The following is a 1153433-nucleotide window of genomic DNA, read 5'->3' on the forward strand; positions in this document are numbered from 1 at the left end:
GGCAGAAAGGGCAGTGAGGCCTCACCTCCCAAAAGATTTTGCATCTTCCAGATCCTGAGGCTGGAACTCTGGTATAACTAAACAATTTTCTTTCTGTCTGTCTCTCTGTCCGTCCATCAGTCTATCTGTCCCTTCTTTCCTCCCTTTCTCCCTTCTTTGTGTACTTATATGTATGGTATATGTACGTTTATGTATTGTGTGTGTAGTATGTTTGTGTATATGTTATCCGTGTATGTATATGTGCATGCATATACATGGTGTATATTTATGGTGTACTTGTGTATGCATGGGTATGTGCTATATCTGTTAGTACAGGGCATGCACTTGTATATGTAGAGGCCAAAGGATGTTTGAGAGTTCTGTCTTCACCTTTCTGTCTCATTTTTAAGGCAGTCTTTCTTGTTTTTGTGGCTGTGTACACGAGGCTAGCTGGCCTGCTAGCTTATGAACGACTCTCCTGTCTTGGCCTCCCATTGTTTATCGGAGTGCTGGGTTTTACTGACATACAGCACTGCTTCCGGGCTTTTATGTGGGTTCTGGTGATGAAACTCAGGTCTTCAGGCACCTTTCCCATGGAACTATCTCCCCAGTCCCCTAACTAAGGATTCTAAGGCACAGTTCCCCTCTTCCCACCCTATGTTTTATTTTTTATTTTGAATCTAATTCCATATGCAAAAAAGGGCATAGCTTATTATTATTATTATTATTTTAAAGATTTATTTGTTTATTATGTATACAGAAGAAGGTGCCAGATCTCATTACAGATGGTTGTGAGCCACCATGTGGTTGCTGGGAATTGAACTCATGACCTCTGGAAGGGCAACCAGTGCCCTTAACCTCTGAGCTATCTCTCCAGCCCCTGCTGATTATTTATTTTTAAGATACTATAAATGGATTCCCCATGACACTTGACCAATAGAGACCAGACTTGGCTTCCCATGCTCTGTCATACAAAGTAAGGGTATTAATGTTTCCTGAGCATCTACTAGAGCAGACATCCTTCATATATAGATATGTGTGTGTATGTATGTATGTATGTATATATATATATATATATATATATATATATATATATATATATCTTCTGTAATTAACAAGAAGTTTGTCTCTGCTTTGAACAGGTGGGCATGAAGACGAGGAACAGTGGGCACATAAAGGAAAAGTCCTGTCTGTCACACAGAAAAGAGGGCAGTTTCTGTTTCATAAAAAGCACAAGCGTCCCTGAGCCTGCACCTGCATCTTGTAAATGTCTTCATAATCCTTTTACTTGAATCTGTCATTAAAACCTCTCAACATAGGGTGGGACAGATAGAATGTTTACTTTACAGGGTAAGAAACTGAGTCATAATGAAGTGAAGCGATGTAGTTAAGGTCATAAGGCAAGTAGAAGCAAGACCAAGATGAACCCTCCCATTTCCTAATCTCTAATATAGAAGAATACGCCACCTGCTGTAGTATTTACTTTAGCTTATGTACACGGTGCTGATGAGTATCAGCAGAGAAGAGCAACCTACGTGAGAAAGGACATGTTTTTCCAAAACAGACATTCCTTGATGCACAGCCCAGTTCAGGTCTTGTTTCACTGGGAAGTTTACAGTTCTATAAAGTAAGATAATAGGACATACCTGATCAGCTGGGTAGCATAACAGACTATATGTCAGATATTGAAAAAGATTAAACAGAGAACTAGAAATGAGAGGTGTGTTGGGAACTCAGTTGGTATCTGATAAGTGTTACTATTGCTACATCACTAATAGTCTCAAGGTTTGACTCCCCTCACAAAGCTCTACTATATTACTGCAAGACCAAAATGAAGAAACCATAGGGAAGAGGCTAAGAATATAAACAGGGAGAAGAAATAACCTCCATTCTTGTACTTAATCCCTGCCCCTCATTTCTAGTCCTGTTAGCTTCTAAATGAGTAATGTGAATCAGCTTTAGTAATCTTAAGTTGAATAGCTATTTTTCTTATGTCTTTGCTCAAGCTGAAGATGATTAAATTGTTCTCTAAAATTATTTCTGGAAGCCTGTAGACACTAAGTACAGAGGTCATGTCCTGAGAGTCAATATTTATTAACTTTACTGGGCCAGGGGTATTCCAGACACTTGGTGAAATATTATTCTGGGGCTGTAGGTGTAGCTGAGTGATAGTGAGCCCAACATACACAGGGCTCTGGATTGGTGGGTTTGATATGTATGTATGGTGTGTGTGTGTGTGTGTGTGTGTGTGTGTGTGTTGGTGAAGAGGTTTCTGGGTGAGATTAATCTATGTATCAGTAGACTGAATACAATGTATTGAACCAGTCAACTGAAGAATTAAAAAAAAAAAACAACTAAAAATGCCTTCTGAGTAATTAGGTTGAGTCATGACACTGATTGTCCCACCTTTAGACTTGGACTGAAATACTGGCTCTTAATAAGTTTGAAGCCTGTCAGCTTTCAGATTTGAGCCATAATTTTGGACCTAGTGTAATGACCGTAGATCTTGACAGTTCTTATTGCCTATAATCTCATGACTGGATTCCTTACAATAAATCTATCTATCTATCTATCTATCTATCTATCTATCTATCTATCTATCTATCTATCAATATTTATCTACCTATCACCTCTCTGTCTTTTCATCCACCCATCCATCCATCCACCCACATATCTCCTCAGTTGGTTGCATTTCTCAGGAAAAACCTGACCAACAAAATCTTTGGTATTAAGCTGAAGGGGCTCTTTAACAAATACCTTTTAAAATGTGGCACTAGTTCATTAGTAACCATGGAGACTTATGAGGCACCTACTATACGTACAGATACAAGGGGATATTCTGATAAGTTCTCAAGCAAAAATGACGATCATGTTATTTTTGGAAACCAGAGGAAGATGATCCTCATAAAAAAAGTGACCCAGAAGTTGGCTGAACTATATTCTAGTATTGTGTAGATGCTACAAACTGTGAATGATGAAATCAAATGTAGAGATTTCTAAGCAGGATGTTGGGAAAGGGGCTTGGTTCTTCCCAATTTATTATAGTAAAATGTAAAAGGATGGAGATGAAAGTGTTAAGAAAGAAGGAAGCAGATCTTGAAGACATGGATGATCCAGTCTACCCTTCCTAAAAAACGATGGGTTCTGAAGAGAACACTAACTGTTTAACTTATAGAATTCTTTGAGTAGCCAGTTTACACTGAGAGGTGTGGAGACAGGACAAAATGAAGGGTAACTTCTGATTTTTAGGTTTGATAAGATGGGACATTAGAACTATTTGGCTATAAGCATTCACTATTTATCAAGAACAGGGAAAAATATTATGCTTATGGCTACTGCCTTGATTTTCCCAGACTTTATAGTCTCTACCAAGCATCTTGGAAATGGGTCAGCCAGGGAGCATTGAGGTAACAAGAGCTTCTGACAGGACCATGTCATAGAAGAGCCAGAGACTAGAGCCATGGGGGTGTTGAAACTGCACCAAACCTGGATGGTGGGGTGTTGAGCCAAAGAGAGTATTCCAATCCTTAGTTGGTGTTATGCATGCTTGGGAAATGTAATCCCATGTGTCCTTCTGGATTCTCTTCTTAAGAACTTGAGTGCTGAAGCTGGAGAGATGGCTCAGGGTGCTGCGGGATGTTCTGTATGGCAAATGTGTTGCTCTGATTGGTCAATAAATAAAACACTGATTGGCCAGTGGCTAGGCAGGAAGTATAGGCAGGACTAACAGAGAGGAGAAAAAGAAAGAACAGGAAGGCAGAAGGAGTCACTGCCAGCCGCTGCCAGGAGCCGGTAAGCCACAAGCCACATGGCAAGGTATAGATTTATGGAAATGGATTAATTTAAGTTATAAGAACAGTTAGCAAGAAGCCTGCCATGGCCATACAGTTTGTAAGCAATATAAGTCTCTGTGTTTACTTGGTTGGGTCTGAGAGGCTGTGGGACTGGTGGGTGACAAAGATTTGTCCTGACTGTGGGCCAGGCAGGAAAACTCTAGCTACATTAGGGGTTGATGATACTTGATGCTCTGACAAAGAACCTGCATCTGGTTCCCAGTACCCACATTAGGCTGGTCACAATCACCTGTACCTCTGGCTTCATGGCATTTGGTTTTTGAGCCAGGCAGATGGGCATTTCATGTGGAAGCCTGAGCTAAGACAGCCAGTCTTTCAAAATTAGCTCAACTTTGTTTTACATTTGTTTCTCTAACCCACATACAATGCTCAATGTACCAACTTGTATTTTCCCAAACCAATATATTAAGCAGAAATCTCATAGTCTGGGAAGCTCTAAATTCCTTAAATGCGTTTTTATGTCTTTATCTAGAAAAGTTGGTATTTCTCACACAGCTTGACAATTGGACATATTAAGAATGGAGAGTACCAATGTGGCTATTTTACTTATCTAAGAAGAAACTAGAGTCTGGTAGGGCTTGTTTGATGCTTAGTTACATTATATTTTAGCACTTTGGCTGAAGTACATTTTCCCCTTCTGGTAAAGCTGCTGGTTAGGAATGCCAAGTAGTCCTTTCTTTGTGAGACAGAAGAACATTCATCTAGTGAAAAGCCAGAGAACCACCACAGATCCTTGGACTCTATGCCAACTTGGAAGTAGAAGCCATAGGTAATCATGCTAGGTCAAGGATAAGTAACTCCTGCTTAAAACTCATTCAGAGGAAGCTATTTATTTTTATTTTTTAAAGAATGGGGAGAAATGTCAGAAATGAAATTTTCCACTGGAGAAAAATGAATAGTGATAGTTTTTTTGGATATTTTTTTTTCCTCATTTGTATTCTGGTCTGAGAATTACTCATTAGCTGTATGACTAGCGGACCAATTTAGTATGTCAGTGCTCTGGGTCTCAACTTCCTTGTCATTAAGCTAAGGAGTTGGAATATGTAACCTAAAAAGTCCATCTAACGCTAAAATATGTGATCTAAAAAGTCCATCTGACCTTGATGCCAGCTACGATTTCTGTAAGGTATATTGTAATAACTCCAGCAAGCACAAATAAAACTCTGGTTTATTTGGCTTGGAGGAAAGAACTTCTTTGTTCAGTGTTTGATCCTCAGCTAGGTCATCGGGAACTCATGGTACTGCTTTAGTCTGAAGTTGGTCGCTCTTCTGCTTTTTACCTAAGGGAATTAAAGCATATGAAAATCCTCTCCGAGAGCATAGATGGAAAGAGTGTACTCTGTGAACAATGACGTCACCTGGAAAAGAGTGGCTGATGACTCCCTATCCCTTTGGAGAACCTCTTTGTGTGTTGTTTAACCAGCTTTTACTGGGGGGACAGTAAATTACAGAGCTTCTTAAAACTTTTCTACTCAAGACCCCTTTCACCTGAGATATTTTCATGTGTCTCTGCATACAAAGGCATGTAAAATAAACATTCAAGTAAAACATTTATGGGTATTAAATCACAAAGAAATTATTATTATTATTATTATTTTGTTTTCGAGACAGGGTTTCTCTGTGTAGTTTTGGTGCCTGTCCTGGAGCTCACTTTGTAGACCAGGCTGGCCTCGAACTTACAGAGATCCATTTGGCTCTGCCTCTCAAGTGCTGGGATTAAAGGCGTGCGCCACCACTGCCCAGAGAAATTCATTTTTAATACAATACAATACAATACACACACACACACACACACACACACACACACACACACACACACACACAATTTTACCCATTAATAAGGACAAATGCAAACTTGCATACTAATTAGGTGAGTATTCTTGTTTGCTGAACACAATTTAGTTTAAAGATAGAGTGAGGATAGGAAATTATTACCAGTTTTTGTTTTCTGTATTTAAATCATGTTTCTGTAAGAGGGGGAAACTTGGTTTGTACAGTAAAAACCCTGCCGTTCGTAATAGGCAACAGTCTGAAATCTCAGCCGAGGCATTTTGGATAGTGTTGGGTGTTGCTGTATTGTGTGGCAGCATGCACAGTGTAAAGCGCACAGGTTGTGTGGTCAGAGCCAAGGGTGCAGTGAAATCATGAAGGCAGCATAGGCAAGTGCTGCCGGCGACATCATGGGTCCATTGCACATTTGGTTTAGAACTGCTTTGGTTTCATTGTACATTCACAACATTTTACTGCTGCCAGACTTCACAGCTCCCACATCCAGGTGCATGAACCCACATGGGTGTGCGTGTCTGTTCAAGAAGTTAAGCATCTAGGCTGTGGAGTCTAACACTGTGATTTCAAATTCTGCTTCCATCACTTACTTGGTTTGTGGTCTTAAACTAACTACCCCATTTCTTAGTTTCCTCATTTCAAAGGCTTACTGTGAGGGTTAGTGAGTTAACACAGGTAAGATTTTTTACCACACTGCCTGGCACATAGAAAGTTAATAATGGCATTTGTTACCATGGCTATACTCTGTATTAAATATAAACGGGAACTGAGTGACATTACTTTGTGCACGATCACAGATGTTGTTATTACTGAGGAAGGGGACTGTCAGAGAAAATTTCAAAGATATCATCCCAGTCAGTCTTAAAGCTGAGAGCACTCTAGGGCTGCAGCTCCCTGCCGTGTACAAGTCTCTGGGGTCTCTCTTCAACACTGCAAAAAGTTGAAAATGTTGAGACAAGACTTTGTTGGACAAGGAAAAGGTCATTGCAGATAGTTCGTTTAAGAAGGAAGCCAGGAAATTCTTCTGATTAGGTTACTGTTTTAGGAGATGGCTGGGGTGGGAGGAGGGGAAAATGCCATAGAATGAGTGAATGCATCATCAAGGGCTTCGGGGGACACTCCATGTTGGGGAAAAGTTTTAAGGTATCACCAAGCATAATCCAGATGTCCCCAGGTTTGGAGCAATGCTGGATCTGAAGTGAAGGTAGTCAAGGCCTGAGGTTAGACTTGCATCCACCACCTAGTAGATCCTGGAGTTTAGTCTTAAGGGGATAAGAAACCCTGATAATTTTTGCATATGTCAGTGATGCTTCCTTGGGACTGATCCCCTGTGTCCAATCTTACATTTCCTAAATGGAAGAGCAGGCGGCTTTCAATCCCAGTTACAAAGTTCTGTCATGTTCTAATATTGAGTATTCATTACACAGGAAACCCCGCATGGGGCAAAGACACAGGGTAAAGAGAGGGACAGAGCCTTACTTACAGACAGAGCAGAGGGCCACTGTGCTGTTTAGGTTCAGAAGGTAATGAGATGTCTTTAGCATGGCTAAGTCAAAGATGCCTGGAGGAAGCTGTGTTTCATTTAGATGTTTAAATTCCCAAAGGCAAAAAACCAATCTAGAAGGAAGTAGTATGAAGAACAGATGAGAATGTAAGAAAGGGCATCAAAGATAATATAATGTGGTGTCTGGACACGGGATCGAGACAACTGAGACCAGGATGTCAGCAACAGCAGCAGTAAGGAGGAGGCTGGTGTGAAAATTGGAAAACAAAGAACCCATTAGTGCCTCCTGGACAAGGGATTAGTGGAAGAGAACCCTGGAAGATGACTAGAAAAACAGCTCAGTAGTTAAGAGCACTTGCTGCTCTTCCAGAGGACACAAGTTCAGTTTCTAACACTCTTATCAGGCAGTTCACAGCCACCTATAAATGCCAGCTCCAGTGGACCTGTCACTCTATTCTAACCTCTGTGGGTACCAGCATACACATGGCAGACATTTACAAGGACCTGAGAAACATTCTTAGATGTGTGCTCTTCCACTGGAGCACGGTTGACTCACCGGGAGTTACGTCATTCAAGAAAACTGACTCTCAGCAGCTCACAACTGCCAATAGCTCTCTGGCTAGGGGTGGGGTTTTGTACCCAAACTCCCATCTCCATGCTGAGATTTGGACTGACTTAGACTTGCACAGGATTTGTGCCTAATCTTACAACCACTGTTCATATGTGCAGCCGCCCAGCTGTGTTCAGAAGACATTGTTCCTTGTAGTAGTCCACTGCCTCTGGCTCTTACAGTCTTTCCTCCCTATCTTCCGAAATAATCCTTCAGCCTTGGGCAGAAGGAATGGTGAGTCTTTAGGAGTTGCTTTAATACTATATCCTCAGTTAGTTTAATACTATATCCTTAACTATATATATTTAGCAAACTAATAGTAGTAAGCCCTAGGGCCTTGTCTAGACATAATTTTTTGTCCTAATAATGGTGCCAGGTCTGGGTTTCATTTTGTCAAGTATCGGATCAGAAAGTGTTTGGTCAGTTGTTTGTGCCACTAGTTCACTAGTGGGCATGTCCTGTCAGACCAGTCATTACTGTATCTCACAGAGCTCAGGGGAGATTTAATGTACTGATATAGAGAGTTAGAGGATAATGGAATATGAAGGGTTAAATTGGGGTGAGGAGAGGGGAGGGCAGGGTGGAGTGGAGGGAGGGAGAGGGAGAGGGGTGTGTGTGTGTGTGTGTGTGTGTGTGTGTGTGTGTGAGAGAGAGAGAGAGAGAGAGAGAGAGAGAGAGAGAGAGAGAGAGAGAATGAGTTAAAATGGATTTACCTAATACCAGGCCACAATACCCCTACTAGGGTCCAGAAGCTAACAAATAAAAAGCCCAGTGCCAGGAATGGGTTAGTTCTTTTGGAGCTGTTGGCCAGTGAGGGCCTGTAGATCTCCAAACATTATAGGTTATTGCAATTGCTCTTGGTTACCTCAGAAATTAATGGTAAGAGCCTGTTGTAAAGATACCACTTACTTGAGATATAAAACATGGAGCAAGCAAGCTGAGACAAACCTAGAAGCTTCATCTCTGTTGCCTAGCTTCCATAGTGCTGGGAAGTGCTAATGCACACTATGAGAGGAGAAAAATTATCATCAATAATGTTTTCTTAGGGACAGAATATATGAAATAAGGAACATAAATGCTTTCACTCCGACTTGCAATCTTTCATGACTTCTTCTATTTCTAGCAATATGAAGGATTTTGACATGGAAACCACCAGGTGGTAGAGGCTCTCAGCAATACTCCTGCCTCAGCCTCCTGAAAGCTAGGACAACAGGCAGGAACTACCATGTAGACGAATTTCTAAACAGTCATAAAATAAGAAACACAGAGCCAAATATAGGGGTGAAAGCCGTAGAGATCAGGGAAATAGTGAGTCACCAGCTAACCTTAGCTCACCATGCCACTACAGCTTTCCAAGAGAGAGCTACTTCCTGTCTACCCAGGCTTTTATTGCCTTGCTGTTCTGCCCTCTCATTGGCTCTTAGCCCAGCTACCTCACTTCCTTATTACTTCCTGTCTCTACAGACCTCCAGGTCTCTATGGTTGGTACTGGGATGAAAGGAGTGTGTCACCACACTTGGTTGTTCCCTAGTGTGTCCTTGAACACACAGAGACCCTGCTTGCCATGTGATTGGATTAAGGGCATGTGCCACCACTGCCTGACTTTTGTTTATGGCTGGCTGTGTCCTCTGATCTCCAGGTAAACTTTATTTATTAACATGCAAATAAAATATCACCACATTTCAGCACAAATAAAATATTCACCACACTACCATGCCCCAATTTTTGTAAATACACTGCTAATTACTAAAGGAAACAATGAAAATTCTCAGAGGACACAAACAAAGAAGCAGCTCAGAATCAGAGCCGTCACTCTGAAGACTGAGGCTGTCACTGCCATAGGCACATTATTATTATTATTATTTTAAACTAGTCTCTGGTCTTGGGATTGATGCTGATCTGAGTGAGAAATTCTATTCGTTATCTTCAGCGGTGGAACAAATTGCTAATGCCATGACTCAAAAGTAGATGCGTACGCTATCTCACATGCTTACTGAGTGAAGAAGTGGGTGCTTGCCTGGGTCTTCTTCCGTTTCTCCCTGCTTTATTGTTTTCATTTAAAGTTTACAGCTCTATTCCACGGGAGAACTGGCTGGATGCAAGTACCTATTTATCACCTGTCTCTGTCCCCTCTCATCCTCTTGGACAGCTGCCGTTTCCACGTGTGTGAACCCAGGTCTGTCTGCCTGTTTTCCTAAATCAGGATGTGGAGCTGAATTGGTTTCTTTTCCGGTTGCAATAGGTCATTTGCCAAAAACAACTTAAGGAGGAAGTGTCTATTCAGGCTCACAGTTTGAGGGGATCGTCCATCGTGATGGTAAAGGCATGGTGGCAGGAACATGAGGCAGCTGGTCACACTGTGTCATAGTCAGGAAGTAGAGAAAGATAAATGCTAGCATTTAGCTCATATTCTTCTTTTTATTCTTGGGACCCTAGGGAATGATGTGGAATGATGCTGTCTATATTTAGGATGGGTCTTCCCACCTCAATAACCTAATCCATAAACTGCCACACAAACATGCCCAGAAATTTGTTTTTGTGGTGATTCTAAGTCTCGTGGAATGGACAGTCAACATTAACCATCACAAAAGTAAATGCATGGGTGGAGATCAGAGGACAATGTGTGGGATCCAGGTCTCTCCTTCCAGCATGTGGGTTCTGAGTATCAATCTCAGGCTGTCAGCTTTGGGGACAAGCACCTTTACTCTCTGGTCCATCTTGCCATCCCTGTTTTGAAATCTTTTTTTTTTTTTTGAGCTGAGGATCGAACCCAGGGCCTCTACCACTGAGCTAAATCCCCAACCCAAAAAGAGTTCTTGATAGAAAGATGATCATTTTGTACCCAACAAACATGACCATTGTTTGATTTTTGAGGACAAGTAATTGATTCTTGAGGACAAGTAATTTTTTTTTTTTTTGAGACAGGGTTTCTCTGTGTAGCTTTGCACCTTTCCTGGGAACTCTCTTTGTAGACCAGGCTGGCCTTGAACTCACAGAGATCCTCCTGCCTCTGCCTCCTGAGTGCTGGGATTAAAGGCGTGTGCCACCACTGCCCGGCCTGTTTTGAAATCTTAAAAGCTATTTTACATCGCTTTAAAAAAAATCAATAATGGGGGCTGGAGAGATGGCTCAAAGGTTAAGAGCACTGGCTGTTCTTCCAGAGGACCTGGGTTCAATTCCCAGCAACCACATGTTGGCTTACAGCCATCTATAATGAGATCTGGTGCCCTCTTCTGACCTGCAGTACAGACATATGTGCAGGCAGAACACTGCATACATAATAAATAAATAAATATTTTCAAAAAAAACAATAATAATTGGAGCTGGAGTGACTCATACAGTGATTTCTTTTATCGTTTATTATAAAGTAAAACTCGGGGATAAATATTAAAGATAAAAATCTGAGATAACTGCAAGCGACCATGACACACCACCATTGTCTATTTCTCAGCTCAAAAGGGCCATACAACCCCTTAGCATTGCCTCCACCTGAGTCCACCAGAGTACTCTATGATCCATTACAGCCCCTGAATGTGAACCCTGCCTCTGGAACCAACACTCTACTCCATTGGGCATTGGATAACAACACAGACAAAATTCCCATAACAGACTCAGCATTGAGAGCATTGGTTGCCTTTGTAGAAGACCCAGATTCAGTGTCTAGTACCCACAACCCCCGTGTTTGGCCCACAGCCATTTATAACCCTAGTTCCAGGGCATCTGACACCTTCTTCTGAACTCCTTGATCACCAGGCAAGCACATGGTGCACATACATACATGCAGTCAAAACACTCTCACATGGCTGGTATGTGTTACATGCAGTGACTGATGAGTAGAAATGTTCTAAATCTCTTGATATGTGGGAGAAATTGGAGCTTAATCCTGCAAACCTATTGAATTAGTATTTTCTCTGCATACCTTATGGGAAAAGCCATTAAGTTTCAGGTTGGAAAACTGTAGCTCCTTGGGTCTGCCTTCTGCTTCTGCAGCCTTGCAATCCTTCAGCCAGGCTCTATGCCTCGCCATCCTCAAGCATGAGGGTTAGTGAAGAATCGGCTTGCATTTTCCCATTTGTGCATTTGCTCGATAAATGTTTGTTGGGTCACCCATGACAGATTATTAAATTTAGTTTGCTTAATGGAACACTAATTTAGTATTCTGTACATTTGGATTAACCGGTGTGTTCATATACTCATTCATCAATAAAGTCATTTAGTTCACAAATTGAGTTAATTTATGGATAGCTCAATGAGATAATTTAATTGATTATTAAATTTCTCATGATTATTTCAGGGCACTTCATGATCCTGGGATGTATCTTATAGCTTTAACTTAATTGAGTTTTGCTCTGGGGCATTTTTCCATCAAGATATATTTTTGCATTATTTGAAAAACTCAGAAGTCCACGTGTAGTATATATATTTATTCTCCTAAAGAATTTGGTAAATTTGTTTTTATTGGTTAGTTTCACAATTAAAGACTTATATGTGAATTGCACATGAACTGAAAAAAACCCCTTCACCCAATTATGCATTTTATGTGTATTTATACGCATATGTGCACATGCATGTCAAAGCTAGAAGTCAATCAATTGTTGAGTTTATTCTTCTGTGGCGATATTGTGTCCCCCAATATATTGTGCACCCTAATAAACTTATCTGGGGGTCAGAGAACAGAACAGCCACTAGATAGACATAGAGGCCAGAAAATGGTGGCACACATACCTTTAATCCTAGCATTCTGGAGGCAGAGATCCATCCGGATCACTGTGATTTCAAGGTCACACTGGAAACTGAGCTAGGCATGGTGACACATGCTTTTAATCCCAGGAAGTGATGGCAGGAAGCAGAAAGGTATATAAGGCATAAAAACCAGGAATCAGAGCTCTTTAAGCTTTTAGGCTTTTGAGCAGGAGTTCAGCTGAGATCCATTCGGGTGAGGACTCAGCGGCTTCCAGTTTGAGGAAAGAGGATCGGCTGAGAAGTTGGCGAGGTGAGGTTAGCTGTGACTTGTTTGGTCTTTTTTTTTTTTTTTTTTTTTTTTTTTTTTTTTTTGCGACAGGGTTTCCCACTGAACCTAGAGCTCACCAATTTGGTTAGACCAGCCAGGGCAGCAATTTCCAGGTATCCTCCTGTCTCTGCCTCCTCAGTACTGGGACTATTGGGACTCACTGGATTTTTAAATGTGGATTCTGGGGGATTAAATTCATGCCCTCATACCTGCATGGCAAGCAATTTAGTGATTGAGCCATCTCCCTAAGCCCCCAATAAGATGCTTTTGACCAAGTATATCATTTAAAATCAATTGCTGATTCCTGAGCATGGACCCTCAGCCTCATTTCCGGAACCCTCCCCTAGCTGACACTTCTTCCCTCACATCCCTTTGGCTTTGTCGTCTGTCTTTGCTAGTCTGGCTTGCGGTCCTTTGTGCTGTCTTGCTCTTTTCCTTCCTTTATCCCCACCTCACACCCTAGCTTCTTTTCCTCCCAGCCTTACTTGACATCCACTTTGTCCCTGAGAAAAGTTGTTTTCTCAATTTCTACATGAAATAATTCTCATACAGAATTCTGCATCCTGTCACAGGAGTCCAGCGGTTCTTCTGGCTCAGGAATCTGCTTTCCTTCATCAGTTACGATTGGTACAGAAGCATGGATTTGTTCTCTGAAAGAGCCTGCGTTTGGCTTCTGCAGGTGCCTTGTTGGAATGGTTAGACATTTTGACACTGGTCTCCATAACCTATGTAGCCAGTCCTGTAGTAGGAAGGACTGCTCACAGAAACGTGCAGTTCACTACAGAGGGGAAGAGAAGAATTGGTGATAATGATATAGTCACTGGGAAGGAAGCTTAGAAGCAGAGGGGTCAGCTTTCAGTAGCCCCCCTCCCCTTTCCCTAAGAACCTCTTTAGAGGAACAGATCTGGGCTCACGGTGGCAGTCTTCTTTGGTAATTCAATTAGGAAAATGTTAAATGATCACAATCCAGTCTAATCTCCTCTTGAGGATTCCCTGCCGAATTCCAGGAAAGGAATCTGTCTCTAAAAACAGATGGATTATAACAGTTGTTCCATAGAAATTACACATTGGGCTGTCTCTTCCATTTAAACAGGATACCGGATAAAGATAGACATCTTTATCTGAGGAAGGCCATTTGTAAGCATGTCCCGGGATGTCAAGAAGTCCTTGTCATGGGCATGGGCCATTAAGAGGGATTATGGTGGTGGTTTGAGAAGGGAGTTCTGGTAAACCTGGAAAAGGACTGTCATGCAGACCTGCCAAAGAGGTGCTGGAGTGGCGTCCAGGCAGGGCATGAGGAAATCACTGAGATTCATGCATACAAGGAAGCATAAAGGACTTAAGAGACAATTACACTGTCCTTGAAAATCATGTCTGTTAGTCCAGAAATGAACAATACAATAGAAAGAAGGCAAGGTGGAGATGACTATTGTAAGCTTTTTTGTTGGTTTTATGTTCATGGTTTGTTAGCTCCAAATAAATGTAAAACAGTAACAAAATCTCAGTAGTATGAGCATCCCAAACAGACCAGATCCGGTTACAATTCACAGAAGTCAAACAATAGCATCTGAAGCGTCTTTCCCGGTGCCCCCTTCTCAGTATGCATGTACGTTTTCCACTGCTCTCAAAGGGAATTACTTTCAAATCGTGGTTTTGAAAATGTGAGCTCAGAAAATCTTCTTCAGTGCACTCTTTTAATTCTTGATTGTTGGGATCTTTGTGAACAGTGGGTATTCGTGGGCAATCCCAGTCTTGCTAATGATTACTGTGGTAATTATTACAATGCAGCTATTTCCTCCCATACTTCTATTTCTTCTATTGACTTTCCAAATAGGAAGAAGGGAAGGCATAGTAAATTCAACAGACAAATTTCAGCATTACATATGGGACAGAAAAGACTTACTTTGGAGCATAGTGTTAAAGTATATTTTCTTAAAAGCCTTGATTATTGCCCCAATCTTCAACATTCAGAATAGAACATTCTTCAACCAAGGAGACTCTATTCCTGCCCAGTACTTGTGGAGGGAGGTTAAACTCCATTGAAGTATTTATCATGATGAAAACAGTTCATTTTAGTATGTAATCTCAAAAAAGACATAGACAATTCATGTCTCCCTTGCAAACAAAGATTGTATCCTGGTGACTTATGTGTTTTCTAATATTAGTACTGATATTAAAGAGTAAATTTAAAAATCATGACTTTTTAAAAAAAATATGTCATACTGTGTTACATATCATGCTAACACATTTACATTTAAAATGACTTTTATGTCCTTCATTGATATCTGATCTCAGTTATAGATTTAAATTCCTTTAAATATTGTAGATTATAATTCTAATCATAAAAATTTTATACTTTTCTTAGTCTTTGTGGTGATGTGAAAGAAAATGGTCCCTAAAGGGAGTGACACTATTAGCAGGTGTGGCCTTGTTGGAGGAAGCATGTCACTGTGGGGTCAGGCTTTGAGGTCTCTTTTGCTCAAGCTTCCCTCAATGTGACTGTCAGTTGATTTCCTATTGTCTGCAAGGTGTAGGACTCTCAGCTATTCCTCCAGCACCATATCTGCTTGGATGCCGCCATGCTCCATGCCATGGTGATAATAGACTGAATCTCTGAAACTGTAAGCAAGCCCCCTCAATTTAATGTTTTCCTTATAAGAGTTGCCGTGGTCATGATATCTCTTCACAGCAACAAATAATAATAATAATAATAATAATAATAATAATAATAAACCAATAAAAACCCAAACTATGACAGTGCTTAATATTTTTTTGAGACAGAGTTTCTCGGTATAGCCCTAGCTATCCAGGAACTCACTCTGTAGACCAGGCTGGCCTCCAACTCAGAGATTTGCCTGCCTCTGCCTCCCAAATGCTGAGACTAAAGACATGTGCCACCACCACCCAGCAAAGTCCTTAATTTTTTAAGAGAGCAAAACCTTCTTAAGACTTGTAATATAAAGCTAACATTGATAATATATTCATACATAATTATGTACAAAATCTTAGATTCCTCTAAGCTTTTCATTACTGTTTGGAAATTGGCTTAACTATGTCAGTTTAAAAACATGAGTACAAATCCATTAATCATGGCAAATTGCTTTAGTATGATATAAATATTAAAAATATAACATAAAAGTTCCATATGTTAACATGTAAAATATTAGTAGTATGATTTTATTCACTGAATCATAATTATACCTAATTCTAAATTTTTTTTTTTGGTTTTTTCGAGACAGGGTTTCTCTGCGTAGCTTTGCGCCTTTCCTGGAGCTCACTTGGTAGCCCAGGCTGGCCTCGAACTCACAGAGATTCGCCTGGCTCTGCCTCCCGAGTGCTGGGATTAAAGGCATGCGCCACCACTGCCCGGCTAATTCTAAATTTTTATGATATTAAAATCATATTTATACTTAATTATATATTTTCTTGATATTAAAATATATATATATGACCTGGTGGTTTGAAAGAAAATGACCCCCCAAAGGAATGGCACTGTTAGGAAGTGTGATCTTGCTGGAGGAAGTGTGTCATTGTGGAGGTGGGCTTTGAAGTCTCATAGATGCTCAAGATACCACCCAGCATCTCAGACCACTTGCTGTGGCCTGTATATCATGTAGCCAGCACCATATCTGCCCGTACTCCACCATCCTCCCAGCTACCATGCTCCCTGCCATGATGATAACGGATTAAAGCTCTGAAACGGGAAGCCATCACCTCAGTTAAGTGTTTTCCATTATCAGAGCTGCCATGCTCATGGTGTCTCTTCGCAGCAATAGAAACCCTAAATAAGACACTTGGGGAAGTGAATTCTGTTTTTAAAAGAAATTAAAAATAAGAATAAAAATGTTAGCTACTTTGACTAGACTCGTGGGTTTATTCACAGTTCTGTGCAGTGTTTACCTCATATATTTGGTAGCTTGATGCACAAACACAATAGATCTTTATGGCCTCTTGATGAACTTACTCCATCATTAAGAACTGATGATTTGGGGACTGGAGAGATGGCTCAGCAGTTAGGAGCACTGGCTGTTCAATTCCCAGCAACCACACAACCATCTGTAATGAGATCTGGTACCCTCTTCGGCATGCATGCAGACAGAACTCTGTATACATAATAAATAAATCTTGAAAAAAAAAAGAAATGGCTTTTTAAATGGAATTGAATGTGCTCAAAGTACATTATATGCATTGTAAAAATATAATAAACCCATTGTTTTGTGTAATTAATATGAACTAATAAAAACAGAAAGATACACATATACACCAAAGAAGCAATTATAGAATCCCATGCCCATTCATTTATCTTCCAAGAAATTTTGGGATACTTTTTCAGGAGATATGAGATTCCACCCCAAGTACTTTAAGATAACCTTTCCAGGAGCCAGGTTGCATATAAGCTGAAGAGACAGATTAGGCTGAGAAGTGAAGAGCTATGGTACCAGCGTCATCTTACCAGTAGACTGCTCTGCAAGTCCTTTTAGTAGCAATGACTTACATGGAGTTGCTCCAGACTCCAAACTGATGTCCCAGGTCTTCTGAATACATTCTTTCTTTTTGTTTTGTTTTTAAAAAAAACATATTTTTTTTTAATTTTATGTGTGTGAGTGTTTGCCTGCATGTATATATGTGTCCTGTGTGCATCCTGTGGAAGTCAGAAGAGGTCATGAGATCCCCTGAACTGACATTAAAGATGGTTGTGAGCTGCTTTGTGGGTGCTGAGAACCAAACTCAGGTCCCCTGCAAGATCAACAAAGCTCTTAACCATTGAGACATCTCTCTAGTTCGTCTAGAGAGTTTGTTCGTTTGTTCTTTGTGGTGGCTGTCAGTTGTGTCCTCTGATGATTAGGGCAAGTGATATCACGTGATCTTCCCCCCAAACCATCTCCCTCTTTGCCTCTAAATGAATGTAGTCTTCTTGATCTTTGCTTCTATTCTGAATTCTTTCCACCTTCTTTCTAGAGGGGCATGAGCTACTATTTTAAGTGATATTTGCATGACATGTTATCCTCTGCATGCCTTCTCTTGACTGTTTCTCTGTAGGTCAAGTGTCTAAAATCATTCTGTCGATCATAGTCTAATGTTAAGCAGACTGGGATATGGAAATAAACAGGACTGTGATTGAGCGATGCTTTGGTAGAATTGGATAGCAATGCTTTAAGAATTAATAACATTCATTTAGGGAAGTTTCCTTTTTAGTCATTTCACCATAATTTATACTCTGCAGTTCAAGTCATGACAATTTACCTAAATTGCCTGTGTGGCAATTGGTACCTGGAAGGAAGCAGGCCTCCCAGTGTCTGCCTTGTAAACGTCTTGTCTGGAGCTCACTTTCAGGCTATCCTTGGATCTCATTAGGAGTATCCTGTCAGGGGAGAGAGGCTGATGAAAACAAGGACCATGGCCAACTGGTTCAGAAGAAAACCAGGATTTAAAAACAAGAGTTTATGGGGATGAGAAGACGGCTGAGTGGGAAGAAGTGCTAGGCACACGCACCTGATGACTTGAGTCTCTGGACCCTATCTGAAAGGTCAGATGCAGTGTCATACATCTGTAATCCCAGCATTGCTATGGTGAGATGGGAGGTAGAAACGTTACCAGAAAGCGGCCTATATAGGAGGAGGTGTGGCTGCCAAAACAGCAAAAAGCAGCCCTGCCTCAACAAGTGGGGGCCGGAACTGACTCTAAAGCTGCTCTCCGCCCTCCGCGTGAGTCCTGTGGCGCACAAGTGCCCACACTCATCAACTCACATGCACCCCACAGCCGGAACTGAGTCTAAAGCTGCTCTCCGCCCTCCGTGTGAGTCCTGTGGTGCATGAGTGCCCACACTCATCAACTCACATGCACCCCACAAAAGTTTTGTCATGAGGGTTTATGACAGATGACTCAGAAGGGGAATGTAGTATAAACAGATTATGTAGGCTCAGATCGGCTTCCTGTCCCATGGTCTCTTCAATGCAAGGCCTGAAGACCTTTGCTGAAATGCCCAGTGTCTTACAGGACACTCAAAGCTATAACAAACCTCACCTCTAGTGCCACAATCAAAATCAGGTTTTGAAATAACTGAGATTGCAAATTGAAAAGCTGAATAATGAAGGCATTGGAAAATGTGGCCTTTGGCACCTACATGTCAAAAGTTCCAGCTCCCAACCTAGACAATTGCACAGTCCAATGGAAAGCTCCCACTGCTGTTCAAATACAAACCAGCATTGTTTCTCTAATGAATTGTATATTGAGAACAGGAGGGGAAGAGTCTCAGCTCCATTCACACTCTATGAAGAAGAGTCCTGTGTAAATCCAAGGCCACCCAGGGGCTGGCAGTGGACAGCAGTGACCAGCAGTGACCAGCCCTCCACAATATCAACATGGCAGGTGGTTTTTCTCCTCCCCTCAGCCTTACCAGCTTCCAAACAATCACTGCCTTAAGAGAGTCCCAGTTGTACCTTGAAGAGCCCTGGTGTCTTGAGCCTCCCTCAGCTCTAATGAGGGAGGAAGCCATTCTGGCTTTGATGTACAGCTGTATGTTTTCTAAGGATGGAGGCAAGGGATCAGATCCCATTCAGATTTTGCCTTTTAAGTCTTCATTATTCAGCAGCCCTGTTGAAATTAGCTGTTCATTTCTCCAGGAGCAGCTGCATGCAGGACTGTGGGGTTGGGCTGGCTGTGTTAAAACTGAGTGAGTCTGGAAGGAAGCACTCTTGAATATTTATTTAATTCAATTATCCCTTGGTGGCACACCCCCTCCCTTCTAAGCCACAGCACTGGATTCTGTAAGCACTAGACTTTCCCCATGAAAGTGATCAAGAAATCTGACCCGACTTGTAGAACGCAGCTTCAGCTCTAATATGAGACAAATCCTCTCTGTCCCTTCCGCCTGTTTCTCTCACACGCGACATTAATGCCTATTTTGGCCCATCATGTCACAGCTGCAAAGCAGGGCTGTTCCCTCCTGCTCTGTTCTTATGAGCTCTGTGCAGAGGCTGCCAGAAGAGTCATGTTCCTGACTGGCAGGCCCTGGTGGCTGGAACAGCTCTGAAGTAAGTCATTGCAGAGCTGGGCCAAGCGAGGCTTTTCTGGCTGCCCTGGGGAGGTGTCTGGGACTAGATGATGCTTCATCTAAGGGTCAGAGAAAAAAAACCAAAGATGGCCCAGGGACAAGGCATTGATTTAATGTCAGGTTGGAAAATTGGCAGGGCTCAGAGCGGGGACATGTGGGCTCATGTACTACGGTGCCTGTGTGGAAGCCAAATGACAATGTGCAGGCACTGGTTCTCCCCTTTCACCACGTCCGTTATGGGCTGGAATTCAGGCTATCAGGCTTGGCAGCAAGTGCAGAAAGTGCTCTTATCTACCGAACCATCTCACTGGACTTCACCTTAATTGTGAGACAGGGTCTCTCCCTGGACCGGGAGGAGTTCATGACTCGGCTGGCTTGGCTAGCCAGCAAACTCCAGGGATCCTCTTACTGCTATCTCCCCAGCTCTGTGATTACTGGCATGCACCCCCAACCTGGCATTTTATATGGGTGTGGTCCTTGTGTTTGCTCCACAAGCACTTTGCCAACTGAGCCATCTCCATCTTCCCAGCTTGTGCTTTTTTTATTCTTAAATATTGGTCAGTGTAAATAAGCTTTGTTATATGTATTCTTTTTGTGCATTCAGTCTCTGTATTATTTAGTCAATAGTTCCCCCTACCTCTTTCTTTTTATTCCCATGTTTGGTGGCTGCTAATGCAATTTCACCCCATTTGTCTTAAGCATAGCTTACTCTACCAAAATATGGAATCCTATTTTGGTGCGTTCATCCTCTCTGGGAGTTATTGTTATTGTTGGTTGCTTTTGCTCTTTTGGGGAGCCCATCACCCAGCTCTGAAAAATATATACATGCAAGCTTATTCTTACTTATAAATGCTTGGCCTTAGCTTGGCTTGTTTCTTGCCAGTTTTTCTTAACTTAAATCATCCCACCTACCTTTTGCCTCTGGGCCTTTTCCTTTTCTTACTTCTGTATATCTTACTTTCACTCTTATTTCATGGCTGGCTGGGTGGTTGGGTGGCTGGCCCCTTGCATCCTCTCCTTGTTCTCTTGTTCCTTTTTTTCCTCCCAGATTTTTCCTTCTATATATTCTCTCTGCCTACCAGCCCCACCTATCCTTTCTTCTACCTGGCTATTGGCCGTTCAACTCTTTATTAGACCATCAGTCATTTTAGACAGGCAAAGTAACATAGCTTCACGGAGTTAAACAAATGCAGTATAAAAAAATGCAACACATATTTGCATCATTAAACAAATGTTCCACATCATAAACAAATGTAACACATCTTAAAATAATATTCTACAACAGACTGCCAAGATCTTCTGACCTTGAGATAGAGCAGTGTAGCCTCAACAATAGCCCGGTGAGAATTGGCTCTCCCATTATTATCAGCCATGTTTTCAGCCAGCCTTGGAGCAGCTTCTACACTTCTATTATCTGGTAGGTTTCCTGGACTGGTATTATTGTGACCACTCCATTGTTCTCATTATTAGTAGGCTGCTTTCAATGCTCTAGTGGCTTTTGAATGGTTCTCCACGTGCTTTCTGAATGGCCTCCTGCTTCCCACACCTGCCACTATTTTGTTTATTATATGCTCACTAGGAACTGTTTGAGATAAGCACTGAAGCTGTTGACATACGCAACTGATATTTTATAATGCTCCATTATTGGGAAGAAGGCTTTGTCACTGAGGTTGGCAAGATCATTAAAAACAGCAGTGTCTTCAGTGTTTGCATTGAGAAAGATGTTCTTGCCATTTCATTGAGGATTAGGAAAATAGACTGTCATATATACCTTTGAAAAGTAGAGTCTGATTGTGAGCTATTTGGCTTGAAGCATGAGCTCCCTACCTTTAGCCTCTATGTATTTGCTTTTCTTTGTGACTGTTTCCATGTCTGCAATGCTTAGTCTCCTTCCGATGTCTGTGGCTTTTCTAATGATTTTTTTTTTAATTGAAAATTTATATTTCTTCATACAATATATCCTGATTATGGTTTCCTCTTCCCCTCCTCCTCCCAGTTCCTCCCTATCTCCTGTCCCATCTGGATCCACCCCCTTTCTGTCTTTCCTTAGAAAACAAACAGGCATCTAAGAGATAATAATAAAATATGATAAAATGCAATAGTGTAAAAAAACACACAAATTGGAGTAGAACAGAACCATTAAACAGAAGGAAAAGAGCCCAAGAAAAAGCACAAGAAATAGATACAGGTGCAGAGGTACACTTGCTTGTACACTCAGGAATCCCATAAAAACATAAAACTGGAGCCATAATATTTATATAATAAAAAATATAAAAGATACAATTTAAAAAGTAAAGGGAGAAAAAGTCCTGAAATGACATTATGAGACAAAGAACTTCTAGTGATACCATTGAGTTCGTTTTCTCTTGGCCATCTACTGCAGGCCATGCAACCCACCCTTCAGAGTAGTTTGTTTCCCCAGAGAGACTCACTTGGTGAAAAGGAAATTTTCATTTGCAAGTGTTTACACTTGAGACAGCTTCTGGGTTAGGGATGGGGGCATGTGTCCACTTCTTCTTTCAGCTCTAGGATCCCATCTGGTGCCCTGTGCATGCTGCCTCAGTCTCTGTGAATTCATATGTGCATGGATCCTGTTGACTTAGAGAACCTTGTTTCCTTGGTGTCCTCCATTCCCTTTGGTTCTTACATTCTTTCTGTCTCCTTTTCTGTGGGGTTCCCTGAGCCCTGGTCGAGGAGGCATTTGATGGAGACATCACATTTAGGGCTGAATGTTCTAGAATCTCCCAGTCTCTGCATGTTGTCTGGCTGTGGGTTTCTGTATTTGTCTAATGATTTTTTATTTTTTAATTAGGCGCATGTGGGAGCAGGCAGGGGGTGGGGATGGAGGAATGTTCATGTGAGTACAGGTGTCTTGGAGGCCAGGGGATTGCATCAGAGCCCCAGGAGCTGAAATTGTAGGCATAAAAAAGAAAAGGAGGAGTTGCTTAAAACAGATTACTGTCAAATTAGGAGTGAGCAAGAGAAAACTGTATCAGATGATAAAGCAGTGCGATTTAAAAAGTTTCAATTGCTTTATTCAATTGCTTTTCCATTCTCTCCATATCGTTTCTCTCTGTGTGTCTGTCTCTATCTGTCTCTGTGTCTGTCTCTTCTGTGTGTCTGTCTTTCTTGAGACGGTTTCTGGGTTAGGGATGGGGGCATGTGTCCACTTCTTCTTTCAGCTCTAGGATCCCATCTGGTGCAGACTCATGCAGGCCCTGTGCATGCTGCCTCAGTCTCTGTGAGTTCATGTGAGTATGAATCCTGTTGACTTAGAGAACCTTGTTTCCTTGGTGTCCTCTATCCACTCTGGCTCTTACATTCTTTCTCTCTCCTTTTCTGCAGGGTTCCTGAGATCTGTGGGGAGTCTCCCCACCTTTTCCTCTCTCTGTGGGTGGTGATGGTAGGGCATGTGTATGCCATGACATGTGTGTGAATGTCAGAGGGCAAGCGTTGGTGTTAGTTCACAATCACCCACTTTGTTCTTGTTTGAGACAGGGTCTCCATATGCCAAGCTAGCTGGTTCTTGAGCTTTTGGTAATTCTCCCGTCTTCCATTACAACATAAGATGTTGTGATTAAGCTCCTATCCTTGTATTAAGGCTGGGCAAGGCAGCCCAGTATGAGGCATAGGTTCCTGAAAGCCAGCCAAAGCCAGGAGTCCCTCAGGTAGACCAAGCTGCACAACTGTCACACATATGCAGAGGGCCCAGGCTGGTCCCATGCAGACTCCTTAGGCATTGGTCCATAGTCCATGAGCTCCCATGAGCAGGCCAGTTGCTTCCCTTGTGATGACCTCGACCCCTCCCTACCTCCATCCCACCCTCGCCATGCTCATACAATTCTTCCTCTCTCTCAATAGGATTCCTCAGTCTCAGCCCAGTGCTTGGCTGTGGATTTCTGCATCTGTTTTCATCAGTTACTGGATGAAGGCTCTCCGATGACAATTGGGGTAGTCACCAATCTGATTACAGGAGATGGCCATTTTAGGCTGCCTATCCACTATTGCTAGGAGTCTTAGCTGGGGTCCTCCTTGTAGATTCGTGGGAGTTTCCCTTGCGTCAGGTTTCTACCTGACTTCTAAATGCAGCACCCCCCACCCCCAATCAAATCATCCCTTTCATTACTCCCCCCTCCCCGCCCCCAGCAAATATAAGGAGAGGAGTTCAGTCCTATCTCAACTTGATATGCCATGCTTTGTTGGCACCCACGGAAAGCCTGCCCCTTTCTGAACAGAGATGGAGGAGGGTTGGTTTGGTAGGGGCCAGAGGGGAGGTGGGGGAAGGGCATGGGAGGGGAGGAGGGGAAGCTGCTGTGGGGATGTAAAATATGTGAAAAAAATTGAATAATAATAAAAAAGAGTGTTGTGATTACAGATGCACACACCACTCTATCAGGCATCTGAGTGGGTTCTGGGGATCTGAACTCATGGCCTCTGGCACATATGACATGTGCTTCTCCCATTGGGCCATCTCCCCAGCCCCTTTATCCACACTCTTGTTCTCTTTTTATAGAAACATAGCATCAATTATGAGGTTGATGAATGTGGGGTGATATTTCAGCAAGAAAAAAAATGAAGAACTCACCAAAAAGGCTTATGCTTAGCAGAAACCCTTGAGACAGCAGTCAAATAAACCGGGAAATAGATACCCACTGTAAGTTTAAGTCAAATTGTTTAAAGCATTTACTATGCTAATAAAGTTTTCATCTCTGAAACTGACAAGCCACTTGCGCTCAGATCGTCAGTATAAGGGTTTTTTAGTGTTCTAAAATGTACTTCTTTGTTTGGTGTGTTTCTTGCATAGAATCTTCATTGCAAAGCTTTCCTTGACTGCTCGCTCCAATGTGTGTTATGAATCCCCTGCTGTTTATCCCTCATGGCAATTCATGACATCATAACTGCTCACTCCATTGTCTGTCTCTTCCAGAAGGCTCTGGTCCAGGGGAGGACAGTGACCCACTTTAAATGCCCCTATTCTTAAGTCGAGAAATCCTGCTTGGTCCCAATGTGAACACACGCATTTATTGATTCAGTGATGAAGGATAGACTTCACTAAATGTGTTGGTGGGAAAGCCACGCTAAAAGACCAGGTGTCTTATTTTACAGGGAAACGAGAGGAAGGCTTTTCTGTCAAGAGCTACAGTCTGTGATTAGCTGAGGAGTCAAGACCTTGGAACCACAGTCCATTTTGATTGACTCAGTCAAGTATTCACTGTGGTAGCACACCTCTGACTACAAGATGGCTGTGTGGGTCTTTCCCACCCTGACGACCTTCCCTCCTTTGTTTATTGGTGTGCTACCTCTGTTTCCATGAGCTAACAGATCCTTATGGAACAGGGCTGGTCCCTCCGCTGGTGGGCTGGAGAAGTCTCAAATAATCAGTCTGTCGGTTTATGCTCCTTTCTTTCCCAACCTCAAATCAACAGATGCTTCCAGTTTGGAAACCTCTGGGAGTTCTTAAGGCCAAGTATCCCATTTCCTTTAATAGACCCAAAGCCCAACTAAGGTAAGCATTAACTCCCCTTTCTGTCTTTTATATTCTTCAAGTCTCTGGTCTTAACGCTTTAATCAAATGCTTTGCCCTCTTCCCTCTGGCATTTGGTTTTGTCTAGCCCACAGAATGCTCCATTTTACATAAGTTTAAAACAGCAGACCACAGGAGGAAGTATTTCATTCAGTAGGAACATAAGAGTCAGAACATTCCAGATCTGAGACCAAAGAGTGTGCTTTAGGAGTCAGTCACAAATAGTAAAAGTATAGTTCAGCAGAATCATAAATGGAGTCCATGTAGTATGTGTAGTAACTTAATGTGTGCTCACAACGAATCTCAATTGAATGTCATCTTTCTTACTGGTGGCAGGCGTGGTCTTTCCTTGAGTCCCTTAAAAAGAATACCTCGCAAACCCCACAGATAACGAAGGGGCAGTTACTGTTGTTGCATGCATGCATGTCTACACAGACACTTCCCAAAGGGCTATCATAAAGTCTGCTGGAATTAGTAGTGTGAATTTGTCAAGTTCCTAAGTAAGATCTAGGAGCACTCTATGGAAAGAAATACAGCTCTGCTGAAGGTAGGGTCTTGCTATGCAACCCAGGCTGGATTTGAACTTTCTCCGTAGCTCAGGCTGGCCTGGAACTCAATCCTCTTGCCTCACTATCCTCAATGCTGGAATTATAGGAATGTACTAGTACTCTAGCTTTGTATTTTTATATACCAGCATGGAAAAAAAAGGAAATTGAAAATCTAAAAATGTATTGTTTATAATAGCATCAAACCCAGGAAATACTTGGGAATAAGGCTAACAAAGTGTGTGTAAGGTTTGTATGCCCAAAGTTAGAAAATACTGAGGAAAGAAAAAGACCCGACTGGAAAGACCCAGGAACTAGGGGTGGGACTCAGCGGGGGTGGGGGGGGTGGGGGGGTGGGGGGGTGGGGGGGGTGGGGGGGGGTGGGGGGGTGGGGGGGTGGGGGGTGGGGGGGTGGGGGGGTGGAGCTCAGTGGGGTGGAGCTCAGTGGGGGTGGAGCTCAGCGGGGGTGGAGCTCAGCGGGGGTGGGGGGTGGAACTCAGTGGGAGTGGGGGGGTGGAGCTTAGCGGGGGTGGAGCTTAGCGGGGTGGAGCTCAGCGGGGGTGGAGCTCAGCGGGTGGGGGGTGGGGGGTGGGGGGGTGGGGGAGGGTGGAGCTCAGTGGGGTGGAGCTGAGCGGGGTGGGGTGGGGTGGGGGGTAGAGCTCAGCGGGGATGGAGCTCAGCGGGGGGTGGGGCTCAGCGGGGGTGGGGGTGGGGGTGGGGGATGGTGCTCAGCGGGGGGGTGGGGTTCAGCGGGGGGGGGGGGGGGGAGCTCAGCGGGTAGCATGCTTCTTTTCCATTGTATGAAGCCTGGGTCTGATCTCCAGTACTGCATAGACTGGGCATGGTGGTTAATGCCTGACATATCAGCACTTGGGAGGTCAAGAAAGGAAGAACAGAATTCAAGTTCATCTTTGATTACGCAGTGAATTTAAGGCCAGCCTAGGATTCAGCTTTGTCTCAGAGAGGAAAAAAAAAATCAAACCAAAAAGAAAAAAGAAAAAGAAAAGATACACTATGTTTCCATAAGAGAAAATATTGTTATAATGCTAGTTTGATATCAGTTTCCCCATATTGATCTAGTTAAAACCTATATTGATTGATTAGTTCCCCATATTGATTAGTTAAAACCTATCAACAAAAATCGAGCAAACAGGCACTGTGTTATATGCCTTTAATCTTCACACCACACCAGCATAGTTGACATAGTGAGCTTTGGGATAGTCAGAGCTACATAGTAACAATTTGTCTCAAACAAACAAACAATCAAGCAAATGCTTGGAAAGAATAAACATGCAATTCTAAAATGTGTATGGGCAACAAAGGAACTTGAGCAAGAAAAATAACTTCTGAACAACAGAGGTAGATAATCCACATGGCCTGATTTCAAGGCATTCAATAAAGCAAGGCAAAGAACACTGTGGTGTCAATGGAGGACAGCTATGTAGGCACAAGGAACCGAACAGAAAGGTCTGGAAGCTGACCTAAGCAGACCCAGATTTGCTTAATCAATTGATGTGCATCAAAGCTACTAAGATAATCAATATGCAGGGTACTTTTAATAAAAGGAGCCAACAAATGACGATATGACAAAAAAAAAGGGACATCAAAAAGTGTGTCTGGCATTGTATGAAAATGTTAAAATATTCAAACTGAAATGGGTTACAGACCAAACTGAAAAGCAACTGCTGTAAAAGTTCTTAGAAAAGGCAAGAGAAAGTATTTGGAACATTGATTTGGGCCTAGATGTTTTCAGAGAGGACACAAAACCAATAACCTCAAAAAGAAAAAGAAAAAAAAAAAGAAGGTTCATATCACTTCATCAAACTTAAAGGGTTTAAGTTTCTTCAAAAGGAATTAAGAAAATAATGTTTAAAAAGTCACAGATGAGCAAAAAACACTTTTCAAACATACACGGAGTGGGTTCTGGTGCTCATATCTGTTATCTCAGCACTTGAGAGCCTGAGGCAGAATTGTCATGAATCTAAGACCGGCATGGGATATAGGGTAAGATGTCTCAAACAAACATGCAAACAAACAAACAAACAAACGAACGATCCACCAAGCAAGTAAAAACAAATTGTGAAAGCACGAACAGAGATCCTTTAACCGTCTTAACAAACAAGGTGTAGCTGCATATGCCTTGATTCCCAGCATTGGGCAGACTGAGGCAGGAGGATTGAGAGGCCAGTTTAGGCAACATAGTGAGACCCTATCTCAAAAGAAAAGCAAAGGAAAGAAAAGGAGAGGAGAGCTGAGGAAACAGAAAACACCTGTAACAGCTCATTTAGAAAGCACACAACCAGAGAAATGGATGAGATCTATATGGACAACCTGGACATGAGTTGGGGTAATGAAGGGCAAGGGTCGAGGGAAAGAGAGCTTAGGGGAGCGGGAGAGCCCAGCTGGATCAAGAACAGAGAGGGAGACCAAGGAATAAGAGAACATGATAAATGAAGACCACATGAGAATAGGAAGAAGCAAAGTGCTAGAGAGGCCCACAGAAATCCACAAAGATGCCCCCACAATAGACTGCTGGCAATGGTCGAGAGAAAGCCCGAACTGACCTACTCTGGTGATAGGATGGCCAAACACCCTAATTGTCATGCTAGAAACCCCATCCAATGACTGAGGGAACCGGATGCAGAGATCCATGGCCAGGCCCCAGGTGGAGCTCCAGGAGTCCAATTGGTGAGGGGGGGGGGTTGTATGAGTGAGAATTGTTGAGACCATGGTTGGGAAAAGCACAGGGACAAATAGCCAAACGAATGGAAACACATGAACTATGAACCAATAGCCAAGGAGCCCCCAACTGAATCAGGATCTCTGGATAAGTGAGACAGTTGATTAGCTTGATCTGTTTGGGAGGCACCCAGGCAGTGGGACTGGGACCTGTCCTCAGTGCATGTGCTGGCTGTTTGGAACCTGGGTCTTATACAGGGACGCTTGGCTCAGCCTGGGAGAAGGGGACTGGACCTGCCTGGACTGAATCTACCAAGTTGAACTCAATCCTCAGGGAAGTCTTTGCCATGGAGGAGATGGGAATGGGGGGTGAGCTGGGAGTAAGGCGGGAGGGGGGGGAGAGGGGGGAGAACAAGAGAATCCATTGCTGATATGTAAAATTAAATTAAATTATAAAATAAAATTAAAAAAAAGGAAAGCACACAACCAAAAACATTGGTTAAAAGAATTTAGCAGACACTTTATTATGGATTGGTTTATAGATGGCAAGAGAGTACATAAGAATATGTTCAATATAATAATACATTAAGGGAACAAAAACCAAAAGTACCACATACATCTAAGAATAGCAAAACTTAATGCCAGTCTACAATCCTGCCCCCTTATGCCCTGCTGGTTGGAATCTACATACAGGCACTTTTGAAAAATACAACTTGATGGCTTTTATCAAGTAAAATATATCACATTCTATTATCATACATATATACATACAGAAAAGTAGGTAGTTTAAGCAATAGAAATACACCTCACACCTCTAACTACTGTAAATGCTAAATCAAGGTACCAGCATGGCCACGCTACCTCCCAAACTTACAGGTGACTATCCTTTCTGCTCTTTTGTAGTATCTGGCATTTGTTGGCAAGTTTTGGCATTCCTTGTCTTGTAGACAGATCATTCCAATCTGTATCCATTGTCACATGGCATACTCTCCTAATGTGGCAGTCTTTAAACCTTTCTTCATCTAATGCAGGACTAGAGAAATATCTCAGTTGGTGAAGTACCTATTGTGCAGGTGTGAGGACCCAAGTTTGATCTCCAGACCCTACATGAAAAGCTGTGTATGATGATACATGTTAGTAATTCCAGTATGGGAGAGGCAGAGATAGGAAGACCCCTGGGTCTTCTTGGCCAGCCAATCTAACAGAATCAGTGGCTGCAGGTCCCAGTGAGAGACCCTTTCTAAAAAAATAAGGTAGTCAGACCCTGAGGAATGATACCTGAGGTTGTCTTGTAGGTTGCCTTCATATGCACACCACACATGTGTGCCCTTGCACATGTGCACACACGTCCCTACTACCTCCCCCAGCACCGCCAGTCACATTAAATTAAGTCCTACTCTATTCCAGAATAACTTCATCTTAATTAATGAATCATCAATGGCTATATTTCCAGATAAGGTCACATCTTTTGGAAAGGACACAGATCCACCCGTTGACTCCTCCTCAATGTTTTGAAAACACCATATGAGTGCCGGAGCAATGACTCAGTTGGTAAAGTGCCCGTCATGCAAACACGAGGACCCGAGTTTATATCCCTAGGAACCATGAGAAAAGTTACATGGTGGTGCATGCCTGTAATTCCAGCACCGGGGACAGTGAGTTGGAGACAGGTAGATTCCTGAATCTTATTGGCTTCGGGTTCAGTGAGAGGTCTTGACTCAAAAAATAAAGGCAGAGAACAATCAGGAAAAGACACCCCATGTCTACTTCTGACCTCCACATGCATGTCCACAAACATGCTCACACCTACACTAACAAGTACACACATGTACATACCTATACTAACAAGCACATATACCATACAGGTACAATACAGACACTCATACACACATGCACACACACATACACATGGCATATATGAGATGTTTATAGCACCTGAGCCTAGAAACAACTGAAGCATCGACCATGAATGGATAAATTGTGGTATGTCCATTCACTGGATACCACTTGGTAACCAGAGGAATGAACTATAGATACACCAAAGAACGTGAATGAATCTCAAGAGCTTTATGTTAAATGGAAAAGAAAAGCCTACTGCAAAATACCATCCGTCTGACATTTTGGAAAAGGCAGAAACTATTGATCAAGACTCAGAGGAGTAGTTGCTGAGACTGTTGGGGTGGAGGGAAGAGTAAGTAGAAGAGGACTAAGCACAAAGAGGCACAAGTCGGCCTTCTGAGGTGATGAAATATTGTCTACCATATTGTGCTATTGTTATACAACTGCCTGCATTTGCCAACATTCATAGAACAGTTCGTTAAACAAATAAATGTTACTGTGTAAAATCATATTTTTAAGGTGTGTTATACCTTACGAAAACACTAGCTATTGGCAGTTCATGGCGGCTGGGGGAAAAGGGAGTCATTTTTCTTCAGTGAGTAGCCACTGGTGAATTGTCCATGCTACAGGAAGCAATCCTACACACATGCTCATGCAGGCAACACTAAGTAAACCAAGTGGGTTATAAACAAAGACATGAAAAGTAGATTTCGCCATAGGTCAGTTCTGCACCTACTGAAATGGTCATGTGGTTTCTGCCCTTTAGTCTATGTATTGGTAGATTCCATTTATTTACTTACTTACTTATTTATGTGTGTTGAACCATCCCTGCATCTCTGAGATGAAGCCAGCCTGGTCATGGTGGATAATCTGTTTTGAATTCAACCCTCAAGCATTTTATTGAGAATTTTTGCATCTATGTTCACAAGGGATGTTGCTCTATAATTTTCTGTTTTTGTTTGGTCTTTGTCTGTTTTTGACATCAGAATAAAACTGGCTTTGTTAAAAGAATTTGGAAGTAGTTCTTCAGTTTCTATTTTACGGAATAATTTGAGAAGTGTTGGTGATCTTCTCTGAAGGACTGGTAGAATTCTGCACCGAATCCATCTGGTCCTACGTTCATTTTGTTTGGGAGACTTTTAATTACCGCTTCTATCTTATCAGATGTTATGGTCTTCTAAAAATCATTCCTCTTGATTTAATGTTGACAGTTCTATATATCTAGAAATGGTTCCATTTCTTTTAGATTTTGCAGTTTGCTGGAATCCAGATGTTTAGAGTATAAGTTTATGATTCTCTGAATGTAAAGTAGAAGGGGAGCTTGTTGAGAAGAAAAGGGAGTGGAGAGGAAGTGGGAGGAGGAAAAGAGAGGGTAATAAGAATGAATATGATTGTAATATATTTTATACATGTGCAAAATTATCAAAAATAAAGAAAAAGAAAACTTTTACAGATATTTTTACACGATAAAGTGAAAATTGAACTTTATAGGACCCAAGATGCTTCACAATTCAAAAGATGAATGGGTCACCAAATTTATTGTTAGAAACTCTTTGAATTTGGGTTCTTAAAGTTTGCATGGAGATTATTGGGTGTATTAGGGCACCTAGTAAAAGCCACAGCGAAATGAAGGAAAACTCCAAGAAGCTTGGACTTTTGCTTCTACTGGCAGGGCTGTGATCTGTCTAAGGCACAGCCCCTAAGACAATCTGGGGCTTGTAGAACCTCCCAAATCCAAGCAGCATGAGGCTCCCAGCGCCCATCTCGCTTGTCTGTCCTGGCTGTCGCCATGCTATCTACCTGATCCTTCCCTGTCTGTCTCTCTCCTTCCGGAAGCTCTTTCCTGGGCAGGCTGTGCTCTGCCTTCCCTCAGAGGACAGCTTGTGCTTGGCTTTCTTCAGTTTCCCTTTTATATCCAAATATACCACATTACGTCCATGCGTCCTCAATTCTAGGAAGCCATCAGTTGTGGAAATTTGATACATGAAGCTTCCAAATAAGAAAAACGTACAATTTTATATTTATTTATATGTCATATCTGTTCTAAGTTAGCTTTAACTGTCAGCTGGGGTTATCTAGGATGAGAATTTCAGTTGAGGAATTGACTACATCTGATTGGCCTGTGGGTATGTCTGTAGGGGGATTTTCTTGATTGTTAAGTGATGTAAGAGGGTCCAGCCTACGGACGGCTTGGTGGCACCATTCCCTGGGCTGATGGTCCTGAACCGCATAAGCAAGCTAGATGAGCACAAGCTTTCCTGCTAGGCAGCAAGCCGCATCCTCCACGGTTCCTGCTGTACTGCTTTGGCTGTGAAGCGAGTTCCTTGGTTGGAGGTAACATGTGTGTGGCATAGCAAACAGGCATGCCTGTACATACCTGCCTCAAACTTCCCTCAGTGATCGCTATGGCTTAGAATCGAAGCCAGACAGTTCCTTTCTCCCCCAAAAGTTGCTCCTGGTTAGTGTGTTTGCCACAGCAACAGAAATGAAGACAGAACAATGCAATCATTTAATTTATTTCACTCTTTTTTTTTCTTTTGTATTGTGCATGATACAAGGTTGCATGATACATCATACAATCATAGACCATATTCCACCTTAAACCTTGTTGCCCTCCACTTTCCTCCCCCACCCCCATTAGTCTCCTCTGATGCCCTGGACAGTTTTTGCTTCTGCTTTCATGTCATCTGAACATGTATGATTTTATGCATCTGTGTGACATCTCAGAATATCATTGGGTTTTGACTTTTGTCTGCTTCCACAGGGTCTCCCACATGGCTTAGTTTCTCACGCAAAAGGACAGGGCTCTCCCATATTTGCCGTTTCAGGTTCGTTCCCCAAGTATCTAAACCAATAAAAGCCCCAGCTTCACATGCACAGCAACTGCACTCTTTGCAAATACTGTTATCTTAGCAAATACGAAACAATGGCCAGGAGGGACGGAGCAAGAATCCCCCAGCGGAAGGTTTGCTTCCTTAGCCTTTAACTCCCAGTTCAGCGAGGCTGTGACCTCCACACACACAGAGCCTTAAAATACCCTGTCCTTCTTCCTGTCCATTTCCTTTTCCTTCCCTGCCTCTTTATTTCCTTCTCCTCCCTCCGACTACAAACACGCCTGTGGTTAACACTTCCTGCCTGTTTTTCTTCTCTTTCCATGTTCTCTTACTGTCCTCTCCTACCGTTTCCTCCCCTCCCCCTTACCTCCCCATCCGCTACCTTACTCTTAAACTTTTATGCACCCACCCTTTCTACTGATTTTTAAAAGGGACCCAGTTGTATCTTTCATTACATCTTCTCTTGTTCAATGGAAGTTTGTGTTCTCTAGTAAGCCAAGAAGCAAGTTTGCCTGGAACTTGTCAGCCATGTGCCAACTGGGTCTCTACCTTGTAATGCCAGTCCAACCTAGGCAGTGGGACAATACCTTTTATCAGCTTCTTGGTGGGACTCCAACTCATGCATATTAATTTGCTGCCTCATTAATAGTCCCCTGGGCTTACTGTCTGTCGTGGGGAAAGCACTGAGAATAGCAGAGAACTCTGTTAAAACAACCACCTTTGTCTTCTCCTTTGCTGTGAGTGTTTTTGACATAGACGTTTCCAGCAGCTCCATGGAGTGGATCAAGTTTGTTTCTTACTCATTAAACTGATCCTGAGAACAGCAGGCTGGTAAATGTGTGATGAACACCAAGTTCAGCTTCATCAGCCTCCCAGTGAAATGCTCAGTTCTGCCATTCCCAGCAGATCATACCCATAGTTTAAAAATTGGGTAGGCTGACAAGATGGCTCAGCAGGTGGAGGCGATTGCTGCTAGGTCTGATCACCTGAGACCACCCCCATCACCCACATCACGGAATAAGGGAACTGATCCCCACGGGTGTGGGGCGTTTACCCACCACCCCCACAGTTCCCCAGAGTTTTCTTGAGTGCCATCAGGAGGAAATATTAGATAGAAGGATATATTGCGGAGAATATCGCGGAGATAAACAGATAGAAAATAAAGGATAGCCTCGAGAGGGCCTGGAACCTATTCCAACGGGCCCCGACTGTTTCTGCCCCAAGGTTTTTATAGAGACGCCAAGGGGTGGAGCAAAAGACCTCTTCCCCCAGCACAGCCAAGTGCAGACCATCTCAGACACCTGCACTCAGGCCCGTGGTCCTGATCATCCTCTATGCGGACCTGCTGGGTAAAGCCACGAGGAACCCAAGAATGGGCTCCCACACACGGGGTGTCCTTTGGCCTATACATGTATGTCATGGCACATGTGCTTGCCCTTGCAAGTAAATAAATAAGTGTAATTTTGAAAGCCCTAGAATCTGTGAAAGCCAGAAAGTAAAAAGTGATTCAATTTAAGAAGCAAAAGAAAATAAACTATGATTTTCCGTACCTTCATTCATGCAGCAGGAAAATATCTAATCTAGTTTAGAAACTATCAAATGTTATAAAAAGTTTGAAAGAATAAACTATTGAGCTAAGTTTTATTAGTTTATATAATTGAGAGATAATGATATCATTTTTTTTCTTGGTCTAAACTGACTATGAACTTGCTATGAATGCAAGGATGACCTTGAACTCTAGATCTTTGTCCCTTTTCCTCCCAAGTGCTGTAATTATAGGTGTGAGCCACTCTGCCCAACTTATAATAACATATTTTTAAAATATTTATTTTTATTTTAAAATTATGTGTATTTTTGTGTGTCTCTGTGTGACTATATTCATGTGAACACAAGTTCCCACAGAGGCCAGAAGTATCACATGAGCCTGGAGCTGGCATTATAGATGGTCGTGAGCCACCTCACAAGGGTGCTGAGAACCAGACTTGGTTCTTTTGCAAGATCAGTGTGTGCTCTTCACCACCGAGCCATCTTGCCAGTCCCCAATGATATCTTAATTCTTCCATCTTATTGAATTTTTCTTTGATTTTTGGTGCTGAGGACTGAACCCAGGGCCTCCCATTTTCCTAAACACACACTCCAGCCCCTTGATCACTCCATTCTCAATCTCCACCGATGGACTGTTAATACTATTCAATAAATATCTATCGTCTCATAAGGACGCTTTGTACCAACCACTGAGGACATTTAAACAGTGAGTCTCATCCACTTTCAAAATTTGCAATTGAATTAAGGCAAAACTCAAGAGTATAAAAATTAGAATATAGGACATATACTAAATTAATTAGCTTCATGAGTGCAGACACTGAATTTTTTTATTATTTTTGTGATTATTGACTATGTATCTCTAAGCACGATTTGTATGGGAGGAAATACATGCCATAGGACATGTGTGGTGATCAGACTCAATTCTCTCTATCCACCCCTTTGTGGGTTCTGTAGAGGGAACTCAGGTGACCAGATTGTGTGACAAGTGCCTTTACTCGCTTCCTTCCCAGCCTTGTTACTGTACTTTTTAAATTGACTTTGACTTATTCCCTTCCCAAATCCAGTTTACTCTTTCCACACAGAGAAACTTAAAAATCCAGAAAGGAACCACCAACATTGCCTCCTTAGGACACAGCGACACAGTTAATGGAGAAAAGAGCTCCATCCTTTTTTTTTTTTTTTGGCATTGCTGGGCATCAGCCCTGGGGACTCATGCATATAAGTAAAGCACTCTAGCAAAGAGTCCTTATCTCCAGCAAAGGAGTCCTTTTGAAATCATTAAACATTAATTGTTGATGAGTGTGTCTCTGGGCATAAGGTCAGAGGACAAGATTTTTGGAGTCAGTTTTCTCTGTCCTTGCTTTGAGGCTGGGTCTCTGCTGCTGTGCAGACACTGCAGCTTCGCTGACCATGAGCACCCAGCCAACTCTCCTGTCACGTACCCCTTCTCACTGCAGGAGTGCCGGGATTACAGATGTGCACTACTCTATCCAACTTACAGCATGGGCTCTGGGGATGGAACTCAGGTCGCCAGGCGAGAATGATAAGGGCTTTTACCCACTGAGCCATCTTCCTGATAGGGTACTTTGTTTTTAATGACAGAGAAGCCAGTAGTCTGGCTCAGAGGAATCTGGTGTGTGTGTAGGGGGTGGTGTGGGGGGAAGCATTTGCTTTTCTTGACTAGGCTAGCTTCATGTGACCCCTTTGCAAGATGGCTTGAGGAATTGAGCACACTATACTGTGCATATTCCGGAAGCAACCAGAAGGAAGGCAGGTAGAATGGATATTCACTCCAAGAGGGATGCACCTGTCATCCAGGCAAAGTTTCATAGAGAGGGAGAAGAAATTACGAGATGTGTGTAGAGGAAACAGTAGCTTTGTGTGGTTGCTTAAGTGCATGCTGGGCACTTGATAGGGAAGTTTGGTCTTGAAGTTGGTGTGGCAAAGAGACCATCTGGGGTATACTTGATAAGTGGGCTCTAGGGCAAGAAGAGAAGTTACGAGAGAAAAGAGATGTTTTGCTTTTACTTAGTCACACTGATAAGCCATCTCTCAAAGGACCTTTCAGCAAGTTGGGAATAAACAGATCTTAAAATTGGTTTTCACGAGGCTAGATTCTTCTAGTTCTCTGAGTAAAGTGTTTATTGAACGTTTATAGAAGTCTCCAGATTTCCTGCTTCACCCTGGACATGTACCGACAAGTTCTCTTTTTCTAATTCATGTCAGTTTCAGACCAAATGATTCATAGTGTTTCTGTATTCTCTTTTCCCCCCTTGAGTATCTGTAGCTGTTTTCTTCATTTTCGTTCCTTTTTTAAAAACTCATTCTCTTTCTGCAGATTTTTGTCTGCCTCTGTCTCTCATTCTTTTGGACAGAGATTTATCAACGTTCTTGGTCTCTCACAGATCGAGACTGTATCTACGGTAGATTAGCGTTTCTTTCTTTCCCTGCAAGAACTTGTGTATGAATGATGTCGATGATAACAAATGGCTTAAGCAGTTGTTGCAAAGGAAAATGAGCTGAGGAGAGCAGGTGTGTGTCAGTAGGCCCTGCAATGTCTTTCAGCTGTTTACTTAGAAGAGGGAGGGCATGGGACAGGCTGCGAGCTGAGGACAGGGCAGCGTGTCCCAAGGATCGATGGGAGGCGAACCTGGGTGAGACTCTGTCTTTCATTATTCTTTCTTGTCTTTAATTTATACTCCTCTTAACATGATCCAGTGAACGCAGACGTTAGTTAGAGCTTTGGTTCATGTTATAGTTGGTTGGAACAGATAGAAAAAAATGTTACTAGTGGGAAAGGACTTTGAAAATCTAGTAATCATTAGCAGTTCAGATGGGAGACATGTGTCTCTAAGCAGAGTTAATAAGAAAGCCTTCCCTGGCAAGATTTCACATTAGCTGCAGTTTGGCCTTTCTAGTAAACATCAAGCAGGTCAAACAGCTTTGCTTTCCAACCAAGTCTGTCAGCAACACTATGATTGTGGAGCTTTTTGTATACAGGAGGAATCATTTACCAGGTCCAGGGGAAAACGAAGGGCACAATGAGTTAAATCCTTGTTCAAAGGCACCTGGCAGCAGAGCTCAAACCAGAAACAAAACAAAACAAAGAGATCTCTTTAAGTGTGTTTACTTATTGTTTGTATTTATGTGTATGTGTGTGTGCCTGCTTGTCTGTATGTGCATCATGTGTGTTCAGGTGCTGTTGGAGACTAGAAGAGGGTGTCAGATCCCCTGGAGCTAGAGTTTCAAGCTGTCCTGAGCCACCCAGAGTGAGTGCTGGGAACTGAGCAAGCACTCTCCTCCTCCTCCTCTTCTTCATTATTGAAAATAGATTCTTTTCTCATTCAATATATCTTGATTATAATTTCCCCTCCCTCTATGCCTCCCAATTCCTCCCTACCTCCCTCCCCCACCTCCCTTCTGGATCCACTCCTGTCTCTCATTAGAAAAGAACAGGCTTCTAAGAGATGATGAAATATGACAAAAGAAAATATAATAAGAGGAAGCAAAAATTTTCATATTAAAGTTGGACATGGAAACCCAACAGGAGGAAAAGAGTCCCAAGAGCAGGCAAAAGAATCAGAGACCCACTTGTTCTCATAGTCAGGAGTCCCATGAAAATACTAAGCCAATAGCTATAATATATATGAAGACAACCTGGTGCAGACCCTATTAGGCCCTGTGCTCTGAGTAAGCACTCTTAATTACTGAGCCCAGAGTTTCAGCTTGAACACATCTCTAAAGAATAAAGTCCTAGGTGGGCAGTGGTGGCACATGCTTTTAATCCCAGCACTCAGGAGGCAGAGGCAGGCTCTTGAACTGTGTGAGTTCAAGGCCAGCCTGGTCTACAGAGTGAGTTCCAGGACAGTTAGAACTACACACAGAGAAACCCTGTTTTGAAAAACAAACAAAAGAGTAAAGTCCTGGTCTAGCCTCCATTTCATCACTCCATGGACTTGCTTTATTATGCCAAATCCAAGGTAAGTGAATAAAGAAAGGTGACAATCAGCTAGTTATTACCAATTCAAACACTGTGGGGAATATTCCTGCTGATGGAAATGTATTTACAATGAATGTCAAAAGGAAGAGAAAAAATAAGTTGGAATGAGCTGGGTGGTTGTGGTGCATGCCTTTAATCTCAGTACTTGGGAGACAGAACCAGGCAGATATCTGTGAGTTTGAGGTCAGCCTGGTCTACAGAGCAAGGCAGGCACCAAAACTACACAGAGAAACTCTGTCTCCAAAAAATAAAAAACAAACAAACAAACAAGTTGAAATGGATCATAGAAACTTGTAAGTAGACTGTGATATGTATGGACTCTACACTAGTCACTTGCAGTAAGAATTAAAGAGATGTCAACTTCACTGTTCAGATGCAGATATGGTTTATTCATCTCTTATTCTCAACTATGAGCTATCTTGATGTGTTCGACAGGATGAGCAGTTGTGAACCACCCCCATCTTTTTTTTTAAACAGATTTTTCATTTTAAACACACAGGAAGACCCCAGGAAATCCTTTTCTGGTTTTAGATTCATGTAAAGAAAAAGATGTGAAGCTCAGATCTTTGCACCATTCGGTAATTATTTAGTGACTAACAGCTGTTCCTCTTGATTCTCTGTGATATCGACAAATCAGAATGAGGATTTTACAAAGCCCCTTTGATTTTAAAACTCTAAACAATAAAGAATAAGTGTCTCCTCAAAAGGAAATTAAATGTTTTAAGAAATACATATAGTAAATGTTTTGAAATTATTCAGCTCTCTAGAAATAATGAAGTGTTCATTCATCTTATGAGATGTAGCTCAGGCAGGAAGCTTGTGAAATGCTCTGTAATGGGTGAGTCCTCCTGGGACAATATTTATTTTTGTTATTATGCTATTAGCATATTTTGCTAATATACTATTAATATATTTAATGAAATGATTCTATTCCTTTGCTCACAAAAGTGATTGCTTAATGTAACAGGTTATCCTATCTGGCTTATAGGCTATAAGCCAATTCATGTTTGCCATTTTTATCCCTTCTGAATTAGCTATTTGTCTTCTTGTTGTGACAACCTACCCAACAAAAGCAACTTAAGTAAGGAAGGGTTTATTTTGGCTCACAGTTTAAGTGTACTGTTTGTTATCATGGGGAAGGCATGTGGTAGGAGCTTGGGGCTGCTCCTGCATCCACAGTCAGGAATCAGAGAGCAATGAATATCACTGCTCAACTTGTTTTCTTCTTTTTAGTCAGTTCAGGGCCTCATGCTGTAAAATGGTAACACCCAACTTTAGGGTGGATCCTTCCACCTCAATTAAGCTAGCCTAGAAAATCCCTCACAAACATGCTTAGAGATTTGTTTCCATAGTGATTCTAGGTTTCATCAAGTTGAAAGTCAAGACTAACCATTAACGACTTCTAAGCACTATTTGTTTTAGAAGGCATGTGTGCACTGTCTTTGCGTGACAAACCACAGAACTTTTTACAATATATTCCACAAGTGAGTTCTATAAATAAATGAAGTCCCAGGGTGATAGCATATTGGGTTACAGTTATATAATAACTATGCCAAACACCCAATCAAAATAAGTGGAACATAGTGTATTCACATCACTATGCTATTTAAGCTATAAAATTAGGGTGACATATTCTTAACTTTGTTTTTCAGTATTCAGGTCAGCAGGGCTCAGTGAACACAACCGCATACTGAACTGTGGAATCTGGGTGAATGGATAGAAATATATTCAACTAGTTATCATTAGCACCAGTATTCTCAGACCTGCGTTTTCTGGTTTACGTAAGTCACTGCTGAACTCTGTGCAGGATACTTCCCCAAGGCTCCCTTCTAAAACATTTTATGTTATTTATTTCATGTGCATGCATGCCAGGGTGTACATGTAGAGGTCAGAGGACAACTTTCAGGGGTTAATTCTTTCTTTCCACCATGTAGGCTCTTCTAAAGGGCTCTTTATAGCAATGGCAAGGGGTGGAACAAAAGACCTCCCCCAGCACAGCCAAGTGCAGACCCTTTCCAGTCCCCTGGTAACCACACACATGGTCAAGCAATTCTCTAATGCAGCCCTGTTGGGTAAAACAAGCTCAGATCTCACTAGGAAACCTTTGTGGGCCTCCACAATGGTCCGACTGTCACTAGAGGCTGAGATGGAAATCACGAATTAGAAGCACTGAAGAATTTGGCCAGTCCCTGCTGGCTTAATGGTATAAAGGGCTGTGAACTGAAGCAGGTGGGCAGAGCTGAGGGGTTATGAATGGCTCCTTATGACAGCCAGCAAAACCCAAGAACTTCAGTGCTCTGACCACAACACATGAAATCAAATGGGCTTAGAAGAGAACTGTAAGCTGCATGACCAGGTGGATGTAGGACGGTGAGGCACAAACCCTGTCAACATCTTGAATTATCTTTATGAGTTCTTTAGCAGAGAGCATAGCTGGGCTGGTATCCTCAACCACTTAGTCTCCAGTAGTTTGCTTTGCAATTTTGGAATCTAATATGCCACAGATTGAATTTTAGATATCCACTGGGTTAGAACCCGATCAACCTTAGCTTATATCCTGTCTAAAGCCTTTGTTCTTTAGCCCCCTTCTCATTCTTGCCAAATAAGAAACAGACATATAGAAATCTAACATTTATGTCGGTCTGTCAGTTTAGGACATAAGACTAATAATAAACTGTTGAATCTATCGTATGAGTTTAATGTACAATGGCAAATGGCTTTGAGCTTTTCATAACTTAAGAGATACATCTGGAGACTGCCTACCCCCCACTGTTTTGTTTGTTGGTTTGTTTTTTGAGACTGGGTTTCTCTGTGTAGTTTTGGTGCCTGTTCTGGATCTCACTCTGTAGACCAGGCTGGCCTCGAACTCACAGAGGTCCGCCTGGCTCTGCCTCCGGATTTCTGGGACTAAAGGCGTGCGCCACCACCGCCCGGCTTTACCCTCCACTGTTGTGCTGGTTAGTCTTTGTCAACTTGACACAAGCTAGAGTCACCTGAGAAGAGGGGTCCTCAGCTGAGGAATTGCTTCCTTCAGATTGCATGGACTTGTTTGCTACCCGAAGGTGTCTATGACTAGAGACTAGCTTGGAATTACTATGTATATTTCAAAGTAGTATGAGAAGAGAGAGTCTGCCACCAGTGATGAGTTAAAACGCCATGCTGAGGGCCATGTGAACGAGGTCTGAAGTGTCCAAGCTGACAGGGTTAGTCAGCTTTGGACTTGGAGGGTACTCAGGACAAGTCAGCCCCTGGCCGACCTCCAACTGACAGAGCCAAATGGAAGCTACATGGACAGAATCGAGATGTCTCAGCTGAGACTTGTCTACACTACCACCGCACCATGAGAAAATTATTTATTTGAAGACACTAAGTTTGGACATAATCATTCTAATGTATTAGGTAATGGATGTAGACATTAGAACCTGATATGGATAAAAGTCATGGCTTCAACATATGATTTCAAAATGAAAAACTATGCTTTTTTGAATGAATTATTGACTCACATGTAGGAGACACAGTGAAGATTTAAGGCACAAAAGAACACATATGTCAGGATTCTTTCAGGGAATGTTTATGCTTGCCTTGTGCCTTCAGAACCCTCTCGGATGATGGTTAGGATGGTTTGCAAGATGACGTATAAGGAAACTGCCAAAGGACAAAAACAGCATGTCTTGATCCAAATGGACTGTTTTCTCTAGTTTATGCTCCAAACGCTCACTTCGTTCTCCAGTTTTCTTTAGGAATCCCTTTTAAAGTTCCCCCTTCCCATCACAGCAAACGCATGAGACTAATGCCAGGTTCACAAGTTCCCTTTTGGATGAGTGCTCGAAGTTGGAAAATGACTACATATGTTTTCCAGTAATGTGAGACTATAGAATCTGTCACCGTGGTGGGCTGAGTGACTCAGAATGCATGTTAGAGGAGCTTTTCTCTGGTGCTCTATTTGGTGATAGCCCGCCTGCCAAGGCCTACCATGACCTGATAAAGAACCGAGTCAACCAGAAACGAAAGCCATCGTGCAGCTCAGTGTGCTCGTAGGTCCTTGGTTTCCATGACATTCCCAGAGTCCTGTCCATGTTTGGACTCATCGTGGAGTGCGGAATCACCTGAGGGTACTGGGACTTCTAGCTGTTCTCAGAAGTACCAGGTTTAGCTGCTCAACAACTACCAGTCACGCATCAGCTGTGGGACAGGCGCTGTGACAGATGTTATAAAGGTATGAACATGAATGCTACTAATTTTAAAGCTCTTATTTCCAGGGTCTACCCACAATGGCTCCAGGGAAAACTTAAGTTGACTTAGTTGAGCTTGCCTGGATCAGAATCCTCTGGTTCCCCAGGGTTGTGAGACATTTAGCTTCCAAAAGTGGATTTCATACTATCTGCTGTCAACTGAAAAAAAAATTCAAAGTAAATATTTGCTCTCTTTCTTATTTGTTTTTGTGTTAAAAGAAATGTGGGACCCGATACCACAGGGAAGGCTCTGAAGGCATCTATCTCAGACAGCAGAACAAACCGTATGTTTCCATTTCTTTGAGAGGGCAGGGAAGGGAAAAGCTGTGTGGTCACTTAACACATTCAGACACTCTGCTCAATGGTTGGCACTGTGGAAGTTTGTCCAGTCTGCCTTGGAGGGTCAAGTCAAGCACACTGGTAGGGTAGGGTTTTCCCAAAGTGAGACTCAAAGTCATGCTTTTTATATCACCTGGTCAGGCTGCCATAAAAGAACACCACAGATTGCAAAGGTATAAGTAAGACCCTTTATTTTATTTTGATGCCATTTTGGAGGCTGGAATGTAAGGGTCAAGATGCCAGGAAAGGTTGTTTTCTAGTAAGGTTTCTTGTTCTGGTTTCTAGATGTTGCTTTCTGTCTGTGTCTTCGTATGTGTGTGTGTGTGTGTGTGTGTGTGTGTGTGTGTGTGTGTGTGTCCGTGTGTGTCCTCATGTGTTTTGGGGGTGGGACTGTCACTTTCCTTCCTGTAAGGTCATTGTGCTGGTTAATATTGATTGCCAGCTTGGTGGGGTCTAGAATTACCAGACACAAGCCTTTGGGTAAATCTGTGAGGCTATTACAAAGACTAGGTTAACTGAAGTGGGACACCCCACCCTAAACATGGGTGGCACTCTCCACTGGCTGTGGTCTGGGACTACATGAGAAGGAGGAAGAGGTTGAGCACCAGCACTCACCTCTGCTGGCTGGAACAGTGTGAGCCACCCGACAGTCCTGTCACGTGCCTTTCCTGTAATGATCTCCTTGAACTATATGTCTGTTCTTCCTAAGTTGCTTCTTTCAGGTCTTTTGTTTTGGCAACAGGACAAGTAACTAACATATAGTCACCTTATGATCTAATTTAACTTGATTACCTCTATACAGGGCTTATCGCCAAACATAGCTCTACTGGGGTGAGAGTGGTCAGGATTTCAATCTGTGATGTTGTGGGGAGTATAGAATCTAGACCCTAGCACTTCTTATAGGACACATGCTAAATTACGCCTGAGGATGTATGGATAAATATATATACGTCAAGCACAAAATGTGCTCAGGGAATGCATATTAGCAATGCAGTGTGGTAATTACAAGGCTGAGCTCATTACAGATGGGAAGAATGAACCCATTCAATTAGTGCAGATCAGGAAGGCTTTTCAGAGGAGCCTTAGACTCAGGGAGGCTTTTGGATCTGGGAGTGGGTAGAGGTATACCAGGCAGAGGCAGAAGCGTGTGGGAGAACGTATGAGGTGACCTACTCACCATGACGTCTGGTGTCAACAGTCACAGAGCAGGGCCATGCAGCAAAGTCCTAAGTGCTTAGGGGATGTAGGGAGAGCATGCAGGCATGGTCCAGATTTCAGGGGAGGATGCTGTCCTCTGGAACACTGCTCTAAGCAGCTTGAACTTCACCTCGTAGCAGCAATTGGGAACCTGTTACACATTGGACATTGAGTCTATCATGTCCCTTCCAGGTCCATGCTTGCCGTGTGGCCTACAGCCAGTGGTGGTATTTTGAGGGCTATGGAATCTTCGGGGTGTGCTTGTCAGCGTCATCACTAGTGGTGGGCTTTAAAAATGTTAACTGGCACATGGCTCTACTCTCACTCTTTTCTGCCCTTGGTCATGATGTAAGGAGTTACCATCAGATACACCAGCCACCAGGAAGGACTTAGACTTGTGAGCTGAAGTAGTCCCTCCTTCCCTTGTTGCCAGCAGGTGTTCTGTCGAAGTGGCCAGAAAAGCAGCTAAAGCAATAGAGATTTTAGCAGCAGCAGCAACTGAGCAGTGTGTACTGAAAAGTTCACCCGGAAAGCAGGTGGGACACTGTGACGATGGTGGCCAGGACTGGTTAAGACACCCCATCATACTGTGGCAACAGAGCCCAGAGGCAAGTGTGGAGCTACAGGTGAAGGGGGAAAGGGGTAGCTAGCCGTTTTAGTCAGAACTTAAGAGTTGACATCAGGGTGGGGAGGAGTAGGAATTTAGGCTGGATCCCAAGTTCTGGTGGTGACTAGGGAGCCATTATGGAGAGACGAAAGACCATGCAAGGCAGGGGTGAGGGGCAATGGCAGCAGAAGATGAGTGAAGGGCAAGCAGAACGCTGCTCAGACTGGGAAGGCTCTAATATATAATAATGTATATAATATATATAATTATATTATATAAATTCTAAAACAAGTTGTTGGTTTAACTCTATGTGGAAGTAGCAAATAAAGATTGCAAAGTTATCATGATTACATGTCATATTTCAGACTAATATGAAGAGTGTAAATCTGGGGTAAGTGAGTCTATTGCTTAGCAGGCTTCCGTGTAGGGAGGATGGCTGGAAGCTGGCTGAGGACACTGTATAGGACAGATACCTTTGGAATGAGCAATTTGCTCACTGAAATCCATCGAGAGCATTTTTCTGTGTGACTATGACCTAAGCTCTTTGTGTCAGAAACGTTTCCTAATAAATAAACCCTTAGTCATCTTTGCAAAGGAAATTAAAAAGCTTTTGGTGTAGAACCATCAACCTGCTGGCCTTATTTGCCCCCCCCCCCCCCCCCCCCCCCCCCCCCCCGAGACAGGTCCTGCTTTTGCATCTGCTGTGACTCAGGTACATGGCAATGTTAGAACCTTTGGATTGGCCAGAGAAACATCTCGATGTAAGAGAGCCAGAGAATGAAAATTAGAGAGGGTTTTTAAAAAAAGACCAGAATCAGTCCTTCATTGAATTAAGCCTCCAACTGCCCTTTCATGAGGGTGGGGAGGGAAACCCGGGTCATGGGTTCTGAGCCTTCAGTTGGCTGTGAGTTTGTGTAAGTAAAACAAACTCCTTTTGAGTTTTCTTCCAAAAATATTTGGCAGGAATTCAACTGTCTGGAGAGAGACAGACAGACAGAGACTGAGACTGAGAGACACAGAGAGATAGAGAGAATAGAGAGAACACAGAAAGGAGGGAACAGAGAGAGACAAAGACAGAGATACACAGAGATACAGAGAGACACAAAGACAACGAGACAAAGAGAAAAGACAGAGACAGAAAGACAGACAGAGGGGCAGAGACAGACAGAGCAAGAGACAGAGGAGACACAGAGAGAGACAAAAAAGGCACACATATACAGAGACAGAAAGATGAGAGAGCGCATACACAAGCCGGTGCGCAATGAATTTTAAAATGTGGACCCAGTGAACTTGCATCTGTCACCTTCCGTTCGGCAGGTGACAATTCTCCCTTCTACCTTCCTGATCTTCTTTCCTGGGTCCCCGAGTGAACCAAAGGAAAGCAAACTACAGAGGCCCCTGCCACCTGACCCAGGGACCCAGAGCACTCATCTCCGCCCACTAGGGGCCAACCGGAGCCGAAAGCTCGGGGGGCGTGGCCTGGAGCGTGGGGCGTGGCCTGGAGATGACTCAGCGGCCCCGCCCCACCCCTGCCCCGCCCCGCCACTTAATTCTGACGCGCGGGGCCGCGGGTTGTGAGAGCCGCCCGGAGCCGGACGGGCTTCAGAGTCGGGCGTTGCAACCGCCGTCGGAACCGCCCTCTCGCCACCTCGGCGGCCAAGGTACCGGCTACCACCGCAAGCGGCGGAGCGCGCCGGGGAGCCGCGCGCCTTTGTGCGAGGTAGGCTGGCCCCACACTTACTTCGCACACAAAGACGAGGGGCTTGCGAGGCGGCCGCCCGCGGGGACACAGCGACGCCTGCCTGACCCCGGCCCGGGGGGACCCTGACGTTGGCCAGCAGCGCGGGGTGGGTTCGCGGTCCCTCGGGCGCAAGCGGGCGGCCGGGAGCCGGATGGCCCGCGCCGCCTGGGCAGGTCGAGGGTGCAGGGCCCGGGCGGCGGCCCCGATCGAGGGGCGCTGGGGCGGAGGGGCCCCTGGAGAGGCGGGGAATCCGGGCTGCTGCTCGGCTCATTGTTGTCTCCTCGGCCCTGCAGACCCAGACCCCCGAGACCCTGGCTGCAGCGGCTGCGCTGCCCGCGGCCAGATGCCAGCCTCGCCTGCCCCGGCGGCTGGATGGGGTCAGCGGCCCGACGCCAGCCCCTGCCGGGCAGACAAAGGCGGGGTCGTGCTACTGAGAAAGGTGGTGGTGACAACCGTTTCCTTTCGGCAAGTAACTTTTCTGTGTCGGACTCTGCTGTGCCTCTTTGAGTCCTGTAACCCCAGGAGGTTGGCTGATGTCTACGCACTAAGAGTCCCTATATTTTGTTTGGGTTCTGTGATTGCCTCCTTCAACAGTTCTGGATGACTGGGAGGTAATCTGATGCTTTAGAGCCAAGTTTTGACATGTGTGCGGGAAGTGAAGCGTCCCAGCTCTCTTTGAAATTTAGAGGGCTCCAGTTGAGAGGATGAAGTGCAGACACCAACCATACCAGTCCCTTCTCAGAAAAAATTTTGTCCAGGACGGCTAAGCGAAGTTACTTGTTGAGAATGGGTGTGACGTTGAAGGGGCTAACAGAAGAACAGGATGGGGCATGTTAGACTTGACCTTCTGAATTTGAGCCTCCTTGCTAACAGGTAGGCCGCTGACTTTTTCTAGGCATGGCCACCCCTCTGTCATTTGGAAATGTTAGCTGTTAAAGTTGCTTTAAATCCGGTCAGAGGTGCCAGTACCCGTCTAGCAAAGATTTCTTAGTGTTTGTAGTTTCAGGCTTTACACTTCCAATTATATAATGTGTATATTTGTGAAAATTTCAAAACACACACACACACACACACACACACACACACACACACACACAGAGAGAGAGAGAGAGAGAGAGAGAGAGAGAGAGAGAGAGAGAGAGAGAAGGTCATTCGTGTGGCCATCACCCAAACATACCCTGAGGATGAAGGCATGCTTGCTTCATTCATGGTAGGGAAGTGTGGTGTGTGTGTGTATAGAGAGAGAGAGAGAGAGAGACTAAATGAATACATTACTAATTCCTAACCTTGGCATTTGTCTAAAGTATGACATTTAATAATGATAACTTTGCAATATTCCTTTGCCATTTTCCCAGAGGATTAGACCAACAACTTGTTTTGGAATATATTTTCTCAGAGCCTTGCCAGTAACCACTTATACATAAGGGAGAGGGACGATGAAGGAAAAGTAATTTGTTCTGCACTTTACTGGAGAGAGCGCATCAAAAGGATTCATGGAATATACATATATATGCATATACATAGGTATGTGTATATACTTTGAATTTCAGGAGTAGCATGGACTGACTCTGTTTAAAAAGCAAATAAATCTTCTCACTTTAAAAATATTCTGAGATTCATGAGAAATGCATAATGGAAAGAGCTCCTTTGTAGAAAGAATAGCCGTGGCTTTCCAGATGCATCCACACGTGCTTCAGACAGAGTTTGAGTCAAGAAAGTAAAATAAGTTTCCACTGTGCAGTGAGGGGTTTTGAGTGTCTAAAAAGTCACTCAGTTACATATTTGGCCAAATACATGGATGTGTTTGTCATTACTTTTATTTTCCCCTTGTAAAAATTTTGATCTTTGAATTCTTTAATATGCAAAGTAGAAAGAAGCCTTTGAGATAGCCCTTTAGAAGCAGGGTGCTGAGGAGATGATGCAATAGTTTTTGAAGCCTGGAGACATCATAAGGAGGAAGTTGTGGCTGTGTGCTCTCAGGTACATGGTTTTGTTGCTCTTCCTCCCGTTTGGAGTCTGCATCTGTACTTTGGGGTTCCTTAACCTGCATGCACACTTGGAGTAGTTGCAGGGTTGTAGTGACCCCTGGATGGAGGGCAGAATGTTATGTCTCTGTCGTGATCTGTGGTGTTTCCTAGTCATGGCACTTCACTACACAATAGAATCCAAAGAAAGTCCAGGAGGAAATCGCAGCATGCCCAGCTCTTATTTTCCATCCCTCCATGGAGCTGTGGACAGTGAGAACAACAACCAACTTGGACCTCAAGTCAGAGTTTGGAAGTTCTGTTCTGTTACCATGCAGGACGAGAGCCAGTTGGAGTGTCCAGTATCAGGGCTGGAGAGTCCATTCCTGAAGTGGTTAAAAGACTTGTTTTGTACTTGAGAGACATGCTCAGAGAAATTGTGTTCCTGACCTGTAGGAAGCCAGATGCTTTACTTGTGCATTTGTTTAAAATGCACAAGTAAAGGTAGGAAGTGTCTTTACTGATTTTCTCTGTGCTGATTGAGGGGTAGAAGACAGCTCTTCTCACCAAAAGCGGGGCACAGGTGAGGACTGTGGCTTAGTTATGGTTGTTAGTGTCTAAATGCCCCATCCTTCTAGAATTCAGTGTGTAAGAATGTTTTCAGAAACCAGACTTGGGAGTTTGTTCAGTGAGATCTGGATTTTCAGACATTTGTGGAAATTCATATTTCTAGAAATATGTGCTGAGTCTAGAAAAAGTGCTGGGGGGAAATTAGGCAGCGTTGGGGCTCACTGGCTCCACACTGAGCGGGAGTGAAGGTCTATGTATGCATCCACAGCTATATCTAACTTTGGCATGGTCCCATGAGAACGTCCCATTTCCTTGGGTCTAATCTTTGCCTGTTCTTGCTTTTCCTGCTCGAAGCCATCTATTATTATTTTCTCTTTTCCTTCCTGTGGACAAGTGCTGGGTCTTTTCCATCTGAACTTTTCCTCACCCCGAGGACTTGTGGGAATGCACTTAAAGGAATGGATGCTTGCTTTTATCCACCCAGCATCACGGGTTCTGTGCTTCAGCCGTGAGAGAAATACAGTTATTTGGGAAGCTGGCCTGGGTTACCACTTAGACATGGTAAGTCGATGGGGACTGTCCTGAGGTCGCTGCAGAAGCTCTGCATAGGTGCTCGGGGCCGGGCACAGAGTTTATTGTCGTTAACAAGGCCAACGCGGCCTTTGTAGCGGGGGAGGCAAGGGGGATGTTTTAAGAGTTGTACCAAGTGACCCCCACATTGTTTAGTGGCTGTTGCTTGCAGGGTTGTAAATAGAAACGAGCACTTTTTGATTTAAGCTGTTCTAGAAAGAATGATTAAAAACCACAGGGCAGGATGGGGGTTGAGTTTCTAACTGTGTAAAGTCTGATGTGGCAGGCGGACACATGGAGCTGAGAGAGTATGAGTTGCCCAGGGCCTGCTGACGGGGGGGCTAGCTGAACTAACAGGAGGGGTGCTGTGTTTCGTCTCGAGTTTGACTGGGATGTTAGGACAGTCTCTAGTGTAGAATTGAGGAATGACTGAGAGACGCCACAGCATGTTTTCATCATCCTCACTGAAGGTAAACCTCAGGGCCAGCAGCCCTGGAAGCCAGTTAGAGTGACATGGTGTCCTGACCTGCAGAGATTCTGAGAAATGAATACTGGTGTTACCCAGAGATCAGCCGACTACAGCTGTGTTTCCTCCCCCTTTTCTGGAAATTCGATTACCGATGAAGAGGTGGCTAGAGGAGCTTGTGGGAAAACAGTGAGAGACTGTCTTCAGAGTATTCCCAAACTCGCGTGGGATGCAGGAAGGAAGAGGGGATAGTGTCAGGAGGACTGTGTTTACATCAGAGGAACGCGGGGTAGCTCTACCAAAGATGTCACTCAAAGTGGAATATGTACAGGTGTAAAGCTGGGCCTGTAGTTGATCTGCCCTCTGTAGTGGTGTGTAGTGGTGTGTGTGTGTGTGTGTGTGTGTGTGTGTGTGTGTGTGTGTGTGTGTGTATGACACACTTGTGTGAGGTCATGAGGGAGATGGGAGTTGGTATTGATGACAGTAATGTTCACTCCACACTCTCAGGCATGGAGGGCTGGTAGAGCATGCTGCGGGGATTAAGGAGGAACTCCTCAATCCTCATGCCTTGGGCTGCTGCTGATTAAGCCCTTGCCAGTCAGGAGACACACAGAGAGCTTTAGTTAGGGAATTTGCTGAGCCCTCTGTAAGCTTCCTTAGAGGTAGCTAGAGGGAATTATTAAGTCTTCTCTATCACAAGGTAGAATACAGGTTACAGTTTGATGGCCTTTTAAAAACACACTTAACATTTTCATTATAGAGCACTGAGAGAGAGAGAGAGAGAGAGAGAGAGAGAGAGAGAGAGAGAGAGAGAGAGAGAGAGCTTAGTTCATCACGTGCTTCCTGCACCAACATGAGACCCTGAGTTCAGATCCCCAGCACCCATGTAAAAATTCAGGGCCAGTGTCCGGGGAGGCAGACAGGAGGACACCTGGGTCATGTACGTCACTGCTGACCACAGGCTGGGCCCTGAACTGCTGCAGTCTAGAGCTGATTGCTTGACTGAAACTTTATGGCTGTCGGCTGGAAAGTCCCCATTTCTCTCCTCGGCTCTTTCAACCATCATCCTTCCCTTTGAGTCTGTGAACTTGACTCTTAGAGACTTCACAGAAATGCCGCCATGCAGCACTGGCCCCTCTGCAACCGACTGTCTTCACTCAGCGTGACACCTTCAGGGTTCATTAAGGTTGTAGTATACTGTAGAATTCCCATCCTTGTAAGGCCAAATAGCATCTATTGTAAGTATATACCACATTTGTCCAAAACCGTTGGTCGATATTTTAGGTGTTTCCACAAAGCTTCTAGAAGAAAACAGGAAACTCTCCTAACATTGGCTTTAGAGATGATTTCACAGATGTGATACACAGAACATAGCAAAGAACTCAAAAGTAAATGGAAATCCCATCGAAGCGAACGCCTCAGCACAGCAAAGGAGGCTGTGAGCAGAGAGAAAGGGCAGCTACAGAATTAGTAATGATTTGCCAGCCATTAGCTAAAGAGGGCTCATCTCCTAATCTGTCAAGACTTCCAGCACTCAGTAGTGAAACAGCCCAATTAAAATGGGCTAGGGATTGGAACCCGCATTTCACCCACAGCCTTGTGACTGAGAGTTTTAGTAAGGCCGTGTGTCACATGCTGGCCTAGGTGTGCTTGGAGAGGGTGAGGACTCTGCCCCTTTCTTCATCTGGCATCTCCTCTCATCATATTCCCTGGAGAGTTTTAAAGATAACCTGGTTGTGATATTAGAAATTCCATGTTGTATTCTATTCTTGGACTCAGGTTTTGGCATTCTTCCCGAAGTGTCATAATGAGGTGTGTAAGAGAGGGCTGTGGGACTCTGACATCGATATTCATGAGTGTATACCCTCTGAGAGTGGAAGTGAAACGTCAGGATTTTAAGGTGTCTGAGCCTGATGGATGCTAATGAGTTTATAAGACTTGCATACTCATAGCATAAAACTCCACAGCTCAAGTGAGCACAGGTTGTTTATGAGTGTCCAAGATAGAGACAGGAAAATTCCTGTGTCCTGGACAAAGTTAAGAATGTCACTGTGGAGATCTCTATGTAGATGTATAATGTTCTTCCCTGGAAAAGTTGATGTCATTTGAAATAGGTGCAGCTGTGACAACTGCGTTTCCGTTTCCCTTCCTCTCTCCCTCTTTCTTCCTTTCTTTTTCCTCTGTGGTTGCACAGAGTAATACAGTGTGCTTGAAAGAGAGAAGCCTCGACTGCAGCCCAGCTCACCATAAATTAGTGCATGTCTGAGACAAGCTGCTCAGCTTCCTCCTCCGGAAGTGGAGATCGTTCCACTAACCCACCTCTCACTGTTACCTTCATGTCTTATACCTGTTGATGCCCCTTGTGACTATCAACTACTGCTATAGAGCACGCCCCAGGGGGCTCGGAACATGAGTCATTCCTTAGGAGATGGTGTAAGGAGATAGGACTGGAATGGTGAGGAAAATGCTCTGCACTTCCTGTAGGTCCTGCTGTGAGAGGCCCAGTTCAGTTATTCTGTGCTTAAGGAAGTGGAAACATCATAAAGTTTGATGTGGGCTGTTAAGGATCCTATATTCTTATCTGTAAAATACAACAATAGCACCAAATGCAAATACTGACAATATGATTACTACCAACTAACAGTCTTTATTTATTTATTTATTTATTTATTTATTTATTTATTTATTTATTTATTTATTTATTTGGTTTTCGAGACAGGGTGTCTCTTGTGTAGCTTTGCGCCTTTCCTGGAACTCACTTGGTAGCCCAGGCTGGCCTCGAACTCACAGAGATCCACCTGGCTCTGCCTCCCGAGTGCTGGGATTAAAGGCGTGCACCACCACCGCCCGGCCTAACAGTCTTTAGTAGTGTCCTATGTAGTAGACCTAATACTAAATGCTTTATGAAATTTGTTCATTCAGCATTAATGAACTCTGGTGTGTGCCAGTCCATATTGCAGACTAGCGTCTAGGGATAGAACAGATTGAAGTCCCACTTGTTTGGAGTTAGTGTGCTAATGGCCGATAGACAGTAAATAAATACAGATGAGCTATACAGCTGTGCTGCCAAGGGAACAAGTCTAGTTAGGGGCTGCAACCTGCTGGAGAGGAAGTAATGCTTTTAATAGGGCTAGGGTCCTATTTTGAGTTTTGAACAAAGGGAACAAGTCTGTAACACACTCCAGTTTGTCTGGGTAGAGTAAAGGGCCTGGAGTCCATGGGAGCTTGATGTAGAAGGAACCACAAGAAGGCTAATGTGGATGGAGCCAGGTGGGCAGGCAAGAGGAAGGGTTTGAGATGAGGTCCCGTGATGAGGAAACTGGCTGATACAGAAGCCATGGGTGCATCCTGAGCAGGGGTGGAAGAGATGGCCTGTTTTCTGTCTTTCTCTCTGGCTGTAGAGGGTAGTGGTGGCTTCCGAGGATCCAACATAGACGCAGGAAGGTCAGTGGAAGTAGATGCTCAACTGTATCCTTGAGGGGCTCCAGTGACTGTATGGAGTTGGTGAGAAGTAGCTGGATGGTATATTATGAAGACGGGCCACAGCGACCTGCCAATGATTTGGATTGATACTGGCTAGTGAAAGAATCATGAAGGAGATCTAATTATGAGACCCAAGCCACCAGGTGAATGATGATGTCATTTACTAGAAGAGAATGACTGGCTGAGAATTATCTTTATAATACACTGTGGTCTCTGAAATTGCTTTATTCTTGTATCACAGATGAGGAAGCCAAGGATTAGAGAAGCTGAGATGTTGCCCGGGAAGAGGCTAGGAGTTGGGATAGAATCCAACTGAACCAGTGCTTCTCAGCTCATTTTTGCTCCGTTCTGTCTATAGCTGAATGATGACGGCAGATGGGTGTCAAGTTTCATGGGAGCACTTTGGAAATGTGTCATTTTTTTTCCATACACCTTTGTTATGTTCTTTGTTTTTACAGTATACTTTGTTGAAGTATAATTTACATTTCATCGAATTCACCTATTATCAACATACTGTTCATAGTTTTTCATAATTTGTAGGCTTCGCAGCCATCATCCCAGTTTGGTTTGAGATTTTACAGTCAGTTCCCATTCCCACCTCAGCCTTAGGCGACTGCAGCTCAGAGTCTCCAGAGTTTCGTTTTTCAGGAATTTTGGACAAATGGAGTCATACAGTATAGCTATGAGGTTGGCTTTGTTCAGCTACATAAAGCTTTTGAGATTCATTCATTGTTTTGTAATTCATATACCATTTTGTTTGTTCGGTTTTTGTCTTTTTTAAGATAGGGTTTATGTAGCTCTGGCTGTCCTGAAACTCCCTGTGTAGACCAGGTTGGCCTTGAACTCAGAGACTAGTCTACCTACTTCTGCCTCCAGAGTGCTGGGGTTAAAGGAGTGCACCACCACTACCTGGCTTCCTGATTCATATGCTTTTAAGGGGCATTCTTGGCCTTTCTTAGAACGATGTACTCTTTGCTGATGGGAAAAGCATCATTGGGATGTACCTTAAGATGGCATTAGTAAAAATCATAGTGTTCTCCAGTGCAGGACTCTGTTAATATTGCTGTCTTTTGTGATCTTCTAGGAGATTCCATGAGGGTGGTTGTGTGCTTAGTGCTTGACCAAGGAGGAGTCTAGAGTGCTGAGACACTAAAAAGCTTGCCCAGGGTGATAAAGCTAAGATCGAGTTTCGGCTTTGACCTTCTAGAACTGCCTCTTCACTGTGTCGATGAGCTCCTCTGACCCCGTGTTTAAAGTTTGCACATTTTAACTTCAGGGAGGGCTGAGATTTCCAGTAGAGAAACAGGCTTGCAGATAAATCTGAAGTTGTAGCTTTAAGAACAATGTTTGTCCTAAATTTTCAGTTTGGCTTTACCATATGGAGATTATGGAATCTTAAAGTGGTCCTTTCTTGGGGTAATTTTCTTAGGCATAGCATCAGAGTGGCACTAGATTAAAAGCACATAATTATGCCATTAGCCAGAGCTTGCATGCTTGAGCTATGTTTTCAATGTGGTGTTTACCAGAAATACATTTTTGTATGAAGTACCCTGAGGCTACTTATGACTTAACTATTACTGGACGGAATTTAATTAGGCATCATACATTTTTAAAGATGATTATGTAATTGCATTAGATATTAATGTATTTTCTCCTCTTTGTGCCAATTGCATATTTGAACAGATTTTTTTCCATCTATGTAACATTCCTATTAGAAGATTTCATATCCTGTGTTGCAGGAGGATTCCTTATATATCACAAATATTCTAAATTGTGGAAGATATTTTCAACAACTCAGTCACACCAGTAGCTTGGTAAGGGCTGGTCACATGTGTTTATCTGGGGTAAGCACCCATGAGCTGGGACTGTTGTACAACAGGGAGCTGTTTGGAATAAGGGCACATTTTACGCCTAGATTTCACTCTTGGTTTCCGGTAAGACTCTTTGCTAGTTCCACCTCTTTCTAAGTTCCTAAGGATGAAAGTGTAGCATTGTTACACCAGCTTTTCAAAGGTAGTATGTTTTCCATCTTTTAGGATTTTACCATATAATCTAGTTTACTAGTTCAAAGTCACAACTAAAACCCTGCATTTCTTTTTAGAATACTACATTTTAAGAAGAAAAAAAAAACAAATTTAATTAAAAAAATTTTTCCTTTGACTTATCTTGTTTGAATTGCCAAGAGTCTACCGGTTTTTTGTTTGTTTGTTTTGTTTTCCTCTTAAAAGAGATGAGTGGGTGTGGTGCTACACACTGACGTTGGTGAAAAAATACAGAAATCAGATCCTGCCCAACTCCGGAGGCAGAGGTGGTAGAGTGGAGCCTTGTTTAAGATGTGAAAGTCTAAGTAGCCTTTTGGCCTCGCTTGTCTCCCGTTCTCTCAACGTCCAGCCTCCTGTTCACTTCAGATCTGACTCCTCTGCTCCAAGAGCTGACTTTTCGCTTTCTCTCAGAACAAGTTTCAGATAAAACCCTGGGCTGCTACAGACTTATTTGCAAAAGTTTCTGAGTGGGAAGATCTGCAAGTTTCCTCTTGGGGCATCCCCAGGACTGGCCCGTGTTCTTTCCACCTCAGAGGCTTCCCCTCCTGAGCTGGGCAGAGCATACCACCCTTGCTTATTTCTGTCACTAGGTCCTGCCCTTTGCCTGAGGGGTGGCTGAAGGTGCTGTTAACCGAAAACTCAGGCAAGATGTGGGCAAGGCCAGAAATCTGCTGAATTTGTCCACGTTTTAACGTCGGCCTCATTTCTAAATAGTGTGACAGTAGCTTTATTATACCTGGGTTCTTTGAAATCAAATCTTCAAAATGTACACAGGCTGCATGCATGTGTTAGTCCGTCCTCTTAAGGCTTTTAAATCCAGCACCTCTGTTCTTCCCCTGCACCTTCTTCCGTGTGCTGATGGTTTGTTGAGGAAACCGGGTGACTTGTCTGTAGAATGGCCCACTTCCTGGACTGGACTGCAGTTCGCTTTGAAAACTTGTCCCACTCGTTCACGTGTAAACTGGAACTTAGCACCACTGCTCCACTGGGTTGCTGGTCAGCTCTTTTTTTTTTTTTTTTTTTTTTTTTTTTTTTTTTTTTTTTTTTTTTTTTTGTTGTTGTTGTTGTTGTTGTTGTTGTTATTTTTTTTTTTTTTGAGACAGGGTTTCTCTGTGTTGCTTTGGAGCCTTTCTTGGAACTCACTCAGGCTGGCCTTGAACTCAAAGAGATCTGCCTGCCCCTGCCTCCCGAATGCTGGGATTAAAGGCATGTGCGTGCCACCACCGCCCGGCGCTCGTCAGCTCTTTGGGCAGGGATGATTTGTTGGTAGTGACATCTGCTTCGTCTTGCATCCTCCCAAGACAGTGCCTGGCTGTCACTCATGGCGATGTGAGCATTGATCATTGGGTTTCTGTGTTGGCAGCTTGATCCTTCATTGTGAATTTTCCCCATCGACCTTTCTCCTAATGCTGTTAGCATCTATTGATGATGGTTGCTTGAATGAAGTATTTCATTAGAGATTGTTTGATGAGCAACTTAGTGAGTGTGAGATGAGATGCACAGTGACCAAAGCGTCTGGCAAAACTCCATGTGGAAGCAGCTGAAGGACGCTAGGGACTTAACAGAGAAAAACTGGTGGCTGAGCTGCTCCAGTCATTCATGCCGTGTGCTCCCTACCATTAAAGTTAATTGCCGTTTGTACTGTCTTTATACCTGCTATTGTGTCAGGTTCGTTTGATTGTAAGTTGGGTTTTATAGTAATATTAAATTCTGTATGTGTATACTGTTAGGAGCTTAGAGCATAGGATTATAAGGTACAGTTCCACGTTGTGGCACAGACCATCATCCGTTATCTTCTTCAGTAACCGCTTGTAAATTTCTGATGTGTTAAGGACATGTATGACCAGGCTTTTCTTAGAAAAGGTAAATCATTAATGAATTAAAAAACATGGAGCTGGAGAGGTGGCTCAGTGGCAAGCAGTGCTTACTGCTCTTCAGAGGATTCAAGTTTAGTTCCCAGAACCTATGTTGGTGGCTCATGGCCATCTTAATTCCAGCTCCAGATGACTTCTTCTGGCCTCCATGGGCACCAGTACACATGTGTTACACACATACATATGCACAAACAGACAGACACACACACACAGACACAGACAGACAGACAGACAGACACAGACACACACACACACACACACACACACACACACACACGAGACATACATGTTATACATAAATTTCTTTTTAAAAGAGGAGCATGGGCAATAGCTCAGTTGGTAAAGTACTTCTTGTGCAAGCACGATGACCTGAATGTGATACCTAGAACCTATACACAAGCCAGGTGCACCAGTATGTGTCTGTGACCCCAGTGCTGGGGAGTCAGGGAAAGGAGGACCATAGGAGCACTGGCCAGCCAGTCTAGCTGGACTGATGAGCTGCATGCTCAGTGAGAGACTGTCTCTAAATAAAATAAGGTAGATAGTGATTATGAAAGACACCTGATATCAATGTCTGCCCTTCACATATGTCTATGTGCACACAGGAACATGTATGCACTTTTATGCACTCACACACACAGACATACCCACGAATTCACACAGACACACACACAGACACACACACACACACACACACACACACACACACACACACACACACGGGAGAATGATAAAGCTGAGATAGTTTTGTTTCGTTCTGCTGAAACACAGGAGAAATCACAGACAGTTTTCAACTTTAATGGTAAGAGTGGTTGGGAAAGATGGATGACTGTGTTTCCAGTAGGAAGTATAGAGAGTGCTCCTTTTAAAGGGCCATGCCATAGCAAATGAAATTAGCCTACTTCACCAGCGAGCTGCACTTGGGCACTACAGTCTGACCTGGAGTACCCTCAGCAGTGAAGGGCATGGAAATATATTGGTTCCTCCTGTGTGGATGACCGTCTCTTGGTACCGTAGGAAGCTTCTGGAAACCACATTGTGACAAGGATCATCATTATGATGGTACTGAGAGTCTTAATTAAAGATCATGCTTTTGACTAGACAATTGTATCAAGTAAATCTTGGCTCTGACCGTAGGCATAAAAAAGATGAAATCTGGAGTATTAAAAGAACTTGACATTGTAAAATGATGCTTACAAAAGCCACAGCAATCAGGAAGTCATCTGGCTTAGTCTCCATTTGTGAGGGGATGGGGGCAATGGTGAATGAACTAGTACTTAGATGTTAAGCAGCCTTCCTGGGACCACACAGCTAATAATGGAGATATGCAGCCTAAACTCACACTGGAAAAATTCTCCCTAATACTTGGGTGTTTATGTGCATGCTAAATGATTTCTATGCATCAGTTTTTAGACTCCTTACAACCTTGTGATATTGGACTATCCACTTTACCAAAGCAGAAATTCTCCATAATCACCACTGTCACACAGACCTGCATTATACTAACTACAGAAAGTGTGTTGGTACCCATCCTGTGGTCCTGTCTGACTGCCTGCCCTCCTCCTTCTTACTATTTTTTTTAAAAAGATTTATTTATTATGTATACAGTGTTCTGCCTGCATGTATACCTGCATGCTAGAAGAGGGCACCAGATCTCATTATAGATGGTTGTGAGCCATGATGTGGTTGCTGGGAATTGAACTGAGGGCATCTGGAAGAGCAGCCAGTGCTCTTAACCTCTAAGCCATCTCTCCAGCCCCCTCTTACTATTTTTAATGTGGGCTTTTGTGTGTGGGGGGGGGGCAGAGTCAAAGGAATGTCATATTCTCATTGTCCATAAGCATTGTCTTTCCAGAGCCTTTCATGTACTCTGAAGATCTGAATGATTTTTTTTTTTTAAAGATACCATCTTTAAGTTTTGTCAGTGGAAATTGATGTGTTAGCTAGAGTAAGTATTATTTAAATGGTAATTTCTCTCAGCTTTTAAAAAGGCTTTAAAAGAGCTTTGGGGTACTAGATGCTTTAAGACTCTTAGAAGATGTCTAGGTAATTTGAACTGATAGTATATTTTGATAAGTGCCTTGGGCCAACTCAAAAAAAATCCTCTGATCACTTTTATTTTATACAACTACCATTTGCCCTTTAAATACATGAAGCCATCACCAGGGAATTGACTTGGGGGCCCTCTGAGAACTGCTTGTCTCCTTCTCTTCCCTATTCCTGTCAGTTCTGGAGCTGAGGCTTCCTGCAGGTACCCCTGGGGAGGAGTGTGGGTGGTAGATTGGGGGGGGGGCGGTTCACCCTCTGATGAGAAGTGGAGGGAGATGATGTCTGGGGCTGCTTTCCCGAGGTTAGCCTTGCTCCCTCAGGCTTCGGACATCCCTTCCCTCTGGAGCACCGGAAGCACAGTGGGTGTTCCCCCGAGCTGTTCCTTGGACAGTCACCTATGTTACCCAAGCCCCCGAGGAGGAGACTGGACAAGAGTGCCCACGGGGGTGGGGTTTCTTCTCCGATCCACGAGCAGCTTCAGTTTGTGATACAATAAAAAACCACGCTTGGCTCTGCGCCTCCCCTTAGATGTGCCCAGAGAACACTTGTTTGCGTTCAGTGCCCCTAAATTACAATTCATTGGGCGCTTCCTGTTTCACACTTAATGGCTGAGAGCTGTGACTTGAACAAGACTGTTGTTTTTTCCCCTCTAAGTCCATTTCTGCTAGAAACTAAGCAGTTCGTGTGCACTGTCTGGAACATGTTGCATGCCTGCGCTTTGGGGAAAACAGAGCGCATAGCTGACTAATTTCAAAAACGGCCTATTTATAGCTCTCTCAGAGTCATTGTCAGACACTTGGTCTGTGTGCTCTTGCTAACGTCAGTCATATGGATCCACATGGCTTTTTAAATGGAGATAAATTGTTTTTTATGTGTGGGTGATTCATTTGATAGTCCTCTCTAAATTCATACCCGAGGGTTTTTCTGAAGCGTGTTACTGCAGTAATAGCCCAGGGAGGAGTTTTCAACAATTAGCATTGGATTGAATGTGGGATGGTGCTTTAGAGAACTCACACACAACTCTGTGTGTGTGTGTGTGTGTGTGTGTGTGTGTGTGTGTGAGAGAGAGAGAGAGAGAGAGAGACAGAGAGAGACAGAGAGAGAGACAGAGAGACAGAGAGACAGAGACAGAGAGAGGAGGGAGAGGGAATAGACGGGTGTGGGGGCCAGAGGAGGACAGCAGAACTCCTGCTCCATCACGCTCCACTGTGCTCCCTTGGAACAGAGTCTCTTACTGAGCCTGGAGCTGGCCCGGCAGCCAGTAAGACCCCCAACTCACTTGCTTCTCCTTCACCACAGCCCACAGCACTCGGGATGCAGGCAGATGTATGGCCACATCTGGCTTTTTACTGTGTCGGGAGTTTGAACTCAGGTCCTCATTCTTACTAAGTGGTTTTACATGCTGAGACCTCTCCCCAGCCCTCTTATTTTGTAACACATGCTGAAGCTGCTGGGTCACACAGGATCTAAAGCTCTTTAGTGTGTATCTGCAACTAGGACTCTTCCCTTGGCCTCTAGGCTAATGCAGTGTTATTGGCTGGTGCAGCCTTGCCTTATAATACCTACCCTCTATGTTTGCCACAGCAAAGAATACATTCAGGAAACGAGTCACTGGTTACTGAGATGGTGACGGTTTTATTGCAGAGAAAGAATGGCAGGCTTTGAAATTCTGTATGTAAGAGATAAGTCCTGTTTATATGAATAGAAAGTCTAAAACATTAAGTGTTAAAAATAGTTTCTCATATCATAGACAAAAGTCTTGGCATTTGTTTACACAGAGGAGAACTCTCTTTGCTGCCTCTCCATTTTGACTTCTAGGGCCGAACAACTGCCTGTAGTTGAACATATTTATAAGGGCATTCTAAATAAATGGAAGAGAATGTGTCTTTGTGGATAAACACATGGGAATAAAATGTGAGTTCTTCTCATGGTACTTGAATGAAGTATCTCAAACACTACCATGGCCTTAGTCTTTTGTAGACATGTGACATCATTCATTGATTCTAAGGGCAAGCAAGAGAAAATAAGAACTTGATGTTGGCTAGAACTATGTGATGTGTGAGATGTTCTTGCCCCATGAACTCAAATGTTCTCCTCTTTACGTTCTGACCCTAAAGTGAGCCAGCAGGTAAAGTGTAGGCACTGTGTCTATGTGCAGGTATCAGTAATGCTCCCCGTGGGTGCCTCCCCAGGATGCTATCTTGATGTGACTTCATACATGACTGACGACATGGCTATCCAGTGGCATGAGACTTTCAATCTCATTAGGACTCAGAGAATTTGCCCCAGGGTTGGGTTAGCCTGTTCCTTATGAGCCTTTCATCTGCTCTTGAAGTTTTGGCTCACCTAAGCAGTGGTAGAGTATAAAGAAAAGATAAGAGTTGGCAGAGGGCTCAACCTGGAGCTTTGGGATCTGTCTTTGTTAGGGTTACTATTGCTGTGATGAAACACCAGGACCAAAAGCAAGTCTGAAAGGAAAGAGTTTATTTGGCTTACACTTACACATCACTGTTCATCATCAAAGGAAGTCAGGACAGGAACTCAAACAGGACAGGAACCTGGAGGCAGGAGCTGATGCAGACCATGAAGGGGTGCTGCTTACTGGCTTGCTCTCCATGGCCTGCCCACCCCACTCCCCCACAGAACACAGGACTACCACAATGGCTTGGGCCTTCCCCATCAACCTATAACCTCGACCCCATGGAGACATCTTCTTAATTGATGATTTTCCTCCTCTTAGATGACTTTATCCTGTGTCAAATTGATATAAAACTATCCAGCACCAAATCTAATTGGCCAATGGAGGGGACACCTCTGGGCAGAAACATGTGGATGGCTGTTAGTTTGGGCTGCTAGATATTGAGTGGCTTAAGTGACCAACATTCACTTCTTAGTTTGGAGACTGAGAAGGCTGAGATGAAGGTGCTGGCCAGTTCAGGGTTGGGAAAGGCTCACATTCAGGTTTATAGATGACCTTCTTCTTGCTGTATCCTGACATGGCAGAGAGGAAAAGTAAAATAAAATGGCTTTCCTCTGCTCCTTCTTTAAGGGTATGCATTTCATCAGAAGGGCTCTACTCCATTGCATTTTGGGGTAGGGTTCAAAAGGGTGAATTTTAGGTGAGACAACATTTGATCAGTGGTTCAGACTCTCTGGGAAGGTTGATTCTTAGGATTAAGAAAGTGTTCTGCAGAGAAGGCAGGTCTTCAGGGGTCCAGGATGGATGTGGAGGTGAAGGATTGGGAATGGTAGAAGTAACAGTGCTGGTGTAGGCAGGAATCTGGCACACGAGAAAGCCACTAGATCAGGTTACCCAAACTCAGGGTGAGCAGTGATGCTGAACAGCAGATCTTACCCAGAGTGTTTGTTGTTTCGTGAGGGCCTGGTAGCTAAGAATTGTTTGCTGGTTGAGAGCAACACTACACTCAAGCAGGCAGGACCCAGTGTCACCTGTTAGTGGCAGGTGGAGAACAGGGAAGGAACCTTCCGGAAAGGTCAGTATTTCTCCTGACTTGACTGGTTAGTCTAGGCGTAATTACTAACAGAGCCTTTATCTGCTCCAAAAAGTGCCATGGCTATGGCAGATAATACAGCTTATATGCGTGCGGCTGCAGAGAGATGCTCACTGCGTGCATCAATGAAAATCCTGACTGAAGATTTGTCCCACAGCGGCTTCCATGCTGAGTCAACAGTTTGCTTGTCATTGGAGAACCCTGGCTGTTCCCTTTGCATATTGACTGTTTGAATTCTAAGAGACACTGTGCATGGTCATTCTCTGAGCTCTCCTCTCTGGGTTTGTTTTAGATGGTTGACTGCTCAGCTAATATTGGAAACTTCAGGACATCACACGCCGCAGTATTTGTTATTGTACCTCTTCTGGAGTCTCTTAGGGGACTGCGGTCTCTTTTCCTGGGGGCTCCTAGGAGCACAGAGGCCCCTTGAGGTGTTGCTGGCTAGGACTGTTGAGAAAAGGAGGCAGGGGAGAGAGGAAGGAGGGGAGGCAGAGCCTTCTTCACTTTCCAGCCTGATGAGACTTGGTTTCTGAAGCCTTGTTTTTATTGACTGCTGAAAAGTGGGAATGTTGAGTAAGGTCAATGGGAGGGATCTGGGGTCCTCAGAGTTGCTGATCTTCATGCAGAGAGAGCCCCCATGCTTGTGTTCCTTGTCTCTCTTTGGGAATCAAGAGTGAGGTTTTTAGTTGAACCATTTTATTTGGAGGCCATCGCATGTAGACCATTGTCGTGCCTGAGATGCCTTTGTTCCTGGTGAAATGTGATGAAAGACCTGGAGCCTGGATGCTGTGGGGTGAGAAAGCAGTCCCATGGGGGTCATGCTTGCTTTCCCACCTTGGCTTGTGCCTGTGTTCACTTGATTATGCACTGAAGCCCTCCAGGTCTGGAAACAGGACAGGGACCTTGTGAGAATCTGGAGTCCCCTGCAGGGCTTTCCTGCTTCCTGCAGCTGGGCACCTGACACTAAGCTTCTGCCTGGACTCAGGTGTGACATTCACTGTTGATCGCCATGGGGCTGAGTGAGCTTCAGAAAGTCCCACCTTGTTTGCTCTCCTCAGCTAGTCTTTGTGTTTGTCAGAAACTCTGGTCAGCAGGAGACGCTGGGAATTCCCTTATAAGGTGGCATTTACTCTTGTGTGTTTCTGTCGTTTTTTGTTCCACATGTCCTGAACTTAGACCCCTTTTCCCTAAGGACAGTCACAGCAATGGCCCTCATAGGGAGAAAGCACCATCCTGCACTGCGTGCTATTTCTAGCCCTGGCTCCTAAGAAGTGACTTTGTGATGGCAGGGAGTGTCCCAGCAAGGTTGAAATGCAGAAGACCTTTCTAGCAAGCAGCTGGGCTTGGATTTCTTCTTTCCCTCTGTAGCTTGCTCCTAGCACGAACTTTTCTTTTTCCTCCCTGGCTGCTGATATCTGCAAGTGAGTCTTCGGTCTCCACCCACCCTATCTTTATGATTTGGGTGGAGTGATGGGTCTGACCACAAGTTCCTTGACCACTTTCTAAAAAAATAACCCAAAAACAAAAGACAGCTGGAGAGCCATGCAACAAGCTTGTGCTAACACAGATCAAAACACTGAAATCTAGAAGATCAGCTGGGGGGTGGGGGGTGTATGCTCAGGAAGGTGCACCCATATCCTGTTTGCAGAGTTCTGTGGTCTGTCCTGGGGTTCCGCATTTCGTGTCACTTGTCACTTATTAGCAACAGGTAGATGTCCCGCAGTATATTCAGTTCTGGGTTGCGTACATCTGCCTCTGGATCTTCAGTGAGACCCTTCCTTTCTTACTGGGAAAAAAGTCTATCTTTGCTTCTTTTCCTGGGGAACTTCTGCCCCATGAACCAGTTTTTTCTTTCCAGTTCTTTCAATTTAAAATACAGTGGGAGGATGGGCCCTAGAATTCCACCGCTGGGGTCCACCTCTGGGTCTGCAGTTCAGTAGGCAAGTGAAGTATCAGCCTGAGTTTGTGTTCGTACCAGTAAGCTGGAGAAGAGGAATGGCGCCCCTTTCAGTGAGCTTTGCAGTAATGTAGTTGCTGGCCCGCAGTGTGCCTGTGTAGAGCGAGCACTCAGTAGAACAGCTGACAACATTGGGTGTGTTTGTTATTGAGGCCATGTACTGCAAAGCCCTGTTCTCTAGGCCAGGCTCTCCTGGGGGCGTGGTCTGCTTTCTGTTCATGTCAGAGCAAGTCTTTTGGGAACTTGACTTACATGTATGGGGACAGCAAGTCACAGGTATTTTGAAGCTGAGCGCTATATCCTACCCTCCTACCCCTCCAAACCCGGATCTCTGTAATATACACAAGATAATGACAGTGTTCTTGATTGTGAGGACAGGTTTATTCTACTGTCCCACAACCAGAAGAGTCACCAGGGATCTGTCAGCAGTAAGCTAGAATTAAAAGGTTGGCCTGGACAGACATCTTCCACAGTTGTAGACAGTATGGAGCCTTACACAGTATGTCTTTTACCAAATGGATATCAATTTTAACACTTGCTGGGGCGGTCACCTGCAATGATGTCAGAGGTAGATGTCCCCAGGAACATCTAGGCCTGTGTATAAAGATGCATCGAAGCCGGGCAGTGGTGGCGCACACCTTTAATCCCAGCACTCGGGAGGCAGAGGCAGGCGGATCTCTGTGAGTTCGAGGCCAGCCTAGTCTACAGAGCGAGATCCAGGAAAGGTGCAAAGCTACACAGAGAAACCCTGTTGTAGCTAGAGTTTTCCTGCCTTGCCCACAGTCAGGACAAATCTTTGTCACCCGCCAGTCCCACAGCCGCTCAGACCCAACCAAGTAAACACAGAGACTTATATTGCTTACAAACTGTATGGCCATGGCAGGCTTCTTGCTAACTGTTCTTATAGCTTAAATTAATCCATTTCCATAAATCTATACCTTGCCACATGGCTTGTCGCTTACCGGCATCTTCACATGCTGCTTGTCATGGCGGCGGCTGGCAGTGTCTCTCCCTGCCTTCCTGTTCCAATTCTCCTCTCTGTTAGTCCCGCCTATACTTCCTGCCTGGCCACTGGCCAATCCAGACCATCCCACAGCACCCTGTCTCAACCCCCCCCCCCCAAAAAAAAAAGATGCATCACAAGAAATGGGTTTAGGGTTAAGGTTAGTTCTTCACATGTAAGGGTGAGTCTGAGTCTGGTGGCTCCCCTGCCCCTCCCTGATCTCATCTCCATTAATGTCCCTTCTTGTACTCACCTAGGCCTTTCTGGTCCCCTAGATCCCTCTCTGGAAAGCCCTGCAGAGGCCTCAGTCCCTCTTCAACTGCTTTATTTTCTGTCCTCAAGCCTTATTAGGTGCATCATAGATAATGTGTGTTCTGTTCTTGTTATTCTAGGCCTCCCTATCGTATAGTCTTCTAGCCCACAAGCTCTCCCTGCCCAGGCACAGGAACCTGGTGTGTTCCTTAGCTTACCGGAGACCCGGGTGTCCTTCAGCCTGGGAGACCTCCTCTCACACTGGTCAACGCAGCAGGACTTCTCTAGGTCTTCATCTCTGAGGATAGCTGCATACTCCTCTGTCTCAATAAGTGTACAAACGGAAATGATTTAAGACGATTCTGCAGAGTACAGTATTTTGAGATCCATCTTTGTGTGAAGTTAGGATTCTGGAAGCAGTGGATTGAGGACCAGGCATAATCCGACCCTTTGGCCTTTAACGGCTTTTTAAAAATAGGAAATAGCCATGTGCTCATTGCACTTGTATGTGTGTGGATGAATGAGGGTATTGTCTGCACTGTTCCTCTTCCTTCCTTATCTAAGCCATGTGGGAAGCATCTTCCAGACTAGCATGCCGTGATGTTTGCTCCTTTCCCTTGAGAAAGTTGGATGCGATTTTTTTTTTCTTGAGAATGAAAAATATGTAAGTTTTTGGCCCTAGATACCAGGAAGCAGTTAATGTAGTCAACACTCAGACCTAGAAATTACATTAGTTCTGATGAGTGGCACTTTACTTGTTCCATGCATTGGATGCTTTGACTTTCTGATTCTTATTTATGTCCTTGTATATCTGATTTAATTTATATGCATAACTCAACATTTATAGTGCTGTTGGAAAAGAATTTAGGGAATGACAAAATGTTTAAAATAATTTTATGTCCTAATATGGGACACTGAGTAATTTCTCTCTCTCTCTCTCTCTCTCTCTCTCTCTCTCTCTCTCTCTCTTTGTAGCTGCTGTATATAATATGTGTATGTCTGTGTGTGTGTGTGTGTGTGTGTGTGCGCGCGCACATGTGTTTGTGTGGGCAAATGTGCACCGCAGTGCCCATGTGGAGGTCAGGGGACAACCTTGGGTGTCAGTCCTCACCTTCCCCCTTGCTTGCTCGAGACAGGCTCTCTTTTTCTCTGTGGTGTTCTTCAGGCTAGCTGGCTTCAGGTTTCAAAGGATTCTTTTGTGTCTACCTCCCATCTTGCTGGTGGGTCACTGGGATTGGACACACACCAGAACAACAGGACCAAACTACAGGTGGGCATAACCATGAGGGCCCATTCCTAATGACCTAGTAACCTCACTTTTATATGGAGCTGGGGATTGGAACTCAGCTGAGCCATCTCTCAAGCCCTGCAGACAAACTTCTTTCATGCAGCAAATACTCCATTATTGAGTTACATCCCTACTCCTCAATGTTTTGAGGCAAGGCCTTGATACATATAGTGCATGCTAGCCTCAAATGTGTGATCCTGCCTCAGTCCCCCAAGTTCTGGGCTTTAAAAAATAAGCCTAGCCCAACTTGAATTTGAAATTCTCTTGCTGTTGTGTTTTTCACTTCAGAGAGTGGGACTGAAATACAGGAATGCCTGTGTTTGCATGGGTAAACTTCGCGTTGCTTGGCTATGCTCTGGGTAGCAGTTTTGGGGTTGTCACAGGCTGAGTGTGGAGGTTGATGCTGGTAAATAATCAAAGTGCCATTCAGCCCTCACAGATTTTACCTGACTTATTCCAATTGTGAGATTTTTAGTTACTTTACCATTTAAAGGTAAGTGTTCTTTCTATATTCCAGGGCAGTCAGAAACCTGGCTTCTGAATAGTAACACGTGGTTCACAGTTTTGTTGTTTCCAAAGGGATTTTCTCCTTGATGACATAGTACCTTCTCCTGTCCCTGGAAGCCCATCAGTTGTGGCCATTTACAAATGACACTTAATGCCCAAACCACTTAGGAGAGAGTTATACTTTAATGAATTAGTTTTTAAAGTTGATGTGTCAAATGGTAACTATTTTAGCTGAAAATTAAGGAAACAATTTACACAAATCAGTTTATTTGCTCCTTACTACACTGTAGACATTTTTTCCAGATGCTTGTGTTGGGGGTACCATGGAAATTAATAGGAAAATAACCTAATTTTTTTCCATTATAATTCTGATACTGTCTTGGAATGAGTTACTTTTCTTGTTGCTGGGGTAGAATCCCTGACAGAAGCCACTTAAGGGACATAAGGTGTGGTCCAGCTCACAGTTTCAAAGGGATTGCAGCTTGCATATGATGGGGAAGGCATGGTGTGATTGAGTGGCTTTGCCCTGGGAGGTGAGAGTGTGAGGTTGCATTTGCTCTGGGAGTCAGAACCACAAGGTCCACATTTAGTGACCTGCTTCCCACAGTTGAACCTCACACTGTGAAGGCTCCACAACTTCTCCAGACAGTGCCACCATCTGGGGACCAAATGTTCAAGCATATGAGCCTGTGGGGGACATTTCAGACTCAAACCATAGCAACCTTAAAAGAAAACATGTGATCAGAGTTCTTATTTTTTGCCCAAGTTTAAATGAAAACGTTCTGTCCTTCCTGGTGAGTCTGGTCGAGAGATGAGTGCTTGCCATGGTGATGAACTGCAGATGAGTTCAGTGAACACACTCTGGGTAGAGTTTGGATCCTGTTACCTTCAGCCCTCAGCAGTGGTTTATCAGGCGAGATGAGAAGGTTTCCCATCTGCCCAGTCCCTTCATTTTAATCTCTCCTATAATAGTCATAATTTTTTTATTGAAAGGTGTGTGTGTGTGTGTGTGTGTGTGTGTGTGTGTGTGTGAGATCACATGAGTGCAGGTGCCTGCAGAAGCCAGAAGAGGGTATCCTATCCCCTGGAGCTGGATTTATAGGCAGTTATGAGCCTTCTCCCACATGTGGGTGCTGGGAACTGAACTCCCCGGGCCTCTGGAAGAGCAGCAAGCACTCTTAACTGATGAGCCATCTCTCTAACCCCAGTAGTTACAATTTCTTTTTGTAATAGAAGTTGCCAAATGATTTTTTTCTTGTATATGAAAGTATATCCCTAGCTTTCTTGCCTTCTGAATGTTTTCCTGACTGGGAAATAAGTCCCTAGGGCTGCTGGGATTTACTTTATAAACAGGACTAGAAAGTGAACAGTTTGGCAAGCTCCCATCTCTTCAGCAACTCTGAGATGATGGATTCCCCCGCTCAGTGAAGACTTGTCATATTTATAAACCATTATTATTTCAGAATCATCAAAGGAAACATGCAAACACAAAAGGGAAGGAGCTTGTTTATTCTAGAATTCTCTTCACTGTATTTTTAACATTGAGGAAATTACTGAAAAAGCTTTGGCAAAGTGAAGACAGATGAGTAAAATCAGACTGAGTTGGTGGAATGTATTAAACTCCTAAATGAGGGCAGGCATCCTCTGCATGATACCAGACCAGACATCTGCCCTCGGGTCGGGGAGCTTAAGGTCAGTGTCTTGAAGGAAGCTGGGTGATACTTCAAATTAACAAAAGCTTTAAACTTAGAAATGAAGATGTTGCCATTTTGCTTTTTTGAACTGTTCCTCATTAGTATGGACATTTTATTAAATGTTAGCATAGGTGTCGGCTTTAGGACTCTCCAGATGGGAAGAGTTTTGACTAGGAGCCATTCGTAAATGAGTGCACCCTCCCCCTAAATGATTTTAAGTAAATGTAACTCCTGACTTGCTGTGGTCACGGAAGTATTAACTGTCCAGGGATGTTTAGGAGAAAAAGTGGCTCATTTACTTTTGGAGCTGTGGATGACTAGTAAAGATTTCTGGCTTTTTGTTCCTTCTTACGCAGCATGGTCAGTATGGACATGGGTTGTGATGAGCACAGGTTATAATCTGAGCTTAAAGGGCTCTGCAGCTGGGATCCAGCAGAAATTGTGATGGAAGCCGCCACACTATGAGCTGAGGAGCAAACGTGGATAGCGAAGCAGCGTACCTTTAGAGAGAAAAGACTTTTTAAAAGTTAGTTCATTTTAAACATTTTGTTTTGTTTTGTTTTTTGAGACAGAGTTTCTCTGTGTAGTTTTGGTGCTTGTCCTGGATCTCACTCTGTAGATGAGGCTGGCCTCGAACTCACAGAGATCCACCTGGCTCTGCCTTCCGAGTGCTGGGATTAAAGACGTGCGCCACCACCGCCCAGCATTTTATCTTTTATTCATGTGTATGTGCGTATGTCTGTGTGAGTGTATGTCACATGTGTGCTGGTGCCTGTGGAAGCCAGGAGAGGATATCATATCCCCAGAGTTACAGATGGTTCAGAGCGTCCCCCCACCCCCAATATGAGAGCCAGGAACAGAACCTGGGTCCTCTGCAACAGCAGCAAGTGCTCTTAACCACTGAGCTGTCTTGCCAGCCCCTCATTGTTCAGGCATGGAAGTCAGAGGTCAACTTTCCATCTTATCTTCACTGGGTTCTGGGGATGGAGCTCATGTCTTCAGGCTTGCTCTGCCAATGCTCCTACCACCCAGCCAGCTCATGTGTCACAGCCTCAGGTGTAGTTTGGTGGCATCAAGTACTTCAGTCCTGTGCACCCAGCACTGCCACAGTTTATCACCTGAAACCATAACTCTGTATCCAGTAAACAATCGAATTGGCCCGTTCTCCTCCACCCCTGGCTGCCAGTGCTCTGCTCTGTAAGCGTGACGACACGGAGGGCCTCGCATGAGTGGAGTGGTACAATGTGTGCCTTTCTGTGACTAACTTATTCCACTGAGCCTATTGTTCTCGAGTTTCATCCAGGTCATAGCATGGGTCAGACCTTTCCTTTTTCTGGTTGAATAATATTCCATTGTATGCAGACAGCACATATTGCTTGTTCCTTTACCTGCTGCTGAATCTCATTATTTTTCCAAGGTGTGCTACAAATGCACTTTAAAACAAAATTCGGTAGAAAGTGTGTGTCTGTGTGATGTAATCACTATTGTATTTTGAAGCATAGATGTGGGTCATCTATGCCGGGGTTTATATTTTTTGGAGGGGAGCTGAGGAAGGATCTTGCTATGCAGCCCCAGCTGAGCTGTTGCACACAGGCTGGGTGCCCTGCTCTTGCCTCCCGTGCAGTGGGTTATTGGTGTGTGCCACCACACGTGGCTGGAGTTGTTGTAAAATGCTTTCTTACCATCAGGGATGACTGTGGAAGTGTGCGCCTGTGTGACCCTCCTCGTGGCTGTTTGCTTGGTATCTAGGCTGCCACACAGCACATGTTCTTTGCTGAGTTTTCATGGCTCTCCGCTGGGAAGTTTCCTAGTAGGTGAGGCCTCGTACAGGGTGGTATAAATGCCTGATACAGAAACTTTGGAAGTGCTGGCTCCTACTTTGTCCCATGCAAGAAGTTGTGCCTTTTACCACTCACTCTCTCTTGATTCCTGTGGATAATTTACTCTGAGGAGCGACTTATGACAAAGGCCAACAAAGTCTGTTTCCATGAAAGGCCACCATGAAGCTGCAGTGTGGGTATAGAATGTCGTATTTCCTCTCCTGCTGTGCACAGATGGGACACAGAGGACTGTAGACTGTTCTAATCTCTGGGATAAAAATGGATCTAGACTCATACTTCCTGCTGCTGGCTAGTTGTGACCAATTCTGCACAAATTAGAATGGAATTTCTTAACTTCATGAAGAACTTAAAGGACCATAGGTAACTTGTTTTAAGGGAGAGACACACTGGGAAATGTATAGTGTAATATTATTAAAGTTTCACATAATCTCATTTTCCTTGTTTCCTGTAAACTTATGGGTACAGTTACCTCCTGCTTTTCCTGTGGGTATACTAAGTGGTTTATTAGTGGCCTTTATAGTAAGTTTTTCCTTCTGTATCTTGTGTTGGTCAATTTTCAATTACTGAATAATAGCCTGCTAGTTTGATTTACTGCAAAGAGCAATGTCTTTGTGGTCATCCCCAACTACTGTCCTGAAGTCTGGATGACGATGGTGACCTTTGAGTTGTAGAAGCTCAGAACAGAACTCAGCAAATGCATGTATAGAGTGTTCTAAATGCCATTGTCCCCAGCCACATATCTACCAGTCTGTGGATCACCCTTAGCAGTGAGCAGATAAAAACAAGAGCAGCAAAAACCATGGCTTGCCTTTGAGATACTGAGTAAGTTCTATCTACCATGTGTTTGTAACCACAAATGGTTCATTCTTACAGATTCAACCAGGGGTATTTACATTAAGATGCCTAAGGTAATTTTACCCAGTTAACCATTTGTTACAGGCTAGGTAAAAGATTTTTGGAGAAGGGTTGTATATTCACTTGTGTGTTTCTGTGTGTATATTTGTATGTTGTGTACCTTACTAGATCTGTTCTCAGTGAATTGGGTTTTTAAATTTCATTTTGATTGTTTTTCTACTTTATTATTGTTATTATTTTTAAAATACTTTGAAAAGATTTATTTATTTTATGTATGTGCTCTATCTGCATCACACTGCATTATTATTTTGACTGAGCATACTAGCACTGAATTACATCACCCGTGTCTAGCAGGTTTTGGGACACCTTCCACACTGTAGCTATGCAGCGTTTCCTGTGTGGGAGAGGGCTTAAAGGACGAGAGGGGAGGCAGGAAGAACAGATGAACTCACGGGTGTGGTCGGTTTTCAAAATCCCACATGTCCACAGTGACACACTCAGCAGGAATCTGACGGAATCAGATAGTGAGCCAGGCCGCATTGTTTTCAGGGTCTCTTATGGGGCCTCTCACCTCCACAGTACATTGGGAGAACATTAGTAATCTTGGGCATGCCTGGTGACTGCAACCTACTATTGGGTTGGTAGGAGATAAAGCATCCTTGTCTTTCACTGAAATCAACTCCTGTGTAGGACTCTGCAGTTATAATTTTATATTCTTTGCTTTGATGTAGATTTTGTGTTTTCCAATATTCTAATAGTTTATCAATAATAGTCTATCCTGTTTCAGAGAAGAGGACCCTTTGGCCCAGTGTACACGTAATAATTAGAACTGGGCCTACAGCTCAAGTATAGTCTTCCCTTGCTGTGATTGGATTCCACAGGAAAGTCCACAATTTCAGTGAGCTGTGACATCATGAGCACACCCTGAGGTGTACCTTTCTGATAGGGCCTGGAATCTGTGTGCTCCAGGTATGGGGGGACATTACAAGGCAGGTTAGACCAGCCTTCTGCAGTTGGGGGTAGTGTTTATAAGTAGAGATGTAGACACAGCATGTGTCAGATGGTGAAGCGGTGTGAACGCTGGGCTGAGGGTGGCATCCATACAGGGTTCTGAGTAGGTCTGACCTCTCAGCTATAAGGTGTGTTGTCACAGAGCGAGGGAGCTTCTTCACCAGGGACAAATGTTTGCTTCTGTAAATAGATTTCAGTGAACTGGCACAGAGCGTATTTACTTTCTAGCAGAGTGAGGTCTTCCTGCACAACTGAGTCTTACTTGCTGGGTAAGTGATGGTGCGTGCACGTTATGGGGCTGGGGTGGTCGTAGCTGGTCCTGCTTTGGCGACAGTTTGTTTTGCATCATTTGTTCTGGCCTATGTCATCTGAGGTCACTAAGTTGCAGAGTTTTGCCTTCTGAGTTCTACACTTGTCCCTTTGTGGTCAGATGGTTGATTTCCAGTAGCAGTGTTCCTGCAAGGTGGCCAGTCCTTGCTCTGAGTGCCTCTATGCCCCTCTCTTGGCTTGTCCTGCGTGTCTTCTCCCGTCCCGTGTTCACACTTTCTCTGCTCTTGCTCTGTGTCCACTCGTCTTCTGCCCCTATCCTGTGGTCAGTCTGAGGTTCCGAGACCCCATGGGCTGCCTGGCTGGGCCTGTGTGCGTCACTTAGGACGGGTTATTCCAGGGACTGTCAGGCTCTCCTACCGCCCTTTCCTCCTCTTCTCTCCAGGGGTTGGCCCTGCTCTTCCGCATGTTTCTGTTCCATCTGTGCCCTGTTAACACCGTGGCATCTCTCCCATCCTCATCCCTGCCCACCTATGCCTCTCCCTAGGTGGCTGAGCCCTGCCAGAGAAAGTTGCTTGGTAACTGAGATCCTGTTCCCACCTCTCAGGGCCTCAGTGCAGCCTAGAAGGAGACCTTTCCCTCCTTGGCCCACACTCTGCACAAAGCCTTTCAACTTTCTCCGTCCATCATAATTCTGGAGTTTTGCACTCTCCTCTCCTCCCTGTCTCAGTCTCTCCAGTCAGACAATCTTCCCACCGACAGGTGAGACATGTAAAGGCCAATAATGTCAGTTCTTCCTGCTGACCTTTAACTCTTCTGCCTGCTCCTGGACCCCACCCTCCATTTGCATATTTTCTGGTCATGATGGAAGAAGAGTCCCTCTCACTTCCTATAAATCAGCCCCACAAGCCTGTTTTAATATTGCTTAGTAACATGCTGATGTCTGTCTCACATGTTTCTCTCTTCCAATGTTATATGATTATCATTTCTCTTTTAAAGTTAAATGTTTTTGGTCGTGTGTGTGTGTGTGTGTGTGTGTGTGTGTGTGTGTGTGTGTGTGCTGAGGAATGCACATGCCCAGTAAGCCTGCATTCCTTCTTCAGTGGGTTGTGTTATAAGGAAAACTCTCTATTCCCAGTTGGAGCTGAAATACACTGTATTCCTTCAAATTTTTACCAAGCAGATCAATGTGCCCTTTCTATGGCTATCCCGAGATTCGAGCTTTTCCTTTTTATTTTAGTAGCAGGTGGAGAGACTTTCAGATGGAAGAATTGGTCTGAGTAGAGCTTTTGCATGCAGCGACAGGATTTGCCTTTTCCTCATCTCTGTTCTGGCCCAGGTGGATTTTTTTCCTCTCCCAAGAGCATGGAAGAGGATGTCTGTCCTGTGGTGATGATGCCATTCCTTCGTGACTAGGAAGTGGCCGACAAGAGCTGGCAGCCACTCTGTGGGTCAGTGTCTGGGTCATTTGCTGGTGGCGTGAGTGTCGCTTCCCAGTTGTATGGATGGACATTGGAGTGGTTTCAGAAATGCGAGGACACACTCTGCTTACTCCTGGGTTTAGAGAGGACCTCTGGCAGCGGTTGTGTGGCTGAGGCAGCATTAAAAGGATTGCTGCTCCTGGGCTTTTGTCCTGTGTGGGCAGGAATCCAGATCTGATGGCAGCCGCTCTCCCAAAAATGGAGCAGCTTATCATGTTTTCATTTCTTTGATTTACACCCTTTGTGCTGTAATTAGTGATTACTAAGATGCTTGAAGACTCCACACAGTCTCCTCAGAGCAGGAACACAGCAGCTTTGCACTTGACATACCTCGTGTTATGGCTGAGAGCGTCCTCATGTGGACAGCTCCATGCTTGTCTTCTGTCTGCTGTGGCTTTGCTAATGTGAGTGACTCCCAAGACATGCCGGTGGCTATGTGGTGGCCATTATGGAAGGCACGGCTTAGTTTGTGATGGAAAATTACACAACATAATCATATGTTCTAATAATGTTTTCTAGGAAAAGACCACTTGAAGCTCTATTTAAAACAGTCATAAATGCGGTACTTAACAATATCCTTAATTGTCATTACACTAGGAAATAGGCTAATTTACCATCCGTCCAATTTTAGCACAGGTTGAATATTTTGGAGACTAGAAAATGTGCTTCAAGAATGCCCAGTGGTTTGTCTTAAGAAGCTGAAACCACTGTTTACTTTTGGTTCCTTCTTGGGTTTATAGCTGTCTTTATGAATTAGACCTGGCTTGAAAGGATTTCAGACTTTGAGGAGGTTTTTATTGTATTAGCATTACCACAAACAGGAGGGACCTTTACCCCTGTCTGTCAGTGATACTGAGAGCGTGGAAGCCCCTCCCCCAAAATAGTTCCTGGTCACTTTCCCTACATGTCTTAGACCAAATCAGAGAAGTTGAAGGTAGTTATTTTATCCACATGCCTCTAACAGTTCCCATCGTGCTTTGTCCTTCAATAGACACATCATAGGTGGGCCCTATAGGATTCTGGGACCTGTGTCAATTGCTCCTCTATTTACTCAGACATATTTCCTGTCACATGACTAAATGTGCCCTCGTCAGTCATATGAGGGCACATTTAGTTTTGCTTCTTTGTGTTCCTGGGTCCTCTGTAAACTCCCCTGCCAGGACTGGCCACAGCCTGTTCATGGCCTGTCTTAAGGAGAACGTTCACTCTAAGGTTTTCCCCATTGTCTTACGTAGTTTGGATCTTAATTAGTGTTGTATTCATGGCTACTGAGATTTTTACTTCAGTTTTTACAAAAGAGCAAGCACTCTTCATGTGGACTCGTGCTCATCTTTTATATCCCCTAAGCCTTTGAAGGGCCTTTGTTATGAGTTCTGAATGGAGAAGTGCGTGTGTGTGTGTGTGTGTGTGTGTGTGTGTGTGTGTGTGTGTGTGTGTGAGAGAGAGAGAGAGAGAGAGACAGAGAGAGAGAGACAGAGAGAGAGAGACAGAGAGAGATTGAGAGAGAGAGATTGAGAGAGAGAGAGAGAGAGAGAGAGAGAGAGAGAGAGAGAGAGAGAGAAGAGAGAGAGAGGAGAGAGGAGAGAGGAGAGAGGAGAGAGGAGAGAGGAGAGAGGAGAGAGGAGAGAGGAGAGATGAAAATGCCGATAGGGCAAACATTAGGAACTGAGCTGTCTGGTCTCCCAGACAGAGGGTGCAGCGTATTTGGGGGCACTGAGAAAATCCTACAGATTGAATGAAGCTGTGTTGTGTACTGGCCAGCCTGCCTGCTGAAATGAGCTTGAGCAGACACAACCATGGACTCAGTAATCTGGAGATTGTGTAAAACACCAAATCCATAGCTGTACCTGTCTAAGCTCAACCCAGGCCCGAACCTAAGATTGAACATAGAGGCAGGCCCTCTACCACTGGGCTTCACTCCACCTCACCCCCCCCCCCCTTTATCTTTTCCCTTTGAGATGAAAGTCTCATTAAATTACTCAGGCTGTGCTCAACTCACTAGATAGCCCAGGCGAGCTGTGATCTTGTGATCCTCTTGGCTGGGCTCCTGAGTAGCTGGGATTAGAGGCCTGCACCCAGGCCTGGGGAGCAGTGGCTATTGCACTTTTGACGAGCTTGCCTCGTTTGCATGGTGATGTAATTGTGCTGTAGTTGTGGCCATGGTGATTGATTCTCTTTTAATGTTCTTACTCCAAGTGGTTCCCACGGAAATGGTCTTTGAGAAGTGTACAGTTTTGTTACTCTTCAGTTGAATCTTTACTACTGAGATGGTGGCTTTTTACGATGCCTTTTTTTTTTTTTAAATGAATTTGGCCTCCCCTTTCTGCTTAGCTCTTGAGAACAAGTAAGAATGTGAATTCTTCAGACACTTTTTGGTTATACCCAGCAGGATGTATTAGTAGGGCGTTGATGCATTTTTAAAGTTCAGCAGCCCAGCCCCGATGGTCTGCTCCACAGTGTAGATTTAGAGGTGCCCCTGCTCAGCTCCCCACCAGGCCTGACCTCCGTCTTTGCCCTGTTCCCTGCCTTCACCAGAAGCACAGTCAGGATCCACTTTCACACTCTTCAGAAACAGGAAGGAACTCAGGAAAATCAGGACCAGGAGCTTGTTGGCCAGCTGGGCTCTTTAATGATTTCCCCGGTTACTTCTGGAAATTCCCATCCAACTTCCTTCGTTTTCTGGCTTTTTAGTAATGCAGGTTATACGTTATAAGCAAGCAGTCTTTCATTAGTTCTAGGTTCTGGCATCTGTAGGAAAGCTAGGACATTGTTTCCCTTCCATAGCTCAGGGTGGAACATTTAAGTTGGGTGTCCTTCTCACTTTTCGGAGCTAGAGAGAGGTGTTGGCATCTTGGAAGGGTTCCTGTGTCTGTGTTCAGCTAGGGGAGGTGAGTAATTATGGGCTTTACTGTGAATTCCACAGCACAGAGATGCATAGCTCAGGGCTTTCAGGGATGAGAGAGGACGCTGCAGACCAAGGAGGAAAAGCTTGGCAACTGGGAGCGAAATTCCTGGGACTCAAGTGCAGGGGCCTAAAACATGAACTTTGCCCTTCAGAATTCCAGGCTGCGTGACTTTAGGTAAGTTGCTAATCTCCTACTCTTCCATCAGTAAGAACACAAATGCTTCACGCATAGAACTGTCAGGGAGCTTAAAGGAGATGAAATCCGAGTGTTTCAAACCGTGCCTGGAATGCTGTAGGCATTCAGAAGTTGCCTGGTAATAGAGTAGTATTTCAGTGGGTCGCTTGAGGACCAAGCAGTCATTGCTAATGCAATTACTGTTACAAGTTCCAAACAGCTGATAACAAACCTATTGTAAGCAAGGCTTTGCAGTAGTGAACAGATCCAGCCACAGTGGGTATTTAGTAGGAATAAATAGACTGGAAATGGATGTTTCCCAAGACCTGTGAGAACTGTTTTGTACTACTGCCAGCCAATACAGGACTAATAAAAATGCTCGCAGACTGCACTTTTTCCATAGCAAATTGATTGAGAGACTTCATCACTTTAACAAGTGACAACTGAGGGCCGGGGAGATGGCTCAGTAGCTACACAAACATGAGGACCAGAGTTTGAATCCCCAGAACCCATGTGAAAGCTGTACGCTATAGCATACATGGATATAATCTCAGGGCTCCCACAAGGAGCAGGGAGACAGAACTTCTCAGTCTAGCTAGTGAGACCCTGCCTTAAATAAGGTAAAAGCAGGCTAGGACCAACATATGAGGTTACCCTCTAACCCAAACACACGGCATGCATACACACACACACACACACACACACACACACACACACACACACACATCTCTGCTTTGGAGATACATCAGTGTATAAGTTAGAGGTGGCCTGAGTTCTCACATCAGTGTCAGGTAACAGGTGTGCAGATGTTAGTTAAAACAGTCACCGATTAGGAGGTTGGGAAAGAAGGTTGGGACAGAGACTGACAGTGGGGGGATCCATGTTAGATTGGTGAGTGGGGAGGGTGAGGATGAGCCATGATGGGAGGGGCTTGGAAGGGGAGGGTCTGGGAGGCCACATTCCAGGTCAGCGGCATCGGGTGTGCAGTAGAGTTTGGCAGAGTTCTCAAGTTGGCCGAAGGGCAAAGGACAGGTGAAGCCATGAAGTGTGAGGAGCAGGCTGGCTAGGTTGACCAGGGAGTAGTGGTTCCTGCTTGGGCATTGGAGGACCTATGGGGGTGAGCTCTGACCAACTGTGGGAAGAAAGAAGATTCTCGGTACAGGGAAGTGTGGATGAACGCTTCCTTTTGTTGTTGGTTGTTTGCACAGAACTATCAGTACCAGGGTCTCTAGAGAAGCGGCAGTGCAGAGGTGGACGTGTTCTTCTTACCCTGCAGTCCCACGGAAGATTGTACTGTGAAGCCAGGCACGGGTCTCCCGTGGGAGCAGCAATAGCAGGGAGTGTGGCATAGGTTTTCATCAGGGGTGGAGGCGCCATACCACTTCGTGCTGTCCAGAGCGGGACTCTCACTGGATCAGGGCTGTGGCAGAGGAGCATAGTGAGACCTGGGCTGATTCTGGCAGCCTGGGTGCTGACTAATATATTTCCATTTTCAACCCCAGAGTCCTGGCCAAGCCAGGAACAATCCAGGAACTCAGTAATCAGCATTTCTAGGTCTTTTTGTCCTTTGGCAAGGAGTCACTTGGGCAACCTTATCAGTTGTAAATTTCTGTTATCAAATCAGTTCCCATCAAAGTGGTTAGTTCAAACAATAGGAAGGACCCTTTGGATATATACTTAAGTTAAGCATTATTAATAAAATTAAGTGTGTGTGTGTGTGTGTGTGTGTGTGTGTGTGTGTGTGGTCTATATAACAGTCTTGAGAAAGGAATAGAATATTCTGTCACATAGAAATGTTCTATGCCTTCTATATGTGCCTTGTCCCTTCCAAGTTCTGAGAGCCCCAGTACTGGTGTAGGGCTGGATGGCAGGCATAAGCTTTTCTGTGGATTTCTGTGGATCATAGGCATCTTTGTGTCATAGATGGTAAAAGCCAGACTTCTCGTTTCCCTTTTCTGGAGAAGGAAAGCCTGTGGCTGGGAAAGATGTCCCACGTGGCCCAATTGGATTGCCTGGTGTAACAATGCAAATATGCACCTGCATACATAGTGCACACTGCGAGTGTGTGTGTGTGTGTGTGTGTGTGTGTGTGTGTGTGTGTGTGTGCATGTAAGGGTAGGTCACTTCTAAGGGCACAGGGTCCGAGTGTGACAGCTGCTCTGGGCCTGGCGTTCTGACACTGGGACTGATGCTCTTTGATGAGGTTGTGAAACTCTGTTAAGTGCAAGGAAAATGGTTTGGAGCAGATGTAATGAGGAAACACATTGCCGACTTTTCCAACTCAGTGAGTTGATCTTTTTATCTTTGCAGTGGACATTTTAAGGGTAAAACGAAATTCATTTCTTCCTAATGGAATGGAAATACAATTTATATTAAAAAATAAGAATAAGGTGAAATAAAGCCAGATTAAAGATGGAAATAATATTAGTCTCTCAAAAAGAAAGATTATGATGCTTAAGTTTTATATTAAAGATGCTAGCCTCAGTTAGTCTGTTATTTTATAATTTATAATTAAACTCTGTCTGTGGGAATATGACTCCAAGTTCACAGTGTCCTCAGTACTTAAAGTAACAGACACATCAGTAAATGTACTTTTAGAAGATTTTGTTGCTTAATCTGGTCTTGTTTCATAATATTTCTTTTAAGATAAAATCAAGTGTTTCTTCAAATCACTAAGTAGATTTATAATAACAATGTCCTGTTTCATGAATGTTTAGAAATTCAGTCTGTCTCATTTAGGCTGTGGGTGCATTTTCCAAGTGAAGATTACTACTCTGGCTTAGAGCCTTCCCTGTTCTGAGAAAATAGAGATTTCTTAATTCTTGGGGTGGGGTTTAAAAAAATAGTTAATGGTTTATCCAAAAAATATAAAGCAAGGAGTTTTATGGTTTGCTGATTTATGCAGGTATGTGTACTGTTGCTATGACAACATTTAAGATTTTTTCTTTTTTATTTGATTTTTTTTTTTCATGAATGACTACCCACTATAGTAAGTTTCTCTGTCCAAGGTTGAGAGCAGCACTCATTTGTGGATATAAACACAAATACCTACAAGGCAATCTGACAATATAACCGTTTAGCAAAACAAGATCAGTAGATTCTCCCCTGGGCCAGGGACTTCCCTAGCTATGAGTTTTGACCATATTTACTGTAACCAGGCATGAATTTCCTCCTGTGGTACCGGACTCAGGTCCAGTCAAGAGAAGCGGTTCATGTCCCCATTGAGTCTTGCCACAGTTGGCCAGTGGGCACTACTTGCTTGCAAGGCTGATATTGTAGCATGTAGGGTCCAGCACTGGGTAAGACCATTGAGACCTTCTGCCCCAGCAGCCCACACATCAGGACCAGCACTGTGAGAGCTAGCCCACAGGGAGTGTTTCCTAGTCAGCTCAAGATTAACTTTTCAGTGCCCTGTCACCAATGATGACTTTTTTTTTTTTTTTTTTTTTTTGTTTTGTTTTGTTTTTCGAGACAGGGTTTCTCAGTGTAGTTCTAGTGCCTGTCCTGGATCTCGCTCTGTAGCCCAGGCTGGCCTCGAACTCACAGAGATCCGCCTGGCTGAGTGCTGGGATTAAAGGTGTGCGCCACTGCTGCCCGGCCAATGATGACATTTTTAATCTAATGCTTTGAGTTGTTCTCCATAGGAAGGCACCTCTCATCCATTTAGTCAAATCTAACGTGTGTACTTAGCCTCCTTCCATCTAACAGTTGGTCACGTGTCCCTCCTCACCCACTTCCTTGGTAAAGGATTGGAGACTATTCATTCACTTATGGTGTAGACAGGAAAGAGAAAATGGAACCCTGTTTGGAAAAGCCCTGTCAGAACTTATTAGCTACTCTCCTGGTTTTTCCTCTTTCCAAAACCCAAATTCATGCAGTCCTACACCACACTGAGATTGTTTACTGCCCTGGGCAGAATTCCTGGCATATTTGAGGCCTTGCCCCTATTAATTTCTGCCAGATTCCCCAAGCCACAACTGGCCCAGTCCATTCACACCGGCAAAACTCCCTCCATCTCCTCCCTGCCCTCCTGCTGACTGTGCCAAAGGCATTGTTGTGTAAGTATGTTTAAGGCCAGTGGTTGTTCCAGGGCACTCCTGGACCTGGTCGGTGTCCCAGACTTTATGGCTTTCTGCTGTCATTGTTTTGGCTTTGAATTCAGCCTGTCAACTCTGCCTGTTTGACAAATGTTAGATAACCCACCTCCCTTCCTTTAGTAAATATACCCATGGTGAGGGTTATATTACTTGCACCTGATGAAATAGGCCCTCTTTCCCAAGGCCAGTGGAAGGAATCCATGGGGGAGGTCTGCTTGAGGGGTGGGGCAGTGGGCGGGTGGAAGGTGGGAGGGGGGAAGGTGAGAAGATAGAGAAGAGGCCAACTGCTGATTCCGAACAGGCAGAGCCGGCTTCCCTGGGTAGAGGCGTCAAACCTGTGTGTGCATGGTGACGAAGCCCAGAGGACAGACAGGTCAGAGATGGCAGTCCGCACACCAAGGCCGGGAGGTGAAGGTAAGTAAAGCTCGGAGGGCAGCGGGACACCACAGGGGTTTGGAAATGAGTCAGTCTGGGCTGGAGTGCTGGCTCTCCCTCTGTTCACTGCAGGGACCTGGGCTGGAGGGTTCTGTTTGTCCCAGCCCAGCTCAGCCTTAGTACTGCCAAAGCCTGGTCCACACACACTCTGCAGGGCGGGATTCACTCACTGTGTAGCTGTAAGGTTAGCTGATCCGTGCTACAGCTGGCTTGACGTTTTCAGATCTTGAAACTCCTTAAGCTGGCTTTGGTATGTGGTGCTAGGAATCAAACCCAAGGCCGTGTATGTGGTGAGCTGTTTCGTCCGACCAACACTGACCTTCCCCATACCATCTGTTTCTACGCACTTGTCCACGTGGCAGGGATCTGTGGCCTGATGTTTGGTTTCTGATACCCGATCCTGGGGAATTTCTTTGCTCCTTGCTGACTGTGTCTTAGTGGAATTTAGTTTGTTTTTTTGAGGTTATATAAATGGTCTGGAAATGTTGCTCAGGTAGAGCTTTCTGCCTAGCATGCTCAACACCTTGGGTTCCATCCCCAGCACACACACACACACACACACACACACACACACACACACGACTTATACATATTGAATTATTGTTTTGGCATTAAGCAGATATTAGTACTGGGCACAGTGGCCCTCACCTGTCATCCCAGGATTGGGGAAGCTGGAACAAGATTACCTGCAATTCCAGGGCAGCTTGGACTACAGAGTGAGTTGGAGGGGCCTGTCAGGCTCCCTGAGATCCTGTCTTATAAAAACAAAACAAGAGCAATGCTGTGCAGGATCGTTTGGCAGCTCTTCGTCCAGTTGAAGGCGCATGGAAACTTCAGTGGAGCTCGGTTGGCTGTGCGTCATCTCTTCCGAAGAGCAAACGATTGGCAGTAGTGTTTCTGATCCAGCTGCCATCTGCTCCACCTTTGAACTATCCCCTTTCTAACAGAGTAACCCCAGATCCTTTATCTGTGTGTACATAAGGGAGGACGTAAGAAAGATTACCTCAAAAGTTACATTTGTTCATAGTGATATAGGCATCCTCTTGCCATGATGGAAGATGGAGAGTAGACCGATTGGCTGAGAAAGTTTTGTTTTGGTTCTGTTAAGGTTTTCAAAAGCAGTGTCAGAAGTTTATTTACAAACAAAAGAACAGACACAATAAATCAAATGTCCAAAATTACTTTTAAGAGTTTATAAAATGGTGACTCAACTAATAATACAAATTTGTTTTCTAAAGAATGTTTGTGCACGTGTGTGTGTGTGTGTGTGTGTGTGTGTGTGTGTGTGTGTGTGTGATGTGCCTGTGTGCTGAAATCCCATTTTAAACTCTGGATCCTCCTGCTTCTACTTCCCAAGTATTGAGACTGCAGGCGTTTACCACAGAGTCTGGCTCTGTCCTCCATGTGTAGTAGCTAAATGATGTGGGACAGGGTCTTCCAAGCTTCAGGTGGGTCTTTCTTAGCTCTTTTCTGTTGCTGACTGAGTGAGCTCTGAGTGACTGTTTTCTTTTAGAATCTGGGAATTTTGGTGGTTACAATGGCATTGTTTCACAGTGTCCCCCTTCCTTCTCCATTTCCCACTAAGATCTATCAAGGCATTGTGAGCCACATTCAGCTGAGCCCATTGTCACACTCAGCGTGACACATGGGGGTATGACCACTCAAGTTAAACTGTATTTTCTTTTCTCTAAATGTAATGCTTCCGAATTCTCATGGCAGAACCAAGTTGTATGTCCCAAAGGCAGGTGTCTCAGAAGGTGTGTGTGTGTGTTTGTGTGTGTGTGTGTGTGTGTGTGTGTGTGTGTGTTGGGGGACACTCTAATTCTGCAGGGTCAAATAAGAGAAACTAGTGAACTAGTGACCCATCTGCCGAGAAGGCTGTGGAGCATGGGGCCTTTGGGAGACTGTGACAGAGCAATGAGAGGTGAGGGCTGCTATTGGAACCACCAGGTCAGAGGGTTAAACTGGGAAAGGAAATATTTGTGACAGTATATCCTTATCAAGCACAACAGTTTTCGAAATGGCAATAGGTCCCTTCTCCCCCAGAACTAATAATATATTTTGTAAATAAAAATAGGTTATTCCTTCAATACTGAACATTCATAGATGAAATTAGGAAAATGACGTTCTCTCTCTCTTTCTCCCTCCCTCCTCCCTTCCTTCCTTCCTTTCTTTTTCCTTTTCTTTTGAGTCTTGCTATGTAGCTCAGGCTGACCTTCAGTTTACAATCCTCCTGCCTCAGCCACCAGAGTGCTGGAATAATAGGTATGCACCCCCAAGCCTAGTTCCCTCCTCCCTCCCCTCTTCATTTGTGGTGCTGAGGACAGAACCCCTGGCCTTATGCAGCTAGGCAAGGGGTCCACCACTGAGTTACACCCCTCCCTGGTGACTGTCTTACCATGTCGCACGTACTCTTGTGTGTATGTATTTTCCAACATAAACTGAATTTTAACATTGTTTTCTCAAACACTTGGAATCTTATTCAGCATGATATTCCTAAGATTGTAAACCAGAGTGGAGGATTTCTTCCTGGGATTTGTTCTTTGACCTGCCTTGAAAAATCTTTTAAAAGAAATCTCTCGTTTGTTTTTTTGTTTTTTTTTTTACCTGACCTTTTTGCTACATTTTACTTTCAACACTTGATCCTTTAAGAAGGTAGATCATATTGTTAAGCTTTTCAGATTAGCCACCCCCTCCCCACTCCCCCACAAGGGAAGTAGCTAGCTGTCATGATGCATGCGTCCTTTGTTAGACAATTATTCTCTAATTGTTCGTCCGGAAGCAATTCATGAGTTCCTTTATAGCCGGCTGTAGTAGAGGACACGTTTGTGTTGTGACTGTGCTGACATGTCCTTTGTCTGTGTCCTTTCTATTTACTTAAAGTCATCATCAGTCCCTGTGTGTGGATTTAAAGACAGGTTCCGTGGAAAGAAAGCTCTGCCTCTTGCGACAAGAAGTGCGAAGTGCGAGAGAAGTCAGAGCTGAGGGGAAGTTTCTGGATGCCGGGTTATTGGGTAATGAATCCTGTGGCAACAAAAGAAATGGAAACATGTGCAACTTGGGTGGCTGCCGGAAGGGCAGTGGATTTTCCATTTCACAAGGAAGAGCAGGAGGCGCGGCAGCAGAGGAATGCTAGACTGGCCTCCACTCTGTACTCGATTGTTGTAGCTGTTGAACGGATTTGTTTAAGGACGACACGTTTGGATTTCGTGAAGCTGGTGTTTGGCTGCAGTCTTCTTAGTCACAGAAGGATTGCTGTGCCACGAGTTGCTGGTGTGAGTCGGCTAATGGGAATGTGTTGGTTCCTGGGGCCAGAACCCTAAAACCCCATGATCCATGTGGGCCACAGTCTTGGTGGTGGGACGATGGTGTTCTCACGTGCTTATGGTGTGAGGGTGGAAGTGTCTTAGTCACTGTTCTAAAGAGACAAGGCAACTCTTACAAAAGAAAGCATTTAATTGTGGGCTTGCTTACAGTTTTAGAAGTTAGTTATCATGTGAGGAGCATGCCAGCGAACAGGCAGACATGGTGTTGGAGAGCAGCTGAGAGTTCTGTATCTTGATATGGAGAGAGAGAGAGAGAGAGAAAGAGAGAGAGAGGAGGGGGAGGGGAGAGAGGGGAGAGGGGAGAGAGAGGAGAGAGAGGAGAGAGAGGGAGATAGAGAGAGGGAGGGAGGGAGGAGAGAGAGAGAGGAGAGAGAGAGAGAGAGAGAGAGACAGACAGACAGACAGACAGACAGACACCTGGCTTGGGCTTTTGAAATCCCAAAGCCTACCGCCAGTGACATACTTCCTCCAACAAGGCCACACCTACTCCAACAAAACCACACATCCTTATCCTTCTAGTTCTTTCAAATAGTGCAACTCCTGGTCACTAAGCGTTCAAATATATGAGTTTGTGGGGGCCATTCTTACGAAACTGCCCCCAGGAAGCTACTGAGAAACACAGGGCTGTGGCAGTAGGAGGTAAGTGTACATGAGCCTTTAGAGCAGCCAACTGCTGGAAGATCTGGATCACTGTCCGGTGGCCTGTCATAGAAACTACGTACTGTGTGTGTGTGTGTGTGTGTGTGTGTGTGTGTGTGTGTGTGTGTGTGTGTGAGAGAGAGAGAGAGAGAGAGAGAGAGAGAGAGAGAGAGAGAGAGAGAGAGAGAGAGGAGAGAGAGAGAGAGAGAGTTGGGGGGGTATATGTTTGTGGGTGTGCACATGCCATGGCATTTGTATAGAGGTCAGAGGACAACCTTGGGTGTTGGCCCTCACTTTTATGCTTGGTGAGCTGGGCATGAGCTTCTAGAGATTTTCCTCTCTCTGCCTCCCATCCCATCTTCTCACAGAAGCACACAGGGATTGCAGATAGTTGTGCAGTTTTATCTGGCTTTTATGTGGGGCCTGGGGGTCTGAACCAGGTCGTCAGACTCGCATGGAAACACTTTACCCACTGAATTGTCTCCCAATCTGAATTTGGAAATTTTGATGTTTTGTTGTTGGTGGTGGTGGTGGTGGTGTTTGTTTTTCAGTTTTGGGGATGGAACTCAGGTCCTTAAGTATTCTAGGCAAGATTCTCACACAGAGCCAGAACCCCCAGCTCTGGAGGGTTTTCTAGAATGGTGAGCATCCTTCTGAATCCTCTAAAGGTAAAGGCCATTATGCCTTGCAGACATCATGGCACCTGAGGTCTGGCCATTTAAATGTGGCCAGCTTGTTTCTAGGCTCTCACTCCTCTGTGCTCCTTGTTTGCCAGGAAGGCGGCTGCCATTTTCCTCATTCTGATTCGGAAAGTTTCCTCATACCTGCGTCCAGAGGGAGGGAGTTGAATTAGTGTGCAGAGTTCATGTGGAGAACGCTAGAGTTGGAGGAGTGTACACCTGTGCTGTGTCCCTGTGCCCACACTGACTACTCATGTGTTTACATGCCTGCCTGCCAAACCTTCCCCAGGCGGCGAGGCCGAGGCTCAAGAGGATTCCATGAGAGCCTTCTGATCACTGTTGCCTGCTGCAGCTTTTGCCGTGGATCCTGTGGCCTCTAAATACTGAGAAGATGTAAATTGCTCTGGTTTCCCTTCAGCTTTGGAGCGGAGGCCCTGAGCTAAGTGGAGGAAAGAGAGTTGGTAGTGAAGCCCAGGAAGCTGCCGCGCCCACTCAGACGGGTGAATTTAGACTGCTTGTCCAGCCATCACTATGAACCATCACAGACCTGGGTGGGGCCTGTCCAACAGGTGTTTGTCGTCTTCAGTTCTGGGAGGCTGAGATTAAGACACAAGCCGTGTGGGCTCCTGGAGAGGGCTGTGGCCAACAGTTGTTTTTCTGTGTCCTCTTGTTGGGGTGTGATGTGAGGGGACAGGGACCAAGAACAAGCTCTGATCTCTTTTTAATGGAACAGTTTGTTTTTAACATGTTGGTGTATCTGCATGAGAGCACAAGTGTCCCCAGAGACCGGTGGATTCTGAAGCCCTTTGGGCTGGTGTTCCTGGTGGTTGTGAGTTACCTGCCTGGGTGGTGGGAACTGAACCCAGGTTCTCTGTGAGAACAGTACACGTGTGCTCTTAACCCCTGAGCCATCCGTCCGCATAGTTCCTCATTCCTTATAAAGGACACTAATCCTGTCGTAAGACCCCTGGCTTCCTTTAAAGCCGTAGCTCTCAACTTTCCTAATGCTGCGACCTTTAATAAAGTTCCTCATGCTGTGGTGATCCCCTCAACTATAAAATAATTTCATTGCTACTTCATAACTGTAATTTTGCTGGTTATGAATCATAATGTAAATATTGTTTTGGGAATAGAGGTCTGCCAGAGGGGTTGTGACCCAGAGGTTGAGAACCACTGCTTTAAATGTTTACCTTCCAAAGAATTCAGCTTCAGAGTCTATCATTTTGAGGGCAGATTTTAGATAGCTATTTTGAATTTTGGGGTAACACAATCTATAACTTTGTGTGCGGGTGAGGATAGGCTAATTCTCTACCTGACAGCCATTGCTGTCCCCTTTTTACAGCTGGTATGTGGTTCACATTTCCCCTGCCTTTCTTTGTAGCTAGGTTGGTCACATAACACTGTTTGGACATGAGATGAAAAACAAATCCCCCAGGGGTTTCTGGGATTGCCCTCCCTGCAGGCGAAGAGCCAGTGTGGGGCTTTCCCTGCCTTTCCTTCCCTTCCTCCTGTGTCTACAGGGGCAGTGGAGGCAAGGATGGACACTGAGGAGAACCCAGGACACCTATGAACCCTGTAGCAGCCTTGACTTAAGGTCAGCATTTTAGTGTGGGCTAAAAGAAAGTTCATTCAGCTTCATCTCCTTGTAGGTGGGTTATTGGCACTCCAGAGCATCTCCCGGGTACAGTCTACAAGGGAAATCTTCCTCCCCCTGGAGCTGACAGGGGCCATCGTCCTAAAATCTTGTCTCTAAGCCTCCCTATATTTCCTGCTCACATCAGATTTCTTCTGTGTGTTTGTCTGAGCTGCTGGACATTGGGGGGTCATGTCTCGTTCACCTCCAGGTCTTTAAGGCCTACCCCTCGGCCCACGCTTAGGAGAAAACCATGGTGATGATTGAGTACTCGGGTGAGCTGTCTAGTCCTTGCCTCACCGCCGGCTCTGCCTTATTCTTCCTGCCTTGTTTTTGGTGTCCTCCATTAACAAAGTGACAATTTGTTGTTCACAGCAAAGCCCATGAGGTAGCCTGAAGAGAGGTAAGTGGGAAAACACTTTAATTAGATGTATCTGACTGTGTAAACAGCTCTTCCCAAGGGGTTAGTTAGAGACAGGCGTCCTCCAAAGATGCAGACAAAGATATGGCCCAGTCTCCACGTTAATTTCTCATTGTGGAAGCAGATATCAGGTATATTCACTGTGCATTCTCACAACTATGAAACATTTAACACATCCAGAAAAACACATAATGGTAACTGTTGTTTCTGGCGTGCAAGTTTCTTCTTGATAATTCTGAAAAACAAACCTTTGAGCGTTGAGTGCTTTGAAGGTAGAATGCATTCCCTCTGTAGGACCCACGCTGGTTGAAATGCACTTTTGGAGATGAAAAGTTGGAACATAGTAGAATAAATGGCTGTCGTTTTACTAGGAAGGGCACAGATGGCAGAGGTGACAAGCTTGAGATTAGGTTCCAGACCTTTCCTTTAAGACCCTTTCTGCTCTTATCCTTTTCCTGTAACTTACTGAGCAGAAAGACGAAAGGAACGCCAACGCCCCAGGAACACATGCAGACTTCTGGAGGAGTGCCTCCACTGAGCTCTCATCAGCAGGGCCAGCCTGCCCGGAAGAACCTGGGCTGTCTTGGAAGGGCAGGGCTGGCCTCCCGCTGTGCTGAGTGATCTGAAGGAGCCACTGGACCTGGGCCCCGCCTGGGCCAGTATGATGGACAGGAGCATCTTCATGATGTTTGTGTAGGAAACGGGGACTAAAGTTACTCAGCAGCCCTACCTGTCGGTGAGGAGTGGAAGTGAGGCTTGCGTCCTGTTTTGCACCTTCTTCATGTTCTGATGATGTACTGGGGTCAGGTGTCACTGAGGATGCTGCTTTCTCCTCTGGGTGTCAAACGGGCTGATTTTCATCTTTCCCCTTTTTTCAAAAGTGTATTTTTTCAAAAGTGTCCTGAATGCTGATACTTTTGAAAATCCAGGTTTCAGTGGGATCAGCCACAAAGCAGACGTGGAGTTCTCAAGTGATGGGGCCTGAGAGCTCACTGTTTTTGAACACTGTGGTGACTTAACCTCAAGGGAAAAGGTGGAGGATCACCCTACTGACTCTGTACAGTCTTTGGCAAGCTTCTAGAAGCATGTAAAATTGTGATGCTGTTATTAAAGTGTACCTCTAATTTAAATAGATTTTCAAACATTACATCCAGTTATTATTGATCATGATAATGGCGGTATTAGTTATGGTGCAAAATAACTCCACATCAGGAGAAAATAGATTTGGCAAACTTGAGAGAGCAACTGGAGGTGAGTGAGGCAGCATTATAAAGGGAAGTGAGAACCCAAGGCCTTGACCCTTGTCCAGATCCCGCTGCCTTCTCAGTGTCTTGGCTGCTTCAGCTCTCTGGGCCTCAGTTTCCTCTTCTGTAACAACAGGGAAGCAGAACAGGTCACTTCTGCAGAGGTTCAGCCATTAGGGCTTTTGAAGATCGAGCTTCTTGTTTGAATTCCTTTGGTCGGCCCAGTCACGAAGTCTCAGCATTATTATTCATCTCTTGAAAGTGAGTCCCGCTGAAGTTTCTTCTGGTCTGTCTGTGTAGCTTCCTTCCTCTCAGGAACGACCAGGCCCCACGCTGCCCTCTTGCCAGTCCATTCCCTTTGTAGTTTCCTGAAAGGCATGACTGAGCTATACAGCAAGTGCCAGAGAGAGCCTCTTTAATCAGCAGTTTGAAGAATCAGGATGAATTGTGGTTCCCTTCCTCGCCCAGCTTGACTTTTGTGAATACAGACTGGCATGGTATAAATATTTAAGCATTGCATTAATGTTCAGATTAAAGAATAGTGCAGAAACCAGAATAATCAAAATAAATTGGTTAAAATTTGCATAACTTTAAATATTGCAGACCCTGAGGCTTGTGGACAGTGGTTATGGGCTGGCCACATGGCCACTGCACCCTAGCAGGTAGCATTTGGTAGTTTAGTTGCTGATGATATGGACTGGGATTTAATAATGTGCACTTACATCTAAACATCTCTGTGTGGTCCTCAAAGGTGCTGATCAGGGTTACTCATCAGGGAGAGCGTCAATGGGATGCCAGCATTAGTGTGGCCATTAATAACTTCATAGCTACGTGCTAACCACTAGGAAGAAAGAGATGAAGTAATACCTGAGATGCCTCATATTCCATATGTAGGGCAAAGAGCATTCCAAATGCTAGTTACAGAGAGTCACTATTAGTGCAGTGTCTGTGTGACTCACTAGCTTGGTAGGCTTATTCCCGAGCTGCATGGAGCCTCAGTTTCTCCATCTGTACAAGGATTGCTTTGCTATCCCTCAAAGGTTATGAGACACACAGCACACATGATGGAAATGTGATTGGCGTATCCCCAGAGATTCTGATTCTGATTGTGTTGGACAGTATCCTGTGGTCTTGATGCTGGGGTTTGAGATACTGCAGATCTCTGTGCTGAGCTTCCATGCACACAAATGCACTCAAAACAAAGGCCATGTTAGTTTGGTGGTTTTCTCCCACTTAATGCATCATGAATATTTTCCTTTTCATTAGTCTAATGATACCTAATTTTATGCTGTGTTATATTCCATTGTTAGATATTTAAATATCATTTATACTTTTTTCACTATCATAGATCATGCTAGAAATAATATTGTTTATTTTTAAGGTTTTATTTTATTTTATTTTAGTGTGTGTGTGTGTGTGTGTGTGTGTGTGTCTGTACATGTGAGTGCAGGTACCCATGGAGGCCAGAATAGGGCATCAGATCCTCTGGAGCTGGAGTTAAAGGCAGTTTTGAGCCATAATGTGGGTGTTTTCATTTCCTCCTCCTTAATGGTTTAACACTGGCTTATGACATGGGTGCTGGGAAACGAACTCAGGTCCTCTGCAAGGGCGGTATGTGCTCTTAACTCCCAAGCCATCTCTCCAGTCTCCTGATATTTTTATCAACATATCTCTTTTCTCTAGATAAATTTCTGGAACTGGGCTTACCTAGTTTAAGAATGTTAAGTCCTTTTGATACATGTTGTCAACAATTCTTCAGAAAGGAAGTTAAAATATATCTTTTCAAAAATAGCTTATGAGAGTAAACATTTTCTAAATGCTGGGGAATGAGAAGAAAAAAAGTCTTTTTAAAATTTTTTTTTAATTCGTCTAGGATTAGGTGAAGAGTACCATGAATTTTGGAGAAAGTAAATACAAGTCAAGAAAAGCCAAGGGAGCAATAAGAAAGCTAACCTGTGCTTTGTTTCCAGAGCAGCTTTTAGGATTCAGGCTTGAATGAAAGTCATGATGCTCTACTTTATACATTTAAATGACTTTGTGCAAAGAACGATAAACATTGGTCAACTTTTCTTAGCACACATGGTAATGCACCACTGCCACATAGTTCATTTTAACGGAAAGCTGCAGAACGAGATGATATGTTCATAGGAACTGTCATTTTTGATGATTTATTTGATTATTTATCTATGTGTATGAGTGTATTGTATGCATGTATGTGTACATGAGTACAGTGCCCACAGAGGCCAGAAGAGGGCATCAGATGCCCCTGGAGCTTGAGTTACAGGTGGTTGTGAGCCATTCAGTGTGGATGTTGGAAATGGAACTTGGGTCCTCAGGAAGAACAGTACCTGTTGGAAACCGCTGAGCTATCTCTCTAGGCCCAAGTATCTTTGCTTTTAAAACTGTTTCCAGTCTCATATTTAGGAGGCCCTGGATATGGAGTTTGGTTTAATAAAGTGTGGCCTGCTCTTTGTTTCCTGTGTTCCTCTCTAGCCCCGCTTGACTCTTCCAGATGACATGGGGGGAGGGCAGATAGGTGAGGGAAGCCGAAGCCGGGTCAGAAGGCCTGCTCAGTGTGGGTCTGTAGGAGGGGGTTCTAGAGAGCAAGCTGAGCAGAGTGGAGGCCCACCTGGGGCCTCTGGAATCTGAGGGAACCCCCTCTTTTTGGTGTCCTATACTCTGCAGCCCTTGGTCATCCTAAGCCAGGTCCATCACTCAGGATGGAGGTCCACGGGTGAGCTCAGCTCCTCTTTTATCAAGATGTTTAACTCCCAAAGGACCTCAGGGTCCTCTGGCTCAGCCTCCTTTGTACAGTTAAATTTTGCTTATTCATTTGTTTGGTTTCCAGTGATGGAGATCAAACCCAAGGCCTCATGCATGTCAGACAAGGGCCTTCCACTGAGTTACAGCCCAGCACTCGGATTGTTTTCAGTAGAGATTCACCAGGCAAACCAGTGAGGGGGATGTCATTCCTTCTAGAAAACGTATTTATTGTTACGTGTGGGGGCATGCGGGTCTGGGTCTGTGTGTGTGCACATGGCACGAACTCTTGTGGAGGTCAGAGACAGCTTCCAGGAGTCGGTTCTCCTTCCACTGTGGGCTCTGGGGATTGAACTCGGCTGCGCGGTCAGGCTTACTTGCTTCTGCCTGTAGAGCCATCTCACAGGTCCTGTTGCCTTCCTCCTCCTCCTCCTCCTCCTCCTCCTCCTCCTCCTCCTCCTTCTCCTCCCTCTTCTCTTCTTAATTTGTAGAATCAAAGAGTCTACCTTGGAATGGAGTTGGATGTTACAAATATTCTTTTTGGGGGGAGAGGACAGTACTGAGCTCTTAAACTGAGGTAACAGAACTGTAGTGGAGCACAGACAGCACAGCCAGCCAGACAGCACAGCCGGACAGACAGCACAGCCGGACAGACAGCACAGACAGCCAGACAGCACAGCCGGACAGACAGCACAGCTGGACAGACAGCACAGCCGGACAGACAGCACAGCCAGCCAGACAGCACAGCCGGACAGACAGCACAGCCGGACAGACAGCACAGCCGGACAGACAGCACAGCCGGACAGACAGCACAGCTGGGAGCCAGCATGGCTGTGGTCACTTCCTTCGGCCTGCAGTATGGGCTAGTGTCAGCCCGCCTGCAGTGGGCCTGTTCACAGGGCCCCAGAGGTGGTCCTTCCTCCAGGGTGGTTCACTAAGGCCTCTGAATAACCTTGGACAAAGAATGCCTCTCTTCTAATTATGCTTTAGAATTTACTTGCCAGTTTCCTTATTGCAATTCAAAAAAAGAAGTTATTTTCTTTTCCTTGTAGAAATGGGGTAAGCGCCAGTGCTTTCCTTTGAAGAGTGCCAACTGCTCTGAGAACAACCTGTGCCTTTTACCGCTGGGTGACGCTCTTAGACCAGAGATGCTTTACCAGGGGGACTGGGGGCCCTTGAACTTCAGACTTCAAACCATTTTATGCAGGAGAAAAGGGAACTCTTAAATCTAAAGTGTGCACTGGTCATTGCTCAGCCGTTACGTGATAGGTATGATTTATCACTCTGAAGCAATTTTAAGGGCAGTGAGTAGAGGGTAATCAATTATTAGCAGGATCATTAATTAGCATTTCAGTTGCTTGGAGGCTTGGTTAGATTAATGTGCTGCATATTCATGAACTACTAATTATTTCAGGGGAACATTTATACGAACTGATGCTGGTACAAATATTTATTTTGCACCTGACACAAATCTGAGTTATCTTTTGGTGGCCAAAACCTTGTTGGTTGCTTGCATGTTCTAGTGCATACCTCTGGTGGTCAGAAGACAGCATGAAGAAGTTGGTTCTGTCCTTCCCTCATGTGAATCCTGGGTATTGGACTGAGGTCCTCAAGCTTGGCAGCAAGGGCTTTTTCTGCTGATCCAGCTCACCAGCCCAGTGCTGTGTATGGACTATTAGTCAGGATTTTACTGAGCTGTCTTAAGAGGAAGCTTAAGATGTTGCTTGGGAAAATGGACATTGGTTTCCCCGTTCAGATCTGTAGCAAATAGAACTTGTCTAGAACTTGTGCCAAGCTCCTGAGATCAAATTAGAGAAGGAACTTGCTCAAAGCTATGTGGATCTGCCCTCCATGGTTCTCAGCTTCTTTGCAAATCCAAGGCCCACCTTCTAGGCTTGGTGTGACCAGTACCTGGTCGCATTCAGTTGAACAATGTGTGACTTATTTCTGAGGACAAGGATGTGGAAGAGTCAGGCCTCTCCTTTTCTAGCTTATTAGGAGGGATAAGAAAGTTGAAAATTAATTTTAGGGTCCTAAGAGAAGTATTTACAATGTCCCATGGGGACATGAAGTGAGACTGGAAGAATAGCCAGAAATGGAACTGAGTGAGGTTGGTGACTCCATTGCATATTCTGATCCCTCAGCGTGTGCCTCATTCAATTAGCACATTGTTAAGACAGCCCTTGGTGTGACATGCTGTGTGGGGCTGTGCAAAGCAATGTGGAGTAAGACCAGAGATGCAGCAGGTCTCCTGGGACTCAACCAAGGGCACAAGTAGTTGGCAACCCCAGGTTTCTAATAGATGGTCTGGTGTCACAGTGTGACTGCGTCTGCTTTGTGTGGCATAGGCCAGCGGCCTTGTGCTTGAAGAGGGAGGGGATGATGATGGAAGTGAATCAGAGGTCTCTTTCTGCTGTGGCGTTGGAATCCGTCCTGCAGGGACACACTCGAGACGGTATGAAGACTTAGCTTTCAGGACAGAGGGATTTAGTCTAAATGTTAAATCCGTGGGAGCAAGTGTGTCCTACACACCATGAGAAGGAGACAGCCCGTTAGGAATACTGTGTGGTTCATGGAGAGGGACGCTTTGGGCTAGGTCTTCACAGATGTATGGAGTTTTCATTGTGCTGGAGGGTTCATATGTGTGTGTGTGGGGAAATGGGAGGAAGTGCGCGTGCGCGCGCACGCACATGTGTGTGTGTGTGTTGTGTGTATTTGTGTGCACTGTTGATATGGGAGAGCAGGACCCAGAAATTCAGAAGGATGACTGAGGACCTGACTATGGGAAACCCAGAAGGGAGGCCAGGCAACTGCACACTCTCTCCTAAGGTGACAGTGATGCTTCCCTTGTGGGCTTCTGATCTGATTAAGTTGGCATATTGGATTTGTCTAAGGGCTGGAAGGATGGTCAGGAGTGATGGAGCCCAGAGAGGAGCTGATTGCAAGACTTGGGGTCAGAGGGGAAGAAGGAAGGAGGATTCTGGCAATGGTAAGAGGATGGTTTCCAAATACATTTGTGGGAAAGAATCCAGGGTAGATTGGTCTTTCATGGAGGCTTTGAGAGGACCTCGTCTGAGACAGGTGTGAAATAAGGAAGCTAGGAGAACACAGCATGGCTTCTACTAATGGGAGGCAGGTGTGGATGGTGCACAGTAGAGAGCAGCTGTTGCCTGTGTTTGTCTGGATGATGGCTGCTGCGGTAGGGCGAGGTCTGGCTGGCCTTTCATTCTTGCACCTGGGTGGTGTCTAGTATGCTGTAGATAAAGAACGAATGAAGTTTGGCTGCCCAGTTGGTCTTGAGGTGGGTGCTGAGGTCCACAGTTGGAATTTGAGTCAAGCAGGAAAGGTGGCAATGGTGCTCAGGCTTACTTAGAAATGGCTCACACTGTAGCTGAAGGGAGAGTTTGCAGTGTCTTCAGATGCAAGTGTGGGCTGGGGCCTAAGGCTCTAGACGTGTTCTTGGACACCATTGTCACTGAAGGCCATGAAGCAAGAAAAAAGCTTTGGTGCAGACCCCAAAGACTGGCTTTCAAATGCAGCAAATGGACACCAGCTTCACATTGGAAGACATGCTGAGGAGAAAGCGACCCACAGGGAAGCCATAGGCTTGATAATGACAGGGATGGGAGCGGGGACGGGGACTTGTACAAAGGTACTGAGTGGAGGAAGAACAGCATTTGTTGTCTGCAGTGATCCATTTCCTGTCTTTGGCTGCCTTGTGGATCACATTCCACAGTACATTTCATCTGAAAGAGCATCTGATTGGCCAAGGGGCACAACCAGCCCTCAGAGGACAGTTGGGAAGGGGGATGCTTGCTAAGGCTCTACCCTGGGTGATATTTCTCTGGAGTCCTCAGACTCAGCCATTTGCTGGCCTAATCCCTAATGGATTCCTGAGGTTGATAACCCAGTCTGTGCTTCTGAGCCTCAGTTTGTACTAAGTAGGCTGTGGGTATTTGGCTCTGGCATGCTATTAATGTGAGAAATCCACGTGGGTCTGCTTAAGGAGTATTAGGGAAATTTATTAGAATAAATTGAGGAAACACACTTATGAATACAGAACAGAGTAGACAGATGAAGTCGTCCTCCAATCTGATCGGGAACAAATCCACCTGGCAGTTCGATCACACCAGGAAGCAGGAAGCAGGGAGCAGAGACCTCGTGACCCCTCTCCCTTTCCTTTTAAGAGATCACATACTATGGCAAGAAGCACGCCTCCTTTGGGCCGTATAGCCCAAGGTCACAGGCAGAGCAGATACCACTACACACTGTCTTCATCCTACTGTGCTGTGTGTTTCCACCTCTGCACGCCAACTTGCTGTCTGGTCACCTCGCTCTGCACTTGCATAGGTGTGCTACTGTCCCCCCAGGCCAAAGGACATTTTCTCCCACTGTTGCCCACTCAAAGATTCAGGGTAATATTATAGTCTCGGAGGGCATGCTAAACTCTGCCCTTGAAGGATCTAAGTCACCTCCCAAACACCATCTCATAGCCTGGTGTGTGCATAGTTTTTGTGTATTTATTCTTGTGTGGTAGGTACTACTGCCTGTGGTCCCCAAAGCTTCTTTTGGGCAAGCTCCCTGCCTCTGAGCCACACCCCAACCCAACACTGCTATCTTTTTCTTTTCATCCGTCTCTTTGCATTTTGTCTTCAGACTTTTCTAAAGTTGTTGGAATATCCAACTTCCTATCAAAACTGGCTTGGTCGGGAATTGCCATCTTTTGCTTTGGCTTTGCTCACATAGTTGATCAACTTTAGACAGGGCCTGTTTTTGGCAGTGTTGGATGTGGGGTGGCTAGAAGGCAGAAGGAATACAGTTGTTTTCCCCGCTAGTGTTCATGGGAAGCAACCCACACTTTTGCTTACTGGTTGGCAGCATCGGTATCTTCTGATGAATCCCACAGTGGGTCTGGGTACCACACTGACCCACCATCTCTCTGAGCCTCTGCTTCCACCCTTCACTTTTCTGTAGCCACTGTATACACTTGAATAACTTGTGGTTAAATGGTAGTGTAAATCCACAGTGACCTCAGAACTCCGTATTAAACACACAGGCCCAGTAAGCTTTGTCTGATGTCAGTGGCATGGAATGTAGATGAACGTGTAAACTATTACAGTAGCTGACGGCTCATTGCTTATTGGCTTGTGTCCTTTGCATAGGGTTTCCTTGAATATTTTATACAAACAATGCCTCTGTGAGGATCTCCCTTGTTTCTGCTTTGGTGTTTTTTTTTTTTTTTTTTGAGTTCCACTAACTGGTGGTTAATTCATGTTCCATAAGATATGTGGGAGATTAGATAAATTGCAAACCTGCCCTGGGTGCACTTGTTTTTCTCTAAGACCTTTCATATTTATGGCATTGGCCTGTGCTCAGGACTTTTACTTATATGCAGCAGATTAATAAAAATCCTAAGGAGAGGGAAGACTACTCAGTGTTAGAGATCAGACCAAATCAAGGAGATTGGGGGAATTCTCGGGTTTTCCCAGGTCATGGCAGGCATGGGATCCATCTAGTGCCTGGCCTATCAGGGATTTTCTTTTTCTCTCCACTTTTTCCCTTTCTGTGCCCTGTCTTTCACCCTTCTGGGTCAAGATTGGAAAAAAAAATGAACAGAAGCCAAGATTGGGTTCATCAGTATTAACTTTTTGTTTCTACATCAGACTTGAAGGATACTGTCTTCATCCATTTTTCTAGCACTTCCATTAATGGAGAGGTCGATTGTTGAACTAGTGTGTTGGTGCATGGAGGAGTACTGTTGGGTGGTAGATGAATTCCACATCCCTACTTCTCATGCTTAGAGTAGTCCACAGCTGTTGGGATGTTAGCTCTGATTTCCAGTTAAGGAAGCTGAGATGCAAGGTTAGCCATTTAAACAAAATCACGTAACTGCTGAATGACCTAAGCAAGGGCCTGTCCAGGACTGCCATTCTCAAGCCAGCTCTTTACCACTGTCTGCATACATTGATGGACATGTTATAATGCCTGTTTTGTGTAATATTCAATAGAACCTTATGCAAAATGGGTAAAGTAGACAGCTATTGGGCTAGAGGCAGAATAAAGTGTCCCAAAATGCATTGTGGTATTAGCATGTCTCTATTTTATGCTGTTAAGGTTAGACATAGGATTAATATACTTGCATGTCTAATGAGATACAAGGTCAAATTCTTTTTTTTCATAATTTTTTTATTGATTCTTCCTGAATTTCACATCACTTACCCCAATCCTATTCATTTCCCAGTCCTTCTGTGTCCATCCTCCACCCTTGTAGCCTCCCCCCACAAAATAAAATAACCCAAAAAACCATTTTGCTCCTCCATCTTTCCCACCTCTCTATCACGTACTTGTTTGCCATAGTGGCCTTGGGAGCTGTGATGTGTCACGTAGTGTACCCTTTTGCCCAAACTACCTTACTTGCAAGTGTTCATTGTAATGAATTGTTGCTCTGGTTCAAGGCCTCTGGCTTCTGGTACACCACCAATACTGCACCCTCACCAAAACTTCTTTCAGATATTCTGCTGTTGGCAAGGCCAAATGCATATAGCATTGAAACAACAAGGTGATTTTTAGTTGATAGTCTTAACAGCTATTGCTGAGATGTGTTTATTGTGCCTACAGAGAAGGGCATGCACCAGAAAGTGCCATCTGATGAATCTTCAGAGTGAACATCTTGTGCAACCAAAGCTGGTATTAGCACATGGAACATCATACCCCAGAATGCCCCCTCCCTGCCTGATGTCTTCCCTCCACCAGCCACTCCTAAGATAACATCGTCTTGATATCAAATAACAAGGAGCTGCTTGACTCTTGTGTACATATAATTGTACACCCAGGAGTTTTTTGTACCATCGCCATCTGACTGGCTCTGACACTGGTCCAGCATATCATGCTCTGACTTCTGGGTGTTTCTTGCTTTTCTTCATTGCTCCTTCTGCTTTTCCCATCATCTAAATATAAAGTATGTGCCTCTTTAAAAATACATTGCGGGGAGGGGGTGAAAAAAACTGATGAGAAAATGAGTTTGGACATTTTCCCAAGAACGTCACTGTGTGGTGTTCGGACAGCAGCATATTGGGAGCAAATTGGTCAAGATTTCATCATTGTTTTAAATGAGCCACTTGGGAATGCTAGGGTCTCCTCTAACAGTAGTAGAGCTTGGCAGAATATGAGAAAGTAACACTATTGTGTTTACAGGGATAATCCCAGAGGGGTGTCCTTCCCCAAGTATTCTCATAGCAAGTTTGTGTCCAAAGGTCCTCCAAGCATTTGTCAAATGCCTTTGGGTATCAGACAATGGCTCTTGGTCCCACACTGAGTTTTTAGGTTCACCTTAAGGCCAGGCTGTTCAAGACATTGGCAGATGAGGCCAGTGCCACTGGGGAGAGAGTCTTGCACTAACTCATTTTCCTGTCTGTCTGGGAATCTGGGGGCAGAGGGAGGAGGCTGCTGTGAATCCAAGAAGCACCTTCTGGTTTTCAGGCTGATCCAAGCCTAAGTTTGCCAGTCTACAGCCTTAAGCATCTTGGATTTCTCAGAGTTGCTAGCATTTGCCAGAATCTTCTAGGGCCAGTTTGGGGAATAGATTCTCGGAAAGAATGCCTCTGGATCTTTTTAGCATTCCGAGAGTAGCTGTAGCAGTTCAAAAGTTCACTTGCTTGGTGTTGATTGGCTCTGGTGTGCCCTGCTGTATGTGAGCATGCATCTGGTATATGCATTGCCACAAAACAGGTAACTCTTTAAACCAAGATTCGACTCTTAAGGCTTCCAGATAGAATCATTTTTTCTTATATTTAGGCAAATGAAAATTGCCATAATCTGTAAATTCTAATTTTCAACCATGCATTTTCTCTGTTTTGTGTACAGACGTGCAAAGATGGAACCAGAATGGCCTGGTAGTGACAGCCACATTAAGTGCTTGTTCTCTTAGCTCCATGAGGAAGGTTTTTAGTGGGAATCATGATTTAACTCGGAAGACACTGTCTGGAGTCATCAGGCCGCAGTGTAGTACCTCGGTGGTGTGATAGGTGGACCTTTCAACACTTGCCAGGAGGGTCTTGTGTTTGTAGCGTGGTGGTCTTAGAGCTACTGAATGTTGGGCTGGAGAAAGCGCTTGATAGTTAAAAATGCTTATTGTCAAGCACGAGAACCCGAGTGTGATCCCAAGCACACTTATAAAATGTCGGCTGTAGTGGTGTGCATAAGTAACCCCCGCAGTGGGCAGGCAGACAGGGCAAACCCTGGGGCTCCTTTGCCTGTCAGCCTCGCCTGATTGGTGAATCCCGGGTGAGAGACCCTGTGTCCAAACAAGGTGAAGAGCTCCCGAGGAATGACCTCTGAGGTTGTCCTCTGTCCTCTCCACACAAATGTCATGCACACACACTCAAACATAGCATGAACAGGTATATGTATCTACACATACTCACTGAATGTTACCAGCGAGGAAAACTGCATTATTAATTTGAATTCATGGTTTGGAAGAAAATTTGGCCAAAAGAAATGAGTTACTCACACCTCTGGATAAAATAGGTAATGGTGTTGGCTATAGCTTGGCTAGTAATAGCTCCTATTTATTCATGGCAGAGATTAAAGAGGGTGCCTAGGTAATAACAGGTTACTTTCACATTATTTCATTCATTTTCGAAGATAGGCAATTGAAGTCAAGGAAATTAAGCCTCATCTAAGAGCTCAACCCATGGTATTTCTCCTTAGTTGAGCCAGCACTGATTTTTCTTTCCTTGACTTGATATTTGATAGACAGAAGAGCAGTAACAACAACATAAAAAAAAAACAGACGCTATGGTCCGGTTACTACTGGCCACTGACATCAGTATGAGGAGACGATCTTGTGTTAATTTCTAGAAGAGATACTTCATATAAGGATAGTACCCCCTTTACTTCTAGACTTTTCTATCGCATCTTTACTCTCAGCCTTCTTGGTTGTTTGATGCCCAGTGAAAACCCCCACCTGGCCTCCCTTCCCTACTTTGAGCACAGTTCCAAGAGGCCAAGGAAGTCAAATAGCTCTTGGGCTCCCTCTACTGGTAGCTTACCCCAACTTGGTCACTTTTAAGTCCTATCCATAGAACAAATTCAAGGTGTCTGAAGAGTGTGAAGAGCTATAGTCTTTGCAATAAAGGGATGAAAAGTTACATGTAGACATTTCTGAAACACACAATTGATGCATACTAGAAAGAGGGAGGAAAGATGATTCCATAGTTGTTGGAGGCCAGAGTTTAATTACAGTCAGGAAGTTAGGAAAAGCTTCCTGGAAGACTTGACATGTATCTACATCTGAGAGGATGAGTGAGATTTGGCTTGGTGTGAGGCCTGGTGGATGGAATAGAAAAGGACCATCGTGCCTGCTAGAGGGAGCAGAAATGGCCAAGGCCTCCTGGTACAGGAAGGCCAAGGAGAGTGATGATGTAGTCTATTGGTTTATGCTGGTTCAGTCAGAGCACGGGCCCTGTGAGACAGACACATTGCCATAGGGTCAGAATTCTGTTGTCGGGCATGGGGAACTGTGAACAGGATGGCTGACAGAGGAAAGAGGCAGGTAGGAGAGCCATAGACATGGCTGCGTCTTGGCCCTTGTTGTGGACCCAGGCGGAAAGCCAAGGGACCCTATCTAGTCCCCAGCTCCTGCGCCAGCCACCCTGTGGGACAGCCATGAGGGTACAGGGAGAAGCTGCACCAGGCCAGTTCACCCCCTTTTCCAAATCCCTTTACAGCAGTTTGCAGGAGGAGCATTGCACACGCCTACTGCCTGGGCCACAGAAGGCTCAGAGTCTATACATGGTGCTTGGGGCTCCTATGCCCACTCCACTACTCCAAGTCAGAGAAAATTAAAGACAGTGTTTGCTACGGTTTGAGAAGAACTCATGGAGCTCCACCCCACCGCCCCAGGCTCTTGTCTGTCTAGTAGGAGACCCCACTTAACATCTCACCCACTGTTACTGTCATGGAGGAGGTCTTCCAAGAAGCTGAAGTCTAAAAGAGAAGTCATAAACACTTGCGCTGGCCACCTACTTGGTGCTCCAGCATCCTGGCCCGAGTCTCCTCTCACCTGGAGTTGAGGGCCACCCTATTCTTTCCTTATCTGCTTTCAATATGCTCCCAGCCCTCCCTCCCTCTGTAACTTTGACCCGTGGAGTCACTCCTGTGTTGAATGGATGTCATGGCTTGGAGTAGAGAAGCAGGTCCTTTTATGGAAGCAGGTGGCCTGCTTTGTCTACTGATTAACTAGAATGAATCTTCTCTGGGCTCTTTTAGACTGTCAGGAATGTAGAGCTGTGCCTTGTGCATTTGAGATTTCAAGCAAAGGGTCACGTTTTGCCCAGGAGCAGCAGTGTTGAAGTCAGGCTGGTTATGATGGGCTCCCTCACTCCCTACATACAAGGTTTGCGTTTCTCTTCTTGGTTATGATTGCAGGGCTTCTCGGTTGAAATATCGATATTATCAGTGTCTAGGGAATGTGTGGGTTCTATTTTATGTTTTCCTCATTTGGTAGCTTTGAGCCTTAATATTACATGCAGTGTTACCTCAAATATTTAAAATGATGCAGCTACAGTTGAAATTTTTCATTGACTTATTCTTTGGGTGTCTAGTATGTTTATTTTCATGTTAATTTTGAATCTTTTTTACAGCAGTTGCTGTAGACAAACATGTGTTGCCGTTTGGCAAACCTAGGTTGTGAGAGCAGTGGACTTGCATTTGCTTTTAGCCTTGCGCCCCTAGCAATATAAGCACCAGCCTGCTAGTAAGTTCTGCTTCTCTGATTGTTGGAGAGTCTGAGTCTTTTGTTTCTAGGGTCGACGCTGGAATCAGATGTGGCCCTGCACCTGCACCTGCTATTCCTGAGGTGCTGGTAGTTGCTGGCTGTCACTTTGCCTCGTTTCGGCTTCTATGATAGGAAGTATCCAGCACCATTTGGTGACAGTTCAGGGAGACATCACCGATAGCTCTGAATCTCAGACTCCTGCTTTGATTGTTGCTGCATACACGTTTGCTCTTCCCCTGTGTCTACGCTGGAGTCTACGGACGGAGGCCCTGCTCTCCTCCTCCTCCATCTCCGCTTAGCCCCACTCCTCCCTTAACCATCTGTGGTGGGTGGCTCCCATGGGCAGAAGTAGAGGTAGAAGCTGGCACTGGTCTAAAAGCTTGTTCATGGAGGAACTCTTCTCACTCTTCTTTGTGCAGATCTCATATATTCAATGTTCATTCAACATCTTCCACATATCTGGAGGGGCCCGGGTTAGAGCTGGGGGAGAGGTGGTCCTTGCCCTTGCAGAGAATGGACAGAAACCTACATTACCCTCTGTCTGGATGTGTGTTGTGGTGTGTGTGTATCAGGAAGGTGGCAGTGCTGGATATGAACCATTTAGGTGTGGCTCTTCCTCCCACACATTCCCCTGTTCTCTGACCCATCTAGTAAGTGAGGAAGTAAACAGAGTTAGTAGTCATAACTGTGGACTTTCCAGAGAAGGGAAGGTTGGAATACTCCTTTGTGGTCAGGTCCTTAACTGATTCTGAGGTTGAAACTCAAAGTCACTGAACTGAGACAGGCAAGTTCAAACCTCCTGTTAAATATTAAGAAGTCTTCCTCTGGTTTGTTCTGAGGGCAGGGAGCAGGGATGGGGTCAGCACCAAGGAAGGCATCTTGGCATGCATGGCAGCCATTCACTAGCACCAGCCCGTGCCTGGCTTCTGCCATGCAGCCGGTCCTGGTGCTCTTGCTCCAGCCCCCAGTGGGGTTTTTCCTCTGTCATGAAATAGTAGTCACATTCATAGGCATCTACTACGTGTTGCACACAGCCTAGTTAGACACAGGTCCTAAGAAAGGAGACAGACGCCTGGCTCTCTGGGAGTCTCTCCACGAAGGGGCGCAAACATGGGAGCCATAGAGTTGATGGTTCCAGAAAGACCTGGAGAGAGCCAGGGAGGAAGTCCCAGGCCAAGTGTGTTAGCACGCTGTTCTGCTATATTCTGGAGACATTCTCTTGATGTCCCCAAAGGGATCTTGCTGCAAGGTCACCGACCTTCCCTTCCTTCGCTCTCTCTCAGTTCTAGCCCTGAGAATCGATGAGTGGATGGAAGGGAACAGGCCACCTGTTACTCTTGTGAGTGCTGGAAGTTTTGTCTCCATGCAGTCTCGGGTAGTGCGGATTCATTTGCTGAGGTTGAGGAAAGAGATGGTACCCAAGGGTTTCTTGTGAGCTTGCCTTTGAGATGTGGTGGCAGGAAGTGTCCTATGTGACTGGAACTCGGGGTGTGATTGGCATGGACAGCAGTGAGATTGGGGCTCTTGCTTTGCCCTGTTGCTTTCTAATCCTTAGGAGGATTAATTGATGATGTCCCTGAAGTAGATACCGGAGGACAACAGCATGCCCTAGTGTGACAGTCCAGGCACAGCTCTTAGGGCCTCAGCATCAGTGAAGGAAGTGTTGACAGAAAAGCCTGCAAATAAATGGACCTTCTCTTTGTGTTTCAGATAGCCCACTTGAGGACACTGATCCCAAAGACTCCTGTCTCATTCCTAAAAACATCATGGCTGAGCCAGACTACATAGAAGACGACAATCCTGAACTAATTAAGCCCCAGAAGCTAATCAACCCTGTCAAAACATCCCGGAACCATCAAGACCTCCACAGAGAGCTCCTTATGAATCAAAAAAGGTATGGCAGTTTCTTGAACATTTTTTTCCTTCAGGAATTTTTAAGGTAACCAGGTTTTGTTTTAATTGTGTTTACAAAGGCTTCAAGGGATTTTTTGCTTGTCTGCCATATTGATGGCATCCTTTTAATGAGCATCCCAGAGCCAGGCTGTCTCCCCATGAAGTTCCTGCAGGTGTGGCTGCCACTGGCAGGGTTTTACATTGTCTCTTTCCAAATGTATGCATATTTTTTATTTTTTCTTTCTTTTTTTTTTCTTTTTTTTTTTTGAGACAGGGTTTCTCTGTGTAGCTTTGGAGCCTGTCCTGGAACTCGCACTGTAGCCCAGGCTGGCCTCGAACTCATAGAGATCCGCCTGGCTCTGCCTCCTGAGTGCTGGGACTAAAGGCTTGTGCCACCACTGCCCAGCAATGTATGCATATTTCAAGGAGCACTCCTATTTATTTCTGGGCCTGGGTCCCTGCTATCTGTTAACTTACTATTGCATGTTACGTATAGTGTGTGGGAAGGCATGTGTCGAGGTGAGGTTGACATTGGGGCTATCACACCTTTTTTCATTTTAAACAGGGTGTCTCACTCAATTTGGAGCTTTCTGGTTAATCAGACCGGCTGGCCAGCAAGCTCTCAGAACCCTCTGTCTCTACACCCTAGTCCTGGGATTACAGGCACTTGCTATTGTGGCTAGGATTTTCTTTTTTCTTTTTTTTAATTGTGAGTTCTGGGGAATTCAAACTCAAGTACTTATGCCTACACAGCAATCATTCTACGCACTGAGTCATCTTTCCAGTCCCGGTCCTCTGCTTTTTAAGTGATGTTAGAACAGACCAGTCCATAGAGACAGTTAATGATACATGATCACTTTATTGAAGAATGAGTAAGTTTTACATAGGATTGTTTTCAGATTTGTGAGATTGTGGGTTACTCATCCCCTAACACTCTTTGCTAAGCCTTCATGAAAAGATCTACAGCTGACTCCAAAGAAAGGTGCTCAAAGCAAGTTAGACATGGGCTAATTTGGGGGATTAAAATGTGTAGCTATGCAAAGGTCAAGCCTCTCATGTTTGATTTGTATTAATTGCCTGGTTCCTCTCATTTGCTCACTTCTTTTTCTAACTTATAGTATTGTCTTAATTTCTATAAACAGCCATGAATCTATCCCCTGAGACCATGTTGGTGTCCTAGGGCCTTGCTGCCGCTGGGGCCATACTGATCTGGGTGGCTTGTGCTGCCACTGGGGTCATGGTTATGTCCAGGCCTGAGCTGCTGCCAAGGCAGCCTATTACAATCATAGGAACCATGGATGTTGAAATCCGAGGGCCGTGCTTAGCCACCCTGCCTATCACTGCCCTAGGATAGCTGATCTTGCCCCTCTTAGACACTGCAGCAAAAGAACTGGCCCTGCCCTCCGTTGGAGAGCTGCCCCCCCACACACACTTGGGGGAGATGACCCCACCCCTTACCGTGGGCATGAGAGAGCTGGCTGTGATAGCCTGGGCCTAGGAGAGCTGGCTCTGCCCCTCACCTGAGGAGGCGGTTCCAATGGCCCAGATTGACCAGCTCAGATACCACCTAGACCCACATCCTGGACCTTGGGTTGGTCCACCCTAACATCCACCTCATCTAGGACCTGCTGGAGCACATGAAGGGACTGGTTCTGTGGAATGATAGCTGCAGGATATCTGAGAGGAGTTTCAGTGTAGGTCCAGTGATAATGGTGTGCCAGGGGACTTGAACCAGACCAATGACTCATTGCAATGAACATTTGTGGGTGGGGCTAAGTGGACAAAAGGGTGTACTGTATGACACACGGCAGCTCCCAATGCCACTGGGATGAGTGAAGAGGTGTTGGAAAGACAGAGGAGGGAGATGGTTTGTTTGCTTATTTGTTTTTAATTAATTTTTGGGGGGGCATGCTGCAGAGATGAGGGCTGATATGGAGGGACTGGGAGGTGAGCTTGATTTGGGCTGCATGGTATCAAATTCCCAAACAATCAATAAAGAATAATGTTTAAGAGGGGAGAAAGGTTTCTGGTTGTTCTAAGTCCTATGTTTGGCATCAGTATGACCCAGGCTGCTAATAAATACTTTGGCAGAGTACTTTGTAGCCTGTAATCTAGAAAATGTACATTCAGTAAGATTAGGATTGACTTTTGCCTTATTCTTCTTTTTCACAAATTTCATTAACTTTTCAGCTAAAATGCTTCGTAGAGTTTAACAGGGTAGCTCCTCCCCAACCAGTTTTTGGAATGGATGGAGGTCCAAGAGCAGAACAGTCAGAACAGGAGCCTACAGAAAGCAGCCCCTCAGTTTGGAGCCCATTCAGCAGACCATTTCCCCAGCAAAATGCAGGCATCTTTTTCCAGGCAGGGTTGCTTCAGATCCTGTGATCTGTTTTAGATATCGCCGGACCTGGTTTTGCTCTGGCCATGTGAAGACCAAAGACTCAATCCATGATTTCTTTTTTGTGTTGTGTATCAAGGCAGGCAGGAGCTAAGCATTTATGAAAAATGTTCAGACTTGTGTTCAGGACCATTAACACCCAACCAGCAGCACCCTCACTTGGGCTGGTGCCCAAACCAACGAAGTCACGATCCCATGACCTAGAAGGAGAGAGATGCTTACAGAGAACTCCCGGGGCAGGTGTCAGCAGCTCTGCTAGGGAGGCTGTCCTTGGGGTGGAGAACTGCCTTAAAAATGCCTCACAGGGCCAGTGAGCTGGCTTGATGGGTAAAGGTGCTTGCTGCCAAGCCTGATGACCCAAGTTTAGTCCTTGATACACGCACATAGTAGGAGAAAGGTGAGTCCAGCAAGTTGTTCTTTGACCTCCACATGCATACTGTGGTATGTGTGTGAACACACACACACACACACACACACACACACACACACACACACACACACGGGCATATGCACACATACGCAAAAAAACAAGTATATGTAATAATTTTTAAGCCTCCCAATTCCCATTTTTAAATTAAAGTTAAAATAATTTATATGTATTAGTTTGTTGCCTTGGTAATAAAGTATCATAAGCTTGGCCAGGTGTTGGTGGTGCATGCCTTCAATCCCAGCACTCAGGAGGCAGAGGCAGGCAGATCTCTGTGAGTTCGAGGCCAGCCTGGTCTACAAAGTGAGTTCCAGGAAAGGTGCAAAGCTACACAGGGAAACCCTGTCTCAACCCCCCCACCCCCCCAAAAAAAGCATCATAAGCTTGATGGCTTAAACTGTTGCAACTATATTATGTACTTACAGATGAAATCACTGTCATTTAATCTCCCTTCTCAGTATCCATTGATGCAAAAGCTTGCTCAATGTCTTCATAATCAGCATTTGAAATTTTTTAATCTCAACATCACATAATAGGAATGAAATAAGTGTAGGATTTAACTCGATCCTGAGAGTGGGCTGGGGATTTCAAATTCAAACTACAATACTTACCACAAGTATACAATATAAATGATGCCTCTGCAGTTTGCTTAAAGGGGAGGGAGTTTGGGATATGCATTCAACTTTTAATTCTATGAGAATTGATATATTTCATGACCTTTTGGTATGAAATACTAATCTGAATTTTACAAATTGCCTGTGCTCGGGGCTGGAGATCTGGCAGTCAAGAGCCCTTGCTGCTCTGCCAGAGGCCCTACATTTGGACCTCTGCTCCCCTGTCAGGCGGTGCACAACTGTTTGTAATTCCAGCTCCAGGGATCTTGTACCTCAGTTCTCCTTGGGCACCTGCCCTCACATGTGCTTATCCACATGCACGTGTGCTTGAGAACACACTTACACACACCTGCATATAACTGAACAATGAGCTCTGTTCACTGTAATAGTCATAGGTTGTCCTTTGGGAATTGCTTGGTCCTAGGCAGACTTGGCCACCATGACTTGATCACCGGTCAGTGATGACTGGGTTGGACATACTTGTTAATGGAGATGTTAGAGCTTATGAGGAGAACCCACCATTTCCTTTCAAGGGGTGAAGGGTTTATTCACAAACTTTGGAAAGGCTCATTCCTGTCTTGGGACATCAAGTCTGCAGTCTGTTCTGGGGATTTAGCAAGCCTATGGACAGTTCTTCATTTTCTCATCAACACAGAAAGTTAAATGATACACTGGAGTAGAATTTAAGTATGTATGACTTCTTGACTATTATCACAGAAGGACCATTTTTTCAATATTTTCTATTGCTGAATATTTTATCTTACCATCTCCATTCTGTAAAATCGTTGAGGAGAAAAATGAATACTTAACATAGTTAAGCTAATTCTTGTGTTGCAATGGATATCAGCTTAATGAGTCAGACATCAGAGTTTGCTCAGCAACTCTGGTATAACCCAGAAAAATTTATTAATAATTGAAGTTAATTTTTCCAGTGAAATATAGGGAGATGTCTGAAATTTAAATTATTCATATAACTAAATTCTTAATCCTAAAATTTAATTTCGTCTACAGTTTCATATTGAGACCTTATATATTCACAAAGCTGAGAACGTCTTAAATCATTATTCCTTAATGGTAGTACTTTTGGATTTTTTTGAGACAGCATTTTGCTCTGTAACCCAGGCTAGTCTCCTGCTCTAACCTTCTGAGTGCTGAGATTACAGTGAGCTATCATGTCCACCTGGTCAGTGATACTTAGAACTCAGACACACTTTAATTTTCTGATTAAAGATTTAATTTCCTTGACACCCTGTGTGCAGTTTTGTTCCTGTTCATTCTTGGCAATTGTGAAATAAACCATAAAAGTAATCTCTCTAAACAACTTTGAAATTTTTATTGTGATTAAAAAAAATCTAGGTAGGAGAGATGCCAGAATCGTGTGTGTGTGTGTGTGTGTGTGTGTGTGTGTGTGTGTGTGTGTGTGTAATTTTCTAGGAAGTGTGAAATACAGAGTGGTTTGTCGTGGCTTGTGTGGCTGTGTTTAGAGAATGAGGATTTAGCACATTCCACCTCTGGTAATGAAGGATACACTGTGAAAATGGCACACGTATCTCTTCTTTCCCGGTTTTCACTAGCAGGTGTTGGTAGAAGAAAATTGTTGTAAGTTCTAATGAAAGGAGGGAGATTACTTTTATGGTTTTATGGTTTATTTCACAATTGCCAAGAATGAACAGGAAGAAAACTGTACACAGGGTGCCATGGAAATGGAACCTTTACTCAGAAAATTAAAGTCTGTATGAGTTTCCTATGTTGTTGATTTTTTTTTTTTTAAATAACCAGAGCTACATTTTGGAAATCATTCTTTAAAAGGTGTTCAGCAAAATACCAGTTGATAAATCAGTATAAGTTGACAGAATCTGTAGAGACCACGGTCCCCACAGGGAGACCAGCAGTCAGCAGCCAGGCCAGGTAGGCAGCAGCAGGAGGGTGTAGGCCCCCTGTGTACCTTGGGTTCAGTGTGCCGTGTGGAAAAGTTGATCACTATGCAGTCATGTGTGTGTGAGCAGAGCATGAGTGTGTACATGCACTAGCACACACCTGTTCTGCCTCTGATGCAGAGTGCTTTTCCTTCTCTGGTGTTGCATTTTTATTTGAAATGTACATAATACATTTTAATATCACGTAGAGATTATTTATGGGTCAGTGGAGTAAATAAGGAAGACATAAGGAAGAGGTAGGCAGGTTCATCTAGAGAGCTGGGGCTGGTGAGTAAATCCTAAAGGAAAGAGAAGGTGGATTAGCTGGCATGCAATTTATAAATGCCACTTGAGAACATGTTGATGGGGTCTTACTGTTAGCTTGCCCCAAGCATTTCATCAGGGGATGGTCTGTTTGTGCTTTGGTTTTCCCCATTTGAAGAAATGGCCACCTAGTTTCTTTCTCAGGAATGTCGAGTTTCCCTGAAGTCTGACCTCTTGTTTCTATCATAAAGCACATAACAATGGTACGCCATGATAGCTGGCTGGTAGATAGGAAGGAGTGTGCTCCACTGCCTCTGTCCTTCAGGAATAGCCTAGCCTTGGATGGACCTTTTAAAGGCACAAGAGCCCCTTAGATCTGGAAAATGAAAGGTAGGAGATTTTCTCAGCCATTTTTTGAGAATGGCCTGTGCCTAAGCTGTGTTCAGCACATGAGACTAAAGGCTGCAACTTACGACTTCAGGTGGACTCAGCTCATGTCTGGGCATCTTCACCTCTCTTGTGAGGATCTACCCCACCCACTGTATGAACATGCTGCTGCCTGCCTTCCCCACTCATCCTGGCCTTCTTTGCAAGCCAAGTGTCTTGTACACAGTAGGTGCTTAGTGTGTTTTTATTGAGTTCATGGACTTTATGAACTCTTTGGAAGAGGCTTTTGGCTTCTCTTCCATGCTGGCAAGTGTCTGAGTACTGTTGAAGAACCGTTTGGCTTAGCAGTAGATACTCCAGTCTGGCTAATTCCTTGTCCATCAGCTGATACCTTCGGTTACCTTTCTTCTCCTGAAAGATACTTCCATTAAGCTAACTTTTTTTTTTTAAATTTTCTTTTCTTGCAGGGGTCTGGCCCCTCAGAATAAACCAGAGTTGCAGAAGGTGATGGAGAAGAGGAAACGAGACCAGGTAATAAAGCAGAAGAAAGAGGAAGCACAGAAGAAGAAATCCGACCTGGAAATAGAACTACTAAAGCGGCAGCAGAAGTTGGAGCAGGTAGGGCTGGGGTGAGAAGCAGTCTAGCTCTGAGACGTGAGGTTGCTGGATGCCGGGCAAGCCGAATTCCAGCAGGCCAGATGTGCATGCGTGTACCCTGAGGGAAAAGCAAGAAGCAAATCCAGTGGAAGGCATACATCCTTTCCAAGGCAGACACTCAGGTTCTGTTCGGGACCTAAAAGAGGTGCTAGAGGCCAGAGCCAGTCCCCAGTCCGGGGGGCTGGGAAGAATGTTCGGGAGCTAAAGCATTGGCTAGCACCAGGACCTGAATTCAGATCCCCAGAATCTGTGTAAATGTGGGGAGGATGTGTTGTGGCAACCAGCCTGTCATTCCAAGACTTGAAAGTAGAAAAGGGGTCCTAGACCAAGCTAGCTAGGGAGACTAGTCATGTTGACCAGCTCTGGGTTCAACTGAGAGATCCTGCCTCAAAAGAATATGGTGGCTAGTGATTGAAGAAGACTGTCCAGGTCAACCTCAGCCTTTCACAGACCTGCACACACATGCTCTTGTGAACATACATGCACACAGGCATGCACGCCACACCACACACAGAGACACACACAAATGCATATACGTGCACCAGAAAAGTTGAAGAAGTCTCTCTGGACTCAAAGTGTTGGTCCAATTTAATGTGATTTCTCTGAGAAAGACTCCAGAGCAATTGGATACTGAGCCTAGGATGTTCTTTTTATTCTTGTCACCTCTTGGTGTGGTTTGTGGCAGCAAGCATTGGGTTCATGCTTCTGCACAGATGAACATTCCTAAAGTTACACATATACCTTTTTCTGAAAGTTGGGATTCTTTTAAAAAGCCTCCCAGTACATAAATAATTTTCTTGTTTTTGAAATCCGTTTAGCTTGAACTTGAGAAGCAAAAATTACAAGAAGAGCAAGAAAACGCCCCGGAATTCGTGAAGGTGAAGGGCAATCTCAGGAGAACAGGCCAGGAGGTGGCCCAGGCCCAGGAGTCCTAGGCCCGAGCTGCCTGTGACCTGGCGTGTCCCCACCGTCGCTGGAGGAGCATGGCTAGGGACCTCGGCAGCGCTCATCTTGGGCCAATGTCCTGGGGAAGAGAATCCAGATCGCCGAGAATTCTGACTATTAAAAAGGATTGGGTTTGATTTACCATCATATCATGCTAGATGACTCGTCTTTGACGGTTGCAATCCCCATTCGCCAAATGAAAGACATTGACCAGCACACAAGTTATCATGGACCTGTGTTTAGAGACTTTAGACAAAGCAAAACACAAAACAAGCCAAGAGAACCAGGGAGTGGACACTGGAATGTCGCGGGAGGGTTGCGCCACTCAGCTTTTCTTCCCTTTCAAGTGTAGTGGGACACGGAGCCCTGTTCCTTTAAAAACTAAAGAAATGGTGTGGAATCCTTTGGTTAGCTGTTAGATCATTTTGATTGTATCAAAATGCATTTCATCTGTTACATGCAGTATTTGTATTTCGTTTTGAGAACCCGGAATGTTCTTCTTTAATGTATATTTCCCCTCACATTACAAATTAAGAATGGAAGATGTTAGTGTGTCACATTTATGTTTAACCATACCTGTTACCTTGGTTGACACTGAAATTCAGAAAAGATAAGAGGTTTTACCATGTCACCACCCATTGAGCTTACTCTAATTTCTCCAGGTTCGCAGAATGACATGCCACATGCTCCTTTCCACTTCCAAGAAGGTACATCATGTCTACTCCTCTTGTTTTGATGACCAGAGGCTTCCTGTTCAGTTTTAATTGTCATTTCTTGCTCAACTATCTTTTTAGATGAAGCAATTCCTTAGTTCTTTGGAGGACTAACTCAGCTTCTGTGTAACTCAGCTTCTGTGTCCCACAGAGAGGCCAGATCTTTTGAGTTGCCTGAGAGCAGTGTAGAGGGGCATCCATGATTACTGAGCCATGAGGCCATTAGATACTGTATGTGATGCAAATAGAGATTCATTTCTAGGAGGCTTTAGTGGGAGACTTTATATTTTTTACATTTTGAGTATCTGCGATTCTTAGCTTTAAACATTTCTTGTGAATGATCACGTGTTTCTTTCCCCTTTTGTTTCTTCTGAAGAACAGCTCTTTTGGCGCGCTCTCAGCATGATGCTGTTGGTAAGGATGGTCTTGACTACTGTGTTGCATCTCTCAGGAAAAGCTGAGGTGCCGGGCAGAGCTGCTCAGTTTCCTCATGCTAACTAGCATGCTGTTCAAAGAGACACCTAAGCTACAAATAATATGAAAGTTCTCATGCAAAATATATTTTATACTGCAGGCATGGGAGGAATTTTTTTTTTGTATTTAGTACTTCTCCATAGAGATGATTTAACCAGTAATTTCTACACTGAAGACTTCTATTTCCTTTCATGATGCATAGAATGCTGGATCTAGTGCTTTGGAATCCTTGATTAGCACACTAGATAGTAGCTTTCACTGGGGACACTTCAGTTTGGTAGTTAACAGGCCCATGTTCCATCCAAGTTTGATTAAGCAAATGGATGATAATTCACTGCTAGATAGAGAAATGTGAGAGTTGATTACAGCGGAAATGGATTCTAGGTCTTATCAGCAAGTGTGATCTACATAAAATAAGAGATGCTGAAGATAAAATTATTTGCCTTTCAAGACTGGAATGGTGACAACTTTGTCATCTCCCTTCTTCTTGAGAAAAGAAAGTTCATTCCTGATTGTTGGAAATAAGCATCTCCGATGCACATTGATTCTTCTTTCTCTGCGTGTATGGAGTAATGATGTCAGGTGTTAGAGTGAAGATCTGGGACTGGCTCATACCTTTTTATCTAACTGGAAGTTAGCTCTTGAGATGTGTATCCTGGAAACAGTTCCACTGCTTGACAGGGGTTTTGAGGGCCGTCACCAGCTCCTTAGGAACAGGGCTGATTCCATTCCTAAGACTCGTACACCACTGGGGAAAAGTTACCTACAAATGTATTTCCTTCCTGGTTGCACTCAGACCCGTGATTTTCCTTGGTGGTTAGTGCTACCCGTTCTGGCCAAAAGAGGACTTGTAAATAGCACGAAGTGATGGCTTCTGCTGGGTCCCGGAACATATAGGAAGTGAGGCTTTTAGGAGCCTGCATTTTAAGATGCCATCATTCTTTCTTTGCTTCTAACACTGTATGGTCTAAACCCCGAGGACTTGTCAACATGGGCAGTGTTGTGCTTTGAGCCACTTTTAGGGGAAGCAAAAGGCTCCATTTTTCCACTCTGTAGTTTTCTTAAACTAGATCTGTGTTTTGTAGTCTCCTGCTAGTAAAGTAGTTTTGCTTTCTAAGCTATAACAGTTGACTTTATTCTTCTACTCTGAGAATCTCGACCTGTTTGAGTGTACATAATATATATAAAGGGAGCCTTAATGGATTTGTTTTCATAATTTAATATTTTTTGTATTTGCTCTTGTATAATTGTTTTTTTAATGGAAAGTATTACAGAATCGAGGGTGGAATTCTTAGAACCAAAGTTATTCTTAATAAAAACCACCAATGCTTGGACCACACAGCATGTTTGTCTCATTGTTTGAGGTGGATGGATGTGTAGACCTGGGGGTGAGGGGAGTGTTGTTCGGTTCAGAGGGTGACTTCTCTCTGACATCAGATATGTCTTTGAGTCTGAAACTTGCATGGGAGATAATTTCATCTGAAGATATCAGTTGCTCTAAATGTTGCTTTTGCATAAAGTAGACGACATTATTGCCCCTGTGTCCTTCAGGTCACAATAGTCAGATTTGAAGAAGCTCAGTAAGACAGTGGAAGATGTATTTTTGGAAGGGCCAGATTTTCAATGCTTGTGAATAGTAAAATTTTCAGTAATTCTGCTTTTTCTCGTTTTTTTTTTTTCCTTACTCAATTGCATGAACACTACCCTCAAAGAAGTGAATTGGGGACACTATACGCATGGCTGGGTTATCCTATTGGTTAGAATAGTTGGAAGGTTCAAATTTCCCTCCTTGACAGTGATGCCTTACTGTGTGACTTTCCCTGGGGAGATGGAAATGAATGCCTGCTCCTCACAGATGGGGCAGAGGACACACTGAAGAAACAATTCTCCCCACATCTGGCTCACTCAACCCGGGGGTTTGTCAGGATTTCTTACAGGAGTGTGGGTGATTCAGCAGAAAGCATCATTGAAGAGCCCGCCACACATAAGGACTCATCAAAGCTGTATCCACTACAGAGAGAGTCTCCTCTCTCCAGCAATTGTTAGTTACAACTCCGGAGAAGAAATGTGCGTGTCCTTTACTTCTGAAGTCTTACACTGTGTCTGTGGCTCTTTAAGCAGCAGTGTAATGAAGACAGCAGAATGCCTGAGGTATGAAAAGGAAAGGGGGTGATTACGGGGGGACAGAAGGATAGAGAGGGAAAGAGGAGGCAGGGAGGAGAAAATACATATGAATTGAACATGTGTGTTCTTATTTTATCAATAATAATACTGCTGTTTTATTAATTTACATAAAATTTACATTGTATTAGGTTTTATAAATATTTTAAAAGCCTGCAAGAGCTCGTGCAGAGGTAGAACACCTGTGTAGCTTGCCCTGAATTCAGTGAACACAAATAGAATAAATGAAAGTCTTTTTTTTTTTAAATACAAGCTTGCCTTCAGGAGGGGAAGGCGTTGGGGAGAAAAGAGTACACAACCCTTCTACTTCCTAACTGTGAATTTTGACCACTTACCAACTTTGGACTCTTAAAGTCTACTCAGAACCCTCTTTGATGGCTCAGTTGGTGGAGTGGAGCATTGTGGAGTCTCTCAGAGTAAGTCTTGCTCTTTCTAAGGTTAATCCTATGGACTCTGAAACCAGCGCAGAAGGTGGAGTCCACAAAAGATCGGAGTGATAGCTGCTTCCTTGGAATAGCCAGCTCCCCAAGGGGGCAGTTTTGAAGCTGTCAGGGTCACTGTTTTACAACAATTGACTTGAAAGAAGACAGGGCTGTTGAAGTGTCTGGGAAGCTTTAAGACCTTAGAAATACTTTCGTATATCTAAAAGAGGTTTTAAAATTGTATTACTGGCCCTGCATTTATGGGTGTAATGAGAGTATTTTATTTCCAGGTTTTAAGATAAAGAAGTCCTATGAGCGAAAAGTCTCCCAGCCACAATTTCTCCTGATATTTTTGTTTGTTTCCTGAGAAACATGTCTGATTATCAACTAGGGATGTTTTCAGTATCTCCCTATCTTTCCAGCAATATGTTAATTCCCAATCAGAATTTGGGATGAAGGTTGCCTAGTTATTTATTGAAAATGACTTCATTATTATGGGGTTATAACTGTACTCAGGTTTCATCAAGATTTGACCCCAGTTCTAACCCATGGAGCACATCAGTCTACCTGTGTCCTTTGAGTATTTGTAGTTCCAGTCTCCAGAGCGACAGGCTGGCTGCCAGCACCCCCGCCCCACATCCTCCTGTTTCCTCAGGCCTGGGGGTCTGACCACTCCCCTGCCCTTCTTCAGTTACTTTCCCCCTTGTCCCTGCCTGCTGGTTCTCTGAGTCACTTACAAAGTAGAGAAATGACCAAGTTTGTTTCCCTCCTCCAGCCTCCTTCCCTCTCCGTTGAATCTTGTCTTCAACCTGCCATCCTCTGCCTCAGCCTCCCAAATGGTATCATGGCCTAATAAGCCTGGCGTTCATTTTCTCTTGTCTCCTTTCCGTTTCCTTTTCTTTCCTGCCCCCCCCCCCAGAATTATTTTTCTTCAGTACTTAAATATGTATTATAAATATAGTTAATTAATTGTCCCAAACAACCCAAATGACAACCACAGGCTTAGTATAGTTGATGTTAGGGAACTTTGAAATTAATATATAATACATATTGAATACAATGACTAGTACATTTTAGAAATAACTGACTTAAACTCAGTTTAAAAGTCAAACCTTTGGCTAATGAGATGGCTCAGGGAATAAAGTTAGTTCAGAGTTCAGCACCCACTTAAATGCCACTTGGGCACGGCAGCCCACCTGTAATCCTAGCACTCGGAAGGTAGAGATACGATCCTAGAGCAAGCTGGCTAGCCAGACTAGCTAAATTGGCAAGTTCTGCATTCAATTCCAAAACCTTGCTTCAAAATATAAGGTGACCAAGCAAGCAAGACACCTGACATCAACCTCTAACCTCCACATGTGAATGTGACCCTCACATACATGTGTACACACATGAAGATGTACACTCACTCACATCATATACATGTGAGTGTAAAGTGCAAAGGAAAAAATTAAGACATTTCTATTGATTTTATATTTAAAATTTACTTTCCTATTACTATGGCCATATTTATTTTCATATCCTCCTTGAGTCTCAGTATAATTTATCCAATCAAGGCTTAGATGAACCGAAGGAGCAACATCTGCATTTTTGACTGATTTTTGCTTGCACAGAGGCTGGCTGGCTGGTTGGTCTAAATCCAATCATGAGTCACAGACCTTGGAGCCAAGCCTTTGCTATGATGAGTTCATTTTGCTTTGCCGTGGGCTTTTCAATACCTTCCACTTATTGAACTGTAGTTCACTGTCCTTCTCAGAAACAGCGTGTGCCTTCCTTTAGCATGGCCGGCAGCGTCCCACCTTGAGGACACACTGATCTTATCCATTAGTATTTTACTGAAATGTAAGCCTTTCTAGACTGCAAACCCAGCAGGATCACTCTGCGATGATTTATTTGAGAAGAAGAGGCATCAAATCTGTGTGGTGAATCTTGGGGATTATTTGGCTGTGTATTATCTTGGACAGACTGATGGGCCCTCTTTAATTTGCTGTCAGATAGGAGCCGCAGTATTCTCTCTCTATTTTTCTAATGTCTTCATTGTATTGTTGCCTGCATGCATTCTTTCCTGCATGCCAAGCTAAAGACAAACACATCGATTATATGTTTAAAAAATGTATATTCTGCATTCGGGAAGCAGAGCCAGGTGGATCTCTGTGAGTTGGAGGCCAGCCTGGTCTACAGAGCAAGATCCAGGGCAGGCATCAAAACAACACAAAGAAACCCTGTCTTGAAAACAAACAAACAAACAAACAAAAATGTATAGTCTTCATAGAACAAGTAAGATGCCCTTGTACATGAATACTCCCTCAATTCATTGGTTATTACTTTGTATTACCGCTGCTTTGTTTCTTGAGACAGGGTCATGTGGTATAGCCCTGGCTCACCTAAATCTTGCTACACAGGCTAGACTGGCTTTGAACCTGTAACGAGCTTTCTCCTCATCTCTCCGTCACCATCCAGAGCTGGGATTACAGGTGTAAGCCACTGAACCTGGCCTAATTTTTTAAAATGTTACACAGTAAGAAAACATTGACTCACTGGGGTTTAAAAGGACACAGAAATGAAGGGAAAGTTCAGAAGCATTTTAGCTCAGCATTCCTTATCATTCAAACGTTCTGCGTCTTGAAATTCCTGGCACATACAGTGCAGTGCGTGTATTATAGGTTACACCACAATGGTTTCAGTGAGCCAAGATCATAGACACTCACAATTGATAAAGTCAAAGTATTGAATGGATAAAAAGAAGCCATGTGTGGTGGTGCCATGTGTATAATCTCAGTAAACAGGAGGCGAACACGAGTTCAACACTCATGCCTGGGCTACATAAGACCTTGGAGCCACAAACTGAAACAGATCAGAGGGAAGAACTTTCCTATCCTTTCTTGCCCCCTATGGTGGTTAGTCTTGGTGCTCAGCTTGCCTGGACTGAGAGATGCCTCGAGAATTGGAAACGTGTTTTTAGGTATGTCTGTGGGATATCTCAGTGGGACATAGGTCAGTGTTCTGAATATGATCGTTACTGAGATGGAACAAAGAGCCGGAAGGGCAGAAGCGCACACGTGCGAGCCGATCCCTCCCAGCAGGTGTGTCTAAGCTACTGCTGCTGTGCCTCTGCCCCAGCTTCCACATTTCCTTGGTCTTTGAACACAGACCCTCACCAGCAACTTCTCAGGGAGCTCCAGGCCTCCAGCCTTCACTGGGGCTGCAGTCTTAAGGCTTCCAGCTTCTCAGACTGAGCAGCTGCTGGGTCCCCTGACTTTCCAGTCTGCAGACAGTCACTGTGGAGCCACACAGCTTCTGCTGCTGTGAGCCAACCAACCACATTCCCGATTAGTAAAATTACATATATCCTGTTGGGTTTTATGCTCTTGAGCACCTGTGTGCGTGTGTGCATGTGCGCGTGCACGTGTGCGTGTGCATGTGCATGTGCGTGTGCGTGTGCGTGTGCGTGTGCGTGTGTGTGTGTGTGTGTGTGTGTGTGTGTGTGTGTCTGTGAGTATGAGCAGGAAAAGACCCAAACTGGAGTCTCCCTTGAAGGATCTCAGAGGCTGTAGATCTCACCATGGAAACAGCTTTGACCTTTATGTGTTTTCTCTGCTACTAGAATTTAAGGTAGGTTTCCACTACTCTGGTTCTTCCTGCTATTGTTTATGTTGGCTGGGGTCAAGGTTTCTGGGAATATGGAGGAAATGGACGTTCTATAATGAGAGACTGGTACTCTGTCAGGGGCTTGGTGGAACCCAGGTCGTTCAGTCAAGGTCATCCTGGCAAATCTCCTGCCGTGGATGATGGTGAAGCTTGTATTTACTTTCTTCTTTGCTTCCAGGTGGAGCCTCTGTCAGGTTACTCAGTACGTTTATCTCTCCTGCTAGCCAATGCTTGAGACTTAAGCTTGGGGAAGAGAGCTAGTCTAGACTGGAGAAATGTTGACTTCTGCCTCCTCCCGAGGCCTCTGGAGGCCGGCCTAGTGAGAATTAGCAGCAGAGAAGTGGTGTCCCGCACCATTCTGACTGCATTGCCAAGGTCTGTTCACTGCAGTATCCTCTTTATCGCCTGCCCTTCGCTGTTTATTCATCCCTATCATTCCAGGAAACAGTTGCATCTGGGTCAGCCAAGTGTCAGCAAGGAGGGAAAGTGGTGTGATACAAAAGTCCACAGTTACCCAGGAGGGCCATGTCTTACCCCATGAACCGGAGTCAGAGATGATAGGTAGCTGGTGTGGAGCTGATAACCAGCCTAGGACCATAGTGTGGAAAACAATCACTATGTAAAGCTCCAGTGAGCCAAGGGCATTTTCCAGCTTTAAGTTGCTGAGTTAGTACCATTATGATAGAAGGACTGTCCCAGCATGAGCTCTCTTTCCATTTCCCTTTTTCTTCCTCAGTGATTTTAGTGTTTGTTGGAGATGAGCAGCCTGTCAATTAACTGCATGTACTTAGCAAATACAGTTACGTCTTACTAGGTGCTGGCTTCGGCTTTTGAAGTGTTTATAACCTTGTTCAGACAGAAGACATTGCACAAGACGTAATAAATAGTAAGTGCTCAATCCAATGCCATAGGACCAGCCAGAAGACGGTAACTACAGGAAAAATCCAGCAGGAGCATACACACTAAATCACACGGTTTTATTGCTGGATAGATGCTCACTCACATCAGTGATCTCTGAGGGGGACAGTGGAGATCAACAGTTCAAGTGACTTCAACAAAATGCCAGTTTTGTTTCTCCATCTTCCTACCTCTTCCTCTAGTTTCCAAAATTAAGACTGGGCAAGGTTAGAGGCTGGGGAGATTGTTCAGCAGGTTTCCCTTACCATGTAAGTGTGAGGACCTCACAGCACACCTCCAGAGCCCACTTAATCTGTGTGATAGGACACATCTGTATCCCAGTGCTCTTAAAGAGAGATGCGAGGCAGAGGCAGGAGACAGCGACAGAGAATCCCTGAGAGTTCCAGGGCCAGCTAGCTGGTTTACAGAGAGGCAGATGAGAGCCCCTGCCTCAAAGTGAAGGCAGTGACTGACACCTGCATTTGCCCTCTGACCCTCCATATGTGCATCATGGCATGTGTGTGCCTGCACTTACACAGTTGAATGCAAATGACCCCCCACCCCCCCACACACGGGGCGGGGGTAAAAAGAAAGGCACATTTTGAAAACCCAGGTTCTCAACAGTAGTAGTAACAGAAGACCTGGATCAGACGGAAGAGGAGGAGCAAATATGAGCGCTGTCTCCCATGTACTGTTTCCTAGGTGTAGCTGTGCTACACCTGTCGTTTATTTCCAGAGAACTTTCTGAGGGTTCTTCTTAGATTTACTTACTAGCAGTGAAAGGTTGTGGTTTGCCATGGCAGAGCCAATATCCACCAAATGGTTGGCTATCTATCTCAGTCCACCTGTCTTGGATACTTGGTCACAGGAATGAATGAAGTCCCTGGGAAGTAAGCATCGTATGCCCTTTGTTCCTTTTGCGACCATATTTATTATTGAGAATATACACTGTTGAGCAAAATTAAAACCAGTCCCTCTCTTTTTGGAACATGAAAGCAAACGCAGAGACAAGCATCCAAAGAGTCCCAGAAATGTAATACCATGGCAACCATGGAGTACAGTACAAAAACAATGGACAGGGCTGTGAGAACAGGTACCCTTGTCCCCTGCTTCTCATATGGCTGATGATGGGAGACATAGCCACCATGATTACACCCTATCTGTGCCAATTCCTTGGTGCAGTATTTGGTATTCAGGATCTAATGACCCTGTAGTTCTTACAGTCTTCCCTTGGGTGCTGCTGTCATTGGAGCAGAGAGAAATGTAGTTCAACAAAGTTAAATAATCACGCCCAATATGTACCTGCCTCAATGGCACCCCTGTCTACTCTCCAGTCTTCTGATAGTACCACACTCACTCTTTGTTTTAGTTACTTTTCTATTGGTGTGATAAAGCACCATGGACAAGGGAATTTATAAAAGAAAGGGTTTAACTGAGCTTACAGTTTCAGAGGGTTAGAGTCCATGCGTGTGGAGCAAAGGCATGGTACAGGTGGCTGGAGAGTAGCTGTGAGCTCACATTTTTTTTAAGATTTATTATTTATTATGTACACAGAAGAGGGCGCCAGATCTCATTACAGATGGTTGTGAGCCACCATATGGTTGCTGGGAATTGAACTCAGGACCTCTGGAAGAGCAGTCAGTTCTCTTAACCTCTGAGCCATCTCTCCAGCCCTGAGAGCTCACATCTTAATCCACAAGCAGTAGGCAGAGAGCACACTGGGAATAGGGTAAGTCTTTTGAAACCTCAAAGCCTGCTTCCAATGACACACCTCCTTCAACAAGGCCACACCTAATCCTGCCCAAAGTTTCCACCAACTGGGCACTAAGTATTCAAACATACGAGCCCATGGAGGCTGCTCTCATTCAAACCACCACACTCATCTGTATTAGGAGCTGGGAGTTATTTTGCCCCCTCTGTTGTGAAATATTATTTTAACTAGGGAAAGATGTGTTACATTTGTTTACGCTGCAGAACATGACTTTAACTATGTAAAGGTGTGTTACTTTTGTTTATGCTGCATTTGTTTAATTATGTAAAGATGTGTTGCATTTGCTTCCCCTTGCCTGCCTAAGGCACCTGATTGGTCTAATAAAGAGCTGACTGACCAATAGTTAGGCAGGAGAAAGGATAGGTGGGGCTGGTGGGCAGAGAGAACAAATAGGAGGAGAAATCTAGAAAGAGAGAAGGAAGAATGAGAGAGGGAAGAGAGAATGAGGGACATGCGGAGGGCAAGAGGCCAGGCAGATGCCAGCCAGCCAGACATAGAGAAGCAGAAAGTCAGATACACAGAAGTAATAAAGGGAATAAGTCCTGAGGCAAAGGGCAGATGAAGAGAAAAAGGTTAGGTTTAAAGAGCTAGCCAGAAACAAGCTAAGCTAGGCCAAGTATTCAAAGCTAATAATAAGTCTCTGTGTCATGATTTGGGAGCTGGTTGGTGGCTCAAAGGGAAAAGCCTGGTACACGTCTCCCCCATATCTAGCCAGCCACCTAGTTCTGTCCTCTTGGCTCCCTAAATATCTCCTGGATTTTTGCGTCCCTCCCCACTACCATTTCAGAATGGCAGCTTCTGATATCATGACTTCCTTTTCAGTCTCTCCCTCACTTATTGGCATCCTGTTGATCTGAGGGTAAAGACCAAAACCCCAAGTGTGGCCATATATAAATTATAAATTAAGGTCTAATGTTTGTCTGACTCATTTCAGTTTTCACATTTCAGGACATGGCAATTAGTACACACTCAGCAAGTAGCTTTTGAATCACTGCCTGAATTTCCAGAGTTGACCTAGTAAATATCTGTTGTGAGCAGCACTTGAACCCTTTTGGACTGATGCCAAAGTGCATGCATAACTGCACTGTTGCCATGTGTGCCCTGCCCTGATGCTGGTTTAAGAGGTAAGAACATAAGCATGCTGCAGGTGCACACAGTCAAGACTGTGCTTGTCCACAGCATGCTTTGTATCTGTATTTCCACATGAGCCCCATGATTCCAGCTCCCCACCTGTTCTTACATGTGATGTTACTAGAAGGGGCTATAAAACGACTTGTGACCAGAATCAAGAGGTCCATGAAAACTAGGGGGAAAAAGATTAGAAAGTGGAGGATGGTATTTGGTAACAGCTGGTTGGATTTTCTTTTGTTGGATGTGGGGAGAACAGAAGGTAATCTGTAAAGCAGTATCAGCAGGTGTTTTAGCCAGAACATGTCACTTGTCAAGTATGACACAGCACTGGAATGAAATAGAAAAGACAGTTGAACTGCAGGTAAGGTTAGGTGAAGAAAGCTTATAGTGTGACTTCAGGACATAAGGGAGTTTTGTGTCTGCTCATGGCCATGTCCTTGGAATATTGACAACCACATATTAGATGTGTACAAAAGACATGTTGAATAAGCGAATGAGAGAATGATTTTAGATCTGTGTACCAGTGATGACGGCCCACACGCTACAGTGACAAACCAGTCCTGTGGTGTAATAGACCAAAGTTAGATTGTACTCTACAAAGCCCACTGTGGACCCATGCAACTTTCTAGGAAGCTGCCCTCCACATGCTCTCCAAGCTCACAGTAGCACATCATTCTGATACTACCTTGCATGGTAGGAAAGGGGCTGGAAAGCTGAGGACCAGAGGTGACATGTGTCATTGTTCAAAGCAAATTATGTGGCTATGCCTATTGCAAAAGGGCAGGAAGGAAAATTCTCTTCTTGATCTCTCTTTCAAACACACACAATGAGAGGAATAAGGCTGTCATCGGTGAACATCACTAACTCTAAGCACATGTGCAGATTCTGGAGCTTCTTTACTTACGTGATTCATGTAGGCATCACCTATTCTCTTTCTTTGTAGTTGCATACATTTAACAATCACACACACTTGGATTATATTATAAGCATATTCACCTCTGCCCATTGCCCTCCATTATCCATGGCTATTCTTGCTGCTGATTCCCTTCCAACCGGTCTTTCTTCTCCCTTCGTGTGTGTGTGTGTGTGTGTGTGTGTGTGTGTGTGTGTGTGTGTGTGTGTGTGAGAGAGAGAGAGAGAGAGAGAGAGAGAGAGAGAGAGAGAGAGAGAGAGAGAGAGAGAAGAGCAGGTCTTGTGCAGTGAGTCACCTCTGCTGTGTGTTCATGATTGCAACCGCCTCATATCCAGAAGGCAGTGTTTCACGGAGTTTCTATCCATCCTTTGGCTCTTATGATCTTTTTACCTCCTTTACTATGAGGCTTTGGAGAAAGTGATGAAACTCTTTCATTTAGGGATGAGCATTCAATAGTGAATTATTCTCAACACTTTGACCAGGTGTAAATTTCTTCATTAAACCTCACCTGCTGCAAAAAAGGAAGTTCCCTGACTCAGGCTGAGAGCAGCACTAGTCCATAGGCATACATTTTTTTTTGAGGCAGAATGACTACATGTCCATTTAACAAAAAATGCCAGTAGCACGTTTTCCTCCAAGGCCTGTGACTTCCCAGCCATTGCTTTTGACAAGGCTTACAGCACCATGTATGTGTTCACTGCTGTGGAGCAGGCCTCAAATCAACCAGAAAGCGGTTGGTGAACCCTACACTGGGCATGCCACTATTACACAAGCAGGTGTGTCTAAGAGTTTTATAATAGCGAGTGACTGAGAAGTTTTTAACCATGTGGACTTCTCCATATTTCCATCCAAAAGAACGTGAGTCAACATTGAAGAATTAGTTACTTACATTTCACCATTATCTGTCAGATACATTAGTGATATGGGTTATGTAAACTAAAGAATGGTGTTCACAGATACTCCAATATATTAGTCAAGGAGACTGAGGCATGTCTATGCAGTTTTTCCCTCCATGTCTAAGGCTCTGCAGATTTAACCAATCACAGGTTGTAATATTTGAAGAAAAACTGCATCTGTATTGCACAAGGACACATTTTTAAAAATCTTGTTATAAGCCCCTAAACAATGTGGTGGAACAACTATGCACACAGACTTTATGTTGGGTATTATAAGAAAACTAACTGGGCGGTAGTGGCACACACCTTTAGTCCCAGCACTTGGGAGGCAGAGGCCCACGGATCTCTGTGAGTTCGAGGCCAACCTGGGCTACAGAGTGAGTTCCAGGAAAGGCACAAAGCTACACAAAGAAACCCTGTCTCAAGGAAAAGAAAAAAAAGAAGAAAGAAAAAGAAAACTAGAAATAGTAGTGGGAAGATGTGCATAGGCTATACATACATACTATGCCATTTTAAAAAAAAAACATATTTCTTTATTGATTCCTTGGGAATTTCCCATCATGTACCCCAATCCCACTCACCTCCCAGTCTTTCCACATCAGCCTGTCACCCCTGCAGCATGCTCCCCCCAAATTAATTAAAAAACAAAACAAAACAAGTGAATGAATGAACAAATGAAAAAACTCACCTTGCTCCTCCGTCTTTCCAACACCTCTTCATTTATCCTAGTGGCATCGGGAGCTGCAGTGTGTCATGTAGTATATACCCTTTTGTCCGATCAGCCCCACCCACAAAATGTTCATTCCATGAATCATTGGCCTGGTTCAAGGCCTCTGGCACACACGCCGTTATCACTGGGCCCTCACTGAAATTCCTCTCAGATATCCCGCTCTTGCCCCAAGTCATGGGGATCCTGCAATTATTCTTCTGCACAACTAGTCCCTTCACACACGACAGCAAGATGGGACAGATGTTAGGATGGGCCAACCCAAGGCCCAGAGCTGGGTGGTAGCTGAGCTGATCAGTCCAGGCCCCTGGGACCACCCCCTCAGGCAAGGAGCAGAGGCAGCTCTCCCACGCATCTTTTCCAAGTGCGGAGGGGCCAGCTTTCCCGTTGCAGTGTCCAGCAAGGGGCGGGGCCAGCTATCCCAGGACCAGTGACGGTCAGGGATTTCAACATGCATCATTTCTGTTACCCCTTGTGGCAACATAGGCCATGGACATCATTACAAACCCCAGCTGCAGCAGGAACACAGACTCAGACGTGTTCTCCACAGCAGCTTGGACCTGGACGCCACCGTGGCCCTCTTGGCAGCACAGGCCACCCAGATTAGTATGGCCCTGGTGGTAGCAAGGTCCTGGGACATCAACATGGTCTCAGGTGACTGTCCAGACTGCAGGCATCCACTCAGTCTTTGGTGGCCACATTAGCCAGGGTCAACCCAGACCCTGGCTACAGCTGGGCCACAGACCCAGATATGGCGCATGGAGAACAGCTTGGGCCTGGACAGCCCTATGGTCCTGTGTGGCAGCATAGGTCACTCAGATAGGCATGGCCCTGGCGATGGCATGTGGCCCAGACCCTGGGTATCCATGTGGCCTTTGGTGACACCATGGGCCACGGACATCAACACAGACCCAGGTTGTGGTTAGGACCACATACCCAGACATGGCCCTCATCTGCAGTCCCCCCGGGACCAGTTGTTACCATGGCACTTTATGGTAGTGCAGGCTACTCAGATCAACATGACCTTGGTGGCAGCATGGCCCTTGGACACCAAAATGGCCACAGGTGGCAGACCAGACCCCAGGCATCCCTGTGGCCTTGGTGGCAACATAGGTCATGGACATCAACACAGAACCCAGCTGCAGTAGGACCACAGACCCAGACGTGGCCCTAGACAGCAGCCCAGGCCCTTAAACCACCTTGGTCTTGGGTAGCAAGCAGTCTGCGACTATCAGCCCATACCGCCTCTTCAGCCGCGTCTTTTGCCATAGCACACCAATGATCTCGCCTCTCTCTCTTCCATTTCTCCACCATATTCTTGCTTATCATAATGGTGCCCACCCGCCCAGCCCTACAAGGCACCGTGTGGGCCTGTGGATGCTTCAGGCAGGCTGGACCATAAGGACCCAGGCTGCCCTGTGGGTATCTTTGGCCTGCCTGGGCCACATCCTTTGCCATTTTCTATGAGGGACTTGGGAGCATGCAGGGGATCTTTGAACCAATCCCTTGGGGATACCGAGGGAGCACTGGCTACCTTCTTTTTCTATCCCAGATCTCAAGGTTTGTCAGTGTCTCTCCTCTATCTATGTCCCCCCTTTCTTTCCTCCTCATCCTCTTTTATTAAAATTTACATAATGAATAATAAATAACTTATGAAATAAATAGTTAAATATTATTTATTTACTTTTCATTTTATGTTTATGAGTGTTTTACCTGTATGATGTGTGTACTATGTGCGAGCCTGGTGCCCACAGAAGTCAGAAGATGGGAGAGGATTTCCTGGTATTAGAGTCATAGATGGCTGTGAGTTACCATGTAGGTGCTGGGAACCAAACCCAGGTCCTCTGCAAGAGTAGCCAGGTCTCTTATCCTTTAAGCCATCTTTCTAACCCCTCCTTTATTTTATAAAATCTGAATCCTGGGAGGAATTTCTTGGCTGGTTGTGCAGACCCCTGGGTAATCAGGGGGTCTGGGACTCATGGCTGTGTGTCACAGAGACAATGGCACTGCTTCCTCCAGAGGGGAGAATATCGGGCACTTGTTTGCTAAGTGCCTTAGAAATGCAGGTCACGATCAATGAATTTATTTCTCATAAAAATGCTGGAAGATGGACTTTATTGAACTTTATTAAGGGATGTTTATTGTGTTTGATGATCTACATCCCACCCTGCTTCTCTTTAGAGTATATGGCTTTGGAAAAAAAATCCATTTGTGTTGTCTAGGGGAACAAAGGGTATTAATTAATGAGATGGGAGAGAAAGGGAAGGCTGGGGGAAATGGGGCAGGTGGTGGGCAGATCATGTTCAACATTCGGAACACGGTTTTTAACATAAAAACACCATTGTCACAAGAGCATTTTTTGCTTGGTGACATATTTTCTATTTGAAAAAATGTAACAAAAAAACCAAAGCTTATTTCATCCTGCTCTGACCCCAACTGGCTCAGTTCATAGCTTCATGAATTGCCCATGATCAATGCATAAAAATGTATTGAGTGCATGGATTTGCATTATTGAGTTGTTGCTGGAAAAATATTCTTTCTTCCTCTACAAGAGCTATTGTGTTTCCATCAAGGAAAGTGGATGTCAATTCTGGTGTCCTGACTTCCTGATGAGGAGGGTGTGAGGGGTGTCTTGCCACAGTGGAAGAAATGTCTGGGTGAAATTGTTTCCATCAGCCCAAAGCAATGTAAATCAGGTGTGACAGATGTGTGTGGGCAAACAGTTCAAATCAGGCAAGACAGATGTTTGTGTGCACATAGTAAATGTGTAGGCTCTGGAAACTCAGTTTTGCATTGCAAATTGATTCCTACTGTATGCTTAGAGGCCCAAGATGTGGGAGAGGGGCATCTGTGGGGGTGTGAACTGGACCTTTGGCATGCACATGCGCTCCTTTACAATGCCTTAGGGCCAGTGAGGCCCCTTCATTCTCTAAAGAAGCTGGACCCTGGGTAGTAGGGGTGAATCCATAAGACAAGTCATACCAAAGAATCTAGGCAGCTAGGAACTACTAGACAGAGAAAGATCAAGGCCAAGTCTGAGAATCACAAAACTGAAAGCTTTCTTTTCCACATTTTATTTTACTTATTTGTTTTTGTGTGAGTGTGTGGTATAAGTGTGCACATGTGGTGTGTGTGTGTGTGTGTGTGTGTGTGTGTGTGTGTGTGTGTGTTATATGTGTGCATGCACATGTACCAGAGGAGGATGTCAGATAGCTCTATGACTCTCTGCCCTATTCCTTTGAGGCAGGGTCTCTCACTGAACCTCGAGCTAGGTTGGCAGTGAGCAAACCCCAGGAAGCTGCCTGTGGTCGCCCACAGCTCTGGGGTTACAGGTACATAGGCAGCCACACCTGATGTTTTATGTGAGTGCTGGGGATTTGAACTCAGGCCCTCTTGCTCAGCAAGTCCTCCTATCCACTGAGCCATCTCCCCAGCCCCCACACATTTAAATTTTTATGCATAAGAAGTTTAATGTACTATGAAGACTTGGATTCTCTCAATGGAGGCTCTTTCCTCCCTCTAGGGTATCATTAGGCTAAGATACCTCTCAAGCTCATTCTCAGTACGGTTCAGAGAGGCTCTCTCCTTCTAATTTTTTAGGCTTTACCCACGTTTGCACACACACACACACACACACACACACACACACACACACACACACACACATGCATACATGCACACACACATGCATGCACACACATTACAAGGTATGAGCTGCATATAGGAGAGAACATTTTTTTTTTTAACCTTTCTCAATTTGGGTCACCTCAATGTGATACTTTCCAGATCTATCCCATTTTCCTGCCAGTTTCATAATTTTGCATTTTTTTATAACTGAGTAAAATTCCATTATGTTTGTATACTACGTTTTCATTGTCCTTTCACATGTTGATGGCTGCTTCCCCCTCCTTCCCATTGTGAAGAGAGCAGCAATGAATTTGGATGTGTGAGTGTCTCTAGGTAGGACACGGAGTTCTTGGGGTATCTGCCCACGTGTGGTATAGCTGGGTCATATGGTAACTCAGTTTTTAATTTCTGGAGACCAAAAGAAGGTAAAAAGAGTGTTAAGTGAGCAGAAGGACACGTGATGTGGAAGCAGAAAAGAGACTGAAGCAGGGAGGATACAAGTTGTGGCGACAGGGTGATGGGGGAGGTGAGCGGGGAGGAGAATCTACTAAAACAGTATTTGTTTGAAAATGTCACCATGCGACCTAACACTTTGCATGCTGGTTTAAAAATTAAATTATAAACTGGTGGTAGTGGCGGTGGCACACGCCTTTAATCTCAGCACTCAAGAGGCAGAGGCAGGCAGATCTTTGTGAGTTCAATACCAACCTGGTCTATAGAGTGAGTTCCGGAACAGGCAGGGCTACACAGAGAAATCCTGTATTAACCACTCCCCCCCCCCATTAAATTTTCAGAGTTTCTCTGCTGTCTTCCTCTGTGCTGCACAGTAAAACTAAAGATGTCTAAGATGATCATAAATGGCCCTTCTCCGGTGAGTTTTCTGAAAGCCTGTGACACAGGGTGCTCATCTATCATGCTTTGGTTAATTACACCTTCCATACAATCTCCTAGGAGCCCGCTTCTTTGCAGGGTCACCTCACCAGCCTTCTGACAAAGGCTGCTGCCTCTTCTGAGTCGCTTGCATTTCTCTTCCCATCTTACTTTGCACATGATGGCCTTGGTGTTGGATGTGCACTGCCACATCTCCCTCCAAGTGACAGAGTAGGGACCAGCACAGAGGTAGACACTGGGGAGAGCCAAGAGAGGGGACAGGGATTTAAGAAGCAGACATTTTCAGGGATGCAGACTCAACCTGCCTTTCTCTCCCAAGAGTGAGTTCATGCCTCCTCTTGGGTGAACTGGTGGTTATCGAACACTTATTATATGTCAGCCAGCATACAGATGGAGGATGAGGAGAAGAGAGTTGCCATCTGTGATGGTTAATCTTGATTATCAACTTAGCTGGATTGAGGGACACCTAGGATGCTCGTAAAGCATTACTCTGGGTAGTCTAGACACAGTTACGTCATGAGGGCTCTGACCTAGTTAATAGTTTAATCCATTGATGGATTCTGCATTTAAATAGGCCATTGGGAGGTGCTGGAGTGTGGGAGGCAGGGTTTTGTTGGAGGCATGGGGACTCTGTTTTGCCCTGACCCCTCCCTATTCTGTACTGTTTTATTTCCTGTCTATCCTGAGGAGAGATGGTTTGCAATGTTCTCCCCACTGTGGTGGAGCGAAACCTCTCAAACCGTGGCTAAAATAAATGCCCTCCTTACCCGGTGTCATTCTCTCAGGAATTATGGTCATGGGGATGAAAAACAGAACTAATACAGAAAATTCTCACAGGTGGACTAGAGTCCTTTCCATGGAAGGAGCCACGTAGGGTGTCAACCTTGATGAAAGGTTAGCACAAAACGGCAATTTATATTTTCCTATCAGATCGTAAGGAAAGTTCAAATTCAGTTGTCATAGAAAAGTACCACAGTCTTGTCTCTGTTCTCATGGGAACTCGTCACACACACACACACACACACACACACACACACACACACACACACACGCATGCATTTTGTGTGAGAGCAAAATGCAGTAAGCCTAGAGCAGTGGCCAAGTCCCACTAATCTATGGTTTTCGAGCTCTAGCTATTGGATCTATTTTCATTGGCTGGGAGGTATGTGTGTGTGTGTGTGTGTGTGTGTGTGTGTGTGTATTTGTGTGTATATGTATAAATGTATATGCACGTGTTTATGTGTACATATATATGTTTGTTCACATGCTTGTGTGTGTATCTGTATGTATGTATGTGTAACAGGAGGTTGCTGGTTGCTATATAAACAGTGCCAGGTGTAATTCATTTGGGGTGCTGGAATTTGGGAGTGGAAATTGAGTGGACAGTAGAATAAGTTCAGGAGCTCAGGATCTGGACTCAGAGAACTTTGTATTTCTTCTACCACTTTTTGCCTTTGTGATGCTGGAGAAATAAAAGTTTTGGCTCCAGCTTTCTCATCTATAAAATGGGCATAATGGTTATATCTGCCGTGCTGAGCTGTAAGTGTGAACTGGTTAATAAACATTAGCAGTTATAGTTCTCATATTTATCAATGTTTTGTTTTTATGCAGTTCAAGTCAGTCAGGCCTCAATCATCAGAATCCTGTGTAATGAAGGACCACAGAGCTGTATGGCCGGTGTCACCAACAAATGACAGAACAATGCTAGATAAAGAGATCCTCCAGCAACTGATGTGATCTTCAGCCATGATGCTTGCCTCCAGATTCCTCTTCTGAAAGTCTGTTCACATGGACCTTAAGTACTGTAAGCACCATTTCCATAGGCTGAGCTCCTCTGGGCCCTTGCTTTGGGGGAGAATGCGCATTGAAGCCATGGTTCACCGCAGAGAAACACGGACACATTCTCACGCCGTGGGAGCAGTCAGGACAGTCCTGCTGGCATTGGAAGGGTAGCTCCAAGGCCGGGCCAGAGCACTTGGGCTTGAGGAAGTCATCTGGGAACCTTGAGGAGCCTAGAACAAGAGGATAGTGTTTGGGGGTGAAGCTTCTTGGCATCGGAAGCTGGTGTCTGGAGTGTAAATACCGGCATGAGTAGATGCTCAGTAAAAAATTTCCTTTTGGGCAATACTGGGGTTGGATCCCCAGGCTGGATGAGAACTCGTTGACTGAGTAGACATTTTTTTTTGTTAAACAACAGGTGCTGGACGTTGTCTCTAATCAGTGTGCCCAGCACCGGGCCAGTCCAGCTGAAGCAAGGCAGACAACAGGCGACTTGGGCCCGGGAGCCAGCATCTGCCCCTCCTTCTCACCCACAAAGTCTTCAGCTGCAAGGTTGTGCTAGCCTTCCACTGAAAAAGGTCTTCTCACGCCTGCCGTTGACAAGGAGATTGAGCAGCTTTGGGTTAGATCCTTTAAACTAGGATGCTCATAACCTCCCGGCCCCCACTCTTCGTGTTAAGTGACCATGAGGCTTAAATGACGTAATAAAATCCAGTCCTAGCCTAGCACCTGGCCAGTGTAGACCCTTAGTGGAGGTGGTTGAGTCTGTTTGCAATGGTTTAAAACGATGCCGGATGCTGCCACCTACTGGGATCCAGTGGAACTTTTATTTTTTAGAATGGCAATCAATGCGTCAGTTTATTGTTGGTGTTATTTTCCTTATTGGTCTTAGTCATCCCGTTCCCCCGCTGGGCCCCTAATCTTCTGCCTTTGTCTGTCTGAGATAATTTAAGGCGTGAGTAATAAATGTTGTTTAAGCCTGTCATGTGACCTGACACATTCCAGGACCCAGACGAGAAAAATCCTCTGTCTGAAAACCAGGGCTGCTGCTGATAATGAGGCAAGGGGCAGGATGTGAGCCTCCTGAAAGGCTATGAAACGGGCTCCTATTCGTTTGTAAGAATGAGCTTCACTCATTCGTTCATCTAGTGAATGAGTGTCCAGGCAGCAGGAAGTCAGGGTTTCTATCATCGTGGGGCTGGCAGCTGACAGGAAATAGATGCTGCACAGACAGGCATACTCACACACCCACACCCCACACTGGTTAACAGAAGACTCATTCCCTCCACCTTCTATCTCTCTCCTTTTATTATATGGTACTTACTTCCTGAAACACATCTGAACGTATGATGGCCTCACTCTAAACTTTCCTCCTCATCACTATAAGGAAGACCTGTCTACCTATCGTGGAAACTTAGGTCCTACTCAAACTGGTCATCTCCATCAAGCTACTTCTGGGCTTCTGAATGGTAGCAGACAGCCTTTATTGCAGGTTAGCCATCATGGTAAGCGTGTTGTTGGTGCATTGTCATAGCTGCCTGTGGGGACCCATGTCTTCATGTGTGCTCTTTTCATGGAACTGTAGCCAGTAACCCAAGGGGACAAAATCAAGGAGAAGAGCTTGGCTTTGGCTCACAATTTCAGATAACTCAGTTCAGGGTTCCCGGCTCTGTTGACTCCTGGCATGCCCTTCATGACCCACTTCCTCCAGCATGGACCAATCTCCCAAACTTTCCACAGTCTCCCAAATGACTGCTGCAAGATGGGGACCGAGCCTTCAACACATGAGCTCCTGGGAGAACGGTTCATATGCAGACCATAACACTTTCGGTATTGCTTTATCTATGGTAAGGCCGAGGGGAGTCAAAGACTCAAAAACAGGCCCACCCAACTTCAGGACACATTCCCCTAGCCTCTCCATCACAGCCGCCATGTTGCTCTCTGCCTCTCCCCCCCCCCCGCCCCCCCCCCAATTCCCTTTCTCTACCTCTGGTGCTGGCCTTTCCACTTCTTCCTTCATTCCACTAATGCCGCTGCTCTAACACACAGTGCTTTTGCCCCCTCCCTCCCAGTTCTGTAAGACATACTCTATGTGCAGTGCTCTGTGACGTATATTAGAGATCATTCACATCCATGGGTGGGCCCCTCGGTACACGGGAAGAGTCTTGGAAACACAGTCAGGGTTCGCTGAATGGTAATAAATGAAACAGCCCAGGAAGAAGTATTTGAACGGTAAGCTATTAGCGAGGCAGAAACCATCAGATGCTTTCAAAAAGTCTTTCTGCATAGAAACAGATCTAGAATGTCATGTACTAATTTGTGCAGAGTATTTTTTTTCACTGATGTTAGGCCACTTTCCATAGCAACTAAAACCTCTTCTGTCCTTTAACCACGGTGATTGTTCTCTGTCATTACATTACTTAAAGGTTTGAAATAATTTGAGTAAAGTCTTTGCATAAATGTAAGCACCCCCATCCCCCTCCCAATGTACTTTAAAAAAAAAAAAAAACAGTTAAGTGACTGGAGATGCAAACAGCAAGGCCTGGGAGCCAGCCCCTTGATTCCGCATGGGGCTCTACCTCTCTTCAGGTGTGCATCCCCGACTTTTCAATAGAATGAAGGACCACAGAATGATTTCTGAGCCCTGTAGGTTCTTAGACTTGAATCTGTGAGCTACAGCCTCAGCAGCTCACTCTTTGGAGTAGCTTAATTGATTTTGGAATCACTTTCCATGTCAATAAATTCCCAAACACTGGGACATTATGGGCACTGTGTGGAAAAATTAATGTAGGTTGCTCATGCCATTTAAAATCTAATGATTGCAGAGAAGCACAAAGGAGCAGTGTCACCTGAGATAGCCTTAGAAAGACTGTGGCCTAGCCTGGTGGTAGTCAAGGCTGCCTCTTCAGAAGTAAGTTAGATAAACAAAGCATAAAGTGTGTGTGTGTGTGTGTGTGTGTGTGTGTGTGTGTGTGTGTGTGTATACATATGTGTTTGTGTGCACATGCCTGTGAGAATGTACCTGTGTGCACATAGAAGCCTTAGTTGCCATTGACAGTCCTTTTGACTGGGTCTCTCAATGGCCTGGAGTTTACCAATGGGCTAGAATGGCCAGCCAGAGAGCTCCAGGGCTCCTCCTGTCTCTCCTAGTTCCATGCTAGCATAGCAAGGCAGCACCATCACATCTGATTTCTTTAAAGTGGGTTCTAGGACTCAAACTCAGGCCTTCCTCCTTGCAGAGGAGACATTTTACTGACTGGGCCCTCTGCCCAGCCACTGAACTGTGGGTCTGGCTGGGCTATTAGCGGGAATTCATGTGTTCTCTGACACCGGGAACTACTTGTCTGTCCTGTGAGGCAGCCTTCTTCATCTCTCTGGTTGTCACCTGCTGCCCTTTCTGGGTAGGTCTCCACCACCACACTGACCTTCTTGAATAATATAGATCTAGATGTTAAGCCCTGAAAACTTAGGACTGTGGCTATGGTTTTATTTATTTATTTATTTTTTATTAATTTTTTTAGTTACTAAAAATTTTGCCTTATAGAATATAATTTGTAGCTGGGGAAAATGTGGCATTACAAAATCACAAGATCAAAAGGGTTTGAAGTTGGTTTCCAGCATCTACCTCAGGCCTCCATGTTATACCTGTCTGTACACAAACCCACACATGCATATCCACACATATGCAAATATGCTTGTACACACATTTATTTAGCAATCAGGGTATAGCCTGAGACTCAGGATTCTCCTTCCTCAGCTTCCAGAGCGCTTGAAATTATGGGTAATCGTTTTTTACATATTGGGAATTCTAAAGGAGGAAACAAAACTGCCATTATTTACAGGTGCCTTGATTGTATAAGGGAAAAAATCTAAAAGAATCCACACAGTATTATTAGATTTGAGAAGTTTGTCAGATTATATATATACCATCAACATAAAAAAATATATTGTCTCTTTATGTCCTGGCAACAAAAATTTAGAAGATGAAATTAATTTCCTTTTTGCTATAAGACTAAAATTGTCCAAAAATAAACTTTGTAAAACATGCTCTATAAAGCTATTTAAAACAGAATTTAAAAGCACTTTAAAAGGCACCCAGATATTTTGGGTGGGGTGATGTCTCAGTGATTAAAGTGCTTGATGGAGTTTAGACCCAGGAACCATAGGAGTGCCATATGGGTGTGGCATCTTGACTGTAATTCCAGCTTTGGAAAGAAGAAGGTATGAAATGACTACTCTGTCATCCCCAGAGCAGGCTGGCTGGTGAGACTAGCCATAGTGGTGAGCTCTGGATTTGACTGAAAAAGACTCCCAACAGCAACCTCAGGCCTCCACATGCGCCCATCTGCATGCAAGCCCACACATGCATACCCACACATCTGCAAACATGCATGCACACATACACGGGGAAGACACACACACACACACACACACACACACACACACACACACACACACACACACACACCCCAAATGGAAAAGGAAAAATAAGGCATTAAAATATTGAATAAATGGAGAGAGTGACATGGTAGTTTCCAGAGGAGATGGGGAGGAGGGAACTGGGACAAACAGGTCAGAGTGTACAAATCTGTAGCTAGGTAAAATTAGCAATAGAAATCTATGTTCACAGTGGAGACAGTAACTAATAAGACTTCTTTACGTACAGAAACTTGTGGAGTATTTTTAGATTCTCTTGCTATGTACACAAAATGTCACTACAGAAGGTGACATATGTTCATTTATTGAACTGCAGCAATTTTTTCACTATACATTTGTATGTCAAAACATCATGTTATATACCTTAAATATTTACAATGTAAATAAATTCAAATATCATTAAATATGCGATGATAAATATATAAATTTGCCTTATGAAGAGGAAAAGGTTTCCTAAGTGCTTGAAGATTTCTGCGTTCTCTTGCTACTTTTCCATGTTTACAGAATATTTTACTTTATATACAAAAATTTCCAGGCAATAAAGAAAAATGAAAAGTGAAAAAGGGATGCCATAAGCCTAGTGATTTTTTTAAAACTTTTAAAATTTTACTGAAAATATGAAAAAGTATTCACTCTAAAGTGATACTGCATTCAAAGAAAGCTCAGCATGCTTTGTGAGTGTGCACGGCTTGATAGGCAGACTCTGTTTACACAGACTTAGGCAGGGCCAAGGATAGCTGGGGGAGGGGAGTCCTACCGTGTGTTAGCATGCAGCATAAACTATAGTTGAGATTTGTGCAATGTGGACACAGAAATTTAAAAAAATAGAACAGTGGAACAAAATGGAGCCTAAAACCATATTTATAGAGGCTGGATAGATAGATGAGCAGTTAAGAGCACCAGCTGCTCTTCTAGAGGACCCAGGTTCTATTCCCAGCACCCACATGTCAGCTCACAACTGTCTATAATTCCAGTTCCAGGGGATCTGATTCCTTTTTCTGGCCTTTGCAGGCCAAACACTTACACACATAAAACAAAACAAAACAAAACAAAACAAAACAAAACAAAACAACTCCTTAAAACCATATTTCTTAGATATTGTGCTTGAATATATAGCATAGGTGATATTACAAATCAGTGAAGAAGAACTGACATTTTAGTGATATTTAACTAGTTATCCAAATGAGAAAACTAAAATGAGATCCTATTTCATTTTATATACAAAACAATTTTCAGGAGTATTTTAAAACAAAAATATATGCGTCTATAAAAGAATAGTCCCTTAGATTTGGCAAAGGATGATATGTTGTGAACTAGGAGGCAGCCATCTTGGTCACCTCCTCAGGGTTAAGATAGAATGATAGAACATTCACCATGGGGAGGACAGAGAAACTTCTAAGTGACTGCAATGTTGCATTTCTCAACTTGGATCATGGTTTCCTAAGCCTTTGCTTCATTATTGCTTATGATATCTAAAGAGACCCAAGCACTTTTCTGAAGTAGGAAATACTTTATAATTTTCAAGTGATGAATTCTCACTGAAACCCTATGATTCATGTTCTGAATTATAAGTCTTGGTCATCCAGAAGCAGACACTAATATTTTTGGATGTGAGAAGGAAGCCATAGACTGGTTCAAAAAGCCCACCAGGCATATTCTCAACAAAATAGTCTAGAAAGAAGGGTCTCCACATTACCTGCAGGCAGCTGCCTTTCCCATCGCTCTGATGGAAGGCCATGCTCATCAGCCAATGCTTCCAGTGGGGCCCAACCCTCGCCCCCACATAGTAAAACAAATGCATGTATATTGTCACAGAGGACAAGGGAGACAAGTTAGGATGCCTGTATCTTCCAGCACATAAACTTAGGTTATATCCACCTTATGTATTTTTAGGTCCTTATGACTAGCAATATTAGCAGTAAATATGCAGTTGGCAAATGACTATTTAGCATCCTAAATCCAAGGCTGTTCATCATTCTCTTTAAAACACTAAGGTCCCCAAGGGTGCGACTGAGAACACAAACCATCTTCTAACATAAAATGTCATTGAGAAACCAGGTTTCCATTAAACACACACAAATAGGGGCAAGGGGAAATAGCAACCAGGCCTGTGTGTCTGCTATTTTGTTTTCCACGGCTCAACACATTCCTCTTCACCCTTGTTCTATTTACTGTGATTTCTTTTGGCCCCAAGCTCTCTTTTCATGTCTGATTTACACACTTATGAGATCGTTCTGCCTTTGAGAACCCAGAAAGCCCTGGAATGTGTAACCAGGGACAACTGAAATCTCCTTTGATCTTTGAGGGTGGACTTTGGGATGCTCCCAATAGAAATGCAAAAGAGAGATACCATGAACATTGAAGGAGAGAAACCTTATGCAACGATGTCTTAATTCCATCATCTCTCTCAATGAGTGATTGTTACCATCCCTTTCATCGCAAGGATGGATTTATTTGAAAATAGCACCATGTGGGGGAGAGAATATCAAGTAAATTAAATTTATTCTGACAACAGATTTTATTATTGAAGCTTTCCCCAAGACACTGTAGGTGCCTTGCACATTTGTTGTCCCAGTTCCTGGCACCATGCCCAGCAATTGTTCACCGGGTCATGTTAAATGAGATGAATGTTAGGGCTGGTGTCCAGGCTTTGATGCCTGCTATGTGTCAGCCACACTTTAGGCAGGAGCTATGGATTCAAACACTCTTCTGTGAATTTTGAAAGGGAAAAAAGCAGTTCCCAAGCACTGAATAACCTCAGACTTGAGTGTTAAGATCCTAAAGACACGAGATGCTGTTGATATCGAAATGAAAAGTTGAATTGTGTTAATTAATGTGAAAGAGTATATCACATATATCTTGTCCCTTTAGGGTTTTCTTTTAATGAAATGTGCAGATGACAGATGGGTTTTGATGGGTAATTAAAAGAGATGCTCTGTACCAATAGGCTTCAAGAGCTTGCATTAGATCTTCCCAGTACAGAGGCACCTTTCTGATGGCTATAAGAGCAAGTTCTTGAGTCATGAGTATGAAAAAGAGTTGGCATCTCTCTGCAGAGGACAGCCATTGGATCTCCCTACCATTGGATCCCATAAAATTAAGCTCCAGGAGCAAGAATTTAAGAGAACATACAGTCAGTGAGACATGGCCTTTCCCTTTTTGTTTAATTGGCTATTAAACTGAATGATTCTACACACACTGCAGATGGACACCTGCTTAGAAGCACAGAAGGTTGGGCCTGGGATTTTTCTGCTGCAGAAACTTAGCTCTTCCTGGGTTTCTGAAGAATTCCTTGGCTTCTGAGATGTTCAAATATCTAGAATCCACCCCTTTGTTGCTCCACGGCACCCATCAGGGAAGTACCCAACTATATTAGCAAGCGAATTTCCTTTTATGTATGAAACTTTGTCTTGTCCTTCCTCCCTTCCTCCCCTCACTTTCTCTGCCTCCTTCCCCCCTCTTCCTCTCTTCCACTCTTTCTGTACTTTTTATTCTTCCTTTCCTCTTTCCTATCTCTCCCTCTTTTTTCCTATCTCATCTGTCCTCCCATTCCTCTCCTTTTCCCTCTCCATGCGGCGAGCTCCTCGGCCAGCGAGGAAGAACGACCACCACTCGAGGATTCTTCTCAGATCACACTTTATTGGAGCACCTCTTGGTTAAGGGAGAGCTGAAGGTGAGGGGCCCCGAGGACTAAACTGCAGCTGCTTATATAGGGAATCAGGCAAACGTGCCGTACTGTGATTGGGTCCCGCCAGAATGCAAGCACGGGGAGCCACGGGATAGGCTGAGGACATAAAGTCAATTACCATACTCGCGCATGCGCGGACCTCAGGACACGTCGTCCTAGGAGCATAGCCAAATATGGAGTTGTTTACAGCTAGGCTACCAGGAAGTCAGCGCCATCTTAGAATGGCGGCTCCCTACATCTCCACTCCTTTCCTTTCTTTTCCTTCCTTGTCTTGATTTATAAAGAATGCTATGGTGGAATCTTCTGGGTCATCCATGCTTGACTCTACCAGAATTTGGTAAAAACCCTGAAGAAGCCTAGAAAGTTCAGTAGTCTTTTGGATGACATATACCAATCATTTATTGTCTTCTTCTGGGAAACAGCCAGCCAAAGGATCAAGAAGAAAACCATAGTGAGTTTGGCCATGTGATAGCATGGCATGTTTGAGTGAAAGGCTATATTTTATGTATTGAGGCAGTGGTCAATCACAGTTTTTCCAACTAGATGGTTCTTACCTCACGAATATCTTCATTTATCAAATATTTTGAGCACACATTGTGGCTCAGGTGCTAATATAGGCATTGTTGATTTGTCAGTAGGCAGACAAAATCAGCGTCTTCCTTGAGCTAAAAAATGAAGAGTTAGATGATGGACAAAGTGAATGAATAATTGTGTTATATTGATTCTAGGGAGCAAGATGTTTTACATTGGCACCTCTGAAACTGGGATGCAGCCATGGTCACTAGCATCTTACAGTTACTAGTGGTCAGGCAGGCTTTAGGTCCTTGTTATTGAACATGATAGTTATTAACCTGACTTAGACTGTGTATATTGTTGCTACTTGGCTCTCATTACGTTATGTTTACCATTGGCACCTATATTATAGATTCAGTTTGTTATTAAAATATCTTCTAGAAGGTTTTGTAATGATCCATTATTGAAACGGAAATGAAGAAGCAAAAATATCAATTGTTGCAAGAGTGAACACAACGTCCCATTTTCCTGTAAACAAACTGCTATCCTTAGGTGCCATGGGAAGGGGACACCCCAAGTGTAGGACACTTTGTTACATCTTACTGTGTTGCAGTTGCTAAAGACTGCCTACCACATGCCAAGAATGCCTACAAAGGCAAAAAACATCCCTTAAAAATTTTCAGATTGATTAAAGAACCTTGTGGGGATGTGAATTAAATGAGGTCATGGCTCAATTGGCAATATTCCTCTTTTAGTGACTGACACACAACACAGCACAATGGTGTGCCCTAAAATTGATAGCCAACATGAAATGTGATATGCTTCTGTCTTTTTTTTTTTTACTCCCTGAGACAGGGTTTCTCTTTGTAGTGCTGGGATTAAAGGTGTGCACTACTGCTGCCCAGTGAAATGTGATATGCTTAATGCTAGAAGAATGTGGAGAAGGAAACAGGGAATGTGGTGGTTTGAAAGAAAATGGCCCCCAACAGCTCATAGGGAGTGGCACTATTAGGAGGTGTGGCCTTGTTGGAGTAGAGGTGGCCTTATTGGAGGAGATGTATCCCAATGTGGCATTCTCTTCCTGTTGCTTACTGATCTAGATGTAGAATTCTCATCTCCTTCTCCAGCACCATGTCTGCCTGCATGCTGCCATGCTTCCTGCCACGATGAAAATGGACTAAACCTCTGAAACTGTAAGCCATCCCCAATTAAATATTTTCCTTTATAAGAGTTGCTGTGGTCATGTGTCCCTTCACAACAATAAAACCCTATCTAAGACAGGGAGGACCACAGGAGTGGAAAGTGTGGTCCTGGAAGGGTTCACTTAAGGAGACATTTTGTTGTGAAATAATCTTTTTGTACACTGTGAAGATGTATCACTCTGATTGGTTTAACAAAAAGCTGAATGGCCAATAGCTAGGCAGGATTTCTGGGCAAAGAGGGTACTGGGAAGAAGAAGGGAGGAGATGCCAGGGACACAGAGCAAGCACCATGGACATTACAAAGTAAAGGTGACTGAGACACATAAAAGAATGTCGATTAAAAGATATGGGTTAATTTAAGTTATAAGAACTAGTTAGACAAGCTTTCATAATTAATAATAAGTCTCCATGGCATTTTTTTTTTGTGAGCTGGCAGCCCACAGAAAAGCCCAACTACAAATGGCACCCAATATAGGGGCACACATTTCCACATAAGACCTGAGAAAGCTTAAAAATAAGGTTCCAAACACACAGAATCAGAGCTAAATGTGGCTTCCTAGTTCCATAGTCTCTCATGCCATTGCCTGCAGGCTTGAGCCTCCAGTGCACCATGAACTGAGCTCCGTGGCAGTTTAAGATTTTGCTCATGCAGACAGAAAAGGTTACAGATGCGCAGTAAAGCAGGTTCAGATGGAAAAAAACCTCTAAATAGGTTACAGTGTATTTAAGAATATATGTAGGCTTAAGAAAAAAGAAAAAGAAAAAGGATATAGACAGTCATAAAAAATAAATAGTTTAAATTGCTCTAAATAACATACTCAAATAGGTAAGTATAACTTGGAGACTAAACTTTTTTTCAAAGCATGCATTGCCTGAAAGTTTTCTCCTTGCACTCCTTGATCTGCCACTGGAAGGTCTCTCCCCCAGGGACAGATACAAAGAGGTTCTACTCATCTGTAAAAATATCTAAGTAAAGTCTTTAAAGAGAGAAACAAAGTAATAAAAAATGAATAAGCCACATAAGGATGTGAAATATTATAACACAGGGAGTTTGGACCTTATATGGTGCTTTATTGATTTTGAATTTTTAAAAAAGATTTATTTATTTATTTATTTATTTATTTATTTATTTATTATGTTTACAGTGTTCTGTTTGCATGTATTGCTGCATGCCAGAAGAGGGCACCAGATCTCATTATGGATGGTTGTGAGCCACCATGTGGTTGTGGGAATTGAACTCAGGACCTCTGGAAGAACAGTCTGTGCTCTCAACCTCTGAGCCATCTCTCCAGCCCAATTTTGAATTTTTTGAATGCTAATGAACAGACAACAGCTGCTGAGAGATATTGGATTGTGGAAAGGATTGCTAAATTAAACCAACCTACATACATTAGGAATGCCTTAACTCTAAAATGGAAGTCAAAAAAATGTATTACACTGGGGAAGAGGTTATGCTTTTGTTTCCATAGGAAATGAAAGGCTGTGGATTCCTTCTAGGATAACTGAGATCAGATTTGACCAGGGGAGACCTTTACAGTTTTGTTATGCAGTCTAAATTGGCTTATAAAGTTTACAGATGCCTTTTACCTGCTCAAACATAGAACAAAAAAATCATCTTTAACTGACTTGTGCACAATGCACATTCTGTACTTGTGTTAATGCAAATGTATATGGTACCTTTAAAAGTTTATGTGTTTTCAGAGCAAGGGGACCAGACACCAATGAAAATGGGTGGTCCAGGTGATCTAACCTCTCAGAGTGCCTCTGTCAAAGTTTCCTCAGAGTTCTGCATCCAGAACAGCTTCATGACTGCAGGCTGAGGTGGTCCAGCCTCATAGACTTCTCCAACCAGATCTTCAGATAAGCCTTGCATTATCTAATCACACCGGGATTGGACAACAGCTGGCTTCCCCAGGACTTGAAAATTATCTTAATTTTTTTTCAGGGTCCCCCAAAGATTTTATCACCCCCAAACAACAGGAAGCAGTCTTAGGGAGCATAATGCCCACATTCCTAAGAGGTGGAGTGGATAGGTTTTGGTCATTTGATGGATTACAGATGTTTGTCATTGTTTAGGGGGTTGGTTACAAGTTGTTATTGTCAGGGAAAAAACTAAAAGGAGGTTAGATTCAAGGATCTCTTTCTTAAGGGTAAAAGGGGATATAATATAGAAATGATGGGATAAAAGGTTGAATTGTTGAGTCTAATTTTGAACAACCACTAGTCTCAAGTATTTTACACTGGTATGGATATATGTATATTGATATAAATTTAAGGTTATTTTTGTTATATATGTTTTTATCCTTACTTAAGGTATTGTACCTATACAGCTAGTTTAAAAATGTAATGTAAAGCTATTTAGGATAATAAAGAAATACAAGTTAATAGTCATCTATAACAATAAAACTTATAGTCATGTTAGGTATATTTTCAAGGTCATAGAGAGATATATTTTAAATAGATACATGGTCCTAAAACACCAAGACCAAAAAATCTACAGAATATGGCATTTAAACTGTTTTAATAACATAAGGCTTTTCATGACAATAAGACATGTCTGCTCTGCACAGCAGCAATCTTCTTCAGAGAAGATAATAGGCATTGAAGATCTTCCATATGGATTTTGCTTTCTTTGTGGCAAAAGTTAGCCACTAGGCAAAGAAACTTCCCTTGCCTCTACTGCTGACAGTATGCTGTCCAAATTGGACAAGCAGAACCAAAAGAAAGTGACTTTGCCAAGACAGAATAGGACAGTCCTTCAAAAATTCCTGCTTCACAGAAAAGTTTGTCAGATATTCTAGGCCTGTAGGCTGAAGATGAATGCCTCAACATTGCAGAGGAACCTGGGGTGACTGTCCAGGCAACCAGCTATCTCTGTCATTTCTCTTAGTTTTGGAAGTTGCTTGCTTTGCACTTCCTGTTTACTCAGGTAATATTATATCCTTCTTGGGTCTTTGATAGGGTTGAAGACTAGATAGTTGTAGTTACAGTTTTCCTTAGTCTTGATAGCAAGTAAATTAGGTACAAAACTTTGGACTCATCAAGATAGGATAGATAATGAAGTATTTTTTCTGAATATGCCAAACACAAATTGGACTGGACATTGTAATTGCAATTCTTACTTGATAATTGTTCTTATTGTATATAGTTTCATTTGTTAAAGTTAATACCTTTCCTTTCTATTTAGACAATACCCAATAATTGTTCTTATTGTATATAGTTTTACTGTGTTAGAGTTAAAACCTTTCTTTTTATTTATACAAAGGGGAAAATATTGTGGAATAATCTTTTTGTACACTGTGAAGATGTATCACTCTGGTTGGTTTAATAAAAAGCTGAATGACCAATTAGTAGGCAGGATTTCTGGACAGAGAGGATGATGGGAAGGAGAAAGGAGGAGATGCCAGGGATGCAGAGCAAGCAGCATGGACATTACAAAGTAAAAGTAACTGAGCCACTTAAAAGAATGTAGATTTAAATATATGGGTTAATTTAAATTGTAAGAGCTAGTTAGAACAAGCCTAAGCTATTGGCCAGGGTTTCATAATTAATGATAAGTTTCCATGTCATTTTTTTTGTGAGCTGGCAGCCCAAAGAAAAATATGACTATAACATTTGAATGAAAATTCCAGTGATGGAGAGGTGGCTCAGCAGTTAAGAGCACTGGCTGCTCTTCAGTAGGAAGAGTTCAGTTCAGTTTCCAGAATTCACATAGCAGCTCACAGCTGCCCATGACTTCAGTTGCAGGAGCTCCAATGATGTCTTTTGGTCTCTGCATGGACCAGGCATACACATGATGGGCAGACATACATACAGGCAAAACAGTCATACACAGAAAAGAAAAATAAAGGAAGTTTAAGAAAAAAATCCAGTATCAGATATGGGATACCTACCTACAAGCTTTTGTTCAGCAAGGTCCAGAAGCCCTCAAAAGAATACACACTATTGACATTTCTCTTGGTTGCCCACCACAACTTGACAGTGTGGACATATTAATCAAAGCATCATACACCTGGGTCACAGGACATAAAAAATGAATTGGAGGAGGCCAAGGGACAGGGAAGTCTTTTTTCATGGAGTGTTCTAGAAAGAAAGCTTAAAAAATTGACTCCAGCAAACATAAATTAGAACTTCTCATGTGGTTTTTAAGTTCTATGAAGTCAGGGATCTTGGGGCTTCATAATCTCTTGCCATGGATTACATGGCACACAGTCAGTATTGTGCAGTGAATAAATAATGAATGAATGAACTTTAAGAAGAGGAAGAAATGCTGTAGTATGTGGTGAGAAATGAAACCACAAATATTTGAAGTTAAATTTTAATGTTGTTTGTGGGTTTTATTCGATTTTGAATGCTTCTCAAAAGGAAAATCATAGTATGCAATTAGAGAATTACATGTTAAAACAGTGACAGAGTATCAGTATGCAAACTTCAGCGGTGATGGTATCAGATGCTGGTGAGGATGTGGAGCAACAGGAATGCTCATGCATTGCTAGAGGGAGAGAAATAGTGCATTCACCTCAGAAAACAACTTCTGAAAATGGTATATTTGTCACAGGATTTAGCATTTGTCTTCTTCGGTATCCATGTGCACATTAGCCTGCACATGAATAAAATAACTTTATTCATAAATGCTAAAACTAGGAACTGACCTAGATATAGGTGAATAAATGAATGGCTTTTAGTGCATTCAGACAATGGGATTTGATTGGGCACTTAAAGTAGTTACAAGATGTTAGAAGACATAGAGGATCCTTGAATATGTGTTATCGGATGAAAGGAGACAACCTGAAACTCGACGACACCCTGGAAAAGGTCAAACGGTGGAGATAATTAGAAAGTCAGGTGTTGGTAGGGCTTGGGGAGCAGAAGGCATGAACAGGAAGGGTACAGAGGATTTTTGAGACAGTGAAACTGTCCTGTATACGGTATAAGGATGGATACGTGCACGTGTCTAAATCTGTAGAATGTACAATGCTTGAGTGTACATGAGCCAGACATGAAGATGCACATCTATAATCCCAACATTGGAGAGGTGATAGCAAGTGGTCAGAAGTTCAAGGACAGCCTGGGCTGCATGATAACCTGTTTCAAGAAAATAACCTGTTTCAAGAAAAGGTCAAGCTGTTCATTGCCAATTCGACTGGGTTTGGAATCACCTGCGAGACACATCTTAGTATCTGTAAAGACATTTCCAGAGAGGATTAACTAAGGAGTGAAGACCCATCCTGAAGGTGGGTAGCACCATCCCAGGTGTTGGGACCCTCATCTGAGTTAAAAGAAGAAAGCAAATAGAGCTCTAGAATTTATCTCTTTCTGTCTGTGTTTTTGACTGTGGATGCAACGTAAGAAACTTCCTTCACTCACTGCGTCTTCATTGCTATGAAGATACCCTCAAATGATGAGCCAAAATAAGCCCCTTCATCCTCAATTTGCTTTTGTAAGGTTTTTAGTTTTTGACATAGCAATGAGGAAAGTGATATGATATAACTACATATTAAGATCTTGTCTCCAAATATCCAAAGATGATACAAAAAGAGTATAGACTTTGGATGATAACAGATATGATAATATAGATTAATTTATTATATTAAGTGTAGGGATGTTGATGTTGAGGGATGCTATGTAGGTATAGGGTCTGGGGGGCATAAGGAAATCTGTGAACTTGGCTCATTCTTGTGGTGAACTCATACTTCTCTAAAACATAGAGCTTATTTAAGGAAAAAAATCCTATATGTTATAAAAAATCTCCACAGTAATGACTATAGTCTTGGGGCTATTCTATATTCAACACTGTTTTAACAAATCTCCGAAGCAAGCAATCATTAAAAGGTCACCAACATGTTACTTTATTTGATTTAGAGGAGGGAGATTGTATTACCCAATTATGGATGCTGAAAAAAAATACTGCTTAATTAAAGTTAGTTAAAGTAAGTCTCAGTAGATCAGAAATAGAATGTAGGACATTAAAAGAGGGTAGGAAGGAACTAAGAAAATTTAACAAGCCCATTTGTGGGTCAGGAAGGGAAAGGCACAGAAAATATAAATAGAAAACGTAACTGATTATACAAAAGTTATCAGAGCAAATATGGGTTTCCTATTGAAACACAGGCTGGTCCTGGGTACAGTGAGGGACCAAAAGAGAGCTGTTGGAGTTTGCTTTAGGACTCTGTGGCCTGTGAACAGGATTACAAATGCATCTTTTTGAGTGAAGGGGGTGTTGACAAAGGTTCTTTTGATGGCTTCACCCTTCTTCATCCAAGGCAGCTTCATGGGCATGGCAGCTGTTTCCTACCCCTCAGGGAATTGACAAAATCTATTTTATTTCCACTGTACCCACTAATCTGCTTGTGTGATCTTACAGATGTGGCTAGAGATAGGATGTGGTTGTTATAAATTATTGTTCTCTCTTTCACTTTCTGTGTCACACACTTGACTATGTGGGTTACCCCATTCTCCTGGATTCCTGGCCCACATTTATGTGAATAACTGCTACCCTTGGCTTTGCAAGCAGTCCATCTACATGAGTGGATTGGTAGACTGTACACCTTTGCAGTCATGGACATTTCTCTGTGTATCTCTTGCTTAGCCATGTGCTGGCCCAATTTTGTCTACAGACAGCTCAGAGTTGGGGAAATTTTCTGGGAGCAATTGTTCCACTTCTCAGTGAACTTCCCTTGTGGGTGCTGGCTTGCTGGCCAATCAGCCCAGATCCAAATTTCTGCCACTTTGATCCCATCTTCATCTGACCACCAGGCATTTCTTAGTTTCTGGCCTTGCTTTTCATCAATATCACTTTATTGGCTTATTTTATGTTCTTTGGTAAAGCTTGTGAGGAAGGGGATGCATGTAGCAATCTATAGGTAATTCTAAAAGAGAAATTCCAACATACCATCCTCATTATAGTCACACAATGGCGAATTAACTGATGCTTTTGAGGGTTAAAATGCTCATTCCAGCATATGATAGGAAGTCTGTTGTGAAGCTTTTGTTAAGAACCAAAGCATTTGGGCTGGAGAGATGGCTCAGAGGTTAAGAGCACTTGCTGTTCTTCCAGAGGTCCTGAGTTCAATTCCCAGCAACCACATGGTGGCTCTCAACCATCTGTAATGAGGTCTGGTGCCCTCTTCTGGCCTGAAGGGACACATGCAAGCAGAACACTGTATACACAAATAAATAAATAAATATTTAAAAAAAAAGAACCAAAGCATTTATGTAAACCAAACATACTTCTCCAGGGCCTTTGTACCACACTTCCCAAGCCAGGCTGGGTCTCCCTGCCATGTTCACATGGCTTGTGCCCTTTCTTGCCTTGGATATTTATTCAGACACTTCGCCCTCTTCAGAGGGACCATCCTGAGTGCCACCTGCCCATCTGTTATTCTTGCCCACCTTCCTGGATGTATTTGCATTTCCAGCTCTCATTACTTCTTGGCATTGAGCTGTGCATTTGATGTTTTTTTTTCCCTCTTCTCTTGAAAGAATAAACTCCAGTAGGGCAGGAACTTTAACCAGTGACTTCTCCTCCCTCATCAACTAGAGCTGGGAACCAGCACACACAGCACTTTAGGAATGTTTGCCAAATGTACAATTATGATTTATTTTCGGCTTCTTGCCTTTAGTAGTGGAGAATCAGGACTAGTCAAGTGGGTTGTTTTAACCAGTTCTATTTCACTTTGTAGCATACTGGATTCAAAAAATAACTTCCTTATATGAATATATTTTAGTAGTTTTTCATTACTAAATAAGAAATATCTAGCATTTGAATTGCATAGTAATACATTGTCCTTCTGTTTAACTAATCAGCCTTTTATGATATTGAATTCCAAAACTAGATGTCATTGTGCCAGGAGTGTGAGCCTCACCATCAGTCTTTGTGGTGTCTGGGGCGTCCCTCTGTGGATAACCTTTTGTTTGTGAGCACAGTGCTCCAATCTACCAGCTGGACAATCATTCAGAGATAATAAGGCAATATAGCAGTTCCCAGTGGCTGTGTTTGGTTGGTTGAGCCCTCGGCTGACATGTTTTATTAATAACAGCAATCCTTCTTTGCCATTCTATTATTTTCCAGTGTGATTAATGGCAAGCACAGGGATGTAGGGAGCTTTACAATAGTAAATGATCATTTAAGTTACGTGTTGGCTACTTCCCGCTGCCTGTTGGAGTAGAAATGGAACTGCTCGATGTGGGAAGCAATTTCTGCTTGTAGAATTTAGCCACCAAGAAATACTAAAGTGGGAAAGCAGGCTTTGGGGAGGACCTGAGTGCCAAAGGCTGACCTTGCTGAAACACAGTTTGGGCGACAGCAATGAGTATGAGCTATTGCATTAGCCTTTGGGGCGGCCAGTGTGCAGGTGTTATTGGTCTTGAGAGTCCTCTAGGGGAGGTGTGTAAGCTACAAAAAATCAAACTGGAAGGAAGAAGGACACAGAAGAGGCTTGGAAGAAGGAAAAGGAAGTTGATTTTGTTGGGAATGTATTGAATAGCACAATAATAGAATTTTGTCCCTTGACCTCGGTCTCACAGTTTTCTGTCTGCAACACAAGAAGAAGCATAGCAAGAATCTGCTTTCACCTCACCACTGACTTTGGGAGGCACTAGATTGGCTCCAAAACCCTATCTGTTGATTCCTGATGCTATATGAAGGAAGATGGCAGAATTCTACACTCGAAGTTTTACTTTCAGTTTGTCCTTCTAGTTATCTCCTGGTTTGTTCCTGGTGTATTGGGTATATTCCATCCTACCATTAGCATGGAATGCTTTCCAAGCTTCATTTAATGTATTGTCAAAATGACATAAAGTGAATCTATCTCTGGCTGCATGTCCAACACTGGCATCATTTTAGCAAGGGACTTGGATGAAAGAAACAGGAGATGGCATAGAGTGAAAAATATTGCTTAAGTGTCTGGAAAAATCCAAAATCCTCTCCTATATGAATTTTAGCTAATTACCTAGCTTTGGGTTCACAGTAGTTTATCTGTTCACAACAGTGAGGAAATAGTCTAGATGTCCATCAGTGGATGAGTGGATAATGAAAATCTCTCTTTTTCTCCCTCCCCTCAGACAGACAGACAGACAGACAGACACACACACACACACACACACACACACACACACACACAGACACACAGACACACACACACACACACACACACACACACACACACACACAGAATGGAATTTTATTCAGCTGTAAAGAAAAGTCAAGTTATGGAATTTTAGGAAAATGGAAAATAGTATACCGAGCAAGCTAACCCAGGCCCAGAAAGACTACCATGGCATGCACCTCTTCTTGTGGGAATCCTAGCTTTGAATTTTTAGAACAGCGTGTTTAACTTTGAGTGCAAGTAAGGCTAGAAAGACAGAGAGGGACCATTGGGGAATAAAGGTTTTAATGGAGGTAAGGCAGTAGTAGAACACATTGGATGTGAAAGTAGAGGGGTTCTGGGGTAAAAAAAAAAAAGCTGAACAGAGAGGGGCAGGAGGGCATGGAAGATGAGGAGGGAGGATGAGAAACAGTAACCAAAACTGAGGGTACATGTAAAAGCCACGGAAACCTACTATTTATAAGCTTGTTAAAATACAATCTAAAAGAAATAGTTTAGGTAGAGGCACCTTCCCAAGGAGGGTAATGCTGTTCCCGGAAGCCATGAGCTATCAAATAAAGATCTCAGTGCTAAGTGTGGAATATCCCTCCATAAATTGTTGGTTAAGAAGTCATGAGAAGCCCCCCCCCCACCCCGAATAATCCAGGCTATCTACATTGCTCACCAGACTTGAAAGGAAGGCCACGCTGCTGAAGAAACCACACACTTGGGTCACAGGACACCGAAACGCCAAGCTGGAACTGAGTTGGAAGTTTTCTTCCTGTGGGCCAGCTTTCAGAGAGCCGGAAGATGCGATGTAGGCTGCTGGGAGAGAGAAGCCACCATCAACAGCCTTGTTGAGATGTGAATTCTGAAAGCTACAAGTAAACCTGTCAGGCAAGATGTGCTCTTTGGTGCAAGAGCGGCATGAATGTTATGGGAATCACCAAACGCTTTCTGATTGGAGGTGATGAATGAGGTCCTCCATTCCATAGGAGGAAATTCATGCTTAGTTCTATTAAAAAAAAAAGAGGGGAATGGGAAGTGTGAAGCTACTAAGGTTCATTTTACATATATATTGAAACTATAAAAAAAATGAGAAAAAAAACTAGGATGAAAACCCCGGAGTCCATCTCATAGGCATGCACATGAAATATCTAAATGCCCTGTACTCTAAGTGCACAGTAGCTAGTTACAATTTTCTGGGTACTATTTTCATTAATTCTAGTGAATAATGAGAAGAACTTGTAACTCCAACAAAATTCACGCCAGATCTTCTCCAGTTGGAGGAATTCTCCCACATCCAAGACAAGAACTCCTCAACGAAGTGTGACTTCAGTCAATGCAAAGTGGACTATCGTGCCTCTCCAATGCATGCTCCCTATGGTCATCTGTCAAATTTTAAAGGAATGGATTTGCCACAGTTCTTTCGGTTCCCTTCTCTAGAGTCGTGACAAAAGGTCTGCAGATCTGTCCATGCATGTTCCCAGGACATTCTGTTTGCATCTCCCCTAGTTCCATCACTGTGACTCATCAGGAGAGACAATAGACTCTTTAGGTGGAGTCTGGTCAGGCTTACTTGTGATGATGCACACAGAGGCCTGACTCCCCCAACCACTCACTCCCAGAGTCTTCCTCTTCCTCTTCCTCTCCCACTCCTCTCCTCAATCCCAGGAACTATTCTTCTTCTTTGAAGATTAAACCCAAGTGTATCCTCCTCGGTGAATCTTTACATCAGATGAAACTGATCACCACTGTGGTTAAAACCTGGGCACAGCTCTCTGCTTGCATCCGTCTTATGGTATTGTGGGTGTTGGTTTACCTTCCATGCATCAGTTCTTATTTTTGTTACTGTGATAAAATGTCTGACAAATGCAACTCAAGGAAAGGTTTGAGGAAGGGTATAGTCTTCACATAGGGAAGTTAGGAAGGTGAAATGATGCTAGCTGTAGTGGCAGGGGCATGAGGCAACTGCCCCTGGTTGTGTTACGTTGTGTCCACAGTCAGAAAACAGAGAGACATGGATTCCAGTGCTCTGCTTGCTGTCCCCGCCCCTTGCCTTTTTATACAGTCTAGGATGCCCACCTACATGCTAGTGATGCCCATATTCAACTTGAGTCTTCACCAGTTATGAAAACACCTTCTCAGACATGTCCAGAGGTGTGTCTCCAAGGTAATTCTAAATCCAGTCCAGCTGACAATGAAAATTAACCATTTCATTTTCCAAACAGAGAGTGTTCATGGATTCTAACCACGTCTTGCTCTTGGTAGCTAGTATAATTTGCAGTTATACTGGAGTCCTAGAAGGTCCATATGACAAAGGCTTGGCTTCCAATGGGGCACCATGGGGAGGCAGTAGACTCTTTAAGAGAAAGGGCCTAATGGAAGATATTTTGCTTGTTTGCTCATTTTGTTTTTAAGCCAAGGTCTTGTTGTGCAGCTCAGGCTACCAGATACTTGATAGGTAGCCCAGTCTGGTCTTGAACTCATAGGAGTTCTCTGTCTGTTCCCTTTAAGTGTTGGGATTACAGGTGTGTGCCAGAAGCCCAACTCTGTTGGGAAGTGCTAAGTTCTGCCTTCAAAGTGGATGAGACCTCAGCCCCTTCCTCTTTCTTTTGCCTCTGCAGTATGAGTCAGTAACTGCTCTTCCACACGCTCTCTTCCATGATGCATTGACTTGCAACAGGAAGAGCAATAGAGTAACCAATCCAAAAAACCCAAACAAACCCCTTTCTCTTCATAAATTGATCATCTCAGATATTTGTGAAGGCGACAGAAAGCAACCGTGACCTCTGAGCCAGAATGAAGGCCCTGATAACAGAAGATACTTTGCAAATTATTTGAACGAATCAACAACCAAGAATCGTCAGCAGAAAGGAGGAACTATTGCATTTGTCTGTTTGCCTTTCCTGGCTGTGTCCTACAGCAAACCCACGTTCAGCCTGCCGGATAGCATGACCAAGGCTGCAAACCCATGTTCAGCCTGCCAGAGAGCATGACCAAGGCTGCAAACCCACGTTCAGCCTGCCAGAGAGCATGACCAAGGCTGCAAACCCACGTTCAGCCTGCCGGAAAGCACGACCAAGGCTTTCTCAGTGCCTCCAAGCTTGGGCTTTTCACCTCTGTTGCTTTAGTACATCCTAACCCTGTTTATCAGGCTGATCAACTCCCAGCTATCTTGGAAGCACTGGTATAACATCTCTTCTTGCCCCAATTCTCTCTGGGTGCCTGTGGATGCAGCTGCACATGAGTATCTGCCATCTCTGTAGTTGGAGACCAGTCAAGTGCTGTAAGATGGGATTTGCTCTGTCAGTATTTTTTGCTGTTAGACATGAAAAATCTTTGTCACTCATCAGGAACCTACTGACAACTGGTATTTTTGTGTTCAAGACTTATTGAAATGATTTTTAGTCCCTATGCTAAGGTCAAAGGTTTAATGGAAACTTAAAAAAAATACCTATGTATCTATCTATTTTATCTATCTATCTATCTATCTATCTATCTATCTATCTATCTATCTATCTATCTATGTATCTATCTTTTGGTTTTTTGAGACAGGGTTTCTCTGTGTAGTTTTGGTGCCTGTCCTGGATCTTGCTCTGTAGACCAGGCTGACCTCGAACTCACAGAGATCTGCCTGGCTCTGCCTCCTGAGTGCTGGGATTAAAGGCATGTGCAACCACTGCCCGGCAAGATCTATTTATTTTTTATTTTATGTGTTTGGGTATTTGGCAGCATACATGTCTGTGTGCTTGTTGATGACTGAGTCCAGAAGACGGTGTCCGATCCTCTGGAGTTGGAGTTACAGGTGGCTGTGAGCCTCCTGATGTGGGTGCAAAGAACTGAACCCAGGTCATCTGGAAGAGCAACAAGTGCTCTTCACTGAGCACCTTAATGGATGTCATGGGACGCTTTCCTGAAGTCTTCCTTAAACTAGTGCGTTCACTTTGTTTTGCCATTTTCAATTTTCTTAGTTATCCAGAGAGGAAAAAAAAGAAACCCCACTTCCACTTTTAACATTTAAATGGAGACCATCCCTCAGAGAAGCAGTGTCGTAACAGTCACCGGCTAACAGATGAATCTGGAAGTGAACAGCGTCGTCATCGTCATGGGCAGCAGAAAAGTCGCTCGACACTAGAGGTCCCTCTCTTCTTGTGATCTAACCGCCCTGTCTGGGATCTTTGCCAGCCTCAGTGGCTTCTGACTCGGAACAAAAAGTGAGGAGCAAAGGAAATTTGAAGCAGCAAATTCTTTGTGGCACTGCAAATTAGATCTCAGGCAGCATAGGCCTGCATCACTGAGCTCTGGCTCGCCCACAAAGAGTACTATTTTCTCCCCCAGATCCCAGCCCCCCGTTTCATTTTGTTCTATTTCTGTCTGCTTCTTAATTTAACCATGTGACTGGATTCAAATCCTTTTATCTCCTCCCCATCTGGAAGGCAATCTGGGTTGGTCCTGAAATACATCCTCTGGGGGATAAAAGGGACTGATGGAGTCCCCACCGCCCCTCTGAGGGTCACCAGAGAAGAGGAAGTGAATTGTAGGACTCCACAGGTCGGGTGCCTCAGGCTGCGAGCAGTGTCCAGGGCTTGTGGCAGACAGGAAGAAGCGGATATTATTCACATGCAGCTAGCATGTCAGAAACAAGTGCTTAGATGAGGTCTGCTGTTTTCCCACCAAAGGTCAGTGTCTGGCAGGCAAGAAAATGAGGAGACAGACATGTGAAAAGGGCAGGGCTTGATTTTAAAACAGGAAGAGGATGTCCACCTCTACTAGGAAGGGAGCAGAGAGATCAAATAGGAAAACGAAGCTCGCTTCTTTGTCTCGATGGTGACAGACCAGTGAAGACGATGACAGGCTCTTCGGAAGTCTACACGATGCTTATGGTTTAACGTTGTGTGCAATTTTAGAAGTACTGTGGAGTCCAGAAAGAGCCTGATCCTTTCTGCGTCTGTCCCCCAGGGCCCTCTATCCCCTTCTGCAGACCCCCACCCCCAGCATCCTTTGTAACCTAGTGGTGGGGCTGTAAGCAGCACTGGATTCTCTGTAGTGCACAGAAGTGGTGTGTGTGTGTGTGTGTGTGTGTGTGTGTGTGTGTGTGTGTGAGAGAGAGAGAGAGAGAGAGAGAGAGAGAGAGAGAGAGAGAGAGAGAGAGAGAGAGAGAGAGGCTGGTGGTGACTCTGGAAAGAGGTCCAGAAAATTTAATCAAACAATTTTAGGGTCTAGATATGGGATCACAAACTCTGGGGACTAGGGGCTAAGTTCTTGGCTTGGAAGCTCCTTTCTCATGGTGATAAGTTCAGCCTGAGAAAGAGCAGTTCAGGACTCATGGCCCAAAGTGTAAGAGCCCTGATCAGTGTTTCCTAGGTCTCTATCCACAGTTCCTTTGGTGTCTGTTCCCATGTCCAGGGTTTTTTGGGTTCCAGCCTTTCCAAACCAAGGAATCCCTTGAGACTACCCTAACCAAATGGCAGTTCTCATGTCTAGAGATTATGTCCTTGATGGTTTCCAACAAATCCAGTGGCTTTGAATTTGGCATCTACTGTATTTAGCAAAGGAAATTTGAGGCTGGAAATGCTTCTTCAGTGAGAGCCATCTGTTTGTGGAGAGGTTGGACCCATTTAGGGGAGACATAAAATTATGTAAATTAGCAGTGCAATTTGACTGACTCATTCCAGAGTAGATTCTATGAAGAAGGAAGGCTACATACATTTGGGAACCTTTGAGTGGGGTGTGTACTGTGTTCAGATATTTGTAATATGAAGAAGCTAAAGAACAACCTTGGGTTTCCATCTTGTTTTATGCAATAGGGTCTCTCAGGCTTGGAGCTCACAGTAGGCTTGACAAATGGCTACCACTGAACCCCAGATATTTTCCTGTCTCCCCTTTCCCTCTGCTGGGATTATGAGCAGGTGCTACTGTACATAGCTTGCTTGCTTATCTATTCCTCTATCCCTCTATCTCTCTATCTCTCTATCTATCTCTCTATCTATCTCTGTCTCTATCTATCTATCTATCTATCTATCTATCTATCTATCTATCTATCTATCTATCTATCTATATCTATCTATCTATCTATCTATCTATCATCTATCTCTGTCTCTATCTCTATATCTATCTATATCTCTCTCTCTCTCTGTCTCTGTCTATCTATCTATATCTATCTATCTATCTATCTATCTATCTATCTATCTATCTATCTATCTATCTATCATCTATCTCTGTCTCTATATCTATCTATCTATCTATCTATCTATCTATCTATCTATCTATCTATCTGTCTCTATCTATCTATCTATCTATCTATCTATCTATCTATCTATCTATCTATCTACCTATCTATGTATCTATCTATCTATTTTTAACCTGGGTCCTGGGGATCCAATTCCATGTGGTCCTAGGGATTCAGGCTCTTATACTTGTTTGCCAAGTGCTTTACTCACTGAGATATCTCTCCAGCCCTTACGTGGGTTTTATACCTATAGGACCAAGTAATGATCATGGCTACCTGCTACTTGCTAGGAGAATGCAGATCCCAAACCACAGAGAGGGTGGAGAGCACTGGTCCTCATGCAGGGAACAGTTGTACAGAAGTTTCTGTCACCTCACTGCATCACTTCACAGATGTCGATATGTTGTCACCCAGAATCCTGCTGGAGGTTTTGCCAGCCTTAAGCGGTCTGTGACACAGCCACAATGGGTTTCACACATGACTGGCAACTCTGAGTCCACTCACAGTAGTGAATAACCCAGCTGACTGGAAATCCCTCAGCTGACTCGGTGCTTCTTTAATTTTTCTCTACAAAGAGACACAGCTCAGAGGCCTGGACAGTTTCAGATGAATGAGCAGGGACACCTGTTCATTGCTGGTGGCTTGAAGCTTTGGGAGCTAAAAGCTCATGACCTGACAACGGCATTCTCTTTAATTCAGGGATGGGCAGTGTGCAACTTTGGCCCTAGGGCAAATGGAATATTCTGAGCGTCACACACCTTGTTTTGTCTTGTACATATTCACCCTCCTATGAGACGCACAGATTCTGAAATGGAATCCAATTAACCTTTAGCAGTATGTAAGCTGGGCAAGTGCAGAGCACATTTGTTTCCCCAATTCTGCAGTTGTCAGGATACTAACAGATGATAGTGCAAGGAGGGGCCTAATAGTCATTGCATTTTTATAGCTTGGCAATTAACTTCTTCATTTTTACAGCAGCCTGGAAGGCAGGAATGTTGAAGGTATGGTTGTTCATCACAGTTTCCCTCGCTTCTGAGTTTACGCAGGTAGTCGCCAAGTCCCTATAGTCTCTCAGCCAGGGGATTCTGATAAAATATCAGCAGCACTCGGGGAAGAAGAATGTAAGTTTTACATTGCTGTCACTTCTTTGTTTGTGGAAGATCATAGTGTTTTGTTTATGAAGTGTTATATACTAAATAACCCCCAGATTTTAGTAGCTTATGATGCCAATGCTCCTTGTCATCTGCGATCGGTTTTCTAGGATTGCCCTAACAAAGCACCACAAACTGGGGGCTTGAACTACAGACTGTATTTTCTCATCTTCCCATGAGTGGGCAGTGTGGTGGTATTATGTTCCCCAAAATATTGTACACCCTAATAAATTTATCTGGGGTCAGAGACAGAACAGCCACTAGATACAAAGAAAATGGTGGCACACACACCTTTAATCCTAGCATTCCAGAGGTAGAAATCCCTCTGGATCTCTGTGAGTTCAAGGCCACATTGGAAACAGCAAGGCATGGTGACACATGCCTTTAATCCCAGGGAGTGGTGGTAGAAACCAGAAAGGTACATAAGGCGTGAGGACCAGAAACTAGAAGCATTTGGCTGGTTAAGCATTTGGCCTGGTTAAGCTTTCTGGCTGGTTAAGCTTCAGGCTTTCGAGCAGCAGTTCAGCTGAGAGCCACTGGGATGAGGACACGGAAGCTTCCAGTCTGAGGAAACAAGACCAGCTGAGAAGTTGGCCAGGTGAGGTTAGCTGTGGCTTGTTCTGCTTCTCTGATCTTCCAGTTCACCCCAATAACTGGCCCCGGGTTTGATTTTATTAATAAGAACTGTTAAGATTCATGCTACAGGGCAGTCTAAGGTCAAGGTGCAGGCAGGATTGGATTCTTTGCAGTTGTTAATTCTCTCATGCTTGGTGGCAGCTCCTTCTTCCTGTATTGTTACAGTCTTCACTCTGCCCGTGTGTCTGAGTCTTAATCTCCTCATTGGATAAAGACAGCCGCCATTTTGGATTAGGACTTACTCTACTGACCTCATTTTAACTAAATCATCCATTACAAGATTCTCTCTGAATATAATCCCTATTCCCAGGCAATGAGGATTAGGATTAACAAATGAATTTTTGGGGGACACAGCCAGGATAGCCATGCATCTATAGTACAGACTGAGGTCAGAGGGACACAGTATGTGGGACCTCGATCTGATGATAACAGTGGGGAGCTGTGGCTTCCCAGGCATCTCTCTCTCTAGCTCACCTTGCTCTTACTCCTTAGTGTTTCCATGATTTCTTCATATGTGGTATACAGTGTTATTATTTCAGGGTGGCCAGATTTCTATAAACTTATGCAGAAGCTGCAGGACCATTTTGCAACTCAGCCTTGGAAGTTATTATCAGTCACCCTTTACTTTGTGGGCTACCCAGGACCAGTTTTATTCAATACAGATGAAATATAAGAAGTGTGTGTGTGTGTGTGTGTGTGTGTGTGTGTGTGAATATTAAGGTCCACCACTGGGATGGGGGTGGGGATGGGATAGGGGAGGGTCAGCATCTAACTTGCAGGATAAAACATATAGCTGAAAGGGGACATACGTGGGCATGGCACTAATGTCTAGGCATCCTCGGATAACCCAGAGGGCTTCTGAGTTCACATCTCACCTTATTCCATCTTTGTCCTCCCAGAGATGATGTTCGGGGCATCAGAGTTCCCTGGCTTTGAAAGAGGGCTGATAGAAAGGAACACACACTGACAGCCTTGAAGTGACATCTGCGTCAGAGCAGCAGGGGCCAGGAACTAGGGTACTTAGCACAGAGGCGCTTGTGTGGAATTCTACAAGTAGTCTTTGCTAGTCCAAGACAAGATGAATCTAGAAATAGAGACTAAGCCATTTAGAAAGGGCTGACTACAGGAAGGGGAGCATTCACTCTTAACACTTTTAATCTTAGCATTTGGGAGGCAGTTGGAGCTCTATCAGTTCAAGGCCAACCTGGTTTACATAGCAAGTTCTAGGCCAGCCAAAGCTATATAGTCAGACCCTGTCTTAATCCTGTACTCTACATAGGGCAAAACAATATGAATGTCACTTTCTGTATAGTTCATTGTATTTTGTTAAAGTGCATTCTCCCTCTCCCCTCTTCTTCCTCCCCCTCCCCCTCCCTGTCCCTGTCCCTCTCCCTCTCTCTCCAAAAAAAAAAAAAAAAAAACAATAAAATACACAACCAATCAAACCGAAGAGAAACCACAGAAGGCTTGTGAAATTGCCTTAGGCTGTACTTGCTGTAAATGGATTTCACAGAATCCAGCGTGTGCCCTTCTTGTTAGGATCACTGAGTGTTTTCAGGCCAGGCTCCACTGCCGCCTTCTTCATTGGCTTGGCCTTTGCCACCTTCACTGGAATATTCTTGCCGCGTACATCAGGTTTTACTGGTGTACTGTTCAGAGACGGCCTTGCTGAAAGCTAATGTGTCTCTTTCAGTCAGGTGAGCGATGTTTCTAGACAACCCATGCCAACCTGGAACCAAGCGCTGGGATGTGAGGATGCTTTTCCGTTTTGGATGGGGCAAGGTCTCCGACGCAAGATGATGTGTTTAATAAACAAAATTTCAAGGAAATTGGTGAAGAGCTGAGGAAGGTGAGAGAATTCTGTGAGCAGTCGATGAGGAGGCCTTCACAGCTGGGTGGAGTTCCAGGCACACTACACACCTGGCGAGAACTTGCCAGGCAGAGAGAAGTGTGCTAGGAGCGGAGGGGCGTGGCTACACAGGAGAAAGCAGTTAAGGTTCTGGAGTTAACGGGTGGCAAATGTGGAGGCCTCACCTCAGTGAAACCAGAGGCAGAGAGAGGGCAGAGAGCAGCGGGAGCTGAGGATGGGAAACCCGCGAAAGGTTCTAGAAGGTACACAAAACCGTTTTGTTTTCTCTACGTGCTTTGGGGATAGGGGTTGGCTTGAAGTGGGGGTCTGGAGCAGGGGGCTTTGTTGAGGTGTTTTGGCAGAACCCGGGGTGGATCCTAATCCTGCATGGCCCAGAGCAGCAACCACAGCAATGTGGAGAAGGGACAGCTTTGGCTGGTGTAGCAGTGTGGGTGGAGGGCACTGGGAAGTCAGAGGCGGGTCTGCTTCCTCACAGAGAAGTCTGGGTTAGACTATCCTTGGCTATGAAGATTTCATCGTATTTCCATGATGTCACCTGATCTCACATCAAGACTATCACCTGGGAGTCTGAGCGCCAGATTAGCCTCAATCTGTCGATTACCCCAGGACCCCAGAGGTCTCTAGTTACAGAGGAAAGAACTTTTGTACTGTAGTCATGCCCACTTGGTAGTTTGTTTTTTGGGTGAATGCAATGGGACTTGATACAGGTTTTGGTACCTGGTACATGAGAAACCAAAGTTCCTTTCCTTTGTTTAAAAAAAAAGATTTCTCTCTCTCTCTCTCTCTCTCTCTCTCTCTCTCTCTCTCTCTCTCTCTCTCTCTGTCTCTGTGTGTGTGTGTGTGTGTGTGTGAGTGCTCATGGAAGCATGAAGAGGGCATTGATTCTCTGGAGCTGGAGTTACAGACAGTAGTGAGCTGCCAGAAGGGGCACTGGGAACCAAATTCTGGTCCTCTGTAAGAGGAGTGAGTGCTGTTAACAGCTGAGTCACCTTTCCAGCCTCCTTTTGATTTTTTAAAATTGATGTGTATGGATGTTCCACATGTATGTGTGTGCACCACCTGAATACCTGGTGCCCATGGAGTCTAAGGGGTGTCAGATACCCTGAAATGGAGTTACAGGTGGTTGTGAGCCACCAGGTGGGTGCTGGGAACCGAACCCAGGTCCTCTGTGAGAGCAGCAAATACCTTTAAGTGCTGAGCCATCTCTCCAGTGCGCCATGCTTCTGCTTGCAGTCTTAAACTGATTTCTTACAAGCCAGCAAGGTTTAGAAAACAGTCATTTTACTCCCCTCGTAATTTCAGAATGTTTATTTTGGGTTTAGGCACAGTTTAGAACTCTGTGTAATAAATGAACTGGTGAACTGGCCTAGCACAGGGTTCAGCCAGCACGATTGCCTCAGCAGTGTCTTAAAATGGGCTCGTGAAAATGTTCCTCACAATCACAGCAACTGGATCCTTTCAGTGGTGTGGAAAACAAGCTGCGGGCCAGTGGGTGAGATGGTTCCTTGAGGAGCCACAGAGTCCCCAGGGGATGACATCAAGAGGCCATTCTTCAGCACACCAACCAGAAAGAGTAAACACTTCAGTCTGCCCCAAATCCGAAGCGTGGTTTTTGCAGAATAAAGATTTATGATCTGGGTATAAATGGTGATGAATAACTCGGTGATACATGTTTTTCTGGCACAAACTGTCACAAGTAACGAGGCGTAGTGTGTTCCAGAGTTCATCTGGTTGTGCGTGTTCCCTATAAAATATGGAATATAGCAGGCCACGATTTGTCTGAGTCTTTGCACACTTCTCCTCCAATTACTGCGCTTCTATTCCTGTCTCCAGCGGGAAACAAATGGGCTGATAATTATAGCCTCGGATAGACTCCTGTAGCCTGCGTTTCCCTGAGCGTCGCTGGCCCCTCTGTCTAATGGGGTCACAATATGAGTCATAACTCAAACTCTATTGTCTTTTACTAATGCTCCCTGGCCCCCCTGTCCTCTTACGGTGACCTCCAATTCAGTGCAGAGTTCTCCTCATGTGTCAGGATCTCTCTGGGGACGCCTCAACTTGTCCTTGTGTGTGAGTCTGCTGTTAGCACTACTGTCTTGTTGTGAGCATGCACTGGCCTGGCCACATCTGATGGTTTGCTGTCTTTGGCTGGGCCTTCTCATTTCCCATCGATCGCAACATATGTCCTCCAGGGCAACTGTTCCTAACTCGTGTGTGACTGGTAGTCTGTGGCAAGCTGGGGAAACAAAATTTGTCTCTGTGATTCTCCTATGCTGTGTGTACATGTGTGCATATGTGTACGCATTCATGAGTATAACTTGGGAAGCTTACATGACTATTTTAACGGACTGGCTTTCCTGCTTTAATTTGCAGTCTCCAACCCAAGTAGGAGCCCATGTACCTCTCCTATAATCTTTGCTTTCCAGGCCTGGCTGGTTCTGCCCTTAGTATGTTTCTCTCCTGGGAAACCAGTCAGTTCCCAGTGCAAATACATCCCTCTCAGCTATTCATCAGAAGAGCTGAACAAATACCAATCCCAGATAAGCTCAAGCTGGGACCTGCACTGCATTTTCTTCCTAATGAAATATTTGCAGCTCTTTGGCCAAAGGTTTCATTGTTAGCCACGAATTCCTTCTCGGAAGGTGGGGAAATGAGCTGTGTGGAAACCAGGGCACCGTGGCATCTCTCCTGGGCTGGTTCTTGGAGTATCCTTTACTGTTCGTATTAGACCACGGTTCTATGTTACTGCATGGTCGGTTCAGCAGATGTGGGATGCCATCTGCATCTTCATGGCCAACTGGCTCTGCTGGGAGCAGGAGCTGTTTGTAGGAAAAGCCACTGTGAGCTGTCACAGATGGAACAGTCCTGGAGGGGGTTCTGAGGAAAGGACACTTATTTGGCATAATTTGATTTATATTATGTTTTGATCAGCTTTATATATCTAACTTCAGAGAACCATCCTTTAAAAGATAGGATTAGAGATATTGAGGTTAAAAAAAAATCAAGGAACACTAAGCACTGTGAGCTCTGCCGGGGTGTTTGAACCTTCATTTGCCTCCCCTGGAGATAAACCGGAAGCAGCTTTCTGAAGATGGAGGAGACCTTGGCATCAGAGGAAGCTGGTAGCTGTTTCCGTCTGAAGTTTAGACACTATTCTAGGGTTTTAGGATGGACTGTCTGTCTTCTTCTGGGATGACTTCATGTCACACCACTGGTTTTCAGGAGCCATGAAGGACACAAACCCAGGTCACAGATGGTTGGTTACAGTGAGTAATGCTTTCAAGCTCTGAGATCTCCCTCTGCAAGGATGACTGATGGATGGTTGGGAAGAGTGCACTTAACCTTTTCAGAGGTTACCAGGCAGCCAGCTAGACCAAGCCAAGAGTAAAAAAAAAAAGTCACAGGAACCAAGCTATAATAAGTGATAGGAATTTGGAAATAAAGAAATCTCTATATTCCCAGTACTACAATAATTTTTTTCTGCATTCTGTTGGGATATAAGAAGAAAAAAGTGAGGGGGCTTGAGAATGTGAGTCCATGAATATATGACATTAACCAGTTTAACAGAAATGGGAATAGAGGTGTGTGAGGAGAGTTTATGTTGAATACACCCAATTTATTAAAAGAAAAAAAACTGGCATGAGAGAAAAAACATTTTCACATACTTTGATTCAGTTCCCCTTTGGAATGGAAAGAGGTATTTTCAATCATTTTATTTTTCAGTGAAAATGGTCTATATATTGTCTCCTAAGGACCTTTTCTGATTATAAAGTAATAAACAGCTGTGGAAGAAAATCAGTAAAATGGAAGAGAAGCATTTGACCACTACGACGGTTACATTTTGTTTATTTTATGGTGTCCTTTTCTGAATGTATGCATTGTTCTAGTTTTATTTCTGTGACTGAGACAAATCACTCTGACTCCATAGGGGAGTAAGGACTTATTTCAGTTTTCAATTCCAGGTTTCAGTGCATCTTTGGGGAAAAGTCAAGACAGGAACTTAATTAAGCAGTTCACATCATACCCACAGCCAAGGACAGAGAGAAACAAATGTATCCATGCTGCTTCCTGCTTGCTACTGCTGCTTGGTCTTGTCTAGCTTTCTCCTCTTACATAGTTCAGGACTCCTTGTCTAGGAATGGTGCCACCCAGGGTGGGCTGGGTCTCTCTACATCAATTAACGATCATGACAATATCCCACAGATATGCCCACAGGCCAACTTTTTCTAGATGATTCCCCAATTTAGTCTCTCTTTTCACACAATTCTAAGTTGTGGCAAGTTGACATTCAAAACTAAACATTATGTGTTCTTTAAAGACTGCATTTGGTTATAGTCTACTGATTCTGTTTATTGCTTTTGCTTATTGATGTTTTTTCAATTAAATATTATTAGGGATAGTGTCTTCCAGCACATCAGTAGAAATTCTCTACTGCTGGAGATTTTATTCTGATGGTTTGAAAATACCATAAATAGCTGGGCAGCGGTGGTGCATGCCTTTAATCCCGGCACTCAGGAGGCAGAACCAGGCATATCTCTGTGAGTTTGAGGCCAGCCTGGTCTACAGAGCGAGATCCAAGACAGGCACCAAAACTACATGGAGAAACCAAAAACAAAACAACAACAAAAAACCCCACAAAAAACCAAAAAACCAAAATCAAAAAAGCCCCATAAATATCACTACAATGAAGACATTTGTACATTCATCTTTGCTTGGGTTTTAAATACATTCCTTAGGGCCATATGAATGAAAATGAGCAGAAATAACAGAGACCAGCAGCAGACCTGGAGGATTCTAGATAGTGTCACTGTGTCATAAATTTTGTGATAAAAATATGCAAGGAGATAAACCACAAAGGTTGAGAATTTCAACACAGAATGGAATTTCTTCCACTCTGTCCAGTGAAAGAACCCACCAAGAATTAAGGTGAGATAAAGACATTCTCAGATGAACAAAAGCAGGATATTCATCAGTAGCAGATTGACACTGCAAGAAGCAGTTCAGACAGGAGAAAAATGATCCCAGATACAGTTTAGAGTTGTAGGAAAAAAATGAAGCACATTGAAAAGGGTACATATGCGGGTGATATTAATAAACGTTGACTATTAAACAACACAATACATAAGAGGATTAAGATACTCTAGTCTCATGACAACCTTAAGAGATAGTTGCTCACAACTACTCATTTATAATTTATTTACTTATATGTTTATTATATTTGTGTGTGAATTAATGAAGTGTGTGGGTATGTGCACATGTATGGATGTACTGATCCTTGTGTGCACATAGAGGGCCAGAGGATGGTGTTGGGTATCTTCCTGTATTGCTCTCCATCTTAACTTTTTGAGTTGGGTCTCTATAGGGAACCAGGAGCTGTCATTTTGGCGAGACTGGCTATCCAGCAAGCCCCAGGGACCCTTCTGTCTCTGTCTCCATCCAGTGTTAAGGTTCCAGACATGAGCCCTGTGCCTGGCTTCTGTGTGGATGCTGAAGATCTGAATTCAGACCCCGATGCTGCTTCAACTGAGCCAATTTCTCAGCCCTACAACCCTCAATTTAAGTTGGTAAAATGAAGGGGTAGAGGCTGAGCCTGAAAAATCTCACATCCTTGAGAGGCTAAGGTAGGAGGGTGGCAGGTTCAAGAACTGTCTGGGCTGCAAAGTCCAACCTGGGTAACTTAAGACATAATCTCAAAATGACAAACATAAAAAGGGCAGAATGTATAGCGCAGTGGTAGAGTGCTTGTCTAGCAAGTGTGAGGCCCTCGGTTCAGTCCCCAGTCCTAGGGGTCAGGGGTGGAGTAGTCAGAGTTGGTGCTTCCTGCTCTGGGCTGCAGAGACAGTCATTTGCCAGCAGAATGTACAGCCGTGTCTCTCATACGCTGGCCCCGGGTCCTGACTGTGGACTGTTAGACACCCTCACTATTCTCTCACTCTCTTCTTGCCATCTGCTTGCAAACATACTCAGCATCTCCCCTGACTTCAATAATGTTTTTTAAGAAACAATTTCTCTAGATAAACTCTACATCTCCTCTTAGGACTTCTCACAATGAGCAATTCCAACACAATTACTTGATGTTTCCTTTACTTTGCTACTGGGTGTCAGCAGTGTGATATAAAAGGCCTTGGGATAATTTTCTTTGCGTTTATCTTGATCAGAGTTATTTAAATATCATGAGTCTGGCAGCTCTTGCCTTTCATCCATTTTGGAATTCTTGTTCTTTATTTTAAAAAAATTCTTTTTTGGTGCTTAAAATGGAGCCCAGGGCTTCCCACAAGCTAGGCCCTGCCCCACCATCTCTCCTGGAATGTGAACTACACACATTTTCAGACCTTTCGATGCTGTCCCATCTGCCCCTCAAACTTCTCTTCCATTTCATTTTTATCTCCTGTGTTTCAGTTTGATCACTTCTGTTCACCAATCTTCAAGTTTACCGACCTTTTCTCTATATTTCCAGCCTTCTGTTGAACCCACTCAGGAGCTGAGCTGGGTCCAGGCCTGGATTGCAACTTTAGATATTGCCCATCGGTACCCAAACCTCTTAAGAACAGTAACTCCTGTATGTTTTATAGACCCCTCCCTGCAGCAAGATTCTGAGTTCAGGCACTGGGAAGTTGTGATGAGCTCTGTTTATGAGTCTGATTCCAAGTGGGATACATAGATGTTGCTGCTATGCATACATGCACACATACATGTGAACACACACATACATATCATGGGAGAGAATACTTTGAGATTAACCCACTCTTGGAAGTTCTATAGACTCCAGTTCAATCCTGGTGACTATCCTGGCTCTGGGTTTTCTCCATACACCCAGTGTCTAACTGTGGCCTATGAGGCTCTTATTTGCCTGTTTCTAGGAGCTGGCCAGGGAGGGAAATGGCCACTGGCATTCACTTAGAAAGGGCTCAACTTTCATATTCTTTGCTTCTGTATAAATCTAATGTTTTTAAAATAAGCAATAGTTTAGTATATCCATTTCTCTTCCTTCTAGCTTCTTTAGTAGGTGTGTTGGTCTGATGAGACCTTTCCTTTCCTATTTATAGACAAGAAGTCAATGCTGCTTCTCTCCACTTCCCGGACATGCATGTCCATATGTCCCATGGTACTCTGCCATCTGGTTCTACCACAGAAATAGTTGAAATGACAGTTCGTCACCAATATAGCCTCTTTGAAACTGCCTTCCATAAGTTTATCTAATTGTCCCAGCGATCCCTCCAGGTGTGTCTTTTATAGTTGATACCATTCACTACTTTAATGCTTTTGCTTGCAGAGCTAATCTTGACTGGGCTGCCTTCTGACTCTCTAGTCACTCCTAGCCTTTAACCTTTGTTTGTGTCCAGGGTTCATGTTTTACTGAATCCAGTTCTTAAGTTTTTCAACCTTTTTGTTTTATAAATGGCTTAAAAGTTTTTCACAGAGAGTGGGTGGGAAAATACTCCAGTCATTTGATAAGAGTTGCGGATCCTTTTCCTAGAAGCACTCAGACACAGAATTTTGCCCATGATTTCAAAGAGCCCAGAGTTGTCTTAAAAGGTTTCCAGTACTGTGGTTGGAATATGATTTGTCTGCCATTTTACCCCAGACTCACACAGTTGTCATTCTTAAAGATATTTGTTAACGGCATTAAGAGGGCAGGAATGTAATTACCTCTGGTGGGGCCTTTGGGAAGCTATCTGCTTCAGACTGGGTTGTTAATGTGCAAGCATGATTCAGCTTTATAAGGAAAGGAACACAAGTCCCACAGAGAGAGAGAGGAAGACCTGTGCTCCTGCTGTAGATGGGCAGCAGCCAAGGGACCCTTGCCCGAGTTTGTGTGATATTTCCTGGACCTCCAATGCAAGCTGAATGACAACCCTTTTCTTTTTATAAGTTAGAAGGTATTTCATTGTAGCAACAACAAAATGGACCAGAGTTATAGGTGTGTCCAACCATTTGATGTTGGACTTCACTTACATATTTCATGCTTCGGAACTACACAATTAATGTGCGCGTGCACACACACACACACACACACACACACACACACACATACACACCCCTTGGTATTTTAAGTAAGTTTATGCTTTTGTGTTGGATGGCATTCATAGCCATCCTTGGGCCCACATGGCTCATGGGCCATTGGTTAAACATGCCTGGTAGAGTATCAGTTGGAGACAGTAAGCCCTTTTCCTCCCAGGGTGGGGAACAGGTAAGGGAGTGTCCACGTCACCCCTGTTGCAGATACACAAATTTCCCACTGTCCCCTAGGAATCCCCATATACCAGTGATACTACTAGCAAACAGAAAAGCACCATCCTTAGTCCAACACCAAGAGGTAGTCTGCCTTACTGTCTTTCTTCAAATAGCTTCGTTTGTTTGTTTTGTTTTGTTTTTTTGAGATAGGGTTTCTCTGTGTAGCCTTTGCTGTCCTGGAACTCCTCCTGTAGACCAGGCTGGCCTTGAACTCAGAAATTCACCTGCCTCTGCCTCCCAAGAGCTGGGGATTAAAGCCATACACCACCACTGCCCAGCTCAAATAACTACTTACTTATATACTGGATTTCAAGGTGTTTTTTTTTTCTTTTTCTTTTTCTTTTCTTTCTTTCTTTTTTTTTTTTTACACTAAACTTTGCTTGTAGAACTGGAAATTTCCTGAAACTCTTTTTGTAGACCCAGCTGGTCAAAAACTCTCAGAGATTTATGCATCTTTGCCTGCTGGGGTTAAAAGTGTGTACCATCATACCCTGTGTGAAACACTATTCTTGATCTCTGCGTGTGTGTGTGTGTGGGGGGGGGTTGGAGGCTAGAGTTCAATATTGGGGGTTTTCCTCAAGTGCTCTCTATTTTGAAAGAAAGGACTTATTGCGTTTAGTTTGTATGTGTCAGGAAGGGGCATGGGCTATCATAACACTTGTCTGGAAGAAAGAGGATAATTTGAAGTCAGTTCTCCTCTTCTACCATGAGGACTCTGGGAATTAAACTCAGGTCTTCAGGCTTGGAGGCAAGTGTTGACCCTCTACCTTATTATTATTACTATTAGGTTTTTTTATTTTTTGAGACAGGATCTCTCTACATAGCCCTGGCTGTCCTGGAACTCACCCTGTAGACCAGGTTGGCCTTGGACTCATAGAGATCCACCTGCCTCTGTCCTCCAAGTGCTGGGATTAAAGTCATGTGCCATCATGTTCAGCATCTCTACCTTATTTTTTGAGACAGGGTCTCCACTGAATATGGAGCTCACTGATTTAGCTAGGCTGGCTGGCCAGTGATCCCTGGGATCCTTCCTATTTCTGCCTTTGTAAAGTGGGGATTACAGACTTGTGCCACCAGGTCTGGCTTTTGTGTGGCTGCTGGCAATGGAACTCAGGTTCCCATGCTCTGTGGTAAGCACAGTTCTGGCTGAGCATTCTCCCTAACCTCTTGATGGCAGTATTTTGATGTGGACATCTTTGTCAGTCCAGTTTAAGTGGAGGGGATGTTTCTGGCAGGGTTGGGCTCTTTCTAGCCTGCTTTCTATTAGGAATAAACACCAGGTAACAGTCCAGGATAACCACACAAAGCGTGAGGCTAAAACCACAGCTTGAATTATCAAAGCCACTCACCTCCCAGGAAATCACGCTGTCTATGCTGCCAGGCCCTTCACACACAGTGCTGTGGTCCCCCCCCACCCCCCATTCCCACAGCCATGTCTGACCTTCAGACCGATGGGAAAGAGGCAGTTCTCAGAAGGAGCTGATGTGAGCTCCAAGACTCTGGGTTGCTTCTCCGCCTCAGGGACAGCACAGAGCATTTCCCAGAAAGCCACACTGGTGATGTCTTAGCCACAGTTTCACAAATGTCACACATGTTAGGCCCTTTGAGGACAGAACTGCCCATGGGTTCAGGGCAGACAGAGCCAGCTTCTCTTCCCGCTTGTGCTTGGTGAAGTTAGCTGGCTGGCAGAAGTGCTAACGGAAAAAGGGAGAAAATAAAAGCTAAAGCCCTTGCCTCCCACAGCCGCTGGCTTCTCTTTAACAAAAGGTGGACACTGAAGGCCTGGAGCCCACTGGGGGAGGCCTGTGCCCCAACCACGGAAAGTTAGGTTCAGGAGGTTACGTAGATGGGGTAGGTAGGGTTGGCAGACTTGGAAAGGATACATGAACTTTTCCTGGGGATGTGCAAATAAATGTCTACTCCCCATCCTACAGGGCACAAGCCATAGTTCCACCAGGGTCTAAATTGCCAAACTGTTGAGTTTGTTGATCATGGATGAGCCCCAAACAGTTAGACCACCAAAAATGCCACCCCAGCATGGATGACAATGTCCCCATAACTACATGGATGGCATTGCTCCACCTTCAGTTAACACACATGCCTTTTACATTGTACGGTCTCCAGATCCTGTGAAAACCTGCCCTTCAGAATCCCATGGAGCCAGGAAGGAGGTGCAGGAAGGAGTGGCTGGAACCTCGGGTGGGGAGCTAATGACTCTCCCCAACTCCCTTTCTAGAGTCAAGGAAAATACACCTGATCTTGGGGGGGTCTCTTCCGCTAGTCACAGCCGCTCTGGTTAAGGTGACAGCAGCTGATACAATACGCTGGGAGGGCTTGAAAAGGGGGAGGGGTCAGCCATGATAGGAAGTGAGAAGGCCCCCCGGAAGTGAGGGAGAGGAGGACGTGAAGAGTTCTGAGCACCAGGTGCTGTGCATATCATCTGCAGAAAAGGGTTCAATAGCATTGGCGAGAGCCTGGAACCAGCTCAGCTATGGCCTTCTTCTCCAAGACCTTGTATGCCTGGGTCGGGGGGAGAGGGTGGACGCCATCTGGCTGCAGATTGAAGCTCCTGGGAGGTTTGAAGTGCAGGAAGGCACGCTCTCACTTGAGTCTGAGTCCATCTTTCTGTGCTTTAGAGGGTGGGTTGAGGGGGCAGGGCCCTTGGTTAGAGTGCCAATGTGTGAGACACTTGCCTCTGGCCCAAAGCTACGGAGGCACACATACCTCAGTTGTCAAGAGAAACAACATTTTCCTGCAATATTTGAAAAGTCTAAATGCAAAAATGTCACTGATCAGCAAAATACCCAAATTTTAAATAAAATCAGGACTCAGTAATGCCATACTGAACCATGTTAAAGTCTGAGGCAAAAGTTTAAAAATGTGCTGTTATACTAATTTATACATTTTTAGTATTTTTTTCCTGGAAATTTAAAGTAGCTTTTAGAAATGGGGAAGTAGACATATTAAAATTGATTATTTTAAACTCCTTTTTTTTTTCAATGCTGGGAATGGAACCCAGGATCTTGAACATATATACTAAACCACAACCCCAGCATTTATTCTCGTCCCCTCTGATGCCCACCTCTCTCTGAGCCACCTTCTAAGTTACTTCCTCATGTTCAGAACCACTTAGAATTCTCAATGAAATGAAGACCATCAGAGATGCAGACCCTAGAAAAAAAAGAATGCTGTGTTTGCTTCTGTTAGATCCAAGAGAGAAAAATGAGAATAAGTTATACTTTATTAGAAGCATAAGCAAGATATTTTCACGTGAAATTCCATTGTGAGTTTTAACCCACTGGCTTCTTGACTTTTTCAGGTTTTGGAAATACTTTTATGGCCTGGAAAAGTTGCCATCAAGCATGGGTGTAAAATCTTATATACAAAAGCTCTTATTTCCTTCAGTTTTTCATCTTTATCTAAGATATGGATGTTCACTAGGGATATGTTTGTGTTAACTTAGATTTTACACTTGTTCTTACCTAAAAGGCTGAGAAGAAGCAATTAAAAAAAATCATGGCTTCAAAATATTGATCTTGATGAATGGTTTTTAATTTTTGTTACCTGTTTACATGTAGCATTTAAGGTGAATGCCTAATATTGGCTCAGATTTGCAGGAGAGTGATTATGTGTGAGACAGAGAGAGAGAGAGTGAGTGTGTCTGTCTGTCTGTCCTGGTGAAAGGGATGCCCTTGAGACTGTTGTAAATGGAACTGGTGAACACTTGGCAACTGTAAATTAGGGTTGCCTAGCAGGAAGTGGCGCTGGGGTTCTTTCTTTCTACTGAATTCTAATTTGCCAGTTCCTACTCCTGTTTTGCTTTATGATATTATGGTTTTGTCAAGGCTGAATTTTCACATTTCAAATCTGTTTTCAGCACAGGGCCAACTCTACACTCACAAGCCACCATTTTCTTTAGCAGTGGGATATTGGCATGGAAAGGAAATATCTGAGCTGATCTCTGTCTTAGTCAGGCTATGCTGAATATGTGTGAACTCAGAGAGCGGCAGCTGACTACATCCCACAGGACAATAATCCATCCTGTTAGAAAGCCACGTGACATAGATAAAGGCATGTGCTCCTGTCACTGACAGCATTGTCTCCCAAACTCATTACTGTGAGTGTCTGGTGAGTATTTTTTACTTTTTAATTAATTAAAACACAAAATTTAATTTAAATTAATTGTTTTCCTTTGAGTTCTTGAGACAAGGGCTTACTGTGTAGCCCAACCTGACCCCATTTACAAGTTGGCTTCCGTTAGTCTGGTGCTGAGTACAGGTATGAACTGGCTGGCTTCTACGTTCAGTTTTGAATTATCTTGACTCTTTACCTTCTCTATTGCAGAGGGAAGAGCAGAGGAATACAGCAGTGACACTTTGCAGGGAGTTCCAAAGGATGCCATCATTTTGACATGAATTGGGATTTTATTTCCTCCACATGCCTCCTTGATGTTCTTCCTTTAACTGCAGTCTTTTCTTCTCTCTTCCTTGTCTGTCTTTCTTCCTTTCTTTCAGCAAGCTTACTCTCATTTAAATGGCATTTCCTGTGGAAAAAGCATTTGCAATGATCTTTTGTTGGAGATGAAAGGGCATGTCATAGATGCTTGTCTCCACTGTGGTTCAGAGAATGCATTTTCTCTTCTGGACTGAGAATAATTGGTTCTCAATTAACTATGCAGTGAGGACTAAAATGTAATTTTCACAGCAGCAGTCTGTCAGGTGCCTTACCTTTTAGGCCCAGGTGGCCTCAGCCTTGAGGCCTTTCACTCGCCAGGTGCTCTGGATTGGCACAAGAACATTTCCAAAATTCTAAAGCAGTACCAAATTTGGACCTAGAGGGGCAGGTTTCAAAACAACATGGACTCCATGTGCTGATACTTGCTCGTCCTTTGGGATCTAGTTTTTATCAAAGGTTTATGAATTCCCAAAGCTACTGCATCTCAAGAGGACTGTATAAATGCCCATCCTTTTAAAAATTGCATTTATTCAACACTTACCGCATGCCCACGATGTGCCGTATTTAGGGACTGCAGGTACAAAACTCACTTAAAGGAATGTTTAAACCCACACCTGTGGATCTAAAACCAAAGGCTGCAATTTGTGTTAGAGACTCGTTAAAGAGCTGTGGAAGAGGAGCCCTGGGTCTCAGATGGCAGGAATATCTCCTTTAGGGAGGGAGCCATGTTTTTATTGATTTATCCTTTAACAGTTTCACATACATACATAGCTAATTTTAGTTGTTTTACTCCAGTTACCCTCTCTTACCCAGCCCACTTTCACTGACCCCCCCCCCCCCGAAGTCCCCTTCTACTTTGATGCCTCTGTGTGTGTCCCTCTCTCTGAGTTCGATCAGGAAGTTATTTACTGGACATGCTTCTATTTAGGGGCTTTACCATGAAAGAAAATGGCATCCCTTCCATCGTCAACCATTAACTGCCAATCATCCCTTAGGGAGGCTGGGACTCATGAGCCCCTCCTGACCACTGATGAAATGTTGACAGGCCCAGTCTTGTACAGGTAACCACAGCTGCAGAGAGTTCTTCAGAGTGATGACCATGTCATGCTCAGAGAAGTCTTTCTGTCGGGGGAGTCCGCTTGATTGCTGCCTAAGCATGGAGAAGCCTAAAGAATGGGGGGTGAAGTGCCCCAGGGGTGAACACCTTCCCTTCCCAGCCACCCAGACTCCCCACTGGCAGCAGCCCAGTGATGTTGGGTCCCCGCTCCCGCTCCAGGGTGACATCAGTGTTCCTTCTGCTTATGCATTTGGGGATATCACGCTCTCTGCTCTGAGATGCTGTGTGTCAGCCACTAGTTTCCCTGAACTTTCACTCAGTTCCGCTGCACAGTGTTTTTCTTCACCTTCTGCCATGTTCCGGAGGTAGATGTGTAACTAACCCCTTGTCTGTGAGAAGGATGGACTCTTGCAGAAGTGTGGCGGCTGGCTTGCCCGTTTGTCTTCGTTCGAGGACACTGGATCTGGGTTCTTGCTTTTAAAAGTACTGGTATTATTATTTTGCTGTGAGGTTGTGTGAAGTCCTATACAAGGGCCCTGGACACCAACCCTTTAGCAGATGGTGATTATTTTACATGGCTGTTTCCTTTGCTGGGCAGAAGCATCTGAGTTTGATATAATCTTCCCCTCTCTGTGCTTTGGTGTTACATCTAAAGTACCACTGCCAAGACCAAAGCCAAGAGCATCTTCCTGGGCTTTCCAATAACTTTAAGATCTTATATTCAAGCCATGAATTCATTTTCAATCAAGATGTTGTGAAATAAGGTTCCAATTCTGTCTCCATGCAAGTTGCTATTGACACCAAATATAACTCTTGCTCCACATGGAACTATCTTATTCCAAGCCAAACACAATGACCATTTGAATATAGGAACATGTATTCAAATTTCCCTGAATGTATGTTCCATCATTGAGTCAGTTCCATAAAAAGGGACAACTATAAAACAATGCATTTACCAAATACATCAGGTTGGCAGGTTATAGCAAGGCAGAGGGCTCTCTGCTGTACGTTTCTGGTGCTTTCCGATGACATTCTTTGCTTTTGGGTTGGTGAAAGCTGTGGTCTGCAAGTTAATGCATTTCAAAGGGTTTTCCTGATGGTCACAAGGATGTTTGGTGGATACTAAATGCTGGGTAGTTAGGGGATTAAAAAGAATTTTGGCTCTCCATCCACAACATTCTGTCTTTCCAGAGTCCTTAGTTCAGACCAGGCTACAGAAGCTTCAGCAAAAGGTGGTCTTTCACCAGTTTCCCAATGTAATTTATTGAAAAAAAAATCTATCACAGTTGTGTGTTCCTGATACCTTATCAAGAATCAATTGTTCATTAATGCATAGGTTCATTTTAGATGCTATTCTGTTCCACACATCAGGGTGTTCTGTTCTTCTCCACATACCACGCTGTTTTCCTTACCATTTGTTCAATGTGATCCCTTGGCTTTCTTCTTCTTGCTTGATGTTATCACAAGTCTTCCATGATTTTTGTGAAAATTTACGATTGATTTTTCTATTTAGGTAAAGAAAAAAGTTGTTCACCATCAACCATGGGAACGAGAATGGGAAGCATGATGATAATTATTGTGGAATATTATTTTAAGGTGTATTACATTTGTTTTTGCTGTGGAACATTTGTTTAATGATGCAAAGATGTGTTGCATTCTTTTATGTTGCATTTGTTTAACTCGGTGAAGCTGTGTTACTTTGCCTGTCTAAACACCTAATTGGTCTAATAAAGGCTGACTAGGCCAGTAGTCAGGAGAAAGGATAGGTGGGACTGCCAGGCAGAGAGAATAAGAAGGGAAGAGAAGAAGAAAGAGCAAGATAACAAGGAGATGATGCTCGAGGCCAGTCACACAGCCAAATACCCAGCCACGGAGTAAGAGTGAAATTACTTTATATACAGAAGTAAAAAAAAAAAAAAAAAGGAAAAAGCCCAGAGGCAAAAGGTAGACAGGATAATTTAAAGTTAAGAAAAGCTGGCAAGAAACAAGCCAAGCTAAGGCTGGGCATTGTAATTAAGAATGAGCCTCTGTGTGTGGTTTATTTGGGAGCTGGGTGGTGGGCCCCCCAAAAGAGAAAAAACAACCAACAACAGATAATAGATACTGTTTCATAGCTAGACTGGATTTCCTTATAGAAAGGAAAAGAAACCACGTGTCGGTGAGGACATACATTATTGACAGGTTTTTAACTAGGTATAGCTATTATGGTAAACAATATGGAAATCACCTAAAAATTAACATAGAACTGTATGACCCAGCAGTCCATCTTCTGGGCATTACTCATAAGAAGTACAACCCCTACTGTGTGAAGATATGTGTTTTCTATGTCCACTGTGGTGTCAGTCACAGTGATGCCCAACCTATGGAAACCAACCAAATGTCTGGTATGAATGAATGGATGAAGAGGACAAATATGTCTGTAATGGAATATTATTTGTCATTAGAAGAAAATCTTGCCATTTGCAACATCGATTAACATGGACAGTATTATGCTAAGTGAAGTTGGCTAGACCTAGACAGATGCTGCATAATCTCACTTAGATGTGGATCCTAAGTGGTCAAACTCAGAAGGATGTGGTAGAATAGTGGCTACTAGGGACTGAACAAGAGAGTGAGAGAAATAGGGAGATTCTGGTCAAGAGTGTTAAAGTTTCAGTTACGCAGGGATGGCAGTCTTTACTGACTACAATGAACAAAACTGTGTATTTGAAATTTGCTAAAAGTTTAGATCTTAAATGTTCTCACCTCCTTCCACATTCACACATACAAGAAAGAAAATAGTAACTGTGGAGTGATGTATCTGTTAATTAGCTTGAATGCATTGATCATTTCACAATGTATACACACACACACACACACTCAAACAGCAAGCTGTATACCTCAAATATATGTGACTTTTATTTCTTATTTATACCTTAAAAATCCAGGGAGACAAAAAGGAAGACACGAAGCTACCCACCCAAGTCCATGTCCAAGCTAATGGCTCTGAGTCCCTGGACAGAGGGGCTAGTCCACTTTCCACATGGCTGATGTGGTTCTCCAGCAGTGTCTCCTACATGAGGCCTCTCTCTGCCTTCCATTATTGTTCTTCCAAAATTTGGGTAGGATTGAGACCAGCCAGAGAAGCACTGGGCCCATTATAAGAATGAGGAGACTTGCTTTCTTCTATAGCTGTCTTGTTTCTCTCTTAGGAGATTTCCCAAGGGCACCTTTGTTGTGAACTAGACAGAAAAAGGGAGAGGCATTCCAGCTGCTCACTTACTTCCTTAGCAGCTGGAGTGATTTTGGAAGACATGGATCATGTGATTGCCTCCTATTTAGGGCGGCTCTGGTACTCATCTGCCCAGACAGCCACAGGAAGATGTGCAAATATGTTGTTGTCTTCTCCAAAAGGCCCCAGGCTGAGGATTTGACCTTTAATAGTCCCAGAGATTCTTGAAGCAAGAGCCTTGTCCGTGGTCACACAGTGGTCATTGTGGCTAGGCCTCCTCAAGAGAACTTAGTACTTTGACTTGAGGGTCATGAGCCTGCTCTTGCATGACATGTACTCTGGGCAGGAATCCCAGAGTCATAGGCTGATGCCAATAGGGCCACTAACTTAGGGACAGCTCCTCGTAACCTCAGTGCCCTTTAAAACTTCAGTGGTCAACACAGGGCACATGTGTGCTTGTCTAAAGTCCTGACTCCCAAGACTCTGGCCTTGTGCCTATCAAGCTTGGATGTAGAATCCTACGGAGAATGACGGCTAACTCATTAGTCTCAGTCCCACACTGGAATCTTGTTTTTCTCCTGTGCTGGTTAGCTTCGAATGTCAACTTGACACAGCCTAGAGCCACCCAGGAAGAGGGCCACAGCGAGGAATAATTTAGATGAGGCTGGGCTATGGGCATGCCTGGGGGGAATTGTCTTGGTTGTTGGTTGATACTGGAAGATCCAGACCATTGTGGGTGGCCCCATTCCCTAGTCAGGATCTTGAACTATAGAGAAGAAGCTAGAGCAGCAAATAGCACAGTGCATTTGATGCTCTCTGCTCTAGCCAGTGACTAGCTGCTTTGAGTTCATGTCTCCAATTCCCGTCAGGATGGATTGTAGTCTGGAGTAAGCCATGAACCCCTTCCTCCCCTTGGATGCTTTTCAGTCAGGGTATTTGATCACAGCAACAGAAAAGAAACTAGAACATCTGCCTCTCCACATGTGAAACGAAGGCTCTAATAATCAGTGGCAGATGATATCAGGCATAAAAAACCTATATATAAACACAATCTGTCTTCAGTATGCACGGATTCTGTATTTGTGAATTTGCTGAGATGCTAAAATTACTGTGTAACTCCCAAATCAGTACCTCCTGGGAACATTTGACTTGCTGGACTTAAGTTTCTTGCTGGGGTTGGAGCTAGGCTCTGTCTATCTATCTGGTAGCTCTATCCAGGGAGGAAAGTGGCCGGCAGGTGTAAATGGCACAGGAAGCTCTATTCTGAGGCTAGCTAGATAAGCTTGGGTCTTAGCCCCAGTACCAGTTGGGGGTGGGGGGCTCAAGCATGTCATACTTCTGAGCTTTATTTACTTGGGCTTAGGGCAACAACCCCTCCCCCCACCAAACCCATTTTCTCCCGCAGCCCTGTCACACATGCATCCTTCGGGCACTGGATGCGTTTTGTTTTCTTCCTGTCAGGCTATGTTGTAGCAACAGCAGGTACCAGATAGGAGCCCTCTAAGAAAATGGGGCGGGGGAGAGGGAGGACAAGAGAAAGAGAGGAGGGAGGGCAGAGGGAAGGAGAGACACCCAGCTTGAAGACACTGCTCCAAGACTGTTACTTCTTTCAGATGCCATTATCAAGCCCGTGGGAGACTGTGGGAATCCAGCTCCCACCTTTTCCCACCTATCCTGGGGCTGTTAGGAGGAGGAGAGAGGGATAAGAAAGTATTAGGTAGAAAGAGAGACCTAGCCGATGAGAAGAAAGACAAACACAGGATGGCTTCGGGAGGGTCTGGATCAATACCCAACAGCCTCAAAGGTTTATTGAAAAGACTTTTTTATAACATGCCAAGGGGAGAGGCAAAAGACCTCCCCCTTGCAAGATCAAGGCACACTATACAGCCAAGTGTGTACCCTTCCAAATACCTGGTAACCACACCCGTGACCAAATCATCTCCTTATGCAGTTCTGTTGGGTAAAGCAAGCTCAGATTCTCTGACCCTGAGTAATTTGGGCCTCCACACAAGCCTCAGTTTCTAACCAATGAGCAGTACACCAAAGTTCTCTCAACCCCCTACTCATTTAATTTGCTAGAGTAGCTCTTGGAATCCTGGAAAGTCCCTGCTTATATTTACTTGTATTTTAGAATGAATATCACTCAGAGATGCATAAGGCAAGGCTTAATGGAAGCACAGAACTTCTATGCCCTCGCTGGGTGAGCAGCCTTTTAGAAGTGTCCATGTATGAAGCTCTTTGAATGCCATCCTGTTTAGTGTTTAAGGAGACCAACCTTCCATAGGCATGGTTGATTATATCAGTGATAATTGGCAATCAGCTTAGCCTTCTGCTCTCCCCTGGTTCTGGAGACTGGGAACAAGGTGGGATTGAGGGTCTCAATGCACTCATTATTCCCCGATCTATGTAGTGACCAGATACAACCCTGAAGCTACCTAGTGAATGTCAGCTATCATTCAACTCATTGGCATACAGAGAGAATCACTTGGGAGAGTCTAAGGATTTTCATGGTTTGAATGCCAGGAGTAGAGGCAAAGGATCCAGATGTATAATTCACAATATTATAACCAGGATGAGTATGCTTAGGATTTTAGGTTATAATCTATGTGCAATTGTCCCCAGGGGCAACACTTTATCTTTCACAAATTCAGAGTTTATAGTGTCGTGGTTCATAAGTACTATAGATATCCAGATTGGGCCATGCACCAAAATGATGAACTAGCTCAGGGGCCAGGAACTGGCTTCTCTCTACCTGGAAGGACACGTGAGGATCATAGCTTGATAGGACCCCAGAGTACCCAGTGCCTCTGTTCCGTTTTGGCACAGCAGGCTGGGTCTACCTCCCTTGATGTGCACCTGCCACTGATGCAGCCACACAGGAGGGTTGGTAGAGGATCAACAGATTCGTTCTTCCTCATAGAATTTCCCAAGGAGTTTCTTCAGGGAGGTCTAAACAGAATCCATAGGGACTTATTGATTCATATGATCAGGACATCAGCTCCAGAAATGCCTCTGCACTGTCTTTCTTTTCTCTCCCCCTTTACTAGGATGGGATGTGATCATGTCACCCTTAAATGCTGCAGGCTGTTCATATGTGTGTATGTGCACAGATGCATACATGTATTATGTGTTTTTGTATGTCTGTACATATGCATGGTTACAAGCATGTATTAAGTGTATGTGTGTCCATGTGTGCACACATGTGGGTGCATGCATTTAGTGTTTTTGTATGTGTGTACATGTAAGCACATGTGTGTGGTTGTGCATATATTAAGTGTTTTATATTTGTACGTGTGTGTGCATGTGTGCAAGCACATGTTAATTGTATTTTTGCATGTGGATGTGTATGTGTGTGCATGTGAGCGTGCATACTGGAAGTGAAGTATTGTGGCAGGAGGCAGAAGGCAAGAAGCAAGCAAACAGAGTTTAAAGACAGGAGAATACACAGACATCTTCAGGGAAGCAGCTTGGAAGCCAGGACTGGGACTAATTTATGAGCTGGTGTTAACGGTGTCTCCCTTCTTAGCATTTGCACCATCACCCAGAGGGCGCCTTCAGCCTGATCAAAGAAGTAACCCCGTTCACCACCATCCTTCTCTTTCCTCTCTGTCCCTCCTTTCTTCTCCTCTCCCCCTTCCCGCTGTCCTCTGCACCCTGCCACTCTCCCACCTACCCAGGCAGTGATGGGCGTCTTGGTGGATAACGAGGTGGCAGTAAGTATTCTGGGCTCATTGCTGGCTCATATTACAACCCATGGCCAGTGCTCAGGTCACATCCTGTTTCCTCTGTTGAGAAAGGGAGACTTGGTGGCACCAAGGCTGATGGAGCCCTGCTGTCCCGCTGTCCCTTTCCACTTCCCGCCTTTAGCTCATGGATTTGCCACTAAAAGAGAAACACAAGAGAAAGGGGTGTGTGTGAAAGGGTGGCTCAGGAAAATGAATGCCTCCTGGTCCTCACAGGAAGGCACAGGAAGGGAAAGAGAGCTACAACCAGGAAGGGGCACAAGAGGGATCACAACTGACCATCACCAGTGAGAGGACCGGAACTGACTCAGTGGGGGCTGCAGGACAGTTGTGGGCAAAGGGACACTTGGGACAGGCCCTGTGTCCATAGTGACCTCTTGTATACTTTACAATGTTATCTCCAGTGGAATAAGAGAGGGGCTGAGAGGGGCTAATGTGAGCTCAGCCCCACAGTGCAAAAGAGGCACAGAGGACATCAAATTCCAGTGTTTATTCTGTCACGTGCCATGGGACTGGTTGGTTGGAAGAGGGTCTAGGGTTCCAGGCCATAATAGGTTGTAGAGTAGTGTTAGTCAACAATGCTGCTTAGCTACACATTCTGTCATTTATTTGCTTATTTGTGATAATTATTGAGTACCTGCCAGGAGCCAAGCCCACAGCCGCATGCTGGGGACTCTGGGTGTTCCTCCGGCTTAGCTATCTAGGCATTACTACCTTTGGAGAAAATGACTTCGTGTTGGGAGCCATTAAATACTGCACTACGTGGTGTCCAGACCAACTGCTTGGAAAGCCCCTGACCTCATTCCCATTCTCCCTGTCATATATTGGAACTTTTAAGGACAAAGAAGGGTCTGAGCTCTTGGGCTTTTGATACAACTATTTATTTTCCACTGGAAGAGGACTGAGCTGACTGTCCCACGTCTCCCATGCTTGTTGTGGTTCAAATAGGCGTGGCCCCCATAGACTCATGTGTTTGAATGCTTGGCCTATAGTGAGTGGTTCTATTAGGAGGTGTGGCCTTGTTGGAGGAGGTGTGTCATTGTGAGGGCAGGCTTTGAGGTCTCATGTGCTCAAGCTACAAAACTCAGTGCCACAGATTCCTTTTGCTGCCTGCAAATTAAGATGTTGAACTCTCAGCCTCTTCTCCAGCACCATGTCTACCTGCATGCCACCATGTCCCACCATGATAATGGACTAAACCTCTGAACTGTAAGCCCCAATTAAATGTTTTTCTTTACAAGAGTTGCTGTGGTCATGGTGTCTCTTCACAGGAATAGAAACCCTAACTAAAACACTTGTGTCACAGATACTCAACTTCTAAATCTGTTACTGGTTAACAGTTTCTAAGATTTTATCCTACAAAGGGTTTTAGATTTAAAACAAGAGCCTGCAAACTTATTATCCCACTGAATAAGCCTCAGATCTGGAAGTGGACTTGACCACGATTTTGTAACCTTGAGCCAGAGTCTAGCTCTTGACAAATTGCTTCACTTGTTACTACCTCACATATTATATTTTCAGGGGTCATATAATGACTGGTAACATCTTAATATGGTTACTGTATATATTAAAAAAATTTAAATACAATCAGTTGTTAAATATCCATTTCCTTTTTATTGCAGCAGTATCAATAGCATTCAGTTTTGGGAAAAAGCAAGAGCAGAAATGACTTCTGAAATGAATGGCTTTTTGGGTAATGATGGAGTAGGTTACACGGGCATGTTTTCCCACAGCATAGCTGCATGATTAAAAAACACCCATGCACATTTGGGTCACTAACCTATCAATAATTAAATGGGATCCTCGAATAAATATTGCAGCAGTCTCTTCCCCTCCCCCTTTTCCTTTCCACATGGACACTTTGACATTTCATGCTGCCAAAAGGCCTGATAAATATGTCTACCACTGAGAAATAAGCTGCCTTTCAAACCCAGAGGGGCGCCCAGCAGTGTCTGCTCTTATAAGAAGACGTAAAAATATATGCTTTGATTAAAAGAAAATGTCAACAGGGGAAAATATTGGGCTTTGCTTCTGGCCATAGCCAGCAGCTGAAAAGCAAAGGTTGAGAACACGAGAAATTAAAAGTCACGTGCAAGAAAAGCCCCCAAACTCTGCATCATATTATAACCCAATGTTCTGTTGGTGTGTTTTAGACAGAGGTAAAATTTATCTGATTCATATATCTAAATCCCACACCTGCTCATTTCCTTCTTTGTATTTTTGTTTCTTAATTAAAATATGATGACAGTCGTTCTGTGAAAATGCTTATAATCTGTGAGTATATAAGAGGTATGAAAATAACTAGCAGCCTATGATCATCATCTGATTATATTTTAAGAGTATTGACCAGGACTGGTTACATCAAAGCTACTTGGGAGACTGAGCCAAAGGATCTTAAGTTCAAGATTGTGAGCATTGTAGGGAGACCCTACCTCAAAATTTAAAAAATGAAAAAGGGCTGGGGAACTAGCTCAGGGCTACAATATTTAGCTGGCTTTCATGAGGTCCTGTGGTCAATCCCTATTACCACAAAAGAAAAAAAACTGTTGTGAGTAAAATCAAAACAAAATAATGTTGGTGCTGATTGTGTAGCCAGATGTTTCTCTGGTCCTGCCCGGGCCCCAGGTCCAGATGAATCTCTCCTACCTGCAGCCACTTATAAAATAATTACTCAGAGGCTTATACTAATTACAAAACTATGGCTCAAGCTTCTTGCTAGCTAGCTCTTTCGTCTTAAATTAACCCATTCCTATTAATCTGTATGTTGCCCTGTGGCCGTGGCATTCCTGCTCTGCTGGCAGCTTGTTGCTCCTTTGTCTGCAGCTGGTGTCTCCTGACTCCGCCCTTCTTCTCTCTGTATCTCTGCTTGAATTTCCCACCTGACTGTAAGTTTTCTTGCCATAGACCAAAACAGCTTTATTTGTTATCCAATGGAAGCCACACATATTCACAGCATACAGAAAGACATCCCATAGTACTTCCCCTTTTCTGTCTAATCAAAAAGGAAGGTTTTAACTTTAACATAGTAAAATTACATATAATAGAACAGTTATCAAGCAAGAATTACAGTTACAATATCTAGTCTATTTATTTAGCAAAATTAGAGAAAATACTCTATCATCTATCCTATTTTTGTGGGTCTAAAGTTTCATATCTAATTTACCTTTTATTATGACTAAGGAAAACTATAATTATAACTATCTAGTCTTCAACTCCATCAAAGACCCCAGAAGGACATAATATTACCTGAGTAAACAGGAAGTGCATTGCAAGCAACTTCCATAATTCTAAAAATAACAGAGACAGTTGGCTGCCTGGACAGTCACTCAAAGTTCCTCTGTAATGTTGGGGCATCTATCTTCAGCCTATAGGCCTAGAGATTCTGGCATTGCTTTCAGTGAAGCAGGAAATTTTGAGGACTGTTCTGCCCATTCTGGCAAAGTTTGTCAGTCCCTTCTCCCCAATCCTGTAGAATGTCTGGCAGTTTCTTTTGTGAAGCAGGAACCTGAAGGATCATCTTGCCTTGTAAAGTTCAGTGGTCATCTTCCTATGGGTCCTACATGTCCAGTTTATACAACATACTGTCAAGTGGTCTAGGCAAGAGCAGTTTCTTGCCCAAATGGCTAACTTTTGCCATAAAGAAAGCAAACTCCATATGGAGTTTCTTTGATGCCCATCATCTTCTTTGAAGTAGATTGGTGTTGCCAGAAGCAGACATGTCTCAATGTCCAGAAAAGTCTAAGTTCTTAGAACATTTTAAATGCCATATTCTGTAAGTCTTTGAAGTGTTTGAAGATTACCTACTTAATTGAAATATATCTATGTGTACCTAGAAAACCTAACTAACTTGACTATAAATTTATCATAGATACTAACTATTAATCTGTATTTCTTAATTATACATTACAATTTTAAATGAGTTGTATAAACATAATACCTTAAACAAGAGTAGAAATATATATGCAGTATAAAAATTAACTTTAAATTTATATCAATAAGCTAAAATCCATAGCAATGTAAAAAAACATTTCAAACAAGTTGTTACTCTTTAAAAGTAGATTCAATAATCTATCTTTCTATCCTATCATATCTATATCTCCATTTCTTCTTTAGAAAGAGATTACATTTATAATCAACCCGCTTTAAATAAATTAAACATTAATTAACAATATTTTGGGAACTTGGGTGTAGCTTCTCATACTATTTCCTGCTGACTGGGGGCACTGGAAATCTTATGGGGATCCTGAGAAAATTAAGAATTACAGTTAAATCTTGGCTGTAGTAGTCTGTGAGGGTATATTGACCTTTTAGGGGTTCTTGGTTGATGAAACTTTATTAGCCTGGAAGCAATTCATAAGTTCTCATCTTATGTTTTCTGTGGAAACAAAAGCAGAACCTTTTTTCCAAAGCAAGGTATCCTTAGACATAAATTTTGAAGTCAAAATGCCTTTAAAAATATATATATATATATATATATATATATATATATATATATATATTGGTTTTACTCATCAACCTTTACAATCAAATGTCTCTCTCCAGTTAAAAATCCCAAAGAAAACACAATCCAGACTCTCTGTGTAATTTCCATCTTTACATGGCTTATTATATATATATATTTAATTTTTAGGACTTTATTTTATTTTTATGACTGCCTATTATCTTTTCTCTCTCTCTCAAGCCTATGTATCTTTTCACACACAGTGTAAAGCGTTTAGAGTTTTATTTCATTTGAACCTGCCTTCTTGTGTATCTGTGATCCTTTTCTGGCCAGGAGACATGTTAAACTGTTAGGGTGCATGGCTAGGATGAAAGCGGCAGCCCTGGCTGCTGACTCCGCCCCCTTCGGCTTCTCAACATGGCAGAGGTACATTTCCCGTCAGCTCTGGGAGCCATGCTCAATGCCAACTCTGGAAAGCAGTGGATCTGTACCTCCATCAAGCAGTGTGTAGCCCAGAAACTTTTTTTGTTTTGTTTTGGTCTGTACTAGCAAAAGCTAAATCTGCCATGCAGGGCACTGCTCGGCTTGGAGACGCTTCTGTGTACCGTGGTGGGAATCCACCATCCCATGCTGAAGCTTGAATGCTTCAGCATTTCTGTACCACAGCCTACATGAGACATCGGAACTAGGAAGCTGTTCTTAGCTCAGTTTTAGAATTCCTTTTTCAGTTTTCTCAGATTTTAGGTGGAAACTATTGCCCCACATTGGGCAGCCAAATGTAGAACAAAATACACACACACACACACACACACACACACACACACACACACACACACACGGGAAGTACTATGGGATGTCTTTCTGTATGTTGTGAATATGTATAGTTCCCAATGGATAATAAATAAAGCTGTTTTAGCCTATGTCAAGAAAGCTAACAGTCAGGTGGGAAATTCAAGCAGAGATACAGAGAGAAGAAGGGCTGAGTCAGGAGAGATGCCAGCTGCCGCACAAGGAGCAACAAGATGTCATCAGACTGGTAACGCCACAGCCACATGGCAACATATAGATTAATAGAAATGGGTTAATTTAAGGCGAAAGAGCTAGCTAGCAAGAAGTTTGAGCCCATAGGCCATACAGTTTGTAATTAATATAAGCCTCTGAGTAATTATTTTATAAGCAGCTACAGGACCGCAGGTGGGGGAGATTCATTTGACTCTCAGGGCCAGGCAGGACTGGAGAAACATTTGGCTACACTGTCTTTTTTATCAGGGAGAAATAATACTTTAATTTTGTGCTCATTATTCCCTTAGTTTTGGGTACAGTTTTTTATAGCACCAGTATATGCATTTGAAGGGCTTAGCTTCTGTGTATTTTTACATTTTCTTGAATAGGATGTTTCTGCTTTTGCCTGATGTCACTTTTTTTTACCTGATGTTTGATCAGTATAGTCCTAGAAAAAAATCTGAGAGTTATACAATTATGATTAGTTATTTTTAACTGGTCTACCAGAGTCTACAGAGTTAAGGGACCACTATTTATTTATCCATTTTTCCTTTTGAAGAACACTGAGGACCTGGGGGAGATGACACTCACTTTGTAAGCATGAGGACCCCAGTTGGACTCCCAGAACCCATACAAAAGTAAACAGGACATGGCAGTGCCCACATGCAAGTCCTTCCCTGTGAGGCAGAGACTGGCCGCCTGGGGCTCACTGGTCAGCCAGTATAGGTTGCTTGGCAAGTTCCAGGCCAGGGAGAGAGCCTGTTTCAGAAACAAGGTGAGCAGCTCCTGAGGAATAACATCTGAGGGTGTCCTCAGGCCTCCACGTACACACTGACACATGTATATACATCCACATCTGCATGCACATCTGCATGCCATGCACACCCCTCCCCCAGAGAGCATGAATTCAGTTGTGGTTTGCATTTATAAGTAATGTTGTTTGGAACGTTCTGGAGCATTCTCCCTGATGCTCCAGGGTGGGAGTTTTCTCTAGGGTATAGCAGTGTGGAGTCACGCCGCATGCACTCTCTGACTTTAAGGATGATGTCGAGTTACCACGGGAAGCGGCTCTGGCAGTTCAGGTTCTCCTCAGGAGTGTGAAGAAGCCTCCTCTGGCCACAGCTTCTCTCAGACTTGGTAACTGAAAAGTGTTTGTCTCTTAGGGGTTTAGTTTGTGTCTCATCTTAAAATCAAGGCTAAGTGTCTCTATCCTTCCATAATGTTTACACTATTGGTAGTTTGTGCTCACTACTGGGAAAATGCCTGTTCCTCTTTTGGTTGTCTCTTTGTTAATATGCTAGGCACTAGTGTTTTTCCGGTTTAACGTGTTATCTTTTGGATCTGAGCTCTGATGTCATCAAATTGTTGTTAGGTAAAGGTTAAGTACTAGGTATTATATGAAATTGTTAGTCAGTGAAACTGTCAAAATTGCCGGAGTTTATTTTGTGTTTTGTTTATGTTATCTTTCCCCCCAACTTTCTTTGAGTCAGGGTCTCACTCTATAGCCCTGGCTGGCCTTGAACTCCCTATCTAAACTAGGTTGGCTTCAAGCTTGTAGCAATCCTCTTACTTGCTCCTCCTGAATTCTGGAATCACAGGCATATGTCAGCATGATCAGATTTCATGGTTGCTCTTTGCACACATTATACCACAATGCCTCTTTACCCGAAGAAATTTACATACAAAGATTTAAAATTTTCCCCTTTCCAGTTCTTTCTCTCTTACACCTGTGTTAAATTTTGTGTGTCTAATTCAGCAAAGGTCAAATGTCATTCTCCCAAGTGAATGACTGCTGCTCTACCTACCACCATCTTTGACATGGCCACTCTCTCCCATGGCGACAACACTGTGCGAGGTCTTGTACTCTGTTCATTTAGAGAATCCTCCCTCCGTACTCCCACTGAGTGCTCAGGTGATGGCTGGTATTGTTGCCTCCTGCGACTTCCTCTGTCACCTTCTCTTTTTCTTTCCCTCCATCCTTCCTTCCTTCCCTCTCTCTCTTCTCCCTTTTATGTTCATACCCCACATTTGCTTCTTTTTCCCGTGGGCCCATCTTATATAAAATATATGATTTTGTATTTGTGTGTGTTCTTTCTACATATGCACTTATTTATAAAATATCTATACATGCATATATTCAGACCAGGTTTATTATATTCTGTTTTATATTTAATAAAATCTACCCATTCAAATGTATAGTTTGTTAAATGTGTATAATTATGTAACCATCATTCTTATGATATAGGGCATTCCTACCACCCCCACAATTCCCTATAGGATTTGTATTCACTGATTTCTTTTTTTTTCAACCTTTGGAAAAAAAATTGATTTATATTTATATTTATATTTATATTATTTCTGAAAATTTATATAAATGGAATTAATTTCATATTATGGCCTTTTGTCTGACATTTCCCCATTTAGCCTGATGGTCTTGGGGCTCACACATGGTGAATGCGCCAGTGGTTCACGCCTTTTCATCACCAAGTAGGATTTCATCGTGTGGACATGGCACTGCTTATTCATTCACTGATTGGTTGATTACCGGCTGTTTCAGGTTGCGGGGCTGCTCTCAATAGACATCTGTGAATAGGCTGTGTTCGTGTGGCATATAGCAGTGGTGTTTTAGCTAAGTATCTGGAATAAGGATTTCTAGGTTATGGGATTACAATAATTTTATTCAAAATTGTCAATGTGTTTTTACAAAGCTATTCAAAAATATATAGCCCAAAATGAAAACTTTGTATTTTCTTCATCCTTACCAGTGAAAGTATTGTCAGCCCTTTCAATTTGTATGTTCTGGCGGCTGTGTTGTAGTGTCTACCTATACTGCCAGTTTGTATTTCTTCAGTAACAACTGTTGTTGGATGTCGTTGTTGCTATAGTATAGATATGTGTGTGAGTATGGGCACATATGCCACGTTGTATATGTGGAAGTCAAAAGAAAATGTCAGGTGTTGGTCCTCTCCTTCCACTTTGTTTGATATGGGGTTTCTGTTGTTCACCACTGCTGTCTCCTCCCGACATCTCGCTGTAGGACCAGTGCGATTATAGATACTGTGCTTGGTTTACATGGCTTCTGAGGATTCAAACTGAGATCCTCACTCTACCCACTGAGCCTCCCCAGCCTGTTTGGAGGATGTTTAATCTGGACTTTTTGCCGTCCATAAGGATGTAAACTATCTGTTCATATGTTGTCTCTTACTAGTTGCTTCCCCCCTTACTAAATTGTAAGTGTCCACAGATATTCTAACCCCTAGTTTGAAATGTTTTGTGAAAATTTTCTTCCGGTATATGTTAGGCTCCTTTACACTTATTTTGATATCATTCAAGAGACAAAATACTTTGATTCATCAAATCAAATTACCAGGTTTCTCTCTCATGATTTGTTTCCATACCCTGTCTAAGAAATCCTTTTGTTTTAATCCAAGCTCACAGATGTTTTTTTACAGAAGAATTTAAAACTCTTGAGTATTTATATTTAGTCTTTGATCCCTCTTAAGTAAAAAAAAAAATATGGTTTGAGGTCGAGTTTGAGATTCATTTTTCTCCTTCATTAATAAGCAGTTATTTCAGCTCCATTTGTTGAAAAGACCATCTTTTCCTCCACCCAATTGCCTTAGTTTCTTTGTTGAAGATTAATTGACCATATATGCATGAGTCTATTTTGGGTGACTCTGTTCTGTCTTATTGATCTACATGCCCATTCTGTTTGAACACACAGACTGATTACTGTGCCTCTCTCCTAAGTCGAGACACCAGAGCCATCGTCTTTTTCCTTCTCTGATTTATTTCAATTATTCTTCCCTCTGTGTCTCTCCATGGCTCTGAAAAACAACCTGGAAGTTTCAACAAAGCAAGCCAGTTTGTATTTTAACAATATTGGGTCTTCTCTTATGACTTGGGTATCATTCCTTATTCAGTTTCCTTTTTTTTTTTAAAGCAATGTAATTGGTTTAATTAACTTTCCAAGTCTCAATTGTTTATTGCTAATATATGAAAGAGTAATTGGTTATTTTTTTTTTACTTTGTGTGTATCTTGTGGCCTTACTGAAGACTCCTTCATGAGTTTTAATTGCTTTTTAATGATTCCTTAGAATCAGAAAATGACGTCTGTGACAAAGAAATTTCTCTTTCTTTCGCCGATTTAATGCCACCCCTCCCCCTTTTCTTGCTTTGTCACATTGGCTATACAAAATGTTGAATACAGATGGTGAGAAGAGACATTATTGCATTACTTCTAAGGTGAGCACATTCCGTCTTTCATGGCCATGTACGGTGTGAGGGCAGATTTTTTTTTTTAAACTGAATTCATATTTGACAAGTTGAAGACATTTCCTCGGTGCACCATCCCCTTTGCAGAGAGTTTGTTAAAACGCACAGGTGTGGGATCTTGTATGATGCACAGGTATTGTGCTTTGTGAAACACTTATTTTGCATGGATTTGAGATGGTCATCCTACTTCTCTTTCGTTCTTAGTAGTATGCTAATTACTATGATTAATTTTTTTGAATGTCAAACCAATCTTAAATTCTTGGGGTAAACCATACTTATTAGTGGTATGCTATCTTTTTTGTAAGTTCCTAAACTCAATTTGCTAAAATATTATTGAGGTCTTATTACTTTATTTGTGTGTGTATGTGTGTGTGTGTGCAGTGTGCCACAGTGCACAAGTAGGGTCAGGGGACAATTTGATGGATTCAGTTCTCTTCTTCTACCATATGGGTCCTGGAGATCCATCTTAGGTCATCACGTTTGGCAGCAATCACCTTTTCCTGCTGAGCCATTTCACTGGCCCTCTGGATGGGACTTTATATAACTACGCTGTGTTAGTTTCCTGTTGCCTCTGGAGACAATTGGGATAAACTCAGTGGCTGGAAATAATAATCTTACAGCTCTGGAGGTCAGAGGTCGCATCAGTGATATGAAGTCCATGGTGTGGCCAGGCTGCCTTCCTAAGGGTACTCTGCAGGGTTATGTTTTCTGTGTCTGTTGTTCCTTCCATCTTCAAGCTCATCCCTCACCCCTCTGCTTTCACACGACCATTTCCTGTTCCCCTCTCGTGAGGACTGCTGTGGCCTTACCAGTTCCACCCGGGTAATCTAGTTTAGTGCTCCCTCAAAATCCTTCATCACAGCTACAATGTTCCCTTTAATTACAAGGTAATGTTTTGAGGTTCCAGAGGGTTTCTAATTTTCTTGTAAAATTTCATGTAGTTTTGGTATCAGGATAATGCTGACCTCATTAAGCCAACTGAGAAATATTTGATACCATTTTCTGAGACTATGTGTGTTGAAAGGGTAGAATTTCCTCCTTAGTCATTTCATTGACTTTATCAGTGACATCATCTGTCCCCCCACCTTTCCTGTACCCCCAGTCTGTGTCTAGGTCAGTCTCTAGTTTTGCTTTCTCAATTCTTTTTACCCTTTTCTCAGACTACTCAATGCCGTGATATCCACGGCACTATGATCTCTCTCCTCACAGGAATGCCTCTGTCTCTCACAGCATCTATCATTGTGTTTGGTACATATTTGCTGAGTGACTGACTGACTAAATGAGTGATCAATTCTTTTTTGGGGGGAGGGGTTTGAGACAGGGTTTCTCTGTGTAGCTTTGGCACTTTTCCTGGATCTCACTTTGTAGACCAGGCTGGCCTCGAACTCACAGAGATCTGCCTGCCTCTGCCTCCTGAGGGCTGGGATTAAAGGACTGTGCCACCAACACCCGTTTTTGTTTTTTTTGTTTTTTTTTGTTTGTTTGTTTTTTAAGTGATCAGTTCTTGTCCCATGAGGTATATCCATAGTCTTATGAAGTTTCCTCCCCCAAATGTTTGATTAAGTTGGCTCCGAGTGCTTTCTCCCTCTAGCATCTCCAAGATCAGCAGGGAGAGGCTGGTACTTTGGAAGGCAGAGGTCAATGTTATGTTCCCAGTGAAATGCAGACAGTGAGGAAACTGTAAATCTTGGGGATGATGAGAGAATATAGTTGGAAGAAGAAGCCAAGTTTATTCAGTCCAGCTTAGACCTTGAGCTCTGCTCCCTGACTACTCAGCTAAGTATGAAAATGAGTAAGACCAAAGAAAGTATGCATCAGAGGCCCCTGACATGAAAGAACAGAGCTTGGAGCAGAAGCAGCCTGTGACCTAGCTTTGGGTAAACATTCAGATCTTTCCAGGCTTGCATCTACAGCTCAGTGTTACCGTCTCCTAACATAGCTTATATCTTGCCTTCCTCAAGGACAGACATGTATACACATACTTATAGATATCAATAATATACCCCCAATTTATAAATATAGTTTCAAATGCATTGATCCACCAGGGAGAAAGCATCTCTTTCATTTATATCACCTAGATGTATTAAAATATAAAGAAATGAGAATTAGCTTCAGTCAGAACTTTGGCTTGCCATTTATTTATTTATTTTTCTCTGTAGGAATTCATCTGTGTCCTCAGTTCCCCCAGTTGGCTTGCTTTATGACAGTTTCTGTCTGAGTACAAAGTCCCCATGGTTCCTGCAAGTCATCTGCGTCTGATTCATTGCTGTTACTCTGAGATCCATCATCAACTACCAAATCTTGAAAATTTGCAAGGAATTGAAAGCTCTCCAGAGGAGAAAGGCAAGGGAGATAAATGTATCCTCAGATGCTCTCGCTCACTCAAGCTGACAAGCGTAGATTATGTTGTTTGAAATACTTTCCAGACTGCTAGGAAGTGTCCCCGAGTGGAGCACAGGGAGGGAATAAAGTCTTTGTACTGTTGCACACTGCCCTGCTGTTTATGAAATCACAGAGATTTGAAATGAAAGCCATATTAAGTCATCTGGTCCATGCTGCCAGGACAGACTTCTCTCTTTCTGATCCTTCATTTTGGCCAGTGGTGTTTGGGGTTTGACTGCCTACAAGAGCTCACATATAGCTGGGCTGCCCAAGGTCAAGGATGAGTTCAGTTTTTGTTGATACATTCAAGCCCTAGTTCTCCACAGGTATCCAGTAGATGCTTAATGAGTGCTTGTTAAACGGAATGAAATTGACTTTTTTTTTTTCAAAAGAGAAGCCTTTGGCATGTTGAAGTTGTCTACTTTGTTGATTGAATCAACACTGATGGCTTACAAATATTTGAAGAAACATTTGTTAACTTTTTGATGTAGGCATAAAAAATAGATTCATGCATTGTCCCAAATAAACAATATGAAACACAGAGCACAAATGAGCACTAAGTAATAGACTTCATGTCAACTACTCAGAAAAACAGACTCTACTCTTGTTTTTTTGAAATGAGAGCCGTGTGTAAAGTATGGGAAATAGATTCTATCATGTATGTCTTCTTTAAAAACATCTTTATAGATCCCACCAACAAATAAATAAAAGACTAGTGAGAAAGTGAAGATGAGTGTGCTGCCCAGATGCTCTCCACAGGATAGTAGGACAATCTGTGGGGAGAAGCAGAAAAGATAATGGACCCCTCACAAAGGGATTGAAATTGTTGAGGACTTCTAATTTTTAATTCTCTACCTTTCTTTTCCCTAATAATTTTGTAGCGTGTATGTGTGGGAGGGCATATACCTCAGCATGTGCATGGAGGTTGGTGGACAACCTGCAGGGGTTAAATGCAGATTATCAGACTTGGCAACAAGCCCTCTCACCCCTGAGACAACTCTCTAATCCCTATAGTACCGTGTTACTGCTCAAAGTTTTATCAATAGAAAAGAGATCATTCTCACAAATGAGGACCAGTGGGTCATACACAGGATGCTGTTTCCAGACCCGCATTCAGATGCGTGGTTCTGGCAGCTTCAAAAGGACCAGGTGTACAGTAACTTTAGTGCACAAAAGTTATATATCTCGACCTCTGGAAGATGTGGAAATCTTCATTAGGCAGCATTTGAATAATACATGGTGAAATGAAAAACTACTGAAAGACCCTAACCCTTCAGGCTTACATCCCCCCAAGCCCCGGGAAATGAGAAACTAAAAATCTAGTTCCAAGGGCAACCTGACTCAGCCATTATTCAACCACCCCTGCCACAATGTAACAATGTAAAAAGATTTCTGTTAAGAGATGTGCTCACCCGTGACTGGGACAGTTGCAAGTGTTCCAGGAAGGACCACTGTGACCTTTGTGTAAACTCCACTCCTGCCCTGATACCCCCCTTGAGGTTTTGGGAAGAATGTGCATGTGGATGTGACTGTACCCACTCTGTGATCACCCTGTGATCAGGCCATGAATTTGTATGGGAATTGTAATCTTGTGGGTTTTGTGGGTTTTTCCTTTAAAAGCACCCATATGGCTGTGATAAGATGCGACTCTTGCTCTTTGGAGCTGAGTTTGTCCAACTGTACAGCCACATTAATAAACACCTCTTGCTGTTGCATCAACTGCATCAGTCTGGGTTCTTGGGGCGCCCCCTCGAGAAGGTAGTATCCTGGGTCTAGGGTCTATCACTACAAAAGCAGAGAGTTGTCCAAAGATTAAACATAAATAGTCGGCATTCCTTAAAATTCATCTTCGGTCTTATTATAATACAGTACTGTTGGGGAATCCCTTTCTTTGTGAGAATGGTGTTCTCCTGGGTCCCTTAGGAAACAGCAAAAAGCCCTTAAGCTCTTCCTGACTTCTTACCATCCTGTTCATTGGAGTTGAACTGGTTGAGTTGGCAATATTAGCTCTTCTCAGGCCTGATGTGGTAATTTTGGCATCTTTGTTGGTGCCTCATCTGCTCCCTTGACTTTTCATCAGTAGCTCACATGAAGCCCAAATCCTTACGTCCTAATTTTATGCCACACCCAACTGAAATCTGCACTTTCTGTCTGTGATCTGCTCACCATCTTGCTTATCATGAGAAGCATCAAGGGAGAAAATGTCCGGGTATTTTGAGGGCATGCCTGAGCAGGACTGGTTTGCTGTGCCACAGTCCCAAGGCTCATTCCAGGTTCCCTGTCACTATCTTAAAGTTTTTCATCCTTACCAACCTGGGGACCAAAAGTTTCACTTTATATTAATTTCCTCAAATGATAGAGCTGGTCATCACTCAACCCATCCATTTCTTAGACAAGCAGAAAGTTGGAACTGGTTGGGGTCCTAGACAAGGCTGTATCACACTCTGAGAATACATATGGTGGAATTTTGCTGTTTGTTCCTAGTTGATGAAAATCATGTCTCTAGGGAAGCTTGATTCTTGCTTGGAAATGAATGTGTGTGACCCATGAAGTTGCTAGGCATGATTTCTTAGGGAGTGTCTGAAGTCTAGGATATATTCAGCTTGAGAGATGGGAGGAAGGGAGGGAAAGAGGCAAGGAGAGAGGGATAGAGAAGGTTGGAGGGAGTGAGAGGGGTTGATACTATTTTAGTTACTGTTATATTGCTGTGAAGAGACACCAGGGCCAAGGCAACTCTTATAAAAGAAAGCATTCAATTGGGAGCTTGATTACAGTTTCAGAGGGTTAGTCCATTTCCATCATGGTGGGAAGCAAGATGGTAGACAGGAATGGTGCTGAGAACTTGCACCCTTATCCACAGGCAGCAGATAGAGAAAGAGATACTGGGCTAGGTGTGGGGTTTTCAAACCTCCAAGCCCACCTCCAGTGACCCACCTCCTCCCACAAGGTCACCACCTAATCCTTCCCAGAGACCCAAAAAAACCATGTATGATGATCAGATGCCATTCACTGTGTCTGGAATTTTGGTTTCATTCTTGTCTCAGGAACTTTGGTGACATTCTATGGGTCGTTATCTTTTGTAAGACACTGATTCTCTGGACCAGAATTAAAAGATGCTTTGGCCCACAGTACTGCCATTGGATCTTTGTTTCCATTTTGGCTTAAAGATGTAGCATATGTCTGAACCTCAAGAAGTTTCTCTTTAGCCAAAGGTAGAGAGCCCCAATCTGTAGCTTATTCGGTGGAAATGCTTAGAGAATGTGATGTTATCCAAACATTGTGACACCAAGATCATACCATTTTCCTTTGAAACCTGGTGTGGGTAGAAATCACAAAAGAATGTGTTTATTCATGTGTTAGGCTTATCTGTGTCCCTTCATGCTTCTTAGCATCATATCTTGCCATAAGACAATCTTTCAGTATTGATTTATGATGTGAGTGGAATGCTTTCAATACATGAGTGGAAGCAAAGATGAAGATTTTCAGTGACAATTTCTGATTTATAGAAAAAAAAGGAAAGAAAGAAAAAAGAGAATGCTTTTCTGCCGTTTACACGCTCATACAGAAATAGGTGGAATAAACAAAGACCATCTAAAAGCCTCTTTTGGATTTTCCTGCAGCGAGGAATCTCCCTAAGAACCATAATATCTATCTGTTTTGATTCTGATGTATTTCACCAGCCAAGAACAGTGCCAGCTACATAGAGGCACTCTATAAAAGTTCTTTGGGTGACCATGCTGAGGAATGGATGGTGGACATTTCTAGAGCTGTGTTTCCTGTCGAAGGATGATGGCTGTGATTCACCAATGCTTAACCATCTTTTGCTCTCCACCCAGCTACAGAAGGAAACTATCAAACAAAACAAACATCTCCTGCTGAAGATTGCCAAAAGTAGGTCAAGAGTAGTCTTCAGATCTAGAACGCAATAGTTTTGCAACATATTTTAACTGACAACAAGATATAATTGATTTACTGATAATCATTTGTAGACATGTACAATAATGGGGTGACTGAGGCTTTGGAAATAAGTTCTACTTTTCAATAGAATCAAAATGAGAATGAGGTGAGGTGGGTACACAGCTTAGTGTAAGCATGAAGACCTGAGCTTAGTGTCCAGCATCCACACTCAAAGAGCCAAACATGCCAATGATCACATAATAAAATCCTATTTCTGGGGAGGCACAGGCCACACAATCCCTGGAAGTCACTGGGCAGTCAGCCTAGCCTACTCTATAAGCTCCAGGCCCCAGTGAGAGACCCTGACTCAAAAAATGGTATGGCACCGGGGGAGGCAGAGGGAGATAGTGGTGGATGGATATAAGCAAAATCCTTTGAATACATGTATGGACAGCATCAACAATAAAAACATCAAAATCCATGGATGGATCCTGAGTAACAATGCTAGAAGTTGACCTCTGGCTTCTTGGTTTACCTACACACACCCCAAAAGGGGGACCCATATTTTTTTTTCTAGAATATTTTCATTTATTCATAGTCTTCTGAATTCAGCTATATTATTAGCCTTATATATATTATTAGGACATTTTACAGTTCAGAATAGGGTCATAGAAATGGCAGGAGCTCATCTTTCCTTTCACCTTACATTCCTTTTAAATCTTAGGGTAAATCTTAAGATTTACAGTGGACACTTTCTGCTGTAGTGTTCGCCCAAATGCGGTTCATCCTGAAAACTAGGTCACTGAAGGTTGGGTCTGAGCAGGGAGGAGGGCAACAGTGGCTCAGGGACTTAGGGCAGGGATCCATCACTACTGGAGTACAAGGTGGTTTTTGCCATCCCCATCCCCTTGGCACACACTGCCAAGCAGCCTGTTTGGGCTTTAGTGGACTTAAGATCCTCAGCAAGTCCTACTGCGTGGCTGGAATTGATTATTTGTTTCTTTAGGTGACTTGAGTCACACCTCATGTAATGCACTTTGGTATGCTTAGGCCACACAGGTGGTGGGACAGGAGGGTAGATCCATCACACAGATGTTCTTGTTTTAGTCTGGGGTCCCTGGAAGCTGTCCGCTGAATGAATACACACGAAAAGTCTCTCCTTGCTTATCATCTCCTTGAATGTGTCTCCCCAGTGACATTTGTGATAAACCATGTCCAGCTGCTTGGGGACCACTAACTGTTTCATTGGCTCTTTTGTGTTTCTTAAACTGCCTTGCAGTAGAGTGTGCCGCGTGACAAGTTCTGGCCATTGCAGCATCAGGGCATGCAGGAATCCTTGAGCCATGGATCACTACATGGTAAGAAGCTGCTTTTATTCTGCTTTGGGCCTTTACTATCTTGCATCACTGAAGGTATGACTTTGTTAATAAAACTAAACTAATAGACTTGAGTCTGAGTGTAGTCTGACTGATTGCTACCTGCCAGTGGGGTTCACCATAAATATATAAAGGGAACTTACACTATCTGCCTTAAAACCAAGGGTTAGGGAGTATACATGCAAAGAAATCAAGGATATATTTTAAATTATGTGTAGATATATGTGTATCTGCACATGGGTTATGTTCAAGTGAATGTAGATGAATGAGCAGGCCAGAAGAGGGCATCAAATCCCCAGGATCTGGAGTTAGAAATGGTTGTAAACCACCTGACACTGGTGCTGGGAACTAAACGTGGGTCCTCTGGAAGAGCAGCAAGAGTAGTTCTTAACCACTGAGCCATCTCTCCAGCCACTCAAAGAGATATTCTTAAGGCTCTGTGCATGGCAGCATCATTCACAGAGGCCAAAAGATGGAACTAGAGCAAGGTGCCCACAGCCAGAGGAAGGGATAAAGAGATGTGGTGTGTGTATGCACTTGAACATGATCTGCCTTTAAAAGAAATGAAACTGCTATGGTAAGACATGTGTGAACTTTGCAGACAAAGTTGAGTCCAGTAAATCACACACAAGAGAGTAACTATGTGATTCCCTGTGGAGGCAGGTTCTAGAACAGTCAGACTAACACAGACAGAATGGTGGTTGCCAGAGTCTGGGGGAGGAGAGAGTGAGCAGTTCTTATTTAATGAGTACAGAGTTTGGGGAGATAAAAATGCTCTGGAAATGGATGGGGTTGATGGTTGTATGTGAACACAATTATGTTTCATGCTACTGAACTGTCCTAGTTAAAGTTACTATTGTTATGATGAAGTACCATGACCAAAAGCAAGTCAGGAAGTCAGAAAGGAATTCAAAGAGGGCAGAATCCTGGAGCCAGGAGCTGACGCAGAGGCCATGGAAGGGTGCTGCTGCTTCTTGGCTTGTTTCTTATGGCTTGTTCAGCCTGCTTTCTTTATAGAACCCAGGACCACCAGTCCAGGGGTGGCACCACCCACCGTGGGCTGGGCCCTGCCCCATTAATCACTAATTAAGAAAATGCTCTCCAGGCTTGCCTACAACCCTGTCTTTTGGAGAAGTTTTCTCTATTGAGGTTCCCTCCTCCTAGATAACTTTAGCTTACATCAAGTTGACATAAAACTAGCCAGCACATGAACTGTATGCTGGAAAATAGTTATGATGGTAAATGTTATGTTGTGTACATTTTAACACAAATAAGACAAAAGGGAAAAAAAAAACAAAGGGCAGAGAGGCTTATCCAGTATTCCTTATATAGAGAGAGGCTTGATTCAACTCTGGGCTAAATAATTATCTTGTCTTAACAAATGAATTAATTTGGGTGTGTGCACATGTGTATGAGTGTGGGTGTATTTGTGGCATACTTTGTGTGTGTAGGTCAGAGGACAACCTGGGAGTGGGGCCTCACCTTCCAACATGTTTGAGATTGAGTCTTGTTTATTCCTGCTTATTCCAGGCTTCTGGCCTGTTGACTTCAGGGGATTCTCCTGTCTCCACGTCCCATCTTGCCATAGGAGTATTGGGATAATAGATACTTTTTGTTTTGTTTTTGAGACAGGGTCTCATTATGTAGCTCTGGCTGTCTTGGAACTCACTATGTAGATCAGGCTGGTCTCAAACTCACAGATATCTGCCTGCCTCTGCCTCCAAGGGCTGGGATTAAAGGCGTGTGCCACTGCCCAGCTATAGATGCTTTCTGACACCTGACTTTATAGGTATTCTTGGGAACCTATACTCTTACTCACTGGGCCCTCTCTCCAGCTATATATGTATGTTTATTATTATAGACTATACGATATATATTTAAATGTAAGTATTTATTTAAAGCATGTGCTTATGTATGTGCATGTGTTCATGTGTGTAGGAGTACACATGTATACATGTGGTGACCTGAGGCCAACCTTGAGTGTTACCCTCAGGAATGCCATCACCTTCTTTGAGATAGTCACTCATTGATCTGGGGATCACTAATTAGTCTCACTGGGTAACCACTGAGCTCCAAGGATCCTCCTGTTTCCCCAGTGCTGGGATTACAAATGTGTGTTACTATGCCCAGCATTTCTACATTGGTTTTCTAAATCATATTCGGGTCTTCAAGCTTTCAGGTTAAACAATATAATGGCTGAGCCACACCCAGACCACTTTTGTTTTGTCTTAATGCTCCTTTCCTGGAACTGTCACCCACTTCTCTATAAGCTCCACTGTGAGGGCATTGCCTTATTTTTGTAACTGGATTGGGTCTGTCTAGTCCGTGTGTTCCACGTGGCCTCGAACAGGGCTTCTTAAGCCTTGTACTCAGCCAGAGACTCATCATACACCCTGTGGCATATAATGAGTATGTAAAATAGGTATACAAATCAGAGATTTCCTGAAAATCACTTGCAAAGGAGTTTATTGGAAAACAATTCTTGACTGTACATACGATTTTACCATGTATTGGAAGGGAAGGCGGACTTCCTTACTGTTCGCTTACTAACAATGGGAGTCCTTGTTTACTTTCACATAAAATCATTAAATCTTGGCTGAATACTTGATTCTGCAGGACACAGGACATCTTCAATATCATTCAGAGTCAATCAATATTTTGATTTTGTATTTGCCAGTGTTATAACGCTGCTTCACAGAAATGTGTAGGACAGAACGGCAGGAGCATGGCTCAGGGCAGCTCAGAAACTGTGGGAAATTTTGTGCTGATCCCAAGCCAAAATCCATTAATTAATTGATTTTTTTAAAAAAAGAAACTCAAGTGAGCAAACTCAAACAGCAAGTTAAACAAGCAAACATTATGAATAAAACCGTCCATATTTGATACATGCTGGGGAATAACAATAGGACATTGTCTTTTTTGCATAATTAGACTACCGTGTTTCTTTATTGGTAGAAAAGCTTGGTATGTACATTAAAAAACACGGCAATTACAGCATATGACAGTCAAATCTGAGCAGAGGTGTAGCGGGCAGCTTTGCTTGATGTGATGACATGTTCAATGCAATGTTGTTTATAGAACCCAGGCTGCGGTGACATCATACAATGAAACATGGTGAGCACTGATAGAAATGCCTGGGGTTCATTACATATTTGAGTTTCGATCAATGGTTGTTACACATTCTGAAACTGTTTGTAGTTGCCATTCCCAGTCAGTTATGAGACCCATATGTCAGGACTCACAGTGTAAGACATGGGGCTGGGCGACTCAGTGATGAAAGTATTTGCTGTGTACAGATATGAAGACCAGAGTTTTGATCTCCAGAAGCCAAAATAAATGTCTAGAAGCCCAGCTGTAATTCCAGCCCCAGAAGGCAGAGATGTGGATCCAGGAAGCAAGCTGGCTGGTGAGACTAGCCATACTGGCAAGCTCTGGTTTTGACTAAAAGACTCTGTCTACGTGAATATGGTCCACTTTAGACCTCTCTGCATTGCACACGTGTGTCAACATAGGTGGGAACATACACACATGAAAAGAATAAGAAAGAAGCTGTGGTCTTTAGTAAGCATGTATGAAACAACGGCCATGAAAGCCGGGGAGATGATTCAATATAAGAGGGGTGCTCAGACTGAGCAGGGCATGGCCTCATCAAGAAGCCAGTAATTTTACCCATCCCTGAGGAGGATGGGTGAAGATCATGGGGCATCTGGGATTAGAATAGTAAACTGGTAGAGGAATGAGCACACGAATACCACTTTAAAATATGTTTGGGATGTGATATATGGTTGTACATGCCTCTGAGGCCAGCACATGGCAGGGAGAGGAAGAAGGATAGAAAACTGGGAGAGAACCCAGGCTACAGAGTGAATTAAAGGTTATCCTGAGCTACACAGTAAGACCCTGTCTTGAGACAAGAGCTAGGGTTGTAGCTCAGTGGTAGATTGAATGCTGTGCAGAAGGGCCTGGGTTCGGGACCCAGATCTGCTTCATGTGTCTGTGAACTCTGTTGTCTTCTAACTAGTGTCCGGCACAGCATGTGCTCCAAATATCGACTTCCTACTCTCTCCCTAGCCTTCCGCATCTCTTGTTTTTGAGGCTCTGCTCTTTAACTGACCTTCTTTGTCCACATTTTTAGGATGAGCACTGTGCTGCTTCTTCCTGTCTGTCAAGCACCCTTCATGAAAGGTTGGGTCTCCTTTTTGTCTATTGATTTCAGTTATCATCACCCACTTGCAGTCCCAGGGACTTCTCCTGAGAAGATGGCATTCTGTGTTTCATTTTCAACTGTCATACAGCAGGAAACAGTGTTATGCTCTCTTTCTGCCATAACACATATCATCGACTTGAGTGCCTTCAGGAAAAATCCAGATGACTTGATATTCTTATTTATGAGCTACTGTCTCCGTCAGGAATTAATCCATTTTGGTTAATGGAAACAAATTTATTAAAATCTACATCAGAATTGTTTAACCACAGGCAGTATGTCCTCCAGTCATGGGGCATTTGGAAATGTGAGGAGTGTGGTTTCAGTTGTCACAATGACTGATGGCACTCTGTCATTTAGTGCCTGAGGACTGAGATGCTACCCATCCTTCAGTCTAAGCTGTGGCTCTGCATAATGAAGAGCTATCCAGTTGAAAATGTTATTATAGCGTTGCTGAGAAACATGGCTTTATGAAAGAAAGGTGGAGTTTGTCATAAACCAGGAAAAACGAGGTCCCTCTCTGTCCAGCCTCCACACAGAATCTCATTAAGAAAAATGTGTGAATCACCCTGGGAAGGGGAAATAGATGAGATCTCCATGAGTAAACTAGGGGTGGGGGGGCAATGGAGGGCAGGGGATGGGGGATGAGAACATAAGGGAATGGGATGGTAGAGCTGGAACAGGGATGGAATGGGAGAGCAATGAAAGAGATACCATGATAGAGGGAGACATCATGGGGATAGGGAGAAAACGGGTGCTAGGGAAGTTCCCAGGAATCCACAAGGATGACCCCAGCTTAGACTACTAGCAATAACGGAGAGGGTGCCTGAGCTGGCTTACCCCAGTATCAGATCAGTGAATACCGTAACTGTCATTATAGAGTCTTTATCCAGTAACTGATGAGAGCAGATGCAGAGATCCACAGCCAAGTACCAGGCGGAGCTCCAGGAGTTCAGCTGAAGAGAGGGAAGAGGGATTATATGAGCAAGAGGGGGGTCAAGATCATGAAGAAGAAACTACAGAGACAACCAAACCAAGCTCATAGGAACTCACAAACTTTAAATCAACAGCCATGGAGCCTCCATGGGACTGGAGAAAGTTGTGTCGTGTAGCTTGATCTGTTTAAGGGGTCCCCTGGCAGTAGGATCAGGATCTATCCCTGGTGCCTGAGCTGGCTATTTGAAGCTCACTACCTATGGTAGGACACCTTGTACAGCCTTAATGCAGGGGAAGGGGCTTGGACCTGCCTCTACTGAATGTACCAGGCTCTGCTGACTCCCCATGGGAGGCCATACCTTTTTGGAGGAGGGAATGGGGGTGGGTTGGGGTGAAAAACTAGGAGGCAGGAGGAGGGAAGAGAGGGGGAATCTGTAGTTGGTAGGTAAAATGAATAAGTTTCTTAATAAAAAAAGAAAAATGCAAATCTGTTTTCTAAGAAAGCTCTGGGAAGGAAACTATTTGTAGAACTAACTTCATAACTTTTTTAAAAAAAACAAAACAAGCAACAACAAAACTCAAATCTTTCCCAGTGTCTTATTTGGTATCCCAACTACCAAAAATCTCATCCCAATTCTCTGCAACACTCGGGAGCTACTTTCTCAAGCAGCCTGACCTGGGTGTTTCTCTACTGTAGGTTCTTATCTTAACCTTTCTTTTTAACAGAAACTGAGTTGAAGTTTTCTGGTTTCTTCAGTTCTACAGCTGCCATATGCAGAAGTGCTGTGAGTGTGTGTGTGTGAGTGTGAGTGTGTGTGCGTGTATGAGCCATATATATATGTATATATAGTTAGAGAGGATAGAAAAGAGATGGGAGAGACGGAGGGAGGGTGTAAACATTTATTCTTTGCTTTGCTAATGGGGGATTGGTTAAGACTCAGGTGATCTTTTAAGCTCAAATAAGCAGATGTACAATAGTGTGTCAGAGGAAAAGCATAAAACACCGATTGCTTCTATCCTGTTCTTTCTAGGCTAGGCTAAAGACTTTCTCCAGCCTTCCATATTTCTCACTCAGCCTATTTTCTCACTAGCCTGATTGTTTATCTTTATAACCTTGCCCATTGTTTGGCTTTTCCCTGTCAAGCAGGTTAACCTTAACCAAGATGGTTCAACTTTAGTACCTGAGAGGGCCAGGCAGGTCTCATGACAGCATGCCCTAATAACTCAGATAAAAACTACGCCTCCGTCCCTGCTTTTGGAGCTGAGCAGTTTCTGAGGAAGAGCCATGAACAAAGGACAAGCAATCTCCAGCACCCCCAACAGCAAGGACAAGGAGGCCTGGTATGTTCCAGGCCTGAGCCACAGTCAACAAGCTCAAGATGATAACCAAATACGCACAAAGCCTGGGGCTTGTCCAGGCCTGCACCCAAAGGGAAAACTGTAGCCCTGACTAGGCCCTGACTAACCCTGGCCAATTAGAATGTACTAATATGATTGTCACTTGCTTAAGCCAATCATATCTAAAGTGACCTAACTGCCCTAGGAACTCGCCTTGGCTATGCTTAAAAGGAGGCCACACGTCCCTCTCAGGGTCTTCACCAGCTTGCCGTTGGGTGGAATGTCAGGCCCCAGAATGCTGGAATAATAAATGCTCTTATTGATTGCATACGTGGATGATGGTCTTTTGTGGGACTTCTCCAGGACCCTAATGGAACCATGGGACTTTCTCAGTTCCAAAGTCCTGTACCATGAGCTCTTTGATCTGAGCATAGCTCGTCCTTTCCCAGTCTTAGTAGCTGAGGTGGGTAGGCTGGCCCTTCCGAGCTGTGGGTAGATAGAAGAAAGTGCCGCTGAGGAAGAAATGATAGACCCCCCCGCCCCCCCGCCCCTCGTGCAGCGACCCAGGTTCATTAGGTTTATGGTGACAGATAATCAATTGCAGGAAATTCCAGCCTGAGGATGAGACAATATCTTGATCTTATTATTCCGCTAAAGCAACTAAACTAATCCAGGCAGCCAATTAGTGCTAAAGTGCGGCCAGTCTCAGCGTGGTGTGCTCCTTCCTTCCTGACCCTTCCTGATTGTGGAGCAAGTTCAAAGCTGAGGTTTAGACTTTGACTTCTTCTGGTGTTCAACCAGTTTTCTCAAAAGTGTGAATATTTAACTTCGAGGGTAGCCTGATTATAAACTCACAGAAATGTTAGGGATACTCCAGGCAGTTGTAATGGAAGTGAGCCGCTGAGCTAGTGCTGGTTCATTAACTCTGGGGCACTGGAGAGACTAATTAATTTAAATAATTTCAAGGCCATTAATTAATCCACATTGAGAACTAGTAAAACGTACTCAATTTGAGGCAATGTAACAAAAAATCATGCTCCTGGCTTCTAACTAATATTTGCTGAAATCCCATCATCGAAAACAACCACTGTTTGGGTTGCTGAATTGGCAGATGAAAGAGAAGCCATTTTATGTTGGCGAAAAGTTGAAAATTCTCTTTCTAGCTGGGATTCATCTTAATCAAACGGAGGAGTTCAGCACTGTTGATGATCCATCTACAGCTCATCCCTCACACAGAAGAGGGATGGCGGCTGCAAGCCTACATTTCCGTTGCAGAGAGCTAACACAATTATGGTTTGTCTGACCCATTCAAAGCCATCTCATGAAGGGTTACGTTGGCTTGTGGCCATGGGCTCCATAGTAGAAAAGATAGTTGTTCAGTGATGGGCCTATCCACACTGCATATAGTTGTTCAGTGATGGGCCCATCCACACTGCAAGCTGAAGAGACAGATTCCTCATTAGTTCTGAGGCTTCCTTAATTAGGTTTCCAGGATTCTGAGAACCTTGGATAATGAGAATCTCTATTGTTTTTTTTTAAAGTCATATTATAGCCTGTCTACATGTGTTTGAAATTCATGTGTTCATATTATATTCTTTCCAATTTTTATTTTGTTGTTTCAAGTTTTTTTTCATAAAAAAGGTTACCTGAGAATTATCAATCATTAGGGCAAGGAGGAAATAGGAACCATATGTAAATGATAATTGCATAGCAGATGAATAGCTCAGGAATAAGGATCTTTAAAAAGCCAAAGGGACTTTCTAAGGGAAGAACAAAACATTTTTCAGATATACTGGATCGTCATTCTATACTCAGCTATCTTTTGATTTAAAAAAAAAAAAGACATTATAGAAACAAAAAGTTCAGAAAAGAAGTTAACGAATCCTTATTGTGGTTGAAATTTTAATTTTTAAATATACATGCACAGATATATGTGTATGTCTCTGTGTAATCACTGTTCATATCAAAATGCCAACATTTTATGAAGGCAACTATTCTCAATCCAGCCCCCATTTCTACAGTGCTAATGACTGCTCTGACTGCTAGCATCATTGGAGAATTATACTTCTTATCAAAAAGCAATTAAATTTTAAGCTAGAAAAGTCTAATTTATTTGCCACTAATTGCCAAGTTTTAATTTGAGGATTTTATCATAAGCTTTATTCAAGCATTAGAGACTTATTAATGAACACAACAGAAATAATGTCTCATTGTTTTACATAATATTGTAGTCTTTTTTTTGGAGGTAGGGTTTTACTATATAGCTCAAGCTCAAACCCATGATCTCTTAGCCTTCTGCATGCTGGGATTATACGTGTGTACTATCATACCTGGCTTCTTACTGTTCTTATTAACATTTAATCTTTGTATCCTTAAGTTTTGTTCTGTGTATCTTATGGGATATATTAGGAATAGAGTATTTGTCCATTTATACTATGTTTTATTGCTTTAATATTGGTATGAAATGTAAAAGATGTAAAAATACTGTCAAGTGGGCTTGACTTTGAGCATGGAAAGGGCTATGAGAATGACAGAGTGTTACTGGTTCTCAGTTATCCTCCTGGGAACTCTGAGTGTCAGGACCTCATGACTGTGATGCCACAATACTGTTATTGATCAACACAGCAAATCTCAGGTAAAGGCAAAGTGTTTCATGTCAGTGTGGTGCAGGATGGGCCAAAATGATTCATGGGAAGATGTAAATGACACAGCATCATGGGCTATGTCCTGAAACACATCCCACCATTTCTCATCTTGAATGTGTTCACTTTACTCTAAGTACAAGTGGGCAGAGGAACCTTGACCTTGTATTGGAAATCTCTGGGCAGTCCCTATGTCTAAATGGTGACTTCATGGCTGCCAAGTACACCTTCCCAGAAAAGAAAGGACTCCAAAGGCAATTGTAAATCATACAGCTCTCCTGGCCCAGTACTCTACAGTGTGCTAGGCCCATCATAGTAATGACCTTGGTACTTTCCTGAGTTAGGATTGAACAGAAACACCGGTATTTTTGTTGTTTTGATATTTAATTTTTACTTCCTTTTAAAAATGTTCTTGTAAGTATATATGTTTAATGTGTTCCCCTGACAGCCCCCACCTCCCCTAGACAGTTTCTCTTCTGCTTTCATGAATATATACTTCTGTGATTTTTCTGTAGCAATATAAAATGTAGGAACTACAAATGAGAGGCAACATGACATTTGTCTTTCTGCAAATAGCTTAATTCACTAACACAAGGATCTCTAGTTATGTCCATTCTCCTGCAAATGGAATAACCTATTTTTTTAAATGGCTGCAGAAACTTCCATACCTTCTGAATGGGTCTCTGGTCCCTCCAAGAATAATGCTAACAATGGAAACTCTTGTGCAACAAAGGAACAGTTAAACAAGTGAAGAGGCAAGCTACAGAACTTGAGAAATTATAGAGACATGCGCTAGTTTTTAGAAAGGGGAGAAGTACTAACATAACATTTCAGAACAGGTTTACAAGATTTAATTTGGGTATAGTGTGCACACATTTAATTCTAGCACTGAAGAGGCAGAGGCAGGAGGATCTCCCTGAATTCAAGGCCAGCTTGGTCTATTTGTGAGTTCTGTAGTAAAATATTGTCTCCAAACAATGTGTATTTTTATTTTTAAATTGTGTGTGTGTGTGTACACATGCACGCGTGCGACTATGTATGTGTGTGACTGTGTGTATCTGTGTGTGGGCATGTGCATGTGAACACTGGTGTCACTGTAGGCTGCAGGTATCACATCTGGAATGGGTGTTACAGGCAGTTATGAGCTGCCTGAGATAGGTGCAAGGAGCCAAACTCAGGTCCTCTGCAGGAGCAGTACACAGTACGTAATCTCTGCGCCACATCTCCAGCCCATTTTACAGTCTTAAAAGAGAGAGGCCTACATTCATCAGTTGTAATTAACAGTGACCCCCACTGAAAGCCAATGTCTCCACAGGAAATGACCTATGGGAAATGGGGCTTGGTTCACAAGGAAAAGGCTTGCGGGCGGGGGGGGGGGGGAATAGCAGAGGTGTGCATGGAGGATATGGCAGGGAGCTAGTTGCCTGTAGACCATGCTGTCTTTTCTTCCGAGAAGGTCTGTGATGTTTCCCAGATGAACACTTGTATCTGACAACCATCAGGAGAAACTCATGATTGACATGTTTTTATGTTATTTTTTCTCTGCTTGACAAAGAAGATCTACTGGAATTGGCTAATTTACAAATGAAGGGTTTATTTTCCCTTGGGCTTGTGGACATAATTGTCTCCACTAACTGCAGTGGGAGCTCTGTGGTCTGAAGGAGAATGCACGGCTGTGCCAGTGCAGGGCTATGGAGTCCACAGACAGGAAATGTGAGGTCTGTTTCAATACCACCTTCTGCACTGTGGGCACAGGAGAGCTGTTGGAATGCACGCACGTTTTTCTCTATTGATGCTCTACAAAGAAATAGAACAGAAGCAAGTTTATCCAAGAACAGTTTTATGAGACCATTGAAAAGATTGAAGACTGTCCGAACCTCACCCTGCTCACTTTGCATTGAGTAATGTGGACTAGGATACTCATACTCTCACAATGGGAACTCCAACTTCTGCATCTTAGACCAATCTCAGTCTGCCCCTGGAAGGTCAGGCCAGCTAATAAAACCTTCTGGAACATTCAGAGGAGCAGCCTCATCTCCTAAGAAATGAATAGGAGTTGTTATCAGAGAAGCATTTCCTAGCTTCTTGTTTTGTTCTAAGAACATGTATCAGGAACATATAGGCATTTGAACAAAAATTGACACTCACAAGGAATTACAAAGCCAGCTTAATGAATGAATTCATCACCCCATGGCATGACATTCTCTGAAAATGACCAAAGGACTCTGAGCAAACAGACCTCTACTTGTAGTTTTAATTCACTCTCTAAGTATTGTCTTGCTCACTTTCTGGCACATATTTGACATTTGTTGAATGAAAGAATTCTCATTCATGGGAAGAGGGCTCAGTACGTAAAGTGCTTGTTATATAAGCACGGGGACCTTAGTTCAGTCTCCCAGAATCCACACAAAAAGCCAGGTATGGTAGTGGGTACTGGTAACCCCAGTACTGGGGAGGTGAAGACAGGGGAATCTCTGGAGGTTCTTGGCCATCCATTCTAGTGGAATTAGCAAGTTCAAGGTTCAGTGAGAAACTCTGTCTAAAAAAACTAAGGTGGAGAGTGACTAAGGAAGGCAGTTGAAATTGACCTCTGGCTTCTACATGCATAGACTCACATGTGAGTATGCTCACACATGGATGCATGGGCTCATGCACATACACATAATTCTCACCTATACCTTGAATTTTTTCTTTTGGCACAGATTCTTCCTTTCAGGACCCAATGACTATTTATTTTTAGCCAATAGGTTATGGATGGAAGTAGCAGCATTCCATAAGGACCAGTGTTTTCTTTCCTCTCCCTTAGTTCAGAATAAAAATGCACCACATTCCAGATGGTTTGGCTGATACGGCCCATTGTCAACGTTGGTCCTTGAGTCTACCTGAAGAATGAATGTCCCTGAGAAACCATTACCTGAGAAGGCTTTGCGCGAAGCAGATACAATCGTTGGCTTACATGATTGCAAATGTCTTGGGGATTTATTGTTACTATACCCTAGCCTAGCCTAACCTGACTAAGATAGTGAAATGCTATAAGAACCCAGAGAAAGGAAAGCTATCTATTGGGAAGAATGAAAAGAGAACTTTGGAATTGGTGATGAGTAGGATCATAAATGTGTTTGGGAGTTATTTAGACAGATGAGTGAAAGGGAGACTTCAATGTAGTGGAGACATCCCAGGCAGGGACTTGGGGACCCATGTACTGGGAATCCTATGCATGGATTTGTCTAGCTGCAGGGCTGTGTGTGACTAGGAAAACGGCATTTGTCAAACCTTGAGTTGAAATCACTGCTGCAGAATGTCTTCCCCATGAGCTGGCTGTGGCTGGCAGGAGACAGCAAGGGACTCAAGTGAAATGTCAGGGCTTTTCCTTAATCATGATAATCAGAGGCGAAATGAAGGCTTCCCTTTCCACTTTGGGCAGTCAGCCCTTGCTGTCAATGGATGCCATTTACAGGAATGGACACAGCCTGGTAAGATCTCTTAGACTCCTGCCTTTTGGCTCACAGAGTTCTCTTTAGAGAGACTGAACTTCAGAATCAGTGGTGTAAACAGGAATTATCCAGGCAGAATAAATAGGAGTGGGCTGATGCTACTTGAGTGTATATATTTATAGTCTTAAAAAAGGAAACCCAAAGATACCCTCAGTGCAGTGATGTATTTTACAGCAGATTTAGTTCTGCAGAGAGTGACAATGAGACCATTCTCCAGGCTGAATTATTTTTTTTAAATGTCTTCTCTGGGGATTACAAATTTCATATTAAAGTAGTGTATGCTGCTATAGAACTTGGATGCTTTGAGAAACTAACAGGCTAGAAAAGTACCCTTTCATCATCTTGAAAAATTAAAGTTTGCTTCCCCCTTTCTTTACATTTATTTTTAAGATGTGCTAATTAATATATGTTTTTTTTATATACTTTTTTGATTTTTTTTTCTAGACAGGCTTTCTCAATATGTGGTTTTATAACAGTTGAGTCTATAAACTCTTTTACTCATGGGCAGTAATAGGCTATTTTGAGGGGTATTTCTCTCAAAGCCAAGTGTAAATCAATGAGTCAATCTATTCAATTTCACAATGTATATTACAAGCGACCTATTCTGATTAAACAGGATTTAAGTACTTCAAATAGAGTTGCTAAAAATAGGATTTTGTCCCTTAAGAAACTTGCATTTGAGTGAGGAAAAGAGATAAACGAATATTTGAATATAACATTAGATGACATTCTGTCATTTATGAAACTATAAACCAGGAAAGTGATAAAGGCTTATGGGTTGACTGGCTGTGATGCTCTTGGTTGGAAAGTTTGCTACTTTGATAAGGTGATATCTACACAGAGACCTAAAGAAAGTGAAACTGAGTCCATATGATAGTTGTGAATTGGGGAGATACCCAAGTAGGAGGAGCAGGATACTCCTACCACCAGGTAGGAAGTGGGCTGTACTGGCCTATTTTAAAGATTAAAAAGAGAGACCAGTGTAATGGGACGAGCAAAGAATCAAGTGATATAAATTCAAAGTCATCAAGGGTCAGGTAGGGCTGGAATATCAATATATGAACTTGAGCTTTTACTTTGAGTGTTATGGGAGGCCTCTAGAAGTTTCCAAGAGGAGTGTGTAGTCTGCTTGCTATGGGTTTAAATATTACCCCACATATTACTTTTGTTGTTTAGATCAAATACCTGAAGAGGAGCAACTTGAGGAAGGAACAGTTGATTTGGGCTCAGTTTGAGGGGCTGCAACCCATCTTTGTTGGGGAAGGAATGATGGCAGGAGTGTGAGGTAGGTGGCCACATGGCATCTGCAGGAAGCAGAGAGAGATGAGTGTTTGGTACTCAGCCAACCCTCTTTTTTCCTTCAATCCCCAAATGGGGATTTACCCCATCAATGGTGTCATCCACACTCAAGGTGAGTTTCCCCTCTTTAGGAAAACCTGTCTGGAAACATTCTCATAGACGCACCCAGTGACATGCGTTCATGGTGATTCTAAATTAAGTCAAGTTGACGATGAAGATTAACCATTATACTTCCAAATTCACACACTAAGTATCTCCCCCAGTACTTTGAAATATGTCTTTTTATGAAGACTGGACCTTTAAAGATGTAACTAGCATAAAATGAGGTCCTATGAATAGACTCTGCTTCAATGAACCTATGTCTTCAAGAAGAAGTTAGAACACAGGCACACGCATGTGCAGAAGAAAGGCTCTGTGCAGCCAAAGGAAGGAGTCAGTCTCTTCCCTCCCTTGATCTTGGACTTCTAGAACATGAGAAAAAAAAATTCTGTTGTTCTAACTGCTTAGAAAGCTGTACTTTGTTAAGGGAGCCTGACCAGACTAAGACAATGAACTTCTGTAAGGTCAGGCCATTTTAGGACCAGCATGCAGAATGTGGAAGCAGAGCTTGAGACTCAGGCAGAGGTTGTTTACGTGGGCACACCCACGTAAAACTAGTGGGTCTGTGATAGGAGATGATATGGTGCAAAGTGGTTAGATCTGGAGTACATTCTGAAGCCACTCTTGGAGCAGTGGCTGGATATGAGACATAGACTTTGAAGCAACAAAGACAAGCTTGGTCCAAGGTGTTTTTGTTTTGTTTTGTTTGTTTGGGTCTGAACAATGAAGAAAATGAAGTTGTCACATACTGAGATGGAATGGACAGAGCGTGGTGCCAGGTCAAGAGGGGATGTGGGAGACAATGGGAAGTACGAGCTGCAGTTAGAAGGTGGAGGCAGGAAGCTAGCGCATTCAGAGCTAGTCTGGGATAGATAGAAAATTCCAGGCCCACCAGGGCTTTAAAATGAGACAGTATAACAAAGGCAACAGGCCCTGCCAAGCCTTCCTCCTCCAAATCCAGCAAGAATAATACAGAAGGGTGAGCTGTGAGAGTCAATGAATGAATAATCAGTGCCAGATGATGGGAAAGAGAAGAGCACCTGGCTGGCCATTATACAGGATGCTCACTGAACAAATGGATTTGGGGACTGTGGGTATTTAGTCCTGTTCTTCTTGACTTCCAGAGAGAATCCTAGCTATTTATACCTGAAAAAGTAAAAGCCACTGAAAACAATATTCATGCTACTACATGGACTTTGAGCCAGTCTGATGTCTATTTATTTAATTTTATAAATCATGACTCACAGTATATAAACACACACACTATATCATGGTTTTGAAGGAATTTTTCAGATGAGTTGAAACATGACCTGCCATTCAAGTTAAAACATGTTGGGTGTTCTTGGACCTGGAATATTCTTGGTTTGTTCCTTCTCTCCTAGTGAATTTAGTCCACAGTGTTCCTCGGTGTGTGTTTGTATGTGGACTGTCGGGAGTGCATCTTTTAAGGCCATACCTTATAGTGTGGTGGCTACTCAAGGGGTCCTGTCCCTGCATGGTGAGAACTTGCTCTAAGATCCACTGTGGCTCCTTGGAAGACAAAGGGCAGAGTGGAGAGATTTCAAAGTTCCATCCCCAGACACATTGATAGAAATTTTTGTAGACTGCATTTTTTCTAGCTGTGATTTTTCTCATTATTTAGATAATATATTAAAATTACAAAAAGTTGTCAAGACTGCTACAAAGATCTCCTGAATATTTCATACTTAGAGTTACAATTATTTACATTTTAGACTGTTCTGTGTGTATATTTACTTTCTCTGAATTATAGGTGATAGTTGAAGACATCATGCCCCTAGATATTTCAGCATACATTTCCTTACAAGTAAGTATTTTGTTACATTAAGATAACTATCATTTAAATAAAGTCTGGGAATTTCACATTAATGGAGCATATTATTATTCTAACCACAGTCCAGCTGTCTTCCATTTTCTTCAACGATGACAATGCTGCATTTTGTGGCCATTTTCTTCACAATCTGATCAGATCTAATGAATGCAGATGGCCTTTAATTGTCTCAGCCTGTTTCTCTTTGACATAGAACAGGTTTTCAGGTCTTTGCTTCTTGGCCTCAGCCTCATTGAAAAGCACTATCTGTCTAGTTGGATTGTGACTTTTTCCTATAACTAGATTCAACTAAATGGTAGGAACAGCACAGATGAGATGCCATGTTCTTCCCAGTGCAGCCTATCAGGTGACAGGTATTTCATTGATCCTGATGACAGTGACTTTGCTACACAGTGTAAGAAGTTTCTTTCCAGGTGTTTCCATTGTAAATCTACTGTTAGCCCTCTTGTGGTGAATAGTAACTTATGGGGTGATAATAGAAGGTGTATAAATAACATTTCTTCTCAAACTTTTTTTTTTTTTTTTGGTTTTTTCGAGACAGGGTTTCTCTGTGTAGCTTTGTGCCTTTCCTGGAGCTCACTTGGTAGCCCAGGCTGGCCTCGAACTCACAAAGATCCGCCTGCCTCTGCCTCCCGAGTGCTGGGATTAAAGGCGTGCGCCACCACGCCCGGCTGTTCTTCTCAAACTTTTACCTAATCATCTCAATTCCTATTGGTGAATTTCTGTGTTTTATTTTAGTAGAGTGAATTTTATTGGCTATAAATGACAAAAACAACTTCAAAATATTTGATTTAGGTGCATAAAGTTTATTGAACAGATCATGTAGGATTATTCCTCCCTAGAGGCATTCGTGATTTTCAGTGGATCATAACTAGGGTGCTTACACACTCAGGGCCCTCATTGATATCAATACCTTGACGAGCTAAAGCTCTGGGAAGTCATAAAACTAATGGACCTCTTGGGAAGGCTGGGATGTCTCTTTCAGCCATTACAAATACGTGGAGACCATCAAGCTGACAGAGCTGTGTGTTATGGGATGTATACCACTGACAGGAGTTCCTGATGTTTTAATAAGTGCCATAAAATCTGTCCCTGATAATAAGATTGGCTTGTTTTCATTTGCCTGCTCTTTTCAGAAGTGGAAAGCAGCAGCCTTCCAGTTGCTTGAGATAACATTTTATGTTCTGATACATTTATGTGTTGAGTAGGTAAATGTGAAAATGTACTTTCAGGCCTATTACATGATTTTCACGTTTTAGTGAACATGCATTGTGCTTTTTTTCCTACTCAGTTTTTCTGTGAATAACAACTGTGTGATACCATGCAAACCAAATTAAGGTCTAAATTATGTATGTGTTAAAATGGTAATTCATGCTAAATAGTGATATTATTGACCAAGAGTATTAGATTAATTCATAAAAGATGTCTTATGAATAGTAAAATTGTTTTGTCACTATTCAGCTAAATGGAAACAAAAAGCCTTCATAGTTCTGACTTTTCTCCGGGTCAACAGGTAATGAGGGAAAATCAGTCCTGTCCTTGAATGGTACCAGTCACTTTGGAGCAACCTTGGTCCAGTTGAGGATCCATTGATGAGTAGCCTTTCTCTGTCTGTCATAGACACTCATGCAGTACAGGAGCATCAGGGAGATGTCTCACTAAAGGACAAAACAAGCCCTGCCCAACATGGTCCAGTTCACCAGGACCCTTGGCAACAAAGGCTTTCCGCAGGACCACACAGAGTGGGGAACTGGCTTCTCTTTGCCCATTAATGTGGATGTGTCTGGAAGTCTCAAGCAGTTTTGCCAGGAGTAGCACAGAGGGGATGTGTGGCCTTCTCTGAGCATCATATCAGGGGACAGGTACCGAATTGCTCCTGTGCAGACTCAATGCTTCATCAGGTGAGATGCAGCATGAAACAAGTTCCAAAGTCAGGTTTGGGCATCTTCTCAAAGTAAGGATTCCTAGGAGGGTGTTTGTAGTAAACGGCATGGAAATGTAGAACGCCATCAGCATAGAGAGATGTGCTATTCTGATGATGGCCCAAGGATGTATCTTCTTGTACTACATGAGATATGGAAAGTATTTAATGGGAATGGGTACAATCAGACCTTGTGTTCATGCTTGGTCACGTCTTGAAAGATTCTTGGTTTCTTAGCATGGACTGAAAGTTGCTGAGTCTTTGCATGCCTCTGGACACTTGGACCTGACTGGGGGTAGAGAGGGAATGAAGAAAAGATAGATACAGACAGACACACAGAAAAGCTGGATTTAGGTGGATGGGGCTCTCTGTTGGAGAAACCTCAGCATCTTGGAAGCTTAGAATGTTATTATACTGAATTGAATCAGGAGGTTGGGCTATTACATACTGGACAAGGAGGCAGCATTATAACATTCAGCAAATACAAGGCAGGGTCTATGGTATATAGCTGGATCAGGGAGGTAGTTTTAGCTAACTCTGTATGAGAAGTCTTCAAACTATAAACATCCTAGAGGAGAAAGCTATGGTGGACATGTTGTACACAGACTATCAACACTTGGGCTTGGTCCCCTGAGGTAAGCTTTGGCATTTCCCTCTGGACCTCATCCCAGGGGGAACACTTTGCCATTCTCCATGGGTGTGAGGCTCTGGGGCCTTTGACATTGCCATGCTTGAGTCAACAGCACACATTGATCCAGGCCTTTACTTTCTCAGGGCTCCCTGCACTTCCTATAGAATATCATCACCAGCTTCAACTGAATATTACCGCATCATGAACGATTTCCTTCTGATATGCCTCCTTCTGACTGGGCTATTTTGAGGATCAGCAAATCCAGTACAATGTGAGGTAGGAGTCTGTAGTAGTTGATATATGTATAGCTGTTGTTGAATAGTCAATAGGATAAATATATTCTTTTTTCCATATGTACATATTTTCTTGGTAAAAGTCTCAGTAATTACAAGAACTAAGTTATAGTTTAATCACTATAACTAAATTATAATTTAATCCCACAGTAATTTCTTTATGTAAAACCAGACAAGGTGTTTGATAGATCCAAAATGCAATCTTCATTCTCTTTGGGACGACATTCATGGAGCTAGGAGAGTCTGGTTGTTGTAGCATTGGTTGGCCCCACATAGACTGCACCCCTTTGCTGCTTGTTCATTGAACTCATGGGCTAATAGGTCACTGTTTTATTAAGTGGTAGGGTTTATGGATGGCTAGATGGTCAATAACATTGACCGCTCATGCATCAAATAACTAAGTCAAATAAAACCTACACAAGGTAGGCTAACCATTGCATATAAAGTAATTTCCCCAGATACTTTGACTGCTGAAATTTATTTTTCTAGACCCCAGATTATTCTGGACTTCATGGTGGTAGCAGTGGGTGCTGGTGGTATACCATAACAAATACACTAATGCCTGTAGCTGGGCATTTGTGAGTTTCTGTCACCAAAGAGATGGTATGGGAAATGCCAAGTTTAGTAAGCTGATCATTCCCCAAGGGCTTGCTACAAGGCATTTCTGGATCTTCCTGGACTCCAACAAAAGAGCTGATTCCCACAGAACATTAACTGTTTCAGTACAATGTTCTCACTGGCAGTTTGCCCTACAGATGAACTGGCTAGTTCTCAGAAATGGAGTTAGTTAGTTAACAAAATACCTGAGATAATCAAATTAGAAAGAAAAAAAAAAAGGTTTATTTTGTTTAATTGTCTTTTAGTTTGGGAGGTTTCAGCTTGTGTTCACTTGGCCCTGTTCTTTGGGCCTGTGATAAAGTTCGACACCATGGTCGGAGCACATAGAGAAGAGGCATCCAGGAAGCAAAAACTAGAGAAGGCTGCAATCTCAACTCCCTCTTCATTGGCATTATATGCCCCCCATTTCGATAGACTCCACCTCTTAAAGGTTCTACTCCCTCCTAAGCCTTTATCACTCAGGCCTTTGGTGGACACTTAACCAACCAAGTGGAGACTTTTTTTTTTTAACCTACTTTGTATGACAAGATCAAAGACAGGAAATCAGAAAAATAGAATTCCCACCAAACCTGTTGCTAACTTTAGTTTCAGATATCATAACAAAGATACTATTATCTACCACTCATAAAATGCCTGTGTTATGTGAAGTTTTGGCTATCATTTCCATACACATTGTCTTGGATGTTTGAAACCATAGGCCAGTGTTTCTCAACTTTCCTAATGCTGTGACCCTTTAATACAGTTCCTCATGTTGTGGTGACCCTCAATCATCAAATTGTTTTTCATTGCTAATTCCATAATTGTAATTTTGATATTGTTATGAATCACAATGTAAATATATGATATGCAGGATATCTGGTATGGGACCCCTGTGAAAGGGTCATTCAACCTCCAAAGGCTGAGAACCTCTGCTACAGGCAGTTATGGTCTTTGTTCAATAGACGAGTTGGGCGTGGAATATAAAGTGATAAGGCTGAAATTAAAAGTGAATCAGATTGCCCTCAATAAACTTTAGCACAGCAGAATGAGCCAAAGGCAGTGATTCAGGTTGCAGTAAGCCAACTTCCCTGTGACATATTTAAAAACATGTGCACATCCATTGTACAGAAATGATGGGGTTTCACTTGTATTTTCATTTCTGTGTGTCAGACACTTTGCTCCTACTCACCCCCTATTATCCTCTCTTGTCAATCTCCCCACCTCTGCTAGAACCCCTCCTCCTCCCAAATTATCCCCCTTCTAGATCTCACATTAGAGAAAACATGACATTTTCTTTCCTAGTCTGGCTTATTTTGCTTACGATAATGATCTCCACTTCCATTCACCTCTTGCAAATGATGTAATTTCATTCTTCTTATTGGCTCATGAAATTATGTTGTCTATACTTACACATTTCCTTTAATCCTTTCCCGTTGGTGGGCAAGATTCTATGCCTTGGCTATTGTGAACACTGAAGTGATAATCATGGGTGTTCGGGTGTTTCTGTTGTACGCATGCCTGTATCCCTTCATCTACTTACCCAGGACTATGACACTTTTCCTAGGTTTAAATCTAAGATGAGCCTATGGAAAGAGAATGCTGACTTAGAGGGACATTGTTCCACCAACTTCTGTGTCCCAAGGAGGACAATGGATATTACTTGTGTAGAGTTTAGTACATGATAGTCATTATTCCAAGCTCTTGGGTATATAAGTATGCCATTAATCCTTAGTGTAGACTGCTGAGACACTATTATACTTCTCTGTAACCTACTTAGTTAGATAACAGTTTCCTGAATGCTAAAAATGTTCTTCCAACTCTATTGAAATATAATTAACAAATGGTGTTCATTATATATCCAAGGTATACAACATAGCTATTTATACATTCCTATCTATGTATCTATGTACAGATGATGCTAAGTTATTACCATATGCCAGCTATTTAACCCATCCATCACCTTGTGGTTGTCTCTCTCTGTGTCAGAATGTGAGTGGTGAGGATAGTTTTGAGCTATTTTCTGGGCAAATTTCAAATATACACTAGATCTCTGGAACTTACTCATCTTGTAAGTGAAAGTGGGCACCCTTTGACTCATGTCCCTGGGCTCTTTCACTCTTCCCATTCTCTCCCCTCTATTCGTAGCACTCACTGTTCCACTTTCTGCTTCTGTGAGTTCCACTTGTTTAGATTCCACATATAAAAGAGGTCATACCGTGCCTGTGTTTCTTCGTGTGGCTTATTTCACTTACTGTTACATCCTCTGTGCTCATCCACATTACTGCAAATAGCGGGATTTCCTTCTTTTTATGCCTGAGTCATATTCCATGATATATTACATACTGCATTTTCTATATCCATTAATGATACCTAGGGTCACTTATCTCTATATCTCATTATTATGAATAATGCTTTGGCTCTTCACACTACAGCCGAGGCACACTGAAATCTGACAGGAGTGAAAGCAGCACTTTTTAAATATTCACTGTTTCTATAAAATCCCATTTGTCCAAATAGCTTGCTGTCTAGTAAAATCTGGAACAACTCTTTAGCATGTTTTGCTGAATTAACATTAGCATATCTTAATCACAATGGCAATTTTTGTTGAAGCGATTTATAGAAATGTCTAGCTGAAAGCTTTTCAGGAAACCTCTGAAAAGCCTCCAGCTTTGTCTAGGTCAGGTTCTCAGAGCAGTCTGAGGGAAGCCACTGTATCTGAGCTGCCTGCTTGACATCTGAAAGATTGAGCAGAGAGAAACGTTGCTGTAAATAAAACTTAGAGAAAGCATCTTTGAAACTGTATAAAGGGAGCAGACAGACGTCGCAAGGCTCCTGATGAAATGTGCAGTTAGAGCTACAGTCAAATGTCAGTGAGATTTCTGAGGAAGATTAAGAAGCCTGCAGTAGTTCGCCTTCCAGTGAGATATGTAATAAGTTATTGATTTGCATAAAACAATATAGAGCTTTGTGAGAAACAGCGATTTAGAAAAATCACTATGGTCCACCAGCTAAAGAAATCAAAATATTGTTAATAACTACCATAAAATCTTCTGCAATTTTTTTACTGTTCCAGTAATGCATGTCCTTGTAGGAAAGAAAAAAATTTGCCAGAAAATTCAAATAAACAAGAACAGTTTGAGTTGACCAGAACCTCATGACTCAGACAGAATCTTGGGCGGTGGTTGTTTTTCATGGTTCTGTTTCCAAAGCCATCTGTGTTTCTGATACAGGCTAGCAACTGTGTGATTGGCTTTGCCTGTTTACCCTTGCCAGTCAGGTAGTATCCTGATTTCTAGTCACTTCCACCAGTCCTGATCAAGGTGGGATGGATGGGTCACTTTTTGTCTAAGTAGTAGGAAAAGAAATGAGGATACAAAGGATTGGAACTTAAGGATGACTGAATGAGAAACATGTTGCCACCCATAATGCCAAACCACAAACCCCAGAACAAAGCTAGGAAAAGAGGCAGTCCAGAATGTCCAAGTTCCCATTGCTGGTGTTGAAAACAGGAGTTTGTTTTGATGAGTCTGCAGTTTGGTACAATATCTCTTTGTCTCCATCTTAACTCAGCATCTTCCTTGTTTCCAGTCACAGGTCGTCAGGGAAAAGGTTTCCTTCCTGCTTAGGAATGTCTCCACCTAAACTAAATCTTTGGTGTTATGATCAAAGAGAATTAGGAGAAAATATATTGTAGCATCTGGTGTTCTGTTTACCTTTCATTTTTCTTAGTGACAGTTGAGGGAAGTAAGGGACATTTGGGAGCTGGGAAGTAAAGAGGTATGCACTCAAGGGAATGGAATGATGGGTAAAATTACAGAAATAATGCATATACTGAAATAAGAGGGACCAGGAGGCAAAATATGAGGTTTTGCCCCCAGAGAACTCAGGTGAACGTAGTTCCTTCCTCAGGTCTCTGAACACACAAATAATTGTTGGTGTAGATTGTATTGGCATACATCTACAATCAAAGCACTTGGGAGGTAGAGACAGGATTGTCAGGGTGAGGCCAACTTGGCTATATAGTAAGACCCTGTCTTAAACAAATAAGCAAACAATTATGACAGTGTTGATTGCATAACACAGTATGTACTTTAGTTTTGAGTATAGTATTGGTTTTTCTTGTGATACAATTTCCATTTTATTTTTGTCTTATGATCTATGACCACCATCTCCCCCACCAGTTATTCTTTATTAATTACCAAATCTAAATATCCTATGATTTTTGTAGTCTTTAATCTTGTTCCCCATAGTATAAGCATATTTATTAGTAAATATTCTTATTTCCTGATGATCCACAGAAATCAGCCAACACTTTACAGTTTACCATGGTATGTCAGGGATGAAAAATAGGCTTTCAGCTACTTAAAAAAAAGAGGCCCATGCCGGGCGGTGGTGGCGCACGCCTTTAATCCCAGCACTCGGGAGGCAGAGCCAGGCGGATCTCCGTGAGTTCGAGGCCAGCCTGGGCTACCAAGTGAGCTCCAGGAAAGGCGCAAAGCTACGCAGAGAAACCCTGTCTCGAAAAACCAAAAAAAAAAAAAAAAAAAAAAGAGGCCCCTGTCAAATGACTATTAAAATGTCAGTAAGAACTGGAGTGGAAATAATCCAGAGAGGATTATAAAATGGTACATTTGCCAATGATGTTAGTTTTGATTTTGTTGGTCAAGAAAAAAAAATTATAGTGTTTCTCATGCCATCCAAGGGCTAGTGTCAGATTCATAGATCATGTAAAATGTTTGATTTGAACTCCTGGGAAATTTCAAGACTGTATATAGCGAGATAATACTTGAGAAAACAAGAGTATTGTGTTTTAATTCTGTGAAATGGCATAAAATTTATCGATGTGTGGGAGTTCACAGCTCCCTGGTCTTGTTTGCTCCAGAGACGACTCCTACCTTTCTTCTTACTAAAAAGACCTATGTTACATAGAGTCTTATAAAGTGCATGCTGTGGATTTCTTGGAGCTAGAGAGTATGGATGCAATGCTTTGGGGCTGAGTTAGCAGGTAGCACTGGGAATTGAGACAGCTGGGGTTAGAGGTAGCTCAAAGCGGGGTTGGTGGGGGGTACTTGATTGGGACAAAGTGGACCATGTCTGCTTAGACAATTTGTGTTCAGAGAAAAGGAACAGAGATCTAAAAAATGTTTTTCAATTATATGTATGCATGTATGTATGTATGTATGTATGTATGTATGTGTATGTGTGTCTGTTGGGGTTTATGCAGGAGAGGGAAGTGCCTGCAGAGGCCAGAGGAGGATGTTGCTTCCCTGAAGCTGAAGTTACAGGTGGTTGTGAGCTACCTCATGTGGGTGCTGGGAATGAAACTCCAGGCCTCTGCAAGGGCAGTGTGTACTGCTGAGCTATCTCTTCAACCCTAGGGCAGAGATCTTAATAGGAGTTTCATAGGCATTGTGTCTAACCTGCTACTAGTATAGCTATATATATATAATATATGTCATTCATTTGTATAAGATGTTGAAATTCCCATTGGGTCTTTCTTCTACTGTGTGCCTGTTCCTAGCTATGTGATGGGGATGGAGCAATACAAGGATAGATGGAGCAGAGTGCCAGTACCAAAGCTCTGTCCCAAGCTAAATTCAGAAGTATGTTGGTTCTAGCTTTCCTACATGATCACCTTCATTACTTGTAACATCTGCATGATGTAGATGCTAGTTAATCTCATTTATAGGCATGGGGACACATTGACTGAGTAATCTCAGATCCAATATCCAAAGCCAGGCCAACTCTGTATTCTGGTCTCTTTTCTCACTTTTAGAAGAAACTTTCAGTTCAGACATGATTTCCTATTCTTTCCATTTGAAAGTTCAGTGACCAGGATATCTTGACTCCGACCACTGATGAGCAATGAGACACTGATCTAATGCATGGCTTTGCTCACCACTGTGTTTTTCCTCAGTTTGCAGAAAGGCTCAGAGCTTCCCAGGTGCAAAACAGAAATGTGAATATTCTTCATCTCACAAAGAGTTTGAGAAGGCTGGCAGGACAAGGCTGCTGCCACACTCGTTTGGATAAAACCATGTCAACAGGAAGGAACATCCTTCCCAGGACCATCCAGAGGCCTTCCCGTCCCTTTTGTAAATGAATGTCTTGGCAAACCAAGACTAGATTGAAGCCTTGGTTCTGATGCTCTGCCTTTGCTCCATGGGAACTGGTGAAGTGAAGGGATGGCAACAGAAGTGCTGTCCCCTAGCTGTCTGTTTAGCAGGAAAAGCCTTTGAGTCAGCATCTTGTCTAGTTGGAGTAACAGACCCTGTAGAATAAACCCAATGCAAACACAGACAGAAAAATTGATGGAGCCCCACGGGGCACCTTCCATACTCCACACAAGGGGTCCTTTGTCAGCATCCTCTGTCTAGCATAAGTGGCAGTGGCAGTAATATGGATTTGGACTCTAGGTTTCTAATCAAATGAGTTCAGAATGAATTCTCTTACCCGTATTGATTTCAGAGTAAACACATATCCAGCAGAGGGACATTTCTTTCTTTGCAAGTTTCCTGCAATTTAGGACTCTTGGCAGATAGCTTTCCCTTTCATGCCAGGAGTTATTCCAAACTCATCTTAAGAATAAGAGAAATCAAAGTATTTGGCAGTGGGAAGGCCAGCAGATCCTGTTGCGTCTATATGGTCAGGAGGCCTTAGGATCCAGACTGGTAACTCCTCTGCTGCCGTCCGAGGCAGAGAAACTCAGAGAGTAAAGTCTCTCCAAGAAGAGAATAAAAGCAATGTGAGAGCTGCCATTCTGTTTTTGTTTGTTTTTTAGACTGGGTTCATGGCTAATCTGATCCCATGGAAGGGGCAAACTGGAATGGATGGAGGTATAATGGCATGACCCACCAAGTGTCCACGTGTGCTAGACAAACTTCTAACATTGCAACCCAAGACGACTTAATAATGTGACAGGGTCCAGTGGAGACTCCAGGATGAGAGTACACAGACCTGAGTGTTTTGTTCTGGGGTAGGAAGAAGCTCACTTCAACCTTTGGATTTTTTTTTTCTTGAAAGTTGTAGAAACCCTGTTATGGCTTAGATGTAAATGATCTCTTAGAGCACGGTGTATTTCAGCACTTGGTCCCCTCTGGTGGGGCTGTTCCAGGAGACTGCAGGACATATGGGAGGTGTGTCCTAGTTGGAGAAAGTGGGTCATTAGTGGGTACTTTGAGGGCTTTCTGTCCCAAGTTCCTGCCCGATTTATGTCTGATTCCTTCTCTGATGTCAGGTGAGGAGTCCCAGCCCCATGCCTCCTCTGCCACGACGGGCTATGCCCACTCAAACTGTGAACCCGAATAGATCTGTCCTTAAGTTGCTTCCTACCAGGAATTTGGTTACAGTGAAGAGAAAAATAATAGATGTGATCCTTTTCAAAGAAGACCTCCTCTGTGGCAGAAAGTATGGTGATGATTTTATTTCAGAAAAGTACAAGGGGGTTCTAACATGGGGAAAATGGCAGTTAAGGGCCTTGGTTTCTACAGGCTGACTTTTGCTGACTCCATTGAAGAGGAGAACCCCGACTGTAGTCAATCCAGTGTCTCCTTCTACCCCTCACTTATTTGAACACTGGCATGATGTTAGCATCCTTTGCTGCCGTCATGTTGGTGTTTTTAAGTCTGAATTCTTATCCAGCTTTATAACATCTATTTTGGGCATCCATGAAAAAAAAAACAAAAAAACAAAAAACAAAAAACAGTGGAAGAAGAAATTGATGCCAGCTGTGGATTTCAAGATTAATGCAAGGGATCCAAGAATCATACATGTTCACAGTGTGCTCCGTGGATATTATAATTCATACATGTGGGTAATGATTGTGGATTTTATTGTAAAGAAAAAGATACAAGTATATTTATTAACTTTATTAAGTCCATAGTGGTCCTCATTCTGTGTCTACTGAAAGTCTAATGATAATCATGATTTAAATGTTTTTGTTTTTGTTGTCGTTGCAAAAGTATAAAGTGGTTCTAAGACTGGAGAAGGATGGAAGACACTGGTGCCAAAGCATGTGACTCGGGATAGCCTTCCGCCCCTCTGCCCCTTCACCTGGTTCTTGAGAGTGAGGCCTGATCCGTGACAGGGTGAGCTGTGGAATCAGCTGGCTCGCATTAAAATCCAGCCCTGCTCCTCCATCTGTGTTACCCTGTGTTACCAGGCTCCATGACTCTGCTCACTCAGTGTTCTCATCCTCAGATGGGAACAGAGATAGGCGACTTCCCGTAATGCTTGGGACACAATATTTAGTACAATATCTATATCTGTATATGTCTATATACATATATGTTTGCATACACATAAAATATTCTTTATTAAATTTGCTCTTTAACAATTTTATACATATATAGCATGCATTTTGAATTTTATAACCACTCTAATTCTCCTTTCCATCTCTATTACCCCATTAGTCCCCATATTCATTAATTTTTCTTGTTGCCTTGGTTTTTTGTTTGTTTGTTTGTTTTTTGGGGGGTACCCACTGGGTCTATATGCCCATGGGTTTGCAGCTATCTGCTGAAGCCTGCTGGACTCCTCAGTGATTATACAACTAAAGACAATGACTGCCTCTCCCCCAGAATCCACCAGGAGTCAATATTTCAACAGGGAGAGATATGGCCCTAGCTCCTCCCTGACTCATGGTTGATGGCAGTTTTTAAAATAGCTGTGGCTTTTCTTTAGGAGGTCAAGAGTTTGCCTGTTGTTTAGCTGGACAGAGTACCTGTCTATGGTCATGTGTTCTCAATATCTGCTTTGTCCAAGCTATATGGAATACAAGGAATATGGATTGGAAGGATTTTCTTTTACATCATGGATATGGTGTGCTAAAATGAAGTTGATGAAATGTTTATAGTTTTTTTTCTGGTTGAACAAACCCATCTCACACTGAATAGTTCTTTTACTTTTTTTTCTTTTTTAAATGTAAAGGGAACCTGGAGAAGCCAAAGATTTCCCGGCAGACCTGCCTGACAGTGCGGGGTAACTGACTCGGTCTGGCTGCCAAGCGTCCAGGCTGCAGGCTCCCTCAGGCTGCCTGCTTGTATCCCTCGACCTTGACGGCAGGTTCTGGCAGACAACCCGGCAGCTCTCACAGTCCATTAGAACAACAGATGCAGACACACTCAAAGCCAACTGCTGAAATCGGGTTAATTTCAGCCTGGTCTACTGTTGGCCTCTTACAGCCCAGACCAGCTCCGCCCAGAAATCTGCAAGGTTAGGTCATGGGGAGACTTCCACTAATGGACGTTTCTCAGAAAGTCTGGGTGGATGGGAAGTTCTGTTTAGGAAAGGAATTGTCAGCTTATGATTAGGAGATTGAAGTAGGACAGAGCATAGAAAATTAGCAGGCAATTGCACCACAGTGGAGTCTGGTGAATGGGAAAATGTCTTAAACCTAATCTGTGTTTATTTCCTAAATGATGCCATTGTTTGAGCCACAGTGGACTTCATTGGCTATGTGATTGGACTTTGTACGAAACAGTAAGGCACGTGTGATTTGAGGTCATACCTGTATATATAGAGAGGAAGAGGTGTGGAGTGCTGTGATTGCTCCCAGCTAGCTGCACTTGAGTTTTACCCGTTTGCCTTTATCTCCCTCTGCATTTTGCCTCACTTAGCTATTTACCCATGTTTGCCCTCACTGATGGAAGTGCAAGCTGTTAGGCTTTCTTTTTGTGACTCAGAGTCTCGGACTCACATGTTGGGAAGATGAAAGGTTGGAAGGCTGATGACTTCATGGCAACACCGACTCAGCCCCACAGGAAAAAATGCCGTTCTGTTAGCATGAGAAGAAGATGGTTTCTCATGACTGTTCTTCTGGCAGCCAGGCCGCTGCCCACACTCTCTCATGTCCTTGGTGGGGCCCCCCTACTTCTCTTGCCCCAAGCCTCACTTTAGTGCAGCTCAATGGTGCCCATGTGCAACAGATGTTCAATGCTGGATGTGTGACTAAGTGATGAGTATATGGGATAATGAAGTCTGATCCTCAGCCCTAAGGGCTTCATAGTCTAGTGTCTACTCACCTGCCCCACAGGGAAAGGAAACAGCAAAGGAAATAAAATAATCCCAAGCAAATCTCATTGCTCTGAAGTTCCTATCTGGGACCTAAACTAAGCTTACATGAACACATGGCTAGATATGAAAAGTGGGTGATTCAGTTAAATGGGCAAGTTTAAGAGTGAGGCAGGGTCTCCCTGTGTAGTGCTGGATGGCTTGAAACTCACTATGTGCAGTAGGTTGGCCTTGAACTCATAGAGATCCACCTATTCCCTTCCCCCAAGTGCAACGAAGGTGTGTCCCACCACATCCTGCCAACAGCAAAGTTTAAAACAGCAATGCTGGCCATGGATAAGACACTGAGCTTTAGAATTAGACAGGCTTTGCTTGGAATCATAGCTCTACCTGTCCTCACTGTGGGTCTTAAAAGTATACCTGCTCTCTCTGAGCATAAACTTCTGCATTGGCCAAAGCAAGAAAAGAATGTGGAGAGCTGTTGAATGAGATATTACCAGGGCCTGGCACATAGTAGGTGCTTGATAGGCTGGCCATTAGTATGGTCCAGCTATGTGTGTTTTGGATGCACTTGTTGATGTCTCTGGAAAGGTAACTTTGGTCTTGGGAGGGGGAGAGAGCTGGAGCAGGTGAGGAGAACCGCAGGTGGGTACCCAGGAATCAAGGTGAGAATGAGGAGGCTGGAGGCTTGGACAGCATCCTTGTTTTGGCAACAGCTGGCTTTTCTCTTCTCAAAGGGAAATAGCATGTTTATCCAGCCAGAGAACTAGGCTGTGGCCATCAGAGAGCTTTTAAATGGAGCCTTGCAAATGTGTTCTGTGCAGCCGGCGGTAATGAGATTCATGCTTCTTCGGTGGTAATCCTCCACTAGACAGCATTTTAAATCTTTTTCCTATTTGGTACACAGAACTGAAGTCCAGGATATACATATTTCCAAGTGTCATTTTTAATTTAATGCATGATTGAACATATTACCACTGGCACAACTAAATAGTTAAACTAGAATCCATCAATTTGTCCTGAGCTGTTGACATGCAGGGTAACGCTACAGTTAAATTAAATTTAAATATAAGAACGAGAGGGAGCTGGGCTCCCTGGCAGCCTGGGGCCTGCTTTGCCAGTGAGGCCTGGCTGCAGCAGGAAGGGGACATTTGAAAATAGGAGGTGCGTCTCTGTCTGCCCCTCAGCATGGCTCAGAGGGGGCCAGTTCTGCATTCTGGTTCCTTTCCTACCAGGTGTCTGAGTCTGACAGGCAGGCACTGTGAAAATGCAGAAGAAAATCACTGTTAATAGGAAAAACCTGGCTTGCAAATTGTACCTTGTCAGAAGCAAAACAGATCTGGGAGACCCCAGAATGTTAGAGTTACAGAGATGGGCCAGAGCTGCGGTCCAGTTCAGAGAGGTTGGGTGAACCTTCTCAAGGGCAGTTGGGGCCAGCACTGGGCCTTGGCCTCTGAGTAAGTGTCTTTGTGCTTTGTGTAAACATGTGACTAAGCGATGTTCTGCTACTGATTTCTGTGAAAATCTAGACAAATGAAAGAGCCACTCCAAGCTAGTTTGTCCATATAATGGAGGTGGGTAATAGAACCTACATTACAGGTTCAAAAAGATTAAATGAGTTGCTAGATAAGAAACAATGGGAACTGAGGCTGGTGTTTGTGGGGAGATCAATAAGCCTGGACTATTCTTGCCACAATAACAAAAGTAACCCATTTTTATTATTGATCAAGCATTTGCTCAGAATGGTTTTTCCAGCAATGGGCACCCTGTAGGCTTACCTTAGGCAGTATCATACAGTTCTAAGATGACCAGTGTTTTTATCTCCCAGGGATTCCATGACTCCAGGGACCAATCTTCCCTGCCCCTCACAGTTCATTGTGACACCAGGGCGCCTTGGTGTGCCTCCACATCTTCCAATTGCTGCATCCATCTTCATAGGATGGTCTTCTCTGTCTCCTCTATTCCTCTAAAGACATTTACCCCCGGATTTGCAGCTCACCTGGAGAATCCAGAAGCTCATTCCATTTCATCTTTTGATCTCATGGTGAGATTCTTAACTAGCTCTGCAAAGATTCACTTTTCTGAATAATGTCTTTTGGGGGCTCATCATTCCACTCAGCTTGGCATTGTTGGGATGACATCTGGGTATTAGAAAGGAAATAGAATTAGGAGGACCAAGCCTGCTTTGGTCTTGATTGAACTTTGAGCTACTTCACCATAGAGTGGGTAGAAATGAAAAAAAAAAAAATGACTGAAAGATTTTTCATTCAAAATTTTCAGAAAGAGATGTGGCTTGTAACTGGTAAATAAAGTGGTCTTCCATCCATCCATCCCTACATCCATACATCCATCTAATGAGAAACTAATTTGGAGCCTCCTACAGCCCTGGAACTACTATGGCTATGTGTAAGAGATTCAAAGATGACAATGATCCTGTTCCTATCGTTATGGAGCCAAGAGTCTAGAGATACATAGATACGGAAATTTAAAAAATAATCACAAGATCCATGCTTGAGCTGTTTTCAGCATAGTACGTAAGCAGCAGAGAAGGGACATACAGTCAGGGAGGGGCTGCAGAGAAAGAAAATCTAGGTCCACCCTGTGTCAGGTCAGGCTTCCTAGGGGACAGGAGATGACGCTGAGCCAAATCTGAGAAAAGTTTCATGTAGTGGGTAGCCTTTCCAGCTTTGGTCTGGAAGTTCCAACCCCCAATGAGGTTTTGGTAACTATCACGCCAACAAGGTGGGGCCAAGGGAGGGCCTGAACACCCGAGATTGGGACGTGCCATGCTTTCTTGCACCTGGGAGCCGGGACGCTAGAGGTGGACGGAGGAGAGTTCTCCAGAGAATATCGTTGCATCTTTCCCAGAACCCTCAACCTACCTATTCCTTCATTTGTAAGTTACGCCATTAAATAAATCTCCTTTTAACTACGTGGAGTGACCTTAATAATTTCACCAATAGTTTCATGTCATGAAAGCAAAGGTACTGTGGAGGAGAGGGGAAAGGCTTAGGGGACTGACCATAGGAGAAAAGTCATAGATGTGAGTCAACAAACACAGAGACATAGAGGCAATCCAACAGGGTTCTTGGAACATGGAGCGGGTGGGGAGGGAGGGGAGGAGGAGGTACTTGCTGAGCCCACAGAGGAGGGAAGGGTTGATGACATTGCTACGTGCTGTATTAAGCAGATAGCAGGCTTCTTACTCCATAGGAAACGCTTGGAGTGTGCTGAGCCTCTGCAGGGAGGCATAGTTGCCTTGTCGAGGTCATACTATATAGAAGAGATCTGAAGGAGGGTCCGTGGTAAGGAAGTTTGTGCAAAAACTCAGTTAAGAGGGGCTGAAGACCCAGATTTCCTTACAGGACGTTGCAAGAAAGCAGAGTCAGCGGGCTCATGCAAGGACAGGCAGCCTTTGAGGTGGGGCAAACGGGAATCTGTGAAAGGGAGCCAGAAGTCGGGTGGTAGAATGGAAAGGGTTGGGAATGGATGCCGCCCATTCACAAGTCAAAGAGCTGTGACCCCTTGAGGGAAAGGGGTGGAGGATGCTTCCAGTGCAGGCTCTGACTTGGTAGCCACACTCTACGCATTTCATTACTGTGGGCTTGCTTCCTCTGTGTTCAGAATGAGAGAAAGTAGAGCTTCATGCTGAGGCAGGGATGGGGGCTGGGTGAGGGAGCACATCCTTATTTCCTGGAACTACCTGCTTCTCTCTGAGCACACTAATACCACGGATTTTCAAGTTCCATGTGTGCCCCGTGTGCTCTGTAGTGTCTTCCCTCACCGCGTCACATTTCTATCCTTGCTGTCCTGACCACCTCTCACATCACTGTTTTGTTGGTGAGACACTTTTGTTCTACACTTTCATTTACTCTCCCCTTACTAGATTTAAAATTCCTAGGGGAAGGCAACTGGAGATGCTGGGAGGTTCCAAAGAGAGTAAGATGGTTTGAGTTATAAACCCAGTTTATATATACACCAGTCATGCTGCTCATTTGGAGGAAGTCATAGGGATCTGTGGGTCTCAGTTCATAGTGTAGGACTTCTAGGTGTTTCTGCCTCCATCACAGACTTGCTGAGGTCAAATGAGGTGCCATGTGACAGCATGCCACATCAGCATATCACTTCCACCTGCTTGGTACCCAGCAACTAAAACTGTATCCAGAAACTCGGCTCTGATAAATGTAAAGTAACAGACATCCAGAGGTGAGGGTAACAATTTATAATTCTCAGATGCCTTCAGAGTGCAGTAGTTGGTCCAACATAGGCCCAGAAAACACATGAACATGTTCTATTTTAAAAGTGAAAAAGTTAGATACACTTAAATTTTTTCATTACTGATTTTCTTTTACTTATTTGCCAGCTCCTACAAATAGGATAACCTCTGTTTACAGACTAAAGTAGGGAAAGGAAGTTTAGTTGCATGTTTTCATGAAAAAAAGTTAACTTGACTATTTATATTTGGGGCAATAAAATAGGAATTCTTTAGCTATAAACCACATTACTCACCCATGTATGTAGTAATAGCTTATGAAATAATAAAAAGAACTTGAATGTTTGTAGTGTTTTATATCACTTGCACTAGAGAAGTCATTAAGAAGGAATTTAATTAAAATTTATTGTATTTAAAAAATGGGAGTGGGGCTATTATTTAATGGGTCAGAGCACTCGCTGGGCAAACATGAGGCCCTCAGTTACAATTCCCAGCGTCAATGTAAAAAGGCAGTTTGGCCACATGTACACCCAGCATTGTGAAGGGTGGGTGGGAGAGGGTTGCTGAGGTGTTCCTGCTGCCAGCCCAGGTCCAGGTCCAGAAGGGACTCTGTTCAAGGTCAATGAGGTGGAAAGTGATAGGACAGGATTGCCAACGTCCTCTTCTGGCCTCCAATGCATGTATGGGTGTGCATACCTGCACATGCGTGTATAGTGTGTATACCACATATGCACACATGTGCACACACACACACACACACACACACACGCTCGCGCACGTGCGTACACACACACACATACACAGGAGAGAGAGAGAGAGAGAGAGAGAGAGAGAGAGAGAGAGAGAGAGAGAGAGAGAGAGAGAACACCTGAAGCCTTGCTGGGACCCCTGCAGCTTTTTTTCAAGCCAGGCTCCTTTGGAGTGATCCTGAAAGGATAGGAGACATTATTTATTCTGGGCAGAAAAATGTGCCAAATTTCCTGATTTGGGCATTTTTAAAAATTTGTAGCTTTCTTGTATTTTGAAGCCAAAGGTCAGTAGGTGCAGGAAAAAAGACAGCAAGGTCTGTTGACAGCAGTGACATTAGACACAGGTGGCCAGCCAGGCCTGCCACTTTCCACCCTTCCTGTTCTGTGGCGCATTAGAGATGGGGTCAGCCAGCCCTGGCGTGGCAGCTTTCATCACTCAGCCACAAGCTCTCGCTGTGTGGGGACAGCCTTCCAGCCACCGAAGAGCTGATGAGGGTGAGGTCTGAACCTGTGTTGCATGTGGCACTGTCACAGGGATTGAGATTTAAGCACTGCTATTTCTGAATGTCCTTGGCCCTTGGTTTATAGGATGGCAGTTGTATTTCATGAGCTCTTGATTCTTTTATTTTTAGAGTAGCAATGTCCCCAGACCTGCGCCCTCTGTTTCTCTCTGGAATGGGATGGGACTATTATTCTGGGACTGGTTGTCCAGGAAACTTAAAAAATAATTTGTTTGTGCGTGTGCACACACAAACACATGTGCAAGTCTGAGATCAGCTTCCAGGAGTTGGTTCTTTCCTTGCACTATGGAACTGGGGATCAAACTCAGCTCATGGGATCCAGGGATCAGGCTTGAGCCCCCAGGCCTGCACAAAAGGGCCCATTGCCTGCTGAGCCATCTTACCAGACCCCATAAAACTCCTGAAGAAGACTTTTATATCCTGTCCTCTGATGATATCGAACTTGGGGTATTCTGGTTCAGAACGGGCTTTCAAAGCACAGACAGTTCCTGAAACTATGAGCTGGGTCAGTGCAGGAAGTGGATCAGAAGGAGGCTCAGTGTGGAGAGTATGACAGTGTAATGTCGAGGTTGCCAGGAGAGCCTCTTGTCAGACTCTCCCCCCCCCCGCCCCTCCCCCCATCCATGCCAGGGGTAGTGCTAGGTATGTTCTCTACCCCTGAGCCTCCCTACAGCCAAGGAACATTCTTTTGGTCATGCAGCCTGCTCTTTTATTCATGAGGGAAGGCTCAGTTCCTCTGCTTTTATTCACACTTGCCTAAGTGTGAATGAGTCTATCAGGTCACTTCCTGGCTTGGATTTTGCTGTTAGAAAGAAGGGGGAGAAGAGGATCCTGGAATCCCAGAGGGGTGTAAAGAAAAGGGGAGGGGCTGTCAGTGAGGATGCTGAGAGCAGACACCATCACATGTTTTTCCTGGACTCTGCATTTTAAGGAAAACCAGGACACTTCCGATGATGCCTAGAGAAAAAGGGAGTGGTTAGAATTCTGCTCTCACAGAGAGAAAACCAACAAACAGTTCATTGCTCAAAATGCAGCAGCAGCTGGCTGAGTAAGTGCCGGGGACCCTTTCAATACACGTGTGTTTTTCTCTGTGTAAAGCAAGGTCTAATACTACTATTATTAATATTACTAATAATATAATATATAATCATAGTTTTATAATAATATAACGCTAATATGTTTTCACGTATTTTCTCTAAAACAATAAAGCATTTCATAGTTTAGCTCCCTTTCTCAGCTCTCCCACCACTGTATGAAAGGAGCACAAAGAATTCCCACAAAGTTAAGCTAAGCGGATTAATCAATACAAAATACAATATTATACTTGTTAAAGGTGTGTTCTGTAGACTCTGGGGAAATAAATATTATTGTGACTCTTTTGTATTCCCCAATTAAAACCAATTTGACTCCTGTGAAAACAAAAAAAATGAGAAACTTAGAATCACTAGAAAAAAGATAAGGTGATGATAGTTTGATGGTGTAAAACCTTTAAATGGAATAAGCTTTGTTGACAAGACTGGTTTAGTGAGGAGATGAGGAATTCTGTTTGTCAACAAGGTAAGAAAAATGAAGTTAAGCAGTGTTTATATTCAATGTCAAATAAAATTCAATGACAAACTAGCCTTAGCTAAAGGAAAGGCCTTTAGAGGAGAGAAGAAAGGAATGAAGAGAAGAGAAGAGAGATAAATTGTGGAAATTGGATGCAATGTTTATAGAGGCCAAGAAGTCTCAGTGATTCTCTATAGCTAGAGACCAGGAGTGAGGATGCCACTAAGTGTTCATTCAGAGACATGAGGACCAGGGGAGCTGATGGTGGAGCCTGCCAGTCTAAGGCTGAAATCCTGAGAACCATGAATGCGTGCCTATGTGTAGACTTAGATAGGTGTGTTAGCTCAGGAGGAGAAAGAAAACCCAGCCTTTCTGGTCTGTGCAGGCACTGAACAGAGTGGAGAATGCTTAGCCACACTGATGAACAAGATTTTTGTGACATATTCAAATACCAATCTTTTTCAGTAATACTCACTGAGATGCTTCCAGAAACAATATTTTACAAGCCATTTGGAAATACCTTAGCCCAGTAAGATTGACACATAGAAATTAATCTTGACAACTAGAGAGCTTACATGTTTTGGAGAGAATGATTGCTTATATTCCTTATATAATTTATAGGTCCTTAGAACTCAATGTCACTTTTACTTGCACATTCTTAAGTTTTGAATGATACTTATTATTAAGCTATATAAGTGGCCATTGCTATAAACGATAACAAAGAACACAATTTAGAAAATCAAATACATCAAGAGACCCCTTATCTGCCCTGGGCTGCTGAAGATACACTGGCATGCACTGTTATGTATTTGGTCAACATGGAAGCAAAGTTGGCTTAGAAGCTTCTGCTCAGACTTGATATTGAACCTGCCCAAGGTCAGCATCTCCTCCAAGTCCTGCTTACCATTGTTTTCTTTTCCTCTTTCTAACTTTGTGGGTGTAAGGCATATAACCAGTGTTTACGGAAATCTCTTCACATTGACCTGATTGAAGGTCTGCTGTAAAATCCTACCTCTTACTGAATATTATTGATTCATATACTCAGTCATTATCCTTCATGAATAACGTTGGCAGTATTCCAGGCCTTAGTCTGGGGTCAGACCACAAATACAGTTTGGACTCTTGTGATAACATAGAAGAGTCCCGTTCACAGGGCTCACACTCTGATACAGAAGATGGACATGGATTATATAATGACAACTAATGGGTGCTTTCTTACAGAGGTGAAGGGCTGGAAGGTTTGAACCGGATGCCATGGGGATGTGTTTCACAGACTTGCAGAGCGAGTGAGGTAGGCATTTTTGAGGGAGCTGAATCTAAACTATGGGAGTGTGTCTATCAAGATATGGAAGATCATTTTATTGTGGTTTAAGATGTGCCTGGTCCCATAACTACCTCTTACTGTGCTCTAAAGACAGCTCGGCTGCTCTCATGTAGCTGCTATTCATGTGTCTGAATACTTTTTCAGGCCCCTGAGTCAATAAAACATGAATGAAGCAAAGGGGACCTTGCTCAGGTCAAGGGCCAGAGAGAATAGTAGAGACTTCCTTCAACCTTGAATCTTGACTATATAGGCTTTAATTTTATTTTCAGCATTTGGGTGTTTTGCTTGCATGTATATCTGTGCATCACTTGCATGCCTGGAGCCCATGGATGCCAGAAGAGAGGGTAGAAATTTCCTGGATCTGGAGGTACAGGTGTGAGCCACCACATGGCTGCTGGGAATTGAACTCAGATCCTCTGGAAGAACAGCCAGTGCATCTTAACCACTGAGCCATCTCTCTAGCCTGTCTGTAGACTTTTATCTATACTTCTTAACCCAGTTTCAGGAGAGTCATTGAGCTTATTCAAGAGTCTTTGTTTCTACCCAAGTACTGATGGGGAAGGGCAGACTTCTCCCAGCAGAGTGAGAGAGAAAAGCAAGTCAATAAGGGTCTAACAAAACTAGCTTCTCATTAATAGCCCAGGTCACAAATTCTCCCCTCCCCACTTAGTCTGCTTGTGTGTGCCTCCAGGGTCCTTCCTGACCACCTTTCTATGGCTACTGTCTTGCTCACTCATCTGCAGCTCTGCTGTAGGGCTAGGTAGAAGTGTCTCAGTATTCCAACTGGATCTGTGTGCTTTCATTTTGTTCAAACAAGGAGGCCATGTGCATTAAATTAGCCAGAGGATACATTCTTGTAAGCTTTCCACCAAGTTGTTTCCATTTTATCCCAGCCCATCTACCTCCTTCCAGAACTATTCCAGCCCATCTACCTCCTTCCAGAACTCGTCCCACCTCTGGAAAAGCAGAGAGTAAGGAAGCCATGTAAACCAACCAGTGTGCCTCCAATACATGCTTTTTGCTTGGGTATGTGGACTCTTGGAGACAGAAGCTGGACCCAGGTGTAGGAGCATCATGTCCCCGCGAGCAATACAGCTAGCTTGGGGGAGGGGGCCGGCTTTACTCCCTGTTACACATAACTTTGAAGTTTCCAAAGCTATGTGTGGGAACTGCTGTTAGAAATCACGTTATCTGATAATGGGATTTGGGCCTGAAACGCCCACATGCTGCTTTGAAATTTCTCCTCCATCTGTTCATTTCTGCAGAGCTTATTTATTTATTTAGGACAAGCGTAGTGTGGCCTACTAATGTGTTCAACCGAACAGTTACGATCGCAGCTCTGTGGAGAAAGTGAACCAGGTGCCAGGGCTCTCCTTCGTGTGTGCCTCCTTGCAGTCACTCCTCTGCTGTCCTTAGGGCTGAGGGTTCTGCAGAAGTGGACTCAAAGTACTAACCATACTGCATAGACTGAAAGTGAGGATCGCGGGTCATCACTCAAATGTGAACAATGTGAACAAAAGATTTAAAGGACTCGCTTGTGCATTGACTGAACTTTCACCTGGTTGCAGAAAGGAATTGTTTCCTTCATTTGTCTTTGGGGAGAAAAAAAAAATCTCACTATAAATACTGGCATTAAAAAATGTTTCCTCATACTTTTTTTTTCTATTACTTCCCGTTGGCTCTGGGTTCACTAACACCTAAGAAATTGTCACTCAGTATCGATTTTCTTTCTCCTTCATGATAGGTAGGGTTTTGACCCTAACCCCACCTCATAGGCCTTTTGACATGCTACTGTTTACAACGGGGCTGCAACCCTCCGCGTCTAGAACCTTTCTCTTGCCTGGCTCTTATTCTGCAGAGCTCCTAACGCCCTGGCCTCCTTTTTAAAAAATGGAAAGCACTGTAGATACTTCATAATTATAATGCACGTCTTAGATGTTTATCTTTCAACAGATATTTCCTGCTCGTGCCAATAAAAATTGGTAGGTGACAGACGAGAAGAGAACCAAGGTTTTTGCAATAAAGGAGTTGATGATCAGATAGAAGAACTAATATTGCTCTAGTGAGCACCTACGTGTGCACAGTTTTCAGGTATGATCAGTGTTCCAGTGAAACGTGGTGAAAGCTCAAAACTGGAGACTGGTTGGGGTGGGGCTTCCTACAGGAGGCAACTTTCCCATCAAAGGCTTTATTTTGTCCTTATCTTTAGCTCTTATTTTAATTAAGGGCACAATAGGGAGTCAGTAATAACTTGACTTTTAAAAATGAACTCACCTGAGTGTGGAGTCCCAGCCCTCATTACTTACACTATTTTGTTCATTCACATGCTTATTTCTGAAAGCTGTGCATTGAATCCTGGGCCGACCACACCCTAGGCCAGTGCTCTACAGATAAGCTGTCTCCCACCTCTCTCTCTCTCTTGAGATCACATCTGGCCAAGCTTCTCAGTTTATCCTTGAACTCACTTGGTAGCTGAGAGCCTCCTGCTTCAGCCGCCTGAGGAGTCAGGATTACAGGCCAGCACCTTCCAGGAAAGGAAAAAAACCACCCAGATATCAGTTGCCTCTCATATTGTGTTTCCATTGTGAGTAACTTATTTTCACAGTGCTTAGATTCAGCCCATTCTACTGAGATGATGATGTTATCAGGTGGGGCATGAAAGGTTTAGGGCAGACAAGGGGTAGGGGAAAGACTTTGTTGGCATTAAAGCTCTGAGCTGACAGAGGAGGGACCTTTCTCACATGCTTTTGGATAATTCAAGGTGACCAATGAAAATAAGGAGCTGGTGCAGAGGAAGGATACTGTGATGGGACCTGGCTTGGGCTCTGCCAAGAAAAGCTGTGAAATCCACTCGCTGGAAATGTCAGGCTTAATGGAGTGTCTTCTAAAGACTCGATGAAGAGAAAAGTCTGGGATAGGAACTGAGCTTGGAGTGGGCCCAAGAATCTGGTTCCCATCAAGTCTCCAGGAATTGTGAATGCTGCTGGTCCTGGGAGCAGCTCCTGAGACCTGTCTCCTGCGTTCTCCTGCCTTGGTCTCTCTCTGTGTCCCTCAAGTTTCTCCTATGGACACATATTTTTACTCACACCTCTTATTGCTTTTTCTATTTTCTGTAATTGTCCCTGACCCCAGCTTCTACCTCAGGTCATGATTTGGTTATTTCTGCTACAAGTGAGACAAGGACAGCAACTGGCGTTGCCTCACTCATCTTAGCATCTGTCATAGGGTTGGGTGAGCAAGTAGGGCTCTCCAATATCTAGAAATTCCCTTCTCCCATGTGTTTCATAGTCTCCGCTGTGACTGAGTCCCATGTCCTTTCCACTGTTGGAATGGTTTGCACTCTTACAAGCAACTTTAGCCTATCTGCCAGGCTATGAAACAAAATTGTACTAACCTTCCATGGTTGCCCTTCTAGAGTAAAATTCTGTTATAACTTTAGTAAAAAAAAATTTAAACTGTTTGAAAATGAGCTTGCAAAACTCATCAAAGGGGGCTTATGCATTATGCTTTGGTTTCTGTAGCTGAATTACAGTACTCATAATGGCCCAGGATGGTGCTGTCTATAACACAATGCACATTTGCAGTTAAAAATTTTCTAGTGGTCCAATTTTTTAAGTCAAAAGCAATGGGGAAAAATATTGCCTTTAACATGCTATATCAAAAATACTATTTCAATAGGTCATCAACATAAAAGTTACTAAAAATGTACATTTGCTATAGCAGGTTTATCAGAGGCAGCATGCTATGATATCAATCAATATGATGATATTGATGATGTGCATGAGCACATTTCAAATACTCAATAGCCACATGTTAGGGGCTTTTGAATTACACAACATAAATGGTTCTCTATTTTCCCTTTGACTACTGGGCTTAAATAGTTCGAATAGAAAGTTAACATGGTCTTTCAGTTTTGCTTAGAATTTCATGTTTTATAGATATGCAAACTGAGTCAGGAAAGAAAAGGTGATTCCCAGAACCCACAGGGTCTTTTGTGTTCACATGTCCTGTACCCCAGCCAGAGCTCTTCCAGACCCAGACTGCCTCCCCACCACCTCCAAGGGTGGTGGTGGTGTGACTCATGGGATACGCTGTCTAGACAAGAATCAGGTCAATCTTTGCCAAGGCTGCATCCTGGGCTTTGCCTCTGATTTGAGATAGGATTAGTCTCAAGTTCTTCCTCTGACAAATGAATTCACTCACTTGTTCTTTGATTCATCCAGCCAGTCAAGGATTTGACAATCTGCTACCTACTAGCCAGAGGGCATGCAAATATACTCCAGAGAAACAGTCCACAGAGAGACAAGCAGTCATAGTACTCATCAAGCATGACAAAATAGTGTGCTAAAAAAGTTGCATGGGAGTGTGTTCTGGTTTCATGCAGTTCTGAGACTGTCAAGAAGGGACCAAGTAAAGTGCTTTTTTAAGCAATGCAGAGGAGAGCCTTTCAGAATGGCACAGATTACTGAGAACCAGGTTCAAATTCAGACCTTCACTCATTTGTACAGTGTCAATGGTTATCAAGCTTGCCTTAGGTATATCAGTAAACACAGCCATAAGCAAGGGATAGTTTGATTGTCAAAGGAGGTTGCCATCTAGAGGGAGAAACATACTCAAACCAGAGCATTGAAATGACAAAATAAACTGTCGAGAGTAACAGAGATGAGTGGAGAAGCAGGGAATGATGACCACGGCAGAGCTTGGTTCTCCTTTTATTTTTGACAGGAACTCAGTGCAGTCCAGGCTGGCTTCAAACTCATAATCCTCTGTTAGCCTCCTGAGTGCTGGGATGACTGGTGTGTACCACCGTGCCCAACTAGAAAACTTTTTGATCCTGGTACATATTAATGGGTCATTCTGGCTGACCTACTCAGCAGGATCAACCCTACATGAATTATGGCTCAAAGCCAGATTGATTTTTTCCACACACACACACACACACACACACACACACACACACACACACACACACACACACACACCCCAAATTGAATATTGGCTGATCAACCAGCAGGTGGCTCTTCAGTGGTTTTGGGTCCCTGGCTCCTCCCCCTTGTAGCTTCACAGTATTTATTTAACCTGCCATTTCCATGGTAACCATGCTCTTGAGCATCAAAGTTTTCTTTTCAGGGTGATTCACAAGCCTGCCAGTGATGCCCATGATTCATGACCACGTACCACATTTAACAGATTTAACAGTAAAGCAGGCTGGGATAGTAGGTCCAGGATACAGATAAGGTTTGCCCAGAGAAATGTATGTGCCCAGGTAGGAGAGGGTACTGTGGTGTGTATCAGAATTTCCTCCGACTGTGTGGACCCTACATTTTCACACGTTGTGTATCCATTTAACTCTCAGCAGACATGTAAGTTGTACTGCCTCTTGGCTGTTGTGAACAGTGCTTTAGGGGCATTGATGGTCAGATACCTGCTTGAGGGTCAGCCTTCAGTTTTTGTTGCTGTTGCTGTATGCCAGAAGAAGTCACCAGATTACGTTTATTGTATGAATGCTTTTGCGGAAGTATCCTACCATTCCCAGCATAATTGCCCCGTTTCACATTCTCACCAGCATTTCCTAGCATTCCAGCTTTGGCACATCACCTCAAGCATTCATACTTGCTGGATTTTGTTCTGTGTCTGCTTTTCTGCTGTGATTGCCTTGCGTGGGGGAGACAGTCATCACAATGGGTGGGAATGAAGCAGTCTCTCACTGAGGGTTGCATTTGCATTTCCCTAATCATTTGTACTGGTGAATACCTTTCCACGTGCTTATTGCCATTCGTATGCTTTCCTTAGGAAATATCTATTAAGGATCTTTGTTTATAAGGGTCAAAAAAAATCTTAGCCTATATATTTATGTGTATGAGTTGTGTGCTTACCTGTGTGAGTGAACATGTGTACATGCCATAGAGCTTGTGGAGAGCACAGCCTGGGGTGTTGGTCCCCATCTTCCATATTGTTGGAGTCAGGGCCTTGTGTTTCTTGCTACTGTGAACATAAGGTAGCCTGGTTGCCCCAGAGATCCTCCCAACCCTAGCTCCCATACTGATATGGGTGCAGGGGTGAAAGGTGTGAGCTACTGTGTCCTGGCTTTATACAGTTTCTCGGGCCCCCAAATCAGGTCATCATGCTTGCCCGGCAAGAGCTTTCCCCTCTGAGCCATCTCCTCAGCCCTGGTTAAATATACTTTCCTTTATGCTATTGAGGGCTTTGAGACTGTGCTCTAAGTATAGTGTCAAGGCCTTGTGAAGCCCAGGTAGGGAGTGACTTGAGGCAGTTTGTTTTAATGTGCGATTCCTGCCCCCCAGCCATGTGATCTTGAGCCTTCCAGCATAAGGGGCAGGTGTTGGTGGCATGAATGAGAATCCTCATTCACAATGTACAGAAATGTGGTGTAACTAAAACAGAAGGTCTGAGTTCTGCTCTTTCCTTCCCCGAAGGCAGCCATGCCCCGCCTTTCTGTGTTGGTCCTGTACCGTTTCACCTCTCCCATAGGCTGGGGTTGCATTGGGGTGGGCGGTGGACTAAAGACAGCTGAGAACAGGTGAAGTGTAATCCAGTCTCCAGAGCCCATTTAGTCCCTGAGACTCTCAGGTCTGACCAGGCAGGCCAATTAATGCAAGTGATGATATTGGTTGCTGTGAGTACGGCAGAGACATTGGTTCCTTTGGAAGCTGTTGACACCACTAATTGATTTCATGCCAGCCAGCCAGGAACAGCTGGATTGGGGAAAGAGCACAGTGCTGGGGAAGCAATAGGACCTTCTCTCTTTGGAACCATCGCTTCCCCTCTTACATGCTTACCTCGGAGCCTGATACATTAAAGTCATTGTGCACGCATGTGGATGCATGCACACACTCGTGTGCGAACACACACACACACACACACAATCTGACGGGGAGGTGGATACACATGCATGTGTATGCGTGTGGAGGGCAGAAGGCAACCTCACTTCTGATTTTGTAGATGCTGTCTACCTTCGACTGTGTCCCTTGCAAGCCTGAGACTCACCAGGTAGGCTAGGCTGGCTCCCAGCCAGCTTCAGGGGCCTCCTATCTCTGCCCGCCCAGCACTGAGGTTGCAAACACTTTACCATCATGCTCTTGCCACTCACAGTTCGAGGCACAGTCCATCGAGAGGAGTGAAGACAAAGCTACCACCAAGATTTGGCGTGTGGGTTCTGGGGATCAAAGTCATGTTGTCATGCTTACCTTACAAAGCAAAGCACTTTACTAACTGAACCATTTTCCAAGGCCAGGTTTTTGCTAGTTTTGTAAGCTCTGTTTCCCTCCATCATGCTCCTGCTTATCCCAAAACAGTGGTCTTTCATCTTTAAAGCATCAGACTCATGTGGGCAGTGAATTCAAACATAGAATACTGGGCTGACTCCAGCAAAGCCTCTGTGAAGTGAGCCTGGATGCAGCTGCCACTGCTGATCTGGGCTCTTAAAGAACCACCAAATGCATGGTCCTTAGCTCTTGGAGAAGCACTACATGCATGGTCTTTAGCTCTTGGAGAAGCACCACATGCATGGTCCTTAGCTCTTGGAAAACCACCACATGCATGGTCCTTAGCTCTTGGAAAACCACCACATGCATGGTCCTTAGCTCTTGGAGAACTGTCATATACATGGTCCTTAGCTCTTGGAGAACTGTCATATACATGGTCCTTAGCTCTTGGAGAACTGTCATATACATGGTCCTTAGCTCTTGGAAAACCACCACATGCATGGTCCTTAGCTCTTAGAGAACTGCCACATGCATGGTCCTTAGCTCTTGGAGAACTGCCACATGCATGGTCCTTAGCTCTTAGAGAACTGCCACATGCATGGTCCTTAGCTCTTGGAGAAGTACCACATGCATGGTCCTTAGCTCTTGGAGAACTGTCATATACATGGTCCTTAGCTCTTGGAGAACCACCACATGCATGGTCCTTAGCTCTTGGAGAACTGTCATATACATGGTCCGTAGCTCTTGGAGAACCACCACATGCATGGTCCTTAGTATGAATAAACAAACTAAGAGAGCATCCTAATGCAACAGTAATGGTGGCTGCTATACCAGAGCCTGGAGACTAACTGCTTGTCTCCTTTGGACATGCTTTCTGCTGCAGAACTACATGTCTAGACATGGATATACAAGCCTGTGGCATTTAAGGACTCCTCAGTATCATTGTTTTCCCAGAAGCAGTAGGCAAAGAATTTCCTGATACTGGCAGAGAGAAAGTCATGCACTTTTAAAATACTATCAGTAAGGAAAATGACATTGCCTCTATCATTCAAAATTGCATAGGAAGTAACACCCATGACTTTATTCATTCAGCTCATTAAAAACAGTCATCGAGCCAGATGTGGTGACACCTGTAACTGTAATCCCAGGAATCAGAAGGTTGAGATAAGAGAATTGTGCACTCCTGGCCAGCATGAGTTCACAGTGAGTTCAAGACCGTGGGCTACATAGTGAGACCCTGTCTCTATTGCTACTACTACAACAACTCCTCCTCCTCACACGTGGATGCACACACACACACGCTTCACACGCACACACACTTCAAATAAACTTTAAAAATAATTCATTAATGGATAAATCCACTAATGGTATTAGAGCCTTAAAAATTCAGTTTTCAGTTGCTTCCAAGAGACCCACCACCAACCTCTACACTATATTGGTGACCAGGCCTTTAACTTATGAACTTTTGGGGACACATTTCAGATTTAAATCAGCACAGAGTCACTGGAGGGGTCTGAACCTGGACAGAGGGTGTGGAGGGTTCAGGTGCTGGAAGGACTTTCCTGCCTGATGATGGAAACAAGAAAACCAGTTGGGATGCAGTTTCAACTGGGCCAGGGTAGAGTAGTGATGGTGATCCCAAGATAGAGGATTTGGTGACATCTTGAAGCAAGGATCAACAGGGGTTATTATATTTTAGAGCAGAAGCAGGAGAAAGAGGACTAAGGGTAACTCAGTAACTTAGTTACTGTTCTACTACTGTGAAGAGACACGGTGACCAAGCCAACTTATAAAAGAAGTATTTAGTTCATGGCTTCCTTACAGCTTCAGAGGGCTAGTCAGTGTTCATCATGGCAGGGAGCACGACAGCCGGAAGGCATGGCGTTGCTAAGAGCGTGCCTACTGATCAGTAGGCAGCGCGCGCGCACATGTACACACACACACACACACACACAGAGAGAGAGAGAGAGAGAGAGAGAGAGAGAGAGAGAGAGAGAGAGAGAGAGAGAGAGAGAAAGAGAAACTAGGCCTAGTGTGGGATTTTGAAACCTCAGAGGCCATTGCCATTGATATACTTCCTCCAACAAGGCCACACCTCTCATCCTTCTCCAACAGTTCCACTAGTTGGGGACAAAGCATCAAATACATGAGTCTATGGAGACTGTTCTCATTCAAACACCATACCCAGCGTGATGCCTAAGTCATAGAAGAATGGAACTGCCATGACCTGTAACAGAGAGACCTGTGGAAGCAGCAGACTAGGGTTCCAGTCATGGTGTCCAAGAGACAAGGGAACAACAAGGAAGCAAAAATACAGGACCCAAGAGAAACCACCCTTCCTGGTCTCATCAGAGCTGTTGTTGGGATTTTTATGTTTTCACCAGTCTTTTCATTCTGTGTTCCTTTCCATTCGTGTGTGTGTGTGTGTGTGTGTGTGTGTGTGTGTGTGTGTGTGTGTGTGTGTTATGTGTTAGGTGTTCATGTGTGTAAATATGCACACGTGGAGGCCAAAGGTCCATGTTAGGTGGTGTCTTCCTCGGTTTCTTTCTACCTTTTGTGTGCATGTGCATGTGGGGGATATATGTATGTATGCACATGTATACATGAATACGTTCATGTGTGTTCATGTGGACCGGAGGAAGATGTCACATGTCTTGCTCTAGAACTCTCTGTTTTACCCCTTGAGGCAAGGTCTCTCACTGAACTTAGAGCTTGCTGTTTGTCAGTTAGGCTAGTTGACTGTCAAGCCCCAGAAATCCTCCTGTTTGCCTACCCTCCAGCCCTGCCCTGGGGCTACAGGCATGTGTGTACATGCCTGGCTTTTCTGTGGGCTCTGAGTATCTGAACTCAGGTCCTTATGCCTGAATGGCAAACCCTTTAATCCCCTAAGCTATCTCCCCAGTCTCTGCATTCACATTTCATAAGTACCTAGTATATGATGCTATGAAATGTGAATGAAGAGAAGTTTGCTATGAATGGATAAGAGAGATCCCCTCCCCCTCCTCTTTCTTCCTCTTACAGTCCTCCACGTACCATGACCTCACCGAAGCCTGACTGCTAACAGAAAGTATAGTTTTGTGTGTGTGTGTCTAGACCACATGCATACATATCTCTGTCTGTGTGTTGGTGTCCCCTGACTTTACTAGCACACCTAAACTAATGTAAAAGCATGGCTTTGGTGAAGAGACGCAGTGACCCATCATGCTGTCGGCTCGCCACTCAGGCTGCAGAAGCCCAGGTGCTTTGGTCATCCTTGGCTGACGCTGAGGGATGAGTCCACTTGCAGACATTTGTCACAGTCTGTGAGCTCTGAGTCTCAGACATTCCGTGTCCTCTATGCTGATACACAGCAGAGCCCATATGTTCTCCTGTCATCCCCGTGAGGGAGGGATATAGTCCGAGGTCACAGAGAGAAGTACATCTAAGAAAAATGTTAGCCGAAATGCTATCCCTCAGGGACCGTGCCGTGAAACACCCACCTTAGGGAGCTGCCCTTTTGCGTGAAACAATGGCCTTTCTTCTCCCAAATGCAGCAAGGACAATCCGCTATTTCTGCTGGTGCTGAGCCTGTGGCACTGGTGGGGATAGTGTCTTTGTGTACATAGATTTTTAGCTGACTTCTTTGATGAGCAGCCAGACCAAGTCTCTTGTGGGACTATAGCCCTTCATTTGTGTGCCCATTTACTAAACAAATCTGTGGGGCCTTCAGTGTTCCAGGTACTATACTAGTGTGGGATGTGCGGCCATGATGAAGAAATTGATTAGCAAAATGAATGGTGTGTGTGTGTGTGTGTGTGTGTGTGTGTGTGTGTGTGTGTGTGTGTGTGATATAAAGTACCATGGGGAAAAATTGGGGGAGGTAAGCATGCCAATGGAAAGGGCATTGAGGACTTCTTTGCAGGATGGCTGGACAAGGGCTCAGCAAGAGAAATGCTCTGAGGCTGAGCCATGTGGTTATGGGGATGGGAGGTCTTCCAGCCGGGGAGCTCAGCACATGTTGCAGCCCAGAGGCAGAATTCTGACAACCGAGGAGCAGTTAGGCAGGGAGTGGCGGCCTGGGGTGGGTAGCAAGGGATGAGAGTCCAGTGCTGGATTGCTTGACATGGAAGGGAGACCAGGGAAGGATTTGGAAGAGAGGTCTGCCTTCACTGGAAAAGGGTCACTGTGGCCACAGTGTTGAGGATGGAAAGGAAAGGAAGCTGCTGATCTGCTGGGAGCCCATTGCCGTATCCAGAGGGAAAGGACAGTGGAGTGGTGGAAAGAGAGAGACACGCAAGGGAGCATCCAGGAACCATGGAAACAAGCATTCCGTTATAACTTTGACCAGCCCTAATTTGCCCAAAACCTTTTCCTCTTTCATGCACAGATGGTTCTAGAATCACCTGAAGCCCATGGCGGCGGGGGTGGGGGGTGGGGGTGGGCTGGGGGGGCAGAGGGGAGTGGTGGTGTCATCGTTTCACTACTATGCTTGTGTCTGGACCAGCCATGGCCCCATGTGCATTGGTTCATACAGTGTGAGTGGCAGGTACCTCACTGACTTTGGCGGGGACTGGTAGGCTCTCTGGCTCGGTTGTAGCAGACTGACCTCTTACCTCTTTCTAATCCTTGCTGGTTCTGATCTATGTGACCTTGGACAGGTTCCTAAGCCTGTTCATAACTGTTTTGGAGACTAGTCTTTGTGGAATCAAGGACATTGGACCGGCCAGTTCAGGTGCCTGTTTGGAGGGGTGATGGGAGCCCATAGCTCGCAGAAAGACATCTGGTTGGGACAGAAGGACCCTGGTGCCCCGCTCTGTGGCTCAGCCTCAGTACATTTGCCGAGGTCCGAGGAGGCTGCCTCTGTCTGTCCCCTCCCCCACAGGGCTGGAATCACAGATGGTCCCACAGTTTCATCTGCTGCTGCGTTTTCAAAGCTCGCCGCGCAGACTGAGAAGCCAGTCTCTTGCTTCCAGAAAAGTGTCTCCAATGTGAGAAATTTGTCATTTCATCTCTAGCTCCATGCAAAGCTTGTCATGCTAAAAACCACAAGCAGAAATGGCCTTTTGGTAAATGCCAGACAATCACTGGGCTGAAATGTCTTGCATTTGTAAGAAAGGGCTAAGCCTCAGTGATTTCTCACACCTGGTCCCTCCCTAAGCCACTGCCAATGTGACAGAACAGCCCGATGACAATAAGCTAATTTGCCCCGAATATCTTCATGGTTTATTTCCTTAGAAAAGATTGTTTTTTTTTTTTTTTTTTTTTGAAAGAGACCTGGAAGGCAACCTTTTTCACACTGGGGTTTCTTTTTAAAATTTAAAAATGCCAACCCACAATAGCTACCAAATGACAAATGCATTTACCCTTTTAGACAGAGATCTCATTTAGGGGTTATTTGAGATTCATGTCTCTGTATATGAAATGGTATCTGCAGCATTGTCTGTAGTGACAATGAGGGGATGCTTTGAGAGAGGCAATGGCATATCCACACAGTGGGGTGCCATTGTGGAAGAGGAATGAGGGTGCCCTCTTTCCTAACGTGGTTAGGGTTGGTAGGAGCCGATGTTCACTCTGAGTGTATAAGCCCACCAGGCACAGGAGGATCCAACTTTAGCAGAGGATATGGAGGGAAGTGAGCATCTATTCATATCTGTTTGCATATGCATCAGCCCCTGGAGCTGGAAAAGACACTAATAAAAATGATGCGTTTGGGAGCTGGGAGATAGCCTGCGTGGTAAAGTGCTTGTCATGCAAACATGAGAAAGGACCCGAGTTAAACCCCCCCCCCCTTAAGAACCCAGGGTGGTGTGCACACATGTAACACCAGTGTTGAAGAGGTGGATTCCCAGGGCTCACTCACAAATGCAAAAATAAACAAAAACAAGGTGCCAGACTCCTGAAGAACTATAACTGAGTCTAACCTCTGGCCTATACACACAGAGACACACACGAACGTGCATATACGGGTGTGTGCACATATTTGATCACATACAGTACCTTACACACTTTCACACCTCCCCCCAAAATGATTCCTTTTAGGAACAAGATAGAATGACTGCCACCATGAATGCGAGACCCCTTGGTGTATTTCTTTCTCAGAGTCTTAAGATCAGAGCCATACAAATTGTATTAGTTCACAAAATGTATTTAGGAAACAAATACGCATCCAATCATGTCTAGACCCCAGTGATTAATCGCTTGGCTATTTTTCCAGCAGAGAGCCACGAAGATTTTGTGTTGCCATAGAGTTTCCAACACCTTTCTGTGCTAGGCAGGGTCTGAGAGGTGCTCTGGAGGGGGAGGTGAAGGCGACTGGGAGTGGCCCTGGAGGCACTTGCAGCCCAGCAGGAAAGAATGGTGAGTGAACGGTTGAACGATGCCTTGTCCCAACATGAAAGGGTGATACACAGTATCGTGGAGCACACAGGAGTGGTTTGAACAACTACTGGAGAAGAAGGAAGCTTCAAAGGAGACAGGAGTGAAAAACCGGGGAGGAGAAAGGGTGTGGAGAAGCACAGGCAGGAAAAAAGAATGTGTGAAGACTTTACTGCAGACGTGAAGCATAGGTAACAGGGAGGGGAAGATGTCGGTTGATGTGAGCTTGGTGAGCTGCTGAAGTCAAAAGTGACTGATCATGAAGGTCCCTTTTTGCTAGTCTGTGACAGAGGCTGTGCATTGTGTTAGCCACCAATGTGCGGTCTCTCTGTAGCTGGCCTCCCATTTTGCTCCACCTATAGTCTCTTGGAATAAGGACTATAAATTTCAGCCTCCTTCACAAATGAATATGGACATGTGACTAAATCCTGGTCAATGGTATGTAAATGAAATTAGTATGTTTAGCTTCCAGGAATTGTTTGTTGTTGTTGTTGTTATTATTATTATTATTATTATTATTATTGTTTTTGAGATAGGGTTTTTCTGTGTAGCTCTGGCTATCCTGGAATTCACTCTGTAGACCAGGCTGGACTTGAACTTAGGAACTCAGAGATCCACCTGCCTCTGCTTCCCAGGTGTTGGGATTAAAGGCATGTGCCACCACTACCTGGCAATATGGAGTCCTCCTGGAAGGCTGAATCTGGGGAGACTGAATCCAGATCTATCTTCCTTCCTTCCTTCCTTCCTTCCTTCCTTCCTTCCTTCCTTCCTTCCTTCCTTCCTTCCTTCCTTCCTTCCTTTCTTTCTTTCTTTATTGTTTTTTGAGACAGGGTTTCTCTGTGTAACAGCCCTAGCTGTCCTGGAACTCACTTTGTTGACCAGACTGGCCTCAAACTTACAGAGATCCACCTGCCTCTGCCTCCCAAGGGCTGTGATTAAAGGAATGGACCTGGCCCAGGAACTCTTTTTTAAGGGAGGCATGTGGCCTTCCATTTCTTCCTTTCTTTCTTTCTCTCTCTCTTTCTCTCCCTCTTTCTTTCTTTCTTTCTTTCTTTCTTTCTTTCTTTCTTTCTTTCTTTCTTCCTTCCTTCCTTCCTTCCTTCCTTCCTTCCTTCCTTCCTTCCTCCCTCCCTCTCTCCCTTCCTCCCTTCCTTTCTTTCTTTCCTTTACTTCTTTTTTATGGTTAGAAAGAGACAATGGTTGTGGCATTTTGAACCAGATGGAAGACACCTGTAGAGGTGGGTAGAGCTGTGAGTGCCTACATGATTGTGAGTAGTTAAAGCCACTACAAGGGTTTTTTATTTTTATTTTTGTTCCTTGAAATTCTAGATTTTTAAATGCCCACTGTATATTAACCCTTAGTGGCTTAGGACTACATTTATAGTACCATTGTATGCTGTATAACAAAGTTTTGGTTGACAATAGACCACATATACCATGGTGGTCCAGGATGGAACTGAGAAATTCCTCCTATCATCTAGTGATGGATAGCTATCATGATGTTCCTACCCATGTGTTTTTAGAAATACTCATAAATGGAGTCATAGAAAATCACATTACATACAATTATGTCCTTTTATAATAATCATCAATAACTAGGCTCCTGGTTTATGAAGCACCTGTAGTGAATTTTTTATTGTTTTTTAATGTGCTCTGTTTACTTATTTTAAAAATTAATGGGTTGGAGAGATGTCTCAGCAGTTAGGAGCACTTGCTGCTCTTGCAAAGGACCCAGGTTTGGTTCCTAGCACCCACATGGTGGTTCACAATCATCTATAACTCCAGTTCCAGGCAATCTGATGCCCTCTTCTGGTCTCTGTAGACACTGCACACATGTGATGCCCAAAGCAAACATATACACATAAGAATGCCAAGGTTCAGGCAGGACCTTCAGGAGGGAATTCAGAATAGGGCATTTTATCATAGATGACAGCTCCACACATTAAGTTGTTGATCCCAAAGACCTTCCAGAATGGTGAGGTGTGGAAATGAAAGATAATGGTGTTGATTCTGGACCTCTGTTGACCTAGGCTAATGAGTGTGTTTGTGTCCGACTTTTTAACAAGAGCATCAACAACAAAAAGTAAAAAAAAAAACAACCTTATAGAATATGGATGTACATTGATTTGTGGTTTGTGGTGTGTGTGTGTGTGTGTGTGTGTGTGTGTGTGTGTGTGTGTGTGTGTGTGAGAGAGAGAGAGAGAGAGAGAGAGAGAGAGAGAGAGAGAGAGAGAGACACTAAGGATAAAACCTGTGAGCTTGCACATGCTAGTCAAGCAAGTAGATACTTTTTCACAGCTATACAATATGCTTTTTAAATATTATCACTAGACTCAGTTTTCTCCAGAGAAATATTTCTAAAGTTCCAAAGTTAAAGTTACTATATCATTGAGTAAAGAAAAGAAGTGAAATAACTTCAGTGCAGCCAAAGCAGAGACCATAAATCTACTTTTGTCACATATGGCCTAGGCTTTCCTGTCATCTTTCATCAGACTCACTGCGCGACTTCCAGTGGGCCATAGCAGTGAACCAGTTTTTAAAATCTTTATACTTTTTTAACCATACCTTTTCTATGCTCAGCTATATTTAGATAAACAAATATTTCCGGTGTTGTTGCCAATACTATTCACTGTGTTAATAGGCTGTACGGACTTATCACCTAGAAACCATAAGTTGTACCACAACCTGGGTAGGTTAAGTCACCTAGGTCTCTAAAGCAGCCGATGTTCACGGACAAAATCATCTATTGACTCATCCCTCAGACAATTTTCTCAGGGACACATGACTGACTATATAGTTAACTACCATTTAATACCTCTGCCAGGCTAGGAATGTTTATTCTGGCCTATATTTCCAGTTTGAAGACTATCTTTGGATGAATGTTTCCTTATTCATTCCATTTGGTGTGTGTGTGTGTGTGTGTGTGTGTGTGTGTGTGTTTCTTTTTGAATAGTCAAAAACTACCTCCTTAAAAATTTGGCCCCCAATACAAAGTTGCCAGAATTTGAACCCAGACTGTCACTTTCCAGCTGTGGGACTTCAGATAAAACTACACATTCTCAGTTAGTCCCCCTTTCCCTTTTCTTCCTCTGTTTGTCTTCATCTCTGTCCCTGTCTGTCTGTCTGCTCTCTCCCATCCTTCCATTCCAGGCTTGACAGGGCCTCACTACACAGCCCAGGCAGGCCCTGATCTCATGACTGTCTTAAGCAACACTTTCCTTGCCAAGTACTGGGATTCCAGGCATGAGACACCATGCTGAGCTCACCATGTCCAAAACAAGGAAATGAATAGTCTTTCTTTTCCAGCTTTACTTAGAGAATCAACTGATAAAGACACATGGAAGGCAATTAGCAGGGTGCTTAATAACAGCCTGACAAATATTCACTGCTAGCCTATAAATTTTGGTCTGCCCATGTTTCCCGGTTTTGAAGGTCTTCAAACACATTTCAAATACAATCTCATCAATATACATGAAATTCCCTGATACACGTCACACCAGTCACTAAACACCTGATAGAGGTGCCATCCCTCACTTTGAATGGGATCCTGGTTGGGGGATCTCACACACACACACACACACACACACACACACACACACACACACATGCCAAGCCCAGAGCCAGTGTAACACCTGAGGGCACAGGGACACGGAGATGTGCATGTGAGTGAGCAATACCTATCTCTATTTATAGGTGCTGAGAAGTGGAATTGTTTGCCACAAGGTTTGAACGTAGAAGAGAGGAACAGCACACATAGTGGGGTTGTGTTGGCCGTTCAGAGAATTAGAAAGGATTTCTGCGGCTCTTATTTCCTTCTCCTTGTTCATCCTGTGGATGCTGACAGGCAGATGTAGTATGCTGTCCCTCTCCCTGTATTCTTGTTTCCCTTCCGAGCCTGCTGGATGATAGGAGTGTCACCGGAAGGTGAACTGAAGGGGCTTTCCCACCAGCTGCCTTCATCACCATCAAACACGAGATGGCCCCGTCTCTAAGGCTGTGCAATGAATGGGTCCCTCTGGGCATCTGTTCTCTTTGATAGGAAGGATGAGTTGAGGGTGGAATACTCCGTGAGGCTGCTCCCCTGTCACTCTTTCCTAGTTGACGTGTGGGACTTAAGAATAGCTACATCAGATGCGTGTTGAATTTTACATCAAGTTCCCCTAAATATAGAGAAACTATGCAATGAAGACAGAGTGTTTGCATTTAGACACTTGCACTGCCATTTCCTTTCAGGGTGAGTCTAGGTGAGACTGTCTGTGGAGGTGACGGTCCTCTCCTCACTTAGGAGATGTGGGCACAGGATGGACAAAGGCTGACCTGAGACGTGCATCTGCATATCACTGGGTCTCATTATACATGTGGTAGATGCTTTCTGGGTGGAATGAGCTATGTGTTTAAGGACAGTTAAAAGTCCCCTTCAGGGGGCTTCCCTGAGTACTAACCACTGACCCAGCTCTTAGCTCTCATCCAGCATAAAGCTTTATTTGATCCCCCAACCAGGATCCCATTCAAGGTGAGGGATGGCACCTCTGTCGGGTGGTTAGTTTTGCTGCATTAAAAAAATAAATACTAACACTTTGTGAATGTAGTGGCTGTATATTCAGCTTATCATTCTGGACTGGGTTTGGCAGGCTTGTGTGTCGGAATGGCAAGCTGGGAGTGCTACCCTGTCATTTCCTCAGTCTCTCTTCCTCTAGCAGGTTAGCCTATGGCTGCTGAAATGCTGGTTGCCAACTCCGGCCACGCCAAGTCGGCCATGTTTCTAGGTGTGAGCGATCTGGAGGTCCCTAACCCAGTCACGTTTGTTTATACTGTTCCATTATCCCAGGCTAGTCCTACTGCCAAGCCCAGAGCCAGCGTGACACCTGAGGGCACAGGGACACAGAGAGGTGCGTGTGAGTGAGCGAAGCAGAGGCCGTCGCTGCTGCTGTCCACCGTAGGCCATGCCTCGGTCCATTCTCCATCGCTGTAGTGAAACGACTGAAGCTGTGTACTTCACCTTTGCCGTCTGCTGCGGTGACAAACACCGAGGCCCAAAGCAACCTGGGGGAGAAAGAGGTTTATTTCTTTTATTAGCTTCCATTTCTGGGCCAGAGTCCATCACTGAGGGAAGTCGGGGCAGGAGCTCAAACAGGAACTGAGGCAGAGACCATGGAGGAATGCTGCTACTCTCTCACTCCCTCTCACTTGCTCAGTGGCTCATGGGTAGCCGGCTTTCTTACATAACCCAGGACTACCTGCCCAGGGGCACCACTTCCCACATTGACTGGACACTCGCCCGTCTATCAACATTTATCAAGACAGTTCCGATAACAGAGCAATCCGATGGGGTAATTCCTCACTTGAGACTCCCTCTTCCCAAACTAACCAGAACAGTGAATACAAAGAAAAGATGTTTTCACAGTTCTTGGGTACCAACATACTGGTTGTCTTGGTTAGGGTTTCTATTGCTGTGACAAAACACCGTGACCAAAGCAAGTTGGAGTGGAAAGGGTTTATTGGACTTACATTTCCCCAGCACTGCTAATCACTGAAGGAGGTCAGGACAGGAACTCAAACATCGCGGGAACCTGGTGGCAGGAGCTGGTGCAGAAGCCGTGGAGGGCTGCTGCTTACTGGCCTGCTCAGTCTGCTTTCTTATAGGACCCGGGACCACCAGCCCAAGGATGGCACCTCCCACCATGGGCTGGACCCTCCCCCATCAATTAAGAAAATGTCCTACAACCAGATCTAATGGAAGCATTTTTCTCAATAGAGGTCCCCTCCTTTCAGATAACTCTAGCTTGTGTCAAGTTGACATAAAACTAGCCAGCACACGGATGACGGTTATCCTGGCAGCAGAGAAGGGAGGAAGTGGAGATGTCAGAAAGGGACCGAGCCTTTTTTGATATCCTCCTCTCTCAGGAGAGCTAGCTGTTAGCTCTGTCTTGTCGCTTTCACAGACTGGAGTCCCTATGCATAACCGTTGTTCTCTAGGCTGCACATCGTGAGGAGCCCCCATGCATAACCGTTGCCTCTAGGCTGCACATCATGAGGGTGCCATCTCCACACCATCCAGTGGACATTAGGATTCCAACACATGTTGGGATGGGGGGCACACTCAGACTGCACCCCAAACACGGTACAGCTCAGCACAGCTGTCCTGCTGCTTTATGCACTGGGTGGTCACAAGCTTTGCAAGCGCAGCAGTGTTAGAAGCCACCGCGTTCTGCTTTGCTCTATAAGGCCACACTCCAGTCAGCACTCCGCTTGGAGACTCTCACGGAATTGCCCTTCCAGCTCCGTCAACTCAACACTTCACAGAACAAAACACTAATTAATACCGCTGTAGTCAAGGGTAAGGAGCGGAAAGGAAGCTGACATTTGTCTAAGGCCGCTGAGTGGGTGGTGACTGGGCCTAGGCATCCATCCACTCCCCCACCCACCACCACTGCCACACAGACTTATAGTCATCTTTTAGTCTTCCTACTCCAAACTGTATCCAAGATGGATATAATTAGCTCAGGTTCTGCAGAAGAGTAAATGAGTTCAGAGAGGTTAAGAAACCTGCCTGAGGTCACACAGATGCAAAACAGTAGGGCAGGGATTTGAGCTTACGTCTGTTGGTACTGTGGCATTTCTGCTCTGAAATGCTGCAGGCCCCTAGGGAAGCAGTGATTGTCACATCAAACCTGTCTGGGTATGTGGCTTCAGAGGGTGATAATGTGCCTATGATGACGGATTGACCAGATAGTAGGTAGGGCCTGCCACTAGCTGAATGCATATTCATTTGGGGGTGGGGTGGGAGATCAGGTGTTGACTATAGATAATAAAACAGGAAATATTTCAATATTAAGGAATGTGAGTTTTGGCAGGGAATGATTTGATGACTTAATGATGAGCACCAGAGGCTAATTTGAGGCCAGCAGATATCTCCATCTTTACTGAAAATAGTAGACTGAATGAATTAAAATGAATGACAGACAAGGCTGGAGAAAGCATTATTTAAATTGGATGGGATGCAGGATGCTCCGAGTCAGGTAATAACTTTCATTCCTCCTTAGGGTTCGTGATGTGGTTCTGAGCCCATTTAGGGACATGGACTGGTTGTTGGGTGGTGCTTCCTACAGGATCTGTAAACACGATAACACCACCAGAGGTGGAGGACACGATAACACCACCAGAGTGCCATGCTACCCCTTCTTAGTCTGCCTTTGGCCAACTCTCAGTTACCTGAATGGCCCAATCTGCAGAAAATCCAGTTTTTGAACCAGCACCACTAATATATGGAGCTGGCTTTGGTGCTTGGTAAAAGGGAGGCAGGATGCATAGGAAATATCTTAGTAACCTGGGACTCCTCTCTGCTCACGCTATGCACACAACCCACTTCAAACAATGCACCTAGCAACCTGTTTTTCATATAGGGTTCCCATTGCACAGAACTGAATAGATATCTGATTTAAACAATAGAAACAAGTTACTCCCCCTAGGAACTCCTTGATAATGCCCCTTTCTATTCAGACATACCCTGGAATGCGTCTGGGGCTTAGGATTTGGGATGCTTCCTGTCGGTGATGACGTACTATGAAAGATAGGTGTGTGTAGGACTGGGGGGGGGGTTCTGGGAACAAACCTAGGGCTTCATGTACATGCTAAGTAAGTACTCTATCAGTGAGCCGCATGCCTAGCATATGTAAGGATACTAAGTTCCATTGATAATCTTAATAGTTACCACCTAATGAGTACTTATTTTGGGAAATACAGTGTCCTACGTGCTTTACAGACCTGCTTAGTTTTGCAAAGCACCTTAGAGTTAGGAATTATTGCCCACCATTGGCAAAGAAGAAAATTAAAATGCTAACGTGTCAGCTCTCTGCAGGGTATGCAGCTGGTAAATGGCACAATCATGTCTGTTTCCCAACCCTGAACACTTAACCTGGTTCTCATATGACCCAGAGTAGAAAGAGGCTTCGACTGAAACCTCTGCTGGAAGTGTGAAGGCTGAACTTAAAGAGCCCAGATTGGAACAATTGATACCTGGGCCTTGTGCTGGGCATAGAGTGTGGACACAAGAAAGAAACCTCCAGCTAGTCTCAGGTGTTTAGAAAGTGCTTTCTGCCGGGCGGTGGTGGCGCACGCCTTTAATCCCAGCACTCGGGAGGCAGAGGCAGGCGGATCTCTGTGAGTTTGAGGCCAGCCTGGGCTACCAAGTGAGTTCCAGGAAAGGCGCAAAGCTATACAGAGAAACCCTGTCTCGAAAAACCAAAAAAAAGAAAGTGCTTTCTGTGTGTGTATGTGTGTGTGTGTGTGTGTGTGTGTGTGTGTGTGTATGGATGTACATGGGTGTGCATGTGTGCATGTGTGTGTGTGTGTGTGTGTATGGATGCATATGGGGGTGCATGTATGCACATGTGTGTGTGTGTGGGGGTGCATGCCCACATTTGTGGGTGGGCATATGTGTGTGTGTGTGTGTGTGTGTATGGATGTACATGGGTGTGCATGTGTGCACATGTGTGTGTGTGGGGGGTGCATGCCCACATCTGTGGGTGTGCATGTGTGCACATGTGTGTGTGTGGGTGGGTGCATGCCACATCTGTGGGTGGGCATGTGCAAAGGTCAGATAACAATCTCAGGAGCTGGACTTGTTACCTTGGTTGAGAGAGGGTCTCTGTTTTTGCCCCGCCCCCACTCATAGGGGACGCTCTCTGACCTACAGGCTTCTGAGGACTCTCCTAATTCTGCTTCTCATCTCCCCATAGGAGGCCCTGTGGTTACAGATGCTTGAGCTGTGAGTCTTTTTGGAGAGTTCTGGGGGTTTGGACTCAGGTTCTCGTGCTTTCAGAGGCCATCAGTCCTCTAAGTAGTCTGAAAGCCATTCAAAAGGTCACATTGTCAGGCTTTGATAAGAAGCAGGTATGAACGGCCTTGGTCACAACCAGACACCTATTTGGGAAATCTAAGGGGGAACATGATGCAGGTGTTGGGCACTCATCTCTAGAGTTGGCAGGAAGGTGAGTGGCAGTGAGAGACTTGGAGTTGTCAGCTGTATGTGAAGGCTGTGAGTGTCCTGGAGAGGACCTAGGCAGAAAGGCCAGCAGGAGGGGGGGGGAACACCGAGAGAGCTCTAGGGGACAATGTTCTTCCAACAGTGTCTCCAGAAGGTTTACCAGGTCAGCCTCTGTGGCCACAGAGAAAAAGCTTCCAATTTGTTGTCATCACAGTGTGTATCCTGGTGGTGAGCCCTGCATGGCCTCTGTGGGTCCATCTGAGCTTCTGATAGCCCCTGAGACCCTGACAGAAAAACAAATATGTACAGAACATGTATAACTAATTTTTCTCTGTCTCATTGGGAAGCCAAATCAGAATCAATCTGCCATCTCTAGGGTTTCTGGGAGCCTGCCTGGCTCATCTGCTGCATCTGCAAGTGGTGTGAAGACGTCTTTTACGGTTTGAGCATCCTAAGATTGAAGTGGCTATTAGCTTGCGGGGAGGGGTGTGAATCCTGGAGTGTGACTTTAATGCATCCAACCCTGTTCCACTTGGAAGGTGCTAGCAATTTCCTCTTCTACACAGGGGTCTCTAGAAAGGACACCACCCTACTTACATTTTCCTGTTTTCACATTTGCAATGCATGGTGCAGAAGAGGCAGGAAGTGAATGGCCATCTGTAGTATGTCTGTGGTTAACACTTGTTTTCAAATCAGATGCGTTAGTGTGATCCCAGCATTCAGAAGGCAGAGGTTCCCCTTCAATGCCCACTGCCAGTCACCTGCTAGCAACAGTGGGCCCCATGTCACTAACGTTCCACAATCTCCCAAGTCAGCACCAGCATCTGGCAACCAAATATTCAAACACATTAGCTCTTAGAGGGACATCTCACATTCAAACCACAGCATCATTCCCAACAGCCTAGTTTCCCTGATCCAACTATCTCACAAAGGTGGTACTTAGAGATGCCATCATGTCAAAGTTAGGAGTCCACATAAGAATTTGCAAAGGACACACAGACACAGACACACAGATACACACACAGACACACAAACAGACACACACACACACACACACACACACACACACACACACACACACACCACATATATTAGCATCTGGTCCACAGCAGATTTTTAATGCCCGTTTACTGATCAAAATAATGAGTAAAGATCTTGAGGTACAGAGAGATACACAGTGGTAATCTGTGTGCTGAGCTATGGCAGTGTGGTACTGGATCAGAGTTCTCAACTGCCACACTGTAGTCATAACCACTGGATCTGTGCTGCCCACTGCCACACTGCAATCATAACCACTGGATCTGTACAGCCCACTGCCACACTGCAGTCATAACCACTGGGTCTGTACAGCCCACTGCCACACTGCAGTCATAACCACTGGATCTGTACAGCCCACTGCCACACTGCAGTCATAACCACTGGGTCTGTACAGCCCACTGCCACACTGCAGTCATAACCACTGGATCTGTACTGCCCACTGCCACACTGTAGTCATAACCACTGGATCTGTACTGCCCACTGCCACACTGCAGTTATAACCACTTGATCTGTACTGCCCACTGCCACACTGTAGTCATAACCACTGGGTCTGTTATGCCCACTGCCACACTGCAGTCATAACCACTGGGTCTGTTATGCCCACTGCCACACTGTAGTTATAACCACTGGATCTGTACAGCCCACTGCCACACTGTAGTCATAACCACTGGATCTGTGCTGCCCACTGCCACACTGCAGTCATAACCACTGGGTCTGTTATGCCCACTGCCACACCGTAGTTATAACCACTGGATCTGTACAGCCCACTGCCACACTGTAGTCATAACCACTGGATCTGTACTGCCCACTGCCACACTGCAGTCATAACCACTGGATCTGTGCTGCCCACTGCCACACTGCAGTCATAATCATTGGAGTAATTGTGAGAATCCAGATGTTTTTGTAGCCAAACTTTTGAGAGAAAATGTAAAACTATGCCATATTTTCTTCCCCACTGAGCTGTGTTTGGATAATGTTGGGTAATCTAAGTGTCTGGTTCCATGTTAGATAAATTAGTAACTATTTTAAATTTCTCAATTCTTGTATCTCTGAGAATTTTCATCTTGAGGTTGAAGTGTTGGGAAAGGTGGCTTGAGACCATAAGGGGTGAACATAGCATGTCTGTGCAGTAAATTCCCGTGTATAGGATGGGACAGGTATGTGAATTGTCACTCTCCAGCTGTGGTAGTGGAGCAAATATCACCACCACCACCACCAGCACCGCCACCGTCACCGCCACCGCCACCGCCACCGCCACCAGCAGCAGCAGCAGCAGCAGCAGCAGCAATGTGACATTCACCATAGTAGGGAAACTGCTATCATTCAGCCCATATTTTGGCACATCCCAGGTCTAAGTGGAATTAAATGGAAAATCCGAAGAGAACCAGCCAGCTACTGAAAGTGGGACAGCCTGTGACCTTTACAGGGTGCTCTGCAGGTTTTCATCATTTCACTTGCCACTTGGGACTGTGGGAACAGAAGCATGACAGAATAAAGAGAAGCCACGTGCCCTGACCACGGGAAGTTTGGCTAAGCTTCATGCTGTTTTGGATTTTAAAAAGGAATTTGTTTTCATGTACTCAGACAATGTGTGTTTCTATTCCCTCAGCATTGAAGAGGAAGATGTTCATGGGGAGGGGCTGATAGAATTCTGAGATATTTTGAAAAGATGGAAGAATCAGGATGTATTGTAGCAACCGTGGGCTGGACAGAAATTATGTGAGCTTCTTTGGGAATACACAGCAGATGATGTTGACGGCTGCCAGAATGCAGGCCCTACCTGTAGCGGTGAGACCCTGTGCAGTTGAAATGGTTTCAAACCCAAGCCACAGGGGGTGGGTGTGGCTGGTGCAAAAGCCCTGTGTGCGCTGCCCTTTGAATAGGGCTGACCCTCCTTGGAAATAAGCTGTCTGGGAAGTAGACCACCGTAGCTCATGTTGTGGAGGGAGGTCAAAGGGCAACTGAGGGATTGTGGTGAACCCCGCTCTAAAATAAACAGTACTTTCGGGGTTTGAAGTCTAATCCCATCTCTTGCTTCCCTAGTTCATAGCAACTAAATTGTAGAGAAAAAGTTTTTGTCTGTACCTTGTATGTAACTTCGGGACACTGTTTTTTTATTTTGTTTTTCAAGACAGGGTTCCTCTGTGTAACAGCCCTGGCTGTGCTGGAACTCACTCTGCTGACCAGGCTGACCTCAAACTCACAGAGATCTGCCTGCCTCTACCTCCCAAGTGTTGGGATTAAAGGTGTGCGCCACCACCGCTGCCGCCGCCACCACCACCACCCAGCGACACGGTTTTTATTTTTAAAATTTAATTTAAATTAATTTTTTATTTATTAAATATTTAATTTAATTTAAAGAAGAATAAGCCAGTTGGAACCGGCATGTTGGAACATGTTGATTTACTCTGTTTCTAATAACCTTGTGGTAATGAGGAGAATGAAGAAAAGTCTGATCAGTCTGGCCTGTTTCCTTGGTGGAGGCAGACAAGCTCAGTGTGAGCTCAGACCATTTTTCATGCTCTTGTAACTGGGATTAGTTAGGGAAGGACATTCTCCCAAAGAAACCTTCCCAGTGTTCCAGATGAGGCTATGAGTCCTCTTCGGGCCACCCAGCCTCTGGAAGCCTGTGACACTCCAGGGAAAATTGCTTCCTACCTTCTGTTGTTGGCTCTGTTTCTGGGTATCCCAGAAGGATGAGCAGCAGGGACAGTCCTGGGCTGTGGATCTCAAACTGGGACTCCACGTGCTACCTCTGTGGGAAAAGTTTTCCGTTTTGTATGCATGAGATTTCAGCAAGTGGGAGAATTGGTTGGCTATATATAAAAAGCCACCATTGGGATCATTTAAGAGGTTAGGTCAGTGATCAAAAGTTGTTGATGAAGTTGGAGAGATAACATCTGCTCCGATGGGATAAAAGAAAACTTTAGTCCCCAAAATAATGATTGCAAGAATGATTGAGGACATTTGTCCTAATTCAGGGACTGTTATGTCCCTCGCTGCCTTTGGTAATAGATTGTTAATGTGAAAGTGTAAGCAAGATAAACTCCTCTCTCCAAGTTTCTTTTCATTGTGGTTTGTTTGTTTGTTTTGTTTGTTTGTTTGTTTTAATCACAGCAATAGACATCCCAAATAAGAAAGGAGGACTCTTCTTTAGAATGCAATATGGCCGATGAGCCAATGATGCTGGGTCCCTGGGAAATGAAACACATGGGTTTGGCAGCCATGGGTGGATGTAGATGTGGGTCATCTTGTCAACTCAGTGACCTCTGAGGAACTTCAAGTTCCTGGACTCACCACCTTAGGTTCCCTTTGGGATGAGGGATTCTGTCAGGGGACAGCACTCCAAGTAAAGCCATGGCTACCTCTTGGCTATTTTGAGCTTCTAGAGGCACCAGTTTAGTAGGCAAAGGGCTCATATTCCTTGCAATGATAATTGGCACTGATTATCACACAGAGTTAGGGCTGTTATTGCACAATGGGGTAAGGAAGATATCGTGGTCTATTTGTGCTGTGGTTATAAAACACCTGAGTGTGGATAATTCATAAAGTATGGAAATTTATTCCCAAAGTCTTCAAGTCTGGACAATCAAAGTATTGGCATTTCATGTCTAGTGAGGTCCCTCTTGACTGTGTTCTCAATATGGCGGAAGAGCAGAAGAGAGAAAACTTACTCTCATGAGCCCTTTATGATAAATTCCTAATCCATTTATCAGTGCCCATGGCTTAATCACCTCTTGAAGAGCCTGACTTCTTAATACCCTCACAATAAACATTAAGCTTCAACATGATTTTTTTGGACTATTCAAATTGTCATTTGAACCACAGCAGAGGAGTGTGTTGGAGCCCAGGGGATCCATCAGGAGCTTCTTGACGCTTTCAAACCATTGACTGCAAAAACCCAACAGTGGTGACAATCACAGCATAACAAGGCCTCAGAGCCCCCTAGGGAGGAATACCTGGTTTCTCCATAACGCAAAACTAAAACCAAAGGCAACAGAAATCCTCAGCATGGCTGCTACCAGTTTAAGCAATAAGGCTGTGAAGCTGCAACACTTTGCCCTGCTACCTGATGGCTTTCTGGTTATTATTACTCTGATGGAAGTCCCAGTTCTGTCACTTTTTATCAGTTGAGGTTGTGGCCAAGCTACTATCTTGAAAGACAAGTGAATGCAGCAAACGTGGATTTGAGCTGGTACCATATTTCCATCCTTTGCCGTTCCTCTCTCCACCAAAGGCTGTTCACCCTGAGCCTGAAGATTTCTCCAGGGCCTGGAGACAATGCTCAACTTGCTTTCTGGCAAGGGAGAGGTGGTGGAGATTTAACAGTCTGGAAAGTAGCTCTGAACCCACAACAGGTGGAGAATGGATGAGAAAACACTATCTTGCCCCTCACTGTCTCTCAGGGGACCATCACCTTCAGTCTTCCTTAGTGGTACTACCTTGATCATTGATGTCTGAATTTGCCTGGGGTAGAATGAGTAAGCATGTATTCATCCTAGATAGAGCACCAACAACAGACCAAAGACACAATTCTCCCAAGTCTGGCTTCGTGAACTGGTAGGTTTATCGGAGTTACAGGATCATGGGTGACTCAAGGGCAGCTGCCACACCAAAAAATTCCACCCCAGCATGGGTGATGACTCACAAACTTGGAAGCCATTCAGCTGGTCAGAGGGCCTCTTCTCCCTTGCAGCTGTGATTACATCACACGGAGGAGGGGCTCTGTGAATCTTGTAAGTTTCAGAAGCTTCCTGAGGCATGTATGTTTTATTTATTTCACAATTGCTGTGAATAATGTTCATACAGAATAATACACATGCAGAGGGACACACAGCTCCAGAGTGACAGAGTGGATGCCTGGATAAAGGTGGAAAACATCACTTTCATCCTGTGAGCCTGTGAAGATGTCAGCTTTAGTGAACACTGGAGAAGGATTTCCCAAAGCCATTCATAATTATTCTCTCCAGCAGCATGTGGGTGATTGGCTTGCTCCAAACTCCTACCAGCACCTGATAACTACAGCACTCTTTCCTGTTTCTTCCACTCTAGTGGGTGCACAGTGATATCACACTGTAGCTTTGATTTGCATTTCTCTGGTGACAGGGCTGAGGGACACAGTCTTCGTATTCACTGCCCCGTGGAAGCCTTGTTTTGTGAAATGTCAGTCCCAGGTTTGTTTGTCACTTTTTCTATCAGCTAATTTGCTGTTTGCTTATTGATTAGTAGGACTTCCTCGTGGAATCGAGGAAGGAGTCATTTGTCAGCTGCTCTAGAAGAAATCAAGATCGAATACTAGAGGAGAGAGGCTCTCCATCACCATTTCCAGCACCCATGTGTGAAGAAAGGACAGAGGCCGTGCCACAGAAAGAAGGCCGCCGGGTGACAGTGCAGCTAGAGATTGGTGGCATGTTGCTGTAGGTCAAGGAGCATGAAGGCTTCCTGGCCACCATCAGGGACTAGGAGAGTCGTGGTGAACGGTTCCTATCTCAATGCATGCCATCAGAGGGGGCGTGGGCCGGCCCTTCAGCCTCAGACTTCCAGACTCCAAGCTTCAAGTGAAGGACTTTCAACTGTCATAAGGTGTGGTGTTGGGTTATACAGTCACGAGGGAAGGACACAAGGTGCATGCCTGTCTACACGGCACTCAACTCTTGGGTTTTAGCCTGTCTTTTCTCTCCTGCTCTGCACCGCTGCCCATGCCATCCAGTCCGAGCACGTGGCCTCCTGGCTCAGGCAAATGCCTTCAAATAGAGAAGAGTCTCGGTTTCTTTGTTTCTAGTTTGCTTGTGGAGTTTTAAAGTATGTAAGTGTTCATTTCCAAGGCTTTTTACATTTCCTGAATATATGAACACATTTTTTTTTTTTTTAGTAAAAAAAAATGTGGTAAATATAAAAAAAATGTGCAGAAGTCTTTTCTGGCTCATTCTTCATCTGGCCACTTTTTTTTTTTTTTTAAACCTTTCACTGCCAACACTTTTTATGTGATGAGGGAATGTGAGGATTTCCCTCTTGCTCACTCCAGGCTCTTGAATCTCTTGAAATATCTTAAAGATATTCTCTCTCTTTCAATCTCTCTCTCTCTCTCTCTCTCTCTCTCTCTCTCTCTCTCTCTCTCTCTCTCTCTCTCTGTGTGTGTGTGTGTGTGTGTGTGCATGTGTGTGCATGTGTGTGTATGTTTGTGTGGTATGTCTTCTCCATCCTCATAGAAAATGGAGTGAAATGGGGATGGATTGAATAGTGTGTTAGGATTCAGTTACCAAAAACAAAAACCAACAAACAAAAAAATAGCAACCATTCCAACTAGCCGAGGCAGAAAGGAATTTGAAACAAGACACAGGTGTCTGACAAAGACAAAACAAACCACACTGGGCAGGACTTGAGCAGCACCAGGGAAGTCCTGGGAGTCCTCCTGCCTCTGCAGTGTGGGTAGCTGGCGGCTTCTGCTGCCGTCATTGGAGGCAGGAAGCCTGCTTATAGACTCATTCTCTGTGTCTGGTTTATGCCAGCAAAGGGAAGCTGGCCACCCTCCCATCTCTCTTCAGAATAATTCTCTATTTATATCTGGCATGAATTGTTTGAACCTAAATCGCACCCAAGCCCCCGGATGCAGGAAAGCCTCAGAAATAGGGTTGTTCTTGACCCTTGAGCCTCGGCAGCACAGAAAGGCACATGAAGAGGCTGAAATGGATGCAGTGAACCAAGCTGCAGTTTCTACCAGAGACAGGAGGCTGCTGCTTTGTTGCCATGGTCTTTGTCAGGAGGGTGGGTTCAGAAAGCGATCCCCAATTTGTATAGCTTCCCCACCGTTTCTTCTCTGGGCGGGATGCAACATTCTGCCTGCCTCTCTCCCCGCTGTCTGGAAGCTCTGGATTTGGGATTTAACTCTCTGTGTCGCCCTCCTCTGTGATGGTTATGCTAACACTAGTGACTTGAACATGCCAGGAAATCAGAGCAGCCTTTCCCCTGTCCATGGTTAGGACTACCGGACTTCCTGGCTGGTGTGTCTTGCCAATGTGTTTGAGGCAAGAGGCAATTCTCTAACCCTGTAAGCACGGTGATCCTCTGCCATGGCTTTTGTTCTTGCAGCCCTGTTCCTGGGATGGGCTGCAGCTCTCTCTAACAATAGCACCACATGGCATTCTGCCTCTAAATTACCTCCGATCTGCTCTCTATCCTTCTCTCCCATGATGCAGCTGACTGTCGGGTACTTTTGAAATAGGATCAACAACACATGCTGCTAATTGGCACTAGCACATGATCACACATATGTAATGTGTGTGGTCTAGCCACCCTGTTCCACTGTGGCTCAAACCTTGCAAGACAGCCCTGGAACAGCCTCTGGCAGCCAATGGGATAAAGATGCACTCGGGCAATGGCCCCACCTGGACAGACAGGAAAGAGGATGGAGCTGTGAGGATGCCAAACGATGCAGCCATCTTGTGCCTTCTAGTCAAGTGTGACGATGATAGGGGAGCCAAGCTGACCTGCATTTGTGTGGCTCTGGTGTGAGGTAAGAATTTGGGGGTTTTATGAACCCCTGTGACAGTTGGCTCCAGGCTCTGGGAAAGAAGAAACTGTCCCTTGGCCCTCCTGAGCTGCTGATGCTCAGACTCATTGTAGCAGTAGATTGGATCACATTGAATCTTAGGAGAAGGAACAGTGGGCTCAGGGCTTAAACATGACACATGGTAGTGTGTGATGAGTCGAATCCTTCTGGTTTCATGTCCTGAGTCCTCAATCTGAACGTGTTTTTATGCCATGTATCTATCAGCACCTTGGCAGGAAACAGGTGGGATAGTGAATGAGTTAGTTAAAGGAGCCTGTCTTATTTTAAGAAGGTAAGAAAGGCTTTACTCATGTCAAAGGGTGTGTGTGTGTGTGTGTGTGTGTGTGTGTGTGTGTGTGTGTGTGTGTGTTTTACTATGGAATTCTGTAGGAGGAAAGAAAAGTCTAATTCAATTCCCAAGTACAAGGACAAATGAGGCTGGAAGCCAAAAAATTATCAAGAGGAAATAGCAAACCTAGGGTATGATTTTTTTAATAGACCGATCCTCATCAGAGAAGCTTCTTGCAGTGTTGATACACAGACCCGCAACTGGACAATGTGCAGAGCTGGTGAGACTTTGGAGCTCTCAGTCCTCAATGGGATGTCTTCAACAAAGCCTTCCCCTCCGGGCTCAGGGACCTATGTGGAAGGGGGGAATATTCTAAAAACCAGAGGTGGTGGATGACTCCAAGGAGATAGTGTCTTCCAGATAAAAAGGACTGATGTACATGTGAACTCACAGAGACTGTGAGAGCATGGACAAGACCTGTAGAGGTTCAAACCAGACAAAAATCCCGGCACTGAGAAGGGGCAGTGGACAGAAAGTCCCACCCCTAACCAAGAAGCTATTTGCCGTGGATACCTGCTTGGGAGGGGAAAATCCGTTTTCTCCAGTGGAATGTCCCTGGGTGTACCAACCACACTCCAGGGCAGGCCCCATGCCCAGGAACAGTTGGCCAGCACAAAGTGGTTGTTTTCAGTTTTGTTTGTTTGTTTTCTGTGTGTATACTTTTTGGTTTTTGTTTTGGTATTTGGATGGCAAGGGAGGCAGGGAAGATCTAAGAGGGGCTGTGGGAGGCTAAAGAGCAAGATCAAAATATTTTATACGAAAAATGTCTGATAAAAAGAAAAATGATACTGAAGTAGAAAACACTATATCCATTACTGGACACACTGGCTATATAGTCTTTTGTAGAATTATTATTAGCGAGCATAGGAAGAAGTAGGTTATATACATGTATACAACGGAACTTCATATATGCTTCTCTACTCCCCTGTGTTATAGCCATGCCGTCTTCCCACTGGTTCCCTTAATCTCTCTAGTTTACCGTTTGATTTCACACACACAGACACACACACACACACACACACACACAGACACACACACAAACACACACTCACTCACCCCCACAAATCTAGTTTCTACATATAAGAAAGAATATGCAATATTCTCCCCCCATTATCGTCTCTTACACCTACTTACCGTTAAACAAGCCCTTTCCACCCCCACATAGGCCCCATCTCTCTCTCTCTCTCTCTCTCTCTCTCTCTCTCTCTCTCTCTCTCTCTCTCTCTCTCTCTCTCTCTCCACACACACACACACACACACACACACACACACACACACACACACTGTGTATGTGACTTATTTTGCTTAATGTGATGGTCTCCAGTCCCATCCCTTTTCCCAATATGGCATAATTTTGTTCCCCCCTTGTGCAGCTGCAGGAAACCATTGTGTATATCCCACATTTTCTTTAGTCACCTGATGATGGACATCTAGGTCTGTAGCTTAGCTGTTATTGACTGTGCTTCAGTAAACACAGAGTGACCATCTCTTTGGTATTCTCACTTAGACTCCTCTGGCAAACACCCAGCACTGATAGAACTGGATCAAACAATAGATCTATTTTTAGTTTTTGGAGGAACCTCTGTACAGATTTGGTAACGGCTGCACCAATTCACATTGCTATCAGCTCTGTGTAAGGGTCCCTATTTTTTGAGGGATTCTTGCTAGGCCAAGTCAGCAGGGCTCTTGCCAAGAGCAGGCCAGGGTTGTGAGATAGTAGGGGTGGAAAAAAAGAATTTGACCAAAATCAACAGTGAGGGACGTGGCGAGCTGAAGAGATGACTTGGCAGTTAAGAGTACTTGCTGCTTTTACAGAGGAGTTTGGTTCATTGCCCAGCACCCACACGGCAGCTTACAATTGTTTACAACTCCAGTTCCAGGGGATCTAGTGCATATAAGTAGGCAAAACATTCATAAAATAAAATACAAATAAATAAATGCATTAAAATTTAAAAAGAAGCCAGGCAGTGGTGGCACACTCCTTTAATCCCAGCACTTGGGAGACAGAGGCAGGCAGATCTCTGTGAGTTTGAGGCCAGGCTGGTCTACAGAGTGAGTTCCAGGACAGCCATGACTACACAGAGAAACCCTGTCTCGAAAAAACAAACAATACAACAACAACAGCAACAAAAAATAAAAAGAGCAAGGGACTTTTGCTAAACTGTTACAGCAGGATTTTTGTTAAAACTGGGCAGAAAATGCCAAGGACAGAGCCCAAGTTAAGGGACCTTGAGTGCTCGAAGGACTTCGGTCAAGGAGAGCTTCTTTGTTAGGTCTCTATCCTGTGCAGTGGAAACATTCTTCTTCCTTTAACAAACTTGAAGTCTGCTCCTCCACTGGATCATTTTGTCCTCATTAGGGGTCTCGGGACTCTCAGATGGGGTGCTGGCCCTTGGACATTTAAGGAGGGGAACGCCATACTCCAGATGAATGCCATCAAGAGCACCAGCTTAGCAGTAGGACTCAGATTCCAGATGTCCATCCAGTTATTAGTGTAGCACGAATCTCTAAAGCGTCTTATTAATAAAATCAGTACCGGAGCCAGGTACTGGGGTGAATGCTGGAAGACCAGAGAAGCAGAACAAGCCACAGCCACCTCACCTCGCCAATTCCTCAGCTGATCCTGTTTCCTCAGACTAGAAGCCTCTGTGTTCTCATCCAGATGGATCTCAGCTGAACTGCTGCTCAAAAGCCTGAAGCTTAACCAGCCTAGTCCCTGGTTTTCACACCTTAAATACCTTTCTGCTTTCTGCCATTACTTCCTGGAATTAAAGACTCTTGTTACCAGCCTGGCTGTTTCCAGTGTGGCCTTGAACTCACAGAGATCCAGGTGGATCTCTACCTCTGGAATGCTAGGATTAAAGGTGTGAGTGCCACCATTTTCTGAACTCTATGTCTGTCTAGTGGCTGTTCTGTTCTCTGACACCAGATAAATTTATTAGGGTGCATGATATATTGGGGAACACGGTATCACCACATTTCCCTTTTTTGTCTAAAATTTAAAAAGCTTATAACTAATACAAGAAAAACTATATTCAATAAGTATATACAATATATACAATCAAGAATTACATTAACAATGTATAGCCATTAACATTTGACAGATTCAGACAAAAAACTCCATTAATATATAACAATGTCCAGTCTAGTAACATTTAATAAACTCAGTCAAAAAAATTTTCATTACTTATCCTATTTAAAACAAGTAGTTCCTTTTTAAAAGTAGATTCAATAATCTCCCTTATTATCTTATTATATCCATATTCTCTCTTTTTTCTTTTCATAATAGATTCAATAATCTACCTTTTGTCATTTTTATATCTTCCCCTTTTTCTTTAGAGTAGATTCAATGATCTATCCATTTATCATATTATTTATCTTTTTTCTCAGAGTAGATTCAATGATCTACCTCATATCTATATTCTCTTTTTTTCTTTTTTAAACAAAAACTCTGAATCTAATGTCCTTGTTCAGCTTTTTTTCCTGACCATTAACAATTAACAACTTATAACCAACCATTATAAACAATGACAATATCCATAACTCATTAAACAACCAAAACCTCCCATCCCACCTCTTGGGAATGTGGGTGTCATTTTCTTACAATTACTTCCTGCTTTCTGGGGGTAAAGACATCTTTAAGGAATCCTGAAAAGAAAATTTTCGGGTTAATTGTCAAGTCTTGGGAGAGATAGCTGTATCATTTGTTGTCTAGTCTCTGCATAGTGGGAAAATGTAGGGCTTGTCTCAAGTCCTTGCTCGAGTTGTCTGTCAGGCTGGATCATCTCAGCTAGCATCTCAAAATTGTCCTGAGTAGTTGGTAGTCCAAAGTCGATCTTTCTGTGGTGTTAATTGGCTTAATGGTTTTACCATAGTCCATGTGGAATCATTGTTGTGGGGTCCCATCATCCTTTTGAAGATTTCAAAGTTGCTTTTAGGCGTGGTCATGGTCCCTGATGACTTTTTTTTTTTGTGCCTCCTCTGTGGTTTGGAGCAATTACAGTCTGATAAATGTCTGTCTCTCGGAACCATGAACATTCTTCCCTAGAAGAGAAAATCTTCACAGCAATTTCTCCCCACTATTTGTCTTGCCAAACTTTCCAAACTGACCTTTGTCGATGCTTTCTTGTAATGCGATGGTCCTGGAATTCTTCTCTGAACCAGCAGCAGTAAACCCTTCGTCCCAGGTGGCACCAACACGATGAGAAGAAGCCAGCAACTCGGAGCAGCAGTTGCTGCCTCCATGGTTCCACCGCCACTGTTTGTGGGTCGGCCCAGGCCGAAGCTTCTCCTTAGCAAGCCTCCTAGGCCGGCCTCAAACTCGGGATCCTCCTGCCTCTGCCTCCTTCAGCAAATCGTACCAGTGTGTATCACTTCTGGCAACGTGTAGCTCAGGTCTGAGCTGGGGCACTGCGAGGCCACAGGCAAGTGGCTTTTTCGTGAATTTGTACCACAAACTTTGGGCACCAGATGTAGCATGAATCTTAAAAGTTCTTATTAATAAAAACAAACCTGGAGCCAGGTATTGGGTTAAAGCTGGAAAATCAGAGAAGCAGAACAAGCCACAGCTACCTCACCTTGCCAGTTCCTCAGCTGATCCTGTTTCCTCAGACTGGAAGCTTCTGTGTCCTCATCCAAATGGATCTCAGCTGAACTGCTGCTCAAAAGCCTAAAAGCTTAACCAGCCTAGTCCCATGGTTTTCACACCCTATATACCTTTCTGCTTTCTGCCATTGCTTCCTGGGATTAAAGACTCCTGTTACCGCGCCTGGCTGTTTCCAGTGTGGCCTTGAACTCACAGAGATCCAGGCAGATCTCTACCTCTGGAATGCTAGGATTAAAGGTGTGAGTGCCACCATTTTCTGGCCTCTATGTCTGTATCTAGTGGCTGTTCTGTTCTCTGATACCAGATAAATTTATTAGGGTGCATGATATATTGGGGAACACAGTATCACCACATAATTAGCACAAGGACTTCAAAGCTACACACTTGTGATTCTGTGGACATGAGGACAAAGCAGTCTTACACACATGTAGTGGTTACCGTTGTTTTTTTTTAAAGTATTTTCTTTTTAGATTTGTTTTGTGTATGTGAGTGTTTTGCCTTCATGCATGTCTGTGTACATTATACATGCTTGGTGCCTGAGGAGGTAGTGAGCCTCCATGTGGGTGCTGGGAATTGAACCCAGGTCCTTTGCAAAGAACAGCAAGTGCTCTTAAGCACTGAACCAATTCTCCAGCCCCTACCCTAGTTTTAAAAATGTATCACAGCTGTTACACAGTGAAGTTCATATTCAAGGGAGGCTACTACAGTGGAGTCCCCTAGAGGAGAAGTGAGTCAGGACTTTTTCTAAAAGAGGAAAGGTTTGCCAACTAGAGGCAGGGAAGCGGTGCTGGTGACTGATGCTGGTAACTTCTGTTTGAGGGTCTACACTCACCACAGCCCCCTTACATGTCAATAAAGTGCAGAGGACAGCTGTGGAGACAAAACCAGAAAATTTTAGCACCCAGGGTAGGAACGAATTTATCTTACTCTCCCTGAGCATAAGAAATGCCCTTAATTTTCTGAATCTATTTTCATAGTAGATCACAGAATGAATAGCTGTCATTGGGAGACCATAAAAAAACAATCTCAAAATATACATGAGTATGGAGAACATTGGAAGGGACTCTTCTTTTAGAACACACTGACCACTGTTTGTGTGGACTACTGTGTTTTGGCTGTGTGCCCCTTTAACAAACAGCCCCTTGTGTTTATTTGGGAGGTACTTTTTCCTAGTCATACAAGCTCAATGGAATCATCAGTTATGTCTCCTTCCCTTCCTGGACCAAGAGATGGGCAATTGGTCTTCTTCAAACCAGTCTCACTCAGTCTGGGGGAAGTTTGCATTGGAACTGAGCCATCAATATCTGGACAGAAAAATGATGGGACCTGATGCATCTCACCACCAACATGGACATTGTTGATTTTCTAGATCCTCTGAACTACTCTGATCTCTTACTTTCTAGGGCCTGGTTTTCAGTACTCTTCTTGGTTCTGTGTAAGGCTCTGTCTCCTTTTGTTGGTGGTCAGTGTTTCTCTTGTTTACAAGTGAAGCATCCAACAGGTGCATCTTTGTTCCTGTGGCCCTGTCTGCTCAAGGCCACTGATGCCTTGACTTCTAGGTGACTGCAGTGGTTATAATGAGCTCTGCCTAGAGATATTATCCTAAACACAGGCTTGGTCAGAGAGGACCCTTCTTACTGTTAGGGAATATTATCTTAAGGTGTGTTACTTTTGTTTATGTTGCATTTGTTTAACTCTGTGAGGCTGGGTTACTGTGCCTGTCTAAAACACCTGATGGTCAAATAAAGAACTGAACAGCCAATAGCAAGGCAGGAGAAAAGATAGGTGGGACTGGCAGGCAGAGAGGATATATAGGAGAAATCTAGGAAGAGGAGAGCTAGGAGCCAGAGAGGGAGGAGGACATCAGGGGCCAGCCACCCAGCTGCACAACCAGCAACAGAGTAAGGAAGGAAGGTTACAGAAGAAAGAGAAAGGGTAAAGCCCAGAGGCAAAAGATAGGCATAGTACTTTAAGTTAAGGAAAGCTGGCAAGCAACAAGCCAAGCTAAGGCTAAGCATTCATAATTAAGAATAAGCCTCCATGTGTGATTTACTTGGGAACTGGGTAGTGGGCCCCCCAAAGAGTAAAAGAGCAAAAACATCTTACAGCTCACAATACTGTGGCCTTCATGTCCATCCTCCCTGCAATTCTGTTATCAGGGAGCCGGATGGGGGGAGGTGAGGTGAAGCAGACCATGAGTCCTTACCACTTGAGGAACAATAGCCACTTGTCCCACCCCATGTATGTGTATTCATCTGAGTGTGGCATGTGTGTGCCAGAGCATATGTGTCAGAGAACAACCTTGAGTGTTATTCTTGGCTTTTTCCCCTTGTTTGAGACAAGGTCTTTTGTTCATTGTTGTATGTCTGAGGGTAACTGGCCTTTGTGCTTCTGGAAATTCTCTTGTCTCCCCTCCCATCTTTCTGTAGGAGCACAGGGATTAGAGTTCTGGGGGTCACAACTCGGGTCCTCACGCTTGTACAGCAAGGACTTGACCTGCTGAGCCGTTTCCCCAGCACCTACCATTCTTGCGTTGAGGAACCCTATTGCCTGACTTTATTTTCAGGTTTGTGAGTTCTTCTTTTTCTTGTGTGTCTCTTCTCTTGGTAGCTTCTACTTTAGCAACAAAAATCTGTCATTTCCTCTAAGCAGGGGAAGTCGTGATGCCTAGGGCTTAAAGGACCTAGGTCTTAAATGTGCAGCACTAGGAAAATATGCCGTCAATTGTAAGAAACTTTAAGAAGAAAAGCAAATTAAACCCAAATATAGCTAATTTCTTAAAGTATCTTTAACCTGGGGAGTGCTGAGATGGCTCATGGGTTAAGAGCACTGGCTGCTCTTCCAGAGGTTGTGAGTTCAATTCCCAGCAACTACATGGTGGTTCTCAACAATCTATAATGAGATCTGATGCCCTCTTCTGGCATGCAGGTGTACACGCAGACAAAGCACTCATACATTAAAAAATAAATTAAAAAGTGTATCTTTAACATGATTTTCTGCCCTTTTACTGAAAAATCAATACATGGAGTATGTAGGAATTTCCTTTCCTCCTCTTCCTCTTTCCTTCTCCCTCTCTTAGTATTCTATTTGTGACTTTATGTATCCATATCATAAATATAATTTACTAGGCTGTGAGGGATTCCTATGTGTGCAAATAATTTCTATTTGTTCATAATTGAATATATGTCATTATCTATAACAATGTTTCTCTTGGAAGTGCTGACAAAATTAATGAAATCATATCTGCAATAAATGAATCCCTAATAAGTTACTGACATTGATCCTTAATAGTCTTAATCAACATAATTGAGTCAAAATAATTGGGCCTATTGTGCTCTGCCTTCCCCCATTGTGCCCATCTGTCCTCACTGGCTCACCTGGCTCCAGATCTCATTTCTGCCCCTCCCCCACTCTTACCATGTGCTCTCTTTGCCTGGGGAGCCTCCATCTGCTCGGTCTTGGGCCTTTCAATTCTTTCATGTCTCAGTCACATCTCAGCACTTCTAAGACATTTTCCATGACTGGATGGAATTTCGCTTTTATATAAGTATACACTAAAAATACCAAGACACAATCTGCTCACATGTACTTACATTTCTCCATGTATGTATGCACAAATGCATCTATCTATGTACCTATTTGTATATCATGTAATTTTTCATTTCCATACTTAAAAATTTGTTCATGTTCTAAAACCTAATTCTGACTAAGGATCCACATATATTTAAGCATATGAGCCTATTCCACAAGAGAAATTTTAGCTATTGATTTTCATATATCAACTTACATTCATAAATAAATATTTTTTAAAAAATTTTGCTTGTTGGGAACAAGGGCAGGAAGCCATTTGTGATAATGTAAAGTAACAGGTTAGGACTCATATGTTGACACAGATATCACTAAGGTACAGAAGGACAGAATGTCAATGACAGAGTTACTTGGGACAAATTTAGTGCCTAAAAAAACTAACAGTGATTATAGCAGCCTGGGCGATTGGGGAATTCCTTAGACTGCTGACAGTTCAAATTAGTGTTAGGAGAAAACAGGGAGGGCTTGATTGTTATTTACGGTTACTGATCATAGCATGTCAATTTCATTATGAAAGGCGTCTATGTTTTATGTCCCATGAAACCCATAGTGATTTCAGAGGGTTTTTTTTTTTTGTGTGTGTGATTTATATCCCTCAGATTCTTTTCAAAATATCTTTGTAAATTGACACACGTACAGAAACTAACAGGACACAGAAGAAACAAACAAACAAAAACCGTCTAGATCAGTGGTTCTCAACCTGTGGGTCACGACCACTTGGGGTCAAATGACCCTTTCATAGGAGTCACCCATGACTGTTGGAAAACACAGATATTTACATTATGATTCAAAGCAGAAGCAAACTCATAAAGCAGCAACAAAAATAATTTCTGGTTGGAGGTCACCACAACATGAGGAACAGTATGAAAGGGTCACAGCATTGGGAAGGTTGAGAACCACTGTTCCAGGTAGAAATATAATGTTCTTCTTTACTGTATCAGGTAGAAGCTGCAACCCTCTTTGAGATGGTGACATGGTTCCTTCAGGTTCTGTTTCATGTTTATTGATGAGTATTATTATATTCAGGGTACTTCAGAAGACTATAGAAATGCAAGACTTGATTCTGTTGAAGGGATATTGCTACATGGGCAGGGTGGTGAACAAGTAACTATGTACAGAATATTGGGAGTGTTCTATGGGGAATATAACACAGCCCTGAAGGTGGGACAATGGGGAAGAATGATTCACTTCCATAGAAGAACTTCAGTGGTCCTGATGCTGATTATTTGGACTGGGAACTAGTGAGCATCAAGAGTCACTGAGCACACATTGTTCAAAGTGTAACTGAAAATTAATGCATTAATGGCGGTTCTCCAGAGAAATGGAACTAATTAATGGGTGGACAGACAGATAAACAGAAACAGGGTAAATAAGGTGACCCTCAAAGACCACAGGTTTGGGCTACCCAAGTTTACTTAAAGAAGGACTTGTTTCATCAATTTTAAGACAACTTGAAAAACTTATCAGATTAACCATAAGGCCTAGACATTGAAAAAAGAAAGAAAAGGGTATATTATTAATTTGTGATATACATAGAAGATAATCTATTTGCTCTTAACATAAAAATACATAAGCCTATATAAACTTTATTAAACCTTATGCACAAACAACATACATGGCATTAGTTGTAGTTGGGAGAAATACAGGTAAGTGTAAAGTGTATTAAATTGTAATCTGAGTACACTCTGGAGTGCTGTAACAACTTCCTGTCTAGCAAGCTCCTGTTCCTTTTTGCATGAACTCAAGGGTGGCCAGTCACCACATACAACCCAGGTAGTATTAACCATCTCCTTGTGAGCAGATTACCTTTCCAGTAACATCTTCCCATCTTTTTGTATATTTAAACAACCAGTTCATGAATAACTTTTCAGAGCAGTAGTTTAGGGATATGACACCTATACAGAAAAAAATTCACATGCAGGGGCTGGGGAGATGACTCAGTCAGTTAAGTGTTTATCAAGCAAGCATGCAGCTTTGAATTCAAGTCCCATAGACACAGTGGTACTGGGAGGGCCCAGACAGGAGGATATCTGAGGCTTGCAGGCCAACCAGTCTAACCAACTGAGAACCCTAGATTCAAAAAATTATGTGGAAGGCTAGGCATAGTGGCACACACCTTTAAACCTAGCACTTAAGAGGCAGAGGCTGGTGAGTCTCTGTGAGTTCAAGGCCAGCCTAATCCACATAGCGAGTTCCAGGCCAGCCAAGGCTACTTAGAAAGACCCTGTCTAAAAAAACCTTTCACAATTAATTAATTAATTATTAACAACATAGAGAACCACTGGACATTGATCCCTGCCTCCACATGAACAGGCATACATATGGAGAGGCACACATATGAACATTCCACATACAACTTTTGACTCACCCAAAAACTTAACTGTTAATAGCCTGCTGCCAACCAAAAGCCCTCCAATAATATTAACAGTCAACTAACGCATAATTATTATGTTCTGTGCATTAAATATGGTGAAAATACATTAGACTTGGGGACTGGGTGAAATCACTGTTTATTGTAAGAGGGTGTTACTGGAACTCATGTATTCCGTGACTCCAATACAGCCTTGGTTCTGAACATACGTGTGTGCTTTGTTTGGCTCATGCCGCCACATCACACACTGCCAGCCAACACTGCCTGACATGCCGCAGCTCAGATGAGAGGATGCTGTGTGTTATGAGCTGTGTTTGCACTGTCCATGCAAGGGACTCTGCTTTTCTAGAAAAATAATGTCGATCATTCTTTGGTATGGATCAAATTCATATCTTTCTATTGTATTGTGTTAGAATGTTTGATTTTAAAAATTTCTGTAAGAGTTGTTCACTTAAGTTTCATAAAAATGGTAAATTTTGGCTTGGGATTAAGAGAGAATTTCTACTCATTCCTGAAATGGCCCTAAATTTCTGCCATTTTGCACTCTGCGTTTATATGAAGTGGTGTTCTCAGCACTGACTGCTGTAAAATCAAAATATCAGTCAACTCTGAAAAACACCAAAGATATTCTATGTCCGACAGTATCAAATATTCATTCAATATTTAATTCTTCTATGACAATAAAGAAGAAAATCCATCTCATTACTATGCATATTTGCTTTTGTATTTAATAAGTGATAAAACTGTATATAGACTAAAAAACTGTTTTAATGTTGTTTTGATATATTATCAGTAAATATTTGATTTGTGTTTTTATTTTATATACTTATTTTCCTAGGGTTGTGTAAAACTTTCTTGAGCAAAAGGAGTCATGAGTGGAAAAGTTTTAAGAAGCCCTGTCTTACATCAGTGTCACCCAAATGCATGTGGTATACATGTGTAATGATATTTTAATGGCTGCAAAGTCACTAGGTAACGGGCATTTTTCAGCTCCACATTGTCCATGCTAATGCAGAACATCACAGCAGGGAGTGGATGATGAACCAAAGCTGTTCACTTCATGATGTCCAGGGAGAAGGGAGGGAGGAGAGGGGAAAACAAGGGAAGAGAGGAAAAGAGACAGGTGAGAGAGAAATAAGGGGAGGGGCAAGATTTAGTCCTCACTGGCACACTCAGAAGGGCCTTCTCCTTTCAGCTGGGTCCCACCTCCTGTGTCTCCATCATCTTCCATAATCGCCAGATTATGAACTCATGGACCCGTCTGTCTATGAGGTCAGACCCAGTCATATTCCCAAAGCCCAAGCTCTGAACACAGATGCGCTGTAGACCCAAGCTTCAGCATAAAAATCTCTGGGCTGCATTTCAAATGCAAGCCATAATGTGGGGAGGGGATCTCACAGAACCATTTTATAGATATTTCTATTGTATATACACAATAATCTAGAGAAAATAAATGAGTCTTTATAAGGGTCGCTGTTGGAAGACTATGATGATATACTAGAAGAGCTAAAGCACTCAGCCCCAAAACTACTAAGATAATAAACCAGTAAAGAGAAACCATTGGTCAAGAGATACAATAGCAAACATCAATCTGATACTTGGTGACATTTATTAAGCAGCTAAAAATGTAACAAAACACTTCTAATTTACAACAGCCACAAAATTGAATTATATGTTAATTAAACTTGTATGGAGGCATATAATGCATATCTAAAAACTGCACATTTTTTTAATGTGGAAAAAGACTTGGATATATACAGAAATATGTTTTACTCCAGAACAGGCAGATAAAATGAGAAAGACAATTGTTTGTGGCTTAATAAATAGTTTTAATATAACTAGTTAAAATACCTATGGTGGCATTGGCATTTATCAAGTTTACAATATTTAATTCTACAATATACTTGAAAAGATAGATAAGAATATTTGAGGGCTAATGAAAATAATGGTAATTATTCCACAAAATAGAGTGTTTTTATAACAATAATTGAACCACTGTAACACTGCATTAGGAGAAACATTGACCATTGAAATAAAATGGGCAATGAATTACTTATTTTAAGTATATAAGAAAAGATATATATAGCAAATAAAAACAATACAATTATAAAGAATGTAACTATTTTCTGCTGCTGGTAATAACTTTATTTTATTATGATAAAAGAAAATTTTACCTGAAGTATAATAAAAATTAAAAATTAAACCATAAACACAGAGGTAGTATGGTTCTTTAACTGGATAAGGAGCTGGCTGAGATTATTGAAGTTATAAAGAAAAGGTGGACCAAGATGATGTGTTGGATAATCTCGATTGTCCATGTGACAGAATTTAGAATCACCTAGGAGACACACCTATGGGCGTTCCTCTGAGAGTGTTTCCAGAGGTTTAACTGAAGAGGGAAAACCCACTCTAAATGTGGGTGGTATCTTCTCACAGGCCAGGGTCCTGGGCTCAATATAAAGGAAAAAGGGAGCTCCTAACTGAGGATGCAGTGTGTCTGGCTTTCTCACAGGACTGCTGCCCCTGACAGGGAATATAGCATCACGTACTGCCACATCATTCCTGCCCTAGTAGACCATATCCCCCTGTACAGATACTTTATTTTCTCTTTTCATTTTACTTAATTTTCTGTGATGTACTGTACAGTATGCCCTGGGCTCTTCTGACTCACAGCCATTTTGAGAATAAACCCTTCCCTAAGTTTTTTTTTTTTTATCACTGTTTTGTTATAGCAATGAGTAAAGAAACTAAGGCAGATTTTCAAATACTTTTGAAATATCTGTGCAATTGTTATAAAGATAAAATGGTAGCAAATAAATAAGACACTGTAGGTGGAGTTTCCCTGTCCCAGCAGCCAAATTACCACACAGAGGTTTAATATTACTTATAAATTCTCGGCCAATAGCTCAGACTTGTTACTAACTCTTACACTTAAATTAACCCATGTTTGTATGTATGCTTTACCATGTGGCCTGGTACCTTTTCTTAGTACAGCATGTGCATTTTGCTCTCTGCATCTGCTAGCCACTCTCTGACTCCACTCTCTCTCTTCCCATCATTCTGTTTGGCTTTCCCACCTAATTTCCTGTCTGGCTACCAACTTGTCAGTTTTTTGTTAACTAATGAGAGTAATATATCATCTCAGTGTACAGAAGGATGATTTCACAGCAAACCCCCCCCCTTTTTTTAAGACAGGGTTGCTCTGTGTAGTTTTGGTGCCTGTCCTGCATCTCATTCTGTAGTTGCAGGAAGTGCAAGCATCATATTGACAGCATTACTAAGTGTTTCTTAGGCTCTCTGGTAGTTTTCAAATCTATTAATATAGTGGAAGGAGAGTTATTGTAAAAATGGCATGAAGAGTTCATAAAAGCTCTAAAATTACCATGTTTCCCACAGACAAATATGCATTCATGCATATAAGTCACACAAAAGAAAGAATACCTAGCATCATTTATAAAGAAATGTATGGAAATTAAATTGATTTCTGTAGTAAGTAGCATATGTATAAACAAGGAGGCCCCAACCCAGGAGAAGCTGACACAGCTTTCAGAACAGGTGCATCATGGGGAAGAAATGACAGTATGAGACCCTTTTGGGAAGATATCTTAGGCACCATTAAAATGTTTAGCTTCATTTTGGGAAACTGGAAGGAGAAGGAAAGGAAGAGAAGTCAGGACAAGGTATAATTTTCACATCACAGTGACTCCCAAAGGCCTCCTCCTTTAGCTAGGTCCCACCTCCTAAATGTCCATCACCCCAACAGCCCATCAGATTATGAACTCATGGGCCAGCCTATTGATGTGGTCAGACCCAGTCAGACCCAAAGCCCAAACTGTGAACACTGGTATAAAATTTACATTTTAATGTAAAAATATATTAGAAGGAAATACATGCAACCTATAAAAAGACACATTATTTACAAGTACCTGAAGTAGAAAATGGCTAAAAACCACATAAATATTCAGCCATTAGAAAATTCTCAATTAGTATGTAGTTTAACAAAATCTGATGTGTGCATGAGATCCATGTTTTCTATAAATCTGAAGTAGCAAACTGGGGATTATGAGAAAAGATTACAAAATTTTCATCATGATTCATATATAGAAAAATGTCTACCTAGAGTTAAAGACAGCCAATGTCATTAAGAAAAGCAGTTGTGTCTAAGTGGAGGAATCAGAATGTAATTGGTATAAAATTTCTAGAGATAACATTAAAAAATGAATGTAGAGCCTGGAGAGATGGCTCAGTCGGTAAAACGCTGGCTGTGCAAGCACAAAGACCCTCTGGAGGAGGCTTGGGATGAGAGCTCAGGCCTGTCTGTAGCCAGACAGGGCCAGCTCTGAGCCAGGAGTAGAGTGCCCAAGGAGACCTGGCCAAACTCAGGCCTTGTACAGGACAGCTGGGTCTTCCATGATCAGCCTCTCTTGGGCCTCCTCGGCTCTGGGTATATAAGGAGGGCTCTGGGCTACATCTTGGTGGCTGCTTCTGCATCCACACTGGAACTCTATATTCCTGCCAGGTAGCAACTCTCAGCCGATAGTCTGACATGGTAAAGTTGGCAGGAGGGCTTGGGCCATCATTCTGGGCTGTGGTTACCATTCTGAACTGTCACCCATAGCCTATTTTTAAGGCACAGTTCTCAGCCTGTGGTGCTGTATTGAAGGCTTTCAAGAGATGAGGCCATGGAGGACATTTCAGAATTATGCATACCTAGGCAGAAGAGATCTTGCAGAGAACTCTACCAAGATCCAGTTTTTGAAGGATGGTCTCTCAACATCCCTCTTTACAGATGAGAATATCTTGACTGACAGCCCACACATTTGTGTTCCCTTGCCCATCATGGGGATGGGTACCCCTCTTCCTTAGGAAAAATAACCCTTTTCTTTGGAGTTTCTTTCTCTTGGCTTCCTCTGGGGCTTGCAGATCTTTTAAAAATCACATAACCATGGGGTTCTTATTACTCCAACAGCCTGGGCAGTGATGGCACCTCCTCCTGTCTCTATGGCCCCCTAAGCAAAGGCTTGTTCCTTATTTACATAATTAATTACTCCTAAAATTAAAACTTCAAAATGTAGTTATTTTTGTTACTACATTTAACACAGTTAAAATGTGTTTTCCAAGTTTAAAAATGAAATGAAAAACATTATTGTTTTATGCATGTGTCTATATACATGCTCATATGTATGTAAGTATTCCTCTGTGTGTGTGTGAGAGAGAGAGAGAGAGACAGACAGACAGACAGAGACAGACAGAGACAGAGAGAGAATGCATATGTGGAGTGGAGGCCAGAGAGTCATCAACACGTGTCTTCTTCAGTTATTCTCCACTTTATATACTGAGACTGGATCTCTCTATTGAACCCAGAACCTGACAATTTGGTTAGAATTTGGTTAGTGTAGCTAGCCAGCTTGCCTCAAGGATGCTCTGTCTCCACCTCCTGAACATCAGGACTGTAGGAGGCCTGCCAAACCCATCTGAAATTTACACGGGTTCTGGAGTGTCTGAACTCTAGTCCATGCTTGGAGAGCAAGCACGTTCTCTGCAGAACCATCTCCCCAGCCCTTCCCTGTCTTCTCATCACTAGGCATTATGGTGCTTGATGATTATGACTGCAATACACACTGAGCTAAATTTCCATGTTAGCTTGAAAGTCCAGGCCTTTGTTTATGGATATCCTACTTTTCCAGAACCAGTTGTTAGATTGGCCTTTCTCCACTGCATTGCCTTAGCATTTTAGTTAGATGTGGCCTATTTCATCTGCGTGGGTCTCTGTCTGGACCAAGGCCATGTTTGTTGAGTTGTTTGTCTGTCTCCACAGTAATCACCTTGTTGATTACTGTAAGTCTGTAATAACTCTTGAAATTAAATGCCATTCTCCAATCTTTCTTTTCCCATTGTTTTGACGAGTCTACGTCCCCTTCTGTTCCGGGTGAACTTAGAATCCACTTGGCGGTGTTTGCAAACGGCCAGGTGAGAGGCTGATTGGCACTCTGTCAATTCCAGAGATCAGTTTGGTGAATGTTGACCTCTTATTCATTGTGAGTTTTAGTCTCTAAGTGTTCATTCAAGTCTTTATTTTCATTGGGAAGGTGTTTTTTATCAGAGCGCAGAATCCTTTTTCTTCAATGATCTCTAAGAATGAACGTAAAATTAGCCCTACTTCTTCCTAAGTAGAATTCACCACTGAAGCCATGGAGACTGGAGATTTTTTTTTTCTAATCTCCCCTGCCTCTGGTTAACTACATTTGTCTGAAAAAGTAGTCTGTTTTCATTCTTGAATACATTTTGTAGGCACAGAATCACACATTGATAGCTTTTATTTCATTTTGTGGAGAATATTCCTCATTGTTCTTCATGCCTTGTTTTCAACAAGAAATCTATAGAAGTGTGCTGTCATTCCTGTCTATGTTCCTCTGTGTGCAGCATGGTTGTGCCTCTATGGCTGCTATCACTGATGTTCATACGTTTTATTATGATGTACTTTAGTGTAATTTTCTCCATGCTTATTATGCCTAGATTTTGTTTAGCATACATGTAATTTGGAGACATTTTAGGGCCTTGTTTCATCTATATTTTCTCTCCTTTTCTCTAGGTATACAAATTATGTATTGATTAGATTTTTAATTGTCTCACAACTTACCAACTCAAATTTTGCTTAGTCTTTAAAATTTTTTGGTGTTAGGGCTAAAGAGATTGCTCAGTGGTTAGGAACACTGCCTTTTCTTCCAGAGGACATGGGTTCAATTCTCAGCACCCACATCTGGCAGCTCACAACTACTCATAACTCCAGCTCTGGGGGATCTGATGTCCTCTTCTGGCTCCATGAGCACCTGCACACATGTGGCATACATTCACATAAATATACACATAAACAAAAATAATAATAAATCTATTTTAAAATGTGCATGTTGCTGGGCGATGGTGGTGCATGCCTTTAATCCCAGCATTTAGGAGGCAGAGGCTGGCAGATCTCTGAGTTTGAGGCTAATCTGGTCTACAAAACGAGTTCCAGGACAGCCAGGGCTACACAGAGAAATCTTGTCTCAGAAAGCAAACAAACAAAAGTGTGTGTGTTTCAGATCTCTGATGGGAAACGTTATGAGTACTTTAATGTTATTTTCTGTGTTGGCAGTGCACGATCTTGGTTATTTTCTATTTAGGAATCAATTGTTTCCTCTTCTTTTCATGAATCTTGGTTTTTTAATAAACGTGAAGCATTATAAATTTTACCTGGTTAGTTTCTGTACATTTGTGCGTGCGTGTGTGTGTGTGTGTGTGTGTGTGTGTGTGTGTGTGTGTGTGTGCGTTTACAGATATTCCTTTAAGATTGTCTAAGTATGTAGCTTGGTTGTGTGGAGACGAGTTACTCCTTTGAGATCTTATTTCTCAGAAGTGTTAGGCAGGTTCAGGTTAGTGATCAATCTGTAGCTAATTACTCTTCACTGTTGAAACAAGTGCCTTCCGAGGATTTTGCTGTTGTTGCGTGATTTATGAGGCTTTCCAGGCTGGTTTCTGTGTTACCACACTGTTCTGACTCTGAGTGAGCACTGGCCTCTGCTCCTTCTGTTCTTCCACACAGTTCCTTCCTAGATGTGGCAGTCAGCTCTCCACCGTTAGATCAAAACACCTGATACAGGTTACCCACAAAGTAAAGAAGAGTTACACTTAGCTCATACTCAATTAAGCATGGTATGAAGGTGATGGTACACTATGGTGGAATCCCTGGTATGGACAAATAATCCCATTCTGAGTTAGAGCAGAAAAACATCAAGAGTCCCACAATTCCTTTCAAGAGTGCATCTCTAATTACCTATGGACCTCCAAATAGTTCCCACCTTAAAAATTTCTATAAAATTATTTTATGTGTATGTGTGGGGTGCATACATTCTATGAACATGTGTAGAAATAAGGAGACAACTTGTAGGAGTCATTTCTTCCCTTCCATCATGTGGGCCCTGGGCCTTGAACACTGGTCCTCAGGCATGACTGTAGATCCCTTTACCTGTTAAGTCATTTCCCAGTCCCCAGGCCTTACCTTTACAGCTTCTTCTAATTTTGCTACCCTGGTACATACAGATCCTTGGAGACAGTGATCATCCTGTCATAGTACTAGCAGTTAGTAATGGGTTGTTTCTTCACATATATTTGGGGATCAACTTTCAGCCGAATGCTTGATGAGTGATTCTCTGAAGGTCTCCAAAGGGACATCTTTGTACCTTCTTCCTCTTCAGGGCCCTGCCTTCCAAACTCTGTCATCTATCTGCTTGGGGTGAGGGACCACTTACTCCATTTGGTTATCCCATCTCTTCTGTGGGCTTGGAACAGTCTTATTTTAGGCCTGTGACAATTCTAAACTGTATCTTATTTGCTTCTTATCTCTTGTGGATCATTGCCCTTTTTGTCTTATATGTATTCTTTGTCTTGGAAAGCTTAGCTTTGTATGTTTTGTACAGTTTTTGTTTGTTCATTTGGGAGAATAAATCTGTCCTGTTACATTTGCCTCAACCAGAGGTAGATGTTCCTTCCTTAATATAATAGAGATATACCCAATAAAATTATTTATTAATATGCATCATTTTATAATCCAATAAACATTATCTTAGAGTGTTGCCTTATTTCTAAATAGTATTATAATTGTATTATCTGTTATTAGCTGAAATAATTGTAAAATATGCCAAATTTATGAGTGCAGATTGTAGATCAAGAGTGATTTGTGGTTGCCTATGTCTTTTCACAAAAGAATTTCAGATGGCTTCTTGACACCAAGGCCTAAGTAGCAGTAAGACAGAGTAAGGACTAAAGAGAAAACTAAGGAAGTAATAATGGTGGGTATGATATTTGCTGTCATGAAAAGTAAAGTTAGGTTTGGGCATTCTGGCCAAGCTGTATGCCAAGGTTGTTTAGCTTTCCTATTTGCATTATAAAAACGAGTAGGGGATCAGTAGGATATTAATAGCTATTGAACGTGCATCATGTGCAGTCCAAAGAAAGGTCTAACACGCACCAACAAGATGGTTCAGTAAAAAAAGTTCTTGCTGAGAAAGCCTGGCAATCACTTTCATTCCCATGACAAGTAGAGTACTAACTCCACCAAGTTGTCCTCTGACCTCCACATGCACACCATGGCATGTGAACCCCCCAAATACACGCACGCACCACACACACACACATGCTTTTTTAAGTAGAAGAAATAATGTTTGGGTCTTACGTTTGTGAAAAGACAGATTTCTATCATGTGGCTTCTTAGAATGGAACTCATCTCGTTAGGCTGGGCAGCTAGCACCTTTTCCTGCTGAGCCATCTTAATGGCCCAATGGCTAATTTTGTAATGGCTCTTGATGGATGTAACATTGCCCTACCTTTTTAGTTGCAAATTTTTTAATTCATTAATTTTTTGCTGTGTGTTTGCCTGTGTGTGTATATGTCTGTGTATGTTTGTGTGTGTATATATGTGTATGTTTATATGTGTGCGTGTCTGTAAGGATGGGCATGTACATGTGTAGAGGTCAAAGGACAACTTATTGGTAAGTTCCTGTCTTCCCACTTTGTTGAGTCAGAGACTCTCTTGTTTTCTGCTGTTGCTCAGCCTCATTCAGATTCACTGGCCCTAGAGCTCCAGGAGGATTCTCAGCCACTGCAAGAGTGCTGGGATTTCAGCAGCACGCCTCCATATCTGGCTGTTTACATGGGTTCTGGGTATCAAGTTCAGTTGTCAGGCTTGTGTGGATAGTGCTTTTAACTGCTGAGCCATCTCTCCAGCTCTACATACATGTATATAATATACTTGGAGTATACTTGCCCCCCTCCACCTTCCCAAACAACCCCCTTTCTATTGTCATGTTTTTTTTAAAAAAAAAGGAAAATCATAATGTTTGTCTTTTAGAGTATGTCTTGTTTCATTTAACATAATGATTCCTGTTCCATTAACTAAAACCAACAGGATTTTATTCTTCCTTAACCCTAAGACCACTCCAGTATGTGTGATACCCCATCTGTTGGTCACTGCTTTTTTTGTTTTTGTTTTTTGAAACGGGGCTTCTCTGTATAGCCCTGGCTGTCCTGGAACTCACTCTGTAGACCAGGCTGGCCTCGAATTCACAGAGATCCATTTGCCTTGCTGGGATTAAAGGCGCGCACCACCACTACCTGACTGATCACTTTTGTTTGTTTGTTTAGTTTTCAAGATGGGGTTTCTCTGTGTAGCCCTGGCAGTCCAGGAACTCACTCTGTGGACCAGGCTGGCCTTGAACTCACAGAGATCCACCTGCCTCTGCCTCCTGAGAACTGGGATTAAATTCGTGCACCACCACCACTCAGTTGACTTTTGTGATAAAGGTATATTCAATATAAATTTGCTCTTCATCCTCTTATCTGCTCCACAGCTGCTTAGATTTTTTATGTCCCTGTCTCCACTGAATCAGAGCCTCCAATGGCTCCTCCACTCTCCATTTATTACTTTTTCACCCACTCCCCACATTCCACCCTCTTCTAGAGTAGTGTCCTTACTCCTGACTCTTTATCCTTAATATTTTGACACCTCTGTCATTTCTGAACTTAATATCACTGACCACATCTCCTGCTATTCATGCTTGTGCTTTGAGCTGTGAGAATACGCAAAGATTAAGGGTATCTATCTAGTTGTGACATTGTGCACACCTCAACTCCTTTCCAGTTAGGAGATCATAGTGAGTGACCATGTTCACAGTACATTGTACATATGTATAAAATTGGCAAAAAGTAAATGAAAAAAGGTACAAAGAAGTATTAATGCTGGGTGGTGGTGGCGCATGTCTTTAATCCCAGCACTCAGGAGGCAGAGGCAGGAGGATCTCTGTGAGTTCGAGGCCCGCCTGGTCTCCAAAGCGAGTCCAAGAAAGGCACAAAGCTACACAGAGAAACCCTGTCTCGAAAAACAAAAACAAAAAAGTATTAATAACTTAAAGCACTTATAAATGCCCAAACAGAGAAGTCAAGAACTATTTTATTACCCTGTGTGAAAAATTTGACATTGAAAACAATACAATACGTATATTTTTAGTGAATTTGATTTACTTACTTCCCAGATTTTCTTGGGCCCGTATTCTCCCTAAAATGCAGTCACTTTCTAACTGTGGGGCCCTAGCTGCTGCCAAGGTCATTTCAACTCCTAGTGCTGTTGGCAGCCTCTGCCCCCTTCATGCTGCAGCCAGGCTTTGGGACTGGTTGATCCTGTACACTGGGCTGAGGTAGGGGGAAATTTACCTTGGGACTCCATTCTTGCCTCACCCTCCCTGCTCCCTCACCCTCACAGCCCTGAGATTGTTCCTTCCTGAGGTCCACACAAGAGACTTGTTGCATTCCTTCATTAGCTGAGGGAATCTGGGCTGTAAGTGGACAATTCCTTTACAAACAAACAAACAAAAACATAAACAAGGGCCCAGAGCAGAGAGCTGCAGCCGTGATGGAGACTCAGTCTTTCACCTACCTCTCCAGCCTTTCTATCAACCTGGATTCCTCCACACCTGAAGCCACCCCTGCCTGTCTCTGCAGAATAAGCCTGCTCTCTGTCCACATGCACCACTTGAAGTAGCTTCAACTCTTCTGCTTTCTATATTTCACAAGAGCATCGTCCACATAGAGCTAAGCAGAACAGAAATATTAAAACGATGCTTTGTTATCCCTTGGGGCTCATCTCAGAATCTAGCCAGAAGGAATTTCTTGTCGCGCTGCTACCCAAAGACTTGTCTTGAAGTCACTGGGTAGCATTTTCCATATCTTAACATCTGTAAGTAATTCCGGTGCACGCCTTACCTCCTCGAAGATCAAAAGTTCGATAGCAGAAAGGCAAAACAGGCACTGAACAAGGATGAACTGAGCATTCAGGAGGTTGTGGGAGAGGGTAAGCCAGAGGGAGGGTTCCCAAGTCAGTACCAAGATGTGTTTCTGAAGTTATCATTTCTTGATTACTGATATTAAGTTTTAGGTATTAGGACCCTTTCTACCATGTCCAGAATGTCCTCACAGTTCCAGGCAAGGCTACAGTCATGAACAGTTGCTTTGAATCTTCAGGTCCAGGAAGTGATTCTCTCAGGGACACCTGAGGTCAATGATGTTTGAACCCAATCAAGTAACATTGAGTAAAGATTCAGGGTCATCAGGTCACCATAGGAGAAATTAGAGAAGCATCATTTCATTCATTCAAAGAAAATGTTTTAGCAATTGCTCTACGGTGACCACATACACACCTTAGAGCAGTGGTTCTCAACCTTCCTAATGCTGTGACCCTTTAATATGGTTCCTCATATTGTGGTGACTCCCAATCATAACATTATTTTCATTGCTACTTCATAGCTATAATTTTGCCATGTTATGAATTGTAATGTAAATATCTGATATGCAGGATATCTCTGAAGGGTACATGGCCCACATGTTGAGAACCACAGCCTTAGAGAGTCTGGAAGGTTGGGAGATGATTCTATCGTTAAAGTGTTTGTCTTGCAAGCATGAGGAGCTGAGTTGCACCCCCAGATCTTGCATATACAAGTCTGGGCATGGTGGCACATGCTTATGAGTCCCATGCTGGGAAGGTAAGGCTAGCCAGGCCTTGGGGCTCCCCGATATCTAGTCTAACTTACTTAGGGGAAAGCCAAAAATCCCTGAAAACAAAACAAAACAAAAAACAAGGTGGACAGAGCCTAAGCAATGTCATCTGAGGTTATCCTCTGGCTTCCACATGCATGTGTACACATCTGCACATGTGTTTGTGAACACACACACACACAAGCGTACACATATAAAGTATATAGAGACTACAGCTGTGCTTAATCATAGGAAGAGGGTTTCTAATATACAATGTCAGTTTCCTTGCCCCTGAATTTCACACCATCCAGTTCATTTCTAGGTATTTTAGGGGTCTTTACAGTAGGTGAGTAAAAGCAGGGATCAAAAAAGGACGTTAAAAACTGCTGCCAGAAGTGTTGACACTTTGAATTGAATGAGAATCCAGGCTAGGAATTTCACCACGCTCCTGTAAAGGTGCCTTGACTTGTTTCATTTGGAGGAAGACTTTAGGGGCACTGAACACAGGGTATATATGGTATATAACAGAACCTGGCGGCAGCCTCCTGGGTTTCGGTTTTGTTTTTGTTTTTTGACATCTTCAAGGGAAAGTACCCCCAGTGATAGGATTTTTCAAGGCTAATCTGCCTTTCTGTCTTATACAGTGTCCTTTCTTACAAATTAGCCTCCTCTGCCCTCCCTCTCCTGCACTAGGGAGGATCCTTCAAAATTCCTAACAGGCAGCCCTATGGAGAGATGGGAGGGAAGGGAAGGGAGGGAGGAAGGGAGGGAGGAAGGGAGAGAGAGAGAGAGAGAGAGAGAGAGAGGTAGAGGGTGTCTGGCTGCGTACATGTGGTACAGGCAGGGGATCAGAACGCTCACAGAACAGGCAGCATAATTCCATGTTCTCCCTAAGTCTCAGCCCTGCAGGGAGCTGCGCCTGCAGTCCACTTGGAGAGGGAAAGTAGAAGGTGGAAGGGGTCAATTCCTAAGTGAGTGGGTCCTCACTTATCATGAGGGCATCTGCTCATCTCCAGTGACTGCCCGGTGCCTCCTGGTCAGACTCGGCCCCCTCTCTCCTAGATACTTGCTTTAGCTGAAGAGACACACCTTTCTGCAGCAGAGAAACGCAGCTGACCAGATTGCAAGCCGGTAGGTTGTGACATTCAGCATGTTTATGCAGCAGAATTTGCTGAGAGATGCAGGGAGGCGGGGTGTTGGTCGGGCTGGCTGATTTATCTGCAATGGGGAATGTTTTATTTTAATTGTCGGTTCAAAGCAGAATTGTTGCCTAGGCTAAGGTAGCAGCTAGAATTGCTGCGTTCCGGGCTCCTGTGTTGCATTTGTGTTGGATGCGGTTTCTGCATGCAGCTTAGAAAAGCTAGGGAGAGCTCACCTTTAAATAACCTGCAGCTTGCTATGTGCCTTCTGCTCCATATGTATTTTTTTTTTTTTTTTGCTCTTCCTAAGCACAGTTCCCACCCCATCTTCCCAACATCCCCCTGCCCTCCTCCCCACCCCACGGGAAATGTGGCCTAGCTTCACCTTGAGCCCTTGGCTCCCTAAGTCTGTATGTCCGGCTGCTTTGCTCTAGGTGCTGGCGGATGCTCTGCAGCTGCCCTGGGCCCAGGCAGACTGATTCAGCAGAAGCATCTGTGCATGGGAGTCGCAATCAGGGACCATGGCAGTGCAGCTGGTGCCGGACTCCGCTCTCAGCCTGCTGATGGTGAGTGTGCTGGGGAGGAGGTGGGGCCCAGCAGTGCCCACTCCAGCCTTCCCCTGCCTCAGGGACTGCTGCTAACTGCTGCGGCTGCTGCCATGGCTGCAGACACGGAAAGCACGGCTCGGCTTCATCCAGCGGGCTCCTCTGAAAGGATTTCTGGGGTCCGAGGATTAGCGTGACTAAGCACTCTCAGGGAAAAGCAGCAGTAGATTTGCCATTTTAGAAACTTGTTGCTGAATGCTATTTCGAGACGCGTGCTTACAAACAGGTGCTCAGGGTGGCTCCAGATAGATCTCAAGATGCCTCCCCTCCGTGCTCAGCATCCTTTGCTCCGGGTCTTTTGAATACAAATTCAGAGAGTTGTGCTTGGATGTTTGTTTGATTTCCTTCCAGGGCAGCTGTGGGATTTATTTAAAAAAAAAAATCATTTTAATTTTTTTGTCTCCAGACTGAAGGTTATCTTCCCAGGTTCCTCTAGAGAAGCCAAGGAGGCTCACGGTGGCCCTTGTGACGGTTCAGCTGCCCAGTTAGTAGACACTCCTCTCCCATCTATAGTTGGCCAGGAGACATTGGTATTTAGATGTGTGTGAACTGCTGACCTACTTTAAACGCCTCTGATTTTTTATGATGCTAAGGAAGCTGTTGCTCTTAGTGCTTTGAAGCAGGCAAGGACAGCCCCAGCGCCTTGTAAGCCAGTTGGCTTTGGGCTTGACTCTGGGTTCAGTTTGCTTTGCGGTTCTGGCGGCCCCTCCCTCCTCCTCGGCTGCCCAGTAGTTCACAGGCCTTGGCAATGTTGCCTCCGGAAGAAGGCTGTGTCAGCTTGGCGTGGGAATGTACCTAGCATTTACTCGGGAGAGTTTATGAGCAGGGCTTAAGTGCTTCTGCTCTGTGTATTGATCTGTGTTTCCTGACTGCGATGGGAAAGTGCAGCGTGCTGAGGGCTGATGAGTTTATTAAGGTGACTTGGAGGAGTGGCTAGAGGGAGCTCGCCTCCTGGGTGGAGAGCCACATCAAATCAAGAGGGATGTGCCTCCTCATGCTCCATTAGCCAAAAAATAAATAAATAAATCAAAATAAAAATGGCATGCGGTCCTCAGAGTCACTTGAATTGCTGAAAATTGCATGGGCCTCTCTGACTTCTGGTCTACTGGGAAGGATGAATTAGAAAGTGTGAACAGGCATTGCTCTAGATATTACTCTTTATATGGCTTCCCTACTTATTAATGCTACTGCATGATAATACTACATATCTCATTGTCTATTGTGGGTCAAATAAATGCATGGTCAAAGTTCTGAGTATTTGTGATAGTTGCTAACACTGTACTCTAATTTCTGTGAGGAGCCCTGGAATCACAGGTCATGCATAAATAATACAATCACACACACTTCTGTGTATGCATGTTCATATACATTGTCTAATATTAGTAAATATACAGTATTTTCATACAGAGAAAGTTTGGCATACCTGCTTCTCTCTGCCTCTGTACTAAACGCTCATCGAGGCTTAGATATATGTCTGTTTTTACTATAAGACCCTGAGGAGAAGTCCTTGGTACTCAAGCGAAAAGAAGCTTTGCATCCTACCCCATTGGGCTGTCCCTGCCACACACAACCTCTTGGGCTCCTAATATTAATATTGTCTTGGCTATCTCTTCAGTTCAGAGTTTATCCTCTGCTCACTGATGTCTGTTGCCTAAGATCTCTGCCTAGCACTCACCTCCTGTCTGGATTAAAGGATTGTGATCTCTTCTCTCTGGGAAGCTAGGAAAATAGCTCTTGACACAGTGATGGACCCCAAGATTAGAGCCCTCAGGAGTGCTGCATGTAATCTGAGTCACTGCACATTTTCCGGTTCATGTTTGGTTCAGGAAAAATGTCCCCTGTGGACTTCGGTGCTTTTTGCCTTTTGAAAGGGTAAATTCCAAAGTAATTGTTTCCTTGACATGTTTCGTGATGATTCTCAAAATTTATAAGCAAGTGAGAGGGAAAAGAAATGGGGAGAAGAGACCACTTAGTGGAGCTGCCTTGGCTATGAGTTCAGGAAGGAAGCTGTATCCATTATTATGTATGTCATCATTAATCAGCCAATCAGCTCTCAGTATTTATCAAGCTTCTGCTCACTGGGGAGAGTAGCATGGTATGATAGCAAAAGCCAGAGCTCATGAAAGCACTGTTTCGGGGGCAGTCAATACCGTGTGGGTTGAGTGTAGTTGTGGTTTACGGCTGCGGAGTCCTTGGGCTACAGGAGTTACAGTCAGTTGAAATGTTTATTTGGTTCTGGATGCAGCTGAGTCTGGAGAGTTGAAGAGCCCTGCGTTCTGTCTCCAAGCTTTGTCACTTACTGGTAATGTTCAGTATGTCACTTCCTCTGTGTGTCCTGGTTAGGTCATCTGCTAACTGAGAGGGTCTGATCCCCCGGGGCCCTTTCACTCTGTTGGGCAAAATGTAAAGTCTGTGACCATGCTGTCTAGGATGGAGCTCTGAGTAGCCAGCTTGGGTACTTTATTCAGTGTTGCTACTTTTTCCCAATCAAGCACATGAACTGCATTGCTTTTTAAAAAGGAGGAATTTGTTCCCACTCATATGGCTTTTCTGCCAGATAAAGTATGTGTCAGATCAGCTGGTTGTTCATGCTCTGCTGTGCCAGGGCCCAACCCCACAGATGCCTGCTTTCTTCCTCTGGACAAAACCCACTGACCTCAGGACAGTGCCTAAGGTACCTTTCCCAGGTGGACGTGGCCCACTGGGGGGGGGGTCCTGCTGATTCTTTCAATAGAGGGGGGGAGTGACGGATGACTGTGAAAGCTGGAGTAACCAAATAATGGAGGAAGGAAGGATAGAGTCAAGAGCAGGTAGATGGCTCTGGAGGAGGAGAAGTCCTGACGTACATCAGAGGCTCACCTCCCCATCAACGGAGAAATCCCAAGAATAAAAGGAGGCTCTGTTCTCTCCCCATCCTGCTGCATATGACTAATTGTAGGGCAGGATCTTTGTCATTTGTTGAGGTCACATGAGTTCGGGAAAGCTGCAAAGGCTGGAGCATGCTGGCACCCAGGGATTTGTTATTGATTAATTAATTGATTGGTGTGTATATTGAGATAGGGTCTTGCTATGTAGCTCAAGCTTTCCTGAAGCACTTGATCCTCTTGCCTCTTTCTACTTCTTGGGTCTCAGGCTTACAAGCATGTGACGCCATGCCTGTCTTGGAGATCACTCATTTTGTTCATCCAGAATATAAATATATGACTAAGAGGCTACCAAGGTAGTAGTGTGACATTTTGTTCCTTAGAATATGACTGCTCAAATCTTTAGGATAGGAGATTAAAGATTTTAAAAACTTTCTGTATGTGTGTGTGTGTGTGTGTGTGTGCGCGCGCGCGCGCGCGCGCGCGCGCATGTTTCTATCTGTCTACATGCATGTGGAAACCTGAGGACAAATTTCAAGAGTCAGTTCTGTCTTTCCACTATGTGGGTCCTGGGAATAAACTGAGGTCATAAGGCTGAGAGGCAAGAGCATTTGCACTCTGAACCACCTTCCAGCCCTACATTAGTTTTTAGATTAAGTTAAGTAGCTAGGCAATAAATAATAATGAGAACTATGCCTTTCTATAAACAAATATCTTTGCATATATTATATAATTTCCTTCAAGACTCTTTTTTAGACAAAATACACCTGGTAATCAGACATTGAGAAACCTGTCAATGTTCATACCCCTGAAATTGACAGTTCAGAATCTCAAAATCAAGGTTCTCTGCTACAGTATTTAAGCTAAGAATCTGACATCCAGGGCCTTCTAACACTTACGTTGAGGGCCTAGTTGACCTAGACTCAACCATTCTTTACTTCCAGTGTTTCTAGTCAGAAAGTCTTGTCCTCTTATTTAATATTTATCATTTTCTATGTTAATATACAAGATTAAAAGATTAAGATACAAAATTTAAAAATTGCTGCAAGATGCCTGTGTTAAACTAATAGGTAGAACAACATTTGTATCTGTAAGAGACTTATCATGTTGTCCACATTCCATCTCTTGAACTGTATTTTTAAGAATTTGCCAAGGCTATATTCAACAGTAGGGAGATTTAATATGTGAAAAACTCAGTCAGAGAAATTAGTGCATGATTCTTTGTAATGAATGAAGGAGGTGAGTTAGAAGAGTTTGTTTTAGATGTCTGTGCTTCTTTGGGATTATACCAGCTCCCTCAAGTTCTTTTTTCCTCAGCCATCTTTCTCATTTAGACATCTTCCTTTTTAACTCTTAGTTGCTAAGTACATATTCCATATAAGAAACATGGGAGCCAGTTACTGACTTTAACAAACTTACAGCTGAGTTGAAGAGGCAGGATAGTTCCCTGGGAATGAGAAGGCAGCTTCTCCAAATGAGAAATGTGTAAGACAACTTGAGAGAATCACAGGACAACTAGATGAGCTCTCACAGAAGACATCGCCAAGTGAGTGCAGGATAGAAGGCCTGGGTTAAGGCACTAGGGTATGCCCAAAGCTCCGGGGTTCCTAAAGCTTAGGTAAATGCTGAAGAATGGAGGGCCAAGAAAGGGAATCCAAAGTGGAGGGACTGAGTAGGTAATGGAGTCTGGATTGTTTTGGTGCCTGAAGAACTGACTGCTTTGGATGGATTTCTTCAGGGAACAAAGGATTGTAACATCGAGAGGGCTGGTGGGGCATTCTTGGAAGAGTCACAGTCTTAGTTCTACTATATGGTACTTAGCCTCCCTCTCCCTCTGACCTGTGACAGGTTTATTTGGAGTTTATAACAAACTTTCCCTACATCCCAAATGGCAAAAGGTAAGTAGAAACTAAGTTCCATCTCAAGAACTCTTGCTTCTGAGTTACTAAGTTTTAAAGTTTCCAAAGTACTTTTGTGTCTATAGTTCATCTAAATGTTCCCCACAATACAGGGAAGTCAGGAACTGTCTCTCCCTGTGGTGTGCTGAAGTTAAGGTCTAGAGAACATAAACAGCTTGCCTACCATGACTCAGATAGCCTGTGATAATCCTGAATAACGTCCCTGACTTCAATAATAGTTGTCAGAAACTTGAAGAAGCAATATTGATCAATTATATAGAAAGTTAGAGGCTAATAATGATAAGCTAATACAGGGCAAGTACTTCTAAAAGTCTTCAAGTCTGGTCATCAGCCACAGGTCCTGAGTGTTTGGGTCTAAGGTGAAGCTGATTATTAACATCATTTATTTTCACATTGTACTTAAAGCAGGAGAGCTGTTCCCAAACATCTATGGGAAGTGGTCATATCACAGTTACATCTAAGTCAGTAGCTAACATCCTACTTAAATTCAGTTATTTATCTTCTAGGTTTCGATTTCTTGATGTACACGTGCAATCCTGATATTAGTAAATTTTAGCTAGTATTTAATGTATAAATGTATCCCTTTCAAAAGAGGAGATTTGAGGTCAATGTCAATAAAGCTAACTCAGATTAATTTTTGCTAGATTTATAAAATTTCATGTACTGATTTGTTTTTTTTTTAATGTTTAAATAACAGGGACACACTCAAACTACAGCATTTGTAAAACAGGGAGATAAAAAAGGAATTTTTTGAACTAGGTAGCTAGGAGTTCTTCCCCCCCAGAAGCAGCTCTGGGATTACCAGTCCTAAGCATTGATGAACACAGCATTGATATTCAAGCTTCTCAGCTGGTCATGGCTTCCATATCCTCTCTGGCCCTCTGGATACTGGGCTGGCCCTGGGCCAACCACAGGATCTGACAATGGGAATGTCTGACCAGGTAGGTCTTGGGACTTAGACCTTGGAGGAAGTAAGAGGACTATCGACCGGCTGGTAATTTCACCCAGTCACATGCAGTAGAGAAGACACCTCCAAATAGAGAACGGCTTTATCCGGAAGGGAGGATGGGAGTCTGGCAAGGCAGACACAAAAGATGCTCACTGATCATGGCTTTGGCACCTTAGACCCTGTAATAGAGCTCCAATAAGATTAGCAAAAGAGATAAACCATCAATGAATTCTAAACCACAGGTCAACTTTCCTTCAAAACAAATGTATTTGGAGAAACCCAAATGTCTGATTTTCCCCTCTAGGTTGAAGGAGTCTCACCATCTGTAAAATGAGACAGTAATTACCATATAAGACTTGAGATAATTCACTGAACTACACATGCAAAGTATTTAGCTCTCTCTATTCCTTTCCCAAAGAACACACAGGCTCAGTATTAGTAAGTGCTTGCTTTATCTTAAACTAACATAACATGACTATCTGTCTATCTATCTGAACTTATCTCCTTGGATTCCTGCATGAATGAGCCAAACTCAATTAAAAAAAAAAATTAGTTGTCCAATTCTGTCTTAGTACCCGAGTCTCTAGGCAACAAATGACCACTTTTGGATGAGTAGCCAATGCCTTTGGGGAAAAAAAAAGATGTTCCCATGGTCATGAAAATCATTCCAGTCACACACATATTGAAATTTACATTCATGTTTTAAATAACCAAGGAAACTTTCTTACCCTCTGAAGATAAATGACTAAAGTATGGGCAGCAATATGTTCTCTCTGGCAAATGTCAGATGCATGCCTTTCAGAGCTGCCACACATGATGGGGCGGCTGTAAGAGCATCTCTGCTAAAGATTAATTGCATGGCTGCTTTGCAAAAGCTTAATAGCAGTTTGGAGAACATATGTTGCAAATATAGGTAGCAGTTTCTCATTGAGTCCTGCGCCAGGATGTGATGATGTCTAACGGAACATACGGTATTTCGCCTGGTCATAATCAAAGGTCCTGGAAGCTGGCTTAACTAAATCCATGTGGTAAGCATCAAGCGAGCAGAGCTGAATTTCAATGTCAAGGTAACACTGGCTGGTGACTCACACTGTATTATAATGAGTGCTCTTTATAACCCTGGATATTGAAATCTCCGTCTCACAGTCTAGACCTGGAGAAGCAATTTCCTGAGTGGTAGATCCAATTCATCTCCCCAAGCAATGTTACATATACCCACAACATTAACTATCATCTGTACATCAATAGTTTCCCAATCATATCTTTGACACAGGCCTGGCCCCCAGACTCTGATGACTGTAAATCCAAACTTATCAGATTTATCCCCTTGCTTACCTGACAGGTGCCTCAAACTCAGCACCCCCAGCTCTTTGCAAAGAAGATTTCTGGTCTTTTCCCTGGTCTACATACCTTGACTTTGCTAGTGGTGAGGCCATCTTGCCCATTGTCTGGGATGCACTTTTGACTTCTTGCCGTCTCTCTTCCAGTTGGTCTCAGTGTGAGCTGCTTCAGCTTTTTCAGGCTTTGTCTAATCTGGTTCTTCCCCATCCCCTCCTTAGTGCAAGCCGACATCCTACCTGGGCCACCTGCATCGCCTCTCACCTGGCACCTGCTTCTAGTCTCTGTACTATTGTCTGTCCTTGAGACTTTTGCCAAAGGGATATTCAAAAAAATCAAGGCTGGCGTTTTCTATTGAAACTTTCTACTGATACTGATTGTAACTGAAATGAGCCTCAAGCTTCTAATATTCCACATTCATCATTTAAAGATCAGGCCTCTGCCCCAACAATATCCCTTCCCACTGTTCCGACCTTGACCCCTCCATTGCTTCACAGTGATAATACAGTCTAATATGTGAATTTCAAGTGACTTTGTCATTTTGAAGTAGGCTTATGTAAGATGCAATCAAGTGATGAGCTAAACATGAAATATACCAGGCTGCCCCTATGTAACATAGATTGCTGCATTATAGCCATTTTTCAAATAAGTGGGAAAATACTATTAAGATTACAAGTATAACAGAGCAAATGCACAAGCCAGTAACCTAGCTGTTCCTGTTCCTGTCAAGTAGAATGCATTGTGCCCAACTGTGTGTGCTATACTTTTATACAGCTGCCAGCACAGGAAGCTCATTCATGCTATCATCACCACCACAAACTTGAGTGATGCATTACACTTCCCCACCAGGGTGGCTGTATGTCACTTGAAGTAGGGATTTCCAGTTCTGTTACAGTCTTATGGGACCACTGCCCTTTGAGCCGTTCTTTGTTGACCAAGATGTCACATTAGGTGCACAACTGTATTTCTGTCCACCAATAACACACTTACTCATGACTGATACTTCCAAACAGATGTCTCTCTGCGATTTCTTTTATTGCTATATGATATTTAGCATGCATATCTGCTTTCCTTAATAGATTGTGTCTACTATACAGAGCATCTCATCCACTCACCCAACACATTCTTATCGAGCAGGCATTCCCTTCCTGATCCTGGAGTTTCCTTTCTGGTATCTGGGATTGAACGTAGGGCCTGGCACATGCTAGGCCAGCACCCTGCCACTGATCTCTGTGTCTTCAGCCCTGGCATTCTTTAATGCAAAGGATGCAGCAGCAGACAAATGAGGCCTCTGTGATCACCAAGTTTACAGTGTCTTTAGGAAAAGCAAAAATAAAACAAACTGGGCATAAACAGGTGAGCTGCTGAAAGAAATGCCTTGTATCTATTCAAGTAGTGATTTTTCAGTCAGTGTTCAGATGCAGCTTAGGATGGGTGGTGATGAAAGCCTTCTTGTGGGGGTGGCATGTAGCTGAAGAGGAGGTGGCAAAGGAAGACCCTGGTAAAATCTCTCGGCCGGAACATCCCAACCAGGGCAGAAGCCCTGGGACAGGAAGGTGCTTAGCAGGCTCTAGAACCTTGCAATATATGAATTATAGTTCATAGATTAAGGAATCGATTGGTTATTTCCTGAAAGATTAGCCCTGGTACAAACTTGAGGAGGAATTTCAGGTCTCTATGGAACATGGCCTTTACCCTAGAGCCTGTGTCTCTTCAGACAAATTAGAATCACAGAAAATGTCCAGGAAACACCATGCAGAAGGAGCCCTGTATCAAAGACCAGGGTGCTAGTGATGGGTAAGAAGGAGTCTAGAGAAGTAAATTCTAGAAATCTCACCAAAACTGAGTAAGATGCTACAGAACTACTCTGAAGAGTGGACATGATTAAGGATGCAGAGGGAAGAGAAAGAGTGCTTTCCCAGGGGAAGACACGGGAAGGTGCTCGATGAAGGGAGACTTGGTGTGAGGGGGGAATTGGAAGGAACAGCTCTGGCCTAACTAAAGCTAAGGGTTAAAGACATGGAGGAGGAAGAAAACTGGCTGAATGGGGATCGGGTGAGTGAGAGGCCACATTTCAAATCCTCTGGACTGGACCTGGGTTTGAACTATCGGCACTTGGGAGACTCTGGGTTTCCAGAAAAGACCAGCTAAATATGTGTTGTGAGGCTTTTGAAGTTTGCTAGTAAAAAAAAATAGAGCGCAGTAGGAGACTGGAGAGAGAAAGCCAGTGCAGAGTCAATGGCTGGAATTTGGGGGTATAATGGGATGAGATGAATATGGTGAATAACAGGGATATTGTGGGGCGACTGTTCCACAATGGATTCCAGTTTCAATCTCAGAATGGCAGTGGTGGGACTGCAGGGGGTGTAACATCCATGCCCCAAACTGGGTTGGGGAATAGAGTTTGAAGAATTATAGATTGCCATTCACTTAGCACCACCAAATTGAAGGTGCTGTTTGTAATAGGATTTTCTGGCAGTCGGGGCCGGTGGGCAGGTGGCAGTACAGGCTACAGCAGGCCAGTGATTAGATCAGGGCTGAGAGCAGGGCTGGGGTGACACAGGAACCCCAAAGAGAATGAAGAACAAGCCAATCCTGAGAGAGGGCGTCGGCACCGCTGGGATTAAATTGAGTTCATATTGGCGCATGATGAAAGGCAGCATTGGAGGGAGATCAATGTTACCTTGATGTTTCAATTAACTTCCCTTGTGTGGTATATGCCGCCTGGCCTGGAGGAAGCAGTCTTGGAGAGTCTCTGCCAGGTATTCAGTGTTGTTCCATTTGTATGATGGCACTTTCTGCAGGGCAGAGCTGGGCTAAGAGTAAACATGAGCAACAAAATCAACTCTCCAAATCAGCTGTGTCTGTCTCCGTGCATGTATGTGTGGGAAGACCCGGCATTGCCACACCACTTAAATACTTTGTGACTTGAAATAACCACTGTGTTCTGCTCCCCAAATCACTGTAAGGAGTTCCTGTGGGGTACAGTGAACATGTCTGTGCTCCACACCAGAGACTTGACTGGTCAGACTTAAATACTGGAGTCTGTAATCTGGAAGTTATCTTCACTCATTGGTTGGGTAGTGGGTGCCCCTATCACCAAAACCACAGTTGGTCTGCTGACCATAGCATCAAGGAGGCCCTCTCCATGTGGCCTGGATTGCCTATAACATGGCTGCTTCTAAATGATGGGGGTTCATACTATTCCTGAGTCCCAAACTGTGTCTGAGCTGACAAGGAAGAACTCTGTCTCTTCAGGAAGGTCTCTTCAGGAAGTCATGCAGACTTACTGGGGCTGCACTTTTTTGGTCACAGGTGTGTCCTTAAGGGGAGATTTAAGTGAAAGGCTATTAAGAGTCTGTGAATGGAGGGGTCAGCATTGTTTAGAAGAAGTTTTACTCACCAGAGCATTTGGTCATTACCTATAATTGATCTCATGTTGCTTGTGTAGGACAAATTCTAACCCTTGTAGCACATGCTCACTGCCTGTAACTTGATTTCATGTTGCTTGTTGGTCTTTTGCCCTTTGATTTGTAACCTGTCTGGGGGGGGGGGCAAAATAGCTTGACCACATAGCTGCCACGACAGGCTTATTGGCAGGCAACACCCTGATCCAGAAAAAGCCACAAGCTGATCCTACCCAGAGATCCACCCAGCGATGGGCCAGCATCTTAAGGGAAGAACCTGACATCCCAAACATTCCAACCATCAGGTAAGATTAGATAAGATTGCCAGGTGTCCCTGGGCCTAGCACATACCTATTTCCCTTTTACAGATACTCCTAGACAAATGTTAGCCAATCAGGGTCCTGAACCCTGGAAATCTCCTCACCCCAACCTCTGCTATGATAAAAAACAAAAAACAAAAAACAAACAAACAACAACAACAAAAAAACCCACCCTGCCTGGGCTCAGGGCTCTCTGCTCTCATGGCTTCCCAAGCTCGAGCTTGAATAAAGGCTCTCTCCTTTTATATATGAGATTAGGTCTCAGTGGTGATCTTTTGGGAGTCCCTGTGATCTGGGCATAATACTATCCATGTGGCTTTACTCAGAAGACACAGTCCATAATTGATGGGTTGAACAATAGGCTAATCTGAAGAAGCCAAGACTATGGGGGTGGGCATAGAGTTGTATGTGCATAGGTCTGTGTGCTCATGCATGACAGAAGTCTGCCTCAGTTGTGGTTCTTCAGAAGCCATCCACCCACCTTGATTTTGAGGCAGGATCTCTTGCTGGGATGTGGAGCTCACTGATTGGGATAGACTGGTTAGAGAGCAAGCACTAGGGACATTCTGGTCTCTACTTCCCAAGAGCTGGATTATAAGCACATGCCATCATGCTCAGCTTCTTATGTGGATGTTGGGATCAAATCAAATCCTCAGGGTTGAACAGCAAACAACACTTGACTCACTTAGCTTGTTTTCGAGTTCCCGAAAACGTCAGGTTTTGGCATGGACTGCATGGCGACCATTGCTGCTTGACAAAGTTCCAGCATTTCGACCTTGCAGACCACACTTCTCCAGCACCTTTTTAATTTCATTTTTAATGATTCTCAATATTAATGTCTTTCTTTTTGGGAAATTTTGTGTGGGCTTTGGTAAAGGATAAAAATGTGTACAAAGGTAGCCTCTCTAAACAAAATAATTCTTTGGAAAAAAAATCCCTGCCACTGTGGGACCAGGAATCCCATTGTGCCCTCCTAATTACACCAAGAGCAGGAAAGTTGGAGGTTTACTAGACACACCTGACCCTGACGATGAAATGCTTACAGTCCAGATCCAGAGCCTGAGGCATTAAGGATGAGAGTTCAGTTAATAAATACAGAGAAATCAGAATGGCGGTAGAATGGAAAAAGAGTAAGACATCAGGACCTTCACTTTGGGGAGCATTATGAGGGGAACAGGCTCATTTAGTAAGACTAAGAAATTGTTGTATAGTGTCTGCTCCCCAGAAGTCCTTTTCCCAAGGTCAGGCATTTGGATAAGGGCCTCCATTCCCTGGGCAGCTTGAGGAAAGTTCCTGCTTGCTAAAGCAGTCATTCTCCTGATCTCTGGCAAGGGGAACTTGTGGTCCTTTCGTTAACATATGACTGGTGCCTATTGTCAAGGTCAATGCTAGATTTCTCAACCTCTGATCTCAAGCCACACCCCAGCTTGCATGCCCCCTTTAAAAGGTGTATTCTGTTTTTCAATTTAACACTGCTGGAAGCTGTCCTAATTCATCCTCAGATTCCCCCCTCATCACATTGTTGACGCCCCCCCCAGTGCCCCTCCCCCCCCACAACCAACTCCACACATTCTCTTTGGGACCTGAATAGGTCTTCATCAAGTTTTGTTTTTCCTACTGCAAAGACTTTGCCCTTTGAATTTTTAGATTTTCCTCCAAACTGTATATCTGCGACTCACATGTTTAGTGCTATGCTGTGCCTGCAGAGAACACCTAGAGTGTGCATAAATCACTAGGAAAGTCTGATTTGCTTGCTCTGTGACCTCTAAGGTCATCTGAGTTTAGTTCTCATTGATTGCAGAACTGATAAAGCAATAGCCGTGCTTCTTTTACATGCTTGGTATTTAGACTAATAACTTGTTTTGTGTCTTTATTGCCCATGTGTCAAGGTAAAAGAGGGACGTGGTTTGGTACTAAGTCTCAAATGTTTCTTCCTTGTGCAGTGCCTGAGTGTAATTGAGCTGTAATGAACATGGCTAAGGTCATTTCCCAAGAATTAATGAACAGGAGGATGTGTTCTTGGCCAGAGGCTGAGTCTTTGGTCATTAACCTAGTTGGTCATTAATATTGTCCAGGAATGCTTTACACTAGGCCATTACAGCCTGCGCCATATGCTGCTACCACAGGGAAACAAGAACATTACCTGTGTCAATAACTATTCGTTTTCTTTCCGTTCTCATGACTACTGATGGAGGCAGCCCTTTTAATACTTTTTCCAAAGGCCCGAAGCACCAAGGTCATGAAGGAGAGAAAGGGATGGGAAATCAGTAATTTGGGCTTTGCAGAGTAAAACCTCTGATTATTTTGTAGACTATGTGGTCATGTTCTTTCTCCCCAGGAAGCAAGCACTGGGTCTCTCCCCTTCCCTTTCCTGACTTCTTCTCCCCTTCTCCTCCACCCCCCCCCCACATTTTCCCTTTCTAAAACAGTATGTGGAAGACATCAGTCAGAGACACTGTGGGCAGTGCCGAGGATATATGTATAAATGCCACTCGGTCCCTGTTGTCAGCAAGCTTAGAGTTTAGCTAGAAAGGCCAATAGATGAATCATTTCAATGCAGTCAGGTTGATGTTATGGCAGAGAAATTTCATTGTATTATAGAGCAAAGGAGTGTAACACTAGGATCTCCGAAGTGGCTCCAAAGGTTCTCTTGGTGGTTCGTTTCGGGGCAGGGTCTCATGAATTCTGTGCTGGGACCAAGTGTACAAACACAACCTGGATTGACTATGGAGCTGAGGTTGCCTTCAAGTTCACATTATCTTCCTCCCTCTACCAATGGAATGCTAGAGTCATGGTGTACACTCCCACGCCCAACTTCTGGTGTGATCTGAAGGGGTTTGGTGAGTTTATAAAGTCACGGGTGATAGTGAAGCTTGCTTACTTTGGCTAGACTGGCTGGCCAGCCATCCCTGGAATCTACCTGTTTTAAACCTGATCACCAGGATTACAGGTTTGTGGAAGCTGTGCCCAGCTTTTCATGTAGGTCCTGGGGATGCAAACACAAATTCTTGTGTCTATGCAGGAAGCACTTTACCCACTGAGCCAACTGGAGAGTCCTTAGCTTGTATATTCTTGTCTTTCTAGTACCTGGTCATGAATGTCTTCCTGCTTAAACGAAGTAGAATGGGTTTCACTGACTGCAGCTAAGAACTCTAAATAAAGGCCTCTGTAGCTTTCTTGGAGGTGAGGGAAGAAGTGGTTGGTAGTTTTAGTCTCTTCTGGTTGCAAAGGAGAAACAGACTAATAGATACCACATGGAGAACCAAAACCATCATCTGTGGGTAAAGGTGGGCATAGCGGGAATGCAGTAAGTAGGGCAGATTAGACAAGTGTTTCCTTTTCCTTTATTTAGGTCATGAGCTTTTCCACAGAAAACTCAAAACACTCCAAACATAGTCATTATTCTGTGAAAGTGGCTTGTATAGAGGACAAATCCTAGCCTAGTTTCATCTCTGGCTGCCACAGGTTCCACCCCAGTTATATCCCCTGTCTATGTCTGGGCATAACGGTAACAAAATAGTTAGAATCTTATGAAGAAAGAAAGAGCAGGCCACTTTTTAAAAATGAGTACTATTGCTTCAATTATGAGCATACGGACAAAAAAGTAGGATAAAGGTTTTGAAACTTCCCAGATACTCAGCCATATGCATCTTCAGTCTAAATCATTTGAAGTGTGAATATCATTATTTGAAAAGGTCTTTTCAAATTTCAAATTTTAAATTTTAAAATTTTTTAAAATTTCAAGTTTTAAAAATAAAAAACACTTCTCGGTTAAAATGTTCTTAAATACAAAGGGCTGTATAATAAACATGAGCTTACCTCTCACCCAAATTCTTTGTTTCTTGTGTATCTTTTCAGAATTCCCCTGTATGTATGTGACCTCCTTCCTTGTCAGTACCTGCAGCTCGAGCACATTCTTTATAAAGGCTGTACTGCTTTTGTTACATGAATGACTCATAATATATTTAATAGTCCCTCACTGATGGGCATTTAGGCTATTTTAATATATTATAATTGCAAACTACCCTACAGTGAACATTCATGTGCAGACATCTTTGTGCAAATGGCTGGAGCATGGCATGGGACAAAATTCTAGGCAGCGAGTGATAGATCAAGACTATATCTCCTTAAATTTTGATAAGTATTATCCCATTACTATCTTCAAAAAGGCACCATGCCCACTTTTAAAATTGTCTACTTTGAAAGCTGCAGTTCAGTAAGACCAGTCTGTATGTGCAGGTTGGGAGGAGAGAGCGTGAGAGAAGCAAGCTAGTCTCTAAAGGGTATTTATAATCTTACTGTATAAACAATTACGGCATTAAATGTCTGCAAAATTCAAGTGGCAAATGAGCTGAGAATATCAACTGCACATCTGCCGCATCTCAAAGGCAGATGGCCTTTTAATTTTATATCCCGAGAATCAGACCCGAAATTTCATTCCCTTCCTCAGATTGCTCCCTCACTCTCTTTACTTTCACCAAGAAAATGGATTGTCACACTTTTCAAATATCAAGTCAATTTTAACATAAATTGCTGGGACTATCTTCCATCTCTTGCTAAGCAGATATCAAGGATTGATTGACATTTAACCCATGAACCCATAAAGAAAACACTAAAAGACCCCATCCCTATTGTCAGGGACCTTACGATCTAGGTTGAGAAATCAGCGTTTAAAACCAAATGGTGACAGGCCAGATAAAGAGGAATAAGTGCTCTGCTGTATAATTTAACTATCCACACTTGGAAAGACAAAGACGAAAGAGATTGTTTTTCATAGGAGCGGCTGTCAGAGACTCATAGGAGACAGATGGGTGTTGGCTTGGGCTGGGGCACAAAAAAAGACAGGAAGGCAGGAAGAAGGAAAGAGTGAGCAAATGGAGTTGAACAGCGTATAGGATGGAGGGAGATGTATGAGACTATGTAAATATGGGAAGATAGAGTGGGATCATGTAACAAAAGACCCTGTTTGGAATGAGCACTAGGAAGCAACATGAAACCAATACAGATTGACTTTTGATGAAAGAAGGTACATACTGTGCAGGATACTTCTGCAAAATCAAACTGGCTCATGTCTGGTCTCTTGAACACAGCAGCAGGAGTTACAAATGGCATCTTAGTGTCACACACATGTAATGTGACCCTTATGTTCAAAGCTTTGTGAATATACCTAAATACATTGGGTTCATAGAGGTTGGCACAGCTGTTTTCTGAATAGCTGTCCATCAAGCATTATTTCAAGGAAGACTTGGGTAATGGTAGGAGTCATCCAACAAGGAACTGAATGGGAAGGCTGGTGTAGGGTCACAGGTAAATGACCACAAAGGGCTGTGTTTGTAGTGACTGGTAGAGAGGGATGCAGCTGGTGGAACTCAGGCTTGGAGATAAGTAAAGGGGAACAAAATCTATAAAGTAGCCCAGTAAGTGTTTCTCATAGCATCCGGCCTCCATTCTAAGTAATAAAGGGGGTGAAACACTGTCCAGACAGTCCTCCATTCAGGGATTTTCAGTGTGACCAGATTGAGAACATAAAGAAAGGAAAACAAGGTCCAATAATGGGAGGTCAAAGAGACAGACAGAAGTGCTGTGGAGATTCAAAGCAGAGATCTCAGGTGACTGAGGAGTCAGGGTAACCCACAAAGTGTGGGACCTCGAGGAGCTGTTGGACAAGAGTGTCTGGGAGAGTGAAGGCCCAGTATGGAAATAAGCAAGAACAGAGGAGATCAAAAGTACATTGGACAGCAGCCAGTTTTGGGGGGGGGGGTCTAGGTGAAGTGTGGGGACAGGAGAAGGAAGGTGTATGAAACCAGAGCAGAAGGGCTTGTCCTCTGGGCTTTGTGTTTACTTTCATTCTAGCAGGAGGCTGGGTAGCAGAACTCACATACACCTATGTCCCCCCACTTCTTGCTTGTACACCTGTGCATATGTGTGTGGGGGGGTGGTACATGTGGAGGCCCGAGGTTGACAGTATCTTTCTCAATCATCCTTTACTTTAGTGTGTGATATAGTCTCTCCCTGGACCTGGAGCTCACTGATGCTAACAGGCTGACTAGCCAGTGAACCACCAGGCTCATCCTGTCTCCCCTTCCACAGATCTGAGATTAGGGGCATATACCTGACACCACCCACCCCCATGGGTTCCAGGGGGTCTGTCAGACTCAGGTTCTCAGGTATGAGTGGCAAGTGGTTTACTGCCTGAGCCCTCGCCCCAGAACACCCTCTGAGGAAATGCGGCAATGGCCACAGACACACTTCCAATCAGTGCCTCCCGTTCTTTGAAGAAGGCACTAGTTGTTAAACCTGAGACTTGAAAGCAGTGCAGTAACTACTCTTGAGATGAAAGACATGTGCGGAGGGAGAAGCATCTTTGAATTAAAAAAGAAAAAAAAATTCACTATTTCATATGAAAGCAGAACTCTTTCCCCCTCAATCTGCTTCTGCATAATTTTAGTCTATTTTTCTAATTATGGTAACTGAACAAGAAAAGTTCCAACTGCTGTTCGCGTTCTCACTACTTCTCAAGGAAAAAAAAATAATAACTTGGAAGTCCGTATCTATGCCAGGGAAAAATGAAACAAAGACAGGGTGTTAATTTTCTTTGTGTAAGTTGTCTTTGGCACATTTCTTTCCTTTCTCTGCCCAAGTAATTTAAAAAGAGTATCATTCAAGACCAATTAAAGGGATTTGGATGGGAGGCTCTGCGTTTGCAGTTGGTATCAATCAATTGTGCAATTTGGCCATCAATAGCCCTTCCAAAATGGCTGCATTTAACTGTAGCTGAAGGATTAGAAATGAACCCGTGGTGAGTGAGCCCTCCTTTGTCTCAAAGAGTGAGCTTCAAAGTGCTGAAAATCTGGGGATTTTCTTCATTGTTTGAATCAAAGGTTGTCTGTTTGGCAAGGAGAAAATGTGGCTCATGTTCCTTGGATACTTGGTCAGTGAATTTTGGCCACCTACTCTCAATAGCAAGACCCCAATGAATCTAGTGAGGTGGAGAAAGGACAGCAGGGTAGGAAGGAGGAAACTGCAGTCAGGACTCTTAGGGCATACTGTGAATGAGGACTGGTTCTTGGGAGGCACAAATACAGGTTTCCTTCAGTGTGCCTGTTACACCAGCCCTGGTGAGACCAATTCCCTGGTGGTCTCTAGAGCTTGCTGAGAAAGGATGCCGGGTAGGATGGTGGTGGGAGGAATTGAAAATGAATGCTACTACACACCACTGCTGATAGAGGCTTCCCAATCTCTACTCCTTATTTCCGAAAGTCCCCTAGTGGAGCAGACTGACTGTCTTTCAAGTTATCACCTTGGAAAGGGACTACTTCTGGATCTCCCTCTAGTTTTCTTTTGTGGTTAGCAAGTAAGAGAGGTGTTCAAGTGGGAGGGAGGGGTTACTCCTCAGGATAGATGGAAAGCTTTGTTCCCAGTGTGTCTCAAGACAAGACAGAGATTATGCTCATGTTCTTTCCTAGCTTATTTCTGGAGAGTGTGATCCCTGGCTGTGGACATTCACCTTGATTGGCTGATTGGTCTTCCTGCACAGCTCTGCCCCTTTATGATGTGTTGATTTCTTCCATGAATATTTTCTCTGATTCACCCTTGGGCTCAAATAAGGAGTTTTCTAATGTCTAATGTGTTCCTGGTGACGGTAGAATGCCAAAAAAATGTAGGAAAGAGAAGTATGAGAAGTCAGACATCAAGAATCAAAAGAAAGCAAAGAAAGAAAGAAAGAAAGAAAGAAAGAAAAGAAAAGAAAAAGAAAAGAAAAGAAAAGAAAAGAAAAGAAAAGAAAAGAAAAGAAAAGAAAAGAAAAGAAAAGAAAAGAAAAGATGAAAGCAATCACTTCAGACCAGTTGAAAGGAATCTGGACAGGAGGCTCTGTGTTGGCAATTGGCATCCATCAATAGTGCAATTTGACCATCAATAGACTCTGAAAGGCTCATCCAAAATGGCTGCACTTAACTGTAGCTGAAGGATTAGAAACGAACCTCTGACGAAGAGTCCTCTTTTGTTTAAAAGACTGAGCTTCAGCTACTGGGAGTGGTTTTTCCCTTCCTTGTTTGAAGCACCGTTTGTCAACTGGCAGTGTGTACATACTAACAGCAGCAAAGAATGAAAACATCTGCCTTCAAGCAATATGGCCTGGTTTCAAGTATTTTCCACTTTCTTGGGCCCTCTGTCAGATAGAGGAGTACAATCTTCCTGGAAGCCAAAATAAATACCTTTATACAGTTCCGAATTTCCGAAATTCTCTTCTCAACCATTCTCCCAGGTTCCCCTTTCCTTCATATCCGAGTCCCTTCCTCACCATGTAGACAATTCTATAGGTTGAGTTTCAGATATCTAAAATAAACTGGATCTTTTGGTCAATGGATAAATCACGTCACATTTTCAAGAGCTAGAGAAAGGTAAGGTGATGAATATAAACACCTCAGCTCAAGTTGAGCCTCATTGGCCGTTATTGAGTCATGCCTCTTCTCTTCATCTTTTCTTGCAGCAAGCACAGTCTCCTCATAGTGGCGTTGGATTGAATTGCAGGCTTAGATGTCAGACCAGACCTCTTGGCTATAGTTCCAGCATTGGGCACATTGGCCTGATGTCCTCTCTGCTTAGTCAGCAGTTTGTGATATTATGAGATTTACCTGATTTATATGTTTGGGTCCTATGTGTATCATGCTATGGGCCTCTCAGTAAACACATTTTCTCACAAGGATAGAGCTGGTGACCTGTGTATGTCGGAGAAAGATATTTTTCACTTCCCTCTCTTCTTTTTCAATTCAATCTTGATTGATGATACATGTCCTTCAGCCAACCATTGCTTCAGGGAACACCCAAAAAGGCACAGCTAGCAACATGAGAGGATGGGAAATGTGATTGTAAATCATGACACGAGGAGACGCTACCTAGAGATGCCAAGAATGGAATTATACATTTTACCAATACTACTTCCCCCAAGGTCATGATCATTAAGGAAATGATAACCAGTCAAAGCCAAATGGATACCACTGACCCTCCAATGGTGGAAATGCCCATGGAGCAAAAGCCTCCAGAAAACAGCAAAGGGCTAGAGACTCTGTGAGAAAGCTGGGGCCATTGGGCCCTGATGATGAGAATGTACATGGTGCAACTATAATGGGAAAAGGCATGCCAGGTCCTTTCAAAACCTTAAAAATAGAATCATTTTAAGGTCCAACAGTTCTCCTTCTGGAATTGAAAGTGCATCTCAGGAGCTTCTCGTACACCGTCTTCATAACAGCATTTCAATAATAGTCAAAAGGTGGAGGCTGTCCAAGGTTCCGTCAGTGGTGAGTGGATAAACTTGTGGTGTGTACACAATGAAATATTGTTCAGCCTTACAAAGGAAAGAAATTTGATATATACCATAATATGAACAGCCCTTGAGAACATTATGCTATGTGAAATGAGCTACTCACAAAAATGCAAATATTATGTGGTTCTACTTATATAAGGTACAGATGATAATAAAATTCAGAGAGAAAGTGGAGTGGTGGCTGTAGGGGCCAGAAGTTCTTGGGGTTAGGGAAGGAAGAAGCTGTTGGGAACCTGATCTCTCCACTTCTACTTGTAAGTCTTAAATTACCTTAGCTACACCAAATGCCTGTGCCATTCTGTTAAACATGGGACATGGGGCCTTTGGAGGAAACTTTTGAAAATGTCACCAATACCATTTTTGCTACTGGGTGGCTCTGTGGTTGGGCATAGACATTGACATTTCACAAGGGCTCTTGGGAGGATTCTATGATGACTCATTTGGGCAAATTTGGATACCATGGATTTGACCCCATTTGAATAATAGAATTTTTGGGAACCATGGACTTGGTCCTGTTTGAATAATGGAATTCCCACTAGAGACATCTTTATTTACAGCATCTAGCTCCCCTATTCCTTCAAGATCAAAGCTATTTTTCTGAAGGATCTTGTCTAGTGTTGCTCTTGAGAGTCCCCATATTTGAATTCAAAGCTTAACTGTAGGGCTTCCTGCTGACCCTGCTGATCACACACACACACACACACACACACACACACACACACACACACAGAGAGAGAGAGAGAGAGAGAGAGAGAGAGAGAGAGAGAGAGAGAGAGAGAGAGATATCAGGAACCCCTTTCCAATGTGATAAAGTCTCAACAGTGTCCTATTTGAATGTCTACCCAAGCATCATCAGCCAGGATTTATATGTTTTAACAACTTCTGAACTTAGCATATCAATTATTTTACCTCATATGGTCACTGGAATGACTTCAGCTTTTGCCTTTAGAGACCAAAGAGCTGGGAGTAGACTTACCTTGGCACTCTCTTGTGGATGATAATGATGACACTTTGTAAGGAAAGATTATGTGCTAGACATAATTCTAGGATGTTCATATGTATTGATGACATAAACCTCATAAAATCTGGTAAGATAAGCCCTGCTGTTGTCTCATGTTTTGCACTGGGGGAAACTGAAGCATTGAGAAGTTCAGCAGCTTGCTCAGGGTCCATCTCTATGCAGAAGTAGAATTCAGTCTGACTATAGAGCCCATGTTCATAACTCTAAGGCTGTATAGGGACAAAGTTCCTCTGACAAAAGTGTAACAACCTCAGTCAGTATATTATACAGTGACAATAGCCTTTTCTCGTAGCTCTTTCTCTGAATCCTAATGAATTCTCTAGAAATAGGAGTTTGGTCTTAAACTTGTACTTTTCCATCAGCCAATTAGTTTTAGAATATGACACTATGCACAGAACCACCTAGGGAAGCTCAGTGTGAACATTAGTGCAGTTTTTATTCGCTGGTTGACCACTTACTCCATACAGGATTCCTGCCCTAGGGTTTGAGAACTAATAGAACTTGATCCAAAGTTCCAGTAATAATCACATCCTTGAACCAGTTGTTGGATGATGCCCTCAGTAAAGCAAACATTCTTATGAAATCTGTCATGATTGGAGATCATCTCCCCATTGCCAAGAGGTGTTACTCTCTACCTTCCCAGCACCTACCTGATGCAGGCTTTAGCTTTATTGCCTTTTCTTACAGAGGCCATTCTGCCTCCTTGCACAGAGATATCCTCTTGTTTCATAGCATGATTAACACTACATTCCTCTCCTTCATGGTAATTCACACTATTTTACATTGATGGCCTTTGTGGATGTCATTTAAATGCTGATCTACATCACTGGATTACACAGCTTCGTGAGGACAGGATCTGAGCCTGTCTTGGCCACCACAGTAGGTTGGCAATTAGCCTAGTTCTTGCCTTGTAGAACTATCATAGGAAATGAATGAGTATAAAGTAGGTCTTAGAATTAAAAAGAAAACAGAACTGTACAGAGTACCTGTCCATGCGTATGACACTGAGCAAGCAAATATGGAGCAGAATGTCTGTGTGATGTATACAGCAGAGCCCAGAAAAGTCATGCTCACTTTAGTCCATCATAGTTCTAAGCTGGCTCTCCTGTGTAATTGAAAATTGACTGGTACGATAAAGTAATTCATTTTCACATATGAGTTACCTGGACAAACCTGGCTGTTAAAAAGACCTAGCAAGGACTTTGAACTCCATATTTTCTGCTTAGGAAATGTAGTCTACTTGGAATGGAGAAAGCAGAGCTACTGGGATTTTATCCATTCACTTAGGGTGCATGGATGGTGTTCTTCAATGGGTTCTAGGGTAAGTATGTTCCTTGGGAAATTATCCTTCATGTTTGCTTTTGTGTATTCTTCTTTTCATATCTTCTCCTCATCATTGCCTCTTTGTGCTGCATGTAGCCAGAAGAAAGCCCACCTACCCTGTGATGACTTTGTTCCTTTGCTCCCCAACACCCCTCCCACACAAACACACACACTTCCTCCTCCCTTGTCTTAGCTTAGGCAAAGTACACTTTATTGAATTCTTCTAATCTTTCCTGACAGATCAATTCTTCTGGGCTCTTAATTATTCATGTGGCTCTCCCTTGAATTTCCTTCAGGCTACTGGCTCTTTTGAGGCAGTCGGCTAGCTTGTCTGAGGCAGCTCATTTATTTCCCAGGAGGTGGGCATCTGTGCTCAGGGCCAGAACCCTAAAGAGGGCAGATGTGGGGGTGGGGGAAGTGGATGGCTGAGGATGCAGGGGAGGTAAGTCGTCCTGCAGGGAGAGGAGTTAGAAGGTCTTGTTTTAAAATCTGGCTCTGCCATTTAATAGGTTTCGGACTCTGGCAAAGTTAGTCAACTTCTTTAGCCATGTCAATTCTAAAAGAAGGTGCAAAAGGGGGGGGGGCTGTCATTAATTGTTCAGGTCTTCACAAATATTAAGTAGTATGGTGTCACAATGGTCCTTTTTGGAAACCTTTAGTAGTCTCGTGAGCAGCAAGCTTTCCTTCCTCTAGCATATAGCCTTTCACACAATAGCTTCTCCGTGGCTGGCCATATGCCACTAAACTATGCCACTGAATCAGCTTAGTCCTTTGATATAAGTAAGGTTTTACAGCCAGAACATACTCAGAACTGAGCAAAGTTTCCATAAAAATTCAGAAAGAAGTCATCCATTGGAATAGAATAGTATGGTGATATATTGTGTACCCTAATAAACTTGCATGAGGATCAGAGGACAGAGTCAGCCACTAGATTAGACATAAAGGTCAGGCAGTGGTGGCACACACCTTTAATCCCAGTACTGGGAAGTGCACACTCCTTTAGTCCCAGGAAGTGATGTCTGGGCAGAGAAAGGTAGATAAGGTGTGAGAAAACAGGAACTCACTCTCTTTAGTCTGAGGATTTCATAGGGGTAAGAACTAGTGGCTGGCTGTCCTGCTTTTCCGATCATTCAGCTTTCATCTTGATAACTGGCTCTGTTTTGTTTTGTTTTTTTAATTTTTTTTTATTTTTGTTTTGTTTGTTTGGTTTTTTTTTTTAGTATAAGACCATCTAAGATTTGAATAACAGAATAGGATGAAGATCTTTTAGCACAGGAAGCTTGTTGTCTTATTTCTAGATTATAGAATTAGCCTGGCAATTCTCATCTCTCATCAAATAGCTGTTCTCCACGACTGTCCTAGCCAGAACATTGGATATCTAATGATAGCCAAGAAAAGAACTCAATCCTCGGCAATATGGGAATGTTTGGTTATTCTGCAGTGAACAACCTTTTCTCTAGCTCTGTAACTCCACCATACAATTAAACCACAGACACCATTTTATTCTGGGATAATGCCATGGTCACCTCTTTCTTTAATCTGGGACCCGAAGCTGTTCCCAAGATGGTTTCCTTTACTGCCCCAGGCTCATCAACATGTCCTCCTCCCACACACGTGACTCCTAACAGCGGCTCCCTGTCCTCTGATGTGTCCCATCACACACAGGCCTTTATTCTATTGCTTCCTGCTTACCACCTAGTGCTCATAGGTACTTTGACCTATAAATTCTATTAGCACAAATCCAGCTAACTACCAAACAACTAGCCAAAAGTCAGAGTGGAATCCCAAGGCACAGGTACCTTGCAGACAGATTTAGTGGTTGCTAGACTGAAAAAAAAATGTCTTAATGATACCCTGTGAACATCTACATGTGAAGCTGGAAATACAGCCCTGTGGTAGAGTGCCTGCCTACCATGTATACAGCTCTACATTCAATCCCTATCATTGAGTGTGGACAAAACCACATGGAAGAGTGGGCAATGGTGGACTTACATTCTCCTGTGGTCAAGCGGCTGCTGCCCTCATTCAGAGCATTGGGTGCCCCATTCAGCACAGAGTTCACTCCATACAGATAGTGAAGGCCAATTGCAAGTTTCTTTCTGTCTTTCTTTCTATGGAGAAAATAGCTCTCACTATCAAAGTCTATCAAAACTGAGAAGATGAAAACTAAGCCAAAGAGATCCAGTGACTGTGCCTGTGCCTGTGCCGCTGACGTCTGGTACTTATCTGATTCATTTAGGCATCTGAACATTGGGAGTAATGGCATAATACATAAGTTGGCAAGCTGTTTCTGTAAAGGATTAGGTAGCAAATGTGTACAGTATGGGGTTATCTTTGCAACTGCTCAACCTTATTTCGGTAGTGTGAAAACAACCTTAAATAATGAGTGAGCAGAAGTGTGTTCCAATAAAACTTCATTCATAACGGTAAGGCGTTGGGCTGCATTTGGCTTCAGGACACCTCAAATCCCCATCTAGTCCATGTCTTTCATTTTACAGATGGTGAAATGCAGAAAGTACATCAGTTGCTAATTTTTCACAGAAGTGATGCTATGATCTCAACTTTTCAGGGGTGGAGAGATGGCTCAGCAGTTAAGAGCACTGATTGCTCGTCTAGGGGACTCAGATTCAAGTCACAGCACCCATATGGTGGCTCACACCTAATGCCCTCTTCTGGCCTCCACAGGCACTGCATGAATGTGGTACACAGACATACAGGCAGGGAGAACACTCATCCACATAAAATAAACATTACCAATAATGTATTTAAAAAGCTTATCAATTCACAAAAGCCCTGTACAAATTCCAGCACTTCATGTTCCCATTCATTTTCACCCCAGGCTCTACAAGCCCTTTCCCCTCAACTCCCAGGAGAATAACCTGAATCCATTCACCTGGCACTCACTCAATCACACATAGTATGGTATATCTTACCTCTACTGCTAGATTAAAAGTTCTTGCCTCATGTGTTTTTTAACAGTACCCTCACAGCATTACAAAAAAGTATTTCCCATAAAGTAGGTACTTTTAGCCTAAGCAAATGTTTAGAAATAGATGCGATCTTGTGTGGGGAATACAAGATACTTGGAGCAGGTACTTTCTAGTGGGTGTGGGATGGGTGGAGGGCATTGAAGACAGCCGTTGTCCACCTCACAGTTTAGCTTTTCTGTGCTCACTCTAGGAATGTGTCAGCCATAACTCCTGGCATGGATATATCTCTTACCCTTCTAATGCCAGTCATCATGTTTTGACTTCACTGCTGGACCAGACTCCTCCTGCAGCTTCTGTCCCTGCCTGCCAGATACAGGTGTAGCATTAAGATGCTAGGAATAAGTAATATGGCAGAGTATAGAAGATGCTTGTTCCCTCTTTCATTTGATAGTCATGTGTCTTAGAATTACTGCATCCATCACGTTTGATACAATTATTATTTTCTAATTTGCAAAGCTGAATTATGCACATGTTCTCCCTTTATATTATATTGACCTTTTTTAAAGAGAGAAATATTTTTTTAAAAGCCAACTGAAAAGCTCCTATGGAGATCTGGTATTTTCTGTTTACAGTAGAGAAGTAGTTAGTCGGTGGGAGATTAGTAAATAGGTTTCGTCACATGGTCTGTCTCCATGCAGCTGTTCCTGGATGGCTGTAGCACTGTGATTGGAAGCACTCTGAAGCTGTGTGCAGGCTCAGTGAGCTCGGCGATTGATAAGCAATGTCCTTCGTGGTACAAAAGAAAGTAGTGGAACTTGTAGGCTATGCACTTCCAGTTATTAATTTACAAAGATCGTGGGAGAGTGGGAAATGGTAAGTAAGTTGGATTAGCTTTGTTTCCCTGTCTGGCTCCTCCTTGGCACAATAATGAAGACAAAGAGGTGAAGATGATAGTGAGCTGACGGTAAAGATGCCCAACAGTGGACTGGGGATGAGTGGAGCTGTACACACTTAAGATGTGAATGAGGAGGTAGACAGTCACTCAGGGATGAGTCAGCTTTGGCATGAACACTCATTGGTTCTACTTTAAAAGTTTTATAAGGATCCCGAGGTACTGTTACCTTTCACTGGTATGCCTGAGATCCTCTGGGTGTTTTCTATGGCCATACCACCCTGAATGCCCCTGATCTCTCTGAATGTTACCTGTATTGTAAGGAGGTAGAGTTGGTTGATACTGGGGGCAGTTTCGAAGCAGGTAATGAAGGTATGTTGCTATCACATAATAGCACTGACTGCTAACCTATGAAGAAAAATAATTTATTTCTTCTAGTTCTGGTGAGAAGTCCACGATTGATGGGCTGCATCTGATGTGTTCTCTTGCTGCATCCCATAGTAAGACAGAGCAAGAATGCCAGCACAAGTGCCTCTCCTGTTCTGAGGAAGTCATTAATGCCACAATGAGGAGGGAGAGCATTCTCATGACCTTATCTAACCCTAAGTGCTTCCCAAAAACCCTAGCTCCAAATACCCAAATGTAGGGATTTGAGGATTATATTTATAGTAAACTTGGAGGAGGGCACATTCAAACCACGGAGAGGCTGGAGTGCAGCTCAGTGGCAGCATGCTTAGCCAGCATGAGATCCTGGCTTCCATCTCTGTGGGTTGGGGAGAGAGAAAGAGATAGGGGAAAGAGGAAGATAGACACCAGTGCTCAGAAGACATCCAAGCAGGGGTCAGAGAGATGGCTCAGCAGGTTAAGTAGTTGCTGCACAACTGTGAGGACCTACGATCAGACCTCCAGCACTCATATGAAAAGCCAGCTGTGACATTGTGCCCCTGGAATCCCAGCACTGCGAAACAGAAACAGGCAGCTCTCACAGGAACTTGTTGGACAGGCAATCTATAGTCAAATAGCAAAAATTCTTTTAAAAAGGTGTTCTTAGGTGAGGACAGCTCAAAGATGTCACTGTCTTTCCCAGGAGGTCATTTGGATCATTTGTTATAAGCCAGTTTTAAACTGTTACATCTCATCTTCTGCAGCTATTTTCAATAAAATAAAGCTATTTTGGAAGCTTACCATATTCAGTTTGAGTGTGTCTTAGTATGTATATACAGATCTTTTTTCATTAAGTGTTCTCCCCTCCCCCCATCTCTCTCTCTGGAGTACATGACTTTTCAGCTAGGCCAGGGGCCAGCAATCCATCAACCTTCCTCTCTATAATCCCCCAAACTCTAATGATGGGGTAACGGGCACACACAGCTATGCCTGATGCTGTATGAGGTTGTTGAAGATCTGAACTCAGGTCCTCAGGCTTTCCCAGCACTTTTACCCACAGCTCTTTTTTTTTTTTTTTTAAATTCTGTGTAATGGAAATGGGGAAGTAGCTGCCTGATGGAACATTTGCCTAGGATGTGCAAGAATCTGTGTTTGACTTCACATATTACACCCCCAAAAGTGAATGAAGCAAGAATTCTATCTACCCCTCTCACTTGCACTCTTTCTGGAAGGGCATTGGCCCTCCACAGTCCCTGCCATAGCCAGATTTGGTAGACTGGGTCCATTCCCATGTCTTGGTACCTGACACCACTGGGTAAAAGCTAGTTTAAAGCATGGACAGTGACTTTGTGCCTGACGAGGAAGTTCCTGCCCTGGGAGATGAGCTGAGTCTAGTGGAGACTGGAGCATTAAGCTGAAGGCAGTTGCTGAAATGGAAAGTTCAGGAAATACAAGGACCAGAATGACCACAGTAGGCCTCTTCCTTGAATCCAAAAGAACAAAACAAAACAAAAATCAACCTATATTTTCTCTCGATTTTCAATTCCTTAATCACTTTTTACTACATTGGAGTAAATTAGATCTTTAGTGTAAGTTGAATATTTTAACAGTTTTAGGGGGAAAAAAAATCTTCCCTATACATCAGGATTCCACAATGACATGATGGTAGAATCATGGGAAACTTTCCAACCTTCCTGGTACCATAGACAGATTCCTTCCTAATTCCTTCCCCTTTATGCAGACCCATTCAAAGACCAGAGTTGGTAGAGCTGGATTCTCCTTGGCATCAGTATTTTAGGAAGGGAGGGAATCTCATCGCTAAAAGCCCTCTATCTGTATCGAACTTGTTTCTACATCTGTTAAAAAGCCAGGAATCCTAGCTTAGCGCCTCAAGGAAGTCACCAGCCTACACTGCAGATCCCCAGGAAACCTGCTGAGTGATGCAGAGGGCAGACACTATGCAAATGTAAGACCCAATCACAGCAGCCCAGCACACCTGAGCCCACTGTAACCTTCCAGTGGCCTTCTCGGGAATCCGATGAGAGCTGATACTTAATAAAGCTTGTGGTTTTGAGAAGAGTACAGCAGTGAATCTTACTGAGTGGATTTAGGCTTCGGTGACCTTTCTGTGCCGTTATAAACAGTGTCAACAGGTTAATGGGATGCGAGAATACGCTTGCTGTTATGGAGAAAGAAAAGCTTTATGTCTGTATTGGGCTTTGGTTGTTATGAATGCTACAAACCTCCATTTTCACTGGTTCGTTCCTTTGGATCTGGTTGAATTGGGGTCCATTTCTGTTGCGATCATGATGTCAATATGAAGGGTCAGTGAACTATGTACAGGTTGCAATACTGTGTAGAAATATTGTACTCAGCGTAAATCCACAGGCCTGGCCTTATTATTTCATCTGCCTCCAGCCATGCGGATGTGGAGGACACTTAATGTTTGTTAGCTTGTCTATTTTATTAGTCCATGTGAGGCCATGAGGATCTCTGGCCTGCAGAGCCCTGACTTCTGGCATCACTAATGGCTTAAAGCAAAGATATAAAAATTTCTTTTATTAGAAAGTAGAAATTATACCCTGGCCACAAAAGAATATATCAAATATATGTGCAGCTTAAGGAAAAATACAGTAAGCCCAAGAGTACCTGCCAATCTGCCAGGGACCAATATTAGTAGCACACAGTGGTTATCCCTGCCTTACATCATCTCCTTTGTCCTACCCGAAGCTAAAATAACTTCCTAAGGAGTGTGATGTTAGCCTGTGTCTTGTGTTAATTGCATCTTTACTTTTCATATATATATATATATATATATATATATATATATATATATATATATTGTTTTTTTTCGAGACAGGGTTTCTCTGTGTAGCTTTGTGCCTTTCCTGGAGCTCACTTGGTAGTCCAGGCTGGCCTTGAACTCACAGAGATCCGCCTGCCTCTGCCTCCCAAGTGCTGGGATTAAAGGCGTGCGCCACCACGCCCGGCTCTACTTTTCTTATATTTTATAAACTCTATTATAAGAAAACAGCACACGCCAGAATTAGCTAGACTTAAAGTCTATACATCTCAGTGAACTTCTATACAGTTAGAATAGCCATTCTGAAGCTATGGAGCTCCACATTGGATTCTATGCTTTCATTATCAAACATATCTTCACACACTTACCCACCACCAAAGATGAAAACTCAGTGACAGAGTTAGAACTATACAAACAGCTTTATATCTCTTTTATAACCCAGGCCCATTATCTGCAGTCAGTCCTTGCTCATCCCCCAGTAGTCTATCCTGCTCTCTTTTCTCTATATTATACTGAACCACTTTGGGGGGGTAGTTGTACTGTGTGTGTAGCCATCTCCAAATAATGTATTTGATATTGCCTAGTTGTAGAATTGTGTGTGTGTAGTGTGTGCCCTTCATTTTTTTCTTTATCTCTGTGTGTGTTTGTGTGCATGGCATGTGTACATTTCATGTAGAGGACATAGGGCAACCTTGGTGTCATTTCTCAGGTAGTGCCTACCTTACTTTTAATTTCTTTGAGACAAGTTCTTTCACTGGCCTAGAACTTGCCAAGTAGTCTCTATTGGCTGAGTGGTGAGCGCCGCCAGGGATTCGTCTGTCTCTGCCTCCCTAGCCTGGGATTACAAGTGTGCACAATCATACCCAGCCCTTTCTAATGTGGGCTTTGAGGATCAAACTTAGGTCCTCAGGCTTGTAAAATAAGCATTTTACTGACTGAAAAATCTCCTCTCCTCTTTGTCTTAACTTTAAGCTTCCTTTGTATTGACAGCAACGTTCAGTTATGAATGTGCCATACTTCGTTCACTCTCCTGTAGATGCACATCCAGGCTGTTTCCAGAATTTACCAGTAGGACCATGCTGATGGAACATTCTTGAATGTGTTTCTGGTAGCTAAGAGCATGAGTTTCTGTAGGGTTCACACTCAAGAGTAGGATTGTCTGATTTTAGCCATTGAGACATGCTGCTATGTTGACAGACATTGTAGTTTAACCAGTAGTGGATAGACAGTACTCATTTTTGCTTGTATTTTTAGTATCTTATATCTTTATTCAAACTTAGAATTGCCACCCTGACAGTGTGAAAGGATTATCTAACTTTAAGGGTTAGATGATTTTCATCACTTGCCTAATTATCAGTAAGTAGGGTGTTTTGTTCATAGGATTATTTTCACATAATCCAGTTCTTATCTTTTGTACATTTTCCTATCTCTTGTCTTTTTCTTATTAATTTGACTGGTTTGCTACATACTTGTGATTCTTATATTCTGTTAGTTATAAATATAACACTTGGTAGCTTGTATTCCCACTCCTCTGAACACCAAGTCTTGGTCTAGCTAGAGTCAAACTCACATCTGTTCTTCATGGATTATACCACCATGTGTTGTTCAATGTATTCAACATAATGATGAACTTTATTCCTTCTAAATGTTTCCTCACTTTCCCTGTTGGATTTAATGAAAGCTGCCTGACTTATTTTTATGTATGGGTGAGGAAGAGAGGCTACTTATTTTCTTTCATGTGGAAAGTCCACAGCATGAATGAATTGTCTCTCTTCCCACTCTCTCTGTGTCCTCTGTGATCAATCAAAGCTCCATCATTCAAGGATTTAGGAGAACTCGGTTCCACTAGCCCATGTCCTCCACCTATGCCAATATAGCCAAAATCTGTAAAGTATGATGTCTGCAGGATATCTCTCCTTCCATATTGCTCTTTAGGAATATCTCAATTGTCACTGTACCTTTATGTTTCCAAATATCTTATTTGAGATCTTTAATTTAAATATGTATCAGGTTTGAGAAAATGGCATTTTCACTATTGGACTCTTAGTTACGAACTATTTAGCTATTTATTTAGCCAACTGATGTCTTTCATTGATATTTTCTTACTTTCTCCACTAAGCCCCTACATGTATTTTGATTTGTTCCTGTGACATATGTGTGCATCAGTATCTTCCAGTTGAGTGGTGGTGAAGGTAGCTTTGATATAAATCCTTTAAAATTCATTGAATTTTTGTAAGTTACTTAATTAAACTGCCTATTAATAGTGCAAAGTTCTTTGACTCCTGTATCAATGGTTGATGATCACTACTTTTTGTCATTTGGTCATTTTTTTTTAATTTAAATTTTCACATATATATACATGTACATTATAGTTTTTATATTATATTTGTTCATATGTGATCTTACTTTGCTCATTGTAAGGAGTAATGATGGTAGCAATGTTTAGCTTGTTCCCACTTTTAAATGGAATTCTCATATTTTTCCTTTAAATGTGTTATTTTCTAAATGTCTTTATGCACTAATGTTTTGTTCACTTAATATGATAATGAAATACCCTTCTATTTCTAATCTGCTAGGCTATTGTATCATGAATGGATGTTATATTTTGTTAAATTATTATTATTAGCTTATAGGTCCAAAAAAAGTCAGAAGACTTTTATACTTTAAGCTACTAATGATGGAACTTTCCCTGTTAAGCCAATTGCATTCCTGATATAAAACCAAGGAAATATGGTAAGGAGCCTTAAATATTTTTTACATTTATTTGCATGTGTATGTATGTAGCAGTACTTCTAATCCACCAACATGGGATGCCTTTCTAATTATTTGTGTCTTTTTAAAAAGTTTTTCATCATCAGTTTTATCTTTCATTGTACATTCTTTCACATTGTTGTTTATTCTTAAGCATTTTATTCTTTTTGATATTGTTAGTAACAGGACCATTTTCTTAATTTCCTTTTCAGATAGTTCATTGCTAATGTGCATAAATATAAATGCCCTTTGTACTGTATCTTTGTTGTGTTCATTTATTAATTCTAAGAGATTTTATTGGTGGAATATTTAATATAAGCATATATACATATGATCACATTATCTGCAAACAAGGCTAATCTCACTTCTTCCTTTCTGATATGGGTGCTGGTCTTTTGGGTTGCCTAATGCCTCTGGCTCACATTACTAACCTTGTCTGTTGTCCTTGTTGTTAGGTAAAATTCATCTAGTTTTTAACAGTGAATATGGTATTAGCTGTGGGCTTTTCTTATATAAACTTTATTATACTTAGATAAGTCCCTTATATACCCAGTATTGTCAAAGGCAGCCCACAGAATTAGAAGAAAAAATTGAGAGCTATGTTGATGATAAGTGATTAATATCCAATATATGTAAGAAATCCTCCAAATCAAATAGCAGTCATAACACTAGGAGCAGTCCAGTTGAAGATGGATGGGGATATAAAAAGAGACTTCTCTAAGGATAATGGACATATGTCCAGCATGTATTTCAAAGATGATCAGTATCACTAACCACTGGAAACATAAATCAAAACTATACCCAGGTATTACTTTGTATCTATTAGGATGATATTTTTTAAAAGCAGAAACAAAACAGATGTGAGGCTGGCGAGATGGCTCAGCAGATAAAGTGCTTGCTGCTCAGAAAGAGGACATTAAGTTCAGACCCCCAGCACCTACATAAATAGCTGTGCATGGTGGCCCACGCCTGTGTAGGGTAGAAGAGGCAGGCAGTTGCTATGGGCTCCTAGAGCAAACAGTTAAGTTCAGGATTAGTGAAAAAAACTGTTTCAAAAAAAATGTAGGGTGTGATAGAGGATAATACCAAAGGTGGCCTCGGGCTTCCATAGGCACATGCACAGGTAAGTATGCCCACACAGATGTGTACATCAACACACACACACACACACACACACACACACACACACACACACACACACACCTCCACAAAAACAAACAGTACACAAGTAAATAGAATCTAAAATATTGTGCACCAAGCATGATAGTATATACTTGTATTCACAATTCATAGAAGACTGAGGCAAGAGAATTGTAAATTCAATGCTAGCCTGACATAAAGCAAGAATCTGTCTCAACAAAACAGAACAAAATGGGCACTTAAAAGTCTGTTGATAGTGTCAATCTCATGTTGTCTTCTTAAATAAATAAATAGATCTCTAATGTAAAAAAAAAAAAAAGTAGGTGGACTAATGTAAACACCTATGAGAAGAAGCCAGGTAAGGCTGTCCCATTTCCACAGCACAGCACTGCTTTCTCAGTCTCTTGGGGGTAGGTTAGTACACGTGATGGTTTGCTTGGATTTTGGGGGATCTGACCACCCCACAAAGAATGTGGCATATTTCCTGGTATATGCTAAGTTGGGATTGGATTGGAACAGATGTTTCCCTTTCTCACTTTGTCCCAGTTACATTCAAACCACATCTGTATGCTCCAGGAAGAATGAGGACCCACACTGGAGTAGGATTTGGCAATTTCTATTTGGAAGCAATGTAGGATCATATGGCTTCCTTATGATAAAGTTGGACTGCAAGATTCCTTATGCCAGATGCTTACCTACCCTTTTAACCAGCCCAGGTCACTCTCACATTTCCCAGAAAATAATAATGGCAATGAAAATGCTGGAGAGAGGGGATGCGTTTCTCTTCATAGCCCCTCTCTTTCCATCACCGTCTTCAGTGTAGAAAATCATTTCATTTAGAGAATCAATTTCTCCTGAAAATTGATTTGAGAATGGAGGATGCACACCTCAGTTCTCCACGGGAGTCTAGGGAGCAGTTAGTTTAGGAGACACTTTGAGCTTCTTGGCTAGGTGCTATTTTGTTATTTTTGACATTACAGAATTATCATAACACCTGATGACTCTCAAACCTAGAATTTGTCTATTTCCCAGGTCTTTGCAAAAAACGAGCCTAGGAACTGGCAGAAGCCAATCTAGAGAAGGTCAAGCATGCTGCTTCAGTATGGGGAGGGGTCGGTAGCAAGACAGGGACACAAGGCAGGAGACAGACTAGTTTCCTTATTGGCAAAAGGACAAGTATCTTGACAAAAGGAACAGTCGTGTAGAGTTGATGGTGGTTACCACTATTCCTGTGTCCAAGGTGCCAGGTAGTGCCACTGCATGAATGTTAAAAGGCTATGGTTCATCGTCTTTTAAGATATTGATAGGTCTCTAAGAAAAAAATGCTAAAGATGCTGTTAACTAATAACCTACTCAGACATGAAGTTGGTGATTTGTAAGTGACAAACCAGGGCTAAGGTCTAAGGCATAAGCAGGAAGGAAACAGAGCTTTTTTCTCATAGTGAGTCTACATCAATGACCTTTGAGAACATGAATGAGCCACAGGGAGTTGTATATGGACAGGGCTTGAATGAAGAACTTTCTCTCTTTTGGAATGCTGTTAAGGATCCACCTAACACACTAGAACATTAGAACATCTTAGAATGCTTTCTAAGCAGCATGCTATTTATAGTGACAAGCCATGTGAGTAAGGCCTCCGGGTCTTTGGATAGCTCCTCAGTAGGAATGCCTGATGCTTTCTGTAGACCTTCCTCACCAAGAAGCTTCCTGGTGTAGCCTGATTCTCCCTCCTCTAGTTCTTATGGTTTCATCTGTTCTTTCATAGCAAATAAAAAATTTTATAGGTTATGGAATGGCTTTAATGAACCCTCTCCCCATACACACACATACCATCCCAGACAAGATGGAATGTGATTAGGGCTGTCCCTGGAAAAATATTGAGGCTAAGGTTGTTACCATAAGGTTGTATACATCTGCCACCTCAAAAACTGCTGTGCAATCTCTATCCCACAGAGGTTGAAAATCATACATATTTACATACTTTCCTCTCTTTCATAGAACCTCAGGATCCAGGGACACCCTCCCATGGAGACAGACTGGGCATGGAAGTGTGTATTTGGGAAGGGCAGTTAAATTCTGGGATCAGTCTCTCACCTGGGCTGAGTCAGAGGTGAACAGCAAACAAAGTTTTAGTCCCTAATTTGAAGGCAGGGACCTCTGGAAGGTTTTAGAGTTCTTTCTCTAGGCAGGTCAGGTAGAGGCAGGTCACTCTGGGACCCACCTTGAGATGGTCACCAGGAAGGTAGAGAGAGTGAAAGGAACAAAGAAGCTTTGAATATACATATACCATTCACCATATCACCACTACAAAAGCTACTTCAAACTATATCTCATGCACAAATGGAAAAAGATAAATGGAAAAAATAAGGTATTTGGTCAAGTGGAAATATTACTGGGCACAGGTGTCGGTAACTGTACCAAATAGAATACAAAGGTCACAGGAGGCTTAGCAGCTAAGGATGGCCTGGGCCATCATGTCACTTGACTCCAAGAGTGAGGCGGTGGCCCCAGCTCCCACGGAGCATGTGCAGACCACCAGGCTCACCTGCAGCTTGAGAGACAGACCTGGGGAGCCTGTGTAGATGGGTGTGCTCTGCAACACAGGCTGGTTTTGCAAGGTAGGAGAAGGCAGCTGTGTTCTGTGATACCGCTGTGCCTTCACTGTGGGTCCCTCAAGGCACGGTGCTGGGCCTGCCTGGGCCTCTGTGGCCCAAGCCATTTTCTACTACGGCAAGATAAACGTAAAAGGGGGGGAAAGGTAAATTACTCTCTCTCTAAAAAAAAAAAACCCTCTGGTCTGTAAGGTCACTTCAGGTGCTTTATAAAGTGGCTTTTCTGGAATGGTGGAGGCTGCCACGGGTCCACGGGCACCTAGATGGGAAACTTGGAGAAGGACAGACACAACACCCTCGCCTCTGTCCTGGCTGTGTAGCTCCATCAGTGCCTTGCACCACCTGCTCCTCAGAGCCCATCTGGGTTGGTGCCATCTTACAGTCCTTCGGGAAGAGCTTGGAGCCCTTGACCATGTGCTGCTGGTGCTGGAGAAGAGGCTCTTGAGGTCCTCCTCATCCACCAAAGGTGGGAGATTGGAAAGGTGCAGGGTAACCAAGGGTGGGAAGGTGTTCTGGAAGTTCTCAGGGCCCAGCTTCTTGAAGCAGTACAGAGGTTAGCTGCTGTCGTCTTTGGTAGTGCCCTAGTCCTCCTGGCCCGCACCAGGCAGCTGCATACTCTGCTGCTTTGACAACATGGTAATGCACACTGACTTCCCATGCAGCTTGTGCCTGTCCAGGTGGCTCAGGGCCAGCTGGGCCTGGCTGCCATCTGCTATCTGCACCAATGTGTTCTCCTTGGTGAACAAGAGCGTCACCCACTGTGTGTCACCACAGATGTAGAGAAGAAGAAAGAGGCTTTAGAGGGTTCAGGTTATTAACCAGCAGGATGAATTCCCAGTGCAAACCATACCTAGGATGGCAATTCAGACTGCTGTGGCTTCGGCTGCTGCACATAGGATAGCCAGAGGGGTCAGCTCTCTGTGGATGTTAGGAACAGAGAGGCAGAAGGCTGCAGCCATGGTTAGGTCCAACATCCCTAGCTGTCTCCAGAGGGCAGGCTAGGGTGAGTGGAGTGTCTGCTCTTGTCACGGTACTTGAGGTGGAGGCTGGTGAGTTTGGGGAAGTAGATGTGCAGCGTGCAGCAGCCCTTGTAGGTGTTCTGGTCATCCATTTGGCATGCTGAGAGCTCCCAGATCAGCATGCTGCAGCAGCACCTGGAACTGGTTGTTCCTGATTAACGTGATCATCTTGAGGATGACACTGAATTTAGAGAAAATCTGATACAGTGCACCCAGGGTCACTGGGTAGAACAGAATTTCCAAGATGATCCTTGAGCACAGAGCCTGCCATGGCTGGTCCCACATTCTCAGCCTCAGCAGGGACAATCAAGGCCAGGCTTCCCACCTGCACAGAGTTAATGGCCTGCACACCCTCCTGATCATGCACCTAGTTGATTGAGCTGTTAGTCCTGAGCTCTTTGAAGTTGGAGAACTGAATGTAGAGGGGGTGTTCACACAGCCTGGGGCCCCATTGACTGTAGTAGCCGAGCATGGTGTTGACAACCTCCTCTGCATCCATCTTGATGAAGGACCAGTTCTTTCCCTCTAGCATGAGGAGGCTGCTGACCCTGGGGAAGGGCAGCCCTAGAGAGATGACCTCACCCTCAGGGACATTGTGGAGCAGCTTCTCATGTGAAAGACTCTGAAGGGGACTCCTGCACAACTGTCTCCATTCGACCTCTCACTGTTGTTCCCAGCAGCTGCAGAGGCTGAGCTGCTGTTCTTGATGACAGGGCTGACACACACCAAGAGCTTGTGGGATCCCGGCTTTGCACTTACAGCTACATCTGGGAGGATGCACACAGAGAAGACCTGGCACGGGGCGGGTCGTGGAATGGAGGTGTAGTAATCCCAAAGGGAATTTTTTAAAGGTGACTTTTAGGCTTGCTTTACATAGACAAGATGAAAGGTTTTCCGTTTTCTTCATTCTAGGGAAGGCTGAGGCTTCCAAAGAATCCATTTTCAACAATTCTGAGCATCTGAGGCAGGGGTGATTCCAGCCTCTTGCTGGAAAATGCAGGTGCTGAACTTCTGCATGGTTGTGCGCTCCAGATTGCCAGGGAATGAAGAGTGATTGATTTCTCCTTTGCCTGCAGCTCTTTCCCTGTTTGGACCATTGTGCTTTTCCTGGCATATTATTTTTCCATGCCAGTGATTAAGAGAGAAGAGCATGAAAGTGAATTAATCCTAGTTCAAGAAATTATGCTTTTTGATAAGAAATTATGCTTATGATGAGAAATTACAAAAAATTCAGTTAATGCTAGATCAAGAAATTGTAAAGGCTGGGGGTTAATGCTGCAAGACTCGCTTGGGATAGAGCTTGGCAAGACTGCCTGGGAACATGGGAGCATATTATCATTCCTGTGGTTTGAATTTCTGAGATAACCTGAACGAGTGTTAGGTGTGAACTGCATCAAAACTGAAATGTTCATGCTTCCTCTTTTTGATGGAATTGAGAGTCTGAGCAAAAAAAAAAATTCAATGAATATTTGTTTTATCTTTTCTCCCACAAATCCACTTACCAAGCAGAGGAAGAGGGGGGCACTCCAGTGAGAATTCCAGTGTTTCATGAAAAAAAAATGTGGCCAGGGGGTGGGGGGGTGGGGGTGGGGGGGTGGGGGGGCAGGAAAAATTTCTGATCTTAAATCAGCCTGTGATGTCTGTGGAAACTCTTAACAGTCCTCACATCATGCTGCTCAGCTCTTATATTTTGGGGATGCAAGTTCTTTCATGGTTATACTACTGTATTTTTTTTAAAGATTTGTTTTTATTTTTATTTATATTTAGGTTTCTATTTAGTGTCTGCCACCTGTGTGTGGGTGCCCACAGGGGCCAGAAGAGGGCACCAGAACCCTCGGAGCTGGAATTACATATTGTGAGTCCTCTGGTATGCGTGCTGGGAACTGAACTCTGGTCCTCTGGAAGAAGGGGGGCAAGCACTCTTAACCTGAACTGCTGAGCCATCTCTCCAGCCTCTCCCAATGATTTTCACTAGATATAACCTAGTTATACCTGTTCAGACCCAAACATCACCACCCTTGAGGCAACTTTAAAATCTGATCCATAGACTTCCAATTTGCTGGCTCTGATCTTGAACCCCAAACTAGATGGCCTCAGAAGGAACGCTGGTTTGGAGGAATGGGAAGAACAAGGGAGTTAATATGTGATAAGTCAGTGCTGGGCCCTAGAAATATTTTACACCTAGAATTATGTATAGATCCTACATCCCCAGCCTTGAGTCATGTTATGGCCACTTTTACAGATTGTCAGGTGAGTGGACCTGCTGCTGTTGGTTTCACAGATAGTGAAATGGGGAGAAAGTGGGATTCTAGCCTTCAGTGAACTTAACTCACAAGTTAGGATGCCAAACTCATGGCCACACAGAACTTCTGCTGTGTCAGTGGTCCCAGGTTTTTGTGCTGCTAATTGGAATGGGCTTCACAGAGCACAGGGAGGCTGAGGGTTTAGAAAGAAGTTTATTGTGGGTGTACAGATGGAGGCTTAAGATAAAGCAAGTGCAGCTCCCGTGGGACAAGAATGGGGGGGCCATTGAGTTGCTTTTATAGGACTTATGGCAAAATGTGGGTGGAGGCATGTTGGGGGAACTGGTCACTCCAGTTGATCTACCCTACAGGTGTCTGTGTGCCTCTCTATCCCAAGTGTCTTGATTGGAATTTTGGCTACACCTTCACATAGAGCCACTGGGCAGCTGTGTAAAGGGATTATAAGATAATAATAAAGTGATAGTAAGAAACCAGATGGGGAACTAGAACCTCCTAGTACTTATGGAATTTCTGGCCCCTGGCCTGGACAAAACCAAACCCTTTCTGGCCAAGGACAAGAAGAGAGAACCCTGTCCCTAAACTGCCTAAACAGTTTGTATCTCCTGGTCTCATCACTAGAATGTTGTAGAAATGGGTGACCATCCAGTATCCCTCTGACTTTGTCTCCTTTCTGTGATACCAAGGGCTGTAAGTTGCCTTGTGCATGAAATCCTGTACAAGTCCACTCAGTTAGAGGGGAAGTCCACCTTAAAGCCTCCTATGGTGCAGTGATGTCTCCCTTCAAGATAGCTTTGTTTACTGGCATTTCCCATCCGTACCATCTCTTCTGAATAACACTACAGCCATGGGCATGTACTGCTTAGAGTCCAGTGAGACTCTGAATCCAAGGGAGGTCTTTGTGCAGACAAAAGGGGAACTCGAATCCAAGACAAGCAGGCAAGGAAAGACAAAGTCCTCCTGACACATCCATCTTGAAGGGTCTGTGATAGTCTCAGCTACATGATCTGCATCTGGCCCTCACTAGAGCTACAATATTTAGCCTCAAATATTTAGGTTATGAACAACTCAAAATTAGCACATTGAAAGCATTCTTTCATTAAGGAAACAGTTAATTGTGTACCTTCTATAGCTCAAACTCTGTGCTGAGCAAAGGTATGAACCTCCTAGAAGATGCTTTCCACTCTTGACTACCACCTAGTGCTGTGCTGCTGTATTACAGAGGCGGGGGCTTTGCTCTCTTTCCTCTGGGTGTAAGAAAAGGAATTCCCAGGAGGAAAAGCACTGGGGAGGGGCATGTGGTAGGATGAGTAGGAGTTTTCTAGGAAGGGAGGGGCAAATGATGAGTAGAGATCTATTGCTACCGCATACACAGTTGGCATGACTTCTTCATGAATACATTTAGTACCCCACTGGATGTGGTGGCTCACTTTGTAACCCCCATTCCTTGGAGACTGAGGTAGGAAGATTGCCATGGATGGATTCAATGTTATTTTAGGCTACAGAGTGAGTTTCAGAACAGTATTGGTTATAAGATTCTGTCTCAAATAAAATGACCATCACTATTTATAGATATTTTTTGCTAAACATCCTAATGTGTTTAGCCAATAACAAAACTCGGTCATTAATTTGTCTCATTGTTGTTGTTGGTATAAATTCAAGTGACCACAAACACCTTTGAAGTGCTATTGGCTTTAAGTTCACATAAGAATGGTCTCTTTAGTGGTAATAATAACTGTCACAGTACTGGCCACCTTAGCAACCTCAAGTGGGTAGCTCCTGTGCCCAGCCTCTTTGGTGTCGGTGATGTATGCAGCCTCATTTAAATTTTACAACAGTCCTGTGAGTTGAAGCTTCCTGCCCATACTTTTCAGTTGAGAGAATTAAAAGGGTAAATACAGTGGCACACTTTGGGCTTGCCTTTAGTTATTTGTTTGACCAACAGCAAGTCACTTAGCTAGCCCAGTGTCAGTTTCCTGTTCAACAAAGTGAGAAATGATTCTAACACTATACTTATCCATGATGTGCCAAAGGTCGAAACAAGATGATCTGTGTTCATTCCTTGGCTCAGTGCTTAATTCAATTAGGAGTCTCAGTGAAGAAGAGATATATTTAATTTTTATTGTTATCATAGGGGTTAATTTGCCTAGGCTCAGTGTTGTTTTGTCTAACTCCAAAATCTACTTAGGTGGTATAAAAACAGAATCAATGCCTGGGCAAATTGACAGAATCAACCGAGTTATTGAAACACCATGTGTTATAAATAAACAAATGAAGGTCAACATGACACACGGTGAAAGGAATTCTTGTCATTAGGAGGCGGTGAGCAAATGGGTTGGAATACAAGAGAAAATACTCAACTGTTGAATACAAATATATGAAGCCAACTTACAAAATTGCCTTGTTTGGATACATATGGATATATATGTATATATGTATAAAAGATTAAAATGAGCTTATAATTAGATACGCTATGTAATTTCTTTCTTTTTTTAAGTTTTCAAGTGTATGCACATTGCTAGTTTTTAATATGTGTACACATGTACATGAGAGTGCATATAGAAGCCTGGGGTTGCCATTGGGAAACATCCATGATCATTCTTCTACCTTACTCAATGAGGCGGAGTCTCTCAATCAAACTCAGAGCTTGCCCATATGGCTAGTTTGGCCAGACAACTTACTATAGGAATATCCTGTCTTTACCTTTCAAGGCTGGAATTAGGAGTGAGTCTACACATATACCCAACATTTATGTGGTTTTCTGAGCTGAGGTCCTGTACTGGCTGGTTTTATATCAACTTGACACAAGCTAAAGTCATCAGAGATAAAGGAGCTTCAGTTGAGAAAATACCTCCATAAGATCCAGCTGTAGGGCATTTTCTTAATTAGTGATCAATGAGGAAGGGCCCAGCCCAAGGTGGGTGGTGTCATCCTTGGGCTGGTGGTCTTGGGTTCTATAAGAAAGCAGGCTGAGCAAGCCACGTGAAGCAAGCCATTAAGCAGCACCCCTCCATGGCTTCTGCATCAGCTCCTTCCTCCAGATTCCTGCCCTACTTGAGTTCCTGTCCTGACTTCCAAAAATGATGAATAGGAATATGGAAGTATAAGCCCAACAAAACCTTTCCTCCCCAACTTGCTTTTTGGTCATGGTGTTCCCAGTGATGAGCTTTGCTACTGGCAATGCTGTTCTAACAACTGCAATGCTTGGTAGGTGTCATTTTGATCTGAAACCATTTGGACCCAAAATCTTCCTCAATTAAAGGTAGCTTTTAGTACAAATCCAAATCCAAGGATAGAAGTAGCTGAGAGTTACGTTTCAAGAAGATGCTGAGTGAACGACATTTAGCAAGTGCTGCCTCTGCTGATGCTGCCTTGTGATAATCCCTTTAGATTTGATGCATTTGCACTTTTGGCTCAAACTGAAACTCATGAGAGCCACCAGCATCCTTTGAAGACAAAGCTCTTAACTCTCCAGTGGCCATGTTTGGACTCCAGCTTTTGCAGTTCTTTCTGGAGAATGCATGTTGATATTATTTCAAACCTCAAGAAATCACATTTTCTGATGTCTTAAACTGTGTCTCCAGGCTGAAGAATCTAAGCAAAGGGACGTGCCCATGTGGGTAATAGCCAATCTGAGAGCAGCCAAACAAGGAAGGTGGTTCCTGGGGTCAGTTTTGTGCCTCAGACCTTCATTTTGAATTCTGTAATGGGGAATGTCTATCAGACAGTGAACAGATTTGTCTCTGTCTTCTCCTACCCGCTCTCCTCAACCTCGTCCTACCTGCTCTCCTCAACCCCGTCCTACCTGCTCTCATCAACCCCGTCCTACCTGCTCTCCAGTTACCAGGATCCCCTGTGACCTGTGGTCTGAGCTCTGTTGACCCGTCAGTTTGATAACTGTACTTTATTTTGCATTTTGTCCTAGAAGTTGTCCATAATATTTTCGAGGGGGACTTTGGTTCATCAGTTAGCCTTGAGACTAGTAAGTAAAGATGGTCTCCTCAAAGCTGGTGCCGGGGCTGTTTGAGTTATTTCCCTCCTCTGTCCCTTTCAGCCTTACTTAATCTACAGCTTCTCCATGGCTTTAGCAGAGACGGTTACTCATTTTATTAGAAGACTTGCCTGGAGACTTCTGGAAGGATGGATGACTCATAGCTGTTAGTTAATCTTGTCTGCCAGCAAGAGAGTTATCTAAGTAGACTGTAAGCTTCACCTGGAACTGTCTACTGAGTGAGTCCAACCTGTGGCCCCAGGTTCGCATGTTACCAGGGATAGTTATGATGTGCCCCAATACAAACTCACCAACTTTCTTTAAAAATTATGATTTGGGCTCCAAAAAGCCCACTACCTATGATGGGACACCTCGTGCAGCTTTGAGGCAGGGAGAAGGGTTTGGACTTGCCTTTATTGGATGTGCCTCCCCATGGGAGGCCTTGCCTTCTTGTGGAGGAGAGAGTAAGGGGTGCGTAGAGGGGTAAGGCTGGGAAGGTGGGAGGAGGGAAGAGGAGGATCTTTGATTGGTGTGTAAAATGAATGAAAAAAATTCTTAATAAAAAATAAAAGAAAAATATGATTTGGAGTAAGTTTTTGTAGCCTGGTCATATAGTTCTTGAGCATTAACTCCTAGATGATGTCATTTCACAATGTTAATAGGTTGAAAACATTTTGACCTGTTCCTAATATCTTGAGAAGGGAACTTCCAGGCTCTTGTGGATTTCCTTATACTTAGCTCCTCTGATTATTGATTGGCTTGCTCTGTGTCCCTTATCTGTGACAAATCAATCAGAATCAAACCAACAGAGGTTATATAGGCTCAGAACTGGACAGCTGGATTGAATAATGGCTAGGAATAGCTTACAATGGTCAGTGAATGTTTAATCGATACAAAGTTTAATCTGGAAAGCAGAGAAACTTCTAGAATGTAGCTTACTGGCTGTTGTTACACAAATTGGTAAATTTGATGCTACTACATTTTGCCAAAACTGTATTCATTTGCTAGTGCTGTCATAATAAAAGCACAACAGACTAAATATAAATTCATTTTTCCCTTCCCTGGAGGCTAGGAGTCTGAGATCAGAGTGTCAGCCAGGCTGATTTTCTTCCAAGCCTTTTTCTTGTCTTCCTGAAAGCCATCCTCCTGCAGTGTCTTCAGATGGATTCTCTGGGTAGATATCTCTGTTCTGTTCTCTTCCTTCTTAAATGAAACCTATCAGATTGCATCAGGACCCACTTAGGCACCCCCATTGACACCTCATCACCTCCATCACCTCTTTTTAAAGGCCTTACCTCAAATTCAGCCATGTTGTGAGTTAGGGGAGCCAAGGCATCAACATATAAATTCTTAAGATATACAGTCAACCCCATAGCTATAATAAATGTAGTTGGGGTTGGTTTATCTGAAGGAGCAAAAATTATCAAACTTGTAACTCAATTGTTCTCAAATGAGGGATGAGAGTTGGCTATGAACTTTTGTCAAAATTCACTTCCCTAGAGCCCCTTAGAATCCATAGACCTGAGTGTGTTGAAATACTTCTATAGAAACAAAGTGTTGGACAGGAAAAATAGAATGGACTTAATAACTTCCAGAGCAAAACCCATAGCTGTGAGTCAGTGAGCTCTGTCTGGATATGACCACTGTGTTTAATTTTGACAAACTTACATGTTTAAATATTTCTATACAAATTGATGGTGTGGTGGATTTACCGTTAGTGGGTTTGAATGAAGAGGAATTTCACAGTGAGCACACCTACGGTCAGAGTGACAAAAAACCACATTAATAAGTGGGAGAATCACCTTGATGCTGAGCTTCCGGGAAGGTGGCCTACAATCTCCCTGCCCTGGTCTAGCTTCCTGCCACACTGACCTGCCCTTCCCTTCCCCAGCCAGTATTGTCCTGTGGAATGCTACTCAAGTTAGATTACAAAGTTGCTCTTTCCCACACTTTCCATTCACCATCGCATTCCTCAGTGTATATAGTGGAATGGAAATGAAACCAGAAGATCAGTGGTAGAGCAACATATTCTACCACTGATGTATTCTGGTGATAGTGAACAGTCTGTATTCTGTGGAACTCAGCTTCCTCCCATTCAAGACATGTGACATGCATAAGATAGAAAGGGTACATGGTGGTTACAAGCACAGGACTGAGCCAGACTGGAAGATAATAGTACCTTTAATAAGTTCTTTCATTTTTGACCTTCAGTTTCTTTAAAGTGGGAAAATTCATAGACCATCTCTCAGCCAGTTGTTGTGAGGATTGAGATCAGACATGGAACGTGAACATGAAGTGAGGGTTTACCAAGGTACCCTACCCGACTCCTACCTGTACTCTAAATTCAGACCATCCTGGCTCTATGATTCTGTGGAGAGTGTGGAAAGCAGATATCATGAGCAGTAAATACAGACTCCACTTATGTTTTACCAAAGTTGAGAAACCCTATGGCTTATAGGAAATCATTTGCTTTGATACCGTTATGTGAGTTTGAACACTTTCCCTCAATTCCTGGCTTAGAAACAAACCCCAGTGAAGCAGGGTTGAGGGGTGGGATCCATGGAGAATAAGTGATGAGGGAAGAAGCCTTCTGAAGGATCAATGTCATTGTTGTGGGGATGGATTAGTTATTGAGAGAGTAGGTGGCCAGAGTAGCCTGCTCTCATCCTCACGTTCTCTTGCTTGACTCACGTGCAGCGTTCACAGTCAGCTATGAAATGATGTTATAGGTCTAGTGCAGGTGCACGCTCTTAAACTTGCCAGCCTCCAGAGTTGTGAGCTACATAAATAAATTTTCTGCATGTGTGTGTATGTACATATGTATACATGTGTGGGGGATATAACAGTATGTATGTTGCTCATGCTTGTTTGTGTTCATGTGTGTGGAGATCAAAGCTCAATCTCTGCCATCATTCCTTAGGTGAGATAGCCATCTTGATTTCTGAGACAGGGTTCCTCACTGGGCTTCATTTATTAGGTTAGGCTGGTGACCAACAAGTCCCAGGTGTCCACCTGTGTGTACCACTCCAGTGTGGTGTGCCCCACAATCCCCAGCTTTTTTTTTTAACATAAGTTCTGGAGGTTCAGGATCAGATGTTCATGCTTGTGTGCCAGATACTTTACCACCTCAGCTACCTCACCAGCCCTGAATACCTTTTCTTCATAGAGAAGCCAGTCTGGGGTATTCTGGTATAGCAACACAAAATAGACTAAGACAGTGGACTTGGATCGAATCTGCCCCACATTCTCTGAGTACCCAGGAATTAGCGTGAGCAAGGTCATCGCATTGTAGGCTAGGCCGAGTGGTGGGCACACCCTAAAAGTGTCTCTGGCTCAGTTAGCTATGTTAGAGAACATAAATGCCTGTGTTTTCCTCAGGTGATGAGCCAAGGAAACCCAATACTAGAGAGAAAAGGAAGGAGGCCAGGCATGAAGTCACAATTAAGTGGGAGAAAGAAGCCCATATATTTCTTCCTACGAACACAAGATTAAAAAGTGAAATAGAGAAAGTAAAAAGATTGCTCTCCTCCTCTCTGAGCTCTGGTCCCCTCCGTAACATTTGTCAGACAAGAAGAGATGGATTGCTTCATTAGAGCAGGCCGAGCTCTGGGAGGGGAAGGACGTGCTGCCTGCTCTAAGTACTGCAAAATACAAGATCCCATTCCAACTCCAGCAAGCGACAGTCTTTTCCAGTGTTTGCCATACAGCCACCGAACCCATGCCACTTCTCTGGGCTTTTGCTTCAGTTCCAAAAAAAAAAAAAAAAAAAATAGAGACTAGCCTTGTGTATTCCAAGAAAGGATTCTGAAAGATAAGCTTCCAGCAGGGTGGGGTAGATGGTTTAGTTGGCGAAATGCCTTTGTTTCCCCAAACCATCACACACACCCTAAAGCCAGCTGTGGAAGCATGCACGGATGATGCCAGCACTTAGGAGCCAGAGACAGGTGGGACCGGGGTTTGTTGGTTACGGTTTGAATGGGAAGTTTCCCCTATTGGCTGCTGTGTCTGGGGAACCAGACAGCAATGAGGCTGCAGGGGTGGACCTTGAGGGTCAAAGGTCTGATCCAGCTCTGGTTCCTGCCTGAGCTTTCTGCTCCCTGATCTGCCCAGATCTAACCAAGCTACACGACACATACTTCCCCAGCTACCATGCCTTCCCACCATGATGGACCGCATCCTCTTAGGCCTCCAGCCAGAACAAATCCCTCTTCTCTTAATTTGCCTCTCTCTGACAGGCACTTTGTCACGTTAGTGAGAAAAGTAACCAATGCAGTTACTGTACTGGTCACTTATTAAATTCCTACCCAGGTAGTTTAAGTAAAGATGACTACTCCTTAGATTTAGTTCCTAAGTGACCTAAAACTTAGAACTTCACAGGGCCAATCCCTACTTTTGGGGCAATGGGGCACTTATTTCAAATGGACTTGAAATGTGGGGCACCAGTTTGTCATAAGTTCAACATCAGAGAAAGAGTGCCAGACCCTTGGCTCCAGAGAGGAAAGGCTGGGAGGGCTGTGTGAGGGTAAAGAAGCTGGGGAAGAGCTTGTCTTCCTCATTTGCTGAGGGGTTCCTTCTCTCTGTCTCTCCTCTCTCCCTATGGTTCTGCCTCTCCATGTGTCTCTCTGTCTTGATCTCTGTCTCTCTCCATGTGTCTCTCTCTCTCTTCTCTCCCTACCCCATCAAGCTGATTTCTTCATGCTAAGGTACCTGGGCCATGTATTCGTCATGGTTATCTGGAAGACCACAAACAATAGAATCCACAATGGGGAGATTTGCTAGCTTGGCTCATTCAGTTGGGAGTTAGGGTTTCAATGCATGGACTTTCGAGTTGGGAAAGGCACATGTTCAGTCCAAGGCATCCTCTGTCTCTCCCAGACAAGCAGCAAAAGCCATCTGCAGGCTGGAGAGCCAGAGACAGGGATCCAGTGCATAGTCTAAGAAGCTACAAGCCTTGGAGCGAGGGAACACAATGATGCAGCTATTGTCCAAAGCTGAAGGCCTAGGCCCTGTCTGGATCCACTGGTGTGAGCCAGGTTGAATGGCTGAAGACCTTGGTAGCTGTACCATAGGCGATCAATGGCAGTGACAGCAGTGCATGAATATACTTGGCAAGGGTGGGGCTTGTGTGCAACAATTGGCTTCCCCCCTTCCCAGCTTGCATTCAACTCAGTCCGACAGCACATTGGACCATGTTGCCCACAGTCAAGGCAGGCCTTTGTGTTTTTAGTTCCGCTCTCACACACCAGTCTTCCTTGCAAATGCCCCACAGACACACTCAGAAGGTATCTTATTAATTATAGACATCTCTCAGTTTACACAAGTTGACAATCAAGATTAACCATCATAGGCTATTGTAGCAAAATGCTACAAATGGGATGGCTTAAAGAGTGTGTTTATTTCTCATAGTCTAGAAGTTGGTAAGTACAAAAGCAAATCACTAGAAGATTCTGGTTAGTGCCTACACATGATGTAAGAGACATGGACCTCTTTTTTTTTTTTTTTTTGAGAGGGGTCATAATCCAAAAGCCCCATCTTCTGATGCAATAGTCTTGGGAGATAAGATTTCAATATAGATTCAGGAGTTTGGCAAGGAACGCATGCAGTATCTTTCATTCCTTCCAGACAACCATGAATATCACTTAGCCATCATGCCTGCTGTACCCCCCACAGAAGTGGGAACTATAGGAGGATAGAGTGGGACAACTAACATCAGAAAGGTCAAGATTAACACTTCAAAGAAGCAGGTGGTGGCCAAGGACCCCTGTAGTCTCTTTCTGGCCCTTTCCTCCTCATGACACCAAGGCTAGGCTTTTCCTGTGCAATTTTATCCCACTTTGAACTTTCCAGGGCAGGAACAGAAGCCAGAAGCAGAGGACCAAAAGGATAAGTTTGTATTCTGAAATGAGGACATTGAGTTCCTGAACTGAAAAGCCTCTAGACTAGGGCCTCCTCATTAAGACACTGTAATGGGATTCCTCCCGCTGAATAGCTTTCCCAAGAAGCTGTCAGAAAGCAAATGCTGGGTGGCAGGATTTGTGCCAAGTGGCTTTTGTGGAGGTCTCAGGGAGACTCCTTAGAGGAAGTGTCCATATTGAGTCCCAACTCTGCCTGATTGTCAAACTGGTCACATTAGCTTCTCTGCTGTTTGTACCTCTCAAGAGCTCTCAGTGCCCTGAGATGGCCAGTGTGCTAAAGCTGGTGGTCATGAAACTTAGCAATGTTAGCATTAATTTTAGAGCCAAGAGTCCTTACAAATGAACTAAAATGGTATACTCCTTCTCAGCAGGGAACACCACCCCCTACAGTAGTCATGTGATTTGACCAGTGTCAAATACTGAAGAGTCAATATGATAACTGGGTCTCTCCATCTCTACTCTATTGCAGGTTGAAAGGCCAGGAGTGGGGCTGGGGAGCTGGCTCAGTGATAGAGCATTTGCCTGGCGTGCACAAGGTCCTAGGTTAGACTCCCCAGGACCCCCAAAGAATAACAATAACAATAATGATAATGACAATAAGACCAGAAGTGGACTCCTGATGGGAAAACGTAATTTTACCTAAATTCATAGATGTTTACATTTGCTCACCAGTTCATCGCATTGTGGTCTGGTTAAACTTCAAAACAAATGGAAGCAACTTGAACAGTGTCAACTGAAATGCAGCCTGGCCTCGTTCCCTGCTCTTGGGAACATTTTGTTCGCCTCTCCTCTCTCCCCTTTCTTTGTAGTGTCTGATGTATTTGCAGAGACTTATTCAAATGGCCACTGTTGTGGGATCGTTGCAAAGAGTCCCCCGCAGGTTCGTGTGTTTGGACACTGGTCCTCAGCTGGTGATGCTATTTAAGGAGGTTGTGAAACCTTTAGGAGATAGGATTTAGATATAGGAAGTGGGTCACTAAGGGGGTGGAGTGGTGACAGGCTTGTCCCAGTATAGCCCAGCCCCAGTTCTAGTTCTGGTCCAAGCTCTCTAGTTTCTGGTCCACTGCAGCCATAGCCTCTTGTAAGGAGTCAAGCTCACTGCAATGCTGGGCTTTGCCACCTCAAACCCTGAACCCAAAGAAATCACTCCTCCATTTCATTCCTTCTTGCCGTGTATTCAGTCACAGGGACAAGAAACATGACTATCAGGACATCAACCACACGGTTGTTCATGGAGATACAGTATCTGAACATTTAGGTTAAACACCACAGTAAGAATGCTTTTCACACCCCAACACATTTTGTTCATCTACACTGCCTAACACAATGTCATGGCAACAGTAGATACTTCTAGTAGATTTATACTACCAGTCTTGTTTGGGAGGGGCTGAGATGCCAGGCGCTTAGGAGGAGCTAGATGACCTTGTGGAGACAGGATGGAATAGACTGGCGTCAGCCTGCAGGTGGAATTAGGACCTGTGTTTTGAAGGTTTAACCAGGACAGGAGGAAACCTACCAAAGACTGTAGGAAATAGAGCAGACCTTCTAGAATGTTCTGAGACTAAACATTGAGAAAGAAGCAGAGTTAACCTGGAAATAAAAATTCCATTTCTAAGCCCAGGAGCAGGAATAAGACATGATTCAGGATTCTTGTGGAAACTCAAAATAGGAGAAAAAGGGGCTTGGAGAAGAAGTGTCCAGTAGCCCTTGGGAACAGCTCTCGTATATCCTGCTTGGGCAATCCATGGAGGCTGCAGGTGATCACTTGACTTAGAGTTGAGCTGGACAAGATCCTGTTGGTGCAATCGTGTGTTAGTTATCATGTTTCTAAAATGTGACCCTCCTTGCCAACTTGTAGTTCCAATCATAGAAAAAGACATCAGGAACATCAGTTCCCAGTTCTGAGTCCTGGTTCCATTCATAAGTATGCATTGAAAGCACACGTGCTGGCAACTGTAGCAGCTTTCCAAGGTACTGGCCATGACTTCCTTTATCCTCTCTCCATGCTTCCAGGTCTTCCACAGCCTCTCCGTGCCTCATAGTGTGGAACATAAATTCTAAAATGGTCTTATAATAAAAAACCCAGAACCAATATTGGGGTAAATGCTGAAAGATTAGAGAGACAAAGGAACAAGCCATGTCTTACCTCTAGGACTCCTCAGCCTCAAAAAGCCTCCAGTTCCTGTCTCCTTGTGCCTTATATACCTTTTTCCACCCAGTCATCACTTCCTAGAATTAAAGGTGTTTATGCTTCCCAAGCAAAGACATGAGATCTTAAGCACTGGGATTAAAGGTATATGATTCCCAAGTACTGGGATTAAAGGTGTGTGCCACCACTGCCTGGCTGTTTCTCTCCTACACTGAGTCAATCTCATGTATTCTGGGGTGGCTTTGAACTCACAGAGATTCAGATGGATCTCTGCCTCCTGGGTGCTAGGATTAAAGGTGTGTGCTACCACTGCCTGGCCTCTGTGTTTAATATAGTGGCTTATTCTGTTCTCTGATCTTCAGGCAAATTTTATTAGGGTACACAATATAATCACTACATAGTGCACCATGCCTCTTTTAGGGCAGAATAATGGAGTGGAAAAGAGCAAGAGATGTAGAATTTTGAACTACGTTTGAAGTGTAGATCAACTACCGTGTGACCTTAAAAGTGACCTGTTTCTCTGTGCTCCAGCTGTTGTTTTGAACTGTAAAAATCAATTCATGCATGTCACCCTGGAAGTGCATCTTTAGGAAATGACAGTAATCATAACCATCAAAGAGACAGAAGGGCAGATCTCTAAATTCTCCTCCCCAAACCTACAGATTTTCTCCTGCCCTGGTCAAACTTTCAAAACTAGTAAGAGCTCAAAAGCTTTTTGGTTGTTGTGTTTTTGTTGTTGTGGGGACAGGGTCTCACTCTGTAGACCAGGTTGGCCTTGAAGACTCACAGAGATCCACCTGACTCTATCTCCCAAGTGCTGGGATTAAAGACATGTGCCACCATATCCAGCCCAAAGGTATTTATTGACTGCCTGGACCATCACAGTTTCTCCATGATGTCATAATCTTGAGACCAATGAGCTTTCTTAAAGGAGCAGATTCTCCTTCCCAGTTCTTTCCAGAGCAACCAGATCCCCAACACAAGCAAGGGTACTCTGGAGTCACAGCGGCAGGTACAGGGTTAACAGGATTAGACTCTGTCATGGCTCTTACCATGTCTTCATACAGAACCTATGAAAAGGTTAAAGTTCACCTTTTCCAAGCTGTTTCAACTTGCCTATTTTAATATTTTATTTGAAAAGCTATTTTTGTAGAATTTGATGGAAAGTAAATGTTATGGTTAAGAAACAAAGGTTGACTGTTTGAGCAGAGATGAGCAGAAAAATGGGGCATCTGTAGACCAGAGAACTGGCATTTACTATATGCATATTTTAGGATAACAAAACCATTTATTTCATAATCCCCAGAGAAGACATGTTTTTAAAAAGAAACAGTATGGAATTTCAAATATCAATGTGTCTATTTGGGTCAAATTTTTGTAAATTAAATTGATACACGTGTTAACTTCAGACATTTCAGAGACAGTGGAATTCAAGCCCATTTATGGAGAATGACCTTCGAGTGTTCCAGCATGATTGGCCATCTAAAGGCAAAGCAAGCAGAGGAAGACATGTGGTGTGGCTTCAAAGTGCCATGCCTTGAAATTTCCATGACTTTCATGGAAATTAGTCACACTAGATCACTTCACGAAACTTGGTCTGATAGAGGAAAAATGATCTAACTTTCAGAAAACTGCAAAGCTGCCAAATGGCAGAACATGGGTGGAGGTGTTGGGATGAGGCGTCTTGGTTGACTTAGATATAGATCCCTTTTTTTCTCCTTTGCTCATCCTTCGTAGCAAAGCAAATTAAGTGAATGACAAGGATGCAAGAGACCGTGATAAAAACAAATGGTCCTTAACAAATGACTCTTGCTGTATCCTGAGGAGATGTGAACAAACATCTACTCAACCCAGATGGAAACCAATGGCAGACTGAGATAATGATATCCAAAGTCATCTTGGTGAAGTTTATTGGGATCATTTACAGAAGTAGACATAGGGAGTTACTCTCAAGAACATGGATGGCTGAAAGACAGCTGCATCATTGAAAGCCCACCCCAGCATGGGTGAAAACACACAAAAGCTGGAGCCCTGGAGCTCTCTACAGGGCTTAGAGGTAGATCATCCAGCTGGAGAATCTTTAGCAGCCCTTAAAGCTTATATATCTTGAGGATGGAGGGGCCTTCTACATCTTTTCGGTTTCAGGGACTTCCTGAGACTTGTGAGTTGTCAACTTCCTGAGTCTTTACAAACCTACTCTGAGAATTCCCTGAGTCTTAATAGATTTCCTTTAGACCAGTGGTTCTTAACCTTCCTAATGCTATGGCTCTTTAATATAGTTCTTCATGTTGTAGTGACCTGCCCCATAAAATCATTTTATTGCTACTTCATAACTATAATTTTGCTAATGTTATGAACCATAATGTAAATATCTGATATGTAGGAAATCTGATACAGGACCCCTATAAAAGGGTCGTGACCCACAGGTTGAGAACCACTGCTTTAGAGCATCCTAAGTCTTAATAAACTTCTGTCCAAGATGGAATATTTCAGCTCTGAAGGAAATTGTTATGCAATACATATCCTCCCCTAAATTACCCAGCCTCCTTTGAACTGGGGGCTATTCAAGTCACTATTTCTAGTCACTCGTTACAAGAAATCATGTATCACTTTCTAGCTGAGGAAGTTAAGAACTAGCATGACCTCTTCAGTCATGCTTTCCCTGTGATACAGTTGTGAGATGGTGTCAGGGTACCTAAGCTATATCAGGCTTTGCATGATAAAAAATTTATTTGAGTTTTGAGATATTAGGATTTACTTCTTGTTACCACAGAGCCTCTCTTAACCTGATTAATGTAATAATTCTTTCTGATTGTCTTACCAAATAGTTAGGTAAAGGAACTTTTTCATTGTTAAATCTAATTGTTAATTTAAAATAATTATAAATGCACTAAGACAATTACCATAAAAGTTCTACTGATAAGGTTTTTTTTTTAAAATAATAAGGCACTTTATAGTAAATGCTACTACTGTGGTCACTCTGCAGTTTCAAAGAGCTTTACATTACAAATCAAAATGTACTTAAATATAGTTTTTGAAGTGCTGATTATCCTGCAGAATGTCTGGAAAATGCCTGACTGTCTTCCTAGTGGCTTTTTAAAATATGGAAGCTAGTCATTAAATTAGAACACCATTTCATGTAAAGTTGTTCCAAACTCAAGCATTGAAAGCTATTGTTGTTAAGGAGGAAGAGGGAAGCAGTCATAGAACATAGCCACACGCTAATGCTTGTCCTAACAGCATCTCTCAGGAGAACCTTTTAGAGTTTTCTAGGTGAATGATTAAAAACAACGGGTTCTCAAGGTTAGCACGCAGCAGGTAAAATTGCTTCTGCAGTTTTGATCCGACTGTTTCCAGATGGCTCATTACAGTGCTTAGGGCTAGGAGGGGAAATATCTCCCATTACAGTACATGGATGGATAGAGGACATGAGTGCTTTCAGATCATGGACCATTGTGGTAGAGAAGATACTGGCTTCTCCAGAATAGCCTTTTTAAAACTCAGACTCAGTATGCTACCTTACGTGGCAAAAAGAACAGTTAAGCCAAGGTTCTCCAGAGGGACAGAGCACTAGGGTATGAAGAACCAGGAGGGCAGTTAAGGGAACTGCACACGTGGTTACAGAGGCTGCCAAGGCTAACAACAGAGTGTGTTAATATGGAGAAACAGGGAGCCAGTAACAGGCCTTAGTTCATGTTTAGAAGCTTCATGACCAATAAAGCTAATAGTTAATCATAATCACTCAGTTCAGGCCAAACACGTGGGAGAGGACAGGGTGCTGGTGAGTGTCTTAGAGTGTCCAAAGGTAGCAAAACCTGGAGTTCTGACATATAAAGGCAGGAGGAGGATGCAGCAAGCAGGATCCAAAGAGAATGAAATTATCCCCTACCTTCTCCCATCCGTAACTGGATAGTGCCTGCCCACACCGAGGAAGCATCTTCCCACCCAGGATGGACTTGCAGGTCAGGCGCTCAGACATGTCCGTGGCTGCCCAATTAAATGTCCAGACAACTAAGCCTCCTTTCCAGAAGATAGACTACCATCTCAGTTCTTGCTGCAGCATGGGGACTAATGGATGAAATAAAGACTAGATCACTGATTCCCTTAATGATGATCCCTTCATCATTATCAATTATCATTAGCCTTTAATTCTTAACCCTTCGTTTAATTAAATTGGCATCTCAAAGCCTTCTTCAATTTGCAAATATATTTAAGCTTAAGGACTTACCAAGGCATGGTGACACATGCCTAGTATCCTAGCATTTGGGGGGCTGAGGCAGGAGGACTGCCAGGAACTCATGACCAGCTCAGGTACATAGCCAATAGCATCACCTCAGGAGAGTGGAGCATTTTCTAGTTGAAGATCAGAGAAAGGGACGTGAAGATGAGGGAAGGTCAGAGAGACACCACAGCGCTGGCTTCGAAAATTAAGACAGGGACCATGAAGCAAGTCATGAGGTGGCTGTGGAAGCTGGAAACATTCTCCCCTAAAGCTGACAGCTTGATGTGAGCTCATGCCAGGCCTCTGCCTTATGCAACTGTAAGATGTAAAATGTGTGTCTTTATGTGATTTATCATAGCAGCAATGAAAACGGAATATGACCGTGAAAAACTTGAAGACTTCCATATAGCGGTCAGTTTTGAATACAGCCAGCCTATGATGTTGATGGTTCAGGCATACTCTTTCCTGAGTCTGGCTAGAAGTAAGTGTGTGTGTATGTGTGTGTGTGTGTGTGTGTGTGTGTGTGTGTGTATGATGTACCTTTTCAATTACCCTCTACCTTATTTTTTGAGACAAGTTTTCACATTGAACCTGGAGCTTATGTCCGAGGAATACTCTGGTCTCTGCCCCCCCCCCCCCTAGAGCTGGGATTATAGGTGTGTATCACCTTGCTCAGGCTTTTCACATACATTCTGGGGAATTGAAGTCAGGCTTTTGGGCATAGCAAGCACTTTATGTACTAAGCCAGCTCCCTGGCCTTACAGTAGCAATATTTGATACTGCATATACCCTTACCCTCATACCTTCATAAACAGCCACCAATGGACAGCCTCATCCTACCCACATCATCCTAGGGCTATAGTAGCATGACTTATAGTCTCACACACAATCATTTAAGCAGGGAAATGGGAATATTTCTGGGGTTCTCCATTCTTGACCTTCAGTTATTTTACCCAAATCTCAGAAAGTTTCATCACTGGCAATTTTGTGGCTTTTTTTTTTTTTTGAGATTTTTTTTTTTTTTTTTTTTGAGACAGGGTTTCTCTGTGTAGTTTTGTGCCTTTCCTGGAACTCACTCTGTAGCCCAGGGTGGCCTCTTAACTCACAAAGATCTGCCTGCCTCTGCCTCCCGAGTGCTGGGATTAAAGGCGTGTGCCACCACTGCCTGGCAATTTTGTGGTTCTTATTTCCAAGGCATACGTTTAGCAGACAACTGTCATTAGTAGTCAGTTCAAATGTGGCGATATATTTAATGCAATTGAAATGTGATGATAAACTGAGGTCACCACAGGATAGGTAGAAATTGGACAACTACCTCAGTTCCCTGGATGGGTTGACAGCACAGGTAGGCTTAAGTTGCCTTGGCTAGCTGTTGACTTAGCTGGGGCAGGGCATTGCCTGTGTCCCATGTAAGCTTGTATTTCCCTAGGGATGTCATGTGACTTTCATAATGCTTCCAGTATGTCACAGAAATAACTTTGTTTTCTCCTGTAGCCAGGAGTTCAACTGGTAGTGATATACTCAGAAGCCTGGAGTGCTTTGTTGGAGCCCCGGCAGGCAGGTTGCTCGTCAGGAACCACAGCTACTTCCCCACTATATTTCTTTGTATGAAGATGAATGAACAACAGGTGAATTGAGAGAGCCTTAGAGTGCATTACATTTTCCTTGCTTAGACCCCTCTGCAGAGGCAGCTAGACCTAGGACTGAAGCAGTATGGATGGAGAGTGTGTCCAAAGTGCTCACTGATTAGAATAGATACATCAGAAGAAAGAGAAGTTGTCCTTTGCTGAATGACATTTTAATTGAGAAATCTTTGGTGTTTCTTACTATTCAACTGTACTCTGAGCTGGGAGTTCTATGTTAGACATGAAGCCAAAATCTCAACAAATATATGTCTAGGTAGATAATAGAAAGGTAGGTAGATGGATGATAGACATCCATGTACAAATACAAACTAAATACAGTAATTATCATTTTCCTGTTTTTATCTCAAAAGCAGAAACACACATACAAGTAATAATACTGTTACCTACTGATCATTTTTCTAAGCATGCTGATATATTGCTTTGTTGACACAGCTGAACCATGACATGGGTGAAATAATTGATGTTTTAAAAATTATAAAACAGATTAGATTCCCACAAGTGCTAAAATAGAGCTAGATAAAAATTCCAGGTTTCCTCCATTTAACATCCAGCTGAATTCTAACATGTGTAAGCTGGTTACATAAAATCAAGAATGGATTACTTCCTTTGCAAATAGCCACAGTTAGTAATTAGGTATCTAGGGTAGGTCACCAAACCTATTTATGTCATAAGATGGCATCTAAGTCTTCCCAAGATAAATGATGTTCTTTAAGATTCAGGGTTAGTAAACCAAGGAACTAGGACTCAAATCTAAACATCAGAAAATCTGAATTTATTTAATTATACGAATGTATGATTAATATATGAGATTAAATCGAGAATTATTTATAGCTTAGCATGAGTTACTAACCTTCATGAATTCCTAGTTGGCTGAATTTCAGATAGAGGGGGGGGGGAAAGCCACAGAGTGTTGTCCATTCTGCATATCAAGTACACATTCTGGCCAAGCAGGAGACAAATTAATAAGAGAAGGACGGATGTGTGTAAACTGTGGCATCTTTCTTAATTGACAATGAACAAGTTCATTGCTGGCTCCAGTTTCTTCATTGTTAAAATGGGCAGTACTACCTTCTTTCCAGGGGATACTAGCAACGTTAAATAAAATTGAGTAAGTAGTTCCATCTTTGAACTGCAACTGTGTGCACTTGTGTGATGAATGTATGTGTACATGTTTGTGTATGTGTACCTGTGTGTTTGTGTGCGAGCATATACATGTATTTATGCATGTGGAGACAAGAGTTTGGCATGGGGTAGCTTCCTCTGTAAATTTCCATGTTTCCTTCCTTCCTTCCTTCCTTCCTTCCTTCCTTCCTTCCTTCCTTCCTTCCTTCCTTCCTTCCTTCTTTCCTTTCTTTTTTTTTTTTGACAAGGTCTCTCACCTAACCTGAAGTTTACTGATCCAGCAAGATTATCTGGCCAGCAAGCTCCTGGGACTCACCAGTCTCCTCCTCTTCAATTCTAGGATTATGGGTTCTCACCACCATGGCCAGCTTTTTGTATGTGTGCTGGGGATCTGGACTCACGCTCTAAGGCTTGCATGGCAAGTGCTTTATGGGGCAGGCCGCCTTCCCAGATGCATGCATATGGTTTTTCTTGCAGATGTGCTCTGCCTCTTCAACCTCCAGCTGTGTTCACAGCAACTGCAGTGCAGAGCAAATGCAGCTTCACTGTCTGGAGAGACATGGATAGAAAAATAAGCCAGCTGCAGAAACAGAAATGCTGAACATCTTCACACATGAGGAGAGCTGAAAATGATAGTTACTTTGAATTGATTATATCATATTATAAATATGCATTGGAATATTATCCTATATTCTATGAAGATGCATACATATTATATATCAATTAATATAAAATAAGACAGGTACTTTAAATCCCAATACGTGGGAGTCTATCTTATGCCTGTAATCTCAACACCTGAGAGGCTGAGACAGGATGCTTATGAGTTTGAGGCCAGCCTGGCCTACATAGAGAATTTCAAGGAAGTCTGAGGTTCAGAACAAGATCCTGCCTCAAAAAAATAAATAAATAAATAAAATAAAATAAAAATAAAATAGAGGGCTAGAGAGTTGGCTCAGTGGTTAAGAGAGTATATTGCTCTTGCAGAGGACCTGAGATTGGTCTCCATTACCTGTGTCCTCTTGCTTACAACCTCCTGCAACTCCAGCACTCCATCTCTAGGTGGTATGACACCCTCTGCCAAGGGCGCCTGCACTGATGTATACACATCCACACAGAGACACACATGCACACATCAATTAAAAATCAATCTGAATAAAAGCTAAATTAGAGTCAGAGAGATGGCTGAATGGATAGAGTACTTACTGTGTTAGCATGGGGACTGGGGTTTGGGTCCCCAGAGCCAGTATAAAAGCCAGGCAAGGGTGACAGTGGCCTGTAATCCCAGCTCTTGGGAAGTAGAGACCTGGGATTCCTGCAGCAAGCTGGTTAACTAGACTAGCCAGAATTGGTAAGTTCCAGGTTCAGTCACAGACATAGCCTCAATAAATCAAGTAAATTGAGGTTAAGAAAAACACTGAACATCAACTTTGAGCCACCATATGTATATATACACACATGCACCAACACACAAACACACACACACACACACACACACACACACACACACACACACACACACACACACACCAGAAGCATACTTATGCAGAAAAATCCTTAATTAATTAATAACAAATCACTAAAAGTAATTTTTAGTGTTGTCAGGTTTTTGTACCCCAATTAAGTGCCCTTTCTCAGTTCAGCCTTGGGTTTTATTTGTAGAATTCCAACGATGACACACACCATCATTGCATGCTTTTGTTCTGCTAACTGCGCCTGTCCGCCTGCCCCAGGCATTTAGTCACTCGAATAAAAAGGGTCTAGTCAGATGCAGCTGTAGCAGGGCTCCAACTCAAATGCGCCCTAGGAATTCCAAAGAAGACATTTTGTTTGTGATGATTTCCCTGATACAGTGTGAAAATTCATATTTATGTACCCTGATGATGTAAATCATATATCAACTTCACAATGTATTTTTATACACATCTACTCACCCTCAAATTCCTGGTGTTCCCCAGAGAGTGGCAAAAGAATATAATTTATAATAGTGTAATTAACTTTTGACTATGTTTGTAATTACATTTCTTGAAGTCTCTTCATGATTAGAAGAAATATTAAGGCGGTTAAATGAATGTGTAATCTGAAGTATGAAAATACGAATTTTTCCTCCTTCATTTATTTTTCTTTCTTTCATGAATGTATTGGATTTATATCATTAATCTGTGGGGAAGCATTTTTTTTCACACAGATTTTTCTGCTTTGTGCTCTTCCGAGTTAGTACATGTGGAGAACACAGCACACTCCAGGAGTTCTCAGCAGCAAATGGAGCAGAAAGGAGATCCTTTCATTCAGTGGTTAAATCATCGTTTAGCAAGAACGACTACTAATAATCTTCAGGCACCTTTCCAAATTCTTTCTGACTTTGGACAAAAAGTCCTTGAGGGGTAAACAGTGATTCTTAGTTGGGGTCTATTTTATTCACCGCTCTTCCCCAACCCAGAACAGTTTTCATATCTGGAGAGACGTGGGGTCATCAAAATTGGCAGGAGTTACTGACCTCTAATCAGTAAAGATCGAAGATGTCCTTCAACGTCCCACAGCAGCGCAGGGGAGATGGCTCAGTGGGCAAAGGACTCATCCTGGAGCACCAGGGCCTGTGTCTGGTCCCTGGGACCCACATAAAGTCAGCTATGGCTTTGTCACCCGTGATCCCAGAATTGGGAAGGTAGACAGGAGGATCCCTGGGACTCACTGGCTACACAGCTGGTGATCTCCAGGCCAGTGAGAGACCTTATCTCAAAGGTAGATGCCATCTAAAAACAGTGCAGGCTTTCTTCCTCAAGAAACACACACACACACACACACACACACACACACACACACACACACACACACACACACACACACAGTTTCATTCTAGAAGTAATGGGTTTTCTCAGTATAACACAAATCCTAGGATATCTGCCGAATCTCTGTAGAGACATACAGGGTAAGAAACCAAACTAAATACTTTCTTGCTCTGCCCCAATGCATGCAGCCCTGGATCACACGCTATTCATCTTAATTAGATATTATCTTAAACTAAGATCACTGAGTGAGAGAGTTTAAAAATAATCATGGTAATGAAAACGAACACATTTTGTTATAATTATGCTGCCCTCCGAAACTCTAAAATTGAGGTTCTTATTATAGGATACTATGTATCAGAGATACAAAGGTATCGTATGTGAATAATTTCATCTGGTTCTTGCTATGAGCTCAGGAAAAACTACTGCTTTTGATCTGCTTTAGAGATGAAGACATTGCTGGCCTAGAGACATTAAAAGCCCATCCGAGGACTAAGTGATGGGTGGGGACCGGAGTCAGACACAGCCTATTGAGTTCCGAATTCTTTATCAAGTGCATGGCATGTCACAGTGGACTAGGAATAGCTTGCATGGTGTCAGGAATAGCCACTCTATCCCACAAAGCAAACCTAGATTTTCTTTCTTTATGGGACTGATGTCTTTCCCGGCATGTGCACATGCTGTCTCTTCTGCTCACACTTGACACTACAAGACATCAATGCCAATGTCAGCATCTTTGATCTAGGTGCTTCGGATTGTTGTAGCCCCTTGACATTCCCTAAGTTCTCCCTGAGAGTGAGGCAGCTGAAGACACATTGCCTGATAGACACTTGTCAATCCCTGCACTTGCACTTCCTTCACATCACAATCTTACTGATTTTATTACAAAATTAATAAGTGTGTGTATGTGAATGTGTGTGGTAGGTACACATGTGTATGTACACATACATGTATGGGTACTGTGCATGTGTCCATTCATGTGGGGACCAGAGGACAACATCAGGCATCATCCACCTTGTTCTTTGAGACAAGGTCTCTCACTGGCCTGGAACTTGCCAAAGAGGCTAGGCTGCCTGGACAGCAAACTTTCTTCCCTAATACAGGGATTACAAATATATGTTACCATTTAAAATTTTATCAATCATATGTGTATACAATCGTGTCACAGCGCACATGGGGAAGTCAGAGGACAATGTGTGGGAGTCAGTTGTCTCTTTCTACCATGTTGGTTCCAGGAATCAAACCTGGATCATCAGGATTGATAGTAAGCACCTTCACCTACTACTGACCCATCTCATCAGCCTCCATGCCCAGCTTTTTAAAGATGAGGGTTCTGTTCAGATCCTTATACTTGCAAAGCATGCACTTTACCAACTGATCTATTTTCCCATTCCTAGAAAAAATGACATTTGGGGGCTGGAGAGGTGCCTCAGTGGTTAAGAGCCCTGGTTGCTCTTCCAGAGAACCCGAGTTCAATTCCCAGCACCCACATGATGACAGTTCACAACTGTCCATAACTCCAGGTCCAGGGGATCCAATACCTTCACACAGACATATATACAGGCAAAACACCAACGCATTCAAAATAAGAATAAATAAATAATTTATAATTTTTAAAAGACTTATTTTAACTTCTATCTCCCAAGTCTTTGCCAAGAGACGTACCCTAAGCTGTGCTGTGGTTCTTTTTTCTCCAGAGCTCAAAGCGTGACATTCCACTAAGGGATGCCTGTTCAACTTCAGGTGCCAAGTGGTGAGAGGCTGCTTGATTCAACAGCCACAGAAGTGGCCGCAGAATAAGTTCACAGGCTGTAATGGGCAAAGGGTTTCTCTCCCAGGACTTGGGATGATATTGATGGATCACAGCATGAATGGTCAGTCACTTCTCAAGTCAATGAAGGAAAAGTTGAAGTACAAAAGAATATGGAATTACAGCCAGCATTTATTTAAATGGTCTATAGGAATTCCTGATATTCAGGTAAAATAACATTATAACAAATTAAAAGTGAAACCATGTTATTTTTTAATAGTAGGTTGATACTAGTACATGGTATAATCCTTGAAATATGAAAAGAAGGTGCTAAATATCTGCTGATTGAATTAATTTATTGTTTTGGATAAGTGGGTCATGCACTATGGTTCAGTCATACATAATTCATACGCATGGACTTTTCAAAGTAATGATTACTTTAGAGGGAAATTAATCAGTAATAACATGGAATCAGCAACCTATCTATTTCCTCCCCTGCTTCAGGGATTCTAGTATCCATGTGTATCTGGGATCAAAGGAAAAGCAGAATTATACAGCTCAGTGACCCATGCTCTGTTCTGTGGAGCAAGAAGGACTGAGATGTGCCCAGGGATTCTGGGCAGTTGCTTCTTCTCTGCTCAGTCACTCCATCTTTGAACTGGGCATAATAATAATTAGCAGCTTCACAGGAGGGCTGAGTGGATTAATGAGCTAACCTGGTAAAGCGCTTGGCAGGTGAGACGTTCTTGAGCGATGCTATGATTGTGCTCATTAGTTTTCCTTGACACTCTGGGAGTTAGTCTTCCCAAGGAGACACATAATTAATGCTGCAGCTCTCCGTGGTTAGCACAATGCTTGCTCACGGGAGGGAAGAGCCCGGTACTTCATCAGCCCATTGCTTGCTTTGATAGTCACGGAATGTGGGCTCCCCAGCCTCAGCACACCCCAAATGCCTTACTTTCAGTTGTCCTTACTGACAATGGAGCAGGCTACAGGGATCTCTTCAATTAGGCTTGCCATTGGCTTACAGACGACATGCATGATTCAAAGTGAAAATGAATTGCTACATAATTCCTCTGAATGCCTCTTTGAAAAATATCCCCTCTCCACAGCACCGAGAAGCTTGGAGAACCCAAACCCCGGGATCCTACCGTGGGTCACACCCCACTAGGCCTCTTCCTGAGCCAGCAAGTAGCTGTTCATGAGGAGAAAACAGGTCCAAGGAACCCAGAGGCAACTGTGGGCTCCGCTGGCTTCCTGGTGATGGGTAAAGGTGATTTACAGTGAATAGCACTAATATTACAAAGCACATGTGATGGGTACACCTGTTGAAATTAAAACAGCAACAACAAAATCAGTTCATGCAACTAAGGTCAGCAGTGGGAACTGGGGGTGGTTCTTAGCAGCAAGCCTGCCCAACAGCCCTATAATGATCTAGATGGCCTTCCTCCGCCTCTTGCACTATGCAAATACACCGTATGTATGCCCCATTTACTTGTACGGCCTGTGACTCTACCAAACAGCAGCTTCATTCAGGGTAGCATAGGTCCTCAGGATGTTATGCCGTCTCCTGAGAGTAGACATTTGTTTCTTGCTCCCTAGAATCAAGTCAGACCTGAACTTAAGTCTCTGTCTCCTTTAATGCGGACATTGAAAAGTAGCACACAGTGTCCCTTCCACAGCAGCTCACTTGTTGTGAAAGCATATTTCCAAGCTAGGATGGCAAAGGCACCCAGCTAGAGGAACATTTCCACCCCCGCGCCTGCCCTGACAGACAGAATGGGAGCAACACTGACCGGGATTGCTCTGTGCTGCTTTCATGGCTTGACCTCCCGTGTCTCTGGTGAATTGGCAAGCTATTCAGTATGCTTGCTCGTTTAATTTACTTGTACAAGAAATGGTTCTGCTAAGACAGACATGCCTTCTCACTGTAATGCGGGGCTCACCTGAGGTTCTATTCAACCAGCAGGCACCATCATCTGAGGCCCCCACTGGCTCCCCTGAGGTCTGTGATGCTCTGTCTGTATTTTTCCCCATCACTGAACTCATCCCAAACTCATCAAAAAAAGCAAACAGGCTCATTTAAAATTCCTCCAGCTCTTCACCACCCAAGAGCCTTTTGTGTGCCTTTAAATTATGAGCTCAGGCAAGAATCTGAGTGGGGAGAACATGATGAGGGCAATGTGGTCCATGAGGAAGAACACTCAGCTCGGCCTTACTACTGTTAACAACAACCATGTCCTTAACACTGAGCTCTGAATCTCTTTTACATAAAATTGTACAAAATTTCATTTGCTTATTTATTTTGTATGTGAGAACACATGTTCCCATGCGGTACATGCCTGTGTGGAGGTCAGAGGCCAACGTTAAGAAACAGATTCTTACCTTCTACTACATGGGTCCTTGGGGATCGAGCTCAGGTTGTCAGGCTTGTTGGCAAGTACTGTTACCTGCTGAGCCATCTTGCTTGCCATAAGCATGGAATTTTTAGTGTCACACATTGATGACCTCATAAATACATGTTGGGCATACGTGTGTGGTGTATGTGCACGTGTGTGCATGTGCCCATACACATGAGAATGCCAGAGATTGTTGGGCATCCTGCTATGCTACTCTCTCTGACATTCCTTTGAGATAGTGTCTGCCACTGAATCTGGATGCCCAGGTGACTCTCCACCTTCTGCCCTTCACAACACTAGGGTTACCGACCCAGGGTGATTCAGCTTTTCACATGACTGGTGGGATCCAAACCTGGGTCCTCATGCCTGCACAGCGATTCCTAAGACAGGAAGCCGTCTCTCTAACCCAACATAGATATTGTAAAGAACTAGGATTCGGAGAATATGGATGACTTAACCCTGTCCCAGAGTTAGTATTTGGGGCCAAGAGAAGAGATCAGCAGCAGGCTGGGTCAGGGGAAGCTATATGCCAACCCCGTTTTCACGTAGAACTTTGGAGAAAGATGCAGAGTGGCCTATGCTATGGTCTGCACTTTGTGCTGTTGACACTTAAACATTCACTTTCTCCTGAGTCTTCAAACTTAAGCATCAAGGATTAACCCTCAAATGTTGGAACTGAAGGAAGGAAGAGCAAGTGGGTAGAAGGAAGATAAGAAGAGACGGAGGGGACAGAGGTGGGGGCTCAGTTGGCAAATGTTTGCCGATAAGTATGAGGACCTGAGTTTGATCTCTTGGAATCCAATTTTCTTTTTTTAAAAAGCCAGGCAGAGTGGCATGTGCTTGCAATCCTATTGCCCAGAAGGATCCTTGAGGTTTGCTGACCAGCCAGCCTAGCATACTTGGAGAGTCCCAGGCCAGTGAGAGTCCCCTGTCTCACAAAAATGATGAAGATAGTGCCTGGGGAATGACACCCAAGGTCATCTTCTGGTTTTCATATACTCATGCACAGATGGAAGCATACCACATGTAAGCAAACATGCTCTCATGCAGTTGGAGATTGAGAGAAGTAGAGAGCAGGAAAATGGAGGGATTGAATATGGGTAGGAGGCATAGTGTTGCTTCTTTCTAGAAGTCTCTGGTTGGTTAGCAACCACTCTGAGAGCTGTGGCAAGGGGTGCATGTGTGTGTGTGTGTGTGTAAGAGAGAGAGAGAGAAACAGAGAGAGAGAAACAGAGACAGAGAGACAGAGAGACAAAGACAGAGAATCTCATTGGATAAAAATACGCACAAAAAATCTAGAGTATTAAAAGACCTTTGGGGAAACAAATATGTACTTCCTGTCTATAACTCTCAGGGTATAGATGAAGAGGTCTGCATCCAAAGAAGTGACTCAAGGTCACACAACCATGTCCTGGCAAAGATTAACTAGGGTAACATTCATTATTAACTAGGCTGCCATTTAAGAGCCCAGCACCTCTAGACTAACTGATGCCTTTTGCAGGGTGCTGGGGGCCGAAGCGTGCCAGGCCACAGTGAGAAGGGGCACCAGTGTGATGACTTGTTTTTGAAAGTGTGTTCCTTTGAGCCTAGCAACACAAGAGGAGTGCTGACTCTTCATTCTGTGACACAAGTGGCAGCTCTGATTTGAGTCACTAGACAGGAAGAGGTGATGTGCCTATAGGTAGGCAGGTCAGTTTCAGTTCAGGGCTACCTAGATGGGGACATAGAGGGACACAGCCCAATAATCATCCTATAGCAAGATTGACTCTGAGCACATACAATAATAGCATCGTCTAATTACTTTCCAAGCCAGTGATAAGAAAAAAGTAATCACTGCAAAAGGATTTGCTATAATGACTGCAGGAATTCCAAATGTCAGACGTGTACTTCACGGTACCGGGGGACAGCTGCTCCCTTTGAGCTTGAAGGCGCTTGTGCTTATTTTCATTCCCATTCTTCCTCTAAAAAATGCAAAGTTTTGTCCCCTGCACCGTGAGGGAAGGGAAGAGGGGAAGGAGGGAGGGAGAGAGGGAAGGAAGGAGGAAAAAAAGAAAGATAAAGGTGTCAGTGAAATACTTCAATGGGTTTTGATGCTTGTTGCCAAGCTGATGATCTGGGTTTGATCCCTGGAACCCACGTAGTGGAAGGAAAGAACGAACTTCTGACCTCCACATTTATGGTATGTGGCATGGGCACACACCAACGCACACATATACATACATAGATGCATGCATAAGTAAATAAAAGGGGGACTTACTCAGCTAGAGAGACAAATCCAGAAAGAAATAAAACCCCATGAAAGTACACGTTGTCACGGTTAAAATCCAAGGACTTAGAAGCCAGTGTGCCTGGTTGAAATCCTTGCTGTTATTTGGTGTAACCTAAATTTAATCTTGATTTCACTTTTTTGTCTCACTTTCTTCATTTGTAAAGTGGGCCCTGTCTCATATGATGTTAATGATGATGGGTTAACATCATACAGCCTTTAAAGCTGTATCTGATACACTATAGCTCTTATAGCTGTATATGTACACACTAATTGTATTTTTAGTTAAGATTACAAACTAATCTGAAACACAGAGGTGTTATTATGCTTCAAATGTGAGTAAAAGAACACAGTTATGATCCTTGATTCTCCTAGACAAATTGATTATGGCCCATGTATTTGCCAAACATGCCCCACCATAAAAGTACATTCACTCCTTTGCAAGTTTGAGTGAGTGGTCCAATAGCATAGCCTTACTTTTTCATAGCTTGACTGAGCGCCAGAATTCCTTAATCACTGCTTCATTCTGTTAATATTCTGATCCCGCCTTTGGTACCACCCTGTGCCCTGATGTAAAAGCCTAGTCTTAAGGGAAAACTCTGCCCATTTCTCTCTCTTCTTTCCTCTCTTCAGCTTTCCTCCCACAAGGTGTGCACCTCTCCAACCCCCCTCTCCCTCCCTCTTCCCTCTTTCTCTCCCCCCTCTCTTTTCCCCCCACCAAATAAAACTCATCACTGAGCACTGTCTGCATGGCATCTCTCTGTCTCTCACCCACCATGGGGCACCTTGGCTCTACTCACCAGGACCTCCCACCTAGCACGTGTAATTCATAACACATTCCAATAGGAATCTTCCTCTCTTCACAGTTTGATGGTTGCACTTACTGGAGTGAGTGGAGGCAGAGAGTTTAGTTGTCCAGCTAGTCAGCAAAGTGATTCATTTTTTTTCCTGACTTGTATCATGAAAGAAGCACAAAGTGTTTATTTAAGTGAGAGTTCATATTTCCAGGACTCAGAATGATATGAACACCTCTTACACATGGTCCTCAAAGACCTTGCTCAAGCTGGGGTCTGGACGAGCAGATCAAATGTTTACTGCATTAGCCTGATGATCTGAATCCAGATTCCTGGAACCCAGGGAAAAAGCTGTGGGTACAGTGGTGTCGATAATTCTAATGCCTCCTACCAGGAGATAGCAGGATTAGACAGGAAAATTGCAGGAAGTTCTGTCTAAGGGCTGGTATATGCCACAGTGAACAACAGAGACTCTGTCTCAAGCAAAGTGGAAGGTGAAGACTACCACTCAAGATTGTCCTCTGACTTCCACACATGTGTTATGGTGCATAAGTAACCCCCCCAACACACACACACACACACATACACACACATACACACACACACACACACACACACACACACACACACACACACACACACAATTTTACTGTACTCATTCAGTAATGGTGTTGCAATTGAAAACTCTTTCTGCTTCCTGTGTGCAGTTCAGACATGATCTCTTAGCTTTCTGTTATGGCCATCATTCCTTCTCCACTACTGCAGATTCTAACCCTCTGGAGCCATAAAAACCCTTCCATCCTTCAGTTGCTTTGGTCCTGGTGGTTATCACAGCAACAGAAAGTAACTGATATACCTCCCTTAAATCATGATGCTGTGTAGTCTCGTCCTCTAAGACTTTTTTTGGGGGGCGGGGCTTTGTCCACATCTTGTTAACATTTGTTGTCTTTAGTCTTTTTGATCATAGCCACTGGAATTCAAAGGAGGCAATACTTCATTGCGATTGTAATTTATAAGAAATAGTTTGCCTTTGTAAAAACCCATGTCTGTCTCCTCATTCCTGAGTGCTCCTCTTAAAATCAAAGGTAAAAATTGTAAGCAGGACTGGGAATGTTGGCATCACACTGATGAAGGGGGAGCGAGGGGCTGACAGCCCAAGGATTAGGATCAGAGTGTGCCTCGCATGGCCAACACATTCGCCTTGTTCTCATCTTAAACCTGATTGCAAGGTCTGTGAGGTGTCTGGCTGTGACTGAAAACACTCTTAACTCGGGGCTTAATATGTCTGCAGGACAGCTGGCCACCATCTGATTGGATCAGCATGTGACCCTTGAGCTCAGGAGGACACATCAGCCTTCCCTGTGTTCCCTGTGTCACTATTCCATGGCTTGGCCTGTTGACAGAGTCGCCATTTGGTGTCAATATTTGCAAAATGGATAACCACCCTTTGCTAGATGGTTTGCTTGTAAGGATGAAAATTTATGAGTCCAGTCCATTTGAAGATAAATAGGTCCCATGTAGAATTCTGATTGCCCTGAACGTAAAGGAGGGTCCACGTGGTAAGGGACAGGGAGAGCTGTGAGTGGATATTGAATTGTGGTATGTTTGTTTTGGGGCCACCCTCAACCCACTGAGGGAAATCCTACAGACCACTTCCCCTTCATTATTCTCTGCCCCCATTTTAATGATGTCAGACAATGGCCTTCTATTTAAGAGTGGGAATGAGGGAAAGAGATAGACTTAATGATTTTTCTTTCACTGGACCTTTCTTTCTTAGCATAGACTCTTCAAGATATTTTCCCCCTTGAGAAGGTATTATTACTTTTCTCAAACACTTCATGACATCAGGAAGAGGAGTGAATGGGGATAGTATGACTAGGAAGTGCTAATGGCCTAACCTGGTGCTCCTGAGGTCCTGTGCACCCTGGTCCCCCTCCCACTGCGGGCAAGCAGCTGCTGACGGGTGATGCAGCCTAGTGTTCCTGCATGGAATTTTGCAAAATGAAGACAATTCAAACCTTTCCTCTCTGAGAGTATTTTTCTCTGTTTAAAAAAGGAAATTATAAAGGAGATTATTAAAGATTATTATTAAAGAGACTCCAGTGCCAAGAGATAGAAAGGCCTTAAGTTATCAATAAATGGCTTCCCTGGAAGGTTCTCCAATCACATCATCCTTGCGGAAATACAAATGCCAGTCTCATTGTGCCAGTATCTGAAGTAGCTATGAATAATTGAAAAAGATGGGCCAATTTTATAAATGAAGACTGACAGACAAATCATTGTTTTAAATAGTTCTTGTATTAATATGATTGCCAATATGTATGACTTTAAGCTACAAAGTTGGTTTATATTTTTAACTTTTTTGAAAAGTTTGTGGACTTTTATTTATTACTAAAAGCACTTTATGTGTGGCACATTAACAATTCATTTATTATTGTTATCATAGAGCTTTTGCCTTATATCTTTTACATTTTTATGATTGTAGTTTTTTCTTACAGGTTTATTGGAGTATAATTAAGATAAACACCTGAACAGATTTTGAGGGTACAGTATTTGAAAAACTTCACATTTACATACAGCTTTAAACCATCACCACAATAAAAATAATATTCATTACCCCCTCTCACACATCCTTATTTCTGCTCCCAGCAATCTCTATTCTGAATTCTGCCAATATACATTTATTTGAAATACCTAGAAGTTTTTATAAACAGATTCATACAATTTATATTCCTCTAGGGTTTCTTTCACTCGGCATAATTATTTTGAAATGCTTGGGGTGGAACTCAAAGTGTTGAGCATGCTAGCCCAGCACTCTCCCTAGTGAGCCATAACCCCAGTCCATCCAGCTGAGCCGGGCCGTGCATCTCTAAGTCCTCCTCTTCATCACACAGGGTATAAATCAGCATGTCAGTAGGTAAGCTCAGTTGGTTAAGGGCCGCCTTAACCAGTGCTCGGAATGAAGGTCCCATCACTAGCTTGTGGCTTCTGACTTCCTGCTCTACAGACTCACTATCACTTCCGCATAGTCCTGAATCCAATGATGAGGAGACAAATGGCAAACCCGCATTGAGGACTGGCTTCCCAAGCAGTGCTATCTGGAACTCTTCAAAAATATCATCAAATTGAAAAAAAAAAAAAAAAAGAAGCAGCAGCCAAGAATGTTTGGAGATTAAAGAGACTGGAAAGAGGGAAAACCTGAATGCAGCAGGTGATCATTTTGAATTCTCTTTTGTGAAAGGACTGTTAGGGAGGTTGACAAAGTCTCGAGATGTGGAGAATATATAATATGACTTTAATGTTTATTTCATGACTTTTTTCCTTTTTAAAAAAAATTTACTACTTTGATTTATTCAGAGTGTGTGTGTGTGTGTGTGTGTGTGTGTGTGTGTGTGTGTGTGTGTGTGTGTGTGTGTAGTTCTTTTCTTCCACCATGTAGAGATGTGGGCCTGGGGACTGAACCAGGAGGTCAGACTTGGCGGCAAGCACCTTTCCCCACTGAGCCATCTTGCCAGCCCCATGTTCATGATTTTTTTCCATTATGTGAGGAAACTTTATTTGAGGAAATCTTCCGGATGTGTTGAGCTCTAAAGTGATCTGAGAAGGAAACAGGGACACACAGATGAAGTTGAAGCAGCTGTGCCCAAACAGGGGTGTCAGAGAGATCAGGATGGGAGCACTTCAGACACTTCTGTTCTTGACATTGGCACAAGTCTGAAACTGTTCAAAGAACATCGAAACATTAGAGGCTGCGAGGCAGGGGGTTGGCTCAGCAGGTAAGCGCACTTGCTTCTCTCACAGAGATCCTGGGTTTAGTTGACAGCACCCACACAGCACTCATAACCATCTGTAATTCTAGTTCCAGAGGGTCAAATGTCCCCTTATGGCCTCTGAGGGCACCAGGAACATACATGGTGCACAGACATATATGCAGGCAAGATATTCATACACGTGATAGAAAACAAATCTAAAAATTGAAAAATGAGAAACCACAATGTACAATGGCAGGCTCTTTTCTAGTATCCTAATATAACCATCATCATAATAATCAGGTGGTTAATTTTACTCCTTGCCAAGCACTGTTTATATACACACAAATAAACAGATGTTACCTATATGTGCTTCTACGTACACACACACTTTGATCTTCATATTATAAACTTGGGTGCTAGATTATTCCCCTTGTCAAACCCAGAATGGCAGTTCAGAGAGACTGAAAGCCTACCTCTACTTTCACAGTAGTCCGTTTTGGAGCTGGGATGTGGACTCCTCGAAGCTACCTGGAGCTCCTTTGAACGTTTTCATTCATAGTCTTTTTTTTTTCGTTTCTGTACAATATGTCAACTTCCAACTTCGTATCTAAGACAACAAACCTCTAATACTCAGGTCTCTGTGAGTCAGAATTTGAGTGCTGCTAAGCTGGGTGCTTCTGACCCAGGCTTTCTCATAAGACCACAGTGGAGCTGGTGGCTGGTGGCCTCACTGACAAGTTCATTCACAGGATTGCTGGCAGGTGACCTCGCATGGAGTTGTGTGTCAAGACCGAGCAGCTGGCTTCCCCATGCAGCTTCTCTCTATGATGGAAGGATCATGTGTAAGAGAGAAGGCTCATCTTTTGTAACTGAGGCTCTGAATTGACACCCCATCTATATGAGTTGCTTTTCTTCTTGCTATGACAAAAATATCTGTCAATAGCAACGTAAGGAATGGGGTTTATTGGGCTCATAGTCTGTCATAGCAGGAGAGTCATGGTGGCAGGAGTGTGAGACAGCTGGTCACATCACATCCACAGTCAGGAAGCAGAGGGAATGAGTGCTGCTTCAGCTCGCTTCCTCCCCCCCCCCCCAAGGATTCCAGCCCATGGAATGTTACTGCCCACATTTAGGGTGGTTCTTCCCACCTTAGTCAACCCAATCTAGGAACTCTCTCACAGACATGCCTAGATGTTTGTTTCCATGGCAATTCTAAAGCCCATCAAAATGGACCATCACACCATCCCTTTATTCATCAGAAAAATGTCAGCAGCCCCGCCCACTCCGGAAGAGAAGGGATTGTGTGTGGGACTAAATGCAGGAGGTGGGGAACATCTTAGAAGCTGCCTGTTGGAGAGTTGAAGACTTATCAGCCCCTGTGATTATTTCCAATTTTTTCCTTTGGACACCACCGTCTCTCAAAAAAAGGCCAGTTCTTAAGTGTAAGTTAAAAATCACGTGACCAGTGTATGTAGCAGGGACTTTCTAAGAGACATCTTTGCTTCTCCTTGGCCATAAATACAAGTAGCCTCATAATACCTTCTCAGGTCCATTATTATGAGCACTGTGCGTGCTGACATTGCTAACAAAGACCTGCAGGTGATCCCTGTGACATCTGGGCCTCCCTGAATGAATGTCATTCCCTTCCTGCTCACTGGGTCATGTCTTTATCAGCCTACCTCTGATGGACTTGGGGACACCCAGAGGGTAGAGAATGTATTATTTTTGCTAAGACCATTACTCCCCACCTAGCGTGGCCTTGAGGCCAGCGACTAGGCTAAAGAGAACTGGCAAATGTCTAGGAGAGCTTGCTTGAGTTTTGGACCTGGCAGAGGTCTGACATATGGCCGAGTGGCTTGCACAGTTAGCTGGCTCTACATTACAGACTGTTACACCTGGGTGGTTGTAATAGAGCACACAAGCAGATTGTGGACTTGATAACTCCCCAGGATTACAGCCTTAATCCTTTCTCCTTAATTGGAAAACCCTTTCACAGGACACCACCTTTGTAAAAGGGAGAAGGGCAGCACCTTAGAAAAGAGGACCCCAGTTCCTGCCAGGCATTTATTCTTCATCTCTGCTGCTTTCTTTGCCCCTGAGTTTTCACTGTTGGAATCACTACTTGAAGAGCTCTCTCTCTCTCTCTCTCTCTCTCTCTCTCTCTCTCTCTCTCTCTCTCTCTCTCTCTCTCTCTCTCTCTGTGTGTGTGTGTGTGTGTGTGTGAGAGAGAGAGAGAGAGAGAGAGAGAGAGAGAGAGAGAGAGAGAGAGAGAGAGGCTCAAGTAACAGAAAAAAAGCAAAGAAAACAATCACTTAATTCTATGTCCAGAAATTAACCAAATCAATATGTCAAGGTGCTTCCCACTAGTCTTTTGAACATATGTACAAAGTATAAATAAAATTAGAGCTGGGCAGATGGCTCAGTTGCTGAAGTACCTACTGTACAAGCGTGAGGACCTGAATTTGAATCTTGAGCATCTGTGTAAAATCCAGACATGGCGGTACATATCTGTAATCCTAGCACTGTGGAGAAAGAGGACACAGGAGGATCACTAGGGTTCTCTGACAGCCAGGGTCGCTAATCAGTGAGTTCTAGGTTCAGTGAGAGACCCTGTCTCAAAAAAGCAAGGTGGAGAGTCAGTGTGGAAGACACCCAATATTTGCTTCTGCCTCCATGTGCACACACACACATAAGCATACATACCTACATATGCATGTGCACCTGCATCAAAAGCAAAGGAAGAGCAGGCCAACACACACACACACACACACACACACACACACACACACACACACACACACACACCACATGTATGCACATAAAACTTGAATTAAAGCCGGGCGGTGGTGGCGCACGCCTTTAATCCCAGCACTCGGGAGGCAGAGGCAGGCGGATCTCTGTGAGTTCAAGGCCAGCCTGGGCTACCAAGTGAGTCCCAGGAAAGGCGCAAAACTACACAGAGAAACCCTGTCTCGAAAAATCAAAAAAAAAAAAAAAACTTGAATTAAAAATAGAATCACACTGTACAAGCTCTCATTTCTCTAGTTTTAATTTCATGAATACTTTGCATAGTTTCTGAGTAGTCTAGTGCATACAGGTATCTTAGTTTGAGGCCAGGCACCCATCATGGTTGTTGAATGTGTTTCTAAGATTTTAACCTTTGTAAAATGAAAATATGACTACATATATGCTAAATCATTTAACACATATTTTATAACTTCCTTTAGGGACATCCGTGTAAGTGAACTTTCTCGGTCATGTTGGTGTTAACATTATAATCAATGCTGAGACTAGTTAGAATGTTCTGGAAAAGGATTTGGCTGCCCAGTGGTCACTGGGCCACTCTATGAGTACTATAAGTTGTGGTTCATTATTTAAGATGTCCTAGCTGCCAGTCCCAACCATTGCTCTCTAGCTTTTGATCTTGGCGGGGGTCACCTTAAGTCCAAATGCTGGCTGCATGATCTGTAAATGAGTTGACAGTCTCCCCTAAGTTGGAGCTGTACATCCACTTAGTTCTGCCAAGATCACCCCTTAGAAAAGAAGTCCCTAGCAAATGCTGGAGTCCTCACACATACCTCAAGATCTGCAGATGCTGTTTCAATTACCGTAATCTGAAAAAGCATGGTGCTGTGTTTAATCTTAATCGTCAGCCTGAGTGGATCTGGAATCAACTAAGAGGCACACTCTAGGGTAGATCTGTAAGGGTATTTCCAGGAAGGATTCACTGAGCAGGAAAGTCCTCCCCAAAAGTGGGTGGGACCTCCCCGTAGCAGTCCAGATATGAGGAGGCTCATGAGAAAAGCTATAGCCTTCACCTGCTTGTTTTGACGTCTTACTTGTGAGTGCATCTACTTCGTTGCTGCTTCTGCTGCTATTGCTGCCGTCATTTGCTGACCACAGAACTTAGAACCCAGTTTCTTTGGCCTATCAACTTGGACCAAAGACTTGTGACTCTTCAGGAATCCTGCAAGCATTAGATAGGGGCTGCTGAGGCATCCAGCTCCACAGACAGACCAACTGCCCAGATCTCAGCTGTTCTGTTGTAAAGACAGCCATTGTGGGAATGTCCAGACCATAGGTAATCTAATAAATTTCCTTTTAATAGATATTCATTCTATCAGCTGTGGTCCTTGAGAGAACCTTGACTAATGTCCATGGCATTGCTTAAGGGACACACATTGACCAAAAGAGGCTTCAATCAATGCATCTTCAGGATTCCTTCTAATGCTTCCTGAAATAATCAGTAAATGCATAGGAGAAAAATCAGCCAAACACATTTTATGGCTGTTATTTCTAGGAATGTGCCTGTGTGAATGAATGCATATATTAGATACTATTGCAAGCAAGCCTCCTAAAGATTCCTTTAAAGGGCAATATGGTAGCCAAATGTAATGGCTTTGGCCTGGAGTCAAAATACCAGAAAGACTAAGGCAAAAAGATTGCAAGTTTGAGGCCAACCTAGTTTAGATAATGAGGCTCTGTCTCAGAAAATCAAGCCAATCCAAACCAACCAACCAAATAAATAAAAGGCAATAAGGTCAATGGTTATATTGAAGAGCTCATAAATATACAGTATGTCTCGAATAAACAAGACAAGTGTCCTGATGCTGGATGAATGCATATTTACTCACCTCTTGGCATAAAATTTCCAGTGACAGAGTGCCATATCTCAAACAATTGAGATGGAAATGAAGATAATGTGCCCTGGAAAAATGGAACTGAATGACTCAAAAATTGGCCCTAGAGATAATTCACGCAATTTATGAATAAAATTATGTAATGATATGTAAGACTGGAAAAGCAATATCTTTACTTGAATGCATTATTTAGAGTATATGATTTTAAATATGCATGTGCAACTGAATTGATAAAATGAATTTTCTAAGTCATATTTATTTTATCTACATCCCTAGGTGTATATAAATCAGCTAGATAAAAGTTTTATTGAGGGATCTTCTCATTGGGTATGATGGCTCTCCCCATATGCACAGATTTATGAGTTCCCTAACTCATGATGTTGTGTGACAATAAAATGGGATGTTTATGTGGTTCTTTGTACTCTGTGTAGCACACATCAGGTACTCAATTAATGATAAATCCTGTTTTATGGGGAACTGGACAGTAGTTGGAAAATAGCAGGTAATATCCACTGAGGTCCCAAGGGTAGAGACAGTGTGAAGGTTTCAGGAGAGAGGGGCAGAAACAAAATAGACTGAGGCTATGGCTTAGTTGGTGAACAACTTACCTAGCATGCATGAGCCCTTCCTTCAATCCCCAGCACCACATAAACTGTGCATGGTGGTGCGTGCCTATAATCTCAACATTCAAAAGTAGGGACAGAGGACCAGGAGTTCAGGGTCATCTTCAGCAACATAGAAATTTTGAGGTCAGCCTGGATTACGTGATACCATGTCTCAAAAAGAAAGATATTTTATTTCTTCAGAACAAATGTAAGTAAAGAGTTGGGACTGAGACTCCACCCAAGGCTGAGACTGCCAATGTGTAAATCAGGTCCCTTACCTGAGAGGCTTCTCCTCACTCCTTAACTGAAAGTTGGCTACTTAATGCACCAGGCTGAAGAAATGAGTCTTTCGTATCTGCTTTCTTCTCCAGTTTGCAACACATGAATCTTTGCTCTACAGAACGGAAAACTGACTTGGCAGGGAGGGGAGGGGAGGAGGGAGAGAGGAAGTGAGGGAGGGAGAGAGAGACAAAGACAGAGACAGAGAGACAGAGGAGAGCAGGGAGAGAGATAAGCTCCATATCCTTGTTAACTACCTATTTCAGCAGAAAAAGGAAATGTCAAGAATTTAATATCATCTTATTTCCTTGGACGGACACCAAGAGCTGTGTTTTCAGCTTGTCACTGTAAACGTTTGCATCCCAGGGCCTGAGGCTCCAGTCCAGTTGTTCAGTTGTACAGCTTATGAGAGACCACGTGGAGCAGAGCTGAGCTGAACTAAGATGCCTCCAGCCACGCAAAGGAGAAACTGACTTATCCAGGAAGAAAGTGGGGTGACTGCATTCCACCACCCCGTTCCTGGGCTCTTTGGTTAACTGGACCCCCTGTGTGGCCGGCAGTTTATATCTGTGTTCGAAGGTGGGCAGGGTTGGTCTGAGCCAGCTGTTTGCATGGCGCTCAGCCTGGGTAAACACACTAGTGTAACTGAGCCCATGTATTCCACCCGTGTTCAGAGTGGAACAATCCTCCTTGACGACATCCTTCTCTTGAGGAAGACTCACCTGGAGTCTGACAACTCTAAGGGCCACCCAGTGCCTTTAGCAAGCATCTGCCCGTTCTGCACAGCTGTACCCGCACAGCTGTCCCTGCTCTCTGGAAGCTTTCCAGGTTGACCACAGTCTCCTCCCTCTTCCTGCCTTTGTGCCTGACACCCTTGTCTTGCTGTCTGCTACATAGTCTAGCTACCACTTGGGGCAAAGCCATTCTCCTCTAAGGTGTTAGTCCTTTGAAGACAGTCCTTGCCTCCCTCTCTGGTTTCGAGTACCACAGTGTCTACTAAAAAATGGTGTCAAACCCATTTGTCCAGTGTACTTTGTGTTTGGCCAAGTAATTTAGCTACTTAAAGCTCATTGAATCAAGCACATGAAGGGTGTGTGTGTGTGTGTGTGTGTGTGTGTGTGTGTGTGTGTGTGTGTGTGTGTGTGTGCATGTATGCAGGTGTATGTGTATGTGGGTATGTGTAGGTGTGTTTTCTTAGTTGCTTTGAACCGCACTTCTTGGATCTATACTAGATCTCAAAAAGTATTCCCTTGTGGTTAGAAAATTAGGCTTTGTGTTTAGTTATGATAAGACGTTTCACCCTGATAAATTGGTTTGCCTCTAGCTCTATAACACTCATGCATGGACGATCTAGTTCCCTCCTTAGACCTGAGAAGACTTAGGTGACTCAAGAAATCAAATGTTGATAAGGACTTCTCTCGAGGTTCATGCTGGACCTGGAATCCCCTGAGTCTTCTGGGAGCCCCTTCTAATAACGGATCAAATAGCCCTGGGGCTAGTCTGGCTCTATGGATAAGATGGTATAGCTAAAGTCCTTTTATCTGATGGCAACCATGGGTCTGGGTATTAGTTTGCTCAGGCTGCCATAGCAAAGCACCTCAGACTGGTGGCTTAGAAAGCAGAAATGTACTTTCTCATAGTGCTGAACACCAGACACCCGGGTTGTTCCTTCTGTGGCTTGCAGGTGGTTGTAGGCTCAGGGTCATCCTGTGTTTGTCTGTGTCTTGATTTCCTGTTTTTATAGACTTCAGTCTTATTGCATTAGAGCCCTTCCAGTGACTTTATTTTACTCAATTACATACTTACCTTGTCATCTCAAGACAACTATACCCAGAAGTACCAGGAGTTAGAACTTCAGTGTGTCGGTTTTCAGGGAACCGTAATTCAGCCCATCCCAAGGCTCAAGTTTCTGAGAGGTTCTCGTTTATTATTATTTTTGTTTTGTTTTCCTTTTGTTGAAAATAGATTTTTTTCTCACATAATATAAACTGATTATGGTTTCTCCTCCCTCTACTCCTCCCAGTTCCTGCCCACCTCCCCTCCCATCTGGCTCCACACCCTTTCTGTCTCTCATTAGAAAGCAAACAGGCTTCTAGGGGATAATAAAAAACAAAGTATTATAAGATAAAACAAAAACTAACACATTAGTGTTGGACTAAAGAAAGGAAGGAAGGAAGGAGAGAGACAGAGAGAGAGACAGAGAGAGAGAGAGAGAGAGAGAGAGAGAGAGAGAGAGAGAGAGAGAGAGAGGGAGGGAGGGAGGGAGGGAGGGAGGGAGGAAGGAAGGAAGGAAGGAAGGAAGGAAGGAAGGAAGGAAGGAAGGAAGGAAGGAAGGAAGGAAGGAAGGAGCAGAAGGAAAAGAGCCTAAGAGGAGGCACAGGAATTAGAGACCCAGCTGTTATCCTACAAAAACAAAACTGGAAAGCACAACATATACACAGAGGACCTGGTGCAGACCCATGCAGGCCCTGTGCTTGTTGCCTCAGTCTCTGTGAGTTCGTATGCATATAGATCCTGTTGTTTAGAGGGCCTTGTTTCCTTAGTGTCCTCCATCCCCTCTGGCTCTTACACTCTTTCTGCCTCCTCTTCCTTGGGGTTCCCTGAGCCCTGAGGGGAGGGAATTGGTGAAGACATCTCATTTAGGGCTAAATGTTCCAAGTCGGTCTCTCTCTCTCTCTCTCTCTCTCTCTCTCTCTCTCTCTCTCTCTCTCTCTCTCTCTCTCCATAATGTCTGCCTGTGGGTCTCTGTGTTTCTTTCCATCTGCTGTATCTTCTCTGATGGTGGCTGGGTTCTCATTTTTTTATGCCAGAATTCTGAGTCTACAAGTTACCCCCAAACATACATCCTGCATATTATAGGTATGAACTCATTTCTTCCACACGTGAATCCCTTGAGGTAGACATTATCACCATTCAACTTATGAGAAGACTGAAGTAGATGAAAGATCACCTGCCTCAGAGCTGGTCCTTTCTGATGAACCCAGGCTCTCTCCAGCACCCATGCCTTTTCCCTGTGCTGACCTACAACTGGGACTCAACAGACTGTCCTCTACCTCCGGTATCTACCACTCCAAGATGCCACTCTGGGAATCTCAGGATGGAACGTGAGCTCACAGATCCTCTGTGCTCTGGCTTAGGCTCTAGCTGTGCAGCATTTGTGAGCAATCTTATGACAAAGATGCATGTTAGGGTGCCCGTGCTCCCCACATCTGACAGGGTGGGTGCTGCAAGGGATGCCTTCGTGCAGATTCTGTTCTCAGGGGCTGTCTGCACTCAGAAGATCTCTGCTTACCCAATGAGATTGTTCTTCTGCAAAGACTGTCTAGAGGTGGATAAGGAGAGACAGAGCCTCCATCTTCTCTTCCTTGTGGAGGAAACTCAGAGGTGATAGACAGTAATTCAAAGTAAGTGTTCATGTTCAGACTAAACACAAATAATAAAGGGACTGCTGTATCATAAGAATGTAGGTTTTGAAATCTGGTGTGCTGACATTTGCTCATAAGTGCTGTTCTCCTGAGTAATTTTTTTTAAGCGTTGTTTAGGGGTATGAGTATATGAGGGTATGCCTACCCAGGTTTGTGGATATGGAGGCAAGAGATCACAATCAAATGTCTCCATTGATCATTGCTTACTTTATTCCTTGAGACACAGTCTTTCACAGAACCTGGAGCTCATAGTTTTGACTAGACTGACTGGGCTTGAGAGCCCCTTGGATCTGCTCATCTTCTGCCCGACTCCTACATATATAAACTGTTGGGTTTATATTTGACTTACCATTCCATGTTGCAATTCCTTATTGTGGGGAAGTCAAGGCAAGAGCATAAGTATCACATGCATAGTCAAGGGCAGAAAGTGAATATATGTTTGGATCTTTGCTTGCTCTCAGCTGGTTTTCTCCTCTCCTGTATAATTCAAGACAGTCCCCTACATATATGCCCACAGGCTAACTGATCTAGATAATTCCTCTTAAAGACTCTCTCTCCCCAGATGATTTTAGGTTGTGCCAAGTTGACAGTTAAAAATAACCAGTACAATATGGGAGCTGGGTATCTAAACTCAGATTCTCGCACTTGCAAGGCCAGCACTTTACCCCCTCAGTCATCTCCCTATCCCCTTGAGTAATTTTTAGGATGCAATTGCTCCATCTGAAAAAACAAAAGGCATATGCTGTCTCTTTACAGAGTCATCACAAGATTATAGATTATATACATAAGGTAGCTCAGTATACAGTTTTATTTTATAGTAAAAATAGGCTAGGGTATACTGTAATAACAAGTGACTCTTTATCTTCATAAGATGGTATAATTATTTACATCTTGTGCCATAAGTCTGCCCATGACTCCTCATTGTGATAGAAGAGCCACCATCTCAAGCACTGAATAAATGGAGGGTTTGTCTTGGCTCACAGTTCATAGGGACACAGTCCATCAGGGTGGGGAAGGCATGGTGGCAGGAGCTGGCCATATTGGTGGAGGCAGTTGGCCATATTGTGTTCATAGTCAAGAAGCAGAAAAGGATGAATCAGGGTGGGTTTTCCCTCTTTGGTTAAACATTTCTAGAAACATCTTCACACACACACACACACACACACACACACACACACACACACATCCATAGGTATGTTTCCATGTTGATTCTCAACCCATTCAAGTTGAAAATGAAGGTTAGCCATCAGATATATTATGTAGTCATTCTATTTAATTTTTTGAGGGGCTTCTGTGCTGTTTTCTATAGTGGCTGTATCACTCTCCAATTGACCAGCTGCATCCCTTTGATGTTTATCTCCTTGCCTGCCCTGTTTAAGAAGAGTGGGAGAGTACTTGTGGCCCTGTTTCACATTATTTGTGCAAAGGACAGAGTCTCTCTTGTGTCCCATTGATCATGGCTTAATTTGGCATTTATTGCTCCCTCCTCCTTGTTTTACTTTGTAATTTTCTCCGGAGGTCATGGCTAGAGGCATAGGTTATACTTTAAATCCTTAAAAAGAACATGAGGATGCAGAAGTTATCCTTTATATGCCTTTATTAGGCTTTTGTCATTTCTTATTACCACTAATATACTACCTGTACCTACAGGCTATCTATCACTGAATTTGTCCAAGATCCTTAGCAATGACAAGTAAGGAATGTCTGCAAGATCTAATATAGAGATGCAGTCCCATAGACAATTACAAGACTAAAATTAATTTGAGGAATTCTTTTAATTTCAGTTAGCATCTGACTTGTAGGTAAGCTGGGTATTTCTGACTTTATGCTACCAGGGGAAAGGGAACATGTGGGGGAGTTTAGAACCTAATGTTTCGAAGCCCACCCACCCCTCTCCACCCTCCAGGAGATACTGGCGGCCACAACTATCTTATCCTTGGAATTCATATCTATGCTCCCACTATTGTCCATCCCTTTCATTTTTGAAATGGAGACCTTTTCTACCTCTTTGAATCTCAAGTTTGAGAAGGTTCTGCTCTCTTATGTTTGTGTGCTTAACCTGTGGCACCAGGTACAGACACTCTGAGAACTGGGTGTGGAGACAACAGCAGTAAGTTCTTCCCTGGTTTGATAGCCACTAGTGTAGGATGACTGTCCTTAGTACTAAGAAAATGGCATCAACACTCCAGATCACCTACTACCTGGATGCTTAGCCCTCCAAGCATGGCAGCCCCATGTGACCGATGTTTAGGAAAACAAAAGATACCCTAAGGATGAAATGGTCTATCCCTCCCTAACTCCTGTCACTTCGAATACATTAGTTCTCCTTTGCCATTGCTGAGTACCTGGCAGAATCAACTTATGGGAAGCAGTGCTTTATTTAGGCTCAGGAAATTAGAATACTTCAGACCAGAGGAACACCATGCTGAGAACACCATGTTGGCAATGTATGGCATTTTCTTGTTCTATGGAGCCCAACAGGAAGCAGAAAGCTTAGGCAGGCAGTGAAGTCAGTTGGCATTTAACCTTAAAATGCTAGTCCAACTTCTGCAATTCAAGCTTCTTGTCCAAAAGTTTTCATCATGTTGCCAAACAGCCTCACTAGCTGAGGACTGTATGTTCAAACACGTGAGCCTATGTGGGACACTATACATCCAAACCATAACACCTCCCAAGGGTGGTCTTGGGTCCGCTGAGTGCCACACTTCTGTCCTCCCAGGAAGAGACGAACGATTAATACCATTTTCTGTTTGCTTTTGTCATTTTTTCCCTGACCATATTGTTACCAGAATTCAAGGAAATCGGAATCTCATCTTGAGGTTCTTAGTCTCATTAATAAAATAATTTAAGAATTGACTGAAATGGAAGCTCTAGAATGTAATTGAAATAAAATTTAAAATTTTATTAAATTTTTCTTTTTAAAAATTTAATTAAATTTTAAAAAAGAAAAACCTCCAGGGCAGGCAGCCTGTAAATCTCATTAGCTGCCCAGAGTAGGCAAAAGGAGGAGAAAAGAAAAAAATTCATGCTATTTGAATACCCACACGGAGGCCCACCACATGGCAGGGAGGGAGGCTTTGGGGAAAGCACAGGGAAGCCCAAAGCAACAGAGAAAGCGTGTTTAGGTTTTAGCTAGCATCTTAAAGAGACAGAACAAAAGAGAAAGAGGAAGCCAAATCTTGTATCAGCACAGTTTACATAGGAACTTCCATCTTTCTTATGGTTTCAGCTGCTGTGAAGAGACACCGTGACCACAGTGATTCTTATAAAGAAAAATGTTTGATTGGGGTTGGCTTACAGGTTCAGAGGTTTAGTCCATTGTCATCATGGGGGGAAGCATGGCAGCATGCAGGCAGACACAGTGCTGGAGAAGGAGCTGAGAGTTCTACATCTGGATCTCAGGCAGCAGGAAGAGAGCGTGAGCCACTGGGCCCGACTTAAGCTTCTGAAACCTCAAAGCCTACCCTCAGTGGCTCACTTCCTCCAACAAGGCCACACCTACTCCAGCAGGGCAACACCTCCTAATAATGCCACTCCCAATGAGCTTATAGGGGCCATTTTCATGATCTATGCTGGTGGGTGGGAATTCTGAGAAGGAAAGGTACAGTATCTTGTTAAAGGAATAATTATTCCACCTACCTTTTTAAGCACAGCTTAGGGTGAGTCCACCTCCCTAGGGGTGGTCTCTTGGCCAGGTGATTAACTTGAACCAATTGGAATGTTAGGCCTTTAATACAGCCAGAGATTCTATTCTCTTGACTAGAAGTTTTCCCTTAATAGACCTTTACTATTACTCTAACAGTATCTCTGTTCAATTCCCATTTAGTTTTTTGTTTTGTTTTTAAAGAAACTAAACCCCTTTCCAAAAGGTGGTAGAAGAGGATTAGAATCACTATGAAATTCTGTATTGGCTAATAAAGTAACATGAGTGTAAGTTATATAAATTTTGAAGACACTGATCTGAATCTTCTGATGTCTTCAAACCATGTACTGACTTCCAAAAACTGAAGATTTGGGGCTTGTTCATTTTGTTCATTTTTGTTGTTACTTTGCTACCAGGATCTCACTCTGACCTCTCCTTGGTTTCCTAGTTCATTGGTGTCCATTGAGAGAGTCATTACACACCGAGAATGCTATAGAAAAATACATGGAATTTTTCCCAGGGTAATGTGGGGCACTCTTAAGAGAATGGGTAAGGACCAAAGGGACCAGTGCAGAGAACACTCTCAAGGAATGAGAGCGGACAGTAGCCAGAGAGAGTGCTATGTAGAGTACACTCTTGAGGAATAAGAGTGGACAGTAGCCAGAGAGGGTGCGCTGTAGAGTACACTCTTGAGGAATGAGAGTGGACAGTAGCCAGAGAGGGTGCTATGTAGAATACACTCTTGAGGAATGAGAGTAGACAGTAGCCAGAGAGGGTGCGCTGTAGAGTACACTCTTGAGGAATAAGAGTGGACAAGGGCCAAGCAGACCATCACGTAGAGCATGCTCTCAAGAGATGAGAATGGACAATGGCCATAGAGACCATTATGTAGAATATACTCTTGAGAAGTGAGAGTGGATGGTGGACAAAGGCAATATGTAGAACACATTTTCAAGGGATGAGAGTAGACGATGGCCAAAAGGGACCATTTATCAACCTACATTTTAGGTAAGTTTTATAATATTTTGGATGTGTATGTGTACTTGTGCACATATGTATGGAGGCCAGAGGTCAACTTCAGGTATTGTTTCTTTGGAGCCATATGAACACCTTGATTTTTGAGACAGTTTCTCACTGGTCTGGAACTCACTAATTAGATTAGGCTGGCTGGCCACTGAGTTCTGCCTGTCTCTGCATGAGACTTTTTTACTGAGCTATATCCCCAGTTCCTATATTGTTTCTTAAACTCCCTAGATCAGATTCCTTAGGGGTGTTTTTATGTATTGACAAGTGATTGACAGGCTCATTTTGATTAATTCTTGAGAGAGAGGGGTAATGATGTGTCTTTATTCTCTCCCAGAAAGCCTCTGGCTAGATAGTAATCTTAAGATCTTTTGGGCTACTAACAAAGTCATGTCTCTACCCTGGATCAGAAGTACAAGTCAATTCTCATTCTTTTTCACAATAATCAAAGCCCTTCTGTCTCGGTCCCTGGCTTTTACTGGTTGTGAGAAAGGAGTACAACCTGGATGACTTTCTGTGATTATATGACTAGCAGTTCAAGTCAGAGTCTTCTGATGGTACCCAGGCTTCTCTTGAATCCATGAATTTGAGTGAGCCTCCTGCCTCAGCTCCTCAGGTAACCGAGACTAAGATGTGCACCATCATATGTGGCTAGAAGATGACTATGATTTTACATCAAGATGTAAGCATAAACTTCTGATGAAATGTGTCTTATACCAAAGAAAAAATTCTTAATTATTGTTGAATAATTAGCTTTACCAGAATCTAAGGTTTTCTGAAAGATGACTTGAGCAGGAAGATTCTAGTAGCTACTTCAGATAGTTCCGGAACCATGTTGAAGCCCTGGCAGGAGATAAGATACTCTCGCAAGAGACCGGTCTCCTCCCTTCAGCTGTCAGACTTTTTCACACTTGGGTTTAGTAGGCTTGCAGGTCTTGAAGTTGAAAACTGACTTCCAAAGACCAAGTAGAGAAGTCTCAACTCTCCACCTATCCAGGGAGTGAACCTGGGGATCAAGATCTCTGACAGGCCCCCATCAGTGAGGATCTCAAATCCCACAGCCCCATATTCCTCTATAGGGCTTAAAAAAAAAAACAAAAACAACAACAACAACAAAAAAAAAAAAAAAACAAAAACGAAAAACAGAACAGGTGTAACACAAATTGCTAAATGGTCTTTTAATTAAACAAACAAACAAACAAAAAAACCCGGAGCCAGATATTGGGGGTAAATGCTAAAAGATCAGAGAGACAAAGGAACAAGCCACTGCCACATCTCATCTTACCAACTCCAGGAATCCTCTGACTTAATGCCTCTGAGTCCTCAGCTGAAAGGTGTCCAGCCAAAAAGCCTCCAGCCAAAAAGGCTTTAGTTTCTGTCTCCTCACGCCTTATATACCTTTCTCTGCCTAGTCATATTACTTTCTTCCTAGTGATTAAAAGCGTGTGTGCTTCCCGAATACTGAGATTAAAGGTGTGTGCCACCACTGCCTGGCCTCTATGTTTCTAGTGACTTGTTCTGTTCTCTGATCTTTGGGAAAATTTTATTAGGGTACACAATATATCACCACAAACAGGCCTGTTGACTGGCCCCCAGGGAGGCCATCCTGTCTCACAGGGAAACTGCATGTGTTCTGGCTTTGCCTCACGGCTTCCTGTGAAGTGTAAAGTGGCCATGGCTACCACAGGGAAGGAATTAGACTTTTCTCTCCCCATTTGGCAAAACTACATACAAATCTATTTCCCTTTACCAACTTCTATTTCTTTGGAATACAGAGAAACTGAGGCAGTGCATGTATGGACCTAACTGCCATGTTCCAGCCAAGTTGCTACTGTGTTTTTAGAAATAGCTTGGGTCAAAGCTGGTTTTTGCTTGGCCTTCACTCTATTCCATTTCTTCTGTGAATGGGGACCGAGTGGCTATTTTATAGATATGGTGACATGAAATGAAATTTCACATTAGCTGGGCTGTTTTATTATGTTATCTTACGGGTCATTTTTAATGTGGGTTCTTTTATAGAGCTGTGCTGCCATGTAGCTTGAAAGCACAGAATTTTGGTGGGAGATACTCTGCTCTCATTACAGCAACAGGGAAGGATGGAGGCTGAATTAATAGCTCACCAAACCGAGGCAACTGCTGTCTTTGCAAAATGTGGAGCCATTAAGAGGATCAATCAGTAGGGGGTGGTGTAATCCACCAACACAGGCATTTTCCACACAGTTCTGTTGATGCATCTGAATGCAAAATGGTCCAGGATTTTTTTTTTCAAGTGCATTAAAGAGGGAAGTATCCCAGCAGGGGCTTAATAAAGGATTTTTCCCTTCATGCCCCCCTCCACTCCATTTGGCTTTTTCTTCTTGCAACAAGCTTCATAGTTTGGAAATCATTTTTGAAGTCAGTGTTGTGAATATTAAGTAGAGAAGGAAATGAGGCCAAGGTGTAACCTTGTAATAGAAACCAGATGTGGACCCTTATCCCACTGCCTGTGTTGAAGGTGTGATAGTTTCAGGAGCTGGCATTTTGCTCTTACTCAGTGAGCAGTATTATTTAATAGTAACAGTGAAATCTTAAGCAAGTCGTAATGAGATTATAAGCTCTCTGGTTTGTGACAGGGCTCCTGTTCTCTAGGGCATAAACTTGAACCTTCTTCAAGAGACCAAAGATGTTGCCACTGAATTGAACTAAACACGCTAGTGTTGCCCATAACAACAGTTGCTAGGCGACCTTTGCCAGCATGTGGAGGGGTGGGAAACATCGTGGATCATGGCTCTATTTATCATTGTACACCAGCAGTCTTATTAAGGGAAGGGCCTGACATACACATTGGGTTGCCACAGAACAGAACAGAAATGTCATAAGCACACTAGAAGAGGAACGTGTGCTGGGACAGCCTGAGGAATCATGAATAGTTGTCACGCCTTTGCTTGTGAGATTTTGGGCTGACACTTTCACTGTAGTTCTATAGCTGTATGCTAGATTTACAGTGTGACCATCCCACCTCTTCCAGGGGAGGCCAGGAGGGGAAAGGAATAATGAAGATGTCATTCCTGTGTCAATAGTTGGACTGTGACTCTAGCACCAAGTGACATAGCTCCATTCATGGTCAGCACTTACCCTAGAGAGGCACTCGGTTTGAACATCAGTTAGGTGTGGCGGCACCTACTTGTAATCCCAACCCTCAACCCTTGGACTGAGGCAGAAGAATTGCTGTGAGTTGTGGGCCAGCTTGGGATACACATAAGGAACTGGCTTTAGACTATCTGACATAATCTAGATTAAACTTCATAGTATGGTTCCCTTTTTGAGGTATGAAGGATACCACTATAGACTGTCCATTGTTTTAGGTATACATGGGTGTATATGGGGGGGATGGTTACATGTGTGTGAGAGGGCATACATTAGCGTGTATTTGTGTTTACATATGCACATATGTGGAAGCCAGAGGACAACTTCTGGAGTCATTCCTTAGATGCCCACCTTGTTCTTTGAGACATTGTCTCTCATTGGTCTGGTACTCACCCGGTACGCTAGGCTGGCTGACCGGCAAGATCCAGGGCTCCTCCTGCCTCCTTCCTCCCAGCACTGGGATTGTCAGTGCATGCCACCACACCCAGATTTTAGGGCTGTTTACTGTTTAAAATAGGTTATACCAGCTCAACAATGTGTCCCAGCTTGTTCATTGAGCTGATTGGCTGAACATCATTGAAACCTAGACAGATGTTTCCAAAAGTCAAACCCCTATGTGAGAAGAATACCTGCTCACTGACTCCCCTTTCCCACTGGTCTTTTTCTAGGCCAGACCATGCAGCCTCAGTGGCTGGGCTGAGATTCACACAGTTTAAGAACTTAGATTGTAAATAGATTAAAACCTGCTCTAACTCCACCACCCTATTTTTGCCGGGCTTAAAGGAACAGTTCTCCACAAGCCTTTTTAAAAACAATTAAAGAAAGCCATCTTTAACTAGAGCAAATTAAGAAGCTTGCAAGTGTGTTAATCCCAATAGAGTCGCCCAGTGTAAACAGTGTCCTTGTTCCATACCTTCTGACTCCTGAATGACCCTGCTCACTGTCACAGAAGGAGAGAAAAGGATGGAGTCGCTAAGATATTTTGTATGAAAGTGCCAGATGATTAAAATGCCATCAGCTTTGGAGTGAAAGGTCAGACCCACCTTTCTGCATTCTCCATACTAGAATCACACATAGATGAGGCTTTTCCATGTTTCGAGGAAGGAAGACTAGAAACGAATCAGCAGGGGGAAGAGTAAATCTTTCGGTAAAAAACAAAGGGAGGAAAGAAACAGCTATGTAAATGGGTCTTCAGAGCCCTGATGGGGCCAGGTAGGAGTTATTTTCTGAAGGAAGAAGAAAATGAGTGAGGATCCAATTAGTCGGCAGAACAGTACGCAGTGGTGAGCGCTCAGCTCTGGGATCATGTCTGAGCTCACCTCTTGTTTTCCTGCTTATTGCTGAGCCACATCAGGACAGAGATTTCATCTAGAAAAGCCTTTGCTTCTCCTGTAAATGTGGGGCATAATTATTTTTAGCTGCCTGGCAGAGTGAGTGGGAGAATCAGCTGATGGGGGGGGGGAGAAGGGGGGGCTTTGCAATGTGCTTGGCACACGGGAGTTGGCAGCAGATGCTGGTGCGGTAGAGCTGGTGTCTTATTGTTACCATCAAATGGCTGGGGAAGTTCTTGGGCACAACTCCAAGAGGGAGCAACAGGGAGTGGACTTGACCACAAGAGCAGCCAATGCTGTTTAGCCCATCTTGGGGGTGGGGTGGGCACTGTGCAGAGAGGTGGGATGCAAGAGCCGGGTCAACACAGCAGACCTAGTCCAGGACCCTGGAATGTCAGGGGTGGATTGAGTGAAAATGCTCCTATAAGCAGGTAAGAAACCAGGGCTGGGTTGCTTTGTCACTAGAGGATGTCAGAGGAGGACCTCAGCCAGTGGCATCAGCCGGCTCGGTACTCGATGCTCCAGACAACCAGAGTAAATAACGGATTCCCAGAAGGGACATAAAGGGGTGAACATAATGAATAGCACTTGACTCCCACTTGGGAGTTGCTCACATTATCCCATTAGGTCCTGGCAACAGCCAAAGAGCATACACTAGCCTGGGGTCCTTTCTTCTCTTCTCTTTCTCTTCTCTTTCTATTTTTAACAAAGAGGAAATCTACTGCTCATGTAACTGGTGCAGGGGGTCAGCCCAAGAAATAAAGTAAACATGAACTAGTATGTGACGTCTGATCCCCAAACTGCACTTTCCTGAATTGTGACTTGCTATGCTGAAGCTGGCTGTGCCCAGGTTTCTCACTCTTCACTGAACTTCAGGGCAACTGTGAGACAGCACCCTACGTGTGTCAGAAGCTCGCCTGAACAGTACCTTGGTGTTCTCTGGATTCCTCACAGTCTACTAACTGTATCAGAAACTGATTCTTAGGAACAGTTTCAACTCAGTGTCATAGGAACTAGGGGGAAGTGGTCAGTTCCCCATTCTAGAAGAGGCAATTTTGGGACACATTCTACAGAACTCCCCAGGGACCTCCAGTGAACCCAAATCCCTCTTATCCTGCCTCAGTATTAAGCTGGTCATGACTTTATGTAGCAGCTTCCCTTCTTCCGGGCCCTCTCTCCATCAAGTCCTGAGATTTCCTCATGGATTAAATACGCATGCCCTGCACTGAAGGGGTCCCAAACAAAGACAGTTTTATGAATCTTCAGCAAAGATGGTCCTACTTATTCTTTTCACGGAAGTAGGCTAAGATCCGAAGTCCAAGGTCATACATGAGGCAGGTGAATTTTCCTCAAAACATTCATCATCCTTATGCTGAATCTCCTCCATTCTGACATTTGCCTGTTAGACTGATCATCCATTTATTTCTTGGCTGGCCATCTTCTGAATCTCTTGCTGACTTAGGAGAGTCTTCCACGTATTGTGAATGGCAGACTCCTGTTGCCCAGGCTGGATTGAATACATGTTTGTGACTGGGACCCAGCCAATTAGATATTCCTGCCTGGGCATCAACATTGACACAAAGGAATGCCATGTATGTAGTAGTTAGAGAGAAGAAGGGGCCACCCAAGTTTCAGTGGCAGTGTTAATTGTTGAGTGCTGTGGGGCCAGCACTGCATTAGCCACCTGGACCTCAACCCTCACTCATCCCCTGACTCTTGTACTCTAGTGTCCTCCTCATTTCAGTAATCTCTATAGAACTTTCCAGCAGACTTTCCTTTGCTTGTATCAGCCAGAATCAATTTCTTGTATTACAACCAAAACCCTTTATCCATGCTGCTACAAGACCAAGACAACATCCATGAGTGGACATCATATTTGAGAAGAGATTTCCCTCTTAAAGATGTAGTTGAGACTGGAAGGGATGTCCCTTTGTCCTCTATTTGCTATCATATTGAAAGCATAGGCACCAAGACCATTCCTTGGAGAAAGTCTTCAAGATTATGAATGAAAGGCTCAAAGGAACTCTACATTCATCATGTAGGAGGCTGGATGAGGGTCCTCCTGTTTTCATATCCTTCCTGACAAATGCTTGATATGAGATTTGGTAAGAGTCTTTCATTTTGGGAAGTTACAGTTCTTCCTTCCTTCCTTCCTTCCTTCCTTCCTTCCTTCCTTCCTTCCTTCCTTCCTTCCTTCCTTCCTTCCTTTCTTCCTTCCTTCTTTCTTCTTTCCTTCCTTCCTTTCCTTTTTTTAAATTTCAGTGCTAAGGAAGGGACTAGCACCTCATGCACACTGAACATGTGCTCTTCTACTGTACCACATTGCTAACCCTTCAAGAGAGTTTTTGTTTGTTTCTTTGTTTGTAAAGTGATGGAAATTCAACTCAAGGGTTTGTGCATGTTAGGTAGGTGCTCTACCACTGATCTGTATCCCTAGTGCTCTTGTGTCTTCAAATGTCAAAGGCTGGATTCTTGTATGTATGTATGTATGTATGTATGTATGTATGTATGTGCATGTTTGTATTGGTGCGCATGCACGTGTGTGCATGTGGAGGTCAGAGGACATCTTCAGGTGTTGTTCCTTGAATGACATTCCCCCTGGTGTTTTTGAGACAGGGTCTCTTGCTGACCTGGAATTTATCAGGTGGGTTAGGCTCATTGGCCAGCAACCTCCAGAGATCTACTTGCTTCTGCCTCCCATGCTCTGGGATTACATGTGTATGCCCAAGGATTTTGCGAGTTGAATTCAGATTCTCCTGGTTGCATGGCAAGCACTTTTCCCCCTCAAAGATTGAAATCTCAGAAAAATCATGGGCAAATATTTGGAATGGGGATTATGGTGTGTATTTATTCTGTGTATTTAGGAACTCACGGCAGCTCGGTTCTAATGACTTCCTTTGCCGGCCAGATGGCAAGACAAGCAAGTATTCCCAAGGATAGAAGATGCTCTGCTGTACTATGGGACTTTCAGATCCTTCCTTTGAGTGCTGCAACAACAGTACAGCTGTCTGGGGCTGACTGGAGGGACCAAGGCAGCAGGAGGCTCAACAATGGAGCGCAGGGCTGCGGCTGCTCCTGTAATACTCATGTTAACAGGTATAGCCAGGTCTCAGGAACAGCCCCCCACTGAAAAACTGGACGTGGTTTACACTGGTATGGAAGCTGTATTTCAGATCATAGATAGATAGATAGATAGATAGATAGATAGATAGAGAATGTCTATGGTTACTTTATTCGAAAATTTTATATATGAATAACCATAAAACTCTTCCTAGCAATTCGGGAGGGAAAGTACTATGGAAAGGAAGCAGGGGGTGTGACACTGCCAAGTGACAGAATAGGTTACCCCTCCCCTTCCCCAGTGACTGAGGAGATAAGATTTCAGCACAGGCTATAGGTGGAATAAACACAGATTCAGAAGTGAGCTGGCCATAGTGTAACCCCAACACCCAAGCAGCCTGGATTCTTTTGTTTTGTCTTGAAGGAACTACTACTTGTCTCTTGGACTTCCATCATGTATTTATGTAGCAGCAAACTGGAAACAATAGCCATGGAAACACAATGAGCATTAATGCCTTAAGGTCTGAGCTTCAAGTCATTTTTGTGTGACACACTGTTTCTCTGTAATTTGTGGATCCTGAATGATATGATATAGGAGTAACTGATGTAATGTGGAGCCCCAGGGTTGTTATTAGATGCAGGTTTAGGAAGGATCTGAATGCCCAGTATAGACATGTGCCAAGCTGTTCTTTGTTCAGAACTACAACCATCTTCCTCCTCCTCCTCCTTCTTATTTTTCTTTTTGGTTTTTCAAGACACGGTTTCTCTGTGTAACAACCCTGGCTGTTCTGGAACTTGCTTTGTAGAACAGGCTGGCCTCAAACTCACTGAGATCCACCTGCCACTGCCTCCTGAGTGCTGGGATTAAAGGTGTGTGCCACCACAGCCGGCTTTGAGTTACGTCCATCTTAATACAAAGAAATTGGCCTTTAATAGGAACTTCACGCAGGACTATCAAATTCTCTTTCCAGAACAAGAACAGGGCTCTTCTAATTGCGTGTGGCCTACATTACAAAATCACAAGACGTGCCTTGACGTTAGCTATGCTTTTAGGATGCTAACTCAATCCCCGTGGCCCCCCCCCCCATGGCTGCATTTTAGGGCAACAGCTCAGAACACTCCCATATTTGATACGTTGATTACTGATTGTGAAGACTGAGCCCTCTGAGGAGTCTAGTAGACAACAGGGGAGAACAAGCTGCAGATAAGAAAGTTACAGGGAAGTACTTTATGTGATGTTTTAAGTTGTGTCATGAGTTGCCTCGGGCATTTATAGAGTTACTGCATACTGACACTACCTGATCCAGAAGCATAGGGTAGTAGTGGCTGATACATGCAGTCCTGGACATTTCTCTCCTTTCCTGGAGTCCTAGGAAGCATGGAGTCAATATCAATAGCTTCAGAAATGTGATATCAAGTGTTCATTCATGAACCATGCATTTCATTTATCTGCTTCTCTGGGGCTGAGCATAGCAAGAGTATGTTGTGTTCTGGGCAAGCAAGGGAGAGAACAGTCCATTTCTTATACCATCAGCTCAGGGGATGTTTCTTGGCCCCCTTATCTCTATACAGCATCCAAGCAAAGATGTGTGTGTTGTCATCCATGGCAAAACGTTGCCCCCTTAGAATCTCTTCCCTATGTCACCCTGATGTATGGTTGAAGAATGACTTTCAAAAACATCTCTCTGGCCTTTTCAACACCAGATTAAAACGATCATGAATCAGAGGAGCTGAGGAGACAGCTCAGTGGGAAAAGTGTTGGCTGTGCAAGCATGCCAGCTTGAGTTTGGAACCCTAGCATCCCATAAAAAGCCAGACCTAGCAGACTACATCTTTAAACCAAAACCTAGGGATGCAGAGATAGGTGGATTCTTAAAGCTGATTGGCCAGCAAGTCTAGCTGGATTAGCACACTCCAGGTTCAGTAAGAGACTCTGTTAAAAAAAAAATAAGGTGGAAAGCAGATGAGGAAGCCATCCAAGATCAGCCTCTGGCCCCAACACGCATGTGTGCCCACATGCATATGAACGTAGATGCACATGCACGTACACATATAACCTGAAGCAACATCTTGATCTGATGCCAGGCCCCACATCACAGAAACCAGCTAGGCTGCCTGGGCACCTTCTATCTCATGGAGCTTCTTTCTGTCTTGTCTAACGGGATTCTTTTATTCTTTTACAGAGAAACAAAGGGAGCTAGCCTTCCAGCCCAGCTGCTTCCATTCTCTTCTAGTCTGTCCCTGTTCTTGTGGACTCGCAAAGTTCTTACCTCTTACACTGACTTAGACCACCAGAAAGTCCCAGATGATTGATTTTGTGGGAGGGGGATCCCATAGGGTTGGGTAGTTGTCAGGATATATATATTTTTTGGTCCTCACTGGAGGGAGTGCAGTGAACACTATTCACAGTTGCTTACTCTGCCCCGGGTATCTCTGTGAGCATTGCCTGCAGCCAACAATAATCCTGTGATGTAGATATTATTTCCACTTAGAGACAAGGAAACTGAGTCTCGAATGGGCTTAGAAGGTGCCCAAGAATCATGCAACTGGTATGTGCCAGGACTGAGTTGGGGTACAGTGCTGTCTACTCATACATTTATGTTGGATGTGGGGAAGTATCTTGGTGGTAGAGTGCTTGCCTGACACATTCAAAGTCCTGGGCTCAATCCCCAATAATACAAATGAAAATAATAAAGACTATTTTTTTCCTACTATACAGCCCTGTCTGTACAATAAAAGTTATTGCACCAGCACTACGGGGTGTTCTACACTTACAACATTCATAATAATTTTGTGGTTTAGAGACTTTTGTTCCCATTTTATAGGTGGGGAAGCTGAGGCCTACACTAGCTAAGGAAATTTGTTTCTGACACACAGCTGATAATGAATAGAGGTGAACTTTAGACCCATTTCTGTGGTATCTAGACTCTACATCTGAACCATCCCATTAATGGAGCCAATCAGTAAAAACTTGCCTAAATTCAGCAGCTTTGATCCACAATGCCTTGAGAACTAGGGCGGTATGTTTCTGACTTGGGAAGTCAGCCATAATAGTGAACCTCTGTGGTCTGTGAGGAGGTGTAATACCATGAACTGTGAAAAAAAATGCTGTCATTAAAAGGAAGGGCAGGGACTGTATTTACACGAAGTTCTGCGCTGTTGAGATTAGAAACCTCGCTCACAATTAAATCGGCTCGCCTCTGTAGGCACAGATAGAATGAAGCAAATTGGATTTTCCACCAATTCTCAGAGGGCACGAACTCAACTTTTAGAGTTCAGAGGACAATTCAAGTTTTGATGTGGGGCAAAATGACCCCATATAGAGAGCACAGGCTGGTGAGATTGTGAAGGCCTTCAGCTGTGTTTCAGATTTGTGGCTCCAGGGAGTCAGTTTCCTTTCTGGGTTATATAGAATTTATTGACTTTAAAGTGCTTGTTTCTCTAAACTAGAATCTCTCTCTCTCTCTCTCTCTCTCTCTCTCTCTCTGTGTGTGTGTGTGTGTGTGTGTGTGTGTGTGTGTGTGTGTTCTATTAGGACAGCTTGAAAAATAAAACAAAAACCAACAGGAGGTCCAAGGGTGTAATTCAGTGGTAGAGTGTTTATCTTGTACATGTGAGGACCTGGCTTCAGTCCTCAGTGCTGCCAGAGACAGAGGGAGAGGGAGAGAGATTCAAATGCATTTTATACAAGAATAAAAAGTTCCTCTTTGGTCCTGTTTCCATACCTGATTTTAAAGGGGCAGCTACTTAAAGAAGTTACAATGGCAAGGGAAATGGATGAGAACAGGTAATCCCAGTGATGTTTGTGTTAGACTGTGTGGTGTAGCTGCGTGCTTACAGCTTGGTTAAAATGGTACTGAGGGAGCATTTAGCATGGAAACCACTGTAGCAGTCTTGAGCAGGTCTATGGAGAGAGGCTAGAAGCGAAATTGACACCCTCATCCCTATGTTTTTGAACAATGAGAGCTTGGTCACGATTTTTCTTAATATAAGGAAATTAATTGGATACATTTTTCAATTACTAAAAAAATAAACAAATGGAAATTGGTGATTTGTTTTCATCTAGAACTTAATCTGCATTAACTCAATTACTCCAGATACATGAATTCCCCTGTTGGGTTGATTACAAGTTGGCTCAAATTCATTTTTATTATATGCTCTGTGTTAAAAATCTTCACTTTGTCTTGAGGGTACTCACTGGTCTTAGAGGAACAGGGTTCAGTTCTCCACTCTTATGTCAGGCCACTGACAACCTCCTGGTACTCTAGCTTTGGGGGAATATGATGCCTTCCTCTGGTCTATTTGGGTACCGCACTAACATGGACACACACAAACATACACACAATTTAAAATAATTCTTAAAAAAATACATCTTACAAACCTTCACGACTGTCACTCTCTTGATTCTAAACAGCACTTTCTCAAATGAACTTCATTGTGCACTTTGGACCACGGCTCTCTAACGTCCCCTAAGAGATCAAGGCAAACGAAGCACTGTTTTCTTCTGCAAAGTTAAACATTTGCAAACCGGCTTATGAAAAGGTGTACACACAATTAATCATGCGGAGCACTTGTAGGAGTCAATAGGAGCATCAATAACAATTATGCTCAACAATAGGCTTAAGTAGAATGGTCTCAATCAAACAGGCACGTATGGTCACCATGCTTTTGTGAAAATATTGTCATTATATACTGTCTATGACTATAAAAATTTGAATTTGAGCCCATCAGTTTTGCAACAAAACAATGGTTATTTCCTAATGTCATCAACAACTTTAAGTATAAATTAGTTGTATTAAAATGGAATTTTATTAAGATTTGGGCCAGAAAGCATCGTTAGATAAATGATTATGAAGTCACTCTTTTCCACAAATACTTAGCCATGCTGCTCATTGTCACCTGGGAGTCAGGAGCCGGTGTGAGGTACGAGGGAGGTGGTTGTGTGGTGAACAAAGTCTAACCCATCTCAAAGTCTCTAGTCCAGTGAAGAAAGTGTACGAATGGCGGACCACATTGGTATTTTATGACAAGTACAGAAGAGATGTTATGTGACAACAAGAAGAGGACATGTCACCCAGTCTTGGTGTGGTGCTCGGTTGAGGGCTTTGGAACAAGAGGGGGAAGCCAAAGGGTTCCGAGCTGAGGAGAAACATTTTCGAAGTTATAGGTTTAATGGGAAACTTGTCTCTTTGGAAGGGATGGGCAGTGTAGATCAATCTTTCTGAATGAGCAGCAGTACCGGGAGGGTGGGAAAGCAATGAGGCTCAATAAGTGAGCACCCCATCCTGCAAGGGCTTAGAACCTGTGCTAACAAGTTTTGAGTTTTGCAGCATCATGATTTGCAACATCTTCCTAGAACATTAAAAGCAACAGAAATGTATCAGAGGGAGTTCTCTTTGCATTTGAAGAACCAATTGGAGTCTTGGAAAGGGAGTAAAGAGCAGGAGATTAAGAGAATGAACTATCAAGAGACAAAAAGAAGAGATGGGGGAGCCAAGCTGTGGGTACCAGCAGTGATAGGGAATACTTGGGATGTAGAATAAGTGGGATTATTGATGGCTTTGATGTGGTGGGTGGTGAAGGGGAGGGGTTAAGGGTAGTACTGGGGGTTGATTTGGATTTCCCTAATACTCCTGTGCTGGGATCCTAGCCCCCAGGGTCCTTATAACAAGATGACATTTAGACACAAACATGGGGGTAGAATGAGAAGACACGGGCAAAATGTTCATCTCAACACCAAGTGGAAAGATCTAGAACAGTTTTCCCCTTGTGGCTTGCAGAAAGATCAACCGTGGTAACAACTTGAGCTTGAGTATCAAGCCTTCAGAACTATGAAAAGGTGGATTTCTGTTATTTAAGTCTCCAAGTTTAAGGAGCAGGATCAAAGAGGCCCCCTACTATAGGTCATAGGAATAGATCATAGAGCTTGTGGTCTAGTTGGCTATGGGATGGATGCCCAAGGCTCAAAACAGAAAGATGGCTGTGTAGTAGTTGATTGGGAGAGTCTCTGGCATGTAAGCAGTGTCTACCATAGCAGAGGGGACCTTGAGGAGAACATGTGTGTGGAAGGTGACATGAAGAGGAAAGCCCTGCTCCTACTTTGAGATTGGCTTCTTTGCTCACATGGAAAATAAATAAAAAATGGCCTTGTTATATGCTGTCTTGGAATAGTTGCTATAGGAACCAGCAATAGAGTAGTATATAGCAAGACCACCCAGAGGCTGTCCTCAGGTACCACTTGGGTTAAGAAATTGACCCTTGAATGGTCCTAGACACATTGAAAGATTCTGACCCACACAACCTTGTCAGAGACAATAGCTAGAAAACATACATGTGTCTCTATCTAACTAGATTCTTTTGCAAATGAAATGGTAGAAGAGATCAAGAGAGAAACACATTGTAGACATCAGAGGGCTGTTTGGTTTATGTGAATGGATAAATGTTAGAATTAGAATTTTACCCATGTAGGCTGGCTCATTGGATGCTGGTTTCTGAAAACTCTTCATGGGAAAAATAGTTCAGAATTTAAACTGCTTCTCAGGCAAATATATTAGCCTGTCTTTTGGATTTTTAACATTTTTTGGACAATGTCTCATGTAGCTCAGGCTGACATTGTTATCTATCTAAGGATGCTCTTGAATCTTCCTATCTCGCTTCCCAAGTACTGTGATTATAGAAGTGTGCAACCTTTGAGAATTGTTTATTTGTTTGAGATAAACTAGCTGTATTCCATGCCAGTCTGGAACTCATCATGTAGCCAACCCTGGTCTCAAACTCATGGCAGGCCTCCCAAGTGCTGGGAGTAGAGGTATGTATCATCAAGTCCAGCTATTAACCAGTCTTTTAAATAGATGGAAACATAATCTTTCTCCTTAGGGGTAAAGTTGAAGGAAGAGGACAAAAGAAAATAAAATTCAGCCAGGGCTCTCCTAGGACCCCCATCTAATGGAAAGATTGACACGGGGCAAGTGGCATCTACCCAGTGTCAGGTGTTCTGGGAGAGCTACAAAAGGTTCCAGGAGACCACCATGTGTAGGAAGATTCTCTCAGAGGAAGGGGTCCATCTGGAGGTAGCTGCTGCATGTTTAGAAACACAGAACAAAGAACTTCAGTCTTAAGACATTCTTTAGAAACAGGGCTGTTTTTCTGGAGTTGGCTTTCTAATACATTGTATTTTGTTTTGGTTTTGTTTTAAGCAAGGGAAGCACAGATTTAAGTTTTTTCCTAGGGAGCAGATAATCTCTATCCTCTTTGTTAATGGTAAACTTCTCATCCCCACAGAGCTGTGGACTCTGAGGGTCCCCTGACACCAATTTATCTTATCACAGAGGGGGATTTGAGGGAACACCGGGCAAAGCTCTTTTCTGCAGATGATTGATTTCAGCTAGACTTTTAGCAGGGATGAATTAATAGAAGTGTGGGGGTGTGGAGGAGAAGTCCATGATGCTGGTATCTGCCATCATGGAGGAGAGTTCAACAACGGGGAGGTGGAGGGATTGTCAACCTGTTCCATATGTCCTTCCCATAGCATATATGTGACTCTTGCCAGCCAAGAACTCTAAAGAGTGTATCTAAGCTCCAATAGCACGGGAATCTATTGCCTTCCACACAACAACTCTTTCTAGAAGTAAGGATCGCTTTGGCTCAGTATATGGGAAGGAAAGGGGGGATTTCTTGACTACCACGGGAAGAAAGCTCATAGAGAAAACAAAATGATACTAGGAAGGGGCATCATGCTGGCCTGGTAAAGCACTGTACCTGCTTCATTCAGACGTAGAGACCATAAAGGACTTCGTCTCACGGGAAGTGTGAGTTCCCTTATCAATGGCTCTCAGTATTTTATTAATTTCAGAGCCCACTGAGTCACCAACAGCCAGTAGTAGTACAAGAAAACCTAAGCAGTATTTGTCTCTGCACAGGCTTCCCTCTGGTCATGTCCTGCACTCATCTGTTTATGTTCATGACTGAAGCTGCACCTGGGAGTGGCACCAGCCAAATGAGAAGGACTAGAGGCATGAGAATCACACTTTGAATGTCCTAGAGGTAGCGACACTCTTGTGTGTCTTCATGCTGTTCAGTCCTATCGTCTACTGTCCCTGATGGTTTAGTTTTTCTCTGTGTCTCTCGCTGTCCCTTCCTCCCTCTCTTTCTCTCTTTTCCTTCCTGTCCTCCAAAGAAGATCTGACTATAAGGCCCCCGAGGAGGAGCTATCATTACCTTTTGTGGGTTTGCTCAGTAGAGCTCATGCTTAGCTATGCTTGCCGCCACCCCTGCTTCCCAGGTCTAAGCTGTGCTCACACAGAATAATAAAACCTATTGCTGAGACAGGCTGACTGGGGTTTGTTGATGATGATTCCTCACTGCCAATAACGAACATGAACACACAGAGGTTTCGAATGACTTCACAGTTAATTTATATGCACAAAATAATTAGCATCATGTAATTTTCCTTGCCAGATTGAGTCTTATTTGAATATCAAAAGATATGTCATTTTAAAATAATTTCATAGTTCACTGATGAACTAAAATTGAGACATTGGATGCATATGGCATGTAGGTGCTGATGGGCAAGTGAAAGATGATCCTCATAAGAATACAGAGATGCCCAAACCCACTAGAGGCAGTTACCTTCCTTCAAGAGAGACCACAGTCATAAGGCTGTTATCTAATAAATAAATAAATAAATAAATAAATAAATAAATAAATAAATAAATAAAGCTGTCTCAATACTCAATCAATACAGAGCTATAGCCCCTTTGGTAACACTGATGGATTCAAACATAAAATCACTGACATGGGAATTCCTTAAATTAACAAATACAGATATGGTTGGAATTTTCTCTAATATTAAATGATGATAGAGATATAAGCTTACCAATCCAGTTTTAAAGAAAAACGTGTAAATTTGTTTAGTTACAATGGAAAACAGTATAGAGTTTCCTCAGAAAACTAAACATAGAACTGCTGTATGATTCAGCTGTTCCACTTCTGGGTATGTTTCTGGGTATAGACACACAGATAAATGGATAAAGAATATAGTCTCTCTCTCTCTCTCTCTCTCTCTCTCTCTCTCTCTCTCTCTCTCTCTCTCTCTCTCTCTCTCTCTCTCTCTCGCACACACTGCCGTTGTACCCTGTGGGGAATTGGGTGATTACCCTCAACTGTATTGTACTTGCTTTTAATCCCCCACCAGCTTCATGTTCTTTCTGCCTCAGAGGGAGAAAGACTCCAAACTATAAAACTACTTTCTTACTTTTAATTTATGAAGTTATAAAAAAGTCACAGGAGAGAGAGAGAGAGAGAGAGAGAGAGAGAGAGAGAGAGAGAGAGAGAGAGAGAGAGAGAAGAGTCATTCTTTAATGCTTTGGTAAAGATTCAGCAATCCGTAGTCCTAATAATTATATTCTGGTGTTAAATTAACTTTTTAACAATGCCCTGCAATGGTAGCAGACAGCACAGAAATTCTGGGTCCTTTCAAGCCTGAACAGTGCATATTGATGGTTTTAATTATTGAAGGTCTGACTGTTTTTCACTAATGTGTACACATGGAATTTAAAGTAACTTTTGAACCCTTGGGAAAACATTTATTTTCTAAGACTTTTCCATTAATGTCAAGACAGTGTTTCCTGGAGTTGATGGGATCTACCTTTTTGTTTAACCGGTTGCTGTTGTGACATTTCAACCGGACAACTTTGGTGTGTGTGTGTGTGTGTGTGTGTGTGTGTGTGTGTGTGTGTGTGTGTGTGTGTGATGAGTGCAGGTGCATGCACACCTGTGAGGAAAGCAGAGGAGGATGTCAGGTGTCCTGCTCTGTCACTCTTGGCTTTTTCCTTTGAGGTAGGATGTGTCGCTGAACCCAGAGCTAGCCTGGCAGCCTGTAAGTCCTTCCGTCTCCGTGCCCAGCAGTGCTGGGGTTACAGGCATCAACAGCTAGTCCAAGCTTTTTACATGGGCAATAGGGATTTGAACTCAGATCCTCATGCTTGCCTAGCAAGCACTCTTAGCCAGTGAGACATCTCCTCAGTCCCCAGCTTTACCATTTTAAAATTTCACATTTTGTCTGAAATCTAAACTAAGCGGCCCAGTTCGTCATGTTTGTTGTAAGTCTTGGGCAATAATAAGCTGGGAAATAGGATAGTATGATTTTTTTTTTACGCAGCTGTTACCTTTATTGATATAACTAATTTTTACATATCATTGTATTCAAGAGTATCTTCGCAGAGGAGCTATTACTTGTGTAGTTCTTGGTTCATGATTAGGTATAGCACAAAGCACACTTTAGAAACCACAGTTGGTTTACCTCCTCTTGTCTTCAGAATGTTACTAGTTTTGTTCTGTACATGCGATACCATGATGGTATAACTTCAGGCACGCAGAAAGCAGGCCACACACAAGGTACTATAGTTCAACTGTGATTGAAGAGTGGCCCCCAACGGTTCATGGTTTGTAAGCTTGGTCATCCATATGGTGATGTTGAGAAGTAGTAGGACCTTCCGGAGGCAGGGCCTAGGGAGAAGCCTTCAGGCTATTAGGGAGATTTCCCCTGGAAAAAAATGAGTGTAATCCACCTGGGATACATAGTTCTCATGGAAGAGACTGTTACAAAAAGAACACAATTGGCTTTACTGAATTCTCAGGCTCCCTGTTTTTATGTGTGATCACTCTCACTCACATTCTCACTGAGATGTCATCTACCATGATATGACGTAGCCAGGGGGCAACCATGTTGTTTGGACTTCCAGTCTCCAAAAGAGCAAGCTCAACAAACCTCATCTTCTTTATAAGTACCTTTGCTTTGTGTATTTTGTTATAGCCGCTTTAAAAGGACTAATATACAAGGTTGTCAGTGAATGGCAGAGTTCTGTACATTAAAATAAAATCAGTAAATATTGATCAAGGATCTTGAGTTCTTGTTTGGAAGAGACTCCTAATTTTTAGAGAAATACAATAAATAAAGATAGAGATATATGAAAATAATATAAAAATAATCTATTATTAAGTAACAAGGATACATGCTTTGAGTTCAAACAATCTGTCATGGAGTTTTAGAGGCCACAAGCACTGTAGGAATAACCTTGTTCCACTCTTTTATTTTCCAAAGAGAACACAGAGGCCAGAAATATTAGGTGATTTGTCTGAGTTCATTCAGCTTGTAAATAGAGGAGCCTCAGCCAAGCTGCTGCTGTGTGGATCATTGTTACCCAGATGTGGGATGTGAGAAGGACTTTGAAGGACCACATTCTGGGCCTCCTTGTTGAACATGCAAGTTGGATATTATATGTCTTTAGGAAGTGCCGCTCCCATGGACTCTGATGACCACCATCTAAGGAGGAAGACACATTAGCTGAGAGGAGGATGATATAGACGGAACGGTAAGATACTTCCACTCCCTCTGGCTCTATTCAGTCTAGAGGATGGTTTAGACTGTGCAGAGCACCTCAGGCCAGAGTATCCCCCAAGAAGTGAGGTCCTTGCATTAGGATTTGTATCTTCTAGACACTGGTATTGCTTTAAAAAAAATGACTTGAATTTGAAAACTGGATCCACAGTTCACTATGGGTGTGATCTTAGCTAAGCTGCTTGCCCTCTCTGGGCTTAAAAAATAATCCTACCACCTGCTTTTCAAGGTCATTGCACAAAGTGAAATGAGATCAGGGGCTTGAGAGACGGCTCTGTCAGTAAAGGATCATTGTGTAAGCATGAGGATCTGAGTTTGAACATCCAAACCCACATTAACAAATCTGAAGTGGTGGTATGCACTGGTAACCCTGGTGCTGGGGAGGCAGAGGCAAGCAAATCCCCAAAATGTGGGCTGGCTAGCCAGTCCAGCCTAACTAGCCAAAAAGGGGAGCTCCAGGCAAATGAGAGACCCTTTTCTCAATTTAAAAAGCAATAATGTGAATAGTACCTAAGGACCAGCACCTTCTGGCTTCTATATCATACACATACATGTGTGTAAGCTCCTGCACACACACACACACACACACACACACACACACACACACACACACACACACACACACGAAACTTTTCAAAGTAACCGCTTATTTGTGCTTATGACATAAATTCACTATAATAACCAGGAATTTTCTTAACTATTTTCCTGAACCCAGCCCTTGGTTTGCCTTGAATGAATCTTCTGAGAACCTGCTGACTTTGAGTAAGATCTTCTGTGGTAGTTTGAATAAGAATAACCCGCCCCCTTAGGCTCATATATTTGAATGCTTAGTCATCAGGGAGTGGCACTACTTGAGAAGGATTAGGAGGCCTTGTTAGAGTAGGTATGGCCTTGTTGGAGGAAGTATGTCACTGGGGATGGGCTTTGAGGTTTCAAAAACCCAAACCAGGCCCTATGTCAGTCTCTCTCTCTGCCTATGGATCAGATTATCGTTCTCAACTACAGCTCTGGTGTCTGCCTGCATGCCTCCATGCTCCCCACCATGATGATAAAGAACTAAACCTTTGAAACTATAAGTAAGCTCCGATTAAATGCTTTCTCTTATGAGTTACCTTGGTCATGGTGTCACAGCAATAAAACACTGACTAAAATACCCTTCCTCTGTCTTCATGGCAGGGAATTTGAAGCAGAGGAAGAAGACACAATAGACATGTGCCTGGGCTGTAGTGAAAACCACACTCATGAATACAGACCTCTAGCAGCTAAGCCTCGGTGGTGACAAGCCACTGGGTGACCCACTCAACAGCTCTAAGGCATTATAGCTTTTTAGAAATTTCCTCTTTTAAAGCAGCACATCATTGTTCCCTTAACAAGTATAGTCACGGAATCACCTGTGGTCATTCTCTCGGTCACCTGTTCAGGGTTTAAGACATCGTTGTGTACTTTAAGGGTAGTATACAAATTGTCTCTGATATACAGATAGTCTCGGATGGCTCCACGTGTGGCTTTGCAGCTTCCAGATGGTGGGAAACTGTGCATTCAGTAAGAATCATACTCTGAGTTCTGAATTTTGGTCTTTTTTGCTTAGGGATATGTGATGCAGGCACATCATTTTCTCCTGCTGCTGGGTGGTGGCATCAATCTGAAGCTCCTGTGCAATCAAGGGGGTATGCAGCTGCAGTCACAGTGTGCTCTATTGCTAAGCTCTGATGCTGGATAGGTCAGGTGCATGAAATGTATTTTCTGCTTGCAATAGTTCCAGTGTGCAAAAGGGCTATTGAGATGTAACCTCATGGTAAGTGAAACACTGTGTGTGTGTGTGTGTGTGTGTGTGTGTGTGTGTGTGTGTGTGTGTGTGTGTGTGTACACATCTTCCCTGGCATCCTTTAGGTATAGTAACAGGGCTGAGCTTGTGACCAATACTTCAGAAGCAAAATGACTTTTCCTATCAGGAACATATATCTGCTTTTCCACTGAGTGGAAATAGGATCACTAGGTGCCAGGAGCCCAGGGAAAATATTTGATACAGCTGAGTAAGGATGGATGTCATTTAGATGAAGATGGCTGGAGCCATCCTATCTCTTTCTAGAAACAAAAGGTCCAAAGAGGCAGAAGGGTAATGGTGTACCATCTCTAATAATTAATATTCTTCCTAGGCTTTCTCTTGGTGCTGCTAATACTAAAGCTTTGGTTATGCTGTGGACACTGCTGATTGGCACCTTGTTATGGGGGAATCCATAGGGAGGAGGGGGTGCAGTGCTCAGGAGCCTCCATTTCTTCTTCCCCTGGGAGAGGAGGGCCAATTTGGAAGTGTCCTGGGGCACATTTTCTTCAGCCGAGACAAAGATACAACTGTTCTTGAATATCAAAGGGTCTGTCTAGTGACACCCCAGGCATCATTTTAGAGCTGGATGCTACCTCATTATGTCACGGTTTTCCAATAAAGCGACTAGAGGCACCAGCCTTTTCCCCATGCTAAAGCATCAGTGAGGGGACTCCAGGCTTTTAAGCCCTTCAGATATAAATCTCTCCCTGGCAGCCCTTCTCCAGCTTCCATTAGGAAATTGGTTTATAATGTGTTATAATGGGTGACAGTTCTCCACGTCACTTAATTGGAATCCTTCTTGTGATTTTTACTTAACTCTGAGATCCCAGTCCTAAACACTTCCTGATCTTTAGAACTTTAAAAAGTCCAGGCTGGGGAGATGGCTCAGCGGCCGGGTAGGGAGGAAGCTTGTCATGTAAGTGTGTACTTGGGTTTAGATCTCCAGACCCATGTAAAGCTGGACACAGTAGCACAAGTGTCTGTAATCTCAGCATGCCTACGGAGAGGTGGGAGATGGAGACAGGAGAATAAGCCAAAGCTCTGCCAGCGAGCCTGGAATAAGTAACTAGGATGAGATCCTGTCTCAGAAACAAGGTGGGAGGTATGGACCAATACCTGAGATTGACTCACATTATGTCATGTACACACACATGGGATGTGGGGTGGTTGACTGATTCAAAAAGAAAAGAATCTTACAATTCCCTACCACCCAGCCTTGCTCCAAGTAGACAGATGTCATCGGCTGGGTTAGAGGTAGAGGTGAAGATGCAAAGGGACCCAAAAGATGCAAAGGGACCCAAAAGAATGAAATCTAACCTTTACCTCTAAGATGTTGTCAGCGAGGAGGAGAGGAGACGGGACTCAACAGGGACAGCAGCTGGATCTTTACAAATATGCCCATTTGTGTTTGATTCCAGAGGTGACTGACCTTCTCTCTCTTTGCCCACAAAAAATTAAGTTTTCAATGAGAAATCGCCTCTGTGGACTCGTGTGTCTGTGATCCGCGTTTTTGTCCAGACAGAGTGCTTTCAGGTTCTCGGCATCTTGTTCAAAGAACTGAAGGAGCAAACACAGATAGCTAATTAGCAAGTCGTTTTATTCAAAGGCAAAACAAAAGTACAAGTTAGATATGCAGCAAGAGAGCCGCGGGCTGAATGAGACTGACTCAGGAACATCGGATTACTGTTTGTGGCCTCCCCTGTGGGTCCAGTGGAGAAACTGTTTGCTATGGGTGGGATGTGGCTATCTTTCTGTTTTGATTGACAGACTTGCGTTATGCAAGGCCTTGTTCCCTGAGCATATCCTTTGCCAGGACTCATCTGACTTTAGTCATATGTGTACCCAAGTGTGCATAGGCATAGGACAGTAAACAGGAGATTCGTCCCAAAAGTTCTGTTAGAAAAAACTAGTTCCAGGATGTGTTTGACTGCAAAGGGGGGAGTGACTAAGAGTTGCTAGTGAGTGATAAAGTTAAACAGCCCAGTTGCTTTGTTTGCGTGTTTGTGTTTGTTTTGAAGGTTGTGTGTAGCTCCATGCAACTAGGGTCATAGTTGCTAAGTGCTTTGTTGGGGAACTAGGGGCGGTGGCTGGCGCCATCCCGGGGTCCTGAGTTGCTAGGCTGTCTGCACACTGTGCCTCATTTGAACACGTGGTTCCCACTTGATGAGATTTTTGGGGGAGGTTGGTGAACCTGGCTGGCTGATGAAGTCAGCACTTGGAGATTATAGCCCACCCACAGCTGACTCACATAGTCAAATCTGAGCTCTTTGCTTCCTGTATGCCCCCATGAAGTAAACAGACATGGCAAGTCTCACCTCCAGGAGCAAGTCAGCTCCAGCCCCGATTCCTTCTCTGCCCCAATGGACTGTGCCCTCTGAACTATGAGCCAAAGGAAACACTTCCTCCCTTAAGGTGTGGCCTGTCACAGCAATGAGAAAAGTATCTGGCTCACATCCTTAAGGGGCCACAAGAAAGCACAGTGGTCAAGAGCTCAGCCTCACACTGGACAGCTTCAGGTCAGGTCAGGCGCTGCCTCTTGCTGGCCCCAAGACTCTGAGGAGGCTGCCTGACTTTCCAAGCTTTGGTTTTCTCACTTGCCACTTGGGATTGGGATCTGTTGCTGCCTCTCAGCATTGGCAGAGGGTGGAGTTAGTACAAAATAACCAGTCAATAAGAATGAGCTACTAACAGTTTTCATGTTCTGAAACATTATCAATTAATCTATTTGACTAGTTCTGAGAAGTCTAGGAACCACTCAAATAGGGAGGTAGAACATTCAGATGCTGGGGAAAGAATTCCACAAAGACTATCCCTGCGTTATGTTTGAACAGAACAGTCAAACAAAGGCCCAAAGAGGGACTCAAGGCTTACCCATAGTCCTAGAATCAAAAATACAACAGCTTCCAAGACATCTGATACCCACAGCTTCTGGATGAGGGACTGCAGCAGGAACTGGCGCCATGCTGAGAAAAAGCTTTTCCATCCACCCTGGAAGTATGACATTACTTTAATACCCACTTGAAGTCTCGTTCTGTACAAGCAAAACAGCAACCCCTCTGTGAGACTCAGTTTATCTCCTTATAAATGGAAGATTCAGGAATCACCCCAAAACAGAGATCACTCTGAATTTGACATCTCAAGTCTACAGTAAGAGGTGACTTGTCCTCCTGAGACACAGAAGGCCAGAGTTGGGAGCCCTGGATAGGAAGTTTATAGGGTCCCCTTCCCCCTCCAGACAGAATTGCTGCAATGAGCTTTGGCCCATCAGGCTCTTAGGACTGTCTAGAAAAGATCTTGACCTTCCCCACAGTGTCCACCTGGTACATGGGGGATGTGGGAGTGTGAGGACAAGTGGGCCAGATGGCTACTCAAGTCCTTTCTCTATTAAAGGGGTGAAATTCCTCACCAAAACAGTGAGCAGCCTGGACATAGATTACTCCCTTAGCAGCCATAACCTCAATCCCAGATTCCAAACTCTCCAAGACAGCATGCGGGGTTTAGTCCACAGCTTCGTTTTATTTTATTTTTGTGAACTTATACTGGCTTTTTATAGTTACAAATGTAACTCACTGTGCTTACCGTGTGGTATAAGTACCCTATCCCAAACCATAACCGTTTCCAATTTCTGGATATTTGCATACACACATACTGAGATTCCTGGATGATGATGCTCAAGCCTTAACACACATATCACTTCTATTTCATTCACCCTTACGTTCAGACAGTGCAGTTAATTTGATGCAATATTTAGCATGCCTTGCTTTAATGTCTCATGAGCTCACTTGGGGAATTGACCATTTGTGGTATCACATTGCCCTCAACATGTTACATACTTTGGAGAATTTTGGATTTCGGATCTGTGGCTTGAGGTGATTACATTGTATGGTAGTGAAAATCCAACCAGAATAAAGAAAGGAATTTGGAGCTGGAGAGATGATTCAACAGTGAAGAGAAGTCCCCTGTTTATCTTACAGGGGACTGAAGATCAGTTCTCAGCACACAAGTGGGGCAGCTCACAACCACCTGCGACTCCAGCTCCAGGGGATCCTACACCTTCTCCTGGCCTCTGTGGGCACCTGCACACACACAGTGCAATAAGCCCACATAGGCACACATACACACATACATATAAATGAAAATAAATCTCTTTAAAAAGAAGGAAATGGGAATCACTAGTCATCTCCCTGTTCAGCCGGTTCCTTCTGTTACCGCCTCGCCTGTATTCCGTGTGTGTGCATTGGTAAGCTCCCATGTATCTATCTGTGTACTTTGAAACATAAGCTGTCATAATAGCTGACATTTACGAGTCTCTTACCTGTGTTCTGCATCGTGTTAAGCAATTTATGAAGTCTATTTCATTTAACCTCCACGGAAAGCCTCAAGTGGGGGAAGGGCAGTGTAGTAAACATTATTTATAGCTGGAGAGATTGAGGTCCAGGTTGAAGTCACATTTTATATGTCAGGAATGCTGTTAGTTGTTCTCCAGAAGCATGGTTCCTGATGGTTACATCCCTTGTCAGAGAACAAATGCATTGTTTATCAACCATGTCCTTCTTCTGAACACTTTGGGTCTCCTGTCTTGATTTTTATCATTCTAAGTAATACAGTAACAAATACTGGGATGACTTGTGCATAAGACTTCATAGTAAAACATGTATTCCGCCTAATATTATGAATACATTTTTTAAAAGTCATTGGTTTGGTCTGGAAGCAATAGCTCCCCAGACAAACTAATTCCATTTTGTATTATTATCAATGGGGCGAGAATCTGTTGATTTCACTCTCCAGTATAGTTTGACTAAACACATGCATTGGGGGTTGGATTTTGCTTTTGGACCGAGTGCTTTGCCTAGTGCATGGGAGACTCTGAGTTTGAATGTTAGGACCCTAAAATAACAACACATAGGCAAAAAATAATTTGTTTGCTTCCCTTGTTAAAGTCTGAATCTTTAGGTAGGTGATTAACAGGAGGTTTTACGTGTGCCAGAGGAAAGAAAGGAACAGCAAATGACCAACAGAGCAGGATTAGAGGGGCGTGGATTAGAATTCAAATCACTGGCTCCTAGGACGAAGTTAGTTGCAGTTGCGAGATTTCTTTTTAACTGTAAGTTCCCACAAGTTAAGCGCTGGCTGCTTGTCAGTCTGTTGCTGGGATGGAGGGAAGCAATGTGAGCTTGTGTGAACAATGTGTGTTGAGAAGGTTATGAGCGCCTTGTACATCTTTGCAGCTATGGGAACATCCATTAGATTATCTGGATGTCGAGCTTTGAAAGGAACCTAACAACCAATCAACTCCTGGGCTCACGCCACTGGTAGCAGGCCACACTGTACATCAAACAGACAAGAGATCCAGCCCCTGGGAAAGCGAGCAAGGAGCCAGCCTTTCTGTCTGAATCCAGACAGAACGTACAGTCAACTGCAAGAAGAATGGGAATCCTGCGGAGTGACAGGCTCTAAGGTTAGCCATTGTCTTTGTGTAATAAGCACACAATAGATGCAGCAAGTCTATACCAGAGCCAGAGAGAGGGACCCCCTCCATTCCCAGGGTAGCCAAGCAGGATGCTTAGTGACCCCAAAGAATATCTATTTACCTTCCTCCTACTTCTCCTTGGCATTGTTCTTGTTGCATTTAAAAGGCTGGAACTGTGGACCCCCACTTGCGTGCAAGTTATCACCTGGTCCCTGTGCCAGGAGATGAGGGCTTTTGCTGGAATATGAGTGAGAGAGAACCACCTATGCCCCATAAACAGGAAGTTCACAAAGTTCAGGAAGGGCCACATTAGGTTATGGATGCACTTTCCCTATGCTCTTTCTAGTGAAGGGAGGAAGTCAGAAGGGGGTCTTGGGAAGGCCCTTTAAGATTAGGAAAAGAAGTCTCAGTCTTCATCATCCTGTGAACAGAGGATGATTCCGTTTCCAGATAGCCAGAACCACAAGGGCTCCGTGGAGTCTGTTTTCTTATTCTCCACTCCTAATGTCTGATCATCCAGGAAGTGGGTCAGGCATGCCATCTGAGCACTGGAAAGTTTCTTGGAATACAAATACATGTATGTACTGCAAATTGAGTTCTAAACCATTTGTGGCCTGTGTGTGTGTGTGTGTGTGTGTGTGTGTGTGTGTGTGTGTGGTGTCTTTGTGTGGGGAGATAAGTGGTATATACTGTATGTATATTATGTATATATGTGAGTGGAGGCCAGAGGCTGATGTAGAGTAACTACCTCAATTGTTTTCCACCTTTTTTTGCGGGGAGAGAGGCTCTCTCACTGAATTACTGATTTAGCAAATGCAGCTGGGTAACAAGCTCCAGGGATCCTCCTGTCTCTGTCTTCCCAGGTTGAGATTACAGATGCACACTATGCTACCACATCCAGCTTTTCACATTGGTGCTGGGGAATCAAACTCAGGTCCTCATACTTACAAGGCAAGCATTTACAGACTGGCCCCTCTGCCCAGCCCCCCTTTCATGGTCTTTCTGTGGCAAAGGAAATGTTCTATGTCAGCACTGGCCAGTCCAGTAGCCCCAGTCCCTGTGCAGCTGAACTACTGTCAGTGTGACTGAGCAATGGCATTTTCAATTTCTTCCAATTGATTTCTATTTGAAATTGATCGCAGCGTTGCGGAGCACAGCAATGACAATAAAAGAAACGCTTTCTCATTTCAGTAGCTAATGTTATTTTTAAAAATTATATCTTACATAAAAATTTAATCTCTATAGGCTCAAGAAGCCAAATATTGCATTCGCTCCGAAAAGAACAAAGAGAATTTTGCTAAGGAGGGTAGCAGCAGAGGCAGTTAACTTGAGGTGGAGCCCAAGGCAAGGGATGTGTTTAAGTGCATCTGTCTTTGTGTGACTCTCTCTGCTCCACTGGGTGCTGATGCTTCTCCTTCCTCGATGAAGCAGTTATTTTAGAACCTTGGTGTTTCATGCTCAATAGGCTTCATACAGCTGGGCTCTCTTGGGCATGGCCCAGATAAAAGCCTCTCCTTCGGCTTTGGATTCCCCTGTTTCTTCCAGCTGCACAGATGTGAATGTGATGCCTTAGGCGCTCTCTCTCCCAGTGCTGATCCAGCAATGACAGCCTACACACAGAAGTAAATAAGTTGCCACTCACTGGAGGAAAAACAATGCAGTGCCCTGCACAAGGCCCCTGATCATCCCAAGCCCAGTTCTTTGGTCAGGTGGGTCCTGATCTCTTTCTTTTGCAGTTAAAATGGGGAGGTGAGCTGGGTTTGGTAGCACAGGCCTGTAATCCCCAGTCCTAAGGAGGCTGTGCCAGGAAGGTTGAAAGTTCAGTGCCTGCCCGACTCCAGAGCCCAGCCTGGGAAACTCAATGAGTCCCTGTCCCCAAATAAAAGGTAGAAAGAGGGCCGGGGCTATAACTCCGTGGTAGAGCATCTGCCTAGTACAAAAGTATGTGTGAGGCCCTGGGCTCAAACCCCAGGACCACATATATAAAGGAATTAGCCCCTGATATGGCAGTTAGCATTGACTGGAGATGATTAAAACCTTCCTAATTAATAGTTATTTTTGAGTGGGTAGAAAGGTGTCCTTGACTCTCTCCTTTCACTTCCAGTAAGTTTCTAAAGCAACAAGTACCCACTTCAACAAGAAAGTTGGCTAGCTTTCCTGAGGTTCATTAAAAATGGAATAAGTCTTTGGGCTACTTGTGTGACCCTTCAAATGCTGCTGTGCCCTTCTTCTGACAATGGGAGCTGTAGGAGGGGCTGTGGCAGACACGTGTCTCTCCACCTTCCCAGTGCCGTGACCTTTTAACACAGTTCCTCGTGTTGTGGTGACCCCCCCAGCCATAAAATTATTTTCATTGCTACTTCATAACTGTAATTTCACTGTTATGGATAGTAATATAATTTTTTTTGGAGATAGAGATTTGGCAAGGGGGCCATGACCCACAGGTTGAGAACAACAGCAGGAACATGCCTGCATGGAATTGCAATCATTTTTGAACAAAATCATAAATCTCCCCAGAAGAGGAACATCTTTAAATCAAGGGAAATTTCAACCCAATGGCAAGCAAAGACAGGTTGGCTGGCTCGTTCCTGTAATTGGACTTCACTAAATTCCGAAGCGGGAGTGGGTGAAGCAGTTCTGTCATGACAAAACAGCCAAGTGACCAGAGGACACACAAAGTGACCCAAGAGGACTCAGTGGTGGGGACAGGAAAACAAGAGAACACTCAGCAGAGCTACCCTTGCTCCAAATGTGAGAGCGAGGGGAAGCCCAGTGATAGGGTTGATGAAATTACACCACCTCTACCTATTTCCAAATACCCAGATATGTTCTAAAATCTAGCATTGTCTTCAATCTAACAATCTTGGCCATCTCTGCCTGGATTGGCCTACCCCTTCCCTGTCTCTCATCCAGATCACACTATAGAAGTATTCTAAAAGAGAAGCTAGAGACCATGTTTCTATATAACCTTCCCAGCATCAGGAAGAAGCATGGGGAAGGGTAGATTTGAACCAAGGAACAGTAACTTAATTGTAAGCCCAGTGAGTCAGAGATTTGATTGAAGAAGTCATAGAGGAGTGTGACGAAGTTGTGCACATTGCTCCGTGCTCGACATTTTATGATCATCCTCTCCTGCCTAAGTCTCCACTAGGCATCCCTTCCCTTTCTAACCCCTTTCTATAACTCCCTCCTTCAGAAGTGAAACCAAGTTATCTTCTCTTTTCTGAAAAATCTGTGCCCACCATCCTACTGATAACAGTTGTTAGTGCCTCTCTTAGAAGGTAGGAAAAATTATGTCAAAACTAATATCTTTCTTCATACAAGAATTAAAAAGAATGCTCTTAGGACTGGAGAGATGGCTTCAGTGCTAAAGAGTACTTGCTGCTCTTGCAGAGGACCTGGATTCAGTTCCCAGCGTCCACATCAGTCAGCTCACAACCACTGAAACAATAGTTTGAGGGGATGCAAAGTTCTCTTATATACTGCACACATGTGGTGAACATTCTTACGTTCAGGCCCCCTCACACACATACATAAATGAAATAAATACAATTTTAAAAAGAAAAAATACTTTCTAAAGATAAAAAGTGACAAAAAGAAAAAGAAGAAAAAGCAAGAAAGGTTGGGATGTAGCTCAGTTGGTAGAGTGTTTGTCTACGATGCCTGAAGCCCTGGGTTCAATCCCCAGCATCACATATCATAGGCATGGTGGAACATGCCTGTAAACCTAACACTTAAGAGGTTGAAGGGTCAGAAGTTCAAGGCCATCTTCAACTACAAAGATAGTCTGAAGCCAGTCTATGCATGAGACATTATCTCAAAAAAAGGGGGAGGGAATTAAAGCGTATTAAGATTAGTTTGATGATGATGATGAGAGCAAATGAATGAATGTAAATAGAGAAATGTTGCCAATAAGAAAATGGAATATGTGAGGTAATGTAAAATGAGGAAGGTTAAACAAAACCAGTGAGTGCCAAAATAATAGCGACAAATAAAACTCAAGTTCCAAATGAATGCAACAGAAGACATTTAAGATCAGCCACAATACTTTAAAAACAAACTAGTGAAACAATTAAACTGGGCTTACAAAAGAAGATGGTTTTGGTTTTAAATATGAGAAAACCTGGGTAGATAAGACACCAAGAACTTAAGTATTATAACATATACAAACCACTGTCATTTGTGAATCATGTGGGGATTCAGGAAGAACCAGTGTGCTAAGCATAGCACCATAGCATCTCATTTCTTAGCCACAGAAGGCAGGTGGTAGCACCACCCCATATTTCACTGGGGAGAAAACCTTGGCTTGGAGTGTTCCCATAGCTTATAAAACCGTGGAGTGAGAATTCAGAGAATTTGCCTAGATGGAGATTCCAAACATTGTAGGGAAGTTAAAGACAATGCCTTGTGAAAACAGGAAAAGGAAAATTAAAGATAATAGTACATGAGAGAGATTCCCAAGTTAGACTGAAGTGCTTATTTAAGCAGCAAAACATAGTTATGATCATAAAAAGGGAGGTCAAAATCAGAAAATAAGTATAATGGAGAACGGAAGAAAATAAGACTATAAAACCCAAGGTTGTGTGAGGAACTAAGAACTTAGGAAGTCCCCAGTTGATGGACACCCCAAGCCCTCACCTTCCCTGTCCTGCTTCCCCTGCTCTTGCAGAGCTTTAAACGTTTTCCCTGTCCTTTGGTTCAAACTCGTGGATGGCCTGGGCCCTCCATTAGGCCTTCTTTCCATCTTGCCTGGCAATGAAGCAGATAGATGTGCTACCTGCTAGTGCTTACATGGCAGTGGCCTCAGTACCTCAGGTCACCCTACTCTGTAGCTCCAAATGAGGTCATGGTAACACTAATTTCTGCATCTCTTCCATGCCAACACGCCTAGTCCATGCTGACCTAAGAGAGCCAGGCATGGCAGAACCAGGCCTCTGCTCCCCTGCTTCCCCTGGGACTCTGAAAGAAAGATGTTCACTAGTGGCATTACCGCATGAGTTGTGGCATCCTCTCCACACCTGTTCTTTGGGAAAGTCCTCTGAAAGTCTGGGAAAGTCAGGAAGCTAAGGAGACATTTCCTACCAGGATGTGTTTTGCTGGCTGGCTGGTGAGCACTGGAGGTGAGCGCTCAGCAAGAACTGACCTGTCCTGAAGAGTATAAACAAAAGGAAACAAATATCTACAGGCATGACACACGACAAGTAGGGCATTCCTGTACCTTAGGATGTTTGGGGTATGGTTGCGTACATATGTCCCTTTTCGGGGATTCCATAAGCTAGGATTAGACTTTCACACGTTGGCATGAACTTGCCATTTTTTCACACCAAAGTTGACACTTGTGTTTGCATTTTGAGCAACTTCTAGACACTGAAGTGTATGAAATAATAATAATAATAACAACAACAACAACATAATAAATCATGCCATAGCTCAGATAATCCTGTGTCCACCTGAATGGTTTTAGTTTATATTTTATCCTCCACCATTATTATACATGGTTGTCCCCTTGTGCCTTTAAATGTTATCCTGTGGTCAGTATAGTCCTAACGTAACAAGGGCCCAACTTCCTATTTTGAGGCTAAGGAGTTGAAGGACTGTGTGATCAGGGCAGCGTGTAGCTTCTGGATTGGGCCATAGGCTCCACCCTTGCTGTAACACTACCTGATGGTGGCTTTCTGGGTTGACTTCAATGTCCTTGGAGGTGATTCTCAGTTTCCAGTTCTAATCAGGGACTTTGAGGACAGCCAAAGCAAATCTAGGTTTCTTCCAATTAGTCAGTTTTGAACTCATAGCCATTGGGTAAGGGAATCTTGAGGTGGCATGGACCTAGCCAAGACAGGATTGTCTCCTTCCCTTGCTTGGCCTTGGCCTCCCATCACATGGTTCCTTCCCAAAACAACAACTTCAACCTGTCCCATACAAAGAATCATGGTTGGACACAGAGGATGGCAATGACTTACCTAGTTCTTTGTATTTTAATTCAAGTTCGTGGATAGTACTGATGATCCTAGTAGCATAATGCTCATTGAGGAATTTATATTGATAAGAAGCTTTTAAGAACAGAATTTTGAACCAACACCAAAATAAACAAAGTAGGCAATCCACTGAGCCATGATACAATTAATATAGTCACATAGGGGTTGACCTCATATTGGTTACATTTCTTCTCACTATGACCAAATATCTAACAAGAAGAAATTTAATGGAAAGGGGGCTTATTTAGGCATACAATTACAATTACATGGCCCAGGAATCATAGTGTCTGGGGCTCCATCTATGGGGACAAGAATTTATAGCATGACCTGTTCCTTCTCTGTGAATCAAGCAGCATTCTCAGGCCAGAACTGGGGTGGGCTACAACCCTATATCTCTAGTCCCATGTTTGCCATTTAGTCCCCACATCTGAAAGGTTCCTCAACCTTTCAATGAAGCCCTACCAGCTGGAGACAAATATTCAAACAAATATTCCTTTGTGGGAATTTCACATTCAAACCATAAAAATACTCACCCATAATGAAGTTATGCCAAATCATCATTTGGGTTTGGACTTTTTCCTGTAGGAATAAAGCCTTCAGAATTAGATTTAAATCCAATATTAGCTTTTAATTCAAAGCATTCAAATTCTTCAAGTACCCCTGTGGGGAGCTAGACCAACCCAAGACTTTCTCAGGAGCCCAATGAAAGGACAAAGGGAACTTTTGTTCTCTGTCCTCCAGGAATGGACTTGACAAGGCCTGTCTGACTCAGTGTCTCAGAGGAGTCAAGACTGTCGCTTCTGGGGACCCAATTCTTCCCCTCTGAGCTGTGGGTATCTGTCGTAAGGCAGCTGTGTCTGTGGTACCTTGTTCTCTTTGCCAACATTGTCTGACTTAGCTCTCTGCTGACCTTGGCCACCCTCCCCCAAAAAATAGTATACAAGAGCTGGACTTATAAACTTGCTTTGTATAAGACAAAGCTTGGGAAAGACCTATAGACCCAAGATTTTATCTTCTCTCTCTTTCACATCCCCTCGTACCTCACCCTCAGGACCCTGTCCAAGGAAGACCTGCTGGTCCACACCAATTGGTGCCTGAACAGGAATACAGGACTAAAGTTCCCTTTGTCCTGTCACCAGAGCTTCTGAGAGGGTTTGGGGTCAGGCTGGCACCTCACATATCATAAATCTATCTGCTAACAGGTACATTTTAATGCTTAATCAGGAACTAACTTGATACTAAGTCCATGCCTGAAGCTCAGAATAACCAGAGACTCTGGGAACAAGCCGTGGGGAGTAGACAGCTTTTGAGTGGCTTAAGGTTGAATTGATCTTAGTAAGTAACTAGTCTTAGCTTTAGCTACCCCAGGTTTCCATTAATCGAGTTTCATGACTGCAGGTACCAATATGTATGTGTGACTGTATGTGTGTATGCACATAGGTCTAGACTGTCACCAACAAACCACATGTTTGAAAATGAGATATAGAATAGGTTTGTGTAGTTCCTGGCCCTTGGTACTGACTTGCTCTCTCTGGGAAAGCCTGTGGTTTGAAATGCCTGCATAGATCCTTAGAAAATGGTGGATAAAGAGACACAAAAGCTGGTCTAGAAGTACAGATGTCTCTCAGCTTATGATGGGTTTATGCTATGATTAATCCATCCTAAATGGAAACTATTACCAGGCAAGAACATATTTAACACACCAAAGCATCTAAATGTTCTAACTTAGCCTAAATGACTTTTAACCGTGCTCAAAACAGTTATCTTAGGTTACAGTTGAACAAAATCATGTAACATACAGTCTATTCTATAATAATGTTGAATACCTCATATAATATATGGAGCACTTTAATGGAAATTAGGATATTAGACAAGTACACCTTTTTGCAGCATCATAGAAAATCATAAATGAATTGGTTATATGTTGAGGACCATATGAATGTTATTCTGAATTTAAAATTTTTTATTAAAATGGTGATAACGAATGTGCCAGGGAGGCGGCTTGGTTGGTAAACCGCTTGCTACACAAGTGTGAGGACCTGAATTAGGTCCCGAGAAACCAGATAAAATGGTGGGGTATGAGGTGCATGCATCCATCATCCCAGTGATCTGGAGATAGAGACAGGAGGACACCTGCTTGGTGGCCAGCCAGTCCAGCCAAATCAGCAAACCCCAGGTTCAGTACGACACCATGCCTGTCTCAAAATACAAAGTGGAAAGTGACAGAGGAAGACATGCCATGACATCTGACCCTCATGCACATGCATGCTCACATACACGTGCATACACACAAATATACACCTGTACACACAAAGAAGTGGCAAAGAACAGCATCATTCACATTCTTATAAGCTGAGAGTGGGCATGGGAAACTCTGACACTTGATGCAATGGCCGGCTACCTTGTCGGTGACCTTCCCTGGGTTATCTGCATGAAGGGGGCTCTGATTTGCCTAATCCATGCAGTTACTACTAATTTTATCATAGAACACAGCCTCCGAAGAAGAGCTAACATCACTCTGGGCGATGTGGTCATGAATATTATCCCCTTCCCGCTGGCAATCATGTAGGAATTGATTGGGCCCAGCGTGACTCCTCCTGGTACAGTGCACACCTGGAGATCTCACTGCATGAAGAGTCAGACTGGATGTTCAGAAATGAGCAAGTTTATTTATTATCTGAAGAGAGAGTTGGATAAATGGGGAACCTTGGGGAAATAATTTTTACAGGTAGTATTCAGCTTCAAACGGCTGTGGGGTCTCTTTGCTATTTCCTGATAGCAGCTAATTTTTTATGCAAAGGAAAAGGGGAGGTATTTTTTTTCCAGAAAGATTTACTATTTCGTGTCAATATGATTCTCTCCTAGGCATGGTTTTCTTGTTAAATTTCACAGACATCCTGGGCCAGATTCTTGAAAAATGGTTTCTGGTTCTTTTTTTTTTCCCCCCTCTACATTTCTGATTTACAGGATTAAAATAGGTGATGTCTTTAACCCCTTCTGGACCTGTTTGCACAAAGGCAGAAATAAAAATGGCGACATCTAGCCAACATAAAAAGAAATGTCAAGGGAGCAGGGTAGATGATTGTTGATGTTATGGAAGAAGGATGTAGCACGTTATAGTACTAACAGTTTTTATTGTCCTCTTAACTGCCTCCCTTTGAAAGAATAAGGAGGACCAAGTGAAGAAGAGAGGTGATTTACTGCTTCAGGCAAGTGGAGGAGAGCAGCCCTTCTCCACGGCCTTTGTGTAGCTCATGGTTTCTAGCCCCTGGTGTCTGAACAGTCAGAGGCAGTATTGTAGTAAGGCCATAAGAAGTACAAGCAGAACATCTGTTGGACCAAAGGGAAGTTTTAACATTTTATTTAAGAAGACACAAGAGAATTCCGAAACCTGAGATTTCAGAAACTCTATCTGTTGACTTCCCAGCTGGTAAAAGCCCCTAAAATAGAAATTATCATTTTTTCTCCTTTTTTTTTAATTAAGAGATTTTCTATTCATTTTACATATCCATCACAGATTCCCCTGTCCTCCCTCCTCCCACTCCCCAGCCTTGCCCCCTAACTCACCCCCCCCATTCCCACCTCCTCCAAGGCAGGGTCTCCCATGGAGAGTCAGCAGAGCCTGGTACATTCACTTGAGGGAGATTTTTGTGGCACCTTCTTCCCATAATGCTTTGTGTAGTAAACTGGAAAAAAGGGGGTTCGATAAATGATGGATGAATAAGGATGTCATGTAACAGTAGATGAGTTAAATGAATAGCACGATGTCACCCATTTGGATTTTGCTTGTTGTTGTCAATAGTAGTTCACTGTAAATTTATAAACTAATCGTAACTATGAAAATAAATAATTATTTCTCATTGTAAATATTATGACTGATTTATTTCTGTGTGTTTGTACACACAGACACACATGAATGTACACACGTATGTGAGGGCTTGTATATATGTCTAGAACAAAAGTTTTTGCCACTTAGAAAGTAGTTATTATTAGTTACTTCAACTAATATTCTACTGTGAATATTTTCCCAGGTAAAATGATGCTAAAGATATGGCTGGATGCATAGTGACATAATAACATTTTCCTCTGGAGCATGAACATTTAAATCTTAATTTAAAAGAGTAACTATGACAATTTCCCTGTATTCAGGTATCTCCAGCCTGCAACCCATGGGCTGTATTCAGATGCATGAGGCCAAAGCCAGCTATCAATATAGCCCAACACATAATTATAAGCTTACTTAAAATATTATGAGATTTATTTTTTTATAATTATTTTTTGGAGCTCACTTGGATGAAGACTTTGTAGATGATAATGTGGTGTGCAATGTCAAAAGATTGGACATACCTGCCCAGGATCTTTTAGACCATCTAAGCTGATTTCCCAGACATGGCAAGAAAGGAAGGCCTGTCTTCAGTGTCTTAGTTCTCTTTGACATATTGTCTCAATCTCTCACTTTTTTTGGGGGGGGGTATGTATTCCCCTTGTCTGTGAGTGTTTGCTTTACTGCAGGTAAGTAAGTTTACTGGTCCTTTGAGGAAACACAAATAGCCAGTTCTCTCTCCTAGTCATCAGAAGGGCAACAGGCAGGGAGAGGAACTTCCAGAAAGTTATGCATGAGAATCAGGATGTCTCCTGGCCAGGTGGTGGTAGTGCATGCCTTTAATCCCAGCACTTGGGAGGCAGAGGCAGGTGGATTTCTGAGTTAAAACTACAGAATGAGTTCCAGGACAGCCAGAGCTACACACAGAAACTCTGTCTCAAAAAACCAAACAAACAAGCAAAAAGAGAGAGAGAGAGAGAGAGAGAGAGAGAGAGAGAGAGAGAGAGAGAGAGAGAGAGAGAGAGAGAGAATCAACAAAGTGAAGAATCACAGAGCAGGATGGCTTCACTGAAGTCAAATTATCCCTGTTTGCAAACAGCGTGATCCTGGGTGACAGGAAAGCTAGACTGCTCCAAGAATGTTAAAACTGACCAGCCAGTTCAGTAAGTTTGCACGATATGAAATCAATTTCAATAATTGGTGGTATTTGCATATATCAATAGCAAAATTACTGTCAAACAACCTTAATGATAGCTATAACAACAATGACAACAACAAAAAACATATAAATAAATTTAGCCCAGGAAGTGAATTATATAGACAATGAAAATTACAGAACACCAATGAAAGAAACTACAGATAACATACAAAATGGAAACACTCCATTTTATAGACTAATTAATATTGTTAACATGCCCATACTATCCAGAGTGAGCTACAGTGGCAGTGCAACTCCTATCAAATGCTCATGACATTCTTCACAGAAACAGGAACAGGAAAAAAAGCTTCTAAGATTTATATAAAGCCACTAAAGGCTCTGAATAGCCAGGGCATTCCTGAGCAAAACAAAGAAAGCTGGAGGCAGTATAACATCTCAGCCCAAAACACACCACCGAGGACATACACATGGACCAGCAGAGTAGAATAGTGAATGTAGATGAAAGTCCACATAATTATGACCCATCTGTTTTCAACAACAACGACAAACGAGCAAGAATATACATTAGGAAAACAAGTCTTCTCAATAAAGATTCCAAGGAAGACTGACTATCGGTATGCAGAAGGATAAAGCCAGAGCCCCGTCTCCTGTGCCTTCCAGAAGCACGTATATGCAGAACATTCTGGGACATTGTGTGGGCAAAAAATTTTCTTTCATCCATGACCACCGAGAGCACCAGCTTCCAAAGTAAAAATGGACCAATGAGATGGCTGCATTCTAAAAACTCCTGTGCAGCAAATGAAATGATCAAGAGTTAAAAAGACAACTTACAGAATGGGGGAATATTTGCAAACCTTTCATCCATCTCCAGAATAATAACCAGAATACACAAGTAACTTAAAATCTTAGCAGTGATGATAGTAGCCAAGTAAAAATGGGTGGACAACTCCAAGAGATGGTTCTCAAAAGACTTGAAAATGGCCAGTCGAGTATGAGGATGTTCTTAACATCGCAAACCATCAGGGAGACACAAATTAAAACCAGGACGAGCAACCACACCCCTCTCTCTATGTGTGTGTGCATGTTTGTGCAGATGCATGTACATGGATGCACATGTGTGCATGTAGAGGCTAGATTTCAACCTGAGGTGTCATTCTTCAGAAAATGGTGTCTCTCTGGCCAGAGGATTGCTGAGTAAGCTAGGCTGGGGCTGGTCAGGGAGCCCCAGGAATCTGACTCTCTCTAACTCACTAGTTCTGGGATTACAAATATGTTGTCTTTGCATTTCTGTGTACATTGAATAAGTAAATAAATAACAAAAGCACATCCCCATGCTCCCCTTTTTAAATATGGCGTCTGAGGATTAAACTCGGGTCCTTGTGCTTGCATAGTAAGTGCTTTGCCAGCAGAGCCATTTTCCCAGTCCCAAGAGATCATCTTATCTCAGTTAGAGTGACTACTACCAAAAATACAAAGACAGCACTCAGGAGGTAGAGGCACGCGGATCTTTGTGAGTTCAAGGCCAGCCTGGTCTACAGTGAGTTCCAGGACAGCCAGGACTGTTTCATAGAGAAACTCTGTCTTGAAAACCCAAAGGAAAAAAAACTTTTTTTTTTTTTTTTTAAATTCTGGCAAGGATGTAGAGAAAGGGGAACTCTCCTACACTGTTAATAGGAATGCAAATTAGTACAACCATTATGGAAAACAGCATGGAGGTTCCTCAAAACATTAAAAATAGAGCTGCCATATGATCTGGCAATCCCACTCCTGGGTAAATATCCAAAGGAGAAAAAAACCAGCATGTCAGAGGAAAATCTACACTCGCATGGTAATGCAGCACTAGTCACACTAGCCAACATGTAAAACCAACCTAGAACTCTGTCGGTGGATACATAAATGAAGGAAATGGAATCTTATTTGCCATAAAAAGAATAAAATTCTATCATCTGCTGCAACACGGATGGAACTCAAGGATGTTGTGTTCAGTGACATGTCAGGCCTGAAAGACAAACACTGCGCATTCTCTTCAATGAGGAAACTGAAAGTTGATCTCAAGTGAAGAACAGTAATTTCTAGACCAGGGAAGGAGATGGAGACAGGGGTGATGGAGAGGTGGGCAATAGATTCAGGGGGTGGATTGTATAAGAGGAACAGCGTCTAATGTCTGTAGCACAGAGGTGTGACTATGGTTGGAAATAGTTAACAGGTATGAGATATCCATCAAAACAGCTCATAAATTTTGAATGTTCTTAACACAAAGCTATGATAACTCTCTGAGGTACTTAGTGGCGCCAGGATTCTGTTGGTGTGGTGAAAATATTTAGAGCTACATAAAAGGTCTTAGTTGTGCACTGTTAATGTGTGGAATGGTTAATGTGAGTGACATGAATTTCACTTCAGTTAAAAAGGGAGAAAATCCAGATGTATATATAAAACTCAGAATCATCCTATGAGAGCTAAGGTACCTTGTATGGTGTATAGTATGCACCCGTGGTATAGCATGGGAGCTAAGGTACCTTGTGTGGTGTATAGTACCCACCCGTGATATAGCATGGGAGCTAAGGTACCTTGTGTGGTCTATAGTACCCACCCGTGATATAGCATGGGAGCTAAGGTACCTTGTGTGGTGTATAGTACTCATCCGTGATATAGCATGGGAGCTAAGGTATCTTGTACGGTGTATAGTATGCACCCATGGCACAGCATGGGAGCTAAGGTACCTTGTGTGGTATATAGTACCCACCCGTGGTATAGCATGGGAGCTAAGGTACCCATGCAGTATGGCATCAGCACGAGGAATAAGGTACCAATGTGGCATAAAGTACATACCTAAGACATCATGAAGTCTTGGGGCAGCTGGGGGTGGCGTGGAGGTAAAGCATAGGTGACAGAAAGAGACAAGTGAATGCAAGAACTGTCAGTGCCCTTGTGAACAATGGAGGTGGGAGTCATGTGAAAGTCCATTCCCTGGAATCATTCTCTGATGGTTTTCTGAAGGTTTTCAATATCTCCTTCTACACACACACACACACACACACACACACACACACACACACACACACACACTGCATGTCAGTAATAATCAGAGTCAATCCTGAGTATCCATGGCAGTACCTCCAGCAAATGACTTTACAGAGTAGCCAGAATCAGAGCAGGTGGGGACTCCCCAGGATCTTCATCAAAAGGTTTCTGGCTTCGCTAACATTTGAGGTTAGTTACACACGCCCCCAAGCCCTGGGGTTTCAGTTTCTTAAAACCCCATCTTCAAGGAACTACAGGCAGAGTAGGAGTTGCCCTAGGTTGTACCAGTCTTGAAATAGGAGGGCTTGCAATAAGCATGAGACACAGGTGGTAGGAAGTCACCATTCACAACAGAATTAAGAAAAAACATGAAGTCTTAGAAAGGGAAGAATGCATTTCCCTTTAAGCTAGTGTCCTGATAAGAGGACCTGGAGTTGACCCTAAAATATCACAGTGATATCTCTAAACACATGCTGTTTAAAAAAGAAACACCCAAACCCAAACCAAACCAAACAACAACAACAACAAAATCACTGCAAACGTAATATTAGTCTGTGGCTACGGTGGTGTGCACACATCATATTCCGTTTCTCGCTAATATGCCGGTTTACCATAACTGAAGAAGAAGGTTTCTATTGTTCATTCAAATGGTGTTAAATTTCTTTCTTTGGAGTCCCAAGCCTTTATAAAGCCTCAGGTGTGAAGAATCCCGTTAGCTCTGGTAGAAGAGGCAAGATAGAAAGAAGCATAAAGAAGGGGCTATGTGACAGTATGGGACAAGCTACACCTCTCTGCACTGGAGTCTGCTTCTAGCTGCCATTATTCTTGCCTGTGTGGCACTAGCATTCAATGCCATCTGTGCCAACCCTTCATTATTCTGTCTACCCCCCAGCTACAGATTCTGCCCATTTCCACAAATGCACAGCACATACTGGAACTCAAAGCCTTTTTCAGAGGTCCCCTTTCTACCCAGCTGTCCACTGACTGCAGCCTGTGTCGTCTTCCAGTCTGGCATCACCTCACCCAGCTCCACAATCCAACTCTTGCCAGCTCAGAATGGCCCTTGTCTCTTCTTTATTTACTAAGTTTTAAGCTCCCAGAAGCCTGGTCCCTGCCATGATCTGCATTCATTCCTCCAGAGCTTCATTTATTTCACAAGTTTTTATTGTACTTTCCGTGTATGATAAGACAGTATAAGGGTTAAAAAGCAGCATAGTCCATTTCTGGCTTCTGAAGTTTTTGCTTGATATAATGAGATCTCTAGACATAAAACCACACAATACAAGTGTTTGGAGCCTCCATGACAGTATCAATGTGAGGCCCATCACTTGGTACATTATTCTTGATTGATGGGCAGATTAATTAAGAAGCAGCCTATCAGAGAAAAAGCAATGTACTGTTTCATCAACTTACAGTCTGTATGTGTTTAAAAGTCATTTACAGTAGAAGCATCCTTTTCATGTTCTTCCCCAGATCATAAGTGCCAGGAATCTTATTCAAACAAAAAAGCAAATTTAGCCATGGTTGGCCCAGAGTGGAATGTCTGAAGACAGTATTTAACTTGACCTAGATATTGACAAGGATAACAGTGTAGTCCTTGATGATGAAGTCAGCAAATATAAGTTGTTCTTCTTTATTTCTTTGTGTGGTATGACTATCTGTGTAAATACATTTAATTCACACTGCTGACAAGTGTGGCCTATTGAGGTGATTATAAATGTAATATGACTAAGTCACCCTTCACTGACCCTCGAAGAAGAATGTGATGCAGAGAGGCTTCAAATCTTTCAAGTAGCTGATTGTGTTTTCAAATTGAGTAACCTGAAGGAGAGACAGGCAGAGCTTCCTAGAAACACAGAGTAATATTCACGTTGGTAATGTCGTACTCACAGATCCACTTGAACTTTTTCCTGATACTGTGGAGAGAGCAAGAATGCTCTTCTCTGGAGAGCTTCATAGAGAAGAAAATAAAAAGTGTGAGGGATCCCAGAGCTCTCTTAAGGAGAGTGGTTCAAAGAAGGCTCTTTCATGCACCAGGTTGAGGCTGGATAAAGATAAGCAACATGGAGGAGCCTATAACAAAGCAGCACACAAACTTAATGGGTTTCTTTTAGCAGTAATTTTTATGTGGATTTTATTAAATATTTATAATTTTCCTTTAAAACTAAATAGGTTATACAAATTGCTGTTTCAACAAGCTAATCAATATCTTTTGAGTAAGTTACACAATATGTTTGATATTTGTGAGTATGCATTAAATGTGTAGCATGATATATAATTTGGTAGTGTGTAAAGATTGGAATGTAGTTCAATGGCACAGCCTTTATTTGCCCAGCATGGACAAGGCTATGAGTTCTCTCCCCAGCATTGAGAAGAATATAGTTAGCTAGGTGAAGTCACTATTTACTGAGGTTTCAGCTCAGTGGTAAGGTAGAGTGTTTGCCTCACATGTGTAAGGCCTTTGGTTCTAACGTTAATACAGAAAAAAAAAGAAATAAACCCGAAAACACTCTCTCTCTCTCTCTCTCTCTCTCTCTCTCTCTCTCTCTCTCTCTCTCTCTCTCTCTCTCTCTGTGTGTGTGTGTGTGTGTGTGTGTGTGTTATACTAAGGTAAAGATAATCCTGTTAGCAATTTTCATAAAAATGGAGAATGAGATACCTCTTACTCCAGACCTAGAAGAGTGGCTTTGTGCAAAGCCTGGAGAAGTCAGTGAATTGGAATCATCTTGGTTGATAAGAGGATGGCAACTTCAGAGACAAAACGCAGGAGGAAAGTAACTACACCTTCCACTGAAATCCTGAGCTGGGCATGAGCACCTGACTAATGAGCTTAAAGTGTGATCACATAAGAGCAATGGAGATGAAGAGCTGGATGCAGTCGTATCTGGGCTGCCAAAGGAGAGTCTCGTAGAAGTGGACAGACAGCCTAGTGAGAAAGGGATTTTAATTACGGAATCAGAAGGAAACAGGAAGCAAGAATAAAGCAGCATGAAGGAAATGAAGAAAGCATAGAAAAAATTATCCTTACTCATAAGGAGACCCAGCATTTACCAGAGGAGGAGGGGGAGGGGAAGGGGAAGTCAGCCAGTTGAGCTGAAAAACCCCATCTAAATGTGAAAGCGAGGTGTGTGTACTGGAGCTGGGAATATTCATCAATGTGTTAAATGTCACACATTCTAAAAATATGAGATAGATTTCAACAGCCTATAAAGACCGATGATTGGAATCTTGCTTCTATGATGCTATAGCAATTCAGATTGTTCTTAAGTCTCCCTGGCAACAGCCGATACTACTTTTTGTTCTTTTTTGAAATCACATGACACCTGATGTAACACTTAAAGAGCAGAGAGAGGGGCAGCCAATTATATTTCCTAATTGGTGACACAGACACCAAGGGCTGCTGTGGAAGACTTTCCTCAGCCCCTATGGATTATAGCTGTCAGAGCCAGCGAGATGGCTTGGCAGGTAGACACTGGCCTTCAAACCTGAAGAACTGAGTTCAGTCTCTAAGACTCATGTAATGGAAGGCGAGAACCAGATCCTGCAAGTTATCCTCTGACCTCGGCATGTGTGCTTGGGCATGTATGTGTGAGCATACACATGCGCCCCCCCCACACACACACACACTGTAAAACAAGTTTCAGAAACAAAGCTATAACTGGTTGGTATGAGCTGGCACTTACCTGGGTGCTAACTTCGGTCTTCATTAGCTATGAATGGTGGTGTGGTTTATGAATTGCATGTCCATTTAAGTAAGATCCTCTAAAGCTTCTACTTGTAACATCTTACTTGTACCACAAATACAGTAGGTTAACCATGAACAGCTTACCATTTGCACCTCAAGGTGCTAAGGATATACTGTCATATCAAGGTGAATGGGACAAGCCACTGAATTTGCCCATTTCTTGCTTTTCCATCTATGGAATAGAAACAATCACCAATGCTTTTGTTCTTTTCTCAAAGGGGAAGGTCTATAAAGCATTAAGGCAAGTTTTGTCAAATGCTTTTGGGGAGTGTCTGAAAGAAACAACCATCTTAGATTTGCATGTGGATGTACCGAGATGCTACATATCTCAACCTGAAGTCAGGTAGAACATCCGGACGCTTGCATGCATGCATGAAGAAGTCAGAGAGGAATCTCCCCTGGGTGTTCATTAAGGTTACAAAGAAGGCTTCAATTCACAAAGCTTTTACCATTATCAGGCTGAGAGAACAAAGATCCATAAACCCACCATGACTTGGTTCATTTTTCAGTGGAGTCAGAAGTTCACAGGCACTAGACTCAAATGATGAGGCTAACACATGTCACTGCGGGGCACTTGTTACTGTCTCTCCTTATCTTTTTCTTTAGTATGAGAGCATTTCTAGAGAAAAGCAAAGATGGCCCACACATATTTCTCCTCTTCCTCTTCTTTAATTCACCCCACATGCTTGCATTCTGTACTTTACTGTGGGGTTTAAAAGGTGAGACCGTGATACAGACATCCTCGGATGCTAAGAACATTCTAGCAATGCTATAGCAACAGCGTTGGTGGAAGCTATTAAGCTCTTATCTCCAGGCCACTGGATAGAGAAACAGAAAATACAGAGCTGGAAGACCTTGTGCTTAAAGGCTGAAATGCAGTTGAAGGTTAAAAGATAATAAGGACACAAAGTAACCTGAACTAAATGCCAACTGTGCAGGATAGATGAGCGAATGGGAGCTGGTTACTCAGAGAACGTTGCTGGAAGAGAGTTGATATGCTCTTGGAAGAGACCTAATATTTACTGAGTGCTTATGAAGTAATGGACATTGGGCCCTTTGCCTGCTTTTTCTCATGGATTGAAGGGTGGATTCTTGATAAGATAATGCACATGGAAAGCAATGATTGGTAGCATAGAATCCGGTTGTATAATGCATTTGTCAGGAGCATGGAAATCAGAAAGAAGATGCCAGATGATTCTCAAAGCCCAAATAAGGACTTCAGGTATAAGAAGAAGCCACAAACCATTTTTTTTTGGGGGGGGGGATTCTTTGCTACAAGCCATGGGATTTAAGAGAGAGATACCCAAGACTGGGGAAAGCAATGTGATTGCTGAAATAATCCAAACATAGAAGAAGCATAAATCAAGGATAAGGGCAGGGTGAGCTAGAAGAATAATTGCCGTGGAGAAACATTTGAATGATGTAAGGATGGAACGCATTAGAGCAATGCTTCTCAACCTGTGGGGTGTGACCCCTATGGGGGTTGAACAACCTTTTCATGTGGGTCACATATCAGATACCTGCATATCAGATATTTATATTATGTTTCATAACATTAGCAAAATTATAGTTATGAAGTAGAAATGAAAATAATTTCATGGTTAGGCTCACCACAGTATGAGGAACTGTATTAAAGCATCACAGCATTATAAGAAGGTTGAGAGCAATTGCACTAGAGAAAATGAAATTGGATTTGAGTTTTGCTTGTATTGTTTGAAAAGACTATAAGGCAAAGATTTTGCTAAAGAATATTCACAATCTGAGAACTGCCCGATGGGGGCTGCTGGGATGTATCCTCATCACGTTCTTCCCTGGGGACACTGGGAAATAAAGCTGGCAGATACAGCTCAGTTACTTGTCTCATCGCTGTGACCTGACAGGAAGGAAGGAAGGTTTATTTTGGCTTGCAGTTTGAAAGGATATAGTCCATCATGGTGGGAAAGTCGTGGTGACGGGAAATGAGGTATCTGGTCTCACTGTATCTGCAGTCAAAAAGCATAGAATGGACAGGAAGTGGCCTGGGCCCTCAAACTTCAAATCACGGTCCAGTGACACACTTTATCTATCAAGGCTCCACCTCTTGATAGTTCTACAATCTTCCAAAACAGCTGAGGACCCACTTCAAATACATGAACCTCTGGAGAACATTCCACATTTGAATCATGACAACAGGGTCTGCCTCCCCCAACACATGCTATTTCTTCTCCCCTAATGGATCATGAAAGAGAGTGAACTCACACTGTCCACATCTACTAACTTCCAAATCCATCCTTCAGTATTTGTTGAGTCTGTTCTATCACTTGCAACCATGGCTTGGGGCTGTGTTCTTATGCACAGTTGAGGATGAGGACAAAAATCCATTAGCTATAGGACAGCACAATAGTTTCAGAGCTAGTTCTCTAAATAATTCCACTATAACTTTATTCTTTTGTTTCATGTACAGAAGACAGGATGTTGAGAGAGACACAACATCTTACTTAACCTTTTGTGGTCTTGGGAAAGAATCAAACTCTCTGGTACTTAACTTAGATGTAAAATGAGTGAGTGGATTAGGTAGCATATAATTGAACTACTATATCCTGTGGTTTTATATCATGTAGATAGGCTTAATGATGTCTTTAAGGGGTAGTGCCACTGCTTTTATGAGTGTAGGCTACATCTTGTTGTGGATAGATGTATTCCTGAAGTGTCAGCTTGTGTCCAGGGCCAGTCATCAGACACTGCAGTCTCGTTGCTGAATCTCCAAACCCAAACCCCAAAACTCTTGGGACTCAGATGAACCAATGCATTCTTGAACAATGCTTTCTTTTGTCCTGAGACTACAAATATGGTTAAGAGAAGACTGCTCAGCCCCTTCGTGTAGGTCACAGGAGTGAGACGGACTATAAAGGTAATAGGATCCGGCACCATGGTGTCTCCTTTACCATACTGGTTCTAGCCTGCTCTACCAATCTTCAGTGTTCCACTCACCTCAGGCCTGGGTAGCTGACCCCACATTTACTCCTTTTGTTGCCTTTGAGGCAAATGGCTCTGGTCTTGCTGCGCTCTTGCCTGATGCCTACACTCTGGCCAAGCCGTCTTCTGTGGAGAGACACTAAATCTGCCTCTGCCTCACTGTCATCAGGACTCTATCTTGCTCTCTGTAGAACCGGCCCACTGTTTGCCCTGCTGGATCCTGCCCACCCTTCAGATAGTCTGGATTCCACATCCCTCCTGGCTAGGCAGCCCTCTCTACTCTTGCCATAATGACTCTCTAGAACTGGCATCGATGCCCTTCCTCAATGGGGTTCCTGATAGGAGAGCTGTTCTGCCATGGATGCCAACTGGTTTCCACTCTGCTCACCTTGGCACCCTCTTGCAGAGAGCCTCCCTGATAGACACTAAATCCCAAGCCATGGCTGTCACCTGTAATACTAACTCCCCCCCCCCCCCAGCTCTCTTTCTCATGCAGTCTACTCCCTCTTCCAAATACTGTACCTATTTTTCCATCAGGAAACATCTTCGCATTTTTAATGATCTGCTTCTGTTCTTTCATGGATTTCAAGAAGTATGCAGAAGTTAATGATCACTAGAAAACATGCATAGTGTGACAGAATTTGCCAGGGTGCTTGCGGCCTGTCTTTGTTGCAGTATTCTGATCTTCTTAATTCTTTTGTTTCTATTTCCTGAGACAGATCTCAAAGTATAACCTGGGCTGGCCTCAAACTCACGGCGATCTTTCTATCCCTGCTTCCTGAGTGTTGTCTTATAGGCCTGTGCTATCCCCCAACTCAGAAGAGTGCTTTATTATTATTTTCACATGTGTATGTGTGTACAGTGTGTATATGTGTGCATGTATATGCAGACTCACACATATGTGGGTACATGTGAATGTGTGGGTCCTTGGGCATATGGAAGTCCAAAGTTAACAGGGAGTTTTCTTCAGTTACTCTGCATAAGTAACTTTCTCAGTTACTTATGCATTGAGGCAGGATCTCTTAATTGAACCCTGAGCTCACTACTATAGGCCAGTCTAGTTAGGAACTTGCTTCTGGGATCCTTTTTCTCAACCGTCTAAGCACTAGAATTATAGGTGGGCCTCTCTGCCTTCCTGGCTTTTACCTGGGTTCTGGGGGTCCAAACTCTAGTACTTATGTATGTGCAGCAAATGCTTTATCCACTGAGCCATCCCCCAAGCTTGCTAGCCGGGACCTTTATAAAACCTGCCTCTAAATGTTGAGGTTTAGTGTCTCATCTATCTCTGAAGAATGATGGGGACTAAAGGAAAGAATGAGAGGCATCCATTGCTAAATCCTTTTTCTGGGGTCTCTCAGGAACAAAAGTCTTAGGCAAATGAGTCTTCCTGAATTCTTGAAATAAGCATGCAAATTAGACTGCCACAATGGCATTACACTATACCGTATCATGTGCACAACAGGAAAGTAAGAAGCAGTGCTAATTCTCAACTAAGTGCTTAGGAAACCTGTCCAGACACGGGCTGGAGCACAGGATGATCAACATGTGGAATAACCTTGGGTTTTAACAAAGAAATAGCTAAGTCAAGGCCTCTGGGAACCAGATCCAAAGCATTCCTCTCTCCTGGGCATTGTTTCCTTTTATTCCAAGCTCTCTGGTTGCATAACTGTCTAAACACATTCTGACATGAAGGGCCATGCTCTGACCTCGCGGAGTGGTCGTGTTTGTTTACGCTCCACTCTTGGCTTGTACCTGCACAGTTGCATCCTGGCAGCCCCTGTCTAAGATGCTGTTACGGAAATCCAGCATTTCCTTTATAAACAGAAAAAGACAAAATGGGCTTTTGTTTCCAAACCTCTTCTCTTTCACTTCTGACATTTAGTTCCTGCGCAGTGCACCTGGGATGCTTGAAAGGGAAGTGTCTGGAGCTCCTTCACTGAAAAGCTAAGGGAAGGCTGGCCTGCCAAGCTTGGGCATGCGTTGATTGCTGCCAGGGCATAGGGCACCCCTCACGAGACAGGCACAGTGCCTTGCACAAAATACTTCAGACTTGATTAAGCAAGTGAATTGTCTTCAATTTAAAATATTATCCTTTGCACCTTTGAGTGGTAACTTTCCAAGTTTAAAATTTAATAGAATACAAAGTTGACTAAGAAAATTTTGGCATAATCATGGCCACTCAGCAAGCCAGAGATTTTAATAAGAAGGTCGATGCTGTGGGATGTTCTGTAGGTCCTGTGGGAGCCCATTCTCAGGTTCTTTGTGGCGTTACCCAGCAGGTCCGTATAGAGGATGATTAGGACCATGGGCCTGAGTGCAGGTGTTTGAGATGGTCTGCACTTGGCTGTGCTGGGGGATGGTCTGTATGTCAAGTTGCTTTGATTGGTAAATAAATAAAACCTGATCGGCCGTGGCTAGGCAGGATAAAAGGACAGAAAGGCAGAAGGAGACGCTGCAGCCGCCGCAATGACCAGAGAGGCTGCAGCCGCCGCAATGACCAGAGAGGCTGCAGCCGCCGCCATGACCAGAGACACTGCAGCCGCTGCCATGACCAGCAGCATGTGAAGATGCCAGTAAGCCACCAGCCACATGGCAAGGTATAGATGTATGGAAATGGATCAATTTAAGATAAAAGCACAGTAAGCAAGATAAGGACAGTTGGCAAGAGGCCTGCCACGGCCATACAGTTTGCAAGCAATATAAGTGTCTGTGTTTATTTGGTTGGGTCTGAGCGGCTGTGGGACTGGCGGGTGACAGAGGTTTGTCCTGACTGTGGGCAAGGCGAAAAAATCAAGCTACAGGTCGAGGCATAAGAGTTTTGGTGATCTGCTTTTTAAAGGCCCAGTGCCTTTCCCTAAACTATGTCCAGGTAAGTCCTGCTTGGAAACCACACAAAGTTTTAAAATAGAGGGATATTGCCCCATGGCTACCATCACACTAGTAATTTCTCTTGGTTTTATGATTAATTGCCAACATGTTTAAAATCAATACAATTCTCATCTTAAGTTTGATTCCTTAGGTTAAGGCTGAGGTTCTGAGAGAGGAAAATCCTTTCTTATTAGAAAGAAGGCATAAACATTTCTTTCCTGTGGCTGATGAAAATCCAGTCAGTTCAGTGGCTTCAGGCGCTGGGGCCTTTTCTTCTGTTCATAGAAAATAACAGGATTGTACTTTCACTTTTAAGGGACACATTTAAATATCAAGGTAAAGGTATTTTTCACATAAACAGAATTCATTCCAAGTTCTTGGATAAAAGGGGCCATGATAGTTGGTCTTCATCGACAGCTCTAATAGAGTTAGAATCACATCTCCCCATTTGTCTTTGAAGATGTTTCTAGGGGCTGTAACTAAGACGTGTAACCCTGAATGGGGTGGAACTGTTCTGTGAGCTGGGATCCAGGACTAAATCCAAAAGGGTGAGAGAGTCCACTAAGCATGCGCATCTTCTTCCTCAGCTTTCTGAGCTACATAGATGTGAACAAGCAGCCTTATGCTTGTCTCCACTGTCAGGAGCCACTCAAGATGCCACCCTCCCTCACTATGACAGGCTGTACCCTGAAGCTGCAGCCCAAATAAGCCTTTCCTGTCAGATAGTTGGTCACAACAAAGAGAAAGCAATTCACCCCAATTCCCATTAATACCCACAATTAATGTCATTTTCTCAACTCAGTAAAAAATCCAATTTCACAATTACTTTCTTTTGTGCCTTCAGTTAAAACTGAGCAAAAAAAATAAGATTTAATAGTAGGGGGCTAGGGAGATGAGTGAGCACTTGTTGATCTGAGTTCCGTTCCCAGCATCTACATGGCTGCTCACAGCCTGTAACTCTAGTTCCTGGGGTCCAATGCCCTCTCCTAACCTACCTGGGCACCAGTGTGTATGTACTATACATAAAACTTATGTAGTCATGCACACCTACACTAAACAAATAAATACTGTTTTAAAAGATTCAGAATTAGTTTGAAAAATTAATTAGATCTTATAAATAGTGCACAGAGAGAGAGAGATGTTTATTGTATGGAAAGTCATAATTTAAACCAAATTCCATTAGGTAATCCCAGTAGTTTAATTAAAGACCTTGCAAAATATGATACAGGATTTTTATTTTATTTTAACTTCTAAAATTAAATAACTTAAAAGAAGGAGCTTTTAATATAAAAGAATTTCCTGCAGTTTTTATAAATTAGTGCACAATTTTCAAGAGATTTCTACTGATGGCAAGAGAACCCTATTATTTCCTTCATATATGGCATAAAAATGTTTTCAATGCAAGGTATGAATTAAGTTTTAAATTAAGAAAAATAGAGTGTGAAACTCTATGACCTGGAGGTCACTCATAAATCAGTACTCCTGAATCTTACTGCTTCCTATTGTTCTGAAATAAGATATTTTCTGCCAGGGCTGGAGAGTTGCCTTGGTGGTTAAGAGCTTCAATTCCCAGAGCCCACATATGGTAGCTCACAACCTTCTGTAACCCCAGTTCCAGGGGATCTGATATCCTCTTCTGACCTTCTTAGGCACCAGGTATGCACATGGTGGACGTATATACATGCAGACCAAACACCCATAACCAAACACCCACATAAAAAATAAAAAGAACATAAAATAAAATAATAATAAAATAAAAAGAATTACAGACATTTTCTGCCTCTACTTTTTTCATAGAAGTTGTTCTTAGGTCCTCTCTCAGCGCCACGACTCCATCCCTCCACCATGACAGCCCTACAGCCTAACAGAGCAAAGCCATCTTCAGGGATGGGAGTGCAGTGTGGCTCACTCGGTGGAAGAAGAGTGTGCTTAGCATTCACGAGGACCCGGATTCAATCTTCTGCACCCCCCTACCACAAAAGACTTGCGCTCTGTGTGAAGCATTAATTTCAGGGGAAATTAATCCCATTCCAGCCTTTGTTTCCACTCTCATTGTTGAACTCTGTCTGTTAGTTTCTGTCCGGCATAATTTGAACCATTTGTCTTAGCCCCTGGCAGCCCTAATCCTTGGAGTTCTTCAGAAACTGCAGTCACTATCCTTCATTTTGGTGACCTCAGAACGGAGCCTGTGGCTGAACCTGATGTGCTATAGTAGATTCTCCATTCATGCATGTGGCTTGAGGTCAGCTTACAATATCTCAGAACCAAACTTAGGTGAGCCTAGTGGTTAATGGATTGTTTACACATCCCAAGGCTAGGCTAGGCTCATTGGAGAACTAAGTTCTTGTTCTGTTTATACAGCTGGAGGATTCTGAGAAGTTTCAGAAACCCCAAGTGTGTGGATTCTCTCCATCTTAAGATTGCTACCGCCTTTTTTTTTTTTTTTAAATCAACCTGGGAGTTTGGATAAAGATAGGGGCAATTTGGCTGTAGTGTTGGGATTGCTTCTTAGCGGGAATAGAAACACAGGTAAGAAAGTGAAACTTGAAAATGACTCATGTAGGGCCTGACCATTCCTAAACATTTTGACAGACTTATCAAGAAAAAAAAATACTCTACAGTAATCATTTAGCAATGTATACATGTACTGTTGGAATAACTCATTTATATCCCTTATTAATTAGCTTTTATTGTCACAGAATATTTGAAAACTTAAGGGAAGAAGGACTTATTTTGGTCCATGACTGGAGAGAACGTCAGTACACGTTATCATGAGAGAGCATGGCAGTCTAGGCAGTAGGAGTATATAACAGAGGCTCTTCACATCTTGACTGACCAGGAAATGTAGACCTCAGGTGGGAACATGAAGCAGGCATCACTCTCAATCCTGTTCCCAGCAACTGCCTTCTACTAGTTCGACAACCAGTTCATGTGCATAATCCTGAGAAGGGCACTTTACATCCAAAGCATAACCTCCATCTACCACACACACACACACACACACACACACACACACACACACACACACACACACAATGTGTATGTATGTACACATTTTCATTTAACCAAAACAAAAATGTTTTCTTACCTAATGTCCTTCAGCACAAATTCTTGTTTGGGAATTTTGCAGCATCTGCCCCAACAGACACCAAAAGACTCAAACAATGCTCCCTTTCCCATCTTTCCCTGGAGCTGGGTGGAGAAGGCTAAGGAGGCATGCCAGCTCCTGGTCTACCAGATGCCATCTCTCAGCTTCCTCTTCCATCATCACTTTCCAAATGTCTTCTGGGAAATCCCTGGAGCAACAGTGTGAGAGGCAACAGCTTCTGGGTTTCTCTGTTCTAACAAAGGAACTTCTATGGAAAGTCTTAAAGGAAAAAAAATTATAAATACCTCTTAATACCTCTTTTCAAAAGCTTCAGAAAAATCACTCTGTCTTTTATGTATTTTCAACAAACAAGGGAGTAGATGAAGACCTATTTCCAGCTCAAGTTTTTATGATAACGACAAAAAAAAAAAAAAAAAAAAAAAAAGCATTTCTATTTTCTCCACCATGTGGCACTTTTTTTCAGAGAGATGGAAAGCACGGAAGGGAGAAGTCTCCTAGGGCTAGATTCCAATTAACTTCTGTACCAAGTGCTGATAACTTCAGGCAATCACCGTTCTTTAGAAAATGGGGCAGAGAATCCAAACAATCATAAAGGCAAGATGGCTGATCAACCAAGACCCTGCACTGTCTCACTGTTTTCTCAGCTGGCCACAGCTCTAGAACATCATGAACAAAACACACTGAGTCCTGTATGAGGTAGTCAATAACATGGAGGTGTTGGGATGTGTCTAGGGGTGCAGACTTAGCCATTTGGCCATGGAGACTCAAAAAACACTTTCACAAACACATCGCCCATCGTTCCATACCGTGAGCTTTCCCAGGTCTGGAAGAATAGAAAGAATTTGAGATCTGGAGTTGAAGAACTACCTCTGGGGTTACTATTCTGGATCCACTCTGAATGTGCACTTGTTTACATATGTGAAGAAAAATCTTCATCTTAGTTTTTTGATGCAGGCTCTCACTGAACCTGGACTGATTCAGCTAGATTGTCTGGCCAGCAAGTCCGGGGATCTTTCTGACTCTGCCTGACCAGTACCAAAGTTACAGGTCCATAGCACCACACACAGCTTTTTATGTCAGATCTAGGGATCCGAACTCAGGGCCTCACGCTTACACGGTGAACATCTGACCCATTGAGCTATATTCCTAGGTATATACTTCAGGAGCTCTGCGGTCTTGAGTTAGCCATTTAACCGAAGAGTTGCAAAACAAACACGATGCCCAATGCTGTGTCATGGAGGCTGGGATCAGCTGCTGCTACGGCTAGCCTTGCTCATTTGTGAGTTGTTGGCTTGCTTCTAAGTCTATGGGTTCGACTCTCCCTTTGTGTTCCTCTTGGGATCAGCAGGCTAGCCTGGCTATTTCTTCCCCATGGACATTCCAAAGCTTTCAGCATATCAGTTACCCTACTAGCTGAAGCAAGCCACAGAGCCACACACAGAGAAGCCAAAAGAGTGTGGCAGAGTCACATGGCAAACACCATAGGTAAGAAAAAATGCATAGATAGCTGGGACCAAATGATGCTACTTACCACTAGCCTTCATTCTCCCCATCTCTGGTCATTATTGGGTAAGCAGGGAGGGATGAGGTATTTGTGAACAGAAAACCAGATGCCACTTAAAGGATCCCAGTGTAAGCCCTAGAAACATAGTTAAGGTTCAGTAACTACTGCTTTCTTTCACTTCCCCTCTCCACCCTTGTAAAAAGGGAAATTGATACCTGCCATACTGGATTGGATTATTTATTGTAGTATTCTTTAAAGGGAACATATGAAAGCCCTTCAAAAGAACCTCAACTACTCTATAATTTTCATAAGGTAACAACTTACAGAATGTTTATCCTTATTCAGACACAAATAAATTCAAGTACTTGATTTTACTTCTGCTTTCACTGAGTCCTTTAGCAGGCGGTCAGTGATGGCTTCCCCTGTGACTCACTGCAGTTGGAATTATAAGCCTAAGCACATGCGTGTGGTTTAGGATGAGGGCCAGGGTTCCCAGGAAGGTGATTTGGAGCATATTATTTAAGTAGCTCATTCAGTATTACTCAAGGTATCTAGAACTCATCTGGAAAGCTATTATCAACCCTTGATTGCCCTAAAGCCGAAGTGTTAATGAGGATGTTTGTAAATAAGAAGTAAGGACAAGGATAAAACCTGAATGATTGTCAGACCTTAATGAATGCAAAACTGTTTATAAAGCCAGGCATTGCAGGCCCCACATAATGAACCTCAATTGTTCAGTGAGCGGTGATCTCCAGAGACTCCGAGAGACATAAAGAAATTAACCTCAAAGATGGCAAGGATGCTAAGGACAAAGGGTCAGTGTTTTAGCGTGGCAGAGACAGAAGCCTGACCTTCTGAGTGTGACATGCCTAATGGCCCTCATGACATTTACAAGTGTTGCTAGTATGGAGAAGTTTACTTTGAAGTTATTACCTGTCTGTCTGTCTGTCTGTCTCTCTCTCTCTCTCTCTCTGTGTGTGTGTGTGTGTGTGTGTTCTATATCCAAATGCAAACAAAGATTGACTCAAAGGACTGACCATTGGCTAGAGGCTCCTGCACAGGGACACACTCTCTCCTCTGTGGGTTAAGAAGCCCTCCTCTCACAGTGGAAAGCCCTTTAGCTGGATTCCAGCCGAGATTCTCTTTCAAAGCAGCACCCATTTAATTCAGATATTTGCCAATTTCCACATGTTTAACATTTCCTTGCCTGTTTCTCCTAAGACCAGGTCCACCTCAGATTATCAATATTGCCCTTCTGGAAGGTAGAGTATCTTTTGAAATGTGAGGCTGCAAGCAGAGAGCATCCCAGTTCCAAAACTCTGGCATGGAACTGGGCAAATTGTTACTCCATAGCTAAATATTTTTGAAACATTGATCATTATCTAGATCATCGGTGTGCACTTATTGCCAGATTGAAATAGTTTGTAAGTCTACCATAGCTGCTCCCACCTCCCTGGGTGTCCCTTCCCTCATCAAAATATTTAGTCACTTTATGCATTTCACATGAGCAACAGCTGCTGATATTTAAAGGGCTTGGAAATGATGGGCAGTAACTTGACATTGCATTTTATAAATAACTGCCTCTTTTGGAGAGAGACAAGAACTTTTGCTTGATAAGTGCCCTGGCTTGTGGTAGATTGTTGATGAATATTGGTTTCATGAATAAATAAATGGTTGAGGTACTGAATATTAATGCAGCAACTTAAAATAATAGTTTCTCATGCTTACTTTGCAACCTCCCACTACTAAAGAACAGAAAATAAATATGCTTTTAACACTTTGGATGTCTTAAAATTGGTACAGAAAATTTTTTAATGGGATGAGGGGACCATTGTAGCAGGATTAGCCTCACTGTGTTGAATATACTTCCATTAAATGTGTGACTTAGCTAAAACTTCTTTGAAGTGTGACTGAGTAGACTATTTCCCCTAAGAGGGCAGAGTAAGAGTTAGGTGGGTTTTCTAATAACAGAAGATACCCAGCACAGTGTCTGGCACCAAGTTAGTGCTTAGTAGCCACCATCAGAAATGGCAGCAAGAGCAGCAGGGGCATCTGAAGCGCTAAGAAACAGGCTCTGGGTCCTTCACATCCCTGGAGTTTAGTGTTCTCTGTAACCACACAGACTACAGGAGAAGCGTGGTAAATAGAAGCTAACGAGATAAGCTTGGTGAGTAAATGTTTCCTGTGAAAGTATGAAGACCCAAGACCCTAACACCTGAGTAAAAAATGGAAGAAAGTCTAGGTACTGGTGGATGAGATTATAAGTCCAGTGCTAGAGAGGTAGCCTGGGCCTTACTGGCCAGCCAACTAGCCTAATAGATGAGCTCCGGGTTAAAGAAGAGAACCTGTCTCAAAAAACAAGGTGTGGAAGGATGGAGGAAGACAGGACATCAGCCCCAGGCTGTCACACATGCACACATACACACATGAAATAGTGCAAAAGACGACATGGCGAACTGCCCTGGCCTCCAGGGACTTGGAGTGTGAGAAGCAGAGTATGGACAACCAGAAGAGTTGCATGCCTCTTGGAGGTGCTATCTATATATAGGAGTTTCAAAATTCCTTTCCAGAGTCCCTTCCTCTGGCTCTGGGAGGCTGTTCTGGTTCCAAAAACCACTCTTGGAGTCTGTCAGACACCAAGCAGCCCAAAAGAGGATCAGCCTGACTTTCCCTTAACCCTCGACGCTGTTCCACCCTGTCTACCCACTTAGAACACTTGGGGAAGACCAGACAGTAACAGGAAGCAGCTATGCCAAAGCTAAAAGGTCAGGGAGAGAACTGGAAGTGCTGGTGAGGGGGTTCAAGGACTAGGAAGGGATGTAAAACAAAGAAGAATGTTCTAGAACAGATTTGTCTAGTAGCAAGCAATGGATGTAGCGTGTTCTAGTCACTGAGGAACCAAACACGATGGAGGTACAGTGTCGCACACTGAGGGACAAGTGACAGGGAAGTCCAGCAAGGCCATGGCAATGTTCCAGAGAAGTTGGGGAAGTGAACACGGATCTTTTCCTTGAATAAAGGAGAGGTAGTTTCTCCCCTGACACCCCCAAAATAAAGCTTGTGGGCAGGTAGAGAACAGGTATGGAGAAGAGAATGTAATTAGAATTAAGGATGGAGGCCAGGGACTGAACTCTTGTGAAGACAAGTCCATTTAGTTTCCTCAGAGAAAGCTGACAGTGATCTCCAAAAAGGAGAAATGCACACAGGTAGTAGTCCTTGAAGTTAAGCGGAGGTTGTATGAGCAGATCTGCAATCCCGGTAACATGGGCGGTTTATATACAGAGTGAGGTCACAGGTGGGAGGGCCTAAGTGGTTGGTGGAGTCTTGTGTTACATCTGCCACAAGACTGTGGGGGCCAAGTCTTAGGCTATACTGTCCCCACCGCATCTTTAGGAACAAGAAGAGGTCTGACCCAGCGTACAGCAGGTCTATTGCAGCTGTTTGAGGAATGGCTGAAAAGAATTTATAGGAGATTCCAAATACTGGGATACTGAGTAAGACCAAGTGACATCTAAGGTAGTCATGAAGGAAGTAAGGTCTGGAAGCCCCTGGAAGTGGCAGGACTCTTTTACGTCAGGACAGGGTCTTATACACAGTATATCTTGGTGATTTGTTAGGATGTTGAGAGTCTGGACAAAGAGGTGGGTACTTGGCTAAGTGAGAATGCAGTTTCAGCCTGGGACTTAAAGTTGAACTGCAATACACTGAGCATAGAGAACTCCTGTGCAGACAAAGAGGTCAGTCAGGGGTCAAGAGAGCTGGTATAGAGGTCAGTCGGGGGGTCAAGAGAGTTGGTATAGAGGTCAGTCGGGGGTCAAGAGAGTTGCTATAGATTCTGGAAATTCTTTAGCTCAGGGCCTTGAGCATTGGTAGAGGAAAGGTGGGTTAAACAAGGCCAAAGGGTGTCAGTGAAGGAAGAGACAGAGCATGAGAGTCCACCTACATCTTCCTGGGGATAATATGAGGATTGTTTCATCATGAAGATGTGTTGGGAGTTGGGTATAAGAGCAGCTGCTAAGGAGAGGGACAAGTTCCACTCCAGGGCAAGATACAGCTAGTTGGCAATAGCTATAAACCCCCTAGGTGAGTTCACATCTGCTGCATGTATCAAGTGTATGTACGAATGAACATGCCCTCAAGCTCTTGCAAAGACATGAATGTTCTTGGGTACAATGCAGCACTCATGCATTGAGATACAGGTGTTGAATTCTGACCACACAGGTAATCCTTCAAGCCAAAGGCAGCACATCTTTTCAAGTTCATTACATTCCAGTTCAGGTCTTTGGTATGTTTCTTTCATTGTCTGCTTTTTCTAAGAGACTTACAATGCTAAATGAGACAGCTAATCTTGAACAGTACGTCTCTCTCTCTCTCTCTCTCTCTCTCTCTCTCTCTCTCTCTCTCTCTCGCACACACACACACATGCACACCGCAGGTGTGCACACTAAACCCTCACCATACCATAATATTTCATACATGCATGCATAAACACACATGTACATACCCAGATATGTACACATAATCCCCACTACAACATACATACTGCACATACATACTACCCACACCATGCACACACAACTCCTCATAACAAACACATACACACATAACTGCTATTACAAAACACTACACATGCACACTATCCACACTATGCACATACATATACACCACACAGACACACGCACAACTCCTTATAGCACACACACACATATGTAACTCCTAAACAACACAGCACACACACACACACACACACACACACACCATACTTGCATGCACATATGTACACATGCATATACACACACAGTTTAATGGTCAACTCTTCAGGAATGGAATACATACATTGGATTTTTAAACTTTCCTGGAGAATATGTGTCCAAACATCTGGTCAAACAGCAAAAATTCCAGTTCACTGTCCAGATGTGTCTACACTGGATTTAACAAATGGTTATTTTGAAATATATAAGTGAGATGATTTCTTTCTCTGCTTTCGGAATATGGGCCAGAAAACCTAAATAGTGGTGTCAACTGGTTCTGTTACTGTCAGGACCCCTTTTTCTAAAACGAGAGATGGATGGGTGGGTGGGTGGATGGATGGATGGATGGATGGATGGATGGATGGATGGATGGATGGATGGATACAGCGATACTCTCACTCCCAGGAGAGCACACTGCCTGCCCAAGCTGGGAGGCTGAGACCATCAGGCGCTCGGTTGCATTTGCCTCCTCTGGTTTGAGTGAGCTGCCCTGTAGTTTGTTCAAACCACTTTTCTTGGCTCAAATACGATACCTAAGACAGAGATCATTTGTCAAGTGAGCATGGTACACGGAGAGCTGTAGGCAGATTATGGAAAGAGAGAGGGAGGAGAGAGAGAGGGAGGAGAGAGCACCAGAAAGAAGAAAGAGAGGGGGAAGAGGGCGAGGAGTGGAACAGACTTCTCCCCGCGCAGCGCTTCTCGGGCACCGGGCACCGGGCACCGGGCATTCAAGTTAGACTGCTCAGGGTGCAGCGGCGACACCCGAGAGAGCGGAGCCGCTGGCGGCTCCGGGCATGGCTCTTTTCATGTGGGATGCTTAAGGACGACACACAGACAGAGTAACTTGCAGAAGAGAGAAACTGGCATGAGGATTCCGCCAAAATGGAAGGGCTCCTATCTCCGATGAGGACCAAGGTAAGGGGGACTAAATCCCGGTTTCTTTGCATGCTCTTTGGCGGTTCAGAAAAGGCTCAGTGAAAGGGAAGATTGTGCGAGCTTTTGTCTCATTTCAGAACTAGGCTGGCGAATGCAACTGGACCTCTCAAAGAATAGCTTTGCCTCCAAGGCAGGGAGATTGCGATCGGCGGGAAGGGGAGAGCAGGGGAGAAGAGAGAGCCATCTGTCAGCGTGGACAATGGGAATCTTAGTAAATGAGTTTGCCTCTCGGTTGATTAGACAGCCATATTTTAGCAGGGTTTCCAATCATTCTTGCTTTGGGACCGGAGCTGCCTTCCCAGCTGTTAGTGTGCTCGCAGGAAGGCAGGAAGTACCGGTTTCTCTGGCTGCGCTGATGCTTCGCGGGATGGGTCCTGCATTTAAGGCAAAGAGCATGCCCAACTCACACCGGAACATCCTCTCGCTCCTCCTCTGTTTCAGAGCCGGAGGATGGGAAAGCCTCGCTATTGAAAGTAGGTTAATGCATTCTGGAAGCCGTTGTGTTCTCAGAGAACTCGGCGACCTGCACAAGAGATTTCAGAGCAGCGCTAATCAAACACACCTTGAACTTGTTCCGGAAGCGTGCAGAGAAAAAGCTCCTGAGACTGATCCCAGCCTGGAGATGCCGAGCGATTTTTCTCCTTGGCTGGAGTTTGCTTTTTACTTGAGAAAGGGCTGCCTTGAACATGGAATTTCCCATAGTAAGCTCAGATGAAAAAAAGGGCTGTTAGACACCTACTGAATCCATGCATAACTTTGAATGGATGTTAAAAGTTTTAAATGATGCTAGCATTATTACTTTTCTTAATTAATTTTAAAATTTAGGAGGCAAATAGTTCTTGAAACAGGTAGCTGTGGTGAAACCATAGGATCAGGCTTTGATTTACCTTGTTTCTTTGGTGTGTGGCTTGTGATTCAAACATAAATAGACGCTTTTGTCAACAAAGTGTTTTTTGTTGTTTTTATTGTTGTTGTTTTCCTTCTAGTTAAAGAGCATGACTGTGACATTTTGAGAGAACACTGGAGTGTTAGAACAGGGGGTTTGTGCATAAAAGCGCGACATCATTGGGGGCGGGGTATTCTGAATCTCTGCTGGGTTCACCCATCCTTTGATAACCATCCTTATTAGAAGGACAGCCCCGTGACAGTTGGTTACAAAGATTCTAATTGCAGCCCCTTGGCTGGCTGGCTGGCAGATCTCCTTGGAGACCCCTGTGGTGGCCTGTTGTTCTTCCCTCCCTAGGTGAGGTCAGGTTGCTTGCAGACAGCTCATTCCAAATGCTCCTCTCTGGATGAAGCATGCAGAGATCATGCAGTTTTCATGGCTGCAGAGAAAAATGGCAAATGCGGTTGGCTTCTTATTTCTCTTTATTGACAAGCTGAGATCTGAATGCTTTATGGAATAGCTGTGTAATCTGTTCATTTGGCCAGCTTCTGGAATTACTGCCTCAGACAAACTGTACTCGGATTGACACTCTTGCTGGGGTTGAGCACATCTGTGAATCTGAGCATGTATATATATATATATATAACCCCATGCAAGTCCAACTCTCACAGACTTCAAGGGGAGTTCCCTATGTAAATGAGACAGTGCCCAGACACTCCACAAATCATGCAATGAGCCCATTAAAATGGCATGCTAAGTAAGGTAGGGGGAGAAATGGATGTCTGTGGGTCGGATCGTGCATATATTATGTTTACCAGTTGAATTCATATCATGACTTGTTCTTTGGCCATCATGTTATCTAGTAAGCACTGAAACTAGAGGCTTAGGTCCTTCCAAAGTTCAAACCTAATATTACTACATACCAAATTGACTCTAGTTCAGATCTTTTAGTTTCTAGGTTACAAGGGATTTGCACGTGTGCTTAAATTGCTCCTGGGAGTTCCCTTTTTATCTCTTTTATTTCTGACTCTGGAAATTGATACCTTCCCATTGAAAGTCAAACTTACATTTGAATTTGCTAAGTTTGGTAACCTTCAGTGAGCCCTGCCAACTCAGGGGAACAAGACCTGACTGTGTGAGGCTCAAGAACAAGCCCCCCACCCCCTGAGTCTCAGCTTCCTGAATTGCTGAGTCCTGTGCTGTTGAAATGACCCCGTGGTTTTGTTTTTAATTCACCAGAGACTTACAACACTGACAGTGTGTTGCCTTTCTTAAACTTTGATCACACTATGCCCTATTAAGTCTGTTCTGGAATGTTTTCCCTTGTTGATGAGGATTTAGCTTGAAGTTTCTGATTTCCTGGGATCATGGAGGAGCAGACAAAGGATGCCTCCTTCAGCAAAATGTTGGTGTGTTGTGGTTACTTAATAACTTACTGACAATTTAAAGCAAGTGTTGAGATAAACTGGACATCATGCAGTAATTTCATTATGCCATGTAATAGACTTAACCAGCCTAAATCATGGGTGCTTAATGCATTTTTATCTTGGGATTTGCATAATTGGCACATAAATATGCATGAGATTCACTGGAAGTGGCAAAACAGAATGGGCAAAATGGTCGTGCATGCTGAAATTAAGGCCATTTCTAGGAGGACACCTGAGCTTCCCCTGTCTCCTGGGTGGGTGCTTACACTTGACATACCTACAAACAGACAGGGTGGCAGCTGGCTTCCCCTAATCACAGTGATTGTCAAATACATAGGTCTCAAGCACAGCTCTGGCTTTTGGCTGTGTTCACTTGGGTCCACCACTCAGTCTTCCTTTTGTATACTGTAAAGCAGTCTAGGAGAGTCATCGGGCTGTTGGGTGTACTTCTGACTGGCCTCCTAGCAGGTGATAGCACAGGATGCAGGAATATAGCGAATGATGTTTGCAGAGGCAAGGTGGGGAGAAAGAAGAGAAACCAGCTGATTGGATTGTTCGTCCTATGAAGGGAAATGGAAATAATGTTATACTTTATTGCCCTTGTGTACCTTATAAATGTCTCTCTTCAGTTCTTAACCTTTTCAACTTCCCTCCCTCCCATCTCTGAGTATGGCTTCCAGTGAATGAGGCAGGGAAACAGGCTGGTGTTCTTCATTTCTCTGGGTTCCTCTTGGCCTGCTGTAAAATCTGGGGTGATAGCCTGGATAAGAGAAGGAAACGCAGCCAAGCCTGGTGTTTGTGAACGCAAGCTGACAACTGTGGAATGGAAAGGGGATGAAGGGGGTGTGGCATGAGAGGAGGGGAGAGGAGTGGGGGAGATAGGAAAGAAGAGAAGAGGGGAGGTGTGGGGCGGGGAGGGAAAAGGAGGTGAAGATAGGAGAGGGGAGGGGGAAGAAAAGAATGCAAAAGAGGGGAAGGAAGAGGTGAGAGAGGAAAATGAAAATGGTGAGGGAAGGCCAGAGGAAGGAAGGAAGGAAGGGAGAAATGAAGAGAAGAAGAAAGAGTGGGAAAGACAGGGGGACTGGAGGAGGAAGGGGGAGAGAAACTGGAATGACAGGCCAAAGTCCATTACAGCCGTGTTTTGTGAAATGCTTATGAAATAAACAGAAAGCAGGTCCGAGTTAACCCCTCCAGAAAAGATGGGTGTTAACTTTGAAAGCATCACAACTATTTCATGTGCTAATTGAAGTTCTTAAGAATACTTACAGTGCTGCTGCCTTTAATATCTGTTCTGGTTGACAATGACCTAACTCCCCAGGGAGAGTACATTTTGATGTGTCTGGACCTGTCTTATTTCTGCCTCCAAGACAGAAAGACATTGCATCATTTTCTGAATTAAAGTCACTTTTTTTTTAAAGGGATGGCTTCTGATTTGTGGTATAAAATAACATTCTAAAGAATAGCCTCTGGGGTATTGAAAGGGATGTGGAAGCTGAGCTTCTAAAGGAAACAGGTCTGAGGGGCAGAGGATATAACTTAGTGGTAGAGAGAGCTTATGTAGAGAATGATCTGGGCCTAGGTTCAATCCTTGTACACACACACACACACACACACACACACACACACACACTGAAACTATTGCAAGGGTTATGTATCACTCATCTAGCTCTCATTCTTCCAGGGATAAATGCTGCATGTGAGCTGAAGTTAGCTCCATAAGCTGTCCTCCCCGGGTCATATTACAGTTTTGAAAATGCATTGAGGATATAGATGTGTAGCCGGAAATTTCTCCAGTCCCGCCTTCTCCAGCAGTCCTGACGAATCTCTCCCACCCTTAGTCCCACAGCTACTTTTAAAATAATCACTCAGAGGCTTATATTAATTACAAACTGTATGGCCTATGGCTTTCAGCTTCTGGTTAGTTAACTCTTTCATCTTAAATTAACCCATTCCTATTAATATATATTGTTGACACGTGACCGTGGCATCACCTGTCTACTGGCATCTTGTTGATCCTTTGGTGTTGGCTGGTGTCTCTGCCGACTCCACCCTTCTCTCTGTCTCTCTGCTTGGATTTCCCACCAGCTGTAAGCTTTCTTGTCATAGGCCAATGCAGCTTTATTTATTATCCAATGGGAGCCACACATATTCACAGCATACAAAAAGAAAGACATCCCGCAGCATAGATGTAAGATGGTAAGAGTTCTAAAATTACAGACAATATAGACATCAATAAAAGTACAGTCACTCTGTGGCTCTTTGGACTAATTATCATAGATTGTAAAATACTTAAAGTCATTTCAAATTATGCTAAACCTGCCCAAAACTTCACCAGGCCTCCACGGACAATAATTCCTTAAATGATCCTTTGTATTCCTCACACTTGATGCATCAATTCAGATAAAACATTGGACCCTCTCCTTTAAAGAACCCTATGAATCAGAAAACACAAAGAGCTAGGACATGGTTTAGCCTGTGCAGGATAAAACTATGAAGACCCTGACAGGCGCTTTCAGCTCTGCTGACTACCACTATGCATAAGATTACGTGCAAGCTAATGACAGCCAGGCTTCATCTTAATGAGGACTGGAATTAAAGAGGACTTACTAGAGCTGAAGGATGACAGGTTTAGGTGAAATTTAAGGAAATGTTTGTTAATAGCAAAATATTAACCTAAGAAAGGTTGAAACATTCTTGAAAATAGAGGTCTCTGACGCCAGTCAGGAATAATCCTACCCAAGAACAAATAATTCTGGGTGACAAGCCAGGAGGAGCTGATGCAGGCATTCTGTGCCTTTATGGTGCTGTCCATTCTCACCATAAGGCCCAACATGGGTCCTTGTGAAGCATGCATCAGGTCTTCCCACCCAGGGTTACTGTACATTACATGTTGAACTGCTGAACTCAATTCAACAAGCAAGACACAACCCTATTCTTCCCTAGAATGACCCAGTTAAAGGCTCTGTGAATTGTGGTAAAGAAATTGAGGCTATAGAACTACTCATTTGGTTAGATTTTCCTGTGATGGTCAGCCTTCCCTTACCATGACAAAGATCTGAGATGTTGAACTTGTCAAGAGAAAAGGTTCACTTTAACTCATTGTTTTGGAGATTCTGTGACCTCCTGGACCTACTTCTCTTGGGACTGAAGCAAGGCAACCTGTCATGGTATGGTTAGAGAAGAGCTGTCCACATCATTGCTAGGACAAAAACAGAAAAAGAGCAGGATCCCATAGTACCCTTGAGGACCTCCCCCAAAGTGAGCTAAAATCTTCCATTAGTCCTGCCTCTTAGAGGTTCCACCACATCCCAGTAGGACCAAATCTGTGACATGGGCCTCTTGGGGACACCCCAGAGCCACACTAATAGAACTTACTAAAGAGGTGATGGGCAGGGTGCTATAGCCCATTCCAATTAGACCACCTGGGTTCAGACCCAGCTGTTACCACCTACAGTGTGATATTTCTGAGTCTCAGTTTCCTTATGTATAAAATAAATGTGTTAATAGAATTTATTTTCATGCATACACCTATGTGAGTTTATGTGCAACATGTGTGTGTAGGTGCCAGCAGAGGCCAGAAAAGGCCATCAGATCCCATGGAGCTGGAGTTACAGGTGGTTGGGAAGTACCCATTGTCCTTGCTACAAACTGAACACAGATCCTCTGTAAGAGCAATACACTCTCTTAACTACTGAGCCATCTCTCCAACTCTAGATACTAGGACCTATATCACACATCACTGTGAGAAGCAAAACCCATTCGAAAGCAGTAGGCTTCAGCATACCATGATAAATGTAAGTATTAATAGTAAGAATGCATGAGAAAATAAATAGGTAAATATGCGCAGAAGTGCAGATCTCATGTTTGGAATGAGTTGTCCTTGTGAGAATGAGCAGGAAAAGCAGGTGATCTGTCTTCTGTATGATGTAACTGAAATGTAGAGAGAAGGCCTCACCTATCTGCAAGCCCCCTGCCAGGTAGGGTCTTTACCTTAGAAGGGCAGACATGGGTTATCATGCAGTCTCCCGGAAGTCTCCACCCTGGAAATGAGTTCCCCACCCCCACCCTGAGCCATCTGTCCATCATTTGCCAGCACTCCACTGCCTGGAACCCTCGTGAGAGAGTCTGTACCTCACCTGGATTCCCAGGTTCCCCGGGACTTGAGACCAACTTGCTTACTGTGTCCCATCCCACTTCGTTCTCCCTTGACATTTGCCACGAGCAGTTCAGGTTTCACTTAGCCCTGCAAATCACCCAAGAGTACTTTAATGTTTCCAGGCCTCACTTCCAGAGATACTGATTCACTAAGTCCAAGGAGGTGGGGCAGAGGAATCTGCATTTTTGTCAAAAGGTTTGAGGGTTCTGGTGTCCTTCCATCCAGTATTAAACACAGCATTGCATAAGCTTTTGCCCTCCAGACACTAGAGGGCGCTATTGTTTCCAGCCGAATCTCTGCCTTTCCTTTCCTGTCCACCAGCCAGAGGACTCAAATTGTTCCTGTTACAGTGTCAGAAGTCACTTCCACCTGGTGTGTCTCTGGAGCATGCTCTGTTTGCCTTCTTCCCAGCCTATGCATGCTCTGCAGAAGATCATGTTCATTAACTGCCCTCTGCAATGGACCATGAGCCTCTGGGCTGCCAACCTCACAGTATCTCCTCACTCCCCTCACACACAGAGCACACAGCGTAGCACACAAGGACTGGAAGCCCTTGGTGCATACTTGTTGACAAATAAGTGAGTGTAGAGCTTCTGTGGGTCTTCTAAGGGTCCCCAGGGGTTCCATACATGCCAATGAGCAGCTCTTGTGCCACCAAAATAACTGGTTAGATTAGTCTAGAACTATCTTTAGATAAGGTGGGCAGAATCCAGTGTGGGGTAATAGACACAGAATTTTCTGTGACAAGTTATGCATAGGTTCTTTCCTTCCAAGGTAGTAGTAAGACCCTGAGAGGTACTGAGTGGTTTAATGATTACCAAGGTTATGAGATTGGCTGCTGGGGAAACAACAATGACCTTGGGGTGGGGGTGGGGTCACTGTCTGGACTTACATTCAGAACTTTGCATTCCAAAATGTTGAAAGGCTTTACTTTTGTTTGCTAAAGCTAAGGGCTATTTCCTTGATAAAGCATAGCTACACTTACTCTAGGCAAATGGTCAAAATTGTTGTCTTGCCCCCCAACTTCTAGTATATCTTTATAGAGAAAGTTTAACAGCTAAAAACAGGAAAGCATGTCAATTTATGTCAGTCTTACAGAATAGTGTGCGTGTGCGTGTGCGTGTGCGTGTGCGTGTGTGATGTCTAAGATATTTTTGTACTGCTGGGCTGACTGAACCTGGGGCTGCATACATGCTGAGCAAGTACTGGTGCATTGACATGCGTACTCGGCCCTAACAAAACAAAATTAACCAAAATTTTGAAGATAGAAAAATTGTATATGCATATGATATGACAACACATAAATGAGTCTTATGGTCGCACTAATATATTCATATATAACATATTAATATATCAATGTCTCACATGGCTTTGAGAACTGATGGGGGAAAAAAATGAATTAACCCAGGGTTCAGAATGTCAATAAAGGAAGCATCAGGATGGAAGGCTTAGACCACTCCAGAAGAGAGAGGAAATGTCAGGAGGCATGAGAGCTACTGAGCTTCAGTAACCAGGCTTATGACAGGCCAATGAAACCCTGTTGGTTCAAGAGATTTCATGAGCTCTCTGGAAAATTTCTAGATAGCCCCATGGCCATGGGCTTCCTTAAGAGGAGCCAGGAGGGCCCTGGGGGCCACTCCAGGAACTACCAGACCAAGCTACAAAGAACTTGGGAAAAGTAGGCAGGACCTTCTCCAAGACATGTTCCTCACATGGACCTCACACGTGCTATGTAAACTGGCATGTGGACACAGCTCAGCATGGAACCCATCAAATAGAGAGCAAGAGAAAGGAGGCTTTGTGATTTACCGAAAGTTGAAGAGCTGATTTATTTGTAGTAATTCCATCTATCTTCAGGACAGACCCGTTTGCTATATCCCAAGCAGGAGAGAGGCAGCAAAACTGGCGAGTAAGAAAAAGGAAGGGGGGCCATTCTTGCAGCTCACTTATTTATCCATCCAGCAAGGACTTAATAAGTGTTCCTCTTGAGTGATCGGCAATCAACATGCTTCCTTCTGTCAAGATGGCACAAACTACAGGGAAAGTGTTAACAAAGAGACCACAGCAAAACAAAGCAATGTCCCCTGGAGAACAAAGGGGGACATATGTCCTGGAAGCTGGAAGTGGGAAACAAGAGTTTGTTTCCAAGGCCACATTGCTTCTCAGGAAGTAAGACAGTTTTAATACAAGTGGATGATAGCAACTGGGAAAATTAAACCCCACACTGATATTCAAGGGGAATTATGGTAATGGTAATAACTTCGTGCCTTCAAAGGAATCAAGATGCGTTCAAAAAAATTCTGTTAGGCTCTCAGGGTCTCCTTTATCTTACACAAATAGCATGAACTCAGATCTATCTCAAAAACAGGAAAACTGAAATGCAGCTATTTCTCCAAAGATTTCAAAGCAACATACTGTATGTAATGCTAGCTTAGAAAACACAGGACAAGGCACTGTGGAACCTGACCAAGATGAAAGTTCTTTCTTGAAAAAAATCCCTTGAGAATAGAATAACCCTCTATTATATTCATAGACATTCTGCTATTCTTTGCTATCTGAAGATTTTTAATTGGAGATATATATATTTAGTGTGTGTGGTGTATGTATATCTGTGTGTCTGTGCTGGTTTATTTTTTGAGTCAGGGATCTCACTATATTGCCTAAACTGACCTTGAGCTCAAATGATCTTCCTGCCTCAGCCTCCTGAGTGACAGAATACAGGCATGCACCACTAAAACTGGTGAAACAACTTTTTTGTTGTTTTTGTTTTTGTTTTGTTTTCGAGACACAGTTCTCTGTGTAGTTTTGGTACCTGTTCTGGATCTCGCTCTGTAGACCAGGCTGGCCTTGAACTCACAGAGATCCGCCTGGCTCTGCCTCCTGAGTGCTGGGATTAAAGGCAAGCGCCACCACCGCTGGGCATTGGTGAAACATCTTTTAACTTATATACGTTTTCATGTTCCAAGTCATTTTTCAAATATTTTTCAAGCATGTTCTAAGAACATGAAATAAAAATAATTTATAAATTTTAAATCCCAGTATAAGAAATAAAACATTACTGGTAAATAAAGAGACCTCTCCCCTTCCCTCCCAGAGGAAGCTACTATCCTTAACTTGATGTTTATCATCTCTTACTTTTATAGATATTTTATTATAAATGTTTGCAATAAAATAATATTATATATGTTTTAGTGCTTCCAAGAAATGGAAGCCTAAGTGTTTGTGTGTGTGTCCCCAGTGCATGAATCTTCTGCAACTTATTCATCTCCCTCAATACTCTTGTGTAACAGTCATGAGTGTGGATATATACGTAGCTGAAATCCATTTGTTTTCCCTGCTGAACAAATTGCTTGAGTACAATATTGCCACAAATCATAGATTCATTCTCTAGTGGGCAGATGTTTCCATTAAAAAAAAATCACAAACTATACTTCTTTGACTGTACTTAGACACATTCCCTTGAGCACATGAACAAGTCTGCGAGTGTGTAGACATGGAAGAGGGATTGCTGGGCTGTGAGGCATAGGCACCCTAACACTGAATTGCTCTCCAAAGACATCAATGGTGAAGATATGTTCTTTGTCCCTACATTGACACCTCTCTATTCACTGTTTTGTGGGGGTCCCTCTGTGCACAACTTAGATGATATCAAAACAGGGAAAAGTGGGGCTGAGGAGACAGCTCAGCGCCTGCTTCACAAGCAGGGAGACCTGAGTTCAGATTCCCAGGACCCACATAAAAGCTGAGCAAAGCAGCATGTAAGAGCAACCCCAGGACTGGGGGTTGCAGATAAAGACAGATCCAGAGGGTTGACTGGTCAGGCAGTCTAGCCAGTATGAGTACTCCTAGTTAAGTAAGAAACCATGACTCTAAATACTAAGTAAATGAATGAATAAGGTAGAGACACAAAGAGGAAGAACGTTTGTAGGCACCTCACCCTGACACACATGTGCACACACTTACAGAAAGTATAAGTACTTCTGTTTATGTACAACGCATTTATTGTGCTTGCTTTATTGTGTCCTGAAAGTGAAAGTAATGATGCAGGTTTTATCCCCCCCCTAAACCTCCATTCACCTCCACTCTTCTGTAACGTTGGCTGGCAGAGTCTGCGCTCTCACACCCACTAGCGTGCGTGCTATTGTATGTAGCGTCAACTAGCAAGACCTGATCAGAGGTCACGAGTTTATTTCCTGTATCTGAAACTCAGAACTATGTAAAGAAACACAATAGATTCCATAATCCAAACCAAGCCCACATTTTTTTCAGGGTGTCAGAAGATACTCCATCCAGGAAGACACAGTGGCCTATTCTTAGATCTCTTGATTCTTCCTTCTTATGACTTAGGTTCCCATGATTGCTCATTATTTATAGGCACCCCTGCCTGGCTGGGCTCAGGGGTATTACTAAGGTATGATTAATACTGTCTCTCAAGGTGCCTTGAAAATCACTGGTTTTTTATATTTCTAATACAATAATCTTAAAAATATAAAGAGGGCTGGTAACATGGTTTGGTGGGTAAAGGCACTTGCTACCAAGTCTGACAACCTGAGTTCGATCCCTGAGACCCACATGGAGGAGGGAGAGAACCATCTATGAGTTGTTCTCTGATCTCCATACATGTGTCATCACACATACACACACACACACACACACACACACAGACACAGACACACACACACACACCAAATAAAATTTGTATTTAAAAAATTTTAAATATTAAAAAAGGGAGGATTTTGAATCAGTTAAGGGCCACTTCATAGATCAATATTAGTCCTGTTGTCTCATCTGCCATATTTATTAAATGCCAATGAGAAAAGACCAGGGGTTTATCTAATACAAATGATGCTTCTCTGCCAAATGTAGACCAAGAGAATCACACTGCATTATTCAAGAGTTTTCAAGTTTGGTTAGAGAAAATAATGATAGAGGAATTCACCTTCTACCTGAAACGTGACGACACAGGAATACCACATTCAGATGATCCACCAAGTAGAAGCCAGAAATGGATTCGTTTGAGTAGTGGTACCAACCCATCACTGCAGGGCTTCATCAGTGCTATTAGTTTGAATTGTATTCACTTTATGTATTTTTTTTATTTGAACTTCATTGAACTGTATAGTTTTATAAGACCTTTAAGTATAAGGAGATTATTTTTAATGGTTATGCATATTTAAGGACCTATAACTAAGATAAAAATAAAATTAATGAACACTAGATGGGCTGGTAATTGGTTGTCTTGGAAGGGATCCACATATTCCTTAAGTGAGATCAATGGATAGAGCTGAGACCCAACTGGGGCAATGAGGTATGCCTTTCTAAGTCTCTGCTAGGGCAATCATGAGCACGAGAGATAATTTACTCATCAACTTTAAATGCTTATGTGGCCCACTACTTGCCCCCTTCTTCAACAGAGACCCTGTTTTCTTCCATCACCATGTAGCTCTATCATAGCTGGGGGGAAGCTCAAAATTCTAGAAAGCTTGCTGTCTAGAGAAAATACCTCTGCCAGCCTCTCTAGGATCATGTCCAGGCATTTCCCAGACAAATATTTCATATCCAGATCTTTTAGGTTATTCAAGTGCTGGTAGAGCTAAGACACCAAGAAGAAGAAGATGATAATGATGGATAGTAGTAGGAAGCTGTGACCTCCAGTCAGGAAGGAAGGGTACCAAAGGCAGAAGCCAGAGTCATGTGTCTGGAGTCAGAATGAAGTGGGAATGCCGGGCAGGAGTTGAGTCTAGTAGAGAGGCAGCCCAAGAAGAGCAATTAGAAGCAGAGAAAGAGTTTCCCTTCTCACCTCCCTCCAACTTTCTCTCAGCACTTCCTTCTGGCAAAGCCAGATAGCCAAACAGTCTTGGAGTCACACTTCCCTGTGAGAAGAAGAGGGGAACAGACACTAGATAACAACCTCTCCAAGATTCCGTTTTCTGGTCTGATGACCTTCTCTCAGACAGCTCACACTGGAAATGGCTGCTTAGACATACTTCCATACTCTTCACCTGGTAGAACTTTACCCAGTGCCAGGAAAGGCAAATGGCATTCCTGTTCTGTACCAGTTCTGATTGGCTGCTGCTGCTGCCTGGGGCCCTTGTGTGTGTAGTTAGAAAGATTGACTGATCAACAGTATCTGTCATGAGTGCAGAGTGGGAGTTTCCATGCTTATATTTGGTATCCACTACCCTACCTTCTGCTCCATCAGAAGAATCATCCAGAAGGAAATACATAGAAGCTAGTTTCTGTATAGAATAGACATGAACTTTACCTATAAACCCAGGTATGTAAGAATGTCCATTTCTTTTTTTTTTTTTTTTTTTTTTTTTTTTTTTTTTTTTTTTTGGTTTTTCGAGACAAGGTTTCTCTGTGTAGCTTTGCGCCTTTCCTGGAACTCACTTGGTAGCCCAGGCTGGCCTCAAACTCACAGAGATCCGCCTGCCTCTGCCTCCCGAGTGCTGGGATTAAAGGCGTGCGCCACCACCGCCCGGCCTAGAATGTCCATTTCTTTATCATTAAAATTAATTAATGGGCATCTTAGTCTTCAACCTGCCTGACAAGGTAATTCAGTGAACCTGCTCTTCTTATAGGGTGTATGGGAAAAGGAAAAAAAAATCTTGGTTTTAGGGTTACTATTGCTGTGATGAAACATCATGACCAAAAGCACCTTGAGGAGGAAAGGGTTTATTTCACTCACAGTTCCATAGGACAGTGCATCATCAAATGCTGTGAGAACAGAACTCACAAGGGGCAGGAACCTGAGGCAGGAGCTGAGGCAGAAGCCATGGAGGGGTGCTGCTTACTGGCTTGCTCAGCCTGCTTTCTTATAGAACCTAGGACCACCAGCCCAGGGATAGCACCTCCCACAATTTTTCACTAAATAAGAAAATGCCCTACAGGCTTGTCTAGAACCCAATCTTATAGAGACATTTTCTTTTGTTTTGTTTCTTGAGACAGGGTTTCTTTGTGTAGCTTTCGAGCCTGTCCTGGAACTCGCTTTGAAGACCAGGCTGGCTTCAAACTCACAGAGATCCGCCTGCCCCTGCCTCCCAAGTGCTGGGATTAAAGGCGTGCGCCACCACTGCCCGGTGAGACATTCTCTTAATTGAAGCTCCCTCCTCTCAGATGACACTAGCTTCTGTCAAGTTGACATAAAACTCTCCTTCACAATCTTATGCCACAGTCCTCCAGGGTCACCACTGCGGGCTCATTGCCGGGCCTGCATACTAGAAGGTGGGTGGCTCACTTCCTCTGCCATCTTTGCAGAGCTCTATGCCCTCTATTCCCAGGAGGGCCATGCTACCCTCTTCCCTTGGGTCTTGCTTTCTTCCTGGTGAGGTATAGATCCGTGTGACTCCCACCCTCTTTCCAGGCTTTCGGGTGGGGAATCTTTTCTCCCCCCTCATCAGCATAGAGGTTCCACAGAGGGAATCAGAAGTAGGCATTTGTTCCACTGTGTCCTTTTTTTAATCAGCATAACCAAGGTGCCAGTCAGACATCCTTTTCATTTTTTTATTTGCTTGTTGGTTTTAAATTTTATTTTTCAAAAACAAATATTACATGTCAAATATAAAAATCGACCTTACAGCAGTAGAAAGAATGATGATTACCAGAGCCTGGGGGGGGGGGTTGTTTAAAAGGGAAGCAGTCAGTATAATATTGTATTTTTTTCATGTGTATGAGTATATGGTAAGTTTGATTGGATAGTCACATCTACGTGCATGTGAGAATACAGATGTGCACTTGGGCATGTGTGCACATGCATGTAAAAAATTTGAAGTTGACACTGAGTGTTTTCCTACATCATTTTCTACCATACTCATACCTTATTTATTGAGGCAGGATCTCTCAGTTGAACCTAGATTTTAAAGACTTGTTTATTCTGGCTAGCCAAACTTCTTCAAAGATTTAGCTATTTTTTTATTTAATATTCTGCATGATCCTTAAACTTTGCCAATGGAAGTATGCAACTATGTCCTAATTTGGCCTCATATTCATTTCTTTTCCAGAAAATTCTAGCTTCACAAGGTATTCCGTAGCTGTCCTTTCTAGCTTCTCCCCATCCCACGACTGCTCCGTGCTTTGCTCAGCAAGCCCTTGAGCCTTTTTTAGGGAAGCCCATTGCTGAGGTAGGAAGTGTCTTGCAAACAACCTCTGCCTTTGGGCAACAGTGAAAACATCCTTCAGCTGAGGAGCACAGGGGCCTGAAGTTTTCTTAAGGCAGGGGAAAAGATAAGGAAGAAATAAGGGAATAAACCATTTCCAGAATCCACGCTTATGGGCTTCCTAAGAGCCATGCCCTGGGGGCTACGGGTAGAGAAGGAAGGCTGTTCTCATGGTCCAGAGCCCTGCTCTTCCTGCCAGACCTTTCTTCCTCTGCAATTAGCAGAGACGCATCTATGTGAGTCTCTTCTGTATCCTGGTTGTCAGTCGATCCAACAGAATAAATTAAGAGAGGGTGGGGAGGATTAGAAAGGATTGTTCTGGTTTATGGTTACAGAGTGCTGCCGTCCCTCATAGCAAGGGATGCCTGATGGAGTCACGTGGTCCTAGGTGAGCAGGAACACAAGGCTGAGCAGCTGTTCACACGGTGCCAACCAGGAAGCAGGGAATTCAGCAGAGACAGGGGTGGGGGCGTGACATTCAGAGGCTTGTCCCAGCAGTCTACTTTCCCCGCTACCAGAATCCATCTCCTGAAGGCTCCACAGACTTCAAAATTATACCGCAAGCTGGGGCCCAACCATTCAAATCATGTGCCAAAAGGGGACACTTCAGATTCAAACCATAACACCAGGCAGACTCAGGAGGCACCAGTAAATAGAAATAGCCACAACTTCTTTTATGGAACTTAAAAACTGGGCAGTCAGGAGATTGCCTGATCTTAGCCTCTCAGGAGAGTACACAATTTCTAGCCATGTGACAAATCCAACACGCAGACTGGCAGCTACAATTCTACACTGTGATTTCTCTAGATAAAAGCCCGGCGTCTGCAGAGTACATGGTCTTTCCGTGAATGAGGATGGAATTGGTACCCTGCCTTTGTGGAGTAATTTCTAAAAGTGCTGATGTGTTTCTACCTTGTTTCATTAGCCAGCGCTTATTGGAAGAGGAGGTGGAGGGGATAGAAATGTGCAGTTTGGGGGTCCTGCCTGTGAGTGGGTTTCCTAGGAAACCACCTGCGATCAAGTGCGGCGGGCTCTCTGAGACACGGAGGAGGGAGAGATATGAAAGTGAAGGTATATAGAGAAAGAGAAAAATAAATCACTGTCTGAGCCCCCTAGGTCTTTAATTAATGAAGAACACACACTATTTTCAGGGAAATCCCTTGGAACTGCCGATGAGATCAAGGCAGGGATGGTAGGGGGCGTACAAAAGGGTGCTTCCGCTGCATATGGAAATTATCTAACACAATTTGGTCCCATCAATATGCAAAAAAAAAAAAAAGCAACACATAAATGAAACAAAAGCGTCAGCCCCATTTCAGCTTGGAACAAACAAATGTGCCTCTAAGAATGAAGGTGTCTCCATTTGCTCTCAGCAGGCTGTGGTTTGTTTTACAGTGGTGCCTGGTTTTACCCAGGGTGGTTTCCTCACCTTCATTCAGTGATCAAGAGCATGAACTTGGGGCCTGGAGGAAAGAGAGCTGGCTGGGGTGGGAGTGCCACTTAAGGATGTGACACATGTTCATTTAACTGTCCCCATACACCTGTGATCATCACAGCACCTCTTGCCTCCTTTCTGAGAGTAGGAAATCAAATGCTGATTGAAGTGTGCGGTTTCATTTGCTGTGATAAGATACTCTGACAAAAGCAGCTTGGGAAAGAAAGAAGAAAGGGATCCTTTTCACGAAAACTCATAATCCACATAATAAGGAAGGCGAGGCAGGAGCTTGAAGCAGGTTACCTGATACACACCATCAAAAGAAGCGAGATATGACTGCCCATCCTCTTTATTCTTATACAATCCAGGTCCTAGCCTAGGGAATAGTACTGCTCACAATAGGCTGACTCTCCCTATATCCATCAATAATTAAGACAATCCTCCTCAGGCCAACCTCAACTAGATAATTCCTCATTAAGATTCTCTTCTTGGGTGATTCTATGTTGTATCAAATTGAGGGCAAAAACTCTAAAGTGAGGCTTTAAAAGATTTATTGCTTTGCCTCTAATATAACTAATGTGTATATACAGTACTCAGCATATTACAGGAGATACAGTCACTTGATGGATCTGTAATTTATTTTATTAAAATTCATGTACTTCCATGACATGAGCATTTGATGCAAGCAAAAGCCCTTGAAAGTGTGTGCTTGGACTGTAGATAAAGCTTGATGGACGTTAATGTGTTTACTGTATAGGGCTTAGGTGTGGCTCAGTGGTACAGCACTTGCCTGGAATGTGTGAGTCTCTGGGCTCAATCCCAATAAACAAATAGAATGTGGCTTTTGATTTCTCATGGTGTTTGTGAGTTCCTGGAAACATCTTCATGAGGATTTGTAGCTTCTGGCCTCCGTTGTGTGAATTCAGTTTGTTTTCAGTTGTGCGTACATAATCACACATTGCGACTCATTTGTAATTACAAGTGTGGAGCCATCTTATACGTCTGGGTATGTATAGAGGAAGTAAAATCTTAAGACCAACCTAATAATTTACAAATTGCATTAACACCCTAAGGTCTTGCCCTGGGTTTTAAAGCTAAGTGTTTCTGGATCAAGAAGTCTTCATAGTAATGGGGGAGGGAGTTGCTTTAAAAATTAGCAAAGAAAGGCTGGAGATGTAGCTCAGTGATAGATAGAGTGCTCACATAGCAGATGGAAGGTATCGTGATTGATTCCCACCACTGCAAAGTGGTGGTGGTGGTGGTGGTGGTGGTGGTGGTGGTGGTGGTGGTGGTGGTGGTGATATTAAAAGTTTTCTCTTGACCCTAAATCCTTCGGAAAGTGTCTTCTCTATGTACTCCTGACATAGGGAAGTTCTGTCTGAGAGCATGGTGGTCCTGTTTCAGTCAAGTCTGGTGACAGATGAAATGATGACTTCTACAAAAGAGATAAAGACAATAACATGGTTATTGTTTGTACCCAATGAGCCTGGATACTGAAGAACAATGCAAATGCTCTATTTTCTTTTTATATCTGACCCCCTGATGTAGACTCTCAAGTGGTAAGAGAGTTTGAGTGCCTATCAAATGCTTGGTGGGACTGAATTTTCTCCGATACCTTCTTGGTAGCTCTGTATCAACAGCCTAGTGCACATCTACACAGAGAATCTCTCTGGGGGGTGTAGCAGCCAATGCCATAGTGTGTTACTCTGGGCAAAAATATAAGGTATCATTGTGTGGTAGTTTGAATAAGAATGGACCCCATAGGCTCATATATTGAATGCTTAGTCACTGGAGAGTGATGTTATTGGAAAGATCTAGAAGGATTAGGAGGTGTGGCCTTGTTGGAGTACATGTAGCCTTGTTAGAGGAGGTGTGTCACTAGGGGTCAGCTTTGAGGTTTCAAAAGCCCATGCCAGGCCTAGGCTCTCTCTCTCCACCACTCTGCTTATAGATCAGGATATAGTTCTCAGCTACTGCTCCAGCACTGCCTGCCACTGTGCTCCTCACCATGATGATAATGAACTAAGCCTCTGAAACTATAAGCCCCCAATTAAAAGCTTCCTATTAGAAGCTTTGCCTTGGCCATGCTGTCTAATCACGGCAAGAGAACAGTGACCAAGACACACTGGAACTACATTATCTTCAAACACCTCCTGGTAGGAATTATGTTAACCATCATTTCATTAAAGAAAGTAGGGGTGCAGAAACATTGATCAACTAGCTTCCAACCACATAGAAAATGGGTGAGTCAGGATTTGCACTGAGGCAGTTGTGGTTCTAGAGTCCACAGGTTTCACAAGGCTCTTTAGGATGTCTGGTCTCCAGTTAGATTTTGGCCCCAGCACGTAATAACACTGCTAGTCTTAAGAACAGAGTGAATACCCATCTGGCATAGCTTTGGACTGCCTGACCCATACCTGACCCTCAGAATCTTGTTCAATTTCACTAATATATTATTCTCCACCATAGGCTGGCAGTTCTAGAAGACAGCACATTCTTGGCCTCCTAAATCTCTAAAATCAGATCCTCTTTCAAAGCACCCCTCTGACCCTGACATTTGTTTATTTCTCATTAATACATGTCATTCTAAAAGGAATTCAAGTAACTACAATAAAAACATGCACACCTATGCTTATTAAAGCAAAATGGAATATTGCAAATGGAAACAGGAAATGAAGCAAATAGATGATTACATATTTGCTGTAATTAAGCATTACATTTAGTTATTACTCTGCCATTCACATGTACTGATTATTTACAGATCTGCATGTTTTTTTCTGACTCACATGCCTGACACATACTATGTAACTTGGGCAGGACAAAGGTTATTAAGATGGAGATGTGAATGTGTCTCTCACCAAAGGGTAATACATGAGCCAGCAACTGACAATAACTAACTACACTATGTAGAACAAAGAACTGTGTTAGGTTGCTAATGTTATAAATACAGATTCTGGAAGGCAAAAATTCCAGACAGTTCTGGGAGTCCAAATCACTGTATTTCCAAGATTCTAAAATACATCAGTGACATCTTTATTGACCGTGGTCAGGAAGGAGGGGTTAGGGAGAGGTCACAAGGAGGTCAGAAGTAGAGCAGCAGCTGAAAACTGAACAGAAAGTTGATCTGGACAGTTAAATATTTGGGGCAGAGGAGATGACTCCATCATTAAAGTGATCACTGTACAAACTTGGAAGACCTGAGTTCAGCCCCAAACATCCATGTAAGAATCAGGCATGGCGACACATCCTATTATCCAGCACTGAGCAGGCCGAGACAGGAAGATCCCTGGGGCTCACTGGCTGGTTAATTTTTCCTAGTCAGTGAACTCTAAGTGGAGTGAGAGACCCTGCCTCAAAAGGTAAGGTGGAGAAGTAGGGATTAAACAGCATCTCCAGGGTTGTAAGCTGATGATTGGCTGAACTTCGAGTTGAACCTGAGCTTCTTAGATATAGAAAACATGTTTTCAATATGCTACTGTGCTGAGGGGTAGAAACTGACAAAAAAAATTTGAGGGTATAGTCATCATCTCTGGATACAAAGTGCAGGATACCTATCAGAGAGTAGACAGAACTTCCTTTTAAAAAGCAAGGTTATTTTTCATCAATAGGATAATAAAGTATACTTAGTGTCCCACAGGGTCTTGAAGGTAAATTTGCGATGATGTTTAGAAGTTTTTTCATGACAGCCCAACTCAGAAATGAAAGGGCTATCTCAAAAGGCTCAGTGTTTATGAGCTCTGACTGCCCTGTGACCTTGGGCAAATTATCGAACATCTCTGTACCTCAATTTTCTCATTTCTGTGATGGGGACAGCAACAGGACCCACCTAATAGAGTTACTTAGACTTGCCTAATAGAAGGAGGAAGACACTGGATAGCATCCTCTAGCCTACTTGTGCACACACACACACACACACACATATTACTCAAGCTAGATATTGCTTTACTAAGTATCATACTGTGAGCTCTGTTCTATTGTATTATATCCTACCATCTCAAATCATTTCAAAAATTCTATTCTGGCTGCTACTTTTACTCCAGGAGATAACTGGTGACAAATTCTAAAGCTAATATTTATCAGGTATCAATTATCTCTTAGGCTGTTCTCACATACCAACCCACATACACTAACAAACATTCACAGGTGCAAGAGCGGAGTCCTGTTTGTAAATTATAGGGACACTCTGTCTCAGATCCACTTTTGAGTACTGATCCTTAAGAGGGTCCCAGACAATGACCAATGAAAACATATGTTCAAAAGATGGGTCAGGAAGGGTCAGCAATAATAGCACCCCTGTTTACATGGAACCAGGCTTTATTACATATACATGAACAGTTTTGTTTTGAAATAGGGTCATGTTTTCCTGGTTGATCTTAATATAGAGCAGAGAATGGGGTGTTTGATACAAGGAGGGTTAATGAAATGACTCTTCCTAAGTTACTCCAAGCCAGCAATGGAATGGATGGGAATTCTTCCTTCCTGTGGCTTTCTTGCTTCCTTAGCAATTTTACTTTGTGGCTGTTGCCCTCCTTGTGGGTATCATTGATACTTCCTCCCTCTGTCCTTCTATGCCTGTGTGTATGCTCTGTATTTCTCTATATTTTATATATGTCCATGACAACCCTTCTCCAAGTCAGTCATAAGTGAGCCTTGAAGTGACTTTCGTTCATTCCTTTGCTCTGCCAATCAACCACCAACAGTTTCTTTAGGTTAAATGCCTGGGGATGGAGCTTAGTGGTTGAGTGCTTGACTGATGTACACAAAGCCCTGGGTTCAATCCTCCAGTACTGAACTACAAATACACATCATCGGTGGCATTATTTTGAGCAGAGACCAATTGAGGTTTAGTAATGTTTAATTTGTGGAATGAAAACTGTCTATGATGCAAAGAGATAATTACCCACACTGTCCAAAAGACTTGCTTGCCTATAATATAGATTGCAACAGAGACTAAGAGGAGTGGGGGCCTTAGGAAGAAGTTTCTTGGTAAGTAGACCTTTGGTTTCACCTTCACTCTTCTCCCTTCTCTTCTCTCCTCCCTTTCAGAACCAGTTCTCAGAGGAGCCCCCAAAGACAAGTAACTGCAGAATTGTGCTGTAGCTCCAAGACAAAATGACTTACATGTTTTAAAATTAATTTTATGTGCATTGTTGTTTTGCCTGCATGTATTCTGTGCACCATCTGTGTGCAGTGTCTATAGAGACCAGAAGAGGGTGTTGGGCCCTTTGTGACTGGAGTTACAGACTGTTGTGAATCACCACATGGGTGCTGGGAATGGAACCTGGGTCCTCCGGAAGGGTAGCCAGGACTCTCAACCACGGAACCATTTCTCCAGTCCTATGATTTGCATTTTAATGCAACTTCATGTCAGAAAGTTGAAATTCTAAGAATGGAATTTTAATTAGAAAATTTTAATGAGAAAATTAGGGGACCCTGATTAACTTAAGAGCAGAGGTAGCATCCCCTTCTCCTAACTCATATTACATTGCTCTCCTCTTTAGCATCTCTTTAACCAAGCATTTGATTTCACCTCTTCTAAAGTCCCACCCCTTTGTCCCATGTCACAAAGAAGATCACATTGTATTAGTAACTTGACATTGCTGTGACAAAACACTGTCAAAGGTAAATTAAGAAGGGAGACTTTATTTTGTCTTCAGTTTGAGGGGACACAGTCAGTCGTGATGAGGATGGCATGGTAGCAGGAGTCTAATGCAGCTGATCACACGGTGTCCACAGCCGGGAAGCAGAGGTAGATGAACACGGATAAATGCTCAGTTCACTTTCTCTTCTGTACCTTTTTAATCCAGTACAGGGCCCAGCACATATTCACAGCAGGTCTTCCTATCTCAGTTGAATCTCTCTGGAAATACCCCCATAAATACACCCAGAGATTTGTCTCCTACATGATTATAAATCCATTCAACTTGACAGTCAAGATTAATGATCATGTCTGCAGCTGTGCTCCAGTTAATTTTTATTTTAATTGGAGAAAAACTAGTTAGCCTTCAATTTCTTATCTTAATCATTGTAAGTGTGTATTTAGTGGCGTTAAGAACAGTTGCATCAGGTGTGACCATCACCTTCTTCCATCTATTTAGTGAAACTCAAATCTTTGTATTTATTGAGCAGTATCTTGTGCCAAGTCTCTCCTCCACTTACACCTGGGCAGCCACCTTTCTACTTTCTACCTTTATGAATTTGACTTCTTCAAGTAGTTCCTGTAAGTGGAATCACACAGTATTTGTTATGTGTCATTTTGTGAATGGCTCATCCCATATAGTATCATGTCCTCAAGACTCATTCACTTAGTAATATATGCCAGAATTCCCTTCCCTGTCAAGGGTGGATAGTACTCTACTGTATGTCTATAATATCTTTGTTTTGCTTATCATTGAGGAACAGTTTGGCCATTTCTGACCTTTGGCTATAGAAACAATCCTGCTATGAACACACATATACAAATACCTCTGTGAGCCCTGTTTTCAACTTGGGGAGTACATGCCTAGTAGTAAAATTGCCAAATCATATGGTGGAAATTCTGTTTTAGATATTTTGGGGGAACCACCATTTATTTCCTATAGCATTTGATATTCCCTCTAACAAGGCACAAGTATTCCAACTTCTCTACATCCTTGTAGCACGGTGTTTTTATTTTTTTCCGTTTCTCTCGAAGCCCCCTAGTGACTGTGAGGCAGTATCTCCTTGTGGTTTTGTTTTGCATCTCTCCAGTGATTCATGATGCTGTGTATCTTTTAATGTTTGCAGTCCACTTGTATATCTTCTTTAGCTAATTGTCTGCTCAAGTCGTCTGTCCATTTTTAATTGAGCTTCGAGTTTTTAAAATGTGTACGTGTGTGTCTACATGTCTTTGTATGTACATGTACACACACATGCATACATATGTGTGTCGTGGCTGGAAGTCAACACCGAGTGTCTTCCATCACTCTCCAGCTGGAGCTCACCTGTTTGTCATGTCTTCATAGTGCAGAGGTTTTAGACAGGAGCCACTGTGTGCTTTGTTTTTCTTGAGTGCTGGGAACCTGAACTCAGATCCTCATGATTGTACAAACACATTACTGACCAACCAATCTCCCCAGCCTTAGGCTCCATTGTTATTGTACAAATGATGCCCTGTCAGCCAACTGTAGGAAACGATAGGAGTCTATATATTTTAGGAGGCGTGACTTTTAAAAACTATTAAAATCCTACCTGACCCTAAATGCTTGTCTTTGCCTACCTGAACTCAATCTGCCTTTGTTGATAAATGAGGACATTAGATTAACATTTTCAAAATCTCTTCCAGGTCATAATTTCCTAGATTCTTAGAAAAATCAAGCATTGCTTTTGGCATATGAATTATCAGGAAATCCTTCAAATCGGGGTAGATTTCCAGATAAGAACGCATAGCTTGGTGCCTTGGTTTCTCTTCATTTTTTTTTTTTTTTTAGGTATTTGATGGAGTTTTGACAGTATTCACAGTCTAAGAGGCAGTTACCATGAGATTGTACCTTCTACAGGGTCAGCATTTTACTCAGTCAGGTTTGTACTTAAGTCACTTGACAGCTTCCCTTAATAGCAGATCAGCCTGCTCTGCTTAGAAAATCCGTGCTCAACAGTTTACAGCTGATCACCAGCCCGTGTACGTAAACGATGCACACATCTTGAATAACCATTACTGTAGATGGAGAGGAAGCACACTCAAGGGATTCAGGACAAGAAGGCTGGAAAATTCCTGTTTAAAAAAAAAAACACAAAACTTGCCTGTTTGTAGCACTTTTGTTTTAAAACAAAGCGTTCTTCGTTCATTGTAATGCTTCGATCTGTAACACAGGCTTCATCATAGAGTATTGATCCTAATAAAAACCGGTCACCCCAGCCTTTTTTATGAACCTTCCTTTTTTTTCAACATGATGTGTTAGAACAAACACACATTTTGTGATACTTAAGGGGAAATGAGCTTTTGTTTGTTTGTTTGGTCAATCAACCTTTATTGAATTCAGTTTCTGTGGCAGGTTCCAAAGATATAAGGAACTAGTAGTATATGTGAAACACACACACACACACACACACACACACACACACACACACACACACACACTTTTTAAACTTGGCAGACCACGTGCTGAAAAACGTTGTAGAGAAGAAAGTGGAAGCAACAGATAAAAAATTCTGAAGAGGAAGAAAGCAGTTATGACCTGTGGTTCCAGTCACCCGTGGGTAGGGAGAGGAGAAGGACGGGGGTGGTCACCAAAGGAGGCTTCACAGGACAAGTGACCTGGGAGGCATGGTATAGCTTCAGGGAGAAACAGCCTCTCAAAGGGGAGGGATTGGATGGAGGTGTGAGAAAGGGTGTTTGGGCCCAAAAGGCAGAGCAGGATGAAAATGTTCAGCATGCTTCAAGAGATGTCCCCTGGGTGAGACTGTCACTTAATGAACTGGTAGCATCAGGGACAGGTAGTACAGGGGAGCTATTGGTGCAGGGGCTGTACAATGCTTCTGCCTCGTTTTCTTCTTTTTTTTGGTTTTTTTTCGAGACAGGGTTTTTCTGTGTAGCTTTGCGCCTTTCCTGGAACTCACTCGGTAGTCCAGGCTGGTCTCGAACTCACAATGATCCACCTGGCTCTGCCTCCCGAGTGCTGGGATTAAAGGCATGTGCCACCACCACCCGGCAGGCATTAGTTTTCTTGTAATGATAAATAGTTGCGGCTGCTATTGCAGCCCCCTCCTCCTCTTCCTTCTCCTCCTTTTCCTTTCCCTCTTCCTCTTCCTCCTCCTCCTTTTCCTCCTCTTCTTCCTCCTCCTCTTCCTTCTCTTCTTCCTCCTCCTCTCCCTTCTTCCTCAGCTGCTATAGAACTTAGATGCCACACCCAAAGTAACCATACAATTTGGGCACATACAGAGTTCTCTGTCTTCCTTTATATCTTCTGGGTAGAGACTTGTCAAGAAACTTTCTCTACCCATTTTCAGGTCCATAGGCACCCAATAAAATTACCACATATCTTAAGCCCAGAAATCTTGTCTAATCTCCATCTCCTGGCTCCACCTTGAATCTTCTTTCTCCTTGGCCTTTATATCAGGGTTTGTCCTCTCACTACAAACCTAGCTCCTCAGACTGCACAGTCATTTCCACTCCCATTGCCCTGGGAGGCTGAGACTATGCCATCCAGTGGCAAAGGCTGACAACTCACCTGCCACGTGGCCTGACTCAGGCTTCTGGCCGGACCTCAGCACACCTGGGTCCTTTTTTGTTAACTGAGAAAGAGGATGACAAATTCCTTGTTCCTTTAGAAGTTCAGTCTTGATTTTATATACATACATTCATATACATATATATATATATGTACGCGCGCGCACGCACGCGCGCACACACGTGTGTGTGGATATATATATGTGTATATATACATATGTATATATACACACATATATAAGTGGGTCTTGAGAGGAGCAACAGCAGCATCCTATGTTTATCTCTATTTTCAAAGACAGTTATGAAAGGATTAAGAAATATGATGCAATGGTCTTTCCTTCCCTTCTATGGACAAAGAGAGAGAAACTAAACCATAGAAGGACAGTTCTAAGAAAGATGAAGAAAATCAACTCAGGATAGCTGATGTTAATATCAAGAAGAGAAAGTACCAAGAGGAGACAAGGAGAAGAGTTGATGCTTATTTTCAGATATTAAGGATAAAGGACATGTAAAATTCTACATCTCAGATCTTTAAAATCCTTGCCAGTGTTAATGACACTGATGACATCCATCTTAAAAGCTTATTGTAAGTACCACATAATAACTATAGAATACTCCCTGATAGATGGCAGGTGACTCATCTCCAGTTAAAATAGATTTCTCTCATACTGGCTGTGCATTCTAGGTCTTACATTAAGATGTTTTCCAAAATAGTCATCCAATTTAACATGAATAATAAGAAAAAGGATTTATTTGTTTGAAGCTCTCTTCAGGGGACATTGTTTCTAAATTGTTTGGTATAACACGAACACACATAAGAGGTCAAGGCAAAGGATTGTGTACAAAAATCATAGAAATGAATATTTCAGGGTTTTCTAGGAGAATTTGACCAATACTGCTGGCCAGGAAGCCAAGAGTAACAATCTCTTGTAAGAAATACTATTTGATAGAATTTTTAGTTTCCATGATCAATTGAGGAGAAAAAAACAAAACAAACAAACAAACAAAAACACTGCTCAGTCCACATTTTCAGCTTTTTTTTTTTTTTTTTTGAAGCTGAGTATCGAACCCAGGGCCTTGTGCTTGCTAGGCAAGCGCTCTACCACTGAGCTAAATCCCCAACCCCTTCAGCCATTTTAAACACAACCCATTTAAGAAGTAGGATGATGTTATTTATGACATGACAGGCACATCTCTGATTTCCTACCACAGGCACACCTATTCTTTGACTACCAAATTTTAAATTTCCTTTGGCTTTGTCTATTTCTTCCTGTTCCTGCTATTTTTATGTAACAATAACACCAACAGGGTAATAACAAAAATGTTAACAGACAAAAAGCCAAAAGTACTCACTATTCAGAATGGTGACTTTAATTCTCGTGAGCAGGTTAAAATCTCTTGACCTTTGTTTTTCGAATTGGTCCTCTGTCAGAGTTAGAAAGATAATAATGTAGATTGTTAATTTATTTTGCTATCCTGGCCATCAGACCTTACTACATAACTAGAAATGGATCTTTATATTTGCAGGAAGTTGGATTCAGCTGCCCACTGTGCTGTGAGATCTTTTGCTGAACGTTTTGGTATTATTAACATATGACCATATGGCTAGCCACAATGAAAGTGACCAATCAACGCTCCCGAATGAATGACCAGGTTTATCAGTTTCTTTGTACATCAGAGCTAGGTGAAAACAGAGCAACTCACTTTCCAGTTCAAACTATTCTAAATCTTTTGGACACTCAGTTTATCTGCTGGGTTGCTGAGGTGGACTTTGTATCTAACAATTGACTTTTTCCCTTTCTTCTCTCTTCTTCTCCCCCTCCTCCTCCTCCCGTGTGTGTGTGTGTGTGTGTGTGTGTGTGTGTGTGTGTGTGTGTGTGTCTGTCTGTCTGTCTGTCTGTCTGTGTCTGTGTATTCATATGGAGGGTACATGCATTTGCATGTAGATGTGGAAGCAGAGGTCAGCCTCAGCTGTCATTCCACAGGACACTGTCCATCTTGTTTTTTAAAACAAGGTCTCTCACTGACCTGAAGATCGCCAATACAGCTAGACTGGCTGACCAGCAAGCCCAGAGACCCACTTGTCTCTGTCTCCTCAGTGATGGGATTACCAATGAGTACTTCACACTCAGTGTTCTTTTCTTTGTTTTGTTGTTGTTGTGTGTAAATTGAAGCATGCTTGGCAAACACTTTAGCTTCTGAGGTATGTCTATACTCCCTAATAGCCTCTTGTCTGGAAGAGCACAAGAGCACACAGGATTTCTTATAGAGTAACTCTGTTCAGAGTATTCTGGAACACCCAGCTCCAAAAACACTTCCTAGAGAAAAAGACACTTAAGGGCTTAAACCCATCTCATGAAATTGAAAGAAAGAAAGAAAGGAGGGGGAAAGGCGAGAATGAGCAAAATATTTTCAGATAGAAATAAAATCAGAGGATCAGGAAGCAAAGAGGCAGGCTCCCTTGTGGACTAAGAAGGGAAATAATACATTCACAACTGATGGCTATGGAAGAGGGATCAAGGTGAGGAATGGGAGAGATCCTCACATAGGGAGAGACTGTGGAGGGAGGCAATGGTGGGGTGTCTCTATTCTATGAGAGCAGGTTTTCCTGGACATCACAGTGTGAATTTTTATCGTGCCTCTGTCCAACCTCAATCACTTTAACATTCGTATTAAGCAAACAGTTTCTTGATGTGGAAATCAGTATGCCCTGATAGCTTTTGAGTCACAAAGAAAAATTCAAAATGTAGGTGTCTTAGTGGGAAAGAAAGGAAAGAAGGGAGGAAGGGAGGGAGGGAGGAAGGGAGGGAGGGAGGGAGGGAGGGAGGGAGGGAGGGAGGGAGGAAGGAAGGAAGGAAGGAAGGAAGGAAGGAAGGAAGGAAGGAAGGAAGGAAGGAAGGAAGGTGCCAAATGAACTTGAAGCCTCTGTTCAGTCCAGGGCAACGCTGTCTTGCCTCTCTTCATGACTTCAAAACGCTTACATTCCATGGAAGAATTAAAAACCCAGCTCAAAAGGCTTGTGTGCCCACATGTAGACTGTGTATCTCATTTCAGAACTGGAATGCATCCTTCCATAGAGAATAGGGAAGTTATATCTGCAGAGAAGATGGGTTTTAACAGATAAAGGTCCATATATACTCCTTTCATCCCAGCTGATGTAAAACAAAGACCAAAAAAAAGAGTGTCTTTAAAAAACTGTGTCCTGGCGTGGTGGCTTAGGAAAGTCACAATAGCAGATCTTGATGATCTCACTTAGTGCCTAGCCCTTGTTGCGTAAGAATATTCAGAAGGTGACAGTCACTGAAGGGAGACATGTGAATAATATCAGTCCTGAGAACATTATCTGACAGAAAGGTAGACATAATACATGACTCTAGGATGCTTGAATAATCTTGGTAACCATTCAAGACTTTCCCACACTTTCTCACAACAGTATTCTAATTAATTAGGGACATTTGAAACACACTGGCTCCCAAAGATTAGCTTTAAAATATCAGAAAGCCTTTGACAACCAGAGGAGACAGACCAGTGAGAAGCTCAAGGCCAGCCTTGGTGAGAATAAGGGGCCAGTATCTACAGCTCATCTTTGCCACCACATCTCTGATAGTTTGAAATGTATCAGAAATCTGAATTTTCAATGCTGATGAAGACAGATGTTTTCTTATTTTAAAAATAGTTTCCCATGAAAATTGTATGGAAAGTTAATATTTTATCTATACCTGTAGTCTGAAATTTTTAATTAGTCTCTTAAAATATCTTTGATTCCTCCTTTTTGGGGATGTATTTCTTTCTATGTGTGTGAGAGTTTTACCTGTATGTATGTCTAGGTACCACAGTGCTTTGTGGAGGCCAGAGAAGGTGTTGGATCCCCTTGGAACTAGAGTTCTAGACTGTTGTTAGAGTTCATATGGGTGTTGGGAATCAAACCCGTGTCCTCTGGAAGAGCAGTCAACTCTTTTAACTGCTAAGCCATATCTCCAGCATCTGTGACCCCCTTTATATTATTGGACTGGGCTGTGTATCCTTATTCCTGCAACAAAAGTTTGTGATCTTTGGTTTTTAACCTACACCGAGTCCTCCTCTTTTGTGATTCTTTTGTCTTTTGCCTCGTTTGTTAACTTCCAGACAATGGTATTTTATATTTTCCCCTCCCTCTAAGTCTGTACACTTATCCCTACCTCATTTTTATTTCTATCTCTGATGATCCATGCATTCACCCACCTAGCCATTCACATACTCACACATTTACCTATCTATTCACACATCCATCTATCCATTCATCCATGCATCCATACATACATTCATACATATATACATATAACCATCTATCTTTCATCCATCTACCCACCTAACCAGCCATCCACTCACTTATCCATCTATCTATCTAAAAGATCTCATGTTTGGGATTTAAGGAGAACACTGAGTCAGATTATCTTTTTGAGCAAGCAGTTTATTGGAAGAGACACCAATGCTACTAGCAGACAGACAGACGACAGTATGGAAGGGACACTGAGGAAAGTTCGAGCCAATGAGGCAAAATGAGAGTTGTTTCTTAATAGACCTCAGAGGAGCCCACAGACATAGGTCTGTGCTTCCTCATCAGGCATCAAGAAAGGGAGAGGCACACGTCTTTTCCGTTGGTAGTTATCACCTATGGCCCTTTGATGTATCTGACTCTGTATGCTCACTTGGGAGCCTATGGATTCAGGTACTTGGGAATCTGTTAGGAAGTTATAGACTCAACAGCTTGCTCCAGGAAAAGTGTTTCCCAGTAACTGTAATGTGAAGGAGAGAGGGAGAAGAAGGCTGCTGGAGGAATCATGGCCTGAACATCAGTCTAGTCTGAATTCTAATACCATACACCTTTCCCAAGCTTAATTCCCCCAAAGATTTCAATACACATTTTCTTTAAAACAAACAAACAGATGAATGAACAGGGTAGAAAGAAATAAAGAGGAGTGTACATGGTAAAAGACATGCCAAAATTAACTGAGTCTTCAGGAAAACTTACCAAAATCTCAGTGGCAGTTTTCAAAAGGTAGTTCATATGTGGCTCTAAATAGTCTAGCAGTCAAAGTACATGGAAGAAATTAGCACAAGGTAGACCAGATACTTCAGGAGCGAGAGTACTAAGAGGTGAGCTCAGTCTCCCATCCATCCCCATCTCCCACTTCCAGGACATTTGCTCTGCTCTCCTTTGCCCCCAGCTTTTCCAGTCTGTGTGGTGAACAGCACGAAAAGGCTTGTGAGGTGCTCGGGGGGAACTCCCACATTGATTGTGGGTTTGAGTTTTGTGCCCCACTGGTCAGGTCAATTGGCTGTGTGGCTGCAGACTAAAGGGTAACCAACAACCAAGCAGAGGTCTTCAGCTGGAGCTGTGGAGGAGGGGGCGTTTGGAGCAGGAGTGAAGAGGTTATAATTATGGTTAGAAGAAAAAGGCAGAGGTGTGTGACTTCAACACCATGTTCCCAACAAGGGCAACTTCCTGCCGGCAAAGAAGGGCCTAATGTCTTGGGTCAGTGGATGACAGAAATTGGCCCCATGTAGCCAGTGGTGCTATGTCGTCCCTCTGTCTCCTGAGCAAAGATGCTGAACTCCACATTCCCTCTAATCCAAACCTCTCAAAGTAGACTGACAGATGGGTCAGGGTGTCAGCCGAGAGCCCCAAAGATCCGTGAGGAGAGGTGGAGCCAGCAAACCTGGGGACAGCCGCAGCCCTCAATGAAGCTGCTTGGGCATCATTTGGATCTGTGTCACAAAGTCACACTTAGCTGCATCTGTCACTAAGGCTGATTATTGAGCCAGGGTGACCCTGGGGAGCCACTACGGAGAGGAGATGGCGGGGTGGTTGGGGCAGTGGTTTAGGTGAACTGGCACAGGCCACCAAAATGTCCCCTGCCCCTCTGCTGCTGTCTCCCTCTCCCATCCTTCCGGTGTTCTTGCTGGTCTTGGTGTTGTAGGTGTAATAATTACAGGAAAGTGTGTGGACTGTGTAACTAACCATTTCCTTTCTTCTGGCAAGAGTTGAAATGGGGATTTTGTGTTGGGATGCATAACACAGGCTGCAGTTGGGAGTGTAGGGCATATCAGGACCAACTGTAGAAGAACATAGAGAAAAAACAGGAGGGATACTGCCTGCTGCTGCTAACTCTTTCTGAAAGAAAAGATTCTACCCTCCCCCTCCACAGGACCAGGCATGCAAACCAAGGGTGTTCTGATTTACCTTGGTGTATCAAATTCAGACTGAAGGTTGCATTCTAACTTAGAAAGATCGGATCTCATGTTGGAAAATAGGTCCCCAGTTTAACAGTTTTCAAAGCCAATGGGAGCCAGAAATTAAAGCGTATTGAAGTGAATTATACTGTCTTATTTTCATGTCACACGAATATAAATGTATTTGTGAACGTATGTATTTAGGTAGGTATCAATGCTTAGTGGTAGATTACCCAGGCTATATGCATATATCACTGTTACTTTTATACCACTGTGATCAAACTACCTGGTAGCACCTATTTAAACCAGGAAAGATTTATTTCCACTCACATTTGTAGAGGGTTCAGGCGATTATTGACAGGCTGTATGCACTTGAGCAGGACACCACAGTTACAGGAATGTATGGAGAGGACAGCTGTTCACATCACAGCAGACAAGAAGCAGAAAAATAGCTACAGAAAGCATATAGGGCAAAGGACCAAGCCATAGCGATCAACATTCTCCTGCTAAATTCCACCCCTAAAGCCTCCTGGACCTCCCAGATAGTGCCACCAACTGTGTACCAAGAGTTCAAAGCAGGAGCCTTTGGGGATCATTTCAGAGTCAAATAAACAGAAACAAAACTCTGAAGAAGAAACAATAATAGTCCTAGTGATGCTGGCCTGGAATCTCAGCTGCTGCAGAGGCTGAGGCAGGAGGATCACAAGCACAAACTCTGCCTGGGTTGAAGAGTGAGTTCAAGGTCAGCCTGGGCAACTTAGTGAAGCCCTGTCTCAAGATCAAAAGTAAAAAGAGGGCTGAAGATAGAGCTCAGTGGTAGAGTGTTTGCTTAGCACGTGCAAGGCCCTATGTGCAAGCCTCAGTTCAAACGATATTGGAGAATAGGATAGGGTACAGAAGGGTGGGGGTGGGGTGGGGTGGGGTGGGGTAATATAGGGTACAGAAGGGTGGGGGTGGGGTGGGGTGGGGTGATATAGGGTAGAACAGAACAGAACAGAACAGAATAGAACAGAACAGGAGTGCAACAATCTTCACAGAGGAAGTCGTCTTCAGTATGTTGGAGGACAAATGATCCTCAGCTATAGGAGAGAGAAGAACGGGAGGTTTCTCAGGGCAGGCAGTGGAGAAGAAGTATCGGTCACAGCAAAGCAAGTGTGTTCCCTCCACCTGTGTGCATGGCCAAGGTCTCAGGGAAAAGGAAAGTGGTCTGTAGAGAAGGGAAGGTAGGAACCAGGTGGCTAGATAGCCAGCATCCATCGGCCAGACCACAGCCTAAGAGAGTCGGGGGACGCTGTGAGCAAAGACAACCCTTGGGCCGCAGCAGGAGAACAAGGGGTAGGCTGTGCTGTGGAAGGAGCTGAGAGAGTGTTTGCACACAGCTTCAGCCATGAGAAGCCAGCTGCCAGGTGCCTGCAAGATGGAAAATTTGGCAGCATGTAGGCAAGGAGGTTTGCCAACTTCAGCTATCAAAGGCTGGCTTCTTTCTGTTGAGTGTTAATGAAAGCTATTAATATCCAGAGGTCATAGTTCCTCTTCTATACTCGGGACATTTCCCAGGAGCACTGCAAAGAGAAGAGAACAGAAATGTGTCCACCCAGCCAGTGAGACACAGAGCCAGTGACCCAGCAGGACCTGGAGAGTCAGTCCACTGGCATCCGTGTCAGGGTGACTCTTACTCCCAGTAGACAGCCATCTATCCAATGCTCGTTTCCGGGGCCACCTCCTGCCCACCATACAGGCCACCAAGGAATTTTCTTTCCTAGTGGAATGTTGTATAAAGTCAAATTTCTTCCCTGGGAGCGAATTCTCCTCTGGTATTGTCCCAGTTTTAAATGATCAAGTGTAAGCTGTGTTCTACGGTTTGTGTAATAATAATAACGCTCTTGGTATAAAATATTAGTAATTTTAAAGCAGTCAGTGTCTCCTGAGGCTCTCAGAGGGCTGTTTTGTTCTACTTTGTTTTACTGATTTAAATCAAGGGATTAAAGAAAAAACAATGCCTCCTTGCTTTGGTTCACGTTGTTAACTAGATTCACAGTAATGAACCAATTTTCTACAGTTCACCGTGGTGGAGAAAGAGAGAAAAGAAGACAGGCCCTGGGGCTGACCCAATGGGTTGTTACCCAACTCCTGGGCTCAGAGAAGCCATGAGAGGGAGAATAAACACGGCTTTGGTGGGAAGGCATCCCCACCACGGCTGGATACACTCATCAGGAGACTTTTTCTCAATTAGAAAACAAAATACATCACACAGCATTAGGTCTCTCCAGGACCAGTTGACTTTCTCTCCAGGCACCCAACAATTTTTCAAGGTCTTTATCTCATCTGATCTCATGACCCAGTGATGAGGAATGAGGAATACAGGAAGTGAAGTGAGGTTAAAGAGGACAGCAGACAGTATCATCTGTGAAAGCAATGATGGGAGATGACCGTGATTGGGAGTGCTTATTATGCATGCAATGCTTTGTAGCCCATACTTCAGAGCTATGCATTTTCTCTCTTTTTACACAGAGCAGACATATATGCAGTAGTGTACAGGCCACTGTTTCAAAGACCCAAAAGCTTCTATTGCATATTTGCTAGGCAACAATACGCTGTGCAAAGCCCTGTAGAAGCAAGCAAATTTCTTTCACTGTCACAAGAAAAACACACCAAAATTTGCATCAGATGTGAGAACTCTAGACTCTTGGGATATGATGGCAAATGAGGCTTACACTCAGCAATGTCATCTTAAAATGGAAAGGAGAAGCCAAGCCTAGCTATAACCATGTATAACGAGAAAGCAAAGTATAAGATGTGATAGGAAAAAATTATGCAAAGTACACAGTTGGAGGTGAATTGAAGAAGGCGTTTAAAAGATTATTTATTTATTTATATGTGTGTGTGCTTGGATGAGTTTATGTGCACCACATGTGTGCAGGTACCCATGGAGGCCAAAAGGGGGTGTTGGAGCCCCTAGAACTGGAGCTGCACATGGTTGTGAGCTACCCAAGTAGGTACTAAGAACTGAACCCTGGTCTTCTACAAATAAGTGCCCTTGACTTCTGAGCCATTCCTCCAGCCCCAAAGAAGACTTGGTAGAGGAGAGTTTGAATTGGTTTTTGGAGGCTGGGTTTGATTTCAATTGGAGGAACACAGTGCTGTCCTTAAGCAGAAAATGTCATGAATAGAGATGTGAAGAAAAATGGGACCATTGAAATAACAATGAGTGGTGCTATCAAGATGTTGCAAGGGTAGAAGAGGGTTCCAAGTAACAAGGCTAAAAGGTAATGGATCCCAGAGTGAAGGCCCATGGAGGCAGACAGCCATGCTCATTCCAGTTTCCAGATGGGAAAATAGAGGCACATCCAGGAAATAAGTCCAAATAAGCTTGGCTCCAGGATTCTTTTTTGGAAAGAACCTTTGTCAGCAGTATACTACTGGGGCACAGGCCACGGGTGCACCCAGACAGTTGTGAGTGTAGCAGAACACAAAATCCCAAACTTACTGAAGACATTGCATTTTGTTGCAGGTGTTTGTTTGTTTGTTTTTGTAACTTGGTTGCTCAGTTTTGAAACCCAAACTGTATAGATGACAGCACTGGCTTGCAATGTCAAAAAATTGGACACACATCCTGGTACTAGGGCCTCTCATGGTGACCCCCTAAAACTTCTTTTCTGTGTAGCTTCCCCAGAGCAGGGAAGAGCTGCTCCCTACTGCCTAGGACTAGGAAGGGCTTGGAAACAGTTGTCCTGCCTTTGGTTGGAACCAGCCCTGACTGTGTAACTGGATACATTTATTTATTTATTTATTTATTTATTTATTTATTTATTTATTTATTTATTCATTCATTCATTCATTCATTCATTCATTCATTTATTCATTTAGTTAGTCAGTCAGTCAGTTAGTTAGTTAGTTAGTTAGTTAGTTAGTTAGTTTTTTCCAGACAGGGTTTCTCTGTGTAGTTTTGGTGCCTGTCCTGGATCTCGCTCTGTAGACTAGGCTGTCCTTGAACTCACAGAGATCCGCCTGGCTCTGTCTCCCGAGTGCTGGGATTTAAAGTGTGCACCTGGCAACTGTGTACATTTACAATGTATGAATGTATAAAAGAATAACAAAGAAGTGTGTGACATCGCAAGACTGGGAACGTGGAAGCCTGTCCAGAGTCAAGGCTGGTTAACTCCACAGCCCAACAGTAACCCCAAAAGCAAAGTTCCTTCTGTCTCCCCAGTGTGAGGTTCCCCCATAGCAGCTTCCACCTGCAATCTCCCAACCCCCTTGACCTGGCCACCTTCCCCATTCAGCTCTCATGTTGCTTCTCAAGAGCAGCCCTCCCTGTCCACCTCACCTCCAAGTCAAGTTCACCCTCTGAGGCTCTTCAGGACTGGGGACTGGCTGCTGGTGCTGTGGCACATGCTCAGCTTCTGTGATCAGCACCACACGCTGTGAGGGACTGAACCCCATACGCTGTTGCTCACTATTGGAGGCCAGAAGCTCAAATCTACATCTGAACAATAGTTCCATGAGAGACTCAGGAACCCAAGAACCACAACAAATATGCAGTATGACAGATTTATGGTGGTGTCTTACTCTCTCTGGAGCCTTTTCTTCAAGGCAATGTGTGTGGCTTTCTTTCCCACCCCGTTGTCCTTCCTGTAACATACACATTTCCTACTGATTGCTTTAGTCCCCAATTCCAGGGGATTGTGAGCACTCACCCACCTTGAAGCATTTCTCTGGTAACAGTTGTTGGCCCGAGAATGGTCCATGACCTAACATGGTTCAAATAGACTGAGTGGGGGCATAGTCTATGCATAGAAGAGAACTTTCTGGGCCAGATAGTGCCAACCAGACTAGTGGAGATCACTCTGCAGTGAGACATGAATGGAACAGGTGGAAAGGTGGAGAGACTCCCGAGAAAGTAGGAAAATCAAACAGGCCTTGGTGATGGTGGGTGTTATATGCAGAAGAATATTGTCTCAAGGAGATCTAGCTTTCTAGTCTGGACACCTGTGTAGATGGATGGAGGTTCCTGTGGCCAGGTTAGAAAACACTGGAAGAAATGAGAATTTCTAAGCAAATCTTTCATGGACCGTTCCACACCCCTCAGTTCATTAATTAAAGTGAGTGGAGACTCATCTCTGCCTTGTGATCGACTCTACAGCAGCACATCGAACGCTGCTTATTTGTCCTGCTTATCACAGTCTTGCTTGTGGCAGACTTATTTACCACTGGTCCCCCTTCCTCATCCCCAGCCTGCCAGCTCTGAGATAGCTGGAGCTGTTGTCTGCCCTTGCAGGTGTGGAGGTGAGTGTGTGATTGCGTGTTCTGTGGTAAACTGTTGATTTGCTGCAGCAAGTGGTGGGTAAATATTTGCTTGATTTGTTGGGGCTATAGCATTGTGAAGGTCAGATAGCCACACTTGGCAGGAAGGTTGCATTTGAACCTTGAAACAGGCAAAAGGTTTACCTCATCAGCTCTCCTTACTCTGATGATGCCTTTGTTTGGTGATTGCATGCTTAAAGAGTTCATCCCATAAGCTTTGTGTGTGTGTGTGTGTGTGTGTGTGTGTGTGTGTGTGTGTGTGTGTGTGAGTAATCAGGAGGCAAGGATTTTTATCTCCTGAGCCATCTTGCTGGCCCCCAGTGAGATTCTGGGTATAAGAAATCGGACCTGTGCAACCCTCCAACATGTACTTCAACTTCCTAAAGGAGGCTCCTTACCTTTTGTCTTCGGATGAATACACTGTCCCTTCGTCCTTGTTAAGTGGTTAACAATTATTTTGGCAAATTAAAATAGCATTTCCACAACAGTGGAGAAGCAGCGGGCAGGGACACTACTAGTAATTGTTTAATATTGTTATCACATTTGCTTACAAGAAAAGAGAGACAACGCGTCATCAATCAGGAAGGGAATATTCGTAGATGGAAATCATGGTGCATGCTTTGCAGTGTCATGGCAACCAACCCCCATCCCTGGACTTGATTACTTCCATCGCATTCCTGGTCATAGCTGAGCTGTTTCATTAACTGCACTTTCTGCCACCTCATTTGTGCAGGGGAAGCTGGGAAGCGGCCCTGTACACGGCTTCGTGTTCCTTGCTCTGCAAGATGTACATGAGCAGAGGAAGCTCTTCATGTCCTTTCCCTGTCCTCTTCCAAATGCAGCCAGTGATGGCACTCAGAGTCTCCCAGATCCCACTGTGCGCCACCAAGAGAATTACACACAATTGATACAAGGAATCCAGGAAAAGGCGGGTACTCCTGTTAGAGAGATCAGCGCCCGCCCCCCCATTCACATCCTGGTTCCATTGCTTACTACCCATTAAGCTTTAGTTTCCTCCTCTGCAAAGTGGGGATCCACAGAGGCTTTGCAGAGCAATTACAGCTCAGGCAATGTTCACAGGACCTGGCACTGAGAAAAAATGTTCAATAACCAGTCTAGAAATCACAAAAGGGGGTCAGTGAGATGGCTAAGTAGGTAAAGGTACTTGCCACCAAGTCTAATATCCTGAGTTGCATATCTGGAACACACGTTTTAGAAGGAAAGAATCGATTCCTGCAAGTTGTCCTATAACATACACACATATGCTGTGCATACATACATGCACACACACATGTATATACACATGCATATGCATGATGCACACATATTAAAATGTAGTAACAAAATAAAATCGCAAAAGATCCAGACATGGTGGTACAAACCTGTAATCAGAGTACTTGGGAAGGTTGAGGTAGGAAGATAGCCAAGAACTGAAAATGTGTATGTATGGATAGGTAGGTAGGTAGGTAGATGGATGGATGGATAGAGAGATAGAGAGATAGGTAAATAGAGAGATAGAGATAGGTAGTTTTGACCACAAAAGAAGTTTAGGGGAAAGTGGACAGCCAGCATAGATCTCCTGAGTCTGGTCTGAGTCTGAGACCATACTGCTTGGCTTCATTAAACTTTAATTAATCAGCTAGGGGCCTCTTAGATGAGAAGGTGATGTCTGATCATGAAGCAGCTTCAGAATTCTGTTCCCAGAGAGTAACACTGCACATGTTTCAAGGGAACACTGATGCGAGTTTCTGGCCTTTGGGTTAGAGATTTGCCCCAAACCAAGGTCTCCACAGTATATGTAAACGGAGGCTTTTCTTTGTCCTGCCTTGTCCTGCGGCCACTTGTAAATAATCACTCAGAGGCTTGACATTAATTATAAACCATTTGGCCTATTGCTCAGGATTATTACTAATTAGCTCTTACAACTTTAATTAGCCCATTTCTATTAATGACACATGTCTGTGGCATTGCCTGTCTGCCGGCATCTTGCTCCCTGGGAGGTTGCCTGGCTTCCCTCAGACTCCACCCTTCTCCTGTAACTCTGCTTGGATTTCCTACCTGGCTCTATCCTGCCTTGCCATAGGCCAAAGCAGCTTTATTTATTAACCAATAGGAGCAGCACATATTCACAGCATACAGAAAGACATCCCACATCAGTATGTCTCAATCCTCCTAGAAGAGACAGAGCACAGGTAAAGGGTTGTATTATGAGTTGCAATAAAATGTCCAGTTGAAGTGTATGTCCAGTGTGATTTCAATGTGAATGCCCTCCATAGGCGCCTACATTTAAACACTTCCTCTCCAGCTGGTGGTACTGTTTCGAATGAGGTGAAGTCTCATAGGAGGAAGTTGGTCACTGGGGGCGGGCCTTGAGGGCCTATAGTTGGGTCCTACTTCCTGTCTGCTCTCTGCTTCCTCTCTGAGGCTCATGCTCCCGTACCTTCCCGACCTCAATGGAGTGTATCCCTTCAGAAACTGTGAGCCAAACACAAGCCTTTCTTCCCTTAAGTTTCTTCTTGTCAGGTGTTTGCTAACAGGAAGGGGAAACATAATTCAAACGTGAGCATATGTAAGGCTCTGAAGGTGCGCCACAGGTCTAATGAGGGAAAGCAAAGAAGAGAGAAGATGAAAGGAAAAGAGTGCTAATAGCTGTGTGAAAGAGTGTGGCTTATTTAAATGAAGATTAAAACTTTAATATAAACAAGCCTTGGTGACTATCGAGCATACATGCCATATCACATTTGTGTTTAGGAACAATAATGGCTACTCAGTCTTAAACTTGGCTCCAGAACTACTCAGTTTACTCTTTCCCAGAAACAGGAGCCAAAGACCGGAAGAATCATAAAAGGTTCTGATTGACACATGGGGTTTCTAGTATAGGTGCCACTGAGGAAGAGCTCTGTGTAGGACAACATGTAAAAGGGGTCCTCTCAGGCCTCATCAAGAAACAAATTAAAAAGAGCCCAAGGAAGTGTCTCCAGTGATCAGCCAGAAGCCCACCCCTGCTGGTGAAGTTTCCTGAGTCAAGAGAGTCCTGAGAGCTTCCAGGTTCAAGGAACTGACTTTGCTTTCCTTGATGAAGCCATCCTTCCCAGCTGGTAAGAGAGATGGAATTGGATGCTGAAAGGTTCAATCAGAAATCCAAAGATGCTGATGCCAATGAAAACCTTGCGGTAAAGCTAAAATCATGGGTATCCCAGAAACACAACCAACTTGAAGACTCAAAATGCCATGTCAGGATATTCCTGATGTCTTCCTGCCTTGGGAACTTCTGAGAGTCTTGCAATCTTGGTATTGTTTCATCACAGCAAAAGCCATAAAGAAATCTGCCTGAAGACAGGTTTGCTGTTATTATGTTTTGCAAAAGCGACCTTTGCAGTTATGTGGTATATGGTGCTTTCTATGGATTTTCTTGTTTAATCTCTGAAGCTAGGACCTTGATTTACATGCAACAGCTGGAGACAATGGAGTTAAAAGATACTAAGTAACTGAGGCAGAGGTAATAAGAGATAAGCAAGGGTTCAGCTGTGTCTTGGGTTCAGTTCTGGTCTCTCTCCTAATGCCAGCCACGTGCACGCTGTAATAATACAGTGTTTATGGATGATGTAACAGAATTATTTTGTGACAGCAGTACTCATATATACATTAACTACATTTTTACAGCCATCCTCTAAGGGGATGGTACATTCATCTCCATTTAACTGATGAAGAAACCGAGGCACTGGTGGGTTAAGTGGCTTGTTCAAGATGATGTAGTTTAAGTGGCTAGCTAGGCTGGGATTGGCTCCCAGGTGCACACACTGGTCCTCGGTATGTGGCCTTTGCCTGGAAGTGTTATTTGAGACTTATTAGACATTCTTGGGATTCTTGGGACCTAACTAGAACAACGGAAACACCCTGTGTTCTCCTGAGATCCACACATAGTGCACAGACAGACGTGCAGATAAAACATCCATACCGTAATTGTTTTTAATTTAAAAGAACCCCAGGGGTCCTATAAAGGCTGAGACCCACTGATACAGGCTTTATAGGGTGCCACGCTATCAAGCAAACTGTCCTTTTGTCTCACGACTTCCCAGATGGGGAGGAAAGGAGAGCTGCCCCGTGCAGGCATTGTGCCTACCCTCAGTGCGCCAGAGAGGACCTTTAGCCCAGAAGCGCATGCCTCAGCTGGAAGGACTGAGTGCTTGCTAAGTCCATCGCAGCTACTGTAATAGACAAACCCTCTATCTTAGTGAGTTCATGAAATTGATTCTTTCCCTCATTCATGTAAAATCAATCAGCAAGGAAAGCTCTGTTCCCCATCAAACTAGACACGGTCCCCAGGACTCCCTTCATGCTCCACAGCCACCACTAACCAAAAGGAAAGGTGGAAAATCCGTGCTCAGGGAGGGCTCCTGAACAGCCAGCCGTCACTGCTACAGTTGACTGGAAATGATTAGCACGCAATAGTTCATTTATCTATTCAATGAATTAATAATTGACTGAATAATGAATAATATCCACTTCTCCAGCCATGCATTCATGTATTCACTCAACAAATATTTATTAATGGTTGAAAGAGGGAGGATCTTGGACTAAGAAAAAGTGCTAATCTGGAGAGGTATACAGAGTGGATATCAATATGCCATGAGAGAGAGAGAATGAATATAAATATATGACTGTATCAGGCAGGAAGGGAGAAAGCTCAGGGAAGGCTTCCTGGAAGAGATGATAATGAATCGAGCCTCAACATAGGAAAGGAACAGTCCACTTCAAAAGAGAGTGGATGTGAAGATTCCCAACTTAAGACGGTGCAGAATGTGGAAATCATGGAAGAACTCAGGTCAGGAAGCAGAAATGTTGGGAGGCTGGATGGTGGAGAGACAGAAGGATGGGGACACAAAAGAATAAAATTCAAACCTGGCTGATTTGCCTGTCTCCTGGGAGGTGAGTGGAATGGATCCAGGATCTGCCTCATCCTGAGGAAAAGATGCAAATAGTTGTGTCCACGTCACTTTCCTTGGTCAGAAAAAAAAAAAAAAATGACACAGTGCTTCCTTTCTTAAATGCCCTTTGTAATCTGTGAGAGAGGAGGTGCAGGCTGTTTTAAATTCACTCCTATTTTACAACCCTGGAACAGCTGTCACCTGCTGTGCCCTGGGGAACTCATTACTTACAGAGGGACATGCAGATTTCACACATTCCCTCAGTCCTGCTTGGCCCTGGGCATTCCGAAAAGCAGAGCCTGTGTTTTTCTGAAACTATCACGTAGAGTCCCCTTCTCTGATACGTCCTTTGTAGGGTCTGTGGGACAGGATACAAAAATCTGTCCTCCATAATTATGGAGTGATTAATTATTTAATTAGAGCAGATAACAGCCCAGGCAGTGTCACCTCCTCTCATTTGTTGGGCCCTGAGCCCCCATTCATCACAAGACACTCTGAACTTGAAAGGGACGGACTGATGCAAAGCGTGCGTCGTAGCAATCTCACCAGTACCCATGGTCTGCTTCAAAAACACCACCGATATATCATCACAGCCAGCCCCGCCATCAGCAACCTGGGCTTTATCCCCCAGTGAGCATCTTAGGCAGGAGATTCTGTGCATGTACATCAAGGAAACGTGCTTCAGTCACTGAAAGAACTCTGTTTTCCTAATAAGTGGTGGCTCTGTCTGCTGTCTACAGGGACAATTTCTTCTATGAGCTTTGTTTGAAAGGATGATGCTCTCCTGTGGCGCTGTCTTCCTCCTTCGTTCGTGATGCTCCTGGCAGATATGTTTCCAGCAGTTTTCTTCTCTGAAGTTTGCAGCCTGAGTATCAGCAGGGCATGAGTCATGCACAGGTGTCTGACATCCTCTGAACTTGGGCACTCACCTGACTCGACCTGACTGTGGGCTGCTAGCTTCTAGATCCCTTCGCCCAGCCATGGGTGTCTTCCTGAACTGCACACTCAGGTGGGAATGAAGCCCTCCTCAACAAAGATCTCCTTCCTTCATGTGAAGCTTCTTGGCACCCCACTGCAGAGACAAACCTGGCTGTTTATGGGGAAAGAAAATGTGTTGCAAGGGAGAGTACTCAGGAGACACAGAATGTCCAAGGGAGCCAAAGTTATTGGGATTCAGGATTGAATGGTCAGAGAATAAGTGATTCCAAATCCCATGACTGAGCGAGCACTATGAAGGTGCCACCACTTCTATCTACAGCAGGCGAGATGCTGAGGCTCATACCACTGAGCTATAGCCTCGACCACACTGGCCACCCTCACTGTTATGACCGTGCTACTATCCAGAGCCTTGTGGTACCCAAGGCCTTACTCATGCCAGCAAGCACTACTATAACCACTCCACCCCTCAGCCAGATCCCAGGCCCCTTGTTTTTTTGACACAGGGTCTTAGTATTGACTATCAAACTGATGTTCTTTCTGCCTCCGCCTCCTGAGTGCTGGGATCATGCCTGGCTCCACAGAGCTTCATCTTGAACTCCAGGCCTGAGGCCTTTGTTTCTGATTGAAAGGCCCAGCTCTGAAACCCACACCAAGGAGGAGGAATGTGGAGAAAGCAAGTGAGAACCTAGGAACTCCAGCCTCAGTGATGGGGACAATTGACCCATCAGGGCTCACCGAGCAGGGAGCTCTCTGGTAGAAGGGAGAGAGCTGCTGGGTGGCTTCTATGGCTTCCCTCTGTTGGATAGAGTGGGTTTAAATAGGTCAACACCAGGTACCTCAAGTATCACCCATGTTTAGGAGACAGCACTTCCTGTCCCTGACAATGGGCAAGCTATCCTTCCCATGGCTTTGCCTTAGCTTCTGAATGAACTCCAGGGAAATGACTTTGGGGTTGTTTCCATGTGGTCGCTATTGAAGCCTCTCTGGTGTTTCTGTTGCATCCTTGTTCTTTTACCTTTCATTTTGCTGCCAAGAATGGCTCTGTTCTTCCTAAAATTGCCAAGAGCACTGTTCTGGAGCTAATGTCGGAAATCCCTGCAATGTTTCTTAAAACCAAGATACCAAGATCTCAGCGCCAGAGCTTCTAGGCTGGTGTGTATGTGATTTAAAACAAGCTAGAAGTTGAGAGTGTACATTATTTGGCAATTTCAGTCTCTCCAAATATTGCCAGTTGGCAGGTGTTGTACAGTTAGAGACTTGGCGATTTAGGACACCTATTCCTCACTCTAAGCCCTAGAGACTTCCATACTTCCAGAGCCAAAGAGAGACATTTTAGATATATCTGGCTTCCAGTTTACCCTGAATGTTCTCCCACAAGAATGAGGGTGCACTCTAAGGTGAAATCACGCTGTTGGTGGGTGCCCACATCATTCACGTTGAGTCCAAGCTGCTCTTCGGTCTCTACTTCTAATCTCCCCTCCTACCTGCTCATCACTAAGGCAACCAAGCTCTCTCACTTCTCTAGCTTCTGTCTTTATATGGACATAGGGCTATCTGGATGGGGCCTTCATCTTTTGGCTCTACCCTGGTAAGTGAAGGTACCAGTTGTCTGATACTGTCTGATACTGATGAGCTGGAAGAAGGAAGTAGGCTGCTGGATTCTTTTTTTTATATTTTATTTTATAATTTAATTTAATTTTACATATCAGCCATGGATTCTCTAGTCCTCCCCCTCCCCCCACCTCCTCCAGCCCATCCCCCATTCCCATCTCCTCCAGGGCAAAGACTCCCCTGGGGATTCAACTCAAACCTGGTAGATTCAGTCCAGGCAGGTCCAGTCCGCTCCTCCCAGGCTGAGCGAAGTGTCCCTGTATAAGCCCCAGGTTCCAAACAGCCACCTCCCTAACAGGCTGCTGAATTCTAAGTTAGAATCACAGAGACATCAATGGGTAAGAAAAACTCTTTGTGGACTTTCAGGAAATGGGGCTTCTGTTTGCTGGGAAATAAAGGGAGGACAGTGGTCCTAAGAATAAGAAAGCTAGCAGAAGGTTACTTCTGGATTTTATGGAAATATTTATCTCACAGCTAGGGCCACCTCCTCACTCTCTATTCAGCAGCTATTACTTGAGTGCCCACTCCCCACTGGACTCTGTTCAGGTCCCATCTTATGATAGACCCTCGCCTTTACCTGAGATCCTGGAAAGGAACCCAGGGGAGTCTGGGTCCTTCAAAAATGTGCAAGAGTTTCCTTGTAAGAATGCATGCATGGATGAATGCTGAGCAACTGGGAAATGGTGCCAGAGTGCTTAGGAGGCTGTGCAATAGCACCTCAAGTGAGGTGGTGGGGAAGTTGAATAGAGGCATCTTAGAGTACTGTGAGCTCCCAGGGGTGCACAAAACACTGGCAAGTACACAGATATAGCTCAGCCAACAGGACTAAGCCAGCATCCTTCAGGAAAGGACAACCTTTTGTGTCTCTGTTGTCCTCTGTCACTGTGGGGAATAGTCCACAAAGGAAAGGCCTCAATGCAAGCACAGGCCTCTAGCATCAGGCCCTTAACTGATCATGTTCTGTGTCACAGGAGTTCTGTCCTAGGGCATTCCCTCTTCGCCACAGAACCATGCTTTCATCCAAAGTCAGACCAAGAAAGGGAGTTCCAGGAGATTTCACACAAAGCTAACACCAACGTAAGACTGTATTACATGCATCTCCCAGGAGCAGTGTAGATTGCTGGGTCACTGGCCATTTCCTCTCTTGCAAAGACAAAGAAGAATTGATGGTGAGTGATGGTACATTATGGCAGGTGCCAGTGCACATCCACCATCTTAGTCAAAAAGGGCCAGTAATCTGGGCATGTATTTTTATGAGGGGACACTTGTTTACTATCTGGTTTCAACACAGCTATAAATAGAGTACCTATGTAATAATGGCGCTGAGTTCCATGGCCCACTGGGCCTCCTCTTCCCCACATGACCCTGGGGAAGAGGCCTCCCTTCAACCCTTTCCTGATCTTGGATGCCAGAACTCCTCGATGTATAGAATTGGGAGCTCAGGGCATGCCGGTACAAGCAAGTGCTAGGCTCATTCTCCATATCTGCTTTCAGTCCCGGTAGGCAGCACAGGCGTCCTAACACTTGATTACATCTGCTCATCCCACCCATCTGACAAGTGTCCAATTGGATCTTAACAGAAGAATGAGCATGCAAACAGCCCTGCTGCCCTGCAAGGTGTGCACTTTTCAATTCAGTCCGAGGTGGAAAAGAAGCTGTGGTCTCGGTTTTCAGGTGTCCCTCACATGCTGCACACGTTTTCCGAGTGAAACGTGTCTTTTTTTTTTTTCTATCAGCTCTGGTTCTTAATAGAACCGTGCAATGAGGCAGGACATGAAATTTTCATAACCAACCTCTCCATTTACATACACAGAAGCCAAGATAGCCGGAGGAGGAAAACAACGGAGACACATAAGATCTGAAGTGGCTCTGAATATCGCGGCTGTTTGTTCAGTGCTTTGAAATTGATGTGTGTGGATGGCGTGCGCAAACTGTTTCTTCAGCCATTCACTCAAAGCAATTTATTGAGCGCCCATTATGGGCAAAGTTTTTCTTCTGAGAGATGCTAAAGGTGAAAGGTGGGGTAGAGAGGAGAGAGTTGGAGTGTTGTGCCAACATCAAGGAGGGCTAGGAGAGAACGATCATAGACATAGTCTGTGGCAAGATTGGCAAGGTAGTCACGGTAGGATAGAATTGAGGGGTCTGCTGTTAGGATAAAATATATGGCTGATTTCAAAGACAGGGCTGCTCTTGACTTGGAACTTCTCATTGTAGTCTTGGGACCTAGGGCAATTTTTAGAATATAGTCAGTGCTCTAAGATGTTTGCTGGCTGGGTGGGTGGATTACCTACACTTTGTAGCTATAGGTAAGGCAGTTGTTCCTTTTCATACTCTGTACACAGTCTTTCTAGCTGACTCATTCTCCCATAGTGCTTTAGAGCCAGAAGTTCTTTAGCATTCAGCACACAGGTGGCTGTCATAGATCCCATCCCAACACCGATATGTGCTAATCCCTGCGGCTTATCTGGGGATTTTACAAGCTGTGACACCCAGCAGTGAGTCTGTGGGACTCTTAAACCCTCTGTGTTGGTTAGTTTTATGTGATCTTGACACAAAGTAGAGTCACGTGGGAATAGGGACTCTCATTCAAGAAATGCCTTCATGAGCTTAACCTATAAGCTGGTCTGTTGAGCATTTTCTTTCTTGCCTATTGATGTGGAAGTTCCTGGACCACTTTGGATAGTGCCACCTCTGGGCATGTGGCCCCAAGTTGTATAACAAACCAGGCTTAAGCTGATCCCCTGATCGTGGATTATCTTCCAAGAAAGCAGGCTGTGCAAACAATGTGGAGCAAGCCAGCAAGCAACATTCCTCCACAGCGTCCACTCCAGTTTCTGTCTCCAGATTATTCCTGTCTTTAGTTCCTGCTGTGACTTCCTTTAGTGATGGACTGTGACGTGGAAGTTTAAGAGGAAATAAACCCATTGCTCCCCAAGGTGTTTTCTCATAGCAAGAGAAAGCAAACTAAGACACTCTCTAAAGGGGGATTAACTCTGGATACTCACATTCTCACATTTCTTCCATGCTTTTTGCTATTCATGTGTCTCTAAAATAAAGAAATACACAGGTAAATTGACCCTCCAAAGGCATTTGCCTGTTCTTACTTTTATCTTACTTGGAGAAATGGCTATCTGACTACCATTTTGGCACAAAATCATCTCTCATTACCAAGTTGCCCAGTGGTTGTCATCTTCTGCCCTTTGGGTATCTACTTCTAAATTCATACTATGAATGAATGAGAACTGAGGAAACTAAAAGAAGTAGTCTTATTCTAATAATTATTTAAAAGTAAGAATAAGTGAGGCATTGATGCCCCATCCTATCGGTTGTAACCATTGGCTTTAGACCAAGGTTTTCCATTATTGACTTCCCTGGTGTTCATTCATATTTTCCTAGTTCCAGACTATTTTTGAGGTAGGTAGAAATGAGTTCCAGTTATAGCATAATGCATTATTGAGTTGTTCGAACTATCTGAGGTGAGGTTAAGATAGTATTTGACTAAGGCATTCAAAACAGACCTATACAGACCTCAAATGGCTGTCTCCAGGAGAATATATACATAGACAACTAAGAACTTCAAAGGAATGTTTCATTACTGGCTGTCAGTGGTTCCATGTCCTACCAAAGAGCTCTAGGGAGTAAAAGTCAGTCTCCTGCACAGACCCTGTTTGCCCAAATGAAGCAACCTTGAGTGGTGGAGGACCAAAGCACACTCAAAAGTTGTTCTTAAAGCCATCCTCACATCTCAGAAATAGGATAGGTCTAATGCATAGGCCAGAGGTCCTCCATAGAGAAAAGAGCCTATAGGAAATTAAAAACAGGAACTGGAAAGTGATGCACATCTGTGTATGGGAAGCCTGTCCAAGCCACTTTTTTAAATCATTGCTGGAACATCAAATAAGCAACAATGAATGTGACTTTTTGTAATTTTGCCTTTTTTGCCCTATGGAACTGAGGACCAAACCCAGGGCCTTGTTCTTTCTGCACAAGCACTCCATTACTGAGCTAGATCCCAGTCTTAGGGAGAAACAGAACTTCTAAAGGAAGGTGTCCTCAAGTGTGGATTTGCTTGAGCCTTTAAAGATACCACTGAGATTATGGCCTTGGCCACCTACGGGAGCCCCCAGCATCCTGCTGACAGAATAAGCAGAGTACAGAGCAGTGGAATGGCCTTACCCCACCAGGAGGCTGAGAGAATTCATTCCCAAGTCATCTGGATGAGAATGCTTTATTCAATAATAGCAATGTGTTGGGGGGGGGGGGATAAAGAAGAAGAGGAGGAGGAGAAGGATGGGGATGGAGAGAACAACATCACACACACATGCACATCCAACTAGAGTTCTACCACTCTTTGTTTGGGATAACGTAGAGAAACAAGCACCAAATCCTTCAAATGAGGCTTTATATATAATTGCATTTTAAAGAATTTTAAATATTAAGAGCGGTGAAATGAAAATTGATTCACTACCCAGAATTATTGGAGCTGGTCTCTACCTAAAGTATGCACTCTAGTCAGCTTTCTCTTGCTGTGATAAACACCTTGATAAAGAGCAACTTAGGGAGGAAAGGCTTTGTTTCATCTTGCACGTTAAAGTCCATCATCAAGAGAACTCAAGGCGGAAATGTGAGGCAGAGACCGTGAAGAAATGCTGCATACTGGCTTGTTCTCTAATTCCCTCGACTGCCTTTCTTATATAGCCCAGGCCTACCAGCCTAAAGGATGGTACTGCCCACAGTGGGCTGTGTCCTTGTAGTTCAAAAAGCAATTAAGAAAATGCCTCATGGATGTGACCATGGTTCAATCTAATCGAGACAGTTCTTCCGATGAGGTTTCCAATTCTCAGATGACTCTAGGTTTGTTTTAAGTTGAGAGCTGAAGCTGCCACCTATACATCTGCCATTTAAGGGGACTGGAGAATCCAGGCATGGAAGCACAGAACTGTAATCCCAGCACAGGGAAGAGGGGAAGGGGGATGGCATGTTTAAGGTCAATCTGAGATATTACCACAATACCCTGCCTCAGAAAGGGCAGTGAAATAAGGTTCAAATACACACTAGATTTGCAAGCTGCTCCCCAAGCCAGAGTGGTCACTAGGGGCCACTGTCTTTGTGAGTATTTCACAGTTAGCAAGTACTTAGCTAGAGTTAGTTTTATAGCCTCTGTCTGTCTCCATAATTATAACAGTTATACTCACTGAACAAAGAAGGAGCCAGAAGAATCAAACAAGCCTTTATTTTGAATTTGGGAAGAAATTAAGTTCAATGATTCGCTTCCCATAAGCCAAGGCTAGTGTGAAGATGGTGCGGCCCCCGTGGGCCAATTGTTCTCTCTCAAAAGCTCTTTCCTTCCTTCAGAATTAACTTAAAGCATAGATGTGGCCACACTGAACCACCACAAACTGCTCTCCCATCCCCCACTCCCCCATCTCTGTGCTGACCAACTGCACACACCTGCCAGGTTCGCTCTCCCAAAATGCCACATTAATCATGTTTTCTCCAGCTCACTGATCTTCATAGCTCCTAATTACTTAGCAGATTTCATTCCAAAGCAGACTTGACTGCCCCAGGCTCTTCCTGCTGCGTTCTCACATGGCTGACCTTCCTGTGGGGGCCCCTTCACTCTGGTCCTGTCCTCCAGGCAGGCCAGTCTGCTCACCATTTCTGCACTTATAAACTTCCCAGCACCTAGAATGTCTTCTCATTGTTCCCAAGGCCAGAATTCTCGCTCTGCCCTCCTCTCTTCCAGAATCATAGAGCACCTGCATGGATCAGAGCTGTGGGTGCTCCCCACTCCTCTTCCTGCCCCATGGGATGTCTTTCCTCTTCAGAGCCATACAACTCAACTTGTTGTCATGTATTTGCCAACTAGTCATAGACTCCTGTACCCACTGTGCCATCCATACTGTGTCTTCTCAGGGGTTTCGGAGGCAGGGTCTCACTGTCTAATCTAGACTGGCCTAGAACTTTATGTGTAGCCCAAGCTGACCTCCAACCCATGAGCCTCTTGCCTCCACCTCACTGAGTTATAGAGATGTGCCACTGTGATCAGCCCTTGTTTTTAAAACAATGAAATATTCAACTTGAGAAGATTTAAAATTTCTTAGTACTATGATCATCACAATTGCTTTTTTTCCCTCTCCACACTTGACGTATTTTGCCTGTGGTAGATATGCTCAATAAACATGTCTTGTACTGTGAATGTTCCTTGCATGGATGAATTAATTAATCCATAATTAAGTACTGGATTGATTTTTATTAAAATTCAGTGTCAAAGACTTCTGTACTCTGCAGAACAGAGCTAGTCATGATGATTCAGGCTTAGCTATCACTCCAGAGTAGTTGGCTGTGTAAGGAAGAGGAATCCTACGTCATGGCTTTGTCATTGCTAAGACAAAATATCCAACAGACACCCGATCCAGGAGGAAAGGTCTGTTTGCGGCTCACAGTTTCAGAGGGATTTCAGTTCTCTGTGGAGCTGATGGCATGGCACCAGAGGCATCACTGTCAACAGTGGTGGTGTGTGTGGTGGCAACTTCTTCACACAGTACACACCAGGAAATAGAGGGTGTGTGTGTGTGTATGTGTGTGTGTGTGCATGTGCGTGTGCGTGTGCGTGTGCGTGTGCGCGTGCGCGTGCGCGTGCGCGCGTGTGTGTGTGTGTGTGTGTGTGTGTGTGTGTGTGTGTGTGTGTACCGGAGTGGGGAGGAAAGAGGATTCCGGTGTCCTGGCCTATCACTGTCACTCTGTGGGCTAAGCTTGGTTGTCACCTTAGTTCTCCTAGGAAGAAAAAGCCTCAGCTGAGAAATTGCCTCCATCAGATTGGCCTGGGGCATGTCTATAGGTGTTTTCTGATCGCTGATTGGTGTGGGAGCCCAGCCCACCGTACCTGCTGCTATTGCTAGGCAGACAGTCCTGGGCTGTATTAAAAAGCAGGCTAAGCGGAAGCTCACCAGCAAGCCAGTAGATAGCATTCCTCTCTGGTCTCTGATTCACTTCCTGCCTCAAGGCTCCTCCTTCCTTGAGTTCCTGCCCTGACTTCCCTCAATGATAGTTTGTGACCTGAAAGTGTGATGGGAAATAAACCCTTCCCTCCCCAAGTTGTTTTTGGTCAGCATGTTTTGTCACAGCAAGAGAGATCAAACTAGATCAACAGAGATCACACTCTCTGCCCTATTCCTTTGAGACAGGGTCTCTCAATGAACCTGGGGCCAGGCTGGGAGCCAGCAAGCCCTAGCAGTCCTCTGGTCTCTACTGGCCACAGTGTTGGGTTACAGGTGTGCATGGCATGCTCAGGTTTTCAGTAGGTGCTGGGATCTGATTTCAGGTCCTCATGCTTGGACAGCTAAAGGTCTTACCCACTGAGACATCTCTACTGTGTCAAAATTTGCCTTTTTAAAAGACAAATTTTAAATTTTTAAAATTGCTATTAAAAAAGTAGCAATATCCTTTCTCAACACACACACACACACATACACACACACACACACACACACACACACACACACACACACACTGCTGCCACCACGGCCAACAACAAGAACAAAATAGATACACACTTCAGTTGTCCAAAATGTTCATTTCTGCATTCTCACTTTGAGGCATAAAAAATATTTTAGAGACATTCTCATGCAGACACAGCTGGTCTCAAACTTACATAGCTGAGGGTGTCCTTGAACTTCTGATCCTCCTGCCTTCTCCTCCTCAGAGCTAGGATTACAGGTGTCTGGGACTGGAACCCGGGCCTTCCTGTGTCCTGGGCAAGCACTCTACCAACTGAGCTCCATCCGAGCCCTCTTTACAATCTGTGAAGTCTCATGTTTACTGTTTTCAAGGACAGGACTGCTTCAGTGTTCTATTTCTGTGTTTGAGTATAGGCAACAAGGTTTTTTGATCTTTCTTGTGAATTCTTCCCTTCCTTTTAATGAACCAGTTTCCCTTAAACTGGATTAAAAGTTCTTGGTGGTCTTTTCTTACAGTCTTCCTTACAGACTTGAAGTCAGGGCTTATGCCACTTCACGTTTTCCCCATGCACACCTCGATAGTATTTTCAATGACTCACAGTAAAACACTTAGAAATAGGGGGAGGACATTAGTAAGACAGAAATAGTGAAAACTTTGGGGTACTTTACACTGAAGAGTTTATGCCAGTTATTGGCGAATGTTTCTGACATGTAATCACAAGAAGAAACACATTGTATGTTTGGTTTTCTAGCAGTAGTATAGGTCCTACACATGCTTGAGCACAGTAACTGTAACACATCAAACTTGACTTTCTCTAAAAGAAGGGAATGCTTAGCTGATGGTGATGGCCTGGGCTCTTTGCCATCTCTGAACTCAGGAGAGTACGGCAGAAAAATAGAGAACTCAAGGATAAACCTGGGTGACATAGGAAGTTCAATGCCACCGTGAGCGACCTAGTGAGAGCTCCCATCTCCAGGAAGCAGCTGTATTTCTCTTTTCTTTCCTGGTAACATTAGGGCTTTTTCTTCTTCTTTGCAATGCTGTTGCTTTCTTTGCATTTTCATGACACAACAAAGCACAGCAGAGATGATGTTATGCTGGGCAGATGGCAGTGGAGGAGAGCAGAGGAATGGTCCCCCTTGGCTGTCCTACGGTGTGCTATCTTCCCATTGCCTCTTGTGGAGCATCTTCATCTTCTGAAATGCTTTCAACCAATGGCATTTACGGATTCCACATTTGCTACTCCATCTAGGAATTGTTTGCACATCCCCAGGCTGAGAAACTCCATCATTCAAACGTTGAGGAGACTTCTTGCAATGAAGGCAGCGGGCCAGGGATGCAGCTCAGTGGCACAAAGTTCTTACCCCCTCAGAGAGAGGCAGGGCGGCAGTGAGGGCTAACATTCTCATACAGGTAACTCGAGGAGAGGGGGTAGGCGATTGATTATAAACATAAGCAGTAAGCTGCTAAAGTGGATATGACAGACAGAGAACCAAAGTAGCCCACTCTCTCAGAAAGGCAGAATGTGGGCAGAATTACATGGCCTGCAAAGATCTAGAAAGATCCCATGGCAGCCAGGGACTTGGGTACATAGAGAGAGGTCTGTAGGAATTTTGCTCTTTTTCTTTGGTGGGGGCAGAGGGAGGAAAATGCTGGGCACTAAACCCAGGGTCATACAGATAGATGTTCAGCAGATGCTCTGCCGCTCTGACATCAGCCTCCTGCCTTCCTGCTGGGTTTGTTTTTCCACCTACAGAGCTGTCTTGTGTGACCAGGCCATCTTCATTTTATTACTGCACTTTAGGAATTTATTGTATTTAATTTTTTGAGCCAACTCGGGGGCCATAACTGTGATCCTTTGTTTCTCTTCCTCATTGTTCTCTGTGGGGAGACAGGGGCTGTGAATGAACACACTCCTTCTACACCAAGCATTTCTCCACACCTCTTTTTGCTAAGCAGGGTGACCTGATTTGATTATGCTTCCTGAGGAAAAGGTTTATGTTGGGATAGATTCTCATTAGACATCTCAGTAGACATCTCCTTGGGTGTTCATCCAAGCACTGTTCCCATTTAGATGAGTTCCCAGTCTCAGGGGCTGTACTCAACTAAAGGTTTGAGCCCCAGACCGCACAGCACCTCTCAGGGGTACTGCCCTAGAAGGTACCTGGGATCTGGAAACTTTGAACAGATTCAGGCAGTATTCACAAAGATCTCTGGCTTGCTAGCCCAGGGTGTACTTCATACCACCAAACACTCTCTAAAAGTTGATACTAACTTACGATGCATAACCTAACACTTGTTTTAAAAGGGGCCTATCCGCAGATCTACTTGAAATATAAGAAAACTGTTCATCTTCCCCAAATAAGAAAAATGTAGAGTTCATCTACATTGAAAAAACACTTCTCACTACCAGAAGTGTAAAAATCAGAAGCCTGGCAATGACCTCTGTTACTATCAGGGAAAGGTTAAATCTGTTAAAGTTGCCGGTAGGATTGCAAAAATGGTATGGGCCCTATAGAGGAGCACTTGATAACATATTAATTAATAGCAAACGACATCTGTATTCACTCTTGAGCCCACTTCTAGAGGTCTGTCTCTAAGATAGCCTAGTAGATATATATCTACAAACAACAACAACAACTATAAAATTAAAATCTATCGTATGCCCATTGGCAAGTGTCTGAGTAGATAAACTGCAGAGTCTAACCATGCAAAGGAACATATTGTATCTCTACAAAGGAATGAGGGGTTAGTTCAGTTGGAACCTGAGTTCTGCAGGTTCCACATAAAAAGAAATGGGCATGTGCTTATAATCCCAGTGCTGGGGAAGCGGAGACAGGCAGATCCCTGGGGCCCACGGCAGCCAGTCAGCCTACTCAGCAAGTTCCAGATGACAGTGAGAGACCCTGTCTAAAAAGACAAGGTGGACAGTGCCAGAGGATTACAGCCAAATTTGACTCTGGCCTCCATATGCACATGTTCACACAGGCATGCCTACCACAGAGAGAGAGAGAGAGAGAGAGAGAGAGAGAGAGAGAGAGACAGACAGACAGACAGACAGACAGACAGACAGCAGCGGGGGGCGCATGAACAGCTTCTCTTGGTACAATTGAAAGAAGGATACTTTTCTGGAAATGGAAGTGATGAGGAACCCTCAGAAACAAGCAATACGATAATACTCACTAGTCTTGATCCCTAGATTATGGCATGTGCATACCATTTCCAATAAAAGGAATCAACGTCTCTAAGGAAGTGCTCATGCCAAAAGCAAGGAGCCTGTGCATAACTAAGGTTACATCACATAGACCCTGAGGCCAGCTGACTGATTCTCCTTGCCAGAATCAGACATTGGTCACCATTAGGATAATAAGGAATGGAATGGAATGCTTTAGATTTGCCTAAGTCCCACATTTTGTGCTTGGAGTAAATTAATAGATCACATGTAGAAGATGCTAAGGAAACTATTTTGCAAATTTCGCAAATATGAGGGAATTTCCTATAATGGCTGCAGTTCCAACAAATATAGGAAAGAGAGATTGATGAAATAGAAATGACATTTGCAACACTGAGAGAGTGAATGGAGTTAGGGAAAAATTCACTAACATAATGACATCACCCAAATGGGCGAATCAGACTTGCATGACCCTAAGTAGAAGGGAACACCACCAGTTATGGAATAGCCTCACCCAGGATGTCGAGGAACAGAGGGATGTCTCAAACAAACCCCACCATGGAGCCCCAAAGAATATGAAGTTGAAATGGCAACTGACCTAGTTTGTTCAGCAAGTACACAAGGAAAACAGGAAGAGGCAGAAGGGCTCTCTAGACTAAAAGGGAATCGAGACATACCAGCTGATGATTGTTTATGGACCTTATTTGAATCTTGCTTAAACAAACAGCTTTTAAAAGATGCATACTCAATTGATTCAATTTATGTACCATTAGATAGCATTAAGAAATTATTGTCCAATTGCATAAAAAGTGTTACATTTATTTTCTTTAAGTTCTTATCTTTTAGAGTTATAAACTCCGCTAGGACACATAGCAATATATGACTTTATATAATACTATTAAATTACCTATTTCTGGTACATCACTGTCCAGCCAGCTTAACCTACACAGAGAGTTTCAGGTGACTGAGAGATCCTGTCTCAAAAAACAAGGTGGACAGTACCTGAGAAGCAGAACAACAGACAGGACTGCCATTGTTTCATTGTGGGGGATTGAACATAGGACCGTTTGTATGCTAGGCAAGTATCCTTCCACTAGGCTATCTCCCCAGCCTCCATCATATATTTTATTGAAGACAACAGAAATACCCATCTAATACTTTGTGAACTTTGACATACGGATGGGGCTCCCTGTGTGAAGATCTGGAATGACCGGAGCTACTCACCAACTACAGTGCGGTGTGGAGCCATGTGAACTGAACCGCTGAGGGTCAACAGGGCCTGACTCCTGGCAATTTCCCATGTGCCATTCTCAGCATGTGCGAGTCTCAGCACTCTGAGTGCTTGCACTTGGCCACCAGGAACAAGAATAGTCAGGGAAGTCTTGGCGGTTGGACTCCCTCACTTTTTCTCCTAGGTAGGCTGGGTTGACAGCGATTGGAATGAGGGGACCCTGAGCACAGCCACTGTGGATCCTCTGAGGTGGGGGGGGGATAGAAGGTTCTCTAGAGCTTCTCTGTGTTAGACAGTTTCCTTCATTACCACAGTACCGGAGATCATCTCCTCCAGAGGGGAAAATGGTTTATTTTGGCTGATGGTTTCAGAGGCTTCAGTCCATGGTCACTTGGTGCTGTTGTTTTGGGCCTGTGGTGGTAGCACAGCTTCTTGTAGCAGGAACTCATGTCAGCCAAGTGTTTACTCCAGTTCACAGCAAGGAACAAGCAGAAGTCTGTGACCCTTATCTATATTTGCTTGTTGATAGCTTAACAGGAATTGTTAGCTATCTACAATTCTTACAGGTTTTCTTGGTATTTATTTGAAATTTATCATTTCAATATAGTCTTTATGAAAATTGGAGTGAAAAACAAAAACACTTTCTAGCTATTATTGTAGGGATGATGGTGGTGGGGAACAGATGTAGAGACTGGTGGGGGGAAGAAGAAAAGGAAACCCCGAATGACATGATCTACCTTAGCTTCTTGAGAAAAATCTCGGTTCTGTAGAACTAGCAGTCAAGGGAAGCTACGACTCGGACAGGCTGCTGGACTCAGCAGTTATGTTCTGGTTAGAGTCTGATTCTGCAAAGGCACTGCATGGGCCAGCTTGGTTTACATATGATAAACTAGTGCTTAGTAGCATTGTTAATCATGGCTCAATGAAGATAGACTTCCTTTCCTCAAGGGAATGGACCACAAGAAGTTTACTGGGGGTTCCCTTAGATGCTCTGTAGTAATCAGAGACCCAGACCTCTAAGAGACACTGCTCTACCACCTTCAGTTTATCTCTTCATATCCTCAGATGACAACTTGGGGTCCAAGCATCACATCTGGAGTCCCAGCTGCCGTAAGGAAGACAAGGGAACACCTCTTCTGTTGCAAGATACTTCTGGTGGCACTGCACTGAGCCAGGCTTAGTTAGAGAACACATGTGAATGGGGCTGAGTGCGTACAATCTTTCTGATGAAACTGATGCACTGTTAACATGACTCTAATGCAGATCACAAGGGCATGAGGGATGATGATGTGGAAGGCCTCCATCACGGTAACCTCTGTGTATCTGTGTTGACCAACAGAGGTTGTGTTATGAAACCAGTCTGGCATGATACCCAGATGAAATAAACACACAAAACAAAATGCATGTTTGTGTTCCCCCCTCTAGGTATCTTTTTCCTTTATGTGTTATTGATTTCCTGTGGGCTAGGTTCTGAATTCTAGAAAGTAAAGCTTCAGGAAGTAGCTGTGACAAGTTGCCCCATTTGAAATCTCCTGCGTACATAATCACTGTAGCGGATATAATTGGAGCTAATTTCATATTTCCTGCATATCATATTGGAAAATTGAGCTGTCATTTCTATTTAAAAGCTACATGCCCAAATGAGAACACCCAAGCCTTGCTCTTCTCTGCATTAGGATTTCTTTTCTTGTAAACTTCAAGACTAGTACTAGAAGCCAACTTCATCTAATTGAGTAAGCTTTGAAGTTCATATACATTGTGTATAAAATTTAGAAAACTGATAGGGGACAGGCTAAGCAAGGGGGAATCACTTGGAGCTATCTTTGCCCATTACAAATCCCTGCACTCCCAGAGCATTCTAAATTGTGGGTAACAATAAGGCCAGTGTCTTATGATTGTGGGTTCAACTAGGTCTTGCTCATCTGCTTTCTGTGTGCCCTCTCATACCTGTGTAATCAAAGCATGGTTAATAAGAAATGATTGGGGACCTGTCAGTCTGTCCCTGGAGAGAAATTAAGCTACGTGCTATGAATATATATCCCGGAAGATGGGAACATCAACCGTGGCACCTACCGATCATCTAACTTGTCGACTTACACATTGTGTTCTCTCCCTATGGGTTTTTCAGAGCTCTTCTGCACCTTGTGTGTCTTCATTTTGGGAAGGAGGGAGGGAGGGAGGGAGGGAGGGAGGGAGGGAGGGAGGGAGGGAGGGATGGAGAGAGAGAGAGAGAGAGAGAGAGAGAGAGAGAGAGAGAGAGGATACATGTGTGTAGGCTAGAGGACAACCTCGGATGTTGTTCCTTGGAAACACCCACATTATTTTTGATATTACTGTCCAGGTGCTTAACTCCTAGGCTGGACTAGCTTGTCAGTCAGCTCCAGGAATCTGCCTGTCTCTATCACCCCAGCACTGGGATTGCAAGTATTCATTAAAGACAGTTTTTTTTTAATGTGGATTGTGGGGGTTGAATTCAGAACTCCATGCTTACAAGTCAAGCTTTTTAAGAATAGAACCATCTTCCAGGCCTGAAATGTTCACCTCACAATCTCTAAATTCATGTCAGTCAGTGGTTGAGACTTAACTCCCTCAAGCCAGCTTGCTTTTCTCACTTAGACTCTACAAATAGCTGAGATGTTGATTCTCATCAAACATCTGATGGAAAATAAATGGAATGGTCTTGATAGGAAATATCATGACGGAAAGGAAGAGAGTAAGGAAAGATCATACATTTTTTACTTTTCTTGGGAAGGGTACATGGTATTTTTCCTAAGGAGCAGTGCTATCATCCCTGGAATTATAGGATGTGCTGTGTTGAGGTAAAGACCAGACCTAGTAAAGGCAGCCGTTCTTAAGCTTTGGGACGCTGATGTAGGAACAGGTGCACTAGGACAGAACATAAAGTGGAGGGAAGGGCTTCCTCATCATCTCTTTTCTTACCACTTTACCCTTCCTCCAATGTTCTCTGCGTTTGCTTCTCAGTCCCATTGTTTAAATCCCTCCTCTTCTCTGAAAAGGATTTCTTGAAAGCAATCCATCTGTAAGTTGTAATAGAACATAAATGAATGCCGTTGAGTTTTCAGTCAAAGGTGAGAATTTGAGGAAGGACCTTTTGAGGGGCAGATTGCATAGACATAGTCTACCTTCTCATCAGAGTAGCCCTCAACAAATATCTCTTAAGTAAAAGACCTGAGAAATGTCTCAGTACAGTTCATTGATGCGGATCAATGAGGCTATTTTCATTGTCTCTGAAAAGGACAGGTGTAAGAACTTCTGAGAGATCCTACAGGTTTCATGAGAGGGACCAGTCACATGTTGCTAACAATGTGTCTTGAGAAATTTCATAATGTTGTGAACATTATAGAATGGATTTATACAAACAAACATAGAAGGTGGGAGTCAGTCATCCAATGAGGGAATCTTAATGCATATCAACAAATGTAGATGGCATGTCCAAGGCTGTTGGCAGCATAACACAACACACAATATTACAGTAATTGTTTATAAGTTTAAAGAGTATGCTTTAAATTCATGATACAGAGTAAGCCAACAGCATAGCCATTTCTTGTATACTGTACATAGTTGGATGTGCTGTACACAAACCACATGCATACCTGTGACTAATGTGTCACACTAGTAACACCAGAATGACCCAACACCACTGTCAATAAGAAATTTCATCTTCATTAAAATCTATGGGCCATCACTATAATCTATCCTCATGCAGCACATGACTACATTAACAAATGGAGGTGGATCCTAAGTGAGAAGCTGTCTAGCTATCACATAGCCCAAAGGTTTTCATACTCTCTTTGCTATTTTTGGAATATTTTAAAATAGGAAAAGCATGGGAATTCCTAAAATAACATCCATAGCAGATCAAGCTATTTCTGCAGAAACCTGATTAAAGGGCTGGAAGTCAGGATACAGAAGGCTTGCAAGAGCTGCTGAAATTTGGGCTGAAGTATAGACATCATGATACCACACATGCTGAAGATTCAGAAGCATGGGCTTGAGCTGCTAAAACACGTGTGTGAATTTACCCAGCCAGGAAGGGCAGAGTGAAATCACATCTCACACTCTGATAGTTCAGAGGGTTCCCACTAAATAGATAAATGATTCCTAGTCCCAAAGACATTTTTTTCTGACTGTTAAAAAAATACTGAAAAGGGAAGTGCTGGTGAGAGGCGGGATAAGATCCACCTAAAGTCTAATCAAGTAAAAATAAATATAGGATCTATTCCTAGCATACGGTAGTCTTCAGTGAGCCTACCTTAAACCATCTGAGACAGATTTGACTTTCTTTGTGTTTCAAATGTCTGGTTTATCCTGAGACCAATGAGAATAGGACATCAAGTGTCTCAGATGCAAGCTTTTTTTCTGCACTGGGACAAATTTCTCTTTTTCGTAAATTAAGAAAGGCTAAATGTATAGTAATCTTCTCTGAAACAGACTTTCTTAAAACTTCTCTAATCTTCAAAATCAATACCTAGCCGGTCCTCAGATGTGAAATAGTGATGAACTTTCCAAGGCATTTTTTCCCTCATATCCAGATCTTATGCTCTGGCCGAGTTCTTAAGACTGGGGGCTCTCATCATTGAGGAAACAAATAACCAAAAGAGACCAATTCTCCCTTCCTCAGCAGCCATTGACTGCCTTTATTTTTTCATCTAGGGATGGGGCCTGGTGGTGTCTTGTCAGCTGGTGTGGTCTTTACAGGTCTTGTGTAGGCCACCATACTGAAAGTTTAAGGGAACAACATTCCGTCCTGTTCAGAAGACACTACTACCCAACACTCTGCCCAGTCCACGGGCTCTTGCAGTCTTTTGGCCCCCTCTCCCACAATGTGCCCTGAGACTTAAGTGTAAGAGTTACATCATAGAAGTTCCATTGGGGGCTGAGCACCCCATTTATTCTCTGACATTTTAACCATTTGTATACCAAAGGTTGCTTTAACAGCTTTTCTCAATCTAGATTCAAAGCATAGTTGTAGTGTTCCAGTTTTCCATCTTTATTCCTGTTTCTCCTTAGTCTTCCATTTTATTGATTCATAGGGAATAGCTGTCTCCCCAAGTGTGTATTGGTCTTGTTGGTTGAGACCCAGGGTCTGGTGATGACATAGAAAGGTCTTGATTAGAAGGGACATGTGAGGTGCTTGGTTCATTGGCTCCTGCAGATATGGGTTTGATTCACTGTTCACCATAGAAACAATATGTATAAATGGATCCAGAAAGTCACACTGGCCCACAGGCTGAAAGTACATTCAAAAGTGCCATATAAAATAATCCAGAGTGATCCCCTGTGATCTCCTTAGGTGCCTGTGTACTGCTCTATTAATAGTTCATGTCCCCATGGATAATTCAAGCATTCTGATTCAATTGACAACTATAAATTACAATACAAATGCCATCAAATCAGTGGATGGCCCAGTGCCAAAATAAGCCACCGTGTTTGTCATGGGGCAGATCTGTTCCCAGTGTGAGAATAATGTCTAGCAGGAAATATTCAGTTCGTTCCATGAAGATGCTTTTAAAACTTCAACTAGCTCCTGGAGCGAGATATACACTTTAGACTAAAGCCAGTGTGTGTGTGTGGGGGGGTGATATGTCATGACAAGCTAAATGGCCAATGCTGTCCTGAGTAAAAGAATATATCAGTTTCTCTCTCTCTCTCTCTCTCTCTCTCTCTCTCTCTCTCTCTCTCTCTCTCTCTCTGTCTTTCTCTCTTTCTTTCTTTCTTTCTTTCTTTCTTTCTTTCTTTCTTTCTTTCTTTCTTTCTTTCTTTCTTTCTTTCTTTCTTTCTTTCTGTCTCTCTGACAGTGTCTCATAACCCAGTCTGATCTCAAACTACATGTGGAAGAGGGGGGTCTTGAACTTCTGGTCCTCCTGTACCACGTCCCAAGTTTGAGGATTACAAGGTACAACACTATGACCCAGTTTATGTGGTACTGTGAATCAAACCCAAGGCATTGTGCAAAGTAATCACTCTACCAACTGAACTAAATCCCCAGATCTCATAAAATTGTTGAAATCATGGAATTCTTTGATGTTTCTTTCTTTTTTTCTGAACCAAAGCAGCCTTGTCAAGCTTTTTAATTTTAAGTCATTAAAACTCACCAATTAAAGGCCACGTACATCAATAAGAGACTGAATGTCATCTATCTCTTATTGTTCACACACATATTGCACACACAGACACTCATACATGTATAGTCATAGATATACAGCCATGTACACACACTTAAAAGCATACAAATGCCTTAATAGGAGCATGCACAGCACACATACAAATATAGCCAGGCATGCATGAGTGCATACAACCATGCATGCACACTTCATGACAGCAGCCATTGCATATTTTCAGTGTTTCCTTATGTGGGGTAATCTGTGCTGATGCTGTGGCTCCAACCTGAGCAATTCCCACCAGAGAGGTGCAGGGTGGATGCCGAACACAGCCAAGCTGAGCCATGCAGACAATGGAACTCACTGCGTCAGGTCCCTGCCCACAGAGTTTTTTACAGTTTACTTGGGAAGGAGGCAGTATTTCCTTTGAGCATCAGATGACCCTGGGTGTAGGCTGGCACTGCATTTAGGAGGAGCTCTGCCTGTTTGTTCACATTGAGGTTGGACTAGCCCAGGACAAACCTGGCGGTGAGGAAGAGTTGCACAAGCCTACATTTCCATTCTAATTAGCACTCTCTCGCATCAGGAGATCACCGCCCCAGGGTGCCTCATTAGCAGACTTTTGATGTCTCGGGTGTACACAGGAACTTCTACAGTGGCCTGTCTTTCCACACACCCTTTTCTCTATAACCCTGAAATCCACAAGGTGTCCGTATCCTACCATATCCCCCTGTGTTTGGTTCAAGCTGTGGAGCCTGCATGTCAGGCTGGAAGCCCTGCACAGTCTCTCACCAACTATGACAACTCTTTCCAGAACCCTCCACTGGATTATGGCTTTGTTACCTGTCTTCCCTGGCTGGTGGGACTGCATTGTCTCATCAGGATTCTGTTACCAAGAGCCCCTACCCACCCTGCTTCATGACAATTTGACACTGAAGAACATCGCTGGTTAAAGCTTGTGAAGAGCATTTCCTTCCAAGCTGTCCTTTCTTTCCCACATAAATTCACTAGGTGGCAGTGAACAGTGAGGGAAAGCGGGCTGCTTTTCAAAGGACAGTCAAAGGCAAGGGGAGTTAAGCATATCTAATCTTGAATTTTAAAGAATCCTTTCAGGAGCCACAGGCTCTGACAGACATTGCTAATGGAAGCAGCTAGTCTTCATTAAATGATAAAATGCCAGGCTCTAATGTCAAGCCTCTTCTCAGCTCACTGCTGATCATTTCTAGGCCAGTTGTCTTCATATATTAAAGGTCAGAAATATTTATCTATTGACTATAAACATATTTTATTTACAGAATACGGTGTATACAAGTAGATCCTACTCATTTTGACTTCTTCCATTATATATGATTATGCAAATATATGATTGTATGTGTGCACGCGCACACGCTCGTGTGTGTGTGTGTGTGTGTGTGTGTGTGTGTGTGTGTGTGTGCAAGAGTGCGTGCATGCACACACAAGCGTGTGGCACACTTTTTTAGAAGACAGAGAAGCCTCATTATCACATTAGGGATTTTAGTATTATTGTTCCATAGTTAATTCCTCCAGATGACCATCATTTCAACTAACAGCCCACCTTTCCTCCTACTAAACTTTGCATCATTGTGTCCTCAGCAGACAAAGCTTAGAGTCTTAAGTGCCTCCTGCATGGAGAAGACTCATCTCCTAAGACACTGACATCTTGCTGCATGCATTCTCACAGAGCTTTTTTTCATACATGTCCTGGGTTTAAACCTACAGGCACTTTGTTTGGTGGGGAAGAAACAAATTGTAAATCAACTAAGACAGTTTCCCGACGGTCTAAACCTTGTCTGTTCTGAGAGATCGTTTGTACCAGATTCATTCAGAATGCTGCCACTGTCATCCCACAGCCTCCTCTTTCCTGTGGTTCCCATCCACTAGCTGGTCCTATCCTGAGATTTACAGGATGCCATGCATGGAGTGATCTTTCCTGCTAGGCATTTCTGCCCACGTGGCATCTTGTGTGGGTCATATTGTCACCAGGCCCCTGACCTTAGGCAGCAGTTCTCAGCACCATGCTTCTTTCTGTGGCTGGCTCTTCCTCCATAACCAGATTATGTCTTTGCGATTCCCATGACCCAAGTCCTGTCTTGGTGAGGAACTATCTCATCTACTGCTCTGCTCTTATCACATAACCTCTGTGACACTTAATCTCTGCTAACAGCTTAACTGGATTTAGAATTCCATAAGAGATTGAGGAATACCTCTGGGTGCATTTGGAGGCCTTTCCAGAAAGGATTAACTGAGGGTGAACCAACCCAAATATAGATACACTGGCAGAAGGGGAGGGTGTACAAATGGAAAAGGGGGAAGATGAGCCAAGCCCCAGTATTTCCTTTTCTCTTCCTGGTATCTACCAAGAAGTGAAAAACAGCCTCCACCCCATGCTCCTATCACCACGATGCTTTAACTAAGCGCATGGGCCAAGCATATAGATTGGCCCCTCTGAGACCACAGGTCAAAAATAACCTTCTTCTTTTTTAAATTGTTGTCAGGTATTTTGTGACAGTGACAAAAGAAAACAACTGTGACACACCCTCTAAGGTCTGAAGTTCTACTGTTATCCCAGGCTGGCCCTTAAAACCTCACTGTCTGATGGCAGGCTCCCTCCCTCATTGCCAACCACACTCTTGTGGATTCTTGGATATTGTTAATCTCTAAGTCCTTAATAGTGTCCAATACAACACACGAGTCCATGTTGAAGCCACCCAATGAGACTTGCCACTGAAAAGCCATATTTTCCTGATGTCTGACTCAATGAGCATTGATAAAGATGTAGTATATACCAAGCTCGATGGTAAGTACTGGAGTCAAGCTTACAGCCTTCCTGAAGATCTGTGCTCTACCTTGGTGTCTTCACAATGTCAGCAGCAGCATCTTTCACAGACATGCCTCCCCTTGGATAGGTTGGCCCAGTTCTGTTGCAGCCAAGCCCCTTGCCTAGCTGGGCCCAGGGCGTCAGAGTGTACAGCTCCATCATGACTAATAGTCTTTCCAAAGAAGTCAACAGACAGGTGGGTGTGGCATTTATTCAACAGAGAAAGTGAACCTAAGTACTAAATGGCCATGTACTCACTTTATTGAGCGTCTACATGATCAAGTGCCCCCCGCAGAAAAGGCATGAGGACCCAGCCTGGCTTGGGGTGTGAGCCACTGAATCACTCCAACTCCACCTGGTTAAGTCACAATAACACAAATTAACATATCAGAAACATAAAAGGAAATGGACTCAGCCTAGCTCAGGTGGTGGAGGTGACAAAGTGATCTTGAGGTGGGGTTGATGAGAATATAAGCTACCCTTTGCTAAGTAGATGAACTCAACCAATGTCAAGTTTCTCTCTATGGAGTGCAAAGTTGAATTTTCTAGGAAAATCTGTGCTCTGGATGCCAATGTTAATTATCTTATAAAGGAGTAGACTGGGTTGTTAAAACCACTGGTGATTCCTCTTGGGAACTTAATACACACATAATAAATCTTGCTGATATAGCCAGACAGCAAATGAGAAAAGGCCAAACTTTTCCTAAGGAAAGTGAAGACTCAACAAATCAGCTCAGGAAATAAATGCTAATGTAGACAATGGGATATTTATATATAGCTACTGTCTCCAAAATAGTTGAAGTATTTTTGAGGTTTGTTTTTCCTAATGCTGCATGGGAGATATTTTTCTATAGTAAACATGCATCTGTGTACACTCATTCACACACACACACACACACACACACACACACACACACACACTTTATTCTCTTCTCTTGAAATCCTGCTCACATTTTGAGGTTAAAGCAAATTTGATGCTGTTTGCTGTCTTGCTCACTCATGCAGTAAGAGCCTTGGGACAGCCACTTCAATGTTAACTTTAATGGGTTCTTAATTTGGGTCCTTCTCTTTAATGAAATCTGAAACTAGTGCGGTTTGCCTATGAAATGCTCCAGTAGGCCCCTGTGTTTGAACTCATAGCTAGTGGTGCTGCTTAAGGAGGCTGTGGAGCCTTTAAAAGGTGTGCTGAGTTGGAGGAATCGGCTCCCTGGAGGAGGTGGTAGGTTTTGAAGAGTGATAGACAGTGGACTCTCTTCTGAACCAGGCTCTCTGCTTCCTAGTTTGTTGGGATATAACAAGCCTTAAAGTCTTGAACACAGTCTTGTGGCAATCCATAGAGCCCCAGCCACCATGCCTTCGCTGCAGTAATGGACTGTGTCCTCTTTAACTGTGAGCTCAGTAAATTCTTCCTCCCTCAAGTTCTGTCTTGCTTGCTATTCAGTCACAGCAATGAGAAAAGTAATAAGAAAGCTTAGAAATCCACACCAACAAAAGGGTGCATCGCAAAGCACTGGACCTAGACCATGGGATATACTAGATGCAGTTCATAAAATTAAAAGATTTTAAGTAGTAGGAAAGCCTCATTGGCAGGGTGGTTCCCATGCTAACTATGGACCCTTGATCCCTAGGCAATTGCTGAAGCTTCAGATGATGCCCTCAATTCTAACCCCATCCCATTTTCCTTGACCGGGTTCTACAATTCCTGCCTGAGTCCTTCTCAGGTCCCTGCAAAGCTGTACCTTCACCATGACCATGCCACCTGCGTATCACCAACCTGCAGACAGTGGCGTTCTCAAGTTTTCAGCCTCCCACTAGGGAGTGTGTGGCCCTTCCTCCTGGGATTCTGCCCTAATAGTGAAAACTGTATCAGACAGGCCCCTAAACACCCTACTTTCCACTGCCTACCTTTTCCATTTGTAGGAAGAAAAGCTGTAGGAAGTGTGACTGGTACATGGTCTGTGACTACTACAAATGTCCTTTCTTGGTGAACCTGCAGCTTCCAGGCCTCAGGCAGGGACAAGAACATTGCTTAGACAAGATGCCACCTTGGAGCCTCTTCCCCCATGACTACTCAGAAGGCTTTTCCTCCACAGTCATTCCTAGATCTCTGCTATAAATATTCTCTCTGCAGCCAGCAAAACATTACTATTTTACGCTTACCACGTGTCACGTAGTCACAGCCCCACCACCCACTCCAGAGACATATCTACTCTTCTCTCCCTCCCTGAGAATCTCACTTTTGCTCTCTCGGGATTAAACTAGACATTTATATGGAAGAGTCTATGTCTTACAAAGCAATTAGGAAATTGTGGGCACAGGGCCTGAATCCATGGTCTTAGAAACACAACACAAAACAAGTTTTAGAAAATACCTGAGTAGCTGACCTATGAGCCCTGGCTCCCTGAAGTAGGCTGGTCCCATCCAATCAATCCACATTGTAGCCAATGGCACACCCCAAGGGGTAAAATAGATATTTTCCCAGGAGTGAAAACATTCCAGTAAAACTCTGCCTTCTTTTAAATGGTTGAAAGGGTGAACTTTTTTTTTCCATCTACAATAAATAAGGTGTTTTGAGGCCAAGACTGTAGTGAGATAATCACCTTAAAAGCTGCCACCGAAACTAGCATGTTTGAAAACACAGAATGCAGCTGGCCTGTTTCCCAGCATTCTGGGAACGAAGATGGGAGAGAGAGGGGCTTTGTCCTCCTTTGCAGGTGACAGCACAACTCTGGACTAGCCAGTTCTGGGTGGGAAACGGGGCTGATAAGTGACCTCCCATGTGCCCGCCCGGGGCTGGCTGCCCAACCCAATGAGGAACAGTGGACAATGAGTGGGAAGCTGGCCCGCAGCCATCACGTTAGACACCCTTCCCTCCCCCGTGGAAATACCCTTCAGAGAGCCAGCACCGGAGCCTGTGGGAAACAGGTGACACTGGGAACAAACTGTGACAGTAAGATCAGCTGTGAGAGCCAGCAGATGCCAAGTGATAGGGACATCCCAAGGAAGGGGCTTCGATATGGTGATGATAAGACTGTGGAAGGGATGGGGGCTGGAGAGGTGGCTCAGAGGTTAAGAGCACTGACTGCTCTTCCAGAGGTCCTGAGTTCAGTTCCCAGCAACCACATGGTGGCTCACAACCATCTGTAATGAGATCTGACGCCCTCTTCTGTATACATAATAAATAAATAAATCTTTAAAAGACTGTGGAGGGGGAGTGAGCCCCCATGGCCCCCTTTCTCAGTTCGGGTTTCCTTACAGGTCTGTGATAAGACAACCTTGCCTTTCATGTCACTGCATAGGGTTAGTGTGACCGTGACAGCAGCCCCACCCTCAGCCACCCCTGCATTGTGTCTTGATCTTCTTTGTGAACCGTGAGAGCTGGAATAGTGATCTTTCCTGTAAGAAGCCTTCCTTCCCCCTTCTCCCATGTGGAAGCTGGTATCTTCACGGGACCTCCTGAAAGCAGACCCTGAACTGAGGGCCAGAGCTGAAGGACATGTTTCTATGAAGGAAGAGGCCACAAGGAGCTGTGTGAGGTCTGAGGTCAGGTGAGGGCAAACTGCATCCCACAATAAGAGAACTCCAAGATTCCGTGCTCCAAACAGGAAAGGAACAGGAAGGATGGTGGGATAGGAGTAAGCCCCTCCCCCACATACAGATGTCTCCCTGGGAGCCAAACAGCCCAGCGCAAAGACAGCCCTTAGGGGAGATGTGAACACAACACAAAGAGAAGCTAGGGGATGGGCAAGCTGGAAGAGGGGAACAAGGTGGGATACATACTGAGATGTCTGTGACTTCATAGCCCTGGGTAAATAGATACCTACAAGATGCCTACCTAGAGCCAGGCACATGGGGAATTCAGCAGATTTCCAGTTAAGTCTAATGGCCATCATGTTCACTGCCCAGTGTCTTCTCCTCTAGCCTGCTGGAAACATGGCCAGCCTCACTCTCCATTTTCAGGGTCTTTTCAAACATGCTGGTTTCAGAAGCAGCCTTCAGAGGGACCGTCTCATTCACGGGATCGGTCCTCTGCTCAATGACACTGTCAGGCAGAGGACACAAAGCCAGGCAGAATAGGTAATCTGCTGGTCACAGAATGGACTCTAGGGGGAACTGCCACAGGCTGGAAGGGCAGAACAAGCACGAGAGAGGAGAGATGTATGCATGGTCAGGAGCTAGGGACCAGCACAGAGGACCTCACTGACAGGAAGCCCCGTGGTGTGCACACACAGCTGAAACCATTAGAAAGACCGATGCTCTCTAGCTGCCTGCACGCTATCAGTTTACGAACGTGACGGAAGAAGGTCTTATCTTAGGCATCTGGTCAAGAGTCGCATGGCTGAGCTGGGGAGATGGTTCAGGTAGTAAAGTGCTTGCCATGGGTGCATGAGAACCAGAGATCAGTTTCCAATGCCCGGGGAAAAGGCTGGCCATAAAGCATGTGCCTGTAACCCAACTCTGGGGAGACAGGGATGGGAGGATCATGGGGGCTTGATAGAAGTCAGTCCAGCCTTTCAGTGAGAAACCCCAAGAGGAAGGTAGAGAATGATGAAGGAGAAGAGTCAGTGATGACCGCTGGCTTCCACATGCCCATTTACACACATGCATTTGCATCTACCCACATGTGTATGTACTCACATGCACATGTACACACATAAAGAAATGAGAAAGGGTCACATGGCTTTTGTCACTGTACTCAGGGATAACATTAGCAATCTGGAACATTGTGTTTGGTGAAGAAAACTTGATTTTTATTAGGATGGAGCTGGAGGTATTTATCTAGAAAAAAGGATAAGAAAGATGGTCACAACAACTATCTGGAGATATGCAAACATTTTCACATGAGAAAAGGGGTGAGGCTGATGAGAAAAGGTCTGCAGGGAAGAAACCGCATTTGAATTCTTGCCATTCCCTACCATCAAAATGCTCCAAGGATGACTTGTTTTCCTGGAAGCCTGGCAGGATGCAGCCTTCCCTAACACCCACAGTGCTGATCCAAGAGCTGGCAACTGCAGACTCAAGCATCCATCAGAGCACCATTCCTTCCTCTTGGTGCAGAGAGATGTGGTGTAAGTCACAAGGCAGCCCAGAATGGATAAGTAGACGATAGGTAGTCAGACAAACAGTCAGGTGCCAGGTAGGTGATATCTTGATCTGTTTCCTCTTGCTATAGGAGACTACTTGAGGCTGAGTAATTTACAAACAAAAGAGGTTTGTTTACTGGGGCTCGTAGTTCTGGTGACTTGGGAACTCAAGAGCCCAAGACTTGTATTTGATTCATGGTGGAAAGCAGAAAGGTCACAGACATGTGCTAAAGTTAAGTTATGTAATGTAACTGTAATTCTTGCTTGATAACTGTTTTGTTATATGTAATTTTGCTATGTTGGAGTTGAAACCTTCCTTTTTGGAAAAAAAATGAAAGGGGGAAGTCCTGTGGATATTGCTCTGTATGCTATGAATGTGTTGCTCTGATTGGTTGATAAATAAAATGCTGATTGGCCAGTAGCCAGGCAGGAAGCATAGGTGGGACAAGCAGACAAGGAGAATTCTGGGAAGAGGAAGGCTGAGAGGACATGCCAGCCCACCATCCAGGGAGCAGCATGTAACAGGCACACAGGTAAAGCCATGGAACATGTGGCAACATATAGATTAACAGAAATGGGCTAAGTTTAAGTGTAAGAGCTAGTCAATGGTAGGCCTGCACTAATGTCCAAACAGTTTTAATTAATATAAGCTTCTAAGTGATTATTTATAAGTGGCTGCAGGGTCCATGGGACTGGGTAGGACTGGAAAAAACTTCAGCTACAGAGCTACAAAAAGAAGGCAAGGGAGAGCCCAGGAACCTAACTTATGTTTATAACAGCCCATTCTAGTGATAACTGACCCAGGAGAAAGGCACTCAGCCAATCACAAGGCTCCATCCCTATAACCCAAACACCTGCCATTGGGCTCCCCTCTCGGCCTGCCTTACTAGCAGATGTCAGGGTAAGTTTCAGAAGAGAAAAACTATATTAAAGCCAGAGATGGAGAGATGCATGAACAAATGGACAGACATATAGATGGATGCAGAACATGGGGTATATATAATAGAAGTAAATACACAATAGTCGGCAAGAGGACTCAGGGGCTAGAGGCACTTGAATGCAGACCTAAAGACCTGACCTCCATCCCAGATTCATATCTCCCCCCCCCCTCTGTCTCTCTCTTTCCTCTCTGAATTAGGTCTTAGCTATAGGTCACATAGGGTCCAGGACTAACCAAGGCACACTTCCTACAGACAGAATGGTCAGGCCAACGAGGGGGGGGGGTGCTGAGCAGAGCCATGGACACTTATGTAATGTGACTTCCTGAACACCCAGCTGTGATTGGTTTGCCCAGTCTTTGATTTTTTTTTTCTTTTCAATCATCTCAGCAAATCTCTTCACGGGAACCAAATTACTTTCCCCTTTTCATAGAGAAGGTCATTACTGTAAGGAGAAGTCAGATGAATTTGCATCCCAGACGGTTAGCCTCCATAGCTTCTATTGTCCTTCCAGACACCAAGGGGACTTTATAAACATAGAGGAATCCTATTTCCCTCCTGGTAAATGGCAAACAACCCCCACCTCCCCTTTCAGTATCCAACAGAAGCTACAGTGACAGGGGCCTTCAAAGGTAATTCTTAGTCTCAGTTTCTTCTTCCTTTTGAATAATGTGGCCTATGCTGTATTGTTGCTTAGATTAGTTATTGGTGCCAAGTGACTTTGAAATCTATGTGGGGTATAGACAAATTAAATTATGGTCATCCTTGAATGAAAAAGGCTTTCTGATTTGATGCCTGTTTCTAACAGAGGTAAACTGAGGCCCATCCACACAGAATTGCTGTCAATACAAAGAAAGTCAAGGAAGCCCAAGAGGAAAATAGTACCGATGAGTTCACATTGCTTTGTGCTTGTGGGCCGGATTGTGTGCCAACTGCTTTGCCAGCCTGCAGTCTCGTGGCTGTCTCTACTCCAAAGTTTTGAGCCTGGTATGAGTAAGACAAGTTGTACACTTGTCTCTCACCCCCAAACGGCATGCCCACTCCAAACCAACTGCTCCCAGTTTGCCTTGGATTTCCTCAGGGTTAGTACTAAAATTCCCAAGCCTGGAGGAGCTGCCTAAGTTCCAGGTAAACCAGAATGGTTTATTACTAGCACACACACACACACACACACACACACACACACACACACACACACTCCATAACCATCTGGAGCCATACAGTCACATCATTCTGAATGGTAGTGGTGGGGACTGCCAAGTCCCACCTAAGAAGTTAAGAAGCTGAGATTAAAATAGAGGACCCCTTTGTTTACTTCTAGAGCCAGGGAGAGCCAGGCCTGTGGTTCTCGCACGCTCAGACCTACGATGCCATTTGCTTCCTGGTTTCCTTGGGTTTACTTTTAGAGATAGGGTCTTGCTATGTAGACCAGGCTAGGCTTAAACTTCCTATTTTCCTGCCTCAGTCTTCCAAGTGCTGGGATCACGGGAGTGTACCACCACCTCAGGCTATAGGTGCTTGTCTCTCTGGGTGCTCACTTGCGGTTTTAAAGAAACATATACATGTAAATAAGCGCTCGTGGGGGTCCAGGAGTAAAGTATTTTGAAGATACACTTTCTTTGCTGTTTTAAGCTATATCTGCTTAGGGAGGACTGAAAAAACTTCTTTTAAAAAATAGACCTGAAAAAACCATCAATCCATTAACTCCATGTTGAAAGCAGCCATGTACCTATGAGCTGAATATGAAGAGATTTATGGTAAAATCCTCTCTCACCATGGATTCTCCCAAATGCTATTGATTTGAGATAACCCTTTCTTCCCATTATGCAGCATAAAATGTAAATCTGGTACTGTAACTTGAGCCTAGGTCCTTGCTCATACTGGGACTCACTCTACACTTTTGCCCTCACGCTTTTTGGTGGTTGCTATTTTTGAGACAAGACATTGTTCCATAAGTTGCTTAGGCAGGCAGGTTTTGAATCTGAGATCCTCCTCCTCAGCCCCCACATAGCTGGGATTACAGGTCTGCACTACCAGGTCTTGCTAAGCTGTAAATCACTAAAAACTGATTTAAGAGTAAGTTTTTCCATAACATGTGTTGAAAATGCATGAAAATTTAATCAAATCCTTCACATCAATGGGCTTGATATTCATATTAACAAATTTTGAGGCACCATTGGAAGCTGAGTTATCACAGCTGACCACACGCTCTCTCTACTAAGGAAAACGTGAGCTAGTACAGTGCAAAGATACTTTCATTTCCAGGATTCAAAACCACAAAGAGCTTTGTGTTTGGCCCTCAGTTAAACAAATAGCTAAATTAATCAGCATTCCCATTCCCCTGTTTACCTAATTAGGTTTTCCTTCTTTGCAAATAGACAGAATAGTATGCCATTTTGATTTATTTCCATGTCTGCCAGTGTAAAATATGAATGTACTACAACACAGGCCACAGAGGATGAAGGCTTTTGATTTGAAATAGGATGGAGAGCTTCAGGAAGACCGAGGCACACTGGATTTGCTGCTGATTATATTAAGGTCGAGGGCAATGGATTTGGAAAGAATAAAACAAAATAAAATAAAAGGGGCCACAGTGCTAATGGAAAGGCCCAACACCCTTACATGCAGGCTGTGGGCCAAAAAAAGTGCAAAACCTCAGAGCTGTGAAATAAATGGATTCCTCTTGCTGCAATGAACAGTTAATGCAAATTCCTCCAAGTTCATGAATCCCATTTGGGACCAGGCAGATGGTCCATCCCCAAAATCATGACTCCACCAATTTCACAGAGAGCAGGTTTTCACAGGACAGTGAGCACAAATGAATAGATGGAGAGAGAGCGATAGCTACCCACAGCTCACTCTGTTCCACTGGCTGGTAGGATTCCGTGCCATTGTGTGAGGCAGTCTGTTTTCCCAGCATACCCAGGGGCACTGAGTTGCAAGGCAAGCTCTCAAAGGGTGAGCTTCTGAGCCCTGTTCAATCTCTCTGCCGTTGCCTTTCTGAGGCTTTCTGATAAGGGAGCCAGCTCCCCACAAAGTGTCAGAGCCTCAAACGGAGAATGCTGAGTGACAACATGGAGGCTTTGATTGTCTGGAAAGCGCAGCTGCCCAAAGCTACCCTGGATGCAGGGCTGAGTGTGTGCTGGGTTCCTTCCACACACCATCTGCTTTGGGGCCCGGTGGCACTGAGAGGGGACCACAGCACAGTAGTACAGTAGCAGCCAAGATCCAGGGGCTTCTCTCTGTCACAGCATCCATCTACTACACCGCTACTTTATCCTATCATGATAAAAGGTTTCTTTTAGTAAATTTTTCAGAAAATGCTTGGGAATTTCCTGATTTTCAGACAGGTGAAGGGATGACTAATAAAATTTAGGAGAACCAGGCACTTAGCAAGAACTTTTTTTTATAGTGTTCCCAGAAGTTTTTATGCCATGCAGATATGGGGGGTGGGGATCAATAGATCAGAAAGTAACTGCCTTGGAAAGGATGGTTTGTGCCAGATATGGTGGCTTGGATCTGTAACTTCAGCACTCTGTAGGTTAGGGCAGCAGGCTTCAAGTTTGAGGCCAGCCTAGGCTATTAGTGAGATCCTATTAGGAAAGGGAAAAATGGAAGGAATAAAAGGAAAGAAGGAAGTGGGGAGGGAGGGAGGGAGTAAGGGAGGAGACAGGGAAGAAAGGAAAGATGTTTTGTTAGCGTTACCAAGAGGAGGCAGAATGCCACTCTGGACAGGGCTGCCTGGGAACAGTAGGTTAGGAGGAAGGAAGGTAAGAAGGTTGAAGGAAGGAGGGTCAAACAGGAACATCTTTGTGGTCATTTTCATGGGAAGTAATGAAAAGCAGAGTAGGTGACTGCCCCAGCCCAGAACTAGAGGCTTTCAGAATTTGGTGGGTTCCAAGCTACTGGGTGGGCCATTGTTCTCTGATACTCAGCTCTGTGGTTATTTGCAGTAGAGGACAGTATCTCAGACTACAAGAGCTGAGAAAGAAGTCAGGTAGAGGTATGGACTGGAGAGATGGCTCAGAGGCTAAGAGCACTGGCTGTTCTTCCAGAGGTCCTGAGTTCAATTCCCAGCAACCACATGGTAGCTCACAATCATCTGTAATGAGCGGGTAAAATCCCTCTGCACCTGCCTTTATACTTTCTCTCAGGATAAACAGAAGCCACAGCTACAGACATTTATCTGGGGGCAATTTTGCCCGTGTTTGAAGTACATTGCATACGAACTGCTCCAAGTCCTGGGGCTCAACAGTGTGCTCCTCTGTGTGCACCCTCTTATCAGAGCCAGGTATCCAACACTAGAAGCCTGTTATTGCCCCCAGAAATTTTGTTGTGTCCCATCCAGCAAGTCACCCATCCTCTCTGAGCCTGGGGAGCCTGAGACCTGCCTTCTAGGAGTACTTCAGTGAGAGAAAGCTGTATTGAAATACTAGTCTTATGTGGTAGGTACCGCTTGTTAGTGTGTAGCTCCTATCTGTTTTTATTGCTGTTGTATACGTTGTATAATTATACTGTGACATCCCTATGTAATTGAACTTGCTGCTGAATTGTCACTTATCAACACCTGTGAAGATGCATGACAGGCACTTTAGATGCAAGTTAAGGTCCTTGCTGGATCAGCCATGCTGCTACCCAATCCTGTCACTCACTGTATAGTGCCACCTCCTTCAAAGGATCTCCATCAATGGCGACTCTTCTGCCTGCATTTCTGTCTATCCAGATAGCTGTTTGCAAAACCCCCAGGTCTTACAGCCACCCAGACCCTGGGTGATGACTTTCATCCAGGCAAGACAAAAGATAAATGTCTCCTGATGTGATATTTGCTTCTAACGGTCCATTCGCCTTCAGTGTATGCCTGAGCTGAAGGAAGACAGCATCAGAAACCACTTCAGCACAGACCCAAACTGACTACTGTGCTTTCAAAGGTCACAGAGAGGTTGTTAAAAACAAAATTGATAGCTCAAAGGGTCTCTGACAGGGAGAAGCCCCATCAACTTAATGGCACTTATGAATTTATGGGCTATTGTTACTAACTGAGTCATCTTTATACAAAAGCAGCAAGGAGCTATGACTTCATTAGGGTGATCATGGCTGTCTCTGTTTGTAGAGCTGATGACGACCTGTAAGTCTGAGTGGCATACGTCCCCAGAGATCACCTCCTTCTCCAAAGCTGGGTACCTTTTTTTCTCAAAATATCTGTCTCGTTCACTCAGCCCATTTATCTCATTGGAATCAGTTCTTTACGGTGATGCTCCAAAACCTGGCCTGGCGAACAGGTAGGAAGACAGCTCCGTGGTTAGGAAGCCCCTGTCCAAGCACTTGCCTGTGCTTCCTTTCGCAATCCATCGTCCAGCAGAGTCTCAGACTGAAGCTGAGCACCCTGCCCCCTCAGCTGCAAAACGAAGGGGCTGGGACTAGTGTACCACGTCCTCTGTGGGGTTGTCCCTTTGCCCAGGATTTGAAAGTCCATCTGTCTCAGTAAACGGTTGGCAAAAAGCCCCTTGCCCAGAAGAACGTGTCAGCTTAGCCCCATGTAGTAACTTGTCCTAAGGAAAGAGCTAAGCGCCAATGAAAGATGGTTCCCCGCCGGTCAAATTGCTGCTCCCTGGGAGTTGGGGAAAAGATGGTGTGGAGGTGCCAGGGGGCTTCCGTCATCACGGCAGGGTTCTCTTTTTTGAGTAACCTCTAGTTTAGCAACCTATTTGGGGAGTGTGTGTGTGTGTGTGTGTGTGTGTGTGTGTATGTACTTACCTATGGGACACATAAGAGGGGAAGGAGGTGTGCAGGTCTGATATTTCCTTAGATAATAAGTGAATGCTCTTGCTGAGTGAGCCATGGCATCATCACAAATGACTTCATTCAACATATCATAACGTTACAGCCGTCTCTTCCAGACCCAGGCCAGGCTGGCCCAGAGGCCATGCCCCCTGAGTTCTCCCACAAAGCAGAGGAAGCTACTGACAACTTTGGCCTCTTCCTCCTATTTGAAACAGCCATACTGTATTCTGTGCCAAGCCAGCAGGACCTGGGAATGATCACATTGCACTCCACTCCTTGTCAAATGGACAAGAAATACCCTTGACTCTAGAACCTAGGGCCTAGATCCTCCCTCTTTCCTTTTTACACAAATAAGCTTCTCTATCCTGTCCCCTCCCCACCTCTATGTCTCCACATAACTGGAGCTGAGTATGACAAGCGAGCACACCTATAGTACAGACTGGTTTGAACTTCTCTTTGGACTTTGGCAAACTTGCATAACTTCTTGGCGAACCAATTTCTCTGCCTGTCTTACAGATGTCACGGCATCACCATGCCTGTTATAAAAATGGGAGATGTCCAAATGGCTTTTGTGTTGGAGCACTTGTTCTCTGGCTAGGGGCATTGCTTGGGAGGCTTCAGGAGGTGGGAGGAGGTAGGTCACTGGGGACAGGCTCTTAGAGGCACATTTATCTCTGTCCAGCCTTGTCACACTTTGTTTCCTGGTCTGCCATGATGTGACCAGCCTGCTCACTTGTCCATCAACACTGTTGTTCCCACTGCCATGCCTCCCCTGTCACTGTGGACTAAAGTCAACTGAAAGCATGAACCAAGGTAAATCTCCCCCCCACCCCCGGAGCTGTTTCTGTTAGGTCTTTTGTCATGGAAGCAATAGAAATAACAAAATTCCTTAGCAGGTAGAGTCGTTGGAGTGAATGTGAAAACAGATGGCCAATTCTATGTAGTGTGGTGTGTGCAGGAGAGCACCTGTTACACAATAGTATTATTGTGCTTGATAAAGTATTATTGAAAGAGAGGATTTTTCACTCTGGCAATATATCATCTGAAACAGTATCTAAGGGTCTTCTGGGAGTGATGCCAACCATCTCTTTTATCTCAGATGTCTTCGGTTAGGTCCTTGAAACACTGAAGATAAATGTTAGATTTGACACAAGGGTAGATGACTTCAGGATAGCCTTGACTATGGTTCCCATTGGAAGATCAAGATGGTTCCTACCCCTATAGGTCTTTCCCTGAAAACAAAACAGAATGACTCTTTAGGTCCTCTTTACTATTAGAATTCCTACAAGATTGGCTCTGAGAATGTTACAGCCTGAGCTTCACTCAGCTTTCAGCGGAGCAGACAGTAGAAGCTGAACCCATGGCCAGCATCTTGTGTTTATTATAAGTACTCATTTATGAAAGTGGTCTCTTGCGATGAGCTGCTGTCTGCCTCTAATACCTCACAACACAGTCTTGAATTCTTGAGGCCAAAGTAATCATCATGTGGAGTGATGCTGAAATTATTCACTATTGTGTAATATTATTCACAAATGGAGTCATTTTGTAATACCTTTTTTACCTTCTTTCTCTGCCTCTTCCCTGGTCATGTGTGAGTGAGTGCCCAAGAGCAGTGCCCACATGCCATATAACACACGTATCCTCCAATGTGAAGCAGGGACACTATTCAAGGATTGAGACTATTTGAAAATGAGGCTCTTTATCAGTATTTCAGAAGGCTCAATGTAGCATTTATGGCTCAATTATATATTCCTCTGGGAAATACACATAAAACCTCAATTCAGTCAGGTCCTTTCTCCTCGTGTCTGCTTCTAAAAATTAATGCATTCATGAAACCGTAACAAGAGGCTGCTCCATGTGAAGCATGTCTCACAAGATGCAATGTCAAATTACCGTGTGGTGACGGACCTCTCTGTACTGACATAAGTGACCTGCAGAGAGCAGAGTGAGGGAAAGACCCCACCCAGAGTAGCAGGGTGCAGAAACTGACACTTTGCTGCTTGTGATAATTATGGCTGCAAACAGATATAGTGCAGAATTTAGAAAACACATTTATATATATTATTCCCTAAGAGGCTCATAATAACTGTGAGAGGCTGGCAAGGTAGGTGTTATTATTGTTCATATTAGTTATTATTTTCTTCATAGTTAATCTTGATTGTTAACTTGACTGGACTTAGAATCACCTGGATTAATAAAGCAACTGCTGAATGTTCGTGTCTATGGAGATGTTTCCGGATTCAATTAACTAAGAATCAACAGCACTGACTGCTCTACTTGTGGACGGCATTATCCTATGGGATGGCAATAAAAAGTGTGGGTAGAAAGCCAGGTAGCTCAGCAGTCTCTCTGCTTCCTGGCTGTCATGAGGGGAGCTGTTTGGCTCCAGCATGTCCTCCCAGCCATGGTGCTTTGAAAACTCTGAAAACGTGAGTCTAGATAAATCTACCCCTTCCTCATGTTGTTTATGCCAGGTATTTAGTTGCAATGATTAAATACAGTCATGGAAGTAAAGGATCTGACATGTGCCAGGACTGACCAGGTCCTAAGGGACTCTTTCTTCCCCAAAGAGTAAAATAATCAGGCAAACAGGATCCTACCAGAAACAGAAAGGTATATGGAAGAGAACACTGGTTTTAAAGAAATCAGCTGTTTTGCTGTATTTATGTAAATGCAGTTAGAGTTTGTAGCAAGCCTCATCTAGTCTCTGGTGATGCCGAGCCTTGCCTGGCAGTGAGTGCTGTGTCAGCATCAGAAACTGACCCAAGTTTTTGAAAGTTTTAATCCTTGAGGACATCTTTTTTCACCCTATCAAAGAATTTGTAGACTGTCAACTAGTTTGGGTTAATTTGCTCCCCTTGCCTGCGGTATTTGGTGTTGTGTAAACTCTGTACTATCCCTCTTAAAGCGTGAATAAGAAGGACGGGGGCGCTTCTCCACATGCAATAACCCATTGCCCAGTCCCGTGTGGTCCATTGTGACAGAATTGTGTTATCTACTTAACTACCACCACGTTCCAGTTGTTGTGTAGCCATAAGGTACCTTACCACCTAATCCCTCGAGACTCTCTAGAGCTGTGGGCATTCAAAAAACTTAAAAAAAAAAAAAAAAAAAAAAAAAGGAAATAGTTCTCTAACCAAATGGACATGCAGATAGAACCAGAGCTTGGGCTAGATATTCCCTGTTCCATGCATCCACTGGGCAAGAACTCTGAATGTGTTAATCCCCAAGGATGATGTGTCAGAGCACAGAGATCCTGCTGCTCTGCCCAGCAGTTTACAGAATTCCTACCAGCTCAGATGCCTTTCAACTGTTGGTTTTGATCGTTGTTGCTTTGATCACCTGCATAAATCCAATATCCAGCCATCAGCCAGTTGAGAATTCAACCCCAAAGCATGTGTACACTCCTGGATCTGATGCTCAGTTGCTGGGGAAATGGAGGGCTGTGCAGCTCAGAGCCTGTTCAGGGAGATTTGCGGGACCTGTAGCATAGGCTTCCTCTGTTCCACTGCTATGTAATGCACTCCATCAACAGAATGCCCTTTCTAGAGTCTTCACCTTTACAACCTGCCTTGCTCATCCTTGTAATTCTCTTGTAAGAACTTTATTGGCCCCTCCCCCCCTCTGATGGTAGCATCTGTTTAGTAAATCTTGGCCAAGGTACTGCCCATTCCATCAGCCTTCACGCCTGAGCTTTTTCCAATCAGGCACATCATTCAGGTAATGACTTCATCCCACAGTTATATTTTTGTTTTAGAGACTTTATCCAAAATCCTTTGTGTCTGGTTCCAACCACAAAACCAAACATACAAAGACTGTGGTTGGAGCCAAACAGAATTAATCACCTAGGAACTTGGAGACTGTTACATTTCCTGCAGACAACCCAACAGCTCTAATGTTTCATAGCCTCGAACCTAATGTTTCACACCCAAGAAGCTTCTGAGCATCAGTAGATTCAACCTGTCCATCAGCTCATCCTTAGCAACAAGAAGCGTGAATAAGAAGGACGGGGGCGCTTTTCCACATGCAACAACCTATTGCCCAGTCCCCCAATCCTTTCCCAGCTAACGGGACTGCAAAAAGTGCAGCCATCAGCAAAAGCTCCAGGAAGGGGTATGTGAGTGAAAGCCATTGCTTGGCACCAGCATCTGAGCCAAGCAATGGGGGCACCCTGGGTTGCTTTGGCAGCTGAGAAGGATGCGGTTTGCAGAATACCCTCATAGAGCAAGTATTGTTCTTGTTGGTTTTCATTTTTCAGTTCCATGTAATTACTATTTCTTTTATCTCCTTTCTTTGGCATTCTTTCCTTTCCTTCACATATATTGTAAACATATGTGTGCATTTTTCTAGAAATCTGCAGCGCTTGCTGTATTTTACTAAGGCTTTCATTGAAGAAACAAACTTCCTGCCTGAGGTGCCGGGCTGGGGGTTGGGGGAGGTGAAAGCTACTTTGCAGAGTATGCTTTATGACTCGTGTGACCCATGTGTCTCCCTCTCACCTCATTTGCCTTTAAAACTAAACATGTGACAAACTGAGCCATACAGATCCGGGATCTTGGTGGGGAGTGAGTGCAGACAAAAAGCTTATTACTTTGGTTTCCTCTTTTCTTAAAAATGCCTTTCCCGAAATAACTGATAAATGGTCCTTTGTGGGGATGGACAGGGTGCTGCTTCCCCTGCTGCTGAATGCCCATTGGACATCTTAGAATTAGCGTTGCATCCCAGTTCTAGCCCGCAAGCCTGGGTCTCAGAAGGCTAGGAGCTGGAGAAGACAAGCTGATTCCAACAGGAAGTGTTCATCTTACAATCTAAATTTCTGATCTTCCAAATTAAAATGAAGTCAGAAGGTGAAGGGTCTATGAACACTACATTGTGCTATTGCATAATCACGGGTGCTGTTTTGGTTGATTTTCTCCAAGCTCCCCTTTACTTGGCATTTTGTGGATAGAAGTTACAAACTTCTCAGTTACTGAGACCCGCCCCTCTCACCCCACCCCCTTGTGCCTGAACTCAGCCCTGTGACCCTAAATTGCCTCGTGTCTCTAATCGGCTTGGCTGTCAACCTCTCATTGTTCAGCTGATCTCTACTAGATATCCAGAAGAAAGCAGCCTTATTACACATTCATCATAAAGGATGAATGGCTGATTGATTGTATTTTCCCAAGAGAATTTTGATTTAATAGAGTTGTTCACATAAACCAATGTCTACTGGGTAGAATTTCAGGTACCAACATCAACATTTATTGACAGTTTATTAAAAGTTGGTCATAGTCCTCGATGCTTTGTGGCAAAGTTGACAGAATTAAATGAGTAACTTTGCAATACAAGCAAAGAACTCTTTCCTAACACCTCATTCTTTCATAGCCCCTCTCATCCCAGCTACCAGCTCCCACTTCATCCAAGTATCCACTTATGGACACACATGGCCCAATTTTCTCACCAAATCTTATTCTCATGTGTTCCATACTTAACTTGGAGAAGATGCCAATGAAGTAAAGCATTTTGCACTTAAATGTGGTCCTCTCTGCTCTATTAACACCAAATCCTAAACCGAGTGCACCCAAATCCCGCTCTACCACCTCCAAAGAGGCAAGGTCAAAGGGCAAGAATCATTTGATGTTTATGGTTTTTTCCTTCTTATCCCCATCTCTTCATTTCCTAATTCAAAAATGTCTTTTAGCCCAAAGTAGATCTTTCTTCCACACTCAGTTTTCCCTGTGAAGTGCTTTCATATGGTGGAAATTACCATTTTTTTATTGGAATATATGTAGAAAACTGTTTCCATTTCATTTTTTTAGAATAAATTCATCTTTTTTGTTGTTGTTGTTTTAAGACAAGGTTTCTCTGTGTAGTCCTGGCTGTCCTGAAACTCACTGTATAGACCAGGCTGGCCTTGAACTCAGAGATCCACCTGCCTCTGCTTCCCAAGTGCTAGAATTAAAGGTGTGTGTCATCATGCCCAGTTAGAATAATTCATCTTATGCTAAGGTTTTTTCCCATGTTCTGTGAATAAGTAGGGTTTACACAGGGGCTCTTGTTAAACTGAACTATGTTCTTGTTTTGTTTTGTTTAATTTTTTATGTCTTTAACTTGAAATTGTATTGGTTATTTTATCTTCTGCTTTCTATATTCAAGGCAGTCTTCTCTTTCAAGTGGCCTATATCTTTGTAAAAACATGTTTTTATCTATTATTTAAGAAAATACAAATGTATATAATGTAGTTTGATTATATCCACCATCATTCTTCTCCTACAATCCTTCTCAGACCCCCCAGCAAGTCCCCCTCCCAACTTCAGGTCCTTAAAAAAAAATGCCACTGAGTCTAGTTGGTGCTTCCCTTGTGTGCATAGATGTAGAGTACAGGTGGCCTTCCAGGAACCATCCCCGTGAAGCCAACTCACGCTCTCTGAGTAAGCATCAACCGCCATTTGCTCCTCAGCTAGAGGTGAGGCCTCATGGGCTCCTCCCCATCTTTGCAGGAAGTTTAACTGGCTTGATCTTGCGCAGATTTTCAGTGGGCAGCTATAGCTGCTGTGTGTGAATGAGGGCAACGGCCCTATCGTGTCCAGAACTCGCTGCTTTGCAGCAATCCTCCCTGACCCCTGGTTCTTACAGTCATTTCACCACCACCACCCCCTTCTGCCATGTTCCCTAGTCTTGGATGAAGGGGATGTGATATTGATGCCCATTTAGGACTGTGCACTCTACCATCACTTATTTTTGCACCTTGATCAGTCTCTGTAGCAACCTCATCCCCCACATAAAAAGGCTTCTCTGATGAGGACTTTAAAGTACACAAATCTTTGGGTGTAAAGGCAGATATTTAGAAGATAGTTGGTATGGGAGCCCACAGAGGCTATCTAGTGAGACCTTACTCAGGGTCAGAGAATCTGAGCTTGCTTTGCCTAGCAGGGCTGCATAATGGGATGATTTGGTCATGGGTGTGTTTACCAGGTGTTTGGAAGGGTCTACACTTGGCTGTATGGTGTGCTTTGATCTAGCAATGGGGAGGTCTATTGCCTCTCCCCTTGGCATATTATAAAAAGCCCTTTTGAATAAACGTAGGGGCTGTTGGGTATTGACCCAGGCCCTCCCAAAGCTATCCTGTGTCTCTGTCTTTCTTGTAGTCGCCATCTATATTTCTATCTAATACTTCCTCATTCCTCACTCCTCTCCCCAAGAACCCGTCAGGTCAGAGCTGGCCTTCCACACTTGATCATGCTTACTGTACCAGGCATGATTTCCATTCTAGTTTAATTTTTAAATTACCTTATAAGTTATGTGTTTCCTGTGGGTTTTCAGACATATTTGGTTTGGGTTGATCCTCTTCTATCCCCTTTTCTCATTGTTCTGTCTTTCATACCTCCTTATCCCTTCCAACCACATAAATTCAGGACAGACCATATCACTCTTGAGTTTGCATATGACTGGCCTTTGAGAAACTGGGCTCTGCAGGCCTTCTTGGCAAATGGTCATGTGTGGTAGGAGAATGTCAAGTCACAAACACGAACATGCAAATATACATGAACATAGGTGCTTTCCCTAGTAGGAGGTGTCTACAGTATTAGTCAGCTGTGAGAAAACACCAGATACAGTCCTTTGCTGTGAGAAAATACCATGTGGAGTGTCAGTTTTATGGAGAAGAGAAGACTTACTTTGCTCAGGGTTTCAGAGGTTTCAGTCATGGTGCTCTCCATTGGTCGCTCTTGGACCTGCAGTGATATAGGACATCATGGTAGGAAGTCTGCAGTGGGATAAAGCAGCTTACCTCACCAAAGACAGAAGGCAAAGAACTGGGGCAAGGAAAGGACAAGATACAGTCCCCAAGAACACACCCACCTCCTGAGTTCCTGTTACCTCACACTAGACCATCAACTTAGGAATCAATCAATGGGTTAATCTATTGGTAAGACCCCAGCCCCACGTATGGACATAACTGAACTAAGGACCAAACCTTTAGCCTTTGGGAGACTTTCTGGATCCAAAACATGACATTTGCCTTGGGAACATCAGTGACATCAGTTCGAGTTTCTCCCAGAGAATCACTACTGATGATCCACCAGCATGGAATTTGTTTGGAAGTTTTTTGAAACTGACTTAAATTTTGTAAGGGAATGATCTGCAGTGGGGAAGGAAGGATGCCACTAACATTACTGTCATCCTACATTAATAAATTTAAACACATACAATTAAAATTATATGTATGTATATGTATACACACACACACACACACACACACACATATATATATATATATATATATATATATATATATATATATATATATATAAATACAATCTTTAGAGAGTTACTTTAACTTTGTGTAAAACTCTTTATAATTGTCTCTGTTTTTCACATGTTGTCAGGGACTAATGAAAAACTCCTTCACAGGACCCCAGTGTGGTATGGGGATCACTGCACCTGGAGCTAGAGAGGACAGTCTATTCAGGGACCTAGTATAACCTGAAAGCCTCTTCCAAGGAAACAGACATGAAGATTCAAGCTTCTGTGTAGACTCAGGGTGTCTCTGGCTGGGGGACACCTGTGTGGCAAAACTGACTACATTGGTAGAAACTGATCAATGAATTCAGTAGACCATGCCATTGAGTTATTGCAGCTGTCTACACTCAGTGCAGAGCTTATTGCTCCTCCCTACATGAATTAATGGTCGAACTCAAATTGCAATTGGTATGACCTAAGTCCATCACTTAGTCTAAGTACTTAACTATGCTCTGAGCATATCACAAAGTGGCCGATGATACTTTTCCAGAACTGCAGAAACAGGAATCTCTGTCTATACCACAGATGGGGGAGGACTGGGGAGAGGGTGGAGGCCCTGGAGACTGAGCCTCTGGAGAGAAAGAACAACAGCAATGCACTTTGACCTTGAGGACAATACACCCACAAATCATTTAAGATGTTTTGAATAGACAGGACTGACTAAATGAGACAATTTCCTCCCCTCCTACTACTTAGCCTGGGGTGAGGACAAAACCCATTAACCCTAATAAAATTAATCCCCTAATATGTGAATGAGCACAATGCTACATAGCAGGTCATGATACTATATGTCTGAGAAGTTTGAGCTAATGTGAGCTAATACATATAGACAATAGTAAATATAAGGTATTTTGGTTGCTTTACAATTTAACTAATTTCTATGAGAAAGGATGGAATAGATTCATCACAACCCTCTAAAACTTTTTCAGATTCCCAGCACAGTCCAAGGCTGGGCTAAAATGCAAGTGTAATGAACTTACTATAGGGAAACTGATAACATTTACTAGGTACTAAATAATTAAAGCTTTTCTTAATTACAATATTGTTTTCTACACACCACTTGTATGAAAAAGTGTACAATTAACAGGGAAACAAATAAATGTTAGGGGTTTGATATGTATGATCTTTCTTTAAAAATATTTATTATTTTTTTCAGTTGTGTGTATATGTGGCGGGGAGGAGCCAGATGGTGCAATAGGTATTGCACCCCTCCAGAGTTGGAATTCCTGAGCTTGTGAGCCACCTCACATGGGTGCTGGGAACCAACCTCACATCCTCTATATGCATGCTCTTAACCAGTGAACCATTCCCCTCATCCCCATATTATCATTTCTTGTTCATACCTGAGTCATTCGTTTATACATTCCCCTTAGATAAGGTGGTATAATCACTCAGAAAGCCATCAGAGAAATGGTACACAGCCCCATCTCCTAGCTGGAGCCAGAGCCTCTGCTTTTCACTGGAAATCAAATCAGAAAGGTTGATTTCATAACATTAGCCCCCATTCCTGCTAAGGCATTAGTGCTTATTGGCATCACTCTTCCCTGAATACTCTAAAAGATGACCCTAACAAGCACACTGTTGGTTTGATTAAAATAAACTTGGAATGGTGGGATGGCATATGGAAAAACATTGTGACAGAGAAGCTATGTGCATGGATAAAACTGTCCTAGTGCACAGTGGGTCTCACTGGGATCATCTGCCCGTTTCTCCTCCAAATACCGACAGCCTACGTGAGCCTCATTCAGCCAGATCCTTGGTCTGAGGGCTCTGAACTGAATTGTACACCTCCTCTCACCCAGGTGCCCACAGTTGCCTGCCACCCCAGCCAACTATTAGAGAAAGCAGGCTGAAGCACATAGCTTCCCACCAAACCCTAGAGCAGCTCCTCCCTCCTAAGATGAATCTCCTCTTCCTCAGATGCCCAGAGCCATGCAGCTCTGATTCGGTTGAAGTCGTCGGAAAGCATTCTTCATTCTATGTTGCTCCCAACCCCTGCTGTTACAGTCCACATGCAAAAGATAGATTTGTCAGAAGCCATTGGGCAACCATCATTCTCCGCAACACACACACACACACACACACACACACACACACACACACAGTCACATGTGCACACACATTCTTCTGGTGATGTCAGCAAGGAGAACTGGGGGGGGGGGCTAGGACTATGGTCACCTCTGAGGCATTATATGGATAAGAATGTGTTATGACTCCCTCTTCTCATTTATTCGGACCTTGGCTCCGTACCAAGGAATACCCAGGGGAACAAAGTACCTTATTGTCTTCCTTCATGACATACTGCTTTTTTGTTTCATAAAGTTAAGCATGGTTAGGCCATTGGTTTTGTAGCTTTGTGAATATGGGTATGTACTTACATGTTTGTGGTAGAGTGTGTGTGTGTGCGCGTGCATGTGTGAGTGCGTGCATGTGTGTGTGTGTGTGTGTGTGTGTTCAGTGCACATGTAAGTGCACTTGAGTGTTGTTTCTCAGATACCCTCTGCCTTGGCTAGTTCAAGGCTTCTCAATTTGACTTCCCTGGATGACCAGCAAAATCCAAGAATCCACATGTCTCTACCATCCAAGGGCTGAGATGACAAGCACACCACATATACCATACCACAATACCAGGGTTTAAAAAGAAAAAGGTGGGTCCTGAAGATTCAGTGCAGGTCCTCATGCTGATCCCACAAGCTGTTTACTGAGTGAGCCATCTCCCCAGCCCGTATTTAGCATTTGATTGTGGACATTCCTCTAGGAGTGTCTTCCCTGCTGGTTTAGTTGAAGAACTCAGGTCGATTCCTACCACCTTCTCTGTCTTGGGAATCTCAGTAGAAAATTTCAAGAGCCTATGACTGAGGCCATTGCCCTCAAAGTCCCTCCCACAGCTGGAGGAAAGGCAACCACCTTCCACTCAGAACTCTTGTGACTTGGAAATTGAAACACAGTGGCAGGTGTAGGAAAACAGAGCGCCCAGGAGCCCACTGCGTGGAGGTAGCATCCCCTCTCCTGCAAACCAGGCAGCATGAATGAAAGTGCTTCAAAGCCATGTAGTAGTTCCTATCTGTGTGGCCCCATTAATATAAGCCACCCCAGCACTGCCGTTTTTCATTCTTAACTTTCCTCTGCTGTCAATTCAATGAATGAACTATCTCCACAGTGTCCAAAATACAGCACAGTTCTCTGAGTCCCGAAGTTCACAGGTCACTGACATCAACAAAGTGCCTTTAAGACTCATGTAAAAAGATTATGCTTGTGATTTTGCTAGAATAAGCCTTTAATATTTTCCAAAGCCTGTCCAGGTGGCTACAGTAGTGTAAGGTGGAGGAATTTGAGGTAGCATTCACATGACGCAGTTTTACAAGGAGAAATATTTCTGATGCTACAGGAAGTGGCCATAACAACAAGTCATTTAAACAGCTCCATGGAAGGAGCTGGGAACACACATTCTTTCAGCTAGGCTGTAGTTAGGGAAGACGCCAATATAAAAACAGCCTGTTTTTAGGGGCTCAATATCTCATCTGTAAACGCCTGTGAGTCATATTTTACAAGGGCAACACACTCAGCCTCTGTTGTTCTGCAGCTCCCAGCCACCTTAGGGGAAGCGAAGTGGAATTCCGTCAGTGAGCGCTTCCTGGCAAAATTGCTTGTGAGCTTTTGATTGCAAAATCGTTATACTTGGCATTGAGTTGAGTAGAGGAAGAACCTGACTTGGTTTTGCAAATCCCTTGGCTGATACAATGCTGCTCTTAAGCTTTTAAACCGCTCAGCTGGGCTCAAAAGTCTCAAGGAAGCTGTAAAATTTCTATTTCAGATTCTTAGTTTCTAGTGTGCTCCGCACTCCTCAGGCGGGATTTTAATGGCATAGATGTAACCGGAGACTCCATTCTCATATTTGGGCTGTGGCGTCTTCTTCACTGAGGCAGATAGATAATCCTAAGAGGTTACAGTACAAAGTCGAGAGGACACACGCCAGATGGGAGTCTGTGAAATCCACATACCGGGTGGTGTGGTGTAAAACAGTGATCCGAGACTAGCCTTGTGTGATTGGATAATATACAGATGGTGAAGAGAGAACCCTGTGTGCCCTATTCACTGAACCCTGCTGGCTTTCTACAGAACTACAGGGAGTGTCTTTAAATGAAGTCTATGTGATTCAAGTATAGGACATAATATTTTTGTTCTTAGCTGTCATTTTTTTGGTTTTTTTTTTTCTCTTAGGTTGGTAAACAAAATAATGGGCTTCACCATAAGCTCCTCATACATATGTTTTTGTTTTTTAAAAAGATTTCTTTATTTATTATGTATACAGTGTTCTGCCTGCATGCCAGAAGAGGGCACCAGATCTCATTCTAGATGGTTGTGAGCCACCATGTGGTTGCTGGGAATTGAACTCAGGACCTCTGGAAGAGTAGCCAGTGCTCTTAACCTCTGAGCCGTCTCTCCAGCTCATCATACATACTTTGTCTTGTTGATTCTCTTTCTCTGTTTCCCTTCTTCCAGGCCCTGCCAACTCTGTCTTTTCTCAAGTTACATAAATTGTGTTATACTCATTTGCCCACCTCCTCAACTCTCCCTAAAGACATCTGGTTCCCTTTCTAGGTTCAAGACACACACACACACACACACACACCTCTAAAATATACAATCCACATATGAAAGAAAGCATGCAGTATTTTTTTAGGTCTGAGATATTTCGCTTAAGATAATAATTTCTAGTTTCATCGACTTTCCTACAAATGTTATCATCTCATTGTTTTCTCGATGGCTAAACAAAAACTCACTGTGTATATGTAGTCTGTGTCCTATGATCCATTCATCTGTTGATAGACACTCCTTCACTGTTCACAGCAGTGAACAAGGCTGTGCAGGTGTATCAGTGGAGAAACACAGAGGTCTGTTTGTAGCAGCCAGGAGCAGTACAGCTGTGTCACTTTGTGGGTGAGGTTTACTCTTGATACTTCTATACCAATCTCTATAGTGGTTCGACTAGTTTGCAGTCCCACTAATGGTAAGTCGGGGTTCCGATCTCCCAACATCCTCACCAGCATTTGCTGTCTTTTGTGGTGCAGTAGAAAGAACATTAGCATTGTCACAGTTGAGAACTCTTGAATTTGGGGTACGTCCCTTATACTCCCTGAGCTTTGATTTCCATATCTGTGAAATACCCAGAGATAATAAGATCAACCCAATATCATCACCAAGAGACTGATGACCTCATAAATATAAATGGCATGGAAAACCTCTGCCTTCTCTTAATGAGGCTAATCAGGATTGTTTTGAGACAGGATTTTGGTTTGGATCCCAGGCTCACCTTGAACCCACAATCCTCCGCCACAGCCTCACCAGTGCTAAGATTACCAGCTGTACCTGGCTCTTGACTCTGTTTTGATGAGAAATTGACTCTCATCAATGCCTAGGAGTTATAGAAGCACAACACACACTTAGCATAGCACCCAGGAGACAGCCAGGACCAGTGTGCTGCTCATATCAAAATGAAAAGAACAGATTGATTTTAAAGAATGGAAATATTCATTGACTGCAGAATACATCTCCGTTTCCCATGCATAAAGCATAATCTTTGCTAGTGTTACCATGAAAAATGCTGTCAGAGAAACAAGAAACATGCCTCTCTTCCCTCTCTGCAGTGTCTAGCCGTCTAGCTTCTGCAGGCTTCTTACCACTAACCTGAGGATACAGCCTACCCTGAGAAGATCATTGTGGAGACATGGAGTGGACTGAGTCTTTGATGATGAACTCAGTCAACCGTCCCCTGAGTCAATCAGAGCTGAACCCTGACTCTGGACCGTGGTTATGTGAGAGGATCATTTCCTCATCGTTTCACATTAGGGATTCTGCAGCTGGCCTCTAAAAGCATCCCAGTAGTATCAGATGACACCTGCTTAGATGCACTTATTAGTTGCTCTTGCATAGCTGTGACAAAATACTTAACAGAACCACGTTAAAGGAGGGAAGATTTATTTTGCCTCGGGGGATCAGAGGGTTCACTCTGTGGTCACTGGCTCCATGTTTTTGGAGCTTAGCCTTGCAGTGCTTTAATTTTTCACGATGCCAAATTGGAGCATAATAATAGTCTAGATCCTACCTACTTCGTGGAGTTTTATGTGCTGAGTAAGTAAGTTAATTCATGCAAATGCTCAGAGTCTAGCCTCAAAGGAATAGTGTCACCAGTGTCTGCTACTGCTTAATCCTGGAGGTGGGTTATCACACTGGTTAAAGGCACAGATTCCAGAACCACTCTGCAAGGGTTAGAGTCCTTCTCTCCACATCTACTAATGAGTAATCTCAAGTTGCTACACAGCCTACCATGCCTCTGTCTCCTCATCTACAAAATGTCATTAGCAATAGTAGCACCTGTTTCATAGAACTATACTTATTAAGTCAATTGATGTGTAATACATAAAAAATAAATATAGTCACCTTTTTTTGTTATCCAAGATATTACATCATTTGAGTCCAGACAACTGCCGGGTTGAGCTAGAGAATATGGTGGAGGATGGCAAACGATGATGAGGATTTCCTGGGAACTTTCCATCAGTGAACCACTCAGTTGAATAGGCAGAGCAATCACAAACCACCATAGACTGAGTGACTTAATCAACTGAAATTTATTTGGTTCAGTTCTGGAGACTGGGGAGTCTCAAGTCAAGGTACCCCATTACATGATTCCTGCTTAGGTTTCTCTTTTTTTAGCTTCAAGATAGTCAGTGGCTTGCTCTGTGCTTACATGGTCTTGCTCCATGGGAGAGGAGAAAGAGAAAAGAGCACCCAATAGTTTCCCCTTTTGTAGAGCATGCCTGAGTGAGGGTTTCTGTTTCTGTGGTGAAACACCGTGAGCCTAAACAACTTCAGGGGTAGTGTTTCACTTGTACTTCCGTATCACAGTCTACCATCAAAGGAAGCCACTCTAGGCACTCACACGGGGCTTTGGACCTGAAAGCAGAGACTGAACAGAAGTTACAGAAGGGTGCTGCTTACTGGCTTACTGCTCGTTCCTTGATCAGCTTCCTTCCTTATAAACCGAGGACCACCAGCCCAGGTGGCCCCACCCACAATGGTCTGGGCCCTCCTGCATCAGTCACTAATTAAGAAAACGCACCACAGACTTGACCATAGGCCAATCTGGTTGAGGCATTTTTCTTAATTGAGGTTCCTTCTTCCGAATGACTCTAACTTGTATCAACTTGACTTGAAACTAGCCAGCGCAGGGCACTAATCCCATTAGGTCAAGGGTCCTACTCTTCTGATCTTGTTTAACTGTCACTGTTTTCTTAACAGTCCTGTCTCCAAATGCAACCACCCTGGGGGATTCCAATTTCAAAATATGAATTTTAGGAGGACAGTTTAGTCTATACCAGATACCTTCCAGAATATTCTGCCTCTAGCCTCACTCGGCACCCTGTTTCCTTCAAGGGGTAATAGATGATGAGACATGTAGGATGTCTGCCCATCCCCTTCCAATCTGATTCTGGGAGAAGAGAGAGGACCATGAGAACCCAATTTTCTTTTCCAGTTTTCACCAGACTATACAAAGTGCAAAGTTGCACAAATAGGAACAGATTTTTTTTTTTTTTTTGTAAAAGATACACTTTTTAAAAACATTATTGAGGTAGGGTGGTGGTGGTGCATGCCTTTAATCCCAGCACTTGGGAGACAGAGGCAGGCAGATCTCTGTGAGTTCAAGCCCAGCCTGGTCTACAGAGTGAGATCCAGGACACCCAGGACTGTCACACAAGGAAACTCTCTCTCAAAAAACAAAAAACAAACAAGCATCATTGAGATACAATCCACATATATAATTCACTTGTTTAAAGAGTTGAAACCAACCCTTGTTGATGTGTTCAGAGTTGCGCAACAATCACTACAGTTTTAGAACACTTTCATTATGGAAAGAAATTCCACATCCGCTGATGGGCATTCCCCACTTCTCCACCCCTGACTGATTTCCCCACTCTGGGCTCTCATCCATGACTTTTTTTTAACTTTCTGCCTTTATATATTTACCTATTTTGGACATGTACTAAGTAAACAAATCTAGAGTTTCTTTTAAAATACCTTTTATTAATGCCTTGGACTCTCAGTTTTTGCCAATAATTTATTGGCCTAGGCCATGACCCTCAAAAATAAGTGTAGATAAGAGTATATGATAAGAAGTAAAGATTTTGGCCGTGCAGCAGTGGCTCACGCCTTCAATCCCAGCACTCGAGAAGCAGAGGCAGGTGGATCTCTGTGAGTTCGAGGCCAGCCTGGTTTACAGAGCGAGATCCAGGACAGGGACCAAAACTACATGAAGAAACCTTGTCTCAAACCCCCTCCCCCCCCAAAGAGTAAAGATTTTGAAATGAAAAGTGTACTCTTAAACAAGATGACAAAGGGTAGTTTATCCTTTAAAAAAGCATAGGGTAGGGAAGCTCAAATTTCAGATGAACCCTAAACTAATGAATTTTGTGTAAAGTTGATTTCAGATTAAAATAACAAAAGGCCCCTCAGTTGCTTATTCATATGGACTTGGGAGAGAAAGGCTCATGGGAAACAAGCACTTGAAGAGTTATTATGTTTGATAAGAAGAATTCCTTCCTAGCATTGTGCTGCTGCTTCCTTCTGACAATCCTGGACTTTTCTAATCATCCTCCATAAATTCTACCCCTGGGAGGAACCAGAAAATACACACATTTATGCCAGGCTCCACGCAAGGCCTGATGGGGATGAATAGAGGGTTTGATTCATGTGTAAATATTCATTATATCCTTGGCCAAAGCTACTCTTTTATTTCTAGGTGAGATTAATTGATTGATTGACTAAAATAAAATCTATTAGCTTATTCAAGTAAACTGAATTTAATTCCAAAAGAATTGAAATCTCATGAGAAAGTCAAGTGTATAAATACACAGTCCATGGGAAGGGGGGGGGGTTGTCTTCAATGGCCACACTACCCATTGACTTCAACGCTTTTATTATATCTTGTTTTATTATGGATTAACTTATTTGTGTGTGTGTGTGTGTGTGTGTGTGTGTGTGTGTGTGTGTGTGTGTGTAGATCAGAGGACAACTTTCAGGAGTCAGTTCTTTCCTATCCCGTAGGTCTTGGGATGATTCTCAGGTAGTCAGGCTTGGTGGCAAGCTCCTTACCCACTGAGCCATCTCACAGGCCACTACTCGTTGGCTTTTGTCTTTCTGGATTCCTGTCCCCTTTGTCTTAAAAATTCTTGGATTGTTACAACAGTGCAAACTAGCTATCGAGCACGATGCTCACTATTTTTTCTATTTGTCAATATGACATATTCTCATAAATCCAGCTCTAGGGTAGAGAAACTGAGTAGCAACTATATTCAGATGTGCTGAGGAAAAGAAATAAAAACCTTTGTCTGTTGCTCTCATTTAATTAAGAATGTCTGTGTGTTTGTTGGCATTTGAAAAGTCAGGTAGCTGTCTGTTCTCTGTTTCTGTTGCGGCAACCAAGAAACAAATAATTGCAAGTCTAGGAATTTATCGTAATAATATGCATTCCATCACTTCTTCTGACCCCGAAGCAAATACCTTAATTGCAAAGCTCTCTGAGGCCCCTTCTCCTGAGCCTGACTGAAGACAGCTTACAGTTTCTCTCATGTGCTGATTCTTAGCTATGACAAGCCAACGGAGATGTAGAACACGTCAGTCTCCTGACTAAGGCATCAGGGTTTAGTGAAAAGCATAGTCTGCCAGCCAGCAATGCCAAACAGAACCATAAAAATGAACTTGCTGCTTGGGGAGATGCCTGCAACAACAGTTCTCAAAATATCCCATCAGCAAAAGCTCTTTAAAAATGTATTCCTTTTGTGTGTGTGTGTGTGTGTGTGTGTGTGAGAGAGAGAGAGAGAGAGAGAGAGAGAGAGAGAGAGAGAGAGAGAGAGAGAGAGAGAGATGTGGTTCTTTATGCAGGTGTATGCTCATGTGGTCAATGCTAAGTATCTTTCTTGATCACTCTCCACCTTATTTTTTGTCTCTCACCAAACCTGGAGCTCAATAATGCAGCTCTGCTGACTGGCCAGCATGTTCCAGGGATCTGCTAGTACCCATCTTCCCCAGCACAAACGTACAGACCTGCTCTGTTGTGCTTGGCTTTTTAGGTGTACTAAGGATCCAAACTGAGTCCTGATGCTCACATAACAGGCACTTTGCTGTCTAATCCAGCTCTCCAATCAGTGTCTTTTATTTTCTTAATAGACAGAGAGCAAAGAGTCTATCAAGGTTGGTTTTTTGTTTTTTGTTTTGTTTTGTTTTTTTCCACTTGAAGACATGAAGAACCAGCAAAGAGCTTAGTGATGCCTTTAAAATGATGCTAACGTGTAAATGAACCATAGCACATGGCCAGGAGGTTCACCTGGGTTCCACGGGCTTTGGGTTTGGGCAGACTGAAAAGGAATTAGTACTTTAGAACTTGATATTTGAGACTTAAGATATTAAGGAGAATTATAGGAAGGAAAATTAGTGTGTATCTTCCTGAATCCAGAGGTGAGGCAGAGCAGTGGCTGGAGCAGGAGAGATGACCTCTCCAGAGTCACCAACAACAGAGAAGAGGCAGACAAGCCAGAGAATTAAATAAACACAGCCATGGCCCAAGGACCTGAGTGTTTTACTGCAGACAGACCTTTTTGATGCTGTAACAATCCAGGCATTCAAAACAAGTGTTCTCTTGCTTACAAGGCCCTGATAGGTGACTCCTAGGCCATAGGGGTGACAATTATAACTAGAAGCAAGCCCTCCAGGAAAGTAATGTGTGTGTGTGGGGGGGGGGATTTGCCTAAATTGGAAGAAGATAATGAGGCAAAGGATTATGGGGAATGTTCTAAGAAAATAGTGACATGAAAAAGAAGACCATTCTGACTTCTGGTTGGGGAATTAGCAGGACTGGGCTCTGCTGGTAACAAGACGGTATGACAGACAGGGCTACGGCCGTGCAAGGCACTTTCAGCACATCTCTGTCCCGGTGATCTCATGTTTGAAAGGATCTGACTCAGGCGGAAGTAATTGCTCACTGGGATGTGACCTCCCTTTGGCACAGCTAATCAGCCGCACTCCGCCATTATGGATCAGTGGCTTTGGCTCTCTGCTAATATGGTGCTGTGCAAATACACACCGCTCTCTGACCTCCTTCCCTCGTAGATGCTACTAGCCTGAGAGAAAACAGCAAGAACTAACTGCAGGGCAGCATTTATCCTGGCCCCACAGTTTCTACAGGAACCCTTAAAAAAAATGTACCTACAAAGTCTGGGAATTCTTAGGAAGACGTTCTGACTGGCTATACGGCAATGGTGCCTACACCCACACCCAGACTCTAGGAAAACACTGACTATGGCTAACAGTTTGTTATAAAGAAATATTCCAGTGGAGGAGATGCACAAGGCACTCAGACAAAGGGCAAGAACAAACATGGCTTCTCTGGGTGGTATGCCCCACCCCTCTCCACCCTGCCCCACCCCGCCCCACCCTACTCCTAGGGTTTTGAAAAGGGTTCGCCAACCCAAAAGTTCAGAGAACTCTGTTCTGTAGAGGTTTTGTCAAGGTTACATTGAATATCATGTTTGATTAAACCACTGGCCATAGGAATGGACCTGATACCCTGTCCTCTCCCTGACTCTTTAATGACCTGGTCTTTGTAGTGAGCTATCCCCATCCTGATGATACCTGGCTCCCTCATTTGCCTCTCAGGAGACAATCTCATCAGCATATGACCAAGAGTAAGTCCCAAAGGTGTCTAGAAGCTCTATACCAGGAACCTGGAACAAGAACCAAGAACAAGCACATGGCACATGAGTGTGCCAACAATACCATATAGGCAGTGGAGGTCTCATCGGATCCTAATGGTGCCGGGAGATTCCCGAGTACTGCAATGTGTATTTCAAGTACGTACTGGCCTGGTGTGGTGATGCACAGTTGTAAATCCAGCATTCAGGAGGCTGAGGCAGCAGTATCCCATGATCCATTTTTAGCATGTATCATACACTGGTAAACAATACTGTAAACATCTTTTATACCTTATTTTTATTGCTCCTTTTCTACATTTAGATATGGTTTGGTTTTTGAGACAGGATCCAATATAGTACAGGCTGACCTTAGACTTGCTTTATATCCAAGGATGACCTTGAACTTCTGATCCTCTGCTTCGACCTCCAGGGATTATAGATGTGTAACACAACACATGATTTATCCAGTGCTGGGATCAAACAAAGGACTTCACACATGCTAGGCAAGCACTCCACCAACTGAGCTACATCCCACCCTTGGTATGTTCAGATACCGTACCACTGTGTCATAGTTACCTTTGGTACTCAGTGAGGCAATGTACTATACAGACTTGTAGCTGAGAGATGCAGACTTATCCCATCACATAACCTCAGTATGGAGCAGGCTCAGTGCCTAGCTTTGTCTAAGTAGATGGTGTCATGGTCACAATGTTACCTCCTAACCATGAATTTTTCAGAACATATCCCCATCATGAAAGGACAGGTGACTATATTTATTTTGTATTACATCACAATGCTAATTAGCATTCTCTTATGTTATTAGTTACTCGTTCGTCACCTTTCATAGCCTTTATATCAACCACAGCATCCCTTCATTTCTCTAAGCCTCAGGCTTACCATCTGTAAAATGGTAGTAATATATAGGTCTTACCTCACAAGCCTTGTGAGAGTTAAGAAGAGTTAATACCTGCAAAGCTCCCTGGGGCAGTAGCTCTCAGTCATAGGACAATGGTTCACTAAGTGGCCAGCAGTCATTACTTAAAGTGACTTTGTGTTGTGTCAGGCACAGTTTCAAGTGATTTGTGTGTTATCAATGTATTTCATCTTAACAACTCTATTAGACAAATGCCATCAGCCCCGTTTTATAGGTGAAGAAGTTGAGGCCTAGAGAAGGTATAGCACCTAACATTGTGTGATTAAAATTAGTAAGCAAACGAGCCAACCCCAGGCTCTAAAACCACATTCTTTGCCTCTACATCATTAGAATTCAGCAGATACTTGTTAACAGGAAGATTTCCTAGATAAAAGTATCAACTCTGCTGGATAAGACAACAGTAAAAAGCTAGTCAGTGCATAAAAACAGAAATTCCCCAGATTTTTAGTCAAATATTTCTACAGTTAAGCTCAACTGAGGAAAAAAAAAAAAAAAAAAAAAAAAGGTAGATGGGATCCAACAGCCCCAAAGGAAATTAGGAAGGAAAGATTGCCTTCAAAAATTCTCTAAATTATGAGGCAGTGAAGGACAGTTTGGCCCTCCCTTCCTGTCCCCCATAAAAAGCATCAATAACTCTCCTGAAGGGGGGACTCCAGTTTTAGGTTGGAGACTACCTTTGGTCCCCTGAGCTTCTTGAATGCTTGCAGCTGAGTGCTCCAACTTCCTGCCCTCCTGCTGGGAAGACACCAGCTGTGTGAAACCCTGCACCCCATTGCCCCCCAGTCACCTCTGCTGGCAAAGAGCTCCCCACCCCCAATCCTCACTGCACAGGCATCATTTTGATTACTCTAATTACTCTGTTTACCATCTTTCAACTTCTTTACTTTGAAGAAAAGAACTTCAGAAAGATTACCACCTCCTCTTTTATCTTACAGGTAACAAAACAAAGCTCCTATCTGTTGTATGTTGAGTGACTAGATGCTCGGCTAGGTAACACACGCCTTAAACATTTTTCATCTAATAATTAAAACAGTTCTATGAGGTAGGTTCCATTGTCCACATTGAGTAGGGAAGGAAGCTGAGACCTCACTTCAAAACTCTGCTCCAGGGGTCTGGGTAGATGACTCAGGGAAAATGGCTCAGTTGGTGAAGTGCTGATTGCTCAAGCATAGGATCTGAGTTCAGTTCCAGGTACAGATGTTTAAAAAAAAAAAAAAAAAAGCCCAGCATGTCAGTGCACGCCTGTCATCTGAACCCTGGCAGCCAGAGACAGGAGGCTCCCTGGGGCTGGCTGGCTGGCTGGCCAGTCTAGTTGAATCAAGCGAGTTCCAAGTTCAATGACTCTGTCTAAAAATGGAAGGTGAAAAGTAATTGAGGAAGATAACTAATGTCAGTCTCTGGCTTTCATATGCACATGCATACACCCATACGCACCATACCTCCCAACATACACACACTCTGCCCCAGGCTGCACTTGTCAAGGCAACAATGCACAAGCCAGCTCTGCTCTTGCCAAACCCAGAGCCCCTCTCCTCTTGACTCATTGGCATTAAAACCCTAGAGTCACATCTTCCCATGCTTCTGGGATGTAGAAATCCCTCAAAAAGGAAGACTTCCAAGACAGAAGGTACCTTCTGGGCCTAAAGCTGCACTTCCTCTTCTATAGCCAGTTCTTCTTTCTAGGTTCTGGAACATACAAGGTCTTCAATGGGTTTTTAACACAGAAATGTTCAGGAATAGATTATCTTCCCTTTCCCATTACTGACAATCATCTGGGGAGCATGTGAGGATGAATGGATAAAAAGATATCAACCCACCATGAAGCTCTATATGCTCAAATAACTGAAGTTGATTGAGAATTGACCAGGTTCTGGTCTGAATGACTGAATCAATATGGCAGGGTCTGTTTCTTTCTTTCTTTTTTTCTACCTTCTTCCTTTGTTTTCTCTCCTTCTGGTTTGTGTTTTGGTTTGGTTTGGTTTGGTTTGGTTTTGGTTTTGGTTTGTTTTGTTTTGGTTGTTGTTGGTGTCCTTTTCAGAAGCCTGGATCTTGTTGTCTTAGTTAGGGTTTCTATGGCTGTGAAGAGACATCATGACCACAGCAACTCTTATAAAGGAGAACAATTTAGCTGGCTTACTGTTTTGGAAGTTTAGTCCATTATCATCATGGTGAGAAGCATGGCAGCATGCAGGCAGACATGATGCTAAGAGAAGGAGCTGAGAGTTCTACATCTTGATCTGCAGGCAGCAGAAGGAGACTGTGTGCCACACTGGGTATAGCTTGAGCATATGAGACCTTAAAGCTGGCCCCCACAGTGACACACTTCCTCTGACAAGGCCACAGCTACTCCAACAAGGCCATACTTCCTAATAGTTCCACTCCCTATGGGTCAAGCATTCAAACACACAAGTCTATAGGGACCAGACCTATTCAAATCATCACATTTGTTCATAAGCTAATGAATCCTTAGTTCTTCTTCCCAGAACCACACATATGCATGTGTTGATATACTCTGGGTGAATGATCATAGAGGCTTGCCACTCCCCTCAAAGGAGCCAAATCTTTGTAAATATGATTAATCCTGTTTACAAAGAGATGCTCTTAAAGCAATCAGAGGGTGGTATTGAGGTCTGGGGAGTGGATGGTATGAATGCACCTTGAAGACTTTCTCTTCCCCTTCTAATCATTTGCAAGAACAGCATCAATTTACTCACTCACCTCTGGCCTAGGCTCCAAAAGGTACAAGCGAACAATCCAAGACATCCTGTCGCTTTGTGCTGGGCAGATGAAGTGTTGTGTTCAAGGCCATTTCTAGTGAAGTTTTCAATGTTCATGGCCGGGACCTTCCACTTCCCATAGATACAATTAGCCAACACTGCAGCAGTCTTCAAAAGGCTGATCCTCATGGGGAAAATGCTCCTCCCCACTGGGATCAGAGGAGAGCTTTGGATGGACTATGTACTGGTAGATTGACTACGTCAGTTGCTTTTATGTTTCTGTGTCCAAAATATTATACATAATACATACATACATATATATGCATATATATGCAAGTGTCACATACATAAAAGTCATACACAAATATAAATACAGATACACAAATAATTTTGACTTCCATTTTCTTTAAAATATTGTCAAATTGTGCCTTTGGGCTCAGCTGACATGGAATTGACTTTAAATGTCACAGAACAGTTTTCATTATGCCCTGCACCTTCATGTATTACAAAACATTCCTACTGCATAAGATGGAAGAGAAAATAGTGGCTCCTTGTATTTCATTAACAAATTTTCATCTCAGAGTCACACAGAACAAGCATCATAATCCCTATCATTATTCACTTTAGAGTATGGTGACTGTATTTATTATTTGGTGAATTTGAAGCAAATACTCATTATTTTAATATTTTCATAGGCTGGGGCATAGCTCCATGGTAGAGTGCCCAGCAAACCCAAAGCTTTAGGCTCAATTCCCAGTACCTCAAAAGCAAACTGAGGACAAATGATAAGATATACATTTAGTAATAATTTATTTAATAATATTAGAGAAAGTAAGAGTTTGTGAGTATGAGGCTGGAGAGAAGGCTCAGCAGTTAAGAGATCTTGCTGCTCTTCAGAAGACCCCAGTTTGGTTCCCATCACCCACATCAGGCAACAGTTCACAGCTGCCTGTAACTCCAGCTTCAGGGGATTCATCCTTCTAATGACTTCATGGGTATCCACATCCATGTGCATATGCATACACACATACACACATATATGCACATATACACACATACATAGATCTAAATTAAAATAAATCTTTTTATAAAAAGAATTTATGAACACAATGGAATAAATCCAAGTTTGTTAACAAAGTGCCAACAGAGGGGATAATAATGGTATTAGTAACTTTTTTCATCACTATAACAAAAAAATACCCAACAGATGCAACTTAAGGAAAAGGCTTTGTTTGGGCTCATGGTTTCTAAGGGATTTCAGCCCATCATGGGTGTAAAAGAAAGGTAGAGAAAGTGGCTCTGTTGTTGCAGTGGGACTGTGGGGAAGCAACTGTTCACACAGAATGGACCAACAAGAAGATAAATAGCCTAGAACCAAGGACAAGCTGTAACCTTTGAATTCCCACAAACAATGACCCAGTTCTGCCAGCCAACTCCCACCTTCTAAAGGATCCACAGCTTTCAAACTAATACCACAAGAGTCACGTATTCAAAACATGAACCTGTGAGGGGTACATGTTATCTTCAGAACATAGCATCCATCCCTGGCCCTGTCAAGGAAGCTTCAAATACAGTGACATCATGTCACCTTGAAAAAAGGAGGACGTCTTCATTGGGAAGAGTTCGGAGGCAAAGATCACAGCAAACTGCAAATGTGAGGAGGGGAAGGGAAAGGGTGTGCTGGCGGGCAGCCAGGCAGGTGTTTCTGTGGAGCAGCAGCACATAATTCACATGAAGTTACAACAGCAAGGAGAGCAGAGACTGGAGCTGACCGGGGAAGGTATCAACTTGATCTAGACAATGGCGACATGGAGTGTTTCTGAGCAGAGAGGGATCATGGCTGGAAAGAATTTATGAAAAGTACATTGGTAGCTAGATAGCCTTCCTAAATCTGCCTCAACAAGGTATCAATTGCTTAAAACAATAGACATCCATCCCCTCATCATTCTAAAGGACAGAAGGAGATCAAGGCATAGGTGGAACCAGGTCCCCTGTGAGGACTCTAGGGGCAAACTCATCCCAGTGCCTCTTGTCTTGGTTCTGCTGGTTGCTAGCAAACCTCATTATCCCTTGGCTCACAGACAGATCACTCAAACCTCTGCCTTAGACCTCTCCTGTTGTGCTCTCTGAGTATCAAAAATGCCTTTTATTATTAGGACATTGTTCACATTCAGGTTAGGGCCTAGCCTAACCAATAGTCTGAACTTGGTTATATTTGCATAGACTCCATATCAAAATAAGGTCACATTCACAGGTGCTAGGTAGGCATGAATTTGGTTTAGTCAGGGATTGCACTGCGGGACCTCTTCTGTGCATTCTTAATTTTTCCTTACAGCTTATACACCCCAGCAAAATCTTTTAAGCAATATAAAAATTACAGTGTGGTCACATTCTATTTTTTAAGTGAATGAGTGCAATGAATACAGGTTTTTAAAAAAGCATCATATTTTCCATATCCCTTACATGATTAAACATTTTACATATTATAGGTAAAAAACAAATTACCTCTAAGAACCCACTTACATTCATGTTCAAGCAACTTATAGATTATCAGAGTGTAAGCAAGCAAGATATTTTTCTCAGCCAGTTCTTTTATTGGCAGGCTGTATTTTATGGTTACAAAGAAAGGATCAATCACTTTATTATCTATCTCAACAGGTAATCTGTAGCTAGAATCCTAATTAGTCTTAATAATAAAAACAGGGAGCCAGATATCAGGATAAATGCTGAAAGATCAGAGAGACAAGGGAGCAAGCCACAGCCACTTCTTACCTGGCCAACTCCTCAGCCTGAAAGGGGGAGGGGGGGCGAGTTCCTGTCTCCATCCGCCTTATATTACTCTCTCCATCCAGCCATATCATTTCCTGTTTCCTCCTCCCTAGTGCTGGGATTAAAGGTGTGAACTTCCACCACCTGGTTCTGTTTCTCTTTTAAACTGGATCAATCTTATGTAGCCCAGGGTGGCCTTGAACTTTTGATCTTCCTGCTTCCTCCTCCCAAGTGCTGGGATTAAAGGTGTGTGCCACCACTGTCTGACCTCTATGGTTAACTAGTGGCTAGCTCTGCCCTCTGATCTCCAGACAAGCTTTATTTGTTAGAGCACAAACAAAATATCACCACAGTAATCTTATAAAAAAAAAAAAAACTTAAAAAAATCAAATTTCTAAACATTTATATGTGAAAAACAGTCAGCTCTACTTTGAATCAGTTTTTTATATCAGGAAGCTGAGGACAGAAATGAGTACAAAGAATTAGTCATCACTCTTGATCACCAACTCATTCTAGCAGGAAAGGTATGTCAGCCTGCATAGGCAGACTGCCTTTGTTCCTGCTCCCTGACCTCAACAAGTCCCTTGTTCAACTATTAAAAGTGTGTCATTCTAAACTTCAAAATTGTTCCCCCAAGATTTTCTATCTCAAAGCCATTAACAAAAACATCTTAACCTAACATTACGTCATTATTTAAAGCTTTGTTTTAGCTATGACAGGCACTGAGATGAACACATATCCTAACACTAAGATTAAAAGAACTTGAGCTCATCTAGCTTTTGGGCCACAATTGTTTTTCTTAACCATTAACCTAAGCCACAGTCTATATGGCTCTTCAAGAGAAACTCATAAGTCCTAGCTGTGTGACTTGTTTTCTGTACTCTGCAGCCCCAGGTTTATCGGGGGTGGATGGTGGAGGGGTGGGGAACGGACAACACCATATCCTGCCTTTATCTATATTAATTTTCTCACTAAACTAAACCCTATCACAATCCCTTACTATATTTATTTAAAACCCTCAAAATTCTATTTAAACTAACACTATTGTATAAAATCATTGCTTCAATTAAATAGTACAACTTAAGAGAAAATCATCTTCCTAATAATTCACAGGTAAGAGTGCCCAGTAGAATGGGGTATTTCCATGAGATAGTCCCACTACATTAGAGGCAGTGGGGATTCCCCCACACCCATTCACTGCATGCCAGATAGCAGAGAAAAATGACAGCAGTAGCAAGAGACATTCTGGAGCCAAAGCCCTCAGGGCCTTGCCTATCTGAGAATCACCCATCAGTGCCTTGCATTCTGGTGCGCCAACTCCTGGAGTCAGTTGCCACCTGCTGATCCTCTGACATGGCCACTGGCGGGGAATTGCAGTCATGGGGTAATCAGCAAGAAGTTCAGTGAATGAACCACTTAGGGTCTAGATTACAGTAATCACCCTGGGGTGTAGAGAAGAGGGAACAGACAGAAACAGAGCACAAGAGGCAGAGTCAGCTGACCTGATCAGGTAGCTGACTTGAAACTGAAGGAGAGGAAGCTAAGGATGACCCAAGATCCATGAGTGGGTGGGTGAATGCCGGGGTGAATGGTGGACCCAATCCAGACAGGGAGCTAGACACTGTAGCTGCTTTAGTGAGATTGGTTTAATTTCACGCTTCACTGTGTAATGCTAGGAGAAAGTATAGCCATCTGCAGCTCTTCAGAAGCTGGGCACTTGCTGCTCAAGTGTTGGCCAGAAGATAGAATAGGTAGTGGGGAGCCAGGGAAAGACTAGCTTAAAGGAAATAGAGACATTAACACCAGCATGGATGAGTCCTAGCCTGAGAGGATAGGAGAGGTAAAAGATTGAATCATGGGAAATAGGCCAATCATATGTCACATAGATGAAAAGGGCAGAAGAAAAACCAGCAGGAAACCAGTGGACAGGGAATAAAAGTGGCGGATGGAAGGAAAGACTAGTTCTATAGATAAATCATGTAATATAATCCTATTACTAAATATGAACATATGCACACATCAAATTTTAGATTTTCTTTAGGAATGATATGGAACAGAAGACTAACATTCATTTTTAAAAGTCCATCAGAAATACATTTGCATTCAGTCCTCAGCAAGTTCAATGGCAGGTTGTCATAATTTTGATGAAGAAAAATTTGGGGAAAATGCTGCTCTGGAATGCCTGTTTGCTACCCACATGAATTTGTTTCCTTTGGATGTGCCCAGAATGGAATTAGTGTTTCCTGACACTCTCTCCCTCTCTCTGAATGTGTATATGTGTGGTATCCATGAATGTGTGTGTGTGTGTGTGTGTGTGTGTGTGAGTGTGTGTGTGTGTGTGTGTGTGTGTGTGCATTTCATGTGTGTGGTCATATGTGTATGTGAAAATGTGTGTTAGCAAGCATACAGGTGTGCACGGGGAGGCCTGAAGTTGGCATCAGGTGTCTCTCCTCCTTTACATATTGAAGCAGGCTCTCTAGATGAATCCAGAGTAGCAAACTCCGGCTAGTCTAGCTAGTCAGCTTGCCTCTGCCTTCTGCTTGCTGGGATTCCAGGCGGCAGCCATGCCTGCCTGGCTTCTTACATGCTCTCTGGGGATCCAAACTGATCCTCATGCTTGCCCCCCCAAGTGCTTTAACCACTGAGCTGTCCGTCCCCCAGCCATGTTGTTAACTCTTGTTTAAAAGTGCAGTTCAGGTAGAACGAGTAGGCTGGGTTTCCATTTTTCTGCAGAAAACAAGTGAGTGTAAAATGGACAAATGACAGTCGGCCAGGACTTTGGCGATGAAGTTCACGTGCAAAACGAAACCAGGACATTTTGGACTGGGCGACAAAGCTGGGTTTTTGGAGCACACCTAAGAAATGCTTTGTGAAAAAAGTGAGAAGGAGGTGAGTTAGGCACCTCAGAAGCAGCTGGGGGTGGAGGGGAGTGAAGGACAGATGGAGTTCTGTTTTATTGGAGAAAGCAGAAGCGCTCTGATTGCCCGGTTCCAGCACAAGAATGAAAAGAAAAAAAGAAAACGGAAGAAAAACCAGTGTGAGTTGGTCCACTCTAGGGCTTTTTCAGTGAGCACCAGGTCACTGTTTTCAGAGCTTCCTTATGATAGAACTAGTCATCTGGCCTTTCCAAGAGGGATCCATATAGTTCTTCTAATTAAGAAGTAGAACCTTCTCTGGCTACAAAGGCCTGGCACCTGCTTCTTTGCAAGCCAGAGAAATCCATTCTGTCTGCTGCTGGGTAATAGACACCTTCCTTCTCCTGTGTGCTGTATATTTCTCTGTCAACAACTTTCCCACCAACACCTCGTTAGGAGGAACACCTGTGCACCTGAAGGCTGCAACCCCCACACCCACTGTGGGACTAAGCTCAGGCTCCATGGGACCTTATTGGCTCTGGGGAATGCATTTACAGCCTGGGGAAGGGCAATCTGAGCTTGTCTGGGTGTCTGAGGAATCCAGTGTCATAGTCATTACTAGTGACTATGCTTGAGCCTTCCACCTGGGTTTCCAAGTCTTAATTCTGGTCACCAGCCTCATGTGTGGCCTTTTGCCAAGAGACCAAATGAGGCCAAATGCCCCCCAGGGCCTGTTCCCTGTGCACAAGATACAGTCAGTCTCTTAGGCCGGCTGCCCTCCTCCCAGCTTTAAGCATTGCATCACGCTGTGTTCTTGTGCTCCGGCATTCACTCCAGCTAAATTCCTTTTGTCCCATTCTTGAAGCTCTCCAAGGCACAATGGGCATGCTATTAAGATTATCGAAGAGATGAATACGAAACATTTTCCAGGGCTCCTCCCTCTTGGCCCTGCCACACTCTCTTTTTGAGCAGCTTTGCCACCCCACAAGAACTCTCTGTTTCAGTCCCTGGAAGAATGGTCTTCCCTCAGTGGCAGGGAGCAAGCGATGGCACACAGAACTGCAGTGTGGCATCACCTGAGCCCTGGGTCGTGGATGTGCCACGGGTTCCAGAATTGCTTGCATTCCTACTCAGACTCCACAGATGTGACTGACTGGGTGACTAGAAGAAAGATCACCTGTCTGCACCTGAGCTCATTGATCTGGAGAAGAAACGGTAACTTCAGCCTTTAAGCCCAGCACATGGCAAACGGAGGCAGGTGGATATCTGTGATTTGGAGCAAGTTTCAGAACAGCTAGAGCTATACAGAGAAACCCTGTCTCAAAAAAATAGATAGATAGATAGATAGATAGATAGATAGATAGATAGATAGATAGATAGATAGATAGATAGATAGATAAAAAGAAATGATAACCTTAGAGGGCTATGACGAGGGTTAACTAAATTCATATTTGGGGGCCTGGGCAGGTGAATAATTCTATAAAGAACTTACCTTGCAAGCATGAAGGTCTGAATTCAATTCTCAGAACTCACATATTTAAAAAAAAAAAAAGAAAATAGAAAAAAAAAGGCATGAGCTGGGGCTGTATGTAGTTCAGTGGTTAGAGCACTTGCCTCTCATACACAAGGCCCTAGGTTCAATCCCCAGGAGCACCAGGGGAAAAGGAAAACACAAATATTGTGATGTATGCTTGAAATAGTACTGGAAAGATAGAAGCAGGTGGGCAGCCAGCCTAGCCTGTTTGACAAGTTCCAGGCCAGTGAGAGACTGACTGAAAAACAGTGGATGGTCCCTGTGAAATGACAGCCACCTTGTTCTCTAGGATTTTGTGCTATTAGGTAAGCACTCTACCAACTGCTTCCACATGCATGTGCACACGCATGCACACACATGCACACACACACACACACACATCTCCCCCCACACACTATATATTATATATAATGTATAAACTTATAACCAATGGCTGAAGATCAGATAGAAGTGTAGGTGGATAGATGGATGGATGGATGGATGGATGGATGGATGGTGTGGAGAGAGAGAGAGAGAGAGAGAGAGAGAGAGAGAGAGAGAGTCATTCATTCATACACAGATGTTTGTAGAGAGAAATTGGAGAGATAAATGGATGGACTAGATAGATACATAGATGATAGCTGATACTTGAATAGATACCAACTGTCTATAGAACAACCAGTAAGATTTTACTTAGAAATTAGAAATACAAAGTTAAAGTTGTGAAAGTCCTACTTCCTCTCTGGCACATACAGTCAACTATATAATACCTTCCTCATGTGAGCAAAAAGAATATTATGAAACAACACTATGAATAAGCAGTCTAAATACAGCTTGCTTTCTGCAGAAGAGTCTTCCAGCAATTCATGACCCTAAGCATTTCCAGCTGCAGGATTAATAGGCTGGTGCTTGCAGAACAAGGCAAAAATCACTACAACCTCAATGCAAATTCAATAGAAAACAGAAAGTTGTGTGAATATTTAATATGCTTAATTATATTATATTAATTAAATCAATTATTTAGTGTCTTGGCTGCTGTTCTGTAATGATTTTTTGCATGTCCAGAAAATTAATGGTGACCATACTGTCCCTTATGAAAAACATGCTCCAGTAATGTCCTGCTGGTTGGTGCTATTGTTTGTCCAAATACTGCTGTGACCTTGGAGATAAAAGGAAGCTGACATGATTTGCAAGAGAAATAAAAAGACTCTGGTAATAAATCTAATGAAGCACCAGGGCTAGGGTCAGCCTGACCGATAAAAGTCATTGGTGATGAGTCTCCATTCAGCTCAATTCTAGAGAAATCTGCAGACTCTTGGAGTCATAGGGATTCTCGCACATCTTAGTACACTGTGGAAAGTCTAGGCGTCTTTGCTGGCTACAGACCTATCACTTACCAGATTCATTCCCAGTTTGGTGAGTTAAACTTGGATGGCTGACAACAGTTATCAATGTCATGCAGTCCACATCTGATCAGGTGTAATGGTCATTCAGATTCCAACCCTTCCATGTGTTGGTAATGTCTCCTCAAGCCTGAAGGGAAATCTTACTAAGGGGAGTGTTTGAATGACTCACCCTTTGTGCCGGCTTAGTGTGGTTTTCATTTTTCATTCACCCTACCAGGTGTGCTTTGGGTAGATAACACAGAAATGCATAAGGGAACCATTAATATGGATTTTATTAAGTTGCTTTTAAACGTGCGCTTTGCTGTGCAGATGGTTTTAGCATCTTTGTGTTAACCACTCACTTATGTACGTTATTGCCATATTTATGGGACACAGCTGGATCCATTTGACTCATGGAAATCTTAGTTTAGAAAGGAGAATTTGTGGGCTGGGATGTAGCCTACTTGGTAGTGCGTTTGCCCAGGATGCACAAAGTGCCGGGTTTATTCTCTAGTACAGGGCAAAACCAGCCATGGCGCTGCACTACCATGATCCCAGCCCTCAGTGAATGGATTCAGGAAGACCAAGTTTTTCATAGACAGTCTGAGAGTTTAAATCCAACCTATGCTGCATTTGTATGAGGGAAGTTATTTAAGAACCAGCATTTTGGCTCATGAAAGGTATTTTTTATCCACATTGCCCAAGATTCAAAAGTTGCCATTAGGCTGTGTGGCTGGCTGGCTTGAGAATATTGAAAGTCAAATGCTGTTTAATACCATGGGTGTGTAAATTGGTGCAATCTCCATGGGGAGCCAGGTTAAAAATTATTTATTTTTAATGTACCCATGACTTGTAAGTCAACAGTTCAATTTTAAGAAGACTAGCTCAAAGACACATCTGTACATATGCAAATTCCATTTTCTTTTTTATTATTTTTAAATAAATATACATGCTTCTCTATACCCACATGTGTATTTTTTTCTTTGTTTTCTTTTTTCTTTACTCTTTGTGTCTTTCACATCAGGCCTCAAAATCCCACCCATCTCCCTCCCTCACCAAAAAAAATAAAACAATATAAAATTTTAGGGAAAAAAATGAAAAGGAAAGAAGGGGAAAATCTTGTCATGGAAGCTGGAGTGTGACACAGCAAGTCACGCAGTTAACCCCTTTACCATACATTTTTACATGGACTCTTCCTGGACATCCCATTGCTACCCCATGTCATGGAGATCCTGCAGCCCTGGGTCCACAGGACTGAGCCCCCGCCCCCCCCCCCCCGCCCCGCCCCGCCCCGCCCCGCCTGTGGTCCAGCAGATCACAAATGGGGTGGATGTCAGGGTGGGCCAACACATAACCCTGGTTCTGGGCCTGGGTAGTTGCAGGGTTGGTCAGACCGCCAGCTCTCCCCTGTCTTTGCCACCAGGGTGGACTCTCCAGCATTGCCCTGGCTAGCTCACCTCTGGCAGTGATGAGCAAGGGGTGGGGCCAGTTCTCTGGCTTTCATGTCCTCAGGGTCGGCTCTCCCACACATGAACCTTCAGGGCCAGCTCTACTGTTTTGCCCGGGCAAGGTGTAGGGGCCACTCTCCTGAGTGCTGTAGCTGATGAAGGGCAGAGACAGCTCTCCACCTGCCTCAGGCATTGATGGGGGGGGGGGGGAATCTGCGCCCACCCCCCACCCCCAATCCCGGGTCCATACTGCCACATGACAGATAAGTAATGGGGACAGCTCTCTCATGCTCACAACATCAGGGCTGCCTTACCCACACCACTGACAACAGGGTCAGCTTTACTGTGCTGCCCAGGAGAGGTGCAGAGCCTGCCCTCCCAAGCATTGCAGCTGGTGGGGTCAAGGACAGCTCTCTTGCTCTTATAACCTCAGGGCCAGCTCTCCCACCTGCCTCAGGCATTGATGGGCGGAGGGGAGGGGGTGCAGGAGGGCACCTCTGTCTCACCCATGTCACCTCAAGACAGATGAGTAATGGGGACAGCTCTCCCCACATATGTCCTTTTGAACCTAGCTTCTGCATATGAAAGAAAACGGAATATTCGTCTTTCTGTGGCTAGCTTATTTTGTGTAACACAGTGATTTCCAACTCTATTTCCTTGCACCATCCTCTTGTTTTCTGTTCTCAGCCACCTGCCCCTCACCTGCCTGGTAGCAGAGTCCTCCCCACCCTGTCTGTTGTCTAAGAGAGAGAGATAGAAAACAGTTTCTAGGGGGGTGAATTTACCCCACTTTAATCCCGAGCTCCGCGTTTCCGCTAGACTGGCTGGCCAATTAGTCCTTGGTACCTGCCTGTCTCCACCATCTCACCCATCTGCTAGCGCTAAGTGTGGAGACATGAGCCACCATGCCTGGCTTCTGCGTGGGTTCTGGGGGTTCAAACTCACCCTCACACAGGTACAGCAAACGCTGTATCCACTGAGCCATCTACCCAGACTCTTGAACAAATATTTTTAAATACCTTATGCTGTCCTCAAAGTTCATGAATAATAGGCACTGACATACTAGCTCAGTGGTAGAACACTTGTCTAGTGTATTGGCACGTCCAAGGTCCTGGGCTGGATCACTCACATTTAAAAATAATCATGGATGTTTACAGCATATTTTTAAACTATTGACACAATTCTGCCATGTAAATAAGAAGAAAAAGGGCATTAACCTATCACCAAATAACATTTATTATAATGCACGTGTATATGTATGTAATATGTATGTGTATTGTATGTAATATGTTTACTGTGTATAATGTGTGTAATGTGTATATTATAATGTAAATGTAAGTATATAATGTATTGTGTAATGTATGTAATATATGTGTATAATATGTATGTAATATGTATGTGTATCAAATAACATTTATTATAATGTATGTATGCGTGTAATGTATGTGTATAATGTATATAATATGTATGTGTGTATTATACTGTATGTGTATAATGTATAAAGTCTATAATGTATGTAATATGTATGTGTAGTCAGCTGTACTAGAGATCATGGAAAAGCAATGGATCAGTTAATCACCATGACTACCAGAACTGCAAAAGTTACTGTCCCCAGCCTGCTTGTCAGGACTCGGCTCACCCTGTGACATGGCCGTTGGTACACTGCTGTTCTACAGCATAGCTCACCCTAGGGATATTTCATAGAGCACAGCATGGCCACTCCTTGATCTTCATGACAGCTGCCTTCCCAGGAAAGGCTGGAAGCAGTGGAGACTGCAGAGCCCACAATCCACACTTGCCGTCCACACACATGCTACCCTCCTGCTGCCACGGGATTCTGCCCATCACCTCCCTCATGTCTGTCTGCCGTCACCTCATCTCTTGTGGGGGAGGAGCATCCTTGGACTGCAGTAGTGATGTGAGGTGAGGGGGGATTCAGGATGGGAGGAAATATGGCTTGGTGTGTGTGTGTGTGTGTGTGTGTGTGTGTGTGTGTGTATGAAGTGTGTGTATAATGTGTGTGTATGTGTGTGTGTGGTGTGTGTGTGTATGATGTGTGTGTATGATGTATGTATGTATGTGTGTGGTGTGTGTGTATGATGTGTGTATGTATGTGTGTGATGTGTGTGTATGTGGTGTGTGTAGTGTGTGTAGTGTGTGTATGTGGGTTTGTGTGTATGTGTGGTGTGTGTGTATGTGTGTGTGTGCATATGCACATTTTGTACTAGAGAAGAGTAGTGGGAATCTCACACATTCTTTTCAGCCTTTTCAACATTGCCTGTTGTTTCTGGACAAACCTCAAATGCAAGAGGCCTTAATAACCAGCACATGCATCTATGATAGGAGTGTGCATCCACCCTTCTCCACTGTGTGTCTGGGGAGCTTTGGCCTTCAATGGCATGGGCTCCCTGTTACCATTTGAACATTTTTTTTCATTTGGTCCCTAGGATCTCTCATTAAAAACAGTCTGGGAAGCCATACTGTGCACCTGTCTTTGCCAGGTGTGCATCAAAATGTCTTTGTTGTACTGTGTGTGTGCTGGTGTCCCGCCCTCCCCCAACAGAGTCTGGGCGCAGCAGTCATGTAGTGACAGGGCACATGATAGGCGATGAGCCCAAAAGAAGACCAGGCGGGTTATTGTACATCCCTCTCCATCAGCACCACAGCCAGTGCCTGATACTAATATCACCGTTGGTTTTCAGAGTCATGACATTCACACTTGTGAGGGAATAGGGCCTTGTGGGTACAGGAGATGAGGCGGCAAGCGGAGTCAGGGGGCATGTAGAGGAATGGACCCTTTGTGCTTCTCAGAGAAGCCATCAAAATCGAAAGTGCAGTGTGAATGGGGAAGACAAGACTGACTGTGTAAGTCAGCTGATAGCCACAGTTGGGCATAAGGACAGGCACCAAGAGATCCCTACAGCCTGATACCCAGCCAGTGCCAGCCTGCGGAGTCCTGGAGACACAAGCCTTTAAATTGACATGTTTGTCCTCACAGAGAAGGCCAAAGCAGACAGGCTAGCCTTTATAAGCCCACTCAGACAGACAGATGTCTGTCTGGCTATGAGAAGAGAGCTGTTTTACTAATACATAGTATCTCTAGAATCCACTCACTGTCTGGATGTAAGGTGAGATGGACGTTAGATAGGTAAGCCATTAACAGACTGTTATATTAGTCACCTTTACATGTGTCATGGAGGACTTTCCCATCCTACCACAGTTATACAGGGATAATTATAAATATTTAAAATATGAGATTTACTGGGGCCTCTCTGTGTGTGTATGTGTGTTTGTGTATTATCACACAAGCTAGCTAATCTAACCATCATTTCATTTTGTTAATCTATTTTATTTTATTTTATTTTATTTTATTTAGATAGGGTTTGTACTTCCAACTTACTATGTAATTAAGGCCGACCTTCAGTTCTTGATCCTCTTATGTACGTCCAAAGTACTGGGGTTACAGGCATATGCTACCATGCCCAGCTTCCTCTCTCAAGCGCTCTCTCTCTCTCTCTCTCTCTCTCTCTCTCTCTCTCTCTCTCTCTCTCTCTCTCTCTCTCTCTCTGCTCTTCAAAGAGAGAGGAGACTTAAGTGTGACCCTCTCAAGCATACAATGCAGCATTGTTAATTGTGGTCACACTGCTGACTTTAGGTCCTCAGAACTTCTTTATCCCACATAGCCAATGCTTTATCCCTCTGACTATCACTTCCCCACACCCCCTCCCCAGTCCCTAAAACCCACCATTCTACCCTCTCCTTCTACAAGTTTGACTGTTTGAGATCCCTCGTGTAAGTGAGCCCATGCTGGGCTTGTCTTTATGTATCTATCTTGTTTCCATCAGCCTAATGTCCTCCAGATTTGGGGAAAGGATGATTTCTTCAATAAATAGTGCTGGAAAAATTGGGTATCCTTGTGAAAAAGAATGAAATCTCACACCATATGCAAAAATCTGCTCAAAATGGATTAAAGGCTTTATTCTTGAGGGAAGTTATTATTGCAGCATATTCCAGGTGTGGAGTCAAACTTGAGTGATCAAGATAAAAGCCAGTGAGTTTACTTTTTAAAAATGTTAGTTTTTGCTCAAAAATTGGATTCAATTGCTACTGACATTCACTGGTCCAGGCATAAAATGGTTTACTAGGTTACTTTTTGGACCAGTTCTGATCAGTCCTGCGGGAATCTGACACACTGGTTTATACTTAGTCTTCAAATAAGTGATCTTGAGAAGAAAATCACTGTTCTTGAGTGGACTGAAAGATGCTTCCAGTTAAATACATTTGTGTATTCCACTGCCTCATGCCTAGGACACGCACACAGTTGTCCTTAATAGAGAAGAGTTGCTAGGAGCTGAAATGTGGTCTGACTGAATGGGAGAACCTCCACTTTATAGAACATTTAAAGTGAATGCTTATTTCCAGGAGTGAAAAACAAAACAAAACAAACAAAAGACACCAGAGCTTTCTAGAAGAGTGATTTTTTTATTATTCAGTCCTAGGAAGAAGGACTGAGACCAGCTTTATGTCTAAATAGGGAGTGCAGCTAATTCTACCCTCGCAAGACTGACGTTTTGTTTGTCTGAGCAGCAAAATATTAAGCCTGGGGGAGATGTTTCATAGCATAGGAAGAAGAACTAAGCATTCAAAAGTCAAACAGAAACAAAATTTTAAGGATTAGAGAAACAACTTAGCCAAAGATGTGCTTGGCCGTATAATCATGAGGGCCTCTGTTCAACCCTTGGCACCTAAGAGGCGAGGTGTGGTGATTCGTGCTTGTAATCCCAGAACTGAGGAGGATGAAGGTAGGGCACTAGAGTGGTCCTCCCACCTTCCCTGGTATCCAGTGGCTGCTTGCAGTTTCCAGCATTACTCGTGAAAGTCTCCCGTGAATAATATCCATAACCCATTGCCTATTTCCTATTTGCATGCCAGGCTAACTCCCTTCTGATTAATTTCTCCCTTTTAGAAACTATTGCAGAGACATCCTCACCAGAATCAGGGGTATGGCTCAGGGGCTAATGTCACCTGCCACCATGCCTGATGACCTAAGTTCAATCCTAGAAACCCATATGGTAGAAGGAGAGAACCAAGTCTAGCAAGTATTCCTCTGACCTTCATACATGTGCCAAGTGTCATGTATGCCATGGCCTGTATGTACCCAGCTGCATACACACATGTATACACATACACCCCTGAGACATGATTCTTAGGTCCTGCTCTAGAATACTAGGCACTTGCACACCTAGACTGTACAGACTTGCTTGCCCCTGATGTCTGCTGTTTCTTTCAAGCTCAAACAATTGTAGAAAACAACCATGAAAAGCCATTGTTGAGACTGGGAGGCTGACTCCTTAAATGAGGAATATTAAAAATAGTAATTAAATAAATTAAAAATAACCAGTTATTCTGCATCAAGTAACCACTGGTCTATCCCAGAAAGTGGGCTGATGAAAATAAACTGAAATGTCTTTTGTGAATAAAAAAAAATACCTTGGAGGGCCAGGGAGATGGTTCAGTGAGCAAAGTGTTCAGTGTGCAAACATGAGAGCCTGAATTCCATCTCTAGAACCCACAAAAAGTGTTGGGCATGGAGGTAAGTGCTTGTAATCACAGAACCGAAGAGATGGAGAATCCCCGTGGCTCACTAGCCACCCAGGCAGCCTAGTCGATTTCCAGTCCAGTGAGAAACCCTGCCTTAAAACAAACAAATAAACAACAAGAACAGTGAACAACTTCTGAGGAACAATGCTCGAGATTCAAGATTGACCTCTGGCCTCCATACATACACCCGGATACACATATGTACCCCAGCACTTAATTATATATACATGTACACACAAAACTAGGTAACTAAAGTGTGCCTTTTCCCAATTTAATTCATAGAAGAGTGGGCACATGAAAACTTGATTTGAACCCTCCCCTGAGATTTCTGGGAGCTGGGACAATATTGCATTGGTATAGACATATGTCTTCCCTAACAGTCTTCCAGCGGCGTGGCCGATGGTGCCCACATCATTGATTGGATTGGTGAGAGACACCTGGCCCCTTGAGCGCCTTCTAGGAAGCCATAGTTTTTAACAAAAGCCCTGGGAACCCTATGAGAAGTAGAGCCATAGTCAACAAAAGAAGGCCAACAAGAACTCATGTAGCAAGACATGTGACTCTGTTTAAACACAAGATGGCAGCCGTGTGGCCAGAAGTCATCTGTACTGAGTCTTTAGTTGCTGATGTGGCTCTAGTCACAGAATCAGTGTCAGATGCTGCGAGCACATTAGCAGATAGGAAGGCCCGGGACGCCATTCCCCTGTCAGGGAAATGTGTTTTCTGTACAGTCTCAGCTATTGACGCTGTCCATCACAGCAGCACCCCCGCTCCTCTGACGCCACCGCTTAACGAGAGACACCTGTTGTGGCACCCGCTCTCCATCCCCCACCAGCGGCTCCAAAGCAGATTCGAAACTGCAACGTGCCAGACCTTTGCGTGTAACTGATGACAGACTGTCAAGCTAAGCAAGTTTGACAGGCCTTCAAACTGCTTTTAAAACAAGGTTAAGCTTTTTATCGGGGTTTTCTTTCTAGTGGGGGAATGACTTTATTTCATGGTGGCTCTGTTTAAATCACATATACTGAATCTGTCTACCTCCATCTTTGGGAAAATGAACACTTGTGTGCAAACTAAACCCAGGAGTTTTGCTACGCTCCTTTTAGAGAACTGGGGTAGAAGGGAAATACTCATGTTGCATAGTGTGAGCCTCTTAGACTTCTGTTCCCTCCTCAGTTTCACATGGATTACCCCCTCTGACATGGGCGTTGGCTAGTAAGTGCTTCCCCTGTTTGGAATCAAGAGACTAGACATTTTGACTAGGGCTTGTGTGATAACTAGGAGGCTGTCTGGTCTTTCTATATTGGGGCTATGTCTGTTTGTACAGCCATGACACAAATGTCTACTATGGTCTTGACACCAAGTGTTCCTGGGAGGTTTTCTCAGTTCTAAAAATGTGCCCAAAGTGATATTATTTCTTTAGATATTTGATTTCATCCTTAAAAAATAAGAAAAGAAATTCTGGGCTGGGGAGATGGCTCAATGGATAAAGTACTTGCTGTACAAGTGTGAGGATCAGAGTTCAAATCCCCAAAAGCCACATAAAAGTGTGGCAAGCATGGTGGCCTGCCCATAATCCTGGTACAGAGGAAGCAGAAACAAGAGATTCCCAGGGCAAGCTAGCTAGTTAGACTAGCCAAAACAGCAAACTGTAAAAGACCCTGCCTCAATTAAAAGTGAGGAACAATCAAGGAAGGTACCCAACATCAACATTGGACCTCCACATATATGTGCACACATATGCATGTGCAACTGTACATACACATCACATATGCACATCACATATGCATACATAGGCAAAAAAAAAGAAAATTCTAACACATGCTTGAGGATGTTATGCTAAGTGAATAAGCCATTTACCAGAAGCCAAATACAGTATGTCCCTTATAGGGCCTCCCAAGACAAGGAAGATGCATAAAAAACAGAATGTAGGATTGTGGATCAGAGAGGCAGAGAGAGAGAGGCATGGAGAGACATGAGGAGTTAGTGTTTCACGGTATTGTGGTTCAGTTTTACAAAATCAAAGTTTCCAGAGTTGGATGACAGCAATACTTCAACACACAACTGTGCAGCACATCATTGAACAGTGATGTGAAGAGCTTAATGGAACATTGCTGAATCACACTTAGTATAGTTGAGATGGAACTGGAGAAATAGCTCAGTGTATAAGAGGAGCTTCCTAAGAAAGCATGAGGACCTGAATTCAGATCTCCAGCAACCTCAATATGTATATGTGTGTGTGTGTGTGTGTGTGTGTGTGTGTCTGTGTGTGTGTGTATAAGCTATGTTTGCCTGTAACCCCAGCAGGTGGGTAAAGGTGGAGTGAGGGCAGAGACAGAAAGATCTCTGGGCCTTCCTAATCACCAGCCTAGCAGGAAAATATAAAATAACAATCTCTAGGTTCAGTCCTACCTCAAGGAATAGCATGGAACATGAGCAATAGAGGAAGACACCCAACATAGTCCACTAGCCCCCCCACGTGCACACACACACACCACTACAAAAGAAGATGAAGCATCACATTTGTGTCATGTATATTTTATTGCAATTTTTAAAAATGCTTGCATGAATAGAAAGGAGCCAAACTATAGAAGCCAAGAAGGATTTCCAAGGTTTCGTGAATACTGTACCTGGCAGATGCTGGAGGAGTTGACACAGAGATGAAGCCTATTTCCGAGATGTTTATCTACTCGTGCATGATGGAGGTGTGAGGGGGAGATCGTATGGGATCTAATAATATTCTGGGGAAAAATTTAGTACCCTCCAACTCTCATTTCCTTGTTTTCCACAAGACTGTGTTTCTCTGTCGTGGTGCACAGAACAAGGTCTGATGCGTCCTCCACAAAGAGCCATTGATGGCGTGTCTGTGTGAATTGCCCTGGCATTGGTCACAGCCAAGTTCTGCAGGACCCACTGCCCCCATTCGACAATACACTCCACTGTGCGTAGCCATTTATGAAAGGTCAGAAATGAACTGAGAAATGGCTGGAGTCAAAAACATGTGGCCCTATAAATATCAGAGTCAGACGGCTTCATGGGGTTTCCCAGTCTCGTTCCTGCCCTATCTAGCTGTCTTCACATTCATCTGCTGCTGAGATCCCTTCCGAGTAGCGGGCACTTCACCTTGTGAAATTCTACAGAGGAGACTGCCTTCCTCACCTGGTGACCTCTGTGCCCAATCTGGTAGCACAGAATCCTTAATAAGCGTTTGGGTTTTTTAAACCCTTTATCGTTTCTTCTAGGGAGCCCTGGCAGCCCGTCCTGCAATGCTCTGTTTTATTTTAAGAGTTCCCACTTCTCACTAGTGGCAGCTTTGCCTGGTAACTGACTTCAACACCAAAGGTGTTCTGTGAGAAGGGTTTGCAGCTTGCTTGTGGGGCCTAAGAGCGAACTGGGACATTGACCATGACTTTAGCTGCCAGACTGGATGACTTCGAGATGACCCTCGAGCACCTGCTCATGGATGTGTTTGTGAGTAAAAGCCTTTCATTTCCATGTACCAAGATTGTCCTTGCCGTCCCAAATAACCTAGAGATTGTGTCCCCGTAGTAACCGAGGCTTCTAGCTTGTCCCGTTTCCACACAACGTTGTCATGTCTTACTAATGTACTGTGGGGGGAGCTGGGGGTGGGGGCATTGTTCCTAAATGTCCGGTGACACAGAACTGTCCATATGGATTAACTGGCAGAGATGTGGCATTTTGAATCAAGTAAGTTGCAGAAGTCTGAATGAATGGGCTGGAGAAACAGAAAACACTCCCCAGGAGAGATCAAAACCACTTCGGTATGCATGCTCTGGGGAGACCAGACTTGTTTGTGGAAGTTATAGTGCTCAAAATACTGATCATTCCATGCTGAGAAATGCAGATTCCTGGGTGGCGTCACTGACTCTACTATCCACAGACTGTTTTCATACGAGTTCCCCAGGAACTGATTTGGTCAGACGAAGTTGTTTGATTTGATTTACTTTCCTCTAAAGGAAATAGCAGCTGACAGGGACTCCCCCCCCCCCCCCTTCCTGCAATGATTTTAGCAAAGCAATTCTGAAAAGCCCCCATCAACAGAGTCTCTAGCCCTGACCAACCACGGGGCTCCTTACACTTTGTTTGGGTTTGCTGCAGGGCACAGGTCTGCTCTCTCTGGGCTGCTGATGGTGTGGAGGGGCTGCAGGAGCAGTCTTGCAGGTGGTAAGGTAGCTGGAAGGTGTTGGCGGTGGGTGTGCTCCTTCCAAGAACAACAGTTGGTCCGCCAGGGAAGGTGGCTGCAGCGCATGCTGGGAGGGCAAACTAGCCTGTGTTTGGAATGAGGAAAAGGCTCCGAGGATTGGGAGGATTGGCGCTCTTTGGCTATACATCACTAGGGCCCTTTCACGGACTTTACAATGAATGGTGTATTTTGGCAGACAGGAGAGTCTGGAGCATTTCTTCTTATTAATTTATAATTTATCTTCAAATGGAGGCAACTTCATGCTGGCAGGATTCCCAGAGGGGCTTTCTCTTTTAGGAGGGTGTGGGGAGCTGAGGGACTTGAGTCCATTCTGAGCATAGGCATGCATTAGGAAGTAAACCTGGAGGTAGAGAACATGGCAAAGAATGGACAGGGTTCTCCTGCATGTCTAGCCCAGAGTCATCAGTTCATAGAATATATGGTAGAGAGCAAAACAGGAAACTAGCTTTGATGGCCAATCCTCTCTGCAGGGTTGAGGTAGGCGGTGGTCTCCGGCATAGTAAAGGCTCAATGAGAGTGTGATTGTCTCAGAGGGAAAAAAATTAATCAGAAAATTGTTTTTCTTGAAGTACCCGAAGGACATTAATGTCTCCCCCTTGTTGTCTTGACTCCCTAATTTCCTTTCTACTCCCTCTACATTCCCATGGTCATGTTTCCAAGCCTGGCAAAGTTCTTCACCTTCAAGGGGAAGAACTCTCATGTGCCCCATCTTTTTTAATAATAATAATTATAATTTAATAATTTAATAACTACCTCTCACTTGATTACTCTATTTTGCTGCCCCCATTTGGAGGGTTTGTTCACCCATTCTCTCAGGAAGGCCAGAGGAGAACACTGAATGCCCTGCTCTCTCTGCCTCTTTCTCTTGGTGCAGTGTCTCTCCCTGAACCTGGAGCTAAGCGGCCAGGCAGCAGCCCCCACCGGTACAACCTCCTGCCCCACCCCCACAGCTCCAGGGTGACGTGAGTCCAGTGGCCAAATATGGCTTTTGATATGGGTGCTGGGCATCCGAACTCATGTTCTCAAGGGCGCCTGCCTCTAGCCTTCTTAGCATCCAATACGCTGTGTTGACACCATGAGCTATCTACTAATGACGTGTTTTTAAATGCATATTATTCATTTCATTGAAAATGAATTAACTTGGGTGAGACCATCAAGATGCAAAAGAGAATCCTATACTCTCTATACATTTTCCCATCTTCATTTTAAAATTTACTTATGTAGTGGGGCATGCATATGCCACAATATATGTGCGGAGCTCTGAGGACCTCCTGTGGAAGTCACTTCTCTCTATCTACCATGTGGGTTCCAGTGATCCAACTGAAAGTATCAGGATTAGCTGCAAGCACCCTTTCCTGCTGAGCCATCTTGCCGGTCCTCTGCATTTCTTACCAAATTATAGGACCTCTTCTTGACGCATTCATGACAGAGGCCACCATGGTTATAAAAACTAAAGAAATCAGTGGATGGAGTGGGAGGAGTAGGAACTGTCTTTGTGCTTTGAATTTCTTATAAGGTATGTGAGTCATGCCTGGTGGTACAGACCTATAGTCCTAGCTACTTGGGTGGCTGAAGTAGGAGGTTTGCAAGTCCAGGGCAAGTCTGGCCTAGAGTCAGTTCAGGGCAAACCTGAGCAACTTAGTGAGACTCTGTCTCCAAATGAAAACTACAAAAAAGAACCAAGGATGAACCCACCATAGAAAGGTACTTGCTTAGTGTGAGCATGGCTCAGGGTTCAACCCCTAATACCATAAACAAGCAAACAACAACAAAACCCACCACAATATAGGGTATGTGATATATATGTGAAATGCAGAAGGCATCCTAAATATACCCAGGTGACGAAGGATGCAATGGGTACTGTGGGTGCTTCATGGGTCTCTTCCAGATAATTCTTCCTCCCCTCCCCCCACTAGGTCTCCCTGACCCCCAACTTTTGTGATAAGCATTTTCTTGATGTTTGGTATAGTTTTTCCCATCCGCATGTAACAATCCTAGAGAACATTAGCCATGGATTTTGAAGCCACACGCAGCTGAGTCTCCACCCTCACTATAAAAGTAGTGTTTCAAATGTTTGCTCTTTCAGAGGATCTCTGTTCTCATCAGTAAAGTGCGGCTCAGACTATCTGGTATACACAACCACAGCAAAGGCTTAAAGAGGTTGGTGCCAGGCCAGCACCCAGGCCTGGAGAGTGCAGAGACGGCACTGGATGTGTTTCTTCTTTCTTGGCTCTGTTGCTGATGGGAGATGAGCCCTAGAGAACCTCTGCTGGCATCCCCTTAGGGAGGGTGCTCTGAGCCAGATGACCTATGGATGCCTCATTTTTTTTTATTTTTTTACTTATTTATTTTATGTAAGTGGGTGTTTCACCTGCATGTATATCTGTACACCACATATGTGCCTGTTGCCTAAGGAGGCCAGAAGAGGGCATCAAATGCCCCAGAACTGGAGTTGTAGATCATTGATAGGCACCAAGATGGTGCTAGAAATTGAAAGAGCATTGGGTGTCTTAACTGCTCCAGTCCCTGGCTGCCCTTGCACATCCATTGCCCAGGAAGAATGAGGAAGAATGTCCAACAGCCCATAGGGATTGAGATTAATATCCTAAGTAAACAGAGGTCACTGGAAATCTGTAGGCTAGTGTTTTCTCTTCCAATTCTGCTAGGAACCACAGGCTTTCCCAAGTGAATCTAAATGTCTAGAACAAGTGTTCACATCAGAGTCCCATTACTCTTGCCTTGCCTCTATAGCTTTGAGCATGCTCAGTAGGATGCCATCCAACTATCTCCAGAATAGTGGTTCTACGCTGACCTTTGCTTTCCAGGATTACTAAGGGACATTCTGGGTGGGTGTGCTTTATGGAACTGCGAGGTTTCTATAAGATGAAATCATGGGGGCCTATCACATCTTTTCTTTCATTATACCTTGTTGCCACTTGGGGCTTCTCTAGCTGCAGCTGTCCAGCTGGGTTCCTGGGAGAAAACAGTCCTCACATGCTGGGCACAAACTTCCTCACTCAAATGCAGCAGACAACCACCTCCAGTTCCATGGGATCTGATGCCCTCCTCTGGCCTCCAAGGGTAACTGCACTCACATACACATAATCCCTACATGCACACCCGTAAAAATTTTTTACTAAAAATAAATATTTTAAAAGAATGGCTAGTATAGAATTTGTTGTCTATGTCCTACTTCCAACCGTCAGTCTATCCGCCTCTTATTTCAGAAAATGAGAGGCATGTCACTCATCTCTTACATCTCATCGCTAGTAGGTATAGCTAAGAGGCTCTGCCCCTTTCATGGACATTTCTAGACCTCCCCATAGACCAAGGGCACCCAAACTGAAGAAAAGGATAACAGGAAGCCAAGCAGATGTCTTGAAACATTCTTTGTTGGATTAAATAGCCTGATTATCTATTCTCAAATCTGTCATTTCAAAAGGAGGCAGATGCCTCCAGCTCTCCCCTCTTCTGCCTGGCTTCAGCTGCCAGCATTTCATGTGCACATTCTCATGGTCATCCAGGCCCTTCTGATTATTATCCTATTATGCTGAATCTTTCTTTGGCTCAAGCTTCCTGTAACATTGCTCCTTCTGTTTGCAGTTTCATTTTGATTTTTATCAACATATGTGCATGGCAATTTTCATGAACATAAAAGTTAAAGAACTCTAGAAGGCTTATAAAGAAATACTCCAGGTTCCAGTCCCTTCCTTCCGACCTCTGAGTCCCTCTGCCCAGGGGAAACCATGTTCTTCTAAATGTTGTGTGTACGCTGGTGCTTAGCTGTAGTTTTCTGAAAAATATGTTGTCTTAGTTCCTGTTGTATGGCTGTGAAGAGACACCATGGCCACAGCAACTCTTATAAAGAAAACATTGAACTGAGGGCTTGCCCACAGTTCCAGAGGTTAGTCCATTGTCATCATGGCAAGCAGCATGGCAGCACACATGGTGCTGGAGAGGTGCTTACATCTCAATCTGCAGGCAGGCAAATGGGCAGAGAGAAAGTGAGAGCATGGACCTGTCATGGGCGTTTGAAACCTCAGATTCTACCCCCAGTGAGACATTTCTCCAACAAGACCATGCCTACTCTAGCAAGGCCACACCTCCTGATCCTTCTAATCCTCTTAAACAATCCCACTTCCTGGTAACAAATCATTCAAATACGTCAGCTGGTGGGGGTCACTCTTGCTCCACGTGTGTTTATATAGTAATTTCTTAAATACTTAATTTTGAGATTTTAGGCTGCTGCCCTGAGACATGGGGTTTAACTCTTTGTGTGTGTGTGTGTATGTTCGTGTGTATGGAGGTACACACATATGTGTGATATGTGTGAATGCACACTTATACGTGAGAATATGCATGTAGAGGCTGGAGGACAGGTGTTTTTTAGTCTCTCACAGGTTAGGCCGGCTGACCAGTGAGTCCTAAGGATGAACCTGTATCCACCTCCCCAGTTCTTTTAAAAACAAAAATGTAACTTGGGTTGGTTCCTGAGATTGAACTCAGGTCCTCATGCTGGCGAGATAAATATTTTACTTTCTGAGTCATCTCCTCAAGCTGAGAGTTTTAACTCTTGTTACATCCCTACACACACACACACACACACACACACACACACACACACACACACACACACACACCATTTCTCCCTTCCCCTGTGTCTTCTTGAGATACTGATGTTGCAGTTTAACATAAAATCTAATTTTATTATTCTAGCAAAATATTGTTTATACCTGAGAAATGGTGTATGTTATAATTACATATTCTGGTGGGCTTTACAACTTTATGTTTTTCCTGGAGTTAATAATTGCCTTTTTTTAATATTAGTTTAATATCCTATTCTCTCACCAGCTGTTTTCCTTTCAGATCTCCATACTAGAGTTATATGGCTTGTGTCAACTTGGAAACTTCATTACACGCTCAGTTCACTTCCATTTTTGCAGTGGGGGGGGCATCCTTTCTGAACTCTCCATCCTCCAACAATTAGATGAGCTCCTTTCTTGGTCTCCTCCATGACTGTCTTCTTGATGCTTCTCCTGCCCACCATCCTATCAACCCCCTTCGTGTCTCTCCTGTGAGAAGTCCTCCTTTTCTTGGAGTTTGTGTTGGCCTCTTTTTAGGCTCAATGTTCAACGAAAGTGCTGATGTTCACAGGAAGTAAAGCTGTCCATTATTGAATGGCCATCCCATGGTTTTAATGACAGAACTTGTCTAGTGGTTGCCTGAGTGCCGTTGAAAACCTACATGTTCAGGTTTGACTCTTCTCTTAAATTCCATCTCAAACATCCAGACACCAAAACTGAGCATGCCCAGAACCACTCAGCATCTTCTCAGACCTTCCCCTCCTCTGTGCACCTATCATAAGGGTTAGGACCACCCTTCCCCTGGTTTCTTCAGAGAGAAGCTATAGAGGACAATATTCAGGGGCTATACTTCATCATTTCCCATTTGAGCCATGCAATAACCTTTTAACTGCCCGGTTGGCCTCCATTCTACCATTCACCCTTGGTCAATCCACCCCTCAAAACTAGTATCACTTCCTTGCTAAAAGTAAGTTGTAATGGCTTCCCTTTGCTCACAAAATGAGGTTGTCTTAATTACTGTGTCTATTTCTATGTTAAAATACCATGACTAAAAGCATCTTGGGGATGAGAAGGTCATTTCACCTAACAACTTGTAAGTCTATCACTGAGAGAAGCCAAGGCAAGAACTCGGGGCAGGAACTGAAGCAAAGGCATGTAGGAATGCTGCTTACTGACTTGCTCCTAGAGGCTTGCTCAGACTGACTTCTTATACAACTCAGAACCACCTGCCCAGAGTTGGCACCACCCACTGTGAGCTGGGCCTTCTCATATCATTCATCAATCAAAAAATACCCCCCAGGGTTGCTCACAGGCCAATCTGGTATAAGCAATTTCTCAGTTGAGGTTCCCTCTTTGCAAATGATTTTAGCTTATGTTCAGTTGACATAAAACTAGCCAGCACAAAAGTCTAAGATATACTGTTCTATAGTATTCCGGTTATAATCTGGCCTTAGACTCATTGTGTGTGTGTGTGTGTGTGTGTGTGTGTGTGTGTGTGTGTGTGTGTGTGTGTGATATGTATGTGAGTACAGGCCCACACATGCCATAGAAAAATCCATAGAAGTCAGTAAACAACCTGGAGTATGGATACTTGCCTTCCACCTTGTTTCAAGCAGGTCTCTTGGTTGGTTTTTACTGTGTGTTTCAGGCTAACTGTATAGAAAGCCTCACAGGATTCCCCTGTCTCCACTTCTTTCCATGGGTTCTGGAGATTCAGGCTTTTATAGCAAGTACTTTACCCACTAAGCCATCTGCCCAGCCCCGTGCTGGCATTGTTTACCACCCCTGTTCTCATACATGTGACTCCGTACCTCATGCAATTTTCACAACTTTTCTTTATGGTGTAGAGACTTCAAATGCAAACACAGTGGTGTAGACCCAACAGGAAGAGAACCCTCTGTTCATCCTCATTTGCCCCTAAGAATTGCTCCATTGAAGGTATTTTACCCATTCTGGTTGTGAACTGGTACCGAGAAGCCCTTCGACATTTTGACTTACGGGTTAGCAGGTGTCCAGGGCACACTCAAAATAAACCACATTCCCATGGCATGAGGTTCCGAGATGCCAGTCTTTCTAACAAGTTCATGTTGCTTTCTCCCTTTCCGTTGGGAAAATATGAGACTTCTAGGTAAGTGGGCAATATTTACCCATGGTAGTAACGTATTTCCTGGGCATAGAAGAGAAAGGAATCGTACACCATCAAGGAAAGACACCACTCTCTTTTGCAGCAATGGAAGGATTGTTTCCACTATGGGATCTATTCTGTGGATGAAAATTACATGCTCAAGTCCTCTGCCTGGAAAAAGGAAGCATACAAATGGGAAACAGGTTTAAAAGTTGATCATTTTTCACCCAACACTTAGCTAAGTATCTCATATGCCTGATGCAAGAGAGCCAAGCCTATTGAAGGTCAGAAATCAACATGCACCAGCTCTGCTTAGAAGTACTCCATATATATCCAGCTAATTCTGTGAAGTCAATACCACAGATAAGGGCATTATTTATTTTGCCATTCCAGGTGTAATTACACGGTTTACCCTGTGCAAAGTGCACTTCATAAACATGGCAGATCAATGCTAGTTATCAAAATCCATCCACAGCTGACAGAACATGAAAAAGGGCTTTGCAAAATGATCTGGAAAGCCCATCTGCAGAGTCAGCCCCACAGGTCAGCTTATTACCTGCTTAATCACACAGGCATCCTGGCAATAGTATCGATTCCCCGGGACCAGGACATGACATCACTCTTAACGGCATGTGCAATAAGCTATTCCCGCCATGCAGAATGGCCATTAGCTCAGGCTGCAGCCTCTGAGTGTCTAGAGCGGCCTCTAGCCAGCAAGGGAAAGTAGGGTGCTGGTGGGGACCAATCATATTGAGGCAAGGTGTGAGGAGGTTTCATACAGAAAAATGAAATCCTCCTGCTGGGGCTAGAGAGATAGTTCAGCTGATAAAGCATTTGCTTTGCAAGCATGAACACCCTAGTCCTATCCCGAGAACCCATGTAAATAAAAGCCAAGCATGGTGATGTGTGCTTGTAATCCAAGCACCGGGAAATGGGGGTGGAGAGTGGAAACAGACAATTGCCTGGAGCGCATTGGCCAGCTAGCCTAACTAATTGCAATTTCAGGGCTAACGAGAGACTATAAAAAAGTGCAAGGTGGATGGCACCTGAGAAATGATAGATGAGCTTATCCCCTGGCCTCCATATAAAACACACACACACACACACACACACACACACACACACACACACACACACACACACACACACACTTTGCTACTTGTGAGTAAGGCTTCTGTTTGCTCTCTGTCCATGAGGGAAAACTTAAACCATGTTGTCCGCAGATGAACAGCCTTGTGTTTGGTGATCAAGGCATGCTTAGACAGAATATTGGTAACTCTGCCATGACAGCATTAATATTTTCCACAATCTCTACAACTTGACCATTGCTTCAAAGATCTCAGGAGGCTCCAGGATACCTGATTATCTAGAGATTTCCCTGTGGCACACACTACATCTTCCCCTCTGGCCTGAAAGAGGGTGAGGTCTATTTCCACTGTGATAGGAAGCATGTCTGAGCTGATAGGATTGGGAGCCTTATGATGGGTGAACTAATTCTCTTCTCCCATCACTGAACTGAGACCTACCAAAGACCAAGTTTTCAAAGGGCTACGAGACAGGAGGCTCAGTGAGGCACCTTGAATGAAGCATGACTCTAGAGCCAACCACACAGAGAGAGACAGAAGGATGGACAGTGAGGTCCACAAAGGCTGCTGTGGTGCCTAAGGCCACAGGAAAATGTGGCCAGTCGTGATACACAGCAGTGACACAGAGAGTAAGGTGGCCAGCCACTGACAGTGTGCCCGTGGGCACGTGACTCCCCTTCTCTGTGGCTTCATTACTTCATCTCACGCAGGGAAAGACAAGTACCTGTTTGATAAGACATTGGAAGAACTAAGTGTACCAGCATTTAAAATGGTCCCTGCAGGAAGATGATCCACCTGAAGGGGCTGTGTGATTTCATCAGACACTCAGTAAGGCTCCTGGTGCTGGATGAGGAAATATAAGCAATGAAAGGAAATAATAAGCTTGGTTTGGACAGGGCCCAGGCCCATGTCATAGAGTTTGGTGTAGTACACAAGACAATCCCATAGTCATCTCAGAAGCAAGTGGACCCGTAGCCTTGAGCACCACACCTTGTTCCAGCAGTGACAATAGGAATCAATGTGGGCAGATCCTCCCCAGATCCTTTATCTTGTCTGGTATCTCAAGGATGGGTAGACGTTAAATGAAATGTGGAATTCAGCCACTAGTGAGGGAAGAGACAGGAGGGGGAGTGGAGGGGAGGGGGAAGAGACAGGAAGGGGAGGGGAGGGGAGGGGGAAGAGACAGGAGGGGGAGGGGAGGGGAGGGAGAAGAGACAAGAGGGGGAGTGGAGGGGAGAGAGACAGGAGGGGGCAAGGGGGAGGGGAGGGGAGAGAGACAGGAGGGGAAGGGGGAGGGGAGGGGAGAGAGACAGGAGGGGGGAAGGGGGAGGGGGAGGGGAGGGAAAGGCCGGAAGGAGGAAGAGGAGAGAAAGTGAAGGTAAAGAGGGATAGGAAAGAGGAAGGACATTTATCTCCCCACTCAAACCAACTACGATTTTTTAATTTTTTATTTTTATTTTATGTGCATTAGTGTTTTTCAACAGGAGACAGGAAGTTACAGAGAGTTGTGAGCCACCATTCTGGTGCTAAGAATAGAACTCAGGTCCTCTGGAAGAACAGCCAGTGCTTTTAACCATTGAGCCATCTCTCCAGCCCTCCCCCCACTGCCCCACCCCCCAGCACACACACACACACACACACACACACACACACACACACACACACAAACTATAATACAACTATGATTCTTCCTGCAGCATCTCCTGAGTGACACAGGAGAATATGTTCTGTTCAAAGACAGCTACTTTGAACTTTGAAGAACAAGCCTTAGTTAAACCCTTAAAACAGAGGGACCTCAGTGCCTCACACTGATCGGGGAGCTTAGCTTCTCCCAGTCCCAGGCATGTGAGTCTGCTTACGGGAGTGCTGCTTGATGACCTGGTCCTGTTCTTAGGGATATCAGGCTTTACCTTTGACCTCATTTTTGGATGCTTTCTTAATATACAGCCACTAGGCAGTGTGTACTCACAGGGCAAGGCAGGGGTCAAGTGAGTCAGCTGTGTTGGGAAGGAACAGGAAGGGGGCTGGGACTCTGCAGAAACTCTAGCTTCTCTCCCAGGACTCCCCTTCAGACTCGAGAACTCTTTAGACCTGTTAAGAATTTGCTTGTCTCATGGGAATCTTTCCTCTGATCTCCTTCTCATTTCATATGGCAACCATTAAAACCCCAGCTTCTCCCCCCAGCTACAGCTTCTCCACCCCAGCTCAGAGGGGTTTGGGCCGTATCTGTGCTTGGATGTGGGGCATGTTTGCACCCCTTGCCTGTCACCCCACAGTAGCATCTCCCTTAGCCCCCAGCCCTTCCGGGATGAGGCAGGCAGAAGGACAACCAGAGGAAGCAGCTTCGCCTGCTCAGAGCTGTCCTGGCTGCCACTCGTTCCCAGGAACTGACCAGTGTTTAAACCCAACTTTGTCAACACAGGTACCCGGCTGTCAAAGGCCCGGTCTTCCTCCCCATCCCTGTGGCTGAGAATGTCTCCCATGGCTGACAATACCACTGATGTCCTTCTTTCAGTTTGTCATCTACGGTGCCTCTCTCAGCCTGGAGCCCATCCCCCTGCCTCCTCCACCTGGGTTTGTTTGTTTCGTGGTTGTTTTGTTTTATGTGTTTGTGTGTTTATTTTTACCCTCCATACCATATCAGAGTGTCTAGGATGCCCCAAGACCCCCTCTTAGGCACATCCTAGCAAACCTAAGATCTAAGTGCCTCCCAGGTTCTCTTCATTCTGTCCCTTTGCGGCTCCTGCTACACTAGCCAGACACTTTTCTAAAGCAGCTCCCTGTCTGCCCCGGTGGACATCACTCTGTAGCTCAGGCTGACCTGGAGCTCGTGATCCTTTTGCCTCAGGCTCCTGCACTAGGATCATATGTATGCATCACCATGCCAGGGCACTACCATGCCAGGCTTCTCCCCTCCTCTTGCCCCTTCCTCTACCTTGAGCAGCCTGGAAGATGAGGCCAACTTGCAGTCTCAGCCGTGGTTCCTCCCTCTTCAACCCTGATGGTCCCTCCAGGGCAATAAACAAGAAGGTGGCAAGAGTGGCTACCTATTTCCCTAAGAGCTCAAAACACTGAGAAAAGATCCTTTTTAATGTTGTGCAAAATGTTCCACAGAGTAACTACAGCTGAGGATGGAAGCCCAAAAGGGCGTGTCTCTAGTCTCAGCTTTGCCGCAACCCTCATCCCCTGAGGTCAGGATTTTTCACGTTTGTAGAAGAGCAGGAAGTGTTAGGGCTTGTGTGAGAAATGGCCCTCACAGACTCATGCTCTAGAACACTCGCTCCCCAGCTGGGGGCACTGTCTTGGGAGGCTATTGAACCTGTAAAGGGTGTTGCCTAGCTGGAAAAGGTAGTTTGCTGGAAGCAGGCCTTGAGCATTATGACCAGGACCCACTTCCGGTCCTGTCTGCTTCCTAAGTGTCCATCTGCCGGGGAGCCACCAGACATCATGCCTTCTGTGAATCCACTGTGAAGGACTGGATTCCCTAGACCCGTGAGCCAAAGTAAGTTTTTCTCCCTTGACTTGCCTCTTGTAAAATAATAAGAAACATAAGAAGGATCCCATATTCTAACTGATTGTGCAATTCTCACCCAGAAGGGCCCCTCAGCTCACTTCCCCAGCACCTTCCTCAGCAAGGTCCCTTGTTTCTCCACTCAGCATGCCCTCAACTGCCAGAGCTTCCATTTGGCACCCCGTCCGCAGTGTGCCCTCCAGCACCTTCCTCTCACAGGAAGCCACTCTGCCTGCTGGCCCTCTTGCTTTCTCAGTGTTCTGCCAGAGGCACGGGACAGCAGAGGAGACAGCTCACCGAGGGCCAGCCACTTAAAGTTCTAAGTGAGAGTGTGCACGTGTGGGACTTGCGGGGAGCCATCGGCGTCTCATTCGTCCTGGTGTAGCTTGTAGCTTGGACCAGTATGCTCACTGCTGATTTGGGGCTCTCTTTTATGCAACTGTGGGTGTGTGACATACAGACATACACAAATACACACACGTATACAAGCACAGACATGCACTTACTCAAACATATACATACAAATAGACATACATTCATACTTATACATAAACACAAACACATATATACACTCATATGTGTGTATATATACATATATCACACATATACATATCACACACACATATATTCACACACACACACACACACACATACACACACACACACACACATCCAATGGGCTCTTCCCTTCCTCCTGTCTCTCTACACCCTCTCTGGTGTCATAACTGCTTTCTGTCTCACAAGCCTTGCTCCCATCTCCTCTTTCCCACCCTGCTGTCAGTGACCTAGGACACGGCTTTGATTTGTTGCGCCTTGCTTTGGTGCATGGAGAACATTGATTTTTCTACAATGCAGTTCGCTTCATTCTTGAGCGGCTTCAGTCCAGACTTTCATGTAAATGGTTTCCTCAGGACTGGGAGGAAACGTTTCAAGTAAACAAACAAACCCTCCTCCAGCCAAAGCGTTTGTTCGCTCCTTGAGCCATCAAGAGCAGCAGGAGGATGGCTTCCCCAGCACGCCAGACCCACACCCCTCACTGACACCTAGCCCATGGTGTCTTCCCTAGCTTGCCAGGGGCCCTCTAGACTGTTGCCTGAGACACAGGGCCTGGGGTTGCTGTGCCCGAGTGAAGACATGCACTCTCCAAGACACATGTGTTCCAAAGCCTTTCTCTTCATCCTGTTCATCCCCATCCAGCTAGTCCCGACGTCCCAAGGTCAGTTCTCTGGTCCATTGTCAGCACTGGTCCTGCCTGGACCCACTGGTTCACAGAGCCTCTCCTCTCTCTGTCCTCATCCCTCCTATGTGAGTGCTTATCTTCTCCCTGTCACTTGGCTGGCAGAGGACAGTGAAAAACTGGAGGCTGTCACTGCTCCTCATCGCCCCCGCCCCCAGCTCCATCAGTGCCCGAGTAACCTGCCCACCTTGGCATCCGTGAGCTCCAGGCCTGCCGTAGGTGACCCCATTTCTGAGCTCTTCTTACTCTGCTCCTCTTTGAGCCCCTGAAGCAGGGCCCCACTGCCCCTTCCTTAGCTCTTTTGGGTTGTCTCTGACCTGCAGTCGGGCCTGGAGGACATGACGGCAGCAGGTCTTTGAAACTGCCCAGCTCACCGATCCTCTAAGCACGCAGCTCCAGCTCCCCTGTAAGCCCGTTAGGAGGATTTCCTTCCTAGATTGAGAAACTGCTACCAGCTGACAAAGCATCCTATGACAGCCGACAGCAGACTAGGCCAGGTTAGACCCTGCACTCACACAAAGCTACTTTGGTGTACATCTGAGTTCTTATCTGTCCATCAGTGCCCTCTGGTCATCTTATTCAAACCATATGTATGCCTCAGTTCCTTCACCTGAACTGACAACGGAAGTCATCTCATTCATTGAGATAGCCTTTGGAAACAAACCTCCCAGCTCTGGTGACTCAGTGAGCATCCATCCCTTCTCCTCCCCTAACGTGGTCACATCAGGTACAGTATGAGCGCCTGTCTCCTCCTGGGAAACATACTTGTGTTCTAATAAGGAAAATAAATAGTAAATATAAATGCTGTGGAAATTCAGCAAGGGACTTGAAATGTACAGGTTTCACATTCTATGAATAGACTCTCAGATATTTCTGGGCAAGCTGACTCCTCAGCCTTGAGATCATGAGGAGGAGGTGAACATTTAGTCCACTGGGACTGGGGAGGGCTCCATTAGCGGGAGGAGACTCTTCTATTATAGAAAGCATGACCGTGCCCCGGCCACATTGGGGAAGGGGTGGAATGTGCCGGGCTGCAATGTGTGGGGAGTCTGGCCCCGAGTTATTTTGATTTCCATTAACATTCTCTTCTATACGTATTTAACCATAATTGAACACATGTGCTCCTGATTTATTTGCACTTAGTTCATCCAAGTGTCCCTTACAGTCTGAACTATACCGCCAAAGCCTTGAGTTCTTCAGTGAAACCTCCATTAATACCCCTGGGAAACAGGAAGTTGCATTTACTGAAATATAAATAAATTCAGCTCTCAGGGGCTTTGTTGGGGCCGGGGTCACAGGAGAGGCAGCCATCCACTACGTCCTCTCAGAACAAGCTGGAAGGACACAATCCCGTAGCTCTGGACAGATGAGTGTTTGGAAAACGCATCCGTCCTTTGTTCAAACCCCTAATGCCTTCAAGTGCCATTTTGGAAAAGCAAGAGCCCCTCCAGACTTGGGTGACTAACTGAGTGTCAGTGCAGATTTATTCTCTGCTCCTGTCTACTTTGAATCCGGGCAGTGTGGGCAGGAAGAGAGGAGGAGGAGGAGGAGGAGGAGGAGGAGGAGGAGGAGGAGGACAGATGACTTGTAACCTAAAACCCCTGTCCAAAGATATCCACGGGACTCCTGCTCTCCCCGCTCTCCCCGCTCGCTCACCCTCTCGCTCACTCCAACAGCACACATGGAACCAATTATGAACAAAGAACGATTGTTGTCCATTCGGACTTTCCCACGTGGGCTCCTTGCTTTCTTTAACTGCCTCTTAGTGTGTGTCTGCGTGGGAGGACCCTGCCCACGGTTCCAGCCCAGCTCCCTAGCATCCCAGTGCCCCACTCCTCCGAGCTTCTCTGCTCCAATTCATTCTCTAGCAGCATAAAACCCTCCTTCCCTTCACACCCCACCCCCACTTCCTATTAGGTTTGTCTGAATAAACAGAACTTTCTTTTCCATCACTCTCAATAAACTGAGCTCTGGTTTGTGGAGAATAAAGGAAAGCTGGTTCCCAACATGTCAGTAACATTAGGCTGAGCCTGAGATTCCCCACAGAGGGAGCGCGACCATTGCTTTCATGAAGACCAACCAGGGCAGAAGATGTGGTGTGTAGAATTGTGTTCAAGAGCAGCAAACAGATTTCCTTAGACCCTGGAAAGCGGTTACTTGTCATTTTTCTCTGCTGTGGAAGTGAGCTGATTGCTGGGGGTGCAGTGATGAGGGGGTGAGAGGGTAAGCTAGCGATGTGGCCATTACAAAATGCCACAGAAAGTTAAAGCTCTGGCTGGCCCACTTGGCCCTTCTGTTGGAATTATACCTCGATTAGAAAAGAACTGGCAGATGTGGATGAAGCAGAGCTTGAGTCATTTCAACACTTTGTAAAATCTCACACGACTTAGTTGTGATGGCCGCAGACATAAAACGGAGTGCCCTAGGGTCAGTGAGATGTCTTGATGGGTAAAGGCTCTCGCCACTAAGCCTGAAACGTGAGTTTGATCTTTGAGACCAAAAGGTGGAAGGAGAAAAGTGATTCCTGAGTGTTGTCCTCTGACCTCCACAACCCTTCGGTGGCACTCTTCAGACCAACCCCCCCATGCACACTGGCACACACAACAAATAAATAATATAAAGGTTTTAGACAAAAAACTGTTCTAAGCACATTTGCACGAGGCGGTGGCACATGTAACTCCTTTGGCTTTGGTCTGATACATCTGAACCATGGATGTAAAGATGGCAAAGACAGTTTTCCTCCTACCCCTCCCCCACCTCTTCTTCCTGTGAACTGTATTCACATAATTAATTTGATGCATACATTTTCTGTTGGAAGCAGTGGTGGGAAAAACATATTCATGTCTTATGTTCAATTTCATAGAGGTAATTTATGAATCCAAAGAGACCCCCCAACTCCCCTACGTATTGTTGCTAGTCTTCAAATATTTTTTTAATGTTAGGAAGAGAATGAAATCAGAATGCAGGATTTTGAATTAATCTCTGCTCCAGATGTGGGGGAGATTCCTCTTAGTCCTTTTAAGGTAAGCATGTGACCTACTGTACAGCCGAGGGGCTCGGGCGTCACGTGGTGCAGTGAATAATGCGTCTGATACAGCCTTGATGAGACAACTGACCTGGTTGCCATCTGCAGCCCTGAGAAGCAAAGTTGACATTTCTGGATCACTCTCCCTACAAGCACTGCTTGCCCACTCCTGGGACAGCAGGTCTCGCTGAGCCAGCGATGCAGGGACAGCCACAGGGAAGCTGAAGGTGCCGCTCCACGCAGCTGAAGTTGGAGAACTTGGGCTGTTTTCCTTTCTCCCCACCCCCCACCTCCTGACCAACCACATCTTGACTCACAGGGTCGAAAGGAAAACTCTTTCAGCTTTTCAATATTTGGGAAACCTCCCGAAGACCAGAGCTTAGCTCTGAAGGAATCTAGCTCATCTCCCTCTTTGCTAGCAACACACACACACACACACACACACACACACACACACACACACACACACACACACATTTGCTCACTTCCAGCCCCACACCATGGTAGTTCAGACTGCAGTGTCTCCAAACAGACCTCAGAGACTTCTGAAAATACCTTATGGATCTCTGAGAAGGCGCAGCGTGGAGAGGGTAAGCAATGTGGCCGTGGCCGGCTGTTTGTTTTCATTGAGCAGTTGCTACAGACATGGAGATGCTGATTTCATTGTGCTTGGAATTTACTGCTGCTACTGATGTTTTCCTGAGCAATTCGAGTTTCCTGGGGCTGCAGAGCTGTGATTCATTCTTCTCTCTCTCTCTCTCTCTCTCTCTCTCTCTCTCTCTCTCTCTCTCTCTCTCTCTCTCTCTCTCCTGAACAGATAAGTATGAGACTTCTGAGATGGAAATGTCTGTCAGTTGCAGATGCCAGAGGGGAGATGAGATATGAGGGTAGAGCGCTGTGCCCCTGGAGCTTGGAGAGAAGTGTGTCAGGGTTGGGAGCCCGACTGCTCTGGTGCTCACTGAAACACACTCTCAGAGCAGCAGCGTCTGTCTCAGATTTCCTGTGCTGGGTGAAAAGGGAGGTGAAGGTGGTGTTAAGGGGCTTCGGAGCCCAGCCGATGTCAGTTACGAAGCCGGTGGGTGAAAAGCCCCTACTCATCCTTATCTGTTTTGTTGTCGCTCTTTCAAACATATTGCGGTCCTTTGGGGTCTGTTGGTTCATAATCCTGCTGATTCTGGCTGAAGGGATCGTTAATTTCCTGAAAGCCTGTGTGTGCCCTTCATGGTAGCCCCTGGCAGAGGGAGCCTATAAAATAATAATAAGGGTTTGTCTTTCTCTATAATAAGAAATACAATTTTGAGGGTGGCTGTCATGGATGTAAAATTGTCTGGAGGAGGTTGGCTCAACATGTGGGGATTGGTGCCTCTACCACCACGGGGCAGGATTATTCCGTGTGCCTTAGAAGCCCCCAGACCCCTGTTGGAATCCTGACAAGTCCTCCCATGAACTGGATGTCTACATCCATGTGTTAGATTAAGTGCAGGCCATAACCAAAACCCAAAAGTGAGGTAGATAAGTTAACTGACCCAGCTCATGAAAGGGAACAGACCTTAATTCAAATGGCTTTCTGGCTGGACTACTTGGTAGTTAAGGGTATTTTTTAATTTAAAGAAAACCTAATTAAAGGTTCCGCATATGGGGGACTGTCTAGAATATCCAGGCAGAATTGAGTTTCTGGCTCTGATAAGTTATAATTTTTTCTGTTTGAATTTTTTAAAGGGCATTACCCATTCTGGTTGCGTGTAGGTCTTTAGTTTCAAGCACGTTTCTGTGCTCAGTATCAGTTACACCAATTAATGTGTAGTATGCACCTACTGTGTGCTCCCTTTTACAGCTTTGGAGCATGGGAACAAAAGAACACACGAATGTATCCATCATCTCCTTTGTTCGTCTCTTTCTTTGCTTTACAACACTGTCTCACTCTACAGAATTCACCGTGTTGTCCACGCTTCTTTCCCAACTCATGGCAATCCTCCTGTGGCAGCCTCCCAAGGGCTAGGATCACAGGTGAAGCCAGACATCCCAGCCCCAGGGCATGTGGAATGTGATTTTCAGTTCTGATGAAAACCCTTGCCTCTGTGATAGCCAAACCCATGTAATATGCTTTATGACTGAGATATTTGTCTATAACAACTCAAATATAAATCATGTTTCTCAGGGCTGGGCAAGGGCAGGGCATAGAGGAGAGTATTGTGCTGCTCCTTAAAGAAAGAAACAAACAAAAACAAATCGAGTAACCGGGCTGGAGAGAGGACTCAGTAAGAAAGAACACTGGCTGCTCTTTCAGAGGACCGGGTTCAATCCCCAGAACCACAGAACAGCTTACAACTGTCCGTCATGCACGTTCCAGGGGATCTGACGCCCTCACATCCATGCCCATAAAATAAAATTAAATAAATTATTATTTTTTTTAAGTCTAGTTACTTTGTAGCCTCTCTTTGTATCATTCAAATCTCTAGATGAGTATTTAATATTTAAATGTAGATCTGCAAAAATACAGAGGTGTGCACTTACAACTTGGTTTTTTTATTTTTCCCACTGTTCACCATTTTAAGACAAATCAACAATACAGGAATTCAGATATGACCTATTGCATATCTGTTGCCATGTGTATTTACAAGTAAGGCATTACATTTGAGTTATACAAAGCTTATTTCTTCCCTTAAGCATATACCACGTTTCATGGACTTAGAGATGGGTCCAAGAGCTCTGGACCCTTCAAAGTAGCCTGTACTTCCCTGGAGCTTGGCTGTTACAGACAGATCTGTGGCCTCCCCATCCTGGACAATGGGATAGAAGGTAATTGGAATATATGGTAGCTTGTCAGGTCCAATTGGGCATTTAACACCGCGGTGCTTCTATGACACTTTTAAAATGGAAGCCATATATTTATATAAAACGAGGGCAGTTAGGTCATAAACAGCTCCAGACCATGAAAGCTGACCCTCTTTCCTTGGGACTCCAGTACCTAACCCTTGAGACAGTGGAGAAGGTGCCAGACATTTGGGCGACTGTTATTGTCTGGTAAAGCTCAAAGGCTTCAAATTACCACAAGGCCTGTACTCCAGGCCCTTCAGACACATTTCCTCTCCTTACCATCCTGAGCTGCTAATGAAACATGGAACATGGGGCCTCTTCCCCTCCACGCTGTGTAAATAGAGAAACTAGGTACAGTAGGCACCATTGTCCCTCCAGACACATCAGTCCATGACAGGACTAAGTCCTGGAACTTAGTGTTGTCTGTCCTTGCCATTACAGAATGCCTTGCGGCCTTTGCTCTCTGGTGGCCATGTGGCGTGACAGCCTGGCTCTGAATAGAATTATCATCAACTCATCACCAGGACCTCACATAGAAGACATGCTTAAACCTGAGACATGAGGACCAGGAACATTGCATGATTTCAAAGCAATGAGAGTACACGCGTGTGTACATGTCTTTCTCTGTGTATGCATTGCACATAGAAGTCAGAGACCTACTTCATATGTCATTTCTCATGATCAGTCTCCTTGCTTTCTGTTTTGTTTTGTTTTGTTTTGTTTTGTTTTGTTTTGTTTTGTTTTGTTTTGTTTTGTTTTGTTTTGTTTTGTTTTGTTTGAGATAGTCCCTCCCCTTGCTGCTTGGAGCTTGCCCATTAGGCTGGCCTCTGGTATCTACCTGTGCCCCATCTCCGGCACTGGGTTATGAGCGTATGCCACCAGGCTTGGCTTTTTTTCTTTTAACATGGCATCTAACAGTTAATTTCACCTCACTATTGCCAAGAGAGATCCTGAGAAAGCCAAAACAAGGGTTTTGTTTTGTGGTGATAACTTCCCTTGAACTCCCAACTTCATGTATCATTCATAGAAAACAAGGTGCTCCAGGTTCCATGCACAAAGGTGCCGAGTCCCTCAGCCTACCTGACCAGGAGCACCCTCACGCTCTCCTCCTTCTAAAGCAAGTGTCTTATTGCAGTGGCTGAGGAAAAATGCAGTAAGAAAACCTTGTATGTGGTCCAGTTTCAGGCGGTTTGAGTTTGCGATTTGAAATTGAGGTGGAGGTAGGTCCTGTAAGGTAGCTATTGCCATCTCAGTTCTCTGCTTTTGTGATAGCAACTGAGCAACGTGTATGTCTTCCCACCCAGAGATTTGATCTTTGATACCTCTGAACTCTTCCTTCAAGGCTTCTCCAGCTGTAGCCTGTCAGAGTTCACGCTCTGATTTCCCAACTGTGAGGGACACAATGCTTGGTGCCCTAGTGCCTTACCCTCTAACACATAGACCCACAGACCCAGAGTGCACTGGACATCTCTGTTCTCTTGACAGTCTTCACACCTTGAATCTAATGTGTCCAAAGTGGATTTCAGCACCCACTCACCACCACAAGCCTGCTCCCTGCCCCAGCATGAGCTAAGTATGATCAACCATCAGTGAACATGGATTCCACACATTCTTAGAAATGCATAGCCAGGTCCTTTCATTGTGCCAGCATCATAGAGTGTACTCACACAAACCTAGATAGGATAGTCTACTAAATGCCTAAACTATGTGGTACATACAAGCCTGTACATTACAGCTTCTTACTCCTAAAATCCTAATCCTCCTAATAATGTAATATTAAATCAAACACAATAAAGTATAATGAAATGGGGGAAAGCGATAAGCACGAGACAGAGGAGGCTGCTGTTGGCATATCACAAGATATCCTTTTCTAGCCAATTATGGTGTTTTCATAACTAGAAAGATTCAAGTCTAGGATATTGATCAAGGGTAGTATAAGCCAGTAGTGTAGTCATTCATGATCACTGTTGAATGTCACCTACTGTGTATGGTCAATGCTAGACTTTGATAGGATTGGCAGCCACCTAGAGTTGCTTGCAGGGGGATCAAGTGAATAGGACAACTCAATGCACTGTGACATTATGATGGCCACAGTGTCACTAGCTTTAGAAAAATGGTCAGCTCCCTCATAATCTTTTTTTTTTTCAAGACATGGTTCTCTGTGTCACTTTGGCTGTCCTGGAACTCAGTCTGTAGACCAGGCTGGCCTCAAACTCAGAGATCTGCCTGCCTCTGCCTCTTGAGTGCTGGGATTAAAGGTGTGTATTACCACAGCCCAATAAGACCCCTCATAATCTTGTGAGATCTTATGTGGATCTGTAATAGACAGAAATGTTGGTATGGGGCATGTACCCAAACTCGAATCCAGGTGTCTTCCTGGTCTTTCCATTTCCTCTGTCTCCCTCGAACAGCCCCTGTGTGTGCTGACATTTCTGGTTTTCATATCTCTCTGTCATCTTGCAGCTCCTCCCAACTGCCAGATTAAGACCAAGGTCATCTTGTGCCTGCACACTGTCTTCTTATGGTTTCTAGTCTTGCACCTTCTTCTGTAGTCTTTTCAGTTAGATTAGGGACAATTATATCACTCTGTACGTAAAGCATTTCAGTGGTTCTGTGCCTCAGGACGAGTACCAATGCCAGATTATAATCAGGACCCTGCTAAGATCTCTGTCTCACTTCTTCCCCCCTTACTCATAGACTGTACTCCAATCACACATGGACATATCCTGCTACCTTTAGAGTACCATTCTCTCGGTTGCATCAAGTCCTTTGAACATTCTTTCATTAACCTGAAACTTGCTGCCTCCTCCTCCCACCCCTCAACTTCCTATTCCCATCCTTTTGCGTGAAGCTCATATCCTATTGGAAGACTTTCTAGATGTCCCACCTCCAACCAAAGTCTACAAAAACACACTTCCTGCAGGTTGCCTGCATTGAAGCTGTCATTTCCATGGGTAACAAGCTCCTTAAGAACAAGTCACCTGATTCTTGAATAGTAGGAATAGTAGAAATATTTGATTTCAGACTGTCCATTCATTTTTTGCATCAGTATGAAGACTCCAGATGAAATCAGTCAAGGCAGTCAGCCATGCCCAACACAGATCCAAGAGGCCATCCTATTCTTCCTAAAATAGGGAGTCATTGGCCTATTCTAACACAATCTGCTGTAAGACATAAAATTTGGGCAGGGGAGATAGCTCAGTTAACAAAGTGCTTATCTTGGAGGCACGAGAACCTGAGTTCAGTCCTCAGAATCCCTGTTTTTGTTCTGTTTTGTTATTTAAAAGAGAGCCGGCATGTATGGTGCACACTTGCAATCTCAGTGCTGGGGATTAAATAAATAGATAGGATATAATAGAATGCAATAAACTATTCAGTGGATATGAGAATGAATGAAATCTGGGAGTCCTATCATTGACATGCCTCATTCTTATGTCTTAGAAGTAAGACATAAATAGGAACAGCCTTAGTTCCCAACCTGACTTCCTGGAAGTCTTATTGTTGCTGGTGGAAAACGTGTTCACTCTCACGTGTTAACACAAACCGAGGAAACAAAATGTTCTTTCTTATTTATTCTGGACTCTAAGAGCTCACCAGACACCTCTAAGTGGAACAAGGTGGGAGCAACTAGCCTGACTCAAACTAAACGTCTTCCACAAAATGGTATAAATTTGATGGTTTTATTGGGGGGAGGGGATGAAGCAAGCAAGCTTTCTCTTTTCCTACAATTATTTGACTAGTGTAGGTGAAAAGGTCTTTTTTTCTTCTTCTTGGAAACACTGAGATGGTGTGATATTTCTGGAGTGGTATTTTTAACACAGCATAAATTAAACCTCGTGGCACCCACAACATTCATTATTCGATGTGTTATTCCAGGTTGACATATTGCCAGTCTATTATTTTGCAAACCATTACATTATCCCAGCTGCTAAGCTGCATAACTTAGGGATCCAGAATACAACAGCGTCTCTGTACTCATGTATGTGGTGCTTACATTTTGAATGTGTTCATGCAGGGAAGTGTGAGACACTACCCAAAACACATACAGCAGACAGCTCCTAGTGGATATTTATTACCATTGAAAGCAGACAGCCAAGAACTGTTCAGACAGATCAGCATAGTCACATATATTATTATCCAGCCCCCTCATCCAAGAAGACTTTTGTTCTTTCCATAAATATTCCTCTCTGGAGAAAAAGATCGTGAACTCTCAGGGACTCCAATTCTCTGGTTCACAGAAGGCATGAAAGGTCATTTTCCCCTTGTTCTTAGTGATTAGGTTTAAATGGAAAATAAAAGTCGTGTGTGTGTGTGTGTGTGTGTGTGTGTGTGTGTGTGTGTGTGTATGTGTGTGTGTGTGTGTGTGTGTATGTGTGTGTGTGTGTGTGTACTTGCATATGGGGGTGTCTGAGGAGGCCAAAAGAGGGCACTGGATCCTTAATTCTGGAGATAAATGGAGTTGTGAGGCACTCTGTGTGAAACCCCTGAACAATCTCTCTTGTTTTTGAGGCAGGGTGTCTTACTGGCCAGGAACTTATCAGGTAGACTAGGCTGGCAGGGAGGCTTGAGGAAGCCTTGGGAATGCATCCATCTCTAGCTCATCAACTTTACATTGGAAAGATCTAAGAAATCTTGTAGGCTCCCTGTGCCTACACTGTGCCCAGACCAGAGTATATCTCAGTGGATGAGATCCATGCCAACTTAATGAATTCAGATAGTTCTTGTGTTTTATGATGTTTTCACTTGAAAGAGGACTGGATGTGTGGATGGGGGTGGGTATGTTTGCTTTTTTGTGGTAAGATGGTTAAATGCATGGTTCTTGATGACAGAAAACTCAATTTGAGCTTCTTGGGAGTTGACTCTATTCCTGGGACATCCTTGCCTATACTAGGCAGGCTCTCTGTACTTTGAGTCTACTCTCTTCATAGTTAGACACAGCACTTTGTAGTCATGGAGTGTGGAACATGCAGAACTTCTTTCTAGACAAGTCTAGATCCCAAACATCAGTCTGGCTATTCCTGCCTGCTGGTCTTCTCCAGTGAAGAGCTGTCTGTGTTCATCTCAGTCCTCTGGAATGAAGATATATTCACATTTCAATCAACTATTCTTAGTGTGTGTCTTATGAGTGTTCTGAAACAGAGCTCTTGGGTCCTGAGAGCTTAGGACATGTTCAAGCAGCTTGACTACTGTCCACTTGTGCAATATGAGTTTCTTTGATCATCTAGTTGAAATAAGTCCATTGTGTGTATCTTTGAGTGTGATGTGTGCAAACATGTGTGCATGTGCATGTGCATGCACACATGTGGAGGACAGAGGAGGCCATTGGATGTCCTGTTGTATCACTTGCTGATTATTCCATTGGAGCATGGTAGCTCATTGAATTTGGAGTTAGGTTGGAAGCCACCAAGCCTCAGTGGTCCTCCTGTCTCCACCTTCATGATGCTGGGGTTCCAGACACATGTGTGGCCACGCCAAGGTTTTTACATGGGCACTGATGATTTAAATCCAGGTCCTCATGTTTGCCCAGCATAACCTCTTGCCCACTGAGCCATTTTCCCAGGCCCAGAAATCCACTTATTTTTGTATTGATTCATTGATGGGCTTCAGAGAACAATGTTGTGTTATGTACATAAAACAGTATGGAAGAATCTATGCCATGAACATTTGTTCTCAAATCTAGGAGTAGATGAACCACATATGTGGGATACTTCTCCGCTGCCTTCCACCTCTTCCACTTCCTCTCCCTCCCCCTCTTCCTCTTCCCCATCTTCATCAGTTTGGTCTGCCCTTACTGGTCAGTTTTAACTGTATTCGCTATTTTTCTCACTGCTGTGACAAAGGCAGCTGAAGGAAGAAGGGCTTCTGTTGGATCCCAGTTCAGAGAACTGAAGTCCATCCTGATGAGGAAGGCACAGTGGTGAGTCCGTGAGCCAGCAGGTCACACTGCATCAGCACAGAAGAAGCAGAGGGAGATTGACGCTAGCACTCAGTTTGTGTGTCCAGGGGTGTGTCTCCCAGGTCATTCTCTATCCCATCAGATTGATGGTCAAGATCAATCACTGAAGTCCTGCTACATGGGTGACCTAAAATGGTCCATGGAGAGAGAATTTATACCAGTGAATTGGCAAATATACAAGTTAGAGCTTTTGCTTTCTCAGAAAGTCTAGACCTAAACATTTACTGGCACATCCTGGGCAGATGGTTGAAAAAATCACAGGACTATGAGATATTGCCTGAAGAATGTGTGTGGACAGATAGAAAGGCATGTCAGAGGACTGGAAAAAAAACAGCAAGGAACAGTCAATGAGATAGAAGTAGAATTAAAGAGAAAGTCTGTCCTGTCCATATGGACGACTAGCATTCTTTCTCAAAGACATGTGATGTAGACTACTACCTGAGAGGTAATAGACAGTTATCAGGAAAGAGCCGTCAGGAGGATGCTGGGAAGGGGAAACAGAGCAGGTAAAAGAGAGAGGCTCTCAAGACAAGCTTTACTTCCTCTAAGGGCAGTCCTGGACAGAGTAACTGGAGACCATGGAAGAGTCTAAAGGGGTCAAGGTTATAACAATTAAGATGGTCAAGAACCTTTTCGCTGTGGTACCACAGAAGCACAGCACAGTGGCTGATATCCTTATTTGGAAGGGTCATGTATATATGTTCAGTGTTGGGCACTTGTCTGTGAGTGAGAAGACCAGGAGTCAGCATCAGGTATCTCCCTCAATCAGCCTCCACCTTATTGTGGAGGACAGGGTCTCTCACTGAAACTATGGCTCACTGATGCAGCGAGACAGGCTGGGCAGCAGCTCCAGGGATCCTCCTGTGTCTTCCCTGGTGCTGTGATTAGAGGCACATACTACTGCTCTTCCTTCCTTCCTTCCTTCCTTCCTTCCTTCCTTCCTTCCTTCCTTCCTTCCTTCCTTCCTTCCTTCCTTCCTTCCCTCCTTCCCTCCCTCCCTCCCTCCCTCCCTCCCTCCCTCCCTCCCTCCCTCCTTCCTTCCTTCCTTCCTTCCTTCCTTCCTCCCTTCCCTTCTTTCTTTTCCAACTGAGCTGTCACCCCAGCCTACAGAGGTCATTTTAACTAGCACCTCTCCCACCTTAAGCCACTGCACCGAGCTCATCCACCTTCCCCCGTGTTACTTTCAAAAAGTAGTCAAAGAAAGGATGGATGAAAGGTTTCAGTGTCTTACGGTGGTCACCTGTACCAAGTCACTGTTCCACCCCCTTGTCTCAGTACCCTTGGCCTCTAGCCTAAGGAAAAGCCCTTTTGTTTGGTTTTGGTTTTGCCTATGAGAAAATGGTTTTTAAAATGCCTTGATATAATCACGTGTCAGGGCTTCAAAAGCCAGCTGAGTCCCAGAATATATTTAGAAAGTATCATTTAGGGCCAAACCAGCGATGCAATGTCCAAAATGAGTAAGTCCTAGTTTGAACTCTGAATTTGGGCATTTAGACATAGTCTGTAAAAGAAAGTAGATTTGAACCAAATGGGAAAAATGTCCAGTCTTTGATATGAGAATCGGTGCTACTGGACCTTCATGGACCTTGTAGATGAGAATGTTCCCCTTCTGTGTCTACTGCGCTGAGGGAAGCCGTAGCCAACACCGTGTGCAGATTCCACCCATAAAAAGTGTCCTCTTGGGGATGGTGGAGGCCTCTAGTTCCAACACCTGTAGTTCCCCTTCCCCTATGCCCTTTTTAATTTTCCTTTTTGATACTTCAAGTTCAAGTCAGTTAAAGATAAATTTAAAGGCAAACAGATGTGAGCCCTACCCCCCATCTGGGGCTGGTTTTGTGAATTGGTCCATTGCATACACGTTGCACACCCATTGCACACTCATTGCATATCCTGGATCTCAGTGCAGCTGAGTCACCAGAGCTCTCAGATGTGTTTTTCACATTGCTGCCCTGCAGGGACAGGTTCATTTCATGGGCAGCTATGTGGGTGCTGGGTTCTAACTCACTACTAACCCGATATTCTATCATCTAGATGTTTGCACTTCTTCTCCTTTGTGTATGTTAAAATCCCAACCCCCCACTGGGCGGTGGTGGTGCACGCCTTTAATCCCAGCACTCAGAGGCAGGTGGACCTCCTCTCTGTGAGTTCGAGGCCAGCCTGGGCTACAGAGTGAGTTCCAGGAAAAGCACCAAAAGCTACACAGAGAAACCCTGTCTCAGACAAAAAACAAAAAACCCAGTGGTGCTGTTATCAGGGAGCAGAATGTTTGCTCTCAAGACTGAAATTAGAACCTTATTAAATAAAAGAATTTAGAGACTGGGGATGTAGCTCAGTTAGTAGAGTGTTTGCCTAACATGTGTGAAGTCCAGGGTTCAGTTTCCAGGACCACATAAACCAGGTGTGGTCCAGAATTCTAGGGAGGATCAAGATAGAGCAGGATCAGAAATTTAAGGTCACCCTTGTCCACACGGGAAACTGAGAGCAGCTTGGGATACATGAGACTCTGCCTCAAAAAACAGAGATCTTCAAATTAAAAAAAAAAAAATTAAGGCTCCAGTGAGCTGGCCATTTTCTTCCACAACATGTGGCCACAATGAAATGTGCTATCGAAGAACAGCGAGTGAAGCCGGTCCAGCTGTCAAGTCTGCTCTCAAACAATGAGTGCCTTACTGTATTTTTTCCCACCTTATTTCTTGAGCCAAGGTCTCTCACTGACCCTGGACCTCGTTTCCCTAGACTGGCTGACCATCAGTCCCCAGGGATTTCTGTCCCCTCCCCCGGTGCTGGAGTTACACAGCACTCCACTGGGCTTTTATTTGGGTGCCAGGGATCTGAACTCGGGTCCTCACGCTTACACTGCAATCATCTTAGCCATCGAGCCACCTCCCAGCCTTGCCCTTTACTCTGTTTCCCTCTCTCAACCTGTACTCTGTATTCCTTCTTGGCCAATATCTGACCGACATTCCCCCAAACAAAAGCATCCTTTTTCTGTCCACCACATGGCTGTCGGATGCATGAGGAAAACATAGTTAATGTGCCTTAGCAAAGGACCTTGCAGGATAAGAAATCTCCATCTGTGGAGACCCACTCACCAGAAATGGGCCATGGACGAGTTTATTTCCCCTTGTATTGTCTCCACGGGGGCCCCATCCTTCATCTTAACTCTAGGGGCTGATTTCTGTCCGTGCCTCTCACTCTGTAAGACAGGACCCCACACAGGCATTAGAGAATCAGGTTTCTATGGCCGCTGGTGGAGAGCAGGAAGGAAGGAACACGGAAACTGAGGCAGCTTCCATTGAACTTTGCCACAGGGACACTGAGCCTGGTGTTCCTATTTTCAGGGTTCTCCAAAGGAACTCTTGTACTTTTGTATTTCTGGGAGCAGTGTGTGTACGTGCTTCTATGGGTCTGAGCACATGTGCATGTAGATGCATGTGTGTGCATGTAGATGCATGTGTGTATATGTACCAGAGGTCAACACCGGGTATCTTTGTTGATGGCTGCCACACCTTATTCTTTTGAGACAAGGTCTCTCCCTCAACTTACAGCTCACCCATTCAGCTAAACTGGCTGGCCGGTGAGTTCCAAGAATCTGCCTGTCTCTGCCTCTCCACTGCTAGGGTTACAGATGTATACCACCACACCTGGCTTTTTATATGGGGTCCAAAGTCAGGACCTCATGTTTGCATGGTGACGAATTTGCCAAATGATGCTTGTCCTCAGCTCCTGTACTAATTTTTTGTATTTTATTTTCTGTGTATGGGTGTCTTGATCTCATGCACATGTGTGTGCCATGTATATGCAATGCTCACACCATCCAGAAGAAGGGTGTCAGATCCCTTGGAGCTAGAGTTGCCGATGGTTGTGACCACCATGTGGATGCTGGGAATTGGATGTGGGTCATCTTGGAGAGCAGCCAGTGCTCTTAACCACTAAGCCATTTCACCAGCCTAGTCCCCCTACACTTTTTTAAAGGCTATATCTTGCCATGTAGCCCAGGCTGGCCTGGAACTTACTCACTACATAACCCTGATGGCATTACATGGTTCTGGGATTATAGATGTATACCATGCCTAGTACATTTAAGGCGTCTCTTTATTGTTGTTGTTGTTGTTTCCCTTTGCTTTCTTTTTTCCTGTGCTAAGGATGGAATCCAGGGCTTTGCATATACTAAGCAAGTCCTCTACCCCTGAGCTATGTCTCCAGCCCGAATTTTTTAGTATTTAGGAAAAGTGTATGTGCGTGTGCATGACAATGAAAGTGGAAGAGAAATCTGCTATATGCCATCTTTTGCTGCATGGGAAACATAGCCATGGCCTATGAGATGCCCACTTTCTCCACAAGAAAATAAATACCAACTCACCCTAAGTGGCTGTGCACTCTCTCCAGCCCCACAGTTTGGGAGCTCATAAAAAAAGAGAGAGCTCTTAGTATAAATAAACTAGTCTGGGAATAGATCTTTGGGCCTTCCACTGGAATTATATCATCTTACTGCTAAATTGGAATATTATTAACTGTATAAAAATTCTTTTGACAAGTCAAATGCAAATTTCTAAATACATTTACATAAATCGAATCATGTCCTTCAGCTACAGGAAGTGGGGAGGCTACAGAGAGCAGCATTATAACCCTCAGGAGGATGAAGACTTAAGCAGCTGAACGTGAACTCCGGGTCTGATTATTGTCTGGTGGGGCAGGGGTGCTACCAGCCACATCCTTCTTTTGTTTGAGCCAGGTGTTTCCCCACTATCTCAGACAGGAGGCCAGAACAAACCATCCCATCCAATACGGCAGTCACCTAGCGGTGGATTTTGTCGCTAAGATGTTCAGGTCAGTAGCATGCAGGGCCACCACCCAAGAGGCCGCACCACAACCAAGCTGACATTTGTTTATGTCCCACATGGTTGACTGATAGCAACCATATGGAAACCTTTTCTGTCTGAGTCGTCTGCTTCCTGCTAGATGGGGTAGAATTCTGGGGGGTCAGCCAAGTCCCGGAGCAAGGACTTGAACGATTTACACCTCCTTTGGCTGGTGACACATCGGCTCAGCCACTGGAGCTCCTCAGCTTCCCATGGTGTCGAAGAGGAATGACGCTCTCCCTGACTGAGAGGACAAGTCAGGCTGCTGGAACGGGCAGGCTCTTTGAGTGTCAGCTCTTGCTTGTCATACTCATCCCCAGAGCGGAGATTGATCCCTTTAATTTTAATCTCAGAACATCCACCCTTCTGCCTGCTGCCAGATAAAGCAACTGGTAATTAAGCACCTTGCAGCAGTAGACCCTGCTTCCTGGGGACATCTGATACCCCAGAGAAGCCCATCAAGGACAGTGTCAGCCATTTATTACTTGAATGTCTTTACACTGTATCCTTATTAAATTAAACAATAAATATCAATATACCTAAGCCATATTTTCTCAGTTCCCTGTTGACATCTTTTTGGTGTTAAGATTTAATTCATCTTTATTGGGGTGGGGGGCTGATAGGTAATATCCTCTTGAAGATATGGAACAACAAATCCTGGACCACCAGTTGACCAGGGACAGGACACAGATGTGAGTGGGCATCACTGACAGGCTATAAAACCAAAGGAAGGCTCCAGAATTTGCTGCTGGCCTTGATCTCTCAAGCACAGCCCACAGATGGACCAAGTCACAAGTTTTATAGATGCTGCTGAAGAAATTGAAACTAGAGCATGCAGGTAGTGTCCAGAGGGTTTGAGGAGAAAAAAATGGGTTCAGAGGAGGAGGAGAGGCTGGAGCATCCGCACACACTGACCAAGTTGTGGGCACAGGCTGAACTAAGGGAAGGCAATGATGGGTAAGATGCCCCCTGCTCAGAAAGCCCACAGAAAGAGGCTGGGAAGATAACTAAGTCAGAAAAGCACTCACACGTAGGCATGGGACCTGAGGTAGATCCCCAGCACCCACGTAGAAAGCTGGGCAGGGTGGCACACAGTTGTCATCACAGAGCTGGGGAGGCAGACAGGCAGATTCCCTGGGACTCCCTGGCTAAACAGTCTAACCTAATCAGTGACCCCCAGGTCCCAGTGAGAAGCCCTGTCTCAAAGACCAAAATGGCCAAGGTTGATTTCTGAACTCTACACAATGTATACACACACACACATACACATACACACACACACACACACACACACACACACACACACACACACACGCACCTGCACACAGGCACACACACACACACACACACACACACGCACCTGCACACAGGCACACACACACACACACACACACACACACACACACACACACACACACGCACACACATACACACACGTATACACACACACTTGAAATCTTTTCAAGTGACCATTAAAGGCAATTGCTCCTTCCGTCAGTTGCTGTCCCTGCACACGTTCCATCCCGTTAGTTCCTTTGAGAAAATAATAAGTATGTGACTCTGTATGTTTATGATTTTTACCTCCGCTGCTAGAAAATGTGAGGCTCAAGTCGAGACCTAAGCTCTGCAATGTCTTTTCACATCTATGGCATGCGTTTGCCTCACTTGTCCCTCTGCCTTACATTATCCTTACTTCCTGTTTAACTCTTAGCTCTGTTTACACGGTTATGTGTCTTGATTGCCACTCCTTCCAGGCTGCGTGGGATCCTGCTGCTCTCTCTTCTCTGTGTGGGCTTCTGTTGGGAAAACGGACACAATGAAAACACAGTCCATTGAGAAGAGGGCAAAGCAGAACCGAGTCTACAACTTCCTTTCTCTTGGCAGAACGAATTGTCTCAGCAGGTCTATCGAAACCGTTCCTGGGTAAGCTGAGACATGGGAACACCACGGTCTGAACAAGGCAGTTCTTCTTCCCAGGACGGGATGCATTCATCCCGTACAAAGCCACTGCACCCCACCCCATTGTGTGCGGGAGGGACCTGGAGTCTCAGCATACCCTGAGTTGAAGGGGTTCTCTAGGGAGATCACACAGTAGGTGAGGTTCCCATCGGCGTGGTGGCACGTTGGCATACCGCATCTCCCAGCGCCCTGCTCCCAGGGCAAGCTACCGTTCCCTGTGTGGTATCTTCCCCATCTCACCCTTGCTGGCCTGAAAGCTGGAAAGTTGGTGCGATTTGACTTTTCATCCCCGTTTCCCCCACACACACACACAGGATGCAGGCAGCCTCCTGTGGGTCCTTTTCAAAACTCCATACCTCTTCTCTTCTTTTCCTTTGGAATGTTTGCTGTCCTTGTTATCAGCTGCCCCCAACTATCAGATGCACCTCTCTGGGAAAAGCGTACTGCCTTGTCATGTGAGCTGGGGCCAAGAACCAGAAGAAGGCCACGTTCACAGTTTTAGGAAAGTTGTTGTGTATGTTAGTGTCTGGGTGAAAGCTGTTCATTTCCATAGAGGTGCTCGGTCTAAATCCTTCCCCAGCAGAGATCCTACCTCAGTGTCTCCTCCAGAGGACAGGGAGTCATTAGTTCTGTAACATCCAAGAACCACCCATCCCTGGAACCTAGTATCTGATGTTGGTTCTCATGGGGGGGAAATGGGGACAAGAGGTAAGAGGCTAAGAGGCTTCCATCGCAAGGCAGGGTTACTCCGAGAGGAAGAAACAGCACAGTCCTGAGGGCTGATTCTGTTAGCTGGCAGGTTCTGAAAGCCCCTGACCTTGAGATGTGAGCTGTCACTATAGTCACTATCGTCACTGTCAGAGCATTTCTCTACCTTGCCTGGCTATTGGGACACTCCTGCCCCACTGCTCAGTAGAGTGTACAGGAAGCAAGACAAGGCTCCCTGATGACTGTCATGTGACCAAGACACTCTGGCCAAGGATGAAGACAGACCAGACTTCCTGACTCCACCGTGGAGGGGCCTCACTGGGTGAACAAGGGTCAAGGATCAAACATCCAGTTATACATTTTCTGCCCTGCTTATCTAGCCCACCTCCAGAGTAAGGAGGGAAATGAATTCACTGGGCAGCAGCTACCCTGGTAGCTTTTCCCTCACTATTTCTCAGTCTCCTCACACTTCCTTCTGTCCTGTGTTCCCCTCCAGACTGATCAGAGAACATGACTACCAGTAGATTCATACATGAAGGAAGTTACAAAGGTTCCAAAGACCTTGCCTGGATAGGAAAAGCCTAGAAAGTATAGGTGCTGATTTACCTGTTACTGGGAGGGGGGAGCACATTTTGTTTCCTTTATGTGTGTATCTGATTCTCACACAGCCCCTAGAAGGTTGGCTGTGTTCACATCCCCCACTTTTAAAAGAAGAAACAGAGTCCAGAGAAAAGAAATAACTTTCCAGGGTTACTCTGGCCAGATTCTAGGTTCAGATCCAGGCAATCTGAATCGGAGAGCTCCCGGGAAGGAACTGGGAGGAGCTGACACTGGAATGAGACCCTTGGTGCTGAAACTACTGAGAAAGTGTCCTTTGGAGAGGAGTGGTGGGTAACGTGAGCAGATCTTAAATGACAGCGGTGACGCAGCCTAGAGATACAGGCCTAGGATTCCATCTACCCTAGAGGCGGAGGCAGGACGATCACCTGGGTTACAGTCAATCAAGGCTAGTCTGGGCAACTTAGTGAGAACCTGTTTCCAAATTTAAAAGGCAGAAAGAGGGAAGCAGTTGACCATTGGATGGTATGCACAAGACCCTGGGTTCAGTCTCAATAGCACATACACACATGCAGAATTTGAATTATGATAAGGAGGAATGGTTTCGTGTATCTGGTGGTGTCTAGTAAAATTCCAATGGAAACTGCTGCCCCGTGTCTTCTCTGTGACACTATGGGGTCACTTCCATTTCTCTCTTTGTCTTATATTTTCTACATATTAAGTACCCCACATCCCTACTTGTTTTCTTACCCAGTCCCCATGTCCATTCCTGGAATCTGAGCTTGAACTCTTTGTTTTGGATGTCTGATTGGTTGGTTCTGTTTATTTATATTCATGTGTTCACATATTTTTTTTAGTACTGGGGATGTAAATCTATATTTTGATGCTGGGATGTGGGTCACTGATAGAATGCTTGCCTAGCATGCTTGAGTCTATGTGTGCTAGCCCCTGCGTGATACAAGAGAAGGAAGGAAGGAGGAAAGGAGGGAGGGAGGGAGGGAGGGAGGGAGGGAGGGAGGGAGGGAAGGAAGGAAGGAAGGAAGGAAGGAAGGAAGGAAGGAAGGAAGGAAGGAAGGAAGGAAGGATGAACTCACAGTGGTGACCTCTGTCCTCTGGGTATTGGGGTCCCTGACACCCCCATAGAAGTCTAGGCCACTGTAACAAAGTGGTGGAGGTAGGATGTGCCACTAGGGGGCAGGAAAGACTCAGACCCTTGGCCTCCATGCTTGTAGGATCTGTCTCTACTAAAGGTACTTTTTTTGAGGGGTGGCAGAGATTGTCATAGCTAGAAGCAAAGTTACTGAAAATCATCACACTAGGTTGCTATGGTAAGCAGTGTTTCCATGTGTAAAGGAGTCACTCGGAATCTTGTCAAATGCAGATTTCTCACGGGTTCCCAAGTATCAGCTGATACTGGGGACCAGGGAAGATGCTTTGAAGTGGTCAAGGCCCTAAAGTATCTCCTGGTCTGCACCTACTCACAGATTATTGTCCTCTCTCCCCCCCACCATCTCACACACACACACACACACACACACACACAGTGTATGTATACACAGATATACATGCATGTGTGTGCATGTACATATGAAAGTCAGAAGACAACCTTGGTTGTCAATCTCAAGCACCAGCTACCCTTTCATCTTGTTTCTTTTTGACATGGGTACTGTCACAGGCTTGGGAGCTATCACTTAGGCTAGGTTGACTGGCCAACAAATCCCAGACATCCATCTCTTTGCTTCCCTGGCGCTGGGATTATAAACATTATAAGGACGTCCGCCACTCCTGGCTACTCTACATGGGTTCTGGGACTCCAGCTTGGACCATCAGCCTGCAGAGCAAGCACTGCTTGACTGAGCTAGCTCCTCAGCCTTATTATTGTTCCTTTTCAACTTTATTCCAGAGATGGAGGGAAGATAGGTACCACTCTATGAAATCTCTATCCTTTATAGCAATCCACCCCATTCCCCCGCCTCTATCATCTATCAATTTATTATCTTTACCATGGTCAACTTATCTGAACATAGAGGCAAGTTCAGTAATGACTGTGTAACCCACCTCATGAAGAATGAAATCCATGATGTTGGTGGTCACCGGTGAGAAAGGAAGGAACTTAGCACACAGAGATGGGCCTTCCTGAAAAGTGTTATTTCTTGGATCCTATGGATACTTAGATTATACTTCCCTTTGCAATGCTCTCTCCTTCTCTAGTGCCTGTCAAGGTCTAGGAGATGTTCACAGGTGCCAAGCCAGGAAATCATTCAGACCTAAACCATCCAAAGCCCTGAAAACTCTCAAGAGCAAACATGGATCTTTCTGGATCCTGTCTAATCCTGCAGAAGCAGGATTGGAAGCAGACTGTGCCTGTATGTCCAAAGATTATCTTCATTTCCTCTGTGTTTTGAGAAAATATTAAATAAATAGGCTTGAGACTGTACATTAGCAGGCTGTCAGATTAGCTCCTCCTCACACCGTGTGTGTGTGTGTGTGTGTGTGTGTGTGTGTGTGTGTGTGTGTGTGTGTGTGTGTATGTGTGATGTACACATGTGTGTGCAGGAGTATGCCTTAGCAAGTGCATGCAGAATTCACAGAAGAACATTAGATGTCCTGCTCTATGATATTCTACCATATTCCCTTGAGATGGTCTCCATCTGAAGCAGAAGCTCTTCGTTTTAGCTAGGCTGGCTGGCCAGAGATCTCCTGGGCTTCATCCTCCAGTGCTGATGTTATAGACACTCCCATCCCAGCTTCTGTGTGGATACTGGGGATTTGAACTCAGGCCCTCTTGCTTGTGCAGCAAGCACCCTTAACCACTGAGCCATCTCCATAGCCTTTCTATATCAGTTTCCATCCCATCTCCAGTAGACTTGTTTTTGTTGCTCTGAGAGCAGAGAAAGGGAGGGGAGGCACAAAGTGTTTGTTTTCCAGCCACAGATGAGGGTAAGTCCGTCCTCCTGCCTTAGGGTGTAATTCTTTCTTCCTCTTCCCTTACAGCTGTGACCTAGTTAATTGTAGGTGGGAAGCAAACTCTGAAATCATCAGACTTTTGACTTGGCTTAGGATCTTGCTCTGTGAAGTGGTAGGATGTCCTACTTAATGACAGGAAGTTGGGTCCCATGATCAGCAACATTCATGTCCTTTGTGCTCAGAGATAAAGAACTGAGTGTATAAGGCTGTGGTTTCCTTGTGGTCAGGGAGGAGAGGCAAGAGATAGATGAGTCCATGACCCACGGATGAATCACTCCTGTCTAAACAGTTGAAATGCTCCTCTGAGTGTCCTGGCCTGCAGTTCTCGAGTCCGCTGGGACAAAGGAGGGAGTGATTCATTCCTCATGGTGAGGAGCCTATGGGCCAGAATGTTATATCATTAAGAAGCCAGTCTAGGGCTCGGGATGTTGCTCAGTTGATAGATTGCTCGCTTAGTACGTGTGAAGCTCTAGGTTCAGTCCTAGCATTGTGTAAGCCGGTCACAGTAGTGTATATATGTGACCGAAGTACATCTTTAGCTACATAAAGAGTTTAGGTCAGCCTGGGCTACACGAGATCCTGTCTCAAGCAAGCAAATAAACAAAGGACGAACTGGGAAATAGCTCAGTTGGTAAGTATTTGTCATGCATACAGGAAGACCTGAGTTTGGTCCCCAGAACCCACCTAAAAACAATTAAGCATGGTAGTATGCTCCTGTAATCCTATCACCTGTTAGGTGGTCACAGGCAGATCCCTAGGGCTCATGGGCCAGCCAGCTTATCTACTTGCTGAGCTTCAGGCCAGTGAGAGACTCCATTGCAAAAAACAAGGTGAACAGCTCTAGAGGAGGAGGAAGGGCAGATCCTGGAGGAGCAGGAGGAGAAGGAAGGGGAAAAGGAGGAGGAGGAGGAGGAGGAGGAGGAGGGCAGGTCCTGGAGGACACCTCCTGAGGTTTGCCTCTGGCCTACAACACACACACACACACACACACACACACACACACACACACACACACACACACACACACACGACTATGCATACGCACATGAGCATGAGAAAGAAATGAGATTCCTAGCAGGAACCTATTGCGTCACAAACAGGAAGGCTCAGAGTCATGTTTTAGCACAGCTTCCAGGTAAACTCTGACTCTAGCCACAGCTGACAGAGACTTCAGCAACGCCATGAGTTGAGAGGAACTCGTGTGATATACAGTGACCTCCAGATCGACCACAGAGTAAGTCTCTTCCTCAGCTGTGGGGGAAGGTGAATTTGCTTTATTTATTCCAAATGAGGGAAAGGGCCCCTTGGAAATTCATAGCTGTATCAGGCCTTAGGTAAAGTAAATTTATCACTTATAGGATCCCTATGTCCTGTGTCAGAAATTGTCAAGACACAGGAGAAGCACAGAAATAGGAAGTTCTGGACAACCAACAGAAGACAGAGGCAGGGGACATGACCTTACTTCCCTCTCATCTACCACTTACCCACTTCTACCTGCAGGTCCTGGGTGTCACACTAGCAACTTGACCCCTACCCTAATCTAAAGGGTAGGAAGTCCTCTGGTGTAGGCAGAAACGACAAGGTCAGACCCGTTTGAGCCTCCTTTAAGTCTTGTGTTCCCCCAACTTGTCTTTTTCATGGTGTGTGTGTGTGTGTGTGTGTGTGTGTGTGTGTGTGTGTGTGTGTGTGTGTTCATGTGGAGCTGAGAGGACAACCTCTGGTGGTGTTGCTCAGGTGTCATTCATCTTTAATCTTGAGACAGGGTTTCTTCACTGGCTGTTTCCATCCATCTGTCCCCAGTGTTAGGATCATCAGTATGTGCTCACTACCTGGCTTCTTCATGTGGGCAGTAAAGAGTGAACCCAAGTCTTCCTGTTTGCAGCTACTTTACTGAGTTATCGCCCAATCCCTAAAAGCTGTATCCCAGTCTGGCTCCAAACTATGGTTTGTTCCGGTCTCATCCTCTTCAGTAATTTCTTGTCAGCATTCACCACTGTGACCCACTATGCATCTTTGCTATTGATTCATCTAATTTCTGTTCTTCTGGATTCATTATTCAAGGTACTTTGATTGACTGCTTTGAACTCACTAGCTTTGACCTTTGAATTATGAATGGTGTCTGTGCCGCTGTCTCAATATCTACAGTTTGCCTAGATGTTCAGTCCCAAGATAATTGGTTCTTCATTTTGTAGTCTTTATTACTAACTCCCAACCCACAGTTATCATCCTCAGCTAGCCATGGATTCCAAACAGATCATATCATCTACGGCCAGCTAATTTAAATGGTCCCAAAAGGCAGAAACCTAAATAAATATTTTAATCTGTAAGAATTCTTAATGAGAAAGTTCAACTTGAATTTTTCAGCAGAAGTCTAAACAGTGAGTACATAATAACTCCAGCTTAAAACAGACCTGATTCTGTACATATCAAAGAATTCTGGTCCCGTCATACTTGAATGTACTATACAAAGTTTTCATTCATTGATAATCTAAATCCCCATTGACCAACTCAGTACAGAAAATTTATGGTTGCTCCTTGGGTTGTTTTATTATAGTGATTGTTTGCCATTGCTATAATGAGAGGAAAATATATTAAAATAACTAGCAATGCAATTTAGCATCTAGAAATTTCCATCTGAGATTTCCCAGTCAAGAACAGTTACCTCACTGTACCATGGGGATTTGTTCCTAGACCCCTGCAAATGCTAAAATCTATAGATGCTTAAGCTCCTCATATATAGCAGAATGCTATTTGCATAGAGCCTATATATATTTTTTCTATGTACTTTAAAATCATCTCTAAATTACTTATGCTATATAATGAATGCAAATGCTGTAAAAATAGCTGTTATATGCATTATGTAAGGAAGAGTAGCAAAGAAAGTCAATACATATTCAAGACCAATATTATTCTTAAAAAATATTTTGATTCTATAATTGGTTGCAGGTACAAATGTGGAGCCCATGGATATGAGGGGCTTGTTGAACAGAAAATGTGATAAACTAGAATAAAGGAGATGCTTGGCACAGCCACGTCAGAATGGAGACCTGGAGAGCCAGACGTGTCTCAGAGTTTATAGGAATCTAGAGCACAGCACTCAATGACACTGTGACGCGATGCCTGGGGCTGACATCCCTTCACAATGCACATTTTGGGGCTGGGGATGTATCTTAGTGGTAGAGCACAATACATCGCCTAGCACACTCAAAGCCCTTGGTTCCATGCAACACACACACACACACACACACACACACACACACACACACACACACACACAAAGTCATCTGATGATAATTACATTCCTGTTAAGTTCAAGGTACTAGATATAGAAAACTTCACTGTTAGAAGTTTTAAAGACAGCAGAGACTACCAGAAAACTATCTTATTTAAAACCAAAGAAACACCTTCCTAGATAGCTTATTATAAATGAGAGACTATCCCAGTCTGGCAAAGGAGTCTAAAGAATTGAAACTATAGGTAAGAACTAAGTGTTTTTACCTCTTCTAAAATTCTATCTCTTAGAACGTCTACCTGCTTCTCACTAAAAGAACTTTCCTTTGCTGCGCTGTCCTGGTCCTCTTCCCAGCATCCAGACAAATCTGTCAGCCTCTTCTGGCTCCTTTTCAGAGGGAGGGTGTTTGATTACCCTCTAGGTGACTCTCCCATGAGCTCAGTGCTCCTTTGTGGAAAGGAAGTGGTTCTGGGCTGTCAGGGCAGTTTCTGGAGCAAACAGCCCCTTCTCGCCACCGACTGGGAGACTCCCTCAGAACTTAACTACTGACAAGCCCCAGACCATTGTTCCTGTGAGCATTTGGAACCCCTAAGCAAAACAAGGCCTGTGGGGTTTGCTTTGCTTTGTTTTGTTTTGCTTCAATTTTAGGCTGTGATTACGTAAACATATGCTTGGAAAATGTAATATACTCCAAAGCCATCCTTATTCCCCGAGTTCCATGGAAACCAACCAAGAAGAGATTAAAGCGTTTAATTTCTGATCCAGGCCTGGACTGATTTAATCTAGGGGGCCCTGATGGCTGTTTCTGTGGAGGCCTGGGGTGGATGTGAGAGTCTGCTTTCCTAACAGGGGGTAATGGGTAGATGACATCATTTTTACAGCCACAGGATCACTCCTATGATGGTTCTGAGAGCTTGGGGGAAATATTTCTAAAGATAGCTCTTGGCTCGCTGCTGCTGATTACTTAAGCCAGAGGGCAGCTCCTGCATCTCTCATACTTTCCCAGGGACCCAAAATATTTGTATAGACATAGCCAAGCATTTTTGAAAACCGTTCTCCTACATCTCACCCTGAGGACCTATAAGTTCCTAGCATTGACATGAGTGGGTCTTTGGGGTTCTGGGGATCAGAAACAATGGCGCCTTGGTGAGTCCTTGTCAAAGCTGGGACATTTTCCAGATCCATATATGGGATTGCATGTGCTAATGAGCAGGCATGAGATTCCTCTGGGTTCCCAAAGCTTGTTTGGGTTTGGGTTTTGCAGTTCGCCCACTCACTTAACCAGGCAAGTGCTATTTCTAAATATCCCTTTCCCGAAGAATTGGAACAAGGCTTGTAAAGTGACAAATGGTAACTTCCAGAAGTGTTTGGATTTTGTCCTCAGATGGTGGGTGTGGGTGAGACCGCCAGAAGCAGAAGTGAGTGGAGGGGGGCTGCTGAGGCAGGAAGGGGAAGCGCTGGCATCCTGTTTTAACCTCGCCTTCCAGCCTTGCCAGAGGCTGAGGCAGGAGCTAGAGCAGTCTGCCCTTCCCTAAAGCGGCCCTCCCTGCCTCCACCGACCCTCGGTCATAAAACTGACTTAGGGAAGAGAGAAGCCATGTCAAGAACTTTGTTTAGGAAAGCCAGAATGCTACCACTTCACACGTACTAGGGCGGCTGGAACCCGCGGGAGGAACAATAACAAGACTGAAGAAGATGTGGCGAGACTAGCTCGGGTGAGAATACATCATGATGCAGACGCTTTGAGCACAGTCTGGCGGTTCCTAGGAAGGAGAGGGTTCCTGCGTGCCCAGTGGAGGTACAGACACCCTTCCGGGTAGGTACACCCCCAGAGAAAGGAAAAGTGTGCACCTGCACAAAGACACATGCGCAGATGCTCACAGCAGTATGGCTCAGAAAAGCCAAGAACAACCTAACAGTCTGTGAGCTGAAAAACAAGTAAACATGGCGAAATCACCCAAGGAACACCATTTAGCAAAGACAAGCAGTTTTGGTAGGGCGGGAGAGATGGCTCAGTACCTAAGAAGGCTTGCTCCTTGGGGTCAAGCCCTGGGGAGACAGAGACAGATGGATTTTTATGAGTTCGAGACCAACCTGGTCCATCTACATAGAAAGATTCAGGCCAACCAGGGTTACGCAATGAAATCCTCTCTCCAAAAAGAAAGAACTTGCTGCTCTTACAAAGGACTCCCCTTGGTCCTCACAAGCCCCTGTAACTCTGGCTGAGTTAGCTGACAACTTCCTCTGGCCCCAAGGATGTTCACACACATGCATGCATACACACAAAAATAAAAAACAAAACAAAAATAAATCTTTAAAAAAAAAAAAGAATTGGTAAGTGCTACAACACAGGTGAACCAGGAAAACCATCACACCAAGTAAACAAAGGCAGGCACAAATATTAGATTAATAGATGTCTAGAGTAGGTGACCCTATAGAAACAGAGTTTCCTACTAGTTGCCAGTGACATAGGAAGAGAAAGAAGAGAAGGGGTGAATGTGACAATTAATGGGTGTGGGGATTAGGGGGCACGAGAGATGAAAGCGTCCTAAAATCCTATTATGGTGCTATATGTACAGATTCTGTGTGTATACTGAGAACCACTGAGTAACACCTCTGCTTTGTATTTTTCAAGGCAGGGTTTCTCTGTGTAGCCTTGACTGTCCTGGAACTTGCTCCGTAGCCCAGGCTGGTCTCCAACTCAGGGATCTGCCTGCTACTTCATCCCATTCCTAGTGCTGGGATTAAAGGCATGTGCCATTATGCCCAGCAAGTAGCACATTTTTAATGGGTTAATTGTCTTGGTATATGAATTACAGCCCAACAAAAGTGTGTGTGTGTGTGTGTCTGTGTGTGTGTGTGTGTGTCTGTGTGTGTGTCTGTGTGTGTGTCTGTGTGTAGAACGCTATCCAATAGTTATAGGCCACCTTCATTTTTAATACAAAGCAAGGCTGGGGATGTAATTATGTGGAGGGCACTTGTCCAGTATGTACTAAGGCCTGCCCTGGGCTCAACCTTCAACAGGGAAAGAAGGAAGGGAGGAAGAAAGAGAGGAGGGAGGAGCTTCTAACCTTGTCTTATCCGGTATTTTATTGTATTTAGAGAGTTTGTAGCAAAAATATTGATGGACGTACAAAAGGAGTTGTACATTAATTTTTACCTCAGTGTCTGGTAGATGCCCTGTAGCCTGTGGGCCTAAGTTTGATCCCCAAAACCCTTGTCGAAAGCCAGGTGTGGTGATACACGCGTGTAATCCCAGCATGGGACGTGTGGAGGCAGAATGATCCCTAGAGCCACTGAGCAGCCAACCCAGTCAAATGAGCTACTTCCGGGCCATTGAAGACCCTGTCTCAGGAAAAGGTTTGATGGCGTACTGAGAAACGACATATAAGGTTGCCCTCTGACCTCCATACACATGTGGACACACAACGCAAACGCACATACAAGAACACACAAGAATAAATAAATTGAAATTTCCATCTGAGTCCTTTGTCAGGAGGCAGAAAGAGAATACAGAATGAAGTGAGGATCTGTAGCGCAGAGCCATGATGCCTAAGTGACACGTAGATACAATGTATCTGTTAAATGCACACAAAACCCGTAAGGAACTGCTTTCTAGAACACCAGCTTTCTGGAGATTTTGTGGATGGCATTGCTGCAGTCTTGTGTGGACTTGTTCTTTTCCTCTCACTGCCTCAGCCTCTGTTCGGAAGACGGAGAGCACTGGTCCCCTTCGGTCCTAAGAGAATGTATCTGACATATACTTGAATTCCTGATGGAAGTCTCTAGATATTGAGCTGCAGCTGGAGTGGGCTTTGATGTCCAACCCACCCTTTACCTCCAGGTCTTATCACTAAAAAGATAACCGCACACGGAGCACTTCTTTGAAACGTCGCCATTTGTGCCTCCTGGGGACTCTCTGGACATCGAGGAGTTCTCCAGTCAATCTTTGGGCTGACATTTTCTCTGATAAGGTGGCAGGCATCATCACTAAATGACTTAGATGGGTTCTATTAGATTGCATTTGGGGAATATGTTTCTTTGGCTGCTATAAATACACTTCTCCATGTCTGTGCTGTTTCCTGTATATTTATATATCTGCAAGTTTTATTCCTAATTACCCTCCACATGATTTTCAACTTCTTTTTTTTTTCCTGAGGTTTTTTTTTTTTTCAAAGCAGCAATGGCATCTTCAGACATACCCAGCATCAGGAAAAGGCACTTAATTAGTTTTAAATTTTTTAAAGCTGATGTTAACAGAAAAGCTGTGTTAACAGAAGCAGCAGGGGGACGGGGGAAGTGCTGAGAGGTGGAAGAGGAGCTAGAGAGATGGGCCAATTTGTGGGCCGCTGTGAGGAGCTGAGTTCGAATTCCTGCTACCCATTAAATGTCAGGTGAATACGGAGGCCTGTCGATCATCCCACAGCTCAGAGGGCAGAGACAGGGGGTCCCCAAGGCAGACTGCCTAGGTAGACTAGCTAGATTGGTGAGCTCTCCACTCAAGTGGGAGACCCCGCCTCAGTCTGTGAGGTGGCAAATGGTCAGGGAAGACACCCAACAGCAACCGCTGGCATCTGCACACATTTGAACAGATGTGCACACACAGGCACACCCTCGTGTGAATGTGCACACCTACACACCACACCCTATACAACAAAAAGAGAGAAGATGGAATGGTGGGCTAGCGGGCTGGCAGACGTACGAGGGTCTGGGTCGTGGCATATGGAGGGCCAGCAGCCACCCTGTGGACCATCTAGGTGCCCCCTGCTCTGGCCCCAGGTGGGAGCTTCAACGTTTCTCCCTGCATCAGGAGGCCATGGATTTAGGGTCTCCAGCCATGGAGTCTTCTCCAAACGTAGAACCCGAGGACCAATATGTAGCTCTTCCTTATTCTGTTCCCCAAGGTGTACAATAGGCCATCACTTGGCACCTAGCCCCGGAGGTCAATGCCTTCCATGTTTTGGCTCTCTTTACTAGCCAAAAAGCCTGCATGGAGGAAAGGTGACCCAGTGATGGTCTGTGAATGGCTCCACCTGGTGTCTCTATGCTGTTCCGCATCCTTCAGGAACCTAACACCTGCTCCTCTGGCCCACTCCATTGCTTCTAAATCTCTGCATCAACTATGCAAGTGCCTAGGCAATTCAAAGGAGTTAGGAGCCGGGAGGTAAGTCCAAGTCACAAATCCTGGTGTCTTGCTCCTGGCCCATCACCATTTTGTCCCTCTGCTCTGTGACTTCCTCCTCTGTAAGATGGGTATCTACATACACACAGAGAAACACAGAGAGAGAAAAAACAAAAAAAAAGATGTACATGAATATACACTCACTGGTATATACTCATGTAAATACATGTATGCAGAGGGAGAGAAAAGACTTACACGCCTATATACACACAGATGTAAATACACACACAAGCACAGAGACAGACACACAAATTAAGAATAAATTGCTGTGAGGATTCAATGTCTCTTAAAAGTGCAGAGCAGGCAGGGCTGGGGACATAGCTCAGTGATAGACTACTTGTCCGGCATGATCAAACCCCGGCTTTCACCCCTAGAACCTCCAATAAAAGGGACCGCATAGGCATCATGATTGGCGACAGCTGTGGTGTTGGCTTGTACATCAGTCGGGGGGCAGACAGGAAGCTTCCTTCTGATATTTTTTTTTTCCAATCTGAAGACTGAAACAAACTCAGGGAGACAATCCAAAAGCCTGGGTAGGAAGTCCAGCAAGACCTACCAGCATTAGCCACAAACAGCCCATCACCCTGAGCTTCTGGGAGCTCAGAGACAAGCTACTGTGAACAGGAGCAAGTCTCCATGGGGATGCCCACTAGTCCTCACAGGGCCAAAACCTTCAGGACCATCTGAGTCCATCTTGATTTTCTCAGAAATTCATGTTTATGCTCAGGCATCTAAAAAATATTATGGCACCTTTATATTCTAAAAAATTCCCAGACCATATGCTAAATATATATTTAAGTTTTCTTGTGTGGTTTTGTTCTTTTACTTTTAAAGGTAATTATTTAGTGATAGAATAAAACAGTATCTTTGGAACTTCCCTGTTTCTTCCATAATTATATGCTTGGGATAAGAAGCTGGTTTGTGGCCAAATCCCCAGAGGGTAGGGAATCTTAGGGCGCACATGCAGAAGTAACCATCAGATAGTGAGTACTTGTTTTCTCTGGGAAATGCCGGAGCAGTTAGCTAATACACTTTACAGAGACACTTTCTGCCTACTGTGTCTTCAACTCATTCCTTTCTCCTACCCCCATCCTTCCTTCTCTCTCTCCTTCCTTCTTGAATTCCTTCTCTTCCTCCTTCCCTTTTCTCTTCTTTCCCACTTTAAGTAAAACAGTGTCTCCTGATGAGTCTAGAAAAACATGCTTCTCTAGCACACCCCACCTTTCATTATAAAAATGGCAGATGAATGAATTGTATGTAGGATAAACTCAAACGTGACACCTTACCTGAGAGCCATGGTTCATGGAGAGATGCTAAAACTCACCAAAAAGTAGTATAAATGAAAGCAATCTTCTTGTACTAATTAAACTGATGCATGGATCATAACAGGAGGGGAAAAGAGGTTAAGCAAACATGACTTGAGAATCACAAATTTTGAAATAATCTCAAGAGTTTGTCGGGAACAAAAATTCCCTGAGTTACCAGAGCCTAGTGAGTGCTAAACCAACCACCCACCCCATGCCTGTGTTCTTGGTGGTAAACCTATCACCTCATTTAATTCTCCAAACAGCCCAAAGAGGCACACAGTGTTTCCATTCTGCAGTTGAATAATTCCATGAAGACATTCGATTTATCCTGATTCCTACAGGAAATGGTAGAGCCTAACTACCATTTATCTAACTCCAGGATACTCCAGTAGGTTAGAAAGTGATAATAAAGGTAAGAGTTGAGGAAATAAATAATAATGTATAAGATGTGCCCAAGAAAACTGTGCCTTAGTATCAACCAAGGTGTGTGTGTTTCTTTGTTTGTTTGTTTGTTTGTTGGGTTTTTGTTTGTGTGTTTGTTTTGAGAGGGTTGGGTTTTTCGAGACAGGGTTTCTCTGTGTAATAGCCCTGGTTGTCCTGTCCTAGAACTCACTGTGTAGACCAGGTTGGCCTGAAAACTCACAGATATCCACCTGTCTCTGGTCTCCTAAGTGCTGGAATTAAAGGTGTATGCCACCACTGCCTGGCTTTGACCCATCTCTTAATCATACAGATTATATCGTAACTATATTCCCATGTCCCTTACTGTCCCTTTCAGCCTTGGAATCTCACCTTTTGGTATGGAATCTCTTGAATTAAAAAACCGGCATATTTCGAATATGGTGATGCATACTTGTGATAACAGCACTCAGGAAGTAGAGGCATAAGGATCACAAAGTCAAGGGTAGCCTGGAACATATAGTAAGTTTTAGGCTAACAACATCTATCAAAAAAAAAAAAAACCTACAAAAAATAGCCAATCAAAAAGGCAATTAAGTTCACAAATAGTTGCAACACATTTAATTGGTTATCTTTCCTTTGCATCATTCTATGCATCATTTATCCATAAAACAGTCAGCACTTTTATAGATCGTAAGGGAGAAAAATGGTACAAGTTGCCTTGACCTTCTTTCTCCATTTTCATCCCTAGTCGTGGATGTAGCTATTAAATCCATCAGATAAGCTTCCTGGCTTCTTACCCCAACCTAAATTTAGCATGATTCCAAGGAAAATGCCTGGTGCCTTAAAAGTAGCCCAGAAAAATAGCTCCAGTGTTGATTGAACTTTTGGCTTCACCATGCAGAAACTCTTAGGTTCTCCAAGTTTTAGAGTTAAGAAAAATAGATGGAATGCCATGGGAATGCTGGCAGGGGAGGCTGGAGTCGCATCCCTCCACTTTCTCACCCTGGAATGTCTCTGCCTTGAGCCCTTCTCTCAATTTCATCTGGACCTGCCAAAAGAGCCAGCCCCAGTGTGTAGGACTGTGGAAGGAGAGGCAAGGATGTGTGATTATCTGCAGGCCGGGGTTTATTCTTCCCTGGTGCCTGCAGGGTCCTCAGAGACAGGGAGCCTTGTGCTAATCCTTGAGGGAAAACAGTCTCTCAAGATTAGTGAGGGTACTGGAGAGGGTAGGTAGGGGAAGGAGGAGAGGGCGAGAGAGAGGAAGCGGAATTATTTTGACTGCATTTTTTGCCTTGTCTGATTAAATCTCAGTGCCATTGGGACTTTGCATTACTAAAAGAACACAGCTCTGTATGTAGGCCTGGGAACAGAGGGGCCAGGGCAGGACCTGGAGCTGACATGGCTGCAGGGCTGTTGGGCTCTGAGGAGGCGCCATGTAGCTGGGACTTTGCTTGCCGGGTACTAAGGACTTGCCGAGAAGGAAACCTGCAGCTTCTGCAGCTGATGTTAAGACCATGGTGCATCCCCAGGACTGTCTATCAGGTAGGACCAAACCTCACCCTTCTTTGCTGTGCTGTGTGAGGCGGTGGTGGGGAGTAATAGAGGAGGGTCGTGAATGATCAACATCTATGCTTGGGACTGGGTAATCAACTAGGGTCTGGCTGACCTCAACAGAACATCCTTTCCAAGGTGCCTGGACCCATGTGAGATGCTTTAAGCTCAGTGTGCAAGGTGACCCTATGAAAGAGGTACGTGTCACCGGTTGAAAGATGGGGTTATTGAAGAGTGCAAGGTGTTAGAATCATCTATCAAGCAAATGACAGAGGCCAGTGACATAAACTTCAGTACCTCTGGCTGCAGAGACTACGAATGTGCTTTGTGGGGGTTCCAGGTCCCAAAGCAAGGTCTGATGTTTTCTGAGTGTGTGTGTACAAGTTAGGTGTGGTGACAGGCTTGGGTAAGGGACAGGATGTGGCGGCTGTAAGCGGCAGAAGGCGTGGAGGCAAGAGCATCAAGGAGGAACACTGGGTCCTTCCTCAGCTACTTCTCCTTTTGTTTGCTAACACTGGCGTCTCTGGAATCAGACCCTTGGACACAGACCTCATCCAAACCCGAGGGAAAGAAAGCACTTTGCTACTGGGTCTTGGTTTGGTGTATTTTTATCTGGTGGATGGGACACTTATCTGTTTAGGTGTTCTTGTGTATGTAGATGCTGTGAGTGTGGTGTGAGTGTGAGTGTGGAGGCCAGAGGTATCCCTCCTCAAGAGTTTTTCTACCTGTGTTTCGAAAGAGGTTCTCTCACTGGCCTGAGGCTCACAGGTTCACCTGGGCTGTGTGGCCAGGGAGCCCCAGGAATCTGCCTTTACCTCCCCAGACTTGGCGTTACAAGCGTGCTCCAATACCTAGCTTTTTACCTGGTTTCTGAGGTTCAAACTCAGGCTCAGCAAGCCCCTTACTCACTGGGCAATCCCCTCAGCCCTTTGATTTCCTGTTTTGCAGCAATGGGGATGGAGCTCAGGGTCTCACACAGGCCAGGCAAGCATTCTCTCAGGGAGCGACACCCCTAGCCCACAGAGGACACTGTGCATGAGGGGGTGATACTTCACAGACAGTCGTCTGGAAATGCAGAACACTTCCAAGAGGAAGGCGAGAGTATCTGTTTCCCCGGCCACCAACAGTCCAGATTGGTGGCATTAATCCACAGTCCCGCTTGCCAAAGAGGTGTCAGTCCTCTCTGAGATCTCCAGCCCACCCTGAAAGGGACCAACCTGCTGGAGCTGGGGGAGGGAGACAAAAGCGCACACAAAGGAGTGCAGTTCCTCTGGCTGCCTCTTCAAAGGGCACTCACTGGCTTCTCTTCGGCCAGACAGTGTTTTGTAACCCAGTTTATTTCATTAAGTCAACTCAAGCAGGCTTGGCCCTCTCTCCCTGTTCGCTGGCTCACCACACTCTTTGGCATGAGGCAGTCACAGCTGGATTTGGATTTTCTAGGTGTGATTTGGCGGTGTATAATCCTCTAATGAACCATGATGTTTAAACAGCTCAGGGCTTCGTGCTCCTCGCCCCATATACAATGTCTGAGGGAGCTTGCATCAAGGGACCGTTCCTTGGAAGCCAGGCCCCAAGTGCTGGGTGGCTTTCATATCTACACTGCTTCCACCATCCTGGTCCCCTCTCTGCGTATAGGCAGACGGTTTCTGGTGATGAGCGTTCTCTAGAATTCTTGTCCTTGAGAGGGACATGCCTACAGTGTTACTAGAAACAGCACTAATAAATCACATATGGAATAAATTTGAGGGAAATTCCCCCAAAATTAACAACCATCAGGAAAAAAAAAAAAACCTTAGTGTTTCCAATGACAAGTTATGAATCTGAAAGACATCTGGCGGGTGGGCAGCACAGAAACAAAACTTTCTGGGAGAGTCACGAGGAAGAAGGGGCACGGCCAGTTTACCTAGTTGAAGCTTTTCTGAAATGTTACTTTCCAGTCCAGTGTCTCCCCTCCCCCAGCCTGGTATTTGGAGTGAGGGCTTGGTCTAGATAACGCTGCCTCTGCAGACATTGCTGTGGTTGCAGTTTGGGGACCTGGCTCCTGGTCCTTCCCCATCTTCTCTCACCCTTCTGTCTGCTCTGCTTTCTTACCAGGTTACATAAGATTGAACTTCAAAGGGGGGGGGTAACTCATCTGGTGAAGTGTGAGGACCTGAGTTCAATTCCAAGATCCCACATACAAAGCCTATTGGAGTAGCATAGGTTTTTAACCTCAGTGCTGGGGAAACAGAGGCAGGCAAGTCGATCTCGGCTACTCAGGGAGTCATAGGTCCTAGGAAGAGTCTCTGTCTCAAATACCAAGGTGAGTGGCTCTTGAGGAACAACCGGATTTTGACTTCTGGCGTCCACATGTGTATGCACACACGTGTACTCTCGCATACACAAACACGATTAAAAATAAAGACAAAATTAAACTTCAAAATCAAGGGAGCAAAGTAGCCAAGCCCCTCCCTCCCAAGAGGCTTTTTCCGGCCTTCCATTAACAGCTGAAGTATATTGAAGAGAATATTGACTTATTAGCCACCAGTCCCAGGAAAACATTCCTGTGCAACCACAATTCAATGCAGTCCAATTCAACCCAGCAGACATTTGCTGAGCAGCAGTTATGTATGTGAGCCTGTGGGCTCTGGGGACTGGAGGGTTAGCTTTCTCCTTTGTCCCTGGCCCCTCCCTGTCCAAACTGAGCTGGTTGACTCAAGAGGAGTTGTTTCTGATCCACACAGCCATGTTTACAGCCTGAAGGTGATTCCCATGAGTGGGTCTGAAAAAGCTGTTGCTAGGAAGAAGGCTGGGGTGGCAAGTCCAGACTAGTTCACCAACCCCAGGCTAGGATAACAAGGGCCTGGATAGTGCTCTCCAGAGCCAAGCTGAGGGGGCTGAAAGAAGGAAGGGAAGCCAAAAACTTAAAGCCCGCCCTGGCCCCCGGGTGGTCCAAATGCCTCTAGACAAGACTTGTCAAGTCCTGGCAACTCCTACCTGCCCCGAGACCTTCATGTCCACTGGCCAGCAGAACTGACTTAATGAGACCCTGAAAATGTACACTGATCATCTTCAAGACTCAAAGCCTTGTGGGAAATTACCAAGAACATGGTAATTTCATTTCATCAAAAAGCAGCATTGAGAGACATTCAGAGAATTGCTAACTTTACTCAAGGAAAGCACTGCCAAAATACTCTTTCTATCTCTCCTGGTCTTTGTTTTCTCTGTTACAGGACCAGGGTAATAGCTTCATAGTGTTACAATGATGAAATAAAGTAGTGTGTGTGAGTGTGTGTGTGTGTGTGTGTGTGTGTGTGTGTGTATTTATGTATATATAAAGTATGTTACAAATAATGAAGAATATACCAAAGTGAAGTATTGTTGATTTTTAATGTACTGTGTTGGTAGTGCTATTTACCTTGGGAAAATTCATTATGAGTTGTAATTCATGAGCCATTTTGATGTGTTTTGCGTAAGTAACATTTCCATGGTTTTAGTGTCTCCCTAGCTAATGTGATGAATTCTAGATTCACTGGTCTGTCTCTAAAGCACCCATGCAGGCTAGGAGGAGAGCTCAATAAAGTGTCTACACACCAAGCACCTGAGTCTGAGCTTGAGAACCCACACAAAAATCAAAATGCCATGTGGTGGCACTACTTATGATCCCACTGCTGAGGAGGCAGGGACAGATGGACAAGATCTTGCTAGCCTAACCTACTGGGCAAGCTCCAGGCCAGTGAGGGCCTGTCTCAAGAAAAGGGTAGACAGTATCTGAGGCATGCTATTTGAGATTGTCCTCCAAACTCCATAAGCACATGCACAAACATTTGTGCACACACAAACACACACAAATCCTACCTGTGCCTAGACCTGACTCCCAGGGGTTCTGGTTTAATCAATCGGTGGGGGCCTAGGTGTTGAGATGTTTGAAAGACTCTCCAGGAGTTTCTGTTGTACAGTCAACCCAGACAGCCAGGGCTGAGGCGCCTCATCCCCCTGTCAGGTGGCAAGAAGATGCTTACAAAACCCAAATAGTTACAGCAGCACCACGGCAGGAGTGTACCTTAAATGTCCTTGATTTGTTCAGTAGACATTGTATAGGGAATTACACTGTACCTTGTAAGCATGTTATTGAAATTGTAATTTTTTAAAATTAATATAAAATTAGATGATTATATCTATGTAAACAGTCAGAGAAATAATTAAAATCATACAAACAGAGGCCAGAAGAAGGTGTCAGGTCCCCTGAAACTGGAGTTACTGATGGCTGTGAACTGGCATACTGGTGTTAGGAACTGAACCCAGGTCCTCTGCAAGATCAGCCAGTGCTCTTAACCCCTGAGCCATCTCTCCGGCCCCTACACTTTCATGCCCACGTATTTTACCTGTCCACTCGCTGATCTCTTTTCAGCAGACTGTGATTTGGTAATGTATTCCACCAAGGGAAGAGAAAGATAAGTCAGTTCTTCCTTCAGCAAGGCACATCGACGTTTGTCCTTTCATTCCTGTGAGTTTAGGTGAGTGTCTTTCAGACTCAAGGCTTCTCACTGGAAAGCTGTGCACATTTTGAAATTACAGAATTTGAGGATCTCCCTCTAAATTTCTTTTATAACTAGCCTATGGCAGAAGATACTTGATGTTTAGAATCAAGTATTAGAGGTTTTTCCCTCTTAGACACAGGCTTTGTGGGAAAAACCAATTAGATTCTATTGCCTTTTGTTTAAAAAAAAAATCAATGATGCTTTCTTATTGCAGGTGTTGTCTGTTACGGAGAGTTCTGGTGGGAGAAATTGGGCTGGGGGTTGTGAGTACTGAACTCTCTGTAATTCTACAAAACTCTACAGACTGGCTTCTGGCTCTCAGCAATGGAAACATTATTTCCCTTCTGCTAGCCACATATCTTCACAGCCAGGGCAGTAAGTCGGAAGAACTGTGCCCTTCTGTGGGTATCCCAGAGCCTGGGCACTGGGGACCTTGCACAGTCGCTAGCCATTCCTCTGCTGATGCAGTTCTCAGTGTCTTGGGTGGATGTAGAAATTGCCTGTGAACCTCAAGCATCCCGCTTTCTTACCCCAAACCAAATGTGTCTTCCTTCAGCTTCCTCATCGCATTCCAAAAATACCCATGGACATTCCATAGCTGCTTGATCCAGGGAGGACATCTCAGAGAGGGAAGTCAGAGGAGAGTCAAAATAGACAGGGAAATTAGTCATGACCAACGACGATTAAAATATTTCACTCTTGAAATAATGACTTCATGAGCACATGGCTAGAGATGCCAAGTAATGAGAATTCGTAAAATGTAAGCTTCCATGTGGATTTTCCTCTGCCCCCTCCACATCTCTCTCTCTCTCTCTCTCTCTCTCTCTCTCTCTCTCTCTCTCTCTCTCTCTCTCTCTCTCTCTCCCTCTCTCTCTCTCTCTCTCTCTCTCTCTTCCTGTGTAGTTCAAACTGTAAGAAAAACAAAATAAATGAGATGAACAGTCTGAATTATTGGCCCACCATAAATTGTTTCTGGCCTCAAAGACATGGAACACACATGTATGGCATATGTACATCTGTTTTAGATTACTGGGGACTGTTCTTTAGTTGCATGCCGTTGGGTTGGGTTATTTCTCCCCTAACCCTCTATTTGTAGAAACTGCTCCCTTCATAAGGGTTATAAACATTGATGCTTTTTTTTTCTAGTGCCTGCTGAAAACACACCCAAGAGGCTACATGCCTGGTCCTCTTGTCTCCCTAGTCTTAGGACATAGGCGTATCAGCACTCATGGGGCATATCTCCCCATATGGAAGTGTGATTTAAAGGCATACTTTGGTATATGAAGGTTGTACTTCTAGAAGGAACTTTGGACCAGTAGCTGTACTAACCACCCTACTGTTAGGAATTTGGGAGAGTCCTTTGTCTTTTTTTTTTTTTAATCTGGAGATCACTTTTATCCAAGGCTAACTAACACTGGCTCTTTCTGGAGCACATAGCCAGGCTGACAATTACGTACAATTCTGCAGTCCCACAGATTTTAAGGAAAACCAGCTAAGCCATGAACTTGTCTTAGCCACCTGAGTTGGGGTTTGTTGTCACAGAGACCAGCTTTGTGTTTTTGGAATAGGAAACATGTTTCTGGAGCATAGAGTTCCTAGAAACTCAAGTTTGTAAATTCAGGCTGGATGACTGCATGATTGGTTCTGATGTTGTCCCTTCTCGGAATGACAGACGATTTCTCTCCAGTGTGGCGAGATTTCAGTCCTCATATGTATCTTCTGAAATAACTAACACAAGCAATCTGGACCGAGGGGGTAGACTGTGATTCAACCGAATGTTTCCACATGTGCAAACTTCAGCTTTGATTCCCAATTTGCTGTTTCTGCTGCTCCCTTTCATCATTTTGTTACGGCCATGTCGGCCTTCAAAGGGCGATGTCTTTTGTGCTATTTAATGCCTACATTTGGCTTGAACCTGCCCTTCTCTCCACTGATCTACAACATGTGCTGTGCATAAAGGGAGGGGAGGGAAGGCTTGCACCAAGGGAGACCTATCAGCAAGTTGATTCGGGCTCTTGGTCAAATCTACGCATTCATTTGTTGCTCCTTTTCAGCCACGCCCTCAGACTGTTGGGAGCTGTGGGTGCTGTCAGTGTGCTTGAAGCTTACACACCCTTGTCTTCTCTCTTGAAATGGTATTTTACAGTGTCAATATGGATTCGTGACCACATAGGGACTAAAAGCAAAACCAACCGTCATTCTTGGATTTTAAATTGACTGTCCTTCGTGTCGACTGCCAACATTGCAATAGCTTCATTTTTACTGTGTGCATAAATGTATTTCTTAATGTAACAGGAGAGTGTCTTCATTCCTTTGAATGCACTTTTCTTTGTTCTCGGGAGAAAATTACACTTCCTTTGGAGATTTAAAAGTAGCTTCCAGTCATGGTATCAGCCACTCCTCATTTGGGGGCCTGTCTCTCCAACAGTCAACATCTATTGCCAAAGCCTTTGGAAACAACTCAACATCTTAGTTTTGGGGCAACTTCTGACTGCCTCCGCACAGGGGGTGCTTCTAAGGTGGTTAGTCTCCTGTATGGAAGGAGCCCAGCAATTGTCTTGTAGATATCTATTCAAGGGCCTCCATTAGCTATACAAACTCTCATTTATTTGGAGTATTCTTTCAATAAGGCAGTTTGGAAGATGTCTAGCAGCCAGGTGAAGTCAAGTATCCTATGTTCAATTTCTAGCTTCTACACTGAACCCAGGTATGGTGTATTCAAGCTTTCTCTGCTTGGCTTCTCCATTCAGAGAGGTACATTTGCTTGCTCATTCATTTATTCATTATGCATTTGTTCATTCATCTAACAAATAAGGAACACCTGCCATATACCAGGCATCATGCTAGGTTCTGGAGATGGTGAACAAATATGACTGCATGTTCTTGTAGAGTTTACGTTCAGTGGAGCTGGGACAGTCACTAACCATTCAACAGTATCATCTTGTAGACTCACGTAAAAGTAACATTGGAGGCCAGCACTTTAAGGACAAGGAGCCTGGCAGCCTGAACGAAGGGTATAATAGGGAGCAGAGGTCTTCAGAATAGGTGGGAATTAACTAGACAGGAGAGGCAGATAGACAAGAATAACATTACATGCCAGCCCAAAGCCGCTATGACAGGCTGTAAGACAAGCATCTAAGCCTGGTGGGGTATGCTGTGTTTTAATTGTCTGTGCTGATATTGACTGGACTATTTGACACTGGCCACTCCCCTAAGCACTGTCCTTACCCACTGCTTTACTTTTAGGAAGCCAGCTGGACAATTTTGGAAGCTACCATCCAGCCTCAGATGGAAATTTCCTTCATTCTCAAGGGTATGAGCTCATTGCCATGCCAGATGGGTTTCCAGTGAATGATTATTGTGCAATCCGATTATTTTTATGTCATGTTAATTCCCTTTGAAAAATGGAAACAGGATATGTAAGATAGAAAAGAATTTTCTAGTGACAGCCACCCAACAGATCGAGAGAAGGCATGCAGTTTAGAATGGAGTAGCAACTGTGGCATGAGAAATAAATTATTAGTAATAACTTTTTACTATGCAGTCAATTTTTATTATTTGGAACAACTTTTTTTTTTCAATGTATATCCCTGGTTGACCTGGAACTCGATATGTAGACCAGGCTGATCTTGAACTCACAGAGATCCACTTACCTTTGCCTCAAAGTGCTAAGATTACAAGTGTACACTACCACACTTATGTTAGAGGAACTTTAGATCTGCAGCAGAATACATAGAATCAGTGTTAATTAATACAACAGAAATGTTCTCTGGTTGGCCAACAGCTGCCCACAGGAGCACTCAATGTCCTCTGGTGACTCTGTCCTCTTCATTTATTCTGCTGACAAAGCCGGACAAAAAAAAAAAAAAAATGGAAGCACACCAAGGAGAGATTTAATGAGTCAGCCCTCCATATGGGGCTCATACCTTTTATTCACATCTCTTTTTTCCCTTTTTTTTTTTTTTTTTTTTGGTTTTTCAAGACAGGGTTTCTCTGTGTAGCTTTGCGCCTTTCCTGGAACTTGCTTTGTAGACCAGGCTGGCCTCGAATGCACAGAGATATGCCTGCCTCTGCCTCCCGAGTGCTGGGATTAAAGGCGTGCACCATCACCACCCAGCTTCTTTTACTCACATCTTATTAGCCAGAACTCAGTCACATGACCACACCCAACTACTATACAGGCTGGGAAAGTAGATAGGTAGCCAGTTAGTCAGATCACCCCAAAGAGTCAATTTACACTGAGGCTAAGAGAAAGGGTACTAAAGGTAGTGAGTTGAGTGCACACTAGTGTCCTCTCATCATAGGAAGTATGTTCCAGAACCTCAGTGGATGCTTCAAATCACAGATAGTACCAAACTCTGACTGCTATGTTTATCCTATACATTCATACATATGTATATACATACATACATACCTATAATAAGATATAATTTATAACTAGGCAAAATAAAAGATGGATAACAACATCTAATAATAAAACACAGCAACTCTAACAGAAGACTGGGATAAAAGTTACTTAAATGTATCTTCTGTTAGTCCCTAAATATCTTGATATCCTTTTCACTCAAAAACATACTTTACAGTTTCTTCCAGGCAGCCTCACTATCCTTGTATGCTTATGCCACTGCTAAGTAAAACGAGGGTGACTTGAACATAGAGGCTGTGATACCCCGTCAGTAACTAGCAGGTAGCTAGCATATACAGTGTGGAAACGCTGAACAAAAGGGGTTTGGGTCCACCACAGAGCAAAGCAGGACAGGGAGAGATTTCCTCATGCCACTCAGAACAACACACAATTTAAAACTTGCCTACTGCTTATTTCTGAAATTTTCTGCCTAATATTTTTGAACCATAGCTGACAGGAGCTAACTACAGACCAAGGACTAACACGTGAGTCCTGACTACTAAGGGGTGAGTCCAAGGACAAATCACTTAGGCCTTTGGAATACAAATTTCTCACCCCCCCCAAAAAAATGCAAATCCCAATACTGTTTATCACCACATAGCGTGAGGGAGGACAAAGGGAGGCACAAAGCATAAAGTCTTAAGATTAATGTAGAACACTGTAAACTATTAGTACAGTGTTTCTCAGCCTATGGGTCATGACCCCTCTGGGGTTGAATGACCAACAGCAGCAAAATTACAGTTATGAAGTAGCAATGAAATAATTTTATAGTTGGGGGGTCACACAACATGAGGAACTGTATCAAAGAGTTACACTATTAGGGAGGCTGAGAACCACTGAATTAGTATCAATTAATTCATTTGTTACAATGTAAAAAGCAAACAGATGCCTGGATGATGTGTGTCATTTCTTCTGAAAAATGAAGAATAGTATATGACAATATAAAAAAAAATATTCCCTAACTTTCAAAAACAAATCCCAGTTTCCCACATTAAAGAGAGGATTGTTATTATCATAACTATAGGGATTGCCTTTAAGTTTCTAGGGAAAATTTAAGCAACTTTTAAAATCATTTACTTACTAACTTGTTTACGTGTGTGTGTGTGTGTGTGTGTGTGTGTGTGTGTGTGTGTATTGTGTATGATGGGAGGGGGGCCATCACATGCTATGTGCATGTCATGATCCAGGTCAGAGGACAGCTTTGTGGAGTCAGTTATCTCTTTCTGCCCTTAGGTAGGTTCCAGGGATCAAACTCAGGTTGTGAGGTCAGGTTATGAGATCAGGTGGGGAGGTCAGGTTGTGAGGTCAGGTTATGAGATCAGGTGGGGAGGAGGTCAGGTGGGGAGGCCAGGTGGGGAGGAGGTCAGGTGGGGAGGTTTGTCACTTTTTTCTGATATGCCATATCTCCTACACTTAGCAATTTTTTTTTTTGGATCAATAATTATTCCAGGAAGTTGTAGGCAGATGGTTTGGGCATCTTGAGTAGCACAAGGCTGCTGGGGACTCCTAGCAGCATGAAGTCAGCCAGACGATGATTTCTAGAAGTAAAAAAGGGTATTCTGTTCATTTGCCCTGTTCAGATCCAATCCAAGTACAAGCACACAGGCTGCTGCCCACCTACTGTGTGGCCTCATTTGTCCTGCCCTAGGCAGGGTTTGTCCTAGGTTAGACCAGATAACCTGCAGTGACTGCTCTTTGTGGCCCAGTCAAGGGAGTAGGACATCCTGAACATCTGACAGAGGGGAAGTGCCTGTTGGTACCCATCCCCAGGGGCAGATTGCAGATGACATTGTGGCATAAGGATTCAGAATATCAAGTCTCACTGCATGCTTGAGATAGAAATTGGGAACACAACTGTGGTTGGTACAGCCTCATTCTAAGATTATGTGTTATATTTAATTTGCCTCTTACACCCAGGATCATCTCTTCAAATAACTGGCTCAGCTATTGTGACACAAATTGGCAGTTAAAGAAAATGTCCCTCTAGACAGGTCTCTGAAGGTTATTCATTTTGTCACTTGGTGATGGAAAACCTTTTTTTTTAATTTGAAATGTTTCAGTTAATTATAGAATAGATTTCATCATGACATTTTCATAAACATATAACACATTAGATCTTATTCATACTATTACCTGCTCTACCTCCCCCACCCATCCTGCTGATCTCCTTTCTCTTCCTAAGTAGTTCCTTCTTCTATTTTCATGTCTGTTTTTGTGAATCTGTGAGTCTAATTGGTGTTATTTACAGAAGCATGGATCATTTCTGAGTGGCTACGTCATCGCAGATGACCAAACCCTCCTCCAGCGATCATTAAGTGCCTGGAGATTGTCAGGGATGGGTGGATCCTCTTGAGATCTTCCCTTTAACAGCCCTTAACTGCCTATAAATACACGGGGGAGGTGGGACCTTGTGAGCCCCTTCCTCCCGCTCCAGGACAGGATGTTGACAGGCCCAGCCTTCTTCTTGTACAGGTAATCACAACTGTTTTGAGCTCATGAGTGCAGCACCCTTGTCATGCCTAGAAGACAGAAAGTTCCAAACACTCACCATTCCACCAGCTCTTACACTCTCTCTCCCCCCTTGCCTACTATTCCTTGAGCTTTGGAGGAGGTTGTAGCCGAAAGTTTTCCTCTGTCCCACCCAGTCCCACAGCCACTTGGACCCAAGTAAACACACAGAGGCATATATTACTTATAAACTGTATGGCCTAATGGCTCAGGCTTCTCACTAACTAGCTCTTTTATCTTAAATTAACCCATTTTCATTAATCTATGTTTTGCCACATGCTCCATGGCTTTACTGGTCTGCTGGTATCTTGCTCCTTGGGCGGCAGGCTGGTATCTCCCCCATTCTGCCTTTCTCTTCCTATCTCTCCTGTTGGAATTCCCACCTGCCTCTAAGCTGCCTTGCCATAGGCTAAAATAGCTTTACTTATTAGCCAATGGGAGCAACACATATTCACAGCATACAGAAAGCCATCCCACAGCAGGAGGTGATATAGCCATCCCATTTAGGAATGGACATGTTGAATGCATCTAGATAGCATCTCAGCTTCATTGTTAGGGGAAAGAGGAGTTTTACTGAGCAGGGAGTCTCACATCAGTAGGTTCTCATTGCTCACAATCCCACCAGCACCGTCCAATAAAATGTCCATATTTAAGCCACATAATAGAATGAAATACTTACTGTCCTGGGAATCTTGTTAATCCAGTGTTATCTCTTCTATCAAGGTCACAGCTCAACTAGCCAAGGAAATGACTTGTCCAGACTGGCTATAACTGTAACTATAAAAAGTAGAGAGAAAGAAAAAAAAAAAGACAAAAACAGAACACTGGTGCTTATTGAGCACTTTGCATAGACTTTACATAGATCTTATAAAGGAGCTACTCTAAATAATGGCCATTTTATAGACAAAGGAACGGAGATTTGGCCATGTGGCACAAAGGCACAACTATAATAAATGACAACCATAGGCCATATTTGAGTCCATTCTGTGTGTAGTATGTGTGTGCATGTATGTGTGTGTGTGTGTGCTCACATGTGTGCAGGTTTGTATGAGTATGTGTGTATGTGCATACTCACATGTGTTCAGGTGGATTCCATTGTGTGGATATCAGAGGTCAATGTTGGGTATCACTCTCTGTTGCTCTCTGCCTTTTTAAAAAAATTGTATGTATGTATGTATGTAGGTAGGTAGGTAGGTAGGTAGGTAGGTAGGTAGATAGGTAAGTGGGTAGATATTTATTTACCTGTTTGAGACAAGGTCTCTCAGTGAAGCTAGAACTCACCAATTCAAGATTTATTTGCTGCCCAGTGAGTCCCAGGAATCCCCCTGCCTCCTCCTCTTCTCTGTTGAGATTACAGGCACATATCACTGTACCTGGCTTCTCTTTTTTAAGTGACCCTGGAGTTCAAGTTCAGGTCTTCATGCTTGCTTATTACTGCAACCATTTTATCAGCTCAGCTGTCTCCACAGACCTCTGGATATCACTCTTTTTAAAAAGTATATTTCATTTTTAAACTAATATTTTTATTAATTCTTTGAAAACTGTGTACATGCATACAATGTATTTTACCGTCTTGACCCCTGCCCCCGCCCCCCAACTTCTCTCAGCTTCATGTGCTCTCTCTGGAGTTGACTATAACCCACTAAGTCCAATTTACACTGCCCATGTACTGATGCGGGTAAGGCCATCCACTGGAGTATGGTCGCTCTGCCAGGGTCCACAGCCTTGCAGAAAACTGATTCCCCCTCTGCCAGAAGCTATCAACTGTCAGCGGTTCTCACACTGGAGGTAGGGACCTGTGAGTCCCTCCTCCTCCAGGCTGGAATGCTGACTGGCTCGATCCTGTGCAGATCTTGTGTAAGCAACCACAGCCACCACCGAGTCCTCGTTCAGAAGTCCTGGCATGTCCAGAAGACGTTGCTCCTCTGAAGTGTTCCCTGACCCCTGGTTCTTCCACTCTTGCCACCCCATCTTTCTCAGTGGTCCCTGTGTCTTAAGGGGAGGGAACATGATATTGATGTCCAATTTGTGACCGGAGCTCACTCTTAATCCTCTGTGTTCAGCAAGTGTAGAAAACATCGATTTGTTCCCTGTGCGGTTAACGATCTCCCAGCAGGGCTCACTTCTGCTTCCCCAGCCAGAGAACAAGAGCTCTCTGCCTCAACCTGGTGAGTTTCTGATCTGTGGGGGCAGTGGTATATTTAGTAATCTTTAAAATATAATTGGCTGTTGCTCTCCTCGGACTTTGAAAACTGTCTGGATTTCTCTGGTTTCTTTGCTATGTGAAGTACCCAAAGACACGGACAGGGTCCTTCCTACTGAAATGTGTGGACTAGTAAACTCCAGCCTTTCAGCCAAGTTTATACTGCTTGGCTCTAGATTAGATCTCTCTCTCTCTCTCTCTCTCTCTCTCTCTCTCTCTCTCTCTCTCTCTCTCTCTCTTTCTCTCCCTCCCTCCCTCCCTCTCTCTTTTCTTCCCCCTCTCCCCTGTATGTGTGTGTGTGCATGTGTGTGTGTGTGTGTGTATGTGTGTGTATGTGTGTGTGTATGTGTATGTGTCTGCGTGTGTGTGTGTGTGTGTGTATGTGTATGTGTCTGCGTGTGTGTGTGTGTGTGTGTGTGTGTGTGTTCACTTCTGTGTATCTTTGGTTGATGTCAGATATCTTCCTCAATTGTCCCCTGCCCTATTTGTTGAGACAGGGCCTCTCACTGAATCTGGAAGTCACCAATTCAGCTAGATTGGCTAGCCAGCAACCCCCAGGGACCCTCCACTTCTCTCACCCTGTTGTGTCTGGCTTTGTACGTGGGTGCTGGGGATTGAACTTGGGTCCTTAGCTTGTGCAGCAAGCTCTCTACTGACTAAGCCAGCCCTAAGTTAGACACTCTTAGTGATGGCAGGTGACACTTGTCTAATGTTCAGTCTGTGTGTGCTTCACAAGTACCAAGGTGACCTAGCAAAGAGACATCTCACTGTAATTTTATGCTTGAGACAACTAAGTTCTAGAGTGCTTTGACTCACAGGGCCAAGGCCACACAGTGACCTGTAGTGATGGAGCTAGGTCTAAAAGGCGGTGAGCTCAGCAGAGGTCAGGCCCAAAGTCTTAGGTAAATGCCTGGCCATAGGCACTCTGCGTGAGAAGTGTGCTGACTGTAACACTGTACCCATGCAGCCCGAGTGCCTTTCCCTTCCTCTTCCAGCATCTTCTGCCGGTCTGTGTCCACAGCCAGGTTCATCCCAGCTTCAAGCATCCCGCTTTCTTTCACTGTCCTTGCACTCTCCCATCAAATACACTAACACGCTTGGATCAGTGCAGAGGGTGTGGTAGGAAGATCCCAGAGCTCTGGGGCAAATCTCAGTTTGAGCACTTAGTGATGTCACCGCTGTCTGTGACTTTACCTCACCTTCTTCCGCCGTGACACAGGGCTCGTTTTGTTTGTTGTTTGTTTTTAAAAAGGCATGTTAGCATCTCATAGTCGTGAGATTTTATATACAAAGCTCTTCCCATTTTCCTGAAAAGCCTTCCATAGCAAGGAGCCATTGCTGTAAAGGATATCACTTTGTAGCCAATCAACCAACAGTGACTGAAGGACACACGAGTGTCGTGCTAAGAGAGGAACATGGAAGAGCAAGCTGTGCATTTGCTACGACTTTCTAAGTAGCTGGGTAACTTAGTTAGTAGGGAAAACGTAACGAGGAGCACATGGCACTAGCTGATAGAGGCCAAGGGGAAAGATGACAAACTATGGTTGGATTTCAGAGGAAGGAGGAACCAGTGCTCAGACAGGACTCCCAGAGGAAGTTGGAGGACAGACAAGATTTATGTCGGCTAAGGGGGAGGGGAGGATTTCTAAACAGGAAAAGCATCAAATGGAAGGGGAAAGTGTGGGACTTAAAAGCAGTGTTCACGGTTACACTACACAACCAACTTTCGAAGGGGCTTACAGAGAGACAGGGGGTGCATATGGGGTGCCAGGAAGACACAAAGGCACAAAAGGAAGTGAAGGCCATGAGGAGAGCGGGTGCTAAGGATACGGTTTAGTGGTGAAGCACTGCTTAGCGCGCAGGAGGCTCTCGATCGATCGCACCCCCAGCACAATCAGGAAAAGAAAAAACAGAGCAACAACACCTGTAACTGGGAAACAAAGGCAGAAAAAAGGGCGCAATTTCCCCAACTCCATGAATTAATATTGCAAGCAGACATAGCACCAAGGGTCCTCAGTTCCCTCCTAGATTCTGAATCCCAAGACGCTGCCGTTCCGGGAAAGCAGTGTTTACACTTTATTCATTTTGCTTGGGTGCTGTGTATCCTGAGGTATTAGCTGGAACAAGAGGGCTGATTCACAAGACACCAGCAGGGAGGAAGAATGGCCTCTTCAAGATGTCTGTGTCTGCCTAATTTTTCAATTTTTTTGGCTTGAAGACAGACATCCCCACCCAACACACACACACACACACACACACACACACACACACACACACACACACACACACACACCTGTACTGTCCTAAAAGTCATCTGCTGGGGAAAGAAAGGGCTGTTCTTGCTCCTAACCAACCTTTCTATGACCCATGGTTTCGGAGGCCACTGACTTCTCTCATGGCTCCCTAAACCAGTGGTTCAACAAGAATGTTCTAGACAAGCAGGGACTCAGGCCTCAGGCCTGAGGAAATACTCATGTAGGGAACTGGGGGAGGACTAGAATTGAATGTAGAACACATTGTGAATGAACCTCCAGTTCCAAAAGTGTTGGAAACTCGGTTGCAAACCCTCCCCGGGCACTTAGGCAGCCAGCCCTCAGGTCTTATTTCTCAATCCACCTCCTGCTGCTCCACCAGCTCTTAATCCTGCTCTAACATTCAAGTCCGGTCTTCCAATCTTCAGCCTTACCCGGGAATCTCCTAGTCAGTTAATGTGTTACACACACCGCTGGGGAAAATGGACAACCGTGGATCACAGTTACCTTCTTTGTCTATCATGAGGTCCCAGAGACAAGCTCTGGTGAGTTGACTGTCAGGTTGATGACTACAGGGGGACTTTTAGGGCAGAAGTCTCAGCTTCCATAGCCCCTATAGGCTAAGTTCAGCCACTGTCCCAATTCACCAGTTAAAGAGACACAATAATGAAACGCAGAAAGGGGCAGTTTTATCAGTTCTCGGAACAGGAACAGATAAAGAGGTCTCTGGTGACTCCAAGTTCATTTTTAAGCTACTGGTGTGCGATTTGGGTTTAACTCTAAGAGTTGGGGCAAAGAGCAAAGGAATGCATAACTGAACAGTCCTGGTTAAGGGGTGACCGAAGTTCATTGTCTCAGCTCAGCCCTAGTTAAGAAGTTATTAAGCTATCAGTGGGAGAGGGGACCGCTCCGTTCCTACAGGGTGACCTGCTCCAGAGTGCAGCCTCGCCACCATAGATAGCAATCAGCAGGAGTGGGCTCTGTCCTGGGAGGTTTGGCTGTTCCTGAAAACCTAGGTGCCTGCAGGTTTAGGACAATGACTTATCTCTGCCTCCTGCTTTGAAGGGGGAGGAGCTAGTTTAGCTAGACAGACAGCGATTAGATAATGCAGAGCCAAGCAAGAGTCTCTGACAGACAGATACAACCTGAAGGCAGCGATGTCAAGCCTCCATCTTGTTTTTCCTTACCCTGTGCGCCCTCGAAAGGAGGCAATGCTTTTTGTCAAAGGTGGTTTCTAAATAATAGGAGTCCAAATCTCACCCCACCTCACACACCCCCACGCCCCCACCCCACCCTCTTTACCTGCTGCGTGAACCCAACAGGCTGATTGGTTGTATTGAGCTTTGGTTATAGCTCCTTTAAAATGGGGTCACAATTTCATATGGGATTGTTCTGAGTACAATTCCATAGAGTAAATGTATTTTACATACATTACCTATGTAAAGCACTCAGTGGGTCTAGTAACTCTCCCAGCATGCTCAGTGAAGGGCAGTTGTTTCCTCATTGACCCTTTGCTCGTCATGGAAACATGCCTGGGAATCCTGCCTCCTTCTTCCTAAGGCTCGTTGGCAGCCGGCTTTAAGGCGAATTCGAAAAGGGTTTAAAATAAAAACCACCTGGACGCTCTTTGCTTGCATCACCAACTTTGAAGCATGTGCGCAAAAGCAGGAAGACAGACACGTTCTGGGAGAGGACTGCTTTGTGTAGACCGTTCATGCCCTCCTCCCAGCATCCACTGCCCCACTTCCTTATGCTGCAGCTTCCTGGGAGGGTGGGTACCTCTACAGATGGAAAACAGTTTCTCTGTGGGGCTTGCTCTAAGCTAGAAATTCCAAAACAGAAAAGACCCCAGCAGGGCACTGGCTCCACACTGGCAAATGAGGCTACCATCCGGGCGCCGACCATGGTACTGCAGTGTGCTTTTAATTATGGAGTCCTGACTTCAAGGGATAGCTTCTCGCCCTCTGCAGAAGGCCTGCAGGGCATTGACATGGTTCATCTGCAGAGCGCAGGTGCCTGGAGTCACAGGGAACCTTCTCCATCTGGGTGATAGTTCCCCCTCAGTAACGTCTGTACTTGGGTAACTTGGGTCAGGAGGACAATGGGTCACCTAGCCAGCAAGCACTCAAGGGGAGAATTATGAAAATCAAGTCAGATGATAGCCTTCCCTTATGCAATTGAGAATGATGCATGAATTGCTAAGTTTTTGTGACATTTGAAAAATGGCACCTGTCTAAGGAAGAAAATTGTGTCCATGGCTAAAATAATTGAAATAAGAGTCCGTTATTAGAAGGGAATCCAAATTGCTTTTAAAGATGATGTCCTGCTCTTTCTAACCTATCTATAATCTAAAGTATCAACAGTTAAAGGCATAAGAAGAGCTTTAATTGGGTTGGTGTGAAGATCCAGCCACCAACATGGGCATTCAGAAAGGACTGAGGTATTCTTCTAGCTAGTGTATCGGTGGTAATATTCCAGGGGCTACACTGGCAGAGCTTTGCTGATGATCCCCAAAATCACAAAGACAGCCAACAGCAGGTGATTAAAATGTATTATCACTGTGCTGGGAAGATGGCTCAGTCCACACAGCGCTGCACATTCAGGAGGACCTGAATTTGGATCTCTTGCCTCTGTGTTTTTAGGCTAGTTGCATCTCTGTAATCCTAGTGCTGGGAAAATAAAAACAGGGTGATCCCTGAGGCTTGCCAGTGGGTCAGTCTAGCCAATCAGTGAGCCCTAGGTTCAAGACCAGGCACTGTCTCAAAAAAAATAAAGACGGAGAGTGATTGAGAAAGATATCTGACATCAACTTCTGTCACACACAAATAAATAAATAAATAAATAAATAAATAAATAAATAAATAAATAAATAAATAAATAAATGAACCACTGTAGACTGTGAAGTAGGTTGGAATGATCTGATAGCCCTGGAGGCTTCTTGCCTTGTGTCTCTCTCTTACCCAGCACTTTGAGAACAGGAGCCACTGATGGTGATAGGAAATGCTGATTGGAAATGGTCTAATTTCTGGTCTGTGCCTTCTCTGTCTGACATCACGGTCCAGTGCTGGATCATTCATATCAACTTCTGATCTGTCTGTTATGGAGAGACCAAGGACTGGTGTGTGTGTGTGTGTGTGTGTGTGTGTGTATGTATGTGTTGTCTGTGTGTGTATATCTGTGTGTCTATGTATGTCTGTGTGTGTCTGTGTGTCTGTCTGTGTGTATCTGTGTGTGTTTATGTGTCTGTATGTCTGTGTGTGTCTGTGTTTCCCTTTTATTTATTTATATCCGACCATGGGGCTTACACACTTAAAAAACAAAGACATTAAGGGGAAACTGGCTACACATTGTGGGAGAAAAAAAAATCATGCTTGCCTCATCTTGGAGCTGTCAAATTGTACCAGATTTATGTAGCTCTAAAACAAGCCATTTCCTAATTTAAGACACATTTCTCTCTTTAAAGAATTATCCCTCTACTTACTTGTGTATCTCACTTCCTCATGCATCTACTCATTCGTTTGCTCACTTGTTGAACAGGTTTTTTCAAATGTATTGTATGACTCTCAGGGCCTTGTGCAGGCTAAGTAGGCACTCTGCCACTGAGCTATGCCTTTACGGTAAATATACTAATATTTTTAAAACCTTAAAACCTAGAGAAGCAAAGAGAACTGATGCTCCCAGCTGCCAACTCCATAAATTCTTGACCCACAAATCCTGATCAATCTTAACATTTTCCTCATTGATTAGCATGTGCCCCCTCGAAAACTTGGCTGGAAGACTGCATCCATCCATGCATCCTCTCCATCCCCAGTCTCCTCCTGGAAGACTGCATCCATGCATCCTCTCCATCCCCAGTCTCCTCCTGGAAGACTGCATCCATCCATGCATCCTCTCCATCCCAGTCTCCTCCTGGAAGACTGCATCCATCCATGCATCCTCTCCATCCCAGTCTCCTCCTGGAAGACTGCATCCATCCATGCATCCTCTCCATCCCAGTCTCCTCCTGGAAGACTGCATCCATCCATGCATCCTCTCCATCCCAGTCTCCTCCTGGAAGACTGCATCTATCCACACATCCTCTCCATCCCCAGTCTCCTCCTGGAAGACTGCATCCATGCATCCTCTCCATCCCAGTCTCCTCCTGGAAGACTGCATCCATCCATGCATCCTCTCCATCCCAGTCTCCTCCTGGAAGACTGCATCCATCCATGCATCCTCTCCATCCCAGTCTCCTCCTGGAAGACTGCATCTATCCACACATCCTCTCCATCCCCAGTCTCCTCCTGGAAGACTGCATCCATGCATCCTCTCCATCCCAGTCTCCTCCTGGAAGACTGCATCCATCCATGCATCCTCTCCATCCCAGTCTCCTCCTGGAAGACTACATCTATCCACACATCCTCTCCATCCCCAGTCTCCTCCTGTTTCAGTAGCTTTCTCTATCCTTTCATCTTCAAAGCCTCTCTCTGTGGGTTTCCTCTGAGTCTGTATTCAAACTCACATCTTCCCACTGAGTCTGAAACAAGCATCCTCTTAACTTAGTGCGTTCTCCAAGATGAGACACTATTCAATTTTAGATGTGAAATGTCCCTCACCAGCTCCTGTGGTTCCCCAGCTGGGAGGTTATGGAGCCTTTAGGAGGTGGAGTCTAGCTGGAAGAAGTAGGTTACCGGGAGTGGGGATGGGGGGGCATTTAGCAAGGTTCCAGCTCCACCCACCCAGATCCAGCTTCACTTCTCAGCTTGCTGATCCTATGATGTGTAACAGTTCCCAAGACCATAGACAGAGGGACCTAAGTTGCCACACCCACCCCAGCCCTGAAACTGTGAGCTAAAATAAACTGTAGCTTCCCAGAAGTCATCTGTGTCAGGTGTTTTGTCCCGGGGATGAGAAATGCAAGTGTAATAAGCATACTCCTTCCCTCCCTGACAGACATCAGCGGGCTTCCTGCCCAGGCCCCGCACACTCACCACCCACTCTTCACGCCCTCACGCTCTTGGTCTCTGTCCCTGCTTCCCTTAGCTCACCAAGATCCACTCGGTTATCACAGTCATGCCGATTGCCCACCTCAACGTTTCTGGGTTTTAGTCGCCTTCTTGAGTGGAAGTGCTCCACCTCCCCTCCTCATCCCCAGTGTCCGGCCTCCCCCTCTCCCTTCTCATCCCCAGGGCCTGGCCTCCTGTGTCATTATACCCTTCTTCCTCCTTCTTCTCTGAGCCCTTTGAGCTCCAACATTGGTCCCTTTGGCTCTCCATCCACCGAAGGATAAATACAAAGATCAGTTCTCATCTTATTCTCCCCTCTCTCTACTCTCTTGAAATCTCAGTGTTTGAATTTCATTATATTCTTGGTCTAGTTTATCCATGATTGACAAATACAAGTGAGGTCACATTCTGTTTGGCCAACGGGATGCCAAGTAAACAAATCAACAAGGTAAAGCTGTCAGGAAGAGACTTTCTGACACAGTGACATCATTGCTGAAACCCAAATGCTGAAAAATAATAACCCCTGGTCTGTGTGTGGGAGTTTGCACGTATGTGTTTGCACGTGTGTAGCAGCCAGAGGACAACTTTGTTGTCCCTCAAGTGCCATCGATCTTTCTATGAAAGACCTCCGAGTATGCTAGGCTGACTTGGCAGTGAATCCCAGGGATTTGCCTGTCTCCTTAAGAGCAGAATTGCAAGCCTCTGCCGCTGGCATGCCTACCTCTTCTAAACATGGAGTCCAAGATCAGAGTCAGACCACCATGCTTGCCACTTTACTGACCAAGCTCTTCCCTCAGCTCCCAAGCAAAGTTCTAAGGGGCAAAAAGCACAAGGCAGGGTACAAAAAAAAAAGGTAAAAATAAAAGAGAAAGAAGAACCAGTATAGAGAAGTCCTGGGACAAAACAAAAGAGGCCTGCTGCAAGAAGAGAGAGAAGACACCTGGCTGGAGTGCCCTGAGCATAGGAGAGGGGAGAGGTCCACAAGGCAGATCCTCCAGGAGGGAGGGAGCCCCCGACCCCATCACCTGGCACCTTCGGCCTATGGTGGCATTATTCATATCCCGTCTTCCTCCTCCTCTACTCGAGATACCCTGAACGAGAATGAGTCGGGAATCAACACCGTGTTCAATGCGTTACATTTCAGTGAAAGGCAGAGAATCAAGCAGAAACGCTGTGTGTGAAGATGGAAATTTTCCCAAGTTAAAGCCAGCCTTGGAGTCACTAAGACAATGCCAGAAATAACAGCACAAAGAATGATCAGTAACATTTGGTTACAATAGCTAAGGCAGGCGTCCCTTGCTTCCCTGCCCCCACGCCAGTCTGGGAGTTCAGAATCTTCTAAAGCTAGTCATCTGGGACAGGATTTTAGGGTGTGTGCGTGTTTGTTACCTCCCCGGGGCCAGCTGTGGCTGGAGGAAAATTCTTAACATCAACTAAGGTCAGATTGAATTAACTCAAAGACTTTCTTGGGGACCTAGTCTCCATGTTGCGAAGTCAGTGACGCCACTAATTAAAGAAATGTTTCTCTGCCCTGCTGTGATCTGTCACAGGAAGTGTTGACTCTTGATGACATGCACATGACTAGCATCTTATTCCATGCATTCCAAAGGAGGAAATTCACAGATGTGAGTGGCTGCTTCTCATGCCCGTCGCTTCTGAGACAAGATGCTGTGAGTTCCCTGCAGGTTAGGGTGTAGTCTGGAGATGGAGAGCCTGGGCTCAAACATCAGCTTGATAGCTTCTATAACCTAGAAGACATGGGATGCCACCTACACACACTGAGCCTTAACATCTACGCTCGCCATCGCCTTGGCACTATAGCAGATGCTGGAGATAGTCAACTTACAAAGCTGGAAGGTTTATTTGGGTTCACAGTCTGGGATATTTTGGCCCATGATGGTTGACCCTACTGATTCAGGGTAACAGCAAAGCAGATCAGCATAGCGAAAGCTTCTGATAGAGCAATACCACTCACATCATGACCAGGAATCAAAAGAGCAAAAGGACTGATTAGGGTATCACAACCCCCTTCAAGGGCATTCCCTCCACCCAGCCCCTCATAACCTAAAGATTTCCCATGAGGCTCTACCTTTTAAAGGTTCTGCCATCCCCCAACAGTACCATGCTGGTTACCATGTCTTTATCACACAGGCCTTGAGGGAACTCTCCAGATCCAAACTATAATAGGATCCTTATCACATAAGACTAATTTGTAAACATGTAATGGAGTTGTTTTGTAAGCCACTAAGCCTGACAAACTTACTTACTTAGTAAGTTCAAAGCTTTGAAAAATCTCAACAATATTAGTTCTTATCTTAATTATGCAGAGCCGCAAGAACAAAATATTCCCAGAGTTTCTTTTGATTAAGTCTGGTTCTAGACATGAGCTCCTAGGGCCTGTGCTGTATTTCCCAACTTGCGGGGTGGGTGGAAAGGGGATAAAAACACAGCAGAGACTCAACTTGGCACCATGGACTAATTCCCACATGAACTAAATTGCTGTGTAGTAAGCCACACTTACAAAGTGATGTTTTACCAAATGCGAGCAGAAAAATCTCCCATTTCCCCTGTCTCATTTTATCCCTAGAACATGATGATAGTTTCTCAGATTCCCCCAGGCCAAGGTCAACAACCTCATTGTCTGGGCATCCACAGCAGACATGGCTTTATTGAGTTCATCAATTTGAAAAGCAAAAAGTGATTATATCAGCATCCAAGACCATTCCATGGCATGTTTTGAACTGTATTCATTTGATTAAAAAAAAAAAAATACAACAAGTGCTTTGCTGAGCATGAGCACATTTCCATCTCTAAGAGCCAACAAACAGCCACGCTTCAGGGGAGTTTGAACATCTATTGCAAATGTCATCGTGACATTTCAATGGTCAAATCAATTGTTTGTCTTCTCACTCTCTTTCCGTGCCCTCCTCAGCCTGGCAGGCACCTTCCCTGTGGCTCCACCACCTCCTCTCTTCGCATCCTTTTCACCCACCCCAGAATTTTGAGCTGCCTCACCTCTGCTCCCAGCTCCTCCTGGCTTCATCCTCTGGTTCTCGTCTTCAGTCTTTTGCCAGGTTGGATATGTTATTTGTCTTCTAAGATATAGAAAAACTTTAGTAGTTCCTGATGACCTATGTCAGGACCAAATGCCTGAACAGAAAAACCTTTGTTAATAGAATCATATGCTCCCATAAGTTGGTAAGTAGATTTGAAAGTAATATTTTTGAATTTGCATGGATTCATTTATTATGTACGTGCCTGTGTGTTTGCATACAAGCGTGCCTGTGCACATGCATATGCATACCACAGCACCTGTGTGGAGGTTAGAGGGGTTAGAGGATAACTTATAGGAGTTGGTTCTCTCCTTCCACTGTGTGGGGCCCAGGGACTGAACTCGAGTCCTCATGATTGGCAGCAAGTCTCTTTATCCTCTGAGCCGTCTCACCTGTCTGAGAGTAGGGTTTCAACAGCATAAGTGCACAACATTTGTTTATTACAAGGCCATGGTATGAGAACCATATCTGGTTGCACAATAGCAAGAAAATTCTGGAACTCTCTCTGAAGTTGCTGCCATTCAGTGAGGATGGACAGGCACATGCCTGAATATTTGCAAAGGCCAATGTAGTTTTTTCATGTTGACACTTGTTGATGTAGACAATAAATTACCAAAGAGATGCTTACAAAAATCTCCCAGGAGATAGTGGAAGAAACTCTGGTCCTTTTTCTGTATCAAGGCATGCCAAGACCAGCAATGTAGGATTCAACACTGAGTGCTGCTACTGCTCTGTGTCTGTGTCTGTGTCTGTGTCATCTGTGTCTGTGTCTGTGTCTGTGTCTGTGTCTGTGTGGAAATGGAAAATACAGCATCTTCTATGGTTTTAACCCTCTTTCATTGTGTGTTGGGGGAGAGGCTGATGAAGGCTAAATCCAGCCTTTCTAGAGTCCCCTAGACTTACCATAAACCACAGACATTAATCTGCTCAGACCTTCCCAACTCTGGTACACTGGTGTCTAGTAGGTAGACAGTGGAATCCACCTCCTCACATTTAGATCCAGACTGACAATTTCAGGCATGTGACATGTGGGCCATGAGGAGACCTCTGTGTCCTCTGTTTAGCTGGGGACAGTCAGTGACAGTGTGGAGGAACAGGTGTCCAGAAGAGCACATGGTCAGTGCTTTTATTTCTAGTGTCATCACTTTCTTCTGGCACGTGACAAGCCTCCACTTCCGCCCCGTTTACTGTTCTCCAAGCCCTTGGCACACGCTCCTCTCTGCTCTCCTCCACTTCCGCCCCGTTTACTGTTCTCCAAGCTCTTGGCACACGCTCCTCTCTCCTCTCCTCCACTTCTGCCCCGTTTACTGTTCTCCAAGCTCTTGGCACACGCTCCTCTCTGCTCTCCGTCCTGAAGTTGCCAAAGCCTGGCATGCTAAGGGCTAACGCAATCCTTCCTTTCCAATGACTGTAGGCTTTCCTATCCATCCTTAGAGGCATCCTGACATAAAGGCTGTTGATGAGGGCTAACACAGCCCATAGTGATCTCTTCTGAGGTTCTGGGGCTCATCGGCATTTCTGAAACCTCACAAGCTTCCTCATGTGGGCACTCGCTTTGTGTGTAATCATTTGTCTAACATCAACCTCCTCCTTCTCTGTGCTATGGGGTCCATGAAGGAGGGCCATGTTTCTGCTGTTAACTGTTTCATTTCCAACACAGTACAGCGATGAATGCAGTATAGAGAAACAGACAGAGTGAGTGAATGGGTTATTGACTGAGTGAGTGAATGAATGGATGAATGACTGTCTAACTTGGTTAACTGGCTGTCTCACCTAATTTAGCATGTACCCTACTTTGTCAATTCTTCTTATATGACAAATATAGGAAGTCCATGCTGATTTTTAACTAATTAAACTGTTTACTACCTGGTGAGAAAGCTGGTAACTGAACAGTGAGAGAAATGATGAGTGAAAGACACAACCAAATCACAACTGGATTGTGTCCCCATGGTAAAATACCACTATAAAGTCATCCGGGAGTCACCAGAGCATGTAGAGTGACTGACCTGAGAGGAATGAAACATGTCCAGTGACTAAAAGTTATATCATGTGACTTGGGGAACTAAATTAAGTAAACAAACCTGTGATAGTTATACAGAAGAACCTGAAATGCTTTCTAGGGTGAGGAAACAGTTTCTTCTCTCCCAGGACTCTCCAGCATGCCCTGACGTGCTGACAAGATGGTGGAGGTAGAGAAAAGGATTCTGGGAAAATACCAAATCTCAGCTTACTGGTTGCAGCTCAGCTTTCCACTCATCAGCAAGGATCCTTGTACTCAGGGTAGTGCCTAGAAAGTTCCACTGAGTATATTCTTCCAGCTCTTGGATATTAGGGACTTGTGCTTCTTCATTTTCTGACTGTCCCCAGGCACACTGAGTCAGTTGGAAGCAAACAGGGTCACATTCTTTGTTCTTTTTTATCCCACCTCAAAGTTATGGGGTCCCAAAGTTATGGACTCCTCATCTACCTCATCATTTGGTGGCGAGTCCAGAGCTCAGACAGAGAAGGCCAACACAAAGGGGGTTGTGTACATAATGCTCAGGCTGTTTTATGGCCTTGTTTTCAGCCAGATGAAGGTGAGGAAGTGGCTTCTGACCCTGGTCAGGGCTGGCTTCTTCCTGGAAGTCTGGAATAATGCATAAGGAAATGAAGGATCAGTTGCTGGCTTTAACTGGATAAGAAGGATGGACCAAACAAATGCACAATCGCCCCTCTCTCAGGGGAGGTGGCGAGAGTTCCTGAAGTGACCCATGCTGCATAATCAAGTGAGCTGTATTGGCTGCTTTGTCTGAGAGAACATCCCAAGTCTCCCAGCCCAGTTCCTAGAACGAACTGTTCTCAGGCAGGAAGCAGTTCAAATGCGAACCTCTACAGAACCCCGCCTGGCAGATTTGTAGGCAGTGTTGCCCGTGAGACACCTTAAACTTTATGACTACGTATTTAAGCATTTATGAGACTTGAACTGTGTTGCATTAAAATGGAAAAAAAAAAAAAGGCAAGGGGAAAAACATCCCAAGACTTGCAGCAAGAGTAATTAGCCCCAAACGTTTCATAAAGGGTTTGATAGCGTTCTGGGTTGAAGCTCCTTTCCCGGGGCCGTTACAGAGAACGAGAAGAAAGGAATGCGTTAAAACTTCACTATAGCTTTTTGAAAAACTGCAGGACCAATCCAAGCAGCTGGATTCGTGTTTATAAGGAGATTCAGTCTCAGCCTAAGGTAACAGATGAGAATTTTACTGGGGAGAAAATATTCAAGACATGCACTTGACTGTTTTCATCATACCCATCAAAGAAATTCCTGTCTTTATCCTATTGATAGGGTTGCTGTTAGTCTGGTTGGCTGAGTGCCTCCCTAGCCTCCCTCCAGGGAGTTTGTCTGTTTCCAGTCAGTCTGTTTCCTAGCTGCACCTCAGATAGCCTTGATGGTACAAGCTTTGAAGGCCAAAGTACCTGACAAAATGCGGGAGTCGAACCTGTGTTAATCCTGCTCTAGTGATGCATGGCTCAGTTTGACCATTCAAACCTCTCCAGGGCAAGGGCCATACCAACAGCATCACTAGTATTTGGTTTCTAATGAAAATTTGCTCTAAAGGTACAAAAGAACATATTTGATTTGGGTTTATTTTCCAGCCAAAGTTATATCTGAATTTTGTGTTGTGTCCCAAACCTTTGCTATATGAAAGACCATAAAGATAATTAATATACACAAGTCATGCTTTTAGAATGGCTAAACAGCAGTTTAAAATTCATTATACATATGTATATATATGTATATATTCATTCCATGCATCCTTATAGAATCAGAGATTTTATCATATAAACAACCACACATATTGTTTCTCTTAAAGAAAAGTAAAACAAAATACATTTTTAAAAGTTATTTCGGGGTTTACATGTGTGCGGAAGCCAGAGGAGGATGCCAAGTGTCTTCTTCTACCAACCTATTATATTCCATCAAGACAGGGTTTCTCACTGAACCTGGAGCTCACTGGTTTTTGCTGAGGCTGGCAGCCAGCAGACCCTGGTGATCCCCCTGTCTCCACCTCACTTCAGATCTGGGGATGCAGAGGCTTGCAACCATGCCCAGCCTTTTTGCCTGGGTGCTGGCGATCCAGGTCCTTAAGCTTGTGCAGTGAATGCTCCTACTCACCCAGCTGTCTCCCCGGCCCCCACATGTCTTTGCCATCCAGAAAGAAGACTCTGAGTTTCCATGAAATTTAGATTATTAAAAAGTAGTGCTAAATGGCTTGTCTGTAGTTTATACTTTTCCTGGGTATCTTGATCGAAGGACACACTAGCTACAATGTGCTGTCACTGTTCTAATCCAGGCAGCCTCTGGGCCATGGAGGCGTCTCCCTTGATGAAGCTCTAGTTGGTGGTCCCTGGCAGATCCATTCAAGATGGACTCTCGGGAGAAGGCTTCCTTTGCTCCTCATGTTCGTCTTCCATGGCTCTACTTCCTGCTCCCCTTGAAAAGCACAGGGGCCTCCATGGCAGGGTCCTACCAGCGAAGCCAAGACATTTCAGGCATGAAGGGGCAGCTCTTTATTGCCTCTAATGAGCCTTCTCCAGTTTCATTTGCAGCTGAATCAGAAACTTTCTGACTCATTTACCCTGCCACAGAGCAGTCCTCGGAGTGAGTGGCCAGCCACAGTAGGACAGGCTTCTCTCTAACAGAAAGGCTGCCATGAAAGCTTACCCACCTGGAGCAGCGGTCCCAGTGCTTGCTGGGATCTGGGCACTGGCCTCTGCCTCTGCAAGCTCCCCAGAAGCACCTAGACAAAGAGCCCACGGCACTCCTGTCCTACCCTTTCTTATGACCCTCTGTTCGGTCTGTCTCAGGTCCATTGATAGGCCTTGAGCTGCCAGTGATGTCTACAGAGGTCACCCAAGGAAGGGAGAAAGATCTACCTACCATTCTGGAAAACCCCAAGGATTGTTGCCATGGTCTTGTGTACATCGTATATTCCATTCAAATGCCCATAGAGAAAGGGCTGTCTCAGGGCAGGGGAAACTCATCCCACTCCACAGCAAAAGAGGGTATCCTCACTCCTCCCCGGAGATTCTTAGGAGGCTCTGGCCACCTTCCTCCTAAATAACACAAATCTAATTAGGATTCCAGGTACCTGAGCTTATAAGCAGCAGAAAAGCTCCTCTGGTTAGCCCGTCCAGCATCTTCTACCTGACACTCCTCCCGGCCCTTTGCTTATCTTTGCTTATCTTCCTTTCCATCTTTCTCCTGAGTTCCTTGGAATCCTCCTGTCCTGCTTCCTTTCTTTATCATGGAGTAGATGATTGATCCCAGCCTGGCCTTTGAGCAGCTGTGGGCTTACTGGCAGGCCCAACCACCTTGGCCCACAGTTGACAGAAAGTTTACAGTAGAAAACTAAAAGGCGCTTCCAAGCTGGAACCTTCCAGAAGACTGAGAGTGGGGTAGAAGGTCAGTGTGGTAGTCAGAGTCTGTGCTGTGACAATGTCTGTGAGAAACAGTTTCAAAGGAGGGAAGGTTTCTTCATGGTCATGGTTTCAGAGGTATGGGTGTGTAGTTGGCTGGCTTCAGTATTTCTGGAACCCAGGTGAAGCAGAGCATCATGGCAGAGGGTGTGAGGGCAGAAGTGCTCTCTTCACAGTGGCCGGCAAACAGGGAGAGGAAGAGCGCATGCTAGTTGAGTCCTCCTTCTTCCTGCTTTGTTTAATCTTAGACCTTAGCCTCTGAGGTGGTACCACCCACTTCCAGGGAAAATGTTCCTCTCTTCCTTATCAGTCTCTGGAATGGCCAAAGATGTGTGCTTGGGACTACATCTCATGTCTCTCCACCCAGTCAAGCTGGCAGTGAAGATTCCATCACAATTAGCTGGCTTAAAGGATCCAAGTCAGACCTATCATGACATTGTTGTTCTCTTGAGGGAGCAACCAGATCCCTCCCCTTCTCAGCATCCCTACACCACCGTGACCTAGGTCATCCTCTGTCTCATCCTCAGTCCTTTTCAAATCCACCAGGTAAGATGGGGCTGTTCCTGTTCTGGACTCACACCATGTATGTTGGCAAAGAGAAATACTTCCAGGCCAACAAATGGACATGATGCAGAAATCTAATTTTAACACAAGCTCATGCATTTCTTCAAATACAACAAAAATAATGGCATACATGGTATCAAATTAAATTCAAGAATTCCTGTGTTTTGAATATGAAATCAATACCTCTCACGGAAGTGAGTGAGGGAAGAACCCACATTCTTGCCCATTCCCTCTACAGCACAGGTCATACTCTTAAATAGAAGGAGAGAGGGCTGGAGAGATGGCTCAGCATCCAAGAGTGCTTGCTGCTCTCTCAGAGACTTAAGTTCGATTCCCAGCATGCATTTCAGGCAGCCCATGACCACCTATAATTCCAGCTGTGGGGAATCTGACACCACACCTTTTTCTGACTTCTCCAGACACTTGCACATACGTGACAGACAGACAGACAGACAGACAGACAGACAGACACACACACACACACACACACACACACACAAAATTAACCAAAAAAAGAAAGAGAAAATGCAAGGAAGACAAGGAAGGAAGGAAGGGAGGGAGGGAGGGAAGGAGGAAGGAAGGAAGGAAGGAAGGAAGGAAGGAAGGAAGGAAGGAAGGAAGGAAGGAAGGAAGGAAGGAAGGAAGGAAGACCAAGAGGACAGTCTGGCTGCCCACCTCTGAGAGGAGTCAAGCCACCACCTTGACCTCATTTGACACTGCTCTGAGTTCCCCAGGGAAGCAAGGCCACAAGATGAACTCCACTTCCTCCAAACACACATGGACTGCTGTGGCAGTCCTCACTCTAAGCCCAAATGGCTCTGAGTGGACAGGACAGGATATCAACACATGTTTAGTTATGTTCTCATATTTATTGCCATCAAAGTGCTATTTGAAACTAATGCCTTGACAAGCCTCCCAAGTGTGTGTATCGCTTCACCATTTACAAAATACTTGAACTGTCAGGGTGCAGAACCCTATTTTTTTAACTGAAGTGATGATCTGGGAAAACCTTTTGGCTGCCAGAAATCAGATTTAACACGGGCTGTATACCGGCCTTCCTTCTGAGACATTTCGAAGTCGTCGGAGGGAGGGTCTCGGGTCTGAGGCTTTGGTCTCTCCTGTTGTTGTTGGCTCCATAATGTAATTCCAGGGTTTTGTTCCGTTCTATATTTAGTCAGGCTTGCTGTTAAGAATACTTTCAAATCCTTGACCCTTGACATATGGACATTTTTTTTTTCTGGAGTGGGGAGGAGGAAATGAGACATTTCAAACTTTCGCATTAATGTTGGGAAAGAACGACCCTCAAAAATGTGGCAGTTCCTAAAGTCCGAGCCAGGAACTAACCAGCCAGCAGTTTATATTACAAATAAAGCCCGCTCATTATGCCAGGGAAGCATGTCAAAGGTTGATAGTTAGGCTGGCCAAGTGCAAATGTTTCCTGAAGAATTAGAATTCTCAACTAATGCATTCCAGCTGTTACCTTCGGAAACAGGGAGGCAAACCGGGTTGGTAATCTCAGGATAAAATAAGACAGAGATCCAAAATATAACTAAAATCATGTGGCGGACAGTGTTCCAAGCCTCAAATGATCTCCAGACTGGTTCCTCTCCTTAATCTCACCCTACATTGATTAATCCCACGAGACTCTGAACAATTTGAACCGCACGATTTGTACCAGGGTCGAATTCTCTACAGCTGTTTCACCGGCTCGCTTTCCCATGTAGCCGCCGCTTCCTCCCAACCTGGAGTTTCTCAGTTTCGGTCTTGTTGACATTTGAGGCCATCCTGTTCATTGCTGGGGGAAAGAGAGGCTGTCCTCTGTGCTATAGGATGTGCAGCGGCCTCTCTAGCCTCGGCCTGTGACATCCCAGACATGCCCTCCAGTCGATGGCAACCAAGCATATCTGCAGATGTGGCTACATGTCCCCCAGGCACTGAGAGGAGGCAGACCTATCCCCCGGCTTAGAACCTCTGTTAACCTCCCATGCCCAATTCAAATCTTCACCATGACTCAAAACAGCACATGCTGGATCTAGTGATGCTAATGTGACCTGTGCTGGGTCTATCTGTGCTGATAGAACAAAACAAAAAGTAATGAGTTAGAGCCATAAGAGTCATTTCTGAACACCTCTGTCGGGGGGGGGGGGGAGGGGGTTGCTTAATAATGGCATACAGTCAGTACCATTCACTAAAGGTCTTTAAAAATTAGGAGACTGTCTGTAGTGGGTGGTTTTAGGGGCAAGTTTGTAGTGCAAAAGTCCCTGTTTCAGAGTTTGATTTTCTGACTTTGACAGGAAGGATGAACAGAAAGGGGTGTGAATACACACGAATACAAAGGAACGTAAATCATTTCATTATCACAGAAGTGTTTCTCCCTTTTCTGATGAGCTAGGCATAGAGCGGGAAATGCAAGAATATGCTTAAACGAGAAACAGTAAAGAATGAAATGGAGAGATTAGTGGCTCACTCAGACCATATTATGACAGTTACAATGAAGTCATTTGCCTCCTGATAAATGTTTCTGAAAGCACGTGGTGCTAACTGCTTTCCCATCCTTTAGCTGGAAATGGAATTACACATTGAAGAGCTTTTTAAATTTTAATTTTAAGTCCTTTTATAAATTTCAATTTTATTAATCTCCACTATAAATCATAATTTATGAGCCCCGATGCTCCCAGGGCCTCGGGGTTCTCACTCACACAGGATAATGAATGTCACCCGGTCCTTCGCTAGACGCAGCTTGAGCAGAGAAGGGCCTAATGCCATGCCACTCAACTGAGGTTGAGTCTAAACCTACCAGACAAGCCTTGCTCTGTTACCATATTAAAAAGAGTAACACAGGCCTTGGAAGGACTCCGTCAGTAACATACACTGCAAATAGGAGAACCTGCGTTTGGGCCTCAGAACCCACATGAGAAACAGCCAAGTGTAATGGCACACACTTATGATCCCAGAGATGGAAAGATGGGGGCAGAGACAGTCAGATCCCCGGAGACCAACTGACCAGTTAGCCTAGCGTACTTGGTGACGCTTCCCGACAATGCAACACTCTGTCTCTAACAATAGGACTGCCTGACAGCTAATACCTGGGGCTGTCCTCTGACCTCCACATACACACACAGATGTGTACCTATACACCCACACAACCGAGTGCTCGTGCACACACATACTGGGGTGTACCTCACACACATGCATGTGTATGAGCGCATGCATATACATAAGAGAACAGCCCAGGGCTAGAGATAGATGTCAGAAGTAGAGTACTTGTCAAACGTTTGTCAGGATCTGGGTTCCATCCCTAGAACTATAAAAATAATCAGTAATAAAATGACACCGTAAATAGAAGTAGACTTTTCAAAGGTGGGGCATGGGTTGGGGGGAGAGAGGAACTGTAGTTTTGACCTTGTCAGCATGGGAAACTCTTAGCTGTCTCCACACAAGCCTAGACACCCCTCCACCCCACCCCCTGCAGGCTCGCACCTCCATTTATCTATTCTTGTTTGCTGTCGTCCCTTCCTGCTTACTGAGTGCCTGCTCCCTGGGGCAATGACTGCAGGTTCCGTGGTGACTCTGTAATCACTGGGGGAGCGGCCTGGCTTCCCACATTTCTGTTGTCCTTCCTCTTCTCTACAGACACGCAGCCTCTGAAACCTCAAGTGTTTGGTGCTTTCCAGAGGTGAACCCTCCAAAAGGTTGACAGAAATGTCACCCTCTCTGACAATGTTTTATACCTACCATTTGCCACCACGAGTCTTCCTGTCTCACTGAGGACCCAATGTTCCTTTGACCAGCCCCTCCCCAAAGCACCACTGGTTCCTATCTTAACTGTTCACAGCAAAGACCTCCATGGCATGTGTTCAGTGGACCAGATCGAGCACACAGAGATGTCAAAAACAATTCCGTGGATGGGAAAAGCTTGGTTCCCATGAGTGTGCTCCTGAAAGCAAGAAAAAATCAACAGGGTTCTTTTGTCCACACGGCCACGGAATCTTGGGTCTTTGGGACATAGAGCACACACAGGCACCCTTGGCTCATGTTCTCATTTACATTAGAGAGTATCTTAGTCCATGCATGCTACGGTAGCAGAAAGAATGTCATAGACCGGGAGGCTAAGAAACAGCTGAAATTATTGTTCTTGTTTCTGGAGGGTGGGGTTCAGGGTGGAGGTACCTCAGTGTCTATGAAGGCAGCTTCCTGGTTCATAGACGGTCAGCTGTACACTGTGTCCCTGCATGGCAGAATGGATGAGGGCTTTCCCTGGAGTCTCTTTTACAGGGGCACTAATCTCATAAGTTGTCCACTCCCATGACCCACCTCCCAAAGGCCCTACCTCCTAATGCCATCACTTTGGGAGTTAGAATTCCAACAGGAATTTGAAGGGAATGCAAGCGTTCAGTCTGGAGCAAATAGCCATTCTTCTTGATCCATCCCAAGCGGGAAGTGAGTGACAGACAGACCAAGGATCCCAACGGGGTAGGAGAACTGCATCCCCAGACAATGGTACTGGGTCATTTGTCTCTCCACCACCTCTTGGTGACCTAAAAGAATGATTACTTTTCTTGCGTAGAGCAGGAGATTCAAATGAAAGATCTCCTAAGCTCATATATTGTCTGTCCCCTAAGTTTTTCTGGATCACACACAATTGTCTGATCCAGAATTGCTTCTAGGTCAGCACCTTCTGGACAGAAACTATATTCGTATTCTGTTCCATGTCAGTATAAGGCCTTACATGTTGTTGGACACAACCCACTCAATGTGCTACATGCTGGACTGGGTAAAGGAGAACCTAAGAAATAGTTCTTCTGTCAAAACCATGTAGGAGCAGGGAGACGGAGGAAGGAGAAACCTACATGGGCCACAGTCCTTGGGAATGCTGGATCCTTTACCTCTGTGTTAGGGCCATTAGAGAAAATGGTATGAGCAAGAGGCAGCCACTCTAGCCATGATTAATCAAATGTCAATCAAAATTTGTCCTTATATCCAACCTTTAAGAAAAACATATTAATGTAGAAATACCTAACTTTAAAAAAAAAATCTGGTCATTCCCCACCCTCATTGACACAGAGTGTATTAGTGACGTGCCATCACAGAGAGGCTCCCGGCATCTACAATGCTTCGAAAGCCTCTGTCCTCTGAATACAGTAGGAATATCTTTGCAGTACAGTGCATAAAGTCAGTTACTTTCCGGAACATTCCCTTGCATAGCATGGTGTGTTACCTGCTGCTATTTTGTATGTATTGCTCTTATTTGCCTCTGATAGACTGTAGATCACTTGGGAAGAATCCTTTCTAAGAACACAGGGCAGGAACCGGAGAGTGACTCAATGGCAGATCACTGGACATGAAGCCTTAGGTTCTATCTTCAGCACTTCACATCCATGCGCGCGTGCGTGCGTGCGTGCGTGCGTGCAGGCGGGCGGGCGGGCGGGGTGTGTGTGTGTGTGTGTGTGTGTGTGTGTGTGTGTGTGTGTGTGTGTGTAATACATAGTGACTCTGGGTGTGGTAGCACATACCTGTGATCCCAGACTTTGAGAGAATTAAGACAGGAGGGTTTTGTGCACTTGAGACAGGGGGAAAGAGAGAAGAAAATAGATAATGAAACGAAGGAAGAGAGGAAGAGAGAGAAAGAGGAAACAGAAAAGGCAAACATGATAGAAGCTCAAGACTGGCCAAGAAAGTGGCCCAGCTACCAGCAGTTACAGAGCCAGTGGGATCCTGGGGAATGCTTGGAGAGATGGGAGCCCCGCTCCTGGAAGAAATGAGTCAGGCTGCCTGGCCTTTTCCGTGTCCAGCCCGTATGGCATCTGCAGAGTTACTTGCTAAATAGAACATTCTGGACCTATATAGTATCTGCAGAAGAGGTCATCAGGGCATTGAGACAGTAGGAACTGTGTGTCATATGGAAAACGGGAGAAAAGAAAAACTAGAGGCATTTAGTTTGAACAAGAAACAGTGGCGGGACACGGGCAGTTCTGTATTAGGCCCTTCACTGACAGGTCCTTCCGTGTGTCGCGGGCTGTGCTCAGTGTCAGGGAAATGAGAGCAAAGTTGAGGACCAAGCTTTCACAGAGCTTGGAACATTTCTGGATCCCAAGAAAAGGACCTCCTAAACTGCAATGGAGTTCACGTTAAAAACTGTTTTTTCTCAACTGTAACAATAAAGACGAGGCTATTTGCCTTGCTGTTTCCCGATTCTTCATCTTTATGGGGCTATTTCACTGCCTTTTATTCTTATTCCCTCAAGGAGAAGCCATCACACGCCCCCTGGGAGATGGACAGTCATCTAAGACATAAGCCCCGCCCCCCCCCAGGCGCAGGGAAGAAGAATCCCCTTGACAAGGTCAACACTAGGTGTGAGCTTGCAAACTAAGTCACCACACCAGGGTCATTGGTATACAGCAAGGCCCTTTGGGAATGTCCAAATGAGAATGGATAGTAGTTCAGGCTCTCACTGGCTAGAGCCACCCAGCACCACATGGGAGATGGAGGGAAATGGCATGGAGCCGGCGGTCAGGTGACCCAGATTCTAATCCTACCTTAGCCACCATCAGTCTCCGGGTCCTTGAGCAATTCACTGGTCTCTTCAGAATCAACTTCCTGTCCTGGCGATGTATTCAGACTGTATTGCCTCCAAACTACCTCTCGCCCAACATCCACCTGGTTCCAATACAACTTGAGTCTAAAGTTAAAATTTGAGGAAGAGTTCTACAGAGTAGTATAACTTAGGTTGAGATCAAATGCATGGGATCTCTGCCCCTGGAGCCCCATTTGCTGTCCTGCTTCTAATTCTGCACTGTGAGGTTGCTGTTCAAGCATTTGTTCCTTGCAAGGACACTCCTCCTGAAGCTGGAATCCATTTTCCCAGCCTCTTTGGAATTTCATCCTGTGGTCCTCTTTACACAGGACTGGTATTTACCATAGATTAGCACCATCTTCTACTAAAGACAAATCACGCCTGAGAGAAAAACAGTCCCAGGGCCTTGCTGCCCAGCTTCGTGGGCACTGCTGGGTGTGTGGAGGTGACATCGTCCTCCTGGTTCTTTAGACGGCTCACACAGAAAAACTCATTAATGTGGTTATCTAGTGTAGACCAGACTTATCGAACACTTAGCGGAGAGGAGAGATTGTAGCAGGAGTCTGCTCTGTCACTCATCACTCCTCATAGCGCTGAGCCAGAACCACAGAAGCCGCCAAAGCCCAGAACTGCCTGTGATTTGAGCAGGGTGTGATAAGAAAGCCGCTGAGGTCAGTGCAGCCCGTGCTCAGCTTTGCCGAGGGGGATTTGAAGCTGGAAGCCCTCCACAAACCCAGCAGAGTCCCTCTGCCTTCTCAGTAACACCTAATACTGCACAGACTTTGCATATCTCGTCTTTCCAGAAACCCGGAGCATTTTTCTCACAGGAAAAGACAATCCACATTACATGTCCCGATACCAAATAGTTATAATAATTACAGCTAACACTTGCTGCCTGCTTATTATGGACTAGTCTCTGGGCTGTGTGTTCCCAGGATATCTCTTTGAATCCTCACAACAACCCTATGAGAGAGACATCATTGTGCTCATTTCATTGATGAGAAAGCTGAGGCTCTGAAAATTTGACTTAATTTTCCCAGACATAGAGCTACTGAGCAAAATTCAGACCCACAGAGAGGCTGAGCTCCCCCCCCCCCACACCCGCGCACGCGAGCGCACGCGCGCACGCGCGTGCCCCAGCCCCCCCCCCGTGTGTGTGTGTGTGTGTGTGTGTGTGTGTGTGTGTGTGTGTGTGTGTGTGTGTGTTGCATTAGAGTAGGAATGCGCACACGCGTGTGCATGTGGAGACATGGCATGGATATTGGGTGTCTTTATTATTCACCACCTCATACTTTGATAGTGTCTCTCACTGAACCCAGAGCTCACCAACTAGCTAGACAGCCTGGACAGTGAGCCATGGGGATTCATCTTTCTCTACCCACCCCTGCCTTAGCATCGAGACGCACAGCAGCATGCCTAACTTTTATGCGGGGTCTGGGGATCTCAAGGCAGCTCCTCATGGCTGCACAGTAGGCACTTTATTGACAGCACTGTCTCCCCAGCGTGTTTCCTCCATCTGCCTGCTGAGGATTAAATATGCACAGGGATTAAGTATCTACCTACCATCTCAACTGGAAATGATTTAGAGCCAGTATTGGAAATAAGGCTGCAGGCCTTGGGACGTTGGTCCCTCTTCACCTCTATCTTTTTTCACATCGGTCAATGAGGCCAAGTCCCAGGGTGGCTGAGTTGTTCCGATGCTCCCAGCAAAGGCGCAGTGGGGGGGGGGGGTCAATTTTCTTCTTTATGCACTGGTGTTCATTCTGGAAGTGACAATACTGTTCCATACCAGACTTCTCCATTTAAAGCCGTAAAGGTACATCACTTCTAGGCTGGGGGAGCCATGGTGCAGGTGGGCTTAATATCAAGGCTGTATGAAAGGTCTCCATGGGCAAGCTGTACCTGTACTTCGGGGTACTTGTCATTGAGAACTCAACCTGAAGAACACGTAGGAACCTTCCAGACTGCCTGCCAATTATTCTGCAGAGAAAGAGGAGGAAATGGACAAATGGTAAATCGTGAGGCTGTCACTCTGGTGGTATGATTATGGAAATTTTACACTTTGTGTGTCAAATGGTAACTTAATTCAAAAATAGAAAATTGCTGCAGGCTGCCATCCATCCCGCAGTCATCTGAAGCATGCTGGGCAGCCCAGCACTCCTACAAATAACAGTAAAAGACAATGTTAGCAGAATGGCTTGGTGTGGTGAATATTGTGTACCCTAATAAAATTTGCCTGAAGATGAGAGAGACAAAGGAACAAGCCACTGCCACGTTTCACCTCACCAATTCCACAAATCTTCTGGCTGAAATCCTCTGAGTCCTCACCTGAAAGGATCCAGTCAAAAAGCTCTAGCTGAAAGGGATGCTTCTGCCGAAAAACCTTTAGTTCCTGTCTCCTCACACCTTGTATACCTTTCTCTGCCCAGCCATCACTTCCTGAGATTAAAGGTATGTGTGCTTCCCAGTACTGGGATTAAAGGTGTGTGCCACCACTGTCTGGCTCTGTTTTCTCTCCTAGACTGAGGCAATCTCATATAGTCCAGGGTAGCTTTGAACTCACAGAGATCCAGATGGATCTCTGCCTCCTAAGTGCTAGGATTAAAGGTGTGAGTGCCACCACTGCCTGGCCTCTATGTTTAATCTAGTGGCTTTTTCTGTTCTCTGATCTTCATGTAAATTTTGTTAGGGTACACAATACATCACCACAGCTTGGCATGGGAAGGGAAAGGTCCCAAGCATGTTCTTGGACTTTCGGTCAGTTTCTGGTGTGCCATCAAATGCTCGATCATGTTTAGAGCAGACTAGAGGCTCAACTAAATAAAAAATTCCCTAAGACATTATTCCAAGTAAGAATTCTGCTTTTCATTATCTTGTTACACATCTCTGAACATGCAGAAAGAGGGTCCTTCTTTGTTTTATTACTTTTATTTGGTGTGTGTGTGTGTGTGTGTGTGTGTGTGAGAGAGAGAGAGAGAGAGAGAGAGAGAAAGAGAGAGAGAGAGAGAGAGAAGTATGTCTGTGTGTGTCTGACTGTGTGTGTGTGTGTGTGTGTGTGTGTGTGTGTGTGTGTGCATGTGTGTGTTATGTGCAGGTTTGCATGCAACTGCACATGCATATGGAGGCCCGAGGTGGTTGTCTCTCACTAAACCTGAAGCTCACCAGTTCAGCTTGATTGGCTGGCCAGCAAGCCCCAGGCTCCTGTCTCCACCCCCCACCCCACCAGTGCTGAGATTGCAGGCATGCACCACCCTGCCCAGCTTTTTCCATGGGTTCTGGAGCTTGAACCTAGGCCCTCTGGCTTGTGCTGCAAGCATGTGACTGACCGAGCCACCCCTTCCCCAAGCCCAAGTGCACTTCTTGCTGCACAAAGTCCCCAATCGGTTGGACCCACCAGGCCATCTGCCCTGGCTAGGTGGTCCTGTCGGCCCATAACACTGAAACAGATTGAAGGGTGGTGGAACCTAGCTCCCAGGAGTGTCCCGTCTGGTACCCAACTACAGCTCCCTTTTCCTGACAGCTGCCCCCAGCCAGCACTGTGCGAGATGGGGAAAGGTGTACTAAAAGACCATGGAGGCCTTACTCATCTCTGTGTGCAGAAAGAAATGAGGAAGAGCCACTAAGAGAAAAAGGCAACTGCTCATCTCCTAAAAGGTCTTTATGTTTTAATCCCTTGGTTGAAAAAACGAGAGAGAGAGAGAGAGAGAGAGAGAGAGAGAGAGAGAGAGAGAGAGAGAGAGAGAGAGAGAGAGCGAGCATTTAGATCATTTTCCAAGTGTAAATGCCAACCCAAATACTCACGGGGAAATTTTGATTTTCCTTGATTAGAGTTCAGAGTTCAAGATTTTTTTTTTAAAGTGGAAGAAAAAGAAAAACATTTGTGAAATGAGTAATAATATGTCAAGTGTAATCATCCGTTTACTTCCAGCTAAACCTCTACTTTTTCCAATAGATTGCTGAGTTTGAATTGTGAAGTCTGAATTCAATTCAGTAGGATTGTAGAGATGGACTCCAAAAATATGCCAGGAGAAAATCAGTTATGGCTCTTAATTCCTCGGGCTTAATCTAAATGTTCTGAGAACTTCAGTCTCTTGAACTTTCAACACTGCCAACTACTTTAGAATCTAGAGAGCAGATCGCGTTCACTTCCGTCAGTCACTATGAGATGGCATCTTTCTGCTCCATATGAACAGCCTCTGCATGCTTCCAGGATCTACGGAGGCTTTTCATTCTTCCTGTTAACTTCACTTTTAAAAGAAGACAGCCCTGGGGGATGGAGAGAGGACTCAGTCAGTAAAGTGCTTGCTGCATAAACCTAAGGACCCGGGTTCAGATCCCCAGCAACCATGTAAAGGGTAGACACCGTGGTACTGGGCTATACAGTGAGACCCTGTCTTAAAAAATAATTTAAAAGAAATTAAGTCGAAAAGGAATATGAGGATTTGCTTACTTACTTAGAAAAGTAGGAAATGCAGGCCTCTTGCTCCTTTGCTCTCCGGGCCTGAGGCCATGGCAGAAACTTTCCAGGAGGCACTTGGTGTCTTGGCTTCTAGCCACAGTCCAACACACTTTCCCCTCCTCACTCAATAAAATACGAAATGGCTTCAAAAATTACTTACTTACCAGGCGGTGGTGGCGCACGCCTTTAATCACAGCACTCAAGAGGCAGAGCCAAGAGGATCTCTGTGAGTTCAAGGCCAGCCTGGTCTACAGAGCAAGATCCTGGACAGGCACCAAAGCAACACAGAGAAACCCTATCTTGAAAAACCAAAAAAAAAAAAAAATTACTTATTTATTTAATTAATTAAAATAAATATATGCACCAATATGGAACTTGCAAAGATTTTTTTTCTCACTTTTCTTCAAGCAATACAGTGTAAGAAGTACTTATACAACATCTACATTGTTGTACATAGCCCAGAATGATTTAAACCCTAGGCTCTTGAACTGTGAGTTGTGAGCCTGTGGTCCTGGGTATCAAGCGAAGATCACCAGGGTAGCAGCAAGCACCATATCCTGTTCTCGGTTGTTTGTTGTTGTTGTTTGTTATGTTTTGATTTGATTTTGGAGGCCCACCACCTAGCTCCCAAATAAATTACAGAGACTTATTCTTCCTTATGAATGCCCAGCCTTACCTTGTCTTGTTTCTAGCCAGCCTTTCTAACTTCAATTAACCTGTTTCCCTTTATCTACCTTTTGGCTCTGAGCTTTTTACCTTTCTTTATTCTATATGTCCTGCTTTCCTTCTTACTCCGTGGCTGGCTGTGTGGCTGTGTGGCTGGCCCTCTCCTTTTTCACTCTTCCTTCTTCTCTACAGCCTAGATTTCTCCTCCTAGTTATTCTCTCTGCCTGGCAGCAGCCCCTCCTACCCTTTCTCCTGCCTTGTTATTGGTTATTTAGCTCTTTATTAGACCAATCAGGTGTTTTAGACAGACAGAGTAACACAGATTCACAGAGTTAAACAAATACAACATAGAAGAATGCAACCTATCTTTGCATCATTAGACTAATATTCCACAGCATAAACGAATGTAGCACATCTTCAACTAATATTCCACAGCAATGTCCTTGACTCTTTTCAAAGGTTTTGTTGTTGTTGTTGTTGTTGTTTAATGCCTAGTGTCAGGTAATCCAAACTGAATAGATAGCTGAGGAGTGTAATCTTGAACACTTGATCCTCCTGTCTCTACCTCTCAAGTGCTTGAATTATAGTCATGGGTCACCACACTCAACTAATCCAAACTGTTTGTGCTAGCACTCCCCAGTGTTAGATTACTGTGAACACCATATGTACACACTGCATTACTTCACGACACACGGCACCCAGTGCACTGTGAATCGCTGTCACATTGCAGGACACCCACAAACTCTCCCTGAAACTCCTTGGCTCAGATTTGAGACCCTTGCATATTACACGTTATAGCATTTTACAGTACAAAGATTTTGCTCTTTCAGAAACATCATGTTTAATTTGCTCCTACCCTCATTCTCCAGCATGCAACTATTGAAACAGTACATCTTTCAACTGGGTTATGTTAGCATGTTTGATTTTTAAAATTGCTGTTTTAATGGCCAACTTGAGTTTTATAGAAGATGATTATTAAAGAACTAGGCTTGAAGTTAGTAAAGAATCTTCAACCATTTCCAAGATGCCCTTAAATATAGTTCTATCATTTTGTACCACATATTTTTATGAAGTGGCATTCTCAACAGAGATGATTATAATATTCAAATATTGATCAACTCTGAAAATTATAGATGCTCTGCATCTTGTAGTGTTAAATATCCAGTCCGGAGTTCAGTCCTTACGTAAAAATCAACAAGCACGCCCATCTCATTAGCCTTCACATTTGCTATAGTCATTCATAAGTGACAAAATTATATGTCTATCAAAGAATTGTTTTAAAATAAATTTCTTATCATATAATAAATGTTTAATTTAGATACCTGTTTTGTATGCCTACAGACCTAGGGTTATGTGAAAGTTTATTGGGTCAAAGGGGTCACGAGTGAAGAAAGCTTAAGAAGTCCTAGTTAAAACTGTATGTGAAGGTTTGAGAGATGGCTGAGAGGATAACGGCCACTGCCACCAAGCTGGGATGGCCTGAATTCAATCTCTCCTGGTCCCATATGGTGGAAGGAGAGAGCCAGCTTCCAAAATCCATGTCCTTAACTCCACACATATGCCTTGATGCATGCAAACCTACACACACACAAAATAAATACAAAGAGATACAAAATACATTTTAAAATGCGATGAACACTTTAAACTGTGTATGAGTATGTGTTCATGCTGTGTGAAAACACTACACCATCTAACACAAGGAACTTGAGCATCCACAGGTTCTGGTGCAGGAGATGACTCCTGGGATACTGAGGAAAACCTGTAAATGTGGTGAATGGACCCAGTGAAGATGGCCCTCTGGAGCTCTAAGAATCTGTGTTCAGGGCCTGCCACAGCCAGCCCAGGGCTGTTTTCTGATTCCCAGCTTCCCTTGCTCCTCAGAATTGTTTCTTCACATCACTTCTAGTTGATATGCAACATGTGAAAGCAGATATGGGACATATTTGGGATGAACGTATTTCCCTTCACTGTGGTTTTTAAATCTCTGAAGTCAAAAATTTCCTCTTAGAACCACACATAATGAGCAGACACTTCGAAGCAGTAACCAGAAGTAGATTTCCTTAAGCTCACATTTAAAAATTGTATTACATTTACATAATTATTTGCATATGTATGTACATGTGCATGCTTGTGGATGTCAGAGGACAACTTATGGGAGTCAGTTTTTTCCTCCTGCCATGTGGGTTCCAGGGATTGAGTGTCTAGTTCAGCAGCAAGCACCTTTACCTCCTAGCCATCTCACCAGCCTGAGGAGAACATTTTAACCACACATCCTATTTATTCAGTCAGGTAAATGTACTTATTGATCATGTAAGATTGGATGAGGTAAAAGGAATCTTTATTAAAAACCAACAAAAATCCAACCTTCCACTGTGACACACCCAGTGTTTCATTAGGGCATATCATCGTTCCCTGAGAATAGGGTTTAATGAAGGGAGAGGAACTGAAACCAAAGGGCATTAGCATTCTGCCTCTTACCTCAAAAGGACGTTTCTGGTTTATGATTTATTAAATATTTAGTTTTGATAACTCTTCTATATAGTCATAACCAACAACAGAATGTGGGAAGCAATCAGAACCAGTGGGGTAGGATTTTTGCACATACAAGTGAACTTTTGATTGCTGCTAAAGTTTGGCGTTGGAGGGAATTCTGCACAAGCTGGCTGTGTTCTCTTCTGGCTGAGTGGTGGAAGTCTAAGTCATCATTGAGCTCTTGCTTTCCAGAAAGGATGGTGAGATCAAATGGAAGACACCAAGAGCAGAACCAAAATCAAATTCAGCCCCAAGACATTAAAAAAAAAAAAAAAAAGGTGGAGAAAGCTTTATTATCTGCAGCAGGTGAAGAGGGCTTTTCTTCTGGGAACCTCCATGTGTTCTGATGGGCAGGCACATTAGGTGTGTGTGTTCCTGAGCATGCTCAGTCCAAGGTCATAGTTCAAGAAGAAAAGGTAGAGACATTTGAGGGCATGCTTAGCTCAAGGTCGTGGAGCTCATGTTTGGAATAGTAAAATGGTGGACGTGAGCATCTCTGGGCATGCTCAGCTTGTTCCAAAAAGCTTTAGCTGAACAAAAAGAAATGACTCTTCCAATGCGCATTCATAGAGGAATTAGCCAGTAGTGGTGCCTGCCTCACTTCATGGCTAACAGAAGGGCCTGTGCAGCCTTGCCAGCCATGCCCTCAGGCAGACACACAGGCTGTGCTAATGCAGAGATGGCCTGGCTGCACACCCTGTTCAAACCGCCTTTCAAAAATGTCTGCCAAGCTCCTGCGCTCTGCCAGTCTCCTCTAACCTAGAGCAGAGGATAAAGTATGCCCAAATCCAGTCTTCTGCAAACTTCACTGCGAAGGGACGCAAGGACACAGGAACAAAAACGGGTAGAAATCCGTACTGTGAGAGGTGACGGGCACGCAACAAAAAAAATGAAGCAATCGTGGAGGCGAGCTAGATATGGCAAGAGGAAAGGCACTGTTTCCAGTGGGGGCCGGTTGAGGACTTTTCTTTGAGAGATGTCTTAATACACCAGGAGATGCCATCGGGGAGGAATTCCAGGCAGAAGTACAGTCTGCACAATGGCCTGGGGGTGGGAGCCTAGCTTGTCTAGTGAGGTCACTAACGGAAAAGGAAACGAGAAAAGGTGGGAGGGGCGAATGGGGAGGAGGTGATGGGTGAGTGTGGTGCTTTGAGGCTACTGTGTGTGCTTCAGATTTTACTCTTATTTCTCATTTGTCTCTAGGGGCCTCTTCCGTGTGTGTGTGTGTGTGTGTGTGTGTGTGTGTGTGTGTGTGTGTGTGTGTGTGTGTGTGTGTTTACATGCACATATGTGTACTTACATATGGAAGCCAGTGTCATTCATTGGGCACCACGCACCTTTTGAATTTTGAGCCAGGGTCTCTCGCTTGCCTGCAGTTGACTAGTTAGGTTGGGTTGACTGATGAGCAAGGCCTGGGAATCTGCTTGTCTCTGCCTCCCCTGTGCTGGAATTCCAAGCACACAGTACAGTTTCTGGTTTGGTTTCACATGAGTTCTGGAGCTCGAACTCAGTGGGTCCTCATGGCTGCAAGGCCAGAGAGCGAGATTTTATTCTTAAGTAGATGCCTAGTGTAGTCTGGCTTATAATCTTAAAGGACATCTCTGAGGCCTGGACCTCTGTAGCCCAAGTTGTTATGACCTAGCCCCTGTCTGGACAACATAGTTAGTCTGTTTGAGAGGCTGCCAATAATACAGAACCGAGGAAATGACAGAGAGCCTCCCCCTAACTAAGATCTAGCTTCTCCTGCGTGGGTTTTTGGTAAGTTTGTCAGGCACCTACCTTTCATATTACAGTGCTCTGTGATTGTGTGTGTGTGTGTATGGTATAGGCATCTACTGCTCAGCAGTGAACCATCCTTGAAGACTAGCTGTTACCTTACTCAGCTCTCCAAATGATGGCTCACCCAACCTTCTGCATACCCCCTGCCCCAGGACTGGCACTGGAGGGCTTGCATGGTGCTCCTAGGAATCCATGGGTCCTGTAGCAAGCTGTTAGGACTAATTCAGACCAATGAGATGAAATGCTTTCCAAATATAAACAAACAAACAAATAAATAAATAACAACTAATATCCAGGATAGAGCAAGCATACCTTTATAAGAATCTAAGTAAAAAGCAAATCTAAGGTTCATCAAAACTTGAGCTCAAGTGTGTGTGTGTGTGTGTGTGTGTGTGTGTGTGTGTGTGCCAACCCCCACGCACCTAAGATTAATGCTAAAGGACACAGCAGTGGGTGACGTGTGTGTGTGTGTGTGTGTGTGTGTGTGTGTGTGTGTGTGTGGTGTAGTATGGTGTGCTGTAGTGTATCCATGTACGTGTGTGTGTGTGTGTGTGTGTGTGTGTGTGTGTGTGTGTCTATCTTTCTCATCACTATCCATACTATTTTTTGAGACAAGACCTCTCACTGAACCGGGAGTTCTATTTCAGCTAGACTGCCTGGCCAGGAAGCTCTAGGGGTCCTCTGTTCCTTCTGTCCCCATCAACACTGGGATCATGGATACATCCTGCTAAGCCAGCTTTTACATGAGCCCCAGGGATTAGAACTCAGGTCTTCGTGTTTACTCAGCAATCACTTTCCTCACTGAGGCGTCTCCCCAGCCCCTGTTTGGTTTGGTTGTACGGCTTCCTTGAGACAGGATCTTGTATAGCTAAGGAGAACTTTAAATTCCTGATCCTCCTGCCTCCACCTCCCAAGTGCTGAGATTACAGGCATGTGCCACCAAGCATGAATGACATAGCTATTAATAAAGCCTTATTATGGTCTGCCCAGCTTTGGGCAATTTGCTGATTAGAACAAAAACCACGTGATAAACATGAGGTTGTATCGACACAGACATTGAACTCACCCCCTGGTTTGGAGATGTGCGTGCGTGCGTGCGTGGCGTGTGTGTGTGTGTGTGTGTGTGTGTGTGTGTGTGTGTGTGTGTGTGTGTAAACAGAAATGTCACCTTCCATTCATGAGAAGAAAGACCTGGCCAGCAGAGCTCAAATATAAAGTGTGACACCAGTAGTTTGGATAAGCAAGTGTCCCACTCAGGAGTCCCTATATGGAGGCTGAGCTCTGCATGTTCTTTAGCAGTGTGTCTTGGCCTTGGGTTTTGTTGACATCTGAAAAAGTGAGCCATGTATCCGCACATTCACTGGCTATTCTCTTAAGGTGAAAATTAAGTATTTAACTAAATATCTTCAAGGAAGCATATGTGAATAGCCTTCAAAATTCACACATGCAGAGAAACCGAGCAAATAAACTTACACCTGGGAAGTCTCACCTAGTGTAGCCTCTCCATGTCACTCTCCGCCTACCATGCTGTTTGCTGTGTGTCCAGGATTCGTATTCCTTATCATTTCTTTCAAGGAAAGTACATGCTTGCCCAGGGTTATCTGTATGGATCATCATCCCATTTTTCTCTATTTTAATGTACGATCCCAGTTGGACTAAAGAATGAACTACTCATAGTGGGTTATAACACAGAATGGCAAATCAATCCTGCTGTTTGAATACAGTCTACTTATTACTGACGATTATGTAGGCTGAAGAAGTCATAAATAGGGCAGGCATGGCAGAAAGAGATGAAGTCTCTGTCATGTGCCCCATCGTAATGATTCCGTCCTGTTAACTGTGTCCTAGAGAGAGGAGAAGAATTATGGAGTGCTGAAATGGTTGGTTTCTAAACAATTCTTAACTGGTGTCATACAGTGTTGATTTTATGTCCTACTTGGGCCTTTACTAGTTGGAAGCAGTACGATCTGGTTATTAAAGTGGTAAATCTGGCACTTTACCCTCAGCTTCCGGTAGTGACTTGAGGCTGAAGAGGCATTCTGCTCTTAAACAGAGTTCTCTTGGCTGATGGATGAAAACCGCTTTCTCTAGTCCCATAAAATAAGCAGCCATCTGCCTATGGCCTGTGCTCACTTTTGTGCAGCCTTGAACAGTAATTGGCTTTCTTCTGGAAAGCTAAGGGATTGCACTGGAGCTGTGTCCTGTCTCTATAAAGTTTTAATCCTTGTTAAGGGCCCGTGTGGCCTTGGGTCTTACAGACTCTAGCTGCTCTGTTGTCATCATGTCTTACTCCTTCGTCTCACTCCATCCTCACCTGGAGTGGGCAGTTCAGCTGTCCCTGTCTTGTTTAGCTTGAGCTGCTAAAATAAAAGCCTGAGCGGCTGGAATGGAAGGTTTTCCTCACTGCTCTTGGGGCTGGGGGTTCAAGGTCAAGGTGCCAACAGATCTGATTCCTAACAAGGGTTCTCTCCTGGCTTACAGATGGCTGTTGTTGGCTTGTCCTCAGAGCAGAGTGAGTTCTGCTTTCCCCTTGTTTTTCTCCCCCCCTCCCCCAGTACACTCTCTCTGTCTATGTATGTGTGTATGTTTGTCCATCTGTGTGTCTTCATGCATATTCATGTGTGTGTATATACATGTACATGTAGACCTGTGTGTATGGGTGGCTATATGTTTTCAGGTGTGCACTTTCATAACAGTGTGTAGTTATGTGCACATGTGTGCACATGCGTGTGGAGACCAGGAGATACTCTTGGGTCATTCATCACAAGTTGTTTACCTTGTTCATTGAGACCAGGTCTCTCATTGGCCTGGGACTCTGCAGATAGGCTAGTCTAGCTGGCCATGAGCCTCCAGGGACCTGCCTCCTCTGTCTCCTAAGAGTGGGAATACAAGCACATGCCACCCAGCCAGCAGGCTCCTTTCACATGGGTTCTGGGCATGGGACCCAGGTCTCATGCTTCCAAGACAAGCACTCCACCAACTGAGCCCGGTCACCAGGCTCTGTTCTCTGACAAAGGCGCAAATCCCATCCTGGAGCCCCACCCTTAGGAGCCAAATCTAAATTTAACCACCTCCGAAGCGCCCGCCCCGCCATGCCATCACCCTGAGGGTGAGATTTCAGCATATGAATTTGGGGTAGCACCAACATCCAGGCCATAGCCACAGACAGGAACAGAGAGACCGAGCTAACGATCCATGCAGTGTGCTTTAAAGCGCTTACTTCTTTCCATACTGCTGCTTACAGCCTCCTTAGGTGTTAAAAATGGAGCGGTTTTTACATGATGACTGCTATGTACTAAATGTATCCCCTCCAAAGTCAGGTCAAGGCTCTAGTCCCTCATAAATAGGCTCAGAACCCCTATAAAAGAGCCCCCCGGGGCTGGAGAGATTGGCTCAGAGGTTAAGAGCACTGACTGCTCTTCCAGAGGTCCTGAGTTCAATTCCCAGCAACCACATGGTGGCTCATAACCATCTGCAATGAGATCTGGTGCTCTCTGCTGGCCTGCAGTCATACATGCTGTATACAAAATAAATAATAAATCTTTAAAAAAAAAAAAAAGAGCCCCCCCAAAAGATCCCTTTTCTCTTCTACCATGTTGTTCTCTTCCTCCACAGCAGGAAGGCAGCAGCCTGCAAGTGAGAAGAGGGGTCTTACTAGAACCCGAGCCAGCTGACACCCTAAGCTCAGGCTTTCACCTTCCATAACCATCACAAGAACAGATGGCTATTTAAAAATTTTTCATTACATTTTATTTTTGTATTTGTGGGGTGTATGCACCATGGTGCACAGTCAGAAGTCAGAGGCCAGCTTGTAGGAGCTGATTCCCTTCGTCCACCGTGTGGGTTCTGAGGACTGAACATTGGTCACTGGGCTTGGCAGGAGGCACCTTTACACACTGAGCCAACTTGCCAGCCCTACGTGGCTTTTAGGACCCACCCAGCCTATGGTATCTTATTATGGCAGCCCAAGGAGCTAAGTTCTGAAAAATGGGATACGTTGCCAGCCATGCTTTTAATTAAGCATTTATTAAATGCAAGTTGTCCCTCTAATATTGCCACACCTAGGCAGAACTGGCCATTTTTAGACCTGCAGAAGAGTTCAGAAGACAGAAATAAAAGTCAAGCTCTGAACATAGAGAGTGACTCCTAGACCCAAACAAACACATGTGTGAGAGAGATGAATGAACCTGTCCTGTCAAATGTGCGTGCACTTGAACCTGCTGGGGCATAGATTCAATAGAATTCTTTTAATGGCTAAGATTTTGGAATAAGTATTTTTCTCTTAATTGCTACATTATATTACATAGTATGTAGAATGCATAATTTTGGTCCTTCGAAGTGTTTTTCTAAACTCTAGTGATAGGTGTCTTTGACCTAGCTGTACCGTAGATGCATTTCTAAAGGTTCTGAGGCATTTCTCTGTGTATTTTCCTCTCTTGGACTCTTCCTCTCCAATTGTTCATGCTGTTACCACCCAGAAATAAAGTGAGGCATATAACTGGAAAATACAGGAGTCTAGTTACTCATTAACTCATTAGCGGGATGATGGATGAGCAGCTCTCTACGCGGAACAATGCCCAACTGGAGTGTAAACAAAGTCACAGACAGATGGCTCGTGTACCGCTCATGACGCTGCAACAGGGCTGTTCTCCTCTGTCTTTTCTGCTGAGGGAACTCCCCCATCCCTTGAATGACATACTGGATGCCATCTTTGAAACTCACAGGCCTATGAAAATTGTAACTGGTTGGGAAACAAACGTGGGAGGGGGGCGGGTAGAGGATGATATAGTGTCATGCCCTCAGTAGAAAGTAGATGTCAGTTTGGAAATCAAGAACCACCCTAGGGCAGTGGTTTTCAACCTTCCTAAGCCTTTGAGTCTTTAATAGGACTCCTCCTGTTGCGGTGACTCCCAACTATAGAATTATTTTACTGCTGCTTCATAACTATAGTTTTTCTACTGTTATGAATTCTAATGTTAATATCTAATATGAAGTCCCAAGGAGGTCATGGCCCATAGGTTGAGAACCTCTGCTCTAAAGTCTAAAAAGGCCTCTAAAAGCAAAGGCATCTGGAATGGACTGTATGCGATCATATAACATGATTTGGGGATGAATGAAGAGTTAGGAAATATTGAAATCCTATCCAGCCCATCGTCCCTCTGCTTCCTGGCCATTCTCCCACTCCTGCTCATTATTCCTTCCCTCCATGGGGGACTTTGTCCCCTGAAACTCGGAGCCCAAAGGAACCCTTCCTCCTGGAAGTTGTTCCTGACGGGAATTTGATCACAACACCAAGAAAAGAAACTAATACAGTGCCCTAAGCTAGCCTTGAACTCTGCTTTCCAGTCTCAGGTTTCAAAAATTCTCTGTTCCCGTGTGAGTGTGGGAGGCCAGAGTGGTCTGAATAGACCATAGGTGCCGTGTGCCATTCTGTCATGCACCAAAGACGGACTGACCTCAGTCTGTGCCTGGTATGAGTACTGTTCACAGACCTGGGGATGAGCAGAGAACAAAACAGATAAAAAACCATCCCTCTGTGGACATCCCTGTCTGATACAGAGAAAATACAATGTATGAATAAGTAACACTGAGTGTTGGGGGGACAAAATGAGGCAGAAAATACAGCTAGGGTCAGAGTGCTCTGTAGTTTGCAGTGTGTCCACGCTCTCTGCCCTGTTTCACTGCAGCATTGGTGTCAAAACTGATGGGCAGAACTGGATTCAACAGCCCGGCTAAGGCCACCTACCCAACAACCGCCGCTATCTGGTTATGGCCCAGATTTTCCATTTTCTCTCTCAAGCCATGTGGGGAGTGTTGGTCTGTATCAACCCTGCCAACAGCAGAGTCACCCTGCCACAGAGTTGGATGTTCATGGGTAGTGGTTGGTGGCCCTGGTTTCTCCCAAGGGATGCATAAATGTGTTGTCAGTAAACAGAACCTGTAGTTAGCATTACAGTGTCAGACAGACCAGTGTGCTGCTGCTGGGTCTCCACCCTGCCAGCATCCCCACCCTGTGTCCCCTCTCAACAATGAGCAAACACACACAAGGAAGCAGTCAACAACCCTCTACTGAAAGCCTGGCATTATTTCTAGAGTCAGACTCGCTACGGTGGCACTAAGAGGGCACCTGGCATTATTTCCGTAAGGTGCTGGGCAGCAAAAAACAAGGGCAGAGCAACAATGGGCAACACTGAGCATGGAACTAAGCCTCAGGTTCCTGTTCTCTAAAATGGGCATAAAACGTGCTCTGAAAGGTCACTACAGGGATTGTATAAAATTTAAAATAAGTGTTTTTATGTTTGGAAAGGACAATCAATGTCATGTTGTTTAGGCAACGAGTGGCAGTTTGTTTCCCCATTGGATATTCCCTCCAGAGCAATAAAGGCAATGATCCCCAAAATCTGGGCAGGGAACAGGCAGGCCTGGGAAGAGTGAAGCCTAGGACCCCAGGAGCCTCTGGCAGCAAGGACTGACCAGCATGGATAAGGAAGACAGAAAGTATGCCCAAGGCACACGGTCTAAAGTGGGGACCAGAGTGACCGGAGTGAGTGATTCTGGTGGCAGAGCTGAAGGACTCTCTGAGACACATCCCGTGGGGAGGAAACAGACAAGATCTCCTCAAGTCCTTCACGCTAAATCCATGGCTGACAGCACCGAGTCACGAAATCATAGGACACACAGGCTAGCTTCCATTTTAAAGAGAAGTTTTCATCTCCAGTTGACCTGACGTCCACGCCTCAGAAGTGGTGAGATTCGGACAATGTTGGGTTTGTTCTCGGAGTACAAATTACCAGTGTTGGGAAACCACAGCGCCTGAGCCAGCTGCCCAACTGGAGCCTTTTGTCTGCAGCGTCTGCTCTCTGACCTGAGAGCCAGAAGGAACCTCTGGGGTCAGGGGTCTAGGGGCCTCCAGGAAATCAGGGTTCCCACCGCAGCAGGGTCACAGGTGGCAAGGGGTCTGGACAGGAACTTTCCAGAAGTGGAGACAGTTTCCCACAGGAAGATATCCACCCGTGGCACCTCCGAACTGTATAAAGCCCTCCCTGCAGTCCTCTGTAAATCCCACTCCCGGGTACCTAGTCCCCTTCCTGCGCTGGTTCTCCAGTCTCAAACCAATGCAGAGAACAGCTCTGTGTGTGGCTTGAGCTGTTTTTCTCTGTTGGGCTTAGGCTTTGGGAGACTAAACACTCCAGTCCCAGGACCCATCAAAGCTGGACGTGAATGTGCCCTAACCCTAACGGCTGTCACCTTGCTATAACTGGATTTATAACACCCCACATACAGAGAGAGACACACAGCAAATGTAGTCCAGGAAACTCAACTCAGTGTAGTGCCTCAGATGCATTATAGATATCAAGGTCTTATTAACAGGTGGAATTGTTACCTTATTAACACAATGTGGCTTGTTCCATATTTTAATAGTACATTTGGGTGTTGATCATATCATATTTTAGGCTCCTAGATTTTGGTTGATAAAATTCAAGTTCTTTAAAAAAATAATAACTGCTTTTCATCATACATATGTGTGCTTGGTTGAGTCAAACCTTCATATCATGCTGGCAAAAATATCATTTTCTCTCTTTCAATTGCTTCACTCTTTTTTTATACTCTTCTGTTTTGCCACATGAACAGTTTGATTTGTAAATTTGGCCAATGGCTTAAAGCAAATATTTATCAATATGTAAACAGACACAGTCCTGTGGCACATAGAGACCAGTGGAGCTCTCTTTAAATAATAGCTGTTGTTATTGTTAGTATTATCAAACTCCACAGATTGGCCTTAGTAATCAATCGCATTAAGTTACTATGCTGTTGCTATTGGGCACATTACTCAGCAGTTATTATTTTACATTATTTTGTTAATTGACTCTTTCGGCCATTTTTAAGACAGTGTCTCACTATACAGCTCAGGCTAGCCTAAACTCATTATATAGCCCAGGCTAACCTCAAACCTACAATCCTCCTGCCTCAGCCTTTTGAGTACTAGAATTATTGGTGTGTGCCACTGTGCCCATCTTAGTAGACATTCCTTATATGTGGGGGTGCTGGCAGTTACAGCTCCGTCTATGGTAAGGCTATTGTTTTGTTTTGTCTTCAAATATTTCCTGAGAAACTTTATAAAAATCTCTTACTGAAATCAAAATATTTCCTTTTCCATAGTCCTACAAAGACAAGAGAGGTCATCTACCCAGTGTAGGTCAGTGTACCCAGCTTCAGACAACAGAGTTCGGGCTATTTACTGTCAAGAGAGAGAGAAAAACAAAAAAACAAAAAACAAAAACAAAACAAAACACAGAAAGGGAGCATTTGGCCCAGGCCTTTTTTAAAAAATAAAAACAACTGCATTAATTTTCTTAGACCCTGAAGCTATCTGTTTTCATGCCCAGAGACTTGCACTCTGTTCCTCAGCAATTTGAAGACCCTTGAGCTGACATCAGCAGCAGAGATTTCTTGAGATGCTGTCACGTGGCCACTCATCTCTATTTAGATTTCTGCAGGTGAAAATATCAAAATGTTCATCTTATTACATACGGAGAGTGAACTCTAACCCATCAGTCCAGAGCTCCTACACTCTGACTCATAATTCCATGTGAAGTTGTGTAGCTGAGTGTGAGTTGTTGTTGTTTTAAGTCAACAGTAAAAGGTTTCTGAAGGTCCAGGCACCACAACTCAATTAAAACTGAAAAGCCTACTGTATGTGCTAGCCAGGTGTGTCTGCCTAGACTCACCCATGGAGTACTCTGTGACCTCACTGCACACTTGGTCCTGCTTTTTCTTGTTCTTGTTGCTTAGGGTTTGGATGGACAGATCTCATGCAGTGCAGGCCAGCCTTTAACTTGCTATGTAGTAGACAAGATACCTTAAACTCCTAGCTCTCTTGCATCTACCTCTAAGCCCTGGGTTTACAGGCCTGGGCCACCATACCCAGCTGTGGCCTTGGTTCTGCACATCCTGCATACACACTTATTGTGCATGCTGCCTCTGCACAGCACCAACAGATGCTGCCTGGACCACCTCAGCCCATTCATGACTGCTGCACCTTAGGAACCATGGTGTTTCCACTGTGTACACCAAGATGTCTGCTCTTACAGACATAATATTGTTTGAAACCAGGTGTAATGATGAGTCCCTTTAATCTCAGCACTCGGGAGGTAGAGGCATGCGGATCTCTGTGAGTTCGAGGCCAGCCTGGTCTATATAGTGAATTCTCAAAAAAAAAAAAAAAAAAAAAAAAAAAAAAAGGAAGGAAATAACAGAAAAGACAGAAAGTTTAATTATTGGGAAAGGAAGACTTTTAATATTTCCCTATCATCATCCCCACATGTGAGAGAAAGCATCCATAGCTTTGCTTTGTACTGGTGGACTTCTGAAAAACTTTGTGTTTTTCCTCTGCATTTTGCCAGGCTTTGACTGAGTTCTTGGTCTATTTGTACTTGTTCTACCTGAAGGAAACTAACAGTTCATCTTGGCATTCACAAACTCCAACTGGCCCTGGGTGAGGAGAAGGATATGCTCAGAATGCTAATTTTCTTTAAGTCACATTTTAGAAGAAGTTTTCTTACCTATTTCCTGAAAAAAAGACAAGTTTTCAAACTAGATTTTTTTTTCATGAAACCCCCACAGGTTTTTAAGTCTGGTTGGTGCTCTTGGTGAATGACGCAGCAGTTGCTGGAGTATGTAGGGGACAAAATCATTCAACACGGCTATGTATCTGTCACGGATGGGTGCCCAACTCTCTGTGTGATTAGTTATTGGTTTGGAATGATGTTAAACCTTCAATAAAACATTCACTGGAAAAAATCTATCTGTTATTTTCCCATCAAGCCTTTTGAAAATCAAGATACGTTCAATAATTTCATTGTCATAAATGACATAAAATAAAGTAGGGAAGGAGGAAGCAGAGGAGAGAAACAAGGGAGGGGAGGAAGAAAAGAAGGAAAAGAAAGGAACTGCCATTTTGTTTTCTGTCTGATGGAGAACCAAGTGAGTCTGAGTTAATTCGTCAACATTGCAAAGCATAGTATCTTAAAGCAACCAGCATTTATTGGGATCGATGTTGTGAATGCCCATAATTTAGGCTGGGCCCAGCACTTCTTCTGGTCTCATGCATCTGTGGTCGGCTGCCAATCATGCTGGCAACTTTCAGGCTCTCTTTCCTCTCTGAGCCTTGAGTGAACAACCAAGTGAGGCGTCTTCCCATGGCTGCTAGCCAGTGCTCCAAGCCCTCAGTGAAGCGTGGAAGGCCTTTATCGGCCTAAGTTCTGAACTGGCAATGTTGATTCTACTTCCACATTTATTGACCAAGGGAAGTCGGAAAAACAGTATACATTCAGAAGTGGGAGGGCAGATTTTATTTATTGCTATCATTTCATAGCTTAATTACAAAGGGCATAGAGACACAGAGGAACAGGAGACTACGAGCACTTCTGCAATACACGCAACTTCTCGTGACTGTTCCAGAATGAATTAAGAACACATTTGAAAATGTATCATTTTGTTACATCCTTTGATCAGAGGGCTTTTCTGAATAAACTTGGATAGCTTCAATTATCTTTTGGATTTAAACTGGCCAAGTCTATAACCAAGGACTTGACCAAATCTTCTCTTTGGACGTTAAGTTTTATGTTTCTGACCATTATGAAATTGATTTTGCAGAATGAGGAACAGAGCTGGGGATGGGGAGCCTAGGGCCCTCTGTGTACTAAACAAGTGCACTGCTGAGCTAAATCCTGCTCTGAAGGTGATTTGAAAAGGGATGCCATACAATTTATGGGTAGGTTTTCACTTTGTCATTCTTAGCCAGGACATCCTCCTGTTTAGTTGCATAAACAAATAGTTAAATAAGACGTGGTTTTGTCCAGATTTCTGTGACAGGTTTTATGTCACTATTGCAATAGTGATGAATAAAGGAACTGTGTAATTCTTCTTTGTTTTCTTCCCCAGGAGACCCCATAGCTTTGGTTTGTTGGCAAGTCCATAATAACAACCCCACCTCTTAAATAAGCCCCAAGAACACACGATGCTGCTTATTAGGAATTCAGTGGTCAGAGTTCACGAGTGGTTATTTAATGTTTCATTCTGATCTCCGTGATTGGTTCTACACTTTAAATTAGTGCATTGTCAGTGGTGGGGAAGAAAAGATGCTGTGGCTGCAGGAAATGGGACTTTCAGGTGTTGCTGATGAGAGTGGAAATGAGATCAATCATTGTGAGCAACACATTGGCAAGACACAGACAATAGAGAAAGCAATTCTATTTCTAAGTAATTACCAATGAGAAACTCTCACACAATACAAAGGAGACTTACGAAGATGGCCATTGGATTCTTTCGTCCACTTATTTACTTACCCAGGACATAGTCAGTGAGAATGTGCAGAGCCTGATATACTGCTTTCCAAATTACATAAACAACGGGGACACAATAAACAGAAACCTTTCCTTTACAGAGTTCATTCTACAGGAAGGGAATAGAAGGTAAGCAAAGTGAACAGGAAATGTCCTGACAGGTAAATGGTTGATAAAATGGTTGATCAAATGAAGAGAAAGAGAAGAAAAGAATATCAAATGGTAGGGGGTTAAAACTTTAAATAGGACATCCCAGGGAAGACTCACTGAAACATGATTGAAGTCACAGATTTAGGGTGGAGTAGACGGCCCAGTAGACAAGAATGCACACTATTGCAGAGGACCCAGATTCTGTTTCCAGCACCCATGTTGGGTAGCTCACAGCCACCTGTAACTCCAGCTCCATGGGCACGTGCATTTGTGTGCACATACCCACACACATTACATGTAATTAAAAATAGTAGAGTTATAGATTTAGCAAAGAAACATATTAATCCCAAATTCTCAATGTGAAGTGAATCTTTGTCTTTGTGAGTATATTCCATATGATATGTGGGACATACTTATACAACTCATTTACTCTTTGCTTTCCTGAAATTCAAGACTAGAGATACTATCAATTTCAGTGTCAAATGAAGGGCAACTCAAAGAAGTAACAGAACAGACTAAAGCCATGCTGAGAAGGTTGCTGGACAGCTGAGCAATGGTAGGCAAGTGTGGCAGGCAGAGGAGGCAAGTGTGGCAGGCAGAGGAGGCAGTGGACCCAAAGGCTGCTTACAAGAACTTGACTCTCAGTTAAAAAAAAAAAAAGCAGACATGAAGAACCTGTGTTCTGTTCCTTCGATGAAATACATTTACGCTAGTATTGATGAATCTCAAAGACATTTTCTTAAATGAAAGCATGATTGAGGGAGACAATATATGCTGGCAGATGTTTTTGAAAGGTTTATAAACACGAAACACTGTGCACTATTTATGCCTGTATATTTCTACGGTCAAAGGATAAAAATAAGTTTGATATTCACCACATTGGAGGATGGTCATCTTCTGGGGAGGGAGGCAGAATGGATGAGAGGTGTGGATTTAATCATCCTCTTCCTCCTGCTCTTCCTCCTGCTCTTCCTGCTCTTCCTCCTGCTCTTCTTCCTCTTCCTCCTGCTCTTCCTCTAAAGCCTAAAGCAAATAAGATCAAATGTTAGGCCATAATAGGAGTTGCATAAGAGTCCAATAAATCCCCTGTGCTTATCTGAATGCATGTAACGTCTTATTGTTGAAAGGATTTTTTAATGTAAAGAGTGGCATGGAAATTAAAGAAAAGACAAGGCATGGTAGCATGCACCTGGAATACCAGCACTTGGGAGGCTGAGGGAGGAAGACCCTGAGTTTGAATACAACTTGGGCTGTTACTGGGAGGGAGGAAGGGAGAGAGAGAGAGACTGAGAACTTTGGGTGCTTTTTGTATTCTAAGGAACTTGGCCCATCAGGAAGTAGCCTCCGCCTGTGTACTTGTGTGAGCAGTATCGGCAGGTGACAGCTGTGGCCAGCAGTGTATGTGGCTTCCAGAGGGAAGCTGGGTGTTCTCATTCTGAATGTCCCCAGGTTTACCAGGAGGCAAAGCCAGTCTAGGCGCTCCTCCCTGCCTGTTTCCTCATCTGGCAGATGGGAAGAAACGGCATAGGCCTGTAACTGTCAGCGTGCCTCTGAGCAGTGACTAGGGAACGCCCCCCAATCCTGAGAGTGTCCTATGGGTTTCATTTTGTCTGATCTGGAATCTACCAGAAATGAAAACTGAAGTTTAAACAGTAAGACCACTTTCTGTTTTACTCCACGGGCTTTTCTGGTGGTACTCAACTTAGTTCCAGCGTCCCTAACACACTGGGGCTCCGTGGGACTTTCAATTCACTCGCTTATTCGTTTAGTGACTTTGAACTACAGGAGTCTTAGCCTTAGAAGAAACCAGCAGGTCACATGTGAGTATGTGTATGCTACTGCACAACACACCTCACCTGAGGGACAGGGACACTTTAGGGGTGGATGCAAGTGTCCTTATATATGTGGCATCCACAGAAAGCCAACCTTGTTCCCTAATTGTTGAACTGTCTAGAGGTCACTTAAGTGGACTTGAGTTCTCTTCTAAGCCAGGCACAGACAGGCTCACAGAACATTCTATACCAGGAGAGAACAGAGCATACTCAGGAAAGAAGGGAATGTAGGACACCATTATTTAAGCCTCTGATATTTCCTTTGACTTATTTACAGGACTTAACTCACCTGGGGTCTCGTTAAAACTCAGCACTCACATATAGGGTCGGAGCGAAGCATTAATAACTACTTGGTAGATGCCAGGGCACTGAATAAAGACAGGAGCTGCCACATTCCTTGTCCCCAAGTTGACACACATGTGTAAATAAGAAAACTAATAGCAGATCTTTTACAAAATACATGCTTTGTTCCAAAAACTCTATATGCCTTAGCAGTGTAATACCCACAGCCTACTCAGGAAGCTGAAACTCAGAACTCTAGAACTCACTAGCATAAGGGTACATGGGTAGTAAGGGATCAGCCTCTGGCTCAAACTCCAGCTTCTGTTATCACAGACTGCACTCTACAACCTTGGTCTGGAAGGTTGTCAGCCTTCCTAAGGCTGCGACCCTTTAATATAATTCCTCATGCCGTAGTGACCCCTAATCATGCAATTATTTTTGTTGTTACCTCATAACTGTAATTTTCCTACTATTATGAATCATAAATATCTGTTTCCCGATGGTCTTAGGTGACTCCTGTGAAAGGGTCATTTGACCCCTCCAAAGGGATCACAGCCCGCAAGTTGAGAACAGCTGGTCTTTACAATAGATTATGATACCAGTTTCAGCCTGCATTGTAGACTGGTGAAGGATGCCCTGCAGGAAGATTTTAGTGGACCTGTTTAAATCCTCCTAGGGAAGAGACACAGAATTAGATATGATAGCCATTAAGATTGTGTCAAAACAAGCTATAAGCAACTATATTTAAAACCTCTAACTGTGCCGGGCAGTGGTGGTGCATGCCTTTAATCCCAGCACTCGGGAGGCAGAGCCAGGCGGATCTCTGTGAGTTTGAGGCCAGCCTGGTCTACAGGACGAGATCCAGGACAGAGACACCAAAACTACACAAAGAAACCCTGTCTCAAAAAAACCAAAAAAAAAAAAACCAAACGAACAACAAAAAAAAACCTCTAACTGTATAGACAGAGTTCATTGAGATGTACAGACTTTGAGTTTGGTTAATTTTGGCATGTGATGTTTATTTTATTTACAACTTCCTCTATAATAACATTTATTTTTAAAAAAATTAATATATACCCAAAATGATGCTATGCCACTATTAACTCACAAGGTGAGGGCCAGCAGTAGCTCAGCCCATCATGTGTTCATCAGCTTTTTATTACTGCCACAAAACACTGGACAGAAACAGCATGAAGGCAGCTCATCTTGTTTAACACCTTGAAAGGTTTCGGAAGCATAAGCTGGCTCCATCCCCCTTTGGCTGGTGGTAAGACAGACATTATGGAGAAAAGGAAATGGCAAAGTGAAGCTGTTCTCCACGTGGCAGCCAGGAAGAAAAGGTCACAGACCAGATAGATCCTTCTAGGACATTCCCTCCAGGGACCCACCTCCTCCAGCTGGGCCCTGGTTCCTAGTTTCTGCCATTTCCCAATAATAACCATCCGTTTATGAGTCCATCAATGAATGAAGGGCCCAACCTCATGATCCATGCTTCTCACATTTTCTTATAACTACACCTTAACACCTGGGCCTTCAAGGAACAACGCTAACAAACTACCACTGACCTGTGACTGTTTGTCTGTGTCACTGTCACAGAGTGACTCTAGGCTTAAGGGAAAAAAGACTTCTTTTGTCTCATGCTTTCCAGAGGTCTCAGGCCATCATGGTAGGGAATATATGATAGCAGGAACACTTCCGTATCTGGCGGAGGGAGCCTGCAACAATGGCTTGTTCCCATTGGTGCAGTCTGGAAGCAGAGAAAGCAGGCAGAACCCGGAAGTAGATGTGATCTTCAAATGTCTACTTCTAGTAACCCAGTTCTACCGGCCAGACTCCACCTCAGAAGGTCCCACAGCCTTCCAGAGAGCGCCACAAGCTAGAGACCAAGCCTTCAAATCAGGAGCCTCCAGGGGAGATTTTAGATTCAAACCACAGCCTGTCCAGAACACCTCCCGGAATCTGCAGCACTTCCCTGGGGTGTGAGTGATTCTGATTCCTAGGCTGGCTGTCATCCAGCTTTATGCTCAGGCTTCCTGCTTCCCATCCTTTCCCAGGGCTCCACCTCCACACCCCATCCTCACTGCACACTCTTGACTGACCCAGCCCTCTTATAGACATGACGATACAAAGAGCACACTCGGAGAGGGGGTGCCTGGAGACACTCTTAGATCAACCCCACCTTTTTGTTGGTGTAGAATTTTGGCACATTGCTTAGTTTTTCAGAACTTTGGTTTCTGGTTCTGTGCAATGAATGGGAAATGATAAGACTGTGTGGGGCCTCAGTGAAGACACAAATAATGTGCAGAGTGTGCCCTGGCCACTTGATAAGTAATAGATAGTATCATACCAGCGTTGAAAGTTGCTCACAGTTCAGGCTATCACCATCTCCAAGTAAGTTTTCTTTCTTGTTTCTTTCCTTCTTTCCCTCCCTCCGTCCTTCCATTTGTTTCTTCTTTTTTTCCTTTAGAAATTTTACCATAATTTAAATTTTAAGTTCACACAAACATATATTATGTACTGAATATATCCGCCACCAATGCCCTTCCTTCTCAGTCCCCACTGTCCCCTCAGATAGTTTCATTTTCATGTCATATCTACCATGTATAGCTTTCTGTACATATATAGAATCTAAGAACCATAAAAGACAGGAAGCATGAAGTGTTTGTCTTTCTGAGATGAGCTTAATCCATTCCATGTAGTATGGTTATCTCCAGTTGCATCCATGTTCCTAAAAACAAACAAACAAACAAAGCAGAATTTCCTTTCTCTTCATGGCTGGGAAGAACCCAGTGTATATACACACTATACACACCACATTTTCTTTCTCTGTCCCTCTATTCATGGACACCAAGGCTGGCTCCACAGCTTAGCTGTCGTGAACAGTGGATGTTACGGCAAACATTGATGTGTATGTGTCTCTGTCATGTGATGATTTTAGAGTCTTTTAGGAGATACCCAGAAGTGGCATAGCTGGGCCATATGGTAGATTTGGTTCTAGTTGGTTTTTGTTTTTAACATTTCAAGTCTAATTATGTATTGCTTGTCTGTGTGGGGGTGGGCATACGCCACGGTGCACATGTGGCGATCAGAGAAGAACTTCAGGATGACGTTCTCTTCTTCCACCACGTGGGTCCCAGGGACCAACCTCAGATAATCAGGCTTGGCCATGAGTGCCTTTACCTCTGAGACATCTCATCACCCCAGTTTTATTTTTGGGGGACTCCTCTGCACTGACTTCCACAGTCCCTGTACCAATTTATATAAATTGTCCAGCATCAATCTCTGAGTGATCCTTTTTCCCACATCCTTAGCAGCATTTGCTGTTACTTATTTTCATGATGATGGCCATCCCCACTGAGAAGAGAAGGACTCTCGGTGTTCTTTGACATGCTTGATGACTAGTGACACTGAGCGTTTGTCCATGGTTTCTCTCATTCGTATTTCATCTGTAGAGAAGTAGCTGTTCCTTTCATTAGTTCATTTACTCATTGCATTGTTAGATTTCTTGCTGTTTGACTTTTTTAGTTCTTTATATAGTCTAGATAATAATCCTCTTTCAAGTGTATAGCCTGAATTTTTTTTCCCCTCCAAGGGAATTTTCTTTGTAAAGAGCACAGAAGGTCTTCTTTGATGATCCATCTCCAAGGGACTCTCCTTTCCTCAATATGTATTTCCTCTTCCACTGAGAACTCAAATTCCTTTTTTGAGAAATGGCCTGTAAAGACTTCCAAAAAACACCAGTAAGTAAATAAGTACATGCAAGAAAAGCTTAGACTTCCAAAAACAAACCCTAGAGGCTTTAGAGTGCTAAGAGGAGATGGGATGAAGTATTTCAAAACAGAAGTATCTTCTCCATGAGGAAGACGTTTGCTTTAAGATTTCTTTTTATTTTTAATTATTCATATGGCTGTGTATGTCTCTGTGTGGTTATGGGCACGTGCTTGCAGTGGCCACATATGCCAGGAAAGGGTATCAGACACCCTGGAACTAGAGTTACCAATGGTTACCAGCCACCCGACATGGGTGCTGGGAACTGAACTCCATCCTATGCAACAGCTGTATGCACTCACCCACTGAGCCCCAGAAAGAGTTTTGCTGAGCCCCTACAAACTATGTTGCAGGTATCCCTGAAGAAGATAGCCTCTGGTATCAGCCTTGGAGCTGTTCCAGCTCACTTATGAGAAGTGGACTACAACTTCTTACAGAAGTTATATGGACTTTCATGTAAATACTGGTCAAAACTATTTCCTGCCACCCAGACAGTCATTATTATTATTATTATTATTATTATTATTATTATTATTATTATCTGGATGGATTTAATTATAAAAACCTACTGGGTCTTACTGTGGAATAATGCTTTTGTATACTGGTTTAATAAAATGCTGATTGGCCACTGGCCAGGCAGGAAGTATAGGCGAGATAAGCAGACAAGGAGAATTTTGGGAAGTGGAAGGCTGAGTCAGGAGATGCAGCCCACTGTCCATGGAGCAACATGTAATGGCACACAAGTAAAGCCACAGAACATGTGCCAAAATATAGATTAACAGAAATGGCCTGAGTTCAAGTGTAAGAGCTAGGCAGTAGTTAGCCTGAGCTAATGGTCGAGCAGTTTTAATTAATATAAGCCTCTGTGTGTTTACTTGGGGGACGCAAGTGTGAGAGATTTGTCCCGACTGCTGGCAGGCCAGGACACAGGAAAACTTCAGCTACAGGATCTAATTATTAAAAAATGGTTACAACCTTTGGTCCAAAGAAAGCAATAAAACAACATTAACCATGCCATGTACAAAGTTACACAGTTTAATGACTCAGAATACAACAAAGTTGTTAAAATAAAAACAGCATTATGAAGACTCTACCCACAAGGCATTCCCAACAAGGTGAAGAACTCAGACGCCTGAGAAGATGCTTATGCTGAGAGGAGAGGGAGTAGAGAGCACAGAAGGGAGGCTTCCTGGAGCAAGGAGGATCCGGGCTGAATCTGAGGAGTGAGTGGGAGTCTGTGCAGCATCACGTGAATGAGAAGAGCTCCAGCCACATGCCCACACATAAAGTGTGGCATAGAAAAGAAAGAAGTAAGGGGGACCGCTACAGATTCTCATTTCCCCAGATGTAAGACTCTGTGTGTGTGTGTGTGTGTGTGTACTCATATATATATATATATATATATATGTGTGTGTGTGTGTGTGTGTGTGTGTATGTGTACTCATATGTGTGTACTCATATATGTGTGTGTAGTCATTTATATTTGTGTACTCATATATGTGTGCATGTGTTCATATTATGTGTGTGTGCATGTACGGTATGTATCTGTGCATATATATATATGGAGGCCAGAAGTCAACATCAGATGTCTTCTTCAATTACTCTCAACTTTTTGTTTAACTTATTCTTTACCAATTTAATACATGTATACACTGTATCTTGATCATATCCAACATAAATTGCCCCACCTCCCCCAGCACCCTCACTATTTTCACCTTCTCCCCTCTCTCTCCCTCCCTCCCTCCCACTGAGTTGAATTAGTGCTGAACATCATACATGAAGTCATACCCCAAAAGAATATGACCTCCTTCCCCAGCAGCCAGCAGCTGTGAGACAGGTTCTCATACTGAACCCTAGTTAATCAATTCACCTGGAGTAGCTGAGCACCAAGCCCTCGGGAGTTCTGTCTCTATTCCCAGGGCTATAGTTATAAGCAGACACCACCACTCCCAGCTTTTTAAGTGGGTACAAGGGATCCAAACTCGGATCAGATCCTCATGCTGTGTGGCAAGTACTTTATTAACTGAGCCATTTCTCAAGCATCTCAATACAATGTCATTGCTAGCTTAAGATTTGGATTGATTGATACATCATCTGTGCAATGTTAGAAATTACAGTGGAATCAGGAATACTTGCTGATAATCTTTTCCTTTTAGTTTCACAAATATCTCTGCCTCCATTGCCTATTGTAATGAATTGTCTATTGTAACAGTAGTCAGTAAGTTCTACTTGGTGGTCACTAAGCCAGACACTAGAAAGGAGACAACCCTTCCAAATATGGGGCCATTGAAAGGGGACACAGCTGAGGGACAGGAGCTCTGGCAGCAGACTTCCTTAATGTAATTAAGTCATCCTCTCTGTAAGACCTGGTGTAGCTGGCCAGACCTCGACACATGACTAAATCCCATCACCTACAAGTGGTGGTAATAGTAGTTCCCTATCCCAAAGGGCTATTGAGATGATTAAATGAGTTATTATATGTAATGAGTTGTTATATTGAAAGCACATAATCAGTACCTGGTACTGGGCAAGCATCAACTATTCCATTAATATATATTTCAGAGTAAATAAACAGAGAGAATTGTCCCGAAAGTCAGGCTTAGGTACTTGAATACGCTTGTAGTGGGAGCTAATTTCATACTGTGGTACTCACCATAATACAGCTGTTCCCTGGGGGCTCACCCTTACATTAATTAGCTCGTGATGTTTTGATTGATTCTTGTGTGTGTTTCTGAAAGACTTGCCTTGGATTTATGTTGTCCTGGATGGAGGCCATCTAAATCATGATTCCCACCCAGGAAAATGCTAAGCAACTATTGAATGTCCTGAGAACACGAGTTTACAGAAGCATCACTATTGGGCTGAAAAGATGAGAGTGGAAAAAGTGCTATCCGTGCAGGCCTGAGGATATGAGTTCAGATCCCCAGCACTCACACAAAAAGCTGGGCACAGTGACACACATATGTAGTCTTAGCACAGAGGAGGGTTGAAGACAGAGACTTGTCATCCAGCCAGTCTAGCCGATTGCTTAGCCCCAAGTTCAGTGAGAGACCTCTCAACAAAAACAAAATAAAATAAAAACAAAAACAAAAAAAAAGTGGGTCTGTGACAGGCACCCAATGTTAGTCAAGCCCTGCATTCTACACAAACATCATGTTCTCTTGCTCAGGCTAGCTCTCTCTCTCTCTCTCTCTCTCTCTCTCTCTCTCTCTCTCTCTCTCTCTTACACACACACACACACACACACTCATCATGTGCATACACCATACATACATACACACAAAATATAACTATTACAAAATGACATCATAATTTTATAAACTAATGAAACAAAACACAGCTGTATGATTACATCATACATACACCAGGGACCAGGGTTTTAAGTACTTTATCCTAGGCGATGAGAGAAGATAGAATTATTTTTTTTAACAACTTATATATTTTTTAATTTTACGCACACTGGTGTTTTACTTGCATGTATGAATGTGAATGTGTCAGATCTGGAACTGGAGTTATAGACAGTTGTAAGCTGCCATGCAGTTGCTGAGAATTGAACCCGGGTCCTCTGAAAGAGTGATCAGTGTTTTTAACCACTGAGCCATTTCTCCAGCACTGAGATGGAATTCTTAATGTTTTATACCAATGACTCATAATTGCCCTTAATTGGTTTTGAAATGAGGAGAAACAAGGACTGGGTATAAAAATATAATAAAGTCATTCAAAATCTGCCCTGAACTTTAACCTGCTCCTGGGAGCTCTCTCTCCATTCTTATAACCTGATTGAAATATGCAAGGAGAGTATGCTTGCATTGTTTGCCAGATGGAAAGAACGTAGACCTGAAGGCTGGTCCCTAAAAGATGTTAGGAAGTATGGGGAAGCACAGCAGCAGATGTATGGAGCATCCTCCAAAGCCATTCCCTGCTTCCCATCCAGGCTCCAAGCCATACTCTGCAATTCGTAGAGGAGAATCTGTGGCCACACCTCTGATAGCATATTCAAATACATAGAAGATGGTAATGAAGCATGGAAAATAAGAGCTCTAAGTCTTTAAAGGGCGACCCTGGTTACAAGTGTGGTGAACAAAGGCATGTTGTGCATGATACTTGTCTTTTGAAGACTGCATCTATATCTGTAGAAAAGGAGTAAAATGGTCACCAATTTAGAGGAATCTTGTGATAATCAACAAGTCTTCGCAATGTTCTTAGCACCATTCTGGGTACAGTACTAACAGCAATGGTACTATATTTCAGTGGGGATTGGCAGGGGATGTATGTAATGACATGCATGTGGGAGTCAGATGGGGACAGTTTTGGAGGGTTGATTCCCACCTTCCACCCTTGTTTTGAAGTAGGGTCTCTTACTCTTTCTGGCTGCTGTGCTGAGTACTCTGGGATGTGCTGGTCTGTGGGCTTCTGATAAATTCCCTCACCTCTGCTTCCCATCTTGCTGTAGGAGTGCTGGCATACAGACACATGTTGCCACAGAGGTCTTTTCACATGAGTTCCAGGAATCTGAACTCAGGTCATCAGGCTTGCATGGTGTCTTAGTCATTCTTCTGTGGCTATGACCCAGACAGCTTATGAGAAATGGAGGGCTGGAGTACAGTTTCAGAATCTTAGTCCATTATCATCACAGCAGGGAGCATGGTGGCACACTTGGCACTAGAGCAGTAGCTGATAGCTAATCTGCAGGCCAAGAGAAGGAGTAAGTAAGCCTGGTGTGGGCTTTTTGAAACCTCAAAGCCCACCCCCAGTGACATACTTTCTCCAACAAGGCCACACCTCCTCCTCCAAGGCCACACCTCCTAATCCTTTTCAAATAGTGCCACACCGGACAACTAAGCATTCAAATATTTGAGCCAATGGGGGCCATTTTTATTCAAACTACCACATATGGAAAACAAGTTGAGCCCCAAAGGAAAGAGGTAGTTAGCTAAAGTTTATATGCTGCCTGGAAAGAAGGCTGAGATTCCAGAAGAAGATGGCATGGGTTGTAGGAGTGGGGAGGAGTGAAGGCCGTCTGGTCTGCAGCTAAAGTCTTCAGTCTCGGCTGCAGAACGGCTTGTGGTTGATCAGAAGAGATCTCTGAGCTCTTTTTTTTTTTTTTTTTAACTGTGGTTTCTAGTCAAAACAGAGTCCCCTGGCGTAGGCTGCCACCCTAACTCAGGTGCACTGGTACAAATTTCATTCACAAATGGGCAAGTGGTGTCTGAGATTTTCCTAGGTTTCTTGGGATTGCCATTTCAAGATATACCAAAGAAGTCAGTTCCAAATGGGGCATACTCTGGGGTCCTGCAAGTGCCGAGAGAAGTAGATGGGATGTGTTTGTGAAGAGTTCCAGAAGGGGCCACACTCCATGTGTGGAACCCAGAACTGGATGATAACAAGGATCTAGCCACACAGTAAGTGGAGTCAGGCCCGGATGGCAGCAGGAACAGGAAACAGAAAAGGGAAGGGGAGGGAAGGTAAGAGCTGTCCTAGGGCAGGAATGAGACAGGAAGAATAAATGTGATGAAGACAGACAGGCTGAAGAGGAGCAATGAGCAGCCGGCACAGCCTCTAAGCAGAGCAGTGATATGACCCAAGTAGCTTCTGAAGTCTTGACTGCTGGGCAACAAGGGGATGAATGAGCCCCCGGCATGCATGGGGACCTGGAGAGAGGTTACGAAGTTGTGGAATAGAAGGGTGGCTGACATGCCTGTGGGATCAGACAACCGAAAGTAAGGGTGATGCATCAGAAGGTCCCCAGTCACCTGAATAAGCATACTCTTTATCAACAAGAGCCCGGAAAGGTGCCAAGAAGTTGTAGGGGTCCAATCTGACTTTTGGAAGAACTGATCCCACTTGTGTGGATGATGTTTGCAAAGCAGGAGAGATGGGAACCTGTTTACAACATCTGAAGACAGTGGTTACTCATTATAATACACCAATCCCAACTGGAGAAAGTTAGACAATGGTCTGCTTTCTCCAAGAACTGTGTGTGTGTGTGTGTGTGTGTGTGTGTGTGTGTGTGTGTGTGTATTGGACCAAAGTTCAACTTCAGGTGTCTTCCTCAATCATTATCTACTATATTTGACAACTGTACATGCCTCACCTTTGTTTGTTGTTGTTGTTGTTTTGTTTTGTTTTGTTTTTTGCGCACCAGAGATCTGAACTCAGGTTTTAAACTAGATCCCAAACTCAGGACCTTATGCTTACATGGCCAGCACTTTATCTGCTGAACCCTCTGCCCAGGGCTCTCACTTTAGAAACTTCTGAGCAGCATTTTTTACTTCAGGCTGTGTGATCCATGAATGTAAGGGAAGAAGGAAGGCAAGGGGACACCTGTCCCTGCTCCTGGCTTGTGGGTGACTGCTGTTTCAGTACAGGAGCAAACTTGGAAAGAGAATTTGCTAATAGGGGAGTCCATAGCATTGGAGACTCCAGGAGCCTAGGGGACAGAACGGCAGGGGTCTCCTCTAAGGATGCAAACGAAGTGTGGAAGAGAAATGTTACAGGCTTGAACATCAGGTTAGTTTTGCAGTCCAAACATGTTAGAACTAGAAATAGCCTGCTTGCTTGCAACTCAGTATTCCCCCTGGCATGTGTGAGGTCTTGAGTTCAGTCTCCAGCACTAAAAGAAAAAAAAAAAATGGGGGGCTGGGCAAAGAAGAACTAAAACTGCCTCTAACAGTCCCAGGAAGAGAAGGGATGGCCTTCGCAGCAAGTGAGAGTTGAGCCTTGTGTTAGAACAGTCCTGAAACAAAATCTGATTCAAAACCAGTTTCCCACTCCTTAGATTTGAATCCTCATGTCAAGACCCACCCACTCTTGATCATATCAGCCTGAAATGAGACTGGTGGCCCTTAATGTGGATCCTCAAGTCCCTCCATCTGCCAACAGTACCTGCAAAGGGTTCTCTTCTGTTGAGTGTGAGACCTCCTGCACTGTCAGAAATTCTCACCGGTGATCCTACGGAGGAGAGCATAGACATAGTGTAGGAGAGACAACGGGAAGCAAGCTGGGCGTGTGGCTCAGTGGTGGAGTTTTGCCTAGCGTGCACAATGCCTAGGTTTCACCCTCCACATATATGCAAGGATTTGTTTTCTTGGTAAAGTTCGTGAGTCTTCACTGCCTGGGGTAGCCTGGCAATAAGGGTGCAGGCCATGGAATGTCTCCTTCCACTGGGGTGGGATGAAATCTCACCTCTGGCCTGGAGGGTAAATAAATGCATCTGGAGAACCAAAGAGGTGGGCAGGTTCTGAACAAAGAGTGAAACTAGTGTTTTACTAAGTGAGTGCTTGTGCCCGCTTCTTGTATTTTTATCAACTGTGTTTTGACAATTCGTGGGAGCAAAAATGTGTCTAAAGCAATTTGAACTCGTCAAGCAGTAAACATTTAGACACACGATGTGAATTGAGTTATTGTTCTTGTGAGTTTCTTTTCTTTCCTTTTTTTTTTTTTTTGAAAAGGGAGCCCTGCTGGCTCCTTTGCCTCCCCCAGGTCTCTTGAAATGGAAGTCTCCCTCTCCTAGGGACATAGAGAATTCTTGACAATAGCCCTGTGACTAGGTTATCTTACAGACAGCAACCTCCATTCCCCAAGAGTTAAGGGGAGATTAACATTCAAGACAATTGTACTAGATCGAGAGGGGAGAGCTACGCCTCCAGCCATCGGATCTGCGTTCTCGGGCTCGCAGGGTAGGAGAGGGGCTCGTGTCGTGGGGGTGGGTCTGGGTGCGTTTGGGTGTCTTGTAAAGAAACGGGGGTCCTCCAGATCACAATCACCCACCTCAGCATCTCCGCGCGCGCTTCAGATGCGCGCAACCTCTCTGGTCTACAAGCTAACTTTGCGTCGCTTGCGGGTGCGGCTAGGAGCAGTGGGAAAGAAGCCAGAGGCAGCTCAGGGGGGTGACTTGGGGTGTCCTTGGCTGGACCGGGCGCCGGGGAGGCAGAAGATCTCATTGTTGTCCTGGGATCCAGTGGCGAAAGGAGGCCCTGCCAGCGGGCGCGCGCTCAGTCCCTGTTTTGCAAGGGATCGAACGGCCACCCCGCCAGGCTCCGGTGCCGGGCACCATGCGGCGGACCGGGCGCCGCGGGCCGCGGGTCCCCGCGCGGGAGAGGGGCGGGCTGGTGGCCGTGCGCCCTGGCGCTGGGCCAGGCTCGGCGTGAGCAGCGGCGCGAGCGGGCGATGGGCTGACGGAGCCCTGTGGCGGGCGCGGCGGGGACTGGGGTGGCGGCGGGGGCGGGGACGGGGACGGGCGCGCCAGCACCGGCGGGGCGGCTGCGGGCGCCGCGGAGGAGGCGGAGGCGGCGCCGGGCTCCCAGGCCGCCTGGTAGGCCAAGGGCCTGCGCCCGGGACGAATGGGAAGCTGGTTTCCGTGGACTAGCCTCTTACAACCCGAAGTTCCTCGGCTCCTTTAGAAGAGCAAAAAAATAAAAGGTAACGTGTCTTTGTTTCCCGGTCGCGGTGGCAGGGGGGCGATTGATGATGCTGTACTTCTGAACCCATTTTCCGGTGCTGGGCTGGGCAGCAGGGACCTGCCACTTCTTTTCTGGGGGCTTAGAGGCTTTTATTTCGCGTCTGCTACATTTTAAAAATGCAAGCCCCACGTGGGGCAAATACGATGCTACCTTCTACCGGCCCTTCCCCCCTACACACACACACACACACACACACACACACACACACACACACACACACACACGTTCCTTTGGCATCGCAACCCACACTGAATTTCCCGTGGAGAATGGAAAGGAGGTTTCTATAATAGGTGGGGTTTTTTTAAAGCACAACCCCCCCCCCTTTCTGGAAGTGACAGGGGTTTCTGGTCCTTTGGAGAAGGTGGCAGGAGGCTGGGCAGCCTCAGCTAGTGGAGCCTGATGAGATAAACCGGCCTTTCCTTTCCAGATGGCTGCAGAGAGTTTGATGCAGAGAAAATGGGAGCTGAGGAGGGGAGAACAGGAGGGACCCCCTGTTAGTACCTGCTTCTTTAAAAATGATTAAATGAGGTGCGTTTGTACTGCAGGCAGCTGCCCAGATGTTGGTGCACACTGGATTTAGAAAGGTCTCCCCAGCGCGCTGCTCTTTGAAAGGCGTGGGGGCTGCCTGTGTGTAACCAGCAACTCGCTGCCTTTCTCTGGTCCCTTGCTTATTAGGAGAGTAACTGCTCAGTCAATTCAGACAAATTTTGCTAAATTTCCAAGGGATGGCTGTTCTAATAATAGCTCCAACGGTGGCTCCTTAATAGACAGCCTCATTTTGAATGATGCAGCTGTGCCAGCTCTCTGGGAAGCGCAGCTTGCTGAGAGCTGAGATCCAATGCCGGGAAAAGAACTCCCTGACCCCACCATGAATGGACCAGGCGCTGCCTCCCCTATGAATGGAACATCCCAACAGAGGCTGCCGCTACTGCTCCTGGCTCCTTTCAGTTGGAATCCTCCCCGAATCTGATGAGAGGGATGCTCAGAAAACCTAGACAGGCACATTTCTAAATATAGGATGGTCCCTGTTCAATTTTGGATTGATGAGTGCATTTAACTGCGGGATGGTCTTGAGCTGCCTCTACCCCCACCTCAGCACCGGTTAAGCCTCATCTTTTCCAAACCTTTTGATTGATGTGTGGGAAAACACCAGCCAGAAAACCCAGGACAAACTGCTGAGTTCATACAAGGCAGCCACCACTGACTCTGAGGAAAGTACCTTTAGAGCTGGCTGCAAAGCTGTGTCCCTTAGATTTCATGAACTAGGACATGCATGCCAGTATCAAAGCATGCAACAGAGTGCTGGGGGCCCAGTGTTGTATGCAGGGGGACACGTTTCATTGTTTCAGTTTCTGGTCTTTAAATTGCATCAAACTCATTCATAAACTTTGGGTCCCTGAAAATCAGAGCCTCAGATCAGCAGAAATCTGGTTTTAATTCTCTTAAGTGTTACTGTCTCTTACAAACTCAAGTATCAGGAAATGGGCCAACTTGTACATTGTCTTCTGCAGGCTGAGGGATCCATTCTGTTGCCTGTGAAGTTTGTCCAAAGCACAACAGGAATGATAATCCTGTGGCAATTAGATTAGACTGCATTTTATTCTTAGAAGTCACATAGCTTCCATTTACTTTAATTAGAGGTAATATTTGGACATGCTTTGAATTCAGTGGTGTACATGGTTGTAGGTAGTTGAGGAATATCAAGTTGCCTCTAGAGAAGTGGCAAAGGAGAGAGGTCTGCTGTGGGAAGCTGTGTGTGTGTGGAGGTAATCTCCTATTTATTCATTTGTTTGTTTGTTTGTTTGTTTTTGTTTTTTCGAGAAAGGGTTTCTCTGTGTAGTTTTGGTGCTTGTCCTGGATCTCACTCTGTAGACCAGGCTGGCCTCGAACTCACAGAGATCCTCCTGGCTCTGCCTCCTGAGTGCTGGGATTAAAGGCGTGTGCCACCGCCACCTGGCCTATTTATTTATTTTTAAGTTAAGCTCTTCTTGGATTAAAGAGGAATGGTTTTAGTAGACGTGAGGATCACAAAATTCTCCCCTCTCTTTGGTTTTAACCAACTGTGAGCTGCCACTGGTGTTGCTGTATTCTTTTTAGTATTTGTCTTGAACTAATTTGATTAATAAGACTTCTTTTTATGGCCCTGGGCCTCTTTGTAATTTTAGACATCGTTGACAAGTCCCCTGGTAGCCCAGCAGGTGGCTAGTGCCATTAGTATGATTTTGCCATTGGGGAAACTGAGTCCCCTTGAGGTTCAGCAAGTTTCTGGTTTCTTAATCCAGGAGATTTATATACCAGATGTGTACAGTAGTGATTTAATTGTCCCAGCAAAGTTAGAGCCCAAGGCCAAAGAAAAGATAAGAGATGAGGCCTTGTCTGGGTCCTGGAGCTTTGGGGAAAGCTTTGTAGTAGGTAGGTAGATGTCAAGAAAAAGTCTCTTGAGTCAATCTTAGTTTGTGGGGGATAGCATTATCATTGTTTTATGCTGGGAAAGAGAAGAGTTGGAAATTTCAGGAAATCTACTGAGGGGCTGGGCCAGGTGGCTTTTGTCTTTAAGGAGCTGTGTGGGCTGGATGTTAGACTCCCCAAAGACCATGACTAACTTTGCTTCCTAAATACCGAACTTGTGCTCACATTGTTTATGCTGATGTACATCTTTTCCCAGGTATCCTGAAAACCACATTCTTACCATTTACAAGTGTACATAAACCCTTTATGCATTTAAGCTAATATGCTCTGGATGACTGAGACCAGAAATTTACACTTTAAACATTACTGCTCTTAAATGTTTTTTTTTTTACATAAGTAAATTCTCTCTCTCTCTCTCTCTCTCTCTCTCTCTCTCTCTCTCTCTCTCTCTCTCTCTCTTTTCAAATAAAGAAACAATATAACTTCTGGAGAAAATTCTAGTTCTGTAAGTTGAACTGAGAAAGAGGCCTGCTAACAGTTAACTAGCTTAGGAAGTTATCATAAAACATGCTATACACAGCATCAAAAAGTCTAAGTCTGGGTTCATCACCAACTTTTTAAGCATCTCTGTCTGTCTGCCTTTGTCTCTCTCTTTCTCTCTCTCTCCCCCTCCCTCCTTCCCTCCTACCCCACCACGTCTCTCCCTTTAGTACTAGGGATTAAATCCAGGGCCACTTGCACACTAAGCAACATCACAGAATTCCCCCGGGATTCTGGGGAAACTAGCTACTAAAATCCAACTCCCTCTCACTTTTTTATTTCAAAGTAAGGTCTCACCAAGTTGCCTGAGCTACTTTGAACTCACTCTGTTTAGGGCGAGCGGGCCTTGAACTAGTGATCCTCCTGCCTCAGCTGCCAGAGTAGCTAGGATTGTAGGCCTTCACGGCTAGTCAGGATAATCCTTTTCTTCCCTCACTCTTCTTTCCTTTCCGTCTTTGTTTCTTCCTTTCTTCTTGTTATGATCAGATGTATTAGTCAAACTTGTGCTAGAAACTCTCACTTCAGGTTTACTTGGGGACTATCCCAGCATCTCAGTTGGAGATGATTTCTGGTACCCCATAGAAGGACAGCGGATGATGGTCATCCGGCGCCTATACAGCCTACATCCTAGAAACTCTGCTCTGCTTGTACTAAAGGAAAAAGAGGGACTAGCTTCCCTAACTTGCTAGGCTCATAGATAACTCAGGTCTACATTGCCTGTGACATCCCTAGGATTCTCCTTCAGGATTCAGCCATTTCTCTACCTTGCCCATGTCTGTGCTGTGGACTGCTCTCTAAAGGTCCTGGACACTCTGTAAAGAGAGGCCTGCATCAAGAACAGCAAGAGGAGGAATCAACTATAAAGAGCTCTAGAAACTTCTCTACTGTGGGCAACATCATAGAGTCCCAGAGAATCTGAAGGAAGCGGCTTGCTGGGAAGAAAGAGTTTTGAGTGTTTTTATCTCTAGCCACAATTAGAATGAAGCACATTGAGAACGTTTTGGTTTTCCCAGAATAGCTTACCTTACGAGCCTGTACGGTGTCTCTGGCAGCTGTGGGCCACAGCATCACTATTGTACAGGAAGGTCAGGTGGCTCTGTTGCTCTCTTGGACAAGAAGTTTTCTGAATCAGCATAGACACAGATTGTCGAAACTCCTTTGAGTTCCTTAATTCTCTCTGCTGCCACCCTTTTCTCTGTCCCTAGGCTCAGCATATCTATCTTTGACAAGGACTGATTCAGATGCACCCTGATCTTGAAGGAAGCCAACTCCATTTTCAGAAGCTTTGTTCTAGGGTCCTTTTTACAGAAATTAAGCAGAGCTGTTTGTTAACTGTTTATCAAATGATGTGATTCTGGGTGCATGTGACTATATATTTTTTTGATTCTTAACGGTATTGATAGAAACTTGATATCCTACTCTCCAAAGAAACGTTTACCTGCTTAGGAATACAAGCCATGGTTGATGACAAGTCATAAGAGGAATGTGGGGGACCTGCTTCAGTCAGTGTCCTTATCACCACCAAATAATCAAATAAAAAAGATGAGTGGGTGGTCACAGCTTGAACTGAAAGAGTAATCTCCCCATGGAAGCTGATTCTACATCAGAGCTGTCTAGTGTAGGATCCAGCTGTAAGGAAGTGCCATTTCTTTCCTAGATAGTATTTTCTGGAATTATTGAAACTGGTGGTGCCCCAGGTGTTCATGATGCAACAGGAACAAAAATTTGTTGGCCATGGTCAAGAGCATTGGCGGGCACACCATACTCTCTGGGTTTAACTCTGAACACACCTGCATGCTCCTTCTTACTCCTCTGTTTTAGTATGTATTTGCCAATGCATGGCTCTTGCATACTCTGTTGAGGCAGAGGGAACAGTCATAGGTGCATGTGTAGGCCGGAAGACATCCTCAGGTCATTCACTCCTCTGGTGTCATTCACTGTCCTTTCGATACAAGATATTTAAATGCTCTGGAACTCACTAAACAGGCTAAGTCAGGGCTGGTTAGTGAGCTTCCGGGATCCTCCTTGTGTCCCTGTCTTCCCAGGCCTGGGAGTACAAGGGCATGCTGATAGGAATTCCAACCACACCCCCATGGTCGTGCATGCCCGGCCGGACACTTAGTCATCTCCGCCTAGTCATTTCCGGGTCATACGTCCTGCGTGACCCATGCCCCATGTCTATGTGGTCACATAATCACATGGATGTGACCACGTGATCCATGCACATGTGTGGAATAGCCACGTAGGCCTGTGTGCGCAGGTGCGTCCTGGCCTTTATAAGACGGCCCCATATTCCCCCGCCCTCTTTCTCACATGTGTCCTTCCACGGGGCTGATCACATCCATCCCTTTCTCTTTGTCTTGCTAAAACTCTTGTTAGTGGATTCTGTCGTGTTTTGTGACTTTTCCTTGAGGGCAAGAGTGCCATACAAAACCATCACATGCCATCTTGCCAGGCTTTTGGTTTTGAAACATAGCCAGGCTATTGGGATTGAACTCAGGTTTGTCACCAAACAGGGATAGCCTCTCCTGCATACCTTTTGTTCATTTAACATCGAGTGCATTTGCCCCACCGCTGCTGATGGGCACCTTATGGGTCCTTGTTGAGCAAGCAGAGCATGAAACTATGATTTGGAGAGGCTTCATTAGAGAACTGAAAGATCCAGGAGGTGAAGTATGACACAGCTTCTCAAACCATCCTGGGTCTAACCTACTCTTAGTCTACACTCTGGTACGGACCTTCTTTCTCAGTTAGTAATGTATCGCCAGACTCAGATCCAGGACTCATTATTATGATGCAATATACTAAGCCTTCAAACAATGTGCTTTTGTTTTTGGAACAGGGTCTCATTCTATAACCCAGATTGGCCTCGGGTTTGCTATGTAGCCTGGAGTGACCTTGAACTTGTAACCCGCCTGCCTCAGCTTCCCAAGTGCTAGGCTTCCAGGCATGACCCACTACACTTCTTTTGTTTGTTTTCTTTTCTTTTTACATGGCAAAGTTTCCCCTCCCTCCTCTTCCCAGTTCCTCCCCCATCCCACCCCATCCACCCCTCCTCCACTGTTTCTCTTCAGATACAGGCCGGCCCCCCATGAATAGCATATATCCTGCACTTTTTTAGACAGCATTTTCCTCTTTGAATCAGCTAACCCTTCCCCTGTCACCTCACGCCTGTTACTCCACCATTTCCACCAGAGTTTGTCTGTTCTTTTGATGCCTTGGCCTTTCTTTGTCTTTACTGAGTGAGAAATGCATGGAGGGAAGAAATGGTGTGTAATAAGGAGCTAGATTGATGCTGTAGGGTGGCAAATGGAAATAAGAATGGGAGCATCTCCGGACTGTGCCATTCATAATCATAAAATGCACAATTACACTCTCCCCACACGCCTGTGAAGTGACAAGTCCAGACTGGGGACACAAGGAGCGGAGAGCCATCTGGATGTGAGTGACACACCTACCCATAGCTGGGGACCACGGGCCTGGCTTGCCTGCTTCCTGGCTCCCTCTGACGACCCCCCATAAATATCCAATATTTATTTCTGTGTAGCTCAGAGAGAGAGAGCAGAAAAGGGGGAGGTGGTGAGGACATGAAGCAGGCTCCGAGCTGAGCACAATGTGCGTCAGTGTTCTGTCTTCTCAATCCCCTTTTATTGGGTCCGTGGAGTGTTTGGTAACAGAAGGACTATAGAGTGGCCGGTGGCACAGATGTAGCCTGCAAGACTTGGCAAGAGGGAGGAGACATGTGCAGAAGGTGACAGAAGAGCGAGCTACAGCTCTGGGGGTGAGGGCTGCCGGCCGGGTGCAGCCAGGGCTCAGGGCCGCATGGGATTTGGAGGATCATTAAACATTTTGTCGAGGGGGCATTTTATCAATGAAATAAGTATAGAGGTCATTTTTACCAGGGAGGAGATGTTCACAGCCATCGAGGGGCCTCCCTAGGGTCCCATCTGCTGCACCAAGGCAAGCATCCCTGCCTTGTGATGGGTATGTACCTGATGCAACATGGTATGACAAGCATGTTGTACACCATGACATCTTCTTCTCTGGGTTTGGTTATCTGGCCAGCTCTTCCACCTTTTAGGTGTGAGACCCATGATGAGTTACTCATTCTCTCTGAGCTCCAGTAAGTAAAGTCACATTCAGAGAAGCACACGAGCTAACATCCTCGAGGCACCTAAAAGGTGGAAAGTATGCAAGACTTTTAGACTATGAAATGTAGGGGTTGGTGAGATGGGTCAGTGGGTAGAGAGGTGCTTGCCGCCAATCCCGATAGGCTGAGCTCCATTCCTGGGACTCAGACTGAAAAGAGAGCAATAACTCCCATGGGTCTGCTGACCTTCACACGTGTGCTGTGCAGAGTGTGTGCCCCTCCCCCATGCTAAAAATAAATAGATAAAGAAAGAAAGAAAACACTGAATTTCTAAACAGGACATTTTGTCTATGATCTACCCTCTTGACCTCGGAAGGCTCAACAATGCTAACTTTGGAGAAATTTAGAACACGTGTGGGGTCTACGAAGAAATGTAGACAGAAATAAGTCGTACATTTTCTCTTACACTGCTGAAATGTCCCAGAGAGTAGTTCAGTAGGAAGAAGCATTAGCTGAGACGTTTGTGAAGTCACTCCCTCATTCTAGAAAGAGCCCCTGCCGGAAAACACGCAGCCCTGGCCATCATTGTTCCTGGGAACAGGGAAAGGTTTATAAGGAGGTAGTTAACAGAGTGGACCCAGTGATGTGATGGGGGCATGAGGCTGAATAACAAGGAGCTAATGAAAGAGCCTGAGGCTGTGTCTGGGTCTCAGTCCATTAGGACACATTAAAATGAAGGAGAGAGGAAGAGAAGAAGATGATTGGGGCTTTGGACTCGTGGGTTGCAGCCCCTTACCTTTATAAAATTCTTCAGTTCTCAAAAATGATCAGAAAGCTCATAGACCTTTTATCTTGGGGGAAAAAATGTAGAGTAAAATTGAAAATGGTGAAGATTATATCAACTAGTAGTGTTAGCTACTCACCATCAAAAGGGACAAGTCCAGTTATAGGCCTGCAAGATGACTCAGAGGCTGAGGGCATCTGCAGCCAAGTCTGAAGAACCAGGTTTGGTCCTCCTGCCCCAGCCATGGTAAAGGCCGAGAGATAACTTTGATCTCCATGTGTATGATGTGGCACATGTGCACCCACACTTGAAACAAATAAATAAACAAAACACTTCAGCATTTAATAAGTAAACAGTTAAGGTATTGAGTTAATAGCAGAAACCATCCTACAGCTGAGAATACTGGATGCTTTTGGGAGCGTCCGGTCCCCCTGTCCTGTCCACACACACACACACACACACACACACACACACACACACCCGGAATTGCCAAAAACACTCAATCACACTGAAGATCCTAGGATAGTATCCCTGCAATATAAAAATTCAGTATGCCAATTTTCCTAATATTTAACAAAGTGATCTGCACACGCAACCTTCTGGGTAAATGTGAAGTAAAACGAATCAGTATCCTGCTTTCTGGTGACCAGTTAACTGGATGCATACAGACAGCAGACTAAAAGCGTTAAACACATGCACAAATGGGAAGTATTTATAGAACATTTTATCCGCTTGCTTCCAAGACTAGGCTATATTTGAGGGACAACTTATGGCTATCTTTTTTGCCTAGACAGGGTGGAACATGTCTGTCATTTCATGGAGAAATTGTAAGCTGGTATTTATGTGTAGTTCCTGCCTTTCTTTATTGTGGAAAATACGGTTTTTGTAGCCCCAAAACAATTTGGTTTGTCTCCCTTCCTGTTCCCAAGGCTGTAGCTTGGTCAACAGAGGTCCCAAACTATTTTAATGCTGAGTTCTACAACTTCCAACTTGGAAAGATAGCCAAGTATTCCGAGAATAATACCCCAAACACAGTCCTTTGTTTCTCGTGTAGCTAGGGTCCTGTCTTGTTGCCAATAGAAATGACCACACTCCAAGAGGAGGAGCAGAGAGTGGGCTGGAAAATTCGGTGAGTTGCAGATTTCATGCTGTGACGGCTTTGGGTTTTATATTAGCCGTAGAAAAAAATGGCTGCCTGTGAGCTGCTTATTTGTAGGAAAAGTAGGATGGATGTGCCCCAGGTCCTGTGGTCTGCAGGTCTGGCTGGAAGGGGAAGATGATGCCACCAGCCTGGCCTTCCCTTACATCGGATCCTCTTACACGGGGTCATTTGTCTGTCACACCCGCTTTCTCATGGCTGCTTCTGGGTGCTGCAGCTTGTCGATTCCCCATATTCTCTTCCCCACCACCCTTGGATGGTGTTCCAGAGTTCAGCAGATCTCAGCTGCCTTCGTTCTCTTTGTTCCTGGGAGCCCCACCTGTGGTTTTCTGATTACTCCTCTTCCTCTTCCTCCTGAGGCTTTCAAATCGTTGTCCTGTGATGGCTGACTCACCAGTCTGTCTCCCCACTTCCTCTTGGGTGCATAGTCTGGACTCCCTCTACTGAGCCTCTTACATTTATTATTTCCAACACCCCATCCTCCGTTTGTCAACCCAATCTCTCCAAGCAAGGTGTCTGTTCCCACAGTCTCGTCTCAGGACCCCTCTCTCCTGAGTCGTTATAAAAATATCACAGTCCATCCAGTCCATCCAGTCACCACTTTCCTGTCCCAGTCCCACTCATTCACACTCACACACACCCTCTCCTCCGCTCCTTGACCCCCTTCCCACCCCAGCTCCCTGTAGACCAATCTCCTCAGCACAGAACAAAAGGTCCTTCACACAGTCTAGCAGCTTCTTATTTCTTCAGTTTCCTTTCTCCTGTTGTCTTACACACACACACACACACACACACACACACACACACGCATATGTACACGCACACACGTACACAAGCACATGTAAGAACATGGGTATGGAGTCAGAGGTCAATCTCTGGATGTCGTTCCTCAGAAGCCATCCATCTTGTTTTCTGAGACAGGCTCTAGGCCTGACCTATAGGGCTTAGGTTGGCTGGCCAGGAAGCCCAGAGACCCTGCTCTTTCTAGCCCCCCTCCCCAGCACTGAAACTGCAAGCCTGCACCCCCACACCCAGCTTTTTCCATGGGTGCTGAGGATCGAACTCGGGTCTCTGAATGCTTGTGTGCCACAGGCTTTAGCTTTGTGTTGTCCCGTCAGCCCCCACAGTTTCTTGAATGTATGTATCAATGTAGTGTTGCAGAAATTCTGGCACTTAGAAGAGGTTTCAGAATGCTGTACAACCAGAGATTAAATGAAAATCAAATGCCTAATGAAGAAGTGTTTCTGACAGTGCTCATCTATGTTACATCATTCAGGGTCACTACAGCCTTCACTCGAGACGCACGAGAGCACTTTGTACGGGGCACGCCCCCATCACATTACACACTGCCAACCAAGGCTGCCAGAACACCTTAGCTCAGACGCAAGGTTGTTGCATGAATCAGGGGTGGGGATAAGGATAGAATTTCCAGCAGTTTCTGAAATGACCCTAAACATGTCCTCTGCTATTCTGTATTACGTATTTATGTGAAGTGGTATTCTCAGCGCTGACAATTATAAGTTCAAAATATCTATCAACTCTAAAAACGCCAAAGATGCTCTGTCCCTACAGCCTCAAATATTCAGCCAGAATTTAACTGTTTGTATATGAATTTAACTGATATATAAAACTAAATAAGCGCATCCAGCTCATTAGTATGCAAATGCTGTTGTCTATAATAGATGGTAAAATTATATGTATACCACAGAATTGTTTAAAAATAAATTTTATATTTATTATCAGTAAACATTGTGTGTGAGGGGTGTGTGTGTGTGTGTGTGTGTGTGTGTGTGTGTGTGTGTGTGTGTGTATGTACACATGCCCAGGGCCATGTAGAATTTTTTGGGGCAAAATGAGTCCTGAGTGGAAAGAGTTTGAGATTCCCTGCTCTAAGCAATTGGGTCCCCTCCCTTTCTCTACTAAAGCGTTGCCCTGGGACATGGTGCCCCAGCCTAATCTCTGAAGTTTCGATGGCCAGGTTGCATGTGTCTCCCACCTGTGGCTTTTGTTTTTCTGCACTTAAATGATTTGTTTTCTTGGGGAAGAGTGGTACCCTTGTGCCGCCGCACTTCTGTGAGGGTCGGAGGAGAACCTGCCTGAGTCTGTTCTCTCCACCATGTCGGTTCCGAGGACCCAGCTCAGGCTGGTAACTGCCTCCACCCGCTGAGCCATCTCGCCAGCACCCACCCACAGCTTTGGAAGGCAGGGGTCATATCTGTCTTATTGTTGATTCTGCAGCACCCACTGCTGTTGTTGGCATTTGCTAAAGTGCTCAAAAGTAAAGAAGACCTCACAATGTGGATTCCCATTTCTTTACTTGTTTGTTTTAAATCTTCATTTATTTTTTCCTCCCCAGGCTCAATGTCTAACACAATAAAAAGTCAGCTCCCTTCCCTGCCACGCATCCCACCCTTTTCCACATGCTGCTCTGTCAGAGGGCTGTGCATTAGGTTGGTGTGGTACCTATAACCCTTTCAATGAAAGGAACAGCCCTATACACCTGGAAAGATGGCAGAAAGCCCCAAGCCCCACAAAGGCATGCACCTTTGTATTCAGCCAGCTTCCCAGCACAGGCCTGGTGTATTTCAGCAGGGTGTTAGGGAGAACACATTTGCCCGGGGGCAGCTTATGACCAAAGACGAGGAAGAGGCAGGCAATGAACATAATAAATGAACAAATTATATAGGATGCTGAGAGTGGCAACCGTCATGGTGATAGATAAAGCAGTTGAAGAGAAATGTGAATTTTACTTTATTATCATTTTATTTTATCTTATATGCGTAGTGTATGCATGTGTATATATGGATATGCGTGTGTGTGTGTGTGTGTGTGTGTGTGTGTGTGTGTATGTGTGTGTGTGTGGCGGGGGAGCTGTGCATTGCACGTTGCATGCATGTTTCTGTAGAGGCCTAAGGTCAACATCAAGTCAGCGTGACTAACCCATCTTCCAAACCCTTACACTGCAATTAACAAAAGGGTTGGGGCTGGAAGATGGTAGAGCTCTTTCCCAGCGTGGTGAGGCCCTGGGTCCAATGGAGGCAGCAGTGTGACCCTGGGGAACTGCAAGGCTCTGAGTGTGGCAGAGGAGAGCAGATGAAGGGCAGTGGAAGTCACATGGGCATGGAAAACTCGCACACTGGAGGACACCACTGGCGCCACTGAGGGGCTGCACAGGGATGGGTTTGTATTCCTGGGTGAGACTGCAGGTGGGGAATAGGAGCAAAGGTGCAGCTGCATGGCTGTGACCAAACCCCAGGTGAGGGACAGAACGATCGATAATGCCCAGGTCCTGGGTGACATCATGACCGGGAGGCCAAGCTTTGGGAGTTCAAGAACAGAGAACAGATGTGGAAGGCGGAGTTGTTTTCTGTGTGGAAAGGCATGGTATAGGGAGGCCCTAGACCCAGGTTTCCACTTGGGACCTGCAAAGCTTATGCCATTTAATATGCTGAAGGAGTGGTTTTATGTATGATTCTATGATGCCTGGGTCAAGGAACAACCCAGCTAGACATGCTAAGCTAGGCTTTATCCATGTTTAGATAATGTTAAAGCATGGTGGTGAAAACACACACAAAGAAAATCACCAGCTAGCATTTGGGAAGTGGAGGCAGGGGAGGCTGTGAGTTCAAAGCCAGCCTGGGCTACATTAAAGAGTTACAGGCTGCAATGGGCTACATAGCAAGGTTTTGTAAAGAAGAGAGAGAAGGAGTACACACTAGTTAGCTCAAAGCTCGATTCTCCTGAAAATGACAATGTTGCTGGAGGGCTTCTCTCCAGGTTCCCCAAGCCCCGCAGTCCCACAATCTACTTATAAAATAATCACTCAGACGCTTATATCACTTATAAACTGTACGGCCATGGCAGGCTTCTTGCTAACTGTTCTTTTATCTTAAATTAACCCATTTTTATAAATCTATACCTTGCCACGTGGCTTACTGGCGTCTTCACATCTGCTTGTCCTGGCGGTGGCTGCAGTGTCTCTCCTCAGCCTTCCGCTTCCCAGAATTCTCCTCTCTCCTTGTCCCACCTACTTCCTGCCTGGCCACCTACTTCCTGCCTGGTCACTGGCCATCAGTGTTTTATTTATATAGAATGATATCCACAGCATGACAATGTTTGGGGGGGAAAGTATATTATTTGAAAAACAAGTTAATTTTCCAAAGGCCATAGCATCCTGCTGAGATGTGCCATAGCATCTTGTTGAGATGTGCCATAGCATCTTGTTGAGATGTGCCATAGCATCCTGTTGAGATGTGCCATAGCATCCTTTTGAGATGTGCCATTGCATAAATTAAGCGCCACCTTTCGCTTGGTTTCTTTTTGAGATGCAAAAGGTCTGTCTCTAACTCTCAAGTCTTCTGGATTTGTTGATGTACCGTTGACTTGTATACTGTACAAATTGAAAATACACTGTTGGAAGTTAGGTGTATATGTTTTTTTCAGACAAGGTGTCACTGTGTAGTGCAGGCTAAACTGGAACTCACTGTGGAAAATTTTGGCATGTGCTCATGAAACCATTATCACCACCAAGAACTGCGGCTTCAGGACCAGTGAGATCGCTCAGTGGGTAAAGGTACTTGCTGCCAAGCCTGACAAGCTAAGTTTGATCTCTGGGAGCCATGTGATGAAGGAGAAAACTGACTCACACCAGCAGTCCTCAGACATCCACAAAGGCACCATGGCAGGTGCATGTGTAAGACACACACACACACATGATGGAGGGAGAGAGTTGACTCTTACTGGCTGTCATCTGACCTCCACACATGTGTCCTGGCATGTGCACACACACACACACACACACACACACACACACACACACACACACGCACACACGCACACTCAGAAAATCTCAGCTTCACACTTCTAATCAGTTAATTTTTCTCTTTTTATTTAGCTTTTGGTTAGCATACAAACTAATGGGTTTCCTTGTGGCATCTTTATACATACGCATCATTGCACTATGTTCGTGTTATATCCATTCATCCATCACCTTCTCTTGTCTCCTCTCCCGCCCCTGCTGTCCCCTTAACTAGACGACTAGTGGAGAATCTTTTGTGTTTTAATATTTTGTGTTTCCATGCTAGGCATTAGGAAATATGTGAGACTGTAGTCACTGTCCTGCCGCCCATGTTTGTCCTGCCTGGAAATTCTGGCCCTCCTGATATCACTGTCCAATTCCAGCCTCTTGTCCGGGTCTTCTTCATGAACACAGTGTGTTTGGATAGCCAAGGGCTCGGAGTGGCATGCACGGTAAACTATTTTAAATCAAAAGGAAGCAAAGAAAGCCTGTCATATTTTAAACAGCTCTGACCTGGCGACAGACTCTATCTCTTGTCTCTCCTTGCATGGAAAGAGCCCAAACAATAGGTAACTCTTTTCTGCGTGTCATCAACATCATAATTGCCTCCTGCGGGAAGCTATGAGAAACCATTCGGTGTCCAATTAGAAATTTTGATTTGACTAGCAGATACAATGTAATGTCTTTATTTCTGGAATGGCATCCTAATGCTATGTGTCCTGCATAGTTTCAGCACTCCTGTTTGGTGTGACAATTGCTGTGGACGGCCCTGCAGTATTTCCAGTAACAGCAGGTCCACCTGGAGCCCGGGGACCTCGGAGTGAGAACTAATGGGCCCCTTTCCTCTCCCCCCTCCATTTCTCTTCTTTTACTCCACCCTGGTTCATCCCTCCCACTGCTAAATGATGGTTAATGACAGTGGGGCGTCTCTGGAACTTTCATCTCCTTAGAGGTGTTGAGACTCAATCAGGAGCCCAGAAGCAGGTCTAGGGTAGGGTGCTACACAGGGCAGGCGGCCAGTGTGGAAACCTCCCTGAAGATGAATGGCGGAGGCAATCTGCCAGCAGAGCTCAGTGAAAGCAAGACGCCCCTGCCAATGGCATTCTAGTGGAACCCGTTCCAAAGAACTCCGTTATGTAAACACCCAGGCTGCAGGCTCCAGTCCAGATGGACTGCCCTGTACAGATGTCAGAGGAGCTGTTAAAACTTCTCTTGATGTAAGCACCGTGCCTTCCCAACTCTCCTGGTGCTTTTTATTGATGGCTGGGGGCTGGCTTTCTAACTTCTGGAGTTGGGGCCCAGGGACCACCCTACAAAAGGAGTACTTTGGGGTTCTGGAACACCAGAAACTTAATCCAATGTTATGTGTTGCTGAGGTTGCCCGTGAGAGACATGCTTCATGCCATGTATAGCAGGACTTGGCACTCAAGTTCTCAGGGCCCCTGCATCAAGCCTCCTGAGACAGGACTGGCTGTGGTGTCATATGCCTCTAGAGTGGGTTCTGCCAAAGCAGGTGGCCTGGTGGCTCACGGCAAGTCTTTGGTATTTTCTCCTCTATGCTTTGAGAGCCACTAAGGCCCCAAGTAGAATTTACAAAGCTTACAGATGGTCTAGAGTACTATTCCCTGCTCTGCACCTTGAGTGGGGCAATGGAAGGTATAATATATAAAGAAAACCATTCCCGAACCATCTCACCCGTGTGACAAGCTGTGTCACCAGCCATGAATGGCAGCTGATACTGATTCTGCTTGATGGTCGGTGTTAGATTCCTTTCTCATTGGTGTCATGGGATACCTGGCATGGACAACTGAAGGGAAGATCATCTAAGAGATACAGTCCATCATGGCAGATGAAGGCACGTCCATGGCACAGATGGCTTGTTCTTCTTAGTGTGAACCAGGAAACAGAAGTGAGCATGCCTATAGCTACCCCACCCAGCACACGCATCAGTGACCTACTTCCTCTAGCTAGCTTCCTAAAGGCTCCCCACCCTCTCCCCACCCCCAAATGGGGACCAGTTATTCAAAGATAGGGGCTTGTGAGAGGTATTTTACATGCAGACCTTAATATAAAATCATGTGGGCGTACGGACTACAAAGAATATATATGTTCCCAAACCTGAATTTAGGGATGTTTCCTCAGAAAAGGGAAATTGAAATCTACCTCAACAAATGCAGATTCCAACCTATAAATCATCTTATGTCATTGCCCTTGAGCCAACATATAAAGAGATATGCAATTTAACTGTGTATTTACTAAATTATGCAAAATATATGTACTGAGTGCCTATAATGGCAGTTATATTTTTATTACAGGCACACACATGCTGTCATTTTAATGTCAATAAAATATTTAGAATACAACTGTGAGAACTTGTTGTTTTATGAGATCCACACTTGTAAATAGTGCAGTAGGACTTCCATGGATCACAATATAACCAAAAATAAGTTTGAATGTAAACAGAAATGAAATATCGACTTAAATATTGGAGTAAAGTCATATGACCAAAAAGATGTCCTTAGGATTTTTGGATATTGAACACATGATAGCTCTACCCAAACAATAGCAGTCCATGTGATGTTCAACACATAATAAGACAATAAAATAGCTTTTCTTGTCTTCTTTTACTTTTGGTGCTGGAGACTCCAACTCAGGGCCCTTGCATGTTAAGCAGCCATCCTATGACTTAGCTACACTCCCAGTCGCCACTTTTTTTTTTTTTTTTTAATTTTGTGAGATAAGGTCTTAGGTAGCCTAGGCTACCCTTGAACTCACTATGACAACCTTCATCTTCTGATCGGTCTGTCCCTACTTTCCATAGGCCAGGATGGTAGGCATGCACCTCCATGGCCAGTGTCTGAAGTGCTGCAGTCACATGTGTTAGGTGAGCACTCTGCTCAGTCCCCTCAGCATTCCATTTTAAATAGAGGGTATGTGATTGCACACTTGCACACAGAAATTGGAAAAAAAAAAACCTAGGAAGAATGTATGTGTTCATTGTTGTGGGGTGTCTTTCTATATACTGTGAATATGTGTTGCTCTGATTGGTTGATAAATAAAGCTGCATTGGCCTATGACAGGGCAGGATAAGGTGAGGTGGGACATTGAAACTGAAGATGGACAAAGAAGGGTGGAGTCGAGGAGACCCCAGCCCACCACCCAAGGAGCAACAAGATGCCACAGACTGGCAACGCCACAGCCACACGACAACATATAGATTAATAGAAATGGGCTGAGTTAAGTTATAAGAGCTAGCTAGCAAGAAGCCTGACCCATAGGCCATATAGTTTGCAATGAATATTAAGCCTCTGAGTGATAATTTTATAATTGATTGTGGGACCTCAGGGCTGTGGGGGGTGGGAGGGGGGCTGGAGAAACTTATGGCTACAGTTCATGTCTATTAGTCTGGTGTGTCACTTTCTTAAAAAAAAAAAAAAGCCTTCGTGCATAGTAAATAAATGTGTCTCACCCAACTGGATGTACCATTATTATAGGAAACAACAGTTATCAACCTATTAAAATGAAGACATCTTCTTGAAAATCTTCCTTATACCTATGTACAGCTGCTCATTTCTTGTCCATCATAGTTTATCAAAGAGGGGAGGGGTAATCTTAGAGCTCTTGTGTGGCTCCTCCCCGAGCTCAGTAATCCATCTCCAGCCTCCCCGCCAGTCATCTCTTCTTGTTGCTTGTGACTACAGGATAACCAGTTCATTTTGAACAGTGACTTGCGTTTAGCAAATTGCCGTTTTATTGAATTTGAATGTATCTTCTGGAACTTCTATCCACTGATTGTATTTCTTGCCCACCAGAGAAACAGTTCTTCTCTTTCTCCTGTATATCAAAGTAGGAATATCTCTCCTTCATACTCAGGATGTCTCTGTTCCCTATCTGTTGTCTCCCTGCAGTGGACAGAGCCTTCCTGTGAACACGGGAATGCGCATAGGGAGATGATCGATTGCTGTTCATCCTACTCTATAGACTTTGATATCGAGGCTGTGTTTACATTTTCCCACCAGTCCTGGGGAGGTTTAGTCTCTGGACCAACAACTCATTCTTGGACTAACCCCAGTTTATTTTCTTTTTCTTTTTTTCTTGCATAAAATATTGTACTTGGAATTAGATACAGAGGCAAGAAATGCTTTGACTATACTGGAGTGTAAAAATGCCTCCTAATTTCCTCATTTCAGATGTACTGCTTTGGACCCCCAAACAGAAAACAACGTGATTCCCAACTTCTGCACTCCAAGGCTACATTGAGCCCTCTTTGATATCTGCAAATTTGATGAGCCTGACTTCTGTGTTTCTTTACAAATTGCTGAGGAAAAACAGAGAGTTAGGGAAAGACAGCCTTTGTTTTAGTATCACTTTACCATTTTCCAAGTGTTTGTGATTAAAAGCAAGCTGGACCCCACCCCTTTCCAGGCTGTCCTCATTTCTACATCAGTTAGATCAAACTGACCTGGAAAGAGTGTTCTGGGGTTCCTTGCAGTTCCCTAAGTACTTTCGACGCCCTTCCGTTCTCCAGCTCCTGGCTGTAGCTCCTTCTGTTCCTCCCGAGCCGCACTCATCCTCCGGCTCATTGCTTAGCAGAGGTTTCCCATTCTGGGCTTCCTAATGCCATGCTGCCTCTGCCGTGACTCTAGTCCTGTGGATACTACCTACTCCCAGGGCTATGGACCAATTCACCGGGTGGGAGTTGGGGGTCTCTGCAAAGGTTAATCGTCAGAGACTGCCTGAATGAATGTGGGTGTGTTTCTAGAGAGGTAAAACTGGGAGATAAGAGACTCACTCTGACCATAGGGCCACCATCCCATGGCTGGTGTCCCGGACTGAATAAAAAATCTGTGCTGTGCTTAAATCTTCCTCAGAGATTATGTGCGCCTGATGCTCGTCCAAGTCAAAGCCCACCTCTGGGAGCTCTCAATGCGGATCCAGTGTTCTTGAGCGCAGCAGTCTCCACTTTCTTGTTTATCTCCTTTCCTATCTCCTTCTCCACCACCTTTTGATTTTTTGAAATCTGCGTCCTTTACAAGTGATGTATTTTTAGATCCATAGAATCAGCCTTATTTATTCAACCTTACCTTTTTCCTGGCTAATTAAAACTGTCTTTCTGGGGTTGGGGATTTAGCTCAGTGGCAGAGCACTTGTCTAGCAAGTGCAAGGGCCTGGTTTGGTCCTCAGCTCTGAAAAAGAAAAAAAAAAGTCAAAACTGTCTTTCTTGAGCCTGGGGTCCTGGTCTGACTCCCTTTTCAACTCTAAACAGTCATCCAAACAAGAGGAAGCATAGATACTTGTGTTTGCCTTTGGGAGCAGTGGGGGTGGGGGGTAAGGGGGTGTAATCCCTCTGCATCCAAAAAAAAAAAAACAAAACACCAAAACAAAAGAACAACAACAACAAAACACTCCTCTTCTAAGATCTTGAAGCCAGAACTTCAAGGGAGAAGTATTTATTTCTTCCATCTTTCTTGTTTTAAGGAGAGCAGAGGGTGTTGGGAGCATATAAACAGCCTTTATGCTACTCTGTGTGTTCTGTACCTTTAGGGTTTATACCTCACTCAGGCACCCTTGCACATCTATAAAGGCACGTGTATTGTAAGATGTGCGTGTATGCACGTCTATGTGGATGCTATCATTAGTAACTATGTTTGCATGAGTGTAAGAATGAGACCTGAGCATTTTCCCCACCACGTGTCTTAAATAGCTTGTCTTCAACCAACTCTAATATTACTTTTCCTCGTGCGAGTGTGTGTGTGTGTGTGTGTGTGTGTGTGTGTGTATTCCTGTATGTGCAGGTTTACATATATGTACGTGGAGGTCAGAGAACAACAGTCCTGCTTGCATAAGGTACAGGAGCAGCGTCAGAATCCAAACGGGACAGCCCTATGAGGATCCTGGAGCTATCCAGCTGGTCAGAGAGGCAGGCAAGAAAACGCTGCTACCCACTAGGAGCTTGCAGACCTTCCTTGTGTCTGTCCATCACGCTGCAGATGGCGTTTTTGGTCCAGGTGCTTAGAATTACTCCCTTTTCATGCATCTGGATCTCCCCATGTCCGTTTCTTCCTGACACTTCTCAGGGTGTTGGCTGACAGACGCAAGGATAACAACTCTCCACCTTGGTCCTTGGCTTGATGTGGACTGCGCAAATGTTGACCTTCCACATCTGAGATGCACCTTTACCACATCCGTGCTTACCAGCCTGGCCTCCCTCACTTGTGATGTTTTGTTGTGGAGTAAAACCTGTCCCCACATCCTGAAATGGCAGGTCAGGGAATATTGTAGAATGTTGTCCTCCAAGCTTAATAGCCATTATTATCTTAATCAGAGCCACCTTGACTACCTGGAAGAGACTTTCAAGGTTAGGTTTGTTGACTTCTGTTAGAAGCAGGTGAGGAGGGCCATTAGACCCTAATCTGAGACTTCAGCTGCTTCCTCCAGCACATCCCTGCCAGCTGTACATGATTCTACCCAGCTGCAACTGCTCTAGTGGTCTCTTGGTCTCAGGGAGTGCCAGAGAGGAAGTGTAACCGAGTAAACAACACCATCTCCACAGCTATGAGGAAGTCGTCATCCATACTGAAGCGAGACTTGACAGTGGGGCAGCTGTTTGGGGGTCACTCATGCTCCTGTAAGTAACCCTCACCCATGCCATGTAAGTAAGCCCAATAAACTCATTGCTTCGCCGAGTTGGATTTTGGTAGAATCATACTTTAGTCCATTTTTGGTACCGTATCTGGGTTGAGTAGGCAGTTAGTTGATCTGCCCAGGAAAGTTCATAACATCACAGGTATACTCATCTGTAAGATCCTTGCAAAGCCATCTGCAGGGTCTGTTGGTTGTACTCACCTCTTCCTTGTCTGGATCCATGCGTCATCTTTTAAACATTAGGCCTAGACACGGGCTTTCTGAGTTTCTACTCCACCTCTGTTGCAAAGTTTGAGATGCCTGGGTCCTACACTTAAGCTGAGCATGTCTCAGTAAGTGTTTGTACTTTGGGCACAACGGTGAGTTAAAGTAAAGACGGGTGATGAGCGTTTCAGATCCCAGCAGGATCATGTGAACAGGACTGCCTGGTAGGATTGGAGGCTTCTGTTTACACAGGCCTCTGAGAAATTGTTCTCACCTCAAATGTAGCAACCTCAAGCTGTCCCCATGGCCTGAATGTGGCCTAAGACCCCAGGTCTTCTTTTCTACATTATTAGAAAACAAAAAACAACAAAAACAAAGAAAACCTCAACCCTCAATTGTTTCTCGCTTCAGACAAATGAAGACCCGGGGGGCAGGGATGTCCTTAGGATAGGTGTGGTGGTATTGTGTTCACCAAAATATTGTGTACCTTAATAAACTTACCTGGGGTCAGAGAACAGACAAGCCACTAGTTAGTCAGTGATAGCACACGCCTTTAATCCTAGTATTCCAGAGACAGAAATCCCTCTGGATCTCTGTGAGTTCAAGGCCACATTGGAAATAGCCAAGCATGGTGACACGCCTTTAATCCCAGAAAGCCAGCCTTTAATCCCAGGGAGTGGTGGTAGACAGCAGAAAGATATATAAGGCATGAGGACCAGAAACTAGAGGCATTTGGCTGGTTAAGCTTTTGGCTGGTTAAGATTTGGCTGGATAAGCATTCAGGCTTTTGAGCAGTAATTCAGCTGAGACCCATTCCGGATGAGGACTCAGAGGCCTCCAGTCTGAGGAGACAAGACCAGCTGAGGATCCGGCGAGGTGAGATAGTTGTGGCTTATTCTGTCTCTCTGACCTTCCAGTATTCACCCCAATAACTGGCCTCGGGTTTGATTTTATTAATAAGAACTTTTAAGATTCCTGCTACAGATAGGCTTGCTGGAGATCCTCGGGGACACCCCTGTCCCCACTTAGAAGCTCCTCCCATGCAAATGGGCACAATGTTTGCAATTGCTGATTCAGCTTGGCTGTCACACTGCTTTGTCATGTGAAGTCCCCTCTAACAGAACCGCTCTCTCGCTCGCTTCCATCTGGGCTGCATGAACTGCAGCTGTGTGCTGCAGCCGAGGGCCTCCAGGGCATGCCTGCGTGCACTCGTCTAGATCCAGGATCCAGGAGCATTATATAATGACAGGCAGCACAGCCTGAGAGAGGCCAAAGCAAGGTAGGGACGAGGTTAGTCTCTCCGAATGAGTCTTCTGGTGGGCAGCACTTGTGTTATCTTTCTTTCCTCTATCTCATCTTACTGTGCTAATTCTTTTAGTGTGTGTGTGTGTGTGTGTGTGTGTGTGTGTGTGTGTGTGTATGTGTGTGTGTGTGCACATGTACATGCAAGTACACATGTCATGGATAGGTGTAATACACCCCTTTCTGATGTCCTTTAAAATACCACCTTACACGCCCACGCCCCCCTTCCACATGGCAGGCTGTTTGGCTCTAAGGCTGATGTCCTTTGGCTAGCAGTTAGAATAAAGTCGTTTAATCTCAGTTTGAGTTGGGTTTAGGTCTTTGGTCTTTCCCAGTGGATTCGAACACCCCAACACATTGATGCCATAGGTCAACATTGGACGTCTTCCTCTATCGCTCTTCATGTGTCCTTGAGATAGCCTCTCTCACTGAACCTGTAGCTCACTGATCCTGATAGGCTAGCTGGTCAACGAGCGTCAGGGGTCCATCTGTCTGCACTCCCGTAGCACTTGGGTGACAGGAGCCCACCACTTGCTGGGCCCTTGACATAAAGCTCTGTGGATCTGAACTCAACAATCCTGGTGCTTGTGCGGCAGATGCTTTACCTGCTACGCTGTCTCCTGGGATCCAATATGCTAATACTTTTTAAAAGTGGATCCAGATAAGGGACAGTCCTAATAAAAATGGACACTGTTTCTTCTTTTACCTTCAGAAGCTCGGAGCAAAGGGGGCTTTCTACCCACTGCTCTTAGGTCACCTCCTTCCACTGTGCACATTTGACAGTGGGAAGGATGTTGCTCGCACACTGAACTGCCTGAGTCTTTTGTCGTCTGTGTGTTCGCTGTCTGTCAGCTGGCCTTGCACGAGCTGCTGTGTGTCGCATGCACCGATCGCCTCGTGGCTGGGAGATGCTCCATGGTTATTGGGATTTTGTAGCCTTGCAACCTTTGGATTCCTAACTCAGTCTTCGGTCCTTTCCTTTTCCAAAGGAGGAAACTGTAGTAAAGAGAGAGAGTGAAGTGAGGTGATGTTTTTGAGGTGACTCAGAAAGCTGGAGCTCCAACTGTGACTTGTGCTGGGAAGCTGTAGTCATGTCCTTGGAATTTCCTTCAGAGCCAGCAAACAGCCTGGGTCAAAGGTCGGCTTGTGAGGTGCTGTTGTAATGCATCCGGCATCCTTACAGCTAGTGGTTTAAGGGACCCTAGGAGCAGGACAGATGTCCGGTCCTGTCTCAGCTGCATGCTGTTGGACTCGGACTTCTCCGTTTGGTGGTAAAGGTCTCAAGGACAGTGTTTAAGGCTCTTTCGAGACTGTTGGCGATTTCCTAAATACAACATGGCTCAGGAATACTGATTCTTACTTTATGCAATTCTCACAAGTCATTAATATTTCTCATTTTAGTGTCTCAGCAGCTGATCTTCTCAAATGCAAATGAGTCACACCTTGGTGACTTTCTTTGGTTTTGGTAAAGAGACATTAGACAAGCAGTGTGCAGTAACTAGGTTACTGGGATCTGCGGGCTAGCGCACATGTCCTGAACAGCTGCCCTCTCCTTGCCCATCCTCTTCCTCTCCTCCAGACTCCAGAATTCTTTTAGTGTAAACTAGCTTCAGAAAACTGAGAAACTATAACATGTATTAGTTGACTTTTTTTTTTTTTAAAGAGAAAGAGTAATAGATAGTATAGCCCAGGCTGGCCTCAAACTTGCTGTGTAGCCAAGGATGACCATAACATCAGATCTTTCAGTCTCTGCTTCCCAAATAGGTAGTATACACTACCATGCCCAGTCTTTTTCAGTACTGGAACTTGAATCCAGGGCTGGTGCTTGTTAGGCAGGAGGCACTCTATCCACCGAACAAAATCTGAAGCCCCCGAGTGACAGTTTTCTAGTTTTCATTTTAAACCACAGACCCCTTTTTCCCTAAGTTCAGGATGTGTTGCATTCTCCAGGTTGGGTTACTGTTCACACGGGTCTGTTGCACATATCTAAAATGGTAGAGACCGTGAAACTGGCACTGACGCTTCAGAGCTCTTCTGTGCGTGCACAGCCCATGGCATATGAATCATTAGTCGAAAGCCAAGGAAGGGGGAAAGGAGGTAGTAGATAAAGAGTGACCAAAACAAAAAGGAGGGAATGGTGAGATGGCTCAGCAGGTAAAGGCACCTGCCTTGAAGCCTGGCGACCGGAGTTCAATCCCCAGGAGGTAGAGAAAACAAACTGGAAGTTGCCTGTGATCCCGATATGTCCGCTATTATGCATTTACATTCACACACACACACACACACAGAGAGAGAGAGAGAGAGAGAGAGAGAGAGAGAGAGAGAGAGAGAGAGAGAGAGAGAGAGAGAGAAAATAAATGTTTACAAAAAAAGGCATGAAGGAAATGTGGTATGAGAGAACAAGATGATAGGAAGCATATGAAAATCGGGCAACTTGGTTTTGTATTGAGAAGAAACAATATTCACAAAAATATCTGAGATTTTCCCAACTCAAGAGTGTCGACACTCTCTGAGAAAAGACTTTTTAGACCTCTATCTATTCTGTTACCTTCTGTGTCACTGTGTGGAATGGGAAGGAGAGCTTTTCCGGAGGTGCCATCTGAGACTGTCTCAAATCTGAACCCCAACCAGAAGAAGGAAATCCCTTCCACAAGCCAGGCATCCTGATCTCCCTGTAAAATACCTTGAAATCACCATTAAGGGGGTTATTGTTGTTGGTAAGTGACTCGTTTTTTAGTCATATCCAGAGGAGATGCCAGTGCCACATCTGAACAATAACCTCACCCAGTATCACCATGAGACCATGCTTTTGTAGATGGTTGCTTTCAAACACAGGTGTAACCCTAACCTCTTTGACACTACGCCTTCCATGAGTCACTTCTGGTCACCCATTTTTCTGCCTTCAGGGAAAGAAGGTGTCCATCCCAACATCCAGTCTTGAATACTATGGCCAATGGGGCAACTCCATTTGTGATTTGTAAATTACTTGTGTGTGTGCACATGTACACTTGTATATACATTGTGCATGTATGTTTGTGTGGAGGGGTGTGCCTACCCATGTGGAGGGTGTGGGGTGTAGAGACCAGAGGACAACCTCAGTGTCATGCCTCAGGCACTGTCTACCTTGTTTTTTAAGACAGGGTCTCTCACTGGCCTGGAACTTGCCAAGGAGGTGGCACAAGCCCCGGGGATCTTCCTGGCTCCATTTCCCAAGTGCTCAGATTACAACTTACACCATCATGCCCAGTTTCTTCCCTGCTGGTTAATTTTGTTATTTAGCAATTTCAAACACGCCTAGAATGAATTCGGATTACTCTTCACCCCTTTATCTCCCTCCCATCCCTATCGCCCCCCACCATCCCTACCAATCCCCTTCTCAGATTTATGACCTTCAGTTTAATTTTGTGACCCATTTAATCAGGCCATATGTGTGACCACTGGGTGAGAACTATCCATGAGATCCTAGGGAGGTCACTGGAAGGGCCTTTGTAATGGCATCTTTTCCATGGGTTCTTGGGAATGGAACTCGGTCCCTTTATTTGCAAGGCAAGCACTTTATAAACAGCATCCCCCCCCCCCCCGCCCCCTGAAGTACTTGGTTTTGTGTTTAAAATTGGCACTATCAAACTGACTGGCTGAGGAGTCTTCTCAGCCCTGTTCCCTGCTGCTAACCTCTAAGAACACCTTCACTTTTCTAGACGTTTTCTTTTTGCACCATCTTTTAACTGAGTTTTTATTGATACTTCAATGCTAGCATGCAAAGTAATGAGTCTCACTGTGTCGTTTGTTGTCGCTGTGTTTTGGTTTTTGAACAAGTTGTTAAACAGTGTATAGCACACAGCTGGGGCAGGTAGAGAGGACCCACCCACAAGCCAGGAGCGTATCACCTCCTATGTCATCGCATATCATCAGCTGTTCTCCTGATCCCTGCCCCTGTGCAGGGCGGTTTTATTGGCAACTTTATAATACACAGACCATTTCATATCTGTCTATATTACCTTTCCTTGTTCATGAGTCTGGTCTTCATGAGTCTGCGTGTAGAGTATCTTAACAGCAAAGTTGGACACCTCACTTTCAAAATAACACTTCTTCAAGTATGCCTAAAACTGACGGAGTGCTTGGCATGCCCACGTTACTATAGAATGTTTAGGCAGCTAAGTGATTTATGGTCGGAACCAGAGCCAGCTGACATCTATGCTCAGCCTCGCTCTCCAAAGGATTTCCTTTGAGGGTGATTGCCAAGGCTCCAATTGTGCCTGTGCAGCTGTGAAGGGGTGGGGGGAGCAGTATTATTTTACAATTGTGAGGACTGAGAAGACATTTCAGGGTGCCTAGCAAGCCAAACAATGCTACAGATGTCTGCTCTTTGTATGTACCCACAAAGGTGAGCCTGTTTTGAACTGACGATGAAAACTGGGTACTCTGATCTTACTTGAGAAGAAAACAATAAACAGGTGCCCCTTTGAGACACAAACCACAGCGGTGCCATCAGAGGGGAGCTGTGCCTTCCAATATGATTCAGAGGGCTTCTGTTCCCACTCCTTTCCATGCCAACTTTTGTGGGGTTATTTTGCTTTCTGCAAGGGAAGCGTGGAGCACACTTGAAGTAAATACTACGTCAACCTCTCAATGCATAGTTACTCAATGTACTGAGGAGATAAAGTGATGTTATTTCATTTTAGTGAGAATTTTATTTTTCAGATGAAAACAAGATCGCAGAGGTAAACTTTTAAGTCTGAACCTTATGTGCAGTGATATATTTTGATAAAGTGACTCCCCACTTCCTTTTCATAGCCAGGTGGTACATGCCTTTAATCCAAATACTGCAGAGGCAGAGACAAAGGCAGACTCTCTGTGAGTTTCACTCCAGCCGGGATTATATAGTGAGACCCTTTCTCAAAATAAAAACAAATTTTATTTGATACAGTAATATTTTTTCAGGTACCAATTTGTTTTCATAAAATTTATTAGGATGTGATTAAATATCCAAAATCTTGTGTATATGTTTACACTTTTACCATGGAATAAAGCTAAAACGTGGCCTTGGAGAGGTGGAAAGGACAAACAGTATTTCTTTTGCAAAATCTTTCTTGCCCTCTTCACTTTTGAGATAGGCTGTTATGTAGCACAGGCTGGCCCAGAAGTTGATAGAGAACCAAAGATGACCTTAAACTTCCTGATTTTTCTGTTTATTTTTATTTGTTCTGTGTTGCTTCTTTATTTTTATTTCTATTTGAGATAGGGTCTCCTGTACCCTAGGTTGGCCTCAGTATCACATATAGCATAGAATGGCCTTAAACTCCTGATTTTCTTCCCTCCACCTCTCAACTGTTGGGATTATAGACATAGGTCCCCTTCTCAGGCCTGTGATGAATGTTTTCTTTGTTTTTAAAGAACTTCAAAATAGCATGCAAGACAGTTATACCATATTCCTTCCTAGGACTCATTCATACACAGTGATTTTAATGAGAGCTGAAGAGTTATAGTTCTAAATTCATATCCAAAGTGACTATGCCATGGCTTTTAAGTGCCCTGTTATTATTGGAAGTTAACATCTCTGGTGTGACTTTTTTGGATGAAAGAATCATTTCTACGTGTTGGCATAACAGCATAGATTTCCATCTAATTTAAAGTTGTAATGACTTTCATTCAACTCAATAGGGGAGTGACTGAAGTAAAGATGGGTTTTTTGTTGTTGTTTTTAAATAACATCAGCCTGCTAGGATCCTCTGTGATCCAGGCTAATGGGGTTGCCTAAGACTCAAAGGTCAGAAGAGGACTTCTCATGGAGCCATACCCTGCCTGGGGCCACCTTAACTGAGCTAGCATTTGCAAAATAGCAGCCTAGAGGCTGGTTCCCCCCCCCCCTATTCTAAATCTGTTTTAATCCATTTGTTGGGGTCTGAGCTATGTGACATTTGACTGCTGAGTCATTGTCACGTTCAGAATCAAGAGCCCTTGAGATTAGCTGTCTGCCTTGGAGTCCCCGCCAGAGAGAGCTGGGGAAGAAGGGAGGTGGCTGCCTTCTTTGGAGAAGAAAGGGCATTTTCTCATGGGATTCCATGACAGCTTTGGACTTGGTGGAATAATTCCTGGGGAATAAGACATGGTATCTTTTCCATCTTCCCTGAACAAGGCGCTCTCGAGGACTTTGATGAGTGATAAGGCCAGGATCTACTTGAGTGCATCCTTTCACGTAGCTGTAGCTGGTCCCTGGGGGAAAGAACAGTCCTTAGAGAGACTGCAGAGCGGTTCTCACCCTTCCTGATGCCGGGAGCCCTTTAATCCAGTTCCTCATGTTGTGGTGACCCCGACCATAAAATTATTTTTGTCGATACTTCACAACTGTAATTTTGCTACTGTTATAAATCACAATGTAAATATCTGATATGCGACCTCTGTGAAAGGGTCATTCTATCCCCCCCAAAGGGGGTCACAACCCACAGATTGAGAACTGCTGCTGGTGAGTCATATAAGATACTGAGCTGAAAGGGGCTTATAGATCAATGGAACCTCAATGGTGGTATTTGATCCAGCTAGTAAACTCCAACTGCACAGAATTTTGGGGTACTATGCATAAAATCTAGCCATTATCAAAATTAAATTTTGATAATTTTATTAAACTATTAGTTATCTTAAAAATAAAGGTAATAGTCAAAGTCTATGGACCCTAACTCTTACCTACCTTACCATTATCTATACTTTGTACATATGTGTCTGTGGGTATGTTTGTGTTTATACAAGTGTGTGCAAGTACAGTCTATGTGTATGCACCCATGTGGAGGCCAGAAGTCTACCTCAGGTGATACTCCTTAACATCCTATTTCTTGAGACAGAGTCTCTTGGACGTAGGGCTTGTTAGTTAGACTAGACCTCATTTTTGGAGGTCATCAAGAGAGACGATGAAAAGGAGGCCGAGATGGCATTCTGAGCTTTGACTTTTGTTGGTGGAGATCAAGATGGAAGAGTGACTACAGGTTGAACAACGCCACCATCCAGCAGATTGTTAGAGGTGTGTTTGCTAATTCATTTGACATCTGCTCCACGGGCTGTGAACACCTGAAGACACATATACCGTCTCGTGTGCCGCTGTCTAATGAACTCCATCATGCCTGTTGGTACTCAGAAAGGGCTCCATAAATATTTTCTGGACTGGCCAATAGTCCAGCCACTTCTTGGCATTATATGGCCAACGCCCAGTGAAGGAAGTCTCACCCAAGGGATGGAGCCTGGTGGAGTTCAGCCCACAGACCTTTGAAAACTTCATCCAACTGCTAGATTCTCAGTGCCTATTGTTTGTCTTCTCCCGTAGATGACGGAGGGCCGTCGATGTCAAGTACATCTCCTTGATGACAGGAAGCTGGAGCTCCTAGTACAGGTAGGTCCCTCTGGGGCCACTTCCCTAGCTGCTTCTGTGACTAATGAATGTGCTACAGAGGTGGTTTTGGTGATGGATGGAAGGGGGTTGTCTACTGTTTTTCTATCTCTGTTAGCAAAACCTGTGTGACAATAACTGGGACATGCCAAGGTGTTCTGTGTGTATGCTATTTTTGCTCATTCTATGTCTGTGTACAGCATGCCTCTGGGGTTCAAGGCCAAATGTATATATAACCTTTTGTTAAGAACTTCTAGAAAAGGAATTTCCGCAGCTACCATTAGCTATTCTTTCTGCTTGGAAGGAGTTAACAGCATTGTAACCTAAATAACTCCCATGTCACTAAATCTGAAGCAGTCGCCCTTAGAGGGGAGTGAGTTCCTTCTTTTCAAATTAAGCTTTCATAGTGCTTGAAGAAAGAAAAAGCACCTCTGTTCCCTGTCTGTCCCCTGAGGGCTAGCAATTCCCTTTCACCCCATGGCCTGGGTTGCTGCCTCTATCAATGGCAAACATTTGGAGAAACTGAGATGGGAAATCAGTGTGTTTCTCCCTAAACTGAGAGCACATATTAAAAAAGTCAGGAAGCCACAGAAGGCATCAGAATCCCAGACCCCAGCTGTGCTCACCCAGCTCTTGAAAGGGTCATTGCTTTACCCAGAGCCTCGGGAATGATGGAATGATTCCAAACCTGGCTTAAATACCTTTGAAATCTGGTTCATTTCCAACTTTTGTGACCCTATAGGTTTGATATTCTCTGATGTTGTTCTCTGGATAGTCTCCTTTTCCATCACACACACACACACACACACACACACACACACACACACACACACACACACACTTACATAGGCATGTATGTCCTAGGATTACAAACATGAGCACCAGGTCCAGCAACTGCAGGCCATCTTGCCGTGAAGATGTTTCAGTTCGTCATAGGGATGGAATGCTGCCTACGTGCTCATTCTCAGGGCATACAAGACATTGCAAATTTTTCATATGCAGATTTGTCTCTGTGGCCTTGGACTGCTGCTTGGACTTGAAAAATGATCCAATTACAAACTTTAAGAGTTAATGCTTTCAACAGGATTCCAATAATAAAGCCATTATAAATGTGTTATAGAAAATTGGGAAGACTCATAATCGCGTCTCACACACACAGCAATTATTATTCTTATGCTGGTGGGATTTCTTTCCAGCATTGTCTTATTTATATATGTTGCGTATTGCAGTTGTAACAGATGCATGTTGTGTACTTTATTTTCCCACATAGCTGTGTCCTTCCTAGCATTTCCTATGTCATGGCAAATGGTTATCTTCGTTAAGAGCTGAATAAATTCCACAAATGGATATATTATTGTTATCTAATCACTCACCCATTTAGGTGCATTTAAGGTTGTTGTTTTTCTGCCTTACAATTTTTCCCCTATTACAAATAAGTGTTGTGATTACCTTATTGTTGCGTGTAGCTTACCCACACTTTAGATTATATCCTTGAAGGCTTGATGCCACAGCCTATAACCTGTGCATTGATTTGGGTGAGTGAGACAATACGGGGAAGATGGATACTGAACAAGAGCCTTCCACTCGCTGGCATTTGGCACTTTAAATTGCTTAAAGAGAAGTGGTCTTCGGGGTGTGTTTCACATGCTCTTCTAAAATTCGGCCTTGGGGGCTTAGGAGCCACCTTCTGGAACAGGCATTGAGACCACAACTAGCAGCTTAGTTACTGCTGATTAGCAAGCTGCTCTTAGGAGAGGATGAATGGAGACAGCTGAGATGACTTGTCCAAGAAAAATGTAATTACTGATACATAATTTGAGAACAACTATTAGGAACCCTATAAAGTCAAAAGAGTATTGGGCAGTCAGGAAAGTCATGCTCCCCCACCCTTTGTGGGAAATGCTGTCCCATTTCATCCCTCTTCCTAGAACTTCAGCCTTCCTATATCTTGTCCCGTGAGCATGGCTAATTTCTGTCCAGCCTACCAACAGTTCACAGTATGGAAGGCCTTCCCCATCCTCATCCCCAGTGGCTCTCACTGACCCTCCCTGTTCTCCTCAGGAGCCTACACTTAGCTGCTCCTGACCTGAGTGTCTCTCTTACAACCCAAGTCACACTTCATGGGTTTTGCTTGTGTTCTAAGCACTGTGTCCTTAGAGCCCAGGCTGATGTCTGGCATGTAGTGTCACTAAATACTTACTGTTGAGTGACAGAATGTCTGATCCTAAGGCATCTTCCTATTGCTTCCTTGGAGGACTTCTTGTCATAGGACCAACTGCTTAGGATATCTTTTAATACACACAGTGTATACACATGTATATATGTGCATACACACACACACACACACACACACACACACACACAAAAGATTCTAAACTCCATGGCAGAGTGGGCCTCAGTATAATTGGGAGAAACTAGACTAAAGCTTTTAGACTAAAACCAAATTTAATATTTGCATTTTTCCTCCTTCTCACAACGTTCTCTTGTTTGACGTTGCAGTTCTGTTCTCCACCTCGTGTGGACCAACCTCTAGGTTGTAAATGGCACAGACATTTTAGCTCCATACCTTTGTGTGTTCCTTTTATTAATGTTTTAGTTAGCTTACAAAACACTGGGTGTCCTTATGACAGTTTTATATCCACTCACTGTGCTTGGCTTGTATTTGTCCCCCACTGCCCTCCCTTATTCTTCTTCTTCCCCTCATTGCCAGTCTCCATGTTCCTCTAAGCATTCCACTCTGCATGTGCCTGCATGCTTGTGCACACACACATCATTAAATCTATGTTCTACATGTGAAATAAAGTGTGCAATGTTTTCTTGCCTGTCTCTATTACCCTCTTTTCCTTCCTCTTTAGATGACTGCTTCCTCCCCCATCCCATAGTCTCCATTCTACTTTTTTGTTGTATATATTCAAATCTAGATCCTACATATGAGAGAAAATCTGGTATTTGCCTTTCAGGCGAATAAAGCTTGTTTCACTTAACATGATGAGCTCTACATCTACATGGCAGTAGATGTATCACCTACTCTCATGCAAAGGATGTGATTTCATTTTTTTTTAATGGCTGACTAAAACTCCATTTTACATATATACCACATGTTCCTTATCCATTCATCTGTTTGTGGGCATCTAATTGGGATCTAAATCCTGACTATTGTGAATAGTGCTGAAATAAACACTGATGTGCAGGCATCTCTGTGGTACTTTGGTTTAGACTCTCTGGTCATATTTTTGGTTTTGATACTTTATGTTCATAGAGTAGTAAGTTTAGACACTAAAATATAGGATATTGAAAGCGTTTTCATTTTTCTTAAGAATAATTTTGGAATATTTGTCATAATCCCTGGACTAAGAAATACATTTTAGAACGTTTTGGCCTGGAGTCCCAGAGCTGAAGAGTGAAGGAAAAAGGCATTTTCCAGGCCACATTAACCTGGCAAGGCTTACAAGAGCAGGAATCGAGTTTGGAGGAATCACTTGTCTCTCACAGAGAAGCAAACAGGTTGACACAAGTTGGTCAAGCCAGAGACACCCGTGGTAGAAGCCGAAGTGCCTCTGTTAGTCAGCGGCTATTTGTGATGATCTCAGGAGTCCCTTCCGGCCTCATCTCAGTCTCCCAGAATCGTGTAAACCTGTAGCATAAATGTCCCAGAAGTAAGGTGAATTGACTTCAACTGCCCACTTGCTGGCCATCACCTTGGGGTGCTGGAAACCCACCTAAATAATTTCATGCAGTCATATATACTTGATTACTGTTGGCATAATGTTTCAAAAAATTGTGGCCACAATTCTGTCGTCAGATGCTTAACCTGGAAAGCAGCTTGGCATCACTGAAGGAAATCTGTTTCAAAATCCCAATTGCCCTAGTAAATGAAGCCTGACCGCTACGAAGGAGGACAGAAAGTCAACAGAGTACCTGGAGCACCTTACAGGAATTTACCCTAAATTCACAGGCATTTTTTGATACCCGTGTGGCTCTTTATGTCCTTAAATTTTCCTGGGGACAGCTGGAGAAGTGACAGGAATACTCACCCACATCAGTGAGATGTGGGTACAGAGCACCCAGGTCACCCTCCGACCTGTAGTGCCTTGCTCTGTCACCAAAACTCCCTAATACTGACATATTTACTAAAAAATCAAGCAAAGCAAAAAGACCTTCATCAGAGTAAGAGGCCACTCTCCTCTGGGTTTCTAAGTCAGTGTCTTCTTAAGACTTTGGCAGCCGGACTTGGGGCATCGGACATGTTTGTGTTCAGCTCGGCTTCTCAAGTCCTGTCTTCCTAGTGTTGTTCCTTTAAAGTTATTTTCTTTCTTTCTGATTGGAATGCCTGTTTGAAGGAGTATTTTGAAAGAAAAAAAAGCAGGGGGCACAGGGCGGGGAAGCTGGGGGATAGTGATGTATGCCAGTAATCTCTGCGTTCAGAGGGAAGGCACAGGAGTATCGATGTCAGCTTGAGACAAGCCTAGTTTACAGTGGCCAGCCAGGCCTTCTTAGCCGGATCCTAACTCAAAACAAAACACAGGCAATGTGTTTAGTACTGGTGAGAAGAACTTAAGGAGGACTTAGAAGAATTCCCATACATTATAAGCCTATTGGCTGTTCCCAGGGAAGGTTCTGGATCTTTCCTCCTGGGTGTCTTAAAAATAGACTTCATTTTCAGTAGAATTGAATGGTGGAAGTGTGGCTCTTCCTAGCATGGTTCCCTGCAGGCTTAGGATACTGGACCATATCCCACTTGACAGGAAGGCAAGCTAACTCAAGAAAACAGACCGCCTCATTTCTCTGCTTTTCCCATCACTTTTCAGGAGTAGATATTTTGCTCTGCCAACTTTCTCACCTCACATAATAAAGCTTTACACACTGAAGTCCTATCCGCCAGCATAGATGACCACCGCTGCCGCTGCTTTTGATTCCTGCTGTGTTTAGGAAGCTGCAATGTGATGTGAGGCGGCATTCTAAGTTTAATTTGCCTGAGGATGACCCATGCCTGTCCCCTCTAACCCAGTCTCTTGGTGGCTGGTGGCAGAAAAATTCAAACTGCCCATTTCTTGTGAAACAGAGGAACACAGAACACCCACAGTTCTGAGAAATGGGGGAGACTCTAAGGAGTCGGTGTTTCCCAACAGAAGTTGGGAGGATAACTAGATGGTGCCGCCATTTCTTGTGCCTCTGATCTTGGAAAGGTCCCTAGGGCAGAAACTTCTAGGGCCCTCACGCTTGTGCGGCAAGCACGTTACTGACTGGTCTCTCTCTCTAGCCCTTTCCTTTCCTTTGAACTCAGTTTCTAATCTAGGGGTGCCCAACCTTTTGACATTACGACACGTGGTATCTTCTACAATGTTCACACTTGAGAACCTCAGAGCAGGCTCAGAGAAGAAGAAAAACCACCAACTCATAAGGTTTCACAGCCATCCTGAGATGCATTTGATGGCAGGGGACCAAGGGCTTTCGTTCTCTGGTGTAGAGATCCTGACAGGACAGTAGCTGAGGTGACTGTGGCTGTCCATGCCTTTGTCTGACAGAGATGCTGGTGTGTATTAGTCTCGATGATTAAGGGAGTTAGTGTGGGCTTTAAATGAAGTAGTACGTGGAGGCAGAGTTGGCACACTGCCTACTGTGGACTAGACAAACAGGTGTATAACTTACATTGTTTTTAATGTTTAGACTCTAGGGCTGGAGAGATGGCTCAGCAGTTAAGAGCACTGGCTGCTCTTCCCTAGGTCCTGGTTCAACTCCCATCACCCACCTTGGAGCTCACAGCTGTCTGTAACCTCAGTTTCAGGGGACCTAACACCCTCACAAGGACATACATGTAGGCAAAACACCAATGTTCATAAAAATAAATAATAATAAATAAATTGATTTTTTAAAAGTCTAGACTCTAACTAGTGCTGCATAGAATAAATGATCAGACTTTGTGGGTGCGTGCCTACATACACACTCACCCTCCCAGCCACTTCATGGTTAACATTCTCTAAAAAATGTAAAAGGATTGGTTTCTCCCAAGCAAACCAGGAATTCCCCCCAAAGCACATGTTACATGTTGCCAAGAAAAAAAAAAAAAAAAAAAAAAACATGAGTTGATTCCATGTCTTCTCAGCTGAGCAGGGTGGGCAGATGGTGTCTTCCGATTGGCTGGCTGGTCCGTCTGCCGAAGCCTGGGCCGTATCTGCCATCTGTCTCCTCCTGTGCTCCATTCACCGGAGTTCCTGCCTCAGCCAAGGGCTAAAGATGCACGCAGAGGCTAGGAGTAGACAAAGGGACTGAGCATCATAAACCTTCTGTCCTGGACCTCCCAGGCCACCTCATCAAGAAGAGCCAGAGGGGTGTGGGACAGCACTGTGGTGAGCTGACCTCTGCCTTCAGTGTGATTGCCAACATCATTTATTGAGCTCTGTTCTGTGAAACAGGCACAGTACCAAATGAGCAAAACAGATGTCTCTCCAGCCCCTGGGGGTGGCCAATAATATTTAACATCTTAAAGGCACATGGTAAAGCAAACAAATGTGACGATCCTGTATAGACAGATGACGTGATGGTAATTCCATATGTCATCAAAAGTTCATTTAACAGCATGGTGGAATAAGAAACAGTTTGTGAAGTCTGCACACATGCATGAATAGTGTCCCCTTTGGGGAGGAGCAAGGAGATGTCAAACCTTCTTCTCTCCAGCAAAGACTTTCAAAACAATTCAGGGGATGGTGGAGGTCAGTGAGCATCTCTTTCTGTGCTCGTTGCAAACAGAGGCAAAGCCCAGTCTCCCTGGGGTTGTGAGAGGGAGCAGAGTAGCAGGACATATCAGATTGATGCTACCATCTGGGAACGCCCTCACACATACATGGCTCCAGAGCCAGACAGCTCAGCCAAGCACAAGAAGGGCAAGGGTGGAGAGCAGGCCATTTCAGCATCTCCAGCCCCAGGGCTGACTAGTCCAGGATGCTGGTTGCCTAGCAACACCTCTACAGAGCTCCCATTCCCCCATGCCCTCTTGCTTCCCCTCATACTGCTCCTCTGTGCCCCATTTCTCCCCTGAAGCCAATCTTAGTGTGGAGTAGAAATGCTCTCATTGAGCAGCACCAGCATTTGGCTCAAAGCAGAAGCTGAAGGGAGAATGAGCAAAGCAAAGGAAGACGTAGTGAGTTCCCTTCCTTGGAAGCTCGCTAAAGTGCCTTTCTATCATTTTATCTTGACTTTGCTTTTACTACTGGGTCCTTTCCAAAACCATTTCCACAGATCCTCTTGGGTCGTGCTATAAGAGAACACATAAGGACCCTCACGAGAGGCCTGGGAACTACATGCTCCTTGCTAAGGAGGAATGAGAAGGGCAAAGATGAACTAAACAGGCTAAGCCCATAGCCCCATGGCACAGGTCAGCAGAATGTGAATTATCTTGCTGTAGAGGAAACAAATGAAACACACACACACACACACATACACACACACACACACATACATACATACACACACACACACACACACACACACACACACACACACCACACCACACACCTGTGCACACCTTTAAGGAAGGTCTGGAAATGGAGAGGAGAAGCTGGTCTTCATGAAGAGAATGAGTGACCAGAAGGAACCCAGAGGTGGACACAGCCAGGCTTGGTGCTGGCTTGCATCTGTAACTCTCATACTGAAATACTAGCTTACTGGATCAATGTCTGTTCTGCATATACTATGATGCTATGGTGATCCAGCTGCCCTTCCCTTTGGGCTAAGAGTCAGTATCTAGAGGGGACAAATGATTGTTTAGACCATGCCATGCCATCTTAGTTACTGCTCCATTGCTGTGAAGAAACACCATGACCAAGGCAACTCTTATAAGGCATTTAATTGGGAGATTATTTATCATTTTAGAGGGTTAGGCCATCATCATCATGATGGGAAGCAGACAGGCATGGCACTGGAGCAGTAGCGGAGAGCCTTACATCCTGATCCACAGACAGCAGACAGAGAGAGAGAGACTGGGCCTGCTGTGGGCTTTTGAAACCTTCAAGCCCATCCCCAGTGACACACCTCCAACAAGGTCATTCCCACTACAACAAGGCCTTACCTACTAATCCTTCCCAGACAGTTTCACCAAGTGGGGACCAAGCGTTCAAATACATGAGCCTCTGGGGCCATTCTCATGCAGACCACAACACTCATTACAAGTTTCATCACTGCTTCTTGTTCCACAAATGGGCTGTGTTGTCACTGCTTACTCTATGGTGGTGGGGACAGCTCTCCTTTTTCCTGCATTGCTACCCATGGATCCTGTCCTCTCTGGTAAGGAAGGACGCTGGGAGACATGTGGAGGCAGGTGTACTCTTTTTGCTGGGGCTTATCACACCCAGCACAAAGTGGGATGCAAGTCTGATCCCCGAGGGTGGGGATGGGGAGGTGGACAGCATCCTCAACTATGAGAGGTGCTAGAGGAAGGAACAGAAAGTGGATCTTAGCCACTTGAGTGTTACTGGACTCTTCTTTCCTTGTGCAATAACTCCTTAACCCTTAAATCACTGTTTTCTCATTGTGCACTCAGCACAGAGCTGGGTATTAAACCATCCCTTCTGTATGGATGAGTTTCACATCCTACACAGGCCCCAGCTACTTGCAGCTCATACGTGTGGTGTGTCCAACTCCGCACTCAACCCTAGCACCTAGACCCCTCGTCATCAGATCTAGGTGGCATCTTCTTGCATCTGCTCTGAGAATGAGCCCCCAAGTTGCCAGTCAACCAAGCGCCTGCACTCTTGGCTCATTTATTCAATACTACCCTCGCCCCTACATCTTACCAGTAGATCCTCCCGATAAAGGCTTGGCCTTTTCTCTCCTTGGCAGAGGACACCCCATTGTAGACACAGTGCTCCCCACAGTCTTACTGTGACACAGTTGGCCTGGAGTCCTGAAGCAGTACTTGCCTGCTCCAGTGTGTCTGGGCACCACCAGTATGTCTTACACAACATAACCAGGTATTTTTTTCCCAGAACTCTGTGACCTATTTCCACTCAAAAGCTACTCAATAGCTCATCTTATTTGAATTTCTCTTTGGGTTCTCAAGTACCTCCCAAGTCTCACCCACACCCCGTGAACAAGAGGCAGCATATCGAAGAGGTGAAGAAGGGGCTGCCCAGGGGCATCACAGTTGCTGCCTGAGGTTCCTAAAGGCAATGAATGGCTCTGTAATTAGGAGCAAAGATAACCGCATGACTTGTCCATAGTCTTAGGCCAATGGTTAAGCTAAATTTCTTTTAGCTGCAAAGTCCTTTGTCTAATGTTCCATAAATAGAGGACGTTTAACCCCACAAATTTGTCCCTTGTCACTAATAGTCTTAACAGAGACTAACCCACGAGTTAGAAATTATTATTCTACTTAGACACAAGATGATAGAAAATTCAAGTATTTTTTATGCAAATATATGCATTCATACATAGTTTAATACAAATTGATTTTTAATTGCATAAGCCATTTTTCAGAAGTTTTGGGAAATGGTTTGACATTGGCTTATCATTATATTAGCTAATTTAGTTAGCTATCATTTATTTTTGTACCTGGTTCCATTCGAAGAGCTGGACCATCCGATCAGCCCCATCATTCTACAATATAGGTGACTGTTAGTGTTCCCATTTATCAGATAAGAAAATCAGGGCACAGAGAGCGTGTATAACTTATCCAGAGTTTCACAGCTAACAAATGGTATCGAGCCAACTCAGAGCCATGCCTTCTGGCTCCAGAACACTGAGACCATGTCTGTTTAAACCTGAGTGTGGCACTTAGTAACTCTATGACATTGACCAGTTAGATAGCCTCTTTGATTTTCAGTATCTTCCTCTGTAAACAGGAGCATTAGCTTCTAGCTCCTTTAATTCTATCACGAAATCAATGCTAATTTGTGTTTCATAGACTTCTGATTATGCATGAATGAATCTGAGCATGTGCTGTGCTCAGAATTGCCCCTGGCACTTGGCAAGCATCTCTCAGCTGACACCTAGAGCTTACATTTCACCATTTGGTAGCTATGACAACCTGGGCAGTCATCTGCCTTTGCTGCCTCATCTGTAAAATGGGAATGTTAGCCTTGGCTTTGGGGAGGGGTATGTAGGAGACAATGGACTGTTAAAACAATCGGAGGAGTGTTGTTTCTAATTAATTTGTCTTCCATGTGATTGTGCTCAAGACTTCAAGGCATGTTTGTAGTGTTCAGCTAGGGTAACTGGACAAGTAATGGACTGACAGTCCACCAAAACACACGTTAACTGCCTGACATTATCACCTGGTCTTTTCACAGGTCCTGGTCACCATTGCTCATTCCCAATGTCACATAGAACTCACATGACAAGGTCATGAGATGGTGGGGGAAATTTATGTGCATGTATTTGTGCAGGATCTAGATAACCATCTAGAGGACTGGATTAAGTTTCATGCTCCAATGATGTCAAACCTGATCACTCATCATTCTTGGGGATAAAATAGGCGGCAAATGAGCTTGACAGTTGCCATGACAATACTTTATGAATGACTCATCCTTAGTACTTGGTGTTAAGTGATGGCGAAGCACACGCCTATATGGCTGGATCATACTGGCTATGAGCTGTGGGAAAGTTAAAAATGGAAGGCACATTTTCTTCCTTATAAGCAAGGCCGTGATTGGATTTCTCAGCCTATGACTCAGACTCGGGTTACCATAAGTTCAAGGCCGTGTATTAACTGCTATTTCCCAGAAGGCCTGTGTACCTTTCATAGAGGTTGCAGTCCCCTGACCCACATTTTATAGTGCACAGTGGGACTGGTGTCTTGGGGCATTCAAACACATTCCGCTGCACTGCAAGGCTCAGAGTCCTGTGTGACTAAGAAGGCTGCTGGAATTGTAGCAACATCCCAGGATTCCCTAGAGAACCCTATTCCCCAAAAGAATGCTTCAGGGCCAGCACACACTGATTAAGGATTTTTTTTCCCTTTTAGGGAAGGCAGTTTTAAAATTCCTCGTGGAGTCCTTTGAGCGTGGTAATAGACCAGTATAGTGATCGTTCACTTTTAAATTGTTGATGGATTGTAAGATATATTACTATAATAAACTGGGCCATATGTTGGGTTTATCAAAAATCCTGTACAAGCATTCTTCCACTCTGCCTTCCTTATGCTCATAACAGTGTCAGTGGTTTATAAAATAACAAAAAGAGCATCGGTAGACTAATATCTCTATATTTCATACTAGGGTCATTTAGAACTGCAGTAATCCTCCAGAACACCTGGGAACGTCATTCCATTGTACCATATGTGAGTTATAGAGACACAGAAGCATGTCCAGGAAATGGTTGCTTTTCACTCCCTTCTGGAGATGAGTCAACTGACCCATAAACTAATGCATATCTTGGTATTGAAATATTGAAATACCTTCAGTGTTGTTGGGTCTATCAAATGCACACACTTACCCACACACTTATGCAAACAAATAACACAATACACACATGCACTCACATACATGTGCTTTCACCCACATGAACACATTGACACTATTACAGTACTCACATGTATACACAAGTTCACATGCATATAGCACACACACACATATATATATACCTATATATAAACACACATTCATATATACATACATGAAGTAGAACAGTTATGTCCTACGTACCCTTGATTCACCAACACTTCTCTGACCAAACTGTACTCTTTTCTTAAGACTTCTTTTTGTATTTTAGCTGCATGTGTGTCTGTATCTGTGTAACTATATGTGGGTATGTGCACATGACTGCAGGACCCAAGGAAGCTAGAGGTTATCAGATGCCCCCGGGGCTAGAGTTACAGGTGGTTGTAAGCTACTTGTTGTGGGTCCTGGGAACCAAACTCAGGTCCTCCAGAGGAACTACAAATCTTCTTAGCCACTGAGCCATCTCTCTAGATCCCAAACTATACTCTTGGATAAGATAAAAATGGTTGTCCTCCAACACAGTCTGACTTTTGGCTCAGTGATACTGGGTGAAGTTGATTCTAGTTACACCCTGTGGCCCTTAGCCTGTGTCCTTGACAACAAGAATGAGTATATTGTCACAAGGCAGCCAGCCCAGCTATCCCACATCTCATCTCCTTGCAACAGCAGGAAGAGGACTCTTCACTGAGGGAAAAGCTTCCCAGATGGTCCCCAAGCCTGTCCTATCTTCCTACCCAGCCCATAGTGGCTCATAGTCTCATGTCTCAGCTCATCACTCACAGGGAAGTGGAATGAATACAGCTGTTTGAAACCTACAGTTCTCGAAGTATGTTCCTAGAGGAACACCACTGGCATTGCTCTGTCAGTGTGGGAGTAGGCTCAGGCCATCCAGAACCTGACTGGTGAAGGTCCAGAGCAGCAGGATTTCTTGTATGATATTTTGTTTGTGTTCTGGCAAATGAACCTTGCCTGGAGATCAGATCAGCACTTGGGAGGCTCTCGCCTTTAATCCCAGCACACTCAGGAGGTGGAGACAGGAATATAAAGTGGTTGGAGACAGGATCTCGGCCCCCCCCTTTTGGTCTGGGGATTCAGAGAAGTAAGAAGTCACTAGTGGCTGCTCCTTTGCTTCTCTGATCTTTCAGGTTCTTACTCTGATATTTGACTCCTGGTTTTTATTGATAAGACTAATTAGGATCACGCTACAAGGATTAGAGGTGTACTTGGCCTATAAGAGTCCCACACAGGAGACTACAAACTGTCTGCTTTTCTGAAACTTGCTTGCATGACTTATGAGTAGAGGCAGTGCAGGGGAGTGGGTCACAGACTCTTGGATTAAAAGGATTAAAAAATTATAAAGATACATGGTTGACAAGTTCTATACCAGCGAGCTGCATCCTCAACTTTTAAAAATGTTTTGCTTTGCTTTGTGCTTTGTTGTTTATTCTGCTACAGCAGCTCACTTAATTACCTAGGCTGACCTTGAACTTGGGATACTCCTAGGCATGTACCACTAGACCCCCAATCCCCACCCCACCCCCCGTGTGTGTGTGTGTGTGTGTGTGTGTGTGTGTGTGTGTGTGTGTGTGTGTGTTATATTGGAACCAAGTGAGTCAGGCATCCTGGAATAGTTCATTTTCTTTGCTAAATGGAGGTATAAAACAAATATTGTCATATACCCCAATCATTTATATAATAAAAAAGAAATGTACCCCCCAAAGGACATGAAATCAGAATAGAGGACAGTCTTTGGAATAGACAGCATTAACTAGTTTTCCATACATTCGTATTATTTTTCTTGTTTCACCATCAATCCAAGTACAAGGCATCCAGGTTTCGAACCACGGGGTCGGTCTTCATGGTGACCGGCTTCCATTACAAGTCATTTCATTTTCATAACCTCAAACTCATAAACTCTCCCATTGGGGCTGGTAAGGTGGCTCACTGGGTAAAGCGCCTGCCACTAAGCCTGATGACCTGAATTTAATCCCCAGGACCCACATGATGGAAAGAGAGAACAGACGTCGCAAGTTGTCCTCTGGACCCCCCTGTGTGTGCCATGGCATGTGCCCCACTCCAATAAATAAATGTGATTTAAAAAATTATCTTGCTACTTGAAACAGTCAAGAATTATAATGTCAGGCCCCTAGGAACCAGAAACTCTAGCAGTCGGATTCTTGGTAATGAAACAACAGCTATGGCTAGAATGTAGCTCTGTGGCGGCATTCTTGTCTACCATGCTTGAGGTCCTGGATTCCATTCCCAGCCCTGCATAAACCAACAAACAAAAACCATAGCTAAAGGTCCAGGCATCCAGATCTCAAACTTTGGTTTGAAGAGAGCACTAGTTGGAACAAGATCAAAGTGAACGTTTAGAGTCTCCACTTCCAAGCATGGACTTGGATATTAATCCATTTTTGTAGTGCTACTGAATCAGTCACACTAGGCGACTGCAAGAAAGTACCACCACCCAGGTGGAGGGATTAAACATAGAAATGCATTTCTCACAGTTCTAAGGGAGAAGGCCAAAATCAGAGGTGGGCAGGGTTTAATCTCCCCAGAGACCTCTCTCCCTGACCTGCAATTGGCTGCCTTCTCTCTGTCTTTGGTGGCCTTTGCTATGTGGCAGCATCCTTGACAGGCAGACAGCTGTCCGTCTGTCTGTCTCCCCCCACCGTCATTATCTTCCTCTTCTTCTTCTTCCTCCTCCTTTTTCCTTTCTTCTACTTTTTCTTCTTCCTCTTCCTCCTCCTTCTTCTTTCTTTTTGACATTGATCGTGTTGGATGGGGACTCCACCCCTATGACCTCATTTAATTACCTCTTTAAAGGTAATTTCAAAATCTAGTTACTTTCTAAGGAACCATGATTGGGATGTTAACAGTGAATTTGAGGGGCTGAAGAGATGGCTTGGGGGTTAAGAGCACATACTGCTCTAGGAGGGACCCAAGTTTAGTTCCCATATCCGGCACTTACAACTACCTGTGACTCCAGCTCCAAGGGGTACAGTGCCCTCTTATGACCTCCTTAGGCACAGACACAGACACACACACACAGACACACACACACAGACACAGACACACAGACACACACACAATTTTAAAAATAAAAACACTTTTAAGAAACAGTGAGTTTAGAGAGGGCACAATTCAGCCCATAACCATGACCTTGAGTAAATGACCTCTTGGAGTCTTAGGATCTGTTTTATTTTTTAATGTGTAAGGAAAAAAAATGATCAATAATCACACATTGAAAAGTAGCTGGGAGGCCAGGACATAGCAGTGAAGGTACCTACCAGCGTGTCCTTGCCATTGCTGAAGCCCTGTTCCATTGTTTTTATAAGGATATAGTGGTTTGCTGCCCGGAATGAGCCATCGGCTTCTCTGTCTGGAAGTCACCATTTCCCAGGGATGGGCTTCTCTGTTCTGGCTCTGAAGGCTACAGTTGCCTTCACATGTGATGCCTCCAGAGCAAGCCAAGCCTCAGCTGGGTTCAGCCCTAGCCTTCTCAGACCTGAGTCATCACTGAGTTAAGTTTGTATCACCCCCTCTAACACTCTGTCGCAGCCACTGTAAGATGTGGCTAACGACTCCCAAGTCTCCCTCCTCTTCTGTGGCCACACACAGCAAGTCTGTATGCCTGGGACTCAAAGACCCTTGAGTTGGTTTAGACTGGCTTTCTTTGACATAACCATGTGGAAATCCAGAAAGCCCATATGCCTAAGCTGTCAGGCTGCTGGGAGCTCACAGAACAAAAGACCAGGATGCTAACTATATCCAACGCCAAATTGACTGCGCCACCACCAAAACCCAAGAACTTTACAGCCACACCAGGAGTTCCTCTTGGCAGGCATTCTCATGTGTGGCAGGAATCCCGTTGGCTGAGCTTTACCACTGAAGAGGCTCATTCAAAAGTTATTTCCTTACAAATAGCTTAGTCTTACATCCACATGAGTTACTAAATAAGTGGTAGCCTCCCCAAAATGCCTCCGGAAATGGTGATTCTTCCCACCCAGCCCAGCCCAGCCCTGAAGTTACGTTAGTCATCATCGGATGCCTATTCTTCAATGTCATGGTTATGAACAGTACATTAGGCTCTATACTGAAGGAAAACAGTCATTGTCCTCATCTCCCAGGAGCCTACAGTCTAAAGAGAGAAATGTCAGTCAAGTCAGATATATAGAGAACAATTTAGAAAAGAAGAAACACTGTGAACCAAGAGGTGGAACAGCAAAGAGATAAGATTATTAAATCGGCCACCCATACGTGGTGTGTTAGAGCTCGGAGTCTTTCCCCAGTGAGAGTAGAAAAGGCCTGCCCTGTTTTTCACAGAACCTCTCAGCCTGCTGTATCTCTCCATCATTTTCAAAGTGTTCCCTGAGCAGGTTCCCATGGAGACCACCAGATTCTCAACAGCTATGACATTGTAGGAAACAGAAAGAAGAACACGAGGGGTAGAGCAGAAGGCACAGAGGACCCTGTGTGGTTCTGTAAATGGAGGTGTGTATGTTTCACAAGAGGAGTAGAATTCAGATTTTGAGATAGGATTTTACCATGTAGTTCTAGCTGCTCACAAACTCATAATTCTCCTGCCTTGCCCTCCTTAATGCTGGAATTAGGGGTGTACAAAACTGTCTGTCCTCCCTCTGTCTCTGTCTCCCTTCTGTGTATGTGTGTATGTGTGTGTGTGTGTGTGTGTGTGTGTGTGTGTGTGTGTGTGTGTGTGTGTGTGCCAGACACCCTTAGATACCATTCCTCGGTTTCCATCCACCTTGTATTTTTGAGACAGGGTCTCTGGTTGGCCTAGAACTCACCAAGTTAGCTAGGCTGACTGTTCTGTAAGTCTCTGCTTTCTCAGCACTGGGATCGCAATGGTATACCACCATCCCTGGTCTTCTCTTTCCCTATTGGGATGCAAGATTGGCTGCAAGAGGTGGAGCACCTGGGGACCTATTGGTCAGAACAGAGAGATGAGCTGGACCTTGGCTGACAGCATTTTTCCAGTGGATAAGAGCCTGGGAAATTCCCATTCAAACTATACGGTGACTGAGAACTTGGCCCTGTGACCCTTTGTAACTGTTACACATTGCCACCTGCTGACTCCGGGTATTGGAAAGTTAGAATCAGTGTCAGTAAACAGGGTCAGAAGGCTTGACTGAAATCCTTGACCTCTTGGTCACAGAAGAAACTGTGACTCAGAGCTTGTCCTGTGCTGTGCATTGTGAGACATTTCTTTCCAGATTAGTGACCATATTAGAGAGGGAAGAAGGGTGGCAGTTTATTGGCTTTAACGTGCATTGGTGATTTTGGGTGGTCCTCTCAAAGATAAACCCTCTGTGGAAGCATTTTCCCTCACCTTTCACGCCCCCAAAATGCCCTGCCGAGATGGTCTGCATCAAGAAGTGAAATATGCTTTACACTGTTTTCCCATCTGAGGTGTGGCAGGTTTACCCTGTAAGACTCTGCCAGGGAGCCCTACAGTAAAATCTCTGGATGCTTGCCTGCTTCCACAGGCTCTCTGGACCATTTAAAACCCTCCACAATAGATCTGGAATTCCTTTGGGGACCCACAACTTCTTAAAGGCCCCTAGGAATAGGGCTTGGTGTAAAAACACTCCAGGAATCGGCACATCTGGCTCTGGGGAGACATATCCTACCGCAGCTCTCTTAAGAACCAACTGGGGGGCTCTGAGCAGGCCGCTTAGCTTCTTTGTGTTTTGTCATCCAAAAGTGATGGTTTTACCAGGTGTAATTTCAGCACGCCCGGGGTGGAGGCAGGAAGATCCCAAGTTCCAAGCCAGCCTGCTCTAAATAATAAGTCCTAGTCTCAAAAGGAGGAGGAGAGAAGGAAAGGGTGTGGGGAGAAAGAGATACTCTATACCTCTGGCCCCCACATGTACACACATGCACATGGACATGTGCACACATACCCTCACACACGTGAGTTCATGGGGGGATGTGTGTGTGTGTGTGTGTGTGTGTGTGTGTGTGTGTGTGTGTGTGTGTATGTGTGTGTGTGTGTGTCTATGAGCTAAATGATTTCTCTCCAGCACTTCCTAATGATCTTCATCTTGGGCTCCAATACTTTGGGCTCTGTTAGATGATACCTTGGTGACATGTCTTGGGTACTTGCCATCACAGGAAAGTGTCTGATTGTCTGCAGGTCCATCAGCCAAAGTAAAAGTAAGAGGAGAGGCAAACTGTGAAGAATTTCAGAGCCAAGAGTGAGGTCTTCTACTGTTTGGGGAGGGATGTGGAGGGAAGTGTCAACCCGTCATTTAAATCGCCAGTTCACTGTGTCTCCAGAACATTTAAATCACTCACTTGTAATGGTTTTCCTGGATACAATCCCTGCATCCATGTGGCCTGTCTGGGTGCCCACCCCTTCTCTCTGGATGCCTCTCATGATCCTTGAGACTGCCCTCCAGACCGGAAATTTCAGGCTCATCAATCTAGCTTTCCTAGTGCCCCGGGAGATGAAATTAGTCTCTTCAAAACTTGACTTTCCACGTCAGGCGCTGAGTTCTGATGCCCTTTGACTATTCAGAACTGAGTACTTAGAGGAGCTGGAAGCAGCCCCAGGGGTAAGGGGTCTGATTTTACCCATTCTTCTTCCTCTTGGAGCAGAGGACCCGGGGCTGAGCTCATGTCTGCAAGCAGAGCTATATTTTAGGAAAGACTGAACTAATTTGTGTCCAGAGACTGGTTGCTAGCTGGGTTGGGGAGGGGGAGGGTTCCCCTTTCATTCCTGCACTGGCAGTGCTGGGGATAAAACCCAGGGTGTCCCGGTAGACAAGTGTTCTTTTGCTCAGCTTGCAGCCTCCAAAGACCAGCTGGCTTTGCTACCTGGATGTTTGGTCTTTTTAAAACTAATTCACATATTCTCACCAATGAGAACCTTTTTCTGTGGGTCCAATGAGACATGGACACTATGTGTGACAGAGAGCATCTATCTTAAAGTCCCCATAAGTGATGACAAGGGCTGACAGGCTTACTATAGACTCCTTTAAAAAAAAAAAAACTCATAATTTGGTGTGGGGAGAGGGCAGGGAGAACAGACAACATCTTGTGTAGCTCAGGCTGGCCTCAAACTCTATGTAACTGAGGATGACTTTGAACTTATGATCTTCCTGCTTGTACTGGGATTTCACATGTGTACCATCTGAGCCAGTTTTAAGAGGTACAGGAGATGGAACCCAGAGTTTCATGCATGCTAGGCAAACATCCAAATGAGCTGCATCCTTAGCCCCTCAGCCTTTGAAACTTGAACACAACCAGATACCACCTTTTTGTTTCAAAACGTCTTTTAACAGTTGTTTTGAGGCATAATTAAACTTTGTAAAATTATATACATTTTGCTTTATTTTGTTTAAAGCATGGTCTCCCGATGCAGCCCAAGTTGTCTGTGACACTCAATGTGCAGTCCACTCTGGCCTGACACAGTTCTCTTATCTCAGCCTTCTGAGGGAGAGAAGTACAGATAGGCACCACCGCAGGTGGCCTGCTCTGCAAACATGTAGAGCACGCAATGTGCTTGTCTTGACATGTGTGTGTACCTGTCAGCATAGAAAGGCCTCTAGCTAGTTCTGCACCTACAGCCACTACAAATGTCCCCAAGACTGTGAGACCCTGCCCTCCCCGAGACACTCTGTGTCTTTGGGTGGAAGCCACCGGTTATTACCACAAGGTGACCCATAGCTAGCTGAGCCAGCACTTGGAGTGTTCACAGGATCCAGGGAAGTTTTCAGGAGCACTGGGAGGAGAGTCGGGTGATTTTGTTTCTTGCTTACCTCTCCATGCCTTTACCCCGATTGCAAGTCTGGGTATATGGGGCCAGGAACGCACCACAGGACATTGTCCCAGCCCTGAAGGGCTTTTCAGGAACAGGGAGAGAAAGCTGTGTTGTGCTCATATGAACCAGACCCAGCTCACGGTTCCTGGAAAGTTTTACTTCTTCTTGGCACTAATCCAGAAAGACTGAGCAGGAAGAGCCCTGAGACCTGTTTTGTTGTTGTTGGCGTTTGGTTAGTTGCTTGGGTTGGGTTTTTTGGTTTGTTTGTTTGTTTGTTTGTTTTTTCAAAAACTAAATCTCAACACAGTGCTGAAGAAGGGCACTGACCACAAGGCATGGGAGGCAGATTTGTGGGTGGACAACAGAGTGGGTGCCCAGGCAGGAATGTGAGCTGCTAACCTTTCAGGAGAACCCGTGGACCCCTCCCCGATCTCTCTTTGTCTTGGGTTTTTGGCAAATACTTCACAATCAGCTTTGAACTCCTGAGAAAGTTTCCTGTTGTCCTCCCAGGTGTGTAGACAAGAACCCCAGAGTAGGTAGAGGTCACCGGGGTTCTGGTTTTTCTCAGATGTTGGCTTATAAAAGTTTCCTTTCAAACTCGTCCACCTTGTTGGCTTGCCTGCAGAGGCAATTATCTGAAATCGAAGAACAAAAGACCAGAACATCTCTCTTGTGGCTCCAACCCAGCAATGAGCAGTCCATGTGGCTTTCTTTATGTGGACAGATATGTAAACACATAGAACGAACCCACGTTATGTCTCTCTTACTCCAGATGCCCACTCTGCATTGCATCCTGGGAAATAGTCCCTCCACGACCATGATCTGTGGCTTACTCTCAATGCCACGGGGAGACGTGTGCACAATGACACCAGTTAGGGCAAATTCGAGAGTCAGATATTTTGCAATGTTCTGTGCCACTTAAAACAGGAAAAAAAAATAGTGTCTTATAGTCATGAAAATCGAGACATGTTACTTCAAATGACACATACATGACACAGGCTCCCAATGTAAGCCAGGAAGAAATGAGCCACATCTCAAATCACTGAAATGTCCTTCCTAGACTAGTCTTGAAACAAGAAAAAAAAAGATTAATTAAAAATAGAACCCTGAAGTTCTAAGTTGTATAAAATGTGTGGATGTATCGTCCCTGATGGGGTTATTTTCCAAATGCCAATGGTTCAGATTGCACGTGAATGACTGTGTTTTTGTGACATCACTAGATATTTGTCTCTATTGTCTTTATTTCTTATGTTTTTAATATGTTGTATTCATGAAACATTAAAGGATTGGGCAATAAAAGCGGGCTAAGTGGTAGCATTATCAATTAGTAGTATTGAAAGGGCCTGTGCACACACGGGCATGTTTACATTCCTTGCTCGATTCTGAAAACGTCACTGATTTAAATTTTTTCTTTGATTGTATTTAATGGGTATAAAGTGTCACTTTTGTGTAACAAATAGTTCTGGATATTGGTTGCTCAGTCATGCAGCACATCCTGGGTCACTTATTTTTTAAAAAAAAAAATACAACTTCTGTAAAATGCAGCTAATGTCTTGAGTCTGCTTGGAAAGCATTTGGGTAGCCAACACCTCATTAATAAGGACATTGGGTTGGGTTGGGTTGGGCATTGCTAGGAATAGAACATGGAACCTGGTCATGGTAGACCAGCATTCTACCACTGAGATACCCCGTGTCTGTGTTAATAATAATAATTCACGCCTTTAATCCCAGCACTCGGGAGGCAGAGCCAGGCGGATCTCTGTGAGTTTGAGGCCAGTCTGGTCTACAGAGTGAGATCCAGGACAGGCACCAAAGCAACACAGAGAAACCCTGTCTCGAAAAAACAAAATAATAATAATAATAATAATAATAATTCTCAAGAATTTCATACTGTAGCCTCTTTAAAGGGAAAAAGAAAGAAGTGCTGAATGTGCCCATAGACTGTGTTCATAAGGAGACTTAAGCAGTAACCCACTAAGCAGCATTTCTGACGTCTGCATTCTCCAGAGGAAAAGGGGAACGAGGTGGTACCTCAAGGTACTGAAAGCCCCATCTTTCTTCTAGACCATCCAGATGTGAGATCCAGGTGTGAACACCACCCTCCTGCAGCTTGGCTAGGTTACCAGGGCTGTAGCATAGCCAAGCAGGATCTCCCACTGAGAGGAATGAACAAGTCCAGGGGTAGAAGCTTCTGTTTAATCTACCTCTTCTCTCCCTCAGTCATTCTTCCCCAGGAAAGCACAGAAGATTCCTGCTAGGTATTGCTAAAGCTGTACTCTCTGGCTTTCTGGAATGTTCTGCCCCATATGAAAACTCATACACAGGTGGTGAAATACCATTCAGCCTGCTTACCACCCAGATGGAACATGGTGACTGTTTTTGACATCTCCCAGAGATAGGGAGTGATATGACACAGTGGTTAAGATGGGACTCCGAAAGCAGTTGGCCTGAATTTGTCCGTGAAATCCACCCCATCACCACCTACAGTCACTTCAGCCTCCCATGCACTGGGATTACAGGCATGCGTCACAAGATCCAGATTTAAAAAAAAAAAAAAACTCAAAATTTAGCCGGGTGTGGTGATGCACACCTTTAATCCCAGCACTGGGAAGGCAGAGGCAGGCAGATCTCTGGGTTTGAGGCCAGCCTGGTCTACAAAGTAAGTTCCAGGACAGCCAAAGCTATTACACAGAGAAACTCTGTCTTGAAAAACTAAAAAAACAAAATGAAACAAAAACCCTTACAAGTTGTGATACTGAATGTAAACATACACATATTCACAAGCACACAGTGTGATATTAGACGTGACTATACATGGTAAATCGTCCCTTTCTCTCATCATCTTCCTTTGCTTTCTCTGGGAAGCAGGAAAAGGCCTCTCAGGAAGATTAGATGGTCATGCTGGGATTGTGCTAACTGAGGGCAAGGGCTGGTTCTGCTGGGGTAAGACTGGGTTAAATGAAGTCCATGATGGCAGGCTGTATGTAGATCACGTCTTTACTGTACTTAGAGCTGCAAAATTCTTCAGGCCATGCTGGCACAGGCCTTTAATCCCAGCACTCAGGAGGCAGAGACAGGTGGATCTCTGTGAGTTCGAGGTCAGCCTGGTCTACAAAGTGAGTTTGAAGACAGCCAGGGCTATTACACAGAGAAACTCTGGTGTGTGTGTGTGTGTGTGTGTGTGTGTGTGTGTGTGTGAGAGAGAGAGAGAGAGAGAGAGAGAGAGAGAAAGAGAGAGAGAGAGAGAGAGAACTGCAATATTCTGAAGTTAGTTGTCTTAGTTAAGAGATACCATGACAACAGAAACTCTTACAAAGAAAATATTTAATTGGGGTGGCTCACTTACAAGTTCAGAGGCTTAGTTCATTATCGTCATGACGGGGAGCATAGCAGAATGCAGGCAGACGTGGTGTAGGAGTAGTAGCTGAGAGTGCTATATCCTACAGGCAACAGGAAATTGACTGAGACACTGGGCGGTATCCTGAGCATAGGAAAGCCCGCCCCCACAGTGACACACTTCCTCCAACAAGGCCATACCCACTCCAACAAAGCCACACCTCCTATAGTGCCCCTCCCTGTGAGATTATGGGACCAGTTGCATTCAAACTACCATATTAGTGGAGTTGGGATAAGAATTTTGATCTCTGCTGCTATATGAGGGCTCTTTTCCTGATTGTTGGTGTAGGGGATAAAACCCAGAACCTTGCACATGGTAGGCAAATACACTATCACTGAGCTATGTCCCCATGTCCTCACAGCTTTGGAGGAAGATGTGTTTTCATTGTTTTTCGTGTTTTCTTTTAAACACATCCTTGACTTCCTGGAAAGTCAGAGAGGCTGACTGAGAGACTGGGAAAGGCAGCTGTACAGACAGTGACATCTCCTTTGTGTCTGTGACTTGGACCACAGTCTGACCTTTCCTCCTCCAGATGAAGGGGTGAGAGGTGACAGCTCCATGCCCAGTGGACACTCAGCCTGGCAGCTGATGACACTGGCTGCCCCAGGGTCATAGCCTGTGATGATTTTCCTCTTACAGGCTGACACACTATTATGAATGCAAAGCCTATTAACTCTATTCCAGAAAGGAGAATGTGAGGCCTCAAGAGAGCAAGCAAGGCCAGCTGAGGAAACTCACAATGCAACTGCAGATGAGGTCATGGCTAGGCCCCAGTGCTGGTGACAAGGAGGGGTCAGGGGGTCTGAGGCATTGCATGGGAACCGTCTCATTAAGAGTCTTCCAGCTGAATGTTGCAGAGTGCCCTGCCAGCCCGATATAGTTAATGAATTGCTTAGGACAAGAAGAAACAGGGAGGAGATAAAGGCAGAGTGGATTGCCTGTCTTTATCCTGGGTCTCCTTCCTTCACACTGGTACAGCTTCTCCAGTTCACTAATGGGTGGAATGCAGTAGGGCCATATGCGGACAAGACAGTGTTGGTTCTCAGTGCTGGGTTCATAGCTGAAGAGTCCCAATGAGCAAGGGGAAATTCCCAATGGTTAAAGATACTTCTATGGACCAGCTATGAGGACACATCCCCATAACCTCAGGACTTAATAGGCTGAGTCAGAAGGATTGTGATTTCAAGGCTAACCTGGGCTACATAGCAGGATCATATCTATTGAAAAGAAATCAGTGACTGGGAATATAAGGTGTAGCTGAGTTGTCACATGCTTGCCCAGGATGTGCAAGCCCCTGAGTCCCATCCCAAGCACTACAGAAAGGAAAGAAAGAACTGACTGAAGGAAGGGTAAGGGGAGGGGAGGGTGGGGAGAAAAGAGGAGGGAGGGAGGGGGAGATAAAAAAGATACCTCCCTGAGCTCTGCTAAGTAAGAGTTCATCAAGGGGCTTTGGGAGATTCTGGACTCGGCGCGAGTTGGAGCTGAACAAGTGAACTGGCCAACAGCTTCCAAGAGGCCTGAGGGAAGAGAAACCAGGCTAATGGGGGTTCTTATGAGTCGAAAGCTCCTCCTGTCTCTCCTTCACCACCCATCCGATCGTCCTGCGCTCATTCATCAGTCCATGCCCAGTCTGCAGTCAGTCCGCCCTGACCACCGAGCTCTGTGGCCATGAGGAGCTGTGTCCGTCCCTTATCTAGTTGCTGTAACAAAGACCTGACAGAAACACTTCAGGACAGAAGGGTTTATTGGGCTCACACTCAAAGGGAACAGTTTCGTATAGGAGAGCATTTATGGCGGAAGGAGCTTGAGGAAGCAGGCCTCTGTGCACCTACAGTCAGGAATCAGAGGGAGCTGGAGGCAGGCCCTCAGCTCGCTCCTTTTCCTTTTTGCACAGTCCTCTGGAACCTCAGCCCCTGGAGTGGTACCATCCACGTTTAGAGTGGGTCTTCCCACCTCTCTTAACCTAGGACTTCCTCACAGAAATGCCCAGAGGCCCGTCTCCCTTTTTCTAGATCATGTCAAGTTGACAAACAATATTAACCCTTACAGGTATACACAAAGTTGGGAACACGTTGGGGCACATGCCGCAGGCTGACTGAAGTAACTCTCTGCGGGCTCAGTGAGCCCAGCCATACAGCTGCTGGGTCAGTTGGAGCAGGTACCCAACGCTTGTGTGCAGACCAGCCTTACTCCCATAGCATGGCTGCCAAGCAAGGTCAGGAGTTAAGTAGCTGTTCAAAATAGAAAAAAAAGAAGGGACGATTCATCAAAAGAAACAGCTCTCGAGAGGCTAAGAGCGTTATGAAAGAGCAGGGCCATCAGAAGCGGAGAGTCGAGGGAATCCTCTGCCCTCTACTCCACCCCCGCCTCTCTCCTCACCGTGTGCCTCTCTTTCCCACACCTCTGGTGTGCTTGCTGAACTGCCAAAGAAGAAAGTTCAAAGCCGTCCCCGTTCTCCTGCCAACCACACCAGCCATCACTTCCAATCCATCTTCAGGTCCAGGGGTGCAGGGCTCCATTCATCTGCTTTTGCTTTCCTGAACGTGACTTTCTGCACATTCCACTTCTCTTCTTACTAGTCTGCAGAGGCTGTTTCGCTTTGCCCAAATTGGGACTGACTTCATGTTTTTTGCACAGTTTGGTTTCAGGATCAAGACAAAATGCCAGTGCCAGTGCTTAACAATGACAGACACAAGCACATGTTTGACCCCTGATTAAACTCTGCCTCCAGACTTTCTGGCCAAACCCACTTCTGTCAATAGCCAACATCAAGACTCTTCTAGATATCACACTAGGTTTCAGGAGACTGTTTGCAGATCTGTTCTGAGGTGTGAGGACTGTGCACAGAGAGCGTGTGTGCTGGACTATCTGCACAACTAGACTAGAAGCTGATGGATCATCGGCTGCAGTTCTGTTTATCCCAGAAACCATGTTGAAGACATACTCTCTTGTGTCCCTTGTGTGCACTTCTTGGCTCCACTTCCGGGAAGAGGCTTGCCTGACTGGCCAGCAAGCCCCAGAGGTCTGACAGTCTCCCTTTCCTCAGTGCTGAAATTACTGGTATGCACCACCATGCCTGGCATTTTTATGTGGTTTCTGGGAATCAAGCTCAGGTCCTCACACTCATAGGGCAAGCACTTTACTGATTGAGCCACCTACCCAGATCTTTATTGTCTTCTCTTAAAGCCCATGTTTTTCTCTACACATTCAGACTCGGTGCCCAGCAGTAAGAATTACAGTAGTTTTTCTTATTATATCATGAATACCTTGCAAAGCCCCCAGGATATGCTTAAAGCTACCAACAGTACCAAAGGCTATATACACCTTGTTTTTCCCTATGCATACACACCTATGATGTTTCACTGATAAATTAGGCACAATTAACAACCAGTAATAAAATGGAATAATGGTAACAATGTACTGTTATGAAAATTATGTGATATCTTGAAAGAGTTAAGGCAAGCAGGCACAGTAGCACATACCTGTCATCCCAGCACTAGGGTTTCTAAGACAAGAGGATTGTGAGTTTAAAGCCAGTGTGTGCTACCTGTGTCAAAAACAGAAAAAGTGAGGGAAAATGTTAATATTCTATTGTTATTGACTTTAGTATTTTATCGATATAAATTCATACTTACATTAGTGCCATAAGTGCTAGTATTTTATCAACCTAAGTTGTATTGATATCAATTTTTTTAGCTCATTGTTCACTGTGTATAATTGGAAACACAGGAAACAGAACTATGGATAATGAGAAACTACAGTGATTTTTCTTATCTTAACCATGTTGGTCTCAATCTCCCTATTTTATACTATTTAAAATTCTATAAACCTCTTGTAGATTTTTTTAAATGAATAGAGTGTAGGAAAATAATTAATTTTTTTGCATATTTTGTGTGTGCGTATGTGATCGTGCGTTTAAATGTGTGAGGGCAAACATATGCAGAGGTGCATGAGCACATGTGGAGGTCCAGTGTTGACAGCTGGTGTTTTTTGTTTTTGTTTTTTTCTCAATTACACTCTCCCTTATACATGAAGGCAAATTCTCTCACTGAGATGAGAATGTTGGGGTTTGTCTGGCTAGCCCCTTTGCTCCAGGGTGTTTGATCTTGGCCTCTTGTAGTCCGGGATTACAGGCAGGGCAGCACACCCAGGTTCTAGACATCTGAACTGTGATCCTCACACTTGCAAAGCCAGTGCTTGGCCCACTGAACCTCTAAAACAATAGATTTTATCCAGGCACACGTTTACCAAAATCTGGCCAAAACCACCAGTGTAAACACCTAACATCGGGTCTCACCCTGAATGTCCCATCTGTGTTGAGGTGACTGTTTATAAACCTGCTTCAGGAGGTGGCATGGTACAGTCTTCCATCACCTGCTCCTGCCCCTTTAATTGGCGTACCGGAAGACAGTGGGAAGGGTGCGCTGTCTTTGCGTAGCTGTTCTTGAGGAATAAATATCGTTCAGCTTTAAATTGGTCTTCCCTTCCAAGTCTCCTGGGGATCCAGTACTTGTGGACTTTTTCATTATTCTCCTGGCCTGGTGAGGGTGCATTCTTAATTGTATTAAAAATGACATCAGCAGCAGAGCAAAACGCATCTCTCCAGCACATGCAGCATGTACCTGCCAGCAAGCTGCAAGAGCTATCCACAGGGAAGATCCGTGGGGAGGGCACTCAGGGACCTTCCAAATTAAAATGCTGATAAACATTGAAAAGCCATGCAGTCTCTAGGCATATTGCTGGAGACCTTTCTCTCTCTCTCTCTCTCTCTCTCTCTCTCTCTCTCTCTCTCTCTCTCTCTCTCTTTCTCTCTTTCTCTCTCTCTTTCCCTCCCCCTCCCTCCCTCCCTCCCTCCCTCCCTTCCTCCCCTATAAGTATAATTTTAACTTTACAGAAGCAGTAGGCTGGGGCAAGTGTGCCTAAGGTGTTTTTAGCAGTGAATGGGACTGGTATTCAGCAGTTCATGAAAGGCAAGGGTGCTATTCAGGGCCAGGCTTCAGGAGGAAGTTCAGGTCCAAGGGAAGCTGTCTGCTTTCTGTTCTCCTTCCTGTCAGGATTTATTCATGGTTTCCAAGACGGAGGATAACAGTTCATGAAAAAAAGGACTTAGCCTTTAATAGCTAAGTTCCTTGTCAAAGCAATGAGGGACTGAGTGATTCTTGTGGGGATTCAATCTCTGGTTGAAGAAGAAAGATGAGCCCACTTTTACTGAGCACCTGCTGTGTACCAGGAACTTCAAAAGCGATCACTTATTGAATCATCACCAAAACTTTAAGAGGTAGTTATCACTGTCCCAGTGTTTAGTGGCTGATCAGCGAAGACTTCTTAATTGAGTTTCAGGGCCCCCTGGTCTGAATCACAGATTCATAGCCCAGGTTTGGTCAAAGGGGTGGTTTCTTAAGAGGACTCACTCCTATATTGTTTTTACCCCCCTCCAAACGTCTACTTCTGACCAGCAGTATACCACAAGGCAAGTGACTCTTATCAAAATGGCGGTAGCGAAGCCACATCCTCTGAGCACTGGCCATAGCCTAGGCAAAGGACATTAGGTGCACAGAGACCCTTCTGTTTGTTGCTAGACAGGGTAGCCTAAAATGATCCCACCTTTATTCTTCATCTCTACCCTTTTGTCGTACACACCCTTTAATAACTCCTAAGTTCTGGACACTCTTAGCCACCATTAAGTATGACAACGACCATACAAATACCTTGACCTTGTCTAAGACTTCCTGACCTCCACACATGCGGTGGAGAGCCAATTTCAAGACTCCAATTTTAGTGGCTGTTCCCAAGTGCTGGGACAATGTCCTCTTCTGCAATTCCCTGAGAATAAAGCAAATGGAATAATTGTCAGAGCTTCGGGGTACAAGCCCCAGCTTGGAGAGCCCCAAGAGACCAGGCATGGCCTCCCAGCCCCAGTATGCCAATTAAAGAGATTAGTGATGGTGAAAAGCAGAGAAGAGAGGTTTAATCAATATCTCTCTCTCTCTCTCTCTCTCTCTCTCTCTCTCTCTCTCTCTCTCTCTCTTTCTCTCTCTCTCTTGGGGTACCGACATGAGCTTTAGGTTCAAACAGAGGTAGAAATGGGATAGGGACAAGAGCAGTGCATACTGAGGCAGTCTCAGTCAAGGTGTGGTTCCGGTAACCATGGCCTTGGTTCTGGTCTCACAAAGTGGCTTCATGCTGATTCTCAGGAGTTGTGTGCTCCGGCTCCAAGGTACAGCCTTGTCATCATGAACAACTGCCCTCATACACGTGATGGGTCGCTCCTGAGAGGCCTGGATGTTCCTAGAATCTAAGGTGACTGCAGGTTTGGGACAGATCTTTAGGTACCTCATAGAGAGCTTGACCAGAACATTCTAAAAATCCAACAGTAAGATGCCTCTGCTACTGTGGTATTTGCCACCAGCCTTGGTGAGAAAAAGATAGGTTAAGGACAGTCCGTGGTTAACAAGCCTATGTGCGGAAATGTGCAGGTGGCCCAAAGTAAAGGAGACGGTAAAGTGAAGGGAAAGATTCCAGGTTTTCATCCTGCTTTTTAATGACTTTGCACCAAGTAAGGAGTGAGGTTTTTGCTTTGTTTTGTTTGTTTGTTTGTTTGTTTGTTTTTTAGCAAATGCAGCCCCTAAAGCCTGTTAGATTGTAATTCAGTGTGCTATGTCATGAGGACTTCCAGTTTGAATGGATCCTGGTGCCCGTTGTACAAGGAGAAGTACATACAACAGTCCTCTAATGTGTTCTTTGATCTTAGAGGACTTAACTTCATCTCCCAGGGAGTGTAGGGATGTTCACATGCAAAGAAGTCATCTGTATTCCCCATAGTTCAAGATAAGGGCAGCATCAAATATGCAGAGCAATTGTGTGTGTGTGTGTGTGTGTGTGTGTGTGTGTATGTGTGTGTGTGTGTGTGTGTGTGTGTGTGTTCATACCTGGTGTATGCATGTATATGTGTCCATGTGCACAAGTGTAAGCTCCACAGATCCTTTTTTCTCCACCTACCCAGTATGAGGATCATAGACACATGCCATCGTGCCATTTTGTGTGGGTTCTAAGAATCCAAACTCAGGTTTTCATACTGGTTTAACCAGTATTTTACCAATAGAGTCAGATCCTAAACCCAGGCATCTTAAAAAAACAGCAACAAAAACCTATTTATTTATTTAGTATTTGTATGTGTACCTGCATACATTTGTTACAATGCCCACAGAGGCCAGGGAGTACCAGGTCCCCTGGAATCGGAGTTACAGGCAGTGGAGAGTCACCTGATATGGATGCTAGCAACCAAATCCAGGTCTTCTACAAAAAAAAAAAAAAAAAAAAAAAAAAAAAAGTAGACTCTCGTAACCACTGAGCCATCTCTCTAGCTCCCAGGCATCTTTTTAAAGGGAAAAAGTGGAGACAGTAGTTGAGCTAGTGGCAATAGCTGAAGCTTGCCATCCCAGGATTAAACTCGGGTCAGCATCTCCATATTCTCTGGAAATATCCCTTAATTTAGGCCGTGAACTTGAGAGCCCTTTCTGGCACGGGCAAGCTGAGGACTGGGGAACAGCCTGTGTTTCTCCCACCAAAGCAAATGTATTGTTCACTCACAGTCCTGTGACATCACCCTGAGCAGTCCAGAGTCTGGGGGGGTAGCTGTGTGAATGCAGAGGCAGGAGGGGTCCCCTAATGAACACCTGCCTGCCTTCCGGAGTCCCTGGGGGGGATCCTGTGTAAAGCAGGCTCCCCAGCCAGTCGGGGAAGCTCTTTGCATTTATAGAGAAGCAATTATTATGTCTGCCCGTCAAAGCCTTCATCGGGCATCATTTAAGTCCATGAGTAAGAAAGACTCCCTCCCAAACCCTCATCAGCCCCGGACTTTCCTGATGCCTGATTCAGGCCACGCTGTATGTGAGAACAACATGGATGAAAGTATACGGAAATAAAAGGAAGGGATGGATCAAGGGGGGAAAACATAAAAGGCAAGGGGGTGGGGCAGCTGAGAGCTTTAAAGTGTTCCCAGAGAGAGCTCATCCCCACGGTGAGTCTCTGGAAGATGTGCAGAGAGACGTTGAAAGGAGCCCGCCACGATTGTAGTTGGTTTGCAGAGAAGTCATGGGGAGGGTCCAACTCTGCTACCGGCTTAGGAAAAGGGACCCAGCACATCCTCTCTTGGGCGTGCAAGTGTCATTGCAGTGTGTGTCTGGAGGTGTGTGATCTGACTGAAACCCCACAACATCCATTCATGATTTGCTGGAAGAGGAGCGTGTGCCACAGCATGCATGCGGAGGTCGGATGGCAGCTCAGGGGAGTCTGGTTCTCCCTCCAGCACGGGGATCCCAGCATCAAACTCAGGTCATCAGGTTTATCTTTACCCACTCTGCTATCAACTCTCCTACATCGCCGCATCTGCCCTCCCTAGCTGTGGGGGAGGGGTGCCACTGCCTAGCCGCTCTCTGCTTCCTGTTTGCCTCTAAAGCTGGTCTGTACAACCGCCTGTGCCTGTGGTCTGCTTCCAGGCTCCACCCTTTCATCTGTCTCACTCTGCCAATAAAAACCTTTATTAAATGGACCAGGGAGATAGCTCAATTTGTAAAGTGCTTGCCTACTAACATGAGGGCCTGAGTTGCATCTCCCCCCAACCCCACGTTTTGGGGTTTTTTGTTTTTGTTTTGGTGGTGGTGGTGGTGGTGGTTTTGTGTGTGTGTGTGTGTGTGTGTGTGTGTGTGTGTGTGTGTGTGTGTGTGTGTGTGTTTTAATTGAGGCATGGTGACATCTCATGGCTGGGGAGACAGACATGGATTCCCCATGGAGAAAGACCTCTCCTACATATTGGAGAAGAGGCCAAGCCCTATTGTTCTTATCAGTCTGCATAAAGCAAGTGGCTTCACTGTGTCCCCTGCCACAGAATATAGGGCTTCCGTCTTGGAGAGGTTAATCATCAGAGCCCCTAGGGTAGGAGAGGCGGGGCAGCTGCCATAAGCTGCTGTGCAGAATCCACAAAGGATGACCTCATGCACTATCCCTCCCCTCCCCCCCCCTCCCCCCCCCCCCCCCCCCCCGGAATCGGAGCGGCCAATGAGCCTCTGGTGGCCTTAGTGTGGAGGGTGCAGGGGTACAAGGACAAGTCCTTGCTCACCCATCCACTCCATTCAGGCTTCCCAGGGAGAGGATCCCAGCCCCTCCTGGCCAGAAAGAAGGGGTGATGATATGACATCATTTCTACCCACTCCTGGAAATGACCTTTTCTGCTACCTCACTGCTGTGACCACCCCTAAAGAGTAGGAATCACCCGCCCACTAGGTCTTGGGGCCCCCAGTTCCTTGGTAGGCAGAGGAGGTAGGCAGGTGAGCAGGCAAAGCTGGACGCGAGTGCCTGTGTCATGAGGGTGGGCAAGTCCCCATTGGCTCAGCAGACAATGTAGTAACAAGACAAGAATGGCCCTGGCAATCAGACCTGTTGGCATATACCTATAATCCTAGTATTCCTGGGGAGACCCTGAGTATCCTTTTGGGGGCATCCTTGGTCTCATTAATAAAAGATCTTCAAAACAGACTCTCAAGGAAGTTCGGGAATGGTTTTATTGAAATGGGAGAGAAAAACAACAGGGCAGGTATGCTGAAAATCTCAGCGGCTGCCAGGAAGGAATAAGGGAGGTGGGGCAGGGGGGGCGCGGTTTTCCTTTGAAGTCACACACAGAGGTTAGAGAGGTGGTGAGAAAGACCAGCTTCAGGGAAAGCATGCTCAGGCTGAAGACCAGTGCTTGAAGGAAAGGGAAGGGCGTGCTTGGTGGAAGGCTGTAGGTCTGTGTTGCAGGGGCTCCTGTTTCCAGGTTACTGCGTCCCAGGGCAAAGGCCTGCACCAGGGATACATGGCTGGAAATAGAGAGACAACATATTAAAGGAAAAGCACTCCCAAGAACGAGAGCAGCCTAAGGAAGGAGCCAGAACCATAGGGCCTGGGGACCCTGAGTCTTTACAGGGCATTTACATAGCACCCTCCCACGCCCATGTGTGTTTTGTGCATGCTCTGTTAGTGCATGATCCCTGGTGGGAAAGAGTTTCCAGTCCTCCTCTTCAAACTGGCTTTGTTCATATGTTAATCTCTGTCTCTACTCTCTAGTCTCCCAGAGAGTGGGGAGAGTGAAATAAGGGGATTCCAAGTTCAGGGTCATTCTGGGGGCTACAAACTGAGAGCCCCATCTCAAAAAACATAAATAAATACAAATAATAAATAAAACCCCTAGACAGAGAATGATTGACTTGGTCTTCAGACACCAGTCTGATTTCTCCTAAAGTATAAGGAAGAGCTGTGGTTACTGTTAGATTTTTTTTTTTTAATGCAATTAACTTAGACATGACAATTCCCTTGCTGTCTAATGGTGCCCCATGGGGGTAACAGCTTAGAGGGAAGAGTCCATTGCTGAGTTGAAGCCACTTTGCTGCTAACCACTAAGCCAGGCTTGGCTCCCCTGCCTTATGCACAGGGTGACATCAGAGCCAGTTTCTAGAGGGACTCAGGCCCCAGATCCTAAAACAGACGACCTCCAGATCCTGTGCTTCCTACACACATGTATTCCAGGATCTGGGGTCCCAGTCTAGGGAGAGGTGCTTCCTGGGGCTGCCAAAACAACTAACAACAAAGTTGGGGGCTTGAAAGGGACCGGACCATGTCTCTTAAAATCCCAGACGGGAGGATCATTGGTTGCAGCCCCTTCCAACTTGATTGACCTCTGTGCCTCCAGGCAGCCAGCCTCGGCCTCTGGCTTTATGCCCTGTTCTATATGGTCTTATTAAAGTCTGTCTTATAGAGAGACGTGAGATGGTATTCAACCCCCCCCCCCTCATTGTAGATCTGGGGAGATGACTTTGGATGGATAAAGTGCTTCCCCCCAAGTCATTACAGGGTACAATAAGTTATGTCACATGTACCCCCCCCCAACACACACACACACACATAGAAAAGCATCCATGCTAAGGGAGAATGAGGCACGTTTGGAAAATTCCACAGGAGCTGGGTGGGATGGTCAGGGAGAGCTTCCTTGAAGGTATGGGCTTTGGGCAGGAATGAAGTTTTGAAAGGGAACTAGATGAAGGTGAGGTAAATATGAAAACTGAGACTCCTGTCAAAGTATGGTCTCAATTATCAAGATAGCATTTAGGCCTGGATTTTATATACATATTCATGTATAATTATAAATACGTATGTATAGCCTGTGTATTTTATAAGTACAGTAATGAAGAGCTAAAATGACAATGGACGTGTGTAATATTCACTTTATGCCACACGCTGTACTTTATGTAAGTCATTTAACACACGTGACAGCCTTGTGACATGGGTACAGTCCTTACCACCTTGCAGATGAGGAAACCAAGGTGCAGTGAGGTTAAGCAACTTGCTCCAGGTTGTATAAGAAAATGAGATGTGTTAATAGTTAAGATTTACTAACCAAGGAAGTTATCAGGGCTGTGGGAATTTTTGAATGAGCATACACAACCTTTCGAGGGTGGGGGCTGAGTAGTTTGTCGGGGAGGAAGCAGTTTGATTTGCTAAGAGCATGAAGAAGAATATTCTAGAATCCTTCATGGCATTAAATCCAGCCCATCATTTCACAGAGGGAAAGACAGAGGGCAGAGGTTTTATCATTTGTTCAAGGTCATCCATCTGGAGTGAGTGCCTGTCAAGTCCATAGTGGGCACTGCCAATAATATTAGCATTTCCAGAAGGATCATGGTTATATGGACAGTGCCTAGAGCTCCTTACAGCTTACAGATGTGCTCTGTGTGTGTGTGTGTGTGTGTGTGTGTGTGTGTGTGTGTGTGTGTGTGTGTGTGTGTACCTGCACATGTGTGCATATGTGGAGATGCACATGCATGTGTGTGGGCATACATGCAGAGCCAGAGGTTGACGCTGAGTGTCTTCCTCAGTTGCTCTCCACCATAATTTTTGCCACAGGGCTTCTCACTGAATCTGGATCTTCCCAATCAGTCTAAACTGGTTGAAGACAAGCCTGGGGTGTGTCCACCTCCCCAGCACTGGGGTTAGAGGTACATGCTGTCATATCCACTTTTACAAGGGTGCCAGGGATCCAAACTCAGGTTCTCATGCTTCTGTGGTAAGCATTTTACACACTAAGCCGTCTTTCCATCTCCAAGTGCTGTTTTGATCATGGTAGTCACGCGCATCACCTGGAAGAAGTAGGGATGTGCTGTAAGTACATGGGACATGAACTGATACTTTAGACTAAATATGGCAAATATGCCCATGGGTTCCCATGGGAGCCAGCACCTTCAGGACCTCACATGAGCCTGGTGGTGAAGTCAGAGTAGCAAAGGCCCCCCCGCCCTCTCTCTTGCATGTGGTGACTGTGCAGGTGTCCAAGCTTAGTTTTGGAAAGTCATATTCTTAGCACTATGGTGGCTCCTGTGTGCAAAGCATGCTGGGAGGTAGGGGGCATTTGCAAGGAAATTTGTTATCCAGGTCTAAGGAGGAAGGCAGGAGAATAATTTGAGTTAAAGAGGGGAAGAGAGAAGCCAGTGAAAGAAGACGATTAATTACAGGTTGAGAGAAAGCCCATCTTAAGTTCACTGACATCCGCCACACCAGCATGGCCAGTGACCCTGAAGAAACTGGCATGGCTCACCAGGGACACACAGGGCTTGCTTTGCCCCTGATGCCTTCAGGCCCCTTCCCTGTTTGTCCCATCAAACTTCAAGGTGCTACAGACCTCTTTCTTGGCCTCTCTCCCAGCCAGAGATCCCCACAAGGATCCACAAATGTTTACAGCACGAGTGATTGGCAAATTACAATCAGCAGGATTCTGTAAACATCCCTTCCAAGTGTATAACAGCCAAGAGCTTTCTGCTTACCAGGCGACTCACTCCAGAAGGAACTTTCAGAATACTGTAGCTCCTCAATCATCAAGGTAGACTATCATCTTCCTCTGCAAGATTGGGGAAATCCAGATGTTGATGCTATCAGTGGCCCAAGCCTTAATGGGGACACAATGCCGGAGTCAGGCAGGATGCACCTCTGCACTGTGCCAGCAAATGACCCTGCTGTCTCAGCAGTACAGACAGTGAGGAGTGCCGGACTTCGGCTGCTCTGACTCTTAGGGACGAAAGCAGTCAGAAGTGGGACTGTTGCTGGTCACCTCGAAAGACATGCATAGGGTTCTATGAGCATTTAAGATAGAGTTGCAACCTCCATGTCTTCTAGAATCTTCTGTCATTTTTCCCATCACTGACTTGATTGCTCTATTTTTATTCTTTATCATATTTCATGTGTGTGCTTATGTGTATAGATGTATGTGTGTGCATGTGGAGCCTGGAGGTCAATTTCCCATGACATTCCTTAGGCATCTTCCAATTTTTTTTTTGAGACATAGTATCTCATAGGGACTTGGAGCTGACCAGGCCATCTGGCCTGGAGCCCCCAGAAATCTACCTGTCTCTGCCTTCCCAGTCCTGAATTACAGGCATGCACCACCAACCATACATTCCCCCTCCATTCTCTCATGGCTACTGTTTTCTATTTTAACAGGGGAGAAATTAGTTCATTACATACAGTGGACATCTCAGGGTGTCAGGGTCTGTTTTCCTTGCTGAACTCCCATTGGCTAGTGTGACTCTTTTTATTATTATTATTAAGTTAGTTACCTGACAGTTTCATACATGTATCTAATGCATTCTGGCTACTCTCCCCCACACTTCTTGTCTTCTAGAGACTGAACTCAGAACCTCATGGTGTGTGACACAAGTACATTACAGGCACTGTGTCCCCTCTCCCCCAGCTCTGGTTCCTTTGTTTTTAAATTGGGGGTACCCTGAGGTGGGCTTTTCTTCCCTTTGGTCTATCATACTGTTCATAAAAAGCAGTTGATGTTTCTCCATGTTTCAGCAATTATTTGCCCCCAAGGGTATGAACAGGGTTCACCAGAAAGGGACAGGTTTGTCCTCATCCCTCTGCCCCAAGCTGGGGCTGCTTGCGCTGTTTAGTTATTCAGAGTAAAATTTCCAATATACGAAGGGTCTGGGGAGACAAGTGAAATCAGAGGAACATGTCATCTTGAAGGGGCCAAAAGTCAGTCCCTCCAAGGCTCTCAAAGAGCAACGGTTGTTCGGTGTGTCAGGACGTCTCTAAAGCTCTGAGGCTTGAAGATCGGAGGACGACTCGCGTTAATAAGTACACAGTGATGAGGTATAAATCTGGGATGTCAGCATACTGACTCAGCATTACAGCCCTAGACAGGCCTTTCAAGACATGGTGCCTGACTGCTTACCCAGGAAGAAGTAACCTCAGGCGTAATGCAGAGGAAGGTGACCACTTTGAGACAAGCTAGGGTTTATATTTTGTTTCTTCTTTTTAAAACTGGGATAAATATGCACAACATAAAATTTACCATTTTAACCATTTCCTATATATACAATTCAGGGGCATTAACTGCACAGACAGTGTTATTGAAGGTTCAACACTATTTCCAAAATTTTGTCAGAATTGGAAGCAGAAATTCTGTAACCGTTAAGCAGTAACACCTCATCCTCTCCAACCCCTGGTGACCCCTGTGAAATCACATGATCTTAGTTACTTATACAAGTGAGATGACAAAAGCATTTCTTTTTTTATGGCTCCTTTCAGTTACCATGTCATCAGTGCTCATTCATATCTGAATTTTGTTCCTCTTTAGGGCTGAGTAATATTCCATTGTATGTGTCCAGACCTTGTTTCCAATTCTGGCTGTGCTGAGGCTGGGAACAACCTGTCTACTGACTCTAAGTCTTCACTGGCAGAGGGATGGTCTTCTGTCATTTAAATAATGATATCATATATAGAGGCTCTCAGAACTGTGTCTGGGATAGAGTAGCAATGTCTCAGATAGTCCTTTGTAAGACATGGCATTATAAGGCAGATGTATGGGAATGTGGCATGATCAACTGAAGTTGTTCATGTGTCCCTTTCTGTCATTTCAAAGGTTTTAACTGGGTGAGGAACACAAATATCCAACACCTGTTAGCCATGGCCCCTGCCCTCCACACTCCCTCAGCTCTCTTCCTACACCACACCTTGCATGTCCTCCCAACCATTTCTGTAACTAGTGAGTATCTTCCCGGATAAATATCTGCATCTCCAATGGTATTTGTTCCTTTTCCGTTGCTGTGATAAAATACTCTGACAGGAAAAACAAAACAGAAACCTTTTAGAGAAGGAAGAGTTCATTTGGGCTTCTGGTTCCAGGCGGTACAGTCAGTCCATCATGATGGGGAAGGTACGGCTGTGGGAGTGTGAGGCTGGCCTGGCAGTCACGAAGCAGAGACATGACAATTTTATACACACACAGGAAGCAAAGAAAGAGCAGGAAGTGGTTACAACACCTTAAAGCTTACCTCCAACGATGTGTGCCTCCAGCAAGGCACCACTTTCTAGAAGGTTCTAACCTTCCCTGACAGCACTGCCAACTGAGGACCAAGTGTTCAAATATGTCCGTCTTTGGGGGACATTTCTCCCAAGTCGCCACACTGAGCAAGGGTGTTCAAATATCTTTAAAATGGTATTCCCAAAGAAAGAGAAACCTCAGTGCTGTCCTTTCCAAGAATGGGTTAGTTACCTCCTCATAGTTCACAGGAGCCCACAGTAACTATTTCTTAGTCACACCTCATTTTCTAGTACCAGATTGACCCAGTGAGACCACACACTCATTGTCTGTCTCCACTCACCAGACTTGACCTCAAGTGACTTTCTACCCCCACCCACTAGGCTTGACCTCAAGTGATTTCTGACATTTGCAAAAGATCCAGATCCATTCCAAGTGCTGGAAGAGTTCTTGTTGGCTAGGGTGCTAAGTCTAAAACATGCTTCCAGGGCAAGTCAAAAAGATAATCCAAAATTGAGGGGAAAAAATGGCATTAAGATATGGTCTCGTTGTGTATCACAGGCTAGCCTTGAATCCCCATTCCTCCTACCTTAGCCTTCTAAGTGTTGGAGTTACAGGTATGTCCTACAGTGCCTGGCTCAAAATACTTCCAGAAACAACAAGCATCACAGATATACTGTGGCTACTTTGAAAGAGATGGCAGTCATTCTGCTGGATAAATTATGATCCGCTACATTTTTAAATGAGCCTGCGGCCTCATTACAACCCATAAATCACATGCAGCCCAACATCTTCTGGGAAGAACAGTAGCATGGGCAGCAGAGCCTGCAGCATCCCACAGCATGTGCTCAAGCTTCAGAACTCAATCTTGCAGCATCTTCCCTAATTCATTTGCAAGATTCTAAGACGTGCCGTGTGCATCCCTCTGCATTCCCATTGCAGACTTCTTCCTATTAACGAAGGAATGTTTGACTTCGAGTCCTGAATTTCCTGCTGGTTTAGCCTAAGGTTGTATACTGTGACAGGAACAGAAGTAGAGAGCGTTAGATGCCATTGGTTCATCAAAGTGGAATTTCCCATTGATCACTAATTACCAAGGAAGGAAGTGCTACCATCGCTACAAACCCATGTGGATCTAGGTGGTTTTCACTGCGGAGCTCATGGTCATAGAGGCAGGAGGAGGCAGAAACAGCTGTCTGATCTCTGGGCCTTTTTCTGCCCCATACGATAGACAACCTCATAGGATTATGCGGGTAAAGGATGTGTAAAAAGTGCTTAGGACAGTGCCTACCACACAGCAAATACACACAGTTCCTAAGTCACCATGGTTGGGCATAGGGATGTGGAGCTTGACAATGGTACAAAAGCGATACACATTCAGTAAAAATTATACTTTGAATTTTGCACCTGGCTCTTTTCCCTGGATCAGGCTCTGTGCTACAATCTCCTCTAATGATGCTGAAAGCCAAAGCCTCCCAGTTATCCATGTGACCGACCACCAGACAGAAGCAGCTGGGCTGTGGCAGGTGTGTCCAACCTTTCAATGCAGTAAGGCAGGGTTGTCACCCACCAAGCCCATGCTTAGAGACTTGCAACTTAATTATAAAGTAAATCTCATGGTGCAAAATGTTACCATTTTGTCTTGGGCTCACACCTGCAGCACTGTGTTGCTAAGCTCTGGTACTCGTCCTAAATGCATTTGGATGTAACAGCATCTTCAGATTGCAATGGGTAACCTCACCTTAAGAATAGGAGGGTCTGCCTGTGTTCGCTAAATAGATCAACTGAAAAAGACATCTTCCTGTCAGTATAGCATAAGGTGGGGAAGGAAAGTCACCAGGCTGGACAGCCCTGCTAAAGACCCCAAAGTGCTATTTGTTGACAGACCCAACCTTACAGAACCTCCATCTGTTACCTGGGACCTTTGACTTGGTTGTTTTATACAGCAGTATCCTAGTGTTCTCAGTCTCTCCCTCCGTCCCTCCCTTCCCCCTTCTCCCTCTCTCCCTTCCTCTCTGTGTGTATGTATGTGTCTCATGTAGCCCAGGCTAGCCTCAAACTTACTATGTAGCTGAAGATGATCTTGAACTCCTGATCCTCCTGCCTCCACTTCCTGTGGCATTATAGGCCCGCCCCATCACAACCAATTTTATCCTGCACTGAGAATCAGACATGAGGCTTTGTGCATGCCAGGACTCGACCAACTGAACCGCACCCAAGCCCCTCTTTGGATTTTACGAACGTCACTTGTGTTTATGTAGTGTGCCTGAGTTTTCAGATATTACACAGAGAACACGCTAGAAACCCAAGATGGTGGCGCGATTTAGTGGAGATCTCTTGTGACTTAATCTTTTCCCTTTGTGCTCTTCTTCCAGCCCAAGCTTTTGGCCAAGGAGCTTCTTGACCTCGTGGCTTCTCATTTCAACCTGAAGGAAAAGGAATACTTCGGGATAGCGTTCACAGACGAGACGTAAGTGCTGTCCAGAGCCCACAGACCCCGAACAAAAGAGCAGGATGGGAAATTGCTCTCTCTCAGCTGTGCTCAGCAAAATCAGCTGCAGGCCACTTGGGTCCCGTGGGGGGCTGGGGGGTCAGTCCAAGTTCACCATCTGAATTTCAAAAGCCGGTGATCATGCCTGAAGCAGCCAAAGGATATAATTAGACAGATGCTAATATTATGAAATTATTAGGTCAACGTTCTTATAATCAAGCAGATTCGTGTTCAGACTGAAATGTTTATTTTATTTTATTTTTAAGTAGATCTGTGTGGGTTTGGTTTTCATTAAGGTTAAATGAAAACTTGTGGAAAGTAAATGTTTCTCTCCAGTATTGGTGAAACAATAACAGGAAGTGGAGTTGATGATAAATTCAGGGTAGAAGATGATAGCTGGTCAGTTTCACATTCTAAGCTGAAATCAAGAATACAAAAATCAAAGTACATTATCACCCGTCTGATGGAAAAGCGGGTTGCTTTCGGCAGCCTTCCAGTTTGGGTCATGTTTTATAATAAAGGAAAGGATAGGTTCATTGAAATATTTTTTTTTCCTCTCTTAGTATATTGTTTCCAAAAGAGTTTGATGAAGATCAGCCCAAATTCTTAGATAAGAGTAAACAAAAGACTGGGGATGTAATTGAGGGGTGAAATGCTTTCCTAGACGTGTGCAGCCCTTGGTTCTATATTAACGGGGTGACTGTAATTGTCTAAGGGATGCCGATAGTTCCCAGGCACAAAGAATTGAAATGAGCGGGACCAGGAAAGACAGAAGACGAAGCCACAGAGAAAGGGAAAATAACAGCTGTATACTTTCAGGATGGGAGAATCCCAAGGCTGGAAGTGCATTAGACAGATGCCAGCCTGGGTATTGATAGGACTCCTGGGCCTGCTCCTTTCCCTCTACTGGACCTGTCTAGATACTATCCCCCATGTCTTCCCACAGTTTTTCTTCTCAGTGTTTTCTGGGAACAAGAAATATCTGTCTCAGAGAGTCTGCCCTTACCTTCCCTGTCTGCCCATGTTTCCTCAAATGCTGCTTCCCCATCCCCTGCACCAGGAAACAAAACAAAACAACCTGCTTTAAATCAATGTTCCCTAAGAAGTCTCCTCCGTGTGTATTTGTGTCCACACACCCCTCCACGCCTTTAGGATTATAGACATGGTTTTCTAAAATGCTCATAAGTCAGGGTGAGGTCAGTGGTTGGGTAGGGCAGTAGAGTCCAGGCCAGACCCAAGGAGTGAAGTGGGACCATTGAGGTAGGATGGCTTCTGAAACAAGAATAGGCAACCTCTGTATTGGTCAGTGGGAGAGTGACCATATGCATCCGTATATGGCTGTGGTTGACCTTGCGGATCTATGAGTTAACAAGGTATCCATAAACAAGCATGAGTACCTAACTTAAATCCCCAGAACTTAGGTTAAAAAATAAAAGCCAGGTTTGGTGGACCACATTTGTAATCCCAGCATGGGGAAGGTGGAGACGTTATGGATACTCTCAGCAAAGAATCAGCTGTGCACTCAGAAAGACAAGTGAGCTCTTCTTTGTTCAAGAGGAGGCAGGAACTCAGGCTAATGCTTTGGAAAGGCCTAGCAGCCCTCTACAATTTCTTACACCTTTATAGGTCAGGGAAGAGTGTGAACACCTGAGAATAGTCTTTGAGTCTCATTCCAGACAAAAGGAGTTTCTGTCACAGTTAGACATGCTCACAGCAATAGAAACTGTGGACATGAACATTTTACAGATAGACGTTTTGCAGCTAGCAATAAAAGCATACAAACATTTGAAATGGCAATAAAAAGTATCCTTTCTTGCTAGATATAGTGGTGCATGCCTTTAATTCCAGCACTCGGGAGACAGAGGCAGGCGGATCTCTGTGAGTTCCAGGCCAACCAGTGTTACCTAGAGAGACCCTGTCTCAAAAACAAAAATAAACAAAAACAGTAACAACAAAAATCTTTTCTTAGCAGACAGGATCTAGAGTATAACTTTTGACCAGATAGCTGTGCCAGCTACTGCTTAAGGTACTCCAGCAGGTATTTACCTCCCCAGGATAAAGAAGATGAACAAGCTGGCAGAAACTGGAATACTTACATAAAATTTTTAACTCATTTTACTTCTGCACAATCCTATAACTTTTAGGCAAAGACTTTTTTAGGCTATCATAAAATAAAGTAATAATTTGGTTAGGTTAGCTGTATATACAAGCACACAAACTATATATTCATATCATCTCTCCAGAGACAAACTGACCTCTTAGGCTCACTGTCCTGCCCGCCCACCTACCCTACTCAGCAATGAGAGACACTGTCTCAAGAAATATGGTGGGAGACTGGAGAAATAGCTCAGCAGTTAAGAGTACTTGCTGTTCTTCCAGAGGACCTAAACTTGGTTCCCAGCACCCACAGAGGGTGGCTGACAATCACCTGTAACTCCAGCTCCAAGTGTCCTGGCCTATACAGACACCCACACATGTATACACATAAAAGTAATAAATGAATAAAAACTTTCCAAAAGAGAGGGAAAAGTGAGCAGCAGCTGAGTAACAAAACCCAAGGTTATCCTCTGATCTCACACGAGCACACACGTGCGTGCACACACACACACACACACACACACACACACACACACACACACACGCGCGCGCGCGCGCGCGCGCGCGCATGCACCCCACATACAAGTGACGTTTGGGGCAGTGGCTGTACAGAAGCGGTGGAAAGTGCGAAGCATCCTCTTCCTCACACATGCAGCCCACAGGGCACTGAGGTGCAAGGCAGGCTGGCTGGCCTTCTCTGGTCTAGAAGGACCTCCACCCGCAGGTCAGGAGAGGTGCGGCCAGTAAAGCATCTGGCAGGGAGTAAAGAAGAACCTCTTCAAACAACTGCACATCTAGACAAACTGACTTTCACAAACACAGACGTTCTCGACCCTCTCAGTCAAGAATCCCCACGAACCCCCTAATTACTCCCCATGCTGTTCCCACTGATTGGAAGGAAGCTGTAAGCCTCAATCAATCACAGCCTCATTGTTCCCGTTTCCCAAATAAGTTTACTCAATTCCAAGAGTCCGTGAACTCTGGACGGTCCCAATTAGACTTCCCTTCAGAGTCAGTCAACAAGAGTCGAAAAATGAGCGCGTTATCTTGGGTCAGGGAGGAAGAAGTCTAAGTGCTGAGGATTGCAGACCACAGCCCTGATAGCCCTAGCCAAGAGCAATGGATCGGAAGGATGAAAAGGTCGAAAGCCAGTCTTTCCCCAAGTGGGGAGAGGGACACAAAAGCCACATATCAAAGCTGGGAGGTGCACACCCCCGAGTCTAATGGGCCATCCTATAGGCCTATGTAGTTGGGAGCTGAGCTCTCCTGATTCTCTGCTGGCCTGATAACCCACCTGGGTGTGTGTCCATTCGTTCACGTATGCCTGTGTGTAGAGGGCACTTGAGAGAAGCGTCATCCTCCCCATAGTAGGTCTCACGGCACCCTTCTGGCACCACCCTTCCTCCTGGATCTGAGTAGGAGGGTGTCACCAGCCAGGGCCCACAAAAAAGAGCTGATCCACCTGCTGGTTCCTAAATAAGAACAGCTGTGCCTGGTGCACTAGGGGAGAAAGAGCAGGTGTCAGCTCCAGAGAAAGTCAAGCCTCTGGGAGGCTAGCACAGGAAACAGACCAACTGGACAAGGACAAGGCTGGCTTAGGAAACAATCCTTCATGGCCTGATAATACCTGGGCCGACAAACATCTCTGGGCCTCTTTGGTAATCGGAACATTTGTCCTTTTCCTTTCAAGAAAGGGAAGAACAAAGGTTGTCCTTTGGTCTTGGGCCTGGAGGTGTGACCTGCTCTGGGGTTGGTGATTCCTATGTCCCAAAGCATGAACCCAGCTTTTCTTCTGCTTCTGCATGCCAAGTAACAAACACTAACATGACATCCCCCACCGTGTGTGTGTGTGTGGGGGGGTGTTATGTTGCTGGAAATCAAACTCAGGACCTCTTGCATGCTAGGCAAGTACCACAACAGCTGAGCTACATTCTCATCTCAACATGACACATTTTAATAACTGTGTTCAGATCAGACATATGTGCCCCCAAGGTGTTTGTGTATATGTGAGTGTGCACATACTGTACTCTGTTTTACACCCACACCACACACAAACCAACGGTAGTGTTGTCATTGGTCTGTGGCAGCTTGTGGTAAAATACAGGAATCTGCCTGTTACCCAATTCGAATCAAGCAAGATTCAGACCTGCAAAGTGGCTACGAGCTGTAAGCCACTCTGTGTTAGGTGTCACCTGACATGGAGAGACAGAGGAAAAGCTGGGTTACTGCTTCTGGACACAGGAATCACCAACCCAGAGCAGATCACGCCCTCAGGCACATGTTCAAGGGGCAGCACTGGCCTTCCCAGGAGGAGCAGCAGGGGGTTTGGTCGAATGTATGTATGGTTCTTAGGTAGAAGTCGTCTGCCATCCTTCAGTTTTAATCATGGTGATGACATTTTGTGGGGCCTGGATGGAACCCTGAGGAAAATAAATAAATAAATAATGCAGACAGGGAATTGGAAGTTTCCCTAGCCTTCTGTGCCCCCCATAATTGGTATTTATTGATAAAGTATCAGAGACAACAGTGTAATTAATACTTTACGCCTGAGAATATACAATGTTGTTGGTAACCAGCGGTTGCCGCATTGATACAAGTTCTTCCTTCTCTGTTGCTAGTTTATTTGGAAGCTTTTTATTTGGAAATAATTGTAGAAGAGTTACAAAGACAACCCAGACTCCCCTTCCACCCAGCTTCCCCCACGTCAGCATCCTGCAAACCCTGTGGAACATAGCAAAACTATGACACAACACCACGGCTAGATGAACTAAGCCTAGGCCCTCCTCAGATCTCACCAGGTTGCCCATGGTTTTTATTTCCTGCTCTAGAATTCAGTTGCACTTGGTAACTTTTGATTTGTACTAACCCTGTCCAAATAAAGAGAGCTGCAGTGTTCCCAGTAGTGATGAACTAGGCAAGTGAGGGCAGTTTGGACACCTTTGACACATTCTGAAGCAAAGGCCCTGGGAGAAATTTGATCTTTACATAGTGCTTTAGAAATTAGATTTTTTTTTTTTATTTTTGTGTGTATGAGTTTTTGCCTGCATTTGTGTATGTGTGCTACATGCCTGCAGTATCCACAGAAGTCAGAAGAGGGCATCAGATCCCCTAGAAGAACTGGAGTTACAGATATTTATGAACCACCATGTGGGTGCTGAAAACCAAACCTGGGTCTCTGAAAGAGCAATACATGCTCTTCACCACCTGGCCATTTCTCCAGCCCCTTAGAATGCTCATTGACAGGCGGCTGGAGCCAGGGTGCCCTTCCACATTGGTGACATATCAGAAGGACCCAGGACACTTTAAATTGAGTTCTTTCATTTGTCTGTTTTTTCTTCAAAGATCCCCAATTTGTTCTGACTTACAGCTAAGTTCAAAAGTCCTGTTCCAGGACCTTGAATGTCAGAACCAATCTCTTCCTGCCCCCTTGACTCATTTCCAGGAACGACCCATTCCACTTGATCTTGGACTATCAGGGACCGATAATGTCTGGCATGTCCCAGGGGTCTAAGACACTGCAGAGGGCTGCCTTCCAGGCACCGTTTCTAACAGTGTCAGAATCAGCTCCTGAGTCCAGATTTAGTATCCCCCTATGTATAGAGACTGTAAACTGAGGAATGAGGGCACGAAGGTCAATGGTTTAGCTTGAGTACTTTCCTAGCGTGCTGAAGGCTATGGCTTAGCACCACAAAGAAAAAAAACTGAACAAACAACCTAAGATTTTCATTTATCCAACATGGCATCCGTTTAGAGAGAGTCATTTTTATATTTTATTTTTGAAATACTTGCATTACTATTTTAATTCCCAAATTTTAATATTTTTTAAGTTAATAACGGAGAGAAGACGAAGGACCCCCTGTCAAAAGCCAAACACTAAGCAACTTTAGACAGAAAAAGCAGTCAAACATACCACAAGTTGAAGTAATGATTGTCACTGCGATTAAGTTTGTCTCCTGTACCCAATCTTGTGAAGGGCTCATCAGATGGTATAATTGAATATCCATGTCTTTAAAAAAGAAAAAAGAAAGAAAAGAAAAGAAAAACTTTTAAGAAGTGTTTAGACATTTGAGGGGAAAAACATGTTAGCCATTATTGTGCAAGCACAGTTAGGATGTCCTTTCACATGCCAGTTAGGAAAATGAGGGGCTCTCAGCCTGTTATTTCATCACAGATCTCTTTGAAATTCGTTAGCACTAACATTCCTTCCCTTCCACAAATGTTTGCATACAGAAGTTTTGCTTGAGTTCTAGAGGGGTCACAGGCACCACGAGGCCACAGTCCTCGTCTGAGAACATAAAAGGTAGTCAACTAAGGACCGTTACTCTCAGCTTCCTGTGCCATAGTTCTTCACATGTGTGCATGTGTGTGTGCACATGTATATATCTGTGTGCATTGCATGTCTGTGTAAGCCCAGAGGCGATCTCAGGAACGTTGTCGCCTGCTTTAAGGCAAGTGTCATTGGCCTGGTGCTCACCAATTAGGCAAGAATTGACACCCAGCAATCTCCAGGGACCCTGCTGTCTCTGCCTCCCCAAAGCCGGGGTTACCAGTGCACCCCATCACACCTGCTTTCTTATGTGGGTGCTGTGGATGGAACTTGACCCTCATGTCTGTGTGGCAGGCGTTTTATCTGCTAAGCCGTGTCCTGGTGCCTGTGTCACAATTAATCGAGTTCCTTGATCGGTACAGATCCAGGAGTCAGAGTTAGCTCAATGATGAGTGTCTTGTTGGCAGCACACTTGTGACCCATCGCCAGGCATGCTGGGTCCAAAAGTGTGCCCGAGTCTGCATTGCTCTGTGTCCCGTCTTATGCAGAGCGCAGGGCATTGGCTGAGGCATCCACAGAGTCCAGCAGAAGTCACTAGTGTATCTACCATTTAAAAATGAAGTTCCAAAAAAAATAAATAAATAAAAAATAAAAATAAAAATGAAGTTCAAAAGTGATTTCTTATCTTGGGAGCAAAGGCCAGCAGTCACCGCTCTGGGATCGTAATTTACTTAGAACTGGGCTTGTGGTTTCCACTCATTAACTCCTAGACGGCAGGACAGCGAAAGTCAGAGTGGCTCCAGCCCGCCGTGCCTGGGCTGTCATAGCTGCTTCTGGGAACTTGACATTCAGTGCTCATGACAGCCTCTGAGACGAGCACGCCCCCGTCACACATCACAGCAAACAACAGCACCTTATGTCGAGTGGACCAGAGAAGTACTGGAGCGTGACTTTATGTATGTGTAGCTAAGATAAATCAAAAAGAGTGGTGCCGTTCCGGCAGGGGTTAGGCACTTCAGTCATCCCTGCCCACCCCCACCCCCAGCCCAGTGCAGATGATACTGAAGAGCATGGGTCTTGTTCTAGGCGAGCAGAATGAATTCCTCATACCTGGGGCAGGAGCATTGGCTGTACCTGGTGACAGTCACTGAACCTATAAGAAAATGGATGTCAGGGCTGGGGAGATGGTTCACTGGATAACATGTTTGTTCCACAAGCATGAGGACCAACATTGAAATCCCCCAGAACCCAAAACTGGGCAAGCAAGGGGACTTTCTTTCTGCCCAGCACTTGGGAGGCAGAGGCAGGGGAGCCTAGACTAGCTGGAATCAGCAAGCTCTGAGGGCAGCTAGAGAGCCTGTCTCAAAGTGGAAAGCCCTGAAAAAAGACATCCAACATCAACACTGGGCATGCACATGCACACATATGAATATGTACCCACACACGTGTGAGCTCACATACACACGTGAGAACACACACACATACACAGAGAGAGAGAGAGAGAGAGAGAGAGAGAGAGAGAGAGAGAGAGAGAGAGAGAGAGAGAATATGGATCTTTAGAGCATGTTGTAAAATTGATGCATTTGTTTTCTTTTTTAAGATTTATTTATGTATTATGTATATGGTATTCTGTCTGCATGTGTGCCTGCAGGCCAGAAGAGGGCGCCAGATCTCATTACAGATGGTTGTGAGCCACCATGTGGGTGCTGGGAATTGAACTCAGGACCTCTGAAAGAGCAGCCAGTGTTCTTAATCTCTGAGCCATCTCTCCAGCCCTGCATTTGTTTTCTTAACAGCAACAAAATTGTTTTTAGCATCTACTGTCAGCCACGGGAGATGCAGAAATGACTGGCCTTTGGCGCCTGTCAGTCTCTCATGTGTGCTTAGAAGATAGTTAACAACACACAATATAGGAGATGCTACAAACCAAATCAAGAGGCTGGAGAGGTGGCCCAAGGGAATGCAAACATCAAGGCCAGAGTTCAGATCCCCAGAATGCATGTAAATGCTGGGCAGTCACCAAGGCCCTCCAATAATCCAAGGGCTCAAGCGGTGGAGACAGGATCCTTGAAGCAAGCTAATAAACTAGGCAAACTACTGAGCTCTGGGTTCATGTGTGAGAGAGACCCTGTTGCAATATAAAAAGAGGGGAGTGTTCAAGGAAGACACAGGACATCAACCTCCGGCCTACACACCTACACACATTTGCATCGCACACGTGTGTACCCCTACACATTCTAATACATCTACTCGTACAGACACCCCACAGACATACATAGGCAAAAAGCGAAATTTTGGAACAGCCTTACAACAACATATTGGAGCAAACAGTTTTGGATTAATAAAAAAGTAAAGCCAGGTTCCACCAGAATCGGCAGCCCTTGGTTTGTAAGGTAGTTTTCCCGGTACACACTCTGCTTGACTCTCTCTTGTGGGAATTTCTAGAAAAATCAATATTCCTGGACCATCCTTGGGAATTTGTTTATTTAGGGAATCCAAGATATTAACTGGCTCCACATTCTCCCATTTAGAGCTCCCAGTCCCACCCCCTGCCCGGCCCCACCCCCCTGCCCAGCCACATCTATAATCATTTCAGGCTCTAGGAATGGGTCAGTCTGTGAAGTGTGACAGCACATGATAGAATGCATTTATAGTCCAAGCATAGTGGAGGCAGAGAGAGCAGGACCCTGAGGCTGGCTCTCCATCCAGCCTAGCCTAATGGCTGAAGGGTAACTAAGGTAGACAGAAGATGTCTTTTTCCCTCGGAAGCAGAATTCAGTTTAGGACTGCTCCCATCTTCCTGCTCTCTTTGCTTCTAGCCATTTCTATACAGTGGTTTCCAGTTAGTTCATTGCTAGATAAATATCAACCCAAAGCAGGGCATTGTGGAAAATGCCTGTAATCCCAGCTTTTGGGAGGTCGAGGCAGGAGGATCAGGAATTCAAAGTCATCCTGGATTATGTAGTGAGTGTAAGGCCAGCCTGGGTGAGACCCTCATATTTTTTTTTCTAATCAAGCCAATACTTGGCCAACAACACAGCCATCAGCTCTAAAACATTTCAACATGAACCTATTTCCTGCAACATCCCTTACCCCCAGTCCATCTTCAGGAGCTGAAGATTGATTTGTGTTTTCTAGAGTTTTATATAAATGGGATTGTGTCATTTATATGCTTTTTTAAATCTTTCATTTAAAACTTCCTTTGTTCGACTTCATTATTTTTAGGAATAATGAAGCAATAGCACGTTCTCTCCGTTGCTGTGTAGTATTCCATTTGGAGATCATGCCATCATTCACTCATTCTTCTGCTGGTAAACCTTGGGATTGTCTTAAGTTTGGGCCATTCTAGTGTCTTTTCACATACAGCGTCTTTGAACTCATGTGTAAGAGACCTTGTGTAGACAAATGCCTCCTTTCATGGGGAGGAACTGTGAATGCCTAGAAATAGAATAATGGCTTGATCGTATGTAGGTTTGCTTTTAAGAAAGTGTGGTTCATGTGGCATCCCAACCGCTTCCAGTAGGATGATGTGAGGATTGTTAGCATGTTACTGAAGAGTGTTCTGAGCCCTATAGGGAAAGCACATACCCCACAGGAGTGGAAAGGAAACTGAGGCTGAGAGAGAGAGAGAGCTGTGGTTAAAGGAAGCAGGCATCACCTCTCATCTTGACTTCATGATTCATGTCCTGTCCCCGCCAGACAACAGTTCTCTCGGGAACTCTTTCCCCCGGATAATTCCTGAGTGTTCCTCCATTGCTGAAATACCAGGAAGGATTCAAGATCCCCTGCATGCCTACAACCCAGTGGGTTCTGCTCCAGGGAGACCCTCGTCTCCAAACACCTGCCCAGTCCAACAACCTAACCAGCTGCCTCTCCTTTCTCCAGGGGACACTTGAACTGGCTTCAACTAGATCGAAGAGTACTGGAGCATGACTTCCCCAAAAAGTCTGGGCCTGTGGTTCTGTACTTCTGCGTGAGGTAGGTACTCCTGGAATTCCTACTTTGGCTCCTTTGTTCTTTATCAGAAAAGTCTGGAAGGATGGAGAGACTCAAAGGAAAAGGGGATCACGTATCTCTTGGTCTGTGGTTAGGGGTAAAGGCCATAGTACAACTGCATTCCAAGAGGCTGAAAACTCAGGTATGACTGCTCTGGGCCCATCAGTATGTGCACTGGTCACAGGCTTGCACGCTTGTGTGAGGGTACATGTGTGGAATGGAGGGAGAGAGTCGTACATCTCAAAGTAAAAGTAAACTGAGTCTTGTATTGTGTCACAAGTCCTGGGATCTGTTTTGGAGCCCCTTGATGCTCCCTAAGAAGCCTCTGTGGCCGTTGCCTCTGTCCTAAGTGCCACTGGAGTCCCTTGAAATATATAGATTTATCTCAAATTGGGCTGATTGAAATGCCCTTCTAGCAGAGAAGAAGAAAGGATCAAAAGATGTTAGAGGGCTGAGAAGATGGCTCAGTGGATGCAGCGATTGTAGTTCAAGTATGAGGACCAGAGTTCAAATCCTGTGTGTGTGTGTGTGTGTGTGTGTGTGTGTGTGTGTGTGTGTGTGTGTGTGTGTGTGTATAGTCAGGCATGTCAATTGCCTCTAGTACCAGTGTTCAAGAGGCTGAGACAGGGAGTCCCTGGGACAAGCTGGCTAGTTGGACTTGCTGAATACTAGTGAATTCTGAGATCGGCAAGAGACTGTGCCACAGTGGAGAGCAATCAAGGATGATACCCACTGTCAACCTCTGGCCTCCACACTCTTACGGACACATGAAAATATGCATACGCACATCATACACATACACAAAAAGAAAATTGCAATGTGCACTTACCTGTTTGAACACATTTTACTCAACAGTTGACGTGAGAATTGCATTTGTGATGTAGTGCTGTGATTGTGTGTGTGTGTTTGTGTTTCCATGCATGCGTGTGCACATAGAAACCAGAAAACAACCTCCTGTGCCATTCCTCGGGCACTGTTCACCTCTTACTTGAGACACAGTCTCTCAGAGGGCTGGGATTCACAGTGTAGGCCAGGCTGACTAGCTGGCAAGCCCCAGGGAGCCACCTGTCTCTGCCTCCCAGTGTTGAATTACAAAAATGTGACACCATGCCCGGATTTTTAAAAATCTGAGTTCTGGAGTGCAAAGTTACATCTTCATGCTTGCAAAGCATGCACTTTCCTATTGAGTCCTCTCCCCAGCCTCGTGGGACACGCTCTTTTTTACTTTATTATTGTTGTTGTTGTGTGTGTGTTTGATGTATATGTGTGGACACATACATGCCGCTGCGTCCATGTGGAGGTCGGAGGACAACTTTTTGGAACTGATTCTCTTCTTCCACCTTTATGTAGTTTCTGGGGACCATACTTTAGTTATTAAGTTTGGCAAGTGCTGTTAACAGGCTGAGCCATCTCACCTGCCCCAGTGAAGAGCTTTTACATTCTGCCCTGTCTTCTGAAGACCCCAGGACTGATCACATCTGTTTGCAAATGGATATGGGAGGCCAGAGGAGAGTCAAAATGCAAATGAGCAGCCAAGGCAGGAGCCAGAGCCCCCAGACACAGCAACACTGAGCACCCAGCAGGGGAGCCGTGAGGAGCACTCCTGCTAAACACTGGAATCACTCTTTCTAAAACAATCAGCAGTACTGCAGGGGTAGGAAGGGCTGGATTTGAACCCAGGACCTTGAGCTTGCTAACAACCACACTACACCCTCAGTTTTCAAATGAAAATAGCTACTTTGCCAAGTCTACAGACCGTGCTCCTCTTTAACAAGTCACAAGTGGGATGCAGAGGGCTTGCAGCTCATTTCTCCCCGAAGAGCAGGGCCAGGGCCGCAGGTCTACACTTGGCGCTCCTGACTCCACAAACACCATCCACCAAGTCTCAAGCAAAGCGCTAAAGGGTCCATTGAACAGGCTGGAGTGTGTGTCTTTACCTCAGCTGGTGGAGCAAATTTCAGCTCGTGGTTAATGCCTTTTTGATTTGCTTAACAGCTGCAGGGATATCAGAGCTAATCTCAGCTATTTCCATTACTGATGGGAATGATTTCAATGCCATATTCTCTCTAATGGTGTCTCAGATGAATGGGAAATAACCTTATAAAACAAAGACTAACAATTCCAGTGAGAGGGGAGGTGGGATTAGGCAAGAGTTGGTTCATTAACCTATAATCGTAGGTGGAAGCGTATATACTTGGCCACGTGTGGGGTGCCCCCTCCTTGCTACAGCTTTTTTTTTTTTTTTTTTTTTGCCATGATTGAGATTTTATTGTTAGTGCTGCAAGTTGGTACAAAGACATTTCAGTGCATGCACAGTTTATTATTACTGCTTCTATTATCGTGTGTGTGTGTGTGTGTGTGTGTGTGTGTGTGTGTGTGTGTGTGTGTGTGACAGTGCATGTATGGTCAGAGGACAGAGGACAACTTTGTGGCTCACTTCTTTCCTTCCACCTTTAATGGATTCTAGGGATCAATCTCAGGCTGTCATCCTTGTTCGGCATAGTAAACACTTTCCTCAACGAGCAGCTCACCGGCCTGATCTGTGAACAATTGCTAACATATGTACTAGAAATCTGTGTATTGTGATTCATTTTGAAATAATTATTCCAGCAACTTTCCAGCTTCCAATCTGGAGGGAAATCTCTCCAAAGTGGCTCTTCTAATACAAAGGTCTTCAGACATTAATGAGCTGTATATAAGTCTGACCAACCTGCAGTTTAATACCACACACATATGTGTTCAAATTCTCGGTCTCTCAAGCACCTTAACAGCATTATTAAAAAAATCTAACTGCCATAAGGAGACCCAAGAGTTATTTATAGAAGGCCTCACAGTTGCAACAACCAAGGAACAGCGTAGAAATAGGATTTAAAGTGTTCAAGATCTATTTAATGCACAACCAGGACTCCAAATTGCCATTTGAGATGCTTTACGTTGTAAGCTATAAAACTGGCCCCCAACTCCTAGAATGCTAAAGTCACCCCCAATAAAGCATTATTTTTATTGTACCGAAAAACAACCCCAGTTAGTAAATTATTTCACTAAATTATTTCTAAAAAAAATATTTATGGTGGGGCATGAAGGTACATGCATTTAATAATTTGCTGGGGAGGCAGAGGCAAGCGAGTCTTTGTGGGTTCGAGACCAGCCTGGTCTACACAAGGTTCTAGGCTAGCCAAGGATACGTAGTATGATCAGTCTCAAAAGAAAGAAAGAAAGAAAAAAAAGATGTGTATGATCGAGGAGAGAGCTCGGTCGATAAAGCTTACAGGACCTGAGATCCCCAGAACTCCCATCAAAATCATGGACATAGTAGCACACTACAGAGAAAGAGACAGGAGAACCCCTGGAATCCCAGGCCAGCCAGCCAGCCTGCTTGATGATCTCCAGACCAATTTCAAAAAGACCAAGGTGGGCAGCTCCTGAGGAATGACACTGCAGGTGACCTCTGCCCCCCCCCACATGCATGCTTGTGCATCTGCACACCTGTAAACATTCAAACGTACAAACACACCAAATCATTTTACACTTTAAAACTGGGGTGAGGCGAGGGCGCTTCATTCTTTAAGCACCGTTTCTTTCCCTGGCTCTTTTTTGTCAACATTATTAAAGCACTGGGCTTAGCTGCATGCCAAGGGCATTTTCCAAGCGCCTGGACAGCCCCCAGTTGTCTGTAGGCCTGAGGACTCAAACCCCGGTAGCAAAGCATTGAGTTTTGAGGTCCCTTAGGATGTACACCCTTTCCAGGTCACCCCAAGCTGTTTTCTCTGCCTAAACTCAGTGACAAGGAAGCTGGACACATTCAGTGCACGTTAGCAGCAGAAAGAACTGGACATCAGACTGACCAGAGGCTGCACAGAATCCACTTCCGGTCTGCATCCGGAAACGACGCTTCTGCCCATGGTACTTTCGATTGGCCTTAGCAAGCATCTCGGGGAATACTCCTTAGACGAAAATCTCCAGTGTGAGTTTGGTGGTTCACCCCTGTACACCTGGCACTGGGGGGGAAGCTAAGGCAGGACGATTGCTTTGAGGTCAAGGCCATCTCGAGCTGCAGTGTGAGATTATGTCTCAGAAAAATAATTCAGGCTGGTGGGGCTGGCTCAGTGGGGAGACGGCTCGCTGAGCCAGCATGGAGACCTGAATTCCGACCCAGCACCCATGTCAAAGCCTGGTGTGAGGGAGCTCTGGGAAGAGGGGCCAGACACAGGTGGTTCCTGGGGACTCAGAGCTGAAACGGCAAGTATCAGGCTCAGTGAGAGACTCTATCTCAGAAATAAAGTAGAAGTGATTGAGAAAGATACATGGAGGTGACTGCTGGCCTGTGTGAGTGCTCACACCGGTCAATATACACATGCGGGTATGCACACGGGCACATATGAACCCACATGCAAAAATATTTTCGTCTCCAAACTCCATGTAGGATTAACCCTTCTCTACTCTTTGTGTGTGTGTGTGTGTGTGTGTGTGTGTGTGTGTTGATCTATATACACACTGCATTCAGGCAGTGCCCTCAGAGGTCAGAAGGCGGCTTTGGATCCCTTGGAACTGGAGTTACATGCAGTTGTGACCTACCGGCCATGGGTCCTGGGAAACAAGGCTGGGTTCTCTGCAAAAGCAAGTACTCTTAGCCACTGAGCCATCCTGTCAGTCCTTCTCTGCTATTCCTGTATACAGGTCAGACAACAGAACATTCCTTTCTTTCCAGCTCCCAGCCAGTGGATCTTTCTGGAAGGTAGCATGTTTCTATGTTTAGTTTCCTCCTAGACAGCCAGGCCTGAGTGCTTTGTACTCATCGGGTCCAAAGAATATATACTTGACCCACTCCTCCTCTTTTCTCCCCTAATCTCCACGGAGTCTGCGCCATTATTCATCCTCCTGCGTGGACTGTGAGTCCTGAACCCGCCCGGCTCCTCTTCCTGTTTTTAAGCACACGGATTCTCTACGGCAGAACCTCTCGACACCCTTCCCTCTCCTCTTTCCCCCCTGAACTCAGGCCCTTGTTTACTGTCCCATCAACTCTTGCATCCATGTCTCCAGGTGGCTGTCATCTTGTACTGGCCGTAGGAGTCCAGCACATTCAGTGACTGAGTTCCCACTTTTTGGCTTGCCCACACAGCACCCTAACAAACCAAACCTGGTGGCCATTTATTTTCTCTGAGAGAAAATGCAGATTCTCTTCCCCGAGGTGCACTCCATGTAAGAACACATTTGTCCTTCTGTGCTCTTCTAACCATGTCCCCTTCTCTGGGAGAGGATGCTGTCACTTAGGGTTTGTCAGAGACAACAAAAGCCACATGAGTGCACCCCATTAGCCTACTTCTTCTCTATTGGCTTCATCTTTGTAGATTCCTCCAGCCTCTGCTGTACACACATACACCACACACACACAAACATGCACATGTACAGTGCAGACACATAAACACACACACACACACACACACACACACACACACACACACACACACACTGGTAAAACACACATACAGATAAACACAGAGAGAGCTAGAGGCATACACCCACAGACACACATACCTAGCCACAGATGCACAAATACATATACATACACATGTATATACATACATATACATGTATATGCATACATACACATGTATACACACATGTTCATGCATGCACGCACATCCCTCTGAAGAAGAGTGACTCTTCATCTTTCCGTATTACAGAAGCCACGAGCGCTTCGGTTCCCCCTCAGAGCTCTTTACCTCACAGCTACCTCACCCTGGCTCTCTCCTCTTCAAGACTACATGTTACCTCAGTACCCGGAGGACATACTCTCCTGTGGTGTGCCCACCTTTGCTCTCTCTCTACTTTGTTCATAGTAAGTGCTCAGCAAGATGGGCCCCTGCTTGCTCCCTTCCCCATGTTTCACTGCATTCTCGGTGTGTGGCCATCCATCCCTGCTTCCAGGACACCCCGAGGTCCCTGGAGGACTCTACCTACAGATTCCACAGATGCTCGCTCGCTCGCTTGCTCTGTGGTGCCACTCTGACGTGGCACGCTGTGGCTCTGGCTGCCACCGACCGCGTCCTGGGTGAGTGTTCAGGTCTGTGGTTTCTGTGAGGTTCTGATCCAAATCTTCCCCCTCTGCGCATGGCTCTGCCCTCATACATCCAGGTTGTGTTTGTGAGGCCTTGCCTCTCTGTCTCCTCTCCCCCGCCCCCCTCCCGGCCCCCGCTCTTCCAGCATGTGAGTTCATACTCCCCCTCACTTCGCTGACAGCTCCACCCTCACCAGTCCTGAACCCCCTGTTTCCAGGTCCTTCCTGCTACAGACGTGCACCCAAATGTAGCCCGAACCCATTGATGTCGTTACTTTTCCGCGCTAACACACATGTTGTTCAATGGCAACTCATTATTCCTGGAACTGACACGCACTCGTGGACCTCCCCTGCCTTCCACAAGCCAGATCCCCAAGAGTCAACCAAGAGCACCTCCTCTTTCCCACTGGTGCCTTCCTCTCTCCTGGCTACTTCTACTTCTTCTGCGTCTCAGACTTTCCCAGCACTCTCCACTGGCTGTGGCGCCGGCCTCCGTAAGCCCCTCCCAGACTTTCAATCTCCCGCTCAAGCTCTGCTTCTGATCTTGGCCCCCCTCCTTTCTCCACTGTGTGCTGCCACTGAGCACCTCTCTAGAATGTTCAATGCTAATGGTTCCCCCATTTTCAGCAGTGTGTTCCCTAGGGTCTGTCTACCTCGACCTACCTGCTCGGCTTCACTTCTGCCTGCTCCCCTCTCATTACATACTAATCACTATATGTGACCAAGAGCTCCGCCAGCCATTGTTGACTGCTGAAAGGCAAGTTCTAGCAGCTTGAGACGGAGCCTAATAAGTGGGTCAAGAAAAAAAAAAATGGGAGGAAAATGCAGCTATGTACCTAAGGAAGTCTATGCATTTTGTTGGCCTGGGTTTGTGCTTGGAATAACTCCTACAGGGCAGTTCCTTGAATTGTATGTTCGGCTAAACGACCCCAAATAATTCTTACAGGGCAGCTCCTTGAATTGTATGTTCGGCTAAAGGACCCCACTTAGCCACTGTGTCTGTAAGAAAATAAATAGATTAATCGCTTCCAACCTCGAATTTAATAAACCACAAACTGAAATGAACAACAGGAAAAGGACAAGGGAAATCGGGAAGCTATTCTCTAGAAGATGATCCTTTGGCCCCAAGGATGTCTCTTTCCCTGATTGAGACAACAGGGGCTGCTTCCTGTCCCTCACAAGAACAATGGTGGCCTGGATCTTAAATGGGGTGCCCAGCTAACCAGAACCTGCCTTAATTCAGCCGGGTCCGCAGTTAAGATTAAAGCCTCTGCAATTCTAAACACCAGAGGTACTTGGCTGTAGAATCCACAGCATATTATTCTCCTTATTATCGCCCCCTTTTGCCACTAAAAGTCAGTGTTCCAAATGTGGCATTTGTGTTCATTACAAAATGAAACCACTGGCCCGTTTAATTAACACTTGCTGTAAATACTCGGTGATTCCCAAGTGCCAAGAGGTGGCTGCGAGAGGGAGGCAGAGGGGCAGGGGCCTGGCAGAGACCTGGCTGATGTCATCTGACTAGACAGTCACTGTGTCGCCTTCAGAAGCCTCCATGAGCTAAAGAAGGGGTGCGACTCCCCAAGGCTGCAGATCCTGATGCCCAATCATCCAATCAATGAACTTGGAGCGCATACCCCCTCTTCAGACTGGGATAAAGTACTCTTGAGTAGCAGGTCCTTTGAGCTACTGTGGGTATGACAATGGCTCTCGGGGCTTTAGAGACATCTTGGCTTTGACCTCAGCCCGGAAAGCTGTCCCTTTCTGCTCAGAAAGGAGCACTAAGATTTACTCCAGTTAAATGTGGGAGGTAACTTATTTGAAGATACACATTTTGTGGGTTGGAGAGATAACTGGAGGTAAGGCTGCTGTATAAACTGACAACATGACCATAACCAGGTATGGTTAAGGGGAAGGTTTTTCTTGTGGGCGTGAGGGAGAAAACAGCCAGAGGCATCTGGGAGAGTCCAGAGCAGAGAAAGTAGTAGACAGGACTCGGCCAGCAGACTGGACTTGACCGTGACGGGGTGGGGGAAGAGTGAGTGATAAAGAGAGAAAGACCAAGAGAGAGCAAAAGAGAGGATGGGGAGGGAGGGGGAGAGAGAAGAGAGAGAGAGAGAGAGAGAGAGAGAGAGAGAGAGAGAGAGAGAGAGAGAGAGAGAGAGAGAGAGAGAGAGAGAAGCTGAAATAGCAGGAGTATAAGGAAAAATGAGTAGCTGTGGGGAGGGACGCCCATGAGTTGGAGAAGTATTTTGTTTTGTGTTGTATTTTTCCTTTGTGAGGGAGGGTTGGGAGGAGGGCTGAGAAGAGCCAGAATGCCAGCATGGACTCTGAAATGTGTAACAGGTACTTGTGATACTGAGGGAGCCTGGAGGCCTGCTCCCGCTTTGGTATGCTGCTAGGTGCCATAGATAGCCACTTGTCCCTTCTTGAGCCAGTGATAAGGGAATGGCTCCTTTGACAGAGGGGAAACAGCTTCACAACTCCTCGGTTTTGTCTGACCACCAGAATTTGGGGAAATGGAGTTTCCTTTGGACCTGACAGCTGCCTGAAGCTGTGAATTCTATCTCTGAACCCCACGTGATGGAAGAAGAGAAACAACTCCATCCAGTTTTCCTCGACCTCCACACACACACTGTGGCACACGTGTGCATTTGTACACAGGTGTTTATTTTGTTATTCAAGTATGAAAGCCAACAGAGTGTTGATGGCTTGTAAGGCAAATTCTAATTAGTCTTAATAATAAAAACCTGGAGTCAGATATTAGGGTGAAAGCTGAAAAATCAGAGAAGCAGAGCAGCCAGCCACTAGAAAGAATTCTTCCCTCTAGGAAATCTCAGACTGACAGGGAGCCTAGGCTCCTGTCTCTTCCCGCCTTATATTCCTCTCTCCACCCAGCCATATCACTTCCTGTCTCCACCTCCCTAGTGCTGGGATCAAAGGTGTGAGCCACCACTGCCTGGCTCTGTTTCTCTTTTAGACTGGATCAATCTTGTGTAGCCCAGAGTGGCCTTGAACTCACAGAGATCCGTCTGCTGGGATTAAAGGTGTACACCACCACTGCTTGACCTCTATGACTAATTAGTATCTCTGCTCTTCAGGCAAACTTTGTTAGATCACAAACAAAATATCACCACAATAGCCCCCAAGAGAAGGGATGGTGCCACTTGGGGCTGTGTAGGCAGGGGCATCTGGGAAGGTCAGGGGGCAAAAGGGGAGGAGGAGAAAATAGGCAATATCCTCTATTATGGTTTCTAGGACATGCAACTGATAAAATAGGTAAGCAGGCTTGGGCCTAGCTAATTTGAATGATTCTGATTCTGATGGGCTTTCAAACCTAGGGACTTTTCCATGTCATCTAGAATATGTCTCTGGGCAGAAGAGTAGGAGACCATGAGAAGAGAGACAGGGGTGGCACATGAGAGCCGATAGAGGGGGAAGCATGGCTTTGGGCCTGTTAGTCACATATGAGAGTTAGAGTCCATTGCCATGCATCACTTACGATCGCTTACTTACTATGAATTGGCTGACTTTGGAGTCGGCAAGCCCAGGCGTTCATGCCTTGTAAAGATGCGGTTAACACAGAACAGGCTTGGGTTTGCCTCACAGAGCCGTGCAGTGGAGAATCCGTCTTTCATTTCCCTGGGAGCCCTTAGGAACCCAGCATGCTCTTTGTAACTGTCCGGGGGACGGTCCCTTCCCAGCACAGGCAGTCAAGGAAAAGCAATAGTGCCACCTACTGTCACAGAGGACCGCAAGCAGGGGGGAAAAGGACAATCTCAACTTTCCATGCCATCCATCAACTGCCCCCATTTCCCCAGAAGTCTCCTCGACCTGGTGCCTGCCCAGGGTGTGAATAGAGACGTCTCAGGTCTATTTTTATCCAAGCATTTCACTTTTAGATGCTTCTTAGCACAGATAGAAAGTTCAGGATGAATTAAATGTCCAAGATTCTGAACAAAAACATGACAGGCCCAGAGCTTCCAGGATTTTCCAGGCTGTTGTCTTGGTGATAAAGGTTAACAGGAAACTGCTTTCCAATTTCTGTCAAGAGGAGGATTTTTTTCCCCTCCATCCCAGAATATGCTTGTTATTTCTACAACCTCCTGGGCCTCTCCTGCCGGAGAGTCGAGATCTGTGAAAATGGATGCCGATGCCAGAGACGGCCACGCTGCGGCCTCGTTTATTTCTCCTTTACTACAGCACTGAATTTCATAAAATATCCCTCTGGAGGAAACGGGGGCTGAGGGTGGGGGACACGGAGAGCATCTTCACACTTTAGTTGAGGTCTAAGGCAAATGGGATGAAGACACGGGACTTAGAAAATAGTTATTTCAGACCCTCTGGATTTACACTCAAAGTTACTATGGCAATAAGCTCTGTCAGACTCTGGCGGTCACGGGTAATTTTTTGGTATGAAGATACAAGATTATCAGCAGCCTAGCTTTAACTGCTTTCCATGTGAACAGTAAGAGATGGGAAGTAGCATGATGCCGGGTTGTGTGGGGTGGGAGACGGACCCCACACCTAAAATGTCATGACACTCGGATGGCATTTGTTATCTCTTTGTCCTTACGCTTACACTGTGATGTGGCTTAATCCCCAGCCCCTCCCCAACACACAAACATGCTGCATCATGTGTTTGGACATGGAGCTCCAGCTGGTGCTGCTGTGGGGGGATGTGGGGGGGGCCTTTGGGACATGGGGCTTATCTAGCCAAAGCAGGTTGCTGGGGGTGAACTCTGAAGGGCATATTCACCCCCCAGTTCCAGCCTGAGCTCTCTGCTTCCTAATCCAGCCAGCAAAACATGAAAAAACTATTCGGGAAGCGCCCTCAGCTTCCCTGCCATGCTGGACCAGTGTCTCTAGACATTGACTCCGAAAGAGTACTTCCTCCCTGACGTCGTTTCTGTGAGGCATTCCTTCACAGTGAATACAGCTACAACTAATACAAGTACCCCTTAGGAACTCTAATACAGTTGCCCTTTAGGAACTCTAACACAGCTACTCCTTAGGAACTTTAACACAGCTACTGCTTAGGAACTGACGGAGAGGGGATGAAGTAGAGGAAAGCCAAGCATCAAAGTTAGCAGTTGTACCAGGTGCTGTCTTGTTCCCGAGGCGCGAAGATAACAGTGATATGCCCTAGCCCTCCTCCAGTGGGTGGCAGCCTACTGAGAAGCCATCCCAGCAGTTAGTCAGAAATGACAGGGCTGTGTGAGGTGTGCTAAGCAGTGTCCCCGGAGAGGGGCTTTGGGGGCGGGGCTTGGCTGTGGAAATGGTCACTCGAGGGCCCTTTCAAGCGGCAGGCAGGTGTTTCGGGGACAGGGCAGCTAGAGATCAACTGATGCCCTCTCACCGGCTTTGCAAGTGAGGACCGTTTTTTAATCCTTTGGGATTTTGTAAGTTTGATTTTGTAACAGACTGCTAGTGTCTGTTCATGGAGGCGACCTGCCCATCTCTGAGTGACACCATGGCAGGCTCTTCACACATTTGAAAAATGGTGGAAGATACCATTCACTTAGTATATGAACAAGAGGGCCGTGAGCCTGGCCTGCCTAGCCTGGCTTCGTCAGTTGTAAGGAGGGTTTTTTTGCTGTTTTGTCTCTTGAGACAAGGTTTTGTGTATCCTAGACTGGCCTCGAACTCTTCCTACGTAGCTAAGGATGGCTGTGATCCCATTCCTTCTGCTTGGACCTCCCACAGCTGGGGTTACAGGCGTGTACACTAAATCCCCTTTTGACTTGTTCCTGCTGCTACTGCTGCTGCTGCTGGTGGTGATGATGACTATGATGTGTTACAATGGAGGAGGCAGTGGCAGCAGGTGGTGGATGTTTTAGTTTAAATTCATTCCCAGTATCTAAACATAAAAGACTTCTTACGTGGAGATCCATTGAGTCCCACTCTGCTCCTTCTCCTCCTCTTCCTCCCCCTCCTCCTTTTCCTCCCCCTCCTCCTCTTCCTCCCCTCCTCCTCTTCCTCCCCTCCTCCTCCTCTTCTTTTAATTTATCCTTCTCTCATATTTTACATCCCGACCACAGTTTCCCCTCTCTCCACTCCTCTCAGTCCCCTCCCCTCCTCTTCTTTTACAGTTGGAAAAAGAGACTCTCAGTACAGTCGGGTGGCATGTCCTAAGTCACACAGAGCTGAGGTCACATCCCTGGTCCCTGACTGCCTCCCCAGAATCCTTATCAGAGTTGCTGAGTGGCCACAGCACTTGCTGCTTCTTCCTCTGCCCACGTCACCCTCCGCACCCTCCTGCCCGTTCATGTCCTGAAATCCCGCCAGCGCCCTCCTCGTCTAGTCTGGATTTTACTCCAACAGCCTGACTTCATTTCCTCATCCAAAATTGCTCCATCCTTAATGCACTGGTCCTTAGGCTGAATGGGCACATTATCTGATTAAAGAATTTAATAAACTCTGAACTGATGTGCAAAGGCATGTTTAATGTAAATTTAAATACTGCCCACATGTTTCATCTTGAGAGAAATCCATATGCTCCCTCCGATAGGAATTCAATTCTCATTTGGCTTAATATGCGTGAATGTCACAGCCTTAAGAACACTTATCCCAGCCCAGGGGTGTGCTGAGAGGCAGTCACACTTCATCACCCTCAGGGAAGCGTGTAGGAAGTGGTTGTGAGGGCCACGTGACCACCACCTGCTGCTCCATTGAACAGAACAAAGTCTCTTCTAAAAATCTAGCTCAACAATGATTAGGATTTAAAAAAAAAAAAAAAAAAGTAACATGAAAAAAATAGCAGAATGAAGAATTGGAAATTGGGTGAGGGAGAAGAGGGATGGTCAGCTAAGAGTCCGAGAATCATAGTTAATCCAGGTCTGTGATAGCCACACTCAGGTGTCTGTGGAGACTTGGCTCCAGAGAGCTTGGAGAGAGGAGTGAGATATACCTGAGAGCCTTCTGGATGTTTCCTTTACAGCTGGAACACCCTGGTCTGGCCCAGCTCTGGGGCTGTGTTTTTATCCATCCTCATTTTCATATGACTGTGGGTAATTCTTTTTTGCCACTTTGAGTTTGGGTATATTTCCATGGAAACTTTGTGCAGGTATTCCATGTGCCATTGTTGGAAAACCAAAGACCATGAAACCCCGAAATGTATAGTACTTGTACTTGTTTGTTAGTACTTGTTAGGTATACACACACACACACACACACACACACACACACACACACACACACACACGCACTTTTTTTTCCCTCTTGGGTGTGTATTTTAAAGGGTTTTGCTTCGGGTTTTAAATCAGTGCCAAGAGCTGATGAAACAGTTCTGAAGAGCTTTCCACCTGTACAGGCAGGAGGAGCCGAGTTTGAGCCCCAGAACCCACATAAAGCCAGGCATGCTTGCACATGCTTACAAGCCCATCACTGGGGTTGGAGGGACAGAAAGAGACCCATGGGCTCACTGTCTAGCCACCATAGCCTGTTTGGTGAGCTCCAGGCCAGAGAGAGGCCATGTTTGTTTATTTTTAAATGTGGACAGTTCCTAGGAAACTGTACTCATTTGTCCTTTGACCCCCATATGCTTGTAGACATGTGAATACGTACACTGCACATATATATGTAGGAATACACACATACACTACAATCAATGCCAAAAAAGGCATTATAGTTTGTAAACTCAATTATGTCCTGTATCTTATTATCATAATAGTTTAATAGTTAGAACTGCTTTGTCCTTAGAGGTAAGACTGTTGTTACACTACCCAAGCTCCTGTATGTGTCATAAGACTATATATTTCCAGATTTATTTGTGTGTGTGTGTGTGTGTGTGTGTGTGTGTGTGTGCACCTCCATGAGTTTATGTGTGCACCGCATATATTCAGGTGCCCACAGAGGCCAGAGGGCATTAGGAGGCAGTTGTGAGTCATCTGATTTGGGTGCTGGGAACTGAACCCAGGACCCCTCGCAAGAAGAGTAAACACTCCTAGCTGGTGAGCCATCTCTCCAATCCCAATTCTAAATCTTTAACTAAGTTGACTTTACCATATAGAAAAACAGAAATCTTCGAATCTTAGAGTCGTGTATGTCAATATCTCAATCGGCTTATGATTTGCATTTTCTGAGGGCTTGGTGGTACCTGGAATGTATTTTCATATGCTTATGGGCCTTGAAGGTATGTTGAGAAAAATGCCTATACAATGGGTATAAAACATGGTGTGCCTCTCAGAGAAGTCAGCAGAGAAAAGACCGATGGCCCATTTGTCTTTTCTTCTTTCAGCACAGGAACTGCAATCCTCCTCTGAAGCCACACAGCTCAACGCTGTGGTTGACTTTCACTCCCCCCACCCTCCCCCACCCCGGTGCCTCACGCATGGTTTTTCTCTTGCAGATTCTATATAGAAAGCATCTCCTACCTGAAGGACAATGCTACCATAGAGCTCTTCTTCCTGAATGCCAAGTCCTGCATCTACAAGGTAGGAATGGGCTCTTCCCGTTCAGTTTCCTAACATAATCAAAAATATCAAAATGTTGCCCACAAGGCAGTTTTGTTGATTAGGAAAAGTCATTTATAAATTAATTGCTATAAATGAATGAGAAACTGCATGTAAGGGAAGCCACCAGCTAAACAGCATGGCTTCTTCCAATCCCATCACTGTTCTGGCTTTACAGATGTGTTCCTCATGGTAGAGAGGTCAAAGCAGCAGAGAATCAACTAGTCACATCATAGCCACAGTCCAGAGCAGGGAGGAAGGACTGTGCGCACGTGTACTTGCTGAAGGACTATGCGCCATGTGCAGTTGCTGACCTGTGCTCATTCTGTTTCTATGCTCTAATACAGTTCAGGACCCCCTGCCTAGGGAATGATACCACCAACAGTGGGCAGAGCCTTCCCATGTCAATTAACTTAAGTAAGACAATCATCCACAGACCAACCTAACCTAGACATTCCCTCACTGAGACTCTCTTCCCAGGTGATTCTAGGTGTGTCAAGGAGACAGTTAGAGCTGAACCATCCATCATATACTCATCCCCTGAAGCTCACATGAAGCACAGGCTTGGAGCTTTATGTGAATTGCCTGGATCCCCACATCTCTATTCTGTGAGAAAGATGAGTCACAGGGAGATGTACATATCTAATAAACAGCAGAGTCACTCTTTTGGTTCAGGGAAACCTAATTCCAATCACAGAGTTGATCTGTGGCCATGCTGTGTTCATGGAGGGCGCACTCTCCTTGCACAGTGTACCCAGAGAACTTCAAATGTCTCGGGTAAAGCGGCCACTGGATGCTTTGGGAAAATTCCAAGGAGAACTCCTGGCATGTGGCTTTATATATCGAGACCTCTGTTTTGGAGTACTGCAGTGACTTACCAAACTCGAAAACAGGAGAGCTGAAATTGAGTGATGGCTGCTGCTTTGCCTTGGAGGAGTTCTTTTCCTGAACTGCACAGGACAATTCCATCATTCAGAATGGAGGAGGGGCTGGTGGAAACCAAGCCCAACTCTGCAGAAAGACCTCACTTGGTGGTAGCTGATGAGCCAGGACATATACCAGCCTGAAACCCAGAGCATGCTGTTAGAGTGCTTTAAGTTTTTGCTGACTGGTGGGAAAAGACGTTAATTGTAGTTCCAGGTGCTTTCAAATTTCTTCTTCCCTCTAATCCCTAATTATCTCAATATAAAGTGGAAAGAATAATTCTATCCAGATACCTTACAAACCATAAGGGCACCTGATGGTTTTTTTAAATAAATGGGCAAGCACCATTTTTTAAACGTTGAGAAATAATAAAAAATAAAAAAAAAACTGAGCACTGTCCACAAGGTGGCAGACTTGAGCTAAAATAAACGGCTAGCCCTCAGCCTTTTGAAAGGGCCTGACCAATTAAATTAGTGCTTGGGGCACACCCGCTCATAAAGGGGAAAGAAGCTGTTTCCTGGAGTTGCTGGGTTCCACTTGGTCATACATGCTGAGCTTTCGGTGATCAAGGAGATTAAGTCCTCAGAAGTAAATATTGCAAATTTTCCAAGAGGAGATGCAGGTGGCCGTGTCTCCAGAACTGGCCACACTGAAAGTCCAGGCGACCTCAGCATCAGCTGGCTTGCCAAACGGAACATGGAAAATATTCCAGAGCCCTAGCTCCCTCTTCTTAAAGTCCATTCTGGAACATGGTCACAAAAGTGACCACAAATGACCAAGGATGAGTCCTCTAAAGCTTGTGTGGACAGACTCTGAAGACCACCTGTTTAGCTCAGTCGTCTAAATATTCTCATTTGCAAACACTGACAGATTTTACTAACAGGGCTTGTAGGTATCCATTTGGAGCCTCAGAACTTCTGAGGAAGGTGAAAGTTTGCCAAGGAGGAAACTGGTGTTCACAAGAGCTGGAAATGACCAGACAGCAGTGTGCCCAATGGGCCACATTCAACTACATGTAACAATAATGGAAGTCCACACAGTTGTAGATATCTAGGTTTTGCTGTGACAGACTTGGGTTCCCGTACCAGCTAAATGTGTCTTCCACAAAATGTCTCCAAGCTTCATTTTCCTTTTTGACTAAACAGAGATATTGCAAGATCCAGCCTACATCTTCTAGAACATACTCCTAAGACAAAGCTTGGAAAGGACTTAGCACTGTGCCATACCCTTGATCAAGTCACTTGGATTCTGATACATTTTCCTTGGCTACAGTTTTCTGTGCCACCCACCTGGCCCCAGGTGTATGATGGGACATTAGCCCAGAAGGCAAGATGACTTAATAACTAACTTGTCACCTTGATGCAGCCCCAAACATTGATTTACCCAGCAGTTTGGTATCAGGTCCCTTGCTGTTTTCTTGGAGGTTGACTCTTACAGGGTTTTTCCTTCCAAACTTGCTTGCTTGCATTGATATGCTCCAAGGTGAGCATAGGGCCTTACATGTGTTACACAAGCACTCTACCACTGAGCTATGTCCGGGCTCTCTATTTTTCATTTTGACACAATGTCTCACTATGTTACCCAGGCTAGCTTTAAATGCACTATATAGTTCAAGCTCTCCTTGAACTTCAATTCTCCTGCCTTGGCCCCCTGAATAGCTGGAATTACAGGTCTACACCACCACACTCAACTCCTATGGTGTTTCAGAGCTAAATGGTTCAGGTGAAATAAGCTTCTCACCCCTGCTTTTTTGTAGACCTATTTCCATTCATATTTTAAAAACAGTGTGATCTATTTTTGACAGGGAGCAGGGTAGCTGGAGAGATGACTTAGCAATTAAGAACACGTGCTATTCTTACAGAGGACCCAGGTTTGATTCCCAGCACCCACATAGTGGCTCACAACTCTCTGTAACTCCAGGTTCAGGAGATCTCATGCCTTCTTCTGACCACCCTGGGGACCAAGTACCCACGGGGTACACATACATACATGCAGGCAAAACACTCACATATACAAAATCAAAACAAATAAAATATACTTTTAATGTATTTTTTTTAAAAAGCGGGGGAGGGGGGACTGGATTTAATCAGAGTGTAACTCAGCCAGAAGAATCTAGCTAGCATGTGAGAGGCCCTGGGTTCAAACCCCAGCACAACACAGAGTGGGAGAGGGTTATTGTTACTGTCATGACAGGGGACAGCTTAAAAGGAAAATGGGGGGAGGTCATTAAAATGGATCAGCAGGTCAAGGCGCTTGTGGCCAAGACTGGCGAGCTGAGTTCGACCCCCCAGGACACACAGTGGGAGCAAAGAACCAGTTCCCATGGGTTGTCCTCCGACTTCCACACCTGTTCACACATCTGCACATACTGTAATAAAACAATTGAAGTCAAACGGTTCTCAGAGGCTTAGTATGCAAATGTACCCATCTCTTCCACTACACATGTGCTGCCCTTTTGAGTCATTTTGCTGTTCTTTCTACTATCTGCCTCTTTAATTCTAAATAAATGGCCCAGTTCTTCCTTGATGTGGCACCTCTCAATTTATTAAACTCTTCAGAAGATAGACAGGATTGGGGTGTCCTCTGTAGCACCTGCACGCTCCCTCCTCTAGTTTTCTTGGGGTAATATCGTACTTCTGGGTGGAAGCCATAATCAACATCAGCGTGACAAGGCTAATTCAGCCATTGTCCTAGGGCTGTGATTCCTTTTTTTAGACAATGAGTTGTTTTACCTACAGGGATTCGTTCCTTTGTTTCCACTTGTTTAGTTTCTGTGTATCTTTGGCTTTTTGCTCACAACTCCTACAGATTCCCAGATACATTCTAGTATTCAGTTCCAACTGTGAGGGCAATTCATCAGCTCTCTCTGGTTTGAGTTTGTGACGTCTGCTGCTATTGATTCTCCTGAGACCTCCCTCCTGGAACCCTCTGCTCTCCTGGTCCATGAACTTGGCCAGCTTTCTGCTGTCTTCGTGGGAGGCCGCTTGCTTTCCTGTCTGGGTCTTTCCCCACCCCCGCTCTGTACTGGGTCATCTGACTCCTGGATCCTGGCTTGCTTGGTTGGTTGGTTGGTTGGTTTTACACCATTTTTTATACCATGTTTTCCTGGACAGCATCCCTAAGTAAATCTAGGGAAGGGACACCCCAAAGTAAAATGTTTGTGTCCTTGTGGGTCTGAAATGTCTTTATCCCACCCCCACCCCCCACCCCCCATTCATATCTACTTGGAAGTTCGATTAGCTGTAGAAATGCAGAAAGACATCTTCTTTATCAGCTGTTGTTCTAGAAACGCCCACTGTTTGTCCCTGTCCAATGTATGTGCCACCCCTGTGCCATCCCCCACAGCTGGGTCTTCGGGGCTTTCCTCTGCCTTCCTCTTACCTAACATTTCAGCAGTGCGGTCTTTGTAGACACATTCTGCCGAGGACCTGCTGGGTGGATACTTTTATTCTGGAGACTGTTTCTTCCTGAATTATTTTTTTGTTATCTTCTCCTCTTCCGTCCCCAGCCTTTCTTCTTGGAAGTGCTGGAAGTCGGAAGCAAGGGCAGGTTTGTGTCCCATTTTCCATTTCTGGCTTCTTACTCTACTTTCTGGGAAGTTATTGTCAGCATTGCCTGTCACTGCTTCTTTTAACCTTAACATACATACATACACACACACACACACACACACACACACACACACACACACACACACACGTACACACACATACATGCACACATATACATGCACATACATGCATACACACACACACACACACACACTGCTTCTAAGAATACCTTTGCATTTCTGTTCTCTCTCTTTCTCTCTTTTAAAATACTCTATTTTAGGGTCTGGAAAGATGGCTCAGCAGTTACAAGTGGTTTTGTTCATGGAGAGGACCCCAGTCTGGTTCCCATCACCTACACCAAGGAGCTCACAATTGCCTGTAACCCCAGTTCCAAGGGCTTCGACACCTACTGACCTCCATGGGCACATGCACATGCATGGGATACACACATAAGCATAAATAAAAATGAATATTTGAGATTGAAAGACTCCTGGTGTCCATCTCTAGCCTCTGCATTTACACCCATAATTTTTAATTAAAAAAAAACATTTTTGCTTTAAGAATATACTATCCCATCATTTTGATTGCATTAATTACAGTGTATGCTCAACTTCCTTCCTGGTTCTTCTGTTTGTCTTTTTCTATCTTTGCCTTTTCTGTAGGGTGACATCTCCACCTCCACCCTCCAGCCTCCCAGCCTCCTAAACCACACCCTGGTCTCTCTTGGTGTGTGTGTGTGTGTGTGTGTGTGTGTGTGTGTGTGTGTGTGTGTGTGTGTGTTTGTGTGTGTGTGTGTGTATGCATGTATATGTGTGTGTATGTATATGTATGCATGTATGTGTGTGTATGCATGTATATGTGTGTGTATTTGTGTGTGTATATGTGTGCATGTATGTGTGTATGCATGTATATGTGTGTGTATTTGTGTGTGTGTGTGTATGTATGCATGCATGTGTGTGTGTGTAGGTCAGAGGTCAGCCTCCACTGTCATCCTCAGCTGCTTTCCACCTTGGGTGGCCTTATCTGTTGCGGGGAATCCCAGTCTGTCCATTCCTGATTACAAGGGAGCCAGGAAAACTAATGAGATGATCTGAACACATGGGTCAAAATCCTGTCTCAGTGTCACTGAGGAAGGGTCCAATGGGCAAGCTGCTGTTTCCAAGGGGACCTGAATATCAGTCTTTGGGTGAGGGACGTACACTCCCATTTCCACCTGGGCCATGCCAGTTTCCATGGCTTAGGAGGAAAAGTGGCCTCGTTTTGGGATGTAAACTTTTTGCTGCAGCTTGCATCCGTCTGGAGAAGCCTCTTCTCGTCTCTCTTTCAGCAGGCAGGCAGGAAAGGCGGTTTTCTTTTTATTTTTCTAGAGCTACAAACATGGTTTTCCTTTCCTTTCTTCCTCCCTCCCTCCCTCCTTCCCTCCCTCCCTCCCTCCCTCCCTCCCTCCCTCCCTCCCTCCCTTCCTTTTTTCCTTCCTCCTTTTACCAGGAGTGAGAAAACACAGCAACAGTAAATTTCTCTCTCACTTTCTCTTCCTTTACACCCTCGTGATTTCTACAACAAAATCGGGGAAACAATCATCATTCCCCAACTTGCGGAGATAAACTGTGGGAGCAGGACTATCACTACACACTTCCGGTGAGACAGGAAGGACTGTAGCGTGGACTTGCTGACACCTCGTGTGGTCTAACAACACCTATGTTATAACTACCTACGGTGACGGGTGGGCAGTGGAGAAATATTTATGTTCAGGAGACGAACAAACATCTTTTAGGACTATGTGTTCAGTTCCACCGAAAATTCCAACAAGATGCTGTGTTTCCTGGGTGAAGACTTGTGAGCCGGCAGGATTGTCCGGCCAAACCTTTCCCCTCTGGTCTCCTCCCTCCGTGATTGTGACTTCTTATGACAGCTGGAGAGGTCCATCAGTCAGCCTGTAGGAGGCAGCCCACCTGTCACACACGGCTGGAGAGATTTGGTAAACATGGCCTCTTGCGTTCTTCTTCCGCATTCAGGCTGTGAGGTGAATGCTACCTTCCTCTGAGTTCTACACTGACAACTGAAATCACTGTCAGAAATTAGTTTGAACCAGCCAGGCATGGTAGCACACGCCTTTAATTCTAGCACTAGGAAGACAGAGGCAGGTGGATCTCTGTGAGTTCAAGGCCAGCCTGGTCTACAAAGTGAGTTCCAGGACATCCAGGGCTGTTACACAGATAAACTCTGTCAAAAAAAAAAAAAAAATCAACCAGTGTAGTAGTACTTAGAATCCCAGTACTGGGGAGACCAAGGTAGGAGGATCATTCTAGACTACATAATGATAGTCTATCTGAAAAGATTATAGGCAACTATGGTACATTGCTGGTCTAGCATAAACAAAACCCCAGGTTCCCTTCCCAGTACCATATAAACCAATGCAGTGGTGTACATTTGCAATTTTAGCATTCCGGAGGTAGAGGCAGGAGGATCAGAAGCTCAGAGTCATCCTCCACTATTTAGCAAATTTGAGGCCAGAAAAAGGAGAGAGGGAGGGACAGAGGGAGAGAGAAGAAGGAGGGAGGGAGGGAGGGAGGGAGGGAGGGAGGGAGGGAGGGAGGGAGGGAGGGAGGGAGGGAGGGACTGAGGAAGTTTAAAAACTAGTCATGGAGAGATGGCTTGGCCGTTAAGAGCGCTGGCTGCTCTTGCAGAGGACCTGCTTTTGGTTGCCAGCACCCACTTAGTGACTGACAACCACCTCTAACTCCAGTTCCAGGGGACCCAGCACCCTTTGCTGACCTCCACAGGATCCTGAACACATGTGGTGCACACTCAGATAAATGTATACACACAAAATTAATCATTTTTTGAGACAGGGTTTCTTTGTGTAACCTTGAGCCTTGGCTGTCCTGGAACTAGCTCTGTAGACCAGGCTGGCCTCGAACTCACAGAGATCCACCTGCCTCTGCCTCACAAGTGCTTGGATTAAAGGCGTGTGCCACCACTGCCCAGCAAAATAAATAATTTTTTAAAAAATTAGTCATCACATTAACCTCTCTACAAAATTTAGATTGTAAATTGATGTCTTTTTAAAGTTTTCTTTTTAATTTTAGTATTCAATGCTATATTTATTTAATATGTTTAATGTTATTTTAAATTTCATCATTTAGAAAGAACAATTCCCACAAATCTACAGATCCTAAAAGTACAAAGGAAATTAGAACGTTTTTTTATTTAACTTTACTTTTAATGAGCTTCGCACACAAAGCTGGGGAGAGATAAGAAAATTGGCTCCTAAATCCAAAGCGCTTCCATCCCAGCTACCCAGAGGAGCGGTTGGTATTTATTTGCTGTGGGTGGGGTGACCTAAGTTTTGTTGCTCAGAATGCCTGGTGTGTCGTTGTAAATCTCATAGTCAAACCCTGTAGCTTTCCACTCTTTGTGTTCCCACAATTAAATTAGACTTCATCTCAGTGCTTATCACATCCAATCTTATCGGAGCCCCAAACCCCAAGGTCTCCATCTTCAGATGGAGTGAAATATGCTTCCTTGGGCAAGAGGAAAGTGACATGCCTATTTTTTTTAGAGTGGATTTTTTAAAGATTTATTTATTAATTATGCATAGTTTTCTGCTGCCATGTATGCCTACATGCCAGAAAAGGGCACCAGATCTCGTTATAGATGGTTGCTGGGAATTGAACTCAGGACCTCTGGAAGAACAGCCAGTACTCTTAACTTCTGAGCCACCTCTCTAGCCCTGGAGAGGATTTTTATGATTACCTTCCATTAGCTGTAACTGACTAGACCCATGACTGATGAATAGAAAACTGCTTTTTATTGGTGACTTTCTGACCCCACCGCATTTGGTGCTTGTGTGTAGACATCCAGAGCAGATGGTGACAGAACAAGGCAGAGCTGGAGCCAGATGTGATGGTGCATTTCTATAGTCTCAGAACTTGCAGATGGAGGCAGGAGGATCAGGAGTTCAAGGTCATCCTCAGCTGAGTAGCAAGTTGAGGCCAGTGTGAACTATGTGAGATCTTGTTTCAAATGCGGAAGAAAAAAGGAATCATTAGAGAGGGAGAGGAAATTGAGGATACAAAAACAAACCCCGGCTCTATGTGTATTGAAAGGTCTCGTCTAGCCTTTTTTCTGAGATGTCTGCCTTGATCCTGGCCTTGATTCACATATGCATAGTTTAACTAATTATTCTTGGACCTCGTTGGCCTCTGAAGGTCCAAATGCTGTCGCTCTTGTTGGTACTGAAATAAGTGGTCTATATTGAAGAGCTTCAAAGAGCTGTGTTAATGGACCTGCAATGTCATTTCATCTGTAGGTGGGAGGAACGAAGCCCAGAATCCAGTCCCACAAGATGAGGAACCAACATAAACATTAGCCTCAGACTCCCGGGATCCCCATCCTTATCTCTCATTTTGGCTGATGAAGATGTCGTGCATGTGCTTACATGACCAAGAGCATAAAAACAGGGACAAGGGAGGGCTCTCCTTTTCAGCCTTTCAGAAATGAGCCTCTTGACAGTGTGTAGCAGACTTTGAAAAGAACAGCTCCTTAGGACGTTAATGTGGGCTGTCGACAGTGAGTAGCACAAGACACCCCAGGGCTGGGAAGTTCCAGTGAGAATGCATGTGAATGGCAATGCGCTTCTGTGGATCATGAGACCGACATGACCTATCTTGACTGCTGAAGACCTGGCAAAGGGCTGACAAAGGGGAACTCTCCAAGTTCTCAGGTCTTAGCCGTGCCCAGACACAGCTCCAGAGGTTCATTAAGAGTTGTGCAACGAGACATGGCAACCACACAGCCACAGGAAGGTAGCCAGGGAGGTCACCTACATACGACCTCATCCCCAAGTTTGACGCTATGCACCGTGTTAGTCAGGGTTCTCCACAGGGACACAAAGGACCCTTACTGTGTGGGGTTGGCCCGTGTGACTGGAGGCTGAGAAATCTGGGATATGTCTCCTGCAAGATAGAGCCCAGAAAAGTCATGACTCAGTCTAGAGGCCTGAGAAGCAGGGAGGCCGGCATTGCGAATCTCATCCGGAGGGCAGGGGAAAGTGAGATGGGAGATGCTAACTCATCCAGTGAGTCATGAAGTGGGTGTGACGGTGCACACCCGCAGTCTCAGGACATGGGAGGCTGAGGCGGAAGAGTCATGAGTTCAAAGCTGCTCTGAGCTACATAGTCAATGCTCGGCCAGCCTCAGCAAGACCCTAGGCCAGCATCCCTCTCCAAGAGCGTGGGAGGGGGAAATAACAGGAAGTTTGATTTTCCTCTGCCTTTTATTCTCTTTGGACCCTTAAAGAATTGGGTGGCAGCCACTGTCTTTCAGGAGGGCGGTCTAAGTCCGGTGATTCAAATGCTAGTCTCACCTGAAAACACCCTTTAAGACATGTCTATAAATACTATTTAAGCCGGACACTGAGATAAGTCCAAGCAAGAGGTAAACGTTCATATTACAATGGTAATAAAGTACAACCATTGTCTGCATGGTGACCAGTAGACACAGCACTGCTCTAAGAAAGTTTGCTAAATACGACCATCAATACTAAAATACACCAAAGAGCAGAGGCAAAACTCTGTGGTTTGGGCTGTCTATCAATACTGGTGAGGAGAAATAAATAACACCGAGCTAGCATTTCCAGTGAGTTTGCAGTTCCTGGATTGCCTCTATATTTATGTCTCACCAAGTTCGGCAAGAGAATCAGAAAGCTCGTCCTTCGTGTCTGGTGAGGAAGTAATTGAAACACAAGGAGAACAGTGATGTTGGCTGTTTCTGGGCTGTTGGGAGTCAGGGTTAAGACTAGAAGTCATTCTCAGGTGAGAGTAGTGGTGACCTTTAGGAAGACTGCCAGACAAGATCTTCCCATGTGTTGTGGGTAAGAATAAAGGTGGTGACTGGGTAAGGATCGTGAGGAAAGCCCTTGGGGTGACCAAGTAGGGGATTCTGATTGGAGTTTGCTGATGTCATCCTCACTTCCCTATAGTTGCTCCTCATGGTTTTGTTTTGTTTTTTTTTCCCAATTATTGTCTTCATTTCTGTTCCTGTTGCTGTGATAACGCATTCTGACAAAGGCAACTTTAGGCTTTATTCTGGCTTACAGTCCAAAGGTTTGTGATAGAAAACACCCCGCACCCCGCACCCCGACCCCCCGTAGTGGGTAACTCTACCAATGCAATAAGCCATCCAAGCCAAATTAATAAGTTCAAGTTTAATAAACACAGCAAAGCAACTCCCAAGTGACTCTTGGAAAGTCAGGAGAGAAAACCACATGGCAGGTCTGGCGACCAGGTCTTAAACACCCTGTAGGCGTGGTCTTGAGCAGCTCCAGGGGAGGAGCTGACCCTTGGCGGGCTTTCTGAAGGGCGGAGTCTGGAATGGGTGGAGTGAGACTGGAGCAGATTCCCAACAGTTTGGTCCAGCATAATAGGGAAGGCTAAGTGGCAGAGGCTTGACATAGTTGATCACATCACATCCATGATCAAGAAACAGAGGGATGGATGCTGCCCCCTTTCTCCATTCATCCAGTCCAGGGTCCCAGCCATGGAATGGTGCCGCCACAGAGCTGGCCTTCCAACCTCAAGTAATATAATCAAGATAATCCCTCACAGACATTCCCAGAAGCCCATCTCCAGGGCAGTTCTACACTCTGTCAAGATGGCAATCAACACTAACTATTACAATCATCTCATTTGTTGTATGAGAACGTTGGAATTTCTCATCCTAACCACAGAGAAATCTCCATTGAGATTCTTGGTACAACATGAAAAGTACCAGCAAACCCTTCTGAACCATGGGTCAGGAAGAACTGACTAAGGATGATGAGAAAGTATCCACAAGCCCCCCGTTGCATGGGGGTGTTTGTTTGGAACATGTCAAGATCCTCTGATGGAAATCTTCCCCAGATAGGCACATGAAGGGGGGCCACCTCTGGCTTGCCAGGGAAGCCAGCTGAGGGAAAGGTAGAGTCATATTTGATGTCATGTGACAGTTGAGACCTGAAAGGAATATCTCTAGGACCTCTGCTAACTCCTCTACAGAGAACTCGGCTTTCAGGGGAAACTCCGGAAGTGAACAGAAAAATCAAAGGCTTTGTTTCATTAAAGAAAAATCTTAAAAATGTAATCAGTGTGTGCAGAGTCTGGGGCATCTCCTCCTGCTTCCCTTTCCTCTGTTTTGAACACATTCTGACTCTAGGTGTTTTATAGTCTCTTCACCTGAAGGGAAAAGGAGAATCCACCCTAGTTAGAGACATTCGTTTCCACTTACCCTAAGGACAGCTACAGTGAGAGAGAACTTGCCTAAACCAGGCCAGCCATTTAAACTGTGTTGTTGGAGGCTTCGCTGTAGCTGGTAGAGCACTGTGGTTAATATTCACCTACAGGACCTCCTGGGACTGCATATCAGGTTGTGCAAAAGAAAAGGCCTTCCTTCCTTCCCCCACCTCTCCTTCCTCACACAGACACTTACATCTAGCAAACGATTCAAATTATCAGTCACACAGTATGCTCCTGCGGAGGGCTGTCTGCCAGCGGTTGATTTTGAGTTACACATGAGATAAGCCTCCCAGATGGTGTTAACCATTAGCCCACTGTTGACCATTCACCGCATCCTAGGTGTAAATGTTTAACAGAAGGGCTCACACATGCAAACACACACACACACACACACACACACACACACACACACACACACACCATTATGCTCTCAAGTACTGTGCGCTCTTTAGCAAGCTGATCAGTGGGAACTCTGGACAGAGTTTCTGTGAACTCGTTTGTACACTGTTGTACGACTTACGTTTTGAAGGGAGCTGGTAATCCCACAACTGCCATGCAAACATTCTCCCACATCCCAGCTCTGACAGGGCAGGTGAATTATGGAGGCCGTTAAGCTCCCGTGGCTGGTTAACCATAAAGAATGGTTGTCCCTCATTCTTCCATATGGTTGTTAGATGGTTGTTGGTTCTCTTGAGCCATACTTCTGAAGCGGCTCAGTAGCAACCGTCTTTATCTATTTGGAATTCCTTGGCCTGAGAGAACAAGAGGATATCCCTTCTTCAAAAGATGCAATACTGTTTGAATATATTGCCATGAGTTATGGCAGACAATTTTGGATGCCCCCCAACTAATTAAAAAAAAACTCCATATATCAGAGTTTGGCTTGTAGTTCAAATAACTCTTAATTTAAATCACTTCTTCATGCTAACTTCAGTTATAAATAATGTTCTGAGAGTGTGCTGGCTGAAACTGAGACCTTATTAACTTGGGAGGGGGCAGGTCCTAAATGAGGTCACCTATTAGAGAAGTGTGGTTCCCAGCACAGTAACTGCCATTATGGTCCTCATGACTCGAGGCAAGCCACATCGTGGTTTTGGATATCCACCCTCAGTGAAAAGCATGGTGTCAAGCTACTGGTCTCTTGGTCTCTCTTAGCTTTTCCTCTTGCCAGCCACTCACCATCAGACCTAGAGATACTAGGGAATGAAAAATGAAAATGTGCTGGGCAAGGTGGCTCATGCCTTAATCACAGCACCTGAAAGGCTGAGGCAGGAGGATGGCCATCAGTTTAAAGCCAGCCAGAGCTCTAGAGTGAGACCGGAAGTGATGAAGACAGGAATTGCTCCTCAATCTTGACGGTAGAAAAATGACGTCACTTAACTTCTTGTTGCCTGCTAATGGATCTGGATTTGTCTCTAACCCTACAGGCCATATATAATATGGCATCATTCACTTAAAAGTTCATTAAGAGGGTGGGGTCATGTCAAGTGCTTAACCACAAAAACAGATATTCTGGAGGGTAACGGACAGATGTATTGTGGTGATGGTGTCTCACGTGTGTAGGCCTGCCTCCAAAGCCATCAATTTGTATATGATAAACACATAGACTTTTGCACATGTTTTAATTAGTGCCTCAATGGTGCTGTTTTTACAAACATAGAAATTCAGGCCCATGTTGCTTCGTGGCAGGGAGTACTCTGATAGATGTGGTAAGTGGCTTTATTGTTGTGCAGGCATCGAGTACATTTATACAAACTACAGTGACCATGACATCACTAGATGATGTCATCTTGGACCACTGGAGTAAACGTATGCTGGCATAAATGTGAATGTTCCTGCTTAGAGTCTAGTTATGTGTGTGTGTTGATAAAAACATACATTGGTTTTTTTTTTTCAAAAACCAAAAAGTTTTTATTCTTTTAAGGCCACACTCCTAGATTACAACCATTTGGTGAAGTCCTAAAAGAACAGAAGAATACTTAAATTAGACACCAGACTATCAATGACTAATAGAACCTTTGTTAAGATGGAAACATTATAGATCTCTATTGACATGCTAGCCGCTAGCTTCCCTGAGCTCTGAGCACATGAAAGAATTGTGCTGGGTACCACTGAGGAACCACACTTTCAGTCTTGCTAGTTTACCTTCCAATCAAGTCATGACCCCATGGGAACATTTCTTTCCATGAAGCCTCACTACGAGTACTAAGGCAGAGATTAAAAAGACTGTAATGGGGCTGGACATGGATGGGAACCCTTCAGTCACAGCACTTGGGAGGCAGAGGCCAGTCTGAGCTCTGGGCCACCCAGGGCTACACATGAGACCCTATCTCAGAAAACAAAAATAAAAAAATGTAATTTTCATTATTGAGCAGCTCTATTCTTATGGTTGATAAGATGAACAGGTTTGGGGCTAGAGAGATGGCTCAGTGGTTAGGAGCATTGGCTACTCTTCCAGAAGACCTAGGTTTAATTCTCAGCACTCATATGATAGCTTAGAACCATCTATAACTCCAACACCCTCTTCTGGCCTTGAATATGTATCTGCACAGAGTCTCTCTCTTCCCCTCACCCTCTCCCTCCCTTTCTCCCTCCCCTACTCCCCTTCTCTCTTTCCTTACACACACACACACACACACACACACACACACACACCCTCCTTCTTCATGCATGTGATACACAGACATACATGCACATAAAACACTCATACACATGAAATAAAAATAAAGATGAGCAGACATCCACAAAGCAGGACATGGTCCATCCCTACTGCCTCATCCAGATTTGAAGACGATGCATAGGCTTCTTGAAAAGATCTTGGGAAGTGTTCAGGATGGAGTCACTTGGAGAAACTGTCTAAAGAATCAAGGACACTCTAAATCACAGTATTTGTGATTCTGGGGAACTCCCAAGAAAGACCAGGTCTCTTCCATGGGAGCTGCTGTAAGGAAGCTGTTTAGTACCGAATTCCAAAGAGTTCGGTGTCACACACCTAGAATCTCCACACTTGGGAGGCAGACACAGCAAGGTTGTGAGTTTGAGGCCAGCCTGGACTACACTGCAAGATCTGTATTTTTAAAGCTTTTAATTAATTAATTATTCAAAACTAAGTAGATATAAAAGACTCAGCTTCATTTTTTTTCCTTTCAGGAGCTTATTGATGTTGACAGTGAAGTGGTGTTTGAATTGGCTTCCTATATCTTACAGGTAAGTTGTTGTATGTACACACAAAAGGAAATGTAGCTGCCATCACACGGAGCAGCCACCTTCACTGCTGGACTTTCTAAGGTTTTCTAGCCACAGATGAAGGAGGTATTAGGAATGCTGATGCCATGGCTGTAATTAGAGGTTTGTACTATTCCAAAATTTCAAGACAGTATATCATAGGACCTTGGGGGGGGAAAGTTATGGGTTTAATCTGCCATTGTTTGATCCTCCAACCCCACACAAAAGAAGGTACCCCACTTGAGTTTGGTACCTTCTTTTGCCCTAAGAAAAACCAAATGGATACCTAGAAAGAATTACCTCCTCTCCCATAATAAGGCAAAGTAACAATCTTTAGTTTGAGACAGACAGACAGATAGGAATATCGGCAGCGCAAATCCTAATTAGTCTTAAAAATAAAAACCCGGAGTCAGATATCGGGGTAAATGCTGAAAGATAAGAGAGACAAAGGAACAAGCCATAGCCACCTCTTATCTTGCCAGCTCCTCAGCCTGAAAGGAGTTGAGCTCTTGTCTCCACCCACCTTATATTCCTCTCTCTGCCCAGCCATATCACTTCCTGTTTCCTCCTCCCTGGCGCTGGGATTAAAGGCATGTGCCTCCCAAGTACTGGGATCAAAGATATGAGATCCCAAGTGCTGGGATTAAAGGTGTATGCTACCACTGTCTGACCTCTATGGTTAATTAGTGGCTAGCTCCACACTCTGATCTCCAGGCAAGCTTTATTTGTTAGAGCACAAACAAAATATCACAAGCATCGTCTATAACATTGGCAGGATGAGTTGAAGCACTATCATGAAGTTATTCTTTTAACAAGTGTTTATTGTGTGCTGCTGTGTCCAAGATAATTCTACCATGCTCACTGATGTCCACATGGGCTCTGGCTTCCAATTCCAACAGTATAATTAGGAAAGAGCTCACCGTTCCAAACGTAACAGAAGAAGTAGACAGTTGTAGCCTGGCACAGTGGCATGCACCTGTAATCCCAGCTGCTGTGGAAGTTGGGCCAGGAGGGCAGACTGCAGATGTCTGGAGCGAAAGGAAGGGAGGGTGGAAGGGACTGGAAGAGAAGGGGTTTAGAGGGGGGAGGTTTAAAGGAGGAAATAGGAAACTGAAGAGAGGGAGGGGGAAAGAGTAGGGAGGAGGAGGGGAGGAGAGAAAGGAGAGAGATAATTTGTGTATGTATGAGGAAAGGAGAGAAAGGAAAAAGGGAGGGAGGGAGAGAAAGAGAATTTTATCCAGATATGTGCTCAGTTTAGAAGTTTTAAGCCTCATTTAGCTAGACTGGGGCCTTGAAGTGTAAACTTATATATAACTTTGTGAAGTTTACATTGTGTGTCTTATTCGGGTGACGTATGTACATAGTCTCCCTGACTCTGACCCACCAGATGGAGTCTCACTATGCAACCAAGGCTGATTTCAAACTCAGAATCCTCCTCCCTGAGCATCCCAAGTGCCGGGAATCACAGTTACGGGAAGGTTCTCCCACACCTGGCTGAGCGTTCCTCATCACTGAATCCAGAGAACAGGGTGGACAGCAGTAGAAAGCTTGTCTTATCTTATTCAGCAGAGAAGTAGCCTTGATTCCAGGATGTGAGTTTTCATTCTTAACCATGGATCCATCCTGTTTCACTCGTTTGTTTTTCTTCCACAGGAAGCAAAAGGCGATTTCTCTAGGTGAGTCCCCAGAAATCATTCTCTTATTGGCTTAAAAATGTATTTGTTGCTTTAACATTTAAAGAAACTACCTTGCACGAGCCTTGTAGGAGTGCGGCACATTAATTGGTGAGATCCAGCTGTTGGACTGCCAGCTGAACAGGCAGTCTGGCGGGGCGCACACAGTGGTAGTGAGGACAGTATTCTTACCAAACGAACCTCCTTTGGGCTACTGAAAAGCTGAGCTCGGAGCCCAGTGTTTCCAATGTCCATTGTTCTCAGGTGTCTCTGGGGAGCCGGGAATCGCTCCTGGGATGTAAATTTGGTTGCATATAACCGGACAGTTCTAACGAGGAGATGGAGAGATGCACATCTTTTTATCCTCTCACTTTAGTTACTGACTTTCAAGGGGGAGTATTAACAGTACAGAAATACCACTCCTGTCTGCCTTCCATGGAAAGATGCTATGTTGAGAAAAAAAAAAAAAACAGACTTAACTGCTGAGGATAGCGTGAGTAATCCTGTGCCACGACTGGCTTGAACATTCATTCATTCATTCATTGAGCACCATACACAGCGCAGCACAGCTGAAATCGTCCCCAGTCTCTCATGTGCTATGTGGAGCCCTCACAGCACAGGGGATCGTAGCTAGCCCTCGGCAGAACTAACTGTGCATAGGCAGACATTTCCCAGGATTCTGGTTTATCATCATCTTCTGGGAAAAGCTCAGCATGGCCCATTCTTTAGGACCAAGATTTTCCTGTAAAAGGAATGACTATATGGCCAAGAAAGCAAAATATCCAGCCATATGGTTTCAAGAGCTGGGACTTATAGCTCAGAGGTAGGACACCCCTGCCTGACAGATGTGAGGCCAGTTATAGCCCCCACCCCCACAGTGGGTGAAGAAAGATGAAAAGAAAAAGGTACAATGTTCTGGCCTAACAGGACAAAGGCAGAAAATTAATGTCAACAAGAAATAGACATCAGATCTGGGGAAATGGTGCAGGGGATGAAGCGTTTACTATCTAGGCACGAGGACTTGAGTTCAAAGCCCCGGCACCCGTTTAGAAAGCACAGTACTAACTGTGTGTCCGTACCTCCAGTGCTGAGGCAGAAAGAGACAGAGACAAGAAGACTCCTAGGACTTGCCTGTCAGCCGGTCAGTCAAAGTGGTGAGCTCCAGGTTCAGTGAGAGACCCTGCCTCAAAAAGAGTAAGGAAAGTGGTTAAAGAAGCCACCTGAATCTGCTTCTGGTCCCTAGACTCGCCCTTACAGGAGGATGTTCCTGCACACTCACAGACCAAATCATATTTCTTCCCCATCAAGAGTACATGCATCTTGCTATCTTTGAAGGTTTTTTAAATCTATAAATGTACCCTAACCAGCCTGAGGTATATGTTCTCAGTCAATTATCTCAGCTAAATGGAAAGGGATATTTTAAAATCTAAAATGATAGTTGGCAAGCTTTCTCTATAAAGGACATATACCTGGCTTTCCCAGGTCACATGGTCTCCACTACAGGAACTGCACCTTGTCCAAGTGTCAAAGGAGCCTCATGTGGTAGGAGAATTAAGAAACATGGTTGTGTTTCAATAAAACTTTATTTAGGGAAACAGACATTTGAATGTTACATAAATCCTCATGGATCATGAATTTTTCTTCCTCTCCCTCCTTTTCTCTTGTTCTTCCTTTCCTTTCCTCCTCCTCATCTTCTTTATCTAAAAATGTAAGACCCCCCTCTTCATTCACAGGCCGTACAAAAACAAGAGCGGATGGATAATGTGAGCCTGTGTGCTAGAGTTAGCTGACTCCTTGTTGGTCCAAATTGTGGCCCCTTATCTCAGTTTGGGTGCTTTCTGTAAAGAGAGCTCCATGCCTCTTTTATTTGGGTTTCCCAAGTCTTTGGCAGGAAGTAGAGAGAGTCAGATTTTCACTATCTAACAGGTGTGGGAGGCCTTAGCCAGAGACCTTGAACTTGGCAAATGGCCAGTCCTCATTTACTTGTTGAATGAAGTTCATCTATTGAATGAAGCTTGCTCAGTTTGTAGACACTATAGCTTGTAATCTGCTCTTTGTTTTTTTCTTATGACCTGAGTTTGGGATTAGAATTGAGGGTTTCAACAAGTGCAAATCCACCCACTTAAAAAAGATGTCTGCAGTTCTGTGAAAACTGGTTGCAAGGCCACAAATCCAGGGGAGGCCTGTGTCCGATGTACTTACTCTGAAGAAACTTTTCCATTGGCCAGCTCAGAACCCACACATAGAGCACCCTGACCTGAGTGAGTGAGTGTGTGTGTGTGTGTGTGTGTGTGTGTGTGTGCGCGCGCGCGCGCGCTCTGGAAACAACCTCTTCTGTCCCACAGATCCTGGGAGTGCAGCCACACAGGCTAACCACCAGGGAGGAAGAAGAGCAGGCCCCATAATCCCTCACAGCCCCTTTGTCAGCTCCAGCCCACCGGTGTGTTGGTTGAAAGTAGATATGCAAAGGCTGTTGCATGGGTCAGAGCTGGCTAGCGGCTTCTCCGTAGCTGCAGCTGTCTAGAGAGAGAAGTAGCCGCCAGGAGAACTGGAGGTCAGACAGTTCATGCAAGGTCAGTTTGTCTCATCCCAAAAAATCCACCCCACAGAATGCAGAGGTGAGCCGTGACATGCCAATCCCGGACAACACATCGTTTTCTAAGGCAGGCTCAAGATCGATAACTCGTGAGAATTCTCAGGGCCACTCTGTAAACATGGACTGTGGTTCAGCACACACACAGCTGAAAGCAGCAATGTGTAACCCCGGCACTGTGTGTCAGTATGGGGACAAAGACAGCAGGATTCCCAGGTGCTCATCAGCCAACCAGCCAGGCAGAACTCAAGGACAGGCTCAGTCAGAGACTGTCTCATGACAATAAGGTATAGAGTAATCAGGGAAGACCCCTGATGCCAACCTCTGGTTTCCGTATACCCACAGGCACATGTATTCACACCCATTGGAACACATCAATGAAGTGCACACATAAAAAGAAATAAATAATAAAATATTAAGAAAAATAATTTCAAGAATATAATATATGCTTGAATTTGGGAATAAGACACATCATTTCTTTCTTTTTCTTTTGTTTTGTTTTTCAAGACAGGGTTTCTCTGAGTAGCTCTGGCTGTCCTAAAGCTCTGGAACTCAGAGATCCACCTGCCTTTTTCTCCCAGGTGCTGGGACTAAAGGTGTGTGCCACCACTGCCCAGCTTGATGCTTCATTTCTTATGTGTGCCTCTTGAGGGCCACTTCTGAGAAGATTCTCCATACCCAGGAGTTCACCATACTGGTTCGGTAGCTGAATAACAGGCATTTTAGATTTGCCGTTTGCATAGTTAAGTTTTGTAGAAACTAGATTTTGACACTAGTCATTAATGCATGGTTCTTTTACCTTAGTTCGGTGTGCAACTGAATGGTTTTAATTTGTAAGCACTACCTGCCATAAATATGTTTTCCTCAACAACATCAATAAATAAATAAGCTTAGAAATATAGACCTTTGGAGAAGACTTTTGTATGTTTAGCCCAGGATCCAAAGCTTAATTCTAAGATGGCATAGAGTCTAGGTGGTCAAATAGCTGTTTAAATTAATGACCTCACACGAAAACCAAAGTAACCCTGGGGCTGGAAAAATGTCTCAGTGGTTAAGAATACTGGCTTCTCTTCCAGAGGACCTAAGTTTGATTCCCACCATCCACAAGGCAACTCCCAATCATTTTTAACTCTAGCCCCAGGGCATTAGACACCCTCTTCAGACCCCCAAGGGCACTGCATTAATGTGGTGTACGAACTTACATATTGAAATAAGTAAGTCTTCCCTAACCTGAGGGTCTTGAATCTGTCCCTTCCTAAAAGCCTACCTTGCCCTGGGCACACTGCCTTTCTCTACTCAACAGTTCATCAAGTGGGATTTGACTCTACCTGTGGAGAATGAGTATTAAAAACCACACAGAGCACACAAACCATAAGAACACCTTCACTGAGGCATGAGACAAAGGAGGTTATGTTTGCGAGCGAGAGAGGATGGAAGTGCTGACCGAGTGTCCGTAGGAAGAGGCTGATACAGGGACAGCCCTGAACAAGAACAGCTCTGCTCTGCCACTTCCTGGCTCTTCTGTCTTTGAGTCCCTTTTTCTTGCTCAGCACATCCCGAAGGGTTTTCTTGCATATTTCTCTTTTCAGTTGATAGAAAGGCTCACAGCCTCTTCTTCGAGTTCTCTGAAATAGGACCTCTCTATATATCCCTGACTGTCCTGAAACTCACTATGTAGACCAGGCTGGCCTTGAACTCACAGAGATAGGATTTCCTCTGTCTCCCAAGTGCTAGAACTAAAGGTGTGTGCTCCACAACCAGCATTCTTAATGTGATAATGAAATGTTGGGTTAACAATGCTAAAAACCAATGGCTGAGATATAGACAGTTAAGTGAATAGTACCCATGATAGTGAGAAAAAATGTATCATGCGTGTTGATAGTCTGACATGGCGTAGACAAATTTGTATGCTATCATTAAAGGGTTAGGAAATAGTCTTATCTAAAAATAATGTTTTCTCACTTGTACTATTTTCCTCAGCACAGCACAAATAATCTTGCTTCATTTCCTGATGTGTGTTCATGTTTAAAAACAAATCGCATGTGTCACCGTTCAGGAAGTGAGCAGAGTTGGCATTTCTGTCTGAAAACAATTGAATAGCCTCCAAGCTATCAACCAGGGCAGCTATAGTAGCTAATGTTAGGTGGGGTGGGCCCAATACAGAATAAAACCCAAATGTATTCATGGAATCATCATAGATCAACGTTAGTCAACTAGCAGATATTGCCTGCAAACAAGGTTTATTCATTACAATGTCCCAGTTTCTTGACTGTTCAGCCCATATATGTATGTGTGTGTGAAGGCACATGTGTACATGTGCATATAGACACCAGAGGTCTATATCAAGTGCCCTTTTCCATGCTCTCCACCTTGGTTTTTGAGACAGAGTCTCTCACTGATTAGCTGGAGTGACTGGCCACTGAATTTCTGCAATCCTGTCTCCTCTTCCCAGCTGGGATCCCAGACACATAGCACCATGCCTGACTCTTTTCATGGGTGGTGGGGATCTGAACTCAGGTCTCATCCCTGCACAGCAAGTGGCTTAATCACTGAGTCACCTCCCAAACCCCTCTTGGGATGGTTTTGTTGTTGTTGTTGTTTTGTTTTGTTGGAGACAGGGTTTCTTTGTGTAGTTTTGGTGCCTGTCCTAGATCTTGCTCTCTGTAGATCAGACTGGCCTCGAACTCACAGAGATCTGCCAACATCTTCCTCCCAAGTGCTGGGATTAAAAGTGTGCACCACCACCACCCGGTGGGATGTTTTTATTTAATATCTTTTTTAAAATCCTTGAGCTACTATAGAAAAGTAGTATCTATTTCTTACTAAATCATTGAAAAAAAAACACTCTTTGAATCAATCTACTGGGAATCCAAACTTTCAAGTGAGATTCTAATTTGACTTAACAGGAGATAATCACAGTGCTGCATTAAACAAACCATTAGGGACAATAACTTGTTTTCATTTTTGTTTGGGAACATTTTTTTCATAAAGAAAAGTTATTTAGACACACACATACACACTGACCCATCTCTTTATACTAATCTTGAGAATCATCATGTCTTCACTTTCAATAGCTCTTTGGAACTTTCTGGAAATATGATAGAAACATCTTTTTAAATAATTATTTTCCACTGGTCATGGAAGCTCGTGCATGTAACCCTGGAAGGCTGGAGCGGAAGGACCTCCGTGAACTTAAGACCTGCCTGAACTACACACAGCCTTGAACCTAAGGCCTGCCTGGACTACACAGGTGCTCCAGGCCAACCTGGGCTACGGAGTGTAGTACTCTGTCACAGAACAAAAATTATGATAATAATCTTAAACATTTTTCCAAGTTGAAACACCATTAATCACTGATATCAAAAACGACAGCATCCCTGACATACAGAATCCTCAGTGCGCTACAGGCCAGAAGGACGCATGACTCACGAAAGAGGCAATAAGGTTGTGACTTTCTTTTCCTCTCTAGTTTCCATTCTGTTTTAATTTTCCTTGTCTTTTTTCACGATAGATAAGTGAATAAAGTGTAACTGATAGTGAAATTGAAAAACATGAAGCAAAGCACCATCACTTCAGAATGCCCGTTAGAGCCACACGGAACAGAATGTCCTGAGGTGTCCCCAGTTTGACAAGTGTTTGAGTGGCTTCCTTAAACTAGCTGTATGGTGTTTTTATTTGTGATCTGATTAGAGTCAAGTAATTTTCACGGGGGGAGGGGAAGAGTCACCTGGGACAAGTGAAAACATCTGTTCCATAGAATGTTTTGGTAACAAGCGTTATTAAAACGGAATTACCAAAGCTCTGCTGCCCTGGGCTGTCTACTAGGACCTGGAAATACCTTTGTTACAGAAGACTAGAGGAGCTGATGTTAATCACTACAGCAAGTTCCCGCAACACAAGCTGCGTTAGCATCCATCAGCCAACTGGAAAAGACTCATGGGAAAGAAATTCCATTTAAAGGTCCACAAACTACACTATGTTCATCTCGTGGACTCTCCATTTAGCAAATTCCTCCACACACTGAGAGGCAGGGAAAGATAGGAAGCCCTAATAGGCCCAGCGGTCCAGAAAAACGCAGTCCTGAAAGGCGAAGAAGGGAGATTTTGGTTGACTAGCTGGGAGTTAGCGTATAGGATGTTGTTTCCAGTTCTTGTGCTCCTGTGACTGAAATACCCGCACAAACAACCAAAGAGTGGAGGGACTCATCCGGGCTCCCATTCCAGAGGGTTCCATCCATGGTTGTCGGGCCTCGTGTACTGGTACAAAGCATCATGGTAGTAAGTGTGTGTGGTGGGAGGAAGTGTTCACACCTGGCTTAGAGGAAGCAGAACACAAGACAGGAAGTAGCCTGGGTCATTTACCTCCTAGAACCCTCCCCCAGTAGACAACCTACTCCCTTCAGCTTGACCCCACTTCCCAAAGTTTCCAGAAACCCAAGATAGCACGCCCACCCCCATCTAGGGACCAAGCATTCAGAACATGAGCCTGTGGGGGACATTTCAAACTCAAGCCATAATAACATCTTACACAAATAAATGCTGGTCTATGTGAGAGAATCTGAGCTTATGGGGCCAGGGGTTAGTGGTTGGGAAGAAATCTTACTGTATCCCTGAGATAGCATCTGTGGGGTTCTATTATGTTTCTTTTCAAAAGGAAACCCCTGCTTTTGGAAATAGAGTCGTGTATTGCTCAATCGATAGAGACAAGCAGCAGCCCTCATTAACACAAGAGGTTGATTTTCAAATGAGGAGTTGCAGTGTTTATTTATGCTGAAACATTCCCACTAACTCCCAGAAGCCACATGTTCTTAGGTCCCTGGGAGAGCAATTAAAAGCAAAGAGCATAATGACCTTTTAATATTTTATCTCCTATAAACCATGGGACTGTATGGTCACTAGTCTAGCGAGAAAGAAACTTTGGTGTACAAAAAACAGTGTTCTCCTGAGGGTTTTTTTTTTTTTTTCTTTTCACTTATGAAATCTGGTCTGCCCCCTTTGAAAGTGCATAGTAGTTAATGTAAATTAAAATGGGCTTACTAGTCTCTAACAATTCTGGGCTTTGAAGTCTTTCTAGTCAAGCCAGAGAATGCAAGTCATGGGCTTGCGCAAGTATTTTAGAAATTCCCAGAAATGACAAGAAAGATCTCATTTTCTTGTACACATCTTTGAAACATGATATGCGCATTCATATCAATGGCTAGCTTTCAAAAGATGAGATAGTGTATCTCCTTGCCTACCTTCTAGAGTTGAGGGCTGATAGCTCTAAACAACACTGTGATGCTGTCTACTCTTTTGTTGCTATGATAAAACACCATAACCAAAAGTAATTGAAGAAAGAGTAGTTTATTTTGGCTTCTGGTTCCAGACAGATAGAGAGGCTATCATGGCAGGAAGGTATGGCATGGTGAGAGGATCAGGAAGCTGACTGTTCACATGTTCATCCACACACAGGAAGCAGAAAAAGAGAACAGGAAGTGGGTCAAGGCTAGAAACCCTTAAAGCCTACCCCCCCCCAATGTGTTTTTCCCAGCAAGGCTGTACCTCCCCCAAACAGTCACCATCCGGGGACCAATTATACAACACCATGAGCCTATGGGAGATGTTTCTCATTCAAACCACCACAACTACAAATCAAAGTTTGCAGATTCCTTAAGCCATAGCTTTTCATTTACACGAATGATTTGCATCTAAGTCAGCAAATTGATGTATTATAAGTCATTATTAGACATTTTGATCATCTAGTGTCTATTTTCATACAAATGGATATGGGGGAGGGATGGGGAAAGTTGTTATGGGGTCTCACGCTATAGCCCAGGCTGGCCTGGAGATCAGGATCCCCTGCCTCAGCCTCCTGAGTGCTAGCATTACAAACAGGCACTGTCATACCTGCCTCCTACAATTTTTGAATGGCCATGAAAGAGAAAACAGTGGCCACCCTCTTCTGGCTGGAGAAAGAGGTTTGCTGAGACATTTTAGGTAAGAAGTGAAGACAAAGACACAGATATTTATGTTAGTAATGGCTTACATGTAGGATACAGCTTTCATAACCCAACGAGTTCTATCAACACTTCAACATGTCACTTCCCTTAGTGAAGTTTCCCAAGGGGAAAAAGGTGTCATATGTTAGACTTGAAGCGTACTTCTCATCTCAGTGAATTGAAATTAATATGATTCTCATATATCCGCTTGTTTGAAAAGAGAGAGGTGTGCGTGGAGTTTTCCCATGATTAGAAAATGACCCGGAGAGTCACGAGTTATTGAGAAGCAGCAGGACTCTGTCACACCAGTGGCAGCTTCCAACAGGAACAGAATCTGAGAGTTTGGAGTGAAGTGTTCACACAGAAAAGCGATGAGCATTTCCAGAAAGCTTTGTTTTGTGCAGGGAAGTCCATTTGAGCTTTTGGGTGTGTGATTTACATTTCAAAGCACAAAAATACTTTTTTTTTTTTTTTTGCAAGTTGATACCATTCAAATCCTATGGGAATTGTTCAGCTATAAAGGGAGGAGGGAACTTTATGTTGTGACTCTTTTGTTAAATATGGATTTAATCTCGGTATCACATTTTGAGTGAACTCTGAAGAGCACAGAGGTTCATGGTCATGACACTGTGTCAAATTTTCAGAGTTGAGATTCCCAAGTTAAAGGCTGACATTGTGGGAGTAATCAGTTGTTTTCTCTGTCTCTTTGAGTGGAATTGTTTGCCTGAAATCACAGGCTACGGAAAGAAATCTTAACTTGTTTTGCATTTTATGCATTTACAATTAAATGAGAAGTTCACAGGAATTTCCTTGAAGCCTAGGAAAATTAAATTCACTAAGAATACCCATATAACTGAGCAATTAGCATCAGAAATGAAGGATAAATAATTCATGAACATGTTAAGATGTTAGTGTTAGCCCATGGTACATGTCCAAAATCCAGAAACCCATGGAGAAAAATAATCTCTGAGTCTCCAGATGTTTTCCTTGGTCTGCAGATGTCATGTGCAAAGACAAAGATTTCACATATACATGAGCCCCGAAGTGGAAGATTTTGATGACATCTTCTAAGCCATCAGCTCCCCTGAACCTTCTCCCCACATCTGGACAGGCATGTGGTGGGAAGGAAATGAGCATGTGTGTGCTGGTGTCCTTTTCTTTGTTTTGTGTATTATAATCTCGGTGTTGCCTTGCTCACCGTCAGAAAACAAAGGGATTTAGAGATGAAGAAGAAAGAAGTAAAGATAAGAACTGTTTCTTGCACCCTTCTTGAAAATCAGGAGAGGATCAGTCTATAATTTCACTTCTTAAGCATCATGGAGTTTTCTAGGTTCATTGTACAACTGAATAAAGGAATGCTGACTGGCAGGGCATACCTGAACCCTGAGGCTCCCAGGGCTTCCAGATTCAGAATCTCTCGATTCAGAATGTCTCAGATCCCAGACAAGTGATTAAGCGCTGGTCCCAGGTGGGAATTAACACCCTGACCAGGCAGGGCTGGCATCAAAGAGATGACTGGCCCTGAGCAAAAACACAGATGTTGCCGGAAGTGGCGGTGTGTGTCTGTAATGCCAGCATTTGGTGGTGGGGTTGGGGTACGGGGAAGAAGATCAAGAATTCAAGGTCAGGGACAGAGAGATGTCTCAGCAGGTAAGAACAGTTGTTCTTGCAGAGGACCCAGGTTTGAGTTCCAGGACCCACATGGCAGTTACAGATGATTGTCTCTATGGTAACTCCAGTTCCAGGAGATCCAGTATCACCTTTGTCCTCCATGGGCACCAGGCACACATGTAGTACACAGACATGCATACAGGCAAAACATCTATATGTATTAAATAAAGATAAATTTTTTTAAATTCAAGATCAACCTTGGCAGCATAGGGAGTTTGAAGCCAACCTCAGCTAAATGATACTGGACCCTGTCAGGGGTGGGTCAGGATAGAGAAGAAGGAAGAAGGGGAAGAGGAAGCAGGAAAAGGAGGAGGATGGGGGAGAGGGAGGAAGAGAAAGAAAAAGGAAGATGAATGTTTTTACCAGGTAAAAGACATAGTAAAACATGCCCTTGAGTTAAAAAGATGGCCTTGCCACCAAATAGGTTAAGAAAAGTTTTTTTCCTGGAGGTCTTTGGTTTTTGGAAATGTGTGCAAAGGATTGTATAGTCCTACTCAAGAACATTCTTTCCCTGGAGAACCATAGCTTCATGATAATGCTCATCAAATACGCAGAGTTTAGTTGCTGCTCACATAGCATTCTGGTCTCACCGTTGCTGAGTTTCTGACGATTCTCTTGTGCTACATTAGGTTTATTTTTGAAACAGTGATTTCAGGACAGTTTCTCCTGCCCTAAGCATACCCCAGAGACCCCGGGTTTCTCCTCCAATGTATGGATATCTCATTTGGCCCAAGGGGAATTTCCTGAAAATGTTATTTCCAAGATTTTAAAAAAGATTTTGTTTTTATTTATAATGTGTGTGCACATGAGTGCAGTGCTCGTGAAGACCAGAAAAGGGTATCAGATCCCCTGGAGCTGGTGTTACAGGTGGTTATGAGCTACCTGATGTGGGTTCTGGGACCAAACTCAGGGCCTCTGCAAAAGCAGTATTGACTCTCAGCTCTTGACCTCTGAGCCGGCTCTCCAGCTCCTCCTAGAATTTCTTTAAGGAAAACACATGGTAGATTTTACCAACCCTTTTCTGGTGCCTAACTTTGTCCTTGATCATTTTATATATCTTGGCTAAATATGTTTTTCTGTGATGTAACAAGTTCTCGATTTGTCATATTGCTAGAGATCTTTTTTTTTTCTCCTGTAGATCACTCTCACTTCCCATGTTTTAGGTAGCCAACCACAAGCACATTATCTCAACGTACCTCCCCCCGGGGGGGGGGGGGAAACGAGCACAGCCTTAAAATACCATTTCTATACTGGCAACAATAACAGCTACCTAAACTTTGTATGTAAAATCTAGATGATATTAAAAATAACACTGGGGATTTTTTTTGTAAATAACTGATTGTCTAAGAGGTTTCTTTTTAATTTTTTGGTTTCTAAAAACAGAGTATGACCGTGAACTGTTTTGCAGTATGTTTTAAGCTAGTGTTCATCAGTCATACTGAACTTGGGGATAATAGCATCATGAATGACAGTCCCTAGACAAGAAGACTGGAACTTCCAGCATGTGTTAGGCTACAGCCTTGTAGAGTCCCAAGCAGGCACCTCTCCCATTGGGGTGACTCTTTCCCACCCTAGTACTAACCAGGCCCATCATTCTTGGCTCCTAAGGGCAGAGGCACAACCTGGCTGTAGAACATTAAAACGGCTTTCTTATTTCCAGCTGCACATGTTGCCCAGACTGACAAGGCTGGACACCTCTAAGTGACTGCAAGTGTTTATAAACAGCAAAAAAGGCAGAGCATGTCCACAGACTCATCCTCTGGGGATGCCTGGGCGTCGTGGATCCCTTCCAGAGTTTAATGGATTTGGACAGGCTTCACGCCCTGGTGACTTCTCCATATACGTTTCTGGGTAACCTTGCCCTGGAGGAGAGCAAGAGAATCCATGGCAAGCCTCGGCAAGGAAGTGAAGCCTGTGGCTGTCATCGGGAATGTTTGTTTGCCAACAAACCTGTGGTTGGTAGGGAAAAGGATCTCTTCCTCCTTGGGTTCCTTCCCCAAATATACTTTAGATGTGATGAGAGAGGAGCCCGAACTCAGGTTTCAGCTCCGTAAAGATACTACTCATTGCTTCTCACAGTTCCAACAAATAAAACCCTACCTGGCAAAAGAGCCTATTGACATTTGAGACATCACCCTTACCCCAATGAGCTGTTGAGCCAAATTTCCGTGTTCAAGTATCCACAGTTAAGTGGGCAGATGAGACCCTCGGTCCACCCCTCCGGATTCTCAAGTGTTTGGCCAACTGAATGTTGGCTTACCTTGTGCCTCCCTGGCATGTAATTCTAAGACAGAGTTGATAATCTCATTTTCCTAAGCACCAGGAGTTTCCCTCTTTGAAAATCTCCTTGGATCTTATTAAGCTATCATTGGAGGTCCTCAAAATTCTATCTTTTCAGTCTCATTGTCCCTTACATACAAGCCACACTAACTGAGCTCTTCCAATCAAGTTACTCAGCTGCCTTGATGGTAAATCCGAGTTCTGTACCCCTTTTCACACAGGGTCATCCCCAAAGCCCACTTTTATACCAGACCCGAAAAAGGCCTTCATTTTCTTGGAACTCTCGTATCGCTTGTTTAAGTTAACATGCTCTAACTTTATTCCTCTACGCACACTGCCAGTTATCTTTGAATGAACGTCTCTCATTGTCTCATCCACCTGGGAATACATGTTGGGTGTGACTGTGTTCTGTCCCATCTGCATCTCCCCCGGTACTTTCTTTTGAACACTGAGGACTCTAGTTTATTGGCCAGTAGATGACAAACCCTTTCATTACTAAGCACTTGGATACAATTGAGTCAAAGCATTCCAAGTTGAGAATTCCCTTCTGATTGGCTGTTTGAAGATGACTACATGAACATTCCTGTTCTTATTCTTAGTAAATTTGGAAAATGCCAGCAGTTCTAATGTTACTAAACATCTGGATGATTCCTAGACACCACTGAAATGAACCTGGATTATTGGCATGGTTTTCCCCGTTTGCCTTTGGTGATGGAGCTGCTGATGGCATTGCTGTTGGTGTTGTTTTGCACTTGGGATATGAAGAACTTTTGATCCTTAGGTTGACAGCGTAGGTTTAAGGGTGACTGCTTTCCAGTCACCCCAGGATATTGGTACCTGTATCTGTGGCCTTCCCATCCCATTCCCCTTGCCTCCTTCTAATTTTTCCTTCTTTCCTATTTACTTATTGATCTCCTGTTCATTGCTTGTATGTGGTAAAGTCCAAGCTCCTGATGGCCAGTGTTTACCCAGCTCTATATGAGCAACACAAAAAGCTACCAGTATCCCAGGTTAGTGCTATGGATCTAATGCAAGTCTCCACAAGATGAACCCTGGCAAGCCCAGCTGGTAAACTTGAGGCTTGGGAGTAGGCCAGTTTAAGGAAACACTATTTAGATACCAGAACCATGTCCAAGTATATACTGTTAATACCTCTAGAAATTGAGTGTGGGTATAGACAGCAGAGACCCCTAGCATAAAGGGGTCCCTGCTGAACTACTGAACTACTAAGTGAATAGGCACAGGTGTGTATAACCCTTAGACTATGAGTCACATAGTCATAAGAATAGCCCAACACAAAAGAGCAAACTTACTTAGAATATTAAGAGATGTATTGAGACTATATCTATAACTCTGACTACGTACATCAATATGAACTTTGTAGATGATAAAGTCATTGTTCCATAGTGCCAAAGGCTGATCATGTTGGTGCTCTAGAGGGTAATTAGCTATCTGAAGAAGGTTGGTTGAACTAGCGGAGTTTAAACTAACGTCAACCCCGAGCATGTGTGATTTTATGAGAGATGACAGTTCAGTTCCAGGACCAGCTGCATCAACCCTCCTCAGAGTCCCAGATCATCTGCCTCACACTTGCTAAGTAATCTCCAAGCTTGTCCAAAGGAAAGGTTATTTATGTATCACACTGATGGAACAGTTTCCAGCAGGAGGTGAGTCTAGAGAGGCCAAAGGTGCTTCAGGAAGGAGGAGAGAGTCTGCCCTTCTTGGAATCTGCACCCAACTGCAGGGGCCCTGGAAGCTTCTCCTGGGATCCACCCCCTGGGATCCTTCTCTTCCCACATTCCTGTCCAGTGCTGCTCAGAACCCAGCACACAGTCAGGGTCTCTATGAGGGCAGCGGTTGTGAGGCTGTCAACGTGTGTATCCCTGGCTCTGCACTGGAAAAGGAGACCCCTCAGCTTGTGTGTCCCGTGTTCTTTCCCCTCTGTATCACATAAATGAAAACAACCCCCTCACCTGTCACTGGAAAAGGAGACCCCTCAGCTTGTGTGTCCCGTGTTCTTTGCCCTCTGTATCACATAAACAAAACCCACCCCCTCACCTGTCACTTGCCATTCATTATAAGGGAGCAAATGTCGGGCCTTCAGTCAGTCACGTCATATGAAGCACGGTGATTATTTTCTCAGAAGGTGATGTGTTGTTTCTTGACTGTCTCTTTCAGCAATGAGGTGGTGAGGAGTGACCTAAAAAAGCTGCCAGCCCTTCCTACCCAAGCCCTGAAGGAGCACCCCTCCCTGGCCTACTGGTAAGACTCCCCATCCCAGAACCTTCTCACAGACAAGTCTTCAAGGAGGGCACAGGCTTCAGACCACTGAGCCCGACTCTATCAGCTCCCACAGGCCTCGTGGACCCCCTTCTGTGTCAGGGAACTTAGATGTTCAGAACTGCTCTCAGAGTCAGAGGTAGTGGTGTATGCCGATAATACCAGCATTTGGGAAGAATGGGGCAGAAAAATTGCAAGTTCGAGGCCAGCATAGGCTACACAGTAAGTTCCAGGATAGCTTGGGCTAGAGTAAAACCCTGTCTCGAAAGGAAGAAAGAGAGAGAGAGAGAGAGAGAGAGAGAGAGAGAGAGAGAGAGAGAGAGACAGAGAGAGACAGAGAGAGACAGAGAGAGACAGAGAGAGACAGAGAGAGAGAGAGACAGAGAAGAAAGCCAGAGACCATTATCTGCATATATTTTCATAGCAAACATGTTAGATCTCTCCGTTAATAATATTTTTTATGATTTCACTTTTGGAATGGTACCTCCTGAAGAAGCCTTCCCTGTGCTGGTCCAGTTTCATGTAGGAATGCTGTGATGGATGACAGGATGTGGGAGGTCTGGAGGGGTGAGAAAGGCCAGGGCATCGTTTCCTTGGCAACAGAAGAAACGGGTTATTTCCTTTCTCCTTGGTGTTTCCTATATCCCGATTTAGCCCTTTGTAACATTATGCCATAGTTCATCAGCCGAGGCCTGAATTGCCTGATTCCATGTGATTTAGGCATTTGCGGTTGGGCTGTGGTGGAGCGGGACTCACATTCCTGAGGAGTGTGTTGGAATCCGGCTGGGTACTTACACACTGACCTCTGCCCTCCGACAAGGACAGGGCTGTATCCCGGTGGTCCTTCTGACCCTTCTTAGAAAGCAGTGTGGCAGCTCATAGTGAAAGACATCGTCGTCATGGCAGGACACCTGATGGTACAGGCCTGCAACCCCAGCTTCTCAGAGGGCTGAGGCAGGAGGATTGAAGATCTCTCTGAGCTACACAGAGTGAAATCAAAGCCAGTAACTTAGTGAGACCTTGTCTTAAAAAAAATGTTTAAGAGTTGGAATGTAATTTAGTGATACCATGTTTGCTTAGCATGTGTGAGGCCCTCCAAGAAAGAGAGGGGATGGGATGGGGGGAGGGGAGGGGAGGGGAGGAGAGAGGAGAGAGAGAAGACAAAAAGCACTGAACAAGTTCATCCTAGTAAACCACAACACAGAGCTCACTTGTAAATACATTCTAAAGTTTTTGAACCAGTATTCCACCCTGTCTAGACACCTCCAGCAGTAAATAAACTAAGTATTCAGTTTTTCAAGCAGACTTGAGGATGCCTTCAGATTGGGTAGCTCGGGTCATACATAATGCAGAGTTCTTTAGTGAGATGAAACCCACACTCAGAAATCACTTTTCTCAGAGAAGCCCTACTCTTGAAGAGCGGGACTCAAAACTGTGAGCGCCTACCTGTAGACTGCCCTCCCCCGCTCCACCTCAGACCCAATCCATTACCATTCTTCCCTTGGGAATGTGTCTATAGATAAAGAACAGGCTTATGCCAAGGACTTCAAATTTAAAACCTGTCCAGGTGATATTTGTGAGTTGAAGGCCAGCCTGGGCTATCTAGTGAGACGTTGTCTCATTAAAAAAGATTGATGATAATGCCTGGAGAGGCCAATAGTTCTCACATGCGGGATGACTTACGCTCGAGAACTGTAACTTGGTAGACAGTCTGGAGTCAGAATTGCCTTTGACCTAATTCATCCCTCAATCATGTCTTTATTTATTGTCTAACATTGTTAATCCAACCCCCAGGCCAATTGCAGGGCTCCCTCTCTCCGCCCGCCCCCCCTCATTCTGGATCATTCTTGCATTGTCTCCAATGCAAGATCCTCTGTGTTCATGTTATTAGTAATGGAGAAAGCCTTCCTTCTGGCTCTGCTTTCTGCCTTTTATCAGCATGACTATCTCTCTTCCTGAACAGCTGACCCTTAGCCATCTTAACAGTACATCCTTAGTCACGTGACCAGGCCCTCCCTTTCCTAAGGCCTCCCCCAGACCCATGAGCGCATAGTCCACTGTCTAACACACTGGGAGCGTGGCCGGATGGGGAAGCCAGATGCCTTCAGGGAGACACCCAGCCGGGAGCAAATCAACATCAAGGACCATCCGGGTGCTCAAAGAACCCATGGCCCCTTCACTTTGTCCCCACCTTGCTACTTTGTACTCAGCTGCTGTGGTCGGCTCTGATTTTTCAACCTGTTTACGCAAATTTCCAAGAAGCAAAGAGAGTTCAATTTTCTGTAGCTTGCGAGTTTCTCATTCTTCTTCTCTCTAGTCTGAGGTATTAGGGTCACGGTCTGCGGGGCTAGGAACACCTAACCTTTCCAGAGGCTCCAGAGACAGGTGGGAACAGGATGAAGCGGAGTTGGACAGGCTAGATGAGTCCCCAGCTGGCATTGAGTGTGTCATCACATGACAGGCCCCTGTTGACTTAATGGGAAGAAGGAAGTGGGAAAAGCGGAGGCGCGAGGAGGTCGCCACGGTGGCTTACCCAGCTGGCTTTAGATAGCAGGCAGCCGGACAAGGTTGGAGGTGGCTGCAAGTTTTGCAGCTGTCGGGCCCCATGAGACCCTTAGTCAGGCCAGTAGAACAGCTGCTTGTCAGTGTTTGGGACTCGGCGTTGTTGATGTTTCCTAAGCCTTGCTTATGTTCACAGCATCGTCGTAATGGCTTTCCGTCGTCCCCACCCCCACCTCAGGGATGCTCTCGCCCAGAGCTAGAAAAGAAATAGGCTTGAGTCTCCATTGGTTGGCTTGACCACAGACCTAGGAGTTGACCTCATCGAATCACAGCTATGCGGTAGCAAACGTGTCATCGTAGGTCGTGATCTTATTGAAATAGAGGCCCCTGATAAGCAGGAAAACAGAAGAAGGAAGAGAGGGTTCCACCTAACTTTGGGGGTGATGCACTAACAGTGGGTGCCCAAGATCAGTAAATGAAGTCTTGAGGGTACAACCCTTGTATCACACATGCTCCCCATCACGACGCTCTTATACAAAACTAAAGGAGTCCTCTTGCTGATGAAATAACAGGTGGGTCAGTGGGAACAAAGTCAAGCCTGTAGGACAGTTATGGAGGATGAAACTTTTAAGGTTGTCCCTAGGAATGGGACATAAGACTTTTTGCCAACAACTGCCCCCCCTTCTTTCTGTGGGCTGGGGCTGTGACCCTGGAGGCTGTAGTGGGAGCTTCTGTTGTTCCCACCTTTCCTGGCACCAGTCACTACCCCAGGAAGACTGTACCATTACCCCAACCACACTCCATTCTGCCAGAGAACTATTGGCTAGCCATGGTCACCAAGGGACCATTTAATCTCCCGGTAATTTTAGAAGTAAAACCTCAAAAGGTAAATGAGCTGTAATCTCACTCTGTTAGCTAGTGTGCTGCTTTCCCAGTGTGTCCCTGGGACTTTTATTAACCAGGCCCAAATTCCAGAATGTTCTCTCTTCCTTGGAAGCCCTGAGTCTTTAACTGCTCAGAACAGTTTGGCCCAGAGCACTGGGTGGGAGCAACATTACCCCACTGCCCCAGATCCTGTGTTGACGGGACCTGTAAATGAGGAGGTCAGAAGGGAGAGAACGCCGAGCAAGTTTAGCCACAACATCCTCTGTGACTGGTGACAACTGCTTCTTCATGTTTTCCTAGTCCATGGCATCTTGCAAAGAACAGCGCCCCTCCGCCCTCAAACCTAATATTATCCAACTGATTCGCAGTCAGTGGTAAATCCTCTGAGGAAAAAATGGGCTTTTCTATCCCCGCCACGTCTAAGAGACTTCACTTGAATGGCACATGTCATTTCAGGACATGGTTAGTTTCCAGCTCAGCTTCCTCAGAGGTTCTCAGGAGGAGGGACGGTGAAGTCTTAGCTTCTTGGGGGGGTAGGATGCTCAACCTCTAATACCAGAATCCTTTCCTTCTGATTCTAGTGAAGACAGAGTCATTGAGTACTACAAGAAGCTGAATGGCCAGACGAGGGGCCAAGCAATCGTGAAGTAAGTGGTCCTTCTGAGTACACACTAAGATTGTGTTTGGGAGCTGGAGAGACACCCAGTCAATAAAGTGCTTGCCCTGTAAGCAGAGTGACTCTAATTCAGAACCTCAGAACCCACATAAAAAACAAAACAGGCATGGCAGTGTGCATATAATGCCAGCACTGGAAGGAGGAGGCAAGCAGGTCCTTAGACCTCACTAGCCAGCCAGCCTAGCTGATTCAATGAGTGCCATGCCAACTGAGACCAAGTTTCAAAAAATAATGTGGAGAATAATAGAGGAAGATATCCAACGTCAACTTATACATACCCACAATTGTATTTGCAGATGCACATACACATGAACACATACACACATATACACAACACAAATGCACACACACACACACACACACACACACACACACACACACACACACACAAGACTGTGTTAATGGGACATACATCAAGGTGGTTGATTTCTCCTTGGAAAGATGTTTAGGGAGAGGGATGTTTCTACTAATTTCCAAATTAATAACCACTCCAGAACTTCATTACACACAGCTATATAGATGATATGATATGATATGATATGATATATGATATGATATGATATGATATGATATGATATGATATGATATGATATGATATGATATGATATGATATGACACCACTTCTGCCTAATAGTCCTTATATGCATTGTTGTATGTGTTGTCTTCACAGCTACATGAGTATCGTGGAGTCCCTCCCAACCTACGGTGTTCACTATTATGCAGTGAAGGTAAGTGAACTCAGTTGCTGAAGTCTACCCACGCTGTCCTAAAAAAGCAAGCAAGCAAACAGAAAATTCTCTTATTTTTTTTAGTCTGAAGGTTTTGAGGGGAATAGGAGGTGACGGAGGCTGGCTTGGTCAGAAAGATTGCTTGACAGGGGACATTGAGCAACTGAATTTTACCCCGAGGGTACCAACACTTGATAGAGTAACACTCCAATACACTTTTATTTTCTTTTGTGAAGTAATGTAATAAATCTCTTCTTCCCTTCAGTCTCAGAGGAATCCTGGGAAATCAGGGTTTCAGGGCCTCTCACTAGAAAGGCTCCGTCAAATATAAGAAACTAGAGAGACCAAAAACTTGTGGCAGAAGGTGGTGTTTCTCTTAGGGGTCTGATGCCACATAGTCAGCTTTCCGAGGAGAACTGGGAGCGTTTAAAGAATCTGAGACTGTGTTCTTGAATGCGGCATCGTCAAATCCAGTGTGGCATTAGCTTCACCCTAAATTCTATTAGTTCATCCACACTGTGCCACATTAAGATCTCTTTCTGACATGATAAAGATTCACACTTTTCTCAAGCCTAAGTTAGTGTCGAGAGCAGGACCACCCAGCCTCTGGGAACTTCTTATGTTCCAGATGAGGAGGGTGAATCCCCTCAGAAGCCCAGCCCCCCAGGCAATGTTGTATAGGAGGACCCCCAGATAAAGTCCATGAAAAGGGACTTAGAATCCCCCTGTGCCAGGGTTCAGCACCCTGACCTCACAGTGTCACTGAGTTTCATCTTGTTTTATTGAGTAAAATCAGTGCCATGCACAGGTACCCCCCAGAGACAGCAACAGGGAGCAACATAATGATGTTACACTACATGTAACTGTCTGTCTGTCTGTCTATCTATATATCTAACTATCTATCTGTCTATCATCTACCTATTTATCTATCTTCCTAGCATGCACAAGACCCTGAGTGCAATCCTCCATGCTGCAAATAAATGAATAAATATTTTTTAGAAATGGGGTGGGGTAGTTCAGTGATAGAGTCCACATTTAAGACATGTAAGGCCATGAATTCAATCCCCAACACCAAAAGAAAAGAAAAGAAAAGATTGTAAAGAAATCATATACTCCTGGAGCTTTGAATCATTTTTTCTCCAAAATTTATTTCTTTTGTCTTTCATCTTTTTGCTTACCTTGAAATAATTCCTTCTGGCAAATATTTGCAAACCACCATACTCGTTTTGAGTTTCCAGGACTCTTGTGATGAAGACATTGATTAAGCCATTCACACATGCAGAAATTAGTTCAAATCTTGGGGAAAGGCTGCTTGCTGTGCCTGGCGTAAAGTCTTAGCATTTGGGAACCACTCAGAATTATCCTCAAGAGAGCTATGGTTCTCACTCAGGTGATAAGGAGTCCTATAAAATGTATAAACAGAGGGGCCCACGGTTTATAATCCAATCCTAGTAATGTTCTGTCTTCAGTCTTGCTATGTGAGTCCTAAAAGTCCTCATTCAGCTTTCTTCCTGGGCGAGCAGAATATCAAGATGGCATCCCTTAGTCACTGCTGCCACCGGCTCAGTGTGGCTGGGAAGGTTCAACTTCCGTTCAAGTTTGAGCATTCAGCTTCAATACCTTTGCCCTCTGAAGGGAAGAAGCCCCTTTCTGTGGTCTCCTGGGTTCTCTCTAGGTCTGACAGGCAGTGGCAGTTTCTTTGATCAGAAAGTCATTCATTTTCTTCAAAACATTGAACATATTTCATGTTTTTCTGTATGGCAAGTGAGAGGCTCAGCCTAGCTTTGGAGGGGGCAGGGGACAGGGTACTTGGACTTGTTCATTAAGAGGTGAAGATGGAGGCTGGGGAGATGGTCAGTTGTTTTTAAAGTGCTGTGTAAGCATTAGGACCTGAGTTCAGATCCCCAGCACTCAAGTAAAATGTCCAGCGCTAGTGAGGCAGAAGTAGGGGGAGCCCTAGGGCTCTCAGAACAACCAGTGCCAGCCACTCAGTGAGCATCAGATTCAGGGAAAGAAGGTATCTCAAAAAAATATAAGGTGGAGAGAGAGTCGGGGCAGGGGAGACAACCAATGCCAGCCCCTGGCCTTCACATGTAAGGCCATGGATGTGTATGCACACCTGTACACACAGGAACAGGCGTGCATGCTAACACCAAATAAATAAATACAGGTATCCTGGCTGTGGTTCTGCTTGGGAACAGAGCCAATTGCCCAGCTCAGGCTTGGTCCCCAGCGCCGTTCACGTAACTGAGCATGCATCCACAATGTTAAGATACAAAGTAGGGAGGGCTTCCTTCCACTCCAGAGACTCTGCCGTTTCCCTTGTCATCAGCTGAGGCAGGGAATCCCTTGTTCTGTGTTTATCTTCTCCAGCCCCATGTTGACCTATATTCCTTTAACATCCTAGGACAAGCAAGGCATACCATGGTGGCTGGGACTAAGCTACAAAGGAATCTTCCAGTATGACTACCATGATAAAGTGAAACCACGCAAGGTAAGGGTGCCCTCTTCTGTGGGCTTAAGGCTTTCTTTTGAGAGAGGAATGGGGTGGATGTGAGCTAACATTGACAGCCTGAGGGCTCACCAATCCCATGCTAATGCAGGTATATATAAATTGCTCCACAGTGATCCTTTCTGAGTTTCCTGGGTAAATATTTTTCTCTCCCAGTCTCTAAGGAAACAAAGTGTTATAATTACTTAAGGGAGGGTGTTCGGCTCCATTCTCCAAGAACAGATGGGCAAATGGGCTGAGGAACTATTATATATGTTCCTTTTTTCGGGAGGCTGCATGTTTTGGTGAAATGAAGGAACATTAACTCCCTTGAATCCTGAGGTCAATCTGAGTTCTTCATGATGGTTTTTGGAGTAAAATCATAGGTCAAAAGCATGTACAAGTCATGGAGAAATGAAATATAAAGAATTAGAAAAAGTCTTGAAACTCTGGCAAATACCTTTATAGCATCATAGAAGTGAACAGAGACTAGAGTTATCGGCCCCAGAGAAAGGGAGTCAGGTCACTGGAAACACAAATGTGTTTGAATTTTGTTTTCATTTGCATAATATTTTCCAAACCAGAACAAATTGAAAACTTAAATGGCAAAATTTTGGGGTAAGAATATACTTTTGCACACCTGGGATGATCACACTTTATGCACATACCTGGGCTGACTACACTCTATGCACACACCTGGGCTGGCCACACTCTATGCACATCTGGGCTGACCATATTCTAAGCACACACCTGGGCTAACCACACTGTATGAACATCTGGGCAAACCATACTCTGTGCACACCTGGGCTGACCACATTCTATGTCCACACCTGGGCTGACCACACTGTGTGAACATCTGGGCTGACCACACTCTATGCACACATCTGGACTGACCACACTCTGTGCACACATCTGGGCTGACCACACTCTATGCACACATCTGGGCTGACCACACTCTATGCACACATCTGGGCTGACTACACTCTATGAAGTAAACACCGTCCTCTTAGTCACCTTCTTCCTTAAGTTGGCAGTGGGAAAATGGCCTGTGGTGGGGAGAATTTTCCCTTGATTGACCAGTAAAATCATGTCATTTCCATGTGAAGCTGGTGAACAGACGATGGAGTTGTTCCCTGGGAACCATGCAGCAAGAGGGGGGGGGGGAGGGGGGGGTGTTGCTTTGTGTGGCTCGCTCCAAAGCCTGTTTTCCACTTGCACTTAAGAAGTGACGAGTGCCCCAGGTCCCTGCTTTAACCCCTTAGTGTTCGGGCTGTAGACCTGCACCCTTCTGTGCTGTGCCTTTGTTTCCCCTGGTATTTTCTCCACTGGCCTTTCTAATTCTCGAAGTTCCCTCTCCACCCCCTTCCTGCTTCTCTTTTACCTCACCTCTTCTCTCTTTCCAAGCAGCCCAAGCGATTTTTTTTTTCTATTTACAAATGACAAACACACTCCCAGCACCTTTCACAAAGTCCTGCTTGCAGCATGTGCCGCTCTGCCTCGCCCTCCTCCGGAGGGAAAAGCTGGGAGGACAATATAGCTTAGGACATTCACAGTCGTGGGCCCCATGGACACCGGGGAACTGTGGGGAGTAGGCACTTAGGTATTCAGTTGGAGCTTAAGAGTGTCAAGGATTTCCACAGCATGAGTGAACCGAGGCCAGTGTGGCGAGCTGGGGCCCACAGCAGGATGCAATCTTTCCCTCTAAACTATATGAAAGGCATGCCGGCAGCATTGAAACTTCTGCCCATGGTGTTCCTGTGTAGGTGTTTTTTCTTAATTTCTCTTAAGTATAGTTCTAATGAAAGTAATAAGATCGCACTTGGTACATGTAAAACACAAGAGACACACACAACATAAATTAATCACTCTTAGTTAGACCTGAGTTTGGCTTCTAGCATTCACAGAAAGTTCTTTAAAAAAAAAAAAAAAAAAAAAGAGGAGGAGGAGGAGGAGGAGATAGTATCAACAGAGAAGGAAGGATAGCAGTTGGGTCCCCAGAAAAGGCATTCATGAGTGGAATTTTTCAGTTCTTGGTCATAGAAATCTCTGGGAGACAGCCAGATGCTGCCTTTCTGGGCTCATGTACAGTTTGGGGGGTCCCTGGGAAACAAGTGCACAAACTGAGTATAAAGTTAGAAACAGTCGCTGGGTGGTGGTTGGCGCACGCCTTTAATCCTAGCCCTCGGGAAGCAGAGCCAGGTGGATCTCTGTGAGTTCCAGGCCAGCCTGGTCTACAGAGCGAGATCTAGGACAGGCACCAAAACTACACAGAGAAACCCTGTTTCGGAAAAAAAAAAAAAAAGTTAGGAACAGTCCTTGCAAACCCCCCTCAGGCCAAGTGATGCTTCTGCTTCATTAGCTTTGAGGGGGTCTATGTGTCTGTCAAGATGTTAATGGGGCTGAAAGACAAAACCAAGGAGTGAATGAAAGCCACAATTATGAAATCCCGGCTGCTGGAAGACTTGGGGAGGAGTCCTTTTTCTCTGTACCCGACATCGTTAGCATCACAAACCCCCTTTTTGTTGCCTGTAGGAAACAGGAGAGGCTCTGAGCAACTCAGAGCACTGGAACATGTGCTGAGGAGGGGCACAGACCTGGCAGAGAGTTATCATTGCAGGCTTGCTTATAAGCACTCCAAGTCCCTCCTAGGTACCTCCAGACCAGTGGTTCTTAACCCCCACTATGTGTCAGAAACTCCCAGGAAGATGGAGTTCACGGCTGCTTTCCTGGGTCCACCTTGTCTCCATGACTCTCAGCTATGCGTGTGGGAAGTATTACAAGGATATTCACGTGGGTCTGGAGATTGGCACCATCACTCATGGCCATCCGTGCTTCCCGCACTCAGACTTGGGGAAAGTTGGCCGGGCGTAGCTGGCATGGCTGCATTGTCCCTGGGTACTGAGAGCTGGAGTGTTCCCAAGCACAGAGGATGAGTGCACTGCACACACGTGAGGGATGTCCTCCAGGTGGTAGCACGCCCTCCTGGCACTGGAGCCAGGTACATCTCCAGCACCTTGAGCCTCCAGGGAGGCTCAGGAGATCATCAGTGCCCAAATCTAAGTACGTGGAGGCACCTGTGGCAACAACTGCCTCTCCTGCCCAGGCAGCTCTTCCCACCCAGCAGCAAGCAGAGGCCCTCGCTGACACTCTGACCCAGTTATGCAGCTGCCGCATGGTGCATAGTACTAAGAGGCAGCCTTCAGGTTGAGGCGGTGGCAAGCTGAGCTCTCCCCTTTCCTTTGAAGGGCTACGGGCTCATCTCTGTTACGCCACCTGTGACCATCCACACAAGTGTTCCCTTAGGGCTCGCTAAAAATGTCTCCCCAAATCCCTAAGAGTCCAGAGCTGATGGCCATCAGACAGGACAGCAGTGTGGTCCTAGTTCTCTGGATGAGAGGCAGCTTGGCACTCCAGTTTCAGCATCTACCCTGTGCAGCGTCTACCCTGTGCCACTGAGGCCCACTCTGAATGGCTTTGGAAAGGTCGAGTGCAGAGTAAGATGCCTCCGAGCTTGAGTAGGAGAAAGAATTACGCTTCCTGCTGATAACACCCTACAGCGCACTCCCTGGATCTCTCCTGCAAGCAGTTCTTCTTTCCCTAAGTACAGCTCTCAATACAAGCTATGAACTGCATTTCAAACGGTTTCTGAAAAAGCCAGTTGTTATGAGAAGGCCTGTAACTCCAGCACGCTGCGCTATAGGCAATACAGGTCATCCTGGGCCACATAGCAAGATCTTGTCTCAAAAAAAAAAAAAAAAAAAAAAAAAAACCCAAAAATACCAAAACAAAAAAAACACATAAAATGACAAAATTTAAATTTAAGGAAGAGGCAGGGGTATCTCATGAGTTTGAGGCCAGCCTGGGTCCAGGACAGCCAGGGCTGTTACACAGAGAAACCCTATCTCAAAAATAAATAAATAAACAAATGAATGAATGAATAAGTAAATAAATAAATAAATAATTCAGTTTAAAGCAAAACAAAAACTTAGGTTTCTTTTCTTGCTTTTTTTTCTCTGCCCCTCAGAGTATGTTTTATCAGAAACAATAAGACATGTGGGGACTTTGATTTTTGTCTTTTGAATGTGTTCAAAAGAATTCAGAAGTTCTAAATGAAAAGAACCAGGGGCTGGAACCTGGAGGCAGGAACTGAAGAGGAGGCCCTGGGTGAAAGCTGCTTACTGCCTTGTTCTCCATAGCTTGCTCAGCCTGCTTCCTTATACAGCCCAGGACCACCTGCCCAGGGATGGCACGGCCCACCATGAGCTGGGCCTCCTTTGCCACTCATTAATCAAGAAGATGCCCTACAATCCTGCCTATAGGCCATCCAGAGGCGGTTTCTCATCTGAGCCTCCATCTTCCCAAATAACCCTAGCTGGTGTTAAGGTGACAAAAATACTAACCAGCACAGATGCCAGCACAGATTAGTCCTCCCAAGGCCCTGGAGCAGAAACAAGCAGGATTTTAAAGTGAACGCACTCTATCATAGGTGTACACTCCCCGCTGTGATGCCCCGGCTTGTATACATGATAGTTTCTGAGAGCACATTATACCATGTTGTATGAGCCTTTACGGAGCCCCTCCATGCACTCTGAGGAAATACTGCTTACATCCCTCACCCAGTGAAGTTTTCCCTCCTAGCCTCAGCCTGCCTCCCAGATTCTCAGCTCCTGTCAATACTCACATACCACATACCGTAGCTTAGAAATGGCCCTTTGGCTGCTGGTCCTCTCTTTTCTCAGTGGGCAGTAGTCCTGTTCGTCTTTACATACATTAATGTAGAATCAGAGGAGGAGGGGATCTCTCTCTCTCTCTCTCTTTCTCTCTCTCTCTCTCTCTCTCTCTCTCTCTCTCTCTCACACACACACACACACACGCACGCACGCACGCACGCACGCACGCACGCACGCACATACACACACACGCACACGCACACACACACGCACACTTCTGTCTTAGTTTAGCAATGAATAACAAATGGAAAGACCATGGTGGCCAAGGAAGAAAAATCCTGCTTCTCGGTAGGTTACTATCTCCTGTTTCATCCCAGTTGCTGACTACCTTTAACATGTGTGCACACCCAGTTGCCAATCACCTTTGACATGTGTGCACACGTGTGTAGAAATAACTCACTGCCTAGGTGCTCATGTCCTAAATTAGAACCTTCTTGGCCGCAGGGATTGATGGAATAGTACCCAGTGGATGCTTGGGCCCTTGGGGTCAATCTCAGGTTACATCTTAGTTTGCACTTGTGGTCAATCACTGAGACTTAGTACATCAAATCCTGCAAACTGCCCAGCAGCCACGACATTGGCTGTCCTACACATTCTGCCAATTATGCTAGTACGAGCAAGAGTACTTTGTCTCTTTCCTGAAGCCTTTGAATGCAAAGTAAATGTCATATACTGGAGGGCCCTACTGAGTCAACCTGAGAGAACCAGGGTCTTACAGGGGCACATAACTAGATCTGTCTCACAAGGGGCTCCCTCTGTAGGGTAGGGCCCCACATTCCTTAGATCAAAGCCTGAGGAAGTAACAGCTGCTTTAATCTCTGTGACCATCGCTCCTTCTCTGTCAAGGAGGTGTGGGTGGCTGTCTTCCCTACCAGGGTGACTCAGTTCCCTATCAGTACCAGGATTCTGTGTGAAATCCTTCTGTCTTACAACCTTCAGACCTGTGGACAGACTGACCAGTCTGACTTCTGGTCATCAGAGGCACGATAAGAAGAAAACAGAAAAAAAAAAAAATGCTTACTCAATGGGCCTTTGAGAAAGTTAGACCAGCTTGAAACGTGTGACTCACAAGGACCTCCCTATAGAAGTCGTGTTCAATATCCATAAATCAGCACTCAGAGTTTCTACTCCCAAGCTAGCTTGGATTGAATGAAAGCTATCCTTTGGGAAGGACTGTCGAGTCAGGCCTTGTTACACATTCAGTAGGCAGCATTTCTTATTTATTGGATGTGCACTTAGGGGGCCTTTTATGTGTGCTTAGATGTACAATTAGGAGTGCTTTAGCATCCCTTCTGAGGCATTAGGAAAAGGAACCAGAGTAACTGGCCAGCCTCTGAGCAGCTAGTGTGGCTTCTTGATTCCTGAGAGTATTTCAGAGACAGGCCAATGGCTCCAGAATTTGATGCATTCCTGTCACCTCCCCCTGATGAGTAAAGACATTTTTTTTTTAATTCTATGAGATGATGAGACAGGAAGGGAAAATAATATTTACAGGAAATGTTCCATTAACTCTGAGCTAACTCCCAGCGGCATGGCCCTACTCAATTACTCAGTGCGATAAGAACGCTGTTCCTTGCTGACTTGGTCCGGCTTCAGTTTGGGCACCTTTGACTCATTTGCTGGCTACAGAGCCCTCTGACTCGCCTGGCCCTGGCTGGGTGCCTTGCTTCTTCCAGCTTGTCTGTTCTCCTTGGAAACCACACCCTCTCTCCATGCCAGAGGAAACGCTACTTAATGTGTTTAGCATTCTTAGCATTTTACAGCCTCTGCTCCTTGGTGGTACAGGATCAAAGAACCACCTCTTAGCACTCCTTCAGATCACAATGTGGGATGAGTGGACCTGCAAAGGTTCAGTGCCTGTGGGTGACAGGTCCTTGCAGAGGGTCAGCAAGGAGAGCTAGCCTTGATGCTGGGGAGCAGGTACTCAGGGGCGGGGATGTCGTCGGAAGAGAACATAAGAAGTTACCAGAATGACTCCCCAATCTAAGCATAGTGGATCATGCCTGTAACCCCAGCTGAAACCTGGAGTTCCAGGCCAGCCTTGGCTATATAGCAAGACCCTGCTTCAATCAAGGGCTGGAATGTAGCTCAGTAATTGTGTGCTTGTCTGGCATGGACACACACACACACACACACACACACACACACACACACACACACAAGTGCTTTGTAAACCAGTGACCTCCATATCCACTCAGAGCTCCAAAATAAAGGGTGGGAATTTGGATGCTGTTTGCTCAATCCTGGTGGGGGGCGGGGTGGGGAGGCTGTGACATATTTAACCTCTCTGCCTCTCTTTTTATCTGTGAAAAGGAGACTGACAGACAGGATGGATCTAACTTAGTTTTCTCCACTTTGAGTAAGTTCACTCCTCCAAGAGTCTCCCTCTGTCAAGATAAGAGAGCATCTGCCCTTGACATAGCCAGTATCGTTAGAGTCTTTTATACTGAACGAGAGAGGCCGAGGAAGCGCAAACAATGTCCCTTTGTTAAGAGGAGGTTTCTTCCTTGGTTATTGAGTCTGGGAACCCAGGGTCCCTCTGTTCCCACAGGTTCCTGGGGAGACCATTCTGAGCATGCCAGGCTTTCAAGGGCACGAGCTCATATTCCAGTCTCTTCTGGGAATCTCATGTTCCTGTCAGACTGTCACCTTTGAGGAAAAGCACATTTGTCTGTGAGCAGGGAAAATCAACACTGTGTCACATAGGTGGATGATTTTGTTTTGTGTCTGTTTGTTGTTTGTTTGGAGGTAACATCTTACTAGATAACCGAAGCTGGACTTGAACTCAACTGCGTAGGCCAGGCTAGCCTCAAATTCTAAATCATCCAGTCTCACACTCCCATGTAGCTGCGATTATAACCTTATTCCACCAAACCTGGCTCTAGGGGTGTGTGTGTCTGTCTGTCTGTCTATCTCTGTGTCTGTGTGTGTTTGTGTCTGTCTGTGGGGTGTGTGTGTGTGTGTGTGTGTGTGTGTGTGTGTGTGTGTGTGTGTGTTTGTCTGTGTGGGGTGTGTGTCTGTGTGGGGGTGTGTCTCTGTGTGTGGGTGTGTGTATGTGTGTATGTGGGGTGTATGTCTGTGTCTGTGTGGGGTGTGTGTGTGTGTGTGTGTGTCTGTTTCTCTCTGTGTGGGGTGTGTATCTGTGTGTGTGTCTGTCTGTGTGGGGGGTGTGTCTGTGTGTGTGTGTCTGTGTCTGTGTGGGGTGTGTGTCTGTGTGTGTGTGTGTCTGTCTGTGTGGAGTGTGTATCTGTGTGTGTGTCTGTGTGTGGGGTATGTGTCTGTGTGGAGTGTATGTCTGTGTCGGTGTCTGTGTGGGGTGTGTGTCTGTGTGTGTCTATGTCTGTGTCTGTGTGGGGTGTATGTCTGTGTGTGTGTGTCTGTGTCTGTCTGTGTGGGTGTGTATCTGTGTGTGTGTGTGTGTGTGTGTGTGTGTGTGTCTGTGTGGGGTGTGTGTCTGCGCGTGTGTGTGCACGTGTGTGTCTGTGTGTGTCTATGTCTGTGTCTGTGTGGGGTGTGTGTCTGTGTCTGTGTGTGTCTGTGTGGCGTGTGTGTGTGTGTGTCTGTCTGTGTCTGTGTGGTGTGTGTGTATGTCTGTGTGGTGTGTGTCTGTGTGGTGTGTGTCTATGTGTGTCTGTGTCTGTGGGGTGTGTTTGTGTCTGTGTGTGTCTGTGTCTGTGTGTGGTGTGTGTGTGTGTCTGTGTCTCTGTGGTATGTGTGTATGTCTGTGTGGGGGGTGTGTATGTCTGTGTCTGTGTCTGTGTGGTGTGTGTGTGTGTGTCTGTGTATCTGTGTGGTGTATGTGTGTCTGTGTATGTCTGTGTGGTATGTGTGTATGTGTGTGTATGTCTGTGTGTCTGTGTGGTGTATGTGTGTCTGTGTATGTCTGTGTGTGTGTCTGTGTGGTGTGTGTGTATGTGTGTGTATGTCTGTGTGTCTGTGTGGTGTATGTGTGTCTGTGTATGTCTGTGTGGTGTGTGTGTGTTTGTGTGTGTGTATATGTCTGTGTGTCTTTGTGGGGTGTGTGTGTGTGTGTGTGTGTGTGTGTGTGTGTGTGTGTGTGTGTACATGTATGTGCCAGAGGACAGCCTCGGGTGTCATTCCTCAGGCACTTAGCCTTTTTCTTTTGAGTCAGAGTCCCTCACTGACCCAGAATTCCCCACAGAAGCTAACCTGGCTGGCAAGCCTGCCTGCCTTGCCTCCACACTGCTGAAATAAGCGTGCACTACACTACCACACCTTGATTTTTTTTCCACATGGGTGCTGGGGATCAGACTCAGGTTCTCAGGTTTGCCAAGCAAGTACTTCAGCAAACCGCCTATCTCCCCAGACTGAGAACACCAATTTCCAGACAGATTGGCCCCACATCTACCTTTAACTGTTCTCCACCTGAACCAGTGCCCAAGCCAGATCTGATCAGATGGCCAGGGCACCTTTTCTTCCCCAGCTGATACGTCTGTTGTGGCATGTGTCTTCCTGACTTCATCCTCTTCCTATGTCTAGTCTCCCAGCCATCTTTTCCTCCCTGGCCCTATGCAGTGCATGCTCCAACACTCAGAAAGGCCATATAAATAGCCACATTGATGGTGTGGACAGTAGGGGTCAAACGGGACACTGGGTATTTATAACATTCAAATAAACACCCAGCCAGACAACATAGCAGCGCCCTTGAGACTGACGAGCTTCTGAAGAACTCTGCAGACTGATTCCCGCTACTCTAGGAGCCCTGTTGACCCTGGATGCAATTTGAAGAAGTAAACCAAAACCAAATGCTATCGTTGGCTCCCAGATCGTTGCAGGGGAGCATTCAGTAGCCCCACTCATGCCAAAAGAACCACAAACCAGTAGTAACTTCTGAACTTTGTTTCTCTGGCTTCAAAACCAGTGACTTTTCATGGACTAACAAGAACATCAGACCCACAAGGGCACAGCTCTTTTATCTCACACCATTACTTTGTGTGTCTTTTCTGCCCCTTGATAAAGCCGCAGGCAGCCTCAGGCTCTTGGTCATTCCCACATAGTCAAAGTCACCCAGCCACTTTAAACAGCAAAACAAGCTTCTGTCAAGACATTAAGGGGACTGGAGAGGTGGCTCTGTGGTTAAGAGTGCGTGCTGCTCTTGCCGAGGACCCTGGTTCGGTTCCCAGCACCTTGTCAGGTGGCTCACAAGCACCTGTAACTTGAGCACCGGGAAGTCTCTTCCGACAGCCTCTTCTGACTTTCCCAACACATATGCACAGACATAGACACGCAAACATAAATAAAGTAAAACTGGCGTTTTTTAAAGGAATTATCATGTTCAGTCTTAAGGGACAATAGAAATTGTTTGTCAGCTTTGGGGTATTATAACAAAGCACCTAACATTATCAACTTATAAAGATGAAAGGTCATTTGGGCTTACAGCTTTAGAGGTTCTAGGCCATGATCAGTTGGCCCTTGCTTTGAAACCTGTTGCAAGACAAAAACCATGGTAGGAAGTACATGGCAAAGCAAAAAAAAAAAAAAAAAATCAGCAACCTCATCCACAAGAAACAAGAAAAGAAAGAGAAAGGGCCAGAATCCCAAAATCCTCTTCAGGGGCATGTCCCCAGTGACCTAATGATGTCCCATAGTATTTCCCCTCCTAAGGATCTCACAGCCATCTTCCCAATGGTACCACCCTGGTGACCAAGGCTTTAACACATGGGCTAGTGAGGGACATTCAATATCCAAAGTATAAAGCAGGTGAGGAGGCTTAGTAGATAAAAGTGTTTGCAACCAAGTCTAATGACCTGAGTTCAATCCCCGAGACCTACATGGTAAAAAGAGAGAACTAACTCTTGCAAGTTTCCCTCCCTCCCTCCCTCCCTCTCCCTCTCCCTCTCCCTCTCCCTCTCCCTCTCCCTCTCCCTCTCCCTCTCCCTCTCCCTCTCCCTCTCCCTCTCCCTCTCCCTCTCCCTCTCCCTCTCTCTCTCTCTCTCTCTCTCACACACACACACACACAAATAAATTAGTAGAAAATAAATAAATGAATAAATAAAATTTTAAAAACATAAAGATCCAATGTATAGTAGCTTCAATCTTGACGTTCAGTCTCCGCCCTCCTCTACTTCACCTGACTTCTGACGGGGACCCTCCAAGCTCTCCAGGTGATTGTCATAAGCCCTGACTCTCTAGGTTTGTGTAGACGGGTGGGCCTTTCTCGCCTGCTCCCTGTGGGAAGCAGACTGCTCACAGCACGTCTTTCTCCCAAGATCCTCCCCTGTAATGATGTTCTCTCAGTTTCTACCTGCATGGCACATTGCAAACTGTGAGTAAAGAATTTAAGGATCATCTTAAGCATAAGATTTTATGTGCCATTAATATGTGTGTGCATGTGTGTTCACGTGTGTGTGCCTGCTTGTACACATGTATCATGTGCATGTGAAGGCTGGGGAGCAGCTTTGGCCACCCCCTTTGAGGTAGATTCTCTTATTGGCCTGCAGCTCACCAGTTAGGTAAGACTGGTTAGTCAATGAACCCCAAGGACCCCCCTGCCTCCGTCTCCCTAACCCTAGGATTTCAAGTGTGCATTACATGCCTTGCATTTTCTGTGGGTGCTGAGAATTGAACTCGGGTCCTTGTGCTTTCGAGGCAAGCACTATCAACTGGGCCGACCATCTAGCCTCTAAGGTCTTAAAAGTTCCAACAAAATCCGTACAACACAAGTAACTGTGTTGTAGCTTTCATTGCACAGCTCAGTGTGACCGTCTTCAGAATTCTTTCTATATTCCAGACCTAGGACTTCACACCCATTTCCCTGTAGGGCCCCGTCTCCTCTCCCGGAGCCTCCGGCTGCCATCTCTCTGCTTCTATCACTTCGACTCCTCTGGTTGGTTGCCTGTATTTGCATTGGGTGAGCATACCAACCCCAGAACACACTTCAGAGTGAGAAGGGGCCCCAGGTAGGTAATTACGCCACGATGTCAGAACCAAGGCCCATGTCAACCCATTGAGCCTGTGGGTGACCTTCCTACCCAGCTCGTGGCCTCTCCTGCCTGTGGCCTCTCCTGGCTGATGATCAAATCACGAGTCTCTTATGTAGGACAGCTCATCTTGAAGTCTCAGGAGGGACTTTCATTTTACCTATCCTTGGTTCTAGGGTCCAGTGGCCAAGGTTTCTGCAGGTAGTAAAATCTAGGACAAGCCTGTGTGGGGTTAATGACTGGAGATTTCTAAGGGCTCTGTCCGGTGAAGCAGACTATTTAACAGCCTGGTTATCCCCCCCCTTAGCATTGCCCACAGGTGCCTCTGCTCCCTAAACCTCTCCACCAGTCCTCTCGATCATTCTGGAAGGTGTATACTGGCATCTTATTAGCTCACGTGCCCCTGTGCCCGCTGGTATGTACCCAGCCTGGTTGTGGTGGCTTTTTATGTTCTGGCCTTTAACAAGAGGGCAAAGCACCAGGGGGGGCTCTGGACTCCAGGCTCCGTAGGTGCTCACGTTGGACTGGAAACCTAGCACCAGCCCTCCCTTAGAAAGCCGTCAGGGTCACAGCTGAGTGAGATTCCTGTGCACCTGTATGTTTCTAATCACCTAATTGACTTTATGTTTGACATTTGGAAACCCATTGAAAATCAAAAAACAGAACTGGTCACTGGCCAGACTTCTCACTGGCAGAGGGAAAGTCGTGAGCTGCAGAGAACAGCAAGTGCCCAGAGGTGCTGCTGCCCTGGTGGCTCAAGGGCTCAGGAAGGTGACTCATCCATAAATTCCCCCCAGCAAATGAGAGAAGGGGATCCCCACAGCAACAAGGAAAGATTCTTATGGAAAAGAGGCACCGCTGAGAGTAGGGGGATTCTGATTGTTTGTTTGTTTTTGTTTTTGTTTTTGATTTTTTTTGAGACAGTGTTTCTCTGTGTAGCTTTGGAGCCTTTCCTGGAACTCTCCCTGTAGCCCAGGCTGGCCTCAAACTCACAGAGATCCGCCTGGTTCTGCCTCCTGAGTGCTGGGATTAAAGGCGTGTGCCACCACTGCCCAGCAGGGGAGCTTCTATTGTATAGTGAGCTGCTGGGTCCTTTCATGCAATTAGCCTTATGGAGGTCACACACACACACACACACACCATTACAGTGCATTAGACCTAGGGCTTTCTCCATGCTAGACGAGTACTCTGCTATGAGTCTATGAGCTACATTTCCAGCACTCATTCATCCTCTCCCTCTCCCTCTCTCCCTCTCTCCAGTCCTCTCTTCCTCCCTCCCTCCCTCCCTCCCTCCCTCCCTCCCTCCTTCCCTCTCCCCCAGCTTTAATATGGGTGCTGGGGATCTGAACTCAGGTCCTCATATTTTCCCAGCAAACACTTTACATTGCCAAATGAACAAATGAACCATCTCCCCAGCCCAGGAGTCTATTCCTTTTTATAGCAGAATGATATTCTTTGGCTGTTAATTCTGCACTGGCATACAACACACACACACACACACACACACACACACACACACACACACACACACAGTGTATGTGTGTGCATACAGATGTTAGTATCTGCTCAGTCCTTCATAGAGCTCATAGCCAGTTACTTTTGTAACGGTACCAACCCTTCTCCTGCCCCCTCTGCTTGGGTTACATTTGTCCTTGGGACCTGTTATCCTTTGACTGGCTGTGCCCTGTAGTTTGTGCCCCATGGTTTGTGTGTTGATTTCTTATTTGTTTACCTCTTGCCTCAGAAAAATGCACAGGCCACTTATTCTACTAGTGCTTCATGCAAGTGTCTGATGGGCAGCAGATACTCAACAAATAAAAGATAGTGAACACCATGCCTGATAGCACACCTCTATAATACCAGAACTTAGGAGGCTGATGCAGGAGGATTGCTGTGGCTTCAAAAGTCAACTTGAGCTACATAGTACCTGGCCAGCCAGTGCTGCATGATAAGACCCTATCTGGGAAGGGAAATAAAAGTACTTACTTGGAGTAAAGTATCTAATAGTGTGTTGCAACACTGCTAATTTTGAAGACATCCTAGCATGTATGTATACAGTGGCCTAATGGACTTCAGTATAAATAGGATAACTCTCATGGAAGGGTTTCAAGCACTCACTCCAAGTAAGCAGTGAGACATTTGCAAGGGACAAGAGTGGGCCTGTGACTTTTTACCACTTATGTTTGTAGGTAAGAAGAAAGAGAGAGAGAGAGAGAGAGAGAGAGAGAGAGAGAGAGAGAGGGAGGGAGGGAGGGAGGGAGGGAGGGAGGGAGGGAGGAAGGAAGGAAGGAAGGAAGGAAGGAAGGAAGGAAGGAAGGAAGGAAGGAAGGAAGGAAGGAAGGAAGGAAATTAAAAAATGGCTTCCATCTGGATTTGCCTTTGATTTAACTTTTGTCTGTTGAAGCAAAAAGAAATTTAGAGCTGGTAGCACCTGGCTATCAAGATCGCCCTGCTGGGATCATTCAGACCGTCAGACACTTGTGGTTCCTTGGACTCTTTCTCTGTTATAGAAGTGGGTGTGTTAGATTGGGGACCCTGGTGTTGAGTTCTGGTGAACTTGTCGTCACGGGAGAGTGTAGCAGCTTTCCTTTGCTGAACTGTGCACTGCTGGGAAGATTGTTTTCCAATCAGTATGGTTCATGGGGGAAACCCAGGGTGCTCTGACCTTCCTAAAAACTGCTAGACCTAACACCCAACTCCAGCACAGCCGGAACCTGACAGACACAATTCTGTCCACCAGGTAGGGTCAGAGCAACAGCTCCTGCTGATGGGCCACTGAACTCTACTGCAGGGACCCACCCTGCCAGGCCATACTGACAAAGAACCTTGAGCAGACAGAGGCAGTTTCTACACAGGATGAGCTGTTCAGTCCAAGTGGGCATTAGAATTCCAGGGCTCCTGGGTTTATGGACACCCCAATTCCTTTTGGAATCTTGCTGTGTTTAAATAGAGCTGCTCAGAACTCTACGAGTTCTTAATTGGATTCCTCCATTCTCCGTCCTTCATCCAGCCCTAACGGCTGCTTCCCCATGGCCATGAATAGTTTAGAAATGCACTTGGGTTGGGGGGGAGGGTGGTCATGTATATGCATATATGTGCATGTGGTACATGTGCATGTGGAGACTGGAGTCCAGAGGTCATCCTCCAATGGTGTTCCTCGGGTACCTCCCTCCTTGTTTTTGGAAAGCATTGGACTGAGGCTTGCACATTCAGCTAGGCTGGCTGGCTAGCAAGTCCCAGGGTCTTCCCAACTCTAGAATGGTGTATGTTCGTGCCACTATACATAGGTTCTAAGGATCAAGCTCTGGTTCTCATTCTTTCTCACCAGACACTTTTCTCACGGAGTTATCTTCCTATCCCTAGAACTGTACCTCTAAAGAAGCGCAGGCTCCTGACTTTGTGGAAGTAGCCTGAATTCAAGCTCAGATACCCGCTCCCGTCACACACCATCTGTATGACCTTGCACGCGTCTGAATTGCATTTAACCTTCTTCCTTCATTCACTCAGTCCCCAGCTGTGGAGTAACAGACAGTAACTGATTTGCCTCAGGCATTGTGCTCCAGGGTGGGAAACAAGATATAGTACATTCCAGAAGCTTGAATGTGGTAAAGACATCTGAGTAAAAAGACAGCTACAGCCCAGGATGATGATGGCGGCTTTGGTAGAGGGACGGGTGTAGATATCTGGGAGAACTACCCAGGCCGAGACTGGGAAGTCTGTGGTGCCAGGAGCAGCCCTGATGAGAGGATGTGGCTCGGGGTAGGACGCTGAGTGCCTCAGTTGCTTTCCCCTGCTGTCTCCTTCCTCCTCCTGTAAGTTCAGGAATCTTCAAACTGACCTGACCACTTCAGAATTCCTTCAGGGGAAAGGGAGACACCAGAGCTGGAAAAGTAAGACCTGTCTTTCTGGAAAGACAGGAATATGGGAGTTGAAGTCTTCTAGACCTCTAGAACTCATCATCTTTCTGAAGAAGGCTTTGCTCCAGCAGGGAGATCCATAAAGGAGTAGCAGCCAGGACAGCTGCTGTAGAGAGGGTCACTCAGCCCAGCCCATTGCTTGCCTTGGAAAAGCTGGGCAGTCAGATCTTCTAGCAAAAAACCCAGGCCAACTTACCTGCTTCCTGCTCCCCGCTGGCCGGTGACAGCTGTGGTGCAGGGCAGCCTGGGGGACACAGCTGTGACTGGCCTGAAAGAAAGCTGCAGGTCTGCTGTCCTGCCACCTGCCCACCAGCCTCAAACCAGGCTCCCTGTCCCAGTAAAGAGGTCTAGAGCTCACAACTGAATTCTCAGCAGCATGCAGGAGTCTCCCTCTCCCGCCCACCTGGCCCAGGTCTGCAGGAGCTGGAGATGTAACTGAGCTGGTAAAGCACTCACCTAGCACTGCATGAAACAGGACATAGTAGTGTACACCTGTAATCCCAGCACTTGGAAGGACAAGGCCAGGGGACCAGCAGTTCAAGCACATGAGATCCAGTCTCAAAATAATAAAATAAAATCACGCTTGGTATAGAGGCACAGGCCTTTAATCCCAGCACTCGAGAAACAGAGGCAGGTGGATCTCTGAGTTCAAGGCCACACTGATGTACAGAGTAAATTCCAGGGCAGCCAGGGCTACACAAAGAAACCCTGTCTCAAAAATCTGATAGATAGATAGATAGATAGATAGATAGATAGATAGATAGATAGATAGATAGACAGACAGACAGACAGACAGACAGACAGACAGACAGACGAAATCATCAGCAAGAAGGGCCGTTCTTGAAGCACCAGGGGTATGAATGCATAAACCAGCTGCTGTTAAAGAATGACCCCAAAACAGCCCTTGCCACCAACGACGCTGCCTTTGTCCCTCTGGGTGACGCAAGGGTAGAGGGTTGCTGCTTGACCGTCTTTAAGCCGAAGAGCTTTGTAGTGACAAATGAATAGCTGAACGCCCTTGTAGAGTCTGTTGTCATCATTTTCTGCCATCCACCTCAGCTTTCCCTAGGGTCAGGTGACCTCTGCAAGAGGGATGGGGATGTTGTGATAATGCCACATCCTTAGATAGAGCTCCCGGGTACCAGCAAACTGATGTGCTCACCTCTAAACAAATAGAGAAGAACAACATTTGCCACGCAAAGTCACTACATGAAATAAACACTTTAGAACAGCCTGCCCAATGCCTCTGACTAAGCAAGTGAAATGGCCCATTACAGTTTTCTCTTACATGTACTGCATACTTATCCTCTTACACTATGTACTGAAGATATGTACTCTCTAGACTCACTCATTCCCACTCTCTTGTTCTCCAAGTATTAGTTACTTTCCTCATCCTTGTGACAAAGGCAAGGAAGGGTTGATCTGGGCTCACGTTTTGAGCATGGTGGCAGGAGCATGCAGGACCTGGTCACATTGTCTCCTCTCAGGAAGCAGAGGGAGACAAATGGTGATAATTGGCTTCTCTTCTTTCCCATGTTATTGTCATGACCCCAACCCAGGGAATGGTGGTGCCCATATTCAGGGTGGGTCAACTCAGATAAACTCCCCTAGAAACATCCTAGCAGACATGCCAGGGAGGGATGTGTGTCTCCTAGGTGATTCACAATAGTGATTAACCATCACATCTACTGGAGGAAGTCTTTGATATATATATATATATATATATATATATATATATATATATATATATATATATACACACTTTTATTGATTCTTTGTGGATTTCACATCATGCATTCCAATCCCACTTATCTCCGTGTCCCCTCACATCTGCCCTCTGCCCTTGCAACTTCCCCCCAAAACAAAACCAAATTTAATAGAAAAGCCAAAATCAAACAAAGCAAAGAACCAAAACAAAAACAAAATCAAAACCAAAAAGAAGAATCTTGTGGATGGAAGCTGTAGTGTGGCCCGGTGAGTCACATAGTTTACCCTTTAGTCGATACATCTGTACTTGTGTTTATTGCCATGAGTCATTGGTCTGGTTCAGGCCTCTGGTGTCTGCTACACCACCAATGATGGGCTCTTACTGGGGCTCCTCTTGGATATCCTGTTGTTGTCCTGTGTCATGGAGATCCTACTGTTTTGGATCTGTAGGTTCATCCTCTTCACATACTCCAACAGTTCATAGATTTGGCGGATGTTATGGGCCAACTCATAGCCCTGGGTCTGGGTGGTAGTTGGGTTGGTCAGCTCACTAGCTTTCCCTCATGGTCACTATCCAGATGAGCTACTCTCCAGCACTGCCCTGGCTAGCTCACCTGATACAGCCTACTGCAAGGAATGAGACTATTTCTGCTCTCAGGCCCTCAGATCTGGGTCCCCCTCACTCACATCACCAGGGTCAGCTCTACTGTTTTGCCCAGATAAGATACAGGGCCCTCTCTCCCAATTGCTGTAGGGGGTGTAAGGGCAGTGCAGAATCCACTCTCCTGCTCTTACAGCCACAGGGCTAGCTCACTTGCATCCCAACAAGAGGGTCAGCTCTGGTGTGCTGCCCAGAAGGGAAGCAGAGGGCTGCTTTCTCATGCACTGCAGCTGGTGAGGGTCGGGGCTAGCTCTCCTACTCTTGTGACCCCAGGACCAGCTCCCTCACCTGCTGCAGGTGGCAATGGAGGAAGTCTTTGTAAAGGAAGAACTGATACAGAGAAGTTAAGCCACACAACAATGGGGCATAAGTGCTGGCTGCAAGGAAATTCAGTTAGACCCGGATATTGTGCATCCCCAGGCAATGACCCCATTCATCACTCACTCCCCTTGCTTCCCAGAGACTCACTCAGTTGAAGGGGGGCAGGTAACATCCTGAAGAGAAAGGAAAACACAATACCTTCTTAAAGTAATCATGTTTGCCAAAGCTTCATGATAAAGTCGTCTGTAAGGAAAAGCTGAAGTAGAGAGGGAAAAAAAATCACAGAGACAGGTCCTCAGGGAAAAAAGATAAGAGGAAATTAAATCCAGTGGGAGGAGGGGGAATCAAATGGCCTGTTTCTCTCCAGGCTCTGTTAAGGACTTATTAACCTCTTTCTCTCTTTTCCTAATGATTCTTAAGCCAAATGAAACTAAAAGGTTTTTGATGGGTTAAAAAGAGGCCATCCATTAAAGGGTCGGTGCTTGGTTCTCTGGGCATCTGTCACTGGATTAACCATATTAGTTTAGAGTTCCTGATGTCTGACAGTGAGAAGGGGGAAAACTATCTGGAGAAACATATTGAGTCCATTAGGTCTGGCTGCGGAGGAAAATTAGCCATTGTTTTAGTTACTGGGTTTGTGAGCATTCCCAGGAGGAAATAGATGCCTGCGAATGCTCAACAAGCTATGGAGGACATGCGCCCTCCACTCACTGCCTATGGTCGTGGTTTGTACACTTTGCAGGGCCTAATTTGGTCCCTGTGGTGTCTAAATCCACTGGTTAATACTAAGTCCTATTATAGGAGGACATTTGATTTTTAGGATCAATGTTTCGAGATTAGAAGTCATAGCAGAGAAATGGTCAAAATGGACTCTGGTCAAAATTACAATGAGATTGGAGATGTAGCTCAGTAGAATGCTTGCCTGGCAGGTACAAGGCCTGGGTTGCATCCCTAACATCACAAATAAGGAGGTATAAATGGTGTGGATGACATATGATAGAGATGATGTAGGGATAGAGTTATACATCAGCAGTTGAGGGGGTTGGCTAGAAATGACTAAGAACAAACAAGCCCAGAGAGAACATCTTGAACTCTGCCCAGCTAGAATGAAGAACCCTAGATTAGGCTCACAGTGAGCTCACACACATGCTGACAGTGTGAAAAAGTCAGTTGGACAGATAGTATTTGGACAATGGTAGGATAGCTCAGTGAGGAAGGGCACTGTCACCAAGTCCAATAACCTGAGTTCCATCCCTGGAACTCATGTGGAAAAGAGGAAAACTGACTCCTGCAAACTGTCCTCTGACCCCCATGTATGCCTTGTGACGCGCACACATAAATAAATAAATAAATAAATAAATAAATAAATAAATAAATAAATAAATAAATAAATAAATAAATAGACATAAAATGTATAAGGACATATTTTAATGCCCTTGGTGCCATATTCATTAGCTTTCAAAGAAAATGGTACAAACCTGAACTTTAGACTGACACATGATCAAACTATCAAGAACTTTTATGTTTTACATTAAGAAGAATAGTAGCAGTATAATCAGTGAAGGGGAATGGACACGAGAGCAGCTAGCAAATGCTGACTAGGTACCAGGCACTAAGTTAAGGCACTCAGTACATATTAATACATTAATTCAGTCGCCCTATAGGAAAAGTATTGTCATTCATAGCATTATTTCTAAAGTGAATAAACTAAAGACATAAATTAGATCGCTGAAGATACGTAGCTACTAAATATATGGTAGAGAGTATGACTTTGAAAACCATCCTTTTAATGAGTATTGTTTAAACAGTATTACCCATTAATAGGTATTTACAACAAGATCATTCATTTTAAAATTCAAGAGAACAGTGTTGGGATGTTCTTTGGAGTTTCAATGCCAACTCTGACCAATGTATGGACAGGGTATATGAATACCTCATCTTGGAGATTCAGATATAAAAGGCCTTGCAAGTTCAGGTCCAGAAGGGAGAACCCCTTGACCTTCAAGCCAGGGTGATTGCTCCTTGTGCCGGTTAGGTTTTGTCAACTTGACACAAGCTAGTATCATCTGAGACTAGGGAACCTCAGCTAAGTAAATGCCTCTGTACCTGTGGGCATTTTCTTGACCAATGATTGATGGGGGAGGGCCCAGCCCGCCCCACTGTGGGTGGTGCCACCCCTGACAAGTGGTCCTGGTTGTATAGGAGAGCAAACTGAGCAAGCACGGGCAGAGGGGGTGGGGAGAGGCAGTAGGCAGCATTCTTCTATGGCTTCTGCTTCTGTTCCTACCTCAAGGCTCTTGCTTTGAGTTCCTGCCCTGATTTCCCTTGGTGATGGAGTGTGACCTGAGAGCTGTGATGGAAGCTGGCCCTCATTGTCCATGGTAAATTAGTTAGTTCCAGAACCTCCAGTTGGTAAACCCCTTACATAAAATGATACAGTATTTGCATATACGTGTGCATTTATGGCCCTATCTAGACTATCATTTCTTCTAGTTTTTTTTTTTTTTTAGTTTTTCGAGACAGGGTTTCTCTGTGTAGCTTTGCGCCTTTCCTGGAGCTCACTTGGTAGCCCAGGCTGGCCTCGAACTCGGGCGGTGGTGGCGCACGCCTTTAATCCCAGCACTCGGGAGGCAGAGCCAGGAGGATCTCTGTGAGTTCTTCTAGTTTTTGAGACAGGGTTTCACTGTGTGACCCAGGCTGGCCTGGCACTCTCTACGCTAAGCATCCTAATCTGCACTCAGATTGGTAGCAATCCTTCTGCCTGGTTTTCTTAAGCAGTAGGATTATGGATGTGCGCCAACCTGCTCAGTTTCCCATATACTTGACTTTAACTCATGTCTATGAGATTTGCAACACCCAATATAAAAACAGTCTGCATGTTTGTGTTCAGTACAGACCATTTTTTCAAGTATTTTCAACTCCTGAGTGGAGGGAGAAGCAGAGGCACACACTGTGGGCTGGAGAGGTAGCTGTAGAAACACGCTAGGCATCGTAGTCTTCCCCTTGCTTATGAGCACAGCCATCCATATACCATAGACATCCACCAATGTGAATGGATGAAAGAGACTGGAACCGGTAGAGATTAGAGCTCAACCTAAAACACAATGCCTTTGCTTCTCTTTTCTCTATAAATAAAGTAAAACACGTTGGACGTCCACGGAACTGTTTAGAATGGACACGTGGCCCCAACTCTTTTTTCCACATTTATATACCTACTTCTGTTGCCCCCCAGACTCTTCCCAGATGCCCACGACCAAATCCCCTGCGTGCACAGCACAGGGAGTCTTCTGTTGCACTTCCGTTTGCCATCTCATTTTTTAGGTGCTGAATGTAAAGGTAAAGCCAGGGTATCACGAGTGGTAGTGTTTCAGGAAAGGGGAAAGAGCAGAAGTGAAATTAGGAAGTGGATTTTTTTTCTGTCTGTTTTCTTCGGGGCTTGAAGTCTCCTCCTATCCGTGAGTGACATTCTATTTGAGAACGCCTTGCCAGCATTGGAGCATGCGCGGCACGATTCAGATTGCCAAAGCGAGTCTGTTGAAGGATCTGAAGCATCATTGTTCTCGCTCGTCATCGGGAGTCTGGAGCATAATACAAAGAGCGCAGGACAAGAAGTCACAAGGCCTGGGACCCAACATCAATCACATACTTAACCTCTGGCAGCTCTTAGTCTCTGTCCACCGGAGCAGCAGCATCTGTGAGAGGAGGAGGAAGACCAGATGGCTGATGGGATTCTGTATAATGGTCCCTCTGGATGGAGCAGGAAGTTACTCATAAGGAGGTCATTCAGGGGCTCTATGACTCAGCCTCAGGGACAGAAGGAAGACAAGGCTCCCTAAAGTCTTGGTCAAGAATCAGAGCCACTAAACCTAGCTTCCTCTCAAGTCTTTATTCCTACACCATCCTGACAGCCCGCCGGTTCCTCTGCTTGCCACCCCACAGTGCTTCATAAATGCTGGCTGGAGAGGAAGTCCAGGGGAGCTGAGGCCTCTTCCTCTGCCACAGCCTTAGCCACGCACAGGATATGGGAATCTAGCAGAGCGGCTAATAGGAGCCAGGGCTCAGGAGGCGGCTGCTCATTAAGGATTTACAGAGCACACTGTCACATTCAGGGCTCAAAAACAATAGTTACTAGCCGCTTTTGTTTGCTCTGTGTGGATCAATGTTTCCCATCTCAGTTTTATACATGAGGGCACTCAGGTCCAGAATGGGACAGTAGCAGATCTGTTACTACAGGAAGGCTAGGTCAGAGACTGAGAACTCTTATCTAGGACCATTAGGGTCAAAGACCATTTTAGTAAAAGGCCTTACTGATGGTTGCTCTAAATTTTATTTGGGGGCGGGGGGGGTCCCTTAACTCATTCTTACTAGTAGAGATAGGGTCTTGATATATATATATTTGAGACTGATTCTCTTGCCTCACCCTTCTGAGTGACGGGCTCACAAGCAAGAGTCATGGTGGCAGGCCTCTTAAGCGTTTATTTCCCGTGCAAACCCAGTCCTCAGGCTGTTCTTATCATGGTGGTTGTTGTCTCTTAGTCTTTGACTAAAGCTGCTGCTTATTAAGGCAGTTGCTTTGTAGAAGCTGGATGGAGCTAGGTCTCCAAGAAAAGAAAGTAACATGTATTATTATTGACAGCGTGAAAGAAAAGCAAAGGCATCCTGTAGGAGAGGGGGAAAAAACTTGGTTGGATGCGGCCTTCTCGCAGCCACATTGTTGCTCGTTTGTGAAAAAGCACTCCACTTGTCAAGTTAACCACCCATTAGTGAGTAGGAGCTGTGTTCACTAATTGGTGGACTCCTGGGAACCTCTGCAGAGTGAATGGCTGCAGTAATGAACCAGGTGCCCTTGACTTCTATTTCTGGTTCCTTGAGAAACTTGTTGTGTGGCCCTAGGCAGTTTGCCCTCACTTCTGTGGGCCTTGTTTCTTCTCCTCCATCCTCCAAAAAAAAAAAAACAACTCCCACTTTTTCTTCCTTGGGGGAGGGGCTGCTAAATGAGCAAAGAAACCGGGTCTGTGGAGCTTTGTGGAGATGCCTAGCTTAAGTGCCTTGATTTAACAGGTATTGATCAATAGAATCCCCGATTATTGATAGAACTACATAGTTACGCTTATAATTAGCTCCTTCGGCATATAATTGGCCATAGGAAGTTGTTGAAGTCCAGAGCGAGCCAGCCCGGTGTTTGCCACAATTATCTACTGTCTGGTGTGTCTTTGTGTGGGGTCTCAAATCACACTGGTGACTTTACAGGGATAGCTTGGATCTCTGGAAACCGGGCCATAGAGGCTCCTCTGGATTGGCCCCAAGGATGAGCTGTTACCAGCATCCAGTAGCTCATCCCTCCCTATTTACAGGGGGGCGCGAAACCAGGCATCTTTCCTTTGCTTATTTCCTTACTGTTTTTCACTACTCCAGCCTGAAAGCTGAGTGTTGAGCAGCCAGGGGTTCTAAGTGGGGTGCGGCAACACATGAACCGAAAGGCCCTAGACCCCCACAAAGAGCATAGTGCCTTCAGCTTAAATGACATCCAGCCCTGCTGCCAGCAACAGCTGTCCCTGCCCTCTCCACCCTCACAGCCTTCCAACTCCCCCACCCCACCCCAGCCATCAGCAGCCTGCTGGCTCCCTAGCTCCACCCCCCCCCCCCCCCCCCCCGCCCCCTGCTTGAAAAAAAAAAAAAAAGAGTGGCAGCCAGTGTAGCTGCCTATGTGTGTGTCCTCATCTATTCCTCTGGGATTCTTATGTCCCCAAGCAGCCATCAGATCTAGAAGAACTACCCACTCATTTTTTCTACTCCCACCTTTCCTACTGAGTATTTAACTTGCAAAATAAAAACCAAGATAAAGTTGTGCTAAAAACAGCTATCAGGGAATCCACTGTTCTGCCCCGGCTACAAAAATTTCTACAGAAAGTACATCACCCCAGGGATGCACCCTGGGAATCAGGACTCCAGGGTTCACCCTCCAGAGCAGGTCTAAGGCAGAAGCCCCTCCCCTTTCCCTGGCCAGCCACCCTGGCTAAGATGAGGGGCCGCAGCAAGCCCAGATGGTTTTGTTTGGGCCCTTTGGCAGACACACAGATCTCCACACTGCACAGCATCAGGGACCACTTAGAGGAAAGGCATGGTTTGTGTTTTATATTTTTGCAAGGAGCTGGGGAAGAAGAAGTTGCCAGGAAACCGACCCTCAGAGCATTGTGCTCCAGGATTCTTTATCGGGCCTTGGAGGCACTTCCCAAAAAAGGCCCAAGTGACACTTACTCCTGAGTGTTCATGCCAGGTGTAGCTTCTCTTCTGCCTGGGGAGGGGTCTACCTTCTCTAGTCTGTACATCAGATGTAGATGGGGCTCCTAACTCCCACCCCCACTCCACGCTACTGAGACAAGGACCAGCTATATCTTTGGGAGGGTTCATGCAAAACAGATGAAAACACATTGGAAATTTCAAGATGGCAACAGCAGGTGCATGACCCTCTTGAGCAGGGGTCAGTTGAGTCACACATCCATGAAGCCAGCCCTGTACGAGGATCCACTTTGCTTGGTTAGGGTGGATGTAGGGTAGGGTCTGAGAAGGGCATCCTTTAGAGGGAAGGAGGAAGGGAGGGAAGGAGGAAGGGAGGGAGGGAGGGAGGGAGGTGGGGGGAGATAAGCCTTTATACTTACTGTAAGATTTCCAGCACACACACACACAATCTAATTTAATTTTTTAAGCTCCAAGTCAAGACTTGGGAAATGTAAGAAAAATTCTGGTGGCTCTACAGTTATTCTCTCTCATTTGCTAGAATCTGGAAGCACTAAGAACATAAGGAAAACACAGTGAGGTCCGTGTTTGTTGACTACTTATTTATACCATTGCTGACTTCAGGATCTGCTGCTGCTAAGATCGATCACACAGGAGCCGTTCTTAACATTTTACAGATAGGAAAGTGGATGCTAAAGGGATTGCTCCGAGTTAAAGGCCAGCGAGTTGGAAGGAGGGGAGCCTGGATTTAAACAGGCTTCAGACTCTAAAACCTGTGTCTTGCCATGACATTCTGTGGTATGGCAGGTTGTGTGTAAGGCCAAGGTCATAGAGTCAAGTAGTTCTAGTGCTTACATGGCTCTGGTGAAGTTATCTATAGGTGATATCTATACCTAACAAGTGGGTATCAGAGACTCAAAGGTCTGCATTGAGGGATTCATGGAAGCAGAGTACCCATTGCCTAAGACGTAGTTCTTTGTATTTAAGTGACTAAGGCAGGATGGACACAGAGCCATTTGAGCCAATGCAAGCAAGATCATTTGCGTTCCTTGCAATGTCTCTCCACTCACTTGAAACTGATTCCAGAGCGACAGAAAAGTCTCATCTTTGGCTTCAGAGTGAAATGCGCTGTGGATGAAGAGGTGGCCCCTCGCCCTTTAGGCTACCCATGTGGACAAAATAATTCTAGAATTCCACTGAGGAGAGTGTGAAGATGAAAGAATGCAGCCACTCTAGAAACCGGTTTTAACTGCAGCCCAGTTTTACTTGGGTGGTAAATCCACGGGCCAAGTATTGACTAACTGCATTCTGGGCCTGGGGAAAACAGGGCTTATGGAACACAGGGAAATGGCCTTCCTATCTGAAAAGTGGATGCTGTAACAGAGAGCTGGGGACTCGGTCTGGAACAAAACCTAAAAAGCTATGCCCCCATATAGAGGAGAGAAACCGGATTGCAGGGAAGAATCAGCCATTCTTCCAGGCAAAGACAAGATCAGGCACCCTGCTTTATTCTTGATCAAAACAAACTCACATTCTAAGTGCACAGAAGGAAACGGAAGGGAAGCTCCGTGAACATAATAGACGCAAACGCGGGCGCGCACAGAGCTTTAGCCTCTGGTGACATTCCCTAGACCGCTAAGTAACTTTCACTTTCATCCAGAAAAAGGCACGCCACTCCTAGAGCAATCAGAAGCAGCCCTAATTGCTTCCCAACCTCAAGATCGGCTTTTTTCACTCCTGGGGTTCGCTGGACCTTCTCTTGCTGGCAAGGCAAGACTGCAGTATCTGTACAGCGACAGAACTCTTGCTTTCCCCCCCCCCCCCCCCCCGCCTTTGTGTTGAGGAAAAACAAAAAACTAGCATGACAAGCACACACTGTGATCATGAGTCGCCTGCCCCCAACTATGGTCGCAACAGCCTCCGCCCTCCAGCGAGTGAGGATGTCTGAGCCTCTTGCACATTAGCGGCAGGAAGTGGAGTCCCGAAGGGAGGCTGGGAATTTGAACGCCTTCCCATTTCAGCACTGGAGGGGAGGAAGCGCTGCTCAGCCCTCCGCGCGTGCACAGATGGCTACCGCTCCCTCCTGAGCGCTGTGTTCCCGGCTCCGATCCTCTCCTCCCTCCCTCCTCTCATCTCCCCGCCCCCACCCCCTCTGCCTCTCCTTGGAGGGAAAAGTCTGCGAGCTGGGAACTGTCTTGGAGAATTCAACAAAGGCAGGAGCCAAAGGGGAACAAACTTGAAAAAGAACTTGTTTTGTTCCTGTTAAGGAACCTGCAGGAAAACTCTACACCCACTGGTGTGTGTGTGTGTGTGTGTGTGTGTGTGTGTGTGTGTGTGTGTGTGTGTGTGTGTGTGTGTGTTCAAGCACTAGTAGTAGGTAGGCTACCCAGAGGAGGCACCAACAACTGTAAGGTCTCTGCTTTGATAAGGAAACTCTCAGCTGTTGAAAAAGTTAATCAGCAAAGAAGGGACGGACGGAGGGAGACCAGGGAACTCACCACTCCTGAATTTACACTGCGTTGTTTTCCGTCCAGATATTCCAATGGAGACAGCTGGAGAATCTGTATTTCAGGGAAAAGAAGTTTTCCGTGGAAGTTCATGACCCCCGCAGGTAAGCCTGAAAAGCCTTTTTCTTTTGAGAGTGTGTGGCATGCTATTTGTATATCAGTTTTGTGTTGTCATGATGTTTAATGTTTGTGACCAGTTTGGGGTGAGGGGAGCGGATGGTGAATGTAGAGCAGAGCAGAGTTCACATCAGACGGTAAGACGGTAAAGCTTGTGTTGATAAATGCAGTGTGTGTGTGTGTGTGTGTGTGTGTGTGTGTGTGTGTGTTTAGCAGTTCTGAGATAATTTCATCTGACTACATGTTGCTCTGTGTGTGTATTTGTGTGTGTGTGTGTGTGTGTGTGTGTGTGTGTTTAGCAATTCTGTGATATTTCACCTGGCTACATGTTGCTTTGTGTGTGTGTGTGTGTGTGTGTGTGTGTGTGTGTGTGTGTGTGAGAGAGAGAGAGAGAGAGAGAGAGAGAGAGAGAGAGAGAGAGAGAGAGAGAGAGAGAGAGAGAGAGAGGAGAGAGAGAGAGAGATGCTGGAGGAAGCATTGTGGTACTTTGGAACAACACTGAGTTATATGGGGGCAGTGCCCTTGTAACAGACAGGAGACCAAAGGCATCCTTGCTAGAGGTGCTGAGCCTATTTCAGGAAGGATGGTGGAAACTGAAAGGCATCTGTCACCAAAGTGGTTAGGCTCATTTATTTTGATCTGGGAGCTGTGATTTGGGGATGTTAGCATTGTGGGTGGATGTGAAATAAATGCAATTCTTTTTCCTTCCTCCTACATTGTACCCCCGAGAACACCAGCATTAAAAATCTGTGTTCCAAGTTGGATGCCAAACAATAGGGTCCCAGTTTGGAGTGCAGAGACCCCTGAAGGGAAGGAGTCTGGGCACCATCTACCCTCTGCTGGCAATCCTCTTTGTCTGCTGGCAACTCGAGAGTTACCAGCAGCCCATAGCCAGCAGCAGCATTCCCTACGCCATACCTGACACCTAAGAATAAATTGCTGTCTGTAGGTCCAGACCCATATTGATAAGAAGGTAGACCTGGGAAGACACTAAATAGATCAGATGTGCTCTAGGAGCCCAGGTGGGTTTCAGGTGCTGTTGATCCTCAGCACTGGACTTAGGAGGAAGTGCAGGCAAGCAACCTTGCCTTGCACAAGGCTTCGGAGCACACAGACAAGCAGCTGAGCCCTCCAGGGAGCTGGGGACTCAAGATGAGATATTGCCTCCAAGGAGAAGGCCGAGGTTTGTGCAGAGGCCTTCATGCCTGCCGCAGCTGATAACCCAGCTGTGCTGTGGACCTCCTTGTTATCTATGTGGAACAGCCTCCCTCCTGTAGGTAAGAGTTTATCTGTGCCCCTCAGTTACTATGAGATGAGCAACTAGAGAACAGAAGGTTCTAGACTTTCTGAGTCTCTGCATTTGGGTGCAAAGGGTGCTGCTATTAAGCAGAAGGATGGCTTGTTCGTTGGTTCTCAGGACCCTGGGATGCATTGCATGGTCTAAGCACCCTCCTCCACAGAGCACAGACCAAGGAGGGGCAGGTGGATGCCAAAAATAATAATCCAGCCAAGGAGAAATTCGCTGCTATTTTTCCAGGTGAACTTATGTCAGACTAAGATTCATAGACATATGAGAGAAAGGAAATCTAAGTGCAAACAGGGTGAAATGAATTCTACACCGTGGGTCATATACAGAAAGGGGATGCTTGGCAGAGCAAAAGTTAAATAAAAAGATGGACCACCTGTGGGCCTGAGCCCAGGGAATAGACAGTCTCCATGCCTGTGCTGTGCTTGTACCTGGGGTTAATCCTTCCACTGTGTCTGTCTGTGTGTGTGTCTGTGTGCATGTCTGTGTGTGTGTGGTACATACACATATGTATGTCCCTTCTGTGTCTGTGATCGCATTAGCGGTATGATTACTAAATTTTTCTCACTGTGCCAAGGTCTAGGGATACAGGAAAAAGTCTAACATCATTCACTACCACACAGTGGGCTTTTGGCTTATTTAGCAAAAGTGATCCATCTGACGCATATTTTGAGAACTTCTGTGTTCTGTGTAGACGTGGCTGGTTACAAAAGAAAAGCTGAGTTGGTATCCTCTTCCATTAGGAGCTATTAGCAGAGTCGGAGACACCAGCGACAGAAGCAATTGGTGGGATTTGCCAAGCATAGGCACTGTTCTGATACGGACACACATTTGCTCCCTGGGTCCTCACTATGACCTGGGAAATACACCGAGGTACAGGAATGGACTGTGGATAGCCAGTGTATGGTATAGGCTAGGTTTGAACCATAGAAGTCTGAGGCCAGAGCTCATGAACTCCAGTGCCACACTGTATGCCAGGCAGAGTGTACTGTGCCAAGTGGTAAAAACCAAAGTGCTGAATGATGTGGACACCAGAGGCCCAGCTACTCAGGTGGTGCTTCCTGAGGAGAGATCTGAGCTGAAACCTCAGGGGTGTGGACAACTGGCGCAGTGAGGCAGGCGAGGGTTTTCTGTGGACAGAGAAACCCAAAGGTGGCCGTCTGAGCTCAGAGCATGACCATCTTCCCTGAGGAAAAGCAGCCCCGAGTCCACCAGGACGGGACAAGGCTGCTTTCTGGGCGGAACGGGACAGATACAATCCTAGCCGTTCTTTCCCCGCGGTGCCTGCCGCCCCCGCCCGGGACGCAGGGTCTGTGGTAGATTTTACTCTTCTGTTTAGCCAGTTCTTGCCCCCTTTGTTTCCGTCATTATCTGGGGTTAGCAAATATGGATCCACTGGTAAGGGTTAGGTGAAGCACCAGGTGAGGTGGGGAGGGCCGAGCAGAGCGATGAGCAGAGGAGATAAGTTCCTAATGGGGCAGGAGGAAACCCCAAGAGTATCTGATGTAGATGTTCCCATGAAACTTGACTTCCCAGACCCGAGGAACCACCCAAGCCTTCCTTCCTCGTGTTACTGGAAAGCTGTGGTGCCTGGATTATTACAGCTCTCCCTACCTGTACAAACGTTCATTCCAAGTTACTTTCTCTGCCTCCTTAGGTTTCCTGGGGGCAGGGGATATTTTTCATTTACTCCCAGCCAAACTAGGAGTTCAGATGACAGCTACCGTGACTCCCCAGAGGTCTGTGGGGGACCCTCCTCACTCTTGCTATCCCGTATTCGGTTTCTCCCGACAGAGCTGCTTTACGCCCTGATATTTCTTTTCTCCCTTAACTTTTGTTTAAACCAAATTGTGTGTGTGTGGGGGGGGGGGGTTGCTACCCAACCTGTCTAGCATCAGGTTCCTAACCACCAGATTTGAATTTCCTCTTAAATGTGGGCACGAAGAAGCCTCCCTGTTACATCCTTAGCTTAAAGAGTAAGACAATAACAGCAGCTTTAAATTTTAAAGGAAAATAGGGTTGGGGGGGATGCTATTATTCATAAGTCCAGATGAGTCTATGTTTCTTCCAAATTAGATATTTTCTTTTTAAAATCATTGATATTTCTTCTGACACACAGATCAGGTGCTCTAGTTATACCCCAATCTGCTATCAGCCTCCCCCCCCCTTCTTCTACTTTGGTATGTATGATGTGTTGTGAGTGGGGACCACAGCACACACGTGGAGGTCAGAGGCCCTTACCTTCCATCTTGCTTGAGACAGGTCTTGTGTTCTTTGCTAGTCATGCCAGGCTAGCTGGCACAAAAGCTTTCCGGTCCATTGCCCTCCCTCTGCCTCCCGCCTCACCACAGGAGCACTGGGATCACAAATGCACACGCCATGCCTCCAACTTAATGGGACATCTGGGGGTCCAAACTCAAGTCCCCACACTTTGTGGGTTATAAGTGCTTTGGCCACTAAGCCATCTCCCCAGCCTCGCTCCACTCTCTCTGCCCTCCCTCCATCCCTCTCTCCCTCCCCCCTACAAATACTTTCATTTGTTCTCAGACTTTAAACTATTTTAAAATATCTAATTACATTTATTTGTGTGTATGTGCACAGGTATTATCTTTGTGCACATGTGTATATGCGTGTGTGTGTGTGTGTGTGTGTGTGTGTGTGTGTGTGTGTGTCTGTCTGTCTGTCTGTCTGTCTATGTGGCAGAAGTCAGAGGACAACTTGCAGGAGTCCTTTCTCTCCTTATATCGTGTGGTTCCAAAGGATCAAACTCAGGTTGTCAGGTTTGGCAACAAGTCACGTCTCTGGCCCTGTTCTCAGATTTAATCGATGTACCCTATAGAATATACTTCGCTGAGACTATGGCCCCATAAATCTTTCCTCCCCAACCCAGACACCATGAACATGTTGAGACTGGTGCTTCCCATTTTTACTTTTAAGCTCCACTTGCCTCTCTCTACTCCATATATTAAAACTCTAAGTGTGCTCACAGAGTTTACGGGAGTGGCTGACTCCTCTTTCTCTGCCTCTCCTGATTCTTAAGTACCTTTATGCTCTGGGAATGGATCTGTGCTGGATAACTAGACCTTTCAAGGAACATCTTTCGAGTCAGAGCAATGCTGGGAGTCCAACGATGTAGGAAGTATTCAGGCCTGTGGAGAGGAGGAAAGAATTCACCCATCTTCGCCATAGGCAGCAAAGCCTGGCTAATGAAGAGCAATGTCAGAGGCTTTTCCTGGCTCTGAGATTTGTCTTGGCTCCATGCCAGGAGCTGAAGATCAAAAAGGACCATCAAGTGACCTAGAGTGACCCATCGTGTCCTAGAGCTAAAACTCGAGGCGTCAGTTCCTGCACAGGGCATGGCCACGTGAATACTTCAGCGTATGTGTACCTGTAGACTTGTGTTACTGTGTCCTTCATGTCCCTGGGCTCTCACTTAAACAGAGCTGTTTGGTGCATGGCTCCTCCCCATCACTGAATGAAGACTGAATGAAGCTTGGGATTCTTGTTTTTCCAGGGCTTCGGTGACCAGGAGGACTTTTGGGCACAGTGGCATTGCTGTGCACACGTGGTATGCATGTCCCGCGTTAATCAAGTCCATTTGGGCGATGGCGATTAGCCAGCATCAGTTCTATCTGGACAGAAAGCAAAGTAAGGTAAGTGACCTTCCGCCGCCAGGCCGGGCGCTAACTGAGCCTCTGGGCAGCAGTTAGGGATGGGAATCTGATGGAGGGGAAGGAGGGCCTGCGTCCTTGGCCTGAGCCCCATCTGGGTAAGGGCTGGCCTCTTAGGGCTGCAGGTAAGAGGAATGCCAACAAATTCTTAAGGGGCCACGCTGGGTGCTGCTCCTCAGGGGCTCCAGCCCAGGCCCCACCAGAGGTGCCCAAGCCTCAGGTACAGTCACGTGAGGCCCTTGGGAGGCATTCTGAACATACTTTTGGGGGCTCTGGAGGCTCTCTTAGGAGTGAGCTCTCAAACTCTTACTGATGTTTAGACAGTGGTATATTGTTTTCTTGGTAGTGGGGCAGATAACCGTCCTCAGCTAATAGAGGCGACCAACCCAGCCCATTTAGGGAAATTGCTGTGAAAAGCCCTTCAGGCTTTTCCAACTGCCAACTCTGTTTTTAAAATGTAAAACTGGAAAAGTGAAAAGGAACACCAAACAAAACAGAAGCAGCACCAGCCCCATTTCCCTCAGGTAGACCTGGAGCCTGAGGCGTTGGGAAAGTGCCATCTCCAAGGCTGCTCCTCATCCACCCCCAGCTGGCCCAGACAGCCAGCTGTGCCTCCTGGTGGGTGGGAGAATGAGGTGCTCTCGGTTCACACACAGCTTATGGCAACACTCTGGCCTCCCTTCCTCCTCTTCCAGGGACCCCACAGGCCACTCCCACTCCAGGTATCACAGCCAGGCCCCTACAGGGGTAGATGGCTAAGTTTGTGTTAGGAGTCTACAGGCCTCAGGTGATGATGGGAACACTGAGCAATCCCAGCCGGGGCCCCTCCAGTGGCTTCCACCATCCACAGGAAGTTGCCCCCCTTGTGTGGGTTCTTAGGGGCTAATGGCATTTAAATGACTCGAGATGTACCCTCTTGGCTCCTTGTCCCTTTCTTGTGCCCTGCCCCCCACTGGAGGAGAAAGTGGGAGCTGGAAGTAAACTAAGCACAAGACAGTAAAAGGAAACTGACGGGAATGAAGCCACCCTCCTGCCTCAGTTCAGGCCCCAGGCAGGGTCTGTCCCATGTCACAGCCACTGTCTGCCTCGTAGAGTATTGAGTCTTTCTCTGAGTCTTCCTGACCGCTTGATTTGGGGGGTGACAGAGTCTGGTGTTCATGCGACTGGAAATCATGAGAGTATTCCACACTCCTTGAGTGATGATGGGCCTTGGCACAGGCCTTTGAAGCTTAATTAGATCAAAGGAAACAGGGCCACAGGGGTTTGACTCACGTGAGATGTTGAGACAGAGGGGGCTGGTGATCTGTTCTCCAGGGGAGGAGTTGGAGGTCAACACCCACAAACATTGATTTCATCCTGTGTTGCTTGCTGGTGGGTAGCAATGGTCGAAAGGTTGAACATTTTCCCCAAATCCCACTGCCAGTGACTCTTGAGGGCAGAACCCTACCCTACCCCCCCCACCCCCCACTCTATGACCAGAGTCTGCAATGGGAAGAGGAAGTTGCCATTTCACCCACTGGACAATGCAGTATCAGCGGCGGCGGCCCTCCTTCCCGGGCTGGTGTTTTTTGTAGTTTCCTGGGTATCTCAAGTAGCCTATTCTTGGGGTTCTTTGAAAAAAAAAAAAAGCTCACATTTGCCTATGAGAAGTCTTGTTCAGCGGACTTCCAGGGGGCCGAGGATTCAGTAAGTGAAGCTTGGGGGGAAATAATCACCAATCACTCTTTAGCAGGAACCATTATTTTAAAAAACAAACCGAGGGCTGGAGAGATGGCTCAGTGGTTAAGAGCACTGGCTGATCTCCCAGAGGACCCAGGTTCAATTCCCAGCACCCACATGGCAGCTCCTAACTGTCTATAACTCCAGTTCCAGAGGTCTGACATCCTCACACATACATGCAGGCAGCACACCAATGCACACAAATAAAAATAAATAAATAAATAAATAAATAAATAGTTTGAGAGAGAGAGAGAGAGAGAGAGAGAGAGAGAGAGAGAGAGAGAGAGAGAGAGAAACCCAGCTACGGGAGGTGGCAGGTGGCCCATACCTGTAATTCTAGCTCTTAAGTGGCAAATACAGGGAGATTGTTGCTTCAGGGCTAGCCTAATCTATATAGAGAGTTCCAGGCTAGCCAAGGCAACTTACTTAATGAGACTGCCTCAAAAAAAGAGAAAGAAAGAAAGAAAGAAAGAAAGAAAGAAAGAAAGAAAGAAAGAAAGAAAGAAAGAAAGAAAGAAAGAAAGAGAGAGAAAGAGAGAGAGAAAGAGAGAGAGAGAGAGAGAAAGAGAGAGAGAAAGAGAGAGAGAAAGAGAGAGAGAAAGAGAGAGAGAAAGAGAGAGAGAAAGAAAGAAAGAAAGAAAGAAAGAAAGAAAGAAAGAAAGAAAGAAAGAAAGAAAGAAAGAGAACAGAAAGAAGAGGCAAAAACCAAAGCCCAAAAGCAAGAGGAAGCTCTTAGCTGTCCTTCTTAGTAATTCTGAAGGACAAAAGGAAACAGCCAAATTCCCAAGGGGAATAGAATTTTACCCAGGGATCTTTACATGGCTGCAAATGTCCTGGAGGCCTAGATACATGTCAGGAAAAAAAAAAAAAAAGTTTGTCTTCTTGTGGTACTAGGAATTGAACCTGGGACATTATTCCTAAGCAAGTGTTCCACTGCTGAACTTGTCCTCAGACCTGGGATTAGGAGCCAATTCTTTAACATTACAGACAGGCGAAGACCAGGTTCCCCTGTTTGGATGTTGGACAACTATTTCCCAGCTCTGTGACCTTGGGTAGGCGTCTTATCACATGCCCTTTGCTTTCCCCAATTGGAGAACAGAAAAGGAACTTCCTGACCCAGATTTGTACTTGCTGAAATGACATGGTGTTTGTAAAACTGCTTTAGGAAATTTGTGTTTTATTAACATCGTGATTAAGTTAACACGTTCCCCTGTTCAATGCTGCATCACGTTCAAACTGTCTGAGAAGACCCCACTTTAAAGCTGAGCTGGTGAAATACTGAGTTGGAGTTACATTACAGCACAGTTCTTTTCTGGGATGTCATATGACCCATCTTTGGTGGGCAGCATGGACTCTGCAGTGATTGTCAACAGGCCTAGGATAGAAAGCTTCGCTTATTTCTGGACAGCCAGTGTGGGCTGGCATCCTGGCAGGGCTTCGCATTCTACTGTATGGGGCCATGCCAACCATTCCTTTCTCTGAAGTGCTCCCAGCCCAGTTCAGGCCTCCCAAGTGATGTTTATCAAGCCCAGAGAAACAAGTCCAGTCTAGCGGTTTGAGTCAGTGAGAGCAGGAGCCAAGACAGCTCATGGGCCTCCTCCCTGGCACCCAGAGTACCTCCTGGTCATTGTGCAAATCATTTAAGAAAGCCTCCCAGTGGTGGCGCACACCTTTAATCCCAGCACTCGGGAGGCAGAAGCAGGCAGATCTCTGAGTTCAAGGCCAGTCTGGTCTACAGAGTGAGTTCCAGGACAGGCAGAGCTACACAGAGAAACCCTGTATGAAAGAGAGAGAGAGAGAGAGAGAGAGAGAGAGAGAGAGAGAGAGAGAGAGAGAGAGAGAGAGAGAGAGAGAGAGAGAAAGAGAAAGAGAAAGAGAAAGAGAAAGGAGGAGGAGGAGGAAGAGGGAGAGAGGGAGGGAAGGAAGAAAGAGAAGTATCCCCTCTCTCCCTGTCCTCTCTCTCCCCATTTGCCCCCTCTCTTCCTCCCACTTCCTCTTCCTCCATCAGCTCCTCAAACATGTACACGAAGGAAAACTTGCACCATCACAAACAGAGCGGAGAGAAGCTGGTTCTCTGCAGTTCACTGAGTAGGAAGCTCTGCAGACATCCACTCTAACTGATCATTTATATCTGCTGTTACTAAAGTTCAGCAGTGCTGTCAAAAGGATTCAGTAACCTCTGCATCCTGGAGCCAAAGAGTGACTTTCAAACTTCAGGGGCAAGTACTGGAAAGCTCCCTTGTTTAGAGGAACTAATGGATGCTTTTCCTCTGACCTGAGAGTGGTGCTTTCTAGAGTTAGCCCCAATACAGACATCTTTCCTCCTTATTCTCTCCTTTTTTTCTCCTTTCTTTGTCCAATCTATTTATTCCTTCTAAAATCAACAGCATGATAGAGCAATTTAGGCTTGCTCCCAGAACATCCACACTGACACTGAGTGGTCATTTGGGATGTTTAGGGACTCCGGGGCTGCCCCAGAGACCTAACATTGCAAGAAGAGAATCTCCTGGGACTGTTCATTGTATTTTTTGCTGGTTCTCATCCCACAAGCAATCTGTTGGGTTATTGTGATAGGTCCATTCCAGAAAGTTCTTAAAGTTACCAGAATCTAGAGTCTATTAGAAAAAGGCTATCTGTTGTTCCTGCTTCTGTAGTTTGGTTTTCTGCCTCTGGGGTTGATGTCTAAGCAGGACGGGAGGGGGCTCCTTGGAGGACAGGTTTTCCATGTGATTAATGGAATCTTTACAAAGCCAAGTAGAGCCATCAATCTAACGTCATTCACAAATTACATCCAGGTCCTAAATTACACCCCACTCCTATTGCAGTGGCCTGGACATACAGTATTCACCGTGGTCCTCATCCCAACTCTGTGATCCCCATGTTACAAGCAGGCATCTGGGGATCAGAGAGGTCAAGGGTCAAAGTCTAACAGTGACTGATGAGGAGGAGCTCCAGGCCCTAGCCACTGTGTTATGTGGGTTCCATGAGTTGCTGCTCTGTAGCCATTTAAGTGTGGGCTTCTTCTATAAAAAAAGGCAGGACTTGGTCAAATGCAGTGTAGAAAGAGAGGAAGTAATGGATTGTGTGCACCCTGCTTGTCTGAAGGATAAAGCACAGCCAGATGGGTGCTGTAGATATGTAGGGTCCACATGAAACAGAAAGGCCTTCCTGTTTCCTGAGGCAGCCAAAGTCTGCCAGGCCTGGCAGCTGGCTTTGTTTATGAACACAGGGGCCCTAACCTGAGGAAACCGACCTGGTGCTGTACCTAAAGAAGAAAGAGGGGCTTGGAAAGGAGACCCAAGTCAAAGTTCCAATGGTAGAGGAGGAGAGGAGGAGGAAGACAGTTCACATCAGGTGAACAAAACAAAAGCAAAGGTCTCCGTGTTTCTTCTGGCTAGAGACGCTCATTTGTTAAGAGGAGGAAAGGACGCAGGGCCGGAAGTCACTGTCGTCCATCAGCACAGGCAACAACATCTGAGGCCAGAGGAAGGGCAAGGCCTGAAGGGTCCAAACAGCCTTTGTGGGACAAATAACAGCCCCTGGGCAAAGGAGGAGGCCTGTAAGTCAGGAAGAGGGGACCGTGGTGTGCAGGCCTCTCCAACGCTGTCAGCATCTGTCTGGAACCTTGTGGGTGTGGAAAGACTTCCTCTCCTGTAGCAGCCACCCACGGAGCTCACCCAACTCCACCACAGAGAGCCAGTGTGTGCTTAGAGTAACATTTGCTGTGTTTTCATGATGCTTATGAGAAAATTAAAGAATTGATTTAAAAACAATAGCAACAAATTGCAAAATGCCAAATAATGTCTATAGGAAGAAAATACAGCACATTTCCACATTACCAAAGGTGTCACTAATTAATGCAGGTAGCCTTACTGAAGAAGCGATTACTTTTAGAGATGGAATTGTAAACACAGAACAAAACCGTTCCGAGATTCTCCTCACCTCTGTAACTATAAGCCCAACGAGGTCAGTTGATCTCCACACAAAGTGGACTGGAGTTTGAACTCTGAAGCCTTGAACTTTGGAGCCTTCATAGATTTAGTCAATGAAAATTGAAGCAAATCTCCAGCTAGATGCTATTGGTGGGAACCGAGTATCCCAGAGGTTTCTGTCTGTGTATAGTCTTTGCAGATGTAGGATGCCAGTAATTCGTCATCTAAACTTTCCCTGGTCACACAGGTAATAACTGAAGATATTTAATAAGGTCTAAATGTATTGATAGTTCATGAATTTATTCCACAAATCTCATCTGTCATCCATAAAGCTAAAATTTTTTTCTCCTCTTTGTTTAAGCATAAAATAAATATCATCACAACTATGTATGTACAAGTGTGTGTGTGTGTGTGTGTGTGTGTGTGTGTGTGTGTGTGTGTGTGTGTGTGTGTGTTACTAGGGGTTGAACCCAGGATCTTGTACATACCAGAGAAGTGATCTACCATTGAGCTATACCTACTTATTCTACTTTTTATGTTAACAATGGATCCCTCAAGTGGGCGGCAGTGGTGCATGCCTTTAATCCCAGCACTCAGGAGGCAGAACCAGGTGGATCTCTGTGAGCTGGAAGCCAGCCTGGTCTACAGAGCGAGATCCAGGACAGGAACCAAAACTATACAGAGAAACCCTGTCTTGAAAAACCAAATTAAAAAAAAAATGGGTCCCTCACTAAATTGTTCAAGCTGGCTTTGAACTTCCTCTTTGGCCCAGGCAGTCTCTGTCAAGCAGAGAAGAAAGGAGAGGAGGGGAGGGATTAGAGAGAGCGAAGGGGATGTCCTACACACAGCTTGTCTCTTTCAACTCCAGCTCACCCTTCTGTGGTCGGTAGTTACTTCCCTGGTTTATATTTGGGAATAAGACACAATAAGATGAAATACTTTTCCCAGAATATAGACTGCAAAGATCACACTCTTTGCACTCTGTTTTTTGTTTTGTTTTTTAAGCTGAGGATTGAACCCAGGGCCTTGTGCTTGCTAGGCAAGCACTCTACCACTGACTAAATCCCCAACCCTGCACTCTGCTTTATAGCCTGTGGAATCCTGGGCTGTGAGTTCCGGTTTGTGTAGCTTATGAGCCACCTGACTTCAGGACTCCAAGTAGGCAAGTGTTTTCTGTTCCCTCTTTAACCTGTACGCCTTTCCTTTCCAGTCCAAGATCCACGCAGCACGAAGTCTGAGTGAGATCGCCATTGACCTCACAGAAACAGGGACGCTGAAGACCTCGAAGCTGGCCAACATGGGGAGCAAAGGGAAGATCATCAGCGGCAGCAGCGGGAGCCTGCTGTCCTCAGGTAGGGGACACCTTCCACAGAACGGCTTCCACCCAGGGAGGTAGGGGACACCATCCCATGCTGTCCAGATGCTGGCTTTAGTTCCCAGACCAAGCTTTGGAGACAAATGTGGGTTTAAGAAGTTTCCCAAGATACCCAAAGGGGCAGAGGGAGATGACCGTCACTTCACAGTATGAGGCAAATTGTCCGAGTTTCTGCAGGTACCTCACAGGGATTTTTAGAATGCTGACCGGTGTCATCAGTAACTATCATCAGAAACGTCAGCTCCAAAGGCAGAGAGTGGGGTTTGCTTGTGTGTTCTTAAGAGGGGGGCTGTCCTGGGGAAGGAGAGGTCAGGGTCAAGCTGCTATATTCTGCTTCCAAGGAGACATCTGAGGCTTTAAAAGGTAAATGAGACAAAGAGAGACTTGCTGTCACAAGAGATGGCTGAATGAGTACCCTTTGTCGCCACCCAGTTCTACTGTCTATCTCTGTGAGCATCAGGCAGGTTGTTTTACCATTAAAGATTAGGAGGGCCAAATCAAAATTATTTTGGCTTCAAGAGTGGAGATCAAGGACCTAGTTCATTGGTAGAGTGTTTGCTTAGCTCCCACAAGGCTCTGGGTTCAACCCCTAGCCCCTGAATTAATTAGAGTGGGAATGCCATTTGCTCAAAGGACAAGAAGAGGCATGGGTTAAGGGCGGGCTGAGGGAGAAAAAGACAGCCATTGTTCAGAAATATGAGCCACGTGTGACTAGTCAATGCCTCTTCCAAAGCTGCGTGTTTAAACGCCTGATTAATTTAGGTGGCTGTTCGCTTGCTTCCTGTCGCTGTGATAAACATCAGGACCAAAAACAACTTAGGGGGCAAAAGTGTTTATTTCATCTTACACTTCCAGCTGTCAGTCCATCACTGAGGGAAGTCAGAGCAAAAACTCAAGGCAGTCATTGAAAGAAACCACAAAGAAACACCGCTTACTGGCTTGCTCTCCCAGGCTCTTATTCAACCAGCTTTCTTATGCAGCCCAGGCCCACCTGCCTAGGGATGATACCACCCACAGTGGAGTGAGCTCTCCCACATCAGCCATCTGTCAAGACCATCTCACCAGACATGACCACAGGCCAATCTGACCTGGGCAGTCCTGTGCTTGAGACTCAGACAGATGACTCTGGGCTATGTCAAGATGATAGATAAAGCTAACTAGGACAGGAGCCGTGTCACCTTGCCTCTGAGCTAGGAAAAGAAAAGATGTCTCTACCTCCTGTCTGTGTCTAGGGCCAGTGCTATAACTACATACAGTGACTGCAAACAAGGGTAACAACCAAAAACGGAAAGACAGAAGAAAAAGACGAGCTAACGTGTGTTAGCTTCTGGGCTGGTGGTGTCCGCTCATAGGCAGAAGTTCAAACCGAAAGAGCTAAGGAGAGGAGTATGTACACTGGGCCTGGAGTGAGAAGTGGGTTTGCTATGGGGCTGATAGAGTGTGAACTCAGGTCTCATGTTGGACAGGCTATGGCCCTACTTCTCAGAGACCTAGTAATACATTCACACGCTTGTGAGCTCTATATAATATGCTGTATATTGCTTGTCTTAAATGAACTATCAACACTATATAAGCTTCGGGCTCATAAAAGCTGGGTCTGTCTCTGCCATACCTCCATAGGGTTGACTTTAACTCTAACTCTGCCCCTGCCTAGAATTCTTCAAAGCTGTTTCATACAAAAGGTATGCCAAATGGTCGTGACTTCTGAGGCTTAGAAGTTTGCAAATAAAACTGTAGAAAAAGTCTTTTTATATCAAGATAAGACCATTCAAAACCTAAACATCTATCCAGGGCTATAGCCCCTGCCAGCCTCCCACTGAATGGGCAGAGCAGAGCCAAAGGCAACACCATGTTTGTCTCTTAGATACAGCATGCAATGGTTTTCCTAATTCCTGTGAAATGGTCTCAGATAAGAGCCTGGATCTATCCTACCTGCCTCCTTCTCTAGTTCCTGAGAATCGAGCCTTGCTCCACTCTGGATTCTTCCAGCTCAGGGTTGTAGGAGTGCAATGCGACCATTGTTTTTCTCCTCATCCCACAAGAGTCTGTAAGTCTGCATGAGCCCAGGAATGAGTTTATGTTTCTACCAAGTTCCTAGATCACTCTGAGGCTGCTGGTCCAGGGACTGTGTTTTGAAGGCCACTCTTGTTGCTAAGAAGAGACTGAAGTGGTCACGTGGCTTAAGATAATGACACCCAGGCTTCTCCACTTTCAGCCTATGACCTGGTCCATCTTCCTGGGCCCCTCATATCTCTAAGGCAACCTCTAAGGGCATCGAGGCAGATGCCTATCAGCAGTTGTAGATGAAGTTTCTAAGGTGAGACTGACCCCACATAACCATCAGGAATGGCATTTAAGCATCTTTAAAACCAGAATGCAACTCATTTCTATACTGTCATCAGATTGGCATTAATCACCAATCCAAGGGCTAAAACATAAATCTCAAGAAAATCTTCCTGCTGAATCCATGCCTATGTGTAATGTGCAAGCATCGTCCTCTTGGGTGAGATGCTTAGGAACTGATAAATGCAGCTGAGGCCACTTATGGCTCATACTAGTCCCTAGCTTCAGCCACTCAGCTCTTCTGACGTTGCTAAGCAAGAAGAAACATGGAACACAGAGAGAGCCACATGAGGAGACCAAGGAACACATCAACCTCTCCCAGGCCATACAAGTTTGAGCCTGAAAAATGTTTGTGAATGCCAGCTGAGGTTCCTTGGGGATCCCCCACGCCCACCCTCATGACTTAGGAAAACAGCCGGACAATGGAGGGAGGGACCAGAACAGGATGCATGCCATCAGCACACAAAGGGAATTTCTAGGATATATGGATCTGGTCCTCCCTCCCATGGAGGTCGCTGCCTGCTGCCTCTCATGATTGCTCTGGGAAGAGGCAGCTCTCACCTGGGGAAGGCCATTGGTAGCCCTACCTATGATGGGCCAAGTTAGTATCCCACTGTGGAGGAATTTAGCCCCTGGTCTAAAAACCAGGGCAGCTGGCTAGTCTCCTTCCTTTTTCTTTCTGTCCTCTTGTCTGTAACATGTTCTCACATGCTTGCTGTTACAGGACAGCTCTGTCTTATTGTGAACACTTCCCAGACCTTCCACGCTAATGTTCATTCACAGAGGAGACAACGCAGCATCCACTTGCATAAACTGTTGCCCCCCCCCCACCCTCCTTAGTATGTGGTGTCTAATAAGTGTTCCTTAAAAGCATACTGAGAACCTAGTTAGCAAAAGAAAATTCCTACTCCATTGTCCAGCATCCAATAGCTAGCTACTCAGGAAAGTATCAATAAGAAGTTTTAGAGACTAGCAGAAAGACCTGCTGTGTGTGGTAAGAACCTTCATGTTTCTGGAACGTGCGGTGTCTCTGGCCTCACAAAGAGTTCTCCTGAGAATCCCCAAACCTCTAAGGAAAAAGTGATCCCACATTGATCATTAGGAATGACATCCAAGCATCTTTAAAACTAGACGGAACATCTCTATGCTGCTGTCAGGCTGACGTTCTTTGTCACCCTGGTGTTAGACCTTTTGAGGTCACTTGCATTGGCCCCTCAGCCCTTTCCAATATTGTCCCTGGGGCAATGGTGGCCACCTCTTATTGTTTCTACTCATTGACTTCTACACTTCCCAGTGCCGCAACATCATGCATAACCAAACCACATAACAATGCTGTCCTATTTCCGTAATATAAACATTCATTTTGACTCCTAAGAGATGCTAGCTTATGCTTTGATTTTGATCATTTGGGTCCGCTGTTGGGCACAGCCCTCCCCACGCACCAACGCCGGGCGCGGCCAAAGAAGTCGGTGCTGCCCAGGTTTGTTTATACTGGACTGTGGAACCTTGAGTGCAGCAAAAACCTCCTCTGCTGAATGGATGTTTCTGAACTCAACTGTGCAGGGCTGGCCGGAGCCAAAACTAGGGAAGGGGGTAATATACAGAGCATTTAAAAACACATAGGCCTCTCTGAAAAGAGTTTGAATATTGTATATCGATACAAAATAAAATAGTTCCAAGCTATTAGTAACTTTAAAGGAAGTTTTCCTACTTAAGGATGTAGGAAATTGCCTTTAAAATTGCCGGGAAGTCCGGTTCTTGGTATCCGAGGCCTCTAACGCTAAAGAAATGAAGGAATGCCATCGTTATCCATTACAAAAATTGGAAGTCCGTGCCCACCGATGCCCTGAGTCATTAGCATGAGCCGGGCAGGAGGGGTGGTGACTAGCATTTCCAAATGAAAAGCGCACATGGTTCTGTGATGAAGTTCAGGGTCAAGACATTTTACCCAGGAGAATGCTGTAGGCTTATATCCTGGTGGAGACCCACAAGGTGATGTCCATCCTATCCAAGTCAGAGCTACAGGTCTGTGTCGGTCAAAATCTACACGTGTAAGGCTTCAGGAAATCTGCTGATGGATCACCGGAAAGGGAGAGAATAAGCAGGACACTTAGTCACAGTGGCCCTTATCAGCCTAGGTATTTCCTCCAAATTTGGAGAGAGCTTTGGCCATGGTGTTTTGTTCACTTGGGCTTCGAGTAACAAGTTGTTAAGATGCTCAGCACAGTTTGAGAGAACAGCCATAAATTCAAACCATCCGTTCAGCCGAGCTGTTTGTAAAGCTTGTACTTTCTCTCCCCCCAGCCTTTCTACATGAGCTGGGGTACAGCCCAGTGGACAGAACACTTGCCTAAGCCCTCAGTTTAATCCCCAGCACCGCACAAGAAAGAAAAACAGAAGGCCCATCCCAGATCTTCTGCAGGCTCTGCAAGGGTTTCTTCCCCTTCCCTTCCCCCATTCCTTGAAATGTTAGAAGAACAGGGATGGGGGGGGGGAGGCGGAGGAGGCATAACAAAACAAAAACAACCAACAACTATTCTTGTGTCATTGTAGCTGAAGACACACGGCCTTTGCTTTGCTTGTCTGGAAGTGAGAGTCTAAGATTGGTGTCAGCATTGTTTGGGGGATCTGTCTTCACACAGCAGTCCGGACTTCAGTGGAAGCGTAGGCGCAGTTGGGATGATTTCGCTCTCAGGCTATTTACAACAAATGGCACAAGCCCACTTAGGAAATACCCAGAATTCTGCAGGGCCCCACGACTTACTGTATTAGCCACTCAAACCAATATATTCTCTCTCTCTCTCTCTCTCTCTCTCTCTCTCTCTCTCTCCCCCTCTCCCCCTTTCTCTCTCTCTCTCTCTCCCTCCTACCCCCCCCTGTGTGTGTGTGTGTGTGTGTGTGTGTGTGTGTGTGTGTGTGTGTGTGTGTATTTGATGGGGAGAGGGGAGAGAGGGACTTGATATTCCTTCTTAAATGGAAATACAAGACACTGATTTTTTTTTTTTTTTGAAATAGAATAAAGGGGCCTGAAGTATCCCTTTACCAGCAAACGAAATAGTATAATGAGTGAATGGATAAGACTTTGGCTGTGTGGTTAATTCGGTGGCAGCCGAGTCTTCTTCCACTTGATCCAGCAGGAGCATGACAACTATGATGACGGATCTGAGGTTTTAAACGTACAGCCACACCCAGACCTGCATTCTGCTGTCATGCCACAGCTCTGACACTTTTCATTCTAGGAAAAACATGTTGTGCTCAACCCTGACCCTGGCCTTCATCATTAAACAATTCCCACATTCTCCTTCTCTGAATGCAACCACTTCCTTCCATTGTAAGGACGTTTATTAATAACCAGTGTAAAAATGACAATACCAACGATTGGACATCTCTCCCCACGGAGAGGCGCCTACCAGCCGTGTGCTTATAGCTGTGTCCAGCTCACACCGCGTGACTCTGCGCGGGTATAAATCATGCAGTGTTTCTTGTTTAGGGTTTTTCTTTTTGTCTCTTTGGTCAGTCTCCTTCCAGGATCTTTCTCTGGCCTGGTAGAGTTTTCTATCAGCTACGTGGTGCCTCTCCTTTTAGGTCCAAGATGAACTGCATTCCAGAGGCCTTAAATTTGGTCATAACCTCGGCTCTGCTGTTGGGCACAACCTCCCAGGCACTGCCAAAGAGGTTGTTTATGCTGGACTGTGAAACTGGGCAGGCTGCAAAAGCACTGTCTGCAGAATGGATGTTTCTGGACTCAACTGAGCAGGTCTGGCCTGAGAGGAAAAAAGTGGTGGCCCCTTCCGCTTCTATTTGGTAGAAGGTGGGGGTGACAAAGTCACTTTGGGGGCTATATTTTGTGTCCTTGGGTGTTACTGGTAAAGGTATACTTTCCTGTTAAAAAGAGCTTAGACTGACACCATATAGTCTTAGAGAACAGTTTTCGGTGGTAAGGTTTTAAACATTGGAAGAGAGAGCTCCCTGCGACCTCCCAGACACATCACTCTGTTTCTGCTTAGCCAAACTCTGTGTTCAACGTCCCCATCTTTGCTGAGAGCACAGAATAAGGATCATTGAGATTTGCAATTAATCTCCAAACCTCCATATTACAATAGACCAACAGCCCTGGAACCAGCAAGATCAGTTCCCTGGCTTCCTGAACTGAGGAATGGAAATCATATGCATTCCTCACAAGCTATGGTTTCAATTAGATATTTTACCAGATGCATTAACTTTTAAATACTGACTGTCTCTCTGTTTGCCTCCTTCCCTTCTTCTTGCCCCAGAGCATGCCCCCTTTTAAATGGCATTTATAGTCTTCCTTTTTGGCAAAAAGTGCCACTGAATCTCCCCAGAGAGCAAAGCCATCCCAAAGACTCCTGGTTGCTTTTTAAAGAACTTCAATCTCACTTCTCTCCGAATTAAACTATTCCAAATCTCCAAGGCTGATGAAAAGTTCTCTGAGCATCCATGGTTCATGTTGGGAAGGACAGTGAATTCAGAGATGGTCCATTGAGATAACACGTTGGTCCTCCCATCTCCCATGTGGCATTATTCCATAGGGTCTCCTAGGACATCTTTGATGCAAGGAATTCATCCTTGAGGATTTGTCTTGGGAAATAAATATCTCTTTATCATAAAGGGGAGCCTAACCCTTTTCCCCATATTTATTTCTGGGTATCTGCCAAAACTTTTTCTCACAGCTTCTACAGATCTGCTGGGACTTGGCTGTCTTCATTTTTTTTTTTTTTTAAACTCTTCATTTTCCCCCTCAAAGGCCAAAACAGACAGTCATTTCCTTTCCTTGCTTTTACAACAGCAGATTTCTTAAGCGGGGAGTACTATTTGTGTTAAATTTCCCCTCCTTCCAAAGAGGAAAGCACCCCTTCCGCCTTCTGGATTCAAGGGGGGCCGGTCATCAGCATTTGTGTGTGAAAACAGATGCACAGGTCCCTGTGTATCCTCAGCAGGATGCGAACTCATATCCGGTGCCGACTGGCTTGGGATCTTTGGAATGACTGCAACAAATTCTCCATCACAGCTTAGTGAGGCGATCCTTCCATATGCTCATCAGAGAGCTGCGGCTTGCTCCGCTGCCGTTCCACATGTGGTCTTTCCATACACAGCTGCCACCAGTCTGAAAAGTGGAAATCAGTCCCAAGTCCACAGTAATGTCTGTGATGTCAACTGGCTTCCTCCAAAGATCCCCAAGTACCCACTGAAAGTGACTTTCTTTGAGCAACAGTTTTCATCTAGCCATATCTGTACAAGCCATATCTTCCTGGGGCTGGGGGATGTCGCTCACTTGCTGGAGCTCTTCACTAGCACACTTAAAGCCCTAAATTCAACCCCAGCACCATATAAACCAAGTGTGGTGACCTTCACCTCTTTAATGCCAGGACTCAGGAGACAGAGGCAGGAGGATCAAGGTCATAGTCATAAATATGGAGTCCGAGGCTAGCTTGAGCTAGAGACCCTGTCTCCAAATGTATTTACATAAACAATATATGTCGTCTTCTCTTTGTCCCACCAGTCACCTCGTTCACTCAAATCCTTCGGGTTAGGAGTGAAATGAGATCATAAACAGTTAAAGTGCTGTATTTCACTCTTCTCTCATCCAAGTCGAGACTTGCTAAGCACTAAGATTTGCTAAAGAGCTTACCTGACAGTTGGTTTTCTCAGCAGTCAATCAGAGGGAGGTTGAACGTCCTCAGAGAATCATCTGGTGGCAGTGGTGGTGCATGTCTTTAATCCCAGCACTCTCAGGCAGATCTCCGTGAGTTCGAGGCCAGCCTTGTCTACAAAGAGCATTCCAGGATAGCCAGGGCCATATAAAGAAACCCTGTCTCAAAAAAACCCCAAAAGAAACAAACCAACCAACAAAAACGAGAAGCGATCACCAAGAAACCAGGCCAGTCCCTCGGGGGTCCCCTGTGCTGTGGGTGCCTTCTCTGGCAACCACAGTATCTTCCATCCTTGTTCATTTGCTTCTCTGCAACTCCTCTAGGGGGCAGTACCGAGGACTGCTGTTGTACTGGGAGATCGGAAGACCCCCACTGGCTTCCTCCTTCGGCCTTCTCTTGCATTTTGAGATCAGAGTGTGCAGTGCAGTGGGAAGAGCTTGCTGGGGAAGTGGATGCATGGAAATGCAGCTCACAGTGAGGCTAGGGCATCCTAGCTGCGAGACCAAAGTTCCCACCCTCATGGAGTTTCCATTCGTGGGACAAAACAGGCCACACAGAGCAAAGCTTGAATCCAGCCCTGCTTCCCTAGACCGCCATCGCCTCCCCTGTGAAGGCGGAGATGTTTCTCGGAGGATATAATGAGGTGTAGCCTGTGAGAAGCCCCTGCTGGGTTCTGTAAGAGAAGTTCTAGTACCTGCCCCCCACCATCCCGGAGCGAGTCAGCTGAAACACACACACAGCCCTGGTAACCCCTCAACCTCTAGACTGCAGGCTCCTGCTTTGTTATCCCAAGACTATTCCGAATAGCCTTTCCTGTAAATCGGAGTGTTGCTTGACCCACCAGAGAGGGCACTCATGTATTATCCCTGTCTTTGAAAAATACTCATCTCACCTCGGTTTCTCATTGGCTACTACACAACTCACTATTTCCTTCATCCCTTCCCAGGCAGCCCTTAGCCACTGTTTTTTCAATGTATAAATGTTGAAATCTCACTCTTCTGGGTACAGTAAAGATGCTCCATCCATTTTTTTTTTTTTTTGGTTTTTTTTTTTTTTTTTTTTTTGGTTTTTTGAGACAGGGTTTCTCTGTGTAGCTTTGCGCCTTTCCTGGAACTCACTTTGGAGACCAGGCTGGCCTCGAACTCACATCCATCCATCTTTTTACTTCATCTTAGGGACAGCTCCAATTTAGGTCTTTTGAGCATCCAGAGTCACAGATATTTGCTTTGGCCTCTTGCAGCAGCAGTGAAATGATCAGAGATGGTGGAATACTTGTCGTTCCTAGAGGTTTGAGTGGTAAAAGGAGGAAGGAGGTTGTACTGTATCTAAAGTTTCTTTGATAACATTTGCAGAGGTGAGGGCTAATGGCTGAGAAGGAATCTCCTGAGTTAGTTGTTTGTTAGGTAATCGGTGCTTCAAGTTTGGAGGCATTTTGTGAAGATTGGTGAGGTGGTCATTTCATAGATAGGCCTACGATGGTTCTCAAAAGGTTGAAACTTCAAAGCTTTATATTGTTCAATGGTGGCTATGGGATGACAACCCCAATGTCTTTCTCAGTCACTGTCCCTTTCAAAGTCAACAGATTTATGTGTTTTTGTCAGTTTTACATGCTTAACATATGACAGGGAAAAGGTCTTACAGGTGCAATATGTATGGGTTAAAATAATTGATAATGGACAAATCTTAGTGCCAGACTTCTGCAAGTCCAAATGCAGACTTGAAATTATTTTTATCAGCTGTGTGTGTGGTGGTGCACACCTTTAATTTCAGCACTCACTCTTGAAGCAGAGGCAAGTGATCACTGTGAGTCCAAGGCCAGCCTGGTCTACATAGTGAGACTCTGTCTCCAAACAAACAAACAAAACTAGATGGACAGGGTAAAGTATCATTTATTGGTGTGTCTTAAACTTTTAGTTTGAGAAACTCCCCTTGGCCTGAGCTCCAAGACTCTCCCCTGACTCAGTTGCCACTCCTTAAGTAGTCAACCCAAAGAGCATCTCTGCCCCTTGATTTCCTCCTGGTTTGCTGGCTTCCTTTCCTTATCCCTTTTAAGAGGCAAGAGCTTCATTCAGGGAATGCCTCATTTGTGGAGGCTGCTCAGCATCACAGAGAACTATGGGCCTCTTCTCCAGGTGCCCTTTGAGAGGCTGTCAGTGGGCTTGATCAGTGGCACCGGGCCAGTTGGTGGCTGTATATCCTAGTTACTGGTCACAGCCACAGGCTTAGATCAGGTGAGCTCTTACACAGAGAAGCCATCAGCTCTCCTGCCTCCAATGAGTAGATTTCCCTTCAAGACAGGACAGCAATGGAATCTCTTTCCAAATGCAGCAGGTTCACGTGGAACCACCTTAAGCTTGCAGAATATGGGATGGAGACCATGAGGGCCCACTAAGTGTCCTCAGCCACATTGCCAACTTGGTCTGCAGTAGTGCCAGAGGCAGATCTGCAGCCTTGGTGCTTAGGGGACCTAGTTTAAATATACTGCCTCCACCTGCCATTGCATCTATCCATAGATGGAGCTTTGGAGTCCTCACCCTACCCTGAATTGTTGAGTGGAGTTCTTACCTTTGGTGGGTACTTCATTGAAAGGGGGGCAGATAATTTCAATGATTTCTCTAAGTCTACACCACGTGTGGCAAACCAACCCCTATGTGAAGCATTTACCTGGTCCAGGCATAGTGCTAAGAGATAGACAAGCAAGTGGCTGTTCAATAGCCACCTATCTAACCTCTAACAAATGGCTTAGACTTTATGAAATTCAGATGTTTCCCATCTACCTGGCTGTCCAGCTCCCATTAGAACGGAAGCCTGTGTGTCCAAAATAGCCTAGTTCAGTTACTTACAGAGGTGCGAGCTGGTCTCCAGGCACTGTATTCCTCCTAAAGGAATTTCCAGGTGTGCAGCAGAGCCAGCCAGCATTTGGGATACCAGCTACACACAGCAAGGAGACTCAGGAGCCATCGAGCCTGCCAAGGCTCTCTAGCTCATCTTACGTGGGTTGAGATTTAAGTTAATTATTAGAAATAATAATTTAGGTAGCGGTAATGAACCCTGCTACTCAAGGCCAAATCTTTACTAATCCTGTAACAGCAGACTAGTCACCCACAAATTATATGCTTGCTTCCCGAAATTTAATGTTGTGGTGAGTTTTGCTGTTCCTGACCCTTGCGAGTTCTTCGACTGGACTCAATAAATCATCATTTCCTATTGAAAGGTTAGGCAGGGGTGAAGGGAAAACGATGAATTTTTCACTCATGCTAGAAATTCTTTAATCTTTTTGGACTCGAGTTTTCCCCAGGCCTGTTTTTAAAGTCTGACTTCCTTCCAGTATCATTTTACATCCTTATTAATTTTTTAGAGGATGGAACAGAGAATGCCTCATTAAATTTTCCTGTCTTCAAATGGGATTGACAACGAGTACTAAGAGGCCCAATTAAGATTCATAATGATTTTTCCAGGTTGCATTAGATGGACACAGCCTGGAGAGGGTTTAGAGTTGATAAGCACAAAGTGGTGAGCCTAGGGATATGGAAAACCTGAACCACTGGTAAAAAGGGGGAGCCTGCAATAAGATCCAGTGGTGCGATACCTGAGAATGGCACATCTGGATTCAGTCTATGAGAACCATGAGGTAATGGAGTCTCGGCAAGGATCAAGTGTTTGCTGCAGTTTGCTATTGAATTTGGACACCTGCAACTATAGGAAGTCAAAAACTCAGGAAAGAGTTACAACATGATTCAAAGCTCGGAAGGTAGCTTCCATAACGGAATGATATACAGGCCATGGATTATTATTGTTGTTTTTTAACTAAAATGAGATACAATTTAATTATAGTACCCAAGTATACAACTGACAATATTTATTTGTTCCTGGGGGTGCATAAAGATGGTTTGCTCTTATGGTGATAGATGTCTTCAATTTCAAGCTCAAATGAGCCAGAAAGGGAAGAGAACAAAGCTTAAGCCAGAGTCAAAATGTACTTAGACACTGAGAATTCTTCTTTATTAGGATCATAGGAATGTGGGAGAATGGGAATGAAGGGGATATGGGTGTCCTGATCAGAGACCTTGAAGAATAGAATAGCATGTCTGTCCATGCTTGGGTCTTGCAGAATTGTTCTGTGCAAAGACACAGAAGTCTTCTAATGTCTTGGGATTCTGAGACATCTTTACCAATCAAGACAGCCTCCAACCCTTTGCCTGGTCACTGAACTATCCAAACATTTAGTTGTCTCTTATGGAAATGCAGTTCCTAACTCCCATCACTACCACCATCCCACCAACCCTGACCACCACAAAGTCCTGCTGGGATTTTTATTAGGATGGCATGTGTTAGATTGTTTAATTCATGGTGGAATCACCAACTGTAAAACATTAACATCTGGATCCAGGTCCACAGTAGTCCTCTCTATTTGTTTATCGTTCTAGCTGTTCCTAGCAAGGTGTTACACTTTCCACGGTAGAGATGGTCATCTTTAACTATGTCAATCTAAGTCTCTGAACTGATTTCCTGTAGTCCAGGCTGGTCTTGAACTTGTCTTCCTCCTGCCTCAGCATCCTGAGAAACTGAGGTTACAGACCAACATCCAGCTTTCTAGGCATGTGAGATGATTGGATGCTGCTGGTGGTGGTATGGTCTGAGCCCCCTTGATGCATATTCAGTAATATAGAATATTATTTCTAATAGTTCTGCTAGTGTGGATGTGAGAAGGAGTGCAGCCATTAACCTGGCTTCTTCTAGGACATCAATATGCTTCCCTACCCTATCAAGGTGGAAAGGACCACTAGCCTCACTTTACAAGAAAGCTGCTTGAGGAGCCATACCCTGAGGTCTTGAAAGTACTCTTTTGATCTACTCTAAATTCCTCTAGTTGGCATTTTCAGCTCATTTTTCTTTTGTTTTGTTCACAATGTTGCCTTCTAAAAAGTTTTCATATCTAACAGCCTGCTGTTTGAATCATCATGCAGATATTCTAGCCAGGAAAGCATGGAAAATATGTATAAGTCTTTTGAAAACTATGCACCCCTCTATATTATATTCCCTCCATTAGGAGAGACTTTTCTCAGGATACAGAACTAAGTTAAAATAGTAAACAAAATACTAATTCGTTCATGTGTGTGTATGTGTGTGTGTGTGTGTGTGTGTGTGTGTGTGTGTGTGTGTGCGCGCGCGCGCGTGTCTCTTGGGGGAAAGGCCAAAAGAAAATACATAATATGAGAGTTATCTCTGGGTGACTAGCTTATCAATTATTTTTATACCTGTCTATATTTTCAGATATTTTACTATGAACAGATACTATCTTTGCACTAAGCAAAAATCAGCCTCTTCCAGTAGACAAAAAAAATTTTAAAACCTGAATTGAAATCACTAACATTTACTTAAACTTTCCTCCCCCTCCTTCCTCATATAAAATGTATTAAAATTGGCTGGTGAGAGTGACACAGGTATGTGACATGTCTCAAGATAATCAGAAATGACAGCGTTCTTGGTCAAGAGCGTCAGCTTTCCTGCCAGTCCTCTAAGTAGCTCTATATCCCATGTGGTATTGGAATTCACCCCCCATGCTTGGAACACTGCTGCACACCTGACTCATTTCACGCTCCTTGATTCCCGGGGTAAATCCCATATCCGCGGTGTGAGCTCCAGTGGAATTCATTAGCGGTCCAGATGTGTGTCCCCTGTCAGTCGCCTAGTAACCCTGCTGTTTATTGACAGGTTCTCAGGAGTCAGATAGCTCACAGTCGGCCAAGAAAGACATGCTGGCTGCCTTGAAATCCAGGCAGGAAGCTCTGGAGGAGACGCTGCGCCAGAGGCTGGAGGAACTGAAGAGATTGTGTCTCCGGGAAGCTGTAAGCAATTAAGTCTGTGTTGTTTGTCATGTCATACATCTTCCGTATGGACAAAAGACAGGGTGGAGACAATACAGACTAACATAAGTGCTCTCCCTCCCCAGTGTTGGCAACACCCTCACCTCCAATGATACACTTTGTTAAAAGCAAGCTATCAAGAGAACACCCGTGTCAGTTAAAGCAGTCACTAGCTGAATCTTATGTATGACACACAGGCGCCCCGAGGCTAAATGACAAGTCACTTTAACAATCTCAAAAACATGCATGGCATACCACAGTGTGCAGGACATGTCCTCACAGGACACTGCCTCATTCTGTTTGTCCTGCCGCTGTCATGCTTTGCAGGGGCTTAGGCCTCAGTTTATTGTCGGGAAAGCTTCTGCTTCTGAGTTTGTCTTTGGATACAATGTAGCATCACCAGAGGTCAACAAAGATGTCACCTGAGATACACAGTAGTCACTTTAAACCTGGTGATCTACTGTTTCTTTAGCTCTTTCCTCTTGAGAATGAACTCTCTTCCTAGTTTGGGGGTGGTAGGGAGGTGGTGGTGGTTTGTTGCTTGTTTGTTGTTTTTTGTTGTTATTTTTGTGCTACGGGGTATTGAACTTATGGCTTCTTGCATGCTAGACTAGTGTTCTTCCACTGAGCTACATACCAGTGTAGTGATTCATTTATGTCTTATGTAAAGCAATGCTGCATTGGGCTGGAGAGATGGTTCAAGGGATAAAGCACCTGTTTTGCAAGTGTGAGGACCTCAGTTGAGTCCCCAGAACCTAGCTAAAAGCCTGGCCGAGTAGAACCCGCCTGTATCTCTATGGTCTGATGGGAGGCAACCAGCCTAGCATACTCAGTGACAAGCGACAAAAGAGACCTGGTCTTCAACAAGGTGGAAGGTGAAAGCTGATACCCAAGGGCTGCCCTGTGACCTCCACATGCGGCCTATCACACGTGTACACCCCTCACCCCCAACTCCCCACACAGAAAATGTCTCCTTCAGCCTGTTTTGGTGAGGATGGGTCCCAATTTCAATAAGTTTGTAGAGGCTCCCGCAATCCACTTCAACATTTATTGAAATGTTCATTGGGGGGGGGGGAAACGGGGGGGGGCAGCGGGGAGAGGCTGGAGAGATGGCTCAGCGGTTAAGAGTACTAGTTGTTCTCCCAGAGGACCCAGGTTTGATTCCCAGCACCCACATGGCAGCTCACAATTGTCTGTAACTCCAGTTGCAGGGATTTGACACCCTCACACAGATACACACGCAGGCAAAACACCAGTGCACATGACATAAAAAAATAAAGAAATGTCCATTCCTCCCTTCTAATGTTTATTCTATAACTCTTGGTTAGCAGTGCTTGTAGACATCACTTCTTAGTGTACCATCTACAGTCATGCATGTGTTACACACGCACACACATGTGCATGTGCCTCACATGAGCACAATGTGGGGCTGCTCTCCTGGAAGTGCCTGTGCTCCACAGACCATGACCAAAAGCTCCTCGGGTAAACAGTTCCGAATGGCAAGTATAAAGAGGGTCCCTAACTAAATCCAGGAGGTGAATTCCCCTCCCCCCAAATAATAATGCTTTGCAGCAGAAAGAATGAAACAGTGGGCCGTAGAGTGAGATCACATTACATTTCAACTTGGCTTAATTATGTCTGGATTGATTTAAACCGGGGCTCGCTCAAGGCAGAACCACATTAGCACAAATCCATTGCAAATCAGGGAAACCATGGGCCTGGCTGGGGGGATGTGCTATGTGATACTGTAAATATTAGCAACATTTTTTATAAAGACTATGCTTGAAGGAGAGAGAAAAAAAGTATGGGTTGTGGTGTCTGCCTTTTATAATTTGTAAAGCTTGTTTTGTATTTAATAAAAGAAGTTCCTAAACCAAGCAAAGAATATACATTACAGCATGTAAGAAACATGTCAAGGCAAGACCAGCATGTACCATAAAAGTTTCACAAACTCAATATAAGGAAAACAAGAACCCCTGCTTCCTATAACTTTGAGAACAGAAAATATAACTTAGGCAGAAGTAACCCACAGCCAGGCCTTTGTGCACGTATGTTTATTTCCACCCCAGTCTCTGGAAACAGGTGAGATAAAGGCCCTCGGAGGCCCTCTGCTCACTCTCTGCTCGTAGACCCTCCAGGCTCTAGTAGCAGGAAGTGCCGTTTGACCCCTTGGGAGGGGAGCAGCTAGAGTGAGGCAGTGTGGGAGCTCTGGTCTTCTACAGCAAGAGGGCCCGCAGCCATGTGTTAAAATACTTCCCCACCATGCGGCTCTGGTTACCTATGAAATCAGACTGAATAGCTGGAGAATGGAGACCTTGACCTGGGTACTTTCAGGCAGATGGTGGAAAATCAGTAGCCTCATTTTAAAAATATAGACTGAAAGCACAGACACTTTAGAGGTACAAATCCATGGCAATGTTAACAACCTCTCTCTGCCTTTTTATACGTTTCAGAACAGGAAGTCCTGACAGTTTGTTATTTATGTATGTTAAAATAACAATCTTAGCAGGTTGTTATTTGTAGAAGGCCTAAGCAGGGAGCAGGTAAGAAATCACAGAATAAACATATGAGAATCTGAGAAACACTTGAACCTCCCCCCCTTTTTTTTAAAGAGAGAATATTGCAGAGGCAGCCATCCAAAAAGGGGGGCCATCCTGTTCTTAAATTCTAAAATGCCTACGTAAGGAAAAAAGGTCCAAGGAGCCATATCTAGTGCTGTGAACACAAAAGAGGCCCAGGCCGGGGTTGCTTGTGCACACACATACCACATAGACCCGCGTGCTGGTGTAGTCAGCCAGCCACAGCACGGGAAGAAGGGGGGGGGCCTCCTGTGAGCTGACTTTTCCTGCTGTGGCCACTCAGGCCTGGGCTGCGGAACACAAAGCTCTCTATGTGGATGACGAGTTTCAAGAGGACACTTCTGAGCTCTTCCTCCTTGTGGCATCCTGTGGCATCTGCATTGACTGAGGGCCAGAAAGCCAGAGCTCACAGAGATGTGCCTGCTGAATGCACAGAGTGGCGTCTCCGTCCTCTATCCTCTTCTAGTGTTGGGAGGTGACTTCTTGCCATTCTATCTGGCTTCCACAGTGTGGGGTAGCTGCAGACTTAAACGGATCCTTATTCAAGTCAGATGTAGCACACTCCTGCCCAGCCTTCTAATTCTGAGCTATCCTTCAGATCGTCTATGCTGGCCAGGGTCACTGTTGAATCTATCATCTACTCACTATCATTGTGGCCATGACAGAATTCCAGAATTTCTTTGATATGTCTATATCAAATTTATATATATAATATATGTGCATTTATTTATATATATATGTGTGTGTATGTGTATATATATAATATATATGTATATGTATATATATATATATCCTGTTCAGGGTTTTTTTGTTTGTTTGTTTGTTTTTTAAACTAAAACTCTCACATAAAAGTTAGGGGTTTTTTTGTTTTGTCTTTTTAAAGATGTATTTATTTATTATGTATACAGAAGAGGGCACCAGATCTTATTACAGATGGTTGTGAGCCACCATGTAGGTGCTGGGAATTGAACTCAGGACCTCTGGAAGAGCAGTTGGTGCTCTTAACCTCTGAGCCATCTCTCCAGCCCTTTTTGTTTTGTTTTTTAAGACAAGGTCTTACTATGTAGCCAAGACTGGCCTTGAACATCACACCTGAACAGGTCTTTGAGGTCAGCCTGCTGTTGTTGAGTATGGGACCAGCGTCGAATGGTGGTTGGCATATCCAGTCTTTTTTAGATAATGCAGTGTCCTGGCATGTGCCATACAGACGGCACTGCCCATAAGAAAACTCATTTGGGAAGAGAGAAAAACAAAAAACAAAACAACAAAACCCCTTAAGTTTCCAAGAAGGACTATCTGACCCACGTGCAGAGAAGTTGTGTCGATTGCTACTGTAGCCTTTCTTCACGTGTAGTAGGTTCACAGGAGACACTGGCTAGATCAGCGAACGAATGAAAACGGACTACTGTAAAGTCCAAGAGAAGCTCATCTCCTTGACAGAAATTTATCTGGGGAGAGGGAAGCGCAAAGCACATCTGCTCTGTAGAGGAGGGAGTGTCGTCTGTCCTCAGTTGCTCACTCTTTTTTTTTTTTTTTTTTTTTTTTGGTAGAAGCTAAATTTCATGACGTGAACTCTTCCTCCTGTTCCCCCGCCCCCCCCCCCCCAACACTGGGGATTGAACTCAGGGTTTCATGTGTACTGCACAAGCAGGCTACCACTGAACTCTATCTGCAAATCTTTTTGAGGAGGGCTGCTTTGTTTTGGAGAGGTGTTCTGAGACAGGATTTCATTAGTTGGCCAGCCTGGTCTTGAACTTGTGACCCTCCTACCTCAGGTCCAGCTGTATCATAAACTCTTAGTTAGACATAGTGCTGTGGCTAACGGGTCTCACATAATCATCAGGTTTGTGCGTTGGATGTGTGTTCTGGAACAAAGACAAGCATGTCCTCTGATGATTTACAACCTCTCTGAATGCTCTTCCGCACATGCAGGAGCTCACAGGCAAACTGCCTGTTGAATATCCCCTGGATCCAGGAGAGGAACCACCTATTGTTCGGAGAAGAATTGGGACAGCCTTCAAGCTAGACGAACAGAAAATTCTGCCTAAAGGAGAGGTATGTTCCTCTGGTGGCGGAGTCTTTCCCATTATCCCTTTTGCATTATCCTTATTTGCCCCACTTGCTGGAGCTACTAGGTTCTGTGTAATTTCTTCATTGTTTCCGGTGGTGCACACCTTTAACCCCAGCACTCGGGAGGCAGAGGCAGGCAGATCTCTGTGAGTTCGAGGCCAGCCTGGTCTACAGAGTGAGTTCCAGAACGGTCAGAACTACACAGTAAGATACTGTCTTGACAAAAATAACAGACAAAGCATCCAGCCCTCGTTGAAGAGAAACAAAAAGCCAGGTTTACCTTCAGGCCTCAGGTCTTCCCAGATTTCTTTTGACTGGAGTTGCTGATTAATGAGCTAGTCAATAGAAGACTTAAGACAAGTTCAGGACTCAAAGTACATTAGGTGCTTGTCTTGTTGCGGGGATAAAATGTCCTGACAAGAGTGGAGGAAGGCAAAGAAGGAGGGAGGTCGGTTTCCTTTGGCGCACAGGTGAGGACGCAGTCTCGGTGGGGAGGCATGGCCAGGAGCATGAGGTGATGCTGCATCTGCAGTCGGGAAGCAGAGAAGGATGAGTGTTGTGCTCCGCTCACTTCCTCCATCTGTGGACTGGTGTCACCGACATTTAGGGAGGGTCTTCCCACTCCAGTGAACCTAGTCTAGGAATCCCTCTCAGACACTTGACAATGAAGAGTTATACCACCACAAAGGGAAAGAAAAGCAAGGTACTTTTAGCTTTTTAAGGAACTTGGAGAAAGACAGTCTCCTAAAACAGGGTCAGTGTGAAGGTGGAGGACATGCATTCAGGCCCATGCCTGAGGCCTGTCGTTACAGATCCCTGGAAGTCTGCTGGGCACACCCGAATGCTTCATCCAAAGTGATACCTAATCAGACCGCTTCCTTTTCCTTATGCTCAAGTTCTTGGTGCTGAGTTTTCTGGGTTATCACTAGGATTAAATGAGCTAGGAGAACATTTCACTGGATACTTAACACATGCCTGATGCTCAGCAAACAGCTGCTGGAAATAGAGATGAGATGTCAAAAGAGGGGCGTGATTTAGAGCACCGTGTATCAGCTGTCTTCCCGAGCTGGATCGTCATCACAGCTTGAGCTTTAAAAAGAGCACCCCACCTTAAATGAGTGTCCTTCCACGCCTGGATTTCCCACTGTTGTATTGCAGTCCTTCCTACTTTTCAAGAACGCTGACTCTAGAGCTCTGAGAAATCCTTGCTGGCCCCTGTGCATCTTTCTGAAATTCGTAAGAGGAAGCAGATAGAATTCTGCAGAGCTTCCTCCGACAGGAAGAGGCTCACTCTTCTCTGTGCTGCCCCAACTCTCTTGGATCCCCTATTGCTTTCCTAGCCATATGACCATTTCCACAGACAAGGCATTCAGTCTTGTCCTTGGCTCAGTTGAAATAGCAAGACTTGTTCTGGCCGCCTGCAAATCTCAGGGTCAGTGTCTTGGACCAGAGTTATCATAACCGCCCAGGGACAGCTGCTTCAGGGAGCCCGAATTTACAGCCGAGGCTTTGTCCCTGTCCCAAGGCTCTGGGCAGGAGTCCATGTTGATATCCTTCTTCCTCTGAGAGGACAAGTGTGGCCAGCACTGGAAGGATCTGGAAGGAGTTTATTGTCCCTCTAAGTGGTTCCTTTTAGCTCTTACGTTTTCCTCCCACTCCTGGTTCCTGCCTCCTCTAGACTTGGAGTGCTCAAAAGTCATTGAAATCAGGCAAAGAGCATTTCCTTAGTAGACACCCCCGCTCCCTGTTCTCCCAGTCTGGCCTGTTGTGCTCAGAGGCACCCTGTCAGGCTACCATAAGAGGAAGACATGTGGAATCCAGGAAACATGCAGTCTCCTCTTCCTCAGTTTGGCCAGTCCCTGTCCAACTTTAACACAACTGCAAATCATCTAGGGCAAGATATGTGCTCTCCAATGGCCACGTGTGGGTACTGGGAAAGAGAAGCCACTGTGTGGTCATCATAGATTTATGTAGTATGGGCTTTATTGGAGTCCATATCTCCTATGAGCTCCCAGAATGCGCCCAGGCTGCTAGTGCCCTTGCACCCACCAGATACTCAAGCTCCAGAGTGACTCTTGCTGCTTAGAGCCAGCTTTGATGAAGTAGTTCCAAAGTAAGTCAGCTGACTGTCTTGACACTATGAGGAAATGCCTGACAAGAGCGACATCCTGGCCCATGCTTTCCAGGACTATCATTTTACCATGGAGGAAGGAGAGCCTGGAGGCTAGAGCACTTGGTGAGCCTTGTTAAATCTTGGCAGCAGCCAGGCGTTGGTGGTGCATGCCTTTAATCCCAGCACTTGGGAGGCAGAGGCAGGTGGAACTCTGTGAGTTTGAGGCCAGCCTGGTCTACAGAGCAAGATCCAGGAAAGGCACAAAGCTACACAGAGAAACCCTGTCTCAAAAAACAAAACAAAACAAAAAAATCTTGGCAGCAGTAGGAAACAGAGAAGCTGGGCAGCAGGCGGAGTTATCAGTCCCAACCTCTCCTACCCCACCACATGCCCAGTCACCCTGCTTCTTCTAGCTGGGGCTCACTTCCTCCAGGCTACACAACTTGCTAAACCAGTGCCAGCAGCTGGTAACCAAACACAAGAACTAGTTTACATCCAAAGCATAAAAACCTGGGAAGAGAAGAAATAAACGAACTGCTTGATATTTAAAGGGATTCTGCATTCATCCACAGATCATAACACACATACATGATCTGCCTCCACCCCTAGGGTGTATACATCTGCAGAGGAGACATCTGGACACTAGACCAGCAGCAAACGTTCCGTCCAGGGCACTATCTTCTGGGTTCTTCCAGGCAAATCTGGCATCACAGCCTCATTTCTCCCAGGCCCAGATCACAGGGGAGACTCATCTTGATAGAAGGGCCAAAGGAAGTGAGAGAGATACGAGGGAATTACAAAAGAAGGCAGGAAGGGAGAGAGTCCAACACCTACCCAAGGAGCAGGAGGAAAACTGGTTTCACGACCCACTCCCACATCATCTTTGCCTCTTAGAGGGCCCAGAAGGGCTTTTATGAACACACAAGTGTGAAAAGAAGAGTTAGGGCTTGCAGAAAGAGGTTCCGGAAGTCACACGGGTGAGTGGGGATGTGTCCTAACACGAGACACACAAAGATGTATGACAGAGGGCGTGCGTGGGAGGATCAGGAGAGGTCCACGCATGAGCAAACCCTAGAGGACAGTAACAGAAGGCTGCTCCAGAAGTCATGCTGTGTCTTATGCCCCAAGGTGAAAGAAAAAGGGTAGCAATGGGGGGTTCTGAATTTCCTCTAAGGCTTGGTCTTCAACAGACCTTGGTAGAGGTGGGAGAAAGGAAGATCGGAAAAGCTGGGGCAGAGGTCTGAGCTAAAGGCGGGCAGGGTAGGGTCTCGTTGGGCAGCAGGATCTTTGGAAGCTGTAAGCATTGATTTTTACCCCCCACAGGAAGCTGAGCTGGAACGTCTGGAACGAGAGTTTGCAATTCAGTCCCAGATCACCGAGGCTGCCCGCCGCCTAGCCAGTGACCCCAATGTCAGCAAAAAACTGAAGAAGCAGAGAAAAACCTCTTACCTGAACGCACTGAAAAAGCTGCAGGAGATTGAAAATGCAATCAACGAGAACCGCATCAAGTCAGGGAAGAAACCCACCCAGAGGGCGTCACTAGTCATAGACGGTCAGTGCCACCCACACACTCCTTCCCTGCTCCCCGACAACCAGGTCCTGTTAGGTCCTAATCCGGATCCTTGCAGGATCTAAATAGCCTCTTACCCATGTACCTTATCATCCATCCAGGAAAGGGAATGGGTAAGCCCGACACTCCATCCTAATAGTCAAGTCATGTGGAGGCACAGATGAAAGAGACCATACACAGAACCTCCATGTCACTTATTGTCCTGGGGGAACCTGCAGGGATGAGCCAGCTCTCTTTTCAGATGTCACCATGAACTATGGAAGTCACTGTGCTTGCCCAGCCCAGCCTCAACATTGCTGAAACTCTGCAGTGCTCAGAAACTGAACCTCTTTTCCCAAGACCAGAAAGGCAAAGTGCACAGCTAGGGTATTGGAGTGAGTCCTTCAGGCCACCACCCTGTCCCCTGTCTGCCCCCCTCTAGCCAATCCTATTAGCAGGAGCTTCTTATCCTAAGAACTGCAGTGTGAAGTATTAGACTGTCCCTCGTGGATTGTCTGGAGTGCGTGTTCGGATCCGGGCTCAGGCATTGTGTTGAGTGAGGATGGTAAACTTGAAGGAAATACCTTCAAATCCACCAACAAGCATCAAGTCTCTCCCACTGTTACCATCTTTCCTCTAGTTCCTCGAATTCTTGGTAATGTAGGTTAGTACTCTCCCAGAGGGTACACATCTTGACAATACCTTAGTTCTAAGAAGACAGGAACTGATACAGGGGTTTCTGAGAGCTGTGTGGCGGTGGGAATGGGTGAGTGCAAGGTTTCTAGTTGGGAAAGGAAAGCCCTAATCCAAGGAGAAGATGGGTGGTGGTGCGGTGGTGTAATCATGTTGGCGTACTGAAGGCCCCTGAACACTTACAATAGGGAAAATGATAACCTGTGTTATATATAACATGTAGATATAGATCTGTCTCCTGAAAACATGGGGATACTAAGGAGGCAGTGGTGGGTTGGAGATTACAAGATATCAAAGTCAAAGCCCTCTGTCTCCTTGGAGTTCATCTATCAAATAACAGGGAGAAAGTGAGTTCCTAGTTGGGAGGGATAGGGCTGACCATAAAAGTCATCCTTTTGCTCTAGGAACTCAGAAGTGCCCATCTTTCTGTATTTTATTCTATCGTCCTTTGCCATGAAAGTGGAACTCTCCCCCACTTCCTAGCAGGGCTACAATGAGTCAGCCGTTCTTTGTCATCACCTCTTTGGGGGCCTCCTCAAAGGCATTTGAACTTCCCTGCTCTGTGGAAACATCCAGAAGAACCATCAGAGCTATGGCTGGGAAGAGCAGCCTGGGGGTGCCTATCTCACCAGGTGGCCTCGGGGAGCCCATTCTGAGGCCTGCCTGAAGGAAGGCTGTTCTCTTGGGTCTGGCGGCAGCACTGGCATCTAAATCATTACCGGTGCCAGCTCCTGATCCCTCCCATGCAAGCCTCCAGCCATGTTTGGTTAGCTGCTCGAGAATCTGCCTTCCCCTTTGCTGCCACAATGGAGTAATGTTTTCATCACAGAGGCCTATCTGCGTTAGAAGCGAGGGAGCAAGCGCCTTAGATCCCCAGCAAATGTTTCATCTCAAGAGTTGAACGATACACTCAGAATCTGAAGACTTTGGACCTTTGCTGACGTTTCCCAGAGAGTAGAGTTACTTCAGACAAACCCCCTCTTTCCTGGGAGTACCTCAGTTTCCCCAGTGGGAGAGAGGATTGTTTTACTGTGCCCTCTCAGGCATGTTCTTAATTGAATGGTGGTGACTATAAAAACAAGCTTTGGAGAGATGGAGTCTGTAGTTAGCATGCTTGTTTTCTCTGCTAATGACTTAAGTTCATTGAGAAACCATTTATTACCATGTGAGCAAAACTAAGTTCCCTCCCCTGGTTTCGGATCTGTTGACTAACAGCTTCTGACTTCTTTGGTTCGGCTGGTACTTGTCCGGAGTTTGCTCTAGGACAATGATGTGGCTTAATCAGGCCCCGCCACCTTTCTAGGATTGCTAAGCCGCAGTATCTGGCGAACAAGAGCATAAGCACACAAAGATTAGGAGCCATTGCAGAGCTGGGGTGGGGAGGGTGTGCTCACAACCCACCACAGGGACTGTCAAAGGAAACACCCAACCATGTCTTTCTTTCCTGGCTTCTTTCCTTGCCGATGCAGAAAAGATGGGAGAGCGTTGTCAGGATGGGGGAGGGGGCAGGCTGGTCTTTCCTGCACACAGGCCTTTGTTTCCAGAATGTGTTAACCCTGGAGACTTTCACTTTTTGTCTTCTAGATGGAAATATCGCCAGTGAAGACAGCTCCCTCTCTGATGCCCTTGTTCTTGAAGATGGTAGGTTTTCCCATTCCCTGCTCTTAAAAGTGGACTCCAGGTTAAACCGGATTATTCTGGAGGCAGCCTGGGAATGGCTATAGACAGGAAAGAGGCAGGCTCCTTCCCCCCCAGGAGTCACTGTGGGGCTCATAGTGCGTGCTACATTGACACCTGCTTCCCAGGGTTATCCAACCTGCAGCCCTTGTGTTCCAGTAGCATAGAAAATACATATATGCATGCCCTGAGAACCTGTGGGCCATGGGTTGGACACTACTGGAAATGTATAGCCTAAGAGAATTATTGTTTGTCCAATATGGCCCAGATAAGCCAAAAGGCTGGACCCCCCACTGATAATCATGAAGTGGAATTTTGTTTTTATAATAGCCAAAGAATATTTTTGGCTGGCATGGTAGCTTTAATCATGTAACCCCAGCACATGAGAGGTGGAAAAAGAGACGGGAGGATCAAAAATTCAAGGCCAACAGGAGCAATATAGCAAGAGCTTGCGTCTAAAAACAAACAAGGGCCTGGGAGTCGAGTTCAGTGCTAGAGCACTTGCCGAAATGCAAGGCCCTGGGTTCTACCCTCAGGACAAAAAAAAAATGGGAAAAACAGGTAGAAATTTTTTATGTAAGCAGAGTCTTCATCACGTATATCTTCCTTTGGGCAGTCCTGACATGCAAAGAAAGAGGTAGCCATTGATTTGGGTTACACAACAAAGCTTGGAACCTACTGGAAGAGTCTGAGCTACAGCAAGGAGCTGGCCTATCTGCTCCTCTCTGAGACAGAAGATATGCCCCTTTAGTGACATGGACAACCTTGGAAACTGTTTATTTCCTATTGAATTCTCAAATCTGGCAATTGCCAGGATATTTTCTTGCTCAGGTCTTAGAAAATCAGAGTTGAAAGCCCCTCCTAACCCTTCAGCAGAAGCAAGCATTCCAAACTTAGAACCATTTCTAAGCTATTCCTGTAGTTGCTAAACCAAAACATTGGACGATGAGGGCACTAATTATATGGAAATCTATTAACTGGTAGTTAATTTTTTTTGCCCTCTAGGAAAACCTCAGGCAGCCCGTGGTAAGTGGCTATTGAGACAGAAAACATAAAAGGCCTACCCAAGTCACAGTAATCATGATAATTGCCACAATAATAACGATTGCTCTTGATGTGGGGGAAAGCCTGGGGAGCTAGGTACCCAGTTGTCTTGGCCTTGCTATAAGAAATCAGATTGTCGAATTTTACTGTCTGCTGCATTAAGTGGATGGGGAGGACATGGTGTTCCATGAGAACACAGAAGCCTGTTTGGAAAACGAGACCCCCCCAGTCCCACCATTGATCTCTGCCACCCTGGCCTGCTGAGGAAGGAACAAGTTGACAAAGTTCCTTTGCACCAGGAGTCTCCAGGGCTGTATGTAGTCATTAGCTAATTTGGAGACATCGTGATTACAGCTTCGCCCCCATGTTCTAGGCCTCCGACAGCCCCACAGCCGTAATTGCCTCCTCTTGTGTCCTGTGTTCCCACTTGAGGCTCTCACTTGCTAGGGACTCCTCCTGTCTGATTTGAGGGACAAGCAGGGGTAGACCAGAGCAGATAGCTGGCCTTTGAATTTTGGGGATTGAGAATTAGGCTATGAAAAAAAATCAAGAGTTGAAAATGGATATAGGATCTCATGAATGGTGGTGGGCTTTCCCTCTAGCCTCCCACCCCCTTCCCTGTGAGCATTCCCTCTCCTTCCGACGCCACCGCGCCTCAGGTTCCCATCACCATATCTCTTCATACCCCCCCCCCCCACTTGTCTCTCCTGTCACATTTCCCAGGGTGAAAATTGCCAGAATGATGGCCTGTAAACAGTATTTTCACCAACACATCTATGCTTAAGTTTTCTTGTAACTTTTAGGCCAAATCTCAGCTCCTTATCTGGAATTCAAGGTCTTTTGCTATCTAGGCTCACTCCAATTCCCCCCTCCCTCCCTCGCTCGCTTTGCCCTCTCCCCCAGCTGAGTGGCACCTCCTGTTCATAACCATTTCCTTTACCTCCATATTTCTACGTAGTTTCCTTCCTTATCTGCCTGCCCATAGCTCATTTCCTTCCAGATGGCACTTTTTTGTTGTTGTTGTTTTTTGTTTTTCTGAGACAGGGTTTCTCCATAAAGCTTTGGAGCTGTTCCTGGAACTCGCTCTGTAGACCAGGCTGGCCTTGAACTCACAGAGATCTGCCTGCCTCTGCCCCCTGAGTGCTGGGATTAAAGGCGTGTGCCACTGCCACCGCCCAGCTCAGATGGCACCTATTGGTTGGGGATTGTTTTGTTTTGTTTCAAATTGGACCAGGTCCTAGGTACCTCAGATTGAGGTATTGAACTTGCTATGTAACTGAAGCTGACCTTGAGCTGCTGATTTGCCTGTCTCCATCTACCAAATGCTGGAATTACAGGCAAGAGTCACTATGCCTGGTTAGATGTCTCCTTTGACTAAAAGGATTTGCTTCCTTTGGAAGTCATCCAGCCCATTTATTGCACCCCAGAGATTGCAGGGGTAGGTGCTATTTATTGGGACTGGGACCCTCTTTCCCCAAAACACCTTGATCAGCGCTGAGGATATAACTCTGTGGAGAGCACTTGCCTAGCATGCATGAGGCCCTGGGCTCCATCCCGGTATCACAGAATTTAATATGCCAGAAAAGATTATATAGAGTTTAAGTCGCTTGTGAGGGAAGCGCGGCTGGTAGAGAACCAGATCCGCCAACACTTAATTATACTTGACAGATATACTTTCATTTTTTTTTTCCTCCAACAAATATTTATTGAGTACCTACTGGGTGCCAACTGTCATTCTAACCCTGAGGACACAGTGATTAACAGAGCTGATAAAATCCTCAGGAAGGTTAACTCCTTCCCCCAAAGCAAACGAGATCTGTCTAGTGTCTCTTCAAACATAAATTATGGCACAGCTCCATGCTAGAGCATTTGCTTAGCATGTGTGAGGCTCTGGGTTCATTCCTTAGCACCAATTTAAAAAAAAAAAAAAAAGAACATTAAATAGTACGTTTGCCAGTTTAGTATGAAGTGATCAATTCTTCCAATTCAGACTTTATTCACACTTAACTAAAAGTGATACTTACTGCCCTGTTTAAGGCTCTGTAGTCAAGGCAGGGTCAGCAGGGTCATCGCACATATTTTGATGTGTAGCTCCAAGGTGCTGATGTGGTCTGGGGCAAATCTCTGGGTGTGTGGAAATGATGACTGATCAGTTCCTCTCATCTGTCTGTGCAGAAGACTCTCAGGTTACCAGCACAATATCCCCCCTACAGTCTCCGCACAAGGGACTTCCTCCTCGGCCACCATCATCCTCGCACAACAGGCCTCCTCCCCCACAGTCCCTGGAGGGCCTCAGGCAGATGCACTATCACCGCACCGACTATGACAAGTCACCCTTAAAGCCCAAAATGTGGAGCGAGTCCTCTCTAGATGAGCCTTATGAGAAGGTGAAGAAACGCTCCTCCCACAGTCATTCCAGGTGAGTTGGGTAGGGACACCCAAATGAGGTCTCTCTGGCTGCGCTTGAGCAGAATCGAAAGGTGGCCCCACCCATCACGGTATTCCCAGAGGATGAGCAGTTCAGCTTTGCTCACAAAGCCCTCTGCCGTCAGCCTCACAGAAGTACAGATTTGTCATCCGGAGGGAAAAGACCAATGGCTTGGCTCACAATCAACCTGTTGGCAGATGGCTTTAATGCCGTTCAATTCCACAGGAATTAATTAGGAAATTGTAGCCAGCAGTATTCCAGAATGCAAAGGAGAGTCCAATCAGAGACTCCCCAAGGTGGTGCAGAACCTAAACCATCTTCCAGCCGATTTCTGGAGCCACGCTGCTGCAATGCAAGATGCACATTAGCAGCTCATTACTAGGTTACTATCAACATCGTAGAGATGACTTGGAAGACATTTCAGGTTTGCTTCTGTTGTCGCCATTTTCCATAATCACACAGCCCCCAAGAGGGTGCCCGAACAGGAATTTTGTTTCTTGGAAAACGATACGCTGTGCTGACTGCAGAGGTGGAGGGGACAAAGCCCCCTCCAGTGGGACAGTGAGAGCTGGAGTCCTGGGTAAGCTTTCCCTACAGTCAGCTTCACTGTCCCACGCTAGTCAGCCCCTACCGCTGGGGAAAGGTGCCACATTATGTGACCAGCATGGCTTTCCTCTGCTTGCAGCAGCCACAAGCGTTTCCCCAGTACAGGAAGCTGTACTGAGGCAGGAGTAAGCAGCTCCCTGCAGAACAGCCCCATCCGAGGCCTCCCACACTGGAATTCCCAGTCTAGCATGCCATCCACCCCAGACCTGCGTGTCCGGAGTCCCCACTACGTTCACTCCACAAGGTGAGTCTGCTGGGCCTTCAGACTACCTGCCTTTCTGGTCCACACCTTGGTACAAGGAGACAGTGTAGCCCCAAGAACAGGTGAGCTGGAGTCAGACTCCATCCTGCCTACTTTACCCTGGACACTCATACAGCCAACTGTCCAGATCCAGGGACTTGTGGAGCCAGAGAATTCCAGTCTCCTGGAGAGAGCTAATAAGGATCCTCGTAGGAGAGAGGGCAGGAAAACTAGCCCAGTTAATGTGGGAAGTGCAGCAGCCTCGTATACCCCAGGCTAATCTCTGCTCCCCATTCCTCACAGACCTTTCTCGTGAGGCCTGCATCTGTTCTGGACTCATCTTAATGTCTCAAGGCATACATTTAAAATGATCAGAAAATGGCTTCACTGAATCACAATCCTTTTCTAATGTTGTAAAGCCAGATCATGGAAGGTCACTGGTAAGGGCTATGTACTTCTGCCTGTCAGGAGTCTGACTAGTCTGCTAGTCAGGAGTCGCTAGGAATATGCATATGTAGTTCTAGCATTTGGTACCATTATCTATCTCTTGTTGATTGATATTGGTGGATGAGCAGAGTGGCTCAGAGGCAAAGTCTTGATACTACTGGTAGGTGTTTGTATCGTTGATGTTTAGGGGTTCCATTTTAGAGTCCTTATAAGAAACAGCCATTGGCATTCATTTCAGAGTACTATTTGGTTCAATCAGAGAGAGAGCCTCTGTTAGACATTGTGTTACTGATTTTGGTCAACACTTTTTAGAGGAAACCCTGCGCGAATCCTAGGTGTACTTCCACTTCCCTGGCTCCGCCTCCAGGGACTCTTAGCTCCCTTCCTCACCTGGGGCCTAGGAAAGTACCTGGGTTTCCAGGGCAACCCGTTGGCTAGATGCCCTGAGCCTCATAGGCTTTTACACTCCAGTCCTATGGCTTTCATGGGACCCTTTGACCCAGAACCCCAAGACTAACCCTGCGGTCTCCCCACAGGTCGGTAGACATCAGTCCCACGAGACTGCACAGCCTCGCACTGCACTTTAGGCATCGGAGCTCCAGCTTGGAGTCCCAGGGCAAGCTCCTGGGCTCAGAGAATGACACCGGGAGCCCCGACTTCTACACTCCGAGGACTCGTAGCAGCAATGGCTCGGACCCCATGGATGACTGCTCCTCCTGCACCAGCCATTCGAGCTCAGAGCACTACTACCCGGCACAGATGAACGCCAACTACTCAACGCTGGCTGAGGACTCGCCATCCAAGGCGCGCCAGCGCCAGCGGCAGAGGCAGCGGGCAGCGGGCGCCCTGGGCTCGGCGAGCTCCGGCAGCATGCCCAACCTAGCAGCACGCAGTGGGGCTGCAGGCACGGGCGGCAGCGGCGGCGGCGTGTACCTGCACAGCCAGAGCCAGCCGAGCTCGCAGTACCGCATCAAGGAGTACCCACTGTATATTGAGGGCAGTGCCACACCCGTGGTGGTGCGCAGCCTGGAGAGTGACCAGGAGGGCCACTACAGCGTCAAGGCGCAGTTCAAGACCTCCAACTCCTACACAGCTGGCGGTTTGTTCAAAGAGAGCTGGCGCGGGGGTGGCGACGAGGGCGACGCAGGCCGCCTTACACCATCGCGCTCCCAGATCCTGCGGACTCCTTCGTTGGGGCGTGACGGCGCCCACGACAAAGGCTCTGGCCGTGCTGCGGTATCGGACGAGCTGCGCCAGTGGTACCAGCGTTCCACAGCCTCGCACAAGGAGCACAGCCGCCTGTCGCACACCAGCTCCACCTCCTCGGACAGCGGCTCCCAGTACAGCACCTCTTCCCAGAGCACCTTCGTGGCGCACAGCAGGGTCACCAGGATGCCCCAGATGTGCAAGGCCACGTCAGGTGAGCAGAGTGGCGGGACTGCGGCGGCCTGGGTAGCCTGTAGGTCGCCTCGACTTTGCAGCCAAGAAAAGGAGTCATTTCTGCTGGAGGCCTTGCTGTGGAATGTGGGAAGCCCATGGCTCGCATCCCACCACTCAAGTTGCTTCCTTCCTTAACCGGGGCACAGAGCAAGCTTTCCGTTAGCCTTTCTAGTTAAGGGCGGAAAGCCATGTGATGTCAGGTCTCGGGGTTTATCCTGCTAAGGGTACGCCTTTTTCCTGGTGAAGAAAAATTCTAGTACGTTAGAGACCCGAGTTATAACCTTGCCAAGAAAGGCTGGGTTGAAAGTGGGTCCTGGATCTTGAGGTCCTAGGGGAAGAAGTGTTTACTCTCTGAACCTGACAGCTGTCCTACATAGGTAGGTAGCTTGGCTGCTCCTGCTTTTCTATTCCAATGATGTCATGATACCATCACAAAGTAATTTCTTTTTCACAGAAATCACCAAGGTGCTTTCAGTATCCTTGATACTGTGTCACACTGAAGTTTGAACCCAAAGCACTGTGCAGTGCCAAATTAAGCAAAAGATGGGAGAACTGTCCTTTCCCTTAAGAAATGTCTCTATGAAATAACAATGCTAACAACCAACATTAGCATTTACCTTTACTACATCAGTGATGCTCACTTGTATATTCATACCACTTAGAGAGTGGTAAAAACAAACAACAACAACCCCACTACAACCCTTCCCTCTAGTAGGCAGAAAAAGAGGGAGGATTCTGAGACAAATAGTAAGCAGTACAATAAAACCAAGAACTGGGGATGCATGCATGTCATCTGAAAGGTAGTTTGGAGCCTGGAAGGAAGAAGTAGTACATTCTGCCTCCATACCCCACTGCCCTTTTCATTAGGGCATACACACCAAACAAGTGCCAGAGACTAGACCACAAACGATCTAGGCAGTCCTGGGTGCACCATAGCCTATAGGTCCCACACCTTCCTCCTGTTCTGTTTATTTATTTAGAAACCAAGCCACTGGCTTCCCAGCAAGATTCTGAGAATGGATACATTATACATATCATCAGAAGGTCATGATCACTTCTGGTCCTCTTAGATCCAGTGGTTAAGTACCAATGGCAAAAGGATAGGATTGTTTCATCCTCTCAAAATTGCTGTTCATGGGGATATGCTTTACTAAATGATAGCGGGCAGATATTATTACTAATATTTTAGTAAATTGCATCTGAGGTTGACAGAAGAAAAGGATTCCACCCCACCCATCAAAATGCAAACGATGCATTTAAGTAGGATTTATTTGGTGCTAAGTTCTCCTAACTAGATTTCTATGTGTTTACTGATGGTAGAACACCTACATTTGGATGAGCTGTTAGAAGCTCTGTTCATTTAAGGGTTATTGAAGTAGCAGTTGGAAAATCTGAGACAGCAGAGGACTTTTTGGAGGCCCTTCCTACAATAAAGCATGATCCTCACATAAGGGCCACGTCTGAAATGTCACGAGGCAGCCCTCCGTGCTCAGGTCTCCACCATAGGAACATGGGGGCTTCCCATTCTCAGTCGGCCTCAGTCAGAATGAAGGAATGCAATTGGGAGAAAATACATTTGGGGGTACCAAGGTATTTGCCCACTATGTCAAGGGGTCAGAGACGCCGCCTACAAGGCCACGTCTGGCAATGATAGAAGGTCTGCCACGGGGTTTGCCACTGAGTTATGAGCTCCTTCATCTGACCTGTCTTCCCGTTTTTCCCACACCAACTATACACAGCTGCCTTACCTCAGAGCCAGAGAAGCTCAACACCGTCAAGTGAAATTGGGGCCACCCCACCAAGCAGTCCCCACCACATCCTGACCTGGCAGACTGGGTGAGTTGTCCTTCAAAGCGTTGACTTGGTTCTTCTGGGCCCTCAGTTGCACTCACTGGGAAGACCAGCAGCAGCACTGAGCTCCCAGGGATGGAAGGATGCATCGGCAAGTGAGTGCCAAGGCGGCTCAGGCTTCCTTTCAAAAGAATCTCCCCCATATTGCTGTCACCTTCTCCCCAGCTGGCCTACTGTCTTTGACGGGGATGAATTCTACATGGTTCTATTTAAAAGCAGGTAGTGATTTCCTGGGCTGTAGGAAGGCAAACAAAGCAGTGGATTCAATTCCAGGCAATGTTGGGTTTTTCCAAGGCCAACTTGAAATGCCGCGCAAAACTGTCAAGGGTGGGAGGAAGTACCCTGAGCCAGATATCACCCATGCTGCTCAGTGTGGTCACTGTCTTAATATCGGGATGCATCCGGAGAAAAAAGGGCTCCTGTCTAGGTTAAGCAGCAGTTCTCCATCATCAAAGGGGATCCTGTACCTTGAGCCCTTTAAGGAGAGGCTGCACACAGCAAAATAACTGACACTGGACGTCAGCTTTTGTTTGTAGCTTTAAGTGTGGATTTCGGGCAGAAGCAGCAGTGGCCGGTTAGGATGCTCTGACCTGTCAGAGGGTCAAGCAGACACAAGTATCCTGCTTTGTTCTTATCGCACGCTGTCACTTTCTACCCCGCACCTCTCTTCTGTTGACGCCTCTCAGATGTTACATTCTGTCAACACCTGTTGGTTACTGGAAATGGGCCCCATATTCAGCTCAATCCACAGCTTTTGCTGTTGGGCATTGGTGGGCATGTCTGGGGAAATCTGACAGCTGTGAGCTGAATTATGAGAAAGCCACAGTCCCACAGCTGGTTCCGCTGACTGCTCAGGCTCCCACGCTTGGCATCTTTACTCCTCCACATTTATCTACAGAGAGCTGACACCAGGCCTTTTCTGGAACCTTCACTTTTAGTGGAGAAGAGGAGAGCTAACCCTGAGTGCTTACACGCACACAAAGGCTGACAGCTTTTCCAAACATAAATGAGTTTCATGGAATTCTGTCTGCTCCCTGGCAAGGGAAGGATCCAGATCTTTTGGGTTTACAAGTGAGACAGAGACAATGAGTCATATACCTTATGTTTTTCTGGTAGGTTCTAAAATGTGGACCTTAGGCCAGCAGTTTGGGCTCCACCTGGGATCTTCTTGGGCCTACCCAAAACTGAATCAGCAGCTCTGGGGTGGGCCCACTGGGTGTATTTAAATGAGCCCTCGGGTCATGAGGATCAATGACCGGACACCTACTGAGCCACTCCATGCTGCCTCTTTCCTCTTTTCAAATTAAGAAAACGCACAGCCTACAACTACAGTGTTTCTCAGGTCCACTCCTCAGTGTGGCTTTTGCCAGTAGCTACCTCTCTGTTTATAGTACAAGTCACTGACAACACTTGTTCATACCATCCTCTCTACAGCTGTAGCCTCTGAAGTCAGACAGCTTCTTGGCTTAGAGTCTAAGAGTCTCCCAGGATTAATTTATACAAGAGTGACACATCTGTATACCTCTAATGGCTAAACCATAGCATTCAAATAGGACTCTTGGAATCCTCCGTGGACCCTGGCAAGTTCCTGGGCCATACCCAGTTTTATCTGATCCAACTATATGACTGTATCACTTGACTAATAAACAGGCTCTGAAACTTACAAGCATCCATCCCACGTCCGCTCACTCAAGTCAGCCCTTGTACATGCCTCCTTTATCACATGTAGCCAGTGAGAGCTCGAAACAAACTGGAAACAAAAAGATACTGTCCTTGAAGTCCAGTGTTTTTGCCAGATTGTGAATTGTTCGAGAATAAGGTGATAAGAAAACAAGACAATGGGTAAAAATTGCCACCACCTGCCTTCCCAACATAACTAATGAGGTCCTGTCCCTCAGTGATGAAGACTGAAAGTTCTGCATGCCTCTTACTGTGTCGGATAACCAGTGGGTCTTTCCGGGGTGTTAATAAGCTACTAATCACGTGTGCCGGTTCTTCTATGTAACATGAACTCTCTTCTCTTCCTCCTTCCGCTCTCCTTTGTTCAGAGAAGCAACAGAAAACTCTCCCATCATGGATGGGTCTGAGTCTCCAACTCACCAAAGTACTGATGAATAGAGGTATTGTAAGGGAACGTCTTGTTCTTCCTGCCCACGAGTGTGTGATCCAGATGTCCTGCATATGTGCTGCTTCTGCCCATGTCATAGTTTCCAGTAGGAAATGTCTGAATGGTGTGGAAGCTATTATTTTTATGTTTTATTTCTAGATACATGTGGAGCTCTGTGTTTGGATGTGTGTTTTTACATCAGATGTAGAATAGTCCACATTCTCCTTCCCAGAAGAAATCACCATAGTATAGTTAGACTTTCTAGGCTTTAAATACAAACAAAAAATAAGTTGTAGAGGTTTGTTGTTTACCAGGTTTGTAAGTAGTATCTATGAAAACAGCATCACTGTTGTTTAAAACAAAATTGAGCCCCGAGTAAGTATTTAGTGCTTACATAGAAGTACAAATTTAAGTCAAAGTGCTGAAAAAGACCCAGAGGCGAGGGATGCCTTTTAGTTCTCACACACACTTCGTGAGCCTGGCTTTGAAGAACTACAGTAAGGCAGAGAAACCGTCCCAAGAGCAAAAACCACAGGTGTGGATCCCAGCAGGGCTTGGGAGAAGAGCAAAGAATCCCGTATAGCAGTAAAGAGAGAGGAGCACTTTAGCCTGGAATGCAGGACAGGACAAGACCACGAACAATTTTTTACAGTTGGCCAAATGGGGATTAGGAAAGCAGGGGAGGAAGGTGGACAGCTCATCCTCTGGTGGCAGTGAGGGGACTGAGAGACAATGATGGCACATTTTCGAATTTGAGTTATTTTTCTCTTCCTATATGAAGGGATTAAAATGTGCTGAGTGATGGTAGTAGAGACTTAAACAGCTCATGTGGGAATATGGTTTAATCAGTTCAAAATAAACTAAAGACAATACTGCTGGGTAGCAGCTCACACCTTGGCCAGCGGAGCCATGACACAGAGGTCTCATTACCCTGGCTTTATGACCACTGGCCTACCTACAGCACTGTTCACTAACCGAAGTATGTCCAGCCCGTGGGTTTGGTATGTTAAAACCCATATCTCAATTCACAGTGCACAGGGAGATATGGCATCATTCAATATTTAGTTATTACTCGCTTTTTAAAAAGTGATTTAACTCCAGACTATTTAGGATCCAACATACAAGAGATTCAGATTTGTTCTATGACATTAAGCTGTTTGAGATGGTGTTTTCCAACATGTGTTCTAGAGGTGTGAACAGTGATATTGTGTGAGACACTCTAAGTGAAACAAAGTAACGCATGACTTCTCAGAGCCTCTGGTATGTGCTCAGTGTACGCTATGATTGAGCCCACATCACACTGTATCAGAAACAATCTTCTAGAAGTTTCTAGGAAGCTGTACCAGTATTTGCTGCACAGGAAAGAGACGCCAACTCGATAAGCTTAAGCAAATGAACGTGTATAAATTGCTAAGCTGGGAAGCTGAGGCAAAGCTAGAGCCGAGCTCCCTAGCTGTTCCATCCCCACATCAAGGAAATAAACATCCTCATGTTTTCAAAGTCAAGGGCCATCTCTGAACCAGTGAGTGTAGCTGGAGAACCTAATGGGCAGTCCTAGGTCACGTGTTCCCCTGGTAGGCGTAAGAGCACTATGAAGGGACCGTTCCCTGGAGCCATGCACGTCTCCAGCAGAATCCAACCACCTTTCCCATTAAAAGTTCTTGGTTCTTTTGACACAATTTACAAAAGACAGTTTCGCAGTGGCAAGACATTGTTTGCAGAATGAGTATAATTGCATCATCCACTCATTTACCCCCAAAACACAGATAAAAAGACGCCCAGGACCAGTGTCCTAACTAAGGCCTTGCCTTTGCTTCTAAAGCCACATTTAATCAGAATTAAGCCCATGGACTTCCAGTGCTCCAAGCACAAGGCTGTCATGGAAACGACCAGAATACTTGGAGATGGCTTGGGATTTTTCCAGCTTTCATGGACTTTGCTAGGTCCGCCGAGGGATATTTACAAAGTATTAAATACTCAGTGTATTCCCGGAGAAGTAAGCAAATCAGGCAGTAGTGAGAGTGCTGGTGGTCTTCAGGGAGGCTTTTGAGATTCTCTTTAGAAGAGGTCGGCATCTCTTCCTGGTACCCATCTCCTGAGTATGCCCCTAGCCCAAGGCACGGGAACTGAAGGGTAGCTTGGGGACAGTTAGGACTCCCTTTAAGTAGGGCTGCAGCCACTCACCTATGTGAGCACTTGCTGATTCCTAGGAATCACCCTAGGCAGTAGGGAATTAGTAGGTTAGAGGAGCACCCATCTAACCTACTAATAATACTTATGCAAAGAACTTTCTAATTTCTTCCATGTATACTTTTCTCTGTAGAGAAATAGATTTTTATTTTATACTATTGTTTGGTGCTGAGCATTAAGCACAGGACCATTATATGCTAAGCATGCTTTCTACCACTGAGCTACAGGCCCAGTCCCTGTATGTTTTTTAAAATACTTTTATAAAATAACAACATTATTGATTTAAAAAGCATAGTCATATGCCAGGCGTTGGTGGCGCACGCCTTTAATCCCAGCACTCGGGAGGCAGAGCCAGGCGGATCTCTGTGAGTTCGAGGCCAGCCTGGGCTACCAAGTGAGCTCCAGGAAAGGCGCAAAGCTACGCAGAGAAACCCTGTCTCGAAAAAACCAAAAAAAAAAAAAAGCATAGTCAGGTGGTAGTGTCACACCTTAATCCTAGCACTCAGGAGGCAGAGGCAGGCTGATCCCTGTGAGTTCAAGGACAGCCTGGTCTTTCAGGACAGCTAGGGCTACACAGAGAAACCCTGTCTCAAAGAACAAAAAAAACAAACAAAGCAAGGCTCCCGTGTTGACTGTTCTTCCAGGACAGTGATAACTAACCACAGAAGTGCAGTTATCCCTTGGGTCATCAGACTTACATCAGTAAGGCAAACCGCTGACTGTCATGTAGGAAGTTATCCTGAGGAATACAGCCCCAGGGGCTCCTCAGCTGACTTCATCTGAGATCATGGATGGGACTTTCCAAGTTCCCAGTAGTGCATTCCCCATGCCAACCTCAGCATAGGCAGCAGGCTCAGGCCTGGACATGAGCATTTCTGAGGGTACCACGTGACCGTTGTTAACTTGTACTTCCTGAGGTTTCAGAGGTCCCTTTATGTAATCTTGGTCTCCGAACGCCTTCCATACACCATGTGCCATGGAGACTGCCACGTCTCACCATGTGTGGAGGGCACGTCACTCCACATGCACCCTGAACACAGACCCGCCTCTACTTCTCTCTTCTAACTCATCGTCTCCCCTTGGGTCCACAGGAGCTACAGTGATAGCTGCTTCCTGGATTCCTCCCTCTATCCAGAGCTAGCTGATGTCCAATGGTACGGGCAGGAAAAAGCCAAGCCCGGGACCCTCGTGTGAGCCAGCCCGGCCTCTTCTGACCGCCGCACGCCATTCTGAGTCACCTCACTGCCTCTCAGTTGCCTTACCCAGACACACTGTCACCTGCACCAGCTTCGGCCCTTGGCACTTTTTTTCTCCTGTCTCCATATCCCCTTCACCCTCAAAAACCTGACTGAGGAGACATTCTGGAAGGTTCCGATCCCACTGTGTGTCCCCTGGCTCTCTTACCCAGAGAGCCAGGCAACAATCCTCAATGGCACCGTGGTGGTTTCCCTCTGCCATGACAGCTCCAGGCCAGGAACTGTCAGGGAAGCCAACACATGCAATTCCTGTGGAAGAGAAGCATTGGTAAAGAATGGAAAACAGACCTACCAGTGTGCAGAGACCGTGATGCTGCGTCCAGCTGCCATTTCACCTTAGGCCAACTGAGCGCGTCAAGAGGAGGATGCCTCCCGGGGATATGCAGTTTACACCTGACATGTTCTGTATTCTGTAACGAGACAGCCTGCACGAGTACCTACGGGGAAGCGTGAGAAAGAAGACCAGCGCTTCGGAGACGCATCGGAGGGTCACAATTGGTTCTATGCTGCCAAAGATTCGACACATTCAACAATAAACAGATACGAGGGGCCAAGAGGAATACACTGTTTCTGCAGTGAAATTTCTTTTCAGTTCTAAACTGCTTCTATGCAGCACAAGTGAGAAGTCCACCATCTGTAAATCATGTCCTGTCGTGACCCATCTCCTGTCCAGTCCACTTCTCCCCACCCGAGAGCCTGGAAATGAACCTAATGGGACCGTGAAGACGGAGGAGGCTTGGCTGGCAGGCACAGAGTCTGTCTGGACACGAAGGAGGAGCAGGGCACTGTTAGGACCGCCTGATACAAGGGCCTCCGCCTACGTCCCCAAAGCTGCTTTCCTTTTGGGATTGGTCAGAAGCTAAAGGTGATCATTGCCAAAAGTAGTCCTCTCTCATGAAAACAGCCAGTAAAAGTGTAACCTTTCTTCTTTGTACAAGGCGTTTCATTTTCTTTTTTATGGGAAACCAAGGGAAAAAGCACATTGCAGTCTATTTAAGTGTTTTACTGTCGTGGCTCATTTTGTTTGTTAACACTTGTGTGACAAAGAACTCAGATGGACCTCTCCTGTATGTCACTTAGTCAAAGAACCCAAGTATGCCCTTAGGTAGGAAGATTGCTTTTTTAAATGTGTCTACCAGCCGGCAGGCAGAGCCGAGTTGAGACAACTCAGCTCCCAAAGGGCCCATTCACCTCCAGCAGTATCCATGACCTTGATTTACCACCTCTGTCCACAGATACCAAGAGGAAAAAAGAAGGTAAAAAAAAAAAAAAAGAAAAAAGAAAAAAGATAAAAAAAAAAAAAAAGCATGCGTGCAAGCTGCCCGTTTACATGTGTTTTGAGCTATGCTTAACACACAACCAAAAAGCCATCAATCTTCAAAGGCCTCAAAGTTTTATAATAACTAACCAGTGAACAGTCTTAGCTGGGTTACCCAAGAAGGCACAAAAGACAGTTTCCGTGGAGGTAGTACATGTTACTATACGTGGGGCTTGTGGGGGTCACCTTTGGAAGGACTTCCTGTGGGAAAGGCATCCAGGAAGAGGAGCCAGGGTAGGAGTACTTCTGTGGGAAAGCAGATCTAAAAGTTAGCTGTGGCATCAAAAGAAAAACCCTTGTTGCTCGTGTAGGTGAATAAAGAACAATAGACTCCACCAGACGAGGAGGGTAAGAAATGGACACCAGAAAGTACTATCCCTGTTGCTTACTCTGCAGTGGTTTGGAAGGCTCTGGAAGCCACCAAGCGGGGGCATTTACACCAGGCAGAAGCACCCATACCATGCGGTCTTGGGCCTCCTCTGCCATTTTTCTGTGGCCAATTCAAGGCTGGGTACCCCAGAGCTGGGCATGGCTGGCTTGATGATTCACCTTTCACAAACAGCACTCTTCCCGGACACCTCAAGGGTAACCCTGTAGATTGGTGGGAACTGGGTAATGGTACAAAACCAATCTGAGGCTTTGACAGAGATGGGGGCTATCGGTTTGTTTGGTTGGGTTTTTTTTCTTTCTCCTAGTATGTTAATCAGATCTGCAAAAGGTTTATTCGGGGATTTTCCCCCCTACCTTCCCTAAAAGGAAATGTGACACATTGGGTCAGCCCCCCCCCCCAAAAAAAGGAGATGCCTGAATAATTAGACTGAACTATGGTGCAACAGGAAAAGTCCAGGGAAACAAGGAACAAGACAAGGTTACATAGTTGCAGGTTATAACACAGACCTATAACATAGTTTGAAAATCAGTTCTGAATTCCGTTGGATCAATGAGAGAGGCAGAAAGAATCTAAAATGTAATACATTTGGGAGCAGAGAGGAATTGTATGGGAGCTGTGAATACCATCAGGATAGTCTGGTAGTGAGGACAGAGATTAAGTAAAACAGGTTTTACTGTTTAGCTGTGTTCAGTTAATACAATGTACATAATAAGCATTAGTCCTTTGAGACTGACATGATAAATGGTCAGTGTGGTGGTGAACTCTAGGTGTTGTATTCAAGCACCTGCAAACGCTTTACAGATCCCTATTTCTTTAAAGGAAGATGAGCTATGAAGCCCCCAGTCTGATCTAAAGCCCCTATTGGATTCTTTGGGTACATGTAAGAAATTGCCTGTTTCAACCAGAAGACTATGTTGTGAGCCAGGTTGGTTTATTTTGTTATATGCAGGTGAGTGTTGAAACTGTTAAAATCCCAAGTTGTTTTCATTCAGTATTAGTTTAGTTCTAAATATAGCAAACCTCATCCAGGTGCTATCAGATGACCAATTACTGCTTAGTTAACTAGGTGTAAAGTTTTACATATCCATTCATGTCAATAGTTTATTACAAGTTGTGTAAAATGGACTCTAGTTTAATAATGGGGGGGAAAAGATTAGGTTGCTCCTGAAACTGACTGTAGAGCATGTAAAATGATTTTACTGGATTCTGTTCAACTGTAATCAATGAAAAAGATGTATGTTGTAGACAAAGTTGCAGAATTAAAAGAGAAATCTGCTTTTAATTTATTCTTTTTGTATTAAGAATTTGTATAGTACCTTTACATTTTGCAGAACAGTGTTGTCAACACTTATTAAAGCATTTTCAAAATGAAAACACCCCAGTCGCCTCTTGGACACTGTTTGTTTCTAAATGATAAATGTGTACCTATGCTCCAGAAATCTGTATGTCAAGTGCACTGGGCTCTTTTTTAACACACACACACACACACACACACACACACACACACACACACACACACACACACGCACTGGGCTCTTTTTTAACACACACACACACACACACACACACACACACACACACACACACACACACACACAGTATTCCTTTTGGTTTGGGCTTGTTTTTTAGATACAGTCTCATTCCGCAGTCTATGCCAGCCTGGAACTTACCATATAGCCCAGGGTGGCTTTGAACTCACAATCTTTTTGCCTCCAGCCTGAGTGCTGGTATGTACCACCACAACCAGCTGTGCATGGTACTGTTGGCTTGCCAGATGAGGAAGAGACGCTTGTTGACTTGGTAGAGGCTAGTTTTCTGTTAAATTATCTACCCTCTAAATCATACCACTGAAGCAACAGCCTATGGCATTTACAGAAGTACCCTAATTAAGATATATGGCTCCTGGCTTACTTCAGGCAACTGCTGCAATTGTATCTCTGACCCCTAACCTGACAGACATCTCTTTCCTAGCAGGAAACTAGAAGTCTAGCCTCCAGGAACACCCTGGATGGAAAGCCCTTCCTGATCACTAGAGTAAGACTCAAGCTCGCCAAGAAGAGTAACAATGCACCGAGAAGCTGGACCTGTCTAAAAATGAGCTAAAGGGACAGCTGACAACTTCCTGAACTCTGGCAACTGCCTGGGAAACTTCTTAGGGGAGTATCAGAGCATCCCAAAATAATCTACACTTGAAAAAGAAAAGGCCTCTTGTAAACATGCATAAAGATGCCAGAAATGAGGCTACACTCTAAGCCCCATCACACGAAAACAACTGGAGCCTAGGAAGATGGCACTGTCTTATGCTTCCTGTCCCTTTTATACACGCATGCACACACGCAGGTGTGTACACACGCAAACACACACACGTACACAGTCCTTCTTCCCCTCGCCTTCTATCAACAAGATAATGCTAGTTTCTATTTTGATTCCCAGAGAACACAAAGTAAACACCCTAATCCTGCAGAAAATACTAAAAATATCCAGCCCTTGACTTCCCAGAATATCTGTTAAAAACACTTACACAAAACTATCCCAAGAGGAGTGTGCAGACCCACTTGAGGACTGGTGAGTAGACAGCGGCCTCCATCAAGGCACTGCACATTGGTACAGAACCCATGTCCTCTAAAGCTTAGGGGTTCACGGATGAGGCAAAGAAGCACAGGATCGATATTTAACGGGCAGGGGACTCTACCACATTAAACTGGGAGGAGATTTGGCCAATTCCCAAGGATATCAGAATAATTGCTATATAAACAGGAGCTCTCTCACTCAGACCTTGTTCAAGGAGTTGGCCTCTTTGAGGGCAGAAGATGGGAGAGGCTCTAAGCACTAAGCCAAGCCCCCAGCTTAGTCACTTCTATTCAGCCAAGATCAGAAAGGTCGACATTACAATACTGCCGCTAAGTAATTGATAAGGCCTAGAGTTGTGTCCACACACACACACATGCGCGCGCACGCACGGGGGGTGGGGGGTGGGGGGTGGGGGGTGGTTGGTTAAGGAATTTTTTTTTTTAGTAGAAACTTTTAAGAATCTATCCCCATAAGCTAGTAGGTTCCTTTTGTTTCTCTTCTGCGTGCCCATTTCCCCTAAAACTCAGTCCAATCATGCACTCATCCACTCCACTGTACCCAACCCAGTCATCAAGATGGACTCCGCATGATGCCAAATGCAATAGTTAACTCTCTCTTGTCATTTTATGGGACTTACCAGCAGACACTGGATGCAGGCGATGCTCCTTGATTGACTGAAAGGCCTTCTTCACGTGGACCATATTCTCCTCTATCACAGTCCAAAGCTCTCCTTATCTTCATCTCCCTGACCTTGAAGTGTCCCACAGCTTTGTCCTTGGACTGCCTTACTCTCAACAATTACTTTATTTGGCTTCCTGTATTTTCTCACCACTATTACAAAATACCTGAGATTAAACAACCTGAGGGAAGAAGGCTTTATTTGACTCAGTTTTAGAGACTTCAGTCCATCATAGCAGGGAAGGTGTGGTGGCAGGTCCTCAAAAGGATAGGCATCTTGCTTCTTGGCTGACCAGAACAAAAAGCAATACTGGAACAAGAGGCAGACATAAACCCCAAAGACCACCCCTAGTGAACTTACACCACCAAGGCCCCACACCCCAAAAGCTCCATGATCTCCCAACAGAGTACAACCATCAAGGGACCAGGCGTTCAAACACATAAGCCTGCTGGGAACACTTCAGATTCAAACCATTAATGCTCACATCTGACCTCAGGTTGCTATGCCACCTTTACGCCAATGGCATCAGTATTTTCCACCCATCCTGGACCTCTTCCCTCAATCTGTACTTGCTAGTGCCTCCTCAGCAGCTAGATGTTTAACATGATCAATGTACAGAAGTGAACTCTTGACCTTCCCCTCCAAACATGCTCCAATGCCTTCCTCCTCGATTTAAAGGCAGCTCCATCCTCCTAGGGTTCAGGCCAAAGACCTTGCAATCATCTCTGACTGCTCTTTTTCTTCCCACATCTGCAGTAGACAAAACAGATAGGGATGCTCATCCTGGGAGATTTCTATTTCATTGTGGGAAAGGGGAAGAAAAAAAAAAACTAATCATTTACCAGAGTGACAGGAAGGCAGGGACACAAGATTCAGCCTATACAGAAAAGGCAATACCATTCATTTCCTCCAAGTCTAGTGAGAAGAAATGCCAGGAAGCTTGCAGATAGCGTTCTTAAGACTGCTTCCAAATTCAACTAGTGTGAGAAAAAGGTGAGGCCACCGCTCCATAAGACAGGTAAGAGGGCGTCAGGATACAGCAATCTCAAAGCATTCTAGTAAATACACCTGTGAGCCCTAGAATCAGAGATTCGGCTCAAAGGGATAGAACGCCCTCTTCTGCCTCCACAAAAGTGTGAAGGTGTGCATGCTCCCACACAGGAGAGCTTACATGCAAACACACAGAAATAATCAAATAATAAAACACCATGATTTTACAGAAAATACAAACATTCACACACAATTCCCTCTTCCCTCAAATCCTATGCTCTCAGGAATGCCACCATTAAACCAGAGAAAAAAGTGACATTCAAGCTGACATACTGGGCTGGGGACGGCCCAGTGGCTAAGAGCACTTGCTACTTACTCTTACACAGGACCCAGATTCAGTTCCTAGCACTCATGGCAGCTCACACCATCTGTCACTCCACTTCTATGGAATTCTGACTTCCAGAGGCACTGTCCAAATATAGTATTCTTACATACATGTTAGCAAAATATTAACATAAAAATAAATCTTTTATAAATGTTTTTAAAAGAATGACATATGACTTGATTTTTTTTTTTTTTTTTTTTTTGGTTTTTCGAGACAGGGTTTCTCTGCGTAGCTTTGCGCCTTTCCTGGAGCTCACTTGGTAGCCCAGGCTGGCCTCGAACTCACAGAGATCCGCCTGGCTCTGCCTCCCGAGTGCTGGGATTAAAGGCGTGCGCCACCACCGCCCGGCTTGACTTGATTTTTATAGGGTCTACCACACAAAGATAGCTGAAAAGATTATATCAATATCCAAGCTGGTCACAAGATTAGGTCTCTCCCATTAACAATTATTTAGCACAACAGTCAGCCTCACCATACCTGTGCCTAAGAGAATGTCTTAGACATGACATGAAGTCAGTCTTGGTAAGGGTCTTCATAAAAGGGATTGTATAAAGAGCCTTTTAAATGCAGGAAAGAGGTACTCAACTGAGTTACTCACTGGGCAAAGGCAAGTTAAATCCACCGTGTAACACTATGCTAAAATGAAAGTTACAGAGGACATTTCAAATGTGAACAGATGTAGAGAAACTAAATTCTCAAATCCCAAAAGCAGGAGCATACACTAGTATAAATGCCCTACATTGACCTTGGTATAGTCTCTATAGAAATTTATATTCACCAGGAAATGCATACACAGAGTTCATGCAAAATGGAACAACTCCCATAAATCACAACTATATAAAACAGTGAATACTAGAAACCTAAACTTTCACTGAACAAGTCAAACATAGGAAATCAAGCAAAGAATATGATCTCCGAATTAGGAAAACACACAAATACAAAACCAAGCAAATCTAACTTACCTGAGACTTAACAAAGTACTCAACGCTTTACAATCTGCTAAATTTCATATCAACCCTAAGAGCCAAGTGTTGCTTGTGTATTAAAGAGGAGCAAACTCCTTTTGTTCTAAGTTCACCCAACAAGCGGTTTCCTTCCTTAAATCAGCTGATGATTCCTTTTATTAGTAGTTTTCACAATGTATTAATAAGCTGCCAACTAAGAGGGCCACAATCAGCATATGTTACTCCAGAATCACCAGGGCTGGAGAGATGGGTCAGTCGGTAAAAGCACTTGATGCACACACAATCCTGAGGACCTGAGTCTGACTTCCTAAAATCCACACATAAGCTGGACACACAGTAATGCCAGCAATTACAGCACTCCTACAAGAGGATGGAGAGGGAGAAGAACCCCCGGAACTTTCTGTGCCAGCTACCCCAGAGCACGCATGGGCAAAACAAGAGATCCCACTGTCTCAAATAAGGTGGGAGATAAGGACTGACTGAAGTTGTCTTCTGAGATCTTCACATGTGCGCGCGTGCGCACACACACACACACACACACACACACACACACACACACACACACACACCACCACCACCACCACCAATCACCACACACACCCAACCACCACCACCATCAACAAAACACCAAAAACCAACCAACAAAATCCAGAACAGGAATACATATTGCCTCAGACATGGCCAGGCAGAGCTTGTTCCAGTCCTCTGTAAGGGTGTCTGTGTGATGCTGGGTCTGGAAGTGTCAGAAACACTCCAAGCTACAACTTGAACTCCTTCACAGGACAGAAAGTCTCAGCCAAGCCCCAGCTGTAATAGCTGTAGGTCATAACGTTTTCCAAGCCTTCAAAGAAGAGCTCTGAGGTGCAAAGGCAATTTGGTTCTGGCAGGTTGTAAAACTGCAGCTGCAAGCCTGTGGGAATGACTTAGCTGCCATGCAGGAAGCTTGGTGAATGAGGCTGAGATCACTAAATAACATCCCCCCCCCCCAAAATAAAAGAAAACGCAAACTCCGGAGCCGTGGCTCTCCTTTGCGTGAAGGTATGCACTAAGCTTGGCCACTGAGGGAGGACAAAGGCGGCTGACAGTTAAATTTCAGAGCAGGGCTTAGGGACAAGGAAGAAACCACACAAAAGAGAAGTGGCCTAGTTAAAACACAGCCACCATCGGCAGGGCACGGATTAGTTCAAGCATGCTGTGTAAAATATCCCAGTTTAAAGTGTGGAAAATACACAAATAGTCAATAGTTTAACAGTAAACTATTTTGGCCAATGTATAAACCTTTTTTTTGTAATGAGCACAACTCCAAAATCTTGGCTGTGGTTAGCTCACACACAGCTGTCGCTGCTAGCCAGCCACATAGAACTCCCTCGTTATCCCACACCGCCAGAACTTGCTTTTAAGATTTCAAAAGACTTTAGGCTATTGTTACCATTAAAGTTCCAGTGGTTAAAATTTAGTCAGCGCAACTGCAGAGTCTGCGATGAAAACCGGTTACTATAGCAGTTTCCCAAAGTGACCCTCTGGAGACTTGTGCTGGCCTCGGCTCTCTGGACAGCTGGAAACGCTTCCATCAACACACCGTGAGAAAGTGCTTTCCAGCTCAAGATTCTCAAAATGACGCCATACCATAAATTTCTAGAGGATAAAGTTATGCTTTCAGGGGCTTCGTGGGAGAAGACTGCAGCAGAGAGGAGGTACAATCCATTAAGTTATCCGCTCAAGATGCCCAGACAAAAGAAACTTAAGCTCAACTCAAGATTCTCTTTCATTCAGGCCTCCCTTCTGTGGTGAGAAGCCTTTCACCGTGGGCCTCGAGACGAAGTAGACAGGAATGCCCACATCCAAAGCCCACAAAGACCAAGGAAACACTTCTCATCTTTCCCAAGCTGTTTATTTCCAGAATTCCTTTTCAACAGCACTAACAAAGGTTTGCATTCCAAAATGATTTACTGGGGTCACACTCCAGAGTGGTTAAAGTACTGAGCTAGGTTAAATCGTACCAGAAGGAAGGGCTTCAAACTACATACAAGTCCTACCACCACCGCCCGACTTCCCAGTCCTTGCAGGCCCACAACAGACCCCCCAGTTCTGTTAGTGACCACTGCCGGCCTTGTTCTGCTCTCCCAGGACCTTACCCTTCCTCTCTCAATATCTAGACAAGGCCGCTGCTTTATCTCCTTAGTCCCCAGCCCACAAACACTGAAAGCCTCCCTAGGCTCTGACAGTGATGAAAAGTCCTGTCAGTGGACAGTGACCCTCCTAGGAAATGAGATGCTCTCCAGTTACAAGTTCTCACCTCATACCGTGTGAGAGCAGAAAGCACTCAGCACAAACTGGACTCGGGACCACTAACTTGGGGGTCTCTTCCTCGGCTAGCCACACACAGTGGAATCCTCTCCTGATGCTGGGAAATGGTCCCTCCACAATGTTCCCTCAAACTTGATCTTCAGAGAAAAGACTGACACTAATCTATAGCAGCATACAACATTCAAAATAGTACATCAACTTCAATGCTTTAGTATAAAAACAGGCTCTGTGATGGATGGCTTTACCTAGCCACAGGCTAACGTAAGTGTTCCGAACACATTTAAGACAGTTTAGGTCAAGCTAATTAAGTAGGGGTATTAAATGCATTTTCAATGTACTGTGTGTTCACCTATATGATCAGGACTAATCCTGCATCCAATCAAGGAGCACCTGCATTTACTTCTGAAGAAAAAAAGGTTTTTATTAAGTCTGAATATAGAAAATCCCAGTTCTTGTGAATGGAAGGATAGGAAGGCAGGAAGGGATATAGCTAATTAGAACTGTGACTGTTTAAAAGGAAAAGTATATATTTATTGTTTTAAAAAATTGAAACAAAAATATATAGTATATGCAGAAGTAAAATTTCCATGACTTGAATGAAAGATCATTTTTCTACATATCCCAGGAGTTCCTACATCACTTCTTTAATTTCAGACATGAAAACTGTCCTGAGAGCGCCACATATTTGAACAAGCTTCCCTCCATTCAAACTCAGAATGGCTAAAGTCACAGATAAAACCCCTTACACACACACACACACACACACACACACACAAAAAAAAAACAGCCCACACTGGCCAATTTTAGGAACTACTGAAGTCACATGATATAGTTTCTTCTTCATGTGGAATATTTACAACAGAAAGGAAGACAACATAAAATCACTTACCATGCTGTGACCTGACAGTGGCTGAAGAATAAGTGATCTGGGCATTATCCAGTAATATTTATAAAGAAGACCTTAATAACAAAACCACATGTCACAGGTAGGGGTTTGCTGCACATCTCATGAAAGTTTCTCACTGGTCAAATAAATCCCCCAAAGCTCTACCTAATTTAATGACACGAAAAGACTTGACAGTGAGAGGAACGCCTCCCTGCAGGAACTGGCAGAGACTGTCCTATCTCTGCACAGCCTTGGATCCCAAGCTGCCAAAAGTGGCCTTCACTCCTTCTTCTCAAGAGGGACCAGAATAAGCAACTGTGACACCAAGCCACCTCTAGCAACCTCAGGCTCCCATTCTCTGCACTTCTAAATTTGGACCTGGATGCAAGTAAAGACAGGAAAAACTTAATGATTCCATCGTTTACTACTATTGCTGATAATACAGTCATTTTTATTGTTGTTATTGCACAAGTACATACTATCCCACTGCAGCCACAGGGCAGGGCCCATAAAGGCCCTTGGTCTACACGTAATAAGAATGCATGCCAAGCAATAATAATGATCTCTTGTCCTCTACCAGGCAGCGGGCTCAGCATTTTACTTACACAATAACAACACAAGGTGTGTACTCTTATCATCAATGTCAGCTAAGGAAGCCAAAGCCCTGCAAGATGAAACCACTTGTCCACCGCTGTCCTGTTAGTACACAGAGCTTGTCCACCGCTGTCCTGTTAGTACACAGAGCTTGTCCACCGCTGTCCTGTTAGTGCACGGAGCCGAGGCGCTGCCAGTCCTGAGGGCCCACCCACTCTTGCTTCTCTGACACAACCATTCAGCTTGTCACGGAACAACCGGATCCTCTCAGCACTGCAGCAGAGAGTGGTCCCAATGATCAAAGAGCAACACTTTGAGACCAGAGTGAGGACTGAGTGTGGCACAGTGAAGCCAGGAACTCCGCCCTCTTCAGCATCCCCATGAGGCTGCCACTCTCAACTGGTTCCAATGCCCATTTCCTCACCCTAACCTGGATGCACTAATGTGAAATTACGCTTTCCAACCTTCTACCTATCAATTCTATCTGTCCAGAAATACGACAAATACTAAGATGTACTCCACTTAGAACCAAAGCAAGTCTGAAACACAAGAAAAATAACACTTAACAGTAACATTTACATCCTACTGCAAGATGGCAAAATTCCAAAAAACTTTTAAGAACTGTAAAGGAACATTTAATGGTCCCACACTTTTGTTGAAATACAAAAAATATTTTCTATAAATACCACATATGAGAAAAATGTGCAAATCATGATAATTTATAGAAAATTTAAACCTGCCCTCAAATGTTTCTAGTTATCTAATGACACATTTTGGGTCTTGAGGAGAAAGGTCACCTCAAACCCCCTTCCTGCTGTTGTCTACACATCTGTCTACACTATGGATAAATAGCTTTAGGACTTAATTTTTCAACTGATTAAAATGAGAACAACACACAAAAACTTGTTTGCAATCCAATACCATATGAAAGTCAACAGTTCTTAAACCCAACAAGAAGTACATCCGATGGAACTCTGTGATGGAACTCTTCCTTCGCTGCTGTGCTAAGGCCAGAAGTCCACACGCTGCTTGCTGAGGCTTCTTGTTATGTCCACACCGTACACAGATCTCACAGTGCATTGTACTCCACACATTTTGATGGATCCGTAGGAAAGTGCTTTTGGCAAATTGTCATTAACCTCTTCAGTCCCTAAGAACATAAAATGAAGGTTTGTTATGACACAACCGAACTATTTCTAGAAGCTTTTCTCTGTAGTACTTAGTTTGTCAATGTCCCTATAAAGTAAAGTATCGCCACAATTCCATTCAAAAGGATAAATGTGTATCCATGAGCACTGCTTATCACAACATCATTAGTGGAAAATACATATTCTACAGGGCTGTGATGTTAGCCCTTCCGAGTTTGGTAGAGAGAAGCATATTCAAAGATGTGGCTCTCCCAGAAAAGTCTTCCATATCTTCAAAGTTAAAGAAGCGATATAAAAACTCTCAGGATAAATGAAAAATGACCTCGTCTGTTCAAGTCATGGAAAGGTTACCTCTGTATATACTACAATTTTTGGTTTGAAACTTAAAAAACAAAAACAAAACAAAAAACAAACTAGAAGGATTAAAGTAACCTAGAAATAATATAGTTTTCCATCTGTATTGAATACATGAACGCTCTCACCAATGGAGTACTTAGAGCAGAAAAACGCACTAACTCTAGCCCCTAGTAATTCAGCCCTCCTCAAACAGGTCCCAAGAAAGAATTAAGGACAACCACTGAAGGTGGTAGCATCTCTCTTTCGACTTCTCCTTTGGTCTGACCTTTCCAAGTGCTTAGCTAGCCATTAGACTGTAGTTCTTTTTCTTAGCTTTCTCACCAAGCACTAGGTGAAAAAATGCCTTCCAAGCCCATATACAAATTCTCTGTATCCCTTAAAAACAGGTCAAGGACAATGGCAGAGGCTTGCTGCAAGCCCCATAGATTTTTCTTGAAAATAAACTAGAGAGGAATTTACAATCAGAAAAGAATCCCATTAATTGTTTAATCAATTTCCAAATTACCCTGTTTAGAAGGAATGTTTGTTACAAGCCTTATTGAAATCTTTATAACATTATTGACTAGTTATAATACAGCAGTGCTTAATTTCAATGATCCTAACCCATACCAATTTTTAGCACAAATTGTTTCAAGGTTCTTCATTTTAAGTTCACAAAAATTAAAACCACCCAGTTCCTATCACAGTAAGAAAAATAATGTAATTTAGGCCTAGAATAATAACATTGGCTATAAGAGAACATCTAGCATATTGCTTGGTATTTTGGTTAGTATTCTCCTCAAATTTACTTTCTTCCCTCAAAATGGCATGCTAGGGCAACTTTAAACAAAAGATTCATGACCCAGTGGGAAAGAACCACAGGGCTGCAATTATACAAACCAGTAACAGAAGAAAACAGCTGGAAATCCAGGAAGAAAGCATTAAAAATAGCATTGGATACCTAAAATTCCATTATTTAGAACTCTGAAACTCTAATATTCAAACAACTTTTTTATTTTTGCTTTTGTTTTTTGTATATAATTTTAGACAGGGTCACACAAGCAGCCTAGGCTGGTCTGGAGCTCCCAACTCAATGAAACCATCAAAAACAAACTACATCAGTTTGTTTCCTAGTAAAAACTGGTAACACAGATATCAACTGCTGTGAACAGAGCTATGATCTAATAGATTCAACATCAGTGAAACATGACATTAAAATAGTTTAAGTCCTTTCCAGGTCCAAACATTGCCCACATTGAGCTGTCTGAGAATCAGCATGTGCAGAGGTAATCTTTCCACTGACTTCTAGGATAAAGTGCTTCCCAGCAGTGGGAAGGAAGAGCATATAGTTTACTTTGCTCCGGATTATTTCTTCCACTAGCCAGATACTTGTTTGAGGATAAAGAACTTCCCTTCCATAGTCCCAACTCCCCCTGATGTTAAGTTCTAATCACATGTGTGCAGAATCTGAAGTGTAGCTATGGAAACACATAAGACATTGCTGATTGCATCTCTAAGTGGCCTGAAGGACTAGACAGAAGAGAGGTGCAGCTAGGAAAGAGGAGACGCAAGGGCTTCAGTCAGCAGCCAAACACGGCATCAACTGTTCTGAACAAGGAGCTGGCTGTGGGCACGTTCCATAACTAGAACCTTAGCACGCTGCTCTCGGAGAAGACACTTATGAGGTGCCTTTACACTCGGAGTCTAAGAACAGCCACAGTCACAGGCCTAGCCAGAACACTACTACAAATCCTTGTAATAAGGATTGATAGGTTACCATGGATTTTCAACAGTGTGTCATTCTCAGGACACGTTTTGTTTGTTTGTTTTGTTTTCCCCAAATGGAAACAAGTCTTTTTCCTTTTTTTTTTTTTTGTTTTGTTTTGTTTTGTTTTGTTTTGTTTTGTTTTTTGGGTTTGTTTTTGTTTTTTTTTAATTTTTAGGTCTATATTTTATGTGTATGGTTACTTGGTCTGTATGCACACCAGAAGAGGGCATCAGACAGTTGTGAGCTGCCAATGTGGGTTCTGGGAACTGAACTCGGGACCATTGGAAGAGCAGTTAGTGCTCTTAACCACTGAGCCATCTCTCTAGCCTGGAAACAAGTCTTTTCAACTAGAACCTTTTAGCTTTCCATTTCACATTGCTGTGGGTGGGTAAGCAAGACAAATTACATAATAAGTGTAACTCATCATAACACAGCAAACAGCTGAGAGCTAGTGATAGTTTAACTGACTTTTTAAAACATAGGGTCCTATTTGACAGCCCTGGGCTTAGACTTGCAATCCTCCTGCCTCAGCCTCCTCCGTAATGACTCTACTGTCTATGTACCACCTAACTGACTTTATACTTTTAGAAAAACATACTTATCTGAACAACTGTTTAAGTAGTGCCTACTGTATACCAAGCACTGTGCTAAACTCTGGAGATACAAGAAAAAAACAAAGCCAGAGGGAAAACAACAAGAAAAACCCATCCTGAGTAATAAGGCAAGACAGACAAGAGACATCCATCCACTGGTGATAGATGCTGTGGAAACAGTGAGCAGGGGAGGGATGTGTGTGGCTGCAAAGACTTTTGACACTGAATTAAGAGAGCTAGTATCATACCGAGCAACATACACTGTATTTTAACTGCAACAGTGAAGGTGCCAAAGAGAATCCAAGGCAGCTGGACAAACTCAGAGGAGACGCGGCAAGAATCCACACAGAGGCTGGTGGCTGTCCCAAATGGCAGCTGGAAGAGGACAGGCCCCAGATCTTTCAACACAGAGTCATGAGACTGGAAAGCAGAAGTTTACGAATTGTGGCAGAAAGAAAAGGACAATCCTGGGTTTGGGGTCATGTTGTGTAAGATGACATGGATGGGACCTAAAGTGACAGTGTTCATCCGCCTCATTTCTTCCTGTCCCCAACTCCACTCCACAGAGGCAACCACTGCCACACCACTCAAGAGACTGTCCTGCTGTTTCTGGCCACACTTGGAAATGTCCAGCTCCAGCCCTTGGCTCTTCTCCTTAAAGATCATCTACTGACTTCTGACTATGAAATTAGGAGGACTTAATGGGCTTCTGTCATGTCCACTGGCCCCACGCATGTATATTATACACTACATGTTTTCTTCCTCACCCCTCAAATCACAGTTCTAAGAGAAAACTACATTTCGTGAGTCTCATAAAGGTTACACACAAGTCCTTTATGCAAGCGACGCTGTATTATGATAACCATGCCTTGTGTAGGTCTGCTCCCCTTTAAAAATCATCTCTTCCCCTTTTTCCTGCATAGTCCAGTCCCTCCAGACCATGCTGACCTCTTCATGCATTGCTCCCACCAGAGCATGCCCTCACTCCAGCCTTGGAATCCCTCTCACCCTAGGCTTCATTTCCATTCCTGGACTGTGAGGTTCGCGTCCCCCGTTAGTGCCGGCTGTCCTCAGACAGAAGCAGTACACTAGCAACATAGGGAAGACAGTCCAGGCTCAACCCAGTCCCACTTCTTAGCAGCATGTGACTGAGAACATGCCCGTCTCCGTGCCCAAGTGTCCAAGAGAAATGGTAGTATCCTCCCATGCTGCTGCCTTCTGTAAGCACTGTGAAAGCTGTGATGAGGATTCCAGGGCTGTGTATCAAAGGTCACATTGGTGAAGCCCTGCCTGTCAGAAATATCATTACCTAAAACTCCACCTTTGACTGAGAATTCAGGAAACTGAGCTGGAAATGGCTTCCTTTGTACTTGTAAGGACTTCACCCCACCCTAGTGTGGCACTCCTAATGAAAAGTGGCGTGCTCAGACTAATCCTGAGCTGCTGTAAGTGATCTGCCCTTCTCTAATTTAGGGGAGGATTTCATGTATACAGTCATCTGGTTTTTACAGTGGAGACTGATCTGGCCTTTTTCCTCTCAGGCATGTGGTTGAACCTGAGATTTGATGGGGTAAAACATCTACTGTTTCCTATCATCTGAGCTGCTGAAAGCAACATTACACAGTTTAGATCAGCATGCTAGTATCCCGTGGTATTAAAGGCCAACGTGTGTTTTCTTCTGAAAATGCAGTGTTAAATATACCAGAAAGTACGGCATGAGTAGGTGCTTCTTACCATGCAATAACTTGCCACTTGAAAATTATTTATCTCAGCCAAGACTTGGAGGCTATAGCATGAAGCCACCTGACCTGCAAATGTGTCATGTATAATTTGAGTAATAACATATGAAGAATACTCACCAATAACTATACTGTTGTGTGTACAACGTATGAGTCAAGCTGTGATCACTTACTGGAGGAATGAAAGTTGATGTTATACTAATTTTGGCAATACATGAGTATATTGGAAATATATAAAAATGTTCCATAAGGCTGGCCAATGCTATTATAGATAAAATAGCCTAAGCCTGAGATAAAATTTTAGGATACCAGGAAATTCATGAATTTAAGATTACTGAAAACTAGCCGGGCGGTGGTGGCGCACGCCTTTAATCCCAGCACTCGGGAGGCAGAGCCAGGCGGATCTCTGTGAGTTCGAGGCCAGCCTGGGCTACCAAGTGAGTTCCAGGAAAGGCGCAAAGCTACACAGAGAAACCCTGTCTCGGGAAAAAAAAAAAAAAAAAAAAAAAAAAAGATTACTGAAAACTTGCCAGAGGGTCTTGAGGACATCTGTCCTTGTGTGATGGCAAAAGCCTAAGAAAAACTTTTTTAGGATGACCATCTGTGTGATGAGTGCACACATTGTTTTCCACATACAGCAGAAAGGATACCAGGAGGAAGCAAAGCAAAAACTCAAACATAATCTGATGGGCTGGTCCAAGGACTTCACAAAGGGCTGGCAAAGCTTAGGGCCAACAAGGGGATATAGTGCAAGAGCCTAGAGTTGGCCATCCTGAGACTGTGGCCAGGCCACGCTCTAAAAGGGTATGAGACAAGAATTACTGAGACAGAGAGAGCAAGTGTTTAGAGACAGCCACTTGCGGGGAGTAATGGCCTGAGGCAGAGGGGTACGCAGCAGGAAAATAAACACCTGACACTTGCCCCACTACAAAACAACCTTCCAATTCCTTCGTTCCTGCCCCATGAGACGCCACAGGGAGAGGAGGCAGCCAATGCTCAAAGAACTCTGGGGAGGAGCCGTCTGGGGAGGAGTGCGGGCAGAGGGGGACCCATGCTGTCACTTCCCTTCTCTGTCTCCTTCCGGCTGTCATCTTTTCAGACAATACTGTCCAGAAGGTCTCTAGAAATGACCAAATTATAGTCTCTAAATAATCAAATTTCTATAATTTGTGTAAAAGCAGCTTTCCCAACATCTGAGCCAAAGGTTTCCTCTGTATTTGGCAGAATGAGCCATCCTTAAAGTTACTACCAGCAATTTAAACCTAACAAGTAGACTTAGGTGAGCTAATAAGCTATCCAGCTTTTGTTTGATCTGCCTGGTGAGAAAACTCCCAATGGTGTATTTAATCTTGTGAAGAACTGAACATTTCAAACAACTTCCACAGTTGAAGTCTACAGAGGTTTGCACAAAAGCCAGAAGATGAAATCATGTTTCAGCAAAGAGCCTCTTGAATTGCTTTCCATCACATTTCATAAAACACGTTATACTAGTATTTCAAAGAAAAATAATAACTTCACACATTCTAAGTTTCCATTTATATATCGTTCAGTAACAGGCAAAACCAGGAAAGACTCTAAGTCAAGAGTAGCACTGACGAGGGACTGGAGAGATGGTCTAGTGGTCAAGAGCACTGGCTGCTCTTGCAGAGGACCCAAGTTTGGATCCCAGCACAACAGCTCACAACTGGACCTCACAGACATAAAATATAAATCTTTTAACAAGAAGAGTAGCACTGACTGAGAGGAGCAGGGTACCTAGTTACAAGGGAAGCATGAAGGAATCTGCTGACTGTTACTAGAAATATTCTGGACCCAATCTTTTTTTTTGTTTTGTTTTGTTTTGGTTTTTTTTTTGTTTGTTTGTTTGTTTTTTTTGAGACAGAGTTTCTCTGTGTAGCTTTGGAACCTGTCCTGGATCTCACTCTGTACACCAGGCTGGCCTTGAACTCACGGAGATCCACCTGGCTCTGCCTCCCAAGTGCTGGGATTAAAGGCATGTGCCACCACCACCCGGCTCTGGACCCAATCTTAATTTTTTTTTTTTTTAAAGATTTTATTTATTTATTATGTATACAGAAGAGGGCGCCAGATCTCATTACAGATGGTTGTGAGCCACCATGTGGTTGCTGGGAATTGACCTCAGGACCTCTGGAAGAGCAGTCAGTGCTCTTAACCTCTGAGCCATCTCCAGCCCCCGATCTTAATTTTTAACATGGCACATGTTATCCAGAATCATTGGGCTGTACAATTAAGATTATAAACTTCAAACACTGTATTTTCCTGAGGTGTATTTTAAAAGAATTATCAAATGATTTTCACATGGTCTCCTTAGTAAATATCTTCATGCAGAAGAAGTCTAAGTTATACATTTACCAGGGGCCACAAATTGATCCACAAAACCACCTTATTCTTCATACTGTCTCCGGAATGCAGCCACTGGCTGCTGGTGAAGTTCACTGAGGCACAAACCTACTTAGTAACTGACCCTTAAAAAAGTAAAAAGGTTTACCAACCCCTGATTTAAACTTCAGGCAACATGTTGAAAATGATCCTCTCAGAGGATATTTTGAATCAACCTTTCACCAAGAGACCAAAGTTACAAGAGACATTATATGCAACTAAAACAGCAGGTACTATGTACCTGCTGTGGTACTGTGTACTCAGTCTGTTTAACCTGCCTTTAAGAGAACACTGTAAGCAACCTTACTGTGCCTTGGATTTCCCATGCAGTCAGCCTTGACAATCTAAGGTACAAACATAGCTCTCTTCTTAAGTTACACACTGTTCCATATCCCTGACCCTGGAGGGGTGTGTGTGTGTGTGTGTGTGTGTGTGTGTGTGTGTGTGTGTGTGTGTGTGTGTTTTCATGCTGTGATGATCATTTGCTGAAATGAGCTAACAGGTGGGAAGGAACCTTAAAACAAACATCCACCATAAATGCTGAAAACATGTGGATGTAGGTTGGTAATGCCTGTCTGTGGTGTTGAGTGCTATTCAGGGCCAGCAGTAAAGGGGCTTCGCTGTTAAAGATAATATAAAGATTTCCCCAATACTTTCTCAGCTAGGGTTTCTGTGCTGTCCAAGCCCTTTGCTATACAGACTCGCAGTTTCAGAGGCACAACACACAGGAACAGAGACAGATCATATTCACAAAGCAGACTACATACGGGCCAGTAACCAGAAGATACAGGGAACAAAGTTGGGAATTCAAATTTAGGCTTGCTATTGGTCAAATTAATCGAAGCAGAAGCACATTGTTTTTATTGCTTAATGTGACATCCACACATTTTGATATCTCCTCAGGTTGTCTTTAATGTGTTAAGAACACATGACAATGTGCGTGGGAGTTCCCAGAGAAAACTAAGAAAAAGAGCCTCTTGGAACATAGGTAAAACTGTCCTAAAGGCTCTAAGCTAGGGGGAGAAGAGGTGAGAAGGAAGAAGCCTGCTAGCTAATGTAGGCATTCCCTCCTTACTTTCTAAAGTAACAGTTCTCAATTTGTGGGTTGCGACCCCTTAGGTAAACCTCTACCTCTGAAAATGTTTACATTACTATTCATAACAGTAGCAAAATTGCAGTTATGAGGTAGCAATGAAAATCATTTGATGGTTGGGGGTCACCACAACATGAGGAACTGTGTTAAAAGGTCACAGCAACAGGAAGGCTGGTTCTGTTCTTGACAACAGAACCACTGCTGTAAAGCCTTTGAAACTGTGAGCCAAATAATCCTTCCTTCTTCAGATTTTGTTACTTAGGCATTAGTCACAGTGACAAAATATTTGACTAACACAGCATCCAAGTCAATCAGGAAAATACTAAAAAGTCACTCGACCTGTGCCACTAACATCTGCCCAAGGAGAGACATGGACCCATTATAATTTAGTATTCCAAGGCTTCCCTCATCAACAGGCTGAATCCAAAACACTGTGTCCTATTCACAGCAGTATTATTAGTTGATCCAAATCTCAGATAGCACACTCACCAACTTTCCCTAACCATCTTATAGGTAACAGAAAAATTCTCTGATTTTGAATCAGGGTCTCACTATTTAGGCCCGGCTAGCCTTAAACTCAGGATGCAGTTCTGACTCATCTTAAAATTCACAATTCCCCTTAGCCTCCCAAGTGATGCAATTACTGGCATGTGCCATGAAACCTGGCTGAAAAGGAGACTTAAACAAGAACAAAATGTCTAGCTCACTCTGAAGTTCCCACTGCCCAAGCATGAGGACCAGAGTTCAATCCCTAGCATCATAGTTAGGCGTGGTGGGGTGCATTTGTAATCCCAGCACCGGGGAGGTCAACACAGGAGGATCCCTGGGACTTGCTGGCCAGATAACCTAGCCTAGTCAGGTACCACGTGAGAGACCCTGTCTCAATAAACAAACAAACAAACAGCTGGGAGCTGGAGGGATGGAGCTAGAGAGATGGTGCAGTGGTTAAGAGCACTTGCTCCTCTTGCAGAGGACCCAGGTTAGCTTCCCAGAACCCAGAGTGGCTCACAATTGTCTGGAACTTCAGTGCCAGGGGATCAAACACCCTTGTCTGGCCTCCATGAGTACAAGGCACACATGTGGTATACATACTCATATGCAGGCAAATATTCATACATGTAACATAAAAATATTTCCTTTTTAAAAAAGGTGTGGATAGCTGTCCTGAGAAACAATTATCTGAGGCTAGCTTCTGGCCTCCACATACAAATGCACATCTGGGCACATGTACCTTCCACATATATCTTCCATATATATGAACACCCACCCACACAGTCATTCATACATACACATTTTTTAAATGTATTTTAAAAATATCAAACTATAATAGTTTTTTTTTTAATTTTTCTAAAAATGTATGAGTGCTCTGTCTGCATGTATACCTGCACGCCAGAAGAGGGAAATAGATCCCATTTTAGATGGTAGTGAGCCACCATGTGGTTACTGGGAATTGGAATCAGAACCTTTGGAAGAACAGCAGCCAGTGTTTTTAACTGCTGAGCCATCTCTCCAGCCCCAGCCCCCTTTTAAATTTTATTCAGTAGTTTTATTTAAATGCCATGATAAAAAACATAAAAGTTTACCCAAAGAAAGTATCTCACACAACACAAAAATCAAAGAATATTGTTACAAAGGAAGGCTGGAGGACTGACAGACAGGTCATTACATAGCTCCAAAATAAACTAGAAATCCTCTAAAAAATGATACATAATTATCATTTATATATATGTGTATATATATATATATATATATACAAATATATAGGGAAAGACATGTATATAGATATATAGATATGTATCTCTCTTTATATATATATATATACACATCTATGTGTATATATATATATATATATATTTTTTAAATGAGTCTAGGAGAAGATAGAAGCCACACCATTGTCTACAAGAAATGCTGTCTTTAAAATTATGTAACTGTATGAACTTTTAAGCATTATAATGTAGCCATAGTATAAATAAGCATGATTAGTAAATGTAATCCTTGGAAATTATATTCAATTTTCAAAGAAAAAAAACACTCTTTTCTAAGTCAAAGCTTTTGCCTTTTCTACCGCCATCTGTGGTTATTAAGAAATGAAAATGAGCAGCAAAATGTCCAGCAGGCAAGGGCACTTGCAGCCAAGCCTAACGACCTGGGTTAGATCCCTAGGACCCACGGAGAGGTAGAAGGAACTAATACTGACCTTTACATCAACACCATGGCATGCATGTGTCACCCACCCTACAGACACACACAATCAAAGCAGAATTCTAAAACTTAAAAAATGGAAATGTCTTTTCAAGTTACCCAAGTGTATTGAACTCTATGAACTGCACAATTCACATTGGGGAGTCAGGTTGAAATATTTTTAAATGCTAATGTATGTGAATAAGGCATAAAGTATGCCACACAAATTAACATTCAGCACTTGGAACTGAAATCCAAACAAAGATAATTCATGAATATGGTAATAACTATTCTCTGGCACAGCATCTGAATGCACTTTATGCTTTGAAGCACATTTTAAGTAAACTTCCAAAGCTCATCTTCAAGTTTAAGAACTGCCACCCGGCAAGTCGTTACGCACAATCTGGGATTTGTGACAGTTTGCCAAAGCTAGACTATAGTTAGTTTTGTTATTTATTCACATAAAGTTTTTAGAGCCTAGTGCCAACAAGTTTGTATGTGGCAAGTATAACTTCAAGAAACTAACTATAAATACTTCAGACTTAGTCACGTAATTAGAAAAATATTTTCATATGCTACTTAAAAATAATCATATACACTGAAGCCAAGACTTCACTTTCCATACCTTCTTAGGTTAGCATACACTTAATCCACACTGCAAGTCACATTATTATAAAACACCCTAAATTGGTTGTCTTCACTAAACTCCCAGTTTTCTCTTATGAACTCATTTGATGTACTAAAAAAAAAGCAAGGTGAATATGGTTCATATCAGTAACTCCAGCTCTCGGATAGAGGTTTGAGGCTAGCCTGGACTACACAGGAAGCCCGTCTCAAACCAAAGCAAATTCCAACAGTTTTGTTTTAGTGGTAAGAAAATTGAAAGCATAATGGTTTCCCTCCTTCGTCACGTGTGAAAGTCGCTGGCGTGCGTCCTCTACCCCATGAGGCTGTCGTAAACACAAGTGCTCAGCAGCACTGAACTTGGCCGCACACTCCTCTGCTGTGCCCTGTCACTGTGCACACTTCCCTCACGTGGGGTTCCGTCTCCACACTCAAGTCACCTTAGGTCAACCGTTACCATCATGGCTTCCTTCTTAGGATCAGAAGCTCAACAGTAGCTGCCACCATCTACTCAGATGACATGGCCTACATCACCAAGCTCACTTCATCATCTTATGCAGAAACTGTACCTCACGTTATCACAGAGTGGTCAGAGGACCACACTGTTACTGGGGAGGCCACAATCAACAACTAACATTCCAGAAGATCGTCAAAACTGTCCTTTTTCCTAAACAGTTAGTAACAACCTCCCTCTTCTGCTCCTCCTCCAATTATAACAATCTTCCCTACCTCCTCCTGCGTTTATGTTTGTCTGAGACATGATCTTCCTCCCTCCCTTTCCTCCAAGCTTCTTCTAACTCCACCGATTGAGTCTTGGGATTACAGGTGTATGTCACCATGTCTAGCTTGTGCTATTAATTTCTTACTCAGCCTAATTAATAAACTAACTTTTATCACAGTTAAATATGTATCTGGGCTGTGAGGTAGTATGTATAGGGTTCAGTATTGTCTAACATTTCAGGTATCCACTACAGGTTGTTGAATGCACTCCCCACAGATAAGGGAACTAGAGTCATCCTTTTCTTACATCTTACCTTTTTACAGTTGGACAACTAATGTTGGAGCAGGGCCTTCAAGATGGCTTGATAAAAGCAATTGCTGTGCAAGCCAGCTGACCTGAGTTCCGTTCTCAGAACCCACGGTCCCTAAATGCAGACAAGAACTAACTCCACAAAGTTGTCCTCTGACCTCTATATGCATGCCAAGACACGTGCATTCCCATGTGTATGTGTGTGCACATGTGTGCAAAGACAGACAGACGGGGATGGGGACACACACACACACACACACACACACACACACACTTAGAAAAAAAAAGAACGTTAGAGCAAATCTTGTCCCTTAAAGCTGCTTACCTGAATGTATTTCCGCTGGGTTTCATCATTTAAAACATGTGCAACATGCTTGGAAAAAATCTTTTCCCTACCAGTTCTGGCATGGATGCCAACCATAGTGACACCAATAGGCCAGGGAGCATTTCCAATGGCCATCTGAAGGTACGCATCATTCGCCTGAAAGGAAAGTTTAAGAAATCAGAAAGGCCAAAAACAAACTGATTCAAATGTTTATTTCAAGTATTGCATAGTCCTTCCTGACTCACTTTTTATCTACTTCTTGATGAAAATACTGTTCCATTGCTCAAATCGAGACATTAAAGTATGGGGTGACTTACTGCCCTGCCCAGAATACAAACGCCTGTGAAAAGAGAAGCCAAGGCTAAGCATGTGAGAAAGACAAACACCCTTTCTAGCCTTGGGGCACTGGAAAGCAGTGCATTTCCAACTGGAAGAGCAGGTAGCTAACTTGCCCTGCTAACAGAAACTCTATCTTAGATCCAGTCTTCACCACACGTGGCTGGGAGGTAGACACGAGCTAGCTGGCCTTCCACCATCCAACCTGCAGTCACACAGCAAATCGCAGCACACAGGCTCGGGAAGCAGTACGTACTGGACGGGGTGGGTACTCTATCTGCTGGGACAACCACATGCAGTCCGTAACCGACGGATGGACAGACAGGACACTGGCTTACAAGTCAAACAGATGAAGCATGTGAAGTATGAGAACAAGTACACTTTTCACTCTGACCCCCAAATTTCTCACCACCCCCAAGTCTCCCACCTGCCAAGAGCCTTGAAATAAGAAGGATGAAAAGTCAAGACAGAAAGCAGCAAAGACAAACGGCTCAACTTTACAGTCAGGTGTGGTGAGCTGAGAGAAAGGAGGGCAACAGAACAAAGAGCAAGCAACTTCTACAAGATCCCCAAGGACTTCAGGCAGGCTTCATCAGGATTCTAACTTCAAAACTCGAACTGGGTGAGGTGTACAGTGGTGAAACCACACAAGCCCTACAGGTAACCGTTTGGGAGATCACCGTCCACCCGCCCTGCAACACATTTTACAGGGTTCAGTTGAAAGGGAATTCTGCATGTTTTTAATCACTGGCTCTCAGGTGTAACTTCAATACAGGACTTTAATAAAACTTCCAATTTTCAGCGTTTCTAAAATTCCAAAGAGAATTTTCCAGCACATTATTAAAATTTACTGGTTCTTTCTGTCATTTACACAAAACAAGCTCTCCCCTGGTTTTGATACACACCATGAGAATAAAATAGTGGAAAAGGTAAGTATCCACCAGGGCAAGCAGTGATTATAATGCTTATTAAATGTCATGGAACTGGGAGGAGGGAATATGATCAAAACATGTAGGAAACTCTCAGAGAACTAAAATAAATTTAAAAAGACATGCAACTAACAAGAACTAAGAATGAAATAGGAAATATTTTCATGGAAGCAGCTGGCTTCAGTACAAGTCAAATCGCTTCGGTAACCAACGTTCTAACAGGCAGAGCAGTGGCGCCAGCCGAGAAGGCCAGCATCCCTTCTCCCTTTCTAGTGCTCCAGCCCTGCCGCTGGGATTCCAGAGACCTTCACTCCAGGCTTCCTGGGAGGCTCAGCCATGGGAAGCCCCTCCTCACTGGTGCAGCGTCAGGACCCAGAGCCTTTCTCTCTCTTCTCCCAACTGACGTCCCCCCAATGCCCCCTTCCAAACTCTCCCCAGAGTCTTGGGTTCTAGGGTGCTTTCCCCAGCACCTCTCCCAGAGCCCATTCAAGAGCAGACACTGGAGTGAGTAAGAACAGCCCTCCCCAGCAGGCACTCTGTGATTCCCATAGTACTGTAAAGGCTGAGAAGAGTCCCGGCGGCCCTCCATGCACCATTTCCCCACAGAAACACCAAAGTACAGGTAAATTCCACTGACTCAGCAGTACAACAGTTCAGCTACATTACAGATTAAGTGGCTTTTGTAGCAGTCTGAAGAACTTGTTCCTATGGGAGGATTCGTTCTCTGCCATAATCAACTATTTATACACTGAAATTCAATCCCATCCATAAAATGAGCACTGCCTATATACAGCACATGCTCTGAAGAACCTTTTAACCCAATTTTACAATGACTAAGAAAGTACAGCTGTGGTTTGAAGTTTGTTACTCCATGCCAAGAGAACAGATTTTTTCCTACTAGCCTGTTTCACATTCTTTCTTAAACGTGCTATGTACACTCCTTCCCATTCCAAATAACCATTATACTATGACCATAACCTAGACACATATGGTCACAACAACTGCAATACACAGTATAATTTACCTTCACATATTCTCTCTGTAACATGAATTTAATAATATCTGTTATTGATTCTTTAATATCAGCAGGAAGATTCTGAAAAAGAAAAAAACATAACAAGTTTTGGAAGCTACTGTATGTAGTGAAAACTACTTATTCTAAATCTATATATTCTGATTTAAAAAAAAAAAACCAAAACAAAAAACAACCAAACATGTATTTAAAGTATTTTCCAGAAACCTCACCCTTTTCCGGAGCTTTCTGAAAAGTGGTCTGAGGTAGGACTCGGTCTGCTTCTGCGTAGCACTGTTCAGTTTGCCCTGCACGCTGCGTTTCACATAATCCTCTCTGGCATTCAATTCTTTAGCCCAAACGCCAAGAAGAAACTGTTGACAGGAAAAGTTAAGGCTGCAATGCCACCCAGTGGTTTGGATGGAAAAGCTCCCTAACCCAGCGATGGTACACAATCATCTTCCTTACAACACTGTCCTTGCTGATTAAATTAGCATCAAATAAGATTTCATTAACAAACAAGTTCTGTTTGTTTTATCATGTGTTTCAAAGTAAGAAACACTGCCAGTACTACTACATTGTGAAGATGATCCATTTCCTCAGAAAAGAGATACAAATTCCTTAATGACCGGATTAAACTTCCACTGTATTTTTACTTGTATCCATTACACATAGTTCAACTAATCTAGAGTTGTCATCTATACCAGTGTTTCTCAACCTGTGGGTCTTGACCCCTTTGGTGGAGTTGAATGACCCTTTCACAGGGCTCACTTATCAGATATCCTGCATATGAGATATTTATGATTCCTAACAGTAGCAAAATTAGTTATGAAGTAGCAACAGAAAGGATTTTACAGCTGGGGGTCACCACATGGGGTTGCAGCATTAGGAAAGTTGAGAACCACTGATCTATATTATGCACACTTTGGTATTTGATCAATGTTTGAAGTATCTTATATATATCTTGGACTTTTTGCCTACCAGAACAGAAAATTCAATTAAAAAATCCCATCAACACACCCAACTAATGGTGAAGGAAGAAAAAAAAGGAACAAAAATAAAACTATGATCCAGCCTTCTCACTCCGGGTTTAACTGGACTCTCCTTCCAGAGGCAGGTGACAGTGAGGACAAGGGGACATGGCCCTCTCTGCTGCGACATGAGGACAGACTATCAAAGAGGGAAACCGTGCTGCTGCCTGCACTGTCTAGTTCCCACTGCAGCCTAGATATAGTCTAGAACCTTGACAAACAGACGCTGCATGCAAAACATAAATGCTTTAGCTGGCCGGCAGTGGTGCACGCCTTTAATCCCAGCACTTGGGAGGCAGAGGCAGGCAGATCTCCTTGAATTTGAGGCTAGCCTGCTCTACAGAGCAAGTTCCTGAACAGCCAGAGCCACACAGAGAAATCCTGCCTTGAAAAACACCATAAAAATTTAATAACAAACTAAGTAAAATAAAATGTAAACACAAATAAAAGGCCTCTCTGCACTAAATCTCCCAGTACGCAGACAAATATTGAAGTGAATTTAGGATCTGACCACACTCTACCTAGATGACTCAAAAGACATGCTGACAGCAAACACAGAACCAGTGACCAGCAGTAAGAAATACACACAGAACTCCAGAGACGGGCCTTGCTGCAAAGTTAAGGTATTTACTTTTGCAATGCCAATGCCCTTCCTCCACCCTCCCCTGACAGCCTTGGGATCGCCTGTATGGCACTCACTTCTCTCTAGGGTAGTTATAGAGAATTCTACAAACTTGGTGTTCACTTCGCTGCTGCAATCATTTTCTACGGAAAGTCCCACAAGAACGCAGACACTCATTAACCACTGCATGAACAGTGATGGGGACTCCAGTGGCACAGCCAGTGAGTACCAGGTACTTACACGACAGTACAAACGCTTGACAATTACCCTATCCAAACATATCCACAAGCGTAAGACTGCTTCTTCCATGTCCACAATGCTCTCCCTCCCTAAGTACACACCTTCAGGAACTTGGTGATGATGTCCATGTCCTTATGATCGTCACCTTTCCCTAAGGATTCCCCCAGTGCCTGAAGAGAGAGAACAAAACTTCTGTTCACTAACACAGAACAATTTTTAAAAAGGTGTATCAGAGTGTGTGTATAACCAACAATAGGTTAGAAGACGTTTACCACACATATTGACAAATTTTTATTTTAAAATTTGTTGAAATTTCTGGACAAGTCACACACAAACAAAAAACCTGACTGCATACTTATATTTGGACACTGTGCTACCTTTGACAAAGAGAAGAAGAGTCAGCACAATGGCTCGGTGGATAAAGGCAATTGCTGTCTGATGATGCAGGCCGAACAACCTGAGTTCAATTCTCAGAACCCAAGTAAAGGCGGAGAGAGAGAATCAAGTCCACAAAATTGTCCTCAGAGCTCCACACACATGCAGTGGCCAAAGTCCCCCACAAAACATCATGTGCACGCCATATATATCCACAATAATAGTTTTAAAACATTGTAAAGGCTTTTATTATTTTTAGCTATGTATCTGTGTTTGGATATGTGCATAGAGTACAGGTGTTCACAGAGACCAGAGTTCAACATGGGTGCTGGGAACCAAACCTGAAAGAACAGTGCATGGTATTCTTAACAGCTGAGCCACCTTGCCAGCCCCAATTTTGTAAATTTAATATAAAATATCAGTGAGTGTTAACAGATCTGGGCATTTCTCCTAGGTAGGTAAAAATGGCCAAAAGTCAGATTACGCTGGTGGCAAAAACACCCTGTGGATATATATTATAAGCCATTCAATTGTACACTTTATTTGGGTGAATTATATAGGGTGAAAATATCTCAATATCATTGTTTAAAAAAGAAATAGCAAAGGAAGGGAGAAGGAAGAGAGGGAGGGAGGGAACAAGCGTGACTGACAAGTGACTGCTCACTCCAGTTATTTAGATAACAGTTACACACCACCTTAAACAAGGGATGTGAAGGGAGGACCGTAAACCGACCACCTCTCAACCACGATCTCCAATGAGATCACTACATGGTCAGGAGCCAGAAACTAAAGAAAACAGAAGTAACAGCTTATGTTGTATTCAATATTAAAAAACAAACTTTAAACTGTATGTTACATGCTAGACACTTACATGACACAATATTGTTTCTTTATGAAGATTACACATATCATTCCACATGCAGCACACGTGACAGAATCAGGAGGCTACATGGTGCCAAGTGTTGGCAGGAATGCAGGAACACAAGCCCCTCAGTGCTACTTGTAGGGTTACACACCGAGACAGCATGGCTGAGAGCAGCTGGGCAGGACTCAAATGAAATATGTCCGGATAAGCCCCATAATTCTGCTTCAGTCCATGTCTGTGGCTAAGGAGGAGCTGAGGGCAGCCACACTGTCTGTCCACTATAACAAGGAAACTAAAAGTAAAATATAGGAATGCCGTAATATATGGCCAATTCAAAGAAAAAAAAACATACAAATGTGGGTCTTAACAGTATGAAATTGGGGGGGGGGGCAATAAAATAAAGATTACCACAACACAGTATTACTTTACATGCACATAAAAACTGCAAGCTTTACAAGAACATCACAGCAAATAAAAGAATGCACATCAAACATTACAATGATTGTTTATGAAGGTAGGAAATACAGAAATGTGAGTGAATGAGAAAAAAACAAGACCTAAAACAAAAAAGTGCCTTCAGCGACAAAGGAGTATACTGTTTAGGGACACTGCTCCTGAGGAGGAAGGGATGCTGGGGAACAGGCTGCACTGGGCAGAGAGTACCTCGAGCTCTTCAATGGTGGTGTTTTCCTCATGAACTTTCAAGTCATTCTGTGTGTCCTCCTCTCCAGGTTCCTGACCACCCACAATTTCATTCAAGTACTGCTGGTCAATCTTATCCAAAGCTGCTTTCAGATCATTCCTTAAGCCCTACAGAAGGGGAGAACAAGAAAGGCACCAGTTAGGAAATTTCACCAGGGTGTGATCTGTGATCTTTCATTAATATCAAGTACATCCCAGGCTGAGATGCAGCTCAGTTAGCAGAGTGCTTACCTAGCATGCACAAAGCTCTCCAGTTCTTAGAGCCTGGGCATGGACTAGACACCTATAGTCCCAGCACTGGGAAGGTAGAGGCAGAAGGACCAGATGGTTCTGTTTGAGACCAGCCTAGGCTACATAAGAACTTGTCTCAACCTTCCCCTCCCAAACCCCACCCCAAAAAGTACATTTCATGTTAAGGGCTTGTCAAAACTAGGGACTCAAACAAATCAATTCATTATACGAATACTAGCATCACTCAAAAGTTAATTATTATAAATATATTTAAAAGAATGTATGCACATTGTCCAGTCTAATGCTAAGAAAGAGAAAACAGACCTGAGTTACAAATCTAAAAATTGGTATCAGCAAAGCCATTATGTTCTAATAATGAAGTTTAGTGAAATTGATGGGTCTCCGACCACAGTCTCCCCCAGAATTACTCCCCCTCCGTTTACTCTTTGGAGGAGAGCAGCCCTCAGAAGAAGACAACAACCATTTCCATCTGATCGCAATCACATGAAGACCTTAGGCAAAGGACTGCCTAGCTTAGCCATCCAATGTCAGAACTGACTTTGTCTAGTGTCATTAAAGTTACAAATAACCAAGAAAGACTTGAGATTAATAAACTGCTTCATAACATCAAGTTTTGGGAAGGTCTGTTATACAGCCACAGAAAACCACACATCCTTTTCATTAACGAACAGAGTAAGTAATAAAACGTTAATGAAGCCCCAGAAGAGCTGACCAAACACAGCCCTAACTGACACGTGTAGAACCAAACAACCAAAGCAAAACCACAGCCTTTCAGGAATGATAGAACGGACCAGATGCTGAGCACAAACACATGACCAGAGCCTCCCACCTAAAATCTAAAACTGTTACTCCTAGAAGAAAACACAAAACATCTCTTCAAGTCCTTCACATATGCAAAGAATTCTCAAGCAGAACACAAAAAACAACAAGCAAAAGAAAAATTTTAAATTAAATTTAAAAACAGTCAATTGGGACTTCATCAAAATTGAAAACGTATGCTCAGCAACACTCCATAAAAAATAAAGTAAATAATTCACAGGCTAGGAACAAATCAGTCAAAAAAAATCCTATCTGTGTACGTAACAAAGGGCTTATATCCAGCACATATAAGCAGCTCCTAATTAATAAAAGGACATTAATAAAAGACAAGCAATTCAATTACTTCAATGGTGGTGTTTTCCTCATGAACTTTCAAGTCATTCTGTGTGTCCTCCTCTCCAGGTTCCTGACACTTACATGATACAATACTGTTTCTTCATGAAGATTACACATTTCATTCCAGATGCAACACAGTGACAGAATCAGGAGGCTACACGGTGCCAAGTGTTGGTAAGGGCTTTTCTAAACTTGGATGGTTAATCTTGTTGATGGAATTTATAGAAGCAAATCTCTGGGTATAGCTATGATCATCCAGACTGGGTTAGTTGAGACTGGACACCCACACTAAGTGTGAGTGGTATCACCCCATGGCCTGTGGTCCCAGATGGAACAAAGAAGAAAAAGAGCCAAATGCCAGCACACATCCCTCTGTTCCTGACTGTGCTTGCAATGTGACCGACAACCTCCTGCCTTCCTGCCCAAACGAACAGTATTCCTTCAAAGTGTCACCTAAATAAACAGCTGACCTGAAGCTGCGTTTGTTAGGTACTTCTCCCAGCAATGACACAAGACAGACACTGGACAAGAGAAGGTAAGGATGAAAAGATGCTCGTTATCTCTAGTCATCAGGGACATGAATAAAATCGTGAGGTTTTACACATACAAGAGAATGGTTTAAATTCAGGAGTCTAACAATACCATGTGCTGATCTTTAGAAATGTCTGACACTTCCTATAAAGCATGCACTTATTCTTACCATTGAGTAATGCTACTTGTAGCTATTACCCTGAGAAAACCTATTTACTCCGGAGAGTGGGGAGACTATATACCTACTCCTCCTCGAATAATTGCATATGAGTATTCATGATAGTTTTATTCACAGTAGCCCAAAACTAGAAACAAACTGTGGTACAGTCATATAACTAAATATAACTAAGCAATAAAAAGGAAACTATTCACAACAGCATAGATAGCACTTTAAAAAATGTCATGCTGAGCAAAAGAAACTAGATATTCACTCTTGAGTCTATCCATATGAAATACTAAAAATGTTAAATACCAAAACAGGAAGTAAAACTTAATTCACGGTGTCTTAATTCAGAAGGCAGCTGCCTCGGAGCAGAGAAGTGACGGGGCACTGGGTGATGAACATATTCTTTATCCTTATATGCCCACATGCGTTTGTCAAAATAGATCGATCGTTACGCTTAAGATACATACTTCCCTTACTATGCCGGGCGGCGGTGGTGCACACCTTTAATCCCAGCACTCAGGAGGCAGAGCCAGGAGGATCTCTGTGAGTTAGAGGCCAGCCTGGCCAGTGACAGGCACCAAAACTACACAGAGAAACCCTGTCATGAAGAAAAAAAAAAAAGGTAAAATTACTTCAGCAGCACTAAGATGACACTATTCTCCCATATTTGCCTATAAAAATGCAGCGAGTCAAATCCCACATTACTCCGGCTCACGAAGTACTGTCCTATGCTGATCCTGTTCCTTGCATTCGCCTACAACAATGCAGTTAGTCAAATCTCACGCTACTCCAGTTCACGTAGTGCCATCCTATGCTGACAGTTTCCCATATTCGCCTACAATAATGCAATCAGTCAAACCCATGCTACTCCTGATTATGTGGTGGCATTCTATGTTCTTAGCTTTGTTCTGACGTCTCACCTTGTTAACTTCTGGTGTAAGAATCTCTATTTTTCTTAAACGCTGGAAAGCATCATAATCAGTTTCTCCAAAGAGTCTAATTGGTTCTCCTCTTTCTCTCAGTCTTCTGATGACCTATGAAGATACATAAAGGAAACTTCAAAGAGGGGAAAAAAAACACTAAATATCTCAAAACAATGTGTATATTTATCTTAAACTGAAACTTAAGTTTAATAAGTATAATTATGCAAATAAATGTTTCTAAGTAAAATATAAAATTCTTCAATTTTTTTTTTTTTTGAAAAATGTATTTGGGTGGGCAGTGAACCATGAAGTGTGTGCAGTGGTCAGAGAACATCTTATAGGAGTCAATTCTCTCTGCCCACCACGTGGGTACCAGGGATCCAATTCAGGTCGGAAGGCTCCACAAGCAAGTACATTCACCAGTCAGTCAGTATGACAGCCCCAAGATCCTTCAAGTAAGTTTGAATCATGTATCTCATAATAGATATTTGTGAATGAAAGGGGAAAATACTTTAGATAAAGTACTATTTCGACTCAAGTATCTCATACATTCTTTTACTGAATAATTCCTATCAAGTTGTTTGACGTATGAATCTATAATGCAAATCTAAAGCAAGCCCTTCATGTCAGCCATCTAGATTTAGACACACAGACATAGACACACGTACACTTGTCAGGACACAGCGTAAGTGACACACTGTGGGCCCTTGTGTCAGGTATTAGGACTGCTTAGTCCTTTTTAAGCATATGTTAACACATATGTTAGTGTCCAAACACTATTTTGAAATAAAGATTTAAAAAAAGAGCCAGGCGGCGGAGGCACATGCCTTTAATCCCAGCACTCTGGAGGCAGAGCCAGGAGGATCTCTGTGAGTTCAAGGCCAGCCTGATCTACAGAGTAAGATCCAGGACAGGAACCAAAACTACACGGAGAAACCCTGTCTCGAAAAACAAAAACAAAACAAAACAAAAAAATCTGTGTTTGCACCAGGCAGTACACACCTCTAATCCCAACACTCAGGAGGACGCACAGGTAGGTGGAGCTCTGGGAGTTCGAGGCCAGCCTAGTCTACAGAGCGAGTTCCAGGACAGCCACGGCTGTTACACAGAGAAACTGTCTCAAAAACCAAAATAAAAAAAAGCAAAAATCTGTGTTTGCTCTTCCAGGATTTCTTATGATAGACATGCTATATGTTAGGATGACACTTTAAGCAACTAGTAGTTTACATTTACATTAAATGTAAATGTCTTTACATTTAATCTTATCCACAATTAGACATGTTAAAACAGATATATTTATGAGGCATCATAAGAACAAAAGATCACTGAGTTAATCAAAACTTAAAAGAACCTAAAATAGAAAAAACTGAGCTTATTACTTTAAAACACTGTTTCCAACTGGAGACTATTAACAACAAACGAAGTAACTATAAATTATGTAATACTTCTGACATCTATTTAAATAGGGAATTCCCATCTATCCGGGATTATAACACAGTGGTTACGCCTAAAAGCAAGCAATAAACTAACTGTTCTCAAAATGTGTAAGAATTCCATCATTCTAAATTATTAAATGAGGAGACGTGGGGGCCAGTGAGGTGGCTCAGTGGGTGAAGGCATTCACCAGCAAGCCTACCACCCAAGTTCACCTCTGAGACGCACATGGAGAAGGAGAACCGACTGCTGCAAGCCATCTTCCTCCCCAAGTGCAAGCAAGACAATCACTCTACCAACTGCGATAAAAGGCACACGTGTACAGTCACGCCTGTGAGGACTGGGAATGGAAACAGGGGAGCAGAGAGGACAGAACACACAATGTATGGAAGCCACGTTCATTTAGTTTTTTAGATTTACTTATTTTCTGTATGTGAGTGCTCTATCTGCAAGCCAGAAGAAGGTATCAGATCCCATTATAGATGGTTGTGAGCCACCATGTGGTTGCTGGGAATTGAACTCAAGACCTCTAGAAGAGCAGCCAGTGCTCTTAACTGCTGAGTCATCTTCCAGCCCCAATCCATGTTTATTTTATGCATTCTTTAACATATAGTTTGAATTCTTCATGTCATCTATGTTCATTTGTTAAGTAAAATAATAGTTGAAACAGATCAGACTGTGGATAAACAACTACAGATCAGACTATAAACTAGAAAACATGTTACAAATGTCTACAAAACCATTTGATAACATGCATTTTAAACAGACCTTTAAAACACAAAAAGTCAAGGCTGCAGGGATGGCTCAACAGTTAAGGGTACTTGCTGCTCTTGTAGAGGACGCTGGTTCAATTCCCGGCACCCACATGGTGGCTCACAAACATCTGAAACTCCAATTCCAGGGGATCCAATGCCTTCTTCTGACCTCCACAGGCACCAGGGACACACATAAGCACACCTACATGCATGCAGCTAAAACACTCACACACATAAAAATAACAATTAAAAAATAAAAAGTATGTATGTATGTAAACTAAAAACCACCAAGAACTTCATCTGGATAAATTTCCAAATTTCTTACTAACTTTCACATGGTAGCTGCAAGAGTGTTTGCCCTAAAAACCATACTTCTAGAAGCCTTTCCAAGGGACATAATCCTAATTACATAAGCAATAATGTCTCATTAGGTGTCACTCATAAGGAAATGTTGAACCAATCTAAATGACAAAGAAAAGAAACTGTTTAAAAGCTAATAGTAAGCTGGACGGAGGTGGCGCACACCTTTAATCCCAGCACTCGGGAGGCAAAGCCAGGCGGATCTCTGTGAGTTCGAGGTTAGCCTGGACTACCAAGTGAGTTCCAGGAAAAGGCGCAAAGCTACACAGAGAAACCCTGTCTTGAAAAACAAAAACAAAAAAAGCATAATAATAAAAATCCAGCCCCCGGGAAGGGGAGGCAGGAAGATGCGTATCATGAGGCAGGCTGTGATACATATCAAAATTCAATCCAGCCTGAGCTACACAAAACTCTGCCTAAAAAAACAAAAAAAGGAAGAAAAAAAACATGGTGCAAATACATGAAGAGAAATTATACAGACATTAAAAACTATGCAGCACTAAAGAAAAAGAGGAGGGAAATTATACAGATCTATGTTTTAATCTGAAAAAACGGACCAGAAAATAAGAAGAGAAGAAAACAGCAAAACAGTATCATTTAAATAATTTAGATAATAACAAGTACAATTACTTAGATTATACTTATTTAAAATACATTCTTTGAAAAAGAAAGACTACTGGCTGGTGGAGCTGGCTTGGTGGGTAAAGGCACTTGCTGCACAAGTCTGGTGACCTGGATTTGATGCCTGGAACGCATGGAAAGGTAGAAGGTTCAAAGTAATTGCACGTGGTTGTCATCCACGGATACATTGTACACTCACACGATAATGATAAAGTGTGTGTGTGGAGGGGGTTATGTCTGTGTTTTCCCTGCATGTAGTCTGTGTACCACACAGGAGGCCAGAAGAGGGCACTGGATCCCCTGAAACTAGAGTTACAGAGTGTTGGGAGCCATCACCACGTGTGCGCTGGAGTCCAACTCTGGTCCCTGGGAAAGCAGCCACTCCTCTTAAGCCCTGAGCCATCGCTCCGGCGGCTCCTGTCTTTATTTTGAAATAAGAATACTATCAAAGGAAGCAGAGACTTACAAGTTCGTGAAAAAACTGTCTGGCTACACTAGGTTTAAGTCAAATCATCGTATTTTGGAAATAACATAACTTATGTGAGTACAGTGCAAATTTTTTTCTTTCTGGCTATAAAAGACTCAAATATAACCTTACCTCTTGCCTAGAAAGAGTCATGGGAAGTTTTTCCTCTGCCAGTTCAAGTTCCAACACTGGATTTGATGACGTTAGTGGCTTCTGGTCATCCTCTTTTGGCTGTATCTATATTAATAGCCCAAAGAAATAAAATTTAAACTTGCCAGCATATTTCTATTCACCATCTATCACCTTAGCTGTCCACATGAAATATGAGTGTTTATACTGAAGGTCTAACTACCTGTTCCTCTGAGCAAAGGCTGCAGAGTAACCGTGCATGCTTTCAAGAGCTGATCAAACATCCATTTCAGGAACATGGCACATGGAAAGCATGCACGTGGGAGAGCGCATTCTTGCTCTAAAGGAGTGGCAAGACTACAGCCATTTCTGAAACAAAAACTCAACAGTGCCGAAATCTGAACTCAGTTTCTCCCCAGATGCTAAAACAGCCCACTTCTCTCTTGAAAACAATCCATTTGCCTCTCCTCTGTGAGAAAATTATCTCGAGGGTTAGCCAATTGCTGCTCACCTTTAAAATGAAGACTAAAAAACCGCTTCCCAACAGAATCTGTGAAGCAGCATGCTAGACCTTCTCTATTTTGCTTCTTCAGACATATCACTCACCTTAGATAAACCACTACTAGGCATGCTGAAAATGCTTAGGGCTGGGCACTACTGGACGACAAGATGAGCTGCCAACCTTGAGGAAGCAGAATAAAGACTGGAATGCCATCCAAGGAGTATGGACACCTTTGCTCATATGAACCTATGGGGGAAATGTCTTCATCTATTTTTTCGTATCTGGGCAAGAGTCTCAGTCAGAGACTGGGAAAACTGAGTCTGGCAATTTATAAGCCTGGAAACATACTCAAGTGTGGTTTCCATTCAACCACAAACTAAGTTTAAAATTCAGAAGTAGGAATAAGATTCAAAGAGACAAAGATCTGCTTTAAGAAACTACTGTCCCGTTAAGAAAATTTGTACAATAAAAATCATGCAATTCATGTTTCTATAGCTTAGGTTAAAGGTAAAGTAAAACAGAGATTAAAAACTAACTTTTTGAATACTTACACAGGTCGGACCAGTATTAAGCCTTCAAAATGGGGTCTAGCTCCTACAAAGGAGTAAAAGCAGTACACACTATCCTGCTGCGACTCCAGGGAGGGAGGGTTGTTAAAGAGCAAAAAAGTTACTATTCTTTTTAATCACATAAGCAGGTATTTCTCCCATCTAAGAGCTGATGCATTTTTAATTATATAATGGCAGCTGGCAGCTCTGGGACCAAGATCCATGACATTTGGTCAGTCAGATTCAAGGCTACAGCACTACTGTCATAGAAATTATTTTGCTTCACCCCTTCTCCTTATATAAGAAAAAAGAAACAAAAAACAAAAAAATAGAAAGACAAAAACCCTGCTCACATCACCAAAAGGATCTATACAAAGCAAAAGCTGCACTATATTAAACTATTTTCCTCCCTTCTCTAAAGGTAGCAAAGGTTCACACTTAAGAGACCAAATCAGCAAAGAAGTGCATGATAAAGGAGTCTCACTCCAGGCCAAGCCTAGGCATGATGCTGGGCAAGCAAAGCATGAGAACTCTTCTTTCTGCATATCTGCTCAATGGTTATTTACATAGAACATCTTTTACTGTCCTAAACTAGAAGCAAATGAAGTTGGTATCTTTACAGGAAACTATCAAAATAAAAATATAAACTTTTAAACATCTATCTTTAAAAATATTTCTTTGATACTTGCCTTTTTCCAACAGTAAAAAAAATAAAGCCAAATGCATACAGAGTGCATCTACATTCTTCATGCTTTCCTCTACAAATGCTATGCTATATAAATTAATTTCCAGAACTTCCTCCATTCCATGCACAGGAGTATTATCAAGTGTATGATTCAGCATATTTCTACAGACCCTGTTACTTGGGAGCTAAGAACATTAAACTAGTCGGCTTTAAAACAACTGAAACAATTTCTCCACCCTCCCAAGAAAAACCCCAATCATCAACTAGGCAATGTGACATAGTGTTTCAGTCATGCATCTAAAGCACACAAAGGAAGCCTTTCAGGCAGCTCACTTATTTCCAAACTCTTCTTCTAACCAATAGACTACACAGCATCACAAATGCTGCCCCATGTTTAAAACAAACAGAAGCATACAAAGGGCTGAGTACTCTGTTGCAGGCAGGAGTACTGGGCCTAAGAGGCATTATCAACAGATCTAGCAGAAAACCAACTGCTTAAAGTGCTCAGGAGGAGCCAGAGACAACCCTGCTGCCAGTACAATCAAGGCTGAATGAATAGTGTTTTGAGTTCTTTCAAAACACAGTATTTTACTGGGAGAGGTGGGGGAGTGGTGGTGATGAAGATGAAGCAGTATCAGAACCAGGGCTTAATTAAAGAAAAATCAAGCTTTGATCTCAAGCCAGTTCATGCTGTCCACAGAAAGCCAAACCATTCCAAGCCAAAAGTCATGCATGTATTTTCCTGAATTCAAGATCTGTTTTTTTGTTTTGTTTTGTTTTTAAAACCAAACCAAAACCAAAAATTCATACCTCTCCAGATGGCTTCTCATTTATAGGCTAATGTGTAACATTGATAAATTGAACAGAGATCAATAATTTTGTTATTTAACAACAGCTATATAAATTTAAACTCAGAAATATATGACTTAGATAAAACCTTGAACTTATACCTTGTAGCCACATCTTTCAAAATATGCTTCCTCTTCCTTTTTTGCAAGTTCACTCCGCTTGAAATATTTTTTATTTTCCTATCAAAGAAAAAAAAAACCAGTAAGTTAATAATGTATCCTTGGCAGAAATTCATGCCCCACAGTTATCAAGTACTCTTAGAAACCTTTGAAAACACTTCAGCTTTCAAGAATTTGGTAATGTTTTTAGTCCTTGAGACAATCACACTGGGCCCCTGTATGGAGGCCCCTCCACCAGAGGGCCTGTGTTCTGATGTGTGATAAACAGTATTCTACTTGAACTCTAATAGGAGTTCTCACAGCAGAGAATACACCACAGTATTTTCAAACTGTTTTTGTTTTCATTCACTTTCCTGACATCTAAGTTCAAAGATAATTTCTACAGACAGATTCACTAGGAACCACATAGAGATATCCTTTTGTTATTTTTCCTAACCAGAACAGAAATTACGGCATATAGAGCCAGTTCCAAAAATCTCATCAATACGAGCACTCCAAAAGAATGTGTAAGGCCTCCTCACCTGGAATCAATCTTACCATATCAATTCTGGATTTCGTTAGTTTTAACTCCTCCTTTGTATCAAATGAAAATCTGATTCAAAATGTTCTTACAATGACCAGTATTAAATGAAAGACCATAACTTTTAGAAGACAGCACCTTTACAATTTACTCAAATGTCTCAAGCAAGTAGAATGCTGGCTGGCTCACATGCCAAATAGTCACTTAACTTTTTTTTTTTTTTGGTCTTTTTCGAGACAGGGTTTCTCTGTGTAGCTTTGTGCCTTTCCTGGATCTCGCTCTGTAGACCAGGCTGGCCTCGAACTCACAAAGATCCGCCTGCCTCTGCCTCCCGAGTGCTGGGATTAAAGGCGTGCGCCACCACCGCCCGGCGTCACTTAACTTTTAAGAAACTGCCCATCTGTTTTCCCAACCGGTCACATTGTTTTAATCACCCAACAAGACACAGAAAACAATAACCATTAAAAAACTGACAAACTGAAGATAGGTACATGACTGCAGCCCCAGCACTTGGGAGGCTGAGGCATCAATTCAAGGCCGACTTGGATGATTTGGCAAGACTGCGTAGCAAGAATTGAAAGAAAGAAGGAGAGGGAAGAGGAGGGTGAGGACGAAAACAAACTGTGCTCTATCAAAATCCAAAGTCGCTGGTGATTTCAATCTGGCTGAACCAAGCAATGCTCACCAGGCAGTGGTTGTGGCGAAGGTCTACAGGATCACATTCCTAATTGGTGGCCTGGCACTGTCACCTCAAGGTTCACCCTGACACCATGGTGGACATTTTTCTTCAGAAGTTGCCACCAGCAGCTACAAGATTCACTAACAGTTTCAAATACTTCTACCAGCTGCAACCTGAGATGCTACAGAGGATTTATGATGGCAAGTTTGTGGCCCAGTTGAGGGCCCCCATCTGGGAGGAAATCTGGGACATCAAAGAGGAGGGGAACCTGGAAGCTGTCATGAATGGCTCGGATAAGAGCACAGGGAAGTACCTTGGAGACCCAGTGGAATCCTATAGTACCCTACTTCCTGCAGCTCTGAACACTCTGCAGTGCCTCATACAGAATCGGAGGAGACCAGGCACCAGGAGCTGGCTGACGCCATCCTGGCTGAGAGCAGGCAGGTCTAGGACCACCAGCACCCAACAGGCTATATATAGAGAGAAGGCGGAACAGCCGGCTGACACCACCCTGCCCTGGTGCATGCAGGTCCAGGTATACCAGCATCTGTCATCTACATAGCCTATACAGGGAGAGCAAAGGAGTTACCGTCAGCTCCGAGGGCACCAGAGTGAGGAGATGGCTGGGATCAGAGCAGAGGGTGGTCAAAAGTTGAGGCCTGTGGTCAACATGCTGGGCCTGGGAGAGTGTTTTCGGGTATCACTGAAATAGTGTAGGGTGCCTAAGTAGTAACGAAGTTCTCACCACTGCCACTGTGCTGCTGGAGACATGGACACACGGGGACAGGGACACAAACACGAACAAACATGCAAGCATGCACACACCCCTTCTCAGATTCCTGGTGCAATGTTTTCTCTCCTGGAGTTTTAGCTAGCATCTGTGCTCATCTCTCTGGTTCCTGACCACCACCCCCACCACCCCCATACACACACTACCTGGCTGTTTTCCAATCTATACTGATTGTCTTGTTGTTGATAAGCCCAAGAGCCTCTGCCATGCTCTCCCCCATCCATAAATATAAATGTCCTCTGTTACACACACACACACACACACACACAGCTTTTACTCATCAAAAGGTACTATTAATGAAATAACAGATAGCCCAATCTGGAAGAAAATATCCAAAAGACATATACTTATGAAAGAAAGTGGTGAGATATATAAAGGAGTCCAGATAATAAATTAAAAAAAAAATAACCTAATTTAAATTTGCAAGCTGTTTTAACACTTCACAAAAGATACATAAGCTTCTAAAAAAATCACAGAAAAGGTACTTAATATAATTTATCAGGAAGATGTAAATAAGAACCACACAAAATACCTCTCCACTGAGAAGGCTGGCAACATGAACTGCTGGTCAGAGTGCAGACAGGCCAACTCTCCGACACTGCTCATGGATATGTAACAAGGTACAGCTATGTTAAAAACAACAGTGGCATGTCTACAGCTAGGCATACATGCACTCTATAACCTAGCACTTCCAAAGAGACATAAAAACAAAGCTTCCCAAAAGGTTCAGAATTTGCTCAACCAAATCTTAGAAACGGTTCAAATACTCTTCACTAGGAGAATGGGTAACTGGATCTATTCAGAGAACAGAATACAATTTAAGAAATTAAAAAAATAAATGCAGGAAAATGAGTAATACTCTAAAAGTCGATTGTAGCACGAACATTAAATTGTCTTATTAATAAAAACAAACGCGGAGCCAGGTATTGGGGTGAACGCTGAAAGATCAGAGAAGCAGAACAAGCCACAGCTAACCTCACCTCGCCAATTCCTCAGCTGATCTCGTTTCCTCAAACTGGAAGCCTCTGTGTCCTCATCCGAATGGATCTCAAATGAACTGGTGCTAAAAGCTTAAAAAGCCGCCAGGCGGTGGTGGCTCACGCCTTTAATCCCAGCACTTGGGAGGCAGAGCCAGGTGGATCTTTGTGAGTTCGAGGCCAGCCTGGTCTAAGAGCGAGATCCAGGAAAGGAGCAAAGCTACACAGAGAATGATTTAAAAAAAAAAAAAAAAAAAAAAAAATTAGGGAAAAAAAAAAAAAAAGCTTAAAAAGCCTTTAGTTCCTGGTCCTCGTGCCTTATATACCTTTCTGCTTCCTGCCATTGCTTCCTGGGATTAAAGGTGTGAGTCACCATGCCTGGCGGTTTCCAAGGTGGCTTTGAACTCAGAGATCCAGATGGATCTCTGCCTCCAGAATGCTAGGATTAAAGGCGTGTGTGCCACCATTTTCTGGCCTCTATGTCTGTCTAGTGGCTGTTCTGTTCTCTGACACCAGATAAGTTTATTAGGGTACACAATATATTGGGGGACACAGTATCACCATCTGATCAAACGAGGCTCCATATAAAAATGTACATCCTGCTTATGCAAAATTCTAGAGCAGGCAAAACCGAGGAGGGAAGACAACGGAGCAGTAGCTGCTTCCTTGGCTAATCCAGGCAGGCACCGATTAGAAAAGTGGAAGGTGCTATTTTTAGCTCCTCGTGGAGACAGGGTCACACAGGTGTTTGCACTGGTCAAAAATCACTGAGCAATAAACTTAAGATCCATGTAGCCCTTCGCACGTAAATTTTTGCGCGAGCGCGCGCACTCACTCACACTCACACACACAAAGAGGAACAAATAAGCATTGAACTCCATAACGTGTGCCAGACTGTTAGGAGTAAAGCGTGCTGACTCTCAGCCACACGATTTGGAATGTCTGATGACCCCTGAGTTGTTTTCATTACTCTACCTGCAGCTGGTAATGGTTAGGAGAGTAAGCGCGGAAGTGACTCAGACTCGGGTTCAAACAGGACAGTGTGGCAGAACTGTCAACCCCACGCCCGCCCCCAAATCCCCTCAGTACCCTCGCCCTCACCCCAACACCCGTCCACGCACAGGAACCCAATCCTCGAGTCCCAAACGCCACAGCCAAGGACCCTCACCACCAGCAGGTTCCTGTCCTCCACCAGCTGCCGCTTCCGCAGAATCTCCGACTTCAGGACGTCCATCTCGCTGCCAGGGTCTAAGCTCCACCTTGCCGCTCCAGCTCCTCGGCGGTAACCTCACCCCGCCAGGGGGGACGAACCGCCGCACTACCGGAGCCCAAATAGCAGAGAACAACAACTGCCGGGGCCGCTTCCGGCGGAAGTCCAGATGAACGAGAGGACGGGAGGGAGCGGCCCCACCCCCACCGCCGCTAACGCCGGTGAAGCCGCTGAGTATTGTTGCCCCCTAGCGGCACCCTCCGGTTACTCACCTGTGATTTTGGTAGACAGGTAGAGAAGAGAACAAAAGCCAGGCGTCCATGTCGGTTTGTCTCCTTTTTAATGGTTATTGTGCCCGGTTGAACCTGCTTGTTTGCTCCCGAAGCCTCCTTGTAGGGCATCTCAATTGTGTTGAGGCGAGATCTTCACTAGACGTTTGCTTCGTACTTTCTCAAGTTACTGGCTTGCCAAGAGAGTAAACACACTAGAGAATGAGAAAAACATGAAAAATACTAGTTTCAAAATGGCAGTATTCATTAATGTACTTGTCTGTTCAATGTCTGTAAATATGACATAATGAACTGTCTGTTCAATGTCCTGTAAATTTATGCTGCTTCCTGGTTATGTATTCAGCAATCAAGATTTTCGATAGTGTGTTGGAGAAATAACCATTCTTTCTTAAAATCCAGTCCAAGAAAAAGTATGCTGAAATTGTTTTAATTTTGATTGTGATGCAGGGACTCACTATATTGCCTGGGCTGGTCTCAAACTCCTGATGTCAAAGGAATCCTGCGGCCCCAACTTCAGAGTGCACCACCATACTTGGTAGATTTTTTTTTTTAATTCTAGAACCATTTATAATGTATTTATTTCTGGCTCCATGCCACCAAAGCATTTTTATTATTAGTTGTCATAATTCAATAATACTTTGTTACTTTTTCCTATTCTAAAAGGAAAGAAATACGATTTAAACTTGACTATGGGTGAGATGGTTTGTCAAAATAAAAAACTGAAATGATGCTCATTTTCAATTTAGAAGTTTTATAGTGTGTGTGTGTGTGTGTGTGTCTTAATAGGGTTATATTTCACCTAAAAGAGAGCCAGCAAGATGACTGAGCAGCTAAAGGCACTTGCTGCCAAACCTGATGACCCAAGTTCAATCCCTGGAACCTACATGGAGGAAGAAAAGAGCCGACTCCCAAAGTTGTCCTCTGACCACATCCATGTATATGCACACAGGTGCACATGCGTGCAAATGCACAATAAATGGATAAATGTGATAATTTTTTAAAAGGTAAAAGATGCCTGACCTCTGCCAGAAATAAGCCAGCATAGGAAGATGATTCATACTCTGATCTAAAATGCCTTGTTGATTTTTAGAGTTTTTAAAAACTCAAGGTACTTCACAAAATAAATGTCCTTGGATTAAACATGCTAACATTCTTGTATGAATATTTGTTGCCATGGGTCAAACCACTTATCAGCATCCTTCTGATTTAGGAACTAGAGATTATAACGCCCAAACCTGAAGTGTTGGCATGGCTGAATGCTATCAGAGTGAGAGTTCACAGAGGACACAAAGTGACCGGGTGAGACACTATTGGTGTACTAGTTAGTATCAAAAGTACTGCTATCCAAAGGGACAAGTTCCTTTTCAATTTCCAACTTTGATCTTTATGTTTATGTAAATGTGTATTAAATCATGATGCAGGTCTCAGATCAAATAATTAAAGAGGTGAATACTAGAAGGAGCAAACCTATGAGCAACTTAAACTACAGTACAGACAGAGAGAAAGGTGGCCAGGACCACTTAGAAGCAGTCCAAGGGATAGATCAATCCTGCTAGCTAGAAAATATGTACAACATTACACCACGTATGGTACTTTAAAAGTGAGACATTAGCTATAAATCAAAGTTCCTAAATTGGGGAGTGGCTAAATTATAGGGCATAGACACAAATGAATAACATGAAACTACATTTCAAAAAATACTGAACAATAGCAATGCTCATAGTAGGCTTTCTTCTAAGTAATGAATGTGTAAGTATAGCCTGTAAGACCAGCAAGGTGGCCCAGCAGGTGGATGTGCTTGTGCGTGGGCCTTCCAAGCTGACTTTGACCCCGGAACCCTACAGGGTGAACAACTCTAGAGATTCATACTTTGACCTCAACACACACACACACACACACACACACACACACACACACACACACACCATGGCGCACACTTGTCCCTTCACAAACACACAAATAAAAATACTTTAAAATGTAAGTAAATGTAACATATAATCTCCAGTGTATAACAAAAAACACAGAAACAAAGTTATTAGTAGGAAATATGCCAAAATGAAGTTGTTACATAGGCAGCAGATCCACTGGTAAGTATAAGCACCTTCTTTATGCTAGAATTTGGTACAAATTCCATAATTTGGAAAAAATTCAGTTATCAGTCATCTCCTGTTTTATTACTGAAATTTTAATAGTTTCCCCTATCTCTTTTTTAATTAAACATGATAAATTTTAAGTAATTCCTATACAAGACAGCAAGGGAGTAGGGAAATAATATTTCAGAGTAGTCATGACCATTCAATTGAATCCTCCGGTCTCTGATACGACCTCTCCACTCCTGTAAGAGATATAGCCCAAACCAAGTCCCAAAGCATAGTTCCTACCCATGAAGAAGGTCTCAGTGAGCTTAGAGAGCACAGAATAGGCCCTGGAAGCTTAGATATTGTTAGGTTATATGATGTGGTGGTGCATGTGGGCCATAGTATTCACAGAACTTAAAAATAGCCCTCTTCTGAGAGATGAAGTAGTATAAATCAATATATGGTTGATGAGATTATTCCTTGAAGGAGCAATGCATCCTAAGAAATTATCTGTCAGTTATGGGGACTGGAGGGAAATATCAAATGTTATCAGGATGACCTACATTTGTTTTGTTGTAATCCTAATGGATAAAATATAACTTTTTAAAAAGAAGGGATAAATAATCATATACATTAGGTCTCAATCATTAGCATCTCTCATAATAACCTGTTGGGTGTTTTTAATCATAAACTACTGGTTTCCACACTCTAGGATTTCCAAGTGAGGCAGATGCTGCTGATCCATGGACCACACATAGAGAACTGATGGTCTATTGCTTCATAATCTCCCTATAGGAAAAGGGTAAATCAGAAACAGTCCATGTCCTATCTTGAGGGATAGAGGACAGGAGGAAACATGTATCTGTGTATTTATGTATTTGCAACATTGTCATGGGCACCATGTTAGGGTCCTACCTCCTCTCCAGTGAGATTTCTGTTGACCTAACAGGAAGGAAGCGGGCTCCCTTTGGGTCCAGCCACATTTACATGGGTGTTTTGTAAATATGACTATGGGCAGATACAAAATCCAATCCAGGGCAGAGGCCCCTCTCCCTTCTTTAGAAAACAGAAATTGGAATTCCATCAGTCTCCCCAAGAGTCAGGAAATAAACATGCGAATTTGAAAATGATAGATAGCCATTTCTGTGGCATGCTAGAACCAGACTGGTTGATACTAACCCACAAGACATTGTTAAGGAATTTTGTGAATCAGTTGTTAAGGATAGCTCTTATTAAAAATTAAATAAGTTTATCTACAATTAAGTATTATAAGTGAAGGTAACAAGTACACAGAACCTATTACCTACTCGTGACTTACTATCTGTGCTCTTGGGTTTGTGACATCTGTATCTTTGAGGTGGGGATCTCTTACCAACTCCTTGCTTGATGACATCATGTTAGTAGTTTCAAATCAACCATAGGCCAGAGTAGTCTGTGTTCTCCAGAAGAACAGAAGCACCAGGATACATATAGAGAGCATCAATTTTCTTCTAATTACAAGGAGGCTATATCCTGATAAATACACTGTGTTAGTTCTCCTTCTTGTTCCTGCAGCCAATGACCTGACAAGAAGCGATTTCTGGAAGAACAATTTTATTTTGGTTTACAGTTTGAGGGATCACACAGCTCACCATGTACAGAAAGCATGGCAGCAAAACCACGGAACAGCTGGCCACGTGGCATCTGCAGTTAGAAAGTGAAGCGAGATTAGCACCAGTGCCCAGCTCATTTTCTCCGTGCTTTGGCACTGCCCACAGCCAGGCTACATCTTACCTCTTTGTTTAACCCTTTGTGGAAACAATCTGATGAATACACCCAGAGATGTGTTTCCCATGGTGATAATAAATTCAGTAAAGATGATAGTGAAAAGTATGCATCACAGTCATCAAGAATATCATAATTTGAAAATAAATTTTTGATGCCTACCCTCACAAATACCTGCTTAGCAGTATGTATACAGTAAGCACACTGTAGAAAACTGGTTGCCATCCAGAATCTCAAGATAGTATCTTACCAGGTATCACTAACCTGGGGAGAAGGTCAAAATCCCAAGGATGATTTCTACTACATGTGTATTGCTTTTGCATAATTGTCAAAAATGTTTAAGTCTAACCATTGCTACTATAAGAGAGACTCATATAGGAATTGGTTTACATGGTTATGGCAACCTGAAAGTTTCCCTTCCATCTGCAAGCTGAAGAACTAGGAAAGCTAGTACTAATTCAGTCTGAAGTTTTGAGAATTTGGGCAGGGCAATAGCACGGTATGCTGGTTAAGCCTCGAAGGCCAAGGACTAAAGAGCCAGGAACTCTTGATGCTCGTCAAGAGCCCACAGACATATCTACAAATAATGTTTTAGAGGCTGTTTGGGCATCTCATAGATTGGGCAAGTTGACACATAACACTAACCACAGTAGGAGTATGTATGCCACAGAAATTGGGAAATATTACAGGTCAATGCTTAATCTAACATTTTTTTGCTGGTTTATGTCTCAAACAATAAGATGGAGAGTGATAGAGAGAAATATCTGACATTGATCTCTAGTCTCCACACACAAGATTCCCCCTCATACCCATATATACAAAAATATGGATATAATATTAATAATACAGGTTAGAATTTCTCAAACTTGGCAACTCTTCATAATGAGAGGGAAGTCTCAAGCCCTTGCTCAGTAAATGGATCAGTAGCATCCCATTCTCTAGTTACGACCAACAAACATGTCCTGGTCACTGCTAAGCATTGCCTGAGGAGCTAATCTCATCTCTCTGCAGTGGAGAACCATCGATACAAAATAAGTTAAAAGATGTGGTGTCTGTAGTCATCACTTATAAACAAAACAAAAACCTTTAAGAAATATTCTTCAGAGTATGTTAAGACCATTGTCTGATGCAATAGTCTCTCATATCATTGACAAATAAGTGTGGTTCTGATATGCATCTTCATTGTTTCACTTTTGTCTTATTCATTCATCTAAACAAAAATAACACCCAGCGCTCATGTGAGAGCTGGGCTTCTTCGTCAGTTACAACCATATGTTAGCTCAGGACACAAGAGTTCTGTGAAAATCAGTGGAAACATTCTGCGAGAATAAACTGGATGTATGGAATTTACAATAAAGAGTACCACATGTTTTGTTGTTATTTATAAATTGTGTCCTCCACACACTTTGCATCAGTAAAAAATGTATGTATATATGTGCAAACTTCTGCAGAGAGAACAAATATTTAAAGTTTTACCAGCACGGTACTAGACATTATCTTCCTCTCCTAATGGTGTGGTTACTAAAAAACTGGAAACAGTTTTGCTAAAGCAAAGTTAGAAGTGAAAAAAGAAGAGTAAGATCATTTACAAGAAAAAAAAATTAATGGCAGGCAGTGAAGGGCAAACTCTGGGGCCTCTGGATTGCTAATTTTCTACTCTGATCTTCCTAGTCTATGGCTTGCATTGGTTTCTGAAAACTAAGTCTTTATGCTGTATTGTTTCTGAAACTAGGATGCATCCTACAACCGATGTGTTTGTCGTGAGTATTGTGGCATTTTGCCCTAATTCTCTCTTCAGATCAAAGCATCCCTCTTCCACCTACTGGGAATAGGGCTTGTTGAAGGCACAGCAGCATCCCTTACAGGGCATTGCCCTGGCCCCGAGGCACTCACTCCTCACACAAGCCATCCCAATCAATAGCTAGTGTGGAAATGTAAAGGCCTCACTTCGATGCTTCAACTTGAGAAAATCTAACATATCTTTCCAGCTCTGTGTAGACTTTCCCCCAAGGATCACGGGTCTCAATGCAACCTCATTCCTCTGCCAAATCCCGCCTTCCTCATTTCCTCCATGAGGTATTCCAAGAGCACTGCCTGAGAAAGGACAGCTATTCACAAGCAAAGTGAAGAAATGCTTTAACCAAGCGACACAGGAAATTAAAAAACTGGCCTTCCAGTTTTTAGATCAGTCATGTTTGTGGAGATTGTTAGCGAGAATTATCCTAGAGTCCAATCCGGGGCTGGTAACAAGATTGAATTTAAGAATGTTTAAGAATGCTGGAAGTTGAGAAGCAGGAGGGGGCTGGAGAGTCTACAAATATCAGTCTTCCTTGCTAAGCCCACACTGAGACACCTGCTGACGGGTCTGGTCCCATGTTTTTTCTTGAATATTCAAAATGGTCACCGAAGGGCAGCCTATAGAGAACGGGCCACCCTTCCCTTCCTAGGCAGTTCTTGTCTGCTAGTGTCTCCTGTTCTCTTCATCCAAAGCTTCTACACTGTTCTCCTAGCAGTGTGTCTGCCATCAATTCAATAGGGAGTTAGAGAGAACTTCAAGGTTAGGAAGAGGAAAGGGGCAGTAACCAGAGCTTCTAAAGAAGAAGAGGGAATCTCCTGTAGCCTACTGATCATAAACTTGGAAATCTTGAATTGGGCAAAGTTATGAAACTTGATAAGATAAAAAGGTAGATTATTGAATCTACTTTTAAAAAGGAACTACTTGGGCTGGAGAGATGGCTCAGAGGTTAAAAGCAGTGGCTGCTCTTCCAGAGGTCCTGAGTTCAATTCCCAGTAACCACATGGTGGCTCACAACCATCTGTAGTGAGATCTGGTGCCCTCTTCTGGCCTGCAGGCATATATTCAGGTAGAGAGAACACTTTTATACATAATAAATATTTTTTTAAAAAATGAACTACTTGTTTTAAACGCTCCAAACCATAGAGTAGGCACAAAAAAAAATTTAAAAAAAAATTCTGCAGTGAACCATGACCACACCTAACAGTGACTTTGAAATCTCCAAAAAGATGATGGGATCCCACAATGATGATTCCACATGGACTATGATAAAGCCATTAAGCTGGTTAATACCACCCAAAGATCGGCTTTTGACTACAAACTACTCAGGACAATTTCGAGATGGCTAGCTGAGATGATCTAGATTCACAGACTACTCAAGCAAGGACTTGAGACAAGGCATACATTTCCCCATTATGCAGAAACTGGACAACAAATGATACAGCTATCTCTCCTATGACTTGACAATTAATCCAAAATTTTTCTTATCAGGATTCCCCTAAAGATGCCTTCACCCCCAGAAAGCAGGAAGTAATTTTAAGAAAACAACATCCACATTCCCAAGAGGTGGAGTGGGTGGTTTTTGGTTGTTCAATGGCTTATGAATAATTGTCATTGATTAGGATGGTTGGTTACAAGTTGTTATTGTTAATGGTCAGGAAAAAGACTAAACAAAGGAGATAAGATTCAGAGTTCTTGTTTTTTAAAAAAGGAAAGAGAAAAAAGAGGATATAGATAAGAGGTAGATTATTGAATCTACTCTGAAAAAAGATAGAGAAATAATAGAATAAAAGGGTAGATTATTGAATATACTCTGAAAAGAAAAAGAGAAAGATATATAAATGATAAAAGGTAGATTTTAATCTACTCAGAAAAGAAAAAAGAGAGAATATGGATATGATATTATAAAAAGGTAGATTATTGAATCTACTTTTAAAAAGGAACTACTTGTTTTAAATAGGATAAATAATGAAATTTTTTGTCTGAATTTGTGAAATGTTAATAGACTGGATATTGCTAATGTAATTCTTGACTGTATATATTGTATATACTTATTGTATATACTTTTTCTTATATTAGTTTAAATTTTTATTTTAAACAAAAAAAGGGGAAATGTGGTTGATATATTGTGCACCCCAATAAACTTATCTGGGGGTCAGAGAACAGAACAGCCACTATATTCAACATAGAGGTTAGGCAGTGGTAGCACACTTTTTTAATCCTAGCATTCTGGAGCCAGACATGGTGGCACACACCTTTAATCCCAGCACTTGAGATCTCATGTCTTGCTTGGGAAAGACACATGCCTTTAATCCCAGGAAGTGATGGCAGGAAGCAGAAAGGTATATAAGGCATGAGGACCAAGAACTAGCAGCTTTTTAAGCTTTTAGGCTTTTGAGCAGCAGTTCAGCTGAGATCCATTCAGGTGAGGACTCAGAGGCTTCCAGTTTGAGGAAACAGGATCAGCTGAGGAATTGGTGAGATTGGATGTGGCTTGTTCTGTTTCTCTGATCTTTCAGCATTCATCCCAATACCTGGCTCCAGGTTTGTTTTTATTAATAAGACCTTTTAAGATTCGTGCTACAGAAACTGACCAAGCAATTACAACAGCAAAAGAAAGAATGGTGGTTGAGACCATATTTTTCACTATTGAGACTGACATGATCTTCAACAGGTAACTTTAACATTAGGTAAGTCATTTGTTCTTAGACTTCCTAATGTCATACACTCTTTAATATATTGATGACTTAAAATATTGATGACTTCATAAAAGTTTTGTTTATATGAGTAGAGCTATCAAGATTACTATACTAGAAATCAAAAGAGAAATTTAAAAATTACTTCATTTGGAAATATAACAAAAATATTACATGTTAGTGTGTAAGTATATAAAGTATACATATAAAGTATAAGCATATTTTTTGAGAAATAACTACATTCTCAAAATCTCAGTGAGCTTAGTGGTCCCATTTCATATTGTTTAAAACCTGTTTAATGTCTAATAGAAAAAATTGAATTTCACTTCTACATCTGTATTCAACCGAGTGTAATATCTTATTTTGGCTAAGTGTCTCAAGAAAATCCAACCTCATAGAGAGATGTAATTGGAAAAAGGTAGAGTATCTTAAGTAGGTCCTTCTGGCCACTCTCTCTGATAACACTCCCCAAATTAAACAGCAATAGTTTTTCAAAAGTTAATTACAGGGCTGCAGAGATAGCTCAGTCTAAAAGTGCTTGGCATGTAAGCAAGAAGACCTGACTTCACACCCCGGAGCACTCTTCACTCTTTTTAAAGCTGGGCATGGCAGTGCACACTGTAATCCCAATGCTGGGGTGGCAGAGGCAGGCAGAACCCTGGGGCTCACTGGCCAGCCAGCCTAGCTTCCTTGGTGGTTTCCAGGTAAGTAAGAGACCCTGTCTCAAAAAGCAATATGGGTGCTACCTAAAGAATGGCACTCAAATGTGCCCGCTGGCCTTCACATGCACACCACACACACATGCACACATGTACACACACACACACACACACACACACACACACACGTACACACACACATGTACACACACAGACATGCACACAAGCACACACACAGACATGCACATATGTACACACATAGACATGCACATATGCACACAGACATACACACACAGAAATGCACACGTGCACACACAGACATGCACACATGTACACACACAGAGACATGCACACAAGCACACACACAGACATGCGCATATGCACACACACATACATATACACACAGACATGCACACATGCACACACACATGCATGCACACACACACAGAGAAAGGCATGCACGCATGCACACATGTGCATGCACACACGTACACACATCTACACAGTTGGTTGTAGTATGGAATCTGAAACCATACTGATGAACTACTATTCATTCTGCTACATCAAAAACCTATTAGTTAGCCGGGCGGTGGTGGCGCACGCCTTTAATCCCAGCACTCGGGAGGCAGAGGCAGGCGGATCTCTGTGAGTTCGAGGCCAGCCTGGTCTCCAAAGTGAGTTCCAGGAAAGGCGCAAAGCTACACAGAGAAACCCTGTCTCGAAAAACCAAAAAAAAAAAAAAAAAAAATCATTCTCATTCATGATTTTGTGGCATCATACATTTGGAAAATATTGGTTCATTGATAAAGGTAGATCTCACAAATACTGTCACTTTTATTATACTTTATTTTGAAACCACATTCACAAATATCATCATTTCTCATTAAAAAAAACTCTGCCCCTGCCCCCACATATGTAGAGTTGTAGCTGGAAGTTTCTGGCCTACCCAGTCCTAGCAGTTCAGTCCCCAATAAACACACAGAGTCTTACACTAATTACAAACTTTTTGATCTATGGTTCAGGCTTCTTGCCAGCTAGCTATCACCCCTTAAATTAACCGATTTCACGTGGCCATGGCATTACCAGTCTGCTGGCATGTTGCTTCTTCAGCAGCACTCAGCACTGAGCGTCTCCCCTGATGCCGCCTTTCTCCTCACTCTATCTCTGTCCTTGGATGTCCCCGTCCCCGTCCCCCCCCCCCTCCCCCACCCCCCCACCCCCACCCCCCCACCCCCGCCTCTAAGCTGCCTTGTCACGGGCCAAAGCGGCTTATGTACTAATCAATGGCAGCAACACATATTCACACAGTATAGAAAGACATCCCACACATCCCATAGAGTCATGTGGCCCAGACTGGCTGTGAACTCTGTGTGTACAGAAGGATGGGCTGGAACTTCTGAGCTTCCAGCTTCCAGCTCCCAAGTGCTGGGGTTACAGGTGTGCACTACCACGCCCCGTCTCACACATGGCTGGAGATGGAACCCAGGGCTCTGTGCACACTAGACAAACACTCTACCCACTGAGCCACATACCCAGACAAACTTTTTAATGACCAGGAAGACGTCAAGCTCATAGAGGCAGACACAATTTTCCAAAACGCTCATTTCACACATGGCTCACATTTTATGACCAGTCACAAATATTGGCAGATGCTTAAGTGACAGGCCCATTTTGTTCTTTCTCAAGAAAACGTTGGCCAAATATCCAAGTGTGAGAGCTGTAGTTTTTCCATCGGTTCTTCTTTCTGTGAGAAAAGAGGCTCTTCAACATGCAACTGAAGCTCATGATGCTTTCCCTAAGGGCATTCATCATGCTCTGCTTGATCATTCAGAATATTGAAAAAGATGCCTACTCAAGTGCCAAGATTTAATAAAATGAATAAATCTTACTGCTTTATTAAAGCTTTTTAAGTGCAGCTAGATTTTTATCTTCCTTTGTGCACATGGCAGTGAAGAGGGAGAGCATTGGGAGAGCTATGTGAAGGGGTTACTGGTGTGCCTCCCATGTGAATGTCAACAGAGTGCAAAGGGCAAATTCTGTCCATTATTGTAAAGCTAGCTAGGACTTCAGCAGGCCTCTAACCCGGTCACACTTTGAAAGATCACTGATCTGAGAAATCTTCCAGACTATAAAAAAAAATTTGGAAATCTCTCTGTTGCACTTTAAGAAACAATTATAAACTTAACACTGATGTGATCAAGAAAAATGATGCACCATGATTGCATTTATGGATGTAGATTAGAAAGCAGTTTATAAAATATTAGCAAAGAAAATTTAGCAGTATATAAAACCACACCGAGTAGAATTTATTATGGGATATCTACTACCTAAAAGTGATTTGCATCAACAAATAAAACAAGAAATAACAAGTAATTACATATCTTTAAAACTCTGAGAAGATATTAAATACAATTTAGTGGTCATTGTTAATAAAAACTCAGAGTAAAGTAAATAGAAGGGAAATCATGTAAGCATGATAAAGATTAAAGAGCAGACACAGTTGTAGTTGGTAAAATGTTCAGATGGTAAGATACCCATCATCGCTGTCATAATTCAACTTTTCTGATGTTGTGTGAAAGAAGTAAAGCAAATGATAGGTGTTGTGTGGTCAACCTCTACATCTAAGGCTCAAGGAACATTGTGGAAATGGGGCAGAGAGATTGTAAGAACCAGTGGACCAGGACATCTGCTACGAGATAGTCTTCTGTATTTGGCAGGGAGCTGCATGCATGCAATATTAACAATATGGCCACCTAAACGAGATATGCACAATGTCGCAGTTGCTGTATCAAAGTGGATGGAGAAAATCCCACAAACACCCATGGATGAGAACTATAGGAGATTAGTTGTTGCTAAGAGGGAGAACTGGTCTTCTCTAGGGATGAGCCTTCGAAAAGTTATCCAATCTCAAGGGACCAGTCCTAAACATATATATATATATATACACATATAAGTTACACTAATGAACTAAATAGGCTCAGCAGGATATCTATATATCTGTATCTACACACACACACACACACACACACACACACACACACACACACATATCCGAGTGGGTATGTAACAATAATAATTAGAAGAGAGAGGTGATGAAGTTGAAATGGCGAGGAGGCATGGGTGCAGTTGGAGGAGGATGTATGAAGAGATTATGTAAATACAGTATTTATGGACGAAATTCTCAAAAAATAAAGTAAGTGTGAAAACGACAGTGTCAGCAGGTCAAACGGACTCTGGATAACTACTCCTGTCAACCAAAAGCCTAAGTTTTCCTGCCTACTGCCTATTCCTGAGGGAGGGATCTCTCCCCTTTCCCGGGTCTTAGACCTTATGCCTGGAAGTTTCAAATGTATATCCCAGATGAATTTTCCCTAAACTCCTTAACTTTACCTTCTCTCTAGTCTATCTGCTCCAACAGATTTCAGATCAACTGCAGACTGCTCCAACATCAGCTCCATATGTTCCCTCAAAGCGACTAGCCCAAGGTGGTCGAGCCTCACAAACTGCTTCAAAATAAAGCCTGTACTTTCCTAGCCCCAAATGATCCTCCAGAGCCTGCACAGTAAGTGAAATCGCTTGCTCTTCCCTAACATGACCAGCATTCCAGCTTCCTTGACCCACCCCCCAACAATGACAACCCAATGTCAATGTAAAGTAGTCATAGACAAGATTACCCATGAACCCATATCATTTATTATCAACAAAAGGCTAGGATGTTAGGTTTCAAACCTGGGACAAAAGGCTGAGGTGCCTATTTAACATAGCAAAGCGGATGCTGGCCTCCAGACTCTCCCTCCATCCCTACCTGTTACAGGGCCCTCCTGGCTGGCATACCTCGCCCCCTACCCTGAACTCTCCATCCCAGGGGGCTGGGCTGTTCTTCCCTATATAATCCAACTATTTTGGTTACCCACTTTCTTTGTATTTTGGGCCTCCTGGCTGCTGCACCTGGTTCCTCTATTTCCCCCTCCCCCCCCCCCACCTCTCCTCACAGAGCTCAGGGACATGTCCACTCTGGACTCTCCCGGATGTTCCTGTCTCTAACTACACTCTCCCTTTTATCTACAATAAACTTTCTCCTCCACCATACCTAGGAGCAGTAAAGAAGAGATCAAAGTATTATTACACTCTTTACATAATTATTTTCCAGAAACCCCTACACACATTGACTTTCCACAAAGAAGAAGTAACAAAGAATGTGGTAAGACAGACATACTCACAGCAAATTTAAATGAATTTTCCTGTGGGAGCCCGTTTTCAGGTTCCTCTTGGCTTTACCCAGGAGGTCTGCATAGAGAGGATGATTAGGACCATGGGCCTGAGTGCAGGTGTCTGAGATGGTCTGCACTTGGATGTGCGGGGGGGTGGGTGGTGGTGGTGGTGGTGGGGGTGGTGGTGGTGGTGGTGGTGTCTTTTGCTCCACCCCTTGGGCGTCTCTATAAATAACCTGGGGCAGAGACAGTCGGGGCTGGTTAGAAAAGGTTCCAGGCCCTCTCGAGGCTATCCTTTATTTTCTATCTGTTTATCTCCGCAATATAAATCCTTCTATCTAATATTTCCTGCTGCTCACACTCAAGAAAACTCTGGGGAGCTGTGGGGTTGGTGGGTAAATGCCCCACATTTTCCTATATATGAAATAATTGAATGAAGATGGAGATAAGGAAATGATTCATTCAAAGGTACAAAAATCTTAGAACTAACTTAAAGTATCCTGAAAGTATGGTTAAAGATTTATAAGAGGCCCGGAGGGTGGGGCCTCCAGTGGGGGCGGGGCCCGAGGCGAGGAGGGAGGGGTGGAAAAAAGGAGTGGTCACGTGGGGCTGGTGGCCTGCGGTCACATGACGGGCTGCGGGGGCCGCAGGCAGCCAGGCTGGGAGTTCTCCGAAGGAAAAGCCAAGTGAAGTGGGGGGACCCGGCGGCGGCGGCGGCGACAATGAGTTTTCTTGGAGGCTTTTTTGGCCCCATTTGTGAGATCGATGTCGCCCTTAATGATGGGGAGACCAGGAAAATGGCAGAAATGAAAACTGAAGATGGCCAAGTCGAAAAACACTATCTCTTCTATGACGGAGAATCTGTTTCAGGAAAGGTAAACCTAGCCTTTAAGCAGCCTGGAAAGAGGCTAGAACATCAAGGAATTAGAATTGAATTTGTAGGTCAAATTGAACTTTTCAATGACAAGAGTAATACTCATGAATTTGTAAACCTAGTGAAAGAACTAGCCTTACCCGGAGAACTGACTCAGAGCAGAAGTTATGATTTTGAATTTATGCAAGTTGAAAAGCCATATGAGTCATACATCGGTGCCAATGTCCGCCTGAGGTATTTTCTTAAGGTGACGATTGTGAGAAGGCTGACGGACTTAGTGAAAGAGTACGATCTTATTGTTCACCAGCTTGCTACCTATCCTGAAGTCAACAACTCCATTAAAATGGAAGTGGGCATTGAAGATTGTCTGCACATAGAGTTCGAGTATAATAAGTCCAAGTATCATTTAAAGGATGTAATTGTTGGAAAAATTTACTTCCTATTAGTAAGAATAAAAATACAACACATGGAGTTACAACTGATCAAGAAGGAGATCACAGGAATTGGACCCAGCACCACAACAGAAACAGAAACAATCGCTAAATATGAAATCATGGATGGTGCGCCAGTAAAAGCTAAGATGCTGGGAGATTGTAACTGTAACTATCTAGTCTTCAACTCCATCAAAGACCTGAGAAGGAACATAATAATACCTGAGAAAACAGAAAATGCAAGCAGGCAATTTCCGAAATTCATACGAGAATAGACGGAGACAGCTGGCAGCCTGGATAGTCACCTAGAGTTTCTCAGCATTGTCGGAGCATCCAATTTACTACAGGCCTAGAATATCTGACAGACCATTTTCAGAAGCAGGACTTTTGAAAGACCATCTTACCCTGTCTTGGCAGAGTTCAGTAGTCGCTTTTCCTTGTGTCCTGATTATCCAGAAAGGACAGCATTCATACTGTCAACAGTTGAAGCAAGGGCAGTTCTTTGCCCAGCAGGCCATTTTGTGCCAAGAAGAAGACAAACTTCCATGTGGAAATGTCTCAGAAGCCCAACGTTCTCTCAGGATCAGATCGGTGCTGCCAATAGCAATCATGTCTCACATCAATGGAATTCTTAGCTATCAAAACATTTAAATGCATATTCTCTAGGTCTGTGAAGTGTTTGAAGATTACCTATCCGTCTGACATATGTTTCTGTAAACCTGGAGAACGTAACTGACATAACTATTGAAATGACAGTCATGGGTGACTGGCTCTGTAAGTCTTTTCTACCTAAATAACCTAAGGACTAAGGCTTTATGTAAACAAGGCAGATGTACATGTCAACAGATGTATAAGGACAATGACCTCAAAATTGTGACAATTACACAAAATATCTTAAACAGAGGTAGAAATGTATAGTGCAGTATGACAACAATATCCTTAATATGTATCAGTATACAAAGTATCCTAAACAGAGGTAGAACATACATACAGTGTGATAAATATAATATTACATTTGTATCAATGTACAAAATATTTCAAACAGGAGTAAGAATATATATATATATATATATATATATATATATATATATATATAATACAACAAATATAGTTTTGTATTTGTATCAATATATGAATTATCTTAATGTAAGAATAGTTTACATTTGTATCAAATATACAAGAATCCATATCAGTGCAAATTATCCAAGACTGATCATTTGCTAAATCAATTTACTAGTAAATACAGTAATCTACCTTAATGTACTATACCTATCCATTCCCCTTTTTCTTTTCTAAAGGAGAATATTGAGTCTAAATTTTATTGTTCCACCCCCAACCCTATAACTATACATCCATAACCCTGAGAAAAATGAAACCTTTGGGAGAGGGGAAAAAAAAAAGATTTATAAGAGACTGATGAAGGAGAACAAGATTCAGAAAAAGAAATAGGAAGAGACGTTCTTGGTGAAGAAAGTAAAGCGACATAAAATTAGTTTTGGAGATGATAATAAAGCCCACACTTCACCTTCCTTTTATGGAATAAGGTATTATAAGAAAAATGACACTCAAAATCATACAAAAGGGGGCTAGAGAGAGAGAGGGCGCAGCAATTATGAGCACCTGTGCTCTCCCAGCGCACAGAGGTACCTAGCATAGTACACAGCATCCACACGGTGACTCACAACCATGTCTAACTCCAGTTCCGGGGACACAATGCTTTCTTCTTACCTCCACAGACACCAGGCACTCACGTGGGGCACACATTACATCCAGGCAAAACACTTATACATATAAAATAAATGAATCTTTAAAACTCATACAGAAATGTACATTTTGAATAATATTCCTAACGACAATGAGAAAGCATGATTCTTTTTTAAACATGGGGATTGAACCCAGGACCCTAAATGTGTTAGGCAACTACTCCATTACTGAGCTATGTTCCCAGCCCTTCTATATTTTATTTTGAGACAGGGCCTCACTGAATTGTCCAAGTTGGCCTTAAATTTTTAATCTTCCTGTTTCTACCTTCCAAATAGCCAGGCAAGGTTTCTTTATGTAGCCCTGGCTGTCCTGGAATTCACTCTATAGACCAGGCTGGCCTCCAACTCAGTGATCTGCCTGCCTCTGCCTCCTGAGTGCTAGGATTAAAGGTGTACGCCACCACTGTCCAGCTTATAGTGAGTTTTTCATCACAGAGCACCACCCACTATAAGAGCCTACCATAAGTAACCATAGGAGAAGAATGAGAAAAAGGCAGGTAGATGGAGGAAGATGACATAAAAAGACGTGAAACAACTATTTTCACACACTGTGTGACAAGCAGCAGGACCATGGTCCCTGAAAGAAGAGCTGTAAATGGGATGAGCCCTCAGCCTGGATTACCACCAAGGCAATTTGCAGGATACAGTACATGTAGGGGAAACTCAAACAGGAGTTGTAACTGTTTACAACTGTCTAGTTGTAAACAAGCATTTTGAGGAAAAGAGAAAGTGAGATCTCCAGAATTAAACAATTGACTGAATTTTGATCTGTATATTTGGGTATAAAACTCCCCATATATCAGTAAGCCAAATAAAACCCAGAACTTATACATGCCCAGTAAATGCCAGGTATAGGATGGAGTCCTCTAATAGAAATTACCCAAGCAGTGGAGCTAAATTATCTTTAAACTACAGGCTCTCACTCACCCTACTCAAGCTCAAAAGCAGGCTTCAAAGTAATCCAACTGATTGCATGTGTTTGACTACATGTTAGATTAAAAAAAAACAGTGTTTTTTTTTTAACTATTATTTTATGTGTGTACCACATGCACACCTGGTGCCCGCAGAATCCAGGAGAAGAGGTCAGAGCCCCTGGGACAGGACTTACTGTTGTGAGCCACCATATGAGTGCTTTGGAAGAGGATCCAGTATTCTTAAGTACTGAGCCATCTCTCCAGCCCCAAAGGCCAATGTTTTTAAAGCAATACAACAGAATCCAGTATTCAATAATGTAAAAAATCTGTAACATCCTGAGATACAAACAAAATGATCAGGCATTCAAGGAATATAGCCCATAAAGGAGAAAGAAAAAAGATCAAATAATGGAAATAAACTTGGATATGACAGAGATGATAAAATAGGAAAGCCTCCAGAAGAACTACCATAAATGTGTTTCTGACCCTCTGGAGCAATGGTTCTCAATCTTCCTAATGCTGTGAGCCTTTAACACAGTTACTCATGCTGTGGTGACCCCAACCACAGAATTATTTTCATTGCTATTTCATGACTAATTTTGCTACTGTTTTGATTCATAGTGTAAATACCTGTGTTTTCTGATGGTTTTAGGTGACCCCTGTGAAAGGGCTGTTTTCTCCCTGTAGGTGGATTTTTCTGTCGGGACCCTCAGCTCCCAGATTGTGGGGGCCCACAGTGGTTTCCGAGTGAGATCTGAGCTTGCTTTACCCAGCAGGGCTGCTTTAGGGAGATGGTTTGACCACATGCGCAGTTACCAGGTGTTTGGAAGGGTCTGTACTTGGCTGTGCTGGGGGAGGTCTTTTACTCTGCCCCTTGGCATTCTTATAAAAAGCTCTTTTGAAGAGAAAGAAGGGACCAGTGGATATTGATCCAGGTCCTCCCAAAGTTATCCTGTGTCTCTGTCTTCTCCACACTATCTTTCTAGCTAAATATTTCTTATCACTCTCTCCTCAAGAGTACCCTGGAGCCGGGCAGTGGTGGCACATGCCTTTAATCTCAGCACTTGGGAGGCAGAGCCAGGTGGATTTCTGTGAGTTCGAGGCCAGCCTGGACTACCAAGTGAGTCCCAGAAAAGGCGAACAGCTACACAGAGAAACCCTGTCTCGAAAAACCAAAAAAAAAAAAAAGAGTACCCTGGGAAAAAGTGGAAGCCAGCCTCCCACACCCAATAATGACACAGAAACTTCTTATTGATTATGAAAGCTCAACCTATAGCTTAGGCTAGTTCGTAACCAGTTCTTATAGCTTAAATTGACCCATTTCTATTAATCTATGTGTTGCCATGTGTCTCATGGTTGTTTCCTCTCCTCCTCCAGGTCTTGCTTGTTCTCCATCTCCTGGCATCCCCAGCTTCTTCTTCCTAGCATTCTCTGTGCCCCCAAAATCTGACTAGCTATTGGCTGTTTAGCTTTTTATTAAACCAATCCAAGTGACACATCTTCACAGTGTACAAAAAGATTATTCCACAACATTTCCCCCTTTTTGTCTAAATAAAAAAGGAGAGGTTTTAACTCTAACATAGTAAAACTATATACAATAAGAACAATTATCAGGTATTGTCTAAATAGAAAGGAAAGGTATTAACTTTAACAAATAAACTATATACAATAAGAACAATTATCAAGTAAGAATTACATTCACAATGTCCAGTCCATTTGTATTCAGCATATTTGGAGAAAATATTCTATTATCTATCATATCTTGATATATTTAAAATTTTATACCTAAAGCATTTTTATTATAATTTGTATTACCATCTTAAAACTCTTTTTAGACCTCAAAATATTTTTTAGATTAAACAATTTAAGCTTCTATGTCTCTCAACCTTATAAACTTTATACTTTTTTATCTAAGTTTCTTTTCTGAATTTGGTAACAAGGAAAACTGTAAAACTATAACTATCTAGTCTTCAATCCCCATCAGAGACCCAAGAAAGATAAAATATTACCTGAGTAAACAGGAAGTGCAGTGAAAGCAACTTCCAAAACTATAAAATTACAGAGACATATGGCTGCCTAGAATGTCACTCCAGGGTTCCTCTGTAGTGTTGTGGCATCCATCTTCAGCCTACAGGCCTAGAATATCTGAAAGACTTTCCTGTGAAGCAGAAATTTTTGAAAGACTGTCCTACCTTGTCTTGGCAAAGTTCGACAGTCACTTTCTTTTGTGTTCTGCTTGTCCAGTTTGGACAGCATACTGTCAGCAGTTGAGGCAAGGGCAGTTTCTTGCCCAAATGGCTAGCTTTTGCCATGAAGAAAGCAAAATCCATAAAGAGGTTCTTTGATGCCCAACATCCTTTTATGAAGTAGATTGGTGCTGCCAGGAGTAGACATGTCTCACTGTCATGAAAAGCCCTATGTTATTAAAACATCAAAATGCCATATTCTGTAGGTCTCTGAAGTGTTTGGAGACCATCTATCTATTTAAAATATGTCTCTGATTGACCTTGAAAATATACCTAACATGACTATAAGTTTGATTGCTGTTGATGACTATGAACCTATATTTCTTTACTATCATAAATAGCTTTCAAGGACTAGAACTTTACATTACATTTTTAAATGAGCTGCATAGGTACAATACCGTAAGCAAGAAATAGAAACATATAATACAGTATAATAAAAATAACCTTAAATTTATATCAATACACAAAAGTCTATACCAATGTAAAATATTTCAGACTAATAGTTGTTTCTTTAGTTTGAAAGTAGATACAATAATATACTCATATCTTATCATTTCTGTATCACCTTTTTCTTTTCAAAGTGAGGTCCCTGAATCTAATCACCTTTGCTTAGTATCCTTCCCAACCATGACCAATAACATCTTGTGAACAACTCCCCAAGTGATGACAAACATCCGTCAAAGGACCAAAAACCACCCATTCCATCTCTTGGGAATGTGAGCATCATGTTCTTAAAATACTTCCTGTTGTCTGGGGGTAATGGCATCATTAGGGGACCCTGAGAAAATTAGGATAATGGTCAAGTCCTGGGAGAGCTAGCTGTATCATTTGTTGTCCAGTCTCTGTGAAATGGGTAAGTGCAAGGTGTATCTGAAGTCTTGGCTGGAGTAGTCTGTGAGGTTGCACCATCTCAGCCAGCAGCATTAAAGCTGTTCTGGATGCAGAACTCTGAGGAAATTGTAGCAGAGGCACTCTGAGAGGCTGGATCACCTGGGCTATCCATTTTCATGGGTGTTTGGTCCCCTTGCTCTGTCTTATAGTTTTTCTAGGTTTATTTCTTTATGCCTGTAGCCACAATTTTGGCCATTTAGCTTTTTATTAAGCCAATCTGAGTGACACATCTTCATACTGTACAAAAAGATTGTCCCATGACAGCTCCCCAAAGGGGTCATAACCCACAGGTTAAGAATCAATGCTCTAGAATGTAGAGGATGCATTCTCTATGTAATGAGTACTAAACATAAATGTCATGTATGTTTAGTGTGAATAAACATAGGCATAATGGAGAAAGACTCAAATATGTTCAATTATTATATTCCAATTTAAATACTTTAAAATATTAAAAAGAACCTTTGAAACCATGATGAATGGAAAAATGAAAGAAAAACAAATGTAACACAGATTTTAAAATATCATATGTGAGGTGAAAATGACCCTAGATATGCTATTAGCAACACACAAAGCATAGCAGAAGAAAACATGACTGAATTTGAAGACAGAGTGGTACAAGTGATCCTAAACAAACAATTGTTGTTTTTATCTAAGTTGTTCTATTTACCAATAAAGATTGGAAGTCAGATGTTGGAGTGAAAACCTGCTGGATCAAAGAAGTCAAGAAGCAAACAGCTGACTTTCCTTTTCAGCCAGATACCCAGCAAGAGAGTGTCTTTCCATTCATACCAAACCAAAAAAGCCTGCCAGTCTCTAAGTCCCTCCCTACTCCTTCCTGTGAGTCTCTCTATCCATTTTCCCAAGTCCTCTGTACTCTCTATGGCTGATTCTTGTCAACTAGTTGCTGGCTCTGCCCCCCATTCAAGGTTAATTTTATTAACACAGTCTCGGAATTTCACAGTGCAATCAAATATCCCACAACAAGAAATAGAGAAAAGATGACAAACAGTAAATATGGGAGCATCATTGACCAGTTAGCCAGGATCAAGTGTCTAACTTATCTGTAATAGGAGCCTCATTAGGGACATAGGTAATGGGAGATTTTAAGCAATCTGGCCACTCTTTTCCAAATGTGATGAAAATGAGAAGAAACATGGATCCAAGAAACTTATGAACCCCATAGGAAACTCCATTAGGATACATCCTAGCGAACTTTGTGAGAAGCAGCAACAAAGAGAGCACTCAATGATGCCTTCTGAAAGTCACCATATAAACAGGAACAAAGAATGACTGTGGACTTCCTCTCTGTATGCAAGTCACAAGACAAAGGAGTGACATGGTTAAAATGCTAAAGAAAACACCTTGGCATCCTGGAATTCCATTCTCAGCAAAGTATCTATCAAAAGGATAGAAGAGAGGGAGGGAGGGAGGGAGGGAGGGAGGGAGGGAGGGAGGGAGGGAGGGAGGGAGGGAGGAAGGAAGGAAAGAAGAGAGAGAGAAAGACTGCTCAAAATGCAAATTACCTAAACAGAGCATCAAACTGAATTTATAAAAGAAAATCTATCCAATATAGTGACAAGAACTCTGTCTAGGACACAAAGAAATGCCATAAATTAAAGGTAAAAAGGTAAGTAAATAAGGTCAAAGTTGAGGCAAAATACTCCTCATGAAGCCATTAATGCAAATTTAGAATAGCTACATTAATATCAGAAAAAGTGGCAACTGCCTCTGTCCCCTGTAACAGCGGGCTGTCCGTCACGGTCAACCGTACCATTTTCTCTAACACTATTGATCAGCCCTTGAGCTGCATCAAGCTGTTTGCAGACTAACGTCCAAACACAATGGAAAATGTTTGCGCTGTACCAAAGAAAGAGGATTCGGTTACAAGGATTTCTGCTCTATAGAATTCTCCCAGGATTCGTGTGCCAGTGTGCTGACGTCACATGCCATAACAACACTAGTAGCAAGTCCATCTATGGGAGAAATCTGATGAGAACTTCATCTTGAAGCGTCTACAGGTCTTGACATCTTGTCCATGGCGAATACAGGACCAAACAGAAATTGTTCCCAGTTTTTCATCTCATTGCCACCACTGAGCGGTTGAGAGGCAAGCCTGTGTTCTTTGGGAAGGTAAAAATGGCACGAGTGTTCTGGAAGCCAGGAAGTGCAAGGCCAGCAAAACAACCACCATTGCCAATGGTGGGCAACTCGGACACTTTTGATATATTTCACCACCAGAACATCCCTTCCATAGTCAGGAACATGCACTAAGGAATGTTTTTGTTCTGGGGGACATTAAAAATATTAATCTTAAAAATTAAAATCATGCCATGTCTGTTCTCTAACAACAATGAAATTAATATACAAGTCACAGAAAGATGTCTGTAAAAATACCCCAATATTTGGAAATTTGAGTAATAGCCCTCTAAAAATCCCAGAGAGTCAAAAGAGAAATCACAAATGGGTGCAGTTATACACTTACAGTCCCAGCAATTGGAGGTGAGGCTGAGGCAGGAGGATCTCAAGTTCAGGATACATCTGAGTTGCACAACCAGATTCTGCATTCAAAAGTAGAAAAAAAAATGGAAAGAAAGGAGGGAGGGGAGAGAGAGGGAGAAGGGACGGGGAGAAGGAGGGATCATTTCAAACTGGAGAAATCTGGAAACAAAGCATGAACTCCACAGGATGAAAAGAGAAACTTCCAGACCCTGAAAGTATCACTGAAAAGCTACCAAACATTCGCGGGAGCATTGATATTGATTTGCACAGTTCCTTCCAGGAAGCTGAAGAGGGGATGCTGCCCAACTCATTTTTCTGAGGTGAATATTCCACTGATGGGAACCAAACAAAGGCAGTACAGAGAAAGAAAGCTGCGGATCAACGTCTCATGAACTTACACGTAAACCCTGTCTACTGCACACTGGGTAGGGGCGTGCGGGATCTGCTTTGGTTTGTAACAGTAAGTCAGCAGAGGTGAGGTAAGACTGAGTCTAGAGACCTCCAATCCAAGCACTGGGCGGGAGCCTGGATGTTCTGTTGGAAATGAACAGGCAGGAGTCCCCCGTTAGTTGAGTCTGAGGAAGCGCAGTTATTCACAGGAAGAGCTAGAAGAGGGTAAAAAGCAGGTCCCATGACCAGCAGGCGGCACCAAAACTGGAGCTGACAATGAGGTGGCCTTGCCCTTGGCTGGTACAAGAAGTATGGCTGACTAGTTAGGGCTTGAAATTGGGTGACTGGCCACAGGGCTATTATGAAATCCAGAACTGGCTACAGTGTCACCAGCAGGCAGGGCCTTACACTGAAATGACTTCACTTTTCTGTATTTCAGTTCCTTCATCCGTACAATGGGGAATCATTGTACCTGTGAGATAGAATTAGTGTGCTGATTTAAAAGAGATACTGCAAGCCAGGCATCGTGGCATACGCCTTTAATTCCAACAGTCAGGAGTCAGAGGCAGGCAGATCTCTGTGAGTTTGAGGCCACCCTGGTCTATAGAGAGTTCCAGGACAGCCAAAGCTACATAGTGAGACCTTGTCTTGAAAAACAAAAACAACAAACCAAAACAATAACAAAAATAGTTCTGCATACAAAAGGATAAAACAGAGTTGGGCATACAATAACTACGGAACAATTTTGTATATCAGGACAGCTGTATTCCTGTTTTCCAATTCAACTATCCATTCTTGTATTCTTTCAACAAACACTTATTCAGTAGTTCTGCTAGAAGCTGTAGTTGATTGTATTTTGTTGCTGTTGTCGCTATCTTTTTAATTCCCTTAGAAATGGCCAGTGTCAACCCTTCAGCCACTCTTCCTTACCCTCTCTCCTCTGGTTTATTTTTGCTCCATAAGCATCCCAGTTAAGCAAGGAGCTCAAAGTAGGGTCAGAGACTTAGCATTTACATCAAAGAAATAACATTGGCTTGTCACATAATATCCCAGATTTTGGCCTGCCAACGGTGATCTAGAAAAATACAAAAGACTAAATAAAAGAGCTTTTTCACTGATGAAGTTACAAGTCTCAAAATTTGCAATATATATGTGTGTGTGTGTGTGTGTGTGTGTGTGTGTGTGTGTGTGTGTGTGTGTGTTTAAGATAGCAATACTGAAAGGAAACATACAAGACAAAAATATGTCAAAATGCATTGATTTCTGATGATTTTCATACTTAAATCTATTTACAGGGCTGGTGAGGCACAGCGGGTCAAAACACTGGCTGCCCAAGCCTGATAGCGTGACTCCAATCTTTGGTACCCACCTGTGTGACAGCTTGCCTCTGTAATTCCAGCACTTCTGGAGTGAGATGGGAAGAAACTTGAAGGCCAGCTAGTCTAGAATTCACAGAGTGGCAGAAACAATAAGATTCCTGCCTCAATAAGGTGGAAAGAGAGAACAGACCCCAAAAGTTGTCCTCTGACCTCCGTATGTGCACACACATGTGTGGAAGCCGTACACACGCATACTGCACAAATAAGAAATGCAAATAACTTTACATATCTTTGCATAAGAACTGCCTACTAATGAACTCCTAAATTTCAGTCTCGGGATTCTTGAACAATCTAAGGGGCAGAAATCATGTATTATTTCAAATTTAAATTCCACTGGGTTAGGGAATTATCCAAGATTTATTAATAGGTATAGTAGTTAGTAGGTTTAGATTTGCATTTCCTTTTTGATTTCTAAGAGCTTCATCTTCCACAGAGGACAATATTCACAAAGACCAGAGGTCCCCAGGCCTGCTCACTAATGTTAACTGAGAATACCTGAAAATGACTAATTCCCAGGCGTAACCCCCAACCTCTGAACATACCCACCCATTATAGTAGTTTCAAAGTTTCCTGGGGACGGTGGGGTGCATCCAAGTGTTGAGACTCACTCGTAGAGAGTTAAAGGTTGGTTGTGTTAAACGTCACACAGGTACTCGGTGTGCTGCACAAGCTCGGCCTCTGTCCCTGGGTGGCTGAGTGCCTGTTCCTTGTAACACACGGTACTAAATGTCAAATGTCACACTGTCCTTTCGGTGAAGTGCTCTCATTTGTACTTTCCTTGCTGTGGTTAATAGAGTAGCTTGTTTTATAGCTATTTTTGTTTGTTTGGGGTTTTCATATTTGAGAGTTGGTCTTGCTATGTAGCTAGTTTCAGCCTTGAAATTCTCCTTTCTCCTTAGTCTAGGAATTACAGGCTTGTGACACTACCCTTTCTGACTTGCAATATTCTGTACTTACCTAAACTGTCTTAAACAGTGTCCCTTTCTGGGGGCTGGAAAGATGGTTCATCAGTTAAGAGCAGTTGCTGTTCAATTATGAGGACCAGAGTTCAGCCCCCAGCACCCAGTCAGACTGCTCACAAATGCTTCTAACTCCAGCTCCAAGGCCTAGGACACGCTCTTCTAGTTTCTGTGGGACACACACATAGATATATACACATGCATAAATTAGCATTTTGTTAAAGAATATTTCTTTCTTGGATGCAAAAAGAAAAAAAATCTACTTAGGCAGCGTCTAGTGGCAGTCATTTGCTATTGCTTTAACCTTACAATTTGACCTTGGGATGACCCTGTCTCTCAGCTTTCCCACCTTCACACCTGATTGATGTACATCTTCCTTGTGAACATCACATCTTTCTTTCTCCTTTTTCTCAGAGCTCACCCGAACACTTTCTGTTCTTTGTGGAACTCCATTTACCATTTACGCTCATTGTTTTTAGGGTTCTGCTCCCCCAAATACTACTTGAGCATCTTTCCAGTTCTTCCTCATTTTCCTTCCCTGAATTCTCACCCTTGCCCACTTTCTCCGCCTCATCCCTTCATCTCATCATCACTTTTCTTTTAAACGCCCCCAGACAGGAGTGGCTTTACTGAAAAGATCCGGCTGCCCATTGTACAGATTTGTTGTTGCTGTTATAAAACACCATTACCAAAAGTGACTTATGGAAAAAAGAGTTTATTTTCACTTACAGTTCCAGGAGGAGGGTCCATAATGCAGAGGGAGGCATGGCAGCAGGCAGCTGGAGCAGAAACTGAAAGATCACAACTCCAACCACACACACACACACACACACACACACACACACACACACACAAAAAAAAAAAAAAAAAAAAAAAAAAAAAAAAAAAAAAAGCGCACAAACTGGAAGTGGGGTGAGGCTGTTATCCTCATCAAGCCAGAGCCCAGTGATGTTCTACCTCCACAAGGATGCACCAGCTCCCCAAACAGTGCCACCACCTGGTTACCAAGTGTTCAAATACCTGACCCCATGGACACATTTCTCATTCAAAGCACCATACCCACAAAAGACAGATAGTGTCCTAAGGACCATAGTTTCTGGCTAGTGTTGGGTAATGTGGTTGAGGGAAACCTGGATCACTTGTGGGAAGAAGACTAATTGTCCCACAATAGCAAGCAGAGTAGCAGATTAATAAACTAAAGACAATAAGAGTCATTGTCAAAATACCAAGCAGAAGAGTTACGGCAAGAAGAATGACCCCAAGTTCCTGGATCCATCCCAGAAGAAATAGAGTCAGGGAAAGATAAAGAGAGAAATAGGTGACAAGACACAGGGATCAGGACTATGGGTGACACAGACATATGTATTATTATATCTACCTAGTTTTATCAGCATGCCACGCCGCTTTTGTGTGTGTGTGTGTGTGTGTGTGTGTGTGTGTGTGTGTGTGTGTGTGTGTTTGCTTGGTTGGTTTTGTGTGGTGGTATTGTGTTCCCCAAAATATTGTGCACCTTAATAAACTTATCTGGGGTCAGAGAACAGAAAAGTCACTAGTTAGGCAGTGATAGCACACACCTTTAATCCTAGCATTCCAGAGATAGAAATCCCTCTGGATCTCTGTGAGTTCAAGGCCACATTGGAAAAAGCCAAGCATGGTGACACACGCCTTTAATCCCAGAAAGCCAGCCAGCCTTTAATCCCAGAGAGTGGTGGTAGAAAGCAGAAAGATATATAAGGACCAGAAACTAGAAGCATTTGGCTGGTTCAGCATTCAGGCTTTTAAGCAGCAGTTCAGCTGAGAGCCATTGGGATGAGGACACAGAAGCTTCCAGTCTGAGGAAACAGGACCAGCTGAGGAACTGGCAAGGTGAGATAGCTGTGGCTTGTTCTGTCTCTCTGATCTACCAGCATGGACCCCAATAACTGGCCTCGGGTTTGATTTTATTAATAAGAACTTTTAAGATTCCTGCTACAGTTTTGTTTTGTGGGGGCTGCATTTTTTCAGGTACTGAGCAATTATACCCAGGGTCTCACACATGCGAGGCAAACATGTATCATTGAACTATAAAACCAGTGCCCTTTTTAATCTTTAAACGTTCATATCTACTTTCGTAATCTGCTTCACAAGAGACCTTTTTCATCAATGTCACTAGATCAGGACTCTGTGAGACAGAAGAGGAAAACTTGCTATGGTGCTACAGTCCTTGCAGCACAGTGGACTTAGAAATAAATTATTGTTTTATACATGGTGCTTATTAATGTGGCCAGGCCATAGAAGGTAATGCCAGATTCTGCAAGGAATGTGATGCACCAGAAAGAAGTATTGACTTAGAAAGGTAGAAAAAAGGCAAATACAAGATGCTATGGACAGAAGTCAGAGGCTGGGCCTAACGAATGGCAATTGGAAGTATAAAGTAAGCACAGAGCCATAGGAAAGAGGTCTAAGATCCAAAGCCAACAGGACCAGAACACCTTTCATGAGTCAAAGTGAAATCATGAAATAAACATTTCATATTGCAGACTATACATAAAATATCAGAAGAAGAGTCCATTTACAATGAGCTTTGAACATAGGTACTAGGAGTAAATGGCCAATTTAGAGATAGAGGGTCAGGTTATCTTCAATATGGCCCTCCTGTCAGAACAGGATAAGCCCAGTTTCCCATCTGGATTTTCTTATCAGAAGGCAGAGTTAACTCTCCAAGGAGCATATAAATTATCCTAAGAGAATTCCCCATCCATGCTCCTCCTACTGGACTAGAGTGGTCTTACGGTTGTGAGCAATATCAACTTGACTCATTATTTACCTGAAGACACACTTGAGATTGTTGGAGTGAGCCCTTCACTGTGTGACAGAAGACAGGTGCTAAAATTTGGGGGTGGAACAGCATATATATAAAACCAACCCTAAGAAGTAAGAAGAACTGTGAACTTTGTAGCTTAGACTCTGGCACAGACCGCTGCAAAATAGGAGAGGGAAAGCCAGGGGGCCACCAGTGAAATCCTGCTCCCTTGCTGGTCGGCACCTACTGACCATGGCCTTGTGTTACAATGTCTCTTTTGTTGCTAGAGGGAGTCCTGAAGATAATCCTGGGACATCTGATCTCCTACACCTTCTTAGACAGTAGCTGTGTTCACAGAAGTTCTGGATATTATCAGGAAGATGTGATAGAAAAGCCATCAACACCACAACATGGAATAGTCCGGAGAGGTGAATTCAGAGAGCTGATATACGTAAACACAGTGGTCATTTCTGCACTACTTACCTTCTCATCCTTGTCATCATGAAGGGGTACAAGAGCACACCACTTGCCAGTCTCGTCAGAAATTGTTCTGCCTTCCTCTAAGAAAATTCTGCTGCAGAATATCTCCATTCTGGGTGACAGTAACTTCCAAACTGTTGTAGAAAAGCCAGCCATGAAGACTGCATTTCAGATCAAGCTGAGTGGTCAGGAAAAAGAGCCTTTTTCTCACTCACATCCTTGCTCTGTCCTTCCTGAAGGAGGGGTGCAGAATCCATTCAGAGGCCAGCATCCTTCTCTATCCTTCTTGACTTCCCTTTGAAGTCACAGGAGGAAAACAACCTATCAACATGTCTTCCTTGGCCTTGTTCCAACCAGCTGATAATACTACAAAGTAAGTAACTTCACCCCCTGAGCCAGCAGAGACATGGTAGTTAAGTAACCTGCTCGGTCACATAGGTAAGGTCAAAGGACCCAGATTTGAACTCTGGTCAATCTTTTCCCATAGCTATGATGTTATTAACTGAGTTAATACCACCTCAAAGCACAGATAAAGAACAGTATTAGGGGACAAAAAACAGTCATGTCCATTAGATAATAGTTGAGGCTTGTTGATTTTAACATTAACTCCCACTATAGCCAACATAAAAGGGGAATATGAGTCCAAATTAGGAGCAAGCCCATGGTAGTCTGGAAGGCTCAGGGGCTCATCTCTGCTTAAAAACCAATAGAAAGCCATAGTGCGTTTTCAGTATTCAGATCCCCTTTAGGGTGTGTGGTGGTTTGAATGAGAAATGTCCCCCCACAGGCGCAAGTCTTTGAATACTTGGTCCCCAGCGCTAGTTGGGGAGGCATAGGAAATACAGATTTGGGGAGGAAGTATGTCACAGTTTTGAAAGGATATGGTCTCACTCTGCTTCCAGTTTGCTCTCTTTGCTTCTACTTGTGGTTGAGATGTGAACTCCCAACTTCCCGCTCCCACTGCCATACCTCCCCGCTGTGATGGACTCTTACCCCTCTGGAACTGTAAGACAAAATAAACCCTTCCATAAGTCACTTTGGTCATGATGTTTTATCACAGCAACAGAAAGTAAGTAATATGGGATGCCTAAAAACAAGACCTGTTTGCTGTTGCTTTAATTTTTTTTTCAAAGGCCAAATTTGCTTTTGGTGATTAAGTGATGATTTCTCAAAATGTCTATGTCTGAACTCTCTTTCCAGGGAAGGGAGCTATCAGTACACCAATTGACTTACCAAAACGATGGCTTAAACTGGAATAGGAAGAGTTTGAATCTGAAATGTCCCTTATGGACTCATATGTTGGGGGCTTGGTTCCCAACCTTAGTGGTACTAATTTAGGAAGTTGTAGAAACTTTAGGAATGGGGTCCTAGCTAGACGAAGGTGGTCACTGGTTTTGGGGGATATATTGTCTCTGGCTCCTGTATGTGATTACTTCATAAGGTTCTGCCCAGGCACATGGGATCAAGAGAACATGTAATGAGCCCCGTGAAACTGTGAGGCAAAATAAAATCTTTCTCCTCTTAGTTGTTCACTCAGGAATTTTGGTCATGACTTTGTAATGCTATCTGCTACAACCATGTTATAGGGAGTTACAAAATGAAAAAGCAAAATCACACATGATTCAATCTCTATCCAGCAAGCACTATTACCATTTAGTACAGTTTATATATACTTTTGTAATACATTTATAGACTTTGTAACAACTCACAACTGAACATATATTTTGTATCTTACTTTAAACAACAAGACCACATCTATTAGTACACACTTTCTTGTTTTGATTCATAGCCTCTGAAGTAGTTTGTTTAGTTATATAATATTTCATGAAGTAGACTTTATTCAAATTATTCCCCTCACTATTGGATATTTAGGTAACTGAAAGCTTTTGCTATTATAAATTATTCTGCAGTACACATCTTTATGCAAATAGCCTCTTATTCACATAAAGTGTTTTAAATTAATCACTTCTTATGGTCACTACCTAGGCTAGATTGTAGGTATCATATATCTCAATTAATGGATTAACATGCTCGCCAGTCTCTTCCAATTTTATCCACCCTGTATAAAGAGTAGGAGATGGATTGTCCCATAGGCCAATTGCATGATGCCATCTTAAGAGATCCATTGTGGCTTCTCTTCTTTCTCTTCTCCACGCATGTGTCTCTCCCACAGGCCTGCGCACTCTCTATCCCTTTATCTCTAATACACTCTTATAAGCGGATTCTGTCGTGTTTCGTGACACTTCCTTGCAGGGTAAGAACACAACGCAGCTAAATAACTAACATTTTGGTGCCGAAACCAAGCGGGCGCTTCCGGGTGCCCTGTGCCTGGAAGCCCATGAACTGGGGAATCTGCAGGGAAGCGATCTGTTTCTTTCCTTCTGGACACCAGAACCATTGACTCAGTCCTGGGAGTTTTGGGATGCCTCCTCCTTTATTGTCGGGTACAGAGGACAGCCTTATCTACCTCAGCATACACCGCCACTTAATTGTATTTTCAGAGGCATCTCTCTAACACACACATTCTTAGTGGTGCCAAGTTGCCCTGTACCTTTAATGGAGATGGATCTCCTAGCTAAGGTAGGTGCATCCATTTCTTTTGCTCCACACATTCGCCTCATCCCAGACACGCCAGCAGCTCTCCTACTTCTCCTCCTAGCCACTAACTCTACAGACTCCAAATATGCTTTTCATATTCTCCTATCCCACGCTGCTATTTGGAGGGAGCGTGGACTTCTCACAGCAAAAGGGGGATCCGTATCTAACTCAGGCCATATAATGGCCATGCTGGAGGCTTCCCACCTCCCCAGGGCTACAGCTCGATTTTACCCATATGCCCACCGTCAGGAAAAGTTAAATATCTCCTCAGACCAGTTCTAACACCAGGTCTTTTTTCCAAGCCTCCAACTGTTCCAGATAGCCTGTTAACTCCTCTTTTATGTCACCTAAGGTCTATTCTATGGAGCTATGCAGACTGTTCACTGCCTCAGCCGTGTGACAATCCTTGCCCATCTCCAATACACGTTGGGGATCAGGTTCTTCTCTTTCCTCCAGGCCAGCGCCCTTTACCCCTTTCCCCTAAGTGGCAGGGACCCTTCAAGGTAATTCTTGTAACCCCCACGGCTGCTAAACTTGAGGGCTTTCCTCACTGGGTCCACCTGTCTCACCTAAAACCTTTTATCTCACCTCCATCCCAGAAAAATCTCTCTTCATATACAGTGAAACAAACAGGGCCTCTCACTCTCAAGCTCCAGAGGACATCAGGATCCACTGTCTTGTCACCAATTCCAGAGGAATAAGGTATCACCCCTTCCTTTCCCAACCAGGGCCACACAGAGCCGGAGGCAAAAAGGACCATCAAAAATATCCAGGCGGTAAGGAATAATGTAATACAACAATTTATCATTGTTCAATACTCAGCAACTGATCACCTGTGTTTCCTAAGTGCTAACCTAATAAGGGAAACAGGTGCCTTAAATGAACTACCTCTAATGAGGCTTGTCTCAGATAGAAATTAAGCAGAGTACTAAGGCCAAATCTACCTCAGACAAATGCCAACTCCAAAATAAAATAATAATGATTCTTTCTCTCTAAGCTCTTTCTATGTCAACAGTATCTTGTCAAACAGAAGGTCCCCAGCAGCAGCACGGGAGGTCCCCAACCACAGCACAGATGGACAGCTGCAGAACGAGGAGACGGCAGGACATCATTCCAGGACCTCCACCATCATCCCAGGACTTCACAAGATACCCCTCATCCCCCCAAGAGCCAACCAATGCCCACTATTCAGCTGGAAGCAGTCTTTGAGAGAAACGTCGCTCCCATACCCAGTCAACCACAATTTTTTCTTTTTTTAAAAAGGAAGAGTCGGGAATGAAGGGTTCACAACACGCCCCCACGGTCGCATATACCAGGCAGACACTTCTGCCTAGCCAATTCCAGTCAGGATAGGCATTTCCGGGTCAGGGCGTCTCTCGTAACCAGGATACCCGGTGGACCTGGACACCTCCGCCTAACCAGTTCCAGGTCAAGATAGCCATTTCCGGCCAGATCAAGGCGTCTCACGTAACCAGGATCCGTGACGTTACATGGCCATGTAAGCACGCAACGTGACCATGTGATCTACGCACACGCGTGGAGTAGTGACGTGACCTGGCCACGCCCCCAGCCGGTTTTTAAAGCAGAGCGCCATGTTCCCGGTTCTCTCTTCTCTTCCCCTTCTCCACGCACGTGTCTCTCCCACAGGCCTGTGCACTCTCTATCCCTTTATCTCTAATAAAACTCTTATAAGTGGATTAAAAAAAAAGATGTCCATTGTGCTTATCTGCCCATCTTTCATATGGTATGAGAGTTATGCTCTAACTCTTAGGCTTAAATGTGGAGCCACCTGGGCCCTACATGAAAAGGGGATAAACTAGAACCCAGGGGACTGAAATTAGAACACTCCATCCCAGACATAGATACTGGGACTCAAGATGCATGTAAATGTTTTGACCAGAACAGCAACAACAATAAAACCTTAGGTTTGTTCAAGTTACCTGAGTCCCATCCAATAAATGACAGCACCACATCAATAGTCACTGGGGAGGGATGACACACATAGGCAGGACCAGAGTCAGGGCCCAAGAGAAGGTTACCCCAGCTGAAAAAGAATGTGCACTGTCAGCTGCTGTGGGGCCCAGAGTCAGCAAGAACTACACAGGATCACAGTCCAAACAATCATGCCTGAGTGTATGGCATGGTGTATGTCAAGGAGCCAGAGCAGAAGCCCAGCTGCCCCAGCTAGGTCTTCATGTAAGCAGTGGGCAATCTTCTAAGAAGTCATTATTTGAGGGAATTAGCAACATTAAGTTTCTGGTTTAAAGTAAGAAGCTGGATCTGGAATTAGTGGACCTGGTTTCTTAACTTACCAACCACACGGTGAGAAAATCCATTAAAGCAGGGCCTGGAGAAACAGCCTGCTGGACACCTCCTGTGTGTAGCTGGCAGAGACTGACTTCTAAAATGACCACCAAACTGAAAACAAAATTAATAACAAAGCATGCATACGCGTATGTTGAATCAACTGCACATATATAGCAGCCCAACTCCTTGAACACAGTTCCGTTTCCTGCAGCTTTTCTTTTGATTGAAGTTATTATCCTTGCTGCAAGGCATGTAAAGGTCTATCAGCTTAAAGATGTGGGCTGAAGGTTGGGAGGAGGCAAGGGGGTTTCAGAGGCGGTCATGAGCAATTAGACCTCATATTTGTCAAGTGTGCCAGAGAAACAGGACGTGTGTGTGTGTGTGTGTGTGTGTGTGTGTGTGTGTGTGTGCGCGCGTGCGTGCGTGTTTCAACACTTTCTCAAAATATCTGTTTAAACTCTGTGATGGGTATTCTTGTTTGTCAACTTACCTACATTGGAAACTAAAACCACAAAACAGAGGGCACACCTATAAGGAATGTTGCTTAATTGGAAGCAGGAAGATCCACTGCTAATCTGGATGTTTGAGTTAGGAAGACATGCCTTTAATCTGGGCCGCACCTTCTGCTGGAAGCCTGTAGAAGGACATGGAAGCAAGAGCTTTTGCTGTTTGCCTACTTGCTCTCACCTACTAGCAAGTCCATTCCTTCACTGACATTGGAGCCTACTTCTTTGGGATTCCAGCATACACGGAAGACCAGTTGAGACATCCAGCCTTATGGACTGAGGAACTATTGGATTCTTGAACTTTCCATTCACAGGCAGCCATTGTTGGATTAGCTGGACTGCAGTCAGTAAATCATTTTAATACATTCTCTTTCTCTCTTTCTCTCTATCTCTCTTTCTCTCTATCTCTCTTTCTCTCTATCTCTCTTTCTCTCTATCTCTCTTTCTCTCTATCTATTCATCCTATAAGTTTTGTTACTCTAGAGAACCCTGACTAATACAAACTCTCATTATAAATATAGAGAAATTACAATTATATATATAATTATATCATAAAGCTACAAATATATTTTAATTATATAAGCTATATAATCATGTATAACATGTATATATAATATAACATTATATAATCTATGTGTGTGGTATAAGCTGTATATTATATAACTATACAATTATATTTATGTATAATATTTATATCAGTATATAATTATATATTATATAATCTGATATGTGGATTATATTGTAACATATATAATTGGAGAGCTGAGTAAGGGAGAGAAAGAGAGAGGCAGAGACAGAGGGAGAGAGAGTTTTTAAGGAGTCCTGAGGGGGCCTAGCAAAGCTAAAATCTGCAAAGCAGCCTGCAGGCTGGAGACCCAGGAAAAAGGTATTTTTGGAGCCATGTATGACATCACCTGGAGTCAGAATTCTGTCCTTTTCAGGTGCCTGGGCTTTCTTCTCTGAAGGTCTTCCTCTGATTACATGAGGTCTACCTGTACTACTGCTGTAATTTCCTTCAGCCAATCTTCTTATCTGGACGTTAGCCACATCCAAGAATTAACTTCACAGCAACATTTAAACTGCTTTTGTGTTAAAATTAGATATTGTAGCCGAAACCTGGCACACAAAATTACCTCAATCACAAAACCAGTCACGGTCCCTAGCCTCTGAGCATAGAGAAGACACAGGGACCAATATCTTTTGTCCAGACTTTTCCCAAATTGTATAACCAAGTGCAAATTTTTCCTTATATTCAAGGACTTACTTCTCACAAGTCTTGAAGACAAATATGCACTCAAGGAACATGCTGGCTTTTCCTCCTGTTGGCTAGAGTTCACCAGCTAACCATGGCAGACCTCTGCTCTCATGAGTCTTGGCCCTCTGCAGTCTAGCCCACCCACTTCATCAGGAAAAAGCTCACAGTGATGCTTCTCAAGCAAGCAGTGTGTATGCTCAGACCTTTTCACTTACAACTTCCGCTGAAGAAAAAGATACAATGAGACGTCAACAGAAGGCATACGAAAAGAAATGTAACCTGGACCCGCAGCTTCCCCTCTACGTGTTAGTTAACCTGAAAGAAGACTAGCTGTGCTGACGAGTACACTCGAGAAGCTCTTCCCCCATCTGCTTGAAATGCTCAAGAATGTGGCAGGGACAGTTTCTTCTCAAGGTTACAACATTGATTTCTATCTGCTCTTGCTTCCTTTTAGGTTTTCAGTGTTGTATCAAGTTTTGACTATAACTAAATTAGCCAACAGATGATAATAAAGAGTTGGCTTTTATTATTGAAGTAAAATTTACATATAACGAAATGTAAATGTAGAGGTTTAAATGAGAAATGTTCTCCATATGCTTGGGCACTTTGAAAACTTGATTTCTAGTTGGTGGCACTGTTTGGCAAGACTTGGGGGTGTGGCCTTGATGAAGGAAGTATATCACGTGGAGTGGGCTTTGAGACTGTACAGCCTTTCCAGTTCTCTTTTCTTGCTTGATGTTTGTGGTTAAAAAGTGAGAGCTCTCAGCTTCCTGCTCCAGCTGCCTACCTCCCCACCGTCTCTGCCATCATGGAATCTACTCCTCTGAAACCATAAACCAAAATAAAATAACTAACAAATTTATGTATGTAGAAATGCATTAAGTGTACAAATGAGTTTTGGTGAATATATGCATATATATAACCACCAACATAGTCGACATATAGTCTAATGACTATAAGTTCCTTATAGAATTTATTTTTATATTTCTTCTTAGTTAAAAGTTTAGCTTAAAAGTTTATTTTAAGAGCAACTTTGAGTTCCCTTTATCCCCTTCACTCTCTCTTCATCTCCTCTTTAAGTTACATATTAGTGTAATTAATTTATTATAAGTGATAAGTTGATGTGGTGGTTTGAAAGAAAATGGCCCCCATAGGGAGTGGCACTATTAGGAGGTGTGGCCTTTTGGAGGAAGAGTGTCACTGTGGGGATGGGCTTTGAGGGCTTATGTGCTTAAGTGTGGTACACAGTTCACTTCCTGTTGCCTGTGGACCAAGATGTAGAACTCTCAGCTCACTGACTAAGACAATTAATATACACACAACTAAGCTTATACTTTAAACAGTTACTTAATGGCTTTTGGCAAATGTATCACATACCCAAAGCTACAGTTTCATACAAAATATTTCCACTGCCCTAAAATTGCCCATCTTTCCCTTTCTCCTGACCATTGATCTTTCTTACTGTGCTCACATTTTGCCTTTTGAAGTGTGTGGCATAATTATAATTATACAGTATGTGGCCTTTTCAGAGTTCACTTGGCAATACATAAGGTTATTTCATGTCCTTTTTATGGCATGAAAGAAAATTTCTTTGATCATTAAAAATCCCATTGTATGGCTACACCACAGTGAGTTTATCCATGTGTCTACTGAAGGACATCTTGTTGCTTCCAGGTTTGGACAATTATTAAGAAAGCTGCCAAAAACATTGTGTGCAGGTTTTTCTGTCTTTTTTTTTTTCTTGCTTATTTTGCAGTACTGATGGTCAAACCTAGAGCCTCCTTAATGTTAGGCAAATAAGTACTCTACCACTAAATTACATCCCCAGGCCTAAGTGCAGGCATCTGCATGGACATTCATTTTTAACTCACTACAGCATATGATAAGGGTATGTCTTTTAAACTGATTTATTATTTTGTATTCTAAGCAACAATGGATGGGAGTTCTCATTTCTCCACATCCTCATTAGTATTTGCCCTTGTCAATGCTTTGGATTTTAGCCATTAAAATGGGCAGTGAGGGGGATCTTATTGTTGTCTTAGTCTGGAATTCCTCAATGGCATGCTTTGTACATCTCTTTGTGAGTTACATGCCATCTTTGTCTGCTTTGGTAAAGTGCCTGCTCAATCTCTCTTCCTCTTTTATTTGGGTTGTTTTCTTAGGGTGAGTTTTCAGATTTTATATCCCAGATGTCTCATAAGATATATTCTGTAAAGATTTTTCTCTCAGTATTTGCACTGCCATTTTATCTTACAAAATGGTGTTTTTCATAAAACACAAAGCTTCACCTTGGCAGAATTTGCTTTTGATGTTACATTTGAAAAGTTATTGTCAAACCTGAGCTCACCTAGATTTTCTTCTATATTGTCTTCTGAAAAATCTTACAGTTAGGCAGTTTATATTTAGGCCTAAGGTTTGAGTTAACCATTATGAAAAGTGTCTAGAATGACATTTCTACTTTAATGTCCTGTTGTTCCAGTCCCATCTGTCAGAAAAAGTGATCTTTTTCTGCTTGTCTTTGTTACCTTGACAAAGATCAATATAGCTATAGTATGTGGGTTTCTTTCTGCCCTTTCTATTCTTGGGGAATGCATTGAGTCTACAGATTAAGACAAAGAAAATGGCCACTTGACAATATTGAGTCTTCCTATTTATGTGCATAGAAGTTTCACATTAGGATACTGCTACTTCTATAAAGGATTTTCTGTATTTGAAATTTTACTTGTTCATCAGATAATTGTGTCATCTGTGCATAGACCCAGTTGCAATTCTTTTCCTATCTGTTTTCATTTCATTGTCATTCATATTGTGAGAGACCTCAACTTGAATGGGAAGGAGTAAAAAAGTCAGACAGTTTTGTCGTCTTGATTTCCATGGGAAAGTATTTGATGTTTCATTAAGAACTGTAGATGTTCTTTATCAGATGGAAGGTATGCTTTCGTACTCCTACTTTGCTGAGATTTTTTTATCTAGGTTTGATTTTATGTGTATGAGTGTTTGGGCTGCATATATGAAGTCACTGTTTTCATGCCTGGTGCTCCTGGCAGCCAGAACACAGCATCAAATCTCATGACACAGCTACCCTGTGGGTGCAGGGACCTGAACGTAGGTCCTCGGCAAGAACAGCCTGAGCCATAGCTCCGGATTCTCTCAAGATATTTTTAATCATGAAACTTTCTCAAATGCTGTTTCAGTCTCTTCTGATACGATCATGTTTTTCAAATTAATATTGCTTACATTGATTTTACAATTGCATTTCCAGGAGACACCTCATTTGTCATGATCCCCACCACATTTGATATGTTTGCTAATAATTTTTACACATACTTTATGAGGCTAGGGTCTTTTGGTTATAATTTCTTTGGTGTTGGTATTAGGGTAATATTGGTCCCATAAAACAAATGTTTCTTTCTCCTCTAACTTTTTAAAGATTCAGTGTATATTTGGTATTACTCCTCCCTTAAATTCACTATTGAAATTTTCTGGGTCTAGAATTTTCCTTCTAGGAAGACTTTTAATAGCAAATTCAGTTTATTTAATATAGGGTTGTTCAGGTATTTTTCTTAGTTTTTCAGCTTTGGAAAATGCTTTTAAAGAACGTATATAGTTTATCCAAATAATCAATATATTGGCCTAAAATAGTTCTTTAAAATTTTTTTTATTAAATTTATTCATTTTCTGTGTATTTTGACTGCATGTCTGTATTTGTACCATGCTTGGTGCCCACAGAGGTCAGAAGGCAGACTCCTTGGAACTAGAGTTATGGATGGTTGTAACCACCATGTGCATGCTGGGAATCAAACCTGGGTCTTCTGCAAGAGCACCAAGTGTCCTTAACCACTAAGCCATCTCTCCAACCCTGAAGCAGTTCTTAACATGCTCTTACTTGTTTGATGTCTGTAAGATCTACAGAGCTCTTCAGCACAATTCTTGTTGGAGTCCTTTTAGATTTCCTTGTGGCTTTAACCAGCAGGACTGCAGAAAGAGGATGATTGGACCACGGACCTGAGTACCAGGTGTCTGAGATGGTCTGCACTTGGCTGTGCTGGGGGGAGGCCTTTTGCTCCACCCCTTGGCATTCCTATAAATACCCTAGGGCAGAGACAGTTGGAGCCCAGTGGATTAGGACCCAGGCCCTCCTGAGGTTATCCTGTGTTTTCTGTTTCTCTCCCCTCTAAATTTCTATCTAATATTTCCTGCCGCTCCTGCTCAAGAGTACTCTCAGGAAGAGTGGGGTGGGATGGCCCCCCCACATATTCTGAGTTTATTCTGACAGTATTCCTTCTATTATGAAGCTTTTAGGTAGCACACAAAATGTCTCTCTTCGTCCCAGCTACTGCTCCCTCTCGTCAATTCAATTTTGATATAGCCATTCCAAATTCTTTATGCATTTGCTTTCCATGGCCTTTTTCTGTTTCCTTCTTTCAATTATTAGTGTATTTGTACTTACCTTGTGAAAATGTGATTCTTGTAGAGAACATAGGTAAGTCGTGCTTCTCTATACAGTCTGACAACTTCTGCCTTTTAATTGAAATTTTTAGTTAACATTCATTTAATATAATTATCTGTGGGTTGGGGGTATATACTTTGCTATTTGTTTTCACTCATCCAACTCACTCTGTTCCTTTTCTTCTTGCTTCATTTTGGATCTTTAAAAAATATTTTGTAAATACATTTAATTCTTTAGTGACTTTTTAGTGTGTTTTATGACTTTGTGACAGTATGTGTGGTGTGTGTGTGTGTGTGTGTGTGTGTGTGTGTGTGTGTGTGTGTGTAGGCCAAAGTTCAGTATCAGGTCTCTTTCCTCAATCTCTGTCTTCCTTTTTTTTTTTTCTTTTTTTTTTTCTGAGACAGGGTTTCTTACTGAACTAGTAGCTCACTGATCCACTGCCTGCCTGGCCAGCAAGCCCCCAGGGGTGCCTCTGTGTCTACCTCCCAGTGCCTCCCAGTGCTGGGGTTACAAATATCTTTATATGGATGCTGGGGTCCAACCTGAGCAAGCACTTTACTTACTGAACCAGTCACTTTATCTTATTTTTTAAATAGTTACTATAAGGATCTCAATATACATCATACAACTACCCATGAATTTACATTGTGTTAGTTCACATGAAACACAGGAATCTTATTCATCTTATTATCCCCTCTAAATTTTATGAACTTTCTTACAAATTTAGGACTATTTGTTATAGACCCACAATAAAGAGTTATGAGTTCTATTATATAACAATGATTTTTCAAGTCATTTTAAAAAAGTAAAAGCATAGCCTTACATTTACTCAATATTTACTTCTTTTGCTCTGTAGTCTTCCATTGAATCCAAGTTACCTTATGTAGTACAATTTCCCTCCACCTTCTTGAATTCCATTTAATACTTTATGGAGCACAAATCTGCTGGTCAGACACATGTTCTCAGTTTTTGTTCATCTGAAAATACCTATTTTACTTTCTTTCATGAAAGATAATTTTGCTGCACATAAAATTCTGCATTGAAACTTGTCATAACAGCCAAAGATGTCATGTAATTATTGTCATGAGTTGGGTCCTGTGAAAGAAAGACTCTGAGATGTAGGTTCATCCAGCATAATGTTTACTAACAAGTGTCCTTGACATCAAAATTGTAGGAAGGAGAAGGAATCAACAGTAGCCAGGAAAACAAATTTTCTTCTCTTTTTATTCTCTCATACAATACATCCCAACCACCATTTCCCCTCTGCTCCTCCAGTTCCCTTCAGAAAAGAGCAGGCCTCCAGGGACATCAACCCACCACAGAATAACAAGATAACAATATGATGAGGCACAAACCCTTTGTGGCAGTTTGAATGTAATTGGCCCCCATAATAGAGAGTGGCACTATTAGAACATGTGGCTTTGTTGGAGTGGGATTGGCCTTGTTGGAGAAACCTGTCACTGTGGGGGCGGGCTTTGAGGTTTCCTACGCTCAGGATACTATCCAGTGTGTCAGTCGATTTCCTGTTGCCTACAAGCCAAGATGTAGCCAGCACACCTGCCTGCCTGCTACCATGCTCCCCTCCATGATAATGGACTGAACCTCTGACACTGTGCGCCACCACAATTAAATGTTTTCTTTATGTGAGTTGCCATGAGTATAATGTCTCTTCACAGCAATAAAAATCCTAACTAAGACACTCTCTTATCAAGGCTGAGTGAGGCAACCCAGTAGGAGGAAAAGGGTTCCAAGAGCAGGTGAAAGAGTCATAGACACCCCCACTCCAACTGTTAGCAGTCCCACAAAACACCAAGCTAACAACCATAACATATATGCAGAGGAACTAGCACAGACCCACGAGGCTCTGTGATTTCTGCTTCAGTTTCTCTGAGCCCCTGTGGTCCTGCTTAGTTGATTCTATGGGCCAGTGTTCTTCTGGTGATCGCCACCCCTCTAGCTGCTACAATTCTTCCTCCTCTTCCACGGGAGATTTCTAATTTGGGTGTTCTTTCTCTCTGCCTAATGTTTGGCTGTGGGTCTCTACATCTGTTCCCATCAGCTGTCAGAGGAAACCTCTCTGACGATGATTGAGCTAGGTACTGATATATGAGTATAGCAGAATATCATTAGGAATCATTTCAGTTGTTTTTTTTTTTTTTCAATATAATGCTTGTCCTATAACCCCAGCTGATCCCAGAGGGGATATGGCACAAGAATGGCCCTTTAGTGTTGCCTTGTATCAGATCAAGGGGTCAGGCCTTCCCAGCACTGAATGATCACTGACGGCAGTTACCTCAGGAGGTGTATGGCTGGAATGAGGTAGCTCTCCACAGCTGAGGCCACCTATGCAGGGAATGACCGCTGGAGGCTGTTAGCTAATAGCACTTCTCACCGCTGGGGTAGTTCTTCACTGGAGATTTTTACCTGGCTGTGCACCACAATAGTCTGCTGATGAGAATATATGTTAGTTTTCTTTGAGTAATGTAGTGTTTATCCCCCAAACCACATGCCTTCTTAGCTTTGCCTCAGACAACACAGTGCACTGAAGAGAACATTTCTTAGCATTTGTTCTTTATTGTTCATTAACATGTGATCTATAAGTTGGTTCTGGGGACTATGTAGCTATTATTCAAATATTTTTCTTTCCCCATTTCTCTCCTTCTAGTAGATCAATTAACATGCTTGGTATTTTGTGTTATATATCGCAATTTTCTGAGGATTTACTCATATTTAATTTTTCTCTTTCCTTGAATGTAAATAATTCCCATTTGATCTATTTTCAAATTATGTTCATGTGCTCTACAAACAGCAACTAAGTTTATCAGTAAACTTTGTATTTTGGTTACAGTATTTTTTCATCTAAAATTTGGATCTTTTTATTTCACTACAACTGACTTCCACATATTATATTTTCCAATACACTTTAAAAAAATAACTATAATGGCTGAAGTCTCTTTTTCTAAGTATTACCGAAGGTTGGTATCCACTATTTTGTTGTTGTTAAACAAATCCATTCTACCGTGTCTTCACATGGTTGATCATGTTTTACTATAGACTCTATAAATGGCACATTACAGAGTTGGGATCCATTATATTGCTTGGCTTTAACAAGGTTGGACTCAAACTCCTGAGCCCTCCCTGCTTTTTTGAACTGTAGCTGAAATCTCTTGATTAATTCTCTTTCACTTAGTTTTTCTGATGATGCTTCTTCCAAATGCAGACATGAATGTGAGTGTTTACATGTGTAATTATAGCTCCTTACCCCTATGCTGCCCCTGTTTTTAGGGTTCCAATCCTTCCAGCTGCTCTTTGGTCCTCAATACTGTTCTCAGACATTGCAATCTACTGTGACCAGGACATCATCCTGAGCTGCTAGTAGGTGTCTGTGGTCAGAAAGTAAAAGCCAGAAGTCACATTGATGGAGCACTACTCTTTTAAAAGCCTATTTACTTACAGGCTTTGCTCACTTATAGTTTCTTCCTGGTGTCTTCAATTTGTCTATTTTTTATATTTTAATTGAGACATTACCATTGTTATCTTAGAAACATTAGGCCAATTAATTTATCCCACATTTACCAGAAGCCAAATGCCCTGCAATCACTGTAGCTCCACTTGCGTCTCACCTCTAGCCCCAAACTTTCCTGTGTTAGTTAATAGCAAAAGTGTTCTTCTATTCCTTCATGTAAGTGCTAACTGGTCTACAAGTTCTAACTCATTACCCTGCATCAGAGACATGAGTAGGAAGAGCCATGTATCAGGGAAACAGGAATGACTCTGTGTAGTCTAAAGGAGATAGATACGAGAAAATAGGGATCACCTCCCCCATAGAAGAGGAGATTCAAAGCATCATTTAGAAATAGACCATTGACCCTCAACCAGAAGCACTCAAACGGGTGGCTCTCAAAACCCATCTAGAAGTTTCCAGGAGTCTCACATCCATTCATAATGCTGACTCCAGCTGACTGAAGAATGAGTCCTCTATCACAGATGGGCTCAGGTGTTCCTCTTGTGGACAGACTATTTAGCACATATAGGACAGACCGCATAGCATGTTCTGAGGGTGACAAGAGACTTTGGTGAGCAGTCATGGATTTTCCTCCTCAGAGCAGAGGAGACCTTAGAAGAGGTTGTGGTCATGCTGAGTAGACAAGAGGTGACACAAGACAAATGTCCCACATTAACCAAAGGGTGATGAAGGGAAGGAAGCTAGAGTGCGTCTGGAAAGTTACTTCACAAAAACTAAACAGAAAGGACTCAGGAACAGTCACTTTCCATCTTGATGCATGTCATGTGAGTGACTCTTGGAACTGAAGCATAACCTTCTGAGCCTGAGAAGAGACACCAAACCCAGTGTCTGCTCAACCTGGTACATCTCACAGGAGAATCAATATATTGACTCATTTCACTGAGCTTTTCTCTTATCTATTCCACATTGTATGACTATTCATTAGTTTTGTTACAGAAATATTGATGTTATATCTGAGAGTGAGTCTTCACTGATGATATATGATGTGGAGCCCATAAGCCTATGGTTCCTTTCCCAAAAATTGTCTATGTAATAGTTTTCAGCCCACATATTCTTCCAGAATTTTCAAGTCTCATCAATTAGTGAGGTCTCATTCCTCTCCTGCCCGAAACTAAGAGTGACTTTTACTGACTGCCTTAATGATATCAGAGAGAAGTTTGATTTCCAAGACTAAGTTGTGAAAGGTCCTACAGATTCTGCTTATTTTCTTTCAAACTGCTTGCCCTAGGAACCTAGTCATCATATTGTGAGGAATCTCAGACTCCATTACCATCATGTGGAGATGTTCAAATCCACAGTCCCTGCTAAGGTCTCCATTACCATCTAGCACCACCTATCTGACATGCCATAGAGTAGGAATACCTCAGGGGATCCCTCCCCTTAGCACTCAAGTATCCCATCCATTGGCCCAGTGGGGCAAAGAGAAGCCAGGATGATGCAGATAGCTCCAAAATGCAAATTAACAAGAAAATGGATGTTTGGGTTTTTAAGTCACTACTATATTGGGGGGTAAGGGATGGATGGGGTAACTGTTAATGTAGCCATACTAACTAGAATACCATTATATTACCTTGCTATAAAAGTTCCAAATTCCAAAACCCAATAAAGGTTTCAGATAAGATTTAGGTATAATAGTCTCGTGTTTTAATATATGGATTTAATGGAGTAAGAAATCCTTTGTGGGTAAGAAGTGAGTCTCTTCATGCTGACACTCTCAGGGATAGTATCTAAGGTTTGATAGATCCTAAAGACATGTTTGTTAATGTTCAATGAACAGGAAAATACATATGATTCTATGGAAGTCATTAGAAAGTTTTTGGAGATGAGTATACTTTTACTCAACAAAATTCACCAACTAGAAATAATTTGGAATGTCTTGTTATAATTATTTTCAGTTTATGAACTATAAAACTCATTAATTTTCCTCTCGTTCTTACAAAAATGTGTCATGATTACATATATTACCTATCAAACTATGCCCCAAATCACCCTTGATTGATTACAAGAGACAATGTATCTTTAAGGATGAAGATTTTCTATTATTGAGAATAACCAAAATAATTTAACAGAAGGTAATTTCAAAGTAAGAGATTACTGTGTTTTGAAACAAAGCAGTGTCCGAAGGCAATGTAATGCAATGATGCAGCCATAAAAATTTTAGCATCCATGGTAACATCTTTGAACAAGGAAAATTCTCACCAAATTTGGAGTCTTAGTTCCATTTTGCATGACAAAATTATAAGTTTATTTTTCTCCTGGTCATACCTCATGTCACACACACACACACACACACACACACACACACACACACATATTTAACTCTATGAAGACAAAGGGAAGAAAAGAGGCAGACCATCCATAATGTCATAAAGACATGAACAGGTAACGTCCATTTGTTTTTTAGTGTTCCTATCGGAAACAAGTCTTTTCATTCTTTGCAGGAGATGTTACAGTGATGGAAGAAAAGAGACAACAGCTTCACCACTTCACCGCCCAGCATTTGTTTGATCAGAATTTAATAGATCCTTACCGCCCTGCTTTCCTCCTGCCTCACTCTGTGTCAACCACGGAAAGGTGAGTTGCTTCTAGAAGAATCTCAGCTTAACTTACACTCAGAGGAAACATCAACATGACAGCAAAAAGTCCTTTCCATAAATATACATACTAACAGAGTCAACAATGCCAAATGGGAACAAATCCTACAACCCACAGCAAAATCTCACTGCTCGTCCCACATGTGTCACAGAGCCCAGTGGGAACAATGCCTCCAGACACCCTTCAATCTCTTCCTGTTTCTCCATAATCATCCTCTCGACCACCTCTATAACTCTTTCGTACATACACTCCTCCATGCATACACATACACACCCCGTTCTACATTCCACCCCACTTCATCTACAGCATCAATTCCTCGTGGGCATATTCTGCCACCTTTTCTTGTCAATCTAGACTGGCAATTGAAAATTATTAGGTATCTGGGGTTGGGGATTTAGCTCAGTGGTAGAATACTTGCCTAGCAAGTGCAAGGCCCTGGGTTCAGTCCTCAGCTCCAAGGTTAAAAAAAAAAAAAAAAGAAAATTATTAGTATAGACTGCCTCTGGAAACAAATGGATGCAGAGAGAGAGAGACAGAGACAGAGACAGAGAGACAGACAGACAGACAGAGACAGAGAGAGACAGACAGAGAGAGACTAAGCATATGACAGTTTTTTTTTAATTTAGTCTGTGAAAACAGCAGGGTCAGACATAGGCAGTCTAGAGCATGAAGATGCTGAAGCAGCTGAAAATGATTCACTGGTACAGTACAAGAGACTAAGTCAACTTGTCCTTAAAGATCATATGAGGTTGTGGCCTTGTAAAAATTCACTTGTCAGCAAATGTGTACAAATAAGCCTGATTCCAAAGCCAAACACTTGTAAGAATATTTGAAAATCTGAGGAAAATCTACACTACCAAATTGAGAAAACATGTAAACTAAAGATACAACAAAATGTACACTAACCAGGAAAAGGAAGAGTTGGGAAGGACCCCAGAGGTGAGAGGAATGCGCTTTTGAAGTTGAAAGACGCTGGCAGAGATGGAAGGGAAGGTGAGCACCAGAGGAGACAAGCAGGGTCTAATGGCTCCTGCTTTTAATTCTCACTCTTGATGGTTCTCATGAAAAAACAAAAAGGACCCTCTTCCTAATTCTTCTCAAAGACCGATGTTCTGACAGTGTAGCTTCGTGTGACTCATCATTTTATATGCCCATATGGAGTATATTTCTATTTTACTTGCTCTATAATCATAAGTAGAAATTAAAGAAGTAAAATTATGGGAGGTATGTATCCATATAGATCATTGCTTCCAGAAAATCAAATTACAAAATCAGAAAAAATCACCTAAGTTCATGCCGTATTTCTTATTTGTGTTGCTTGCCTATTTTTAAAAACTAAATTACTGCATAAGATTTAGATCTCATCAGTGTTTCTGAGCATAGATTCAACTGTAAATAGTTCTGCAGAGGAAACAGTTATCCCTGGTCTCTGCAACAAGAATGCCATAAGGATAACCCCACTACTACAAGGCCAGTGGCTCTATATTCTCAGCTGTAGCCACCGTGGGTACTGAGTGGTTAAATTTCATTCTCTGCCTATGGGAGAATTTTCTAGAACTTTGGTCCATTTTTATAGCCTTTCTCTGAATGTTTCAAAGTCTTCTATGAGGAGCTTACTCTATTAAGGCATATATACCTGATAGTTTTCCTGGAACTCTGGTCTCAGTTGGTCACATCCAAATCTTGTCCCATTTCTCTTACGACCTGCTCTATTGGGGATGTATGGGGATGCTGTGGAAGTGGGAATCAATAAGAGCTGTGCGAGCGAAAGCAGCTTCTCTAAGGACAGAGATAGGGAGCAGAATATGGTGGGCTGTGGAGAAGCAGATGCTTCCACAGCTTTTGATCGAGTGGGAGCAAATTTACCCTGCTTTATCACTGCTCTGAGGAACTCCAAAAATCCTTTCACATCTTCAGTTCTCCTCTTCAAAGGGATGTTCTTTTGCTGACATAAAATGCGGAGTAAGTCAAGTCCACAAAGAGAGGAAATTAACCTCTTCTTACCTGCTCTCTTCCCAACAACTTCCTCTGCCACTCTCTCTGTGCACCCTCAACTGCTGACCTGTATGAATTGCACTCCCATCTTGTTTAATGTTTCAGAAGTGACAGCCTACTACAAACACAGCAGATATTCCCTGCTTTATTTTTATCACAGTGCAGAAAATGGAGCACAAGGCCCCATGCATGCTAGGCTCTACCACTGAGACACATGCCCAGCCTCTTTCTTGGGTTAGCTTGCTAAAGTACCTACCTCCTGTGGGCAGCTGTCCTTCCAGCTCAGTTCTATGTATCTCCTGTAAGTCTTGAGACCCAGAACAAAGATTAAGGATTAAGAGATTGAGTTAATCAATACACTCTCCAAATAGCTAGCATTTAAAAAACACTAACAAGCCCTGTACTGCTAGTCTCAAAAAACAAAACAAAATCAAACAATAACAGAGAGAGCCATGCCTCACAGTTCTCACACAGATGTCATTAGAATGATATTGGCATGCAGAGTCAGGGAAGAGTGTACTAGACTTCAGCCTCTGCAGTTAGTCGTTTGGGGCCCTTCACCAGCATTAAATTCGCATAAGAAAATGAGTGAAAGTCCTGTCAACACATTGTACTCACTGAGGAAAAGAACAAAATGAAATCATATTGACAAAATATGACTCGATTTTCTACAGAGCTGTTCACTTAATCTTTATGTGAAACTTTCATTGACATGATTAACCAAAGACTGAAAACTGAAGATATGAGACATGAAAGGCTATTTGATTGTCTTATCCAATTTTTAGACCACCTGTACAATTACACATTTCCAATATTTTTTTTCTAGAAGTTTGTCTAATCCATTTCTAATAAACTCTAAACACAGCCTTTTGGGGAGGTGTTTATTCTGATTAGACACTTCTTATGTACTTAATAGTTCTCCTGAAACTTTGATTCCAATTTGCTTCATTTAACTTGCCCCACTATGCTTAGTTAGATCCTCTTCCCAAGACCATCTCATAGAAGGTTTTGCATATTCCCTTTTAGGACTAATTTAACCACACTTCACACACAGTAGCTGGAATAGAGTGTATATGGTATAAATTACAGAAAACTGCGATGTGTGAACACATTCTGTAGTGAATAAATTAAGGCAATAATTTCATATGTATCAAACTAACACTTTTTAAATTTGTGGTTCCTGTGGTTTTCAGGACTAGTTCTGAAGTCTCCGGTATGGGGGAATTAAATGGAAGAGATTAGTCTCAGACTATATTTCAAGGCTGGAGATCAGCCAGCCACTCCTAGGAATATTTAAAAGTAAGCTTAACATGGACGCCTTGCAAAGATTTAAGGGGATGCTGGAATTCAGACAGGTAAAAAAGATTGAGTTTAGCACCTCGTCAGATACAATCAGCACTAGTCTAGCAGTTAAGGGAGACTAAAGGTACCAATTGGGAGAGGACGTTAGCACCCTCTATATATGTGCAAATGGATGCACTGATTGGAAGTGACTGAAGAACCCCAAAACTGCTTACAATATGAAGGATTTTTTTCTTTACAAGAGAAATTCAAATTTAATGATGTTCAAAGGTAACAGTTTCTGATTTCCATAACTGATGCAGAGCAGCAGAATAAACATGAAACTACCACCAATGTACACACACAGAGAGAGGGGGGAGAGAGAGAGAGAGAGAGAAAGAGAGAGAGAGAGAGAGAGAGAGAGAGAGAGAGAGAGAGAGAGAGAGAGAGAGCTGTTTGTTTGAGATAAAGTCTCTATAAAACAGGCTAGTCCCAAATTTACAGTGATTCTCCTGCCTCAATCTCATGAGTGCTGTAATTAAAGGTGTATACACCATGCCTTTCTAAACAGTGGGATTTAAGAATTAAGTTTTAAGTCGTTGTTACCAATTTCATTTTTCAAAAATACTTTCCATTTTTCTTACTATTTATCACTGAACCAACATTTCCCCGTATTATTTATTCCCTATCTCATCGATCCTATTGTCTAGAATTTAAGCTCTTTGAGGATGGAAAGTTTGTTCGATGTTCTAATTCACTTTTGTAGACCCAGGCTTTAGAACATCATCTCACCCAAGGTAGGTGTGCTGGCTAGTTTTATGTCAACTAGACACAAGCTGGACTCATTTCAGGAACGAGAACCTCAACTGAGGAGACGCTCCCATCAGACTGGCCTGTGGGCAAGCCTGGGCCAATTTTCTTGATTAAAATTGTTGATATGGGAAGACCCAGCTCATGGTGGGCAGTGCTATCCTGAGCTGGTGGTCCAGGGTGCTGTAAGAAAGCAGGCTGAGCAAGCCACGAGGAGCAACCTAGTAAGCAGCACCCCTCAATGGCTTCTGCCACAGTTCCTGCCTCCAGTTCTTGCCCTGAATTCCCTTTACAATGAACTACGAGATATAAGGTGAAACAAACCCTTTCCTTCCCAAATTGCTTTTGGTGATGGTGTTTTATCACAGCAATAGAACCCTAGCTAAAATAGTAGGGAATCAATAAATATTTTAAAGAAACAAATTCATGTATTTGATACTTATTTCTCTATAAGAAATCAAGCTTAAAGATATAATATACACAAAAAAGATAGAATATACATTTTCTGCCAAAATGGCTAGAGAATTAAAAAAAAATAATTCATAACTACAGAAAGAAGTTCCTTAAACTCACAAAGGTAGGATTTGAGATAGTATGAACCCTTAAACTAAAAAGTGGGAAGTATGTAAGTAGGATTATCTTATTAAGGTTGCAAAAGATAATGCTCCACAAGCACAGGAGTCATGGTTATCACTTCTTTTACACAAGCTTGTAACATTGGCTGGGATAAGGTATTAAGAGCCAAACGGAATTGCAGACAGAAACAAGCCAACCAGTAGACTAAGCTGCTACACATATTAATTTATGTATTCTTTATGCACTAATTCTATGTGGGAAGTACAATTATTATCTCCAATTGTCAGGTGATGAAATTATTAAATAAGAGCACGTATTACTACCAGTGATGGTCTTCAATGATGGTCTTCCAGCTCTAAATCTGCTCTTTGTCCTTTGTGGTCCTGAAGCTGCAGGATGCTTAGCTCTGTCAACAGAGGGCACCAGAGAGATGTCTGCAGGGGCTCCACTTTCAGAGGACCTTCTTAAACAGACACTCCTCCTCTGCCCTATTCTGCCTCAGAGTCTGGAGTAGAGTGGCCATCTTGGAAGGGTTTCAAATGTAGGCTCAGACCACTCTGTCCTTACAGGGAGTTGTCATCCCCACTTAGCAAAGTCTTTTGCTACCAGCACTCTAAGTGTTCTTCAAAAACAAAAACAGAAAGTCCAGAATCCCAGTCTTGGAGTGGAATAAGGGCCCTATTTCTACTCTTTAGTTCCTTTATTGTCTACTTTTCTTAAGCCAAAAAGCAATGGGTACTTTTTTTTAAAATCTGCTACTGACAACATTTAGATACCACTTTATTTACTCAGTTTTATTTTTAATTTATTTCAGACAGGGTCTCAGGGTTCTTTCATCAACCCAGGTGGCCTCTGAACTCAGGGTCTCTGTGCCTCCACCTCCCAGCCTTCAAACCTGTTTTGTTTTGTTGTTGTTGCTGTTTGTTTTATCCTGCTTAGTAACTAAATACCATCTGTGAGTTGTCAATCTCTTTACATTAATTTTCCCTAGATATAGTATTGTTAGGGTACCATATCACATTAGACCCTCATCTGCCCAAGACTGTGCCACTGGGAAGCAATAAATCTGAGTTTCAAATCTAGGTAGTCTGATAACAGAATATTCTCTAAACTACTATGCATGTTGCCTGGCCTCCAGCATTTGGGATAACAGATTAACATTCACTACCACCTGAACACCTCAAATGTGGAAAGACCCAGGGCTTTTGTTCAATAGCAAAAATGAGACCTATAATTAAAGGGTAAATAAATAACTTCATCCAATCTTCTCATATATGGCATGAATTGACACTGTCCAATCTTCAATTTTTACTTTTCAAATTACATTACATTACATTTCAAATTACATTACATCTTTCACATGCAGAATTCATCTCAAAGAAGTCTGTGATGTTGGTATGGTGTAAGTAATTGTTGCTACAGCAAAATCAAGGTCCACAAACATCAAAACATCCCACAAATCTGTTGTGTGCAGGTCGCCTAAGTCCTGTTGAGAATTCTGGGAGTCTCATCAGTCCTTTGCCTTGAAGTCTGTTTGTTCCAGAAACAACATGCTTGGGAAGATGGAAAAATCAGACCATTGACAGATCTTCCCATCCCAATCTTCAGAACCAATGAATGTTGCCGTATGTGGGAAAGAGAGGTCAGGTATAACCAAACTAGGGGCATTGTAAAGGGAGATTACTGAGTTGTGACCTAAATGTTATCCTTACAAAAGACAGGCAAAAGTATTTGGGAAACACAAACTGGATCTGACCAGTTTTTAAAAAGAGAGAGTTGGGGTGGGACACACGGTTGGGAGGGGGTAAGTGGATCCAGGAGGTGTCAGGGATGCATACGATAAAAATAAATTGTATGCATGTACAAAATTCTCTGCTGTGGATATCGCTCTATATAAATAAAACACTGATGGCCAATGACCAGACAGGAAGTATAGGTGGGACAAGGATAGAGGAGAATTGGGGAAACAGGAAGAAGGAGGGAGAGACACTGCAGCCACCGCCAGGACAAGCAACATGTAAAGATGCCGGTAAGCCACCAGCCACGTGGCAAGGTATAGATTTATAGAAATGGGTTAATTTAAGATATAAGAACAGTTAGCAAGAAGCCTGCCACGGCCATACAGTTTATAAGTAATATAAATGTCTGAATGATTATTTTATACATGGATTGTGGGAATGCGGGGCTTGGTGGAACCTGGAGAGAAGCCCTCCAGCAACAATTCTCACTTAGTAAAAAAATGTATTTTAGAAAATTGGCGGGGGAGAGTTATAAAAAAAAAGGTGGTGTGAAGACAGAGACAGAGAGATCAGAGTTCATACTACCATAATCCAAGGAAAGCCAGCAGCTCCAGAGTTGGGATGAGCAAAAACAGATATTCCTCTGGAAACTCTTGATGAAGCTCATCTTTGTACAAACCTTGATTTTAGCCTAGTAGTATTGATTTTAGATTTCCATCCTCTAGAAATGTGAAAGAAAAAGAAGTTATTGCCAAGTTATGGTGATACATTATGGTAGCCACAGGAAACCAATATGCTGAAAAATTAAAATTTAAATGGAAAGTTTATGTGGTAGAAGATAATATCTTAATATGTCATAAGACTTAAAAACTCAACTTCATTAAAGTTAACACCATTAAGAATAAAAATAGAAGATACAGATTTGGTGAGGCCATTTGTAATACAAACATTCTACAAGATTTCTATCCAGAATATAGAAAAAACTTTCAAACTAATAAAAACAGCCATCACACACATACACACACACACACACACACACACACACACACACACACACACACACACACACACAAAACCCAGACACCTGCATAACAAATAAGCATATGAAAATTTGCTCAACATCACTGGTTAGTTACTGGGGAATGTAAATTAACATCCCAACAAAACAATATACCACTACCTCTGTACAACTAAAATAAAGAGTTCTAATAGTACTAAGTGTTGCCAAAGATACAGAATAACTAGAACTCTCTCTCACTGTTAGTGGAAATGCAAACGAAAAGACTACTTAGAAAAACTGCAATTTACTAAATCTCAAAATATGCATATACTACAGTTTAGCAACTCTATTCATATATATATATATATATATATATATATATATATATATATATATATGCTAAAGTATGTTTATATGCACCAAAAGCCATGGCAAAATGAATAATATCCATCAACAGAGTAGAATGGGCTTTTCAAAGTGCTGTCGTCCTCTAATAAAACAATGTACAACAGCAAAGCAAGGAAATGAACTACCAATCCCAGCCAACAAGAGGAGTAAATCTCTGGGACATGTTAAGCAGAAGCAGCAAGATCAATACAGTATGTAATACATGATTTCACAAACATGGAGTTCATTAATAGGCACATGCAAGTTACGGTGACAAAAGTTAGAACTGTGGTCTCCTAGGGTGGGGGTGGAAGTACTGAGGAGGGTCTCGGGGGAGCTTGTTTGCATGTCTAGGAAGTTCCATGTCTTCATTAGGGTGGTGAGTACATGAATATTTATATTAGTAAAATAAACTGAAATGTCCACATAAGCTTTGTGTTAAGGAAAAAAGAACAGAAAACTTCAAAGACATGGGACAATGATAGGCTAATCTTCACTTGCTAAGATTTTGGAAACTGGACTGTCATCCTAATATCACCAAGGCAAAATGATCTTATGAAACCAGATTTTCTTTGGTTGCAAAACTGGGGCAGTAATATAACCAAACATGGAGAATGATTCATGGAGCATTAGATCCAATATAAATACACAGAGTTCCCAAAGAAACATAAACATAAGGTAACACTTTGAAACAAAGGTCCCCAAATCCCATCTCACTGATATAATCTCTTATTAATACTTTCTCCATTATTTTAAATTACCATCACTAAAAGTAAACTAGAATGTGAACTTGTATGAGGCCAAGAATAAAGTAAGAAATATGGGGCACAGTAGAGTTATCTATTCTGTCTATAACTCGTAGGAAGAATGACTGTCATAAAACTGAAAAGCTAAGATTGATACTAAGGATTCCCAGAACCTATTTAGAAACTATATTTTCAGTTCCAGAAAATCCAAAGAAATGAATAGCTCAAGCTTGACGATGATGTTTCACTCATTTCTTTCTGTGTGAGGGTCACTGTAACAGCTGAAGGGTTAACCATGTTGTAGTCACATCTATATACACAGCCAGTTCAAATTTTGCAGTTCCTCTCATTATAAGTTGTCCGGTAAGGCAGCCACTGATGACCTGAGGCTATCAAGCATTGGAAGTTTATATAATTTGAATTGATTTGTTCTCCAAGTATTAAATACACCTCACATACCAGTTTCAAAACTTTGTACAAAAAGGTTATAGAACATTTCAAGAACATTCTACTGATTACATGTCAAAATGATAATAATTTAATGGTTTCAGTTAAGTAAAATGTATTAATGAAATGAATTTAATTTGATTATCCTTTAATGTAGTTAATACAAAAATCCAAATTATACATATGGCTTGTGTTACATATCTTTTTGGACAAGAGAGCTCTAAATAAAATTGAAAAATTCATAATGCTATTTATTTCTCTTGGGACAGAGTTTTCAGAGAATTTTAAGAATTTATGTTATTGTTATTTAATGTTATCTGACCAAATTACCTGTCTTTGTCAAAGATTAAAACCTATGCTTAATCTTTATAAGCAACCGGCTTTTGGAATGGTCTTGTAATAAGATGTTTGGTCTGCATGATGTCATGGAATATTTGCAGTCTTCCCCAGCTCCAGGAACATGTAAACCTGTAGTTCTGAAGTTTCTGGGAACTTGTAAGTACTGAGCACAGCAATGGCCTTGCAAGATCTAAAGGGTTTGCCAGGACACCTCAACTCAGACACCATATTCAAACAAAACAAACACTTCTGATCCTCAAAATCCTTATGTTGAAGCTCCAACCCCTAATATGACGGGATATGGAGATGGGGCCTTTAATTGATGATAATTAAGGTTAGAAGAAGTCAAAAGGGCAGGGCTCTAATGCAATAGATTCTGTGGCCTCTATTAGATTCTTTTTCCTCAAAAAGAGGGCTGGAGAACTGGCTCAGCAAGTAAGAGCACTGGTGGCTCTTGCAGAGGACCCACGTTTGATTCCTAGCACCCACATGGCAGTTCACAGCCACCCATAACTCTGGTTCTGGGGGATCTAAGGCCCTCTCCTGACCTCTGTGGACACCAGGCACACACATGGTGCCCATATATACATCCAGGCAAAAAACTTATAAACATAAAATAATAAACTAAAACTAAAACTTATTTTTAAATAAAAGGGAGACCTGTCTACCAGTTGAGAACACACAGCAAAAGAGGCAGCAATTTACAAGAAAGGAAAAGAGCCCTTCTCAGAAACACACTGTTGCTGTTGTATACTATGTGAAGATGTATTGCTGTGATTGGTGTAACACAAAGCTGAATGGCCAATAGTTAGGCAGGAGGTATAGGTGGGATTTCCAGGGAGAGAAAGGAAGAGGAGGAGGCATCTAGGCATGCAGGAGATGCCAGGAGATGCGGAAAGGAAACAGGAGGTGCAAGATGGAAGAGAGGTAATGTCATGTGATAGAAGGTAGATTAATATAAATGGGTTAATTTAAGTTATAAGAGCTAGTTAGGAACAAGTCTAAGCTATAGGCTGAGTTTTCATAATTAATAAGAAGTCTCTGAGTCACTATTTTGGGGCTGGTGGTCCAAAGATAGTCTGACAAGAAAGCTTGCTACATACCGTATCAGACCTCTATCTTGGACTCCGTGGAATCCTCGAAGTGATAAAGTAAACTTCTTGTTTTAGTCAGACAGTCTGTGGTATTTTATTAAGTTAACCAAAGCAAACTAATATCGATACCTACCCACTCAAGGCAATCTCAGTTTAATATTTCTATATATAGAGAGAACTATAGCCCTATGAATTTGTTAGATAAAGCCACAGTGGTTTGTACCAAGTAGAAAATATATAAAATTTGTTGATTTTCTCTAAAATTTAATATGACAGGCTGTTTCATATCCTTTACACATCAACCATCTTCAGAGTTTGGTCAAAAGGGACAAGAAATAGTTACTACTGTTTTTAGATATTCCCTTAAAAATATTGCCTTAACTTTATAAAGAATATTCCCTTCAGCAGGTAGAATTCACATTTCCACTTGTACTTAAAGTTGATAATTTGTTAATATCCTCCTTAGGGATTTGCTTCCTGGGATGACACCTTCAGTGATTTCATCATATTTCAAGTATAATAAAATCTTATTTTATGCTCCAAGGCATGAACAGTACTCAGCATTACTCAATCAGCATAGTACTCATCCTTGTGGCTATTGGGATAAAATTTGACAAGGGAACACACACACACACACACACACACACACACACACACACACACACACACACACACACGACTGGGTCCCAGATGAGGTGTAGAATGTTTTCTTACTTTAAAAACATCGCGGACATCTTCAGGTTTTTTAAATCCTGGTTTTAAAGGGAGGTGGTGGGGGAAGAACCAAGTGGTATAATTGCTTAAATCATTATCATATTAATCCCTTTACCACCTCTTAGAATTCTAAAGATAACTAAGAACTTCACCAAACACAATTTCATTTCTCCCATACACTTTTCTGGGAAAAGGACTCAGCCTCTATATAATTTCAAAAGGAGTAGGTTAAAAAAAAAATCTCTTAGAGAGATTTGTTTTATTGAGCTGAACGAAAGCTCTAGGTCGCGACCCCAGGACAACAGGTGTAACCAACTTTGCCATCCTATGTCTATCTTGTCTCCAGTTGGTTTGCTGATCATTCGTTCCTTGGTTTTATTCCCAGGTATGTTTGCACTGGTTGCTTCCAACATTCCCCCTCCCTTGGTAGTCCTGCTCTTAATGTCACTGTTACATCAGAGTGGCTTTTGAATGGCTGTCTCATTGAGAGCCACTCGCCTCATTCATTAAGACAACCCCCCCCCGCCCCCACTTTTCCTCTCTACTCTTTAGAGCAACCTGACCTTACCGATGCTGGAGCAGCAGCCCATCCCTTTATTCCCTTTGTACTTTGGTCTAGAAACCGTAGATCTGGAGGCAGTACTTTTCAGCGTGTCAGATCATGTTCCCGTACTACCATTCCCAGATGGTATAAAAATCTTTTCCATTCCCGCTTAAAACACGTTGTAAGAAATGGCGCCTACGGTGAGTGCACTCTTAGCTCCTCAAGGAAGAATATTACATAAAACTACCAACGGCCATCTGTGGATGTCAATTATTTTGGTATTTGTGCGTCAAGTGGCAGAGTCCCCTGCACCTGCTATGACCACTGTTTCCCTAAGAGCCTGTACCCCTTGTGTTGCTCATCCCTTGTACTCCCCTCCCCCAAACCCCATTCCAAGCAGACCCCTAGCATGTAACTTCCTCCTACAGCCCCCAGGATGGGGGTAAAGAATCGAACTTCACTCTTTTCCCATAGTCTTCTCAGCAGCACATTCTCAAATCTCTTCCCGTTTGCTTGCAGAACGCGGATGGGTAAGTTCTTCACCCCCTACTAAAAGTTGCCTAAAATCGGTGTCCGGCCCTGGCACCGCCCGGCTCTCAAGACAGAGCGAAGGCTGGCCACGGAGAAGCCGCGATCCCTGGCTTATTTCTAAAGGCAAGCTCGCCTCCCGGAGCGGCGGAGGGAGGCCCCGCAGAGCGCAGCGTCCGCCCGGGGGCAGCTCCGTGGGCCCGGACCGCCACGGACGCTGAGCCGCGGCCTCCGTGCCTCGTTGGGGCGCGGTGCGGCCGAGGCCAGCGGCGGCGGCCGCCCCCGGGGGATGGCGGCGGCCCGGCTCCGCCAGCAGGTGGCCCCGGGGTCCCGGCGGCGCCGCCCCCTCCGCCGGCGCGGCCCCTCCTCCCGCGGGGGCGGTCAGCGCCCCGGCCGCCGCTCCGCACCCGCCGCCGCCGCCGCCGCCGCCGCCGCCCTCCCTCGGCTCGCCGCGTCCCCCGGGCCGCGTCCGCAGGCTGAGCCCAGGCGGGCCGCGGCGAGCACCCCGCAGCTCCGCGCCCCCGCCCGGCCCCGCTCCCCGCGGAAAGTTGGGCTGCGGCGGGCGGCGTTCGGGAAAGAGCGAGGCGGCATGAGGGGGCACCGAGGGGGCGCCTAAGACACCGGGAAGGCGGCGCCGCGCGAGGGGACAACTTCGCCCGGGGAGCCCGCGCCCGCAGCCCCCGGCCGGGGCTCGCGGTGGTTCCTCCCGTCCCTCGCTCGGCCTCCCCCCCGCCGATCGAGACGCGGACCTTGGTCCCGGCGGCTCCGCGGCGGTGACACGAGCCCGCCTCAGCCGCCGCCTCGGTCTCCTGCCGCGCCGCCACCTTGCCCGCACCATGGAGTTCTCCGAGAGGAAAAGAAGCAGGAAATCCCAGAGCTTCAAACTGGTGAGCCGAGGTAAGCGGCCGGCCCGGGGACAGCGGCGGGAAGCCGGCGCCGCGCTCCCTCCGCGCACTCGGCCCCGCGCGCCCCGGCCGCCCGCGGGCTCCACGCCGGGGGCGCGCCCGCCACGACCCCCTCGTCCCCGCCCGAACCCGGGGCCCCGCGGGCCGCACACGCCCCGCCGCGGGCAAAGTTGTGCCTGAGGGGACCCACGGGGTGCTATTGAAGGTAAACAAGTCGGAGGGCACGTCTGGAAATTAGCAAACAATGACACCGGGGAGCCGAGCCCGCTCGGGGGTGCCGCCGCCACCGCCGCGGTCGCCGCTGGGCTGGGGTGGCTGAGGGTTTGCCTGGCCGGCAGGCCGAGCATCTACTGGGATTTGTTTTTGTTTTCGTTTTTTTCCCCCCACCGCGCAAAGATAAGGGGGTGGGGGGAAGATGATCATTGTTCTTTTTAAGAAGAATCAGCTCATTAGGGATCCAAGCTCAAAACAGAAATTGTTGACATACAGCATCTTTTCTAGTTGAGTGATTTGGGTGGAAGGGTGTCTTAAGACTGGCTTGCATACCAGTCAGACAAGTGTCATTACAAGAAAGAAAGAGAAAAAAAACCAACTAGGTCCTGCCGACTAACAGGTGTACAGCACACTCTTTATGCCTTTATTTTGTTCGAGGAGGAGAAAGTTGAATAGTGTCTCCTCCGGGTTCTGTTACTTCTTCAAAGCTATCTTCCTGATGGGAGTCTTTTTTAAAAAAATGATGACAACTCAAGATAAAGAATACACCTGTCAAAATGTCGTGTGTCACCTTAATAAATGAGAGGGGTGACCCCCCCTTCCTGTTGCAATGGCACACGTCCTAATACTTGTTTCAGCCCACCCTCTTTAAATATCTTTGAATCAACTTGAGGTTAAAGCCAAATCACAGAATCTGTCCACTTTTCCCTGAGTGATTTTTATCTAGCGTTGGCATCAGAGTAGAGAGCCACGTGATTGTTCCAAGGGCCTGCAGAAGTCACGTGTAAACAGATGGACACTGGAGGGTGATTTCAAGCCATCAAGTTTTTCAAACTCAGCTAAGCTAAAATGAGGATTCTAGAAAGCCCACTTTTGGTTAGTCTGGAAATGGTTTAATTATAGACATTTTGAGGATCTGCTCATCTGTGTTTCCCCTAATTTAGTTTTGTACTGTTTAATGATAGAGGCCTGAAATAGTGTATGTATTCAAAATATTTGGCTACTCTTTCTTGGTACACCCCACCCCACCAACAAGGATGTTGATTACTCGGTTTTTGTACTTTGTAAATCTGTCCATGTGTCATGGCCCAGTTGATACAATGTGCTCCATTCAGGAATCAGGCTGCTTTCTTATTAATGACCTCGGGGGACTTACTCTAGCTTAAAAGAGAGGGTAGTTTGGTTGTGTTGTCCTGTGACATCTAAGGCAAACAAACCCACCCAAGTTTGGATAGTTGAGGAAAAGAGACCTCCGTTTTCATACCTGAGTGATCCCGCTTTGTAAAGAACCTCGTTACCAAAGTGCTGTAACTTCCACAGGAGATTCTACGATGTTGTATTGGAAAATTCGATTGACGTAGCAAGTTCTTCCTTTGCTTTTTTTCTTTTTTTTTTTTTTTTTTATGATGAGCCTGATTCTGCTGTGCAGTGCTTTTCAATTTTTTTTTTTTGGCAGGATAAACTATGGCATGTTCAATAAAGTGCAGTAGTTGAATGCAAAAGACTCACTTATGTGAAAAGTAAAAATCTTGCTTCTTTTCAAAGTGTACTTTTTTTGAAATAAAGCATCAGTATCTTTTTTTAAGCATCAATGCTTTTAAACTGAGTAAAGAGGCAGTTCTGAAGCATGCTACTATTGATATGTTCACAAAAATGGGTGATGGAAATGAATTTGGGAAACTCCCCTGGCCTACAATTTGGCAAGACTTTTCTTTTTCATACAAATAGATTTGCTATCTCAAAGAAATGAACCCTGATCATTGGTATCTGAGGGCAAAATTTCCTGTGAAAACTGTAACCAAGCATGGCTGTTTTGTGAAGTCAAGGTAATATTTCAAGTTTGTGTGCTTGGCAGTGAGCAAAGTTTGAGTGGTTACTGTTGACTATAATTTCTGCGAGAGTTCTTGAAAATGTACCTATAAATTATACATATAGAGAATGGGAGTCTTTAATTGCTTATTCCTACTTCTTGAAGTCATTAAAATTCTAATTTTCAGTTCTTTTCTCGTGCCAGATTATCACCATGAGGTGTATAAGATCTCAGAATTCAACAACGATGTTAATGGGGAGACCAAAGAGACACAACCCATTTTTTTAGGTAGGTTCCTATGTCAATTAATTTTTTAGCAAAACAGCATGGCGTGGCCATTTGCAATTTCAGGGGCAGGGTAGGGGGACTGTGCAAGAGCGGGAAATGTCTGCCATTGCTTAATGTATGACATTCTTTTCAAGACCTTTTATTTTACAGATTGCCAATATATCCCTTATTAACATTGCTAAAAGTTGTAATTTCAGACATAAATGTTTATTAGTGTCTACACACAGTGCTAATTATCACTCAGTCACAGAGCCAGATGCTGACTGCGCAGTTTTGTGGCTCGGTGCTCACCCCATTTACATTGCATATTCGCTGGCATGCTTCACTGGCAATAGTTTGTGTAATTGGGGTATTACATCTTTGACATCTGGATAACAGAAATTCAATTTCCAGGAAGCTGCTATTTGTTTGGTTTTGCTTCTGCCTTGGGTGGGATAGAGGATTAATGTGCTGTCTTATTATAATGTCCCTTCACCTCTATGGCCTGGTTGCTAATCCTGCCATGACAAAATTAAATTAAATCTATAGTCAAAAAGCGTAAGGAGGATAAAAGTGCGATTGTCTGCCTAACCACCTCCTGATAGTGCCAGTTACTACTGAACAGCTTTTTTGTTTCCTGGCCGTGTCCTTCTCACTAACATTTGTGGTCAGACGAGAGAGCAGCCACCATCCTTGCCAGTTTACCTACCTCAGGGTCAAATGCAGCCTCCTCTAACCCTTCTGACAAGTGCTATTCCCTGTGCCCAAAAGGGTAGCCTGTTTGCCAGGTGTAGCATGAGCGTAAAGCACATACATGAAGAATCTTACATATACAGTTGTCATCTGCAGCCTTGGAGCCAAAAATCAAACTGTCCAGGATATTTCCTCTAAAAGTGCTGAACAAGGCAAAGTGGAGGTAAATGATGACATTTACCTTCACCTGTGTGCACACTGGACTCTGTACAACCCCAGGCGGTAGGGTGAGGGCCAGGTTCTGCCTAACCAGGAAGCAGAATATGTGAGAAAGTCAGGTAGGAGGGCTTGAGATTAAGGGCCAGAACTCCCCAGTGACCAGGGATGGAGATGCCTGTGGCTGGATTGCTGCTGAGACCCATGTTGGTGGGGTTTTCAGATGAAAACCTTTTAACAGCTCAAGAGTGGAGTGTGCGTTCTCTCTGTTTTGGTCTAAGGAAGAGAAAGGGAGCAAAAGGTGCAGAGGACCAGGCGGAAGTCACACTCACAAAGGGGAAAGAGGGAAACATGAGCAGTTCGTACCGGGAGGGTCATCCCAGGGCCTCAGCTCTTTCCGGTCAGGCAGAGACTGTTCCCCAGACCAGCACCACTCCCAGCACCTATTACTGTTGGGAGCGCTGACCACATTTCAGACTCTTCAGAGCTCTAACCTGGGTCAGAGGAGTTCCTTAAGGACCACTTGATTTAGCCATTTGAGAAAATGAATTTGCCTTCGGGTAGAAATTTTACATTTCTCATGTAAGTGGAACATCATGTTCTGGATTCAGTTCTTGTGCAGCAAAGGTCTCTTTGAAACTCTTTCCTATTAGTTCCTTGAAAAATAGTGGTGATGTTAGATAGTAGTGAATTGTGAGGCTGAAAGAAAGGATGGAGAATAGCAGGGTGCTGGGACTTGGAATTCAGTAAAATGCAAGCTTTTGGACAGGGCAAATCTTCTTTCTTCCTTATCTGAATTGAAGATAAAAGAATATCATTAAAACACCAGATGTGGAGTTCATCTCGAAAGTGGTTTGTAGAAAGCTTTTGACAACGGCTCCGAGATTGAGTAAGTACCTGTTGTGGCTCTCAAAGACCCTCCAGGTCAATTAGAAAGAAGTGCAGATGATTTGGAAGCATGATTTCTAGAGGAAGAAATAGCTCCAGATAATATCTGAAATTAGGAATTGTGTTGTTGACTGTGTTCCAGTTTATGTTACTCTTCTTAAAACATAGATTTATATCAGGCTTATTTCATTTGCTGAAGCCTATTCATAGGGTGTGGATCTAAGAGAGTGTGATACTTAAATACTTGAGAACTGTACACCTGTAAAAAAAAAATAAAGTACTAGCATACAGTACCATGAATTACATCAGACTTTCTGTATTCAGACATGTGTGTTCTCTGTAATGCTCTGCATCTATAAGATTCAAATACGTGTCTCAGGGGAATAGAGCCCCTAGAGTTTGGCAGAGCTTCCCACATCAAATCTATTTCTTTGGAATATTTTTAGGCAGCTAGATAGTGCAGCATGGTAAAGTAGCGCCCAAGAATGATGGCTTGTATAAGTGTTTTGGGAATTACTCACATGTTTTTGATTTGATTAAGGGTTATAAGAGGTAACTTTACCCTGTGGACTTTGACTTTCTCAAGCTAGCTTTATGAAACTACAGTGAAGATTTGAGTACTGTTTGAAAGGGAACTCAAGTGTTTCTGTGGGGGAAATACTGTGAGCTGAGCCCCTTTCTGGAATGTGAATGGGATCAGAAATGGATAGGACAGGGACCCTTCTCTGCGGACTAACGTCCCTTGGGGGATGTGGGGATAAGACGGTTCTGGAAGCAATGAGGTGCAGTATGCAGCAATCACACCGTGGAGGTTTGAGAGCAGTCTGCAACGCTCTTTGTATGAATGTTCTCGTTTACTCCTCACAGCACATCTGTAACAGCACATCTGTAACAGTGTCATCATTCACATTTTTGATAGGGCTTAGGGCAAATTCTGCCTGAGCTTTAAACACTGCACTGTGTGTCTCTCTCTTCCTGAACGGTGATTAAATGGCAGTTGAAAAGGAACAGGGAAAGGAACAAGAGCTGGTTGGAAGGGTAGGGTGTGGAGCTAGACCTTGAACTACAGAGATTTGCATAGGCAGAAGATTCCTGGTGAGGAGGGTGGTACTGGCCAACGCAGTGATAAGCAGATAGGTATCTTTACAGTTAGACCTTAAGTGAGTGCTGTACTTTAGTTTGGAGAGTATATTCTCCTGTTATCTGAGAATAATCAGGGGAGTTGTTACTATTCCCATAATAATGAAAACTAAAGCTCAGAGTGAAAGGATGTACCTGTTGTGGATATTATTTTAAGGTGTGTTTGTTGTTGTTTTGTTTATGTTGCATTCCTTTAACTCTGTGAAGCTGTGTTACTGTGCCTGCCTAAAACACCTGATGGTCTAATAAAGAGCTGAATAGCCAAGACCTAGGCAGGAGAAAGGATAGGCGGGGCTGGCAGGCAGAGAGAATAAATAGAAGGAGAAATCAAGAAAGGAGGATCCAGAGAAGGAGGAAGACATCAGGGGCTAGCCACAGAGTTAAGAGTAAGATTTACAGAAGTATGAGAACGAGAAAAGCCCAGAGGCAAAAGATAGATAGGATAATTTAAGTTAAGGAAAGCTGGTTAGCAACAAGCCAAGCTAAGACCAGACATTCATAATTAATAATAAGCCTCCATGTGTGTTTACTTGGGAGCTGGGTGGTGGGTCCCTCAAAAGAGCAAAAACAGACAACATGTACCACTAGTGACAGCCTAAGGTCCTCTCTACCAAGCCAAGGCAAGGATTATTGAGGCTTTAACAGTAAGAAGACACTTTTTAATGAGACAGTTACTTTGTAACAGTGATATAACTGAAGTCTCTTTTTATACTTTAGATTTCAATTCAGATTTACTTTTGTGGTGTAATAAATCTGAGGCATATTTCTTCTTCAGGTGTTCAAGTCTCATTAATTTATTCATTTAGTAAACATTTCTTGAGCTCCATTTGCATTTGTACCAACCCCTGTTTGTATTGTTTTGTTTTGTTTTCTCCATATTTCATTCAGTAACACAGGTTTCAGCAGATGAAGTACATGGTTTGTTAGTAATGCCGTTTGACTGGGGCTCCAGATCTCTGAATTTGTGGTCTCTTTCTTGATGAGAACCGCCCCTACCACAGGCTCCAGAATCTCCCTCAAGAGAACACACTGAGACTTCCGTACACCGCTTCAAGCTGGGAACTTAGTCCCTGACCACAGCGCAGTACTCCTCCCTGGACAGCCACTCTACCTAGGGACTAGACAGCCTGGGTCCCACCTCAGTTCTTAGATGGCCTCAAAAAGTACTGCCTGGGGCCATCCCTAAAGGAAAGAACTCTCAAGAGTTTCATCATATAGCAGGCCAAGGATTGGATATAACCTCGGGAGCAGGGGAACCAAGAAAATGGAAAAAGGCAGAACCCTTAAATACCAGCATTGGGGATCTAAAATGATTCACTTATCCTCCTTAGCAGAAGTTTAACCACACCCAGTTACAGTCTCTGTACCTGCCCCTTTTCATATCTGCTTCTCTCCTTGGATGGTACAGTGAGGGGGCATCTCTGTGTGTTAGGAATATGACAAATGTAGGTACCACTTACCAAAAGCCAGATGCACTATAATGCTAAGAACTTTGTGTGTTATTCCATTCATTGTCCTAATAAAAGTACTGTCGTTCTATTCTGTCGGAGAATCTGAGCGTTTACAGAGTTGCTCAGTGAGAGAACTAGGATGTAAACCAGTGTCCCCCCCAGGTCCTGCCCTTGGCCACATGGCACGCTTATTCAGATGTACTCCCCTGCAGGGCCCCCAGCATGCACTGCTGTGAAAGAAAAGCAGAGCTGCCCCAAGACCGGTGAAGGAGACTCAGAGCACCTCACATGCCCCCTATGGTCCTCTGAAGCTCTAGGTTGTTGGAGTACTGCAGTCATCATTCAGTAAACCTTGAGCTCCATGTTTTTTTCTAAGATGGCAGTCAGCACCAAAATGTGATCGCTCTAGGCTCCCCCAAAGGCTTCAGAAACACTGGCAACCTGCTTCACTGTTAGCAAGTCTCCTGTGTATATTAGATACATTGTAGCTTTGGATGCAGAGTTGGTCATTCTTAAGCTGCTACTGGCTACCTGGAGTAGGAGGGCATTTGTAGTTAGTCTTACTCACTGCTTTCATTAATCACATAATTACTACCACTACTAGACTAGGAAGTAGACCTTGGTCCTCGCCTATTCTACAAATGAGAGGCTTAGCTCATAGATAAAAGTGACTTGCATAAAGCCATACAGTGGTTAGCCGTTGACCATACTTAAAATCAGGTCTCTAGACAGCCGCTCTGAGATCTTCTTGGCATGGCAGAACTGCCTCTAATCCTTCCTCGCTCCCCGTTCTGCTCATGTGTGCTGCTCTGACCCAGTGACTCTTCTCTGCAGGGTCAGTAGAATCAAGTGTGTTTCTCTTAACTGACCATTCCGCATCCATAGTCGGATCCTGCCAGCACCTCCCCGCCTCCAAGTGCCTGCTCCCCAGCAAGGGGGACTTCTGCAGATGAAGAGGGACACCCCAGGTAGGAAGTCGGTGATAGCTCAGAGCTGGAGAAGCTCAGAACCACTGAGGAAGAGGGGGAAGTGTTCGTGGTCTCCTGTGTGTACTTCCACATGGTCCTAGTTTAGCTCACACTGGTTCTGAGAAGACATCTCCATTTGTAGATGAGAGAAGTGGGTCTGTAGCAGTGTTTACTCACCCTGGAGCCTTACGGTAACAAGAGCTGGGTGTGAATGTGGGCTGGCCAGATTCTTTCTGCTTCTGCTTCGTGGAGAAAGTGTGCCGCCTCCTCCTCCTCCTCCTCCTCCTCCTCCTCCTCCTCCTCCTCCTCCTCCTCCTCCTTCTCCTCCTCCTCTTCCTGCTCATTGTCTTCCTAGCTCACCTTTCCATTCCTCTATCTTACTCTCACTGAGAACATGTTCTGTGTCAGACTGGTCTGTTCTCATAGCCCCTGAAGCGCCTTGCATTCTAATCTCTGCCCTGTGGTTGCTTCTCCGGTCTCCACTGTCGTCCTATCATGCCTTGTCCCATCTCCAGACTACTATGGGAAATGGTGGCTGTCCTGACGGTGTTTAAAGTCCGCTTCCAATATTGCCTGCGCCACAAGCCTTTTCAGTTATAGCACAGGAGAGAAAAAGCAGACCTTTCAGAAAACTTCGGTTTGATCTCAGGTTAGCAGTTAATGACACCTGGGGGGGGGGGCTGGAGAGATGGCTCAGTGCTTAAGAGCACTGGCTGCTCCTCCAGAGGACCCAGCACCCACATGACACTCATGACCCTCTGTACCTCCAGGTCCAGGGGACCTGACCTCCTATTCTGGCTTCCACAGACACTGCATGCATGTGGTGCACAGATATACATGCAGGCAAAACACCCACACACATTTTAAAAATAAAATTAAAACAATTAATGACACCTTGAATAAAACTCTTGAGGAATTAGCTGTACCTCCTGTGATAGAGTAATACTGCCTGCCAAACTACTTCATCAGATTCTCCTTCAGCATATAGAGTCCTAAATAACATCTCTTCAGACTGGGAAGCACTGTGCTTGTAATTTGTGTTATTCCTTTCCCCCATCTCCTCCAAAGTCCAAGTGTTTTTCCTGGAATGTTTTACTACTGGGGCTCACATCAGTCCTTCCCAGTGCTCACCATGTACCGCCTAGTCTTTATCTCTGTACCTGGCTTTATTGTGGTCTAGGTAACTGTGCAGATCCTTCCCCAGCCCTGTTTTTAACAGTTGTCACATCGAACGTTGGTTTATTTTCACCACCTCTCCTAATCTGTCCTGATGTAGCTTGTCCAATCCTGGAGGCAAGCGTGGCCTGGATTCCTCTTCCCATCCTCAGAAGCACTGAGTATAGTATTGGGATTGTAATGGCTCAGGCCTGCTCAGTCTCTGGATACTCATCAAGTACATGGACATATCACACGCTCTTACATCAACCCGAAGAAGAGTCATCTTAAAATGCACTACTCCATTGCAACTTCTGCAACAGCTGGTGAACTAAACTTTAGTGTCTCACAGAACCTCTCTGCAGAGGTCTTTACAAGGACCTTACAATCCATCATGCTGTCTTAGTCATTGTTCTGTTGCGGTGATGAAATACCATGACCAAGGCAATTTATAAAAGAAAGTATTTAACTGGGAGGTGGTGGTGCAGTTCTTTAATCCCCACACTTGGGAGGCAGAGGCAGGCGGATCTCTAAATTCAAGGCCAGCCTGGTCTATATTTTAAGTTCCAGGACAACCAGGGCTACATGGAGAAACCCTGTCTCTAAAACAGAGAGAGAGAGAGAGAGAGAGAGAGAGAGAGAGAGGGAGAGGGAGAGGGAGAGGGAGAGGGAGAGGGAGAGGGAGGGAGGAGAAATAAATAAATAAATAAATAAATAAATAAATAAATAAATAAATAAATAAATAAATAAATAAATTTAATTGGCAGCTTGCTTACAGTGTCAGAGGGTTTGTCCGTGATCATGGTGGTAGGAAGTGTAGTGGCCGCAGGCATGGTCCTGGAGCAGTAACTGAGGGCTTACATCCTGACCCTCAGTCAAGAGACAGAGAGGGAGTGAGACTGTGCCTGGCTTGAAACTTCCAAAGTGACACACCTCCTCCAACAAGACCAAACCTCTTAATCCTTCCTAAACAGTCCACCAATTGGGCAACAAACATTCAAACATATGAGCCTATGGGGGGACATTATCACTCACACCACCACACATGTTAAAGCTAAAATTTGGATTTTCTGGTGTTAGTCTGTGAGATACAATTAGAAATATTTTCTTTTAAAAAAAATCTAGAGAAGTTCAAAAGGAGAGAAACTTGCATGTAAAAGCCAGTAACACATTGAAAACTAAAGGTGAAGGGTCACATGCTCTCCTTGTGTTGAACCTTGCCATGACATTGGAACCACTTCATAGAGGCAAAGTGCCCTAGATGAGACTTACCCATTAAAACCTGGGGCTTACTCTGTCTAGTTCTCAGAGTCCACACAAAGAAGGTTTTTAACTTAAAAGAAAATAAAGCCATACAGTATACAATTCCAACAATAAGCCTGTCAGCCATTACCTTTCTGGGGGAACAGAGGCCATGAGCATAGCTGCTCAAGTCACACTTCCTACAAGGGACAAGTGAGGCTAACATCCTCTGCACCCACTCTTGAGGACCTACACGGGGGCAATACTTGTCTTGGGGAAGCTTGCCTTTCTCAGAAAGACTGTGTCTTTCAACAACTGCTATCTAAATGAGAAATGTAGATGTCACATTTTACTTGTCCGACACTGATTGTGATTCATTTAAAAATGTCCTCAAAGGGCAGACTCTGAAACATTGATAGTTTCTCCTTCCTCCTTCCAATGACAAAATGCTTATACTTTTAAAAAAAAGTATAAAGGACTTCCATAAGAAAAGTAAAGATTTTGGAACAATGTATTTAGCATCTCAAAGTTAAAAATAGACATAGGACATTGGTACAGAAAACCTGTCATTCTTACAGTAATTGATTATTAAAGAGAAAACAACCTAGACAGGGATGTAGCAGCGCCAGCGGGGAGACAGCCTGGGCATGCCAGAAGCCCAGACATGGAGTAGTTGATCCAGGGGACACCTTTAGTTTCCTTCCTGTATCACACACGCTGTGGCTTGCTCCCCTGCCTGATATTACCCCTTCATTTAATGCTTTCTAGTTAAGGCCCACACCTTAGCGTGATATGGTCCCCAGCACAAACCATGTCTCCTTCCCATTTATTCCCGACACTGCCCTTCTCAGTCAGTACTCAGCTGGACCAGCCACTGTTCACTCTTACAACGGGCCTGCTTCCTCAGGCAGTAGGCCATGCACCTTCTCACTACTCCCTGCCACCGATCTTCTGCTTCCCTGGTTCTCTCTGTCTTTCCTGAAGCTTCCTCTAGGTAGTGAGCATGCATTCATTCCCCTGCCTCTGCCCCGCAGCATTCCTGGGATCCCTGTTAAAGTAGAAACATAAGTAGTTTATTCATAGACCTCTCCTGCTACATCGTAGACTAAGGGTCAGCTCCGCCCAGAACATCAGTACCTGATGGATGAATGAAGGAAAGAAGAGTCTGATTTTAAACTTGGTTTGAAGTGAAGCTGTCCCCTTTAAAACTTGTTACTCAAATCCTTGACCTCTTAAAAGTTCTTACCCTGGTGACACATTGATTAACTAACTGGAGCTCTCATTTCATAAGTAAAATATGTCAACCCTAACAATGGGGTGTTTACTTTTAATTGTGTTGTTTCCTATCTCACTAGGTTAGTAAGAGCCCTCCACCCCCAACCTATCCCTCTGAAACAGGATGCTGTTTGTGACCCTGTGTGTTAACCTTCTACCTCCATGGCCGTAGATACTCACATCACTTGTGAAGGTGTCCTCAAATATTGCAGTGCATGTTCCTGGGCAGATCCACTGCTGGGCTCAGTCTAGAGTGACCTTTTCCACCCCTCTATATGGTCCTCCTTTATTTATCATTCCAGGCTCAGCTTAAGTCTCTTTAAGGGCAAGACTTCTGAGTGTAAATGCTTACTGTTTTCCTATTGCAATATTTGGTACAGGACAGGCTCTTAATAACCATTATTTGTTTGTTTGTTTTTTGAGATAGGGTTTCTCTGTGTAGCCCTGGCTGTTCTGGAACTTGCCCTGTAGACCAGGCTGGCCTCGAACTCACAGAGATATGCCTGCCCTTGCCTTCCGAGTGCTGGGACTAAAGGTGTGTGCCACCACCACCAGCTTTAATAACCATTCTTGAGTGAATGAGTACCACGTTGAAACATGTTAACTATAGTTTTCTACCAATTGTCAGCTAGTCTGAGTGGGACAATACATTGAGCAGAGACAGTTTTCTTTCATAGGAGTGTCCCCTGGAGTGGTATAGAAGCCTTCATTTGATCCTTAATATGTTGGCAGCGTAACTGTACATAAATGTCAGTAGATCCTAGCCACATGTTAGAAGTGTCAAACATGCCTCCTACATATGTGACCTACAGCATAATCCTTATCTGGCCATGGTGTGGGATAAGTCATTTGCGGGCAATTTAGCTTTGAACCAGGGGGAAAAAGAACCCGACAGTTGTGCAGCTCTGGGAAAGCCTGTCATAAGACATATTTACAAAGCTAGGATGCTACAACACTGTGATCTAATCCAGTCTCACTGTCCACTGTTTCGTTTGTGGTTTCTTCATGGAAGCCTTGTTACGTGGCACAGCACTGTCCCGTCACCATTAGCCAGCAGAACACTCTTCCCTTGGTTGTTTGGTTGTTGTCTTAGCCTTCTCTGTCTGTCTTTCTGATGAGAGACTGTGATGAACAGAGAGAGATGGAGGGCACATTCTTTTGATGGTCAGGTTACTGTGCCTCCCTTCTGTACAAAGGATGGCTTATTACATCTGTACTTGACAGTGTATTTAAAATCATTGCAAAGTTGAGACAGATTTTCTTCCCTATTTCAGATAATCAGTATCCTTGTAAATAAGAATCCATAAAATTGTTCTCTGAGTATTAAATTTTTTTCCAAGCATGTACAAATATACTGTGTTATTTGAGTTCCAAGGGTTTTATAATGTTTTTTACTTGGAAATCAAATTTTATATCTGAAAGGTTAATGGAGAAAACTAATTATGCTATCTGGTAACCAAATGTGTGATGAGACATTTGTCTCTGTAATTAACAGCAAGGAACTTTTATAGTTTCATAAAATCGAGTGCTACATAGAGTATGCTGTAGCATTTGTTTGGATGAGGTGTCCAAAACAGAGATGTTTATGGATGATATAAAGTTGAACTGAAATGGAATGCAGGTGTCTGTGCATCTTACAGCATTTCTCATTGTTGAAGTGGAAGCCAGAAGATTAATAACTTTACTTTGTCATGATAAAATAAGTAATGTGTTCTTGGAACAGTGGTACGGTACATAAGTTACTCAGTAATTCCAAGAATTTATTCTGTTCCAGGAATAATATCCTTAACAATTTATTTTTACAGAAAAAGTTGATGCAACATAATAGACTATGAAGTTGCGTATGTGGTTAATGGAATTATATCTCAAACATGACTTTATGCCTACATATAAAATGTACAGAATCCCACAAAAATGCAAGGTTAAGATACAGCTAAAAAGTACAAAGTCAGGGGAGGCAGAAGTTAAGGTTCTTCCATTAATACTAACTCATTCTCATCGCACATATATAATTTTTTCGATTACAGCAAGACTGTAATGGGCACCTTAATATGCACTGCATGAACCATGTCCGGGGAGCTGCTGCCGCAGAACGTAGCTTTAGGATCTCTCCACAAGTTCAGTGTTCTCCTTTGAATGCTCCTCTGGAAGGGAGAGCCTGGTGCTGGGACACAGCAGAGATGTGTGGCCCCCACCTGACCCCACTCCCCCTGGTTTACTTTGGCCATTCTTTATTTGTCAACTAGGGGAAATTCTTTCTAACATCTTCCACCTTGGATGCACCAGGGAGAAGAGACAGATACCCCCCGGGAAAAGCTCCCATAAGACAAGATGGGGCAGAGGCACCCAGTGGCCCTGTTTGCCATCCCAAACTTGCTCAATAGAAAGGAGAGGTTCTTTCGAAGATGCCTCAGTTGCCAGTTTACTTCGTTTTTTGTTTTTTAATTTATTTATTTTATGTGCATTGGTGTTTGCCACAGGTGTCGGGTCCCCTGGAACTTTAATTACAGACAGTTGTGAGCTGCCGTGTGGGTGCTGGGAATTGAACCTGGGTCCTCTGGAAGAGCAGTCAGAGTGCTCTTAACCACTGAGCCATCTTTCCAGTCCCCACCAGTTTACTTCTTCTAGATCAATTCCTTAAAGCTTTCCTTAACTGAATCTTCCCAACATATCTGTTAATATAATTTATTTTGTATTCATTTTGTGGCTGTCTGTCGAATAGCCACTAATGCTGGACTAAGAGACGTTAAACCCACTGGGGTGAGATAAGGAAAGTAAGGCTGCTATGTGTACTTAGAGCAGGGGCTCCAGGGTAGCCAGGAACATGGCCCTTTGGAAAGTGGCCTTTTCTTCCAGTTGAGTGTTTATAAGGATTCCCGAATGTGCCAACCAGTGGGTCTCTGCATCTGTGTGTGTTTCTTCTGTCTTTTCTTGCGCTCTTTTCCTTCTGTGTGTTAGTTTTTGTTTTATCTTATTATATTTTATTATCCCTTAGAAGTCTGTTTGTTTTCTAATGAGAGACAGAAAGGCGGCGGATCTGGATGGGAGGGATGGGGAGGAACTGGGAGGATTAGAGGAAGGGGAAACCATAATCGGGATATATTATGTGAAGGAAAAAAAACTATTTTCAATAAAAGAGAAAGAGAGAGAGAGAGAGAGAGAGAGAGAGGGAGGGAGGGAGGGAGGGAGGGAGGGAGGGAGGGAGGGAGGGAGGGAGGGAGGGAGGGAGAGAGGGAGGGAGGGAGGGAGGGAGGGAGAGAGGAAAAAGAGAGACAGAGGGAGGGAGGGAGGGAGAGAGAGAGAGAGAAAGAAAGAAAGAAAGAAAGAAAGAAAGAAAGAAAGAAAGAAAGAAAGAAAAGAAAAGAAAAGAAAAGAAAAGAAAAGAAAAGAAAAGAAAAGAAAAGAAAAGAAAAGAAAAGAAAAGAAAAGAAAAGAAAGGCCTTTTAGCTGAGACCTAAAGATGGAGCATGCAGGTGGGGCTGGGCATTCAGAGAGATAATGGCGTAAGTAGAAGCTGAGACATGGAGGAGCTTCAGAACTGCTGGAAGCCCTTTACTGTAGTTAAAGCAGTGGCCTGCTGGCTGGATGTGACAGTCACTAATTAGATTCTGATTGAGTTGTTCTGAAGGGAGGCAGACATTACCTATGGGGTTCTAATGTGCAGCTAGACCTGAATGCCCAGCCATAGACGTCAGGGAGAGGTGGCAGGAAGCAAGACTCCAGAAAGGACCAGGGGGCCAGAGAGGGGGGCCGGTGAGCCATGTCGGGGAGCTGGGGCTTCATCCTGAAGTTTCTGGTGTTTCACAGCAGCAGGTAGAATAATTAGATTTGCATTGTTGAAAGAGCCCACTAAGGTCAGGGTGGAACAGATTGAAGAAGAATAGCGCCGAGGCTTTTGGGTAGAAGCCTCAAGTAATAACTCAAGGAATGGAGTTGCGGTAGTGATGGGGAAGCATCCTAAAGTAACTGAAAAATGACGAGAAACCGAACTTAATGACTTGATGGCTGGAGGAGTAGGAGAGAGAGGAATAGCTCCCCGGTTTCTGGCTTGGACTGCTGAGTTGGTACCATTTACTAAGGATTGGAGATAGGGACAGTCATATCAAAATAAAGCTGGAGATATGCTGTTAAGATTGATTTTGAGATGTCTAAGAGAGACTGTCTAATAGATGATTGAATATATGGGTCTGGGGCTCTGAAGTAAAGTCTGCACTGGATTTCTGTATACAGATGGTGAGTGGAGACCAGAGAGAATCAGTAAGTAACTCCAGAAAGAACGGGGAGGGCAGGAAGACACCTGAACAGGTGTCCTGTGAAACTAATACATTAAAGACTGTTTTGCATACCAGTGGTTTTGACGTGGAAATGGATTGTGATTTAGTGGATTATCACCAGCACTGAGAACAATAACAGCAGCAGTAGTAATAATAATAATAATAATGAATAAATAGAAAATATCAAAGTGCATTGCATGCAAGCATAATGAATTAATGAAATTCATGAAACTGTCATCATATTTGTGTACGTCCTACCCATGTTCTAGGTTGTCATGGAAATGCATTTCTTACCTGAACCATGGTCAGGAACTTTGGAAACTACTCATTTAAGCTACCATTGCTTAACTCTAGGGATTTCCCACTAGTCTCACTCATGGAAGGTTACCACCCTCCAGGTGCTTTGGGTGCAAGGTTACTCGAATTCATGAGCTCTTTAAAGAAAAAGACTGCAAATGAGACCTGATTTCAGCATCATCTATGTTATTTACATCGAAAACAAAACTGTGTGATAGCATGTGTACTTAACTTGCAATATTTTAAATTTTCTAATTACTGAAGAAATGTAATTCAGCCAGTACTCAGTCATGTTCACATTTAACTGATCCATGATGTAGATATGGAAATTAACATCTTGGGAAACAGAGTTTACACTTGTGTATTAGAGCTCCGTCAGAAGATTTCTGTACAGTAGATTAGAGGATCAGCATTTCAAATTATATTGAAAAGGCTGTCTCTTTCCAAACAGTAAGTTATGAATATTTCATCTTTTACTGAATGAAGGCAAGGTTTTTATTTACGTTACTATAGGAATTCAGGAGAATCTCATTTTTATTGTTGCTTCTGTGTGTTTATTGTTGCTGTTGGTTTGTTTTGCCTTCACAGTGCTGGGAATTGGAGACAGCTCTTAATCTACAATCTTGTTATTTTTGTCCTATGTGTATTATCAGCTTTTTGCTGTATGTGTCATAGAATCACTAATATAAATACATTCAGATTCTACTTTTCCCAATAAAACATTTGTCTTTCATAAAACTAACAGATTTATATGAATCAAGTTTCTAATTTAAGAGGAAATGTATGAGCCTCATTGTTCTTAGTCTGGAGTAGCACAGCCAAGTCAGACACATAAAGATGGCCCTATAAGGATTCCTTGGTTACCATCATATGTTGACATAGTGATGTGACCAAGGTACTAAGCTGCATCCAGATTATGTGACAGCAATTCCCTGAACACTACACATTGTGAACTTGGCGCAGAGTTCCCTCTGCCTTTTATTGTCTACTTGAGTGGGCTGGCACATAGTGAAGTCCATGGACCTAGAACCTGGCTACATCCAGTTCAATTCCCTAACACTTCCTCCAGTTTCTCCTGAGGAGAGTGCAGATACAAAGTTGGAAACTCTCTGCTTATCCTTGGGCTGAGCAGGTATGTCTGACTCTACTGCCACTGTCCATCTCAGGATAACCGTGAATGCTGTTTAATATATTGTAGATGATAATATCATGTTGTAATGGCTAGAGATTGGACACTCCTGAAGAGAATACTTGCTAGAGGGCCTAGGACCTGGTTCTCAACCTTCCAAATGCTGTGACCCTTTAATACAGTTCCTCATGTTGTGGTGGCCCCAACCACAAAATCATTTTCATTACTACCTCATAACTAATTTTGCTACTGTTATTAATCATAATGTAGATATATGATACGTAAGATATACATCTGATATGCAACCCCCAAAGGGGTTGTAACACACAGGTTGAGAACTCTTGGCCTACGCCATAGTAAAAACTCTACAAAAAGTAGCTTTAACATTATTTCCCCTAAATACATAGAAATTCCTTTATAAAACACAGAACTTACTTGGGATTTCAATGGAAGATGATCTCAAGCACATAATCCATGTGTTGCAAAATATACAACACTCCAGAACCTTCCTTCCCTGGCTTTCTTTGCTGTGTTCCCAGGCTACGTCAGTCTTCTCTGCCTAACTCCATCATCATGTTTTCATTCCCAAAGCTGTTGCTACCAGTTACCTTATACTTAGTTTTAGATACCAAGTGTGGGGATGGGGGGGGGGTGTTTAAATAATTTTTCTTCAAAAAAGCAATGCATATTTGAAAGTTCTTTTGAAAGGTAAAATTTGTAAAGTTGAAATAGGGTAAAAAGTAAAAGATCCCATCATCATTGCACCCTCAATGTTAATAATAATGTTTGTGGAAATGCGTGTCTGTAAATGTGTATATATTACCAGGAGAGAAAATGGAATTACATCATTATGTGTTGCAATTTTTTTCACTTTACTAAATCTGCATTTATTTTACTCATAATTATTACCTACCTTAAACCAGCCAGGCAGTTTAGGTCCTGGTTATCCAGGAATGAATGTGGTCATTATGAACATGGCCTTCATGGAGTTTATACATTCTTTCAAATTCTTATGCAATGGTCTGTTTCACTCCCTACTTATCTGTAATGACATTCTATAAATGCTCCATCAATAACACTTGGGTTGTCCCTAACACTTCCTTAAGGAGATGATGCTACAGTGACTACCCTTGCACTCTGTCTTAGATGGTTGTTGAACTGTTTCTTGTAGGATTAATTCCTGCAAGTGGGCTTGCCAAATTTCACTCCAAAAAGATATTTTTTTTGCCATTTATTTATTTATTTATTTATTTATTTATTTTACAATACCATTCAGTTCTACATAGCAGCCACGGGTTCCCCTGTTCTGCCCCCTCCCACCCCCTCCCTTTCCCCTTCCCCCCAGCCCACCACCCATTCCCACCTCCTCCAGGGCAAAGCCTCCCCCAAGGACTGCGATCAACCTGGTAGACTCAGTCCAGGCAGGTCCAGTCCCTTCTTCCCAGACTGAGCCAAGCGTCCCTGCATAAGCTCCAGGTTTCAAACAGCCAACTCATGCAATGAGCACAGGACTTGGTCCCACTGCCTAGTTGCCTCCCAAAAAGATATTTTGTTTTGTTTTACCACATTATACGTCTACCAGGAGCATATTAAGATAGGTATACCCCTGTTCAAAAATGGGCTTTATGAGCTGATGATATTTGCCAAATTAAAGGATAATGAATTTCACATTAATTTTCATTATATTAATCATCAGAGACATGAAAATGTAAATATTTAGCAAATCACTTATTCCTCCTGTGAATTATCTTTGTGTCACTTGTCTAGTTTTCAGTTTAGTGGAGCCCTCAAACATGTGACAGCATATTTAGAGTCTAGATGCCCTTCCCAAAGTATCTGACTCACCAGTGTAATAATCTGTGGCCACTTTTTGCCTCTTTCCTGTTCAGTGGCATTCAGACTATGCTGTGTGGAGGCCTTGGAGTTAGTTCTTGAATGCCCTCCAAGGCCTTACAGGAAGCCGGGACCTGGCACAGCCTCTTCAGCAGAGCTTGCTCTTCTTTATGTATTGGGGTTTCAGTAAAGACTGTGGTTTAAAAAAGGGTTCACTTAGAAAACTGTTGCTGTCAACTGTTGCTTCTCAGATCATGTTTTGCTGAGTTGGAACCCAAGTCTTGCATGTTCCTGGTAAGCACCCCCTACCCCCGCCCCCCAGGGATGCCTGTTGGGAGCCTTGATAATATTTGCACGTTAATATGAGTCTGGAATGAGGTGCTAATCTCAAGTCCTCTCATAGCAGAGCCTACTTCAAATTCCTTTTCTTCCAATGCATTGGCTGAGATTTGTGGTGAGAAAGAACTGCACTGTAGACATGAGGAGCCTGGCTCTCTCTGCTCTGTCCTCACTACTGGCATTTGACAGCTTACAGCTTAGTCTCCCCCAAGACATGGTCCCTCACCAGCCTGTGCAGGAGTCTGAGAGGAAATGTGTTAGGCCATTATACCATTTCTGTCAGCATACTGCTTCCCAGTGGTAAGCTCAGCTTTTTTGTATTTGCTTTAGCATGCCGTTACCTGAAAAATGCGAGGCGTTTTAAGCACGTTTTTAAAAAGCACTCTGGGTCTTGTGAGACCTTCATCCCTATCTGGTTTCAGGACATTGACCATCTCCAACAGGAGAGTATTCTCATGGCTGCCTCTTGTGCAGCGGCTTCTGTGCACTGATGCTAGCTAGCACTTATGACCTGGAAAGGCCAGCCCTTAGGACCATCCAGTGCCTCCCCTCTAGCCTGGAAGCTGTTTCTTCAGTCTGCTTTTTTCCTGGTTGATAAAGAACAGTGTCCTACCCATAACACCCTTCGTGTATTTGAAGATAATTAAATCACTCAGTAACTATTATTTCTTAGTGAAACGACACAACTCCTTTAACCTCTTGTCTGCTGCTTTTAATCATTTTTTGTTGAGTTTTTCATTATTTCAGCCTCTTTAAGACAAAACTGGACACAATAGTGTAATAAACACCCACACAACAGTGAGCATAGTAAGATTATAACCAACTACCCCTGACTCTGTCCTTTTGCTCTGCTAAAGCAAGCGAGTGGTACATTCCATACTGGGACAGGGAGAGTGAGGAATGGAATTTGTTGATTGCCTCAAGATTGTGGAATTCAGAAGGAATAGGTTTCACTCACCTTCTAGCTTAGAAACAAATGTAGTCATACCCCATTAATGTTTGAATGCACATTTTGAGCTGTCTGTATCCTATTATATACTAAGAGAAGATCCAGGTCCCTGGAAGGGGTCCAACAATCCCTGGGATTGTTAGCCCTCAGGAGTATCTGTCCAGAGAGGGCAGCCAACTGAGAACTAGTGCCCAAGTTTTGCCTCCTTGGTCAAGTTTATACGTTTGCACTTCCAGGTGCCTGCGTATTACCTGACTTTGTCAAAACAAGGCTCTGGGGGCTGTGGTAGAGCTCAGAGACCCAGCAGACTCCAAGGCTGTGACTTAAGTCCCCAGCACCACAAATAAGCAAACAAGACTTTTGTAATTCTTTGGCTGCTGTTAATATCCATTCAGGCACAAGAACCAGAGACCTGGGAGTTATCTGTCATTGATTTTTCTTTGGCATCCTTCCACCCCATCCCTCCCAGAAGCTCATCACTAAACCCTTTGGATTAAACTCCTTTAATGTTTTCTTTCCCTTTCCCACCCCTAATTGTGTCAAAAACTCATTTATGCAATCTTTAGCAATATTCACCTGGATTTCTCTCCACACATGAGTTTCACCATATCTTCCCAGGTTGTTTTTCTAAAGGACTTATCTGATCGTTTCTTATCTCTCTGCTAAAAAGATGGTGAATTTAAGTTACCCAGTACAGTAACTCATTGTCTCCAGAGAAAGATTCTCCCTCAACCTGGCATGTAAGGCCGTTGGTGCCATGGTGGCCTCACTGCCTCCCCTCCCCTCCTCTGCCGTGTCTTTAGGACTATGAAACTCCTGGTACACAGAGCTCCTACTCACCAAGAGTGGGCGGTCGCACGTCTCTGTGGGCATCTTTCTGAGGCTAGAAGATGATGGTGTTAGCAGCCAGAGGAAAGCCAGTTTCGCTCTCCCTGCCCAGTGAGAATGAATTAATCCAGGGGACTGCAAAGAAAGCAGCATCTTGGGGAAGAATCGTGTCCCAGCTTCAGGAAGCAGACTGAAAATGTGCTTGGCAAATAGGCAGTCTGCTAACTGAAGTCTAGGACACAGAGGAGAAGGGGTCACTGGGCCTGGGAGAACTGGGGACAGTTTTCAGAGCAACACATCAGTACAAAAGGATTGGGGGAAAATGCTGAGAAATTTGGAGGGGGTGTCTTTCAGTTAGTACCCGGTGGTCTTTGTATCTCTGAGCTCCGATAAATGTCTGTTGACTGTATTCAAGTGCCTTTTCAGTCTGTCCTAGTGATATATTACTTGTTTACTGCTTCTGTGTTGGCCTCTATTTCCACTAGGCCTCTTTCTGTTCGTAAGTCAGTTCCTTCAACTTCTTAAGAGGGGCCTAAAGAATGTCTACTATATACGAGCACTTGGTGATCTGTAGTGCAGATGCATGGTGCCTTCATGAGAGAACAAGACACATGGAGGTGGCGTATTATTATCTTTTTCTTGTAGTACCCAGAGTGAATAATTATGTCCTGTGAGGTATAACCTGGCCAAATTAGAGAGAGTCTGTGTGGAGACTGCCATGTCGTCCTCTTACTTATCACATCATGCATCACATGAATTTTTTATGTGAAGGAAAGTGATCTAATGGTCTTGACATTGAGTGAAGAGTAGAGTCAGCCTCTATTGTTTTCTGGACCTTGTCTTCTCCGGTTATTCTCCACCTCACTTTGTTCAGACAGAATCTTTTACTGAACCTCCGTTGAGCCTACTGACTCAGCTGGACTGGCTCACTAGCAAGCTCTCAGGACTCACCTGTCTCCCTGCCCTCCCAGCGCCAGCACCAGAGTTACAGGTGTACACTGCCGTGCTCAGCTTTTGTATGGGTCTGGAGATCTGAACTCAGGGCCTCACGCTTGCTTCGCAAGTGCTTTTCTGAGTTGTCTCATGGGCTCCATTACAATATACTCTAAAAGGGAGTTAAATTGAGGCCAGCAAGACAGCTGCATGGCATAGCTCAACTAGGATGTGATTTCTTTTGTTTGTCTTTCCTAAGTAGAGTAGTCTCTTGGAGTTGAGTATAAGTGAAGATATACATGGGCTTGGAAAGATATCAGGAGGTCATAGGTTTTCCTGTAGAATCTTGTATCTCTAAATAGCACCTCACTCCTGAGACTGTTTCTGATACCTGTTCACAGAAAAGACACTGATGTGTTAGACTCAGAAAGACGAGGAGTCAACCAGTACCGTAATCTCAACCTCTTACATACTTTCCACCATTTTTTTTTTTAATCAAAGCACTTAGAATCCACTAGGATAGATTAGGCTCCTTTATCTGAAGATGCATGTCTCCTCCAGAAGCATTAGGTGTTTAATTAACATCTTGGAAACTGTGAACTGCCTAGAACTTTCTAGACTATTTCTGCACACCTCTTAGGTTATCATAGGTTATTATAGTTCAGTTCTAAGTCAAACCTTTATGATTCCGGAAACTAAAATAACTTGTTAATAGCCAATGGCAAGTCAGTGCAGTTGAGAAGTGAATCTAGATCTTCAGAAGACCACCCTAATCTACTGTTCTACAGGCTAACACTTGTCTGGGCACATGTGTCTCGGCCCATCTGTCTGCCTCCACTTTCTGGAGGTTGACTCAGCTTTTCTGTGGTGCCTACTTTAGTCATCGGGTCTCATTTCTGACCTTCTGCCCCATCTGTCCTGAATGTGCAAGCAAAGTTCTTTGCCTCTCTGCCAAAACTGCCTGCCCAAGAGTCCCAGGGTTTCCTTCACCCCGGGACCACTGTCAGAGACGATACCCTCAGCGTTCCCTCACTTTTTCTCCAGACAATAGGAAGTATCCAGAGGCCATTCCTGAATGCTGAGCTGTCCACTAGGAGCCCAACTTGCTTCTTCTAAGACGCTTCCCTCAGCCAGTCCTTTCCAGCCTTCCCTCTGGTCTCTTGACTAGTTCCCGAAGAGTTCTGCAGTCGTGTGCAGTTTTCTGTTTTCTGTCCTCTAAAGCGCCTGCAGTCCCTGGACCTTGAACCCGCTTCCTTCCCAGCTCCCCTGCTTTCGCCATTCCCCTGGCACTTCGGGTTTTGGTTCTGCTCAGTTTTATCCTTCCTTTGGAAGGTGTTTTGACCTTTGGAGGGGCTGCCCACCCCCAGGTCCTTCTGTGTGCTACCACCTTCTTCTTTCTTTACTCCAGGCTGCTTAGGATTCTGGACATCGACACAACCAAGGTTGTATTTTGTTGTATGCAAAATTTGGGTTATATTTTCAGTCATTTGTTTTTCGAGACAGGGTTTCTCTGTGTAGCTTTGCGCCTTTCCTGGGACTCACTTGGTAGCTCAGGCTAGCCTCGAACTCACAAAGATCCGCCTGGCTCTGCCTCCCGAGTGCTGGGATTAAAGGCATGTGCTACCACCGCCTGGCTTATTTTCAGTCTTAATCTTTACAGGCCCAAGTTGTAGAACTGTGAAACTAAATCATGACAAAGCATCTTTGCCCTTACTTGGTTCCAGAATCCTCGTGATTTCCTCCCACCCCCATGGTAGCACTTTATCATAGAGTGCTAGCCTCCAAACACAGGTGAACCTTGGTCAAGAGGCATCTCTCTTCCTGTTATGTATAGGGTTAGTGCCGAGAGGTGGCCTGGCGCTCGCTCAGGAACCTGTTAGCCTAGCTAGACTCCTTTCCCGGGAGTCACAAGTGAGAGGAAAGGCAGCAGCTAGCTTGTGCCAGTGGAGACCGGCCTGTGCACAGCTTCAGTGCTTCATGGCCAGTCTGAGCAAAGGGGCCGAGAGTGGAAACACGGGAAAGGTGCTTCCTCCTGCTGAGGGTGCTGTCAGGTGGCCGGGAACGCCAGTGTCCGACACCGAGAGTCTACGTTTGCCAGTTTGAGGCTGTCTCCAGAATCCCTCTGGGAGCTCTTCCAGACACACCCTGCTTCACAGACATAGTGAGAATGGTATAAATTTCGTTGACTCTGCATTATTTAAATCGTGCTTGGTCATTCATTCTCATAAAATCTGGAATGTGATTTATTGTTTCCGAATTATAATTTTGCTGGAGTTTGAAATAGAAAAAAATTTATAACCAATTAAGATATTTCTCCTCTCAATCATATGTTAGCACATAATAATGTAAATTTAGGAATTTTTTTCCTGCATTCTGTTCAATATGAAAGGCAGAATTCATATTTTTATTACCATTTTTAAAATCGAAGGCGCTAGGGTGCTTGCAGTAAAGCACGTTTAGCATGAGTTGATCCCCAGGCTCCACCCCCCACCCCCCAAATTTTGAAGTTACTTATTTCAGAATAGCTTATAAAATTTCCTTGTACAACATTTGGTAATAAAATACATTAATGAACTGAATATCTAACTAGATACTACAGAGTGCATGGGTTTTTCTGAAACCACCAGGTTCTATCTGAAAAATTTGGTTTATATGATTCATTAAAACATCATTATATGTTTATTTGTGATGCTACACTTTTCCTAATTGTTTCTTCTGTCTTTTTCTTCTCCTCACGTTTTAAATTTCAAGCATTTATTAGGCTGTGAAGTATGTAGTGTGGAATAAGATTTTCAATGCTTATGTTAGAAAAAAGCACACTTCATTTCTAAGATGATGCTTGTTACTGCACAGTTGAAGGTCACAGAGGCCTGGGCAGGTAGCACGGTGGTGTAGCATGCCAGCATGGAGCAGGCCATGGCTTTCCTCCAGCACCACAGGAAAGGAGAGAAGACAGTGTGTCTGTAGCAGCTTGAAATATCTGTACAATTTTATAATTGTGTTTATTAAATAGAAGTATAGCATAGAGATAGCTTAGGGTTTTTTGTTGTTGTTGTTTTGTTTTGTTTTGTTTGGGGTGGAGGAAGGATCTAATGTAACTCTGGTTGGCCTGGAACTGGCTATGTAGACCAGGTTGGCCTCTAACTCACAGATCTGCCAGCCTCTGCCTTCTGAGTGCTGGGATTAAAGGCGTGCACCACCCCACCCAGCTGAAGTGCTTAGGTTTAAAAAAAAATTAAAACATTCCCTGGGGGGAAAAGATTCTTAATAAAGAAGTTGAAATTCAAAAAACAGATCTGGAGACTATTTGCACAATAATGTAAATATGTGTTCCTGAACTGTAAACTTTGAAGTAGTTAGGATGGTGAACTTTAGAACACACACATTTTTTCATTGTCACAAAAGAAGTCAGTGTGAGTGACAGGAAGTTTAGAAACAGTGGTTACCTTGTGCACAAAGTTCCAAGTCGGCACTGCGAGGAATGTGCATTGGCTTTGGGTTGCAGAGTCCAGCGTGATGAACTGGGTTTCTAGAGGAAGGCAGAGCAGAGGCTGCACTTCCCTCTCAGGCCGACACAACCAGTGGTTAGAGCAGGATCCGTGCACCAGCCTCATTCAGGAGAAGCACAGACCTCCCTGCTCGCTATGCTGGCCTCGGGGTTCTGTCTCCCATTATCTCCTGTGAAGGCAATGTTGCCACCACCAACAGTATACCATCCTAGGAAATACCTGCTTTAAACAGCTCTGCTTCCAGCCTTCTTTGTTTGGGCCTCTGCTCACTGAGGCTGACAGATAAGGGTGCAGAGAAGTTACTGGCTCCCTACCTGCCGTCGATTTCACTTACACACAGACGGCTGTGGTTGATCCTGCTGGCCCATCTTCGGTCTTCTGCTCAGCTTTTTCCTCTGTGAACCCTTACTCCTCCCATAATTCCAAAGAGGACATTGAAAGTTGGTTTCTGATCATACACTAAAGAAAGCTTTTTCTCATCGTGAACCTGTGAGAAAGTCATTTAAATGAGATGTGTCAGGACTGAAATCTTTAGGCCATAGCCAGTTTTCCTTCCTTTCCACTTTGTGAATTATTTAAGAGTATGGGATCAGTCTTCTTTCCCATTTCCCACTTGTTTGCTTTGGAGATTATGGCCGTGGACTGTTTGTGTTTTCTCTCTTTTGCTGAGTTGCAGTGCTAACTTTGACCCTGTTTCCATTAGGAGATGAAAACATGGAAATTAAAAAACAGATCACAGGGATGAGAAGATTGCTGAACGACAGCACTGGCAGGATATACCAGCGTGTTGGCAAAGAAGGAGAAAAACTCAAAGAAGAGCCCCAGGATTTGGAGTTAGTCTGGCCTCAGCGTCTGAACTCTGCTGCCGAGGCCCCGCAGGGCCTCCACCCTCCTTCACGTGGGGCATGGAATGAACTACCAACCCAAAGCGGGCACTTCTCAGGGCAGTATGGTACACGTTCTAGAACCTTCCAGAGTCAGCCCCACACCTCTGCAAGTTCCAATGGTATGATTGTCCAACATTCAGAATATCCTTGTGGGCAGGTATCCTGGCTTGTTTCATTCCTAAATAATGAGTTTGTTCTTGGAGATCAATTTATGAAGGCCTCCCTTAGTCACCCGCCTCGCTGGGTTCTTTTTGCTTTCTCTGTGTGGGACTGAGGATCTCACACGGCTAGGCAAGTATTCTACTCATCAGCAGCTCCACTCCTTTGCCGTGTTGTTTTAAGAGGCAGAAGGGGAAGGCGTAAAGAGAAAGTCTTAAGTGCGTAAGAGCTCCAGACTTGACAGGAAAGTCAGCGGGTCTGTGCTAAATAAAAGCAGGCTCCTAGCAGAGCTTTAATGAAGTACGAATTCTTACCCACCAGTACACAGACAGGGTTGTCACCAGAGACTGGACATGAATGCCGCAGCAGCTCCCGTTAGCACTAATAGAAGCTTCCTGGTCCTGTGTTGTGTTACTAATGCATGCTCTTGCTTATCCCTTCGCCTCACGTCATCATGGGGAGAGTCCTAGTTAGAGAGGCCTCACAGTTTTACCTCTTGTAAAAAGCCCTGTCCTTTACCTGTATTCCAGCGCTGAAACTCATCCCTTTAAAGTAGTGTTTCTCAACCTGTGAGTCGTGGCCCCTGTGGGGGAGGTTGAAAGACCCTTTCACAGGGGTTACCGAAGACCATTGGGAAACATGGATACTTACATTACAATTTAGAACAGTAGCAAAATTACAGTTATGAAGTAGCAACAAAATAATTTCAGGGTTGGGAGTCACCACAACATGAGGAACTGTATTAAGGGGTTATAGCATTAGGAAGGTTGAGAACCACTGCTTTAAGGTAAAATTTCTTTAAAATCCCTGATTTAGTTAAGTAGGGAGTGGGGGGTCCAAAATTTTTCAAAGCTTAAGGGAAATAATTGATGCTTTTCTTGGTAATATTAATTTCTCATCTGGTGACATTGGATGTTACTTGCTTTATAAATTATGTATGGATGTGCAGATCTATAGTTTACACAGAGAACAAAGGAAAAATAAGGCATTTCAGATTCCTTGAAAAGTTAAGGATTTTCTTCCCTTCGTTTTCATTTTATGATATCCTCTGATATAAGGAAAATGTTTTGATTTTTTTTTTCCTTAAACACAATTCACAGTAACCAGTTCAGGGGACTGAGAAGCCATCCTGAGACACTGATGAGACAGTAGGGGACCCTAGAGCTGTACGGTGTCTTCTCTTCTCAGTATTCCATAGGCAAGTATCAAGTTTACATGCTGGCAGACTTCCAGGCTCGAGGACGGTCGCTCTTTAAGCCTCCTCCATAAAAATTAAAAGTCAGTTCCCTTTAAAATTGGAAAATGATTTATAATGAGCTGAGAAGGGCTCGTTTTGTCCTCTAAAAATCATAGAGATAGTGCTCAGGTTAGTGCCTAGGAATTCCTGTGAAGCCTTCTTCACTCTACTGCCAATACAAGAATAAGGGGGTCCTTTGGGTATAGAGTGAGTGTGATCCTCCCGCATCAGTGATTTGGGGTAACATTCTACTCACCAATATACAAGAATGTTGGATTTACTTTAGAAACTGTTACTAATATTAGAAGTTCACCAAAAATTCCTCCAAATCAGAGTCAAAGTAGATCATTCATGTTTCTTGATTGTATCATTTCAGTAAAAATATATTATACAAGGGACTGAAGAGAGAGTTCAGGTTGTTAAAATATCTGTCACGTAGTGTAGAGACCTGAGTTCAAACCCTCAGACCCCACATAAAATGCAGATGCAGCTCCTGTAATCCCAGCATTAGCCGGATGAAGTCCGAAAGAACAGACTGGCCACACAGTCTGAGCAGATCAGTGTGCTCCAAGTTCATTGAGAGACCCTGTCTCAGGAAACTGTGGAGAGAGTTCAGGGAAGACAGCTGACATCAACCTCTGCCCTCTACACACCCACATGCATGCTCATAGGATTTTGTATATATACTCACACATACCATGCACACATAGACACATAAACGTTTTATACAGTTGGCCTTTGAATAACATATGTTGGAATTATACACGTCTGCCTGTAGAAAGCTGTTTTGTAGAGATTTGTAACAGTTTGTGCAAATTCTCAGACGGACCTCAGAGCCTAGAGAGAGTAAAAAATTATGGGAAAGTTAGGCATGTCATCAATGCATAAAATATGTAGATAATATAATTTATTGTTTACCATTATCATTTACTACCAAAATACATACACCTCTTATTTAAAAAAAAATCAAGATTTATTACAACTTAGGCACACAAACACTATAGACTATTCATGATGTGATTTGCAGTTAAGAGAAATGTAAACAAATGTAAATTTTTCAGCTACCTCCTGTTACCACTGTGGGGAATTAAAAGTGAGTAGGATCTTCAGCTTCACTTGAGGCTATGCCCTGGCACCTCCGAGAGCTGCTCAAGGGTCACTAGGATACAGCTGTGACTGCCATGTGTTTCTTTGGGATAGTTGGTAATACTCAAGTTGGGCTACCTCTCTTTGCTAGCGTTTGAATGTTAATACTTTCACTGCTGCAGAAGTAGCCTTTAATTCTTTTGTGTATCTACAAAATAATGAGTATCTACAAATAATGAGTATTTGTATCTACAAATAATGAGTATTATTGGAGTTGGATTATAGCCAATATATAAAACAGAATTGGAACAAAACCTTAGAACTTGACCTCCCCTGCCTGTTGGAAACTTAAGTAGCTGCCCCTTAGACTGCCCCAATTCATGGTCGATAACCTGGGGCTGGAGAGAGATCCATCTGCGGAGCTTTTTTCCCAAATGTGCTGTTTTAGTTCACAAACAATGCGGAAATACTTGTGCATATACAGGGGAAACAGAGGAGAGTAGCTTTGTTAAGGAAAATCATTCAATTTAAACAGTGAGAAGGAGACTGTGGTGATGGAGATTGTAGGAAGCAGGGTGGAGAAAAGAAGGGTACTCCTTCAAGAAGAAAAGCAACCTACAGACACCTCGGAGCTTTCAGGCCCTGCCTCCTGCCTCCTTCTTGTCCCCAGCCCAGCAGAGACTGTCGCAGAAGTTCTTGTGTAGCCACAGCTCTTCATTGTTGACATGGCAGGCCGACCAGTCAGGCTAGTCTCCGTTAGGCTGCCTTGGTTCTTAATGTGAACTTTATAACATGCATGCTAGCAGGGGTTTTGTGAGGCTGATGCAGACCTGGGACTTTCTGGTTTTGTTTTTACTGTTTGAGAAGGTAGCATGAGGGCTGGAGAGATGGCCCAGCCATTTAAGGCTAGGCTCACAACCAGAAATGTAAGAGAAAGTCGCATGAGTGTTTATCATGACTTGTCAGAGTGTTGTTCTCTGAGATGAACTGGCCTCGCAGTAGACAGGCCTGCCTTGGCGCAGAGCATTGTGTGCCTGCGTTCACACAGACCCCGCTACCTGTGACACAGCATGCTCCTTACAAACAGAAGGCTGGGTAATTAGATAAAGTCAGACCCCCGAATTCAGGTTGTGAAAATTACTAGGTACATTTTCTTCTGGCACAGTTTGATGATAATTGTACATACTTCAAAATCCTGTCAAGATACGTTTTTTTTTTTTCTTTTCTTTATAATTATTTTTTTTGCATGCTTTGGAAGTATATCATTTTTTCTTTCATGCTTAGGAGAACTTCCAGGGGTGAATTCATCAGCTGGATCCAACTGTTGTACTTGTAACTGCCAGTCAACGTTGCAGGCCATTCTCCAAGAACTCAAGACCATGAGGAAATTAATGCAGTTTCAAGCAGGTACAAAGCTCAGCCCTCCAATGCATCCTTTGATTGTGAGTGTGGAGCTGACATCTTTAGTTGTGTGCGTTGTCCTTTTGTCCCACACTCCTCCCCCCTTGCTGTCTTGCTGTGCCTTTTCAACTATTCATTTTCTCGACTTTTCCAACAACCTGTGATTTTTGTCTTACTTTATTTTCTTAGCAAATCAAACAGATTTTGTTATTGCCCCAATACTGCTGTCAGGCTTATGCACATGAACTCGGCGTACTTCATCCCATGATCTCCTGGTACTTCACAAATGCCAGTTAATTAAATTTTGGAATATCTTATGTGAAAGAGCCCTTCAGGAAATACAAGCTTCCCTGTTGAAGACGCTCAAGGACCTGAGCAAATGAGAAGTGGCAAGCCACAGGCTCTGCTTGTGACTTCGCTGCCTGCATCAGGGTGTAGATGATCAGACGTACCTCGTGTCTGTCCGCTTCCTTCACTTGACTTTCTCTTCTCTTTGTCATTGGGGAAGGTGAACAATGGAACAGGGTGTGTATAGCTGGGAATTGAATTCCCAGTTTCTCACCCTCTAGCTGGATGACTTCTAGGCCTTCCCATTCTCATCTCTGAATGGACTATTAATATCTACTTCTTGGTGTTGTTTTTAAATGTGAAGGAGATAGCAACAGAAAATTAGATTTGGTAAGGTAGGATGCACACCTCAGTGTCTTCTAAAGGTCCCTCAGCATTCTGTAGAAGTTTGGAAGTCAAGGGTTAGTGGTTTATTTTCCAATCTTCACAATCAGTAAGGAAATTGGAACTTTTATTTTGTCACATATGCAAAAAATAACAAATCCCTCTTGATGGGGAAACTGCTGGTTGATGTTAATGTAGGAAAGCAGCCCAGCCCTGTGCTGATGGCTCTTCTGCCCATCATGGTTGGTGTTCACAAAGTCATCCCTCAGAAAATGCACTTGGTACCAGCCAGTGTATTCTAGTAAAATCCTCACATTCCGTGATGTGGTTTTGATATACAAAGCTCAATACTTAGATGTATCAGTTGCCCACAATCAAATTTATAGAGAAACCAAAAAGATTTCTAGGCAACATATTTTTAAGGACCAAATTTGGCCTTGTCCCAAAGCAGAAATAAGCGTTTTGTCAAGTCAGTAGGCACCTGAATCACATGTTCCACCATGACACCCTGTGTCCATATAAGCCGGCAGAGGCTGCCATCTCCTGCGTGAGGACCTCAGAAAGAAAAGTCACTTCACTCTGTAGGTGCTGTTCACAGAGAGGGAATTTGTTAGTACTTAAAAAACATGCATATGAAATTGTAATGATGTATTTTGTTACTTAAGCTCCTTACTACTGAAATGGCAGACTGCAAATTGCACCCATGTAAATCCTTGACGGGAGCCTTTTTAGAATCTATTAAGTAAATGCCATTTTGTCGCCATGTTTTCCCTTCTGAACCTTTGCAGATTAGCGAGGCAAATGATTCCAGAGCTGTGGAGAACAAAAAGGATAAACTAAATAAACGACTCTCTTTTAATTTTCTCCAATTTAAAAATTCATGTTATGTGGGCAGATTTACTTTAAGTTTATTGCCCGTGAGACTTAGATTGAAATTCTATTTTGAAAGATTCACCTTTGTTTTACAGGAAGGCAGGGACGTAGATCAAGCAGATCTGAGCCCAGGAAGACTGGGCTCTTTCAAGACTTGCAGAAGCGAGACTCAGTAGCCCTATCTGAACACCAAAAACATTTCAACAACTGAGCTTAAAAAGAGCTTGGGTCTGGGGGCTGCAGCCTAGCTATTCCTGCTCACAGTTTCTGGAGTCCATTTGACCCTGTGGACAAGACAGGCTTGCCTGGAACTAAAATGCAGCTGGCTGTGTGCTGGAGTCTCTGGAGAATCCTTGCAGTGATATTGATGCCCTGGCCCCACGACTGGACATTTTGACCCACTGAGTACAGGACAGGTTCTTAAGGCATAGGAGTACTTTTCAAAACTCCACACCGATTCTAATGTGTAGTTAAGATCTAGAACCATTGTCACTAATCACCGTGTGCATAGTGAAACAATCCAGCTAGTAAAACTTGGAAATTACCTTCTAGTGCAGAGGAAAAATATTTGGATCAGTGTAAATACTCTTGATTTCCAGACTTACAGGAAATAAGTAAGAGGAAATAGGCTGTGTTGATGTGCATTTAAAGACTTGGTTTTCATGTGGCTGTGTTTATAGGTTTCTTTCTGTTTAAAAAAAAAAAAAAAGCAGGCACACCTTGTAGTCTTTATTTAGGAAGCCATGTTGATAGGGGAGGATTTGATGCAAATTGAAGCCATATTTTCCTATTTCACATTCCATCAGAATGGTTGATACGCTCCTTCTCAGAGCACCCTGTGAAAAGTAAACTTGCCATCTTGGATTCCTCAAGTATGTGTTTGTTGTGAACACTTGCCACTGTACCATTTGTTGACTTGCTGATGGACTTGACCTGCTCACAGCCATGCCCATCCGTACTTTTCACTATGTAAAAACGAGAGCTGGAGAAGCAAGCGGCCTGTTCTGATGCCGTGGAACACAGCACGCTGAAGCTAGTTGACGTGCAGAGGATACTTTATGAGGAAAGAAAGACTTGGCAGGATCAAGTGATCAACATGACTTGCCCATGTGCTTACCCAGCCCTGTTCTAGATAGAATTCTTCCAAACGGTTTCTTTCAACCAGTCTTGCCAAAAATATCATCATTTCAGCCCTTGTAGACTGTAACTGATCAGTTGAACTCTAAGGGACATTAGGGGTTTTGCTGAAATGAGCTTACCAGAGAGCATGAGCATCTATACCTAAATTTAAGTTCTGGAGTTCTCATTCCAACCTGTCACATGATTCATGAAGCCATATTTTTCCATAGCTCTTAACCCTTTCCTTCCGTTGAAGCCAGGATGCTGTAGTGGTCCATGGTCCACTGTGTTCAGAGTGGTTTCTCCTGGATGATGCTCTGCTGTTAGGACTGTAAGGTGGCCCTGGCTGCCTCTGGCAGCCCCGCTGTACAGAGTGAGACTTACCTACCTGTGCTTCCTCCTGAGGGAACCTCACTTCACTGTCAGTTTGTAAATCACAGAGACACACCCGGGTAGGTTTTCCTCAGACACAAGTGCCTGTACCATATTTGTGTTTATTGTCCACAGTTGGAACTCAAAACAGACAACAACCCCCAATTTCCCTTATATGCTCCCAGCGAACCGCTGTCTCACGCAAGAGAAATAAAAAGAAAAAGGTGCTTCCAAAGACTATGGAACCTGTGACTGTGAAACCAAAGCCCAGTCCGTTGGAAATTGAGAAGAAGCCAGCAGCCATGGCCACAAGGCCACCCGCTCTCCAAGCCGCAGAGCACACCTCCACTGAGGAGAGCCACGTCCTGGGATTTGGCATTGTTCTCGAATCGCCTTCCTCAGATGTAAGTTGATGTTTCCTGGCTGCCGACCCAGTTGATAGAAGTTTTAGGAACCTTATAGTGTTAAGACACTCTCCATTTAACTAGTTCTGGCCCAAACAAGTAGAGAAACTTGGAGGAATTCATGTGGGGAGGAGGAAGAGAAGACTAGTAAGAACCTCCTTGCCTGGGGCTTCCTTCTCTGAAAAATGTATGCCTCCCTTAATCAAAGGCATTCCGTTCCTTATCTCCGAAAGAAGGGTGTGTTGTAAATAATCTGCTCACTAATTTCTTTAAGATTTTTAATTTCCAAGTGGCAGTTTTCAATTTCCTCAGTGTAGAAAACCAAAAGAACATAATTAAATCCTTTGTAGATGGGCATAAATGAACACAGAAGCATACAGATAAGGTCATACCTTTGTGGAAACACAAACTAAGAATAAAAAAGGAGCAGTGGTGCTAATTCTGTTTTATAGATGCAAGCCACACTGCTAATTAGGTGGCAGTGTCATGCCATTTACTCCGAGTAATGATAGGTTAACGCTCTGCAAAGGTTTGCTATTTTAATATCATGGCTAGAATGTTTTCGCAGTCTAGGATGGTAGATTGCATCTGAGATATCCATCTGACTTGCTGTTTTATATTCATAGGACCATAAATGAATTTCTATCATAATGTGCTGAATTTGCAGCTGCATACTCTATTTACAATATCTTTATCTAAAGTACATTTATGTTGTGAACCCCAACTTGTTGGCAGAGTTCTTAAAATAAACAAGAAAAAGTGATTCATTATTAGCAGATTGCATAGGATGAGGCCCCTGCTGAGAACTCCCACAGACTCCTATAGGATTGGAGTTTGGCCCTACCTTCTAAACTTTAAATAAGAAATAAATTTGTAATTTTTTTAAAGTAGTATATTTTGAATTATAGGAACACAGTTTGCTGGCATAGATCCACGTTTTGGTCCTCAATGAAGAGAAGCAATGAAAAGAATTATCTCGCTATGTTTTCAGATTTAGAAAATCTGTAGCACTTTCATCCAATCCTCAGTGTGAATGAGGCATTTCGTTTTCATCCTAAGTATATGCTACAGCCATTAAGCTCTTGTAAATTACTATTTAATTTACAAAATCCTTTGTGGTAATGAGGTTCTGCATGGGACCAGTTCCCTCATCTGATGGTATATGTCATCGCTACAGCTAAGGCCTAGTTCAAGCCCTAGGTTAAGTCATGTATTTGAAAACAGGTAAATTATTCCACAGAGTAGTTAAACTGTTTTTGACACACTGTCATATTTTCCTTAAACTTCTTTTCTGATAGGCATTGATATATTAGGAATGGTAATTGAGACTAGATCATCTCCGATTTAGTTATGTTTACTGCCATTAATAACTGAATTCTCCCTTTTTATTGTTCAATTCCAAGTATATTTTAACTATAAACTGGAGGTCTGTGAGTGTATCATCTTTACAGAACCCATCTGATAACACTATTGGACTCATCTCTTCAATGGAAACTAAACCTGCACCAAGAGCACTTGGCAGTGAGTCTCAGTACTGGCTGCGAAAATGCTGTGCGTGGGTGGTGCTCATAGACACTCATGAGGCTGGCCTGTGCAATTCCTGGGATGAGGGGCAGGGCTTGAATCCCCCCAAAAAGGACTCTCTGTGTTAAAGTATCCAACTTTAGGTCCCTTTCTAATCTTAATATTTCTTAACTCTAAGGCTATAAAATTTTTAATGGAAGTATAGAGGAAATAATTCTTCTAATTTTTATAGCAATTATTCTATAAAACAAGTTGAAGAAACTATAAGGAGATAGGAATTTATTTGAAAATGGTCTATGAAAAATCCTCAGTGTTCAGAGGACCAAGTTCAAAGTCATAGTATAGAGCATATAGTCCATTGTTACTAGAATAGCTGACTGGCTTTGGAAAAGTAGAATGCTTCCAGGAGCGAAACCTTGATATGGCATGTGAGGTCCCTTCCATTTTCATCTTGGGGGCAATAGGGAGTCAGTGCAAGTTTCATGCAGAGGAACAAATACTTGTTTGGGAATAGTGACTGGAGTCACATTATGAATGACAGACAGATGAAGAGAGGAAATACTAGAGCAGTGCTTCTCAACCTGTGGGTCATGACCCCCTGGGAGGTTGAACAACCCTTTCACAGAGGTCACCTAAGACCATCAGAAAACACAGACATTTACATTATGATTCATAACAGTAGCACGATTACAGTTATGAAGTAGCAATGAAAATGTTATGGTTGAGGGTCCCCACAACATGAGGAACTGTACTAAAGGGGTGCAGCATTGGGAAGGTTGAGAACCACCGGTGTAGAGTCTACGCAGACAGGAAGAAGATCCCTCTAGTTAACCAGGCAAGAGTGATAAGCCATTGAGGAAAGACCTGGTTGCTGAAGGCAAAGCAAACCCTGCTCTTTGTCTTGGAAGGAGGTGGGTGGCTAGCTGTTTCCTCTTCAGCTTTACCCATGGTAGGAGGAGCAAGCACAGAGCTGGTGCTCTGCTCTGGATAGGAAGGAAAAGTCAGGTTAGTGTCTTCAAATATTTAGACCCTGTTAGCACAGGAGAAAGACTAGTGTTAAGCATCACACCTCTGCTAATTGCTAAATTAAAACAAACGAACAAAAAAACTAGGCTGAAGAGATAGCTCAGCATTTAAGAGCACTGACTGCTCTTCTAAGGGACCCAAGTTCAATTCCCAGCACCCATATGGCAACTCACACTGTCTCTAACTCCAGCTCCGGGAGGCCCAACACCCTCACACAGACATACATGTGGGCAGAACACCAACATACATAAAGTAAAAATTAAATTATTTTTAAAAACTGAATTATTTTTGAAGATTTGCAATGTATTGAGCTACTCTTTTTGCATGAACTTGTCCAGTCACAAAAATGCAGTTGTGTGTATTCATATCACAACCTCTAATGTAAGAGCCCATGTGGATCTGTAGAAATACTAGATAACTCACATCTTCTGAATCATGATTGTCCCTTCTCAAGTCCAGGAATGCACGAAGCTCCAGCCAAGACCCACTGAAATACCAATGCATTTAATGATATGTCATATATGAGAAAATCCTATTGCAATGCCTTACATATAAAAGGTATTTGATAAATGCAATTTACTTAATCTACAATGACAAAATATTTACTCATGCATGAAACACCTTGTGCACAATGAACTGAGAAAACACTGGGTCCAGATCTGGCATCAGTTACAGCCCACTCCTCAGTATAACTGCCACCTACTTCCTCTTGCCCCCCTCTCTGCCCCAAACATGTCGGTGCTCTGATCCAGTTTGAGAAATTCTCCTTTATGGAACCTTCTGTGGTTTTTTTCTTAATTATTTTCATGATTGTGTAGCCTTTCATCCCAGATCCTTAAGAACAGGGTCAGATGTTAGGAGTAATAATACTCATGTGACATCCTGTGTGAAATAAGTCATCTCATTAATCCTTACTCTTGGAGGGCTTCTTACTGTTATCCTCTTAAAGGGAGCCTGTGCAAGTGGGCAGGGTCAGGGGAGGTCCAGCTAAGTCTCCACGCCAGTCACCATCTGCCCTTGTTCACTGTGGGAAAGACGTTGGGTGTCCACGCAAGTCCACTTCCTTTTTTGGATCTTTCATTTTTTATATGTATGGGTATTTTGTCTTCATGTATGTGTGTGTACCATGTGTATGCCTGGTGCCCATGGAGGCTAGAAGAAACTGTTGGGACTCCCTGAATTGGAGTTACAGACGATTGTGAACCACCATGTCCAACCCCGGTCTTCTGGAAAAGCATCCAGTGTTCATTCTTCTTAAGCACTGAGCTGCCATCTCTCCAGCCCTCAAGCACACTTCCTAGACATGATGAGCCATCAGTCACTCTCTATGACTGATCATTATGTGGAAGAGAACCAAGTGGTTAGACTGGGACTTTCTCGTTCTCTTTACTTGGCACTCTTTTGGGGGAAAGTAAGTGGTTAAAGGAGCAGGCTGCTGGATTAGGGTTTCAGCTGTGTGACCCTGAGCAAGTGAACCCTGGTCCTCACTTAGCATCTTCCCTCTAAAGGGGGATAACAATGCTTTCTTCACAAAGTTGGTCTCCGGAAGAATTAATGAAGCCTTCTATGTAAAGCTTAGAACAGTGCCTGTCACATTTCAAGCACTCAGTAAATAATGGTTTTTTTTTTTTTTTTTTTTTTAAAGATTTATTTATTTATTATGCACACAGAAGAGGGCATCAGATCTAATTATAGATGGTTGTGAGCCACCACGTGGGTGCTGGGAATTGAACTCAGGACCTCTGGTAGAGCAGCCAGTGCTCTTAACCTCTGAGCCATCTCTCCAGCCCCATAATGGTTCTTTTTTTAACCTTACTGTTCCTACCTAAGTACCTTTAGAGGAACAAATGTAAACACGGTTAAGTACATTTAGCTGTCTGTATAAATGATCAGACGCACATGAACATATAGGGCTTCGGAGGCGGCAATAGCTAGGGGGCGGGGCTTCACGTGTGGAGCATGACTATTTGACCCTTTTCAAATTAGCACTTACGTAGAACTCAGACCTGTTACCCAATTCTGAGATTCCAATACTTTATTTAATTCTTCTTTCCTGAATTCACAGCACAGTGTTCTGTTAGTACGGAGACAAAACAGTTGCTCATTTCTTATAGCCCCTGCTTTTCGATGCTGGATCTGTTGATTTGTTGTTTAAGGCAGTGGACCTGAACTACGTTAGCTTTGGTTTGGTTGATGGCTGACTTCTGTTTTGTTTTGTTTGCTTTGCTTTATTGAACCACTCAGAGAAGCTCTTAAAAACTATTTCATAATTTTTAATCATAGAAAATGTTTTATTTGATGGAGTTATTATAAATATTCTCCAGTAATTCTAGATGGCAAAAATTCTAAGTTAACAGAAGACAAATGATGAATATTCATCAGTTTAAGATAATTTTGTTAATTCTGATTTTGTATGCTTCTTAAATAATTTTAAATGCATTGGTGCCTTCAACAAAAATAGCTTCTTAATTCAGGGTGCTTTCTTGATACCATCTTATCTCAATAGATATAATATTCTGCTAGGATCAATTAAGGTAAATCGTGGAGATCATTATTCCATTTACTCATTGACATGAAGGCATGTGTGTGAGAGAGCCTAGGATTCTATGGCAGGCTGCTTGGGTTCAAGTGCTTGCCTCGTCACGTTGGTTGGATGGTCTTTAACAAGTTGCTCAACCTCCCTGGGCCTTCGCATGTGAAACTTTGGACTAATGATGGTAGCCAGTTCATAGAATGAGAAAAATTAGAAAATTGATGTGTTCTGTGTTACTCTAGGGCAGGTTCTCAACCTAGCTGTCGAACAACCCTTTCACAAGAATCACATATCAGATTCCTTCATATCAGGTATTTACGTTGTTTCATAACATTGTCAAAATTACAGTTATGAAGTCTCAATGAAATAATTTTATAATTGGGGGTCACCACATCATAAGGAACTGTATTAAAGTGTCAACGCATTATGAAGGTTGAGAACAACTGCCCTAGGTCTAGAATATAGTAAGTAACAAATAAATGTCAGTTATCCCATTATTTTCCCGGATGCTCTAAAGAGAACATAATACTCTTTGCTCTTTAAAGCACACAGGGAGAAATTCACAGGCAGTACCTTAGGCTATAGTCGCAGTACAGGCAGTCAGAATGCCTCCTGAAAACTGGGGAGACTGGGACTTCTCTACCTGGAAGGTCAAAGACAGGGGTCTCAACGTGGCCATCTTCTCAGAGGAGCAATTTCAGTGGAGTTGGGGGAGAAGAAGCTACAGTTGTGGTGTTAAAACCTTCACGTTGTCCATTTAGTTCAGTCATCTTTAACATAAATCAGGACTTAATGTTCAGCATCGTGAATTTACTGCCTGAGAAGGAAAAGGCTAGCCCCATTTCTGAAAGGCTAGAAACTCATTATGCAAATGCATGAAGATACCAAATTGTATCATCTCTTCTAAAATCCTTAATTCTACCAGAATTCTATCAAAGAAACTTAAAAGAATTAGAACGTTAATGGTTTCTTTTTATGCTGTGTTATTACACTTGCTTTTTCATAGAAATTTGGCCAAGCACTTTTTAATATCTGTCTTACAATATTGGTCTTGGTGGAGTACAGCCAGTGACTTCTGTTCCATTACCACTGGGAATTCTCTGCTCAGCCACAGCCTTAGGCCACACCTGGGCTCGACTGCTTAACAACAGCAGACAGATTCTAGCCAGCCTGAGCAGACCTGACCCCTGTCTCAGATGTTCATTGGCCAAGTGCTTTGAGGTAGCATTTAAAAAATGGTAATAGTGAGTCTACCCCGAGCAGACTTGATTTGTTGGATACAGTGTTAACACTTACGAGCAAAACAAAAGCAAATGTTATGGGTTTTATTTGTTTTAAATTTTTTTCTTTCATAAGCTAAAACTCATTTTCCTAGGAATATATCAAATACACTGCTACATAAATAGGACAAAGGCTCACTATATAAATCCATTGTACTCAGCAGAATTCACCTTCGTAGTTTTCTTTAAAGGTCTGTCCTAAGCCATTCAGAGGCTTGCCAGCGGGCCTGACTCCCCAGTCCCCATCTCACATCACCTTATTCACACAGCCTTGTGCACGTGCCTATAAATGTGGGGCTTGTACAACATAGAACTTGAAAATCATTGTGTATCATTTATTAATTTACAGTTGAAAACCTGGGGCTAATGCCAAACATAAGCATCTATGTGCTCCTTTTTCCTCTTAATCAATTATAATATGAAAGTTGTTAAATGTCTTACTGTAATTTTGTAGTGCTATTAATATTTTATATAAAATAGCCTGTATCAGATATGTTCTCTGAGTGATTCATTTATATGATCTCTTTAAGTATCTTCTGATATGCTCATAGGGACTTGTGGGTGTCAGGGTTGGGGAAGTGGCTTTCCGGTTACCTGGTTGGAAAATCTATCCCTAAATTGGATCTTAACCCCAACTTCATCTAAGCTGAAGGAATACTGCACCAGAAATGCAAAGAAACAATACAGTCAATGTAGCTGTCCTTGGTCCAGGGACATTTTCAAGAACCATTAGGTCGGAGCAGTTTTGGCTTCCAGAACATCACCAGTGTAAGATGAAATCTCACTGGATAAGGAATTTCCAGTACTGATATAGTGAACTCAGTGGCTGAGGTACCTAAAGTAAGACACTGCATAGTGAGAATTTGTAGTGAACCCTAAAAATAATTACTGTAAACATTGTAAATTGTGCCCCTAATTTGGATGTCTTCATTTAATCATCATCTTATTTCCATAACATTAGACTCTGCAAATTAGTATATTAGCTCTCTGTCTTGGCTTGAGCATCAAATAATACATCTATCATGGAAAGTCTAGAGGGTTTTTTTTAATGATGCTTATTTAGAAGTGTTTGTTTTTTAACTATTATCAGTAAAAAGACTCATTTAAACTGAAGCCAATAAACAAAAAGATAATGATTCTACAACTAGAGAACGTTTTAACCTGTTTTCAAATATATGTGCAGAGTTGTGGTTTCTTATATGGTAATAATGTACTATGACTATGCTTATAAAGTAGTACAAAAGGCAAGCAAGGTGTGGTGATATTTTATCTGTGTACCCCAATAAAGTTTACCTGAAGATCAAGAAAGAAGCCAGCCACATTCTTACCACTTGGATATCCTCCACCAAAGAGACCCACTTCCTGTATACCTATGCCTATGTGTCTTTCTGTTCTGCAATCTCATTTCCTCTTTCCACCCAGCTACATCACTTCCTCTTCCTGCCCAGCTCTGTAACTTCCTGTCTGTCTGTATAGACCTCCAGACCTTTATGGTTAGTGCTGGGATTAAAGGTATGTACCACCACGCCTGGCTCTGTTCCCATTGTGGCCTTGAACTCACAGAGATGCAGACAGATCTCTGCCTTCCAGTGATAGGATTAAAGGTATGTGCTACCATTGCCTGACCAAACCTCAGGTGATTGTCTAGGCAGCTGGCTGTTTCTGTCATAACTCACATTTTTTGGAAGTCACTTGTTTGCACTTCCAGTTTTACTAGGTAATATTATTTTCTTCTCTAGTCTCTGGGGGACTTGAAGATTAAATAGTTATAGTTTTCTCTGTTAAGAAATTCAGAAAAGAAACTCACTAAGAGGTGTAAAGTGTATAAGTTTGAAAGACATCAAAAAATAGTTTTGGTAATACAAATTAGGACAGAAGGTAAATTAGAACAATCCTTTGGATTCACAAAAATAGGATAGATAATGGAATATTTTCACTGAATTTGTCAAATGCAAATGGACTAGACATTGTTGATATATTTATTGCTTATATATATTATATATAGTTATTGTACTTACGTAGTTTCTCTTACATTAGTTATAACTTTTATTTAGACAAAAAAAGGGGAAATGTGATGATATTTTTATCTGTGTACCCCAATAAAGTTTACCTGAGGATCAGAGAACAGAGCCATCCAACTATAGTAAACATAGAAGTCAGGCAATGGTAGCACATGCCTTTAATCCTATCACTCGGAAGGCAGAGATCTGTCTGCATCTCTGAGTTCAAGGCCACAATGGGAACAGAGCCAGGCGTGGTGGTACATACCTTTAATCCCAGCACTAACCATAAAGGTCTGGAGGTCTGTACAGACAGACAGGGAATTACAAAGCTGGGCAGGAAGAGGAAGTGATGTAGCTGGGTGGACAGAGGAAGTGAGATTGCAGAACAGAAAGACACATAGGTGTAGGTATACAGGAAGTGGGTCTCTTTGGTGGAGGGTCTCCAAGTGATAAGAACGTGGCTGGCTTCTTTCTGCTTTTCTGATTGCTCAGCTTTTTACCCCAATATCTGGCTCCCGTTTTACTAATAAGACCGGTTAGCAATTGTCTACAGCAAGGTTTCATAGTGAAAACAAGATCATTAGTATCATGTTTCACAGCATAAAGCCAGCCCTCCCCCTCTTCTTTTTTCTTTAAAGGAAGTGGTGATTTGTGGCACCTTTAAACACGAGTTAGTGCTCTGTTGTTACCTGCTAAGAAGTCTGAATAGGAGGCAGGGTCGGGCAGGGAGGAGCTGGCTCAGCCACCTTTGCCCTCATCAGGCTAATCAGACTACTTACTCCTCCTTAAGGTACTTGCAAGTGGGTGAGTTCATGTTCCCGGAACTGGAAAGATAGCTCAAAACAACAGTGTTAGCCTGGCAGCGGGAGACAGAACAGAAAGCAATGACAGCTTTGGCCCGTGATGGCCTCTGCAGTCTCACACCATAGGATTACAGTGTCATGAGAAGGCTTGGCTCCACAGAAACCTCCAGATGTCTAGTTTAGGAGTCATAGAAGGTGCCGCAAACACTAACTAGACTGTGGTCTCCTAAAGCTTATCTTCAAGACCTTATTAGGGTACTGTCCCACTCCTTCCTCGGCCTCTGGTATCCCCTCTGCCCCCAGCTCCAAGCCTGCCTGATGTTAGCACTTAAAGCCCTTGCTCAGAACCTCTGGGCTGGTGTTCTCCTTACTGTGTAGTGTGTGTGATGGTTTGTGTGAGTCTCTGCTGCAGAGCCAGCCTTGAATCCCTCCCCACAGAAGGTACTTAGTAAGTAGGTACTGAGTCAGGTGGTCAGTTTCTCCAAGTCTCCTCCTTTTGGAGCCGGCACGTGAGCGTTCTAAGACCCTGGTGTGTGCCTTGCCACAGCGTGAGACTTGCAGACCACTCCCTCCATAGAGGGAAAGAAAACTCTGACCTAGTCGTTGTGCTGAGTTCCTATGGAGCATTTTGTTTATTCTGGTACACATCTGTTAGGTGCCAACTAGATTCTTGGCCCAGTGAACTTAAGAGCTGTACATCCAACTAAATCAGTGCAGTGAAAAAGTGCCGTAAACACATTCCATAGGAAGTACTCCGCAGGCATTAAGAAGGGAGCGGCTGGGCTGCCTGGCGTTTATTCAGGTCGGTGTTTCTGCGCTAGGGTCCAAGTCCTCCAGGGGAAATTCTGGAAATCTCAGAAGTCAGGTGACTGAGTTTTAAACACCAGGTGAGTGTCATCAGAATCCAGCCCAGAGGTGCATTAAATAAGTTGCAGGCCTTTCCCTCTCCTTTCTTGCAACTTAAGAGCTCCTGCACCACCCACGGTGGTCAGATAACTGCAGGCTACCCTCGTGGGAGTCTCATGGAGTCTACATGATCCTGGAATTCCTTTTAAAACTCCGAGACAAGCTTATTTAGAATTAAAGTTCATAGGATATGCAAAATAAAATTTCGATTTTGAATAAATCCCCATGTCAGCCTTATGATAGAATTCTCTCCATTCTTACGATTCCACGTTGGGTCACTTGACAAGTGTTTCCCGATGCTCGGTGTGGGCCCATTCCGTCGCAGGAATTAGGTGGTCAGCCTTTGGCTCCTGTCAGGCTCCTTCTGTACCTTTGACCAGCAAGCAGCAAGATGCGGAAGCCAGGGACAGTCTGACAGCTCTGTTCTCAGTGATGTTTGCCAGGAGTTCAGAAGCCAAACATTAAATGGCAGAGCGGAGCAGAAGAATGAGATCACTTTCCGGCTAATCCAGTCCAAAGTTCCTTTTTCAAGGGGCAAGGCCCGAGCACCTTCCTTCGCTATCGGAATGATGTGGGCCCTCTTCTGAACATTCTTGACTTTACGTGTGCTGAGCATTTGAGCAAAGTAGGACGGCAAAAAGAGTAACTTCCATTGACCAGGAGAGAAACTGATCCCAAACCCTCTCATCCAAGGGGACTGCTTTACAGAGTTGCCAATATAACATCAAGGGGTGAGCTGTGATTATATATACAGCTTGTGTAAGTAGGGCATTCCTTTCATTCTGATTAAATCTACCAAATGCAGTTTTCATATTGAAATAACATAAATAATATAAACATTGAAACAACATAAGCGTTATTATTAATATAAATATTAAAATTTTATTTTTAATTTTTAAATTTTTTTTTAGATTATGGCTAATGAAATTTTAAGTTTACTAAGTGCCTACTATGTAGACACCAGAGATACAAAGCATAACATAATAAATACCAATGTGCTTATGTTAAAGAACAAACAATAACAGTGCATGGCTTTGTCTCTGGGCAGGAAGGAGTTAAAAGCTCTGGGAAGGAAGTGCCCTGAGCAGAAGTGCAAGGTGAAAAGGCAGGTTGCAGATATCCAGAATGTTCTCTAAAGGACTTTAGGAAGTTCCTGACAAGCAAGGAAGCCCTGCAGTGGTGTTACAGGGTGTGCTGGGACATTGCTCCCACAAGTTAGTGTGGGGCGTAGATTGAAACTGTGGGACCAGCTGCCGTTTTTATTTTGCATTATCACTTTCTGTAAAGTGATACATTGTGGTAAAATGAAATTTATAGCTAATAGAAGGAGCAGGGGACCTGTGGGCGTAGTCCTGTATTTGTAACCTTAAGTGAAAGAAATTGTTTGGCATTTGAATTATTTTGAAGTCATTTTTGGAACACTCTCCTTGGTTTCTTCATTTACACAATGAGGGTTTGGGGTATAGGTGATTCACGTCTCCTTAGCTATAGAACTGTATTACTGTGTAATTATCCAGCCTTCTCTGAAAGGTTTGTATGAATAGAAGCGTGTTTTCAGTGTACTTGGATAAGACTTCTATTGGAATTACAGCATCCCATTTTGCACATTATAAGTGGTCATTGATTTTATAAATTGTAAATTCTAGCACATATAACCGAGACTGTGTAATTTACCAGATTCGGACATTTCAGTGGCCACTGGTATTTTTGCTGCACTTATGCCCAAAGTAACATGTTTCACAATCTTGCTTTTAATGAAACATTTCTGTTCTTTTGGTAGCCAGAAGTGCAACTTGCTGAAGGCTTCGATGTGTTTATGCCTAAGTCTCAGCTGGACTCTATATTGTCAAACTACACTCGCTCAGGAAGCCTTCTGTTTAGAAAACTGGTGTGTGCATTTTTTGATGACAAGACTTTGGCTAACTCCTTACCCAATGGGAAGAGGAAAAGAGGACTCAATGACAACCGAAAAGGACTAGACCAGAACATCGTGGGTGCAATCAAAGGTGGGTCCACGCCATTTTATTTTATGGGTTATTGGTAAGTTTTGCCTCCATTCCATTAAGGTATAGGTAAAATGATGCTGAGCTAACTAGAGGTTAATCTAATTTGTTGTTAGCAACTTACCCTTGGGTATGACTCTTGTCTGTAAGTCCCCACCCCAGATACTACTAGAATACTACTCAAGATAATAGAAATTGTTGAACTCAGAGCCAATTTTATCTGCTGCAGAACCAAAAAGACTTGGGAAGTCAAAGTATTTTTTATAGTAATTTCAAGGAACTTCATTAAAATATGATTTTGGCAGATTTTAATCTTAAATTTTTAAGTGTAAATAAAGGAGTACATTTCTTGAAAAGTTCAGAAACTGTGTTATCAAGATATTACATCTGAAAATATTTTAAATATGTATGCATGAAGCCACTTAACTGTCCCTCCCACACATTCCTAACCAACTTAGTTCCTTTTGTTTCCTACGTTCTTCTTTTACCTCCTTTGAATGCGTGTCTGTGTTCCACCGTGCTTTGGGAAGTGTAGCTGAAGAGTTTCTCTCCCGCTCCTGCCAAGCCCACTTACAAAATAAACACACAGACACTTATATTATTTAAACTGTTTGGCCTAATGGCTCAGGCTTCTTGTTATCTAGTTTCTGTATCTCAAATTAACCCATATCTATTAGTCTTTAAGTTGCCACGTGGCTCATGGCTTACCGGTACCTCATATCTCACTTTTTATGGCCGTGGCTGGCAGCATCTCTGTGCCTCAGCCTTCCTGTTCCCCCAATTCTCTCTGCTAGTCCCGCCTATACTTCCTGCGTGGTTACTGGCCAATTAGCGTTTTATTTATCAGTCAATCATAACAACATATATTTACAGCCTACAGGACATCCCACAGCAGGGAAGTATATGGATACGTATGTCTTCATCTCTGGCCACTTCCATATCTTACATCTAGTTCTTCACTGTTCAGTATCTGTATTCAGGACTCTGATGACTATAACTTTAGGAAGAGAAAGATATAAATGTTATTATTAAAAAATATATACTCCAAGTCTCAGTAAACACTACCATGAAAATGAAACCTTAAATTGGGGCTTCACTTAAACTCAAATATCTGAATGTTCTTCGCTGGCTCCATTCTACTTTGTCATGATTGTCAGGGAGACTGACTCAGAGCTGCCCCACCTCCTCTGTTGGCCATTATCCTGCAGAATGAGTAAATGAATTCAATAATGCTTAAAGGATACTTAGAAATTCACAATTAACTTTACAAAATAATTCAATTTTTAAATGGAGCTAGCAAGTACTGGACACCCTGTGTTCATGGCCAGAACATAGCCTTCATTAACAGGAATTTCTCATAGTCCATCAAAATTTTTTTCACTTAGGATGACAGTTGAGTTCTATTAAATAAAAAGCGCCACAGAGGATCACAGTCCCTGCCATTTATGAAAAGAATGATTCAGCCTGCAGTGACACTAAAAACAAGATTATGGAATTTGAAAACCAGTCAATGATATAACTAGGACTCACTGAAGTGGAGAAGGGGCTGTTTCCATCTCCACAGACTGGGCCTCGCAAACATGAGGGTCAAGGCTGCTGATGCATTTCCGAAATACACATGGGAATGGGTTTGATTTTCTTTCTTTTTTTTCCAGGACAGCATATTAACATTATAGAGGCACTTTGAAATTGGGGAACTATAAATGACCACATTTCATCTTAGTGACATTAGGAGAGCTAGATTAATAATAGATGGTAATGAAATACATCATTACAAGTAGACCGATACATCAGACAAGACTTTAAAAATCTGTTACCAAGTAATAGACTAGACATCAGACAAGAGTTTAAAATACACTACAAATCCTTAAAGAAGGTATGCCTTCCTCTGGACACAGGAGACAGTTGTTTAGCTTGAACTGTTTGCGGGGGGGGGGGGGGGGGGCAGGCAGGGGGATCAGGATTCGACCCTGGTACATGAGCAGGCTTTTTGGAGCCCAGTGCCTATGGTATGACACCTGGCACAACCTTGGTGCAAGGGGAGAGGCTTGGACCTGCCTCAGCTGAGTGTGCCAGGCTCTGCTGACTCCACATGGGAGACCTTGACTTGGGAAATGTGGGGATGTGGGGTGGGTTTGGGGGGAAGACTGGAGGGTGGGGAGAGGAAAGAGGGGGGAAATCTGTGGTTAATATGTAAAGTGAATAGAAACTTTCTTAATAATAATAAAAAAAGAAGGTATGCCTTAATTTTTTCCAAGCTCTACATTTAGCTATCAATAAATACAGCAACAGGACCCCCTACTCCTACTACAAAAAAAAAGCAAATTATTTTAATCAAATAACTCAAAATTCCCATATACTACTTTTATTAAAACTCTGTTCTGGTTTTATTCTGTTGCTGTGACAAAACACATATCTAATTGTAGACCAGTTTTATTTCTTTCTCTAATTAAAAAAATAATTCATGCTGACAGAAATCGTAAGTCCGAAAACTGACAGGCTTCCCTCTTCAGAGATTACCCTGTGGCCTCCTATAGTCTTTATTCAACTCTGAAGGTGGCATCTGCGAGCTTTGTAAGACATTTCATTTGTTTATCCTTCCTGATTTCTTACAGGCACCTTGAAAACAAGCTTTGTTCATATTACCTGGGTCACTAGCTGGAAGTCAGAGTATACCACCACCAAATGTGTTGATCCTCGGGTGGCTTCAGCTAGGGGCACTTGGCAGGCAGCACCCGCCAGCAAGAGCTTTGTGGGAAGGTGCCTTAAAACAGGCACCCCCACGAGGAGTCCATCGTCATCATGTCCATGTAACACCTTATGTCAGGTCATAGAAGAGGACTAGAGAGGGACCTCACACCCAGTCACAAGCTAGCACTGTTCTTTAAGTCTATTGAACTTGCCCCCAAATCATTTTCTCTCCCCTAAGAAGAATGGGTAGAAGCTTCTAGGCCCCATGGGTGGGGTATTCACTCTTCGTTCTGTGTATACTTGACCTCTCAACCTACCTGCCTGTTATCAGTTGATTTTATAGCCTCAGTCGTTGAATTTTAATGGGATATAGGGGAACATTTCCTTCCTCTACACACTGTAAATACTCGTTGAGTGAATGAGTAGACACAGGTTTTTGTTTTTCATCTTGACTTATGCCTTATTTCATTAACCTAATAGGTTTAGTGCTAAGTATTCTATCTTCTCATAACCAGTTTGGAATCAGAGACATCAAAATATACTTGTAAATGTCTAATCAAGTTATCTAATAAATTGTCTGTGAAAATTATAAAGTAGAAAGCAAAATGGATTGTAAATTTTAATATAAATCTCTTAAGCCCCCCCCATACATCTTTCTTTGTGATGTTTCTCTCTATATGGTCTTATTATACATATTATAAATGATTTGAAAGTAGGTGGTATTGAAAGTCCTATAGAATAATAGCTATTTCTAGTTTTTCTTACTATCGGTAGAGAGAAACATTCTCCAAATTCAAGTCTTTTGAATCTGAGTTATCTGGAGAAGGAGTAAAATGATTTCTTCCTACATACCAACCTCGAGGCTCTTTGGATTGCTGCTGTCATTGTCTGCCTCATATTTGAGAAAGAATTTCATGTACATTTAGTATGCATTCTTCCTGGCTCTATCCCTTATGAGATAGTGAACCAGCTGTATATTATTTTGAAAAGTTGTACAAAGTAGGAAGAGGTAAGTGGTTAATTTTATAGACTCTTACATGTAAAAATATCAGTGAAGTAGCAAAAGTGATTAGATTGGTTAAAACACCAGTTGTGAAATGATGACATTCTGTAAAATGCCTGTAAGTAGGAACAGAGATGTTGTGGGGATTACATGTATTGATATACATATGCTGAGCCACCCTTGCATCTCTGGGATGAAGCCAACTTAATCATGATGGATGATCTTTTTTATGTGTTCTTAGATTCAGTTTGCAATTTATCTTAGGGTTTCTGTTGCTGTGAAGAAACACCATGACCATAGCAACTCTTATAAAGGAAAACATTTAACGGGGACAGTTTCAGAGGTTTAATTCATTATCATCATGACTGGACATGGCAGCACACAGGCAGACATGGTTCTGGAGAAAGAGCTGAGAGTCCTACATTTTGATCCCTCAGGCAAAAGGAGGTGAATTGAGACACTGAGCATGTCTTGAGCATATATGAGACCTCAAAGCCCATCCCCACAGTGACACACTTCCTCCAGCAAGGCCATAGCTACTCCAGCAAAGCCACACCTCCTAATAGTGCCACTCCCTGAGCTTATGGGGGCCAATTACATTGGAACTACCACACAAGTGTTTTTTAAAGTTAGATTTATTTATTTTATTGTATGTTTACGATTGTTTTGCCTATGTCTGTATGTATTCATCACATGTGTGTAGTGCTTATGAAACTCAGGAGAGGGCATCAGTTCCCTTGGAACTGGAGTTTCAGATGGTGCTGGTAAGAGTAGGCGTGCTCTTAACTGCTAGCCTTTCTGTCCAGCTCCAGTCTGCAGGTATTCTAGTGAGATTTCTGTCACCTGTGTTCGTCAGTGAAGTTGGTCTACAGTTTTGTTTTTATTGTGTGTCTTTCTGCTTTCACTGTTGGTATTATGCAACCTTCCTAAATGAAGTCCAGATTAGGAGAGGGATTATTCAAGGTGATATTTATTTTCTTAAATAAACTAGCTTCGACCGTCGTTCATTTAAAAATAAAATGCACCAGGGAAATAAGGCTACTAGGGGATGATTAACAAACCTTTTTGTGTGATAATTCTCCCCATGACAGTATCTCAAAAGGAAAACATAAGCCTCTTTGTAGACATGGTACTTTTCACATAATTTTATGGGCTAATAGGGACTTAGACTTAATGATAATCTATTAAAAATTAATGTATAAGTATGAATTAGGGTATTGCTAATGAAAGGACCCTTAATTAGGAAAAACTCACCTGAGGGCTGGGAGCATAGAACACTTGTTTAGCATTTGTGAAGCCCTGGGTTTGATCCCCAGAATGGTAAACAAAACAAATAAAGAAATAAAAACTTCACCTTAATATTTTGAGCAGCAGGAAACAACTTATCTCATTAACTAGAGACTTAGGGGCAGTGCTGGGTGAAACTGAGTAGCTTAGATGGGATTCATAATTGGTTTTGTACCCAAAACCTAGAGTGGAGGTTTGTACTCCATTCGCTGGCCTCACAGCACTCTGTCTCTACTAAGACTGTCATTGGCCGGCCATTTGTGTTTCTGTGATATGATCAGCGGACCATGCGGTTTGACTCTTAAGAGTTACCTATATGTGACATTGACTGTCTGGATACTCTTCAAAAACAATTACAACAAAGCAATTTTTAGAACCCTAGTTCTGATTCTTAATTTGGCTTTTTAGTAAACGGGTAAGAACGTTTTTGCTATGTAACTGGGCTGGAGTTTTGAATCTCCTTGCATTCAACTGATACCACTTCTGTATGTCAAATGGAAGAGATGGTCGGTGCCCCTCACTCCACCCCTGAACAACCCGGCCATTGACCTCCAAGAGGTCAGCACTGGTCTGTCTAGGGAGCCTCAAGGGCCCAGAACTGTGGGAGGGACAGCTTATCGATTTGGTATTCCAGACAGTTCAAAGTTGAATGCCCAGTATCTTTAATGTCGCTCTGTCACGTGACTTACAGGAATGTCCATCAAAGCTCCCACTTCATCCCATGACTCTAGACACTTGCAGTCCATATCTATTATTTGATAGGATCTCTATTTTCCACAGTTACTGCAAATAATTCATTTTATGGTGAATTGACTTTTTTTAAAAAGAAAAGCTATTTAGAGTGTAGGTGGGATACAATTCTCTTAACTCTTTGTCATATTTCTCTAGCTAAACGTACTATTTTAAAAGTTTATTATTCATTATTTGACCTTAAAAGATTTGAAATAATATGGACATGGAGTTTGTATCTGGCTTATTCTTATTATTTGATGGCAACTTTTTTGTGTTCTCAGAACTCCCTGAAACATTAGCTTTAATTTGCATATTCCTGTGGTGATGATCTATCTTACTTCTCTTTGTACAGAGGACAGAGGCTATAAGGCATTTAAGTAAATTTACTGAACTTCCACATCAGATTGTCGTCTCTGACTCCAAAGTCATTTTCTAGCATGTGTTCTTCATAGAGAAATGTTTGAAAATAAAGTATCCCACCCTTACATTTCTCTCTTAAAATTGAGCATTTTGGATCTTTGTAAAATTTGCTGGGAAGTTGGCTCTGCTGGTGGTCTAAGAGAACCAGTCAGGTACCATTGATGCAAAGCATATTCAAAGTGAATTTCTAGTTAGACAAAAGCTCTGTTTCCATTTATTTCCTGGATTCAAGGGTAGGCCTTTTCTTGATGATATTGAGAACTAATCCTATGATGCTAGGGAAGAAAATAGAAGGTTGATTCCTTCTCTAGTGAAAGAAACACTTCTTACATTGTCTGGTGCATAGAACTGAATTTAACAAAAGCTTGAAAGCAAATACTGCATAGAGCTTATCTCCTCAAGTTGTATGTAAATTAAATTCTTGGTTAAATGTTAGGCAACAAGAGCCAGTTAATGAATGCTTTGCTTCAGGAATCCTTTTGAAAGATGAGTGATCGACTACTAATTTACCTGCTGGTATTTTGATATACAAATCTGCTTAAAACAGGACATAACTATATAGCAGCCACAGTATTACATGTAGAAAGCTTGGCTCTTACCTGGATCATTGAGATGTTTTGTTGCCTTTTATTTTGGTGGGTCATTATTGGGGTTTAAGCCTAGGGCTTCATGGCATCACGAATGCTAGGCAACCATTCCACCCGGAAGCTTCATCTGCAGCCCTCACCTAATTTTTGTTTATATCTTCCTACCTTTTATGGAGGCTCGGTGACAAATGGGGCTTACTGAATCCCAACAATCCTATATGAGCAGCCCTCAATTTTTAGTTCCTTTCAGAGTGGTTCTTATATTTCCATATACATCAATGTCATCTAGGGTGTTGATCAAAATCTAGGTCCTGGGGCTCCACCCTCAGAGATTAATTCAGTAGATGGGAGATAGTCCTCAAATCTTGATTTTGAGAAAGTGACCATGGCAGCACACATCAGCTCACCCCAGAAACTTAGTGTCCCTAGCTGTTCGAGACTATTCTTTTTCTGCCGGGCGGTGGCGGCGCACGCCTTTAATCCCAGCACTCGGGAGGCAGAGGCAGGCGGATCTCTGTGAGTTCAAGGCCAGCCTGGGCTACAGAGTGAGTTCCAGGAAAGGCACAAAGCTACACAGAGAAACCCTGTCTCAAAAAACAAACAACAACAACAAAAAGATTATTCTTTTTCTCCTCTGGAGTAAATGATAACATAGCATTATTTCAAGTTCTTCTTCCTTCTTTGAACTTGAGGATTCTCTTTTTCATTGTTTTGTTTTGTTTTGTTTGAGACAAGGTTTCATGGTATAGCCCAGACTGGCCTGGAACTATCTATGTAGACCAGGCAGGCCTGCAGTTTACAGAGATCTAGATGCTTCTGTCTGCCTAGTGCTGTGATTAAAGGCATGTACCACCACCTGGCTTGAAGAGATTTGTTTTTTAATCCTGTGTTATACACGTGTCCTGATTTTAACACACTTGAAGTGACTCTCCAGGAGTAGACTGAACAACTCTACAATATCTACTTCCCTCATTCCACTGAGAAGAAGGAAAAGCATTTCCAGATCCAGACATAGGAATCAGCAAACACATGCCAGTGGTCGTCCTCCTGGTCTCAGCATTGCCTTCTCTATCCTTGGCAGTCTCTTGACCCAGCTCCCTCGATGACTTGTGAAGCATTTATTCTGCTGACTTCTTCACCACGCAGAGTAGTGGTTTCTGTTGCTGTCCACACTCCATAGAAGTTATGAGAAGAACAGCTTTTCATAAACCTTAGGACATCGTCAGCATGTGTGAGAATTTCTTTAAAACACAGCCTTTAGGACCCAGTGCCGTGAGCCAGGAGCAGGCCACATAAAGATAAGTAAAATCCTAGCCCCTGACCATAGGGAACATTCCATTTGGTAGAGCTACAGACATGTCAGCAATAACCAATAGCATAGACCCATATTCCAAGCCAAAATAAAATAAATGCCACATGCCCATTGTCTAAAGGGAAAGAAGCACAAGAATGCGAGCCTTAGTAGAAGACCTGAAGGTGTCTCTAAAATAGACCTTGAATGCAAAGGGAGTGGGCAAAGTTAGCTATGGAATTGTTTAATAAAGCTTATCAATAACATGAAAGGAAAACCTTTTGCCTCCAGAACTAGTTAACGCTTATTCTAGTTATTGGACCTTGAGTCCTCAACAACCAGTTTACTGTAAATTATTTAATTTCAGAAACATAAGACCAATGGAATGAACTCAGACATAGTTTACCTACAGAAGTTTTCATTGAGTGGTCCTTCCTAAAGTTACAGAGGTGCCATCTCATCCCTAGTGAATTGGGATCCTGGAGACTGGGGCTCCAGTGAGTCTCAGTGTGTGTCCTGCTCCATAACTGGTCTTCTGTAAGCTCAAAGGGCACTGTCCTCTTCCTTAGAACTATTGCTCCACCTGTTCCCTGTGCAAGGAGCAATAGGAGATGTGGACAAACTTAACAAGTTGGTAGCTTTTCTTGATTTCTCTTCAGCCTTTCATACATAGCTAGAAACAATTTTTGGTTAATTGTTGGAGCCCACTAGGTTTCCTAGTGGTTGTACCCAGCAGGACTGCATAAGAGGTTGATTGGACCATGGGCCTGTCTTTTGCTCTACCCCATGGCATTGTCATAAATAGACCTTTGGAATAAAGTTCTGGGCCGGTGGATATGAATCCAAGTCCACCCGAGTCTATCCTGTGTTTTCTCTCTGTTTCTCTCCCCTCTATTTCTAAGTCTCTTATCCCTCAGTCCTCAAGGGTTCCTGGGGTAAATAAGCATGGGGGCTGGTCTCCCACGGTTAATTTCCAAAATCTCTATTGTAATTCCCAGTGCTGAATTCTCACCAAGCCTGCATGTTAACACTACTGTTGGGTTCACAGAGACAACCTCCTGCCAAGAGAAGTTTCCGTCAAATAAACAGAGCCACTAAGTAAGGCATGGCTACATTGCATAGCATGATGGGCACCATTGCTCTTGCTGACATTGCCAGTTTGTATATTTATCATAAAAGTTTCCCCGCAGGTGAGAGCGGTGTCTTGGAGGACACTTCTCTTACCTGCATAGAGTACCTACCATATGGGCGAACTGGGGTCCCAGACAATCAGCAGCCGGCGTTTCCCACACAGCCGGCACTTCTCTTTGCCGCTTGCTGAATTGTCTGTGTAGCTGAGATGTTCTCGGCAGAATTGTATAGTAAGTCTTGAACTGATCAGTCGCATTCCCTATAGCTTTTTCTGGGACCTAAAAACAGATGTCAGTAACATTTTAAGTTCAGTTCCATAAGCCAGTGTTGACTGGGTCATACAATATATGCATCAAAAATATGAGAGACTCAGAAAAACTGGTATTTGCTAGTATTTCTGCCCTAAAAGTGTATATACAAATGATCATGGAGCATTTGTTGTCTTTCTAGTATTACAGACTAATGGTAAAACCACAGAAAACCTACAGTTGTATGTAAGCTTTGAATAAGAAAACCTTTTTAAATCCATAGTCATTTAAAATGGAACCAAAATCTGTCATTGATGTGAGGGCTGCCCCTAAAACACACCTCTCTGTAGGAGGAAGCATGGCTGTATCCATCTTGCTAAAAGCCCTGGTAGAAGAAAAGGCCGCTGCCTTCTGTCAGGACTCTGGGCTTCCCTCCACTGCTCCCTGCCTGCAGTTCTCTGCACACACGACTCCAGGCTGTGTGTGTTGGAACATGCTGCACGCTTGCATGCTGTTCTGCCTTAGCGTTTGGCCCCTCTCAGTGGTCAGCTCACGGTAGTTCTCAGAACCCTTTTTTTTTTTTTTTTTGGTTTTTCGAGACAGGGTTTCTCTGTGTAGCTTTGCGCCTTTTCCTGGAACTCACTTGGTAGCCCAGGCTGGCCTTAAACTCACAGAGATCCACCTGCCTCTGCCTCCCGAGTGCTGGGATTAAAGGCGTGCGCCACCACCGCCCGGCCCAGAACCCTTTATCCTCCTCAAACTTAACGGCTTCTTACCTACCCCGTTCCTTTGATGAGAGCCAGTCTAATATTTCAGTGCCTTCCTCCCCTGCCCTTCTGTAGCCTAATGTACCATGTTGACTTAGCTGAGTTGGGTACAACTAAGTAGGACCACATCCCAGTTAGACCTGTGGCCATAGCTAGAAGCAAATGAGCCAGCTGACCGCCCAGCACAAGACACACGGGACACTGTGACTTAATCACAGTGTTTAGGGCCTGCTTTAACCTCTGACAGAGCCGTCCTTTGGAATGTGGGCTGAGTCTCCCAGTCCTAGCACCTGCTTCAGCCACGCTGTTCTTAGCAGCAGCACTGACCCGTGCTCTACCCTTCAGGGTTGAAAACTTAGTCATGTTTAGTGCCTCTGTTCATTTGCAACACATCCTGCTTCCTGACCCGGCTCTGCTCAGTCTTTTTGTCAACCGTCTCGTATTCATTTTTATTTTTCAGTTTTGCTGACCCCCTCTATCTGTACATCACTTTGTTCTCAAAAGTCCCCCCCCCAAATCTCAGCATCTACCCTTGTTCCTTTTCTCCTTTATCCTGCATACTAACAGTCGTACTTGTAAAACCAAATTCTGTGATGTTGTTTTCCATACTCAGCTTTCATTTCCAGACTAAACGAGGTCCAGTCCAGTCTCAGTCGATTTCTCTCTCCTTGTAACTGTGTTTCCCATTGACTCCTACTGGGAGGGCCACCTAAGCGTGGACACCTTCCTTCAGACACTGCACACTCCTGGGTTTTTACTCTGGGTTTTATAGTTTCTCTAAGGTTCTCTCTTTCAATTCTTTCTGGACAGATCAGGTCATTTTTCCTGGTCAGACCCAGGTATCATCATGTCAACCGTGAGACTCTCTCCAGACGTCCACTTGTGCTGTTTGCAGCCTGCTCTAAATCCCAGTAGTACTCGAGCCTTTATGTGCTGTAGCTGTGAGTCTTAATCATTTGTGTGGAAGATGGCCTAAATTGGAACAGTTCAGGAATCAAATCTGTGCTCTTATAATTTCATTGGGAAAACAGATAAATGAGGATCTGTGGTCAGCCTTTTGATGTTTGAGCATGTAGTCTTCCTAGTAAAGACTCTAAGTTCCTGTCGGCAGAGAGTGCTTTTGTATTACTTCTGAAATTTTTTGATACATGAAACGGTGACACTAATATAACAAATGCCCAATAAACCCAGAAAGGAAGGAAAGAACCAAGCGATCAATTTATCTTCCCTCAGAAGGGTTGTTTTTACACACAGGCTGGAGAGGTGGCTCAGCTGATAGTCTTTGTTCTGTGAGAATGAGGACCTGAATTTGGGTCTGCTGTACCCATGTAAAAGCTCAGGGTAGTGGTGTGTCTGTGACCCCCTGCACTGCGAGGAGTGAATTCCAGAGACCAGTGAATCCCAGGGTCTCAGTGCCTAGCCAGTTGAGTCCAACAGCAAGCTCCAGGTTCAGCGAGCTCCCTGTCTCAAGACAACAATAAAGGTGATGTCCTTTCACATGAACCCTAGGCACACATACCCAATCAAGCACAACGCCATATTAGATACATAGAAATTGAATATGATGGCAATATAGTTTCCCATATGCAACTGGAAAGGGCAGCTGAAATTCTAGAAGGTGGAATATAAGTGTGAAGAGTAAAAGAAATAACACAAAAGATCAGATGATATATCTTGATTAAGTATGTATACATCTTATTGATAAGAACATCAAGGTCATCCAAATATAAAACCAAACTTGTATCCACCGAGGGCTCCGAAAATGTGTTACTCTCTGAGAGCCAAGAACAAGCTCCATCATATGCAAGAGAGAGTCTGTTCTTCTCATTTGCATTGGCAAATGATCATCTAGAAAAGGTGAAATACAGTAACTTTACTATAGGGTTTGAGTTTGAGTAAAGCCAATAATGGTGTCCATAGTCAGGCTTACTTTGTTATTTCCTCTCTTTTCTGTCTCAGGACTTAGTAGTGTATCATTATACACATGCAGCCACGTGTTTCCCTTAGCACTTCTCATCATAGCAAATCAGTGCCTCGAAGACAGGGTATCAAACAAAAAAGTGTGGGAACTTGATTTTAAGACTCAAAATATGAACCCAAAATTTTCCTAAAGCCAATCTCAATTAGAAAAAAAAGAAAAAAGAAAAAAAAAATCCCACCAATGAGCCCCACTGTCTTTGCTGTAACATCCGCTGTGCAGCAATGTGGCAACAGACATGATGTGAGCACACTCATCTGTCCTGGGGGCTGAACCTTTGCAGTGTTTTATTCTTCTAGCCTGCTCACATCTGCAGTTAGGGGAGAGGGGGGAGTGAGAAAGTGTGTGTGTGTGTTAGTGGCATGTATGCCTGGAGCCCGTGGAGATCAGAAGAGGTCATTTGATGCACTAGAACTGGACTTAGGGACAGTTGTGAGCGTCCATGTCAGTGGTGGGAAGCTAACCTAGGTCCCCTGCAAGCGCACTCTTCAAGTGCATCCCTCCAGCCCACGTTTGCATTTGCATGGCTGTGAGGACCAACTGGTGATCCGATTTCTCACGGAGTCAAACTGGCATTGGCAGGTGCCCTCTGCAGACATACTAGCTATGACGTGAACTCTGTAACCCATGGACTGACTTCCTAAGTTCGTCTACCCAGAAGCCCTAGCTTTAAAAAGTAAGAAAAACTCATTACATTCTCATTCAGACATTCGTCTCAAGAGCAGACAAGCATAGGCGAGTTCCATGGTGCAGTGCTTAGGCAAAAGGAGATGGTAGGATGCATCCCATTTTCTGCCGCTTGCCTGCCTTTTTGATGATTCTCAGTCTTTAAGTTTTTGTTTTACTTGCTAGGTGACTTCCTGGCCTATAAAATAAATGAGTTATACTCAAGATTCCAAGGTACATTTCAATAGGGTTCCTATAAATCTGTCATTTTGAAACATTTTTCTTTGCTGAAGGAAAAAAAATGAATTAAACAGTAAATTACGCATGCATCAAAGCTTGTTATTATTCTAGGTATTAACATTTTGCAGATATTATTCCCTTGAACTGTACCAGATGCGTTAAACAACGGTATGCTGTATCACAGTTTGCCAACGGAAAGTGTTAATCATATTTCCCAATCATTGTGTTATAAATGAGCTCTGCTGTGGGCTTTCTTAACTGGATATAAATTTAAATTAGCTTTCTTTAATTTGAGAACTCATTATAGGCACTTCTCAGCCCACCCTTCCAGACAGAGATGCAGCTATCGCAAAAGAGAGTAAGGGCAGGCAGAGGATGTGGTTGTTTTCCTCCAGGTCTGTTGGTCTCAGGTCTTTGAGAATCACTGTGATTAAACAAGATTGTCTAAACCTCACATTTCCCACCAGGTTGAGGGCAGTGAAAGGAGCATTGTAAGCGTGCAGGTTTGTTCCTGAGTACCATTTAAACCTTGGAAACACTACCTTTTCTCTGAAAGAGTATGCGTTGACTGGTCTTTAAAGTCTCCAAGTCAGTAATTCTATGGTTCAGAAATTTTGATCCAATTCTCAGTAGTAAACCTATAGAATTAACTAAATATGGCTGGGAATCAATGTTATACGTGTCTAAGATCCTTTTCATAATGGCCACCAACTTAAATAATAGTCCCATACAGTAGCAGTCGGCTGTGAGTGGTAGGTGGTCACTGGAACCAGCTTTTACCATACTTGCCTGCTGGCCTTGTACAGTAGACTACATGGCTGGATCCTCCATCAATCTCAGATATATAATGCGGAGAACATTCTTTTATCATTAAATTAACGATTGCTTACAATGCTTAATTTTAGAGTATGTTAGTGTGTGAAGTATACTAAATCATTGCTACTTAATCAATCCTGAAATGAGCTTCTGGACACTGTATGTTTGGAGACCTATGGCATTTAGTGAAGAAATCTTCCTCTTGTTCATGTAGACTGCAAACTCAACAAGAGTTATAGGCACATGTAGCCCGCTCCAGCCATTCACTTGTCTCTGCCCCCTACAGTGCTAGGGTTATAGGCTTCCTTTGGAGCATGCTGGCCACCAGCCTAGCCCCAGCTTTAACTAAGGGGTAAGCCTGGGAGGTGGCTTAGTGGCTTAGCAGGTAAGAGCACGTACTGCTCAAGCATGAGGACTTGAGTTTGGATACCAGCACCTGCTACATGTGCCTATAACCCTAGCACTGTAGGGGGCAGAGACAAGTGAATGGCTGGAGCGTGCTGGCCACCAGCCTAGCCCCAGCTTTAAATAAGGGGTACGGCTGGGAGCAATGGAGCAGGATACCTGCTGTCCCCCACTGGCCTCTGTGTGTATGCACACAAGCTCATGCACCTGCACACACATGAGCACACACACAAAACACACATACAAATAGAAAAGTGAAAATTAATAAAAAAGGAAACCCCCCCCCCTTAGTTCTTTGGGGATAAGTAATACACCAGAGCCGGAAGTCTTCCATTCATATTCTTTCTTGAGCAGTACATCCGTGTTTGCCTCTTGTGGAACAGCAGGGAATGAGAGACACTCTTGTTGAGTTTGCAATCTAGATGAACAAGAGACATTGTTGCTGGGGGGACCCTCTGGTACAGGAACTCTGGGAGCCCTTATCTGAGGATGCCAGAGCTCTGAGGGGTAAGATACACTGTGTGTCTCCTGGTGATCCCGATAGAGAAATGCGAGCCTTCTCCTAGCTCCCTCTTAAAGAGAGCTTCCGGTGCTCTCTCCTGACCCATGTCTATAAGGTGTGTGACTAAGGGATGGTCAAGATTCACTTTTCTATGCTAATCCTATGAGAAATTTTGATTGTCTCACAGACTGAAGTATAACACTTGTCCCCATTAGCATAGTATTGAGACTAAGAAGTAAACTAATAGTCTTCATCTTGAACATAGGGAAGACATTTGTGGACATTTGTCTTTCTCTCTGCCTTACCTCCCAGATTTGGAACTGATGTTACAGTTACTGTAGAGCCTCTGTTTACTTTTTAAGAAGCAGAATGCTCCTGTGTCTTCCATTCTCATTCCTTACTGTCTCAAAGTAACTTGAGGTTCATGAGTATCTTTCCCATTTCTGTTTTTAATTTTACTATGTAACTGTATATCCACACATGGCATTTACTGTTGTTTTATATACTTAACAAACTGATGTAAACAGATTCATAGTGGACTTTTGCCACTAGCTTTTACTTCAAAACTCCTGTTTTTAAAAATATATGTTATTCTTGGCCGGGCGGTGGTGGCGCACGCCTTTAATCCCAGCACTTGGGAGGCAGAGCCAGGCGGATCTCTGTGAGTTCGAGGCCAGCCTGGTCTCCAAAGTGAGTTCCAGGAAAGGCGCAAAGCTACGCAGAGAAACCCTGTCTCGAAAAACAAAAAAACAAAAACAAAAACAAAAAAATGTTATTCTTAACTGTTATTCTAAACGGTTGATTTCAACTTCCAGCCACAGCACAGTCAAGCCCTTCCTTTCTGTGACCTTTATTTGAGAAGTGAGCGAGTCCCCTCCCCTCCCCTGCAGTGTCCATGGTCAGCTTTTGTCTCCTGGAGTTTATAGCTGACTTTTCCTCAGGGATACTCGGGGTAGTGGGATGGCTAACAGGGAACATGGTTGTCAGCCTCACTGGGCGTTATCAAGTGGTCTCACGAGCAGTGTATGAGAAGTCCTACTTGCCCTCATCTTTACCGATATCCGGTGTCGCCAGACTTTCATTTTCACCTGCCATCTGAAGTTCAGCTGACGCTTGAGGCCCCGAGTACTAATGAGTCAACTCGCCGCCCACTTCCCTTATTGCTTCGGCTCTTGTGTGAATGTCGGTGTTTTCCTGTTTCTGTCAGGTCATCACTCTCTCGCTGTCTTCTCTGAGTTCTTCTGTAAGTCACATGTGATGCAGATACTGCCACTCATCTCCCCACTTGGGAAAGCGCGGCACATGCTACCTTTTGTCATAGCAGATTTGGGATCTGACGGCCGGGTTTCTTTCCCTTTAGGCTTTGTGTTTTCTAATGCCCATTTCTGAAAAATCACCTCTGCTCATACAATCTAATAGTATTCTCTTATTTTTCCCCTAGCAAACTTTTAGAGATTTTTTTAAGTGTGTGTGTGTGTGTGTGTGTGTGTGTGTGTGTGTGTGTGTGTTCACATGTATCTCGATTGGTACAGTGTTTGCCTAGCATGCACAAACCTTGGGGTTGATCTCCAGTGCCAAACAAAACTGCATATAATGGTACATGCCTGGGACCTCAGCACTTAAGGAGGTAGAGGTGGAGAGTACGTTTGTGGTCATCCTTGATCACACGGTGGGTTTAAGACCATCTTGGGATATATGGGTGTCTCTTTGCACAGGAATCTACATGAACTTTTCTTCTGTCTTTGTTCTGAGAATCTCTTTATTTCATCATCCCCATCATACAGTGTTCCAGGGAGCTCTTTCTTTTAGATGGCTTTTCTCAGAGTGACCAGAAGAAGGTATTCCAGCATCTTCTAAGATCAGTTGCTGTGAGGCTGCTCTCAGCCTGTGGCATTTTTTGGCCTCTGTCCATTCTAGTTGCTTCCAAAATGTCTCTACTGTCAATGTTGTTTCGTTTCTTTACTCCAGGTATAGGTGTGTATTTGTTTTATTATTAATCTGCTTAGTAGTTATGCTTCTTGAGACCCAGAGTTTGGTTCATCAGATCTGGGTGTTTTAGTTTATTTTTCCTTCTTTTGTCCTCTCATCTCTCTCCCTCTGAATCATCTGTGTTTGTTGGCCCTTTTCTTTCTTTCCCGAATCTTCATTTGTCTGTTTTCTGTCTCTTCTTTGCTGCGTTACAATCTGAGTGCTTGTCTGCTCTGCCCCTGTCTCAGTAATATTAAGTTTTTAATTAACCTATCTTTGACTTTTTTTTAAAGCTTGTATTTCTTTATTTATGAGAGAGACAGAGACAGAGAGAGTCAGTCAGAGGACAATTTGTGAAGTTAATTCTTCTCTTTTGTTCAGGAGATCAAACCCAGGTCATCAGGCTTAAACACGAGTCCTTTAACCGGCTGATCCATCCATCTGGCTGGCCCCATTCTGGTTTTTGGTTTTTGGTTTTTTTATTTCAACTACTTCATCTTTTTAATTTCTCTAAGTTATATTTTATTCATAATTGCTCCGTGTGTGTGTGTGTGTGTGTGTGTGTGTGTGTGTGTGTGTGTGTGTGAGAGAGAGAGAGAGAGAGAGAGAGAGAGAGAGAGAGAGAGAGTGAGTGTGTGTGTGTACATGAACCAGTGCATGTGTGCAGTCAGAGGACATCTTATGGAAGTCAGGGGTTCTACTCCACCATATGGAATCTAGCTCAGGTTATCAGCTTGGCAGCAAGCTCCCTAACGGACTGAGCCATTTCGCCAGCCAGGCCTTGCTGTTTCTTGATGAATGAAGTCCTTCCTTCAGCGTCTTACACAAACCTCCTTACTATCCTTGTCTTAAGCTGGTGGGAGTCTAACTCTGATTTCTTGCATCTGGCTCCAGCCGGATTATTTCCTGCATTCTTCGTTGTCTAAGAAGAACTCTTGTGTGGTGGGCTGCTTCTCCTCTCCCCTCTCTCTGAGACACTGACCTCAGAAGTTCTCTTCAAAGTGACTCTTCTCTCCCTTTCTCTCCTTCTTGTCTGGAGCTAGGAATGCCAGCAGCAATGCTTCCACTCCTCCATAATTTCAGTTTCCCCTCCTACCCCAGACCTCTCCAAGGTAAAAGCTGGCATTTATAATTTACAAAAGAAGAGTCTCCTGCCTGCAAAGGCTGGCAGGAGCTTGCCTGTGCTTCCTCCCCTGTGTTATGGCCTCTCAGACTGCCTTCACAGCTTCATGCAAAGGCTTGGGTTCTATCTGGTGCTCCCAGGACCTCACTTCCTTCTCCCTCATCAGCATGAAACCTGAGCTCCATAGAGACTGCAGCCACCTGGGGTAGCCTCAGGGTGTGCCTTCACCTCTGCTTGACCTTCCCTGTGTCTGAAATACCCATTCACCCATCCTTCCTTCCTAACTCTTCCGAACACTGGTTTTATTCTTTGGCAGTTTCATACATGTATATAACGTATACAGATCCCCTCTCCCACCTTCATCCCACCCCGACCCTACCCTGCACGCTGCCTGCGTGCTCACGGGTGTGGGGTCATCTACCCAAGCAGTCATCAACTGATAAAAGCTCCTCGGGTAGGGGTGAGGCCTCATGAGATGAGCCTTTTCCCATCGTGATGGAATGTTCACTGGCTAGGTCTTACACAGGTAACTCAAGCTGCTGTGGGCTCCTGAGTGGAATGGTCACGTCATGTCCAAACGACAGCATTTCCTGGCGCTTTTATATGCTTTCTACCTCTGCAGTGGTGTCCCTGGGCCGTGCAGGGTAGGATAGACATGTCCCATGTGGGGCTGAGCACTCAACTGTCACTTGATCAGTTATCATCTCTGCGTTGACTGCTTTTGTCTTTCTTTAGTATCTACTTTTCCCTGAGGTTCAGCTTAGCTGTCACTTTATACAAAAGCTTTCCCAGCTGCCTGCCCTCCCGCCCAAGCATGGTAAGATGCCCCGCTTCTCTCTGATCCTGTGTAGGTGTCTGTTGGATTGGTTTGGTCTCTGCTGTGTTGTTCACTGGGTAGGTCAGCCTGGCTTTGAACTGGCAACCCTCTGCCTAACTCTTAGGCATGCACCACCTTGCCCAGCCCTCTGCTGTTCTTGACCTCTTATTTGCCTTCATCTTCCACTCCACTGCAGACTCTTTGAGAACAAGAGGCCATTTATTCATTAGCACCTAATCTATCCTGGAACATTATGGGTACTGGATAATTATTTCCTGAATGAGCGCATGTGATTTTTATAATAAGGCCACATGGTGTCAAGAGTCAAGATAAAAAGCATCACCCTGTTTGTGTACAGGGTCAGACAACATCATCTGCTTTAACTGGCCCTAACAAGCCATAGAAACAGGTGAGAGAAACCGCATGCTGAAGCAATCACATCTCCGAAGATCTTTTGTGACTGCGTGTCTCGTGATGTGCTTCCAAGATTCGTGATGCACGGAGGCCAGTGAAGGGAAAGAGAGTTGGGGCATCCAGCGGCCCGGCGGCATTCGAGTGTGTGCTCTGATGTAATTGATGGTACATGAAGACCTGGGCTTCCCCCAACCTATGTGAAACACCCTTCATGGAGGAGGCATTTTGGTTTCCAGAAGTGGGTACTACTCAGGTACCCTTGGGGACAAGCTGTCTTTGTGAGTCTGCCCTAGGACTGGTCTGCATGCTTGCATTCTGTATCTTGTATTCCCTGCAACTTCTCTCTGCACATCTCCTTCCTTCTTTTCTCTCTTTGTCAACTGGGTTCTTCCTCCTGTCTCCCCTACCCCGAGCGCCCAGCTCTGGTTTTACATCTGATACAACAGGACTCTTCACACCATGACTTTTCAGCTCTGCATGCCATGTTTTCGTTATCATTGCCCACTATTCGGAGGGGAAGGTAGAAGAAGTAGGTCCAGCTCTCACCCTCTGCTAGAGTGTTGGACTGTTGCTTCACTGGATATCTGCAGCATATCATCAGAGTTCAAAACTCCTTACATCTGTCCCCCACAGGGTCCAGTACCCATGTGTGGCTTGTCCTCATTAACTTGACTGGCCTCCTTGGTCTGGGGATTGTGGGCCACAGGAACAGGAGATCTGCCAGAGTTCTCTCCCCAGATGTCACTACACTTCTGTTTTGTGAGGTTGAGAAAAACATCACCACTCATCTTCAGCATGGAAATAATTACTTAGTCATTGCATTACTTCTGTTTAGGATTAGACCATTTTTCTCTTATACTACCTGTATACTCACCTACAAAATCAAAGATTAAAAACCTAATTATTTCAATGGAAAACAGTCCTTTCTGGCTGTGCAATCTCAAATCAGTTGTTTCACTTGCCCATACTTGGATCTTGTCATCTGTAATTAAGATCACAATACCCACCCTACTGGTTATTGTGAAGATTAAATGACTATATAAACAGCTTAGCACGTGGGATGCTAAAATAATAGCCTTAAGAGAACAGAGGAGGGTTTCAGAAGGATACAGTGTCTTTAACAGTAGTGCCTAAGATTCCCTCTGCTTCTGAAGACCCTTCGCTACAAGTGGTCCCCAGGCGGGATCCTACTACAAAGGCCGTTGGCTGTGGCCCCTCAGAGGCTTAGGGTATTTGGCGTCTAATGAAGACCCACTTTTCAGATCTCCTCCATGCAAACTTTAGTTCCCACGTGGCTGCTGGAGTTATAACTGAGTCATTATAGCTGAAAGCATGTTGTCATTGCTGGCGAGGATTCTTAAACAAACCCCAGAGAGATTGAATCTCTACAAATCTCCCACTCCCTCGGGTGTCTGCGTGACACAGTGATGTCTTTAAAAGGCCACACTCTACTCTCTTCTTCCAGTACAGAAAAATCTACATAAGAAGTCCCTTGACTTGGTTTGGGGGAACATGGCCAGTCTGCTCTGGTGTGTCAGACACGCTCCCCAGCACCAAGCTCGTTGACGATTATATTAAAAGCTGCATTCCCAGGGTAGGCTCTGCTCAGCCACCACAAGCTTATTCATTATTTATAAACAATTAAAGGGCATGGTTCAAATGAATGCAAGCATCTGGGAAAGTCATTATTCATGTACAAATCTACTCAAGCATTTGTCATTTCCCTGGTGACTTAACATCCTCCCTGTGCCTTGGGACCTCAAATTATATTAAGCAAAGTAGATGCTTAAACTCTTTTATTTAGTTTAATCGTTGGTCTCATTCCACTTGCTCAGATTATTTGGGCTCATTTAAAATTAGCCCTCCTGTCTCCTTGATGCATTAAAATAGGAAGGAGGGAAATTTCTTTTTAGAACCCATTGCATTCTGAGGATGAATGCAAATTATCCTACTATGATTCTTAATGACCCACTATTAACATAGTAGGAAGCCCAGTGCATTAATGCAATGCCACTTTTCACATCATTACTCCTAATGGAACTGTTACCAGGATAATAGCTTGACCTTTAGCTATAGATTCTGATAGCAAAATATATTCTGCTTACTCCATACCTCTATTCCCATAGTGTATCAGCTGTTTTTACATCAATGCAATGTCGTCTTTGGGCCTTGTTCTAAGGTCTCATCTGCGATTGTAATGGAGAGAATAGAATTTCATCTTCAATAGGTAAATTCTAGTTAAAAGTCCCTTTGAAGTTTGGATGTAATCCATGAATCAGAATGTCAATAATGTGCCTGGTGGAAGTATTTGTTTGTGTAGGCATTTTTTTTTGAGAAGTCTGTGCTGTGCCTTCAAAGATCTTAGTCACGGGCCCAGGGGACAGTGATTTTTCTAGCATTTTTCTATTGAAAGCAGAAAAGTTTTAACTGAAAGAAGAAAAAAATGAGCAGAAGCTGTTGCCTTTTTAAGTGAGTGATGGGCTACTGAGCTCAAGGTTAGACTGTAAGTTCTCGTGGAGTGAGAGAGAGCATCCCCAGCCTTCACTTTGGTTCTCCCACACACCACTGCGGGCACACATGGAGCCCTGCGGGCACTGGCATAGCCCGGGACTACTTTGTTATTTTGGAACCACAACTTGCTAATGTGTGATAATTTGAGCACAAGCATTTCACAATCTAAGAAAAGAGGTTGCTATGGAAATTAATTGTATACATAGCATTATAAGTGGAAAGATGTTTACCTCATTAAGATAGTCTATTCAGTCATTTTTTTTTTTTTTTTTTTTTTTTTTTTTTTTTTTTTTTGGTTTTTCGAGACAGGGTTTCTCTGCGTAGCTTTGCGCCTTTCCTGGAGCTCACTTGGTAGCCCAGGCTGGCCTCAAACTCACAGAGATCCGCCTGACTCTGCCTCCCAAGTGCTGGGATTAAAGGCGTGCGCCACCACCGCCCGGCAGCTGGTTCAGTCATTTTTATAGTATGCTTTTCCATATAAGTGAATAGAATGCTAGATACAAACGCATTGTTTTCATAATTTTATTTATTAAAACAGAACTTCAAGCACCTTTTGTCAGTTCTTCAGTTAGTAAATGTTATTGTGAGCATTTGAGTATAATAAAACCTTTTTTATTTAAATAGGTTTGACTAATTAAGACTTCCTGCTAATTCCAATAGGTCATTTTCTAATTAGTCTACATTTTTTGAGTTTCTGTTATCTGTTAACATTAGAAACAAGACTAGGAACTCTATTGATTCATTCACCACATGTTTCCTGAGCTTCTTCACTATACTGGCTACTTGGAAGGAGACAGAGAAATGAAGGAGCTTGTGTAGGAAGTTGAAAGCACATCTCTGCCCGGGAATGTGGCTTGTTTCCTCTGCTCTTTGCTGTCCTTTGCCCTGCGGACCTCCAGTGGGTCACCTGGTTCATGCTGCCCTACTCCTTGATTCTGCTTCCTAACCATCTCCCGCCCCCACTCATGTAAGGCTGTGATGGACCTTTCCATGAAGGCTTTTAGGAGATCTGTACATCTTCCCTCCAACAACGTGGTGACTCACTCCCCTGAACACATGAAAATCCGTCTGATCCCGGGCCACATGGTGTCAGGAGCTCAGTAGTCATGCCTTTCCCTGCTGCTTGCTAGCCCACGTCACTCAACATCACACCGTCACTCAGCATCCTCCCACACCGCTCTGCTCTGCATCCCATCAGACTATTCTGAATGTTTCCTTCTACTGTCTAACCCCAGCCCGCCAACCCATTGGTATCTCCACTTACTGATGTGGGTGGCATCTCAGAGTCTGTCCGTCAGTCCCTCTCTGCTGTCCTTTTCCTAACATCTTCGAGTGCTTTAAGCCCCCGTTCTGCTGCTGAAACTGTTCAGCTAATCCTAACCCTAGGCCATCCTAATAGCCCCCTGTAGACTGCTGCACCCCATTCACTGTTTAGCACCTTACTGCTTGTCCTCAGCCTGTCACTGGCCCGTGGTCAGCAACAATTCCAAACCTTCCCACACTCTTCATCTCCATGGCGCCTCAGCACTGAGCTCACGGAGTCTCTGGAGCCTAGAGCCTCCCGTCTAGAGCCCCTTCTTGTCAGCACATCTCCTCATCCTCTGGCTTTCCATCTTGTTTGTAGGTGGCCTCTCTGCTTCAGTCCTATAACCCATCACCTCTAGTTCCTCCAAGATGGCTCCTTGAATCATCCCCGCTTTTTTCCCATGTCTTATTTCCATCTGCCACGCTGCCTGCTCACACAGCCTACCAACACCCTTCATCCTTCCTCTCCCCCTCTCCCGGAGTCCAGGCGTTTCAAGAGTGATGTTGGTGGCTACTCCCTCAGTGGCCCTCAGCGGACACTTGCCTAGCCACTGTCTCACTGCGCTCTGGAGCCACTTGTCACCTTGACAAGACTATTGCTGAGTCCCTTGGCTTTGCAGTCATCCTGGTCTTCCTTGTGGGCTTCTCTGCCTCCATCATCTACTCCTAAGCACTGTCTTCTCCACAGCCTGTGCTCAGACAGGTGCCTTTCACTCCATACGTTCTCTCTTCGTAAGTTTTTCTATTCATTGTTTTAACTACCACATATACAACGGGCTCTTCGTGTTCAGTGAGTTTAGCATCCACAGATTGAACCAATCAGGGACTGAAAATACTCAAGGAGGAAAAAAACCCAGCATGTCACACACACATACACAGACATTACCTTGATGCTGGCAGCATAGCTCAGTGGTAAAGTGCATGTTTTAACATGTCGGCTTTCACTGGACAGTGGTGGTACACACCTTTAAATCCCAGCACTTGGGAGGCAGAGGCAGATGGATCTCTGAGTTCAAGGCCAGCCTGGTCTGCAGAGAGAGTTCCAAGAGTATGGACTTTTTTCTCATGATTATTCCCTAAATAACACAACAATACAACAACTTATTTAGTATTGACATTGTATTAATTAACATTGAGTAATCTAAATTTGATTTAAAGTATATGATGATGGCACAGGTGATGCATCATTTGTAAAATTATCTTCCAGCCAGGTGGTGGTGGCACACACCTTTAATCCCAGCACTCTGGAGGCAGAGACAGGTGAATCTCTGTGAGTTCCAGGCCAGCCTGGTCTACAGAGTGAGATCCAGGACATGCCCAAAACTACACAGAGAAACCCTGTCTCGAAAAACCAAAAAATAAGTAAATAAATAAAATGAAAAAAAAAAAGATTATCTTCCAGGGTCTTGGAACTGATTCCTATAGATGCAGAGATGGCGATGTCCTTGACCCAGCCTCTTTCCCTGCGCTGCTCTGTCTACCTTTCCTCTGGCCACATCATGTGGTTGCTCCACAAACAGTCCACCCAAAGTCTGTGGTGTTCCACCTTTACCTCACCTTCTGTGGTCACTATGTCATGTGTTTTGCCACAGAGTGTCAGTCACCTGCCCTAGATGCTTGATCAACTGGGACAAGTGTTAGCTTCTGAAAGGGAACCCCTCTCCCTGTGGCCTGCAGATCCATCCTGTACACTTGAACTGCTTGCATCTGAGTTCACACACAGTTTTTTTCCTCTTCCTGGTATTTCCTTAGGACATGATTTTAGAAGTAACATTACTGATCAGTGGTGTAACCATTTTATAGATCTCATTAGTTTTATTCTTATTTCTCAAGAAAAAAATCCCATTTTTATGCTAATAGTAATGTTTGATTGGGCCAAGTCACCACGGTTTTGCTATTATCAAATACAGCCTTTTTGACCTTGTTTTTCTAACTTAGGATAGGTATACAATGTGTGCTTTTCGGTTCTTTGATTTTCCTATTAGTTGAACGTTTTCCCTAGTGTTCTGTACTTCAAATACACTATTGATCTATGGGATTATTGAACTTGCTCTTTTATTTGAGTGCACTCTTTAAAGAACATTCTGAGACATATAATGTGGCCAGATTTTGTAGCTCTTTTAAAATGTTCGTTTTTTTGTTGAATGGGAATTTCAATTTTTGTATAGTTAAATCTGTCAATATTTTCCTGTGCATTTCTTTTGAAAGAGACCTTTTAACACATTGAAATTAGCAGCGTTTTAAATATCACAAGGGCAGTGTGCTGGGACTGCTTCCTGACCTCACAGGCACAGACAGCAGCAAGGTAAGGAGGAGAATTGACTAGTGCTCAGGAACAAAGCCAGGCAGAAATGTTCACTCCACATCTCACGTATTGTAGGACTTTCCTGGGATCATTTCCTGCCTCTCTTTTGTCCTGCCCTGTGATTCTTAGCACCTAATAGGGCCAGTCTTTGCTCATATCTAATGCAGTATGCAGGGTGTTGATTCCTACCTAGGCCGAATCGTAGAATTTCAGCAAGATGGAGAGCAATATTATTTCCGTTGAGTACTGAGTTCTTACGGATCAGAGTGAGAACATCTCTGTGCAGTGCTGCATTTGATTTTGAGTTGACACCACAGACAAAGTCATTTAGCACATTTGCTCAATTCTGTTATGAATGGGCCTGGCAGAGCCACATGAAGCGTTGTCCTCTCTGCCCATCCAACACATGCACACACACAAAGAACAGTTTCCACACAAACTGCTTAGTGTTTCCAGCAGTTTCATGTTAAGCACAAGCCATCATAGATAGCCAGTGCTCAGCTGCTCGCCATCTTCACCGGAAGAGCATAGTGCCACTGCAGACGATGTGTCCTGTGGGTCTGGCATCCTGAGAAGTTCACTGCAGGGCTGAGGAAGAAGAAGCGTGTGGTAGAGCACATGTGCTCGTGCCTAGGATTAATTCCCAGCACCGGCAAAGAAACAACAAAAGACATGGACTTGTTTTGTCCTTAGACCATCTTCCTATTTTGTTCTGCATCCTCTTGTTGCTGTTAAAGTATTTAGTAGCATTTCATGTTTTCTTTCAGTCTTTACAGAAAAGTACTGTACTGCGAACCATGTGGATAAACTTCCTGGCCCAAGAGACTGGGTACAGATTCTGCAGGATCAAATTAAACTGGCCAGAAGAAGGTTAAAAAGAGGCTCAGGTATGAATACGCTGGGAAAGAAGCCATTGTGGAAGAACTTTGTTGAACCCTCCGCCTTTTAGAACACAGTGCTCTCTCTCTCGGGCATTGTGGCGTCCTTTGCCTCTTGAAGGAGACGTTCTATGTAGTGTGCTCTGGTTGGCTCTAGTGAATTTTGAAAGTTGTCTTAAGATTGAATAGTAAAAATTATGTAGGCCATTTGCTTTTAATAGTATAGGAGGAAAAGATTGCTAATCTCATCTGTGGCCTAATGTGTTTCACATGCAGAACTGAGTCTTCTGTGGTTTGCTTTTATCTAACTATTGATTTCTGTTTGTTTATATCTACATGAGTTTTTAAGGGACTAATTGCTCAAAGTTTAAAAAGGGGTGGGGGGAGTAGCAGGATGGTCCATGCCTTTAATTCCAGCCCTTGAGCTAGAGACAGAGCTCTCCGTGAGTTTGAGGCCAGCCTGGTCTACAGAGTGAGTTCCAGGACAGCCAGGGCTATGTGGAGGGACCCTGTTTCAAAAATCCAAAATAAGCAAAATTCATCCTGTCAGCAATACCACATCAAGTTGGAAGGAATTTAAGGGGTGTGCATGTGCATGTGTTTGTGCGTGCGCGCGCACATGTGAGCATGTTTGAAACTTGAGAGTTGGCAGCTTGGCAGCTATTTTTCTAGGCAAAGAGAATACCAGTTGAATTGTGACTATATAGATTCAGTCATCGAAGTCTCAGCCTCCCAAATCTGACTGTGTATACCACCTTACCAGTTAGAAATCCCTTTGGGGTCAGTTTTCTCCTATCATCCAAGAATAGTTATCTCTACTAGATCACAAGTCTCTAGGTTTTATTTCTAAATTTCATGTAAATTAGTATATCTGTTATAAAAAAAATAGGGAGATTTCTCAAAAACAGTAAAAATAGGGTCTCAGGGAGATAGCTCTGTTGGTAATTTGTTGACCTTGTAAGTACAAGGAGTTAAGTTCCCAGAACCCATATAAGAAAATAAGTAAATAATAAAGCATGTCCTTGTAATCTCAGCACTGGATCCATAGGGCGGGCTGGCCGGCCATCTTAGCCCACTTGATGAGTTCTGATCCAGTGAGAGGCAGCACCTGAATAACAATACCTGAGGTTGTCCTCTGGTGCCACACATACACACACACACACACACACACACACACACACATACACACACACACACACACATACACACAAAAAAAAAATTTAATAAAAGTATATTCCTGTGTTCATGGAGGCATTTTCCTAACAGCTTCTAAAACATAGAATCAACATCAGCATCCACTTTACTAGACCATTGATAAAGAAAATGTGCTGTGTATACGTGTCTTCCAAAAGAAGGAATGCCCTGGTTTGCATCACCATGGGGAACATTATGTTAAGGATAGTGAATGGGCACAGAAATGCAGGTACCACGGACTCGCACTGAGGAATCTGAAGAAGCTGGACTCACAGAAGCAGAACAGAGAGAGTGATGGTCAGTCACCAAGAGCCTGGGGGTCTGGGAGAATGTTGGGCAAAGGAACATTTCAGTTAGACAAAAGGAGTGAGAGTGATTATGTGACGTCATGACTCACAGGGTTATTTATAATATCCTTGAAAATAATTGAGCTCATATCATGTATTTTCTTAAAGTATGTGAATGATACATAGATTAATTCACACATTTACCATTCTACATGTGTATGATTTCAAAAATACCATGTTGTATATCATAAATATGCATGTTTTTTGTATTAAAAGAGAATTTATTAGGTTTGCTTCCATAATATGTTTAGAATGGTTCAACAGTAGAGAGTCTCAGAACCCAATGGTTATTCGGTCCTTGGGGCTGGGTTCCCCTCCCCCACCCCCACATCCACTCTGCCCTCATAGTCCTACACTCTGAATGAAGGCTGGGGACTCCCGGAGAGCATCTCTTCCCTAGTCAACATGAGAATCCTAAAGAAGCTGTTTCTAACGTCAGCAAAAGGAGGCAGCACCAGCAGCAGCAGCAGCAGCAGCAAGGTAGATGAATTCACCAGTGAGAGCAAAGGCCAAGAGAGGAAAAAAACTTCCCTCTTGTGTCTTTTATCCAAGCAGCTACTACAAAGTTCTGCCCACATTCAGAGTGGATGTTCCCACATAATTAAGGCAGTCTCCCACAGGCCACATCATCTTAACAGTGCCTTGAGATTCTTCCCAAGCTCATCTAGGTGTGTCACGTTGATAGTTCAAGCTAACACGACACTCATGCACTAGTATTTGGCCTCTTGCAGAAAGGAACTGCCATGACACATGAACTTAGTTTATGTCTTTTTTATTATTATTAAATTTATTGCATGATTTTTATTTGTCAAATGAAAATGAAGTCCAGATCACCTTTACAGCCAGCCTTGGGGATCTGCATGGCTGGAGCGTTAGACAGTTCGGAAGGTAGACTTGGGGACTGAGGTGCTCCTCATTTAAGATGCTGTGGAGGTGTGTGAGGGTACACTCCGCATCTCTGAGTGTTCGATGCTGCCATAGCAGAACAACTGAGTCTATTCATTTTAATGAACAGAAGTTTATTGGCTCACAGTTCTGGAGGCTGGAAACCTAAGACTGAGGGCTTTCTTGCTGCATCAGCCCATGAAAGAAAGGCGCAGAGAAAGTGAGAGAGAGGGAAAGGGAGGACAAACTCACCCTTCCTCGGTGGCAGGGTTGCGTTCTATACACCTCTCATCAGACTTCTCCCAGCACTGCTATCTAAGGATTGAGCCTCCAGTACCTCATCTTTGGGGGACACATTCAGACCGTAGCAATCTGTAGCGGGTGCTTGTTAGTTGAATCCTTCCAAGCGCAGCCCTGTCGCCGGCCTCGGACTCGACAGCCAAGCTGGCCTTCTCTGTGGCACCAAACCTGGCTGCTCTCTCCCACCCTTCACAAGCACTGCAGAACCTCCCTTCTCCTGAAACCTTCAGTAGAGGCTCCAGCACCCCGACTTCTGTTGCCTGTAGGGTCCCTTTCCTGTTCCCTGGATGATGAACTCCTCAAAACAGCAGGGTCTGCTTCTAAGTCATGCTTGTGTCCCACATGACGGTGTGAGCCAGGGCTGACTCTCAAGAAATATTTGAGTGAATCAAGAACACGTCAGTAATTACAAAAAGGAAGACACAGCGGTCCTCAACAAACACCTTGTTTTCCTGGTCAGAAGAGGAAATCCTGCAGAGTAGTGTAGGAAGTAGTTTCTCACTTACGGTTCAAAGGTTGATTCCATTCCCTGTAGACCATGGGCAGCAGTGTCCTGAACTCTGCCCCCTGGAGGAAAGTCCTTCAGACCCCTAGTGTCGCTTCAGGGCGTCACCTCAGAATCCTCCTAGTTCCGCTTCGTCAGCACTTTCTCTCACTTCCTTCTCCGGTTCGGCTTTTGTACTTCCTTTCCGGTCTCTTTTCTTCTCCCGTCCTCCCCCAGAGATTCAGGGTCCCGCATTCCGTGGACTCACCTCATCCAGGAGATGAACCTCCTAACGTGACTTTCCACTCGGGTGCATGCTTCTGCCCTAAGTCACATCACAAAAGCCCCTCCCCTGTAGTACTTGATACCCATCCCCCACTCCTGGGAGGGACTAAGACAGGAATAGGAAGGAAAGAAGAAGAAAGGAAAGTGGAAATGCACAGGTGAGAGACCCGTAAGTGGCCCCATTGGATCGACCCAGTATTAGTCCTGACTGGGCAGTGATGTGTTCCTTCGGTTTTATAGGCAGGCAGGTTTCAAGCCTTGGGCCTGCGTGGCATCTGTGCCAGTAAGTATGAAGTTGGTTTGTGTTTCCTAGCTTCTGCCTTGAACGGCTCAGCTGTTGGATATGTAAGGACTTCATCCATGTGCATCTGAAAGGAGAAGTTGTTGGCCCAAAATACAAAAACACCAAATATTCAGATTTGAGAGAAATACAAACGTCATGAGGAAGAGAGATAAATCTAGTATCAGCAAGACAAAGGCAAGAGAGGACCAGCGATCCACAAGTCAGCCCCCTTACTGCCTCTGCCACACCCTGCTGCCAGATGTGTACTGACTTCAGACGTCCCCATAGGCCAGCAACTACCTGTGCATGCGGCTGCTCCCTTTCCATTCCCTGGGGACTGGTGAGAATGAACAGGAAACTGTGAGAATTGTGTCAGCTTCTTGAGATTTTTGTTTGTTTTGTTTTGTTTTTCAAGACAGGGTTTCTCTGTGTAGCTTTGGCGCCTGACCTGGAACTCATTCTGTAGCCCAGGCTGGCCTCAAACTCACAGAGATCCGTCTGCCTTTGCCTCCTGAGTGCTGGGATTAAAGGTGTAAGCCACCATGGCCCAGATCACTCCTTGGGATTTTAAGGAAAAGGAAATATCTGGACCCAGACTAATGATGCTCCTAGCCACAACACTACAGGACTGCCTGGAAAAAGACAGGGTTTTTGTGTCCCAGGGCTGGCACCTCTGGAGGAAAAGAAAGTCCTGTCGGACCTAAAAATGGTCCATTTTAAGAAAATCTGTAAAGGCGGGAGTCATAGAAAGTCAGGACACTGGAGGAGGCTATTCCTATGGAAAAGAGATGCACAGTCCTGCTGCACCACAAGGTGAAAATAGTCCTCCATGTCACCTGTATGGGTTTCTCATCACTGTGACCAAGCACATGACAAAGGGCACTCAAGGGAGGCTTTGTTTGGGTTCGGTTTGAAGAGATGTAGTCCATCTTGATGAGGAAGGCGACTTTCTGGTGGCAGGAATGTCACTGGGACTCCTCATCTCCTCACATCTCTGCAAAACAGAAAGTAGAGCCACTCCGGTTGGGACCAGGAAACCAGGCCCAGGCTCTAGCCCATCAGCCTACTCCCAGTTACCTCCTTCTGCCAGCCAGGCCTCCTAAAGGTGTCACAGCCTCCCAAAACAGTGCCACCAGCTAGGAAACAAGTATTCAGACACAGGAGGCCAGTGCGGGGCAGGGGGCTGCCGACCTGAATCCTTCCTATGTCAGATGCTGAGACCAAGGTCAAGGGTCCTGGTCTCTCTTGCCTTTCCACTCTTCACACCAGCACACACATCTGCACACGGAAGGGACGCGCCCCTGCATTTCCCTCCATCCTTACCCCACACTGGCCAGTGACTATTTCTTAAGCATCACAGCATTTCTGTTAATAATTTGCATCCCAAATGTACACACACACACACACACACACACACACACACACACACACACACACACACACCTGTTTCTCCAGAAGGAGACCTAGACTGCTGCATGCTCCCTAACTCCCCCTTTCCTATGGAAGCCCTTCACTGCTTAGCTCAGGAGATTGACTTGAGACATCAGCGCAAGGATATGACTTGAGACATTGGAACATTTGATCAGCAGGTTTACACACATGCTCTACCTGGACATTTATGATGTGTTGAGTAGACTGTCTTAACCACTGAGAAGGAAGGTGCCTCTAAGAAAGAGCCACCCTGACATCTAGGCCAAACTAGATCAAAGGATGGCACCCCAGCCATGGCAGACAGAGTTTGTTTCTGTGTGTGAAACACTGGTCCACTTCCTCTATAGCACAAAGCTGAGAGACTCCAGCAAACAGATGAGAACCACTTGCCCTTCCTGAATGAGGCCAGGCTCTAGAATGTGACTGGCTCTGGGATTTTCATCTTGATTATTTTCCATCAAAACGATAATACAGTGTGTTAAAGGTATTCCACAACTTCCACAGCCTTATTTATCATCCTTGGCTCAGTTCCTAGAACTGGGTCCAGACTCCGACCAGACGGAGCTAATCAGCTCACCACGTAGGGAAGCCTGTGCTGCCTGGAGGAGAAAGCGATGTCCCACACGCCTGGAAAGGTCGTTATGCAAATCCAAACAAATTCATTTGGGGCTCTCATCACATGTAATAATTTTTTTCTATAACTAGAATTCCGTTCCTGGTGTGGATTTTTATCATCTTTATTAGATTACTTCCTCAGAGCTGAAATCACAATTTATTGTTTGCGTTAGATCCAGGGGTAAAGCTGTCACTGCTACTAAATTTTTATTGGACTTGCTCAGTCTTTTCCAAATTTTACAACTTGATCATCGCCAGAGAAGAGAGGCTGTGAGCTTGTTGTTACAGACGGGTGTTATAATTAACACCCTGATGTTCTTCACCCATGACACTTGCCCTGCACATGCAGCCAGCATATATGAATTTATATGGTTACATATATTTAGGTTATACATTCTGACAAAATATATAACCTAAGTATATGTAAACTATATATGTTCTGTTCTGTCAAAAGCACATGATCGTGGAGGTTTGCATATAAAAAGTATGGGTGGGGCTGGAGAGATGGCTCAGAGATTAAGAGCACTGGCTGCTCTTCCAGAGGTCCTGAGTTCAATTCCCAGCAACCACATGACGGCTCACAAAAAATATGGGCAGGAGATGGAGAGATGACTCAGCAGTTAACACCATGGCTGTTCTTCCAGAGAACCTGGGTTCAATTCCCAGACCTCCACAGTGGCTCACAACAGGCTGTAACTCCAGTTCCAGGAGATCCCCTGCCCTCTTCTGCCCTCCACAGGCCCCGGTACACAAGTGGTTCATGGACATACATGCAAGCAAAACACTAATACACAAAATTGTTAAATATATTATTTTTAAGTAAGGGTAGCTGAATTACAAAGGAAGGCCACCTCAGACCCCAAACTAATTTTTATCAAAACTAAACAAAAAGCAGACGTATGTTAAGGTAGAAGAAGTTACTAAAATAAAAAGTGAACTAGAATTTGAAGACTTTAAAAAACTGCACATGGGCTGTATATGTATTATTAAGAGCCGGAGATTGAGAGTCCAGACTCGAAGCCCATTCTTACCTTTGGCATTGTCCCTTAGTAGCCATAATTTAGTTTCCTCACCTCTGATTCCTCTATTAAACCAAGCATAGCATCAGACATACCCATAAGACTTTCTATCAGTCAGATTACAAATAGCACACAAAGTACTCAATTATTATTGAGGCCATTTATTATTACTGAAGAATTTTTAAGCTCTGCTAATAAGACAACTACGATGTAAACCGCCTGCCTTTCGGCTTCAATGAAACCAGTCAGAAGGAAATGGTGATTTCTAAATAGAAAAGGCATTCATTGTTTCTTAACATATAAAAAGTTTTTTCAAAAACCCTAAGAACCAAGCTAAGGAACTGGATCCATGGGTAAAGTGTTTGCTGCACAAGCAGGAAAACTTAGGTTCGGATCCTCAGCAGCACCCTTATAAAGCAGCCAGATGTGATAGTGCACATCTGTAATGCCAGCACTCAGATGCTGGTAGATGCGGGCAGATCCCAGGGCTCACTGACTGGCCAGTCTAGCTAAAACTACTAGCTACAGGTTCAGTAAGAGAACTTATCCCAAAAATTAACGTCAAGAGTGACAGAGGAAGACACCTGACAACCTGGGGTCTCCGTGTGTGCAAGGGCATGTATGCACACGTGTGCACACACAGAGTCCAGCCAGAATACCTAATGCCTTTTATCCAGAGAATTTTGGTACGTCTGACAATTTTTCTGTGAATCACCTTACCCAGCTATTAAATATTATCAACATCATTTTTAATAGTTTCTACTCCAATCACAATTGGCTGTGACTATTCCATGTCTTCTTGTTTTCTTTCTGGTAAATCATGTGGGCCAGCAGACACTGATGCCAGATCTACTCACCTAAGAACAAGATATTAGAGACTAAACTAGAGGTAGACCGCTTGGAACGTTTCTGGCTGTGTCTGTCCTGGTGTGTTTAAAGCACCACCAGTGAAATCGAGAATATAGCACTGCTCTGGCTTTCCTGCTGTCTCCACACAGCAAGGTAGAGCAAAAGGCAGCCTCAGGGCACACAGTGCAGTCAGCAGGGGCTTTGGAGGGGCGCGGAAAGGATATAGAGGATGCCACCAGAATGATCCCAGTAGCCATATGTGAATGCTTCCTCTGTCCCTAGTATGTGAGGAAAGGCTCACTCCCTTGAATTACCAGGAGACTTATAAACTGCTTCTCTTTGCATTTAATAGAAGGTTTGTGTGAGTGAGTGAGTGAGTGAGTGAGTGAGTGAGTGAGTGTGTGTGTGTGTGTGTGTGTGTGTGTGTGTGTGTGTGTGAAGGATCACACTTTGCAAAACCATTAAGGAGACTGAAACATCAGAAGAGCAAGGCTTGCATTTTAAATCACAAAAGAGAGGAATCTTTTGAAGAAATACAGATTTTTCTCTCCATGGTTTTCCTTACGACTAAATGGATCCAGGAGTTAAACTGACAGCTCCAGAACCAGGCATCTCCAAAGAAAGTTCATGCTGAGAATTCCAACTATGAGTGGCTTGAGGGGTTGTGTGGGCTGGGTGTGTGTGAAAATTACAGTTCTACTTACTGGAGGCAGTAAGTTAAGTGCCTCCAGTGTGTGGTCGAACAATCCATCCACTGCTGCTTGGAGGTTTAAGCGTATGAGAATAGGACAGAATGAACTGAAATCACCCATGATTGACAAAATAAGGTCAGGGAGTTTTCAAGTTTTACTACAGGAAGGTTGACTTCCTGTCATGATCATCCAAACGAAATTGTGTTTAAATAATGATGCTCAAACCTGTAATGTGAACTGAGCGAAGTGAACAGTGAAAAGAAAGATGAAAGGCACTGTGTACACTGGAGTCTCTTTAATTGTGTTCCTGTATTCAGCAAAATGAATGTGCTCCCTACAACTAATGAGATTTGTGTTTTATGTTTGTAACCAGCAGAGGCAGCTGACGGTGATGAAAGACTGGACGGCATTTCTCTACCACCAACAGGTAAAACACATTTCCATTTCATCGCCCGCTGCAAGGAAACATTTGCATTGAAAATGCTTTTACCATTAGGGATGCAAGGGCTTGAGCAAGCTGCTTCTGGAATAGGCCCAGGTCCTCACAGTCCCCAGTTTCTTGGGGGCCTAGGTTCAGAGCTGTTTTTACATTGGATATGAAAAGCAATGTTTTTCTCACACCCTATTTCATATTCATAAAAATCTTAGAGATGTGAATCCAAAGGCATTAAAAGGCATTTTTAATATAAAACAATATTTAGCTTTAAACCAGGATTGTCAACTTCGTGTGACCAAATTCAGGCCCATTTTGTCTTACTCCACCAAAAGGCCTTTGAGAGGCATGCCTCTGCACTCTTGGCTTAGTAACTCCTGTGTTAAGTGTGATTGAACAAGTCAGCCCATCCGGTGTGAATAGCACACTCCTGGTATTTGAACCAGATCAGAAAATGCAACAGAGCACTGAAGCATTTGCTGCACACTTGTGTTCAACTGTGGGCTTGATTGTGACCTCATCGCAAGACTCTGGTCTGATGCCTCTGACCCTGACTTCCTGCCTGTGTATGAGTTCACACCCAAGAGTAAAAGAGTAGGTGCCTGATCAGTGAGCCATGTGTCAAACCATGTATCCCTCACTTAGTCCCGGGACTCCCTATTCGCTGCCCTTCAAAGATCGTCTGAATATTCCATCCATAAAATCCAGACAATCCAAACAAACCTTGAGCTATAAAAATAAAAAAATAAAAATAAAAATAAAAAGCTCAATTCAGTGGGTTTTTTGTTTTGTCTGTTTTTCCTAGATCTGGGGCAGTGAGACTTGAATTAAATTGAGAAAATATGAATGAAGTATGTAGTATATTTTCAGGAACTCTTGGTGGAGTCCTGGTGGTCACATGGTCTTAATAACATGGGTCTTGGGGTGTTCACTAAAGTGAAGCTCATAGGTAAACTCAGAGTTGCCAGAAACCCCAGCCATGTAAATTACACCTTGTTTCTCTGCCTTGAGTAGCCAAATAACAGATCAATGGACAGATCAATGAAATGAGCCACAACAGTGCACAGAATATCTACGTATATCTAGTTCCTAGGATCTTCTTCTTATTTCTCTCTTCATTTGTCTGTGTTTCTGTACTTGTGAGTGGAGGGAGTAGAATATGTGATCTCTGTTGTTCCTTACCACCCTCTGAGTACCAGGACAACTCATACTAACAATTCTTCTATCATCTTTGACCCATTCCCAGCAGGTGAAGGAAATACTAATATAATGATGAAATTATGGCTCAGGGGCCTTGAAGAGGAATGTCATACTTTCTAGTTGTCCCTTGGGCATCTGCAGCAGCTGTCCTGTGTCACATGACATAGTGGGCTCTTGCTTTATTATTGAAGACTGTGCATCTTGCAAATATACCTTTGTATTTAACTGTTTGAAGATTGAGGCAGAGATATTTCAGAGGAAAAGACAGCCCAGGGATGCTAGAGGAGTTTCACAGGACTGACAAGCTGCAAAGGAATCTGAAAATGAAGGGTGTAGTCAGAAGTCTCTGTCCTGCCAGCAACTCCCAAATACCTAGCAGCTGCTTCTCTGAACTACCACACAGAGGCTTTTACTAATTACAAATGCTCAGCCAGTAGCTCAGTCTTATTACTAACTAGCTCTTACACTTAAATTAACCCATAATTCTTATCTATGTTTAGCCACGTGGTTTGGTACCTTTTCTCAGTATGACATTCTTGTCTTGCTTCCTCTGCATCTGCCTGGCAACTCCTGACTCCACCCTTCCTCTTCCCAGAATTCTTAGTTTGATTGCCCCACCTATACTTCCTGCCTGGCTACTGGCCAATCAGCATTTTATTAAACCAATTCAAGTGACAAATCTTTACAGTGTACAGGAGCATTATTCCTATACAGAAGGGAACTTGGGAGCTCATCTGGACCAATCCCTCCTTTTTATCCAGCCCTTTTATTTTCCAGGGAAAAAAGCCTGAGGCCCAGAAACATTAAATGACTTTTCCAAGGTGTCACAGCTGGTGATAGCATGGCTGAGCCCAGTCTCCTCAACTCCCAGCCATTATAGAATAGGGCTTTCTTATACCTAACCCCAAACCAGCTTTCTCTGTATTTCTTAAAGACCCTGGGAGACGATGGGCGTGCAGTCCCATTAGGGTTCTGTTTTTAGTGCTTCGGTCTTCACATTACAATGTTTGGCATCAGTCTACCTAAAGTTCACTCCAGTGTAGCTCATTTCTTCACTTCCTTTCTTAAGTTCTGTTGAGACTCGGAGGTGATAAAGAAGGAAGTAGACTATTGATAGATACAGATACAAACTACTGAACAGCATGTTTTTTAAAGTATTTATCACTTTGGAAGAAGGGGGAAAGAGGTCATAGATAGGTTCTTAAATTTTGAGTATCAAATAATCTTGATAGCACACTTCATGGTTGCCTTCTAAAGTAAAATCCACAATGTGGCCCAGTTGCTATGGTTACAGTGTTGCTGCACATCACCCCTCCACATGCTCTGACACGGCCATCCAAAGCAGTGAACCCCTGTCGTGTACACATAGTTGCAATGGCTCAGCCTCACTGCAGACCTGTGGAAACAACACATTCAGACCACATCCCCAGCTCCTCATTCATCTGAGCTGACAGAAGTTGATCCTTCGTGAAGATTCAGTGGTGTTCTTTTACTTTAAATGTCCTTTTGCTCCTTGAAATCAAAGAGAGATGAGGGAAGATGTTGCTGTGAGCCTGTAACGATCAGGGCAGAATTACATTCAGTCAGTCAGATGGCCTTTGTTTCCAGCTACAGTTAAGCCTCAAAAGGGGCCTCATGTAGCCCAGGCTAGCCTCTGGCTTTGTGTTCCTGATCCTCTTACCCCACCTCCTGAGGGCTGGGACACAGGCATGGACATCACACCCTGCTGAAATGTGTTAACCTGTTGGGTGAGCCTTGTGAGCAGCAGTCAGCACCGTCCTGGGGTCTGACACGGCCCTCAGCCGGGGCGGGACGGAAGCAACTACTTGCACACTGTGGCATAGATGTGGAGGAGCGGTCGATCAGGAACTGCTTCCAGAATCTGGGAACAATTGACATTGAAAGAAAAAGTGTGTAAAGTCAAATCAAAGTGGTTCCTTTTCAGTTTGAAGATTGGGCCTCTGGATTTGACAGGGTAACGTTTGTCTGGACTTAGCAATTTACATTATCAATCAGCGTTCTTTTGTGGGTTTTGTGTTTTAGAAAGCCCGAGTAAGAAAATGTACTTAATATTACTACTCAGAGACACTGTTAGTGCTGTTTCCCTACATTCAACTTTTCTCTATTTCGTTTATTATTTATCTAATGGAGATCAAATACATGGAGTTTGTCCTCTGAGTTCTTTGAGTTTCACCTAAGCATTTTTTCCCACTCTATCCAAGTCTGCACACACATTACTAGCTATTTAATATTGTTTTCAGGTAAGTCATAGTTAGCTATTTTCTATTGCTAGACAATATTTCACTAATGGTAATTAATATATAGTCATGGGCTTTCTTGTTTTAAAATCATCAAAACTTCCTAATTCTTGAGATCATTCATTTAGCACAGTTAAAGCTGATGCTTTAGTGACTTAACCGGACAGCACAGGTGTGTGCCCCACCCCATCCCTTCTCCACCCAGCCCCGGCTGTGGGGGAAAATGCACAGCTCTGCCTTGGAGACACAGCTCCCTCATTGTGTTGTCTTTGTCGTAGGTAATGTGTTTGTCACCAGGAGAGAGACCGTGGAGGACCCAGAGCCAGGTTCCATCGCCTAGACTTGGATTGTAGCACACTCTTGCGTTTTCTCAAAGGTCCATGGAGGAGTTGAGGTTCCTGCAGTGTGGGTGTTCTGTGGTGGCTTGTCCTGTCTGAATAATTTCTTTGTAACATGTGGTATCACAACTCCAATTTGGCATAATCTTTTCTTAAAAGAAACCATGCTTAGAGTTGTTACCTTTTACAAGTCCAGCGTGTGTGACCCATCATAAAGAAGCAGTTCTCTTCCCATTTTTATTCATTCATAGTCTCTGCAAATACAGTCTTTTTGAACATATTTATTTGATTGTAAATTCGTAGCTGCATGCAGAGGAAACCTTCTCTTTCCAGGACTGACGGAGGTTACGAAGCAGCCCTAACTAACCCTTCAGCTTAGAGAAGGAAAGGCCGTTCTGGGCGATGGGCTAGCTCTGACCTGGTCTGTGAAGTCCTGTATGACGTCAGTCAGAGTAACCCAAAACAGTCCTTCAGAACTGAAGTACCGATGAGGTAGGAGTTTTTAGGAAATAAAGCACTTTCACATAATTTATGATGACGTAGTTGCAAAAAAGTGAAAGTAACCAGCCGTCAAGCGGTTGAATCCGGTTTAAACCGAGTGGCTTTGACCCTGTGTTCATGTTCGTTCTGTAGCTTATTTGGTCCCTCATACACTTGCCTTCCACTTTATGTAAAACTAAATATGAGAAAAATCTGGGTTTATTTTAAAGAAATCTTTGCTGTGTGGATATTTGTTTTACAGAAATATTTACCTCCACATTTGTTTTGCTAATGAAATAGTGCATTGAAAATACCACTCATTTAGAAAACCTTATTTATCATGTAAAGCAAATTGCCTTGAATCTTGGGCACTTGACACAGAAAGCCAAAATTGCCATAAAAGTCATGTATGTGACTGTCAATCCACCCAACCCCAGGGATAAAAACTTCCATGCCAGACGCTTAGCCTTTCCCGAGTGTTCGTTTCAGCCGCAGGTGAGAACCCCCAGTTAACGCTGCTGGGGCCGAGCGCCCCCGCCCCCTGCCTGACAGAACTGAGAATTAGGGATGCGGTTGCCTGGGGTCAGGTCACCCTTCATGGCCAGCTGAACACAGAACCTGGACCTCCAGTGTACCGTGTTACCTCATACTGAACATGTACTACTGAAGATGGGAGGACTAGGGCAGTACTCCACTGAGACCAGCTAATCAATGAAGATGGTGTGTGATATCCCTGGAATGTGACAACATGTGATTTTAGATGTTGCTTGTAGTCCATTTAGCAACTAGACAGCAACATCTCATATGTGTTCCTTCTATGTCTCCTTCTTTGGAAGCAACAGGGACAGCTTGGAAATTTCCCATCACATCCTTCAGTTACTGATTTATGTTTCCAGCCGGTCCTAAACCCTTTGTTTTATTGAGTGGACTGATGAGTGGCAGACATACCAGGACTTTCATTTAATTCTGCAACAGTTCCTGAAAGAAAAAAAAAGTCTTCTGCCTCCTAGAATGAAATACTCAAGGGAATAGAGAAGCTGAATTAGTACCCTTCAGACTATGAAATGGTGGTGAATTTGTTTTCAGTACAGGGGGAACATATACTCACCACTGTAGGCCTGATCAATATGCACTGTAAACCTTCAGAACACACTTCCTTTGGAGCCTCGGTGACAGCGTGGAGTTCATGGTACTTGAGGAGGGTAAGCATCATTCAACTCACAGATACGTGCAATGGATTCACAAATTGGAAAGGCAGATCAAAACTGCAACAGTAAAATCATACTTTGTAAGTTTAAATTGTATTTGTGTTAACCTACTGTGACTACTGTTCAGCTTTGTTCAGAAACCCTTTTTATAGGCTTTCTTAGCAAAAAAAAAAAAAGGTCCATATCTATGGATGTGTCTCAACCTTCTGTACATATGTTTTATTAATATGTAAATATTCAGATTTTTTAAAATTACTATGTTCTTTTAAAAAGAATTCAATGCAAAGCTAGTTGTGAAAATGGTGTGTAACACTGTGTTGTGATATCAACTCCCAAGATGCCCTTTATGTCCATTCTGGAAAAATAAAATAAATTACTTTAATTGAATGCACGTGTGTCTTGCTTGCATCCCAGTCTTCTGTGTTTATGAAGTCTATGCTGTTCATTAATTAAAAGGTGTTTATGAATATTCTGATGATTTTTCTTAGGAGTTACACCTCTGTGGAAAATTATGTTTACAAATAATGCAAACAGATTTCTAGCAGAATGAGAGTCTGGTAGATGTTAGAGTCACAGCTCTGTCTGGCAGTCGGATCAATGGCTACAGCAAGTCCCGCTGAAACACTCGGGCATTAAGTAGTGAGAGGCTCAAAGCCTAATTTTAAATGAATTAGGTAGCCTTTTAATCTTCACTTAAAAGGTTAAGCCCTGCTTCTATGGAAACAACACACCAGAAGGCCAGATCAATCTCTGCCAGTGTAAAGTGGCAGCTAAAGTGGACTGTGCTGTTCTCTTCTCTCAGCACAGGGGGCGCTGTGCCTCGCTTGGGACTGCTCCAGTCTTGTGCCCAAGTGCATACTCAGTCCCCTGCCCAGAGCATGTGGCACTCCCAGGCCGGGATCTGGCTCCACTGGGGATTTACTTCAGGGTCTGTTCCAAGAAGAGGCCTTTGAGCTGTTTAGAACTGGAATGGTGACTTGTGGCGGCAAGGGGTAGCTGTTGCTTAAGAACACAGCTGGACCGGAAGAAAGGAGACAGCAGAGTGAGCTGTTTGCAAAAGAAAATCTGCAGTCGATATAAATCTTCACACTCTTTTTTCCCTATTTGAAGTTGGGAGCCTGCCACAAGCCATCCCCTCCCGCCATATACCCTCTCCTTTGTGGGTCCCTTGTATCCATGAAAATACTTGTTGAAGGATCCATGTGATGCTTTAGTGCCCAGGGTCACTGGGATGCACTCGTTCCCTTATGCTGGCAAGGACTGGTCCTAGCAGAGGGCCTCCAATGGCCTTTCTAATCTGGTGTGAACAAGGGAGTGTCCACAGTAGGAGGACCCACTAGCAGGGGAAGCCCAACAAATGGGTCAAGTGGTCTTCCTCCAGTGCCCCAGCCTTACCAAGTGATTGACTGGTGCCATGGGCTTATTTCCCAGCTCCACCATGTACCCATCACAACCTGGTCAGACCCTGTGATGGCTTCCGGACAACCAGGTTGAGGTGCAAGGGCCAAACTGGAGAGGTACCTTGCACCAAACTGTACCAGGCTCCTTCCCTCCCAAGACATTAGACATCAGGTCAGCCACTGGAACAGTCTGAATAAAAGGTCCTGGTTAGTGTCTTATGCTGATCCATTTGATTGAAGTAGGGGTCAGTCCTCTGTGGGAAGAGCTATGGAGAGAGATAAGGAACACAGGGCAAACCCAGCCGCGTGCATGCGCAAGAGGAGAAAACAAAAAGTGACAAGTTTGGGTTGGAGAATGGAGGGAGGTGCTAGCTGGGCTTGGACAGTGGAAGGAAGTGCTAGCTGGGGCTGGAGAATGGAGGGAAGTGCTAGCTGAGGCTGGAGAATGGAGGGGGGTGCTAGCTGGGCCTAGAGAAGGTGCTAGCTGGGCTTGGACAGTGGAGGGGGTGCTAGCTGGGCTTGGACAGTGGAGGGGGTGCTAGCTGGGGCTGGAGAATGGAGGGGGTGCTAGCTGAGGTTGGAGAATTGGAAGGAGGTGCTAGCTGGGGCTGGAGAATGGAGGGGGTGTTAGATGGGGCTGGAGGATGGAGGGAGGTGCTAGCTGGGGCTGGAGAATGGAGGGAGGTGCTAGCTGGGGCTGGAAAATGGGGGGGTGCTAGCTGGGGTTGGAGAATGGAGGGGGTGCTAGCTGGGGTTGGAGAATGGAGGGGGTGCTAGCTGGGGTTGGAGAATGGGGGGGGGTGCTAGCTGAGGTTGGAGAATGGAGGGGGTGCTAGCTGGGGTTGGAGAATGGAGAGGGTGCTAGCTGAGGTTGGAGAATGGAGGGAGTGCTAGCTGAGGTTGGAGGTGCTAGCTGGGCTCTCATTTGTGCCCAGATTCAGACCACAAGGTAGTGAGTGGTTCAGAGAAGGACAGGTGAGTCTCATCTACATAGAAACACAGTGATTCATTCTGTAACTGTTGACAACATGCTTGGAACTATATCAAGATCATGAAAATGAGGGATGAGGAAGATGTCCTCATTTCTTGGAAGAGGGGACAAAAAAAATAAGAGCCAGAGGTTGAGGAGGGAAGACTGGAGCCAAGCTGTCTTCAGACCTGACAGGACCGTTGTATCCATGAACTTGCCTGTGCAAGACCTGTAAAAATTAAACCAGTCAACATTCTAGCATGGAGCAGCGGGGAATCACAAGTCCCCACCCCTAACTGAGGAGCTGTTGATTGGCAGTTGATGGCTTCTAGGAAAAGGAGAGTCTGTTTTCTTTAAAGGCGTGGCTCCAGCGACCGGACCTCACACCATGAGTATCTGGGCAGCACTAATGGACTAAGTGGGTTATTTTTTTAAAGGGGGGGGGCATGAGGTTGGGAGGGAGTTGGAAGGTAGTGACAAATCTGAGAGGAGGAGGGGGTGAATAAAGTCAAAACGACACTGTCTGAAAGCCTCAGAGAATTAGTAAAAAAAAAAAAAAAATAGTTTTTTAAGATGTCCTCATTGAGCACTCACTCAACAACATGTTACCCATTGGGACATCCAGCAGAACCCTGTGGGAAACAGCTACATTTGAGGCCTGTTTGTATCCCTAAACAACTTTACCAGAAAGGACGGGCTTTCAACTTGCGAGCTTTGTCCCAAAGTGGGAGCAATTACCATCTGTAGCACCATTCATTTCTCTCAGCTCATCTCTTAGCTAAACATCAAGGACTATCCACTCACAAGTAGCCACCAAGCTCCATCTAATCAGATTTTACCCAGGTTGCTTAATGCCCTCTGGAATCATTTGTGTGTACTTGGTTATTAATGTTCTGCTGGAATCTAGGCCTCATGATGTCAGGGAGCTCACCTAGGAGACCATTAAGATGTTTGGCCCTCTGAAAACGTTTGTAGCCAGCTTTCCCAGCAAAGGTGAATTAGCTAAGAAACTTACATGCAATCTAGTCATCCTGTCCACAGCAAATTGTGGTCTTCTGGTGTATGACTCATCTTTCCCTGGCTTTGACAAAACACTTGGGGTAAACCAACTTAGGGAAAGGAATTTTTATTTTGGCTCACAGTTTCAGACATGTAACAGATCCCACATTGCTGTGGCTTGTGTTGATGCAGAGGATCATGGGAGAGAGTGCTGTAGAATGTCTTTCTGTACGCTGTGAATATGTGTTGCTCTCATTGGTTGATAAATTAAGCTGTTTGGCCAATGGTGAGGCAGAATAAGGTTAGGCTGTGGTGATATTGTGTTTCCCAAAATATTGTGTACCCTAATAAACTTATCTGGAGTCAGAAAACAGAACAGCTACTAGATATAGAAGCCAGAAAGTGGTGGCACTCACACCTTTAATCCTATCACTTGGGAGGCAGAGATCCATCCTGATCTCTGAGTTCAAAGCCACACTGGAAACAGCCAGGCATGGTAACTCATGCTTTTAATCCCAGGAAGTGATGGCAGAAAGGTATATAAGGTATGAAAAGGAGGAACTAGGGCCTGGTTAAGCTTTTAGGCTTTTGAGCAACAGTTCAGCTGAGATTCATTCTGGATGGGGAATGAGAGGCTTCCAGTCTGAGGAAACAGGATCAGCTGAGGAACAGGCAAGGTGATGTGGCTGTGGCTTGTTCTGCTTCTCTGGTCTTCCAGCATTCACCCCAATACCTGGCACCGGGTTTGATTTTATTAATAAGACCTTCTAACAATTCATGCTACATTAGGTGGTACAGTAAAACTAAAGGTGGAGGCAAAAGGGTGGAGTCAGAGATGCCAGCCCGACACCCAAGGACCAACAAGGTGTCAGCAGACCGGTAATGCCATGGCCATGTGGCAACATACAGATTAATAGAAATGGGTTGAATTAAGTTATAAGAGCTAGTTAATAAAGAGCCTGAGCCATAGGCCATACAGTTTGCAATTAATATAAGCCTCTGAGTGATTATTTTATAAGTGGTTTTGAGAGCTCAGGGGAGAGATTCATCCAGACCATAGGGACAAATCTAGGCAGGACCAAGAAACTTTCCTCTAAAAAAGAGTGTATAGCAGAGTATAGCTGCTCACCTCATAGTAGCCAGGATGCAGGAAAAGGGAGAGGGGGGTGGAACCTTCAGAAGACATGCCCTCAGTGACCTTCTTCTTCTACCTAGGCTCACTCTGACTAGCCCATCCATCTATAAGTTCATCAGTGGAAGTCCAGCCACCCCTCAGTGACCTCCACCTCTGAAAACTGCCCTGAAATCCAAGCCTAGATTCTAGACCCCACCCCCACCCCCAGTACCACCCATTAAATAAGCAGCTCACCTCTCACCAACCCAAGTGCTGAATCGTTTATCAGAGAACCAAGAAGAACCAGGCCACTGGCAACATTACGCTATGCTGGTTTCTCTGCAGGAAGGCCGAGACCTAACACAATACTGTCCATCCTTTTTCATCCTATAGTTTAGATCATGTGGGCTACTCTGCCACCCACCTACTGCTTCCATAAACAATGGCAAAATTATGACAATTGGTGGCCAAAGAGACACTGGCCATGTTTGATGAGGATTTCACAACTCAGACTTCCAACCAATGCTCTGGGTGTACACAGATCAACTCCTATATTTGACAACTCAAAGTACATGAAATTGGACATACCCCAAACAGCAATATATAGAGATATGTATTACATGCATATATGCACATGTATATATGTTTAGTGCTTATTTTGTTATTAGTGAAAATGAACATTCAAAGAATGATAGTTAAAAGGACAAAGAATGTTCTAGAAACAGAATTCAGATGATATAATACCCCAGTACATTTTACATATAACTTACAACCCAAATTAAGTTGATGTTCAAAGGCCTTTTTTCATTGTTTTACTTGGTATCATTTAGATTTGTTCATTGAGAAGTTAGACATTTTAAATACTAAAATTTGGAGCTAGAAAGATGGCTGATGGTTAAGAGCACTGGCTGTTCATCCAGAGTTCACCCAGTTCAACTCCTAGCACTCACATGGTGGTTCAAACCACCTGGAAATCCAGTTCCAGGGGATCTGATGACTTCTGGCCCCCTCAGGTACCGGGCATACACAGACATACATGCAGGCAAAACACCCATGCAGACAGATAAAATTCCATTGTAAAGCCTACATGTAATATACTTTAGGTCATTCCTTTTAACTACTCTGGAAGTGCAGCCAATGCAGGTGCGCTGAACGGTTTCTGACCAGCCCTCTCTTCCTGTTATGTGAACTCTTCTACTCAAGGCTGAGACAATTTCGAAAAGGTGGAGGGCCCTGGTGAATATGAAGTGAAAATCAATTTCACAGGGGAAATGGAGCATCCTAAATTGTTACGACTAAGTGACTGATGCCCACTGCATATTTTGTTAGAAAAACCACTTTCTGTATATTCTAGCCGGAGTGGGGAAGAGGCTGTTATAATAGAGGGCACTCACCCGGTGTCATACCAAATTAAATAGCATCCCACGGCGATGTGTTTCTAACCACCTCATGAGGAAAGTCAGAAGTAAGGCAATTAACCATCGCTGGACTGGCCCCACCCCGCTCTGGCTATAAACAGCATCATGCGGCCCCATCCTGAAGGGGAAGCTCCTCACCTCACATGACCACACCCACTCCCTCCCCTCCTGCCCTTCACCCATGCCCCTCGTAAAACGGACCAGTAATTTCGAAAGCTTTGGCTCTCCTGAGTGAGAGGTACAGCAGTAGTCAAGAGGTATGGGTGCCCATTGATGTCAAGGTATCTGAGGCAGGTCCTGTGCCTTCCTCCAGTGGGGATGGCTGGCCAGTCTTGAGTGTGACCATACTAGAAATGTTGGACTAACTCCTGTACATGGGCCACAGACTGTGACACACACCATGATTGTGCCATTATAGCTATTTCTCGTGATAATACAGAGTTTTAGAAAATGAAAATCCAAAAACTTTGGGAGCAGAAAGCAGAGGATGACAGAGTAAACAAAATTGGTCTGAAAGTCCATTGGCCTATGCAGGTGAAGAGCCAGATGAATGTTAAGACTGTGAAAGACTGTGACTTCCACTACCTTCAGTCAAGTGGTTTGTAGAACTGCAGAAATGGAAACTTCGATCGCCGTATGAAAGTGAGACAGACATTGGCTGGGAAGATGACTCGGCCATTCCAGTGTTTCACAAATAAGCAGGAAGGCCTGGGTTTTGCCTCCAGTACCCAGGTTTATCAAAAAAAAAATTAATTTAACAAACTGAGCATGGTGATGTGTGCTTGGGATCCTAGCACTGGGAGACAGAGACAGGATGAGGATGATCCCTGGGGACCACTAACCAGTCAGTCTCACTTATGAGACAAGCCCAAGGCCAGTAAAAACCTTATCTCAAACAAGGTAGACAGCATCTGAGGAAAACATCTGTCCTCAGGCTTCAATGTGCACACACACACACACACACACACACACACACACACAGAGGGGTGGAGTGGGGGAGACAGACGGAAGACAAAACCTATTCTATGTAAATATACACTAAAGGTGGCATAACCATCAGCATCGTGTGTAAGCTGCTAGGACATAGCCCGACCCCAGAAAGAGGTAGCATTACTGAAAGCTTTTCCTCTCTAGCTTGTAACAGCCCAAAGCTGGGTGGATGAGTAGCAGTCAGCACTTCGCTGGCCCCTGGGGGTCATCCAGAAACACGGGTTGGTCCATTTTCTCTGTCAACCTTTTAGAGATACCCACGTGTGCATCCTCAAAACTGGCTCCCGTGCGTGTATACCAAAGCCTTTGAGAAGAAAGGTTACCAAAGAGGAAGCGAGTTCTTTGTGAAAATTTCCCTCCGGGGCTTGTATGTCTCACTTGCGCTTACAATTCCTGGGCTGGAACTTGATCGGAAGGCTACACCAAGCCGCAAAGGCACAGAGCCTCGAACTGGATGGCTCCGTGCTTAGGAAAAAACTGGTTTTAGTAACACAAGAAGAAGAGTTAATGCCTGGAACGATATTAATCATGTCACCAATGCCATTTTAATTGCGGGGAAGAGGGTAGTGTTGAGGGCAGCTGACAAGGTCATTTGTAAAAAATAAGGTTAAACATATACAAAGATCAACTCAAAATAAGAGTTAAAACTATAAAGCTCTTAGAAGAAAACACAGAGACATATCTTCATGCTTTGGGGGTCAAGTAACAGTTGCTTATAGATGATGCCAAAATCACAAATGGCAAAAGAAAAAATAAGTAAGTTGGACATGATAGGAACAAAAAGGTTTTAGGCTGTGGAGAATTTCAAGAACCTGAAAGAGAACTCACAGCCTGGGGTGGGGAGACGGCTCAGTGGATGAAAGCACTTGTACAGGTGTGAAGGCTGAAGTTCCTCAGAAGCCACAGGAAAGCCAGGCATGTGTGGTGGCCCACCAATAACCGTAGCCACTGGGAGTCTGCCATTGTGGAGTTCTGGGGCCAGCTGGCTGGGGAGAGGAACCAAATTGTCAGTCTTCAGGTTCTGCAAGCATCCTGCCTTGATAAATAACATGGAGCACAACTGAAGCAGATACTTGATATCAGCCTATCACCTCCATGAGTACACACACAACACATACATGTGAACACACATAAACATAAACATTTATATCACACAGGTGCAGACATGCAAAAAAAAAAAAAGAAAAAGAAAAAGAAAAATGTAGCAAGCTTTCCTGTCGGACTATCTTTGGACTGCCAGTCCACAAATAATGACCTGGAGACTTGTTATTAATTATGAAAGCTTGGCCTTTAGCTTAGGCTTGCCTCAACTAGCTCTCATACGTGGTGTCAACTCTCTTCCATCTTGCACTTCCTGTCTCCTCTCCATGTCTGGCTGGCAACTCTGCCTTTCTTCTGCCCAGACTCTTCCCTGTCTCTGGAAGTCCCACCTACCCTCTTCCTGACTAGCCATTCAGCTCGCTCACGCTCTCTTTCTCTTTTTTTTTTCCGAGACAGGGTTTCTCTGTGCAGCTTTGTGCCTTCCCTGGATCTCACTCTGTAGACCAGGCTGGCCTCGAACTCACAGAGATCCGCCTGCCTCTGCCTCCCAAGTGCTGGGATTAAAGGCGTGCGCCACCAGCTGCTCTTTATTAAATCAATCAGAGGGCGCCTTGGCAAAACCACATCTTCACAGTGTAAACAAATAATCCAGGACAGAAAAAACTCACAGAATGGGGGAATATATTTGCAAATCATGTCATAGAAAAGCCTTGTATTCAGACTATGTAAAACACTTTTGCAACTCAGAAGTAAAAAGACAAATACCTAATTTAAAATGGGCAAGGTTTTTGAACAGTCTTCTCCAGAAAAGATGCACAGTGGGCAAGATGGCCAATAAATATATGAAAAGATGCTCACCATCATTAGCCACCAGAGAAATGGAAGACAAAATCACAATGAAATCCCTCTTCACCTGCCATGTGGTGGACGCCAGGGAACGGAGAGCATCTGCAGCAGCAGATTCCAAAGGGCATGGGTGGGCCTGTTGGAGTGCTGGAATTTGAGCTTCAGCTTTTTGAACCCACGATCTCAAAATGCATCATGATTCCTGTCCGTTAGATTGTAAGGTGTATGTAGGTAATCTTGGAAACAATGGGAACAAGACTGAATTAGAATGGGCTTTTGGCTATTGTGGACCACTCCCAAGTGTTTGGGTTGCTCGAAACCCTCCTGGCTTTGTGTTCATTGAATTTGAGGATCCCCGAGATGCCGCTGATGCTGTCCGAGAGCTTGATGGAAGAACATTATGTGGCTGCCGCGTAAGAGTGGAATTTTCGAATGGTGAAAAAAGAAGTCAGAATCGTGGCCCACCTCCCTCCTGGGGTCGTCATCCTCCACCTCGGTGAAGATCTCCAAGGAGGAGAAGTTTCTCTCAAAGCCAGAGCAGGTCACTTTCTAGAGATAGGAGAAGAGAAAGGTCTCTGTCTCATGAGAGAAATCACAAGCCATCTCAATCCTTCTCTCGGTCTCGTAGCCGATCTAGGTCAAATGAAAGGAAGTAGAAGACCAGTTTGCAAAAGAAGTGGTGTACAGGAAGTAGCTTCATTTGACAGGAGTGTGTACAGGAAATTCAAGTTTGGTTTGAGACTTCATAAGCTTGGTGCATTTTTAAGGTGTTTTAGCTGTCCAGATTTGTTTTGTCTCCTGGAACAGTGGCACACACATAACGATGTAATTCTCTGTGGTTCCAAATGGATCCTAGGAGGCATGTAATATCAAGAATTGTTACTTTACAATGTCCCCTTAAGCAAGATTGAATTTGTTTTGAACTTTAGTTTTTCATAGACTGAAATAAACCTAGATCCTGCCCAGTTAAAGTGTGATGTGCTAATGATATGGAAACCACTGGCAGAAATGGAAAAAGCTGTAGTTTCTCTAGTAGCTGGGATACGAGTGGAGCTGTGGGGGAATGATAAGCAGTCTTTAAACACTGCTGTGAGCACAAGCCAACAGGTAAAGGGTGGGAACTGCACTCCAAAGGCTTGCAGAGAGGTTCCTCACTGATCGCTATAGATGGATGAATAGCTGTTTGTAACATTCTTTACTTGGAAATGGAAGGCTTTAAGTTAGCAGTGTCCTGTCAGTTTAAGGGTACATTGTAGAGCTGAACCTTTGAGTTACTGTGCAAGATTTCTTTTTCATGTTGTCATTTATAATATGTTTGTGAGAATCCTTGGGATTAAAGTTTTGGTTACAATAAAAAGAAAGAGAGAGAGAGAGAGAGAGAGAGAGAGAGAGAGAGAGAGAGAGAGAGAAGGAAGGAAGGAAGGAAGGAAGGAAGGAAGGAAGGAAGGAAAGAAAGAAAGAAAGAAAGAAAGAAAGAAAGAAAGAAAGAAAGAAAGAAAGAAAGAAAGAAAGAAAAAAGGAAAGAAAAAAGGAAAGAAAAAAGGAAAGAAAAAAGGAAAGAAAGAAGAGAAATCCCTCTTCACAATGATTGGGTTGATTATAATCAACAAAATGAAATTACCAAGCATTAGCGAGACCGGAGAAACTGGAGCCCTCCTCAGAAACTGCTGCTGAGTATGTGAAGAGTGCAGGCTGTGGGGAACCATTTTGAAGTGTCTCAAAACCGTAGACAGTAACCATATAATCTAACAACATTGGTAAACATATGGCCACACAAAGACCTGTACCCAGATGTGGTTGGCAACATTACTCACTGTGCTGTCTAGTTTTATGTCAACTTGATACAAGCTAAAGTCATCCGAGAGGAGGGAGCCTCAACAGAGAAAACGCCTCCATAAGATCCAGTTGTCAGCAAGCCCATAGGGCATTTTTCTTAATTAGTGATTGATGGAGGAGAATCCAGCCGTTGTGGGTGATGCTACCCCTAGTCAGGTAGTCCTGAGTTCAATAAGAAAGGTTGAGCAAACCACGAGGAGCAAGCCAGTAAGCAGCACTCCTCCATGGCCTCTGCATCAGCTCCTGCCTCCAGGTTCCTGCCCTGCTTGAGTTCCTGTCCTGACTTCTTTTGATGATGAATAGTCATGGTGAAGCATAAGCTGAATAAACCGTTCACTCCACAGGTTGCTTTGGGTGTGGTGTTTCATCACAGCAACAGAAACCCTGACTAAGATGTTCACCAAAGCTGAAAACTGGAAACAATTCAAATGCCTGTCCGTTGATGAATATGACATCAAGTGCATATCCCTGCCTTTGAATATTAATTTGATGATGAAAAGAAAGGAAGTGATGACACACGCTAACACAGATGAAACTTGGCTTGAAAACACGGTGTTAAGTTTAAACGACCAGACACAGAAAACAACACACTGTATAAGTGCATTTCTTGGAAGTCACCAGGACAGACAAGTCCAGAGAGGCGCAGAGCATCTGTGGTGCTAATAGTTGAAAGGAGAAGCAAGGCCAGAGGTGATCGCTGCTGATGGGCACGGGATTTCCTTTTGGAATGATGAAGATGTCTGAAATAAAGTAACAGTGACCATTGCACTGTCAATATCTTCTAGAACAATAGATGGAAACTGTAAGAGTATAAGTCTCATGATGTCTTAGTTCTCTCTCAATGAAGCTGTTGGAAATATAATAATGTTAAGATATCCTTCCATCTGACAGTTTATTCCAAATGTTCCAAGCATTTAAGTAAAATAAAGTCATAAAAATATGCTTAAAATGTTATAATTAATATTTCCATAAGCTAAGGGGGAAAGGGAACTTGAAAATATGACATTATAGAAATTACCAAGTAAAAATTAATTCATTTTATTCAGTACCAGTTTTAAGTCATGTATCAAAAAGTTTGCCAAATTAAATAGCAAATTATAAAATGAGAAACATATTTGCAAGATAAAATCTGTACTGAAAACTTATATATTTATATTATTCAAATCATGAATCAAATGGTTAATAAACAAAAAATACTACAATTAGCTGGACAGACTGGCACACACCTGTAATCCCAGTACATGGGAAGTTGAGGCAGGAGGGTCACTTTCAATACCAACCTGGGCAACATAATAAAACCACATCTCAAAAATAAAATAAGTAAATGGTAAAATCAAGGATGGAGAATGGCCCAGTGGCTAATGGCACCTGCTGCTCTTGCAGAAGACCCAAGTTCAGTTCCAGGTACCCACATGATAGCTCATAACTGTCTGTAACTACAGTTCCAAGAGGTCTGATGCCCTCCTCTGACTTCCATGGGCACCAGACATGTACATGGTACACATAGATACATACAAGCAAACATAAAATTTTTAATGATAAAATTAACTCAAATTTTTAAAGATTTATTTTTATTTTCAATTATGTGCATATGTGCGTCTCTACATAGGGAGATGCACATGTGAATGTGGATACTTGTAGATGTGTGCATGTGTGCAGGTTTGGCCACTAAAGGAGGACTGTAGATGTCTTCCTCTAATACTCTCCACCTTATTTTTTGAGACAGGGTTCCTTACTCAACTCAAAACTTGCAGTTTGCAGTAGTCTGGTTCTCTAGTGAGCTCCCAGTATCCACCTGTCTCCACACCTCAATTGAGGTACAGGCATGCATAGACATCCCAACTTCTACATGTGTCCTAGGGATTTGAACTTGAGTCCCCCTCAAGCAAGCATCTGACCATTGAATCATTTTCCCAACCCCATATGTTTTCTATTTTTAAAGGAATGCTTTACGCTTTTCTAAAATGAAAGATAGAATAATAGAATGTTGAGTGGTGTACAGATCTGGAAAAAGATATTCTTGGTGTTTGGATACTGTGACAAAGCCCTCCAAATACCTTGAAACTCTTACGGTCCAGGCTTCTCAGGTATCAGATAAGCTCCAGTGAAAACTTTGTCTTCCAGGTTCTTGTTTCTCCAATGACGTGTACATTAAAGCTGTTCTCAGGGAACTGGAAGTTAATGTTTTACCTTGAAGGACGAGCAGACAGCTTGCAGCGTGGCAGGAAGAGGAGATCCTCTGCAGCTTGAGAGGGGACTGGAGATTAGGCCTTATAAAAAATGTACTAGGTGCAGAGTAAGAAGAACGCCATCGGAACCGCGAAGGCATCTGACACATCAGTCAAAAGCCAGTGGCACAAGGGCCTTTAGGGTCTGGAAAGCAATGCAAGAAAAACAAAACACGAGCTGGGTGGCTGTAACCCATGAGACCAGGGACCCAATCTGTTCTCACCTGGGGGTAGCTCTCTTCCGGCTGCTTATTTATGCAGTTCAGCACTGGCCTCACAAGTGTCAAGATTTGGGAAAACATATTTATGAATGTCGTATTTAACCTACTTGTCAACTTGACGCAGTCTACGGTCGTTGGAGAAGAAAAGCCCCATTGAGGAACTGCCTAGATCAGACTGGCCTTTGAGCAAGTCTCCGGGGGATTGTCTTGGTTATTAATTGATGACGGGGGTGCAGCCCACTGTGGATAACATCATGCCTCGCAGGTGGGACTGGACTGTATAAAATAAGCTACCTAAGTCTGAGCCAGTGAGAGCAAGTCACTAGCAATAAGCATCTTCCATGGTTCCTGCTATATACTCGTGTGGCTGGGAGTTCCCTGGCCAGAGAGAATGTTCCATGAAATAGCAAACTGTCCTGCCTTCACGTTCCTGCCTTGAGTTCCTGCCCTAACTTCCCTTAATGGTGGACGGTGGCCTGGAAGTACAAGATGACATAAATTTTTTCCAGCCCACACTGCTTTTGATCAGAGTGTTTTTTCGAGGCTTCCCAGGAAGGAAACTACAAGAGTGCCTCTCATGCCCAGCATGTGGTACCAATTCTGTATGTCCCAGCTGATGTGGTACGGCACACATAGCCCACCCAGAGCTCCTGTCATGCTCTACTCCTACAGGTTAACTCAACTGATCCTCAAAGCCACCTGGGGGAATAGATAGTGGTACTAGCCCCATTTCACAGATGAGAGGGTGTGTCAACTCACATGACTGGAGTCATTTGGGCACAATGCTTGTGATGCCGGTTTCCACTTTTACTACCTGTTTTCGCTTTTTCGTGGTGCCTAACTGGTAAAATAAATAAATAAATAAATAAATAAATAAATAAATAAATAAATAAATAAATAAATAAATAAATTTAAAAAAGGAGGAGAGGAGAAAGAAAGAAGAGGAGGAGGAGGAATTATCTAGAATAACCTCAGTAAGGGTCTTCTTGTATGAGTCTCCTTCATGATGCTTATTTCACATAATCTCATTGAACCAGGCACGGATACAAGCATTTATTGAGTGCTTCCTATGAAGCAGGCATTGTCCTAAGTATGTTACAGACAGCAACTTCATCTCTACTATAAGCCTAGCAGGGCTATTCCTGCCATCTTCATCTTACAGGTAAGGAGACTGGGTTGCAGAATGCTGGAGTAATTTTCTCAAAGCCATGTAGCTGATGATGAGCTGAACCAGAACCCAAACCTGAGTATTGTGATCTATGCCTCAGGGTGTGCTTTCTAAGTAAAGCTTTGGGTATTTGTTGAATGCCTGCCTTTGCTTTATATGTTAATTCAATCATTTCATTTAAAATATCCCCAGCATGCTGCCATAAAGAGGCTGGAAAGTAGCTTCTGATGTTTTTGTTAATATGTGTCCAAGGGAGCATAGCAGAGTTGCCGAAAGGGAGAGCTGGGTGGTCAGAATGACTGAAGTTTAACCCCTGGCTCTGACATTGGTCCTTTTCCTTGTCTGTCTATCCATCCAAAGAACTTGGGGGGAATTCGGTGGAAGTCAATCCCCAACTGCTGAAAGCCACCAAAACCACTGGGAGATCCCTCCTTAGTGGGGAGACATTTGCTGAGGTCGCAAGACTTAACTGAGCCTCCAGGTGTGACTCCAAGATCTGTCCCATCAGCATAGCCTGGAAAATTGTTAGAAATGCGAGCCCTCCATGACAGACCCACTGTCTCAGATGCTGTGTTGATGGAGCCGTGTGTAAGCCCTCTGGTGACCCCAGTACATTTTAAAGGTAGGAAAAACAGTCCTCAGCACAGCCATGAGCAGATCGTGACCTGCTAAGACTTACCATAGCAACGTGGGGATTCTCTCCTCTAGTGAAATGGAGATCGAATGTTGTTCTTTTCATTCTGGATGGAGAAACCTGGGTGGATTACATAAGCATCTAAAAGTGTCAGCATTTCAGGGACACCCCTGAATGTGAGATAGACACTGAGAACGTAGAGGATATTCAACTCTCAGGCCCCACATGATGGCTAGAATCAAGGCCAGCAGAGACAAGAAGGAGCTAGAGAAACATCCAGAACCTGAACCAGAAACCTCTCACTCATTCAGTCCACGTGACCAGCTTGTCAGCTTCCTTCTCAAGTTAGCCTGACACATAGCTACATCTCCCTTCCTTTCTTTCTCCCTCCATCTCTCTCTCTCCCTCCCTCCCTTCCTCTTTCTTTCTCTCTCTTCTCCTTGCCTGTTTGCTCTAGGAAATCACAGAACCAACTCACCTTGCCTTGACTATCTCTTTGCCTTACAGAATGACCCTGAGTCTTGCAGCATTATACCCAGGCAGCAGCAGCTGGAGAGAAAATCAGAAACCCCATTCCGAGAAGACATTACTCAAACTGACCGTTATCTATTGTGTTGCTACAGTGCTTGGGACCTTCCATTTGGAAAGATCACAGTGCCCACTGCATTTCAGTGGCTAAGTGAGGAGACAAGGAATAAACCTGCAAGCTTTAGAGGGATAGGGGGAGCTCCAGGAACTCTTGGAAGGAGACACCGTAAAGGACTGAGTGATTGTCTCCAGGGTCTATGGAAAACATCATTTTCCAAACTTGTTTTACTACCGAATGCTTTTTCTAGGACTCACATTGCAGATTGTCAGAAACCTCCAGTGGACTTGTTCCTGCTGTGAGCATCGCCATAGCCTGCCATTCCGTGTGAAGTCCTACCGCAGGAATTCTGAAGCTGAGTCCAGAATCATCCAAAAGAGGGGGAGTGGCAGCAATCAAGATGCTATTGGAAGGTTCTGTAAAAGAGACCCAAGCTGGGTCTTGAAGAATGAGAAGAATGTTCATGGATGGAAAGAAAAGGGGGCTGCCACCCCATGTAATAGCTGGCAAGAGAGGGCAGGTGTACATGGATCTTAGAAGCTTGTCATTGTGAACAGTGTTCATTTGGTAGAAGTCAGAGGTACTCTATGTTACAGTAGGAGAGGAAGCTTCCATCCCTGTAGTAGAAGACCATGGGGAGTAGCATAAAGAATTATGAAATCCAGCCATCATGGAAGAACACCCTTGTAATGCCAGCATATGGTCAAGTGCTCTACCACTGAGCTATGTCCCAGAGGAGTTATAATCCCAGTGCATGGGAAGCTGAAACAGAAAGATCACAAACTGGATACTAGCCTAGACTACATAACAAGACACGTTTTTTAAAATAAATAATCTGAAATGTATTCTGCACAGTAGGAAATGTCAAAGCCATCTTACAGGATTTGAGTAGATATTATGGCACAGACATCATCTTGTAGGGTTGTAATAGATGTTATGGGACGAAAGACTTCTGTGATCTCCCAAGACTTAGAAAGCTGGGGTGAAGCATTTCACAGGTTATCTGACCAGCAGAGTCTCCTGAACTGTGAATCGTCAAGAAGGTGAGGCTGGATGCAGTATTTTATAAGCTCATTTCACTACAGAACTCTGTTTTCCAGAACTGGTGTTCCAGGAAATGTACTTGTTACAAAATTCCCATCAGTGGTCTTGTCCCTGCTGTGAGCCACTGTAGCCTGCAGAGAATAGCATGTGGGGTCTCAGCACAGAAACTCTGAGGTTGAATTACTTTGTCTGGTGGTAATCGGTATGGGAATTACTGGTTCCCCTTCATTAACATCTACGAGGCCAATGCAATGGAAGGAAAATGGGAACAGTAAGTCACTGGTGGGGATGCTGAAGGGAAAGGGAGGCATAAGGGAGATACAGATGTACCACAGAGGACACAGGGGCTTGAGGGGAGCGTGGAGGCGTGATGAGATTAGGGAATGAAAGGACACTGAGGCACTGGGGAAGGAGATGGAGGAATGAAGCGATATGGAGGTTCTGAGGTAGATATGCAAGCACAGGGCATACATAGACACTCGAAGTCTATGAAAATCTTAGTAGAACCTAAGTAGATATGGCATCACTTTGAAGAATGCAGAGAAATGTGAGAGACACGGGTGAGAACTAAGGAACAGTAGAGACCAGAAGGGACCTCTCACTTTCATAGTGAGTAGAATGCACACCTGGAGTGGTCCATGCCTTACAATTAGCTCTAAAATCCTCTCATCTTCTTCACCATTTGGTGAGGTTCATGGGAAATAAAAAGGATTTGAGTTGTGGTGCTGGGGATGGAACCCAGGGCCTCCGGCATGCTAGACAAGTGCTCTACCATGGAGCTCAAGAAAACTGGTATTTCCACTTTTGATAGCTAAGAACACCAAGGAGGTAAAGCACAGGAGATGTGTGCTGGGTTTTGTTTTGTTGTTGTTGTTTTAAGTGCCCAATAGCTGACCTCTAGTTTTACTCTTAGGGCTTACTCAAGGGGTCCAGCATCCCACCTCCCACCGGAAGTGTGGAGCCCCCCCCACCCCCCCCACCCCCACCCCCCCGTATCTAAAGATAGCCAGGGCCAGCAGAGATTCTGGTTAGCCTTGACTCAGGGCCTGGGTTTCCTCTGGTTCTCTCTGAGTGGCCCCTTTTCCAACTGATTCTCTTGTTGTGAGCTATAGTCCATCTTCCTCACTACTGTCCCTTTATATCTAAGGAATCTCTGACTCCAAAGAACCTCTGCTTATCTGACCTCCGCTCTGCTCTCCAGGATCAGGCGGGCCTCTCCCGCCCAACTCTGGCTTCCACCTCCACTCTTACTGTCATCGATTCTCAAGCTGCCCTGAGGAGCACAGACAGGTCTGGAATCAGGCTAGGATGCATACAAATGAGTTTACGATCAGGACCCGCATTGGGATCATAATAATCCAGATGGCTCTCTAGCCAGAGATCAGTTTACAACCTGCTTCCTGGCGGGTCTTCCTAAAGCTGTCCTCAAACCAGCAAACTATCAAAAGCTAAAAAAAAAAAAAAAGTCCGTCTCATGTCTCCCAGAGCTTACCAACATCAGGGCTAACTTAAGTGTCTGGACAGAGGGCCCCTGACCCCACAGGCAGAAGTCTCAGCTGTGACATTTAAGGTACCATGGGAGACATGAGAAAAGCCCATGAACAGAATTGCCAAATGCTGGCACACACTATCCGAGTGGCTCCATAGAGGCTTCCAGGTCCCTGTTTTAAATGTGTGCTAGAGAAGGCCACGCAGGCTAGTGCGTGCCCTGCCCCACTTGGGCCATCAACTGAGTCTTGTTTGAAGTGCCACCAAGAGCAATACTCATCAGCTGACTGCCCACATGCACCTGTGGCATGGGGACAGCAAACAAAGACCCTCAGCAGACCTCCTAGGCCTCACAGGGAACCCAGGATGCAGCATGGGGCGATCCATTTCCTTCCTTATGGACACCGAGCCACTTACTCAATCCTGAGAGAGTTTTGGGGTCCCACCTCTCCTTCTCGTTTCCCTGTTGGTGTGGTAGGGGGACAGCCTTACCTACCTCACCAGACCCCACCAGTTAATTGTACTTTCAGGGGTAGCTAAGGGGAAGAGATTTTCCAGCTAAGGTAGGAACTTTTGTTTCATTTGCTTCCTCCAAGTGCCTCTTCTTCTCCTCATGCACAGGGACACAGACAGGGCCCTGCTCTCTCTCAAGTCCCAGAGGACACCGGGATCCGCTGCCTTGTCACCAATTCCAGAAGAATAAGGTCTCACCCCATAAGCTCTTCCTTCCTGGTTCCCTCTTCTAATTAACTACTCAGCTAATTGTTACAGGACTACCATAGAGCTGGAGTCCAAGAACCATCAAGTATATCCAGGCGAATCCACCTGGACAGCACTTTGTCAGATGGCTCCAGATCAGCAGATGATCCAAGGATCGTCTGGCTACCTCAGAAGGCCCCTTCCCTACCCCCCAAGAGTCAACCGATGCCCACCAAGTCAGCTGGAAGCAGTTCTTGGGAGACATGGCGCCCCTATTCCTGTTCACCCGCCTTTTTTTTTTTTTTTTAATAATAACTAGAGTCTGGAATGTTGGAATTCCTGGCCACTCCCCCAGCTATAAGACCACACATGTGCAGCTCAGTAGCCAAGTCAGGGGCCTTACATCCTATGTAATCCATGAGCTGCGTGATCGCGTAATTTGCACTCAGTGTGATCATGCAATCTATGCACATGTGTGGCATAGCTCCGTAAGCCCATATGCACATATGCAGGGGAATCCATAAGAATCGGGTCATAGACTCCTCCCCTCTCTCTCTTCTCCTCCCCCCTCTCTCTCTGCACATGTCTTACACAGGCCTGGTCATGCTCTTTTCTGTCCCTCCCTTCTCCTAATAAAGCTCTGATATTGGGTTCTGTCGTGCCTCATGGCCTTTCTCGTATGGTAATGAATACGAGAAATTAATGAATAACACAGCACCACCACATTAAAACCAACAGGAGCTGGGCAGCAGTGGTGCGCACGCCTTTAATCCCAGCACTCGGGAGGCAGAGCCAGGTGGATCTCTGTGAGTCTGAGGCCAGTCTGGTCTACCAAGCGAGATACAGGACAGGCAGCAAAACTACACAGAGAAAGCCTGTCTCAAAAAAACTAAAAACCAAACCAAAAAAAAAAAAAACAGGAACCCACAAACACACACACACACTTCTCTTCATTCAAGATCACTTATACATAAATATCACAGCACTTAAGAACCTGGGTCATAAAGGCTCAGAAGTCCTCATTAAACAACCACGGTCTTGGTCTTTTCACCATAGACTGGGTGGCTTAAACAACATTTATTTCTCATAGTCCTAGAGTGGAACTCCAGGATCAGGGTACCGACCATGTTGAGTGCTGGAGGGAGCCTCTTCCTGCTTTTCCAGATGGCCATTTCCTAGTCTGTCCTCACACCGTGATTAGAGAAAGACAGGCAGCCTCTGCCTATCTCTTAAGAAGGGCACTAACCCCATTCCGAACCCCTCCCAGGAGCCTCACCTAATAGTATCAGCTGCTGTCAATGTTGAACATAGGAACTGAGGGAAGGGAATGCACACAAGGATCCAGTCCACAGCCATCGCCATCCTCAGAAATTCCTTCCTCTTGAGAAATGGTCAATGGCGCACCCTCCATCTCTCTGCTCTACTGTGTCAGCGATGTAGATAAAATAGTAACTGTGATGCTGAAAATTATCATTGCTGACTTGGGAAAGAATTGGGCACTGGTAATTTGTTTCAGGTGGGTTGGTCTGCTGATCTTGGAATTCGTACATCAAGCCAAATACTCCAGTCTCACAGGGAAGGCAGAAAAAGCTAGAACCTCTCCAAGTTTTCCTATCCATCCCTACCCTACCCTCCGGTCAACCCTGCTTAGAACTGGTAGAAAGCACACGCTCAAGAGGTCTGACCTTTTTGTTTTCTGTAAAATGAATTTACAGATAAAATATAAATAGGCAAAGATCCTCTAGAAACAATGTTGGTATCGATGCTGACATTTGATGGACTCTCAATTCTGGGAGGGCTCATACGGAACTGCCTACATGCATTAGCCCCATTTAAAATTCATAAAGCCACTGAGTCTGGGACCCATGCCACACATGAAGAAAACAAGGAATAGAGGCTAACTTGACAAGTGTTAGAGAAGTGCCCCAAGGCTGAGATGCCAGTTTTCCTTTTAATTTAATATTTGCGTGTGTGTGTGTGTGTGTGTGTGTGTGTGTGTGTGTGTGTGTGTGTGTGTGTGTAACACAGGGATGCATGCCACAGCCTGTGTGTGGAAGTCAGAGGGCTACTTTGTTGGAGAGGGTCACTCCTTCCACTTTTTTATGGCTTCTGGGGATCGGACTTGGGTCATCAGGTTTACGATCATCAGGTTTACGCTACAAGCGCCTTTACCTGCTGAGCCAACTTGCCAGTCCCAGGCTGAAACTCTTAACCATCCACTCCAACACAGAAAATCCAGGGCCTCCATTCTGCCACACACCTGACGAACAGTTTCAGTGAAGCTCACGGATGTCCTCCGAACGGTTCTCCACTGACAGAGAGGAGTGGAAATCTTTAGATGGTTTTTCACAAATAAGACAGGTGCAATTCATCATGTTCTAATGCTAACAAATTCTGTGGGTGCAAAACGCATAGTGTGTGTATAAATAAATTAACTCAGCAGCGTGAAACTTGATTCAATGCTTTTTTTAAAAAAATGAACGACCTGTTTCTCTGAGTTGTGATATTTATTTTCTCTCCTGGATTTTTTTTTTTTTTTAAATTGGCTCACAGCTGCCAATGGAAATCTGGAAATCAGTTCTGATTCTGATTAGCCAGAGAAAGATCAATCAAATCTGAAGTCAGATGCCCTTTCCATTGTTCAGATGTGGGTTCCCCCCCCCCAAATAGTCCTTTTTTCCCAGAGAAAACATGCAGCATGTTGTTTCCATTCTTGTTGTCATTGTTGTCTGCTCTTGTTGCATAAACATGACGTCATGTGTGTTCTAGGACACGCCTGCTTCGGTGCTTCCAAAGAACAGCGATCCGCTTCTGCTGGTCAATCCTAGTTCCTGTGGAGGAGCTGTGGGAAACCGGTGTATGGGTGAGATCTGAATGGAGCATATCATTAGTGCTCAAAGAGAAGCAATGATGTGGTTTTCTTCTTACTATATCCACACAGGAGCATGGGGATGAAGGAGCTGGCCCTCCTGATTTGGAACCTTGTTTTGTTATTGCTACTCACTGACCTCAGCCGTCTGTCCTCAGAACGAATTTGTTTGGCTTTTGTGAGGTGTCATGGCTACAGCCATCACTCAAAACTTGGGACACTGGGGGAGACACATAGATGTTATTTGTACCCTCTGTGTGTTGTGTGGAAGCTTTCACCTGGAGAGGCTGCACGCTGGGAAGGTTGCACGGCATGCCTTTAGCCCCACCCTCAACAGTACTGAAAGGCCAACCCCAGCCCTAAGATGAACTTTTGCTTGTTTGAGGGGGTGGGAGGGAAGGAGGTTATAACGTGTGAGAGCAAGTGTACCTGTGACCCAGCATGCATTTGGAAGTCAGAAAAGAACCTTCAGGTATTGATTGGTCCGCCTTATTTTTACGGCAGACTCTCTTGTTTCTATGTTAATGGCCACTCTTCTGTTTCCTCCTCCCATTTCCTGTGATGTTGCTAATGTGGGGGGGGGGGGCACAAAACAGCTTGACCACACAGCTGCCATGACAGGCTTAGAGGCCCAGACACAGCTTCTGGCAGATCCCACTCAATGGGGCCTGTGTCTAAGGGGAAATACCTGAGGCCCAGACACAGCTTCTGGCGGCAACACCTGGACCCAGGAAGAGCCATAAGCTGACCCCACCCAATGGGACCTTCACCTAAGAGGAAATACCTGACACTCCAAACATTCCCTATGACCCTAGACAAATGTCAGCCAATCAGGGTCCTGAACCCTGGAAATCCCCTCACCCCAACCTCTGCTATGATAAAAACCCCACCCTGCCTGGGCTCTAAGTTCTCTGCTCTCACCACTCTGTGGGACAGACAGACAGACCAAGCCCCGGAGCTTGAAGAGAATAAAGGCTCTTTGCTTTTACATGTGGGATTTGGTCTCTGTGGTGGTCTTTTGGGGGTCCCCGTGATCTGAGCATAACACTAGCATTACCGATAGGTGCCACCACATCCGAGGATTGAACTTGAGTCCTCAGGCTTGCATGGCAAGCTCCTTTACCCAGCAGCCATATCCCCAGCCTAGGCTTTCACATGTTAACAATAGGGAGCAGGGGCCGTGCCTAACGCTTTGGCTGGCTTTTGGAATCCTATTCCTCATACTGGGTTACCTTACCCAGTCTTAATACAAAGGGAGGTGCTTAGTCTTATGGCAACTTGATATGCCATGCTTTGTTGATACTCATGGAGGTCTGCTCCTTTCTGAACAGAAACAGAGGAGTGGATGAGGGGGAGGGGTGGAGGGGAGGTGTGGGGAGGTGTGGGGAGGGAATGGGAGAAGAGGAGGGATGGGAAACTTAAGTAGGGGTATAAAATAAATAAATAAATTTAATTAAAAAAAGAATAGGGGAATCTATATTTTTGGCTGTGAGCCTAGCCTTTAACGGCTGAGCTATCCCTCCAGCCCAAGAACAGGGGAATCTAAAACAGAATAGGGTCACTCCTTATTTTACCGCTGAAGAAACTGAGACCAGATAAGCCGTTCCCTCCCCAGCCTTCAAGAATGTATATGCTTACATCCTCATCCACCCAGTACCTCAAAACATGATAATATTTGGAGTTAGGGTGCTTGAGTGATAATTAAATTAAATGAGGTTATTGGAGGCAGCCCTAATCTAATTCTAATCCCAAAGGTATGTCTAGTTGAGAAGAGTTTAAAATATAATTTTTATTTATTTTTTGAGAATTTCATATATGCATACAATGTACTTTAGCAATATCCACCCCACTTTCCCCTTCAGATCCCCTTGAAACCACCCAATATATCCCTCTACCAACTTCATGTCATCTTCTTTCTATTTTTTTATAAGCCCCTGGGTACAATCAGTGCTGTCCATTTGCACATGGGCGCAGGGCACTCCTGAGCATGGGTAGCCTACCAGTGACCACACCCCAAGGAAAAATTACTCTCCTTCCGCTGCAGCTGCCGTGGGATGTCCTGTGTGCTGTAAATATGTGTTGCTATGAGTGATTGATAAATAAAACGATGATTGGCCAGTAGCCACGCAGGAAGAATAGGGTAGGCGGGACAAGGAGAGAAGAGAATGCTGGGAAGTGGAAGGCTGAGGCGGAGAGACTCTGCCAGCCGCCACCATGGGGAGCAAGATGCAAAGTACCAGTAAGCCACAAGCCACATGGCAAGGTATAGATTTCTAGAAATGGGTTAATTTAAGATATAAGAACAGCTAGCAAGAAGCCTGAGCCATTAGGCCATACAGTTTATAAATAATATAAGTCTCTGTGTTTGCTTGGGTTTGAGGGCCATGGGAGCCAAGCAGGAATGGATAACTTCAGCTACAAGCAACCATCAATTGCCAATAATGCCTCAAAAAGGGATAGGGTCTTATGAACACCTCTCCCATCCAAACTAGAGCTCCGATTGGCTTGATCTTGTTGCAGGGCTTATACAGGTAATCACAGCTGCTGTGAGCTTGGGAGTGCAGTGGTCGTGTGCTGTTCAGAAGTCAGCATGTCACGGTCCTCTTCCTCACCCTCCACATCTCACACTCTCTCTGGTTCCTCCTCTGAAATGTTCCCTGAGCTTTGGGAGTGGGGACTGGGGAATTAATGCAGATGTTTCCTTTAGGACCAACTGCTCACTGTCACTTATTCCACTTATCCATAGCACTTTAACCAGCTGTGAGTCTCTGCATTAACAGCTGCCCATTGTAAAAAGACGCGTCTCTTGCCCATGTTGAGAGCAGAACAAATATACGGGTATACACATAAATATTTAGAAGGTAGTTTGACAGCATGACCATTTAGCCAATCAATAATAGTTGGTTCCTCCTCAGGCCTAGGACCCTGCCAGCATGGGCTCTTGACCAGGTTTATAGCACCAGGCATGAATTCCTTCCTGTGGAGCAGGCCTCAGATCCAATCAGAGAGTAGTTGGTTACCCCCATAACAACCATGCCACTCTTGTGCCAATGGGCATATCTTGTCTGGCAGGTCAGTACTGCAGCAGGTTTCATTGCTGGGTAAGGCCACTGGTGCCTTTTCTTGTCAACAGCCTGCAGAACACCTTCCAGCACTATGAAAGCTAGCCAGGCCATGGTATTCCGTTATATCGGTGTGAGCTCATTGCTGACACTGGCTGTGCTTCGAAACCATAGACTGGGCTAGGGCAGGGCCTCCTTAGCCAGTGTGGTCTCTGCTGGCAGCTATTTCTTCCCCAAAATCTTTATCAAAATTGGCCTGAGTTTATGGTAGGATGAAGCCAGTTTTCACAACACAGGCTGCCTACGCGTGGTGCTGAGCCTACACATATCCCAGAACACAGCACAACTCTTTCCTTCTGTGACCCAAGAGGGCCACCATGCCATGGCCTTGTGCTTGCTTATATGCCAGCCACTCCAACAGGTTTTTACATCAGGAAGGAGGAGGGGCTGGCGGTTCAGAGTCCCTTTCCTCTGACATCCTTGTTCCCACCATGAGGCCAAGATTCCTTTTAGGAACATTTCTACTCTCCTCTTAGCAATCTCAACATTTCCTTGGTAATAGTGGCAGGAGAGTAGAGCCTGGGGACAGTGACATCAATATTAACATATACAGGAAACCAGTTGGCAGAGGGAGCCTGGAAGGCCTTCCCCACCCAGGCCTTCTTATAGCAAGCTGCCTTTCAAGAAAAGCCCACACTTTACAAACAGGGGAGACACAGGCTCCCTTTCTCTATGACCCTTTTTATCATTGAGATTACAGGCTGCCCCTGGGGATGCTTTGCATGGATGGAATTTCAACCTGTTAAAATAAAGCCAGCAACCATTTGGGTTGCACAAGACGGTTAGGGCACACATTTTTTACTGTAAATGGAGTTTCTGATAAGCTTCCTGGAGAACCATAGGTGTACAGCTGGGAAGAGAGGAAGACCTAAGTAAAGGTTCATTGGGTTAGACCTTGATTGCCAGATGGTGAGAAGCTGACTCTAGGCTCAGGGGTTCCACTCTCTTCCCATGTCCTTATCCTTTTTCCTGTCTTCCTATCCTGCCGCAGAACGTTTGTTATCTCAGATTCCTATGTTAGAAACCCAATTCCAAAGGGAATGTTGTTAGAAGGCCCCTGGGAGGCGGCTAGGTCTTTAGAGGGAACCTTTCAGGAGTGGGCATGGTGTCTATTAAAACATGGCCCAGAGACCTCCCACCAGGTGAAGGCACATCTAAAAGGTGCCATCAATGAACCCTATCAGAAACCAACTCTGCTTCGGTATTGGCTCCCAACTGTGAGCAATAAATGCCCTTCATTCATACAGCAATGTGTGGTATTCTTTGTAGCAGCTGGACCGGACTGAGCTGTGGGCACTGCTAGCTCCTGCTTAGAGGGCCTGGAGAATCTTCCTGTGAGGATTCAGTAACTACACCTTGACAGCAGTGAGTCCCTGTGGATAATGTGTGTGAGTGGCTGGATAGGTCAGGAGTCAGAGGCTGGAGGAGCAGCATTCAAAGAGGGCACTGCAGGAGCAGGGACTTGAAGCACTTGGAGGGGTAGGGAGGTGGGGAATGGGGGGGTCTCCTTGGACCCTAAGGACAGGAAGGAAGAAGTACCTTTCTAGAAAAGGGAGCTGCAGGAGGCAGGAAAGGTCAGGAGCTGGGATGCAAGCAGATGAGATGAGACTTGCCAACTGGAGGGACCAGGACACGCACTGGCTTTCTAGGCAAATGACAGACAGGCTCGAGCCCTGCTTTGCCTCTTCTGGAACTTGCTCTCCTGGCGGGGCTCTAAATCCTCTCTGCTCCTTGTCTTTCGGCTGCTTTCCTATCAACAGGATGTCCTGGAGAAGGAAGGAAAAGACTCTTCCGGTCCATTTGGTACCTCAGGGCATGAGCACTGGGGTGCTGTGGGTCAGGGACACGTGCAGCAGCCCAGCGAGTTCTCTTCAGGGTCCTCCACTCAGGGGAAGGTGGGAGTCCGGACCTCACAGTGAAGACTTCAGGATGAGTCACAGTTGGGGTTTAGGAGGAAGAGTGGTTGTTGTTGTTGTTTTGTGGGGTTTTTTGGCTGACAGATGTTAACGTGGGGGTTATAGGAAAGTGCTCAGGGAAAGAAGAACACACACCTGGACGTGGATGTGGGCTTCTCAAAGGAGAGTAACGCCATACGGTTTGGGTGGCCCTCAAGTCACATCTCAGAGCTGTTGAGAGACTTGCTTCTCTTCTTCTCTGTCCTCCTTCTCAATCAATGAGATTGTAGAGTGGCCACAGAGGTGCCTTTGATTTATATTGGGATCTGATGAGATAAATCAGGGGCCACAGGATTTGCCCAACTCAGTTAAGAAATGTCTTTTACTGTGAATGAGGTTTCTTGTGAGATTCCTAGTAAATCACAGGTTAGTGCTGGGAAGGAAGGCCAACTCCAAAGGTCATACACACTGAGGTCTTAATCACAATTAATTTCCATTTTACCATTCATATTAGAGATCTCTCTATATAAAAGGGATATTGTCTCTAGATGGGCAACCTTCACATCAAATCTTAGTTGTGAGGAATTCTTTTTTTTTTTAATTCTTTCATAAATTAAATCCCAACCAGTTTTGCCTCCCTCCTCTCCTCCCAGACCCTCCCCTCTACCTCCTCTCTCTCCCAGATCTACTCCTCCTACGTTTCCCTTCAGAAAGGGGTGAGCCTCCCAGGGATATCAACCAAACATGGCATATCAAGTTGCAATAAGATTAGGCACATTCTTCATATTAAGACTGGACGAAGCAACCTAGTAGGAGGGAAAAGGTCCCCAAAGCAAGCCAGAGCCAGACAGCTCCCACTGTTAGGAGGAGTCCCACCAGAACACCAAGCTGCACAACCATTAACATATATGTAGAGTGCCTGTGTCAGCCCCGTGCAGGCTCCCTGGTGGTTGCTTCAGTCTCTGTGAACCCTTTGAGCCCTCCCTGGTTAGTTGGTTCTGTGGACCATTTCCTTGTGGTGTCCTCTCCCGCTCTGGCTCCTACAATCCTTCCTCCCCCTCATCTGCAGGGTTCCCCAAGCTCTGCCTAATGTTTACCTGTGGGTCTCTGCATCTGCTCCCATCAGTTGCTGGATGAAGCCTCTCTGATGACAATTATGCTAGGCTGTGGTCTACAAGTATAACAGACTATCATTAGGAATCATTTCATTGACTAACACTCCCCACCCCCACCCCACCCCGGTCTAGACAGTGTCAGGCGTGGGCTCCCTCTCATGGCATGTGTCTCAAGTTGGACCAGTCCTTGGTTGGCCCCTCCCATAAGTTCTTCACCACCTTTACCCCAGCACATCTTGCAGGCAGGACAAAATTGCAGGTTGAAGGTTTTGTGCCTGGGTTTGTAAGGAATTCCTGATTCTGAGCTGGCAAGAGGCTTCAGCCAGACTCTAGAGTGAAGAATATCTTCCCTTCCTACCTCCCCTTAACTTTCATTATCTTTCTACACTGTCTCACATGACAGTATAGACAGTATGTTCTTCACAGGACGGGAATACCATGGTGGAAAGCAACTGCCTGAAGAAGTCATGGGTCCCAGAGCCCCAGATCTTTGTGGGGTGTCAGGGGCAGGAGGATACCTGGTATTTAAATAGCAAAGCCAGTGTGCAATCAGGAGAGTCTTTTTTTTTAAAATTTATTCTTTGTGTCTTTTATACTGTGCTTCCTGATCCCACCCATCTTCCACCCCACCCCAAAATACTTATCTGGGGGTCAGAGAATAGAACAGCCACTATATTAAACATAGAGGTTAGGCAGTGGTAGCACATGCCTTAAATCCTAGCATTCAGGAGGCAGAGATCCATCCGAATCTCTGGGAGTTCGAGGCCACATTGTAAACAGAGCCAGGCATGGTGACACACGCCTTTAATCCCAGGAAGTGATGGCAGGAAACAGAAAGGTACATAAGGTGTGAAAAACAGAAACTAGAGGCTCTTTTAAACTTTTAGGCTTTTTAAGCTTTTAGGCTTTTGAGCAGCAGTTCAGCTGAGATCTATTCGAATGAGGACTCAGAGGCTTCCAGTCAGAGGAAACAAGATCAGCTGAGAAGTTGGCAAGGTGAGATTGGATGTGGCTTGTTCTGTTTCTCTGATCTTTCAGTGTTCACCCCAATTCCTGGCTCCAGGTTTGTTTTTATTAATAAGACCTTTTAAGATTCATGCTACATACAACAAAATAAAATTTAAGAGAAAAGAAAGGGGAGAAAAATAGGAAGAAGGGGAAAATCTCGTCATGGAAGCCGCAGTGAGTCACGCAGTAAACCCCATTATCCATATATTTTTACATGCAGGCATTTATCGAAAAGAATCATTGGTCTGGTTTGAGGCCCCTGGTTTCTGCTGCACCAGCGATACTAGGCCTTCACTGGGACTCTTCCTGGACATCCCGTTCCTGCGCTGTGTGTTGTGGAGATCCCATAGCCCTGTGTCCACAGGACTGACACCACCACCACCACCACCACCACCACCACCACCACCACCACCACCACCACCCACCCACCCATCCACCCTCCCACCCTCCCCCATGCTCCAGCTGATCACAGATGGGGTGGATGTTGGGGTGGGCCAACACATAACCCTGGTTCTTGGTCTGGGTAGTTGCAGGGTTGGTCAACCCACCAGCTCTCCCCTGTCTTTGCCACCAGGGTGGGCTCTCCAGCATTGCTCTGGCTAGTTCATCCCTTGGAGCAAAGAGCAAGGGGCACAGAAGGGTCTTTCAAGTGTAGCCCTGTAGCTGGAAGTTTTCCTATGTCCCACCTGGCCCGTGGTTAGGACAATTCTCTCTCACCCACCAGTCTCACAGCCCCTCAGCCCAAATAAACACACAGGCTAATATTATTTTTAAACTATGGCCATGACAGGCTTCTTGTTATCTAGTTCTTATATCTTAAATTAATCCATTTCTATAAATCTATACTTTGCCACATGGCTTGTGGCTTGCTGGTACTTTTACATCTTGCTTCTCCTGGCGGTGGCTGGCAGCGTCTCCTCTGCTCTGTCTTTCTCCTTCCTCTCTGTTTGGATTTTCCACCTGCCTCTAAGCTGCCTTGCCATAGGTCAAGCGGCTTTATTCATCAACCAATCAGAGCAACATATTTTCACAGCCTACAGAAAGACATTTCCCTATCACAGCCCCAGCCTCATCCTTGACCTATCTCTCTCTGAACAATTAAGATATGAATGGCTGAAGCTACAAGCTTGTCTCTGTGGTTTGTGAGTCTCCAAAACACCTGAACACTTTTCTAAAATGTCACAAATAAGTCTTGGGGTGGGGGAGATGGCTCAGTGAGTAAAGTACTTGCCTTGCAAGTATGAGGACCTAATTTAATCTCTAGAACCTCCACACACAAAAAGCCAGGCATAGTAGAACAAGCTTGTAGTCCCACTGCTGGAGAGATGGACACAGGCAGACCCCTGGGATCCTTGGCCAGTGTACAGCCTACTTGGCTGGTTCCAGTCAGAGATCCAGACTCAAAAACCAAGGTGGATGGTACCTGAGGAATGACAGCCAAGGTTGCCTCTGGTCTCCACACACAGGTGCACTTGTACACACACACACATACATACACACACACATGCATACACACACACACACAAACAAAGTCATCCGTAGTCAGTCGCTTTCAAATTTGTATAAAAGGGATATTTTTCTTGATATAAATTTATTTTTTAAGTGTGCAGAAATGATACTACCTATTTTGAACAGGAGAGAAACTACTGTTCTCAGAACAGATCTTAGTCCCAGGCCCCTGCTGAAGTACCCAGGTTCTTGTGTCCCCACAGCAAAGAATTGGGCTAGGGACACAGAGTTAGAAACAGGAATAGCAATAGCTTATTAAGAAAAAGAGCCGGGCGGTGGTGGTGCACGCCTTTAATCCCAGCACTCGGGAGGCAGAGGCAGGCGGATCTCTGTGAGTTTGAGGCCAGCCTGGGCTACCAAGTGAGTTCCAGGAAAGGCACAAAGCTACACAGAGAAACCCTGTCTCGAAAAACCAAAAAAAAAAAAAAAGAAAAAGAAAAGAAAAGAAAAGAAAGAAAGAAAGAAAGAAAGAAAGAAAGAAAGAAAGAAAGAAAGAAAGAAAGAAAGAAAAAGAAAGTACTTCTGAGAATGGGAGTGGCCTAGAGAGCTGAGAGAAAAGCCCCCAAAGTGTTAGGTTATGAGTTACATGACCCTTAGAACCCCACTGCACAATGAAATTCAAGAAACTCTTAAAAGCCTATATACAGTCACCACTAGGGCACTTGAGTACAACTCTCCTTTTGAGAAGCCACAAGCACACAGACAGACAGACAGACACACACACACACACACACACACACACACACAGAGCCTCAGGTGTGCCTTATTCTATCTCTAAGCACATTTCTTCCTATTCTTAATAAATTAATCTGCTTCATATTGGCTCATTCTGAAATTCTTTGCAGGTGAAATTAGAAATCTAACTTTAAGCCAGACACAGTGTGCATGCCTTTAATCCTAGCATTTGGGAGGCAGAGGCAGAGACAGACGGATCTCTGTGAGATTGAAGCCAGCCTGGTCTACATAGTGAGTTCTAAGACAGTTAGAGCAATAGAGAGAGACCTTGTCTCAAAAAAGATATAGATAGATAGATAGATAGATAGATAGATAGATAGATAGATAGATAGATAGATAGATAGATAGATAGATAGATAGAAGAGTGAGTGAGTGAGTGAGTGAGTGAGTGAGTGAGTGAGTGAGTGAGTGAGTGAGTGAGTGAGTGAATGAGATGGATAGATAGACAGAATCTGACTTTACCCAATTGGAGGTCCCCAAAAGGTTGAGGGAACTTCTCAGGCTGCTGGTGGCTTTGTGGAACTGTCTCCACCCCCAGCACTAACAATCCAGACTACTAGCTCTGGGAGCTAAGTGTACCTCTGCCATCCCATTATCACTGTAATATGAAGTAGAGGGTGCCTGGGTGGCAGTGTGAGCTTTATGCACTTTCTCCTCTGAGTCTCAAAGCCCCAAGAGCTGAGTGTAGCTCTACCCTTAGCAGAGGACCCGAAGCTACTTATCTTAAAGAGAAATAGCACTTGTGCAGTGGACCGTGGCTGATAAAGAGCCTCACAACCCATCCGAGTGCACAGAACGCGTATCTGTGGGGTGCTCAGCCTTAAATGGAACATCTCTATTGTACCTCCTCTACCCAAGGCTCAGAGGACGTCAAGGAAGAGGGGACACACAGACTGTAAGAGCCAGAGGCCAGGTAGTACTGGAGCAAGAGTGTCCTCTGGACATGACAAGACCATTGCATTCACGCACTCATGGCACCTGTGACTGTCTGCACAAGACCGGTACAAGGTCAAGCCAGTCAACATGGATGGGGCGAGACTCACAAGCTCCCACCCCTAGCAGAGGAGCTGTTGACAGTTGATGACAGCTAGGGGAGAGAGAGTTTTCTTTAGGGATGTGGTCCCTGGTAGGTTGACCGTGCTCTCATGCGTGGCCCTGTACTCATGTGTATGGGCAGCACTAGTTGGACTGAGCGGGTTATTAAAGACAGAGAGTGCATAAAGTTGAAGGAGAATGTGGGGGGGGGGTCTGGGGAGACTTGGAGGGGAACACTGGGGGTAAATACGATTGAAACACATTGTACGCGTGCATAAAATTCTCAAAGAATAAATTTAAAATATTAACTTAAAAGTGAGTGGAGAAGCGAGAGAGTGGGGTGTGGGGGTGTGGGGTAGGGGGAGTGTTCACTACATACGCAGCCCAGGGCCAGTGCAGAGCCTGTAAGAATTGGAGACCAGGGACAGGAATGGGTTCAGCTCAGTGCATGTCATATCCAAGTCCCTCCCTTAGATTTTATCTCTCCCTGGTTACCTGCCAGTCCCTCTCTGCAACCCCTGGCCTTACCTTACCCTGTTATGCTCTAGACATCAAGAGCCCCCAGGCAGCTAGAGAACAGACAGACCTAGAACCCGATGCAGAATTTCTGCTGTGCCCAGTATAGGGAGGGTCCAACCAGGAGACTTGCTTCTCCCAGGAAGCACGGAGGCCTCCTTGCCACCCAGAGCGCAGATCAGAAGCAAAGCTGTGCAGCCCCGTCTATCCACTAGTAGCCCATAAGGGCGTTGGTCTTGTTTTGGGTTGGATTTGGGTTGGCTGGCCTGTTAGCTTAGGTCTGGAATCGCTCCAAATGATGCTCAGTGTGCTATATTGAGCAGCTCCGCCCGCACACAGTAAAGATTCTGCTCCAAACTGCCAGTAGGAACCCCTGGACAAACAGCCATTCTTCCTTTTGGATTCTTTCCTGACAGTAGTCACCTTGACATTGGCCCAAAAGACAAAGTCCAGTACTTCTGGAGCCCATTGCCTGCTTTCAGGCTGTTGAAGTCTAGGGCATTCAGAAGCACGTGACCAGACTTCCATGTGCTCAAGACTTTTAATCCCCTTAATTGAAATTGATTGGCCTCTTGGGACCCAGCTCCACACTGGTCCTGAGCTACAGCGTGGGAGCAATGTTGGCTTGTTTCTTTTAAAGACCAATTGACCCCAGATGGCATCTAGTCCCTCCTTGAATATCAACCTTTTTCCCAACTTGGAGCTGAATTAGAAAATACACAGTTATAAAACAGCTTGGGAGCAACAAAAACACCTGATAAAATAAGGAGAGAATATTCTTGTCTCATTGTTGCTTAGTGCTGTACAAAAGGCAAGTCAAAATACCATTAGCAAGAAAAGATGCGATCAAACTGGGTTGTGGGGAGAGCAATGGCAGGGAGGGGAGAGAGTGTGTCTTCTAAAGCGTGCAAGATAAACAGGCTGGCCTGAGCATATCTAAGAACCAGCTGCAAAAAAAAAAAAAAAAGATAAAAAGGGAAGAAAAGTGAAAGCCCGTCTCAAGTTAAAAGAAAACCAAACATAAGAGAATTGTTTGAGCGAACAGATTGGTATTCGCCCACAATTCCACTGAAGTGGCTGCCGTTGGAATACAAACCGGTTTGGCAGGTTTATATTCTATCTTCTGGCAAATTCTTGCTTACCAGGCTGATCCTATATCCTGGAAAGGCCCCTGGAAAAGATTTTTCACGCTGCTGGGTCATTGTAACAGTGGGGACTGGGCTGGAAATGGCTGTGCCAGGGAGGGTAGCCAGTTTACTTTTCAGCTTCCCAGTCCCGGGGGCCAGATTTTCACTTATCTATTTGTATGTGTGCGTGTGCGTGCGTGTGTGTGTGTGTGTGTGTGTGTGTGTGTGTGTGTGTGTGTGTGTGTAGGTCAGAGGACAATTTGAGGGAGTCAGTTCTCTCCTTTTTTCCACATGTGGGTCAGGGGTTTGAATCCAGGTCACTGTGCTTGGCAGCATGCACCCTTTCTGGCCGATCCATCTTGCCAGCCCCAGCCTTTTAATAGGAGAGAGAGAAAAGCCTTGGAAAGCTCGATTTTCAAAGCAATTCAAGGAGGAGGTAGTTATTCGTTTCCACGTTCTGTCTGTAGTGAAAGCGAAACAGTTCCCCTTTCTCGGATTCAGCCAATAGGACCTGTGAATTAAACTGACTAACTCAAGGAGAAAACACACAATGTTAAGATGTTTACTTGTAGTGAGAAGAGCCTCACAAAATTGAGTGTGTGGGGAAGGTGGAGACAGGTGGATCCCCAGGGCTCTGGCCAACCAGCCCAGCCTGAGCTGAAAGCCTTGGCTGCCAGTGACAGAACTGTCTCAAAGAAACACAGTAGATGACCCCTGGAGAACACCACCTGACGTTGACCTCCAGTTTCCACATGAATGCACATACACACACATGCACACACACCGAAATGTGCAAAGACTTTGTCAGACGAGGGGCCTGGGGAGATGGCTTTGCAGGTAAGAACGCTCACTGCTCTTACAGAGGACCAAAGTTTGGTTCCCAGCGCCCTTGTGGGGAAGCCCTCAACCGCCAATAACTCCAGATCCAGGGCATCTGATGCCTTCTTCTGGTCTCCACAGGAACCTGCACACTTGTGTGTCTACACACACACACACATCTTTTTGAAAGAAGTCACACTTCTGCTTGCAGGGAGCAGTAAGCTGAAGTGACTGGGCGAAAGAGGGTGGTTTGACTGCCAGGGACTGCAGTTGTGAGAAGGTGGCTAGGAAACCTCCTATGGTGGTTCTAAGTTGCTAATTAAGGATTGGCGTGTAAGCTTATCTTGGTGTCAAGACCAGAATCTGCCCCAGGTACCTTCTGATCAAACCCAGATAAGGCCTGAATCCTGGGGGTTTTAGTGAGGTCCATGGTTCCTGATAGAGTAGAAGCCCAGGGCCTAGGAGGTGGCCACTCAGAAATGTAGGTATGTGTTAACTCCTGCCCCCAACACACACACACACACACACACACACACACACACAATTGGTGGCTATCAGTGTCAAGGAATAACCGGCTTTGGGAGACTGGAGTTTAAACTGTGTAATGTTACAGCTCAGGTCAGAGCACTCCCCTATTGTGAAGTCTTTAACTGCTTTTTCATATATGGATCAGAGCAAAACCAAGAGAGCATTTTTTATGGTCCCATCTGTATCAAAGTACATGGGGGCAGGTACAGTAATAGGGACTGAACTGGTGGTTTCACATGTGCTAGTCAGGTGCTCTACCATTAGGCTTCAGCCAGGTCAAAGACTTTGGATACCATGGACAAGACCTTAGAGGCCACACTTTATTACGTGACCATTGTCAAAACCTCGAACACCTGTAGGGTACTGCATGCCGTACAGGTAGGTGTATTAGTTCATCTTCAGTTGCTATAATGAAACATCCAAACCTGGGTACTTACAAAGACAAGTATATCTAACTCACAGTGTTGGAATCTGAAGCTCCAGACCACACAGCCCCATCTGCCTGGCTCTGGTGAGGGCCCTCTGGTTACATTACAATGTGGCATCACAGTGGGAGCGCATAGAGGAGGAGATTAAGTGGTGGGCAGAATGCCAGAGGGGTTTCACAACTGGGCTTGCTCATTTTAGAACAACTCACTCTTGCAGAGACCCACTCCCACAAACCAGTCTTCGTCCTTTCCAAGAGCAGCAACATGCTCTGTGATGTAATCTCTGCTCACCGGGCTTCATCTCTGACAGGCTCTGCCGCAGCCGAACTTCACCACAGCAAGCACCAGGCCTCGGTGTGTGAACGCTTGGGGGATACACCCAAATCCTAACGGGTGGCAGTAGACCTAAGCCTTGGGACAGTACTGTCCCTCGTGCCTGTAGCCAGCACAAGCACCAAAAAGTCACAGAGCTGTTTTTAAAACAACAGATGATGGGGGCCAGCAAGATGGCACTGTGGGTAAAAATCTTTGCCGCCGAGCCTGAAACCCAAGTTCAATCCCCAGAACCCACGCGGTGGAAGGAGAGAACCGACCCCACAAGTTGTCCTCTGACCTCTCCTCGCTTGTTTGTTCTGGAGTGCAAGCTCCTCTCCATCCAACAAACAAACAAATTAATTAATTGGATGATAAGCAGCTTTCAGTATCTACAATCGAACCACACAGGGTGTGTTCCCAGCTTTTTGTGGTCCCCATCTCTGGGCACTAGCCTTTCTTGTTTTACCTTCCCAGTCCCCCACCAGTGTCCTAACTTCATTTCCACATCAAACCCCGACCTCTCTGTTTGAAATATGTCAAGTTATTTCTGCCTTTTTTAACCAGACACTTTCTGAAAACTGACTCAATATTTCCCCCTCTATATATTCATATAAACATGTATGTATTTGTGTACGGGCCTCTTACCTTTGTCTCTGTAGCTGAGTTCTTCAGTTGGCCTTTCTGCTTTTATTTATTTATTCATTTGTTTGTTATTGGTGGCGTTTCTTCCTGTCACCCTGTCACCCTCTCAACATTGGCAGGCAAAGTGCATTCCTGTCCTCATTGTGCTCCCCTGTCTTTTGGTAACCCTTCCACAAACTGTGAAACAAACTTGAAAGAACTGGCCAGGCCCAATCCTCGCCCCTGGGGACATCTCTACTTCCAAGTATTATCGAGCATATTGTTCTATTAGGTCATTAGCGGAAGTGGGGGTAGGTGGGGGTGTCTGCCACAGCAGGACTCTGGCCCTGTGGATGGGAGCTATGCATAACTAATGAACAGGAAAATTGGTATCAAAACAGCCTGATCAGTCTCAACGTGTTTCTAATAATTTCCAAATCTCCCAGGCTTCCTTGCCCCATACATTGCCTTTCCTTCCTAAATGAGTACTCCAAATCCTCAGGGGCCCACGAACGTGTTTTGAGTCTACACATTCTCTTCTTTCCTCTCCAGATTCTCTGTCCAACTGTCCACATCCTCAATATCTGGTTGGGATTCAAATCATGGAGTCAGCAATGTCATAGATACCCAATAGCCCAGGAGATAGGAGCCTAGACTTATGCTGCAAAAACTGCATGGAATGAGTACCAGATGCCTGTTTTAAATATGACATCATAATGCTCAAGATGGTTGTCCACTTGTCCAATGCCACATGGGTGGAAGGAGACAGATCAGCATATGAACCCAAATCTGTCTGATCTTTTTTTTTTAAAAAGATTTATTTATTTATTATGTATACAGAAGAGGGCGCCAGATCTCATTACAGATGGCTTCGAGCCACCATGTGGGTGCTGGGAATTGAACTCAGGACCTCTGGAAGAGCAGTCAGTGCTCTTAACCTCTGAGCCATCTCTCCAGCCCCCGCTTCTGATCTTCTGATTCGATAGCTCCCGCCAAAGACCAGCCAGCTAATAAATGAATGAACAAATAAAGGACTGGGCTTTCAATTCTTAAAAAATGCTGTCAGCACTAAAGCTTAGAGTTCTTCTCAGATGAACATTTCATTCAGCTATTTCTTGATAAGTCTAGAAGCATTATCAGAAAGACACCCCCCCCCCAGCTTAGCGGTTTTTTCAGATCCACACATGCACTTGGAATCCAGTCACACCAACAAGGATGGGAAGGCACACTAGACAGTTTTTATGTTGACTTAACACCATCTAGAGTTATCTGGGAAACGGTAACCTTAACTGAGAAAACACCCTCACCAGATTGGCCTGTGCTGCAGTCTGTGGTGATTTTCTTGATTGATGATTGAAGTCAGAGGGCCCAGCTGACTGTGAGCAGGACCACCGCAGGGCTGGTGCTCCTGGTTCTGTAAGAAAGCAGGCTGAGCAAGCCACGAGGAGCAAGCCAGTGAGCAGCACCCCTCCATGGCCTCTGCATCAGCTCCTGCCTCATTTCTGCCCTGCCTGAGTTCCTGTCCTGACTGCCTTTGATGACACATCAGTCATAATGTGGAAGTGTAAACAAAATAAACCCTTTCCTCCCCAAGTTGCTATGGTCATGGTGGTTTATCACAGCAATAGTAACCCTGACTAAGACAGAGGGTCACAAAAGAGGAAGTGGGGGGGGGACCACACAGAGGGGAGACATGTCATTCCTTCTCACCCCTACCCTGGCCACGGGTGTGTATTCTTTTATAATTTAGATTATAAATTATATATATTTATAATATACTCAATATACTCAATAAAACAGGAGCTCGGGAGACGGCTTAGTGAACTCAGATCCAAGTTCTCTCTGCACAAGCATGAGGTACCGAGTTCAAATCCCCAGTACCCGTGTGAAAAAGCAGACAATAGCCCCATGAGCAACTGTACCCCAATGCTATGAGGGGGGAAGTCAAGAGGAGTACTGGGGGGCTGTTGCTGCTAGCCCAGCTCCAAGTTCAGTGAGAGACCTTGTCTCGAGGGAGTAAGAGGGAAAGTGAGAGAACAAGACACCAACATTCCCCGCCCCCGCCTCCACTCACCCCACCACACATGCACATATGCCGTATACATACATACATGCACAGACACATCATACACACACTCACATACACCAAGGAAGGAAGAAAGGGAGAGAGAGAGAGAGAGAGAGAGAGAGAGAGAGAGAGAGAGAGAGAGAAATTACAGCGTCTGGATATAGGGGTATACACCTGCAATGTAAGCCTTTGGGAGGTTGAGGCAGGGCATTTGTAACTTCATGCATGCAGCTGCATCTACACAGGGAGTTCCAGACCAAACTTGGCTACATGGTGAGACCCTAGCAAAACAGTAGCAAGACAGCAGCAAAGATGATGCCATATTTTCACCAAAGCTTACATTCCTGTCTACATACATAAGAAGACTACATATCCAGTCTTCTTTGCCTCAGATTAAACCATTATAGCTGGGTTCTGACCTAAGGGATGTGGGCGGAAGTAATACATACCACTGCCAGACTTAGTCATAAACCCCCAGGTTATCATCTACATACTCTGCCTCTTCTCTGGCAAACTTTTGACTTCACCTGATGAAGATGACCCCCATGCCCAGGTGGTTGGAACCCAGACCCTCGAGCCCGTTATTGGAGAAGAGATGATAAGGAGTACCATTGAACTTACATCGATGACCTGTCTTAGGAAGCCGCTCACAATCAGTGTCTTTGTTACGGCTCCTTGGCCTTACCTTTCCTATGTACATTTCCTAAAACTCAGCCATACACATATCCTGACTAATACAAACTTCATATACACTGGGGATTCTCAGTGTTCTATGGAAATCCTGAAAGGGCCTCTCCGATATTTCAGTGTTTTCCTAACTAGAATCTTCTCAGATTCTAAATCTGTCTGACACCTTTCTGGTTGCAGTTCCTGCCTCCTGCCCGACCTCTGACTATCTTCTGTGTTAGTTACTTTTGTGCTGATCTGACCATGGTCTAACTGAAATGAGAGAGGCTGACATTTTCAGGGGAAATTCCAGCCCACCATGGTGAAGAAAGCCTGGTGGGGTTCACACCGGCAGGAGCGTGTGGCAGAGTACCCTTGCCTCATGACAGACCAGGAAACGGACTGTGGCCAGAACAGGAGACAGGTACAATCGTTAAAGCCCACCTCTAATAACCTAGTTCTGCCAGCCAGTGCCCCCACCCCACCCTTGAAAGGCTCTGCAAACTTGAAAACAATTTGCCAACCAGGTGTTACAGATGGGAGTCTGCGGTGATATTTCAGATTTGAACCATAACATCCTGGCATTTTAGTTTTTTTGTGGTGTGTTTGTCCCTGAGGGAAGTAAATCAAAGAGTTCATCAGAAAGTAGAGTACACAGACTTTACATTCTCACTGAAACAAGGCCTGCCGAAGACGGAAATTTTATTACAACTTTATTTCCCCTCAGGGACGAGTCTGCATTTTACTATCCTAATATTTACTTGTTATTATAGTGAAACTTTGGATAAGCCATCAGGGGCTGAGTTGTTCTAGGCAAGTGTTTCGCCTAACTGGAGTTTATACATTTAGGTATTAAAATGCTATTTGCTTTAAGTGCTTTGGAAAACATTAAATATTAAATACGAAGCATAATAAATGAAGTACAGTGACATGTCATACCTTCCCTTGGTGATTCGGGATTAATCTCCGTCCCTTGAGTGTGCCATGCTCCCAGCAGGGGCTCCCATGGTCCCTACTGCCTGAACCAGTCTTTGCTTAGTTAAATCATTATCATCTTTGGGATGTCAACTCAAAGACTTGTTCCCTCAGGCTCAGCGTTATACATTTCCTAAAACTCATCAAACTGTTCACATAAAACAAGTGAAATTTTGTGGTGAATACATTAGACCGCAATAAAGCTGTTGAAATGAAATGTCCTGGCAGACTGGGGGTAGGGCTCAGTGGGAGAGCATTTATGTAGCATGTATGAGGCCATGCATTCCATCACCCAGCACTAATAAATAAATACATAAAATTCTGCCCAAGAGATAACCCCTTCCTAAATATGAAGTATACATAGCAACTTCCTTCATAAGACTGGGGGAAATGGGGTGGAGGTACCATCACTATGAAGAAAACTCTACATTAGCAGAGTGACCAAGGTGAACTATAGTGGTCACAAGTCATATTGATAGTACCCACCCTTGATGTGATAGACTGAAAATGATATCTGACCCCTGTGGTCTTTCTCCTAAACATCCTCCCCTCAGTCTACCTATGAGAAAAAAAATTGCAATAGAGGGGTACCCTACAATAAAAGACATAGATTCCCCCATTTCTTAAATGTGGGTTTTAATAATGATTTCCTTCTGAATGTATAGTAAAGAAAAAAGCAAGGGTCAGAGACTTGCAAGAGAGGAAGACAGTGAACAATACCTAAAACATGAGTTCAAGGCCAACATCCTCAGTAACAAGTCACTTTGGCATCCTTGCCATTCTGTGATGAGAAAGATATGTTACTTCTGTGGTCTTCCCTCCAACACCCAATGTCTTAGGGTTTCTATTGTTGTGAAGAGACACCATGACCACAGCAACTCTTATAAAGGAAAACATTTAATTGGGGCTGGCTTACAGTTCGGAGGTTTAGTCCATTATTGTCATGGCAGGAAGCATGGAAGCATGCAGGCAGACATGGTGCTGGAGAAGGAGCTGAGAGTTCTATATCTCGATCTGCAGACAACAGGAAGTGAATGTCCCGCTAGACCAGGCTTGAGTGTTTGAGACCTCAAAGCCTTCCCCCAGTCATACTTCCTCCAACAATATCACAGCTACTCCAATAAGGCCACACCTCCTATTAGTGCCACTGCCTATTGACCTATGGGGGCCATTAATTAAAACCACCACACCCAAAATACTAATCTACTCAGAAGAATTACAGTTGTAGCTTGGTTAGTAGAGTACTTGCCTAGCAAGCATTAGGCCTTGGGTTCAGTCCCTGGCACTACATAAAACTGAGTGTGATGGCCTATGTCAGTGATCTCAGCACCTGGGAGGTGCAGGCAGGAAGCTCAGGAGTTCAGGGTAACCTAGCATAAGACCCTGTCTCAGAAAGAAAAAGGAGACAGGGTCACTCCTTATGTTAGCACAGATGAAATTTCCCTGCCTTGATTTACTCAATGTCTTTCATAATAGAAACACAGACTACATAAGTGGGATATAGATGAAGTATTAAAGTTGAGAACAAGGCCAGCATCGTGGGAATGTGGTCAGCTCACACACTGTCTCCATCAGTATTTGCATTGTTGATGACGTGTGTGTGTGTGTGTGTGTGTGTGTGTGTGTGTGTGTGTGTTGCTTTTCCTGTTGTATTTATATTTTTTAGACACTCTCTTTAGGTAGCCCTGGCTGTCCTGAAACTTGCTATATAGACCAGGTTGGGCTTAAAGTCACAAAGATCCTCCTGCCTCTGACCTCAGAGCACTGGGATTAGAGGTGTGCAGCACCTTGCCTAGCCATATTTAGTTTCCAATGTTATTAAAAGCCGTTCATCTACACGTTGAATGGCTGCACATGACGTGTGACGTTCCATGCCGTCATTTACTCAGCCATTATCCAATTGTTGGACATCTGGGTTGTTGCTAGTTTTTGACGATTACAAATAATGCTGACAAAGATCACTGATGGTCCCCTTAGCCCAGATCTCTAGATGTGAAATGTACACACATTGATTTTACAGGCTTTGGGGAATGTAGAAAATGTCTAGTCTTCTTCTCAGAGTCAGGTTCTGTGACTCTGTTGGTCAGGGAATAATTGATCAGGCTCCCCCCAATCCAGCTTTTGATCTTCTGTTTGCACATAAGCGTTCTCCTGCTACCCACCGTTCCATTCAAAGTACAATTATTAGCTCCAGTAATGCCAGGGTGCTGTGCTACCTCCTGGTGGTAGATGGGCAACACATCCCCTAGTGAAGAACGGTGAGAACCAGAATTTGGTTGCCAGCACCCACACCAGTTGGCTCTTAACCACCTGTCACCCCAGCTTTAAGGAACCTAATGACCTCTTCTGGCCTCCACAGGCACCCACATGCACATGCACATACATGTACACAGATACACACCTAAATGCATAAATACATAATAAAAATATATTTAAAAAGAAGAAAAACTACTTGCATGTGTGTCTTCATTACTTTTTTATTACTGTGAAGAGACACCATGACCAAGGCAACTTATAAAAGAAAGTATTTAATTGGACTTGCTTACCCTTTCAGAGGGTGAAAGAAGGATGAGACCATGTCCCCGAAAATCTTCGAGCTCTTTAGAGAAGTGCTTCATGCATATGTGGTGACTTGAGTCAGAAAGTCTGTGACCATCGTGTAGGGAGAACATGGCAGCAGGCAGGCAGGCCTGACGACAGAGCGGTAGGTGAGAGTTTACATCTGATCCTCAGGCAGCAGGTAGAGGGAGGGAGACCAGGCCTGGTGGGCTTTTGAAACCTCAAAGCCCACCCCCAGGGACATACCCTTTCCAACAAGGCCACACCTCCGAATCCTTACCAAACAGGGCCAAGCAGTCAAATAGATGGACCTATGCGGCCATTCTCATGCAAGCCGCCACACTGTGTGAAGCACTTCTCTAAAGAGCTCCAAGCTCTCAACCATCTTGGTGTGTTTACTACTTTGCTCTTGGACACAGACCTGATCATAACTCTCTAGCATTTGGTTTGTATTACACATTCACTAAGCAACTGTTCTCTTGAAATTCCCTAAAATGGCTTTTGTTCTTGAGACGTCTGATCCTATAGACAACAGAAGCCCCAAACTGAGTCTGTTATTCTCTTATCCTTCCCATAGAAGGAAAAGGGAAGGACAGACAATTCAACTGTAAACTTTTATAGAGAGGTAACCCAGCCCTGTTAACCTTGGCTAAACAAAAACAGGCCTCAGGGATGGGCTCCGGGGCAAGGTTGTACCAGCAGGTCTCTCTTTCTAACAGGCCTGCTTCCACCTGCTTATGTAAACAGATTCATGGTTTCTGACCCGAAAGGCATTGTTTTCCATGTGAATTGTGGTAGATAGAATAATGGCTCCCCCAAAGTGCTAAACGGACTAGGCAAACACAAAATATATTTTACCTTTCTACTTACAGAAGGTCCTAGAGCAGGTAGGTTCACAGGCATAGAAAGTGTAACAGAGGTCATCAGGGCTGGAGAAGAGGAAGGAGGAATAGATTACCTAATGGGCTCAGACCCTCTGTTTGAGGTGATGGAAGGGTTTGAAAATAGAGTGATGACTATTGTACACATTGTAAATGTAGTAACATCACTGACCTCTACACTTTAAGGTGTTTAAATAAACATTTTTATGTTATGTATTATTTTTGTTGCATATTTTTTACAGCAATAAAAAGGGAGGAAGGAATCGGCGGAGGCATGGTAGAGCTGCATGCTTGAATTTGATCCCCAGTATCACAGAGGGTCAGGGTGTGAACGAGCAGAGGCTAGAGTGGGACAGCATACATTGAAGACAGAGCAAATGCCACAAGTCAAGAAGTGTGGGTGGGTGTGGCTTCGAAAAGCTGAGAAAATAAGGAAAAGACATGACACCCACCCCACAGCCCTGAGAAAGAAGGCAGGCCTGCTGAGACCTTGATCCTGGCTGTTAAAGACTCATTTCACACTTCAGACTTCCAAGACTCTAACGAGCTTGTGAGAAGAGCTGGAGAGACGGCTCAGCGGAGTAGTTATTGCTCATAGAGAGGACCTGAGTTCAGCTCCTAGCACCCACCTAGAGTGGCTCACCGATGCCTTTAACTCCAGTTCCAGGACATCTGAACCCTCTCCTGGCCTCTTCTGGCACCTTTACTCACATATAAGCACACACACAATTTTAGAAATAAATAAACATGTGAGAGTATTTTTAAATGTTCACTTACTGTATGTGAGTATGTACATATGCATGAAGGTCAGAAGACAACTTGTGGGAATAAGTTCTCTCCTTCCACCATGAGGGGATTGAACTCAGGTCCTCAGGCTTGGCACCAAACGCTTTTCCTTACTAAGCCACTTCACCAATCCAGGATTTTTTTTTTTTCTGTTAACTATTATGTTTGTTGTATTCTGCTACAGCAGCAAAACTAATACATAGAAATGATTAAACCTTGTTATTTCAGTACAAATCTCTAGCCGTGATGCACTATCTCAATTTGTATATGATCTAAGTAAGTTTTAATGTACCACATTAAGTAAGCCTGTGGTTTAGTTACAATAGCTAATATTTGGTAGAAGGAGTCCTGGGTGGTTTGAATGTACCCCACGAAAGTTCATGTGTTGGATCCTTAATCCCCAGTGAGATGGAACAGGGTGTCGGTGAAGCTTTCAAGAAGTGACTGGATCATTAAGGGAAAGGAACGGCTTCCTGGGGGTCTAGGTTAATTCCTGAGGGTGTGATCTCTCGGTCTCCGGGGCCCAGATAAGTCCTCCTGAGGGTCAGTGATGGTAAAGCCAACTGCTTGAGTTCTTCCACTCACTTTTCCAGCGCGGGGTGACTGGCCAGACAAAACCATTCATCTCGGGCTGCTGGCCTCCAGTCTCTGGTATCTGTTATAGCAACAGCATGTGGCCTGAGACAGGCCCTAGGAGCAATCAGTCTGGAATTTGCTGGATGTCTGAGATGGTCAGACAATGAGGCCTGTCTATGAAAAGGTAAGGTCTAGAATAGGTCCAGTCAATGGCATTCCTAAGAAAAATCTCTCCTTAAAAAAGGAACCCTGCAGGGGGCTGGAGAGACTGCTCAGTGGTTAAGAGCACTGATTGCCCTTCCAGAGGATCTGCACCCACATGGCAGTTCACAAGTGTCTGTAACTCCAAGATCTGACACCCTCACACAGACATGAATGCCAGCAAAACACCATTGCACATAAAATAAAAATAATTTAAAAAAGAGAAACCCCTTAAATTCATGCATATTTGATTGTATAACGAGACTGATACCGGTGTGGCACAAGTTGTTACCATATGTTGGGTCCACCTTCATGTTTCCTGCCTCCCAGGTATAACTCCTTCCAAACATGCCCACAGCATGTGGCCCAGCCTGTTGTGTGCTTTCCTGCACCTCTGAGCACTGGATCCAGGTCTGGTTACGTTTGGCCTCCATGGGACAGAATTTTCACTTCCGTCTCCTGAATTGGAAATGTCCCCCATGGTCTCAGGTGTGTGGACACTTGATTCCACACTAGGCAGGGCTGTTTGGGGTGTCGTGGAACCTTTAGGTAGAGCCTGGCAGGAGGAAGTACGTCACGGGAGGTGGGCTTTGAGGCTTTATGGTCTGGTCCTACTTCCGGTCTGCTGCCTGCCTGGTGCCTTGCCGCTGCCCTGCATTCCTGACTATGGTGGATTGTACCTCCAGACTGCGAGTGAACCTCAGCAAACTCACTCTACTTCCTTTAACTGGCGCTTGTCAGGTACTTGATCACAATGGTGAAAAATAAAAAAAGGAATATAATCCTTAGATCTAATTAAGGAATGGAAAGCTTTCTATTGGGTAATGGACTGAGCGGAGTGATAACATTCTCCAGAGGATCCTAAAATATTGAAAAACAGATTGTCCAGGACATCAGCATCCTGAAAAGTTATCACTGTCTTAGTCCCTTTTCTCATCGCTGTGACAGAGTTCCTCCACAGAAGCAACGGAGGAAAAAGAGGTTCGCGATGACTCAGTTCTGAGGGACAAAGAAAATGGTGCGCTTTATAACAGGGGAGACCATCATGGCGGTGGGGGGGAGGCTGGTTCCTGGCAAGAGAGTGAGGCAGCTGGTCACACCACATGGGCGGGCAGAGCAGAAGCAGAAAGATCAAAAAGAGGGAGGGCTAGCCTACAACCTCCAAGGCCCACCTCCACAGGTCACCTTCCAGGTAACCCCTGTGTCCAAAAGGTTCCATAACCTCAAAACAGCACTAACAGGGAGGGGCTAAGTGTTCAGACACGTGAGCCTGTGCAAGCCGTTCCATACTCTGGAGGAGCCGGATAGTATCAGCCCCAGAGGACCTCGGAACTTTCCCCCCTGACTCCGACATCTCTGCTAACATCAAGATCTTCTGTTCCTCGATAGATCTGGGCAATGTTTCCTGACCACCACAGGTCACAGGTGACTAATCTCTGGGCTGCGTCCCAAAGCAGCACTTCGTTGGTTTACCCAAGAAGTTGCTGTGAATCCAGCCACATCTAGGTGTGAGGGCTGTTTTCAGGGCTCCACTTCAGGAGCCACATGCCTTCTACGTGCTGAGGCACTGAGCAGGTACGACAGTTCCACCACAGTGTCACAGCCGAAGGTACTGCCTCCATTTCCTCAGAGCCCTGAACAGGACCACAGCAGCCAATGGTAGAGGCAGCAGGTGTTCCAACAATCTCAGAGGTGTCCTTTGTCAAGTAGAAAAAGAACCACACCAGGTCGTAGAGGCATGTAGATCACTCCAAGTTCAAGGACAGCCAAATCTATATTATCCAGGACTATACATAGCAAAACCTTGTCTCAAAATATCAATAATAATAATATTTCTTTCTGGTTCACACTGTGGCCATATATACACCCCAAACAATATAGAACTAAAGAACAAGGCTGGAGAGATGGCTCAGTGATAAAGAGTCTTGTTGTTCTTGAAGAGAACCAGAGTTCAGTTCCCAGCACCTAAGGCTGACCGTGCACACCATTCCTCATGGCCTCTTACGAGGTGCTGGGAATCCAAGCTCAAGTTCTCACGCTTCCACAGCAAGCACCTTACTGACAGAGCCAACCCCCAGCCCAATTGTTTCTATTACTAAAAAAGATAAGGACTGGAGAGATTGCTCAGTGGTTAGCACTTGGTGTTCTTGCAGTGGACTGGTTTGACTCTCAATACCCACATCAGGTAGCTCACAACTACCTTTAACTCCAGCTCCAGAGGAGCTGATGCCCTCTTCTGGACTCTACACACACACACACACACACACACACACAACAATAACAAAAACAAAACAACAATAATAAATCTTTTTTAAAAAAACAGAATAAATCTTTTTAAAAAAAAACAGACATTAATCCAAAGGAGCCAAAACTATACAATGGAACAAAGAAAGTATCTTCAACAAATGGTGCTGGCATAACTGGATGTCAATATGTAAAAGATTACAAATAGATCCATATCTGTCACCATGCACAAAACTCAAGTCCAAGTGGATCAAAGACCTAAACATAAATCCAGTTACACTAAACTTAATAGAAAAGAAAATAGGAAGCACTCTTAAATGCATTGGCACCGGAGACCATTTCCTAAATAAGACACCAACAGCACAGACCCTGAGCACAACAATTAATAAATGGGACCTCTCGAAACTGAGAAGCTTTTGCAGGGCAAAAGACACAGTCAATAAGACAAAAAGACAGCCAACAGATTGGGAAAAGATCTTCACCAACCCCACATCTGACAGAGGATTGATCTCCACAATATATAAAGAACTCAAGAAACTAGACATCAAAGTACTGAACAGTCCAATTAAAAAATGGGCTAAAGAGCTAAACAGAGAATTCACAAAACTAGAACTACAAATGGCTGAAAGACATTTAAAGAAATGCTCAACATCCTTAATCATCAAAGAAATGCAAATCAAAACGACTCTGAGATACCACCTTACACCTGTTAGAATGGCTACGATCAAAAACACCAATGACAACCAATGTTGGAGAGGATGTGGAGCAAAGGGAACACTCCTCCACTGTTGGTGGGAATGTAAACTTGTACAACCACTGTGGAAATCAGTATGGCGGTTTCTCAGAAAATTAGGAATCGAACTACCTCAAGACCCAGCCATCCCACTCTTGGGCATATACCCAAGGAATGCTGATTCATACCATAAAGATACATGCTCAGCTATGTTCATAGCAGCACTATTTGTAATAGCCAGAACCTGGAAACAACCTAGATGCCCATCAACGGAAGAATGGATGAAAAAAATGTGGTACATATACACAATGGAGTACTACTCAGCAGAGAAAAACAATGAAAGCATGAAATTTGCAGGCAAATGGATGGAACTAGAAAAAATCATCCTGAGTGAGGTAACCCAAACCCAGAAAGACAGTTATGGTATGTACTCACTCATTGGTGGATTCTAGATATAAAATAAAGAACAATCAGACCACAACCCATAGAACCATAGAGGCTATATATATAGCATGGAGGTCCCTAGGACGACTGTGGCATATAATAAATTTCAGTTTTACTCAATTATTAAAAAAAAAATAGCCAAATGAATGGAAACACATGAACTATGAACCAAAGGCTGAGGGGCCCCCAGCTGGATCAGGCCCTCTGAATAGGTGAGACAGTTGATTGGCTTGATCAGTTTGTGAGGCAACTAGGCAGTGGGACCAAGTCCTGTGCTCATTGCATGAGTTGGCTGTTTGAAACCTGGAACTTATGCAGGGACGCTTGGCTCAGTCTGGGAGGAAGGGACTGGACCTGCCTGGACTGAGTCTACCAGGTTGATCACAGTCTACTAGGTTGACCACAGTCACAGACTTGTCCTGGAGGAGGTGGGAATGGAGGGTGGGCTGGGGGTAAGGGGAGGGGGTGGGAGGGGGGAGAATAGGGGAACCCATGGCTGATATGTAGAACTGAATGGTATTGTAAAATAAAAATATATATATATATATATATATATATATATATATATATAATAAAAATAAAATAGTAAAAAAAAAAAGAAAAGTTTCCAAAAAAAAAAAAACCAACAGAATTTGAGTTGGAGAGGTGGCTCAGCAGTTAAGTGCACATGTTGCTCTTTAAGAGAACCACGGAGTTCAGTTCCCAGCACCGACACTTGGTATAACTCCATCTCCAGGGGGCTCTGATACATCTGGCCTCTGTGGGAACCTGCATTCATGTGCACATATCCACACACAAATGCACACACCTGCACACTTTAAAATAATAATAAAAGTAAATATTTTAAAATCTCAAGCGATAGTTCAGAAAGATACAAAAGTGGACACTCCCCATCACAATCGCTGGGCTTCCTGGAGGTGAGCTACAATTATCCTCACTTTCTTGTAGCCAATAGTCTTACCGGCATTTTACAATTCAAACCGGAAAGGAGTATGTGAATAGTTTACTCCCCTGTGACTTAACCCATTCAGTTCAGCAAACACGGAGTTCATCTCTGCTTGAGCAACACTTCTTCTAGGATGCCTTTCTGCCCCTCTCACACCTGGCTCAGGAGACCCTCTTGCATATTCGAGGATCGTATGTAGTAACCCCATGGTCCGTGATGCTTATCAAGCAGAGCAGAAATCAACGTTTTGTTCTTTCTTCGAGGCTTGGGATGAGCACAGTATGTAGCAAGTAAAAAGGCTGCTGAGTTCATGTACACTTTCTGAATAACTACATGCTATGGTTTGAATCTAATGTACACTCCCACAGACTCGAGAGCACAGTTGCAAGCTTGTGGTGCTATTTTGAGGGCTGTGAGGCCTTCAGGGCTGGGGCTAGGCTAGTGGAAGAGAGTCAGCTAGGGGAGGGTCTTTGCCGGTTAATAGTCCAGCCCCTTCCCCGGCAGCTCTCTGCTCCTCATTCTCCACAATGTGAGGATCATCCCACCACCACAAACGGAGCCTCGCCCATGCCTTCCTTCCCCTCTGTGGAAGATGGAAACTTCTGGAGCCATGAACCAAAACGAATTCCGCTGCCGTAAGCTGCTTCCACCAGGTATTTGGTCACAGCAATGAGAAAAAGGAATGAATATGGTAACACGTGCCAAGTTATGCACCAGATCCTGGGAGCACACTGCTGAACACGGTGTTATCTCAGCCGCTCCGTCCAGCCTTCCAGCACCCACCCCTCTAGTTCACAAAAACAGTGAGCAGGAGGGAAAAGGAAGGCTGGGGATAGCTCAGAAAGGCTAGCACGCCTTTGATCCAATCCCAGTACCATAAACAAATACACAAGAAGATTTGCTCTGATGGGCATGTTGGCTCATCGATTGCTGTGATGCCAGCACTCAGGAGGCTAAGGCAGGATCACTGTGAGCTCCTGTCCACCTGGGACTACAAAGATTGTCTCAGACAACAGCAACCCAGAAGAGGGAACCACTTCTATTGACAAGACATTCGGTATTCCTTATCTGGCTGCCCTGGTCGTTTTCTCATACTGTTACTGATTCTCTTCTGTCTCCATTTACTGCCAAGTGGGGCCTGTGATTTCAGTCAACCCATGTTTGCCAAGGGGTCAAAAGCTGATGATGTTTTGCAAGTTTTCTTTTCTCTGGCATGGTGTGCAACTCTCCAGCGCCAGCGTCTGAGAAGGCTGTCAGGTCACTAGCTGGTGAAGCCTGGGGAAATGGCTGTGGGGAAGAATGCTTGCCGCACAAGTACGAAAACCTGAGTTTGGTTTCCAGAACCCAGGTAACAAGCCGAGCATGGTCTCATGCAGCTGCAACCCCAGTGTTGTAGGGGGCAGAGACAGGCAAATTACCGCAGCTTGCTGGTCACTAGGGCATAGCTCCAGGTTCATGAGAGACACTGTCTCAAAGGAATGAAGCACAGACATCCTACTCTAACTTCTTTGTGTGCACAAGTGGGCACACCTTAACAGATACACACACACAGAGACTCTGAGTACACATTACAAATTAAATGTGTCAAGTTGTACTCAGAGATAGAGAGCCTTTGAGCTGCCAGAGCAGTTAGTTATGAAGGCAGAGGACTCGGGAGTCAGCTGAATTCCAGCTGGGTCTTCTTGGGGAGGCCAGGGAACTCTGAGCCACTGATGTGCCATACCCTCTGCCTCTCAGCTGCTAAGGAGATGAATGCCAATGTCTACTGCGCTAGCAGAGGAACGTGACTGTCACTACGCTGGCCAACACATCCTCAGGGCTTGGAGTTACTGACATTATAGCAGCCTGGACAACTTATCTCCACACTTGAAGATATCTTAACTGCTGTGGGACGGTCTATATGTCAAATTGCTCTGATTGGTCAATAAATAAAACACTGATTGGCCAGTGGCCAGGCAGGAAGTAGGTGGGACAAGGAGAGAGGAGAATTCTGGGAAGTGGAAGGCTGAGGCGGAGAGACACTGCAGCCGCTGCCATGACCAGCAGCATGTGAAGACACTGGTAAGCCACCAGCCACGTAGCAAGGTATAGATTTATGGAAATGGTTAATTTAAGATAGAAGAACAGTTAGCAAGAAGCCTGCCACGGCCATACAGTTTGTAAGCAATATAAGTCTCTGTGTTTACTTGGTTGGGTCTGAGCGGCTATGGGACTGGCGGGTGACAAAGATTTGTCCTGACTGTGGGCAAAGCAGGAAAACTCAAGCTACAAATGATTCCCAACGTGTTGGCAAGAGTTTCTACCTAAAACCTGAGAAAAGATTCTAAAACAGAACTAAAAACAGCTTCTTAATTGTCTCTCTCAAATGAGCAGCAGCCTGCCAGTTTGAGCTACTGGCGGGTTCCTAGCGTGCGAGCTCGGTCTGCAGTATGGCGGGAATGAGGCCTCTGCAAGTGGCACATTAAGCTTCATAGTGGATTTAGCCTTTGCTAGTACAAAACAAAAAAAGAGGTTTCTGGGCTACACGATGCTTTGATAAAAGCATAGACCCAGGAGGGCTCCCAGAGCTGGTGGTAAACATACCACCGCCATGTTGGGAAGCTGAAGTGGGAGGAGCCAGCAGCCACAGCGCTGTTTCAGGCTTAGAAGGCTGCAGTTTAAAGCAATAGGCTCAAGGTAATATAAAACATAAGCCATGTAAAGATGGCTACCACAGAGAGAATCTGGATTATGTTCTCTTTGATATTCATAACTGAAGAGAAACATTTGATTGCAAAAACTGTTGAGTTATGCCAAAATGTGTATTTTAAAGGTACCTTAACTTCAAAATTTGGATGTAAGGATATGTTGCTTTGGAAAGGAGGCTCTGCTTTTGTTTCCACAGAAAGCCAGAGGCTATGGATTTGTTCCAGATTAAGATACATCAGGTTTGACCAGCCAAGACCACCTGAAAGGTCTCCGATGACACCATGGCCCAGATGATCCAACATCCAGAATTGTTTCAAGGCAACTGGCTCAGACGATATGGTCTCATGGACTACTCCATGATCCTAAAATTTTCTTTGTGTCCCCATAAGATACAGCGCCCCCCTCCAGCAGGAAGTAGTAAGAGAAGCTACGCCCAAATTCCCAAATATACCAAGCTGACTTTGGAGATGTGTAAAAGTTAAAACCTTCCTTTTAAAAAAAAGAAAGGGGAAGTGCTGTGGGACGGTCTATATGTCAAATTGCTCTGATTGGTCAATAAATAAAACACTGATTGGCCAGTGGCCAGGCAGGAAGTAGGTGGAACAAGGAGAGAGGAGAATTCTGGGAAGTGGAAGGCTGAGGCGGAGAGACACTGCAGCCGCCGCCATGACCAGCAGCATGTGAAGACACTGGTAAGCCACCAGCCACGTGGCAAGGTATAGATTTATGGAAATGGTTAATTTAAGATAAAAGAACAGTTAGCAAGAAGCCTGCCACGGCCATACAGTTTGTAAGCAATATAAGTCTCTGTGTTTACTTGGTTGGGTCTGAGCGGCTATGGGACTGGCGGGTGACAAAGATTTGTCCTGACTGTGGGCAAAGCAGGAAAACTCAAGCTACACTTAACTATAACAGCAAAAAACAGAAAAACAGCCAGCTCCTCTGAAGATCACAATGGCGCTGGAAAACCCAGCTCATCAGAATGGCAATTGTCTCATACAATAAATAACAAAGTGGACAAGGGATGTGGTCGAGCTCATGTCTGCCTGGAACACCGGCATCCCATACCCAACACATCAGGGGAAAAAATGTCATTTTAAAGATGAAACTGAGTTTCAAAGTCTACACACTCTCAATAGATGAAACAAAAAAAAAATCAAATGCAACAGGTAAACCATAATTGAATTCTTATTTAAAGAGGAAAAAGTTAAGTTAAAATTTATGCCTGGTGTTGCTGGTATGCAAATAGGACGACCTCTTGAATACTACGTAAATATTAACTTTCTCAGAGATGACTCTGTTCTAAGGACACAGAGACTGTTCTTATTTATAGAGAATGTGTACTGAAGTCTCAAGGTGTTCACAGGTATTTAGGGGAAAACGTGCATGCATGTGTGCATATGTGTGTGTGTGTGTGTGTGTGTATGTGTGTATGTTTGGTGTATGTGTATGACTTTGGAGTGTGTGTATATGTGTGTAATTTTGGGATATGTGTATGAGTTTGGTGTGTGTGGTGTGTGTGAGTGTATGAGTTTAGGGTGTATGTGTATGTATGAGTTTGGGGTACGTGCATGTGTATGCATGTGTGTGTGTATGAGTTTGGGGTGTGTGTGTGAGTTTGGTGTGTGTATGACTTTGGTATGTGTATGACTTTGGTGTGTGTATGCATGTGTGTTGTGTATATGTGAGTTTGAGGTATGTGTATGAGTTTAGTGTGTGTGTAAGTTTGGTGTGTGTGTGTATGAGTTTAGTGTGTGTGTATGAATGTGTGTGGGTAAACAGAGTGAGTGGGAGAAAGAAGTAGCGAAAATATATGATTTCCTTTTTGCGGTCATTTCAAATTTCCAAGAGTACACTTAGTGTTACTGATTTCTTTTATGTCTATTTATTATGAAACTAAAGAACAAAATGTAAGATAAAAACCTAAGTTGGGTCTTGAGCTACTGCAGAAAAGCCCCACCACCTCTTCCTGACTCAAAAAGATCACACACCTGTTCACTCTGCCTTTTCCCTTGGTCACGTACATCCTCAATGAAAACCCCATCTCTTAGACCAAAAAACGCTCCTCTCAATTGGATAGTGGATCAATGACAGAATCCCTGTAACATTTCCCTCTTTTTGTCTAATTAAAAAGGAAAGGTTCTAACTCTAACATAGTAAAACTATATTCAAGTATTATCCAAATAGAAAGGAAAGGTAATAACCTTAACAAAAATGAAAATACATACAAGAACAATTATCAAGTAAGAAATACTTTTAATCAAGCAAGAAATTCTCAATGTTCAGTTCATAAGTAATTGGCAATTTTATAGAGATTACTCCATTAGCTGCCCTCTCCTGAAAAGTCCAAAGTTTTGTACCTAATATGCCTTTTGCCAAGATTCAGGAGAACTGTAACTGTCTAGTCTTCAACCCCATCAAAGGCCCAAGAAGGAAGCAGGAAGTACAAGCAAACAACTTCCAAAAAATGTGAGAAATGACAGAAACAACTGGCTGCCTGGACAGTCACCAAAGTTCCTCTGTAACACTGGGGCATCTTTGCCTACAGGCCTAGAATATCTGACAGACCTTTTTCAGAAGCAGGAAATTTTGAAGAATTGACCTACCCTGTCTTGGCAAAGTTCAACCATCACCTTTTTTTGTGTCCTGCTTGTCCAGTTCAGACCGCATACTGTCAGCAGTAGAGGCAAGGGCAGTTTTTTGCCCTAATGGCTAGCTTTTTGCCACAAAGAAAGCAAACTCCATATGGATTGCCTTTGGTGCCCATCATCCTCTTTAGAAGTAGATCAGTGCCACCAGGAACAATGTGATTCATGATGAGAAAAGTCTAAGTTATTAAAACATTTTTAAATGCCATATTCTGTAGGTCTTTGGAGTGTTTGAAGAGTATCTATCTATCTGAAATATATCTCTGTATACCTAGAAAACCTAACTAACCTGACTATAAGTTTGATAGTCATGATCACCATTAGCCTGTATGTATTTCTTTATTATCCTAAATAGCTTTTAAGGACTAAAACTTCATATTGCATAATTAAACAAACTTTATAGATATGAGCTGTATAGGTAATACCTTAAACAAAAATAAACAGATGTAGAGTATAAGGGCAATAACTTCAAATTTGTGACAATATAAAAAAATCTTTGAAGTAGAAACACATACATAGTATTGCTAAAGGGTAATCCTCTTATACACTGTAAAGATTTGTCACTCAAATTGGTTTAATAAAACACTGATTGGCCAGTAGCCAGGCAGGAAGTATAGGTGGAGTGACCAAACTAAGAATGAAGGAAAGGAAGGCAGAGTCAGGAGTAGCCAGCCAGACACAGAGGGAGCAGGAAATAAACGTGCCATGCTAATAAAGGTACTGCCACATGGCAAAGCATAAATAGAAATGGGTTAATTTAAATGTATGAGTTAGTAACAAGTCCTATCATATCTAGCCCTCCTTTTTTTGACCATACACAATAACAACTTGTACCTAAGCCCCCTACATGTTAACAAATATCCATAACCCAGAGAAAGGCCAAATACCACCAACCCCACCTCTTGGGAATGTGGGCATTGTGTTCTTAAAATTACTTTCTGCTGTCTGGGGGGCAACAGCATCTCCTGGGGACCCTGAACCCAACAGAAACAATTGTCCAGTCCTGGGAGAGGTAGCTCTATCATTTGTTGCCAGTCTCTGAGTAATGGGAAAGTCTAGGGCTTGTCTGAAGTCCTGGCTGGAATAGTGCATGAGGGTGGACCATCTCAGCTAGCCACCTTGGAATTATCCTGAGCAGTGTGTAGCCCAAAGCTGATCTTCGATAGTGTTTATTGGCTTAGTGGCATTATCACAATCCAGGTAGAACTGTCATTGCAGGGCCCCATCATCTTTTTGGAGATTTCAGAGATTGCTGTTAGGAAAGTTTATCATTCACTCTAGAAAACTTAAACATATTAAATGTCATATTCTGTAAATCTTAGGGAGGTTAATGGACCATGACCTAGGAAATACATCTGGGATATCCAGTCTTAGTTCCTAAATATCTGTTTAAATGAGAGCCTAAAATCAGATACAGGAAACTACATGAAACCTAAGGTTAGAATTATTTAGTACTTTATAATATCATTAGGTGTATGAGATTAGTGACAACATAATAGTCCCTAGATTTTGGTTTTCTTCTGTCCCATACCAGGTGGCTTTTCTTCTTCTTCTTCTTTTTTTTTTTTTTTTAAGATTTTATTTTTTTTTCCCAGAGCTGAGGACCAAACCCAGCACCTTGAACTTGCTAGGCAAGTGCTCAACCACTGAGCTAAATCCCCAACCCCCCAGGTGGCTTTTCTAATATGAGACAGAAACTTTGAATTTTTCTTTTAACAACATGCTTGGGTTTAGAGAAGGAGAGAGCCACACTCCAACTCCAAAGCCAGCTTTAATTTTTAATGAGTCAGAACTACACAAAGACTACCTGTTTAACATGTTTGTAGAGACCAGCAAAAACAGACATTTTGAAAGGTTTATGAAATTTACCCTGTAGGAACTATTCTATACCATTAGGCCAGCTTACTCCTTTTCTTGGTAATTTTTTCGGATAGTTCTCCCTTCTTTTTTCAATGCTTTATTTGTCCAAAGGTCTTTAGGTTCCTCAGTTGGATGTTTTTATTTTCCTGGAAAGACAAAAACAGAACCCTGCCCTGACCCTAACTGGCGAGTTTTCCCTTTCATCAGGTTGAATTGCCACATCAGTTGATGAACTATATCACCTCTCCTAATCAAGAGGTCTCTCCTGTTCAAATCAAGTCTTTACCAATTTTGATGATATCCATAGCTTTTCCTCTCCTCTTGAAACAAGAGCAAACCATCCTCCCCAACATAACACATATCCTGGTTTCCATTTGAGGTCAACACATCTTTGAAGTATGCTGGCTGTTTTAGTTCAGTGGTGTTTTCTATTATCCGATGTCTCTCTGCAGATGTTCTTCCCTTTTCAGTAGCATTTAAAAAATTTCAAGTCAATAAAGCAGTGCGTCTCTGGGGTGATTATTACCCTTTTTTATTAAGCATTTTTAAAAGTACAATTAGATCTTTCTCTATAACTGCTTGCCCAGGAGGATTGTGGATGTATCTGTAATATGTTTTATGTTCTAATAGGAAAAAAAATGTTTTATTTTAATAGAAACATATGCTGGAGCATTGTGAGTCTTACTTTGTACAGGTATTCCCATAATGGCCATAACTTCTAATAAATGTGTAATTACAGAATCAACCTTTTCAGAACTCAAAGCAGTTGCCCATTGAAATCCTGAATATTTATCTATGGTATGGTGTACATATTTTAATTTGACAAACTGAAAAATGAAACACCCATTTGTCAAATTTTAATTCTTTGAGTACCCTTTGGGTTAATCCCTGCAGGTAGTGGAATTCGGTTATACAAAGAACAAGTAGAACATTTCCTTATAATTTTCTTGGCTTGTTGTCAAGTGATATAAAATTCCCTTTTCAAACCCTTGCTATTAACATGGTATTTCTTATGAAATTCTGAGGTTTCCAGCACATTTCTTACTAATAGCTGATCAACTTTATCATTACCTTGTGCTAAAGGGCCTGGTAGACTTGTATGGAATCTGATATATGTTTTATATATATGGGATGTTTCCTATTCCTGACTATTTCTTGTAATTGTATAAATAATGAAGTTAATTCTGAATCATGAATTATTTCAGTGACTTCAATATGTAAAACAACTCTTTCTGCATATTGAGAGACAGTAACTATGTTAAGAGGTCCTGAAAAATCTAGTAATGCCATGAGAATAGCAATATAACTGACTTTTGAACAGAAGCATAAGGGCTTTGAGCCATTTACTTAATTTTTTTTATTTATAACCTGCCTTTCCTGATTTATTTGCATCAATATAGAACACAGGGGCTCCAGATACTGGTGTTCCTCATACAATGTAAGGATAGACCCAATTGTTTTTTTAAAAATTGAAGTCTCTTCCTTTTGGGATATTTGTTGTTAATCTCTCCCAAAAATTTACTGAAGCTCTTTGCCAGAGTTTGTTTTCTGTCCATAAAGAGGGAATTTCAGCATTTGTAAAAGATACAATTACTTTTGGGTCCATTCCTACTAATTGATGGAGTCTCAATTTTCCTTTTAGAATCAATTCAGAAACCTTTTCTACATAGGTCTTTAATTTTTTGCTCTATTTGTATAGCAAAAATATCCATTTCGGAATATTATCTTTTCTCTGCATAAGAATTCCAGTCAAAAAATGGGGGAAAGGTAGAATAATTAAGTTATAATCAAGCTCTGGATCTAAGTGACCCACATGTACATTCTGTAATTTTTTTCTCTACCAGAGCCAATTCTCTTTCAGCTTCAACTGATAATTTTCTTGGACTGTTTAAGTGCTTGTCACCTTATAAGATTTGAAATAAATTACTTAGTTCTTGATTTGTTAATCCAGTTGTGAGTAATTTTTAAAAGTCCCTAGGAGTCTACAATTGATCTCTCCTGATTTGTACTTTTTATGGTTGAATTTTTTATAAACCTATTTTATATCCTAGGTAATTAATATAATCTCCTCTTTGTGTTTTTTTTTTTTTCAGGAGCAATTTGTAATCCCCAGTAAGGCAATATTTTCTTTACTTACTTAAACATTTCTTCTAGGGTATCTATGTTTGAATCAGCTAGCAAGATATCATCCATATAATGATAAATTATGAACTGAGGAAACTGTTTGTGAATTATTTCCACTAGCTGGTGTACCAAATATTGGCACCAGGTGGGGATGTTTAGCATCCCTTGTGAGAGAACTTTCCACTGATACCTTTTAACAGGCTGTGAATTACTATAAGTAGGCATTGTGCAGGCAAATGTTTCTCTATCCTTTTCTTATAAAGGTATATATAGTAAAGAAACAGTCTTTTTAATCGATCACTATCATAGACCATCCTTTAGGTAATAGAGAAGGCAAAGGAAATCCAGGTTTTTAGAAAGCCCATTGGTTTAATTACTTGATTTATGTTTCTCAAATCTGTTAATGTTCTCCACTTTTCAAATTCCTTTTTAATAACAAATATAGGAGAATTCCAAGGACTGGTTGATTCTTTAATATGTTGAGCATTTAGCTGCTCCTGTACCAGCTGTTCTGATGTCTGTAATTTTTCTGATGTCAAAGGCCATTGTTTCACCCAAACAGGTTTATCAGTTTACCCACTTTAAAAGTAGGGCTATTGGCACCTTCAAGAGGTCACCCAGCTGTTGGGTCCAGTTTATGTACAACTTGAACAGTCTATGACCACTCTAGAGAATACATTTTAGTATTTCCCCCTGAAGCATTTTTTTATCATTTGTTTTGAGATTGGAGGAATGTTGATCTGTGTTTTTTTACTGCTGTAATAAATCATGTCCCCATAAGTTCATTGCTATGTTAGCCACATATAGTTTTAATTTTCCTCTCTGTCCTTTAGGCCCTATGTATTTGATGCTTCTTATGCTTTGCTTCACCAGAGATAAACTTCCAATCCCTAGAAGCTGAATGTTCTACTGAAAAGGTCAATTTGGATGCCAAGATTTGGGCACAATTATAGTTACATCTGCTCCTGTGCCTACCAGACCCTCAAATTTTGATGCCATTTATCTGTATTGTTAACTTTGGTCTTTGATCATTTATAGAAATTTGTCAAAACATTTGTTTTATGGTTTTTCTTGAAATTTTTGTTTTATTTTCTAAAGCTGTTTTGTCATCCAGAGCAGTATGGTTTTTTACAGTAGGCATTAGGTCCTTTAATTGCTCTGTGGAGGAGTTTCCCCCATGGTGACAGGGAATGATTGAACCAAATATGATATGGGAGTCTTTGAGAGGGCCCCCTAGGTGTTTTCCTATAGCAAAGGGTTACCGTGTCTGTATTTATTGGTCTAATGTCAGCCTTTGCCACAACTTTTGTATACTCCAGAAGGCCTTTGGTTTAGGTTATCTCTAAAAAAAAAACCATTGCTTCTAGGAATGCCCTGCCTAAAATCCCTTTTTAGATGACCTTGTTTACCACAATTAAAACATTTGATATTTTGATTTTTCTTTAAGTCTTTGGAAAGAGGCTCTCCTATCCAAGTATCATCATAGTTATGAGATTTACTATTGACTGTATGTTGAATCCACTGCTCCATGGGTGCTGACCTTACCTTTAAAGGCCCAATTACTCTTTTGCATTGTGAATCAGCATTTTCAAATGCCAAATATTCAATTAATATTCATCTAACTTCTGGATCTGATATCATTCTATTTACAGCTGAAGTCAATCTTTGCAAAAATTTAGTGAAGGCTTCTTTTGGGCCTTGTATAATTTTAGCGAATGGCTCAGTTCTTTTTCCTGGTTCTTGAATCTTGTCCCAAATTTTCAAAGCTGCTATACAGCATAGGGCCAAGGTGTGATCATCAGATGTAATCTGTCTTTCCACATCAGCATAACAGTCCTCACCAAGGATTTGATCTTGGGAAATGTCATAACCTCTAACTCTACCTTGCTGTTTGATTGTTCCAGCTTCATCTCTCTACCAGGTACTCCACTGTAACTGAGGACCAGATTCTAATACTGCTGTAACTAAATCTTTTCAGTCTTGTGGAATAATTCTGTTCCAACTGGAATATGAATTTAATATCTGCTTCACAAAAGGTGATTACATACCATATGAAACTATTGCTTCCTTAAATCTCTTCAGATCTAACATTTCTATAGGATCCCAGTTAACTTCTGAATAGCCTTGGGATACCTATCATCTGGTGGTGGTTCTTGAATGGTAATCGGATAAATTAAGGTTGGTTTTCCAATAACCTTGGGCTGTTCCTCTCTAATTTCATAATGCAATGGTGAAGTTGGTTCTCCTTTAAATTCTTTTATCTGTGTCTGAATATTTTTATTATGTGTCAGTAATTTTTTCTATCATAACTTTGTAGGGAGCCGCTATTCAAAGATGGCGCTGGCTTCCTGGTAGCCTAGCTGTAAACAACTCCATATTTGGCTATGATGCACGAGTATGGTAATTGGCCTTATGTCCTCAGCCTATCCCGTGGCTCCCCGTGCTTGCATTCTGGCGGGACCCAATCACAGTACGGCACGTTTGCCTGATTCCCTATATAAGCAGCTGCAGTTTAGTCCTCGGGGCCCCTCACCTCCCGCTCTCCCTTAATCAAGAGGCGCTCCAATAAAGTGTGTTCTGAGAAGGATCCTCGCATGGTGGTCGTTCTTCCTCGCTGGCCGAGGAGCGCGCCACAACTGGTGCCGAAACCCGGGAAGGTAACTTCGGACAGCAACTGGTGACAAAACCCAGGAAGGAAACTTCGGATACCAGGTGAGGGGTCGAAGAGGATTCAGAACTCAACACACGGAGTGGTGACGTCAGTAACGGTGATGTCGCCCTTCGCTCAGACATGGTAAACGGGTATCGGTAATGCGGGCGTTACCGCCACAAATGGAGGTTCCACCGAGATAAATGGAGGTCCTACCAAGATCTGAGAAAGGAGGACCAGCTGACGGACACTCTGGGAAGGCCGGACGGTATTTGGTAAGAGTGAATTGAAATGGGTGCAATTAGCTCACAGTCAGTTAATTGGACTGTTGAAGCAGGAAGGCACCAAAGTTAAGTAAGGGCAGACAGCATATCCTATTGAAGTTTAGATTTATTTTACAGGTGGAGGTTGTCATTTTATCAGGAGAGACACCTGGGCACGGCTAGCGTCCACGTTTCCAGTCTTTGAAGATCCACAAACAAACAACAGATATCATGAACCTGTGCCTTATATCTGGTAGAGGCTGCAGGAAAGATATTTGGAGATGTAGAAACAGCTATGCCTCTGGTTCAACAATTAGTATATGAGCAAAGCACTAAAGAATGTAGAAGAGCCATTACCCCGTGGAAAGGAAAGGGATTAGAAGCTTGGCTAAAAGCCTCTCGGGAAATTGGGAGACCGCTAAGGTAATACTGGCCTAGCGGCAGCAGTCCTTATAACCACATGAGCCGCACGAATGGATGCTAGCTGCTCTGACGTAGCTCCTTTAATTATGCTCCGAGGAGGGAATTATGGTGTTCACACATTACTTGTTATTCTAATCATTCTCAGAGAGGTTATGGGGAATCCTTGTGCTGGCTGGGGGCCAGGTGCTAGGCATCACCTTTGCAGTGGAGGTTCAAATTGCTGCAGCTGGTTCCTGTCTCCAGAGATGCAGGCTTGGCCATTTCAGCCTCTTCAGGTGGAAGGAGTTAATGGCTCCAAACCATCCTTCTTACCTCTACTTCCCTAAATGCACAGTTGAAAGGTGGCCTTAAGGTGTTTAACCAGTGCATTGACTTGGTACAAGAACAAGTTGACATCCTTTGGCAGCTGGCCCAATTGGGCTGTGAGTGGAGAATGCCTGGTTTGTGTCAATAGTGTGCAGAATGGTTCCCGAGCAGCGAATTTGTCTAAACGATTGTCCAGTTATCTTATAGGAAATTGGTCTGGAGAATTTGAAGAGACCTTGGAGAAACTGAGAGTGGCGGTGGTAACCATCAACTCCACCTGAGTGGATCTTAGCGTGGCAGAGGGACTGTCCTCCTGGATTGCTTCTACCTTTTCCCTGTTTAGAATGGGTGGGGGTAGGGTATATTTTTGGCATGCTGCCTTGGAGGATGCGTGTTTTGTCTGTGGTTGGTCTGCTGTTTGCGAGCACGTACAAAAAAGGACAAGGTCATTATCACTCAAGCATTAGCCACTTTGGAGTGTGGCTCCTCCCCTCAAATCTGGCTTTCTACCTTAAAGAACAACTAGTATCCACATAGCCTTTGCACCCCTAGGACTGGCAGTCCATTGCACGTGGGAAGGTATGTGGACAGCTTTCACATACTTGTATTGATCACAGGATGCCAGGCTTGTGCACTGCACTTGAAGTGTAGGACATTTTCCTTCCTTCAAGGAGAGCAAGTCTGACTGCATATGGAGTCACATAGCCTTTGCACCCTTAGGACTGGTTAGTCCATTGCACTTGGGAAGGTATGTGGACAATTGTTACATGCATAGCCTTTGCACCCCAGGGACTGGTTGGTCCATTGCACTTGGGAAGGTATGCAGGAAATTATGCACAGTTAACTCATCCTCGATCGGTCAACACATCATGAGGTGGGGACCTGATTGGATGAAATACTTGTGTTGCAGAAATCAGACCTATACTCTCTCCTGCTGCTTAATTAATAAAGAGGGGGGAGATGTAGGGAGCCGCTATTCAAAGATGGCGCTGGCTTCCTGGTAGCCTAGCTGTAAACAACTCCATATTTGGCTATGATGCACGAGTATGGTAATTGGCCTTATGTCCTCAGCCTATCCCGTGGCTCCCCGTGCTTGCATTCTGGCGGGACCCAATCACAGTACGGCACGTTTGCCTGATTCCCTATATAAGCAGCTGCAGTTTAGTCCTCGGGGCCCCTCACCTCCCGCTCTCCCTTAATCAAGAGGCGCTCCAATAAAGTGTGTTCTGAGAAGGATCCTCGAATGGTGGTCGTTCTTCCTCGCTGGCCGAGGAGCGCGCCGCATAACTTATCAGTCAAAATGGAATTTTCTTTAATAATTATTTGTAAGGTTTGTATACTATCAGTAGTAACCTTTTCTAAGGCTTGTATCTTTTGAATAGTAACTTTTTTAAGGTTTGTATATTATCAGTCACTTTTTTGTTCTCTTTATCAGTAAATATTTCTAAAGTTTTATCTTATCAGTCAAAATTGTATTATTCTCCTTAGTAATTATTTGTAAGGCTTTCATATTATCAGTAGTAGCCTTTTCTAAGGCTTGTGTCATCAATTTCTCATATTTGGCACAATTATCAAACCACTTTTAAGGATAAAATATGAATTACTAGACGGATAATAATTATGACTGACATTGTATTGATCCCAGCTAACTCGTTTATCCCCTGGTTTAGTTTTCTATTTGCATCCCGTCTATATATAGTAGCAGTGAACAGGGTCCTAATTCCCTGCATTCTGATATTTCCAATTTTTTTTTTTTTTTTTTTTTCGAGACAGGGTTTCTCTGTGTAGCTTTGCGCCTTTCCTGGAGCTCACTTGGTAGCCCAGACTGGCCTCGAACTCACAGAGATCCGCCTGCCTCTGCCTCCCAAGTGCTGGGATTAAAGGCGTGCGCCACCACGCCCGGCTTATTTCCAATTTTTAAAATGGGAAGTTTTAAGATCTACCCCCCAGCACGCTTTCTTTTATTTATTTATTCATTCATTCATTTATTTATTTATTTATTTAAATGAATTAATTTACTTAATATCCTAGTTTACCATTTAAAAATTCCCAAGTGTCTTACCAATCCTTGGAGGATTGTGTTGTGCAGATGTAGTGACGATGTTTGACCAGCAGGTGGAGCAGGTTGGCACCAAGGCAGCACAGGGAGCTGCAGGTGCAGGGAAGCTGCCCCGACTCAGCATTCTATGAGCTGACTGCCCTCCGGCTGGTGCCCACCTGTGCTGAACGTTGTGGAGGTTTGGCCAAGCTGCCTGGCAGAACTGGCGCAAGAGGCGCGGCTATGTTACAAACCCCTTGACTTTCCACTTTCCTGCCTGCCGCCAGTGACTTGGCAACAGCTGCTGCAAAGTTCCAGGTCCCGAGTGGAGCTCAAGGCGAGCTGAGCTCCCTGCATTGGCAGCCTGGAGATGGTTTCAGGAAAAACCCTGAACGCAGGAAAGCAGGCCAAAAGTGTTCACCCTCCACCAGACCAAAGAGAGGTGAGGCGGCCGGACGCGCTTGGACTGCAGTGCGGTTGATGCGCCTAGACCTGCTTTTGTGTGTTTAGCAGTGCCCACGTTGTGCGGCAGATATTACTGATTTCTTTTATGTTTATTTGCTATAAAACTAAAGAACAAAATATAAGATAAAAAAAAACCTGAAGCAGGTCACAAACTACCTTGGAAAAAACCCCACCACTGCTGCTTCCTGGCTTGAAAAGACCACGCACACCCATACCTAATGAAAAGCCCACCTCTTGGACCAAAATGCTCCTCTCGATTGGCTAGCATAACGGTGACAGCATCCTGTAACGTTAAAGCCTTGGGATGCTAGCTGGGCATGGAGGCACATGCTGTGGCTTAAGGAAGATGGGCCTTTGAGAGCCCTGGCCCTTTCTGTCCTGTTTCGGGTGAGTATAACTCAAGGGCCTAGGGCTCTGGACAAATAAAGGCCAGGAGAGGAGTTTTATTATAGGATTACAGTGCGGGGCTTGAGGGAAAGAAGACAGAGCTGCCAGCAGCAGAAACCAAGCCCAGAAAGTGGGGTGCCACTGAGCTGGAGCTGCCAACGGGGGAAGGGGCTTGTCATGGCCGAAGCCGAGACATGGAGAGGGCTGGCTCGTGCAGCTGGCCCCTTCCGGTTTCCTTCATGTCCCCTTGTGCAGCAGTTTCCAGGCAGGCATGCTCATTTCAGGGACCACAGAGAACCACCAGACCTCCCTCCCAGTGTTCCCTGCCTCCAGCAAGGTCAGAGCCACAGAAAAGACCAAGGGCATTTCCACCTGCCAGCTAAGGACAAGAGTCAAAACTGCCCAAGTGTGGGGATCCTACCCTAAAACTGCCTGGCCAATGTCTACCCCCTGCTTTCATCACCGGCACTCCAAGAGCTGAGACAGGAGGATTGCTGTGAGTTTGAGGCCAACATAGGTGACCTAGTGAGTGCTAGGCCAACCTGGACTACAGAGTGAGACCCTGTCTCAAAAACACAAAATTCAAACAAAAATCACTCAACAACAAAAACCCCTAGGGCATTGCCTGGGACACCCCAGGAATGAAGTTATATTCCTAGCACTGAAAACAGACAAAAACCCTAAGCAGATACCAAATAATAATAATAATTTTTTTAAAAAGTCGAGTGAATAGAGCTGAAGGAAAAACATGCTTCCTAGCACGTGAGGCCTTGGCTCAATCTGCAGCATTGCCCAAGATCCTTGAATTTTCTCTAGCTAGAAATGTGACTCGAAACTCATTTCTTCATCATCTTAGGAAGAAATTCTAAAAGCTTGTGGGCATATTAAAAATGAGATCTTGTCAACACTGCTTTCCTGAGTTTGTCGTCGACGTTTTGCCTCCCAGCCTTCCCTCGAGGGCCTCTCACTGGAGCTGTCTCGCCGTTGGCTCCTGCCTGAATCTCAGTCTCACCCTGAGTTTGTCTTGATTTGTTCCTTCGTATCGGTCCTGAGGAGCGCCCCTCTGTCTGCCTCGCTGCCGGTACGTTCCTGAAGATTTGTCCCCTGTTCCACGCAGTAATTCAGCTCTCTAACTTGCCTTGACTGACTTCTCACCTCCACGTCTTTTTCATTATCTCTGTCACACCCTCTCCCCGCTGGGGAAGAAAATACAGACGCAAAGCCAGACATGGTAGCCCATGCCCCAGCACTCCAGAAACAAAGACAGGAGGATGGAGAGTTCGAGACCAGTCAGGACTTCAACAGCAAGTGCCAAACCAAGCTGAGCCACCTGGGGTACAAGGTCCTGGATTTGATTCTCAGGGCTGCCAAACAAATAAACAACAGGGATTTTTTTAAAGAATGCCTTTTATTTTTGAAACAGAGTCTCACTATAGCCCTGACTGGCCTAGAACCAGCTATATAGACCAGCTAGCCTCGAATTCACAGGGATCCACCGGCCTCTGAGATTGAAGGCCTGTGACTTTATGTGTACATGTGTGGGTATGAGTATTTGAATACAGTGCTCTTGGGGACCACAAGAGGGAGTGAGATGCCCTGGAGCTGCAGTTATGGGTGGTTATGAGCTACTAGACTTGGATGCAGACTTCCTGAACTATCTGTCCTCAGTCCTCCGAAACCTCTGTGGTTAATTTTGGTCAGCTAGTGGCTAGCTCTGCCCTCTGACTCCAAGCAAGCTTTATTTGTCAGAACACAATCAAAATGTCACACAACACTAAACTGCTAAGCCTTCTTTCCAGCCCTTTTTTCCATTGAAACATTTTGAAACAGATGACACAGAGAGAAGACCGAAGGACTTTTCTCCCAGAATGCAATAATGAGGGTGTGGTTAAGTAGTGGGGTACTTCCTAGGTTCCATTCCCGGCAGGGTCAAACACCACTCTGGGTACACCTCAGTCTGGCTGTGTTTAGGAACTTCCATGGCAGTCTAGAATTCTGCAAGCAGAGAGCTGCACACACCACTGGGCCACCCGGGTTCCTCACCTCCTTCCTCTCTGGCAGCCCCTGCTGGTGCCCTGACCTGGGAATGATTGCTTCCCTCCTCCCCCACCTTCCTTGTCCCTTCCTCCCCCATACCCGAGCGACTTCCAGGTCCTCTGTCATCTCACCTTTTGTGTGGGTCAAAAGCCCTTCAATGAAAATCCTCTCTGTTTCCCCAAACGTCCTGCCTCTTCCAGCATCCTTTTAACTCCGGTCTTTGGCGATCTGCCTCGGCTTAGGTTATCCGCCCTTGGTCACACTGGAATCCTTGCTCAGGGACCAGTGGAGTGACTAGTTGTCACTGCTTCTTGGCCCTTTCTCACCTCAGATCATACAAACGGGCCAGAGTTACTTTTCTCCTTTGTTTTCAAATCTCCCTCTAGGGCCAGTGAGATGGCTCAGCCGGTAAAGGCACTTGCAGCAGAAACCTAATGACCTAAGGTCAATTCCTAGAGCTCACGTAAAGGGGAAAGGAGAGAAATTACTCTATAAAAACGGTCCCTCCACTGCCATATACGCAGCTCATTCCCTCCGCTGATAGTGTGACGGCTTCAGTACTGAGCTACACAGAGAGTGCATTTTTCATGGCCATTTGCTTTCTCATTTAAGGCATAAATCAGTTATTTCCTGTTCAACCTGATGGGGTGCAATTATGAATTAAGTAAGAGATCCCTGTTTTTATCCTCCAGCTTGAAGGTATGTCAGGAATTCTCCATCTCTGCATCTAGCAATGTACTTTTTCTAGGAATCTAAATTGCACAGTGTGTCTTTGAGGATTGGAGTCAAGATTTTGTAATTTAAATTCTCCTCACAAATTTCCTGTTGCAGAATATTTTTTAGATGACAAAAATATCTTTTCTAAATGGCCAATGACCTGTTTCCTTCAGATCAGCCAACAACTTGTATTTCATTCAATGAGTTTCCTTTTTTATCTTTGAGGAAATTAATAATAACAACAGTACCACTTCAGAGAGCTGGCACTTCTCAATGAGTATTATTTTTCCTTCTTTTCTCCCATCTCATGTCAACCTAAATATTCTCTACATTTTATTAATTTATTTTATAGTTTGTTTTATTATTTGGTTTCTAGTCTGTGACTAGAACTCATTAGAAGAACATCATCATCCCCTGTTCCTTTCTGAAAACATAAGAATCCGTCACTTATCCAATCAACAAACACTCATCACTGGGACTGAAAGGAAATGAAAGAATTTGTGCCCAACAGAATAGAAAAATAATTTATTTAGTGCACCACAAGAGCACACAGGCAAGGACAGTAACAGAAGAATCCACCCGACCATGGACAGTGATTTTTTTGGGGGGGGGGAATTGTTGTTGTTTTTTACTCTCTGGGCTCTTTTGGGTTTTTGGTCTTTGGGGAACCTGCCACCCAGCTCCTAAGTAGATCACTCACAGAGGCTTATTCTTTATAATTATAAATGCCCAGCCTTGGCTTGGCTTGTCTCTAGCCAAGCTTTTCTTGACTTTAAATTAACCCCTCTACCTTTTGCCTCTGGGCTTTTTCCTTTTCTTACCTCTGTGTGTCTTACTTTTACTCTTACTCCATGGCTGGCTGGGTGGCTGGGTGGTTATCCCCTAGCATCCTTCTCTCCTTGTTCTTCTTGCTCTTCCTTCTCCTCCCAGATTTCTCCTTCTATTTATTCTCTCTGCCTGCCAGCCCCACCTATCCTTTCTCCTGCCATGCTATTGGCATTCAACTCTTTATTAAACCATCAGGTGTTTTAGACAGGCAAAGTAACATGGCTTCATAGAGTTAAACAAATGCAACATAAACAAAAGTAACACACCCTAAAATCATATTTACGACAGGGAACACGTCTCTTTTTGGTTGGGGTCCCCACCATGCAATGCTTGCCATGCAAATGAGGGCAGGGCTGTGATTGGTTGATGTTTGTCTCTGGGCAGGTAGGTTTACAAGACTCTGAGCAGGTAGGTTTACAAGGCAGAAGCTCTGACGTACCTAAAATGGTGGTTTTCCTACAGGGAAAATGTACTAATACCACACTGAATTATGTACTTTAGAATGGCTAGTTTTTTCTTTCAACTGAAAGAAAAAGTAAAAAGAGACAAAGGGGGAAGAAAACGCACAGCTAGATCAAACAGATTACACTGGATCTCTAGGTGTTAAGTGCACTCTCCTCCCCACTCCCACCCCCACCCCGCCCCTACTGCTGAGAGCAGAAATCATATACTTCAGGCAGGATCTCAGAGTCCGAGGTCAACCTAGCTTCCTGCCTTCAGAGTTAGGCCCCTTTCCACCACTAACCAGAAGAGCAACTGCTCCGAGCCTTCAGATCCTACCTTCAATATCAAGTTACCGAGTGCCTGAAGGAAGCCAGAGGCTACAGACTACCCCCCTCCCTCTGAGCAGTTCTTTCCTTGCAGTCCATGATCGAGTTGGTCCTTCAGAAGCAAGCAGTTCTGATTTTTATAATTAACTTTGAATTCATTTCTAAGGGACTCCAGTGGCTCATGATCAGAAACTGTTGCCATGGGATTTAAAAGGGGTTGTTCAGGGGTTTGTTTTGACTTTGAAACAACCAAGAGATAATTAAGATTAAAGGGTATGTACATAAGGCCTCTAAGATTCCCAGTATGTTAGAGTGCCTTAAGCTCAGAGCAAGTCATCAGATGACATTCAGGTCGAGGCCGCTAGCTTCAATGGAATGGCCACGGCAATCAAAGTCTGCTGTCCAACACAACAACGCGGAGGTCTAGGCAGCCCTGGTCCTTTAAACCTGACGTTGTCGTGGATGGTATGACATAGGAAGCTATGAGAAGAAAGAACAGAAGTACTAGAAGGAGGGTGTCAGTTCAGTGGTAAAGTGCTTACCTAGCATGTCCAAGACCCTGGGTTCGAGCCGTAGCACTGCAAAATAGATAAAGAAATTAAAATGTGATTCGCACAGTCAGTCCAGGATTCCAGACTTCACTTCTCTGCCGGGAGCTGGCTTGAGCCTGTCTAGAACAAAGGAGAGTCAGGAGGTGGGGATGCAGGCCTTTAACCCCAGCTCCTGGGAGGCAGAAACAGGTGGATCACTGCACTGGAGGCCAGCCTGGTCTACAAAATGAATTCCAGGACAGCCAGGGCTACTCAGAGAAACCCTGTCTCAAAAACAAAAACAAAAAAAGAAAAAAGCAGAGAAGGGAGACTCTAGTGAGGGATGTGGCCCCAGCAGGGATCCAGGAAGAGGGAGTAACATGAACATGTGGGGGCAGGAGAAACCAACAGCATCCTCTCCATTGTGGATGGGAAATTTGATCTGAAGTGAATCTTAACACTGCCCCAAAATTAGTAATAATAATAATAATAATAATAATAATAATATAATAATAGACAAACAGGATGTTGAGCAAACCCAAATCTTATATGCTTCAAAGGAGCTACTCAAAAAATGTCAAGATGGTTCACAGAGGGGAAAAACTTCTTGAAAATCATATATCCCATGTAAGTCCAGTGTCCAGGATACATGAAAGAATTCTTGCAACTCAACTCTAAGAAGACAATGCATAATTTTTTAATAACTTATTTATTTTTATTTTATGTGCATTAGTGTTTTCCTTGCATATATGTCTGTGTGATGGTGGCAGGTCCCCTGGACCTGGAGTGACAGACAGGTGTGAGCTGCCATGTGGGTGCGAGGAATTGAACCTGGGTCCTCTGGAAGAGCAATCAGTGCTCTTAACCACTGAGCCATCTCTCCAGCCCCAACAATACATAATTTAAAAAAAAAAATAGGCAGAGGGAGAGATGCCACAGCAGTTAAGAGCACTGGCTGCTCTTCCTGAGTACCAGTGTTCAATTCCCAGCTCCCACATGCAGCTCACAACTGTAACTCTAGTCCCAGTGGTTTTGACATCCTCTTCTGGCTCCAAGGTCACATATTCAAATGGCACACAGACATACGTGCAGGCAAAACACTAATATACATAAAATAAAACCTCAAAAGAAGTTTTTATATGGCATTTCTCCAAAGAAGATGCACAAATGGCCAATAGACCCATGACAGAGCTTCGCATCATTAGTTAGCAGAAAAATTCAAATTAAAGGCAGAGAGAGGCTCACTTCACTCCTACTAAAGGCTAGGATGAAAACCACAGACGATAAGAGGTTGCTGACAAGGTGTTAAAGAATTTAAAGCCCTTTGCAGGTGTTGGTGGGAATGTACCACAGTGCAGCCTCTTTAGAAAAGAGTTTGGCAGCTCCTTAAAAACTTCACCACAGGGCTGGCTCAGGAGGGTCAAGGCACCCACTGCCAAGCCGCATGACCTCAGTTTGATCCCTGAGATCCACATAGTGAAAGAAAGAGGTGTCCTCTGACCTCCATTTGCATGCTGTGATACACACATGCTAAAATATAATTTTTATTTATTTATTTTGGTTTTTCGAGACAGGGTTTCTCTGTGTAGCTTTGGTGCCTTTCCTGGAACTCGCTCTGTAGCCCTGGCTGGTCTCGAACTCACAGAGATCCACCTGGCTCTGCCTTCCAAGTGCTGGGATTAAAGGCGTGCGCCGCCGCCGCCGCCGCCGCCGCCGCCGCCGCCGCCGCCGCCGCCGCCGCCACCACCACCCACCACCGCCGCCCAGCTATAATTTAAATTTTTTTTAATTAAACAGAGCATGGCTATAGAGACATGATTGTCTACTCTTAGAGATGTACCAAAGCACATGAGAATAAAACCTGCACCCCACAAAGACAAAGGGACAAATGCTCATGGCGACAGTGTTCACCAAGCCAGAGCGTGGAAATAACACAAACGCTCCTCAACTGACGGATGAACAAGCATCATCCAGGCATAAAGAGGAGTGCAGAACTGACCCCCAGGACATGGGTGAACCTGGAAAAGGGCGGGCCGGTGAGAGGAGCAGCCACACAGGACTCACACTGTGACGGCTCCTACAGGGCCCGGCAACATCAGGAGACAGAAAGTAGGTGAGCAGTTGCCAGGGGCTGAAGGGGGCAGAATGAGGAGTGACCAGTGATGGGCATGGTTTCTCTCGGGGGTGACAAACACGTTCTGGAATCAGACAGTGGTGCCAACCGTACAACCTTATGAATTTACTAAAACCGCTGAATTATAAACTGTAGGAGGATAGATTTTTCGAGTTATGCAGTGTCTTTAAAACAAAAAGCCGTAGGCCGGGCGTTGGTGGCGCACGCCTTTAATCCCAGCACTCGGGAGGCAGAGGCAGGCGGATCTCTGTGAGTTCGAGGCCAGCCTGGGCTACCAAGTGAGCTCCAGGAAAGGCGCAAAGCTACACAGAGAAACCCTGTCTCGGAAAAACCAAAAAAAAAAAAAAAAAAAAAAAAAAAAAAAGCCGCAAATAAAAGCTAGTTTGACCAATCTCTCTCTCTCTCTCTCTCTCTCTCTCTCTCTCTCTCTCTCTCTCTCTCTCTCTCTGAGAGTGTGTGTGTACATGCATGTATATACACATGTGTTTGCTTAGGTATGCACATGTGAAGATCAGAGGTTCACTTTGGGTGACAGGGTCTCTCACTGAACCTGCCACTCACTGTTTGGACTAGACTGGGTGGTCAGTGAGCCTCCAAAGTCTGCCTATCTCCACATTCCCCTCAGGGCTGGTGTTACAGACATACGCTGTCCTGCCCAGCTTCTCCATGGGTGCTCGGAAAGCAAATGTAGGTCCTCGGGCTTGTACAACAAGCGGTGTACACACCGAGTCATCTCACCAGCCCCAGGAACCAGCTGCTTTTCTGGGAGCAAAT

General features: G+C 44.1%; 4 protein-coding genes, 3 long non-coding RNA genes and 3 pseudogenes across 33 annotated transcripts; 6 read left to right on the forward strand and 4 right to left on the reverse strand.

Moving 5' to 3' along the window:
- Nucleotides 1-42082: 42082 nt before the first annotated feature.
- On the reverse strand, nt 42083-47267 carry LOC121829521 (uncharacterized). Its single transcript, XR_013051455.1, has 2 exons — nt 46880-47267; nt 42083-43154 (listed from the first exon to the last, which is right to left on the reverse strand). It is a non-coding gene; the product is annotated as an uncharacterized LOC121829521 (long non-coding RNA).
- Nucleotides 46680-116684, forward strand: Fam107b (family with sequence similarity 107 member B). 7 transcript variants are annotated; one of them, XM_006985911.4, is made up of 5 exons: nt 46680-46858; nt 83044-83156; nt 106368-106551; nt 113024-113174; nt 114032-116684. In XM_006985911.4, exons 2-5 carry the CDS (start codon nt 83123-83125, stop codon nt 114146-114148), a joined length of 486 nt encoding a protein of 161 aa, XP_006985973.1. In that variant the 5' UTR covers nt 46680-46858; nt 83044-83122; the 3' UTR covers nt 114149-116684. The 7 variants fall into 7 exon arrangements, with proteins under 7 accessions (XP_006985973.1, XP_006985974.1, XP_076428842.1 ...); XM_076572725.1 differs by having other exon boundaries at nt 46722-46985; XM_076572724.1 differs by lacking the exon at nt 46680-46858 and adding an exon at nt 47056-47752.
- Nucleotides 116685-142495: 25811 nt separating this feature from the next.
- On the forward strand, nt 142496-891693 carry Frmd4a (FERM domain containing 4A). Of its 16 annotated transcripts, XM_076572733.1 has the most exons (30): nt 142496-142804; nt 143994-144059; nt 201021-201099; nt 214908-215016; nt 216901-216954; nt 219674-219806; nt 294474-294542; nt 294985-295116; nt 709321-709386; nt 749726-749820; nt 760091-760183; nt 774610-774694; nt 789612-789668; nt 791340-791362; nt 806059-806142; nt 810129-810194; nt 810894-810951; nt 813359-813445; nt 840491-840567; nt 845401-845539; nt 852419-852560; nt 866314-866447; nt 870977-871099; nt 874551-874779; nt 877054-877110; nt 880366-880609; nt 881304-881468; nt 882449-883332; nt 885092-885188; nt 890592-891693. In XM_076572733.1, the coding sequence occupies exons 8-30, from the start codon at nt 295072-295074 to the stop codon at nt 890692-890694; spliced, it is 3153 nt and encodes a 1050-aa protein (XP_076428848.1). In that variant the 5' UTR covers nt 142496-142804; nt 143994-144059; nt 201021-201099; nt 214908-215016; nt 216901-216954; nt 219674-219806; nt 294474-294542; nt 294985-295071; the 3' UTR covers nt 890695-891693. The 16 variants fall into 16 exon arrangements, with proteins under 16 accessions (XP_076428848.1, XP_076428850.1, XP_076428857.1 ...); XM_076572735.1 differs by lacking the exons at nt 142496-142804; nt 143994-144059; nt 201021-201099; ... (1 more) ...; nt 216901-216954; nt 219674-219806 and adding an exon at nt 887252-887323 and having other exon boundaries at nt 294177-294542; XM_076572742.1 differs by lacking the exons at nt 142496-142804; nt 143994-144059; nt 201021-201099; ... (2 more) ...; nt 219674-219806; nt 881304-881468 and adding an exon at nt 887252-887323 and having other exon boundaries at nt 294182-294542.
- LOC107399316 (polypyrimidine tract-binding protein 1 pseudogene) lies at nt 330968-350447 on the reverse strand (annotated as a pseudogene).
- On the forward strand, nt 356309-366000 carry LOC143273380 (uncharacterized). Its single transcript, XR_013051456.1, has 2 exons — nt 356309-358219; nt 365949-366000. It is a non-coding gene; the product is annotated as an uncharacterized LOC143273380 (long non-coding RNA).
- Nucleotides 891694-899924: 8231 nt separating the features above from the next.
- Prpf18 (pre-mRNA processing factor 18) lies at nt 899925-935025 on the reverse strand. 2 transcript variants are annotated; one of them, XM_006985908.4, is made up of 11 exons: nt 934821-935025; nt 930669-930746; nt 930529-930555; nt 927987-928091; nt 924216-924329; nt 921153-921299; nt 919351-919419; nt 917590-917730; nt 917369-917440; nt 915080-915235; nt 899925-902992 (listed from the first exon to the last, which is right to left on the reverse strand). In XM_006985908.4, the coding sequence occupies exons 1-11, from the start codon at nt 934884-934886 to the stop codon at nt 902912-902914; spliced, it is 1056 nt and encodes a 351-aa protein (XP_006985970.2). In that variant the 5' UTR covers nt 934887-935025; the 3' UTR covers nt 899925-902911. The 2 variants fall into 2 exon arrangements, with proteins under 2 accessions (XP_006985970.2, XP_006985971.2); XM_006985909.4 differs by lacking the exon at nt 930529-930555.
- Nucleotides 935026-949002: 13977 nt separating this feature from the next.
- LOC143273521 (vacuolar protein sorting-associated protein 26A pseudogene) lies at nt 949003-953095 on the forward strand (annotated as a pseudogene).
- Nucleotides 953096-975665: 22570 nt separating this feature from the next.
- Nucleotides 975666-994288, reverse strand: LOC143273381 (uncharacterized). The gene is made up of 4 exons (XR_013051458.1): nt 994150-994288; nt 983067-988322; nt 978342-982931; nt 975666-977524 (listed from the first exon to the last, which is right to left on the reverse strand). It is a non-coding gene; the product is annotated as an uncharacterized LOC143273381 (long non-coding RNA).
- On the forward strand, nt 994164-1080775 carry Bend7 (BEN domain containing 7). Of its 5 annotated transcripts, none has more exons than XM_076572745.1 (9): nt 994164-994297; nt 996533-996616; nt 1020418-1020720; nt 1024368-1024490; nt 1027656-1027924; nt 1039780-1040005; nt 1065977-1066096; nt 1074845-1074898; nt 1078641-1080775. In XM_076572745.1, the coding sequence occupies exons 1-9, from the start codon at nt 994237-994239 to the stop codon at nt 1078700-1078702; spliced, it is 1302 nt and encodes a 433-aa protein (XP_076428860.1). In that variant the 5' UTR covers nt 994164-994236; the 3' UTR covers nt 1078703-1080775. The 5 variants fall into 5 exon arrangements, with proteins under 5 accessions (XP_076428860.1, XP_076428861.1, XP_076428863.1 ...); XM_076572746.1 differs by having other exon boundaries at nt 1074848-1074898; XM_076572749.1 differs by lacking the exon at nt 994164-994297 and adding an exon at nt 996040-996344.
- An 8567-nt stretch (nt 1080776-1089342) lies between these two features.
- LOC102904114 (serine/arginine-rich splicing factor 3 pseudogene) lies at nt 1089343-1089845 on the forward strand (annotated as a pseudogene).
- Nucleotides 1089846-1153433: the final 63588 nt, after the last annotated feature.

This window comes from Peromyscus maniculatus, chromosome 5 (genome assembly GCF_049852395.1).
Source record: "Peromyscus maniculatus bairdii isolate BWxNUB_F1_BW_parent chromosome 5, HU_Pman_BW_mat_3.1, whole genome shotgun sequence".
NCBI classification, from domain to species: Eukaryota; Metazoa; Chordata; class Mammalia; order Rodentia; family Cricetidae; genus Peromyscus; species Peromyscus maniculatus.

Coding starts and splice junctions, on each gene's coding strand:
- Prpf18 (XM_006985908.4), bottom strand. CDS start 934,886: ATGGACGTCCTGAAGTCGGAGATTCTGCGGAAGCGGCAGCTGGTGGAG. Junction 924,330..927,986: donor TGACTCTTTCTAGGCAAGAG/GTAAGGTTATAT, acceptor GTATCTTCATAG/GTCATCAGAAGACTGAGAGA. Junction 921,300..924,215: donor TTACACCAGAAGTTAACAAG/GTGAGACGTCAG, acceptor CCCCTTCTGTAG/GGCTTAAGGAATGATCTGAA.
- Bend7 (XM_076572745.1), top strand. CDS start 994,237: ATGGAGTTCTCCGAGAGGAAAAGAAGCAGGAAATCCCAGAGCTTCAAA. Junction 996,617..1,020,417: donor GACACAACCCATTTTTTTAG/GTAGGTTCCTAT, acceptor TGTTTCCATTAG/GAGATGAAAACATGGAAATT. Junction 1,020,721..1,024,367: donor CACCTCTGCAAGTTCCAATG/GTATGATTGTCC, acceptor TTTCATGCTTAG/GAGAACTTCCAGGGGTGAAT.
- Frmd4a (XM_076572729.1), top strand. CDS start 577,284: ATGGTAGTTCAGACTGCAGTGTCTCCAAACAGACCTCAGAGACTTCTG. Junction 749,821..760,090: donor ATAGCGTTCACAGACGAGAC/GTAAGTGCTGTC, acceptor TCCTTTCTCCAG/GGGACACTTGAACTGGCTTC. Junction 813,446..840,490: donor ATAAAGTGAAACCACGCAAG/GTAAGGGTGCCC, acceptor TTTTCCGTCCAG/ATATTCCAATGGAGACAGCT.
- Fam107b (XM_076572724.1), top strand. CDS start 47,703: ATGGGGCATGTTAGACTTGACCTTCTGAATTTGAGCCTCCTTGCTAAC. Junction 47,753..83,043: donor TTGAGCCTCCTTGCTAACAG/GTAGGCCGCTGA, acceptor GATTCCGAACAG/GCAGAGCCGGCTTCCCTGGG. Junction 83,157..106,367: donor ACCAAGGCCGGGAGGTGAAG/GTAAGTAAAGCT, acceptor TTTGTGTTTCAG/ATAGCCCACTTGAGGACACT.